Genomic DNA, 1,153,433 nt, shown 5'->3' with positions numbered 1-1,153,433 from the left:
CTTAGGGTGGTGTGGCAGAGATGACTACCGACCCCCAAGGCTCATGCCCCTCTTGACACTGTGTGGCGTTGTTTCTGGGGATCTGCTGCCCCATCTACAATTTTCAACTCCACGCCCACTCCCCACCCTGTGCAACTACATCAGTTCATGGGACTCTCCTCACCAACGAACGTGAGCCAAAGGGCTGTGTCAGGTTCAGGCCCAGGTGGTTAAGTCTCCCGTGCGCTCCCTGGATGGAGACCCCTGCACGGAGACCGTGGCTGCCAGGTGGTGACGATGGTGCCAACCATCCTCAAGGGCTCAGAGGAACCAACCAACCAACCAACCAGAAACAGCTTCATCGGGTTTTTCATTAGTGATGAAAGCGCTGTTTTTGTGTTAAGCCACCGAGGTGTTGGCGTTGTTTGTTATGGCAGTTAGTCCAGCCTGATACAGGTAACCCGGTTCCAGGTGAAGACTCAGTATTTAGACATCCTTACCATAAGCCAGGTCTCCCAGGAAACAGTCTGAGACAGAGCACTGTGTACAAAGTTAACTGATTTATTTCCCACTCTCTGTAGTATGTGTGTCTTACCAATGCCTCCATATACTTGCCATTGCTTGTTAATCCCCAGTAAGATGATCAAAATGGCATTAATAGAGTGTACCTCTATGTCATTCTATGGAATGTCTAGATGGCCTAGGTCCCTTCAGGCTTTGTTATGACAGAGGGCAGAAGAGTTAATGTAGCCCTAGGCCAAGACATAAATGTATACTGTTGTCCATCTCATATGAATGTGAGGTGCTTTGATCTCCCTGATAGGTATGGAAAAAATGCATTCACCAGATCAGTGGCCTGTACCTGAGGCCATACTAATCCGTCTAGCACAGATACTACAACTGACAAAAACAATTGCAATCAGGGCTCCCGCTTGGCTGAGTTTGTGCTAGTTCACTGTCATCCCCCAAGATCACCTGGTTTTTGTAGAGTCTAAATTAGTGGGTTAAATGAGAAGATGATCTGGGCAATCATCTGGGCATCCTTTAGTTCTTTAAGAACGGCACTGATTTATGACATTTCCTCCCTTCAGAATGCAATATTGGTTTTTATTGACTATTTCGGCCAGGAGGTGGGGGACGATTCAGAAGCCACTCCTATTCCAATATCTCTTACCCCACATGCTAAGGGGCCAATGTGGTCCTGCCAACTACGAAGTCTGTTCCAGTTATACATTCAGGGATCAGGGAAGTGACCACTGGGTGGGTCAGAGGACCCAGTGGACCCACTGTGAGTCAGACTTAGCCAGAGCGACCTTACTGATGCTTCAGTTTCCTGGGAGTCGACACAGATCCTGTGTCCAAAAGTCCTTGATAAGTCTGCATATTCCCTCTTCCCCAGGGAAGGGTTACCCAAGTAAATGGCCACTTGTACATTTGGGGAAGGACAAAAGAAATCATTATATCTTCGCTGTGGCATTACAGGGTCCTCTCCTCTGGAGACCTGATCTCTCCCTTAGTTGATAGGTCCCAGGTCTAAACACTGGCTTAGGTCCAAAAACTAGGCAAGGAATCACACCTGTTTACTGGGGGTAGACACCCTCAGCTTCCTGAATTTCTCTTGGTTGTATAGCATGAGTGATTCCCACGTTAGCCGCCCATCTGCTTGCCCCGAGGGATGATATTCTATTAGCTAGGTTCATGGTTCCCTGCAGGTCAGGCCCCCCAACCACCACTCTGTCCCTGCTCCCCTGATAACTGTGCCTACCTTGCTTCTGACGACCGTAACAAGTAATGCATAATTTGAAGAACTTCTGTCAGAATTACATGAGATAAAATGGAGGTTGTCATATGCTAACCCAATGAAGTAAGGTACAGAGGAAGCACTAGCTCTTGTAGACAAAAGAAGAGTTTTAAGATCTAGCTTTGCACTTGGCACTTAATGAGACCTTGTAACCAACCCTGTTTAACTCACACTTTCCCTAACTTTAAAGTAGTGTAGAATTGCAATTGTAATAACAATAACCATGTGAGTTGGGGTGGTAATAATAATAATAGTAATAATTTCCTTTCAAAAGAAAAAGGAACCACATTCTCCAAAAACTTCAGTTTTATTCTTGATTCTGGAGACTTTTCTCCTTGAAGTTCTCTCCCACGGAGTTTGCTGGGTCAACAAAGTTCTGGTCACGATAGCTACAGATAATATTTTCAAATTTCAAAGTTCTGAACCAAACCCTATGGCAGCCTTTTAAATCATCCAGTGAAGAATCATTCACCCTGGGCCACCAAGGAGTGATTTGACTTCTTGTCTCCAGAAGGCATCAAAAAGATGGTGAAGGGCTTCCCTGGTGGCGCAGTGGTTGAGAATCTGCCTGCCAATGCAGGGGACACGGGTTCGAGCCCTGGTCTGGGAAGATCCCACATGCCGCGGAGCAACTAGGCCCGTGTGCCACAACTACTGAGCCTGCGCGTCTGGAGCCTGTGCTCCGCAACAAGAGAGGCTGCGATAGTGAGAGGCCCGCGCACCGCGATGAAGAGTGGCCCCCGCTTGCCCCAACTAGAGAAAGCCCTCGCACAGAAACGAAGACCCAACACAGCCATAAATAAATAAATAAATAAATAAAATTAAAATTAAAAAAAAAGAGAGGAAGTTGCATTTGTTGAGTATCTTTCATGTAACAGCACCATGCCTGGCCCTTTAAATATGCTATTTCAGTTAAACCACACAACTCTATAAGGAAGACATTACCCTCTGGAGGAAGAAAAAAAACCAAGGCTCAGAGTGGTTAATGAGTTGTCCAAGGTAACACAGCTAGTAAGTGGAAGTGCCTACATTGAGTGAAGTTCTGTCTTAGTCTGAAGCCCACGCTCTGTCTTCAAGCAAAATTCCCCCAAGGACGCACACTCCGCAGAAATGCTACTCCTGCCTGGGCTCCTGGAAGGCCACCCTGGGCCACCTGCGATGAACTGCTGTCTGCAGCAGTTAAGATGCCTCTTTCAGTTTCGTCTTTGCTTTAAAAGCAAACTTTCTCATTTGTTACCCAATTATATTTCCAGTCCAAAAAGGTTGTGAGCTCCACCAAAGCCCCAAATAGTCCCTACTGTAAAGTGTAACATCCAACGTTTTTCTCATATTACAGACTAGAACACTTAGGCACTTGGAACTTGAGGAATCCCAGAATGTTTTTGCAGATAAAAGAAGAGTTTGTTTCTTTAAGAAACATAACTTTTTATTATGATTTCGACAATTTCCACACATCCTTTCCTCCATCCTTAAACAAGGGTGATAAATTATAAGCATTAATTAATGTTTACTTTACAGTAATGACTCCCAGGGTTCCTGACCTGAATGATCCCAGGCTGTTGTGCTTTTGGAGTTCCTGTATCAGCTTTTTATGGGTTTTTTTTCTCCTGCCTGAATGCTGGTCATCTCTCCCTGCTCTTGGTGTGATCTGTCTATATCAGCCTTTACTTTGCTGTTTCTAAATATAATAGGCTTGGAAACAAATAACCAAGCTTCCTGGAGATGTGTGTTCAAGAAATCTATGAAACTTTAGTGCATTTATTCATTCAACAATCATTTATCAAGCACTTCTTATGGGCACTTATATGTTGGGAATACGGTAGGAAACAAAATAAGCAAAAATCCCTTCCTTTGGGAGCTTGACATTCTATTGGGACCAAAGAAAACGGTGGCATCTTTCTAAACATGCAAAGGCCATTTTTGCTCACTGCCTAGTCCCTTACTGTGTCCACATGGGTGGAAACTCACAGCCATGTTCCCCACAAAGGAGGTCTTACTGTCCAAGTACACAAGTTCCTCAGGGCTCTCAGGAGCACAAAGCTAAAGGAGAACTGTTAGTTCTAGAATTCCAACACATTGTGGATTAAACTTGCTTTTGTGGGCCGGTCTGGGCACCTCACCACCATCCGTACCTCTGTTTCTATAGGGAAATATATTCCAAGTCCAGGCAGCGGACTTCCTGATGAACTTTTGGAACAGAACTCACTTGTAAGTTTAGGACTGCCTGTACTTGTCTATAAATGCTCCAAATAACAAGGGCATATCTGACTGAAGGGTTAGAAATGAGCGTATCTGGATGCCACCCAGCACCACCATTAAAGAACGTGGATGCCTCGGGCAAGTGCCTGAATCTCTCTGAACTTTCGTTCAGTCTCTTATATATTGGGTTTCATGAAGATTTTATTAAATAGGGGTTCTGCTGCTAAAAGCAAAAGTCTGAAAAGCACTCTCTAAAAGAACCAATACATATTTCTCCAATGAATGAATAAATAAGTGAATGAGACGAATGAATGAGAAAACGTCACTTCCATTCCTAACACACCTGGAGTCGTGTCCAAAAGGAAGAACATTTCATGGAGAAGTGTTTTCTCTTTTTCCCCTTTCCATGGCGGCTTCTGAGCCAAAGTCCAAACACTTGGGAAAGGAATAGAATGATTGTCCTCACTCCTGGGGATCCCAACTGAGAATCCGGGCCTCGGCAGGACCCCAATCACTTACAGAAGCCCATCGGGTCAATTATTAGGGCTGGGAATGGTTGGAAATCGCCAAGCTGCATGCACTTGTCTGGTGAAGAGGAAGAAATTGAGGTACTTGAGGAGAAAATCAAACCCAAGAACTAGCTTCACAAGTAACCATTCACCCCTTCCCCAGGGCAGGACCAGTTTCATTCCAGACGTGCCTTCTCCTGGCTGCCAGGAAGGGCAGGACTGGTGCCGGGCAAGCCTTGCTGGGAGGTAGCTGGCCTGTGTATTTCTAAGCCATGCTGCTGGATCTCAAGGTCACATTGACGTCTTGGGATGGTCTTTCTCCCACCTCCCTCCTCTTCAGACCCCCCACCCTTCACCCTACCCTCTGTTCTCCAAAGAAGGATGGCTTTGGGGAAAGGCAAACACCAGGTCTTCCTTCGTGTAGACAACATTAATGGGAAACTCAGAGAAGAAAGTCCAGGGGACCTGGGGAGCTGTCACCACATGCACGAGCAGGGAAGATTTATGTCAAGGACCAAGATGTGGACATACCAATGAATTATCCTTTTGTGCCAAGGTAAATTGGATAGGGAAAGTGTGTGTCACAGAGGCAGAGCCTGGGCTTCGCTGCAATCCTTCTGGCACCTGGGGAAGCAGTCCTCCCTTCCATTCTCGTAACAGCAAAACTATCTGGAGCCAATGATTCTTCCAGGCTCTTCTGCATAAGAATAACTAGGGTTCACTGAGTACTTTTTAAGGCCTGCATCTTACTTGCATTAACTCATGTAACCCTCCCAAACTCTAGGAGGTCAGCACTGTGACCCTCCCCACTTCAGAGCTGAGTAAACTGAGGGACAAAGAGGTTAACTTGTCCAAGGTCGCAGAGCTAGGAAGTGGCTAAGCCAAAGCATGAACCTAAATGATCTGACTCCAGATCAGCCTCTTCCCCACTAAACCACACCAACGGTAGCACAGAAAGTGCATAGGAATCCTTGAAGTGATACAGCCCCTCTCTCCTTAGAGAAAGACACTTGTCCACAAAGACGTTACATGAATTAATGCAAGTAAGATGCAGACCTTAATATTCATAAAAATATTACCATATTTATCTATGGTAGACACCATAGGTAGTTTTAGAAGGTCCCAGAGAATCTAGAACTTCTTCAGTCTCATTCTCCACATTCTCTGCTCACTCCCCAGACAGTCTTCCGTATCAGACTGAATGTCTCCTGAATAACGTAGATGCCCCAGCTCACCCCCACTCCCCCTCCTCCCCCTGCCCCCAAGCTGTACCTGATTCCTACTCATCAGTTCGATCTCAGAGGGAAAGTAACTTCTTTAGGAAATCATCCCTGACCAACGCACACGCACACACAGGTGTCGTCCCTCCCTAGATCTACCTATAGCCTCCTCTACTCCCCCCATCAAAGTGCCTCAGACTGTGATGTAGTGGCCTGTTCACCCCACACCACCACCCTCCTCTATACTCTCTAAGGCTGACTGTGAAGACATAGATCCCAGCACATATTTCAGTCGTTCTTTGTGGAAGGAAAAAGGAAAGACGTTAGAATAAGCATCAGAAGACAAGGCTTAGGCCCCAGATTTGACTCTAACGAGCTGTGTTCTGTGGACAAGTCCCTCCCCTTCCTGGGCCTCGGTTTCTGCATCTGAGAAATGGGAATTGGACCTCGTGGCCTCTAACATTCCTTCCAGCAGTGACATCCTACAAACCGATTGCCCCAAGTCTCTAACTGGACCTGTGATGTGGCTGGGTTTAGAGATGAAGGTCCTTTTCCAGCCTTTCCACTGCCTCCTGGACTCTGTGGGTGACCCCACTCCTGGGACCAACTGGGTGGTGGGGGTTGAATGCCCGTGCCCTTCCAAGTTAACGTCCAAGGCCAGGCCCCCGTAGGAAGTGCGTTCTTTGTTTTTTCTTCTTAACAGCTTTATTGAGATGTAATTCACATACCATACAGTCACCCGTTTAAAGTATAAAATTCAATGGTTTTTAATATATTCAGATATGTGCCACCATCACACAGTCAATTTTAGAACATTTTCATCATCTCGAGAAGAAACTTTATATCCTTTAGCTATCACCCTAAAGAGGATTCTTACAAGTGTACTTTCTCTCTCTCTCTCCCCATCCCATTTATTGGTTTTGACTTGTACACTACAGGTGGAGGGAAAGACAGATCAGGAGAAGAAATGCAGCTCTTCCTATAAATCTCACCCATCTTTTTGATAACGCTTGTCCCTCATTTACTTTCTCTTCAAGACTGGGGTCTCCCCTCGGAGCAAAGACATCTGTGTTCCTCCACACAACTCAAAGAAGATTTTTTTTCAGGAGCTAGTTTCTTCAAAGAGCTGTTCCCTTTGCACAAAACGTTTTGAGAAGAAAAAAGCTCTTGAATATTTCACACCGGGTGCTACACGGGTTTTAGGATGGGGCAGAGTGTGTGTTGGGGGATGAAGTGATCCGGTCTGGGAAGGGAGCTGGAGGGTCAACTCCTGTGTCCCCGAGGGAGGCCCTCCAGCACCGCTGCCTAGGAAAAGACCTGACATCTTCCATCGCTGGAGGCCCAGCAATGAGGAGATGCCCAGGCGGCCGTGAGCTTTGGAATCTCAGACAGACGTGTGGGATTCGCTTGTGTGTTAACATAGGGCTGCTGTCCACCTCTCAGGCTCACCTCTCCACGGTGCCTAACGTCATAAGTGCAGGCAGACCTCAGAGACGTCATGGGTTCGGTTCCAGACCCTCACCATTAAGCGAGTATCAAATAAAGCCAGTCACCCGAATTTTTTAGCTCCCAGTTCATATAAAAGTTATGTTTACAATATACTGTAGTCTATTAAGGTGCAATAGCATTCTGTCTAAAAAAACAATGCACAAGAAGGAGAACACTGGCTGTACAGGAGTGGGGCTTTCTCATCAGAGCAGGAGGTCGAAATATCAAAAGGGGAAAAGCTGGGATAAATCCTGTGTTGTTGGATTGGAACTGGAGATAACCATGGGAACTCATGGCTTGAAACATATATCGAGTTACAGGAAGAAATGTAAATGCATGGTTTTGGTGGGGAACAATGCACATACCTTAATTAAAAATTACTTTATTTATTTTTTATTGCTAAAAAATGCCACCTATCCTCTGAGCCTTCAGTGAGTCGTAGTAGTAACATCAAAGATCACTGATCACAGGGCTTCCCTGGTGGCGCAGTGGTTGAGAATCTGCCTGCCGATGCAGGGGACACGGGTTCGAGCCCTGGTCTGGGAAGATCCCACATGCCACGGAGCAACTGGGCCTGTGAGCCACAATTACTGAGCCTGCGCGTCTGGAGCCTGTGCTCCGCAACAAGAGAGGCTGCGATAGTGAGAGGCCTGCGCACTGCAATGAAGAGTGGCCACCGCTTGCCGCAACTAGAGAAAGCCCTCGCACAGAAACGAAGACCCAACACAGCCAAAAATAAATTTAAAAAATAAATAAATAAATTTAAAAAAAAAAAGATCACTGATCACAGATCCCCATGACAAATATAATGAGAAAGTTTGAAATATTGTGAGAATTACCAAAATGTGACATCGAGACCCGACATGAGCCAATGCCATTGGAAAAATGGCACCGATAGACTCGTTTGATACAGGGTTACTGCAAACCTTCAGTTTGTAAAAAACACAGTATCTGCGAAACACAATAAAGTGCAGTAAAATGAGGTCTGCCTGTGTTCATTGCTTCCACTGGATGGGGAATCACTCTTCCTTTGCTTGACATAGACCACCCCCAAGTCATGGCCCAGAGGTTTCCAGGAATGGAGCCTTCACGATGTCTTGGCCATGACATTGTATGTTCCCATTTTTTCCTGATCACTTGGTATAAGAAGCATGGAGACTACTGGGCTTTTCTGGGTCCACCGTGCTTTACATGTGCAACCCAATAAGACGGGGTCCCCAGAAACACAGTGTGTACCCTGCACGCCCAAGACCCGTGCAGACCCACGCTGTTGTGTGTTCACGCGGGTTCATTTGAGGGCAGCAGCTCCCAGATCTCGGGGCAGGTATGGGGTCTTGAGGGGATGGCAGGGTTGCCCAAAGGAACTGGGGGTGGGGAGGATGAGATGGAGAGGGACACAAGGAGAACGGGAACAGGGAGGGCAGGAAAGAGAGGAAGGGTGCCAGACGTGAGGGGGGCTGAGTGTGAGTCTCGGGAGACGCAGGGTTCATGGCGATCTTTTGCCAGGAGCCGACTCCAGCTGCAGGTGTCAAAGGGTTCTCAGTAACAAATGTACTTCCTACTGCGGCTCAGAGCTTTGGAGCTCAACTGATGTAGGGGCAAGGAAAGAGACAACGAGTGGGCGTCGGGGAAAAGCCGGGGAGAATTTAATTACAGGGCCGACTGGCCCCCTGGTCGCTGTGGTGCGGCCAGCATCCCACAGAGAAGGCTCCGGTCCTCCCGCCCGCGTATGCCTCCCCAGGAATGGGCGGCCCGCTGGCTACCCGCGACGGGACTGGGTCTACAGGAGTCTGTGAAACGTTAGTCTGTCATAGGGTTGTACTTTCCCCTGTTTTTTCCTTTTCCCACTCTTTCTCCGAAACAGGGCCGGTGCCTCCACGCCACCGTTACACATATTGGTTCTGACAGCTCAAATTAATATGTCAGATGCTGTGATCCTCTCTGGCGACAGGCCTTTTGACCCTATCAGCGCCACCTGCCTCCCTGATTGAAAATCTCTGCGCCTCAAATTGATTCCGAGTATTATAAACATCCTGCAGCCACGATCCAAGGAAGCCACCGGTGAAAAACCTGGGAGAGCTTAAATTGCCCTCCCCTGCTCCAGCTGCTCCAAGCAGCTGGGGCAGGACTAGCAAAGGGGTTAAAAGGAAGGCCTTAGACTGGGCAACCCTGTAGGCTGAGAGTCTCAGAGACCTTCCACCAGCTAAGCTATGCCCCTGCTTGCCCTGCCTGCATCCTAAAATGCAGTTGGAATAACCCAATGAGATGGAACCTGATTAGGCATCTGAAGTCCTGGGTTGTCTAGCTGTGTGACCTTGGAAAAGTTCCTTAACCTCTCTGAGCCTTGGTTTCTCTTTATAAAATGAAGATAGGGGCTTCCCTGGTGGCGCAGTGGTTAAGAATCTGCCTGCCAATGCAAGGGACACAGTTTCGAGCCCTTGCCCAGGAAGATCCCACATGCCACGGAGCAACTAAGCCCGTGCGCCACAACTACTGAGCCTGAGCTCTAGAGCCCGCAAGCTACAACTACTGAGCCCACGTGCCACAACTACTGAAGCCTGACCGCCTAGAGCCCATGCTCCGCAACAAGAGAAACCACGACAACGAGAAGCCCGCGCACTGCAACAAAGAGTAGCCCCCCCTCACCACAGCTAGAGAAAGCCCGCACACAGCAACAAAGACCCAACACGGCCAAAAATAAATAAATAAATAAATAAATAAATTTTTTAAAAAATGAAGATAGTAATAACCACTCTGCTTAACTCAGTAGGACTGTCTTAAGGATGGCATGAGGTGATGCGTTCTGAAGCACTGATGGAATGCAGGGAATTGTGACTATTTTTATAATACACTGGGGAGATGGAGGAAACAACATTGGCAAAACGTTGATAACTGCAGATGCTGGGAGATGAGTACATGGGGACTCACCACGCTCTTCTCTCTAATCTTGTGTATATTTGAAATTTTCCAAACTAAATTTCTTTAAACAAAATGCATTGAGCCGTAAAGTATATACGTTTTAGAAGTATGTGTGTGTGAGCGTGCACATGAAGTATGTGTGTGTGTATGCATGCACGCACGCGGCCACATGCAGAGAGGAGAAATCACTTCCCAGTGAACCCTTCCCATCTCACACGTTTAGGGATCCCCAGAACTGTGCATTGAAACAGAGTCTTAACCAAAAAATGGGAATGGGGATGAATTTGGATCAACATGAAAAGATGTCTGTGATACAGTTGGTTTTTAAAATAGATTATCAAGCATCCAGGGAAGGGCCCGTTTCCTGAAAAGGGATCATCAGTGGACAGGGCAGAGCTCTCTGCACAGGGGTTCCCCGGCTGTGAAGAATCTTCCACCCAGAGCCCATCCCACTTTCTCCACGTGTGCCCAGCTCACACTTAGCATTCGGGATGATAGTTCATCATTTACCTGCCAGCTCCTGCAGCCCTCGGAGGGCTGGGCTGCAGTGTGTGGTGGGGACCTCAGTCCCAGGCACCCAGCACAGCACGTAGCACGTCGTCGATTGCACTGCTCACCGCTGCTCTGCTGAGGCCTCCCTCCCGCTTCCAGCACCTTCTGTCCTGCAGCGGCTTTCCCTGCAATGCAGCCTCTCAGGCCCAGCCACCCACAGGCTGTCAGCCCCATCACAGGAGGCCAGCATCTCTACTAAGCTCTCTCAGAGGCTTGGGAGGGTTTCAGGACCCGTTTTTGCCAAGCACGCACACGTGATGCTGACAGACAGCCCAGCCTGCCCGCCATCAGCCGGAAGGGTCCTTTACTTGTCAGCCCCTCCGGACAGGCCCGGACGAATAGCCCCCTGACGATGGCTGCTGTGTTTTCCTCCCACGTTGACGATGGCACGGAAGGAACACAGAACTTCCTCCAAACTCCTCCAGGGCTTCAGGACAGCTCTCGGGGTCCTCCGAGCACCACACAGAGGGGTCACTCTCTCCATCCCGTGGCTGCCCCCACCAAGCCGTGCTTGGGAGGGAGAGCGGGTGGGCAGGAGAGGAGGGGAGAGGGAAGCCCGTGCCTCCGGGTGAACCAAGAGACACCAGCCACGGGCAGGCCCCCAGGAGAGCCACAGAGTCCATCTTAAAGCACAGGGGACGTTCTCACCAACCTCAGTTCCTCCTGGCGGAGGCCGACAATCAAGAATGTCATGGGGGGAGGGAGCAGAAAAAAAAAGAATGTCATGGCTCAGCATCCTAGCGGACACTCCCTCCCACTGGTCACCTCCCCAGGGCCCTGGACAAGTAATGAACACAGGCTCCACCCCCTTCCTTCCACTTCCCAAGTTGTCACAGACTAAAATGCTTTCCAGCTGGTCCCCTTGACTGTGAGTGAAACTACTCACTCACTGCACGTTGTCTCCAAATAGACAATGACTCGTAGATACAGCATTTGTCTTCAAAGTCCATCTGTCTAGAGCTGGCTCTGCAGCCCCTCCCATCGTGTCTGGTCCCAGGTATGTTGAGTCTACAGAAACCTGTGACCTTGGGCTCAGATCCTGGATCTCTCGCTTACCAGCTGTGTGACCTGGTTAAGTTAGTTCATCTTTCTTTCTGTGCCTCGTTGTTCTCACCTGTAAAATGGGGACAATAATTATACTTACCGCATAGGGATGTTCAGGGGATGAGCTGAGTTTGTATCTGTAAAGTGCTTAGCGCACTGACACATAGTACGTGCTCTGTGTTAGCTGCCACCATCATCATCACCATAATCATCATCACCACCATCATCATCACCATCACCACCATCATCATCACCATCACCATCATCACCATAAGCAACATCATCACCTTCATTATCACCACCATCATCATCACCATAATCATTATCATCATCACCATGATCATCATCACCACCATCATCATCACCATCACCACCATCATCATCACCATCACCATCATCACCATAAGCAACATCATCAGCTTCATTATCACCACCATCATCATCATCATCACCATAATCATTATCATCACCATCATTATCATCATCCCTATTACTGTTTATTAGGAACCCTTGTTTCTGGCTTCCTAAAAATTCACCTTTTTCTTCTCTCCTTCCCCACCTCTTTACTTACCAAGAAGTCTGTTTTCAAAGTCCAAATCATTTCTCAAAACTAAAATATGATTTTTCTCTCTCAAGCTCTCCTCCTTCCTACAGGCCAGACTCATTTGTTCATGGTGTTTTATGATCCTCAAAACATTGGAATTTCTCCTGCAAAAGCAACAAAGTAGCCTTTGTTCATCCATAACTTTGTTAATAACTGTTGCCAGTTTACAAAGCTCTTTTATTTACATTCTGCCATTAATCCTTTATGGAGGCCTGGAAATGGTAAGTTGGTCACCCAGGGTCCTTTCCTTTCCCAATTACAGCTTGTAAATGGCAGAGCTGCAGCTGGACTCCTGGCCTATCTGACCCCAAGTTCAGTGTTTTCCAAACCTTACCTGCCTCCAGGGAGACCCAGGTGTCTACACACCTGAGAATAAACACTGGCCATTGAGGAGAAGTCACTTCTCGGCCAACCCTTTTTCTCACACATCCAGGGGTCTCTGGAACTGCCCATGAGAACAAAGTCTTAACTTAAACAGCGTGATGGAGATGAATTTGAGTCAACGTGGAAAGGAGATGTTTGTGGTATGCTGTCGATCTTAAAAATAGGTTACAAAACATTATGTACAACAGGGTTTCATTTTGTAAAAATACACACACCAACCCACAAAGAAAAGAAACTGAGAGTACCTATACATTTGGTGTTGACCATGGTAGAAATAATACAGTTTTTAATTCTTTTGTTTTGTCTGTATTTTCTAATTTTTCCATGAAACGCACTATTGTGTTTGTAATTTAGAAAAATTAAGACTCGGGGGGAAATTGATACAGATGCACAAATGCTTTACTGTCTGCCCAAGGGATGCTGGAGCTTTGGCGCTTTCTCTTTAATGAGGAGAATCAGACTCATAGGAGGAATCTGGCCTCTACTCAGGGTCTCTGCACGAGACCCAGATGCCACACATGACGGCTGCCCCCATGTTTCCAGGAGAGCCTTCGTTCCTCCTGAAGACAGAGTGAGACCAGGGATGGGCACCAACATCCTGGGTGGGGAGAGAAACAGCCACCACCTTCGTCACCACCCCTAACATGGGCAAAGCACTTACACGATTTCTCATTAAACCTACACCCCAGCCTGGGAGGTAAGTCGGGCAAGCGTTATTATCTCTATGCCACGGATGAGGAAACTGAGACCCACAGAAGTGAAGGAATTTGCAGAAGATCCTGCAAATGGGAAGGATTGGGAGGCTATGGGTGAAGCCCAGGTTTCCTGGCACTAAGTTTGCATCACTCACACCAGGTTCTGTTGTCACATACAATGGTCCAGGCTATTCTGCCAGGGATTTGAGAAGCCACAGAAGCCCTTCTGTTACCCCAAACCCTCTCCCTGCCTGGGAACTTCCCACCCACTACTTGGTCTCAGAACTTCCTGGCTGGACCCACTCCCAGCCAGGTGGCTGCAGAAGAGACCAGGTGTATAAACTAGCTAGGGCTGCCATTATGGCACACCATAGATGGGTGGATGGCTTATACAACACGAATGTGTTGTCACACAATTCTGGAAGCTAGAAGTCCAAGATCAAGTGTGGGAAGGGTTGGTTTCTTCTGAAGCCTCTCTCTCTTTGGCTTGTCTTCTCCCTGTGTCTTCACACGGTCTTCCCTCTGTACCGATGTCCAAATTTCCTCTTCTTGTAAGGTCACCAGTCATATTGGATTGGAACCCACCTTAATGACCTCATTTTAATGACCTCTTTAAAGACCCCCTGTCTCCAAATAGAGTCACATTCTGAGGTACCCGGGATTAAGACTTCAACATATGAATTTGAGAGTGGACCCAATTCATCCCATAATACCAAGTAAAGTCCCTCTAACCTGGAAGAGTTCCCCAAACCTCACCGGTGGCACTTCAGCAAAGACTGATGACCATTGATGCTAGTAACCCCTTGAGTCCCAAGGGGGATGAATTGCCAAGAGGCAACAGTGCAGAAAACTGGAGTGACAAGTCCTAGGATTGGGGGCCAGGGGTACAACACAAGGGAGTCTGGAAGATGGGTGCTGAGAGGGAAGGTCCCCTGCAGGCTGGCGTAAAATGAGGAGGCTGGACCAGGGTCTCTGATGGCCCATGAGTCCACGTAAACTGTTGTCCCATTGGCGAGTGGGCAGGTGTATCATAAAACATCTTTGCCTATAAAGGAGGATTATGATAGGACAATTGCTTTCCTAGAAAGAAAAAAACTAGAATGTTCTGGAACTTTGGGCAAGTCACTTCCTTATCAGTAAGAGAGGCAGATTAGATTATAGGGCACCTAACTTCCCATCCAGCTTGAATGCTTTCAGATTCTAAAAGGATGATTCTTTTTTTTTTTGAAGTTTTAATTTTTTAAATTTTTTATTGAAGTATAGTTGGTTGACAATGTTGTGTTAATTACTGCTGTACAGCAAAGTGATTAAGTTATACATATATATACATTCATTTTTTAAAATATTTTTTCCATTATGGTTTATCATAGCACATTGAATATAGTTCTCTGTGCTATACAGGAGGACCCTGTTGTTTATCCATTCTCTATATAATAGTTTGCATCTGCTAATCCCAAACTCCCACTCCATCCCTCCACCCCACCCCCCAACCCTCTCCCCCTTGGTGACCACCAGTCTGTTCTAAGACAATGATTCTTCTTCATTATTTCTCTGGAAGTGATAAAATTTTTTCTGCAACCAGCACATAGTAGGTACTCAGATAAATTCAGCTTCCTTCCTCCATCTTCCCCCTTTCATTCCCACAGCTGTTCTCAGTTCCCAGTTCCTCCTCCTGGGTTAAATAACAGAAGAGAAAGAAAGTAGAAAGGGCAGTAAAAGCCCCAACAATTTACATCCAAAAAGGCAAATCTAAGTGGAAAAGAGAAAACTATTCACGTGCGCCCACACGGCTGAGATGCCTGTCAACTTTCAGAGAACCTGGGCGACTCTTCTGAGTCAGGCAGCCACAAGTATAACCAGAAAGTAAACGTGTTACTGACCCTGAGGCCCTAGCAAGCACTTCCCTTTCTCATCACTCCCAGGGTGAAGGCTCTGCTCCATCATTAGACCTGACAAAGCTCTGCCACTCAGCCCACAGGGGCTGGGCAGAGATCAGGGACCAATTCCAGTCTCTCCTCCCCAAGTGCTGCCATCACCGGGGTGCTTCCATCTCTGCTCAGATGGCACATTCCCCAACCCGGCCCCTCACTTCCTTGACTCCATTGCATCCACTCTTCTTTAGCTACTCTTTCTAAGACACCACCCTGAAGTCATAAATGCACAGCCCATCATCCTTACCATGATCCTTCCCAAAGCCTCTGGATCTTTGACCCCACCAGGATTGTCACTCCATAGACGTACATATGCTACTTTCTCCCTTATTCTCCCTCTGTCTTCACTGTCTTCTTTCTCCAGCCCAGATTCCATGGGCCATCATTTCAACCTCTCTTGCCAATGTGCATAACTGGTTAACCCGACATGCTTCACTGGGACATCTTGGCCCTTATCCAATGTCCTCGCATCATCCACACCTGGCCAAACCCCCAGCCAGAGAACCCAACTGTCCAACCCCACTGTAGCTACACTGGGATCGCCAAGCACAGATAGAGGAAATCCTACAGGATTATGACTGGCTTTCCATATTGCCCTTCAGACAAAAGCGAAAATCCTCACCGTGGTCTACAAGGCCTTGTACAAATTGCCACCTACCTCTCCAGCCACACCTCTTTAATCCATTCAACAGATAATTATTAAGCACCTACTCGATGCGCTTACAGGGCACTGTGGCCCTCCCCCTTTGCACCCTATCTCCAGCGAGGATAAACTTCTTTCAGTTCCTGAAATGTGATCCTTGTCACCCAGGCTTATCTCTGCTTAGAAGACTCTGCCATCTCCTTCCCCTGACTGACATCCTCTCGTTCCCTCTGCAGGTCTCAGCTTCAGTGTGGCTTCCCTGAGCAGCCCTGTCAACCTCTTAAGCTAGATTTGGTGGCTCTGCCAATGGGTACACGATAGCACCTGTCCATTTCTCATGATGGCACTTTTTGATGAGATATATTTAATTACATGATCTGAATTTCTCACTCATATACATATATATGTATATATGGCACACCCACACACATATATATAACACATATATATACACACATATATATGTATATATATATATAGCAGGTTTTAATGAATAGCTACAGAAATGAAGACTTTGCTGTGAAATCTCTATGCACACATCTTGGGTCACCCCATGTGTCACCGGGGTTGGCTCACCAGATCTAAGCAAGCAGCTCTCCAGTTTTTAACCCTGGTGTGCCCCTTCCTCTGTAGCCTTTACAAACCAAGGAGGGATCACTTCTCTCTCCCCCAAAAGAAGTCCAAAATCTTTCAAGGCCCATCTGAGAAGGGTGTCGAGAAGCTCCACTCCCACCCCGCTTGACTCCCTGTTGGGTCTGGATGGTAGGGACCCCCAAGGACAAGAGGCCAGAGGATGGCATCTCTACTTAGACCTTATCCTCGCTAGAAGGTTAAAGCTCAAGAGAAGCCCCCTGGAGCCCCCGCTGTCTCACCTCCATCTCTCTCCCACTCTCCCTGCCCATGAACTCCTGCTCAACAGTCTGGCCTCCACAAGGAGTGGAGTGCAATCTGACTCCCCCTCCTCTACTCATGCTTGGTCCCCCCATCCCACCATGATGCCATGGCAAAATGCTAGGCTAAGGATCAGGAGGCCAGAGGGGGCTAAGTGCCAGCTCGGGATCAGTTGTACGGTTTGCGGCAAGTCACTTAGCTCCTCTGATTTCTCTTCTCATCTATGAAAACGGAGATGGTCATCCCTACCTGCTGTGTTTTGGGGAAAATGGAGTAAGAGCTGCAAGAGTCTTGTGAAGTTTTCTGTAGACGTTTGACAGCACGACCTACACTCCTCGCCATCCTCCCCAGCCCTGCTCCTTTATGAAGTCTCTCCAATGACCATGGCCCATCCGCTTCCCTAATTATCACTGTTGTTTAGGGAATTTTTCTATATATTGAGATTGGATAGATATAAGTAAATGTCTCAGATGGAAACAAATAGAGTAAAAACATTTAATTATATGTTATATGTTCCGACAACTAGTGATAACAACGGTACCTACCTTATAAATCATTACTGTAACAATTAAATGAATCCGTATGTTATGTATATGAATATGAATGTATGACTATGAATATGAATGTGCATATGAATTAAACCTATTAATATAAGCACTTAAAATAATGCTGGGCACACGGTAAGCCTAAGGAGTATTAGCTATTTTCATCATCACCATCATCATTATATGCTGATACCCCAGAAATTGGTGACAGAGGTTGCCTCTGGGAAGAGGGAAAACAGTACTTATGGGACAGGGAAGGCAGCTCTTTTCCTTTTCTATGCACAGTTCTTTTTAACTTTTAAACCACTTGGATGTATATTACCTATTAAAATGAACTGGTTCTAGAGAATTCCCTGACGGTCCAGTGGTAAGATACCGTGCTTCCACGGCAGGGGGCACAGGTTCGATCCCTGGTCAGGGAACTAAGGTCCTGCAAGCCACACGGAGCAGCCAAAATAAATAAATAAAATAAAATAAAAATGCACTGGTTCTAAATTTTTTTGAAATTGAAACCAATGGTATAGCCAGCATGCACAGAGCCCTGAGTCGGTGACAGTCATTTGGTTCCTGGTCATCTGCAGCCTGGCTCTGTCACTGGATCCCCATTCTCCATCACAACCATGTTGGCGATGTTTCCTACTGAGCTACTGATGGGGGATGGTGCTAAGTCACCAAATCATGTAACCTTCATGTCAACCTTGGGAGCTGGGGAATATCACCGTCTCCATTTTAGAGGTGACGAAATTGAGGAGCCCAAAAAACAAGAAACTAACCCACGATTCTACAGACAGTAAGAGGCAGAGCAACGATCCCACTAGGTGCGTGTGCCTCCTCAAGCTACACTCTGGACCATCTGTCGTTACATCCCAACTCCACCTGCCCGCACTCACTCCCAGCCAGCCAGTTTGTGCATGGCCTGGCCCCTCAAAATAGGTCAGCATTCTAGAGAAAAGAGCCTGTGTCATCTTTATTTATATTTTCAGTGCCTTTCCCTCCTTCCTCCCCCAAAATAATAATTAGAACTTTCCTAGTCCTGGCAAGAATGGGTACTTGTTAAATATTCGCTGAATTGAATTAATTAAACTTGGCAAAAACACCGTCCCTTCCAGGCCCCCCCATCTTCATCATCACTGTCATCATCACAGGTAACTATTTCAAGAGGTGTCTATGCTGTGCTAAGATCTGGAAGCGATCCACAGGTCTATAAATTCTGGAAAGACCTTCTAGATGATACTTCAGGGAAGGGAGGAGGGCTAGGAATGTCCTGAGCACCTCTGGAAATGTTCTCAGAGCTGCCTTTTCTCCCTTCCTATCCCCCCCACACCCACGTACATGCACATAACGGATCCTCAGCTCAGATAAGGTGTTTCAGCCATCAGTCTATCACAGGGGGGCCAGGGCTTTATTGAGCAATTACAGCACTGCTGTTGCACTGCAATTATCGTCTCCAGGAGGAAAGAAAGGACTTAACCGGCCTATCTTCCTCACCTCCAGGCTCTGGCTGGGATACCTGTCAGACACCTGTCAGCTCCAGAGCCTACAGGGCCAGCGGGTTGCCTTTCAGATCTGACACCGCCGAGGCCTTGCTACGTGGGGCTGGCCCTGGGGCCAGGCAAGGTACTTCCACTCAGATGGAGGGGAGATGGGTGGCTCTCAGAAAACCCTCCCGCCAAAAGAGCATTCTCCTTCACCACCTGGATCCTTGGAAGGAGGGGCCCTCCCTGAAGCCCCAGGGGAGTCAGAGCCGGTCTGTCCCCGACAGGACCACACACAGACGGCAAGGCCACAGGTCTCATCGTGCACTTGGGGGGCGGGGGGAGGCTAGTAGCCCCGCCCTGGCCCTTCTTTATCCTCCACTCTTCTCTGTGCTCAGGACCGCCCAGGCAGCTGGTCAACCTCAGCAAACCCTCAGATGACCACGGAACAGGGAACTGAGGGCAGCGTGCAATGTTACTCGCCATCCCAGCTCAGGCTGCACTTGCCCCGACTCAGGGTTGCAATCTCCTTCTCCCTGCAGAGATAGCATCTGTTCTCCTGGCTTCAGGCACCATCTATCTCCTCTAGGCTGAGGCCCTGCATGGCCATCTCTGCCTTTGCCCCAGGCTCCAGGCCCCTTCTCTAAAGCCTGCAAGGACATTTGCATGTGGCTGCCTTGCTTCCCTGTAAGCTACATGCTTAAAATGAGAGGGATTCTGGTGTTTTTCTGCGCCTCTCTCTCTCTCTCTCTCTCATCATTTCTAAATCCTCTCCGTCCCTTTGCATTTCCAACCACCAAAAGTCACAGCAATCACTTTATCAATGTTAGACCTCATCACATTCTACCAAAGTTTCAAGGTGACCTACAGAAAGGGCATCACTACTCCTTTCAAGGGCAAAAGCAGGAAGGGTAGCACGTTTGCCGGAGGAGTACCCCTCCCCATGCCTGTGGCCCTGACTCTAGACTTGAGCTCTGCGGGGTTGATGGTGTCTCTTTTCCTCACCACCCTGCACACAGGACAGTGCCTGGCACACAGGAGGGGCTTAGAAACTCTCCCCGCACCAGGCACTTGGAACTTTAACAGTTCTTAACACGTCTGCTTCTAGTGTTTTCCAACTATGGGAAAGACAGCAGAAACAAAACGAAGGGGCAGTGTGTTTAGGGACCACCTCCACTCTGTCTTGCTTCTTTCCATTTTTAAACCTGTCTGACTCCACCCATCTACCCGACCTTACTCCCTGACAGGTCCTGACAAACATGCTCTGAACTCCGGACACATAGATCCAGGCCAGAGCAGTGTAATTGAGGAAGCAGTGCCCAGCCCTGGCTGCCCTGCGGAGTAAGCAACTAAGATGATTTCAGGGGGTGAGAATCACAAGTCTCTGCCTCAAAAAGCATTGCCTCTCTTCTCACCAGTACTAGAAACTCTGTTGACAGGGAACAAAGCCCAGCTCTGTCTGTTTAATGGGGAATGAGCCTTCAAAAGCAAACACATCTGACTGAGCTAAATATTGAGTTAAATTCATACTAGGGTGTAAATGACTGCCAGAAGATCTTTCCCTGAGAGAGAATTGATGAGGATACCTGAAGAGAGGGGTGAAATCTCCTGTTAGTGGGAGAGAAGGAGCAGCCAGAATCATGGCCGTTAAGGGGCTTTTCCCAGTGAGAAAGTACTGGACTGGGGGTCAGCGACACGAATTCTAGTCCCACCACTGCTGACTTCAGGAATGTCGTTCTACCTCTTTGAGCCTCACCTTACAAATCTATAAAATGGGATAATTAAACTAGCTGCTCCCTAAGGTCCCTTCAAGATCTGACAAACTGTGATTCAACCATTTCAGTTTGGCCCCCAGCCTATTTGTTTCTGTATTCTTAACCCAGCACCGTACACAGAGCCACTGTTTGTCGTGAATATGCCTGAAGATCCCCATTGTTCAGACCAAGAGTTAAACAATGTCTCCCAAGTCGATTTAGAAACCAAGGTCATCACAGCCTTGAAGAACCATAAAGAGAAACAGAAGACTGATCCTGATAGGCTTACAATCCTTTGGAATAACAGGAGCTGAGGCTCAATTAGACATGAAACAAAACTCGGTGACGGCTCATGTGAAATTACAATAATCCTCCAGATTTGCAGGGTGATTTGTTATTAACCATCCTCTTTCATCCGTTTTCTGATTTGGTCCTCTCTGAAGCCGTGTGAAGTAGACAGGGCAAGAACTGTCACCCCCATTTTACAGATTTAGAAACTGAGTCTCCGGCTGAGGAATTGCAGCAAGTGAGGGGCAGCCAGGACTCAAGCTCAGATCAAGTGATTCGTCTCCTTCAATCCCCCCACCACCCCACTGCTACCTCCAGATCCAAAAGCAAGCTAGGAAAAGGCAGAGGGAGATAAACTCCGGAGAGAAACCCAAGTAATCTGCAAAAACAACGGATGCTAAAGAACCCCCATTAGCTGGAGCCAGAAACCACCCGAACACCTCCTGCTTTTCTCTGCTGCCTGCCTGCAGCCGCCAGGGCTGGGACACTTCCCTGTCCCCACAGACCCCGTCTGTTGGCTGCAGCCAGTAGCAGGGTGACGGGCTCCCATAATCTGCTTTCCCATGAGCTCTGCCTAGCCAAGGCCAGGTTCGCTCTGGGATAATTGCAAAGCAGCAGACTCCTGCTTGTGACTAATCAAGCAAGTAGGACAGAGGTAAGAACAAACTCAACCAGGAAAGGAGGTGAGGGAGAGAGAGAGAGAGAGAGAAAGAAAGCAAGCCGCTTTAATAATAGGGCAATTGCCCTCTTTAGGATTACAATCTGCCAGCATTTCACTAAACTTTATGACACATGATGACAAGTTAATAGGCCAATACCTCACTGTGTGCGTTAAACAGATGCCCCGGCCTCCTTGTGCAGCGAGGTAACCCCCACGGCCAAAAAAAAATCCAGCCAGGTGCGGGGGAAGAGGCCAAGAAGCTGGGGAAACTGGTTATTTCTGTTGTCAAAATGGCCCTGGCAATAAATCACCATTAATAATACGGCCATCTATCAAAGAAGAGCTCTGGCTGCCAAGGCCTTTGAAGTGGCAGCACCTATACTCTCCCACCTATAAAAGGTACCTTTGTGCGTCTGTCATGCTGGGAGCTGACGAGAGTGAGACTCTGAGGAGTTCAGACCTTCCCCACACCCCTCACAGCAGCCAACCCACCACGCTCCCCACCTGGCGCGCCTGCAGGCCGGCCTGTCTCCACTCACTCGACCCCAGGCTGCCAGGCCTCCAGCCGCCAGCAGACCTGCGAGACAGGGGTGTGGAGTGCTGGGAGGGGCTTCCAGCCTCCTCGGTGACCGAGGAGTGACACCAGCCACCATCCCCTCAGCATTAACCCCCAGGAAGGCAAGCCTGGGTGGGTCTGAGGGCGAGACAGTGTCTCCAAGGGACAGACCCTGTCATCAGAGCCACTGGGGAACCTCCCCAGGGCGCCTGCCCAGACATAACTGGATGAGGCTCTGAATAGGGGGAGTGGTCACGGGCTCTGCATCTTCAACGCAAGCCCCTCGAGGAGATTTTCAAGCACACAAAAGTCTGTAGTGGCTGCACCAATTTACATGCCCACCAATAGCGTACTTGGGTTCCCTTTTCTCCACATCTTTACCAGCATTTGTTATTTATGGTCTTTTTGACAACAGCAGCCTCTATGGAAAACAGTAGGGAGGGTCCTCAAAAAGCTAAAAATAGAACTACCATATGACCCAGCAATTCCACCCCTGGGTATATATCCAAAGAAAATGAAAACACGAATTCAAAAAGATACATGCACCCCAATGTTCACAGCAGCACTATTTACAATAGCCAAGACATGGAAGCAACCCAAGTGCCCATCACCAGATGAATGGATAAAAAAGATGTGGTATATATACACAGTGGAATACTACTCAGCCATAAAAAAGAATGAAATTCTGCTATTTGCAACCATGTGGATGTACCTGGAGGATATTATGCTTAGTGAATTAAGTCAGATAGAGAAAGACAAATATGTATATAATATCCCTTATATGTGGAACCTAAAAAATAAAATAAACATATGAATATAACAAAACAGACTCACAGATCTAGAGAGTAAACTAGTGGTTACCAGTGAGGAGAGAGGTGGGGGGAGGGGCAATGTAGGGGCAGGGGAGTAAGAGGCACAAACTACTACGTATAAAATAAATAAGCTACAAGACTATATTGCAAGGGACAGGAATATAGTCAATATTTTATAGTAACTTTTAAAAGAGTTTAATCTATAAAAATATTGAATCACTATGTTGTACACCAGAAACTAATATAATATTGGAAATCAACTATGCTGCAATTTTGAAAAACCACAGGCACAAAAGTCTGAGAAGCAGCGCTGGCCCCTGGTCCCGTCCAGGAATCTGGGCGCCAGGGAGGGGCAGCCGTTGCTGCTCCTGAGGCCTCAGGAGCGGGGCTGGGTGCAAGCCAAGTTAGTCAGCTCTGGCTGCCGTAACCCGGAACCACAGACGGAGTGGCCTCAACAACTGAAGTGTATTTTCTCACAGTTCCGGGGGCAAGAAGTCCAGGATCCCAGGGTCAGCAGGGTTGTTTCTGAGGTCTCTCTCCTTGGCTTGTAGACGGCCGTCTTCTTCCTGTGTCTTCCCATGGTCTTCCCTGTGTGCCTGTGTCCAAATGTCCTCCTCTCATTAGGGCCCACCCTAATGACCTTATTTTAACTTAATGGCCTCTTAAGACCCCCATCTCTAACTACAGTTGCATTCTGAGGCACTGGAGGTTAGGACTTCAACATATGAATTTGGGGGACACAATCCAGACCTTAACAGAGCCCTAAAGCTCAGCCAAGGGGGGAGCCCCCGAGATGGAACAAAGGCCCTAAAAGCCACCCAAGCCACTGGCAACATCTGCAGCTGGGATAAATCTGAGTTAATAGAACCCAGCCGTCTCATGGCCCACTTCACCTTGCAGGGGATTTGTCCCTAGGCTTCGACAGACCCTGCATGCCCGCGTCCTATTCAAGGGGGCAAGGTCCTCCTTGTTTCTGCCTCCCAGAGTGAGATGGTTTCAATGTGACCTGGACAAAGATCCCAAGGCATCTCTAAAAGGGGACACCTACTGAGCACATGCCAGGTCCCCAGCGCTGCTCCGAGGACCGATGTGGTCTCATCCGTACCATTACCTGTGAGGAAAGTACACCAGGAAACTGCGAGGGAATCTGCCCAAGGTCAGCAGTGATCGAGAGCCCAGCCCGGCCTGGAACCCAAGTCTCTGCGGCTCCTGATCCCCTGTCTCCGTCCCCTTTGCTTCTCGGCCTCCTCTTGACACGCGCAGGTGCCGAAAGGTCAACGCTGGAGCTGCTGCCACCGTCGCCTTTGAGAGCCAGCCGATCGGCTAGGAGTTAAGGACTTGCCTTTAACATTTTATAGGGGATTTAAAGCTACTTTTATCTGTGGGGCATTTTCCCGAAATCGTGGCCATATACGTTTATGTGTTTTATACAAGCACATCTATGGTTTATCGACAGCAACACTTGTGTGCATTTGTCTTGTCAACTGGCTCAGGCTTGAGTCCCTGGAAGCCAGGCCAGACCCCAGGGTTCCCGGGCTGATGGCTTTCCTTCTGTCACTATTCCCTTCCCTTCTCTGGCCTCAGTTTCCTCGGGGGCGGGGGGTAAATGAAAGGCTCAAGCTAAGTCGTTTCTACAACCTCTTCCTTCCCTGGCACTTGGGATTCTTAGGGAAACCCTGAAGAGGAAAGAAAATGGTGAGTTTTGCCTGAACAGTCCTGTGCCCTTTCCAGGAGAGCTAAAATCTCAGCCCCAAAGCCGCCAGTGTCCTGAGGCAAACAGAGGACCGCTGAGGCCTCCTACACATCCAGACAGAAAGTTCCACACCCACCACCGCTGTCCAGGGAGGGGGCACCAGCCCCCATCCGGTGGTTTCTGAGATCCTCCAGTTTGATTTCATTTTCTCCTCCAGCCTCAAATTCCTCGTGGGTGTCAGTCACACAGCCCCCGAGGTGCCTGCAAAATCCACAGGCACTGCCTCCACGAATGCCAGAGAAGGGTGAGGAGGGGTTCCCTCGACCTTTCTCGATGTTTCGAATCCTGACGGATGGTTCCTGCGGCCTTGATGTTCTGCTCCTGACGGGGAGCTAGGCGCTGGTTTCGCCGTCTGGTTTCCTGAGGAGCCCGAGCTGTGGGCTGTGAGGAAGCTCTTCCTCCTCCTGGGCCTGGGCCTCTTCTATAAAATGAGGGGTTTGGGTCTAAGGGTTCTGTCTCCCCCTCCCCCCAGCTGAAGGCGCCCACAAAGCATCTCACAACCACACAAAGCATCTCACAACCACACAGGTGAAGGCACACAGCACCCCTCATGCACACTCACACACACAGGGGGTCCCTCCCGCTCCCCTCCAGCTCGCCCCCCTCTCACAGGCCCTGCTTTCTCTCCCCCGCCATACAAGCCCGTCTCCAGAAGCAGCTCCCAGGAAAGGACCGCCCAGCGGGGGCTCCGAGAGGACAGCTTCTTGGCAGAGACGGGAGTGGGCGGAGTGGATCGAATTTTTTCCTTTGAGGCCCAAAGGGCTGTCAACCCTCTTCAGCTGCCCCGGGGGGGCCTGACAGCCACCAAAATTTACGACCTGGACAGCTTTGATCCAGGCCTCTGATAAACATCAGGAACAGCTAGGCTCTAAGCCCCGGAGAAGGAGGTTTATGGACAGGAATGCAGCCTCCAAGAGAAAGAGAGCCCCTGGGAGGCGGTGCCTGGGGCAGGTGGAGCCCTGAAGTCCCCCCTTGCCATCTGGGGAGAGGGCACAGCGGCCTGGGCCTCAAACCACCAGTGACACTGTTCAGAGGGATGGGAAGTTGCCATCAAAACTAAACCGGGAAGAGGCGACACTCTGGCCCAGGCCCCTGAAATTCCCTCACACTTGCTCACCTGTTCTTCCAAACACGTTGCCCACGTTTCTCTAAACAGAGACCAGAGAGAGCGCCAGATGAGACAGGAGCTGAGAAAGGCACGTTCACCCAGCAGGCCCCTGGGTTCTGTTCTCGTTCGTGATACTGTTGTTCTTAGCGATGATGGGTGCGGCAAATCGCCGGATTAGATTTCATCCCTGCCTCCTTGCAGAAAGGACAGGAGGCAGGACAACGTCCAAGCAGCCACAGAACCCCCGTGGCCCTTTCCCTCGCCCTCAGCGTGGCCCTTCGGGAGGGCAGGGAATCGTGCACCCTCGGGGAACATCCTCCGCTTTGCCCATTGGCGAAGGTACCCCCGAAATAGAGCCACGTCCAAGACGAAGGAGCCCAAGAGTGTCATCCGGACACTGCCTCCGATTGGTTGCCTCAAATTTCCCTGCTCAGCCACTTCCCTAAAACCGCTCCCTTTGGGAAAGCAGGCTCAGCTGCGGAGAGCCGCAGAAGGGTCGTTACGAAGCCAGCCAAACAGGTGTGGTCTCTGCCCTCTGGGGTCCACAGTGTGACACAGACGTCAGGAGACAAGTGTCTTAAGAGACAACCCCAGAAACAGGCAGCTATTCACGGGCCCAGCGAGCCTGTCTGAGGCCACGCGGGCAGGAATAGACACGTGTGCGCTGAGCACCAAACTGGGTCTAATGACCCTGGCCTTTCTCGCAGGGTCATCTTGAGAAATAGCTGATGTCAGACCATGAGCCGGAGCAGCTGTCCTCCATTTGCACTCAACAAGAGGAAGGGACCTTGAGTTACAGCGGGAGGGATTAAGGTTAAACATTAAGAACAGCTTCCTGGAGAGGAGGGTTGTGAAACACTGTTATGTGTTTCCCAGGGCCTGCCATGGACATGCCTTCTTCAAGGAGGTTTGAAAGAAGAAGGAGGTTGGGGACCTCGCCAGGTCATCTCGTCCATCCTGCTGAAGGCACGGACTTGGACTCCAAACCCACCAGGCAGGGCCCCTCGGACACAGGATGACCTCGATGGCTCCTTACAATCAGAAATGTGATTTTGAAAATCTCCCCACACCCTACAAATTGAGAAGAGAATCCAGAGCCGTCTTGAGACTACCCTTCGGGGCCTACTTTCAAGCCTTCGTGCAGCAGTAGTCAGTATTAACAACAGAGTAGGAAACAGAGTGATTTCCAAACGCTGTGAAGACCGAGACAGAAATGTATCAACCAGCACCGAGAGAAAGTCCCGCACCCCCAGGGACAGAGAAATCATAAGATCATAACCTTTGATTGCTAGAGGGAACCATCCACCCATTTTACAGATGGGGAAACTAAGGCCCGCCTAGACATGGGCAGTTACTTTGAATCAGAGCTGGGACTGGAAGACCCTGGTGAGGAGCCTGGCTTTACCACTAACCAGCTGTGTGACCTCCACCAAGTCACTTAACTCCTCTGGTCCTTGGCAGCCTCGTCTCCAACATAGGAATATTATAAATGTTAAACCTAATACATAGGACATCGTCACCAATTCTAGAACTCAATAGATCTAAACATTAGAACTTACTATTGTTATTCTCAATTTGTGAACCTTTCTGTTAAGTCTGGCTGCCTTGATCGGAAGTGATTCTTCTAAATTTTCAGATGAGCAGAAAAATAAAATGTTTGGTCTCTAAGACCAGGGAAGATATGTAATTAGCCTTAGACATCTTCCCATCCAAGTCCATTCATTTTCCAGGTGAGAAGATGGAGGGGTGTCCAAGGGCACTCAGAGAATGACAGGAGGGAACGTGGGAGAGGGGACGCTGAGCGGAAGCTTTCTACTCCTTCAGTGCCGGGGGAGCCAGTCCACTCCCTGGCCCTGGGGATGGTTTTCAAACACGTGAACTTGAAATCCCAAGTTGTTCTTTAGAAGTTGCCCCTTCCATAGCCCCCAGTTACCGGATCCTGAGGTTGGTACCCAGAGGGTCCCGAAAAGCTTTGACTAACCTGATGAACCGGACGTGGTCGCTGGCACCAGAGTAGGCGGGGTTTGTCCAATGGCTTGGCTTTCCCAGCCCTGCCCTCCGTGGCCTCCTGCCTCGTCCTGTCTCCAACCCGCTCCCCAACACACTCTTCCTCTATCTCTAAAATCAATCCCCACCCAAGAAAAGAGCGACGGAGAGGCACACAAAGACACTTGGTGAGCACCTCTTGTTCGCAAGCCTCTATGTGAGTAAGTATTACCGGATTTGATTCCCCTCCCACCCCGCCCCATCCCACCATCATGCAAGGTAGTTATTACCCACCTTTGAAGATAAGGAAACCGAGGGTCAGAGTGGGTGGCCGTGCTGACCTGTCACACAAGGAGTGAAAGTGACAGGTCAGGGGATTAAACCCCAGTCTCTGCATTCTGAAGCCGGCCGTCCTCTCCTGGGGCAGCTGACCCAGCCCAGCCCTGGGGCCCCACTCCGAGTCCTCTTCCTGAATGCTTCCAACATCACTTGCCAGTTCTGATGCCCCAGTCTTCACCTTGTCCCCGGGCCTGAGTCCCCTTCTTGGTGAAGTCCCCTGGGACTGGCAGAGCCCCCTCCCTGTTCCTCAGGCCCTGGAACAGACATCCTTCCGTCCCTTTCCTACCTGGGCTTCCAAGCATCCAGATTCTCTGTCACTATGAGCTTCCTGCTTTGGGAGAGGGTCTGTCCCCTCTCTCCGTTACATGGGTGACTACCCTGTCTGTCACCGCATCCTTCGGGTTGTAAGATGTGCCTGCAGAAAGGGATTCCTCACAGGGCCTGCTGTGGGACTTTGCCCCAGATGCCCCTCAGCCGTGCCTGACTAAGATGCTGCAACCAGGCCTCCCGGAAACACCCCAGAAGACAGGACCACAGCAGCAGAGTGGGCAGGAGAACAGACCCTGGAGTCAGACTGACTAGCTGGGAACTCTTGGGCAACCTTCTTATCTATGCCTCAGTTTCCCCAGCTATAAAATGGAAATATGAGGACCTACCTCATGGTTCTCATTAATTAAATGAGTTAATATGCATAAGCAATTAGAACAGAGCCTGGCACGTGGTTAGTACAACGTACATGTAATTAAGTGAAAGTAAATGCCTATCCCCTTCAGTTTGAAAATCACATTCCCAGGCTTGGGGAATCTCAGGCTTGGAAGGATGCATCTCCTGCCCAGCACAAGAGTGCTTACAACCACAGCACCCAAGGGTGAGCATCAGGCTCTGGAATACCTCTCAGGATGGGGAGCTCACTACCTTACAGCAGCCTATCCCAGTGTTAGAACTTTTTTTTTTTTTAATTGAAGTATAGTTGATTTATTATGTTTCAGGTATACAGCAAAGCGATTCAGTTATATAGATATATATCTATATATATATTCTTTTTCAGATTCTTTCCCATTATAGGTTATTACAAGTTGCTGAATATAGTTCCCTGTGCTATACAGTAGGTCCTTGTTGTTTATCTACTCTATATACAGTAGTGTATATCTGTAAATTTTGTTTTGTTTTTACCCTGAGTTAAAAGCAGCCTCCCTGGAGCTTCCACCTCCTGGCCTGAGCCCCAAGCCTGCTTCTGCCCACATGACAGCCCCACGTTCCCTCCTCACCCCTGCTCCGGGCACCCTCAGCTGTGCACCGTGATTTACGGGCGGTTTCCACGCTGACAGTGAATGCAAACCAGCCTGGCACCTTCTCACCTGCTTCCCGCACCTTCCCTCCCCAAAGCCCCCAGGCTGGCATTCCAGCACACATGCCGGTGCTGACAGCTCCGAGGGCAGCTCAGCTGGGCTGGGCATGTCCAGAGCCAGCAGCTGGTGCCCAGGGACACAGACGAGAGTGTGGGCCCTGAGCAAAGCCTCCAAGCCCAGGTCCAAAGACAAGAAAGGGAGAAGATCTTCCAGAATCTGCCTTAACACAGGCAGAATAAACAGGTGGGGGTACCTGGGAGGCACCAGAAAGACTCTTGCTTTTTTTAAGGTCTTGTGCTTTGGGGTTAAGCCTTGCCCTCTTCCTCTTAACCTTTATTCAATGTAAAGATTGATGTTTATTGTTAAAAATTTATTATATAAAGCCTGTGATCCTTTTATGAAAATGAAACTGACATTTGTGGTGGGTAAATGACAGAACAAAGTGCCTAGGAAGAGAGAATATTCTGGAAAATGGAGGAAAGAGCAAACCCCCTCCACCTCTCAGCTTGCCTGGAATGATTGAAAAGGTGAAGATAAATAATATTTATTTTAGGGCCTACCATGTGCTAGGCATTGCCCTTCACCATTGACCTAAATGAATATATTTAATCTTTCTAACAACACTCTGAGGTAGACGCCCCTTCCACTTACAAATAAGGACATCAAGACTCAGAGAAGTCAAGCAGACTGCCAAAAGTCACACAGCTAATAAGCGGCTGAGTCAGAGCTCAAACTCAGGTCTGGCTCTGTGCTAAGCCCTTTCCACTTTCCACTGTGTGACCAGACCCCACAGCCTCCTCAGTGTCACCCAAGCCCTGAGAGCTTCCACATCAGGTTGAACGAAGTCTCAGGGACCTGGAGCCACCCTCTGCCCCTGTCAGGGAGCAGCCCAGCGCAGGGCCCGGGAGCCAGGACGTTGGAACCAGACCCCCTGGTTCCACTCCCGGCTCAGCCTCCCTGGGGCTTGTGACCTCTTTGAGCTGCAGCTTCCCCATCTGTAAAATGAGGACGACAGCAGCTACCTCTCTGGGTTTGGGGGATGATGAAACGAGTCACTTTGTGAACAGTGAGTGAGCAAGTGTCACACACATATGCGTGCAGCACTGAGCCCTGATAGTACGGGGGGGGCCAGGCCGGGGACAATCGACATCTCTGAGTCCCCATCGCAAAACAGGAGGGCTGGTTCCAGATGAAGCCTCACAGCTTTTCCAAACCAAGCATCCCGGGATGGAGCCTTAAGCGCTTCTCTCTGGGGCAGAAACGCCTCCTAGCAGGAGCCCCCGAGGCCAGCTGGCTCCAGGTGTCACTGGGGGACATAGGGACTTCTTCCCAGCTCTTCTAGAAAGAAAGGTTGAGCTAAAGGTTCTGAGTGCCCAGTGTCCAGCCTAGAACGAGGTGGCGTCCGGGAAGCCACCGCAGAGGCGCGGGAGCCGGGAGGGCCTAGCCTCCACATGCCTGAAGGGCCCTGGCAGCCCACGCGCGGATGGCCCTGGGGGTGGGCGTGAGGACAGGACACCCCCAGTGAAACTGGTCAGGGGGCCATCTGCTCTGCCTTCTCACCCAGAGACAGGACCCGGGGGGCCAAGCGAAGACATCTGCCCTGCGGGGAAGTAAGCAAGGTCCTAGGAACTCCTCCCCCGCAAAGGACACGGCCTTCCTGGGCGCCCCACGCCCGGGGACACCTGAGCCGCTGCTCCTTCACACGTGACCGCTCCCCCGCTCAGAGCCAGGAAACCACATTCATACTGGGGTCTTCTCTCACTCTGCCATTAGGCTGGGAAGAGGCAAAGAGGCCCTGCCTCTCTCTGCAGGGTGCAGCAAGGGCTGGATTTTCCCTCTTTTGAGACATTTTGGGACCCACTGATTCCTGATTTCCATCCCACTGTGGAAAGGGACTGACAACTCACATGTCCAACTCGGTGCAGCTCAGCAGAGGTTCCCCCTGGGCACATGCCAGGAACTAGGTCTCTAGGGAGAGACAGAGATGAACGAGACACAGCCCCTGCCCCCGAAGAGTTTAGAATCTAGTTAAGGAAACAGAGTAAACAAATGACCCCAACACAAAGGAGATGCGATCATTGCTAGATGAAAGACCAAAACAAAATGCCGCAGAAGCCCAAGAAAGGGACCTGTGGCAGGAAGACTAAGTAGTATGTGTTTGCTTTCTAGAAAGTGATATCATACGATGTCATATGATATCACTGAGATGTGGAATCTAAAATATGGCACAAGTGAACATATCTACGAAACAGAAACAGACTCACAGACATAGAGAACAGACTTGTGGTTGCCTGGGTGGAGGGAGGCATGGCTTGGCAGTTTGGGGTTAGCAGATGCAAACTTATATACAGGATGGATAAACAACAAGGTCCTACTGTAGAGCACAGGGAACTATCTTCAGTATCCTGTAATAAACCATAATGGAAAAGAGTATGAAAAAGAATATACGTATATATGTATAACTGAATCACTTTGCTGTTCAGCAGGAATTAATCCAACATTGTAAGTCAACTATACTTCAGTAACATAAAATTTTTTAAAAAAGAAGGTGATCTGGCAAGATTCCTCAAAAGCCTTAAAAAAATGTTCATAATCTTTGATCCAGAAATTTCCACTTCTAAGGATCTATTTTGAGGACATAATCAGAGGTGTGCATGAAGATTTATGGGCAAAGACATATTTATGTTACTTATGAGAGAAAAATGGGGGCACAAAGCAAGTGTATAATAATCACATTATAGGTGAGAGGATGCAGAGGGGAAAGTGGTCAAGCAGAGAGAAGAGGATGTGCAGAGACATTGTGGCAACTCCAAGGACTGAGAGAGAGAGAGGGAGAGAGAAGAAGGAGGAGGAGGAGGAGGAGGGAGAGGGGGAGAGGGAGGAGAAGGAGAAGAAGGAGGGCGAGGGGGAGGAGGAGGACCAGAGAGGAGGGTAGAGGCCAAACCTTGTGGATCTCAGATGGCGGTGAGGGTTCTGCTCTCACTCACTCACCTTAAGGGCAGTGGGAAGGAAGCCTTTGCCGTATTTTACAAGGAGGGTAGCCTCTGGCCGCACTGTGGCAACTGCCTGCCGTGTGCAGGCGCCAGTCTAAGCGTTGCATGGATTCACTTATTTAATCCGTACCGCTTAGTGAGACAGGGAAGTGAGACTCAGCGAAGTGAAGTAACTTGCCTAAGGTTGCACAGCAGTAAGAGGCGGAGCCAGACAGTCTGGGCCAAAGAAGTTAGTTGCTGGGCTAAGGATGGAGGGAGGGGACAGTGTGATGTGGGCAGACCAGTTCAGAGCCATTGTTAGGAGCCATGATTAGCAGGACCTGGTGAGAGGTGAGGGTGAGGTGGGCAGTAGTGGGGAAAGACAGGCCAAGAGTAACTCCCAGGCCTCTAGCTGGCACTTCCCTGATTTGGGGGAAACCAGGAGAGTGTTAAGTACATATGCATAGCTATTATATATGTACACGCACACAGACATATATGCCATATGGCCTATTAGGCAGAGAGAGAGTGGAAAGAAATACAACAGGATGGTAACAGTAGCCGTCTTTAAGTAGGAGGCTGATGAGTTTCTTTTGTATTTCTTTTTTACACACCTGCACATTTTGTAAATTTCTTACACTAGGTGTACATTATTTCCATAATCAAAGTAAAATTTGTGAGGCCTCCAGATACGCATGGAGCTGTGGGCAGCGCTACCTGGGTGTGCAGAGGCCCCCAGGCACTGTCCGTGGCACCGCATGCTGTGAAGACAATCAGCCTTCTACGAGCCTCCCAGCTGCGGCTCTCCCTGTGCTCCTCCAAGGCCGCCCACAGCCTGAGGCCAGCCCAGCTCCACTCCGAGCCTAAGGGTGGACATTGGAGGTGGAGTTCTCAACAGGAATTCCAGACCAGGCTGAGAGGTCCTGGCTTCCTGTGGAGGAGCCCGTAACACAAGTCCAGTGGGAAGTAAAAGCAACCTCACAGTGGCGGGATGGGGAGCGGATCCTCCTGTGGTCCCCACAGTAGGTGGCAGTGGGGTCTCCCACTGGGCTCTGCGTGTCCTGCCAACCCCCCTGGGCTTCCTCTGCAGGCCTGGGGCCACATCCCAGCTTCCCCGCCGTCTGGCTGTAGCCAGAGGTAAGTCCCGGAGAAGATGGCTGGGAAGCAAGAAGCAGGCCATTCCTCTAACTCCATCCTCTTGAGAGCAGGATTGGGGTTCAGAGGACAGAGTCTACAATAAAGACTCGAAAAGGCCCGGAGACGCCCAGCCGAGCGGTCAGGAGCTTGGGTGGGCTCAGCTGAGGGTGCAACCAGGAGGCACTCTCCTTATTCCCCGGGGAAGCAAAGCGAGCTCCCTTGAAACCGGCCGGTAGGAAGGTGCTAAGGAAATAGGGGTGGAGGGACCCCAGGAAGAAGTGTCCGTCTGCCTGGCAGGGGCTTCTCCAGGACGCAGCTGCCTCTGCTGCATTTGGAGAGGCCACTTCTGGTTTCTGGAAAAAGCCACAGCAGCTTCAAGATCCAGCACACCCCAGTTCATATCCAGGCTCTGTTACCACTTTTGAAGAGTTACCACGTTAAAGACCTAAATGTAAGACTGGATACTATAAAACTCCTAAGGAAAACATAGGCGGAATGCTCTTTGACATAAATCACAGCAATATTTTTTGGCTCCGTCTCCTAAAGCAAAGGAAGCAAAAGCAAAAATAAACAAATGGGACCTAGTTAAACTTCAAAACTTTTGCACGACAAAGGAAACCATTGACAAAACAAAAAGTCAACCTACTGAATGGGAGAAAATATTTGCAAATGATATGACCAGTAAGGGATTAATATCCAATATATATAACCAGCTCATACAACTCAATGTCAAAAAAAAGAACCAGATTTAAAAATGGGCAGAAGAACTGAATAGATGTTTTTCCAAATAGGAAATACAGGTGGCCAACAGGCACATGAGAAGATGCTTAACATCACTAATCATCAGGGAAATGCAAATCAAAACCACAATGAGATGTCACCTCACACCTGTCAGAATGGCTATCATCAAAAAGAACACAAATAACAAATGTTGGTGAAGAAGTGGAGAAAAGGGAACTCTCGTACACTGTTGATGGGAATGTAAATTGGTGTAGCCACTGTGGAAGACAGTATGCAGGTTCCTCAAAAAACTAAAAATAGAACTATCATATGACCCAGCAATTCCACTCTTGGGTATATATCCAAAAAAAACAAATGTACTAATTCGAAAAGATACAAGCACCCCAATGTTCACAGCAGCATGATTTACAATAGCTAAGACATGGAAGCAAACTATGCGTCCATCAACAGAAGAATGGATAAAGATGTGGTACATATGTACAATGGAATACTACTCAGCCATAAAAAAGAATGAAATTTTGCCATTTGCAGCAGCATAGATGGACTTGGAGGGTAGAAAGACAAATACTGTATGCTATCACTTACATGTGGAATCTAAAAAGTACAACAAACTAGTGAATATAACAAAGAATGAATAGACTCACAGATACAGAGAACAAAGTAGTGGTTACCAGTGGGGAGAGAGAAGGTGGCGGGGCAATATAGGGGTAGGGTATTAAGAGGTACAAACTATTACGTATAAAATAACCTACAAGGATATATTGCACAACACGGGGAATATAGCCAATATTTTATAATAACTATAAATGGAGTGTAACCTTTAAAAATTGTGAATCACTATATTGTACACTTGTAACTTATATAATATGTTCAACAACTATATTTCAATAAAAATAAACAAAACTTTTAAAATTGAAAAGTTAAATGGTTACCATGGCATGCCTTAAACTTATACAGTGCTGTACGTCAATTATATCTCAGTAAAACTGGAAGGAAAAAAGTGGTTATGATGGCAGTGGACTCACAGGGCTATTGGGAGACCACAGATTGGGAGTGGGAGCCACTGTGCCCAACACATGGATCCACACAGCAAAGGGCTGCCTCTGTAGGAGTCTGTTGCTAGGTAACGCTGTCCAGGTGCTGTTCCAGTGACCAAAGGACACATACACACACACACAACCCCCCGTACACATCGGTGTCAACTGTCACATTTATGAAGGCATAAAGCTAAGCATAACCACCTAAATACACAAATGCGTGCACAACCTGTTTACTTGCATTCTTGTAGTCACATTTAATTCATAATCATAAGTTAGGACAATATGCAAATTACAAAGTGCTTTTTACCTGACCCTTATCTCATTTGATTATCAAAACTTATGGCGAGAGGTAGATAAGCTAATGGTTATCATCCAGTTTTCACAGATGATAAAACTGAGCTAAGAGTCTCCCAAAGACACACAGTAAATGACAGCAGTAGATTTAAACCCGGTTCCAAACTGTACGCTCTTCCACCCTGACACACAAGTTCCCATGACACATATACACCCTTATCTCCTAATCGGCAAATCGAAGTTTCTCAGCTGCCAAGAAGAAGACTTAGAATCAGCCCATCAGGTGAGAGTCAAATAGGACAGAGAAGCTGATAGTCTAATAGAGAAGGCTCCCTCCACCATCAAGCAAGAACAAGCAGCCCCTCAATCTACCCTTCTTACTTCCCAGCCTGTATCTGGCATGTTCTTTCCACCCAGGACAGCATCCCCAGACTCTCTCTAATCAAAAATCAAAGCCCAGCTCAAGTCCCACCTCCTGTGAGGAGCTCCCCTCCTCCAATATCCCACCACCACCACGCCGCACACACACACACCTTTCTCGTTTCTCTCAGGTCCCATCATAGAGTCGGGTCCTCACTGCTTGGCACATGTGGTTCTGGAGTTGTTTTCTGTGTTTCAAGTATGAGCACAAGGGCTCTGAGCTCAGCCAGCCGTGGGTTTGAGTGAGCCCCACCTCCCCCTTCCTAGCTGTGTGGCCCTGGATAAGTTGCTTAACGTCTCTGGGCCTCATCCTCCTTGCTATCGAAGGGGGATAATGACAGGACAAAGCTCATAATTATGAGAGCTAGATGTAAAACATGTGCCCGACACAGAGCAAAAGCCCAATAAATGTGACCTAGGAATACAGTTTGAATTTTCCAGCAAATGACAGCTCACGGAGTTTTGGACACATTCTTTTGGGAACCCCCTAAAGGGTCTAGCACAGGGCTGGGCACAGCCAAGTCATCAGTTGGCCAGTAAAGATGAGCACCAGATCAGCCACCAGACAGCTGTGGGCGCTAACCTGTCTGGCCCCAGTTCTCTGATCTGCGGGGCTCGGCGTCTTCCCTGACCCAGAGCACAGAGCGGGTGACAAACTGCACTCTCAACAGCACAGATGGTCCCCAACTTGTGACGGTTTGACTTACAATTTTTCAACTTTACGATGGTGTGAAGGCGATACGCATTCGGTAGAAACCATACTTCCAATTTTGAATTTTGAGCTTTTCCCAGGCTAGCGATCTGTGGCACGATGCTCTCGTGATGCTGGGCAGGGCACCCAGCCACAACTCCTCGTCAGCCCTGTTATCAGAGGGTGGGGGAAACAGCAGATGCGATTACCACCGTTCTGCACCCAGACAACCATTGGCTGTTTTCCACCTTCAGCACAGTATTCAATCAATTATAGGAGAGATTCACACTTGATGATAAAATAAGCTTGGTGTTAGATGATTTTGCCCAACCGTAGGCTAACGGAAGTGTTCTGAGCCTGTTTAAGGTTGGCTAGACTCAAATATGCTGTCTGGTAGGTTTGGTCTACTATATGCATTTTCAACTTATGATATTTTCAACTTCTGATGGATTTATTGGGACATAACTGCATCATGAGCCGAGGAAGATCTGCATTCACGAAGGGGAGTGGCTAAGTGAGCCAGGGGTTATTTGGACCTGGGTCTGGACCCTGGCTCCACCTTGAGCAACAGGAATGTCCTCTCTGAGCTTCAACAATAAAGTAAGGGTGACAAGAGCAACTTCCCAGCACTGTTACAACCACTCATGGGCGCCATGCACGCAGAACTCCTGGCACGTGACGAACAAACGTGCAATAAAGTCATTGGTGGTGGACATTGTCACCATTTCCATTATTATTGTTACTAGTAATCCCTAGAGTGAAGGATAAAGGAGGTACAGAGAATTCAAGCCACAGCTGCTGGGACAGAAATGACTTAGGAAACCGTAATTTGAAGAGATACATGCACCCCAATGTTCATTGTAACACTATTTACAATAGCCAAGACATGGAAGCAACCTAAACGTCCATCAACAGAGGAATGGATAAAGATGTGGTACATATATACAATGGAATATTACTCAGCCATGAAAAAAGAACGAAATAATGCCATTTGCAGCAACATGGATAGACCTAGAGATTGTCATACTGAGTGACGTAAGTCAGACAGAGAGAGACAAATATCATACGATATCGCTTATGCGTGGAATCTAAAAAAAAGGGTATAAATGAACTTATCTACAAAACAGAAAGAGAGTTACAGATGTAGAAAACAAACTTACGGTTACTGGGGGTAAGGGGGGGAGGGATAAATTGGGAGACTGGGATTGACATATACACACTACTATATATAAAATAGATAACTGATAAGGACCTACTGTATAGCACAGGGAGCTCTACTCAATACTCTGTAATGACCTGTATGGGAAAAGCATCTAAAAAAAAAGAGTGGATATATGTATATGTATAACTGATTCACTTTGCTGTTCACCTGAAACTAACACAACATTGTAAATCAACTATACTCCAATAAAGATTTAAAAGAAAGAAAGAAAGAAAGAACGAACGAACTTAGGAGAATTGCTTCTGACAGAGTGAATAGTAAAAATTTGAGAGCTTGTGAATTACATGAACCCCAGGATCTCCTTTCTCCCTAATACTCAGCGTCAGTGGATCAAGCCACACGCCTTTCCCAGGCCCCCATCCCACAAGGTATGGAAAGAAGCTAAACACACACTTGTCCTCTGCTGTGTGTTGATCGGAAGATCCTCGGTGCCACCTGGGCTTTACTCCAGCTTGTCCGGTCAAGGCCCCCGGGCAGGCAAGGCACACACCCAGGGCGGCACCTGCGAGGCACGGTCCCCTCTGGGGCTGAAGTCACAGGCTCCCTGCCCCTGGGGACCCCCTGCCTGCCCAAGGCCCATCTCCAAAGAGCAGAACTGCAGGCAGCCAGACTGTCCCAGGCTTGTCTGACTGATGTCCCCCAGCCGGGAGGCCCAGGTCACCACTGTGACCCTCTGCGGGGGTGGGAGGGGCAGGAGGGGCCTAGGTGAAGGAGGAAAAGTCTCTCGGGGACCAGGAGAGGAGTCGGGCATGAAGCAACGAGCGCTCCCAGTGAGCAATGGGCACTCCCAACTCCCAGAGCGGCTCTGCCCCGCCCGGATTCCCTTGAGGCCGCTGCAGCCAACTTGAGCCTGGCCACTTGCCAACCCTCAAGTGTTGCCTTTAGGGGAACTCAGCAGCTTTCAAGGTACTGACCTTCCTGCCAGTGTTTGCTGATGAACACCTGTCACAGGCGTGAGTACCAATGACAGCCCCGAGTGAGTGGCATTAAGGGGACACCTGCGTTAGTGACGTGCCTTTTGAAGGTCAGCGATGCCTATTTAAGTACCTGAGGGGAAGGTGAGGGTGGGAGACACCAGCCACCCTGCAGTCCAAGCCGGGGGCTCCATGACTTGTACTAACCCTCTCCCCAGGCATCCCTGTCATTGAAGGAACTCGGAGACTTTCTCTCCCTCACCCTGGAGCAGAGGGTGACAGAGAAAGACACATTTGTCTCAAGCCGGCCCTGCTCACCTCTGCTGGGAAGCTGAGCTCCCTCTGTGCTCACAGGAGGGGGCGGGGTGGGAGTTGTTGATGCCAGATGAGAAGATTTGGATGGGAGGCGACGGGGACAGCACATTTCCAGTGAAAACGCAGGGGCTCGGGAGAGGGAAAGCGTTGACAGAGTGTTCCCGACGACAGCACACCCTGGATGGGCCAGGCGTTGACCTAAAAGTCGGGAGGAATGTATACAAAGATAGCTGCTCCATTTCAAGAAAATGGAACAGGTGTCCCAGGGAATAAAAAAGTCCCGACGCTGATTTTTAAGGGGTCTGTGCATGTGATACATGGTGGGTGGTGGTATTGTTATAAAAAGATGTCGGGGATAAACCACAGGCCTCCCCACAGATGCCACGGCCAGACGGGAAGATTGGCAGGATTTTGACCTCACTCGTTCTCTCTGTCCCAGGATCCCCACAAAGCTCCGCTAAGGGGCCCAGACACCAAGTGCTTCCATCAGCAAAACAGAGATGCAGAAACGGCAACACAGCACCGCCCAGAGCTTAAGGACCACGCCGTGTCTCCCACCAGGGCAAGTTTATGACTCACCCCACATATTCCATTTCCCATCTTCCTGCAGGCCTGCGACTCACCTCAAGAGGCCGTTTTCCAGTTGAGGAAAACTGAGACCCCGGTCACTGAGCTTAGCTCAAAGCAGAAACCAGGGGTGGTTGTAATGGTAATAGGTAGGATTTATTACCGTAGCCTGGCGCTAGATACACGCTAAGGTTATTAACTCATGCAATCCTCACCTTATTATAATCTCCACTTTATAGATGAAAAAACACGGAGGGACTTCCCTGGCGGTCCGATGGTTAAGACTCGGTGCTTCCACCGCAAGGGGCGTGGGTTCGATCTCTGGTCCCGGAAGTTCCGCATGCCGCGTGGTGCAGCCAAAAAAAAAAAAAAAAACTCAGAGAAATTGAAGGAATTGCCCAAAGTCACACAGCCAGTTAAGGAGTGAGAACAGCTCTCAAACCCGTCCATTTGGACCCAAGGGCGGTTTTTAACTGGTATAACTGGGGCACAAACAGGCTTAACGGCCAGGATCAGGGCTCTATGGCTGGGTGGGAGGGACTGAGCCCCCAGGGGAGCCTGCAGGAGCAGACAGCGAGCCCCGGACTCTTCTGAGAGCAGCTCCCTTCCTCTCAGAAGAGAGAGGTTCCCAAGGGCTGGCAGGGAGGAAAGCCCCGGGGTTTAACCCTGTACTGGTCCAAAGACAGGTTCCCGCGTGGGGAGGGCAATGAGAGAAGAGAAATCAAAGCCATAAACCTTCCCTGCCCCCTAAGGCAGGTAAAGGGGAGGAAACGAGGCCAGCAGCCGTGTACCCCTCGATCCATATTTCACAGGAAGGATGATAACGACTGGACATGTCACTCCCCAAAACCAGAAACTCAAAGCAATTTTAGATGAACTTTCAGAATGATGAAGGAAACGGCCGTGTTCGTGTTCTACACCAAATAAATCACACCAAAATGATAGTTGTAATTCCCAAAAGTACACAGAGAATTGATTTTACTATGACACTTATCATGATGAAAGGGTTCACCCCTGCAAGGGCCCTTCTTAAGTGGCTCCAGCTTAACCCCTACCCTGCCAGGTCCAGCTCATCTGCTCTCTGAGCCCCAGCGTGCAAAGCTGCCCCCTGATTCCAGGGTGCAGCCTGGCGCTGCCCCTGGGCTTCGCCAACGTGGGTCACCAGCAGCTTCCAAAGCCCTGGGTGAGCCCAGCACCAGCAGACGTCTGAGGTCAACCGAGCTCCTCTCTGAACTAGGAAACAGCCTCACTGGCTGTGTCTGTCTGAGTCTGAGTGAAGGGAGAAAAGAACTGGTGTTTTTCACGTTTACCTGCTTAATCTTCACAATTACCTGTGCGCTGGGTGTTATGACTTACTCCCTTTATCAGATGAATTAACTGAGACTCAGAGAGGCCAACTTACCCAGAGATTTGAATATAGGTCTTAGTGACTCCCAACTGGATTCTCTTCCCAGCACGTCCTGCTGGCAGTTGGGCTGCTAAGATGCTACCCCCAGCCCTGGGCCAGAATTTCATTCATTCATTCAGGGCTCAGCAAGTATTATTGAGTATCTATAGGTACCAGGCACTGGGTTGGGGACACGGTTGAGAATAGGACTCTGTTTCTGCCTCATGGACCTAACCTGACACAAATGAATGAAAGTAAATGAATTACAAGCAGTTGAAGGACATGCATGGTGCTGTCCCACTTTAAAAGGGAGCTGCCTGGGTCAGGAAGGGCAGAGGAGGCTTCCCTGAGGAGGTGACCTGAACTGGGAGCCCAAGGATGGGACGGTGCCAACCAGGCAGAAGGATACCTACACAGTGGGGACCAGGGTCTGGAGGCAGGTATAGCCAGAGTGGAAGAGGAGGTGAGGGAAGCAGCTGTCAAAGGAGGCCAGAGGGATGGGAGGGCTGAACCAGCAAATCAAGGAGCTTTTCTCCATCCATAGGAAGCCATGGAAAGCCATTGCAAGGATTAAGCAGGGGAGGTTGGGACATGATCAGATTTGTGTTTCAAAAGCTCGCTCCAGTGCCGATTCGAGGACCAGGCTGAGCTTAGGTGGCCTGGAGGCTGAGCTTGTTTTCAGATCGGGGGCCAAGAAGGCATAAGGCATAATGTATCCTTACAGGAGTATTTGCATCCTACAACTGGAGGTCAGAATTATACGGCTCACCATCAAAGGCTGCTATCAGACTTCAAGAACAAAGACTGGATAGAACAAGTTCTATAAAATAAGCTATAAAAATCAACTCAGGACAAAATCAAAGAGCGTTTCTGGAAAGAAAAATAGATGACGTTTCAGAGTTAATGTCATAAACATCTTTAGCTCTATATTGCTGTCTGTTTTTACACTTCTAACTTCAGAGCTAAGATCGCTTCAGCCATTTTGTTATGTCAAGAGTTTTTTCTGGTTTGGTTTGGTTTGGTTCTGGGGATTTGTCTTTTGTTTTCTAAATGCAGCTGGTCCAATCCCGGTTCTGCCTCTTACTACTTTTTGTGATCCTGGGCAAAAGCCTTGACTTTGAACTTCAGTCTTTCCTCTGACTTTACAATATTATGATCCAATGACATATAGAGACTCTATAAGAGTCAGATGGTGAATGCTTGTCAAAGTCAAGCTGTGGGAATTTACGGTTAGACATACTCCAGAGAACAAATAACAGGAAAGCTTTCTAGCCCCCAAGCCCCCTAAAAACAAGTCTGCTGGGCTCCAGGAGTCTGGCTCAGAGCAAAAGACATACCTTTAAATCAATAACCATGATAACGTGCCCCACGGTTTCAAAGATTAGGAGTAATGGGGGCAGTAATCAGAATGCAATCATCTTAAAATTATCAAAGGACAAAAAAGCAGGACTCAAGTAATTACCTCCCAATAAGTTTCTTCTCTCTTGCATTCTCCAAGTTACAAGGTAAACACTTAATGAATTAAACTAGAAAGGAGAGAGATTTTAGTAATGTCATTCCGCTGCCCAACAAGTTTATAGGGGGACAAGTAACAGTGAGCATGGTATAACTTAGCAAAACCTAGATACAAGCTCCTACCGGATGCCTTTAAACCAGTAATTTTCAAACTTAAGTAGTAAAGGATAAGAGCACATTTAAAGGGAAAAAAAATCGCACCAATCCCCATGGGGTTGACTTAAGTTACTTTACCATAAATTTAATATATACAAACACTGACTGAAGTATAAATCCTATGCTTCTAGCTCTTATGCACATATAAAATAAAAACAAATTTATGGAATAAATACAGTTAAAACTACCAAACCAATAAAATTCAAATTAACAACATTAACTTACTATGATGGGTAATGATGCCTTGTAGAAGCTAGGTCTGGTGCTGGGCTCACCAGAAAGATATCATTGTTTTAGGCTTCACCTCCACTGTCAGCTCGATTCTTTGGACTTTAACATGATGGACCATTATTTAATCCAGAGGTCATCAAACATTTTCTATAAAAGGCCAGATTGTAAATATTTTTGGCTTTGCAGACCATATGGGCTCTGTCACAAACTACTAACTCTATCGTTGCAGCATGAAATCAGCCGTAGACAATGGTTAAAGGATGGACCTGGCTGTGTGCCAATAAAACTTTATTTACGAAAACAGGTGCTGGGCAGGATTTGGCCCAAGGGCCAGAGTTTGCTGACTCCTGATTTCATCCATCATCTTCATTATGTCATCATTTGGCCTTTTGCCTTTTAACAACGACTTTCACTCAACTATTGATTTATTATTTTTATGGACCAGTCAATCCAATAATTCATTCCAAATTTCAACCTTGAAAAAAATTAAACGGAACATATATTTCTTGCCTATTTACAGTTCAATCACTGGTAAAAAGTTGATATGAAAAAAAGGCAGGATCTGAGTAATGCACCTTCTAAAGGGGGTTCTAGGTGCCTGTGGTCCCCTGGACCATGTGTCAGTTCCATCCTTTTATTTCTTTTCTCTATTTGAACTACAGATTAGACATCCAACAGCGATATCCTTCTACCTTAATTGGACATGAGCATATCATTTAAGATTGTCAGCCTCTGCTGTTTTCTCTTTATTTTACCATTCGGTCATTCAAACAAAAAACGATCATTGAGCACTTACAATGTTCTGAGCACTTGAGATCTTAAGTGTGGAAAACAGACCCAGAAACCCAGCCTTCACAGATCTTACATTCAGATTGGGGAGTGAGTGGCAGAGACAGACAATAAAAATTAGTCTATTAATACATAAATGGTGCTGTTTGAATGAAATGAAATGAAGGTCTATGTTCAATGATGAAAGAAACCAGCACCTTCATCTTAGAAAATGCTCGCCAATTATGAAAGAGCATCCCAAAGAGAAGTGTTCTGTGTTTACCCTCTACAAGAATTCAGCGACGGCAGACAGGGAAGGTTTGCTTTGTTTTGCACTAGGACAGGTCATCCTAACAGGAGCCAGGCTTGCTCACCCATCAGGGGCTACCATGCTGTCACATCTGGGGCTCCTTAGATGCCAAAGTGGTCAAAGTACAAAGGCTCCAGAACTGAAACAGGGCAGCACTATTTAGTACTTGCAGGAGACCTAAGGTATTGCTGGTATTGTTGGTTAGGTCGTCTCACCGCCTTCACAGCCCCTCACAGATGGCCTGGAGATGAGGAAGTGGACTTTGGAAGGCCTCGCCAGGTCCTGGCTCTGCCACTGGCGACTGTGGACGAGTCAGCCACTCTGTTTGAGTCTCGGTTTCCCCATCTGTAATTCTGGAATGACAGAAGTGCCTTTCCTGTCTCCCTCAAAGTTCTTAAGAAAACCAAATGAGATAAGTTTTGAAAATGAATCTGCTGAGAGCTGGCTTGGCCCCAGAAAAAAAGTTGGAGGACCGCAGAGAGGGGAGATTTGTATTGATAAGTAACATGGGCCCAGGCCCCTCCACCTCACTGGGCCCTGCTTATGTGCACTGGGTCCTTACTTTTGTTCAGCCCTGTGTACAGGCAATCTATAAATGTCATGTAACCCGGTTATTACAACTGGTATTATGATGATGATGATGATATCAGTGTGTTGGAAGAACTACTAAAAGTCTACATTTCTAGAATGTTCACACAGTTGAATCCTCTTTACAAAGGAGAGACCCTTATCTCTATTCACCTTCATGAACATAATTAGCTAGCAAGCCTAAAGATTTTTTCCTCTTTTATTTTTTCTGGCGAAACCCTTTATAGACTGACAATATACATTATTCCTATTATCTTGTGCTTTAATCAGTTTCAAAAAACTATCCCCCAAGCCCCATTTCTATTTCATTTTCCTCCAGACCTTGGAGAAAAAAAAAAAAGCAAAGCAAAATAAAACTCCTTGGTCTGCAGACTGTATTTCTGCAGGGTCATGGAGAAGAATATGAATGAATATTCGGATTTACTGAATACAAACAAGAGGGAGGACATCTTTCCTAAAAGCTCTCAAACGTCTGTACAAACACTCTTATCCAATCCAATCCCTACTGTGTGAAAGCACAGAATCAGGACAGACACAGAATCATCTCTTACTAAGCCCTGGTTGTATGCATCGCACTGTCTTACATTAATATCAACCTGGGTATTTACTGAATTTCTACTGGGGGAAAATCACTCTACGATGTACACCCATCTAAACACAAACACGTACGGTTCTCTCTCTCTTTCTGTATCTTTTTCTCTCCAACTGTCTCTCTCTGCCCCATATCCTCTGACCACAGACCGGTTGTTCTCAATCAAAGGCTGCCCAGAATCATACCTCATAAGTGCCCAGGGCAATAGCCTGAGGTTTACAAAGACTAATAATAATGTGGTTCCCAAGAGGAATAAAACGTCTTCCTCCTCGCTCCCCACCTCCCAGCCACCAGGCACCCCACTCCTGGGAGGCAAACGCAAGCCAGACTAACCCGAAGAAAGCCAGCCCCCTAAGATGACAACATTTTCAATTCACAGTCTGATTTTTTTTTTCTTTAATATGTGCGTTCTGTGCTTTTCCCTTCGTCAAAAGAGCATAAGCCTTTCATTTTGCCTTTTATTTGTCTTGCTGCCGGTACTGTGAAAATGTATTGGCCTTTCAGTTAGTGATTACACATCATCACATACCCAATTTATAACACCATGCCCCAAAGAACAGATGTAATAAAGCAAGGGCAGGAAGTAGCAACCTGATAAAACAGAGCTGCCGACTCAAAGGTCTTTGCATGTGTGCAGGACAGAAAACAGTGCCGACCAAAGGCCTGGGAACTTGTATTTTGCGAACGACTGCAGATGTTATGGACACAGCCCCAGCGGGTGGGTGGAATGGGGAATAGAGAAAGTGTAAGACCCACACACAGTGAACAGACTTGTGGTTGCCAAGGGGGAGGGGGAGGGATGTATTGGGAGTTCGGGGTTAGCAGACGCAAACTATTACATACAGAATGTCTGGACAACAAGGTCCTAACATATAGCACAGGGAACTATATTCAGTGTGCTAGGATAAACCATAATGGGAAAGACTATAAAAAAGAATGTAGGTATATGTATAACTGAGTCACTTTGCTGTACAGCAGAAATTAACACAACATTGTAAATCAACTATACTTCAGTTACAAAAAGAAAAAAATGTGTGAGACCAAATTTCCTGGCCCAAGGTCTTCTATTCTCATCTGATCCAACCCAGAACAGATCCGCGACCAGCCCCCTAAAGTCAAGGAACCCTTGGCTGGGAGGTCAGTCTACTCTCTAGTGGTTTGGAATTCTATTCCTTTGTTGCAAGAGGTTCCCTGGGACTAGGGTCGTGAATAGGGCCTTTTGATGGCCACTTGCTAGTGACACCTCCCCTGATCCTCCTCAGAGACCCCCAGACTGCAGAAAGGATCTACCTCGAAGGACCCAGGAGAGATTTCCTTGGTTCCATGACCATATGAACAGAAATTATACCAGTTATCTCTGACTTTACAACTAATGAAATGTACAGCTCAATGTAATTTATTTGTATGTCTGGACTAAATCAGAAAAAAGAGTCTTTTGTCAAAGGAAGGGGCCTCATTTTGGGCTCAGAAAATGTGGTCCCTCCACCCAGGGCAAACGGGCCTCCCCTTGGCCCCATCTAGACTCTCCCCTTCGCCCAGGTGGTCTCCAGGTCAGGGGTGGAGCCCCCTCCTCCTCCAGGCTCAGACTTGTTTGACAGGCACTTAGCCCTCAAGCCCACAAATCCGGTTCCCTGACAGTCAACTGGGTACAAGGCTTCCTGGACACGAGGTCAGAAGGGACCGTGACACAGATGCCCTCCAGACCTGCAACCATTTGGGTCCTTTCCTTCAGCGTTTTCTCCAGAGTGACCTCCGTCAGCTTTGATCTCAGCCAGGCGGGACCATCTCCTGGTCTCTGTGCTGCTCTGAGCCGTGGCTTCCCTGAGACCCTGCCCCCCATCGTCCCTCCCTTCCCCCCAGCCGTTCCTCTTCCCTCCTCCTTCCCTCCTTTCCCAGGAGACCAGCGGTGACCTCACGGTCTTCTCCTCCAGCCCAGGTCCCTCTACACTTAGTCACATAGCGGCACACACACTCACAGATCCATGCCCACTCACACATACACACACCCCTGCTCACACACACTCGCACATGCACAGATACACACTCCCATTCCCACATTCACATTCACACGCTCACAGCTCACTCCCATACACACATTCACGCACACTCGCATGCACGCTTACTCACATACAGTCATACATACTCACACATGTACAGAATCCTTTCCCAGCTGCTCCACCCCCACTGAGCTCAGAATCTAAACTCTGTCCCACACTTTCCACCCTTCAGTGTTGTCTCATTGTTTTATGTGTGTCGATCACACATCAGGCCCCCTAACTCTGCCCCTAAACTGCACAAGGGTAAGGCAGAAACGTGGGCTTTCCCCCATCCCTCATCCATGGCATTCAGAGCTCAGTAAACTTTCAGAAGCGCTGAGCTGAGCAAGATCCTGGAGATCACTGAGCTTCCAAGTTCCCCGCTCCAAACTAAGCCCACTGATGGATGGACCACCCACACACACTCGCACGCACCCATACACACATGCACGCTCTCACACATGCTCACACATGCACGTGCACACATGCACGCTCACACGCACAAGTGCACGCTCGCATGCTCACACACATGCACGCTCACACACACTCAGTGATCGATGCGTCAGTTGGAAGGATGGGGACAACAGTGCATGCACTCCAGGGTCACGCAGTGGCTGCTCCCCTGTACTTGGCACTTTGGTGGTGGACTGGGACCCAGGGCCCTGCCACTGGACACTCCGTTCTGGCCTCAGACCACCCCCCGGGGGGCGGGGAGGGGGTCCTGGAGGTCCCAGTCAGAATACTGATCTGGCTTCAGATGGACCTGGGTTCCAAGACTGGCTCTGCCACTTACTCCCTGTGACCATCAGCAAGTTCTTCCAAGCCGCGGTTCTTCAGTGTAAAATGGAAATAGTAATGGGATCTGTTCCCTTGAGCTGCTGTGAGCATTAAAGGAGATAAAGCAAGAAAAGCATTCAGCACAGGGCCTGACACATAGCAAAGAGCAATACGTGATTATTATCTGATTATTATCATCAGGGTTAAAAAGTAAAAGGAAGGGTGGTGTCCAGTCCTGGACCTGCAATCACTTACCTGTGAATATGACTTTACCGCTCTAAGCCCATTTCTTGCTTTGTCTGGGGTTACTTTTCTCTTTGGCAAAAAATGAAGATCATTAAACCTGCCTTACTGGGCTGTTGTGAAAGTTAAGTAAAATTCCAGCCAGGCTGCACCTCTCACCTGTGTGCACACCTAGCACGTAGGAAGCCCCAGGTCAAGATGGTAATTGTCCTTATCTATAAGGCTGTGGTGTCCACCTACACGCCTTCTGAAGTCCCCACCAGCTCTTGCCACCTCTGTCCCTGTTACCCCTTCCCTGCCCCAAGTCCCACATAAGCCCAGCCAGGCTCTTCAAGGACAAAAAACCTCGAAAATGCCCTCTCTGGCCAAGGTTGCTAGGGACAAGCTTCCTCTCTAACATCTCAAAGCACTATAAAGCTTGTTGCCACTCACTTCTCCCATGTTTTTCATAAACCAGATCCCAAGTTGGCTCTGTCATTGCTGAGCTTGCAGTCTCGTCCTCTCTCACACCCTGGAGAAACGGAGCCACTGTCATCTTCATACACCCTGAAGGCTGTGTCCAGCCGTGGGCTAGCCAGGGAAGGGTCATCTAAGAAGCGTTTCAGGGACTTCCCTGGCAGTCCAGTGGTAAAGACTCTTCCCTGCCACTGCAGGGGGCACATGTTTGATCCCCGGTCGGGGAACTAAAGATCTCGCCTGCTGCATGGTGTGGCCGAAAAAAAAAAAAAAAAGGAAGTGTTTCATTGCATATGATCCAAATCCCCTTGTTTTTGGAGAGCAAGGGTTTGGGGATTTAGAACCAAGAATGAATGTTTGGATTCACAAACACAGAGAACAGACTTGTGGTTGCCAAGGGGGAGGGTGGTGGGGGAGGGATGGGTTGGGAGTTTGGGATTAGTAGATGCAAAGTATTATACATAGAATGGATAAACAACAAGGTCCTACTGTATAGCACAGGGAACTATACTCAATCTTGTGATAAACCATAATGGAAAAGAATATGAAAAAGAATATATATATATGTATAACTGAATCACTTTGCTGTACAGTAGAAATTAACACAACATTGTAAATCAACTATACTTCAATAAAATATTTTTTTTAATTATTGACATGTGTACACTGATGTGTATAAAATTGATGACTAATAAGAACCAGCAGTATAAAAAAACAAACAAACAAAAAAAACAACTAATACCAAACTTTCTTTGGGTTATTTGTATGGAAATATGTTAATATAAATGTTTCAGACATTACATGAAATTTCTAAAAATCTTATATGTTCTGGTATAATGTTATAAGTCATAATTCTAGTTATTACTTTCAAATGTATATCTCAGAAATAACTCAATTTCCTTGTCAATTGCATTATTATGAACTTTCATCAAATCTTTAACCGTGGTCACTTTTAAGTCTTTTGTCATTTACAGACAGTTCTGAGTGTACTCTGATGCTTTCGCAAAAATGTTCCTATAGAAGGGTTTCATCTTCAAGGAATTCATGGAAAAGACTCTGACAAGTACAGGTTTCTGGTAACTGACTGTACTGCTGAACTGAATGAATAAGCATTTTCAGAACTCTAATGAAAAACTGATGAACTCATAAAAGTGCTAACAAAAGATCAAGATGAAAAAAAAATTAATTACATGGGACTGAGTGAACTGATGAGGATGAGTATAATTTTTGTGACTTTCTGTTTGAATAAAAAAAAAAAAAGAAAGAAAGAATGAGGGCTTCCCTGGTGGCACAGTGGTTAAGAATCTGCCTGCCAATGCAGGGGACACAGGTTCCAGCCCTGGTCCGGGAAGATCCCACATGCCGCAGAGCAACTAAGCCCATGCACCACAACTACAGAGCCTGCACGCCAGAGCCCGAGAGCCACAACTACTGAGCCCGTGTGCCACAACTACTGAAACCTGCGCACCTAGAGACTGTGCTACGCAACAAGAGAAGCCACCGCAATGAGAAGCCTGTGCACCACAATGAAGAGTAGCCCCCGCTCGCCGCAACTAGGGAAAGCCCACGCGCAGCAATGAAGACCCAACTCAGCCAAAAATAAAATAAATAAATAAATTTATTAAAAAAAAAAAAAAAGAATGAACGTTGGAGGAAAACTCCAGAACAGACTCACGTCGCACTTTGAGAATCTGCGTAAACCGCTTATTCATTTGATTTTAATTTTAAATGATTTTTCTGATTATAAAAGTAATCATAGATGTAGAAAACAAACTTATGGTTACCAGGGGGGTACATGGGGGAGGGATAAATTGGGAGATTGGGATTAACATATACGCACTACTCTACATAAAATAGATAATCAACAAGGACCTACTGTATAACACAGGGAACTCTACTCCATACTCTGTAATGGCCTGTGTGGGAAAAGAATCTAAAAAAGAGTGGATATATGTGTATGTATAATTGATTCACTTTGCTGATTTGCAACATTGTAAATCAACTATAATCCAATAAAAATTTTCTAAACTAATCATAGAAAATACAGAAAGGCAAATATTTATGTATATACAAGTTACGTAATATATATGACTATTATTACCGGTTTTCTCATGTTTATTTTAACATCCTTGGGATCAACTTGTATAAAACATTTTACATCTGTTTTCCAGTTAATGTTACATATTATTATACAATTAATTTCCCATAGCATTAAAAACCTCTTTAATGACATCATCTTTAATGACTCCATAAACACACCCTCATTTGGAGACCACTAATTTATTTAACCATTCTCCTATCTTTGGCCATTGAGGTTGTAACCACTTTTTAACCCTAACAACCTCTGAAGCTCCCTGAAGTTCACGGCTCCCGACCAGAGGTGAGGAATTTGCAGCCCATGGCTCATAGGTGCCTCTGCACCCACCCACCCACGCACCCACCCAGCTCCACGTTAAGGTCCTGCTTTAATTACAGGATGAAGATCAGAAAGCCGCCTGCATGCTGCCTCTTTGCTCACGCATCCAGAATTAACATTTTAATGACTAAAGAGCAGCGCTGTCATCCTCACAAACATAATTCTGGTCAATAAGACAGGGGATCTAAATTGTAGGGAAATCAATTTTTACTAGAATTCCATAAGGTTGATTGAACAAAATGCAATCTATAAATCCTTTCCTTTCTTTTTTCCTTACCTTTGATCTGGTCTATCTTAGTCCAAACTCTTTTAATTGCAAGAATCAGAAACCCACTCCAAGGAGCTCGAATGAAAGGTTAGAGTTATTGCAAGGATACACAGAGGTCCAAAGGGAAACCAGGAAGCACTGAATCATGCCTAAAGCAGAGCAGAAAAGAGGGATTTGCTCTCTCTCTCTCTCTCTCTCTCTTCACTCACACGTGATTTCTCTGCTTTTCTCTGGGCTCCCACTCCCTCCCCGTCTCCCTCCCAACCGGCTTCTCTGAGTCTCAGTTCCTTATACATTCAGCAAATACGTAGACCCAAAATAGCTCCCTTTGCCCCCAACTTTACAGTGAACTTTCAGCACACATGCCCAGCGTCGGCCCGCAAAATCCTTCTGATGCCTGGTTCAGATTCCCCAAAGAAGGAACCTTACTGACTTAGGAGGACACGTAAGCCATTGATAGCTCTCTGGCCAGCCCCCAGTCAGGTACTCCTGGCCCAATCGTCTGTGAGGGGGAAGCAGGGTCACGTGGGCCCCGCTCACCCAGCAAGGCCATGGGGGGACAGAAGTTTCCCTGGAAAGGAAGTTTGGGCCAACAAGGAGCCCCGTGTCTAATTCCTAGACTAAGGGCTATAAACTGAGTCAGAGATTTTCTTTCCACAGAAGTTCTGGAAACACAGTCTTAGGAAAGTGCCTAAGACTAATGCTAGCTCTTTATAATGAGGTGAACAAACAACATGGTTCCTGGAAGCCATTAGCCCTGTGTACCCTTAACTAAACCGCTGATTCTAGTCAGGAGCCTAGAGCCTCCAGCAGGTTCTTCAGATCAGCCGGCTCCTGGAGGTACACCCGCAAGCTCAGGGCTGCTCTCCAGCATCATGGGATTGGTCTGAAGCTGTCCTGACAGGTGGGCAGCTACCTGGAGGCTTCCCCAGGTCACCTGCACAGTTGTCTGGTCTACAGGGGGCAGTGGGTGTAACAGAAGGACACTGAGCCTCACACCCCAAGCAAAGATTTCCCAAGTACAATACCAGAAAAGGCGCTAACAATACAGGAAATGTTGATATGTTAAGCTACATTAAAATTAGAAGCTTCTGTTCATAATAACATAAGATGAAGAGAGTGAAAAGGCAAGCCACAGAGTAGGGGAAAATATATGCAAAAAAGATATCCAATAACAGAGTGCAATTAAAATAGAATAAGAACTTGTACATTTTTTTAAAATGCAACAGAAAAATGACCAAAAGATTTGAACAAGCACTTCACAAAAGAGGATATTGAAATGGTTTATAAATGTACAAAAATGTGCTTAACCTCAGTAGCTACTGGGGAAATGCAAATGAAAAAACAAAGTGAGATATTGCTTTACCTCGTCAGAATAACAAAATGAGAAAGAATGCCAATACCGAGTATTGGAGAAGATGGGGAGAAATAGAAGCTCACACGCTGCTGGGTGAGAGTGGAAACTGACATGCCCATTTTGAAAACCTATCTGGCAATATCTATTCAAGCTGAGCCCTAGACATACCATAGGACTCAGCAATTCCACTCCTAGGCATATGCCAAACAGAAATGCAGGCAACATAACATTATGTAAGAGTGCCAAAAACTAGAAGCCACCCAAATCTTCATCAACAGTAGAATGGATATGTTGGGGTGTAATCACACTATGGAAATTATATAGTAATGCAAATAAATAAATGAACTACCGTTACCTGCAAAAACATGGGTGAACTTCACAAGCAAAAAAGCCAGAGTACATACTATATGATTTCATTTACATGAAGTTCAAAAACAGGCAACAGTATGCTGTATGACCCAGCAGTCCCACTCCTAGGCATATATCCGGACAAAACTATAATTCAAAAAGATACATGCACCCCTATGTTCACAGCAGCACTATTCACAATAGCCAAGACATGGAAACAACCTAAATGTCCATTGACAGATGAATGGAAAAAGAACATGTGGTATATATATATACACACACACACAATGGAATACTACGCAGCAAAAAAAAATGAAATGATGCCATTTGCAGCAACATGGATAGACTTAGAGATTATCATACTAAGTGAAGTAAGTCAGAAAGAGAAAGGCAAATACCATATGATACCATTTATATGTGTAGTTTAAAGTACGACACAAATGAACCTATCTACAAAACAGAAACAGACTCACAGACATAGAGAACAGACTTGTGGTTGCCAAGGGGGAAGAGGGGGCGGGGGAGGGATGGATTGGGAGTTTGGGATTAGCAGATGCAACCTATTATGTATAGAATGGATAAACAACAAGGTCCTACTGTATAGCACAGAGAACTATACTCAATATCCTGTGATGAACCATAATGGAAAAGAATATGAAAAAGAATATATATGTATAACTGCATCAGTTTTGCTGTTACAGCAGAAATTAACACAACACTGTAAATCAACTATACTTCAATTAAAAAAAAAAACAGGCAACACCAGTCTATGGTGTTCGGAGATAGGATTGTGGTCATTTTAAGGGAGGAGGCTGGAGGGTGGCGGGGAGAGAGCAGAGAGGGGGTTCTGGGATTCTGTAAACATTATAGTTCTTCATTGGGGTAGAGCGTACCTGAGTGTGTTTACCTTGGGATAGTTTGTCAAGCTGTACTCTTAGATACAGTCAGTTTTCTGAATGTACTTTATACACGGATTTTTAAATATTCATGTTTTACAAAGGTCAGTACTATACAATGTGATACATGTAACTATCCCCAAATATTGTTATATTCCATTACATACGTGACTCTTGAGGGCCACACAGGTTAAGTGATTTCCTCAAAGTCACACAAGTAGTTAGTGGTGGGCCAAGTCAACCTAGGTTGTAAGACTCCAAGGTCAGTACTCTTTCTACTATATTCTGATGCTTCCATTTATATACCAAAGCTTCAACCATAACACCCACTCCTGCCAGGACTGATCAAATAGGCCTCCACCTCACAGAAAGAAGAAACAATTGATATTGAAGACTTTTGTGGAGCCATGAGCTAACCTTGATGTTATGTCAGCTCTCTAGTGGGCATTAGCCACACTCAATGCTCAATACTTCTGCCTTGCCTATAAAAGTCACTCCTGCAGAAACACCTCAACATGGAGCCACCAAACCAAGGGGGCCCTCCTTCCACCGGCCTCCCCAGACAGCTGCTGTGCTCTGACCTCATGTCTGATGTTGCAGCTTTGGCAAAGACACCCCAGTGCTCTTCCTGGTACCATTGTGGCTTTAAGGATCTGTTTGGTTCAAATTCAAACAAAAGTAAAGAAAAAAGGAGAGAAAATGTAAAATGGGACTAAATTAAGATAGGACAGAGAGTCAACTCTCTGAATTGCACCTGGACCTGGGGCACCTCTTGGGACTGTGGGTGTCTCATGGGAAGAAAAGAGAGCTCTGTCCCAGGAAGAGTTTAACATCACAGAATTCTTCACAGTTGAAAGAGACTTTGAAGACTTTGAAAATTCTGACAGCAGAAAATGATACAGACAACACTTGGAGAGTATTTTACAGGTTCCAAAGCTTTTTCACATTTCTCTGTTGATTCTCCAGGCAACCATTACAGATAAGATAGTATTATTATCCCCACTGTAGAGACAAGGAAATCAAAACTCAGGCTATCTGCAGAGTAACTAAGTGGTGGTCTCTCGTGATTGGTCTCAGGTTGATTGAGTCCAAATTCCAAGTTCTTTCTACCCCCCCATACTATAAACCACACCCCACTCCAAGGGGACACCTGAAATTTGTCCTGACTACTTCTCAAGAAGTCCTAGAACCAGAAACCAACAGGGTTCCAAGAAACTCAACTAAAGGATGTGTTAGCCCAAGACCCTGGCTGAATATGATCTTAGATGTTTTTTCATTTTCCACGTCAGCATCAAGAGGCAAATCTGAATTCAAAAGAAAAAGTTTTAAACAAGAAACTATTCACAGTCTGGATATATTCTCGTATTCCCTAGTTTTCTAGAATTCTTCAATTTTAAGATGACAAGGAAGAAAACACCACGAATAATTCTATAGCTATCTCAACTGACTACATGGGAAAAGCATGACACACAATTATTATTTTATTTCACTGCTCAAATGAATCATCTGCCTTCTATGACTGCCTGTTCTCTATAACAATAAGGTATGAAGCCGTCTACATTAAAATCATCTACTGCTAATCTACAGATCTGATTATATGAAGCACTCAGAAGTTCTGCATACCAAGCTGAAACTAGTTTAGAATAAAGTCCAAGTTCTCCAGTAATGAATATACTTTTTTCATCTCTGCAAAAACAAGACCCTGGCTGGTTCCAGGCTGAACTTCTGTGGATTTTCATAGAGACACTGTGTGCCCAAAACACACCACATCTGTACAGAGTACCCCTCAGCCAGCCTCCTAGGTCTGCAAGGTTGAACCACTTCAGAAGCCTTATCCAGCTTGGTTGCCGCCCAGGTCTGCATTAAGACATTACAAAGTTAACAGAGAGCGAGTGGAATCAGCATAAAGGGTGCACCCCTAATGTCTTGGGTTATTTCTCTCCAGAGATGAAAGGCCATGCTCATCGTGACAATTTCTGCAGTCAAAGAAGGACCCACTTGCCCCTGGGTTGGCTCCCACAAAGCCACGGAGCTCATCAGCTGGACAGCGTGTCCCAGGGGATGGGCGGTGAGCCACACACAGCTAGCAGGTCCAAAAAAGCAACGGGAAGGTCCCACAAATCCCCTGTATCTCTCCAGAGCACCTCAGAGCCCGGCCACTGGCTTCCCAGCGAGGGGCCCACTGGCAAGAGCCTCAGACTAGAAGATTCTCTGCCCAGATTTCTCCCAGCAGCAGAAGCAAAACCACCAGGAGCCCATCAGGAGGCCCCTCACCTCCCAGCATCACCCGCCCTCCCGAGGCAGGAGCCACGGGACAAGGGAGGCCACCCAAGATTTATAACATCCGGTGCATGCACCAATTTAAAAACCAGTTGCTTTTGAACAGTGAGCTTTCCTGTTCGTAGTCTAGCCCTAAACAACATAAGGGTGAAGGAGGTTGCTGTTTGCACAAATGAGGAAGCAGGACTCAGAAAGGGCATCTCCCTTGTGTTAGAAATCTGGCTGCTCTAAAGAACTTCCTGTTCTCAAAATCACCTCTCTTTGCACACGTGCTCTGATCGCCCCATAACAAACCCTCTTCGCTGGGCCAGTTGGAGGTGAGCGATGGTTTAAATATTGCTGCTGCAGGGCTACCACCACTACTTTAAAAAGCACGCCCAAGGAGCCACCGGGGGGCGGGGGGGGGCACAGCCGGCTGGCTGGATGCAGATGCAGGCCAGGAGCCAAACACCCACGTAGGCACTCACTGCCTTCTCCTCCTCTCAAGTTTCCTGAAGTTCTGCTGATTGTACCCCGCAGGCCCCAGCTCTTCCTGAAAGTAGCACGAGCGCACACAGCGGCCACAGGCTTGGCACGCGGGGTGCCGCTGAACCTGTGGGCCCGTTCCCATGGCCGGGAGGACCGGGCCAGGCTGGCTTTCAAAGGAGCCAACCCAGAGAGCTCAGGTTCCAACCCTCTGAAATCCCTCCCTGTAGCAAGATGACTATGGTCTGGTCATTGCCCTGCCTGCTGCTGCCCCTGCCATCAGAGGGAAGAAGAATCTGGGCCTGGAAGAGGGGTTTGCCGTGGGCTGGAGCCCAGCCCTGGAGGGCAGGCAACCAGATGTCCGTCAAGAGTGAGTATTGACGTCTATTGACCGTCTGTGGACGGAGGCTGCATCAGCAGCTTCGGGAGTTACGGAGGAAGGCCTCGAAATACCACATGACCCATGCGGAACCCCCCCCGAACCCTAGCCCTGTGCAGAGGGCTGGCCTAAACCGTACCAGACACAACACAATTCCCTCAGCTGAGACAAGCATGTATCAGAATCAAGCGTCCCTTGGTCCAGGGGTTCCTAACAGTACCCCCTCTCCCATGGGCTATTTGGAAATTCGGGCAATGGGGTTTGGGTTGTCATAGTACCTGCGGTATGCTGGTGGTCCTCAGAAGGTAAGAACCAGAGATGCTAATCCTCCAGCAACGCAGGAGATCGTTCTGCACTGAGTCACCCTGCTCGAAACACCAGCAGTGTCTTTGCTGAGAAAATTCAGCGCCTACCGTCCCTCCCCTTAATTCTCAGCCTGATTTTGTCTTGTCTCCCTTGGATAAATTTCAGTCTCACGCGGTGCCCTGCAGTGTGGGCACTCGGGAGCATGCGTGCGAGGATGCTTCCTCAGGCAGGGTGCTGGCTGGCACGGGAAGCTGGGTGGGATAGTGTCACAAGCATGGGCTCGGGGGAGCTTTCCAGGGTGAAATCCTGCCTGTGTGACAGCGGTCAGGTCCCCATCTGTACAGGTAGTCATTTTCTCCTCCTTCCTAGAGTGGTTATGAGGATTTACTGCCATCATGTATTTACAAGGCTGTGCTCCATACATGTAGCACTTTCTACTGTTTAGGAGCTGTTAGCCCAGGAATCTGGATTTCAGTTGTTCAGGAGCCGACATAGTAGGATAGAGTAGAATGAAGACCGACTGGGACGTAGAAATGGAGCTTCAAACCCCAGATGTACTTTTTCACTCATGAGGTCGGAAGCAAATCAGCTGACCTCTCAAAGCCCCATCCTTTCACACCTGAAAACATTCATGTACCAGTAAATCCTTCACAGGGTCATTGTGAGGATTAATGGATATTAGGAAGTGAAAATGATTTGATCTCTCTAAAGAGAGGCTGAAATATAATGTGTTCCATTCACATATAAGCATCTAAAACTAGAATATCCACCCATATATTGATATTTTCTCCTTCACTTAAGATGATATCATTTCCTCTGTGACTAAAAGTAATCAATGTGATGACATATAGAAAGATATTCAGCCTCGCTAATAATAAAAGATGCATATTAAAATATCAAGAGACCATTTTTCAGAGAGCACATTGGCAAAGATTCAAAAGGCAGACAACACTCAGTGTTGGCAAGGGAAACAAGCTTATTATATATAAACATCGTGGGTGGAAATATTAATTGTTACAATACTTCTAGAAGACAATATGGCGAGAACTACCAAAAATTATATACATGCATACATACTTATATATAAAGGAAATAATTAGTACTTACCCCCAAAAAACTGTACAAAAGTGTTTACTGCCACATTCCTTACAAAGGATAAAAATTGGAAATAGCCTAAATGTTCTTTCACTGGAGATTGGTTAAATAAATAATGCCACACCCATATACTGGAATATAAGCAGTCATTACAAAACATAAAATAGAGCTATATGGAGTCTTGTGGAAAGAAGTTTGTATTAAATTATTGAGTGGTAAATAGCAAATTGTTGGACAGTACCCTGGTACAATCCCATTGTTGTGAGGAAAGAATATAAATATTTTATAGCTACATTTCAGAAGTTTGAGAGAAAATATGCTAGACTCAGGGGTTACCTCCAAGGAAGAGACTAAGGGTGAAGGAGAGAAAAAAAATTCAGTTTACATCTAGAGGTGCGTTATATTCAGAAGTACATTCCACCTGAATGCCAAGTGGTCAAATGTTTAAATTCAGCCAATGAGAACGCCAAAACCAACACACACTTTTATGCTAAAGCTTTATTATTGCAACTTTAAAATCTTTATTTATTTTATTTTATTTTATTTATTTTTTTGGCTGCATCAGGTCTTAGTTGCAGCACAAGGCGTCTTCATTGAGGCACGCGGGATCTTCATTGTGGCACCCCGAGTTCTCTCTAGCTGTGGTGTGTGGGTTTTCTCTCTCTGGTTGTGGCGCACGAGTTCCAGGGCGCGTGGGCTTTGTAGTTTGCGGCACGTTAGCTATCAGCTAGCGTATTCTCTCCTGTCATTCATATTAAGTATCCGCTATTCCCCCTATTTATTTATCTATTCAAAAGTTCGTAAATTTTGTGCATAAAAGTAACACACATAGTGCAGCACTTCACTTCTGCAATAATAAATGCACATTTTTACTTCCACTGATTGATAAGATTCTGACATATAAAGTACAAAAGAGATTCCCACTCCAAGCTACATCTAGAGGGCTTGCCTTTATTTCAAAATCAATGTTTAACTATTAATAAATCTGAATGCCACACCTTGTTCATATCACTGCTGTCATTATGATTACATGTGATGCAGTCACACAACTGTTGATCACACACAGGTTCAGCGAGGCCAGAAATGATGTTGAAGTCGGTCTCAACTGTCTGTCCCTCCAAAGGCAAAGCCCAAAACTGAGGCCAAATATCAGATCTGGGCAGAATACTAAGGCCAAAGTGGCCTCTGGTCCGTCTTGAAATTATTCTTGTCTACATTGTTTGATTTCTTTTTTTTTTTTTTTAACAAGAAGCATGTATTTCTTTCATGATTGAACAGATATTTCTATTAAAATCACACACACACAAACTAGCACCCCATCCTCAAAAAAAAAAAAACACACAGATGGGTGAGAACATTGGATTGAACCTCTAAGTAGTTCTCAACCTTTGTGAATAGTGGGTGTTATTTGGTTATTATTTGATGCTGGAGTCTATGGGCTGAGAGCTTGCAGTCCACTCAGGGATGAGCGTGACCCATGGCGCCTCCCACTCAGGAGTCCCTGAGGGAGTCAGCTGTTTCCCCAGCAGCAGACTGCCCTCCCTCCACACCATGCTTTGAAGCATTGCAGAGGCAGTGTCTCGAACACAGATCTGACTACCTCAAGCGCCCGTGCAAAGCTTGCTAGGGCTTCTTTCACTGACAGGATAAAGTCTAATCCCTGGGGTGACATTTAGCATCTTCCAAAGGATGTCCCCACCCTACCTCCTCACACCATCCTTCCCCTGCAAACCATGCCCCTGGCACCCTGGGCTCTGCTCCTCTGTTCCCTTCACCTCAAGTTCTCTTCCTGGTGAACTTGTACTCGTCCTTCAAGATCCAGTGCCAACATCGCCCCCTCAGTGAAACTCTCTTCCCCCGCATCCCAGCAGAATTCATCTGTCCTTGCTGCCTGCTTAGACGGAGAGGCTCCCTCCCCAGTCTGCAAATTCCTGAACATAGTTACCACATCATTGTCACCGTTCATCCCAAGCCCCCTGCGCGTAGCAAATCCGTCCTTCCGGCAAACAGAAGGACCTCAGCAAACGGTGAAAGAAAGAATGAATAGATGAGTATGGACCACTGGTCCCAATTTTTTGTGTGAATTTTACACCCATCCCTTGATATTCATGGAAATGTTCTGAACAGATTGCAAAACCAGAGCTGGGAATCACTGGACCGTTGGTTTTCAAGCCCCATTCTCCGGAGACCCCAAGTTCAAGGCAGCGACTGAGGGCAGCTGTGAGGTCCCAGGAGAAGCAGGGGCCTCCCAACTCAGTTATTTGGTACAGCGCAGACCCTCACTGGCCCTTATGTGCAGGATCCCAGGGAGAGTGTGTATGTAGTATTCCTTTTCATATTCTTTTCCAGTATAGTTTATTACAAGACACTAAATATAGCTCCCTGTGCTATACAGTAGGACCTTGTTGTTTACCTATTTTATATACAGTAGTTTGTATCTGCTAATCCCAAACTCCCAATTTATCCCTCCCCCTCCTTTCCTATTTGGTAACCATAAGTTTGTTTTCTATGTCTGTGAGTCTGTTTCTGTTTTGTAAATAAGTTCATTCATATTATTTTTTAGGTTCCACATATGAGTGATATCATATGACATTTGTCTTTCTGTCTGACTTACTTTACTTAGTATGATAAACTCTAGGTCCATCCATGTGGCTGCAAATGGCATTATTTCATTCTTTTTTATGGCTGAGTAGTACTCCATTGTAAATATGTACCACATCTTCTTTATCCATTCATCTGTCAATGGACATTCAGGTTGCTTCCATGTCTTGGCTATTGTAAATAGTGCTGCTATGAACATTGTATGCATGTACATTTTTGAATTAGAATTTTCATATTTTCCAGATATATGCCCAGGAGTGGGATTGCAGAATCATATGGTAGCTCTATTTTTAGTTTTTTGAGGCACTTCCATACTGTTTTCTATAGTGGCTGCACCAATTTACATTCCCCCTAACAGTGTAGGAGGGTTCCCCTTTCTCCACACCATCTCCAGGATTTATTGTTTGTAGACTTTTTGATGATGGCCATTCTGACCAATGTGTAGTGGTACCTCATTGTGGTTTTGATTTGTATTTCTCTAATAATTAGCGATGTTGAGCATCTTTTCACGTGCCTGTTGGCCATCTGTAGGTCTTCTTTGGAGGAATGTCTGTTTAGGTCTTCTACCCATTTTTTTGATTGGGTTATTTGTTCTTGTTGTTATTGAGTCGTATGAGCTGTTTGTATCTTTAGGAAATTAAGCCCTTGTCAGTCCAGTTTTGCCTGCTTTTAAACTTCATACAAGTTGAATCCTAGAATATGTGTCCTTTTGTGTCTGTCTCCTTTCATTTAACCTCATATCTGAAGTTTCACCCATGTTACTGTGTGTTTTCTTTAGTTGTTAAAACAGCCAAATAAAAGACTAGGGAAGAAAAGAATTTAGAAACATGTGTAGTATTATTAGCTGAGTCTCGGGCAGTCTGTAGACTGTAAGCTCCTTGAGAGTAAAAATGATGTCTTATTCTTTTTTTCCTATTTTCATCCCTTAAAATTATGCCTAGCTCATAATCAGGGCTCAACAATTTTTTGGTTGAATTGAAAATTATTATTATTGCATAGACCATCTGGCCTTTTATATCCCATGTTTTTGGGGTTTTTTTAATCCACAGCCTAATTGCCCCTCCAACCCCATCTCCCCAACACAAGCCCGCCTGGATGGACTCTGCCCTTTGTCTTTCCTCTCCAGGCTGTGCACAGCCTCTGTCCCCGGTTTGGGCTCCGTTACTTCCTTCTCTAGACGCTAGAATGACTCACTGGGGTGGAAAGAAGGGAGCAGGGAAGGAGTATGGCTGAGTGGCTCAAAGATCTAGACAGAAATCTGTCAGTAGAGGATCGTGGCTGGGCCAGGAGAAGAGCTAGAAGCAGCCTAGATGCAGTGGTCAGACAGGAGACAGAGGCAGACCCGGTGAGGGCTCCGCGCCCGGCCTGGGCTCCAGACACCAGCTCCGTGGAGCTCCCTGGTGTGGGTCTTTCCTCCTGGATGTGCACCACGGCCAAGTTCAGAGCTCACCCCAGCTGTCGGGACACACTCTCACTCCAGCTGTTACTGAGCAATGGATTCCTGTTGCCAGGATATGGATTTGGTTTTAATAACAGTTAGTGCAAACACTGTAAATTTACTGCTGTGAGAGAGAGTTTTTGAAAACGTCCACTCGGGCTATAATTTTTCAGCCGTGCCAGCTGTTTGCACTCAGCTCATACCTGACGTGGTGCTTTGAAATAGCAATCACTGTATTTATAAGAAGGCGAGGGCTCATAAATATGTCACAAGTGGAATATACAACGCCATATTTCACCATTTTCTATTTCAAAATTGTGAGTTATGACTGCAGAAATGCACGCCCATTAAAGGTGATATGATGTATTTTCTGCCCTGTTCAGGAGTCCATCCATCATCGAGACAATAAAGAAAACCGCACTTACTTTTTTCCTGTCGACTGTAATTTATGATCCCCAAAAAGCTGTAACCTTTTGGCAGGCTTTGCAGAAACCACTGCACTGTTAGCAACTAAATAACCTTTTATAAGGTTTTAAATGTGTTGCTACAGTCTCAATGCACTTGCTGTATTGATCCAGAAGATCTTGGGGGGAAAAAAAAAGGAGTGGGAGGAATGGAGGAAGATGATCTATAAGCAGATCGATAACAGCATATAGATTGTTGAAAGATGCTTCTAGTGATTTTTGCCAACCATCATCTTTCAGCACGCCACGCCCCATCTCTTAGGCTTCGGTCTTGGCTGGAATTGATTGACCTTGCTTTTTTCTCCCTCCCTCCCTCCTATTGAGCAGCCAGACGGGGGAGAAGCAGAACGAATTGGCCACCACAGGCTCTTTGCAGAAAAGCTCTGAGAATCACAGGACTGGAAGGTGCCGTCAAGACTAGCTCAGCGCCCAGATGAGGAAACCGAGGCCAGCCAAGCAGCTGTGACTTGCCCAAGGTCAAGTGAAGATTTAGGAGCAGAGCTCTGATGCAGAGTCCTGGTTTTCAGCCCATGCTTTCCCCAACTCTTCTACTCTGCTGTCTCATGTTTGCCCTGGTGGAAGAGGGTGTGCCCGGAGCAGGTGAAGGCATTTCTGCTGAGCTCTGTGGACCCAATAAATCTGTCTGGCAGTGAAGTGTAGTGGGAAGACGATGAGCTTGGAAATCAGACAGAACCGGACTGAAGCCGGACCCACCTCTCACTCCCGTTGGCAATAACCAGCCTATCTGGGTCTCTGCAAGATGGCATAAACCACCTTGTAAGGTGGTGGGAAAGATTAGATCTGGTGTCTGGGTGACACCAAGCTCAAAGCCTGTAAGTGACGAGGGAACAGTGAATGATTCCCTGTCCTGCCCCGTTCAGCATCCTCCCATCTCTAGCACTTTCTGGGTTCTCCTCCCTCTCCCTTTGCCCCACCTTATCCTCCAGGACAGTGGCAATGGAAACCCTCCAGAAAGAGCCAGCTATGGGAGAAAGTTGGGTGAGCTTTTCAACCACAAAATCTTTGGTGCAGAGGCGTTACCTTAATTGTCAACAATGAAAGCAGCGGGGGATGAATACAATTAATTTCCTCTCCTAAACACAAGTGGGGCCAGGTTCTTGGAGCTCAGAGACCCAGCCTGGTCAGTTCCCTCTAGAGGGGCCCACAGGAGGCCATGGGTAATGGAGCTTTTAATACTATATTCTTGGTAGGGAACATTTGCAGGGGAAAAAACGTCCTTGTGAAGCAACCAGGCTGTGGTGCAGTGAATGTGTCTCAGGGGACCCTCCCACCAGACAGCCCTGTGTTCTCAGAAGCAGTGCTTTCAGCCCCAGGAACATGCTGCTTGGGAGCAGAAGTGGACAAATGGCCTGCAGGACAAATCCGGCCACAGCCTGTGCCTGTAAATAAATTCCATTAGAACACAGCCACGCCCATGGAATTTTGTATTGTCAAAGGCTGCTTTCAGCTACAACTGCAGACGGGAGTACAGTGTCCAAGGGGGACAGGTTCCAGGACCCCCTCAGACACTAAAATCCACAGATGCTCGAGTCCTTTATATAAAATGGTGTAGAATTTGCATAGAACCTACACACATCCTCCCGTATACTTTAAATCATCTCTAGATTATTTATAATACCTGATACGATGTAAATGCTACATAAATAGCTACCTGTGTGTGACAAATTCAAGTTTTGCTTTTTAGAGCTTTCTGGAATCTTTTTTCCGAATATTTTCCATCTCTGAGGATGCGGAACCCAACGGATAAGGAGGCCCAATTGTAGTTTCAACAGAAACCAGAAGACACGCCAAGTCTAAGACAGTTTCCAGCTAGCTCTTTCCCCCCAGAATGTTGCAAACCCCTGCCCTGAAGTCCACCCAGCTATGCCACAAGCCAGAGGGCCTTCCCAGCAGCAGGTGATGGATAAATATATGTGCAGTGATTTATAGTTTACAAAGTACTTTCACAAATGTGTTCTTGAGAAAATCTCCCAGCAATCCCGTGAGATGGAGATTCTGATTATTCCTGGGTTATGGAGACACATACCGAGACCCAGGAGCCAGGGAACTTGCCCAAGTACCCACGGATAGTCAGGGGCGGAGCTGAGCCCTGAACCCAGGCGGGGTGACCTGAGATGCCCAGCCTCCCCACTACCCAACCCGAAACAGGAAATCGGATGCCCTTCCCACGCCCCTGTGTGCCACTGCCAACCAGCTGGTGACCTGGGAAAGTCACTTGGCCCCTCTGGACCTTAGTTTCCTTACATCCAAATGAAGAGTCACTTCACAGACTTAGAGAACAAATTTATGGTTACCAGGGGGGGAAGCATGCAGGGAAGGGATAGCTAGGGAGTTTGGGACTGACATGTACACACTGTCATATTTAAAATGGACCAACAAGGCCCTACTGCAGAGCACAGGGAACTCTGCTCAGTGTTGTGTGGCAGCCTGGATGGGAGGGGAGTCTGCGGGAGAATGGATACATATATATGTATGGCGGAGTCCCTTTGCTGTGCACCTGAAACTGACACACATTGTTAATCGGCTCGACTCCGATATAAAATAAAAAGTTAACAAAAAATTAGGAGTCGCTAAAACACTCATTTTGAAAGATGCTAAGGGGCTCTCCAATGATGCAGGTACACTGTGAAATATTTCCTGAAGCCAGGGCGGAACCCACCTCCTCACTTCCTTCGCCCAGCCTGATCCACCCACGGACAGGCCAGAGGGGAAGCTAGTGAGGCAGGCCTGAGGGTGGGGAGGGGGAGCCCCCCTAAAGCGCACGGGGCCCCTGGACTCCACACGCCACGTCAGAGGACGGACGCAGTAAGAGCGCCCAGAGAGGCTGCCCGCACACACAGGGTGCCTCGTTGGCTCCTGGTAATTAGGCTCCAGACAGAGAGCGTCTGCGAGGCCAGAAAAGCCCCTGCCGCCTGTCCCTGGAGGGCTGCCCCTCACCACTGCGGGGTAGGGCGGGTCAGGGGCGGGTGATGACAGAGGTAAGAGCGGTCTCCACTTTGTCACAAGCCCTGCCATCTCTCTGTGTCGAAGTCACCATGTCTCTCTCTCTCTCTCTCCCTCCTGCTCTCTCCCAGAGCATCCGCCCCAAATCATTATTAACATTATAAATAAAAACGAGCGGCAAGTTATTAAATGTAAAATATGCAGAGTTCCTCCCAGAGCTCGCCGGGCAGTTCATAAACGTGACGGCTTAATTTTGCTGCCGGTCCAGGCAGCTGATGAAGCATCGCTGGCTCCTGGGCTAATTGAAGCTGTTAACGAAGTGGAGGAGAGAGGTGATTGCAGGCGGCCCCTGTCCTGCCCGCGGGGAGCAGAGGGGCGTCTCTACCCTGTCACTGCAGCCACTGCACCGGGACCTCGGAATCCCCAAAAGCGAGCTCCTTCCCTGGATCCACAGCTCTGCAGCTCGGAATCTCCATCTGGAGTCACTTTAAAAGCCAAAAGAGGTCCCTGAGTCTCCCATGGAGAAAAGCAGTTTCAAACACAGATGGGGGTAGAGTCGATATAGGGTTGGTTTTAGGATAATCTGAGGGATTCTGGCTCTCAGAGACCCTGGCCCCCAAAACCCAGGCTGTGTGGAAACAACCCAAATGTCCACCAACAGACAAATGGATAAACAAACGCTGGCATATGTATACAATGGAATATCATTCGGGCATAAAAAATGAAACAAAGGATTGACACCTGCTGCACGTGGAAAATCCTTGAACACATTATGCTAAGTGAAAGAAGCCAGGCACAAAGGTCACATATGGTTTGGCTCCATTTCTATGAAATATCCAGAACAGGTAAATCCAGAGAGACAGAAAGTAGATGAATGATGGGCAGGGGCTGAGGGAGGGGAGAGTGGGAAGTGGCTGCCACTGGGGACAGGTTTGCTTTGGGGCGATGAAAACGTTTGGGAGTAGATAAATATGGTAGCCGCACAATATTGTGAGTTACTAAATGCTACAGAACTGTTCACTTTAAAAGATTCATCTTATGTTTATATGTATTTTACCTCAATGTAAGAAAAATGAAAAAAGCAAAACAAAACCGAGGCTGAGTTTAACTTGATGCCTTTACACCAACCATACTGGCACCTCTTCACAGGCTTCTGGTTCTTCAATCCAGAAACCCAGTCAAGACCTAGCTCCATTCTCTTGGTATGACAAGGGGTGACCATAGGCCTCCAGCTTCCTCTTCAACCCATCCAAGCATCAAAAACAACTGCCCACCCTTTGTCCCAGTTGGGGGTTTTGGGCAGGAGCAAGGGAGCCTGTGTGAGGGAGAGCTCAGTATAGCAGAGAGAACTGAGTGTTTGAAGTCAGGAGAAATTTACTGAGGCCTGGTTCTGCCATGGTCTAGCTGTGAGATCTTGAATAAGTCCCTTAAATTCTCTGATCCTCACTTTCCTCATCTATCACACAGGGATGGCCGTGTCAGCTTTGCCTTCTTCACACTTCTGTTGTAAGTATCCAATGAGACACTTTGTGTTATCATTATTGATACCTCTTTAAAAACCGGTGTATTATGCTCAACGTCACTAATCAACAGAAATACAAATCAAAGCCACAGTGATATATCACCTCACACCTGTCAGAATGGCTATCATCAAAAAGCCTACAAATAACAAATGTTGGTGAGGATCTGGAGAAAAGGAAACCCTCATACACCGTTGATAGGAATGTAAATTGGTGCAGCTACTACGGAAAACAGTATGGAGGTTCCTCAAAGAAAAGTAAACACTCATTCGAAAAGATACGTGCACTCCAATGTTCATAGCAGCATTATTTACAATAGCCGAGATATGGAAGCAACCTAAGTGTCCATCAACAGATGAATGATAAAGAAGATGTGATACACACACACACACACACACACACACACACACACACACACACACACACACACACAGTGGAATATTACTCAGCCATAAAAAAGAATGAAATTTTGCCATTTGCAACAACGTGGATGGACCTAAAGGGTATTGCTTAGTGAAATATGTCAGACAGGGAAAGACAAATACTGTATGTTATCACATATATGTGTAATCTAAAAAAATAAAACAAATGAATGAATATAACAAAAAAGAAACAGACTCACAGATACCGAGAACAAACGAGTGGTTACCAGTGGAAAGAGGGATGGGGGGAGGGGCATAAGGGTATGAGATTAAGAGGTACATACTACTATGTATAAAATAAATAAGCTACAGGGATACATCGTACAGCACAGGGAATATAGCCAATATTTTATAATAACTTTAAATGGACTATAATCTATAAAAATACTGAATCACTATGTTGTACACCTGAAACTAATATAACATTGTAAATCAGCTACACCTCAATAAAAAATAAACAGTGTATTAACTAACAAGTATTTATTAAGCAACCACTCCATTCCTAGCCATGTGCTAAGCCTTGTGCAGGAAGCAGGGGAAGGGAATCGGGCACCAGATAGGGTAGATAGAGAACAGGCGTAAGAGACCATCCCTGCCCTCCACGTAGGAAGGCAAAACCAACACAAATTAAGCCATTGGAAAGCAAAGAACAGCAATGTACAATCAGTACTGATGTGATGCTGGAGAAAGCACTGTGAGTTTCGGACACCGAGAGCCCAGGGTCCTGGGTTCTAGGAATGCTCTGTGGCCAAGTCTAGGAGCCATTTGGAAGTCACTTAAATATTTTGGCTTTAGTTTTCTTGCTTTTAAGAGGAAAGAGTTAGTTTTAAGTTCCTCAGAGATCCTTTCTGGCTTTAAAAATCTGACACTAAGCAAAATTAAAAGACACAACAGGAAATATATTTTTCATAGATATGTCAGAAGATGGATGTTCTTAATACATAAAGGGGTTTTGAAAAATCAATAGGAAAAAAGATGAATACCCCAAAAGGAAAAAAATAGATAAATAACACAGGTTTTTGTACAAAAATTTTCCTACTAATTTTAATAAAGAAAAACTGGAAACAGTCTAAATCCAAAGCAAAGAATAGTTTTTGTCTTAACCATGACACAGTCATATCACATAGTCATTGATAATCATTTCATAGTATTTAATGATAAGGTGTTTGTAATAAAAGAGGAAAAAAGAACAAAAACTTTCAGAATTCCAGTTTTATGTCTTGTTTTTCAAAAAAAAAAAAGACATTTATAGATAGACGATAAGTAGGCTAGACGGAAATGTACCCAAAAGTTAACAGCAGTTATCCCTGAATGTAGGTTAATAATTTTATTTCTCCTTTACTCTTTTATGTTTTTCTGAATGTCTACAATAAGCACATTATTTTCTAATTTAGAAAAAAAATGTTTAATCTATGATGCAACAAAACAGCAAATTCAGGGTTTTACATTCAGCTCCATTAAAATTTCATTTTAGCACCAAAGTGATAAAACCTTCACTAAAATAAATTTTCGGAGGTTATTAAAAACAGCCTTTATTATTCTGCAACCGTTTCTCCATAACACCATCTGTCTCACTCAATTGTTGATTAACCTACCTAAATTCTCAACTATTCATTAAATGTCTTGAGGACGGGCAGCTAGTCAAATTTACTCCCAACACCCAATACCATAATAGGTGTTCAGGAGATGCAGGTTGAACCGAGGGCAAGAATTGAGAGAGCATCATTCTGGAAGAAATTGAGCAAGAGGCAATAGAAAGTGTGGTGGGGGGCCTTGAAGGATGGGTAGCCATGGACTATTTATAAGTTCATTCATCTATAGAGTGAACGTGCTAGGTCTCGAATGCTGTGCTGACACTGAAGTTCCTGAGTTAAACAGGACCCAGAGCCTCGCAGCTTAGGAATCAAGGCAGACACGCCAACAAATGACGGGGACAAAATAACAGAGCTGAAACAGGAGCACAAAGGAAGAAGCTGTTCATCCTGCTGGCGCTGGAGGGCAGAAAGAGAAGCAGGGAGAAGGGACAGGACCATGAGGACAGTCTTAGAGGGACACAGAGAGGGAAGGCAGTGATCAAAACCAAGGCTGGGATGCTGTGAGGAGAGTTGGGTTTGGGAAACTGCACATTCAAGAATATCAAAGAACTCCACATACATCCCCATCGCCCACGCCCACACAAAGCTCACAGGTGGGGAGCCAAGGCACCGGGAACATGCACGCCTTCTCAGGAGGGCTCATCCTGCACGTGGACCTGTGTGGGTATCCCAGCAACTGAGCCATCACTGTCTGCCTGTGACCAAGGTCTTGGACCTCAATGCCCAGCTCTGCAGGAATCCTGTTTCCCCACACGCTGGCTGGGGTACATGTCCAGCTCTATGTGGGAAATATTTTTAACCTTGAGAAGAGGCATTTCTGAAGCTGAGGAGCCCGTAACATGCCATCTGCATCCCAATTCCATCACGTCCTGGTGATAAAGGATGAGTCTCTTTTCCTGCATGGCTCCCTGGTGTTAAATGGGATTACGCTCCCTGGTAAACTGGTGGACCGTTTCCCAAGGAATGTCCTGAAAACACACACGGTCTCTTGCATACAGGGAAGGGTTTTTTTCCATCCAGGAAATGCCAGTATCTCCCTCTGAGTCGTTGTTGCCGGCTCGGATCTGGAATGCATTATTTGAAAATGGGCAAATGTAAATTAATGTCATCTTCCAGTTGAGCTTCTCAGCAAGGTAACAAAATGCTGACATCAGCCTGAAAGTCAAATTAGGCTCTGTGTGATGTGGTGTGACCTGAGGTGTTGACACTCTGGCCGGGTGCCTTTCGAGCTTCAGGAAAGCACGTGATGGGAACAGAGCTCGTGACTTCAGCTGCTTCCAAGAATGCCCCTGGACAGTGAAGAATCCTTAGTGAGCAAATCTGTGATGTCGCTTCAGCCTCTTCCAGGAAATGTGCATGATGCATTCATTCTTCACACCATTACTGAGTATTTACAACATGTCTGACACTGGGATGGGTACTTGAGGGCAGCTGGTGACCTCCAGCAGATGTAGATCTGGCCAACAAAATCTCCCTGGGACCACTGTGGCTAGCTACCACCCCAGAGCTCTCCTCCCTTTCCTGGCCAAGTTGGTTTTACCATGTGCTTTCCCTTCCTCACCTCCCAGTCACCCCTCAGTCTGCTGCAGGCTGCCTCTGCCCCCACCTCTCCGTGGAAACCTCTTCCACAGAGGTTACCAGAAATCTGCACCGTCCAACCCATTGATGGGGCTCATTCTTCTGGTGACCCAACATCCTTCCAATGTTCACACTGTTGATGCATCACTCCTTTCTGAAATTCTTCTCTCTCTTGCCTTGTGTCACTGTTCCCTTACGGTTTTCACCAACCTCTCTGACATATAATTCTCCCTAAGGCCATTGAAGACCTCCCCATTTCCTACAACTATAGAATCCAAGCTTCTTGGCATGAAAGACCTCTTGGGATCCAGCTCCCACCAGCCTCTCCAGACTGGCTCCCTCTCCCCACACCTAATGCCACAGCAACTCAAAATCATGTGTGGTATCCCTCCAAAGACCATGCTACCCCACATACGTGCTGTGTGCCTGCTTCTCCCTAGAATACCTTTCTCCAGCCCACCTGGCCATCCACCTGGTGAACCGGGACCCTGTTTCAGAACCTGGTCAGTTGTCACTTTCTTGGTGAGGTCTTCCCTGGCCAGCTCTCCACGACTTACTCCAGAAAAAGCCATCTACCCCTCCTCTGGGCTACCTCTACTGTCTGCACTCAGCTCCACTATCGCACGGGTCACACTGTCTTGTCATGGTTTCTGCGTCTGTGTACCAGGTTCTAAACTTCTTGAGGCTAGAGATTACGTCTCAGTGCTCTCTCTATCGCTGCTCCATGCGTAGTGCCCGGCACTTAATTGAATTTTGAAAAATACTTATTGAAAAACCAAAAGGAGCTCTTGGTATAAGGGAGATGTGATAAACACAATAATGCCTTCCCCCAAAGATGTCCCCATCTTAATCCCCGGAAGCTGTGAATATGTTACGTCGCATGGCAAAGGGAATTAAGGTTGCAGATGTGATTGAAGTTAAGGACTTTGAAATGGGGAGATTATTCTGGATTATCCGGGTGGACCCAAAAAATCATGTGAATCCTTAAAACTGTAGAAGCTTCCCCAGCTGTGGTAAAAGAGAGATGTAGCAATGGAAGAAGGGTCCAGAAAAAGGCAGTGTGGCTGGCTTTGAAGATGGAAGAAGAGGCCACAAACCAAGGAATGTGGGCCTCCTCCAGAAGCTGGGAAAGGCAAGGAAATTGATTCCCCACTTGGGCCTCCAGAAGGAACACAGACACGTTGATTTTAGCCCAGTGAGACCTATGTTGGATTCCTAACCTCCAGACCTGTAAAGTAATACTTTTGTGTTATTTTAAGCCACTAAGTTTGCGGTCGTTTGTTACAGCAGCAGTAGAAAAGTTAATACAAAAAAAAAAAGGGAGTTCATGCACAAATATAATAACAAAAAAGAGAAAGTGAACAGTACCATCAAAGAGATGAAAATAGATGCCAGTGGGGTTCAGTGAGGGGAAAGGGTACTTTCAGCTGAGGGACTGGGTCACACTTTCTGGAAAAGATGACAGTGGAGCTGACTTTTGAGCAATTTGGATTTCAGACACAAGGCAATGGGGGACCCAAGTGCTGTAGCTAGAGAGAGAAGCAAGGAGAAAAGCACAGAGGCCAGGGGTCCCAAGAACAGGTACGGGTGCAAAGGGAGGCTTGGAAACCAGAGGGAAGGACTTCCTTGTGTCCAGGCTCCTCAGACTCTGCCCAGCGGGGGGTGCACCCCATTCCTCAGGAAGGCTGGCACACACCCCGCCTCAGCCCTCAGCCCACAGCCCAGACTCCAATTTTCTCCCTGATTCAAATAAGCATGAATTCACTGAGGACCACTCTCCCCAACACTGCAAGCCCCTGGACAGGGGTTGGCATTTATAGCCTGGCTGGGCGACGAGACTTACCCACAGGAAGTAATTAGAAAACAGAACAAGACAAAGCACAGTGAAAGAGCCAATGGGAATATCACTGAGAACCAATGGTATATTTTAAGTAATAAAGGCAATGGGAGGCCGATGAAGAAAGACATCACTGTTGGCTGGTTTTTTGGGGGACAGTTTTATGGACTTGAGCCGGGCTCTGAAGAAAAAGAAGCTTCTCCCTAGAAGGAATGATGTGGGATCTCTTGCTAAAACCCACTTTGAGCTCTTGCTATTGGCAGTTTCTAGAGGTGATGGCGGAAACCTGAAAGAAGAATGATATTCACCCTCCATGGTGCCCCTCAGGCAAAATTCGGACTGTGGCAGAGCATCCTTTCTGAGCTGCTGGCAGCCACCTGGGAAGAAATGATCCACTTGGAGCACGTTGCCCTGTTTTCATCTCAGAAGCACAGCCAGGAAAGAGGTCTCATCACTGGGCACTCGGGTGGCCCTTCCAGGCTCTGCTTGGAGGCTGAATTAGGAACAAACCAGAGGATTGCCCCAGAGCTCGTCTAGGGAGGGTCCAGGGTACCCCCCCAGCGCAGGGTCCCAGCCTCCTTCGGCAGTGCAAAGGGCAACCCCACGGTCCAGAAAAAAGACAGGATTGCCCAGGAAGTGAGTTAACAAGTGAGCATGGAGTAAGCCCAGGCCCTGCAATATCTGAGCATGAGTGGTGGGTGTGGGTCACAGATTTCTCTGACATGGTGTCACTGGTCTGTCCACGAGATGGAAGGCTGAATATCCTGAATATCCTGTTGGTCGAGTTATACCAAAGGGCTCCTAGCTTTTCTTTATTCTATTTTTTGTCATGGTAAAAATTTTGTTTTGTTTTACATTGCCACGAGATAGAGACTTACATTTCACAATTTACACAGTGATGTCATGTGCATTTGAGAGTCGGGGCATGTGTCCTGCTGCTGTAATTTTTTTCCCATCTGGAAAGATGAGGGGGGCGCATTCACACCCCCTGCAACCGTGGCCTTCCAATGTTATGGTTTGCCTGCTGGCGCTCCAGCGCACCACCCAGCCCACTAAGGGTGGTAAATCATTCTCTTGGGTGAGTACCATTAAAAACTAAAACCAGCTGTGCTCAGGGCCCCCAGGGTACAGAAGGATGGACCCTCCTCACCTTGGCCATGCTAATACATCTCCTTCCAAATCTCCTTGAGAAGGCAAAACCCTGAGCTCTGGGAAGAGGCCGGCTGACTCAAGACACGAAGAAGGGCTTTTCAAAAGTGGCACGAGAAGCGGGGGCGGGTAGAAGAGGAAAGTAGGAGTCCAGTGCATAATGGTATGTTTTAAACCATGTGCCTTTTTCCAGACTGGGTTATTAAATTAATTCAGAACTTATGCTTACACTTAAAAGATTTCTGTCATATTTTATGAACACGATGATCTCAGAGTAATTTGCACTGGAAATGTGTCACATTAAATCAGGGGCACTAATAAACTTTATGACTTAAACTCCACATGGATCAGACGTGGCAGATAAACCATCCTATTTTTGCACTCATATTCATGCCATTGAAATACAGTTCCTCCTATGGGAAAACATAAATAAATTTGATAACATTCCATCTGCCCCAACATAAATGTACCTGTCGGGCATTACCTGTCCGTCCTGCTCCTCCACACCGAAGCTTGTGATGCTGGTGGGACGGGTTGACCCAGGCAGAGATATTTCTTCAGGATTTTAAAACACTTTGTCTCCTATGGGCTTATGACCTTCCATTCACTCTGGCACAGCCTTTGTGCTGGGCTGTGTGTAACTGTTCAGAAGTGTTTTACAGGTACAAATGCGGTATAAAAAGTGCTGGATGGTGAGTTATGACACCTGAGTTCTTCTGGTTCTGCTTCCGGCTGACTCTGTGATCTGAGCACAAATCAGACAGGACGGTGTAATAGAAAGAACCCAGGCACTGGAATCAAAGGTTAATTTCCATTTAACAGATGTTTTCTGAAAGCCTAACGTGATCCAGGCCCTGTGCAAGGCACTAGAAATACAAGAATGAATAAGAATTCAACTAGAACCCCAACAGGGTTATTTGGGAAACTAAATTAAATTATTATAAATTTCGTGTTGATCTGTACACGTCTATAGAAATACTTTGTAATTTTTTTGTTTGTTTTAATTTTTATTGGAATATAGTTGATTTACAATGTTGTGTTAGTTTCAGGTGCATAGCAAAGTGATTCAGTTATACATAATGTATATATATTCTTTTTTAGATTCTTTTCCATGATTTTTTAAAATTCATGTAAATAAATAAGTGTCTTAGACTAGCCAAGAAAATTCAGAAGAGTGAGGAGGGACTTGCCTCACCAGATATTAAATACAAAATCAATACATTCAAAGTGTTGTGGTGTAACCACGCTTGCATGCAAACTTCCAGCCAACAAACCTGTGGATGTGGGAGTTGGGGTGAAAAGAAGGGAAACGATTGAAAGTCTGTATTCAGAACACGTGGACTTCCCAGGAGTCCTCACCAACACGAGCAGCCAAGCGTCTGCCTTCCCTATTACTCAAGGAAGCTAGAAGTCTTTTCTCTGAAAAAAAATTAAACCAAGGAGATTCTAAATTCAGGAAGATGGGTTCATCAAAGCACAAGAGCTAGGCAAACAGTGAAAATAAGAGAATTCCATGAAAGTCTACTCTTTACATATGAAGGACCCTCCACCTTTTCCTGCTCTGTTTCCAAAATGCAAGCAGCCAAGTACACCCTCACATACATCAACAGAATTCTAAATCAGGGGACTGGATGGCACTTCTCTGGTAGGAAAAAAAAAAAAAGACCCCTCACATACTGACACTGGAGGGATACAGTGAAAAGAGTCACTGGCAACCTGATCCTCCTCTCCCAGTAAATCCCCTCCCCCAGTCAAAAACAACTCCAATTAAACATAAAGAGAGAGCTTTAAGGAAATCATCAGACCCTTAAGGAAATCCTTTTCATAGAAGATACAATGGAAAGTAAACATGAGAAAAAGAATTTGAAAGGAAAATAGACAAGGCCGTAATATTCTCAGAAAGATAACATGATTTTTTCATCCATAAAGCAAAAGTAAAATGCTATTTAAAAGGTATTAGTGTTATTAATGCCCAACTTGAAAACAAGAAAGAGATCTTAGAAATTAAAATTGATAACCAAAATAACGTTATTCAAAATGATTAAAATTAAAAAGTAAGGACGTCTCCCATAAATTATAATGAAATGACAATAAAGTAGCAAATAGAGGGACTTCCCTGGCGGTCCAGTTAAGACTCCAAGCTTCCATTGCCGGGGGCACGGGCTTGATCCTGGTCAGGGAGCTAAGATCCTGCATGACATGCAGCATGGCCAAAAAAAAAAAAAGTAGAAAATAGAAGTAAAAAAGATATGAAGACTTGTTGTAAACCCAAAGAATAAGAATCTAAATACTAAGAATTTCATAAGAATAGAAGAGAAAAATTCACTGGAAGGAAATTATTGATGGAAAAATTAAATAAAATTTTATAGAACTAAAGGACATGAGGGTTCTCCGAGTGACTAGAATAGTGAATGAAAAAAAAAAATCCACATCTAGGAAGATCATTGTGAAATTTCAAACAATAAGATAAAGAGATAATCCATAAAAAGTCCTAGATGTCAAATGATGGTGGATCAATGTCTTAAAAGTTATGAAGGGAACACAAAAATCAGTTGCATTACCATACACTAACAATGAACAAACTGAAAAAGAAATGAAGAAAACATTTTCATTTACAATAACATTAAAAAGAATGAAATACTTAGGAATAAACTTAACCAAGGAGGCAAAAGACTTGTATACTAAAAGCTACAAAACATTGCTAAAAGAAATTAAAGAAGACACAGAAATGGAAAGATGTTCCTGTTCATGGATTAGAAGACTTAATATTGGTAAGATGTCAATACTACTCAAAGCCATCTACAGATCAGGGCAATCTACTAAAATCCCAACAATGTTTTTGCAGAAATAGAAAAATTCATCCTATATTCATATAGAATCTTAGGGGACCCTGAAAAGCCAAAACAATCTTGTAAAAGAATAACAAAGTTGGAGAAGGTCTCACACATCCTGATTTCAACACATACTACAAAGCTACGGTAATCAAAACAGTGTGGCACTGGCATAAAAACAGACATATAGACCAACGGAATAGAACAGAGCGCCCAGAAATAAACCCTAGCATGTGCTCAAATGACTTTTGACAAAGAGGCCAAGACCATTCAACAGTCTTCAGCAAGTGTTGCTGGGAAAACAGCCACATGCAAAAGAATGAAGTTCTTTACCTTACACCATATACCAAAATTAACTCAAATAGATGAAAGACCTAAATGAAAGAACTAAAACTATAGAATTCTTAGAAGAAAACATAGGGAGAAATATTCATGACACTGGATTTGGCAATGAGTTCTTGTCTATGACATCAAAAACACAGGCAAAAAAAGAAAAAATAGATAAGTTGGACTTCATCAAAAATTTACATTTTTGTGCATCAAAGAACACTATCACCAGAGTGAAAAGAAAACCTATGGAATAAGGGAAAATATTTGGAAATCATATATCTGATAAAGGATTGATAGTCAGAATATATGAAGAATTCCTACAACTCAACAACAAAAAAACAAACACCCCAATTAAAAAATTGGCAAAGGACTTGTATAGACATTTCTCCAAAGAAGATATACAAATGGCCAATAAGCATTTGAAAACATGCTCAATATCACTAATCATTAGAGAAATGCAAATCAAAACCACAATGAGATACCACTTCACATCCATTAGGATGGCCTGTATAAAATAAATCTTAAAAAAGCAGGAAAAAAAAGTGTTGGCTGGAGAAATTGGGACCTTTGTGCATTGCTGGTGGGAATGTAAAATGGTACAGCTGCTATTAAAAAATGGTATGGCATTCCTCAAAAAATTAAATACAATTACTATGTGATCTAGTAATTCCACTTCTAGATATATACTCAAAAGAAGTGAGCTCTCCGGGCTACATGGCGGTGGGGTGAGGCTGGTGTGACGTTAGTGCAGCCGTGCCTTTCTCGGCAAGATCTCTCCACTTTGGATGTTACCAAGTTGACGCCACTTTCACATGAAGTTATAAGCAGACAAGCCACAGTTAATATAGGTACAATTGGTCATGTAGCTCATGGGAAATCTACAGTTGTAAAAGCTATTTCTGGAGTTCACACTGTCAGGTTCAAAAATGAACTAGAAAGTAATATTACAATCAATCTTGGCTATGCTAATGCTAAGATTTATAAACTTGACGACCCAAGTTGTCCTCGGCCAGAATGTTATAGATCCTGTGGAAGTAGCACACCGATGAGTTTCCTACAGACATTCCAGGGACCAAAGGGAACTTCAAATTAGTCAGACATGTTTCCTTTGTTGACTATCCTAGCCACAATATTTTGATGGCTACTATGCTGAACGGTGCCGCAGTGATGGATGCAGCTCTTCTGTTGATAGCTGGAAACGAGTCTTGTCCTCAACCACAGACTCCTGAACACCTGACTGCTATAGAGATCATGAAACTGAAGCCTATTTTGATTCTACAAAATAAAATTCGTTTGGTAAAAGAAAGCCAGGCTAAAGAACAGTATGAACAGATCCTTGCATTTGTACAAGGTACAGTAGCAGAAGGAGCTCCTATTATTCTAATTTCTGCTCAGCTAAAGTACAATATTGAAGTTGTCTGTGAGTACATAGTAAAGAAAATTCCAGTACCCCCAAGAGACTTTACTTCAGAACCCCGACTTATTGTTAGATCCTTTGATGTCAACAAACCTGGCTGTGAAGTTGATGACCTTAAGGGGGATGTAGATGGTGGTAGTATTCTAAAAGGAGTATTAAAGGTGGGCCAGGAGATAGAAGTCAGACCTGGTATTGTTCCAAAAATAGCAAAGGAAAACTCATGTGAAAACCCACCTTTTCCAAAATTGTATTGCTTTTCGCAGAGCATAATGATCTTCAATATGCTGCTCCAGGAGGGCTTATTGGAGTTGGAACAAAAATTAACCCCACTTTGTGCCGGGCTGACAGAATGGTGGGGCAGGTACTTGGTGCAGTTGGAGCTTTACCTGAGATCTTCACAGAACTGGAAATTTCCTATTTCCTGCTTAGACGGCTTCTAGGTGTACGCACTGAAGGAGACAAGAAAGCAGCAAAAGTGCAAAAGCTGTCTAAGAATGAAGTGCTTATGGTGGACATAGGATTCCTGTCGACAGGAGGAAGAGTTAGTGCAGTCAAGGCTGATTTGGGCAAAATCTCAGAAGTAGGAGAAAAAATTGCCCTTAGCCGAAGAGTTGAGAAACACTGCCGTTTAATTGGTTGGGGTCAAATAAGAAGAGGAGTGACAATCAAGCCAACAGTAGATGATGACTGAAGAATTAACTAACAGATTTGGATGAAGTCGGAATTTCTCTTAAAAGCCTAGGGGTATATTTTCAAAGCAACAGTGAGGACAACTCATTACCTTAGGAGTAGCTGTAAGATTATTATCACTTTTTGGTGATGCAAAGTTAACCTCTAGTACTAAAATAAGGTCTACAATAAAAGTAAAAATTGGCATAATGTTGGATTGAATCTACATTTTACCAGAAATTAATCATTCCCAAATAATGTCTAATTTATACATCAATGAAGGTTTGAAAGGAAACTGCTACAACCAGCCTTTGCTGTAGCACACATACCACTGAACCTGTTTGAAATAAAATTTTTCTTCTTATTTAAAAATAAAAATAATAAGGAAGTGAAAGCAGGGACCCAAAGAGATATTTCTATACCCACGTTCACAGCAGCATTATTCACTATAGCTAAAAGGTGGAAATGACCCAACTGTTCATCAACAGATGAATGGATAAACAAAATGTGGTATGGCCATATAGTAAAATCCTATTCAGCAATAAAAAGGAACAAACTACTGTTATCTGCAACAATATGGATGCATCTCGAAAAATATGTTAAAGAAGCCAACATAAAAGAGTAAATATTATATGATCCCATTTGTAAGATATTTCTAAAGAGGGCAAATCTCTAGAAACAGAAAGTAGATCAGTGGTTGCCTGAGACTAAGGCAGGGAGTGGAGGTTGGCTCTAAATGGGCACCGGGAGACTTTGGGGTGATGCAAATGTTCTAAAACTGGATTGTAGTGATGGTTGCACAACTGTATAAATTTACTAAACTCATCAAACTGTACACTTAAAATCAGTGAACTTTATGGTAGGTAAATTATATCTCAATAAATCTGTTTTATAAAAAAAAAAAAAAAAAAAAAAAAAAGGTGGTGTTGGTTATTCCTCCCCACACTTACTGTATGACCCAAAGAGATTTGTTCTGAAATCCTGAAAGTGAGCAGGTGAGGCCGGCAAACTGAAAAAGATGAAATTGTCCGCTGAAGTACTTTATGACCCCGAAAGAAGGAATTGCAGTCTTTAGGGGCTACTTGGTCACAATCTAAGGAGATGGAAACAAGGTGGAGCCAGAGCTCCTCTCCCTGCAAAGGGAAGATCTTGGGCAGCAAAGCCCCGTGAAAGTGCCAGGCACTGTTTCCCATCGTCCAACTGGGACATCAGAATCCCAGGGAGAGGGACCGTGTTTCTCCATCTCCCGACATGGAGAAGAAAAGAGAGAAGAGTTATTACCATCAGGTGGTTGGAGGAGAGGAGCAGGGCTGGATCTCTGTGTGTGTGTGTGTGTGTGTGTGTGTGTGTGTACGAATGCACCAGCATGCAGTTAAACCCCTACACAAACACAGACCCATTTGTATGTATGACATAAAATACAAAATTTCATTACAATCATATCACAATTATATTACATATTTTTAATTATAGGGAAATGATAAGAAGGCAATACACTCAAATGCTGGACTCTTGGTTGGTTGCTCATTTTTAACTGAAATGAAAAAACTTGTTTTAAAAACTTTCCTTTTTACACGGGTTGGCCTTCATACATATTAGCAGGCAGCGACTGCACAGAGAAAGTCTCTTTGTCTGGAAAGGTAAATGCTTAATTCAAGCTTTTGTGTCATGAAATTAATTCTAATATAAATAAGATTTATATATCTTATATCCTTATATATTTATAAGGATAAAAGCAGTCTGGAATGTTAATGTAAAACTGTGCACTGTTACTGAAAGAACAGACTTATTAGAAAACAAGGAAGCAAGTTAAAAACCCTTGCATTGGGTTCAAATGAAAACTTTTACCAGCTTCATTAGTTTGGGAGTCAATGTCCTTTATCCCTCCAGAGCCAGCCATGTGGTTGTTGCTGCCATTGTCGTTGTTTAGTATGTCAGAAGGTGAGGAAGACCAAAAAGGCAGAAGGTAACTCTGGGCAGAGAAAAAAACCTAAATAACACAGATCTCCAGAAATAATTCTTTTGCTTGTATGTCCAGAATGGCTGGTTCTGTAATCAGATTAGCCAAATATTTATAGAATTTCTACTTTCCCACTATGCTTTACAGACATAAACAGTGTGATTCGTTTGTGTGGAAAAGTTCATTGAGGTCAAGAGTAGGAACTGCATTTGACTCTGCCACTTACAGGCTGCCCACCTACATGTGTGCCAGCTTCTGCGTTTTTAAGACACGTAGGACCCTTCCTACCCTCAGGACTGTCTTGAGAATTGAATAGTGTAACACCTGGTAAAGCAGCTGCCACCAAGAGGCCACCCAATCAATGGTGGGTCTTTTTCCGTTCCATTGCACATTTTACCCACTGTTCACCATCCTGCTCAAACATACACACACACACACACACACACACACACACACACACACATCACAAGTCTTACTCTGAGAAGTTTTGCTGACATTTTCCATGGAATAAAACAAATGGAACCATTTTCAAGAGGAAAAACTCAACAGCACACGAGATGAAGACTGTAAAGGGCACCACTACTCCCAGTGAAGAAGGATCGGTGACTGGAAGCAGCAAAGAGACATCTATTCCCCTGTCCTCCCCCGTCCTGGCAGGAATAGAAGTAGAGGACACCAGAGCACCCAAATCTGGCTAGGAATCTGCTGAGTGAAAGGCAGAGCCTAGTGGACCTGGCTGATTATGAGGTCAAGGCTGCATATTCAAGCCCCAGAAGGAGATTGATCCTGGCAGCAATCTTATTCCTGGCCCTGACCTACTCACTGTGCTTCCATTGGATGGAGGAGCTACGTCTGGGGGCTGGGAGGAGTGAAGGCTCATTGCAGTCCATTCCCATCATCAGAAAAAAAAATTCAAAGCATAGATCCTATTAACAGATGTCCTTTTAATATCAATACGTGAGAGGGACCACAAATAAACAGGGCCCTGGAATGTAAAGAAGAACTGTATTACTGAGATAAAACATTCAGCTGCTATAACAAAAGTCAAAATAAGAGTGGCTTAAAGACGATGGTTTATTTCTCTCTCACAGATGAATCCAAGTGCAAATAATCCAGGGCAATAAGGCAGCTCCACAATAGCAGGAAACCAGGTTCCTTCTAGCATGTTGCTCTGAAGGCCTCAACACACGATTTCCATTTTGTAATCTCAGATGCGTTTTTGGGCCCCATTATTTTGCATACATTCCAACAAGAAGAAAGGGGAAAGAGCAAAGTCAAGCCACCACCCTTCCCTTTTGTTTAAAGATACAACTAGAAATTCGTGCACATTACCTGAGTTCGTATCCCAGTGACTAGAACCTAGTAACAAGGAACTTAGATACCTAGCTGCAAGGGAAGCTGGGAGATGCAGTCTTATTTTGTGCGGCCATGTGCTTAGCACAATTGGGGGTGGGGGTATTTTGGTTTCCATAACAAAGTACCACAGACTGGGTGGCTTAAAACAGCAGAGATTTATTCCCTCATAATTTCAGAAGCCCGAAGCCCAAAAATCAAGATGTTGGCAGAGTTGGTTCCTTCCAGAGGCTCTGAGGGAGAACACATCCCATTCCTCTCTCCTAGCTTCTGGGGGTTGCTGGAAATCCTTGGTGTCCTTGGCTTGTGGCTGCATCACTCCAATTTCTCCGTCCACCATCACCTGCCCTCGGTATCTCTGTATCCAAATCTTCTTTTCCTTTCTCTTATAAGGACACCAGTCATCTTAACGTGAGGTCATACCACAGAGATTCTATTTCCAAATAGGGTCACATTCAGAGGTACCAGGGGTTAGGACTTGAACATATTTTTTGGAGGATACAAGTCAACCCACCCTAGGGGGTTACTACTAGAATAAGAAGAGGAGAATGGACATTGGTGAACAATAGCACCCGTGCCCCAAGACACCAGGGAAGTGTATCAGGGGACATCTGCCAAGACATCAGAATTCACATCCCTGGTCCAGGCTGCCTAGAAGTGAACCCAACCAACATTTCTCCTCTGCAGACCCTTCATCTTCTAGGCAGGTCATTTCTTGTGTCCCCCAGACTCATTTGTTCTGCCTCCACGGATTCACATCTGGGAATGTCCTCAAGGCTCCTCCCCTCAGCCAAGTCTTAACTGGCTGCTTCCAAGGCTTTTCCTTCTGTCCCACAGTGACTGACAGCTGCCACCCTGGGGAGCAGGGCCACATCCTGACCCTGTGGAACCTAAACACTTTGCCTTTCTGGGCCCTCCTCTCTATGAAAAAATTATTATTATTATTGACTTTTATTTAAATGTTTATATTAAAATTCTATTTTACGACTGCATTGGTATATGTACTAATATTATATAGGAAAACATTTTCTTCAACCTAAAAGATTTTTTTCTCATTGTTTTAGAAAAACTAAAACATTTTCTGAGTCCTTAAAAGCACTAAGGACAATAGGCACTGTCCTACTGGCTTAATGGTAAGTCACTCCTGCTGGGGAGGATGGTAAGAGGGACAGTAGAAATAGCACCCAGCCACCAGATCTGACCACAGCTTCTGATCAGAGCATGGGAGGGACTGCCCACCACTCCACACACCCCCCACCAGGCCCTAAGACACTCTGTTTGCTCTCACCACAAGTTAGGAATATGGAACAAGGCACCAAACACCTCATTGTTGGGTTGGAAAGGCAGCCTCCTCTCAGGGTAGGAAACAAACTTCCTCACTCCAGATGTGTTCCCACCACTGCTGTCAACACAATGTGACTTGGAAGAAGTGTGGCCACCCCATCCAACATGGTGGATACACGGGAGGATCTGCCTGCTCTTCAACATCGTGAACTGCTCAATCTTGCCCCACAAATCTGACCAGTCCCAGAATACCTTTCATCCCACACTAGTCTCCTTTATTTTATAACCCATGTGGATTTCAAATCTGTTATTTCCTGATGCATTAGTTTCAACACATAAGATTTGTAAGACCCATTTATTAGGGTGACCAACTCATCCTAGTTGGCCCAGGACCTTCGTGGTTTGGACACGGAAACCCGTGCATCCCACAAAACCTCTCAATTTGGGGCAAACCAGGACAGTAGGTCAATGTTTAATGATACCCAAGCTTCATCATCCTCTGCTGACATTTGGATGTTTAGACCAACAAGAGGAAAAGCACGGAAACGAATGTTTAAGTAGCAAGAGTAATTCTGGAAAGTTCTAGTAGGGTCCAAAGTTACACTTGGCAAGATGGACACAGGCATTGAATCCTTGGCGTGGAAAGGGATGGCTGCAAGTCAGCCCCCTCTTTTCTGGGCTCCCTGGAATAGTCTCTTCCATAAATATTTTAAATGATTTGCCAAAGGAGAAAAGAAATTTGGGCAGTGGTTCTCCAACCACAGTGCACTTGAGAATAACCTGAAGAACATGTTAAAAAATATGCCTTTCTGAGCCCTATCCCCCCCACCCAGAGAGTTTAGCTTGGCAGTGTCCAAAAAGCAGTCTTTTTAACAAGAACCCCGAGGGATCCTGATGTACATAGTGGGTGGAGCACACTTTCAAGGGTCTGCAGTAGGGGGGAAGGTGTGAGAATTACTTCCCCTCCCACTGCAAGTGAGGCAAAACCATGCAGCAAGGAACACTTAGTGTCAGGACAGCTGTTATCCAAAAGGCACTTTCTTGTAAATCTTAAGATTGTCGGAACACCTAAAGCAAAGCACATCTGAGTTAATCCAGATAACTATGGTCTACATACATACACATGCTGTGTAGTGTATAGACCCATATAGCTATCAATATAATGTATACATAGATAACGGCATACATAAGATCACAGCCGTTAAAGTGACACAGGGAACAGGCACCCATTAAGCCTTTATACATAGGAATGCTATGGTGGTGTTTAACACATGTATATTAACACATCTGGAGTCCTGTCCTGACCACATTAAATCTGAGATGGCCATAAGATAACCAAATAGAGATGATAAATGGACAGTTGGATCAAAAGCCTACAGTTCTGGGGTTTGGTTAGGGGTCAGGTTAGGTGTAGAGATGCAGATTTAGGGAGTGACCCACATAAGGCCTCCAGGTCTTCAGTAAAACACAGGCTACAGGGGCTGGGGTTTTAATGCCAAGGCAAGGTCAGAGACACCATAGCCCCAGAGGCAGGAGCCCGGTTCCCTACCTGGAACCAGGAACTGGTAGAACTTGGGCTCTCTATCTACCAACAGAAATGAGAGTGTCTGTTCCTCAGCTCAGGCTACAGCTCAAAGACCAGGTGTGGAAGTCCTTTGTCTCTTGAGGTAAAAACCCTAATTCATTATCCTTCAGTACAGAAACTCATGGAGGAAAGCATAGGATTGTCCTGTGGGCACTCCACAGCCCAAGACATCAACAGGAAAAAAATTCCCACAGACAACATCCCCAAGGGAAGATGCACTCAGGCCAAAATCACAGAATATATGAGGAAGGCCAAAAGCATGGCAGGCAATCGACATACCCCACCCCTCCAACCCTCATCCCAGGAAAAGGAAGAAATCACACCTGCAGAGCTAGAGATAATAAGACAATTTGAAAGGGACTTTGAAATTGGTTCAGTTGGAAATAGAAAATCATTTAAGGGTTTTGAGAAAAAGCCAGACATGCTGAAAAGGGTATTTTACAATGATTAGGGTGGCAATGACATGAAGAATTAAACAGAGAAAGATGTGATTAGAGGCAGCAAGAATAGATAGAGGCTTCACACTATCTACCTACAAGTAGTGTTCTCTCCTTCTTCTGAACACCCCTAAAATTTAACCTGCACATCTCTTATGACTTTATGACCTCACCACTTTATTCCATGTTTTAAAGCTGCTTTCACATATATAAGCCATATAAAGGAATTTGCCGAGGGCTTCCCTGGTGGCGCAGTGGTTAAGAATCTGCCAATGCAGGGGACACGGGTTCGAGCCCTGGTTCAGGAAGATCCCACATGCCACGGAGCAACTAAGCCCGTGCGCCACAACTACTGAGCCTGTGCTCTAGAGCCCGCGAGCCACAACTACTGAGCCCACATGCCACAACTACTGAGCCTGCGTGCCACAACTACTGAAGCCCACGCGCCTAGAGCCCGTGCTCCACAACAAGAGAAGCCAGGACAATGAGAAGCCCCCGCACCGCAACAAAGAGTAGCTGCCACTCTCTGCAACTAGAGAAAGCCTGCGTGCGGCAGCAAAGACCCAACGCAGCCAAAAATAAATAATAAATAAATAAATAAACAAACATGTCCATTTAAAAAGAAAAAGGAATTTGCTGGACTCAAAGCTCTCTCTATATATACACATGTATATCTTTCTGTATCTCCCGCAGCACCTACCCTAGTGTGCTGGGCACACAGGAGAATCTCCATAAATGTTTCATGAATAAACGATCCAGCACATGAACAAGCACCATGTTAGAAGGTGATTGATCAGAACCTTGCTCCGTTGACCTCTGACTTGAACTGCAGCACAAAACCAAGCTGATGGCACATCATTAGTTCATCTCCCTGGGACCGGCTAGGTTCCCTAAACTGGTTCTCTTCTTAGCCTATGTGGACATCATCTGTCAATGTATTTAAAACTCAGGTGGATTCAGTGACAGCCTTAAGCCCTGTCACACTGAGGAAAATCTTCTGCTATGTGTGGATTTCCCTGGTGCAGATGGTTGTATAACTTGTCTTCCTCGTCCAATTGATTGTCAGCTTAGAGACATTTGACTCTACGTGATAGCAGGCTTTGCCCTAAATCTGACTACCCCATTCCTAATCAGTTAGAGCCCTTCTCCTTCCCTCTTTGAGGAAAAAGTCCTAATGTAATGACCAAGCCCTGGGAAACAGCAATAACTTAAGATCCTGCACAGGAGCACAAACTTACCACATGGCATAGCAGGGAAGCAAAGATTGCGGGCCCTCCTGAGGGGACCAGAGCCATGCTCATTGCCAAAGCTTTCCTGTGCGCTGGTGGTGATGGGAATGATGATGACGGTGACGACAGTGACACAAAGCTATCTTTTATCGAACGTCTAATATTACCGGGCATTATCCTAGCCATCTTTAACATAACTTGGCATAACATTCTCACGAGAAGCCAATTAAAAAGGTACTAGCATGCCCATTTTACAGATGAGAAAACTGAAGAGGAAAGAAGTTAAATAAGTCATCCTTTGTATAAAATCTAGTAGGTGTCAAAGCTAGGATTCAAACCCAGATCAGCCTGAATGTAGTTTGTATTCTTTCCACCTCCCCACACTGCCTCCAAGTGCCCAGGCTCCAACGAAACATCCAGCAGCAGACCCCAGCCACTTTGAATAACTGTCTCGAGGACTTCAGATGATGTACAGGGGTTTTGGAGCTGGAATTGTTTCCCAGGAGACTGGAAGCAGGCACCAGCTTCCTGAGTTTTTATTCCAGTTTCATTCATGGCCTCTTGAAGAGACTGACTAAATAAACCTGGTTTCATCATGCTGCCCCCATTCCACTCCACAGAGAACGAGCTGATCCTGCCCAGCTCCTGATTTTTGTGCCCCCAATGCGAAGCCAACTACCCACCCACATGGCCAAAGCAACTGCAAATAAATAGCTCTGAAACTGTAATGGGCTTCTTTTGGGATACAGAATAAGGCCATAATGGAGAAATAGTATTCACAGCACATTCTGGTACTTACATCATTGAAAGGGTCCATTGCCAGTGTGGTCAAAACACACTGTACTGGCTAGCTCTCTAGCTCAAAATAACTGCAGAATTAATTATTTTAAAGGGTTTCAAGAAACTTAAAATGAGTGATTTTTTTTTTAATGATTCTACAAACCACATGACCATTGACAAGCCAATAGGAGAAATAAACTGTGGTCCAGGCACACTGTGAACTATTAGAAATTAGTAAAAATAGATGCATTGCATTACAGCTACTTGCAACAACATGGATGAATCTTAGAAACATAATAACCAGGCAAGACATAGGATCTAATGACTCAAAATCAAGAAGAAAAATAAATAACAAAAAAACAGTGATGCAGGTATTAGTTATCAAATAGGAAATTTAAAAGTTATTATTAATGCATTCCCCAAAAAAGAAAGGAAAGGATGGAGAATTTTACCCAAGAACTGGAATCTGTTCAGGAAAGGGTCAAATGGAAATCCTAGAATGAAAATAATAAAATTACTGAAATTAAGAATTGGATAGGTTCAAAAGCAGATTAGATGTAGCCAAAGAGAGGATAATAAAGCACAGAGGAGGGCTTCCCTGGTGGCGCAGTGGTTGAGAATCTGCCTGCCAATGCAGGGGACACGGGTTCGAGCCCTGGTCTGGGAAGATCCCACATGCCGCGGAGCAACTGGGCCCGTGAGCCACAACTACTGAGCCTGCACGTCTGGAGCCTGTGCTCCGCAACGAGAGGCTGCGACAGTGAGAGGCCTGCGCACCCCAATGAAGAGTGGCCCCCGCTCGCCGCAACTAGAGAAAGCCCTCGCACAGAAATGAAGACCCAACCCAGCCAAAAATAAATAAATAAATAAATAAATTTATAAAGCACAGAGGAAAAGAATGAAAAGGGAGAGGGGGTCAGAGCATGAGAGATCTAGAGACATGGTAAAAACATCTAGCACGTTCATAACTGGAGTCCCAGGTGGAGAGGAGAGAGATAACAGGATAAAAGCAACTGTTAAAGAGGGACTTACCTGGTGGTGCAGTGGTTAAGAATCCATCTGCCAATGCAGGAGACATGGGTTCGAACCCTGGTCCGGGAAGATCCCACAGGCCGCGGAGCCACTAAGCCCATGTGCCACAAGTACTGAGCCTGTGCTCCAGAGCCTGCGAGCCACAACTACTGAGCCCTCATGTCACAACTACTGAAGCCTGTGCGCCTAGAGCCTGTGCTCTGCAACAAAGAGAAGCCACCACAATGAGAAGCCCGCACACCCCAATGAAGTGTAGCCCCTGCTCGTCGCAACTCGAGAAAGCCCGCGTGCAGCAACGAAGACCCAACACAGCCAAAAATAAATAAATAAATGTATTAAAAAAAAAAAAAGGCAACTGTTAAAGAAATGCTGGCTGAGAATTCTCCAAAAATGATGAAAGATATTAAGCCACAGAATAAAGAATTTCTACACCAGTATGGAGATTCCTCAAAAAATTAAGACTAGAAATAACATACAATCCAGCAACTCCAGTTCTGGGTATTTATCCAAAGAATACAAAAACACTAATTCGAAAGATATATGCACCCCAATATACACAGCAGCATATTTACAATAGCCAAGATATAGAGGCAACCTAGTGTTCATCAACAGATGAATGGATAAAGAAAATGTGGTGTATATATACAATGGAATACTACTCAACCATGAAGAAGAGTGAAATCTTTCCATTTGTGACAAAATGGATGGACCTGGAGGGTATTATGCTAAGTGCAATAAGTCAAACCAAGAAAGACAAGTACTGTGTGATTTCACTCATATGTGAAATATAAAAAACAAACAAAGAATAATAAAAAATGACCAAACCAAACAAAAACAAACACATAGATACAGAGAACAGAGTAGTGGTTACCAGAAGGGGAGGAGGAGGGAGGGTGAAATGGGTAAAGGGGATAAAGTGAATGGTGACAGATGGAAACTAAATTTTTGGTGGTAAGTCCACTGTAGTGTATACAGAATTAGAAATATAATGTTGTAAACATGAAACTTATATAATGTTGTAAACCAATGTTACCACAATAAAAAAATTAATTTAAAAATGTTTTAATCTGAAAAAAAAAAGATTTTCTACAAACCCCAAGCAAGATAAATACAAAGAAATAAGCACAGAAAAATTGCTGAAAACCAAAGACAAAGAGAAAAACATTAAAAGTAGCTGGGGGAGGGGTGGGGAACCCACATTTTTTCAAAATAGCAACAATAAAGCTGATAGCTAAAAGCAATAGAAAAAATGGGAACCAGAAGATAGTTAAAGGGAATTTTTAAAGTGCTGAAAGAAAGTAATTGCTAACCTAAAATTCAATGCTCAGTGAAAATAATCTTCAAAAGTGAAGCCATAATAAAGATATTTTCAAGCAAACAAAAACTGAGAGAATTTATCATTAATATATCTGTGTTAAAAGAAACACTAAAAGGATTTTTTCAGGCAGAAAGTAAATAATTCCAGATGGAAGCATAGTAATGCACAAAGGAATAAACAGCACCAAAAACGTAAAATGGATGGGTAAATCTAAATTAATATTTACTGTATAAAACAATAATACTAATGTTTTGGGGCGTTCAAAATATATAGAGAATTAAATATATGTTAACAATAGCACAAAAGACAAGAAGAAGGTAGTGGAGTTAAAGTGTTGTAAGGTTCTTTCATCATCCAGGATGTGAAACAAATACTCATTTAAGGTAGGTTATAATAAAACAATGGTACATGTTGCAACCTCTAGGGTAATCACTAAAGAATAATAAAATAATGTACCAATAACAAGCTAATGGAGTAGGAAAATTGAATAATTTTGAATGCATGATTAATCCAAACGAGGAAAGAAAGGAGAGCAAATTTAATAAAAAAACACATGGAACAAAAAGAAAATAAATAGTAAGATGATCAGTGTAAACCTTAATATCAATAATTACTTTAAACATAAATGGATGAAAGTCTCCAATTAGAGGACAAAGATTGTGAGACTGGATAAAAATAAACAAAATCTGACTACATGCAACTTACCAGTAACACAACTTAAACATATGGATACAGAAAGAAAAGTTGTGCAGCAGTTTCAAAACACAGCCACAAATCCTTTGCCATTCCTCTCATTAAGAAGTGGGGGTTTAACTCCCCTCCCCAATCTGGACAGGTTTGTGACTCCTTCAACTAATAAAGAATGGCACGGGACTTCCCTGGTGGCGCAGTGGTTAAGAATCCTCCTGCCAATGCAGGGGACGCAGGTTTGAGCCCTGGTCCGGGAAGATCCCACATGCCGTGGAGCAACTAAGCGCATGCGCCACAACTACTGAGCCTGCACTCTAGAACCCGCGAGCCACAACTACTGAGCCCTCGTGCCACAACTACTGAAGCACGTGTGCCTAGATCCCATGTTCCGCAACAAGAGAAGCCACCGCAATGAGAAGCCCGTGCACCGCAACAAAGAGTAGCCCCTGCTCGCCACAACTAGAGAAAGCCCATGCACAGCAACAAAGACCCAACGCAGCCAAAAAAAAAGTGTATTTGTAAAAAAAAAAAAAAAAAAGAAAGAATGGCAGAAGTAACACTTTCAAACACTTTCAAAAATCTAGTAACACCTAGATTTTTCAAAGCTAGGTCATAGAAGGCTATGCAACTTAGGCCTTGTTCAGTGAAATTCTCACTCGCAGAGCTCTGAGCCACTGTGTAAGAAGCCTGACTGCCCTGAGGCTGCCAGCATAGCCCAAGCTACATGGGAAGTCTTCACGGAGCCCAGTGTCCAGTTATCCTGGTCCAGATACCAGCCAGGTGAGTGAAAAGGTCTTCAGATGATTCCAACCCCCAACCATTCAAGTCTTTCCAGCCACGATTCCAGACATCATAGAGCAGAGATAAGGCATCTCTGCTATGCTCTGTCCAAATTCCTGACCCACAAAACCTATGATGGAGACAGAAGAGTTGTTGGTTTATGCCACTAAGTTTTGAAGCTCTTTGTTATACAGCAACAGATAACTGGAAAAGGTTTGAAACTAAAAGGATGGATGAAAAAAGATACTCAAAGCAAAGATTAATCAAAAGAAAGGTGGTGTATCTAAACAAGCATCAAACAAAATAAACTTTAAGGCAAGCAGTTTTACTGAATAATATTTCCTAATGAAAAAAGGGTTGGTAAAACAGAAAAATATAGCAATTCTAAACTTGTACACACATAATAACATAGCTTCAAAATATATAAGGCAAAAACTGACAGGACGAGGGGAGGAAAATACAGATCCACAAGTATAGTTGGAGATTTTCACATACTTCTACGGGTATATTTTAAAGGATTAACATCATTCAGATACATTCTCTGAAGACAGTTAAACTGAGCAAGAGGTCCAAAACAGAAACATAACTAGGAAACCTCCAGATGTTTAGAAATTAAGAAATATACTTTTCTAAATAATCCATAGATCAAAGTAAAAATATTACATTAAAATATCAAGCTTCTAACAAAACAACGACAAAAATACCATCAATAAAGAAAAAAGGCAAACACGGGATGGGAGAAGATGTTGGCAATACATATGGAGATTAGGAAATATTTTGAACTGAATGGCAGTGAAACATATGAAAAATTAATGGATGCCACTGAAATAGAGATCAAGAGAAATAGCCCAGTACACCCACCAAAATGGCTAAAAATTTTTTGCTTAACTAACAATACCAAGTGTTGGCAAAGCTGTACAGCAACTAGAATTCAAACATATTGCTGGTGGTGCAGTATGTAAATTGGTACAACCACTTGGGAAAATTGTTTGGAAGTATCTATTATTATATGTTCATACTCTATGACACAACAATTATATTCCTGTTATACCCAACAGAAATGAGTACATACATGCACCAAAAGACATATACAGCAAAGTTCATGGCAGCTTTCTTTATAACAACCAAAAAATGGACACAACACAAATGTCTATTAACAGTAGAATGAATGAACTGGGTGATTTATTCACACAACAGAATATCACTCAACCAATGAAAAAGAATGAAGTACTAATACATATGGTTAGATGAACATGGATGAATCTCACAAATACAGTGCTGACCGAAAGAAGGCAGACACAAGAATACACACCTAATAATTCCAAAACTAATCTTTGGTGACATGAGTCAGAACAGCTGTTACCTTGCAGTGGAAGTGGGTGAATAACTGATAGGAAAGGGGTGTCAGGGAAGCTTCTAGAGTACCAGTAATGGGCCACATCTCGATCTAGGTGTGGTCACATAAGTGTATACTTTGTAAAAAATAATCAAGCTGTACACTGAAGTTTTGTGAATTTTACTGTGATGTATGTTATACTTTAATTTTTTTTAGGTTTTTTTTTAAGGCAAAGGGATAATACACACAAAATTCAGGATAGTGATCACCTCTGGAGGAAAGACCAGGAAATAGGAAAGGAAAGAAACACAGAGTTGCTTTAAATTTACATACATGACTCAAACCTATACCTTTTTGTATGTATCAAATATTACATTAAATGTGAATAAAAATCATTTTAGTAAAAAAAGTATTCAAATATTTAAAATGCCTGTGCTGAACTCAGGAAGAATTTTTAAACTAAATTCATATAAATGACTTTCAGTGATATTTAAATACAGGAAGACAGTTGCATTACTTGAATAAGTGTCCTCCTAGCATCATGCTGATTGTCCCTTTAAGAGACCACTTTGTATGAGGTCGAGCAATAATAATGACTGGCATTATTGAGTACATGCTATACTGTCTGTTGAGCACTGTTGTGAATGCTTTACATGCATTTAATTGTCATATAACCCTATGAGGCCGATACTGTTATCACCCCAATTTAACAGATGGGGATACACACACAGGGAGTTCAAGTGATTTGCCCGTGGCCTCACAGCAGGCAAGCGGCAGAACCAGCATCTGAAGGCTGGTTTTGAATTGCAGTCCGGCTCCACAGCGTACTCACTTAACCTCTGCACCACTCTGCATCTTGCAAGAGGCATATCTCCAATTTCTGGGAGTTCTCAACCATACCCAACTCCTGACAAGGCCTGAAATGGAATTCCAGAGTTTCATAACACCCGCCTCCTAAAGAAGGGGTGTGGTGATGTGTCCTCAGTTACAACAACAAATTACATTGTCATTACCACCAGTAACAATAGCAATAAACGTTAAGCCCACACTGTACTATATTACAGAGTAAATTTGAAAGTTGCCATGATGGAACGATTAACATGTGTCTTCATTCCAGACCCTCCCTAAGAAAAAAGTAACCTGGACAAATTATTTTTTCTCTCTGAACTTTTTCCTCTTCTTTCCTGGCTTATGGCATCTACCACTTTAAACTATGCACTCGATTTATTCATGATGTATGTCTTACCTCTCCTCTGGGGGGATAGGATTTGTTTCTGATTCTTCCTTGCCTCCTTGTGGTCCACATTACATAGACATAATAGATGCTCAGCAAATATCTGTGTGATGAGGGCATACATGATATAAATAAAGATGAGGTCGAACATTCCAGTTCTCTGTAAAAAGTGCCCACATATCCCTTGACCTTGCCCATCAAATTCACTGCTGTATTCCAGGGACTTAGAAAAGGGCCTGTAAGTTAGTAAATACTAAATACCAAATTTTGGTTGAATGAATGAAAATATGAAAGACAGGTAATTCTCCCACACTGTAAGGTGTCCACATCCAATTCCTCATCTGTGTGAAAGGTCTCACTGACACTTGGGATGGGTGAACATGTCTATCAACTCAAAGGAAGAAGGAATTTGCTGCTGTACTTTGCTGCTGTACTGCTGGGTCTTGATCACAGAATGAAGAGTTTACAATTACAGCCATGGGCAGCTGGTTTGGGAGAAAACCCTGCCCCCTGGCCCAAGCCTGTGGCCATGGTGGTGGTGGCCTGTCTTTGGGATTTGCAGCGAGCACTTCCTATCATGCAGTCTGGGGGAGGATGGGGATGAGTGTAAATGTCTTGAGCATCTTCAAGAATTTTCTTCCCCTCCCCCAGCTTTATTGAGTTGTAATTGTAATTTATTGAGTTGTACATATACATATATATCATATAATTATAAATATATAGATATAGATATCATATATTCTTTATCCATTCATCCACTGATGGACACTTAGGTGGTTTCCCTATCTTGGCTACGGTGAATAATGCTGCAATGAACACGAGAATGCAGGTATCTCTTGGAGAGCCGGTTTTCATTTCCTTCAGATATATACCCAGAAGTGGAATTGCTGGATCGTATGGTAGTTCTATTTTTAACTTTTGTGGAACCTCCATACTGTTTTCCATAGTAGCTGCACCAATTTAATTCTCACTAACAGTGAACAAAGGTTCCCTTTTTTCCACACCCTGGCCAGCACTTATCTCTTGTCTTTTTTCTTTTAATTTTATTGGATTATAATTGATTTACAATGTTGTGTTAGTTTCAGGTGTACAGCAAAGTGATTCAGTTATACATATACATATGTTTATCCTTTTTCAGATTCTTTCCCCATATAGTTTATCACATAATACTGATATCGTCATTTCGATGACAGCCATTCTTAACGGGATATTTCATTGTGGTTTTGATTTGCATTTCCCTGATGATTAGTGATATTGAGCACCTTTTCCTGTACCTGTTGGACATTTGTTTGTCTTCTTTGGAAAAATGTCTATTCAGTTCCTCTGCCTATTCTTTAAATTGGACTGTTTGAGTTTTTGCTATTGAGTTGTATGAATTCTTTATATATTTTGGATATTAACCCATTATCAGATATATGATTTGCAAGTATTTCCCCCCATTCTGTGGGTTGCTTTTTCATTTTGTTGATGATTCCCTTCGCTGTGCAGAAGCTTTTTAGTTTGATGTAGTCCCACTTGTTTATTTTTGCCTTTGTTGCCTTTACTTTTGGTGTCAAACCCAGCAAATCATCACCAAGACTGATGTCCAGGAGTTTACCACCTAGGTTTTTTCCTAGGAGTTTTACAGCTTCAGGCCTTAAGTTCAAATCTTTTTTTTTTTTAAATTGAAATATAGTTGATTTACAATATTATATTAGTTTCAGGTGAACAACACAGTGATTCAATATTTTTATAGATTACACTCCATTTTAACTTATTATAAAATATTGGCTATAGTCCCTGTGCTGTACAATACATCCTTGTAGATTATTTATTTTATACCTAGTAGTTTGTACCATGTTCAATTCCTCAATCCAGTTTGAGTTGATTTTTGTGTATGGTGTAAGATAGAGGTCCAGTCTCTTTCTTTAGAATGTTCTTTCTTTGTCTCGTAAGAAGTCACCACAAGCTCTCGGGCTGGGCCTCCAGCTCCGTGGTGGGAGAGGGGAGAAAGTCCCCTCCCTCAGTCTCCCCTGCTCCACCTCCATCTCTTGTTCTCTTTTGGGAATTATTCCTCTAGCAATGGGGAAGGCATGTGACGGCCCTTTTTAGGTATGAAACATCACGAGTCAGGGCGAGCTATGCCTTGGGGCACCTCTGGAACAGATGTCTGGGGAAAGACTGTTCTTTCCTTCCCGTAAATAGCATGCCTTGTTCCTCCAAACTGGATACTAACCCTCCTTCCTCCCTCCTCCCCCGTCCTTCACCTCTTACCCAGCCCCTCCTGCAAGCCCAAAATACAGCTGTTCTGTCTCCTCTTCTCCCTCCCCCTCCTCCTTCGGGTCTGCCCCGGGGGGAAAGCCAGAGCTTGATCCCAGAAGCAGAAAGAACCTACAAAGCAGCCCACAGAGCCTGGGAGAAATGCCCCAGAATGAAGTGGTTCTTAGGGCCTCGCTTAGCAGCACATCACAACCTGACACTCAGTCCAGTTTGTCTGTTCAGATCCTTTTATTGCAGAAAATCCAGTTCTGGCCATCACGTATCTAGATGTCCAATACCAGGCATCACTCAGCAAAGCACCACCATTCCCTTGGCTAAGGGGCATTTGGAGACTGCCGTGGGGATGGGAGCAACCGAACCTGGATCGGTTTCTGACACTGTGACCTAGAACCCAGTGACTGAGAAGTTTCCTCCGGATGCCTCCTTGTCTTCTAGAAGCATCTATTCATTCTCAACCCTCTGGGTGAGCTTTTATGGCAACTGTCTCAACCACTTTGCGTGTCTTCCAATTATTTCTACCTTGGTCTGTTTTCTCGGGCTGCTTCTCCCCGCCTCTTTTTGGTTTCCTTCAGTTTCTTTCTGCCTCTATCTCTATGCGTCTCTCTCTGCCCAGCTCCAGACCTCTTCGCATCGCCGAGTGTCCGTGCATCGTTTTCTGCCCCTGAACTTGGTCCACCATCCTCCGGGAGACCCTGGGAAACGCCTGAGTGCGGCGCTCGTGGCGCCGGCGCTTTCATCCCGATCCAGGTGGCTACAATCCAGTACAGGATTTACGGTGCCCTGACCCTGAGCCGTCAAGAAGGAACAGCCAGATTAATGGGGTGGGCGGGCTGGGGTAATAATCGTTTGTTTGATGTGACAAGCCTGATAGGCGTTGATTTACTTACAGACTGATGGGCTTTTAATTGAGCACCTCCATCCCAGGCACTTCAAAGGCAGGGGAAATTGACAAGGGGCCCCTTTCACGGAGGGCTCCCGGTGACTGACAGCCCCCCTCTGCCCACGATCCCCTCGGCCTAGGATTGGGCCGGGCAGCCCTGACCCGGCCCCTCTGGCAAAGTAACACGTTTTTCTGTGCAACTCAGAAATGGCCTTTTGTCTGCTGCCAAGGAAGGCAGGCCCTGCTCGGAAGGGCCCTTCTCCCTGGAGGATGAGGACCGGAGGGGAGTCGGCGATGCTGAGACGCCTCCAGAGGACCCAGGGGGCGGGGCGGGGATGCCAGGAGCTCAGCCTGCGGACCGCTACGTCCGTTCTTCTGACTTCTGCTGGCCCAGCTCTCTTCACTCACCTCTTCCTCCTTCTCCTCACTCCCTCCCTCTCGTTCAGCCCCTCTCTTTGCTTTGCCCTCCCCAGCTCTTGGCCTCTTCCTACTCCGCCTCTTTCCCCTCCCACTTCCTCATTCCTTCTTCTCGGGAAAGGCCAGAAGGGGAGGAGTCGGCTTCTGCTGTCCCCGGAGCGGCCTGTCGGCACCAGCCCCGCCTCCGCGTGGACAGCACTCTTCCCCTCTCTTCCTGCTGCGGGCGGCGAGGCGTCAGTCGCGAGCACCTTTGGGCCCATCCCCGCTGTGGGCTGCGCTGCGATGAACAGGGCTGCCGACCACCGCTGTGGCTAAGGGCAGGGACTCGGGTCCAGTGGGGTTTCTACCCCACTCTTGTTGGGTCTAGAATAGGCTTTAATAATAGAGGCTTCATCCTGTTTGAAATTTTAGAAAATAGGCTTTATCAGGGAAGTTCTGTCTGAATGGATTTGCTTTGTTTTTGTTAGTTTGTTCTGTTTAGTCCTGATGTCTGGGCTGCTGAACTTTCCTTATTCGCGGAAGAAGATGTGCCCAAAGCGCTCTCCCGATGTCAGCTCACTTGCTGCGGCTGGGCGGGGGGGGTCGAAGGAGTGGGGGCAATGAGTACTGAAGGCTACGATCCCATCCCCACCCATGGGGCAGAGTCCTTTGAACTCTAGAGGGGGTCCCCTGTAGCCCCCAGGCTTCCTCACTAGGTCAGGGGTCCAGTGAGACCCCCCCAGCCAGGAGGAGCTTCAAGTTCTAAGTCAAGCTGCTTCAGTTACCATGGGAAGCCATGTTCCCTGTGCATCTCTTCTTCCCCTGTAGTAACTGGTCCAAGATCATAGAGCCAGGAAGTGAAAGAGCAGGTACCTGGCTAGAAAGACAACAGTAGTAACTCATATTTGCATAGCATTGTGGAGTTTGGAAAGTATTTTCGCATATATTATCTTAATTGGTCTTTTAACCACCGTGTGAGGTAGTAAGTGCAAAGTTGTTATGCCCATTAGACAGAGGATAAAATTGACACTCCAAGGACAACATGTCCCAAGAGGCGGAATCAGCTCTCAATCTCAGGTATCCTCCCACCAAGCCTGCTCCTTCCTTCTCTGCCTCTCACCATCGTAGCCCAGAGACTACTGTCCCATTCCTTTGGAAGCTGCAATTTCTTACTCCAAACAGGTGTTTCCTTCCTGTTTCTCTTTTTTGTTTTTCGCCTCTTCCAGGTCCTCCCCCAGCTCCCCACCCTCCGGGATTGGGCATCCGGGGACAGAGCCTCCGGCCCTAGCGCTGAGAGGCCGAGCCTCTCCCTGTGTCTCTGCCCCCAAGGCCACTTCCAAGCCTCGCCTGAGAGCTTGATGCTGCTCGCTTAAGATCTGCTGCCCGCAGGGCTCAGCCAGCATCCACGTACGAAATGGCCACTGGTGGAGCGCCCGTGCGTTTGGTTCTCTGCTGTTGGAACTTGTCACCTATCATTTGAAGGTCCACCCCACAGACTCCTCTCAGAGCCAAGAACACGCATGTCTCTCCTGACCTGCTGGAGGGGCAGTTTCTACTACAGAGCCAAGCCCTAGGGCAGAGGCTTTTGAGCAACTAATCATCCCTCCCTTCTCTGCCTCTACGCCTTGGATATCGTTCCACTGATTGCACTTAGTGTCCTGAAATATAATGATCTGTTTACATGTTGGTCCCCTCACTGGAGTTCATGGGCAAGTACATGTCTTTTCATCTTATATTCCCAGTATCCGACAGTGAAATTTTTTTAATTATAGTTGATTTACAATATTATATTAGTTTCAGGTGTACAACATAGTGATTCAATATTTTTACAGATTATACTCCATTTAAAGTTATTATAAAATATTAGCTATATTCCCTGTGCTGTACAATATATCCTTGTAGCTTATTAATGTATAAATACATATATATTAATGTATAAATACATAGGAGTTTGTACCTCTTAATCCCCTGCCCCTCGCTTGCCCCTCCCCACTTCCCTCTCCCCACTGGTAACCATTAGTTTGTTCGCTGTATAGGTGAGTCTGTTTCTGCTTTGTTACATACATTCATTTGTTTTATTTTTTAGATTTCATATATACATGATACATACAGTATTTGTCTTTCTCTGTCTGACTTATTTCACTAAGGCTAATACCCTCTAAGTCCATCCACGTTGTTACAAATGGAAAGATTTCATTCTTTTTTATGGCTGAGTAACAGTCCATTGTATGTATATACCACATCTCCTTCATCCTTTCATCTGTAGATGGACACTTAGGTTGCTTCCATATCTTAGCTATTGTGAATAGTGCTTCTAGGAACATTGGGGTGCATGTATATTTTCGAATTAGTGTTTTCATTTTCTTCAGATATACACCCAAGAGTGGAATTGCTGGATCACACAGTAATTTTATTAACAGTGAAATATTTTTTTCACGGATGAATCATTTCATTCTGTAATTTCAGAGTGGAGACCTTCTAAAGCATAAAAATCAGGGCCCAGGAGTCATAATGGAAATGATGGATAAATTTGTCTACATAATTTATCTTTATATATTTCACAAGCAAAGTCAAATGACAGTAAACAGGTGTTGAGGAACATTTGTGCAAATACATGTGTAATAATAATATTAATATCAGGGCTGCCCTGGTGGTGCACCGGTTAAGAATCCACCTGCCAATGCAGGGGACACGGGTTCAAGCCCTGGTCCGGGAAGATCCCACATGCCGTGGAGCAACTAAGCCCGTGCGCCACAACTACTGAGCCTGTGCTCTAGAGCCTGTGAGCCACAACTACTGAGCCCACGAGCCACAACTACTGAGCCCGCATGCCACAACTACTGAAGCCGGTGCACCTAGAGCCCGTGCTCTGCAACAAGAGAAGCCACCGCAATGAGAAGCCCGCGCACCGCAACGAAGAGTAGCCCCTGCTCACCGCAACTAGAGAAAGCCTGTGTACGGCAATGAAGACCCAACACAGCCAAAAATAAATAAATAAATTTATTTTTTTAAATAATAATAATAATATTAATATCAGCATTACTTAATGTAACAATAGAGCATTTGGAAAACACAGCCGATAAGAGGGACCAGACAAATAAATTTCCAGTACATAACAGTGAAATTTTTGTCAAAATGATTGTTGCTGAACTACTTGGTGAAGGGCAGTATGGTGTGGAGGTAGAGTCAAACAGCCTAGGACACATTCCCAGTTCCACTGTTTGCCATCCATGGCCCTTAGAAAAGTCATTTAAAGGTTCTGTTGGGAGTGGTCCAGTGGTTAAGACTCCACGCTCCCAGTGCAGGGGGCCCAGGTTCAATCCCTGGTCAGGGAACTACATCCCACATGCACACTGCAACTAAGAGCCCAAATGCTGCAACGAAGATCCCACATGCCGCAACTAAGACCCGGTGCAGCCATATAAATAAATAGATTTTTTTTTAAGTTCTATTGCCTCAGTTTCCTCATCTGTAAAATGAGACAAAAACAGCCCCTATCTCATAAAGTTATTGTGAGGATTGAATGAGTTAATAACACATTTCATCTAATCATCTACATTATGCCATTATTTCAGGTCCAACAAAGAAAGAAGAAATGCTGCAAAATAATCTGTGCTAAATGCTTTTTTTAAAAATCAATGTCAGATGTTAAAAATGAGAAAAAAAATGCATCTTAGAATTGATGAAATATGTCCATGCAAAACACTTAGAAGAGAGACTGCACAGTCCACGCTAAGTGAGCTACTGTTCTCGTCATTGAATTGTATTCTCGGAAGACCCCTATGATGGGCGAGTTAATCCTCATTTTATAGATGAGGAAGCAGAGATTCCGAGAGATGCAGTAGCTGGCCAGGCTCACAGGGCAGTGAGCTCCCAGCAGGCATTTCAACCTGCCCTGGAGGTGCGATAATCCACAGTTATTACAATAGCTGGCCCCCACCCACCAAGCTGCCAGGGAGCTGGGAGCTGGGTTTTGTTCTCAGTTGCATTAGCTTTCCTAAATCTAAGTTTTTCCCCCTCTGGTGTAATTACTCTGCTTCTTCCTCCCCCTTCCTCCTTTGTCCTTGGCTCTGATCTTGTTACTTTTCTGCTAATGGCTTCAGGTTTTACTGTAACTGCATTTTGAATTGTAAGGGACCTCAAATCTTTTAAGGATGCAGGAGGGGTTCAAATAAGTATAAAGGTAAAAGTTAGTTTTTAAGGATGACACGCAGCAAGAAAAAGGGAGAGAGAAAATGTCCACGATCACACACAAGGACACATAGGCTCAGCACTGACACCTCAAGGAAGTGCTCACAGCCCACCCTCCAATCCTACCGCTGAGGAACTGTGATGCCGTGTATCCTCACAAGATGTAGATCTCAGCTGGCCTCTGGAGTTAGGTTGTCTGCCACACCAGACTCTTTTTTCCCATGACCCAGCGAGACACTATGGGTCAGAGGGGGTAGAGGGGACTTTGGGAGGATATGAGAGGGTGGTTAACTTTTCTATGACATTCTCTGGCTCTGCTTGGTAACCCCCCCACCCAAGAAAAAGCATCTATTTGAAAGAGTGTGAGTTTCTCACTCACTATTACAATGAGTCTGAGGCAAGGGAGGGCATCCCATTAGCTCCAGTTGGAACCAATGTAAAAGGTTCATCATTGTTTCTAGTATCAGAAGGGGAGACTTCAGAAGATATTTCATTTGAAGTTTTGTAGCAGTCTCCCCACAACGCTAGTGGCAGCTCAGGACCCATGGCTGTTAAGATCACAGAAAGATGCCACTTGCCACTTCTGCATCATTTCCCCAAGTGAGGAACCCTGATATGCTACCTCTTCTACCAAGCTTGTAATGCTCATGTTAAAAGACAATGAATACCCAAGTTCCCAAGGATTGACATCATCAAACTGAATGTAACTCAGTTTAATGTTGAAATTGTTAACCATCTTGGGCTAGTTAGTGTGGTATCTGAGAGATGTATTTCCTTTAAAATTTAAAATATCTGGTGGAGCTCCTGTGAGTTCTGGGCACCTTGGTGCAGGTCTAGCTAACTGGTAGCTCAAAATGGTTAACAGATAAAGAAAAACAGAAAGATAATGAATAAAGCAAGGCATAGTATTGTACTGGGTTCTTCCCTCCCACGTAGGGAAGCCACAAGCTGGCTAGAGGATTGTATTTATGAATTTGCTTGGATTTTTCAGGATGGAGAGGGTTTTTCTAGAACTTCTGTCCACTCTCCTACATGCCCTGAGACCTGTTTGAGTAGAGTGGTGAAGAAGCAAGTTTCAAAAGATCATTGCATTAGGGAGCTTTTCCATGGGGCACAGAGAGAGCACGCCATCCCTCGGTACCCCTGAATGGAGCCCACTGTCCTTCCTCCAGGACGGAATAAAATGTACTCTAGGCTCTGATCCACCAGACCAAGAAAGATATATCAGCAAAGGAGGGGAAAGGCGAAGATTGGTGTTTGGCTCTCCATTCACATACACGCAGTTCATCTCTAAGGCTTCCCAAAAAGCAGCCACACACCAAATCCCTTCCAACGTCATCTGTATCCGAGCCTCCTGTGAGATAATCCTCATAATGGAATATTTAGGAAACAAGATATAAATCACCACCCTTTTTTCCTCACCTGAAGATTTATACTCCATAGGACGTATGGTGTATACATCTATCTACACACAGATGGTTGCAGGTGACTTTCTCAGTCGATGCCATCATGTTTTTAGGCTCTATATGTTTTTCAGTATATGAATCTAATTTTTTCTGGGTGCAAAAATATAAATTTTAGAGATCAGAGCCCAGAAAATAGAGGCGCCCTGAGACATTTCCAAATTAAAACACACATCCGTCAGAAAAAACTTTTTTTGTCATTTGCAGCCAACAAAAATGCCTATTGTTAGGACGTGCTCATAAATAACTTGATTTTGGCATATGCTTTCGTACCATACAGAAGATGAATAAATTATATGTGATTTACAACCTTTTTCATTTTTATTAGCACTGCTCTGAAGAGTTTATGTAAAGGACGTGCCAGAGCAGTTATGCCAAATGTTTTCAGGCGTTGGTATTGATATTACATAAATTAAGGTGTTTTAATTTGCATCTTTAATTAACTAAATACTGGCAGAAAAATAAAACACAGGGCAGCCCTGACTCATTGCCTCTATTAAACTGCTGACGTCTCCGAAAAGATGCTTTAAGTAATCCAGTTCATTCAGAGAGGTGGAGGGAGGGCTATTAACACTCTTATTTGGCAAAATATACTGGGGTTTAGGAAACCAGTGTCCTGCTTTGCTTGCAAGGTGGCTGTGGGGAGCACGGGGTGTTCTGAGAAGGTCTGCATTTGTGCCCCTGAGGAAGGAGCTGACCGAGTACTTTAACTACCCGTCCTGTCCAGGTCTGAGCCGAAGGGTGGGGAGCAGCTCAGCCCTGCCACTGGGCGTGGGCAGGCTCCTGGGCGCAAAGCCTGGCAGACCTGGGCTCGTTGCCTTTGTCACCCAGGGCTGTATGGCTGCCTATCTCGGAAAAGACAAGCTGGTTGAATTAATCCAATGGTCTGATGGCTCCCATATCAACATAATCATGTCCAAAAACCAAGGAGAGAAATAGTCAAAAATCCTTCACTGGGGTTGAGAATCTGCCTGCCAATGCAGGGGACACGGGTTCGAGCCCTGGTCTGGGAAGATCCCACAGGCCGCGGAGCAACTAGGCCCGTTGCTCAATTACTGAGCCTGCGCGTCTGGAGCCTGTGCTCCGCCAACAAGAGAGGCCACGATAATGAGAGGCCCGCACACCGCGATGAAGAGTGGCCCCCGCTTGCCGCAACTAGAGGAAGCCCTCGCACAGAAACGAAGACCCAACACAGCCATAAATAAATAAATAAATAAATAAATAAATAAATAAATAAATAAATAAACAAACAAACAAACCCAAAGTTTAAAAAAAAAAAATCCTTCACTGTAATTAGCTGCTTCTGGTTAATCCTTTCCATCACACTTGGGACCCCCCAACCCTGCCCCTCCCCCCAAAAAAATCCTAAAATGATGTTCCAGCAGTACCCTAATTCTTTCCCACAAGCCCTGGGTCCTGTCACCACCTCCTGAGACTTTTTTTTTCTTTTCCATTATAATTTATTACAGAATATTGAATATAGTCCCCTGTGCTATACAGTAGGACACTGTTGTTTATCTATTTTATATATAGTAGTGTGTATCCGTTAATCCCAAACTCCTAATTTATCCCTCTTCCACCCCCTTCCCCCTCTGGTAACCGTAAATCTGTTTTTCTATGAGAGACTTTTTAAAAATTCACTCTTACCATGGACACAATAGCTTCTTTCTCTACAAGTTCTTCCATTCCCCTGCTTTCTGGAGCATTCTTGATTTTTGCTCTCCGTTTCTCCTCTCCTGGTAAGGCTTCATCTTCTGTCATTTTCCCTCCAGACTTTCAGGGAGGAACAGCTCTAAGGAGAAGATTACAACTTCCAGTGGTTGGCCAGAGGAGAGGGGCTGCTCCTCAAACACAGGTGAGAACATTTTATTTCTCTTCCCTAAACCCACAGGGAATGAGCCACCTGTACAAGCTTTCCTGTTCTCCCGCAATTCCCAGGGTGTCTGGCTTTAATTCTCTACCAGGACTGGGAGGCATCATGTCAAGGGCGGACCTCTAGGGGCTCATAGATTCCTATTGAGCTGACCAGAGATGTCACCCAGGGAGAGGTGGGTTGGGGAATGGAGTTCACGTTTCTCCTCTGTTCACACTGTCTCTGCACCTTCGTGCACATGGTCCCTTCTGAGACAGCCCAATTGGAAGCAGTTCAGGGCAACCCAAGCCCCCTTGTCCAGACCTCAGAGTACTGTCATTATGCCATGTCCCTACCCCAGCGTTCTTCCTGGATGCTTTTCTTCCCTTGCTCCACGAGTAAAGGATGGATTCCAACTTTTAATAAAGAAAATGCTGTTCTCCTTTGCCAGCATCCTACCCCCTCCCCCATCACAACCCCTACCCCCAAATCGCACTTTCTTGTCGTTTCCCATCTTGCATCTCCATCAGTTGTTTTAAAACAAAAACACGTCTCCTGTCATACATAAGATTGTCATTATACATTTTGACTGCAGTGGGGAAAAATTCACCCGGGGCCTGATGTGGAACAGGAATAAACATAATAAGGGGGCTTCCCTGGCGGCGCAGTTGTTAAGAATCCGCCTGCCAATGCAGGGGACACGGGTTCGAGCCCTGGTCCGGGAAGATCCCACATGCCGCGGAGCAAGTAAGCCCATGCGCCACAACTGCTGAGCCTGCGAGCCACAACTACTGAGCCCTCGTGCCACAACTACTGAAGCCCGTGCGCCTAGAGCCCATGGTCCGCAACAAGAGAAGCCACTGCAATAAAAAGCCTGCGCACTGCAATGAAGAGTAGCCCCTGCTCACTGCAACTAGAGAAAAGCCTGCTCGCAGCAACGAAGATGCAATGCAGCCAAAAATAAACAAATAAATTTATTTAAAAAAAAAAACATAAAAAGGAAAAAGACACCATCTCCTCGGCGTTTTTAACTGCCATAGCTTTTCTGGTTGGATTGTTTGGGTTGTTTTCGTTGTTACGGTTGTTTTTATCATTTGTTCATTGATTCATTTATGTAAGGAAATTAATGAGAAAAACAAAGAGAGCCTGGCAGAAAGCGGTTGTGTTGAATGTATCAGAACAGGCCTTGGGTGATGTGGAAGGGGTGCCTCAGGACACCTGAGAAAGGTCTTCAAGATGTTAAGAATTCTACTTTAGACAGCCTGGAATGTACGTTTATCCTGATTCCACGGCCCATCAAAACTCCGCCCAGTCCTGACTCTTCCCAGTGTCATAGGGTCAAGGTCACTAACGAAAGGTGAGCTTCGACTCGGTGGACCAAGGAGGCCCAGGCCTTGGCCTGAACTTGAGGAGACAAGAGGAGGGCTCATGCTGTGTGTCTTTGCAGCGAGAAGCTACAGGTGCCAAAACGCCTGCATTTTTTTTTTTTTCTTGGCGAACGGTGGATAAAGCAGAAAACTCTTATCATCTCAACCCTTGTTGAGAAATCACATATCCATGCCCTTTGAATTTTGCAGATAATACCTATTCAAAAGAAGAACAAAATAAAGACTACTTCCCCCGCCTTGGGTAGCACTCTGCTAACAATAATGACTGATGGAATGATTTGATGTCTTCCGTTGCTTCACAGGCCTCGTGCTGGAAATTCATGGTTAGGACTGGATATAAACCTCCATGGACACGACAATATTTCATGCATTGTCTTTGGCACGAAACTTTGCCTTTTTATGAGCGTGAACAAAAAATGTCCAGCCAATCCAGGGTTCTTGTTACGGTTCACTGATTGGAAAGTTTGCAATATTAAAATGTGTATTCATCAATATCGTGGATTCTTTTAGGCCAGACCTCATTATTCCTCTCCTCCTTCTCCTCCTACTTAATGAGGGAGCAGGTGGGAAGAGGAGGAGGAAGAAAGCAGGAGAAGCATGCACATTTTCTTAAATCCAAAGATGGAGACAGAACCCCTTCTTAGTGAGCCTTTAAACTTCTCCAAATGAACGTGACTGGAAGTTCCTAGAGGTATTGCCTTTGTTTTCTTGCCCGAATCCCTTGGCTGAACTTCGAACTCACTCCAAGTCTATCCTACCTACTGTGTTAAAAGGGACTTGTTTTGAATGCATATAGGTTTTGGCCCTGCAATTCTACTCCTAGGAATTTACCCTATAGTTTTACTAGCACACACGGAGAACGATATAAATTATATATATATGCACATAGATATACACATATACATATATATGGTTATTCACTGCAGGAGCAAAAACTAGAAACCATCTAAATGTCCACCAGCAGGAGACAGGTCAAATAAACTTGTGGCACATCCATGTAACAATGCTGTGAATCTGAAAAAATAAATAAATAAAATGCAGAAGCCCGTGATGCAATCTCCAAAATACATTAACTTAAAAAAAAAAAAACCAAGTACAGAACAGTTTGTAGTATGTTGCCATTTGTGTATAAAAGGGGGAAAGAATATATATGTATTTGCAAGAATACAAATATACAAAGAATATATATGTACAAAATACCTCTGGAAGGATGGACAATAAACTCATAGCATTGATGCATTGGGGAGAGAAACTGGATGGCTAGAGGGAGGTTTTTTCCACTGTACAGTCTCATAGTTAGGGAATTTGGCACCATGGGAATGCACTTCATCATAAATAAATAAGTGCATTTCTCCCAAAAAATTAATAATAATTTAAATCACTTTTAAAGGGGGCTTATTATGCAAATCTCCACTCTGAATGGACCACTATACTTGGATAATTCCAGCCATCAGCTTGGTTGGGACCCCACCTCTCAGGTTTCCTTCTCTGAGCAGAGGCTGGCAGAGGGCCACGGAAATAAACACTCCTCGAAATTGTTCTGACATCTTGGAATTTGGTTTTATCAAATACAACCAGTGGTAATTGAGCCACTGCCTGAGCAGCTTTCCCCTTTTCTCTAATCGTATTTGTTGAAATGAATCTGGAGCTGCACATCCCCCTAGTCAGGAGCCCAGCCTAGAAAAGGGCATGCTTTGGGCAAGTGTAAAGGCTTATACACTGCCAGAAGTGGGGCGGGGCAGGGGGGGTGGTGCGTGGGTGTCAGAAGCAGGTACCTGCCCTGTGTAACTGAGATATTCACAGTTTGCCACCAAGATCTCCTGGGGGTCCAATAGTTCCAGCTGGGGGAAGCTCAGAGCATGGGGGCAGGACATCTGGGGAAGCCTGGTCCCTGCTTCCCTTTCAGGACCTCCGCTCTGCTCTTGGACTCCCCTTATACCCAAATGAGAGATGGTGCACGAACACACCTAGAATGATTCATCCTGTCACCCAGAGGTGCTCCGTAAATGTGGTAGAATCTGAATTGAACTTGAAGCAAATTCTCTTAAGAACAGTGAGCAACTGGTACAAACTCCTATGTATAAAATACATAAGCTACAAGGATATATTGCACAGCACAGGCAATATACCCAGTATTTTATAATAACTTTGAATGGAGTGTAATCTATAAAAATATTGAGTCACTATATTGTACACCTGAAACTAATATAATATTGTAAATCGACTATACCTCAGTTTAAAAAATAATAAATAAAACAATTTTTTTTAAAAAAAGAATAGTGGGCAACTAAACTACAGGGTAATGGGCAGGATTTAAGTTAGAGCCTGCTGACTTTTTCTTTTAATCTGCAAAAGCAGCCCACAGATGCCCGAAGGAAAGGGCTGCCCCACCTTTTAGGAGCTGGGAATGTGCATGCCAGGGAGGTGGCCTGGACTGACCGACTCGCTCTGGTCCTTACATGCTCTGGGATCGCCTTGGGCCTGCACCTACCAAGTGGCCAATAAACAGAAATTGAATGAATTCATTCAATCCAGTTCAATTAATTAAATGAACGTTCAGCTTACTTCCTTCTCTGCCTCAGTTTCCTCTCTACCATATTCTCATTCCTGGACACACACAAAAAAACGCTGGTTGCGAAGACCAGCATTCTGGAAAACAGTTGAAGTCATTTGCTTTTTTTTGGCCATGCCATGCGACATGTGAGATCTCAGCTCCCCGACCAGGGTTCGAACCCATGCCCCCTGCATTGGGAGCAAGGAGTCCTAAACTGACCACCAGGGAAGTCCCTGAAATCATTTGTTTTCAATGTCTCCTCCTGTGGGCCTCCCTCTCCCTCAGGCCTGCACTCAGTAGGTTGGCTCAGAAAAAGCTATGTGGATTCGAATCCCGGTTCTACCACTTTTGAGCTGTGTAACTTGGACAAGTTACTTAACCTCTCTGAGCCTCAGTGCCTCACCTATAAAAACAAGCATAGTCCCTACCTCATCAGTTTGTAGTGAGAACTGAGTGAGTTATTACAGGTAAAGAGCTCAGACAGGCTGGCACACTACAAGGCTCCATGAATGTTATTATTACAGGGTAAAATACTCACTGCTAATCACAGCTGAGGTGTTGGCAGATTACTAAAGTATAATTCCTCCCAGCAGTATTTGCAACTTAAAAGAGAGAAGAAACTTGAAGGCCCAAAGGAACAAAGTAGTCAAGGGTGACTGCCCAGGGCTAAGGTTGATGTCTGGGGCGGGGCAAATTGAGGGAGGAGAACTTCAAAAGCACACCTCCTCGCATCGCCCCTCCCTGCCAGCCCTGCCTATCTCCCCTTGGGCTGATAGGAGATAAACGAAACCACTTCTTCAAAGCACCCTGCTCAAGGACCAGGATCAAACACAGGGCTGGGAGATAAGCTTCAGCCTACATTTCCTTTGTCCATTCCTTCCCACCACTTCTCCAAAGGAAACTCAAGGGGGAGGAAAAGTAGTTAATTCCTCCCTCTTTTATCAAAGGGAGTTACCTCCCCATCTATAGGGCGATGGGGGCGATGGGGCTGTGATAGGAGAACCAGGGAGAGAGGGAGGCCTCTTCTTGCTGCGCTGCCGGGGTTGCTGTGTGACTTCAGACTCCCCCAGAAGCTCTGGGAGCCCCGGTCTTTATCTGTCAAAAGGGATAAAAACACCTGCCCAAAATAACTCAGAAAATTGCTGCGGGACGATGAACGCAAACGTGTATTTGGGAAAAGATCCTTTAACAGGCTCATATAGTTGACATTTTGAAAAATACTAATTCATCCACCTTGAGTCTTTTTACTAATATGGTGAGGGGAGATAGAAAGAAAGAACCCTCTGTATGTAAAACTCTTATTCGTTCGTCAACAAACTTTCCCTGGGCACGTATGGCATTCAGACTGCGTGCATTCAGACCCGATGGGACTCGGGGCAGGGTACTCAACCTCTCTGTGCCTCCACTTCCTCCTCTGTGAAATGGGGTAACAATAGGACCCACTTCCTAGGGCTTCTGTGAGGATTAAATGAGAGAAATTGAGAAATTGTGCAAAGCGCTTACAACAGTGCTTGGCTGTCCGTGTTGGCTGCTGTGATGAAGATAGTTAAACATCCCTCTAGGCAATAAGAATACGAAGAGGATGAGGGCAATACAGCAGCATGCACAGTCCAGCAGGAGGATGGACAAGTAAATAAATAACGGCAGATGCCCTGTGATGAGTGTAAGAACATAATCGGAGCTGTGAGAACACAGAAGAGGGGGCTACCAGAGTGGGCTCCCTGGCAAGGCTGGTCCTTCTTGCTTTGCCTGTTTGTTCCCACTGTTCCTTGGGCCCCTCTTGTCCTCTCATTCCCCGGGGCTGTGTCTGAAGCCCGGGGATGCGGCAGACAGAGGCAGTGCTGAATCAGGGCTCCTGGCCAAGGCAGTAATTGCCAGCCGCTGAAAGATATTAAGCGCCAGGGAGGAAAACCAAGTCCCCTATGAGGCAGACATTTCAGAATTCTTACAGCTTGTAAAAAAAAAAAAATGTAAATAGTTACCCAGTGAGATATTTCTTGTTGTTGCCATTAGGGCCTGAGTGTCATGAAGAGAGAGGCCATGATTCAGGCAATTCCGCCTTGGCGAGGATGGAAAACTCCACATTAACCCCACACAACACACCTCCCACCTCTCCTCCCAACCTGACTCAGGCGTTTTTTTCCTGGGTGGTGAGTTTTATGTAAATTGAAATCATGAAAAAAAATCTATAAATATTCAGAATTTCCTAAAGAATTTTCTTGATGGCTTCTGAGAAGCATTTATTTTTTTAAAGACTCCTTTCACTGGAGGCTAGAGGAGGGGTACCCTCATTTGGGTAGGATGCTGGGCCGACTTGGGTGTTCGAGTGGGTTCCCAGCGCTGGGAGCCTCTGGATCCAGATGTGCAGTGACTGTTCTCCAGAGCAATCGCCCCACAGATGCCAACGATGCTGTTGGTCACAGCCGTCATTGACCTGGGACTTTCTTTGTGCCAAGCACTAGATGTGTGACATGCATTGTCTGTTTTGGGCCTCCCAACTCGGAGGTGGCCACTCTTAGGTTTTATACCTGAGGTTTCCAAAGCTTAGGGAGGTTTCCTTGCCCGGGACCACCGCGGCAATGTGGCTCAGAGGTCTGGTTCCCAGAGACCTGACTCCAAGGGACCGCTCTGTCTCCCACTGGTCACGGGCCTTTGGGTAAGTGACTAACCTCTCCACGCTAGAAATGGGAATGATGAAGGTACCTGAAACTTATCAAGAGCCTGACAGAACTGTAATTCTTCACCTCGTTGTCTGGGGGCATTCTCAAGCAGCCCCACTGTCATGGTGCCCTCCCTCACAGGGCAATCTGGGAAGGGTCCCTTAGCCACAGGACTGAGGCTTTTCTGCAGAGGAAGGACTTGGGCCCTGTACAACACCGTCTTGTGTGGCATTTTCAACCACACCCCATCAACCTCAATAAACACGACCCAACTGAAAACTTCTTCAGCCTTATTCTCTCCCAGGTGACAAGACATTCCTTTGAAAATGGCCCTTGCTTTGGGCCACTAGGGCCCCATTTAGGACTCTGTAGAGGTTAACATTTCCCTTTTAATTAGGCCTCTGGCCTGGCTGAGTATGGTCTTCCATTTTCCCTCCTAAGGCGACTGGATGGATCCAGCCAAAGGGTTCCTGCTTTCCTCATCAGCACCCCAAAGGGAAGCATGGCCCTATTCCTTTGCTAGCACTTTCCAGGAGTGGGGAAGTAGGCCTGGTCTCCACCTAAGTGCTGTCTGGCACCACCACCCCACCCCATTCCTAGTGATTAGCTGTGAGCGTAGGGAATGGGGTTTCTTAAGGACAATATATGATTACCTGGGCAAACTCTCCACCCTCCATCCCGAGCCTGGTGGTCACCCTGTCCTCACCTCCTCTGCTCTCCCTTCCTTTCATTCATTCTTTACCTTCTTCTTCTTTCCTCCCCAAAGAGAGAGTAAATATTTTATCACCCTCCGTTCTCCCCTCTCTTTCTGCTGCCTCCTACCCCTCTAGATTTCTTCCAAATTCCTAAATGCCTTTGTCTCTCTCCCCTCCCCTTTGCTCCCAACTGATTCCCCATTAATCATCCCTAACACACATCTGCTGGGGTCCTAGCAGGAGTTCTTGGCTGGCGCTCACAGCTGGGCTGGTTACGATAATCAAGAAGGGGTCTTTCATCTTTTCCTGTCTCCTAGGGCTCCCCCCTTCCCAGCTCCTCCTCCTCCTTCTCCAAGATTGCCTACAAAGGCCCACCTTCTTCCATTCTGGAAGGTTCTGCTCTCTCTCTGCAGAGCAATCTCCCAAAGGCCAAATGGGCTCGTAGGCTGAAGCAGCCCTGCAGTGGATGTTTAAACTTGGTGTTGGCAGTAGCAAGGATGTCAGAGTGCTCAGAGGCTGGCATGAGAAGGAGGGGTGGGCCGGGGGTAGGGACCACCACAATAAAATAAGTGAGGTCCCCCCTCCTTCTTGTAACCCTCTTGCTGCAGTATGGAATACATCACCCAGTCAGGGCATCCCTTGGCATTCGTGGTAACCTAATTTTACCAGGATTAAAACTGGGGCAGGGAAAGCTTGTGTAATTTTTCAGAGGTCTATGCATACTGTCCAAAAACCAGATGGATCCAGGAAGTACATTCAGTTTAGTGTATAATTGATGTGGCCTGGGAGTGGTGCCTGCTGCCTTCTTTACTGAGCATGATAAAGATTGCCATTTGTTATTTCTGTGATACTTGTTTCTTTCCATTGGAAGAACCCCTTTGAAATCATCTATCCCCATCTTGGGAACTCATGTGATCTCAAGGCGTTGATCAACGAGCAGCAGAGTCCTAGAGCAATACGCCCCGAGTGACAGGCCTGACAATCCGAGTGATGCATTCAGGCTGGGAAAGCGGTACTCGAAGCGAGGCAGTGACACCAGCGCGCCTCCGCTGGCCACCGAGAGCAAGAAGTGGTCTCCCTAGAGGCCGGTGCACAAAGGGCCAGCTTCACCTTCTGATCGGCGGACCAGGAACTTTAATGTCCGGACAAGGACTATGTGAAACCTCTGCCCGGTGCGAAGCTGGCAATGCATACTCCATCCAAAAGGCACGGGAGGGAGGGGATAGGGTGAAGGAAGATACTGTTATTTTTAATAAAAAGTTTTAAATTCCGAAATTCCCCTGGGAAAACCTAGTGCATTTTCCCCCGCGAGAAGAAAAGGATGGGGGTAGGGTAGACGCATCTCTGGAGTTTGCATCGACGTGCAGCACTTAGAGAGATTCCTCCCTCCTCTGGGATGCTGACCTCTCCATGGTCTCCATCCCACCCCCAATAGCAGCTAGGTCGGGTGCAGTGAGAGAATTTTACGCCTCTAAGCAGAACGCCGTAAGAAACCTGAAACATACCAAACATCTAACCTATAAATCAGAGCGTAGGCACCTCGCGCCCGGCGCATCCGGGAGGGGCGCACCGCCTAGGGAACCGCGGCTCACTGCGACCATCTCACTCCGGAAGGGACACCTCAAACTTGCAGGCTTTGGACCGGACTGGCTCAAAGTTGTTGGAGCGGTTTACGCCGCGTCCCGAGAACCGTGGCTGCCTCCGAGGCTCGGGCGCTTCCAAGTGAGGACACCCGGGAGAAGCCAATTAGGGGAAGAGAGCTGGACCCGAGCAGAGCCGGGACTGAGCCTGAGCAGAGCCCGAGCAGGACCAGAGCAGAGCTGGGGCCCTGGAGGCGCGGCCCGCCCCTAGGCTGCCTCCCGGAAAGGCTTGGACTTGGCAGTACCGGAGCCGGCGCCAGGAGCTCCTACCCCACCCCCAGCCCACCCCGCCCCACCCCAGACACACACGGCCTGCGGGTGACTGCCCCCGCCAGCACCACTCCCCGGCGGTGCGAAGGGAGAGAGGGCAGAGCGACAGGAAAGCCAGCGGAGGATAGGGAGCAGAGCCCAGGGTCCCGGAGAAGTCCCGTCCTCTCTGGGACCCCCGGGGCAGAGGCAGCCCAGCTGGGGGGAGGAGAGGAATGCGGCGGGTGGTAAAGGCCGAGGCGGCGGGTTCGCGGGCGAGGCCCCTTTAAGGCTCTCCCCTCCCACCGGCGGCGCCGGCCTCCGCCCGCCGCTCTCCCCGCCCCGGGGTCCCGGCGAGAGCTGCGATTGGGCGGGCGCGGCGATCCCTTTGAAGTGTAGCTGCCGATCGCGGCTATTTGACGTGCGGCTCGCGAAAGGCGAAGGTTTTTGTGTTGCTCGCCGGGGCTAGCAGCGGTGGCGACGGCGGTGGCGTCGTCGTCGTTGGAGGAGGGGTGGAGGCGCAGCGACTGCTGCACCGCGCTCGGCGCTGCGGAGCGAGCCCACCCGCCCCGGGAGCTCGCCTCCCGGTGCTCCCCCTCCCTCCCCGCCCCCCCAGTGGCGCTGCCTCCTCCAAATGAGCGATTCGCCCGCTGGATCTAACTCAAGGACACCCGAAAGCAGCGGCAGCGGCGGCGGCGGGAAGAGGCCGGCAGTGCCGGCGGCGGTGTCCCTCTTGCCCCCGGCGGACCCCCTGCGCCAGGCGAACCGGCTCCCTATCAGGGTCCTGAAGATGCTGAGCGCTCACACCGGCCACCTCCTGCACCCGGAGTACCTGCAGCCGCTGTCCTCCACTCCCGTCAGCCCCATTGAGGTCAGTCCCCTGGTCGCTGCCCGCCCTGCGCCGGCCCCATTCCGCCCACGACTGCCGGGCCCACGGCCCTGCTCCCTGCGCCCCGGGGCTCGGTGCGACGCTCAGATCCGGCCACACTGGCGGACGGAGTGAGGAGGGACAGAGAACAGAGGGGTTAGAGCCCACCCGGTTCTCCGGGAATGGTTCCCCTTCCACACACTCCCTTCGGAGCTACGTGTTTTCTCTCAGATTGGGTTTGCTCTTGGAGTCTCCCCTGGGTCCTTTACTTCTCCTGGGCACCCAGTCTCCAGGCCAGAGATGATCCCTCTTGGGCCTTTTCCCCCCGCCCCCCCCCCACTTCTCCACCCGGGTTTGTTCTCTCTGAAGCCCGATCGCCCCCGTCCCACGCCGCCCCTGTCCCGTCCGGTTAGGGTGCACTACGCCCAGGCACTCCCGACCCCAGGTCTTTCTTCCTCCCACTTGCCTGGGTGCACTCCCCGGGAGGGAGGGGCTACGAAGAGAGCGCCAACGGCAGCCCTGGCTTCAGAACGCGCTTCTCCCGTCTCCTACCCCGCGGCGCCACCGCCAGAAACCCGTCCCAAGCGAAGTTCCCCAAACTGAAGGAATAAGTTTTAACCCGGGCCTAGAGGCGGGGGAGATGAGAAGGCAGGAATCGAGTCACAGCCCCTCCCCCAGCCCCGAATCCAGAGAGGTCACCTTCTCCCATGGTGGCCTTTGGTGGACTACTTCCACTGCCCATTCCCCGGGGCCTACGGCGCACTCCGGGATCCGGAGGAGCGAGGGATCCCACCGACGGGCAGTGTGAGCGCAGTTCCGTCCAGCTGCCCCGCCCGCCCGCCCGCCCGCCAGGCCCTCGCAGACCCTCTCCCCGAGGCCCTCCCGCCCCGTCGCGCCGCCTTGCGTGCTCCCCGCGCCCACCCCGCTCCCCTGGCGCCCCGCTCGCTCGCTCCGTGGGTATCTGGTCTCATTTCCGTCTCCCTTCCCTTACCACTGTCTCCCACAGCTGGACGCCAAGAAGAGTCCTTTGGCGTTGCTGGCCCAGACTTGCTCACAGATCGGCAAGCCGGATCCGCCGCCCTCGTCCAAGCTCAACTCGGTAGCGGCGGCCAACGGGCTGGGAGCGGAGAAGGACCCTGGCCGCTCGGCCTCGGGCGCCGCCTCCGCGTCTGCGGCGCTCAAGCAGCTGGGGGACTCCCCGGCCGAGGACAAGTCCAGCTTCAAGCCCTACTCCAAGGGCTCCGGAGGCGGCGATTCCCGCAAAGACAGCGGCTCCTCTTCCGTGTCCTCCACCTCCTCCTCCTCCTCCTTGTCCCCGGGAGACAAGGCGGGCTTCAGGGTCCCCAGCGCCGCCTGCACGCCCTTTCCCCCGCATGGAGCGCCGGTCTCCGCGTCGTCGTCCTCGTCCTCTCCCGGCGGCTCCCGGGGCGGTTCCCCGCACCACTCTGACTGCAAGACCGGCGGCGGGGGCGCCGGCGGAGAGCTGGACAAGAAGGACCAGGAGCCCAAGCCCAGCCCGGAGCCCGCGGCCGTGAGCCGAGGCAGCGGTGGGGAGCCGGGCGCGCATGGAGGCGGCACCGAGGCCGGGGCCTCCGGGCGCAAGTCGGAGCCGCCCTCCGCGCTGGTGGGGGCCGGCCACGTGGCGCCGGTGTCGCCCTACAAGCCGGGCCACTCGGTGTTCCCGCTGCCACCCTCCAGCATCGGCTATCACGGCTCCATCGTGGGCGCCTACGCCGGCTACCCGTCTCAGTTCGTGCCTGGCCTGGATCCGAGCAAGTCTGGCCTTGTGGGAGGCCAGTTGTCGGGGGGCCTGGGCCTGCCCCCGGGCAAGCCCCCCAGCTCCAGCCCGCTCACCGGGGCCTCCCCGCCGTCCTTCCTGCAGGGATTATGCCGCGACCCCTACTGCCTGGGAGGTTACCACGGCGCCTCGCACCTCGGCGGCTCCAGCTGCTCCACCTGCAGCGCGCACGACCCAGCTGCGCCCGGCCTGAAGGCGGGGGGCTACCCGCTGGTGTACCCCGGGCACCCGCTGCAGCCCGCCGCGCTCTCGTCCAGCGCCGCCCAGGCCGCGCTCCCCGGCCACCCGCTCTACACCTACGGCTTCATGCTGCAGAACGAACCGCTGCCGCACAGCTGCAACTGGGTGGCGGCCAGCGGGCCGTGCGACAAGCGCTTCGCCACCTCGGAGGAGCTGCTCAGCCACCTACGGACTCACACGGCCCTGCCCGGCGCCGAGAAACTTCTGGCCGCCTATCCGGGGGCCTCGGGCCTGGGCAGCGCCGCCGCGGCCGCTGCGGCCGCCGCCTCCTGCCATCTGCACCTCCCCCCGCCGACCGCCCCCGGCAGCCCCGGGTCGCTGTCCTTGCGGAGTCCACACACTTTGGGCCTAAGCCGGTACCACCCTTACGGCAAGAGCCACTTATCCACAGCCGGGGGCCTGGCCGTGCCGTCCCTCCCCACAGCCGGACCCTACTACTCACCATACGCGCTGTACGGACAGAGACTGGCCTCAGCCTCCGCGCTCGGATACCAGTAACTACAGCCCTGCTTCCTTCCCAGCCTCCTCTCCTCCCCGCCGCTGCCTCCCTTCCCCACCCGCCTCCGCTGCCTCCTCCACCACTGCTTGTCTCTGCCGGACCCCCGCCCAAACCTCCCGCCCACCGGACTGTGTATTTATTTACTGTAATGTTAGCTTAAAAGCTGGGAATATAAGTGCATTAACGGCCCACACGAGTCAATGGTATGCAAAGAGTCTGTTCCCCCCAAATAATAATATTAATCACACAGGTAACTACATGTCCCCGGCCCCTCTTTCTTTCTTTTCCGTTTTTTCTTTTACTTAGATGTAAGTTTTCGAGTTTTTTTCCCTTTTGCGCTTTTTTTTTTTTGATTGGTTTGGTTTTATGGGGAGGAGGGGGAGTTGGGGGTTCTTTTTGTTTTCCCTTTCTGGGGAGTTTCTTGCATGCTTCTTAACCGTTCAAACTACACTTCTTCCTTCTCTTGCCCCCTCCTTTCCCTTTCATTTCTTCTTGTTTCCATCCATTTGAGGTTCTGTATTTTTCCTTTGTACAAGTAACAGAGAGGAGGTATTTTTTGTAACGCATTTGGGGGTGCAGGGAGCGGCCTTGGGAGCTAGAGGTCTTGCCCTCTTATGGACCTGGAACTTTGCTCTGTGACCCCTGCCCTGCCACTCTCCCTAGGCTCCTTGGTCTGCGCCCTGGCCCCCCAAATTAGAGCCTTGCTCCCCGATCTTGCTCTGAGCACCAGTCAGTGGCCGGAGAGGCGCCTCCAACAGAGCCTTTCTCCTCCCAGACTCTTAACAGGCCCCAGACACCGGGTGGTCACACTGCCTGATGGTGAGGGGCCTGCAGGGCTCACTTAATTGAAGTAAAAGTTCTAGAAGGCCCTACTGGCATGGAACTTTGCTCTTTATAGTTTGCAAAGTGCTTTTATAGTCATTGTTTTTCTCTGGCTATTGTGGCTGTGGTCCCTGTCCTGGCGATGGGGGCTGGGTGGGTGATTCTTGCTAGATCCTTCCAAAGCAGACCAGTGGTAGTATCAGCTGGCAGCACAGCCTTGTTAGCACCATTGGGGGAGTTAGGGAGCACACGGATCACAGCAACCCCGGTGGCCCCCTCCCAGGCCTGACCCGAGTCCCCAAAGTTGGCCGTGGGCTCCCTCAGTTACTGGGATTGAAGGCTCGGCCCCGGGGTCTTCACCCAACTCCCTCCCTCCCTCCCTCCTGGCCTTATGCAACTGCGCAAGGGCTGCGGGGCCTGTTTGGGATGAATAGAGCTCTCCCTTGGTAAGACTTATTTTGTTAATAAATGGAGTACTTGGCTATATTCACACCGTGGTGTTTCTCTCTTGCCTGCCCCACTGACCCACTTCCAGACGCCTAAGCAGATGCCCTTCTTTTGTTCTTGTTTAAAACACCTTATGGTTTCCTGCTCAGATTTCCGTTCAAGGACGAATTTAATGCCTTTCCTCAAGAAAGCAGGGGAGAAGAAAACAAAACTTCTGCCAACGCGTTACGAATAACATAAAACGGCCCCTTTTTTTCCAACTTGGTTATTTAGCTCCCAGCCTCACTTCGAAGGCCTTGCCATTTCCTGGGGACAGGGTGGAGGGAGTGTGTAAATGTGGATTTTCCTCTGGGCCTAGCTTCGAGGTCCGAGGGGCCGAGAAGGGAACCAGGCCCCAAGACCAAGAAACTCGGCAAGCGCCGCCCCGGAGCCCTGCGGGCGAGCAAAGACGACGTGCCTCTGGCGCCACCAGGTGGCGGAAAGGCGAGCGACTGTCGCCAGCCGCGACCGCGCCTTCCGCGCTACGCCCTCCAAGTGGGGAGGATTTCCTCTCCCTGACGGTGCCTTTTTTACACCTTGAAGCTGAAGGGTAGATACACCTGTTGAGAAGGGTGCTTCTCAAGGCTTGCGGACTCCCCAAGGCCAGCTCTGGTTTGTGGACCCCAGTCGTCTGCGCCCCCAGAGACCTCTGAGCGGGGTTTGGGTTTTGTGGAGAAGGCGCGGCGATTACTCGGGACCTGGAAGCCACCCTCGGTGCCCGTTTTCTTGAGCTCGCACGATTGACACCGGCTTCTGCATCCTCGGGCAGGCCAGAGTTGGCGTGCCGTTTATCGAGATGGTGGGAGAGGGCCGGGGCACCTCCCCACTGCGCGGGGAGTCCGAGGGCCGGAGGAGAGGGCCGTGGGGCCCCGGGGCCTGTGCGTCCTCCCCGAGCTAGGGCCTCCACCCTGAGGCTGGCGCCGCTCAGGTTCCGGCTGCAGGACGCCCGGTGCCCACCTCTCGGGGCGCGGCGAGCCAGGGCGCGCGGGGCCACCCGATGGGCGCACTGCAAAATGCCTGCCTCGACCCCTCCTGGCCGTGCTCCTCTGCGTCGGCGCCGCGCAGCTTTGGGAGGTGCTGTGTTGCAGTTCGCGTCGTTTCGCTTTACTTTCTCCGTGAGGAAGGCGACTTCGGGGCAGCTCCTGCTCCGCAAATTGTGTGCTTCTGAAATGTCCCTAGACCCAGAGGTCAAGTGCGGAAGGGGGCGGGAGGGATGCTGCGCTCTCTGCGCTCGCTGTCTCAGCCCGCAGCGGTCCCCAAACTCCTTAGAGAATCACAGGGTGGGTCTCGGCCTCCTCCGGCGTCATGACCTCGGGATTTGACAGAACCTCAACATATCATGTTTCTGCGGGGGGGTTGGTTTGGGGTTTGTGGGGGTCGCCCCCTATATCTTTGTTTCTGGGCAAAATTCCTTCACTAGTCAAGGGAACCTCAGTCTTCTTCTGCAGCAAATGGCAGTGCTGGAGTAAGAGCCTGTGTGTGTCGCAGGGCAAGGGACCTGGGCTGCTGGCATCCTTGCGCACGGGAGTCAGGGAGAGGCTGAATGGGCTGGAGAAGTCGCCCTGAGAGCCGCTCAGGGTCTTCCTGGGGAATCATCCTTATGCAACTTCTCAGAATTCAAACTGGCCCAAGGGAGGCTTTAAAAGACCTGAAATGTAGCAACTTGCTTTACTTTTTCTTTTTCTCTGTTGTTTTGTTTGCTCTTGGTTATTTTATTTCCCATCTTCCCTTCCTCTCAAATCCCCCTCTTTTCCTTCAGATACCTTTTTTGGTTGGTTTGTGTGGGTTTTTTTTAATGCCTGCTAAAATTGCTGGAAATTGCTCCCTCTGCAGGGGGACTTAAGCTTTTCTCTTTCTTAAACTGGGTCTTTAGACCTCCCTACCTAAGGACCACAGGGCTCCCCTTGTTGGGACAGCAGAAAGGGAGAGACTCCATATCTCCAAGAGCAAACTCTCCATATAGCAAAAGAAACTTCTCTCTAGGTGCTTGGCTTACATGGGAGGTGTGAGAATGCAGGTTACAAACTCCTCAGGGGATTGAGTTTCCCCCAGAAAATGTATTATCGGCCTTTGCAGAACAGGAAGGATGCCGTTGGCCTGATTGGAAAAGGCTGTCACCAACTACCATTGTGACACGAAGGGCAGGCATTGTAGTCTGGAGGGGCCCAGTTTTCACCCTCGGATGTCAGCTCTCCTCACCATAAATGGGTGACAGTCCTAAGACATGGGGCTGTTTTCACTAACTGTGGGGGGAGTTTGTTACTTTCAGGAGCTACATTCCTAGGAAACAAAGTTGCTGTTTTAATAGAGATAATACTCCCCACCAGCTGCTCATTTGCATAATTAATTCACCCAGCAACTCTTCTTTGAGAATCACCTCTACCTTCCATCTCTCCACCTCCTTCTCTTCCTAACCCTCCTCCCCCTCTTCCTCCTAATCTCTTCCAGGCACCAGCAATGGGGCCTGCGTTCCCCAGGCACCAGGAAAGGTGGCAGCCACAGAGCTGGACCTTGAGACACTGGATGTTCCTGGCTCTGGGTGATATTTTCACACCTCCTGCCTGGTTATTTTTGTGGCCTCATGGGCAGCAGTGGGAGGAAGGGAGGAGAGAGAGGAAAAGGCCTCACCCTCAGATGCAGGTTTAACACAAACAGAATTGCAGGGTGTTAAGTTTTGAACTTCCCAGTCGTCCCCCCAAACCCATCCCCTGAGAATCCGCAGCCCAAGTGGGAGAGGTGGGGCCCTCCAGCGTTCTTCTGCAGCCATAATTGCCTTGGTCTACGCAGCATCCTGGGATGTGTCTTTCAATACACGAACTAACCCCCTCCTGATGTATGTCTGGATTTCCGTGGACTCCGTCTTCCAGTAATACTGTGGCTCTGTACTTTATTAATCATTCTGTAGGGGAAGCTGCACTCCAGTTTTCTGTTTGACTTGATTTCATTCATCCTGTCTTTTTGCAAAATAGATGGTTGACTGCATCTGATAATGTATGGTTTAATTTGGAGCACTATGGGTTTGAATTACCATTTTCATAATGTGCTGTGCATTAATGTGTTACATCATTTATAAAGAGGAATGTGCTGGGTTTCAAACATTCTCCTGAAAGCCAAAGTCACCTCACGGAAACAAAGCCAAATCACATCGACCCATCTCCTTCCCTCGCTGCCCAGGAAACTCTTGCCTCCTCCCCAGCCCAGGTGAAATCTGCAAGCCCCCCTAAAACTCCCCATGAGGCTTTTGTGTTCACATAATACAGGTGGGTGTCAAGGTTTGGGGGGAATGTGCCCATGGCTGCCCGGGAGCCATCAATGGCAGCACAAAGCTCCCCCTCATTACTGCATGGCAACCCCGCCCCTTTGCAGAGACCTCCAGTGGATGGCTCCCCCTCGACCCTAATCCCAGCACTCCCTCCCCGATGGCTGTAATAACACCAGCTGTCTGTTACTCAAACTCTGACTGAGGAGGAAAAAGCACTGATTATCCAAATACAGTCATTAAAGGGGAAATGTGTTTTTAGGACTGTCAGAGTGATTAATGAGGGCTAGCCGTCTTTGCAAATGCACTTGTTTAGTCTAACTGGCAGCTTCTATTTTCCTATTGATTTATTGCAGCCGTTGCCGGGCCTCGGTGTGTGCGGAGTCAGGGCACTTCACAACTGTGCCCTGTTTAAACAGGAAAAGCACGCACCGTTTTGTCCAGGAGGGAGGGAGCAGCCTAAAGTCTCTCCCCTCAGTTCAGTCTCCAGGGCCCCAGACCAACAAAGAAGACATTAAAAACCTGCAGCCCAGAGAGAGAGAAGGAAACTGCCTCCCCTTGGTCGTCCCCAGTTCCAAGGTCAGCGGAGGTGCGCCCTGGCCCCTGGACAAAGCCCGCCCTATTGTCACACTCAGCATGCCCGCATCCTCTCCTCCGGTCCCCCCAAACCAGCTGTCAGCCACCGAGTCCAAGGACAGGAAAGGCACCCAGCAGAGAGGGAGGCCAGGGAGGGGGCCAATGGGCTCAGCCAAGCTAAAAACAGAACCGAAGCAACCCCGCCGTCCAGGGGCGGGAACAAGGTCAGGAGTTTGTGGGAAATTGATGGAGCCGCGTGGTTGATTTCAACTTTTAAAAAGTGGCAAGGGGTGGGGAGGAGGAGGGATACAAGAGTGATATCGACTCCGTTCCACTTGTACAGTTTATGTTTTGACAAATGATGTACCTAATGACCAAGATAGAGAAATGGCAGCTTGAAAATAGAGACCCAGTACTGGGGAATTAGACTTCCAGGAGGTCGATCACCAAAGCAAACAGAGTTTACAGGATTCCTGTTCCGTGCCCAGCGCAATGCGGGGGCATCGGGAGACACAGGAGAAAACTCAGACCATGTTCCTGCCCAATTTAGTTGGAGGAGACAAGATACACCCATGAGATCGGGAACAAGACAGTATTCTATATCACTGCCTTTATGCCAGTCTAGTAAGTGCTGAATTGCACCGTGCAGACAGTGGAGAACAGGACAGAATATAATAAGGGGCTAGCTGTGCAGATTGACAGTCGGGCTACAGAAGCTGGAGGGAGAGCTCACTGGGGCTGACACTGGGGACCTTCCCATGGGAGCTCCATTCTGTTGGGAGGCTTCCCAATTCCTCGTAGGCCCGTGCTCTTCTGAAGGCTGGAAGATGGGTGAGGCCTTCATTCCATAGTGCTGAGAGGGCTGAGCCAGAGCCCAGAGCCAGTGATTTCCATTCTCAAGCAGATCAAGGAATAACCTAACCAGCTTGCACCTTCCATGGAGAATTCCAGACCTGGAAATGGTTAGTGCTTCTTCCTAGATGAGGTGCCTTTACAAGTTTTCCCAGGGCTGGTGGCATATCACCAGCTTTATTAACACTTCCCAAGACAGGAAAAGCTGTCAGTGGATTTGGATCACAGAGGAGCTAGGAAAGCTTTCTCTTAAGAGAAAAGAAATTGAACCTGCCGACTGAGAGGAAATGAAGTGACCATATTGTTCAAAATGGAGACCAAGAGTGTGAGTGTACTTTGGTAGCTTGAGGACTGTCCTGAAAAGTCCAGAAAGTGTAGTCATCTTACGTATAGTAGAAAGAGAATTGAAACAGGAGTCAGAAAACCTGGATTTTGCTCTGGTTCTGAAACTTAATTTCTGTGCAACCTTGAGTAAGTCACTTTATCTCTCTGAGTCTCTTTCTTCCCATTTCTGAAATGAAGTTGTGGCACCTTGTAATTTTTAAGCCCCTTTTTTTACACATGAAGCATTTTATTTTATTTTTTTTAATTGAAGTATAGTTGATTTACAATATTATATTAGTTTCTGGTATACAACATAGCAACTCAATATTTTTATAGATTATACTCCATTTAAAGTTATTACAAAACATTGGCTATATTTCCCCATATTGTACAATATATCCTTGTCCCTTATCTATTTTATACATAGCAGTTTGTATTTCTTAATCCCCTACCCCTATCTTGCCCCCCTTCCCTCTCCCCACTGGTAATCACTAGTCTGTTCTCTATGTCTGTGAGTCTGTTTCTGTTTCGTTATATACATTCATTTGTTTTATTTTTTTAGACTCCACATGTAAGTGATAACACAGAGTATTTGTCTTTCTCTGACTTATTTCACTAAGCGTAATACCATCCAGGTCCATCCGCATTGTTGCAAGTGACAGAATTTTGTTCTTTTTATGGCTGACTAGTATTCCATTATATATATATATATATATACCACATCTTCTTTATCCATTTATCTGTTGATGGACACGTAGGTTGTTTCCGTATCTTGACTGTTGTAAATAGTGCTGCTGCAAACATTGGGATGCATGTATCTTTTTGAATTAGTGTTTTCATTTTCTTTGGCTGTATGCCCAGGAGCGGAATTGCTGGGTCGTATGGTGGCTCTATTTTTAGTTTTATGAGGACCCTCCATACTGTGTTCCATAGTGGCTGCACCAACTTAATTCCCACTAAAAGTGTACAAGTGTTCCCTTTTCTTCACATCTAAGCCCTTTCTAACTGGAATATTCTATGAGTTTATAAAATGTTTAAAGGGTGAAGCATGGTGGTCAGAGTTGGGCAGGATGCTGTGACACTGGTTCCCAGTGTAATGCAATACTAAAGTTCCCATCAGGACAGTAAAAGTGGAAGACCGAGAAAAAGAAACCTCGTGACTTTACCTCAGTGATGGAGGGTGGGTGGAGGGTCCACAAGAAGAATGTTGTAATGTGGACTTTACATCCAGGGAACTGGGCCCAAAAGAATGAAGCACTAAAATATTTTTTCATTTGATGAAATGCTGAGAATAGGGTGATGCCGGTATTTCAGCGGCTGCTTGGTAATTAAGTGGGTCAGACATTATTATTTTAAATAATATGAGGTTAAACCAAGGTCTACAAAAAGAATCCATTTTTCACAGCCTCCATCCAATTGCTTTTGGAAAATGGGACTGGCGAGGGAAGAAATGAAAGGCAGATAAAAATCAAACCACAGTGGGGGGACCTTTGCTCTGAGTGGGCAGTGGCGATCTCCATAGCTCTTTGGAACATAAAATAAAATGATCCTCCTGGAGTTTAAATCAGAGCCAGATTTTAGAATGGAAACAGTCATTTGGAAAATGTCACTGCACGTTCCCCACGTCCTATTTGTTTTCCTGGGTGTGTGGATGTGTGAATTCTTGTGGAGGGGTGGGGGGCTGGGCTGGGGGTGAGTTATATACAGGTTTGTACCCAGTCCATAAAGGAACTAGCATGACTACGCCGTCATGCTTATCCTTCTTACTTACAGCTTTCAACTTCAAATACAGGCAGCACCAAACAACTACACAATAAGCCAGGCATACCCTAGAGCATCTCCAGGAGCACAGTTTTGTGTGCGCCATGGCACAGTTAAATATAATAATATGTGCTGGGCATTTAATATTTACAACAAACCTCCAGTTCACGCTGATGAGAAAACTGGAATTCGGAGAGGTTAGGGGAATTGCTCACGATTTCACAGTTAAAGAGCTGTGGAACCAGGATTCCAACACAGTCCTGACTATAAAATTCTTTGCACTGAGCCAGTAGCTTTCGACTCTGTATCCAGGTGGGTTTAGATGCTGCAGATGGATAGAATCAGGGGAACTGTCCCATCAGAATGTCTTGGCCAGTGTGCCTACATGTGTTGGGACCTCGCTGGACACCATGCAGTTGAAGGTAACTGGGTCCTTCCTTCCAAGAGCTGAGATGCCACTGAGTGCAGTGGGTTTGACTCATTTGTTAAACATTACAGAATGTCCCCTGCATACCAGGTACAATTGTCTCCTCTGGGCACTAAAAAGGTGAGAGAGACCCTGGCCCTTGCCTCAAGGAGCTTCAGTCTACTAGGAGATAGGTGTATAAGCTAATTAAGATATGATGGACTAAGGGCTTACTAATGCTGTTGCAATAGTCAGTATAGGCTAGATTATGCTACAGTGACAAATTAACCCTGAAATCTCAGAAGCTTAACACAACAAAAGCTTGTTTTTCACTTACACTACATCTCCATCGTGGGTTGACAGGGATCTCTGTATCAATCTGGATTTGACCAGAGAAGCAGAACCAATAATATAGTAAGGCATTTATTGTAAGGTGTTGGCTTACACAATCGTGGTGGCTAGCTAAGCAAGTTGGAAGTCCGTAAGGCAGGCAGGCAAGAAGGGAAGACCACAAGCAGGCTGAAACTCTACTGGCACGAGCCCTTTGGAGTCTCTGAGCTCAGGGAAGCCTCTTTGAAAGGGCTCACCTGATTAGGTCAGGCCCACCCTGGATAATCTCCCTTTTGAGCCACTTAAAGCCAACTGATTAAGGACTTCAATCACAGCCACAAAATTCCTTCCCAGAAGCAGAGTTTGATTAAATAACCTGGACTCTAGTTCAGTCTAACCAAGGTGACACCTCAGAAAGCATCACAGTGTTGCACATAATTAATCAGGACCCCTGACATCCTCAGTGGTCACAGCAGGGGGAGAGCTGGACGTCTTGCGTGAACAATCACACAGCTCAGGCCAAAAATGATACATGTCACCTATGCTCATAATCCTCTGGCTGGAACTGGTCACACGGCCCCTCCTAATTGCAAGATGTTGACACTCCCTTGTGCACACAAGGAGAGGGGAGCTGGAGGGTGGTCCCCCACAGGCATTGTCTGGGAGCTCTGACCGGCTTCCATCTTGCCCTCCCCATGCTCAGGGTGAAACTGAGTTTGTAGCAAGATGAAGGCACGTGGTGACTGCCAAGGGCCACACGGTAGGTCAGAGAGAAGCCAGGACAGAACTCAGCTCTCCTTCACTCCAGCCCACCTCCATCCTGCTTCCTCGGACTTTCCCAAACAGAAGCCCTTCCAAACCCACAGAGCCCTGTTCACCTGGAGGAAGTTTACATTTGAAATCATAGGAAACAGGCGCAGGGATGGAACGCTTTAGCCAGACACGGCTGACCTCACTCCTGTTGGGACAGACATCCCAGGGCTCTGAGACCCTGAAGTTCAAAGAGGTTCGTGACCTTCCGCATAGCTTGTAGTCCTGAGGCAGCATATTAACACCTCCTCCTTATAGGAAGGGGAGGGACCTTCTATGCACTGGACTCTAGCAAAGCTTCCATCTGTGAAACTTGCAAAAAGCTACGGATTGATTCAACGTGATAATCATCAATGGTCACCAACAAATAAGTGCCATCAACAGGATGTCCTCTTAAGTTCAAAGGAAAAGGTCTGGGCAACAGGACCAGATATGGCCTTTTTCCTTCTCTAACATTTATTGAGTGCTTCCTGTATGCTAGGCACTGCGCTAAGTACTTCCATACAAGGTTTTATTTAATCCTGGCATCCATTCCCTGCAGTAAGTCTACTCTTGAACACATTTTGCCCGAAGTCACAAAGTCAGTAAGCATTAGAGGCAAGATCCCTACCAAGTCTATCCGATTCCAGAAACCTATATTCCTGCCACCAGAGCCATCCGGCCAAGGGAGCATGAGGGAGCTCCACGGCCACCCATGACACCTGGCCTGGGCTGCATTAGCTGGGAAAGGGGCGTTTGTCTAAGTCCTCCAAAGGCCCCAGGTGTGTGGCGGCAGGATAGGCAGAGCCTTGCTGATCTCTGACCCTCTCCTCTTAAAGACCACGGGTCAGAGAGGGACATTAAATCCCCTGATCCCAGGCTCACTGCCTGAAGTCACGACTGAGCCTTGTGGAATCTCCTGTGGAGATATTTCTGGAGAACCTGCTAAGTTCTCTAAATGCTATCAGAGGACAGAAGATGCGTAAGACATGAGCCCGCACATCAAACTGTTTGCAATCTAGTAGGAGAACCAGGACAAACGCATGTTAATAACATGAAATAACGTATGACATTAACAAATGAAGGCGAGCTGTGCAGAGTGCCAGGCGTTCGGAGCAGCCCAGGGGCCGGGAGGACTCACCTGTTCGCTCAGCCCCCGGAGGAAGAAGGAGGGGCCTTCCAGGCCAGTGGGGCGGCCTGAGCAAAGCCAAAGCTGGACTGTGCAAGGTGTATTGAGGACATCGTCCAGCCCACGCCAACCAGCTGCCATCTGCTGGGAACAGGAAGGCACGCACAAATGTAATTTAAGGGAGTCACTGCTTAGGGCCACCAGCGTTAAGTGTGGCCACCCAGCAGCTTACTCCAAGGGGCGATGGCCTCAGTACAGACACAGCCCAGTGAAGGGGCTGCAGCAGAAGGAAAGGAAGGCTCTTTGCAAACTTCAGCTCAGGGCTCAGAGCTGAGACATGCCTCCCACTTGCTGGCCCGGGTCACCTTTGTGACAGCCACCCCCCCCCCCAGGCTCTCCTGCTCCAGGCCCACCTTCCTGGCTCCACTTACAGCCTCGGGGCCCAGAGCACAGAGAGGGGCTGGGGAGCCTCTTGACGATGACCCTGACCGGTGGGGTCCCCCGCGCCATCCCCATCCTGAGCCTCACCTGTCTCCCCTGACCCCGCACCCTTCTCTGGGGGCACTGGAGGAGAAACTGTTCTTGGAAGCATCCTTCTTGGCACCCCTTGCCCCCAGCCATCACCCTCCCCCCCGTCCCTCCCCCGATGCCATTCCTCCCCCACCACAGACACACACACACACACACACACACACACACGTGCGCGCGCCCCTCCCCCTCCCCTCTCGTCCCTCCCCACCCCTCCCCCTCCATTTGTGTCAATGAACAGCCCCTTTTATCTCTTCTGTAGGTACAAATGAAGCTGTCAGATCTGATGAGACGCTTGATATGACAGGCTCTAGGAGTCAGGACCCCTGGAACAGAGCGCGCCTTGTCCGTCACGGCCTGCCCGCCACTTTCCATAATGCCCAGACTGATGAGATTCTGAGTAGGGCCCAGCACATTTTCAACTCTATTTTGGGTGAAAACCCTTCTTGAAAGATCTTGAAAGGAGCTGGCAGTTCAGCCGCCCAGATGATTAATGAGGGTTGGCTCCGCTGGATGGATTTCTCCCGGTGCCAACAGCCGTCCTCCCGACAGGCCAGAGCCTGTGGCCGTCGACTTCCCCCAGCACTGCTCCCTCCCAACACCCCCCAAAAAGCCTTTCCCCGAACCCTCGGAAGTCCCCCCACACCACGCCTCACCTCCGCCCACACCCACCTCCGGCCCCGCATCTCTCTGGCCGATGCGGAAGCGGCCAGACAGATGGAAAAAAGTTAGACGTCACAGCTCGGTGAGGCCTGGTTGGGCGCGCAGGGCCTGCTGGGGAGCTTTGCAGGCCTGTGGGGCGCAGAGGGGGCACCGAGGGGGGTGAAGAGGCAGTGACCCAAGTTCTCTTTGAGCGCGTGTCACACGCCCCCATGGTCAAGCGTGGGCCTGTCTCCTTTTTTCCCATGGATCTCAGGAGCTCTGGGGACAGAAACCATGGGGCATCTTACACCCCAAAGAGTCGAGCATCAAAGGCCTTATTTTTCTCTCATTTCAGTGTTTCGCAGAGGGGACATTTGGAACAAGACAATTCTTTACTGGGCAGGACTCTCCCAACCAGGGCGGAAGGTTTAGCGTCCTTGGTCTCAAGGCACTACTTGCTGGTAGCTCCTCCCCAGTCGTGGAGACGACCCAAAAATATCCTCTACGATCGCAGCGCCCCTGGGGGTGGTACCAGCCCTGGTTGAGGACCACCATTGAGGTCAGGAGCCTCCCCTCCATCCCTCGTGCCTCGAGGGCCTCGTCCACTCCACTGTCTCCTCCAGCTCTCACATCCTCAAGCCCACTCAGAGAGGAGACCCCTTGAAAGTCAGGAAAGAGGAGGTGGGATGTGCTCTCACTCCCCCATAACACTAATGCCCCCCCTTGGCCGCTCGCCTCAGGCCAGCCCCGCTCTAAACTCTATTTTCTTCCCTCCTCTTCTGCTCTCCTGTCTCCCCGGCAGACTGCGGCTCATCCATGCGTCAGGGAAGAAGAGGGTCCCCGAAACTTCTTTGGGATTTCCAAGCTCAGAATCCTTCAAGAACAGGCTGGTGGTGGGCGGTTGGGATCGGGAATAGGCTGTTTGGTTCTTTCTGGAACATCCACTTATTTCTTTTTCAAACAGGCTCCTAGGTCTGGGGACTCCATCAGAGGAGAAGCTGGTCCCTGGAACCCAGGTTCTCTTGTGGGGCAGGCTAAGAACCTTCCACGAGGCCAGACCACGAGGGAGGGCTCCCAAGAATGCCAAGCCATGCCTACGCTCCTCACTCCCCATTTTTTTAATTGAAGTCTAGTTGATTTACAATGTTGTGTTAGCTTCAGGTGTACAGCAAAGTGATTCAGAATATACATATTCTTTTTCAGATTCTTTTTCATTACAGGTCATTACAAGATATTGAATATAGTTCCCTGTGCTATACAGTAGGTCCTTGTAGTTTATCTGTTTTATATATAGTAGTTTGTATCTGTTAATCCCAAACTCCTAATTTATCCTTCCCCTCCTTCGCCTTTGGTAACCATAAGTTTGTTTTCTAGGTCTGTGAGTCTGTTTCTGTTTTGTAAATAAGTTGACTTGTATTATTTTTTTATTTTTTATTTTTTTATAAATTTATTTATTTATTTTTGGCTGTGTTGGGTCTTCGTTTCTGTGCGAAGGCTTTCTCCAGTTGCGGCGAGCGGGGACCACTCTTCATCACGGTGCGCGGGCCTCTCATTGTCGTGGCCTCTCCCGTTGTGGAGCACAGGCTCCAGACGCGCAGGCTCAGTAGTTGTGGCTCACGGGCCCAGTTGCTCCGTGGCATGTGGGATCTTCCCAGACCAGGGCTCGAACCTGTGTCCCCTGCATTGGCAGGCAGATTCCCAACCACTGCGCCACCAGGGAAGCCCTGTATTATTTTTTTTTAGATTCCTCAGATATTTGTCTTTCTCTGTCTGACTTACTTCACTCAGTATGATCATCTCTAGGTCCATCCATGTTGCTGCAAATGGCACTATTTCATTCTTTTTCATGGCTGCTCACTCCCCATTTTCTTCTTTCCCTTTCCTTCTGAAAAAGAGAGAGCAATCCCATAGTTTACCTATCCCCAGGCCCCTGGGTAAATGCCCAACCGGCTCTGAGATCATCCAGCCACCAGATGGACACAACTCATTCATTCCATACCATCTCCTGAGCATCTGCTGCACACCAGGCATGGGGCTAGACTCCAGGCATACGATCGTGGGCAAAAAGACACTCAGCTCCTGCCTTCATAAAGCTTACAGACTAATACGGAGGGAAAAACTAAACAAATCAATATATAATTAAAAACTGCGGTAGCAGCAATGACAGAAATTGTTTCACAGTGCGTACAGAGCGGGTAACAAGGAACCATCGTTTAGAACTAAGGTCAGGGAGAGTCTCTGGTTACGTGACCTTGCAGCCAAGCCTGAAGGATGAGTGGGATCAGGCAGGTGAGGAGGGGAGAGCGTCTCAGGCTGGGAAATCCATACCCGAACGGCAGCCGGATTCTCCTGTCATGAAGGAACTTTCCCCTGTAGCTGTGCCTCCAGAGAAGGGCAAAAATTCAGCCTGAGCCCTGGAAGAACCCAGAGCGGGCTGAGTTGGGTGGATAAGGGATGCCGAGGGTGCGGAGAGAGAGCACCACCATCCAGGGACCACCAGCCGCAGAAGCAAGGCAGGGCTGCAAAGCAGCACAAGCCAGAGCGAGATGAAGGCAGATCCGGTGCCGCCGGGACCTCTCCAGGGAGTCACTGGGACAGAGCTTGGAGGTTTCTCTAGCTCCCGGAGCTGTGGCATGGACAGCTGCTGATGGAGACAAAGATTAAACTGGTGATCACTCAAATCAACCTATAATTACAGGGTTCTTGCCGGGAGTGTGAAGCTTGAGGGGAACCTCAGCCTTCTCTCTTCCTGAAAGATACATTTCTAATGAAATATGCAAGGGTGTGTTTCTAACTCTTAGAAACTCATAGGCCTTATCTACCCAAGGTCAAACCTGTAACCCCACGTTCAAGTCCATCACTAAGTGGTCCGCACAGACCAGTCCATCACGTTCTTCCTTCTTACCCCTCCTCACAAGTTCACTGGTCTTTTTACCGTGACCACTTGTGGTTTTCCCTCGCTCTGAATCCCTTGAGCCCCTTATTTTATCTTCTTTCTAGTCCTTCTCTATGTGAGGACCCCTCGTTGCCCTTCACCGGCCCACAAATTCCTTAAAGGCGAGAAGGATCTTTTGTTCATCTTCGTGTCCCCTGCGTGCCTGGGACAGCGCCAGGTACGTGGTGGACATCCGTGGAAGTTTGCTGAATTCTACTTAATTGGAAAACAGCGAAAGGTCTAAAATATTTGTCAACATCTTTGAACTGAAGTCCTTAGTTGGGTGAGAGAAGAGACCCAGGGGTGAAACTCAGAGGAGGGACAAAAGACAGAGCCACCAGGGAAGAGAGAAAGAAGGCATGCCCTCCAGCGATGCCCAGTGACCAGCTGTTCCAGAAGCCTTTCCTTCTCATCAGCGCAGAGCAGGAGGGGTGGTCCTGGGGGCAAGGCGGTCACCCTGGGGACTCTGGCTGGAGTGGCAAACTCTCGAGGCAGGCAGAGGAGATGCACTTGGGGACGGAGCTGTCAGTGGCCTGCGTCCTCTACCAACTCACAGGGGTGGCTGAAATCCCCCCACTCAACTCATTCCTTGGAGGTAAAGAACAAAGTCCCGTAAAAACATTATAAAATGTGCGCGTGAAAGGGCTGGAGGGAGAAGTCAACCCTCTGGAGACATCAGTGCTCACCTGTTCGGGGACAGCCTCCACCCGGGTAGGCAGAGGGCAGGGTCTGCAGGACATGAGACATCAGAGGGGTGAAGGAGCCAGGTCAGGAAAGCTTCTGGAAATGACCGTTTTCCCAGATGTTCACGCCCCTTGGAGGAGCTGGCAGCTGGGCACACGTACCAAGGATGCAGAGGAAGAGGACTTACCTTCAGAAAGTAAGCCTGGGGCAACACAGCTTCTCTCTCTGACCCTCGTCCCACCCACTCAAAGCCACCACCACGAGGGAGGGACCTGGGCCTGTGTCCATCGCTGCAGCCCCAGTGTCCAGTCCGTGCCTGGCACATAACGGGCCCTCACCAGATATTTCTGGAATAAACCAATGAATTAATACGGCTATAGAGAGGTGCTGAGATTGGACCCCAAGGAGAAATAGTCCTCCCTCTCAGTTCGTCAAAGGGACCCAGAAGACCTGTGGAAGTTCAGACCCACATTCCTGGAAGCGATCCCTGAAATTAGTCAAGTCCCCCAGCTAGCAGACGCAGGTCCACACCTGAGGACGCACTTGACAAACTTACCCCACCAGCTTTTGAAACAGAACCGAGCTCCCTGCTGTCTTTCAGAATTTCTTCAGGGAGAAAAAGAATTTTCCTGGCCATTGGGCCAGAATAGAAAAACAAGGCTACATAAAATGGCCCTAGGAGGGAAAGGGTAGGCCAAAAAAAAATACGCTCCTCTCTCCCCTATTTTTTTAGACCTGGGCTTCTTTCCGCAGCGCAGCGGGGAGGGACTAAGGACCTAAGGACCCCCGCCCCCTCACCAGGACAGAGGCCCTCACAGGCAGGGAGTCGAAGAAAAGTTTTCCGGGACTGATTACCGAGAGGGTAACTGGACACACGGAGCACATGTGAACAAGTGCCTCGTTTCCAATTCAGGACTGTCAGATGGTGATTAATGGCTAACAGCCGCAGAGCGGTCTTGATTGCCAAGTGCCGTATTGTTAATGCTGACATTTAATGATGCCGGACACGACTCCAGCACAATTCCGCACCATCATCCGCAAATAGCACTCGACGGACTTAATTGGTTAAGTGTTTGTGTGTGTGTGTGTGTGTGTGTGTGTGTGTGTGTGTGTGTGTGAAAGAGAGAGGGAGGTATAAAGGGCAGAAGAAAGAGGTGAGACGTCGATGTGTGAATTCGCCCTACGCACACGTCTATATTTTAACATGTGTCACCGTGTTGTCCCACGAGTTGGGGAGAGAGTCCATGTAAGTGTATCTGCAGACCCGCAATATCAACCCCAACAGAAAGGTCTCGGATACAGCGAAACCCCCCAGCCTGCCCTCCGCACTGGCCACACCATCTGACCCCTGCTGTGGTCACCACCACCACCGCTGTCTCTCAGGGACAGCTGGGAAACCGGCATGTTTGTGAAGTTAAAGCACATGAGAGCGCGTTGAAAGAAGAAGTTGTCTAGAAGTGGGCCTGGATCCAGGGCTCCTGAGAAGCCACTTTTTCACTGAACTCAGATCAATGGTCCCTTGGCCGCCTGACTGGGCCAGCCCTCCGCTGCTGCCAAGAGAGAACTCTTCCCCCCATTCCGGAACTCAACCCTCTCTTAGGAGAGGAACAGAATCCAGCCTATTGTTCTAGAAACAGAGTCCCGGGCAACAGGGAAAGAAAGACGGTGCCCAGCAAGGATTCTCGGGGCCCACTGAGCAAGGTGTCAGAGGGCACAGGAGAGGAGATCAATTCAAGGAATCCGTATTCACGGAATCCTGGCCTTACCGGGACAGAGGGAGGGAGGGGAAACCCAGGTAGCTGGCAGTCAAGTTGGGGAAACAACAAGTGGATAGAGAAGAACAGCCCAGACAGCAATGCTGAGGCCAGATGAGCAGCACGGATGCTCGGTGCCACCGGCGCTCAGAGCAGAGGTGGGTTCAGAGGAGGGGCTGGAAATGTCTAGAAAAGGCAGGGAATATTCAAAGCGGTCTGAAAGATGGCAGCCCTCAGGTGGAAAGAGCTGGGAAGGCCGTTCTCCAGGTGAGGGCTTTGAAAAGTTGAATTCCCCTTTAAAGCCTCGTTCCTCCAAGCGTGGGCGTAAGACCAGCAGCATGGCCATGGGCTGCGAGCCTGTTTGAAATGCAGAATCTCAGGCCCCAGCCCAGACCTGTGGCTCTAAATGCTCATTTGAACTAGATCCCTAGGGCTCTGCTGCACAGTCAAGTTTGAGAAGCACTGCTCTAAATGCCCTGCTCAGGAAGCCACAGGCAGAAGCAGGCTTGACCCAAGGACCTGGTGTCTGCAAGTCCCCTGACATTTGCCCACAGGGCTGCTCACCACAAAGGAGACACGGGCTCCCCACGTAGTCCCCGTCTCACTCCCTGGGGCCCTGTGAACCACGGCCAGAACACTGCAGAGAATCATCAGTGTGGGTCCTGTTGCTTTCTTCCATTTGGAGCACGGACCCAGCTGGACGGCCGGCCCGACTCGGTTTTTAGGCTTTGCTACAATGGGAAGGCCCCAGCCAGGTGGCTTTGCAGGGCTCACTTCCGGCTGATCCCCCCTGGGGACTGAAGGGAGTGGGTCACAGGAGCAGGTGACTCTCTCCTGTGAGTGTCCTGGGTCTGGGGTCTTTGCTCCAGCCCAGGGGTTGGGACAGAAATGCCCCATGCTGAGGAATTCCGTTCATCACTGAGGCCACCCGGCCGGCCTTCACTCCGTCAGGCATTCCTAACCTCCCCGACCGCCCTGCTCCAGCCACCCTAGCTGTGGGAGGGTCAGCCTCAGAAAATAATAATCAAAAGCTAATGTTTTTTTTCTTGTGACTCTGGGCCTAGGGGTCCCCCTGCTGTGACCCCACCTTCCAAACCCCTTAGATGAACCAGCACATCTGCCCTGCCTGGGTCCCTCCTCTTTGAAACGACAAAGGCGTATGGACTTTTGCCCCTAGCCGACTTGTTCTTTCTCCTCCTGCCAAATCAAGCTTTCCCCCCAGCTTCACTAAATGCTCCTGTGACCTTGATCCTGGAGGCTGACCCCACCCTGAACTTGTAGGAAAGAACTGGGAGCCCAGAGACCTAGTTCTAGCTCCCCAGCTCCCTGAGTGACCCGGGGTGAAGCACTTCAGATACCTGTGCCTCGATTTCCTGCTCACAGAGGGAGGGGGCTGGATAAAATGGATAATCTCTAGGGTTCTTTTCAGCTGTAACACTGATTTTATTTCGGAGGATTATTACCAATGTTACACTACATTGAGGAGTTTACAATGATACACACGCATCTGGCAACATGGAATCTCCCTTCCTGGAATCGCCCACCAGCCTGTGTCTTTGTAAAATGTCCCATTGTCTTCATGGTTCACGGTTTCCTGGACAGATTGGGAGCAACATGAGGGCAAAGTTGACGGTTTTTATTTCTTTTGTATCCTTTCTCAGTGACTAACACTCAGAGAAGCCACTCAACGACGTTGCTGTCTGGGTGACAGACTGATTACCCTCCTAGCTGCGTGTTCATTTAAATGGACTTGTAAGAAACTGAACAAGAAGTGGTCACCTTTGCTTCTCAGCGGGGGAAGGTAAAGAACCTCTTTTAAATATGCATGTCTCACTTCTCTTAAGGGAAAAAAAATAGTTTGCCCCCTTAAAATTAGCTGGATTTGGAAATTCAAATGGAATTTTTAATACTGCCTTGCAAATGAGCACATACCAGCATGCCCAAGGCTTAACTCCATTCCCCAAGTACTTACTGAGCGTACTGTGTGCTGAGTGCCAAGCCTCTGCTCAGGAGAAGGGGGAAGACGGAAGAAATACTATAAAGTAACAGAATTTTTTAACAGACATAGGACTTAGACATCAAAATAAATACTGTCCCACTCAAAATGGTTACTTTGGAATGACATACATTTATTCTATGCTCTTACCTTGCCCGAAACTCTTTGGAACTCTTTAAAAACCGTCGTCAAAGCCCATCACATACTTTATTGGCAATGACAAAGCTGTGTGTGTTGATTAGGGGACAGAAATGTCTCCTGAAGCCAAGCTGGATGGTCAGGCTTATTCAGTCAGGTCAAGAATCTAAATAATGGGCATCTTATAATGACGCTCTTAATCGCACATAGGAATAATGTGCCCCTTCCCATGTGAACGCTTTGAAGGTCCTCTTTCACTGACTTGCATGAGCTCAGCTGTGTCTGTAAAACCTGATCTCATGATGGACTTCCTGGCTTCTACCCCCAACCCCCATCGGCTGTTCTCAATCCAGCAGCCCAAGAGGTCTTTTAAAAACGTCACTCAGATCATGTCACTCATCTGCTTGAAACTCTGCGAGGGCTCCCGTCTTACTAAGAGTAGAGGCCAAAGTCCATAAGGTGGCTCTGAGACCCGACGTGGTCCAGCTCCCTGCTCCCTCTCTGGCCTCCTCTTACACCGCTGTATCCTCCGTCACTGGGCTCCATCCACGTGGCCTCCTTGCCACTCCTCAAAATGCCAGGCATGCTGCAACGTAGCAGCTTTGTTCTAGAAATCTTTTCTCTGTCTAAAGATCTTTTCTCCCAGAGATCCACTTGGGCAAATGCCTCATTTCCTTCAAGTCTTTTTTCAGTTCTCACCTTCTCAATGAGACCTCATCTCGTCTTGTATTTAATACCTCTATTAATAATGCCTTGGGGATTTCCCTGGTGGCACAGTGGTTAAGAATCCGCCTGCCAATTCAGGGGACACGGGTTCGAGCCCTGGTCCTGGAAGATCCCACATGCCGCAGAGCAACTAAGCCTGTGTGCCACAAATACTGAGCCTGCACTCTAGAGCCCGTGAGCCACAACTACTGAGCCCACGTGCCACAACTACTGAAGCCTGCGTGCCTAGAGCCCATGCTGCACAACAAGAGAAGCCACCTCAATGACAAGCCCGCGCACCTCAATGAAGAGTAGCCCCCGCTCGCCGCAACTAGAGAAAGCCCACGCGCAGCAACGAAGACCCAACACCACCAAAAATAAATAAATAAATAAAATTATTTTTTTTAAAAATAATAACAATGCCTTGTATTTAATATCTTCCATTCAATAACTCTATATGCACACACAGACACACATGCACACTCACCTACACACACTCACTCCTGATACCCCTTACCCTGTTCTCCTTTTTCTTTTATCCATGGTACTTCTACTTTTACTAGACTATGTAATTTATCTATATATTATTTATAGTGTTTATTGTTGTCTGTATCCCCTGGCTAGAATCCAGGCTCAGAAGGGCCAGTGTCTTTGTCTGTTTGATTGAATCCCAAAAGCCTAGAACTGACACAGAGCTGGCACTCGGTAAATATATGTTGAATTGAACTGAATTGAATTGAATGATAGGTCCCAACTTATATAGAGTCCCTGTTTCCAGTTGCTTACAAATCTGATGGTGAGACCTAGAGACACACACATGAAAGTGACCGAACAGTACAAAACCACTCACGACGATGTGGAATCCACAGTGATGCTGTAGGAAGTGTGGCAGGGACGCGTGCAAGGCTGAAGGAGGGGGAAGGGCTGAGCTTTCTATCTAGTCGAGCAAATCTTCTCCTCGTCCACAGCACATGACCCAATAATTTCAGCCTCTACTCATATGCTCATGTCATCCCTCTGCCTGAAGTCCTCTATCCTCCCTGCCCCCCTCCCCAAACCCTACCACCCATCAACGCTCAGCCCAGCCCCTTCCTCCACACAGCTTTCCATGATTGCTCCAGCCCTCCCTGACTTCTCGATCCTCTGAGCTCCGATAGCACCTACATCAGGTATCAGACCATTTAGTCTCTAAATAGAAACACTATGTTCTAAAAATGTCCCCAGCTCAGGACCACATCTTTTGCTTCTTCCCTCTTTTTAATAAGACTGTACTGTGCAGTAGAAGCAATTGACATGAGTGGCACAGCTGGTCCGTCAACAGGCAGACAGAAAAGGGGCGGGGGGGGGGGCATTCCAGGCAGAGAAAACTCAAAAGCAAAGATACTGTGGTGGGAATTGACGTGATGAGTGTAAAGATATTACACCCATAGTTCTCAGCCCACCTGAGATTTGAACCACCTGAAGGTATCTCCATGTGGGGACCCCTACCCGAGATCAATGTTATCAATAAGAGTATCAGGGAATGCGGCTTAGGCATCACTATTTTTTAAAAGCTCCCCAAGTGTTTCTAATGTGTAGGTAGAGGTAAGAACAACCATAGTGTTAGAAAAAAACAGAAGGAAGTAAAAGAAAAAGGAATGTAAAGAAAATTACAAAACAGACCTAAAAAGCTGTCCTTTTCCATTTTGTTCCTATGAGTTGGTCATGGGAATTCATCTTTGTCAGAGTAGTCTGGATGGATCAGCTGGAGACAGACGCTCCTATTCTCTGCCATGGGGAGAACAGACAGCACCAGCTAACGTGGGCCAGGCTACAGTCAATCTGTACCCGCGGGATTCAGAAAAGTTCGGGGAAACTAGAGGATCCGTTTAGACCACTCGAAATTTTATGTTACAATTTCGCCCCGTGCTAGGTTTTAGCATTCGGTTGACTCTCTCTTATGCCTGCCCATCCAAAGAGCCAAAAGAAGCATGCAAATTACAGTCAGGCTACCATTTCCGAAATTCCTGGCTAATTCTAAGCACCCCTCTTCCCTCCACATCCTCTGAAATGGAGCAGAAGTTGCACCTTCTCGCTCTAAAAGATCACATGGTTCAAGTGCATTGAAGAGCAGGCCAGGAACTTGAAGAGCCAGCGAGATCTCGCCTGGCCTGGAGCGTCACCTTTCTCCGCTGGTCCCTCGCCTCTGCAGACCAGGCGACCCAGCTGCACTTCCCGCGAGCTGCCTTCAGGGGGCGCCGGTGCAGACCGGCCCGTCCTCCCACCCTACCCACTGCCTGCACCTCCCACACGCAAACTATCACTGTCACCCAAAGTCGCCTGCCACCAAATGCTACAGTTAGGGATGAGGCTGACAATACAAGTGCCTGTGAGAAAGGATACGGGGCTTACATTCAGAGCAAGGAGTAAAGGATTGAGATGAAAGCTTTTCCCGAGCTGAGATCTGCTTAGGAGAGACGGGAGGGAGGGGCCGGTAGGGAATGGGAAGAGTAGGAGAGGAACAGAGAGGGAAATATGTTGGCACTTGGTGGCTGAAGGAGGGAGAGATGGGGTGCAGGGAGTGAGGGGGAGGGTGTAGAAAGACGAGGCTGGGGCGCTGACAAGTCTCCCCAACCCCACGCTCGCGCTGGCCAAGTCCCAGCCTGGATCCCAGGGGGCCGACCTCGGGGGCGCCTCCCGGCACCTCCTCGCCCCCTGGTCCCTGTGCTGGAATCTGCTCTGGCCAACCTATGGCCTGTCCACGCTGAACGCGGCCTCTTGAAAAGTGGAGGGGGAAGAGACTAGCCCCCAGCAGCGAACCCCATATATACCGAGAGGTAACTCGAAACCCCAGAGCTGGGCCAGGGGAGGAGGGGGAGGGGAGGGGGGGGAGAGGTTTTTCCACTTCCATTCGCAACTGTCAGGCGGGTGATTAATGACCAACAGGTTTGGAATCGCCTTTATTGCCAGATCAGTATTGTTGCCCGTGACAGCTAATGAGGTTGGACAGGCTTCTCCTCGCTGAGCTTTATGGGGCCGGCTCCCTCCCCTGCAGAGCTCACAAGCCCTGCCAGCTTTTGTGCGCTGGAATGTTCCAGCCCCACCAGCCCCACTTCATTCTTCCAATACCACCTCCCCCCAAGGCCCTGAAGCACCATCTCACCCAGAACCTGCCCCATCCACAAAGGAAGCTGGTACCAGGGGTTTCCCATCCCCAGCCTGCTCAGAGAGACCCATCTGTGACACCCACTCCCCTAAGAGCCCTCTCCCCACCCCTGCAGGAGCTGGAGCGGTGGGATTGGGGGCACTCGTGGAAAAAAAGGAAGGGAAAGGAACAAAAGCAAACCTTAGAGAGTTTAGGCTGAAGACAAGGGGAAGAGACTTCTGATATAATCTGACCAGCGACCTTCACAAGCCATTCCCCAGACAGCTGTAAAACCCAAGAAGTGTGTTTGTTACACGCTTACCACTTGAGTCCAGCAAATGTGTTGAGGGGGTGAGGGTGGAGGAGTGAGGGAATTTAGGAAAGGAGGTTTAATAACAGTTACTAATGATTTTTAACCAACCACCTTAAGCCTAGTTACACAAAGCCAGGTTTCAGTGCAAAAACCAACTTGGTCCAAGGTCTCTGGGTCAGGAAATACCGGCTTTGTTTTCTGCTCTCTTCCAAATAATCTTTACCTTTGTGCTGGTTCATATCTTGATACAGTTTAGCACGTGTTTGCCTGGGGTTTAATATTTGAAGGAGTCGGAGCAATGTAATAAGCAAACAGCTTAAAAGGCCCAGCAAGACCCCCCCCTCAGCTTAAAAATCTATTATTTTTCAATGTGATATAAATGTATTTTGCTTCTGCTCAGAGCAATTTGCCAGTTTACTCTTATTAAACCAGGAGATGGCTTAGCAGAGTTCTTGATTTATGAAACACATACTAGATTCATTAAAACCTTAAAAGATTTAATACATTTTATCAGGACATTAAATCTGGGCAGGCTTTTTAAATCAAATACCTGCCATATTTCATCCCCCACACCCTGCACACTTACTCAAGAACACTAAAATGTGAACTGACAAACATTATGGGTGTTTCAGGCCTGATTTCTAAGTGGCATTAAAGTCCTCCCCTCCAGGATTTACAGCCCGGCCTCTCCCCATGTCTGATCTTCTGAAGAACAAGTCATTGGAGGTCATTTCAGGAGGATGAGCTGAGATCTACATTCTAAACATATACACAAATGTTTCTGCCTCTCCTGTCCCACGGCCAGTGGTTTTTATCCGCACAGCTTCTCCAGGACCCACCAGCAATAACCTCCCCCCCATCTTCCATCTTCCTCCAGAACCCCTCCTGGGCTCTGCTTTCATTCATCCACACTCACAGCATCTACCCCATTCTCTACTCCCCTGGTTCTCTCAGCCCGAACAGCACGTCCTGGATACAACATCCATCACACTTTGGGATGCCTGGAAAGCTTGCCGTCTCGTTCTCAATCCCCCCCCTTTTTTAAGTCTTGCTATACAACAGTGGTTCTCAGCTGGGGGCAACTTTGTCACCACACACACACACACACACACACACACCAGGGGACATTTGGCAATGTCTGGAGATATATTTAGTTCTTACAACTGGCAGGGGAGGGGAAAGGATTGCCACTGGCATTGAGGGATAAAGGCCAGAGACGCTGCTAAACATCCTACAAGATGCACAGGACAGCCCGCCCGCAACAGCAGAGCAACAAACAAACGAAAACAAAGAATTATCCAGCCTAAACTGTCATAGTGGAAAGGTTAAGAAACCCAGCTGTGGAACCTTAACAGGTGCAAGGGGTCTCCCCCTTCTTCTTCTGTGCTTTCATCACTTAGGATTGTGATGTACAGCTAGTAGATGGTCAATAAAATGTTTGTTGAATTGAACTAAATTTCTCTTCTGATACACTGACATTTTCCAAATTCACAAATAGAGGGAGGAAGTACGTTGCATTGACCACCAGAGGGATCTGCCCATGACCTTGAGGAAGTGACTTAACCCTCTAACCTGCATGCCTTCATCTGTAAAATGGGGTGATAGTGAAACTATCCTCATGGATTATTATGAGGATCAAATGAGCTAATGTAATTTATTATGTTATTCAACAAACACTTATGGAGTGCTGATTATGTGCTAGGAATAATTTAGCACCCCTTGGGGGGGCGACACAAAGGTAAATAAAATGAAACCCCTGCCCTCCAGGAACATACATTCTTAGGAGAAGTACTGACATATAACCAGCCTATTTCAGTATGTTAGAGTGAGTGTCACACAGGAAGAAGGCTCAGGATACTACGGAAACAGAGAGGAGCAGCACTTAGAAGGGTCTTGAAGGATGAGTAAGAGTTGGTCTATTAAAACCCAAAAAGCAGAATGAAAGCTGGAGGGGTAGGTAGGGGATCATATCATTAAGAGATTTGAATTTTTTTTCTCTAGGAAACCTATGACTGAGTTTTTAAGAACACATGGGGCACAGTGTGGAAGGTGCACTGATTTAAGCCACAAGGTGGAGTAAGAAGGTCACGAACATTAGATTCTTACAACAACCCAAGTGAGAAGTGATGAAGCCGGAACGAGGACAATGCACAGAGAAGAGGGTACAGGGTCAAGGAATAACCAGAACTTCATAACTAAATGGATGGGGCAGATTAAGATAGAGGCAGAGCGTCTGGCTTGGATGGTTGAGTGCATGGTGATGCCTTTAATGAAGGAGCGTGTTGGCGGGAAACCTCGAGTTCAGGCTGAGACACAATTGATTTCCCTCCATCCAACATCTAATGAGATGGTGTGCTAGTCTGTAACTCACGGCTATCAATATGCATTTGGGGGAGTCATTAACAACCCCATAATTAGAAGACTGAGAACACAAGAGACCTTCCAGAAGGAGCAGGGAAGAGCAGGGGTTCAAGGAGAGAGTTCTGGGGAATCGGTGAGGACGCACTCATGATGGAGAGACTACAGAAGGAACATTCTGACATGGAAGAGAAAAACCAGGCGGGTGTGGCAGAAAGGAGTCTATCAATGATACAGAGAGATGTACGGATAAATACACACAGACAAAATGCCATACAATCTTTTTTATAATTCCTAATATTGTTATGGATTCAAGTGAAGGGGCATCCCAGGCAAACCAAACCAAGCCACATCTCACACCACCAGGCCCCCTGGCATAGCTTCCCAGGGTAGCTGGCGGCTTCCTTATCACTCCCCAAATGCATTGTGGACCTTGACCAAGCCCCCTCTCTGAAGACTTCCTCCCCTTTGCCCTCTGTTTTTCCATGAGTGAAATAAAAGGGTTGGATTAAAATCACAGCCAACAGTGTATATGTCCATCAACAGCTGAGTAGGTGAAACAAGTTGTTGTACAGCTGTATAATGGAAAATGACACAGCAATGAAAAGGAATGAACTCTATTCAACAACATAGATGACTCTCCAAATAATCATTCTAGGTAAAAAAATAAAAGCCAGACAACCCCCTCCCCCCAAAAGAGTACATACCGCATGATTCCATTTATATAAAATTCTACAAATGCAAAGTAAGCTAGAATGACAAGCAGACAAGTTGTTGCTTGGGAATTAGGGAGTGGGGGTCACAGAGAGGACTGGGAGGGAAAGATTACACACGGGCATGAGGAAGTTTGGGGGCATGACGCATGTGTTCGTTATCTCGACTGTGGTCATGGTTTCACAGATATATATGGATGGCAAAACTTATCAAATTGTGCACTTTATGTGCTTTTTATTGTATGTCAATTATTCCTCAACAAAGCTGTACAAACATATAATCACAAAATGATCTCTAGGGGACTTCCAACTGATTTCCAACTCAATTTTGTTTTCATGATCCCTCTTTGATCCCTTTACAGAACTCTCTTCAAGAAACATCATTAGCCCCAAGTAAATATCCTTGTGTTGTTACAAGGCACCAGTCCTAGGTTTGCCAGCTGGAAAAATTCTGAGTAACCCTCAATAATTAAGGAGACAGTTCTTCACTTCTCTTCCCCCCAAGCTCACCAAAATCTTACTGGGATCAAATGTCCTAAAAGATGACCTCTATTCTCTGTGTAGGGCATTAAGTAAAGAAGAAAAATCAAAATCAAACAAAAACTTTTTCCACCAACTTCCACTCTTGTGATATAAATGAACTGAAGCCAAAGATTTTAAGAGTTGCCTGATTCCTTTGGGGCTAACCTGGTTATTGATGAAAAGGGCTCTAAATGTGAAAGAAGGGGTCTCTTCCAGCGTTGGAGTGACACCCTCGCCAACAATTAGTTTGTTGGAGGACTAAACAGCAATCCAGAGATTGGGAGATGTGGATAGCTGTGGCGGGAATATTTTTTTTAAATCCTGTTTCAACTTCCAACTGCAAAATGAACCAGCCCAATTTAAAGTTTTGCAACTTCTGACCACTGATCTACATTCCTGAAAGGTTACATATGAAATAAATGTGGTAAGTGCGTGTGTATGTGTTTTAAGTTGCATCATTATTCTCTAATTCATTTACTATAATGAAGAAAGAGACTTGGGGTCATTTGAATTCTGCCTTGGCAACTTACAAGCTTTGTGATCTTGGACAATCCCTTGACTTCTGTAAGCTTCAACTTCCTCCCTAAAATAGAGTTGAACTCAAAGAGCTGAGCTGAAAATTCTACAAAATGAGAAAGGCACAGGGCCTGGTACGTGGAAAACATTCAGTAATGCTTTATGAAATCTGTATTGTAAATATCTATGGGGGTGTCATTTTGGAGTCCCTCTTCTCTTCCTCTGATAAGCCTTCATCTGGTTACGACTCAAAACCACATAACTTACAGCTCATCGTTCTCTCACCTTCCGTCACATTAATAATTGGAATCCACAAAAGGGCAAGAACACATTAATGGAATTCCCTATTTAAAGCAGCAACAGCTAAAGCTTATTGAACACTTAAAATGTGCCAAACATTGTTGTACATGATTTTCTTGGTTTGTCATTTAATCCTCGCAACAGTCCTATAAAGTTTATACCATGACCCCCATTTTACAGATGAAGAAACTGAGGCACAGATAAAGTCTTTTTCCCAAGGTCACACAGCTAATAAGAGGCTGGGGGAGAGATGGTGGCCCAGGATTTAAATCAATGCAATCTGACCGTGGGGTATCTGCACTTATCCACTACTCTCTACTGCAAGCTTTTTATAAATTTATTTATTTTATTTGTTTTATTTTTGGCTGTGTTGGGTCTTCGTTGCTGCGTGCGGGCTTTCTCTAGTTGCGGTGAGTGGGGGCTACTCTTCATTGCGGTGCACAGGCTTCTCATTGCAGTGACTTCTCTTGTTGCAGAGCACGGGCTCTATGTGCACAGGCTTCAGTAGTTGTGGCGCACGGGCTTAGTTGCTCCGCAGCATGTGGGATCTTCCCAGACCAGGGCTCGAACCCGTGTCCCCTGCATTGGCAGGCGGATTCTTAACCACTGTGCCACCAGGGAAGCCCTGCAAGTTTTTTTAAAAATGGATTTTTAAACACATTTGTTTGACTTTTGTTACACAAATCATCACAGACTTACCTCCTGGGTAATTTTGGATATTGAGTCATAAAAATCACAGGTCTCTTAAGGAAAGAGTTTTCGGAAATGTTAGATTATCATTTAGTTATGGCTGTAGGAAGGGCCATAACTAAACAACAGACACCTGGTTAAAAGCCTCCTGAGAACGAAATCCCACCACTTCCGTTCATAGTTCATTTCAAAGTTTAATAGTGAGGAAATTCTTAAATAACAACTAATTTAATTCCTTTATCTGCACGCTAAGCCCCATTCCTTGGGCTGATAAACCCCAATATTTCCATTTCTCTTATTCATTCACTCAACTATTGAGTAAACATTTACTAAGTGTGAACTATTAAAGAAACCTTTATTAAGTGTGTGGGGCCCAGTTCTATCACTGAACATGCGGAGAAAAAGCTCTCAAGGTCTGATTGGATCAATCAGGAAATTGGCCAAGTTTGTGTGCACAATGCGTGTGTTGGGGGAGGGGGAGATTTGCAGTGACAGGGTGGGGAGAGGAGAAACCCTCTTTTATGGAGGTGGGCACAGAGCTCCCCGGCAGCGCCCACTTGTGGGCTTAACGTATAATGAAACATCTCAACACAAGCTCACGCAGAGCAAACTCCCAGGAGATGGGGAGGGGGTTGGAATTGGGCCAGTTCCATGCCTGGAAAACCTACACTTTACTTTTCCAGTGTCCTCAGTCTGTCCAGCACCACCAGCTTGCTATCTTCCCCGTGTAAACGCTTTGCAAGTACCGAAGGCTGTAATTAAGTGGACTCTCTTCTGCGAACACAGTAACTTCAGTGGCTGAATTAGAAATGCCCTAGTGTGATGCTGCGGACCAGTGAAGGCTGCGGACTGGGAGACACAAGGTCTGGATGCTGGTTCTCGGCCACCGTGCTGCGGTCTATTTTTGTTGGGCACCTAAGGGCCCGGGATGCTGAGGAAGACGCAGACCCCGCCCTCAGGGAACTTACAGTCTAGCGGGGAGACACTGACAAGCACAAGCCCCTGTGTGGAGCGGCACCAGTTACAAGGCAGTTAAACTCCTGACGTTAAGGAAGAGCAAAGCAGGCTTTCATCCACTGCTACCCTCGCACCTCACTGAACCTAGATTTTGTTCACTAAAATTGAGATAATTCCTTCTTAATCTACTTTACGGTGCTGTAGGGACCTAAAAGGCCAAAGTTCCTAGAAAAGCATAAAGGGCAATTCAAAGTAGAGACTGTTGATTAGCTACGTAACGGTGCTAATCTGCACATTTAAAGGATGTTTCATTCAGCGGTGCTACAGGAGAGCGGAACAGAGGGCTAGAAGGCTTGCAAGTCGCTGGTACCTGCTCCGAAAAAAAGCAAAACAAAACAAATAAACAAACAAAAACACAGGCTTGACCTAACGTGGAGGGGAATCCGGAGCAAACTCCAAAGTCAAATCCTCGGAAAGTGACACGTCGGTCTGAGCACCCGCCGCCACTCGCCTCGTGCCCGGGGTCACTCTCCAGGCGCCCGCTCCACCCTCACCCCGGAAATCCCAGACCGCGGTCCTGACCGCCCGGACCGAGTCGCGGGCGCCTCCTGGCGGCCACCCGCGGCCACCGCCCGCTCGGGGAGCGGGAGCGGCACTGGCGAACTAGGGAGAGAAGGGGCGTGGTCTTCTCGCGTGAACTAATGGCGTCATCGAAGCGACGGGCCCGGAAGGAAGTGGCGTGCGGAGAGGTGTGGCGGTTTCTGCGGTTGCACAGGGGTTCGGACGAGTACGGAGCGCCTGGAGGGACAGCCTGGTACGCGCCCCCCCCCCCACCTTAGTGCGCGCGCTTGGGCCTCGGTGAGGCTCCCGGCAGGAGCTGATCAGCGGTTCCCCCCGGCCCCCACCACAGCATCCTTTCTCCCTCGGGAGCGGGAAAGCAACCCCTTTCTGTTCCGTCCCTTCCCCGCGAGCCTCTAGGCGGGACGGAGCGGAGGCTCTTGGAGCCTCCAGCCCCGACCCAGGGCTCCTGGGACTCGCGACCCTCTCTCAGAAGAGGGCAGGGAAGCAGCGCGAGGTGGGGCGGGGGTGACTTCGGGGAGCAAAGGGCTTTTGCAGATAGGACGCAGCTGCAGATCGGTAGCTGGAGGCCGCACGGTAAAATAAGCGCCTCTCAGACGTCTGCGCCAGAGTTAAGTTAGACCCGGGAGGCAGAAATCCACGCGCTGGACGCGTGGGCCCAGGCGCGCCCGATTGGGAACCTCGCTGACAGTTACCGCAGTTTTTCCAGATCATTCAGTGTTCAGGAAATGAGTCTCTGGATGCCAACTCTTTCGCGTCCTGGTGCCTGAATACAGTTGAACCCAGGAGCCCCAGAGTCTACCCAGCCTGGGGAACCCCCTTTCCCCTCTAACCGTGGGCTTGGGAAACCTGTCGGGTGCAAAGTGCCGGTCAAGCATATGGGAGGGAGTGTGGCTTCAGTACTGCTCAGAGCCCTATATTGTTTAGGGCCAAAGGAATAACTGGGAAGGTGGATGAAAGGCCAGAGAATCCCGCCATGGAACTCGGCTCGCATGCTGTCTCTGTCGCTCCAGCCTCTGAAAGGAGTAAATAATGGTTTCCTTTGAAGTGGCAGGCAATTAGGGCTGGGAGGCTCTGACCAGAATTACACGGCCACAACTGTCTGTCATCTGACATCCTCTGTAATTTGGACCAACGTACTGCAGCTGCCTCGCTTCCCTTTTACTAATATGAGTGGCTCCGGTGACAGCCCATTCGTGTTCACAGGAAGGGAAGGCTGTGTCCTGAACGCTGCCCAGTTGGCACTGGTTCTCCCTTGGACCACGGCTGTATCTGGAGCCACTGCCTCTTCGGGGAGGTGGAGAGTATAATTCCATAGTTAAGGAATGGTGGTGCCAAGTGAGAGCAAGGAGGAAGAGAGTTGTAGATCTAGACTCGTGTTCGTACTACTACAGGCTGGACGTGAGCCACTTTCCAGAGCTCAGCTTGGGGAGGTGCTCTTGCTGTGAGAGCTTTTCTCCCGCAAGTCAGAGCGCACACGTCTTGCTGTATCTTTTCCCCCAGGGTGAACGCTCACTGATGGCTCAGTTGGGAGCAGTTTTGGCTGTGGCTGCCAGTTTCTTGTGTGCATCTCTCTTCTCAGCTGTGCACAAGATAGAAGAGGGACATATTGGGGTGTATTACAGGTAAGGCAGCGACAGGGAGTTGCTTGCAACTTCCTGTTCAATGACTGGCTTTCCTAGTCAATGTTTAACAGATTCTGCTGGCCAATTGTGTTTCTATTTTGTTGATTAGGGGAGTCTTTTAGATTGAGCTTTTGTGTCAGTGACCATGGAGAGGGGAATACACACACACACGTAAATACATATATAAATGTAAATATAAAACCTAGTAGTCTGATGCCATGGATGATAATCGATAAACGTGTAAAGAGATTTAGAGAGAAAACCTAAAGGCAACCATGCTCCTTGAAGATCATCTCTGAAACATTGTTTTCTCCTACTTCCCTCTGGGCGCCTTGGTGCCACAAGTTTACCTCTGACGAGTACCGGTTCTTGATGGCAACCTGAGGAGATGTAATGGGGACCTACTCTTTAAAATTAACATTTCAGGAAAAATGAAAGAGCCTGCAGGTTGATTTGTATCCATCAAGGCAAGCTCTAAGATAGTGGTTCTTGCAATAACCCATTATATCACTTTATTTTTATTGCTCTTTTTTAAAAAAAAATGTATCTGTGACTTAAATAATATAAAGCAAAAAAGCATTTACTATAAATCTTGGGTTGCTTTCCTTTGAGTAACCTCCATAACCAAGTTATTTGCTTTAAGTCTTTATGAACGCCTTCTTATATGTACCCCGTAATGCTTTTTCTCTGGATGCCAATAGCGAGTTCTAGAAATCTGATTGGGTTCCCCTCTCCCTTTAATTATTTCTTCCCACCATCTGTTTCTATGTCCCCCAAAATGGCTTTTAATTTTATTACCATTTACATATAACTTGATTAGAAAAGTAACTGTACTGCCAAAAAAATATTTAGATGGTTTATCAAGTGTACTTAAAATTATTCTTTTGGTTCTTTGTGTCACTGGACTCCAACACTAGTACCATTAATTGGTCACTGTATTACCGGATTTAACTGCCCTTGTGGTTCGCCACAAGCCCAACAGATACGACAAAACAGCTCTCCTCTCTTACCTCAAGTATAGCCAGGGATTCTGCTGTCTTTATTCCACTTTGTCTGTGTGCCCATTTTTCTCACTGCAAAAGCATGAATAGCGGTTTTAGGTTTTAGCATCAGGCTTCCTAGAATATTAGGGTCAAGCTGAGAGGAAGAAAGGGATCTGTGGGCATGGCTCTGGCACATGTCACTCTATATTAAATGTTTATGGGGCTGCAGAGAAAGTGGGCCCAAACAGTATTGATGTAACAGACACCCCTTTGCTAAACCAAGCCTGCCTCTCTCTCCCTCCTCTGCAGAGGCGGTGCCCTGCTGACTTCCACCAGCGGCCCTGGCTTCCATCTCATGCTCCCATTCATCACATCCTATAAGTCTGTGCAGGTATACTCGGCTTGTGGGGCAGGGTTGGACGACTGCAGACTTGGGTGGTGATTAGTGCATGATTTGGAATGATTTAGCCATTGGATGAGTGGATGAGTATAATGCCTTTTCAAGGGCTCACTTCAGACTAAGTCATATAAGTCATATATATAATATAAAGTATGAGGCTCCGTGAGCCATTCACTTCTGGGGTTTTACTTGATCGTTGAAATAGCTGAACGGGGTCATTGCCTTGGCCCGTCATTCCCAGCTGGGAACTATGGCTTCACTTCAAGACAAAACCAGAGAAGAATCTGTTCTGAATACGCAGAAGGAAAAATAGGATGTTTGTGCATCTGTATGTTTTAAACCACAGGCTACCAAGATAGATGGAAATAAAACATGGTAATTTTGCTGGTTCTTTTTTAAACTTCAGAGATGTGAACATAATTGGGGGGGGGAGTGAACTTGGAGAAGGGAAATGACATCTAAAATAGGTGTAGGATTAGTTATGACAGACCCAAAGCCAGGCTAAGTTAGACTAGTCATCTTGGAAGTATATCCAGCTAAGAGGAATAAGAAGATGCAGAGAATGACTTTTAAAGTAACCCAGGAAAATATCCTGGGATACCTCATCAGCATTTGCCCTGTAGGTTTCTTCTGCCATTTACTGTGCTTGATGGTTTTCAAAGTGCATTCATGCACGTTATCTCATCTGAGTCTCACAATAATCCTGAGAATGGGCCGAGCAGGTTTTAGAGGCTATGAGGTTAAATAAAGAATCTGCTGTTTCAAGACTAGTAAATGGAAGTAAACACGGGTCTTAGGACTCCTAATCCAGGGTCTTTTTCACTAAACCATCATTGCTCAGCTTGTTCATGTGGTGGTTCATTTACAGGGAAGCAGGGTGGGTACCTTTGCTTGGTTTAGTCTCACACTCTGTAAGTGAGGAGGATTCAGTGGGGGTATTCACGTTTCACAGAGGCAAAGTTTAACCCAAATAAGTATTCAAGGCCAAGGCTATTTGGGTTTCCCAAAAGAACTCACTTTGTTTGTCACTGCTCACCTTACAGCATCTTATGTCTCCCCTAATTCCAGACCACACTCCAGACAGATGAGGTGAAGAATGTACCTTGTGGGACAAGGTAAGGTGCCCAGAATAAAGCTGTGAAGCCCAAATAAGAGGCAAGGCCATCTGGCTGGCTACAGTAAGAGACTGAAAAGGGACGTACCCCTTGGTGGTTTCACCAAGTTCTCTGCCCCCAAGCTCCCTATGTTCTGAGTTGAGTAGGTGGTGGAATGCAGTAGAGAAAATCACAGAAGGGAGACAAGTTTGGAAGGGCCTTGAATGCCATGATAAAGGCTTTTAGCACATAAATAACTTGCTAGAGGAAGATAACTTTAGCAGAACTAGCTATGGAGAATGTTGGAAAGGTGGTAGCGGGGAGAACTCAGGGGCAGGAAATTCAAAGAGAAAACCAATACGGTGGTCTGGTTGAAAAGTCAGGAAGGTCTGAACAGGGACAGAGTAACAAAGTAAACCACACCACAAGAAAACACTCGGACAAATACAGAATCAGAACATCCCACAGAATGACTGGCCCAGTTTCATCACAAAGTCATTGTATCTGGAGGGGCCTTGGGTCAAAAAGGAGACGTAAAGATATAAGCAAATGTAACGTGGTGAACCTTGCTTAGAACATGGTTCCAAAATAACAGCTATTAAAGACGTTACAGAAACTGCGTTAGTCATTTTGGGCTGCCGTAACAGAATACCACAGACTGGCTGGCGTAAACAACAGACACGTATTTTCTCACGGTTCTAGAAGCTCAGAGCCCAAGGTCAAGGCGGCAGCAAGGTTGGTTCCTGGCCTGCAAGTGGCTACTTTGCTGTGTCCTCACACGGCCTTTCCTCTATGCACGTGTGGGGCGAGAAAAAGATCCCTGGTGTCTTTTTCTTCTTTCCTTTACCAGTCCAGTCAGATCAGGGCCCCACCATTATAACCTCATTTACCCTTAATTACCCCCGTAAAGGCCCTGCTTCCAAATGCAGTCGCATTGGGGATTAGAGTTTCAGCATACGGATTTTGGAGAGCACACAATTCGGTCCATGACAGGAGCTTCCGGGGAAATTTGGAGAAAGACTGGGTATTAGATGGTAAGGAATTATTGCTAATTTCCTTAGGTTTGGGAATGGTACTGTGACTCTGTAGGAGACTGTCATTATTCTTAGGATGCTTGACAGGTGTTAAGGGCTAAGGTATCCTGACCGCAGCTTGCTTTGAAATGTTCAGCCAAAAAAAAAAAAAAAGTAGATCAATCAATAGGTAAAATGTTAACAATTGTTAAATTCAGGTGTTGATATATGAGTGTTAGTTGTACTATTCTTTCAGCTTTTCTGTATGTTTGAAATTGTTTTCTAATGAATGTCAGGGGCGGGGAGGGCTGAACTGAAGTGATGGTGAAAACAAAGTGAGAAACAGTGACCATAAAACCCCACATTTTTAAGTTCTGAGAACTCCGTTACCTTCTTTAGTCTCTTCCTTTCGATTGATTGCTTTAATCAAAAGGCACTGCAGATTCAAAGGAGATGAACTACTCTTGTCTTACCGCCAAAGTTTCGTTTTTCTCTTCGCGGAGGTATTTTTAGGAGGGGTGATTTCTCGCGAGATTGCGTTCTCACTAGCGGCTCGGAAGGACTCCTGCCTGGAGAGCCTCCTGCCTCTGACCTCTCACCGCCCCCCCCCACCGCCCCCGTGAACTCTCCTCCTTTCCCGTCGAGTCACACACCTCCCGCTACCCCCTAGGAGGGGCACCATATTCCAGAGCTTAGCCCTGACTGCTGTGTCCGTGCCTCTTCCGACAGCGGTGGCGTGATGATCTACTTCGACAGAATCGAGGTGGTGAACTTCCTGGTCCCACACGCAGGTGTGTGCTTGCCGTGCCGCTCCCCCAGCCCCGCCCCTCCCCCGCCGCCCACTCCCCCCGCCCCCCCACCGGCCCCGTGTCTGCTGCAGCGCCCCGGGAAGGGACCGCCGCTGTGTCCGGGGATGTGGCGAGTCCCGCCCGTCCTCATGCTGAATCTCCCCTTCCTCCCAGTGTATGACATAGTGAAGAACTACACTGCCGACTACGACAAGGCGCTCATCTTCAACAAGATCCACCACGAGCTGAACCAGTTCTGCAGTGTCCACACGCTTCAGGAGGTCTACATCGAGCTCTTCGGTAAGAAAGCCTCTTGTGATGATCACCTGCTCGAGCAGCCCTGCTTCCCCCGCTGCCCACTTCTGAGCTGCCCACAGGGCGGCATGGGTACCAAAGGCCCGGAAGTGCTGAAGATCCAGTGCCCGGGAAGCGGGCGGTCACACGGGGCACTCCTGGGAAATGCTGGTGCCGGTGGAAGAAGCTCGTGAGAGTGGTTGAGTGTTGGGCACAGGAGTAATAGTGGATGAGAGGACTCGCTCCTGCCCTGAATCAGAGGCCTGGGCTGGAAATGTGTTCCCACTGTCCCTAAACATCGTTCTGTAATGAAGAGGGATCAGTTCTAGAAGGACCTTAGAGATTACCCAGCATCCTCCTTTCAAGATAAGGGTACTAAGGCCCAAAGGGAGAAAGTGCCAGAGCTGGCTGGTAGCAGAGCTGAAGCTCAGACCTCCCTCCCCTGGCTTCTGGCTTCTGGCTTCATCCATGCCACCCTGGATGAAGGGCACCAGGACCGGCTGATGAGAACAGCAAGGGTCACGTTTAATTCTAGAAGTGGGACGAGGACCATAGCTACTTAAAGTTCCTAAAACCTCTGTGGGTTTTGGTTGTTGTTGTTTTTACCCTATACCTGTAGAGAGGAATAGGGAAACGCTTAGAACAGAAAGGACCCACGTGGGACTTCCCTGGTGGCGCAGTGGTTAAGAATCCGCCTGCCAATGCAAGGGACACGGGTTCGAGCCCTGGTCCGGGAAGATCCCACGTGCCGCGGAGCAACTAAGCCTGTGCGCTACAACTACTGAGCCTGCGCTCTAGAGCCTGCGAGCCACAACTCCTGAGCCCACGTGCCACAGCTGCTGGGCGCACACGTCGCAACTACTGAAGTCCGCGCGCCTAGAGCCCGTGCTCTGCAACAAGAGAAGCCACCGCAATGAGAAGCCTGCGCACCACAACAAAGAGTAGCCCCTGCTCGCCGCAACTAGAGAAAGCCCGCGCGCAGCAACAAAGACCCAATGCAGCCAAAAATAAGATAAATAAATTTATTAAAAAAATAAAAGCAAATGAACTTTGCCATCAGTGGTAACAGCTATTCTTGACATCAGGACTGGACAGTGATTTTTCCCAGGAATCTTCATTAAAAGGACCCTGAGTGAGAACATTCTGTAGAGTAGACAGAGGCGGAATCATTGGCGACACCAGTGGTCTTAATTAAGCAAACAGCCTTTTGCACTGTGTTTCAGATTTGGGAAATCATCAGAAGCACTTTTGACTTTTCTGCAGAAGAAAATGAATCTGAATTCACTTTATAGGCTTTGGATTCTCTTGTGGGGTTTGGATTCAGTGTGCTGTTAAGAACAATTCAGTAAATCTGCTGTTGATTTTTTTTTAACCTCAAACTGATAGAATTTCATAAAATATCTTAGTTTTCTCTCTAAGCATTGTTTTAGAACTTGTGCCATTAAATGAACGTTTCAAAGCATTTGAAACAACAAAAGACAGAAGAGCTCTAATTTCCATGTAGAGAGAATTAAAATGTGAAATTGTTCTGCATTAGAGAACTTCTCACTATCTTGCAGATGAACTTGGTGGCCTAGTAAAGTAAAACTTCTTGTACAGAGGAGCTAGGGAAGTATGTTTGCTTTGAAATATCTTTCTTTTTAACATCATTCTTGCCAGCAAGCACTGTTTTGTTTAAAATCCGTTTGCATCTGCAAAGGAGAAACTCGAGTCTCTAATCCTGTTCCTTGAAGTTGGAAAGTTTTTCTCTGGTCCCCTCCTCTCAGGACTCATAGCCCTGACTTTCAGCTTGACTGCAGTTTTTATCACTGCTTGCTCTGATGCATCCTCTTTGCCTGTTTTATTAAAATGTTATCAAGTACTTGTTAAGAAGTTTGTCTGAAGACCCTCTTTGTGTTCACTTAGTAACATAACTTAATCCGCATCTGTCAGCATAACCATCACCTATAAACAATTTAGTACTGGTGTTACTTTGGTAGTAAACCACCTTGCAAAATATTTCTTCCAGATTTTCCTAGAAAGTTACTAGCCCAGGGTCACAGTTTTCTGCCTTGACTCAGATAGAATTTAATCTGATGAACAGCTGTGTTATTAACTTATGGAGGGTACAGGCCATCTCCCTTAAAGTTTGGTTGGTCTCCTATTTAAAATAGAAAATATGGAATGGAATGTTTATCTCTAGCCGTCAAATTGTTAGACCCGTGTCAGGTGTGAGGTGCTGCCCTTATGGGCATTTCTCCCTCAGTGCTGAGAGACTGGTGGGAACATATCTGATATGTAGAAGTATTAAAACCCCTTGCTTAGCGATATGACAGTTGAAGCAAGTACTGTTCTCAACCCTAATGACCAAAGCATAATAATTGAACAAGTTCCTCATTTGGGGTCCTGACTAGCTTGAGCACATCACTGAACCTCTGTGGGCCTCAGTTTGAGCATCTATGACAGGCAAGGAGTTAGACTTACTGTTCCTCAAAGGCTCCTGGATCACGAATGGCCACATAAAGCAGATGGCAGCTGACAGTAAGGGAGATGGTTCCGTGTAGATGTCCCAGCCTGGTTTCGTGGGTCCTTTTCTCAGTGATCTTCCAGGATCTTACTGAGGATGTTATGGGGTGGGGGGCAGGGAAGGGAAGGCCCAGGCCAGAGCAGGCAGCCTGGGTGCCGCTGTTCCTAGGGTCACAGCTAGAGGGACAATCGGTTACAGCTCTTCCAACCCTTGTCCGTGAAATGACTCACGTGTCATGTTTCAGACAGAGAATCGGGACCAAAGCAAACAACACATCAAACCACTTGGGCTCGTTTCCAGAACTGTAAATTGTCATTTTTCTCCTTGTGTTATTTGATGGAGTTCCTAATGGAATTAGTCTTCCTTGGGGCTTTCCTTGACATCAGAGTCTGTTTTTCTTTTAGAAACCTCTAAAATTACTAGATTTAATGTGCTTGGCTTTTTCAAAATACCTAACTTGGCCATTCCACCTTCCTTCTTCGTGAAAGCCAGGCGGCCACCTTCTGTTGCTGCTGTTTCTACGGAAGGGCTGCTGCCTGACTCCAAAAATGTGCTAGAGTTGTTGTTTGTCCTTGTAAAGCTTAGTTCCCTTCTGGGCGAGGCTGATGTCTTCTTGAGGCCCCAGGGAAGGGACACGCTCACGTCTGGCTCACATAGCGGACCGAGTGGGCATCCCGCTGTGAGAGTCTTGCAGGGCGTCTTTAGACATCCGGGCTCTGATGAACAGTCTGCCTTGGGAAGACCTTTTGCCTGTGCATTCTTGAGCCGGTGTCTCGCCTTGCACTCTACCACCATACTTCCCTCCTCCCCGCCTGAAAAGTGTAACAGCTCCTTTTTCTATCTGTCTTGATTCCAGATCAGATTGATGAAAATCTCAAACTGGCTTTGCAACAGGACCTGACCTCCATGGCCCCCGGGCTCGTCATCCAAGTAAGCACCGCCCTGGTGGGAGCCCTGCCACCGCCCCCGACCCCCGAGGAAGGTGCATCCCCTCTTCCAGAGGATGTCCTGTCTGTGCAGGAAGATCAAGGACCGGTGGGAGCTGGTCCCTCAGCCCCTCACCTCCCCATCGGGTGCTGTTTTTATCCCTCTCCAGGCTGTGCGGGTGACAAAGCCCAACATACCCGAAGCCATCCGCAGGAACTACGAGCTGATGTGAGTGTGCCCGGTGCCCCAGCTGTATCCACCGCTCTCCCCCGCCTCCCGTTCATCCCATCCCGGGGTTGATCGACGCCGGGCCAGACATCCCCTCTTGAGTATTTGTTACAGCACACCACCCTGGAAGATGGGGCAGGCATGTCAGGACGCTCACCTGGGCTCCGGGACGACAGAGCAGGGATGCTCTTCAGGGGGTCGGGGAGGGGGCGGGGGGGAGGCGTGTGGCATTTCACGGCTCGTGCCAAAGAAGACGGGGAGCGGCGATTGAGTGGGCAGGCAGGTGCCTTTTACTGAAGTCAGTTATGCTTTATTTCCTACCAATGAGTTTCGGAGGAGAAGGCAAGCCATGTTACTGCCTGCAGCAGAGCCGCTTTCACCTGGGATGTTAAAGAGCCTGCCAGGAGAGAGGAAGGAATGACAGCTTGCGTCCCCCTGGGCGGGGGCAGCTTGTCTTCTCCAGGGCACAGTGAAGCTCCGCAGAAGCTGGTCCCCAGCGGCCTCACAGCTGTGCATTTTTCTCCCCTTCAGGGAAAGCGAGAAGACGAAGCTTCTGATTGCAGCCCAGAAGCAGAAGGTGGTGGAGAAGGAAGCCGAGACAGAGCGGAAGAAGGCCCTCATTGGTCTGACTGTGCTTCTGGGGTCCCCTTTCGGGGCAGAGGGGCTGGGGAGGGTGGAGAGATTCAGGAAGCCTGGGGCACGGTCCTCCGAAGCCCTGCCACACGCAGGGGCGGCCTTCATCCCCCAGAAGCAGAGCTGAAATTGTCAGATTGCAGCCAGGGATCATGAGTTTTGAGTTTCCACAAATCTCTTAAAGGAGCCCTTCCAGTTAATTCTTCATTCACAATAATAATAACACCGATTGGGCCCTTACTATGAGCCGTGGGCTTTTCTAAACGCTTGCGGGTGAATCATCTCGCTCCTCACACACCCAGCCCCGCCGGGTGAGGAAGGCACCATCCTTAACCTCCTTTCACTGAGCTGAAGCACACAGAGGCTAGATTACTGCCCAAGGTCACATGGCAGAGAGGTGATGGAAACGGGGTTCAAATCCAGGGACTCTGCCCCCGAACTCGGGTTCTTCACCACTGCCCCAGACGACCAGCCACAGCCCTGGCCACTTCCTAAAGTGCAGTGGCAGGAGGAAACCTGTACCTTAACCCTTAAAGCATTCCTGTGGAAGAAATGTCCTGTGACTTAGGAGAGGGAGCCTGCCATGGCTGCCTCTGGGCCAGTGGCCCTTCGCCCGAGCTCACCCACTGCCCTGCATCAGGGCCTCAGATCAGGTGAAAGGTGCAATGCAGTCAAACTCTGGAAATATCAGAGCTCTAAGCCTTTTCTCAACTTCATTAATATAGAGGCAGAGAAAGTGGCTCAGGTGGCAGAAATCACCTATGGGCAGAAGGTGATGGAGAAGGAGACAGAGAAGAGAATTTCGGAAATCGAAGGTGAGCAAGAGTGAAATTCCCGCCTGCCTTTTCCTCAGACCCCTCTCTGTGGCCAGGGGGTGGGAGAGTCATTTCCCTTGCTCTGTAACCTCTGTTCTCAGATGTTGTGATTTCTTTGGCACATCCCTTGTTCTCTGTGCTCTGACTCGAGTTTTGGGGAGATTCGGTCCAGGCTGGCATTAACTTTCCACTTGAGAGATTCAGTCATTCATCAGATTTTAGTTGGGTGCCATCAGAACTCTTCTGCCAGGCTTAAGAAAACGGGAAATCACGTGGTCCCTGCTGTCTTGCGCTCACAGTCTGGCATTGGAAGTAAACCAAGAAGCTAGGTCCAGACAGCAGCTCGCTCCCTCCTGCCTTACCCGCCCCCCTCCTCGGAAGCCCGTGAACACCATAGTTTGGCCTCTCAGGGTCCCTGTGGATGTTAAGCTGGGTGTGAAGAAGACACCTTGCAATGCCGACACCACGAGCTGGAGAGAGGTGTTGTCTTCGCCAGCTTCTCTGAATCTCACTCACCTTCAGTCCCCTGCCCCTCAGCTCTCACCTCATTCCCACCACTCACCTCCTCCTCCGTGTGGTGCCTTTATATCAAGCAAATTCTAGGCCAAAAACAAGACCTCAGGGCCCAGCTTCAGGCTACACAGTGCTGTGTCCAGTTGTACTCACGATGGGGCCTCTCGGGCTTTGCAGGTGCCCGTGGAGGAGCCAGTTAGGCTTTTACGGGTCAGCGGCTCCTCACTGGGGAGCTCTTAGCTGAACAGCACATTTTTATTTCTTACAAACGCAGGTCACCAGGCGCTAAGGCCAGTCGAGTTGGCCGCGTGCACCCCAGCCGGCCTGCAGGCTTCCACCGCCCAGGGCCCTGCTGAGGCTGTGCAGTGAGAACCCACCCGCAGTCCCCCCTTGCTTCCCAGGCTTTTGCTACAGATGTTGCCCATGCAAGGCTGGCCTCATTCCCAAGGCCAGGGAGTAAACATCAAAAATTTTGCGTCAGCTTGACCGAAAGCTGGTCTGAGCAGATTAAGGAAGCAGATTGCAAAGTAGAAGTTTAAATGGGTCTTAGTCCAAACAGGTGTTAGCCTGGACCACGGCACGGCATGCCCTTCAAGTTGTGCCAGCTTAAGCGCTGCTAATTAGAGCCTTTCTGAAATGATTGATGGAAATGAAAAGGGAGCTGAAGTTGGAGAGGGGCTGAATTGTTTTGCTTATGGTAGTCGGTTTCAGGGCAGATCCACCTCGGGCCTTATCCAGAGCCTTCTTCGGGCTTCCCTTGCTCTTGCCGTGTAATAGGAGGGGAGGGGGCCGGGGTGGAGAGCTCAGAGACTGGAGGTTGAGGCGGGTCCCGCCCCTCTCCTCACAGGCCACAGCAGGAGTAAGCGGCTCGAGAGAGGATGTGTCTCCGGGCCGCAGTGCCTTTCTCCACGATGCTGTCAGAAAACACACTGTCGGGCACAGCAGCAGACTTGCTCAGGGTTAGCTAGTCCCCAGCACCGGGAGATGCTGTCAGAGCACTCTTTCATCTTGGTCGAGTTTCACAACCACTTGTGAAACAGGAAAAAAATGCCTTTTCCCCAGTTTCATAAATGAGGAAATCAGAGCACAGAGAAGCCAGAGCAGTGTGCCCAGGGTCACGGAGGCGGTCGGGGAAAGTTGCGGGGACTAGCCTTCTGATAGCCGCTGCGCTTCACTTCACTGCGTTCTTCCCTTAAGATGCTGCGTTTCTGGCCCGGGAGAAGGCCAAGGCGGACGCTGAGTGCTACACTGCCCTGAAAATAGCCGAAGCAAACAAGGTAAAGGCCCAGCGCCGCCTGGCCGCCAGAGGGCGTGTGCCCGGCTTGAGAGTTGCCGGGTGGTTGTAGGAACACTGCGCCTGCCGCAGCCCCTCGTGGTCGGGAGTGAGGGCTCCTGTGCCGTGTGGGCCGGCGCCTTCCCTTTTCCCTTAGCTGGAGCCTGAGAGAAGTTTAATTTTGCTGGTAAACAGAGAAACTCCTGAAACTCTCGCAGTTCTCACCTTGAGGACCTGAGATTACTCTCTCCCAGAGAAGGGGTTTCGCGGTTACGAATAACGTAGCAGTGAGACCAGGAAGAGGAGCAGGGGGGCGTGGTTCTCACGGAGACCCTCTCCTCGCGAAAGTAAAGGGATGCCGCCCAGACTTTTCCCTAATCTGGCCCCACCAGAGTCTTCCTTCCTCATTTTTCTTCCAGCTGAAGCTGACCCCTGAGTATTTGCAGCTGATGAAGTACAAGGCCATCGCTTCCAACAGCAAGATTTACTTTGGCAAAGACATCCCTGACATGTTCGTGGACTCTCCGGGCAGCCTGGGCAAGCACTTGGAGGCGCTAGTTGACAAGCCGAGCTTTGGCTTAGAAGAGGAGCCCTCGGAGGCGGACGCGGAGGAGAACTGAATGTCCACAGCCGCACATGACGCTCAAAGAGATCTTCATTTTTTAACGATGAACCAGGATGCCGCTCCCTTCCACACGACCTTCTTTGACTCTCTTCCACGTACTGTGGTGAAAAAAGAAGAAACGGACTTAAATCTATTCCCCTTCCTGGGAAGCGGGGGCAGGGACTGATGAATTGGGGTTTTCTTCAGGTAAGTAGGTTATGTGACTTCTGTTAAGATTTGGAAACCATGGGTTAGACCTTTGACCGCCAGGCACTGATTTTCGCCCTTCTGAAGCTGGCTTAATTAGGGATGCTGTTAATAAGGAGTGGGAGAAATGCAGGGTGTCGCCTCCGATCGGACTGCCCTTATTTGGGGAAAGGCAGTCCAGTGTTCGCATCGTGCCTCCAAGGTGGGAGATGCCCGTGGGTGCAGCCCAGCTACCGAGCAAATACGTGCTTGCACGTTTGCCAGCAGAGCTGTGGAGACACGGCTGCGGTGGTTGCTGGCTTTCCCGGCGCTCCTGGCCGTGAGCCCGTGAGTTACTGCCGAGGCCCGCTCTCTGGAGCCCTGGTAAGGAAGAGCTGGTGCTAGGTTTTGCAAGCTTTTCTACACACCACCCTCCTTGCCCCAGGGCTGAAAGCGTGGTGGCTTCTGACTACATTTCCAGGGTCAGGGTTTGGCCACCACCACACAGTTCTTTTTAAAACTTTTCACCTATCCTGTGATTTGGTTTTTTTCTCCTCTTAACCTGTTCGTTGGTTCCACTCAGCATCAAGAAGACAGGAATGAAGAACTCAGGTGTCTTCAAAGCTGCTGAAGTGGGACCGTGCTATCTGTTAGCCACTATGGTACCTGCTTGGCAAACTGTGTGCGTTCCTTGAGATCAAGTGTCTTTTCATTGCTGTGGGGATCCTACGGTTGAAGACCTCCTCTGGGGGAGGAAGAAGGGCTCGTCCAAAAGATTCCCCAGTCTCAGCGCCTGTGACTTGTGCTGGGGTCTGTCTGATGTAGTGATAAGGGGGAGCCCGTTCGCTAAGCGGCCGGTGTCTTTAAATCCAGGGCTCTGGGGGTCACACCGAGTGTTAAATCTCCAGAGACAGCTGTGTGGGTACGAGTTCATGCCCTAGTGCCTGGGTCAGAAGGGCTGCATCAGAATCCACTCAAATGTTTTTCGTTACTAATTGGGAGATTTGGATGGGGGGAACACAAACATGAAAAAAAGGTTTTCTTGTGTCCTGAAGTTGGAGTCGGGGGCAGGAGTGTGTACCAGGTTGCTAAGTGCAGGGCAGCTGTCTGGAGTGAACTTGCAAGCCTGTTGGTATCGTCCACGACAAGCCCTGGCTGAGGATTTGTTATTAGCTGCCCCCGTCCAAGAAGAACTCCCACTGTACCCCTCTTTTCTTGGTGAAACTACAAATGATACTTTCTGGCACAGATTTCCATCTCATTTTTGATCCCACGCCCAGACTTCTGATTAATCGAATGGCCCCAAAAGTCGGGCTACCTTGCTTCTAAGTAGCACCAGGCTCGTCGGGAGTTGGGGGAGCATTCAGCCGACCTAGGAATACACAAAGCGTTAACCCCTCTTAATTTAAATGTTGCCCTTCTCTGTTCTAATCTGTGGGACTTAGAATTCTCAAACCACCATTCCTGGTCACACTTTGTGCAGGCAGCCAAATGTTCCTGGAAGTGATGGATTTTAATGTGCTCAGAAGGCCTTGCCGAAGGCAGTTAGTCTAAGACCAACATAAGGTATCCATCATTAAGATACACTCACCCTCCTCCCATTTCAGTGCCATTAATCACTTGTTAGGAGTACCATGTCACATCCAGCATCCCTGATTTACATATCTGTCGGCTCCTCTGCTCTGAGACCGGCTGCCTAAGCCTCAGAAAACACTACTCCTCTCCAGTGGAATACGCAGCAAGGACATCTCAGCCTCTCTGAATAGCAAGCTTGCTCAGATTCTTAACCTGAACTTCTAATACTAGCATCCTGTGATGGCTTGTCCCTTGCACTAGATCACAAAGGAGCCTCAGTGAAGTCCTGCTACACCTACCCCCCTTCAATGTCAATGTCACTTCTTCTTTAAGCAAAAATAACTGTTGTAGTACCCATTCGTTTAACTCCAATGTTGTCTGTACCTGCCTGAATAGGAATATCATGGAAATGGTCTGTTTCCTTAGCTTGGGACAACTAACCAATCTGTCTGTGTGACTTCGTTTCTGTAACACTTACTAGAAAACCTGATGTGAAAACATTTGAATTCTAAACATGTAAACTGTGACAGCCTGCAATTTTGTAGGCAGTAAAGTCATGGCTGCTATTGATAAATGGAACCTCTATCAAAATAAGGAACTGTTTATAGAAGTCAGTTTTTGTAGGACTTTCCAAGGAAAAATCACCTTGGTTGAATGTTTCTCACTCATTAAACTTTGCAGAAGTGATCTATATTCAGTACTGTTTTTAATCACTTTTTTAATATCAGGACAGAATATTTGAAAGGAAGCCACAGTTTGTTAATTTTTATATGACTAAAACAAATTTGGAGGGATCTGCGATCATATTAAGTTGAGAGAGGGAAAAAAAATCACTGAAAGAATTTTAGCAATATAGTCATCCCTCGGCATCCGCGGGGGACTGGTTCCAGGACACTCCTTCCCCCCCCCCCATACCAAAAGCCGTGGATGCTCAAGTCCCTTATATAAAATGGCCTAGTATAGCTGCCTCTGTATCCGCGGGTTCCACATCCACAGATACAAAGGGCCGACTATATTGATCCGAAAAAAGTAGATGTTTTATAAATGATCTGTTGCAGTCTCTATGGGTCTCTATCTTTCAACACAGATAACTTCACCATTTATAAACAGTGAAAGTCAGATCTTCATATTTACTGACTTACCTATTTAAGTTTGATTGAGGATAAGTTGTATCCTGACTAGTGGTCACTCTGCATCTATGGACTTAACCACTGCTTCTTTAGTTCTATTCAGTAGGGTTCTAGCCACTATTTCTGGTGTTTCCTTTTAAAAGAGGTAATAGCCAATTATTTTGTGTTTGTATTTCCGTTCCTCTCTATTTCTGCTTTTGTGCAAGCTGGTGATTGAATAGTCAAAACTAATTCTACTTGCAAAGAGCCCCGAGGACTGAATGACCCCCTTTGTAACTGAGAAATGATTGTTGTTATATTAATCACTCTACAAATGATATGCTGGATTAATTGCCTTGGACTGATAGATGGAAGAACTGTTTTGGACAACTCTAAAGGTGTGATTTGATGTCTTAGTTTTATTTTCAATCTTGCTAAATAAAATGAGTCTTTGTATTTTTTTTTTTATTACAGTGAAATTTAGCAATAGCTAAAATTAGGTTAGGTGATAAAAAGAGATAAAACATTTCTGCCTAGTAAGTTAAGTCGAGCCCCAAACATATATTCAGATGAATATCTATTCCCATTATCAATGTAGAAATAATAAACAGCTTATTTGTGAAAATGGCATAATTCTTGGTAGGTGCCACGGAGATTTATCGTAAAATACTCCATACACTGCTGCAATTCTGCTCCAAAAGAGCAGAGGTACTTTCAGTTGACCCAAAATTCATTTTGATATCAATTCGGTAAGAAAGTCGCAGTCTCTATTTGGGAAATCTGCCCAGCCTAGAGTTGCTGAATAAAATACAGGATGCCCAGTTAAATGTGATTTTCATATAAACAACGAATAATTTTTAGTATAAGTATGTCCCAAATATTGCATGAGACATACTAAAAAAGTATTCGTTGTTTATATGAAATTCACATTTAACTGAGCATCCTGAACAGTTGACCCTTGAACAACACGGGTCCACTTTTACACGGATTTTTTTCCATAAACACATACTACAGGACTATTCAATCTGCGGTTGGTTGGCTTCGCAGATGCAGAACTAAAGATACGAGGGCCTGCTATAAAGTTACAGGCAGATTTTCGTCGATGCCAGCCGGGGTCAGTGCCTCTAACACCTGCATTGTTCAAGGATCAACTGTATTTTTATTTGCTAAATCTGGCAACCCTAGCCCATGCTTTCTCAGGTTTTTCAATGGTGCTCCCAAACTTTCTCTGTTGGTTAGAGAGCCCAACACAAATACTATGAATTTACAATTGAATAGGTAAATTAAGAATGTAGTTTCTAGAGTTAAACTGCCAAGATTCAAATCCCTTCTCTACCACTTCTTAGATCTATGGTCTTGAATAAATTCTTTAACCTGTCTGAGCCTCAGTTTCTTCATCTATAAAATGGGTTGAGTGGATGAAATGAAAACGCATGTGAAGGGGTTAGCACAGTGCATAAGTGTTCAAAAATAACTTATTTTCAGTCATCTGGAAAAACAGGCTAGAAAACACACAGGTAACTGGGAAATCAAACAGATGTGATAACATGGAATAAGATTACAGGTAGGATAGCACATAGAGGAAGAAGGGAACAACACTGCAATTCAGCAAACGCAGTATTGAGAATTCGTACTTCCAGCAATGCAGTAGATAGGTAGAAAATTAGCCAGTTTGGCCCTGTTGAAATAATTGCCCAGTTCTGGGCTCCAATTTAAAAAAAAAAAAAAAAAAAAGACTTGTAGAGGCTAGAAAGAAAACAAAATGTTAAAACCAAAAGAAAAAAAGTAGTTAAAAACTAAATCTCATGGGTTGACCCCAGAAAAGGCAGAAGGGGAGTTTAGCAACTTCACATTTATAACACTTGCATCATTGTACAACACAGGGAATATAGCCAATATTTTAAAATAGCCATAAATGGAGCATAACCTTTAAAAACTGTGAATCACTATATTGTGCACCTGTAACGTATAATATTGTCCATCAACTATACTGCAATTTTTTTTAAAAAGTTGCAGGATTTCCCTGGTAGTCCAGTGGTTAAGACTCCACACTTCCACTGCAGGGGGCACGGGTTCGATCCCTGGTCAGGGAACTAAGATCCCGCCCGCCTCACGGTGCAGCCAAAAAAAAAAAAGAAGTTGCATCATGGTCAGCTAGATATTCTAGCTCCTCAGAGACCAAAGAAGAGGAAATGGGCTCGCAGAATAGAGCATTTTGAAAGATTTTACTTTAAGACTGGCTAAAATTTGAAATAGGGAAAAGTGGTTATCTGCAAATAGAAAATAAATCCAGGGATTATCACAGATAACATTTTCTTCTCTGATGGTCTTGGGGAGATTCTGTGCTGTTTGGGATGGTTTAAATGTCATCCTCTCTATATGAAGGATCAAATGATCTCTAAAGGTCCTCCCCAGGTCTAGGGTTCTAGAATCTATATTGACATTTCAAAAGCCAAATGTGACAGCATGTTTGCTGAGGGATTGCTGTCATGACTTCTCTACCTGAATTCATTTAAACTGGAACATGGGCATTATTTTTCCATTTCTCTTCGGAGCCAAGTAACCAGGCAACAGTAATTTTTTATTTATCTTTTTTTTCTTAATCCCCCCGAAAGAATCACTGTAAACTCAAAAGGAAACTTTTGTTTTGTTTTGTTTTTTTGGCCACACCGCGCAGCTTGTGGGATCTTAATTCCCTGACAGGGATGAAACCCAGGCCCTCGGCAGTGAAAGTGCAGAGTCCTAACCACTGGACCGCCAGGGGATTCCCTAAAGGAAATAATTTTAAAACCCATAAATGTTTTTCTCATAATTCAGGGCCTTAGACTACAGAGGTGAATATTTTAAAAGTTTGATGGCATTTATGGTGAGTAAGTATACTAGATTTTTATAAAATTGTTTATGAAACCGGTTCCTCTGGGTATTTGGCTTTCTAATCTCTTTTCTTCTTTGTCCTTGCAAACTGTTGGAGCAATTTAAAGACAATTACTAGTGATGAGGTGATTTCAGACTTGCATTTTTCAAGGATTAAGTAGTATGGAAGGAAGAAAGGTTAAATTAGATGGTTGATGTCCCAGGAAGAGGAAGAAACTAAAAAAGAAAATAAGGAGGAAAAAGTGGAATAAAATTCATTCAAAAGCACAGCTAAGACGTTAAAAGAAAAAATTGGAAAATGGGAAATGATAATGAGACTGGGGTCCCCATGATCTTTTTGCCTTTATTTCCATTTTTATAAGGTCATAGAATGTTAGAGATGAATAGTATCTTAGAAGTGAATCCACAATAAATCCTGTCCTACTCATCTTGGTCTCCCCTGGTTCCTTTACAGAGAAAACATCTCAATAAATGTTGACTAATGGAGGGACTAGTGTTCATTGAACACTTGCTTTGGGGAGCATTCTGCTAAGTGTGTGTCACATGTTACCTTGATTGATCCTTACTGCAAGTCTGAAGGAGATATTGACTGACTCCATTTTATAAATGAAAAACTGCGAAGTTCAGTTACTTGTCCAAGATCACAGTTTAGTGATGAAACCAAGATTCAACTTGTGTCAGCCCTATGCCCACCACCACCCAATCTTGCCACCACTATCCTTATTAACCCGAAAGCTTAAATCACTCTTCTGATACTTTTTGGGGAGCCACTCTCACATACACCATTGGGGTGGGGAGGTTGACCTTGTAATTCAAAGAAATGACCTGACCTATTAAATGAAGGTACTTCTACTTATTGTCATAGCTATCACCTGGATTATACATCCCTTAGTTAAGTATTTATGGTTTTTAAAATATTTTCTAAATAGCATATCCGTTTAAGTATGTCATGCTCACCTAATCCCTCCGCTATACAGCCCTTCACCATGACCCCCATCACTGTAATCCCTTTGTTCCTTCCACCACTGACTGCTGGCTGGCGCCTCCCAACCTTGCACCTCTACCACAAGCATCTATTAGTATATTCACACCATGAAGGGCTAGTCTAAGTCATTTTTTAATCTTTATCACTTTGGCAGGAGTAGAAATTATCAAGTCCAGAGACATTTTACTTGAACACAATTACTGCAACCCTAGTTTACAGATAACCCAGTTTTGTGTTTCTGGTAGATGGAAACTTCCCCAAAAGAAGTGCTTGATGACAAAGACCCTAGGTTCTGCTCAAAGTGATTTTCCCAGAGCAGACATGTGATATTCTATCTCAGTTCCCAGGGTCTGGGAAGACGGTGAGAGAAGAAAGTACGAACGTTGCCCTTTCTCTCCAGAAGGCTCGAAGTAAGCCCAGTCACCTCAAGACAACATGGAGAGCAAACTTTAGCCCTTTCTCCAGCGTAATAGCATCTCATTCATGAAGCTGAATTAATGCTTGAGAGTCTTTTAACAGTACAGCAGTACAGCCAAGAATGTTTTCCGCAACAAAATCCATCGCTACTTGCCTCAGCACCTACCATTTCACCATCCGACTATTAAACTTAGTATTTTACTGCGCTAATCTTTCTATCGTTTGGCTCCTCATCCTGTTTGCGATCTTCACATGGCCCAGAGCTGCACACGTAGGAGACTCAAGAACTGGGCTGGGGCTTCCCTGGTGGCGCAGTGGTTGAGAATCTGCCTGCCAATGCAGGGGACACGGGTTCAAGCCCTGGTCTGGGAAGATTCCCACATGCCGCGGAGCAACTAGGCCCGTGCGCCACAACTACTGAGCCTGCGCGTCTGGAGCCTGTGCTCCGCAACAAGAGAGGCCGCGATAGTGAGAGGCCCGCGCAGCGCGATGAAGAGTGGCCCCCGCTTGCCGCAACTAGAGAAAGCCATCGCAAAGAAACGAAGACCCAACACAGCCAAAAAAATTAAATAAATAAATAAATTAATTAATTAATTAAGAAAAAAAAAAAAGAACTGGGCTGTGCGGAGCCCAGGCTGGACTGTCTAAAGCTGCCTGTGCTCTCCTCCCAGAAGGCGGCCACCGGGGGGACTGCGGTGTGGACAGTCCGAGTTGAGGCTTGTCGTCCAAACTACACACCAGGTTTTGTAAATTAAGTATCAATACAATAAGAATTCAAAGATCTCATTAAGTTTTTCTATTGGTTACATATTGAAACCTTCCTCTGGATATATTGGGCTATATAAAATGTATTTTTTTTAATGTGCCTATTAGAAAACTTTAAATTACATATGTGTCGTACACTGGGCAGTACTGGTCTAAAGGATGACCAGAGGAAAATAACCGTACATTTGAATCCTGCCACGTTCTTTGCAGTTTTCTTTTATATCTCTTAACGGTTCCTCCCGAGAATCATCTGAGATAAAAGACATGTCTCCAGCCCCAGCAGCTTCTCCTGCTGATCCGCGAGCAAAGGACCCCGGGAAGAGGACCTCGGGAACAGGCCACCTTTTCTGCGTCCCTTCGGTTCCACGGGGGCGGCAGAGACGGCGGACGCGGAAGGCCCGCCCCGCGGCCCGGGAACGACGCCAGCAGCGCCTCCACACCCAGGAGCCCCGCCGGGCTTCCGCGGCGACCTCCTCAAGATGGCGCCGCTGAGGGGTCGGGGCCGGGGCCGCCGGCCGCACCGTCCCCGTCCCGCCCCGTGCTGACGATTGGCTGAGACGACTCGGTGGTGAGCGGTGATTGGGCACACGGAGACGTGAGCTGGGCGGGACCGGAAGGGGTCTCAGCCGGGGGAGCTGGGGGGTCCGGGCTCGACGTTAGTCCCTGGGGGATGTGGAGAGCCGTCAGCATGTCGGCGGAGATGGGGGTCGGCTTCGCCCTGAGGGCGGTGAACGAGCGCGTGCAGCAGGCGGTGACGCGGCGGCCGCGGGTGAGGAAGGGGACCGCGTGGTGACAGTGGGCGGCCGCTTTGAGGCGGGGGTGGGGGAACACCTGCGTGTGAATGGGTCGTCACAGTGACGCAGAGGGGTCTCCCGGAGGGGCGGGACCTGCCCGCCGCCTTGGCATGGGCGCGGGTTGCAGAGCCCCCAGAAGGCTAGCGAAGGGGTTCCTCAGCTTCCGTCAGGTTTTCTGGAGGTTGGCTTGGTCGGAGCAGAAGGGGTCGGTATCCCGGGAAAATGACCAGTCTCCAGGCAGCGCGATCGTTGTCCATCCCGCTTCGTGTTAGGGGTCAGCAGCCTTGGCGGATGGGAGAGGGGCCAGGCCTGAGCCCACAGGCTGCAGGAGAAGACGTCCACGACCAGAGCAGCCAAAGGGGGCCAGGTCTGCCGGAGGTCACGTGTGTGGCAGCGTCTCAGCTAGTAGATGCTCAGTAAATGTCAGTCCCCCCACCCCCCTCGCTGGCGCAGGGCAGGGTGGATTGGCGCGACTTGGGAGGGAGGCACCAGAGCTGCACTTGCGCGTTTAGGGCAGGAGGGAACTGACCTCCAATCCCAAGCAGTTTACGGGGAGATTTTTTTTTTTTTTCGTTATCTATATTTCCTCTCTTGTTGGAAGTTCACTAAACCAAAGGTCAATATCTTCCCCCTTAGTGCAAGTTTAAGCTGAATGGTGTGGAGTGAGACAGGCTTGAATAGAGAGGTCAGATCAATGCTCTGATCAAGCATTTATGGTGTTAGAGCTCAGAATGGTGGCCTGGAGACAGAAGACCTGTGTTAGTGTAGCCTTTACTTGGCTGTTACTTAGACGTTACCTTGAACAAGTCACTTAACTAACTACTCGGGCTGTCAGTTTCCTCATATGTACAGGCAATGGAAAGCTCTAAGCGCCCTTCCAGCATTAATTTTTTGTGATTCTCCAAGAAAAAGCTAGAGATTCCCCTAAGAGATAATCACACTAGGGGGTGCCCCCAGCATAACTCTCAGGCAGATGGGCTGCCTATTCCACTTTTTTCTCTAGAAACTGTCAATTCATCAACATAATCCTAGCAGTTATGACATGGTCTCATAAAAGGCTGGCAGTGCAGCCCCCAGAAGGAAGGGGAAACTCTTTGCTAATCAGTGTAACTTTTTAGGCCCTTTGAGAACTCTGTGATTCTGTAAAAATTCCAGAGGGTGATGGGGTACATGAAAACTGAGCCATATGGGGATAGGTGAATCTCTTCCCTGTGTGGATTTGGTTGCAGCAGATAGGTCTAATCCTGAGTCCAGAGCCTTCTGTGCCCTTGCCTCAGTTCTGCGGCCGGTTCTTGATTAGATTGTACAGTAAGTTACAGAGTTGCCCTAAGCAGGCAGCTTTTGAGAGTGCCTGTGGGCAATATGGATAATTACACCAGGACCCAGATGAGTTTCCAAAACTGTTGACCTCGGGGTTTCAGAAGCCACAAGTGGCCTCCCTTCTAGTCAGAGAGCAATGCCTTCTCTTGACAAAGTGATTCTTAAACCTCCAACCTTGGCATGCAAGAGGCTCATCCAGAGAGCTTGATTTAAAGGAGATTCTCAGACTCCAGACTGAGATTCAGATCCAGTGGGTCTGGAGCAGGACCCAGGTGATGCTGATGCTTTCGGTCCAAGACCAGGCTTTACGGAAATCCTGCTCTTTCTTACCTGCCCAGCTCTCCTGAGAGAGAAAGGTCTCCTGCTAGGTGTTAAGGTAGCTAGCGTATCAGAGTCAGACGCCACGCGTACAAAAGACATTTGATCAGCATCATTTGATACTGATCTCCCTGCAGTATTGGAATAATGGATCTTACAGAATGCCAATTTACAAGATCTCTGCCAGTCTCTTCTACAGGGTGTCCTACAGGGCTTATTGGGATAATATTCCCAACCATTGATTCATCTGGGTCTTTTCCTCTTGGCAGGAACTCCCAGCCATCCAGCCCCGGCTAGTAGCGGTCAGCAAAACCAAACCTGCAGACATGGTGATCGAGGCCTACAGTCACGGGCAGCGCACTTTTGGGGAGAACTATGTAAGAGCCCTTTTCCACACTGCCCTCGGAAGAGTCACGTATGCCAGGCTTCTGACTTGTTCTGTTTTTACCCTCTAGGTTCAGGAACTGCTTGAAAAAGCATCAAATCCTAAAGTAAGTGGAATCTGAATTCTTTAGTTTGTATCTCAATCTTGGCTGCTCAGTTGAAAATTAGACCCACTTCGGTGGTTGAGTTTTAGAGCAGGAGGTCAGGCTGGCGGTAGAAATGTCTGTGTTCACCCTGAGCCCGAAACATTTCTCATCTAGATTTTCTTTCTTTCTTAAGACCGTAGTTTTCTCCTTTTTTAATTTATTTATTTATTTATCGCAGTGTTGGGTCTTCGTTTCTGCACGAGGGCTTTCTCTACATAGTTTTCTCCTTTGCGGCTTTTTGAAAATGGTGATTTTTAGGAGCTTGCTGTGATCTTGGATCCTTTTGAGATTTGAAAGCTTTAATCAGTTCATTCTTAATGGGCAATATCTGAAAGAAGGAGAGAGTTGATAGGAACAAGGAAGAGAAACGGAACAGAAGCCTTCAGTTTTTCTCTTAAGTATCCTTAGGAGCCTGACCAAAGATGACAGTAGTGGTTTATTGCATAGACGGGAAAGGTCAGAAGGCAGCGTGCAAGGTACGTGAGCGGGCAAGGCCTCCACACAGTCTAAGTCAAACATGGTCACCTCTTTCTCTTCAGATTCTGTCTTCGTGTCCTGAGATCAAATGGCACTTCATTGGCCATCTACAGAAACAAAATGTCAACAAATTGATGGGTAAGATAAAACTCTAAATATGAAGACACAATTTTTTCATCATTGTATCACTTACAGTACCTTCTGTGGAAGAGAGAAGATTTTAGAGTATTTCTGATTCACCATTTGTGCTTTGGAGTTTCTTTTGGGAAAGAAATCTTAGTTCTTTTTTCAATTTTTTTTTTAATTGAAGTATAGTTGATTTACAATGTTGTGCCCATCTCTGCTGTACAACAAAGTGACTCAGTTATACACATATATGCATTCTCTTTTTATATTCTTTTCCATTATGGTTTATTACAGGATATTGAATATAGTTCCCTGTGCTGTACAGTAGGACCTTGTTGTTTATCCATTCTACACGTAATAGTTCGCATCTACTAACCCCAGACTCCCAGTCCGTCCCTTTCCCTCCCCCTCTCCCCCTTGGCAACCACAAGTCTGTTCTCTATGTCTGTGAGTCTGTTTCTGTTTTGTAGATAGGTTCATTTGTGCCATATTTTAGATTCCACATATAAGTGATATCATATGGTATTTGTCTTTCTCTTTCTGACTTACTCCACTTAGTATGATCATCTCTAGTTGCATCCATGTTGCCACAAATGGCATTAGGAAATCTTAGTTTTTTGTTTTTTGTTTTTTAATTTTTATTTATTTATGGCTGTGTTGGGTCTTCGTTTCTGTGCGAGGGCTTTCTCCAGTTGTGGCAAGCGGGGGCCACTCTTCATCGCGGTGCGCGGGCCTCTCACTATCACGGCCTCTCTTCCTGCGGAGCACAGGCTCCAGACGCGCAGGCTCAGTAATTGTGGTTCATGGGCCCAGTTGCTCCGCGGCATGTGGGATCTTCCCAGACCAGGGCTCGAACCCGTGTCCCCTGCATTGGCAGGCAGATTCTCAACCACTGCGCCACCAGGGAAGCCCCTTAGTTCTTGATATAAGGGAAAACATCACGTAAGAAAAGAATGAACTCACAATTGACTGGATAATATATACTTGGAAACCTACCCTACCTCACATTAGGTATTTTTTGGTGATCTTTGAAATAAATTATAAGGAATTGAAGCCCATAAAATTTTTCAGCTGGCAAAGGAGACACTTTTGTCCTTTTCCCTTTAAATAAAAGGCTACAGTAAATAAAATGCAATAATATACAATAATACAAGTACAACATACTATAAGTAAAGTATATAATAATAAAATACAATATACAGTAACATACAGTAAATAAAGTAAAATTAAGAATTAACTATAGAAAGACTTAACTGCGTGAAAATGACAGGTGGAGATCTTCCTGGGTAACTGAATACTTACTTCTCTCAAGGTGTCAAAATTAAAGTAACCTGTATTTATTTTTTAAAACAGCCTTATTGAAGTATAATTGACATACAATAAATTGCACATATTTAATTTGATAAGTTTTGACATATGTTTGCACTTATGAAACCATCACAACAATCATGGTCTTAAACATATTCAGAATGGCCATCATCAAAAAGTATACAAATAATAAATACTGAAGAGGGTGTGGAGAAAAGGGAACCCTCCTACACTGTTGATGGGAATGTAAATTGATACAGCCACTATGGAGAACAGGATGGAGGTTCCTTAAACTAAAAATAGAACTGACATATGATCTAGCAGTCCCACTCCTGCGCATATATCCAGAAAAGACGAAAACTCTAATTCGAAAAGATACAAGCACCCCAGTATTCATAGCAGCACTATTTACAATAGCCAAAACATGGAAGCAGCCTGAGTGTCCATCAGCAGATGAATGGATAAAGAAGATGTGGTACCTATATACAATGGAATATTCCTCAGCCATAAAAATGAATGAAATTCTGCCATTTGCAGCAACATAGATGGACCTAGAGATTATCATACTAAGTGAAGTAAGGCTGAGAAAGACAAATATATGCTATCACTTATATGTGGAATCTAAAAAAAAAAGGTACAAAATGAACTTATTTACAAAACAGCATCAGACTCACAGACAGGAAACAAACTTATGGTTACCAAAGGGGAAAGGGGTGGGGGGAGGGATAAATCAGGAGTGTGGGATTAAGAGATACACACCACTATGTATAAAATAGATAAACAACAAGGTCCTACTGCATAGCACAGGGAACTATATTCAGTATCTTGTAATAACTTTTATGGGAAAAGAATCAATATATATAACTGAATCACTTTGCTCTATACCTGAAACTAACACAATATTGTAAATCAACTATACTTCAATTTAAAAAAAAGAATGCAAATAAAGTGATTAGCATATTACCTGGAGGAGTTCAGTGTTTAATAAAAGTAAGCTGCTGATGTTGCTTCTGTCTTGTTTTTTTTTTTTTTTTTTTAAGAATTTCACTTTTTAAATATTTATTTATTTATTTATTTATTTATTTATTTATTTATTTTTGGCTGTGTTGGGTCTTAGTTTCTGTGCGAGGGCTTTCTCTAGTTGCGGCAAGCGGGGGCCACTCTTCTTTTCATCGCGGTGCACAGGCCTCTCACCATCGCGGCCCCTCTTGTTGCGGAGCACAGGCTCCAGACGCGCAGGCTCAGTAATTGTGGCTCACGGGCCCAGTTGCTCCACGGCATGTGGGATCCTCCCAGACCAGGGCTCGAACCCGTGTCCCCTGCATTGGCAGACAGATTCTCAACCACTGCGCCACCAGGGAAGTCCCTGTCTTGTTTTTTATCTGAGGCAAGACTAAATGCATCTTTGGGAAAGAAGTTGGTTTTGATGACAGCTAAGCGTCTCCCTTAGCTGTCAGTGGTCATTCTGATGTTCTTGTTGAATAAGAGCATCCCCATCCCAGGAAATTTAAAGACATGGAGATATCAGGTCCTGGGAGCGCTTTAGCTTTCACTGTTTAACCATTCCTTATTGTCACCTTGGCCTGTTTCTTTCAGTTTGAACTGAGATTTAATCAAATCAAGCCTGCCATTCAGAATCTCTACAATTATCAGCTTCTTTTTTTTTTCACTGTTTATTGTTTTTTTAATTTTTATTTTTTTTATTGAAGTATAGTTGATTTTCTTTTTTTTAAATATGTATTTATTTATTTTTGGCTGCGTCAGGTCTTAGTTGCAGTGTGTGGGCTTCTCTCTAGTTGTGGCATGCAGGCTCTCTAGTTGTGGCACGTGGGCTCTGTAGTTGCAGCACGTGGGCTCTCTAGTTGTGGCGCACGGGCTCAGTAGTTGTGGCGTGTGGGCTTAGTTGCCCCACGGCGTGTGGTATCTTAGTTCCCTAACCAGGGATTGAACTCGCGTCCCCTGCATTGGAAGGTGGATTCTTAACCACTGGACCATGAGGGAAGTCCCTAAGTATAGTTGATTTTCAATGTTGTGTTAGTTTCAGGTGTAAAGCAAAGTGATTCAGATAGATAGATAGATAGATTCTTTTTCAGATTCTTTTCCCATATAGGTTATTGCAAAATATTGAGTATAGTTCCCTGTGCTATACAGTAGGTCCTTGTTGGTTATCTGTTTTATGTATAGTAGTGTGTATATGTTACTCCCACACTCCTAATTTATAAACTATTGGCTTCTTGAAGCTTATGGATGGATACGTGTGCTGCCTGATCGTAGCACGTCATCCCCTCCCTTTCCTTATTCGTCTTTTCCGATTAGACAGCAGTGGGCTGACATTCGAACTTAATATCTAGTAAACTGTCGCGTAAGTCTTAGCAGAACTGAGACTTAACTGTCCTTTTCTTTTCCTGGGAAATTATTTTCCGGTGTACCAAGAAAAGCTCTGCGGTGTGTTGCTCGCTGCGGTCAGGTGAGTGAGAATGACCTGGCCTCTTTCTCGTTACAGCTGTCCCCAATCTCTTCATGCTGGAAACAGTGGATTCTGTGAAGCTGGCAGACAAAGTGAACAGTGCGTGGCAGAAAAAAGGTTCTCCCGAAAGGTTAAAGGTTATGGTCCAGATTAACACCAGCGGAGAGGAGAGTAAGTGACCAGACCTGGACTGCAGACTTTTCTCCCCTTAGGATGGTTGGAGCTCAGGAAGAATGGCAGCCCTAAGCATCTGATACATAAGGTTACAGAAAGAAATCACAGGCCTTTAAGGAATCTGTTGTATGTAGGGTCTCGGCACAGTGACATCCAAACCCGTCCACGTGTAATTCTTTGATACATCATGATTTGTTATTTCTTAATTTTTGAGGAGGTGGGCAAGGGGAATCGAGAAGGGCATTGTGACTTTGATCCTGAAAATTCTCAGAGGTCACCATCCCTCCTGAAAGAGATTGCAGTTTTACATGTATAATACTTCTCAGGACCTAACAAAACTATTTAATGTTACATTAGGAGAAAATCGAAGAACTATCACTGTGAGTACCAGTCAGTGAATATGTTTATGGGGCTTGGGTTAACAATGTAAAATAGTAAACAGAGCCTGGGCTCTGAAATCAGACAGACCTGGGGTCTGAGCTCCACCACTTTGCAGCGTTGTAACCTTGAGTAACATACCTAACCTCTCTGCACTTCACTGCCTTATCTGGCAGTGCTAGCAGGGCAGTACTCCCAAGGGTGTTGTGAGGCTTGAATGTGGAAATGGAGGTAAAGCTGTTGCTATAGAGCCCTGAGCATCTTACCTGTTAGATGTTTGTTGAGAATAAGTGTTTACAGACCAGTCATCTGCCTACAAAGCTTAGGCTGAAGGAACAAGCATGGGGCCTGGAGTCAGGCTACCTGGAGCCACATCCCAGTTCCACACTTCCTGGTTGTGTGACCTTGGGAAAGGTACTTGGTCTCCCAGTGCCTCAGTCTCCTCCTCTTTAGAATGGAGAAAGTAAGAGTACTTACTTCATCCAGTTACTGCATTAAATGAAAAGCTCTAAGGACTTGGCACATGTGCCTGGCACAGAAGTGTTCAGTAAATTTTAACAATTATCGTTATATGAACATGCACCTAGATTCTACATTACATTATCAATATAGGTAAATCTGAAATTGACTCCAGATCGAGTGTGTTACATCATTTCTCGATCAGTGGCTATCATTTGCCCTAATTAAAGATTGGTGGAGTGTTAGCATCTCCATTTGTTAAATTAGAGAAGGACAGTATCCATCCTTATAACTGTATAACAAATAATCATTTGCTGCAGATTCCTCCTCTGGTTGTTAATTAGCAAGTTCAGTTAAATTTTACAAGTTATAGTCAAAACTATGTAATATATACTTCATTTTTTTTTTTTTACAATTCTACTAATAAATTAATAAAACGGTAGAAATACTAGATTTGGAAAAATAATTCTCAGGTTAATCTGGCATTTTGGCGATGTGAATCTTTTTGGTGTCTCAAGAAAAGCAGTGTTCTTTCTTCTCCTTCTACTCTAGCTGTTCTCAGATGCTGAGATAGAATAAAGAGAATCCAGTTTAGAGCTCTTCCCTTGAGAAACTCAGAGCCAGGTCAGAAGGGGAGTAACACACACGGAGACCTCAATGTAAAGTCACTCTTTTGGTCTTGAGGACAAGTTCTTCCAAGAAGTCCTCTTGTCTGAGAGCCACCTCCTCTGTCATAAGGAAGGGATGAGAAGGGGGCTCTCCTCTGGCTTCTTGGAACATCTTGGTATGTTCTACGTGTCTTCTGTTTCTTTTTGTGAAGGCAAACATGGCCTGCCGCCTGCAGAGATGGTGGCCATGGTGGAACACATAAACGCCAAGTGCCCCAGCCTGGAGTTCGTGGGGCTGATGACCATCGGGAGCTTGGGGCACGATCTTAGTCAAGGACCAAACCCAGACTTCCAGGTACTCGGGGCCCGGGACGGGGCGCTGCTCACGTGCTGAGCAAGCATCCGGTGAGGTGCTGTTGCAGGGCTGGCTGCGGCCGTCAACTCCACAGACATCCCGGACGTTGCCTGTCGTGTTATATTATTACTCTCTTCTGGAACTCTCCTCACACGGGGCACAGAACAGGTCCCCAAACCTCCACAGACCCTTCTCGGCTCAGTTTGAACCTGCCTGACACAGTCTTTAGAGAAAATGAGCTCTGACTTCCTCCCCAACGACTGACGGCTTTCTTGAAAAGGAGGAGAATTTGCTAAAGAAAAAAAAAAAAAAACCCTTTCAGTAACTTCTGGCAATTTTTTTTTAAACATTTTTTTTCTATCTTTTTTTAAAAATTTATTTATTTTATTTATTTATTTTTGGCTGCGTTGGGCTTTCTCTAGTTGTGGCGAGCCAGGGCTACTACTCGTTGCGGTGCGCGGGCTTCTCATTGCGGTGGCTTCTCTTATTGCGGAGCATGGGCTCTAGGCACGCGGGCTTCAGTAGTTGTGGCACGTGGGCTCTAGAGCGCAGGCTCAGTAGTTGTGGCTCACGGGCTTAGTTGCTCTGCGGCACGTGGGATCCTCCCGGACCAGGGCTCGAACCCGTGTCCCCTGCATTGGCAGGCGGATTCTTAACCACTGCGCCACCAGGGAAGTCCACTTCCGGCAATTTTAACAGGCCTTGAAACCATGAGGAATAAAGAATCTGTGTCAGAGATGTTGAGACTCAGCCGCTTTCGGGCATCCTCGGAGAAGGCAGCGATAAATGGATGTCACACTCGTCTCTCTGTCAGGTGTTACTGGCCCTCCGGGAGGAGCTGTGCGGGAAGCTGAGCATTCCTGCCGACCAGGTGGAGCTGAGCATGGGCATGTCCGTGGACTTCCAGCACGCGGTGAGTGTCCTCCCTGGCGCCCTCGGGTGCCTCGAGTTCGGGTCCAAAGGGCCCCAGCAAGAACGTGTTTTTGCTACAGAAGATACCTCATTGCAGCGTTAGGGCGCCCAGGAGTGCTGGTTCTCATCTACACTAACATCCCCAGCCCCTTCGTTTTTGAAATGAAGTGTGTAGAAATTATAGCCCCACACATAATTTTTTAAATTAATTCCCTAAGTGGAATCTAAAGGAAAATAAGAAGAAATTAAACTACAACTTCTTAAAAAGGCATTTCACTGTGTTCATGCTTGGGCGTGGTTACATGACAGTAAGTCATGACGAAGTAGTCTGATGCCTCATCGTACGTGTAGAGTCACCATGATGGCAGCAGCTCTAAGTATGTTCTGATAGGTGTCCTGTATTAACAGCTCACAAACGTGATCTTCTGGGGCAGTGAATAACTTGATAAAGTGTTCCAGAAATCACACTATAAACTTCCCTCCAGGTATACAGTAGTAGCTCTTGTGGAAAACAGAATATACTAAAACAATGCAAAACTACTTTGTGTTTATAAGTAAAATGGAATTAGATCCTGTGCTCAGGAGGATCTAAGCTGCGCCACATAGCTTGCGACATCTTAGTCCCCTGAGCAGGGATCGAACCCGCGCCCCCTGCAGTGGACGTGCGGAGTCCTAACCGCTGCACCACCAGGGAAGTCCCCTCACTTATTTCTTAGACACCCGCTCCTGGTGAACCACTGCCCCACAGTCCTCTGCAGGTGCCTCATCGTTGTCCTTCCGAGAAGCCCCTCAAATGAGGCGCAGCTTCAGCGTCTGCTGCGCTTCATTATTTTAAACTCAGCCCTCGGTACTCCTTTCCCACAGATTGAAGTGGGATCTACGAATGTCCGAATAGGAAGCACCATTTTTGGAGAGCGAGATTACTCCAAGAAAGCTGCCCCGGACAAGCCTGCAGCAGAGCTGAAGGCCCCGGCGGCGGAGGTGGCCCGGGCACATTGAGCAGCGGCCCAGCCCAAGGGCCGGGTCCAGGAAGACTAACTATGCACTACTCTGGGCTTTCGCTTCCACGTGCCCCACGTCACAGCACGACCACACCCTCCTCGGGACCTGGAGAGAGCACGCCGACGATTACGTGCGTCGATGGAAACCATCTGACTTAGTGTCTGACACAGGAAGCTCACTTCAGGCAGTGACTTTGGATTGGATTTGAGGAATCCAGACTTTTCTGCAGAACAGGTACCTGGGCACTAGCCGGGAGTTGAGTTCAGGCTTGAACATTGCCCAGGAGCACCAACCAACCCATGAATGCCTTTCCCAGGTTAAAACTTGGTGACTAATGCCTATAATCACCAAAGTCACAGGGATTCCCACTTGTCATCCACTTCAGTAGAAAGTTCCCTGTTACCAACTTCATACAAACCCCACTGACTAGCCATCTCTGCTGCTCTGGAGCAGCGTGGGTTCTGCCCCCAGTCTCCACCCACCCTGTAAACGCTGGTCTCCACTCTGCGATGGCAGTACAGGTAACTTCGGGACCTGCCTTGAGTTAGTCCTCCAGACCCACACTGTGGCTAATGAGAGCTTGTCCTCGGCCACCGTGTGGTGCTGACCCTGAAAATTACAGGGCAACTAACGTAAGCGGTCCCTGGCCCTGTCTAACACCCTCCTCCAGAGACAGGACTTTGAGCTTTTGCCCTGGGCCCTACGGTGATGACCATCAAATGATACGATCTTGCCGCCACCATAGTCCCCGTTATGATTATTTCTTATCTCATAGCTCCCCAGATATGAAAGATTCCCTCAAAGCCAGTTCAGGCTCACGGTTTCAACAAAGCCTGGCTTTGAGGTTCCTGTTCCTGGGAGCACTTTTTAGGCATATTTATAGCCTCCCCTCCCAACCATGTTTATAAGGCAGAATTTTGCAAGTCTTGACGTTAATAGAGTAGCTAGCTCTTCAAAACCCAGAAAGCACAATTCTCGGATAGTCACAACAGACAACTGTAGTCTGGGTCGTTGTTTGTTTTCTAGGTGGGTTTTTCTTACTTATTCAAGCCCCAGTCTTTTTTTTTTTTTTTTTTTTTTCTGGGTAACCAACTTTATTTTTTTTTTTTTTCAAGCCCCAGTCTTTAATTTTATGAAACAACTTCCATTAAGCTCCTGCCGAAATGAAATTTTGTAAAACTTAAACCATTACGATTCCTGTACTGTTTCAATCAAAGCTATAGTGTGATATTTCAGTCTATTAAATAAAAATGTGAGTTTGAATTATGCCATCTATGCCAATTACAAAGCGATTAAAAGATTTATTTTCTACATCTGGTGTAGTGAGTGAGTATAACAGGAGGGGGGCATTGGACCCGATAGGAAGCCACTGTGCCCGTCACTGGCATCGTACAGCTTTGGAGAAGGGCTTCCCGTGGGTCACAGATAACAGCCAAAGCCAGACTGCGGATGAAAGAGGGATTCTGAACTTCTAAGAGCAAGAAAGTGAAATGTTGGCATTTCAGGAACTGCAAGAATAAAGAGGTTGCCTCTTGCTGTAAGAAACTCTTAAAACTGCCTCTAGGTGGCGACATTGGCTAACCTGAGGGGCAAGCTTTGGCGTGCCACTGTCCCCAGACTACTCTGGAAGAGGCTCTCACCCAAAGTCTCACCCCTTATTTTTTTTTTCAAATTTGCCTGGGAGTGGGTACAGGGTAGGGGGCCCCGGAGCCCAGGAGTGCGCCCCGCCCACTGCTCACAGCATCCGTCACCTCCTCCAGGCTTCCCTCCCGGTTCTCCAGTCGGACGCTGCCACCCGTCATCCCTTCTTTTAAGGCAGAAACAGAAGGCAGGGAGGACAGGATTCTCCCAAGTGATATGGCCGACTCTTGCAGAGTCACAAGGTTCTTCCAGATACCGCATTTCTTTTCGAACTCGGCCGAGGGTCCTGAGGGTGACTGTGGAACCTTTGGGTGAGAAACGGGTCTGAGCAAGAGAGCCCTCTGGCTTGTGCCTGGAAATCAAGAACAAGGAAGGAGGGGAGCCCGGAGAGACGGACTCAAACCCAGATCAGGAAAGGAAACCAAAGTATGTCTGTCCGGTGTGCCCACCACAGGCCGGGACTTTTTGCGGAGAGAAAACAGAGCAAAGTTGTGACTTTGTCTTTTGTTCCACGGGCCGGGCATGAGTACTCACAGATTTGCATCAAAGCCGTGACAGTACCCACAGCAGGTTTCCTGAGTGACAGCAGCACGCTGTCCTGGGTCGGAGCCACCCAGGCAGCCTGTCTCTGTGACAATACTGTCAACCTCCTGGGCCCTGCTCTGCCGGGTGCCAGACGCTCAGAGGCTCCCAGTAATCCATCGAGGCTCTGTCCTCTGGAAGTTCCGCACAGGGTCATTGCATCTCTTAACAAAGCAACCTCTCAGTAGTCAAACTGTACTCCTCTCTCCCCTTTTTTAATCATTCATGGCACATAAAGCACCATCCCCTACATCCGCTCGTTTTGCCCTCACGGCAGCTGGTAGGGTGATTTAGGCTGTTGGGCGGCGTCCCTTCGCAGACGGCACGGAGGCCCAGAGAAGGTTCAGTGTGCTCCTTGCCTGAGGTCAGAGTGGGCTGGTGGCAGGACAAGAAATAAACTCAAGACCTTTGATTCCTGTTCCAGAGCTTGGTCACCACACCACACCACATTGGTCTCTTCTGTTGTCTCAGGCTTTAATAGTTAGTAAGCGGCACATTCTTAGATTTATAAGCTTCATTTAGTTTAGGGTTTTTTTGGTTTTTTGTTTTGGTTTTGGTTTTTTTTTTTTTTTTGCTTTTTTTTCGGCAGTGCCACACAGCTTGTGGGATCTTAGTTCCCTGACCAGGGATCGAATCCGGGCCACCACTGGACCGCCAGGGAACTCCCTATAAGCTTCATTTAAGAGAACCTTCTTACCATGATAGAAATGTATGTTTTCCAGCCTGCAGTCATTGTTGAGAATTGACACATCTTGATGCAGAACAAACTTTGAAACCACAGGTAGAGGGGATAAGAAGGAAGGAGAGAATTAAACGCAGCCTGAGTGGAATCAGCCTTCCCCTTCTTTTACCCTATTTCCCCCCCAACAGATTCAAACTGTGCCACAGGCTGCAGGGCTCAGGGTGTGCCGGACTGTGTCCTCCTGCCCCCAGAGCTAGATGGGTGGTGAATTCTGTTCCCCAAGGCCGGGCCGGGCGGAAGGAGGTCAAATGGGACATTCTGAAAATCCAAGACATCCTAGTTCTTCAGACAAGAAATGGCCCTGGGCTTCCCACCAAAGCACTGGAGGAGGAAGGCCTCGCCCCCAGTCCCTGGAGGGCTTCTATGAGGATGGATGTGCAGTGGTGCAATTGAACTGATTTGCTCCGGGAACTGCGGCTGTCTTTACCATGAAATCAGTTGAATGCTATTACATCAGCCTCGTGACTAAGGGCGAAAGAATCCAGCCGTCCACGAGACGTTTTACTAATCTGCTCCCCCCTCAAGAAGCTTGTTTGAGGTAAAGAGAGGGTCCTTCTTTCCCACCCGCGTTGCTCCCACCACACCCAGCGGCACCCAACTTGCACCCAGTTTGTAGACACTCGGGCTGCGTGCGGCTGAGCAGCTACTCACGAGGTAGAGTTCTCCTAGAAGCACTTCAAGGTCCCAGGGGACCTCAGAACTAACACTGTCTTTTTCTATCAACTGCAGCACAGTGAGCTGACACGGCACGCAGTGGGGACAGAGGTGAGGGGTGTTTTCGGCAACACTCTTGTATTTAAAATGAACACAAGCTCCGGCTCCTGATTTGAGACCACAAAGGAGCAAGAAGGCATCCTTGGAGTGCCGACGGCCTTCTCGAAGGTTCTTTCCGTGAGCTGGCTTCCTGCGCTCCTGCTGGTGCTCCCCTACCCCTGCGCCAGCAGAGGCACGCTGCTCCCCAGCTTCAGAGCTAAGCCTGGCCCAGCTGCCAATCTCCAAAATAAAATCAATGTGTGACCTTATTCACCAGCTGTACCGAAGAAACTAACTCAAACTAGGGCCAACTTTGAAGCCAAAAAGGGAAGATGAGAAGTTGGGAGAGAGACAGAGAAAGGGGGGGGGGGGGGGAGAGAAAACTTGGCTGGACATGAAAGGTGTCTTGTCTGTCTGTTCCCCATTAGGCGCAATTCTCTTGCAATCTGCAGCCTCGACATAATTCTCTTGACCAGAAACTCTCCGGAGAGATAGTGTCAGAAGGAAAAACAAACAGAATAGCATCTCTGACGGCAAAGTCACTTAAAAACCTATTTGGGGGTGGGCATAGGGGGAGAGATGTCAGCTCTTAGGAGAGGGCGCTCCTCACAGCAGGCCACATGCGGAGGACCACTCGCCCTGGGACAGACAGGGGCGGGAGGGAGCGCCCAGGAGAGAGCTGGTGGGGAAGCAAAACCCCAAGTCCTCTGCCCTCCCATCCCCTCTGATGCCACACGACCCACCTTGCGTGGATTTCTCAACTGTGCACTCAACACAAAACCCCACGGTGCTGGGCTTTGCACAGCCTGCGTTGCATTGAGGGGACTTCAGAAGGATTACCTTAGGAAAAAGTGGCCCCAATTTGTCCTAACTCCACTTCTTGTTTCTGACTGCCACTAGCAACCAAAGGCCGAGAACCCAGCTATTCCTATAAGCTGGCAGCCAGCTCCCCAGGCTGCAAGGCCTGTCCCCCTAACCCCCTTTGACCTGCCTTTGAGCAAAGCCTTCAAGTGTTCAAAGCCCCACCCTTGCCTACAGCAGCCTGGGGGTTAGGATTCTGGAGTTGGGGTGCAGAGCGGGAGAGGGCACAGTTCTGCACTCAAGTTTCTGGGGCAGGCATCCTGTTATAGGAGAGGGCTTTTTTTTTTTTTTTTTTTTTTTATAAGGAAGAAAAACTAATCAGAAGAAAAAAATAAGAGCTTTCCCCTGCCTTTCGGACTTGTTTATTGCTGGGATATCTGATTTCAGCAGAGGAAGCCGTCACTGAAGCAAGGTTTTTATTGGCCGTGAGCAAGAGGCATTCAGGGTTCGCCTTTGATTTGGCTTCTCCTGAACTGGAGGTACAGAAGAGCCCTTGCTGCTTTGATGGAGCAGCTCCGTACTTCGGGGTCCCCCGAACTCCCTATTTCTGCAGTAGCAACAAAAATGCCCTTTGGAGGACGAGGGTGGAGCAAGGACGGCCCAGAGTGGAAGGTGGCCTCGTGGACATTTGAGAAGAGAGAGCAAAATAGGGGACAAAGGTTTAAAAAGTTCTGAAATTGGCTCCAGGGCTGTGCTCTCTGCCCCCCTTCCCCCAAGTGGGGACCTGGAGGAGGGAAGGTCTGGTTTGGATGAAAGCTCAGTGTCTCTAGCTGACGGGGCTAGGCAGGCTGCTCGGAGGGCCAGGCCTGATGGTTTCAATGTGTGGGGAAGATACAGCCAGATCTGCAGAGGGGGCCCTGCCAACGGCACTCCTCAGCTGGGCTGGCAGGCTCTGGGGAGAGGCTGGCCAGCTGGGCCACAGGCCCTCGGGGCTGCTGTCGATCCCCCAGGGCTCTCCACTGACACCTTTGTGCCCAGACAGCAGCCTTTTGGTGTCTGGAGCTCCAGCCACATTGATCTACCCTCCGGCGCTGGCTTCCTGCCTCCTGCTGGCTTCCAAAGGGGACATCTCCTCCCTCGGAGAAAGAGGGGGTGTTCCTCCATTGGGGGGCCTCTGGTTGAGCCCAGCCAGCTCACTCTCTCCCTTTTTTCCTCCCTGCATCCTACATCTATCTTTCCCTCGGATCCCCCCGCCCACCTTTCCCCCACAAACCACTGGTGATGGCACGGACCTCGAAACTGAGGACTCTTGAGCATCTTCGCTTTACTGCTTTAGCCATCCATGGGCAGGAGCTTGCTGCTGCGGGTGCCGGGACTTTGGGGCCCGCGCGGATGGTGGAAGGCAGCCCCTCTGGCGGGAAGAGGCTTCTACCCGGGTATGGCCCGCTTCCCGTTCCAGATGTGCGACCAGAAGGTCCACAGGAGAGCCACGTTCTTGCCCTCCCCGGGCCTCACAGCATCTGTGTGTGCCTGTGTGACGGGTCGAGGGCCTGTCTCCATCACTGAGCACGCTGTCCGGCCGAGGTGGGCGCCGTCCCCGGCGTGCTCCGCTCACCTGTGAGGTCCAGGCCCGCTTTGGCAGCCCCTGTGCCGTTTGGCGCCCTGAACTGAGGCCCAGAGCCTCCCTCTGGCGGGGTGGGGAAGCGGGAACAGGGCTCTCACTGTGTCCGCTGCAAGGAACCCGGGCATCAAAAGGATTTTATGCAGTAAGTTTGGGAACACACTCCCAGGGAGAGGAGCTGCGGGAAGATGGGCAGAGGAACCACGCTGGGGCCGCGGAGCTGTGGGCGCACACACACGCGTGCACAAGCACGCATACACACGCACACGCACGCATGCACACGCATGGCCACGAGGCTTGCTCCAAGACTGACGCCCGTCTATCTGGGTCTGAATTCCAAATCTGGTCCTCGCCAGCCAAACTCCCGTGGGCCAAAGACTAACCCCCTTGGTGCCTTGGTTCCCTCATCTGTAAATAGGGCCTCATGGTGTCCTTGTGACCGAACCTGGCACATCGTAGGCGCTCAGGAAGCATCAGGGACCAGCACTGGACCCAGCCGGCTGGGCTTTGCAGTCTGTTGCAATCTCCACGGAGCATCGGGGCAGAGCGCTGATGGACGGAGCAGATAAGGACTGTCGGGAAAACTGCCGCCTTCCTTCAGAAATGAAACACGAGCCTCTGAGGCCGAGGAGGAAGGGGACCCTCCGAGAGGCAATCAAAGCTCGGAGTGCCCGGCAAGCTTCCCTCGTGGTCTCTCACCAAGTCCTGCTGACATAAAGGGGCTGGATGAGAGCAGTGGAAGGGCCAGCTTCCCCTTCACAGGCTGGCCGAGCACGGACACCCAAGCCTCCCTTCCAGTCCCCCTAGCTCGAAAGGAAAGGCCCATCTGGAGACTGGGGCACAAAAACAGCAAAATCAGCCCAGAGTGAAACCAAAACTAGACACTGGCTCACACACCCTGGGCGTCGAGGCTCTAGCCACACACCCTGGCTCTCTGAGTGCAGCCCCTGGACAGGAGGCCCAGAGCGAGGGTCCCGCTATTGCATTTCTCCCCCCCCACCCCCATGGGCCTTGCAGGGCCCCAAGGCAGCCTGACAGGTCTTAGGGAATAAAGCCCACCTCCTGCAAAGAAGCCTGACCTTGGTCTTCCAGAGAGAAAGAGAGAGATTGGATGTACTGTACAAAGAGGACAGGAGAGGAAAGGAGAAAGAAAAACACAGAGAGGGGGAAAGAAGCAGAGGGAGGTGACAAGACAAACGGCAAAGGGCCAGCTCCAGAACCCCCAGCCTCTGACCCACCACGGGCCAGCCAGGCACCAAGAGGACAGCTGCCGCAGGGAACTGGGGTTCCACGCAAAGACTGACTTTTCCAGCAAACTGGAAATCCACTCTGCCAGGCTGTATGTGAGTAACGTTTCTCTGAGGCTCCCCTGTGACTGGAGGGGCTTCCCACGTGCTGCAAGCGGCGGGGAGTGACCCATGGGAAGGTGGCAGTAGTTTTGGGAGAGGGCAACAGTGGCCCAGAGCATCAGACGTGGGAATCTAAGGACAGCTCCTGAAAGCTGGATTTGCAAACCCACGGTCACGCAGGGATGCTCTCCCAGGTCCGAGGCCTCCTGCCCCAGCTGCTCTTACAAAGAGCAGAGAACTAAAAGCAGGACCGGGTAACAGCTGCCTCTGGCAGCGGGACTGGAAAGAGGCCCTTGCTTTCCATTATAAGCTCTTCCGTGCTATTTCATTTTTTCACCATATGCGTGTATCCCTTTGATAAAAATAATTTTTGTAAATAGTGGTGAGGGCTGGAAGCAGGCTCAGCTCTAGACAAATGCTTGAGGTTTGCCTTGACCTCAGGCTCCCTGCCTCACGCTTTGCAGAGGGAGAGGCTCCACCTGGCCTAGCACCCCAGGGTGACCCCAAACACTCCAGGCTAGTCGGGGTCGTCCTCCACCTCTCCAGCCACCCAGAATAATGCCCGCAACCTCCTCCAGCAGCTTTTTGCTCCTCTTCTGTTTTCTTCAGCGCCGCTTCAGGCCTCCCTAGGGTGTGATGGGCACAGATGTGTGAGCCTCGGTGCTGGGGCAGGGAGACCAGAGACTGACACCCATGCAACTCATCCAACACAGCGCACGGGGGCAGGTGCAGCAGGTGCAGTGAGTGAGAGGGGCATCCGGAGAGCTGGGGCCCAGCCAGGCTGCTCCAGTGAGTGCCCCTGTTACAGCACAGAAAGGAAGACCAGCGAGCCCCCCCGCCACACACACACACACACACACACACACACACACACACACACTCTTGGCCAGAGCTGCTTCTCCTCCCTCCAGGGCCTGAATACTCTGACGCCAGTGGGGCTCAGGGAGAGGGGTGCTGGCCTGCAACTGGGCCCCATCCTCTCGGCTGCCTCTGGAAACAAAAGGCTATGGATGGAGCAGAGCAGAAGCAAGAATAACTACAATTCTGCAGCCTATGAAAGGAAAACCACATTCACAGAAAGATAGACAAAATGAAAAGGCAGAGGACTATGTACCAGATGAAGGAACAAGATAAAACCCCAGAAAAACAACTAAATGAAGTGGAGATAGGAAATCTTCCAGAAAAAGAATTCAGAATAATGATAATGAAGATGATCCAGGACCTCAGAAAAAGAATGGAGGCAAAGATCGAGAAGATGCAAGAAATGTTTAACAAAGACCTAGAAGAATTATAGAACAAACACCTAGAAGAATTAAAGAACAAACACTTAGAAGAATTAAAAAACAAACAGGTGAGCAACACAATAACTGAAATGAAAAATACACTAGAAGGAATCAATAGCAGAATAACTGAGGCAGAAGAACGGATAAGTGACCTGGAAGACAGAATGGTGGAATTCACTGCTGCAGAACAGAATAAAGAAAAAAGAATGAAAAGAAATGAAGACAGCCTAAGAGACCTCTGGGACAACATTAAACGCAACAACATTTGCATTATAGGGGTCCCAGAAGGAGAAGAGAGAGAGAAAGGACCCAAGAAAATATTTGAAGAGATTATAGTTGAAAACTTCCCTAACATGGGAAAGGAAATAGCCACCCAAGTCCAGGAAGTGCAGAGTCCCAGGCAGGATAAACCCAAGGAGAAACACACCGAGACACATAGTAATCAAATTGACAACAATTAAAGACAAAGAAAAATTATTGAAAGCCACAAGGGAAAAACAACAAATAACATACAAGAGAACTCCCATAAGGTTAACAGCTGATTTCTCAGCAGAAACTCTACAAGCCAGAAGGGAGTGGCATGATATACTTAAAGTGATGAAAGGGAAGAACCTACAACCAAGATTACTCTACCCGACAAGGATCTCATTCAGATTTGACGGACAAATCAAAAGCTTTACAGACAAGCAAAAGCTAAGAGAATTCAGCACCACCAAACCAGCTCTACAACAAATGCTAAAGGAACGTCTCTAAGTGGGAAACACAAGAGAAGAAAAGGACCTACAAAAACAAACCCATAACAATTAAGAAAATGGTAATAGGAACACACATATCAATAATTACCTTAAACGTGAATGGATTAAATGCTCCAACCAAAAGACACAGGCTCGCTGAATGGATACAAAAACAAGACCCATATATATTCTGTCTACAAGAGACCCACTTCAGACCTAGGGACACATGCAGACTGAAAGTGAGGGGATGGAAAAAGATATTCCATGCTAATGGAAATCAAAAGAAACCTGGAGTAGCAATACTCATATCAGATAAAATAGACTTTAAAATAAAGACTGTTACAAGAGACAAGGAAGGACACTACATAATGATCAAGGGATCAATCCAAGAAGAAGGTAAAACAATTATAAATATATATGCACCCAACAACATAGGAGCACCTGAGTACATAAGGCAGTTGCTAACAGCTATAAAAGAGGAAATCCACAGTAACACAATAATAGTGGGGGACTTTAACACCTCACTTACACCAACGGACAGATCATCCAAACAGAAAATTAATAGGAAACACAAGCTTTAAATGACACAATAGACCAGATAGATTTAGTTGATATTTATAGGACATTCCACCCAAAAACAACAGATTACACTTTCTTCTCAAGTGCACATGGAACATTCTCCAGGATAGATCACATCTTGGGTCACAAATCAAGTCTCAGTAAATTTAAGAAAATTGAAATCATATCAAGCATCTTTTCCGACCATAATGCTATGAGATAAGAAATCAATTACAGGGGCTTCCCTGGTGGCGCAGGGGTTGGGAGTCTGCCTGCCGATGCAGGGGACACAGGTTCGAGCCCTGGTCTGGGAGGATCCCACATGCCGCAGAGTGACTGGACCCGTGAGCCACAATTGCTGAGCCTGCGCGTCTGGAGCCTGTGCTCTGCAACAAGAGAGGCCGCGATAGTGAGAGGCCCGCGCATCGCAATGAAGAGTGGCCCCCACTTGCCGCAACTACAGAAAGCCCTCACACAGAAATGAAGACCCAACACAGCCATAAATGAATAAATAAATAAATAAGTAAATAATTTTTTAAAAAATCAATTACAGGGAAAAAAATGTAAAAAATACAAATACATGGAGGCTAGACAATACATTACTAAATAACCAAGAGATCACTGAAGAAATCAAACAGGAAATCAAAAAATACCTAGAGACATGACAACAAAAACATGACGATCCAAAACCTATGGGATGCAGCAGAAGCAGTTCTAAGAGGGAAGTTTATATCAATACAAGCCTACCGCAAGAAACAAGAAAAATCTCAAGTAAACAATCTAACCTTACACCTAAAGGAACTAGAGAAAGAAGAAGAAACAAAACCCAAAGTTAGTAGAAGGAAAGAAATCATAAAGATCAGAGCAGAAATAAATGAAATAGAAACAAAGAAAACAATAGCAAAGATCAATAAAACTAAAAGCTGGTTCTTTGAGAAGATAAACAAAACTGATAAACCTTTAGCCAGACTCATCAAGAAAAAGAGGGAGAGGACTCAAATCAATAAAATTAGAAATGAAAAAGGAGAAGTTACAACAGACACCGCAGAAATACGTAACATCCTAAGAGACAACTACAAGCAACTCTATGCCAATAAAATGGACAGCCTGGAAGAAATGGACAAATTCTAAAAAAGGTATAACCTTCCAAGACTGAAGAAACAGAAAATATGAACAGACCAATCACAGGTAATGAAATTGAAACTGTAATTTAAAATCTTCCAACAAACAGAAGTCCAGGACCAGACGGCTTCACAGGTGAATTCTATCAAACATTTAGAGAAGAGCTAACACCCATCCTTCTCAAACTCTTCCAAAAAATTGCAGACGAAGGAACACTCCCAAACTCATTCTATTAGGCCACCATCACCCTGATACCAAAACCAGACAAAGATATTACAAAAAAAGAAAATGACAGACCAATATCACTGATGAATATAGATGCAAAAATCCTCAACAAAATACTAGCAAACAGAATCCAACAACACATTAAAAGGATCATACACCATGATCAAGTGAGATTTATCCCAGGGATGCAAGGATTCTTCCATATATGCAAATCAAGCAATGTGATACACCATATTAACAAACTGAAGAATAAAAACCATATGATCATCTCAATAGATGCAGAAAAAGCTTTTGACAAAATTCAACACCCATTTATGATAAAAACTCTATAGAAAGTGGGCATAGAGGGAACCTACCTCAACATAATAAAGGCCATATATGACAAACCCACAGCAAACATCATTCTCAATGGTAAAAAACTGAAAGCATTTCCTCTAAGATCAGGAACAAGACAAGGGTGTCCACTCTCACCACTCTTATTCAACATAGTTTTGGAAGTCCTAGCCACGGCAATCAGAGAAGAAAAAGAAATAAAAGGAATACAAATTGGAGAAGAAGAAGTAAAACTGTTGCTGTTTGCAGATAACATGATACTATACATAGAGAATCCTAAAGATGCCACCAGAAAACTACTAGAGCTAATCAATGAATTTGGTAAAGTTGCAAGATACAAAATTAATGCACAGAAATCTCTTGCATTCCTATACATTAACACCAAAAATCAGAAAGAGAAATTAAGGAAACAATCCCATTCACCATTGCAACAAAAAGAATAAAATACCTAGGAATAAACTTACCTAGGGAGACAAAAGACCTGTACTCAAAAAACTATAAGACACTGATGAAAGAAATCAAAGATGACACAAACAGATGGAGGAATATACCATGTTCTTCGATTGGAAGAATCAGTATTGTGAAAATAACTATACTACCCAAAGCAATCTACAGATTCAGTGCAATCCCTATCAAATTACCAGTGGCATCTTTTACAGAACTAGAACAAAAAATCTTAAAATTTGTATGGAGACACAAAAGACCCCGAATAGCCAAAGCAGTCTTGAGGGGAAAAAACGGAGCTGGAGGAATAAGACCCACTAACTTCAGACTATACTACAAAGCTACATTAATCAAGACAATATGGTACTGGCACAAAAACAGAAATATAGATCAATGGAACAGGATAGAAACCCCAGAGATAAACCCATGCACCTATGGTCAACTAATCTATGACAAAGCAGGCAAGGATGTACAATGGAGAAAAGACAGCCTCTTCAATAAGTGGTGCTGGGAAAACTGGACAGCTACATGTAAAAGAATGAAATTAGAACACTCCCTAAATTGGGCAATTGGGATTGACATGTATACACTGATGTGTATAAAATTGATGACTAATAAGAACCTGCTGCATAAAAAAATTAATAAAATAAAATTAAAAAAAAAAACATTCCCTAACACCATACACAAAAATAAACTCAAAATGGATTAGAGACTTAAATGTAAGATCGGACACTATAAAACTCTTAGAGCAAAACATAGGAAGAACACTCTTTGACATAAATCACAGCAAGATCTTTTTTGATCCACCTCCTAGAGTAATGGAAATAAAAACAAAAATAAAAACATGGGACCTATGGAAACTTAAAAGCTTTTGCAAAGCAAAGGAAACTACAAACAAGACGAAAAGACAACCCTCAGAATGGGAGAAAATATTTGCAAATGAATCAACAGACAAAAGATTAATCTCCAAAATATATAAACAGCTCATGCAGCTCAATATTAAAAAAACAAACAACCCAATCCAAAAATGGGCAGAAGACCTAAATAGACATTTCTCCAAAGAAGACATACAGATGGCCAAGAAGCACATGAAAAGCTGCTCAACATCACTAATTATTAGAGAAATGCAAATCAAAACTACAATGAGGAATTACCTCACACCAGTTAGAATGGGTATCATCAGAAAATCTACAAACAACAGATGCTGGAGAGGGTGTGGAGAAAAGGGAACCCTCTTGCACTGTTGGTGGGAATGTAAATTGATACAGCCACTATGGAGAACAGTATGGAGGTTCCTTAAAAAATTAAAAATCGAATTACCATACGATCCAGCAATCCCACTACTGGGCATATACCCAGAGAAAACCGTAATTCAAGTAGAGTCATGTACTACAATGTTCATTGAAGCTCTATTTACAATAGCCAGGACATGGAAGCAACCTAAGTGTCCACTGACAGATGAATGGATAAAGAAGATGTGGCACATATATAATGGAATATTACTCAGCCATAAAAAGGAATGAAATTGGGGCATTTATAGAGACGTGGATGGATCTAGAGACTGTCATACAGAGTGAAGTAAGTCAGAAAGAGAAAAAGAAATATCGTATATTAACGCATATATGTGGAACCTAGAAAAATGGTACAGATGAACCGGTTTGCAGGGCAGAAATAGAGACACCGATGTAGAGAACAAACATATGGACACCAAGGGGGGAAAGTGGAGAGGAGGTTGGTGGTGGTGGGATGAATTGGGAGATTGGGATTGACATGTATACACTGATATGTATATAATAGATAACTAGTAAGAACCTGCTGTATAAAAAAATAAGTAAAATAAAATTCAAAAATTCAAAGCAAAAAAAAATTGCTTAGAGATAATGGAGATAAATCTAAAATACAGTCAGCTAAAAGAGTTGAAAATAGATGCCTCTGTGAAAGCGGAAATGGGGGAAAAGGTAGTGGACTGCCTTCTGTTTTCATAGAAAACCTTATAATACTTGTTATTTCTTTAAACCATGCATATGTATAACTTCTGTTTTTAAAAGAATATAAGTTTCCTGATGGCAGGGACAAAAAAAAAAAACAAAAAGAGAAAAGGATGGAGCAGCCCCTGGGTCGTGGGGGGAGGTCCTAGAAGAACAGATCACAGACCCCAAGGAGCCCCGGAACCAGATGGGAAGCCAGGCCATGATGGGCACGGCCGCCCCAGCCCACCAGAAAAGCCCCTCCCTCCGTGACCTGACGAGAGGCCTCCGGGGTCCTGATCCACCTGGGAGACCCGGAGCAAGAGAGATGCAACCGTCCTGAGCTCTGAGGAGCCAGGCAGCTCACCGCGGGGCTTCAGGGGCTGGCCAGGGAGAGGCAGGGGCAGGAGGTGCGCCCCCACCCCTCCCATCCTCCCCCTACTCCCTCGAGTGACAGAGGTCTGTCCTATCCCGGCCTCCCTCCTGACCTGGCCAAGGCCTGATTATCCTCTGGGCAGCTTAGCCATTACCTCCTCAGAGGCCTGTCCTGATCGCCAGTGGAAACTAAGGGCCTTCCACCCCCATTATTCCCCCTAACGGCCCCCTTCCCTTCCCAGCACTCATCACGGTGTGTCATTATAGACTCATTTATGTCCTACTTTGTTCCATCCCGGCCTCTCCTGCTGGACTATCAACTCCATGACGCAGCAAGCTGGACCCCGAGCTCCGAGCACAGTGATGGGCCAAACTCTTGATTCTTTCCCCAGATCTGATCCTTCCTGAGTCTTCTCCAGCTTCGTAAGTGGGGATTCCATTCTCACAGCCTAAGCCAGACACCTAGGGGTCATTCTGGACAAATCTTTCTCACCCCACTCTCTGTGTCAGGGATCCCACTGGACTCACTTTCCACCCACATCCAGGATCCAGCCTCCCCTCCACCTCCTTCACCACCTCCCCATCCACTAGACTGTCGCACTGGCCTCGGAGGTGGTCTCCCACTCCCCGTGCTCCTCCCGCCGGAATCATCCTCCGCCCAGGAGGCAGAGAGGAGATGTAGAAGTCCAATTCAGATCAGACCACTTCTCTTTTCAAACCCTCTAGGCTTCTCTTCTCATTCAGAATAAAATCCACATCCTTCCTGTGGTCTTCAGTACCCAACATGATCTGGACACGAGGTCAAGTGTGAGGACACCGCCCTCTTTCTCTCCCTCTCCCTCCCTGTGCTGCAGGGAGCGCTCTCCCACGGTGCTGCCATTTGCCATGACCTCGGCATGGAGTGCTCTGTCCCCCAAAATCCATGGACCTGTTCCCTCATTCCTTCAGAGTTCTTCTCCAAGAGCCCTTGCTCAGAGAGGTCTTCCCCATCATTCTTTTGTTTTGTTTTTTATTGAAGTATAATTGATGTACAATATTATATAAGTTACAGGTGTACAATATAGTGATTCACAATTTTTAAAGTTATACTCCATTTATAGTTATTATAAAATAGTGGCTATATTCCCTATGTTGTACAATATATCCTTGTAGGTTATTTTACACATAATTTTACCTCTTACTCCCCTACCCCTATATGGTCCCTCCCCCCTTTCCTCTCCCCACCGGTAACCACTGGTTTGTTCTTTATATCTGTGAGTCTGCGTCTTTTTTGTTATATTCACTAGTTTGTTTAGTTTTTTAGATTCCACATATAAGTGATATCACACAGTATTTGTCTTTCTCTAACTTATTTCACTTAGTGTACTACCCTCCAAGTCCATCTACGCTGTTGCAAATGGCAAAACTTTATTCCTTTTTTTTTTTTTTTTAACTTTTATTTTTTTTTTTTTTAATTTTTATTTATTTATTTATTTTTAATTTATGGCTATGTTGGGTCTTCGTTTCTGTGCGAGGGCTTTCACTAGCTGTGGCAAGTGGGGGTCACTCTTCATCGCTGTGCGCGGGCCTCTCACTATCGCGGCCTCTCTTGTTGCGGAGCACAGGCTCCAGACACGCAGGCTCAGTAATTGTGGCTCACGGGCCCAGCCGCTCCGCGGCATGTGGGATCCTCCCAGACCAGGGCTCGAACCCGTGTTCCCTGCATTAGCAGGCAGACTCCCAACCACTGCGCCACCAGGGAAGCCCACTTTATTCCTTTTTATGGCTGAGTAGTATTACATTGTGTGTGTGTGTGTGTTTGTGTGTACACAACAGCTTCTTTATCCATTCATCTGTTGATGGACACTTAGGTTGCTTCCATCCTCCCATCATTCTTTGTTCCCTTACCCTGTTTAATTTTGCTTCATTGGTCTTATCCCCACCCACTAGATTATACATATTTATTGATTTATTTACATATTATCTGGTTCCCTCTGCTATAACACTAGCTCCATGAGACCACAAACTTTACCGTCTATGCACTGACTGCTGTATCTTCAGTGCCCGAAACAGTATTGGGCACATAGTAGATGCCCAATAAATGTTGTTTAAATAAGTAAGACCTCAGGAACACTTTGTTGAACAAGTTAATTAAATGTCTCTTCTATTTGTTGGGCACTAAAACTGGCTGGGAATCATAGAAATAAGGAAAATAATAGCCTCTTCTGGGATCTTCCATCCTAGTGGAAGACTCAAATACGTAAACAGTGAACTATAACACAGGACAAAACTCAGCAGGTATCAATAACAAAAACAGCAGCAGGCCCTACTAACATTTACTGAGTACGTGAATGTGTCAGGCTGGCGTGTTTTCTGACTCCAATCAACTCTCCAATTCTCCAATACCTACTGGGTGTCCTATAATTTAATTCGATTTTGACACCGACTGCTTGGCACAGACCACGCAAGCTAAGGGCTCTGTCCCACAAGACTGCCTCCACTTCAGATGCCATTTACGAGTCCTAGGTCACCCTCCTGGCTTTAAATCAGAGATTTCCATGACCCCCTCTTCAAGTTCGATAATTTGCTAGAACGGTTCACAGAACTCAGGAAAACACTTTACTCACATCTGCTGGTTCGTTATAAAGGATACAACTAAGGAACAGCCAAATGGGAGTGATGCATAGGGCAGGCTATGGGGAGAAGGGGCGTGGAGCGTCCGTGCCCATCCTGGGTGTGCCACCGCTCCAGCACCGTGACTGTTCAGCACCCCAGAAGCTCTCTGAATCTCAGTGTTCAAGAGTTTTTATAAAGTTTAATCTCCAGTTCCCCCATCCTGTTCCCAGAGGCCAGTGGGTGTGGCTGAGACTGCCAACCCTGGAATCACTAGGTCTTTCTGGTGACCAGCCCCCATCCTGAGGCTAAGAGTACCACCCTCGTGAGCAGAAACTCCGGTGTGTCCCAGAGAGGCTCCAGATGAAGAACAGAAGGTACTCCTGTCATTCAGGAATTGCAAAGGGTTTTAGGAGCTGGGGGTCAGGAACAAAGACCAAATATATTTTTATAGTATACCACACAGGCACCGTTGACGTATAACTGACATCATCATCACAGTCCTCTGAAGTAAATATTCTTTTTTTATCCCCATTTCACAGATGAGAAAACTGAGGCCTGCGTAAATTAAGTGAGTTGCCCTGAGTTACGTGATCCATAAAATAGAGAGCCCAGGATTTGAATCTTCAGAGTCTCATGCTCTTAGGCACGACACTCCTAGTGCAGGAGGTTATCCATCATCTGGGCGAATATGAGCAGATTTCACTTAAAGGAGAAGTCATATTTTCATGGAGACAGAGATTATGACCCCCTCCTATGAGAGCGTCTAAAGTATACACAGGTACCCTGTATGGGGTGGAGTCTGATCTCCGAAGGGAAGCCCTTTCAGGCCCAAATATTTATCTCGGTAGCTTCCCACAATTCCTATTCGTTCCCTCCGGTGGAGGCATGAGCATTTTTCTGCCATGAACGCCCAGTGTGACTGTTCCAACAGGACAGGCAGCTTAGCATACTCCCCACAGGGAGGAGCGGACAGAGAGCTCAGAGGACCACCCAGGAGAGCCACGGGGGTGGGGGGAGGTGGGAGAAAGGGGTGGGGGTCACAGGTTCTGTGCCTCCGTGTCCTTCTAAAGTAAAAGAGCTCTGGAGGGCTGTCACGTTTGCACGATCGATCCAATTATGGGCCATGAGCTCATCCACTGTTACCCTGGGTCTGTGTTAGGATCCTGCCTCTGGAAGATGAGAAGGCACAGAGGGAGCCGGGAAACCTGATAATTAAATGTGAACATCCCCGGGGTGGGGGGCACCCTGACAGCCAGGAGAGGAGACCAGGGCCTGGAGCTGGGCGGTGTTAGCTACTGCCGGCTCTGATTCTATACGTGTTTTTTTGTTTGTTTTTTTAAAATTTATCTATTTATTTATTTTTGGCTGTGTTGGGTCTTCATTGCTGCACATGGGCTTTCTCTAGCTGTGGCACACGGGCTCGGTAGTTGTGGTGCACGGGCTTAGTTGCTCCGCGGCATGTGGGATCTTCCCGGACCAGGGCTCGAACCCGTGACCCCTGCATTGGCAGGCGGATTCTTAACCACTGCGCCACCAGGGAAGTCCTCTATACGTGTTTATAGTCTCTCATAGTCTTTCGAGAGAGGCTATTTTCTTCTAGCTGAGGAATGGAACTCCTTGGAAAGCTTTTGCCTTCCTTGACTCTGCTAGAAGAATTAGGGCTGGGGGTCCTGGTTCTACCACGAGCTATGGTTTGGGGGTGGACATCTGTAAAGGTTCAGCTCAGAGACGGCCAGGGAATCAAAACGAGAAAACCTCAGGGGAAGTGAGGGAATTTCTTGGGGTGATTATTGAGAGTCCCCTCCTCCCCTAGAAATTATAGAGCACGGCAGTTAAAACTGGACTCTGGAATCTGGAGTTCCTGGTTCAAATCCTGGTCCCATCACTTCTGAGCTGTGTATCCTTGGGCAAATTACTCTTAAAGTGCCCCTTCCCATCTTGTCTGTTAAAACAGCCATCCTCACCCTGTTGTGAGGACAAAATGAGCCTATTCTTATAAAACATAGTTACAAGTGCCCAGCAGGCAACAGGCGCTCAGTAGGTGCTAGCTGTCCTGATGTGCAGGCTGTCCTGTGCTAGCTCTGCTCTGCTCTGGGCTCAGAGGGAGGGGACACCGACCGTGGCCCCATTTTCCACTCTCAGCTGTCCCCAGTGGAGGGTCTGGTCAATCGTGGGGTAAGAGGCCACGGCCACTCCTTGACAAAGGGGAATGGATCAGCTTTGAAGTTGGAGGCGAGACAGACGTTGGCAGCTAGCACCCAGCAAAGGCCAACTTCTTTAGAGACGGCATAACGGATGTGAGTCCCCCAGGCCCTTAAGGGGACAATTATGGTCTAGTAGAGTCAGGTCGGTTACACCTCTGTGCGAGATTGGACTAAAGCTTTTGGTAAGCCCCCCTCCCTTGCTTCAGGCAGGATTAATTCAGCCCATCCCTATATCGTGGTAACTTATCCATAATTCAAGGAAGAGTTTATCACACGCGATCAGGGCCAGGGTCAAGCTTCCTAACCAGATGTCGTGAGGGTGGGAATTAAGCCTGAGTCATCTTTCTATTGCAAACAAACTTCAAAACGTGTAGCCACTCATTCATTCCACCCTGCACCTCTGAGAACAGATAACCAGGAAGGATTTTTATGAGAAAAGTTTTGAGTGGCTCAGAGAAAAGAGCATTTTAAAAGGAATCGGAGGAAAAGTTCCCAGCCCTGTCTCTTTATCTCTCAGCGATTTGGTTTCCTCATCCATGTTTGTAAAATGGGGAAGTAATCCCTGCTCCACTCACCTTCCTGGATGGGTATAGAGACCAAAAGTGATGACCAGCAGGACAGGACAGTGTTTTGTAAATGTCTCCACCACGCACCTCATTCCCACCTGTGGGGAAGCATCGCCTCATTGAATGTCATTTGGCCCTGATTCAGCCTCAGAGAGCCGGCGTTTCAGTGGAATTCCTTTCCATACTTAGAGTGTCTTCGTTTAGCAAAAAAGAAATGACGGGGAAGCTGTGTGACCCAGGCCAGAGGCCTCCTCTTCTCTTGTCTCTGAGAACTTCCCTGGCCTCCGAACAGGATGATTGGGTGGCAGACCGGCCTGTGGGCCGCAGCTCTGTGAGGACCCTTCCTAGGAATGCAGGCCCAGCCCCTGTGCCCGCCCTGAGGAGGGCTGCTGCTGGGGGAGGCCGGTCCCCTTCTCCCTTCTTCCATTTGCAATCACTATTTATTTATCTTTGAAAGTTGAAGGAACCAGAGCCTGCAACTGGGAGAGACTTGTGGAGCCAGAAGAAGCCAGCGTCTGGGCTCAGCGTCTGCCGCCCACGCAAGGGAAAGAAGCCATTCCCAGTGAAGGGGGGTGGGGACCCGGCTGAAAGGCCACCGTGCTGGAAAAGGTGCCACACACACCAGCAGGGCCAAAGGCACAGAAAGGTGGCAGTCACCGGAGGGACGACTTTGGTGGCCCAGTGAAGGATGAGGAACAGGAGGCCTGCCCAGGGATCCCTCAACCCGGGCAGCCTGCGTCTCCACAGCAAAGGTGCTGTGGCATTAAGCGGCAGAAAAGGCCGCCTTCATGGGCAAACTGAGGAAGCAGACACACTGGGCCACACTTCACTGTTCCCTCTATCCCCAGCCCGGTTCCCAACTTGCATTGCAGCCCATCTAAGACCCAAGGCAGTTTTCATACCCATCCGAGTGCCCCCCCATCACTCACTCATTCTCAGGCCACAACTTGCAGGCAGGCAGGGCCTCATTTTGACCCCCGAGATTCGATACCCCAGGATGTTAGGGGCTGTGCCCTTTGTCAGCGCTGCCGAGAACGCGCCCTCCTGACTCAGCTCTGTGCTCCTTCCACACCCAGCGGGAATGCCTGCTTTTCCCTCTGTGTTCCCCTCATTCCCACCTACCATCAAATACACACACACACACACACACACACACACACGGATGTGGAAAAGGTAGGCAGCCAGATCTGGCAGGCCTGCCTTGGCCTTTGACCCCTCCTTGGCCGAATGACATGCAGCCCCCGCTGGGCGAGGTCACCCAGAGGGTCTGAGCCTCCTTAGCCTCCGCCTTGTCTCCTGCAGTGGCTGGAGCAGGGCTGTGAGAGCGAGCCCCGGCTTCCAGACTGGCCCATCAGGTCAGGGGGTCAAGGGAAGCCGAGTCTCAGCAGCCCCAGAGCGGCGAACGAAGTGCAATATAAAACATGGCCATCTCTGGCCAAGCCCGCGGGTCAGTGAAAGCCCCAGAAGCATCGGGGGTGCAGGCTGGACGGCACGAGTGAGGGAGGGTTTTGTGGAAAGTGATGGCGGTTGGCTTTGAGGTCTGAGGTGGGTTATGGAGAGGAAGATTCCTGGGTGGGGGGAGAGAGGCGCGAGGGAGAAGTCTAGGTTCAGGGCGGGTGCAGGGGACACGCGGGGCCTCCAGCCGGCTGGCCCGCTCTTGCTCCGAGGAGGGCAGCGGCCTGGCTGCGCATCGGGAGGCGCTAGGGCCTCGCGGACGGACGAGCTGGCGAGGGGAGGGCGCCCTCTCGGGAGGGCGGGCGGGGGCTGGCGGCGGCGGGAGCGGCGCCGAGCCGAGTTGCCTCCATCCATGGCACGGAGCGGCGGCGGCGGCAGGAGCCCGGCTCGATCCGCTAGGTCACAGCCCCGCGCAGAGCGAGCAGACGACGCGGAGCGGCCCGGCCTCAACCGGCCCGGGAGCACCGCGCAGACAGTCGGGCCGCGCCGCCGGGGACCGCCCGCGCTGCGCTGACAGCCGCGCCCGCGTCCTCCCCGCCGGGGCGCTCGCCGGACATGCCCCCGGGGCGCGGCGGCGGGGACCCCGGGGCTTGCCTCCGCCCAGGGCCCCCCGCTCCGCCCTCGAGCGCCCCGGGCCCCCGCTGAGCACGCCTCTCGCACGCCCGGATCCCTCCGGCCGGCGCGCAGACGGGCCCCAGCGCTGTCGGTCCCCGCGGGGCGATGGGCTGATGGGCGCCGCGGAACGCAGGATGCGGTGGGCGCCCGCGCGCCTGCTGCTGCCGCTGCTGCAGTGGCTGCTGCTTTTGGCGCCCGAGATCCGCGGCGCGCCCGGCTGCCCGGTCCCTATCCGCAGCTGCAAGTGCTCAGGGGAGCGGCCCAAGGGGCTAAGCGGCGGCGCCCCCAGCCCGGCGCGCAGGAGGGTGGTGTGTGGCGGCGGGGACCTCCCGGAGCCTCCCGAGCCCGGCCTTCTGCCTAACAGCACCGTTACCCTGTAAGTATCCTGCTTGGCCGGCCCGGCTCGAGCCCCGACGGGGGGACGAAAGGAGACCAGACGGGAGGGGTGGGAAATGGGGGACAGAGTCGATGTGCCACTTCAGAGACTCTAGGACAGGCCTGAGTCCAGAAGCCGAAAAGGGAGGCTTGAAGAGAAGTAAGGGAAAGATTAGGGCTCCAGGGATGTGGAGGGAGGAAGGAGCATTGCGGGGCGGGGGCTCCCCAAAGTGAGGCACCGCGGGCGCCCACTCACCTGCACAGGTGACAGGGAATGCGCGCTGGCGGGACGCCCGCGCCCCTTGAGTTTCTAGCCAGGGCTGGTGTTGCGGACCTTCGGGGGGTGGGATGAGGGGAAGGCTCAGGGGAGACCGACGCCCGCGGCCCAGTAGATGGCTGTGGTCGTTACCACCGCGGACGCGTCCCTGGCCGCACTGGAGGAGTCTCCCGGCTTCATCCAGACGGCCTGGCTCCTCCAGTGGGGGGCGCCCCATCGGGGCCCGGAGCCTGCCAGCCCCGCTTGCAGCCCGTCTCTCTAGCGCTGGCGGGAGGGTGGGCTCGAAAAAGTCTGTCCTTGGGGTGCAGGCGCTTCTGGTGTGAATGAAACCCCGGCGTCCCGATTCCCACTAGGACCCCTCTCCCGCCGTGCGCATCTGTGAATTGAGCTCTGCTCTGGATCCTGCATCCCTCCCTCTTCCTCCCCTCCTCGGATATAAAGACAAGTGAACTTTGGCTGTTTCTCGATTGACTTCGCGAAAAGAGTGCAGAGAAAGAAACCTGGCCGAGGGGAAGGAGGGCGCCTCCCAGCCTCCTTCCGTCATACCCTTTCCCTCCTCAAGCCCGGGCCTTATTAAGCGCTCACTTTGCTGGCAACCAGCGCGGCCCGTTGCGCCCGCAACTCGACCCCAAGCCTCCTCGATGGGGGTCCGAAGTCCCCGTAACTGCAGGAGAATTAGCGACCCCTCCCCACCGCAGAGATTTCCTGCGCAGACCACGTGCTTGGAGCTCCACGCACGCCGTGGACCGGAGGGTCGGGCCCTGGCGGCGGCCCCTTCCTTTCCCGTCCTGGATCCAGCCTCCAAGCCGCTTCCCCTTCCCTGTCCTCCTGACCCCAGCGGCGACCGTTTCCCCACGGCCCCTTGCCCAGAGTTGGAGCTGGCTCACAGTCTATCCGATTGTGTCCAGAACAATACAGTAACGCCTCTGGTTGGGTGAGTTCAGAGGCTGCCCGCTTCCTGACAGGACACGACTGGTCAGCCTCTGACGTTGTCCGCCTGGCCTGCATTTTCCCCAGCTGGGGTGGGTGTGTGCATGTGTGCATTAGGGGGTGGAAGCCGTGTCTCTGCTCTCTCCCACGTCCCAGCAGCTCAGGGATACAGCCATGGCCTGGGAAGGCCGCTGTGGCAGCTGATTCAGGTCCCTCTGAGTGTCCACTGGGGTTGAAGTGTCCAGACAGGCCTGGGCATTCCCCAGCCCACTCAGTTCTGGAGGAGAAGAATGCTTGCTGTGTGGAATGGTTGGGCTGATGTCTGTGTGAGTCTCCGCTGGGCCACGATAATTCAGTTCCGAGAGGATCGTGTGTGCCCTGGATCCTGCAGCAGCCGTGCTCACACGCATGTGTTGGGATTAGGGAATCCTAACATACTGACGGCAGAAAGAAGGGGGGAAACATTAAGAGGTGGTTTTGCAGTACATTTTAGAATGATTTGGTAACTAATGCTTTCCAGCCACGGCTAATTCCCATCGACGCCACTCCAGGGAGAGAGCGGGGCCAACTCTTGGCGAGAATATACCAGAACAGGGTGGCAGCCAGCAGGACTGCTAGCTCACCGTCCCATCCCAAACCAGCCCCGGAGGAAGGGCCCTTCTTTTGTCCCAGGCCACTGACCTACCTGGCTTAAGATACCTTCCAAAAGAACAGCCCCCCCCCCCCGCCCCTGCAGCCTGGCTGGACATCTCCGCAGGAACAACAGACAGGAAAGGTCAGGCCGGAGCAACCCCTGAGAGCCCGCTGGCCCATCAGCCGGGGGTGTGACTAAAAGCTGCCACAGACATATGCCTTAGGCTCTCCCCACAGGCTCCACCTAATCCCGATCCTGACTGCGACCCCTCCCCCAAGCTGCCTTCTGAAGGAAAAAGAGCGCACGTTCTTCTTCAGCAGAAGCTTGGCAGGGATTCTCTTCTGGGGGCTCAGTCCCCCCAGCAAACCCACCCCTACCCAGCAAGCATCTCGAGGGAAGAAGGAAAAGACGGGCTGGGAAGGGGCTTTTGCCGCTCCAGCCTGGCAGCAAAGAGGGGCTATGAGCACAAAAACCTTCACACTCTCCCAAACTCCTCCTCCTTACTCGTTTATTATTCTTTTTTTCCAAATTTCCCCTTTCCCCTTTCTGCCCATCACCTGGTGCAAACAACAGGACTTGGGCCAATAGGCTTTCCCCTCCCTCCGCCTCCCCTGCTTTCCTCCAGAATGGGCCACCATCTCCCAGTCCCCTCCACACACCGCCCTGCCCATGTGGGTCCTGGGGGAGCTGGGGGAGAGTCTGGCCTCTGCTTTGGGAAGCCCGGCTGACCGTTCAGGCAGAGGAAGAGCTAGATAAGGTGCCTGTCTGCAGAGAGCCTCCGTCTCTGCTCAGAAAGCCTCCAAGCCGTTGAGGGCAATCCTGTCGACAGCCCTGTGCACCTCACGGAAAACCCTTCCACCTCCACTCTGTTATCTCGGCTTCTGCCCTCTGGTTTTGTAGACTGCAGGCCCCCTCTCCCCACACTTGGCTTTTTTTTTTTTTTTTTTTCTTCCTCTAATGGATTTTCGTTCGCGGTTTTCCAGGAAAGCTGAACTCTTGGCTTCCTTCCTGATCTGCCTGCCCCACCCCAGCCCCCATTCTCGAGGCCCAGTGCACAGGGCACGTCCTGTCCAGAGAAGGAGCCTTTATGGGCCTTCCCTGAGGGGCAGGGTGTCATGGGCGGCGGGGTGGAAGTGGCTTATCACAGGGAGAACCCGGGTGGAGGAGGGAGACGCAGACCACTGTCAACCCCCCGCCCGCCCTGCGCAGCAGCTGATGGGCCTGCCCTCTGGTTCTGGGCTCTGGGAGTTCGAGTGAGGGGGATACTAAGGAATTCCAGGAAAGGGCTGATGATGGATAACTCTAGAAGGAAACCTCCTACGAGGACCTCCCAGGACATCTAAGCAGGCCCTCGGAGGATACCAGGCAGTGTCATAAATTCCTGGGCCCCTGGGCCGAAAGGGGCCTTAGGGACCAGCAGGTCCGGCCCCTAAATCAGCGTCTGACAGCTGAGCAAACTGAGGCCAGATGGGGAGAGGGCCACGTCTCGCCAAGAGCCACACAGCTTAGCTGACGCCAGCGTCAGGATTAGCTGCTTGGGTTCGTTTAGTTTTCCTCTCAGGTGAGAGACTCGCTGTTCACCTAGCTGGACTTGGGACCCAATGGACACAAAGCCTGCTTTAAAAAACCCGGTTCCTTCCCAGCAGGACCCAGGCCCTTTTGACCTGGGAACATTCCAAAGCTGGGTGAGGAGAGGGGCGGGCATGGGATGGTCCCTCGGTCCAGATTCTCCCAGGGCCCGCAAGCCCCCATCCCCTCAGCCTCCCATCTGGGGGAGTTGCCCGCCACGTAGGCTGCCCCCATAGGGGAGAAGGGGCAGTTCCCACCCAGATGTGCCTAGCGGAGGCCGGGGCCCTTTGCTGGGAGTTTGGTCGTCTTTGGGAGCCCCGGGGGAGGGGAGGGGAGGGGAGGGGAGGCCCCTTCCCAGCCCCACCCCCACCCCGTGCTTGGCCCAGCCGTTCTTGAGCACAGACATCCCTCTGGACCTCCAGCTCTGGACTGGGCCCACCTCTCAGTGCCCCTCATCCCAGCCCCCGGGATCCGCTTAGGGGGAGTTTGGGGCAAAGTGTGCCAACCGCCTGCACAGAGTGCGAGCGGAGGGAGATGGTGGCTGGAGGGGCGGGCCGCGCGGCCTCCCCACCCCCTTCCCTTCCACCCTCTTTCCCCCATATGGTTCTCATAAGGTCTGGGCTCAGAGACAGCAGCCAGAGGAAGTGGCAGTGTACAGAGAGCTTTTGTGCCGGAGCGGAGGGGGAGGGGGAGGGAGCGAGGAGAAAGAAGGAAAGGAGGGAAGAGGCTGGAGACTCCAACACACTCTCCCTTACCCTCCCGATGGTGCCGGGGGAGGGGCGGGGGGGGGGTCTCAGCTGCAGCGCCCCTATGTGGGCTCCCGGACCCCCCGCTGGTCTGAAGGGAGGGACTCAGAAGGAATCTCCCCGACTACCTACTGGAGGAGCTGGAGGCCACCAGCCCAGGCTCCAGGACTCATCAGCCCCTTCCTGGAGGTGTTAGGAGCCCTGCCCTGAGGGCTGCCCCTTGTGCAGGACGTCGGGGCCCAGGGTCCCAGCTCAGGGGAGCTCCAGGCGGAGAGCAGAGCCATCCGTGCTTCACTGGCTGAGTCCTTCTTGCACCAGAGAGGCTGGACCTATAATTCCGGCCCCCAGTGGGACCAGGACCCAGAATGGGTTATTTGGCCTGAATTTTTCAGAACCTATGCAAGAACCCAGCCACTCCTGACCCCTAAGGAAGTCCCCTCCTGCCGCCTACTGTGGATCACCCCTCTGGGTTAGGGTTGGGAGGGATGCAATCCCTAGTCCTGGTGAGTCTGCGAATCTCCCCCAAAGGCACGGGCAGACCGGTGTAATTTGAACCTCACCGTAAATTGACCCTTAAATTTGGGGTCATGTTTTTAAAGGGAGCGAGTGTTCCTAAGTTTATGCCACATGGGAGTCATTGGGATAAGAACTCTTTCCTGAAGGAGAAAGAGTTCCAGCCACCTCTGAGTTGATCTCTGTCCTTCCATTCAGTGAGCTCTCCTCACCAAAGCCCAGAGAGGGGAGGTGAGTTCCCCCATGCCACGCAGCGTGGACCAGGACCCCTCACTCCCCCATCACCCTGAGGTAGAGCCTTCGCCCCCGTGGGACCAGACAGAGAAGAGGGGAGGGGAGAGGAGGGAAATGGCCCTGGGCTGAGGAACCAGAAGGAAAATCCGGTTAACTGCTAGGAAGGGGCTGTTCAGAGGGGCTGTTTATTTTCATTCCCCCAGCCCAGCCGCTCCGTTCTATTTAGAGCTCAGACACTGACAGGACAAAGCTGCCTCCTCCCCTTCCTCCCTACTCCGGGGGCCCCCATCCTTCCCAAACTCCAGAACATTCCTTTGCTTTTAGAACTGGGTGATGGGGGTGGGAGAGCAGAGACACTGTGGAGTGTAGCTAACGCGGGCAGCCCTCCCAGGACCCAGCTTTCCCAGCCCTGGGAGTGGGGAGAGGCGGGCTGGGGGATCCGGGCTGGGGGAGCAAAGGGTGTGTAAAATGGATGGGACCAGGTGAGGGGCAGGGGACCAATCTGTCACGGAGGAGCAGGGAACCGGCTGCAGAGAGCGGCCCAGGAGGGAGTTCCAGCCTGAACTTGAGGGGCCAGACATCTCCCAGCTGGAAAGCGAAGGGGAGGTCGAAGCCCCCTCCTCCCTCTCCTCTCCCGGGCCCCCCTCCCCCAGGGCGCTTTGCCTGCTGGGAACTGTGTGTTGGAGCAGAAACTCTAGACTTCAGGAGACTCGGCATCCAGGATGGGAAAAGCCGTCAAACGTACGGAGTGGGAATCTTCGGTCCAGACCCTTCTTTTACCAAGAAGAAAACCCCCAGAGAGGGGCTGACTTGCTCAAGGTCACACAGCTCCTAGCCAGACCCTAGGGCTCCTGCTCCGGGTCAGCCCGGTCCCACACTGACCAATCAGAGCCGTCCTCCCTGGGGACAGGGCAGGGACATAACCGATCCGCTTCCCCCACGTAGATAGTGAGCCGGGGAAAGGGGCGCCACCCGCAACGATACACATGTACTTAGGGGACCACTAAGTACAAAATCACTTCACAGAGGATTTGGTGGGAAGTGGAGGCAGGAAAAAATGCCTCCCGACTTGGGAAAATCGGGGTTCCTGGACCAACCCCACCTTCCCTGGGGCTCTGCCCCTCCAGACAGCCACCCACCCATTCCGCCAGTGCCTGTTGTGAGGTGAGAGAGCTGGCCTTTGCCCTCAGGGGCCTTGCAGTCTCACCCTGGAGACTGAATACAGGCTCACAAAGCAGGACAGGAGCAGGGCCTCCAAGCTCCCAAGGAAAACCTCTGGGCTGGAAGGATTAAAGGACTAATTTATACTTAGGAATAAAAGACTGATGACAGACAGATCCTTTCAGGTTTATTTGTATGTTTAAAGAAACCTACTTTCTTCACCTAAAAGCTTGGCTCCCCAGTGGTGAGATGTTAGGCTGTGGGTGCAGGAAGTGCTTAAGGTGGATTGGGAGTAATTTCCCAGCTTCCTCAACCCCCGGGGACACATGCACGCAAATAGTCCACCCGGTGTGACACATCTCCCTTCACCTTCCACGAGTGGGAGATGGTAAACACCAGGTCTCATTTGTGTTTGTAGTACTGATGTGTTCCACAAGGCCGAGCACACAGTAGGTGTTCACGTAGGATTGAAGACCAAATGAATGGATGCCCAGGGTGAACGATTAAAGCAGAATCAATTCCAGTGCTGGGGGCCCCCAAGTCCCCATCAAGGCACACCGACCACCCACCATGAACACCAGTAGGTTAGTCCTTCCCATCCCCGCCCCAATTTCTTGGTTTCTGCCTAGTGACCACCAGGGTGCCGTGACCTTGCGGAGAGGGTAGAGAAAAGGACCGAAGGAAGGCCCATGTGTAGGAGCCGTTGCAAAATAGTTTTCCCTCTTGACCTTGACCTCAGGCCCTGCCTGGACAGCCCGGCTTCAAGGCTGAGGTCAGAGGCTATCTCAGGACATGGCTCTCTAAAGTCTGGGGAAAAGATGTCCCACCTGGGTGCCTTCCTAACCAGAGGGAGGCTGACGGACAGGCTTCCAGCCAAGGGAAGGATGGCAGGAGGTGTGGGAGTGCTGTGTGTCCTCTCCAGCGTTTATGTCCCCTGCAATCAGGCTCGGTAGACATGAAGGCAACCTTTAGCCTGAGGTGTGTGTCAAAGCAGGGCCTGTGGACCAGAGGTAGTCTCCTGTTTGGAGGTCCCACTGTCATATCAGTCAGGGGAAACCGCATCCACAACCTTTATGAAGCAGAACAGTTATTGCTAATTGGCATAACATGACATTTGGTAGTTCTATAGCTAAGTCTTCCTTAATTTATGTTTGTAGCATTTACATTTCAGTCGTGATTTTTTTTTTTTTTTTTAGGTTTCAGATGCCCTTGTGGGCCCTGGAAATGCTCCAAGGCCCTGGGTACTGTGCCTGTGGGCGGGGCTGGGAGTACAGTTTCACCTTGATGGTGCAGCTGGTAATGGGCCTGAGGCCCTTCTGGTGTTAGCAAGCAGACCGACCTCCTCCCCTCACTGATGGTCTCCTGAAGACACTGCCGAGGTGCCAGCAGCAGGTGTTGGGGACGGGCCCCGCACAGCCCAGAGGGCCTTGGCAGTGGCCTAAATTCCAGGCTCAGAATTCCTGGAGAGCACGGGGCCACAGTGTCCAGGCCTGTGGTCCTTGCATCTCTGTGCTGGGGTGGGGTGCTGGGTCGGTGAGGGGGCTGACATGTATGACTCTTCCTGCACATGTAAGAACCCTTTTGTTCAGGCAGGTGCTGGCCCCGTGCCCAATGGGGCGGTGCCCATGTGACCCCAATAGGGTCATCTTTGATGTCGGACTGGGATCTGGCGAGTTTTGCGGCTGCCCAGAGGCCACAGGGCCTCTGCAGACGCCAGCCACTCGCTCCCGTGGCCTCCAGCCTCATTAGTGGTAACTCTGCTTGCTGCTCTTCCCTAAAATAGGACCCGAGCCGGGAGAGAGTTCTGGAATGGACTCAGTGTGCCCCCTCTCCTTGGCCAGATTTCAGATTCTGGGGTAGAGAACAGGGGCCCCCAGGGACTGGCCCCCCTTCCTGTGAAAATGTGATGTTGGGTGGTAGACGCGGGAGAGAGGGAGGGAGGGAGAGAGAAGCCGAGGATGCTGGGTTGGGCGGGCCTGGGGTCTGAGGGGTGGGAGGCATGGTTGGGAAGCAAACCCACCTGGCAGGCACCCTGTGCTGGTGCTGGGGGGAGGCCGGTGGGGCTGAGGCTGTCTGGGTGGGGTTGGGAGGCGATTAGGAGGGGGTAGAGACTGGCGTTGTGTCTGCGACTCTGGACAGAAGCATGGGGCCGCCCTGCCTGTTTTCCTCCCATGAGAGCCTAGCGTGGCGGGAACATTTTTCTTCCTATTGGATGGGGCTGTGTGTGTGTGTGTGTGTGTGTGTGTGTGTGTGTGTGTGTGTGTGTGTGTGTGTTTCATCTACCCCATTAGCAGCCCTGTAACTGCCAGCTTCCTACCTGCCCCAAACACTCTCCCAAATCTCTGCCCTCACCTCCAGAGGACTGAACCTACCAGCATCATTGAGGCCATTCTCCCCCTAATCTGGGCCTGAAGTAAAATTTCCTCAGCCCGATCTAGGTTGTTAAGACCAAAAGATCCAGTTCTGGGTATCTGGGGACTAAACCATACCGATACCTGCTGAATTCTGTCCAAGAACTGGAGACGTGGCAAGAAGGGGCCCATTGGAGGAGAAGGATGCAGCGCTGTTTGCCTGGTGCCCCCGCTTTAGTGAGTGGCTTAGAGGGTGGGCGATCAGGAATGTGTTCTCGCAGTGAGAAAAAAAATCTCATTTCAAGACTCTCCAGGATAGAGTTTACACTGGGCTGCCCGAGCCTGCAGCATGGGCCGCAGCCGACCCCAACTCCACCCCGCTGTACCCTCTCCTCCCCAGCCCGACAGAGGCTGCCTCAGAGAACGCGGGCCTTGGGGTGGCAGCCAGGAGATGAGCTGCCCTGGACCAGAGGCTTGTCCTCACCTGCCTTGGGGGCTGGTCCCCATCCTTTGCTCTGTTCCCAGGCCACACACACACACACACACACCCCCCACCCCGGCCGCCTGAATATCTCCCCAGCAGCCCAGACTTCCTCCTGGGGAGGTGCTGGCTACAAGGAGACTAAATCAGGGATAAGACTTAAAGCCACTGGCCCCATGTGGCCCTGAGTACTTGCGATGTGGCTGGTCTGGGTTAAGTAAATTGTGCTGGAAGGGGAGAATCCACACCAGATTCCAAGACTTAGTACCAAAAAAGGGAAAATATCTCATTAATAATTTTTGTTATTTATATAATTTATAATATATGTATATTTATAATATATAATAATATATTTATTATGTGTTGAAATGATAACATTTTGGGTGCATTGGGGTAAATAAAGTATATTATTAAGATTAATTTTTAACTTTTAAACAATGTGGCTGCTAGAACATTCTAAATTACGTATGCAGCTGGCATTGTACTTCTGTTGGCCAGTTCTGGGTTAAATTTGGGGTATGTGAAAGGTGTTCAAGGGTTAAAGGACAAAGAGTCTGGAGAATGTGGGGTACCTATCCCCCCAACACTACCACTAGACTTGTCTGGATAGGGTTCTCCAATTAGGATCCCGGGTTTTAATATCAGGGATTTGGGAGTTGGAGAATTTGTTTAATTTTCTGTTTTCAATTCAATGATCTTTAAACAAAATATTTTTTGCCCATAATTTTTTTTAAAATTTCTATTTATTTTATTTATTTATTTTTGGCTGCGTTGGGTCTTCGTTGCTGTGCACGGGCTTTCTCTAGTTGTGGTGAACGGGAACTACTCTTCGTTGCAGTGCACGGGCTTCTCATTGCGGTGGCTTCTCTTGTTGCTGAGCACGGGCTCTAGGCACGTGGGCTTCAGTAGTTGTGGCGCACGGGCTCAGTAGTTGTGGCACACGGGCTTAGTTGCTCCGCGGCATGTGGGATCTTCCCAGACCAGGGCTCAAACCCATGTCCCCTGTATTGGCAGGCGGATTCTTAAGCACTGCGCCACTAGGGAAGCCCCTTTGGCTATAATTTTGAGATAATTTTTTACTAGAAGGTATTTTCATAGTGTTAAGATTTTCATTTCTAAAGTCAGTGTTTCTCAAACTGGGATCCTCAGACATATCTGCAGGAAATAAGATACTTTTCCCCTCCCTTGAACAGGTCCATACTCCACTCAAGTTTGGGAATGTTCTCAGGCTTCCCCCTTCGTGCACGGGGCTGTGATAACCTGGCTCCCCCTGTTCCTCTAACCTTCCACACCCCCTACCTCTCCCCTGTGCCCCCCCCATCAGCATCCCCATCCTTCTCCCTCCCCAAGACCCAGGGAGGGGCAGTCCCTGGGAGAGACCCTTGGGGTTTGGGGAGGCTGAAACAGATGCCCTTTCTCACCCCCCTTGCTGACATTTCAGGACCCCTCCCGACATTACTAAGGATACTGAGGGGTCCTCTCGCCTTCTCCAACATTTAATGCAACCTCTGAACCTCAGGCTCTGAGGGTGTATGGGGGAATGAGCAGCAGATGAGGTGGGACGGGCTTCGATTTAAAACTCACACCATCAAGAGCCTATCCCCACCCAGGGGGCCACCGCAGCCCCACCAGGGCCTGAATGAGACCATTCGAGGCCCTAAGAACTGACAAGATAATTTATAATTGGCCACCACAGGTAACGTGAAATAAAACTATCCTAACCCATAAAATGAGAATAAAGGGGTTTGAGAAAGTTCTAATTATTCATACGATGACTACTGTGATGTGCTTTTTGAAATATCAAGACAGTGTGTGTGTGTGCGTGTGTGTGTGTGTGTGTGCGTGTGTGTGTGCGTGTGTGTGTGCGTGCGTGTGTGTGCAGCACTTTGGAAACCCAGCACTCCCTCGAAACCCTCCACACAGTCACCCTTGAGACCCTGCTGGGAAACATCACCATTGGAAGGACAGTGAGGGGGGACCCGAAGGGGAGGAGGGGCCTCTCTGGAGAGGGGAGAAGGGAGGAAGGAGATGAGATGCCACGTCTTCCCACTGACCCACAAAGCCCCCTTCCACCCTTGCCTCCGTCCCGGCCATGGTCTGTTTTCCACGTGCCCTTGAACGTGGTGTAGCACGGACGTCTGGGGTCCTCTCACTGCCAGTCTGGTTTGTGCGCCCACCCACTTCCATTAAGCTTTGGGGCAGAGCTCTGACAGCCCCTCCCGGGCCCTGCCCCCGCCCCCTGCCCTCTCCCTTACTGTCCAGCCCAGAGGCTGCTCGCTGGAGGGGAGGCCCAAGGCCTGCACCTCTGGCCTTCCCAGGTCCGTTCTCCACCGTTCAGAGCAAAGATGGGAAAACTTTTGCCTCAGCGCAGGGCAGGCAAGAGCTGGAGCTGAGAGGCTCATTAAAGCTTTTTAATAAGCAATTAACTCAAGGGATGAGCCCTCTGGCTGGTCTGGAACTCTCTCCTCCCAGCGGGGAGCCTGACAGAGAAAGGCTGAGTGGGTGGGCAGAGCGGGTTCGGTCAGGAGCTTGGGGCCCCTTTCTGCTTCCACAAATACAAACGAATAGATAAACAAGACTCCGAGTGGGCAGAGGCAGAGGCTGAGGCCTGGGCTCCCCCGGGGCCGAGGACTCCATCAGTTTCCGGTCAAGGCTATAGACAGGCTTGGGGACGCATGGGCACTCCGTCCCTCTGAGTCGGGGGCCTTTGAGGGGAGGGAGGGGTCCCCTTCTGGTGAGGTCCTCAGCTCCCGGAGTGATGGAGACCCCGAGGAAGGGCAGGTCCTCCCACCTGCCTGACTTCCTCTTCTACCTGCCAGACCATTCTCCCCAGCACTGTCCTCAGATTACTGGGCCAATGGCTTGAGCAAGACAGAGCTGTGGAGGGCAGAAAGGGGCTGCCGTGGGCTCGGCCCTGTGGTTCCAAGGTCAAAACGGGTCATCACAACTTCACACCTGCTCAGCTCACCTGCGCACAGAGCCTGTCAGACCCAGGCTGTGGGGAGACCCAGGGCAGGCGACACGTGTGACCTGGCATTCAGTGGGCTGACCACGAGCCGTGCGCTGTCTCCTCCCCGTGGTCTCCCGGAGCCCAGGGTGGGGCTGCTCCTTGCCCAGCTTCAGGGGGCGCCGCTTACACAGAAGGCAACACTCTCCCATCTGTGTTCTCCCCGTCCCTCCAGGCTCTTGAGCAACAACAAGATCAGCGGGCTCCGGAACGGCTCCTTCCTGGGACTGCCCCTGCTGGAGAAATTGTAAGTGCTCGGGCAGGGTGGGGTGGAGGTCACGGGCAAGAGGTCGGGCCAGGGAGGGTGAGGAATCCTGGCTGCTGAGGGGCCCGGGACCTGCTGGCCGAGCAGGGCCCACAGTCGGACTCAACCACCAAGTGGAGGGCAGAGGAGCTGGTCCGGGAGGGAGAGACCAGTTCCCTCACCAGCCACAGCACAGAGAAGCGGGGACACGGCGCTGGTCCAGGCAGGGATGGGGCCGTGGGAAGCTCATTAACACTCTTTAATGAGCAATTAGCTACGAGGGCTGAGCCCCTTAACTGTCCAGGAGCCGCCTCCCCGTCCCAGCTGGGGGCCCAGCATAAAGGGCAGAGGGAGACTTTAGTGTGACTGCGGCCTCTTTCCTCCTTCCCTAAACACAGTTGACAAACAAAGCTCCAAGGGGCCAGAGCCCTGGGCTGAGGGTGGGGACGGCGGATCACATCCACTTCTCCCCCCCGCCTTCCTCCCCACGGCCCTGGATTACAGCTGCGTCAGCAACGGCATCCTTGGCTGCCCTGTGGACCGACGGCAAGGGCCCTGCTAGCCCGAGAGAAGCTCCTTCCCAGAACTGGGGACCTGCCTCGGTCACGGGCAAGTCCGTGCCAAAGGAGGGGGTTGAGTCAACCCCTCTCTCGATTCCCCGTTCAGTTGGCAACTCCCGATCCACAGCCTGTACAACAGCTTTGGGTCCTGTCTCCTCCACGGGACCCTGGGCCTGCTGTCCCTCCAGGAGCTGGATCCTTGCCACCTCCCCCACGTCCAGGCCCCTGTCTCCTAGCTCTGCTCCCACCTGCTGGGCGTTCCCAAGGCCTCCAACAGGGTCCTGCCCCCTCTAGTACCATTTTGCCTGAAAGGCTTGGATCAGAGCGATGGGGGATAAGAACGAATAAGGCAGACGCCTGCTCTCAAACAGCCAAAGAGATCACAGTCTAGTGAGACCACAGACCTTGCCATATATATAGGAATGAAGTAGGTGGGAGTTGCTGTAAAGTCCAAAGGAGGGATCAGCGAAGGCCAGAAAGTTCAAGGGTAATAGAGATGCAGTATCGACATGATGGAGTGTAGATCTTTAACCAGGACAGCAGTCTTACGAGGTTGTCTCTATTACACCCACTTCACAAGGGAAGGGCAAGGCTCTCCCCCAAGCCGCCTGTGGGGAAAGCTTGGTGGCCTGGCTGGGTTGGGAGCGGGTGGAAAGGGACACAGCCACGTTTGGCGTGGAAAGGTGGAGCACGTTCTGTGGGATCAGGGCATGTGGGGGGTGGGAGGGCTCCTGGTGCGCGCACACAGCCGTGACCAGGTCCCGCTGACTCTGCTCCGAAAGGGAGGAAGGGCAGCCCCTGAGCTGCTATTTAGAAGACTCGTTAGGTACCAACATTCTCCTCCTCGAGCAGCTAAGCATTCAGGAGCTGTGATTCCTACGCTCAGCCCAGGCTTGGTCTTAGAGGGCTGAATGGCCAGAAAGCAGATGTTCCCTCCTGGGATCTTTTGGAGAAAAACTAACCGCAGCTGCCCGCAGTCCTTTGGCCCCGGCCAAACCAGGGCCAGTCACCGCCCAGCGTCCATCTCTGTTCTCCTTAGCACAAGCGAGAGCTGCCCAGAGCCTCCTGAGGCCTCTGGGACATCTTCCCATCTTTACCCTCTCGCCTCATCCGCCAAAAATCCGCTGGGTCTGCCCCCTTGCTGGGTCTGCTGGGTGGTCCTTCAATCTCATGAGGGTAGATTTTCTGGTGAAGATGAGACGATGGCCTTCTCCTTCCCCCCCCTCCACGCAAGCCTACCCAACTGGACCCCTCCCCACGGCACCGGGACCCAGATCACCACCCTGCAGGTGCACTCAAACCACGGGAGGCAAGCAGAGCAAAGTGGGAGAGGAGATGGGAATAATGACCTATGCTGAGGGAGGAGAAAGGGCACTAGAGTGAGAATTCTAGGTCCTGAGTTGGAGCCCCTGCCCTGTTAGGAATCATCTAGTCGTTCACTCTCGGGATGTTTCTTGAGCCCCCTCCGTGTGCCAGGCTGCGTGCTGGGCATCCGGAGTGAACGCGGTAGGCCTGGTGCCTGCCCTGGGGAACTTACCTGCCACTGATGGGACCCAGAACGCAGCAAAGAAATGTATAATAGGTCAGGAGACCATAAACACTGCAGAGGAAAACAAAGCAGCAGGGGAAGGGGGGCAGAAAGCACTGGAATGGGGGCCGCTATTTTATGTAATGAGGTTAAGGCCTCGCTGGAGGTGATGGAGCCCTAGCCCTAGGGAGGGAGGGAGCTGGCGGGCAGGTAGTTGTCTAGGGGCAGAGGCAGTAGCAGCGGGGGAGGCCCTGGGGTCCAGCCTGTCTGGTGAGCTTGAGGTGCAGAAGAAGGGCAGCATGACTGGGGAGTGGTGGGAGGTGGGGTCAGAGGGATGCCTCACTTTGGGGCCTCAGTTTCCTCATCTGTTAAAAGTGGGGGGGAGTCCCTGGCGGTCCAGTGGTTAGGACTCCACACTTCCCTTGCAGGGGGCACGGGTTCGACCCCTGGCTGGGGAACTAAGACCAAAAAAAAAAAAAAAAAAAGTGGGGGGACAGGGCAGTTTGTAAAGTGCACTCTGGATATAAAACTCTATGATCCTTGGGTGTGTGTGATACCCACAGAGCTGCAGAAGGAAAAGATCAAAAAGCCCAGTGACACGGCCAGGCTTTCAGAGGAGGGGACGCTTCTGGGCAGAGGGGTGCTGGGTTCAGCATCCTGGCCTCACTTCCCTGGGATGGAGAGGCAGTGCAGGGGCTGGAGGAACCCAGGGTCTCCAGCCTGGCTGGTCACCACTGTTTCAGTCAGGCTTCTCCAGAGAGATAGAACCAATAGGAGATGTATGTGTCTGTGTCCTTATATAAATATACAAAGAAATTCTTTCTTTCTTTCTTCTTCTTCTTATTTTTTTTGGCCTCATCACGCGGCTTGCGGGATCTTAGTTCCCTGACCAGGGATCAAACCCGGGCCATGGCAGTGAAAGTGCCGAATCCTAACCACTGGACCACCAGGGAATTCCAAGAAATTATTTCTTTATAACGAAATTTACTTTAAGGAAATGCCTCATGTGATTGTGGGGACTGGCAAATCCAAAATCTGTAGGACCAGCCAGCAGGCTGGAGAGTCAGGCAGGAACTGATGCTGCAGTCTTAAGGCAGAACTTCTCTGGGAAACCTCGGGTTTTGCTCTCCGGGCCTTCAACTGATTGGGTGAGGCCCACCCATGTTAGCAGAGGTCGTCTCCTTTATTTAAAGTCAACTGACTGTAGACGGTAACCACATCTACAAAATACCTCCGCAGCAGCACCTAGATTAGTGATTGATTAAGTCACCGAGGGCTGTAGTCTGACACATAAAACTAACCATCACAGTCACTACCCACTACCCCAGAGGTAGGGAGAGGTCCTGGGCCCCCGTCCTGAAGATGCTAATTCATCAGGTCAGCAGGGGCCTGGGAATTGTTTACAAGGTATGCGGGCAATTCTCATGCTCATTGGGGTTGGGAACCAGTGGACCAGATGACCCCTGCACTGTGGGCCTATTCATCGCAAAGGAGACACCGTGGCTTGGCGTGCAGTTGGTGCCAGGAAACACTGATCTCTCTGTCCTCTTGGACTCAGCCGTCCAGGCTGGGGCGGCTGAGCCCGTGGCAGCTTCACATCCCACAGTCCATGCAGCAAGTCCCATGGGAGTTAGCGGCCTGTCTGATAACTGAGTAGATGTGGGCTGCTCCAGAAAGTGCCAGCATTGCCCGCCCTGCTGAGCGCCCCTCTGGCCTCTGCAAACAGGTGGGATGTAAGTGGGGGAGGGGATCCCCTGTTGCGCAGTGCAGGGCCCCGAGGCCGGGAAGGGGACACAGAGAGGGCCCTGAGAGGGAATGTGCCTGAGACGATCCCACGGGAGGACCCGTGCTCCAGAGAACTGGGGGATGAGGTGGGATGGGGGAGACACACCTTTATCAGCCGGGCAGGCTGAACTGGAGAATCTGAAACAGTCCAGCAGAGCTCAAGGCCAGCCCAGGATTGTGCAGAAGGGCCCAGAGGTGTGTGAGGCCCTGTCTCTGAGCCCTCCTTTGTGTCCCGCCTCCCTCAGCGTGGACTAGCCAGAGGAAAGGCTTTTGGAGTGAAGGGGCAGGCGATGAAAGGGCACAGGACTTCACCCTGGCGTGAAAAGAGACTGGCATTGAATTCCACCTCCATTTACCCTCTGGGTGCCTGTTCAGGCTCTCACCTGGAACAAGGGGCAAGGCACGGCTCCCTGACAGGTGGTCACGGAGGTAGATGAGTTCACCCAGGAAGAGAGCAGGGGACACCTCGGCCTCTCAGTAAATGGCCGTCCCCTTCTCCTCGGAAGAGTTCCAAGTGGCAAGATGTCACACGGGCCGCCCCAGACCGCTTAGATTCGGCCAGAGCCCCCAGCCCCTGGCAGGCGGTCGCGTAGATGAAGTCTACGGGCGGAAAGGACTCGCTAAGATCATTCCTCGGGTCCCTCGCATCTCTGCCCGGAACCTCCCCGCGCATTCAGCAGAGGGCCGGCCACCTGAAGACTTTCCTGGCCTCCAGGGTGAGCCAGTCACAGTGAGAAGCCCCCAGAGCGTGGACCGAGCCGGCCACAGGGCAGACAGTCCCCAGGAGAGGTCAAGGGAGCCCGGGACTGGGCGTGCAGGCCTGCGTGTGGACCTGTGTGGACACACGCCCCCGGAGGCCTGTGCACGCCCGGGGGAGGGGGCCCGGGGCGGGAGCCTGGGCAGCCCCAGGATGATTTGTCATTGCCTAATGAGATTAATGAGCCCCGGGGGCTGGTATGCCGCGGTGCTGGGGCACTCATTAGACGCAGATGCTCACGGGAACGATGGGGGGCGGGGGGGGCGGGCCTGGGGGCGGGGGCGGTGCGTGCGGCTCACCCGCCAGGTGGTTTCCATTAATCTGGGGGCGGGGCCGAGGGTACGGCGGCCGGGTTCTAGCCCTCCCCCGCCCCCGCCCCCCGGCGCTGGAGAGGAATGCTGCGCCGCCGCAGAGGGCGCGGGAAGGGAGGCCGGTGGGTCCGGGGACAGCCCTCCTGCTCGCTGTTGTAGGCCCAATGCCTGGCACCGGGTATGTGCTCCATAAATACCTACTGGATGAGATCAGAGACAAGAGGGGCCCGGGGCGTGGCGCTGCGAGGGAGCCTAGGACCGCCTGGGGTTTCCTCCTGGTCCCCACAATCTCTCCGTTTCCCCTCCCCCCAGGCAACCCCTGGACCTACGGCGGGGGCTTCTGCCCACTCCTCAGCCAGCCCCCCCGCCCCCTTTCTAAGGAACCCTGAAAGTCCTGGAGGGCCCAGGGGAGCTGCTGTGCGGCCTCCAAACCTATAATTCGGTTTTCAAACCCACAAGCAGGGAGGTCTGTGGGGGCCAGAGGGAGCCAACTTCGTGCCGCCCCGCCCTGTGCAAGCGTGGGTACACACACACACACACACACACACACACACACACACACAAGCTCACACACACGCTGTCATACAAACTCACACACTCACGCTTAACAGCTTTAGTGAGACATAATTTACATACCGTAAAGTTCACCCGTTTAAAACGTAGGATCCAATGGTTTTGAGTATATTTACAGTTGTGCAATCATCATCATAATCTAATTTTAGAACATTTTCATCCTCCCCCAAAGAAATCTTGAATCATTAGCAATCACTCCCCGTTCCTCCCCCCCGCCCCCCCATTTCCCACCCCTAAGCAAACCGCTAATCTACTTTCTGTCTCTATAGACTTGCCTATTCTGGACATTTCATATAAATAGGAAGCACACAGTATGTAATCTTTTGTAACTGGATTCTTTCAGCAAGCATAGTGTTTTCAAGGCTCATCCATATTATAGCATGTGTCGGCACGTCTTTCTTTTTTATGGCCAAATAATATTCCATTGTATGAAGATACCATATTTTGTTTATTCATTCATTAGTTGATGGACATTTGGGGTGTTTCCACTTTGGGGCTTATGAATAATGCTGCTATGAATATTCCTATATGTGTTCTTGTGTGCATGTATGTTCACTTCTCTTGGATTTGTACCAAGGAGTGGAATTGCTGGGTCATATGGTAACTTTAACTGCCAAGCTGTTTTCCAAAGTGGCTGCACTATTTTACACTCCCATCTATAATATATAAGGATTCCAATCTCTGTTTTTTAAATCATAGCCATCTTGGTGGACGTGAAGTGGTCTCTCATTGTGGGTTTGATTTGCATTTCCCTAATGGTGTTGAGCACCTCTTCATGCATTAATTGGTCATTTGTGTATCCTCTTTGAAGAAACGTCTATTCAAATCCCTTGCCCATTTTTTTCAGCTGGGCTATTTGTCTTTTTATTATTGAGTTGTAAGAGTTCTTTATGTATTCTGGATAGAAGTCCCTTATCAGGTATATGATTTGCAAATATTTTCTCTCATCCCAGGGGTTGTCTTTCAACTTTCTTTGTGGTATCCTTTCAAGAGCAAAAGTTTAACATTTTCAAGTCTAACATATCAATCTGCTCTTTTTTTTTTGGCTGTGTTGGGTCTTCGTTGCTGCACCCGGGCTTTTTCTAGTTTTCGTGAGCGGGGGCTACTCTTCGTTGTGGTGCGTGGGCTTCTCATTGCGGTGATTTATCTTGTTGTGGAGCACGGGCTCTAGGCACGCGGGCTTCAGTAGTTGTGGCACGCGGGCTCAGTAGTTGTGGTTTGCGGGCTTAGTTGCTCTGCAACATGTGGGATCTTCCCGGACCAGGGATCGAACCTGTGTCCCCTGCATTGGCAGGCAGATTCTTAACCACTGCGCCACCAGGGAAGTCCTCAATCTGCTCTTTTATTGCTTGTGCTTACACACTCAGTCTTACACATTCAGCTTCCTGAGCTGCTTTTTCCCCAAGAAGGACATAGGGCAAGATTTGCTCCCAGGGATCCCCCGCCCCCCAACTTCTGCTATAGGGTGTCCTTCCCCTCTATGTGGACATAGGTACAGGGAGAGGGATCTATCTTGATCAAGGAGCCTGGTCTGGATTAGGCGAGGGGGTGTAGGGAGGGAGGCTCCACCCATAAGCTGCATTTTCTCCAGGTTCCAAGACCAGAGGTCTGTGGAAGCAGACAGAGGGCAGGAGATTCCACATCACAGAAGCATCTGTGCGTCCTTGCGACCTCACCTAAGGAATGAAGGAATCCAATGGGAAAGTCCAGAGCAGGGGTTTGTAACCTGGGTTCCACGAGCCCCTGAAATCAGATGCACAATATTGGGGGTAGTGCATTCTTCTAGGGCAGGACTCCATAGCCCTCATCAGATACTCAAAAGGATATGCTAAGCAAGAAAGGTGCAGAACCACCAACCTATAGGGGCCTCGCGGGTCCACAAAAATATCCAAGTTCTATGGTAGCATTTCCTCCTACCACTAGGGAGGGTACAGCCCCAGAGCTGCGTCCCCCACCTTAGGGACCAGGAGGCCTCAGCTGCCCAGAGGCCAGCCCCCGTCGGGCTACCAGCTCAGCCAGGAGCCGCCCCTGGCCCATGCCCCTCCGGAGAGGACCCAAGACTGGTTGGTCCAGGCCAGCAGGCCATCTCTGAGGGCACTCCTTCTGAGGGCTGCCTTGGTCACCCCGGAAGCCGCTCTGCGGGCATGAGACAAGAGGTGAGGACCGCCGACACTTGCTGGAAGCTCCCCTTTCAGAAGGCCCTGGCTGGCCCGGGCTGCAGGAAACCCAGGGCAGGAAGGGGCTGGGCCCGAGCGGGCTGCCTTGCTCCCATCTGTAGAGCATCAGTGGGGCAGCCGGGCGGGGGTTCTCGAGGGGGGCCAGGGAGGAAATGAGAATAAACATAGTGAGCGGAGAGGGAAGGGGCGGGGGGCTGCAGCCTGGGCCCCTTGGCAGCCCATGAAGGGAAGTGACACAATGAGGAATGTGTCTCCCTCTGCTCGTCCCCCGCACGGGTGGGAGGTGGAGCCCTGAGAACGGCCAGAGCCCAAGAGGGGCCGGGGGCACCAGCTGCAGCAGCATCGGAGGACGTGGCTCTGCGGGCGGGGGACCGGCAGGAAGGGCAACCCTGGGCGGGCGCTCTCCCGCCACCTCCAGCCTCCACTCTGCAGGAGCCTTCTAGGGGCTGCGTTCTCGCACATTCCCTGCCTGCACGCTGGGGATGGAAGTCGTCCCTCTAGGAAGCGGCCCTTCCGGGGGCTTCCTCTTCTTTCTCAGTGGGGCGCAGGGTTATGCAGCCCAAGTCCTTGGTATGAGAGGGTGCTGAGGTGTGAAGACCCCCGGCCAGGGGCAGGGCTGGGCAGGGGATTTGTTTCATTTCTCTCTGTCTCTCTGTCTGTGTCTCTCTGTCTCTCTCTCTCTGTCTCTGTCTCTCTCTTTGTCTCTCTGTCTCTGTCTCTCTGTCTCTCTCTGGGTGTTTTTGTCCCCAGCTGGGACTGTCTGTGTGAAAACAGGCCCCCTGCTGGGATGGCACCTCCGCATCCTGGACACCCATTTCCTCTCCCCACAGCAGGGAGCTGGCTCAGTTAACCCCCTCCTGCCCATAATCTGGAGTTGCCCCTGAGACTTTGGCCTGCAGAGCCAAGAGGGCAGGTCTGGGCCGGGGGGTGGCAGGGCCTTGGAAAGCAGGCTGACCCCACCGGCCAACCTAAGTTGGTTATTCCAGGAACCCCCCACCCTTGCCCTCTGCCTCATGATCTCCTGGGTGCTTGGGTGGGCCCGAGAGGATGTTGGAAGGTAGGGAGCTAGCCAGGAGGCTGCAGCCCTCCCCGCCCCCCGGTGGGCAGTGAGGCCTCCTGGTAAGGTCTTTGTGGGCCGCGAGCCTGTTCTGGTTTGGCTCGGGAAAGGCCCAGGTAGGCCTTGGGTAGGTGGGCAAGTGTTGGGTCAGCCTGGCGCCTCTCCCCATGGCTGTGCCCCACAGAGGACAGGGTGCTGGGGCACGCCAGGGAGCCGGCCATCGCCTTGGGCCTCAGTGGTCCCAGAGGGCTGCCGGGTCTGGTGGGGGGCTGGGGCCATGTGGGCACCGGCCGGTCCCCAGTGGGCCAGGACTGTCCCTTTGGCCCGCCCCTGCTGCCCCTGGGAGGATGTGACAAAGGGGAGGAAGGGTGGCACTCTGAGCGTGTGGTGGAGTTTGAGCCACCAGAGCCTCTGGGACAGAAGCTACTCTGAAAACTTCCCGGCAGTTCGTCCCTCCTGGTGGGTGACCCTTGGCCCTGTGGCGCCTGGGGGCCAACTGCCATCTTCTGTCCAGTCTGTGACCTGCTGGAGCCCAGCCCGAGGTGGCACTTCCCCTGCCACCCTCTCTCTCATCTGAGGCCCTTCCCCCGGATCTCTCTCGGTGTCTGACCAGGGAGCCAGGGAGGCGGAGGGGGACCCACCTGAGAGGTCAGGTCCTTCATCCGGCCTCCCAGCCGCGCTGAGGCGAGCAGGGACTTAGAGGGAAACAGAGACCCCAGCAGTGGCGGCGGCGAGGCCGCCCGCCCCGGGGAGCCGCGTGGCCCCAGAGCGGGCGAGGTGTGAGGCCCCCGCTTGCTTCCCACAGGGACCTGAGGAACAACGTCATCAGCACAGTGCAGGCGGGCGCCTTCCTGGGTCTGGGGGAGCTGAAGCGCCTGTGAGTGGCCTGGCCTCACCCCACGCCCCAGCCCCCCTCATCCCTGGAGGTGGTCCCGTGGATTCCAGAGCCGCCGCCCTCCCACTCAGCCTCCCTCACTGCCTCTCCTCCCCGCACGCAACAGGCTGGGGGCAGACACTTCATGCCCCAACACCATCTCCTCTTTCTCCGCTCCCCCCCCAAGCCCCGCCCACACGCGTGTGTCCCTCACAAGCGGATCCGTGTGCTACCACGTGGCCGACTTGCTGAGGTTGTGTGTGTCTCTCCAGAGATCTCTCCAACAACCGGATTGGCTGTCTCACCTCTGAGACCTTCCAAGGCCTCCCCAGGCTTCTCCGGCTGTGAGTGCGGGGTGGGGAGGCGGGGAGTGGGGCAGAGGGAAGGCTCCCCAAAGCCTCACGGGTCCCCACATTCTCGTCACTCACCACCCACCTCCTGTGGCTCAGGGAGAGCCTAAGATCTCCTCTCCCTGTTCCCTGCAGAAACATATCTGGAAACATCTTCTCCAGTCTGCCACCGGGGGTCTTTGATGAGCTGCCAGCCCTTAAGGTTGTGTGAGTATCCTTCCCCAGCCCGAGCAGTCAGGCCCCTGCTTCCTTCCTCTGCCCAGGAGGGAGACGCATGAGCACCGTGCCCACGTGGCAGGAGGTGGGACAGACAATGGCTGAAGCTCCACCATACGCGCCTCCCCGTGCTTGCCGTGGCGGCCATGGTGGCAGCAGGGCACACGTGCACAATTTTGCCCTCCCCGGCCCTCTCCAGCCTCAGTCTCTCCCTGGGGCTCCATCCCCACCCCGGGAGCCCACGCTCCCTCTGCTCTACCCTGTGGCCCCTCCACACCCCCTGCAGGGACTTGGGCACCGAGTTCCTGACGTGTGACTGCCGCCTGCGCTGGCTGCTGTCCTGGGCCCGGAATCGCTCCGTGCAGCTGTCGGAGCGCACGCTCTGTGCCTACCCCAGCGCCCTGCACGCCCAGGCCCTGGGCGGCCTCCAGGAGGCCCAGCTGCGCTGCGGTGAGCAAACCCGCACCCTCAGGCTCCCTCCTGAGGGGCCCCTGCTGGCTCAAGGCTCCCTGTGCGGTGGGTTTGGTCTCCAGGGCGTCCTCTCCCTCAGATCCCACCGGGGGCCGGTCCTCCATCTGCTTTTCTAAACTTCCTTTGGGGCCGCTGCTTTGTTTATGTTTTCATCTGGTCCCACCTCTTGGGGTGACAAGCGTGCAGTGGAAAGCATCATCTTTATTCGTTCAAAACCCGCCTGCTCCTCTCCTGTGCTCTTATCTCCGGAGACTCTCCAGCCCCCCTTCTCCTTCCGAGCTGGGGCGGGCTCCAGACCAGACAGAGGGGCCTGGCTCTGCCCCCACTGGACCCTCACCCATCGCTCAGCCTCACGGCCAGTGTCGCCTCCCACAGAGGGGGCCCTGGAGCTGCACACGCACCACCTCATCCCATCCCTCCGCCAAGTGGTCTTCCAGGGCGACCGGCTGCCCTTCCAGTGCTCGGCCAGCTACCTGGGCAATGACACCCACGTCCGCTGGTACCACAACCGGGCCCCTGTGGAGGGCGACGAGCAGGCGGGCATCCTCCTGGGCGACAGCCTCATCCACGACTGCACCTTCATCACCAGGTACAGGCCCTGCGGCCCCTTCTGGGCCCACGGCGCGGGCGGGGGTGGCCACAGTACCCTCACGCACCCCGCAAAGGAGATGGCCTGATCCTGGGAATACGTGCAGATCCAGGACTAAGTCAGAAATGGTCTGGATGAGGGACACAGATTGAATGCCTGATAGAAAAAAAACGATTATATCTGACATTTCTTCAGTGCCTTTACAATGATATAGTGGCTCTCACCTGTTATTATTGGACTTGATCTCTCCAATAGATTTGCAAGAGAGGTAATATTATCTCTGTGATAAAGATGGGGAAATTGGGGAATTCCTTGGCGTTCTGGGGGTTAGGACTCAGCACTTTCACTACCAGGGCCTGGGTTCACCCTGGTCGAGGAACTAAGATCCTGCAAGCCGCATGGCACAGCCAAAAAAAAAAAAAAAGGGGGACGGGGAAATGGAAGCTCAGAAAAACACTAACGGAAGGCCAATCAGAGTTAAAGAAGTATGTACGTGTATCCCTGGCTCAGTTAAAGAAATGAGCCTGAAGCTGATGCCCTGCGTGCCCCAGGGTGGCCCCCGGGCGCTTGGGGAGGGTGGCGTGGCCGCCGGGAGCGCCTCCAGCCAGCCCTCGCCCGCCCGCCCGCCCACAGTGAGCTGACCCTGTCTCACATCGGCGTGTGGGCCTCAGGCGAATGGGAGTGCTCCGTGTCCACGGTCCAGGGAAACGCCAGCAAGAAGGTGGAGATCGTGGTGCTGGAGACCTCGGCCTCCTACTGCCCCGCTGAGCGAGTCGCCAACAACCGCGGGGACTTCAGGTTCGAGACTCAGGCCCCGGCCCACACCCCGCTCCTGCCCCTGGGACCACCGGTGACCAGTCCCCCACCCACTCCAAGCTGGAGAAAACACTGCCTTTTGTCATTCAGCTCCAGGTCCCGCTGGTGTATTTATAGAGACCGTATCCTTTCGTATAAAATCACCCTCCGAATGTGCTGTGCAGAACAAAAAGGTTGTTTTTTTCTTCCTTACATGCATAGTTGACAAAGCTCTCCCACTACGGATGCCACACTTTCATATCCCAGTGGCCTCTCACTTAGGCAGGGAAGGAGTTATTCTCCCCATCGTACAGCTGAGAAGACTAAGGCCCAGAAAGCATAAGTGACTTGAACTCAGGACTTCAAGTCCAGCCTCGCAGCACCAGTGACAGCACTGTCCCAACAAACACAGCTTTAGAAAGAAGGTGGAGCTTGGGAAGCCCTTGAAGTCCAGTCCAAACAAACACCCTCTTCTGGACCCTTCCTGCAGCTCCCAAGGAGTCTGGCCTCACAGTTCTCAGGGCAGGGGAGGGACCCTTGCCCTGAGGAGCCCAGGTCATCGGCAACCTCCCGCCTGTGCCCCCAGGTGGCCTCGAACCCTGGCTGGCATCACAGCCTATCAGTCCTGCCTGCAGTACCCCTTCACCTCGGTGCCCCTGAGCGGGGCTGCCCCTGGCACCCGCGCCTCCCGCCGGTGTGACCGAGCTGGCCGCTGGGAGCCGGGGGACTACTCCCACTGTCTGTACACCAACGACATAACCCGGGTGCTCTACACCTTCGTGCTGGTGAGGCCGGGAGAGGGGAGGGCTGCGGGAAAGGGGGAGGGGAGAAGCCTGCCTCCTTGGGCTGCATGGTGAGGGGCCACGGGCACCGTGTCTCATGCTCTTCTCCTCTAGCTTTCCCTCTCCCAGGGGATTCAGAACCCCAGGGCCACACTCGGGACACGTGGGCCACCCCAAGGTCCCCAATACAGCAAGGGCAGCCTTAAGCAGAAAGCAGGGACAGCGTGAGGTCGTCCCGTTGTCCTCAAGCAGTGGCATAACCCGTGGGCGGCCCTGAGTTGGGAAGGGCTCACTCCTGACCTTCGCCTCCTGTCTGGATCAGACCCAGCTGTGGGCTAGACCCTGCTCCCTAGGCCCCATTGCTCTGAGCAGCAGCACCGGGGAGGGGGCCCCCGGGCTGTTTTGGGGGAGAAGGAGCCAGATTAGACGGTGCCCTTTCCTCCCCACACCCCCAGATGCCCATCAATGCCTCCAACGCGCTGACCCTGGCCCACCAGCTTCGAGTATACACGGCCGAGGCTGCCAGCTTCTCCGACATGATGGACGTTGTCTACGTGGCTCAGATGATCCAGAAGTTTCTGGGTTACGTCGACCAGATCAAAGAGGTGAGATTCGATCGGGCCCCTGGGGCCCCTGGAAATCACCTGCCCCCCACCTGCTCAAGCCGGTCTCGCCCCAGCCTCTGGGTCCCCAGCCCCCCTCCTGCCCTCAGTGACCCCGCCCCCGCCTCCAGCTGGTGGAGGTGATGGTGGATATGGCCAGCAACCTGATGCTGGTGGACGAGCACCTGCTGTGGCTGGCCCAGCGCGAGGACAAGGCCTGCAGCGGCATCGTGGGCGCCCTGGAGCGCATTGGGGGGGCCGCCCTGAGCGCCCACGCCCAGCACATCTCTGTGGTACGGTGGGCCAGCTGGGAGGGTGCCCTGCCCAGGGAGGGACAGGGAGGGACCTCAGAGGTGACGGGGGCCGGCCCTTGTCATCCAGGAGCAAGTCCTCCAGGTGTGCGCCAGCCGTGCGCCCGGTTAGCGAGAACACCGAACGTGACTAGGGTTCCGTTCGTGTGGCATCAGATTCCAACTTGTCGGGAGCAGGGCAGAGGAGAGGGAGGCCAGCGACATGGGAGGAGTTACACAGGGCTTCGTGCGGGGAACCGAGTTGAAGGGCTGGCCCGATGGAAGCACGTGGGGGTGGGAAGGAGGAAAAGGACCAGCAGGAAGGCTTGGGAGCCAGGCAGCAGCACCTGGGAGGGAGCAAGGGTAATGGAGACTTCTGTTCCCTGAAGAGGGGGGGTTTCCAGTGGGGGGTGGTGAACCAGTTAGCCAGCCGCGCACAGCATCTCCTCTGCTGGGTGCTGGGGGAGACACGAGGGGGGCGAGGACCCTGCTGCCCGGCGTAGTTGGGGCAGCAGGACTGGGGCGTGTCAACAGCTGAGCCAGCTCCCAGACGGGGTGTGAGTGAGTGGGAGGAGGGGCCGAAGAGCAGGGGTTTGGGAGACTCCCCGGCAGACGGAAGGCTGCCAGGCCCTGAGTGATGAGCAAGGATGGCGGGTCGGCCTGAGCAGGTCTGCAGTCTCGAGCAGGAGAAGGCCAGGAGAGGGCTGACAAGGTCCCTGTCCCTAGAACTCGAGGAACGTGGCCTTGGAGGCCTACCTCATCAAGCCGCACAGCTACGTGGGCCTGACCTGCACGGCCTTCCAGAGGAGGGAGGCCGGTGCACCGGGCACCCGGCCCTTGGGTCCCGGCCAGAACCCCTCCCCTGAGCCGGAGCCCCTGGCCGACCAGCAGCTCCGCTTCCGCTGTACCACGGGGAGGCCCAACGTTTCTCTGTCGTCCTTCCACATCAAGGTGGGCGCCGGGGGAGGGAGGACGCTGAGAGGGCAGGTACGAGGTGCAGGCGCCTGGTCAGGTGGATGGTGTGAGGGGACGCAGGACTCAGGGGGAGAGGGGACGGAGGAGGCGGGGCGGGAGGACAGCGGAGCCCCAGGGACCGCAGGTGTCTCTGAGGAACTCCTGTTTCCCCCCAGAACAGCGTGGCCCTGGCCTCCATCCAGCTGCCGCCCAGTCTGTTCTCGTCCCTCCCGGCTGCCCTGGCCCCCCCGGTCCCCCCAGACTGCACCCTGCAGCTGCTCGTCTTCCGAAACGGCCGTCTCTTCCGCAGCCACGGCAACACCTCCCGCCCTGGAGCCGCTGGGCTTGGCAAGAGGCGCGGTGTGGCCACCCCTGTCATCTCTGCGGGAACCAGTAAGGGCCTGCGTGCGCACACGCGCACACACACACACACACACCCGCCCTACCGCGCCGCCTGGGAGCCCTCCCCCGCGCCCCCTGCGCCCTGGTGGAGGTGGCCGGGGGCGGTGGCCCTGCATCATTTCCAAGGGCGGTGCAGGGCAGGGATGTCCCGTGAAGGAACGGACTGGTGGAGAAAAGGCTCAAGAGACCCTGGGTTTCACATGCCAGATTCGGCAGATTTCCAAAGGGCTATAATCACAAACCCTCCACCCACCTGGGCCTCCTTCCGTCCCCCTTCGTCACCTGGTGCCAACTTCCCCCTCAGGGTGCCCTCCTGAATCCCCCCTTCACGCGGGCTCCCGCTCCCTCAGCGTCGCCTTCCACCTTCTCATCCCCGACCCCAGAGTCCTCCCTTCCTGGGCACGTCGCCACGACTCATTGGCACTTAGGTGGGCCACCACCTCCGGGTGCCTTCATGTTGATTCATCCTCGTGTCTCCCCAGTTAGGCTGAGGCCCTGGGGGGCAGGCCCACACTCGGCATCTAACTCTGTTCCCCACGCCCAGCGCACGCCCCGGCCGAGCCTGAGTGGACCCCCTCCCCTGTAGGTGGCTGCAGCGTGGGAAACCTGACTGAGCCGGTGGCCGTCTCGCTGCGGCATTGGGCTGAGGGGGCCGAGCCCGTGGCCGCTTGGTGGAGCCAGGAGGGGCCGGGGGGGCCCGGGGGCTGGAGCTCTGAGGGCTGCCAGCTCCGCTCCAGCCAGCCCAACGTCAGCGCCCTGCAGTGCCAGCACCTGGGCAACGTGGCCGTGCTCATGGTGAGGGTAGCGGGCACGGGGGTGGAGGGCAGGGGAAGCAGAATGGGTGCCGGGGGGGACCAGGGGCACTCTGAGCGCCTGGGGCCACAGAAATCCTCAAAGAACAGAGGCCTTATCGGGCCTCGTGATGGTCAGGACTCGCAGGGAAATAAATGGCCCTCTGGTCTCCTCCGTACCTCTTCATCTTTCAGAAGACAGGCAGGTCCTCAGGCCCTCTATCAGGTCATCCCCATAATAGCAGCCCCAGAGCAAAAAAAAAAAAAAAGACAGAGAGGTCCTGCCTCTACTCCCGTATCGAGAGAGATGGATCAGAGACCGCCCAGCCTGGTCTCCACATCCTGCACTCTCTGACACCCAGATTGTTAAAGTGAAAAAAAATCTGGGAACATTTCTCCTTCCTGGTCACCCTCCCCGCTCACCCCTGTGCAGCCCCCGTGCCCGCACCACACTTCACAGCCCGCTTTTCCAGATCCTGAGCAGGCATGCGGCTGTATGATAGACAGAACCTGCCCCTCTTCCCTCCTCTCTGATTTTTGGGCTGGGAACCTGAAAAGTTCCCAGAAAGGCAGATCATTAACGCCACCTAGACCGACTTTCTAAGAGAGAATGTCGTGGTGCCTACATCTTTGCTACCCAGATGGACCAAGGGCCAAAGATGGGGCCCAAAGCTGACTGGGCTTGGGAAGAGGAAAACTGGCCCGGGGGACTGGCCAGGACTCCACAGGGCGGCCTCTCAACTCCCGGCTTCCCCCTTACTCACTTCTTCTCTCTGCTCTTTCCAGGAGCTGAGCGCCTTCCCTAGGGAGGTGGAGGGCTCAGGGGCAGGCCTGCACCCTGTCGTGTACCCCTGCACAGCCCTGCTGCTGCTCTGCCTCTTCTCCACCATCATCACCTACATCCTCCACCACAGGTGAGAGCTCCTGCGGGAAGGGAGGGCATGCTGGGTGTCACTAAGTACTGGCAAGGCGACAGTGGGTGTTCCTTTCCCAGGCTCTTGCCTAGCCTTTCCTTCGAAGGTTCTGCAGTTGGAAAATGCGTTTGGGGGTCCATCCCATTCACGCCCACGCGTGCACACAGATATCTGCCTTCTCCTCTTTGACTCTCCCAGTGGCCTTGAGACCCCCATAGGCCTGACCTTGGGTTGGGTGGCCCATTTGTTAAAGACTGTTTCCGTGGCAGCTCCATCCACGTGTCCCGGAAGGGCTGGCACATGCTGCTGAACCTGTGCTTCCACATGGCCATGACCTCCGCCGTCTTTGCGGGAGGCATCACGCTCACCAACTACCAGGTGGTCTGCCAGGCGGTAAGCAGGAGAAGGGCTGGGGTGGGGGGTCTCCAAGATCGGGGACGGCAGGCTAGGGTACAGGAGGGAGGCACGCGGGAGGAAGGGGGCTCATGGCAGTGGGCTCCCGCTCCGCTGTTCCATGTCCAGCCTCGTGGGCGAGGTGGGCATGAGAGTAGGGGAGGGAAGAAGTAGAGCAACTAGGAGACAGGACAGAGTGGAGAGTGGGGTCCTGCGATGGAAGAGAGGTCGGGGACGAGCCAGGCAGCAACGACAGGGTCATGGAGAGTCCCTGGCATGGGGGAGAACCCTGGGCTGGAAGTAGAGAGGGTACTGGCAGGGACGGAACCCTGGGGAGGTTCTGGGTGGAGCTGGAGGCTGGGCACAAGGGAGGCACGGGAGAACACTGCGGGGCTGAGGCTCTGGGACGGCCAGTCCCCCAGCCTCAGTGCCTTGACCCCACAGGTGGGCATCACCCTGCACTACTCTTCACTGTCCACACTGCTCTGGATGGGGGTGAAGGCCCGTGTCCTCCACAAGGAGCTTACCTGGAGGGCACCACCTCCACAAGAAGGGGATGCTGCCCTGCCCGCCCCCCGACCCATGCTCCGGTATGTGCTTCCATCTGTCAGCTCCGCAGTGGGGAAGGGCTCAGGTGTGGGGGGAGGACGCCAAAAGCTGTTCTCCCAGGGTGGATGCTCTCCCAGGGGCCCAAGGTCCTGGGAGATCACACTCCCAAGACAGAAGAGGTGGGCAGTTCCCTGGGGGTCCAGTGGTTAGGACTCAGCACTTCCACTGCAGGGGGCCCGGGGTTCAACCCCTGGTCAGGGAACTAAGATCCCTCAGCCAAAATTTTTAAAAAAGGCAGAAGAGGCAGGGCCCTGGGTGGCACTAGGTTGCCCAGTGCCCTGGAGGGGGTGCATCCTTGGGGTTTTCAGGCATGACGAGGCCAGGAAGGGAGCGACTTCAAAGGGCATTGGGCAGGGATCCTGGGAACCCAAGTGGCACCCCTGGCTTCTGCACTGTTTAGGGTGACAGAAAGCAATTCTGGCCACTGTCCCTTAGAACAGTCTTGGCCAAATCCCTTAGGGACCTACTGACCGGCCCTGGAGGGGCATTGCATCCCTGGCTAAAAAACTCTGACATAATTTCTAGGGGAAAGAGGATAGAACAGAGACCCCAAGGTGAGGGTTCTGAGCACCTGGCCCCCTCCTTGTTCCCCAACTCTCTGACCCCCAAACCCATTCCTCTCCAGGTTCTATCTGATCGCGGGAGGGATCCCACTCATTATCTGTGGCATCACAGCCGCTGTCAACATCCACAACTACCGGGACCACAGCCCCTAGTGAGTGCGAGGGCCCGCCTGCCCCAAACCTCCCCGCCCTGCCCAGGATGCCTCCTGCTCCGCGGCGGCGGCGCCGCCCACCCGCCCAGCCCGTCGCCCAGCCCGTCACCCAGCCCGTCACCCAGCCCCAAGCCCTGCTTGCTGACTGAGCCGCTTCCGCCTCTCCACTCACCATAGCCTCCCTTCCCGCCCACCCAGCCTCCGCGCCCCACCTCACGCGCGCCGCCTGTGTCTCCCCTCAGCTGTTGGCTAGTGTGGCGCCCAAGCCTAGGAGCCTTCTACATCCCGGTGGCTTTGATTCTGCTCATCACGTGGATCTATTTCCTGTGTGCGGGGCTGCGCTTACGGGGTCCTCTGGCACAGAGCCCAAAGGGGGGCACCAGCAGGGTCTCCCTGGAGCCAGGGGAGGAGCTGAGGAGTTCCACCAGGCTCAGGAGCAGCGGCCCCCTCCTGAGTGACTCGGGTTCCCTTCTGGCCGCTGGGAGCACAGGGGTGGTGACGCCCGGGCCCCCGGAGGAGGGTGACGGTCTCTATTCTCCAGGAGTCCAGCTGGGGGCGCTGGTGACCACGCATTTCCTCTACCTGGCCATGTGGGCCTGCGGGGCTCTGAGCGTGTCCCAGCGCTGGCTGCCCCGGGTGGTGTGCAGCTGCCTGTACGGGGTGGCGGCCTCCGCCCTGGGCCTCTTCGTCTTCACCCATCACTGTGCCAGGCGCAGGGACGTCAGGGCCTCCTGGCGCGCGTGCCGTCCCCCCGCCTCGGCCTCCCGAGCCTCCCCGCGGGCCGCGCCCGCCGCCCCCGAGGACGGGTCCCCGGCGTTCGGAGAGGGGCCCGCGTCCCTCAAGTCGTCCCCGAGCGGCAGCAGCGGCCCCGCCCCGCCCCCGGGCCCCTGCAAGCTCACCAACCTGCAGCTGGCGCAGAGCCAGGCGTGCGAGGCGGGGGCGGCGGCCCGCGGGGAGGGGGAGCCCGAGACGCCGGGCCCCCGGGGGAGCCTCGGCCCGCGCCACCCGAACAACTCGCACCACGGCCGCCGGGGCCACAAGAGCCGGGCCAAGGGGCATCGCGCGGGGGAGGCCTGCGGCAGGAACCGGCTCAGGGCGCCGCGCGGCGGCGCGGCCGGGGCGGCCGAGTTGCCGTCGGGCGAGAGTGGCAGCCCGCACAACAGCCCGTCCGACAGCTACCCGGGCAGCAGCCGCAACAGCCCGGGCGCCGGCCCCCGGCTCGAGGGCGAGAGCACGCTCACGCCGTCGGAGGGCAGCGACACGAGCGCCGCGCCGCTCCCCGAGGCCGGCCGGCCGGGCCAGCGCCGCAGCGCCGGCCGCGACCACCTCAAGGGCGGCGTGGGCGGCGCGCTGGAGAAGGAGAGCCAGCGCCGCTCGTACCCGCTCAACGCGGCCAGCCTGAACGGCGCCCCCAAGGGCGGCAAGTACGACGACGTCACCTTGAGCGGAGCCGAGGCGGCCGGCGGCGGCTGCATGAAGACGGGGCTCTGGAAGAGCGAGACCACCGTCTAGGCTGGGGGCGGGCGCCGCTTCAGGACGCGCGAGCCGCGCGCGCAGGAGACCCCGCTTCCCGGGGGCCCTCAGAGACGTCGATCGGTACGTCCCCAGGATTGAGGTAGAGGTGGCTCGCTGTGCCCGGGCTCGCCAGCTTTAGTCCCGGAGGCTGGAGAAACGACAGGCACAGGCCCGCCACCGCCAAGAGGGCCATCCCTCTGGGGTAGCGACAGACAGTCCCCGAACCGCAGGCAGGATACGTTTCCGTCCCAGCGCAGGCTGGTTTCGGCAGCCCCTGCCGTCCAGGCTCGGGGGGAAGGTCCTGTGGGGCTGCGGAGTGAGCAAGAGCGGCAGGGACAGCACAGCTCAGGCGGGCTTCTCCTAAGGTACCCCCGCACCTCCCGCCCCGCTCACGGGCGGCCGTCAGCCTTACCGGGAACACACGGGGGATGGGGGCCTGAGTAAGGTCTTCTCTCCTCTCTGCCCTCCTCGGAATCAGTCACCCACCTGAGCCCAGATCCTAGGGCCTCTCCCCCACCCAGTTCTGGCTAACTAGGGAGCCAGCCTAGCAGATGAGCCAGGTGACCAGGACCGATGGGAGGTAACAAGGTGCTGCTTTTCGGATCAACTATGCAAAAGGAGAAGGTGGGGCAGTGTGAAAGGCAGCTGCAGGGATCACCCAGCCCTCTGGAAGGGGGGCAGGTGGAAAGGTGCACCATCAGGGCTGGAGGCCATTCCCACAGGACTGGGACACACACCACAGGGCAGGGCTCAGAGGTGGCACTTCAGGACAAAGCCCAGGCCCTACACCTAAGAAGCTGCCTGCCAGATGCCTGGAGGTGATGTGAGGGAAGCAGGGAGAGTTAGTTAGTGCTTAGATCTGGGGCTGAAGCTAGTCCTGCCTTAAACCTAATCCTATTAAAAAAAACACAAAAAAAAGCTCTGAAGAGGGGCGCCACCGCCAGGCTGCAGGTGGTGCTGGAGAAGCACTTACTGTCCAGTCACAGGCCCATATCCCCAGTCTCAGCCCTCCACCCCGAAGGACTGACAAAGAGCACTCCCTGCCTACATGAGGCCATAGAGGAGAGCCTTTCCAATGATTTGATCTCCAGCTCCATATTAGGGAGAAACCTCCAAAACATCAAACCAGCTTCCTGCCTCCCGGAAGCCCAAGCCAAGTCCCCGGGGCAGTGGGCGGGGCCCCCTGCAGCTCACCTGGGGCCTGCACGTTCACTGCTTTTAAACACCAGCACGCATATTTCTCCCAACCTTAAAAGCAACCACCAGCCTTTGGTTACAGGATGCAATGCAAGTGGAGGGAACCCTGGGCCTCATGAAAAGCCCCAGGGAAACCTGGCCATATCATATCATATCATATCACCCCAGCCTGATCACCAAGGCAAGAGAAGACAGAGGGGAAGGGAGAAAACCCACACGCCTTGGGATGCATCCTGTTATTTATGCTTGCTGCACAGACAATATTAGACAGAAAAAAAAAAAGGCAAAAAAAAAAAAAAAAGCTTCGTATTATTCTTCCACGTATGCTGGCTGCTGTTTACATACCCCGCCAATGCCTTAGCACTGGAGAGCTTTTTGCAATACGCTGGGGAAAGGGGAGGGAGGGGATGAAAAGTGCCAAAGAAAACATGTTTTTAAAAGCTCGGGTTTTATACAATAGAATGTTTTCTAGCAGATGCCTCTTGTTTTAATATATTAAAATTTTGCAAAGCCCTTTGAGCTATGAGCTTACTCCACCCCCGGTCCTTTTGTTAGGAGGGAGAGGATCTCTGACACTGTACACATGAACCCACTCAGGCCTGTGAATGGACGCAGGGCCGAGGGCTGCCCAGTTCCATCCTCTGAGGGCTGATACCATCGGGAATGCGCACTGCTCCACACCAGCAGGGAGGCCCCGCCAGCCCAGCAGCTGCGGTGTATCCAATCTGAACCGAGAGCAGGAGAGCGCCTGGCACTTTCCCAACAGTCCAAGAGAAAGCCAGCCCACAGGAGTATGTGCGACCACTGTCTGGGACCGAGGGATGGGACTCTCCAACCCAGGTGTCCCGTGTTCCTTCTGACTTCGACTCTGGGACCTGGGGTCCAATAACTGCAGAGCCCCTCTTGGGTCCCTTAAATGAGAACGGAGATACCTAAGGACTTGTATACACTGATTCCTCTGGCTACATCAGGCCTGTTAGCAAGCCGCCGTCAGATGGGGTTAAGCGCCCGCCCCACCCCCCAGACCCCGGCTGTGCATCAGGGAGGGTTAGGAACACTCGTGGCAGCCTGTCTGGCGGCCTGAGCTCTCTGGAAGTCCCTAACTTCCTGAGGGGTACGCAAATACTGCTCGATCTCACTATCAGAAATGTTCTCATCTCCAGTGACCGTGGAGACAGGGGGTGTGGGACAGATCCGCTTTGGGGGCTTCAACATGCAGGGTGGAAGGAGGAGGGCAGGGCTCGCTGGCCGCTTCCCTGCAGGCAAATCTAAGGAGCCATGGCCCCGGTCCTCTCTTCCCCATCCTTGCCCCTGCCCCGGCCCCTGCAGCTCCTCCTCCCCGGCGTCCAGCGCGCCTGGCTCTGCTGTTCCGTCTCGAAAGGCCTTGCGGACCAACATGTGGCGGTGCTGGAGAAGGTCGCCGATGTGCGCGACCACAGACCGCTTGTCAAGCTTCAGGACCTGCAACCAGGCCAGCTGCTCGGCCAGCCGCAGCAGTACAGCCAGCAGCTCCTGCAGGCGGGAGGAAGCGGGGTAGGGCAGGTCCACGTTCGCCAATTTACAAAAACGGGCAAGGGAACACGTCAGCCGATCTGAAGGCCGCAGCGACTGCCAAGCCAGGAAAGTGGCGGCGGTGATGACAGGCAAGGGATGCCGTCCGGTCACCAGCCACGTCTCATCTGCCAGCTCCACCAACTGCAGCGTTCGCGACAGCATCTTCTCCTTGTCTTCCACGTACTTGGCTGGCACAGACGGGGAGGCTTCAAACAGTTTGAAGCTGAAATAACCAAAATGAGGGTCTGGTCTCAATACCTCTGGGGGACCGCTCTTTCAAAGCACGGAAGATGGGCAAGCTATGCTATCCTCCCAGGAACACTCAAGCTTGCTGGGCAGCAAGTTTATCCAGGTACCGAGAGAAGACAGGGTGAGTCTCCTGCTGAAGAGGTAAAAGGGCAGGAGAATGCAGAAGGGAGCTAACATTTCTTGACAATCCCCCTCCCCCCACCCCATCAGCCATCATTCTGAGGGCTTCACAAATGTTCTCCTTTAATCTACTCCACAGCCTGTCACGTGCATTCAGAGTCAAAACACTTGCCCATAGTCATCCAGCTTGGAGGTAACCAAGCTTCACACCCAAGATTGTTTCACACCGATAGTCTTTGCTTTCTACCATATTTGTCAGAAAAAAAGAACACAGCTACTTATTTAAACAAACAAACAAAAAAACTGGCTTCTAACCCCAGCTCTGTCCTTCACTAATATCCTTTCAGCTCTAATCACACATGACCCTGTCGAGGCAGGGCTGCTGCATCCAGCCAAGTAGGCCACACACAACATGAGCGGTGGAACCCAGGAGCCCGTGCCAAGGCTAACACCTTCCTTCCTACATCATTGGGTTGCTGTAAGGGCAAAGGGATTTGAAAATTATAACATTCAGGATTAACCTGATTAGTGCTAGGCACAGGAGAGGGAGAAGACTTTTTTCTCCCATCCTTGTAGAATGGGCTTTGGTCAAAAACAGACAGCCAGAGGTAAAAGGATTCAGGTCTAAACCCATCCCATCCCCGTGTCTTCCACTAGGCAGGTACCTGCTACAGTAGGTCTTCACCAGGTCCACCAAGCACAGAGATGGCACATCCAGCCCCAGGAGCTTCACCATCTGCATGTAGGTGCCAGAAAACATATCCAAATCTGCATACAGCAGGGTGCAGATGGTTCCCATGGTCAGGGGCCAGTTACGCTGCCGGCAGGTGATTAAGACACAGCACCCGACCAACACCTCCTTCTTCTGCAGCCTGGCAGCACGGATGCCAGAGTGCTGGTATGCCTGTTGGTAGTAGGCAACTGCCGTGTCCTCAAATGTTGGTGGCAGTTGCAGAACTCGACAGAGGTCTCTCACTCGGCGGAGACCTAAGAAACCCACAGCAGGAGTTAGAGGGGTCCCAACAACACCTTAAAAGGATCATACACCATGATCAAGTGGGATTTATCCCAGGGATGCAAAGATTTTTCAATATCTGCAAATCAATCAGTGTGATACACCACATCAACAAATTGAAGAATAAAAACCGTACGATCATCTCAATAGATGCAGAAAAAGCTTTTGATAAAATTCAACATCCACTTATGAGAAAAACTCTCCAGAAAGTGGGCATAGAGAGAACATACCTCAACATAATAAAGGCCATATATGACAAACCCACAGCTATCATCATACTCAATGGTGAAAAGCTGAAAGCATTTCCTCTAAGATCAGGAACAAGACAAGAAAGTCCACTCTCGCCATTTTTATTCAACATAGTTTTGGAAGTCCCAGCCATAGCAATCAGAGAAGAAAAAGAAATAAAAGGAATCTAAATTGGAAAGGAAGAAGTAAAACTGTCACTGTTGGCAGATGACACGATACTGTACATAGAGGGTCAAAGAAGCCACCATGCAGCTCCTAGCAATTTCTGTTCAACTTGCGTCAGATACCAGAGGCACAAATAATGGACCTTTCTACAATGACAAGAGTGACACTTGGTGAGGTCATTCGAAAGGCACAAAGACATTTGTGGAAGGAAGTCACACTTCAGTGTCCCATCTTCTGGAGGCTGGTTTGATTTGTGGCCAATCTGGGTTCCTTGAGTCTACCTCAGACATACCCCCCAAGCAAACCTAAACCTTCCACCTAATTGCTACCTGTCTTAGAACCATCTCCATTCTTTATTTCTAATTACCATTCTCTTCTTCTCTACCTTACCCAGTAATGCTGAAAATAGGAAAGACAAGCAGATGGGCTAGACAGGGGTCCCCAACCCCCGGACCAACCACTACCAGTCCTTGGCCTGTTAGGAACTGGGTGCCACAGCAGGAGGTGAGTGGCAGGAGGTGAGCCAGCAAAGCTCCATCTGCCGCTCCCCATCACTCACATTACTACCTAAACCTTCCCCCCCCCCACCCAGTCCGTGAAAAAACTGTCTTCCACGAAACCGGTCCCTGGTGCCAAAAAGGTTGGGGACCACTGGGCTAGACCATCAGGAGAAATTTCTTTAAAGCCACTGTGTCATAAAAGGTTGATACTCACCTCGTTGCTGGCTGCGACTAACTTGTTCGTTTTCCCCTGTGCTTCGGGAATATGTTACTTCTGTAAGATAATGAACAACAAATAGCTTGTTTAGCCTCTATTCACCAAATCCCTTCCCTCCCACCACACAAAACCGGGGAGCAGAATCCCAATCATCATGCACCCACTCCTTGTCTCACAGAAGGTGCCCATCTTTGCAAGTTAAAGGTCCACCTGGTTTTCCATGACCACAAGCAATACCAAATACACAGAGGCTAAAGAGGACTAGGACTGCCCTAAAGCAGCTCCAAGTGTTCCAAATTTCCAGCCGTCCCGCCTGTACATCCAGTTCAGGCAATTCTCCTGCCTGCACAGATTTTGAGGGCTGCATTGCTCAGGGACTTGGAAAGCAAAGTAAAGAAAAAAAAAAAAAAAAAAGATTGCTTTTGCCAATTAGTGCTCAAAACTACTTCGGGATAATAGTATTTTCTGTATTCGTAATGAATTGATCTATCAATACAATTCTTCAACCATGCCCAGACTAGGTAAACTGAGTGGAACTTTGTTTCTGTTTCATTTATTCAACATTTGTTAATACCTACTACATATACCAGATATGGTGCTAGAAAAACACAGATAAATGGCAGTCCCTGACCTTCTGCAGCTCGCTCGTCCACTTTAGACTGTTTTCTCTCATATTTAAGTGTGCACGTGACAGGGAGAGGGCAGGAGATAAGAATCTGACGTCAATCCCTCCACAGCCACAGGCTGTATCCACGGCCCCGGAAAAGCCCGCAGAGGTACCTCGGAGGTTGCCCTCGTCAGTGTAGGTGGTAGTAAGGACCCCCTCGGTGACCACACAGCCGCAGTCGGAGCACACCAGCTGGTTCTGCGAATAGTGCGAGTCTTCCACGAGCTCAGTGGAGCCGCAATCGGGACACCGGCCTCCGCCCGGCATCTCACAACCCGTCCAGAGCCGAGGAAGCTTTCCGATACCCGCCCCTAACGTCGACAACAGCAACTGTGCGGAAGCAGGAAGTAGGAGCGGAGCCTTGTAAGGTCTGCACCGTTCTCTTCCGGCCAGCGTGACGGCTGTACTATAGGTATTTCCTCCGCGGCTGCGCGCCACTTCCGGTCCGTTCCTAGTTGGACTCGGGTAGAAACGTGATCTAGGAGAGAAGGTTCCTGGTCTGGACTGTGTCTTCGGCTTCCCCGCAATCTGTAGTTACTTTGAGGTGGGCCAGACTGGGGGTTTGCATTTGAGTGAGCGTTCTACCTGCATGGACACGGATAACAGACAAGAAATTGTTGCCATCCGCAAACAACTCTTTTTTCTAAAGCGCTAGGGGAATCGCAGATTCTCCATTTCTCTTTGGTGATGGATGTTGATTTGGGCCGTAGTACAAAATCTGTGTCTAAAAGGGAGAGTAGTGTATCAAGAGAGCAGGAAATCGTGCTCTTTCCAGAGTGGCTTCCCCTCAAGCAAGTTGTTTCCTCTCTTTGCAGTCTATTTTCCTCCACTGTAGAATGAAGGAGTTGAATTAAAATCCAGAGTGGCAACCTCGGATGCTTTCAGAGGCTAGGCAAGGAATGTCTAAGGGAGTTGGAGAGAAAGAATATGGGGCGGTGAGGCCCTTGGCAATCTGAAGGGTTCAAGCAGATTTGGATGTTTTTAAACGTGAGCTTTAAGATGCTCCAAGATTCTAGCTCCAAAGTTCCTAGCATGGGATAGTATAGATCAAAGAATCTTGAGCAAAAGAGTGCCTCTAGCAAGCTTACACATGAGAGATTTTGTATGTCATGTTTGAATATAAATTAAACATGACCAAAGAAAGTGTGCTTTCTCATAAGTAAATCCTAATTGCACTCATCAAGAATACAGGTTTTTGGGAATTCCCTGGTGGTTCAGTGGTTAGGACTCCGTGCTTTCACTGCCGAGGGCCCGCGTTCAATCCCTGGTCGGGGAGGTAAGATTCCGCAAGCTGCATGATGTGGCAAAACAAAACAAAACCAAACCAAAGGTTTTAACACTTGAAAGTTTTAGAATCAGTTGTGTCTGAAAAATAAGAAAATTGAGTTAAATGACAAAGAACCAAAGGCTAGTTCCTTCTGACTCCAAGACAACAGATGGAAGTCATCATAGCCAGTACTGAAAGTAGGTGGGGAATTTCTGCTTCTCAGTCTGGTGGTGGAGAATTTCAGGCAGGTCCGGCATTAGCAGATCTTGGGAGCTGTTGTGGGCTCAATTTCAACCGTGCACTGAGACTTGGGGGTGAACGGTGAGCACTTCCCACTGAGAACAGAAAATGATTGGACAGCTCCTGCACAGACTGAATTGAGGAAAAAGGGTGTCTTGCCAGCCCCTTAACAGATAGGGATGCTCCCTTGAGGATTAAGACACAGGTCACAGCTGTCTTCTTTAGAAGACCGATAAAGTATGCATCCTAGAGCTGAAAAGTTTTCAACAGAAAAACGGTACTTATTAGTATGAAGAGATGAGGTGACATAATGACCATGTACCCAGTGAGTCCTCAAACAGAGGATGTGAGCCTCAAAGAGCTATAGGTTCTTTTGAAAGAGCTACAACCAGTGGTCAGGTACAGAGGACTCTATGCCTTAAGAGACTGTGAGTTCTCTGGACCACAGTGCAGAACAAGAGCATCTCTGACCAAAATAAGATTGCCTCTTGTCTGTAATCCACGCAGCAGCCTTCTCTGCTTCAAATGCCACTTTCCTCTAATATAAATTGGGAGAGAGGTGCTGTACCTTTCAAGAATTGTCCGTTCAGCCCCTCTGGCTCACAAGTCCCTCCCCTCTGCTCAGGGCTACTCCAAAGCCTCCCCTCCCTTCCTACTGCACAACAGAACTTCCGGCACCCTGGACCTCAGTGAACTGTCAGGATTCCAGGTATTAGCTGACCAGTGAACACAGAGCAGCTAGACTTCCAGTTTTTCATTTTCCACATCAGCATCACATGAGATGGTTAATGGGCTATACTGAAGGGTTGAAGAACTGAATGCGATTATAATATAAATGAAAACATATCAGTGAGATGGGAACTTTCATAAGATTCCCCTCACAGGTCAAGAGGAAAGCATTAAAAACCAATCAAACCAAACAAAAACACCTTCAAAAGGTGTCAGCGCCTTCTTTCCCACACTCTCCTCGAGTCTCTCTCCTCAATAGCCACATCTAAGGGTCCCATCCGGTCCCCCAGAGACTGCTTTCTCAGAGCAAGAGAACCGCTCTCCTAGAGAAATCCCATGCGCTACCACAGGGCTTGGTCCCACTGGAGGGATCCACCCCCTCTCCCAACCAAGGGATGCAATAATCTCTAACAGTCCATTCCCTGAGGTGTGAATTACTCACTTTAGCCCCATGCCATGCAAGGGCTTGAGTGAGCTTTGGTGCCCCAAGTTCCCTCTTTCCTAGACTTCCCCACTACTGTGAGGTATGACAGGATTTATTTCTGGTTGTCCAGCAGATCAATACTGGGGACACACTCGTGTGCTCATGTGTGCACACACAGCTCTCAGAGACATCTGTTAGTTTCAGACAGTGCAGTCGACATCCTCACTGGGGATGGGAAACAGGTCCCTAAAAGCAACATAACTGGCACTGGGAGTAGGTGTTTTTTGTTTTTAATTAATTTATTTTTTGGCTGCGTTGGGTCTTCGTTGCTGCGCGCGGGCTTTCTCTAGTTGTGGCGAGCAGGGGCTACTCTTCGTTGCAGTGCGTGGGCTTTTCACTGCGGTGGCTTCTCTTGTTGCGGGGCATGGGCTCTAGGCGTGCAGGCTTCAGTAGTTGTGGCTCACAGGCTCAGTAGTTGTGGCTCGTGGGCTCTAGAGCACAGGCTCAGTAGTTGTGGCGCATGGGCTTAGTTGCTCCGCAGCATGTGGGATCTTCCCGGACCAGGGCTCGAACCCGTGTCCCCTGCGTTGTCAGGTGGATTCTTAACCACTGCACCACCAGGGAAGCCCAGGAGTAGGTTTCTTTTTTTTTTTTTTTAACTTTTTATTTTATATTGGAGTATAGGTGATTAACAGTGTTGTGTTAGTTTCAGGCGTACAGCAAAGTGATTCAGTTATGCATACACATGTGTCTCTTTGGGAGTAGTTCTTTACATTACCATACAGAACAGCATCAGACTCCTCTCATCCCCAGTTTTGTGCAGATCTTGAACTGAACTGCACTTTTTTAAAGTGGAATTTTACTACAGTCATCTACCTATGACAGAAGCCCCAAAATTCTGCTTTCCTCAACACTACTCACAGTAAAGTGGAAGAGCAGCTTTATGATTCTCCTACCAGCAACTCTAGGGGTGGAGGGGTAATTCTCTTCCAGCCACAAGTATGTGATAGTGTAAGAGAGCCTCGCCCTCAGACACAGACAGGCTAGGAGGTGGGCAGGACCCAGGCCAGAAGATGGCGCGCTCCACTAAGACATGCAAGTCTGGGGTTCACGTTCTCAGGAAGAAATCTGTTTATTTAGGAAATTTATTTGCCTTCCTCTGGGAAATCAGGACAGATACATCAGCCTCGGTGCCTTTCCTGCTGCTACATACTCTACTGAGAGTTACCATCATTCAGTGATAGTGATGATCTGTTTTTTTTTTTTTAAGGGATATTTATTTATTTATTTTTGGCTGCATTGGGTCTTCGTTGCTGCACGTGGGCTTTCTCTAGTTGTGGTGAGAGGGGGGTTACTCTTCGTTGCGGTGCGCGGGCTTCTCACTGCAGTGGCTTCTCTTGTTGCAGCGCACGGGCTCTAGGCGCGTGGGCTTCACTAGTTGTGGCACGTGGGCTCACTAGTTGTGGCTCGCGGGCTCTAGAGCGCAGGCTCAGTAGTTGTGGCACACGGGCTTAGTTGCTCCGTGACATGTGGGATCTTCCCAGACCAGGGCTCGAACCCGTGTCTCCTGCATTGGCAGGCAGATTCTTAACCACTGCACCACCAGGGAAGCCCATGATGATCTGTTTAACAGATGTTCCTCCAACCTCTCTCCCCTACTCCTCCCTGAGCCTGTGAAGCTGGAGCCATGCTTCTTGTCTGTAAGGCTGGAGCCCACATGGTATCTGGCACGTAGGCTTTTGGAATGCTGAGTGCCCAGGATGGGCTGGATTAGAGCAGAAAGCTACTGGGGAGGGGCGGCCATTGGAAAGGATGCCTCAGACATGGTCCAGATGTGAAATACTGACCTTACGGCCAGAGTTCTTTCTAGAGAAGAGGCCAGAGAGGAGGGCACTGGTGGCCTGAAGGAAGCCCCCGGCCAGTCGACCCTTGGTGACATGTGCATATGTGTTAGGGATCTACCTGTCTTTGTTACAAGTCTCCCTGGGAGTGACCTGGCTTTCTCATCCCTGTGTCCTGGGAGCGCCTACTACACTCTGGAAAGGCTGTCCAGCTCCGGTGGACACCTGTCCTGGGTGGGCCGATCAGAAGCAACACATAGACGGGATTCCTCAGAGACAGGATCATTTCTAATCTGGAGCGAGTAACCAGTGGGAGTTGGGCTGCTCTCAGGGCCTCTCCCTGGGCTCCTTCCAGCTCAGATGACTCTAACCCAGTTTCACTCTGAGCCCAGAGGACCCCCTCTCCTCGTCACAATGAGTCTTGGAGCCTTTCTGACTGGGTCCCCATCACCTCAGCTCTTCAGTAGACAATGATTCTTCTCTGACACCCAAGGGTGACACAGGCTCGGTACAGGGCACGGCCAGGACTTCCTAAACCCTTGTGCCAAGTCCCTGCCCTCACTCATATTCACTTTCCCCTTTCCTGTTGTTTATTGTGTGACCCCAATACACTTTCCCTCCCCTGGGCTGAGCCCCGCTGTGTTCGGTTTCCTGATCTCCCAGGAACAAAGGCACCTGGTAACTCTGAGAAGGAGGTCACAGGCCTAGAGCACGAGCACAGTCGCCTCAGAGGGAACTTCCCTCCTCGGAGCCGTGGTTCGTCGGGCCTTGTCTTGAGGCCCTCCATTTTCCCTGCCCATCCTCCAGGAGTTCAAGTCACTCAGAATATTATCTCCTCCACCCCCAAGGCTAGAGGAGAGTGGGGCCTCCTAGTCTGGGGGCCTAGACTGGGGGTCAGCAAACTTTTTCTGTGAAGGGCCAGAGAGCAAATATTTAGGTTTGGTGGACGTGAAGGTCTTTGTTTTAAGCACTCAAGTCTGCTGTTGCAACGTGGAAACAGCTGTAGACAATTACCTAAATAAGCACTGCTGTATTCCAATAAAATTGCGTAGACACTGAAATTTGAATTTCATGTAATTTCCATGTGTCATGAAATATTATTTTGATTCTTTAATTGTTAAACTGTAAAAATCTCCAGTGTTCAGTGAGGTGTTGTTGACTGTGGTCATCATTCCGGCCACTTGTTCATCCCACATTAAAAAAAAAAAAGGAAAAAAATCATCGTGCTTTTTTTTTGTTTTGGCAGTACCCCACACAGCTTGTGGGAGGCTTCTGAGGTCTTAGTTCCCTGACCAGGGATTGATCCCGGTGCCGCAGCAGTGAAAGTGCAGAGTCCTAACTCCTGGACCGCCAGGGAACTCCCGGCAAAAATTCCTTGGCTTGAGGGTTACATGAACAAAAGCAAAGCCATAGTTTGTTGACGCTTGTTGTAGAACCCCAGGTCGGACAGGTGAGGAGTTCGAATCCTTTCTTTACCTGCTGTGGGACCCCAGGCAAACTTAAGTTTTGATGCCTCTGAAAGTCTCCATTTCTTCATCTGCATAATGGAGATATTATCTACCTTGAGAATTGGAAATAGTACTCAGCAGCGCTTAGTGAATAAGCAGGAACTCAATAAACAGGCCTTCCTTTTGCGACCAAGTTTCAGCCTGAAGTGAGCAGCTGATATGCAAGAATGAAGCAGCTTTCTCTCAGCTCTGAGGGCTTGTCAGTGTCACCAGGGTGACTATTTCCAGGGCTTGGGATACAGGTGTGTAAAAGAGTCAAACGTCAAAAGGTTAAGTGAGGACATCCTCCCTCAGGAGATTCTGTGGCTTTGGGATCCGCTGGTCCCACAGAGTTCAGCTAAGCCAGCTTTGAACTTGAATGGGAAGTGATCGCACCCGCCTTCCCAGGAGGGGAAGCCTGCAGAAGCCAAAAGATGACACCCCAAAGAGAAGCCCAGGGCACGGGCTCCATCGGCTTCGAGATGGGGTTCAAGGGCTAGGGGAGCGTGTGCTGCCAGCGCTTTGGCCACAGTCATGGTGGTAACTGTACCCTGTAAATGACATTTTCCACAGGGAGGTGGGCAGGGTGCCCCCTCCAAAAGCAAGGGAAATGAATCTTGGGGGAGAGTTGGGGGTCATTCGTGTAAACATTCCTTCCTTAGAGACTCTCCTTGGAGGGCTTTTTGTTTGTTTGAAGCAAATCTGGGAGGCTGTTGTTTCAAGAGAAGCCGCTTTTGTATCACTGTATGCGGTGGCCCCGCTGTCCACATCTGGCTGGGTAACCAGGCCCCTCACCCAAACCAGGGAGGCCTTCAGGTAGCTCCCCCCAGCCCACCCAGGGGCTTCACGGGAGCTGCCTGCCTCTGTGCCTCTACAGTGTGACCTTCATCTCTAAGAAAGAGCATCTCCTCCCTTTTGAGAGGTTGGGACCCTTGGTTGAGGCAGGCAGACCTCTCACCTCATCAGGAAAGGGTGGGAGATTGGTAGAATGAGCTCAGGAGGAGAGTCCTTTACAGCCAGAATTCCCTCTACTCAGAAATGAATGAACTCAGTTGATAGAACCAGGAACCTAGATCTGGTACTGATCTGGGCATTCCTGAACCCAGTGTGAATTCAACTCATGCTCCATAAGTCAAGATGTCACTCTCTGGGGAATCAGTGGGCCAGGGGTGAGGAGGTACGGGGTGGCATGGGGGAGGGAATCAAGAAAGTGGCCTTGTTCATGTGATTAGCTGAAGGCGACCACTGCCAAGGAAAAGGTGGCAGCCTGTAGCACTAAGGACAGGAAATTCAAATCATGTTCAGCTGGTAAACACCATAGTCCCTTCCAGGCCAAAATATGGGGTATGTCATAGGGAAGGGTCAGAGATGTCCCTACCTCCAAAGGAGAAAGGGCATTGGGGCCCCTGGGCACCAGACAGTGTGGCAGCCGCAGGAATCCAGGCAAGAGACCCTCATGGGGTGAGAAACGCCGGTCACACCCCCAAGAAAGGTTTTCCAAGAAGACAGAAGAAATTCTTATTGCACTCGTACGACACCACAGACACAAATCTTTGAAAGGTAGTGCCATTTTATTTAGTGTTGTAGGAAATTTTAGGTTACTTCTTAAAAACAAAAGCAAAGAAATTCAAAATTCCCAAAGTAACAAAGCAGGAAATAAGAATTCTATAATCCAAAGATGCTGGGTGAACTTTCAGTCAGAGGGAGGAAGAGGTCAAGTTAGCAGCTCACATGATAGATACTGAGAAACCACAGGGTTGAGGTTGGTGTGGAGGTTAAGCTTAACTGGAGGTTAAGCTCTCCGCCCACCTAAGGCAACAGATCCTTCAGCCTTGAGGGACCATTAGTTAGCAGTTCTAAAAAAGAAGGGGCACAGGGAGGGAAGATCGTGCCTAATTTAACATCAGGTTGCCTTTAGCCTTCAATCCGGCAGGTGGCTGAGTGTCGTGGACCCTCCTCCCTCTGTGCCCTTCCGTGCCCCCACTGTTAGCAGAGCTGGAAACCACACACGTATCCCACTCACCATGCACGTACCCTCCACTCAGGGTCAACGCTGTTTGTGTGGCAAAGGACAGACTTTCCTGCTCCTCCATTCTGTTACCCGGGGAGGCCGACACACAAGAAATAAAAGGGTTGGGCAGGACATCTGTCAAAGGCCAAGGACTGAGATGATATGAAACACCCGGGCAAAGGGTTGACATTTTCTTCCAGACGCTGACCTCCAACTGAAGTTCATTGCAAGGTGTTTGGTATTTCATCGGATGCTTCCCTGAAGTACTGACTGGTCTTCTAGGGGGTCAGCCAGGCAAGGTCAAGAAAGAGCTGCTCCTGCTTCTGCAGAGCACGGCCTCCTCCTAGGGCCCATCAGTTTGGTGAGCATTTTCAGCAGCTAGAGGCTAATTCAGGCTCTCCTGGTATAGACGGCTGGGTGTAAGCCCTCAGACCCACGCCGGCTGCAGGAGCTCCAGCCCTCCAGTCCACCTGCCCCTGTGAACAGCTCAGAGCAGGCTCCAGCTCTCCTAGCTGAGCTCTCCCTCACAGTAGAGTCCTCAAGGACAGGTGTTAAACAGTGACCTTGAGAGGTGCAGGAATGCTACCTGGGGAATTTTTTTCCAAGCAGTGGTAGAAACCAGACACCCTTGAAGTAGATTGTCCTTCATTCTCCAGAGTTCTCGAGTGGCATACAGAGCAGAGGAATTTGCTCCTCCACCCGGACGTTCCTCTCAAACAGAGACCGGGTCCCATCCCCGAGGTCCTAGCAGCAGATCTTTCCACAACAACCAGCTCTCGGGAAGAATGCGGGTCTCCACAGCAGCTCTTCCGAGGAGAAACCACTCAGCGCTCCCGCCACCCAGTGCACGTGGGTTATCACCGTCAAAGTACATTGACATCAAGTAAAAAACATTGCAGAACAAATATATACACGTGCATCTGCAGAGTTCAAGCGAATATCCAGTTCTCTTTATAGGGATGTACATAAATCTCATAGCACTACAAAAATACAAGTCATCTGAGAAGTTTACAGTGGTCCCCAGTACTGCAGGAGGGTATTAAATAAAAGAGCTATCGATAATTAAAAGCAAATTAGCTAAATCAAGTTACAGTATCATCCTTCAGATTAAAGTGCTCTGATATTAACTAACGCGGCAGCAAACGTGATCCTGAAAAGGGATTCCACTGCCAATCATCTTGCCTCAACTTCAATATAACAAGAATGAACATAGAAGAGAGTTCCATTTAATAACCGCTCTCATCTCAACCCCTGCCCACCCACTTGGCCTGTGACATTCTTCCCCCAGGAGAGGTGATGGGATTTGATGAGATTCTGTCACAACTGGGAGAATAAAATGAGTAATACAGAAAACATTCCAATTCCAATATCAGGTTACTAACAACGAAATTACCTGAAGACTCTGAACTGGTGCTATTAGTTGAGAAGGGGGCAAGTGTCCTAGTTTAAAAAAAAAAAAAAAAGTATGTTAATCTAGTTTAAAAAAATACAGCCATCTAAAAATAGGTATCATCTTGCTCTTTGCAATTTTATAACAAGGGGTGGGGGAGGGAAATGCCAAGAAGAGCTGCCAAGGGAGCCGGGGAGCCGAGCGACGGCACATGGGGGAGGGCCAGGGGATGCCACTGCAGCTGCTCCGTACCTGGTGGGACTGTTTTAGCAAGTGCTTGGGTCACCCGATCCCTAATCAAGGCACTGACTCGGTCACTCCAGCCAGCAGGGACCCTGCGATCACAAGAGGAGGGATTTTGACCAACTGCCCCAGTGCCAAGTGATTCTAGTTGCCCTGGTCTACTTTCCGTACCTCCACAGACAGCCCCTCTTGGTTGATAAAGAGCACACTTGAAGGCTACAGAGTAGTGGAGGCTGATGTCCGCAAAAGGCAGCTTGTTCCAAATCTCAGAGGCACGCTCGGAGGCGCACCCTAAGCTCCTCTGCTCCAGTCGAAAACAAAAGACCAAGTCCGAGGAGCTGGGTAGGTTTACATAGTATCAAAACTTAGCATCTGCAGCCAAAACGCCACAGCTGAGCTACTCAAAAGCCAAGAAAGTATGTGCAGCACCGCACCAATTGCCTGGTCCTTGTCATCTCACCCTAAGCTTTAATGACTAGGGGAGACGTACTTCAAAATCTCAATATTAAAGAAAGAAAACCCCAATGTTAAGAATACATTATTACCCCCAGCGCCATCTGAACCTCTCGGCCAGGATCAGATCTAATGACCACGTCTCGGGTCAGGCATAAAATATTTACAACTTGGTTAAAGGCACAGTGGCATTTGAAAATAAAACCCTGGGAATGTCCAATAAAAGATTCATTGTAATAATTAACCTGGCTTCTGTGGGTGGGATTGACTGTTGCCAGATAACGCACGAGGGAGATAGCGATTTGGAGCCCGGACCCTGGCTCTCAGGCACACCGAGTCCTCGGCCTTGGGAGCAGGCGGAAACAAACTCACACGAAAGTCTCAGTGCCGGAGGCAAGCGATTCACATCTTTCCTGCTTTTCTGCCGACCTGAGAGGGAACCCGGAGGATGCTGGGGGTCTCTTCCATGACCCTGACCAGCAGATTGTCGATGTAGTCTTCCAGCTGGCGCACCTGACACTCCTTCTTGCTTATCGCTTCCTTCTGTTTGAGGACCAGCTGGATTAGCTCGTCGTGGGTCAGCTGTGCATAAGCAAACTCGGGTTCCGAGGGCTTGTATTTCTTTGGAGAGGGGAGGTGGGGGGAGAAAAGTGATAAAGTCAGTCAAGGAGTCAAACATCTTAAAGAAGTACAAAAGAGGTAGCTTTTAGTGACTGAGTCTGTGATCTGAGTGTCCTGGGAATTCATCTTTGATTTCGGTGGAAAACTGATGACGGATGAACTTTTCTGTGAAAGGGCCAAAGAGTTAGTATTTCAGGCTGTGCAGGCCACAGGTGGCCTTGACTGCATGTTCGTCTTTGTGGTTTGGTTTGGTTTTTTGTTTTATGACCTATTAAAAACGTACAAACCGTACCCAGCTCACAGGCTGCAGACCCCCGGACTAGACTCTGGGCTTGGGGTTTAGAGATGTCATGACTGGTGGTGGCCTGTGAACCCTGGAGCTGGCACAACCAGATATCCAAGTGGAGCTGAGCGCCAAGCTAACGTGACCTGTGAAGAAACCCTAGTGGCAGACGGTGCGGGAGGCGACACTGTCCTCCCAAGACAACACGTGGCCGTTCATCCCAGAAGGCCTGCTACTGCCTCGGCTGTGCTCAGGAGATCTGGTGATTAGGAGGGTACACTGGGAGACCCCACTGTAAGTCATTCCCCAAAACTATGCAGAGTCAAAGCCAAGGGCCACCATCACAGCCATCGATGGCGCCCCCCCTGGGCACAGTGGCTGAGCGGCCCCGTCCTGACCAGAGCGGGAGCCCCGCGGAGTTACGTTTACAATCTGGGATGACTGGCGGCTGACTGCAAACTGCCCAGGCCCCAGCCACGAGCAAACGCAAGATAAGGATTACATAAAGCAACACGCTGTACCAAGTCTCCGGTGAGAGGGGAAAAAACCCCAAAGCTAACTTTTCCTGAAATCTGTGGCTCAGATTCATAAGTTTAAAGAGACGAGGTCACGGGGCAACCTCAAGACAGTTTTGCCGGCGGAACTCTGAGGTAATCACGGCTTCACCGTCGTGAGGGTCTAACGCTTTCACCGAGGAAGGCTCAGAACCACCTGCTTCAAGAAGCAGCTACGTCAAGAGCAGGGTCAACCCTGACACGACACAAGAGAAGGCCCTGTTCAGTGCAGTGACGCAAGCTGACTGCACACCGGTCAGAATCCCGAAAGAAACCCCGTCCGTCTTGTCCTGGCTGCAAAGAACAGCACGGGGGCGATGGCAACACTAGCTTAGAAACGCGCCTGACACTTTCAAGTAGGGTGTGTCTGTTTACATGTCCTATCAAGGAAGAAAGTAGTCTTTGTAAACAACAGCCAAGAATACATCCTCGAGGGGTGTTAGATTATACCCCTGTCACAGAAGGATTATATTTATTCAAAAATATTGATTACATAAGATGCTCTGCAAGAGAGTTTGGGAGATAGAAAGAAGCAGCAGCTGACACCTGGAGGGAAGGGCAGGCAGGTGCTCCTCGAGAGGAGGGGCCAGGTCCCCACAGTGTCTGACACACCTGGGGCTTCACCTGAGTGTCGGGGTCCAGAGAGATATGACACGCTCCAGCTGCTGAACAAACAAGAGACCATTGCTACATGGGTGATCAGGACAAGCTTCAAAGATGGAGTAACCTCTGAACCAGACCCTGGAGATGAATTAAAATTAATTCCCCCCCCCCCAAATAACAGGATTTTGGTTTGAATTATAAAAGGAATATTTACTTATCATAGAAAATCTCAAATCCAGAAGAGGGAAAAAATTATTACCCATAGCTCCAACACCTAACACTGGGGTCTCTTTCTTTCTTATTCTTCCTGTTTTTTTGTTTTGTGGGTTTTTGTTGTTGTTGCTTTTTATTTGGTTTGGTTTATTTGTTTTTGTTTATTTGTTTGTTTGTCACACTGCACGGCTTGTGGGATCTTAGTTCCCTGACCAGGGATTGAACCCGGGGCCCCGGCAATGAAACTGTCAAGTCCTAACCACTGGACCGCCAGGGAATTCCCTTCCTGGGTTTTCTTTATGATATGTTTTACAACTTTAGCATCATACAATATCCAGTTTTATAGCTTTTGAAAATCATTATTTTGTGAGCATTTTCCCATCATTAAACTTTAGAAAAATTGCTTTTTAAATGGATTTTCTTTGTTTGTTTAATTTTATTTCTTTATTTCTTTGTTTTATCTTTGGCGGTGTTGGGTCTTCATTGCTGCGCGCGGGCTTTCTCTAGTTGCGGCAAGCGGAGGCTACTTTTTCTTGCGGTGCGCGGGCTTCTCATTGTGGTGGCTTCTCTTGTTGTGGAGCACGGGCTCTAGGCATGCAGGCTCAGTAGTTGTGGCTCGCGGGCCCTAGAGCGCAGGCTCAGTAATTGTGGCGCAGGGGCTTAGTTGCTCTGCGGACCAATCTTCCCGGACCAGGGCTCGAACCCGTGTCCCCTGCATTGGCAGGCGGATTCTTAACCACTGCGCCACCAGGGAAGTCCTAAGTGGATGTTTTAAATTTCATTATATTTTAACCATCTCTCTGTTGTTGGATATTTAGGTTGGTTTCAATTTTCACAGTTATATAATAACATTTATTTAAATGCGTGACCACAAATCTTTGGTCACATCCCTAAATGTTTCCTTAAGACAAATGCATAGAACTGAAGAGGCATGCGCACTTAAGGTACTTCCTACAAACTCTCAAACAGCTCTTCGATTTGGATTCTGTAACCTAAAGAGGAAACTATGCAGGACTTTGAAACCATTAGAAGTTCCTATTCATGTGATGACTAAAAAAATTAAAAAGCAATCCAGCAATTACAGAAAGTGAGTAATGACCATGGAGAGGAAGAGGTGCAAAGAAAATACCCATTAATTCAAGAAACAATAGTGCCCAGTGTCACACATTTCCTTCCAGGATTTTTACATTGGATTTTTCCCGCATAGCTGTACCAATAATGACGTACATTCAGATTTGTATCCAACTGTTCCCATACAATATGACAGATGATTTTTGGATCTAGTTGGCCTTATTATTTTTAAATGGAAGTGTGGAAGCTACCTGAATAAATAATACATTCCTAGTTTTAATCATCTATAAAAGATGGCGGCCCTAAAACAATAACAACAACAACAAAAAAAGCCATTGTAGTAATGATTCAGCTGGTTTTTCGTAACTTTAGCGATGCAATTTCTTTTCCTAGCCTCTCTCTCACTTTGCAACATTCCAAAGCGTAGTTATTTTTATAAGCACTGTTTATGCCTTAGTACAAAGCGTCTATTCTACGGTCGGCCAATAGCCGTCTCCAGGAACCTTTCCATGTTTACTCAGAGTAGTTACCAGGTATGGTCCAGGACCAACAGCTTTGTGGCATCCAGGCAGGGGGGCAGCAGCGGAACTTACAAATCATGAGTAGAATAAGCAGCCATTGCCTTTGTTTTAAGGCAAGTTACTCTCAGTCAGGGCGGAGATAAGCCCCTGATTAAATGAGCTTTGAAGAGTAAACATTAAACAAATGGGACCTAATGAAACTTAAAAGCTTTTGCACACCAAAGGAAACCATAAACAAGACCAAAAGACAACCCTCAGAATGGGAGAAAATATTTGCCAATGAAGCAACTGACAAAGGATTAATCTCCAAAATTTACAAGCAGCTCATGCAGCTCAATCTCAAAAAAACAAACAACCCAATCCAAAAATGGGCAGAAGACCTAAATAGACATTTCTCCAAAGAAGATATACAGATTGCCAACAAACACATGAAAGAATGCTCAACATCATTAATCATTAGAGAAATGCAAATCAAAACTACAATGAGATATCATCTCACACCGGTCAGAATGGCCATCATCAAAAAATCTAGAAACAATAAATGCTGGAGAGGGTGTGGAGAAAAGGGAACACTCTTGCACTGTTGTTGGGAATGTAAATTGATAGAGCCACTATGGAGAACAGTATGGAGGTTCTTTAGAAAACTAAAATAGAACTACCATATGACCCAGCAATCCCACTACTGGGCATATACCCTGAGAAAACCATAATTCAAAGAGAGTCATGTCCCAAAATGTTCATTGCAGCTCTATTTACAACAGCCAGGGCATGGAAGCAACCTAAGTGTCCATCAACAGATGAATGGATAAAGACGATGTGGCACATATATACAATGGAATATTACTCAGCCATAAAAAGAAACGAAATTGAGTTATTTGTAGTGAGGTGGATGGACCTAGAGTCTGTCATACAGAGTGAAGTAAGTCAGAAAGAGAAAAACAAATACCATATGCTAACACATATATATGGAATCTAAGAAAAAAAAAAAAAAAAGGTCATGAAGAACCTAGGGGCAAGACGGGAATAAAGACACAGACCTACTAGAGAATGGACTTCAGGACACAGGGAGGGGGAAGGGTAAGCTGTGACAAAGTGAGAGAGTGGCATGGACATATATACACTACCAAACGTAAAATAGATAGCTAGTGGGAAGCAGCTGCATAGCACAGGGAGATCAGCTTGGTGCTTTGTGACCACCTAGAGGGGTGGGATAGGGTGGGAGAGAGGGAGACGCAAGAGGGAAGAGATATGGGAACATATGTATATGTATAACTGATTCATTTTGTTATAAAGCAGAAACTAACACACCATTGTAAAGCAATTATACTCCAATAAAGATGTTAAAAAAAAAAAAAAAAAGAGTAAGCAGAATGGGAACCAAGGGTCTTGCTCACTTCCCGAAAGCTAGGTGTTTGCTTCTCTTCGGAGCCAAGCTGCATGCCACAGTAAACGGAAGAGGGGACGGGGCGAGGGGGCTGCTAAATGACTCTAGTTTTCATGATGGTCCCGTCTATGCTGTTCTTTTGCCCAGCTTCCCGGTAAATATCATTAACTCCAAGAGGACAAGTGCTGCCCCTTCTACACAACCACAGAAGCCAGCCAGGCTAGGCTGGCGAAGTTAGGGTCCACCTTTAGGCTTTGGGCTAAAGCATCGTAGGTACACAGTTCTGGCTACAGCTGATCATTTTGAGAATGATGCTTAACAGTGATGCCCCGTCAGCATGGACAACAGGGAAGAGAAGGCAAGACGGCCGGAAGATGCTAACTTGTTTTCAGCAGCAGGTCGTTATTACTACTCAGTCTCTCGACCCCAAAATCTCCAGCTTTGAGTGTACCTTCAGCGCAGCCCCTGGAGGCAAAGCGGCAACAGAGCCGTAGGTATCAGCCACCGCCTGGCACTTGCAAAACGCTTGCAGGAGTGAAGGAGACGTGAGCAAAAGTTTTATTTTAAAAACACAAAAACTATTTGACGTACTGGAGTCCCTGGGACCCTAAAATCTATGACTGAATGTAACTTCTAGATGCTTGCAGTAAAATAGAAACAAAGTTTATGTCTCCCAACTGCGATCCCCAGGGGTGGGTTAGGAAATTCCTGTCCACATGTCTGAAACATAACACATCTGAATCCCTCTGATTTTAGAATCAGAAAGGGCAGGATGAGGATACTCTCCAGCAGAGATCATCTGGGGGGATTGGTTTTGGTTTTAAGGGGAGGAGTTGGGTTTTTTTAGTGTTAGCCACTCAAGTTTTTTAAAGAGCAGAGATCTTCTCATCCAGCAATAGTCTTCCTGGGAATTTAGCTTACGGAAATCACCTGCAAGAAGGGACAAGTTCTATGCGAGAAATTATTGACGACAGTGTTATTCATATTGAAAAAATAGAAAACAAGCTAAATATCCACTAACCGGGGAGTGAATAAGTAAAGACTGGCATAACCGTTTCAAAGAATAATTAAGTAGCAACATGCAAAAGTGTTTACGATATGATACTAAGTGAAAAAGAGGATTTCAGAGTGTTTCCACGCAGGTGATGGAGCTGGAGAACGATCATTTTGCTACCACCACGTTCGTCAGTGGAAACTGAGGCCTGCAGAAGGCTGATAAGGGGCAGGAGGCTTACACGGTCTGAAACGAACTCCCCACACATTTCTCACTAACTGTAAAGGGGAAAACTAGCAACTTTGCACTGAAGAGCCCAGTGGACACCACCTAACCTAAGTGATCATCAGAGTTAACACCCCACTAACAGCACAGGCTGGTGTCACGGGCTCTTTACACAACGCACTGGAAAGGGCACGTTATCCCTCTAGTTAATTCCTGCCAAGAATGCCCAGCCTCTACCAAACTGCAGGGAGACATCAGACAAATCCAAACTGAGGAAAGTCCTACCAAACGACTGACTGAAACTCTGAAAAAGGTCAATGTCTTGAAAGACAAAAGAGGCCAAGGAACTATGCCAGAATAAGGGAGACTCCCGAGACGAGGCACTGAGTGACCCTGGACCGAGGCACTGAGTGACCCTGGACCGGAGAACAGACAGACAAGAAAGGGCACTACTGGGAAAACTGGTGAAGGTGAAATACGGACTGCAGATGAGAAAGTAGCGAGGCATCCACGTTCAATTTCTTCATTTTGATAAACGCCTTCATTCTTAGGAATTACGCACTTAAGTATTTAGGGGTAAAAGGAGCATGACGTGTGCAGCTTACTCTCAAATAATTCAGAAAAAAATATATACGTAGCTACAAAGAGAGAACGGAGTAGGAGAGGGTGAGGGTGATAAAGCAAATCTGGTGAAATGTCAACGGTTGGTGAATTGGGATGAAAGTATACAGGAGCTCTTTGTGCTATTCTTGCAACTTTTTTAAAGTTTGAAATTACTTCAGAACAAAGTTACAAAAAAGTCTATCTGCGCAATGATGACAACTGCGAGAATTTTATATTCTTGCCAAAAGATAAGAAAGGACACGTGGGAAAAATGAGAATATCTGATTTGCATGGGCTGGAGGGTGGGTGACATTTTCTTCTCATTAAAAAGAGTACTGGTGTCAATCATGTTGCTTGACACACAACAAAATTCAACGACAGCCCAAGAACTATGAGGGGAAAAGTAAGTATCCCCTGGAAAGTGTAGGGGCTTCCAAAGATCATCCAAAGACCGAGACGTGTGGTTAAGTCACCCCTGGCGTTACCTGCTGCCCCGGGAGATGTATGTCATGGTGACTCTGACAGCGGGTTTTCTAGATCCCTAACTAACCTGCCTCCTTCTGGAGAAGACATACCTTCATCATGGCTTCGTTGACCAAGTTCTCACTGATGACGGTGGCAGTTCCCGAGCTGGAGAGAGCGACCTTGGTGGCTGCCGCGTTCATCGGCTTCACGGGATGAAGTCTAAAGAGAAGGCGGAAAGGACACTTAGCTGTTTCCTTAGACGCTTACGTCACGGCAGAACCGGCAGAACTAGGGACTGCCTCTCTCAGACGTGGCCACCAATGAGAGGTGACGGGGGAGTGGGGGGGACATGTGTGCTCACACCTGCTGTCCCACACGTGCCAACGTGTGGAAAAGGAAAGAAAAGCGGTCAGCGCGAGGAAGCCACGCGCAAGCCAACAAGGCACCACTTCCGGCCACATGTCCTGACCTTCTCACAGGACCCTTGGCCTCGTTATCAACGTCAGGAGAACATTAAAGACGGTCTCCTATTCTCAGAGGCAGCTGCAGCCTAGGACTCCACTGTGGGAGTCCCCGCAGAGCCCTCTGCGCCCCAAGAGGGAGGAAAGAGCTCAGAACAAACAAGCCAGCTTCCCATCGGGCGCTGCTTAAAGTAAGCTGTCCGCACTGCTGGGTTCTACTGCTGCATCTCAGCTGGTCTCCGAGACTAGGAAATAAGATACGGCTCCCGGTGTTTCTCTGCAAGGACAGCTCCAAATCAGACCGTGCAGAACAATTCTGAATCTATCTCTCAGGACCGCTGCTACTCTGTTCTTGCTACAAATGCAGGGGTGCCTGCGCTGCTCCCGACCCAGGACACAGCCCTTCGGGCAACACAGGCGGACGCACCGTCAGAACAGCTGTGCGGTGAGCAAGCCCTGGCGTCTGGAGACAAGAAGCAGAGGGGGCACGGCTTACACGCACGAGGACAGTTGCCCCCCGGCTCTCACCTGTGCTTGGCCGACCCGCTTCCAGCGCTTGGCTGAGCCGAGACTGGCTGTGTGTCTGAGGGTGAGACCCAGGCCTGAAGAAGCGGCTTCCTCTTGCCAGAACTTTCCACTTTACCCGCGAAGCCCTCGACTGCTGCTTTTTTTTGAGATTCTGCTGTACTGGTGTGGTGGGTGTCAGAGCGTGCAGAGGTGGGAAAAGAGCGTGTGGCAGGAAAGGGCTCAGAAAAGGGGGGAGTGGACACAAGGGAATCCAGGGCTGCGGCTGGAGGCTGACCCGGCCTCCCATCTCCCACTGGTTTGGCCTCCCCGCTGTCACCGGGGCCCGGCGACTGTGGTTCCTGAACCGCCAAGGCTGTGGTCTGCTCTGCAGAAGCGGGGGCGGGTGCTCTGGGCGCTCCCGGCCTGGGGTCGCGCAGGCCCCCTGCTGACCCGCCGGCCTCCCCGCTGGGCGCCCTCTCCCGCTCAGCACGGGCGGGCCACGTGCTCGGGGAAGAAGCCCCTCCTCCCAGAGCTGCCACCGGGGCCAGCCCTCTGTCATCTTCAAGCTGATCTCCTCTCTCATCTTCCGAAGCAACTTCGGGGATGGAAGGCAGGGTCAAGTCCAGATGGGCCAGGGCTGGGGGCTCTGCCTCGCAGGCGGACTGAAGGCCGTGCAGGGGGTCAGACAGCAGACCCTCGTGGTCACTGGCTTTGCTCTGGTTCCGCGCCATCCGGGCGTCGTCTCCCTGACTGCCGAGAAGGGGACCGTCTCTCCCCGAGCTGGCCGCATGCGCGGGGCCCCCCGAGCAGCTCCCCTTGGAGGACGGGCGGGGAGGGCGAGCCGCCGGGGCAGCGGGCCGGGGTCCAGCCACAGCCGCCCCCTCCTGGGAGTCTCCCGTGTCCCACGCATTTCCGGGGGCGGCCCCTTGCGGTGTCAGCTCCTGGGGGTCACCTCTGTCCCCGTGGACCAGCACAGGGGCCTTCTCCCCCGCCCCTTCCGTAGAGAGCTGCTCGGAAAACAACACCTGCTCCTGGATTTCCTTTCTGCCCTCACAGGCATCCGGACCCATCTCTTCGTGGCTCTGCATCGCAGAGTCAAGTGGAGGCACCGACTCGCCCACGGGAACGGGGGGCACTGCTTCCTTAACTGCAGGACTCATCCCGCCACCCCCATCTGCATCCCCCACGGGAGACCTAGATTGACCCGCAGAGCCTGAGGCTCCCCGCCGCGGGGGCTTCCCGGCAGGGCTGTCCATCCCGCCTCTTCCGAGCGCAGTGGCGGGTGTTACTTCTCGGGCCTCGACAGATGAAGGGATGGCGCCTTGTTGTTTTCTGGGGGGAGACCCCAGAAGCTCTTCTTCTTCTCGCCCCACCTCAGGCTGCATCCGGAGAGACTGTCCCGGGTCATCAGCGCCGGTCTTCCCCACTGGAGAGTCTTCCGTCCCTTTCCCCACTGGAACGGGTGTCTGCTTGGAAAGCGAGCCCACAGCACAAGGAGCAGTACTTGGAACTTGTGTCAGACTCTCCTGTTCTAGCTCTGGTTCAAGGAGCGAAGGCGGTTCTTTAGGACTGGCCTCGCCCACGTCTGCGGAAGGCCAGTGTTCAATGGGAGTGGATGTGGAAATGGGGGCTGCTTCAGGAGAGGGGAAAGAGAAGGAGCCAGAAGGAGACTCAGAGGACTGTGTCTCTGAATCACGCCCCAGTTTAGAAGGGACGGGTGTCTGACCAGAACTGGAAGGGAGAGCAGAGAAAACGAGAGGAGAGCGAGTGGAAGGGGGGAGCCTGGGTGCGGGCTGAGCCTCTGGAGACACTTCCAGTCTGCAAAAAGGACACAATAAAATCTGCAGGTCAGTTGCAGATGCAGCATGAGAGGCAAAAGACATGTAAAAATACAGTCTTTCCAAAGGCGAGAACTCTTTTTTATATTGGGGGCAGTACCTTGAGAAGTTAAAGAAGGAACACCAATACTTAATCCACAAAAGGCACAATTTTATCACCAAGTACAGCTGCCACAGAAAGGACTGTTGCAATAGAAACAGAAAGATCCAGGTAGAGCAACAGCCTGCAGTCTCTTTTGGTGATAAAGAGAAAGCACCTAAAAAGTGCAAAGCCATAAAAGGTACACCACAAAGCAAGAGGCAGATTTTGAAGAGGAATACTGTGTGTGTGTGTGTGTGTGTGTCTGTGAAATCAAAGCAGGCAGAATCTCAAAAAAAAGTCTCTCCCACCCCCAGCCCACAGGAATATCGAGACTGTGTATGTGAGTCATGCTGAGAAGCAGAACACCCGGCTCATGAGACAACGCGCAGAGGAAACACTCAGAGGACCCTCCCAGGCACACTTGACGGTGGACCAAGGGTCTCTTGTGCCAGCAAACCCACACCAAAGTGCAAGGAGGAGAGATTACACCTGCCTCAAAGGGAATTCACGGGAAGAACCTACTAAACCCCGGTCTGCAGGTACCACCACCGAAACCTGGTATTGCTCCCAGACCACGACATTCGGAATCTGATACAACACCAGGGCATTCCACGGTGCTCTGCTTATCTCACTGAGATGGACAGACCAGTTCTAGGTACTTTCCCCAGAAGCAAAAATGTGTGCAGAGAAAACGCTTGCAGCAAAGATGCCTGCAGGGAAAATGTCGGGCAAGGGGCAGACCACGCCTGCTGGCAGTGGCCCCGGGCTGGGGCACATCACTGCGGTCTCTGCAGGTGGGCCAGGCCAGAGGTAGGGACTGGCCAAAATCAATTTCTACAGGGACCACCACGGACCAACAAGCAAGGTCTGCTCTAACGTAGGCCTGGCTGCTGGGCCCCAGGGAGGGGCCGAGACTCACCGGGGTTTCACGGCTCTGGTCTGGGGAGCCCTGGGTGAGGGAACAGGTGGTGCTGGTGCAGCCTTGGGCTCTGGGTCAGCTTCTCGTTCTGGGATTTGCACGTCTTCAAAGGGGTTCGGGGCTCTGCCCCGTCCGGAGACAATGGCCGCAGTCTCTTTGTCCGATCTCTTCACACGGTCGTTGACAGGCCCCGGCTGGTCCTCCCTGGCTTTGACCGCCACGGGTGTGCTTTCCCTCTCCTTCCCAGGGGCGGCCGGCGGGCTTTCACCTTCACTGCCCTTGCCCGTGTCCTTCTTCCCGGTCACCAGGGAGAGCAGAGAGGACTTCTTGTTCTCTTGTTTCTTGCTCTCTTTGGTTTCCTTTGCAGCCTCCAAGGTCACCAAAACCGCGTTCTCCCGAAGGTCCCCCCCGCTGACCCGCGGCTGGTAGGATGGCAGGGACATGGACTTGAGAGAGTCCTTTGTGGAAGACTCGGAAGGCACTGCACCTCCTTCCCCAGGCTCCTTCAAAGGTCGAGAGGCCAGGTTTTCTGTAGATGAGAACAAATGCTTCTTCCTGAGGCGCTGGGGGGACGGCGTGGAGGACGGGGAGCTGTCCTTGGTCTCGCTCTTGGCTTCGGGCTGCTCCACATAGACATGGTTCCCGTTGATACAAACATTCGAGCGGGAAAGGATGTCATTCTTAGACCGAAGGCCTCCCAGGAAGGAGAGTCCTTCCTTCTTGGGGGGGTTGAAGTTGATCTGGTTCAGTTGCTTAGGATCCACACTTGCCGTTCCCTTGTGAGACAAGGCTGTGGGAGAAGAACCAAGAACCAAGGGAGTGAGAAGCTAAGGGAAAGGTTCGCAACGCAGGGGGGCGGGGGGCGGGGCTTTTGTCCTCACGCATCTGAGTGCATTTTTGGTTGTCACAGCTGGGTGGGGTGTGCTACGGGCATCCAGCAGGTGGAGGCCAGGATGCTGCTAAAGATCTTACAGAGTACAGGGAGGCTCCCACAACAAACAATTATCCTCCCAATGACACTCCGTGCATGGAAGCAAGGAAAAGGGCAGCGCTCTTGGTAGAGGTGCAGAATCTGGCCAATAATAGGGGTCTGGTCACTGAGACTGAATTTCAAAATACCCAGTTAATTCAGAGTTAATGGAACTGGATTCCTCGGCTTTCATTAGGAATGTATTCCATGAGAGCTCAGTATAAGTACCCAACGAATTAATGAAATATCAGAATTAGTGTAAGGTTCCATGGTTTTATCCTTAATTAAAAAAAGAAACTCTGCATGCATTCATTCTGTGAGCCCCAAAAGCTTGTACTAACGTACGTCAGTTATAGAGCCAGACGTTACGGAAAAGGGATTCGCACGTTCCTAGAAACCAGAGGGCTTAGAAATAGAGAAGGCTTCCTAACCAAGGTTACCTATCATCATCACCACCACTACCGTGACCATCATGAGCAGCTCCAGCGCCAGCGCCACCAGTAAAAGCACCATCACCACCACCCCCGCCATCCCCTCCACCAGCGTCACCATCACTGTAATAACTGAGGAGCTGAACTGAAATCTTTCTCCTAAGATTTGTTCGTTCCTTCTCTCCCAAAGCAAAGTAGGCTCAGCCGAGGGAGAAGGGCCGAGTAAGAAGGAGGAGAAGGAAACTCACCGTCCGAGGCAGAGGAGGACTTGTCCTCGTCATTTTCCTCATCCTCCCACTGGGACTGAAAGTCTCCAGGACGAAGCAGCACCTTGTCTGACTTTGCAGTCAGCAGGACAGACATGGACTGGGAAAGTGGTGTTCTCTGCAGATTGGACCTGGAAAACAAGGTCTTGAGCTTTGACTTCTTCTTCTTGTCTTTCGAAGGAGACTCGTCATCGCTGTCAGCCGAGGGCGTCACGCTGGGGATGATGGCGGACACGGTATCCGAAGCGCTGTCCTTATTCTTCCCCTTGATCTTGTCCTTCAGTTTCCCAAATGGATTCCGGGACTTGTCTTTCATGGAAAGGTCAAACATGCTAGCGGTCATGTTGTTTCTCATAAACTGGATGTCAACCTCAATTTCTCCTCGTTCTTTAGTCTTCTTCCCCGGTTTGGATTTCAAGGTATACCACCTACGAGGAGAAAGGCTGAGAGGTTACCTTGGAATGGAAGCGCCTAAAACGATGTTCACAGTGCCCGTTACCTGGCCTCTCCTCTCTGCTATCACCAGCCTCGTATACAAACCCTGTGTTCTCTTCTTTGGGGGGAGTGAGGGGTGCAGCGGGGGAGGGCAGAACTTGAAGTTTTATTTCTGAGAAGACACCCTCTAGGCAAAGATAGGATCTGATTCTGTACTTAGGGTAAGGTCACCTAAAATCTTGATTCGATAAAGAGCTATTTCTAAGAATAAAATAAACATTCCATCAAATCACTTCCTGTGACTGGTTTTTTCCTTCAACGGGGTAAAAATGCAAAGATCATATACAAACAGTTACGTAGGTAGAGTGCAAATTTGCAAGAGAAATCTCAGAGAAAAGCAAGGGTTTGTAGAATAGTCCCTGGCAGGGAGTAATGGAAACTGTAAGACAGAGTAAAAGAGATTTGTTAAAGAAGGAAAAAAAAAAGAGCGAAATAAGCCAGCCACAAAGTGACAAATATTGTATGATTCCACTGACCTGAGGCCCCTAGAGGAGCCAAGTTCAGAGACAAAAAGGAGAATGGTGGCCGCCAGGGGCTGGGTGGGGCTGGGTGACCTGGGAGTGTCAGTTGGGAAAATAAAAGTTTTGGAGTTGGGCGGTGGTGATGGTTGCATAAAAATGTGAAAGTACTTAATGCCACAGAACTGTGCGCTTCAAAATGGTTAAAATGGTCACCTTTGTTATAAGTATTTTACCACAATGAGAAAGAACGAGAAACTGAGAGGAGGCATTCATCCCCAGCTTAATAATCAGAAAAAGGAATATTTCAAGCATGATTCAAGAATTTCACTTGGTCATTTGCAAACTACTTCACGATATGGCAAATGATATTCTATCAGCCCGACTCCATTGAAAGACGAACTGCAGAGAAAGGAAACCTCCCCTCGGCATTTTCCATCGGGTGAACCGCAAGAATGTGAGCCCGGTGAGTGGCGCAAGCTCTGCAGAACAAACAACTCCAAATACAGGGCTGACCCACAGCTGCCCCCGGGGTCACCCTCACATGCCGAGAACCACACTCTGATGTTCTTTTCGGTGACCTATTTAAGAGCTGAGGGCTGTGGACTTTAAGGAAATGATGGTTTTGCCCAAATAAACACAATTTCCTCTTTCACCTTCAGCCTGTCCTGCCCCCAGGGCAGATCGCGCCCCCCACTACCTTAGCTCATTCTACACTTAAAGGGGCAGAGGGAAGCAGAAACACACTTAGAAACGTCCTCCTCTAAGTCTCACGAGAATGACATGAAGTGGACAGCATACCCACTTTACAGATAAGGAAATCGAGGCTCACAAGTTAGGTAACTGGTACAAGGCCTTGCAACTGCTAAAAGGCACAGTCAGGACTCTGAACCAGCTCTACAATTTCCCCAAAGCTTTCTCTTACGCCAAGATTCCGGGTTGGCACTCCCTCTGAACTCATCCTTGCTGGGCCGTCTTTAACAACACATAGAAAAGAGGGCTGAAATTTAGATTCTTTTTGAGGAAGGCTTAAGCTTCCAATGTAAATGTCCTGAGATGAAAGAAGAGAAGGGGGAAAGCCCCCATAGCTGGCGCCAGCCATAAATCATAGGGCTGCACGTAAAGTTCAGGTACAACGCCATCGAGGAGGACTTACACTGGATTTACAAAATGCAGCCAAGATCTGGGAAAATGACGTGAGCTACGATTTTGGACCTTTAGGAGAAATCTTTTATGATTTTTAAAACTACAGTCCACAGCTGGAGGAGGAGGGAGACGCAAGGTCTTTACAGATAGCCTCACCCTGCCAGCCAGCCCGAGTGTCTTCCCAGCACATTTTCCACAGCAGGCTGGGAACAGTTTGCATATTTGTCATTTAGATGTTGAGAGGATTATTTGTATCTTTCTCTTCTGACAGTCATGTGCTAAATGGTAGCCTTGGTGATGAGGGGGTGGTTAGCTTTTGTAAATACCAAGGGTAGGCACCTGAAAAGGGGAAGTTGCTGAGAGCTGAGTGTGGAGGCTCAGATGACCACACCAGCCACAAGCAGAGAGCCTCACCTCTCCACCCAGGGCCTTCTCCCAGCTCTTCCACCTCTCTATTCACCCTCCCAGGGGATGCAAAGGCTCCCGACCTTCAAAGAATACCACTTGCCAGCTCCCTGAACGGGGCCGCCTTCCCCAAAGTATCAGCGCCGAAGTCTGTTTATTTTGAGCGAAGCTGCAACCAACTCTAGGATCCTCCCTGAGGGCCTATTATCACCTGATGCCCAGGTTCAGGCCCTGGGCAGTAGAGTGGGATTTATTTTGGAAACTTCTAACACCACTAGGAGGTATGAACAGGCACTTCAACTGTTGCTGTCATTTATTTTCACACGCAAACCTAAAACCAAAGACCAGGTAGCCAAGAACAGCCACAGGGCTATTTAAGGATGTGAAAAGCAGACTGAATTGTAGGCAGGTAAGTAACCACTGTGAGTCTGCTGGATTTATTAAAGCTGGAAAGGAAGACAGGCATTCTTCTAGCAATATTATCCTGATCATTAAATTCACACAGCTTAAGCAAGGGATCTGTTTGTTTGTTTGTTTGTTTGTTTAATAAATTTATTTATTTATTTTTGGATGTGCTGGGTCTTCGCTTCTGTGCGAGGGCCCTCTCCAGCCGCGGCGAGCGGGGGCCACTCTTCACCGCGGCGCGCGGGCCTCTCACCGCCGCGGCCCCTCCCGTCGCGGAGCACAGGCTACAGACTCGCAGGCTCAGCAGCTGCGGCCCACGGGCCCAGCCACTCCGCGGCACGTGGGATCCTCCCGGACCGGGGCACGAACCCGTGTCCCCCGCACCGGCAGGCGGACTCCCAACCACTGCGCCACCAGGGAAGCCCCAAGCAAGGGATCTTTGACACAAGTATAATTTGATAGTTCATGAAAGCAACGATCCATGAATGTCTCACCCTAAGAAATTCCAAAGCAGGACCTATTTGTGGGTTCCAACATTTAAGCATGGGTTCAATTTATCAGTGTTTCTGTCCGTTTGAGTTTTGGTGCACTTAATTCCAGCACCTCACGGAAGTAGTTCGTATATAATCAGGTCCCAGCACGGCCACACAGCATGTGACGGCAGGGTGGCTGTGTTCCAGAACCACCATTCATGAAGGCCCAGAAAGCTTGACTTATCTCAGAAATCAGGGCTGGGTTTTCCCAGTACAAAGGGCAGAGTACAGAGAGAAAGCCATAATCCCAGTGTAGAAAGTTTATTTTTAGGCCCATATTCTAAAAAATCCTGCAACCTATCCAAAAAAAGAAAAATAAAAGGATCCCTTCTATAAGCAAATAGTCATTTTTACTTATAATTAAAACTTAGTTCTTCCAAAATTAAAAGGATCTCTGAATACACAGAAAGTGACGAGAAATGTATGTAAACTGTATTTTAAAGTAATAACACGCATAGGATAACAATTCAAATCATACAAAGCGGTACAGAATGAAAACTTTAATCTCCATGCCCCTCAGTCAAGTGAGGATCTTGGGAATAAACATACAAGCAAAAATGCATATTATCCAAACAGGCTGCCCTACTGTTTGGGAGTTTTTTGGTTTGGGGTTTTCTTGGTCAAACACAAGACAAGGCAACAGCTAAAAATATAGAAAAATTCATTTAAGTCTTCTACACTTTCAGAAAGATGCCTTATTAAGAGCAGCAAGGGAAAGAATGAATAAAAGTAAAAAAGCATGAACTGGGTACCGGAAGGAAAACATACAGGATGCAGGACACAGGGTCTGCTTCCCAAGTCACCCAGCTGGGGAACTAGTGTCTGGACCCGCATTATCAAATCTCCTGGGCTTTTTATTTATTTATTTTTAATACATTTATTTATTTTATTTATTTATTTCTGGCTGTGTTGGGTCTTCGTTGCTGTGCACGGGCTTTCTCTAGTTGTGGCGAGCGGGAGCTACTCTTCGTTGCGGTGCGCGGGCTTCTCATTGCGGTGGCTTCTCTTGTTGCGGAGCACGGGCTCTACGTGCGCGCGGGCTTCAGTAGTTGTGACACGTGGGCTCAGTAATTGTGGGCTCAGTAATTCAGGCTCAGTAATTGAGCCCAGTGATTGTGGGCTCAGTAATTAAGCACAGGCTTAATTGCTCCGTGGCATGTGAGATCTTCCCGGACCAGGGCTCAAACCTGTGTCCCCTGCATCAGCAGGCAGATTCTTAACCACTGCGCCACCAGGGAAGTCCTCCTGGGCTTTTTAAACACTCATTTTGAGAACAGCTAAAACCACCCAACCATGCCCAATTCTCAGGGCTGGTTTGCCTCAGAACGTAGGTTTCTCAATACAAGGAAAGCTGGTCCCAGGGGGCACGGGGGCAGTGTGGTTCCTGCTCTTGGGAAATGAAAGGTCTCACAGTGCATCCCTGCAGACGTGCGGGATTACACTTGTAAAGGACTGACTGGTACGCCTCAAAGATAACCTGTCTGCAGCTGAAGCAAACATGTTTTTCCTTTAAAACATTCCAGAGGGGTAGATACAGACAGAAAAAATGATGGCTTCAAAGATTCAAGACACAGAGAAACGATGGCTTCAAAGATTCGGTTCGGTTCATGTTTTTGCACGGCAGGCACTGGAAACACAAAACGAAGAGACCAGATTCTTCGCTGAAAAGCTTACCCACCAGTAGAGCGCTGGCTCACCAAACATCACAAAGCGTTTATTACACTGAAACAACTGCTGCCTTTTCTTTCTGACTATGAAGTGTGAGAAAATAATTAGACATGAAAAGAAATTCCCGCTAAATTATACAATTTCATCACAAACAAGGACTCTCACACACAAAGAAGGTTCTCAGCTAATTGAAATCCCAAGGGGTTATAAGAAACACCTACTTAGGGACTCGGCAAAATGAATTAATACTGCACCCTCCCGTTAGACACAGGAGGCTCCAGGAAAGGCAAGGCAAAGGAAGACCACCAGCTCCACAAGTCACTTCATTTTAATGGGTTAGTATTCATTTCAAGGGGTCCTTGTCTATGGGTCTGATGTGGACTCCAGGGTCAATGGTGGACCGCCTACTTCCCTTCCTGCGCAAAAACTCAACCGTGAGTTATAGCATGAATCATCCCCCATGGTAACTAAACTTCATGACACAGGGGAGTATGGCCTCAAGTGAGGAAAGAAGCAGGAAGAACAGAATAGCACCTGAGTCTAATGTTTGAGATGGAGGACGCACTTGATCTTTCTCAGACGGAGAAATTTCAAAAAGCAGTTTATTCACCGTCTTCCCCAGGGAATAAAAATAAATAATAAAAATCACGTGAGGGTAGCAGAGGAGGACATCTAAAAGGGGTTCTGAAAAAGGACTGATTCCACATGGGTAAAATGTCCAGACTTTTCTCTTGGTAGCCTAGAGGCAATGCACAGCAAACAGGGACAGAGATGTTTATGACCTATAAAAGGTTTGTGGTGTGTACCCTACAGAAGCTAAGTGGTTTAACAGGTTTTGTCATTGGCCAAGGTAGCTAGTCCTAACTACCTAACTGTGAATACAGAATCACCGACCAGCCAGCCTTGCCTCCCGAGGTGGACCTTCCCCTCTGCCCATCATCAACTTCTTGGTGGTAAATCATGAGGGTTGCAAATGGCTCCTTGTTTACCCTAATCCCTAAAACAGACATTCTGGCAGCACTGAAAAGCTATCTGTAGTCACCAAATTCAATCCTAAAAAGCCAGTAAATGACATGGTAAAGGAGAGATCCCAGAAAAAGCAGGTTGAAAACGCTTTTGATCTTCCTATACTATTTGCTCTACAGAAATTCCCTTAGAAAGTAATTAAAACAGGTTATAGAAAAATTTTTTTAATATTTTTTAAAAATTGACTTTCCCTCGTGCTAATTCAAACATTCCCTTTTGATGTATTTTCTTGAAGTCTTTTTCCCGCATAGTTCAATGATTACTAGCTGAGAGGCTTCAGACAAGTTACTTAACTTGTCTGTGGAACAGGGTTAAAAGCACCTACCTCATAAGGATGTAATGACGATTAAATGGCTTAATATATGTAAAGAGCTTAGAACAGTGCCTGGCACTTACACTCAGTAAGCGTTCGCTATGATTATGACTTGGTAGTAACCAGAGTACACGTGCAATTCTATTTGTAGCGTGTTTTTAAATATAATTGTCTTACAATCTCCATACCCACCATTTTTAACGGTTGTATGATGTTCTGTGAAGTGCATTTATACCATCGTTCACCCATGGTTCTCAAATGGGAATTTAAGATATCAACAGTTCTGACTGACCGTATTCCTAAGGATCCAATCTTAAACCATCAAACACAAATAACAATGATTTGCATTTGAAGGGAGTGGGAAAAGACTCAATTATAAAATTAGTTTGTGGGACTTCCCTGGTACACAGTGGTTAAGAATCCGCCTGCCAATGCAGGAGACACGAGTTCGAGCCCTGGTCCGGGAAGATCCCACATGCCACGGAGCAACTAAGCCCGTGCGCCACAACTACTGAGCCTGCACTCTAGCGCCCGTGAGCCACAACTACTGAGCCCTCACGGCTAGAGCCCGTAATCTGCAACAAGAGAAGCCACCGCAATGAGAGGCCCACGCACCACATCGAAGAGTAGCCCCCGCTCACCACAACTAGAGAAAAAGCCCGCACGCAGCAACGAAGACCCAACACAGCCAAAAATAAATAAATAAATTATAAAAAAAAATTGTGGGCTTCCCTGGTGGCGCAGTGGGTGGGAATCTACCTGCCAGTGCAGAGGACACGGGTTCGATCCCTGGCCGGGGAAGATTCCCACATGCCACAGAGCAACTGGGCCCGTGTGCCACAACTACTGAGCCTGCGTTCTGGAGCCCGTGCTCTGGAGCCCGTGCTCTGCAGCAAGAGAAGCCACGACAGTGAGAAGCCTGCGCACCACTCGCTGCAACTAGAGAAAGCCCGCGCACAGAACGAGGACCCAACACAGCCAAAAATAAAAACAAATAAATAAATTAATTTAAAAAAATTGTATGATACAATTTCCAAAATTAAAAAGTATATACCATTTTTTAAAATACCAAGATCGGTGTATAATTTCTATAACTTATCGTGAGATTTAATGATCCTCAGAACTCTGCAGGATTTCTAAGTAGGTGGGAGAGACAAGAAACAGAGGCCCCCAAACTATTTCCGACATATGCCAGGATGGCATAACTGACTGCAGATCAAGACATATTTTCTAAGTTGAAAGCAATACCAAACTCCTTGTAGGTAAAGACGAAAGGAAAAACCAAGCACCAGTATTTTAAGATTCTCTAAGAATTAGAAAAATTAATACGTTTATAAGCATGTAAGTCTACCACTCCTGCCATCACCTAGTTACCAAGTTTTTACTTGACCATATCTCAAAAAGCCACAAATGTTAATATTCTAACATCAGATCAGGTATCTCGCCTCTTGCCCAAAAGTAAATGCCACTGATGTAGTCTACGTGATCTGCCAAAGAACAGTCTCTGTGGGGTTCTCTGTCACTCATGCAAAGAGACGTTAAGGATGGGGAAAGAAAATGTGATGGTTTGGTTCACCACCTCTCGGCCAGGACAAAAGAAAACAACTTCAGCATGACAGACATCACAGAACATTCAGTCCACTCTACCCCACAGGCAGACTCACACTCCTTTCTGTGGGAGCTCCCGGCAGGGAAGCAGAGCATCTGATTTATCTGGTAATCAGGTAAGTCCCAAGGAGGAGGAAAAAACCCCATACCAAGAGCATTTCAAAATCCTGTTCTCATGACAAATGATCAGTAAAAACGAAAAGTTCCATTAGCGTAAAAGGAAACCCCACAGGACTGGTGCTGTAGGCGGTGACACTCTTGAAGAAATAGCTCGGGGCCCGCCTGCCGCTGGTGCCCCTCACACAGGACAGCTGTTCTTCAGGATCACAAGAGGCCTTTTCAGACCAGGCTTTCTGGAAGCCTTGGTTGTTCTCCCTCGGTTAGCCATGTCCTTTTTAATAAACACGAATTTTAAAAGTGAAGTGTGCAGCGGTCACACCTCTAGAAAAGGGTTTTTCTGGGATTTCCTATAAATGCCTTCCCTCTGCTCCACTCAGAGGCCAGCACTCAGGAAAAGACACTTAATTACAGCTGCCTTTTTTCTCCCCACGGGCACATTCCTCAATGTGTCCCTCAGGGACACCCTGGAGACGAAAGCCCTTGATTTTTCTCTAACAGATCATCCCCAGACCTGTCCCAGCAGGAAAGGAATTTCTCGTCTCATTAGTGGCTAAAAGCGGCTCCTTTACCAAAGGCACCGTAAGCCCCAAGCTGCAGGTGACCTGCTTCTCCAGTGTTGAGCAGGGGTGCTGACGAGCAAGCCAGACTGCACACTGGGAAACGGAGAGAAGCGGGGCTTTGACCTCATACCGAGGCCGCCCCTAGTCTTTAATCCACTGGGCTAAATAAATGTAAGATTAAACACTTCTCCACGTCCACACGGGCAAACGACCGCCTGCCCTGTGTCTACAGGGACCGCACTCAGAGACATCTGCGCACCTAGGCTGGGTCACACAGCAAACAACGAGATGGAAGTGGTCCCTGGCCAAGGGGAAAGCGGGGGAACTGGCCTGGTCTCCTGCTGAGCCAGCTGTGGCATGAGATCTGACCCAGGACCCCTTAAGGGGAGCACAGCCTGCTCACCAAGTTTTTTCCACACAGTGGATGTTGGCTTTCTTCAAAGGCCGATACAAGTGTCTGGGTGTTAATTTTGTTGCAATTCAAAGGCCCTGAGGGGGACTTCCCTGGCGGTCCTGTGGTTAAGAGTGCGTGCTTCCAATGCAGGGGGGTGTGGGTTCGATCCCTGCTCAAGGAACTAAGATCCCGCAAAGCGCGGCCAAAAATAAAAAAAAAAAACCCCAAAGGCTCTGAGGCTTAGAGATCCGCACCAGGCCCAGAACCAAAGGCCACCCAGGGCATGGCTCTGAGATGGAGAGAAAGTCTTAAATGCCCTTCTATTGTTCCCACGTTTGGGCAAGGGCATCTTAATCCTCTGGAGCTAGGCCAGAGTGAGCGTCCCTCCAAAAGTATAGGGTGAGAAGCACAGTTTTCTCGGACGTACGGCAATTAAAATTGGAGCGGCCAAATGGATACCTAAGATTATCGTCCAGGGGGAGGAAGAGTGATGTCAGCAAATGCATGTTGGAGTTGATGACAGTTTAATAAGCACATGTATTGTTCTTAATGTAATCATAACATTTTTTAGTTAATAACTACAATTAAAATGACAGAGATACTATTTATAAAAGCCTTCCTCTGATGGTAGTTGTGGAAATACAACAGAAGTCTTTGTAATCGAAAGGAAGTTAAGCAAAACAAGGCTCTTTTGTGCGCTCACCTTCCCTGATGTGAGAAACCTTTAGATGGTTGACTGACTTGCCTCCAGAGGCGTAGTTTTCATTTACAGGTTTATTTTCCCTCGTGTTATTTATTATTTTTCCTTTTCTTAGTCCTGTAGTCCTCGCAGCAGTGACTCTACCAGCGTGTTGGGGCAACCAGTGAGGTCACATCGGTTACGTCATTACAAAACAAAGGCTTGGCCTGTGTTGAAACTGTAAACACTTGAAGACACACATATACACACCCTGGTTTCAATGGTGTTTCCTGCTCATTCACTCAGCGCACAGGTATCACTGCCGGTGTTGTCTTTGTAATGGTGACCTCACTCTTGTGTCACGGTGACTGCCAGGGAAAGAAATCAGCCACCATTTCCTGGTTCATTTTCAACAGCAAGTTCTCCTTATTTTGTTTGTTCGTTCTTATCACTTCCTCTCACTCACCCCCACCCATACCCAATCCATCACCAGTCAGGCCAACTGAACCTCCGGAATACTTCTGAAATCCACCTACCTCTGTCCGTGACCATGCCTGTCACCCGAGTCCAAGCACCATAACTGGTTGCCTAGATTCCTGCCAGAGCCTCCCACTTCACCCGTCTGATTCCAGGCTAGGCCTGCTCCAAATCTGCTCTCCACCCAACAGCCACAGTGATCTTTCACGAACTGCATCACATCACCCCTCTGCTTTCAACACTCAGTGGCTTCCACTGCTCTTCAATGAAGCGCTGCCTTCCTCTTCAGCCTCAATGGATGCAACCTCTCCAGCTTCCCAGGCGTGCCTGCCTCAGGGCCTTTGCACAGGCTGCTCCCCCTTCCTGTACTTTTCCCTGGGAAAATTCCTCTTTATCCTTCAGGTCTCTGCCTCAGAGAGGCTACCTGCAATCTCCTGCTGTTTTCTCTTATGACACCCTGTTCTCTTCCTCCACCGCACTCATCCCAATACAGGATTGTTCATTTATGTGTTCATTTGTTTACTGGCTATCTCCCCCACAAGGCTCTCAGCTTTCTGAAAGCGGGGATCATGTGTGTTATGTTCATCACTGTTCACACTGTATACCAAGTGCCTCGCACATAGTAGGCATCAAAAAATAATTACTAAAAGTATGGATGAACGTTAAAAACAAGGGGAAAAAAGGCAGTTAGAACTTTCCCCATGCTAACTGTCTTCTAAATGAAATCATCATCAAATCCTATCACGAAAAACAGGAGGGAACATCTTTCACGTCGATGGAACTGTGACTTTGAGCCACCCTCCCCCTTCTTAGTCACTCCGTTCCCCTGCTGTGAACAGGTTGGGGTTATTTATCCCAGAACCTGCAGATCCCCGCCCTGGACTCAGGTTCCTATGCTGGGTGGTGGGAGGGTTTCCAGTAACGTCCAATGTCATCTTAAGGGGGAATCCCAAGAAAAGAAAAACTTAAGCAGTAACAACATTGCTCGAATTTTCCAGTCTGTTACAAAAAGCCGAAACGTGCTTAGGAAACCCAGAGGTATAAGCGCAAACACTGCCGGCTCAGATTTGTGAATTCGAGACCTCTGTGTTCATCTGTCACTTCTATGCCTCCACCTCTCCCAGAAAAACAACTGTCTAGCCCTCCTTAATCACCTGAATTTCCTTTGACAGCTTGTCACTCTTTCTTACTATACTTACAGTTCTTCAAAATGTTTAACCTTTATCAGTATCCAGATCTTTTCACATGCAACCAAATTTTCTCTTGAATCTTCAAGAAATATGAGAAAATGACCCTCCATCAGTCTTCATATCTGGAAGGCTATCACAGTATCAAGTTTCATCTTATTTAGTTACACAATGGCCTTCCAGGCACCAGCCTGAATATTTATTTTAATCTGTCTTTAAGAGATTATTTCCCCCATTTTTATTGCTCTTAGTGTCCTAAAAAGATGTTTTGTTTTGTTTTGTTTTCAATCTAGGACCCCAAACTACATGAGACCGGACAGCAGAGAAATCCACATGCTGGTCACCTGATTCTGCCTCCTCTCAGATTCACGTCAGTTTTATGATCACGGGACTTAACTGATTCCCATTTAACCGGGGCCCAGCTGAGACCCCAGATAAGTACACACGAGTCGGCCCTCTGTATCCACAGGTTCCACATGTCGGATTCAACCAACCTCAGATCAAAAATATTCGAAAAAAACATTCCAGAAAGTTCCAAAAAGCAAAACTTGGATTCATGCATTAGCAACTATTTATATAGCATTTACATTGTATTTACAACTATTTACATAGCATTTACATCTTATTAGGTATTATAACTAATCTAGAGATTATTTAAAGTATACAGGAGGATATGCAGAGGTTATATGCAAATATTAAGCCATTTTATATAAGGGACTTCAGCATTCGCAGATTTTGGTATCCCGGGTGGGGTGGAGGTCCTGGAACCAATCACCCTCGGATATGAGGGACAGTTGTGTAAGTGCAAAATCAATTCATTTCCACTTTTTCTTAACTAAAGGGGCCACTCTTCCCTGTTAAATGGATCCTATCTATATGTCAGCCTCTGTTTAGTGCTTTAAAGATACGGATCATCACACTAAATTTGAGGTCTGCAAAATCTGAGTCATTACAAAAAGCATATTCTCTTGACTCCAAATGTATGATACACGGGGGCTTATTAAGAGAACAAATGAAAATATCAGCACAGTTAGCTCTTAACGCCTTGAGTTTTAGCTTCTGGACCCATGGGGGGGGAAAATCATACTCTAGAGGAGCAACTGTTCTCTGCAGAGATGAACACACATGCACACATTAACACACACACACAAAACTACAGACCAAGATTTCAGCTTTTGGTTTGGTTTTGGTTTTAATGTCTAAGGTGGAGTCAAACCATTAATAGCTAGTTCAAATGATCTTCCTAGCCCAACCAGTTTCTTTCTGTTGAATTCCCACCTCTCAGCGTATATCTCATGCTCCAAATCACAGCTACCTTGGGCACCCAAGTGATGTACCAGGACATCAGACAGGCTTAGTTTAACTGGGTTTCCCCAGCACCTTGGAAAGTCCCAGGAAGTGACAGGTGGAAAGCTTGCAATTTCACCTACCGCTAGCAGAGCAAAGAAGGCTTCCTTTGCAGTTATTAAAAATCCATCAACTAAGCACCATTTTCCTATAAGCTGATATTCTGACTAAGTGGTCACAAGCTCATATGATAGAGACAGGAGTAATCATCTAAGTTTAGAATTACATCAGAGAGGATGAGAAAAATGGAGATGCGGAGACTGTACCCTTCCTGCAATAGGGAACTTGAGGAGGTTTTCATTCCTCCCAAAGCAGTAACAGAATCTTTTGAATCTATACACGGGGCTCCATTAATCCAGCAAGCTGGAAACATAAACATCAATTAAGTCTGGCCACAAGCTCCATTTATACATAGGGAAACTTGGATATTTAGAGACCGAGCAGCCTGAAGCCCAGGAATGAGTCAGGGCGAGAGTGGGCACCAGAGCCAGGAATCTGGAATCCCCATCTCTGGCAGGGAGATTCTATCTGTCTTTCACGGGAATAAAACGTTCACAGAAGAAACAGATGGCAGAGACAAACGATAATATCCACACATCTTGGGATGGGACAAGACAAAGGATGGCCAATGGTGCCTAGTTGAAGCTGGAAAGGAAGCCAACCCAAGGCCCCAAATGTCATTTAATCAAACGGAAAATTAGCATTGCTTCAGCCCCAGCTCAGCAAAGACGCTGCTGCTCACCTTATGGCTAGTAAGTTGATGCCACAAAGATACCCCATCCATCCTCACCTCAAGGCTCTCTCTTTTTATCTGATTTGAGTTCAGAAATGCCTGTTCATCTTTGGCCAGATAAGGGAAGCGGGTATTACATTTGCAAGCACCCTACAGAAAGGAGAGTCTGGTAACTTCAAATCCTCTGGCTCTTCCTGTCTCCTTCACAAGGGGAGGTTGAAATACCATTTATATCTAAAACACACAACATGAATCAGAGTGCTTCGTAAACCACAGGACTTAGGTGATAACATGACTGCCTTGCATATTTAAGGTCCAGCAAAGTAACCAATTAAGCTAAGCGAGGCTAGTTGTCGGTACACTAGATGAGCATAATCAAATGTTCCATTCCAAACACCTGCGAAAGAGAACAAATAAATCGGTAACACTTTGGAGTGCACAGGGTTTCGCCTTGCTTTCCCTGCAGGACTGTGATACCCTAAAAGATAAGTCTTGGGGGCGGGGGGAGGGGCGGTGGCTACAGGTGAGCAGCCATCCCCTCCCCCCTACCCAGTAGGACCAGAGAGAACTTGACAAACTCCAGACAGAAACAATGCTTACTTTTCAGTTCAGCTCGGCCAAGGGCAGGCCCTGGCTCCAGCCATCAATGGGAAATCCTTACTCCTTTGGGGCCCGGGGCAAACACGGTTAGTACTTTTCGGTCTGAAAGCGAAGACCAAACTGTTCTAGCATTCTTGAGGGAGGGGCGGAGAGGAGGGCGGGGCAAATTCTCTAGACCAACCCCTTAGGCGGCTGTGAGGTGGGGTTGGGGGATAGCCCTCCCCGGCAGCCCGCATTCCCCGTTCCCCAGTCCGCCCCGCGCTGTAACGCCCCAGCTCGGCCCCTGGGCGAGCCTCTAGGGCCGTAGTGTCAGCGGCTTCCACTGCTCCAGTAGGTCCTCCCTGTGCCCTGGCCCAGCCATTCTCAGCTCAGTGTCCAGTACAATGAAATACCCAGGAGGCTTTCCACGGAGGCTAATGCGTACATCAAATATACACGCTACTCAACTAAATAAGAGTAATTCGTCAGCCCACAGGTAGTTTCAATTCATCAAAAATTCATTAAGTGATTACTAAGTTCCAGACGCCGAGCGCCGTCCTGCAGATTCAAACACGCTCCAGGTACCCGAAGCCACACACTTGGGAGAGCCCAAAAGGTGAAGCTAGGTGAGAATACTAGTACTGGCCGAGGGGATCCCTCTAGAAAGGCCTCGCTGCGTTCGTCCCCTTGGTGGGGACACACTCAAAAGGCTCTCGGCGCCCAAATCACGCGTCCTCGCCCCCGGCCCGCACTCACTGGGTCTTCCTGTGGCCCTGGTCCCGGTGCAGCTCCCGGAGGTCCACCTCGGCGCGGCCCAGGAACTTGTCGAGGCCGAGCAGCGCGCGGTGCAGCACGGTGAGCTGCAGGGTGGCGGCGGCGGCGGACGCTGCCTCGGCCGACAGCAACGGCGGCAGCTCGAAGGTGGCCTCCTCCCGCCACACGGGCGCGCCCAGGCTGCGCTCCGACACGGAGGTGGCGTACTTCTCCTTGCCCACCTGGATCACAGCGTACGCGTCGCTCGTGCCCCCGGGGCCCTTGGCCCGCAGGCCCCGCGCCTGGAGCACCGTCACCTGCACGTGCGTTGGGGACCACACGGCCCCCGGGCCCCTGCCCGCCGAGGCCGCCAGGGACATGGTGGCTGCGCTGCGGTCCAACCGAAACTGAGAAGTTCGCCGCGACCCGCGGCCCCTACGTCCCGCCCCGCCGCGCCGGCCTCTTTAAGGTTTCCGGCCACGCCCCCTATGTGCCACGCCCCCTCCCGGCCCCGCCCCGCCACCCGCCCCACCTGCGGGTGCCGGGCCCGCCTCCGCCGCGCAGGCCGGGCGGGGCTCCAGGGCGCAGAGGGCTGGGCGGGCTCGGCGCGGGTGGGGGCGGGGCTTGAAGAAGTCGGGTCTGAGAGGTGGTAGGTGAGGGAGGGCAGGGGTCTCCGACGGCCAAAGGTCTCCCGGCCCAACCGGAAGTGGCCAGAGCAGCTGCTGGGGAGCCAGACCTCATTTCCAATCTGGCTTTGCCAACCGGCAGGTGTGTGGCCTTGCACAGATTACTTAATATCTTTGGGTCTCATTTTCTTTATCTGTAAAATGAGATAACAATCACCTCATAGAATTGCTATAAAAAAATAATGTTACCTGGCACAGGGTGAGTTCCCAATAAACGGTAGCTACGAGGGTGATTATGAATGCGTTCCCAAATTCGTTGCTCTTCCTACTTTGGCCGCTGGGGGCGTTGCTATGGAGGAAAGTGGGTTCGGGGAAGGTGCCAGGTGAGGGAAGAACGAGAAGGATCTTTTGAGGGCCCGAAAAGGGGAAGGGAAAGGCAGGGAGCGCCTGAGGCGGCGTGGAAGTGTTCTGTTTTGCCCCGCCCTCACCAAATAAGGTGAGGCCAAGAGGCGAAGTCAGAGAAGGGGACGAAAGGAGGAACTGAAAATGGGATTGCCCAACGGGGCCCTTCCCCGCAGTTCCCCTTTTCTCCCTGGCTGGACCCTCTGCAGTCTCTCCTCGCTCTTTATCTCTGAGCTCCCAGTCAGGCACTTCCTCGTTCCCAGTTTCCATTAGAGTGGCTGATTCTCTTCATTCCCAATATGCTACTTCAAAGACTCAAATATCTATTGATCATCAGATTGCAAAGGTCACTTTGAAGGTTTTTAGGTTTTAGAGTTAAGGAAAGGCCCAGAGAAGCAGAGAAGTGATTCGTTCAAGATCCTGCAACAGAGCCAGGACTAGAACCCAGGTGTCCTGACTCCCATCCAGTGTTTCTGCTGCATCCTTTGCTTCTTGCAGATCCTCAGAACCCCAATCTTGGATGGCTCAAGGCATTCCTATCTGGACCCCACCCTGATTCACTCTCCTCTATCTCCTGAACAAACTGTAGCCCAGATAATCTTCCCACCTCAGGCATGTACTCATTTGGCTGGCCCATGGCGGCCCCGCCCACCTCTCTGCCGACCCACGTTCTATCCACTGCAAGGCTTCACTCAGATTTCTCCAGGTTTGGCTTCTGATAGCTCTCTACAGGGCAGGACCGGGTGGTGACTTGTCTCCTCCAGAGCCCCCAGAAGAAACCTGGGCACCCAGTGGGTACTCAGGAAGTGCTACGGAACTGAAGAGTTGGCAGGTTATCCCAGCCAACCGTGAGTACATAGTGTTTCCTTTTACCACATAAGAAATTACAAGACAGACATTATGCCTCAGGTTTGCAACTGAGGGTGGCTGCAGTGTGGGAAAGGCCTATTTACTAGGCCTAGAAATGTTTAACGGTGATCAGAAGGGGAAAGGAAAGGAGGTACCAGACCTGTAAGCGGCAGGAAAGCCTAGCAGAACTCTGTTGTTTTGGTGCCATTTCCCTGCTTGATGATCTGTTAACCTCATTCAACCTTATGGCTCCATTCACTACTGTAAAGATATATTGAGAACTGACCTGGTGCCCAGCGTGTGCTAGGTGCTACAGACCGAGGGCACAAAATCCTTTGAATGAGACCCAGTCCCAAGGCATGCCCTGACAAATGCTGTAAAGGGAGTCCTGTACCAATAAAATGCTTTGGGTGTTTTGAGGATAGAGCAATTTCTCTAAGCTGGTGGATTTTTTTTTAAATTTTTTAAAAATTGAAGTATAGTTGTTTTACAATGTTAATTTCTGCTGTACAGCAAAGTGGCTCAGTTACACATATATATACATTCTTTTTTTATATTCTTTTCCATTGTGGTTTACCATAGGATATTGAATATCGTTCCCTGTGCTACACAGTAGGACCTGGTTGTTTATCCATTCTCTATAAAATAGCTAACATCTTAAGCAGGTGGATTTTTATGAAGGACATGGCATTGAGCTGGGCCCTAAAGGATATGCCAGATCGGAAAGGCAGAGAAGGGGGCGTGGAAGAAGAGCCTTTCAGGAGAGAACAGAACAGCTAAAGCCGAAGTGTGGGGGTCAGAGTACCCCAGTGGGGCTAGACCGTGGGATACTTCAGGAGGGCGTTGGGGGTAGGTGGTGGAGATAAGGCAGCCCAGGTAGGCCGGGCCAGATCACGCAGACCATGGACACCAGGCCATGGTGTGTATACAGAGTTCTGGACCAGGTGAGCCCGCCTCCAGAGGACTTTGAGCAGTGGTGTGATCAGGTCGTAAGGCAGGTATGAGCAGAAGCAGCCCAGCAGCCAATAGCACGGTAGGTCACAGCCAGAGACCCGCCTTCATGTTCACCTGGAGACTGTCTGCCTCGGGCCCCATTCCGCCCCACCCCTGACCCATCCTTGGTGACTATTCTAAGCTGATACTACAATAAATAAGGCTGTACCATACTCCCCTCTTGGTTACACTGCTCCACTGCCTCCCAGCCGGACAAAGTCAGAGATTTGCCATCCAAACTGATCCTAGGAGTAAAGTTTTTCATCTCCAGCCTCACCTCCTGTCCCCCCCACACACGGTTCCCCGGGGGAGACAGAGCCAGGAATGAAACCCAGAAGCACAGCCCCACAGGCTGAGTATGACACGGAGCCTCCCCGCCACTCACGGAAAGGATATGAGGACAGGGAGGGGTGTGGGAGGGGAGGAGAAAATAGGATCACCTGGTGACCTCATGTGTTTGGGTCTCTGTCAGACACAGATAGGCTCCGTGGTTGAAGCGGAAGTGAGAGGTTGGGGGAGGACAGGGCAGCCTCGCCACCTCAGAGGAATCCCGGTCCCCGTCCTTCTCTCCAGACACTGGACACGGGCAGGGGTTAACTCAGAGGAGTGGGGCTCACCGGAGGCGGGAATGGGAAACTGGTCGGTGGAGAGATGCCAGGAGGTCCAGCACAGGGCGTGCTTGGGAGCTGGCTGATCGCCCACCGCATGCGTCGGGGTGGCTTTCTCCCCTCCCCAGCTGGAGCGCACTGTCCCTCAAGGCCTACCTACGGACCGCCCAGAGTCCAAGAGGCTGTCTTCTTCCAGCTTTGTAGACAGACCCTCAGGCCACGTGGGGCCGGGGGTGGGGGGGATGGGTGGAGCAGGCCCAACGACGCGACGCTGGCAAGGCTGGCGCTGGGCCCGCTGACCCCTGGCTGGCTCCCTGAATTCCAGGAGTGTTTGTAAACACCTCTCATGGCCAGGGTGCGGAGGGATGACGGCTCTCCCCTCTTACCCCGCCCCGCCTCGGGCTCTGACTGGGAGAGGAAGGCGTTTCAGCAGACAAGACGCCTGGCAAGTTCCACCGGAAGGGTCAGCCACCTGTCCTGCTCCCAAAGCAGCAGGGCGGAGAGCGCCTGGGCTCCGGCCTCTCGCCGGGCGGCGCTGGGCCTCGCAGTGGGGTCTGTAGCACAGATCCGCTCTTAGGCTCATCTGGGAAGGTTTCCCCTCTAAGACATGGGGCAGAGCCAGGCTAGACAGGAGACAGGGCCTGTGGAGGGGCGGCGTCACTGCCCTGCCAGCGGCCGGCCTCCCTACAGCCCCTCGACATCCCCCAGCTGCAGGCACACGACCTCAGAGGTCATCCTGGCAACTCTGGAGGGGCCCACGTGCTCCCCCGAGGGAGGAAGAGAAAGGGCCTGATAGGGCTGCCTGTCAGCGTGTTTGCCTTCGCCTCAGTCCCTGGGGGGTAGCGACAACCTTCCACACACATGAGTCATTCACTGGGGCTCTGCCTAAAGAGCCCTGTGGCTGCTCCGGGTCCAGCTGCCTCTGCCTCCTCCTGCCCACTCGGTTGACCAAGATTTCCTCCAAGGAGCAAGGGCTTCCTGCTTCTTCGTGGAGTCAGTGAGCCCGGCACCAGCCTCTTTCCTGTGCCCCAGGGGCCGTGGCAGTGAGAAGTTGAAACCATGGCCCAGCGGACAGAGGAGGGTCTCAACAAGCAGATGACTCAGCCATCTCCCTACAATCTTGGTGACAGTACAACTTTGTTTAATGAAGCTTGCCTCACGGATTACGCAAACGTATTGCCTTTGCAACCTGTCAGGTCCCTTCGGAGAAGGCCCCTGAATCCCACAGCTGAAAAGCTCTAGGGAATGTGCAGCCCTCACCTTCCCACTTTCTGCACGAAGCTTTCCCTCCCGCCGCTCCCATTCAGAACTGCTGCCTTTTCCTAGCTATTTTTTTTTCAGGGGAGGGAGACACGGAGGGGGCAGTGACCAGGTCGTATGCAGGATCTTAGTTCCTCCACCAGGGATCGAGCCCGTGCCCCCTGTAGTGGAAGCGCGGAGCCTTAACCACTGGACCACCAGGGAATTCCCCCTAGCTTATTTCTTGTACTCGGAGTCAGCACTGGTTTTACTCACTTGCCAGCAGCTCGAAGGCAGGAAAAATGTGGTCCTCACCTTTGCCTTAACCATCTCCCAATTCCTTGCCAATGGAAGGCAGCTCAAGTTAAGTAGAAGAGACATAAAGGACTCTTGAACCTTCAGCATTAGTCCATTTAATCCCTGCTACTGCCACCTCCAACACTGTCCTGTATAACTGTCTTTTTAAAATATAAGGTTTAGGACTTCTCTGGTGGTGCAGTGGTTAAGAATCCGCCTGCCAATGCAGGAGATACGGGTTCGAGCCCTGGTCCAGGAAGATCCCACATGCCGCAGAGCAACTGAGCCCACGCACCACAACTACTGAGCCTGCTGCACTCTAGAGCCTGCGAGCCACAACTACTGAGCCCATGCGCCACAACTACTGAAGCCTGTGTGCCTAGAGCCCGTGCTCTGCAACAAGAGAAGCCACCGCAATGAGATGCCTGCGCACCACAATGAAGAGTATTCCCCGCTCGCCACAACTAGAGAAAAGCCTGTGCGCAGCAATGAAGACCCAACGCAGCCAAAAATTAATTAATTAATTAATTAAATAAATTATAAGGTTTACACTTTCTGAGTATAAAAAAATACATGTTCATCATAGGAGCCATTTTCCACCTTTCCAGAATCAACTTCATGGCACGTAGGGGCAAAGTAGAAGTTTTGAGTGTTTACTCCTCTTTGAATTCTCTCATTGGAAGCTGCCCCTCAGGATCTTGTTCTCTTCCTGGCATCTCTCCGAGAAGCCATGAGCCTCCACTTTCTCAACTGCCCCGCCCCCCCGGAACACTGCGGACCCCACCACAGCAGAGCCGGCCAAGAGGAGGATGTAAACAACCCCATCAACCCTTCACTCCTCTTCCCTTTTGATGCCACAACACATGGCACAGGGCTGATGGCTACGTGGACTTTTGACACCCTAAGGAATCGTGATGTAGACCTGGAAGCTTCAAGCCAAGCCCAGCGCTTGATGCTTTGCAAGGTCCAAGGGAGAGCAGCAGAATAAAGCCCTTCCACTGCAGGGAGAACGGGTTTGATCCCTGGTTGGGGAACTAAGATCCCACATGCCGAGCGTCACAGCCAAAAAAAAAAAAAAAAAAAAGGAAGAAAAGTGTTTATATAACATAGGAACAGATTTTTTAAAACAAACTTTATTGTAGCATTACAGCATGGCTATAATCAAGGAAAGGAAAATGTACTGTAAACATTATATGCAGAAAAGTGCACAAAAGTTTCCAGCCTGGTGAACTTTCACCATCCAGATCAAGAAATAGAACAGGATTGGCACCCGCGGAAATTTCCCCTTGGTTCACCGCCGGTCACTAGGCTCCCCTCCTTTCGAAAGGTAGCCACTACCTTGACTTTTATCGCCAAAGATTAGTCTTGCTATTTTTGAACATTATGTAAATGAATCATATATTAGGTATTTATTTGGGGTCTGGCATCTTTACTTTTTTTTTTTTTTTTCTCAGCTGTGCTGCGCAGCATGCAGGATCTTAGTTCCCCGATCAGGGATCAAACCCGTGTCCCCTGCAAAGGAAGTGCAGAGTCCTAACCACTGGGCCGCCAGGAAATTCCCCAGGGTCTGGCTTCTTTCACTCAGTATGTTATGTTTAGGAAATTCACCAATGGTGTTCGTGCAGCAGTAATGTATTCATCTTTATTGTTTTGTAGTATTCCACAGTGTGACTATACCACAACCTATTTTTCATTCTACAGTTGAACTCCTGGCCTCCAGAACTGACAACGAGAGAATAAATTCCTGTTGCTTTAAACCACCAAGTACGGCAGCCACTGGAAACTGAGGCCTATTAGGAATAAATTTGCTGTACCTTCTCATATGTCTTTTGGTACATATGCATAAACATACACACACACCTAAGAATGGAATTGCTGGGTCACGGGGTGGATATATGTTTAGCACTGAGAGAGCACCAAATCATTTTCCAAAGTAGTGATACCAACTTATCCTTCCATCCACAACGTCTGAGAGATCCTGTTTCTCCACATCTTTGTCAACCTTGGTATTGTCAGTCTTTCCTATTTTGTTCTTCTGGTGGCTGTGAAGTGGTTTTAATTTGTATTTCCCTGATGACTAAGGGGTTTGTGTGCTTGTTTATTGGCCATCTGGATATGGTCTTTTGTGATATGCCTGTTCATTTATTTTGTCCATTTTTCTTTTCAGTTGTCTGTCTTATTGATTCATAGCATACATATAATATATATGCGTATATTATACCTGTGTCCAAAAAAATCTCATGCAAATATCCTCTGCCACTCTGTGGCTTGCCTCTTCACTCTCTTAGTGGTGTTTTTGGTTGAAAAGAAATTCTTACATTTAATGAAATCTGAGTTATCAATTTTTTATGGTTAGTGCTTTTGTGTCCTGTTTAAGAAAACTTTCCTTCCTCAAAGTCATAAACATAGTCTCCTTTATAATCCTCTAGCAGCTGTACTGCTTTACTTTCACATTTAGGTTAGCAATCCATCTGGGATTAACTTTATTGTGAAAAGATAATCCTCCAAAATAAGATAAAACCATGACTCATACAGATATAAAAATGAACACATGTTAAATTTTTATTTAACTTATTAAGAAGGAAAAGTGGTAAGGTGTTTCAGCCTGTTCCAAGGTGAATCCAAAGAATAGACACATGTATAGATCAAGAATATTGAAATAGGGACCTCCCTGGTGGTGCAGTGGAGAAGACTCCCTGCTCCCAATGCTGGGGGACCAGGTTTGAGCCCTGGTCAGGGAACTAGATCCCATGTGCATGCCACAACTAAGAGTTCGGATGTCACAACTAAGGAGTCCGCCTGCTGCAACTAAGACCCGGTGCAACCAAATAAATAAATTTTTTTAAAAAAAGAATATTGAAATAAATGTGCAAACTGAGGCAAAACTGGTTTTTCCATGGTTGGGGGTGTGTTCCTCTACCAGACAGAATTTATTTTTATGAGCTTGGCACTGCTATCAGTTATCTACAAGTTACAGAGGGTTTTTTTTTTGTGAGGGGGTGGGGGTTGGCTCCGCAGCATGGCATGCGGGATTGAACCTGGGCCACAGCAGTGAAAATGCTGAGTCCTAAACACTGGGCCTCCAAGGAACTCCCTACAAGTTGCAGAGTTATAAAATAGCTGCCATAAACTCAAAATCAGAGGAGATGCTACAGAAAATGCAGTTTTCCCTGAAGCAGAAAATTTTCCCTACAATATAGTATCAGATAGAGGTCAAGATTCTTTTTTTTTTTTTTTTTGTAAGTATATCCCACAGATCCAGTGCCATTTATTAAAAAAACTCAGCTTTCCCCCACCAGCTCTACAGTGTCCCTGTGATGTGTGGATTTGCTTCTGAACTCTGTTCTGTTCCATTGGTTTATTAATCTATTCTTTTTTTAATTTTTTGAATATTTTTATTTATTTATTTTACTTGTTTATTGAATGAAAGATTCTTTAAATTCTACAGTGCTTTACAATTTTCCAAAGTTTCACACACGTGATTTCATATAATCTCATAATAACCCTTTTTTAAATCCCCTACCCTTATGTTGCCCCTCCCTGCTTCCCTCTCCCCACTGGTAACTACTACTTTGCCCTCTATATCTGTGAGTCTGCGTCTTTTTTGTTTTATTCACTAGTTTGTTGTATTTTTTAGATTCCACATGTAAGTGATATCATACAGTATTTGTCGCTCTCTGTCTGACTTATTTCACTTAGCATAATGCTATTTGCAGCAACGTGGATGGACTTAGAGGGCATTATTAGTCTCTTCTTGAATCAATGCCACACCATCTTAATTATCATAGCTTTATAAAACATCTAGGTATCTAGTAATGTAAAGCCTTCAGCTTTGTCCTTCCTTTGGTTAGATTTCTTGGTTATTCTTGGCCCTTTGCATTTTCACAACATTTTAGAATCCACGGTTCATTTCTTAAGAAAACAAACAAACACAAATTTTGATTGAGATTGCATTGAGTTTGTAGATTAATTTTGGGGAAATTTGACATCTTTACAATATTGAATCTTCCAAACAATGAACAGGCTGAACTACACTTAAACCATCCTACAGAGCATTTATAAAGTAAGGAGGACCTCAAGGTCTATCATCATGAGATATTTTTATTAAGCATAATTAAACATTCATATTGTACTGGGAATGATCTTTATAAAGGTTAATCCAAAAACAGAGTAAGATCTTCTTCTGAGAATTTATATCCAAGAGAAAAAATATACAGGTAAACATATTTGATGATACTTTCCAAAAATTCATAAAGAAAGGGAGAAATGGTTACATGTATCAATGGTCCTTGACTAGAGCTTTGGTCTCATATAGGAAGACAAGCAAAAACTTCTTACAAGTTGTGAAAAACTTTGTGTAGAAAATAATTTACAAACAAATGTAAAAATGAAACCACGATCGGTGCTATGGAGATATCTCTTGTCAGCATTTTTCAAGTGGTTTTGACTATCACTTCTCCATCAAATACAGTCTGTCTCCTCAGCACCTACAGGACCTAATACTCTAAATTTCTCTGAGAGTAACATCTGGAGGATGAGTAGAAGTTAAGTGGGTGAAGAATGGTCCAAGCAGAGAAAGCAATATGTGCAAAGGCCCTGTGGCAGGAGAGAGCAAGTGATGGGAGGCATTGTAAAAAAAGGCTAACTTGACTGGATCTAAAGAGCAAGGGCGGGCTTCCCTGGTGGCGCAGTGGTTGAGAATCTGCCTGCCAATGCAGGAGACACGGGTTCGAGCCCTGGTCTGGGAGGATCCCACATGCCGTGGAGCAACTGGGCCCGTGAGCCACAATTGCTGAGCCTGCGCATCTGGAGCCTGTGCTCCACAACAAGAGAGCCCGCGACAGTGAGAGGCCCGCGCACCGTGATGAAGAGTGGCCCCCGCTTGCCACAGCTAGGGAGAGCCCTCGCACAGAAACGAAGACCCAACACAGCCAAAAATAAATAAATTAATAAAAAAAAAATTAAAAAAAAAAAAATAAAGAGCAAGGGCAATCATGGTGTGAGAGGAGGCTGGAAGAGTGCTAAGATACACACCGTGCACAGCCTCAGAGGCCATGGCAAGAACACTTTTCTTAGGGTCAGATCTGTGTTTTGAGAAGATCACTGACTAGAGTGGAAGACAGATAGAGGTAGGGCTGAGCATGGATCAAGGGAGGCTAGTTAGAAAGCTATTTCATTAGTGCCAGTGAGAAGTTATGGCAGGTGGACTGAGTAGTAATGGTGGAGAAGAAGGGAAGTGAATGCAGTCTAGAGACTGCAGGCAGTAATTAAATACCTACTCTGTGCCATGCACTCTTCTAGGGTTTGAAGATACAGCAGAAAACAAGACAGGCCAGGTGCCCGCCCTCAGGGAGATGATAATCTGGCTCTAGTTTCCTGGCTTGCATAACTGTGTGGGCGATGTTGCCGTTAACTGAGCTAGGGAACGCTGGAAGAAGGACAGGTTTCCATTTTGGACATGTTGAGCTCTGGGTACATTTGAGACACCCAAGAGGATGGTAAACAGACTGGTGGATATATGGGTCTGGAGCTCAAGGGAGAGGTCTGGACTGGAAATGTATTTCCTTCATCAGACGTAGAATCAAGCCAAGGGTTCCCTATGGGGCTACTGTGGAAAAAAATGACTTTAAAATTCTTAAAAAGCCGTGCTCTTTCACAAAAAGGATGAAAGTTGGCTTCATCTTTACCCTGAGGCTGCATTTTCATGACAGCACCATATATTTAATTCCCCCTCCCCAGGCCCTTTATAAATCTGAGAACACTTTGCTACCTGTAAACACTATCATGAACGCGCTATACTTCCTTGAAATTCTACCTGAAATATATACCAGTTGATATAATGAATACAATGTGATTTTTTTTACTCTGTTAATATGCTGGATTATCTTCATGGATTTTCAAATATTGAACAAGCCTTACACCACTGGAATAAACTCCATTTGTTTGTAGTGTATACTTTAAAATATATATATTTCTGGAAAAAAAGATGGAAGTAGTACAAGAATTCATCCCAAATAACATCATCCTTGTCTACTGGATACTTGGAATACAGTGGAAAAAATGGCATGTATGTGAATGGGCAGCTGCCACATATCTACACACATGTATATACATACCCGCTATATACCTGTATACATGTAATTTGCTTGTATTTACTGATAACTTTCCTTATTTGTGTTACTATTATTTTTTCACACATAGTGATCCTGAACTCCTTTTTAAATTGTAACAATGTTGATCAAAGTCTGCTTTATATTAGAATTATTTAACCATGTCTACCCTTCATGAACTTCTAAAGGGTAGGACCAGCAATTCCCTAGCATCCGGTTAGGATTCTGTGCTTTCACTGCCATGGCCTGGGTTCAATCCCTGGTTGGGGAAGTAAGATTCCACAAGCTGCACGGTGCAGCCGGAAAAAAAGAAAAAGATAAATAAAGGGTAGGACCACATCTAAATTTCACTGTTTCCCCTAATTCTGCATTCAATGCATGGATGGACTTACATTTCTTCTCCCTTAAGACGCATTCATTCATTCCATCTACTAGCGGTCAGATTTGCTTCCATACATACCTTAAGACACCCATGACCAACAGCTAAAATTGTATACGTAACACAAAGAATCATTCCTCTATTACTTTAATTCCTAATTCTATTATCTTGCATGTGTATATATGTATTATGTGTCTGTACGTATATATATATCATCTGCTTCTGTAAAGAAAATTCCAGGTACAGTTACACTTCTGTTTAGACGTGAAAGAGGTCAATATGGGTGGTGAGGTGAGAAAAGGGGTGGTCTGGGAATCAACAGGCACCAATCTTAGTGTAGACACTTTAGCTCTGGGACCTTCAGCAAGTCATCTAATCACTTCCAGCCTCAGTACTCTGCAAGGATGGTATTAAATGATCTCTATGATCTTACGTCTCTAAAATTCTTTGAAATCCAGTTGGATGGTAAAAATGACTTTTCAACACTGAGATGCCCCTGACCACAGGCCTTTGGGCGAAACACCTCAGAGAAGGCAGGGAACTACATCTAAGTATTTGGTATGGCTACATTCATCTTTTAAGACTGGAGGGGAAAGTGTGGGTTAAAACTGAAAGCCAGGGTTGGTGCTGGAGGTTCTGAAACATCAGCCGGTTTGAAAGTGATCCTAGGAAGGTAAGGACCACCTGTTGAGGAAGGAGATGGTAGGCCCTGCAGTTTGAGAATTGCTTAGGTTTGTCACTAGTATAAGAAAACAACTGCTGCCCTGATCGGCTTTTGTATGAAAGTTGAGGCCATCGTGCGGTGCCTCACTTTGATAGGAACAGCCCTGAAAGGGGGTCATTCCAAGTGTCAAGGGAAGCGGATGCTCAGACAGAAAATAGAACCAGGAGAGGGTTGGGGACAAGGAAATTCCCTCTTTCTGTCTAGACCTTGCTCTCTTAGCTTTAGACTCGGAAGAGGTGTGTGCGTATATCCTAAGATGGTAGCACTGTCTTGAGGCAGGCTAGAGAGTAGGGAAGAGGGACCCCTCTAATGGAAAATGAAATAAAAATTCGCAGCCGTCACTTGGATGACCTAGTTTCCTGTAATTTTCTGCTTCCATTTTGCTTATCCCATAGTGTTTTCAGAAGTCATTTCAAGTGTTCCGACCTTCTGGGTTTAGAGCTTTAGAAGCTCTGCAGGGAGCTCTAAGGGAAAGGTCATGAGTCCACAGCAGCAAAATGGTTAACAGGACCCAGCATCCCCAGGCTCCACCCTACCCTAATGCTAGACGGTAACAGCAGCAGCCCTAGAAAGATGCCAGGGGGAGGCCTCAGGAACGCCAGGGGTCAAAGTCGAGGCTGTGCATTTCTATCGCCTTTTTTCATAAGGAGATCCTCTCTCTGCTGTCAGTCGTAGAAGATTCTGGATGTTATGGTGATTAAGGGATGGAGTCATTTTTTTTTTTTTTATGAATCTTTCTTTTTTATTTATTTATGTATTTATTTATTTTTGGCTGCGTTGGGTCTTCGTTGCTGTGCACGGGCTTTCTCTAGTTGCGGCGAGCGGGGGCTACTCTTCGTTGTGGTGTGTGGGCTTCTCATTGTGGCTTCTCTTGTTGTGGAGCACGGGCTCTAGGCGCGTGGGCTTCAGTAGTTGTGGCACGTGGGCTCAGTAGTTGTGGCTCGCAGGCTCTACAGCGCAGGCTCAGTAGTTGTGGCGCACGGGTTTAGTTGCTCCGCGGCATGTGGGATCTTCCGGGACTAGGGCTCGAACCCTGCATTGGCAGGCGGATTCTTAACCACTGCGCCACCAGGGAAGCCCTGGAGTCATTTTCTTATATTAGCACAAGGTTCAGCCAACATCAGAACATCTAACCTTTTAAAGCCGTGTTTTTCTATTTATTTGTACCCTGCCCTGTTTCCAAAAGGATTTAAGGCCGCTTACAAAACCACATAAAGGAGTTAAAGAACATAAATTAGAAGAGCAGGGGAAAGGCAAGGCAGAGGAGAAACAAGGGTGAGGGCATGAAAGTGTGCTAAGAGTGAGCGGCAGCCCAGGAGCCCCAAAGGCACACGGGGCTCTGTCCTGCTGGGCTTTTTAAAACTTGCTGAAGCTGTCAAACCAGTGTTGTTTTCATTCCCCAGAATCCTGTCATTGTTGGGGACAAAGCCCAGTGAAACAATCAAATCCGGATTCCCAGGACAGAAGGAGACCTCTTACCTAATCCGATGCCCTAACCCACGTGGAAAGCACTGCAGTTCACCGACAAGTCCCTGTGCATGCTTTCTGGAACCTGCACTCACTGGACCAAAGCCCGACATTTAAAAATACATTTAAGGAGATGGCTTTCGAGTGTTTGCTCTGTTTTACTGCAGCGCTGCAGAATCCTCAGAGCAGTTTGAACTTCCTATGAAAAGGGGGGCTCCTAGGACCAGGGGGAGCAGGCAGAACCATTGAGGCTACCCCTAAGCTGGGTAGAGGGTGAGTCAGCCTGGGTGGTGGAAGGGGGTGTGAGAACACCTCTGCATTTCCTTACCCCTCCCAGACAAGCTGCAGGTGGCCACCACCCAGGACTTCACCTGAACCGCATTCCAAAGACATCTGGGATGCCAACACATGTGGGAAGTACACCTGAGAGCAGATCGCAGGCCTCCTCCTCCCTGGGGCCGGCTGAGGAGTTCTTTAGAGGTCAAAGAGGAAGAAGATTCCCATCTCCCCCACCCTCCTCTGTGCTGGCAGATGGAAGGAGAGAGTTACCAGGCCAGAGCTGCCCAACTTCTCAAGTTTAAAATTCAGGGTTTTCTTCCCTGCTCCCAAGTTTGCTAAACAGCACCACCTACTGTCTCAAACGTCAGGAAACGGGAGAGAGCCGATGTGGGTGAGCCTCCCAGCGTGCTGTTGATAGAGTAGAATGAGTTTCCCTCCCACTGCGCCCCTGAGACCCTCGGGGAAAAGCAGAGGCAGAGAAGGACATCACACAGGCCAGCTTTACACCCTCTCCTCCCTGCCTACCCCACTCCAACCTCTCCTCCACCAAAACCCACCAATTTCCCATAGCTTTATGCTAATTCCATCCCCAGCACCACATAGACGATCCCTTGGACACCAACATACCATTGATAAGACAGGTCCTAAACCCAAATTCTGTCATTGAGCTTCTGCACTTCCTGGTAGGAAGGGGAGGTTAGCGGCTCAGGGTCTGATAGGGTAGACCCCCTAAAAGTTCTCATGGATGATGTGTTGTTGCCTGGTAACTTTTTTTTTCGGTAGTGGTAAAACACACATAGTATAAAATTTACATGTTTTAAAGAAATTTTTATTGGAGTATAGTTGATTTACAATGTTATGTTGGCTTCTGCTGTACAGGAAAGTGAATCAGTTATACACATACATATATTCACTTGTTTTTATTTTCCCCTATAGGTCATTACAGAGTATTGAGAAGAGTTCCCTGTGCTATACCGTATAAAGTTTACATGGTTTAAGTTGTACGGTCCAGTAGCGCTAGGGACATTAACATTCTCATGCAACCAAACGAGCTCTTTTCATCTTGACCCCAGTACCATTTTCAACCCCATTCTCCCCCCAGTTCTAACCTTCTCTTCTCTATCTCATAGCTCAAGTTCTTCTTGATTGCCATTCGCATTTTTTTCATTGATACCGTAAAACCCTGTGTGAGGGCCCGGGAATCCTGCCCGGCAGAGGTACCTGTCTTTGGCTCTAAGGTAGGATTCAGGGAACGAAGATCACACTTAGATACCAACCCTCTACCTTGACAGATTGGGGCTGCTGCAAGTAGCACAGATTTCTGCAGAACTGCCTTGTCCAGGAGGCGTATTCTGGTTCTAATGTTCTATGGAGCAAGGAGGCGATTAGTTAATAAAAATGCTATCACAGGGACTTCCCTGGTGGCGCAGTGGTTAAGAATCCGCCTGCCAATGCAGGGGACACGGGTTCGATCCCTGGTCTGGGAAGATCCCACATGCCACGGAGCCCATGCACCACAACTACTGAGCCCACGTACCACAACTACTGAAGCCCGTACGCCTAGAGCCCATGCTTGGCGACAAGAGAAGCCACCGCAATGAGAAGCCCACGCACGGCCACGAAGAGTAGCCCCCGCTCACCTCAACTAGAGAAAGCCCGCAGCAACAAAGACCCAATGCAGCCAAAAATAAATAAATAAATTTATTTTTTTTAAAATGCTACCACAAATATTTGTGATATTTTTATGTGCCCACTTGACAAGACAAATATGTTCCTTGCGCTATTTTACGTTAAACTGGCAAAGTCAGGGAATAAAGCAAAATAAATACGAAGTGCGGCCAGAAGCATAAAGGAAACAAGAAGGAAAGGAAATAATATATATTTGTGGGGGGAAGGGAGACCTTACTTTGTAGGATGGTTGCATACAAGTTCTTTGGCAGGAGGGCGACATTTAAGCTGAGATCTGCGACACACACGATGAGAAAGAACTGACCTTGCAAAAAGCAGAGACGGCGTTACTGGGCAGTAGAGACTGTGCAAAGGCCCTGAGACTGGAAGACCTGTTTATATTGGAGGAACTGGAAGAAGACCGGTGTGGCTGGAGGGTGGTGAGCAATCGAGAGAATGGCACTTAACTCCCAAATCACGGTGTGGAGCGAGGGTCCCTGTTACAAGTCCACGGGAGAGGAGTAGGCGAGCCAAGAATTTGGCTTCCCCAGGAAGGCCCTAGAGCCCCGGCAGGAGTGGAATCGCGAGCGAAAACGAAGGCCTGCTGGGGGCGCTCAGGAGCAGTTCCGAGTCCATCCTCCACCACGGCGCCTACGCCGCATCCCACAGCGGGTCAGCCCTCCAGGCCTTGCCCAGGGACCGGAGCCCCAGCCTTAGACCAGGGACTCAGGCCGACTCCTAGGTAAAGAACGCCTTTCTCCCACCTCTGGGTTCCCCTCTACCCGCTGGCTGGTTCTTGGCCAGGTGACCCCGCCGCTCGCGGTCGGATGCTCGGCCCCGGGTACCGCCCGGCTCTCCTTGGTCCGCTCCGTCCGGGAGGCTGCGCGCTTGCCCCACCGTGGAACCCCATTCGCGACTTTCCTCAGCTCGAGTTGGGCGTCCTTCCAACCCTGGGCCCCCCAACACGCGCGCGCGCACACACACACACACACACACACACACACACACACACACAAGGGATTTGGAGCCGAGCCTGGGGCCATCTCTGCCTGCGGACAACGGGGTTTCCTGGAAGATGCGTCCAGGGCCCAGGCTTCTCCTCGTGCGTCTGCAGCCACTTGCCGACCAGGGAAGATCCGGAGCAACCTCGCAAATTTTCTTTTACTACGAGGTCTTGCTGGGACCCACAGCTGATGGAAAAGGGGAGAAGGCAGCCCCAGAAAGCTCAGTGCGCGCACTACAAACTGCTGGGCTCGGCGCCCGCATCTGTGAGTAGAAACACGGGGACGCCTTTCCCCGGGATCCTCTGGAACCCTCTGGAATCCCAGCTTGCCCAGGCTTGGATAACCTTGGAGTCGCGGGCCACCGACAGAGGCGGATTCACTTGAAGACCAAGATCCCCGACAGCAGGTCGCGGGGCGGAGATGACTGCACTTTGGAAATACTGCCTCCCCGGCGCCCTCCTCCCCAACACGCACACATCAGATACTTGAAGAAGCCTGGACCAGCCAGGTCCCCGGCGGCGTCAGCGATGCCGGGGAGGAAACTGCCCGGCACCAGGAAAGGCGAGGCCGCAGTGTCGGTGCAGAGCCGCCGGGCCCGGGGCCTGGGACCTGGCCTCCCCGCAGCGTCGCCGGCCGCGACTGCTCTTGAGCGGCTGGTGGCGCCCGCGTCCTCGCGCATGGCTTTCCGGTCCTAAGAAAGCCTGCGAACCAGTCCCTCCCTCCTACCCGTTCCTTCGTCTCCCTGTCCTCACCGGCCCCACGATGAGCAAGCTTTCCCCTCTGCGCAGAGGACTACCTGCTCGGAGGGGACGCAGTTCTGCAACTCTCGATTCTCCGCAAGGCTCAGGCGGTACAGTTGGCTCCGGGCGCGCGGACCCTGGAGGCTCCTCTGGGCCCCAGCAGCCTCCCTCCCTCTGGGCCCCGCTCTGGGTGCTTATTACTTCCTCGGGGTTGGGGGCCAGAGCCCTTGGGGGACGAGAATGAAGGGGTGATGGGAGCAGCCGGCATGGGGGAAGGCAGCACCTGCAGCAGGGGTCAAGGCACCGAGCACATGGACCCCTGCAGCCCTTACCAGCTGTGTGCCCTGGGCTGGGCAAGTTACTGATGCTCACCGAGACTGTAAACGAAGGTGATAATGATAATAAAAAATAAAATAAAATAAAAATAACCTACCTGTTTGAATTGTTATGAGGATTAAATGACAAGATAGACATAAAGTGCTTAGACTAGTACAGTTCCAGGTAGCATTCCACAACCAGTAGCTATGATAGTAATGGTCATTGTTACAGTCTGGACTCCTTGGAGGAGCCAGATGCGTTTACTGACAATGTACTCAATCGAAGCCCCCATGTCTCCAGGGTCCTAGGCAAAGGAAGACAGGCTCCTAGGAACAAAAAATGAAAAAGTATTCCCTCCCGTGTTATTGCCATCCCAGTATGAAGAAATCCAAAATTGCCCACCTCCTACCATTCCTAAAAAATCACTATTTTCAGTCTTTCATATCATCCCCTGGCTTACATGCATGGAATTTTGTTTTCTTTTATCACTTATTATATAAGTATTTCCCTGGTTGCATAAGTATACTACTTGGTATTGGTATTAATAACAATCATTTTAATGGATCATAATATTCCACTAAATTGATACGATTCCCTTATTGTTGGACTCTTAAGATGGTCACAAATTTTCATTAGATAATGCTGCTATGTAATCTTCGTTAATAAAACTTTTAAAATAAAAGTTAACAATGATTTATTTTAATATTTTTCTTTTAAAGTTTATTTCTCCAAAAGCTATGCAAATCCGATCACTGAGAACCACCTAATGCATATACTTTAAATAAAAGTAGTTTTTTATATGAAAGTAATAAAAAGTTAAAATATACAAATAAAAAATGAATGTTATTTGTAATCCCATCACTCAGAGATGTCTTAGAAGCATATCCTTCCAGACTTTTCTGAATATAAATATATATTAATTTTTAATGTAATTTGCTTAGAAAAATGGAGTCCTATGGTACATACTGTTTTGTAACCTAATTTTCACTTAAGGCATCATAAGTATTATAATAATAGCTAACTCTTAATATGGTGCTTACTATGTACCAAGCCCTATTCTAAAGTGTTTTACATATGTTAACTCATTTAATCCTCATAATAGCTCAATGAGGTAACACTTGATTGATATCCCATTTTACAGATGAGGAAGCTCAGTCCCAGGAACGTTAAGTGACTTGCCAAAGGCCACACATGTAAGAAGTGGCAGGGTCCACATACTTAACCCCACCTTATGCTTCTGCCTCACTTTACAGGTCACTTAACTGACATTTATCTTCTCATTCTTAATGAGTGCATAGTATTCAGAAGAATAGATATAATTTATTTAACCAATCCTCTTGTTTAACACTTAGATATCAATTTTTGATCATACGAAACTTTGATAATGAACATATTTGTACACACATTCTTGGGCACTTTTTTATTCCCTTAGAATAAACTCTGAGAAATGGAATTGCTGGATCACAGAGTAATCTATTTAGGCAGGGTGGCAAGGAAAACCTCCCTTTTTCAGAACATAAAGCTTCCTTCTAGAACCCAAGGTCATAAAGATATTCACTCTTTGTGATGGTGCACGGGCTTCTCATTGCGGTGGCTTCTCTTGTTGCGGAGCATGGGCTCTAGGCGTGTGAGCTTCAGTAGTTGTGGTGCACGGCCTCAGTAGTTGTGGCTCGCAGGCTCTAGAGCAGAGGCTCAGTAGTTGTGGCACACGGGCTTAGTTGCTCTGCGGCACGTGGGATCTTCCCGGACCAGGGCTCAAACCTGTGTCCCTTGCATTGGCAGGCAGATTCTTAACCACTGTGCCACCAGGCAAGGCCCTAGACTAATTTCTAAAGAATGCAGTGCAAGTGTATTTTAAAGAAAGAAAAAAAAGCTGTATGAGGTAACTAGATATCAACTAAAAGTCTTGTTAACAGCTTTTTTACTTTGGAAAGTTAAAAATAAAACTTATTTCTATTAAAAAATTAAAAAGAGGTGATCAAGGCAGAAACTAGTTTTAAGGAAGTCTTAAATGAACATCAAAGAGATGTAAAACGGAGACCTGAAGCCAACTAGCAACAAAGAGTGAAAAGATATTCACTTCCCAAATCCTGCTGGGATTCTGGGCTGGGGGTACCAAAAGCCCACATACCTCATATAAGCTAGTAGGAGAGATCACGGGCAGTTCCAAGCTTTGCTTGTTCAAAGCTTTCTTATCTACATAAACTGAAAGTCACTAGAATTATTTTATTAGGCTCAGGAGGTTGGAGAGAACCTGGCTGAATAAATTCCATCCTCATGCTTTGAGAATGGTTAAAAATGCTACCCACAGGCACTGAGGGTTCCTCTAGAGATCTTCTGACATTGAGGCTAGAAGCCCTTAGAATCTGGGGACAAGAGAATCTTCAGAAGACCTGAAATAAGAATCTTCGTCTGTGGGTAAACACAGGAACTCAAGATAAATTCATCTCTAAGCATCAGGAAACCAAAGGAGATGGCCCCATTTGCTCCATGAGCTTGCTTGCAATCCTCCTCAGTTATGAGACCCGTAGACAGAATCTCTGCTTCCTCTCATAAGAATTACAATTTATGGAAAAGGTATTATTTATTTTCCAGGAAGGAGCCACCAGCCTTGATAGATAGGTTTGGGTATCTTAAGCCCAACCCCATGAGGCTGCTCACTTGTCTGCACTCCCTGTAAGAACAATCTTCAGGGAATGCAAGGAAGCTGAGAATGGACTTGCCTAAATCCTTGTGCTATATGCAGCTCTGGGACTTCCCTGGTGGTCCAGTGGTTGAGAATCCATCTTGCAATGCAGGGGACACTGGTTCGATCCCTGATGGGGGAACTAAGATCCCACATGTGGCGGGACAAGCAACTAGAGAGCCCGCATGCCACAACTAAGACCCGATGCAGCCGGAAAAAAAAATGCAGCTCTGTACCTAATTTAATGTGTGTTTCAGGAGTCCCCAAGGTTCAATGATTCATTAGAAGGACGCACAGGACCCAGTAAAGCTGTTACATTCATGGTTACAGTTTATTACAGTGAAAGGATACAGCTGAAATCAGCAAAGGAAGAAGGCAGATAGGGTGGAGTGCAGGAGATACCAAGCACAAGCTTCCAGTTTCCTGTCCAGTTGTCCTGTTCCAGTGCTCAATTTTCTCAGCACCAACGTGTGACAACATGTGTGAGGTGTTGCCAACGAGGCACGCCAAGACTTTGATATCCAAAGTTTTTATTGGGGGTTAATCACATGGACATGCAGTGCCTGCATAACTCACCTTAACTACTCAGTCTCCAGCCCCTAGACTTCAAACTGACACAGCATGACCCAAGGGCTCCATCATACAAACCACTCTTGTCAGGCAGGAAACTCCAAGGGCTCAGACTTCATTTCCCAGTAACTGGTCAAGAGCCAGTCCTGAAGCCCCTTGGAATGTATAGAGTTTGGGCAACTAAGTCCTGCTGTGTTAACCTTTTCCTGAAACTTACTTGGCACTTATTACATGCCACCTTTTATGATTAACTTCTTTTTTACCAAGTGAGTTGTATTTCCCCAGCTGGGGTGGAAGACATCATAAGAGCAGCAACAGTGTCTCATACCTTTTAGTATCCTGGGGGCTTGCAGAGTTCCGTATATTAACAGACACCCAATAGTCACTTCTGTTTCATGTGATTAAGGCTCATCTTCCAACTAGACTATAAACTTCCAGAGAAAAAGAACTGGACTGTGCCTGTTTTTTGCATACCTTTTGATGCCCAGATGTTATGGTCTGAATGTTTGTGTCCCCTCAAGATGCATATGTTGGAACCTAATCACCAATGTGATGGTATTGGGATGTCATTAGGTCATGAACGTGGAGCCCTCATGGATGGGATTAGTGCCCTTATGAAAGATGACTCAGAGATCCCTCACTCCTTCTACCATGTGAGGTTACAGCCAGAGGTGCTGTTTATGAACCAGGAGGTGGGCTTTCACTAGGCACTGAATCTGTTGGTGACTTGATCTTGGACTTCCCAGCTTCCAGAACTCTAAGAATCTTAACGAATTTCTGTTGTTTATAAGGCACCCAGTCTATGATATTTTGTTATAGCAGACCAAATGCACTAAGACACCAGATCAGGGCCTTAATATGGTAGGTGCTCAACAAATATGAGATGGTCAATGAACGTAAACATTCCCTTTTTCTCTGGGTCTCTTTGCTGAGGCCAGACCAATGCTTCATAAATTGATGGAGAGAGAGAGAGACAGAGAGTGTTTTGCAGAGAAATGAATTGCAGCAATGAATAATCAGCACAGGATTTTTTTTAAAGACCAAAGCTTTTATTCCAATCCGGAGTCATTTACTTTTGGAAGCTATTTCTCTGAGTCCTTTGTGAAGAGAACAGCCTCAGTGATGCTCTCAGTGATGTAATCTATGTTGTAGGAATTGATACAGGTGAAGTTGATCCGCCCATTCTTGGGGATGTAGATATGCTTTTTCTTGACCAAGTATTCCACCTGTTGGGCTGGTGATGACCATAGGGTCTCAGATCCTGAGGTGGCCACCTCTAGCTCCCCTCTAGCCTAGGGTGAGTTATGGAGGACAGGGAGTGTCAGCCTTTCTGGGGATCCAGAAGAATCTTTAAAGCAGCTCTACTTTCCTCAGGAAAGGATCAAAATCTGGGGTGAAGCTAGGGACTGGTCACCTAGTCCATGAAGTTTATGCTCAAATACAAGCCCAAATACAAGGTCAGAAAGGGGGGAGCTGTCCCTTCCTAGACACTTACAGTTGAGTCCAAGATAGCTATGGGACCCCTTCTGCTCAGTGATGTGATCCCAGGAGCCTGGGGTTCCCAGGAGCCGGAGCTTCTCCTTCACTTTTTCCTTGGTCATCATGACGTTCTCTACAACCCCTTCCAGACTCTGTTTCCTGCCAAGGGAAGGACATCAAGAAATTAAGAGTATAAGGTCTCCCCGTGCTCTCAACCTCCTCATTGCCTTTCCCCTCTTCTCCCTTCAAAAGTGGTGGAGCCAGGCATCCACCTGGGATGGTTATAAATAGGGGGGGGGGGGTTCAGCCCATATTAATGTAAGCAAGCGAAGCAGACTCTCAGGCAGACTGCCAGAGTAGCAGGCCCTTGGTGCTTCCTCATCTCCTCCTGCAATCTGGGAATGCTCAAATAATTCAATAATAATTTGACCTGTGTCCAAAAAGAGCATCCTATTACCCATTGCCCCAAGGCTGGGCAACCCTCAGCATAGCCACTGTCATTGGTACACAGTGGCTCCTCAGTAAAGAGTAAAGAGGCGAGGGAGACGCAAGAGGGAAGAGATATGGGAACATATGTATATGTATAACTGATTCACTTTGTTATAAAGCAGAAACTAACACACCATTGTAAAGCAATTATACTCCAATAAAGATGTTACAAAAAAGAAAAAAAAAACAGAGTAAAGAAGCAATGTGGGCAGGAAGAGAAGCAGCCACTGCATCCTGTGAGTCAGCAAGTCTGTGGGTATCCAGAGGCTCCGCCCACCCGTCCTGCCCCACCCCTGCGCCTTACCATTCTCCCTGCATAGCCGGGTTACAGAGGACAGAGGTGATAATGCGGGCACCCGCGGTAGGAGGGTTTAGCCACAGGGCCCGCGCCCAGTTCATCAGCTGCGAGAGGACGCGGAGCAGGAGCTGGTTATTGAGTGCCACCACCGCGAGGATCCCCGCTCCTTCGTCTGCAGCATTGGGACAGACAGCCTGTCTCAGCGCCCCCTCTGCCATTCCCGGGCCGTGCCCGCAGTCTCTGCCTCTTGCCTTGCTGAAGAGAGGGCTGGACTGCAGGGCCCGCCACCCAGCCCAGCCAAGCTGGCATCCACGCCCCGGGAAGCTGCCACAGGCTCCTCTTGCAGGAAAAAGCAGCCACAGCTAAGAGCCTTAAAGGTGGAAGGGACTTGAAAGATCACAAACTCCCACCCCTCGTCTTATTGTGGGGCAAACAGAAGCCTGAGAGGTGTGAAATGAGTCAGCTAGAGTCAGTTTTAGCATCTGAGCTGAGACCATGCCACAGAACCTGACTGGTAGCTCAGTGCCCTTCCCTTCTGCCACCAGTGCCCTCTCTGGAGGCCTGGGCTCTCTCCAGAGGGTAGGAGATGACAAACGGGTCGCTTGTGCCCAGGGTGGGGCACCGCCAGGCCTTCCCTTCTCCTCCAGCCCACGTCATACCATAAATACCAAAATTCTTGGACAGAGACTGGCTGCAGAAGAACTCAAAGCCTTGAGACACGAAGTATTGTAAGAATCTAGAATCTTCTTCCAGGTCACCAGTAGCTAAACCTTGATAGGGAATGTCAAAAAATGGAAATATCTGCTTGCTCTGTAGGAGAAAGGAGAATGAGAAAAGGAAGGGACCGATGGAGGCGTGGGAAGTGGTGAGAGGGAGGGGAGCCAGGTAGGAGGGTGGGCTCACCTTCATGAGGACCATCAACTGTGTCCACTGACCCTGTGTCAGCTTGCAGTTGCCGATGTTCCCGATCACGAAGATACAGCCGTGCGGGGCCCGCTGCGGGTAAAGACTGTCTCGTCAGGCGCTTCCTTGACCACGTAAGTCGTGGCACCGGGACATTGGGAGGAGACGTGGTCCTCTGTGTTGGTTCCTACTAAAGGGCTACGAATCCAAGCCTAGAAAAGGCCTTGGTGATTGAAGGGGGCGGGAAAGGAAAGGAAAACTGTGAATCAAGTCTCGGGGGTTGCTTCTGAGCGGGCACATCTACCTCCACCACATCGAGGAGCATGCTGGGGTCCAAGCGCAGCCGTGCGGAGTCCCAGAAGGTGTGTTCATAAACTGTAAAGCCCATGTCCTGGAAGACGAGTCCATGCGGTTCTGTGGGAAGACATCCCCCACCAGCTGGTACCCGGCAAGTGGAAAGATGGAAGCAGACACACCAGAGAGTGAGCCTGAGGGGGAGGGTCAGTGGCCGAAGGTAGGGCAATAATAGGAGAAGGACAAGCATACCTTGGCTCGTCCACCATGTTCCTCATGACAGAGAGTCAGGAGGACAACAGTGAAGATTGCAAATGGGGTAGGAATCAGGAACAGGGGACGGGGGTCTGCTGTCGCCCTCACTTGCCTAACACTCACCTTTTTGAGAAGAAATGATGTAAACTATTTGAGAATCCCGACGCCAAGTTTTGAGGAACTGGGCCCCCAGTTGGAAAGCACCGCTGTCACCTACCGTGTGCACACCCCCTGCCTGCCAGCAAAACAGAAGCAGAAGTAGCACCTGCAGGCACTGATGTTTCCCAGAAAAAGTTGGGGAAGGAGGGTCACTTCCTCATGGAGGTCAAAGCAACATGCTCCAACACATACACCTCCGTTGACGCATTCAACCAGATTTACCGAGCACCTACTATGTGCCAGACACTGTAGTAGGCACTTGGGATGCATAAGGGAACAAAAAGAACACCCTCCACCCCCGTGGTGCTCACGTCCATACCAGGCATGGGCAGCCTTTGTCTACAAAGGGCCAAGTAGTCAATGTTTTAGGCTTTCAGGCCGTATAACTACTCAACTCTGCCTTTATAGCAGAAGGCAGCTCTCGACAAGGCAAGCAAATGATGATGGCCATGCTCCAATAACATTTTCTGGACACTGAAATTTGAATTTCATATAATTTTCATGTGTCCCAAAATATTATCCCTCTTTGATTTTCAACCATTAAAAAAAAAAAAAAAAAAAAAAAGAGTGATGGTGATACCAGTCCCACTTCAGACTCAGATCATCCCCTTCTTAAAAGAGCTTGCACGTGATCATGTGGGCTGGTGCGAGAGCCCTGGTTTTGGGTCCTGATGCTGGCTCTGCCCTCCAGTGACCAAGCTTGGGACTCTTTGAGCCTCAAGGGGCCCCTCCAAAGTCTCTTTCAGGTTTATGATTGTACATCCCCGATCCCCAATCTCCACTCCTTGTGTCTCGGTGAGTAAGGAAAGGGCCCTGCTTCTCACCCTGTTCTCCATAATGACTTGGCTGTTCTTTCCAAAGAGGAGGTTCAAGGAGGCCTGGATGAATGATTTCATGCCCATCACTGGCATGTACTCAAAGTTCAGGGAGGGATCCTGGGCGATCTGCGTTCGGGTCTTGCGCACGACAGAGGACACCCAGGGTTGGCCTTGGCTGGTCATGCAGACTGTGAGGGTAAGGGAAGAGGGGGCTCTTAGTGCCCACCTCAGCATCTGTGAGTTTGGGCTCTTCAGAAAGCCCACAGATCTGTCCTGCCTCTCTTGGGGCTTTGGGAAGTCACCTAGGAAAAGACAACTTTCCTTTTCTTTTTCCCCTTTTATAAAAACAATGTGTTGTTAGTGAATGTATCTAATTTTCATCTTTTTAAAAAAGGCAACAGAAACCTCTGCCATTTAAAGGACAAAAATGATAGACAACGTGAGAGTTGTAGGTACATGAGACTGAACAAAGGTGACACTGACTTTCACCACGGCAAGGGCTGGTTGCTTCCCCGAACAGTCCATTTTAGGATCCATTCTCAGTTCAGGAGCGGAGGAGGGAGTGGGTAGAATGAAGAGGCTGAAGAAACTACAGTGTCCACGCAGGCCCCAAGCGTAGAGCTGGGGGAGAGGATACAGCTCTTACCAAATCCCGGGAAACCCGCAGAGAAGGGCAGTGGGCACAGAATGACCCAGGAGGTTTTCTGCTCTTTTACCCACTGGGCAATTCTGTTAACAGGAGCAGAGCTGTCTGTCTGGGGAGGCTTGGGCTCTCTCCCAATATGGCCCTCCTAGAGGCAATGATGGTAGACTAGGTCTCACACTCCAAAACTACAAGGCACCTACCTTTATAGGCCAGGAACATCTTGTTAGGGTGGTCATCTTGTTTGTAGGTCTTCAGCAAGCTGCCTTCTAGCTTCTGGGCTAGGGGCACATCCGTGAACACAGACATCGTCGAGGGAAGGTAGAGCCAAGGCTATGCTTCCGCTCTCGAAGGCTTCCGCTCTGCAGCATTCCTCCAAGTCTGGACCCGACAGACCAGCCTCTTCCCAGAACCTTGGCAACTCCAACGCAGAGGCTCCGGACAACTGGTCACCAGAGCAACAGAACCCCACCACTCACTGTCTCCGCGGTAGCCATCCTCCAGGGCTACGGGAATACTGCAAGACACCTGGGGAGACCCCTCTGAGAGAGGGGGCCGGGGGAGGGCGTAGGGAGGACCTGGAATTCCCAGGCACCTCTCCCTAACTCACTGGCTCCTCTAGTCACCTAATCCAAAATAACAAGTCAGCCCCTTAGAAGATGGGGCAACGCAGGCAGCCGTGAGCCCGCTGAGGGCTCCTCCTGCAGATGGGAAAATCTCTGACCTAGCAGTAACATGAGTCGAGGGATAACATTTTAAAAGCGTCTACTTTCATTTTGCTCAGGGCTCCAGATCTTTTTTTTTAAACAGAACGAAATCACTGTTTTCTTCTACAGTTATTTTCATAAAGAGTCCTATGTTTAGAACGGTATAATTTGCAACTCTCTAAGCCAGTCCTGTTTCTCTGTTATTTACAGTCAAGACTTCTACATTTGCAAACTGTTTCAGTGGTGGCCGAGCAGCAAGTGTAGAAGGCAGAGGTCAAAGGCGGAAAGCGTTGGCCCCTGCAGGATCAGTCTTGCATTTTGCTTTCTTTCTTTTTTCCAAATGACTTTGCAGATGTTGTTGGTGTCTCATTCAAATACCTTTGCCAGCCCTGTTGGTGGATAAGGCTTATCTTTCAGATCTACCTTCCAGATTGTCCTTGGCAACAGGAAACCACCTGGCAGGTTACACCTCCATCAGCATCACTTACACCCCCAGGACTGCCCAATCCTGGCATACAAAAAGCCAGCCCTCTTGCCTTGGAGGATGCATGTGGCTCAATTTACACTTCAGGGCCCATCCCCCAATTAGGCCAAGGCCCCCATCCTTGCATGGCCCCCTCCCCTTCACAACCCTGCTTCCCTCACTTCCTTACAGGTTCCTCCTACAGGACACTCCCTCTGAAAATCATGTGCCCCGGATCTCTGTCTCAGCCTGTGCTTCCAGGTAACCTGCCTTGAGACAATGAGAGTGGAAGTTATCCTTATTATTGTAGAAAACTTTAAAACGTCAAAAAACAATAACAAAGAACACCAATGTCCTATAATCAATCCACAACCACAGTTAACATTTTGGTGTACCCCCCCTGGTTTCTTCTCTAAGATGTTTATATTTTAAGATGATGGTTATTGGGACTTCCCTGGTGGCGCAGTGGTTAAGAATCCGCCTGCCAATGCAGGAAACACGGGTTCGATCCCTGGTCTGGGAAGATCCCACATGCTGTGGAGTAACTAAGTCTGTGTGCCATAACTACTGAGCCTGTGCTCTAGAGTCCGCGAGCCACAACTACTGAACCTTTGTGCCACAACTACTGAAACCTGCACACCTAGAGCCTGTGCTTCGCAACAAGAGAAGCCCGCGCACCGCGAGGAAGAGTAGCCCCCACTCGCCGCAACTAGAGAAAGCCTGCGTGCAGCAAGGAAGACCCAACGCAGCCAAAAAAAAAAAAAAAAAAAGATTATGGAGACCAAAATTGCCATGTCATTTTTCATGATACTTTTTTTCACTACACATTTCAGTTGTGAGAATTTTAACATCTGTGCCAATGAGAACTTTTCATGCAGCACGTAATAAAAAACCCAACCTAAACTAGCTTGAGAAAGAGAAGGAGTTTCTCGGCTCTATAACGGGCAGCCCAGGGTGCAGCTGACTTCACTCGTCGTTCAAGCCAGGGCGTTATGAGTTGTCAGGGCTCCAGCTCCATTTCCTGTGGTTCCCTTGGCTCTGCTCTTCTGGATGTTTCTCCTTTGTTCTCGGGCTGACTCTGGGCATGGGAGCAAATGCCAATGTAGCACATGTGCAGAGGAAACGCATTTGAGGAATTTACATCGCAGCTCTATTTGCAAATAAACTAAATGCCAATTACTGAAGGAATGTTTACATTAATAATGAGATATCCATATAATGGAATTCCATGCAGGTGTTAAAGGCAGCCTTACATGTACAAATGTATAAAAATATTCAAGATACATCATTAGGTAAGAACAAAGGAGGTACAAATAGATAGCAAAGTGGGGAATATTTGGGGGAATATATCAATAAAAGATGCATTTGCATGTATATGCATAGAAAATCTCTGGAAGAGTGCATGAGAAGCAGGTAACTGTGATCACCTCTGCAAAGTGGAACAGGCTGGCTGGTGGACAAGGGCAGGGAATAACCCTGACTTGCTTTCCACTGGGCACCAACCACTTTGTCCCTTGGAAATGTTAGACCACCTGCATATGATTTCTCATTTAAAAAGTGTTTATGTTTTCAAACAATGGCTGCAGCCTTTCCAGACATTACATCCTCACCATCCAGAAGAAGAGAAAGCGTCTCTTCTCTTGGCTCCTTGCAAGAACGAGGAAGTTTCCTTCCTCGAAGCCCCCGGCCTCCTTTCTCTGGCTGCAGTGGGTCACTGGCCCATCCCTGACCAAGGATGGGATACTCTGGTGAGTGTAAACCAATCACCTAGAGCTGAGGGAGGGTGTTCATCCCTCCCAAACTGCACAGCTAAGAATGGACAGAAGCATTCCCTAAAAGAGATGCCAGGTGTTCTCAGAAATGGGAGAGGGGAGAAGGGATGCTGGGAAGGCAGTCAGAGAGTGTTCGCTGAATCATCCATTCCCAAGGCTTAAGAACCACCATCTTTTTTTTTTTTTTTTTTTTTTAATTTTGGCCTCACGGGGTCTTCTAGTTGCAGCGCGGGCTTAGTTGCCCCACAGCATGTGGGATCTTAGTTCCCCAGGGATCTAACTCACGTCCCCTGCACTGGAAGGTGGATTCTTAACCACTGGACCACCAGGGAAGTCCCCAAGGACCACCATCTTTAATGGCTATTTTTATGAGTGTTGGCTTTGTGCTTCCAAACCTGTTAAACATCCACGGTCCCCATTGCTGTCTCAGCAGCAGAGGGAAGCAGGGAAGGCTCCTTTCTGGTCTACCCCAGGCTACGGAGAGTGACAGCATGTGGGGAGTAACGGAGGGGGCGGTCGGCTTGTGCCTGAGGCTCTGCCTGGAAGCTGATCAGCTAATAACTGGGGATGGAGTGTTTGTGGCCCCAAGTTCTGACCATTCCTGGGATGTTCTTGCATGACTCTGGGGCTAACACTCTTACGTTCATCCAGTCCTAGCCCCTCACTGACACCTGTTTCTCAGGATGTCATTGGGTCCAGCATTTCTGCACTGCCACAGGTACTGGCAACCACGCTGATATCCACACAACATCAGTGTGGATGCCAAGGGTTCATTCTTCTGAAGCCTCTAAAGCCACAAACTTGCACCTACCAAAGCAGCCAGCACATACCTGTCACCCTCTGCGTCCCCTGAAACTAGTTCCTTTGGTTTTTACCTATCTCCCCTCTTGGCCACAGCATTGAGACCCCTAACTAGAACTTCATGGTGTTTGGACAGAGGAGGGTCTTTGGTCCTAGGCTTTCTGTTTCAGCTCCTCCCCTACATGGCCTTATTTAAGTTACGTAAAATCTCTCCATCTCAGTGTAAGTATTTTTAAATGGGAATAGCAAACATTATAGAATTGAGTGAAGTTTATTATGGAAATGGGCCATTACAAAGAAAGAAGAACTACAAAATTATGGTCTACATGCAAGAATTTTTGATTATAGAGTTTATGGTATAGAATTTTTGGGAGGGCTCCTGAAATAAGATGGACATTTGAACAAACTAGGGCTTTAACGTTTTCCCCCAGAAAATTGCAGGCCCACCTACAATCTCCAGGTTCCAGTAACTATACTCACAGAAGCTAGGTGCTAAAGTGGAATAGCCCCACCAGGCAATCTTCCCATAGCCCATCTCAGGCTCAGCCAAGAAGGACAAAGGATAAAGGAAATTCCTGATGGGAGGTTGGAGGAGAAGGATACCCTCATTAACTGATCCAAAGAGCTCACTCCACTGCTAGGAACGAGAATCCAAAAATGGTTGCACCTTATGTCCGTGTCCACATAGATGTGGTGTGTGCTCTTGACCAGTGACTACTGTTTGTCACTTCCCTTCCCCGCTTTTCTAAATGGGGCCTTTTTAGCAGTTTTCCTCCCAGCATTGAACATTAGGTGTCCTGGGGAGTGGGTAAACTCATTTTGAGTCCATAAGCTGCAGTATCATTAGTAGCCACTTTCAGATGAAGAAAAGGCACCTCACCTAGCGATCCAACTTTGAGTTGGATATTGGATGCAACTTTAGGTTGTTCCCTTTGGGGAGGAGGGTGTGAGTTTTTTGTCATGGAAAGATTGCATCATGTTAGGTGAGACAATTCCTGGAATTACATGTTTGGGGAAAAGAACATGGGATGGTGAGTGCCAAAAGGTAGAAGGTGGTGGTGCGTCACAAAGTCCGCCCAGAACCCCCTTTCCTACTCCTTCTGGTAACAAATCCCACCCAGCTCCCCAGCCTCGGTTCCCAAATCCGGAGTCACAGGGCTTGCTCTGAGAAGAGGCATGCGGCTGAGCCTGGCCTGTTGGAGTCCTGCTGGAACTGGCAGAGAACAGCCTTTCATTATCCTCTAGTCATGGAGTTCTCAGGAAATGACCCCAAAGCTTCCAGAACCTACTGGCCCCTGACATATGGGAAACACTGAAAAATGCTGCCAACTGCATGAGGGAAGAAGACCGTTGGCGGACTCCAGCCTCTAGTTCCTGTCATATCAGTTTGGATTTCTGGTTTCAAGCAACAGAAACTGACTCTGACTGATGGACGCATCAGAGGGATTTATGGAAAGGATATCTGGTAGCTCGCATACTTGATGGGGAGGCTGGAGATTCTGGGGCAGGAGCACGACCACGATCAGACCACAGAGGGAGGCAGGTGAGGATGAAATAGAGGAACAACAGACAACGCTGTGACTAACTCCACCCTCACGTTCCTCTGCTGGCCCCGCTGCCCCTGCAGGTCTCACAGATGGGTCTTGGCCGACACCATCCTTCCTTCCTAATTTCAAGTGTTGCCGAAGCACAGACTAGGAGGCTGTTCTGATTGGCTGAGCCCACTCACGTGACACACTGGCCCCGCCCCATGCTTTAACCAAGAGGTGGAAGGAGTGAAAGTCTGTTCCTTTCAGCTTCAGTCATGAGAGGTGGGCTCTGCCTCCTGCCCAAGACTCAGAAAATGGAGAATTCTCCAAACCTTAGAAAGAGGCAGCCAAAAAGGACACATTTTCACAGTTATATCACACCTTCTATTCTCTAATTTTTAAAATTTATTTTATTTTAAATTTTATTTAATTTTTGGCTGCATCGGGTCTTAGTTGAGGCATGTGGGATCCCTCATTGCGGCGTGCGGGCTCTTTGTTGGGGCGAGGGCTTCTCTCTAGTTGTGGCGTGCCAGTTTTCTCTTCTCTAGTTGTGGTGTGTGGGCTCCAGGGCGCATGGGCTCTGTAGTTGAGGCGCACGAGCTCAGTAGTTGTGGCACATGGGCTTAGTTGCCCCGTGGCATGTGGGATCTTAGTTCCCTGACCAGGGATCGAACCCGAGTCCCCTGCATTGGAAGGCAGATTCTTTGCCACTGGGCCACCAGGGAAGTCCCTCCTCTCTCTTTAAATATCCCACACTGCCTCCCGGTAGTCTTACTTACTGATTTTACTTCTTTTCCCGGAGACAGTAGAAGTAATTGGAAGAAAGTGAACAAATTCTATGAATAGGAGAGAAGACTGAATTAGCTAGAAGAGAATTAAATGATCCTTAAATAAAGTAGTGATTAGGTAAATTCTAACTTTAAAAAGATGTGATATCACTGTTCACGCCTAATGATGGAACATTAGAAAGTTGCATAAAATCAAGTGTTGGACAGAAAGTGCTAATAGGAATATAAACTGGTATACACAACTTTTGAAAGCTGCCGATGTTAACAAATTAAGTATTATTAAATTTTATGAGAAAGCAGAGCCACCCATGTTTATATTACACAGCCTATTTGGTTTCCTATAAAAGAACACACTGAAAGATGTTCATTTTATTGCTGTTCATGTTGGTGGAAATGGAGACAATCTCACTGTTCATGAGGGAAATAACTAAATAAAGCGTAATAAATGGATATTATTTTTGCAGCTGTAAGAACCAATCAACTGAATTTTATTTTTTATAAATTTATTTATTTATTTATTTTTGGCTGCATTAGGTCTTCGTTGCTGGGTGTGGGCTTTCTCTAGTTGCAGTGAGCAAGGGCTAATCTTCGTTGAGGTGCACAGGCTTCTCATTGCGGTGGCTTCTCTTGTTGTGGAGCACGGGCTCCAGGTACGCAGGCTTCAGTAGTTGTGGCTCGCGGGCTCTAGAGCGCAGGCTCAGTAGTTGTAGCGCATGGGCTTAGTTGTTCCGCAGCATGTGGGATCTTCCTGGACCAGGGCTCAAACCCATGTCCCCTGCATTGGCAGGCGGATTCTTAGCCACTGCGCCACCCGGGAAGTCCCACGTACTTTGCTTCTAATAAACACTTTTATCTTTTTCACAAACTTGGTCTCTTTGCTGAATTCTTTCTTCAAAGAAGACAAGGACTGAGGCCCTTCTTCCAGCTTCTCACTGCTGGAATCAATCTGTCAAACTTATTGTTGAGCTGCACCCACAGGCCTGCAAGCCATGTACTTGTCCAGTCTCAAGAGCCCAGAGTCAGCAACAGAGACATCAATGGTGTAATGGAGGAGAGGGATCTTACATGTCTGAAGCAAGGTCTTGGAGCGACACCCCACTGTGTGTGGCAGACAGCAGGCAGGACAAGGCAGTAGTCTTCGCTCCCGGGGTAATAGAGAGATTACCAGTTATAGGGGACTTGACGTCAGGTTGGCTCATCAGTTAACAGGGAAACCAGCAAAGGGGTGCACCCCTCATGGCCCCTTTGATGAACTATCATAGTTGAAATAGTTCTGATCTAAAGATTAGAACAATCACTAGCTAGGGCCGGGGTAAGTACATAGGCATTTACTGATGAGGCTCTATGATTAAGAGGGAAGGTCAGTCAGGTGAGTAGGGTGTAGGTGAGGCATAGACTGGCCCAGCAGGGGATGTACAGAAAGCAAGACAACAGCCGTCTTGGGTGGCCTGACCATACACTTATATATCCGACTCCAGCTTCTTTCCTAACTTCCGACTTGGAAATCCAAATGCCTACATAATATTCCAATAAATCATTCATAGACGTTTCAAATGTACTGTATCCAAAAACTAACTCATAGTTTCATATCCTCCCATCATTTCTCCCCATTTTAGTAAGTGGCAAGTCCCTTCTGCCAGGTTCTCAGCCCAAAACTCTTGGTCTCATCCCAGATTTCTCTCTCTTTTTCTTATACCCTACCTCCAGGCTATCAGCAAACCCTGTCAGTTTTACTTTGTAACATATTTAGAATCTGTTCGCTTTAAAATTATTACTTATTGCTGGAAGGGATGGGTGGGCGGATGAGCGGAGGGTACAATTTGTGTTTGGATGGGCGACAGAGGGTACAGTCCGTGTGAAGGTACGAAGAAAAATTAGTTCTTTAGTGAATTTAAATGTCGTTGGGGGAATTCCCTGGTGGCCCAGTGGTAGGACTCTGTGCGTTCACTGTCGAGGGCCCGGGTTCAATCTCTGGTTGGGGAACGAAGATCCCATAGGCTGTGCGGTGTGGCCAAAAAATAAAAATTAAGTGTGGTTGGAATAAAAGTGTATGGGGGAGAGGAGTGGTGTGAAATCAGGTTAGGAAGGTAGGCACTTGTCCATGTAATGCCAGGCCCTTGCATTAAGGGGTCTGAATCCTACCCCAAACGCTTCAGAAAATCACTGAATGATTTTGAGAAAAGGAATGACACTGTCAGATTTATACTTTAGAAAAATCCATCTGTGGGCTTGTGGAAGATGAACTGGAGGGAAGCCAGAACTAGGCAAGAAGGCCCAGTGAAGACTATCTGAGTTAATCCGGTTAAGTGATGAAGGCCTGAGATATGCTGTGGCTAACGGGTAAACTCACCAGATGTCCTCCATAAAAATACCAGGCACCACACCAAGCCTGGAGGGAGATGTCAGTTCTGCAAAATATCTGCTTAATTTAAACAATATCTTATGTATCATTAATAATATTCACTTACTTTTGTCCAACTTTTCTACCTTTTTTTTTTTTTTTTAAGAAACAGATCTTTTTCATTACAACAACTTGCAAGAAATGTTAAAGGAAAGCAAGGCAAAGTTTTCAAAACTGTTTCATTCTACAGGGTCAGAAGTGCAATACCAGAACAGGTCAAACCAGCTAGCCAGCAAGCCTACCAAGGGGATGGGCATGAGGGTTAGGGTTAGGGAGTAAGGACTAGTTTGCTCTTAAAATGTGTTCTTCCCTCTGGGTCTTCACGTAGCGGTGATGTTTGCCATCAGCCTCATATGTTTCTCCTTCCCCCCAAAATGGTAAGAACTTCTTCATTGGGAAAGCAGCTGCCTGTGGCTCTGGGAGAGCGTTCCGACGTCAGTTAGATTCAGACTTGGGCCCAAGGGGAGCCCTCAGAGCAAGGGCTCAGTCACATGATCCAGTGACTGGGAGAGAAAACAGAGAAGCCGTGGGTGGCGCTGAGCTGATGCAAAGCTCTCCCGTGCCCAGCACTCTCTTCTCTGGGAAGAACTGACCCATCCACTCTTCCTTCTGGGAATACCAACAGCAGAAGCAATAAGACTTCATCCTGTTTCTTGCTGAAGAGGCTTTGGGAACTGTGTTTACTGTGTGTTATAAAGTATGGCTCCTCGCTAGCAACTCAGAAATGAAAACTGTAGTGAAGTGGGTTCTTTAGCTCCTAATTTTCTTAAAAGGCTGGGGAGAAGGAATCATAGAATGACTGGTCATTCCCTCAGGAGCGAAGGATGGAGGCGGAGAGATGCTCTTCCTGGACCAGACAAGCAAGAGTTTCCCAGAGTCCTTTGGGGAAGATCAGGCCATGGCAGATCATGGGACCTTCCTGAGCTTGGGGTCCCATTGTATTTTGGTTTCTGATAGGAAATCTTTAAAAACAGGACCAGAGAAGGACTGTTGGAAAGAGCAGCCTGGAGCAGAATTGGGAAGTATGTTTATATTTGTTTTCTATTATTGGGCCACAGATTACCACAAAGCAGCTCAGAACAACACACATTTATTATTTCACTTTCCATGGGTCAGGGGCCTGGGTCTTCTGCTCAGGGTCTCACCAGGCTGCAATGACCGCGTTGGCCAGGGCTGCAGTCTCACCTGGGCCTCAGGGTCCTCTTCCAGGTTCACACGGAACCCATTTCCTTGCAGCTATAGAGCTCACCGTGGCTGGCTTCCTCAAGGCTAGCAGGACCATCTCTCTTCTCTGCCCTCTGACCTTCTTTTAAAGGGCTCACCTGATTAAGTCAGGCCCACCTGAGGATAATCTCCCTTTCTGTTAACCTAAGCCAATTGATTAGGGACCTTAATTACATCTTCAAAATCCCTTCCCCTCTGCCATATAACATGACATAATCACAAGAGTAACATCCCCTCACTTTTGCCATTTTCTGTTTGTTAGAAGCAAATTACAGGCCCCACCCACATTCAAGGGGAGGGGATTATATAAGGACATGGGTCCTTGGAGGTCATCTCAGAATTCTGCCTGCCACAGAGTCCAAGAGCTTCTGGAGAAAACAGCCCTTCCATGAGGGGTGACTGGAGTGGATGACAATCTCATGAGATCAGAACTATTCGTTAAAGAGTTCACATGGAAAAGATATGTCAACCAGAACCTCAGAATGTGACCTGATTTGGAAGAAGGGTCTTTGCTGATATAATTAAGGCAAAGATCTTGAGACGAGATCATCCTGGATTAGAATAGGCCCCAAATCCAAATCCGATCTGTCTCTTACAAAGACACATCTGTGTCTTTATAAGAGACAGGAAAGGAGAGGACACACAGGGACACCGGGGGAAAGTGAAGACAGAGGTAGACATCAAAGCTATGTGTCTGTAAGTCAGTGAAAGCCAAGAATTGCCACAGCCATCAGAGGTTGGGAATGGGGCCTGGAATGGACTCTCCTTCAGGGCCTCCAGAAGGAACCATCCCTGTCAACACCTTGATTTCAGACTTCTGGCCTCCAGAACTGTGAGAGAATGAATTTCTGTTGTTTTAAGTCACCAAGGCTGTGGTCATTTGTTGCGGCGGTCTTGGGAAACGAGCACACTCACTGATCATTGTCTCCTTATGAATTAATGTCAAGGAGATGGGCTTGGTGGCCACAGGTACGACAGGAACTCAGACTCTACAGAGATGCCAGTTCCCAGAGATGCCCTAGGGGAACCAAAGCAAGCCAGCCTTGTAAACCAAGCCACATTCATTACAGAATGTAGGAGATGCCCATTCATTGTTACCCTCTTGTTGCCTCCCTTCACCGATGAATGTGTTTGATTCAGCTGCTGTTAAAAAAAAAAAAAAAGGCAAAAACAACTATAGCTTAACAGGATAGACGTTTATTTCTCTTTCATTTAAGAGTTTTAAACATAAGCAGTTCAGGGCTAAAAAGATGACTTCACACCGTTAGACACCCAGGCTCCCCATGTCTGGTTCTTCTGCCATTGGCAACACATGGTTGCCATCTCATGACCCAATGTGGCTGCTTTAGTTCTTACCATCACATCTGCATTCCAGCTGGCTGGAGGTGGACAAGCAGACATGGGGGATACACCCTTTCCCTTTCATATGTGGAAGCTGCACACTTCAATCAGCTAGGACTTAAGTCACTTAGTCACACCTAGCTGCAGGTGAGGCTGCAATGTGTTTTTAGGGAGGCCACGTGCCCCAGTAAAACTTAAGGGTTCTGTTACTCAAGGAAGAAGGGAAGAATGGAGAATGGACAGCAAATTCTGCCCACAGGAGGCAACAAACACAAGGTCTGACTTGACGAATCGACTCTCAAATCTGGGGCCCAGGGAGATGGGAGAAGAAGCTCGTACATGGAAATCCAGGAGTGCATAGCACGCCCACTACCCTTCTGACTGATTATAGGATGAAACAGAGCCTGGGAAATGTGGGTTTGAGACAGCAGGAATAAGATGAGCATGGAAAGTAAGAGTGTTCCTGCTTCCCCATCACACCCTCAGCTGTGGGTGGAATTGTGTCCCCCTAAAAGAGATGTTGAATCTTAAACTCTGGTACCCCAGAGTGTGACCTTATTTGGAAATAAGGTCTTTGCATGTATAATCAAGTTAAAATGAAGTCTTACGGAATTAAGCTGGGCCCTGACCCAATGGCTGGTGTCCTTAGAAGAGGAGGGAAATTTGGACACAGACACATGGGGGAGAAGGCCAGGCAAAGACGGAGGCAGAAGTTGCAGTGAGGCAGCTACGAGTCAGGCGACGCCCAGGCTTGCTGGCATCCACCAGAAGCCACAAGAGGCAAAAGGGGATTCTTCCCCCAGAGCCCTCAGAGGGAGCGTGGTCCCGCCAACACCTTGATTTTGGACTTCTAGCCTCTGGAACTGTGACAGAATAATTTTCTGTTTGTGGTGATTTGTTACAGAAGGTTTAGCAAACTAATATACCATCTCCCTCTTCCGGTTCCTTAGGGTACATTCTCATGAATGTACCATAAAGCACAGACATCTAAAAGTGCCCTCTCTCTTAAACCTTCTGTCCATCCTTAAAATTACCTCATTATAAATGCTGCACCCCAATGATAGGGTGAGCCAAACCATGACCAAAAGGTCAGGCACAGGCCAGATCAGGGTGTGAACGTGAAAAGAGAGCTGGAGGAGGAGGTGTACAGTGACATGGAGGTGACATCAGTGGAATCAGCCTGAGGTAGGGATGAACCTGTGGAAGAAAGACCAGGCAGGACATGCCCACAGTGACCAAGGGCAAGTGGGTCCAAGATCCAGGCTGTCAACAGAAGCAGGACCAAACAAAGACCAAAACCAGGAGACCTGGGACTAGTCCGAGCTCCGTACTCCATGACACCCCTTACACTGGAGGAGCCTTTTCAGTTTCCAAATCTTTTCACATACAGCCTCTCATCTGAGCTTCAAAACCAGTGTGCAGGAACTGAGTAGAGCAGTAATATAATCTCCATTTGATTCACAGGCAAACAGAGATGTTACATCACTTGCTCTGTGTGACTGATGGTGAGCAGTGAGTGCAGGGAAAAGAAAGTGAACTTGGGAGTCTGGTAGACTGGGTTAGAATCAGCACAGCAAGCTCTTTGATTTCTATGCAGCTGTATTTTTTCTTTGTTGTCACTACAACGTTAACATTTGGAGAGCACCTCTAACAGTGTTGGCATATTTATTGATGCTCCCTAAAGGGTCATTTCCTTCCTTCCTTTTTTATTTGTTTTTTCCAGCTCCAAATTCCGAGCAGTGTTGTCTTTCATTGACTAAGGTAATCTTGGCTACTCACAATTCACCTCTCTAGTACTCAGTTTCTTCATCCATTTTATCAAAGGATTGGGCTAAACCATTCCTAGGGTCTCTTCAAGTTTTTGCAAGTCAGGGCAACTTGCAAACTCTGTCCACACCTGTTGTACCTTAAACCGCCATCAGGGGGCGCCTCGCACCGCTTATGCCTTGGATGGAGCACAAAAGCTCTTCATAAACGCTGAAGCTGCAAAGCTCTGCCTAGGGCTCCCCAGAGGTCGATGAGAGCCAGCCATCCCAGTCACCCTCATTCCCCTTCTAAAGGCAAGAGAGGAGAGAAAGCGTTATTCTCCGTTTATTTTATAGATGAGGAAACTGAGGAATGCATTTTGATTTTCCTTAATCCCATAATAGGATGAGCTATGAAAAGAGTCGATGGCCTCATGGAGTTTCTGCTTATCAGACAGCTGAGCATCATACTTCAACTGCTCACTAATTGGCCTAAGGCAGACTAACCGCAGGGCGTTTGGCAGGGGGCTGGGGCGGGCATTAGCACATCTGTACCCCTATTGCCGGCTCCCACACAAACACAGACATACTCCCTCCGCCAAGGGGGTCTGAGAGGGAGCCTGGACCTCTGGCTTTTAGGATGGAACCATAAAGGACGCTGTTTCCATGGCCTTCACCTGTGGCCCCAGGACGACAGGGAGAAGCTGCTCAACTCTGTAAGGGCTGAGGAATGAAGGTGGTGTGGAATGATAGCCCCGTGACCGCCCACAGGGACCACAGCCTGCACTTACCATCATTCCCCAGAAGAATCTACCACGGAGAGAGTCCTAGGAAAGTCTGCTATCAACCTCCCCCTCCCTCTAATTCTGCCTGCCCCTCAGCAGTCCCACTTGATGCAGAAGGAAGGTTCCCTCTGAAAAACCCAGTCACCCCTCATCCCCTGTCCTCCAGCTCAGCGCTCTCCTCCCCCTCCCACCCCCTCGCTTCTGCCCACGCCCAGGCAGGGCCAGCTGTTCCACGGGCCCTTCTGTTCTCACTGGTCTGTAAGTCTTCACACCCCTAGGCTCAGAGGATGGTTGTTTGTCTTCCACAGTTCAAGTGCGCAGGCCCCGTGCTAGCGCTAGCGAGAGCAGCCCGCTTGGCATCCAAGGATGTAAGTCTCCCTCAGCCTGACACCTGGCCACAAGGTGCTGGAGAAATGACCAGAGCAGCTGGTTGCGTCTCCATCTGTCAGATGCACCGGGGACAATTCGCACACGGAGCCCACAGCCCCGGAGCAAGTCTAAACGCTCCAGGGGAGACTGACAGCTGGCACACGGGTGCACGTCGAGCAAGACTCAAGCCTTGGGCTTCCCTGGTGGCGCAGTGGTTAAGAATCTGCCTGCCAATGCAGGGGACACAGGTTCGAGCCCTGGTCCGGGAAGATCCCACATGCCGCGGAGCAACTAAGCCCGTGCGCCACAACTACTGAGCCTGCGCTCTAGAGCCTCCGAGCCACAACTACTGGGCCCAAGTGCCGCAATTACTGAAGCCCACGTGCCTAGAGCCCGTGCTCCGCAACAAGAGAAGCCACCGCAGTGAGAAGCCTTCTCACCGCAACAAAGAGTAGTCCCCGCTCACCGCAACTAGAGAAAGCCTGTATGCAGCAATGAAGACCCAACGCAGCCAAAAATAAATAAATAAATAAATAAATTCCTTAAAAAAAAAAAGAAAGACTCAAGCCTTATGAGCCCCTGGATAGCGTTCAAGGACAATTCTACAAACCAGAGCACCCTTCCTCCCCAAAATCATTCTTCTCCCCTGCCTAGCACTGACTGGGCAACTTCCCTCAGCGATGCTGGGAAAATATCCAGAGATGGGAAGAGAGCGGAGGTCCTCTTACTTATCCCCAGGCTAAAGCAAGACCTCCTTCTCCCCTAAGGGTTCAACAGTTGAGTCCTTGCCAAGAAACTTTCCATACCTCAGACACCAGAGATCTCACACTGCTCTGGGCTGAAAAGGAGAAAGTCATCTTTGGTATGCAAACATCCTAAGAAATAAAACCTGGACTCCTGGACAAAAGAAAGAAGCTGAGGCCAGGTCCAATTCACAAGGAACACCCATATGTGGAAATCCGCCGAGCTTATCCTCAGGGCAGATCAGAGTTTTATATCCCTGGAGCCCCTGAACTTAGCCAATGCATTGTACGCTGCTGTCATCCAGCACGTTAAACTTTTTTTTTTTTTTTAATTTATTTATTATTTTTAGCTGTGTTGGGTCTTCGTTTCTGTGCTAGGGCTTTCTCTAGTTGCGGCAAGCGGGGGCCACTCTTCATCGCGGTGCGCGGGCCTCTTACTATCGTGGCCTCTCTTGTTGCGGAGCACAGGCTCCAGACGCGCAGGCTCAGTAGTTGTGGCTCACGGGCCTAGTTGCTCCGTGGCGTGTGGGATATTCCCAGACCAGGGCTCGAACCCGTGTCCCCTGCATTGGCAGGCGGACTCTCAACCACTGTGCCACCAGGGAAGCCCAACGTTAAACTTTTGATGATTTACTGGCTATCCTGTAAATCAGCCCGGACAATGGTCTCTGCTCATGGAGTTTAAGTAAGAACCCACAAAATGACCCGGGAATTTCCATAGCAATTTTCTTTCCATAGGAAACTGCCTGATAAAGTTCATAAAAATTGAAACAAGGGAAAAAAATTATCAACAAGCTCAAACTTGTAACTCCAGTTTTACTTCAAGAGGATAATATAGATTCCTGCCTCCCAGGAAAGGGAGTGGGAAGGTAGAGGTTATGGAAAGGATGGGAAATGTCAGAATATATTTATAACCCAAGACATCTGCCCAACACAAACAATGGTCTGCATGTCCAGACACACACACGTACAGCACCAAACAAAACTGGTTCCTGAATCCACCACCGGCTTGTAGCACGAGAGCTGCATATGCCTTGACCGCAGGCACAGCAGCCCCATCCTCCTGTGGACACACTGCTCAATCCCGTGGGTAGAATGGCTTCCAGGAATTTTGGAAAGGGTGGGGAGACAGGCGTGTCAAAGGCTCAAACTCCATCTCCTTCACCCAAACAGACTTCAGTTTTCGTTTCATGAGGATTAAGAAGAAAGGGGCAAGGATTAGTCCAAATTTATTGCCTCGGTCAAAAGCCAGCTCTAAGAAGGGAGAAAGTGGATTACGCAAAGAAAACAAATGGAGAGAAAAGAGGGCAATGGATAAACTGCATTCAGTAATATTTATTAATTTGATTTTAAAAGGAAAAGAAGGGATCCATTCTAATGGTTCACCTTCCCACGAACCCAGGAGCCCCCCAAAACTCTAAAGAAGTCCTTCTGACCCTGCTGTGAGGTAGATCAGAGCCGTCCTGTGTCTAAAGTGAGGGAGGCTGGAGCTTAGAGGGCTGTAGTGAGGGAGCCAGGAACCAAACCCCAAACCTTGACCTTTTCTAGCTGCTTCTTCTCAGCCTGGGTCGCCAGGGCCTCCAGGACACTGCCTGGTTCATCAGGGTCTGGGTGGCAGAAGGAATGGAACGAGAGTGCTCTCTTTGCCCTAAGCACGCAGCACGCAAGTGAGCAAGGGGATGGGTGCCCAGCCAAAGCCAGCCCGGCTGCTGCCAGGGCAGCCAGATACTCAAGCTGCTGAGGTAGTGGTGAAGTTCAGGGGTGGGGTTTAGAAAACATCTCTCGGAAGGAAAGAGAGAGAGAGAGAGAGAATGGTAAAAACCCACTTGGTAAGGATTCCCCCTCCCAAGCCATACCCCCTCCCCCTCTCATGGCCCAGTGGTGAGGTTCCGGAGGGCAGAGTTTTCCAGCTGGGAAACTCCACAGGGCTCATTCCGAACAGGCCAGAGGCTCTCCAAAGGTTCTGGATCAATGGAGTTGTTTCTTCAAGGCCTAAGAAAGTCCACAGGAAGCCCTGAAAAAAATGGAGATGAAAACCCTTCGCCTTGGCTAAAAATGGATGTATCTTGGGATGAGGGGGCAGAGGGTGGGAACAGGAGCACTAGAGGGAAATGGGTGAAGGTCAGGGACCTTGAGGAGCACGTGCAGTTACACAAAAGCCTCAGGGACCCACCCTGCCACAAAGCCCAACCCAACTTCAACCCGGCCCAGTGCCTACCCGGGAAGAATTCGCACTCACACGTTCCTGAGCCTGTCTAGCCTTCATCCCAGAAGTGGATTCTCACCTTCATAGCTATCAAACCCTTCAAAGAAACCAAAGCTGAGCCCGAGGGCTTTGGGGGGCCTCTAGTCTTCTAGTCAAAGCCAGCCCAAGAGGTGGCAAGAAATCTGGGCAAAGGAACTGAGCTAGAACACCAAAACTAGAGCTGACCAGGCGAGGGGGGCCCTCGGGCACAGCGGGACCCACCCCCTCCCGGGCCCGCGCTTGCTCCTGGGGTGGAGAACAACCCACCCGCCCTCCTTTGCTTCAACCCCAGGGCAGGGTGGGTTGGGATGTCGGAAAAGAAAGGGTCCTGGGTTCCACTTTGGTTCCCTACTCCGTGCCCCCCCTTCCCTCGATGCAGAGACCCCAGCCCCATCTTCTCCTACCGAACCCCAAGCTCAAAAAATTGACCGAAGGCGATACCGAGTGCTTCCTGATACCGAGCCGCCAACCCCTTCGCCTCGGCTACCTACCAGTCGAGCGGTGGGCGCTGCCTGGATTCTGCGGGGCTGGTCAGGGCCGCGGGGGCGGGGAGGCGGCGGCGAGGTGCTCCTCGGGCTGGCAGCGGCCCAGCAGGCGGCGGAAGGCGCTGCGAAAGTCGGGGCTGCGGCAGTGGATGAGCGGGTTGAAGGCAGAGTTGGAATAGCCTAGCCAGTTAAGGGCGAGGAAAGCCGGGCCGGGCAGTGGAGAGGGGCCCCCGAGGGCGCGCAGCACGTTGACTACAAAGAAGGGCAACCAGCAGAGAGTGAAGGTTCCCATGATGAGCACCAAGGTGAGCAGGGCGCGGTGTTCCCGCAGAGGCAGAAGGCGCGCCGGCCGCCGGCCGTGGGAGGGCACCCCTGCGGGCCAGGCGCACGGCCCCGCCGGGGCGGGGTCCAGGGAGCAAGACGGAGCCCGCGGAGACTCCTCCGGCGGGAAGCGGCCCAGCCCCCGGCGCAGCAAGCGCAGCTGGCGCGTAGCCACCGCGAAAACTCGCGCGTAGACGAAGAGCATCACCAGGAGCGGAAGGTAGAAGGAGACGGAGGAGGAGAGCGGCGCGTAGGGCATGTTGGAGGCGAAGGCGCAGCAGCGCGGATTGGAGTGGCAGCGCTGCGCCTCGACGTCGGCCCCGACGCGCCACCATTTGCTCATGATGGGCGCAAACGACACCGCGGCGGACACGACCCACACCGGGACCACTGCTGCCCGGGCTCGGCGTTTGGTGACCAGCGCGCCGTAGCGCAGCGGGTTGGTCACGGCCAGGTAGCGGTCCACCGCCAGGGCGCACAGGGTTTCCATGCTGGCGGTCACACACAGCACGTCCACCGAGGTCCACAACTCGCAACCGGTGGCGCCCAGGGGCCAGTGGCCGGTCAGCGCCAACGCGGCCCCCGGCGGCACTACCAGGAGCCCCACCACCAGCTCGGCTGTGGCCAGCGAAGTCACGAACACGTCGGTCATGGTCTGGAGTTTCGGCGTCCGGGCGATGGCCACGGTTACCAGCAGGTTGCCCCCCACGGTGGCCAGCACCGCCAGCGCCAACAGCGCCCCGCCTGTGCCACCGCCCACGGCACCCCGGGCAGCCCGCTCGCGTTGGCAGTATTGGGCGCCCGGGTGGGACATCTGGCCACGGGGCCAGGGAGCTGTTCCCGTGCGGCCAGGGAGCCATTCCCGCGTCGCGCGTGGGGCGGGAGGGAAAGAGGGAAGGGGTCTCGCAGCTTACCCGGCTCAGGGGACGGGGCAGCGGGCCGTGGGAGCGATTCCCCCGGCCTGGGCCATCCTCCCCAGTTGACCGACGAGAACGTCCAGCCTGACCCCCCACTCCCCACCCCCGCGCTGGGTGCCACCACTAGGGAGGGGATGGGAGGAGGAGTGGCGGCCCTTAAAGGGGCAGCGGCCAATAGTCGCGACGCTCGGCGTCTGGAGGGAAATTGGGGCGTGCGGAGGGAAGCGCGACGGATGCTTGACTCCTCCATTAGCTAAATCCGGAGTAAGATTTGTAAGAGATAAGTCACGCCGTGTGTTCTCTGCCATGATGTGTCCGCTCCTGCCATGACCGGCTCCACACACTCAGCGGAGCGCTCCAGCGGCGTGGGTTTTCTGCACCAATTTCCCCGGAAGGTGCAGCAACAACTCTCAAGGAAGGGACAGGAGAAGCCCCCGCCCCTTTACCGTGTCGGAGGAAAAGGTAACCCTCCCAAGGCAAACAAGACGACCCACAGCAGCCCCTCATCTACTTGGGTGTCCCTCCCCCTAAGATATTGTAAGTTAAGTCATAGAGGGCAGCCAGGGTCTTCCCTCTTCTCCCAAGACCCCCTTCCAATGAGATCTGGCCCCCTTCCCTTCTATTCACTTACCCTCTCTGTCACTCTAGTTTCCCTTCTTTTTTTTTTTTTTTTTTTTTCCTTTTCAAATCTTCCATTTTCCAGGAGTCTTTATCATTGCCTGCTCATTTGAATTTGGATTTGGCCTCAGGTAGCCTAAGATGCTGAGAGTTTCCATTTCTCTGTCTTCCACATCGCCCCCTCCACACACTTTCCACCAAGAAAACTTCTAGATGAGCCTCTTCTCTTAAAATGCTCCTGTTGTAGAGACGGGTTAAAAATGAACGAATGGGTTCCAGGTTGAGGCTTATCCACCGTCACCCCCAGCTCTCCACAAATCTTCCATCACCATGGCAAAGTCTTCTCTCTACTTCCCTGAAGATTTTATTCATGAACATTTAAAAATTAGAAGACATTGGGCTGAGGAATCCACACGTTGCGTCTTGGAGTGTGTGGAACCACAGGCCTGGTATTTTAGTGTCCGCTGAAGTCTCTCTTACAATCACATCAGAGGATCCCTTCACCTGAAGAAGCCCAGGGCCTCCTCCCCTCCCCTTTCCTTCACCCACTGATGGCTGGTTCCCAGCCCGGCTCAGGAGAGCTAAGCCAGTTCCTCTCAAAGTGGGTGTGGGGAGATTAGGCTGCAAAACAGTGTTCAAGCTGAAGGGCAGGAAGGTATGACACCTTCATTAAGTCCTATCGGATACTGATCCTTGAGCCTTCTTGCTTCCTCCCCTGAAACAGTGGGACAAAAGGGGGGGAAATTATCATGGAAAATGCCTCCGGGGCCATGCCTTAGCGAGAGTCTTTTGAACAGCTCTGTATTTCAAAAGAACCCTGTAGAGTCACTGGTCTAAGCAATCCCTCTGGGAGGCTGAGCCAGGGCCTGGGAGTTAGAGAGACTGGAGGGGAAGTGAGGACCGAAAATTATCCCCAAGGAAAAAGAACCCAGCTGCTCACCCACAAGCAGGGTTGGTCAGTGGCTCCCAAGCAAATGCCTTTTGTGCCCGTGCTGTACCCCAGGCAGGCCTTTGGATCCATGGAAGTGCATCGTGGGTAAAGGTGGAGAGGCCCGGCCTCTACACCCCACCTCCAGTCACTACCAAGCTTTGCAGGCCCCACTTGGCCAGAGTCTTGACCGTGGCCGCTTGCTGACCATCAGGGCGGTCACTCCCAAGTTGGGTTTTGCAACACCCTAGAGTGTTGCCAGTTACCACAAAGGGGTGACGGAAGATTCTCCAAGAGTAATCTCTAAAACAAATCCATGTCATGCAGCAGGGTTTTTTGTTTTTTGTTTTTTCCAGGACATCAGAGTTGGTGGAGGGAAGGGAGAGGGGTGCCAGGAAGTCAAGCAGCTTCAAAGGCTGCTGTTCCTCTAGCGGTGACCTTGTTAATCTGAGGAAGTGTGTAAAAATGTTTACATGTCAAAAAAAGACAAGATTTCCCAAACCACGTGAGGGTGCCTGCGTTTGGGGAATGATGAGACCAATAACCAAAGGATAGATTGTGAGGAGAGGAATCCGGGCCCCTGTCAGTGGAGGCATTTAGGAGCCAGCAGAGAGCAGGGCTCCAGCACCTGGAGAGCTTCCTCCTTTGCTCTGGCCCATTCCCTAGCCCACCTTTCTCAGTCTGGCCTCCCCACCTCACCGACCACCTTGGGGCACCGCAGGGAGAAGGGGTCCCTCCTTTTCCACTTTGGTCTCTTTTTTTTCATGCTTTTGTGTTTCTTACTTTTCTCTTTTGACTAGGTAATGCATCCACATTATTCAGCCATCAAAATATACAAAATGCATGTAATACAAAGTTGCCTTCAGCCCGGTTTTCAACTCCCTAACAGATAACCACCATTAATTAGTCTCTTGTTTATCTTTCCAGTAATATTTTATATATAAACAGGTCAATGCAAATACATATGGCTTTGTCGTTTCTTTTCGACCCAAATAGTAGTAAAATATACCCACTGTCCTGAACCTTGCTTATCTTACCTTAACAATATATATCTGTGATGCTTCTATACCAATGCACAAAAGCCTGCCATTTTTAGTATTCCATTGTATGGATATACCATAATCTATGAAACCAATCGGCTATTAATAGACATCTAATGTACTTCCGATCGTTCCTAGTAGATGATGTTGCAATGAATCACTTGTAATCATGTCATTTCACATGTCTGTGAGTATATTTGTAGAATAAATTCCTGTAAATAGAATCACTATATCATGCGGTATATAGTTTGCAAATTTAAAAGATATTGCCAGATTTCCCTCTCCAGGCAATGTACCCACTTACCCTCTTGCCATCGTTTCTGATGGCCAGCCAGGGGTGGGAGGCAAGTGACCCGCTGCTTTGGGAAATTATCCAAATGACTGGCCCCAGGGAGTTAGGCTGCCGGGTCTGTAGAGGTCATCCAACTGTGGAGAGAAGCGTGCATTGCCCAGAGAGAGCTTTACCCTGGCCCTGGGCCCCCAGATGACCTTTGTTCTGTGCCCTTGGAGGTAGACTGTGCATGTGGACCTCTGAATCTGCTGAGTTCAGGCCCCTAGGCTGCTGCTGTTTATGTGTTGAGGGCTCCAAGGATGCAGGTCATCCTGTTGTGTCAGAGGCCAGTTGTGTGATGGTCTGTGATTTAGAACATGTGCTCAGCAGAACCAGAAAGAGGCAGCAGCTGCCCTGCCCGACGGGCAGAAGTTCTAGGAGCAGGGTGTGCTCTCCTTCCTTTGCTGGTTTTAGCTCCTGGTCTGTCCTCTGAGCCTCATGACTGGGTCCATGCACGTGCATGTGGCTGTGTGCATGTTTATGTGACGGGGTAGGAGGAAGCCTAGCTCAGGCGACTGAGCCCTGTACTTTGTCCAAGACTACGTGTGTTCAAGCTTTCCCCTCTCATCCTGTCTCTCTTCTTCTACTGTAAGCACCCATGCCACGCCGTGTTTGAAACGCTGTGCGTAGGTGTGGCCTCTGAACAGCTGGCTTGGTGTTTGCCGTTTCTCCTTTTGTTGCAATTAGTCCAGGAGGGTAGAATGATGAGCTAAAAGGGGTCTGAAAGATCAAATCCAACACCAACATTTTACAGAATTAAAAAGCTGAGGTCCGGAGAGGAAACTGAGGTTGGACCATAATCTCACAGTAAGGGTTCATTCCCAGCAGGAGTACAGGCATCTGAGGAGCTGGCAACTCTTCCCAAGCACCTCCCCACACTCCCTGGCAGTCTGTGGCCGGTGCCACCTTCCAGCCTGTCCTCTGGAGGGGAGGCAGGGCTCGGAAAGGACCACCGCCCAGCCCCCAGAGCTGAAAAGAAGCCCCCAACCTAACACTTCCCTTGTCTTCTACAACATGCCATGGCTACTCTCCACACGTCTGCTGTTTCCCAAGGCAAGGAGCTTGAAAGAGAGGCAGGGAAGGAGCCTACATCTGCAGGAACCAAAAGGTCCTCTTGTGCCTAAGAGCTGGCCGGGGACAAGAGCCTTATTCAGGCAGAGACAGGGGTGGACGCTTAGGATTTTCTCGCAGTGCCTTTTCTCTTGTTCCTGGTCATCCATGAAAGAGGGGATCAGAAATGTTTCTTTCCCTCCTGCAGTAGGAAGAGAAATCTTTGTTCTAATCTCTTTGAATAGTGATTAAAATCCTTGACTATTAGAGAGGCTGCTCCCCAGGGACAGGGCAAGGTCACACAGCCCACCTGCAGCCCGGACAAGAGTTTCTTGGGGTTCAGGAAGGCACCCTGTCCCAGGGAGGTCGGGGAGCGATCGGGAGGGTGGGAGGGGAGAGAGCAGGAGACGGTGCTCACCAACCCTCAGATCATGCCTTCCGAGTCACCCCTGGATACTGCTTCGGCTGATTTCTGTGCAGCCTGTTTCTTCCACTGGAAGCCTGGAAGAGGGCAGATGCGCCATGCTGCTTGCATCTGTGGTCTCTTCCCTCCCTCTCCCGGGGAAGGAAAGCTCCAGCAAGGCCAGAGTGCCTGTCTGGCACTCAAGCTGCACAGTCTCTGGCCTTTCTCTCACATCAGCCCCCAGTTTTCGCCGGCAACAAGTACTGAACAAGGAGTAGCCGGTGCTTGGAAGAAAAAGGAGCAAATCAAGGGGATGGTTTCTCCTCCGACAGGGAAACCCACGCCTTGCGTATGAGACCCTCCAGTTAAGACGGAGCGAGGAGCTTTCCTGTCTGGATAAAGGAAGGAAGCTGAGCCCCACAAACCCTTTTTTAAAAAAAATTAATTAATTTATTTATTTATTTTACTTATTTTTGGCTGCTTTGGGTCTTCATTGCTGCACGCGGGCTTTCTCTAGTTGCAGCGAGAACTAGAGAAAACTAGTTTTCCAGTTGGGGGCTACGCTTCGTTGCGGTGCACGGGCTTCTCATTGCGGTGGCTTCTCTTGTTGCAGAGCATGGGCTCTAGGCGCATGGGCTTCAGTAGCTGCAGCAGGCTCAGTAGTTATGGTGCATGGGCTTAGTTGTTCCGTGGCATGTGGGATCTTCCCAGACCAGGGCTCGAACCCGTGTCCCCTGCATTGGCAGGCAGATTCTTAACCACTGCGCCACCGGGGAAGCCCCCGCAAACCCTTTTGGATGGCCAAAGCCCATCAGGAAAGAATCCAATCTGGGTGTGATCAAGGTCCAAATGCCAGCGGAGAGGCTATGGCAGGGGGAAAGGAGAGTGTTTCCTGTTTTTGAAGAAGTCATGGATGGGGAAATGCCACTTTTTTTAAATCCCGAGGGGCGGGAAGGCATTTTGGGGCGGGAGGAGAAGGAGGAGGAGGGGAGACATCCTCAGGCCTGCCCTGTGACGCAGTCCTCACAGGAGGACCTAGCTGATGGGGGTGCAGCAGCCTGGGGCTCACTTGCACTTTTCTCTGTGCCAGTCCCCACATTAAGTGTGCTGATACACAGGTGACTAGGACAGCCTTTGGTCCCTGGCAGGGGGCTCCCATCCCACAGAGGAATTTGGGGTTCACTTTGCTCCCTGGAAGCAGTGCTGCCAGCGTTTGATGGGCAGCTTTGGGCTCAGACATCGGGCAGGGCAGCTTTGTCCTGCGATGGAGAAGGGAAAGAAAGGAAGGAAGGGCATCCCTTGGGGAAACCAAGGTGACACCTTTGAGGACAGCCTGCTGTACCTCAGCCCCCCATGAGCAGACAGGCTCTTTCCCACTACTGGTACGACGATGGCATGTAACCCTCTGTCCTCCAATCCTAGTCACACCTCCTGCCTCTCTGTGTCTGAGCCTGTCCCCAGTGGTCCTGGGCTCCTGTGAAAATGCTGCTTCATGGATGCTCTGTGGGACGTGGGCAGCCGGAGGAGGCTTTACAGATGTCTCCTTTACAAATCGTGCAATTAGGGTTTCGTAGGAGATTGTTCAGGGTCACGGAGGAAATGGGGTGAGGAAGCTGGGCAGAGAAGGCAGTTCTTCTGGGTCCCCAGCCTGGCGATGTCCTCCTCTGGCCTCGGCTGGTAGCCCGTTCGACCTTCTCTGCTGGACAGGGAGGGGTTTGGGAGCTTAGGACAGGGAGATGGAGGTGCAGGGTGGGCTGGAGACTGGGAGCAAGTCGTTAACATTGACCTCTGCTTCCTGGAATTTGGATTGCCCCCAGTCCCCTGAAGGAGATGAAAGGGTTAACCCAGGGGTGATGGAGGGTGTAGAAGAAGAGTGGGTGAAGGAAGGGTGGAATTCTGAGCTGAGGCAAATCAGGGTGGGGCTGGGCTCCCCCAGAGCAGGAAAATGGCTTTGTGTGTAGGGCACAGTTTATCTGCAGGCCCGAAGTGAGGAGGTCCTGGAAGGAGTGGGGACCAGGGAGGCAAGGAGGAAAAGAATGTGAACAGTGCTGGGAATGTCAGCTCTCTCCGGGGAGGTAGGGGCAGTGGAAGACAGCCCTGGATTTCTAAAAAGCCTCTTCCCTTTTTGGCATCTGGACCCCATTAAAATATTCCAAATGGCGCCCTGGATGCTCAAGGTCCAGGGCTCCTGTGGCTCTCAGAGTCCTATCAGGACCGCAAAATACCAAACAAATGGCATTACAGAGGAAAAGAGTCCTTGCTAAGGGCAGTGTGGGCTTCCTCCATTTCTTCATCCCCGACTCAGCAAGAAGGAGGAGCCAGTGAACCAACTGGAATCCGTTTCACGTGGTGCTGAGGTTGGGGTCTGGGGACGAGAAGGATCCATCAGTTCTTGGGAACCAGTTGGAGAACCACTCACATTCTTTGCTTAGCCATCCATGCATGAAGCCAGGACGCACTGATGTACACACCCAGCAAGGCAGAAGCTCAGACGGGAGAGCTCTCACACACATGTACGCACACAGATGGGCACAAGTGTAACACACGCACACGACACGCACACGCAGATAAGTAAGCCCCATCATCAGAGTTCCGCAACATTGGAGGTGTGTACACAAGGTCAAGAGAAACTCAGATACTCAGATGTACCCCCTTCCAGCCTCCAGAGAGTCATCACATCCATACACGTAGTCATGTACAGCCAGCGTAGGTCCACCCACCCGTGGACGCAAGCCCCTCCCCCTACACCGAAGCCCAGAGCCTGTGCTCCACGTGGGCACGCTCCAGCTGGTGAGCTGGGAATGAAATGGCAAACCTCAAGGCTGCAGAAAACTTCAACCCCGCGCAGAAGCGGAACCAGGTCAGAGGCCGGCGCACTTGGCTGCATCTCTCATCACTCATGTCTCAGTAGTGGTGCTAATGGCACAGAGTGACAGGTCCCGAGTCTTGTCGTGGGAAAGTCCTTTTAAAGCATGAAAGGCAGAGCAGGCTAAATTAAACCCAACGCCAGCCCGACTTGCTCAGAGGGGACAAATCACTGACTAACCAGCTCTCCACGTTGCCTTGTCATTCATCCCAGGGAAACTCCTCAGGCCAGTCCTTTTTTTGGAAGAGGATGGCTGACAAAGAATGCCTGTCCTATTGTGTCCGTTACTCATTCATCAGTCGACACTTACTATATACAACCCTGAGCTGGCACCAGGCTAGGTGCTGGGAGACCCCAAGAGGTATCAGAATGATGGCCACCTTCAAACAGAGTGCATTCTAGAAGGCAGGGCTTAAACACAAGAAAATAAGTGCCAGTTGACAAGGGCAGAGGGAGGGCAGTGAGTATCAGTATTAGCCAGATTCCGAGGAAGAAGAAATCGCTTCCAGATGGGGGTGATCAGAACAAAGCTTCGTGAAGATGGGGATTGGAGTTGAGTGTGAACAAGTGATTAGGACCTGGAAAGGCATTGAAAAGGGAAAACGGCATCCCAGATGTAAGACAGACGTAAACAAATGTGTAGAGGTTCCAGACTGGTGGCTTCTTTTTTTTTTTTTTTTATTTATTTATTTATTTTTTTAAATTTTTTTTTTGGTGGCTTCTTGAAGCTGCCTTGACCGCCTTGTTTAATATGCCAGGCACCTTGGGAAAGAGGCCCACAGGCATTTATTCACTGTTCTCGGCCTCAATCCTTGATGCCTTCATTCCTTTATTCCTAGTTGCACTCAGAGTTACAGACTTGATACTCACTACATTTTGGTCTCATTTTGAATTTGACAGGAGGTAATACCTTCCTACTGAAAAGGTTTCTCATATCCAAGGCCAGAAATCCCACCACGGTCTTCCTTGAATACTCTTTCCCCAACTGACTTGCCCCTCGGACCCTGATCCACCATCACCTCCTCCAGCGGTAGCTTTCTCACCTGATCCACCAGCCTAAGAGGATGGTGAGAAACCCCCTCTGGAGACATTCCCAAGGGAGCCCTTCCCCAGTACAACTCCTGAGAGGCTGTAGCACGCCAGGACAAACAAAGGACCAAGAAATGTTAGAACCATTGTCAGGCCTGCTGTTTGAAGGATAGTAAAGCATGTGATCTGAAGGAGATGGAAAGATGCCTTCCTCCAAGGGAAAACAATATTCTCCTGAAAATTCCATCATTATAAATGCATGCTTTTGACTGAAGCTTTTATCTCTTATTAAAATGAAAATACCTCTGAAAGAGAAAGTCTCTTGGTCAGTTATACCTTAGAGCAAATGACTTTACAAGCTCCTTTCCTGAGAAGAGTTTGCCCAGGGGGCAGAGCATGTGAGGACACTAGATGCTCTTGGGGAGAATGGGAGGAATTTCTTCCTGTACAGCCCAAGCCCAAGTGTGGGCAGTGTTTGGGGGACTGAGTCTTTTTTTTTTTTTTTAATTTTTATTTATTTATTTATTTATTTTTAGCTGTGTTGGGTCTTCGTTTCTGTGCGAGGGCTTTCTCTAGTTGCGGCGAGCGGGGGCCACTCTTCATCGCGGTGCGCGGGCCTCTCACTATCGCGGCCTCTCTTGTTGCGGAGCACAGGCTCCAGACGCACAGGCTCACTAGTTATGGCTCACGGGCCTAGTTGCTCCGCGGCATGTGGGATCTTCCCAGACCAGGGCTCGAACCCGTGTCCCCTGCATTAGCAGGCAGATTCTCAACCACTGTGCCACCAGGGAAGCCCCAAGGGACTGAGTCTTTTGATAAGGAGGAGGGATGGTCCCTTTGAGCAGCTTGTGTGGGGTGACGTATCATGTGCTAAGCATAACCAGTAAAATACTGGGGTGACCAAAAATTTCGTTTGGGTTTTTCTGTGACATCTTTCCAGAGAACTTTTTGGCCAACCGAATACAATGGATTGGATCAGGGTTCTTTCATGAAACTTTGAAACGAGGATCATTTTTGGCAAAATAAGGGGAAGGAACTAAGGGATGGGTGACCTGAAAGCTAGGCTGACCCATCGTAACAGTGATTACATGTTAAATTAACATAACAGGCATTCTGATACATGCTAAAACATGGATGAAACTTAAAAACATCATGCTAAGCAAAATAAGCCAGACACAAAAGGACAAATATGGTATGATTCCACTTACATGAAATATCTAAAATAGGTAAATCCATAGAAACAGAAGTTAGATTAGAAATTACCAGGGGAAGGGGAAGGAAGAGTTATTGCTTATGGGTACAGAATTTCTGTTTGGGGTGATGGAAACATTTTAGAAATAGCGGTAATAATTGCACAACATTGTGAATGTAATTAATGCCACTGAGTTGTACATCTAAAAGTGGTTAAAATGGCAAATTTTATTTATATATGTTTTACGACCATAAAAATATCTTTAAAAATTTAGTAAAAAAATATGGGACACACCAACCCAAATCCCTCCACCCTGAGCAGAGGCAAGTGGCAGGGGAGTTCTTTTAACTCTTTCTCGCTCTGACAGTTAATTTCAGCTCTCTAGATAATGCTTTGCCACTGAAGCATGTATTGATTTTCCAGTTTTAGACTCCAGTATATGAAAATCAACTCTCTCAATATGGCTCTAAGACTGGTTCCTATATTTGTTACCTTTGCAACTTTAAATCATCTGCTTCCAACTGTTTCCTTCTTCTAGAGACAAATCTTGATTCACAGTGTCACACAATAAGCTGATCTTTCCTCCCATCTCTCACATCTAACTTCATCTATAGACACAATTAAAGTTTGCATGTTGATTCTAGAAGTTGAAAATTTTAAATTATCATTATTATCACAAAGATAGGTAGAGTATTATGGCGCCCTTTTATTTATGCACGTCTTGTGGTTTTACTCATGATTATCTTTCTTTTATCCGTGTGCTACTGGCCCATGTTACATCATTCGATGCACACTCGCTTTGTCCCAGCGCCCTTGCCCCTGACCCTCCATCACCTCAGTCCATTTCGGCTGGTGTAATCTACACAGCGTTGCCCTGGAACCCTCTTTACCAGTCTCCCACGTTGGGTTCCCTGTTTCCTGGATCTAGTATTGTTCTTCACATTTGGCTTATTTTTATTTTATTTTCTTGAAGGAGGCAAACTGTCTTAGTCCTTGACATATATAAATGTCCTTATTTTAGGGCTTCCCTGGTGGCGCAGTGGTTAGGAATCCGCCTGCCAATGCAGGGGACACGGGTTCGTGCCCCGGTCCGGGAAGATCGCACATGCTGCGGAGCGGCTAGGCCCGTGAGCCACAACTACTGAGCCTGCGCGTCTGGAGCCTGTGCTCCGCAACAAGAGAGGCCGCGATAGTGAGAGGCCCGCGCACCGCGATGAAGAGTGGCCCCCGCTCGCCGCAACTGGAGAAAGCCCTTGCACAGAAACGAAGACCCAACACAGCCATAAATAAATAAATAAATAAATAAATAAATTTACAAAAAAATGTCCTTATTTTATCATCACACGTGTAATGGACTAATAGTCCTTCAAAATTCCTCCAATGTGACTGTTTGGAGATAGGGCCTTTAAAGAGGTAAAATTAAGGTTAAACGAGGTCAAAGGGTGGGACCCTAATCCAGTAAGACTGTGGCCTTACAGGACGAGGGGGACATGTCAAGGGAGGTGCCCTCAGAGAAAAGACCAGTGCAGGACACAGTGAGGACACAGTGCGAACACAGCTGTCTGCAAGTCAAGGAGAGAGGCCTTAGGAGGAACCAACCCTGCCAACATTATGAGCTCAGACTCCCAGCCTCCAAAACTGTGAGAAAATAAATTTCTGTGGTTTGAGAAAAAAAAAAAAAAAAGATACAATCCAAGAAATCTGAACACTGGCAGCATATTTGATAATATTGAGCTATTGTTGACTTTTTTAGGTGTGATGATGGTATTGTGGTGTTTTAAAATAAGAAACCCTTCTCTTTTAGTCATATAGACTGTATAATTACAGATGAAATGATAGGATCACTGGGATTGGCTTCAAAATCATCCAGTGGGTGTACAGATGAAACAAGATTGGCCACGCATTGACCATTCTGGAAACTGGGTGATGGGTACATGGGAGGGGAAATACTATTCTCTCTACTTTTGTGTGTGTTTGAAATCTTCCACCGCAAAAAGTGAAAACAAAATCCCCAGTCATCATGTTGTTACAATTGAGTTTAAAAGGAAAAGATGTTTCTTTTCAGTCCAACAGCTCTATGTCGGAATGCCATGATGCAGGTGGTGCAGGAGAGATGCCCCGCTCCGCCACGCTGGGTAGATAGAAGGTGGGATCCCCGCAGAAACAGGAAAAGGTGCAGGACCCTCTACCACAGGTGGAAATACCGGCTTCCTGCCAGCTTTATGCCTTTGACAGAAGGCATACCCACCTAGCGCCTCTCTGTCTGCCCCCGGGCGGGCTGCAAGCGTTTGTTTATTTCACTCTTTCTCACTTCTAAAGCTGTCCTCTGTTTATGTCGACCTACATTTGCCTTCCAGGTAAACCGAGGAGGCAGGCTTACACACCATGGAAAGCTCAGGGTGACCTCCAGTTCATTGTGTTTTTAATGCCTTCTGTATGCCAGGCATTTGACTATGTGCTTAGGAAACTAAAAGATAGTTAAGATGTGCTTTCTGACCTTCACTGGGCTCACAGTCTAGAATGTCAAAAAGCGTTTTTTAATGTTCATCCCAGTTAAAAAAAAATTGTTGTGTATGAATCGTCTCTCAATATATATGTGTATGTCTATATGTAAAAAATAAATTTTATGCACGTACATTTTAAAACAGATAATAGTTGAGCATTTTAAAATAGATAATATTTGAGGACTGCATTTGTGACTAATTGTATAACAGTTTAGTTTAGTTTCTGTTCTGTGAAAAGTATAAAGCATTCCAACAAAGTGTTTTAATGTAGATTTTTTTTTTTTGCATCTACATTTTTTTAATGTAGATTTTTTTTTTTGGGTTCCGGACCCAGCGGGTATTCAGTTGATTCAGTTGATTGTTGATTGTTAAATGTAGTAGTCTGATCATGACACTGAATAAATGTGTCTTTTATTTAAAAAACAGATAACATTTGACTGCTCAAAGTGCATTGCTCAAAGTGCTCTACGTATATTACTTCATTACAAGACAGGCACAAAAAGTGAGGTCTTAGAAGAACAAGATAAATATAAACAATATTTTAAAATAATTTTATTTATCTATCAATAATTCCAAAATTAGTTTTGTATCTGCTATCAAGATATTATAACTAAAATGTTCTGGAAACTAGTGTTTCAAAGGTCATGCTAATCGTAGTGACCTCAAACTATTTTTAGCTACTCTTTTTTTAAGCCTGCTGTACACCTATAGCAAAGTTCATCATTAAGGCTAGAGGATGGAGAATTCCCTGGTGGTCCAGTGGTTAGGACTCTGGGCTTTCATTGCCGAGGGCACAGGTTCAATCCCTGGTTGAGAAACTAAGATCCCACAAGCCTCATGGCAAGGCCAAAAAAAAAAAGAAAAGAAAGAAAAAGATGAGAGGAAGAATGTAAGACCTATTTCAAGTGCACTTCTTAAACATTGTTGCCTTATTTTTTGTCCATCTTCAAGTCAGCCATGATTAGATTACAGTGGGGGTTTCTTTTGTTTTCGTTTTTGTTTTTTTACCTTGTCATGTGGCTAGTGATAGGCTTGTGCTGGGTGTGGGAGAAGTATAAATTCAGATACGCAGAGGGAGCAGAGAGGAAGGGTGTTTAGCTCTGCTGAGAGAGGGGGCAGGGTAAGGCAAGGCTTTCCTGTGAAGTGATGCTGGCAGCCAGATGAAAGGAAGGAGGGCATTCTGGGCATAGGGAACAGCATGGAATAGCCTGGAACAGCACGAGTTGAGATCCAGAGGCATGAAGCAGCTGGTGGATTCAGAGAACTATTTGTTCAGTATTGCTGAGTGTAAAGATGGTGAAGAGGATCTTAAAAGTTTTTTTTTTTTTTTTTGCTGGGGGAGGGGTGGCTGTGTTGGAATTGTTCTGGGCTCGCCTGGAAAAACCTTAAGGAAACAAACAAACTGAACTGAGAAGCGAGGTTTATCCCCAGAAGAACACCTGTTCCTCAGTGTGGAAGAGCATCTGAGGGGGTTACAGGGAGCTCAAGGCCCTGGCACTCCTGGGCCCACCCTGCTACCAGTTAGGATTCTCTGCCTGAGTCCGTGAGCAATGGTCAGAGTCTAGGGAAATGCTGGAGATTCAAGCAGCTGAGTGATGACCAGCCAACCAAAGAGACCCCTAATGATAACCCTATCACAGAGCTGAATCCAGGAATGCAAATCTACTCAAGGCACTGACCAATTTAGTTGGTCTGTTTCAAGGAGTCCAGCCTTCTGAAACCAGTGGGAGATGAGGAATCATCAGATCACGGTAGAAAAGATAAAGGGAGATTTCCATCTCAAATATGCTTCCCTGACAGCAACAGATGGACTGATCTCTCTGAAGAGAAAAGAAAAGGAATCAAGGATCTGAGATCAGGAAACGTGCACCAAAAAGGAACTCAAGGTTCACGGAGCCATGTTGGAAACCCCCAGTGCCTGCATGGGGCAGGAGCGGTGGGGTTAAGGACACCAGAGCATTGCTCCAAGTCTATAACTTCCTAAAGACCTGGCAGAGGTATGGAAACCAAGGTGCAAGTCCCCTTTCTGAGTCAGGACCCATCTGCCTGCCTCAGTAAGCACCATGACAGATGGAGAAACTGCATTTTGCAAAGTAAGGGGACCCCAACTCTATCCTTGAACAGTTTCAAGGAGGCTGGTTGCCAGTGTCTGTCATTTTGGTGCTACTCTGCCTGTGATAAAATTGCTGGTGCACTTAGACTGTTTTCTTAGACCAAACGAAAGTGAAACTTCATTGGCTGTTTTTATGTGGAACCAAAAAAATGAAGTTTATTGACGGAAAGAGAAGTAACAGAAATGACTAAGGATTCCTCTCTAGGGGCCCTTGGGTTCACAAGACACAGATTTTGCTGTCCTGGGTTGTTAATGCTGAAACAGAATCTTCAAAGCTGGCTACCCTTGTCCATGTCTTCTAGACCAGAGCCTGGCAAACTACAGCCCACGGGCCAATTCTAGCCCACCACCCATTTTTGTGTGGCCTAAGAGCTAAGAGTAGTTTTTACATTTTTAAAGAGTTAAAAAAGCCATCAAAAGACCTATAATCGAGAATAATGTATTGTACACTTAAAATTTGTTAAGAAGATAGATTTCATGTTAAGTGTTTTTACCGTAGTTAAAAAAAAAATCGAAAGAAGAATAGTATTTTGTGACAGATGAGAATTATGTGAAATTCAAATTTAAGTGTCCTTATGTAAAGTTTGGTTGGAATAGAGCCACACTCAGACTTATGACTGCTTTCACAGATGGCAGTAGACGCAAAAAGGAGCTTTCCACCAAACAACCCTGTAGGGCTTGGAGGTTCCCAAGACTGATCTGAACCATGAAACTAACCTGCTAATTCAACCAGGGTTGTTTATGGAGTATTAAATTCCTCTTACAGCTACATTGGTGCATATGTGCCAAACTCATTGTAGACCGGTGGGGGGCCTGTTTGGAGTGACCCTCCAGAGAAATCTAGGGCAGCTGGGAGCCTCTTGGGGAGTGTCCGAGTTCTCTGTAATGAGTCAAGTTTTCCCAAGTTCCTTAGAACCCTTGGCACCAGGACCTCCAAGAGGCCCGTGTCCGAATAGTCGCTCTGGAGTCTTCGAGGCAGCCAGCATTACCTCACATGTGTCATATAGGGAGCAGACCAGAATGAGTCCAACCTTAGGAATGCAGCAAGTCAAACGGACTGTTCTGTTTTCTTGCTTGCTTCCAAATCCTCTCCTTCCTGTCTGGACCCTTCCCCTCTTTGTCCCAGTGTCCTAAGTACATTCTGTAAAAAGAGAGCGAGAAACAGAAACTTCCCCCTGACAGCCCCATGGTATGTCTCCACCACTTCCCGAATTACACACCGGCAGACAGCAGTGTCCAACCTCCGTCCTACTGAGGAGGTCTTCCCCAGGGACCATCCCTCCTCTCGGTTCCCTCGGCTCCCTGAGAGTAGAAAGGGAGCACAGAATCAAGGGGTGAGCTGGCCCGTCCTCCTCTGGAGGCCTGTGTGAGGGCTGTGAGAAAGCTGGCGTGTGGAAGGGTGGAAGGGAGCCATCTTCCCTGCCAGCAACTGCCCAGACGTGCAGAGGGAGCCTTTTCTGGGGGCCTCTGGCTAAGCTGCCCAGCTTGTAGGAGGTGTGGAGGGACCATGAAGGCACAGCCTAGGGACCTAGTAGGGCCACAAGGCGCAAGAGCCATGGAAAACACATGGCAGAGGGAAGACCGCTGATGGAGTGAGCTGCTCAGCCCCATGCTGTGCTGGGCCCTGGCAGCAAGCACATCCACCCAGGTCTTGCTTGACAAATTAGGCATCACTTAGGGCTCACTTCTTCTTTTTTTTAAAAATTTATTTATTTATTTATTTATTTTGGCCGTGTTGGGTCTTTGTTGCTGCGCGCGGGCTTCCTCTAGTTGCGACAAGCGGGGGCCACTCTTTGTTGCGGTGCGCGGGCTTCTCATTGCGTTGGCTTCTCTTGTTGCAGAGCACGGGCTCTAGGTGCGCGGGCTTCAGTAGCTGTGGCTCGCGGGCTCTAGAGCGCAGGCTCAGTAGTTGTGACACACGGGCTTAGCTGCTCCGCAGCACGTGGAATCTTCCCGGACCAGGGCTCGAACCCATGTCCCCCTGCATTGGCAGGAGGATTCTTAACCACTGCGCCACTAGGGAAGCCCAGGACTCACTTCTTACTTGAGTTTCTTTGCTTGGTTTGGCTTATTTTCCACTCACATCTCCCCCCAGATTAGGAAGTGATTCCAATGTCATGATACCATTTAAGACAAAAGGCAGCAGCCCCAGGAGGCATTCCAGGATGGTGTGATGGGCATAAGGAACTCCTGGGCTTGCAGGGAACAGGAAGAGCACTCAGACACCATCTGTGATCACCAGGGAAACACCATGGGGCCCATGGAGGGATTGTCTTTTTAACCACTTCTAGCATCTGGAATTCTCTCTATAGGCTACAGAAAGGAAGTCCCTCCAAAGTAATCTTGCCATGACCTCCTCCACCTCCTCAATATAAAAATGAAATGCTGCCCCTTCCAAATGCTTCCAGCCTAGAAACCAAAGGGTCCACGCTCCTGCCTTTCATTCCACTGTTCCCATTTCTCCTGGCCCCCACCCAAGCCCTCCACTCCTAATGAGCCATTGAGTACCGGAAGAGGAAATGTCAGCAGGATGGGGGACCTGGTGGCCTCAGGGGCTCCAGAGCAGAGCTTGGCAGAGGGGGAAGGAGGGCTATCCTGATGTCATCACTTTTCAGAAGACCTCGGGCTTTTCCTGCCCAGCTCTGGGTAATGGGCTCAGCAGCTGGTGCTGGGAGGTGATGAAGCCTCTGGAGTCTTGAGCTGGGATCTTGGTCCCTGATGCACAGTGGAGACAAGATGCTTGGTGGGGACCAGGAGGCCCTGGGAAGAGCAGGACGAGAATATTCATCTTACTCTGTTCTTTCTGCAAAATAACTGAATACCCGCTGGGTCCCGAACACCTTCCTGGGCCTGGTGAGAAATGCAAAAAGGTAGAAGCCACAATAATTCCCTCACCAAGCCCCATGTATTGTAGATTATTGAATACACAGCTGAAAAATAGGAATACTCACCAACTCTCATGTTAATGAAGGCAAAATAATTTGATACAATTCAAGTAGGGCATATGCAGGGGCTAGTTAAGTAAGTATAGGAGCTAATCTAGGAAGACTTTTTGGAGGAGGTTCCATCTCTACTTTCAGGAAAGGGCTGGCCAGGATTTGACCCTCCTTTTATTTCATCCTGGTCTCCTACAGTATCTCATATGGGGTAGAGTAATTCCTCCCAATTTATTTATTTATTTATTTTAAAGATTGGTTTAGGCATGTTAGGGCCTGCGCTTTCTCATCTAAGTGTTAGAATAAGCGTATCTATGTCTACAGAATATCTTGCTGGGATTTTGATAGGAATTACATTAAACCTATAAATGAATTTGGGAAGAATTGGCATGTTTACTATGTTGAGTCACCCAATCCATGACCACAGTGTATGTCTCCATTTATTTAGGTCTTCTTTGATTGACTTTATCAGCATTTAGTAATTTTCGGCATACAGATCCTACACATATTTTGTTAAATTTGTAACTAGGTGTCTCATTTTCGTTGTAACAATTATACACGGTATAGCATTTTAAATTACAGTTTCTGCCTGTTTGTTGTTAGTATATAGAAATGTGATTTGTTTCATGCATCCATCTTGTATCCTGTGACATTGCAGAACTCACATAGCAGTTATAGGAGCTTTTTTGCAGAGTCTTTGGGATTTTCTGCATACACAGTCATAACATCTGCAAAGAAGGACAGTTTTCTTTCTTTCTTTCCACTCTGTATGCCTTTTTATTTCTTTTTCTTGCTTTTTTGCAGTGGCTAGAACTTCCAGTACTGTATTGAATAAGAGTAGTGAGAGGAGATATCCTTGCCTTGTTCCCAGTCTTAGGGAGAAAGCATTCAGTCTTTCACCATCAACTATGATGTTAGCTGTAGACTTTTTGTAGATGTCTTTATCAAACTGAGGTAGTTCCCTTCTCTTCCTAACTTGCTGAGAATTTTAAATCATAAATAGGTGTTGGATTTTGTCAGATGCTTTTTCTGTACTAGTTGATAAGATTATGATTTTTCTAATTAACCTGTTGCTATGATGGACATTTTTAAAAAATATTTATTTATTTATTTGGTTGCGCTGGGTCTTAGTTGCCCGTGGGATCTTTGTTGCCACGTGCGGGATCTCCATTGCGGCATGTGGGATCTTTAGTTTCAGCATGCAGATCTTTTAGTTGTGGCATGCAGGATCTTTTTTTTTTTCTTTTTACTTGCGGCACGTGGGATATTTTTTTAGTTGTGGCAGGCATGCGAACTCTTAGTTACGGAATGTGGGAGCTAGTTCCCTGACCAGGGATCAAACCCAGGCCCCCTGCATTGGGAGCGTGGAGTCTTAGCCACTGGACCACCAGGGAAGTCCCTGGACATTATTTTTAATCTAAACTTTATTGAGCACTTGATATCGTGGAATTTTGAATATTGAATCAGACTATATATGTGGAATAAATCCTACTTGGTCATAGTATATAATTCTTCTGATATTTATAATTGTTTTAGACAAATGGATTCAATTTGCTATATCTCATGAGAGATATTGGTTTATAGTTTTTTTAGTACTGTCTTCATCTGGTTTTGATATCAAGATAATACTGGCCTAAAAATAAGTTGGGAAGTGTTCCCTCCTCTATTTTCTGGAAGAGTTTGTGTAAAATTGCTGCTTATTCTTCTTCAGGTGTTTGAAACTGGAGTGAAACCATCTGGGCCAGGAGATTACTCTTTGGGAAGGGAATCTGCTTTACCTTGATCATAACTTCTTTGTGCACTGGAGTCACAAAGGCGTTGGCCAAGTTACAAACTCTAGAATTGCAGAAGACCTTGGCAATCATCAAGTCCCACATCCCTCACTGCATATGAAGACACTGAGGCTTGGGCTGAGAGAATAACTTGCCCAAAGTCGCAGAGCACTTTAGCAGAAGAAACGGGAAGAGCCCGCGGACCAGGATGCTCAGTCCAGCTGTCTCTGCTCCTAAGTTAATGGTAGTGGCTCAAGAAGTGGAGACTTTCAACTTTCAGACACCCTGGCATTCATTGCCCACTTGCTCTCTTGTAGGAGGAGATCAAAGGCTTCCCTGTGTACAAGCGCTTGATAAGAGGGTTCCCCAAGTCCCTTCTAGCCCATAATTAGAACCAGAAAGAGCAGAGGTCAAGAGCAGAGCTGGCACCCCAAGACCAAGTAGGCAGAGAGACAAAGTTTTGGCAACTGAAGTCTCCCAGCAAAGAAGCAACCACAGGGCTGATCAGCCTGGGAACCTGCTCCCTCGGTTGGTCTGATGTGCACTTGGACCAAAGAGGAACAGAGGAAATTCCCTGGTAATCCAGTGCTTCTGACTCAGCCCTTTCACTGCAGTGGCAGGGGTTCAATCCTTGGTTGGGGAACTAAGATGCTGCAAGTCGTGCAGCGCAGACAAAAAAAAATGTTTTTAATAAATAAATAAAATTTTTTAAAAAAAGGAGGAACAGAGAAGGTGGGCACATCTCCTAACTGGGTCAGCAAACAGTAGGAAGTTAAGTCTTCCAGCTTACACCTCTCTGGCTCCCTGCAGCCAGAGGCCACTGTCCAAACTGCAGGTAAGAAGGCAGAAGGAAGGAGGGGAGGGATTACACCTTCACATTAACATAACTCCACATTCCTGCAGTCGAATCCCCATCACTGCAACAGTGTTGTCCAGTGGAACCTTCCACAATGGAAATATTATATATTATATATCTGTGCTTTCCAACAAGATAGCCACCAGTCACATGTGGGTAGTAAACACTGGAAATGTGAGTAGTGCAAGTAAGAAACTACATTTTTAATCTTATTAAATTATAATTAATTTAATTTAAATAGTCATATGTGGATAGTGCAGATCTAGAGGAACCTCTCTTTGTAAATACACTCGTGAACAAACCTAAAAAGCAGGGTAGGGCTTCCCTGGTGGCGCAGTGGTTGAGAATCTGCCTGCCACAGGGGACACGGGCTCGAGCCCTGGTCTGGGAAGATCCCACATGCTGCGGAGCAACTAGGCCCGTGAGCCACAACTACTGAGCCTGCGCGTCTGGAGCCTGTGCTCCGCAACAAGAGAGGCCGCGATAGTGAGAGGCCCGCGCACCGCGATGAAGAGTGGCCCCCACTCGCCACAACTAGAGGAAGCCCTCGCACAGAAACGAAGACCCAACACAGCCAAAAATAAATAAATAAATAAATAAATAAATAAATAAAATAAATAAAAAAAGCAGGGGAAAAGCAGAATCATAATCTATAACAAAGGAAAAAGCACTAAGATATGACAAGTCACTTAAAATTGAGCTAAAAACCTCACTCCTCAAATTTGCACCAATATTACACGATGCTCTGGTTTCATTTTATTTGGTGGTCTACGCATGCTAGTTTTAAAAAATTCACCTTTGGCAATACAAAAGAAGGAGCAAATAACAGGCTTCAGGGATCCAGATGGAAGTTACTAACCGGCTATAGAGTTAGTTTAGAGAAAGAACACTGCAGGGGGTTGTTTTGTTTTGTTTACTGGTATATCTCCAACGCCTAGAATATTCCCTGGCAAAGAAGTCTCTCAGTAAAAATTTGCTGAGTGTCCTCAAGGACAGACTGTCAAAGGAACTGATCTACTTAAAAAGAAATGTTTGCAGCGGGAGGACCACTAGAGGGCACGCCAGCCCAGCAGCCAAGAGGCTGGGGAACAAAGGCGGGGAGGCTCTTGGGGTTCCCCTAGCGCTTCCCACGCGCTGGGGTGGGTGGCTTCAGAAGAGTAAACCCCGCCACCCCCTCCCATCACCCCGCATGTCTTCCTTTCCTTTTTATTCGACTGAACGTTTTCTCGTGTGTACAAGTCAACCCACTGACCCCGAGGTCAGGATGGCCAGCCATCTATGGGCAGTGCAAGGCCCCCAGCCCCGGGACGCTTAATAAATGTCACATTTTGCGCCTCAAATAAAGGAAATGGAGAGTCACAGGCAGAAAGCCCAGGCCGGGAAATCAGGAGGCGGGCTTCTAGACAGATCTTTACACTCACTGGAAGCCCACCAGGTCCCAAAGTTTGTGCTACACGTTTTAACCCAGGTAGATAGTGTTACCTCCATTTTACAGATGAGAAAATTGCATTTCAGAGTGATTGGCAAAGTTTACGTAGATCATAAGTGGATTGTGAACCCAGGACGTTTTCTTTACAAAACCCGTGGAATTAACACTGTGCCATCAGCTTTGAGTTCAAAGATGTCACTACTGAAGGCACTGCTTTCTGTGGGATCCAGTGAGGCTGGAGACTGAAAGTTGGGGTTCAGTTGGAGTCAGGGGAGGGGAAAGAGAGGGAGTTACGTTGCAGCCCTTCCTGGGGAGCTGAAGGAAGGCACGGTCAGCACTCAGAAGGGCGGGGTGGACCCACCCTTGGCAAAAATCTTCAAGGTTCCTTCTGCTATGGACTGAATGTTTGTGTCTAGCCCCAGATTCATGCATATATGATGGTTACCCCCGCAATGGGATGGTTGGGGGTTTTTTTGGTTATTGGTTTTTGGTTTTTGGTTTTGGCCACACCGCGGCATCTTAGTTACCCAACCAGGGATCAAACCTGCGCCCCCTGTGGTAGAGTGCAGAATCTTAACTACTGGATCACCAGGGAGGTCCTGGGATGGTATTTAGAGATGGGGGCTTTTGGGAGGTTAGAGTTCGGTTTAGATGGGGTCATGAGGGTGGGCTCCCCTCCCATCATGGGATTGGTGTTCTTATAAAAAGAGAGGAGTGACCAGAGTTCTCTCTCCCCACCACCGTGTGAGGACAGACTGAGAAGGCGCTGTCTGCAAACCAGGAAGAGGGGTCTCACCAGGAACCGTATCTGCCAGCACCTTGATCTTGGACTCGCAAGCCTCCGGAACTGAGAAATCAATGTCTGTTGTTTACGCCGGCCAGTCTGTGGTGCTGGGCACCACCCTTGCCTCCACTGTATCATTTCCTGTGCTTTGGGACGGCTTCCCCTTCTCCTCACATCAAGATCAGCTCCCAGATAAAGATCCCACCTATTTCACAAGCTTCTCAGCTCATCTGAAACACTCTGAGGTTTGGGAATCACAGGGGTGGTGATGAAATGTATGGGCTTTGGACCAAGCAGGTTATAAAAATATCTAAATGCGGGCTGTGGCATGGGCAGGCTAACCCCCTATCCCCCCCACCCCCACCCCGCAAGCCTCATGTGTGAATTAGGAATACTTGTTATACTTGTCCTACAAGGTCCTGGGGCCATTTATCAGTCTTGTCAATGTCAGACCTCTCACATGCGGGTCAGGCACAGAGTAAGAACACAGGACGTGTCCGTTTCCTTTCCTCCTTGCTTGTGGTGTCATGTATGTGAAGATCACTTTACAGTTAGCGGAACCTTTAGCTCAGGACAGAAAGCTTTTTAAAAACAGGGGATTTCAGGCATCAACCTGTGAATGGAGGAGATATTTGGGGGTGGCGGAGAACATTTGGGGACTGAGGATCTTGAGCGTAAGGGTGAAACCGTGCAACTCAGATTGGGACTTGAACCCATGTTCTTTTAACTGAGATCACACACCTGGTCTCAGGACTTAATGAAGCTCAGGGTCTTGATGTCTCATTGCAGGAAGAATTCAGTGAGAGACAAAGTGATAGGTAAGGAGTGGATTTATTTGGAGAGAAACACACTTCACAGACAGAGTGTGGGCCATCTCAGAAGGTGAGAGCAGCCCCAGGGTACGAGGTTGTCAGTTTTTATAGGCGTGAGTAATTTCATAGGCCAATGAGTGGGAGGAGTGTTCCAGCTATTTTGGGGAAGGGGCAGGGATTTCCAGAAATTGGGCCACCACCCACCTTTTGACCTTTATGGTCAGTCTTGGAACTGTCATGGCACCTGTGGGTATGTCATTTAGCTTGCTGATGTGTTACAGTGAGCATATACTGAGGCTCAAGGCTTGGACCTATTTGGTTCTAATCAGTTTATGCCATGTCCTCGAGCTATGTTATTCTTTTAAAGGTTGTGCCCTGCCCCCTTCCCTCCTGTTTCAAGGGAACTAGGGACACAGGTCACCGCTCTCACCCCAAAGCAAGAAGAGTGCATTGTGAGGCTCAACACACATATACACACACAAACTCACGCACTTGCTCAGGACCTGGATTCGCTCTGGGCTGCTCCACACACACCCCTCCCAATTTCCCCTCTACTTGTTGTGCTGGAATCTTCTGTTGCCCCTGCTTGGTGCCCCAGGAGGTTGGTCCACAGGGCAGCATCAATGGGCTCCCTTGTCCTCTGCCTTCCGGCTGGACTGGGCCATCAAGGAGCCTGGCAGCAGAGCCGAGGGCAGGAGGCCAGCGAGGGTGAGTTTCTACCTTCCAGCTCTTTCCCTGTGCCCAGCCAGGATGGCAGGTGACAGCTCCTGTGAGGCCTCTCCCTCTCCACCTCTCTCTGTCTCTCTCTCTCTGGATTCCAGTAAACACCTTCTTCACTCCTTCAGGCCCAGTTCCAGCCCCAGGCACCACGATTTCCCTTTTGGTTTTCCAACCACCTGCCCTCAACTTTGTAGATCATCCCTTTACTAAACTCTCCTCAAATTACCTGATTTAAGTGACCCTGACGGACACGTCCCTGAAGGCTGGTTAGGTCCAAGGATCTGGCCTCCCGCTGGCCCCTGGTGACCGCAGTGCCACTCTTCCTCAGTTGCCACCAAAGGCTCTCAGCTATTCCGCTCTCCTGGCCAACACACAATACCTTCTAAGCCTGTGAGGCCCCATCTCAGGTGGACACACCCAGGGTCATCCGTAGGAGGGCCCCCCAGGCAAACTGCCCCGCCTAGAGGTCAACACACCCACCCCCTCCAGCACCGTTGCATTGTTCCCACAATGGGAAGATGATGATTCCCAAGGAATTAAGCCCAACAATCTGTTCTTGAAGTCCAGGTAAAGATTGTAGACCCTGCTCTGAGCCATTAAAACATTTTTTGCAAACTCTAAGCCCTGAAACTACACTAAAACATTAAATTCATCATTGGGAATCCTTCACATCAGCTCATGTGTCCTGTCACCATGGCCTCGTGTTCTTTAGAGGCTCTTGTGCCCTCTTATACGACAAGGGATTCCTAATCTTCCTGCCCCAGATGGAGATTCAACCATTTACAAAAGAGCTGTTTAAAAACAAACAAACGAACAAACAAGCTCATAGATACAGAGAGTACAGATTGGTGGTATCAGAGGCAGGGGGTGGGGATTAGGAGAAATGGGTGAAGGAGGTCCAAAGGCACCAAAAAAAAAGACGTTAAAGAAAATAGGCAGGACTTCTGTGGCGGTCCATTGGTTAAGACTCCACACTTCCACTGCAGGGGGCACGAGTTGGATCCCTGGTTGGGGAACTAAGATCCTGCATGCCACACGGTGTGGCCAAAAAAAAAAAAGTATACAAAAGAAAACAGGGAGATTCTCCACTGACTAGAGGATAACAGAGGATCGTTGAAAAGAAAGAGCATCGAGTTTATCGGAGGCAAAGCAGCGCTAAGAGTCACGAGTACACAAAAGGGCTGAATGCTGGGGGGCCCGGAGACGCAGCATGAAGGTGTGCGTCGGTCAGCCATCAGCTCGGGTTTGCAAGCAGGGCCATCCAAAAATGAAATAGGAGAGAGATAGTATGAGGAGACAAACGGCCAGCCAGGATCAGGATGGACAAGGGCCACAGAGCCACTCACAGAGTCCACCAGGCAGTGATGTTACAGATGTGTCTGGAATGGAAACCACAGCTCCATGAAGAAAGGCTGCATCTACACCTGGGGCGGTTAAGTACAGAAGAGGAGCCCAGAATCCCTTACTGTACAAGAAAGCAGAGTAGCCTCCAAAGACCACTGGGGGGTTGGCAACAGGACACGCTAGCTAATAGGAAGGAGTCCCAGTGGTGAACCGGGAGCATTTTCAGCATCAAATAACATTGAGTGGATTCAAACAAACAAACACACCAGCTCACCTCTCTCTCACTGCCTCCCCTACACTCCCTGGCTTCCACTGGAGTGCGATTCCTCCCTGATTCTGGAAGCCTTTCTCCTCTTGTGGCTCCTGCTCCATCTTCCCCAGGCAGCCACTCCCAGGACCCTCTCCCAGCACTGCTTCCCTACCCTGGTCCAGCTCGGCACAGCCTTGTTGAGATGGACTCCAGGGAGGGCCAGTGCCCACTTAGGGCTATTCTTAATTTCCCCTGACATTATTTGTTAACCTCACATAGCATTTCATACTTCAAGGACTGGGCCTGTGTGCCTGCTTGCTACTCAGAGAAATTCCACTTCCTTCAACTGATAAGATGGGACCCTTGCCCCTCCCTGCCTACAGGTCAAGTATAGCAAGATGGGATGGAAAGTGTCCTACCCGCCATGTCCTCCTTAAACAATCCTTGGCTCACTCTGTTTGCTTTCTTTTGACCTTCCCTTGCTCGAAGGGAAGACAGAAATAAGTAAGTTTGGCTCTTAGTAGCAGCACCCAAAAGTATTCCAGTGGCCTTTGTCAAGAGTGAGAGTAAACCCACAGTCCCTGCCCGTAGGAGCTGATACTTGATTACAAGGCTTCCTATGAATGAGTGCCTGCTCCGTAAAGAGGCAGAAATCACCATAGGTGAAAAGTCTGGGCAGGAAACAGAATTCAGCAGTTTGTCAAAGACATAAAATGTCAATGCTGAGGGTCACCCCCCTCATCTGACAGATGCTGAAAAAAAGGCCCAGAGAAGGAAATAACTCTTCAGTCTGGTCCAGGACTAGAGTTATGTGGTGGCAGCACCAGGCCCAGGCTAGTATTCTTCCCATATCCACGGCCCCCGCCCTTTGGCTCCCCTGCAGTCCTCAGACTCCCCCCAGCAGCCCTTGGCAGCCCTCTTGCTCAGGTCACTGTGAGTGTGGAGTTTTCTAAGCAGGCCCCTTCCCTAGAAACTCTGCTCTAGCCAAACATGCAGGTCTGATAAGGAACAAAACAAACCTTTTCAAAACAGTCCCACCCAAGGGGGGGCGGACGGGCCGCTTTGTTTTCTTGTGTGGTAAGAACAGGGCTGGCCTGGAAGGGAGGCAAGACTGAGTCCTGGTCCTGCCTCAGGCATTTCTCAGCTGTGTGATCTCAAGCAAACCCCCGTTCCTCTCTGGGCCTCCGTTTTTTGTTTGTTTGTTGGTTTGTTTTGTTTTTTAATAAGATGGAGATAACTATTGTCCTGGATGACCTATAAAGTACCTGGCCAGAGCTAACATTTGATGATTCCATAGTTTTCTGGGAGGACAGTTTTTATTTTTTTTTTAAATTTTATTTATTTATTTATGGTTGTGTTGGGTCTTCGTTTCTGTGCGAGGGCTTTCTCCAGTTGCGGCAAGTGGGGGCCACTCTTCATCGCGGTGCACGGGCCTCTCACTATCGTGGCCTCTCTTGTTGCGGAGCACAGGCTCCAGACGCGCAGGCTCAGCAACTGTGGCTCACGGGCCTAGTCGGATCTTCCCGGACCAGGGCTCGAACCCGTGTCCCCTGCATTAGCAGGCAGATTCTCAACCACTGCGCCATCAGGGAAGCCCAGGAGGGCAGTTTTGAGATCTTTAGTATTGCTTTCACACCACCTCATTCTAGAGCAGCACTACCCAATAGAAACATACTATGAGCCATATATGTATGTGGGTGTGTGTGTATATATATACATATATATTTCTTCTAGTCCCATCCAAAAAAATAAAAAGCAGGTGAAATTAATTTTAATAATAGATTTTACTTAGCCCAATATATTCAAAATATTATTTCATCATGTAATTAGTACAAAACAAATTATTGAGATATATTACATTATTTTTTTCATACTAAGTCTTTGAAATCCAGTGTGTATTTGTGATTGTGGACTAACCACACTCCAAGTGCTCAGTGGGCACTTGTGGCCACTGGCTACCATGCTGGACAGCACAGGCCTAGGGTTTAGCTCAGGAGTGACCAAACCCAACCAGTCTTCCTACCTCAGGCCTCACCCTCCTGTAGTCCATTATAAAAAGATCATCGTGTCACTCCCCAGCTTAAAAGATCTCTGATATCTCCTGCTCTTGGAGGACAAGGTCTGCACCCCTGTCATGATTTAAAAGACCCTCCACGGGCTTCCCTGGTGGCGCAGTGGTTAAGAATCCGCCTGCCAATGCAGGGGACACGGGTTTGAGCCCTGGTCCAGGAAGATCCCACATGCCGCGGAGCAAGTAAGCCCGGGCACCACAACTACTGAGCCTGCGCCCTAGAGACCGCGAGCCACAACTACTGAGCCCACGCGCCACAACTACTGAAACCCGTGTGCCTAGAACCAGTGCTCCACAACAAGAGAAGCCGCAATGAGAAGCCAGCGCACCGCAACGAAGAGTAGCCCCCGCTCGCCGCAACTAGAGAAAGTCCACGCGCAGCAACCAAGACCCAACGCAGCCAAAAATAATAAATTTATTTAAAAAAAAAAGAAATGCGTAATAGAAGACCCTTCACAATCCGGCCCTAATTTCCCTTTTAAACTTTTCTCTCTCCTCTTCCCTTCCAACAGGTGGCCACCCCAGGCTTTTCTGTCCTCCACTTGGGGATCTCCTTGAGGATTCATTCCTTCCTTCGTTCATTCAAGAAGCACCTACTAAACGTCAGGCAGCGTCGGGGGAGACGGACCCAACTCAAGGGTGTAAGGCAACTTCTCTGACCGACTCTTACCCCTCCCCACACGTCCGCCCCACCGAGGTCCAATCTCTCGAAGCCCCACCTCGCTCCAGGTTTACCCCTCATCGTCACCCAGCTGGGTGGTTTGTCCCCATGTCCTTCTCCCACAGCCTCCAGGGCAAGGAATGTGCATTCTTGGCGCTTTCTTCCACGCCTGCCATATCACGAATGTTCAATAAACCGATGAATGACCAACCAACCAATCCCCACTTTCTCATCTGAGGAACTAGAGCACGAAACAGGGAGGGGTGAGGGGACCTTCAGGCCTGATGTCCCAGTATTGAAACTAGCCTTCCCACAGGGGGCCGGATGGGCTACGATCCCCGCACAGCCTGAGACGCGCCCCCGACCCAGCAAGGCATTAACCTAGGCAAGCTTCCCGACCACCAACCCCACCCGACCCGTCCCTGCCGCCGTGTCAGCAGGGGACACGAAAGTAATAGGGGCGTGGCCACTGGGGACCCGAAAGGAATAGGGGCGTGGCCGCGAGGTACCCGAAAGGAACAGGGGGCGGGGCGCAGGCTTCGGCGCCCAGGAGCGGGTGGGTAACAGACCTCCAACCGAGCGCGTGGGAGGAACCGCAGAGCCCTCGGCCCGGGGGAGGTGGGCGTGGCGGCGGCGCGGCAGGACTACAAATCCCAGGGGGCGTCACCCCGAGAGGCGGAAGGGGCGGTCTCGGGCGGGACGGGCCCGAGCGAGGCTGAGCAAGGCCAGAGGGGTGCGAGGGCCACGCTCCGGCTGCGGGCGGAGCGCGCGGGAGACCATGTCCAGCGGCAGCAGCTGCAGCCAGACCCCAAGCCGGGCCATCCCCGCCACTCGCCGGGTGGTCCTCGGCGACGGCGTGCACCTGCCTCCCGGGGACTACAGCACCACCCCCGGCGGCACGCTCTTCAGCACCACCCCGGGAGGTAGGCACGGGCTCGGGGGTCGCCGCGCTCCCGCTCCGGGTGCGGGCGGTGTGGAGAACGGGCTGGGCAGAGCTGGAGGGCTCGGGAACCGCCAGCTGGACGTGGCGACCGGGCTCCGGGGCGCGGCGACTGGGAAGAACGGATACGGGGCATCAGGGAGGCGGTGAGGGTCACGGAGGTGGCCACAGGGAGCGCGCGGGGGGCCACCTTCCATAGCCCGCCCTCTGGGTGCGAACTCCAGAGCCGCGGCTGCAAATGCCACCACATTAGTTTCCTTCTTTCTGGGACAGACAGCTGAGTCCTCTCACCCAAACAAACGCACGCTTCCAGGACTGCCACATGCCAAGGTGTGCTGCCCCTTCTGGGTGCTGGGGGCAGTTCTGAGGCGGAATAGGGTGGGGTCAGGGTGACCCACGAACCAAGAAGAGGCCGGGCCTGGGGTTTTTATGGGATAGGTTGTTGCCGTCACTGACTCTTGCAGAGCCCTTTTTCCTTCCCGAGGCACCCCCAGCTTTGGGCTGAGGGTGCCTCGCCTGCTCCAGCAGTGCCTCGGCGACACGGGTGGCAGGTCGCCCTATTACGCGTGTGGCTCTCAGCGAAGGGACCTGGGGCCGCGGGCAGCGCTGTGCAGAAAAACACGTTCTTCTGTCCGGGGGGAGGGGAGGGAACCGTGTGAGCGCCCTGAGAATGGATGAGGAAGAGGAAGCTGAGCTGGCGCGGGTGGGGGCCCGCCTTGGGCTGCCCTCGGGAGCCTGGCATTCCCTCCCAGCTCCGGAGTCCCGGCGCACGGGCGCTGATGAAACCTGCCCACGCGTTTGCATGATGAAACCCTCGTGCTCACCACTTCCCTCCCGTCCTCGCGCTGTTCTCACCCGCTTCTGCCCTTCTCCCCTCCCCTTACACCCTCTTCCACCGCTCCTTCCCAAAGTACTCGAAAAACGCTGCAGATTCTGGCGCTCCGCTGAGACCCACGGGTGGGGGCGCACGCGCGCGGGCGGGGCTGCAGCCTCGTCGCCTGCCAGCGTCTGGGCCACATGCTTATTTTCTCAGGCAGCTGTCCCACCACCAGCGAGCACAGCCAGATCCGAGGCCCGGAGCTGTTTGCTCCAAAACATACAACGTTAGAGCTGTTAGCGATCTTAGACGTTCTTGTACAACGGTGCCGTCTTATTCTACGGAACGCGGCACTGAGGCCCCAAATACGTGCCCACTGTGCAGTGTCACACCGTTTTCACAGATTGAAGAAGAAATAGCAGCCAAGCATAGAGGGGAGAAATGCTGCCTCATCTATTAAAAATGATCCGAGGAAAAGTTCCCAGCGACCCCTCCTGCCACTCTTTGACTCAAATTCTCTTTCCATGCTGGAACTTATATAGTCCATGCTGTTCTGCTTTTTCTGTGTAATGATGTGTCTACCAGGACCTTTCTGGACAATTTTGGGGCTCCTTCAAATGAGGGCGTGAACCTGTGTTTGATCTGTTCAGGGTGGGCACTGAGGCAGGCCTGAAGGCTCGGGTGGCCCTATTTTGCAGCTTTGTTGCTAGATGGGGTGGGTCAGATTGGAAGCAATAGCCAGGGGTGCTGTTTATAGGGAACTCCCACTTCTCACTTTGCACTGGGAAATAGGGGTTTGGGGCAGACCTCAGCCAATCTTCCTCCTTCTGAAGGTCTTCAGTTGAGAGAGAGAAGAAGGGGCATCAGAGTGTAACTTAGTTTCCGAGGCCAACAGGAAGGAAGCTAGCAGTGCCCGGAGCCTAAAGCCAGGTCTTTCTTGTCTGGGGTGTCCAGCCGGGGAGGCACAGCTCACAGTCCATAACCTGGAGGGTCCAGGCTTGCCGCTGCCTCAGCCAAGTCGTGGAGTCTTCCTCCAAAGCCCACTTCACCCCAACCCTTTGCCGCCCCTTTGCCCAGGGCAGAGGAGCTTGACCTAATGAGAAGAGGTCATTCCTGGCCCCTTTCTGCTTCAGTCTGGAGTGCTGTTTCTCAGTCTTCGATGTGCACACGAATTACCTGGGGACCTCATTTCAATGCAGATTCTGATTCTGTAGGTTGGCGGTAGGGCCTAAGGTTCTGCATTTCTGCCTAGCTCCCAGTGATTGGTGTAAGTACCACACTCTGAGTACCCAGGAATTGGTGGAATGCGACGGCCCTCACCGTTTCAGTCCTCTGTGGTCTGACCAAAAGTGATGCTTCTTCTACCCAGGTAAACTTCTCTTGAGGTTGGGTTTGGCATCCATCTTTAAACCAGGGTCTGGGGAGCCAGGCTTTTGACAGAGTCTTCCTGGGTGGGAGGTGTCAGGAGCTACTGGAGTAAAGTGTTTGCTGGTCACTCTTGCTGGGAAGAGTTTGCACTGCAAACTTGCACTGCAGTGTTTGTCCCTGGGGCAGAATGAGAGCAGATGATCTGAGCCATCTCCATTCCTATGACTCACTTTGCTTTCCATGGTCATTAACCCGACACAGGCTGAGCCACTGATCTGAAGTTAGGTATCTGGAGAACTTAAGAGAAATTTACTTCAGGGAGTGTCACAGATGAATATTTGAGTCTGTGGAGTCTTGTGGGTTGTTTTTTTTTTAAATTATATTGAAGTATAGTTGATTTACAATGTGTTAATTTCTGCTGTACAGCAAAGTGATTCAGTTATACATATATATTCCTTTTCATATTCTTTTCCATTAGGTTTTTTTTTTTTTTTTTTTTTTGGCCATGCTCTGCTGCATGAGGGACCTTAGTTCCCTGACCAGGGATCAAACCTGTGCCCCCTCCCTTGGAGGCACAGAGTCCTATTCACTGGACCACCAGGGAAGTTCCTCCATTAGGGTTTATCACAGCATATTGAATATAGTTCCCCGTGCTATACAGTAGGACCTTGTTGTTTATCCATCCTATATATATTAGAATAGTTTGCATCTGCTAATCCCAAACTCCCAATCCTTCCCTTCCCCACCACCCCTTTCCCTTAGCAACAAGTCTGTTCTCTATATCTGTGAAGTCTTAAAAATCTCCAGTAACACCATACACCAGCAGAACTTTTGAGTGGGTTAGATACCTTCATCCACCCTTCCCCCACCAACCTCTACGATCCCAGTTCCTTAGTGGATGTTTGACCCCAAAGCTGTAGGGGTTGTTGCTTGGGTGGTAGTCATACCTAAGCCCTGGACCTGGATAAGGTTAATCAGAGGTACGCAGGTACGACTACAGGTGTTACTGGCACCCTATTTGGTTAGACAAACAAAGTCTGTGCCCAGGAAGCTTACCTTGGGGCAGCTCCCAGGTCTGGCCGTGGAACAGACAGTGCCAGGAAGACGGGGAGGTGGAGTGGGCACTGAAGCCAGGGTACAGCCAGTGTCCCCAGGCCTTAGTCACATTTTCTCTCTTTTTTTTAAATAAATTTATTTATTTTATTTATTTATTTTTGGCTGTGTTGGGTCTTTGTTGCTGCGCGCAGGCTTTCTCTAGTTGCGGCGAGCAGGGGCTCCTCTTCGTTGCGGTGTGCGGGCTTCTCATTGCGGTGGCTTCTTTTGTTGCGGAGCACGGGCTCTAGGCGCGCGGGCTTCAGTAGTTGTGGCACGCGGGCTCAGTAGTTGTGGCTCGCGGGCTCTAGAGCGCAGGCTCAGTAGTTGTGGCGCACGGGCCTAGTTGCTCCGCGGCATGTGGGATCTTCCTGGATCAGGGATCGAACCCATGTCCCCTGCATTAGCAGGCAGATTCTTAACCACTGCGCCACCAGGGAAGTCCACATTGTCTCTTTATTACAGGTTAAAAGAACTTGACATTAAGGCAAGGAGGGAACTATAATGGGCCTCTTTTTACACTGACCTGAGCTTCCTTTTAAAGCGTTTGGAACATTCCACACTATGTGCCTCATTAAAGACTTTGACGAGGACCCTGGCGTAGAGCATCCCAGACTCCCTCCAATGCCCATGGCCTCCCTGTTCTTGAGGCCTTTATGGCATGGGAAGACGGTGTGACCTCGAGGGCTTGCGTTGCAAGTTAGAAAGATGAAGTCACACCTGAAATAGAATTATAAGCATCAGAGTTTTATCTATAGACTGAAGCAATTAGACAGACACCCCACGCCACCCCCGAGAACCTGTATGATACTAAGTGAGAATTGCCCGCTCCAAGTAGTCGGCCTGGTAGGCCTTACATTCTAACAATGCAGACACAGCTGTTGGATTTGAATTGCCTTCAGAAGCTTACGTAGTTTTTTCCTCAAAGGTGGCAGGACCTCATTATTTGAAAAAGGAGTTTTTTTGTTTTTTCCTGAAAGAGCAAAGAAGTCCTTCATTACCAAATTTGGTGAAAGGGCCAGCAGGATGGTACCATATTGTTCTCTTGGTATAAAGTAGTGAGGCGTTTGCTTGTCGGGTCGATATTTGATGTCATTCCTGGAAGAGGAATTAGGAAAGGGCAGCATTACTGAAAAAAGGATTGCTTCTTAAGGTGAAACAGACAAAAGGTATTCATTTGTGTGCGTAGATCCTTGTGTGTTCAAACAAACAAAGGAAAAATCTGTCACTTTCTCATCTTACTGAGATCCATGCCAGTGTTCTTCCTCCTTTATGATTCATAACAGTGAATCACGTGTATTTGTTTATGTGTTTGTTCCCTAGGTTAGATAGGAAGTTCTTTCAGAGACGGCTTATTTTGCAGTGCCACCAGCTACATGTGATGTCTAGAAGGTGAAGGGTTGAAAAGACTCCTGCAATGAAAGCATTCTCAGGGTAACCTAGTGTCTCTACCACCAGGCCTGGGTCTGAGCTGGCTTAATAAGAATATTTAGAATTTTCTTTTCTGTCCTTTCAGTTACAGGTATAGTTATTTATCTTGGAAAGTCCCAGAGGCAGAAGCTAACTTTCTCTGAACTTTCCCACTTATCCCAGTATTATTCCCAATCATTATGGAGCAGAAAGTGGAAGGAAGTGACTTTTTATACTGAGCAAGTCAGTACTGGGGCCAAGGTCTTAGATACTAGGATTGCTGCTCTTTATTTACTTGTTTGCAGCCAGTATTGCTGACTAGGTGGAAATAGGTGACATGTGTCCATGGCATTTGGATGCTCAAGACATGGGCCTTGTAACCCATTGCTTATGCCCATGAAGGTTCACGGGGAGAGCTCAGATACTAGACCCAGAGATACTTGTCTTGATGAGAATGGCCGTATCAGTTAGCTACTGCTGTATAACAAGCCATCCCCAAACTTAGTAACTTCAACACCAACAACAATCCGTTATTTCTCTTCATTCTTTGGCCCAGTTGGGCATTTTTTGATCATCTTGCCTGAGCTACTCATCTGGCTGCATACAGTTGGCAGCTGGATTGCCCTGGGCTAGAAGGTCCAAGATGGCCTTAGCCACCTGTCTGGGCATTGCTGGGGACAGCTGGAAGGTTGGGCTCTCTTTCTGTCCTCGTGGTCTCATATCAATCAGAATGTGAGCTTATTTACATGGCAGTTTGCAAGGCCTCTTAAGGCCTAGGCTCAGAAGTCACATAATGTCACTGACATGGTATTCTGTCAGTCAAGGCAAGCTGCGGGCTAGCCCAGATTCAAAGAGAGGGGAAAATAACTCCTTTGAATGAGGGAAGCCGCATATGCAAACAGGGATCGGAGGACTTATGCAGACCACGCTTTTAGACGATGTTCCACAAGGGCCAAGCCTCAAAGAACAGTCCTTTAAGGAGACTTAACTGCCCGTCCTGCTCTGTGGCCAGCAGAGCCAGGGCCAAATGTAGAAGCACACAGGAATCACAAGCCTGTGAATTGACCGTTGGTTTAAGAACCAAGGACACCTTCCTGAAAAAATATATTGAGTCATAGATCCCATGCCCCATTTTCAAGCCCTTCAGTCCAGCTCCAGAAAGCAAACAATACAGATGGCCATGGTGCCAGGCCACTGGGCCATGCATTCACTTGCTGTCATGCCTTCTCTTACTAACTGCCGCCCAGCCTACCTCTTTCCCCTTTAAGCAGCCGGGCTTTGGGTACACCCTTCAGAGGAGCCCGTGCTTGCCCAGCCCTGCTCAGCACTCGCATTTGAACATCCTTGATTTTCTGGAATACTGGCAAGACGATGATGTCAGGTGTCAGAGCCCAGCAGTCCAGAGGTGGGTGGGAGGGAGACCACCGGGGGTGCAGGCGGGTTCACACTCAGCACACGCCCGGTGAGGCACACGGTGTGGAGGTGAGGAACTGGGTCTCTTGCCTTAAAGAGTGGGTGTGTATAAGTGGGCTTCTCTCTTCTGCTCTTCTGAACGAAAGGGGAAAGTGGGACTATATTAATTTGCTAGGGCTCCTGTAACAAAATCCACAGACAGGGTAGTTTAAACAACAGGAGTTTATTTTCTCCTTGGTCTGGAAGCTGGGAGTCCAAGATCAAAGTGCCGGCAGGCTTGGTTTCTCCTGAGGCCCTGTCCTTGGCTTGCAGACCGCAGCCCTCTTGCTGCCTCTGCACCTGGTGGTCGTCCTTCCTCTGTGCAATCTCTCTCTCCTCTTACAAGGACACCAGCATGTTGTTTAAGGGCCCCTACCCAATGGCCTCATTTTAACATAATGGCCTGTTTAAAAGACCTTCTCTCCAATTAGGGTTACACTGAGGTACTAGGGGTTGGGGCTTCTGCATGTGAATTTGGGGGTTGCCATTCAAAAAAACAGGGCCCCTCCCTTTTCCAGCAACAACAGGGGTGGGGCATTTCAGACGGGCACTCCCGTGTTGGTAGTGAGTTTCGGAGGCAGCCTTACCTGGCTCTGCCAGGTGCACAGGGAACGGGGAGGAGCTGGGCCGGCCCTAGAAGAATTCGTTCAGCTATTTTGTTCTGAACGTCCCTGTAAAAGCCTTGTCCCTTCTGCTTAATTTTCGAATCAACCGGCCTATTCCCTCATGGGGCCTGAAGGGAGGGCCCTTTGCCACTCTCTGGTGGCACCTTTGTTACTCCAGGACCTTCATAAGACCCCTTGACCCCCGAGAACGTGGGCATCTTGGTTCTCTCTGCAGAGCTGGCGGGGCCAGACGTGAAGGGCAGTCTTGGAGGGAGCGTCCTCTTCTGCTTCTCTACCAAGATTCTCTCCCGGACCGGTCGGCTCTGCTTGCCAGACTGCCCAGCAAGAACAGCCGCCCAGGCAAGGGCGGGGAGGGAGAGCCGTGCGGGCCCGCGCGGCCGCGCTGTGCCTCCCGGTCGTCGGGGCACCGGTCGTCGGGGCACCGCCGGTGAGCCGGCTGTAAGCTCATCCGAGTGCGTGGCTCCCGGGCGGCCGCCCTCCGCCTGACCGTGTTGTGAAATGCTCTCCCGCCCCTGGAAGGGGAACAGCAGTTCTAGGAATTACGCGCTTGTACTCTTGTCGGGCCTCACGTCCTGGGGAGGAGCGCTCCTGCCAGGCAGGCCCGGGGAGAGCGAGGGACCAGCGTCTCAATTTACAGGAGCCCTATCCAGACGCCGCTTGGCCCCGAGGGGAGGGCGGGACCGCAGCGGGGGCGGGGGATGAAGAAGGAATCTAGGAGAACTCCCTCCCAGGGAACATCCTGTTCTGGCCAAACGGGCGGGAAAGGAGGCAGAAGTCTGGAGACCCCTGCGACTTCCCCCGTGGCCGGTGCTGGCTGAGGTGCGGTGGCCCCGCTGCCCTGCTCGTTATAAACAGAGGCTGGTGTTTAGGGTCGGAGGCGACACGGGCTGGGTCTGCCTCGGGATGGCTGCGAGGGGCCGGCCTTTCTGAGCCTCAGTTTCCTGTCTGCGAGTCGAGGACAATGTGTCTCCCTCCTGGGGGTCGAGGGGGCCACGGGAGACCTAGCAGTTCAGGCTCTGAGCGCCGCCGCCCTGCCCACAGGCAGGCAGGGCTCACGTGGTGATGTGATCTTCAGGCCACTCCTGCGAGGCGCGGGTCTCGTTGGCACCGAGCTGTGGAATGAAGCTGGGACTGGGAGGTGAGGGCTGGTGTGTGGCGCACCCCGGTTTGAGCCCAGAACTGCTGCGTCCCCGGCCCCAGGCTAGTTACACTTGAAAAGCACCTGCCCACAAGGAGATCCTAAAAATAAATGGTTGGTGTCAGAGCTGGAACAGACCTGAGAGATTACTTCTAAATCCTGGCACGGGGTTGGTGCTTTAAAAATAGTTTGAATGAGCCCAGAACAAGCCCTTGTTTACAGGTGCGGAAACCTGACCCTAGGGAAGGGCTGCCTTGCTTTATATGTTCAAACAGGCTGTCCTCACCCCGAAACCTGCCTGGAGAAAAAATGCCATTCTTGCATTTGGTGCACATCTGGAGTTTAAAGTCCCAGATGACACCAGTTATCAAACATGCCATGGTTCTTTTTAATTTTTTGGCCACACTGTACAGCATGTGGGATCTTAGTTCCCCCATCGGGAATCCAACCCACTCCCTCTGCAGTGGAAGCGCAGAGTCTTAACCACTGGACCACCAGGGAAGTCCCCTTGTGGTGTTGTTTTTGTTTTTGTTTTTAAATTAAATTATTTATTTATTTATTTGGTTGTGCCGGGTCTTAGTTATGGCAGGCGGGCTCCTTAGTTGCGGCCCGTGGGCTCCTTAGTTGCGGCAGGTGGGCTCCTTAGTTGTGGCTTGCGAACTCTTAGTTGCGGCATGCGGGTGGGATCTAGTTCCCTGACCAGGGATCGAACCCCAGCCGCCTGCGTTGGGAGTGCGGAGTCTTACCCACTGCGCCCCCAGGGAAGTCGCCTTGTGGTGGTTCTTGAAGCGTGTTTCTGTGGACCAAAAAAGGATGGAGGACGCCCTTACCCTCCCCCATCTCCACCCCTGCCCTTTCCCCACAAGTCTCTTCGCAGGGTTGCTTGCCTCCCCTCTGATTTGTCCCAGTTTTTTGTTTGTTTCTTTGTTTTGGCCCCCATATAACTGATCCCCGGTGTGGATAGGACGGAATAAAGGGTAAAGTATGTCAGCTGAAGCCACACTGGCCATGGTAATAGCTAGGGTTTGTTTGTTTAGGGCTTACTTTGTGTCAGCCACTGCGCTGCCCCACGCAGTGACCCGGTGAAGTTGCACTGTCGTCGTCACCATCATCCCCATTCTACAGAGGAAGAAATCGAGGCACAGAGACATGGAGCAATAACTCCCAGAGTGGGTAGAGCCAGCAAGTGGGAGAGCTGGGTCTCTGACCACTAGGCTGCAGGAAGAGCAGCACTGTATTCTCCCACCAACCCCTACTCCACTGTTCCCACCCTTTCTCTCCATAGCTGGGAACTCCAGCAGCCCGCTGGACTTACGGCGATGCATTTGAATGGGCTTTCAGTTAGAAGGCAGCCTCAGTTATTCTCTACATGTAGTTCGAGACTCAACCTTGAAGTCTCCCCCAGCACCCAACAGGATCTCAGCTACACAAATGGTTGGAAGCGTGATGGGGATGGGGGTGGTCCACCTCTCTTCTCCCCCCCAGCCCTGCAGGGTGGCAGGTTCTGGATTCCCCTGTTCTGCACCTCCAGTACCTCCCATCTGAGTCACCCACGGACCACTCTCCAGTTTGGGGCAGTGCAGAACTGGGGTGATTTGGATGCTTCTCTGGCTCAGGGGATTAGGGTCAGGGGGCTTGGATTCTCTGTCGCCAGCAGTACACACGGGGTAGATCTCTTCCTGTCCCTCTGTGATCCCCACCTACGCCTCTGTTTTTAGACTCCACACACTTGACAGTAATCGTTTGTTTCCAGGTCTTTCTCCTCCGACTAAATGTGTGTCTGAGATCAGGGAGCTGTTCCTATATCTAACGGTCCCTTACATCCCTCACACCTGGCCTGCTGTGGTCCAAAGGGGTTCAGTGAGGGACTTCCCAGGCAGTCCAGTGGTTAGGACTCAGCACTGCCACTGCAGGGGGCACAGGTTTGATCCCTGGTCGGGGAACTAAGATCCCCGCAAGCCCCATGGCGCGCCCAAAAAACAACAGAGGGGTTCAGTTAGTGAATACATGACCGACCCAGCACACCTACTCTCAGGACATGGGATTGAGCAAAGACTGGCAATTTTGTGGGTGAGTGTTAACACTTCTCCTGATCCTTGAATACAGTTCTGGAGTTAAAGTCTAGCGTGGACGGGGCTGGTGCACATGGCCAGGAGGTGCTGGAGGAGTGAGCTTACCACTCCTTCCCCAGCCCAGCAGAGAGCCCCCTGGGCTTTCATGGGGTGGGGAGGCTATCTTGTTCCAGCCACGGCAGTTTTAACTTGACTTACTAGGAAAGGAGATTCTGACCTTATATCCTTATTTATTTGTTTGCTTAATATCCCTATATCCTTATTACAGTTTTGTATTAAAAAAAAAAAAGTTAAGTGTAAAAGATGTTTTCTTTGCCTTAATCCTTATCTCACCCCCAGAGATAACCAAACACAAAATACAGTTCTGTGACTTTTTCATGAAATACTGTGGACAGTGTACAATTTTCTTATTCCAAATAGTACCTGCACAGCATTGTATTGTAAGTCTGATCCATAACTTATTTAACCTGTCTCTTAGTTTTTAAAAAAAAATCAAAGTTGTATATATATAAAGTTATAGGACTTCCCTGGTGGCTCAGTGGTTAAGAATCCGCCTGCCAATGCAGGGGGCACATGTTCGAACCCTGGTCCCGGAAGATCCCACATGCTGCAGAGCGACTAAGACCGTGCACCAGAGCTATTGAGCCCACGTGCCACAACTACTGAAGCCCGCGCGCTCAGAGCCCATGCTCCGCAACAAGAAGCCACCACAATGAGAAACCTGCACACTGCAAGGAAGAGTAGCCCCTGCTCGCTGCAACTAGAGAAAGCCTGCACGCAGCAACGAAGACCCAATGTAGCCAAAAATAAGTAGATAGATAGATAAACAAATAAATAAATACATTTATTTTTAAAAAAGTAGAAAGGGACTTCCCTGGTGGCTCAGTTGTTAAGAATCCGCCTGCCAAGGCATGGGACACGGGTTCTGGCCCTGGTCCAGGAAGGTCCCACATACCGCGGAGCAACTAAGCCCGTGCACCACAACTACTGAGCCTGTGCTGTAGAGCCCGCGAGCCACAACTACTGAGCCCGCGAGCCACAACTACTGAAGCCAGCGCACCTAGAGTCCTTGCTCCGCAACAAGAGAAGCCACCACAGTGAGAAGCCCGCACACCTCAACGAAGAGTAGCCGCCACTCACCGCAACTAGAGAAAGCCCACACACAGCAATGAAGACCCAATGCAGCCAAAAAATAAATAAATAAAAATTAAATAAATAAAAACAGTAAACTGATTTAAAAAAAAAGAAAAGAAAAAAGACTCATCTCTTCATTCAGGAAAAGTCTCTTTTCTTTTTTTCTATTTAAGTAAATTCTTTTGATCAGTTTTTCTTTTCTCTCTTTCTTGACTTCCTATTATCCAGGATTTTGGTACTATCTCTAATTGGTTATCTTTTTGTCTTCTGCTCTCTTTATTATCTGTTTCCTACTGTTGGTTTTGATTTGTTTTGTTTTGTTTTTGGCTGCGATGGGTCTTCATTGCTACATGCAGGCTTTCTCTAGTTGTGGTGAGCAGGGGCTACTCTTCGTTGAGGTGCACAGGCTTCTCATTGCAATGGCTTCTCTTGTAGCGGAGCACGGGCCCTAGAGCACGTGGGCTTCAGTAGTTGCGGCGTGTGGGCTTCATAGTTGTGGCTCGCAGGCTCTAGAGCACAGGCTCAGTAGTTGTAGCTTGTGGGCTCTAGAGCGCAGGCTCAGTAGTTGTAGCTCGTGGGCTCTAGAGCACAGGCTCAGTAGTTGTAGCTCATGGGCTCTAGAGTGCAGGCTCAGTAGCTGTGACGCACGGGCTTAGTTGCTCCGTGGCATGTGCGATCTTCCCGGACCAGGGCTCGAAACTTTGTCCCCTGCATTGGCAGGCAGATTCTTTTTTTTTTTTTTTTAAATTAATTAATTAATTAATTTATTTATTTTGGCTGCGTTGGGTCTTTGTTGCTGTGCGCAGGCTTTCTCTAGTTGTGTCGAGCAGGGGCTACTCTTCATTGTGGTGCGCAGGCTTCTTGTTGCAGTGGGTTCTCTTGTTGTGGAGCATGGGCTCTAGGCAGCGGGCTTCAGTAGTTGTGGCACGCAGGCTCAGTAGTTGTGGCTCACGGGCTCTACAGCACAGGCTCAGTAGTTGTGGCGCATGGGCTTAGTTGCTCCTCGGCATGTGGGATCTTCCCAGACCAGGGCTTGAACCCATGTCCGCTGCGTTGGCAGGCGGATTCTTAACCACTGCACCATCAGGGAAGTCCCCGTTGGTTTGTTTGAATCTCTCATTAAATGTTGTGAGCTTTTTTCAGAAATGCATGGAGACATTTGAGTGTTTATATTTAAGAGTGAGGTGCTTAAGAGCTGACCGGAAGCCCCTTGTGAGTTGTGGAGACTGGTGGACTCAATCTAGTGGCTAGTTGGTTTTTTGCATTTGGGATACCCCCCTCCCCAAATCCGTTTCTACAGATCTGTATCTTTACTCTTGATTCTGAAGCAGGGCAGGGCTGGGGGTTTGAGGCCACCGTTCAGGAGGTCAGCTTTACTTATTTTCCCTGTGTCCCCTCCTCCTGGGTGAGGAATGTGTGGCACCTCTCCCTGTTCTCAGCCCCCGTCCCCATCTTCCTTGATGCCTCTAATTCCTGAACCTTCCTAGGTTCTGACCCTGCTCGCTTCCTGTTGTAACCTCCACTGCCACCTCCTGCATTTAGTGGTCACCCTTTCCCTCCCTCTGTTAGAACCACTCCTCCATGCACTTTCTGTCCTCATATATCGTGATTTGGAGAACAGTTGGAACCCCTTTTGCATCCAGGTGGGAGCATGTGCTTCTCCTTGTTCTTGGTGTTTTGCACGACTTGTGAGAGAAGCAGCAGGGAACACTGTCTTGGCTGTACCAGCTGGAAGCTGCCTAGATCCTCAAAAGCTTTTGTCTGTAGAAACCTAGTGGAGGTGGGTCGTTTTCCCTTACACGGAGAGGAAGTAGGCCCTCAGCTGAAGAGTGTCACGTGGGGACCGGCTGGTGTGACACCCCCATGCGCCAGAGGGTCACACTTGACCAGCACCTCCAGCCACTGCTGCTCAGCCTCGCGGGGACCGTGGCCTCCCCTGCTGGTTCCCACTTCCTGTCCCCTATGCAGGCCACGTCCCCAGTTCCGGGAGACCGCGGCAGCCTTGTCAGCTAAGGCTTCCTATTTTTGACAGTATGGGACTGTGTGTGTTTTGTAAAGTTTGCGTCCTCTGTGGGAGGCGTAGGGAATTTCCAGAAGATCACTGTTCACTGAAGCTGTGTGATGGTGGATCCCATGAAGGGTTGGAAGAAGAAAGGGTTAAAAAGCCAAAGCAGCTTCATCTCCAGCTCCTATCCTTCACCAGCCCCAAATTAGTCAGTGGTGGCTTTGTGGTCTCCTCCCCTCCCAGGCTCCATGCCTTGTCAGCTGACCTTCTGAACACCCTGTTTACCCTCCTACAGCCTCCCTCCCTGGCTGAATTACTCTGATCGTGGCTGTCTCGGGTGCCACCTCTGCTGGCATTTAGATTATGGATTTTATTAACTGAAATGAGGATTTTTATTTTTAAATAAGTGCACTAGCCACAGGATAAAGGGCACATTGTTTATTTCTTTTTCTCTTTTAAGCGTAATTACTGACTTCTCAAATGCTGGGGGCTACTTATTTATTTATTTATTTATTTATGGCTGTGTTGGGTCTTCGTTTCTGTGCGACGGCTTTCTCTAGTTGGCGGCAAGTGGGGGCCACTCTTCATTGCGGTGCGCGGGCCTCTCACTATCGCGGCCTCTCTTGTTGCGGAGCACAGGCTCCAGACGCGCAGGCGCTCCGCGGCATGTGGGATCTTCCCAGATCAGGGCTCGAACCCATGTCCCCTGCATTGGCAGGCAGATTCTCAACCACTGCACCACCAGGGAAGCCCTGGAGGCTACTTCTGAGTATGTACTCTGAATAATTGAAAGGAAGGTCTCAAGATATTTGCACACCCATGTTCCTAGTAGCATTATTCACAATAACCAAAAGGTAGATGCAACCCGAATGTCTGTGGATAAACAAAATTGGTATAGCCATACAACTGAATATTATTCAGCCTTAAATGGAAGGAAATTCCCATATGGGGTCCAGCCATGTAGATGAACCTTGAGGACATTATGCTAAGTGAAATGAGCCAGTTGCAAAAAGACAAATACTGTATGATTCCACTTATATGAGGCACCTAGAGCAGTCCAGCTCAGAGACACAGAAAGTGGAGTGGGGGTTGCCGGGGGCTGGGGGAGGGGGAGTTGTTTCCTGGATAGAGTTTCAGTTTGGCAGGACGAAAACAGTCCTGGAGATGGGTTGTACAGCCATAAGGATGTACTTACACTACTCAACTGTACATTTTAAAATTAGCTCAGATGGTCAGTTTTATGTTATTTCTATTTTACCACACTTGTTTAAAAAATTGCTGAGGGCTAGTGACCTTTAAAGAACCTCCCCAGAAGCTGCTGACCTCCAAGTTCTTTTTTGAGACGATTGAATCTCCAGCTCTTAGGTTCAACTCCGATGGGGTCAGTTCCCTACTCTGTGGTGAACAAACCAACAAAAAAAGCCAAGGTGGTATTAAGGAGTTTGGGATTAGCAGATATAAACTTTTATACATAAAATAGATTTAAAAGGGCCTACTGTATAGCACAAGGAACTGTATTCAATATCCTGTGATAAACCGTAAAGGAAAGGAATATGAAAAGAATATATATATATGTATCTATGTATGTGTGTATATATATATGTAACTGAATCACTTTGCTGTACATCAGAAACTAACACACTATTGTAAATCAACTATACTTCAATAAAAATAAAGAAAGAAATGATGGACTTCCCTGGTGGTCCAGTGGTTAAGATTCCACCCTTCCACCGCAGGGGGCGCGGGTTCGATCCCTGGTCAGGGAAGTTCCATGTGCCGTGCAGTAAAGTGCCAGGCCGTGAGAACTAAGAAGCAGAAAAATGGTCCCATCTCTGAAGCCAGGACGTCCTCCCTCAAGGAGAGGGCTCCGTTGTTCTCCATTTGTAGCCCACTGGGCTCATAGGCACACATAGCCCTTCATGGTACAGGTGAGGCCCGAACGGCGGGGGGCCGGGGGCAGGCACAGAGGGTGAGGCGCACAGGGCCCCCCGGCTGGTTGATAGCAGAGCCTAACGTACAGCCCCGTTCTGTGTGCTTCGCCTCCCCCTGGGAAACGTGAGCTCTGGTCCTGCTGGTGATGAGGAGCAGGGCCGTCAACCTCAGCAATACTGCCTCTCAGAAGAGGAGAGCAAGACAGGGCGGCCGCCTAGACAGGCCCGAGTCCGACTGGGCCAACTCAGCAAGGAGGCAAAGTTCAGCTTGGGTGTCTCTCACCATCCTCTGCTCTCCAGCAGCCCGGGTCGTCCTCGGCACTGGAGCGCAGTCTTACTAACTCACATCAGAGCTCAGATGCAAACCGGTCCCTCTCCTGGCTCCAAGGGTTAACAGAGAGGCAGTGCTCAACATCGAGAAATGGATCTCAGCTGTTGGAATGTTGCTCAGCAGAGCCATTAAGTGAGGGACGTATTTCAGGGCTATTGATAAGGAAGGGCATGCCTGAAGTCCTTGCATCCTGGTTTCTAAACTGGGGCCATTCACTGTCCATCTGCAGTCTTTATTTATTTTTTCATTGGAATATAGTTGATTTACAGTGTTGTGTTAGTTTCGAGTGTACAGCCCAGTGATTCAGTTATACAATACATATATATATATAAATCTATTCTTTTTCAGATTCTCTTCCATTACAGGTTATTACAAGATGTTGAATATAGTTCCCTGTGCTATACAGTAGGCCCTTGTTGGTTATCTATTTTATACGTAGTAGTATGTATATGTTAATCCCAAACTCCTAACTTATCCCTCTCCCTCATCTGCAGTCTTTTTATTTATTTATTTATTTATTTAGGCTGTATTGGGTTTTCGTTGCTGCACACAGGCTTTTCTCTAGTTGTAGCGAGCGGGGGCTACCCTTCATTGCAGTGCGTGGGCTTCTCATTGCGGTGGCTTCTCCTGTTGCAGAGCACGGTCTCTAGGCGTACGGGCTTCAGTAATTGTGGCACACGGGCCCAGTAGTTGTGGCTCGCGGGCTCTAGAGCGCAGGCTCAGTAGCTGTGGCACACAGGCTTAGTTGCTCCACGGCATGTGGGATCTTCCTGGACCAGGGCTCGAACCCATGTCCCCTGCATTGGCAGGCGGATTCTTAACCACTGCGCCACCAGGGAAGTCCCTCATCTGCGGTCTTTATCATACTTCGCATTCTACTTGTACATATATTTAATATTTCCCTTTATATTACCTTCTCTTTTAAATTTAGTTTTTATTCTTACATATATCATGTAATATATAACATGTACTATTACCATATTCAATTATATCCTATTGTATATATTAAAAGGAAGCTTGATATCACAACTGCATATGGAAAAACCAGACTCACTTGCCGTAAATAGAGGGTAGCTATAAAAAGAAACATAATGACAACAAGACAGTTTTAAATTCCTCTGCCTGGTGATGGCTAGGAGCCTGGGGCCTGTTCCTTGTTGAGAAGGGAGCCATCAGCAAATGTTCGGGAGGTGTTATGTTACTAGGACCACGCTGGTGCTTCCGAGATAATCAGGATTAAACAAGGGCCCAACGGGAATAACCGTCTCAGTCTTCTCTCTTGTTTCAGGAATCAGCTGGCCTCCCACCAGGCTCCTGGGTCCTCTGCTTGAGAAAACACTCCCTTTTTAAGGGGTCTCCCAGGCAACTGCCCTCATAGGAGGGGTCCTGGGTGCTTTAAGGATAGTGAATCATAAGGCATGGCCCCTCACCCTAGGGTGACACTTGAGAAAGGAGAGTCACCCTGTCTCCTGTGTAGAAGCGCTGAAGTGCAGGGACGCATTGGAGCGGATAGGTAAAGGATGCTGGGGGCGGGGGTGTCTCAGGGGAGATGGGCTGAGTAAAGAGAGGCGTGGGGCGGGAGGGCTTGAGTCCAGACGGGAAGCGTTCTCATTTTTTACTGGTTGGGGGGATCACTTGATTTTTCTCTTTGCCCCTCTGTAAAATGGAGTTAAATATTCTGGATATCCCACGAGGGTGCTGTAAGGACAGAATTGAAAAATGCATAAAAAACACACTTTCTCCGCTGTCGGATGTGATTGTCGTGAGTGGCGACACCGAGCACAGAGTCGGGGAGTGAGTTGGTGGGCTTTGAGCAGCAAGCTCGGGGGAGGAAGGATGCGGTCAGGTGGCCAGAGGATCGCCCGCGGGACGGGGAGCCGGGGCAGTTTGGTGGCATCAGAGTCCTGGGCTGCAGCCAGGCATGAGTAAACCTCACTCCTCCGTCCGGGCTTTTGCAGGAAAACCTGCCACCTGTGCTGCAGCCACACCTCAAAGACATGGGGGAAAACAGCAGGCTTTGGGGGGGAGCTGGGGGGTCCGCCATGGCTTTATCACTGTCCCCGCCCCCTGCCAGGTACCAGGATCATCTACGACCGGAAGTTCCTAATGGAGTGTCGGAACTCACCTGTGACCAAAACGCCCCCGCGGGACCTGCCCACCATTCCTGGGGTCACTAGCCCTGTGGGTGGTGAGCCCCCTCCAGAAGCCGGCCAGGACCACCTGAGCAGCAGCCCAGAGGACAAGCCGGCGGGCGGTGAGTGGCCGGGCTCGGCCAGGCTCTCCCTGGGGAAGGGAATGCGTGTGGTCCCATCCGCTCAGGGGGAGTTCCAGGGAGGGGAACGATGCCCCTGCGTGGAACAGCCCAGAGTCCAGAGGGTGCGCGTAGGGACTGGAGTGTAGAACTTTCATCGGAACCAACTTTCCCCGGGAAAGGGGCCCAGGAACCGGAGGAAAGGCGATTTGGCCTCAGATAATCTCATTAGTGGGGAGCTTGCTTGAAACGCCAGGGGATCACGCAGCCACTTTGATCAGCGCTTTGATAACCTTTGTGTAATCGTCCCTGAAGTGTTTCCGTGTGTCTGTGATACTCGGAACCCACCCACGGTATTTGTGGGCAGGAGGTGACTTATCAAAGCCACAGTCCTCGCCCGCCCTCTAGGAAATTACATGTCTGTGGGATCAGAAAGGCATCCGGGCTGCCTTCTGTTAGGGTGTCCGTAGCGGATTCTGGAGATGGTAGAAACAGTGCAACCAGTTGTTTCTGCAGGTTCCACATGGGGTAGCTGGGTCCTTCCTGGTGTCCGTTCCCCACACCCCCTGCCAAGCGATCAGAGCAGCCACGCCGGCAGAGGTGTGTGGATGCCCTCTTTGTGGCATCGGGACCGGCGGGCCGGAGCATCTGAGCGCTCCCGCTACGTGGAGGACGCAGCATAAGCACTCGCAGACAACCTGAGTCAGCCTGGAGGCCGCCGGCCCTTCACCCAGAGGCGGTACACCAAGCCCAGACAGGAAGCAGCTGGGACCTCAGGCGGGGCTGGCTCTGCTGACAGCAGCAGAGAACCCATCTCCCCAGAGCCCATCGCCTGCAGGATGTGGTTCATTATTAACTCGGGAACCCCACCTCCCAAGACGGGCCCCAGTTGCCTTGCCTTTGGGCTTGGAGAGCTGTGGAGGGAAGGGAGGTGGACTCGGGCACAGAGAGCGCAGTAGGAAGGACAGCCCCAGGCAGCGCAGTTCCCTGCCCTCTGTTCCAGGCTGGAGAGAAGGAGGGATAGAGTCACGTGGTCGGTCCCCCGCTTAAACCAAAGACTGGTAGTTGAAGATGGAGGTTGTCAACACCGGAAATGGTTGCGTCACCACTACCTGAAGGCTGTCCATCGCCCGCACTTGCACACCCTCTTCCCTCCCAGTTTCTAGAACTTCTCTGGCCCATAACAAATGCGGGTTAGCCCAGCAGTGCCCCAGGCCAACAGCTCTGACCCCACAGTAACAGCCTAGTGGTCTGCATGACTGTTGGGATGGGGTGTAGTGGAGGAGGGGGACATGATTTTCCATTTTGCTTAACAGGCTATGAGACGCCAAGGCTCCTGCCCTTGGACCCACATATTTGTGGGTAGACGAGGGTAGTTGTTCCCCTTGGGGCTCACAGCAGGCATCCTGCCCTGTGGAACCTTGGAGCAGCGTTGGCCAGGAGATTGTGAAGGAGGCAGTTCTATTAAAAGGAGAACAAGGGAATTCCCTGGCGGTCCAGTGGTTAAGACTCCACACTCCCAATGCAGGGGCCCCGGGTTCAATCCCTGGTCAGGGAACTAGATCCCGCAGGCCACAACTAAAAGATCCCTCACACGGCAACGAAGATCCTGAGGGCTGCACAGCCAAATAAAGTAATTAATTAATTAATTTTAAAAAAAAAGAAAAAAGAAAACAAGCTGCCGCAGCATGAATTACTTGAAAATTTTAATGGTAAGAGTTGGACAAGGGCAGTGAGTGGCTGAATTACCCAAATAACTTCTGTATCACAGGGTCAGGCTATTCTGTGGGGAATCGGATGTATGCCTAGTAGGTTAGGGTACCACTTTCTAAACCAGAAGTTGGGACATGTGCTCAGAAAGGATTTATGTTTAAGAAATATTTGGGAAGTTGTATTTATTTCAAATCACAAGGAACCATTCACTCTTATTCAAGATAATACAAATTATACAAAATTCAGGGCTGTCACCTCTCCTGTGGGGAGACGTGATCTCTGTGCCTCATTTGGGATTGGGGGAGGGAACACAGCTGGACGTGTGTTTCCAGGAATTCCTGCTCTCCCTCCATTCTCCTTGGAAGCACAAACCTGGCCCTGTTCTCCTTGTGGAAACAGCAGAATGGGAAACCACGCCTCTTCTTGGCCTCTAGAATGTCAGCGCTACCACATGCCCGTGGCTCACCTGGCCCTCTGTCCCTTCTGTCCCCAGGTGAAGAGTCACAATTTGAGATGGACATTTAAAGGGCCAGCCGTCGGAATGCGCAATGCCGCTGGGCCCCAGAGGCCCGTCTCGGGAGAAGAGTCACACCAGCCAGGCCTTATGAAAGTTACCATCCTGGGCAGGCGTCGGGTGTGGAGCCGTCAGCCCAGCCCGCTGCTTCCTCACTCAGGGCACCTGCTCCCCCTCCCCCTTCGTGGACACCAGCAGATACCTCCGTGTGCCTCCAGCCCTGCAGGAGCTGTCACCCCGAGGGCAGTGACCTCACGCACACCCTGCAGCCCAGGGCCAGCAAGTGGACACGAAGGAGTCCTCCGGCTCTCCCAGCCCCCTCCTCCAGGGGGCGCACCCACCCTTTCCTTAGGTTGGTGCGTGGGAAAGCTCCCCTCCCCCTCCCTTCCCAAGAAAGGAAATAAAAGCCACCTTCGCCCTAGGGCCAAGAGTCGGCCCCCTGTCTGAGCTCTTTTCAACTCCATGTGGATAGCTAATGCCAACTCCTGTGTGTGCCATGCTTGTCAAGCACTTTCTACACAGTATCTCACGTGACTGGCACACGGATCCCGTGGGGTGAGTAGAACACGTGCTGGCCTCACCGTCCCGCGCGGGAAGGTGACAGTGCACACTGGCCCAGGACACATGTCATCGGGGCAGGTTGGAGCTGTACTACTCTCCATCTCCTGTTTTTCGGTGCTAGGTGCTACCTCTTTTCTAGGCTGTGTCCTCCCCCCAAAAGTGTCCAGTGGCTCAGTCACCTTAGCTCTGCGGGCCCTCCCCTGCAAGCATCAAAGGGAAGGAGAGCCTGACCCCCCTGCTGACATCGACGTATTGATCCACGTGTGCCCCTGGTGTCTGTCAAGTGTCCCTTTGTATGAGCTGCCAGGGGAACACGGACGTGAGAAGCTCTCTTGGGGATTTCACTGAAATGTAGGATTTGCCCACGAGAAAAGGTAGCATAAAAGAGGTTGTATAGAGTTGGTAACCAGCGAGTGGTCCATGCAAGGGGAGGCTTCATGGAGGTGATGCTACAGCCGGGTCCTGAGAACGACTGGCTGGGGGGAGGCAGGGGCCCATGTTGCCAAGGGCAGGTGGTCTTGGGGAACCAGGCTGTACAAGGACAAGACATCAAGTTCCCCGCTTTGGCCAGAGCAGGCAATTTGTGAGGGTAGGGGTGGCTTATAAATGACCAAAAAAGGGGGGCCAGATTTCTAAAGGCCTTGAATGCTGGGTAGAGGTCCCTGCTGAGAAGCAGCAGGTGTTTCTCATCACAGGGTATGCTGGGGGGGTGGATGGCCTTTGACCAAGAGGGCATGGCTGACCTGGACCTCACCAGCTCTGGACTCAGCACTTGTCAACCTGCCGTTTGGGGAACAGAAAGCCTTAGTGGTCAAGTCCCTTGCCTGGTTTTCTTCTATAGCTGAGTTGGAGTCTCGTCTCCTGGCAAAGACTGTGACGGCAGCTGGAATCCCTGTTCCTGGTGACAGTGTGCAGGAGGACCCGGCCGTGGGGACAGGTTGACTCCAGGCGTGCAGCACATCCTTTTCCCGTGGCTAGGGGGTAAGACGGTGGAGGAACCACCACCAGAGCAAAGGCAACAACTAAAGCCCCAACCAGGATCAGACTAGAGACTAGCCCCGTCTTCCCGATCCCTCAGCTTTCCCCTAGAAGCGTCTCCCTCTCTCCCCTTCTGACATCCAACCAGAGGCCTTGCTCACAAGTCTACATGATCACAAGTCCATTCCCCTTCTTGGTCCTACCTCTCAGGATCCAAGGGACAGGGTATAAAAGTTGGCCTCTCTGACAGTAAGAAAATTCTTCACAAGTTGTGAGCCTTTCCCACAGGACAAAAGTATCTCTTCCAGAAAACCCAGGTATTTCTTGAGCGTCATCCTGGCTGGGTGCCGTGGAGTGGCAAAGGTCTGTGAAACAGTCCTTGTCCTCGAGGAAGTTAAAATCTCGTTGGGGAGGTAAGGCCCCCGTGGTCCGGTTTAACATCCACTGAGATAATCTAGGAAATTCAACATCCACTGAGGTATTCAAGGAAATCTCCATAGTTGGGCCTGCCCACCCTCGGGCATCACCCAAAGCTCTGTTTTTGCAGTCGGGGGACCCAGTGCCAACTGTGGGGCAGATGCCGCATGCTATGAACCAGGAAAATACAACTATTAAGCTACACTGTGTGTTTCCCAAGGAGCTGACAACCTGATCCAGAGGTGAGGGGTACTGTGAGTGGTAAAAGGACACCAGGAAATGTCATAAAGCAATATTTACATGATTGTCCAATGTGCGGAGGCTGTGTCGATGCCATGGGTTAAGGGAATCGGAGAACCTTCACGGAGGAGAAGGGATTTTGTCGGACAGGTAGGGGTTTTTTTAAAAAATAAATTTATTTTTTAAATTTTATTTATTTTATCTTTGGCTGCGTTGGGTCTTCGTTGCTGCGCGTGGGCTTTCTCTAGTTGCAGCGAGCGGGAGCTACTCTTCGTTGTGGTGCACGGGTTTCTCATTGCGGTGGCTTCTCTTGTTGCGGAGCACAGGCTGTAGGTGCACAGGCTTCAGAAATTGTGGCGCGTGGGCTCAGTAGTTGTGGCTCGCGGGCTCTAGAGCGCAGGCTCAGTAGCTGTGGCGCACGGCCTTAGTTGCTCCGCGGCATGTGGGATCTTCCCGGACCAGGGCTCGAACCCGTGTCCCCTGCATTGGCAGGCGGATTCTTAACCACTGAGCCACCAGGGAAGCCCGACAGGTAGGGTTTTAATGTAGGGGGGGGGCGCCTTCCTGGATCATGGATGGCCTGAGGTACAGGGGCCAGGAGAGCATGTTAGCTGGAGGAATGTCAAAGCTGTTGGGTTTTCCGAACGTGAATGAAGAGGCTACCCCAGGGTAGTGCAGATGGGAAGAGGTATAGCCTCTGACCTCTTGGTGAGGTGGAGGAAATCATGGTCTGAGTGACCCAGAAAGGAATGCCAGTTTGGGGGTGGCACAGAGTAAGCAATGAGAAGGCCAAAACAGAACTTTGGGGAATGTTCCCAGCGAGCACAAGCAGAGCCTAGGGGCCTGATCAAATGATTTTTCCAATCTCCACTGCTGTTGGCACAGCTGTGGGCATCCCTCCAACTCCCAGGTAGCCAGACTGAGGTTCCATCGTAGGCCGTTTTTCTACTGGTACCCTCTAGTGTGATGGTCACCGCTAAAGGACTCAAAAAAAGGCCCAAGGACACAGGGCCAAGCACGAGGTCCCATGGTCTGAAACCAGTACTTCAGGAAGGGTGGGCTTCATCGACAGACCCAGCATGGGGTCTTTTCCAGCTAAGTCCACCCTCGTTCTGATCTAACGAGCCTTTGCTAAACCTCATGCACATGCAGCGTGATGCCAGGCCTTGAGGCAATACAAGAGAATTTCAAGACAAACACCTGAGAAAGTATGAAATAATCCCAGGAGGCACGATTAAGTGCCAATGAGTGAGAGTGACAGGCCAGTGGGACAGGAGCAGGTGAAGAGTGCAGAGGACATGGAGGCCGTAGAGGGGACCCAGTGAGCGTGGGTGTGTCTGGGATGGACATGGTGTGTGTAAGGGTGTCATGTGAGGCTGAAGTGTGTTGGGTAGCACCAGGTAAACTGAGGTAGCACAGGATTAGATTATTGAGGGGAAAAACTGGTTGAATACCTTCTCTATGTCTGGAGATTTACTACAATCTTATTTATGGTCCCAATAACATAAGGTGGGTGTTTTTATTTCCATTTCACACATGTCCATGGCTAGTGTGTGTCAGAATTAGGATTCCAACTCTGTCCAGCTCCAAAACCCATGTTTTCGGTTTTTTTTTTTTAAATAAATTTATTTATTTATGTTTTGGCTGCATTGGGTCTTCCTTGCTGTGTGTGGGCTTTCTCTAGTTGCGGCGAGCGGGGGCTACTCTTCGTTGCGGTGCACGGGCTTCGCATTGCGGTGGCTTCTCTTGTTGCAGAGCACGGGCTCTAGGTGCATGGGCTTCAGTAGTTGTGGCATGAGGGCTCAGTAGTTGTGGCTCACTGGCTTTAGAGCGCAGGCTCAGTAGTTGTGGCTCACGGGCCTAGTTGCTCCATGGCATGTGGGATCTTCCCAGACCAGGGCTCGAACCCGTGTCCCCTGCATTGGCAGGCAGATTCTTAACCACTGTGCCACCAGGGAAGCCCAAAACCCATGCTCTTTGTACCATATTGGTTGGAACTGAGGTCTGGGCTTTAGGAGATTGGTAGCATTTTCTCATTTGTGCAAAGGTTACTTATCGAGTGCCTACCATGTGCCTATGTGCAGGCACTGTTTTAGGCACCGGAGAGCAAAGCAAAGCCCTGCTTTCCAGAGCCGACCTGGCGAGGCAACATGCCTTTAGCAATTGAGGCAAGTGTGATTCTTGCTTTGTGCATCCGGCTTTCATTGCTGAAATCACAAACCTGGCCTCCTCAAAATAAGCTTCAGGACTTAGCGCGTCCAGGCCTCCCTGACCCCCTCAGAGGACACGCGCCCCTTGCTTCAGGACAATGAATCCCGTGTGGAAGAGCCAGCACCCCAGCGACAGGCAAGAGACGCCTCAGTTTCTGGAATTAACTAGAACAAAGTCTCTCTCCTCTCTGCAGCCGATTAAAGGAGTGTGAGAAGGTAAGGAAACTGCAGATTAATTGGAGAAAAGTGTGGCTCTTAAAGATTAGGTTTTCTTGGGACTTCCCTGGTGGTCCAGTGGGCAAGACTCCACGCTCCCAGTGCAGGGGGCCCGGGTTGGATCCCTGGTCAGGGAACTAGATCCCACACGCATGCCGCAACTAAGGAGTGTGCCTGCCACAACTAAGACTCGGTGCAGCCGAAATTTAAAAAAAAAAAAAAAAAAGGTTTTCTTGAATGCACACATTCTGAAGAGTATGACTTGAATGTGTCCTTCAGGTAGAGTGGCAGAGAGGAGGTCCCATGACCAAAGTAGAGGTGCATCCCTCCTCCCCACAACTGTTCAGAGGCCAGAGCACAGGGAGACAGTTTTAAAAGGAAGACTTTGAGCTGTCATTTTGTTCTGAAGAGGGATGAAGGTTTTTAGTTTCCAGTTACGATATTCAACTCAGTGCTGCCTCCTGCTGGAAGACTCCGTTAAAACAAGGACGGGAGCATCCCTCTCAAAGTGACTCCATTCCATTCATTCCCTTAGGTGAAGAAAAGCGAAGGGTGGTGCCTGTGTTCAAACTTCTCCTAGTCCCTCCACCCCAACCTGGGAGAAGCAAGACTGCCCTCCAAAAGGACAGGCAGGACTTGGAAGTGTTAAAAGCTTCCGAGCCTCTGTAGGAGAGGTTCCGATTTGCATTGGAATCCTGGGTATAAGTGTACTTGTCACTCAGGCAATCCCCCAACTCCTGGGACAGTTTCTGCTTCTGAGCCCTCCGAGAATCACCGGAAGCCCACCCAGATCTGTGTCTCCTGGCTCCCAAGCTGAGCCTCTAACAGACGAGGGACCTCTACAGCAAGCTAGAAAGCTCTGATGTCTGACAAGAGGGGCGTTGACACCCAAATACACTGCAACCTGATGAACTTGCTACGCCTTTACTCAATTCACTGACCAGTTATGCCAGTGGACCTGGTCTGATCTGGGGAGAGAGTAGTATGACTTTCTCTCTCCGAACCTGTGTAGATGGCAGCCTAGGTTGGCCTTTTCCGGGCAAGGGGCCATCCCGCTGCCCGGGGCAAAAGAGATCTTTGTGTGCGGGCACTTTGTAGAGTGTGTGTCCTGTGGTTCATCGCCTCCACCTGTTCAGCCCTAGGTATGGAAGCGCTCCAACCACAGAGGACGTGATGGCAGCACCATTCTTCGCTGTAGTCACGATTTAACTGGGGACTTCCTTGGTGGTTCAGTGGTTAAGACTCCACACTTCCACTGCAGGGGGCACGGGTTCGATCCCAGGTCGGGGAGGTAAGATCCCGGCAAACCGTGTGATGCAGCCAAAAAAAAAATTTTATTGGAAATACCACACAACAGTGAGTGGATAGTCCCTCCGTTGCCAGAATGTCCTATTTAGCACCTCCAAGCAGAACCTTCAGGCTCCTCTATTCCTCCGGGGGACTCCAGCTTCTTCTTCCTTGCTCCGGACTTACAGCTTCCTTCACGTTCCTGCAGGGTTGAGGATGGGCCATCGGAAACAGGAGGGAGAGCTGTTGATCCTGACCCGTGAGACAGCTGGCCTGCGTGTGTGACACTCACATATGGGTGCCACACACCGTGTGTGTGACCAGAGGGGTATTTGGGTTCAGTGTGGAGGGGATAGCAGAGGACCCTGGCTCTTGGGCCTGCATCGTGAACACTTAAATCCTGGAGTAACTGCGTGACAGTTGATGGTTCACTCAGAACCTTCCTTTTGTCGAGGAGGGGAAAGAAAGGAGGTCAAGATTTTGTCTCTTGGGACTTCCCTGGCGGTCCAGGGGTTAGGACTCCGCACTTCTACTGCAGGGGGCATGGGTTCGATCCCTTGTCTGGGAACTGAGATCCCGCAAGCCGTGTGGGCCAAAAAAAAAAAAGGATTAAAAAAAGGGAATTCCCTGGTGGTCCGGTGGTTAGGATTCTGCACTTTCACTGCTGTGGCCCCGGTTCGATCCCTGGTCGGGGAACTAAAATCCTACAAGCCGTGCCAAAAAAAGATTTCGTCTCTTCCTACACCTGAATGAGGCAAGCTCACTCTCAGGTGTCCCCTACTTTGAGTCTCCTCAGATAACTGCTGTCCTCTTGACCTTCCCCAGATGGCTGGGGGTTCCTGTACCACACAGCTTCCTTTACACCCAGCTCCTCACTACAGTTCATCCCCTGCAATTCCAACAGAACAACCACCTACCACAGCCTGGTTAGGACTTGATAGGACCAGAGCAAGGGAAAATTTACCCTCACTCTTTCCCTGCCCACAGAAAGCTCTCCATGGGGACTCCCCAGAGAAACTCCCTAGGGCCTAACCCACGCATTCTAAACAGGCTCTATCACAAGCTCCCGGAAGAACGGGAGGAGGAGGGATGCATCCTGTTTGCATGCTGTGATTTAAATAAATATGGGGAGTTCCCTGGCGGTCCAGTGGTTAGGGCTCGGTGCCTTCACTGCCGAGGGCAGTGCAGTGAGGGTGTCCCTCAATCCACGCTGTGCGGCATAAATAAATAAATACTCTTCGTCCCAGTCCTAAGGCAGAGCTCCTAAGACCCTTGGAATTTCCTGTGATGAGAGTTAATACAAGTGTCTACTGGTAAGTTAACGAGGTGACTTTGTGAAATCTAAAGATGCCGGGCACAGGTCACCAGGGGAGCCAATCACATGATTAGAAGGTTGGAACTTTCGGTCCCACCCGTGACCTGAGAGGGGAGAGGGGCTGGAGACTGAACTCAATCCCCAGTGGTCAGTGATTAATCAATCATGCCTATGTAATGAAGCCTCCATCAAAACCCAGAAGGAGAGGGTTCAGAGAGCTTCCTTGCTGGTGTGCACGTGGAGATGTGGAGAGAGGGGGGTGCTGTGAGACAGCATGGAAGCGCTGCACCCTCTCCCCACACCTTGCCCTATGCATCCCTTCCATCTGGAAGTAAACTATTTCTCTGAGCTCCGTCAGCTGCTCTAGCAAGTCAATGGAACCCGAGTGGGGTGCGGGGCGTGGGAACCTCTGATCTCTACCCAGTCGGTCAGAGGCACGGGTGACAATGTGGACTTGCTATTGGCGTCTGAAGTGAGGGAGGAGGGACAGTCTTGTAGGACTGAGACCCTAACCTGTGGGAGCTGATGCCATCTCCAGGTAGACAGTGTCAGAATTAAATTGTAGGTCACCCTGAGAATTGCTTGGTGGTATGGGGGAAACCCTCTCCCCACACACTGGAATTGGTACCAGCATCAGTAGGTCCATGCCCTCGTAGCGCTCAGGATGGGACCTGAGCTTCCAACACTGTCCCTCCTCATCACCCTGCCACATCAGCGCTTCTCAAGTTTTTCTGGGCCACACCACACGGCCTGCGGGATCTTAGTTCCCCGACCAGGTGTCGAGCCTGCACCCCTTGCAGTGGAAGCGCAGGGTCTTAACCACTGGAGCACCAGGGAAGTCCCAGCGCTTCTCAACTTTAGAGGGCATCAGAATGACCTGGAGGGCTTGGTAAGGCACAGGTTGCTGGGTGGAACCCCCTGAGTTTCTGATTCTAGGTCTTGCAGTGGAGCCTGAGAATTTTCATTTCTTATTTATTTATTTATTTATCTATTTATTTATTTATTTTTAGCTGTGTTGGGTCTTCGTTTCTGTGCGAGGGCTTTCTCTAGTTCCGGCAAGCGGGGGCCACTCTTCATCGTGGTGCGCGGGCCTCTCACTATCGCGGCCTCTCTCTCTCGTTGCGGAGCACAGGCTCCAGACGCGCAGGCTCAGTAGTTGTGGCTCACGGGCCTAGTTGCTCCGCGGCATGTGGGATCTTCCCAGACCAGGGCTCGAACCCGTGTCCCCTGCATTGGCAGGCGGATTCTCAACCACTGCGCCACCAGGGAAGCCCCCTACCTCCTTTTTGTCTTTCAACCTCCAGTCCATCATTTGTTTGGGATTTATCCTAAACTTGGTGGGAAGCCATTGCAGGGTATAAACAGAGAAGTGGTGTTAGCAGAGATGCCTTTTTCAGACACCATACTGGCTATTGTAAGAGAATGGATAGGAGGGGGCAGGAGTAGATTTGGGGAGACTCATTAGGAGACTGGCTTTGTGCACAGTGGTGGCCTTGGAGATGGAGTAAAGCAGGCAGGTTAGAGTCATATTTGGAAGGTTAGTGATGGCTTGGAGGTGAATAGGAGTTAGTGATGAATTGGATGTGGGGATTGTGGGTTAAGGATGTGTAATTGGGTAAATGGAGGTTCTACTTACTGAAATGGGAAAAATTTTCTCCCCACATATTGGCCTGATAAACACCTTCTCACCCTCTAGACCTTGAATCAGAGATTCTTTCTTTTTTTATTTTATTATATTTTATTTTATTTCATTTTTATTTGGGCTGCGATGCCAGCTTGCAGAATCTTATTTCCCCAACCAGGGATTGAACCCAGGCCCCCTGAACTGGAGGCACAGGGTCCTAACCACTGGACCACCGGGGAATTCCCAGCAGAGATTTTTTTCTTTCTTTTCTTTCTTTTTTTAATATAAGTTTTAATTAATTGATCAATTAATTAATTTATTTATTTTTGGTTGCGTTGGGTTTTCGTTGCCGCGCGTGGGCTTTCTGTAGTTGCGGCGAGCAGGGACTACTCTTCGTTGCGGTGCACGGGCTTCTCACTGCAGTGGCTTCTCTTGTCGCGGAGCACGGGCTCTATGCGCGCGGGCTTCAGAAGTTGTGGCGCATGGGCTCAGTAGTGGTGGCTCGCAGGCTTAGTTGCTCCGCGGCATGTGGGATCTTCCCAGACCAGGGAGCAAACCCGTGTCCCCTGCATTGGCAGGCGGATTCTTTTTTTTTTTTTTTTTTTTAACATCTTTATTGGAGTATAATTGCTTTACAATGGTGTGTTAGTTTCTGCTGTATAACAAAGTGAATCAGCTATATGCATACGTATATCCCCATATCCCCTCCCTCTTGCGTCTCCCTCCCACCCTCCTGATCCCACCCCTCTAGGTGGTCGCAAGGCACTGAGCTGATCTCCCTGTGCTATGCAGCTGCTTCCCACTAGCTAGCTATTTTACATTTGGTATTGTATATATGTCAATGCTACTCTCTTACTTCGTCCCAGCTTACCCTTCCCCCTCCCCATGTCCTCAAGTCCATTCTCTACATCTGCGTCTTTATTCCTGCCCTGCCCCTAGGTTCATCAGAATCATTTTATTTTTTTAGATTCCATATATATGTGTTAGCATACGGTATTTGTTTTTCTCTTTCTGACTTACTTCACTCTGTATGACAGACTCTAGGTCTATCCACCTCACTACAAATAACTCAGTTTCATTTCTTTTTATGGCTGAGTAATATTCCATTGTATATATGTGCCACATCTTCTTTATCTATTCGTCTGTCGATGGACACTTAGGTTGCTTCCATGTCCTGGCTGTTGTAAACAGTGCTGGCAGGCGGATTCTGAACCACTGCACCACCAGGGAAGTCCCCAGAGATTATTTCTTAAGGGAGACCCTCCTCAACCCCCATCAGTCTCTTCCCTGCTGACATAGACTCCCACAGCCTTACGTAACTGCTCCTTCGTAGCACCATACACAGTTTTAATTTCACACATATTTGTAAGTTCCCTTTCTATAACCCTCTGTTCTATTGAACCTTTCCCTCCTGCCTCATCATTTTATCTCTAGTGCCTAACAGTGCTTGGCGTATCTTAGGGGCTCAGTAAGCGTCTGTTGAATAAATAATTGGAGACAGAGGACAAGGCTTAAGAGCGAAGGTCAAGGCTTTGTTTTCTACATGTTGAGTAGAAGATGCCCTTAAGACATCCGAGTGGGGATGTGTATTGAGCAGTTGGTGTGAGGTTGGGATGCCTTTGGAGATGATCATGGCCAATATTTTAAACCATGGGAGTGAATAAATTTGTGAGGGAGGATGTGTGAAATTAGAAGGGAAGAGGGCCCACGACTAAGCAGCAACCTCAACATGTGAGGGGAGGAGGTGAAACCAGCAAAAGAGACTGAAAAGCAGGGGTAGAGAGGAAAACTGGGAGAGTGTGCGGTCGACGAACCCAGGGAGGAGAGAGATCAAGGAAGAGGGGAAGCTCAACCATGCCATGCGCTGCTAGCAAAACAAGATTGAGGACAGGTCAGTGTCTCGTAGATTGAGCAACTTCGAGGTAATTGGTGACTTTAATCAGAGCAGTTTTGGGAGAGTGGCAGAGGGGGAGGCCAGGCCAGAGTAGGCTGAGGAATAAAAAGTTAGTACCTCTGAGAAGAGCATCCTTGGCAAGCTTTGTAGTTTTTAGAGGGGACCATGTTTGCTTAGAGTAAATAAATTAACAGTTATCTCTGGGACATGGGATTTTGATTTTCTTCGTTTTACTCCTGTTGCTCTACCTTCAAAATATTTTTAGAATGTGACCACTTCTCACCACCTCCCCTACTATCTCTCCATCCTGAGCCACCATCATCTCTGACATCGGTGACTGAAGAGCGTTCTAACTGATCTGCCTGTGTCTACCGTGGCCCCCACAGTCTGTTTTTCGTACAGCAGTCACCGTGATCATGGGGGATGTGATCAGTCATGCCACTCCTCTCCTTAAAACCCTTCACTGGCTCCTATCGTGAAGAGCTAACAAAGCCCGCAGAGCGTCCTACAGGGCCATTCGGGGTCTGACCACTGTGTCCTATCTGCTTACTGCTCTCATCCATTGTGTATCTGAATTCCATTACTCTCTTCTCCTTTCTGTGCCGCAACCACGGTGGCCTCCTTACTGTTCTTCTAACACACCAGACAAGCTCCTGCCCCAGGGTCTTTGCACTGGCCCTTTCCTCTCCTGTGCACTCTTCCACTAGATACCAACTTGGCTAACTCAAATCTCTGCTCAGATGTCATCTTCTCATTGAAGCTTATCTGGGCTTCTCTATTTAAAATTTTAACCTATGGGGATGAGGTGGGGGGGAAATGGGTGAAGGTGGTCAGAGGATACAAACTTCCAGTTACAAGACAAATACATTCTGGGATGTAATGTACAGCATGGCAACTATGGTTAACAATACTGTATTGTAACTTTTTTCTTTTTTTTCAAAAATAAATACATAAATTTATTTTTAAAAATAAAAAAAAAATATGCAGAACTTTAGTTCACAGGCCATATGAAAACAGTCAGCAGACCAGTTTGCCAATCCCTGGTTCACGTGATTCCTACTCTTTGAGGACTGGCACCATAGAATAGTATATGAATATGATTTTTATGGGACTTCCCTGGCAGTCCAGTGGTTAAGACTGCACGAGTTCGATCCTTGGTCAGGGAACTAAGACCCTGCCTGCGTCGTGGCACCACCCCCCCCCCCAACAAAAGCCTTTTATTTTAAGAAGGTGCTACCCTCAGGTATGAGGATGACACGCGCACTTCCCGTAACAGTAGGTGTAAGAGCTGCTAGTTACAGGGAGCTACTAAACAACAAAATCTAACAAACCAGTTCCTTACTTTTACTAGCCATACTTCTAAGTACCTGGTAACTAGAGAACATTTCTATCATTGAACAGTCCTGTGTTACATCTGATAGGAGGGGTATCTATTCAGTACATCATCACAAACCAGAATAATACAATAACAGTTCCAACAAAAGGTTCACATGTTTATTACTGAGCTACACAGTGAGCAGTGGTGAGGAAAGATCAAGAAAAGAGGAGAGAGCATCAAACACAGGCAGCTGTTCCAGACACTAGTGATGTTCTGATTATGTGTGCCACTTCATATGTGAGGCTCCTTATAGACCCAGCTTGGTTCTTCTCCAATGTCTTCTCTTAGAGTTGTACCTGATTTTATTACCAGTTTTCATTTGAATCCACTGGGGAATGGGACGATTCTGCTTTTGTTTCTTGGCCAGGAATCTCTTGATCCTGAAAGTCTTGTGAGAAGACATGACGAGGAGCAAATCCAACCCTCTTTTTTCTTTTTAAATTTTATTTATGCATTTATTTGTTTATTTTTGGCTGTGTCAGGTCTTCGTTGCTGCACGTGGGCTTTCTCTAGTTGCGGTGAGCGGGGGCTCCTCTTCGTTGCGGTGCGCAGGCTTCTCATTGTGGTGGCTTCTCTTGTTGCGGAGCACCGGCCCTAGGCGCGCGGGCTTCAGTAGTTGCGGCACGTGGGCTCAGTAGCTGTGGCACGCGGGCTCTAGAGCGCAGGCTCAGTAGCTGTGGCTCACGGGCTTAGTTGCTCCGCGGCATGTTGGATCTTCCCGGACCAGGGCTCGAACCCGTGTCCCCTGCATTGGCAGGTGGATCCTTAACCACTGCGCCACCAGGGAAGCCCTACGTCTCATTATTAACTCAATGTATTAACTCAATCTTGGCTATAATTAGTGCAGTTGCTATTATCATTAATGAACTGGGGGAAGATGCGGTGGTTGTCTAAGTAGCCTGAACCGATTAGAGAGGAAGTCCCTGAGGAACAGGGGAGGAGGTGTGCCCACATCCAGAGCAGTCTAACCATTGGAGGTCCACGGCCCATTAAGTAGCCTGAGATTCTGGGCTCTGTGCAAATAGGTACAAAGATCATTTGTGATCTAGGCATGTTCTCTTCTTGAGCATCTGAACCAGAATTCCCTGAAAGATCCCCAGGTGTACTCAGTGGGTCAGGATGTGGATTGAGGTGAGCTACACAGAGGGAACCGAGTAAGGTCCACACTCCTGCAACCCGAGCCACCCACTGTCTTCTTCCAGTGCTGAGCCAAGCCACCTGGGTTTCCTCAGGCCACTGCCAACAGGTCTTCCTTGAGTGTCAGGTGTCTAAACTGCAGGGTCCCCCACCAAACCCCAGTATTGGGAGCCTGCACCACAGACCCCACCACGGAGAAGGACACTCGTGCTGATTCCATTTCAAAAACACTTATTTTCAGGAAATGTTTGTGCTCGCATGCAAGGAAACTTTGTGGGGTATCTGTGGCTGCCAAAGTGACATCTGGCAGGATTAACTGGATCACCAGAGCCAAACAATGAGGCCTGGGAAGGCAGCAATAACTGTGAGGCCTGGGCCCATGTGGGGGCAAGATTTTGAGAATGACCACTTAGGTGACAAAATGGGATTCCCACGCACCGCAGCTCTGGTTAGTTTCTGGTCTGGAGCCAGATCCTCTCTCTGATGCAGACGTGGGAGGACGGAGCGGCAAGAGCTGCCCAGCTGCTCATCTGGGAACTCATCCTCCAAGGGACTCTGTCCCTCGTTCTCCTCCCGTACCTGGAGGCGGCAGTCAGCGGGCAGCACCTCTCACAGCACCCCCACGTACACCTGCTCAGACCACCTGCTCAGAGCTCCTCTTTTGCCCAGCCCAGCATACCTGTTGCACCTGTCTGAAGACCCGCCGCACGTTTCCTCGAAGCACACCCCAGAGCTCTTTCTCACTCCAGCCACGCCTCAGCAACTCCTCCTCGGGTATATGGACACGTCCTCCAGCCCCTGTGGGAACCTGTGTGGCCGCCAGCCGGCCAGCTATTGGGCCTCAGACCTGTTCCCTGGTCCTGAGACAGAACCAAAGCCCTGTGTGTCCAGGGTCCACTGAACCCCAGCCCTGGTCAGATATAGAAAATGGAGACTTGGAGAGAGTAAATGATTCACTCCTGCTCTTCATCCTTCAGAGGAAGGCCCCAAAAGCGCCTTGACTATTCGTCAAAACTCATTGAATTGTACTGTTAAGATCTATGCCTTTCACTGAATGCAATTTTTGCCTCCATTTATAAAGAGAAGAAAATCTTTTTAAGAACTGGGTTGAGCCCCCTGCATGCACAGACCCAGCTGCAGGCAGAGAGGATGGTCAGCCCAGCCCAGACCTTGCTAAGAGTCTGCTCAGAGGTCATGGGTCTGCTGGCACTGGATGGACGCAGATGCTGGGCAGATGAGCTCTGCGTGGTGTTTTATACAAATATGATGACCTAGAGTAGGGCCAAACAGGAGAGCCCAGGAAGCAGACCCTGGGAGAGGGGAGATACCAGTTGGGCCAGCACACCTGAGGCTATGGTCAAGGCCATGAGGACCACAGTGTGGTGGGCACGGTGGCTGTGAAAGCCCCACTGCTGCCCAGCCAGCCCGAGACAAGCCATGGGGAAGCACTCACCGGTCAGCCCCGTCATAATCTCCGCCAATCCCGATGAACTTGCATCCAGTGACTGCCCTGATGTGGTCGAAGTGATCTGAAGAATGGAAAGTCAGCAGTGTGGGGCTTCCAGGGCAGGGGTGGGGGTGATGACTGGCCTCTGTTGATTCCCCTTTTTGCAGCCTGTAGGCCAAACAAGCAAGTTCCTTCGTGGCCTGGCACCGAGAGTACCAACTCGAGGGCCCTGAGGTTTGATCTGAAGTGATCCCAGCTGGCTCTAGACTGGACTTCAGATTTGGAGTGGACCCCAGAGCCCCCTGTTTGGGCCATTTCCCACCCAAGATTCACCCTGCCTCCCAGTCTCCTTGAGAACCTGTGGGGGCTCCTTTCCCCGGGTGTGGAGGATGAGAGAGGAACAAGAGTACGACTGATGAAGACCCCAGAGACCTAAGGAGCTGTCCAGTCCCTTGGCCAGAGGTAGGGGCAGTGCGCTTTAGGAGCCCCTGCAGAGGCACAGTTGGGCAGCACCCGGGCTCTGTGTCTGACAGCCTCCCTGATACCCATCAGTATCGCAGTTTTGATTCCGTGGCTCCAGTTCCATATGGCACCAAGGTGCTGTGTACCGTCCATTATTGGACGGTACATTAAACCCATTATTGGGTTTTTGGGAGCTGTACCTATTGCCAACAGGTGGGTCAAACCCCTGGGGCTCTTCTGAAGTCCTCCCCAAGTTTGGACCCAGCTTCAGCTCCAAATCAGAGTTTTCAGAGAGCCCAGGGTGAGGCTCACCTGCCACAGTAGGCACGTTGGCTAACGGGTTGCACTGCAGCACCCGCACGGACAAGGGCACCATCACGATGCCACCATTCTTCTTCTGCAGGGGCGGACCGGTGGACAGTCAGCTTGGCCCCCAGCACAGCCCCCTGCCTGTTCACGCTCTCGGCCACTGTGAGGAAGGTGTTGAGGTCAGAGTCGTCTCCTCTCTGGGTTTGTGTGAATGGAGGAGCCGCAGCCCTGGTCTGGGTGGTGTCTTGGCCCTGGGTTTCCGGGTTTGGAGGAGTATCTTACCACCTAGACCCCCACCTAGGGCTCAAGAGTTCAGGGGCTGTGGACCGTGGGTTTTGGGGGCAGAAGATATTTAACCTGGGGTTTGAGGAAATTGAGGGAGAAGAGGCTCAGGTTCAGGGGCTCCCGATTTGAACCTCTTGCTTTAGGTTTGAGGGCCAGGGCAGTCTCTCACCAGAAGCTGCAGGATATCATCAGGAACATTCCGAGTGTTCTTGCACAAACCCCGGGCAGCTGAGTGGGAGAAGATGACAGGTGCCTGTGACACTTCTAGGGCTCGCCGTGCCACAGCATCGAGATATGGGACAAGTCCACCATCATGCCCAGGCGGTTCATTTCTGCCACCACCTTCTGCAGGGACAGGATGGGGAGAGGGCATCAGGGCTGCATTTACCTTGTGTGCATTTATCTGTAGGGAACAGGCGGGGCTGTACATTCATGTGGGGCAGGGTATGGAACCTGGGTCCTTACCTCGCCCAAGCCGGTCAGCTGACTGACATTGCTGTAGAAGGGGTGGATATCCTTTGCTGAGCTCTGTGCCCTGCAGGATGGCCAGGAGGCAGTCTGACTGGTGGCCATGACTTGGCTACAAGAGCCTAGAAAGAGGTTCTGTGGAACCGTCTACACCTGTAACTCCCTGGTGCAAGAGGAGGGACCCAAACTGGGCTGTGCCTGGCAGTAGGAGGGCCCTTCTGGGAATTCAGTCTTGTTCTGCAAACCTCCATTCCCCTCCCCACCCCAGGTTCAGGGCCGGATCCCAGGGGTAAACTTGCTATGGGCCCCAGCGTGATCTTGGGCAGATCCCTGCCTCACTGGGCCCTTACCATCTGCACTGCGCTCACCAGGGTGTATTCCAGGTGTGGGTGAGTGTCATGTAGCGCACACCCAGCGCACAGAAGGTACGCAAGATGGAGAGGCTACTGTCCAGTGAGTGGCCGCCCTCCACACCAATGAGGCAAGCCAACTTCCGGGTATTGTTGAGAGCTGGGGGCAGGTAGGTCAGATGATCATTTTCAGAGGCAGGGGTAGCTTACTGAAGTCCCTAGCACCTACCACCACCAGTCTGTTTACCTTTTCTTTTTTTTTTTTGGCCGTGCCGCGCAGCATGAGGGCTCTTAGTTCCCCCACCGGGGCTCAAACCCGAGCCCCCTGCAGTGGAAGCGTGGAGTCTTAACCTCTGAACTACCAGGGAAGTCCCCCGTCTACCTTTAACTGAGGTCACAAGCTCCAGCTCAGAATAGGAGGTGCACATGAGGCGGATGAGGTCAATTTGCTGCAGGGTGAGGCGCACAGCATCCCGTTCGTGGGTCTGGCATGGGACGTAGGCTGACCAGAACTGAGGGAAGGCCAGGGCTTGGTTTGGGCTTTGGAACTCCTTGGGCTTCTCATAGCCTCCTCAGCTGGCACAGCACTCACTGTGCCCAGAAGTCACATGGAATGCGTTGCTGTTTCTGTGGTACTTGGATGCCCGTCAGGTTGGCTCACTGTGACCCCTGTAGCCCCCAGCATCCATGGCATGGCACTTTCTAGGCCACTATGGTAACTTAGTTCCAATGTGACTAAGCTGTGGTCTCTGAGGCCCCCAAACTGCCCCACATTCCCCAGCAGCCATGGTGGCACCTTGTGTGTCCCTTTGGTACCTGGGCACCCACGAGACCGTCTTTCAGCCTGTCCAAGCTGGCCTGGCCGTGGCTGAAATTGCACAGATTAACATCCTGGAGGCCATTGTGGTAAAACTGCCTCAGGACCAGGGGCATGTCGTTGTGGCTGGAGGGAGGTCAAGGCAAATGGGTGGGCTCCCTAGGTCTTGGGATCAGGCAGGACACATTGCCTGGCCTGGGCCAGCCGGGGGGTCCCCCACCTCCCACTGTCACACAGACTACACTAGGAGCAGCTGAGGCCTGGGCTGAGGGCTTCCCACCAGGGAGGGGTGACAGAGAAGGGGAAGGGCGTCCATAGGTGATGGAGAGGCCATCCAGGGGTGGTGTGAGGGGGTCTCCCCGCTAGCTCTGCATGCTCCGGACCTCCTCCCCTGCCCGGGGCCAGGCTAGGCCCCCGCCGGCCCCCGCCAGCCCGCACACACTGCAGCCCCCCGTCCGCAAGCGGGAAGTCCCGCCTCAGGGCCCGCGTGCGCTCCCGCGGACTCGGGGTGCTGGAGGTGCCCGGCGTGGTCTGGACGCGGGTTCCCGGCCGCAGCAGCAGACACAGCAGAGGCCGCTGGCTGAGTGCGCGGGGACCTTCGAGGCCCCCGGGCTGCAAGCTGCGCAGGGCCAGGCAGGTGGGCAGAGGCGGGTGTGAGAGGGGCGGGCGATGGGGTTCTGCCCGTCGACACAGGCCACCCAGCGGCGCGGCCTCGCGAGGGGGGCGGGGTGAGGGAGGGGATACAGAGTCACAGGGCCCTGCGAGCCGTGTGCGGAGAGCCGCGATCCGCGAAGCCCGGCAGCCCCGGGGCGGCACTGCCCTCCCGCCCCCTGCGCAGAGGCAGCTCCCGCGGGCTAAGCTGGCCTCTGCTGAGAGCCCACTCGCCTCCCGTCGCGGGTTCCCTCCGCCCCTGCGCCTCTTCCCACTCCCGCTGCTCCGAGGGGGCGCCCTAGGTTGCTCTCCCCCGCCTCTCACCTTCCTGGCCAAGCTGGGCCGCTTCTCTCAGAGGGCCACCCTCAGCCCGAGGCCTCCCGGGAGCGCACCTCATCCCCATCTGCCTGCAGCCGGCCCCGCGCACTCCGAGGGCTGCGTGCGGGCGTCTCTGCGGCCACAGGTGCTCTGGGCTCCCGGTGTCCCGGTACGGGGCCCTGTGGGCTGGTGTGGGGGAAGAGAGAGTTTCTGGAAATGGGGGGGTAACCTTGTGAGCTCTGGATTCAGGAAGGGGCCCTCTGCCCCCGACCTTCTCTCTTCACCTACTTGACTCCCCAGCCTGCATGACCATTCTCTGGGGACTTCAACCAGCACCCGGGAACTCTCAGGACCCCCCCCCCCCACCACTTCTGTCAGCCAGCATGGGCATGGCTGTTAAAGCCAGCACAGACTCCCAGCAGCTGGCAGGGACGGCTGAGGACCCTCCTGCCCTTGCCTTTGTGGGGTCCCAGTCTAATCCCCGCTCCACCTGACTCCATCCTGATTTCACCCCACTCTTGGTTTCTGTATTTGGAAAAAAAACCACTTTTCCATGAGCTCACTCTTTAGACATGCCCCTTCCTCATCACTTCAGGGGAGCTCCTGTACACAGCCCTACTTCTTTTCTTTAAGAGTATTTAATCATTTATTTATTTATTTATTTTTAAAATTTTTATTAGAGTTGAGTTACAATGTTGTGTTACTTTCTGCTGTACAGCAAAGTGAGCCAGTTGTACCTATACAAATATCCACTTTTTTTTTTTCAAATATCCACTTTTTTAAGGTTTTTGCCCATATAGGTCATTACAGAGTATTGAGTAGAGTTCCCTGTGCTATACAGTAGGTCCTTATTAGTTATCTATTTTACATATAGTAGTGTGTATTTGTCAATCCCTTCTTTAGGACCAAATTCCATGCTGGTCCCCCTAGGGGAGGCCCTGGAGGCTAGTGATTTGCAGGGAACATTGCTGACTTGGTTTTTAAGTTCTGAGTTTAACCCCATTTTGACCTTGTCTTTAAGAGAATATTCCCTTGGAATGACTGTCACAGTAAATGTCCTGATTCTGTACTTCATTCCCAAATGAAACTGGGTCAAGTGTCGTACTGAAGATCTCCTCTTATATGAGCAGGAAGGAGTGGCTCATCAGATGGGAATAAGCTCTATGGAGGTACTGACCTCTGAGAAGGGCCTCTTTATGCTAGGCTGCAGAATCATGATGGGAATGATGAAGTGGGTCTACATGGGCCTGGTTAAACATGGCTGGGAAACATCTTTTTCTTGAGATCCACAACACACTTTCATAGTAGAGTGGAAGAAAGATTTGGAGAAATAAGACTGTATTTCAAATAGCAATAGTGGCCCTTCCTGCCTGGGTGAACCTGGACGATTTACAGAATGTCACTCCACCTCAATTTTTTTCACCTTAACATGGTGTATTAGTTTCTGCGGGCTGCTGTAACAAAGTACCCAAAAGTAGGTGGTTTAAGACAACAGAATTTATTGTCTCACAGTTCTGGAGGCTGGAAGTCTGAAATCAAGGTGTGTCAGGGCAATGCTCCCTCCGAAGGCTCTCGGGAAAATCCTTCCTCACCTCTCCCAGCTTCTGGAGGTCGCTAGCTGTCCTTGGGGTTCCTTGTCTTGTAGCTGCTTCACTCCAGTCACATGGCCTGTGTGTCTTCACATCATCTTCCCTCTGTGTGTATCAGTTTCTGTGACCAAACTTCTTTTTACAAGGACACCTATCATATTGGATTAAGGCCCATCTTAATGACCTCATTTTAACTTGATGACCTCTGCAAAGACCCTGTTTCCAAATCAGCTCACATTCTGAGGTCCTGGGGGTTCGAACATCAACATCGCTTTTTGAGGGGACACGATTCAGCCCGTAATACATAGGAATAATATTTACCCTATAGGCAACCATCTAGCATGGATGTGAACCCCATAAAGGAGAGATATTATATGATGATGATCACAGGAAGGGTGATTTAAAGTGATTAAATCTTCAAAGTCATTCACTTCTTCACTCATTATTTCCACAGACACTTACTGAAAGCTGTGTGCCAGGCGCCAGGGACCAACCTTTTTTTCTTGGTTCCCACCTGGCTCCTGCCTTGGTCCCAGTTTCCCCCAGTCCCTGGCATTGGCTCCCTCTCCGCTGTGTAATCTCCTTCCTGCCTGGGTGGCCCAAGGGCTGGACCAGGCCTCCAGCTACAGACCCTCGGCTCTGCCACCAGCACCAAGGCTGCCTTGCTTCCCCAGCCCTGTTCTTCCTGCTCTGTCTTCCTGACCTCCCAGGCTCGAAGCCCTGACTTCATTCTCCCCACCAGGGCCTTGCTTCTGCATGTTATCCCTGCCAAGGCGGTGATTTGACAGGAACTGAAGCCCTTAGCTGGAAACAGCCCTGGGGACTTTCTCTAGTCTGGGAGAGTTTGCATCCTCTCCCTTCTCCATCCACGTTTTGTCCTCCTCTCCTTCTCTTCTGGCTCCCAGCCTAAGCTTTCCACATGCCCTGCAGAGCACCTGGCCATACTCAATCCCTGTGCAGATCTCAGGTGTTTAAGGATTGCAAGGAGGAGGCTACAGACACACACACACACACACACACACACACACACACACACACACACACACACACACACACACACACACACACACACACACACACTATACGTTCCCAACCTATTTAATTAGGAATTTTCCTCTTAAAGCAAGTAAGGCAGTTTATGTAGGAGCAGAGGCAACACACCTTGGGGTGGTTTTTCCTTGGAGCTGGGGTTTTAACAGGACATGCAGCTGCTGGTGACACTTTCCCCTCCAGAATTAAGAAAGCAGGTGGATTCTTCTTAAGCCGCTGCCGTTTTGTATACAGGGCTTACATTACCTTCCCGGAGGAACTTATATTAACAATGCACTCACTGGCTACATATTAGGATCACCTGGGGGGTGGGAGGTAAATACCCCCAAATACCCAGGTTTCTGGGTATATAGAGTCAACAGGTCTTTGACAAAGGAGCAAATGTAATTCAGCTGCGGAAGGATAGTCTTTTCAATAAATGGTGTTGGGACATCTGGATATACACATGCAAAAAAAATTAAAATTAAGAGAAAGAATCTACACACAGACCTTGTACCCGTCACAAAACTTACCTGAAAATGGACCATCGTCCCAAATGTAGAATGCAACACTGTAAACATCCTAGAAGGCAACGCAGGAGGAAAATCTAGGTGATCTTAGGTTCAGTGATGACTTTTAGATACAATACCAAAAGCACAATCCATGAAAGGAAAAAATGATAAGTTGGACTTCATTAAAATGAAAAACTTCTGTTCTGCAACAGATACTGTTCAGAGAATGAAACAACAAGCCACAGACTGGGAGAAAATACTTGCAAAACACGTATCTGATAATGGGCTAGTATCCAAAATACACAAAGAACTTTCAAAACTCAGCAATAAGAAACAAGCAACCGAATTTAAAAATGGGCAAAAGACATGAACACACACTTCACCAAAGAAGACTTACGTACTTATGGGAAATAAGAACATGAAAAGATGCTCAACATCCTATGTCACGAGGAAGCTGCAAATTAAAACAACAATGAGATGCATATATACCTACTGGAATGGCCAAAATCCAACACCCTGACAACATCAAATGCTGGCAAGGATGTGGAGCAACAGGAACTCTCATTCATTGCTGGTGGGAATGCAACATGGTGCAGCCACTTTGGAAAACAGTTTGGCAGTTTCGTACAAAATGAGACATACTCTTAGCACACAGTCCAGCAGTCATACTCCTTGCAATTCACCCAAATGCGTTCAAAACTTATGTCCACACAAAAACCTGTACACAGGTGTTTATAACAGCTTTCTTCATAGTTGCCAAAACTTGGAAGCAACCACGATGTCCTTCAATAGGTGAATGGGCAAACAAACTGCTCTACATCCATACAACAGGATATTATTCAACTAGACAAAGAAATGAGCTATCAAGCCATGAAAAGGTGTGGAAGAATCTTAAATGTATATTGCTAAGTGTAAGAAGACAATCTGAAAAGGCTACAGACTGTATGATTCCAAGTATAATTTTCATAAACGTGGAAATTATGAAGACAATAGAAAGATCTATGGTTGCCAGGGGTGAGGGGGCAGGGAATGATGAATAGGTGAAGCACAGGGGGTGTTTAGAGCAGTGGAACTATTCTGTGTGACTCTGGAATGGTGGATACATGTCATTAATACACTTGCTAAAATCCATGAAATGTACAACACCAGGAGTGAACCCTAATGTAAACTATGGACTTTAGCGAATAGTAACATGTCAATATTGGCACATCAATTGTAACACATGTACCACACTAGTGCAAGATGTTACCAATAGGGGAAACTTTTTAAAAAGCAAGGAGGGTCAAGGCATATAGATAACAGAGCAAAAGCAAAGTGGGGAACAGTGCATGCTACACTTTCATTTTATGTATAAATATATATGATTTCTTGTCGGTTTTAAAATGATCTCTGGAAGTTGCCTCTGAGAGAAGTGAGTGGCTGAGGACAGGGCTTGGATGGAGACTTACTGTACTGTCCTTGTGTACATTTTAAAATCTATGCCTTACACATGTAATCTCTCTTCAAAAATAAATAAGATTAAAAAAAAAACGAAGACAGAAGAAAACAACACAGATACCCAGACTGTATCCCAGATTAGTGTAATCGGTATCTCTGGGAGTGAAGTCAAGGCATGAATAGTTTCTAAAGCCCCTCCAGGTATTCAGGAGAGAACCACGGCTTTAGAGGACAGTTTGCAAACATGGGGCTCCCCTGGTTCTTGCACCAAACTCCTCAGCAGGGCCAAACTCCCATGGGTGTGGACAGATAAAGCAGGGTCAGTGCCCAGGTGTCTCTCAACCTTAGCTCACCCCCAGTGTCTAGTTGTCTGGAAACCCATTTCCCCAGGGATACCAGTCAGCGCCCTCTCCCTGGTTTAATTCAAGTTTACCAGATGAGTTTCAAAAGCAATGCACATCGCTTTCCTTGCAGCTAGCTATGTTAATTACAGAGACTTCTGAGTCTCTGGGGAGGCAATTGCTCAGAGTTCAGCTCTTGAGTCTGTCAATTTCATCTTTCATTTCCTTTGCTCTCTCCCAAGGGGCTGGGAGCTGTGACCTCCAGGCACTGGCAATGGAAGCAGCACAGCATGGCTGGTAAAAGCACCACTCAGACTGCCTCAGATTTGCATCCCAGCTGCCGCTTGCCAGCTTGTCTTTAAGGAGCCCAGCTTTCTCACTGGGGTTAAGCTGGCAGCACCACCACGCTAAATTCAGCAAGAGTTCTAGGGCAGTATGGGCAATAACTGCATTTCCCATAATCTGAGATATTGTATGTGAAAGCTCACTAACAATTGTGTTTTTTAATTAAAAAATAAAAGTAAACTCTACCCCGCGGTCCAGGCTCCAGGCCAGGTAGTGAGGGTACAAAGAGAAGAAAAACTCCATCCCTCCCCTTCCCTCCTTCTACCTCCTTTCAGTCTATTCCCACGTGAAAAGCCAACATGGAACCAAAGTTAACGAAGAGCTGAAGAACTAATTAGGCAGGTTTCAAAGAAAAATTGGGATAATTACGAAAATGATGTCTGTTTGCTCCTTTTCTGTTCCCACCCTCAGCTTGTTTACCTTCTGCCCACCCTTCCCTTCCTTCCTCCCCCTGTTTATACAAGTGCTTCCTTATCGGGTTGACATTCCCCATCTCAAAGATGATGAGAGGAATTGATTGGGAAATCTGTTCTGCATTTTGTGTGCATCCTGTCCAAACTATTGTGTTTGAAAACGCTTGTGCTGTTTAATCTAATTTGCCCTTCTTAGGAGCGAGGAGGTTTACTAATGTCAGGAGGCAAAAATCACATGCAAATCTATTCAGACTGCGCAGAGTCATTGCTGTGACACCGGCCCTGCGGAAAGCAGCTGTGAACACAATTGAAGACATGCTTCCTGGGGCTCCAGAGTGTGCCAGGTTCTAATCATGCCGGACGATGCGCTGAACACGAGGATGAGGCCCTTGGCCACCGCCCTCCAGGAACTGACCGTCCGGCAGAGGGCGCTGCCGTAACCCTAATATTGTCTTAGCAGCATCCTTACCTCCACCTGCATGAAATCGCAGCCCTTCCAAGCCAGTAACCCTTGTCTTCTGCTTGCAGGAAACATAGGCTCGGGGAGACACCTCTGCTGTCCGTGGTCACTCAGCACATAGTTGGATCACTGACAGTAGATTCCAGGGCTGAGAGTATTGCTCCTGTTGGGTAAGGAAAGATCAGTTGAGAAACTCTTCACACTCTACAAGCCATCCTCACTCAAGGGCTAGAGGGGCTAGATTGGTCTATATTGACTGAATACCCGTAATAGGAAACTAATGAGGTCAGATCCCCTGTTTTGATTTTCAGATACGCTTGTGTTGAACACAGTTGTCAGAGAAGAGGGTGGAAATGAGGAGGCGGCCTTGCCCCTGAGAACCTGAAAAAAGACTTTAATGACCAGAAAACAGTCACACCCATTGTTCAGCAGCTCAGCATTCTTTCCCCTTTGTTCCCTGTTTAGCAACAACAGCCAAAGTTAACGCCATGCAGGATGAAGGACCTGTTGTGGGTTTGGGATCAACCAAGTTTGCACTGATGACTTTGGACTCTAGTTAGTTTGAAATCCGGGTTCATCCTGCTAACAGCATCCACAGTTCTTTTTTTTTTTTTTTTTTTTTTTTGCATCCACAGTTCTTGACTTGAACTGAAGCATCTCCCTCTGAGCTGCAGAGGCAGCTGGCTGACCTTGAGGAAGCTCTGGGCGCTGTGAGTGGATTACAAGACTCATGTTATTTTTGTGTTAAGACTCTACTAAAGCATTGTTTCAGGGGAAATGCAAGGGGGAAGAAGATGTTTGTGCAGGTGTGGGGACAGTGATTTTTTTTCTAAAATTTCAGCTGCCCGAAATCACTTTGGATCACACCCAAGGCCAGGGTAATTCCTCACCCTCTCTCCTTGCCCCTCAAACCAGCTGTAAACCTCCAGCCTTTCCGTGGGACGCTTGAAAGTTGGAGCAAAGCCTTCTGGGATCCTAGTCTCTGTTCTGCAGCTTGCTGAGCTCCAAGCATCAATCTAGTGGATAGTTTAACATTTGGAAAGAAGGTTGGTTGTTTTTTTTTTTTTTAATTTTGTGTTTTACGGTGGACTGGAAAACATCAATTGTTTTGAAGGAACATCATAGCTTTGGGAGAATAATACTTAGGGGATGACAAATTCCTCTCTTAACACTACCTTCTCCTGCCCCAAAGCACACACTCTCCTGCTTTCTCCTGCCTCACTGACGTCCATTAGTCAGATGGGAAGGACGGACCCCCCCAAAATATTTTTCAACAGTGCCTGGGAGATTGGCTTCTTTTCACTTTTGTTCTTGTTCTAAAGGCCCACAGAGTAATGAAAAATTCTAAAAATGCTTCCATTGTTTGGATGTTGATGGCTTCTCTATTTCCTGGCCTTCATTCACCATCTCCTTTTCTTACACCAAAATTAAGTCTCCGAAATGGAAAATATTTGAGCTGTTGATGGAGAATAAATACTGACTGTTGCAGACACCTTCCAAATTTTTTGCATATTTGAGTCATATACAGTAAGAGAAAATGAATATAAGTCTGGTGCCAGGGAAGAATAAAGAGGCACACATGTCTTAGTCTGCCCAGGGCTGAGGTAGTTTGTGCCTATTGGCTCAGCACCCAGTTTGGTTTAGTGTTTGTGGGATTCTTCATTTTTAAATGAAATGTTATTATCAATAGTTCTGTTGAAATAAGCCTGGGTGGCTTTGGTAGAACTCCCTTTGGTGGTTCCCACTTTGCCGTGACCTTACTGGTTAGCGTATGAGATGCATGTGCGGTGGTTTTATCTGGGAGATGACCAGCAACCACTCAGCTCTCTTTTCCCAGCTCTTCCAGTTGAAAGACACCAACACCTTTCTTGGAGGAACTGATAGATGAAGTCCTCTCAGACACGAGCTGCTAAGGACAGCAAATCCTCCAATCACAGGTGGTGCTGGGACAGGTATTTGTCACTCCTGTACCTGTGGGTCCACTTGGTGCATCAGCCACTTGCACTCATACCTGTGCTGTGGCCCAGATGCAGGAAGCCTCTAGGCCACCATTGGCTTGTGGGAAAACACCAGAAATTATGGGCTGGGTGTAGGTGAAATATGTGTGGGAAATAGAGGCTGAAGCATAGACAGCATGTCATCTATACTCCAGCTACACTGATTTTGTCATTAATCTTATGGAGTCATGTAACTATTTATTTAGTTTATTTTGGAGTGATTTTATTTTGCAATTGCGTTTACCATTTGCAAAAATGAGCTGAAAAATTAAGTATAGTTCACCAACACCAATTCTGTTCAACACTGTACTGGAGCTACTAGCCAGTAAAATAAAGCAAGAATACAAAATAAAATGTATAAGGACTGGAAATAAGGAAGAAGAAATTATTCCTAGATGATATGTTTATGTAATAGAAAACTCAGAATAATAATCTTCACAGAAATTTAAGATAAATACGTTTACCAAGGTTAACAGATGCAAAGTCAATGTAGGAAAATTAATTTCACTTCTATATCCCAGTAACAAACAGGTGGAAAATGAAATCTGAAAAAAAAGATACCATTTAAAATAGCATGAAACAAATCAAGTACTTAGGAATATATCTCACAAAAATGTGTCAAATTTCTATACATCACACTCTACAGTAATAGTGAGATGAATTAAAGGCAATCTAAATAGATGAAGGAATATATTAATTCCTATATTAGAAAACTTAAGTTTTATCAAGATATCAGTTCTTTCCCAATTAATGCAATCCTTATAAAGATCACAATGGTTGTTAAAAAAAATTGTGTATTTAATAGAAAATGAAGTATGTACTAAATTTCTGTTTCTTCAGAAAGCTGATCATCATCAACATCAACAACATGTAATGTGCACAGAATATTTGCTGGCCTTCGCTGTCCACCCTGGGGGGCTCGGCAGTGTCAGTGACCAGGTCCCCCCGGCCCCCCAAACCCAGAGAACTCAAATCTGGTAGAGAAACGTCAACATCTACCTGAGAAGTTACTCCAGGAGTTATTTTAAGAAGGCTATATGCAGCTTTAGAAAGCATGTTTTAAACTTATTCTGAAGAATATTACTTTTTGTTTATAACAATGACTTTATTTACATCATTTATAGCTTCTAAGTTAATTCCACTCATTAAAATTTTAAAAAATTTAAACAGCTTTAGTGAGGTATAATTGATATACAATAAACTGCACATATTTAATATATACAACTTGATGAGTTTGGACTCACGCATACACCCATGAAACCATCACCACGATCAAGATAAAAGACGTATATCGTTACTTCCAAAAGTTTCCTTTTGTGTGTGTGTGTGTGTGTGTGGTAAGAACACTTAACCTGAGATCTACCCTCTTAACAAATGTTGGAGTGTGTGATGCAGTATTGCTGACTCTAGGTCTCTAGAATCAATCATCCTGAATCTCAGGTTCTCCTGGTGCATACAAAACATGAAGCCATAGCTGTTGACATGTGGGTTCCATTAAGAGAACTCCTCCCACAGCTAAGTGATGCCAGTTTTATAAAATGTCATCAGATACTCCAAGTAGGAAAATCAATTAATCCCCATAATAGCTTGATTCTTTGTCCAATTCATGACAACAGAGTAAAGCTTTTAGAAGTTCGTTTTCTTAAAGGCAAAATCTAGCCATTGTTGTGAACGCTATTATGAATGTCGTTATAAAGTTCAATATTGAAGAGAAAATTATTGTTTTTACAGAGATAATATAAACAAGGTCTGCGAGAACACAGTTTTGTGGTAAAACCAGTGTTTTTAATTAAGAAAATTATGGAGCAGAAATATACTTCGAATTGGTTGCAGTGCACTAAAAATTCATAATTGTGTCCAAAAAGCTCTTGATATTCTACCAATCACAGTAGAGGCCAGAGGTGTTGCTGTTTATGACTATTTTCAGATATACACAGAATAACTGAAATACAAAATTTTTTGATGAAGTTAATGTTGAATTCCTTCCAAAATAGTTTGACATTGGTAGTATGTGCTTTCTTTTTTTCATTATTTGCCACCAATTGGACTTTAGAAATATCTGAACCTTTGTGAATTAAGCTATATGATGATTTGGATATTTTTGGAAATAAGTCCTCTAAACTGTAGTCACATTTTGTTCAAAAGGTGTTGAAAATCTTTAATGAAAATATGCAATAAACAGAACACCGAAAAACTTTAATTAAGCTTTGAAACTTTTAGCAGATTGTAATGTTGTGATTTTGAAGGCAAAGTTTGCAAACTGGAAACCACTGAAGTTTATCTCCATAAAGCAAGGAGAAATGAATAAATCAAACAGTGTGACTGCAAATGGTGACTAAGAGTGAATGCTGATATTCTCTGATTTCACTGTGAAATAGCTCAATTTGTTGAGCTTCTATTTTTAATGGAAACGTATGTATTCGGTACCAGAATAGAACAACATTGACGAGACCTACAACTTGGCAGCATTTAAATATAGTCAAAAGTTCAAAAAGACGGGGCAATTTATTTGCTGTTTTGTCTTACTGGAGTATGTGTCAAAGAAAGCTTCTCTGAATGGGAGCAAAAAAAGTGTGAAAATATTTGGGTTGAAATGTTTATACATTTCAATGTGAGAAAAGTTAGAATCAAGACTACCCTTCATTTAGTAGAATTTGTTGTTGGAGATAGTTTTTCTTAAATAAAAATATTGTGGTTTACAGAGAAGAGGCAATTGAATGTATCAACATTTTCATATCATTAATTATAAACTGCAACTTTGAGGTGATTGCAGACAATTTTATGGAAGAATTAAAATTAAGATCAATTTGAAAAAACAAGGTCAGAAATACATAGTGATGTGCAATTTGATACAAATGCATTTTACCAGCTAACTTAAGTGTGTGTCAGGGGCTCTGGGCTGAACTATCTCGTGAGAGGGGGTGAGGGCTTTGCATGGGGGTATCTTGTGCAAAGGGCTCTCTTGGTGCAGCAGAGCTGACCCTCCTGGCAGGGGAGAAACAAACGTGTCCCACCCACCCCCTGGGATGTCAACAAATCCCCGCCAAGACACCTGTAAAACGCTCCTCCTGTGCCCTAAGCTACTGCATTTCCCCAAAATGAGTTTGGAAACGCTCTCATGATTCATTCAAGACTTTTAAGAATGTTCTAAACTGACCTTCAGAGCCCAGGAGAAGAGTTCCTGCTACTGATCAGGAAGAACAGAGTACTTTCATTGTAACACTGGGAGCCAGGTATGACGCGGGGCGTGTACATTATGGCAGCTTGAAGGTAGAAAAGGAAATGCTCCATTTTTGAAATAGCTGGGCCCCTTCATTCAATTTTTTTTTTAAATGAATTTATTTTATTTATTTGGCTACGTTGGGTCTTCGTTTCTGCACGCGGGCTTTCTCTAGTTGCGGCGAGCGGGGGCTACTCTCCGTTGTGGTGCGCAGGCTTCTCATTGCGATGGCGTCTCTTGTTGCAGAGCACGGGCTCTAGGCGCACGGGCTTCAGTAGTGGTAGCACACGGGCTTCAGTCGTTATGGCATGCGGGCTCAGTAGTTGTGGCGCACGGGCTTAGTTGCTCCATGGCATGTGGGAACTTCCCGGACCAGAGCTCGAACCCGTGTCCCCTGCATTGGCAGGCGGATTCCTAAACACTGTGCCACCAGGGAAGCCCCCTTCATTCAATTTTGATATTTCTGGCAACTGGGGAGGATGATGATGATTGGTCCAGCTGGGCTGGGGAGACGACTGACAACTTCATCTCCTTGTAGAAATGGAGCTTGTTTGAGTTGAGAGCAGAAAGCAGATCAGTCGAGTCCCTGAATTTCCAGTTGAGGCAGTGGAGCCCAGGAGGAGAAAAGTGACCTTCTGAAAGTCCCACGGTCAGGGTCAGGTCAGGCTCAACATTCCTGCCCCTAGACCAGGGCCACGTCCTCTTGACAATGCAAGTCTCTACGTCATTGCTCTCCTCTTTAGTACCAAGAATGCACTTGATCTCCGAGGAGTGGTTACCCTCAACTCCAGTTTACTGGATTCCTGCACCCTCTCACCCTTGTCCCCAAAGAGGAAGCGTTGCTTGGATGGGAGGAGGGTGGCGCTCTGTGGTGCTTGGCTGGGAGGAGGGGGGCGCTCTGCGGTGCTTGGATGGGAGGAGGGTGGCGCTCTGCGGTGCTTGGATGGGAGGAGGGGGGCGCTCTGCGGTGCTTGGATGGGAGGAGGGGGGCGCTCTGCGGTGCTTGGATGGAAGGAGGGTGGCGCTCTGTGGTGCTTGGATGGGAGGAGGGTGGCGCTTGGATGGGAGAAGGGGGGCGCTCTGTGGTGCTGGGATGGCGTCTGTCTTGGCTCCTGAGCCCCTCTGCTCTCGTGACTTCCCTGGTTGCTCCTGCGCCATGTGGTTGTTGTTGCTTTCTTATCTCGTTCGTAGGTTCCACGTTTTGTCCACGCCCCTTATACATTCCATTCCTTTGGGTGATCTCATACCTCCCATGTCCTTATCAATCACTTACACCCTGATGATACCCACATTAATATCTCCAGTCAAAGCTTCTTCCCTTGGCTTTTGAAGCCTGTGGGCCATCCAAGTGCATCCCCCCAGGCGGTGATTGACAGATCTACGTCTCCATCACTCCCCTTCTCAGAACCCTTATTGGCTCTGTGACCTGCAGGAGCATCTCACCTGGCACACAAGACCCTCCACGACCAGGCATCCATCAGCCTCATTTTCTAACATTATCTCTTTACAGTCCCTGCCTTTCATTGTCTATCACAATATTACCAAATATCCATCAGACCCTCCCATCCCTGGGCACACACACCTGTCACGGCTTGTCGTTCTCCACTCTTTCTGCACCAAAGTGTCAGGATCTAGAAGGTGTGCTGCCCATAACATTGTTGCACAAAAAGAGTCTCACAGGGAAAGTCTTCCTACAGAGTGGGACGTGCCAGAATCTTGGTGTGGAAGGACGTGGGGGTTGAGATAGCCCCCGGGGTCCCTTGTTTGTCACCCCCTCCTTTACAAGGGGATTTTCTCCCTCACTGAAAAAAGCTGTTGAAGGCAGATAAGAGACTCCCACACTTTCCCCATGTGAAACAGAGCTTCCATTGTCCGCAGTGGATTTCTGCTGTCTTAGACAAAACGATCTCTCTCTGTTGCCCCCCAAGACAGAGTTCATTTTGGAGCCTGAAGGTTTTCCCTGTTTAATTGATGAGGAACTAATAAAGCCTGCCCTGTTCCTTGGGCTACAGCCCTCTTGATGGGCAGGATCCTCATATCACTTTTACACACATATTAAATTGCAGCCCACAAGCCAAATCTTCTACTCTTTACGAACTTAATGGAAAGTTGGGGGCAGGGGGCGGCCAGGCAGAAGAAACAGGTAAGTGATGAACAAGAGCCACTGTATGCCTGGAGTTATTGCATTTTCTTTGGGATCGTCTCAGAAAAATGCTCCTGGGCCTTATCTTAGAATAATAGATTTTGAATCAGAATGGTCCTCTGAGGTTATCAGCATCTCCTGCCCAAGGTAGAAATCCCATCCGCGGAGACCCTGGTGAATGGCTGCATCCAGCTTTTTCATACACTCATGGCTTGATACACATCGCTCACTGTGGCTTGAGGCAGCTACTCATTATTAGAAATCAGAGCTGATGTTAGCCAGTGCCCACTTTATAGTTGGCTAAAAATATAATCTGTTTCTGGAAAAAGCTTCTGGATGGGACTCAAAATAAATTTTGTCCATATTCATTTCCCATGGATATACACAGACAGAGCTGGGTAATTCGATTTGAAAGACTCATGGAAGTGGAAGGGCTCTGAATTCGGTGCTCGTATACCCGAGTCTGCTTGGCAAGAATCAACTGTAAACATTTTGTTCTATTGTCAGGCTAAATGTTGCAGTCAAGGTCCCCAATCACTTTTCAATGTGAGGATATCAGGGATGGCCGTTATTCCAATCTAGTAACTATTGATGGGAAAAGGAAGCCTCATGACAAAAAGATAATATAAATTCAATAATCTGTTTAAATGAATTTCTTTTATAACCACAATAGCATTCAATTAGCTTTAAAATTCACTGATAAGTACAGAACACTATTCATTTATCTAAAGTTAAGCCCTGATGCAAAGATGGATTCTTCGATCTCTCGTGAAGATTTCTGAGATCTGCCCAGGCATCTGAGTTCAACAGGTGGGGAATTTATTACTGTGTTTGATTTTGGGTTTGGAAATTGGATCACTCTGGGAATATACTTTGTGAATGACTGATACTTTCTGTGGCTTTTTCTTTTTCTTAACTTTAATAATGTTTCTGAGAATCACCTTTTTCAGCTGTGGTCCTGCCCAGGTGTCAGTAAGCTGTTGGGTAAAACAAAATCAATCATGACGGCAACAAAGAATCTTAAGGCTTCCTGGGACTCAGAAGGTGCTGTAGGCAGCCATCTGACAGAGAGGTACGATCCAGGTTCGGGAGCTGGAACGCTGACTGATAACTGAGCCACCATCCCCTGTGTGGCCGTGCGCAATTTACTACACTGCACCGCTCCAGGCTTGGTTTTTCTCATCTGTGAAATGGGACCAATAATAGTATCTCTCTCATAGGGATGGGATGGGATGGTCTAGGTGGATTACTAGACCAAGCACAACATCCACAAATCCTCTGTGCTATCTTGTCATTTTCTTTTCCATTTCCTTCTTCTTCCCCTGCGTCATCACCACCATCACCACCATCATCATCATCCATACTCAAGGGGGGACACGTGGGCCATATTCATGGCTGTCTCCTGGCACGGGATAAATTGGGGCACCCGGAGCCTGAATGTTCTACATGAGGGGTCCCCTGAAGTGACAGTGAGTGGTTTGGATAACAGCTTATAAAAGAGCCCTGAAGCTCAAAAGACAAAAGACCAGACTCACTTGTAAAGCACTGTCCTCCACCACCAAGGCCAGAGGTCAGCAAACTTCCTACAAAAGGGCAGATGGTAAATACTTTCTGTTTTGCAGGTTGGACGGTCTCTGTGCGGCAGTTACATAATTCTGCAGCAGAGTGAAAGCAGCCGTGGACGGTGTGTAAATAGATGGGCATGGCTGTGTCCTTTATTTATGGACACGGACATGTGGATTTCATTTAATTTTCACATGTTATAAAACACTCTTCTTCTTTGGAACCATTTACAGTTTTTTAATCATGAAGACTGTAAAACTCACTCTTAGCTCATGGGATATATGAAAACAGGCAGCTGACAGTAGCTGGTCCACAGGTCAATCTGCAGTGGAGTCAGTTTCCCACGACCGGTCTCTTCCATGCAAACCTGTGCTGACGTCCTTTCCTTATTCAGGTACTTGTGATGTTCTCCTGGAGACCCGTGGGGAGGGAGGGAGGGACACTCATTTTCATTATTTTTATCTTCAGAGTTATCTTCTATTTTGATCATTGATCCATAAATGGTTTTACGATGTCTCTTAAATAGAATGTCTTTGCATATATTAAACATAAACACAATTGAGTACATAAATATAGAATGTATATAAGTTTAAAAAGAGATCCACATGAAGAAAGATATCCAGTAAGTGATAGCACACATGTACATGTATATGGTGAGACCAGGGAAGTGGTGCTCAAATCACTAAAGTTTGAGATATAAGGCATGGGAGAAAGTACTTTGGGAATGATGTGAATCATTGTATCTTGGCTCTGTGCTTTATTAACTGCGTGATCTTAGGCAAGTTACTCCATGGCCTCTTCCAGTGGGGCTAATAATATTTACCCTCCCAAGTTACTCTGCAGTGTAAACGGAAGGTTCTAGGGACAGCACTCGGCATCCTCCAAGTCTACCATGTGTCCTACTTTCTTCTCTACCAACGCGGAGCTCTACTCTCTGCTACCTCCACCCCATGAGAAGTATCTGGAAAAGGCTGATCTCTAGTCACCTTTGAATTAGCAGATGTCTCTACGAAGTTTAATGAAAAGGCATTTGTACTGAACTGAGTAAGAGGCTAAGAGTTGGACCATCACTCTGGTGGGTCTGGGTCTGGGTCTTCCTAGTCCATTGCAGGCCTCTTACCTCCGGTCCAGTTTATAACTACGAGGGAGGTCAGCAATGCCTGTTTCTCCTGGAGTTTTAGACTGACGTGGGTGCCACACTGGCCAAAACGTCAGAGTGGCCCTGATGGAGTTGCAGTTTGGGGCATCATATCACTCAGGCCCAGGTCCCGTAGGAGTGATCCTGAGCTGGAGCCCAGACTCACAACAGTTTAGGGAGTTTTATTTTATTTTACTTTTTAATTGAAGTACAGTTGATGTACAATATTGTGTTAGTTTCAAGTGTATACAGCAAAGTGATTCAGTTTTACACACACACACACACACACATGCACACATAAAAGTAAATGTATATACTCTTTTTCAGATTATTTTCCTTTATAGAGTACCACAAGATATTGAATATAGTTCTCTGTGCTATACAGTAGGTCCTTGCTGGTTATCTATTTTATAGACAGTAGTGTGTATCTGTTAATCTGAAACTCCTAATTTATTCCTCCCCACCTTTCCCCTTTGGTAACCATAAGTTTGTTTCTATGTCTGTCAGTCTATTTCTATTTATAAATAAGTTCATTCATATCTTTTTTTTTTACATTCCACATGTAAGTATATAAGTGATATCATATGGTATTTATCTTTCTCCATCTGACTTACTTCACTTAGTATGATAATCTCTAAGTCCATCCATGTTGCTGCAAATGGCAAAATTTCATTCTTTTTTATGGCTGAGTAGTATTCCATTATATATATATATATATATATATATATATATATATATATATATATGCCACATCTTCTTTATCCATTCATCAGTTGATAGCCACTTAGGTTGTTTCCATGTCTTCGCTATTATACATAATGCTGCTATGAACATTGGGGTGCACATATCTTTTTGAATTAGAGTTTTCATCTAGGGAGATTTGTAAGGAGGTGTCCTTGAAAAGAAAGATAAAAGGAAAGAGGAGCCACTATGTCTCCTGGGCATAGAGAGCAAATGACCTCTTTGCTTCCTGGTGCAGGTATAACAAGCTGGGTCCTCAGGTGGGGGATGGACCTTTTGGGAGGAGAAAGGTCTGAAGCTGGAAACCTTTGGCCTCTGGGTCTCAGTTCCCCACTCTCTGTCTCCCTCCTTTAGCCGAGGGATACCTACTGCCTGAGAGCATCTTTGGTTCTGGGGAATTAGAGGAGCCAGATTAGGAGACAGAATGGGGGGACTGGCTGTCGAGTACCTTCTCGGGGTTCAATGACTTCAAAAGGAACAGTCAAAGGGCATCTCCGTGAGTCCTTGTTTATGTGACGTAGTCCTTCCAGCAGAGAGGTCAGGCAGTGATGGCTCAGGATAGAGCTTGTGTTGAGGGTTAAAGAGTGGGCATCTTACTTTCTCACCCCTCCACTTACAGCTGAATTACCTACAGTGCATCAGGGTGCGCTCAGATGTGGAGGTCTGGGCTACGTGAACTCCTGAGGGGAAGTGGAGTATCCCACAACCATACACGGGTAGTACTTGCAACTGTGGAGTCTTGGGACTGAAGCAAATGTTCTCTTGGACTCTTCCCAGGAGGAATCAGAGAAGAATACCAAGAACCTTCAAGCTTGCCTCCCTGTGGACCCTGTCCTGACACCCCACACCCACACACCCCAGCCTCCAAAGCTTGTTGTCTCTAGCACTTACTTGACCCACTTGGCATTTGTTGTCTCATGCAGTCTCAAACTTTGCTATTAACCTGTCAACTATGTTATTCTTGCCCCTCCAAAAGTTTTGTAAGTTCTTTGAAGAAAGAGAAAGGAAATCAATATACGTATTGAGCAATTCCAGGTACCATGCTAAGTTCACTTTGCATGCGTCAGGTGGTTTGATCCACATACCAACTCTGGAATGTATTATTTATTTTTTCTAGTTGTGGAAATAAAGGCTCAGAGAATTTGCGACTTGCCTAAGGTCACATAGGCATGGCCATGATTTGGTACAGAACACCTGGCATGAACTCATGCGTATTGTTAGAGCTCATTAAGAAGTCACTGTCCTTAAAAACCAAACCAAACAAGGCCACTTTTTGGACAGGATGTAGTGGGGAATATTGGGCAACATAACAGGAGACGTGCAGTTTCTCCCTTTGCCTCTGAATTCAAACCTTTCTCTCTTGCTCCCTGAGATATATGATCTTTTGTGACAACACTGAGACCAGCTGTGTCAACATGACCAAGTTGTTTGCTACAGGGAAACTTTGCTGGGAAATATAATACTACAAACCTGTAAACAACTTCACTGTTCTCTTATTGGCGACAACTGTCTGTTCACCTGGCCAAGCTCTGACTCTCAGGTAAGAGTTTACATATTAAGACTTGTCTCAGGAGACTTGCTTTGCTGTGTCCATCGCTCCTAAACTATTTTATCACAAAATCTCCCCCATCAGTTCCCTGTCTTGAAAGACTCAACCCAAGTGGTGTCTCTTGAGCCGAGACACCAAAGCCCTAGAAATAGCCCACTTCTAACTCTCCTCTTCCAAGACACGGCTAAGACGCAGCCAAGGTGATGTTCTTCCTTATGGCAGAGACTTAAAACAAAGTAGTTTTACTTTGTTTTAAAATCAGGATTTCTGGTGATATTTGGGGGCATTAAACCCTCAAGTTTTATGTTCTTTTCATCTTCAATGAGATGACAGCCTTGGGTTGGCTGGTTAGAATAATAGGCTCTGGGGGCTCCAGAAGTAACTATCTGAGAAGCACACAAGATGGGCGGTGATGGGGACTCCATCCGGTTTCCCCTTCATAAGTAGGCAAGGGCTGGTGGCTCCTGTGAGTGACCTGTCTTCTTCTTTGTTAAGAAGTCAAAGGCATAGCTTCTACTTTCTCGGAAGTGAAATATTATACACCTGAAGTACACCCTTTTAAAACTAAGGCTTCTCTTGAAAAGTTCCTAGGTGTATAACTCAGGTATCTTTGTATAAAATTTGCACACTTTGTGGTTTAAAGGGATTGTGAGGGAAATCTTCGTACATCCAAGTCACTCACTTCTGCCACATAAACATTTTCACCGTCAAGGTTTTATAATGAGGTGGAAGTATACTTCTTGGGTATGGATGATTCTGGACGGAAATTTTTGAACAGAAGCTTTTTATGTTACTCTCATTATTATATTAGATGGTTTTAGTTGCTGGAACAAAAAAACCCTGACATAAGTAGTTTAAACAAAACACAATTCATTATTCCACATAACCAGAGGTCTGGCTTCGTTCTAAGACTGGAGCATGGTACCTGGGGCTGCTCCAGGCTTTGTGTCCAGATGTGACAAAAGGGAGGTGTCCTCCTTCATCTCATTCTTGGGAGTGACAGATTCCTTCTCAAAAGCGCCTTGGTATATGTCCCGTCATGTATCACTGGCCAGAATTGTGTCTGCTATTAAGCCAATCATTGGCAGGGGGATGGAATTACCAGAATTTGCTCAGACGAAGTGGGATCTACCCCCGGGAATGGGATCTACTTCCCCTGAATGACACAGGGTAGATACTTATACAAAATAGGATCTATTAGCAAGGAAGAAGGAGAAACAGACACAGCTTGGGTAACGAACGGAGTCTACTAAATATATGTATTACAGGTGCTGTAACTTCTCATTTGTTGTTAGCTTTCTAAGATGATGGCAGAGAAGAGGATTAGGTAAAAGTAGGAAACATAAATTAGGTGCTGAGATATTTTCCAGAGGAAAGCTATCAAAGACACTAAATCATAACTATCTACCAAGTCAGGGAGTTCTAGAGTACAGAGAAGATGGTGTCTTCCCTGGTGGCCCCCAAAGACCTATAGGAAGGGCAGGGCTGGAGACAAATCAGATTACAACCAACTAAGTGGATATAATCCTCATGCAGCCGCCCTGAGACTGAGCCACCTCCAGTGCTGCTGCTTTCTCAAAATTCTATACAAAGCTACTCTCAGTCTTCACTTGTTTAAGACCTCAGAAAAGGGTTAGCAAGCCAAGAAACAGAGAAGACGCTGTACGCTTCTCCAATTCCTGTTTTCTGCTCTTAGAATAAAGAAAGATGGGAAGGAGAAGAAACAGTAAAAATCTTTCTCAAGATGCCAGGGGCTGCCGCCTTTGTTCTTAGTTTGGTCCCCAAATGGCCTGGTACAAAACTGCCCATTGCCCAAGGAAACTATTATGAACCTAATTAAGGGTTTTGCAATTGACACCACGTACCTCCATCCCTGTGGTACTTAGAGAGTATTCCCAGCAGATGTTCAAGTCCATGGCAAAGGTGATTATTCCTTTGACCCTTGTGTTCTGTCACCGATGCCTAGAATGACTCTACACCCAGGTTGGTCACTAATCTTACTGAAATGTGTGATGTGACATCTATATGTTTGTCTCTGGCTTGTATCAACGTTATACATTTTTATGGCATTTTCTGCTTTTTAAAGCGTCTTCATGTTTCATAAGAGTCACAAAATCTCCCGAGGTGAGATAGCTATCTAGCTTTATATACACAGATACTGAGTTCAGAGAGCTACATGACTGTCCCCAGGACTTGGAACTGGGCGGTGAGAAGTGAACCTGGGTCTAATCTTCTGACCACAGTCTTGGCGCCCTAGACTGTATATGGGTCGTTTGCTTATTTGACTTCCACTGTGAGTAGAACCTGTGCTCCTACTTACAAGATGAGGTAAAGGTGGGTAGGCTGGGAGGACCAGGTGGTAGGAAGAGGCAGAAACGAAAGAGGATTTGAGGATATAGGATTCCTTTGGGGTCTTTGAACCTTCCAAACATTCCGGACACAGAAAATGTCTCTTACCTATGCCCCAGGCTAGGGCATGGCTGAGTCCGACCGCTTATGTAGCTTCCTCATTTACCACTCAACACTTTTTAAATAAGTGAAGCCAAGTTAAGAAATTTCAGAAAAAGTTTTGAAGGAAAAAGCAGTCTTCAAAAGTCAGTCGAGATTAATCTCCAAGATTTACAAGCGGCTCATGCAGCTCAATAACAAAAAAACGAACAACCCAATCCAAAAATGGGCCGAAGACCTAAATAGACATTTCTCCAAAGAAGATATACAGATGGCCTACAGACACATGAAAGAATGCTCAACATCATTAATCATTAGAGAAATGCAAATCAAAACTACAATGAGATATCATCTCACACCGGTCAGAATGGCCATCATCAAAAAATCTAGAAACAATAAATGCTGGAGAGGGTGTGGAGGAAAGGGAACACTCTTGCACTGTTGGTGGGAATGTAAATTGATACAGCCACTATGGAGAACAGTATGGAGGTTCCTTAAAAAACTACAAATAGAACTACCATACGACCCAGCAATCCCACTACTGGGCATATACCCTGAGAAAACCATAGGTCAAAAAGAGTCATGTACCAAAATGTTCATTGCAGCTCTATTTACAATAGCCAGGACATGGAAGCAATCTAAATGTCCATCGACAGATGAATGGATAAAGAAGATGTGGCACATATATACAATGGAATATTACTCAGCCATAACAAGAAATGAAATGGAGGTATTTGTAATGAGGTGGATGGAGTTAGAGTCTGTCATACAGAGTGAAGTAAGTCAGAAAGAGAAAAACAAATACAGTATGCTAACACATATATACGGAATCTAAGGGGAAAAAAAAAAAAAAAAAAAAAAAAGGCCATGAAGAACCTAGTGGCAAGACGGGAATAAAGACACAGACCTACTAGAGAATGGACTTGAGGATATGGGGAGGGGGTGGGGTGAGATGTGACAGGGTAAGAGAGTGTCATGGACATATATGCACTACCAAATGTAAAATAGATAACTAGTGGGAAGCAGCCGCATAGCACAGGGAGATCAGCTCGGTGCTTTGTGACCATCTAGAGGGATGGGATGGGGAGGGTGGGAGGGAGGGAGATGCAAGAGGGAAGAGAAATGGGAACATATTGTATATGTATAACTGATTCACTTTGTTATAAAGCAGAAGCTAACACACCATTGTAAGGCAATTATACTTCAATAAAGATGTTAAAAAAAAAAAAAAAATTCATATGCTGAAAAAAAAAAAAAAAAAAAAAAAAAAAAGTCAGTCGAGGAACTACCAAGAGCTCTTAGGATGGTGGTAATTGCCAAACTTGGAATCTCTCCACAGGTTCTGCAGAAACCGCACAGAGCGAGAAGGAGGGCGCATGACGGGACCTGTAACGCATGTCTACAGCACACCTGAGAGACAGGGAACATGACAAGCCTCAGTAAGTAAGGAACAGACATCTGAAGCCCAGGGGGGCGGTGCTGGGGCCCTCAGCACCGCGGGGAGGGATGCAGACTGTGCAGAACAGAGGAGGTGCCTCTGGGTCCCAGCGGTGGAAGGACTCAGATAAAATCGCGCTTAGAGGGTGAGAGACACACCTGGGCAGGGAAATGTTAGACTGCGGCGCCACCTCTGCACTCATGGCTAGGTCTTTCTGACAAGCTGCCCCCATCTGCATGCTGACGAGGGCCTCTCCAGCCGCCAGCCATCTCATTAGCTTGCAAACTTCTCTCCTATCACTCACGAGATTCCCAGTGTCTTAGAAGCTCTTGTATCAGGAACTGGAGACTAAGAGGAAATATTATAACAAAAGATGCTCCTATCACTCCTGTCAATCAGGAAATTGAAAGGCTTTTGGAGGCTCTGTGCCAGAAGAGGCCACCCCAAAATGCGCCCCTTTGGCGTGATGGCTGAAGGTGATCCAGACCCAGTAGACTCAGGAAGAACTTTGACCTCTCCCTTAACTGACTGAAATATTTTAGACAGAGGACTTGGCCCAGAATAAGAACTATTACCAGAGATGATGTTTTTAATCTGGAAAACTTTCCTGCATGGCAGGGTAAACATCTAATTACCAAACATCTGCGCTTAGCTTCCTGTGAATTGCCCTGAATTGCCCTGAATGATCCCTTTGACCCTAGCCCCCATCTCATTCCTTTTTGACGGTCAACCTCAATTGCCTGACTGCCTTTGGGTCTCGTATTTTTATGAGACTCCTGTATGTACAAAATTAAATTTGTTTTTCTCCTGTTAATCTGTCTTGGGTCAATTTGATTATTATATCAGCAAAAAAACCTAGAAAAGAAGGAAAAACTTTTCCACCCCTACAGAGACCAAATGTATATTTCTTATTATATCATAGTATCACAAAGGCACTATGCAAATAAATTTTAAAACCTAGATGAAATGGAGAATTCCCTGGGAAAATGCAATTTACCAAAACTGATTTCAATAGAGAAACTCTTAAACAGACAAATTTCCATCAGAGAAATACAGAAGGTCATCCAAGAACCACACCCTTAAAAAAAAAGTCACCAAGCCCAGATGATTTCAAAGATGATTTCTATCAAAACTTGAAAGACCAATATTATACCAGTTTTTTCAGAGCTTAAAAAGAATGACTTTCAAATTATTTTTATAAAACAATACAGTATTGCTATACAATAAATGTGCTAAAGAGATCATAAAAAGAGGAAACTGCAGACTATTCTCACTTATGAATATCTAGGCAAAATCCCAAATAGTAGCAGAAAGAATTTAATATCATGTTAAGTAAATAACACATTATGACCAAGTGAGATTTATTTTACGAATGCAAAAATGGTTTAATATTAGAAAATTGATTAATATAGTTCACCATATTAAATAATATAGGAAAATCTTGTATGTCTATGGATGGATATAGGCCTTCAACACAAACCAAGAACTATTCCTTATAATAAAATAGTTCACTGGTGGGAAGCAGCAGCATGGCACAGGGAGATCAGCTCGGTGCTTTGCGATGACCTAGAGGGGTGGGATAGGGAGGGTGGGAGGGAGGCTCAAGAGGGAGGGGATATGGGGACATGTATATGCACATGGCTGATTTGCTTTGTTGTGCAACAGAAACTAACAGAGTATTGTGAAGCAATTATACTCCAATAAAGATCTATTAAAATAAATCAATAAATAAAATAAAACATAAAAAAAAAAGACCACACGGTAAAATAGTAATGGATGGACACTTCTTTAACGTGTGTGTGTGTGTGTGTACCATTACATAACCAGGTGTATCATTACACCTTGGGCCTAAAGCCACATCACTGGTAGAACAATAGAGGCTTTTCCATCATGTCAGGAACAAGGAAAGATGTCCTACATGTCCACTGCCATGCAATGCTGTATTGAAAGGATTAGCCTGACAAGTTGGACAACACAAAATTAAAAAAAATTTTTTTTAATGTAGAAAAATGCCATAACACGTGACAAATTGGGAGAATATATTTACAATATATTTCCTAAATGCTGGACTAATCACTCTAGAACTCTTAGAAATTGAGAGGGATACAAGATCTGAAACCTGATAGAAAAAAATGAGCAGGTAATGGACAGGCAGTTCATAGAAAAATAGATGTAAATGAATCTTATAAAGATGTTCAACTTTGGACTTCCCTGGTGGCGCAGTGGTTAAGACTCCACCTTCCAATGCAGGGGACACGGGTTCGATCCCTGGTCCAGGAAGATCCCGCATGCCGCGGAGCAACTAAGCCCGTGAGCCACAACTACTGAGCCTGCCAGCCACAGCTACTGAAGCCCACGTACCTGGAGCCCGTGCTCCGCAACAGGAGAAGCCACCACAATGAGAAGCCCACTCACCGCAACGAAGAGTAGCCCCCGCTTGCCGCAACTAGAGAAAGCCCGTGCGCAGCAACGAAGACCCAACGCAGCCAAAAATAAATAAACAAGTTTATTTAAAAAAAAAAGATGTTCAACTTTACTGTAAAAAGAAGAATGCAAATTAAAACCACATTGAGATATCACTTCTCACCTATGAATCCGGCAAAAGTTCAAAGGCTTAACAGCACGCTGCTGGCCCCGGTGTGGGGAATGGGCACTCTCATCCGATGATGTCAGGTGTGCAAAATGGGGCGGCCCCTGTGGGTGGGAAATAGCAAACCAAGCATCATATGCATTTAACCTTTGACCAGCAATCCCATTTCTAGAAATTTCCCCTGAAAACATATCCTCACAAGTTTAAAACACTATATGCAGAAAGTTATTTATTACAGGTATTTGTCATGGCAAAATACTGGAAACAAGCTAAAAGCCTATCCCTAGCCGACTGGTTGCATAAACTGTGGAATATTCACATAACAGAGCACGGTTAGCGGCAGAGGCAACCGAGGAAGATTTCTAGGATGACTGACATCGAGTCGTTTTCGGAATATATGAACAGGGAGGGGAAAAGCAAAATGCAAAACAGTTGCCTTTATTCTGTTAACTTCCGGATGAGAAACGTGGGGAGATGAAAATATGGATGTGTGTATGGATTTGTTTATTTTTGCAAAGAAGAAATATGGGAAGGATAAACTTGATCCTAAGAAAGAGTAAACAAGTGAAAGACATACTGCTTTCATTGTTCTATCCTTTTAATTTTTTTGGTAGATTTGCGATGAAAAATTAAAAGAACGAAACAACAACCTCCCGTCCCCAGCCATATAGGAGTATATGTCGGGGATTAGAAGTGTCCGAGGTTTTGTATTGCTGGTTAGTGAGGAAGCAGGGCTGGGTGGGTTATTTGCCTCATAATAAATCACTTGACCAATGCTCTGGTCGCATCCACTTGGGACACGTCTCCGTGTCACATCACTCTGTTTCTGCACCCCCCCTTTCTCCTTCCATCAGACATTATTGAGCACCTACCACTTGTCCGGATGTGCGCCAGGCCCTGTGCTTTTCATGGATGAAAGAGACACAGTGCCTGCCTTCCGTGGGCCCAGAGTCCAGGAGGGACCCGGACAAGCAACAGGACAAGTGCGACTCTTCTGGACCTGCTGTGACAGGTGCTCGGAGAGAGCAGAGCAGGCCCGGGGCTCCCTTCACCACCACCTCAACCCCGTACGGTCTCCGGACCCCCCCCCCCCCTTCCCCCCATTCGTTGTACTCTCGCAAGTGTTGTCTACCCCAGACGTGGGCCCCGCAGCCGGGTGGGAAGGGAGGGCTGTGCAGAGGGCCTGGCGCTGACCTCGCGGGGGCCTCCATCCCCCGTGGAGGTCGCGGGTTTACAGACCAGCTCTCCCCTGGACTCGGGGGGCCCTGTCCCGCGAGCCACCGCACTGGCCCCTCAGCTCGGACAGGCTAGGAACCACGGTGCCCCGCCCGCCGCCCGCCGCCCGCCGCTGATGCGAGAGGGGTTCCCTCCGAGGGGCTGGCGGCGGCAGCGGGAGGGGCGCCTCCCTCCGCTCTCCGCGCACCCACGTGCCCCCGACAGGGGGATCTCTGGGGATGTCCTTTGTCTAGCAACCACCAAGACAAAGGACGCGGCACCAGAGTGAGCAATCTCAGCCATCCTGCCGCCTCCCCTTTAAAAAGAGAGAGAAGGAACTAGGTGAGCCGTAGCTTCCCTCCTCCTTTTGATGGTCTGTGCTCTTTCCTCGGGGGGCGTGGCGGAGGGTGGGGTGACCCGGTCTAGCACAGAAGGAATCGGAGCCGGGGGCCTGATTTCTAAGCCTAAACCACTTGTTATCCTCATGTCCCCTTGGTGGCCTAAGCTGATTGAAAGTGGCGGGGCGCTTAGCGACATTTTGACCTTTGGTCTTTGCGGCGACAGTGAAGTGGACCCGGGCTTTTTCGGAGCGGCGGCTGCAGTTCCAGCCTATGCCACACGGTGGCAGGTTTCGCCTAGAAAAAGCGCCGCCCCCCGCGCCCCCCCCCCCCCGCACCCTCCCACCCCGCCCCAGCCGCTCAGAGGCGTGGCTTCACCGAATTCTGTTCCGGGACAAACGTGATTTATATTGATTGCTTCTGCTAATGCATCAGAGAGAACGAATGCTCGGGATACATTCTTGGTGACGTTTATTGCCTTTTATACTTAGAAACATAAACTAAAGCAAAAAAGTCTTTAACCCTTTTAATGGATCCTTGTTATAATGGATGAGGCAAAATCGTTAGCGTTCTGGGGAGGAGGGGGGAGAGATGAAGGAAACTGGGTAGAGGGACTTGTCTGGTTGTATGAAAGAGACACAGTGCCTGCCTTCCGTGGGCCCAGAGTCCAGGGGGGACCCGGACAAGCAACAGGACAAGTGCGACTCTTCCGGACCTGCTGTGGCAGGTGCTCGGAGAGAGCACAGCCTTCTTTTCTAACTGCTGATAAATGTTCTTAGAAATGACTTCCCAACAAAAATACAGAGGTTTCATATTTGGGAAGAAATAAAGAACTAAAGAGAGGCTGGAATCCCTCCTTCTGATCCTTTACTTTCAGCCTAAAAGATAATAGAAAATGCAGAGACACAGGAAACAAATCAGGAAACTCTTAATATGATGATGGTTAAAACAATGGTTTGGGGCTTCCCTGGTGGCGCAGTGGTTGAGAATCCGCCTGCCAACGCAGGGCACATGGGTTCGAGCCCTGGTCTGGGAAGATCCCACATGCCGCAGAGCAACTAAGCCCGTGAGCCACAATTACTGAGCCTGCGCGTCTGGAGCCTGTGCTCCGCAACAAGAGAGGCCGCGATAGTGAGAGGCCCGCGCACCGCGATGAAGAGTGGCCCCCGCTTGCCGCGACTAGGGGGAGCCCTCGCACAGAAACAGCCAATAAATAAATAAGTAAATGAAATTTTAAAAATTAAAAAAAAAATAACCCACAATGGTTTGGTGGGCACGTGCTCTATGCCAGACACTTTTCTTAAACTACGTTTTACTTTTTGAGGTCTAAGTTGATGTGTTTTGTTTTTCATGGCACTGGCTTGAAATTTCATGCAGAGGTGATGAGTGTTCAGGTAACAAGCTGCCTGTTCCCTCGCCCCCTCCCATCTTCTTGGTCCCCAGCACCCGGTCACCTGACCACAGCTCTGTTTGCTGGCCTGGCAGGAGTGGCTGTGCTCCTGGGGTTCTGAGCTACGTGACTCGGAAGCTACAGAGACCTTCTCAGACCAGAGTCACATATGCCTTGAAGGATTCAGGGTCAATTACCCAAATAGGGGATGGGGCAGCTGGGAGGGGAACCTTGCCTGGAAGCCCATGTCGGGGGCAGGTAGACCAGAGGCTCTGCATAGACAGGCATGACAGCAGCGCTGGGCACTGGACTCCTGGCTGGACAGCGGCCGGACAGCCGACTCACAAGTCATGAGTCTGGGCGAATATTGCTTCTCATAGACTTGCCCTAGCAGCAATTTCTATGGAGAAATATTAACAGGATGCCTCTTTCTCAAGATATTCTGCCTAAGGATTCAAGAGTACTTCCTTGGATTCCAGATCTGTTACTTTTAAAGGCTCAACCTAGGAGAAGGAGGGAGGGGGATTTCAGGGGAGAGGCAGGGCTGAGGTTTCAGCTCCGTCTTGTCTGGCCCCTGAAACTCCTGGCAGTAGGGACTGAAAGTCTGTCCTCTGAAGGTACAGTGGGTCCAGGGGCCTCCCCAGTCTCCTTTGCTAGTTCTTCCCTGGGGCGTAGTTTGCAGACCTCTTTTCTTCTGCAGTACACTCACTCCCATATCAATCGTAGGAGTATGGTGGCTTTAATCCCCATCTATAAGTGATGACTCCCAGCTTCCATCTCCAGGCTCCACGCCCCTGCACAAACTGCACGCTCACACATCCAACTCCCTTTCTGACACTTCCATTTGGGAGCCAACAGACACCACAAACCCCACATGTCAAAGCTGAACTACTGGCTTCCTGCTTCAGACTTGTTTCACTGGTGGCCTTTCCCATCTCTGTACAGCAGCTCAGTGCTTACAGTTACTCAGGCCAAAAATCTCGCTGTTATCTTTTTTGTTTTTTTTTTTTTTTTTTTTTGGCTGTGTTGGGTCTTCGTTTCTGTGCGAGGGCTTTCTCTAGTTGCGGCAAGCGGGGGCCACTCTTCATTGTGGTGCGTGGGCCTTTCACTGTCACGGCCTCTCTTGTAGCGGAGCACAGGCTCCAGATGCGCAGGCTCAGTAGTTGTGGCTCACGGGCTTAGTTGCTCCGCGGCATGTGGGATCTTCCCAGACCAGGGCTCAAACCCATGTCCCCTGCATTGGCAGGCGGATGCTCAACCACTGCGCCACCAGGGAAGCCCTGGCTGTTATCTTTGACTCCTCAATTTCTTTAATCTATCCAATCTATGAGGGGCCGTTACTGGCTCTACCTTCAGAATACATCCAGAATCTAACCAAATTCTCAGCGTCATTACTGCCACCAGTCTGGCCCAGGCCACATCATTGTCCATTCTTGCCCCTACAGGTTTTTTTTTTTAATAATTTATTTTTTATTTATTTTTGTTTTTGGGTGCGTTGGGTCTTCATTGCTGCACACAGGCTTTCTCTAGTTGCGGCGAGCGGGGGTTACTCTTGCGGTGTGCGGGCTTCTCATTGCGGTGGCTTCTCTTGTTGCAGAGCACAGGCTCTGGGAGAGCGGGTTTCAGTAGCTGTGGCACGCAGGCTCAGTAGTTGTGGCTCGCGGGCTCTAGAGCGGAGGCTCAGTAGTTGTGGCGCACGGGTTTAGTTGCTCCGCGGCATGTGGGTTCTTCCCCAGACAGGGCTCAAACCCGTGTCCCCTGCATCGGCAGGCAGATTCTTAACCACTGTGCCACCAGGGAAGCCTACAGGTTTTTTATGTTGTGTCACTTCATGGATCAAAACCTTCCGAGGGTTCCCCCTTGCCCTAGGGTAAAGTCCAAACCATAGCTTCCGGGCCCGAGCTGGGGCCGCTCACCAGCTCTTTTCAAGAAGGGGCCAGTGTCCATGAAGTGGGGCAGAGTGAGCTCCTGGTGGGTCTAAACATCCAAGGGTTACAAAAGAGGGGGAGAGGAAGGTCACAACAACCAAAACTGAGGTACAGTCTGAAACCTGGAATCAAGTGAGCATCTACGGTATTACGATTTCAAAGAAATGTACTTAGAGGATGCAGGACCCCGCCACTGACAAGGAATACAGTGAGAAGTTCCAGACCCCCATCCAGGAATGATAAATGCTGTGAGTATATGAACCAGGCCTGACAGCATTATGATGTGGGAAGTATTACTACCCCATTTTATGGATGAAGAAATGCAGCCCTAAAGATAGATGAAGCAGTGTTGTGTAGGGCCACATAGATGGGTTCAAACCCAGGTGATTTGCCTCTGGAGCCCACAGAACAGACCACAGAACAGCTGCAGTATAAGCATCCATTGCACAAAGGAATCTTTCTGGTCACAGGCATGGGAGGCGGGTGTCAGGCTACTAGATAAGAGTTCAGATCTGGGGACCTGTAGTAGCTACCAGACTGAGGACTGTCTCATCCTACTGTAGAGCCCCTTTCTGCAAACATCCAGTCATCCCATAAATGATCATTCACCATCCACCCTCTAGTGCCAGGCACTGTTCTAGAAACGGGCCGTCCGGTGGTGAGCACGTCTGCCAGGGTCTATGCGTTTGTGGAGAAAAGTCTGAAAGCCTGTCTTGTGCTGACGCCAGCAACACCCTCACAGAACAGACCCCAGCAGTGACCCACGTCATCACAGACTCAGTCCCTAATCACGCATCCTGACCTCACTTTGCTCCCTGCACGCACATCTCCGTGAATCTTCCTGCACTCTGGACCACCCTCCGGACTCAGTGTCCTGTTTCCAGGCTCCTGTCACCCACCAGACCTGAGGCTCTGCACCAACTCCCTATCCCGATCAACTGCTGAGGGCAGACGTGCAGGCTGGACCACCCAGCCTGGACTCTCACCCAGGGAGGGGTGCCACCTGTAGGACAGCCTCACAAACCAGGGAGGCTAAGGAAGACAGAGGCTGTGGGCTCCCCAGTAGCCAAGAGACGTCATGTGGCCACCCACCTCCTGGTAGGGACTGAGTGTTAGTATACAGACCAGCTTGTGTCCATCCATCCATCCATCCATCCACCCACCCATCCATCCATCCATCCATCCATCCATCCACCCACCCATCCATCCATCCACCCACCCATCCATCCATCCATCCATCCATCCATCCATCCACCCACCCATCCAACCATCCATCCATCCATCCATCCATCCATCCATCCATCCATCCACCCACCCACCCATCCATCCACCCACCCATCCATCCACCCATCCATCCATCCATCCATCCATCCATCCATCCATCCATCCACCCATCCATCCATCCATCCATCCTCCCATCATTCATTCAACAACAAGTATTTGTGGGGTGGCTACGATGAGCCAGGCATGTTTGAGGCACTTGAAATACATCATTGAATAAAATAGATGTATAACTGAATCACTTTGCTGTACAGCAGAAATTGACACAAAATTATAAAGCAACTATACTTCAACAAAAAATAAATAAATTTTTTTAAAAAAGGATGAGCTTAGGTCAGAGCCCTGAAGTGCCGATGGGTTTGGAACTGGCTTATTGCTGCCACCAGAGGCTGGTGATGGAGGGAGGAGGAGGGGCAGGGAGTGGAAAAGCCCAATTTTGGACCATGATCTGTCATTTCCTGATCTTGTGACCTTGGACACCTGACCTTTCTTTTTCAGTCTTCAAGGTTTTCCATCTTGTTTTACCGGCAGAGTCATTATTTTAAAAAGACATTTCTTTCTCTAATGATTGGTGATGTTGAGCATCCTTTCATGTGTTTGTTGGCAATCTGTATATCTTCTTTGGAGAAATGTCTATTTAGGTCTTCTGCCCATTTTTGGATTGGGTTGTTTGTTTTTTTCATATTGAGCTGCATGAGCTGCTTGTACATTTTAGAGATTAATCTTTTGTCAGTTGCTTCATTTGCAAATATTTTCTCCCATTCTGAGGGTTGTCTTTTTGTCTTGTTTATGTTTTCCATTGCTGTGCAAAAGCCTTTAAGTTTCATTAGGTGCCATTTGTTTATTTTTGCTTTTATTTCCATTTCTCTAGGAGGTGGGTCAAAAAGGAGAACAGTATGGAGGCTCCTTAAAAAACTAAAGATAGAACTACCATACGACCTAGCAATCCCACTACTGGGCATATACCCTGAGAAAACCGTAATTCAAAAAGAGTCATGTACCACAATGTTCAATGCAGCTCTATTTACAATAGCCAGGACATGGAAGCAACCTAAGTGTCCATCGACAGATGAATGGATAAAGAAGATGTGGCACATATATACAATGGAATATTACTCAATCATAAAAAGAAACGAAATTGAGTTATTTGTAGTGAGGTGGATGGACTTAGAGACTGTCATACAGAGCGAAGTAAGTGAGAAAGAGAAAAACAAATACCGTATGCTAACACATATATATGGAATCTAAAAAAAAAAAAAAAGGTTCTGAAGAACCTAGGGGCAGGACAGGAATAAAGACGCAGACATAGAGAATGGACTTGAGGACACGGGGAGGGGGAAGGGTAAGTTGGGACGAAGTGAGAGAGTGGCATGGACATATATACACTACCAAATGTAAAATGGATAGCTAGTGGGAAGCAGCCGCATAGCACAGGGAGATCAGCTCGGTGCTTTGTGACCACCTAGAGGGGTGGGATAGGGAGGGTGGGAGGGAGATACAAGAGGGAGGGGATAGGGGGATATATGTATATGTATAGCTGATTCACTTTGTTATACAACAGAAACTAACACACCATTGTAAAGCAATTATACTCCAATAAAGATGTTAAAAAAAAAAGACATTCTTGTGGAAGCCAAACTTATGATTATTACAGGTCAACTCAAAAGGAGGTCTGCTCTGATTGAGAAGGGGAGGGTTCGGGGAGCCCAGAGCCCTGCCAAGCAGAATGTCCCCCCAGACTGTGTGTGTGTAGGCGGCTCCTGGGGCGTCTCCATCCCACCCCGGGGCTCTGCGGGATATCCGTGAAGCCCCAGCCTGGGATCCTGAAGGCCCTCAGCTGCTGACAGGTGGTGATTTTCTGACTTAGCACTGCTGCTGGGGTTCTTGGTGTAGCAGCTGGGGATGAGTGAGCTGGCAGTGGGTGTGTAGGGGGCTAAGGGAGCAGAGGTCTGGAGCAGCAGGAGAGGACCAGGGGACGGACCACGGATTCCCAGGGAGCAGTAATTCCCTTGACAGCAGCCTGCCTGCTTGGGACGGGGCATCCTCCTGGGACTTCCTTCTCTGGGGGTCTCTCAGTCATGCTGCTCTTCAGGAGACCTCCCCTGTCAGGACCCCCGCCCTCTTACAGCAGGTGCACCAGGCATTTGCCTGCTGGTTTCTAAACCTTTTACTTCTTATTGTGTAATATCCCAGTTGGAGATGGGGAGATGGATAGAACACAGCCCTGCCCTGGAGGCACTAAGGGTCTGGGGGAAGGATGCTGGATGGGAGGGGGTTATTTGCATGTGGGACGGAGACCTGCACAGAGGCAGCTCTAGGGCAGAGGGGGGCGCCACTGCCACCATCTGGGGGAGGCCGGGAAGTGAAGCTGGAGCTGCTCAAGGAGTGATGGGGGAGCCAGGAGGGACCTGGGCGGAAGCAGCAGTGTGTGTTCTTTCTTCACAGCCCTACTCTTTCTCCACTTTTCCGTCTTTTGCGAATTGGCTAGTCGCCATTTATGAATCATAAGTAATCGCCTGACCTGGGAGCAGGGATTTCTGCACGCCCACTGCTGAGGGCTGCAGACAGCGGGCTGTGGGCAGCAGACTCCCTCCCAGGAGCTGAGTGCTGCGCCCGCCCAGAGTGGGTGCTCAGTAGCAACTCAGCTAGTGGGTGGATCGGAGTGACCTCCTGCACAATTAGATTCCTGTGCTGATCAGAAAAGATGAGGGGCTGACATGCCCTGTCTGGGGTGTGGGAGCACTCAGGAGCATGGCCGAGTATGTGGGTGAAGCTGGGAGAGAGCAGGGCCGTCCTCTCCCTTCCCAAGGGTGGAGGAGATGGACCCGGGGCTGCTGCTTCCACGGGACTTGCCCCGAGCAGCCTGGCTCCCGAAAGAAGCTCTGCTTGGAGGTCAGGTGGGAGGCTTGGAGTGTCAACTCTTCGAGCAGAAATAGGGGAGCAACCTGAGTCCACACACAGCCGGCGATGTCCAGCCTTTTCTGTACAGTCCCACATAGTGAGCAGTTCTGACTTCGTGGGCAACAGTCCCTGTTGCAACCACTCAGCTCTGCTGTTTTAATGCAAAAGCAGCCCTAGACCACATGTAAGTGCTTGGGTGTAGCTGTGCTCCAGTGAAATGTTACTTACATAGCAGGCAATAGACTGGATTTGGCCCCTGGGCTGTAGTTTGCTATCCCTTCTGTAAGCTTATGACTCTGACTTGATGCCTTGATTTTGGTCTCTTGTGTTCCTGACCTTCTTTTCTTTGTGCTACATCTCTTTGCTGATCGTGACTTCTGTATTTCTGACATGAGCTTGGTCACCCAGCCCCACCCACTGACTGTGTCTCCTATTCGGGCTGGACTCCAGCTCCGACTGCCCCACCGTAACTACACACATGGAGACAGTGATGCCAGAGGACAGAGCGGAATTGCTCAAGAGGGAAAAATGCGAGTGCCCATCTCCGCGACGGATGGTGAGGAAGATAATTCAGCCAGGCTGGTTCTCCAAGCTCAGCTGAGCCTCCAATTCAGAGTCACTCTGGCACAAAACCAACCTCAGAGAGTTGGGGGTTGAGGGAGACATGTGGGGACTCTGGTCCAGGCTGGCTTATATGGCTTTGAGAGTCTGGGGTGAAATATCTTTTGGCTTTTTTTGGATGTCATCTGAAACCAGTGGAGGCCCTCAGAGGACATGCATGTCCTTCTGTCGTCCTGGGGTCACCCCGTCTCCCCACCTCTAGCTCGACCTCTGGGATGTCACCCTTTCTTCACGGGCATGAAGCCTATAGGAATTAGATGGTGCCCTAGAGGTCACTGGATCTAATTTCACTATGTTTTACTGACGAGTCAACCAAAATTCAGAGAGATGAATAACTCGCCCAGCATCACACAGCTGTGAGCCCAGGTCTCCTGGCTCTGGCATCTGTCTTTGTCTTGCACCTACTCCCTGCTTGTACTCCCTTCTTGGTGCCTTTCTCCTGAATTTCCTGAGTCGTTCACATTTTCTTTTCTTTTTTTTTTTTTCTGATTTGGTAACATTTTATTTTATTTTATTTTATTTTATTGGAGTATAGTTGCTTTACCATGTTGTGTTAGTTTCTGCTGTACGGCAAAGTGAATCAGCTATATGTATACATATATTCCCCTCTTTTTTGGAATTCCCTCTCATTTACGTCACCACAGAGCACTGAGTTCCCTGTGCTATACAGTAGGTTCTCATCAGTTATCTATTTTATACATGGTATCAGTAGTGTGTATATGTCAATCCCAATCTCCCCATTCCTCCCGCGCCCCCTTCCCCCCCTTGGTATCCATATGTTTTTTTCTCTACGTCTGTGTCTCTATTTCTGCTTTGCAAATAAGTTCATCGGTACCATTTTTCTAGATTCCACATATACGCATTAATATATGATATTTATTTTTCTTTCTGACCTACTTCACTCTGTATGGCAGTCTCTAGGTCCATCCATGTCTACAAATGAGACAATTTCGTTCCTTTTTATGGCTGAGTAACATCTTCTTTATCCATTCCTCTGTCGATGGGCATTTAGGTTGCTTCCATGACCTGGCTATTGTAAATAGTGCTGCAGTGAACATTAGGGTGCATGTGTCTTTTTGAATTAACGGTTTTCTCTGGGTGTATGTCCAGGAGTGGGATTGCTGGGTCGTATGGTAGTTCAGAAAATGTCAACACCATGAAAAAGACACACAGGAAGCCTCTTCACCACAACCGCTGACTGTGGTTCCAACTTCCTCCTGCTCTAACCCATCCCCCACCCCAGCCAGGAAGCCACCTTGGGCGGCACGTGAAGCAACCTCTGCAGGTAGCTGGTGGTGCTGCTTGAGTGAGGGTTCATTAGGAAAAGTAATTATTCACCTGCCTCATGCAGAACAAACCGCCTTTCTCTCACCTCTCAACCCCCTGTGAGTCGTTAGAAAGCAGAACCTCGTCGTCTGTATTCTCTCCATAAAATGTGCCCTCCGGTGGTGTGAGGTGATGGGTATTCTTTCTTTGTTTTTAAAAAGGCAAACACGAAGCGAAAACAAGAGGACCGAGGAGATCTAATTAAGCCTCCATAAAGCTGGGGCTGGCATCTCTGAGATCTGGCTGGAGCGAGATTGCTGTTCTCCTTCCACCCTGTCACAGATATAAATGAGTTCTTAATTCCTCCTTTTGTGCAGAACAGGTTATCGTGTTCCTATTCATTAAGTGACTTCGGGGCCCTGCAGCAGAGCTTAATGGGAGTTGAAATTAGCAGCCTCTGGCTTTGGTACTGGGGCCAGAATAGGGAGTCCTGGGAAAAGGAATCAGTTTCCCTGGATTTCGAGGCTGAGGGTCTCAGACGCCTCTGAGTGACCTTGGAGGTACTTGAAGGGCAGTCCTGTCAATTGCCGCTCACTGCCCACAGGATGAAGTTCAAGCCCCTTTTTGTGGACTGAAGGTGCTTTGGGCTGGTTCCTCTGTAGCTTCCCTCTCCCAGCTACCTGGTCTCTTCTCTTGCCCCATCTCCCCGACCACACACACTGTGGCCACAGGACATCACTCTCTGGGCAGCCCTGCTGTTTCGGGCTTCTGGAATGCCCATCTCGCTCCTCCTGCTGCCATTGTTCAAGGCTCACCTCCAGATCTTCCTCTCCAGGAGGACATTTCTAACCCCTAGACATGACCATCAGACTCCTCCCTCCACACCCTTGAAAACACCCCTGACCACGCCCACTGCACCTCCTTCTGGTCCTGCCTGGACCACAGACACCGTGATGGGATGGGTTCTTCTTCAGATCCACAGGGCTTCACTGGGTGTGGGACACATGGGCATTCCACGCTCGTCGGGACGGGAAGGAAGGACCTAGGATGAGGGGAAGGTGGAGAAGGGCAAGGTGGCCGTAGAGGAGGGAAGGGCCATTCAACACTCCTCCGGATCTGGGTGTCTGGGGGAGAAGTGGGATGGCACTCTGCTCCCTGGCTCCATCCTTGGTTCACTCAACTGCTCTGAACATAAGCTCTTAGCAAGTTTCTTCCTCAGCGTTTCTGTCCTCCCTCTACCTCTACGCTTCATCACCGCTTCTCACCAGCACCCCCATTTGTCAGACTCACAAATTCAGGGTGCATAGGTGCTTCCTCAGGACCACTTGGAGGCAGAAGAGTTTTAAACCGGATGTGATCCCTCCTAAGAACATCCCCTCAGCCTCCGGTCCTGGAGACTCAGGGTATGCGCTGCAGTTCTAGGTGCCGATTTATTTCAGGTGCAAACCTCTTTAATTATCAGTAAGGTCGCACCTCAGATGCAGACAGCTCTTTTATGATTACTCTTAATTTTGCTGTGCCTATGAGATGTGCATTTTAAGTCAGGTTCTGCAGAAGCAGACCAAGGAAATCCTATAGGAGAAAGTGGGAAGGGTGTGGGAGAGCAGACGGGGGAGGGAAGAGGCCAAGGGAGGGGGCCGCCCTGGAGCTGCAGTCACTCCTCTGTTCATCTGCTCAGCCCAGTTGCTGGTTTTTCACACCCAAATCCACTCTTGCCTAAGGGGGAGGGGAGTGTAAACTCCCAGTCGCCTCAGTTCTCTGGTCCCAGCTGACTCTGGGAGCCCAGGGCAGACCTGAGAAGCAGTCCAGGTGCAGGCCTTAGACACGAAGCCTGCAGAGGTGGGGAGGTGGGTGCACACACAGAAGGGGGTTCAGTGGGTCCAGGTGGACTGCAAGCCCCATCTACTGCAGCACGTGCCCCGAACCTAACATCACTAAAAGCCACAGGCCTTACGCACCACAGCCTTGCCTTGCTGTCTTCTGCAGGGAAAACGAGGCCGAGAGGAGGACAGGGATTCCTTCAAGATCCCATAGATCGGGCTTCCCTGATGGCGCAGTGGTTGAGAATCTGCCTGCTAATGCAGGGGCCACGGGTTCGAGCCCTGGTCTGGGAAGATCCCACATGCCGCGGAGCAACTGGGCCCGTGAGCCACAACTGCTGAGCCTGCGCGTCTGGAGCCTGTGCTCCGCAACAAGAGAGGCCGCGGTAGTGAGAGGCCCGCGCACCGCGATGAAGAGTGGCCCCTGCTCACCGCAACTGGAGAAAGCCCTCGCACAGAAAAAAAAAAAAAAAACGAAGACCCAACACAGCCAAATAAATAAATAAAAATAAATAAATAATAATAATTAAAAAAAACAAAAGCTCCCATAGATCAGGAGGGGCAGAGCTGGGACTTGAATGCAGACCTTCTGACCTTAGCTCAGCCCCCTTGCCTGGTGTCCAGGCTTCCTTATCAATATGGTACAAGCCAAAGATGCCCACCGGTAACCCACTCGGATAAAACTCAGTACTTTGGTTCTTAATTATTTTCAAAGTATTTCATAATAATGCAAAGAGATTTCTTCTCTTTAAAAAACATTTACAGATTTCCATTAAACTGCAAGGTCCCCTAGTGTCTGTGAGGTCAGCTATTTTACAAGACACTGAATACACGCTGTATTTCGTTTCTTGCCCCTCTGCCCTGCTGTCCTCCTCTGCGTCCCGTCCCACTGTTCCCTGAGACGTGGACAAGCAACTTGCCTGCTTTCCCGCAGGTGACGAGTGGATGAAATGGGAAGAAAACCCAGGCCCCGTATTAAATCAAGTTGACGGTCAGTCCTGTCCCTAAGACTAAAGCTTTTATTTTTCCGTTGCAGATTCTAAGGGAAACAATGAAACTGCTACATGGGGCCCGTGTGTTTGTTATCATCAAAAGCGGGTTGTTCAGCTGATTGTCAAGAAATGGGGATCATCTTTGCAAGTTTATCTTACGTGACCTCTGCATAAATGCTAAGCTCCAGCCTGTGAGGACTGCCATGCCTTGAACCCTGGCAAACCTGAGACGCGCCTCTTCATGGCACTAAACTCTTCAGCAACGTTTCTCAAGCAAATTACCCAGCTGCTGCTGTCTTCCCTACAGGACACATTTGCCATCCTCACCGTGATCATTCAGGGGACAGAGAATGAGTGAGTTTGACAGAACCTGCTGGGCTCTCTACCAAAACTGGAGATGGCTCTCCACCATCTTTTCTATGTTGGTCAAACACCCAAACTGAAAAGGCAGAAGGTGGCTGGAGCATCGTTACCAGCAAATGTTGACAGAGTCACATCCCTGCTAATAGCATTTTAAAAATGAGGGGTTTTGCCACTCAGATTCTCTGAGCACTATTAACAAGTCACACGGAAAAGCAATACAGACGTTTGACAAAGAGCAATTAGAGTTTACAGCGCGTTTGAGTGAGGATTCCAGCAGGCTGGCAGAGGTGAGAAAGTGCAGATCCAATCCGGGATCCTTGTCGTCCATGCAAAGCAAACCCAAGTTCTCTGGGCTGGGGACAGTGTGGAGGGGAGCGTGCGGGGCAGAGTCTAATTGAAAACTGACAGATGAAACTAACAACTGTCAGGACCAAGTGAGCACACCGCTTCCTAGGCAGATCTGACCATCCTCGGGAGATTTCTTATTCCCTGTCCAAGACAGCAAGCGTAACTGAGCAGGACCCTACGCGAGTCTGCCTGCTTCTTGTTTGCAGAAAAACTTTAGCCTCCTAGGCCTTCCCCTAATTCCTAAGAACAAATTTAATCAGAGAAGTGAGAAAATGCAGAAACAAAGGGAAACAGTCAAGCACGACAAAAGAGTAATAATTTCGCCATTAAACAAAGTCAAAGACCTTTTGTTCCTCCTCAAGGGCTGTAGATAATATTCTGAGCCGTGTCCTTTGAGCTGTTTTGCAGATACTGAAACCCCCTCCAGGTGGGAGAAGTTGGCTGCATGCTGCCCACCAGCACGTAGACTGCAGACCGGTTGGACCCAGAAGGTTGAAGATGTTGACTCCTGATTAGCTCACCACCAACCAATCAGAAGAATGCCCACAAGCTGATCACGCACTCTGCTACCCTCTCCATAGCCCTATCTTTAAAAACCTTCCCCTGAAAGACATCAGGGAGTTCGAGCCTTTTAAGCACTAGCTGCCTGGACTCCTTGCTTGGTGCCCTGCAATAAACACTGCACTTTCCTTCATCACGACCCAATGTCAGTAGATTGGTTTTACTGCACGCACGTGAGCAGACCCAAGTTTGGTTTGCTAACAAAAGTGCTTTCCTGGTTTGGGTGCTTGACAAGGATCCCACCTGGGCTAATGTCCATTGAGACTGTGGATTTCTTTTAAAGAGATGCTCCTAAGGGATTGTCTGCTTTTGAGACTTGGATTCCTTTTAAGTGAAAGTGAATGTGTGTTACAGTGATGTTTGCTTTAATTCACCCACAGCTTTTAGAGTCCTGGACATGCGGCCTGAAGCCCAGAAAATCCATCTGGAATTGGGCAACCACACCATCGCTGAGGCACAAGCAGGGCCTAGCGAGATCGCTAATAGCCAGGAGAGAGCCTCCCAGGGGGAAAGTTATTACTTCAAGCTTCTTCTTACTTTAAGTTACATTAGAGCTGCAGAATTCTTAGCAATGTAAAACGTGCACGGTGCCTCTCAGTTGCAGAGTATAAAGTGGGGAGAAGGTGGTTCAGGGCCAATCAGGAGTCTCTTGTTATAGCTTAATTTGGGGGGGGATTTTCCATGCTTTAATAGTTGTGTCTGCTGTTGGTGGGAAAGTAAATTGGTGCAGCCATTATGGAGAACAGTATGGAAGCTCCTTAAAAAACTAAAAATAGAGCTACCATATGACCCAGCAATCCCACTACTGGGCATATACCCAGAGAAAAACCATTCTTCGAAAAAATACATGCACCCCAGTGTTTACTGCAACACTATTCACAATAGCCAAGACACGGAAGCAACCTAAATGTCCACTGACAGAGGAATGGATAAAGAAGATATGGTAGATATGTGTAATGGAATATTACTCAGCCATAAAAAAGAATGAAATAATGCCATTTGCAGCAACATGGATGGACTTAAGAGATCATCATACTAAGTGAAGTAAGTCAGACAGAGAAAGACAAATATCATATGATATCACTTATATGTGGAATCTAAAAAAAATGATACAAATGAAATTATTTACAAAACAGAAATAGACTCACAAACATAGAAAACAAACTTATGGTTACCAAAGGAGAAAGGTGGGGAGGGATAAATTAGTAGGTTGGGGTTAACATATACACTCTACTATATATAAAATAAATAATCAACAAGGACCTACTGTATAGCACAGGGAACTCTACTCAGTACTCTGTAATAACCTATATGGGAAAAGAATCTGAAAAAGAATAGATATATGTATCTGTGTAACTAAATCACCTTGCTGTACGCCTGAAACTAACACAACATTTAAAATCAAATATACTCCAATATAAAATTTTTTAAAATAGTTGTGTCTGCGTCAAAAAGAAAGGTTCCTGCAATTAACATTTAGAGCCTTGTGTGAGTAGCCAGAGGAGGTGGTGAAATTACCTCCTTGAATCTCTGCAACTGTTTAGTTTCTGGATGGAGGAAGATGAAAGAATTAGGTCAGCTCTAGAAACCACCCAGCCTTAAAATATTGTGATGCTGTGAAGTTCAGATTTTATATCACAAGTTCTGAGCCTGCTTTCTCATACGTCAAATGAGAATAATACAAGTGCCTCTGTCGTCGTGTTGTTTATGTGCTCTGGGACTTACATAAGATAGTATACATGACGGTAGAATGCCTGGTATGTACTAATTGCTCACAGATGTTAACTGTTATTATTCTTATTTCTGAAGCTAAGGTCACCAGACTTAGAAGTAAGAAACCAATATAAGAAATATAAAAAAAATATATAAGAAGTCCTTGGTTTTCTTATTAGGACAATGGGTTGCTTTAAGACTCCAATGAGATCATGTATGTAAAAGCACAGATAAACGAGTAAGTGAAATGCACACCTGTAAGAGTCCTATAAAACAGCTTGCAATGTCCTTTCACCTATGCACAGGGTCACCCCCTTTAGCTATGTGGACCTTTTCCTTCTCATTTTCTTGTGTGTGACTTAAGGAAACGCCCCTGCCGGTAATATGTGAGGGATGAGTATCTCCCTTGGTTACAGACAGGAGCCAACAGGTGCTTCCCCCAAGAGGGGGATGGCGAGGGGCAGGGGGAGGCTCCCGAGGGATGCAGTGGCTGCAGCCCTCCTGGGTGTGTGGCTTTGTCCCTGAATCCGATCCATTCAGTTCTGGGTCCTTCCGGACCCAGGAGGGCTCAGTTGTATTTGGGAAATGGAAGCAGCCTAATAGCTCATCCAATGATCATGAAGGCCTCTACTTTGAAAGCCTTTGGGGGACCTCTGTTTCTGTAGGACGTTGGGCTGGCCTGGGAGAGGGGCCATGTTCACAGATGCTTGGGCCCTGGGCCACCCTCTCAAACCCTTCTGGACTCTTCTGAGGCGATGGCCAGGAAACCAAGACCTTCGCTACCTCTGGTCACTTCTGTGGGGTCTATGTGTAAGCAGTGGGCCCTCGGCACGTGCTCCTGGTCCCTCACTCTGCCTGCTTTATACACAGGACTGGGCTGGTTTGATAAGACCCCAACCTTATCAAAGGCACTGCGTCCCCTTCTGGGTCTGGGTCTCCAAGAGCAGCCCCTCCTTGTAGTTCAGACTCTCCCCAAGCCCTGAGGCCCAGGCTTTGATTGCATGAGACCTCTGACCTCTGTCCTCTGACCCTAGATGCATTAGGTGTAGTCTGTGCTCATCTCCCCCAGGACCCCACTCCCGGGAGATATTATAAAGGACCCACCAACGAACCCTTCTCTCACCTAGGGCACCTACTGGCTCCACTGTTTCCTTTGATTGTAAGCAACAGAAAGAGACTCTGGCTTCTCTGGGGGCAGGGAGGGAAGAGTCAACAGAAGCTATCACCCGGGGATTGCCAGTGTCCAGCAAGGCTGTTCTTTCCTCCTCCGTAGTAATGGTGTTGAAGCAGGAGGGCGCCCTCCAGTGAGGCCCACATTCGCAGCCCCACCCTTACAGCTGCGGCGACCAGAGTGTGAGTGGGAGTTTCAGGTGCCGCCGCTAGGCTGCGCCCCAAGACCTCGCAGGCACGTCCTTCACATCTCTCCCTCCTTCTCTGGCTGGAGTAGCTTTACTGCCGTGACTTTGGGACACTCGTGGAGCTGAGGATGACAGGGCGGCTGGCAGGGAGCTGGACTGTCCCTTTACAAGGAATGAGCTTAGGCTTGGCCAGAGCCCTTGTGTTCGGGGCTCTGCGTTTTAGCCGTTTCACCTTGACCCTCATGAATTCAGGATTGTGAATCGAGAGAGATGTGGAACAAGTAAGGCTGGAGGAGGTGGGGGCAGCTTTGGATGTCCCAGCAGCAGGATCTTACTAGGATCCTGCCATTACTAGGACCCTCTTCATGGTCACTACCGGGCCTTCTATTGGCGTGGGTTTCAGATATCCGTGAGATGAGGAAACTGTCCCAGCTTCGGTCTGGGGTACACCCTGCCAGAGAGGCAGGGTCGTCACAGAAGCATGAACACTGAGGTCCCCCACCTCTTTGTACCTCAGTCTTTTCTGGAAAAGACGACCACTGGGCACTCTTTTTTCTTATACCCAGTATGTGCCAGAATCAGATGAGGCCAGGAACACAGGGAGAGCCAGGAATCTGGATTTTGGTGGGGAAGACAGGTGATTGAATAGACACAATTTGGAGAGGCAAGAGCTATACCTGAGGTTCTTATGGGCTCTTCTGAGAGCTCAAGGGAGAGGCTGCTAACAGAACCAGAGGAAGAAGCTTAGGATGCTGTGCTATGTTGAAGGCAGGGTTACTGTTGCAGAAGGACTCAGCCTGACTTGAGATGACACAGCAGCTCTAGCAAGTGGCCTAGAGCGAGTGACGTCAATTACCACCCTGAGCATGCTTCCTCATTTGTGAAATGAAGATGATACTACAAGCTGCTTGCTAGGGCAGAGCTCTAGCTGTGCTGGGAGTGAGGAGGGGAGATGCAGAAAGGAAGGGATAGGAGGTGCCATCCTTGTTCTGCCTGGATTGTAAGCCTCTCTTTTGCCCCTTTCCTGTTTGTCTATTTCTGTTCCCCTTAAACCACAATCCTAAAAATGGGATCACTAGGTAATATTTAACCTCACTCCTGATCTTTGCTTTACTGAACGTACACAATGCCTCGCTTAACCTGTGGATTCCTTCCCTGGATTAGAAGGAGTAAGAATGAAGAATTAAGCAGTTAAAGAATGACTGACTCTCTACCCTGAGTTTCCCCCTTAGCAAATTAGCAGGTGGACCACACAGGCAAGACAGCTTCCGAAGGAAGATCAAGAGAAGACAGCAGTCTGCACACAGTGGAAAAATGGTGAAGAATCTGACCTCCTACCTTAATGATCAACTGAGATCGTTTCCCCTTTTGCCCTTTAAAAATTGTCATGGCTGAGAAGAATCTTTGGAGTTGGTGTCTGGACATGAGTCCACCTTCTCCCCTTCCTTTCTATTGACACTTTCTCTTGGATTATTGGCTTTCGAGCAGTGAGCAGTCAAATCTGAGTTTGGTAACAGGATGGTATTTGTGAGTAGATATCCCTGGATGCCCAATTGTCTGTAATGAATCTGTTGCCAAAGGCTGTTCTCATGTGATCTGGTTACCATCTGTGATGATTAGTTTTATGTGTTAAATTGGCTGGTCTATAGTGTCTGGTGATTCAATCCAACACTAGCTTAGGAGTTGTTGTAAAAGGATTTTGTAGATGTCGTTGATATCTACAATCAGCTGACTTTAAGTAAAGGAGATTATTCTTGATAATGTAGGTAGGCCCCATGCAATCAGTTGGAAGGTCTTAAAGGCAAAACCAAGGCTTACCTGAGAAAGACGTAAGAGCAGCCTCAACTCCTGCCTGAGAGTTTGCAGCCTGCTGGCCTGCCCTACGGATTTCAAACTTTGCCAGCCCCAACGAGAGTATAAGCCAATTCCTGGAATGCATCTTTTTGTCTCTCTACATACAGATGAGATACCTCTCTACCCTGCCCCATTCTATCTTCTATCTGTCTATCTATCTATCTATCTAATAGCCCATCTCTTGCTGCTACGATCTATTATTTATCCCTTTTTATTCTCATTCCCTTTTCCTTCCCTCTCTTAAGAAATCTTTCTAATGTACTTGTTACATATTCTTTCATTTTGATTTGTGTTATAGCAGATTATGTATCATATAGTGTGCAAGTATTTTAATGTATATAAATAGAATTGGGTTGTTTACTTCTTTTTTTTTTTTAAATGCAGCAATGTGTTTGTATCTTCCTGTTGGTCTGTGTACTTCTGGTCTGTTGCTTCTACCTGCTGCAGAGTGTTCTATCATGTGTGTCCGCCATATTTATTCCATCCTTTCCCCATAAACAGACACTCCCCACACAATCAATGCTCAATAACTAGCCTCACATGGGCACCTTTGAGAGTTTCTCTGTGATCTACACCCAGGAGCAGACTTGCTGGGCCATGGAGTATTTGAGTGCTTAATCTAAGCACTTCGAGAATGGTCCCCAGAATGGCTGCACCCTCTACACTGCTCACCAACACTATCCAGGGTCTCCCACATCTCCACACCCTCAAAACCCACTGGCTTTATCCAGTTTTCTAATTTTTGCTAAGTTGGTAGTTGTTAAGTGATAGAGCCTTATTGCTTAATTTGCATTTCTCTAATTACTAACCCATGTGAGCATCTCTCCATGTGCTTGTGCCTCCAGGATTTCCCTTTTGTGAGTTGACTGTTCATGGTTATCGATCATTTTCTTTGGGGGTTTCTGACTTTATCTTGTTGATTTTTTGATTTGTGGGAGTTCCTTGAAGATTTTTCGATATTAGTCTCTTGTCAATTTTAAACGCTGTAAATACCCCTTTCCATTTTGCTATTTAACTTTCATTGTAGAAAAATCCTTAATTTTGATGTTTTCAAATCCATTAATTTTTTTTACTCTATGCTTTTTCGATTTTGTTTATGAAGTTCCTTTCTAGTCCTGGATCATACACTTATTGGCTTCTGTCATTATCTATTTACATTACAGTTTTATCTGTCGATTGTAGATATTTAGTCCTTCTGGAGTCTATCTTGAAATGTTGTGTTAGATAAAGATCCAGTTCTATTTTTCTTAATGTAGTGAGCCAACTTTCCCAACACCTTACACTAATAGTCTGTTCCTGCTTAATTTGTGGGGCTGTACCATTCCCGAATATCCACAGGGCTGTGTCTTCGCTTTTCTTTTCCTTCCCATGGACTGTGTTTGTTCTCACATGTGCTGCCCTGTTTCTATTGCTGTGGATTGATAGTGTATTTAGCGGGCAGGTCTTTCCACTTTATTCTTCATTTTCAAAGTTGACTTAACTTTTCATGAGTTTTTTTTTTTTTGTCTATATCATTTTTATTGTTTTGATAAAACTGGATAGATACAAAATCTTTATAAAGTGTGTGTACTGTATGAAGAATAAAAATACAACAAACAGCAATGGACTTACTCCTAGTTGATAAAATGAAACATTATCTGGGAAGCTTCCAACGCACTGTTCCACAATCCATTCCTGCGGACCTACCTTCCGAGGGAAGCTTTCTCTGGAATTCTGTGTTTATCATTCCATTGCTCGTCCTGGTAGTGTGCACAGTGAAATATGGATTGTTTTGATTTCAATCCTTTGTTTTTAGCTGGGATTACTCCTTAATTGTACATCAGTGGAATTATACTGACTGTATTCTCCTTTCACTTACTTTTTTCTCCTTAACATTACATTAGTGAAGTTAATCTCTGTTGTTCTAGAGCATTCTTCACGAGTGTGAAATTGTCTGTAATAGTCACTCCTGTTGCATTGTATGAACATACTCTATTTTACTTATCATTCATTCTGATGTTGAGTGCGTTGTCTCCAGTGTTTAGGTAACACCGCCAGTGCTACTATAAACATCCCTGTATGTTTCTCCTCTGTTCATGAGTGAGTATTTCTCTGCAATAGAACTTCTTAAACTGCTTGTCTTCAGGACCGTTTTCACTTCTAAAAATTTTTGAGGACTTTAAAGAGCTATTGATTATATGGGTTGTATCTATTTATATTTATTGTATTAGGAATTAAAATCTAGACCGTTTAAAGATATGTATTAATTCATTTAAAATAACAGTAATATTAGGGCAGTGAAAATGCTCTGTGTGATACCATAATGATAGATGCACACCATTATACATTTGTCCAAACCCACAGAATGGACACCAAGAGTGAACTGTAGTGCAGACTATGGGCTTTGGGTGTTTATGATGTGTCAGTGTAGGTTCACTAATTGTAACGAGTGCATGTACCATCTGGTGGGGCTGTTGATAATGTGGGAGGCTGTGCATGTCTGGGGTCAGGGGGTATATGGGAAAATCTCTGTACCTTTCTCCCAATTTTGCTGTGAACTAAAAACTGCTCTACAAGTGACGTCTTACCAAAAAACATTGTATATTGATATAAATAACATATCTTTATGAAAAATGACTATTTTCTTAAAAAAATGAAGAGAGGCATTTTTTAAAAAACTTTTAAATTTACATTTAAAAACTCTTTAATGGCTGGATATTCATGTCTGTTTCTACAATCTATTAGTAGTTGTTGTTTTGGTTGAAGTATGTGGAGAAAACCTGGCCTCGCTCAGATATGGACTTGAAAAAGATGGTAATATTTTAATGGCCTTTTCATGTAATTATGAGTACCTGATTTATACCAAAACTTGCCAAGTGCCTATTTCTTAAGTATTAGTTGCAATATGGAATCTGAAATGTGGAATTTTACCACTGGCAGCAAATAATATTAGTTTTTCTGAGAGTGAAAGGGTCACTTCATTCATTTTTGCAAAAATATCTTTCAAATATTCAAGTCTGAGCGGCCAGGTTTGTCTGTTGGTATTTGTTTCAAATAAAAACAGTGTTTCACAGAAAACATGGTCAGTTCAGCTCACAGTTCTAACAATCACATCAGGGCTTTTCCTCAAGACAAATTTCACTCTTCAATATGCAGCTGAAGTGTTTCAGGTGTATTTCTCATTTCATCACATACAATATTAAAAAGATGTTTGTCCAAAGTTGAGATTTAATAAAATTAATGCCTTTCACTGCGTTAAGGACATTCTTACGTAATAAAGGCAAAGTTGTTTTTTTTTTTTTTAACTGTAAGTACATGATAAGAAAGCATACACAGTGAAAAAAGCAAATTACTTCTAAGTATTAGAATGATATTTTCTTTTTTTGACCTTGCAGGACCCCTGTAAGGGTCTCTGGGACCCTTGGGAGTTTGGGGACTATATGCTCTGTGCCAGGGCTCTACAGTACGTACTTGGTAGTGAAATGGCTGCGTTAGACAGGTATTCACAGCTTCACATTTCCCAGACAATGTCAAGTTGTTTTCCAAACTGATTGTAATAGTTTCACTCCTACCAAGGATTCTCATTTCTCTGTGTTCTCACCACACTTGTTATGACCACATTGTAATAGGGTGACTATGCACCAAACCTCACTGTGGTTTTAATTTGCAATGCCCTGTCCAGTATCTTTCCTTATCTTTATTGGCTATTTGTGTTTCTTCTTCCATCAAGTATTTGTGTTTTGTCCAGTTTTTTCTTGATTGTCTCCCCCCGCTGACCCCGCTCTCTTTTTGGTCTGTAGGCATTCTTTGTATAATATGGATTCCTCCATTTTTCTCTTTCTAGAACCATTTTTCTTTAATCTTCTCCCCCTCTTCTTTTATCCTGGGATCCATCACACTTCACGATAGAAACTATATATTTTCAGGAGGTTATTTTTTTTCAGTCCCTTCTTATGTCTGCTGGTATTGTAGGCAGTCCACATTTTCCCTGTACCTATCAGCTGCTGCGCTACAGTGGCCTCTGGTCTCAGGGACCGACAGGTCTCCAGCGGAGGAGGGCAGGGTAAACTCTGCACCTGGCATGCTGCCCATATGACTTTTGTTCCAGGCTTTTGTTTTCTCCAAGGCTTGAGATCACTGCACAGATTTATTAGTTGTCATGAATTAGAGACATGGAGAGAGACAGGAGAGGATGGAGGGGAGAGAGAAGGAAAAGATTTCCAAGGGCTGAGGAAGGGCAGATGGTCTCAGGACCCGGCAAGCAGTGGGAAGCAGGCACCCCCAACTGCGGCAGCTTGCCGGAGAGGGGCTGTCATCTCAGAGGACCGGGGGATTCTCGACCTCAGCAAAGATTCCCATGCCCCAAAGACAGCATGCAAGAGGCAGACCTCTGATCTCCAAGAGTCCACTGCAGCTGTGGACGCTGTGAATGCCAGCACTGACCATGGCTGAGTCGGAACTGGTGGCCTTGCACAGTTTCTGGGCATCCCGTGAAGCTGAGCTCTCGGAATTGACGCTGGATGTCATAGTGAGCCGCTTCCTTGCCATCTGTTTAAAATCAGATTTAAAGAGAATGAAGAAATGGATATTTCTTACACAGAAGTTTGGGGATTGATACTTATGATCGCTAAAATCATATCTCTGATTTTATTTCTTATGAACAAATAATATTGGCTTTATAATGCTGAGATCACTCACTTCTCTTCTGGCCCTGAGTTAAACTTCCTAACCTCCTGCATTGACAAATAATAGCGGGCCCATGCCCAAATTAATCAGTGCATTCGTCGATATGTGTGGGGTCCAAGAATCTATATTTTAATAAGTCCTCAAGTGATGTGTTTTATTTGCTGGATTTTTTCCTGAGTGGTTGACAAGGGATACAATTTCACTGGGCCCTGCTTCAGCACCTGTCTTGCAAGGTCGTTGCCCGTATTAAAGAGAATGCCTGCAGGGTAGACAGCATGGGGAACAGTCAGTAATGGGTGCTAGGGGAGGTGACGTTTGGCTTTAGTTGAAAGGTGGAGTAGAAGTAGGCCAAAGAACAGTGAGAAAGAAAGGTCAGCACACTGGCGAGGCAGCATGACGCGCGGAGGGCAGCGCATTCCATGTGGCTGAATCAGAGGGTCACAGGGTGTCCATGGGGAAGGCTGCTACAGGTGGGTGAGGCTCAGGTCTTCGGACGCCAAGAGTTGTAAGTGGGAAATGGCGTATTTGGCAACTGGATTGGAAGGGAGAGGGGATGGGACCGTGGAGACAGTGAGGGGTTGTCCTATCAATCCAGCCTCACCCTCTGGGCAGCACGGGGCTGCCTGAGACGGTCTCATGCCCTCCCAGTTCTGGATCCATGTTTTAAGCTTTAGTTGCTGCTGCCTTTAAGACAGGTCTGAAGGCTTCTTTGTAATCGCAGTAACACATTATGATCGCAGTGACAATATCCAGGGAGAAACAGCGCTGCTGGGCATCTAAGGTCAAAAGAATGGTCAGAACTATCCCCGTGGGCTGTGCAGCGCAAGGTCGTATGAAGGAGATTTGGGGCAAGTTACTCCTGTGCCTCTCTTTCTAAGACAGGGGACCCCAGGGTGAACTAAACATCCTTACTTGGGGCGCAGCCATCAGTCGTGAGGTAGGGGTGGTCTCCCTACGTCCCTCAGATGATAACCTGCCAACGACTTCAGGGGAGAATAGAGCCAGAGTCAGCTTTCTAAACCTGCTGCCCCCTCTCCCAGAGACCTGGGAAGCGTTTGCTTTTAGCCTACGCACTCTGAGCCCCTTCTAGCCACCTGCTTCCAGCCTCTGATTTTTATCTCTTTTATTTCCTGCCATCCCCAGCATCTTGAACAGTGCCTGACCCACCTTGGACACTGAAGCCTTTGCTGGTGGACGCATGGCCTCAGAGAAAAGGATGCAGTGGCTGCTGTGGGCTTGTCTCCCAGCTCGCTTCGTTCTTCTCCTTCTCCCCCTGCTTCCTCTCGTTGGCACCTTCCCAGGGCTTCTAACAGAGCTCAAGTCTGCCTCAGGTAAAAATAGAAATGCTCTCCTCTGGCCCTCTAGCTAATATCCCGTCTGCCTTGTCTCATCTTCCATCAGCTCCCCAAGCTTCGCCGCTGCCCTCTGTGCGCCCCACTCACTCCACTGGAGGGACCCTCCGCAAGGTCATGAGCGGCTGCTCCCGAGGCCACCATTTGCTTTTCGCCACTGTCTTAGCTACTGTGTGAGGGCCACTTCCCTCCCAGAACCTTCCTCTCTCGGGAGGAAAACATTGCCCTTTCCCAATTTTTCTCCTAATGTCTAACTCTGCCTCTACCCCCAGTGCTTCTCCTTCTGCCTCTTAAACTTTGGGGCTCCTCGGGGTTCCGTCCTCAGCCCTTTCTCTTCTCTGCTCCCCACAGGACGAATCACAGCACTGAGGATGCACAAAGGGGCCCTTCTTGACTCCAGGCTAATCACCGCTTCCCAGTGGCTCCACCTGGTGCATCTCAGGAGACCCAGGGAAGCCACCCAAACAAGCCGAGTAGTGTCTTTGGGGGGTCTATTCCCCGAGACCACCCTGGGTACCAATAGCTGTATCAGTCAGGACGCAGTATTTATTAGAGTGAGTTTAACATAGGAAATTGGTTAAGAAACATTAGAGGACAAGATGCAGAGAGGGTCCAAGGTAGCTGTAAGAAGCAGCTCCCACCGCTAAAGGCAGGTGAGGAAGGGAAGAGATCCCAGAGGCTCTGAGAAGCTGAGACTCAGGCCACGCAGAGACAACCCAGCCCATCTGGGCTGAAACCTCAAGAGTTTGGAGCAGAAACCACAGCACCAGGACCCCGGGCTCTGAGGAGGGATGCTGATCGGCTGGTGCTGGGATTTCTGAAGGGACACGTCAGGCTGGTTCCGGAGGGTGGAAAAGCATCCTTGGTGGGCAGCCTGGTGGGAAGCCAGCCAGACACGAGGGGAGCCTCTTCCCTCCTCCTGTGGCTGGGAAACAGGGAATCCTCTGGAAATGGAGCAATGGGGTCTCCAGAATTCAGCAGGATGATCCGGAGCTGAAAGGATCAATAATATTCCATCATTCACCTCCACACCTGCCCCTCCCCCTGAGCTCCTGGTCTCAGGTAAGGCTCACCTGTTCATGCTCCAAACCGGCCAAGCGGGGTCCTCTCATGTCCCACAGCCAATCAATTCAGCCTCTTAAATTGTATTTTGAAGTTGTCCCTTCCTTTTTGTCCCCAACGTCTCTCCACTCATGTTGATCCTGTCATCATCAACCTCAGCAGTCCCTGCAAGAACCTTCAACCAGGTCTCTCTGATTCCTCCCTTGTTCCCTCCAAGCCACGCACACCTTAGCCGAGTGGTCTTTCTACCGTGTTAATCTGATGATATTGCTCCACTGTTACACCTTCGTGGATGGCTCTTCTTCGTGACAAGCACCAAGAGTGGCTTTCTAAGGGTTTCGTCACCTTGCCTCTATGCCCCCTTCAGTCTCGTCCCTGTCTGCCTTGTCCCCTGCTTCACCCGTGCAGAACTACAGGTGCATCCAAGGAACTGTTCTTTCACTCCACCATGGACGTCGCTCTGAAATGCCCACCTGCCACCCCACGTCCTGGCTGCCTGGCAAACTCCTTCGCGTGTTCTCGAATCCAGCTGCCGTTACTTTTTGTGAGATGCCTTCCCTGATCTCTCCAGGGCGGTTAATCACTCATTCCTTGGTGCCCCTCCCACGGCTTGTCTCTGAGATATTTATTTACCCCACTGAATTGCATCGTTTCATTTGCAAATCTGTCTCCCAGGATGAATTCGAGTCAGGTTGAGCAGGAAGAGATAGGAACCCCCAAATGACAGTGGCATAAACAATGTAGGTGTTCATTTCCAAGTCACACGTGACTCAGCAGTCCCGGGCCGGCGTGGCTGCCAGGGGCTTCTACCTGCATGACTCATCTCCCTTCCCATATTCAGCTTCCATTCACGGCCCCACGTGGCTCTTCCAGCTCAGCCCATTGGGCTCACATTCCAACCACAGGGAGGAGGAAAAGGAGGGTGAAGGACACACCTCCTTCGGCTAAGGTCACCTCCCCAGACCACAGACTTCTGGGAACAGGGCTGTATTAGCTCCCCAGGGCTGCTGTAACAAAGGGCCACAAACTTAAAGCAGAAATTTATCCTCTCACAGTTCTGGAAGCTGGAAGTCTGAAATCAAGGTGTGGACAGGTCCACGCTCCCTCTGAAGGCTCTAGGGAAGGACCTGATCCGTGGCCCTCTCCTGGCCTCTGGTGGCCGCCAGCGCTCCTTGGTGACCTTGGCTTGTAGACGCATCCCACCCCTCTCCGCCTCCATCTTCACAAGGTCTTCTCCTCTCTGTGTCTGTGTCTTTTTTTATTTTATTTTTTAAGATTTTTTTGATGTGGACCATTTTTAAAGTCTTTATTGAATTTGTTACAATATTGCTTCTGTTTTTTGTTTTGGTTTTTTTGGCCTCAAGGCATGTGGGGTCTTAGCTCCGCAACCAGGGATTGAAGCCGCACCCCCTGCATTGGAAGGTGAAGTCTTAACCACGGGACCACGAGGGAAGTCCCCGTGTCTCTGTCTTGATGTGCCTTCTTATAAAGACACCAGTCATTGGATTTAGGGCACACCCTGATCCGGTATGACCTCCTCTCAACTAATTATATCTGCAAAGAACTTACAGCCAAATAAGAACATGTTTTGAAGTTCTGGGTAGACATGAATTTTTCAGGGAGACCTTTCACCCCAGGATCAGGGTCTCACCTCTTCATCTTGCTAACATGAGGCATGGATTCTGGCACCTAGTAGGAGCTTAATAAAAAGTGTTCGGAATTGCCTACAACTCATTACCGGTTTCTAGTGTGTTCAGCTACAGTTCTCTTCAATTAACATTCACTGAGTTCCTTTTCCACGGGGCTGGTTAATCATTTTGTGACATTTTCTCGTGAAAAATTAGAACCAGATCAGTGTGGGATGACTTCTTGGTGATATTCATACTCATTTAAAATTCATCTTTTCTTTTCCTTTTCAAAATAATACATGGACATAGTTTAAAAGTGAAATAATATTTTTAAAAATCAGAATTTATGACAAAAAGAGCAATCTCCTTCCCATTTCTCAGTCCTGCTCCCCAGATGCAACCCCTCTTAACTCTTCTGGCTGTGGCTTGAGGTGCTCAACTCCATGATTCTAAGTACCCGTGAGTATTATCAATTTTAGACATTGTCACAGACCTGTCAGTGCCTCACTCATGTCCCTTGGGCCTTAGTCCTTCAGGGCAGCTGGTCTGCTTCTAGTTGCTGATGTGTCATCTCTTTGCCTGGGGACTTGCTTCAAAGACCACTCTGCCTGGGCACAGGGCAGGCCAGAAGTGCTGAGGAATCCCTCAGAAGTAGCCCCCAACCTGATGGGACTTGGTGTATAAACGCCCTCACTCCCTCGCTGCTGGCGGACCTCACTCTGGGGCGTGCACTAGCCACCCCCAGAGCTTCTCTGTGGGATTAAGATCTAGTTGCTCTGGGACTTCCCTGATGGTGCAGTGGTTAAGAATCCACCTGCAATGCAGGGGACATGGGTTCGAGCACTGGTCCGGGAAGATCCCACATGCCACAGAGCAACGAAGCCCATGCGCCACAACTACTGAGCCCGTGAGCCACAACTACTGAAGCCTGTGCACCTAGCCCCTGTGCTCTGCAACAAGAGAAGCCACTGCAATGAGAAGCCCACGCACCGCAAGGAAGAGTAGCCCCCGCTCACCGCAACTAGAGAAAGCCCGTGCACAGCAGCGAAGACCCAACGCAGCCAAAAATAAATAAATAAATAAATAAATAAATAAATAAATAAATTTTAAAAAATTTAAAAAAATAAAAAGATCTAGTTGCTCTGGTGGACTCTGGTTGATCACACACCATTTTTGTTTTTGTCTTTCTTTTTTTTCTGGCCACCCCCCGACCAGGGATGGAACCTGTGCCCCCTGCAGTGGAAGCGTGGAGTGTTAACCACTGGACCACCAGGGAAGCCCTGATCATACACCTTTATCAGTGGCCTCATTGTTCTACTTATTTCTCTATGGTGTTTTCTGTTTCTCCCAAGTAAGGTTTTTTTTTTTTTCTTAAAAAACAGAAAAACACATATATACCATTTTTATTGTGGTACAATATACATAACATAAAACTTATCACTTTAACCAGTTTTAATTGTACAAGTCAGCAGCATTCAGTACATTCATGTTGCTGTGTAATCATCACCACTATCCATCTCCAGAATTTTTCATCATCCCAAACTGAAATTCTGTGCCCATTAAACACTAACTCCTTATTACCCCCTGCTCCCCTAAACCCCGGGTAACCACTTCAAGTAAGCTTTTGGATTAACTCTTATCTGAGGGTCTGCTTCTGGAGAAACTCAAGCTGAGCCAGACATGGACTATGGATTTCACAACATGGTAATTCATTCATTGTTTTATTCAACCAATTAGGTATCTACTGTGTGGCACGCACTATTCTGTAAGGTTTATATTATACGTGATTAGGAAATATTATAAAGGCAAATAAAGCAGAGTAAGATGATAAGCGTGCTGTAGGTCGGGGGAGCATTATTTTAGATATCTTGGGCAAAAGAAGTGAGATTTAAGCAGAGACTTGAGTAAAATAAGGGAGTGGGCCGCCATGCCTTGTTTGGGGAACAGTGTCCTAGGCAGAGGGAACTGCCAGTGCGAGAGCCCAGAGGCGGGAATAAACTTGGATGAGGATTTAGCTCTCCTCCCCCTCCCACCTGCACATGTACACGTCCCCTTCAGTCTTCTCAATATTAAATTGTCTAGAATGTGTTACGTCACACATTCTAGATAAACTAGTAGTTGATCATTACCTTATTAAGTTCATGCAAATACTGTTCACTGCTAAGCCACATGCTGTATTATGGTTATATTTTTGCTCTTATACATCCTTTTGTTTTGTTTTTCCTAGAGTTAGAAATTCTTTTCATTTACTTTATTTAGTATTGATCAGGATTTGCTCAGAAAAGCAAACCAATGGTTTTGTTTTTTGTTTTTTTCACCACGGCAGTGAAGGCCCAGAATACTAACCACTAGGCCACCAGGGGACTCCCTGAACTGTAACAGTTGTTTTGTTGTTGTTGTTCTACTTTTACTCCTGGATCTCTTTGTCCAGAAGCTTTCTGTTTTTCTGCTCCCTTCTTTGTGCATGGCACTTGACTGTTGTCTTGGGGCTTTTTTTCAGTTTCTCTGATGTCTCACTGGTTTCCTGGATCTGGTCTTCTTTCTTGGTTTACTCCCTGCCTCCCTCTTCCCCTGAGTTTGTTTTATGTATGTATGTGTGTGTGTGTGTGTGTGTGTATGCACACGTGTATGCATGTATGCATGTGTGTTTGCATGTGTGTGCTCACATATGTATGTGTGTGCATGGGTGTGTATGCATGTGTGTATTTGTCTGCATGCATGCACGTATATGTGTGTATGCAGTATGCATGTGTGTTTGTGTGTGTATGTATGCATGTGTGTGCATGTATGCATGTGTGTGTTTGTATGCATGTATGCATGTGTGTGTATTTATATGTGTGTATGCGTGCACATATGCTTTATTCCTGAAACTCCTCTTCTGGTACCTCCTAGGAAATAATGCATGGGAGATAGAACACTTACTCTCATGCCTGAAAGTGTCTCAAACTTGGTTGATGGTTACGTGTTTAATTTTGATTGACAATTGAAAATCATATTTTCCCCCAGAACTTCCAAGGCCTTCGAACATCTGGTATTGTTCTTGAGAAATCCAGTGACATTCGTATCCTCATTTCATCATATATAACCTTCCTTTCTCCCTCCCTCTCCCTCCTCCTCTCCTTCCTCCTCATTCTTTTCCTTTCTCTCTCTCTCTCCCTTTCTTTCAACTATCATTTTTATCCTGATTGTGAAATTTCATAATTAGGGTTTCCTGCTCTGGGCCTTTTTTTTGTACATTGCATTGGTTATTAAACGGGCCCTGTTAATCTGTCCAGATTGAAATTTTCCTATACTATTTCCTTTATGTCTTTGTTATTATCTTCCCATCCATTTCCTCCCTGTTTTCGTTTTATGGAACTTCTTCTACTAGTTAAGCATTGGACGCCCTGAACTGCTCATTGAATTCTCCTATCAGCTTATCTATAGCTCATTTGTTTGTTTCTTCTCTTCCTGTTGCTTTTTAAAAGTACTTTCTGGGATATTTACTTGATTTAATTGAATCTTCCACTAATTTTTTAACATTTTAACATTCATTATTTTAATTTTGTTTCTTAAAGAGCTTTCTTATTCTCTAATTGCCCCATCTTGGTATTAGAGCATTCTGTTCTTGTTTCATGAGAATAATATCGTTCTATGTCTCTAAAGATACTGATGGTCTTTGGAAATTTTCTTCTGTTCTCCATATTTTCTTTATTTCCTGATTTTAAAAAAATCTTTTTTTGTTTTGTTTTGATCTTTATGTTGAATGCTTTCTTTAAAAACCTATTGATACTTTGCTATCTGTCAATGTTTCAGAATAGAGGACTTGAGCTGATGTGAAGCTCTCTGGCTGTGATGGGGCAATGCCTCCCAGGCTGTGCTATTAGGGGATGGGGGTGGTCATGGGCTTTTTCATGGGGAGACTCTCCATTTACTCTGGGCTATCTGCTTGTTAACAGAGAATTCTGTTTCTTGAGAGAATATTGTCTGACCTCCTGCCTTGGGATATGTATCTATCTGGTTGTTGGCATTTGGAGTCTGTGACTGGAAGGGGGTGACGAGGAGTGAGGAGGGGTGAAGGTTTCTTTGCTCTGTAGACAGACATCATTCATTTTCTTTCCTTAGCCTCATAGCTCAGCCACGCCTGCTAATGTGCCTCAAGTGCCTTTTTCTGAAGTCCATCCTGCAGGGTGGGAGGGGTGCTACGGACTGAACGTTTGTGTCCCCACCAGACTCATAGGCTGAAGCCCAATGCCAGTGTGATGATATTTGGAGGTGGGGCCTTTGGGAGTTGATTAGTATTAGATGAGGTGATGAGGGTGGACCCTCATGATGGGGTTACTGACCTTATAAGATCAGAGAGCCTCCCTCCCTCCTGGCATGTGAGGATAGAGCAAGAAGGTAGCCATCTGCAACAGGACCATGAAGTGGCCACACCTTGATCTTGGGCTTCCCAGCCTCCAGAACTGAGAGATAAATGTTTGCCATTGAAGCGCCCAGTCTAGGGTATTTTGTGATAGCAGCCTGAGCTGACTAGGAAAAGGAGTTGTTCTTTGCCTGTGCAGGGTACGAGAAGGGGACCTGGGGGCTTGATTATTCTGTAGAAAGTGTCCAGACAGTTCTGTTTTCAGCCTCTGTCCTTGCCTATCTTCCCCAGAACGCAGCACCTCCACCCCGGGACTGTGGGTCCTTCATCGGCCCCGCGCGCTAACGGTCCACCCTCTCCCCACCCTCTGACTTCCAGAATCGTGTTGATGCTGTGGCTTCCCCTCCTCTCCCTGTCTTTGCGGAGCGACCCTTTTGTTATTCCTTTATGTAACATTTCTGGTATTTCAGGCGGGAGCAGATATAAGTGTTTATGCTCATTCCCCATATTTACCTGAAGGTTCTCCTCTTTTGCTGGGCTGGTTGCACGGGCCGTTGGTAGCTACTGCATTGTCCACACCTCAGGCTGCCCTCCTGGAGACTGTGCGCAGGGATGTAGGGATGCAGGGATACTAGCTGTGGCAGGAACGAGGCGACGTTTAAGCATGAGCCCTGGTCTGGGCTACAGCAGTTGAGCATTTGCTCTAACGCGTATTAGCTGTGTGTCCTTGGACAAGTCACATCCTCTCTGTGTTTCACCTGTGAAATGGGGGTTATAACAACACTTACCTGAAAGGTCAGCTAGATAGTGCCTGTAAAACACTTTGCTGCTTCCAGCACAGAGTAAGGGCTCAATAAATTGGAGCAATCGTTATTATTATTAATATAATTAACATACTATCGTATTTCTCAGAGATAAGAATATCTCTGTATTATCATCATTACATCTGAGATTGGACCAGATAAAAACAAGACCCAATTATAATCATTTCTACCATGGGTCTTCTACCAAGACCCATGGTAGAAATTAGAGAAAAGTCCAAATGATTTCCACCAAGTTATGTATTAAATTGTTTATTTATAATTATTTTATTATTTATCATTTTATTATGTTATTTTATTCTTTGCTATTTATTTATGTATCTAGTTATTTATGAAGCACCTACTATGTAGCTGGTGCTATATACTGTAAGCCCCATGGGAACCAGGCCACAGAAGTGTGAAAGTGCAGACTCTGTCTTTAGGGAGCTTACATTTCAGCCAGAGAGAATAGTTAAAGAACAGCTAAATACTGAGTCATTAATTACTGGCTGAAGTGAAACAGGGATGAGCAAGGAGATGGTATGGGGGTTAGATGAGGGGAAACGTGGGTTGGGGGAAGATGTGGAATTGGTCTGGGCTTGGAGGATGAGGCAGGGCCAGATGCACCAAAGGAAGGACAGGGTCAGAAGCAATAGGAACCCCTTTCCCCCACCCAGAGAGGGAGGGGAAGCTTTGTGTTTGCAGATCACAGTGAGAAGGGGGGGGCAGGGGCCACAGAGGTGGGGTGTAAGGTTGGACGTTGAGGTGTAATCAGATTGTGAGCGGCTTAGAAAGAGGGGCGGAGGGGCTGGCAGTTAACGTGGCAGACACTGCTCTCTGGGCAGGAGGATGGCGGGGCGGATGGTGCAGCAGGTCCCTGGGGCTTTACTCCGGTCCCCATCTCACCCTCAGCAGAAGGAGAACTCAGAGGGAAAGTTTCCAAACTCGCCTGAGAAGCTGAGTGATGGGATGAATGAAAAATTGATGTGGGTCATAAATACTGTAGGAGAGAATGCACCAGATTCCCTTAAGGGTAAAGTTCAGGGAGAAACCTACTGCTGCGGAGGGAAAGGGTTCCGTGGGCGAGAGAGGGGGAGGAAGGGGGATGCCCATCGGGGGTTCCGCGGTGCCACTCCCAGTATCCGGGGCCCCCGGGTCCTTGGAGAAGCTGCTGCTGCTCAGCGGTGCTCCTGATGGAACAGAACGGCCAGTGTCCATTTGGTGAAGGGCGTGGGGGCAGAGATGCTCCGTCTCCCTCAGCCTCAAGGCTGCTGCTCTGGATTCCTTTCAGCTTCCTCAAGGGGCGATGCAGATGTGACCCCAGAGAAGCTGAGGTCTCTGCTGAGCTCGCTGATGCTGGCTGGCACTGGATAGCCCTCCTTTTCCACCAGCCCCACAAGCTCTTCCTCACAAGGCTCTCCATGGGGCCTGGGCGGAGTCCACAAGTCTCTGTGACCCCAGATGGTCCCCTAGAGGTCAGAGTTCCGGGGCTCTGAGTCATTTTTCTGATTTCCTCTTTGCTCCACACGCACCTCGGAGCACTGGTGCAAAGATCTTGGTGATGAGTCTTTGCATCCAAATACCTGCTGGTGAACTTTCTTCCGAGAAGGAGCACAGACGGTAAAAGGAGGGAGGCGGAGCCTTAATGCTGGCTCAGGGGGTCAGCCCCCCTGCCCGCATCCCCAGTGGCTTCTCATCACCTGTCTCTGGTGGTTTATTTCAGGAACACTTGAGATGGGTGTGTAGTGTGAGGGGAATAGTTACAAGCAGCCAAGGCAGGGGTGGGGAGCGAGAACAGTCCTGCTGGGTGGTGGGCTGATAAACGTTCACCAGCTCTTGGGGGTAGGGGTAGGGGAGGCACCTTGACTGGCAACGTCTGCTGATTTCTGTGTGTTAACACTCTCACTGTGAGCCAGGTCATGTCACCAACAGGATGCCAGGCGGCTAACACAGTTCCCCAAGATGTAGCAATAGACTCACCCAAGCTGGTAGGCACATGCCTGGTCCCACTGTCTTTGGAAGCTTAGAAACCTGAGTGGCCATCATGCTTTCTACCATCAGCCACAGCGAGACTGGGTATCTTGCCTCCCTGTCCCTCGGGTGACCAAGAGTTTGCCTTTCTCTGGACCCACGGTAGGTCATCATGGTAGAAATTAGAAACTGAAAACTCAGGGGAGCTTTGGAGAGTCCCTCTGGGCTCACTGACTGCTGATGGCATCGGAATCAGATGCAGGAAGGAGGGAGGGGCTGGTAGGAACCCCTGCAGTTGCCCCAGAGACTGAGGGATGGGCTGGCTGGCAACTGGTCCAGCTCTCCCTGCCTACCAGGGGTGTAGTTGGCAGTGTCTCCCACTGGCTGAAAGGTTTCTGATACCCCTGCAAGCCCTCTGAGTCTGTGTTGATGACCTACCCAGCTACCACCTACCCAGCTCCATTACGGGTCAAGCACTGTGCTGGCTGCGATGTAGACCTCATCTCGGTCAGTCTCACAGCCACCCTAGGAGGTAAGCATGATCTTGACCCCCACTTTACACACAGAAACCGAGGCTTGGATTAAATAACGTGCCCAAGGTGATACAGTTGGTAAGTAGCAGAGCTGGTTCTGTTTGACAAGAACTTGCCTTCCCAGCCATAATACATCTCACCAAATGCAAGGTCCAGGCCTTTTATGGAGCTCTGGACAGTCAGGTAACGTGGACATATCCCCCGCCAATTCTTATGTCTGGTTCTCTGCAGCAGAAACTCACAAGACCTCGTCAAACTGCCACCCCGGGGCCAGATTGCCATGTTCAACCCACCCAAGGTCATTTCCATCTCCAGTCCTGTGGCAGTCAGGGAGGCTTGTGGACCCTGAAGATGGAGACAAAGTCAGGCAATGTCTCCCTCTGTCACGGGAGCAAGTTAAGTTCTGCCAAAGATGGAGAAAGGAAGCGCCCCCAGGAGCAGTGGGTCTCCGCGTGGCTGGTGAGAGCAGAGGCTCGTAGCTCTCACCGCAGAGCGCAGGCGCGTTCTAGAAGGCTGGCAGGAAGACATCAGCGCACAGAGTAACTAATGCACGATAAGCTACAGTCTTGGGAGCTGTGAGATGCCATCGGGAGTCATGTCACGATGGCAGAAGACCTTAATGACTGAGGAAGAATTAGGGGCCTAAGCAGAGCCAACTGAAGCATGTCAGGGGGTCTCCCCCAATTGGGGGAAGAGGCAGGTTCAAGCAGCCGATACTGATTATGTAAACAGAAGGCTCCATACCCCGGAAAAGGTGACTTCATCAAGCTTTCCTTGCTTGATTGACACATCCCATGAATTCTGAGACTACGAGGCATAATCTGGTACCTCCTTGTCTTTTTAGCACCTCCCCTCTACCACATCAGACACATTACTCATTTCCCATCCTCTGTGTCTTTGCTCACTGACTCTTCTCCCTGGAATAACCATCCCCAACCCCTTGGGTACAAACCTTCACATTTATGTGTAAGGAAGCTTCCCGAGGGCACGACCGAAGTACAGTTTACTGCTGCACCCACCACGTGTCTGGCTTGGTGCCTGGCACATAAGAGGACTCAGAAGATATTTGTTGAGTACGATTTTAAATTTTATTTTGGGGGTGATCCTACCCACCAAAACTTAAACCCGGGCCATGACCTGAACGGGTGATTCTATAGGACTTGCTGCTCCCATTACGAGGATTACCCATCAGCCCTTTGTGAATTTGATGATTATGCATTCATTCCCAAATACGTGCTCATCCTTAGATGATCCAATAAAATCTAATTTATTAATCTGTAAAATTGAGACCCAGACAGACCATGACCCTTGGTAATCCTACCACAGAAAAACACACAGAAAGCACAGCCTAATACAGAATCATGTTCCCAGTTAACCTTCTGAGTGTCAATCTTTCATAAAACTTTTGCATTAGATGTAAGAGCCTCAATTAGACAAGGAAATTCTGCGGTAGTACGTTCAGTGCCACACTTCAAAATGATTAAGCGCAGAGTCTAGCCATGGAGGGGATCCCAGACTTTTCAATGTGGAGTTGTGTGTAATTTCAAGTACCTTTTCTTGGTCTGCCTTGTAAAAATTGCCTCTGTTGGCTTTAATTTCCACTCAGCTGAGTCGCAGGGAAGGAGAGGAATGAGTATCCAAAGTTACAAAGAGAGCATCTGACATCCAACAGAGGGAAACGCAGCGTGTCCAGTGCAAAGAGGAAAAGGAACCCAGGGCTTCTTATCACGGTGCCTGAGGCCCAAAGAGTGATGGGAAAACTCAAGGAAAGAGAGAGAAGCAAATCACCTGCCTGTGCCCGGCAACCACGGCAGCCCCAGAACACCTCCTTCAGCAAGCCTGGTGGGGCCACCAGCTCTGAGTCTGTGCCTGCTCCAGCCTCCAGACCACACAGCCCAGGAGCCCAGCACCCCGTGTTAGTATTTGCAAGCAGATCAGCTGATCCTTGCAGCGCCTGGAGGGGAGAGACTCACCCCACCTCTTCCTGGGCTTGACATTGGATTTGAGCCTCTGGATGAGGGAGGAGGTTGAAGATGCTTGGTCCGTCTCCCCTCATCCCACCCTGAAGGTCACCTGCAGCTTGGTAGACACGGCTTGCATGTACTGATGGCTTCTGCATCAGTCTCCCATTGCTGCACAGAGAGCCATCACAGAGGTAGCAGCTTAAGACAACACACATCTCTTCTCTCACAGTCCCCGTGGGTCCGGAGTTGGCTCAGCTCAGCTCAGCTGGGTCCTCTGCTCGGCATCTTCCAGGCTGCTATCCAGGTGTCAGCTGGGGTTGTGATCTCACCTGAAGCTGGGGTCCTCTTCTAAACTTACCGCTTGTTGGCAGTATCCAGTTCCTCGTGGTTGTGGTTATAGGGCTGAGGTCCCCATTTTTTTTGCTGGTTGTTGGCTGGGGTCACTCTCGGCTCCTGGAGACTACCCGCCGGACCTCAACATGGTAGTTTGCTTTTTCAAGCCAATGGGAGGGGAGAGCATGCACTACCGCTTCTTGTCTTTTTCAAGGGCTCACCTGATTAGTTCAGTATCACTTAATGATGGTGCTTAGAGTCAAAGGATTAGGGACCTTCAATACATATGCAGCATCTCTTTTGCCACATAATGTAACACAGATCACAGGAGTGATATCCCATCATATTCGCAGCCCAGACCACATGCAAGGAGATGAGATTAGACAGGATGTGTCTCCAGGAAGAGGGATTCTTAGGGGCCACCTTAGAATTCTGACTACCACCATTTCTCACCTCAAGCTCTGGGTCTCTCTGCTTGAGGGATTTCTCTGGCCACAGGAACATTGGAGATACACTAAGTGCAAGGGATAACCTCAACCAATGAAGGAAAGCCTGGTGGATAAATACCCCGGCTTCCAGGTCCCTTGGTGAGACAGTTCTGAGGTGTGAGTTCCCCAGTCTCAAAAGGCAACCCTGAGAGATTGCAGCCCATGTTCCTAGAGCAGCTACTCACCCACGAATGTGCCTTCTATTGTCTCAATTCTCAACTCCCTGCCACACTTCCTGGGGTCATCTCCTGAATGCAAGACTAGCCCCCACATCAGTATCCCAGGATCTGCCGTTGGGGAAACCTTATTAAGTCAGACTTGAACTTCATTCCTCATGTCCACTTTGCCTTTCCTGCAGCAGCCCTGTCAACCTTTCTCCTTCTCCTCAGGTCTCAGCCACCTGCGCTCACCCCAGCCCTCCTGAGGCAATGACCAGCCTGCCTGATGGAACCCGGGTGATGGAGGCTGCTTCTGTTTCCTTCCTTCTCCCGCAGGTTTCCTTCCTTGCCCACTGCTCTCAACCCCTTTCCCGTGTGCAGAGACAGAAGGGCTCCTCCCCGAGGCGGTCTTAGATTCCATGCCTCCCTTTCTCCCTGGGGACCCTGCCTGCCTTCCATCTTGCTTCTCTTCCTCACAAGCCACTGGCTCTTCTCCCTCCCACCAACATAAATAAAAGCTCAAGTCTCCCCTGAAGTAACTCCTTCTTTGGTTCGGCCGGCCCCAAATGCTTCCAGCCTGACACACCTTCCCTCAAATCGTGGTCTGTGCCCCCAGCCTCCACTTCTCCAACGCCAGGGGCTGCCCAAGCCCGTGAGGCTGCTTCTTCTCTCCCAACCCCACAGAATCCGCCTCCACAGGCACCAAGGGGCTCCCCTTGCAGCATCCTTAGCTTTTCTTGGTTTGCTTCTCCATCACTTTGTTGTCACTGGAGGATTTGAAGATCCTATTCCTTACTAAAACTGTCTCCTCTCTTGGTTTCCATGAAAGTGAGTTTTTCAGTTTCCCTCCTTTCCTGACAACTCCTTTGACATCCTTGTCTTCTCCTTTCTATTCATCCCTCAAAGCCCAGCTCAAATGTCCCCTCCTTGGACAATCTTCCTTTGTGCTTCACTGGTTCCACTGTGTTACCACCTGTTAAGAACTGCAGCCACTCATGTGTGTGACTGTCATCCACACGCCATTGGGAGCTCCTGGAAAGTGGGGTCACTGCATTGCCTATTCTTGAATCTCCACTGCCCAGCCTGGTGCCATATTACTGTTAACAGATGTTTATAGAAAGTTCATTCAGAGTTTCTTCCCATACAGTATTATGGTATTTGATCTTGACAATGGAAGTGCGGAGAAAAGGGAAGCCTAAGTGATGGAGGAAATAGGAAGACAGGCTCTGCTCCATCCGGGAATGCCAGGAAGACAGCATTAGTCCCTATATGAGTTTGCTGGGGCTGCCATAACAGAGTACCATAGACTGAGTGGCTTAACAGAGATATATTTTCTCCCAGTACTGGAGGCTGAAGGTCTAGGTCAAAGCGTTGACAGGGCTGATTTCTTCTGAGGCCTCTCTCCTTGGCTTAGAGACGGCCGTCCTCTCCCTGTGTCTTCACGTGGTCTTCCCTCTGTGCCTGTCTGTGTCGAAATTTCCTCTTCTTATAAGAACACCAGTCAGATTGGATTAGGGTACCTCATTACCTTATTTTAACTTAATTACCTCTTTATAGGACCTCTCTCCAAAAATAGTTACATTCTGAGCTTCTGGGGGTTAGATCTTCAACATATGAATTTTTGCGGGGAGGACACAATTCAGCCCATAACATCCCCACTTGGCAGTTGGGAAGGTGATGAAGATCACATGCGTGACCTTCTAACCATCCCTATACGCCACCAGTAGCCCTCACTGTCCCTACCCCTCTGCCTTTCCACAAGGCCTAAGGGTACCCAATAGGGGATGTGGCCTTAGCCATCAGCATCCCTCCAGCCTTTTCATGTCCACAGGAGTCTCAAGCTCTCGGCCATCTTGCTTTGGATGGAGGGGGCTGCTGAGGGTGCCTCCCTGAGTGTCCTCATGCAGGAGTGCCCCCCCGTCCTTGTGTCTTTGTAGATGGAAACCCTCCCAGGCTCTCTGCCATTTGTCTCCCTGTGCACAGCCCTACCCTCCTGGCCATGCTGGCGCTTCTCCCTTTGGTCTTCATTGTCTTCTCTTCTTCCCTAATCGTTCGCTGGTGTGGTCTTGTCACTCCAGTAATGCTACCAACTCTTTGAAAGTGGCAGCTGGGTTTCACACTGTCATTCCTCACAACCCCTGACTTAGCCGGCCCCATCCTAGGCATTCAATAAATACTGGTTAAAATAAACCGAAATGCATGGAAATGCTTCAGTTCCATTGACTCACTTTACAGAATTAAAAACAAAACCTAAACTTTGGGAGCAAAGCCTCAGCCAGCCTCGGATTTCCTCCCTCCCCTCTCCTTGACAGGCTGAGGCCTGAAGGGAGAGCACGGGGGTCTCAAGCACACCTCAGGAGGCAGCTGACCATCTCCGCCAGGGCTCCAGCCCCCGCTTCTCTCGTCTCCCCGCCCCGTCCTCTCTGGGTGCCCACCTCATACACACACACCCGTCCTTCCTTTCTAAACACGTGGCAAGTCCTCCCAGGGCTGAGCGGTGCGGACAGGGGCGTCTTGCATCTCTGAAAGGGGGACTCTCTGTCCCATCTCAGCGTCTGCTCTTCCCAGTTCCTCCCCACGCCTCAGGCCAAGTTTCATGCCAACAGGGATGTTTCACAAAATAGGTCTCTGAAGCCCTCGTCTGAAGCTGAGTGCCCTGAAAATTGCATTCTCTTAAAAAGTAAGTTAGAGAATACTGTTACTTGATTTTCCTCCTGGGGATTCCCAATCTAAACACATAAATTAAAGGCTCTGAGAAGTCCCACAGTAAAGAAATCTGTTTATCTTTCCTGAACTCGGCTTTCCCTCCTTTGTGATTGCACTCCCCATGGCCCCTTCATTGCTCCTCTCCACACACGTGATGACTTCTAATATCCCAGGGACTCATGTGGAACTCATGGGCTCGTGAGTAGGGCAACAAGTAGAAAGTGGCTGATGGAGGAAAGGGGAGGTACCAGAAGAGATGCTGTAACAGCACCACCATCGTCACCATCAGCAGCAGCAGCAGAAGCGGCAGCGAGGTGGCAGAACCCAGCCTGTCAACCTGTCTTCGGGCTCCCAGATCAATCCGTGAAATGGAAAGAAGCAAGACTCCCAGGCCACATGTCCTTGGGATGTGGAAGGGTCACAGGCGGGAGGAGAAGTGAGGTTTCTGAAGTAGCAACAGCAGCAAGGCTGCTGGCTTCATCCCCGCATGGCTCCAGTTCTCAGTCTTTATTTCTGCCTGTCTCCCACCCTCCCCACTGCACACCACCCCCTGCACCTCTCAGCTGAGGCTGAGGAAAGACCCTGAAGCCTCAGAGCCCAGCCCAGGGCCCACAGAACCGGGAAGAGAGCCCGAGGTTGCAGTTAGGGTGTGAGGTGGTAGAGACAGAGAGCAGGCTTGAGGCGTTGGTATTCTGTTCAGAAAGGCTGTCGGGACCCATGTCAATAGACTGATCTTCTGATGAGGTTTCTTCCCTTGGCCTGAGGGCAAAGCCTGGGAGGCGGAGTACAAGGGGAACAGCTTGAGATTCAGGAGCATGTGGGCTGCGGCTCCCCGGGGGAGAGCTGGGGGGAGTCAGCGCTGGGGGGGGGAGGGGGAGGGGGAGCGGGAAGCCGGACTGGGGCCAGCTGCCCTGTCCCTCCCGGCCCCATCCTGTGGCAGCCAGGTGGGCGGCGGCATCTGTTGGCAGCTCTGGGTCAGGGGCGTCCACTGGCTCCCCCGGCAGGTCTTGGTGGGAGGGCGAGTCAGGCACTCTGTGCCCAGGAGGGGATGGCGGATCTTGGGCTTAATGATGGGCCTGCAGTACTGGCAAAGCGGGGATCACTCTGCCTGCTGGGAAATGTCCTAAGGAACCCAGCTGAGCTGCAGGTACGGAGGTAGATTTCCTGCTCTTTTCCACATCTCAGGATTAATCCAGAAGCCTGAGCAGTGCGTGTGATGAGGCTCAGCAAAGTGGCTGTGGGCATCTCCAGCCTCCTTTGGAAGCCCCGCTTTTCCTCTGGGGTAGGTGCCCTGGAATCTGGGCCAGCCGTACACATTTCAGCAACTCGATTACAAGAGACAGAAGAGGCCTGGTGTGTGGCACCAAGAAAACCGCACACACCCTGTACTTCTCTCTGCCTGTTGGCTGGTTTGTGCATTTCCCCACCACACCTCCCGAGAGCAGTTTGTTTCCCAGAAGCAGCAGAAGAGAGGTCGGGAGGAGATGCCTTATTGTTGTGAATGTGATGGACGTGGTGGCACCACAGGGGACTGGACACCAAGGCAAAGACTCCAGTGTCTGATGAACTTACTGGTTGAACTTACCACTTACTGGTCTTTGGCAGGTTATCAGCTTCTAAGAGTCTCTGTTTCTTCATCTGTAAAATTGGATCACGGTACCTGCACTCATTGACTTAACAAATAATATAAACATATAAATCCATACTCTGGCGTATTCTAGGTGCTGGAAATCAAGCAGTAAACAGACAGTCGCTCCTCTTCAGATGTTAATAGTCTAACATGGGAAGATGGAAAACTCAGCAATGACATCTGTGTCAGGTGGTTATGATACTTAGAAGAAAAATAAAGCCGGGGTGAGGGGTAGGAGAGACAGTGTATGCATGTGGGGATGACTTTTCTTAAAGGACAGTCAAGGAAGGCATCTTTGGTAAGATGATACTTAAACAGAACCTGGAAGAAAATGAGGTGCCATATAGATGTCCAGGTACGGCAAAGAGCTAGTTCAAAGGTGCTGGAGTGGGAGAGTGCTTGGCAAGTTCAAGGAGCATGAAGAAGCTCTGTGTGGCTGGCGGGGTGGGAAAGTGGGGCCAAGGAGAAGAGGGCAGAGAGGGTGTGTGTGTGTGTGTGTGTGTGTGTGTGTGTGTGTGTGTGCAGGGGCTGGTTGGATCGTGCAGCCTTGCAGGGTTACTCTAAGTGAGATGGGAAACAACTGGTGGCCTGGAGCAGAGAAATGACCTGATGTACGTTTTAGAAGGACCACTCTGGTTGTTCAGTGGAAAGTAGATTTTAAGACTGTAAGCTCGGTGCTCTGTGACCACCTAGATGGGTGGGATGGGGGGTGGGAGGGAGGTCCAAGAGGGAGGGGATATATGTATACCTATAGCTGAGTCACTTCATTGTACAGCAGAAACTACCACAACATTGTAAAGCAATTATACTCCAATAAAAACAAAAAACACTGTAAGTGAAGAAGCCAAAAGACCAGGTCGGAGGTGACTGCATCTCCAGGTGAGAGAGGAAGAGAGCTTGGATTTCAGCAGTGGTCGTGGTGATAAGTGACCGTCAGAATCTGGAAATATTCTGTAGGTAGAACCTGTAAGATGAGCTAGTATGAGGGGTGGGTTGGGTGAATAGTGAGACGCAAAGAGAGACCTCGAGATTTTGTCCTGAGATTGGGATTGACATATACACACTACTGTGTATAAAATAGGTAACTAATAAGGACCTACTGTATAGCACAGGGAACTTTGCTCAATACTGTGTAATGGCCTGTACGGGAAAAGAATCGAAAAAAGAGTGGATATATGTATATGTATAACTGATTCACTTTGCTGTACACCTGAAACTAACACAACATTGTAAATCAACTCTACTCCAATAAAAATTTTTTAAAAAAGAAACAACACTTTTGTAATAAAAGAAAAGATTTTGTCTGAACGATGGGTAAACTGGAGTTGTCACATATTGAAACGGAGAACTGGGTGAAAGGAGAACCCTTTGGTTGTGGGGTGCAGGAACCAAGAATTTGGCTTCAGACACATTAAGCAGCAGTTGTCTGTTTGATACCCAAGTGGAGGTGATGGGTAGACAGAGGTGTGTGAGCATCTGGGGCCCCGGGAGAGGCTGGGGCTGGGATACGATCATCAGTGTGTAGTTCATTAAAAATCTTGGGACTGCATGAGATCATCAAGGGAGTGAGTGAGGACGGAGAAGAGGAGTGGGTGGGACATTCCAAGGTTTAAAAGTCAGAAAAATGAGACAGAACCAGCATGAGAGTCAAGAGAGCTTGCTTAAGACGGGACATAGTACAGAGTGGGTGCTCAGTAAATCACAGCCACTGCCATCACCGTGACCATCGGTATCTTCATGGGCAGAGTACGGAGAAGTGAAGTTTGAAAACAAAATAGCCAGAGTTCAGGAGGACGCACTTCATCTACTTTTTCCTCTTTTCCTTCCCTTTCCTCTGGTTCTGCATCAACCGTGGTCTCAGACTTCCAGCTACTTAATAAAAATAAAACAAAACCATAAAATACTTCTGGGTACCTTACCAGCCCACAACTCAGTTCAAAATATTCAAGAAGAGCTGAGGTCTTTGGGTTGTTGGTAGGGTGAGTAATCACTGAACAGAGTCAGGGAACTGGATGTGACTTTCTCCTCTTACCAACTCAGTATATGACCTCAGGCAAGTCCGTCCCTGCCTCAGTCCTGGAGGAGGATAGAGACTTCCATTCAGGGGAGAATACTGATTAGCTCATCAAGTTTCCTACTTGGATGGCATCTCTGCCATTTGCTTTTCTCGTCTCCAAAGCATATAGATCCTATCCTCAATTATTAAAGCAAGATAACAGTGCTTTTGATTTCCCTCTGAGAGTCTAACCTCGAATTGTTGGCTGTTTAGTACTTACAAAGTCTGGGAGAGGAGTGCCCTTTAGGAGTGACCATCCAAGGTCCCCCGCCCCATCCACCCCTGTAGGCACTCTGAGGCAGATGCCTCTCACTGGTCTACCAGAAGGCCAATTACTTGAACCATATTAGTTTATTTCCTTGTATAATTATCTTCACTGAATTGCATTTTAGGAATCATGCCCTTGGCTTTAATTAAACATCCCTGAAACAGTCATGCAAAGTTCACTGCTGCATTTGCACGAGGACTACTGTTGCCGACACGACCTATACGCTTCTGGAAAAGACTTCCTGAGTGTTTTTGTGAAGCACAAGTCTGCAGGATATTAATAAAAATTTCATTATGGGAAAAGTTTAGTGAGTTTGGAAAAAAACCCAGGTGTCTTTCTTAAAGGTTATCTAAGAGGCTTTACCAACAAAAAGTACGGTGGCTCCTTAGAAAGAGGATAAACTGCCAGATTTCCCATTTTGTCGACCCTTAGAATCCTGTTTTGGTGGTGCAGCTCTTGGGATCAGTGCTCTGAGCACCGAGCAGAAGAGGCTCTGAATGCTTCCAGCTCAGTTAGTCAAGCACCGTGAGCTGCAACAGGGAACATACAGACAGGAGGCTACGTAAGCAATTGACAGGGGAGCCTGCAGGGGGATGAGCAGCGAGTGGGCAGCTGGCTCTTCCGTGCACAGCGGTCCTGGGTACCTGGGGTCCCAAGAGGCTTTGCAACGTCCTGGCTGCATCAGATATTAACTTTGCTATTCATGGAGTTAGGGGTCCTAGTCTCAAATATATCCCTCAGTGACCCTCCTGTACAACAACACACAAAGTTAAAATATTTTAAAAAATAATTCATTGTTAGGAAAAGGACACAGAGACATGAGCTGTGTTTACTGTTTCATGGGCGAGATGGGGAGGAATGCCACTCGCTCCGACAGCTCACTACCTAGGAAGACCACTGAGAGTCTCTCCCCTCCTCTCCCGCAGCTGGAGTCTCTCTCTCTCACTTCCTAACGTGTACACCCCGTCAACCCTCAAATTTCAGCCTCAGAAGCTCCGAGAAAGCCCCTTGGGGAATACTCTGCTCCTCCCTTTCACTGGGCAGATCGAACAGCACAGGTGTGTGTGCAGACTGCCTGCCCTCCTATCCATGCAAGGTGCATTATTTAGAGGCTAATGATTTCATTTTAAAGTGGGGAGTGAAATATGTTTCGCTAAAGCTTCCAAAGTGAGGGAGGAAGGAGGGAGGAAGAGGGTAGGTCAGTGGGTAAATACGATTGCCTGATGGTCTGGGTCCAGCCATCTTCCTAAGGCTGTGTCTTTAACTGGGAGGTACAGCAAGATGATCAATATCACAGGCAACCTTAGGAGAACCACACGGGGCAGCCCGGATCAGCAGAGTCTGTGTGGTGAGATTTAAGGGGGTGCTTAGTTGGCCCTCCAGCTGTAAGTGTTTGCCAGATGACTTGTAACTTCACCACTGGAGCTAAATTCCTTTGACTCTTAGGGCTCTTTCTGCATTCAAGAGCCCTTGGAAATGAGAAATCCCTGAAATGGGTTGTCCCCTGCTAGCAGCTAACCCTGACGCTCAGGAGTAGAGTTGGGAGGAACGGCACGCCGTGTACCCGGGGTCCTTCCTGGGCGTGTGTAACTCTGAGGCTAAGATAGTGAGACTGGCAGTTTCAGAAGAACCTCCAGGACCATGTCACCTACTGGCAGGCGGAGTAAGGACCCTGCAAGGTGGACAGACATACCTCTTCTCTTATCACTTGAGGGTTTGAGAGAAAAGGCACCGGGAGTTTAGCCTGAGCCCTTCCCACAGGTCTAGAGGTGGGAAGAGAGAGGGAAGGGCTTTGACCCTGGGCGGCTCCTCCCTCCAGGCCAAGACCCTGGAGGAGGTTTAGTTTGTATCTTCAGAGGGGATGGGGTGCCCAGGCAGGTGACTGAAGACTTTATCTCCGAAGGACCCAGCATTAGAGAGCTTAACAGCCCCAGACCCCGCAGGCCGGGAGAGCTTCTGGGCGTCCTTCCGTGGAGTCCCATCACCTCCCTGATGGAGGCAGACTGGGTACCAGGACCCTGCGGTGAAGCCGACTGGGGAGCAGCTTCCTCCAGCCTCTCCAAGCACAGACGTCAGCGGCGAGGCTCAGACTTGGTGGCTGTGCTCTGTCTCTGCACAGGCTTGTGTACGCGCAGCGGGGGACCCACGCAGGGGACCGGGGTGGGGAAGCACACAGGAGGAAAGTGTAGAGTGGATGCAAGTGGCGGTGGTGATGCTGGCGCAGTGCGAGCGGACAGTGGCTCTCCTGGAGTCTCCACCCCTCGGTGGGCTGGCGTGGAACCTGGGAACGGACAGTCCACGTGGAGGGGCAGCTACTCAGGGCTGCCCTGCGGGGGGGGCGGGCGGTGCTGTCAGGCGGGGGCTGCCTTCAGGGTGGAGTTGTAGCAGAGAAGTGGGGTCACCCCCCTTGGAAGCTTTGAGAATGCGTATGAGGAGGGGGCTGCGAACGGAATCGGGGAAAGGTAAGGAGTGCCAGCTTGGTGGAGTTGGGTGCTGGCACGGCTCGCCTTGGAGTCATGGGAGCGTTCCCAGGAACATCCAGGGGATGGCCGCCGGGGCCCCAGTGGTCCCACAGGCCTCCTGAGGCTGGCTGTGCTGTGCTGAAGCCCGTATCAAGGGCCCTGGGGATGGCAGCAGAGGCCAGCACGGTTGAGGGTCCCCCGCACCCACCTCATCTCTGCAGGGACCACAGAACTGCACGCACAGGGGGCGTTCTTCACCTGCTCGCAAAAGAGCCGGGTCATTGCATGCAGCAGGAAAGGCTTGACGGGGGGTGACGGGAGGAAGGGCAGGAGCAGAGATTTTCCATCTTGATGGTTTTGTTCAAGGCCAGCCCAGAAGCAGCTGACGTTGGCTTCATTTATCCAAAGGGCACGGCGAGTGACCCTCTACAACCCAGGGATCCTGAAATATTTAGAAGCTCTAATGTTTGGGTGGGAAGAGAACCTCTTTTGGATGAGAAGCTCAATTATTCAGGAAGGGAGAGCTCCCGTTGTCTGGGGCGTAGGGGGGGCACCTTCCTGCTGGGTTGGTGGGGTGCCGGGCGCGGGGCACCCTGCCTGGGACACTTGCCCTGCTCTGTGGGTGAGGCCTCTCCCACAGTGCTGGGCTCTGGGGGACTTTTCTCATGGCCAAACTCTTCGTGAAAGTGACACAACGGCCTATTTCTTCCAACAGCATCTCTGGTTCAGCCTAGGGTATGGTTCGAGGTTGCATCTCTTGTAAACCCCCCTTCAGCTGCTGTCAAGGGCTGGCACCCGAGTTCTTGAATTTAGGCTGATGTGGGTCCTGCTAGAGCCTGCTGTCATCTGCACGTGTCAACAAATGTGTATGCAGGTGTGGACCAGCTGGATCTCTCTCCTTCTCTGGGAAGCGTGGTTTTCAGCAGCGTCTGGCTGGGAAGACAGACATTTCATTATCCCCGAAGTCCTGTGCAGGCAGTTGTCACACAGTGTTCCAGCAGCGGCCCACGGCCGGCACAGAACACTGCAAAGCTCCATCTAGCACAAGTGACCACGGGAAACGGGTTGAGAATCCTGCTGCATTGTACACGTCTCCTAAGGGAAGAACATCAAGAAAGATGAGCTCGCCGCGGAACTGGCGAACTGTGTGGAAGGAGCGGGATCTGTAGAGCTCAGCAGCGGCGAGCTCCTGTCATGGCTTGGCCAGTTCGGGTCTCCCCCTGTAACTTATGAGGGTGCGGCGATGTTTTCCCAGATGTGGTCCCCATGTACAAAACAAAGAATCGCTTTGCACAAAGCCAGAAGGGATACATTGAAAGAATTATCAGAAAAGATTAATACATAGGAAATGTTTGTGCTCGCATGCAAGGAAACTTTGTGGGGTATCTGTGGCTGCCAAAGTGACATCTGGCAGGATTAACTGGATCACCAGAGCCAAACAATGAGGCCTGGGAAGGCAGCAGTAACTGTGAGGCCTGGGCCCATGTGGGGGCAAGATTTTGAGAATGACCACTTAGGTGACAAAATGGGATTCCCACGCACCGCAGCTCTGGTTAGTTTCTGGTCTGGAGCCGGATCCTCTCTCTGATGCAGACGTGGGGGGACGGAGCGGCAAGAGCTGCCCAGCTGCTCATCTGGGAACTCATCCTCCAAGGGACTCTGTCCCTCGTTCTCCTCCCGTACCTGGAGGCGGCAGTCAGCGGGCAGCACCTCTCACAGCACCCCCACGTACACCTGCTCAGACCACCTGCTCAGAGCTCCTCTTTTGCCCAGCCCAGCATACCTGTTCCACCTGTCTGAAGACCCGCCGCACGTTTCCTCGAAGCACACCCCAGAGCTCTTTCTCACTCCAGCCACGCCTCAGCAACTCCTCTATCAGTACCGGGTATATGGACACGTCCTCCAGCCCCTGTGGGAACCTGTGTGGCCGCCAGCCAGCCAGCTATTGGGTCTCAGACCTGTTCCCTGGTCCTGAGTCAGAACCAAAGCCCTATGTGTCCAGCGTCCACTGAACCCCAGCCCTGGTCAGATATGGAAAATGGAGACTTGGAGAGAGTAAATGATTCACTCCTGCTCTTCATCCTTCAGAGGAAGGCCCCAAAAGCGCCTCGACTATTCGTCAAAAGTCACTGAATTGTACTGTTAAGATCTATGCCTTTCACTGAATGCAATTTTTGCCTCCATTTATAAAGAGAAGAAAAGCTTTTTAAGAACTGGGTTGAGCCCCCTGCATGCACAGACCCAGCTGCAGGCAGAGAAGATGGTCAGCCCAGCCCAGACCTTGCTAAGAGTCTGCTCAGAGGCCGTGGGTCTGCTGGCACTGGATGGGCGCAGATGCTGGGCAGATGAGCTCTGTGTGGTGTTTTAGACAAACATGATGACCTAGAGTAGGGCCAAACAGACAGGAGAGCCCAGGAAGCAGACCCTGGGAGAGGGGAGATACCAGTTGGGCCAGCACACCTGAGGCTATGGTCAAGGCCATGAGGACCACAGTGTGGTGGGCACGGTGGCTGTGAACGCCCCTCTGCTGCCCAGCCAGCCCGAGACAAGCCACGGGGAAGCACTCACCGGCCAGTCCCGTCATAACCTCCGCCAATCCCGACGAACTTGCATCCAGTGACTGCCCTGATGTGGTCGAAGTGATCTGAAGAATGGGAAGTCAGCAGTGTGGGGCTTCCAGGGCAGCGGTGGGGGTGATGACTGGCCTCTGTTGATTCCCCTTTTTGCAGCCTGTAGGCCAAACAGGCCCGTTCCTTCGTGGCCTGGCACCGAGAGTACCAACTCGAGGGCCCTGAGGTTTGATCTGAAGTGATCCCAGCTGGCTCTAGACTGGACTTCAGATTTGGAGTGGACCCCAGAGCCCCCTGTTTGGGCCATTTCCCACCCAAGAGTCACCCTGCCTCCCAGTCTCCTTGAGAACCTGTGGGGGCTCCTTTCCCCGGGTGTGGAGGATGAGAGAGGAACAAGAGTACGACTGATGAAGACCCCAGAGACCTAAGGAGCTGTTCAGTCCCTTGGCCAGAGGTAGGGACAGTGGGCTTTAGTAGCCCCTGCAGAGGCACAGATGGGCAGCACCCGGGCTCTGTGTCTGACAGCCTCCCTGATACCCATCAGTATCGCAGTTTTGATCCCGTGGCTCCAGTTCCACATGGCACCAAGGTGCTGTGTACCGTCCATTATTGGGTTTTTGGGAGCTGTACTTATCGCCAACAGGTGGGTCAAACCCCTGGGGCTCTTCTGAAGTCCTCCCCAAGTTTGGACTCAGCTTCAGCTCCAAATCAGAGTTTTCAGAGAGCCCAGGGTGAGGCTCACCTGCCACAGTAGGCACGTTGGCTAACGGGTTGCACTGCAGCACCCGCACGGACAAGGGCACCATCACGATGCCACCGTTCTTCTTCTGCAGGGGCGGACCGGTGGACAGTCAGCTTGGCCCCCAGCACGCCACCTGCCTGTTCACTCTCTCGGCCCCTGTGAGGAAGGTGTTGAGGTCAGAGTCGTCTCCTCTCTGGGTTTGTGTGAATGGAGGAGCCACAGCCCTCGTCTGGGTGGTGTCTTGGCCCTGGGTTTCTGGGTTTGGAGGAGTATCTTACCACCTAGACCCCCACCTAGGGCTCAAGAGTTCAGGGGCTGTGGACCGTGGGTTTTGGGGGCAGAAGATATTTAACCTGGGGTTTGAGGAAATTGAGGGAGAAGAGGCTCAGGTTCAAGGGCTCCCGGTTTGAACCTCTTGCTTTAGGTTTGAGGGCCAGGGCAGTCTCTCACCAGAAGCTGCAGGATATCATCAGGAACATTCCGAGTGTTCTTGCACACACCCCAGGCAGCTGAGTGGGAGAAGATGACAGGTGCCTGTGACAGTTCTAGGGCTCGCCGTGCCACAGCATCGAGACGTGGGACAAGTCCACCATCATGCCCAGGCGGTTCATTTCTGCCACCACCTTCTGCAGGGACAGGATGGGGAGAGGGCCTCAGGGCTGCATTTACCTTGTGTGCATTTATCTGTAGGGAACAGGCGGGGCTGGACATTCATGTGGGGCAGGGTATGGAATCCGGGTCCTTACCTCGCCCAAGCCGGTCAGCCGACTGACATTGCTGTAGAAGGGGTGGATACCCTTTGCTGAGCTCTGTGCCCTGCAGGATGGCCAGGAGGCAGTCTGACTGGTGGCCATGACCTGGCTACAAGAGCCTAGAAAGAACCGTCTACACCTGCAACTCCCTGGTGCAAGAGGAGGGACCCAAACTGGGCTGTGCCTGGCAGTAGGAGGGCCCTTCTGGGAATTCAGTCTTGTTCTGCAAACCTCCATTCCCTTCCCCACCCCAGGTTCAGGGCCGGATCCCAGGGGTAAACTTGCTTTGGGCCCCAGCGTGATCTTGGGCAGATCCCTGCCTCACTGGGCCCTTACCATCTGCACTGCGCTCACCAGGGCGTGTTCCAGGTGTGGGTGAGTGTCACGTAGCGCACACCCAGCGCACAGAAGGTACGCAAGATGGAGAGGCTACTGTCCAGTGAGTGGCCGCCCTCCACACCAATGAGGCAAACCAACTTCCGGGTATTGTTGCGAGCTGGGGGCAGGTAGGTCAGATGATCATTTTCAGAGGCAGGGGTAGCTTACTGAAGTCCCTAGCACCTACCACCACCAGTCTGTTTACCTTTTCTTTTTGTTTTTGGCCGTGCCGCGCAGCATGAGGGCTCTTAGTTCCCCCATCGGGGATCAAACCCGAGCCCCCTGCAGTGGAAGCGTGGAGTCTTAACCTCTGGACTACCAGGGAAGTCCCCTGTCTACCTTTAACTGAGGTCACAAGCTCCAGCTCAGAATAGGAGGCGCACATCAGGCGGATGAGGTCAATTTGCTCCAGGGTGAGGCTCACAGCATCCCGTTCGTGGGTCTGGCATGGGACGTAGGCTGACCAGAACTGAGGGAAGGCCAGGGCTTGGTTTGGGCTGTGCAACTCCTTGGGCTTCTCATAGCCTCCTCAGCTGGCACAGCACTCACTGTGCCCAGAAGTCACATGGAATGCGTTGCTGTTTCTGTGGTACTTGGATGCCCATCAGGTTGGCTTACTGTGACCCCTGTAGCCCCCAGCATCCATGGCATGGCACATTCTAGGTCACTATGGTAACTTAGTTCCAATGTGACTAAGCTGTGGTCTCTGAGGCCCCCAAACTGCCCCACATTCCCCAGCAGCCATGGTGGCACCTTGTGTGTCCCTTTGGTACCTGGGCACCCACGAGACCGTCTTTCAGCCTGTCCAAGCTGGTCTGGCCGTGGCTGAAATTGCACAGATTAACATCCTGGAGGCCATTGTGGTAAAACTGCCTCAGGACCAGGGGCATGTCGTTGTGGCTGGAGGGAGGTCAAGGCAAATGGGTGGGCTCCCTAGGTCTTGGGATCAGGCAGGACACATTGCCTGGCCTGGGCCAGCCGGGGGGTCCCCCACCTCACACTGTCACACAGACTACACTAGGAGCAGCTGAGGCCTGGGCTGAGGGCTTCCCACCAGGGAGGGGTGACAGAGAAGGGGAAGGGCGTCCATAGGTGATGGAGAGGCCATCCAGGGGTGGTGTGAGGGGGTCTCCCCGCTAGCTCTGCATGCTCCGGACCTCCTCCCCTGCCCGGGGCCAGGCTAGGCCCCCGCCGGCCCCCACCAGCCCGCACACACTGCAGCCCCCCGTCCACAAGCGGGAAGTCCCGCCTCAGGGCCCGCGTGCGCTCCCGCGGACTCGGGGTGCTGGAGGTGCCCGGCGTGGTCTGGACGCGGGTTCCCGGCCGCAGCAGCAGACACAGCAGCAGCAGCAGCAGACGCAGCAGAGGCCGCTGGCTGAGTGCGCGGGGACCTTTGAGGCCGCAAGCTGCGCAGGGCCAGGCAGGTGGGCAGAGGCGGGTCTGAGAGGGGCGGGCGATGGGGTTCTGCCCGTCCACACAGGCCACCCAGCGGCGTGGCCTCGCGACGGGGGCGGGGTGAGGGAGGGGATACAGAGTCACAGGGCCCTGCGAGCCGTGTGCGGAGAGCCGCGATCCGCGAAGCCCGGCAGCCCCGGGGCGGCACTGCCCTCCAGCCCCCTGCGCAGAGGCAGCTCCCGCGGGCTAAGCTGGCCTCTGCTGAGAGCCCACTCGCCTCCCGTCGCGGGCCCCTCCGCCCCTGCGCCTCTTCCCACTCCCGCTGCTCCGAGGGGGCGCCCTAGGTTGCTCTCCCCCGCCTCTCACCTTCCTGGCCAAGCTGGGCCGCTTCTCTCAGAGGGCCACCTTCAGCCCGAGGCCTCCCGGGAGCGCACCTCGTCCCCATCTGCCTGCAGCCGGCCCCGCGCACTCCGAGGGCTGCGTGCGGGCGTCTCTGCGGCCACAGGTGCTCTGGGCTCCCGGTGTCCCGGTACGGGGCCCTGTGGGCTGGTGTGGGGGAAGAGAGAGTTTCTGGAAATGGGGGGGTAACCTTGTGAGCTCTGGATTCAGGAAGGGGCCCTCTGCCCCCGACCTTCTCTCTCCACCTACTTGACTCCCCAGCCTGCATGACCATTCTCTGGGGACTTCAACCAGCACCCGGGAACTCTCGGGAACCCCCCCACTTCTGTCAGCCAGCCTCAGGAGAGAGTTCCCTCAGGAGCTGCTACACCTCCCCAGGGCCTGAAGAGAGGGGCTTTTGGGATGTGAACTGAACACCTTCTGGGGAGAGTCCACGACCCTCTTCCTCAACAGAGCGGGAACCCAGTCAGTAGGCTATTTGAGTGGAAGGAAATGAAGTCATTTCCATGGCAGCAGAGCCCCCATCGCAGCAACCTTCCTCCCAGGGCTGCTGGCCGAGCTTCTGGCCAGGATCCCTCCTACCTCAGCATGGAAGGCCTGGCCTCCTGGACAAGTATAGGTTCTGAGGAAAGACCTGGCACCTGGGTTCTGCTGCTACACTTGCCTTATCTCGTGGCCCTTGTGGCTCTAGCTTTCCCAGAAACCTCAAGGGCTAAGTGCGTGTGCTTGCTCAGAGGCCGCACGCCATTCCCCATTTCCAGCCTCAGGCCCTCCCCCTAGCTGCCTCCTCTGGGGACCCCCTCCCCCCAACACACACACACACACACACACACACACACACACACACACACACACACCCCTAGAGGGGATGTGCCTTCTCACAGAAGCTCAACCACTGAGATGCTTTAGGGACTGTGCCCAAACTCCTTCATCCCCAGCCTCTCAAGGTTTTGCGCTGATCCCTGGGACCCCCTGGAGCTGTTCCACCTTTGGAACCTTTCCTGGGTAGCAGGAGTGCCTAGCACAGGGGTAGTGACCTAAGTGTGAGCACTGGCGACCCTAGAAGTCTGTTACAGAAAAACATTGAGCAGTAAGGGACCCCCCTGGGGACAGAAAGGGCTGGGAATAAAGGAGCATGTGAACCTCGGGGCAGGGTGCGTGCTGCTTGACTCTTCATCCTGTTCTTGCTTCAGGGAGCAGGTCTTCCTGGGTCTCTCTATCCTGCCTCCTGAGACCCCAGGCAGGAGGCTCTTTGGGAAGCCACAGATTGCTGCTTTCAGTTTCAAAAAACCCAGCTCCCCCCTGGTTTCTGGTGGTGGCCGCTGACAATGGCTCAGGGCAGGAGCCCATGTGGTAGACTGCTAAGGCTTCTCTGCACCCTGTCTCTGCTCCTGCATCCTCCTCGGCTCGCAGAGTGCAGACTTTTCTGTCTTCAGCTGACAAGGGGGCCCCTGAGGATTGAGCAGAGGAACGTCACGTTTTCTTCCAGGCCAGCTTCAGCCCTGGGATGTTCAGGGCAGACTCTCATTTCAAACGTCAGTTTCTGAGGCTCCTTGCTTTTGGCCATTTAGTGTGGCAGGAGGCTCCTGGCTGAGGAGGGCTCACACAGAACGACGCAGGTTGTGATCTGTGGCAGTGGGCAGTGGGGGGACGGGGTGGGTCACTGCAGGAAGAGGCATTCTCTGCCTTAGGCAGTTACACCATGGCCCTCTCTTCAGAATAGCTCAGCCAGCAAGATGCTGTGGGGTCTACCTCCTGGCACCATGCTCCAATCGCCGGATTTTGGGTCTGGGGCAACCCAGGTCTTCGTCTGACTCTTCCAGAGCACGCTTTCTCTTGGGAGCACGTCTGGGGACTGGCTTCTCTGCTTCCACCTTTGCTGGCATGGCCAAAGGAACTGCTGCTGCAAAGAAAATCAGAACTGATCAGTCACTTCTGCTGTACACAGTCTCCTGCCAGAATTTCCCTCTCATGTCTCTCCCAGTTTCTGGCTGAAGACCTTTAATCTACTTGACATCCAAAACACAGCCTTGGCCCATCGCCTCTATGAGTCCCTAGAGAAGGGACACTGGCTCTAAAAGTGTTTTGTGGAGGAGAGCAGGGGGAGGGCAGAGGTACTCTGCCTGGCCCCTCACACCTGGGCCTCCCCACCCATGCCCTAGTCTAGCAGACACCCCACGTGGGGCGTGCCGGTGGGCTGGCACAGCCCCAGGGGCCTCAGGAGGGCAAGAGAGACCCACATTCTGAGATTGGCTTGAGAGGCAAGATTAACGTAAGAGACAGCTAGGTTGTACGGCACTGACCCTAAGAGGCAGAGATTTGTGTGGACTGGGGAATCAGGGAAGGCTCCTTGGCAGTGGGCCTGAAGGACAAGTGAGATTTGGACCCATGGGGAAGAGAGGGAAGACATTCCAGTTTGGAAGAATAAAAGCAAAGACACACTCTCCTCGACCTTGTCCTGCCCCAGATATAAATTCAAAGAACTCTCACATTTTCACAACTGAGGACTGAAGAAAACCAAGAGGTGAAGGGGCCTACCCAGTGTTACACAGGTAGTGGAGAGGTGTTCTGCTCGATGGTTAGGTTCATGTTGGGGCTCCGGATTTACAGCTGATAGGAATGTGAGGACAAGCTCATGCCATTTCAAACATTTCCAAGTGATACTGAGAGAGATGTTAAAGGTGCAAAATGAGGGTGCTGAATGACCTCACAAAGTGGGAATGGTGGGCCCATTTTCATATGAAATTCAAAACAAGTTCATGACCAAAGGACATAATACAAAATGACAACATAATCATTACACTCCCCTCTCCCCTAGAAGTAAAAATCATTATAATCCTCTCTCTCTCCACCATGAAAGGATGAGATAAAGGCTCAGCAGCAGCCCCCGTGAAACACATGGTCACCGCTGTGAAGAGGTGTTACTAAGACGATTTGGTCCGACTCAGAGAAGGAAAGAGACAACTCTGCCCTTAGCCTGATCAGGCCCACAGGAAGGAAGCACACTGGGGGCAGCCTTTGAGAGTGTGGCAATGCGAGAGAACCTTCTTTAGGAGGGGACTCCCTGTTGCCGACCTTGAAAAAGCAAGGATGGGACATTCGTTTACTGGGGCTGTTGCAGAGGGGATGTGCCCAGGAGGTAGAGACTGCTTGGACTACTATGTTAGAGGTTGGGCCCCCCTGGTTGAGAACCACAGCACCTTGTATTCCTAAACTGCTTGAATGAGCGGGTGCACGTTAGGACAGACGAAGTCAGGCCTCATTGGAGCCGACTGCCTTTGGGAGTGGTAGAAGGTAAAATGGGAAGGGGAATGCTCTGGAGGAGGTTTGCCATGGCAGGTGGGCCAGCACGAGACCATCCAGATTCTCCAAGGCTCCAGAGATGACTTGGCTGGGAGCATCCCTCTGATGTGGTGCGGGGACTCCTACCTTAACAGGACCTGGCTGGGCATCTGCGGGAGGCAGAATCAATGGTTTATTAACTTAGGAGAGCGAGAGACTCACCTGGGGGGTTGCACAAAACCACTTCAAAAGACTTGTACCTGGATTCTTGAGCCAACCCTCAGAAAACTTATCTAGATCTGGAGTAGGGCTCTGGAAGCTGCACTTTTAATAAGCTTCCTGGGCAGTCCCACCACAGTGGTCCACGGATAGAGTGACCAAAGTATTGTGTATTCTCGGTTGCTTTTGGGAGTCAAAGTGGGCAATGTGAAAAACTGCAGCAGGCATACGTATAAACAGGGAATATTCAAGGCAAACAGAGGTGTAGAGTTATTCTATGCATGAATCAGATTTGAGAAAAGCTAGCCTGGTGGTTAAAGAACACAATCCTTGGGTGAGACAGACAGACCAGACTCTGTCCTACTTACTTGTGTGATTTTGACCAAGTTCTTTTATCCTTCTGACTGTTTCTTCATATGGAAAAGAGCTATGGCTGTACATTTAGCACAATATTCTCTTTTGGCAAAGGTTGCTCTGGGTCCATTTGTGTTCTCTGCAACTTCATCCTTTCCGGTGTGCAAGCATTTTTAAGTTGTTTGGTGAAGTATTACATTTGACTTTCAACTGTTCATTACTTTGGGCAAAGCTTATATAATGCTGCAGAGACTAGAACCTATGCAGAGATAGTGAGAGGATGTGATAAGCTTATTCTGCCGGTTTATCAAAAAGTTTAACCTTTTCTCCTCTTCCTCTGCCTGCCACCAAGAGATGAGAAAGAAGGCAGAGCCTGGAAATGCACACCAAGCAATACTTCTGTGTCAGTTTGCCTTTTATTCCTCTGCCAGTACTTCCCAGAGAGATTTCACCAAAAGTGCCTAAGCTTGCCATGGCCATTGTTGTGAAGAACATTTCTCTCTATCGCTAGTCACATCCCCTTTTCCTTCTCCTGGGCGCTTAATGGATGTTTGGGGGCAGGAAATAAAATTTAAACTAAAACATAAAAAAAAAAAAAAAAAGAAAGATGAGCTCAAGTAGGCGTTATTGTGGTCCAGATAAGGTTTGGTTCATTCATTCCCTCGATTTGCATTTATCCCCCTTTGTGCCAGGCATGTGGGGAGAGAGAGAAATGTCTTCAAAGAGTCTGTGGTTGTATGGGGGAGGGAGCTGTGGAAATCTGTCATTTAGAAACAGCATGGAAGTGCTAGGGAAAAATTGTTTTGTTCATTTATCACTCACTCATCCGTTCACCCATAGCAACTACAAAGGGTTTCACGCGGAGGAACTGGATGCCCTGAACTTGACATTCTCGTGGGGGAAACAACAATGTAAAGCACCAGCAGTGGTAAGTCACCAGTAGTGATTTCAAGCCAGAAGGAACCCCTCACCAATGGAGAGAGGCACAGGGTGAGCAGTGACTTGCAGAAAGGAGGGGTTATTCATTCCAACTGCTGAGTTCAAGTTCATCTGGGTGGTTGTGTGGTTCGTGCTTACTGCATCTGCTTTTGGAACGTGGCTCCACCCTCCAAGAAGGGTGAGGATGATCACCCCTCTTTCCTCCTGCTGTGCCCCGGGGTCACCCAGCGAGTGTCTGCAGGGCTGATCTGCTCTGTACTGGCTTTTCAGTCCCACTCCCGGGAGAAGAGAGACGAAGCTGTGTCTCCACCGCAGCTTGGCCTGATTCAGTCACTGGGTGAAAGGGTGGGAAGAAGGTCAGGTTCATGAGAACTGATGCACTGCAGAGTCATTTAGTCCTGAAGTACCAGTTCTGGTTGCTGGTGAGTTGCTAAATCCAGGGACCTGAATGTAATTCCTCCAGAGCCACTGAGACATCACTTCCAGGCCCATGGCGGGCTGTAGGGGTGCTGACTTTTCTCAGTGCTAAGGAGCAGCCATCTTCCACTGAGAGAGGACTCTGTCAGCAGGAGCAGAACCACACCAGGCACCGAAGGAGGTTCTGCATCCCAGCATCTCCCAACACAGTGATAGATAAACGGGCAGAAGATGCGACAGGGCAGTCACAATAGACCAGAAGCTTATCCCCAATAGATATGGAAAGATGTTCAACTTCACTACCTAACAAAGAAACGCAACTTATAAATCTATTTCTTTTTTGCTCATCTAAGTGGTAGAAAGTTTTAAGAATGCACAAAATTTGCTGCTAAGGATGTAAGGAAAAGGCCGTTTTCGTCTGTTGCTGCTGATGGGGATGGAAATGGGTGCGAACCCTCTGGAGGGTAATTTGGCAATTTGTGTATCAACAGCCTTAAAATGTTCATACACTTTGAGCCAGTAGTTTTGCTTTTAGGATCTTATCCTAAGGTGAAAGTCAAATTTATGTACAAGACTTATGTTCAAGAATATTCATCTCAGCCAGTAGTGTAATAGACAAAATATTAGAAGCTACCTAAAAATCCCACAATAGGGGGTTGGTTAAATAACGGATGGCCCAACTTAAGAATGGAAAATAAAGACGCAGACGTAGAAAATGGACTTGAGGACACGGGGAAGGGGAAGGGGAAGCTGGGACGAAGTGAGAGAGTGGTATGGACTTATATATACTACCAAATGTAAAATAGCTAGCTAGTGGGAAGCAGCCGCGTAGCACAGGGAGATCAGCTTGGTGCTTTGTGACCACCTAGAGGGGTGGGATAGGGAGGGTGGGAGGGAGACGCAAGAGGGAGGAGATATGGGGATATATGTGTATGTATAGCTGATTCACATTGTTATAAAGCAGAAACTAACACACCATTGTAAAGCAATTATACTCAAATAAAGATGTTTTTTAAAAAAAGGATGGAAAAGAGTTCATTCCTTAAAAATGATTTTCTCCAAGAATATTTAATGGTGGGAAGATGTAGTGTAAAAGCAGGGCACAAAATACTAGATGGAGTATTTCATTTTGTTAAAATTTTAATAATACAAGTGCAGAAAAAGTGATTAAAATAACAGTACTGATTTGACTACGGGACATTTTTTTCTTTAAATTTTTCTGTATTTGGTGTTATAAAGCATCATATATCCTCTGTGAGTCTCAGTTTATGTTCTGTGAAGTGGGACTCATCACATCTACACTGCAGTGCGCTCGGGCAGAGCAGCACAATATTTGAAAGTGCCCTTGACAATGACCAGCCCATTGTAATACTCCAGGAATGGTTATAATATCATTGCCAATGACACACCCATAGTCCGGATATTATCCGTAACGATTACTAAGGTTGTTTATCTCCCTCCAATTTTACTAAGAAAAGGATTAATTGAAGACTCTAAGTCATTTTTACTGAGGTTCTTTTTTTTTTTTTTTTTTTTTCAAAATACTAATTGTAAAGTCTGCAGTGGGTATATAGGTGTTCAGCTTTTTTCCAGATTTTATGTTTTTGGTTTTTTTTAAAAAATATTTTATTTATTATTTATTTATTATTTTTATTTTTGGCTGTGTTCGGTCTTCGTTTCTGTGCGAGGGCTTTCTCCAGTTGCGGCAAGCGGGGACCACTCTTCATCGTGGCGCGCGGGCCTCTCACTAGCGCGGCCTCTGTTGTTGCGGAGAACAGGCTCCAGACGCTCAGGCTCAGTAGTTGTGGCTCACGGGCCCAGTTGCTCCGTGGCATGTGGGATCTTCCCAGACCAGGGCTCGAACCCGTGTCCCCTGCACTGGCAGGCAGATTCTCAACCACTGCGCCACCAGGGAAGCCCCTTTACTGAGGTTCTTAATACTCACCTTCCTCACAAGGGTGGACAAAACTCTCAGCTTTTTGTATTGAGTGCAAATGTCTCTATTCTTGCCCATTTCAGAGTCCTCCTCACTCAAAATCTAGGTTTTGTCGATCTTTAGTACCCTGTCTCTCGTCTTAGATTATTCTGTGGTAAGATGGTGCAAACTATGTATTTACTAACTGGAGAGAATTCAAGTCCCCGGAGCTGTTGTAGCTCAAAATTCTGTTTTAAGTGGAGTTATTTTCTGTGCTTTCCTTTCATGCTGTCTGCAAAATGCCTGTTTCTGTCCTCCTTGAGATCCAGGTTTACAGCGCTCTCCTTTTTCTCATTCTGGGGTCTCTATGTTTGTGGCATCTCTGAGGGCCCATGTTCTGTTGAGGCTAAATTTGATACCTGGGGGGGGGGAAGCAACTTCCAGATGGGTCAGCCTAGGAAAGGATCCCCCATTGTGTAGAAATTTAAAAACAGGCAAAATACCTGTCCTATCAGACACTACGATTTGCCCCCTCTGTCTGACGCAGCCCAGAGCTTCGTCATTTAATTCACACCTATCTACTGTGAAGGCCCAGCCAACAAGATCATTTTGGAGCCCTGAGTGGGTGCCCAGAATGGATGGGAGGGCTGAGGTAACCAGAACTCTGCGTTTTTTATGGACAGGTGTTAGGGCATCTTCTTTTCAAAGTGACACATTCCCAACCCATCCAACTCACGTAGAGGAGAAAAACCACTGTCACCAGCCAAAGGGAGAAAAACATGGGGCTGCAGAGGAAGAGGGATCTTGTGGGGACTCTTGTATTATTCATCCACGTGCAAGTATGAGCTCCAGATTTGATAAGACATGCAGTCTGATCAAAAGTCATGCAATTAATGATTTCTTTCAAAAATCAAAGAACTCTTTGATTCTTCATTTTAATGTAACTTTGACCTCTTTTCTTTCCATGTCATGAAAGAGGCCTTGACTAAGCTAAACATGCTCTCTCTCTGTGCCTGCAATGTAGCAGAAAGCATCCTCAGTTACTTTCACAGGCAGTGGAGAACTCCTTAATTTTTCTCTGATGACAAGAGCTCCCTTTGAGCCTGGGCCAGAGGTGAGCAAGATTCTGATTCTGGAAAGATGTAGAAAAATGAAGTTCCTTTTGCCAGAGGTTCTGGGTGAGCACTGTTGATGTGTGACTGTTAGCAGTCTTGCCCTCCTTCCACCTATTCTTCCTTTTCTGCATGGTGGACTGTCCTTTAGTTTTGGGGGTACAGTATTGGGGAAAAAAGGAAGGGGAGGCTAGAGGTAAGTAGGCTAGTGGCGGGGATTTTGTGCAAGAATATTTGAAGAAGGAAGTGTGGGAGCAAGTGCTGTGGTAAGACGGGAAAGGGAGAATTAAAAGAAAAAAATCTGTGATCCATAAATCCCCTTCACAGACTCTAAGCAAAGTACTTAAATTATTTTACAGTTACTTTTTGGTTACTACTCTGCAGTATAAAAAACAATAAGTTCACTTTTTATCGTATCCCCATGTCATTAGCATCATTTTAAAGACGTGTCTTAATGGCTGTATCGTGCACCATCCTTTATTTAATCAGCTCCCTTTTTTGGACAGTTAATTCAGTTATTTTGTTGTTTATAAATATCTATCTATATATATATGATGGATATTTTTGTTTGTAATTCTGATTATGTCATTTTGTCAGTCAGGATAATTGATGGTAGCTGTACTAACAAACAACCTAAAACCTCAGTGGCTTAGCAGGTGTTGACTGAAAAAAATGCACAACTAAAAGTTGAGAATCATCTTTTTTTTGGTGGACTTGCTGAGGACTTAAGCCCGGGAGACAGTGTCAGATCGCTCTGAGAGATTGCACTGAAGAGGGAAGGGAGGAACCAGGACATATAGGAGTTTTGCAAAAACAAAACAAAACAAAACATAAAACGCCAAAACAACCAGGTAGTCGGAACATCAAAAGATTACTGTTAATTAAAGAAAAACCAGACATCTCAAGTTAATGAATTTAGCATTTTTCTATGTATGGGAAGAGGCAGGAGTCTGGGCTCATTGGAATCCTTCCTTTGATGTGCATTTGAACTATCTAGAGCCAGCATCCTGCTTTTCTCCATCCTGAATCCCCTCCGGGTGCACCATCGGGGATGGCTGCCGTGGCTGATGATGGCTTGATGGCTGCAACACTCTGTTGACTGATAGGGCAGGCGACATTCTTCATCCATACAGGTTCAAGTTTTATTTCTTGCTCGATTTACTGGCTAGGGTTGGAGTGGGAGACTCTGTTCTTTGCAGATGTGAGGGACTCAGGGTCCTTCAACATTGTGGCGTCACCTTCCTCAGGTCCTCAGAGCCCCGCGCTGGAAGTAGGGAGCTTGGAGAAGGCACGCACGCTCTTGGCCTCTTCTGCCCAGAGAGGACAGAGCCACTTCTGCGCATGGTCCACTGGTCAGCGCTCGTCCCAGGGCCCCACCCAGAGGCAAGGGGGCTGTCGAAGGGAATCTGGATGCAGCAAAGAGAAAGGGCCAATGGGTATTGATTAACAACTAGCCAAGGTCCTACCTACCTACCAATTCACTCTCAGATCTTTAGAATACAAAGGGTTACATTCCTGCAATCCTCCTCTAATTCGAGACAATTCTCCATTCATATTCTCTTTTGCTTAGAGCAACCTTGAGCTGGGTCTTCCCAGGCTCTTCTTTCTACCCTACAGGCTGTGGTCTCCTCGGAAGCTTTGGTGGGATGCAGGCACCATCTGGGAGAAGGCGCCTCGGAACTCACATGCCCGCGGTGCCCAGGACCCCAATTCCTTCCACCTCTCGGATGCTGCTTTCTTTTCCCAGGGACAGAGCCAAGCTGTAATTGACTCCTTGGGTATTTCAAAGTCCCTGATCCCAAGACTGAAGGATGACTCCCTGCTGTTGTGAAAGGTTACCAAATTATCAGGACCTCTGATTGGGAGGGACAGTGGGAAGAGGGGAGGTGGTGTCAGGGGAAAGGCACTGACGTTTCAAACTCAACTGGCGACTCCAGCCCCTGGTAATGGCTTTAGTAACTTCCCAGCTGATCCCTGTGATTGAGCATCAGGACCACTGAATGCTAATTGAGTTGAAAAGCTTCCCCCTCATGTGCTAAAACTCTCAGGCAGTAAAAGGCTTCTGACCATGTCTGGAGTTGCGTGCTGGGGACAATGTGGTGGGTTGCCTCTGTCTACACTTAACTGCTGTTCGTCTTCCCGGCTTGACGGGGTAGGGTTGCTGTACATACACAGACTTTAAAATTATTTTTAAATTTTTTTAAACTGAAGAATGGTTGATTTACATTGTTGGTGGTTTCAGGTGTACAACAAAGTGATTCAGTTATGCATACACACATACATACGTATACATACATACATATATATATTCTTTTCCAGATTCTTTTTCATTATCGTTTATTGCAAGATATTGAGTAATATTGAGCACAGTAATACTGTGCTCTACAGTAGGACCCTGTTGTTCATCTATTTTACATATATCATATATGTGTGTGTCTCTGTTAATCCCACACTCCTAATTTATCCGTCCCCTCACCCTTTCCCCTTCGGTAACCGGAATTTTGTTTTCTGTGTCTGTGGGTCTATTTCTCAAACAGACTTCTTTTTTTTTTTTAAGCAGATTGCACCTTGCTGTGGCTGGATCAATACTCTGGAGTGAGCTGTTTGCCCTCAAAACTGCTGGGGCCGCAGCAATGGAGCTGCAGGATCCCAACGGGGTCCTGATGTCCATCTGCTCTGGTTTTTTCAGGTGCGCTGAATCGACAGTTCTGAGTTTTGAAGTTTTGCTGGAGGGGACTTGCGGGGATTTCTCCAGGATCGATGGAACTCCTTTTGTGGTGCTTCAGTGCTTCCACCATGAAGCGCTCATTTCCCTATGCACGTCCCCCCGCCCCACCCCACTGTTTCCTTTACTCTCTCTCCTCCCACCCCCAATTCCCAGAAGAAGATCTAAGAATCAGGTCCAAACATAAGATCTTTGGAGAATCCTTGTGTGTGTTTTTTTTAATTTTTATTGGAGTATAGTTGATTTACAATGTTGTGTTAGTTCCGGGTGTACAGCAAAGTGAATCAGTTATACATATACATATAAGCCACTCTTTTTTAGATTCTTTCCCCATACAGGTCATTACAGAGTACTGAGTAGAGTTCCCTGTGCTATACAGTAGGTCCTGATTAGTAATCTAGTTTATAGGTAGTGTTGTGTATATGTCAATCCCAATCTCCCAATTTATCCCTCTCCCCTCCCCACTTTCCCCCCCTGGTAACCATAAGTTTGTTTTCTACATCTGTGACTCTATTTCAAATCCTTGTGTTTTACTCTAGTCCTGAAACTAGATAAAGCCTAGCCATCAATAAACAGGTGAGGAAGTAGAGCCAGGCATTGGTTGAGTGTTGATGTTTCTGGTACAAGCTGACTCTCCGCTCATCATCCCACACCTTCATCAGCCATCATCATGCTGTCTGTCAACTCCTCTTCTCTGAAGAAGGCCCGGGCCATCTTTTGAAAATACAAAGCCCAGCACTGAGACCCTCCCAACTGAGAGAGCAGGAAGGGCCAGGGCTGCTGAGGTGCTCCCTGAACCCCACTCAGGGGATTTGTGTTGTTCCCACCTGGGTGTATTGTGTGGACCCCTAAAATTCCTCCAAACCTCTGCCTCTGGGCTTCCAGATTGCCCCTGAAAGAAATGAACAATAATCATAATACCCACCACTTACTGACCGCTGGTATCTTGAGGGCTGCCTTGCCATTGGACAACATTTGTTGAGCTCCTACTGTTTGCCAGGCAGTGGGTACATGCTTTATGTGTGTTTAGCCCTTCTGACCACACTGTGATTTAGGACCTGTTAATATGTCTATTTTGCTGAAATGGAAACTGAGGTTCAGAGTGGTTAAGTAACAAGGAAAAGTCCATGTTTTTACCCCCTACACTAATAGATATGTATATTTGTGTATATATATTCTATATATGTATATTTAACATATATATTATGTTGACTGAAAAAAATGCACAACCTCAAAGTTGAGAAATATGTTTTATTTGCTGGGCAAAACTGAGTACTTAAGCCTGGGACACAGCCTCTCAGCTCTCTGAGGGACTGATCCAAAAAGGAGAGGGAGGAGCCATCAACTATAGGAGTTTTTGCAACAAAGACCAGGTAATCGGAACATCGAAAGATTCCTGTTAATTAAAGAAAACCAGACATCTCGAGTTAATGAATTTTTAGTGTTTTTCTGTGTATGGGAAGATGCAAAAGTCTGGGCTCACTGAAATCCTTCCTTTGATATGCACCTCAGCTATGTGGGCCAGTATCCTGTGCTTTCTCATCCTGAGCTCCCTCGGGGTGCACCATCAGGGGAGGCTGTGGCAGTTGACTGCTAGATGGTGGGCATCCTGTTTCCATCCTGAGTTTCCTCAGGGTTCACTATTGGGGCAACTATAATGTGATGGCTTGATGGCTGCAACATCCTTTGTTTACTGATATGGCAGGCAACATTTTTTCATTGACAATTATATATATACAATATACACTGTTCATGTTACATATATTATCTATTTTATGTACTACGTATTTTTTATAATCTTTGCAAAAAACCTTGCAAGGTAGGTGTTATTATTTACATTTTGTGAAAAAGAAATTAAAGCCTCTAACAGGCTGAGAAATTGGTCATGTCACTACATCACGATTAACAAGTCAGTGAACAAGATTTTGAATACAAGTAATCCTTTTGTGAAAAACAAAACCCCAAAAAACAAAGAAACTATGTTCTTTCCATGCTCCAAAATATATTTTGGTCAAGTGACTTAAGAAGCTCTCCCTCAAGCTTGTCTAAAGCAGAAAATAAGACAACAGTGCTTTACTGGAAATTATCAAAAGGCAGGATCAAGCAGGAATAATGAAAGGGAGCCTGAGGTTTCGGGTGATGAACCTACTGGCTAAATAGGCCCCTGGAAACAGACCCACTTTTTTTTTTTTTTTTAATTAATTTGTATATTTGTTTATTGACTGTTTTCCTCCAATAGAATGGAATCTTTTTTTTTTTAACATCTTTATTGGAGTATAATTGCTTTACAATGGTGTTAGTTTCTGCTTTATAACAAAGTGAATCAGCTATACATATACATATAACCCCATATCTCCTCCCTCTTGCATCTCCCTCCCATCCTCCTTACCCCACCCCTCTAGGTGGTCACAAAGCACCAAGCTGATCTCCCTATGCTATGCGGCTGCTTCCCACTAGCTATCTATTTCACATTTGGTAGTGTATATATGTCCATGCCACTCTCTCACTTCGTCCCAGCTTACCCTTCCCCCTCCCCGTGTTTAGAAACCCCTCTGGTCCAGTGGAGAAGCATATCCTAGGCCCCCGGTGCCTTTCAGAAAAGAGAACAGAGGACGATTTTGCAAATTGATTGTTAACCGGAAGTGAAAAATTCTTTCCTGAGCATTGTCCTGCCTTAAAAAAAAAACCAATGAAGTGAAACTACTTTATTCCTCCCCTTTGGACGTAAAGTTTGCCACATGTTAGATTTCAGTTAGGCATTGTTTGAACCAGAAGGAAGACTGGCTTTTAGAAAACAGACAATGGTATAAATTGGATTGTATACGAAAACAGGCTTTGTTAGTAAAAAAAGATACACAGATAGAGTCTGTTCCTATAAGCTTGGCTTTAAGAGAAAGGTTGGTAAGGGAACCATTTTATTTAAATGAAGAGGAAGTTTCAAGCAATAGTCAGCAGCTGGTAATCCCTAATTTGTGGGCTAATGTTGAAGCAAGTTAATAAAATGACCTCAGGGAAAGACCAGGGTAGTGTTTTATAGACTTCTGGAGCTGGAGGGAACTTGCAGAGCATCCAGTCCAATGATTTCATTATAAAAATGCAGGAACTGAGGCCAGCAGAGAAGGGGCAATCTCCCTACGGTTACAGGGATATAGTTGTTATGCAAAAAACTCACTTAAATATTATTTTTTGAACATGTAGTTGTGTGGATGAGAAGCAGAAAAGGTAACATTTACTTTTCTGGTCTCTGGCCGTATCTCCCTAATACTATCTGCCTTTTAAACTCTCTTTTCTCCCTTCAAGATTGCATTAAACAAAAGAACAAAGTCAAGGGCTTTAAACATTATTTATTTTTTAAAACAATATGTGCATATTATAGATTCGAAAAGTGGTCTCCCTCTCACTCCTGGCTCAAGCCAAGCAGGTCCCCTCCCTCGGGCTCACTGCCAACAGGTCTCCATGTGCCCCCCAGACCATCCCATATGTGGACAGGCCCATACGTAACTACACACTTCTCTGCTATTCGTGGCGTCCTTCATCCTACTTTTATTATTTTGCAACATCCCTTGGGGGCTGCTAACACATCAGGTCCCATCCAGGCGCCTCTTTCTTTTTAAATGGCTGCATCGTCTTTCATTGTCTGGAGGTACGAGAATTTATTTAGTACATTTGGGTCACATCCTCTCTTTTGCTATTTCAAATAGTACTGTGATAAATATCTTTGTACATACATCATTTCACACATAAGGGGATCTATCTGGGGTATAAATCCCTAGAAGTGAAATTGTGAGGACAAAGAGGATGTGTCTTACATTTTGTTGACATTTTGTTGACATTTCTAGAGAATTGCAAAGATTGGGGTACCTGTTTCTCCCCACCATGCCCAACACCCTATCAAACGTTTTTCACTTTTAGGCTAGGTGCGATTATGGTAGGTGAAAAATATCTGGTTGTATTTTCATTTCTATTCAGACTCAGTTGTATTGAACATCCTTATGTTTAAGAGGCTTTGCAGAAATGTTCTGTTTTTCTCTTTTGCTCATTTTCCTACCGGTTACTGGTCTTTTCTCTTATTGATTTACAAGAGATCTCTATATATTAAGGCAATTCATTGTTTCTCTGTACCATTATTCACAAATTTTACTTCCATTTTGTTACTTGCCTTCTGATCTTGTTTACTGGGTGCCTCTCACCTCCCCTGTTCCCCTCTCCCTCCACCCCCGTTGGCAGTTCAGAAGCTTTTTTATTTTTGTGAACAACTGTGTGGATCTTTCTCTTTATTTGTGTTCGGATTTTGTTATCATACTTAGTAAGGCTCTCCCCGTTAAAATCTGTCATACAAAATCTCCTCACAGTATACTTCGACTACTTTTAGTATTCCCATGATTGCATTTAAATTTTTCATTCATCTGAAGTTTCTTTCATGTAAAATATGCACTAAAGATTATACTTTATTTTTTTCAGATAGTAGCCGAGATATCCCAGTACCATTTATAAAATAAGCCATGTTTACTACATTGATTTGAAATGCTACATTTATAATATAAATTCGAATCTACTTCAGGACTTCTATTTAGAGCCATTAATTATTCTGCGTAGTCAAGAAACAGTACAACATTCTCTTAATTCTTATAGTTTACAATATATTTTAATAGTAGTTTTTCTTGTTTCCTGAGGTAAGATTGTATTTCTATAAACTTCCCTCTTAGAACTACTTTTGCTGTGTCCCACAGATTATGGATCATCGTGTTTTTGTTTTCATTTGTCTCTAAGTATTTTGATTTCCTCTTTGATTTCTTCAATGATCCATTGGTGGGGTTCAACTTTTATTTTTATTTTTCTTTCTTTATTTATTGGCGGCACCATGCGGCACATGGGATCTTAGTTCCCCAACCAGGGATCGAACCCGAACCCATGCCCATTGCAGTGGAAGCTGGAGTCTTAACCACTGGACCTCCAGGGAAGTCTGGAGTCTGGGGGAGAATGGATACATGTATATGTATGGCTGAGTCACTTTGCTGTGCACTGAACCTATCACAACATTGTTAATCGGCTATACTCCAGCATAAAATAGAAAGTTAAAAATAAAAAAGAATTAAACAAAATTTTTTAAAGCAGATAAGTCCTCAAAAAAAAAAAAAAACAAGAACAAACAAACAAAAAAAACACTCCTACTCTCACTCTTCCTTCTTGTCGATTTTTTTATTGTACAGAATGGAACCTGTTTGTTTATTTGCCCCTCTCCTTCCAAAAGTCCTGTGGGTTTTATGCACATTATTTTACAGATTAACTTAGGGAGAATTGATATCTTTGTGATACTACATATTTCTGCTCAAGAACATGGCATGCCTTTTGTTCATTAAATGGTTCATTTGTGTCCCTTAATGCATTTATAAATTTTAATCACATACAGGTTACACATTTTTAATGTAAATTCCCAAGTATTTTAACTTTACTTTTACTGTATTTTCATTGTATCTTCCAACTAATTTTTCATTATACAAAAATATTTAGCTTGGTATATTAATTATATACCAGACATCTTTATGCATTTAAAATTTTGTAGTACTTGTAACGTTATTTTCTAAGAATACAGTTATATATCACACACACATAATAATAGTTGTACTTCCTTTCCCTCAAAATTCATACTTGTTTCTTTCATACAGTTGTATAAGCTAGTGTCTCCAGAACAATGTTAAATAAAAATGGTTACAGTAGGTATACTTATTTTGTTTTTTACTTTAATGGAAATGCTTGTTGTATGTTAAGCCTCACACTAGCCTTTGTGCTGATATCTATATATGGATACACACAAGTATGTACATAAAGTTTCATATTTGGGAGAATAAAATCAGGTCATATTAAAATAACTTTGATAATTGTTTAAAGTGCCAAACTGTATTTATTGTTTTATTTCTTTAATACATTGTTCCTGAATGCTGTCTTTTGAATTGTTTTAAAAGATTAACATATTTTTTTTACTGTTATTATTTTAAAAAGGGAAATTACTATTATCTTTGGCCTGCAAAATTCCTTTCAAGCAATCATTTGAAGAGGAGCTATTTTATAATTCATAAGGAAGGAACCGTAATTTCCTTTGTAGCAGTGTACTTCAATCAAGGAGAATTTACCTAAAATGTAGTAAACAGCCCAGCAAACTTCTATAAATACATTATCAAGAAGTCATGCATTGTTCTCCTGTGACAGGCTGAAATTACATGTACTGAGAACTGCTTTGTATCCAGCACTCTGCTGATGAATTCAGATACATTAGCTCATGTAATAATCCTCCTAACATTGTTTTAAGATAGGCTTTGATACACCTTTTAAAGTTATGGGAACTAAACCTCAGGCAAGGTTGCTTGCTCTGATAGAAAAGGGCATACCTGAGAATCGACACCAGATCATCTGATTCTTAATTCAGCTCTTGCCAGGTTAAAAACAACATGCCAAATATCGGTCAATTAGTTACATCTTTTTTTTCAATCTGCTCTGAGAGTGGCCATTATGTCAGACCAACAGACGTGTCATTCCTTCTCTAAGCATTTATTGAGCACCTATTTTCTTGCACAGAGATCTCCTGGTGGACGAGGTGCTCTGTCATCCTGCACGTCTGCTCACGTGGAAAAGGGGCAGGTTGTAGGGCTTGGGAGAGCCAGTCACACCAGGGTTCAGAGGAGGAGGTCACTCAAGGGGAAGTATGCAGACCTGGGATTCTGGAGGGTGCTTCAAAGGTTGAAGATGCAGTTGGAGGCCATGAAAGAGAGGGATACAGCAGACTGCAAAAGATGGTGCAGACATGATGTATCATAATGTACAAATAGTAGGGTTTTTGTCCTATTACATTTTAAAAAATGTTCTAATATTAACAATTAGTGAATTTAATGGTGATGACAGCAAGAAGAAAAAGGAGAGGCTGAAGAAAAAGCATCTGTTAGAAGCTAGAGATTGGCTTAGAGTCATAACTGATAGCTAAACTAAAATATAAGGAAAGGAAAGGAAGATAATTTACAGAAGCCACACACAAATACAATTTGGAAGGTATAAGATATTGGGATGCCATACATTCCATTTCTTCACCTTCAGGGAGAATTACACTCACACTATTCCAATAAGATAAAAGATCATGACTATAGACTGAAATGTGTCTCTCTAAAATTTATACGTTGAAGTCCCAATTTCCAATGTGACTATAGGTGATAGGGCCTTTTTGGAAGTAATGAAAGCAAAATGAGGTCATGGGGTAGGGCCCTGATCTGATAGGATTCGTGCCCTTATAAGAAGAGACAGCAGACAGCTCTGTCTCTTTGCCACAGGGGGACACAGTGAGTAGATGGCCATCGGCAAATCAGGAAGAGAACCTCTCCAGAACTCCATCCTGCCAGAACTTGATCTGGGACTTGTAGCCGCCAGAACTGTGACATAATGAATGACTGTTTTTAAGCCACCCAGTCTATGGTATTTTCTTTCGGCAGCCCAAGCTGACTAATACAAACACATTCTATTTTAGGATAGTTCCCTAAAACTCCAACTCCTCACTAACCCTTCTTAGCATCAACGGCCTTGACACCGATCAGATGAAAATAAAGTAAAAGGTTGGCAATGACGTGAGGGGGTCCTTCCAGGATGACCTAAGAAAGTCTTTTACCCAGAGGTGATTTTAGGCAGCGTTAGGAGCCTCTTCAAACCTGGTGAAGAGATCTGAGGAAATAAATTGGAAAAGTTGAAAGTAGCTTTGTGTGTGTTGTCGCCTGTGTGCAGAGGAACTTACAAAGATGTGATGGTGAGGAGGCGTTCCTAATCTTTCAATGTAAAGTTAAGAAGGGAAATCATTTCCCCCTATAAACATACAATGCGTTACTCCAGGAAATGAAAGTTCATCTTAAAGGAGCCAAAGGTTTAAGCCAGTGATACAATTCACTCACCCCCTCGTTCTTTCTTCAACCCATATTCATGGAGCCCTGGTGGGTACCAGGTGCTGTGCTCTTAGAGTCCCCACCTCCCATCATTGGTATGTATTGAACAATAAACATTCTTTTCATTGATCTCGGTTTTAAAAATATTCTATTGGTCAGGGCTCTTTGATACACTTTTCTTGATGACCACCTCCCGCCCCCCCACCTCTCAAGACCTTCAGTATCAGGGTGAAGAGTCCAGCAGAATTTTCCCAGTTTGGAGAAGCTCTGCATGTACTTCATAACCTCAGGAAGTATTTTCTTAATCAGTCAAGATGGAGAATCCCAGCTGGGCCTTTCTGTGCAACTGATTATTAGCTTTATTCAAACATTCACTTACAAATCTGCCACATGTGTGCTCTTATTCTCACAGACCAGGTCATTGCACTGCGCCCGTTACAAGGGCAGAAGGACCACATTTCCTTAGCCCAATGCTGCTCCCAATGGAGCCAAGAGGGAAGGACCAAGAAAAGAACACCCGTTCATAGAAGCTGTCGGTCTCAGAAGCCCAGCAGTGCCTTGAAAGTTGGCAAAAAAAAGATTAAAGACCACTTCTAGTCACAGCAGTGATATTGCTGCAGATACATTGGCATATTTATCCTCTTCCAGCCCTTCAGTAGCCTGGGCTATGGAGATTGTCTTAAGGAGCTTGTGTCGATTTCCAAGCTTTCCTCTGGAAGCTTAGCCCTTCTTAAGTGTTCCTTAATAGCTAAAAAGCAGAGCTGGATTTTGAAACTCCATCACTCAGACATTTTGTATCAATAAAACTGATGTTAAGAAGATTTAAGCTGAAATGCTGGCTCCATCATTCTTTTCTTCCTCTCTGTCACCCAGCCCCCTCAGACATTCATGCTACAGGCTTCAAAATGGGACTGATGTTAATGAATTTCAGCACCAAGGAGTCATTTGCTGAGGTTACCTGAGAATAACCCCCCAAACCAACTCCTGAGACAAATCACGACAATGTTCCATAGACCCACCTACTGTTCCTTTATGTCACTCTGCCCTCACAAACAACTTGTAGCCTAAAGTCTTTTAAAACTTAACATCTGCTCTTCTTTTCTTCTCTAGACAATCTAGGCAAAGGGGTGGGATTTTATTTATTCCAGTTGATGAGATTTTCATATCTCCTTTGCTTGAAATGGCTGAATGGTCAGTATAGTTTAACTTACAAGAGGAGGAAAATGACAGTTTTATGAATATTTATCAAGAGGGTCTAATATTGAAAATTGAAAAAGAAAACAGGAGTCATAAGAAAAGGGAAGAAAGAGAGAGAAAGAGGAAGGAGGGGAAAGGAGGAGGGGATCAGAAAAGATAAATCACTGGAATTTAGAAATCAGAAAAAGGTCTGAGGGAACATGGCAGCCGCTCCTTCAGGGAGACGTTCATTTAAACCATTTCAACAAGAGGAGAGGGTCTTCCTGTTTCTTAAGATCCCTGGAAGAGCTGCACCGTCTCCAGTCCATATGTCAAGACTGTCGCTTCATCTGTCCCATGCCTTCTGCCCTGGTCTCTGCGGGAATCGACAATGACTTGTCATGCCCTATTCTTCCCACGTGTAAAGGGACTTTGTTTAAAATAGACCTGATTGTCATACAATCATGAAATGAAGTTAAAAAAAAAAGTACCTGCTTCCATTAATAAGCCAGTGGTAAATAGAACCATCTCTCATGGAGGAGAAAGGAGACAATTTTGATGGGGGCTGGTGGCTAGTGGGACGCTGAGCGTATCTTATTGGCTCCCCTTTGAAAAAAGCTGTCCAGAGCTTCTGTCAAGACAGAGGATAAAAGGCTCAGAGCTCTACCAGCAGACCAACGGGGGTCCTGGTGGGGAGAAACCAAGGGAAGTTGGTATTTGGGGAGTTTTTGCAAAGGAAATGAACACCCATCTTCTGGAGAGTAGCTCAGAATAGATGTCCAGGTGATGGGGAGAAACCCTCCAGCAGTCTGAGCATGAGGGGATTCAAGAGTCTTTATTTAAGTCTAAAGAACACTAGACACTTAGTTAACCAAAGCCCACAATTGTTATGTGTAATTCATTTCTATTTACATTTTTTATCTTAGACTTTGAGATAACACAGCTTATTAAGGTGACTTCTAAGACAGAAGGGGAAGATGACTAGTATACAGTAACCCTTGGAGAATAAGTTTCCCTTGGGAGCTGCCTTTTCTAGACACGTGATGCTCTCCTAAGAGAGAGTACTGATGAACATAATTCCTTAACAATTTGGGGGGATCGCTATACCAGCTCTTTATTTCTGTGGCATTGCAGTGGAAACTGCTGGTTATGTCACAGCAATTGGAAAGGTGTGCAGCCCAAGTCCAGCCTGAAGACATTCTTAGTACCAGCCAATCCCAAGCATAGAATGCAGAGGGTTGTGCAAAAACACTAATTTGCTTTTTCCATCAGACACCTTTCAGTGCTAACGGTGACCATGTTGGATGAGAGTCCAGGAGTTCCATCCCTCATCTTCCTCTTCAGTTCCAACTCCCCGCAGTTTTTCTGCCCCTGCCTTCCCCCCAGGATCTTCTCTTCATTTCAAAGGAGGCAAATATGCTTGATAGAAAGTACTCCCTTCAAATACGTCTTCATGACAGACCAGTGTTTCCTTGTTAATGTTTATCACTTTTCCTCGGTAACTTAAATGCATTCTTAGGCTAAAAGAAACCTCTCTGGCCTTACCCAGGCTCCCTTCTTGCTGGAGGAAGAACACGGGAGTAGAAGGAGGGAAAATCTGGTCCTGATGTCACTGTGATGCTTTCAGCTCTTTGCTTTCCTCTGATGCTAAGTGCGATATGCATTTGGATGGCCAAAGAGGCCGAGATGGGATGCTACACTCTCCCCTGAACGTTTTGAACAGGTCGGGATGACCTTGTGCTAGATGTTACCAGATGTCCATTTCTTCCAGCTGTGAAAGAAGTTGATCTGTCCACGTTGTCATCAGCTGTTCATTGTTGGGATTTCTAAGTGTTTGGCCTGCACTGTCCTAACTGCTGTGGGTATCACTGTGGATTTGGGGGTGACATGGGGGTGGTGTTAAGGCTACCAAATAAACATAACGTGTAGTAGCAGATATGAAAATGGCCATATGGAAACAATAATGAAAATACAAACAAGAATGTAACTAATTTTAACTTGTGTGGTGCAGGGTAAAATTGAAGCGTCCTGCCAGACAGGAGAAGTGACAGAAGGAGAGATGCGTCTGGACCTTGGAGGATGGCTGCGATCTCACAGGAGAAGGCAGGTGCGAGGGAGACACTTGGGCAGCCAGCGGGAGGCCAGGAGGCTGGAGTGAGCATGCTCAGAGAGGCTGTGCTGGGATCGTGGTCCATGAGGATGAGGGTGGAGGAAGTTACACAGGTGGGATGGGGCCAGGTTTCACCTGACTCTGACAGCCAGGCAGAAGGCAGACTAGAAACTTGAGGCTTGTGTTTCTCAAACCCCAGGCTACTCATAAATATGCAGCATCTTCCTGGAAACTCAGTGTTATACAAATATTTGGGGCAACTCATTCTGTAACTCATGTACTAAAACAAACGTTTTGGAGTAGAATACAAAATTGGCGTGACTTTCGTAATAAAATATGCATTTTTGAAGCCATTTTGGTTTATGGCAGGTCCCTTGCATGACACTGTCACACCCCCCAGGGACTCTTCTCCATATGGAGTGTATCACGGGACAGTTTGAGAATTTCCTTAAGCAATAGGAAATGACACCTCATTGCCCAAGGCTTTGCTCTGTGCCTGGAGCATCTTTTCTGCCCCTGTGAGCATCTTCTGGTCCCACTCCAAGAGCTGATCTGACATCTGGGCTACTAGAGCAGAGTGACTGTGTGTCCCACGAATATTCGCCAATGCCAAGATGTGGTCCCTCAATATCAAGTGCTAGGACATCTGTACGGTCCTTTGTAGGTTGATTTGCCATCATACTCTCCACAGCCCTAGAAATAATAATATTACCCTGATTTACAAATGAGGGAATGATGTGCGGCAGGTTTTGTAAACAAGTTGGATGGGTACTTTCGAGAAGACTGTATGTCAGCACATGGGTCCTGGCAGGCAGGGGGCCCCAGAGTCATATTCACGTGTGCAGCCCTTTGATCTGGAAGGTGCCTTCTGTCACGGTCATCCACCAGCTTCATGGAAGGCAGCCACCCTTCCTCATTCAGTTCTCCAGTGTCTGTCAACTGGTGCATTGCTGGACAAGAATTCATGACAGCGTTCAGCCCCGTGTTTCTTATGAAGAATTTAACTGAAGCAAACAGAATTTAGGTGGGCAATTTAGTCTTGCAGATTGCTGTCTGTCCATCTGTCTGTTTCTGTCTTTTTCTCTCTCTCTTTCAGGTTATTGACAATATCATCATGATTTGAAACCCCCAGAGTCACCTGCTTTTATTTAGCAGGGTATTGTAAATAGTAAAATACTGTCTTCAAAGCTCAGGAAGCCCTGTCTATTTTAATACCGACTTTCTGAAGGCTCATTAGTAATTAATGAAATCATTAAGAATGGTTCACAGTGACTGACACCTTCCTGGCAACCACAATCTCCTCTTGTACTTAGAGGAAATGTCACTGGCTCCACAGGTTTGATTTGGGGAGTGGAGTGGGTGGGTGTAGGGGGCAGGAATCAGATTACATAAAGTTTCACAACAGCCATCAGCCAGAACGGAAAGCTGTGCGTGTGTTCCTCCAAGTTTCTCTACTTCGGTAGCTGTGCCTTCATCCATCCAATGCTGGTTTTCAGGAATCTTGCTAATATCATGTTTTCCAAGACAGTACCGTGTGGCTCAACTCAATTAGCAAAGATGTAAGGTTGAAAGTCACCCTCTCTTTTTTCTGTTGTTGTTTTTTTTCCCCATTTTCACACATCTCCTTTTTTCTTGGCATTGCCTAGATTTATTCTCCTCTTTTCCCTTTTAGGAACAGAATTTGGCATAAATAAATGATAACTGACAAAATGGTATAAGCAGGAGGGTAAACACAGGGTTTCTCCAGCCTCCGCTGCAGGTCAGGGTAATTTGTTGTAGCAGGTGGTTACCCACAAGGAGGACAGGAGCTCCAACGGCTGCTGTTTAATTTGTATTTTAATACAGCAACCCACAGCCTTCCCTTAATTGCTGAAAATGGAACGCGAACCCCCTCCAAAGCCTTTCAGGTCGCTAATGCACTGAAATTGTTAAATCGAAATGGACTGCTTTAGCCAGGACACTGGCCACAAGATGGAATTCGGTACATTTCATACCTCAGTGCATTTAAATGGTATGGAGCTGATATTTAATACAAATGCAAGCACCAGTGGAATCCGCATACTTCATCTGCGTTCTCCAACTCTCAGAATTAAGCAGTTGATCTATGGGATACAAAGGGATCATCCTTCTCTCAAAGAGAATATTTTATGACCAGGCAGTTTATTTATTTATTTATTTGAAGTTTATTTATTTATTTTTTATACAGCTGGTTCTTATTAGTTATCTATTTTATACATACTAGTGTACATATGTCAATCCCAATCTCCCAATTCATCCCACCACCACCAGGCAGTTTAAAAGGCACTGACATAAACAACTGTTTACAGCTCTCTCTCTCTCTCTTTCATCTTCAAAAGGCAAAAAGTACATGTAAGGACTTGCTGTTTGGCAGAAAATCACTTGAAATGCTTTCCTTTTCCTTTGAGGATGACTGAACCTTTGATAGGTGCTCAAGAGAGTTCTTATAATTTAGTTTATTTCTCCTATTTTTTCTTAAGGGGGAGAAGTGGGATAGTGTGAAGGCACAGAGCTGAAGCCTGCTTTTTTTTTTTTTTTCATTTTACCTTCGTTTATTTCTTCCTTTATACAGCTCTGAGTTTCTGATTTATATCCTTTTTTTTCTTGCTAAAGAACTTCTTTTAATATTTCTTGCAAGGCAGGTCTACTGGCAACAAATTTCCTTAGTTTTTGTTTGTCTGAGAAAGTTTTTATTTCTCCTTCATGTTTAACAGATAATTGCACCGAATACAGAATTCTAGTTTGCTGGGGTTATTTCTTGCAACACTTTAAACACTTCACTCTCTTCTTGCTTGCATGGTTTCTGACAGGAGATTTGCTTCAGTTCATATCATTGTTACTCTATAGGCAAGCCGCTTCCTAATATCTTCTGGTTCCTTTTAAGATATTCGTTGTCTTTGGATTTCTGCTGTTTGAGTATGATGTGCCCAGGTGTCTAATTTTTGGTATTTATCCTGCTTCATGTTCCCTGAGATTCCTGTATCTGTGGATTCCACCCATTATTCAAATAGACTTCTGCTTCTTTCTTTCTTGTTATTCTGGGTTTCCCATTATGCAAGTGTTAACATCTTTTGTAATTGTCCCAAATTGGGGGGCATTTTGTTCTTTTTTTCATTCTTTTATTCTTTGCCCTTCAGCTTCAGGAGTTTCTGTTGACAGGTTTTCAAGGTCACTGATTCTTTCCTCAGTCTTGTCCAGTGTATTAATGAGCCCATCAAAGGCATTCTTTTTTTTTTTTTAACATCTTTATTGGAGTATAATTGCTTTACAATGGTGTGTTAGTTTCTGCTGTATAACAAATTGAATCAGCTATACATATACATATATCCCCATATCCCCTCCCTCTTGCTCTCGCTCTCTGCTTTCTTGTGGAAGTGGAAATCTTATGGCTTAAATCATAAAAGTATTATTTATGGCTTTTACTCCATGAGTGAACATGCCAGATTTTCTGGGACAGGGTCAATTTCAAAGGAACAGCTAAGGTTAATTTCATCCTTGGGCCTTTGTAAGAATTTCACCTAGACAAAGGAAGGAAATAGAAAACAAATACTTTGCTACACCCCTTGTCCTATTTTTTGACTCCTAATAGAGGGTCACTCTCCTTTTAGCCATGCTGATATTTGGAAAGCCACTATGGAAATGACTTAATTTTTTGAGGTATATGTCTCATAAATAAAATGTGTGTCCCTCATCTTCTCATTTCCTTCCAGCGCTCGAGGGAGTAAGAAGACATGGAGTGAAGAGCTGCCTCCTTTTCCAGAGAGAATAGGGGCGCTGAGAGCTTGGAGGGACGGCGGTAGCTGTCACAGTATTTTGTCCTGAATTTTTACCTCCTGGAATCCAGGATGGGCCCCTTCCCCACCCCGCCAGCTGGATGAGTGATCACAGTGGAATAATGATGCCAGGAGGCTCAGAGGTACACTCTAAGTTTTGTATTGTGTTTTATTAGTCAGCCCACTTATTGAGTGCTACGTGCTGTCACTGGAGTTATAAAGATATACATGATACCGGCTCTGCCCCTACAGAGCTTGCAATGTGTTTAGGGAAGCCAGGCATATCCCCATGAAGCAGAAGCTCACTGAACAAGGCAGGAGGAACTTTTGACTCCAAGGATGCAGATGGTGATAAAGATTGCAATTGTCTGAGGCTACAGGGGACGAACTGGAACCATAGCCTGCGCTCTGAGACATGCGGATCCCAGAAGGAAAAGGGTGAAAGGCGAGTTCTATCTAATCTGAAATTTGATATTCCAAGAGCTTCCTTTAAAAGGCCCTTTTAAAATTCTTTTTCTTCCTCTTAAAAAATTCAGCTGTCAAATGATGTCCGCTATCAAATGATGTCCTTTCTATACAGTGAAAACTATACACTAAGGACAGAAAAAGGGCAAGACTCATGCTCTATGATTCCTTGTTGAACAAGGAAAAGCACTTGGACTGTTCTCACCCCGTGATGAGTTCCTTTTCCTCTCCTTCCTTGCTTTGGTTGATGATGTGAGTCTAAGCAATTCACTGAAGCCACGTGGGAACAAGCAAAAGTCAGGGTCCAAGCGGAATTACTAGCTTGGGGAATGCCTGTCTCTCTGGACCTCCCTGTGAGGCCAGTGAGGATTTCCAGACTTTCGCAGACTTTAAAATCAGCTCTCCTGAGACTGAATGAGGTGCAAAAGGAAACTGTCTTCTCAGGTTGGGTGGACCATGAGGGAAAGAACGGATGGATAAATCCAGGGAAGGTGCATAATCTGTCCTCCCAAACAATCTAAAATGACCTTCACATGCCCTCCAGGGTGGCCCCGGGAAATACATCACTAGATTCCTCCAGGCTTTACCTTGCTCTGCTTCCCAGAGCCTGTGTTACACAGGCAGAAACACCACCGTCATATTTCTCCCTGCCCTCAGGAACATTCACCAGTTGGGGGAAAAATAAGGCCAGAAAATTGTTGCTATGGGCTCTGTTTTGTGGAAGTTAAAATGCTGGTGCAGGAATCTGATTGCTTGATAGCTCCCTCTCTCTCTCCATCTCTCTCTCTCTCTCTCCCTTCCTCCCTCTCTCCCTCCCTCTCTCTCTCTCACCCTCCACCCTTTCTCGGCTCTCCCTCTCTCCCACCCCCACTTTTTCTACTCTCCCCTCTTCCCTCCACTGGACTCCCAGGGCTGCTCCCACACCGGGCCCGGAGGAGAGCCTTACAGGTTGTCAATGAAACCTGGAATTATTTCCTTTGATGGCTCAGATAATAGTAGGAGCCAAGGCAATGAGTGAGGTCGTCTGAAACCAATGCAGTCCTGCCCGGGACCCGGGAGCCAATCGCAGGAGCAGAGGGCGGAGCGTCAGCGCCAGCAGATAATTGCTAAGTGCCTCGCTCGCACAGTTGGTCCGAGCCGCCGAAAGGTCTGGTCGCAGAGACGGGGACGCGTAATCCTCAGCGTGCTCCATCCCGACAGCAGCCCTCCACGGCTCGGCAGGGCAGCGAGCCTCTGGGCACCGGCCCCTCTGCTCCACGGAGAAGGTACTCCTGCTGCATCCCGGCGGGGCTGCTCTTGCGTTTCCGTCCTCAGCGGCTTGCAGTTTAGCCTCTGTAGAGGGGTTGCAGAAAGAAAAGTTTAGGGGAGGAAATGTGACAACGGAGGGAAGTCACCGTGTTTTGTTGGGAGGAAAACAAGCTGACGGTTTGGGAAACTTCTGTGCTGTCTAGAACTGGATTTGTTTACTACTCTCTCAATTCGCCGCGCTCAGGTCTGTGGAAATAGGTCTGGTCTTGGGCTAGGGTGCCTGCCTGTTGGGGTGTAGATTCGGATTTGTTGGGTGAAGGGGGTTGAACCCTGGATGTGCTGCTTCCTGGCGGACGCGTTGCTGGGAGGCTGATTCTGGGAAGCGTGATGGGTTGGTTGGGTTTTCCACCATAGGGTCTGCCCCCTTGACTTTATCCTGACCTGCTGTCCCCCAACTCTTGTGACCTTCAGTTTGAGTCCTTCCTCAAACTTCTGTCTCCTTCCTTGCCCCTCCCGCTTGCCGACTCTGTCTGCGCTCATTTAATGTGGTGGAAGGAGACATTTCCTGGGGTGTGGGCGACTGTCCTGTTTGACCTGATGGGCGTCTGCCTATCACATAACTTGGTGAGAAACCAACAAAACGGTTCCCAGAGGAAAAGCCATCACTCCACTGATTAGCTCCCGAAAACTCTGGAAGACTGTCTGGGCTTGGTGTGTACTGAAATAAAGGGGATGGAGTGAAATTGCAGCCCGTGTGAAGGTTACACCCTCACCAGGGGCAGGCCGTAGGGTGCTAAGGAAGCCCGAGGCTCTGGGTGCATGGGGGGCTGAGGGGCTGCTGGCACCACCATCCCTGCTGCCTGTGATGACTGTTCTTCAAGTGAAGGGCTGGCCACGGCAGGAGGCTGGGCCAGGCTTGTAGCATCCTTGTTCATTTCTGAACAGTTAGGACCACAAGGGCCCTGCTTGCTCTGAGTCCCACCTGTGGTCCTGAGGAGAAGTCCATCTCCCCACGTTCTGCCACCCGGGAGGTATTAGGTCAGTGGGCCTCCTAGGAAGCAGGGTGCCCATGGGAGAAGGTGATGTGCTTGGTCTTAAACTTCCTTCCTGCTTTGGTGCAGGCAGCTCCTATTTGAATGTTCCACAGCACTTGGCCAGGTGTGTCCTCCCACCTGCTGGGTCCTCAGAAGCAGCTGGTCCAGGACTGATCTTCCACATCCCTGAGTCCCTCTGAATTCTAGCCTAGACCCGAAGCTGGGAAGTTCGGTTCCCAGTCCTGGCAGGATGGGGATGTGCTGGGAGGACTCGTCCAGGACACCTGGTCCCCAGGACACCCTTCCCGCCGAGGTGTAGATGCCTCCATTCTCCGGCTCCACAAATCACATTCACTCTTTAATTCTTGTTTCCTTTAACCTCCACAAGGGCTTCTCCTACGCCTCCTTTACACAGCTATTTCGGGTGGGAGATGTTATTGCCGAAGCTCTACTCACAATGCTTAAAAAAAAACCGGCTGCCCGACTTTTGTTTTTCTTGGTCAGGATGCAGTCAGCTTTCTTCTCTGCACATGTTGCCTGGCAGTAAACAAAACAAGCTTGCAACCCCGCAGAGGAGAATGCCTTTGTGTTTGGGAGGCTGGAGTGGAGGCTGAACTTTTCTTGCCTGTTGGGGCATCTTTGGCCCAAGACCTTCTCCTCTGTGGTCTGTCTGGGGCAGATGACCCCCAGAGAGCCCACGAGAGAAGACATCCAGCAGGTGGGAGATTTTGAAAAGGGGCACCTTGGTTTTCATGAAGGCAGTGATAACACGAGAACATGCTTTGGAGTTGGAGGGGTATCTAGAACCGGGGACAGGTAGCAAAATTGTGGGTCCCTCCCACCGATGCCGATCTGCTAGATTTCTATCGTGATAGAGGACATTCAAAGTAAGGCTTTGAAACCGGCTCCAGAGTGGTGACTCATGCGGAGCTAGAAGGCTGGGTGGGGGCGGGAGCAGAGGGAGCTGCGAAGTGCAAGTGGGACCCGCTGGAGACACTCGCTTTCCTCCCTCCCTCTCCTCCTCCTCCGGCTTCCTTGTAGCTCCCTATTTGGAACAAAGATCATTAAAATAACAACTTTAGGCTAAAAAAAGCATAATGGGAGCTGAAGAATAATTGAAGAGTCTCAAAACACCATCACTGCAACTTCCCCTTGGATGGGGCCTGAAACCCAGGGTCCAACCACTGCGTGATCCAGTTTGGAGAATTTCACTGCTGGCTGGTGTTGCGCTGACTGGTTCCTTGTGAAGCCAGGCACCTGTTTGTGTCTGAAGGGACTGATTAGTGTTGAGGAAATTAAATTTGTCACTTGTCATTTCATCAAACGTGGTAGCTTGAGCCTGGACCCCGGATAAGCACCTCCAGCTGGCCAAACAGGATTTCTCTCCTTTAGCCCCTGTGCTGTGGAGGGGTTGCCTCTTTCTGCTTTCACAAGCCCTGGGTGATTTACCTGGCCAAAGTCACTTCCTTACTTTCCTGCTCCTCTTTCCCATTCTTCCTTTCATCATCAACACATCAGTAAATAATCTGTTTGCCAACCTGCTTTGATCTTGTCATTTTGTGCCAATCACGCTATTAATGAAAACTGTCCCCTGAAGTAGGGTAGAAAACATGTTAAGATTTTGATCAGAGACCAGCCTTTGAGTCTTCTGTCTTAAGATTTAGTGTTGCGGTTTTGGGGGAAATCAAATCAGCACGTTTATTGTGTTAAGTGTTTTTGTAAACGCCGTTGAAGCGTCTTCTTTTTCTCTGGTAGATGTGTGAACTCCCAGTTATCCTGGGGGCTGGGGTGTGTCTGGGGGTCGGAAGTAAGTCTGGAGTGGCCTCTGAAAGGTGGAGCGGTTGGAGTGTGACGCTTCTGTTTATTCAAGATGCGGTGAAGGCTGTTTGGAAATGCGTTCACTCTACTCTGTTATTTTCCCTCTTCGTTCTTCGTTTAGGACCATTTCGTAGCCCAGATTATCAGTAGCTAATTCGCTTGTCTCCCTTTTCCGTACACTCACGTGGTCCCTTCCTCCCTCCTCACTTGGGAGCGATTTCACACTGAAGCTGGGACCTGAACCATCTTACTTCATCCCAATAGATGCCTGTCTTTTCTTCCTTCCCTTCTGGTTCTTCCTTGCCGTCACTTAAGGGCACTCTAGAGGTTGAGATTTAATATTAGACACCATGCTTACCTTACTTGTGAAACAGTGAACCGGGGGTGTCAGGAATTCTGGAATGCACCTGGCGTTGGCCCTGGGGGAGCACTGTCTTCAGTCCTAGACCTGACCGGGCACCCGGGGTGGTGCAGCCGCCCTGTGTGAGGCCGGTGGCCACAGACCTGCTAGATGCACACGGATGCCCACCAGGCACGGGGTCACGCCCCCTCCTCCCACCGGCTGTGCTGAGCCCCACCCTCCCGTAGCCGCCATGCGCAGGACTGACCTTGGAAACCAGCACGCGGTGGCGTTTGTTTGGTCAGTCTCCCATTCTTGGTTTTGTGTTCTCTCCTCACCCCTAAATCTCTCTACCAAGAGTTAGGATCAATTGACTTATTCGTACTAAAGTGTGAATAGTTAACAGTGTTGTCACTTTCGGAGGTGTCTGAGTTCTTAATGGGATTCAAAGTGGAGTTTCATTTGTCTGCTAATGGGATTGGGGAGGTGAGTTTGGATCTGGAGTGTCTGTGCGATTGTGGCTCTTTGCTTTTCCGTTAAGGCTCGTTCTGCTCTTACCCATGGACACGCTGCAGTTACTCAGGGCGTAGTGCTGGCAGGATCTGGGGTCTAGCAGCTGAAGCTTGATTCCTCAGATTTGACCTTGGGTGCTGCATCTATTTTCCTTTTCTGACCTTCATGTAAAGCCCAGGGCTTGGACTGTGTTCTCATCCATCCTTTTCTGCTCTGACATTCTCTCTGCATTTTGCCACCGGAGTCCTAAATCCAGCTGGGGATGTAACAGCTCCAGAAGGACTCGGGTTTACAGAGCTGCTCTGGTGCAGGCCACAGCACTCAGCGGTGCTTCCAGAGCCGGAATCCCGTGCAGGCAGGTCGGAAGGAATGGTGGATGCTGTACCAGAAGGAAAACGGGCTGAGGGGTGATGTAATAACTGATTTTGGTTTAGGAGGGGATGTTATATGGAGGGTGTCGACCAGCTGTTCTCCATCTCCAGTAAGGACTGAACGAGAGAAAATAGACAGAAATTGCAGCAGATGGACTTAGATTAGGTATGAGGAAGAATTTTCCATCAGCAAGAGTTGTTAAAAAGGGAAGGTTCGGAGCCTCCGTGATGATCTTTAGGAAACGGATGAGCAGGAGATTCAGCTGGAGGACGAGGCAGGGGACTGTGGGGAGGTGACAGGCAGGGACCGTCTGGTGCAGGGGTCCCGGCCTATTCCTGATGAGGGTCCTTGTTTATTTCTCTGAGACCTCACCTGTGCTCTGGGGCATCAAAGACACCGAGAATCAGTCCAAGGGACGGAGCCGACAAATCCGAGCTGCCCTCCTGCCGCTACCTGAGGGCCAGACCCTATCTGTGGCTTGAGGACCTCTCCTCAAGCCTAACCTTTCATTTCCAATGTGGCGAACGAGGCCCAGAGAGGTGAGAGGCCTGGCGTTGTCACACGGTGACCCGATGGCAGAGCCGGGATTAGAATCAAGGTCCTCCATCCCAAGTCAGTGTTACGTGCTTTGTAGCTCATTTATTTCCTTGCTTCCAAATTGAAGGACCATTTCCTTTTTCTGGGCTGCTGTCTCTATCTATCTAAATGGCAGAGACAGGGAGCCCTGCAGTCTGCAGTGGTCATTGAGTGCCCATTACTGACACCGTGTAACCAACTCCAGCTTCCCTGGTTTACATGGCAGACACTTTGGTCCCTGTCATTGGATGGGAAGGGGCTTCTGCAAGGCCAGGGTTGGCAGGACGTACGCCAGACACTGGGGAGGAAAGGAGGGGATGGGGTGGAACTGCGGGGACCAGGAAGAGAGAGAGGTGAAAAATAAAGGATGACTTAATCTGCAGCTTACGAAGGCAAGAGCCTTTAGATGTCTAGTTCCAACTCCTCAACGGATAAATGAAATAAAAGTGGTCCACAGCATGCGTGGGCTCTGGACAAGACACTTCACCAGTTACCTTTACCCAACAAAACAGAATTTTGAATTTCACTTGGATTCTCATTTCTAAGAGAAGCTTCTACAACGTGGGGCTGAAATTCTACCTTCCTTCTGGCCAGACTTGATTCACTTTTGGGCAGACGCACCTCCTGGATGCTCGGAGGCCCAGGGCAGGGTGCACACTTCTGCAGAGGGGGGCTGTCTCAGGGCCCAGAGGCTGGCTCCCTGGGGGCCCAGGGACGGGAGTGGAGGGGTGCTGTCTAGCCAGCAGCCTGGGGATGAACACAGAGGCTGGCCCTCTGGAGAGCCAGGCAGAGGCTGGGGACTGCTTTGCCCTGTGGTGCTTTGAGCCATGTAGGCAGCAAGATGAATTGGTGAAATGAGCATCACCAAATGAATACATATTTTATCTGAAAAAAAAAAAAGGGATAAAACACTGAGGTTTGTGCTGGGCTAGCTAGGGGTGAGTGCCCGGCGGGCAGGGCACGACCCTTGCATACCCACAGCCCACGGGCGTGTCTTTGGGCTGATGAAGGCTTCTTGAGCACTGAGGCAGGCACCGGGGGTCAGGGTGGGGTTCTTCCAGGAACATGGTAGGTGTGATTCTTCCGAGGGAACCTCTGTGGAAGGACCGTCAGCCCCAGAGGCAGCCAAGTGGGATGTCTGTCCAAGGAACGGCCAGGAGAGAAGATGCAGAGAAGCCAAAGCGGGAGAGGACACGGTGAGCACCAGGGGCTGGGCTACCCTGGATGTGAGACAGCCTTGAGGGATGGCGAGAGCTTGGGAAGATGAGGAAGAGAGAGGAGGGGTGGGTAGCCGGGGGAAGACAGGAAACCCAGGGGCTGCGGAGCTCGTCCGCAGAAGGAGAGGGAGCCCCTGGGCCCTGAGACAGCCCCGCTCTGCGGAAGTGTGCAGCCTGCCCTGGGCCTCCGAGCACCCAGGAGGTGCGTCTGCCCAGAAGTGAATCAAGTCCGGCCAGAAGGAAGGTAGAATTTCAGCCCCACGTTGTAGAAGCTTGTCTTAGAAATGAGAATCCAAGTGAAATTCAAACTCCTGTTTTGTTGGGTAAAGGTGACTGGTGAAGTGCCTTGTCCAGAGCCCACGCATGCTGTGGACCAGTGCGTGGAACCTGGGTCACCAGTCCCAGCCCAGGGTGTTCTCGTCCAGCCCTGCGTCCACCATGTCCTTTTCATTCAGAAGGACGTTCAGCTGACTTGTCACTTCTGCCCTCAGTGTGGGTGCCGTGCGCTACAGACACAAGGCGGTGTAGTAAGCCTGACAGTGGGGGGGCCCGGACGCAGGCCGCACTGGGTGCCCTTACTTGGCGTGGTCAGAGGAGGCCTCCTGCAGAGAGGATCTCGGGGGGCGGGGGGACCTGAGAAATAAACCGGGTCCCCCCAGGTGGCTGGGGGAGACAGGGCAGCCACAGGTCAAGACCCAGAAGCATGAAGCGGCGGGGGGCCAGCGCGCCGTGGGTAACGCTTGGAGTGGCTCCATCTGAGCACACGAGGGATGTTTGGGGGCGTGGGAGGAGGAGACACCGGTGCCCCAGGTGGGGAGGGACCAGCGGGCCAAACTCAGGGGCGGAAGGGCTTTAGGCAGGAAAAGACAGTCACGTTTGCATTTAGGGAAAATGAGGTGGGAATGGAGAGCGGGGGTGAGGTTGGGGAGGGGCAAGCCTGGGATGCAGAGGCCGGTTCCCAAGTCATTTGCTGCTGTTCAGGGGAGAAAGGATGAGGGCCTGGAGGAAGAAGTCTAAGAAGATGCGGGACGGTCAAAGGGTGATTCTCTGGCTTCATGAGTTACACTAGATCAGGCAAAAATGAAGAGGAATTATTCATCCCTGGAGAAGGGGCTGACAGGTGAGACGGAAAGTTGCACTATTAGATGAAAGAGAGGGGTGCCCCCCACTGAAGACAGGATGAGAGCAAATGGGTTTAAACAACAGGAAAAGGGTATACGGTAGCATTAGCATTAATGCCTTAATGGAGGGGATTTTTTTTTTTTTTTTAAAGAAGAGATATGATAGATGTGTTTGTTGTTTTTTTAAAATTTATTTATCCATTTATTCATGGCTCTGTTGGGTCTTCGTTTCTGTGAGGGCTTTCCCCAGTTGCGGCAAGGGGGGCCACTCTTCATCGTGGTGCACGGGCTTCTCACTATCGTGGCCTCTCTTGTTGTGGAGCACAGGCTCCAGACGCGCAGGCTCAGTAGTTGTGGCTCATGGGCCTAGTTGCTCCGCGGCATGTGGGATCTTCCCAGACCAGGGCTTGAACCCATATCCCCTGCATTAGCAGGCAGATTCTCAACCACTGCGTCACCAGGGAAGCCCAATGGAGGGGATTTTTAAACACAGGGGCAGAATCATCAAAGGCGGCTGTGGACTAATTCTCTTCTCCATAGAGTATTAACAAATCAGCCTGTCCCCTGATAGAAAAGTGGGCAGAGGATGTAAAGAGATCATTCACATGCAAAGAAGGAGAAATGTCCAGAAAACTATGCAGAAGTGTCCGACCTCACTAATCACTAAAATACAAAATTAAAAACAAGATATTATTGCCCACCTAGCAGATGAGCAAAAAGGAAAATGGGTATCAGTGCTGTTAAGATTACTGGCAAATGGATGTTTTCAGACTTAGCTTGTGGGAAGATAATTTGCAAACGTAAGCGACATGTCTTAAAAACATACCCATTGAACTGGTTAGCAATTCCGCTTCCAGGAATTTATCCTAAGGAAATCATCAGAGCTGTGCAAAATAGTTCTAATCAAGGATATTCCTTTTAGCATTACTCATTATAACAAAACATTGTATGAGGGGGGGGGATTAATTAAATCTAATATGGCGCATGCATAAAAGGGAAATCAAGGAAGCTATTAAAATGACATTCAATAATATATAAGGATATGGGAAAATGCTAACCATATATATTAAGTAAAGAAAAGCCTAAAAACGAATAGGGTATAAATGCAATTTTGTAAAAACAAAAAGATGTGTACAGTCAAGAAAAAATAGAATGGATTACAAATATATTGAAGTGATAACAGTGGTCCTCTTCGGGTTTTAGGAGGCACCGTTTTTTATTTTGTTCAACTTTTCTCTATTTCCCAAATTTCCCACAGTAACTGTGCTATTTTACAGATTAGAAAAACACGCTAAGTCAGTTCCTCAAACCATGAATGTTCAAGCAGAGACTCCACATGTAGCAATGGATCCGGTACTCTGTTCTCACTAAAAAGCATCCCACGGGGTGGGGGGGGACCCCACATCCACTTGGTGAGGTCAGACCAATGTGCACAGGCCACTCAGCGTGTGCTTCCCCGCATCAGTCAGGGCCAAGTGTCGAGGGTGCGGCACCTCCGGGCAGGACACGGGGACCCTGGGCGGTGGCATCCTGCTCCTTTCTCCCCACCTCAACCCCAGGCCCCGTCTATAGGGGTCAGACCCATCCTAGCATTTCAGGTGGTGTGTTGACAGGCATCGTGGATACCTGCTGATTTCCCCAGTCGAGACGTCGAGGCTCAGACAGGCTGAGGCTCGTCCCGGGTCACAAAGCCAGCGAGTGGCAGAGCCGGGTCGCAGGGAACGGGGATGTCAGAGCCTGTCCAGGTGGCCAGTGGCGCAGGGCTTCGGGTGCCGTGGAGTCAGCTGGCAGATTTCCACCAGGAAGGTGTGGCGCTGTCCTCCCCGCCTTCCCAGAAGCCATGCCTTGTGCTTCACTCCCTTATTAATTAAGACTGAGTGCGTGCACTGCAGCTGTTACGCTTAGGGAAGGGACTTCAGGTGCTGAAGGCTCTCCAGAGGCCACCTCCTGCTTCTGTCTCCCGGGGTCTCATTTCGGTTGCTGCCTTTCTGAAACGCCTTCGCTTCCCGCTGTTGTTTCCTTTGTTGCATCCACTCCGGGCCGCCTGAGCATCCGATCCCGGTGGAAGTCACAGCTGGGCAGCTCTGTGATGTGTGCCCGGCCACGTGGAGGCTCTGGGGTGTCTTCCCTCAGTGGGGCAGGTGGCAGCTCTGATAGGCACATCCTTGGGGCTTCCTCGTGCTTAACTGGAAAAGCGGCTGGGCTGCCAGAAGGTCGGGCGGGGTGAGGAGGGGTGTGGGCCGCGTGGCCGATTTGCCGCCCTATTTATTTTAATAGTAACGCGCGCGTGTATGGTGTTCTGTGTTCACAAGCCTCGGAGGTGGGTGGGGAAGAAATTGATACACGGCAGGGCAAAGCCACTCTCCCCAGGTGGTACGGGCAGCAGGCAGAAGGGTCAGCATGGAAAGAGCCAGATATTCGTCCTGCAAATAAATACCGCCTGACCTCGGAACCAGCAGGGCTCCTTCTGGCCTGTGTGTCCTGGGCCGCAGAGGGGCGGGCAGGGTGTCCTGTGTCCCTGGCGGCCACTGGAGGGTTAGCAGCGGCACAGGGGAGATGACTTCCGGTCCGAGGTGTATTCACCCGAGACCGAACTCAAGGCCGGGCAGAGGTGCTGAGAAAGTGGGTGTCCGTGGGCGTGTGAGTGGTCACAGAGGGCTGGGGAGGTCCTGAATACCGAGCTCTGAAGTGTGAGGATGATTTGGACAGAAGGAGGGACATCCTTGGTGTGAGTGGTGGTCTTGAGCCCAGAGCCAGCGTGGGTGTCAGGGCTGCTGAGAAGCCCGGGGGTTCCAGGCTTTGCTCGGTTCTCAGAAAGCCCTTCTGTTTAATCAGCTGGGGACAGTGTGCTCTGTGAAGGGGGGGCGGGGGGAGGGAGAGAGGGAGGGGGGGAGGGGGGAGGGCGGGGGAAATGGGTTGGAGATTCTCATATGGATTTGCTCCCTTGCACCACCTCTCTCCCTCCTTCTCTCTGTCTCCCTCTCTCTGTCTGTCTCCCTCTCTCTCTCTCTCTCCCTCTCCCTCCCTCTCTTTCTCCCCCCCCCCCACCCGCCTCTCTCTCCCTCTCTGTCTCTCCCCCGCCCCCACCTCGGTTTTCTTCTGCTGATGTGAAATTGCTGTGTGGGTTTCCAGGAGGAGAGGGAGGCGGGTTAGGACAGCTCCGATTCTGCCCGGCCTCCCCGCCTGCCTGGACCTCAGGGTTTTCAGAATGTGGGAAGAGGAAGGAAAAGTTGTGAGACAAAAAGACAAAGAAAAAGAAATGGGAGCGGATGGGCAATAGGTGGGAACGAAAGAGGGATGTTTGGAAATGAGGGAGCAGCTTACAGCACACAGAAAGCCCTAAGCACAACCTCTTTTTACACAGTAGACCTTTAAGTGTGATAAGCACACAAATAAGAAGTAAACAGAGTCTGAGACCACCCTTTACAGTCGTCCCTTCCACAGGGGATGGGTTCCAGGACCCTCGTGGATACCAAACTTCACAGATGCTCAAGTCCCTGTAGTCTCCCCCCACCACCCCCGTATCCAGGGGTGAGGAACCCGTGGACGCGAAGGACTGACTGTATTGTCACATTTAGAAGCGTTTGCTCATCGCCTTCCTTTTACAGAGAGGAAAGTGAGACTTGGACTGGTTAAGACTCGCAAGGTAACACAGCTGGTGACTGGCGGATTCCACGCCTGGTGCATTGTCTGCCATGACCCCCCATCCGGCTCACCCCTTCTGGGTCAGGGTAGCCTGGGGGTCTGCAGGGGGGACGGAGGAGGTGGTGCTGCCCCATGTGTCTCCAGAGCGGCCTCCTGGCTTCTGGGAGGCTTGCAGAGAGGGATTTGGAAAGCAGCTGGCGGGAAGTCCCCTCGTCCGTGGGGACTGGCTTGTCTCAGTCCGGTCCCTGGGGCAGGTCAGTGAGGGATGCCGCTGGCTCAGGGCTGGGAGAGCTCTGCGCTGTGGTCCTCTCTGACTTCTCCACGACGGAAGCCATGTGCTTCTCTTCCCCATCCTTTTGCTTCCTCAAGACGGGAGGGGGCTTCTGAAATGTCTGTGTCCACTTGTTCATTGCTCAAAATGCTGAGGATTGACAAGCACAGTTCTCAACGCTGAGAAGACAGAGGGGACAAAACCGATGCAGTGCCTGTCCTCTCAGAGCTTCTGCTCTAGCGGAGGGACAGATGCAAACAAGTGAGAAAGTACGTAGGAAGGTCAGGCAGTGCAGTGGGAAAAAGGAAGCAGAACAAGGGAATGGGGGGTGTGGGGAGGGTGTGCCTGGGGGCCCTCGGTAGTAAAGTGACCCTGGAGCAGAGACCCAGTGCAGCAGAGGAGGGTCCATGTGGCTGTCTGGGGGGGAGCCGTCCACCCAGGAGGGGCCCTGAAGCTGGAGACATTTTGAGGTGTCAGGGGTAGCCCTGAGGCCAGGCTGCCCTTCTTCAAACCACTGGAAAGTGTTGAGCAGAGGACTGACATAATTTCGATGGAAACTGATCACTCTGGCCGCCATGTGTGCGGCAGCATTGAGAACACCTCCAGGAGGGCTGCCTGGAGGCAGTGACCCTGGCGAGAGAGGGGGTGCCTCGGATTAGGGTGGGAGCAATGGAGGGGTTAGTGGGCAAATTCTGCATATATTTTGAAGGTGGAACCAGCAGGATTTGCTGATGAGTTGAATGTGGGGTTTGAGAGAAAAAGAGGTTCTAGAATGACTTCCAAGGTTTTTAGCAGGAGATGGGAAGGCTTGTGGGGGGAGCAAACTGGGGGAAAACAGGAAGGAAGGTGTTTGTCTGGGGAGATGCCAAGCATCTAAATGCAATCCACCAGTCAGCAGGATGATGGGTCTGGGGGTGAGAGAAGAGTTCTCTATGCTGGAGAAAAATCTTGGGAGTTGTCAGTGTCCTGATAATACTGAAAGTGTGGGACCGGATGGGATCACCTGGAGAGTGAGTGTGGATAGAGAAGCTCTAAAGACTGGGTTCTGGAACTCCCGTATTTAGGGGTCTGGGATAGGAACTGGCCACGTTTTTCTTAAAGGCCCAGATCGTAAATATTTCAGACTTTGCTGCAATGACTCAATTCTGCCCTTGTAGCACAAAAGCAGCCAGAGATGACACATGAACGTGTGTGTCAGTGTTCAATAAAACTTTATTTATAACAGCAGGCAGCTGCCCGAGGGCCACGTTTGCTGACCCTGGATCTAGGCCATTAAGATGAACCAGCAGGGAGCAGTCCAGGAGAGAAGAGGGGAACCCGGAGGACATGTTTCCCAAGGGGAGCAATTTTCAGGGAGGGAGTGATCAGCGCGGTCAGATGCTGCTGGTGTAAGAGGAGGATGGAGAGTTGACGCTGGCCACGTGGAGGCCATGGGGGAGCTGATGGGAGCACGCTGGATGGGGCAGGTTGGAGGAGAGGCATGGCGGAGGACGGGGGTGGGGAGTGCGGCTTGCTCGGTCTGGTAGCGACTTTGTGGAGGAGTGTGGTTGTAAAGGGTGCAAAGAAGTGAATGGTTAAGTGTAGGGCTGTTTGGTCAAAGTCAGTATTTCTCCCTTAAAATGGGAAAAATATCAGGGTGTCTGTGTGCCGATGGAGATGGTCCAGTGGAGAGAGCACAGAGGTGATGCAGGGAAGGAGGCGAGCACTGCTGGGCGATGGCCTGTGGGGGAGGGGACAGGATGCAGGGATGCAGTGCGCAGGGCCAGGCGTGGCCTTCGCTGGCGGCTGAGGGAGGATGGGTAGCCGTGGTCAGAGGCACTGGCGGGGTGGGGTGGGGGAATCGTCGAGGGCACTCTCTCCTGTAGCTTCATTTGCTCTGTGACTAGGATCAAGAGCTGTGACCGAGGCAGGGAGGGACCTCAGCCCGTGGTCCATGGAGAGAGATGCCCCCGGAGCCCCGAGGGAGGGGACGGGAGACAGTGACAGAGAGAGTTTGAGTCTCTAAATCAAAGTTAAAAGGTTTCTGCCCATGCTCTCCCTGTAAAAGGGGCCTTGTAAATTCTCAAGAGTTATGACTGAATTAATAAGGCCAAGAGGAGGGTGTGGATTGAGAGTCCTCAAAACTTAGTCTCAGATTCCAACAGGCCTGGAGCTGTCTGCCCAGGTGGCTCTTGTATGACTGTATTCTTCAAAACTCGAGATGTAATTGACATATAAAATTATATGTTTCAGGCATATAACATAATAATTCAGTATTTCTATATATTGTGAAATGACCACCACAATAAGTCTAGATAACATCCATCACCACTCATAGTTACTTTTTTTTTTTTTGCTACAATTTCATTTTGAAGAAATGGAATGGCTTGCCCGGAGTTATGACAATCCTCAGAAATCAGACAGTTGGGTGAGGCGCCGAGAGCCCCTTGGCCAGAGATGGAGGAGAGCTGGGGGATGCTTACTGCACTTCCTCCTCTCTCCTCCTAAAGCTTTTTTTTTTGTTTTTTTTTTTTGAGACTTCTTGTTTTTTTTTTCCACATCTTCCTATAAGGCAGGAGGGAGGCAGGAATGAGAGGAAGATTCCTCTCTCTAGTTTTTTAAAGATGTTCTGGGGAAAGAAGGGGGGACCCAGGTCACATGATCTGGACACGGGGTGGGGCTCAGGGTGGGCTGAGCACGCGGTATCTCCTGTTAGGAAAGGAGGCCTTGGGAAGAGTGAAATGCAAATATAGACTGTGAAGACATAGAATATCTTTTTTGTTCTCCTTAGATGTCCATCGGGAAAGAGACAGGAAAGCAGCCCAGGCAAGGGGTGGGATTACCGGGTGACCTGGGGCTTTGGCAAAGAGAACAGTCCAAGGTCACAAATCACCAGAAAAGCCGGGCATCTGAACTTGACCCAGGCTGTGCTGAGGGGACTGAGGACGGTCACAGCAGTGGGGGTGGCAGTGTTTGCTTAGGGAGCTTCAGAAGAGGTGACTTGTGTGCTGTCATTGCAGCCAGGAAGGGGGGTGGCCTCGGACGGGACACGTGACTGGCCCTGGGTCTGTCGGATTTTCTGAGGGGCCGCTCTTCTTGGATGGCAAAGGGTCCAAAACGTCGTGCTCACCTAGGGGACAAAGTCCTTTGTGGGAGCGATAAAGGCAGTAAGGAGTTTGTGGTTCAGGGCTGATCCAGGAAGAGGGATCGCCCATCTTTTCTCCAAATCTTGTTCCTGGAGGTTCTGTTTGAGATAAAATAGAGGATCTGGAAGCACAGAGGTGTAGGGACCCCGAGTTTATCTAACGCAAGGCATCCCTGCAGACACAGCTCACATCGTCCCTGTGGCTCTGCTCCAAACCTCAGTTTCCCCAGCTCTGCATGACCTCCTGGTACCCACCTCGGAGGTGTGTTGTAGGGATTAAGTGAGTATTAGCTGTAGAGTGTCCAACACAGCACTGTAATGCAGCGAGGGCTCAATGATGCCTGGGAAGTTATACAAGGTGATGATGGTAGTAGGGAGGTAGTTTCTCTCTAAGGATGGCTCAGGGAGAGCCAGGGTAGTGGGCTGGGGTCAGGAGAAGCCAGGCGATGGATTCTGTGTGGTTCCACTACCGAGATCCCAGAGTGCTTAATAAAAAGTTTGGAATACCTGTTTTGGGGTTTCAGAGCTCAAGCCCTTTCTCCTAAATATTGCTGGTCAAGGTACCAGAGAAGAACACTGTAGCATTGCCAAATAGTGCAGTGCCTTCAAAAAATAATCCTGGGCAGGAAACTCTGAAAAGCTGCAAGAACCATAATATTGAGAGAGATTTAGCGGAACCAAAAATCCCTGCAATGCTTAGAACAGCAGGAGCATAGATTTCTCATACAAATCAAGTGATTTGTGTGAAAATCCTATCCATCTCCCTAACCTGAGCTGAATCAAGCAAATGATCGCTGTGAATTGCAGAGTGAGCTCTGAGGCAGGTGCAAGGCTGGTTTATGATCCTGCAGAACTTTTCTGCAGCGTGATTTCCTGGGTCAGCAGGTGACTTCGAAGGAACGAAGCTCCCCCATCCCGGCTGGCCTCCCTTCCAGCTGCTTTGGTGCAGGGCTCTTTTTTTCGGTGGAGGAATGTCCTCTGACTGCCTAGGGCAGAGCTTCCTGGCTTCCATCCTTTGAGGGGATTCAGCCCGTGGAGGGGGACTGGCACACGTTTCCCTGGGCCTCTGAGGAGTGGCCGTGGTGGGCAGGTGCTGGCCTGGCTGTGAACTTGAGCATAATGGGCGCTGTCTGGCCAGGATATACTCCTACCTCTGTGTGGAGAGACACATTGATATCTCGCCTTGCCTCCGCAAGGAAAGGAATGGATGGTCCAGTAGAATGGGCCCTTATGAGTGCTGTGCTTTCAAGCTGCTCTATGTTATGGGTCCTGTAGAGTTGATCCTTCTTTGACTGTGAAAGGATATCTCCCACTCGAGGTTAAGTTCCATTCCAGGGCATTCTGACTAACCTCACGAGGGCTCAGGTGAAGCCAGTTTAAACTCTTTTCTTTCTTTCTTTTTTTTTTTTAACATCTTTATTGGAGTATAATTGCTTTACAATGGTGTGTTAGTTTCTGCTGTATAACAAAGTGAATCAGCTATATGTATACATATATCCCCATATCTCCTCCCTCTTGCGTCTCCCTCCCACCCTCCCTATCCCACCCCTCTAGGTGGTCACAAAGCACCCAGCTGATCTCCCTGTGCTATGCGGCTGCTTCCCACTAGCTATCTATTTTACATTTGGTAGTGTATATATGTCCATGCTACTCTCTCACTTTGTCTCAGCTTACCCTTCCCCCTCCCCGTATAAACTCTTTTCAATGTAGAGGGGAGACCCTGTGTCATCCTTGACTTGTGGGGAGATGGGTGGCAGTTTGGGTTGGGCTGAGGCAGTGAGAGGTGTGGGTGATGCATGAATCTCGGTACAAGCGTGGAGTGTCAAATCACCCGAAATGCTGAGGGCTATTTTTCTACACAGACAAATAAATTTACTCCAGTTCTGAGAAGAAGAAATACAGTGGCTAAAAACACATGGGAAAATGTTTAACTCCAAGAATAACCAGCACGGTAGAATCATTAGATGGATGGGCTTTGGGCTTTGATCCTGGCTCTGAGAGATGGTTGTTTGACCTTGTGAAAGTCACTTAATTGGGCCTCAGTTTCTCCCTCTGTAGAGTGAGGATAAGGGGGCCAACCTTCCCGGGATGCCATGTGCGGCTAAGGTGAGGCATTCAAGTCAAGCCCCGACCACCGATAAAAATCCCAGTAATAACAATAATAAAAATGCTAATTAAAATGTAAATGAGATGCCCTTTTTCTAGCTCTAAAATTACTGAAGGTTAAAAATGACATTGCTCGGTGTCAACAGAGATATGGTAGATTGCTATAATGTCCTGTTACTAGAACTACAATTGGTGCAAACTTTCTGGAAAGCATGATTTGGGGGGATTTTCATACTTTTGATTTACTTCTGGGATTCTATCTAAAGGAAATAATCAGAAATGTGGGGAGATAGGTGTGCACAAAATTGTTCAATGTGGTGCTATTTATCTTTCTGAAAAACTGGACTCAACTTGTCGCAGTAGCAGGGAGCTAGTTAAGTAAATTACGGTACATCCATACAGTGCAGTAGTAGGTATCCATATAAAACTATTTGAAGAATGTTAATGATATGAGACAACGCTCATGAAATTGTATGCTATTTATTTATTTATTGAAATACATTTAATTATTTGTTTTTATTTTTGGCTGCATTGGGTCTTCGTTGCTGTGTGCAGGCTTTCTCTAGTTGCGTTGAGTGCAGGCTACTCTTCGTTGCGGTGCGCGGGCTTCTCATTGCGGTGGCTTCTCTTGTGGAGCATGGGCTCGGGTGCATGGGCTCAGTAGTTGTGGCTCGCGGGCTCTAGAGCGCAGGCTCAGTAGTTGTGGCGCACGGGCTTAGTTGCTCCACAGCATGTGGGATCTTCCCGGGCCAGGGATCGAACCCGTGACCCCTGCGTTGGCAGGCGGATTCTCAACCACTGCGCCACCAGGGAAGCCCATGAAGCTGTATGTTAAATACTTCTAAACTGGCTAATGTAGCGTGTGTGTGTATGTATGTGTATGTATAACATAAATAAAATATACTAAAGTGGTAATAGAGATTCTTTGTGGATGATGAGGTTACGGATGATTTTTGTTTTCCTTTTTGTACTTTTTCCTACAGCTTTCAGATATCTTACAATGAGCCTTTATTAATTTTTATAGTATAAAAAAACAATAAAAGTTACAGAAATAACATGAGATCCAGTGACCTGAGCGGAGCAGGTTCTTGCCCTGTTTTGGAAGTTCTTCTCTGTGATCAGGGCTGGCGTGGATTCCCTGGAAGCTTGTCGGGAGGCTTTATATGGATCCAACTCTTACCCTTCCTCGACCAACATGGAAGAAACAAGTGTTTTGGGGATTGGAAGAAACATTTTGGAACAAAGAGGCAGCAGTGGCGATGTGACGGAGACAGCGCCAAGCGCAGTGGGTAGCCTGCCCGGGTTTGCTCTCTGCCCTGAAATCCATTAGCTTCTCGGAAGCCACAGACACGGTAACAGCCTGTGTGTTTAGTCACTGCCAAAGGCACAGCCAGACTGGAACAGGCTGCCCTCTCGCCTGGCCGTTGTCACCAGGAAGCCAGGAAGAGGTGTCTTCAAACAAAGAAGCAGCCCTGCCTCCACGCTGCTGCCGGGATGCGGGGCTGGACGCGCCAGGGGTGATGCAGCAAACATTTGGCAGAGGTAGTGGGACCCGGGCCGGGGGCGACTCCCAGGACACAGCTGTTCCCAGGCCGGGCCACCTTACAGGGTGTCTCACCCGTCCCACCGTGCGTGTTGGGGAATGGGGCACACGAATGGAATATTTGCAACTTCTGTAACTCATGAAGTATGGCGATGGAGCTGGCTGTTTAATAGAAATAATGTTTTTATTCAACAAATGCCTTTTGAATGTAACGTGCTTGGTCTTGACCTAGGTGCTGGGCGTTCCCTGGTGAATAAAGCTTTTGTAGAGCTTGCTCTTTTTTTTGTATGTTGGACAACTTAGTTCTGATATATATGTTTTTAAAATCTGGATTGTGTGTGTGTGTGTGTGTGTGTGTGTGTGTGTATTGGTTTTGCTTAAAGTAGGACACTTGCTTTAGATCTGTGAAATATTGTAGAAATAGTGATTTATTTCCTTTTAGTGTAGATGTCCCAAGTGTTATATAAGTTTAAATATTTTTCTTTAATTCATCCTTAAGACAGCTCTGTGAGGTGGGGGCAGGGAGAGGATGCCGTTTGCCTTCAAGTGAGGAGCAGAGGATGGTTTGGGCTTGAACTGTGGCCCCTCTGAGAACCTTCCAGGGCAGCCGCTGACTTCAGTTCAAGGGGGCTGCCTCCCGTGATTGACGGTCAATGGCCACTGGCCACTTGGAGGCCCTTTGCTGAGGAGGTGCTGGGTTTTCTGCTCTCTGGAAACCATTCATTCATTCCCTTCAGAACTTTTTGAATTGTGACACATGTGATGGCTATTGTGTTTTTCTTTCATTCCACTTGGTGCCAGAATCTGGTTCCCTAAGATCCTCGGAGGCACAAGATTATGCTTAGCAAATGTAAATTATAACTTGTAAAGATGCAGCCTTCCGCTGTGTAATATGTTGTGACTTGGGTCCTTCCTCTCTGCCTTGGAATGTGCCCAGATGTTTTGCTTCTTTTAAAGATCTGACATGGCCATGGCCGGCTCTATAAATAGTACCAAACATTAGCTATAATGCTGGTATGAGGCTGATTTTTTTTTCCCTGCCACCCACTGAAAGTCTTGGGAGAAAATTCTCTCTCTTTCTCGCTCTCTCTCCACACACACACACACACACACACACACACACACAGTGTCTACGGTTATATTTAGACATAAGTAGAAATCTTGAATGTGTTCAAACACGTATGTGTTTTTGCTTCTTTTGTTTTTTAGGAATTAGGTAAAAAGGAGTTAAAGAGCTTTCAACAATAACGGGAAGCAAAATGACTTTCCAAGTACCTACTCTGTACAAGCACAGTGGTAAATTAAATCAGTCCCTGGCATCAGAATGCGCAGTCCTGCGAGAGGGCAGCTTTATGAGTAGCTAATTGTACCAGGCTTCCTGGGCATAAAACGTGAAAAGATACCTCTTATAAACTCCTGGGGACTTTCCTCAGCTGCAGAGCGACTTTCTCACAGTTGCATTAGTTTGCTAGCACTGTGGTAACAAAGTATCACAGACTGAGTGGCTTAAACCACAGACATTCACTGTCTCATGGTTCTGGAGGCTGGAAGTCCAAGATCAGGTGGCGGCAGGGTTGCTTCCTCCTGAGGCTGTGAAGGAAGATCTGTTCTGGGCCTCTCTCCTTGGCTTGTAGATGACCATCATTCTCCCTGTGCCTCTTCATATTGTCTGTGTGTCTGTCACTGTGTCCAAATGTCCCTTTTCATAAGGACACCAGTCTTATTTGATTGGAAACCACCTTAATGACCTCATTTTAACTTGATTACCTCTGTTAAGACCCTCTTTCCATATTCTGAGGGGCTGGGGGGTTAGGACCTCATATGAGTTTGTTAGGGGGCTGGGGGTGGCACCATTCAACCCTAACAGAAGTCTTTCAGGTAAATAGTTCTACCTTGGGCAATAACTTGCCTTAAGCCACCCCAGACTGCCAGATTGAGAATATTTCTCTCCCTATCCCCTCACTAAGCAGTGAGTTTCCGCAATTCCCGTTACTTTCAAATTTGATTCCGTGAACCCCATACTCCTTCCCGGAGCCAAACCCAGTTCCTCTTCTGTGAAGCCAGCGGAGAATGGCCAGGGACCACCCTTGATCTAGGGCAGAGGTTGAAAGGAAACAGCTGAGGAGCCTGTGTCTGAAAAGTATTCAACAGAACCCAACATGTTGGTGCGCTTGCAGCCCATCGGCTAAAAAGAAATGAATGAGCCTGTGTCTGAAAAGAATTGGATGTCTGCTTATTGGTGCTTGCAGCCTCCCAGGGGCAATGAAACTACCCGTTATCACCTACAGGATTTCCAAGTTCAGAAGCACAGTGGGGAAAGAGGGCAATGTGTGTGGTACGTGGTGTCTTCCGGGCGTGGAGGAGGATGTGAGAAGTGGCAGAGTCAGGGCTTCAGCCACGGAACACAGGCAGGCTGTGACAAGTTCAAGTGCTCCTTGGTCCCGCCCCTCCGTGCATCCCACTCTTACACCCATGGCCAGAGCTGTCACACTGGAGGGGGTGGTGCTGAGCAGAGGCGAAACATTCTTTTTTTTTTTTTGCCACACAGCATGCGGGATCTTAGTTCCCGGACCAGGGATCAAACCCGTGCTCCCTGCAGTGGAAGCGTGGAGTCTTTTTTTTTTTTTTTTTTTTTGCGTGGAGTCTTAAAGCACTGGACCGCCAGGGAAGTCCTCCAGAGGTAAGACAGATGCAGGGAGAGTATACATGTCTGGATGAGCCCTTTCATGTAGACTCTGGGCAGGGAGCCAGGGGTCAGTTACATTTGTTCAGGAGGAACCTGGGGTTCCTCTGGGGAGGGTTAGGAACCTGAAGCTGAGGAACAGAGCCTGGTGTGACAGAGAAGTAAGACTGCAGCTTCACCCCCGGCTGTCCTGATCCCTCCCTTAGATGCTGCGGGGTTGTACTGGCCAGTCCCACGGACCGGGCGTCGGCACATTCAGCGCGTACAGGATGAACGGGTCCAAGTTCTTTATCGTGGTGCTTCCATCTGCCCTGCTGTTGACATTCTGAGCAGCAGAGATGGAAAATCCGGGAGGAAAATGGCAAGAGGGGAGGCAGTTTTCTCCTACTGAGTTATGAATACAGATACCACCACCCTCCCTGCTTTTGCTCCCTGAGATAAGCCGGGTCTGAAGCCACGTCTGCTGCAGCCCAGTTCACTCAGGCTGCGAGTTAAAATTAGGAAAGGCCTTGGGCCACTGATCAGACGAAAGCGCACTACGGAAAGGTTCCAGAGTCAAGAAGCATTCATGTGCAAAAGTGGAACCCTTCATAAATTGTGTTTAAATTAGGTATGCTTAGCTGCCTTGGGAAGGGCACAGGGGAACAATGCCAAATGTTAAAGCGGACTTTTACAATTTTCACCTGGTGGCAAGGGTGAGGGGAAAGCATAGGAAAGATACACCGTGTTAGCTTGGGGGGGGGTTCTTCTCTATGGGGGTCAGCCCGGGCTGCATTCCCTCAACTGTAAGATTTGAGTGGCTGGGTCCCTCCAGCCACAAAGTAAGAAATTGTTAAGGAGGATGCTGAGCTTCACTCTGCCTGAGGTCTCCTCTGTGTACATTGTGCCCGTCCCTTCACAAACAAACCAGCAAACAAACCTGTACCTTCCACTGCCCTCATATTCAGGTGAGCCCAGAATGTAGCTCTCAGGCTCTCAGAGGTTTTTTTTCTTCCAGAGAGCGCCTAGGGGTGATGATCTTAGCAGTGGATGTGAGGGGCACACTCACTACAGATCCTGCACTGGGTCAGACCGATTCTGCGTCTGGAAGGGCACCTGAACACAGACACGTCATGCCACACCTCCTACGTGCTCAGAACTGTGCCGAGGCCACAAAAGAGGCCCAGGAGTTGCCTAGGATGTAGACTCGGAGACAGAACACACATCAAATGACCAGAGGACAAGGAAGGTGCAGTGGGGTACAGGAGGATGCAGTGAACGTGCAGAGGAGGGGATGACTGCTGTGGCGATCAGAGCAGGAGGCAAGTGCAAGGGCGAGGAAGGTTGAACCAGGACCAGTTAGTCTAGGGGGTAAAAGAGGGGGGAAGGACGAGGCTCCTGGCCACTGGTCTGTAAAGGTCGGTTACGCTTTGCCAACAGTCCATAAAGCAGAAGTGGCCGAAGGGAAACCATCCCTCCAGCTCATCACAGAATCCTTAGCAACTCCGTCATCAGAGTCCTTTCCCTGGACCTCAAAGCCGTGGCTCCAGTGGACCCAACTGAGCTCTCAGCACCTCCTCGCCCCCTGCTTGCCCTGGGCCCGATGGAACCGCCTCTCATCTCAACAGGCCCTCTGCTGGCCTAGGACACACTGTTCTCCTCCACCTAATGCCCTTCCCGCAGCCCTGCGGGTTCAAATCCTCCCCATCCTTCAAGGTTCAGTTCAAATGTCATGTCCTCTGTGGAACTTTCCCTGATTCTCTCCTGTTCCTGGCTCTAAGGGATGCTCCGAGTCACGTATATATACTTCTCTTTAACTGTGCTTACTACTTAGTAGTAAAATATTGATTGAGTAGTGTACCAGGCACTATTCCCTGTACCTTGGATAAATCAATGAATCAATCAAAGACTTCTGCTGTCATTGAGTTTATGTTCTAGCTAGGGAAAACAGATAATGAAGAATAGAAAGAACATGTAAATAAATCGTATGAAGTATCAGGTGATAACTGTTATGGAGAAAAAGAAAAAGAAGAGTGGGAGAAGGGCGTTGGGAAAGCGGATATGGGAGGAGTGCGTTAGGTTATGATTTTAAAGAGGGTGGTCTTTCGATAGGCCTCCTGTGGAGGCTTACCTCTGTGTGAAGGCTTGTGCAAAGGCCCTGAGGTAGAAGTGTGCTCCAAGAACAAGGAGGCTGGAGTGGTTGTAATAGAGAGAGGAGTGGAGAGAGTAGGCAATAAAGTCAGAGAAGTAATGGGGGGACATCACATGGGGTCTTGTTGGCCATCTTAAGGACTGAGGGAGACAAGGAGGATTTTGAGCCAAAAAGTGATGTGATAAGATTTATTTTCCGTAGGAATTGATCTGGATGCTATATTTAGAACAGAGGGAAGGTGAAGCAGGTGGAAAGCGGAGACAAACCTAGAGGCTACGGCAGTGGTCCAGGTGGCTTGGGCCAGGGTGGAGGCGATGAGAAAGTGGTCAGACTCTGTATGTATTTTGAATTTGATTATTAGTGAAAAGATTGTGATATATCGGAAAGGGCAAGGAATCAATAATGACTGGGAGGATTTGGGCCTGAGCAATTGGAAGGCTGCAGGGTCCAACACCAGCCATGGGAAAGGCTGTGAGAAGGGGCCTCGAGCAAGTGAGGGGCTTTGAGTTGGTCCTCTTTGGACCGGAAACTACTTAGGAGTAGGAGGCCATAGCGTCATTCATCTTGGCTGTCTCCTTTGGGACTCAGGAATTATCTATCACTGATGGATGTATCCTGTTTCAAGAGCTGTTCTGATTGCAAAGAATTCTTGCATTGGGAAGACATCGGTTAACTTCCGGTGATTGTTCAGGTCAAATGTCTCCATCAGCTGTGTCTCCAGCTGGGCATTCTGCTTCTTTGACACCATCCAGAGGTTCAGTGACAGGTCTCCTCCAGTGGAGCAGGGTTGTTTGATGAGGGTCTGATTTAGGGTGGGTTAATCTTATGAGCTGCCAGGACATTTGATAGGAGTACAGAATATTTTCTTGGAACTAATCTTTTCTCTCCCAGTCATTATCACACCTAATGAAGATGATTAATTGGTGTTCATTGGTATGCTATCGGAGTGTGAATACTACTAAAAATTAAATGTTCCTTTGGATTCTGGAAACTAGAGTGTGGATGGGGAGGCGGGGAGGACTTTCTGTATGACCCCAGGCTTTGGAGTTTCTGGTCAGGATCCTGCTTTGTTGGTAGAAAGATCTGGTTGAAAGAGTACCCAGGCTGACACAGAGGGTGCTTAGTTAAAACATTCCCAGCAGGGTTGTCCTGGTGTTGGGAATGGGTTGACACGGAACCTGCTTATGTCTGTGTCATCGCGAGAGGGAACTCTTTACTCCACAGGTGCTTAGAGGACATCTACTCAGTGCCAGTCACCAGGCCAGGAAAAAAGATCCCTGACACACAGCGCCTGTCTTTAATACCCGGTCAACTAGAAGAGGCAGACATGAATGCAGCCAGAGGTCGAGGTGGGCCTTGGAAGAGATAGAGGTCCGTTGCCCAGCTGGACCTGGAGGAGTTTTCTAGAGATGCGAGTGTTGAGTTGTGTGGATAAGGATGTGAAGTGGTTGTCCTCCCAGATAAAGTGGGAAGGCCATTCTGGGCACGTAGGAGCAGCGTGATGGGAGGTGACCCTGAAGAGAGTCATGGACCGACCATGAAGAGCCTTACAAGGAGTTGGACTTTATCCCATAAGGAAGAGATAGATATTAAAGGTTTTTAAGTGGAAGAAGGATATAAATCAATGACCAGGTCCTGGACCCTAGAGTGGCATGAAAGAGGGGTTGGAAGGATGGGATTATGGAGTCAGGGAGACTAAAGGCTTTCACAACAGTCCAGGCAAGAAGCGATGGTGGCCTGGATTAGGATAATAATGATGGAGGCCCGTGCAGAGCGATCAGTACCTTTCTGCACCTCGATTACTTATGATTTTAGAAACTACTCTGTAATGATAGTGATGCCATTTACTAAGACACTTGCATCACTTAATCCTTCCATCCACCCTATGAGGTGGGCACTGTTATAGACTCATCCTATTTGTGAGGGAAACCGAGGCCCGGATTGGAATAAGTTGCCCAGCATCTCACACGGCCAGGGATCTGAGCATCCAGCCCTTACTCATGGCACGGTGACTGCCTCCAGGGTAGCGAAGATCACCCCATTCCATGGATTGAGAGACTGAAGAAGAGAGCGGGGTCTTTGGGGGGCTGAGGGGAGGGAAGAGGCCAGGTTGGCTTCTAGCTTTGAGGACCCTCGGTTCTAGGGAACTTTGGAAACACTGCCAGTGGGTCCGAGTGTTCCCTCTGGGGTAGTGTGTGAGGTGGAAGTTAGAAGAGGCACGTTAGCGTCTGTGTCTGTGGGAAAGAACCTTCCATGTGAGAAAATGCAGTTCAGTTCCTAGCTGTCTCACCTTTCCCGAGTCTGAGGGCGGGAGCCGTGGCTCGTGGTGAGTGTACAGCACCCCGCTTCATGTGCCTGGCTTACCCGATTCATACTGACTACCGTGACCCTCCCTGGGCCCCACGGGTGAAATCTCAGGCTGTCAAGTGGAATTGACATCGTCAAAACCAGCAAAAGTGGAAAACAGTGAGGAGAACGCATGGTCTCTGAAAGGTCCTGTTTCTTGACACCCAGTGAAGGTGAACTATTTTCAGGCTTTCTGGGACTCCTTTGCAGGGGTGCCCGTATTTGACCAGATTCTGGGTGTCTGCGTCTTCCAAAGGCAGAGGGCTCTCCGTGGGGGGCCTCGCTGTGTCACTGGACGGCCTGGCTTTCTCATCAGAGGTCAGGCAGCTGAGGAAACAACCTCCTGAGGAGAAAGCATTCTGTCTAGTGTGGCCACTGGGACTTCTCTGTTAAAATGAAGGACGTGGCTCTTCAAGGGTGTGTGGACGTTTGGGGGGCTTTGCCCCCGACAGCAAAGGTCCACGTTCCTCTGTTCCATCGGGGACCCCGCCCTGAGCCAGGCCATCGGGAAGCCGCTGTGGATTTGGAAAGGTCCACCCGGTGACGGGGCAAGGTCATAGCAACGGCTTTCAGTGACTCATTTGCATCTTGGATCATGTTCTAAAATAGCTTTATTTCTGAGAGCCATTAAATACTGATAAGTGGGCATTTTGGTTGATGGAAAAACAAATAAGGAGCGACATGAACATTATCTTTTCTGCGCACCTGTGTGGGTGCATCTAGGCAGGGCTGGCTGGGGCCTGGCTTGCCGGTCAGGTGATGCCAGTGAGGTTTCTCTGATGGGCCAAAGGCAATGCATCCCTGCAAGCCGCAGCTGCCCTCTTTGTTATCCCGAAGGAGTCTTCATCTAAATCTCTTTGTCACCTTGCATGGAGGATTTTTTTTTAACCTCTCAGGGCTTCAGAGACTGAGGCTGATTGGTACTGACAGCCCCTGATTATTTAAAATCCTGGAGGCCACGGTTTCTGCTGTGCTGGTCCATGGAGAGTTCAGCTGGCCGGGCCCTGCTGATAGCTCTGGCGGCTTGGGCTCTGAGGGCCGCATGGAATAGCAAATGCCCCCTTAAATTCTAAAACAGTCCACAAAAACTCAGAACACGCAAAATCCCCTTTTTTCCTCCCCCCAAATCCCCAACCAGCAGTGCCCCTCTCCTCAAATTCAAGTCTAGTTCTCTGGCCTCAGTCTTCTCATTTTAAGCACAGAAATCTTGCATTCTAAGAGTGGGCCAGAGTCTGCCTTCCCAGGAGGGGGCTTTGAGGACACCCCAGGAGCATTCACCAGGTTGTACATGGGCTTCCTTGTCCGGAGAGGGAGGGCTTGTGGGGGGAAGAGAGGAGGGGATCACTGTTACCTAGCAACAGCCACGTCCTACAACAGGTCTGCCGCTGAAGGAAAGATGTTTCCACAGGCACCTGGAGAGAACTCCCTGAGCCTCTCCGCGAACTGGGGAGCTCTCGAGATGCTCTGGGGGGCCCGCCTGCGGAGTTCCTCACTGCGGGGTGCCTTTCTTGCCCCTGCAGACTCTGTGTGCACGTGTGTGTGTTCAAGTGTGAGCACATCCGTAGTCCATGTGTGAGCACAGTGGCGGTGATGGGAGTGCAGAGGCTGAAGAAGCATCAGCTCAGTTACAGGGGGTTCCAGAGGATTCCAGATGCCTTGGAAGTTGCCCTCCACTTTCAAGTAGAAATCCCCCCCACCCTTGGGCTGACTACTGCAGCGACCAGATTGGCCCAAATTGGCCCAAGTTGGCCCTGATTTCAAAATCCCATTTTGCTTGGAAATCATGTCATACATATTTTTTTTCCCCTGAAAGCCCAACATTGAGATGAATGTCTTTCCTGTTAGGTTTTAATCCGAGCTGAAAACACATACATTTAGGAGTGTAATTTGTGAGACTTATATCAGTGTAGACTCATCAAGGGGGCAGTTTATCACATCCTTTCCTGAGAGCACCTCCTGGATAGAGGAGGAAAGAGCACAAGGGAACTGGGCCCCCAGTGGAAGGGCAGGCTTCCGTGGCCAAGGAAGAGAAGGGCTGTAGGAGATGGGTCAGTCCACACTCAGCCTTGTCCTGGGCTGGCTGGAGCGCCCCATTCATCCTCGGAGACCGAGCTCACAGCTGGTGATTCTCATTTATTTGTTGAGGTATAGTTGATGTACAGTATTATATAAGTTACAGGTGTACACTATAGAGATTCACAATTTTAAAGGTCATCTTCCATTTATAGTTATTATAAGATATTGGTATAGTCCCCACGTTGTACAGTATATCCTTGTAGCTTATTTTATTTTTTAATTTTTTTGAACTATAGTTGATTTACAATGTTGTGTTAATTTCTTCTGTACAGCAAAGTGACTCAGTTATACATATATACATATATATATTCTTTTTCATATTCTTTTCTATTATGGTTTGTCACAGAATACTGAATAGTTCGCTGTGCTATACAGCAGGACCTCTCTTGTTTCTTGTAACTTGTTTTATACATAATAGTTTGTACCTGTTAATCCCTTACCTGTACCTTGCCTTCCCCCTTCCCTCTGTCTCCCCACTGGTAACCACTACTTTGTTCTCCAGATCTATGAGTCTGCTTCTTTTTTGTTAAGGAACCTCTTTTTCATGTCGTTTGTCTACCACCCTTTACTTTCACCCCTCCATGACCTCTGCAGCCCCGTGCAGGTTCTGGGAATTCCCTGTCCCTTGCAACATAACGCTTTTGCTATTTCTGGATACAAAGGTGGAGAAATATGGTGATTGTCTCCAGTGTTCCCAGTTACCTCTAATTGTGTTTGTGCTCTCGTAGAAGAGGGCAGAGCAGGTGCTTCAAGACATCCCTTCTCTTCGTCATCCTGGTTACCTGCCCTGTGACATCCTTCAGCAAATTGTGCAGCAACTTTTGTAAAATAGAAATTCTCGCCACGCGTCTCTGTGGGGCAGTAAGACGTGAGCTCTGTCTTCACCTGACAGTGGAGTAATAATGCGCTTCCTTGGAAGTGTTCACGTTCCCTGGGGGTAGAGAAGCTTTCAAGGTGAGCTGTCTCATGCATCCACCAACCTCCTTGGAAGGTCATGGGCTTGCTTTACAAATAGGGGAGCTGGAGAAGGGAGCTAAGAGTGGCACATGTGTCCGATAACTGTAAAAATGTCAGATGGCCCAGCAGACAGGAGCCCCCTTTTCGGAAAGAGCGTGTCTTAAGCCTGGTTTGCTCCAGAATCCTTTTCCTTAGCCTGGAAAGAAGTCTCCACTTGATTTGCAAGACCACAATCTAGACCCATTTCTGCCATTACTTTTTAAGGTCTGCAATAATCAAATCGGCTTTAGTCAATCAGTGCGTTCATTCAGCTACTCAACAATTATTTTTTTCAGCATCTATTATGTGCATGGTGTTGGAGGGACAAACACGTGTCAGAAACATTCTGTAGGTCTAAGAATCCATCTTCAATCTGGGAAGGGGACGTCTGACATAAACAGATGAATACAGAGGCCTTTAGCAGCAAAAGCAAGACATGGATGAAATAAGTAATTAACTTCTAGGGAAGGATAATCTTCCCTTTCAGAATTAACCAGACTTCTTAATTTTTATCTTGTGGAAAAGTTGGAAAGATCTTCATGGAAGGTGATGGAAAGATTAGGGAAGGAGATCAGTGAGAAAGAGCTGAGGGGCTGGGCTGTCTCCCCCAGGAGAGAAGGTGGGGAGAGGTCATGCTGGTGGCCGTCGGTGTGTGCACTTCTTTAGTGAGTTGTCCTGCGTCTGTCTTCAGTTTGCTTAAGAATAAGACTGTGGACAATACTTTTTTTTTTTTTTTTATCATCTACCACACACCAGATTATATGAGGAATTGTATGCACATTATTCACTCACATTTTTTATTACTGAGAACAGTGTGGCAGTTACCATCCTGGGCACTGAGGTGAATAAAGCCAAGTTCCTGCTCTAATAGAATTTGGGGATCATCTCATTTTGTCCTTCTGTTATCCCTGGGAGGAAGAGGTTTCTGGTCTTTTGTAGAGAATGAAGTCAAGACTAAAAGAAGTTAAGTAGTTTAGCCAAAGTCAGGCTGGAGGTTTAAGATCAAGTTCCATAGTATGCTCCTTCCCCACGGGCAAAAAATAACCCCCTCAATACCAGTACCAAGGCAGTAGACACTGGCTAACTGGTCAATATTTATTAGGAGGCTTGTCTGTGCTCAATAACATATTATATAAGAGATTCGCATTATGCAGACTGACGATGTTTAAAGTTTCATAAGAGAAGTTGACTTTCTTGGTGAAAGTGAAGGTTGAGCCGGACCTTCTAGAAGCTTCAGTGATATTTGTGGGGCTAAAGGGAGGGCCTTCCAGTGAAAAGGAATAACACAGACATAAGTGAACGGAGGTGGGACATGTATGAGACGTGTCAGAATGAAGAATGGTGTCCCATTCAGAGGGTTTGGCTGGGGGTCGGGGGGAGCATTGGCAAATGGACTGGATGGGTAGGGCAAAGCCCATCTCATAGGGCTGTGAGGGCAGGAGGGGGAGCTTCAGTTTGGGGTAACGGCTAAAACTGCAGACTTTTTAATTGGGCAGCTGCCTGTGAGTGATGGCGTTTGGTCGTGAATCTGGGGTGGAGAGCAGAATAGATCAGCTAGCAGAGCCTGGAGCCAGGAAGGCTGACTCATGTGACTGCTTTTGGTGGCCATGGAGAGGGATGGACAGACCTTCCATCTGTTCTCCTTCTCAAGGTCAGCGTGAAGCCTTAGAGCTCACCTGTCAGCTTTAGGGGCAGGAGGGGTTAGTGGTGCTCATTGCTTGAAGCTGGGAGGAGGGGCAGGTCCAATCAGATGCCCTTGGACTCTGTTCTGCCTTGATGATCTGATGCAAACACTTTCTCTCCTTCTGCTTCTTGTCTTGAACCCCACGGAACCCTCATGGTGCCCACGTACAGTCTGTGATTAGAGGGCTGGAAGGTGTGGTGTCCTGAGTGCGGGCAGTGCGGGCAGAAGGTGGGCTGGTATCATTCTCTCGCCAGAGTTCTGTAGCAGAGCTGAGCTGCTCCTTCAGGCAGAGTCCTGGAGCTGCTAGAAGCTACAGGCAGAAAGGCCAGGAGGGCGACTTGTTCTCCTCCTAGACATTCCCAAGCTGCCGTGGCCCCTGGTCTTTTGGCCCCCTGGTCTCCTGATAGCCCGTGGCCCTCTGGATGTTGTCTAATTTTATTACTTTGAATACAGGAGATTTATAAATGCCAACTTAATGGGATTATATTTTTGTATATGAATATACCTGCAAATCAGAGCAAATCATTTGTTCATTCTTCATTCAACAACTATATTAAAATGATTGTTACATACATTATGCAAATATATTAATAATTTATTTGTGCCAGACATGGTGCTAGCCTCTGGGGTACAACTGAGGACAGTAATCCCTTTTCTCATGGAACTGACAGTCTGCTAGGTGGAGACAAACAAGACAGATAAGTAGGCAAATTCCACAGTATTTTTTAAGATGGTAAGTGTGGGGTGGAAAAATAAAAACCAGGTAAGATGGATTGGGGATGCTGGGAGACAGGGAGGGTTGGAAGCCTACATCTGAGGGTTAGGTGACATTTGGACAGAGACTCAAAGGAAGTGAAGAGGGAGCTACGTGGGTGTCTGAGGAAGAGCCTTGCAGGTAGAGGAAACAGCAAGTGCAAAGGCCCTGGGGCGCAGTGTGCCCGGTGGGTTTGAGAAGCAGTAAGGAGGCCATGTGGCTGGAACTGGGGAGCAAGGGCAGAGCAATTGGGGATTCGGACAGAGGCACAGAGGGAGGAGGCTGGGATCCGGCAGATCACGCAGGGCTCTATAGCCACTGTAGAGACTTTGGCTTTTACTCTGAGAGAAATGAGAAGCCGTTGGGGAGGCCTGAGCAAAGGAATCATAAGATCTGACTTCTGTTTATCAGGATCGCTCTGGTTGCTCCTTTGAGAACAGAATAGGGGGCAGGAGAGGGCACAGAGGGACCGGCGAGGAGACCAGGTAATAATGTAGATGAGAGGCGAGGGTGCCTTCTGACAGCAGAGTGTGGAGATGATGGAGGGCTGGATACATTTTGCAGTTAGAGCCAGAGAAAGAGAAGCAAGCGTTCAGGACGACTTTGCTAGAACATCTTGTCTAACCTCGTGCCTGCAAACCAAAGTCACTCTGTGGGTAGCCTTTGGGTTGACTGTGCCCTGAGGGCGCCGCCTAAATGCAGACCAGGGGGATAATACTGTTTCTTCATCAGCATGCCCTATGTGTGTGTATAAATGTGTACATGTGGACGTGTGCACATGAGAGTATGTGCGCATGCGTGTGGTGCCCTTCCTGTTGGACGCTTACATCCCCAGCAGTGAATCCATCCGCTGAGACCAGTATCTCTGGCTCCTTGGGCTATCGCCAGCCACTTACATACCAGACAGAGCCAGCCCCCCCGCCACGGCATTTTGCTTGTACATTTTGCAGGTGCTGCCCTCCTTTTAATTATCCACCCACTTCCCTTCCCAACCCCCTTCTTTTTGGAAGTTGTAAAAAAAAAAAAAAGAGGAAACAGCCAGATGTGAGCCGCGTCTCATCAGTAATCCATAAAAAAACCAAGCATTCCCCGCTCATCTCTCATGCTTTATGAAAAGCTAAAATTAAATCAGGGCAGCGTTATTAAGCTAAGTGATTTTTGCTGGATTCGGATGAATTCCTGTGTGTGCCACATCGTTTGTTGGAAATGTGCCTGGGGTGCCGTAGGCTCTGAATGCACATCCACCAGCTATTAGTGGAAATGGATCTGCTTACAATGGGGCACGTGAGGTTTTCCAGACCCAGGACATGAGCACTGCAGGCAGAACCCTCATTGCGCGCAGCTCTGGGTCCTCCGGTCCCCACCGACCCTTAGCGACAGACAGCGAAGACAAGAAAAAAGAAAAGAAGTGAAGCGGTAGATGGCATGGCCCCTGTGGTGATGGATTCGAATTCCAGAGGGAGAACCGCGGGGGATCCCCTTCTTTCTGGGAACCCGGGAAGGTCAGGGATGGAGGCACTATATTCTGAGAATGCTGAGTTCTGGGGATGCTGTGAACTAGAATTGTTGATCTCTGCTTTCACCCGCGAGACAGACGTTCGGAAACACTGAGCTGGCTCTGAGCGTGGCTGTCTGAGGTGGCCCCTGGGCCTGAGGCTTTTTTATACCCATTCACCTGCTTCCTGGCTTTCTTTCCTTTTGAGAAACTCGTGAGTTAGTTGGTTTGGCATTCTAAAATACAAAAATTTTGTTGGGAAAGTCAGATTGCTGTTCAGCCAACGGGTTGGAAAAGGGAGAGTCTCTTTTCGGGCTCAGACTTACACGTTCTGCCGGGTGCAGTGAAACAGGATAAGATGGAGTCACGAAGTCTGGGATTGAGCCTCTACTTTATAAACTGAGGCTGTGAGGCTGTGTGGCTTTAGGTGACTAACTTTCTAAGTTGCAGTTTCCTTCTCAGTCCCGGTACAATAAGAATGATGTCATCTTTTCTAGGACTGTTGCTGGGGAGAGATGAGCCCTGTATTTAAATCACCCAGCTGGGGTTCAGCCTGGAAAAGATGCTGGGTCAGTGTCAGTGGTCACTGCGCATCCTTTGTGGACCCGGAAGGAGAGAGGCCTGGGGTCCCTGGCAGGGTTGCCCTGGGGGCCAAGTTCATGTCCTGCCTGGACGGCACTAGGTCGCCGTCCTCTCCACTCCAGACGTGCCCAGCTCCCCTCACACCCCGGAGAGCAGTGCAGGTGGAATTGTATGGAAGATTTTATTTGAAGGGGACATTTTCTGAGGGGTGTCAGTCTTGGAGTGTATTGGCATGTTTGATTCTGCATTCACGACTTGCTTTTTGTCTTGGATGTTGTCATACAAAACATTTTGTGAAGGTCAGAAATAGGAGAACGTGGCATTTGTTGCTCTTTCTACGAGGTATGGAGAACTTGTGAATTCAGCAAAAGGTTGATTCTTTCAGCCCTCTCCTTTGCCAAGAGATATCCACACACAAACCCGACATTTTTAGGGGAATCTTGCATCAGAATTTGCCCGTAAGATTTAATTTCACATTTTTGCCTGACACTGTTCCGAATTCATTCAGAAAATTTCTGTGCTGTGTGAATGTCACTCTTTTATTTAAAGAACCGACTTACTAAATAGAGGAAGAATTTCAATACGTGTTTCAGTGAAAGTGCTCAGGATTTTATATTTTTAGGACGTCAGCTCTTCATAAATATTGGAATTTCAGATGATCCAAATCAGCTTCAGTGCATTTTCAATTTTTGATATGTTGTGACATATATTTCAGTTTTTGAGAAATATAATTTGGTAGACTTTTTACAGTCATCTCCTAACATGTTGGGGGCTGTCTCTGTATTTGCTCAAATCTGACTTACACCATCACGGTGCATAAGAATACCAGTCATTTGGGCAAGTCACAACCCACTGTAGTCAGAGAGATGAAAAGTTTAGAATTGAGACGCTGCACCACTTGTGTCACCTGTGTGACCTAGTGTCATGACGTCATCACCAGCTCATGGCTGCCAGGAACTGTGACAAGTACCCAGGCCACACAGGGTAACTGTGACACTTGTTCTCTTTTGCCCTTCCTGTTAAGATGCCTCAACCATTATCTTGGTCATTAGAATTGTCCTTTCCCACTTAGATGGCATATCCAAGGGCCACCTCACCACCATCCCACCATTAGAGATTTACTTTTCTCAATTTTTCTCCAACTTCTTTTGAAATGCAAACACTTTCAGGTCTGTAAGATTTTAGCGCTGTGTTTGATCTGTGGGCATAGAGCCAGTGTAGTAAAGGGAGAAGGAGAAATTCTCAAAAGGAAAATGAATCTAAACAGAGGCCATATTCTGCAGATTTTCCAGACACTGGCAGATAGACAAGTGCCTTTCCATTCAGGGTGAAGCGGGCCAGACTTCCTCAGCCTGGGACAACACAACTCTGGTTTATTCCATCCAAGCAAAAGTCAGATGCATCCATTTGCTGGCAGAGGAATTCAGAAGGTCATCATCAAGGCACACAGTCCCATGCCATGCACAAACCATCTGTATGTTGGAATTGTGCCAGGCATGAGAGATGCAAATAAAATATGGATAAAAATATATTCCCGGGGGGGTGGAGTCAAGATGGCATACTAGGAGGATGCGGAATTCGTGTCTCCTCACAACTAGGGCACCTACCAGGCACCGGTGGGGGACCACAGACACCTAAGGGGATGGGAGGAACCCCCAGCAACCGGCTTGCAAGATCTTGCTTCCCAGGCTGGAGGTCAGGCCCGAGCTCCAAGTCCAAACCTCTGGACTAACAGAGAACCTCAGACCCCAGGGAATATTAATTGGAATGAGGCCTCCCAGAGGTCCTCATCTCAGCGCCAGACCTGGCTCTATTCAACTGCCTGCAAACTCCAGTTCTGGACGTCTCAGGCCAAACAACCATTAAGACAGGAATACAGCACCACCCATCAAAAATAAAAGAAATGACAAAAAAATGTTACAGATGAAAGAGCAAGGTAAAAACGTATAAGACCAAATAAATGAAGACGAAATAGGCAACCTACCTGAAAAAGGATTCAGAGTAATGATAGTAAAGGTCATCCAGAATGGAGAAAATACAAGGAACATTTAACAAGGCTCTAGAAGAACTAAACAGCAAACAAACAGTGATGAACAACACAATCACTGAAATTAAAAATACTCTAGAAGGAATCAATAGCAGAATAACTGAGGCAGAAGAATGGATTAGTGAGCCGGAAGATAAAATGGTGGAAATAACTGCCAGGGAGCGGAATAAAGAAAAAAGAATGAAAAGAATTGAGGGCCGTCTCAGAGACCTCTGGGACAACATTAAACACATCAACATTCGAATTATAGGTGTCCCAGAAGAAGAAGAGAAAAAGAAAGGGTCTGAGAAAATATTTGAAGAGATTATAGTTGAAAACTTCCCTAACATGGGAAAGGAAATAGTCAATCAAGTCCAGGAAGCACAGAGAGTACCATACAGGATAAACCCAAAGAGAAACATGCCAAGACACATATTAATCAAACTATCAAAAATTAAATACAAAGAAAAAATGTTAAAAGCAACAAGGGAAAAGCAACAAATAACATACAAGGGAATCTCCCCATAAGGTAAACAGCTGATTTTTCAGCAGAAACTCTGCAAGCCAGAAGGGAGTGGCAGGACATATTTAAAGTGATGAAAGGGAAAAACCTACAACCAAGATTACTGTACCCAGCAAGGATCTCATTCAGATTCGACAGAGAAATTAAAACCTTTACAGATAAGCAGAAGTTAAGAGAATTCAGCACCACCAAACCAGCTTTACGACAAATGCTAAAGGAACTTCTCTAAGCAGGAAACACAAGAGAAGGAAAAGACCTACAAAAAACAAACTCAAAACAATTAAGAAAATGGTAATAGGAGCATACATATTGATAATTACCTTACATGTAAATGGAATAAATGCTCCAACCAAAAGACATAGACTGGCTGAATGGATACAAAAACAAGACCCGTACATATGCTGTCTACAAGGGACCCACTTCAGACCTAGGGACCCATACAGACAGAAAGTGAGGGGATGGAAAAAGACATTCCATGCAAATGGAAATCAAAAGAAATCTGGAGTAGCAATTCTCATATCAGATAAAATAGACTTTACAATAAAGACTATTACAAGAGACAAAGAAGGGCACTACATAATGATCAAGGGATCAATCCAAGAAGAAGCTAAAACAATTGTAAATACTTATGCACCCAACATAGGAGTACCTCAATACATAAAGCAAATGCTAACAGCCATAAAAGGGGAAATCGACAGTAACACAATCATAGTAGGGGACTTTAATGCCCCACTTTCACCAATAGACAGATCATCCAAAATGAAAATAAATAAGGAAACACAAGCTTTAAATGACACATTAAACAAGATGGACTTAATTGATATTTATAGGACATTCCATCCAAAAACAACAGAATACACTTTCTTCTCAAGTGCTTATGGAACATTCTCCAGGATAGACCATATCTTGGGTCACAAATCAAACCTTGGTAATTTAAGAAAATTGAAATCATATCAGGTATCTTTTTGGACCACAACACTATGAGACTAGATATCAATTATAGGAAAAAAACTGTAAAAAATACAAACACATGGAGGCTAAACAGTACACTACTAAATAACCAAGAGATCACTGAAGAAATCAAAGAGGAAATCAAAAAATACCTAGAAACAAATGACAATGAAAACACGACCACCCAAAACCTATGGGATGCAGCAAAAGCAGTTCTAAGAGGGAAGTTTATAGCAATACAATCCTACCTCAAGAAACAAGAAAAATCTCAAGCAAACAACCTAACCTTGCACCTAAAGCAGTTAGAGAAAGAAGAACAAAAAACCCCCAAAGTTAGCAGAAGGAAAGAAATCATAAAGATCAGATCAGAAATAAATGAAAAAGAAATGAAGGAAGCAGTAGCAAAGATCAATAAAACTAAAAGCTGGTTCTTTGAGAAGATAAACAAAATTGATAAACCATTAGCCAGGCTCATCAAGAAAAAAAGGGAGAAGACTCAAATCAACAGAATTAGAAATGAAAAAGGAGAAGTAACAACTGACACTGCAGAAATACAAAGGATCATGAGAGATTACTACAAGCAACTATATGCCAATAAAATGGACAACCTGGAGAAAGGGACAAATTCTTAGAAAAGCACAACCTTCCAGGACGGAACCAGGAAGAAATAGAAAATATAAACAGACCAATCACAAGCACTGAAATTGAAACTGTGATTAAAAATCTTCCAACAAACAAAAGCCCAGGACCAGATGGCTTCACAGGCGAATTCTATAAAACATTTAGAGAAGAGCTAACACCTATCTTTCTCAAAGTCTTCCAAAATATAGCAGAGGAAGGAACACTCCCAAACTCATTCTACGAGACCACCATCACCCTGATACCAAAACCAGACAAAGATTCACAAAATAAGAAAGCAACAGGCCAATATCTCTGATGAACATAGATGCAAAAATCCTCAACAAAATACTAGCAAACAGAATCCAGCAGCACATTAAAAGGATCATACACCATGATCAAGTGGGGTTTATCCCAGGAATGCAAGGATTCTTCAATATATGCAAATCAATCAATGTGATACACCATATTAACAAATTGAAGAATAAAAACCATGTGATAATCTCAATAGATGCAGAAAAAGCTTTTGACAAAATTCAACACTGATTCATGAGAAAAACTCTCTAGAAAGTGGGCATAGAGGGAAACTACCTCAACATAATAAAGACCATATATGACAAACCCACAGCCATCATCATTCTCAATGGTGAAAAACTGAAACCATTTCCTCTAAAATCAGGAACAAGACAAGGGTGCCCACTCTCACCACTATTATTCAAAGTAGTTTTGGAAGTTGTAGCCATGGAAATCAGAGAAGAAAAAGAAATAAAAGGAATCCAAATTGGAAAAGAAGAAGTAAAACTGTCTCTGTTTGCAGATGACATGATACTATACATAGAGAGTCCTGAAGATGCTACCAGAAAACCACTAGAGATAATCAATGAATTTGGTAAGATAGCAGGTTACAAAATTAATGCACAGAAATCTCTTGTATTCCTCTACACTAACGATGAAAAATCTGAAAGAGAAATTAAGGAAACATTCCCATTTACCATTGCAACAAAAAGCATAAAATACCTAGGAATAATCCTACCTAAGGAGACAGAAGACCTGTGTGCAGAAAACTATAAGACACTGATGAAAGAAATTAAAGGTGATACAAACAGATGGAGAGATATACCATGTTCTAGGATTGGAAGAATCAACATTGTGAAAATGACTGTACTACCCATAGCAATCTACAGATTCAATACAATCCCTGTCAAACTACCAATGGCATTCTTCACAGAACTAAAACAAAAAATTTCACAGTTTGTATGGAAACACAAAAGACCCCAAATAGCCAAAGCAATCTTGAGAAAGAAAAACAGAGCTGGAGGAATCAGGCTCCTTGACTTCAGACTATACTACAATGCTACAGTAATCAAGACAGTATGGTACTGGCACAAAAACAGAAATATAGATCAATGGAACAGGATAGAAAGCCCAGAGATAATCCCACACGCATATGGTCACCTTATCTTTGATAAAGGAGGCAAGAATATGCAATGGAGAAAAGACAGCCTCTTCAATAAGTGGTGCTGGGAAAACTGGACAGCTACATTTAAAAGAATGAAATTAGAACACTCCCTAACACCATACACAAAAATCAACTCAAAATGCATTAAAGACCTAAATGTAAGGCCACACACTATAAAACTCTTAGCAGAAAACATAGGCAGAACACTTTATGACATAAATCACAGCAAGATCCTTTTTGACCCACCTCCTAAAGAAATGGAAATAAAAACAAAAATAAAGAAATGGGACCTAATGAAACTTAAAATCTTTTGCACAGCAAAGGAAACCATAAACAAGATGAAAAGACAGCCCTCAGAATGGGAGAAAATATTTGCAAACGAAGCAACTGACAAAGGATTAATCTCCAAAATATACAAGCAGCTCATGCAGCTCAATATCAAAAAAACAAACAACCCAATCCAAAAATGAGCAGAAGATATAAATAGACATTCCTCCAAAGAAGATATACAGATTGACAACAAACACATGAATGGAGGTTCAACATCACTAATCATTAGAGAAATGCAAATCAAAACTACAATGAGGTATCACCTCACACTGGTCAGAATGGCCATCATCAAAAAATCTACAAACAATAAATGCTGGAGAGGGTGTGGAGAAAAGGGAACCCTCTTGCACTGTTGGTGGGAATGTAAATTGATAGAGCCACTATGGAGAACAGTATGGAGGTTCCGTAAAGAACTAAAAATAGAACTACCATACGACCCAGCAATCCCACTCCTGGGCATATACCCTGAAAAAACCATAATTCAAAAAGAGTCGTGTACCACAATGTTCATTGCAGCACTATTTACAATAGCCAGGACATGGAAGCAACCTAAGTGTCCATCGACAGATGAATGGATAAAGAAGATGTGGCACATTTATACAATGGAATATTACTCAGCCATAAAAAGAAACGAAATTGAGTTATTTGCAGTGAGGTGGATGGACCTAGAGTCTGTCATACAGAGTGAAGTAAGTCAGAAAGGAAAAACAAATACCGTATGCTAACACATACATATGGAATATGAAAAAAACAAAAAGTTCTGAAGAACCTAGGGTCAGGACAGGAATAAAGACACAGTCGTAGAGAATGGACTTGAGGACACGGGAAGGGGGAAGGGTAAGCTGGGACGAAGTGAGAGAGTGGCATTGACATATATACACTACCAAATGTAAAGTAGATAGCTACTGGGAAGCAGCTGCATAGCACAGGGAGATCAGCACATTGCTTTGCCAGCACCTAGAGGGGTGGGATAGGGAGGGTGGGAGGGAGACACAAGAGGGAGGGGATATGGGGATATACGTATGCGTATAGTTGATTCACTTTGTTATGCAGCAGAAACTAACACAACATTGTAAATCAATTATACTCCAGTAAAGATGTTAAAATATATATATATTCCCATTTTCTGGACTTTATGATTTAATTGTTGAGCAAGTAATAATGTGTGACTATTACTTTGTATAGGTAAATGCTGTAATAAAAGTGCAGGTGTGTGTGTGTAATTGTAAATGAATACCAGATTGTGAGTATTGGTGATAGAAAGCTTTACTTTGGTTTCTTACATAAATTAATGATTTTCACAATGTCTTCCATCATCGGTATCTCGTAAAAATATACTATTCTGATGAATTTGGGGGGGGGGCAATTTCATCTAGTCTCCTGCTTCAGTCACTGTTACTAGATGGATTTGTCTTGGATCTGTATCTCCAGTCTAATTCTTGGTCTGGGGTGCTTTACTCCGATGTATCCAGTTACCTCCTAGGTATTTCCTCTTGGAAGCTCAATAAGAATTTAAACTCACCTGGTTGTAATTGAATCCATCACCTCCATCCCCATCCCAGCCTCACCTCCCACCTCCTCCAGGGTTGTTCTGGCCACAGTAAGTGGCACCCCATTCGAGCCAATGCCAGGGCTAGTTCTTTCTTTTCTTAAATTAATTAATTAATTAATTAGTTTGTACCAGGTCTTAGTTGCAGCTGGCGGGCTCCTTAGTCGCGGCTCCCGGGCTCCTTAGTTTCGGCATGTGGGCTCCTTAGTTGCGGCATGCATGTGAGATCTAGTTCCCTGACCAGGAATCGAACCCAGGCCCCCTGCATGGGGAGTGCGGAATCTTATCCACTGAGCTGCCAGGGAAGCCCCAGGGCTAGTTCTTGACTGTTCCTTTCCTTCAACCACTTCTTTCAGAGACCCTCCACGTATGCAGATTCTGCTTGCTGCTGACTTCTTTTGTCCCTTCATCTCCAATGCTAGAGGGGCCCACCATGACCTTTCACAGAGTTTTATACACAGACTCCTAACCCATTTCCCACTTCCAAGGCTTCGTCCTTCCCAAACATTCCCGACACCATAGCGAGAGTAATACGGATCTGATAACCTCACTTCCCTACTTAAGTTCTTCTGAAGTCCACATTGTCCTTGTGATAGAGTCCAGAGTCTTTCATAACCGTCTGGTTTCTTCACTGCTTCCTTTTCCAGACTCATCTCTTGCTCGTGTCCTGGCCCACAGATGATCTCTGTGTCACCTGAATGGCCTCCTATTCCTCAAACGCATCATCTGTTTCCAACCCTCAGTCCTTTGCATGGCCTGGTCTTCCTGTCTGGAACGGTCATCTCTGCCCTGATTCACCCACACATACATACAGAGCACCTAGACTTGTGCCAGGTCCTGGACTGAGGGCTGGGACACAAGAAAGACTTGGTTTCTCCCCTTGGAGGGTTTGAAGCTACAGTAAGTCCCCTACATACAAACAAGTTCTGTTCCGAGGGTGCATTCATAAGTCCAATTTGTTCGTAAGTCCAACAAAGTTAGCCTAGGTACCCAACTAACACAATCGGCTATATAGTGCTGCGCTGTAATAGGTTTATAATACTTGTCACACAGATCATACTTAAAAACCAAACACAAAAAATAAAACATTTTTAATCTCACAGTACAGTACCTTGAAAAGCCAGTAGTACAGTACAACAGCTGGCACACAGGGGCTGGCATCAAGTGAACAGGCAAGAAGTGTTACTGACTGGAGGAGGGAAAGCAGGTGGGAGATGGTAGAGCTGAAGGATCATCAGGAATAGGAGACAGAGGGCAAGCTGCCATTTCACTCATGCCTGCTGTTGATGGAACAGAACGCACGATTGCATCTTTGAAAGCTCACAACTTGAAGGTTTGTATGTAGGGGACTTACTGTACTTGAGGAGGCCAGTTATGATGTGAATATGTAAATGCCAACCGTGACAAGTAAGGGAAGGGGGAGGGACGACAATAGTGTGAGAAGGGCCTGATTTAGATTGGGGGGGTGGTCAGGGAGGGCTTCCTGGAGGGGATACCTTTTCCTCTTGGGGGCTTTCTCCCGCCATTTCCTCCAGGAAGCGTCTCCTGTTTCCCAGCTGTGGGTTTCTTGGCCGCCTTAGGGCTCACGTAGCACTGCCCACTTCCCTGTTAGATTGTTTTGTTATTTTGCTGCCATCACCCCTCCATGTCTAGACTGTCAGCTCCACGAGGGCAGGGTCAGAGCCTGGCTTCTGCATCTCTTGATTTCAGGCACACAGGTAGTTCATGAATATCTCTTGATGGTTTGGGGTAAAGTTGGAAGCTCTTTCCAGTCACATGAGAGACAATGTAGTATGTGGCCCGTGTCCTCTGCCAAAATTCTCCATGGGCTGAAAACTCTGGTGACTCCCGGCTGCCCATCCCCTGACGGACCCCCTGCCTCACCTCAGGCTGGTACTAAAATCACACCAAGGAGCCGTTTGTTTTGGTTTGGAAGATCTCTAGGTGAAACGCCTCTGTGGCAGGGGTCATTACCAAACAGTGCCTGTGCAAATATTATTATCCATATTTTCAGATGTGGACACTGAAGGTGAAACAATCTGTGACTTGCCCCAGGCCCGTATCCCAGAGCTAGGATTAGTCTTGGTCCATCTTTGGTTATGTTCAAGGCCCACTGAAGATGATAACAAAGTCTTTATTCTCTTTGCTTTACTGCATATGGTGTTAGGAAGTGTTCTAATTTCATTCTTTTACATGTAGCTGTCCAGTTTTCCCAGCACCACTTATTGAAGAGGCTGTCTTTTCTCCACTGTATACTCTTGCCTCCTTTATCAAAGATAAGGTGACCATAAGTGCGTGGGTTTATCTCTGGGCTTTCTATCCTGTTCCATTGATCTATATTTCTGTTTTTGTGCCAGTACCATTCTGTCTTGATTACAGTATTTGCTTTGATACCTGACAGGACACAGGTAGCAGAGTCACTGCCTCTTACCTTGAGCTCTGCTCTTTTTTTTTTAAACTATTTTTTCTTTTATTAAAGATATTTTCATTCATTTATTTATTTATTTTTAAATTTATCATTATTTTTTTGGCTGCGACGGGTCTTTGTTGCTGCGCGTGGGCTTTCTCTAGTTGTGGCGAGTGGGGGCTTGCGGTGCGCAGCTTCTCATTGCGGTGGCTTCTCTCTGTTGCGGAGCACGGGCTCCAGGCATGTGGGCTTCAGTAGTTGTGGCATGTGGGCTCAGTAGTTGTGGCTCGTGGGCTCTAGAGCACAGGCTCAGTAGTTGTGGCGCACGGGCTTAGTTGCTCCGCAGCATGTGGGATCCTCCTGGACCAGGGCTCGAACCTGTGTCCCCTGTACTGGCAGGTGGATTCCCAACCACTGAGCCACCAGGGAAGTCCCTTGAGCTCTGCTCTTAATCAGAGGTTTTTTTTCTTATGTTCAAGGACCTCTGAAGATGGTAACTGATCCTATAATCTGCCTTGTCTGACGAGTAACTCAGAATCCTGCAGATGCACGTGTGTGTTGCTAGCTCCTCCCCCTGCCGCTGTCAGGGATGTTAGGATGCTGACGATCTGCATTTCCACGCAAGTACTGCTTGTGGGGAGAGGAGGGAAAGGCCATTCACTTTTCTTTCTGTGGGTTTGTGGCCCTGGTTAAGCCTCTTCATCCGCTGATGAGGGTGGGGCGACCACCCCTGGTTCCCTCCTCCCCGTAGCTTCTGAGGCAGGAGGGAACCAGGGAGGCCTTGAAGGCGGGCATGTGACTTTACTGGGTATTTTGCATAAATCTAATTTCCTGGGAAAACACAATCGTTCTGAAGTCTCTGAGGTCAAGAGTGGCCAGGCAGGCAGGCACAGCCCTGGCCCTGCTGGGGAGGAAGCAACATGTACGTAGTGTTGATTCCGTGGTCAAGGGCAATTACAGAGGCTTTCTTTGGACCCCAGGAGTCATCCTCTCTGCCTCCCAATTTAATTAAGTGCAAGTAAAATGCATCTAAATGATGGGAAGATGCCAGGACATGACACGCTGCCCATTGATCATAAACACAGCTGTTCTGTCCTTCAGGGTCACCTTTAGCCCCATGGGGCAGGTGACTGGCAAGGACCGTGTACAGTGAGTGTGGGCTGATTTCACGTGGTCACGATGTTGATAAGGAGGACAGGGGCCAGCAGATGAACATGATGGAGGAGAACAGAAGAGGAGCTGAGAGGAGAAGGGATTCCTGATGAGAGAGTTTGCTGGTACCTTGAGAACTGACCTGAACTCTTCATTGGGGGACAGATAATGTGAGCTGAGGCTATGGGAAACCCTCTCATATGATCTCTGCAGCTGGTCGTTCATGGAGCCTACATCTTCTAATTAACCTTTCCTCTGGGTGAAGGCATTGAACTTCTTTGAGACCCGTAGAAATGAAGCCATCTTCTCTGGCAGAGGTAACACTTTGACCCGTCATCGTTCAGCAGGGCTTCCCTATACTTGCTTATTAAGCCTGTTCATCTTGGGATCCAGAGAAAAGAGAAAAAAAATCATCACCTGATCTCAAGGCCAAGGCAGCACCCAGTGACGGAGGGTCTGTTCTGCCCAAGATCTTGCATTAAGGAGATTTCAGGGAGCTTATGATCTAATAGGAGGCAGAAGACAAAACCCAAATATTTCCAGGTATAAAGAGGAAGCTTCAAAGGAGGGGAACATGAGCACCGTCTCTCTGCCCACTGATTCCCTGTTTCATTCATGGAAAACTTCTTCTTGTCTGTCCAGGTGAATTCAAGTCACCTTTGACTTTCCCTTTCTCCAGGTTCCTCGGGTGAAAAAAAAATCATTGAAGTATATTTCAAAGCATACAGTGAAATGCCTAGATATTAAGTGTAGAGTTCAGTGAGTTTTGATAAATGTTTACATTGTGTAACTCTCACCCAAATAAAAATATACAACCGATCACCCCTGAGTGTTCACTCCTGCCCTTTTCTAGGCAATAACTCCCATTGCCTGTTCTTGAACATCATATAAGTGATATCATACATTGTGTCCTTTTATGTCTAACTTCTTTTGCTTCACATACTATTTTTTGAGATTGTTCTTTACGTGGGTAGTACATTCCTTTTTATTGTTGAGTTGTGTTTCATGCTGTGGAGATATCAAAATTGAGTTGTCTATTTTCCTGTTGATGGGCATAGGGAAAAGTTCCAGTGTTTTTCTTTTGTGAGCAAAGTTATGTATATACTTATATGGGTCTTTTTGGGGATACATGTTTTCATTTCTCTTGGGTAAATATCTAGGAGTGAAATAGTTTTCACGTTAGCAAATATTTCTACACAGTTTTCCAAAGTGGATGCACCATTTTCCCTTCCACCATCAATGCATCAGAATTCGAAAGACTCTTGTCACCTCCCAGCGTTTGGTATTGTCAGCCTTTTATTTGGAATCATTTCAGTGGATGTGTAGTGAAGTCTTATTGTGGTTCCTCATGTAAAATTAACCATCAAGTCCCAGTGAATCCTTTCTTGGCGTTGCTCTCAGATGCATCTTTTTATTTAACTTTTTTTTCTTTTTTTAATAGTCATACCCCAGTCTTGATCAGCTCTCATCTGAACTAAACAGTGATCTCTTCACTTGCCTCCCTCACTTCCCGGACCAGGCTGCCAGCGTTGCTCTGGTAGCTTCCTGATCGCTTCAGGACTTTACTCCCAAAGACCTTGAATGACTAACACCAATATCAGAAGTTTTTGAACTTTTAATTGCAGCAGAGAACTCTTTCTTTAGAGCAGAGCTAGTCTTTTGAAGGGAGATGGGAACCTGTTTCTGCATCCTTCCCATCTATCCCTCCCTGTACCTGCACCTGAGGTTCCTTCGTGACTTGTGCTCTTTGGAGCGTACGTTGGAAATTGCCCAATGCCCCCCCTGACCTGGTGCCTGGCCACACCTAGAGCCCCAGTCCCCACAGCCCCCTTAGGTCCCCTTCCAGCCATATCTTAGTGCCTATAGTCTTCTGGATGCCAAAATACTCTTGCAAGCCTTAACACCTCTGCCTGTGCTGTTTCCTGTCCTTGGAAAGTGCTTCTTGCCCATTCCCCAATGTCCGCCTGGGGAATATGACATCCTGTGAGCCAAGATGCTCCGCTATCTGTCCTTCATGATGTCTTCAGGGTTGATGTCTCCTGCTCTGTGGACCACCTTCCCTTTCTACACACCCTGCTGGGCTGCGGTCCTCTTAATCACCCTTGTTTCCCCAGTTCCCTGCAGTCTGATGTTCAATTTCCTTTACGTTATAGGCTCAACCTACTTTTCTTACGTGATCTTCATTGATTTCCATGCTTTAACCTTGCACTCCTGCCAGAGTGGTACACATTCTGTACCGTACAAGCATCTCTCTCCATGCCTTTGCCTATAATGTCCTCCCGCACCTGGAATGTCCTCTTCCCTTTATCTTCTTTTTCCGGTCCTTCCTGCCTTGTGTTGGCTCCTCAGTTCTGCTTCCTCCATACAGCATGCCAGGACACCTAGAGGAAAGGTGTCCAGAAAGACCTCTTTCTCCTCCAAATTATCCTTAGTATTTCTGAATTCCTTTGCCACTCATCATATCCTTCCTAAAGGCTCACTGTCTATTTAGATAGTTGAGAAAAATGCAGAGGAAGAGATAGTAGCAGCATGATATAGAATTCATTATATCCCCTCCTTGGACCACAGTGTCCATGTGGATCGTGACTTACTAGGGCTCATTCCCTATTCAGAGCCTGGGGGTCTTGTGGACGGGATAACTAGGTGGAACCTCTCCTTAAAAAGTAATGCTGAGAATCACGATAGCACCAAATGATGGAAGGATAGACCTCTCCATGTAAGTGGTGGGTGGACCTGAAAGACACGGGTCAATTCTGTTTGGAAAAATGCTCCAGCCTCCGTGAGAATTGGTTCTGATTGCATCAGTGCTTTTGGCTGTGTGGTGGAGAGCTGTGGTACCCCACGCCTGTGGATTTGCTGGGACAGAAACAGTTTTCATCTCGGCTGAAGATGTCTCTGGCCCTCTGCTTCACATCATCCGAGCCTAGCAACTGAGAGCCTGAGGGGTTTTGAGTCATTTGGCACCAGGGCCATCAAAGCAGCCAGCAGAAAAGCCTCTGATGGGCTCTAGTGGGGTCCACTGGGATTCAGAACATCCTGGCTCTGCTGGGTAAAACACCACAGCTTGTTAGAAAAATAGTGCAGGCGTGAACGGCTCTGGTCTGGGCCAACCATCGTTTACAAAGAGCCTAAGTTAAGTGGGCAGCTGGCCAATTTTTGAAGTCTAGTGTCATTTGAAATGAACACAAACAGCGGGGGACGGAGGAAAAGCGTGAATGCCACTGTGTTCAAATTAGCTGTGGGAGTTTTGGATGATGTCGGTGTACAGTATTCATCTGGTATAAACTTCATCTCAAAAATGTCCTACCTGTCCTTGGATTATGGTCTTCCATTAAACCGACTTTATGTTTTTTTCCCCAACAATCAGCCCCTTTGGAGCATCCCACAGTCTTCCCTTGCTTCTTTCCCTCGCCCAAATGTAGGCATTGGCCACCACTGGTATCTGGCCAGGGTCTGTTGTCTTTCTCCTCTGCACTGTGCAACTTGCAGAGGCCATTTTCACACATCCTGCTGCCATCTTTCTTCCCTGCCTGGGATGGTTCCAACACCACCGGCAGTCTTTGGGCCGAGGCCGTGATCTTCAGAATCCACATTAGCTGGATTGCTGGGCGTGAGGTTGGGGAGAAATCCAGAATCTGAAGCCAACTCTGCCAAAGGACTGACCTTCTGGAATCCCTCCCTACCTAATCCTCCTGACTCCTTCAGGTCCGCAGTCAGCATCGCCTTAGCACTTTGAATTCTCATTTGAAAATGAAGTCACTTTGAAATCTGTTTTGTTACACTGTTATCACTGTCATTCCTTTATATTGTTTGGGGTTCTTTTATTGATGCATTGTTTATATAACCATATTTTGAACTCCTAGGGAAGGGACTTTGTCTTACTCCTTTTGTGCTGTCCTAGCCTCAGTCTCCACACGAATTTAGAGCTGGGTCCACATGCGGTGGGTGCTTTTTATTTTATTTTATTTTTGTTTTGGCTCTGTTGGGTCTTCGTTGCCATGCGCGGGCTTTCTCTAGTTGCAGCGAGAGGGGGTTACTCTTTGTTGCAGTGCGTGGGCTTCTCATCACGGTGGCTTCTCTTGTTGCGGGAGCTCGGGCTCTAGGCGTGCGGGCAGTAGTTGTGGCACACAGCCTCAGTAGTTGTGGCTCGCGGGCTCTAGGGCGCAGGCTCAGTAGTTGTGGTGCATGGGCTTAGTTGCTCCGCAGCATGTGGGATCTTCCCGGAGCAGGGCTTGAACCCGTGTCCCCTGCATTGGCAGGTGAACTCTTAAGCACTGCAACACCAGGGAAGCCCCATGGGTGCTTTTGAAATGTTTGCATTTTGGGGGATCTTACTGGTAGATCATTTAGAACAGTGGTTCACAAAATGTGGTCCGAAGACCACTGGGGTTTCCTGAGACCCTTTGCAGGATGTCTGTGAGGTTGACACTATTTTCATCATCCTATTGAGGAGTTCTTTGCATTTTCCACTTGTTGAAATTTGTGGAAACACATGTGGAAAGTGTTGGACCAATGAGGCAAAAGCAAAGTGGTAAAACTGTAGGCGCCTTAGTTCAAGTCAAGGCCATGGCACTGCACTGTGCCAGAAGTCAGTGTAGCAGGCACATGCTTGTGGCAGTAAAACAAAACCCAAAGCTGTCAGTTGTACTTGAGAATGTCCTAACTGAAGTTTTAGAAATTAATAATTGTATTAATTATCAACCTTTGAGTACACATCTTTTTAACATCCGGTGTGATGAAGTGGGAATGATATACAAAGGACTTCTGTTCTATACCATGGTACAAAGCTTGTCTTGAGGATAAGTACTTGTGCAGTTGTTTGAATTGTGCACTGACCTAGTGCTTTTTTCATGAAATACTATTTTTGCTTGAAAAAAGGGCTGGTAGATAAACTACTCTTTGAAAATATGGTTATTAGATTTAAATATCTGGGGGGACATTTTCTTAAAAAGAGTGAAATAAGCCTGCCATTTCAAGGAAAGTATTTTTTGCCAGTGATAAATTTTAAGCGCAATTAGAATTTTGGAAAATTTGCATCTATCATGATGAACTTGACAGCTTCCCAAACCTTAAAGACTTTCTGATGAGATGGTTGATATTAATGAATGTTCTTTTTTTTTGATAGTGTACAATGAAATTTTTCAAAATTTGAAAGATCTACATAACTCAGTGAACTGTTTTCCACATCATCAATGCATGTTGTTATGAAATCACTGATGGGTGAAAGATCCATCCAAAATGTAAGAGAGACCGACAGTTTATTATAACAAAGTACAAAAAGTTCACTGATAGCGGTTTCATATTTCACATTGCAACTAACCTTTAAGAAGTTATCCCTCATCACATTCTGACGTAGTATCACGGAAAAAAATATCCATAATTATGTGTTAAGGCTATTAAATCCTCCCTTTTCCAATGACACGTCTGTGGGAACTGGATTTTCTTCGTGTATTTTAACTAACAGCACATCACAACAGATTGAATGCAGACACAGACACAAGAATCCAGCTCTCTTCTACTGAGCCCGACAAAAAAGAGACTTACAGAAATGCAAAACAATGCCCCTCTTCACACTAATTTATTTTAAATCCAGTTTTTAAAAACAAATCTTGTATTTTTTTTTTTTGCTGCCACCTGCGGCACCGCACGCGCCACTCAAATCTTGTATTTTAAATTAATTTTACATCTATAGAGAAATTCCAAACGTAGTACAAAGAGTTTCTGCATTACCTTCATTCACTTTTCCCTTACGTTGACATCTTGCATTACCATAGTGTATTTGTCAAAACTAAATACTTAACATTTAGAAATTATTATTAGCATTAACACAATTATTAGTGTTAGTACACAATTATTTTTTTTGGCTGTGCCACGGGGCATGCAGGATCTTAGTTCCCCGACCAGGGATCGAACCTATGCCCCCTGCAGTGGACGCTCAGACCCCTATCCACTGGACCACCAGGGAAGTCCCAGGCCACAACTGTTAACTAACCTATAGGCTTTATTTGGATTTCACCAGGTTTTCCATGAATGTTCTTTTTCTGTTCCAGGAGCCCATCTAGGATACCACGTGACATTTAGAATACAGTTAGTTTTATATAAATACGGAATGTATGTGAAAATGTAATGGTTTATGATTGTTATTTTTAAACGAGTTAATAAGTATTTTTTAAAATGTCTTACTTTAAATTTCTATCACATTCAATACTGATGGATTTGACCCACGTAAACAAAAGCCCCTTTAAATTCTTAACAGTTTTTAAGTGTGTAAAGGGGTTCTGAGAACAAAAAGTTTGAGAACTGCTGACCTAACATATTCTGTAAGAAAAGAAGGCTCCTGTTTGCAAACTGCTCACCTGGGAGGGTAGTTACAAGGTTGGGGGTTTACGTAATGTCTCTGGAGAATATGTCCGGTCCTCCTCCCCACCATGAGATCTATAAATATACATACGTGTGCAAAACTAAATTCAGTGAGAAAGAAGCTGGGTACTAGAGGCAGTATTAGATCAAGCCACTTAATTTAGTCAGCCCACAAATGTTTGTTGAGGACCGACTATGCACCTCGCGGCATTGCAGACCCTGGGGATCTAGCTATCCATAAGGCAGAGGAAGTCTCTGTCTAAAGAGCTTAAATTCTTCTGGGGAAATTAGACAATAAACACACAAACAAATTGCATCACTTTATGTACTGGTTCGAGCACAGACAACAGGGAGATCGGGTAGAGAGCCATGTCAGCGGGGGGGTGGGTTGCCTGCACACGTGGGGGCTTGGTCATATTTGGAAGAAAGCAGCCAGGCAGAGATCTGGTAGATGCACCTTCCAAGTATGAGCTTGGTGCTTTCAAGAGGGTGGAGGGAAGGCAGCGAGGCTGGGGGGTGTGAGTAAGGAGGAGAGTAGAGGGAGACGTGGCTGGAGAGACAGGCAGGGTCAGGTTGGGTAGGGCTCCTGGGCTGGGTAGCGGGTTTGGATTTAATTCTCGTTGCCTGGGAAGCTTTGCTAGGCTTTAAGCAAGGAAGCGGCAGTGTCTGATTGACGGGTGAGATCATCCAAGCGCCTCGAAGGATGGACTATGAGATAGCAAGATGGAGCCAGGAGAGCAGGGAGGGGATTTGCGGGAGCCCAGGTGAGAGATGATGGAAGCTTAGGCTCCAGGTGTCCTGTCCAAGATGGTAAGACATGGTCTGATTTAGGATCTGTTTTTGAGTTAGAAGCAGCATGTCTTGCTAATAGATTGGATGAGAGTGGGAAGGAAAGAGCAATCACGGAGGGATCTTGGGCTTCTGTCCTGAGCAGCTGGGTGAGTGTTTGTACCATTTACTGAGCTGGGGAAGCCTTGAGGGCAGTGAACTCACAGATGGTGTTCAGTAGTTCTCTTTGGATTCGAGTTAGATTTGAGCCCTGTTGGGTAGATAGCCAAGCATGTGAACTACAGTGTAATTGAACAGATATTGATCAGGTACCTACTCTGTGCAAGACACTGATCTAGGTATTCAAGGATTTTCTCATGAATGAGACACACACACACAATCATGTGTGACCGTCTCTCTCATCACAGTGCTTTGGAAGCAGAAAAGATGGAGTGAGTAATGCCATCTGGGTGAGTTATCCTCTTGCGACCCCATTCTTGGGAATATATTGAGAATGGCTTAGGTACAGGAAAATCCAGCAGTCAGAGTAGACGTGTGTTCTCTGGGGACAGGTGGCATGATTGGGGAAGCTTTTTGCAATTTGGGGGGACCCCAAGAGATATATTGTCTTTTATCTCTCTCCTGGGAAGCTTAGCGTTTCATCTTACTCCTCCTTCCTGTAACTGTGGGAGAGAGGTGGGCGGAGGAATCTCATTACTTGTAAAATATATTACAAGTCAGTAATGGAAATACTCGGGAAAGTAGAAAAGAAGATGGTTCCTTGTGGCATGTCTGGCCACTTTTGCTTGGGTTAAAGAAGAAGAAGACAGGGCAGTTGTGGGTTGAGAGTGGCCTGCGGTCAGCCGTGGCCGGCGCGGCTTCGGGGAAGAGGCTGACAGGCTTAGCGTCTTCTTCCCCGCCTTGTTTCTAGGTCCGCAGGTTGGGTTCTCTGGCTCTCTGTAGGCAGCTGTGCCGCCTGACCTGGCGACTCGTGATGCCGGCGTTGGGTGGTACCCGCCGGCCCGCTAGCAGCTGGTCCTCCTGCCGGACTCGCCATCTGCCAGGGGCAGAGAGCAGTGACCTGCAGGGGACCTCTGTACTCTCCTGGGTGCCGAGTCTGAAGTCCTCTGAATCTCTGAACAGACTCTCTGGGGCTGGCTGGAATGATGCAGGTGCTGACTTGGTTTTTATGATCAGGAATCACAGTGAAGGGACTTTTGAATTGAGGAAGGTAATGGATGAAGAATTATACAATCCTCCCCAAAGCTGTAATCTTTAAAAAACTTATTTATTTTTTATTTATTTTCAAAACAAACTTTTTATTGAAGTGTAGTTGATTTACAATGTTGTGTTCATTTCAGATGTACAGCAAGGCAATTTAGTTATACATATATAGGTATGTATATATACATTTTTTTTCAGATTATTTTCCATTATAGGTTATTACAAGATATTGAATATAGTTCCCTGTGTCATACAGTAGGTCCTTGCTGTTTATCTATTTTATATATAGTAGTGTGTATCTGTTAATCCCAAACTCCTAATTTATCCCCCCCTTTCCCCCGACCCAAAGCTGTAATCTCATCGGTAGTAATAAAAGAAAGAGTCTGCTACCATTTATTTAATCCCTTCTATGCACCAAGCTTTTACGTACTGTATGTTCTTTGCTCTCCACACAACCCTGATATGATGTGGTTATTATTATTCCTATTTATTGATGAGTAAACTGAGGCTCAGTGATTAAGTAATTCCCTGAAGTTCTATAACTTTGCAAATGGCAAAGTCAGCCATTGCACCTTTTGAAAACATTTACAGTCTTTAAATTCTTTGAAATTATTAAAAATTATTTTTTATTGAAATATAGTTGATTTACAATATCATATAAATTTCAGCTGTACTACCTAGTGATTCACAATTTTTAAAGATTATACTCCATTTATATTTATTATAAAATACTGACTATATTCCCTGTGCTGTACAATATATCCTTGTATCTTATTTATTTTATACATAGTACTTTGTATCTGTTAATCCACTGCCCTTACTTTGCCCCTCCCTCTTCCTTCTCCCCACTGGTAACCACTAGTTTGTTTTCTATATCCGTGAGTCTGTTTCTGTTTTATTATATTCACTAGTTTGTTATACTTTTTAGATTCCACATATAAGTAATATCATACAGTATTTGTCTTTCTCTGACTTATTTCACTAAGCATAATACCCTCCATATCCATCCATATTGCTGCAAATGGCATTATTTCATTCTTTTTTATGGCTGAGTAGTATTCCATTGTATATGTGTACCACATCTTCTTTATCCATTCCTCTGTTGATGGGCACTTAGCTTGTTTCCATGTCTTGGCTATTGTAAACTGTGTTGCTATGAACATTGGGGTTCATGTATCTTTTCGAATTAGTGGTTTTGTTTTCTTGGGATAGATACCCAGGAGTGGCATTTTGGGATCACCTTGATGTCCCCAAAGCCTGTGCTTTCCCTACTGTAGAATATATGCTGCTGCCTGACTCATGTCTAACTCACCTCCCACTTTTCTCCAGAAAGTTCAATTGCCTTAGATTCCTCCAAAGAACTGAAAATAATCACTATCTTTTTGGGTGGTGGTGTTGGGTGGTTTTAGTGCAAACACTTTGTTGCGTTTCTGGGGATACTCAGGTGTAATGCTCGGGTGACAGGATGGACACTGGCCCTGAGCGCAGTCTGGGGTCACAGAATGTAAAGTGTGACGTCCACATAGAGGAGACACTTTTCGCCTTCAGTGCGCCCTTCTTCCTCATGGCCACGTGTTGCTTTGGGCCAAGTCATTTCCTCAGAGTCACACCATGTGAAGCTCTTTCCCCTTGTTTCTCTAGGCTGTCGGATTTCATTTCCCTCTGCTTGGGTTGACGTCTTTTCCCCAGGATGGCTGATGGCACTAGGAGGTAGGCAGAGGGGCACCTACATCCAGAGTCCAGCAGAAAACCCTCTCCTCGTTTTCAAAATTACTCACTGCCAGGGACTTCCATGGTGGCGCAGTGGTTAAGAATCCATCTGCCAATGCAGGGGACACGGGCTCGATTGATCCCTGGTCTGGGATGATCCCACATGCCGTGGAGCAACTAAGCCCGTGCACCACAACTACTGAGCCTGTGTTCTAGAGCCCGCGAGCCACAACTACTGAAACCCGCGTGCCACAACTACTGAAGCCCGCGTGCTTAGAGCCCGTGCTCCACAACAAGAGAAGCCACCGCAATGAGAAGCCCGCACACTGCAACGAAGAGTAGCCCCCACTCGCCGCAACTAGAGAAAGCCTACGTGCAGCAACGAAGACCCAACGCAGCCAAAACAAAACAAAACAAAACAAGAAAAATTACCCACTGCCAGAAGGTTGCCTGGTCCCTGCGGTTCTGAGGAAAAGTCTGGGGCTTACATTAGAGGCCGGATCACGTGTGCCTTTGAACTACATTTCCCACCATCCCTGGCGGGTTAGCGCTCTCTGGAGGCCAAGAAGGGCTGACCTTGGGTTTTCTCCTCAGTGCCCCGCAGGCACCGGGCTTAACTTCAGCCAATTCAGCCTGCACTTGGTGGATGGACTTAGGCTGCCCCATGAGAGGTGACTCGAGGGGAAACTCCCAGGACAGAAGTCACCTCTGCAGGGACCTTCATTCGCCTCACAACCCAGTTGCACAGACGTGTACGTTATTAGGGGAAAAGGTCCTTTTTCCTGAAGTTGCCACAGCTGTGGAGCAACTTGGGAAAGCAAGGGGAGGCCAGCTGGCTGCCTGGGGCCTCCAGCACCTTCTAGAGCCTTGTAAGAGGGACCAGCAAGCTCCTCTCACAGAGAGGATGGTGCGGAAGTTTCCCTGGAAGACCTTTGCCCTCCCACCTCCTCCCCTTCCCTGTCCTTCCTCAGTTCCCCCTACTTTAACCAGAAACACTAAGTTGCTTTGGGAACCAGCCAAGCTCTCCCTCTCTGCCCTCAGGGAGGCGGGGATAATGCCAGAAACTTGCTGACATCAGTTAGAGCCTGTGCCTGTGCAGTGTTCTCTTGTGTAACCTGCTGTTAATTGTCATGGCATCTTTGTGCGATAAGCAGGGCAAATACGACTGTACCCATTTCCTGGATGGAGAGACTGAAACTTAGAAAGGTGTTTTCTAAAGTGTTTTCTCCCAGGTCAAAAGAAATGGGATGAAATCACCCCATTTCTTTTTCATAAGGGCCTGGAGAAGGGAGATGCCTTTACAAGCCAAACAGAATAGCCTGAACTCACACTTTTAGTTTTCCCTTGAAAACAAAGACCTACCTGGACCCTTTTCGCCCTCAAAAGGTTGAAAAGACAGGGTCAGTCCTTCCTGAGAGGTCCTCCTCAAACCCCTTCCCCTCAGCCGTGAGGGTCCACCCTTCCCCGGGCTCTTGAATTGTACCCACCCGCGCTCCTGCAGCTTCTGACGCGGTCCCCACCCAGAGGGAAGCGGAATGCTCAGGAAAACCGGGGAGCCGAGGGTGAATGACGGGGAACATTGCTGCCTTTGTTCGTTAGCAGTTTTCACCATTTATCAAAGGAAATGAAAAAGAAACAGCGCAGGATTTTAATTACTCTGCATTGAGGAGGTGATCAAACACCCAGTGACGTTAATTATGGAATCCAGAGGCAGGCAGCTCCGAGGCGGCGGCTGCAGCCCTGCCCTGGGCACCCTCTCCCTCCCTGGAACCTGCCTCCACGGCCCCCAGACCTGAGCTCCAGGACGCTGGCTCTCCCTTTGTGTCCTGAAGCACATCTAGAAAGAGGGAGATTTGGTCTTCTTGTTGGGAAGATTGGAGATCGGGATGAGTGGGAGGGTCGGGGCAGCGGTGGGCTGGATTGAGGAGAGGGAAACGAGGAAAAGGCTGTAAGAAAAAACAAGTGTGAGTGGGGAGCCCTTTTGGAAGAAGCTCACAGGGCGGCAGCATCTCAGGGCGCAGCCAGAGCCAGTTGGCGGGCAGACTATTCGGTGCACCTTTGGCAGATGGACCGCTTTCTCTGATGCCTCAGGAAGCCTATTGCTGAGCTGATCTCCCTGGGCCTTGAAAGAGGCTGAAGTCCAAATGTTGGAATTCCAGGATCCACAGACGAGGAGAGGCCCGCATCTTCCCGGCGTGGAGCCCATATGCCAGTTGGCTGCTCCCTCCTTTTGACACCTTGCCTCCTTGGGGGCTGGTCCTAATTGATGCTCAGCTCTATCTTTGTTCAACACATCTTCACCCTCAGTGGCCCCCTCCAACCATTTTTTTTTTTTAAACTAACAAGTGCATTTAGCCTGGGAGGCTGAATCATTTCCTAACAGGTTTTTTGAGATTCCCTGGGCAGTGAACACGGCTTTTCACCATGTTCTCCCCGCGGTCTCTTGGGGTTCTCACCGTGTCAGGACTCTCTTGCCTGAACACGAGCAACTGTCTTGCCTGCAGTCAAATTACGAGAGGCGGCTATGTTTGCAGAAGTTGTCACAACCTGCAGGTCTGATCAAACATCTCACCAACTTTAGCAGAGGCTGCGTTATCTTCCAGAAGCAGCAGAGTCGCCAACTGGCACGCGGGAGACACCAGAAACCCGAGGGCAGGGTGTCTGTAATTGCCTGGAGATACCCATTAATAACTTTCAACTTTCTGTCCTCTTCCGAGGGCAGTCTGCAGAGTGGTGGATCTCGAAACGAGACTATTTCCTCTGGAGAAGCCAAGCTTTTGAAATTAATAATGAAGTTGCTGCAAATGTTCCCTTTGGTGCTGTTTGGCTGTATTGATCTGGGCACAGGTCCAGGGCGTCCGCACACTTCTTTCCCGAGATGATCCAAGTCCCAGGGAGATGGGGGAACATTGAAAGGTGAAGCTATGAAGGGCTGAGGATGCGATATTTATTGGTGAATGATATTCAGCTCAGAGCCTTGCTCAGCACCTGCAATCACGTTATCTGGGACTGAATCTAAGGCAGCCTCTCTCCCACTGCGCGAGCATTCAGTGTCTTTGCTTTTGTCTCATTGACGCACTGAGGTCACCCCTTGGACCTTCCCCTGGGAGAAGCATTATTTCTGCTCACAGCAATGCCACAGGTGCCCGAGTCCCGACCCTGACCCTGACCCTGCCACGGACAATGTGACCCAAGGCAAGTCCCTTTATTTCTCAGGTCCGCAGTTTCTGCTCTGTCAGGTGTGAGATAAGGACACTCTTACTACCCCAAGAATGTTCAAAACGTGATGGTGCTCTGTGTGATCACTTCCGAAAGTTAGAAAGTTTTGTTGTTAATGCGAGGTCAGCCATTATTTCATTTAACTGCGATGTTTGCTTTCTCAATTTCCCCTTCTTCATCACTTTTCCCTCGTCACGTCTGCTGGTTGTATCCTTGGGCAGTTTTCAGAGGCCCCTGGGCGGGGCTGAAGATGTTCAGTGTCACTGGTTGGGCTTTTGCTAAATTCCATCCCTGCCATTATGTGAGTCCTGGTTTTCCGGATGCCGTGTCTACACAGCCCGTAAACTCCGGGGGAAGAAAGAAAGGACAGATCCTGAAAGTTAGTGCAAGGTCCTGCTGGGTTTGTTTTCCAGTCATGCCCCCAATTGCCCCACCAACCAGAAATCCTAATCGGCAGCAAATCCATTCAACCGATTTTTTACTCCACTGGTAGACCAAGAGCCTCTTGTGTCACCAGGAAGTGGTAGTGACTTGCCTGCAGGCACAGATTCCACAGACGGGAGACAAAGAACAGGCTCAGGGGTGACCCTTGAGTTTGTGGAGCTGGCATCTGGTGAATACATGATGCGCTTCTGTGGACTAATGATTGTCGGAGCCGCAGGCTGGTGAAGTGTCAGTGTTGAAGGCTGGAGACTTGCTGCTGCTGCTTTGGAAAGATCAGAGGAGAGGTTTTAGCCCAGCGGGTGGAGGGGATGTCTGGGCCACGGGCAAGCCTTCTCTCCCTGGGAAAATGGGGATCACGTTGGTCTGTCCCTCAGCTCTGCCCCAGTTCTACTCTCCTTTCCCGCTCGCAAATGCAACCTAGCTGGACACAGCGGTCCGTGACATCGAGCTGGGTCTCTGATCCCGCAGCACCTGGTAAATTATACTTTCGGGGCCTTTGTCAGGGAGCTGTGGAGTTCAGCGGTGACTGGAGAGGTGGCCCACGCGGATGTAATGGAATGAAGGGAATGGTTCCAACTTACAAACCCGATGCCAGCAGTGGAGGGCTTTGAGACAATTTGGCTCCCAGTTCGGGAAGGGTCAAAGGGAAACCCAGAGTGTTTCCTGACTTTGCCTTTCTGTACAAAGCTCCCACTTCAGGGCTGCAGCTGTTTTGGAGGAGTCTTTAAAAATGTGTAATTTATAATATTCTGTTGGACTCTAGGTGCCTGAAGACCAGCCAAGGACTAGCCAGATTGGAGCTCCATAATGATTCCCTTCCTCTTGCAGAGATTTTAAAGTGGATTAAGTGATTACAAGTGCCTAATTACTATGGACTCCCTTTATGACAATGACACTGGCAGGTGAAGACAGCTTGTAAATTATTGCTTTCTCCTGACCCCCCAAATCAAGTGCAGCAACCCGGGCAGGTCTGTGACAAAATCAGGCAGGTGGCAGCTGCGGCTGTCTGGGCCTTTCCTGACCACGAGATCTGGAATTCCATCAGAGCCTCAAACTCTCTCTCCTTTTGGCAAGTGCAAAGAAAGGAAGGTTTTAACAAGGATCAGGAGACCCCTAAAGCAAAAGCTGAAACAACAATTGATTTCAAAGCTCTGGAAAGCTCTGGAAAGATGGCTGGACTTGCAGGCAGGAGACACAGATTCGAGTCCCTGGGACATGAATTTGACTTCCTGCTCTGTCTGTGTTAGTTATGCTGACCTTCCCTTGGGGCTGTCACGTGGGCTTTCTGGGCCTCAGTAAGCACCTCCCAGGGCTGTTGTCATTATGCGTGTGGCATGAAATTCCTGCTCAGCGTGTTAGATTGCCAGAAATCAAGGTGTGAGCAGGATCGTGCTCTCTCTGAAGGCTCTAGGGGAGGATGCTTCCTTGTTTCTTCCAGCTCTGGTGGTTTCTGGCATCCTTGGTTTGTTGATGCTTCGCTCCCATCTCTGCTTCTGGTTTCACATGGTCGTCTCCCCATTTGTCCAAGTTCCTTCTTAAAAGGACACTAGTTATTGGATCAGGACCCACCCTGATTCTTTTTTTTTTTTTTTTTGACATCTTTATTGGAGTATAGTTGCTTTACAATGTTGCGTTACTTTCTTCTGTACAACAAAGTGAATCAGCTACATGCATACGTATATCCCCATATCCCCTCCCTCTTGCATCTCTCTCCCACCTTCCCTATCCCACCCCTCTAGGTGGTCACAAAGCACCAAGCTGATCTCCCTGTGCTATGCTGCTGCTTCCCAGTAGCTATCTATTTCACATTTGGTAGTATATATGTCAATGCTATTCTCTCACTTTGTCCCATCTTACCCTTCCCCCTCCCTGTGTCCTCAAGTCCATTCTCTACATCTGCATCTTTATTCCTGTCCTGCCCCTAGGTTCATCAGAACATTTTTTTTTTTAGATTCCTCCACCTCACTACAAATAACTCAATTTCGTTTCTTTTTATGGCTGAATAATTGCTTTACAATGGTGTGTTAGTTTCTGCTTTATAACAAAGTGAATCAGCTATATATATACACATATATCCCCATATCCCCTCCCTCTTGCATCTCTCTCCCACCCTCCCTATCCCACCCCTCTAGGTGGTCACGAAGCACTGAGCTGATCTCCCTGTGCTTTGTGCCTGCTTCCCACTAGCTATCTGTTTCACATTTGGTAGTATTTATAAGCTCATGCCACTCTCTCACTTCACCCTAGCTTACCCTTCCCCCTCCCCCTGTCCTCAAGTCCATTCTCTATGTCTGTGTCTTTATTCCTGTCCTGCCCCTAGGTTCTTCAGAACCATTTTTTTTTAGATTCCGTATGTATGTGTTAGCCTACGGTATTTGTTTTTCTCTCTGTATGACAGACTCTAGGTCCATCCACCTCACTACAAATAACTCAATTTCGTTTCTTTTTACGGCTGAGTAATATTCCATTGTATATATGTGCCACATCTTCTTTATCTATTCATCTGTTGATGGACACTTAGGTTGCTTCCATGTCCTGGCTATTGTAAACAGAGCTGCAATGAACATTGCGGTTCATGACTCTTTTTGAATTATGGTTTTCTCAGGGTATATACCCAGGAGTGGGATTGCTGGGTCGTATGGTAGTTCTATTTTTAGTTTTTTAAGGAACCTCCATACTATTCTCCATAGTGGCTCTATCAATTTACATTCCCACCAATAGTGCAAGAGAGTTCCTTTTTCTCCACACCCTCTCCAGCATTTACTGTTTGTAGATTTTTTGATGATGACCATTCTGACTGGTGTGAGGTGATACCTCATTGTAGTTTTGATTTGCATTTCTCTAATGATTAGTGATGTTGAGCATTCTTTCATGTGTTTGTTGGCTGTCTGTATATCTTTGGAGAAATGTCTGTTTAGGTCTTCTGCCCATTTTTGGATTGGGTTGTTTGTTTTTTTGATATTGAGCTGCATGAGCTGTTTGTATATTTTGGAGATTAATCCTTTGTCAGTTGCTTCGTTTGCAAATATTTTCTCCCATTCTGAGGGTTGTCTTTTCATCTTGTTTATGGTTTCCTTTGCTGTGCAAAAACTTTTAAGTTTCATTAGGTCCCATTTGTTTATTTTTGTTTTTATTTCCATTTCTCTAGGAGGTGGGTCAAAAAGGATCTTGCTGTGATTTATGTCATAGAATGTTCTGTATATGTTTTCCTCTAAGAGTTTTATAGTGTCTGGCCTTACATTTAGGTCTTTAATCCATTTTGAGTTTATTTTTGTGTATGGTGCTAGGAAGTGTTCTAATTTCATTCTTTTACATGTAGCTGTCCAGTTTTCCCAGCACCACTTATTGAAGAGGCTGTCTTTTCTCCATTGCATATTCTTGCCCCCTTTATCAAAGATAAGGTGACCATATGTGTGTGGGTTTATCTCTGGGCTTTCTATCCTGTTCCATTGATCTATATTTCTGTTTTTGTGCCAGTACCATACTGTCTTGATTCCTGTAGCTTTGTAGTATAGTCTGAAGTCCGGGAGCCTACTTCCTCCCGCTCTGTTTTTCTTTCTCAAGATTGCTTTGGCTATTCGGGGCCCACCGTGATTCTATATGACCTCATCTTAACTTCCTTACATCTGCAAAGACCTTATTTCCAAATAAGGTCACATTCCCAAGTCCTGGGAGTTAGGACTTCAACATACCTTCTTCAGAGACATGATTCAACCCATAACAGTCAGTTAGTGTTGACTATGACGATGAGTATCTAGTAGCATTTTCCCAGATGTCCCACAGATGTGGTCTGAACAGTGGATGAGGCTAAATCCAGGCCGTGGGAGGGTGTGGCTCAGAACAGAGTTGCCCTGCCTGGGCAGAGGCAGAGTTGGTGAGCTCACTTGGTCCTCCTGCGATGTTGCAGTGCATGAAGGGACATTTATTCCTCTTTAGTGTCATCTCCTGTTCCAGCAGAGACCCAGTGTGCAGCTGGGAGGTGAGGGAGGGGGAGGGGAGCTTACTGTTGAGGAGGGGAGGCTATACTCACCACTCCTCCCAGACCAGATCACAGAGGCCTCGTTTTCTAGGGTGGAGCCCCTCTGTGGGCTCTGAGAAACTGACACGTCTGCACTGGTAGGTGGGCTGCCTGGCTCTCCCTGGAGAAGGCCTGCCCAGGGCAGCCCAGGGATGTCCCAGGGATGCTCTTGGAGTTGTTTTCTTTGGGACCATCCTCTGGGCTCTGCTTGATAATTTTCAGGATAGCACTCAAAGAATAGAAACAGCAAGTTCTCTTTAGACACAGATGGCCACACCAGTGCGTTGCAACCCTAGCTGACGTGCTTAGAACGGCTTCCAGTCCGTGGGGGAAGCACAGCACAGCAGGGGTGCAGCATATGTTATATCTGTTATGTATATGTGTACACCGGGAGCTGGGAGGACCTAGAAAAGGGTCCCTAACCCAGCTTGGGTGAGAAGAAGAGGAACCACGTCCCAGGGAGGTGACGCCTGAACACCTGGATCAGTGGGGTGATGGAGAGGCGAGAACACAGGCTAGCAAAATGGGGGGACGAGCGTGCAGGGCACACTGTTTGTGATGCATGGCAAGCCTTTGGGATGGCTGGGATTTGTTGGCTAGTGCAGCAGTTAGGAGGCTTGTCTGCTCCCTGAATGCATTTACATTTCAGTGGGAGTTAACACTTGTTCAGGTTTCAAACTGGTTCTCATCAGAAGGTGTAAGAGCAGCTAAGGTCCTGGAGGAAAACCGGTCAGTGACAGGGGCCAGCACCTCTTTTGGTGTGTTGTACTACGTTTTACCCGAGGGTCCCACTGACTGTGGGTCTAATGACATCTCCAAGGGACATCTCTTACTGTAGGACAAAAGAACCTGCGCAGTCTCTTCCTGCCCCGTGACACCAGCATCCAGTGGGTTCTATTGTATACGGTTCCCATGTCATAGGGCGCCGTCGAAGATGAGCCAGGGATCTTCCCCGGGTGCCAGGTGGCTTGAAATATCTCATTAGGAATAGCTGTGTGGGAAGAAACAACATTTTTAGCCGTGGGTAGGCAGTGTTACTGAAATATGAGTTATTTGACATTACGGAACTTAGAAACATCAGTTCAAGTCAGATGGTGCAATAATAACTGTAACCGCAGTGGAGACCACAGATCAAAGGGCTGGGAAATGGGATTCAGCTCTGGCATGTTTCTCTGTTTTGCATATTATTAAGTAGCACTGAGCCAATCTCAGGATACAGCGTTACCAGAGACAATTCTTGCCTCGGGTTGCCTGAATTTTACTCTGAGGATGACTTGCTGGGCTCCCAGAGGAGTTCTAGGGCTTCGGGAACTGATCAGGTCTCTGAATTTCTGATGAGGTGGGGTCCACAGTGGGGCTACGGTGTGAGGTTCACCTCCTGGGGAGAGAAGCAAGGTCAATGTGCGGGTTTGCCGGGAGGTAGACCCTGCAGGGTTTAGTGCTTGGGATGTTTACCAGGAGTGGCACCTGGGAGGGACATCGTGGAAGGGAGGGGCAGTCTCTCTACCTGCGAAAGAGGGTCCAGGTTGAGACTGTGTGTGCGACTTGTCCATCCTAAGACTCAGTGGCTGGTCTTTTCACCCTGCGTCCATCAGCGGCTGGGTGTGGGCCACCCTGGCTGGGAGTGGGACATTGGACGGGGTGACTGCAGCAGAAGCCACTCCCGAAAGGCAGACAGCTGATCCCCAAAGCCAACCCCACTCCCAGCAGCTGGGGCAAGAAGGTCTTCCCTGAAAGGGCATCTGGACCTCTCGTCTCTCTGTCCACCCCAGGAAGCTCCAAGTACTTATCTCAGTGTGGGTCCAGATCACTCAGTCAGTAAGCACGTCATGGCCCATCGACTTGGGAGGATGGCCTATTACTCTGGGTGGTGAGAAATCAGAACTGCTGCTCGCGATGTGAATGCACGGCTAGCTTAGGTGAAATCGGTACTTAAATCTACTTCCCTCTCTGACCTGATATCTGCACGACTCACAGGTCCCTGGCCAGGGCGTTCTCATTCCTGACCAAAGGATCAGTCACCAGAATCTGAGAGCCTGGTGGGGGAGGCGAGGCCCCCAACCCAATACCCCTCCCCTCCTCACAACCCCTCTCACCTACTCCCCAGAGTCCGACCCAGAAGGTGGTCTTTGTTAGGCATCCCTGATTCGCCAGGTCCCGCAAGTGTCTGGTTCTCCCCCCTAATTTAAAAGGGTGGCTTTGGTTCCTCCTTGCCCAAAATGCTTCCTAAAAGGAAAACAGTGAACATTCTGGACGGGCAGGGAGATGTAGGAAAAGAATGTTATTGTATGAGGTGGGGATCCCCAGTTTGTGTTTGCTCACAGGGGTCACCTGGGGGTAAGTCCCATCATCTTCCTGCGTGTCTTCTCTGTTCTCTCTGAGTGTGGAGAAGAGGGCAAGTGGTCCCTAAGGTCCTTTCCAGGGCTGCGATTTCCTTATTCCTGTCTCCACCGTGGGATGTGGTCTTATTCCGTCTCCATTCCCCTCAGGTCCGGGTGGCGAGTCCCATGTCCCTTGACTTCGGCAGCCCGGTGTTCACACTGCCCTGTTTCCTTACCAGCCCATCCAGACACTGATATGCTCTTCCACTGGGCAGCCCTACCTTCCTCCCAGCAGGTGGGGAAGCGGGCTAGGAGGGAGGCTGGGTAGGGGCACTGATTTAAGGTCAATCCGGTCTGGGTAGGTGGGCAGGAGAGGTGGAGGGGCTGACAATTCACTGCCAGGCTTGGGGCAGGGGTACGACTTCAGTGATGCATGGGGGAGGGGGCATGGCCTTAGAAGGGCATCCCTCAGCCCGTAGTTGATACGCCCCTCTTTTCCCCAAAGCCACAAACTGCTCAGCCAGGTGATGAATCTAGATTTAATATGGTTTCATTTTCTGGAAACTGCCCAACCCCAGCTCAACTCAGCTGAAAAGGCAAGAAGCACTGATTTAGGGCAAGAATTTGAAAGTGCAACTACATTAGGAGCTGGAGTGGTGAGATGGGAGCTCCTTCCCAACATCAGGGCTGATGCCAGACGGCCAAGCTGTCGTTTCTGGCGAGGTGACAAGGCCCTGATACTCTGCTGTGAGGCACTTGCTCATTACCTGGCATCCCTGTGGTCATGGCCGTCTGCTCGGTTCTCCCCCCTCACAAGATGGCAAAGCAGATCGCACAAGACACCAGTGCCAGCATGCCGGGCACGAGGAGGATGAATGCACTCAAAGCCGGACAGAAACAGAGTGGCCTTCCTAGAAGGTGCCACTGGTATTTGAAAAGGGCTCCTAGTTAAAATACATGAAAAGGCCCTTCTAGTCAATGTACCAGTACATAGGCTTTGTCCTCAAATGGTGTGGTACTTTTCCATAAATTGCTTGATTTTTAGATGCCATAAAAGCACCACATCTCTTCAAATGAGGAAGTGATTGGTACAGGCCCGAATAAGCATTCTTGGGGAGGCCTGGGCTGCTTAATGCCGTCACCCAGAGCACACAAGGGACAACGTAGAGTCGAATCTCTCAAGCTTAAGACCCTTGAAAGTCTGGCTTTTTCCAGCTCCCTCAAAAGCACGTAAGAGGTTTAACTGGTAAAAAGTATGCTTCTGGGTAACTGTTTTCCAGCCATGTCATGGTGCTTGTGTTTGAGTTGAGTTCGCTAAGGTCATGCTAGGTAGACCCTGGGGTCGTAGTGACTTAGCACATCAGAAGTGTATTTCTCAACCACGTAACGTCCAGTGGGCACCAGGGGTTATGGCCGTGGGGCTGCACTCCATGTGGTCACTCAGGATCCCAGGCTTTCAGAAGTTTCACTTCTTTAACACGTGGCTTCCAATGGACTAGGGGATGAGTATCGAAACCTCAGGAGGGAGAGAAAATAGAAGATCGTGCAGCCGGCTTTCCAGGCCCGCCTACAAGAGTGCACTTTGTTTTTGCCCAGATTGCATTGGCCAGAACTAGTACAAGGCAGACTAACTGCGAGAGAGGATGAGAAATTCAGATTATTTTTTGTGGCTGGGGAGAAGGAAAAATATAACGGTGTCTCTGTTATAGAGAGTGTGGAGGATTTGCTTCCAGAAAATTCTGTCTCATCATTGGTGCATAGAGGGTATCTATCTATTTATCATCAATCTATCTATCTGGCATCTATCTAACCTCTATCTATCTATCTATCATCTATCATCATCATCACTATCATTCACCATCTTTAATAACAATGAGCCCCTATATAACACCTTTCAAAGCAAAGTTAAGATCTGGCAACAACTTGCATCCAGTCACGTGACTCCCTCATCCTGCCCGTCTGCACTAATCACCATCCTGAATCCTGTCCTCATTTTTTTGCTAAACATTTTCGGAGGTGTATCTTCTCTACATGTATCCTAAAGATGTATCTATTTTTATTTCAGTTTTTTACTCGTAGAAAGGATCTCGTGTACATGCTCTTTGACTTACTTTTTCCATGTAAACATTCGACTGCCACGGTTCATCCGTATTCTGGTGTGTTGCGGGACATCACTCATATCGTGGTTCTCCCTCAATTTATTCATCCCGCCTCCGGCAGATGCGCATCGGGCTGATTGCAGGTTTTGCTATTTGAACAATGCTTCCACCCTCATCCTTTACACGCCTCGTGTCGTGCACGGAGCAAGAATATTTCTTGCCTGTCAACTGGAGTGCTTAGCCTGATGAGATAATGCTTAACTTTCAAACTGCTCTTCCTATCAAAAGTGTGTGAAAGACCCTGTGTGTCCATACCTTCACCAACACTTGATACAGTCAGATATTTTCATTTTTACTAATCCCTTCATTGTTTATTAATGTGCATAACACACACACCTTTTAATGCTTAGCTTCCCCTGGTAGCTGGATTCCCTAAGCTCTCATTATTTTTCCTGCTTCTTGCTGCATCCCAAAGCAAGACGTGCTACACGATCTCAAACCAGCTCTCAGATGGGAAAAGAAGTTCTGATTGAAAGATTTCACGGAAGGGGCAGACCTGCAGGCAGGTTGTTGTCAGTTTGCGGGTGGGTGGCCCCTACCTTTGCAACATTTAATTCCTGCGTCTTTTCATCTTGGCCACTCCAGATACTATTACACAGCTCTACAATTTTGCTGATTTTATGAAAAGCAGCACGGAAATCGAGACCAAAGAGGAATCTCCTGAGGGGCCAAGGCAAGTCAGCAGGCTGGAGTAGGGAACGGGGCTGAGAATGTTTGCTGGCTGACGGAAAGCCACACAGCATCCTCGGAGTATGGATTAGAATAAAAGTGATCGTTTTCCCCGCAGCGGCTCGGTCTGGCTCATCTGCACTTGGTTACAGGTGCAGAACTATGCCTCCAAGCCCTGGATGTGATAGCCGCATTCACATCTGCCCTCAATCTGTCTGGTTCAGTAGGGGCAGTCGTGTGAAGAGAAATCATGGAAACAAGTTACGGTAATGGAATACTTACTTATAAACTGCATTTGCAAAGGCTTGTTTCCACTGTTCAGAAGAAAGATCGTGTTGTCTTACAGCTTGTTAAGAAAATCCACCTGTTTTAAGGGTGCACCTGCTCCACCCAGGCAGCTGGCACCCTGGGAAGTGAGGAATCCACATCGTAGGCTTTCTTCCTTCAAGTCGGGGTGGGGAGGTGGCGGTGGGGGGGTGGGGAGGGCGGGAACCTAGTCTTTAAGATGCTAGTGGCTTTTCCATCTGGGTGCACAGCACTTCAGTTTGATGGAAAGAGCAACAGAAAACATAAAAGGCGTGTTCTTCTCGCCCATATTTTCTCCTCCCCTCTCCTCCTCTTTGTGGCTTAGTAATTTATTTTTTTCTCTCTGCCTCTGGTCTTCCTCCTGAGATGGGGGCTCTGTGTTGGCCCCGACGGAAGGGATAAACAAAGGGAAAATCTGAGTTCTCCATCCACCACGCATGTCTCCCCTCTGATGTGGCAGAAAGGGAAAGAAAATGCCTCTGACCCACTGTGATGGGCAGAGGTGCTGGAGTTGTACCCATTCATATCCTACGGAAGGAAACGGTGCTTCTTCTGACAAAAGTGCTCCGTCAGGCCACTCAGACCCATCAGCTGGGGGCAGTTGGGCTCATCGCCTGTTACCGCCAGCCACCTTGGGCCCTCCCCACAGCTGTCTCCTCTAGGGCCTTTGGGAAACCCAGACAGAAGAGCTCTTACCTTTTGGAAACCTGTTCACTCCCCTGCCTCTGCCCACATCCCCCATCTCTACTGTTCACTGGAGACAAAGGTCCAACCCTGAAATCTTAGCAGGGACTGTTAAGCCACAGAACATGTAGAGATTCTAGAATGACATGAGAGAGAGAGAGAGCCACTGCCTACTAGCTGGTATGAATATTTTATTTATGTGTGGAAGGAGATGGGGATTCTGTGTGTGTTTCTGCAGAATGGCGTGTACCGAGTCCAGTGTGTGAACCTTCTCGTGAGATCAGAACCTTGGAGTTGTTCACTGCGGCAAACCTAGTGCCTAGAGGGGCACCAGCACGTAGTAAATGCTCAATAAACCCCGGGTGATGAGTAAAAGGGGGATGCGAGCGAGGCTGTAGGATATGCTGGACTTGGGCAGAGGCCGTTTTGTAAAGGTCATAGAAAATCTGAGGCGCTGGGGTTCCTGGAAGCCTTGGGCTCCACTCAGCCCCCTGACGTCTACAATCCAGACTCACACGTCCTGACAAGGCACAAGGGGCCGGAGAGGGAGAAGTGGCCGGGGACCAGATGCACACGTGTGTGCCCTCAGAGGCTGGCCCAGGCTGGGGCCATGTTTGCTGCTCTCCGCCCCAGGTGTCATCGGCCAGCCCGAGCCATATGTGGACGAGACTGACAGATATGGTTCCACAGCCTAGGGCCTGGGATGAGGCACGTGTGCCCAGCAGAGGCAGATGCCTCTGAGTCAGGATCGCAGTGCCCGGTTTTACAAGTGAGGAAAATGGTGCCATTAAAAGGCAATTATTCAAGTGGTGTTAAGTCAGCTTTGCAGCTCCTGGCGACGCCAAGCAGAAGAGAGAGAAGAGAGTGGTGTGGGGAGTTCTCTGTCTCTCTCAAGCTCAGGCTGGAAAGCAGAGCTTGCGCCTGCGTGTGGATAATCTGTGGTGAGGGGCCTGGACCTCCAGATTCCTTTACCTGAACATCATCAGGAAGCGGGAGGCAGCATCCGATCAGCAGAAAGGGCTTTGTCCCAGGAAACAGGGAACCCAAAGGTGCTTCAAGCTGGTTGTGTATCTGACGTCCGTCCGGATCTCAGCCGCTTCACGGAGGTTCCAGGTCCCCCGTCTGGCCACCTGGGGGTGTGCGGTGAATTAAAGGATAACACGTTGGGTCTGTGGCCCCGAGAGCTGGGCTCGGGCATCACTTCATTTGCGTGCTCTCGGCCCCCTTTCTCTCTCTCGGGTGCGATTTCATGGAAGTCCAGTTTGCTTCCATTTCTGGAGCACTTCCCGTGGTGGTTTTTGCTCAGGCTGCTTCGTCTGCTGCCATGGCAACCAGCCCTGCGTCCCCCACCTTCACATGGAGGGAGATGTGAAGGGACAAGACAGACCCAGCTCATCTGTGGGATTGTTGGTCCCTAGAGGCAGGGGTGGGGGTGAGGGGTCACTGTGGAGATGTTTCCAAAGTCACGTGTTTGTCTCCAAATCTTTGTCTGCTATGACAGGAAGGCTCACGGGGAAGGCGGTTTATGTGCCCCAGAAAGACAGTGGCAGAGCCTGAAAGGGGAAGGGAGCACAGATCAGGCCACAGACACAAGAACACCAAAAGCGGGCTCCAGTTCAGGGCCCTTTCGCCCGTAGAATAAGAACTCAAAGTATCACAGAGAAGCAGACCAAGGCTTATTTGTTTTGTGCTGAAAATGGACCAGCCCCGATTCTCATAGCTTTCCTCCTTCTGAGTAGAACTTGATCCCCTCCAGTATTGGTAAGAACAAAATAGGAACCATTTCAATAGTCTTTTTGAGGTTAATAATTTTAATTTTAAGATGTGGCTGAATGTAAATGGCAGCAGGATTCCTCCTGTCTGTTTCACGTTCATAAACCAGGGGAAAGTTCGTTTTAATTGGTGGCATTTTCAGTCAACCATTCAGCTTGTCAAAATTGAAAGAGACAGAAGTCTAGCCTCTCCGCACGGGGCACTGTGGCCGCGGGAGTCCAGCCCTTTGCTGGGGTGGGCACGGGACATAGAGTGGAGGGTCCCAGCCGGATGAAGAGGAGCCAGCCAGGCTAGACAGAAGGGTGGGCTGGTTTTGCAGGGTGTCAGGCCAGATGGGAGGGCAGAAGTAGGTACTGAACCTGAGGGTGAGTCAGGCTACTGATGTGCAGGCAGAACAGAGGCAGAATGTGCGGGAAGACGGTAGCACATCCCAGTTTGATTAGATAAACGCAGGTAAAAGCGTCTGGACCCTGAGGTCAGTTCCAGCCTCCAAGGTTCCACCCGGACAGTTGGGGCGCTCCAGGCCACAACATAGGAATTCTGGGCAGGATGTCTGCCCGACACTTTCATTTTCATATTTTTAATGCTGCTCCCTAGACGGGCGATAGGAGAACAGACTGAAAGGCTCACCGCGCTGAATTCCACCCCAGGGAGGGAGCCAGGGTGAGGGCTGAGCGGTTGGACACAGAGTCAGCCCCAGCTTGGTACCCGACTGCCACTTACAAACTTGTTACTCAATCCGAAGCCTTAGTTACTCATCCAGAAAATGAGGCTGATGACGTTACCTGCCTCTTGGAGGAACTGAGTCAGGTGGTCAGGCTCTTAGCCCTAACTAAGCCTGACTCAGAAGCACCACTTAGTATGTTTATAGTAGTAAAATAAAATCTTCGTTCCTTCTGGGTCTAGAGTTTTCACCAGAGTCAAACGCTGGTGGGAGTACTTTTTTTTTTTATTTTGGCCGCGCCGTGCAGCATGTGGGATCTTAGTTCCCCGACCAGGGATCGAGCCTGTGCCCCCTGCAGTGGAAGCGTGGAGTCCTAACCACCGGACTGCCAGGGAAGTCCCATGTTGGGAGTATTTTTAGATGCAGTCCCTGATACTGATGAGTTCACAAAGTCAGACGGAGTGACAGTTTGGAAATGCAGAAATATGCCCCTAAGGGTAAGAGTAACACTGTGGTTGAAATTGCCATGAGTCTTAAATCCTATTTTTTAAAGGGCTAGTGAGGGGAGAGAGAGTGAGTGAAGAGTAGGTTAGGTTATTAGATCTTATAGATGAGCTTCGGAGGGAAAATGCCCAAATCTGTGACAGGATACCCAGCGGTGGGGATCTCCAAGCCGAGGGCTTCTCTCTCCAAGGGATGGGAGCAGAGATGCCTCCCTGGGGAGTGTGACAGCTGTGGCCACCGCAGGGCCACCACAGTGAGTGGCTATGGGTGCAGAGAACTGGTCTACCCCCAGACTTTGGGTGGAATGTGCTCTTCCTTTGCGTCCCCCCGGGGAGCAGTTCACAGCGAGAAGAGCACATGTGGGCAAGAGAGAGGGTAGGACGCAGTTCTCATCAAATTGCTCCGTCTGCCAGTATCAGCACCTACCAACAACAAGAATAGGTTTTAAACATTCATGAAGTATGGGGTCTTCACAAGCATAAGGCCTGAGTATCAGCCGGCAGTGGAATCAGTAGAAACAAGACATTTTTGTAGATGGTATTGTTAATACAAAAGAGGAAGCCTGTGAAGGCAATAAAAGCTATGATTTCAGCACACCGACTGTGTTATCTTCCCCCTTAGTCTTGAATGTGGTTCTGTTTATTTCTCTGCTTCAATATTTACAGCATCCCTCCTGAAAATAAGAATAACGATAATATAAAATTAATAATATTCATACCAGTGGTGGTAATATCTGTTTTTGGAGTGTCTGCCATATGCTACACTCTTTGTTAGATGCTTTCAATCTTCACCTTCTCTAATCACCGCAATAACCCTGTGAGAATGTTTGCCCCATTTCACAAATGAGGAAAGCAGGGCTCAAGGAGGATATATAACTTGCTCAAAAAACCTAGTTGGCAAGTGACCAAACCTGGATTTGAACTAATGTCTTGTTTTTCTCTGAAGAGCCCTGCATGGGTTTTGGGATCTTTAAGTCAGAAGCTATTTTAGCATTATTAGAAATGGAATGGAATGAAGAATATTAATCTCGGCTATGAAGCCTCAGGTTTCTTTGAATTTTCAGCCAGTGTTCCTGAAATCTACTCTTGAGGAGCAGAAAGAAGCAGAAAGGAAGGCTTCACATCTGCATTTGAAGATCCTGAAAAACGCCATTCCTTACACCTTGAGATATGTGTTGGGACCTGGCTCTCCTGCTTCCATCTGGACCTTGAAGTTTGTGTACCCCTCTCTTCCTTGCATCTTGCTGCCTTTTCCCCTTATGTTGCATAATCCCAAATAAGCCCACCAGTGCCCTTCATATATATCTTCTTATACCTACTGATAGTAGGATTTTCTCCTGTGCCAGGGAAAAGAATTAGCTCCCGAGTTGGAACCCATTTCTCTCCACTCCAATCCTGTCCATCCTTAAATTTCAACTCTTATAGAGCCTCCTTGACGAGTTCCCTATAATGCCTCTTGTCTCTTCAAATCCTGTAGCGCTTTTTACCAGCCAATTACACTTGCTGCCTGTATTTGGTGGGTATCTCTCTTCTCACTCAATAGCTCATAAAGATTTGGAAGACAGGATCTGTGCCTTCTGTTGTCCCGATGCCTCACACATAATAGATGTTCAGTAACCATTATTGAATAAACAAAATCTCTCCCCTCCAAATTTTCTTTATTTATTATACTGAACTACACCTCTGAGTCTTACACTGTCACCGCTACACATTTAAATATTGCTGTATAGAGACCTAGGTCTATTGCTGTATAGAGACCTAGGACAGCCAATGAGAATCTAATCATGTTCCTATTCTAGTACTGCCTCCAATTCTACTCTGGGCCTTTACTTTCCTACAATACAGGCAGCCCTTTCCTCTGTGAATACTGAAGAGTGATAGAGAGGTTATTCAAGTCTTCAGTGTTTGCTTTGGAATGTGCCAGGGTGGGGAATACTGAGGAAGCTTTCCTTCAGATCAGTTTCAAATTCAGGACATCAGACTGCTTCCCTTACTCTTGTCTCCCTCCTCACAATGCCCCAGTGCCTGGTCAGAGTTCAGTACAATCAGCATGTTCTTAGAGTTTGGGGGGGGGCATGTCACCACACATTGGCCCTGATGGACAGTATGACTGACCAGTAAGTGATCAGTGGCCCAGCCCTGTCTCAGCTCTAGCCAATGATTCAGCACCATGGACAAGGTTAAGGAAAGACAGTCAAGTTTTCCTTTTTCTTCCCAGCTCTCCTGTACTTCTGAAGGCCAGTGAAGCTGGGAATCCTATTCTAAACAAGCTGGAGGAGAGGAGCAAGTGACAGCCTCCCCTCTTGGGAAGTCCACTCTTTGAATCATAAATCAGACCCTCTGCTTGTCTAAAGTGACCTACACAGAAAGAGTTCTCTTTTCTTGGAGTAGAGGTCTCATGCACAAACCAGTCTGACACTTGTTCACTGATAGCGTCCCACTGGAATTTAACTCATTCAGGTATTCTACTCGGGCCGTGTCGATTTCAGAGGGGTCTTTGTTACCATTTTACTGTATGTGGGCTTGTTCAAGTCAATATTCTTATATAAAACAGTGGAAAAAGCCAGGATATTCTCTTCTTTCTTTGAATTTTTTTTTTTTTTTTTTAGTATACACATTTTATATTCTGCCTTTAAAGCTATTTCTGCTGCACAGCTGCTTTACCGAGACTCAGACTCCTACGGGCCCTGCTTGGTCCGACATGTACCTTGAATATCCTTTCACACTGTTTGATTTCTGCAGTCAGTTGTATAATGAGGCGGGAGTGTGCATTCAGTTTGGAGATTCCTATTAACCAGGTCACCCGTGAATCTATTTTCGTGCTTTTCTTTATTAGAAATAGCAGGGAACACGATAATATTTAAACACAACTACTTATAGGAGCTTGGCTTCAAAAATACACCTTACCAAGTTTTCTTTTCTCATTTGACATTTCAAAATGTTGTACTACATTTTCGCATCATCAAAGCACCTCTTCTCCATTTGCACTCTAGGCTGTGAATACAGACTGTTGCAAATGACAGTGGATGTTTTGGAGGGTCATTTGGATTTGTGATCCTCTGCTGACATATTTGGAGTGTTTCATTCTGCTCTTGGCATTGCCTTTGAAGATGGTTCATAAAAAGACAGACACAGACCAAGACGATAAGGCAGGACAGGTGTTGGGAATAGATAGAAGAGAGCTATCTTCAATACTTGAGGGAGGGGATCTCATGAGAAAGGGGAGTAGAATAATTCTGTGTTGTTCCCAAAGAGAATCAATGAGTGAAATCTACAGGGGGACAGATTTTGAATCAACCTAAAAAGTACCTAAATACTAGAGCTGCCAGGCTCTCTGGAACAGGCTGACATGTGAGGTCGTGAGCCTCCAGGCACTGCAGGTGCTGTACTCCAAGTTGACCGGGCTGTCTGCCCGGAACGATCCTTCCAGAAATAACAGGTCCATTTCAGCTGTGAGAATCACTGGTCCTTACTCTTTGGCATTACTGTTGGGACTCAGGGCATTGCAAACCATAGGTACTCGTCTCCTGGGAGCAGAAACTGTGAATCCTTTTGAACTGCTTAATACAAATGCCCTAACGGGCCAAGATAGCCAAAGGTAAGGTAGAAAGTGAGTTTGGAGTTGTTGAGTAGGCAGCCTTTTATTTCAGACGGATACTTTACTCTCATGACCCAACTATTTAGATGATTTTTTTAAATGTCTTAAAATGGACCACAGTCCTTCATCTTGTTGCATTAATCAAGACTTGCCCGATATCTTACCAACATCGGGATGTCAGTAAAAATGGGATAGTGATTCCCATTCAAATAAAAGGAGCTTTACAGTTTATACAGTACATTCTTCTAGATTTCTCCTTTTGATATTCCCCACAATTCTCTAAGGAGGCCTGGAAAATGTTGTTTTCTCAACTTTTATAGGGAGAGAACTGAGACCTAGAAGGTTTAGTGACTTACCATATCATGCAGCTTGCAGGTAGCGCTCGACCTGGGCTGGAGAGTGGGAATTGGGATCAGGGAAGTTGGGCAGTATCTGTGGCCATGCCAAACATCAGCAGTGTGACTCTGGACAGTGTCATGTGTACAGTGAGGGTGTCAGAGTAGGATGAACTCCATCCTCCACCCTACAGGGTGCCCACCTCACCCTGCTGTCTCGGCTTCTCAGGCCTCTTCATATGCATGGCCTCTGGCACAGTCCTTACTCTTTGCTTGGCAGGTAGGAGGTAAGATGAAACAAATTTTGGGGTTAGAGAAAAGCATCCTGATGTGCTAGTGTGTGTTTCCAGGGTGGTGACATTACATTTCAGCTACTGTAAGACACCTCTGTGTCAGCTCACTTTCACAAGCTTGAGAACTTTGGCTGCATTTTGGTTTGGGGTTTGGAATTTGAGGATATGTTTGTTTACCTCTGTGGTCTCACTTGTGGTGTGGAGCGGTGGAAGTGACCTTTATGAATTTCCTCTACCCTACATGTAGAAAAGTCAGCAGGAATCATGAGGGCTTCTCACTTTACAAGGCATAGACTTGCAAAGAAAGTGATACTTTAGTCTGATTTTACTATTTAATTGTCTAAGTAAAGCTATTGAACTCAAAAGTCAATTTGATATTGCTTATAAGTCTCTTTACAAAACTAACCTGTTTCCATGTACTGCAAAAGCAATCCATGTTCATTGTAGAAAATGTAAAAATAAGGAAAATTATGTGATTACCTATAATCTCCCAAAGATAACTGCTATTAACATTTTGTTAAAACTTCCTGGAATGGTTTTCTGCACACCTATACATGCTTTAAAAGAAATTAGTATAATACTGTACATATTGATTTGTAAACCTTTGTTGTTAATGGTAAACTTTTTCCTATTTTACTAAATATTTTCTTAAAGGATTTGATCAGAGTTTGGATTTGGGAGCCATGTAGTATTCTAGTGTATGGATGTATCAGAATTTCATTTAACCTATTTCCTACTGTTGGCTATATTGTATGCTTACAATATTTTGCTAATATGAATCATTTTTGAAGATGTCTTTTCACATAAATCCTTGACAATACAGTAGATGTAGGTCTGATTTGTCAAACAAAGAAAACTAAAGCTGGATTTCAGTTTTTCGGGGTATCAGCCACGCTGTTGAGCATTTATGAGAAAATGGTCACCTATACACTTACTAAGGTCGATTGACATGGTCACCCCAAAGGTTTGGGGAGATCTCCCCCACTGTCACCATCATTGGATCTGGTACCGGGCTCCTGGCTTCTTCACACACTTAGTGTCATGCATAAAAACCAAAGCAGTGGATTCATCTTGCTTTTCTCTTCTTTTGCTTCTCTTTTAGCCTGATGAAGTCCTCCGATATCGATCAGGATTTATTTACAGACAGTTACTGCAAGGTGTGCAGTGCACAGCTGATATCGGAATCTCAGCGCGTGGCCCACTACGAGGTAAGAACAGCTTCTCCCACTCAGTGTGTTCAAATGGAAGCAAGAGTAGCCTGGGTCAAGGCTGTGGGACTTGAGGGTGCTGCTTTCTGGACCTGGGGCAGATCTTGAGAAGCACAGGGCTTGAGCCGGCGAGTCTGAGATCAGGCCAGGACAAATGTGCATGCGTGGAGTTGGAGAGAGTGCTGGGGATGTCACTCTCAGGCCCCTGGCTGCTTCCCAAATTCTGCTTTTTCCTTTGTCCCTCAGCCCCTGGGGACCCAGTGCGCTTTCTCTACTTGTTAAATCTGTCATTGTTCATCCCTGAAGTTCCTTTCAGGGACACAGCCCAGGTTGCATTAGTGCCAGCTTCTCTTTCCTTCTCTGACCCTGAAGAAAAGCTCAGAGGCCCTTTCTTCATCACTGGAGGGAAACATGGCAGCATCAGTGGTTCAGCACCAAATTCCTTCCACCTTCTGGCTGCTGCCCCCAAAAGTGTTTATTAGCAAGAAGACATCCCCCCGCAGGGTGATGCCCAAGTTTTAAAGCCCAAATACTCTTGAAGGACATAATTCATTGGCTTTGGCTTTTTAGGATGGAAGTTCAAATGGCTGCTTTTTGATCTTTTATTGGGAAGAGAGGATGAGAGGAGACAGGTCGACCAGTTTCTGAGGAGGGAATGGCGGGGGGACACGCGTGGAGAAAAGGGGAGCCTGGGCCCCCAGATGCTGCTCAGGGCCATTAGCTTTGCAAGAGAACATATAGCAGCGAGAACATGAGCTTTCAAGGGCAATAATTTGTAAGTAATTTTAGCTTAGAGGGCTTAGCCAGCAATTTTCTTTTTGTCTGACAAATGCCAGTTGTCACTGTCACTCACCAAACTCCTCTGAGCCTCAGAATCCTCTGTGCACGAGGAAAATAATAATAACCACATGCACACACACATACCGAGCGACGCATTCATCGGACCATGTGCGCTCCTCAGGATTTTGTGGTGACCAGAGAGACCCCTTGAAATAGCATTTGTGAAAACACTTCGGAAGCTGTACAGTGTGGCAAATGTGCAAAATTACATTATTTCTCATTATTAACTCCGTGGCAGCAATATTTGGATGAAGGCAAAGAAAACTTGCTCTTCAGAGAAAACTTTTAAAAATCAGCCTCTGTGAAAAAAGTCAGCATATTCTTTTGTCAGTAGGCAACTGAGTGGAAGAGGAAGGAAATGTGAATGCAGAAGAATGATCAACATGGAAGATAGCCATCTTTCGAAATTAAGAATTTCTAAATTCTGTAGGTATTGCTTTGTAAACACATATGGTTTTTATTAATTCCATTTCCCCAGTGAAGGAAAATCAGGGAATTTGTCCCTGCCCTGAAATTCCACAGCCTCCTATTATGTTCTCCCTTTATTAGACTTTTTGGGTTCCATTTTTAATCATCTTACTAGATTCTTGAGGCCAGAAAGAGAGTTTTATTCATTTGATCTTCCATAATTCCTGGGACAGCATGTGCACATCAGAGCTGTTCAGTGAGCTTTTGTTTACAAAAATAACCTGGTGACACTGTCCAAACACTGCTTTTTTTGTTACCTGAGCTAGAAAAGTAATGTCAGAAAATCGAAAACAACAATTTTTTTAAAGGAAAAACATCTTAGCTGCTCAGCTACGGGTTTAGTTATTTGAACTCAAGTTTTCCTGTTACCACACTGCACCAGCTGTGGCATAACTTAATTGTTTAGAGGATGTGTTAAGATTTGTTGTGTGTAGCATAGATGAGAGGGAGAAGAGAAAGCAATTGCAACAGATCTGCAGTTAACCGAGTTACATATCATCAGAACAACATGAAATGTGTTCCCGTTAACCAGGGATGGGAACTCTGGGCGAGGGTTCATCCCCTGCTTCCAGGTAGAGGTGGGTACTTGCTTCGGGGAAAATACACATGCAGAGCTGCTGCGGGTGCGGAAAGGGTATAGCTGGGACTGAACACACCTCGTGTGGTCTCTGGTCTTCCAGCTTCGGTTGGAGACGTCCCCAGTTCTTCATCTCTAGGTGGATGGCTCCTATCAGATGATCTCAAAGGCCATCTGAGAACTGATATTTTCATGCCGTTCATCCCTCCCACCCTCCACACACCTGCTCTGCTGAAATTGCACGTAGAGTGGGTCTCTGTGAGTCCTGTTGCCAAAATTTGCCCACTGTACATCGGGGCCGGATTAAATCTCGGAGACAGAGTTTTGGGGGAAGTAGAAAGAAATAGCTGTATTGCTTTGCCAGGCAAAGGGGGGCCTAATGTCCTCAAGACTGTGTGTCCCACCCTGGAGCGGGTAGTGAGGGGTCTTACAGTGTTCAACGAGCAGGGCGTGGTGAGCACGTGGACATTCTTCTGATTGGTCGGTGGTGATGTAAGTGGGAATCAACATCATCAGCCTTCTGGCTCCAACCAGCCTAGGGTGTGCGTGTTTGTGGGCAGCACACAGTTTACTTCTCCCACCTGCTGAGGGTTTCAGTATCTGCAAAACAGCTCGAAGGACGTGGCTCAGAATATTATTTATAGCCCTGGAGGAAGGTCCTTGACTTTTTTTAATGGTTAAAGTAATATTATTTGTCTTGCTTGACCATTTCCTTTCTTTCTGCATTTTCTCACTTCTCTGATTAAATTTATTCTTTGACTAACGTTCTCCTACAGACAAAGAGGCAGGCGGAGGACGTGCGTGGGTGTCCATCCTGGGAAGGTCTCAGAGGGTCCAGCTCCATTACGGTCCCAAATCCCAGTCAGCTCACTGAAAATGTGGCTACAGATATTCTCAGTGCTCTTTAACTGATTTATTGCTTCAGTATGATTTTACTCTCAGTTTGACCAGATCATATTCCCAGCCTCCCTTACAGGGCAAATCAGTGGGAATCTTCCGTGTATTTTCTGCGTGCCCAACACTATTAACGTTTGATATAGCAGGCGGTTCTGGGATATGTGAGGAATAGTCCCTGCCACCAAGAGGCTTATGAACTTCCTTGGAAAGGAAAAGCCATGGATAGTTTAGTGTGGTATCTATGTGTGTGAGACCGGGAACAGGCTCTGTAGATTCTGCTCCTAAAAAGAGGCTGATCTAACTTGATATAAACAGAGTGTTCATTCTTCTGCCCATTTGACTTTCTGATGTATATGCTATGTTGTGCTGTTAATTTTTTAGATCTTTGCATATTCCAAATTCAAAAGGGTGAGTCATCACCGAGAGCTATTATGGTCAAGAGAGATTTGTGGGGATGACGTGAATTTTCGAGGTTTCAGTGGATGCGTTAAATTTAGAGGTTGCTAGAATAAGAAGCCTTGGAATCTCCAAGGAGGCTGGCCTGGCTGGACTGCAAGATTTGTGTTGGAGGAGAGAGGCTGGCAGCACCTACAGGTAGGGTGTGATCAAGGGGTAAGGAAAGGGGAGTCTGGACTCTTGTGAGGCTCTTAAGTATTTGAGAGTGTAAAAAATAACTATGCATTTCTGAGTGACAGCCCATCGACGGTGGTCAAGATGTATTGTTGGGAAAAGAACAGCTCTTGATATGACTTTTGCCAAGAGACTAACGTGCCAGTCTGCTGAAGTTGGAGGAAAAAAAACAGAGCAGACGTGTAATGGCTAATAGCTTCATGTCCCATTTAAAAGCCTGAGCCTTTGTACAGGAGGACACAACCTAATATATGTCTAATGGACTAAACCCTTCCATGCTATACTTTTTTTTAAGATCTCTTTTTACATATGAAGTCCTGGGCTGAAAAAAAGGGGAAACATAAAGACATTATTGTTTTTCTTACTTGCTAAGCATTAATAACATGTAATGTTTCGATGGAAAATATAATTAGATGTTGCCTCTGCTCACTGGTTGAATAGTCTGAATCAATAGAACCAGTAGACACAGACACAGAGGGGAAGAGAAAGCTTTCAAATGAATACGCCTGAATGTTACAGAGGTTAGAACTTGTTTCCCATTGAGGCCATGAGGGAAGGGGTGGTTTTCTAAGTGTAGGAAGAAGAGGATTGGAAGACTATGAGAACTGAAACCAAAAGGACAGAAAGATTATTTTCTGGAGTAAAACTAAAGGAAGAAGATGAATGATCACATCTAGCGGGAGAGAAAAAGATCTTGTTAGGCAGGGAGCCAGCCATCAACACGCCAGCCCCGATTCCTTGCCCGTTTTGTGAACCCTAATACCCTTGTGTTACTTTGCCGGCTGTGTAATTAATCACTGCTTGTGAAATCCATGTCTCAGAGGCACCTCCAAACAAGATTGCAAGCTTCCTGAGGGCAGGCCAGAGTCATGCACTGTGTTTCTCATTTATTTCCACAGCTTGGCCCATGGCTGTTGCTCAGTGGCACTTCGAGGGTGATGAGGAGGTTGCGGTGGGGACTGGCAGAGGGAAGCAGTGGGGCAGGTGTAATGGAAGTGTTCATGGATGCACCAGAACACGCGATGCTGTACATTTGGAGTCGCTCTATACTCTCGGAGCGGCCTTCAATGTAGAGGTGACAGTTCTGCAGTTATAGGAAAGACGGTTCTCTAAATTGATGGGGAACTCTTCAGACATCTCTGAATCTTGTAGTAATGTCAGTCCTGGCAAGTGAACCCTATCAGTCCCCCCGGGAATGTCAGAATCTAGGGTCAGGTGCATTGGGTCTGCAGGGGCATGCTGAAATGGATTTTTCAGTTTCACCTGTTTTGATGGCCTTCCAAAAGAACTCTGCCTTCCTTAGCTTCTGTTTAAAGTGGGGAATAGCTGAAGGGCACTCTCTTAGTCTCTATAGGTCCAACAGTGAATGGGGCATAAGTGTTTCCTGGGTAGAGACAACAAGGTACACATGAGGTCTCCAATATATGCTGATTACTGTCTTGACTTTTTGGTGTTACCAATGCCTTTATTGCCTTCTCCCCCTTAGTCCCTCATACCTTCGTCTCCACTTTGCTTCTTCTTTTTGCTAATTGCCTGAGTAAGCATGCAAGCTGGACAACTCCTGGCATATGTGTGAGAGTTGGGGGTCAATGTTGTGTTGTGTTTCTGCATCAGTCCTGCCAGGTACCACGCTAACTGGACTTGAATATCGGCAGGGCTCACTGTATCCTCACACCACTCACATCTCTCCTGGGTACCACCGGTGATGTGCTCCCGGAGATGCAAGTACTAACTGTGTGAGGACGATTAAGGATCTTTATTGCAGGGTGCTGTGGAGATGCCTCCTTTGCATTGTACACTGAGATTTGCTGTTTTAGTCTCTTCAGATCTCTTATAGTCATGACATGCTTAATTTCTCCCAGATGCTCTTACTACAATTATTGGTGCATCTGCCCAGGCTAAAGCAATTCGTACTACCTTTCCTCATGTCCCTGATTGCCTGATACTCTTTGATGTCTGTTTCTTGACCAATTCATGAAGACTCTTGAGCTTCTGTGAAATTTATTCCTATTCTTATGTTTTTCTATTGTTAATTCCAGCAGGTCTGGCCAGTTTACCTTTTATCACTTATTATTAGTTAATACAGTTTACTGGAACATAAAATAAATGATTAATAGAGAAGCTACAGTGAAGTAGACAATACTAGGCAGAAGAACACACTCGACTCGGGACAACACAGACATTGACCAAGAGCAGTTGTCAGACGCTGTGCTTACTGTTCATTGGTTAAGAGCAGGTGGTTAATGAGTTCTCATTTGCTGAGAGCATATGACGTCACTCAGAGGATTTTAGGAGCCAGGCCACACTCCACTGGCTGGAACTCAGTTACATGGTCCCACTTAACTGCAGGGGAAGTTGGGAAATGCTCTTTCAATGTTTAAGGAAATGAAATGGGTGCAGTGAACACATAGGATCATCTCTGCCGCGTCAACCCCTCTGGTCACCATTACATTCTCCCTGGGGCACGTGGAACACATGCATCCCATCTCCATGGGAACAGCCTCCAGGTGCTACCCAGTCACTGCCTACAGCTCAAATGTCAGGATCTCCAGGAGGGGAGTGGCTTTCTCTATCAGTTGTGGATGTGAGTCCTCTTGGTTCAGCCACCAACGAACAAATGAGAAATGTCATCTCTCCCCCTCTTACACTTTAGAGTGGTGATGACAGCAGTAATATTTTCCATCTGAAAAAGGAAGAAAAGAAGGCTAAGAGTAACCACTAGTCCATAGCAAAGTCGACATCCTGCAGGGCAGGCATTGGGAAGTTTCTCTTCCCAGGGAGTGGGGGAAGTTACCCAAATAGATTCCGATCTTCCCCTCTGGGAGGGTCTTTTTGTTCATTTTTCCCAGTGATCCCTGGCTCTGCCTCCAGAGTTCTTCCCTGTCCGTCCATGGTCCTCCTTGACACATGTGAAACGGATCCTGGGTCCTCCATCCTCCTTGGGGACCGCCAGCACTCACAGCCCACTTTCTGCCTGAGATTGATTTAAGGTTTGGAGACTATTCAAAGCTTTTCTTATTCCAGATCATAACAGATTTAGTAATACAATTCTCTCAGTAATATAGAAGGCTTCTGATTTGTTTCCTTTCAGAAAGCTCCTCATGTCATAACCATAGTTTTTCCGAGACATAATTTCAAGGCTGTTTATTATATTGCTTCCTTACTTCTGTGCCTCTATTTTTCAGTTTCATCGTGGCTACCTTGAGGTTATTTAAAAGTGGGTGGAAAGACCCATCCTTAATCTGATTTTTGCCAAAGGCCTGAGTCACAACGTGCAACTGAGAAATCTCATGGGGTCTGCAATACACAATGTCTTTGAAAATGACAGAGAGGCAATGAGGGAAGGGGCAAGGTAGGGTAGGGGATCAAGAGGTACAAACTACTATGTATAAAATAAATAAGCTACAAGGATATATTTTACAGCACAGGGAATATAGCCAATATTTTATAATAACTATAAATGGAGTATGATCTATAAAAATTAGGGATCGCTATGTTGTACACCTGAAACTAACATAATATTGTAAATCAACTATACTTCAATTAAAAAAAAAAGTTAAAAAATGACATCTCTTACTTTGAGGTGACTAGAAGCAATTAGCAAATGACTTTTCCAACTCTTTAAGTCTCAAATTTCTGAAATAGCTTTTTATTTTGCTTATATTTATTTGCTAGTGTGTCAGCTACACATCATAGTTCTTGTAGTTCTTTGATACTTTTATAAAAAACCTAGCTGAACATCAGTAACAGGCAACTAGGAACAGGTAACATCTATCCAAGCAATCCGCTTTTCCATCTTCTTATAGTTTTCTTAGAATTTTAACCACTTCCTAGTGCAGAACCATTGAGTTCTAGCACCATAAGCTCTGGAGGGAGGTCTGCCCTCCGGGGTATTATAGGCAGTAGCTTTGCCAATATTTTGTCACTGTATATCCCAGATCTGCTGTATCTGTACCCTCCCCACCTAACTCTCCACCTGCTAAGCCAATGCCAAATATTTGGTGTCTTGTTATGGGAGAACCCCCATTTCTATCTTAGACAAGGTAGGCTAACTGCAGTCACAAAAATCTCAGCATCTTAGAAATAAAAATTTCTTTACTGCCTGCGTTATAGCCCATTGTGGGTTAGCAGAGGGGGTTTTTGTACCATGTAATTATTTAGGACTAAAGTTGACAGAGGCTCCACTGTCTTTGCTCCTGACAAAGATGATAGAGCCATCAGTTGCTCTGAGTGTCAAAGTCCAGCTGACATTTGGGGGACCGATGGGCAATGTGGGTGACTGTGCAGGACATTTTAGGGGCCAGGTCTGCAAGTGACAACACCATATTCACCCACATTCCACTGACCAGACCTCAGGCCTATATTTGCTGACTGCATGAGAAGCTGGGCAACCAATGTGGCTTAGCTGGGTTCCCTGGAGGAAAATGGAGCCGGTTTGGTGAACATAGAGCACTGCCTCTGTGCACTGCATGTGTGTGACACCAGAGGGACATCGTGACCAGGACCTGCTGTGGGTTTGTTGGGGATGGAGGGGGGGACGTAGAGAAGAAAGAGGAAGAGAGGAAAGGCTGTACATCCCCAAGGGAGTGCTCTTGACAAACAAACATACAAAAAACAACTCTGGGGAACTTCCTTGGTGGCGCAGTGGTGAAGAATCCACCTGCCAATGCAGGGGACACGGGTTCGAGCCCTGGTCCGGGAAGATCCCACATGCCGCGGAGCAACTAAGCCCGTGCGCCACAACTACTGAGCCTGCGCTCTAGAGCCCGTGAGCCACAACTACTGAGCCCACGTGCCACAACTACTGAAGCCTGTGTGCCTAGAGCCTGTGCTCCGCAACAAGAGAAGCCACTGCAATGAGAAGCCCATGCGCAGCAACGAAGACCCAATGCAGCCAAAAATAAATAAATAAATAAATGTATTAAAAACAAACAAACTACTCTGGCAATCACGTGTCTGGGGGCCCCTGTGAAGTTGATGCCTCTTTCACTTCCATGATGTGTGGAAAACTGAAGCCAACATGTGTTGTTTGTCTGAGACAAAGAAATACAATGCTATCAAATGAGGATTTTCTCTCCAACTCCTCCGACTTAATTGGTCAAGCCCAGAGATTTTCCATTTGGAATTTGGAGCCTGTGTTCTGAGCGGCATGTCCAGCTGGGAGGATCCCCCTTTGCTCTGCCTTTTTGGGCCCCGCCATCCGGTCTCCCAGGCTCTGAGCTCGGGGGGCCCAGGTGGTGAGCGGCCTGCCTACCCCACCCTCAGGGGCTCTCCATCTGTGGGCAGAAGCTGGGGATCTGTCCTTGGTATCTCAGCATCTTCTAAAGATGGCTGGCTGGGAGAAATTTCTCTTTGCTCTCCCTTATAAGAAAAGGTGTTCTTCTGCTTGAGAGGCTGCTTTATCACAGGCCCTTGACTCTGATCTAGTTTCCTGCTTTGCTTTATCCACCGGATCCATGGCCGCATCCAGCAACAGGATTTTGTGTGCACATTTACTGTGCTCACTTTACCTCTGGATGTTATTATTTTCTTTCCCCTGTTTTAATTTAAATCTGTACCTCTCAATTATTTATTTCATCCTTTTGCGTTAGACGTGGATGTATTTTGATATGTCTTCTTAAAGTCTTTGAAGAAAAGAGCGGGGGATAAACATATCAATATTTACTCTTTTTTTTTAAACATTTTATTCGTTTTTTTTTGAAGAGGGGGTAAATTTATATGACTCAAAATTCAAAAAGGGTGGAAGAGTGTATAATGTGAAAATTCTTCCACTTATTCCCATTTCTCAGCTACCCAGTTCTCCTTTGCAGAAGAATCCTGGGTGACTGATTTTCTTTGAAATGATCTATGCATATCGATGCAGCTTAATTAAAAAAATTTTTTTTATTAGAGTTGATTTACAATGTTGTGTTACTTTCTGCTGAACAGCAAAGTGTATCAGTTATACATATACAAATATCCACTCTTTGTTAGTTTCTTTTCCCATATAGGCCATTACAGAGTATGGAGTAGAGTTCCCTGTGCTATACAGTAGGTCCTTATTAGTTACCTATTTTATATATAATAGTGTAAATATGTCAGTCGCAATCTCCCAGTTTATCCCTCCCCACCACCACTTTCCCCCCAGTAACCATAAGTTTGTTTTCTACATCTATGACTCTATTTCTGTTTTGTAAATAAGTTCATTTGTACCATTTGTTTTTTAGAGTCCATATATAAGCGATATCATATGATTTTTGTCTTTCTCTCTCTGACTTATTTCACCCAGTATGACAGTCTCTAGGTCCACCCATATTGCTACAACTTAATTTTTCCTTTTCTTTACTTTTCATAAATGGCAGCAAGCTAGACCCTCCACTTTTTGTTTGTTTTAATTGTGGTTTAGATTCTCATGATACGAATGTATCACAGTTTGTAAAGAAAAAATTTACTGAATTGACTGATGACTCCTTGGCAGGCTCGATAAAACTCTGGTAACAGGAAGATGCTCCCTGTGGACCCATGTTTCCCATGTTTCGTGATGCACAGGTGAGTTGCTTTTCAGATCCTGGCTCCTACTGAATGGTTATTGACAGTGACAATTTTTCTTCCAGTTTTCCGTTCCCGGCATTCCCTTGAAAGCATATACATTTCCGACTTCCGAGTCATTGAGCCATCTGGGCTTGTTGATTTTTTTAAGATGTTAGCAGACAGGGGAATCTTGAAGGCTAATGACCTAAGGAAGTGGGTTGGAGTGTGGCTTTCGCTGTGGGGTCTTGCCCACGTTTCTTCTGATGCTTGGAGAAGATGTTAACGGCATCATATTTCCCTCCCTCTCTGTGATTTGAGAATTTAATTCATTTCTTTAGGCTTTTACTAAGATGCTTTAATTTTGAGTGGAATGTTTCTAGCTTTGAATTCCATCCCTTTCTCTGAGGATCATACAAAGGCATAACTGTACCTACTCAGGCAGGATCCCTACCACCTTCAAATTGCCCCCTCCTGCCTGCAGCCCCCTTCTCCCTGCCCCATCCTTCAGGTTTCCTGGCCTCTGGGCACATCTGTGCCACCACGATGCCAGCTGCTGGGAAGACTCTCCTGTCCACACACTCTACTGACTCAACTATAGAAACAGTCCCGCCCTCACCCTGAAAAACCTACAGGAAGATGGAAAGTTTTAGATTTTACTGAGAAAATAGGAAAAATAGAGCAACACTCTCTTCTATCTCTGCCCCAAATATTCCTCCTCCTGCTCTGGCCTTGCAGTCCCAGATGTTGCCTTTGACTTGGGATGTTTCTCCACCTTCTGGTTCCAGAAATCCAACCCATCCCTGTTTTCATTAATTCCTTGTAGCTCTTGACTTACTGGAAACTAAACCTCTCCAGGTTTGGCCCTAAATGATACCCCTCATCTTACTGCCCAGTTTTCTGTGGCCCTAAAGCGGCCCCTGTGTTTAACCTGGGGAATTCTATGGGATTCTATCACTTACTTTAAAGCAGCATCTTCTTTTTCCACTTCATGGAAACATTCATACTCCTTCTTGGCCCACCTGCTAAATTCCCCAGTTTGTATCTGTGGAGTGAATTCACGCAGTTTATCCTCAGAGCAGGCAGAGTTTTCCTGAGGTAGGAAAAGAGCTTCCGGTGTTCTCAAGGTCAGAGGCCTGCGTTGTAAGTATAATCTTAGCGACGTCACTTCACCCGTTCAGAATTGAGTTCCCCCTTCTGAACTCTGAGAAGGTTAGGGGTCTTCCTTCTTCTACCCCCATTCCTTATGCCCCTCTCCCCTGCATCTGCAAAGGTAACCATTTTATTAGGGTTGACATATTTTTTATTTGTATATGGTCTTTGAAATGTATGTTGCTTTGTGGGCGTGTATATTTTATTTATTTAATTTTTTGTTTATTTTTAAAATTAATTTTTATTGGAGTATAGTTGCTTTACACTGTTGTGTTAGTTTCTGCTGTACAGCAAAGTGAATCAGTTATACGTATACACATATCCTCACTTTTGTAGATTTCCTTCCCATTTATGTCACCACAGAGCACTGAGTAGAGCTCCCTGTGCTATACAGTAGGTCCTTATTAGTTATCTATTTTACACATAGTAGTGTATGTATGTCAATCCCAATCTCCCAGCTCATCCCACTCCCCCTTCCCCCCTTGTATCCATACGTTTGTTCTCTACATCTGTATCTCTATTTCTGCTTTGTGAATAAGTTCATCTGCACCATTTTTATAGATTCCACATATAAGTGACGTTATACTGTATTTGTTTTTCTCTTTCTGACTTACTCTGTATGACAGTCTCTGGGTCCACCCACATCTCTGCAAATGGCACTATTTCATTCCTTTTTATGGCTGAGTACTATTCCATTGTATATATGTACCATGTCTTCTTTATCCATTCCTCTGTTGATGAACATTTAGGTTGCTTCCATGTCCTGGCTATTGTGAATCGTGCTGCAGTGAACATTGGAGTGCATGTGTCTTTTTGAATTATGGTTTTCTCCAGGTATATACATGTATATTTTAAAATAATTTTTATTCTAGTATAGTTTTAGATTTACAGAAATGTTGCAAATGTAGTATGGAATGTTGTGGTGTACCCTGACCCCATCTCCCCTACTGTTAACATCTTGAGTTACTGTGGTACATTTGTCACAGCTAAGGATCCCAGATTGATGCATTATTATTTTCATTATATAATGTACAAAGTCCGCCCTTTATTCCTTTTTCTGTTCTAGGATCCTGTCCAGGATTCCACGTTACATTTAGTCATCCAGTGTCTGTAGGCTCCTCTAGACTGTGATAGTTTCTCTGACTTTCCTTGTTTTTGATGACCTTGATAATTTTAAGGATTATTGGTCAGGTGCTTAGTAGGATGACCATCAGTGGAGATTTGTTTGCTGATTTTCTCATGATTAGACTGGGTTTATGGATTCCTGGTGGGGAAGATCCCAGAGGTGAAGTGTTTTCTCATCACATCCTATCAAGGGTCCTGTCATCAACCGGTTGGGTCACTGGTGATGGTGACCTTGATCTCCTGGATCTAGGCAGTGTTCTCAGGTCTCTCCACTGCAGATTTATTTTCCTCCTTTTCCGTATTGCAGTCTTTGGAAGGAAGTCATTAGGCACAGTGTAGGCATGTCTTTTTAATGGCATTGTGATGTGAGTTTCATTCTTGCTGTTTCATTCAGCAGGATGTTTCTAAGAATCATCCATGTTCCTACGTGTGTCTAATCTCTTTCTTCTACCTCCTGCTCAACATTCCACAGTGAGCATCTATCATATTTTGACTTTCTCATTCCTTCAGGGATGGATACTTAGGTTTCTTCTGGTCCCCCATGAACATAAACAATGCTGGACAAACAACCTTAACCATGTTTCCTAAAGGACCTGTGTGGGCATTTTTCTGAGATGGACATACAGACAAGAGGAGACCCTGTGCCTCATAAGCCCTGTTATCACTTACTTTGACTGAGCCTTGATCAGGAGAGGGTTGGCACCATCAGGAGAGGGTGATGCTTCCCATAGCCACATCTCTGCCAATAACTGGCTTTATCCAGCTTCTCATTTTTTCCTAATCTAGTTGCTATGGGATAGCTTTGTCATTTGAAATTGCATTTCTCAAATTATTATAAAGTTTGAACAACTCTTTTGTACACTTACTAGCCCTTTTGCTGTCATTTTCTCGTTGCTGATTTCTGTTCATATTCTTTGACAATTTTTCTGTCAGTATTCTTGTATTTTTCTTTTTGATTTCCTCGTATATTCCTTCTTGAGTTTAGACACTGGAAATACCTTCTCCCATTCAGTCATCTTCTTATTATGTCTGCTCGTGATGTCCTTTGTTCATTTTATTTATTAAGCTTGTTAATTTTTTTTAAATTAATTAATTTATTTTTGGCTGTGTTGGGTCTTCCTTGCTGCACACGGCTTTCTCTAGTTGTGGTGAGCGGGGGCTACTCTTCGTTGCGGTGTGCGGGCTTCTCATTGCAGTGGCTTCTCTTGTGGAGCTCTAGGCATGTGGGCTTCAGTAGTTGTGGCACGCGGGCTCAGTAGTTGTGGCTTGTGGGCTCTAGAGAGCAGGCTCAGTAGCGCACGGGCTTAGTTGCTCCGCGGCATGTGGGATCTTCCCGGATCAGGGCTCGAACCCATGTCCCCTGCATTGGCAGGCGGATTCTTAACCACTGTGCCACCAGGGAAGTCCCAAGCTTGTTAATTTTTATGTGATACATTTAATAAACTTTTTGCCTTACGGTTTCTTTAAGAAGTTCTTCCCATTGATTGATCACAAAAACATTGAGTATCCCAGCTCCTATTAATATGACATTTCTATTTTTCACATTCATGGCTTTAACTCTGTTAGGAGTCTCCCTTTGTATATTGTGTAAGGTAGGAGTCCACTTTGATTTTCCTCCATATGGTGAACCACTTGTCTTACCACCATCTACAGTCCTTTTTTTCTCCATAGTTTGTGGTGCCACCTTTACTATATGTTCATTTTCCACATGTACTTGATTCCAAATCAGACCTTTCTATTCTGCTCTGTGATTCTGTCTATCCGGGCCAGTCTGTACTGTATTTAGTTACTATCCCTTGGTGTCATGTCTTAATATCTGAGAGTGACAAGTCACATCTCTTTCCTCTGCCACTGCAGAGCTGTCTTGGTTAGTTGTGCGGTGTCCAACTGTGTTGTTCATATACATGCTTGAATAACCGCACAAACTCAGTTGAAATTTTGATTGGAATTCCATCAGATTTCAGAATGAATTTAAACAGTGTTGATATCTTTACAGTATCAAGTCATTTTATCTTAAAGCAGGGATATCTATCCATTTATTCAATTTTAAACCCATTTTTACATTAAAATTTCAAAGAAATATAACTTAATAATCATATAACCTATGAGCACATATACAATTGTATAATTTAGTTCTTGATGTTATTTATTCTTTTCTATTCATTGACTAAGGTTTAGTCGTTCCTCTTCAGCTAAACTGGAATTGTGTTGAGGACCAAGGGTCATGCTTTTAATTTCTTTTTTCCCTCCTCACTGTCCTGCAACCTAGAGGGTCTTAATGAATACCACTTTTTGGATTTTTTTTTTTTTTGTTAATTGATATCCAGGACAAACACCTTATGGAAGGTTATTTTTTCTGGTTTCCTCTTTTACAATTTTGGTCTTTTATTCTCCCTCTTTACTGATTTGCTTGCCTTTTCCATCTGGTTCCCTTGTTTCCTCCCCTGGGTGAAAATGCCTAATGTGGCCCTTGTCACAGTAGGGTTTATCGAGTGAGGCTAAGCACTTTTTTTGCAGTGTGGTGCACTTCCCCTGGGGATGAACAGTGACACTTAAAACTCATCTGTGTCCTTGGTGTTTTGTGACCACCTAGAGCGGTGGGAGGGAGACGCAGGAGGGAGGAGATATGGGGACATATGTATATGTATAGCTGATTCACTTTGTTATACAGCAGAAACTAACACCCCATTGTAAAGCAATTATACTCCAGTAAAGATGTTTAAAAAAAAATACATTCAAAAAAAAAAAAACACATTAAAAAAAAAAAACAAGCTCAGCTGTGTCAATAAGTCGAGGTGAGTTTTCGGCTTTACACAACTGCATTGCCAACCATTAGAAAGATGTTAACATTTATTGCCAAGCTTAAATATCCTGTAATAAAAAGCCAAAATATGCAGTCTTTTTCCCCCCCAAATCCTTAAGCTGCATTTTCAAGACCACATCTTCTTTACAAAGTGCTCTAACATTCGTTATGGAAACTTTTATTGTTTTAGGTGCTCCCATGGTAGTCTTCTTTGATCTAAAAAAAAAAAACATTTTATTTTCCTAAAACAAAGTCACAGTAGATCCTCCTTATTTTGTTAGTGACATGTCTAACCCCTGCCCTATTGGCTGTTTTGCTTCGTGTCTCCTTTTCAATCTATATGATGACCCAGAAATATGATTTGACTTGCACCCTATCCAAATCCATATAATAAATTTGTATGATAATGAAGTTCTCCATGTTGAAAAGCTGCTTTAATCTGTGTCACTGTGCAAAGAATTCAGCAAGTTATTTGGCTTTTAGGAACTGCATGTAGTGAGAAATAATTCAAAGCTGAATAAGCTGAGGGCACTTAGAACGCATGGTATCCCTTGGCTCTGGTACTTTAAGAACCCAGATGTCTTTGGAATGGTTTGGCATGCCTCAGATGAGACATGGGTGTGTGGTATTTATGGACTAAGCAATGTGCTGATTCTGTTGAGGCAGAAACAAAGTTTGGAAGTTAACCTGATGTGACTGGGCTTCCATGACATTAAGAAATTTTCTTGAAATGTTTTCTGGGTGAAGGAATAAGAAGTGATGTTTACTACATTAGCATCTTAGAGACCAAAATGTGTTTGCCCAGGAAAGCAGTCTTGTAGCTAAAATATTAATGTGGCAGAGTTACACGTTCTCTGTTTAATAAAAATGAAGGGCCACGCCGGGTGGTAAGGACCAGGGCTGTCCCTTCAGTCTCTGGAAGACATGAAACACCGAGTGCATAACTGGTTTCACCCCCGCTTAGCCCACCCAGCGTTTTAGGGTTGACTCCAGAACTCAAGAGGGTCTTATCCTCTGGAAACATTCATCTGGGAAACTGCAAGTCTCTTAGGCTTGTTTTTGTGACAACGGTGGACGGAAGGACACACTGGTTTGTGTTCTGATATTTAGGTCAGCCGAGTAGTGTAGGATTTAAGAGGTGACTGACTCACTGCAATTTCTGAACATTTTCTTCTAAGTCTGGAGCCTGGTGATGAACCCCCTGATGTTTGCCTGCATTTATGCTCCCAACGTATTTTCTGAACATCTACACTGTGTAAATGCACCATAATCGATTCCATTTTCCTCCTCTTCGGGGATCCCTAGATGAAAAAGACAAAGCTCTTGCACTCATTTGGACAGAGCGGAAATGACACCCGTACAAATGAGAAGGTGTAAGGAGCATTAGGGAAGCGCAGGTGTGTGTTATTCATCACAGAGATTTAGGGTGACTTGGTTAGAAGGAAGATTCCATTGGACTTGTTCTTCTCTATTTAATGAAGTGTGAAAATTTAAAAACTTCCTGTGTCTTTTCTGTGGACTAGATTTGTATATATAATATATTTAATAATTAAAAGGGGAAAATACGGTTGCTTAATAGAAGAACAAAGCCCTGATTATGGCAGCACATCTCTGAAAATTAAGGTCAAAGTCACATTCAGGGAGCCTTGCTTTTCTGTCCTTGGCTACTTGTCATGTGTGTGATCGTGAGGAAGTACATATCCATGTCTTTAGGAAATAAAGTCAATTCAAATGCCCTGAATTAAAATAAAAAAAAAAAGAAACAAAGCAAAACCCTGACAGTGATGCCCTGTGTCTGCTTCCCTGGAGGTTGAGGTTTGTAGCTCTGAGATTCCAGGGAGTGTTGGCACACTGTTGACTGAGCTGTCCGGATGCAAGATGTTTAGTGTTCCTCACATTTGGTACATGGATGGAATCTTCAGATTCTACAAATTCTTTTACTTTTCAAAATTTTTTTAATAATCATTTTTAATGCATCTATTTTGGCAGGTATAAAGATGAACCATTCCCCTTTTCTGTGTTAATAAAAGATATTTTTATGGAATAAGACTTTAGATCATTAAATTACTGTTTCTCACACAGGAGTCATCATATCCTTAAGAATTTTGTTCTTGTGGACACTTGAGAATTTCTTCTTTTACTTGTGTTTGAGACACATTGCATCTTAGAGCCCACTCTTCGATTACTCTTCTGGGGGCTTAATAATTTTAAATTGCTTTTGTGTCAATGATCTCCAGATTTGGTGAGCCAATGATTTAGATTATTAAGATGATCACTAGATTGATGGATTTAACAATTGATTTTACCTATTTTCCAAGTATGTTGGTGGTGTTTTCAAAATTTTCTTTTATACTTTAACATTTTGATTAGCTGACTTTCTCTTTTGTGTATTCAAATTTAAAATCACTTAGGGACTTCCCTGGTGGTGCAGTGGTTAAGAATCTGCCTGCCAATTCAGGGGACGCAGGTTCGATCCCTGGTCTGGGAAGATCCCACATGCTGTGGAGCAACTAAGCCCGTGCACCACAACTACTGAGCCTGCGTGCCTAGAGCCCGTGCTCCACAACAAGAGAAGCCACCACAATGAGAAGCCTGTGCACCGCAACGAAGAGTAGCCCCAGCTCACGGCAACTAGAGAAAGGCCGCGCGCAGCAACGAAGACCCAACGCAGCCAAAAATAAATAAATAAATAAATAAATTTATTTTTTAAAAAACAGACCACTTAGGAGAGCCTTCAGAGACCTCAGGAGAAAGCTCCAATAGTGAAGGGAACAGATCTGTGAATTTGGAATAAAGAAAAAAACACTTTGTTTCCATTCTTGTCTGACTCTTTCTGTTTCTCTCTTTCCCCTAGATATGTCTCTGCCCGTATATAAGAGAGAGAGAGAAACAGAAACAGTGTTTGATGATCTGTTTCCTATCATCTATCTATCTATCTATCTATCTATCTTTTACTTATCTATCGAGAGACAGAAACAGACAGACAGAGAAAGGGAGAAGCTAGACTAGATGGTAACAGAGGTAATTGAGCCAACTGAAGAGAGTTTGGTTTGAAAAAAATCCTTCGAAATGGTAGAAACAGTTTAGAAACACGGAGTGGAGAAGGAGGTAGGGGGTAGAGGTGGTCTGTACACTAAGGTGCCTCTAATTTTAGCCGCTCTTTTATTCACTGATAAAACACTGTGTTGGCCCAGGATGAAACCCTAGGAAGTAAAGTTGAGGGATAGCAGCAAGGCAGTAAAGATAAGGGAAAATTAATCCCAGCAGGGTGCTGCTTTGGTAACGCAAATACGAATTACCCTCTTTGTCAATGACGTTTTCCTGTCAGAGCCAAGAGAAGCTGGGAGGGATTGGGACGACTAGGGGCATCCACAGGCGCCTCTGTGGCTCTAAAACAGCCTAGATTTATGCCGCATGTGGAAACTCAAGGCAGCTCTTCAAGGTAGAATCAGTCAGGGGATAGAGATGTTGATTGGTTTCGAAGTGTTCCCTTCTGCTTTTCAGCAACGTCTTTTTTCAGATAGTTGCAACAGGGCTTGAGAAATAAGATGTCCTGCCCTCTGTGGGTTCACATGCATTAACAGCTGGGGACCAGGACCTTGGAACCGAGCCCTACAGGTTGGCAAGACCACATCCCACTGTGGGGCTGGATGAATATTTGCCAGGGGAGAAGAAGGAGGAGAACAGCGGAAAGTTCTTTCTGAGATGTGTGTGGGGCATTACGTTGCAGATCAGGTCTCTGAGCGGAGCTGCCCCGGTTCATGCTTGGATTTAAAGTGTTTTTGCACAGATTCAGAGGAGGCAGGGGAACGAGCCGCGGGCAGATCCCTCAACCTGTTGCAGAACCCCCTTCCCAGATGGTAGCTGAGCACTCCCGTCTTTCTACTCTGAAACTGAGGGGGGCAGTCGAGACCGGGGAGGGGGAGAAAGGCTTGGACCACTGACACCGTCCCTTAGGAGCTCACTCAAGGGACCGGCCAGTCTTCCTCACGTCCTTGCCTGTTTCCCACCTGGCTCACCCCTTGGAGGGCTTTGGCCTGGACTTCGGGGTCTTAAAGGCTGCCTGTTCTCGTGTAGTTGCCACAGACCCGTCTCACCATGGAGGATGCCACGGGTGAAAAGTGTGGGCTGGCCGACCACTCCCTGCCTGATCTGCTTCCCTACCCAAGCTCTTCTTGATGGCAACGCTTCCATTCACCGGGGGCCAGGCATTGTGCCAATCTTTATATGCATCATCTCATATTGTTCTTTTCTTTTTTTAAACACTAAAGCTGGTTTTTTTGTTTGTTTTGGTCATTGTTGTTTATTTATTTATTTATTTGGCTGTGCCGGGTCTTAGTTGCAGTATGCGGGATCTAGTTTCCTGACCAGGGATTGAACCTGGGCCCCCTGCATTGGGAGCGTGGAGTCTTAACCACCGGACCACCAGGGAAGTCCCTCGTATTGTTCTTTTAAGGACTATCAAGTGGTAGATATGGCGATTTTTCCCTAGTCCTTTGAGGAAATTGCAGTTCAGAGAGGTTAGGTAATTTGCCCAGGTGCAGTACCTGGACTCTTCTGTAGGAAATTCCCCGAATACCACCTTCCTTGGTCCTGTCAAGCTCTCTCCTTTCTCTGTCTGAGAAAAGTCAGGTGACAATGCAGTGAGTCCAACTGTGTTTTCTTCAATTCAACAAGCATGTACTGTGCTCTTAGCCTGGGGCCCAAGAATACAAGGATGAATGGTGGTGTCTCTGTGATTGCCTGGGGGCTCCCGGAGAGCCGGGATGGGTGTGTAAATGTTCGTTATACACGTCAGGTTGCCCCAAGGGTTAGGTCAGACCCACCCTGACCCCTGGCCAGGTGCTGGGCTGTGTTTTGGTGGGTGGGACGTGATGGATCATTGGGTGGGATTCACAGAGGAGAGGCGAGCAGTCTCTGAAGCTTTCAGCAGTTATAGACACGGGAAATAGGAGGCTCCAGGCTGTTGGCACGAAGCTCCGAAGTCAGAGTGAATATGAACGGCGTGCAGCCTGGCTTTGCTGGAGAGAAGAGCAAGCCCAGGGAGCCTGGAGGTAGAGGTCAGGGGACTGGCTGACCCCAGAGGTGAGGGGACCCTGCATGGGGCTGGAAGGCTTGGTGCTGTTGTGAATCCTGCCTGGGGCCAGTCAGTTCTCCAAGCACAGCAGCTGGCTATTTGGCCTAGAACTTCAGGCAGCTTCCCCGACACCCAAAAGGAAGAGAAAAAACCAAGATGGCCTTTGACTGAAATAGGCAAGAATTCCAGACTGGATTCGATGAAGAAGCAAAGGCGATACTGTGAAAACTGCGTCAGGCGTGCAATCCAGGCACCTTCTCCCGTCTGGGCGGCAGCTGTGTGGGGCGGCCCGGGAGTGAAGGAGACACCATTCTCATTAGTGCTTTGGAGGCAGAACTGCAGCTCTGAAAGTTTTCTTTCTGTCTTTTTTTCTAAATACCACCGAGACAGTGATAAAGAGCCAGGTGAAATTCAAGGGTGGTGCTTAGCGGACAGCATTGTGAATTGCTCTGTGAATTGCTGATTTAAGCATTTGCTCTTTACCTTCTCCTGAGCTAAACGGCGCACAAAGAAACATCCTGAGATGGAATATCAATGCTCTCATTTTCATTTCAGCGCTGATCTGAGTAAATCATGCAGGACCGTTCCTCTAACGGGAAAAGGTGGGGGAGGGTGGAGGCTGATGTAGAGTTTGGGCGGAATGGGCAGCGGTGTTGACATCCCCTCTCACTGCGTGCATCTTGGAGCCTCCGCAGGTGCACGCACCACGGCAGGGGCGCGCTCCACGGCCGGTGCACGCTGCCTGCCTCGACCCCGCTTCCAAGGCAGGGTTACACATGGCGTGAAAACTTCCCCTTTCTTTATAGCCTCGCCCGCCTCCGCCAGCCAGAGAGAGTGAGGTCATTCTGGGGAGAGGGATCACAGCATAAATCTCTCCATCCCCTCACGCACGCTATTTGAGACTCAAAGTGAAAAGAAAGGGGAGAAAAACAAAGAAAAAGAAAATGAGGAAAACTCAAAAGTCATAGCCATATTTTTAAGTACTTCTTTTGCTTCTCAGGTCCATTTTGTAATAGGAAGGGATGAGATCCTGTGTAAGCGATGTCTTGTAAGGTACTTGTCGTGATGGTGATTGGAATATAAAGCATCACTTTGGATGCTCAAGAATGCCATTGGTTTGCGATTTGCGGAGAATGTTCATTATAAAGTATGGGGAGATTTTTATATGCAACATTAATGCCATGGATTGTATCCAGTAAATCTGGGGAGAAAGTTTATGCCCTGAGCCCCAGAGCCTCAGCCCTTTAAATCAATACTGCACTCCACTGCTGAGAACAGTTTCCCAATTGCTGTATCAGTGCAGCCAGTGAAAGCAAAAAGGAAGCCCCTAAGGAGGAAGCAGGTGTGACACTAAATTCTCCCCTCAGCTTAGGGACAGCCGAGGCTCTGAATGGCATCTCTAGACCATGGTGTGTCATAAGGGTACCTTGTACCTTTGAAATGCCTGATGGGTTGATGCAGCGGGCTTTCTGTTTGTGTCTTTAGGATTCAGGTGCAGAAGTGCCTCTTTGCAGGAGGGCAGTGCAGGGACATTCACACCATTGGCCACAGCTGCCCAAGAGGTCTACCCCCAGGTCAGGTGCTGTGATGGCGTGCACAGTCATAAATATGGCCCAAGGTTAGGGCTTGCAAGGCAAGGGCCGGGTCCAGAGTAGATTCTTGATTGGAGGGTCTGAGGGTGACGATGACGGCAGGATCGTGAGCTAGGACTGCTCAGGAGTCCTTCATGAGCAGATCTGGAAAAAGAAGCATGGAGGACTCCTGGTGGCTCTGTCTGGGTTTCCAAGCCGATACGAAGTGTTTCTGCATCTGTTACTTTCTGTTTTCTGAGCTTCCTCCTCAGCTGTCAGGATGATGACATTCCGTTGGCCACTCTCACCCAATCTCCCTCCTGCCCCGTCTACAAGTTCTTGTTTTCCCATTTACATAACCATTGTCACGCTAGAACTCAACACGTCTGTGATGACGGCTGTCCATCCGGGAAACCAGCTGAGACAGAACAGAGGCTGCAGGGAAGGGAGGTCCCTGGGGCTGGGGACACCCCTGTCCATAGGAAAGGGAGGGTCAGAAGGCCCCAGGGACAGTGCATATCTGTTTTGTGCCACCGTGTGGTGTCCCGATCCAAACAGCATACACCCCATAACGAGGCAATAAAAGCCCAAGCAAAGTCCTTAAGAAGAAGCCTGATGTAGAAGCCTGACTGTTGCCTCCCAGCAGATAGTGCCTGGGTCACTGGGCTGGTGAAATACTTTGTGAACTGCAACACAGTATGTGTATATTTCCTTTCTAGGTGCCCCAGGTTTGAGTTAATATCCACAATGGAGACAGGTCCTGCTCTATAGCGTGTTGAGTAAACACATTCCTACATTCTGAATCAGGGCAGATCCCAATGCCTCTCTTCAGCTGTTGGTGCAGACAAGCTATTTCCCATCCAGGCTCTTGAGGGCAGTTTCTTCCTTAATGTATCCTGACCTCCTGATCAAGCTGCCGAGTTTTGTTAGCCCAGGACTGTGTCATGTTACGGACCCACATGAACAGATCAATGGATTTTATTTAATGATATTTATGTTTCAGTTCAAAAAAATTCTGTTAAAGGTAAAAATAAAAATGGCCTTTTGACCTCTCCTGAATCAGCACACAGATAACTAATTCCAGGGAACTTCTCTTTGGTGAAATTGGCCATTCTGTTCAACCGAATGGGAATACAGGAGAATGGGGAGAAATAAGCATGTTTTGTTTTCCGTGGATGGAAGACCTTGAGGAATGTACAGATCTGGGGCAGAAAATACACAAATATGTGCTTCTATTATGATTGCAAAAAGAGGGGCAAGTCTGTCACACTTTTCCTAAAGGAGGTGACAAGAGGAATCCAGATGGATTGTAATGACAGATGTCACATCTCAGGGGACCCCTGAACCTTGGGAAACCTCAGGGCGAGAAAAATGACCCAGATAAAATGGAGTGGTCCCTGTCTTCCCTGATGTGCAGGTTTGAAAACACTGGGGGCACTGCTTGTCACAAGCTATTCATTTTACTTGGAAATGTTTGCAAGTGTTGGACTTTTTGGCATGACTTGGAGATGAGATTAAACACCACCAGAGCTTTAGAAACACCCCGCAGTGGAAAATTTGTGATGCTTGAAAGGAAGCAGCAAATTCGCAAAAGGATTTCCAGGCTGCTGTGAAGTCATGCTGTTAGGAAAGGAAGGTCAGCCTTAGGCAGATTGGAAAGTCGATGGAGCGTGTCTTTGGGACTTGTCTGAACTCCTTTAGGGCCCCTTCTGCAGACATGAGGGTTGCCTCCCCGCCAGGTGCACACAGCCTGTCCCAGGATTTTTCTCCCTGAGCTCACTTGTCCTTAATGTCTGTACTCGGCCATGAAAGGCAAGGTGGGTTTCTTCTTTTTAAATTAATTGACTTAATTTTTTAGAGCAGTTTTAGATTTACCCAAAGAATTGAGCAGAAAGTGCAGAGAGTTCCTGTATATTCCCTAACCTCTGTGTTTCTCCTACTGTTCACATCCTGAATTGGTATGGTCATTTGTTATAATCCATGAACCTCTGATGACACATTATCACCCAAAGTTCATAATTTACTTTGGGGTTCACTGTTTGTGTTATTCATTCTATGGGTTTTATGTCCACCATTACAGTACCACACAGAATAGTTTCACTGCCCTAAATACCTCTTGTGCTCCACCTGTTCTTCCCTCCCTCCCTGTAAGCCCTGGGCATCTACTGAGCTTTTTAACCATCACCATAGTTTTGCCTCTTCCAGAATGGCATATAGTTGGAATCACACAGTATGTAGACTTTTCACATTGGCTTCTTTCACTTACTAATATGCGTCTCAGTTTCCTTCATCTCTTTTCATGGATGTATAATATTCCATTTCCTAGATGTACCACCATTTATTTATCCATTCACCTACTTGGCAAATTTTGTTGACATCTTGGTTGCTCCCAAATGTTGACAATTATGAATAAATCTGGTGTAAACATCTATGTGCAGGTTTCTGTGTGGACATATTTTCAATTTTTAAAAAAATCAAGATATATTTTTTCTGATTATCAGAGAAATATAAGGTTGAAATTGCCAATATATGATCTTTTTCACTTACAAATAAAGAAATTACATACGGTTCAACATAATATATGCTCATAGTATATATCTCAAAAACCAAACTGTAGAAAATTGAAACAGGATTTTTATTATAGGTAAAATTAACATAAGACTGTGTTATGCCTCAGGGTCCATCCAGACTTGTTTTGCCCCCATATCTAGTCGTAGCTGGAACTTTGTCCACCATCCCAGAGAAGGTGAGCTCTCACTGCTTGTCTTGGTTGGGCAGCAAAACAGCCCTCCTCACCCAGGAGACATCACTGCCCAGCTGTGCAGTGACACTCTTAGCTACGCCAGTAATGCTTACAGACTTCTAGTTTCCAGAATTGTGAGAAAATAAATTTATGTTGTTTAAGCCCACCAGTCTGTGGTTATGGCATCCCTAACAAACTGATACAGTAAGTGGATGTTTGACTTTTAAGGAAATTCCCAAACTGTTTTCCAAAGTCATTGTACCACTTGACATTCCCCCAGCAGTATATGAAAGTTCCAGTTGCTCCAAATCCTTGTCAACACTTGGTATGGTCAGACATCATTATTTTAGTATTCCAATAGGTATGTAGTGGTATCTCATCGTGGTTTTAATTGGAATTTTCCTAATAGCAAATGATGTTGAGGCATCTTTTCATGTACTTATTTGAGATTTGGAGAAATGTCTGTTAAAATCCTTTGCTTATTTTAAAAAATCTTATTGTGTGTTTTCTTATTACTGAGTTTTGAAAATTCTTGATATATTTGCATACGAGTCCCTTATCAAATATGCGATTTGCAAATATATATTTTTTCAGGTGGTGGCTTATCTTTTAATTCTCTTAACTATACATTTTGGAAAGCAGTACTTCTTGATTTTAATTAAGTCCAAATGGTCCATTTGTTCACACTCTGTGGATTGTGCTTTTCATGTCATATCTGTAAAATCTTTGCCTAATCCGTGATTTCAAAAATTTTCTATTTTTTCCCAGAAGTTTTACTGTTTTAGGTTTCACAGTTGACCATTGGACCATTTTGAGTTAATTTTTTAAATTAAGTTATTTTTTAAATTGAACTGTAGTTGATTTACAATGTTGTGTTAGTTTCCGGTGTACAGCAAAATGATTCAGTTTTTTATACATATATGTGTGTGTGTATATATATATATATGTGTATATATGTGTATATATACATATATATATACACATATATACACACACATATATATATATCTGAAAAAGTATATACTTTTCAGATTCTTTTCCATTATTACAAGGTATTGAATATAGTTCCCTGTGCCATACAGTAGGAACTTGTTTATTTATTTTATATATGGTAGTTTGTATCTGCTAATCCAACCTCCTAATTTATCCCTCCCCCATTTCCCCTTTGGTAACCATATGTTTGTTTTCTATGTCTGTTGAGTCTGTTTCTGTTTCTTAGGTAAGTTTATTTGTATCAATTTTTAGATTCCACGTATAAGTGATGTATGATATTTGTCTTTCTCTATCTGACTTACTTCACTTAGTGTGATAATGTCTGTGTCCATCTATGTTGCTGCAAATGGCATTATTTCATTTTTTTCTTATGGCTAAGTAATATTCCATTTTGTGTGTGTGTGTGTGTGTGTATATATATATATATATATATATATATATATATATATATATATATGTATCTTACATATTCTTTATCCATTCATCTGTCGATAGACATTTAGGTTGCTCCATGTCTCGGCTATTGTAGATAGTGCTGCTATGAACATTGCATGTATCTTTTTGAATTAGAGTTTTCTCTGGATATATGCCCAGGAGTGAGATTGCTGAATCATATGGTAGCTATATTTTTAGTTCTTTAAAGGAACCTCCATACTGTTCTCCATAGTGGCTGCACCAATTTACATTCTCACCAACAGTGTAGGAGGGTTCCTTTTTCTCCATACCCTCTCCAGCATCTATTATTTGTAGACTTTTTGATGATGGCCATTTTACCTGGTATGTGGTGATTGAATTAATTTTTATATGGTGTTAGGTATGGATCAAAGTTCATTTTTTTGTATGAATATCCAATTTTTCCAGCACTTCTTGTTGAAAAGACTGTTCTTTCTCCACTGAATTGCTTTTGCATATTTGTTAAAAATCCAATTGACCATGTATGTGTGAGTCTATTTCTGCCCACTCTATTCTGTCCTGTATTTTTCTATATTAATGCCAAATCCACACTCTCTTGATTACTGTAGCTTTATAGTCTCAATCAGGTAGTGTAAGTCTAAATCTGTTCTTTGTTTTCAAAGTTGTTTTGATTATTCTAAGTACATTGCATATTCATATACATTTTATAATCAGTTCATCGATTCATACAAATACAAAGGCTACACAGATTTTTTATTGGAAGGTTATAAATAACTTACAGGAGGAATAGACATCTTAACAATGTTGAGTCTTATAATTCCTGAATGCAGTACATCTTTTCATTTACTTACTTTTTCTTTAATTTCTCTCAGCAATCTATTATAGTTTTTAGTGTATAGGTCTTGCACATAATTTGTCAGATTTATCTCTAAGTATTTCAATTTTGATCTGTTATAAATAGTGAATTAAAAAATCAATTTCTGATTGTCGCTAGTACATATGCAATTGATTTTTGAATATCAATCTTGTATCCTGAAACATTACTAACATAGTGCCCAGTTCTAAGAGCTTTTAAGAAAGATTCTGCAGTCTTTTCTACACATAAATCTTGTTGTTTGAAAATAAAAACAGGTTTATTTCTTTCTTTTGTAGAAATAAGTGAAGACCAATCAAAAGAGAACAAGCAAACACTGTTTATTCAGAGATTGCTATAGCAAGGGAGTCAGTCACCATCACTTGTGTTTGGTAGAAACTCAAAGACAGGCAGAGGGGTGATAAAACTTTATAGCTGCAAAAAAGAAACTCAGGCATGTCCTGATTAGAGGCTTTTAGCAATGGGGAGGCTTTAGGTGGGTTAACTATGCGATTGGTTTGGGACATATATTTGTCTTTCTCCAGTTGGTCCTAAATTGGAAGCAGGGGAAAAATTAGGGAGACTTCAGTTATTAATTATATTCTTGCAGTTTTGGGCTATTGCTACAGGCATTACTATTTGGCTTCTCGGACTGGTTGCCACGAAGACTAGTTTGATTTCCTGGACTGGTTACTGCAGATAGTAGGTTGACTTCTAGGACTGGTTGCTATAGCTATGGGTCAGAGTTCTATATTTATACATGGTTTGGCCATTGTCCATTTGTATATTTAGTCTTTCACTGTATAATTTGGATACATTTTCTTTTTCATGCTATATTGCCCTGACTAGAACCTCTAGTACAATATTGCATAGCAGCAGTGAGAGTGGACATCATTGCCTAATTCATCTTGGGGAAAACATTCAATCTTCCACCATTAAGTATCATGGTAGCTTTTGGTTTTTTATAGATGTCTTTGATCAATTTGAGGGCGTTCCCTTCTATTCCTAGTTTGCTTTCAGTTTTTATCAGGAATTGATGTCAGATTTTCTCAAATGCATTTTTTTTCATCTATTGTGATGTTCACATAAGTTTTCTTCTTTTCTTTTTTTCCCCCCTCCTTTTATTTATTATTATTATTTTTTTATTATTATTATAAATTTATTTTTTTGGTGGTAGGTATAGTGAATTCTATTGACTGGTTTTCAAATATTAAACCTACCTGACATTACTAGGGTAAATCCCACTTGGTCATGATGCATTATCTTTTTTATAAATTGTAGGATTTCACTTGCTGAAAATTTGTTAAAAATTCTTACATCTATGTTCATGAGGAATACTAATCTGTAGTTTTCTTTCCTTGTAATATCTTTATTTTTGGTGTCAGAATAATGCTGGTCTCATAGAATGAGCTGGGAAATATTCTTTCCTCTTCAACTTCTGGAAACGTTTGTGTACAACTGATGTTATTTCTTCCTTAAATGTTTGGTAGAATTTCCTAGTGAAACCATCTGAGTGTGGTGTTTCCTTTGTGGAAAGTTTTAAACTACAAGTTCAATTTCTTTAATAGATATGCTATTTGGGTTATATTTTCTTGAGTGAGCTTCAGTAGTTTGTATTTTTCAAGGAATTTTTCTTTTCATCTAAGTTGTAGAATTAATTGGCCTAAAGTTTTTCATAATATTCTCATTAATATTTTAATATCTGTAGTACCTGTACTGATGTTAGCTCCCTCATCTTTGATATTGGTGATTTGTGTCTTTTATGGGTTTTTTTTTTTTTGGCTGAGTAGTCTGACTAGAGGCCTATCAATTTTACTGATCTCCAAGAACCAGCTTCTGCTTTCATTAAGTTTTCTCTATTTTTTTGTTTCCTTTCTTGATTTCCACTTTGATATTTATTTTTTCTCATTTTTACTTTCATTAGGATTAATTTACTTTTTTTCTGATTTTTTTTTTAAGGTAGAAACTGAAGTCATTGATTTGAGACCTTCCTCCTGTTCTCATAAGCATTTACTGCTCTAAATTTGCAATGGCATTTTCAGTGTGTGTATATCATGAATCACAGAGCGTTACCATTGATTGGGACATTAAAAATTGTCATGTCCTACCTTTGCATTTTATAGTTAAGAGACCATAAATTAGTCAGCATCTCAAAGTTAATGTATGTTCCTTCACTGGCCTTTAAACAACTTCTCTCATGAACCCAATTTTGGAAGGTTAATCTATCTTTATACTCACAATCTAGCTTTCTGGTCTGTTTTAATCTTTGTAACAGATTTCAAAATTACATTCTACCTATTCATCCTCTTTGAACCAAGAATAGCCTTTGGCAAAATGCAGCTCCAATTTTCTTCTGTTAGCACAGCCTGTGTTTGTATACATCTATTCTAGGGCCCAGACTCTTGAGGAAGGGGAGTACTGTTAGACATACCAAGTCAAAAGAAGACCAAGAAGTGTCAGGCTCCCTAAGGATAGCTGAGTGAATTCCAGCCAGGAAGTTGGGAGGCACAGGACTGAACAGATGTTCGTGGAAGGTGATGCCGAGACTTCACAAGAGAATAACCAGATAGCGTATGCTAGATCATCTTCCTTTCGGTAGCATCTCTTTTTATAGCAATAACTCAACCCAGAATAATCCACGTGCCACATGACTTGTGGAGGTGGTTTTTGACCCTTGTCTGTACATATTACACATCAAGAGTTTGGAGAATAAATGAGTGAATGAATAATTGTTGTGTAATTGTTTGTACTGTTCACCTGCCACAGTCCATATAACTCTTCTCATAGCTGAAATATCACAGGAATTTTTTTGTACAGTTGGTTTAATCCAGTAAAAGGAAACTAGAAAATTAATGGGGCATGAACGTTAGTTAATTTCCTCCCTCATCTTGGCCCAATTTCATAACTTCACTCTCAGCTGAGATGAATAAGATTTGAAACACCAGGAACTGGATTGAAATGTGTCTTAGCGTCAACATATCACCCCTTGTTGAAGTCCAGAAGAAAAGAATGCGTGGAGAACAGATGGTTGTGTTGAAGGCAGTAATTTCTGCTGGATTCCTAATTCAGCAAAGAAGAAAGGAACCCGCAGCCGCAGCACCCCGTCCCCCCGCCTTGGCTGCTGTGTTTTGTCATGTAAGCCAGAAACCACTGCAGTGGGCTCTCGGGGAGCTGAAGACAGCTAAACCCTCTATCCTTAAAAAAAAAATAATAGTCATAATTTTCCCACCCTTATTCATCAGTTTTCAAAATTTCAGTCCATTTATATGAAACAGCCAATTACTCAGCAGGTGAAAAGAAGTGGGGCAGGCTTACTGGAAATTTAGTTAAGAGCAGGTGGCAGAGGGAAAGGGCTATGCGTGGTACTGCATAATCATGGGACGCCCGATAATGTTAGGATGAAGATGTTATTATTTTCCTTGGCTGAGAAAGTGTCCAGCCTGAATGCATGATTACACTGGTTAAATACTTCTCAGTAGTCTTGGGCTAACTTTATATGTGCATATTTATCTGTGGGCTGACTTTCGGGAAGAGATTCTGAATCAAAATTAGATCGTCAAGAATGATGAGGGTAAGGAAGAAATTATAGAATACTGACCATGTGTTTGAGAAAGACAAGCAGAACTGAATTTGACCGTCAGTTCTGTTTCCTTTGCTTTAACTTGTCTCGAGACAGCGAGACTAATATACTATCTGTAACCTATTCAAATCGAGGGGTGCTTTTTTGACACCGACTGTCCACCCTGCCTTGTGGTAATATAGAAGATTCATACATTGCCCTTTGCCAAAGCAGTTGTGGTTTGGGCCTACATGAGTTATGCTGGGGGGATAACTAGATATGCATTTGATATTGCTGGGGAGTATTTTAGGAATTGCTTAACTGAAAATAATAAAGAGGCTAAAATATACGGGAAAGACAATGCGAGCTGTGAGAGTTTCGAGTGGGATGAAATTAGTTTCTGGAGCAACTGGGGAAGAGTTCTTAGGGGGGTCAGTCTTGGAATAGACATAGAAGGGTTATTATATTCGCTTATGTGATGAGAGGCATAAGTGTGTCTCAGGAATTGGGAAGAGAATCAGCAAATATACAGAGACAGGAATATGCATTTTGTGATCTTAGGATGGTAAGGGGAAAGTATCCTGTGGTACAGCATTGTAGTTAAGACTTTATTTAACCCCTGGAATGAGAAAGCCTGGGTTCAAATACTGGCTCTATACAACCTGCTATTCGTGTAACCTTGTACACAACCTACTAAGCGTGTAACCTGGATTAGTTAATCGCATTCAAAATTCATAAAGCCTTCTCAAAACCGGGCTATGCAAGGTCCCTCTCCTGGTATATATTTATGTTCTTTTTCTCCACATACCCTGGGAAGGACCTGCCCTTGGGGATCCCTGAAAGAGTTGACAGCTGAGGACTGGCTGCTGACAATACTCCCAGAGCAGGGGCCACACGTTCTCCATGGAAGGGGACATGGGCAGTGCCTCTTCACATCCATCAAACCCACTAAACTCTCCTACGAGTTCTAATGGTCTGTCTGTTGACTCCATCAATTTTTTTCTAGATACATTTTTTATTATTTGCAAACAGTGAGTTTCAGCTCGCCCCTTCCTTTGCCCAGATCGCTTTTTCTTTTACTTTCTTTATGGAGTTGATGAGGCGCTCCAGTGCTGTGTGCAACAGCAAGAGTGACAGTGGTCATAGTCTTTCAAGAAACACAATCAAAATTTCTCCAATAAGCATACCGGTCGCTATAGATTTTTCATACAACCAGTGTGGAGGCAAGAATGCTCCCATCTTTCCCTAGTTTACTAAGTTTTTAAAAGAATATAAATAGGTGCTGGATTTTATCATATGATTTTTTCATATTGGTTGAGATAATGATTTTTCTCTTCCTTTAGTCTGCTGATGTGGTAAATAACATTGAGCTTTTTGACGCTGCGCCATGCTTGCACTTCTTAGATAATCCAGTATTGATCATGATACATTACTTTAAAAAAAAAAACCCCACAATGTTGTATTCAGTTTGTTAATTTTACTTAAGGGTTTTGGCATCTACATTAATTTTTAAAATTTAATAGACTTAATTTTTTAGAGCAGTTTTCAGGGTCACAGCAAAACTGAGAGGGAGGTACAGAGAGTTCTTATAGACCCCCTACCCCACAACAGGCATAGCCTCCGCCATTTCAGCATCCCCCAACAGATGGTACTTTTGTTACAACTGATGAACCTCCACTGACATCATCATCATCCGAAGTCCATGGCTTACCTTAGGGTTCATTCACTCTTGCTGTTGTACCTTCGGTGAGTTTGGACAAATGCATATTGACAACCATCCACCCATCATTATAATGTCATATTGAGTAGTTTCCCTGTCCTAAAAATCCTCCGTGCTCTGCCTGTTTATCCTTCCCCCTCTGTAACCCCTGGCAACCGCTGATCTTTTTACAGTCTCCATGGTTTTACCTTTTCCAGAATGTCATATAGTTGGAATCATATGGTATGTAGCCTTTTCACATTGACTTCTTTCACTTAGTAATATGCACTTAAGTTTCCTCTAAATGTTTCATGGCTGGACAGCTCATTTATTTTTAGTGCTGAATAATATTCCCTTGTCTGTATGCACCACAGTTTATTTTATCCATTCACCTAACTAAATGACTCTTGGTTGCTTCCAAGTTTTGAAAATTATGGATAAGCCTTCTATAAACATCTGTGTGCAGGTTTTGTGTGAACATACATTTCCATTTTGTAAAAAAGATGTATTTTTTGTCTGATTATCAAAGAAAACTGAAGTCGAACCATATGAAATTTCCAATATTTGATTGCTTTTCACTTAGAGAAATAACAGATTCACATAGTTCAACAATCATGGTTGGCGGTATATTACACTGATGGATTTTCATCTGTTAAAGCAATAAACCGCATACAGCCATGCTGTGTAATCCTATTACCTAGTATTTCTGCTTTTTTATTTTTTAGGATTTCATGTTTTTGTTTCCTATTGGTAATATCTTCTCAACTCCTTCAATATATTTAGCATCCTTATTTAACAATTTTGGTTGGTATTTTCCAATATTTTTGCTTCACTTGGTTTTGTGCCTGGTTGCCTGCAAGAACGCTGGTGTTCCAGACAAAGACAGAGACATTGAAAAGGGGACTAGACAAGGAAGAAAGATGATGACTTCTCTTTGGAAGTACTGGGTTTGAGCAAGACAGCGGCTGGACCTACAGGGGATGTTCTGAAGGCCCTTAGGAAGAGGCAGATGGAGGTCGGGAGGAGATGGTGAGAAGTGGAGTCTCAGAGTTTGAGAGCTGCAAGATGTCAGAGCAGCATCTCTGTGCCACGCAGCCCCTCTGTGCCACACGGCCCCTCTGTGCCACGCGGCCTCCCTGTGCCACGCAGCCCCTCTGTGCCACACAGCATCTCTGTGCCACGCAGCCCCTCTGTGCCATGCAGCATCTCTGTGCCACGCAGCCCCTCTGTGCCACGCAGCCCCTCGCTCTGTGCCACGCAGCCCCTCTCTGTGCCACACAGCATCTCTGTGCCACGCAGCCCCTCTGTGCCACGCAGCCCCTCTCTCTGTGCCACGCAGCATCTCTGTGCCATGCAGCCCCTCTGTGCCACGCAGCCCCTGTGTGCCACGCAGCCTCTCTCTGCCACGCAGCCCCTCTCTCTGTGCCACGCAGCCCCTCTGTGCCACGCAGCCCCTCTCTCTGTGCCACGCAGCCCCTCTGTGCCACGCAGCCCCTCTCTCTTTGCCACGCAGCATCTCTGTGCCATGCAGCCCCTCTGTGCCACGCAGCCCCTCTGTGCCACGCAGCCTCTCTGTGCCACGCAGCCCCTCTCTCTGTGCCACGCAGCCTCTCTGTGCCACGCAGCATCTCTGTGCCACGCAGCCCCTCTGTGCTACGCAGCCCCTCTCTCTGTGCCACGCAGCCCCTCTCTCTGTGCTACGCAGCCCCTCTCTCTGTGCCACGCAGCCCCTCTCTCTGTGCCATGCAGCCCCTCTGTGCCACGCAGCCCCTCTCTCTGTGCCACGCAGCCCCTCTGTGCCACGCAGCCCCTCTCTCTTTGCCACGCAGCATCTCTGTGCCATGCAGCCCCTCTGTGCCACGCAGCCCCTCTGTGCCACGCAGCCTCTCTGTGCCACGCAGCCCCTCTGTGCCACGCAGCCCCTCTCTCTGTGCCACGCAGCCCCTCTCTCTGTGCCACGCAGCCCGTCTCTCTGTGCCACGCAGCCCCTCTGTGCCACGCAGCATCTCTGTGCCACGCAGCCTCTCTTTCGAGCTCTGCACTTCTCTGCCTGCGCTTTGCAGGTCCCTGGGAGGTTGGCCGAGACCGGCTCTTCCAGATTTTGCTTCACCCTGAAGTGCGATCTAGCTGAAGCTGGAGATAGCTCTCCCAGTCTGTTTTCTTTTTCTTTCAATCTGGGCTTGGCAGCCACAGAAGGGAAGGGGAGAGGAGCTGATTAGAAAGGAGGGAAAATAGAACCGGGTTTTCAAAAATCCACTTGCCTTCTAAGCACTTGGGGAGCTGCGAAAAACCTAATTCCCGGTCCCCTGGCCCCTAGCAATTCTTCTGATGAGGTCTGAAACCTTCCTTTTAAAAAAAAAAACACCCTATGATTCTGAAACAGGTGGTCCAGGGACCAAACTTTGGGAAAGATTGGAAGGAAAAGAACTACTGCAGGTGTGGTCTGTATGCAGAGGGGCGGGCGGTTGTGTGGAAACTAGGGATTCCTGCGCCCCTCCCTGCGGTCCCCGAGAGGGGGCACGCTGCACTCTGTGGCAGATGGATGTGCAAACCTCTGCTTGCTTTAGGTTGTGTGTCCCTCTGGTCCCTCCAGCTGAGGGAAAGGAGTGACATAGGGACTCTGGAGCATCTGGGGAGTATTTATTGAATACAACCATCTTCCACTGAACAAGTCTATCTCTCTGAACCACCTGGCTAGAGAGAATGGATTATTTCAGAATTCCCTATTTTTCTTTAATCATGCTATCAGTTCAAAGCAACCTGCAAACAGATTAAAATCTGGGACTTTGAATAGGCAAATAGATAAGCTGAAATGCAGGTGGTGGTGAGCTGAAGGTGACAGCGGATTTGCAGCTGGCAGCCATGTGCATGTGTGGCCTGAAGGTCTGGAGTATTAAGCAAAACAGGTATTTCTGGGAAAATAAAACATGCTTCCAGATACTTGACTCTAGGGATTCAAGAGAAAAAAATTTCTGTTTCCCTGTCATTAAGTGAAACAAAGTTATTAACCTATTTTTCGACTAGTGACGTGCTGGACCCTCAGGATTTCAGCAGTGCTGTGGCTTCCCAGCCCTGCCCCACTTCAGCCGGCTAACTTGGTGTGCAAAAATCTAGCTAAACATGGAGTGGGGGACACTAGGGTAGGAAGAAATAGACAGTACTTTCTTTGCACGTTATTTTACAGTGAAAAATACTCCTAATAAATTTGCTGATTACTTTTCTCAGATTATAAAAGTTATATGTACCTACAAGTATTCTTGAAAATAGGATGAATGCACAATCTGTGAAAAATAAAATCACATTTCAAGTGTACCAGAGGAAACTGACTGTAAAATTTTAAATTTTCTTGTACATGGAAGAATCTCTTTGTTAGGCAGATATTGTTTTGTTTGTTAGTCCAATTAAAAATTATTATTATTTACTATCGCTGCATTCAAAGTGAGGTCTATTGGAGTTATGTTCTACAGTAAAAGTCATCTGGCCATTTATTTATTTATTTCAGCTTCATTAAGGCATAACTCACAAATACATTTGTAATATATTTAAAGTGTACATCATGGTGATTTGACATATGTACACATTTATGTATACATTGTGAAAGGAGTCTCTCCATGGAGTTAATTAACACATCGATCATGCCACCTATTTATCATATTTATGTATTGTTATGAGATCGATTAAGTTCTACTCTCCTAGCAATTTTTAATTATACAGTACAGTGTTATCAAGTATAGTCACCATGTTTTACATTAGATCCTCCGACCTTATTCATCTAACAGTTGAAAGTTTGTACCCTTTTACCAACCTCTCCTTATTTCCTTTACCCTGCAGCCCCTGGCAACTACTTCTCTACTGGTTCTGTGAGTTCAGCTTTTTACTGATTGATTGATTCTACATATAAGTGATTCCACACGGTATTTCTCTTTCTGTTTCTGGTTCATCTCACTTAGTGTAATGCCCTCAAGGGCCATGATTGTGTCTCAAATTGTAGGATTTCCTTCATTCTCATGACTGAATAATATTCCTTTGTACGTAAATACAACATCTTCTTTAGCCATTCGTTCATTGATGGACATTTAGGTTGTTCCATATCTTATGATTTATGAATATTGTGAATAATTGTGAATAATACTGCAATGAACATGAGAGTGCAGATACCTTTTTGATATCCTGTTTTCATTTCTGTGGGATATATGCCCAGAAGTGGAATTGTTGGATCATATGGTAGATCTATCTTTAATTTTTTTGAGGAATCTCCATTCTGTTTTCCAAGGGGCTGTGCCATTTACCTTCCCACCAACAGTGCACAAGGGTTCCCTTTTTCCACATCTTTGCCAACACTTGTTATTTCTTGTCTTTTTGATGATGGCCATTCTGAATGGTGTGAAGTGGTATGTCAGTGTGGTTTTCATTTGCATTTTCCTGATGGTTCGTGATGTTGAGCACCTTTTCACATGCCCACTGGCCACTTGTATATCTTCTCTGGAAAAATGTCTATGTAGTTCCTCTTCCCATTTTTAATCAAATTGTTCTTTGTTGTTATTGAGTTACATGAGTTCTTTATATGTCGTGGCTGTTAAGCTTTATCAGCAATATGATTTGCAAATATTTTCTCCCGTTCCATAGGTTACCTTTTCATTTTGTTGATGGTTTTGTTTTGTTTTTGCTGTGCAGGAGCTTTTAGTAGAGGGAAAGAAATATCAAAGATCAGAGTGGAAATACATGAAATAGAGACTAAACAGACAATAAAAAAAGATTGATGAAACTCAAAGCTGGTATTTTGAAAGAGTAAACAAAATAGACAAATTTTTAGCTAGACTTACCAAGAAAAAAAGAGAGAGCACTCAAAACCAAAATTATAAATGAAAGAGGAGACATTACAACTGATACCACAGAAATACAAAGGATCATAGAGACTACTGTAAACAAACAGATGCCAGAAAACTGGCCAGCCTAGAAGAAATGGATGAATTCCTAGAAAAGTACAACCTACAAAGACTGAACCATGAAGAAATAGAAAATCTGAGCAGACTACAGAAATTGAGTCAGTAATCAAAAACCTCCCAGCATAGAAAAGTTCAGGACTAGATGGCTTCACTGGTGAATTCCACCAAATATTTAAAGAAGAATTAATACTAATCCTTTGGAAACTCTTTCAAAAATTAGAAGAGGAGGGAACACTTCCAAACTTACTTTACGAGGCCAGCATTACCCTAATACCAATACCAGACAAGGACACTACAGGAAAAGAAAAGTACAGCCTCATATTCCTCGTGAACATAGATGCAAAAATCCTCAACAAATATTAGCAAACCAAATTCAATAATACATTAAAGGGATGATATACCATGATCAAGTGGGATTTATTCCAGGGATGTAAGGAAGGTTGAACATCTGCAAAGCGATCAGTGTGATACACCACATGAACAAAATGAATGTTAAAGTCATTTGATCATCTCAATAGATGCAGAAAAAGCATTTGACAAAATTAAACATCTATTCATAATAAAACTTTCAACAAACTGGTTGTAGAGGGAATGTACCTCAACATGAGAAAGACCATATATGCTAAGCCCACATCTTAACATTATACTCAATGGTGAAACACTGAAAGCTTTTTCTATAAGATCAGGAATACGATAAAGATGTCCACCCTCACCACTTTTATTCAACATAGTATTGGAAGTCCTAGCCAGAGCAATTAGGCAAAAGAAAGAAATAAAAGGTATCAGATCACAAAGGAAGAAGTAACACTGTCTCTATTTGCAGATGGTCTGATATTATATGTAGAGAACCCTAAAGACTGCCAAAAATACTGTTAGAACTGATGTACAAATTCATTAAAGTTGCAGGATACAAATCAATGTACAAAACCCAGTTGGTTTCTACACACTAACAATGAACTATCAGAAAGAGAAATTAAGAAAGTAATCCCAGTTACAATTGCATCAAAGAGAGTAAAATACTTAGGAATAAATTTAAACAAGGAAGTAAAAGATCTGGACACTGAAAGTGACAAAACATTGATGAAAAAAATTGAAGAAAACACACAGAAATGGAAAGATATTCCATGTTTATGGATTGGGAGAATTAGTATTGTTAAAATGTCCATTTTACCCAAAGCAATCTACAGGTTCAATTCAATCCCTATCAAAATTCCTATGCATTTTTCACTGAAACAGAACAATTTCAAAATTTGTATGGAAGCACAAAAGACCCCAGGTAACTGAAGTGATCTTGAGAAAGAAGAATAAAGCTAGAGGCATCACACTTCCTGATTTCAAAGTACATTTCAAATCTTTGGTAATATGTATACATATAGCTGATTCACTTTGTTATAAAGCAGAAACTAACACACCATTGTAAAGCAATAATACTCCAATAAAGATGTTAAAAAAACCTCCAAAAAAACAGTATGATATAGGCATAAAAACAAACATACCGATCAATGGAACACATAGATCATAAATAAACCTTTACATGCATATGGGATCAAGTAATTTATGACAAAAGAGCCAAGAATAAACAATGGGGAAAGGATAGCCTCTTCAATAAATGGTGTTCAGAAAACTGGACAGTCATATGCAAAAGAATGCAACTGGACCACTGTCTTATTCCCTACACAAAAATTAACTCAAAATGGGTTAGAGACTTAAACATAAAATCTGAAACCATAAAATTCCCAGAAGAAACTATAGGGAGTAAACTCCTTGAGACTGGTTTTGGCAATGATTTTTTCGGGGGGTTTGACACCAAAACCAAAGGCAACCTAAGCAAAAATAAGCAAGTGGGACTATAAAAGCAAAAACAGACTACAGAACAAAAAAGCTTCTGCTCACCTGACTATTTAAGTAATTAACATGCTTTTATAGAGGAACCGCTCTGTGCAGAACTTTTAAAGGTACACAGTGAGAATGGATCAGGCCTATAAAAATAACAAAAATTGAGGATTCAGTCATAACAACGGAGTTCAGTCTGAGAATAATTGTATGGTACATGCCAAGGAGTATAAAATAATAGGGTAAAAAGAGAATCGAATGTAAAAATGTTACACAGAGTAATGAGGCCACATTAAACCTGCTCCTGCTGCTCTGCTTATTGGGTGGTCTGGGTGACTGTCATCTATTTCAGAAGACCAGGGACTCGGTTGTATCTTGGTTTCTCCACCACCTAAACCTCACTCCAAACAAATAGATGGAGACAAGTGTTTGCCCTTGGCAGTGGTTGGGTTAATCTTGGAAGACCTCATAAAACCATGTTTTTATAAAGTGCTAACCTTTTTCTTATTCCAGGCATGAATTTTATGAGAAACCAAGAGACCTTGGGAAAATGATTGCACAGGATTGGCTTGTGTTGTTTAAGCTTTCACATTGCAGAAGGCTTTGGTAGCTTTGTTGCTTCAAATCACCCCCGTCTTCTCTGACTTTAATCACTGATCTCACTGGCTTTATTTTTTCTCTCATCTCTAACTTTAACTTCTTTACAGGAGCTTCTGGAGGAAAAAAAAAAAATCATTTTTGTTTTATTTTCCCAAACAGTAAAAGTGAGGCCTTAGGTGAGGTATACTGCATTATGTATCCTCCGGTGTTCTCTTATTTCTCCTGTGATTCTGCTTAAAATGTGCAGACATCTTGGAGAAATATTTAGCTCTGCCCTCACACAACAGAAAAATTGTTCCTCTGTACTTTGGTGGTAATGTAATTTTTTGAGTTGCAAGACTTTGATTTAAAATTGTAATGCACTGATGTAGGCACTTGTGTAGGCAGACGGAAGTAACGGATTTAGTGCGAACATGTTTACACAATCATGAATGCTGCCCAGCCCACCCTATATGGTTTTCTCTAACAAAAACTCATTTTTCTCAAAACTTGTTTAAGATAAGCATTTCTCATTTCAAATGCTCTTTTAAAAATATTTCAGAAAAATAATAAAATGACCTAATTCTAGAAACTTTAAGGCTATTCTATTTGCTTTTGGGAAATGGACTGATTCCTGTGTATAAGAAGAAAGACCCCCCCCAAAGAGCACCTGGTGTGGATAAATGGCACATGTCTTAGTCAGCTCGGGCTGCAAGACAAAATAGCATCGCTTGGGGGCTTACACAATAGACATTTACTTTCTCACGGTTCTGAAGCTGGAAGGCTAAGATCAAGATGCTGGCATGGTTTCTGGTGAAGTCTCTCTTTGTGGCTTGCAGAACTGCCAGCTCCTTGCTGTGTCCTCACATGGCCTTTCCTCTGTGCACGTGTCCTCGTCTTAGAAGGACGCCAGTTCTACTGGATTAGGGCCCCACCCTTCTGACCCCTTTCAACGTTAATTACCTATCTCAAAATACAATAATGCTGGGGCGTGGAGGAGGGTGGTTGGTGAGGGCTTCCACATATGAATTTGGGGGTGGGTAATACAATTCAGTCCATAGCAGCACAAATGCCCGGGATCCTATGATTAAAAAGTAAGTGACATATCACCCTAGGCCACAGCCTGTGTCTGACCACAGGTTAAATGAGATTTACTAAACCAGCATCTGGTGGATTGGGATTCTTGGAAACCGTGGAGGAGTTGGCTCTGCCAGTCCCGAACCTCCTCTTGCTCAACCACCTGGATCTGCATGTGTCATGATGGCTGCAGCAAGAGGGCTCCTTCTGGATCTGGACTTCTGTACCAGCTGCAGCAATTCCTCGGTTTCCTTGGAGTTTCTCTTCAAGCTCAGCTGTCCTCAGGTCCCCTTGAGAGTTTTCCTCTAATGTGTACAGTCTGCAAAATGCCTGCAGGAGCTGTTGCCAGAACTCTCTCTGGTCTGCACGCTTCCTCCTCCTCTTGGACCTGCCCTGCTCATGGGGTTCAGGGATGGTAAAAAGTGGGAGGTGGGTTTGATTTCATTTTCAGAGTGGAAGGGAATCTATAGCAATGATGTACACACACTTCCACACAATCGTGGAAGTGTGTGTTCATCAGGAGTCTTGGGCTCTGGTTCTGGATCACCTCTTTCTTTCATGCATGCGTTCAGCCCCTCAATCAACAAACCTTTCTTGAACACCGACTGTGTGTCAGGCATGATGATAAATGATGGGGATGCAAATGAACAAAATAGGTGTTATCCGTGTTCTCTGAGGATTTAGAAGTTGTGAGATCATTGGCTTCATCTTAAGGTAAAACAGAATGGTAAATCATCAAAACTGGAATGAACCTTTAAAATTGTGATTTTTTTCCCCTGTAATTACTGGAATGACTAGGTCCCTTAAGGAATTTGGAAAATTAAAAAAAAAGCATACATTGAAGTCACCTGTGGTCCATGGTAAAAAATATTAATCTTTTGGTGTGTTTCTTCCTAGACTTTGGCCATGTCTATGCACACAAACGCGTATAGTACACATAGATATTTTTGTTTAAAAAATTTGGCATCTTTTATTTTCTGGTTTGAAACAGACTTTTTTTCTTAGTGTTATTGCATAGATATTTTTCATGTCATTAAGTATTATTAATATACTTGTTAGTGGCAGTTTTGGTGATCTATCATATATATGTCATAACATTTATCCCTCTCATTCAGGACATTTAAATCATTTTCCCATTTTCACTATTATAAATAAATGACAGTACATGTCTCTGATTGCTTCCTTAAAATGAACTTGTAGGAGTAGCATTTTGGATCAAACAAGTTTTTGCCTTTTGAATATATATTGCAAAATTTCCATCCAGGAAGATTGTATCAATTCACATGCCTATTAGCTATGTACAAGAGTCTTAGTTTTCCTGTATCTTCACTGACATGGATATGTATATTTTATAAACCTTTGCCAATTTAATGGGTGAAAATACATATGTATTTTAAAGTAAGAAATATGAGGTAAAATTTGGATGAACTTCTCTTTATGTATCTTTTAGCTATTTGCACTTCTACAATTCCTATTTATATCTTTTGCTTATTTTAATATTATTTTTTCTTATAAATTTGTTAGAACACTCTTTATCTTAAAGGTATTAGACCACTTTCTTTTACATATTGCAGATATTTTCCTACTTTGTGGTTTGCCTTTTACATATATGTATTTCAGATTACAAACATATATATATATGTATATGTATATATTTAGCTATATCTATCAGTACTGCTTCTTTTGCTTTGTTGTTTAGAAAACTTTCCAATCACAAAGTTAGATATATTTCCCTAGTTTTCTTTTTGGTCCCAAACTATTGGGTCTATTTTGGGAGTTTTTTCCTATTCCATTTTTTTGTCTATTTTTTCTACGGCTAAAGCTGCACTATATTTGTCCTGGTCTTTCGTATGTCAGATCTCCAATATCATTTTTTTCCTACTTCTTTATCCTATTCTTCTGCATTCTAGGAAGTGATTCTATCTGGACTTCACACTGACCTTCAGTATTGATTCTGCTCTTGCCCTGCTGTGAAAGGCCTTCCAAATTAAGCTGTGATATTTTTAATAGCTTTATTTTATTAACTCAGATAGTACATCTTCATCTTAATCAGTTGTCTTATCTCATCTTTGAGCTTTAATCCTCAGTCCATATTTTCTGAAATTAAATGGCCCAATACAACATGGCACTTAAAACTTACTTCTATTTATTGTGGTAAATATTTTGCAAAGAAAAAATTCCTTGATGTCTCTTCCTTGAGAGTTTTTTCAATGTCTTCTTTTGCGTCACGTAATTGTTTTCTGTGTGCCACTCATCAGTTTAAGGCCTGCCGCACATCCCCAGTGTGTGTGGATCAGCCTTGGGTCCTTTCATAGGCCACCCAAACCTTCTTAGGATCTTCTGATCCAGTGTCAGCTGTAGGACTGGATGACAGACCATTTCAGTAGCCCAGCAGCCTGGGTAGGACATCTTGCCTTGGGGCCTTGGGCAGAAGAGTTTTATTTCTTCCTTCTCTGTGTTGGTAAAGACTTTCTCTAGGGGGTCAGTCTTCTGTTCCTAGATTTCCAGGTGGTCCATGTTCCACTGTAGGTTTCTGTATCCAACCAATCCGGGTGCACCAATCTGAAAAAGAGTCCTACTCATCAGAGGGAATCTCCAAGACTCATGGTTTCTCTTGGTTTATCTGCATTTAACCTTGACTTCCTAGTGAAGTTGCCCCCCAGTTTTTCTGGGGCTCAGCCCTGGGACCTCAACTTCAGAATGTTAAGTGGGGATCTGCCAGGGCAACCTCTCCTCCTTCCTGAAAGATGGAACTCCCATCTCACATCGGCCAGACATTCTTGGGCAGCTGGGGAGTTAAACCTTTGGTATGTTTTGTCTCTGCTCTAATCAGCTGCTCTTTACCCTAGAACGAGTGGAAATACCTCAAAAATTGGTGGCTTGTGAGAATCACTCTTCTGTAGTGATCAATCTGTTCCGGGTTTTCTTTTTTTCTTGTAGTCCTTGGTTTATGTTAACTGGTTTCTGGAAGAGGTATAATTAGATACCTATGATGAAATAAGATGGTGAAGATCTAACTAGGAAATCAGCAATGGATCTTAAAGCTTATTTGAAATAACACATCTCCTGCCAGCCTCAAAGCTGTGATTGGAGGATAAAATGAGAGGATAAATGTGAACGGACTTTGAAGGCTGTTAGGAACATTATGCAAATACAAAGTTGCTTTGTTATCGCCACATTTTATGAGACCAGAAATCAGTACCCTTGTTGGAAGCAAATGTGAGTTGCGAGTTTTTTAAGGAATGTGTGATAATGGAAGATGGTTATTTAGGTGAAGCAGAGAGCCGTTCTATTTCTATGTGTTTCGCCCTCTCCTTTCACAGCAATAGATATGAAATAGAGGTTGGTCTCGTTCTTTATCCCTGCAAAGAGAAGGCTGGCCTGAATTTCCACTTTAGACTATTTCTTACAGTGCCAAGAGATTGTTTCAGCCAAAGAAACTAATCTGCAGATAGGTCTGCCCACGCACAAGGCCCAGCAACGGGGGCAAAGGCTTTAATTAAAATGGAAGAGTTGGTCATTTCTGACCTATCTGGGAAGCTTAAAGTTGATGTGGTTTGAATGAAAGTAATGACTTTTGCTTAAAATGAGAATATTAATGCAAGAAAGAACCTGGGTTTGACTCTGAGTGCAACTGAAAGAGATTGTAATTCCTTTTTCATGTTTTTTTCCCCCTGAAAGGAATGGTCTTTTTCCCTCTTGAACTCCGTAAGGTATACATTTAACATATAAGGTATATATTTTTTTCTTTTAAGTTCCTTTCAGTTGGCTTTTTAAGCTCTTAAAAGCAGTGTAAATTTTAGATATTAATGGATCTTTGAAAAAGTCCTAAGGACTTGCTATTGTTCGTGTTTATTTGGATGACATAAGTCAGTTTCAGAATTAGCTTTCTTCCAGGGCTTCTTGGTTTGGTTGTCTGGACAGCATTTACCATCCCATAATCCAGCGGTCCACAGCCCGCTAGGAACAGGGCTGCAGAGCAGGAGGTGAGCGGTGGGCGAGCCAGCGAAGCTGCATCTGCCGCTCCCATCGCTCGCATGACCGCCGGAACCATCCCATTTCTCCCACCCCCACCCCGACCCCAGTCCGTGGAAAAATTGTCTTCCACGAAACCGGTCTCTGGTGCCAAAAAGTCTGGGGACCGCTGCCATAATCTCCATTCATACACAGAAAGCTAAAGTGACCACACTGTGAAAAGTACACATATTTACCATTGAATTTGTACGTACCAAAATCAAGTTTTCAATTTTGAAGTAGCACGTGCTACCCTTGGGTTAAGTAGGCTCCTCTAAATAACAATTATTGCAATGAAAAAAATATGCATTTTGAATGTTGATAAGGGTAGATGGAAATGTGGTCAGTTATATCAGTATATGTTAAACGCATTCCAGATCAGTGATGCTTTTTACTAATTACAATTATTCTGCGTATAAAGTAGACTTAATGAGGAATTACAAAGGCTTGAGCACTGTGAAGTTATTATTATTTTTATGTTAAAGATGAATCTGTTATAAAAATTAGGAAGGAAAACCATCCAGCCTCCTTCTACCCTAATAAATCATGCTTTTTTTCCTTTTCCCTTGCCACTTCTTCTCGGTATACTTATGAATTTTTATTTAATTGTCATCATCGTATACAAGCCATTTTGAGTTTAGCATTTTCCATCCAACATTCATTACGTAGAAAGCATTTCTTTCCATTTCCAACTGAACATAAGGGCATTCCACGGCTGCTTGAACCCATCCCCTGTTGTCAAAAATGTAGCTGTCTCCCAATTTATTTATTTATTTTTTGTTCCGATTTCGATAATGCCGCAATGAACATCTTTGCTCAAATTTAATTGTAACTTTTTATGGGGAAGGTTTTGTTTCTAGAATAAATGGAATGGAATTTCTGTGCCAAATTCCAAGCAATTTCAGATGGTTAAGGGAAGTTGAGAGGAGGGTAGTTAAGAGAAGTCATTTGGAGGAAGATGCAGTAGGTGACTCGGTGTCCTGTCACCGAGGTGAGTGTACAAAGAGGTGAGTGTACCAGGAAGAAAGGGGAGGGCTGCTGGCGAGCTCCAGGGCCGAGGCAGGGCGAGCTGAGAGCACCTGGAACATTCTGCTGGGAACCTCTTTCCCTTTGTCAACCAACATGATTTGTGGCTTTGGGTTTGAATCAGACTCACTGGGACTCCGTGCTCCTCTCACTGGGGAGTGGGCTGTCACTGGGGCTGTTACTTCCTGCCTGAAGTCAGGGTGGGGAGGCCTTGGCTCCAGCCTGGAGAAAGCAGCAGGGGGAAAAGAGAGAACCAGGCGGAAGGGATGCGGCTAAATGGTGAGCCAGAACGCCTCCCCCGTCAACCTACAATCAGCTGGTGTTTGCCAAGACTCTGTTTCTTTTCTTTTTTTTTTTTTTAAACTTTCAGTTTATATATATATTGATTGATTGATTTATGGCTGTGTTGGGTCTTTGTTTCTGTGCGACGGTTTTCTCTAGTTGCGGCAAGTGGGGGCCACTCTTCATCGCGGTGCGCGGGCCTCTCGCTATCGCGGCCTCTCTTGTTGCGGAGCACAGGCTCCAGACGCGCAGGCTCAGTAGTTGTGGCGCACAGGCTTAGTTGCTCCGCGGCATGTGGGATCTTCCCAGACCAGGGCTCGAACCCGCGTGCCCTGCATTGGCAGGCAGATTCTCAACCACTGTGCCAGCAGGGAAGCCCGACTCTGTTTCTTTTCACCCAGACACTGGGGCAAGGCAGTCCTTCCATCAAACCTGGAAGCTGGGAAGCTGAAGGAGAAAAACTAGCCTTCAATGAACAAAATCACAAAGAAGGCTCGTCGAACCCAGCATCGCTCACCACTAACGGCTTCATACCCGAGCTGCTCTTTTACTCCCCCCCCCTTTTTTTTTCCAGCTAATGGGTTTTTACTAGTTTTGTCAAACTGCAAGTAAATAACCTAGTGAACTCTGTCTTTGCTGGAAATAGTCTTTTGGAAAGAAATGGTTTATTTTAGGAAAGAGGAAAAATAAAGCCGAACCACAAAACAAGGCTGCATTATGAGATTTCCAATTTTGCCGTGATTTTGTTCCCTGGGTAGATTGATGCCGCAAGGATTTTGATAAGAAGTTCTTCTATGGTAACGAACGAACGCAAAATTGAAAGCCTACTTCAGCCCCATTTGAGCTCACACTGTTATCACTTTGTCTTTTCACCAATTACCTGTCTGTGTGTGCTCTTCACCAGCCCAGGCTCTGTGGCCACGTTCACTGTCCTGGAGATTTTGACATCTTCTTTTCATTTAATTTTATTTTTTTGACTATAGCAGTATTCCTAATATTCCCACTACCCCTTACCTCCCAAAACCCCACAATCCTGTAGGAAAGGTGTACACATTTTAGGAATCAACATATTTATCTGCAAAAGGAAAAGTGCTAGTTTGCATGGCATCATTCTCAAAAATATGCAGAAGCTAAACAATGATGTTGAAATCATCTGACACGGGTTCATATAGGGTTCCATTTCTCTGTCCTACCAACCTTCCAGGCAAACGAGACTCCAGATAACCTTGATTAAAACTTAAGATACAACCTAGAAAGGACTACAAATATATTTTAAAATCACACTTCATTACTTTTTTATGTCGCTAGTATTTTTCACGTTCCGATAGCACTTTTAAACCCATTTAAAGACCTTAGAAGGGTCCAGGGACTGTTTGGAAGCAGTCTTTGTGCTCCAGGAAAAATGAAGGAATTAAAAAAGTGATAAATGAGGAAAACCAGACAGAAAGGATTTACACTACGTCCTGTAAGCAAGATGCCATTTGCTGTGTATTCTCTGAAAATCACTTTGCCTTTGTGGCTAATCCATGAAGGCAAACTATTATTCAGGAGATCGGCTAGACCCCAATTGTAAAGAATGACAAGTGGAACCAAGGACTGGAAAAGAAGGAAAAAAATCTCTGAGTAAAGGAAGGGGATGGGGGACTTGGAATCAGGTAGCAAAGGATTCAAGGAGAATTCATATTACGGAGATCACACAGAACTCGAAGTTAGGACTGATGCAGTCTGCAGTGAGTGATGCTTAGCATTACGTGGATTACAGTGTTTCTGATACAATGTCTCATTTGCTTCTCATGGAAACCCTAATAAATATCACTGTTCATTTTGTACGTGGAGAAAGTGACACTCGTTTTGGCTACAAATTAGAGTAAGTGACTTGTTCGATATCACGACTTGTTCGATATCATGCAGCTAGAAAGTGGTAGGGCTGGAACAGGGGTTCTGAACTTCTGACTCTTTTATTGGTGTTTTCAGACCACCATCCTACCTCAGGTAGCAACTTGGAAGTTAGAACTGCAGTGTTGTTTAGAGATGAGGGGAGTTTGGATGGGCTCTGAGTTCAGCAAAGGAGGAAAGATGGAACTAAGAAGGTCAGGAATAGAGATGCAGACGTAGAGAACGGACGTGTGGACATGGGGGTGGGAGAAGGGGGTGGGATGAACTGGCAGATTGGGATTGACATAAATACACTACCATGTGTAAAACAGCTAGTAGGAACTTGCTGTATAGCACAGGGAACTCAGTTCGGTGCTCTGCGGTGACCTAGATGGGTGGGATGGGGGGCTGGGAAGGAGGTCCAAGAGGGAGGGGATATAGGTATACATATAGCTGATTCACTTTGTTGTACAGCAGAAACTAACACAACATTGTAAAGCAACTATACCCCAATAAAAAAAAAAAATAACCCAGGAAAGGCAAAAAAAAAAAAAAAAAAAGAAGGGGTCAGTTTCTCCACACTGGACATAGAGCAGTCAGGACAGATGGAAATTCGTAGTCCTGCTAATCTGCAGGAGGTGGGGCTTGATTTGTTCTGTTGCATCTGCCTGCTTGCGTGTAGCTTGGCTCTGATCAGGCTTTGGTTGGAGGTGCCGTGTGCGTGTCCCCATCCCAGGGCGGCGTTGTCCCTGGCTCCTTAGGGCAGGGCAGCTGCAGTGAGAGCGGGGCTGGGGACCTAGCTCTTCATCACAGTTGATCCTTGTTTTATTCCCTCTGCTGACCTGGTCTTACCTTTGAAGACAATTAAACATTCACTCCAGGCTAAAAGATCCCAGTGGTTTCACCTTTCTTCATGAACTCTGTTTTCTAATCCTGAAATTATATTGGCTTGATGACCTTGGGCAAGTCACTTAACCTATCTGAAACTTCACCCCATGGGACCCATAGGAATGTGCTCAAGTGTTTTCTTTTTTTTTTTTTCAGTTTTAATATTTTTTAATTGAAGTATAGTTGATTTATAAAGTGTTAGTTTCTGCTGTGTAGCAAAATGATTCAGTTACACATATATATACTTTCTTTTTAAAATATTCTTTTCCATTATGGTTTACCATAGGATACTGAATGTAGTTCTCTGTGCTCTGCAGTGAAGACCTTGTTGTTTCAAGTGTTTTCTAAGCAAAGTCCTTTTGGGCATTTGCAGTCACTGGCTATGTGTCCAAGGATTCAGAATGCCTTCTCTTTCACAGTATCTGCTTCTGCTTTTTCTTCCCAGAGTCGAAAACATGCCAGTAAAGTCCGACTATATTACATGCTTCACCCCAGGGACGGTGGGTGTCCCGCAAAGAGGCTCCGATCAGAGAATGTGAGTATCTGATGCCACATATTATCCTTGGATAATTTGTTCTGTTTGCTAAAAACTTTGCAGGTCTGGGAATTGCAGTTATGTCCAGCTTAGTGGGAAAGCTAAGTGAGTTGAAATCGTTCGCATTAAATATTACAGAAAATATGACATGTAAGCAAGTCTTTTCCTTTTTTCCTGCCAGAACTTGCCAGTATGGGGTTGGGAGACTTTTTGATGATACTGTGCTGGGACCTCACAGAGAAAAGAACAGACAGAAGGGCTGAGACAGACAGAGGCTGGCTGCGGGGAGGCGGGCACCTTCAGAAGACATGACCTAAGGGCAAACCTGTCAGAAAGATCAGATGCTTTGCTTTCTACATAATGTATGTTTCCTTTGGTGTGTAAAACAGAATGCCATTTGTTCATTTATAATGAAAGCTGTGCACATCTTGCAAATAAAAATATTCAGGGCTTTGATCAGCGTCACTTTTTCCTGAGGGAATGTTTACTTAGGAAGACAAATGACAATTAGAAAGTTGCTTTGAGGGTTTAATGTCAGAGCAAAGGGGTTCCCTTAGCCAGGCCAAGGCCAAGACTGTTGAGAGAAATATTGCTTCCTCCCAGCAGGGGACCCTTTTCCTAATGAGTGGAATATTCTTACCCACCCGTGGCAGAGACCCTCCATGATAAAAACTGCCGATGAAGCACAGAAACGCCTCCCCCTTTGAGGGCTGAGAGGCTGAGGACGTAGAATCCACACCCCACACTCTCACGTGCTTGTGATCCTGCTTTCTTTCTGCTGCCGTATCGATGCCAGTCTCATTAAAAATTAATACGTGATCATCAAAGAGACTGGACGAAAACTGTACTTGTTTGTTGTCACAGAAGAAACAGAGAGAGAAAGGTAACTGCATGTGACCAGAGGCAGCGAGCCGCGGAGCTGGCAGGGTCCACAGATTCCAAGCCCACGTCTCAGCGTCACAAGATGGGCCGCTCACGTACAGACTCATCTGGATGATGTGGATTTTTCTTTACTGCCCACTGAGGAGACAGAGACACATAAGCCACAGACCTGCGGCTTTAAAGAGACTTAAATATAGTGAGAGAGGTTAACACTGTATAAAAAATAGCTCTGATGCCACGGTGTCGGTGTTTGTTAACATTTGTACAAAGCCCCATGGAGACAAAGGGCGGGTGAGTCATGCCAGGGCCGTCCGACCAGGGAAGGTGTTACCGCAGAGTTGGCATGTGAGCTGGGCTCTTTGGGCTTGGATGGGTGGTACCAGATGGAGGCATGAGAGTGAGGGGAGGACAGGTGTTTTCTTGGGTGCATCCCTAGCAAAAGAACCTATTAAGACACAGGAAAGTTGGCCTAAGTCAGCTTTTATGTGATCTCAGAATCCTGTAACCACGCTGGAGTCCCGCCCTCCATCAGCTGTCTGTTAACAGAGAGAACAGAATTAGGTGTTTTATTTCCTCTTGAAGTTATTCAGCGATGTATCCCTTTATTCAATAGCCATTTACTGTCTAATCCTAAGAGTCAGAAACAATAGGATTCACGGACATTTGACAGCTCTTTGAACACAGATTATTTTCTATCCACTCAAATTCTAATTATGAATGTTGCACTTATATCTGAGCTCCTAGCGAGTGATCCATCAGGTGCAGGGGAGGAAAACCTTTCCTTTCTAGGTTCCTTGGCTGGTATAATAATTAAACTGACATAAAACACATGAACAGAAGAAGAACAAATTTCATTTCCTACATGTGGGAGCCCCAAAGATAGGAGACTCAAGGAGGTGACCAAAACAGGCAACTTTTATGCTTTTTAGACAAAGAAGCAAAGCAATAAATTTGTGAGGAATTGACACGACAAAGGCTTTTGGACTTGGGGTAGCAAATTAGTGAAGGAATAACAAGGTTGGTTTATACAGGCTTCTCGCACCCCTGAATTCTGTATCTTTGGTGATACGGATGTCTGTCTACCTCCTGGTACAGGGAAGGTGCCTTTTACATGGGAGATTTATTTCCTGCTTTCAGGGGGACAAAGGATGGTCAGAGTATCCTTCTTGGACCTTGCTGTTTCTTAAGTAACTTCATTAAAAAAAATCAATATGCCAAAGTGGCTTATTTTGGGGTGGGCTTATTTCTGCTCCCCTTCGCAAGCAAACAGTAAGGGGCACTGAGACTCCAGCTGTGACCTTGAGGGCACGATCTTTGCTGCTCTGGTCAGATCCATGTTTCACCCCGCTCAGGCTCCGGTTCTGCCAGACTCCTTGGGGTCAGTTGATAGAGGGGAAGAGGTTCAGATGTTACAGAAAGAAGTGTTTGCAAGGGTTCTTTACCAAAAGGCCCTTTAAGAACTTTTTCCTGGATTTTGAAAACTTAGCTCTACCAGTGATTTGTTGATTGAATTATTTTCTATGACTTGTTAATCATTGTCTGGAAGCAGATAAGTAAGTAGGAAAAGCAACATAATGATCTTACTTTTTAAAAGAGATGGTTGATGCCTTAATAGGCTGTATGGACATTTCACAGGAGTAATAGATCATTTCCATTAGGCATCTTGATGCATTGGATGCTGTGTGGAAGGTACCCCCAGCCCCTCTCCAGGGCCCTGAGAGTTGATGTTGGTAACTATTTGGGCCAGTTTTCTCTGGTACAGACTCATACCTAAGGGTTGAAAGACTAAATACACAAATCGACAATGGCCAGAACATATCTAAAAGTAGAACTTTGACCCACAACCTGCAGCAACCAGTCCAGAAAACCAACCCATTGCTATCCAGTAACCGGCCCAGAAGCCTGCCTGCTGTGAGTCAGACTTGTAAGAAGTCAGACCACCGTCTCTAGTGACAATCCAGGGAGTCAAAAAATAGCCCTGTAACAATAGGCCTCGAATGGCCAGGCTTGATGAACAGCTGACAGCTTCCCTAATTTCTGTCCCTGTTTCCAACTTAGGACCAACCAGAAAAAGCCAAATATGTACCCCCAACCAATCACATAGGCTGTCCCATTCTAGGTGGCCCACCTGCAGTTTCCCTAGGCCAACAGCCTCCAATCAGGACACGGGTGAAACCTACCCCTTTTCCATTATGAAGCTCCTCCACTTCTCTGCTTGCCTTTGAGTCGCCTCCAAATGCAGGTGATGTTGGCTGGCTGTCTTGCTACAGCAAGCTCTACATAAACAGCCTTTCTTGTTCCCATTTGGTTGGTGTTTATTTCCACAGGGTGGTAAAATAGGGATGAGAATAAGAATCTCTAAAGTACAGGTTCATCCTAAGACTCAACTGCACTAACCTGTTTATATAGCACTTTGTTTTCAAAGCACTTTCTGCAGGCATCATTATTTATTTATTTATTTATTTATTTGGCTGTCGGGTCTTCGTGGTGCTTGCGGTGCATGGGCTTCTCTCTAGTTGTGGCACGTGAGCTCTCTAGTTGCAGCGCGTGGGCTTAGTTGCCCCGCGGCATGAGGGATCCTAGTTCCCCGACCAGGGGTCGAACCCACGTCCCCCTGCATTGGAAGGCGGACTCTTAACGACTGGACCACCAGGGAAGTCCCTCTGCAGGCATTATTATTACTGAGCCTCTTGCCACCAGCACCTGTGATCTTGGGAGGATGTAATACTTTGGTCCACTTGCCTCTCCAGTGTTGCCCATTCTCCCACCTCCCCTGCTCCCAGGATCTGTGGTTTGCATCGTAGTGTTACTTGATCGAGAACACTTTTATGGCTGCCCCGAATATCCAACAAAAGGAGTGTTTCTGAAAATAGAAAACTTGTTGTTGATTTTCCAAACCCTGACCGCACATGAACCTTGGGCCCACAGTGATCCCTAAAATTGATGGGTAATGGCAGCCTGGGAATACACAGTAACTCTGAATTTACCTACAGATGAACAGAAGTGCCTGTTATTTTTCCCAGGGCCATTGCCATTTCTATTCCAGGTCATTTGACCTTTTGTTGTCGTTGTTGCTTTTTAAAAACTTAAATTCATTTCTGTCTTCTGGCCTTTCCAGCATTTTAAATTCCCTGCTTTACTCTTTAAGAATCCTCATTTGGGTCTCCTGTGTTTTTTTCCCGGAAATTTTAGAGCAAGACATTTTCCCCTTGAGGCCACAGAGTAAAATTAAATGCAAAATAAATTGTTAGAGTTGATTGCCTTAGAGAAATGTTCAGGAATCCCACGGGCATTAGAGCCAAAAAGGACTTTAAAGATTATCTAGTCCATCGAGAGCCTCGGTTTTCTACCAATGGTCCTTTTTATTATCTTCTCACTCACGGGTCACATGCTTTGAAAAAAAATTGTCTGCTTGGGAAACAGCACTTTTAAGTTAAAAAGGTGATTTAATTTTACTTTTATTTTCATTCTGTAAAGATAAGTAACTGCCAACTCAAATTGCCCCTTGGTATTAAATAAACAGTGTTTTTACATGGAATTAATGTAATTTCTTCTAAGTGGGGAAACTTGACATTTGGTTAGTGTGATTGAACGTATCACTCCTAAATATTTATATGGTTTCCCTTAGGTCTGAAATATTCAGCGCAGCTTGAGAACCTCCATTATCACGTTCACAGGTCCCTAAATATCCTGGGTTTCAGGTTGGGAGGACTTGATATAACCTCCCTCCCACCCCGTAATTACAAAGGTGAAAATAAGGCCCAAAGAAGTACCATGACTTGTCCAAATTTGTCAGGCCTGAGAATAAGACCCTCCCGGCTTCCCTAAATCTTATTCCTGGGCTTCTTCCACGTATTTTGAAATTGTATCTCATTTGGAGTCATGGAAGCCATTGCTGGGTCCATAGCCAGAGAATATTGCTGTTCTGGGGCAAAGTAATAATAGTAACTGGTGCTTATCAGGTGCTTCCCATTTAAGTTCTAAATGCTTTATATACAACCACACATTTCATCCTCACACCTCCTGTGTAAGGCAGGAGCCAGCATTATCCCCAAGAGAAGCAAACGGAAATCGAGATTAAGGCATTTGACTCTGGTCCTACAGCTGGTGAGTGGCAGAGACAAGGCTGGGAAAACACGAAACACAACAAAATAAAATTCCCTCTGGCCCTGCAAACTAGCTGACCATGCCACTCCCGGAGACAGGTGGTGAGCATCTACTAAGTGCTGGGGGCACAAAGATGGAAGGGCATGGAACCTTCCTCAACAGAAATCAGGATCTAGTCGGGGCTTCAACGTGCAGATCATGTCTTTTCATACAGCGTGCTAGGCACTACCCTAAACATATGTCCAGGCTACCATCAACAACAATAATCAATAAACAATCTATAATAGGAATAGCAAAGAGTTTTATTTGAGCCCAGAAGACAGCCTCTCAAACAACTCTGAGGAACTGCTCCAGAGAAGCTTGGTTTTCAGCACAGTTTTATGTCTTGTCGGAACTAAGAGCATCAAACAAATCAGGATACCTTCCTTCAAGGTTTCAGAAAAAAACACAAAAGAAGAAAACCCACCACCACATAACACAGTGAGTCAGTATGGCCTTGGCGCCTGGGAAGGGGGTCTTATCATGGAAGGAGCGCGAGCATTGGTGTCCCAGGAAGGGAGACATTTCATCTTTATTTTTAACATGGACATTCTTTACTTTTGGTCACTGTGCCCTTTTCTTTAATAATTAAAGCAGATGTACAGTGTAGGTTTGATAGGCCACAAACAGGCTGTATTAGTTAGCATAAAATTCAAGTTAACTCCTGTGTAAGCCAGAATGACCTTCCCATACCTCAATATGTGAAAATTTCTTTTCTCACTACCATCTGGGCACAGGGGAGGGGTCCCCGATCTCTCCTGGCAGGATGGGGCAGGACAGTGTTTCCTGGAGAAAGGGACCCTGAGCTGATTCTTGAAGGGTGGGATGTGGATGATGCCAGTGAAGAAGGGTGGGAAAGGCCTCTCCTGAGTGTGGCCTCGACATGAGTGATGTCTTCAGGGAAACAAAATTCAAAAGTATTTCTAGATGCAAAGTGCTAGCGGGTGGCTGTGTTCATCTCCTTGGGCTGCTGTAACAAATGACCACAAACTGCTTGGCTTACAACGATAGACATTTATTCTCTCACAGTTCTGGAGGCTACAAATCTGAAGTCAAGGTGTAGGCAGGACCTCCCTCTGGAGGCTCTGATTGACAGTCAGGTCCCCGCTTCTCTCCTCGCTGCTGGTGGCTGCTGAGAACGCTTGTTGTTCCCTGGCTTGCAGCTGAGTCACACCAGCCTGCTCTCTTCCCCGTGTGTATCTCTGGGCGTCCTCTCCTCTTCGAAAAAAGACCCCAGTCATCCGATTTAGCACTCATTATAATCCAGTGTGACATCATCGTAATTACATCTGAAAAGACCCTATTTCCAAATAAGGTCACATGTCCGAGGTGGACCTCAATTTGGGGGGACAGTATTCTCCCAGCACAGCAGTAGAGACAAAAGGGGGGATTGGATGGTAGACAAAGGTACAGACCCGTACTGTGCATAATATTGACATTTACTTTGTCAACATTTTCCATTTTCTCGACTGGTGTGCTGCCGAATTCGTGGGGCATTCTCAAAGAGGGGTGCATCTACTGAGGATGCTGTGCCTTGGCTTCCAGTTGCACATTTAGAGCTAGAAGTGGGGATTCTGTCCCTGGCTCAGCTGCCTAGTAGTTGTACAGCATTGCTTTGAACTTCCTAAACCTTCGCTGCCATGGTTTTATAATCAGGGATTACAATGACTGCCCTGCTTGTTTAGAAGCTTCCTGTTTGCGAAGCTGTGTAATAAACTGTAAAGTGTGTGTAAAATGTTCCTTCATGGGATTCAAAAAACTTATTTTCTATTAGTTCCATTCTTTCATCTCTGCAGTGCAATATACAACTCCTACCTTCCAGTTAGGGGCAGGCCTGCTGTGCACATCCGGAAGACTCGAAGAGCAATTAGGAAATCCATAGGTGTGACTTAATATTTATTTATGTCTTAACCCAGGGGTCAGAAAATAGCCACCGGCCAAATGCAGCCACTGCTTATTTTGTAAGGTCTGCAAGCGAAGAATGGTTTTTACGTTTTTAAGTGTTTGGAAAAAATCAAAAGAAGAATAATACATCGTGACATGAAAATTACATGGAGTTCAAAAATTAAGGCTCATAAATAAAGCCTTATTGGAACACAGCCATACTCAATCCTCTCCATACTGTCTAGAGCTCTCCTCACATCACACAGCAGAACTGAGTAGTTGCAGTGGAGGACTCTTGTCCCACAAAGCCTGCAATGTTTACTCTCTGGCCGCCACACAGGAAATGTTTGCCCACCCCTGTGTGAAGTGGATGATTCTGGTGAAGGAGGAGGTGAGTTGTCATCCCTCTGGGTGGCTGTCTCCCTACTCATAGGAATGATTCCTTTGGAACATTCCAGACTCTAAAGCTGCCTTGTCTTCTGTTCATTTCCAGAGTTTCGTTTTTTTAGGGCCCAGCAGGTTGAAGGTTGTAAGGAATAAGAAGTATCATTCCCAACCCCTGAACAGGAACTTTGTTGCTATTTTGCTTTGTTTCTTTCAATAAGATAGATTGAAATTTACGAACATTTGATGTTGTAAGAATCAGTTTGAAGTCCGCCACACTGTGGAAACAATGAGGATGGTTTGTTTCTTCTGCCATCTTCCCACCAAACTGAATTTATGGTAACCAGGACTCTTGAGTTTTCTGAGACAGCCCTGATGTAGAATATTTTTTCTTGTCACTACAGATCAATTATATGTCCTGAAAAATCTAGTATTTCCTCTCCAAACTGTACCCAACAGGGGAGTAACACTTTTGTTATACAAACACACAGATGATAATTGAAATGAAAAAACAGATGTGAATGTGTAGTATGGCACTTGAGCTGTATACAACTTCCTAGGCCTGCGACAAGACCTGTAGCTTGGGAGTCCGGTTCTGAAGCTCATTTATACTAAAAAATATATATCATAGTCATTACTTCCATCTAGAATCTGATTCAGAGGAGAGGAAAGAATTCCCCAAAATGACAGCTATGAAAGTAATTTTTTTAAGGTGGAGGTAGTATCATGGGTGTTTGATTACTGTCAGCCTTGTGGCCTCCTCCTGTACTCTGTAATCCCATTATTATATTGTTATCATTGGATATATCCTCTCCTTAGCAGAAGACTTATTAAGCCCTTTTTATGTGTCAGGCCCTTTACTAAATACTTGGTATTTATTTCATTTGAACTTTACAAGTGCAAGTAGGAATCTTCATTGCCTCCATCTTAAAAAGATGTGAAAGCTGAAACTTAGGTCAAGTATCTCATCCAAAATCGTACACCTTGTAAGTGATACAGCCAAGGTTCAAACACAGTACAGTTTAGCTCTCGAATCTGAGCTCTGAATTACTATATATTCTTCATTTACTTAATCTTTCATATTAATTGGCTGTCTACCAAGAGTCAGGTGCTGTGTTAATTACGGAGAATTTAATAGCAAATGAAACAGATACAGTTTCTGTTTACAGTGTTTACAGGATAGTGTGGGAAATGGACACTAATTTAAAAAATCATACAAATATCTAAATGAAGGAACGTAATGGAATAGTAGAGAATGGGGAAATCACAAGGTCTTTGGCAACAGGGAAGTCTTCTCTGAGTAAGGATTAGTCAGAGCAGTGAGGGGAGACAGGAGAATTCCAGACAGATGGAACAGCATATGCAAAGCGTCTGCAGTCAGAGAAATCACAGCGTTTAAGGAATAACAAGAAAGCCAGCATGGCTAGAAGCCGTGCGGTGAGGTGCAGAGAATGGATTGATGGAAAGAAGAGTCTCATCTACTTTGAACTGTCAAGTATCAGACTTTCAGTTGTTTCCTGTGTCGATGAAAATCATCCATAAACAGTCTATAATAGGAGTAGAAAAGAGTTTTATTTGAGCCAAACTGAGGGCTGTAGCCCAGAAGACAGCTTCTTAGATTACTCTGAGAAACTGCTCTGGAGAAGCATGGATTTCAGCACAGTTTTATGTCTTGTCAGAACAAAGAACATCAAACAAGTCAGGGATACATTCCTTTAGGTTTTCAAAAAACCAGATCAGCACGCACACAGCGAGTCAGTATGACCTTGGCACCTGGGAAGGGGGTCTTATCATGGAAGGAACACCAGCAGTGGCGTCCCAGGAAGGGGGGGGCATTTCATCTTTATTTTTAACATGGACATTCTTTACTTCTGGTCAGTGCACCCTTTTCTTTCATAACTAAAGCAGATGTATAAAGTAGGTTTGATAGCCACAAACGGGCTGTTCTAGTTAGCATAAAATTCAAATTAAGCCAGAATGACTGCCCCATACCTCAGTATGTGAACATTTCTTTTATCAACTGAAAGAGTATGGCCTTGGATGAGGGTGACGGCAGTGGAGAAAAATGAGCGATAAATAGATCTGAGGGACAATGAAGTAGGTAAAAATGGATGAAGTGGATAATGGGTGTGAAAGAGAAGGTGGTTTCTGAATGACTTCCAAGCTTAGAACTTACACCACTCCATGGTGGCCGCTCCCACCCACCTCCACCCTCCCCCCCCGCCCCGTGCCACAATAACCTTGAAGTTGTGACCCAGAGACCAGAAAGATCTGAGAAGCAGGGAAGGACATGACGAAACCCTTTGTCCATGTTGCTCCAGGCTGAGCAGGGCTAAAGTGGCGTAGAGGTGAATTTGCCCCCAGCCAAGGGGTATGGGGCAGCAAGGGAGAGGGACAGGGGGGCTTTGTCCTCAGAGCTTCTTCCCAATCAAGCCTTTCTACCTCTCTGATGGAGGGTGAGGACACCCAGGGGCCAGCCCAGGGCGTGGAGCCCAGAGAGGCACGGGCTAGAGGTGCCCTCCTGGTGTGCTGATATCCAAAGGCAGGACAGTGCGTTGAGTGAGTTCAAGACAGTCACCAAGGGAGGGGCTGCGGACAGGATAGTTACCAGAACCCCGGTACCCTGAATGAAGGATACCAGCAGGAAGTTATTGCAGGCGTCCAGAGGGGACACGGAAGTTGGCGGTAGTTGGATGATACGCCTCTAGCAGGAGGACTGGATTATTTAAAAGGTGGGAACAGTTTAGGTGTGGTCTCAGGACCTAGGTCCAGTGATTCCCAGGGGGTCCATCCCGTTCTTCCTTTGTTTAAAAGGCAGAGATGGTAGGACCCAGAGAGCACGATTTTAGACTTCTTGAGTGCATGGGCTTTGCTTACTCACCTTTGTACCTTAGCACCTCACACAGAGGGGTTCCATAAATGATTGTTCATATCTTCATAATAAGCTATTGCCCCATTGTTTTTTTCTTTAAAACAATTAAGACTTTAAACAATAGTTTTAATTAAAAAATGATCATTTGTATAGAAAGTCTTCTAGAACATTTCCATGAAATCATAGTTTAGTTATACACCTATCGAAGTGGTCTTGTTGAAAGAATATTTTGTGAAATTGGCTTTGTTCAAGAAAACTGAGGGTTATGGCCAGTTTCCACAAGAATCTTGACCAGGTTCTTGGTCCCATGGGGGTCACATTCAAATAGGAAAATCCCAAAGAAAGGGAGAGGCAGGTCCTTGGAGGGCGTGCTCTCACAGCACAAGCTGGTCCCTCCGGCAGTTGCTTCTGATAACCATCTACACGTCCTGACTCCATCCTCCCCCTTGGCAAACCCTACTGCCCTCTCACTGGACACCTCTGCTGCTAGGCATTGCCTGCCTTCACCTGTCTGCTTTTGGAGGCTTGATCCTATTTTACCAGAAATCAAGGCTGTGTGAGCCGGAGTTGGTGTGCAGCTCACAGAGGTAGATGTCCTTCCCAGATCCCAACCCCCTTTCAGCCATAAGACAAAAGGGACATGATAGTCAGGAAGTCCTTCTCTGGAGGACAATCTGGTGCTGCCTCAGGGGTGAAGAGGTCGAGAATGCCTCCTGGGTGACTTTAAGACTTGGAAGGGTATGGATCAAATTCCCTAGTGTGTGTCTTCTCACTTTGCACACCACTTGGGCCCTTGAAAATGAATCGAAAGATATTTTTGTTGAGGGTAGTTTGAATAAAAGAATTCTGGTGACCACAGATTGCCAAAGAGCTGTTTGATCTGTGACAGTCTCTCTCCAGCTGATTTCAGCTCTGAAAGGTTAGTTTCTATGTTGCTCTGAAATGTTAGCTTCTATGTTGGCTTTTTTGGGGGGCAGGTAGCATGGGCACACAGGAGCCTCCAGGCACAGGTGACTCGCTGGCACGTGACAGCTGAGATCTGCAGCTCTCTCCTCCCTTTCTGTTGTGTCTCCCCTTTTTAGGTGTCTGTATCTCAAACATATCTTCCCTGTCTCAATTATTTTTTTCCCCTGATAGATAGATTTCCTTGGTTAACATGCTAGAATCTCACAAAACATCAGTTTGTTTTTCTCTGAAATCCCAACTCTATCCTGAAAATTTTATCACTCATGTTTAATCAGATTTCTTTCCTTCTGTGTCTGGGTCCATTTATCTTCATCTCTTCCCTGGCTGCAGGGAGGGGTGTGAGGGCATCTCGCCTCCCTTCCCTGCTTTGTCCTACAAAGCCCCGTGAGTCTGTACCCTCGTGCAGCCATGTCATAAATCACGCCTGCTGTCACCCTGTTACATGACCCCCAGTGCCCGTTCTGTTTCTCCTTTGTCACCTCTGGGCATTCCTCATGCTCAGAATATTATTCTTGCAGAACAAAGAAGTCCGTTTCCTTCACTACCTTCTGGCTTGCAACCGTTTGGCTCTGTTTAGGTTGATGTGTTCATTTAGGAATATATGTATATTTTTCTTCTTGCCTTAGAACCGGACAAGGGCTTGTGACATTGGAATACAAGATACATTTTACCTTCATGTGGTCTAGATTTGCTGCAGGACATGCTGAGACAATGATGAATGTCTCCTGTTAAACACCGGAAAGCCTTGCAAAATACATTTTGAAAATAGGGATGATGCACTGAGTTCTACTAATTTGCAGTAAAATGGCTTTTTGGACTTGGATCCAGCGAACCTCACTCATGCACCTGCCCCATATCACAGACTGAGCTGGGAGCTCTGCACATGTGAGCTTATGTCAGTCTCAGAACATTTTCTCAACGTGAGCATTTACTGTGCCCGTTTTACAAATGAGATAAAGAAGGTTTGGGGCAGGTCATCTGATTCTTTCTCATTCTCCCACTTCCCAGTGGCAGGCTTTGATGCATTGACTTTATTTTTAAGAACACACTTTCACTCCTGGCTCAGCCATTTCATATATCGGTGACATCGGTAGTGCTGTGTTCCCACAGAACATTCTTCATGGGAGTGACTCAAGGAAATCTTCCACTCAGAGCCTGCCGTGGGCTGGAGCAATGTTTGCTGGGGCATCCCAGTCACGTTCTTTGTTCCCCCAGGTCCCTACTAAGGGTTGATGGCCTTACAGACCTATAGAAAATCTGAGGTTTTAGATGCTGAGGTGCCACCTGATTCAGTGTAATATAAAGGAAAAGTCACAGGCTTTGGGAAATTCCCTGGCATTGAATCTGGCCTCCAACTTCTGCTAGCTGGGTGACCGTGGTCAAGTGTCTTAATTTTTCTAAGACTTAGATTCCTCATCTGAGAAATGCTGCCAACAGCCCATATGTTCCAGGACTACTGAGAAGAATACATGTGATAATGTAAGCGTGAAGTAGGGAGCCCCCCAGAGCCTGGTGGGGGAGAGATGCCCTACACCTGTTACCTTCTTCTCCTTTCTAATAGCCCAGATGATGCTGAGTGTCTTCCTGCTGCTGCATTTGATAGGGGGAGAAACACACACAGACTGGTTAGAATGACCTAGTGGTGAAATTCAGTGGTCTGTATCCAGAACTAAACGCTGCTGAGAGATACATTTTCTGTAGAAGCCTTAAGTGATGGCCAAGGAACTAGACAAACTGAGAGGAAATATTGCAGTGTCCAATAACATTCTTGTTCGAAGGAACCTAAACTAATTCAAAGAGTGAAAAATATGGTGTTGGTATTTGCACATCAGATCTTTGCTTGGAGGAACACTTTCATCTTGTCCTGACTTGGCCGCTATCCAGTCCCCATCATTGAGTCTAAGCAGGAGAGAGTGAGATGTTTGGAACAGCTGCAGTGACAGCAAGCACGCCCCTAGGTCACATGCGTGGTGTGGTTGGTTGTACTGTATTCCCTTTCCTCCCGCTCACGGGCGGCATTATTCAGTCATGGCACAGCGACTTTAATAGATATTAAAAATGCAGCTGTTTAAGCATGTCATTCTTCAAACCCCATCGAAACTCTCTCTGGAAGCATATGTGAGCGAATGGTGCAGGACTGTTTCCTACTTGCAACAGGGATTGTTCCTCTTGATCTGTGACATTGTATAGCCAAATAGCCCTGTAATCATTTATAATTCCTCTATTAGCTTTGTCTTTTTGCCAAGTATAGTTAAAAGAAAAATTGTGTAGAAAAGGAGATGATTTTTACTGTAAATTCCTGATGGAAAAAGGCATTTTTCTTCGAAGTTATTAACTGGGTTTTACAGCTGACCTTTCAAGGAATGTCTATGGCTTCAGATACTCAAGAACTCAGCAAATATTGTCCTCTGTATAATTTAAATAGTCATTATAGTTTGGGCTGTAAGCACTGAATATGTATTGTAAGACACAATGTTGTTTTTTTAAAATTTTTGATATTTTATTGTAAAAGAAAAATGTCTGTTTCCTTTCTACACTGAGTGTTGGTTGACCTTTTCTTATTAAATTTCCTCATCACAGCTGTACGTAATCCTAGAAGGTCACTGGTTGGCATTAGCAATCCCAGAAATGAATGGTCATGATGTCACATCCTAGAATTGACAAATTAGTTTGTTTGATCTCTCATTACCCTTCTATCCATTGCTGTAATGGAGAATGGAAAAATTCAAGATGGGATTAAGGCCTGAAATTTCCTCAACACCAAAAAACAAGACTTGTGAGGGTGTCTCTCCTGTTCTTCCCTCACTCCATACAGACTTGGCTTTTTTGTGTGTGTGTGAGCGTTGTGACATACTGTCCTGGGCAGTAGTTCTTTGCTTTCATGGCTAATGATGCAAAAAGGAGAAGGAGAGGGGAGAGAAAGAGAAAAAAACAGAACGCTATCAAGACAAAAGTAAAGTTAAATCATAACCAAAGAATGTCTGAGTTTGGAAGGGATTTCAAGGTTTCTCTGTGGAAGCCTTGTCACTTAGAAATAAAAGAGAAAACCTATAGTCCTGTCTGCCTCTCACTTGGACTTCAAGAAAGGCTGAAAGATCTTGGACAAGTCACTAAACATTCCTGGACTGTTTCCTTGTCTGGATTAAATGATCACTTGTTGCTTTCCGATCTTCATCAAATGTGATTTAAATATTCTCTGGAAACCAATATTATGATTCATAAATAAACTGATTCATAAATAAATTGTTTACCATTAGAAATATTTCTTTCATTTTCTAATGCAATAATTATTCATCTGTATAACCCAGTAATAAGCGCCAATTCCAGATAGAGAGTCAGTGGTGAGCAAAGCCAGACCCAGACAAGATCCCCCTGCCCTTGGCTGAAAATGGCAACCCTGATGAATGCTGTGGTGAGTGGGCATGGTGCCAGGGGAGCTCATTAGGGGAGATGGCCTGTCTGGGAGCTGGCAGAAGGTCTCTCTGAGCAGTGATTCCTACGTGGCACCTGAAGGGTGCATAGGTATTCACAGGTAAGGAGGTAAGGGGAAGATCATTCCAGGGAGAAGGAATCACATTTATGAAAGTTTGGGGAGGGACAGAGAGAAGGCGAGCCTGGCGAGGGCAGAACAATGCCAGGTATGGTGGTAAAAGAGGCTAGGGCAGGCACTAAGTAGGAGCCAGACCACTGATGCTTTTAGGGGAAGGCTGACGATGTAATGGACCATCCCAGCCCATCCCAACTGCGATACGTGTGCAAGTGAGAGGGCACTATTAATAATGAAACTGGAAAAATAGGTGTAACCCACTATGTATGATCAAGGGCTCTATTTAAAATCTATCAAAAGAAGTTTTCTTTTTACTTTACGTGGAATGAGAATCGTCAATGGATTTTAAGCCATAAGGCTGAAATGATCACATGTGGCTTTTGAAAATCAGTCTGCTGCAAAGTGGAAGAAAGATTGACGAGGGCCTCAGAGGGGAGCGAGGGGACCTGCCAGGAGTCTGTTGTAGAGGCTTAGGGGAGTTTGGACTGGGGCAGAGCAGGTGGAGATCAGAAGTGAATAATATGAGAGAATTTAAAGTTAACATCTTCAGTGATGGAGGGTTGATTGCAGTAAGGGTTCTAATTTGTTTCCACCTCCTTGTATACATGCACTTTGGCATCATTCTCCCAACCTGAACCGGGACTAAAATAAGCAACTTGCTTTGGTAGTGGAGTAGTAGGAAAAGCACCACAAGTAGAGACATGAAACACACGTGTCCACTGCCCCGAGACTTGTGATGCACTTGGATTCTGGCAACCCATCTGGGCCAGCTGACTGGAGGATGGGAGGGCACGGGGAAGGAGGTGGGGGCATCCCAGTGGAGACCGCCAGAAACCTGAGACCCAGCCTAACAGCTGACTGCCAACATGGAGAGCAGGCAAGCCTGGCTCAGACAAGGAGAACCGCTCGGCTGAGCCCTGTCCGAATTGCCCACCTGTGGAATCTCAGACTAGGGAAATAGTTGTTGTTGCAAGCCATTACGTTTTGGTTTGGTTTGTTACATAGCAGTAGATGCAGAAGTTGTTACCGAGAGAAAACTCTGGACGAAGACCAGATTTGCATAAACCCATTTAGTTTAGACATGTTGATTTTGAGGAGCTATTGAGATATTTTGGAGGTGATGTCAACCAGGGGTGGGGATTTGTGTCTGGAGCTCAGAGGAGAGATTTGTGTGGAGATATAGATGTGTGTGTGTGTGTGTGTGTGTGTGAGTGTGTGTGTTTGAGAACCTCCAGGGAGAGAGTGTGAAGAGAGGGGAGGAGAGGAGGGGAGGGCAGGGGAGGGCTGGGGCAGGAGCCTGGAGACCTACTGCTGGGAAGACAGTGAGGCCTCAGAGGACATGTGGAGGAGGCAGGCAGAGTAGGAGGAAGATGGGAGTGTGTTGTGTATGGGAGGCTTAGCTGGTTACCATCAAAGTCACGGTAGAGGATGAAATCAGCTATAGAACAATATCTTTTTGCATTTTACTACTTCAATATTCCATAACACAATACCAAATTGTCCATTTTCTGTTTCCTTAAGAGGGCAAGTTGAATGATGGGCACTAAGAAATATGAAATGTCCCCTTGCTTTCTTCCCTTCTGGCACATGAGGTGGAGGGGCAGAGGTTTTGATGACCTACGGGTGTAGGATAAACATTCTCTGGCTGGAAATGGAGGAGCGTTGCCTGGCAGCTCTGGCTCTGGGCACCGTGTGTAGCAAGGGAGAGGCTGCCTGTAATCCTTCCTCTGCACCTTTGTTCGCTCCCAGGGCCACTGTGCTTGACTCCGAGATACTCTCCTCCAAGCCTGGGCTCGGGAAAAGCTCTTATACGCTCATTTATACTAAGGTGCAAATGACTGATATGCCTGAGTCATTTGTTCTGCTCAGAAAACTAAATTTTAAACATGAAAAAATCTCTCTCTATTCTGGGAAATGCAGTTATGTGAATGTGGGGAAAATGTTTTCATATACCACCTCCTTGCGTTACTGCCCTGCGGTTTGCTTTTATATATTGAAAATAGAGCCCCATGTTCTCAGATTGTGGACTTTTGGGTGTTTTCAGTCTAGAATAAGCATGCCTCATGGATTTATCTTTTCTCCCCACAGAAACCTGCTTCCCCTCCTATATGTCCTTTTACGATCTAATGGTACCAAACGTCTTCCATTCTCTCAGGCTGCAAACTATTGAAATACGTTCAGCCCCGCTCACCTGCCACATTCCGATCCTGTGATTCTGCCCTGTCTGACCCTGCTCACCCCATCTCGGTCCCTTCCTGCTGTTTCAGAATGAGATCAAGCCGTCATCAACTCCCACTCGGCCTAATGCCTCTGCCTCCTTACCCTTGTTCTATGTCTGTCTTTGCTTCTATCCAGCCTAGAAATTTTGTTACAAGAATTGCCTTTCTTGTGTCTTGGTCTGATCTTGTCCCATCTTCTTTATCTACCTTTGATGCATTTTCTTGTAGGATAAAACCTAAACTTCTCAACAGGGCACCCGTAGCCCCTCCTAATTTAGCTGCCTAACTAGGGCTTGCCTCAATCGTTATTTTAGTGCGAAGTTAGGTAGGAATTGCAAGATACCAAGGGCAAGTCCGTCCAAAGGATTTCACTCTCCCTTCATTCCCCATTCCCAGTTTACCTTTGTGAAGATGCAGTTCTTGAACTGTGCCGGGGGTACTATATGCAAGGTGGGTTTGCTCAGTCACTCACGTGGAGGGACACTGGTGAGTTGCAGCTGGGCGGAGCCAGGTGACTACATTCAGGAGAGGTGCTCCAGATGATGGGGGTCTGAGGGCATGTGTTTTTTCACTTAGAACAGAAATGAGGGACCACTGGATACATCTTTTCACATTTCTTTCACCTCATTTGGGACACTGATGAGCAGGGCGACCCTGATATTTCATGGAAACATACAAGGAATGAAACACACAGGCCTGATAATTAAACCAGCTGGGGGTCTGCAGCGGGGTCGTGCCCCTTGGCCTCTCCTCACCCTCACACCACTTCCCAGCTCCCTGTCTCCAGCAGGCTTGCCTTCTATCTCTACCGGCCAGGGACCCAGAGTCCTTGGTGTGTTTCGATATAGAAATGGAGCTGGCAGACGCAATCTGTGCACCAACCCCTCCTGCTTCCTGCGAGAAAGAAACATCCAAACATGCAGTGCCAGGGAGCCTGGGCCCCAGGTAGGAGATTGTCTCCAAGGGGTCCTTTAACAAGACCTTATTATCCTATCCCGTCACCCTTGTGGACTCAGCTCCTGGCGTTGACCCAAGGGAACTCTAAGATCATGTCAGGTCAGATTCTTCTCGTTCCTGGAAGTGGTTACCATACATCTTCTTTCTTTTTTAAAGCTGGTCACCCTCCTAGAAATGAGTGCCCTTTCCCCCCCTTCTTTGCCTGAAGAACCCCATTTCTCACTCATGGTCCAGCTCGGAAAGCACCTGCACCTCGAAGACCACCATCACCTGGGGGCCCTCTGCATTTTGTTTGGTGTGTGTGTGTCTTTCTTTTTTTTACTAAGGACTTCCCTCTCTATGGTAAGGTCCAGAAGGGCAGGGAATATGTTGTTTCCTTTTACATCCAAGATACTTAGCACATGGGTGGTGAGTGAATAAATGAACAAGGAAGTAACACTTGGGTTTGAACCAGACCTCTGTCAGTGCAAAACATCGTTTCTTTGCAAGCGGATTACTTGGCCCTTAGGAAATGCTTAGTGGGACCCTCAGCCAGGGCAACCTTGGATCAGCTGTCTGGGGTGTCTGCCTGACATCTTGGGGCCATTAGGAAATACTCAGGAAGGAAGCTCCCTGTTCAGATGTCATCACAAATTACTGCTTTCAGGTGTTAACTGAACGACCCAATTAAGCAAATGTTTTAAAGCCTTGAATTCTTGTTGAGTAGAGAAAAAGATCAATTATTCAAAGGCTCTTTTTAAAGAAGTAGGCATTTGGAGGACACAGGAACCACGTTACATTTTGCCAAAGGGGAATAGCTGTGTTATTTCCCTTTCTGATTATAAAATGAGATACAGTGATTCTTATTTTCTACATGGTTTTATTTATTTACTTAGTTTAGTTGCAAACTAAAGTCCCACCCTGAGAGATGTCGTCGTTAACTGTATGATAGAGATCCTTTCTGGTTTCTTTACTTTGATACACCTGGAAATATATGTATATATAGAAAATATTTTAATAGTTGCATTTCTATATACATATATACACCTGTATATATGCATACATAATATTCATATATAAGCTATATATAATGTTACATATTAATTGTATGTTAACTATGTTATATCTGTATTTTGGGGGCAAAAATGGGATAACACTATAGATAATGTCTGTGTCCTGCTTTTTTATATAATAAAATAGTTTAGTCAAATTCCTATGGCAACACAACACATATATCTTATTTTTAATGCTTTTAAATGTTATATTGAATATTCTGAAATTTAGTTAATCAATTTCTTATTAATGGATATTTATGCTATATCAAAATTTTAACTATATTTTGGTCCACTTGTACAAGTATTTATTTAATATCCTCCTAGCAGCATTTCTGTGTTATAGCCTTTTGATATGTAGTCTAAGGCTAAGGCTATTGCCTGCCAGGAAGATTGTACTGACTTGTATTCCCACTCTCAGTGTATGAAAGTGTCCATTTTACTTCATCCTCACAAATACTAGATGTTAGTAATCCTTTTAATCTTTGCTAATTTGGTAGATAAAAATGAGATTTCATTATTTGGTTGATATAGCTTTAGTTACTAGTGAGGTTTGATTATCATGTGGTTATGTCCATCTTTTCTAAACATTCATAACTTTTTCCGAATTTCATAGTATGTCATTTATCCTTTACTCACTTTTACTTTTTGTTCTATATTATCCCCCTACCCATTTGTGAAAATGTTTTCTAGCTTTGAGTCCAGTACTGTTCAAATGAGGTTTTGCTAAAGGAGATGATCACGCCAAACCACCCGAATTGGATTCTGCCAGAATGTATGAAGTAGTTTAGAAAGAGGAAATGAAAATTTGGGGGAGCACCTTTGAATTTGATGTCCCTGTAAGTCAGCTAGAAATTTCTGCCCCTGCTTCTCATTCCTTTAACTTTTCCCCCAGTCTGTTCATTTTATCTGCACAGAAGCTACAGCATGATTTTTTAACCACGGAGCCATGAACTTTCAAGGGAATCTGTGGATAGAATTCTAGAGATTTGTGAACTTTGATGGGAAAAAAATTACATTTTTATGCGCACTGACATCTTGAGATTTAGTATTTCTTTCAATTATACATGTGAGCAACAAACCGTAGTAATAGTAGCAATTCCTGACACCAATAAAAACCACCAATATTTTGAAATCACATCACTGATGTTGAAAGCATCCTCTCTTTATTACAAAAATGTGAAATATTTTGTTGGTTGTATTTCACTACAATTGGGTTATTCTGTAATCTTGTGCATTTTGCTTTATGCACTTAAAAAGATTATTTTGAGAAGGGGTCTGTAGGTGTCAAGGCACACATAGGTTAAGAATCCCTGAGCTGGAGAAAGTGTCAAGGTTACTGGAAGATTCTTACTTGTTCCTGCTTAAGGTTCCTCCTTTACCCTGACCTCTCCTTTCCCTATATCATTCCTCACTCTCCTGGATCCCTGTCCTAGGCCCCTGGAAACTTTTCAAGTGTTATATCAAATATATTAACATCTACCCTTGTTCCCCATTAAATGCATTTTTATTATAAAAATTTGAAAGAATTATACTAATTGTATTTTTTAAATCACTTGGTTATGAGAAAGTTATTTCATTTACAACTGACTGCGGTTTCTTGACAACTATTGTACTTACTCAGGGGTTCTTGCAAAGCAGGCAAATCTAACATACAAATTGTTTTCTAAATGTAATGAAATTTTTATGAGCGCTAAATTTAACAATTAAGGAAGTTGACATAATGATACGTTTCTGTACATTTAATTAAACATTTAGCAATAGCCATTGTGCAGTTTGCTTTCCATATTTTGGAGCCAATTTTTTAAATGTATGTTTTGTAGGTTCTGGAAAGCCCCTGGGCCCTGAGGCTGGTGCCTGTAGTGCCTAAAGGGATATGGTACCGCCTGGGGGTGTAAATCAACAGCCTTTGTACTCAGCCTTTTGTCAGACCATGTCCCTTCACCTTTTGCCCTTAACTGGAAACTCCCCACGTGGTGGGCACTTTCCTGCCACGATCTACTTCCAGCCTCATTCTGTCCACACACGTCACCCTACAGCTCTCCTTTAGCTGATGCCCATGGTCTGACCCTGTGAGGTCTTGGATCGCTGAGTCTACCGTCCAGACACTGCCAAGAACAACTTTCACATCCTTGGAGACAAGCCATCCTGTGTCCTGACCTCCTCTAGGCTCCTTTGCAGCCAGGTTTCAACTTTGTTTCAGGGTGTGGCCCCAGCTCCCCAAACAACATCGTCATTTCTCAAGAAGTTTTTACTTCTTGGGAACGAATGAATGATCTTTGTCTTCTCATTGCCTTAGTCATATTCCTTCATTATTACATGGCACTTAACCTTTTCTGAAGCATTAAAATGCAACATAGAAACTTCTAATCACACAGGGGAACTTCATATTCCCCCAGTTCTCCAAGTCCTAACTCCTAGGATAACTTGTCTTTACTGCATCCGTATCTCCAACACCTTAACCCTTTCCTTTTCAACCCATCCAGCGGGCACCTCTTCGCTTTGCTTTTTTCAGTGCTCTTTTGCCAGAACCTTCATTGCCCCGGCTACAGCAGCAACCGTGGTACTTATATTAATGACTGGCGTCACCCAGGGCATCCCATGCGCCAGACTCTAAGCTGAATGTTTCACGTGCGTTGTTTCATGTAACTCTTTTGTGGGTACTATTACTCTTTTCATTACAAAAAAGCAGCTGAGGATAAGATAGATTAAATAACTCGTTTAGTAGCATATAGTTTGAAAGTTACAGAGCAGAGACTTTATGTCATTTTCCATAATCTCTATTTATATAGCGAGATATATCTGGATAAATCTGTATCTCTGTCTATGTTTATAGATAGAGATGGATAATCAGACCTCCCTCAAATTCAATTACTTTCCTTGAGCACATTTATGCCGATTCTTCATCTTATTTACTTCCCACCCACCTGGCCAATGGCCCTGCTGAAATATTGGTCAAGGTTACTAATGACTGACCTGCTAGTGACCAGTGTCAGTGGGATTTTTAGTCCTTTCTCATCTGATCTGAGCATATGACACCAATGATATTATTTTAAGAGCTTTAGTTTCCTTGGATTCTATGACGTTTCTTCCTTCTCCTATATCTCTGGCTTCTTTTCATTCTCCTTTAATGGCTTGCTTCCATTAAATCCTTAACTTCTCACACGCCTAGCAGTCCCATCCTTGGCCCCCATCACTTCTTTTTCTAAATGTTCTCTCTGTATCTTCCATTCGCTGCCATGGCTCCATCACCACCCCATCTCCCCACGTTCCCTCCCACTTCTAGACCTGTATCTAAATGCTTTACCGATCTCTCCCTCTGGAAGTCCCATGGGTGCTCTGTCCTGTTGGAACTAAACCCATTCCGTGTCTTTCCAGTCATGGCAAATAAGACTCCAAGCCAGACACCCTGGAGTCATTGGAGCCATTGGTGTTTTCAGCCCCCGCTTTGCATCCCTAAGGAAGTCCCACCTGTTGTATCTCGGGGCCCTCGCTGACCTCCGTTTTCTCCCATCGTTCCCTCTCTGGTTTCCACGTCCCATTGGCTTCACTCTCCCCGTCTCTCACTCAGCTGGAGAGGGTCCTTCTAGAATGCAAAACCCACCCCTTCGTGATCTTTCCCTTGTTCGTGCCGTGACCTCCAGTCTCCCTGTCCTCCTCCTTGTGAGCTGCATCTTGTTACGTCTTACTTTTAAACTTGCTGTGAATTTGTAAAATGCTCCCAGCAATTTTGGACACTTTTGGTGTTTACTGTTTTCCTCTACCTTGACTGTGCGTTCCTCTAAGGCAGGCATCAGGCCTCTTTTTTGTGTGTGTCCCCAGAGCTTGTGCCGTACTTTCCTCACAGTTGGTCCTCAATGAGTATTTACTGAATGAATGAGAATCATGGGATGCTACTCTGAGACTGTCGGATAAAACTTACCGCTGAAAGATATAAAAATAGCAAAACCAGGAAAGCAAATGTTTCTGGGTAATATCCAAGTTTGACGGGAAATACCCACCATTTCCTGGCTGCAGTTTGCTCCTTGTTATGGATATAGGTGATCAACAGGGTCCTTCCCTCTATGTCCTGTGCGTTTTCACGGTGGGTTCTCTGCAGAGGCCAGCAAAGGCTGGGGAGCCATCCTCATTTTTACCGGCAGGCCTTACATGTTTTCTTGGACTCAAGCCCTCAGCCAGCAGTGTCCCCTGGTGCTGGCATTCCTTTTTCCTTCCCCGTGTTCCCGAGGCTGTTGTGGTTGGAATATTCTAGAAGCTCAGGCCAGGTGAGTCCAACTCTCCCCCATCCCACCTGATGTCTGGGCCGTCGGAAGGTGGATGTTTTATCGTGTTTCTGCTGCTTCGCATTGCAGCATCTCCCTATACACGGATGTGTTTCTCATCTTTTCTATTTGTGCTCCTGCATAATTCATCCGGGTTCTTAGCTTTTAAGACCTGATTTCCAGTACCGTCACAGCTACCGATGTACTGTGTGACCTAGGAAAAGTCGCTCAGACTCTCTGTGCCTGTTTCTCTTTCTGTGAAAGGAAGATGCTTTCCCAGTTCCCTTCCAGACACGCTGTTTTGGGACTCTGAGGATTGCGGTGGCACCTGTCCATATGCCTTTGTCTACAGAGAGAGTCGCTAAACTCTCCGCTTTAGGAGGACGATTGCATACGCTGGGCACGAAGTTTTGCACATTCTGACGGGCGGCTGCAGGGAGGCCCCTTCTCTGTGAGGAGAGTTGGAAAGGTGGCTGCAACACGAAATGTGTATTTTCAAGCTTCACGGTGGGTTACATTCCTGAAAACAGCTCTCAAATACTTTTTAACAAATTTCTAACTCATATCCCGTATGTTAGTAATGCTTTTTAAAAATATCTGAGCCTGTCTGATAATGGACTATTCTCAGTGAATTTCTTTTTCAGAGAATTGGCTGTTACTCTTGTGAGCACCCAAAACGAATATTTAACTATTTTGATGAAAAGCCTCATAAAATGTATGAACCGTTATCTTGTCCTCTATAAACAGAAGATATTGAATATAATTTAAATTTCCTGGGTGGCCAAGGTCGTCTCTTTTATTCCTTATTCAACCCGTATTTATTAAACTCCAAACATGTGTTAAGCGTTGTGCTCAACGTTGGCTGTTTACCATCTTCATTGGCAGATTTATCATCACCAAGGATTCCTTACGATGGCTCCACTTATGCAACTTGACTGTTGCGCTGTTACAGGTTAAACCAGGAGTTTTGAGTGTCAATAAGGGAGGATTTCTGCCTAGAGCATCAGATTTGGTGAGCAGTTCAGATGGTCACACGCCCAGTTGAAAGCTGAGTCAGTCCTGCCTCAAACGGGCCTTCTTGTCATCTAGTTATGGGCATTCTCGCAAGAAAGAGTTGAAAATAGTCTATGTTCTTCAAAAAATCAAACTCAACAAGCTCTGTAATATTTAGGTCACCAGAGATACTGATGTTACTGTATTATTGGCAATAAAACTTGACTCAAAGCCCATATGAAATGTTTAGGGTATTTTTAAAAATCCTTGCATATTCCTCTAATTACAAAGCAATAAATGTTTGTTGCAGCATTCAAACAAGAGAGCATTAATTCAAAAAATATAATTTCTATTGTATTTCTAATGTCTTTAAAGGTATGTTAAGTTTTGGACAATTCAGATATCTTTTGGGAATTTTCAATATTGGCCTCTGGAATAGCTATCTGTAAATTATCTATTTATCAATTATCCCTAGGTACAATCATCCCATAAGGCTATTATTATTATAGCCTTGTGGAATAATTGTATCCTGGAAAGATTGACCCATAATGTAAAGTGGATATTACTTCCCCTTTGACTTTCTTTATAAACTTGGCCATGCTTCTCTATAGAGGGTGGGGAGAATCGACTGATGAGTTTTTCTCAAGAGAGAGGGCTGATTCTTTCTAACTCAGCACCTTTCCCCCCGGGGGCACTTTCTTAGTAGTGGCATTTTTTTTTTTCTTCGTGTGGAAATCATCAAGTTTGCACTCAAATATTCTAGATTTTGTTTTATTTTGCAGAGTTTCATAAAGTTGGCTGGGGTTCTCAGGCAGATGCCTATAATGAATTCCACATTTCCCACACTGGGTCTTCAACCTGCGGCCAATACCTCCTCTTAGGGGCCATTGGAAAATGCGTGAGCGTGTCTGGGGTTGTTACAATGGGGTCTCCTGGCATCGAGCAGGGGAGGGTCGGCAGTCCTAACCGTCTTGCAATGTGCAGGGCCATATTTCACAGGTAAGAACAGACCTATCTAAAATGCTAAAAGTGTGTCTGTTGAGAAAGAAGAATTTTACTTTGGTGTTTATTGATTGATTGATTCAGCAAATGTTTACTGAACACCCACTGTATGCCACACACTGCTGTAGGCATTGAGGATACAGTGAACAAACAGACAAAAGTCTCTGTCCTTGTGCAGTGGAATATTCTAGTGATATAATGAACTGTTTTTTTGTTTTTTTGGTTTCAGGAGTTTGTTGTTCAGGTGTGTTTTGTTTTGTCTTGAGTGTAGAGATGGAAAACAATTGCACAGATGGCCTTATGTACAGAGGGGCTGGGTGGATGTCTTTCAGTGTGAACCCGTCTTATAAATTCTGTTTCTGGGATGACTTAAGATGATTCATTCCAATAGTCAGCACATCTGAGGGACAGTAGGGGGGAAAATCCATAAGACAGAAACACACAACATGTATTAATTCTTCAAAGTAGCATTTAGTTCTGTGTCCTTAAAAAATGATAAACACCAGTAGTGTGTTGCAAATTTTGGCTCTTTATTTATGATCAGAAGCACACCTGAAGCTCAGAATGTCTTAAAACCTCCAGTACTTCTATTAAAGGTTAAATTATTAGCAACTTACATCCCAAAATTTTTATTACAATGGTATTATTATCTCAATAAGAGTATTGACTAATTCAAGAATGAGGGCTACACTAGAACTTTGCAGTTCCTTAAAAAGAGTTTTGTTTTTTACTTATTTCTCTAAAAATGTATAAAATGATTGTCTTATTTAATGTCAAATATACTACTAATGTAATTAAAGGTATACCTCATTTTAAGCTTTTGAGATAGTTCTAGAAAGCTGTGTGTAAACAGATAACACGTTTTAAGAGTCCCTTTTTATTGGTTTACATTTTATTTTGAGAAACGTTTGGTTTCGTGCCCTGACCTTTCTGCTGATCTCTCATCCTGCCTTTTTGGTGCCTGCATTTTGCTCTGGATTTCCCATCCCAGGTCAACACATTCTCAACTGAAATCATCATCTTAAGCAAATAACTTCCCCTTCCCAACTACTGTTACTTGACAGGAAGCATCACTGTTCTTCCAGGCTCCCAAACGCATTCATTCAGCCCCACTCAGCTCCTCTCCTTCATGAATGCAAACCTAAAGCCATGCTACTGTTCTTGAAGATACTGCAAAGTTTAGCTGCTCCTGGTGCATACAAGACAAGCCTTGGTAACATGGTACTCTAGGACAATCTGCCATCTTACTTGCCCTACTTCCAAACACACACTGTGGACACAGGGATCCTGATGTTAAATTTCAGAAGATGTCTCTCAGTCTAGGTAATGAATCGATACCAGTACCTAGACAGGTTGTTCCTCTTGCTTCTTTATAGAGCTGATGAGAGGATACACCATGATCAATCACATCTATACTCCAGTAGGAGCAGTATTTTGTTTCCTGTACAGCCTTTTGTGCAGCTAAACATAAGAAGAAGTAGTGGGTTTTCAGAGCAGTCTCCAGGTCCTGTGTACTAAAGAACGGATGAGTAACCTTTACCAGGAATGCCAAGAGGACGTTTCTGAACTGATCATGTCTATAGCTTCTGCTCTGAAGGCCCCACTGCTCCTGCCCCCAAGAGCCCGGTCTGTTCTGGAATGTCCAGTACTCGCTCCTCATCAATAACCTGGTCTTGGTTTGGTCCTGAGCAAAATGTGTCTCTGATGACTGTGCTTTTCTTAGCCATGGCAGTGGTACCACAGGGCTACAGTGCCATCCCTCTAACCGGTGTGTGTGTCTGCATCTACCCCAAAGCCAGTGATGATGGGGCCATTGAAAGACTCTTGGGAGGAAGGGCCTCCTCCTGTTTGAAGCCCCAGCTGAAAACGTGTGCCCAATTTGGGCAGCGCTGTGACATGTCCTAGTGAGCGCAACTAAGCCTCCTTCAGACACCAGCACGTGGGGCATCACCCAGCGGCACACGGGTATCACCCTGCAGCACATGGGGTCAGTCCCCCCTCACATCTCTGCCAAACTATGGGGATGTATTTGTATCTGATATCGCTGCTTTCAGTCTTCTCTCCCCATAGAAGATGCACAGCATTTCAGAAGCAAATGTTGCTCTCCTTACGTAAGCATTCAACCTGTCCTTTCTCTTTGCAGACAGCTTAGTGGCTCTTGATTGCCTGACAAATCCATCACACACTCCGTACCCTGGAATTTATGTCTCTTCTTGATTTGGCTCCAAATTACCTTTATTTTATTTTTTAATTAATTAATATTTTTGTTTGGGGAAATGTTTTTTTTTAATTTTTGAATTTTTTTTTAATATCTTTATTGGAGTATAATTGCTTTACAGTGGTGTGTTAGTTTCTGCTTTATAACAAAGTGAATCAGCTATACATATACATATATCCCCATATCCCCTCCCTCTTGCATGTCCCTCCCACCCCTCTAGGTGGTCACAAAGCACCGAGCTGATCTCCCTGTGCTATGCGGCTGCTTCCCACTAGCTATCTGTTTTACGTTTGGTAGTGTATATATGTCCATGCCACTCTCTCACTTCGTCCCAGCTTACCCTTCCCCTGCCCCATGTCCTCAAGTGCATTCTCTACGTCTGTGTCTTTATTCCTGTCCTGCCCCTAGGTTCTTCAGAACCATTTTTTTTTTTTTTTTAGATTCCATATATATGTGTTAGCATACAGTATTTGTTTTTCTCTTTCTGACTTACTTCACTCTGTATGACAGACTCCAGGTCCATCCACCTCACTACAAATAACTCAATTTCGTTTCTTTTTATGGCTGCGTAATATTCCATTGTATATATGTGCCACATCTTCTTTATCCATTCACTTACCTTGCTTCCATGTCCTGGCTATTGTAAATAGTGCTGCAATGAACATTGTGGTACATGACTCTTTTTGAATTATGGTTTTCTCAGGGTATATGCCCAGTAGTGGGATTGCTGGGTTATATGGTAGTTCTATTTTTAGATTTTTTTTTTTAATTAATTTATTTATTTATATTTATTTTTGGCTGTGTTGGGTCTTCGTTTCTTTGCGAGGGCTTTCTCTAGTTGTGGCAAGCGGGGGCCACTCTTCATCGCGGTGCGCGGGCCTCTCACTATCGCGGCCTCTCTTGTTGCGGAGCACAGGCTCCAGACGCGCAGGCTCAGTAGTTGTGGCTCACGGGCCTAGTTGCTCCGCGGCATGTGGGATCTTCCCAGACCAGGGCTCGAACCCGTGTCCCCTGCGTTGGCAGGCAGATTCTCAACCACTGCGCCACCAGGGAAGCCCCTATTTTTAGATTTTTAAGGAACCGCCATACTGTTCTCCATAGTGGTTCTATCAATTTACATTCCCACCAACAGAGCAAGAGGGTTCCCTTTTCTCCACACCCTCTCCAGCATTTATTGTTTGTAGATTTTTTGATGATGGCCATTCTGGCCGGTGTGAGGTGATACCTCGTTGTGGTTTTCATTTGCATTTCTCTAATGATTAGTGATGTTGAGCATCCCTTCATGTGTTTGTTGGCAATCTGTATATCTTCTTTGGAGAAATGTCTATTTAGGTCTTACGCCCATTTTTGGATTGGGTTGTTTGTTTGTTTTTTTTTTTGATATTGAGCTGCATGAGCTGTTTGTATATTTTGGAGATTTATCCTTTGTCCGTTGGTTCGTTTGCAAATATTTTCTCCCATTCTGAGGGCTGTCTTTTCATCTTGTTTATGGTTTCCTTTGCTGTGCAAAAGCTTTTAAGTTTCATTAGGTCCTATTTGTTTATTTTTGTTTTTATTTCCATTTCTCTTAGAGGTGGGTCAAAAAGGATCTTGCTGTGATTTATGTCATAGAGTGTTCTGCCTATGTTTTCCTCTAAGAGTTTTATAGTGTCTGGCCTTACATTTAGGTCTTTAATCCATTTTGAGTCTATTTTTGTGTATGGTGTTAGGGAGTATTCTAATTTCATTCTTTTACATGTAGCTGTCCAGTTATCCCAGCACCACTTATTGAAGGGGCTGTCTTTCCTTCACTGTATACTCTTGCCTCCTTTATCAAAGAGAAGGTGACCATATGTGCTTGGGTTTATCTCTGGGCTTTCTATCCTGTTCCATTGATCTATATATCTGTTTTTGTGCCAGTACCATACTGTCTTGATTACTGTATCTTTGTGGTATAGTCTGAAGTCAGGGAGCCTGTTTCCTCCAGCTCTGTTTTTCCTTCTCAAGATTGCTTTGGCTCTTCGGGGTCTTTTGTGTTTCCATACAAATTGTGAAATTTTTTGTTCTAGTTCTGTGAAAAATGCCATTGGTAGTTTGATAGGGATTGCATTGAATGTATAGATTGCTTTGGGTAGTATAGTCATTTTCACAATGTTGATTCTTCCAATCCAAGAAAATGGTGTATCTCTCCATCTGTTTGTATCATCTTTAATTTCTTTCATCAGTGTCTTATATTTTTCTGCATAGAGGTCTTTTGTCTCGTTAGGTAGGTTCATTCCTAGGTATTTTATTCTTTTTTGTTGCAATGGTAAATGGGAGTGTTTCCTTAATTTCTCTTTCAGGTTTTTCATTATTAGTGTATAGGAACGCAAGAGATTTCTGTGCATTAATTTTGTATCCTGCTACTTTACCAAATTCATTGATTAGCTCTAATGGTTTTCTGGTAGCATCTTTAGGATACTCTATGTATAGTATCATGTCATCTGCAAAGAGTGACAGTTTTACTTCTTCTTTTCCAATTGGGATTCCTTTTACTTCTTTTTCTCCTCTGATTGCTGTCACTAAAACTTCCAAAACTGTAGTGGTGAGAGTGGGCAACCTTGTCTTGTTCCTGATCTTAGTGGAAATGCTTTCAGTTTTTCACCATTGAGAACGATGTTGGCATATGGGTTTGTTATATACGGCCTTTATTGTGGTGAGGTATGTTCCCTCTATGCCTACTTTCTGGAGGCTTTTAATCATAAATTGGTGTTGAATTTTGTCAAGAGCTTTTTCTGCATCTATGGAGATGATCATATGGTTTTTATCCTTCAGTTTGTTAATACGGTGTATCACGTTGATTGATTTACGTATATTCCTTTACGCCTGTCTAGATGGTTCCTCTTTTCTACTTAACAATCACTAACTGCTACAACCCTGCTAGCTCTGAGTCTCAGCTAGGCTACCATCTTCTTTGAGAAGCTTTCCTTAAACTCCCTGCTGGAAATGGCATCTCCATCATTTTAATGTTCATAGCATCTTGTTTTCACCTGTCACCTCCGAGAACTAGCTAATTATTAATATGTGTCTTCAGGGCTGTCAGCTCCTCCAGGGCAAGGATCGTGAGTTACTCATGGTCCAGAGTTCCCCGCTCATGGGGAGGCTTGGGAAACGTTTTCTGAATGAGTGAATGAATGAATGAATGAATGAATAATAGCTGATGAGTAAATAGAAAATTCTTTATCAAAATGAATAACTTCCTCCTCATGTAGACACGCTCTCAGATTGCTTTATCACAACTAACAGTTCTTCAAATGGAGCCCACCTGTAATAGTTATCTGCAATCCACGTATATGTCATTGTTAATGAAATCTGAAAGTTGTGCCTAAGGCTCCCCAGAAAGTAACAATCCTTTTTTGCCTGCCCCTGAAATTGCCTTGACACAGCTTGTAATAAGCTTTGACCGCCCAACAAACCCCAAAGCTTCTGCATTTCAGCAACTTGTTAACAGGCCCCTGAACAATTCTAGTTAATTCTGTAGAATACGCAGGATTCACTTTGAAGTGTATCTTATTAACACAAGTCCTGTGAATTAACATGATGCCTAGGCATGCATTGCAAATTAGACGCAGTTACCCTCTTTCCCCGCAACAAGTTTAAAATGTGAGACATAGTAGCGTTTCAAGGCATTTTTAAGTTGGAAGTGAAATACACCAGAGTTTTGATTTTTCCAAAGACAATAGTGAACCGACTGAAGGTCCAAAAATGGGGTCTATTTTGCCCATTGACCCCCTTGTAATAATTTTCCCTGCAAAGGTGCGTTCGGGACTCTTCTAAAAGAATGTCAATGTACTTCAACTCTGGGAAGAATTTTTTTTTAAAGTTAAGAGCATGAAGGTCACGCTCAGCCTCTGCCTGCCAGCTGTCCCTGGTCCCCGAGTTCTGCATCGCTCTTCTTCCCACAACCAAGGCAACTGGAGCCCGTTTGGGGAAGAGATGGTGAAGATCCATCCCACAACTCTTTTTTTTTTTTTTTACAAGTTAATATTTTATTTTTTTACAGCAGCATCTTATTAGTTATCTATTTATGCATATTAGTGTATATATGTCAATCCCGATCTCCCAGTTCATCCCACCATGACCCACCCAGCCCTGCCCCACCCCGATATTTTTTAAACCACCCTCAGTCATGCTTGCTTCAAGACTTATCCTGGCATCATGGACCACTGGATACTTTGGCTAGGTGTTAAACTCTCTTGTCCTGTGCCCGAGTCCCATCGTGGTGACTTAGTTGCCATCTAGGGCACTCTTGGCATGAGTCCTAGACATGAATCCAGGTCAGTGGCTTGGGCCCTGCTCCCTGCTGGCTGACTGTCCTAATGCCCAGTGCCTCCTTTCTGCTTGGACTTCTGAGGGCCGCAGCCCCAGGACCCTCACTCTGTGTTGCCGGCTCTATTCGATGCCAACTGTATGTCTTTTGCTTGCTGTATGTCCCCTGCCCCAGTACCTCCTACTGGCTTTGACTTTCCTGTTTCAGGTCCTCTTATTGCGACGCTTTGTGTATAAGCCAGATCTGTTTGCCCTTCCTTCAAGGGGAGCTATTTCCCTGGTGTTTCCCTAGATGCTTATGATGAGACCCCTGCCAGAACTACACCAATCAGACCCTCCATGTACACACTTGGGTCTGAAACCTTTCAGCGAGAGCAGGTTGGAAACCCATATATACATAAATATACAGTGTGTACAAATCAAGTATTTTAAAGATTGTAAAGAATTGTTGTGAATGTATTAGGTTAGGGAAGTCAAGCAGGATCATCATATGATGGCATAATCATGCACATGTATATACAATTTTCTATTTTTATATGATGCCATTTTAATAGATGTGCCCATCTTTTCAAATGAGACATGTGTATATATACATACATACATCGCAATTCATCTTTAATCACAGTTTTATTTCTATATATTTATTATTTTTTTTAAAGATTTTTTTTTTAAACTTTGGGTTTATTTATTTATTTATTTATGGCTGTGTTGGGTCTTCGTTTCTGTGCGAGGGCTTTCTCTAGTTGTGGCAAGCGGGGGCCTCTCTTCATCGCGGCGCGCGGGCCTCTCATTAGCGTGGCCTCTCTCGTTGCGGAGCACAGGCTCCAGACGTGCAGGCTCAGTAATTGTGGTTCACGGGCCTAGTTGCTCCGCGGCATGTGGGATCTTCCCAGACCAGGGCTCGAACCCGTGTCCCCTGCATTGGCAGGCAGATTCTCAACCACTGCGCCACCAGGGAAGCCCTGTTTCTATATATTTTAATGGAGTGTTTGTATGTATTAAATCATTCGTGAAGATAAAGCAGAGAATACTAGGCTGTTTTGCCTTTTAGCATTGGGTTATTTAGTATTAGAGAGACCATGTGGATGGTTAACGGCAATATGAGTTTATTTTGTTATTTAACATGACTGACTAGAACATGCTTGTATAGCTAATAGTTTTTTAGACTTCATTTCAAAACTTACTATACATGTAATATAAGTACTTCCAGCAGCTTTTGCCTCTTCTAGCCTAAAGGTGAGAAGCAATACATATTTCTCCCATTTGGATGCGAGATTTGAAAGAGATAATTAACTACCCTGCGAAAGATTTATGCTCCACCTTCTGGAGTACAGAATCATCACTGACAAGTGACCACCCAGCTGGAGACGACATTGTCTAGCCCTTCCTACATTTAGATGGGTCACAATCATCTTTCTCAGTGATGGAACATGAACAGAAGTGATGCACAACACTTCCAGGAAAAACTTTGTAAAGGAAGTGTAAAAGTTAATAGGTGAAGACATCTGTGGTCTGTTCATACAGTGGAATACTGTTCAGCAACATGAAGGAAAGAACTACTGATTCATGCAGCACATGGGTGAGTTTCAAAACATTGTGCGAAGGAGCCAAACACAGAAGGATGTGTATGGCGTGATTCCATGAATACGAAGTCCAAGACTGGACAAAACTAATCGCTGGTGATAGAAATCAGAAATGCCTGACAGACTGACTGGATGAGAGGTCTAGGAAGTTTTCTGGGCGAGGGGAATGGTTGGCCTCTGTCTTGGATGGTGATTATCACACGGGGATAGCAGTTGTCAAAACTCACTGATCTGAACATTTAAAATCTGACTATTTGTGTGTGTAAATTATACATCAATAGAAAGACATGCTTTCCCTACTCTTTCTTTCCCCATCCTCAAGCAGAAGCAATTTCATCCCCCAGGGGACATTTGGCAGTATTTGGAGACATTTTTGATTGCCTTGCTTCTGGCATCTGGTGTATAGTGTCCTATGATGCTTCTCAACATCCTACAATGACAGGGCAGCCCTCAACAACAGAACATCGGCTGTTCTAAAATGTCAGTAGTGCCAAGGTTGAGAAACCCTGCGTTAGCTGATTGCAGAGGGCTCTGAGTCCCCAGAGAAGGCTGAACCCACGATATGGCAAATCGTGGCCACCCACTGGCCAGAAACCGCAGAAACATTGGATGTCACATCAGCAGGAAATGCATTTTCACTGTGTTAAGGCATTGAAATATTAGGGTTTGTTTGTTTTAGCGGTTAGCGTTACTTTAATAGATCAAACTTTAAAATGTTGATACCAAGAATAATACTTATTGCAGTATTGTCTTCCTTATTAGGAGACCTGAGTGAAATTTATGTTAAGTCTTATTATCAAGCAAAGCTATGCTTCCTTTAAACAATTGTTGTGATTTTATCTCAAGGACATTGTCTGTTTTGTAACTTACCGTGTTTCCTTTCTTGTTTCCTATTGTAGAGAGCTTAGAACTCAATTTTTAGGTGGTTCTTAGAAGCAGCTCTCAGGGAACATATGGTTTGCTTTTCTACATGCTCCCCTAGCCTCTATCTTTAATGTTTTCCGTCCCTTATTTTCCACTAGCACCGATTCCGATGGTTACTTATTTTCCCTTTTGGTATTTAGATTCGTTTTAAGGCTAGCTCATATTCTTTGTGTAAAATGCAGCTTATAAATATAAAAACATATGAATAAAATAGTTATCCAAATACCAATGTTCCTTTACTTAAGGTTTTGAATTAATAATGATTTTTGTATCCCAGACCTTGAAGGGAGTTTCATTTTGTCTTAACCTCTTAAGGTCCAGAGAGATAAAATGATGTGTACAGGTTCCAAGTTCATAGGGATAGTTCATGGAAGTATTTTAATCTTTAAAATAGAAAGTATTCTCTACTGTATAAAGTTCTGTGTGTGTGCATGTATACATATATATGTATATATAATATGTATAACTTGGTCATCACTAATTGGACATGGCTTGTGAATTATTCTAGTGGTGAAAGGGGATCTGTGTTAATCTACAACAGACATTGTTGTTTGTCTACTTAGCATACCTCTTCACTCTTTTTCCTTTTGATAGAGCCCCAATTTGTTTTACAGACCCACCCTTCTCAGCTAAAGCATAAGCTCAGGGGAGAGAGGCATCCGTCCCAGGACCAAAGGCTGCATCATGACTAGAGGAAGCTGGTCCTGTGACTTGTGAGTCATTGGTTTAACACAGGAGCGTGTACTGTTGTTCTGGCTACTGAGATACAGGGTAAGACAGCTGAGGGTGGGTGTGGCAGTTATGGGAACAGTTTGACACAATCTTAAAAACAGAAATAAGGAAAGATTGTTCTGTTGCTGGACACTGTTGTGTCAGTGTGAGATGACTGGAATTCTGCAGCCATCTTAGTGCCACGAGGAGAGTTCATCTGAAGCACATATCAGGCTAAGCATGGCTGGCCAGAAAAAGCAAAAGAACCTTGAGCTGCCAGGCCACTAACAAAACTAACCCTGGGGCTATATTCTCTCTCAGCTTACGAAGTGAGAAAATAAATTCCTCAGGCCAGTTTGATTTGGTGTTTTCTTTTACTTGCAGTTAAAAGCAAACTTTCAAATGACCTTTCTTCTGCATTGGGTGACCTAGGGTGTCCTTAACATTTATACTATTCTTACAGGTGACATCTGGGCTCATGAGCTAGAGAATGTGAGTCCTTCACCTCAATCAGAGCTTGCCCTAAGAAGCTGATCTCACTAGCCCAAGCACCTAACATAGGGGTCAGCAAGCTTCCTCTGGAAAGGGCCAGAGGTGGGTGTTTGAGGCTTTGAGAGCCATGCGATTTCTGTTGCAACTACTCAACTCTGCTGCTGAGTGCAAGAGCACCACGGGCAACACATAAGCAAATGATAGTGGCTGTGCTCCAATAACGCTTTGTTGTCAGAGAGCAGGCAGCGAGCCAGACTTGGGTAGTGGGCCAGAGTTTGACTTCTGACCTAAAATACATGCTCAGCCGACTGTGGGTGAGCAAGGTTCATGGGGACAGAGCGGCCACTTGCCTGACTCCCATTTTCTCCCCTTTCACTGGCAGTGTCTGTCCTCTGGGGAAAGAGCTATCTGCAGTGAGATGGTGGGAAGAGCAAAAGTCAAGGGAGAGAAAATTGAGAAACAGCAGATTTATATAACTGACAGTCGACTTAATCAATTACTGAATAATTGATGGTTGGCTGCATTTTTTGGAAACCATTTGTCTAGAAAAGCCCATGAACTTGATGCTGCTCGATGAAAGAGAAAATCACATCTGGAGAAGGTTTCCTCCCGTCCATCTGCTTTAACTCAAAGCATCTTTGACCAAAGAAAGGCAACGTGATCAGCCTTCAGAGTTTGCACCAAGGCAGGTGCATCTGGGTAGTCTGTGCAGGAATGTTGTTCTAATTAGGGAAACAGGAAAGACTTTAATTCTGAAAGTGCTTGTCTGTCACATTTAGCCAGCGTGCTGTTTGAGATAATCATGAACTCTGTCAAAAACAACATGGGGTAATGGAAATCAGGTAAAATATTGATCTAGGAAAGTACCAATGATGAGTATCTGTTGAGAAAAAAGAGAGGAAAGGCAGAGTGGAAATTGGAGGATCCTGGTTACATGATCTAATGAGTAACATTGCAAAAATTATACGGTTGTGTACAACACATATTCAGAAGAATGTTCATTCATTTTGCAAGTCCTTCTCTTATCTCTCGTTCTCCCTGTTTCTTCAAATGCAACGCTGTCTCTGACAGTAGGTGGAAATGAAATGATGATTTTGAAGGAGTTCCTCAGTGCACGTAGCCCTGGAGCGAGAGCTTCCCGGTGGCTGTTCGATGGGTCCTGCTCTGTGACCACCAGGCAGCGTCAGAAAAGCTGCTGCATCCCTGACTCAGCACCATGCTTTCAAGCAGCTGCCCCTTGCACCCTGTGTAGAAGAGAAGTATACGTCGTATCACCCTCATACGTGCTTATATCCAGTGCCTTGGTGGATTCTGATTAATACAGACACACACAAAAAGAAAACAGAACAAAAGAACCTCCCCTTAAGAGGCACCCCAGGAAAGATGTTACATTAGCTTAGTTTCTAATGAGGTTCTCTGACTCTTTGGGGAAAGAGTAACCACAGCCCCGACGAGACATGAATCCCCTCTACCTCTTCCCTATCGCTCTCCCCGCAGCCTGACTGCCACTTGACAATTAATTGTAAAGCCTATGCTTTTGAGTTGCTGCCAGGTGATGGAGCAGGAATTGACACACTTACAGGTGTCTCGGGAAGCGCAGCTCTGCTGCCTGGCACTCCTGAGATGACTCCCGCTGCGGGCCCCCTCAGGGCGAGGCCCCTGGGAGGCAGCCGATGATCACAAAGTATCCACTTGCAAGTCATGCAGTGATGGAAAGGGGTCGTCGTTTCAGCTTCATTGGTGGAAGTGCAGACAGATTCAACAAGACTTCTGACGCTTCGTTAGTAAAACTGTTTTGTAGATGAACATGGGGAGCTAGAAGTATCTGGTTACCTCTTCCTCCTGGGACCTGAGCCTCTTTTTGTCCTGGGTCCTGCCTACGTGCCCACTTCATCTTCTTCCTCAAGTGCCCTACACTGCATGCCTTCCCATTTCCAGATTGCACCATCTCCTTTCTCATCTCTGCGTTCATATATGCTTGGCAAAGTCTTACTCAGCCTTCAAAACCCAGTTTAAAAATTTCTTCCTGTAGGAAGGTCCCAGCTCTCTCCAGAAGAGTTATTCTCTCTGCTGTGCCTCCCCTTGTCTGTGATAGAACATATCAGAATGTAGTGAAATCAACTGACCTGATTATGTGTCATTCTCTCTCCTTTCACTGCAAGTTCTTGAAGGTCAGAGTCTATATCTTATTTCTCTTTGATGCCTGGCATATAGTAGATGATTAATAAGTATCTGTGCATATGAATCAGCCCATGAAAAGCTAGATACCATCTTAAGACATCGTCGAATGATTTACTGAGCCACAAAACAGGTTAGAACAAAATCAAACACTGACAGAGCACATCACCTCTGTGCAAGCTAAAAGCCAAGAAAGTAATTTTACATCCTGACTTCCCTTGAGACTTGGGACCACCACAGATACTACATCCAGCTCCTTGAATGGTTTTGTCACTCCTTCCCTTCCCCATCCTATTTGGGTCATATTATCGAGGGTCAGCCTACCTGAATTCATCTGTGCTTCCCGAGACACCTGTAAGTGTGTTCATTCCTGCTCAGTCACCGGGCAGCAACTCAAAAGCATAGGTTTTTCAGTTAATTCTCAAGTGGCAATCAGGCTGTGGGGAGAGCGATAGGGAAGCCTTAGGGGGATTCGTGTTTATCCCAGGGCGACTTGCTGGGCAGAGAGTCGAAGGAGAGCATGGGAAGTGGCTTTCATGTCGAGACAGCAAAGGCACAGAAAACGTCAACCCACAGGATGGGAAAAACCTGAAATGCAGACTAGGCAGGGCAGCTACCTGGCTCTCAGGGGCACAGCCAGGTTCAAGGGCAAGGGCACTTAGCACAGGACTTCAGGAGGCAGCTTTGCACATGGGATGGCAGTAGCAGTCATTGTCAGCGTGCATTTTCAGATGTGACACTTCCAGGACAATCTGCCGCCCCCGCGGAGCACAGCCCCCATCCACCGGCTGCGTCCTTCTTCAAGATGAGACGAAAGGCAGAAAGCTAGTCCCTGCCCCTCCCCAGAAGGCATCAAAGCACAAATGTATGGTGTTCTAACAATTCACTTGTGAATCTTTGCCTGGAGTGTGGAACCCTTTTTCCATAGAAATAATACGGTAGAGGCTGGTTTGATTTCCACCTGGTCCACTAATCCTCATCAGCCCGTGAAGTACGTGACGTGGAGCATGGATAGAACCTTCCAGCTACACCTAACCAATCTTAACGATACGCCTTCCAGAAGGTGACTGTGGCCTCAGATACAGATGCTCACGCTCCCTGGCTCTCTGTCCCGACTCAGGGGCTTCTGGGCCCTTGGTACCCACAGGCTCCAGTCTGGAGCATCGGTTAGTACTTCTGTGACCGCCTTGTCGCCTCCATCTCCAGCTTCTTGCTGAGGGAAGGTGTGCTTGCAGGCTCAGTCAGGCGGGGGAGAAATGGCCTCGTCCTGGCTGTGTGGTGGGGTCTCGGACTCCTTGGGAAACCGTTTCTTGTATGTGGGTTATTGTTGTGCTGAGATCGTGAACGTCGCGGACTGGGAGGACTAGCTTGTGAGTGAATGAGTGTGCGTGCGTGTACCTGTGCGTGGGCCTGCGTGTGCGCGCGCGTACCTGCATTGCGTGCCTGTGTGCGCATGCGCCTGCTGTCTGTGCTGTGAGTGCGCATGCGCTCGTAGGGAGCGCCGGACGAAAACTGTGTGCTTCCGTCCCCCCGCTCCCTCCTGCGTGTGGATCCCCGTCACTTCCCTGGTGCTTTGTGCAGCCTGTACGTCTCCTTCGTTTACTCCTGCTCATGGACACGAGGGTCGTGTGTTGGTTCCAAGTCTGGCTTTTCCCCTTGGGGTTTCATCACACTTTTATTTTTGTGTCTCACAGGAAAAAAGGGAATCGTTATTCACTTTTTGGAGAATAATTTGAATATGACTTTGTTATATTTGATGCCATTTTACTTGTGGCCATGTTTAGGGCCGTTTGTAAAGAAAAGCAGAGAGTGCTACCAAAAAAACCATTCCAGGCATAGAAAGGCGGCTTTACGTTGTTTATGATCAAACTATGTACTTATCTGGTTATAAATATAAATTCCCTACCCACTAAGATGCTTCTAACTGATAGTTCTAAAATGCAGACACATGGTTGGCTTTAAGATGCAGCTCTATGATTCAAGAAACTTCTACCCTCAGTGTCACCTGAAGGCTTAAAAATAGCTTTCTCGTGGCATTTGCTATTTTGCCTCTGATCCTATCTCCCTCTCCCCTCATCCCCTCATTCAGATCGTGCTATCAGGAGACAGGGGCTTCTGAAAGAGTCTACCTGATGATTCTGAAATTGTACCTGGCCTTTGATGTCACACTCCCTGTCATCCATTTCCTGTAATTTGGATGAGGGCAGCAGGGAGAAGGGATGACGCAAATGCTTGTGACCTCAGGCCAAGACTTGTATTTATCTAAAGCAATCATAAGACTTTTTAGAAAATTGGAAAATCCATTAAGAAAAGTTTGGGGATACTTGCCGTGAATGGCAGGCTAATCTCAGGACCTTTCGTACTCAACAGTGCTGATTGTCACATAAATAGTGACAACAATCACCTGAATGAGATGGATTTCCTCTGGATCATTAAGGATGCTGGTGTTTCCAGACAAATCTCTGAGGCTTAAATAACATGGGCAAGAAGTTGATAAGAATCTTCGGATGCAGAGATTCATTATGAACTTGGAATCAGGGAAAGGTGAGTTCACTGTGGACCAATGATGATGTAGATGGCGGCTTGGTCCTCTGCAGAGGACATGCCGAAACTGTCTCCAGGTCTCAGTTCCAATCCAGAATCAGCCTTGAGGAAGGACGGGCTGCTGGGGGGCAGGGCTCGTGCCCTCGGGCTCATGGAGAGCAGCACATGGGGAGGCCCTGGCTGTGGACCTCACTGTCTGTCCAGGTCCACATTCCCACTACTTTCTCTAGTGTGTTCCTTAAAGTCATAACTCTCGTGCCAACTTCTTCATTGAAAAAAGGAAAAGAAAAAACATCCCCGTGGTATAACGCATTTAGGGAGAGAGCCCTTAGGCTTATTTCTGGGCCTGACCCATTTCCCTTCTGGGAGGTGCCTCAAGAATCAGACATGATTATTTGTTTCTTCCTCATCTGAGCTTCCGGGTCGATGCCACAGTTGAACCTTAGGAAGTGTTTGTGTATCAGAGATTTAGAGGAAGAATATCGTGAGAAATTGGAACTTGAATTCACAGGGATATGAGAGACGATTGCGTCCACTCAGGAAGCCATTTTCCTGCACCGGCAGAAACCTTATTACAGAGCAGGGCTGAGAACCATGATCTAGATGGGCAGTTTGCAAACTTCGCTTTTGGCTAAAGGTTTTTGTTTGTTTTGCTCTCTGTGTCTCTCTCTCTTTCTCTCACTGTTGTGGAGGTGAGCTGGGTGGGGAGAGAGTGTGGGAGGCCGGTGAGCTGAAAAGGACACAGTACCTGTTGTCAGGAGGATGCTCTCCAAGGGATCATGGGTGATTTCTGTTCTTTCTGTTGCCCAGGTCTTCTTCATACTGTAGCCTTTGAATGAACTGGTAATTTTAAAAAATAAATAACTGCAGTTTCCTAAACCATTTGTCATCCCAGCCATCCTGAGGATATCATTACAAAGAGCTGCCCCCATGACACACTGGCTTACTTTTATCTTCAGAAATAGGAATCAGCAGGGCTTGGTTAGCTTGTCCAGTCCAAATAGATTTCTTGCTCTGACCCCAGGCCTACCTAAGAGGGTGCCCAAGTTTGAGTCAGGCCAGTCTAACCCTTGAGGCAGGCTGGTGGCAGGGCATGATGGGTTGCTTGATGTTTAGAGCAAAATTGCTACCAGTTATGAAACACAGGATGTTGTGTTAGTTAATTAACAGCTATTTATAAGCAGCTTTTCTATGCGAAGTTCTAATCCAGAAGCTGGCAGGAAGGAGTAAAAGAGAGCTGAAAAACAGAATGCCAAATGCAATGTAGTATCCTGGATTGGATCCTGGAACAGACAAAGAATCTGAGTGGAAAAACTGGTGAAATCCGAATAAAGTCTATGGTTTGGGTAATAGTAATGTACAGATGTTAATTTCGCAGCATTGAAGAATATATCATGGTTATATACGATGTTATCATTAGGGAAAGCAGAGTGAGCAGTATATGGGCACTTTCTGTACTATCCTTGTAACTTTTATGTATATTTAAAATTATTCCAAAATAAAGTTTATTTAAAAATAAAATAAAAAGGAACATACCACTGAAACTTCCAGTAACCTTACTTTACTAAATTCAGTCCCTGCTTGAGGCTGAAAGATTCTCTGAAGTTATAACTCTCTGAAGTTTTTTCAAGAAATACACATTTTTAACTGAATGTTTTATTTTGTATATTTCCTATTAGAAAGTGTTCCTTTGCTCTGGCTTGCTTAGTTGAACTGACACAGAAAGGCTAGTGAATATGTGATTTGTTCTGACCTTTCTGTACAGCCTGCATCAGAGACAAGCACATAGTAAATGGTAAATGAGATTCTCAGAATACCTTCCATCTGACCCCATCAGACTGGGACTTAAGGGCCTTCGGTGTGTTCAAGGTTTAATAGCAAAAGGATGATTCCAACCTACTGGGAAAAGACGGTATTACTGAACAATCGAAGATAAACTTACAGGATTATAAAAGAGATACAGAATGTTGCAGCTAGTCTCGCTGTTAAAAGTTCTCAGAACTTTTCATAGGAGGACAGTATTTTATATCCAGAGAGATTAACTCACCAGTGAAACAATTTCACAACTGCCTTTCTGCTGGCAGTTGAGGGAATAAGAGGGGAAAACAGATGGGCGTGTGGTCTCCAAACCAGTCTAGAGAAAGTGTTCATGTCCCAACTCCTACCCAGTCTAACCAGCTGGAAACTGGGTCGATGTTGAGATCTTGAGGAGACCTTGCATTTGAAAACCTCCACAGAGCGCAAAGCACGAATGAAGAGCTCCTTTAAAGGGTAGACATTTGACCCCCAATCCAACTGACTCTCCCTTAAGTAAAGGGACGCAGAGTCCGAGGAACGGCTCCTGCAGTAGACTTAGGACATTCTTTTTTTCTTAAATTTAATTTTTATTTTATATTGGAGTCTAGTTGATTTACTATGTTGTGTTAGTTTCAGGTGTACAGCAAAGTGATTCAGTTATACATATACATATATCCATTCTTTTTCTGATTCTTTCCCCATATAGATTATTACAGAATATTGAGTAGAGTTCCCTGTGCTATACAGTAGGTCCTTGTCGGTTATCTATTTAGTATATAGTAATGTGTATATGTTAATCCCAAACTCCTAATTTATCCCTCTCCCCCCACCTTTCCCCTTTGGTAACCATAAGTTTGTGTCTGAAGTCTGTGAGTTTGTTTCTGTTTCGTATACAAGTTCATTTGTATCATTTTTTTAGATACCACATATAAGTGATATCATATGATATTTGTCTTTCTCTGTCTGACTTCATTGAGTATGAAAACTTCTAGGTCTATCCATCTTGCTGCAAATGGCATTATTTCATTCTTTTTTATGGTTGAGTAATATTCCATTGAATATATGTGCTGCATCTTCTTTATCCATTCCTTTGTCGATGGACATTTAGGTTGCTTCCATGTCTTGGTTATTGTAAATAGTGCTGCAGTGAACATTGGGGTGCTTGTATCTTTTTGAATTATGATTTTCTTTGGATATATGCCCAGGAGTGGGATTGCTGGATCATATAGTAGTTCTATTTTTAGTTTTTTAAGGAACCTCCATACTGTTCTCCACAGTGGTTGAACCATAAATGCTGGAGAGCGTGTGGGGAAAAGGGAACTGTTGGTGGGAATGTAAATTGGTAGGGCGTTCTTTCGATGGAACAGAATCACCTGGAGCTTGGTCCCGGGGGCAGCATCACCGATGCTGCAGGTCTGGGATGGGCTCCCGGGAATTCACATTTCCAGCAAGTTCTCAGGTGATACTGATGCTGCAGAGCCGGGTACCACAATTTGAAGATCGAGACTTTCTTTTCTGAGTATTTACGGTGAATCCAGTGGAGATATTTATTTATTTTTCCTTTAAAACTGTCCATAAATTATTTTCTTTAGGTCTGACCCTTTGATTTCCTGTCCCCAAGGCTGTGGTGATACCAGTGGGAACTGGGGTATAATGTCTGCTTCTGACTGTCCTTTCTGTAGACAGTTGAGACCTGGAAGTGGCGTTTGGGGGGTGGGTAAAGACATAAAATCACAGGTGTTTGTAGATTTGCATCCCACATCTTGCGTCCTTGACAGTTTTCCTTCATGACTTGTAGGGTCAGGGAGTTCCGGGACCTTAAGCTTATTCAGAAGTCTGCAGAGGTCAGTGACTTGACCCCCATGGGAACATGTGGAAAAAGAGGTCATGGACAGGGGACCCGGATATTGAGGTGGGTCATGCTAACTAGAGACATTCGTGTAGATCTGCCCCATCTATTGCTGAAAGGGTATCTCATCTACAAATGCATGATCTCTCCCCTTTTAACTGAAAATTTCCAAGATAGTGGGAATCATGGTTTGCTCACATTTTATTTTAAAACTTATTTTTTAAAAATTTTACTTCTTTTCCTACTGTATAGCACAGCTAACTGCATTCAATATCTTTTAATAAGCTATAATGGAAAAGAATATGAAAAAGAATATATAGATATGCATACTTAATCACTTCGCTGTACACTGAAAGCTAACACAACAGTGTAAATCAACTACAATTTAAAAAATTTAAAAATGATTTCACTTCTTCTTTAAAACAAGAAAGGAACATACAGTCAATATGGAACGTTTAGACAATTTACGAAGGACAAAGAAAGAAGTTTTATGAAACTGTATATACAGAAAATCTTTTTAACAGTCAGAGGCATGTTTTTCTAGTTTTTGTTTTCACTTGTCTCTTTTCTCCCTTGTCTTATGTCTATATGAATAAATAAAATGTATGCATACGTATGCAAATATTGCTTTTTGTATGTGGTAGCACGTGGACCATGCTGGTTGTTGCCTGTAGATGACTTTCCATTGCATGCAGCGTAAAAGCCAGTGTCTTTATTATAACCTACCGTTTGCACCATGTCCCCTTCCTGGTCATCTCCCCGACCTCATTACCACTCCTTTCACTCTGCTCCAGCTATGCCAGTCTCCTTGCTAAGCTGTGAGCACCGTGGTCACCTCATGCTCAGGACCCTATTACTTGCTGTTCCCTCCACTTAGAACACTCTTCCTCCTTGTATCTATCTGCACGACCAATCATCACTTCTTTCAGGCCTTTATTCCACAGTGAATAAGTCCCTTCCACAGTGAAGTCTCTTCCACAGTGAAGTCTTCTAGGACCACTTTATTATTTTGTTTGTTTGTTTTTAATTTTATTGAAGTATAGTTGATTTACAATGTTGTGTTAATTTCTGCTGTACAGCAAAGTGATTCAGTTATATTGATGCATATATATATATTCTTTTTCATATTCGTTTCCATTATGGTTTATCACAGGATATGGAATATAATTCCCTGTGCTTTACAGTAGGACCTTGTTGTTTATCCTTCTTATATATAATAATTTGCATCTGCTAATCTCAAACTCCCAATCCTTCCCTTCCCCACCCCTAGGACCACTTTAAAATTTCACATCTCCTGTCATTATTTTCTCCTCCTTAGGAATCATGACTAACATATGATGTATTTTACTTATTTATCTTAATTATTATCAGCTTCCCCAGCTAGGATATAAACTCCATGACAGGGCTTGTCACCTGGGTTGTTTCCTGCACTATCCCCAATGCAGAGATGATACTCCATAAATACTTGTTTCAAAGTGTCTAATGAATGAGCTTAGTAGTGCATCAGGAATCATATTCCATGTCTGTAAATATCTTCTATCATGACTTTAATAGCTTTGCTTTCACTTAATAACTTTGTATTCCATCATGCCCTTATATAAACATGCCTCGGTTTATTAAACATTAGTTCAATAACCAATATACCACCATTTGTTCAAAAATTGTCCTCTTAATTTCAGTATATACATTTTTGCATTTAGCTATTATAATCAGTGCTTATCAAATAACCTTGTATGTATTCACTCAGACTCTCATGATTTCCTTAGGATAAATTTCCAGAAAAGAAATTTCTGGTCGAGAAGAATATGTCATTAAGATTTTTAATGTTGAACTGTTTTTTATTTTATGCTTAAAAAGTTTAATCCATCCTAAGATTATATGAATATTTCTGTATATTTCTTCTCATTATTTTATGGCTTTATTATTTTTCTCAAATTATTATTCAATCTTCCAATTCCATTTATTTAATAATGTCACTTTTCTCACTGACTTGAAATTTCCCTTTATTTTATCCTAATTTGAATTTATTCTGTAGTTGTTTCTGCATTTATTTTGTTTCATTAGCCTTTCTGTAACAGAAACCCACCTTAACAACTCGTAGAGTTTTATGTTTTTCATATTTGAAGCTAAATCACTCCTAATTTTTAATGTTCAAAATTGTCTAAGCTTTTTACTGGTTTTTTCTTGCAGAAGAAATTCAGATTTCTTTTTCCCCAACGTCCAGTGGTTAAACTTGTGTTGAATTTGTAAATTAATCTGAGAAGAAATAACTTGGTGTCCAATTGGCTAAGTGTCTAATTCCTTTCTTAGAGCCATGATGAAACGTGGCTTGATGGGCACAGCTCCTGGCCCATCCCCAGTTTCTGCAAGATCTTCAACTACAGTTAAGCCTTGCTTTCTGAGTAGCATATTTTCTTATCCTTGCTGCCTGGTTTTCTAACACTAGGAGTGGCTGCCTCGGTTTAAAGATATGAGTCCCAAGATGCTGAGCCCCTGCAGCTGTCCCTGCCTCTGTCCCTATAGCCCATCTTTTTGGCTGCTGGGATGGGAAGCTACACCCACCAACGTATAATGGATTAGTCGCGTTTCCTTACCCAGCTGATAATTATGAATGAGTGTCACAGAATGGATGCAGATAAATGACAACTAGTAAATGGTTTGTCAGTTCAAAAAGCCATATGATAAAGTATAGCGGTTCAGTTTTTGTTCTGGTTGGTACAAGTCTGAATTTTGGGGAAGGACAGTGAGATGTAGACAGTATATTTTTATCTTTTGTTTTATGGGTCTCATGAGATGTGACCGTGGGTAGGCGTATAATAAAAACAGTAGCTTATTCTTAAATATAGCGTTGCTCTGGGTCAGGCCCCATTTAAGTACCTTCCACCTACAAATTCATTTAATCCTCACTACTACCCTACGAGGGAAATTCTATTATTATTCCAGTTTTACAGCTTATCTCAGTTGAACTCCTTATGCCTTATGGCAAGTGGAAATTCAGTTTAAGTCCTGGTATCAGGTGGTCTGTCAAATTAATTTTTAGTGTGCATTTCATCTCTTTCACTCTTCGTTAGTATTTTAGAGTTATACTCAGGGAGACACTTAGGGCTGCTAGCCAGGTGCATTTTAAACTGGAATCCATCTTTTCAGACCATTCATTAGAAAATAAAACACAGATACAAAATTCTACCAAACAAAAAAAAGATGTTTCACTTAATGAATTTTCAGGCAAACACCCTGTAACCATGACCCAGGTCACTCATCCCAGGAGCACCTCCATTTGCTCCTTCCCTATCTTGACCCTTTGTGCCACCAAAATAAACTGCGACCCTGACTTTCCCAGAACCATTTCTCAGGTTTTTGTATAGTTTTATGACAATGTGTGCATCCCTAATTACCAAAGTTTAGTCTTGCCTAATTTTTAAAAACTTGATGAATTTGTTCTTATTTAATGTTTTTCTTATTTAATGTTTATCTTATTATTATTATTAGTTCCCTGACCAGGGATCGAACCTGTGCCCCCGTCAGTGGAAGCACGGAGCCCTAACCATTGGACTGCCGGGGAATTCCCTGTATTTGTTTCTATTGATTTGAGTCTTCAGTTTCCTTCTCCATTTTCTTCTTTTCATTATAATTTACCCGTAGAAAAAACTTGGGGGCACTTGACCTACAGAATTTTCTAGAGTGTAGGTTTTGCTGCAAGTGTATTTGTGGTTCCATTCAATACTTTTCTCTTATCCTGTCTATTCCCTGCAAATTGGCAGATGGATCCAGAGACTTGATAAGCTTTGGGATTGATGCCTTTGACAAGACTGTAAATGGTGTTGGGTTCTTTCATCCAAAGACACATGATATGTGATTGTCTCTCTTTTTGTGATGTTAGCAGCTGTTGGTGCTATTAATTCACTGAAGCTTGCAAAATTTTTTTCTTCTATCATTGTTTTCATTGATTAGTTGGAATTGTTCTGAACGAGCACTTTTCCTCATTTACTGTTTGGTACTCTGTGTTACAGGTCTTTTAGAAAAGGCAGAAATATTGCTTTATTCTGTCCTTTTACTTATCAATTTTCCAGTTAAGGAATTGGGTTCCCTGCAGAGGTGACCGAATAGACTTTTAAGACATACTGTTATGAGTGCATGGATTAAACGTATTTTGGTGTGTTTCGATCAGTTGCAGTTACTATCCCTTTTGAAGTTCATCTTTTGCCAGTGGGAGCCTCTTCAAGTTTGCCTCTGAGCCGTTGTGTCATGACCGTGGTCATCTTTGATAGCTTTCTTGTTCTCTAGTATGGCAAGATAGTCCAGGCTCATCTTGCCCACTTCCTGGAATCAGCTTCTTTTCTCCCAAAAGACTGAGTTTCTTTTAGTGGGAATGGTATTTCAAGATTGCTAGGATTCTGAGTGCTAGGGATATTGTACTGGGTTTGTGATTGTTTTTAGGTCTCTTCCTTGGATAGAACTAAGAAAAATGTGTGTTTCCACAAGACCTCACCAGTAAAGACTGATTCTTCCAATTCAGTCATGATTTCAGGGTTTGTACTCACCCTCCTCTATTCTTCTGTTTACGTTTTCTTCTGTTTACCTTTCTTCTTGATTCCCAAAGACACGGGAAATGACGAAATTTGAATGTCCCATGATTATTCATTTACTCTCTCCAATATTATAGACATAACATGTTGCAAATAACCATACTATTACTACATCACTAATATATTAACTGATAAATATTTTCCGCAGCACATATTCTCCCCAGTTTAAATAGTTATACTATATCCACAGTATCTGAGCATATAGACACTGCATACTATACTTTCTCCCTATTAACCCCCTTTATCTTAATTTCATGAGTAACCATACTATACAACCACTAGTCTTCTATTGATGTCTCTCTAGTCATTTCAGCAGATAGAGTAGGAAAGGCTCATGAGAACAAAGTTACATGAGTTCATCCCTGTTATCACTTTGGACCCTTTCTATTGAAATGTCAGGTTTGCTGGATATAAAAAAAAATTGGGCTCACCTTTTTTTCTTGAGAATGTAAAATATGTTAGTCCATCTATTTTTAGAATAAAACACTGCCGTTGAAAAGTCTGATCATGATCTAATATTGTTTTCCTTATAAATAAGTCATTTTCTTAGAGGCTCAAATACTTTTTTAAAATGTTACTCTCAAGTTCAGTAATTTTCCTGGAGTATATTTTAGTATTGGTTGCTCTGAATTGACATTCAGAGCATGCTCTTTTAATATATATTCTTTAATTTTAATTTTAGAAAATACCAGCATATGCTTTTTTAAATTTCACTTTCTTTTTCAAGGCCTCTTATTATTCATATATTGGATTATCCTTGTCTTTCTTCAATTTGTCACTTACTATTGAATCTCTTTATATCTCTACTTCCTTAGAATTTTAAATGTTTTCCTTGATTTTACCTTCTATTTCTCTTAGAGAATTATTCATTGTGTTTATTCATCTTCTGTTCCTTCTAGCTTAGTCTTCATTTCTGAAGTGATTTATTCTTTTATTTCCACTTATTTTTGTAGTTCTTACACCTAATTTGTGAATTTTCTCATTTTTATGTTGTCCTTTCATGCCTTGTATCATTTTCTTAAAGTGTCTTAGTTTGCTTTGACATAGAAGATTACTATTTTGATTTGTTTTGAAAGCATTTGTTTCTGATATGTTTTCATTTTCTGTGAGCTTGTTATTTTGCTCCTTTTGAAAATAACTCTTATGGAATATGATTTTCATAGTTTTCTCTTGCTCATTATCATGTATTTGTCTCTTGAACTTTTAGAAGGAGGTGTGATTCAAGGTTGCTTTTCTAACTTAACAGAGCTCCTTTCTTTTTACATTTTTGGCATGAGCATGTTTGTGTTTAGTGTTTAAAAATACAATAACTTGTTTACTGAATATTATTGGCTCTTTTTCACTCCTGCATGTTTGTCTGAACCTCTCTTTTCTTTGTCTCCATTGTCCTTGTTCTGACCGATTTAAAAAAATTTTTATTTTATATTGGACTGTAGTTAATTTACAGTGTTGTGTTAATTTCAGGTGTACAGCAGAGTGATTCAGTTATACATATAAATATATCTGTTCTTTTTCAATTTTTTTTTCCCATTTAAGTTATTACAGAATGTTGAGCAGAGTTCCCTGTGCTATACAATAGGTCCTTGTTGGTTATCTATTTTCAATATAGTAGTGTGTATATGTCAACCCCAAGGTTTTGATTCTATCTTCAGCAGTGTCTTTTCAGTATAAAGTTCCGTCCTGGTAAGAATTCTGATGCATTGCCTTGGAAGTTCCAAGGGGCAAGACTGTGCTTTCCTCTCCTGACCTTGCATACACCCTTGCACCCACCTGCTGTTGGGATGGAGCAGGCCCTCCTAATTTCAGCTGCTGTTCTCACATGGATCTGCCATGCTTTCTCATGAGGACTTACTGGCCGCTGAGGGCCCGCCTGCTCTGAGGTCCAGCAGGTGCCCCATGCCTTCACTCTGTTTTCCTGCACAGAGGCTTACACCTACAGGCCTTCTAGATCTTGTTGTTTATTTTTATTCACTTGTGTTTTGAAGTTCCTGGGACTACCTTGTCATTTAGTTTTGTTAGAAGTGTTGCCTTTGGGTTTTTTTTTTTGTTTGGCTTTTGAGTTCTGTGTTTATTTGGGGATTTAGAGAAAATTTAAAACTGTACCGCTGTCGCCAACATCTTCTCAGAATCCTCATTTTATTTTGTGTGCGTGTATTTTTTCATTCATCAGCAGATGTTTATTGAATGGACTATGGCAGGTCCTCTTATAGACACTGGGGGTAGAGCTGTGAATAAAACAGAGTTCCTGGCCTCAAGAAGCATACATTACAATGATAGAAGACAGGGGTTAAACATGAATGCCCGTAAATAAGTGAGAAAAAGTCAGGTATAAATAAATGCCATGAAAAATATAAAATAAGATAATATGCATCCATCTCCCAGTCTATTTGAATATGTATGTATATATATATATATGAATAATATAATTACAATATTATAATTATATGTTATATATGTATATACATAAATATGTGTATATACATGTGTGTGTGTATATATATATATGTGTATATATATATATATATATATATATATATATATATATATATATATATATATATATATATATATATATATATAAACTTTGAAAAGTGCTTTCCAAACAAAGCATGTTTCCATATATTGTATTCTTTTATCCTGACTTTTACCTCATGAATAGACAGGGCAGATTTTATTTCATACATAACAGGGGAGAAATTTCAGACTCAATAATTATGTGACATCTCGTACATTTAAAGCCAGGACTTAAACCAGCATCTATTGAATGCAGATCTGCTCCTCTTTAATACAGTATTCTGTGTTTTTTTTAGGACGTCACACAAAAACACCATGCTGGGCACTGGGGATGATACCTTTTTAGGCCAAAGAATGAACGTTCCAGTAGAGATAGTGAGATATTTGCCTGGTGGTGTTAAGTGTGTGGGGAGAGACCTAAATGAAGTTGTGCAGCCGTGAGGGAAGAATGAGATCTCTTGGTGGTGGGCTGTCTTGGGGAAGCCTTGATGAGGGAGATGGTACCTGAGTGACCCTTGCATGTAGAAGGACTGGGGAAATTCTAGGTGGAAGGGGCCATGTGAACAAGGACATGCAGGGATGTACTCAGGATGGTTGTAGGATGGGGGGTTTATTCCTCCATTCAAGCTGCCATGTTCCGGGCACTCTGCTGGGGCAGAGACAGAAAGATGGACAAGATAGGGGCTTCCACTTCTGGGGAGTCGCTGCTGTCCAACCTGATACAGAAATGGGACCAAAAGCACTGGATCCTCCGTCACCTGCAGCATCCGACAAGGGCAGGCGGCCAGGCTATGAAGGGCAGAGACATTGAGAACTGGGACTTCAGGCCATCTCCTGGCAGGTTCCTTTGTGTTCCTGACCTTGAAAAAATCAGTTTGCCTGGGGCACATGATGTGTGAAAAGCAGTGGAAAAGTGTGTTGAGAGTTACGTGGTAGCAGACTTTAAATGTCATGATAAGGAATTTATTTTTAGGTAGTAAAGGGCCCTTGAAAGCTTTTGTTGAGACAACTGACCTAAGATGCCAGTGCCATGTCATGGAAATAGCACTGCCTTGAATTCAGTGAGTCAAGGATTCAAAAATCAGTTCCCCCACGTTCTAAACATATGACACACTGGAGAATTTATGTAAACACTCTGGTTTCACTTTCCTGATCTGTGAAAATGGGAATTCATTTATTTATTCACTGAGTCCTTCATTCATTTATTCATTCATTTTTTAGTTCAACTAGTATTTAACAGTTACTCATTACGATCTAGAACTATGCCATCCAGCCCAATAGCCACTGGCCCATGGAGCCACTGGACGCCTGAAATACGGGTAACCTGAATTGAGATGTGCTGTAAATGTAAACACCAGATTTCAAAGTCTTGGTAGGAGAATAAGGATATAAAATGGCTCCTTAATAATTTTTATGTTGAATACATGTGGAAAGAAAATAGTTTGAATATATTGGGCTCAATAAAGTATGTTTTTAAAAATTCATTTCACAGGTTCTTTTAATATGACTATTAAAATTTTAAATGTGGCCATATTTGTGGCTTGTCTTACAGACTCTAGGCCAGTCTGCTTCTCTGGACACTGGGCACACAGGACTGAATAATTTAGTGGTAGGGGACAGATAAGAAATAAGTTGATTTAAATAGCTAAACCGTATAATTTTAGAATGTTAAGTAAGTGCTATGAAGAGTATAAAAGAGAGGCATGCAGTGGAGAAGGACTCAGGCTTGAACGGTGGGAATGATCAGAGAAAAGACTATACAAGTGGTTTGAGAGACAGAGAGAAACAGACAGTTTGCGGGTGTAATTGGAGGACAAGGTGACAGGATGTGCTGATGGCTTGTATTTGGGGGATGAGGGAAAAGGGAAGACAGAGATAAATCCTAAGCCTGTTTTAGAGTTATTATGAAAACTAAGTGTGGGAAAATACATAAGGTGCCTCATATGGCTCAGAAAAGGCAGCTGTGTGGGTACGTGGGGTCTGAGAGTGTGGATGGCAAAGGTGAATAGGGCTCTCTGAAGGAGGAGGGCCTCTCTGGCATGGGTGGCATTCAAATTTTAAGGCCACCTCAGCTCTGTCCAATCTTCAAGTGGTGTCTCAGACAGGACATACAGCTTTTCCTTTGGAAGGTTCTAGATTTTCAGAGCTTTTAGCCCTTGGTCTCCCCCTCTTCCCTCCTGCCTGTCCCACCGCCTTTGTTCTCTGTGGCACATCTATTCAATGGTGACAGTTTTGTTTGCGCCTTCTCTTTGTTAGTGGGGCTTATCTGACTTATGTGCTTGTCCTGTCTCAGGGGCTCTGGCTAATTTCTCCCTTTGGGGGTCTCATAAGTACTGTTACCATCTGTTTAAATATTTCTTCAGTGACTGCAGAAACAAACCAGTGCCTTCCAAACACCAAAGGCACACAGACAATTCTGCATCTCTCCCGGGGAGACATCTTCTTTCTCTCTTTCCTTTAGTGTCAAAAGGACCACTTTCCCCAATCCTATGGAAATGGAGGGATGGTTTCCATCCAAAGGATGGGTTATGTATCTCTCTAGTCAACACTGGGACACGAGGCTCATGCCAACTTTCTTGCAGACACTGTAGCTTCCTCTTGGGATATCTGGTCACCATCCACTTTCCTGGCCAGCAGGACATATCCTTGTTGTGTGGGCAGACTCCCATGATAACATACCATTGCCACTATGTCCATTTCAGTATTGAGTGTGAACTCCATGCCCATTGACCTTTTCCTGAGACACAGCAATAATGCTGGGAAGAGAGCAGGGGAGAGATGATTTTATGCGGAAAACAGATGTACATGACCAAGTTAGAACTGGTTCATGGATGGCCACTTCACATCATTCATTCAGCAACTATTTAATCCATGTTTATTGAGTCTCTTCTATGTAATTAGACCCACAGCAGGCTCTGGAGATGGGGGGGTGGGGAGGGAGGATCACTCCTATAGTTCTTGCCTTCAAGATGGTTTTGGAGAGATGATCCTAATAAAAAAATGCAGATGAAACAATTAAAGAAATATACCTAATCAGAACTTAAGGCACAGATATTCAGGACGGGGAGAGGTCAGCCACTGAAGACGTAGCTGAAGTTCACAGGAGTCCTGGAGAAAATGGACTGGCATCTGGGTGTGATTTGAATAGCCTGGGAGGAGAGAGGACAGTGTGACCTAAATGGAGGGGGACAGGATGCGTGAGAGAGAACAGTGGGAGAAAGATTGCCAGGGCCCCGCAGTCAGTCAGGAGGCATCTTCTAGGTCTTTTGTTCCCAATAAAGTAGGAGAGAAGGAGAAGGAACACTCTTTCCTGCTTACTGCCTCTTTTCAAAGTTAAATACCAGACGATAAGCAACGACATGCGTAACTCTGGAAATAGTTGCATTTATTGGACATTTCATCTTACTGCACGGTATGTGCTGGGAGATACAGTTATTTCTGGCTCTAGCAGGGGGTGTCAGGTTGCTCTTGCCTTTAGGTGTAGGTTAATAGCAGCTGCAGTTAGAGTTCCATGATAGCCATGAAATGTCTTTAGCTAAAATGGACACCAGTGATCGGAGTTCCAAGGACTTCCAGCTAGTTCTGAGACATATCCTACAAGGCAGTCCACACGAACAAAATATTTTTTATTTTTCCCTTTCTCAGTGGATTTGCCTCCAAGCAGAAGATGCGCAGAAAAGAAAAGTTATGCTTCAAATGTAGTATTCCTTTGGGCTTTTGGAATACTTAAATGCATCTCTTAGGCTTTCTTCCTTTAACAGTTTTATTGAGATATGATTCAGATATCTTACAATTCACCTGTTTAAAGTGTACAATTCAAGGGTTTTTAGTGCATTCACAGAGTTGTGGAACTATTACCATAGTAAACCGTACAATATTATCCTCACCAGAAAGAAACCTTGTACCCATTAGGACTTGCTCCCATTTTCCCTCACTCTCTCTCCCCTTTTCCCACTGTGTGGCAATCACTAAGCTACTTTCTGTTTTTATAGATTTTCCTATTCTGAAAATTTCATACAAATGGAATCATGCAATATACGGTCTTTTGTGACTGCCTTCTTTGACGTAGCGTAGTGTTTTCAAGGTTCATCTGGGCCATAGCATGTATCAGTACTTTATTCTTTTTATTGCTGATAATGGGCCATTGTAAGGATTATGGCACATTTTATTTACCAGTTCTTCCGGTGATGGGCATGTGGGTTATTTCCACTTCTGGGCTATTATGAAATATACTATTATGAATATTTATGTACATGTTTTTATGTGGACATATATTTTTATTTCTCTTGAATGAAATATACATTCAGTTCTCATTTTTCATGTAGTTATGTTCTGTAAAGTCACCAGCTCTGAGTTAGCAAATGCTGAGCCACTGCTTGTAGGGGAAATACAGGGTTAAGTTCCTGCAAGCCGCTGGTCCCGAGACTTTTGTCAATCTATCGATACATAACCTCGTTTTATGTGTTTCTCTTTAAAGATGCCTTATTTAATATACATTTCTTACAAATAATTGATTATACATAGTTCTTTTTTATGATAAAATTAGCTGAGGAACGTTTAATATTTTCCTGACTCTGGGTAATGTGGTACATTTCATTGACTTTTAGCCTCACTACAATGCTGTCCGTTATGCTTTTTTATCGGCTGTTATCTTGTGAATCCACACATTTAGCCACTTTTCCAGATTTTCCACACTTTCATCATGCACTGCAGATATGACTTTAGCACTTTCTGGATAACATAAGGATAAGCGAATATTCTCTTCCTTATTCCAGATATACAGGATTGTTTATGGATTAGCACCAAACTCAAACAGCCATCATCACTATGAGTCACTCCTGAATGAAGCTGATGTAACACGTGTATTTCCTCTGTAAGGTGCATCGCAACCTTCTTGTGCTTGAGAACACTGCCCAGCCCTTCAACATTGCTCTTGGGGGTCATTTGAAGCAGTGAAATCACCAAGAAAAAGCACAAAAATGCAAAAAAAATGTGGAACTGAATGGTCCATAAAAAGAACACTTGTTAACAGCATGAGAGGTGAAACAAGAAGGCAGCGTTGCCCTGTTCAAGCTCAGCTGGGAACGTGTGTGTCAGGTGACTCATTTTTTTTGCCACTGTGCACGAGTCTGCGAATTACCACAATAGTGCCACAAGTGTGGATTTGGGGGTTACAAATAAATATTTGCAAGTAGGTAAATTTGCAAATGCAAGTTCCCCCCACTCTCTGAAAGTAGAGCGTTCCTATGAAACCTTTTGTAAGCTGAAATGGCGTAAAGCGAAGAAGCGATTACCTTAGGACACACCTTGCTAACGGAGGCACAGATGCTCACAGGGTGTGCAAAGCTACCGCAGCTTGATGCTGAGATGCTGTGTAGTTCCTGGGGAGGGAGCCTGTGGCGCTCCTCTGGCTGCTGCGGCTGTGTGCTGCCCCTGTAACAGCTCAGTGCAAGACAAAAGCTCAGTGCTGTTTTCACTTCTCTCCCCAAAAGTCAAAATCCTCTTGGGATTTCTTTCAGTTAGTGAAAGAGGTACTAATTGGAGGTCTTCTGTGAAAGCGAACTTCCGAAAAGCGGGGAATACCTGTACGTGCCTGTAAGTGAGAAGGACTGATTGTATCTAGAACCGGAATTGCTGGGTCATACGGTAGCTCCACGGTTCAGCTTTTGAGGAACTGCCAGATGGTTTTCCAATGTGGGGCGGTGACATTTTACACTCTCACCAGCAGTATATGAGGGTTCCTAATTCTCCACATCCTTGCTCATGCCTTTTATTACCCATCTTTTTAACTCTAGCCAGCCTAGTGGTTATGAAGTGGTATCCCACGGTGGTTTATTTGCATTTTCCTGATGGTTAGTGATTCAAGCATCTTTTCATGTTCTTATTGGCCATTTGTATATCTTCTTTGTAAAGATGTCTATTCAGATCCTTTGCCCATTTTTTTCCTTTCAGTTTTATTATGAGATAATTGACATACAGAACCGTATAAGGTTAAGTTGTACAGCATAATGATTTGACTTACATATTTACATGCATCATGAAATGATGACCACAATAAGTTTAGTGAACATCACCCATTTCATATAGATACAAAATTAAAGAAATAGAAGAGGTATTTCTTGTGATGAGAACTCAGGATTTACTCTCATAATCACTTTCATTATACCATACACCGGTGTTAATTATATTAATCATGTTGTACCTTACACCCATAGTACTTATTTAGCTTATCACTGGAAGTTTGTACCTTTTGACCTCCTTTGTCACCATACAAAGATATCACATTATTATTAATTTTCCCCCATTACACATTTCATCCCCTGACTCATTTATTTTGTAACTGGACGTTTGTACCCCTTAATTTCTTTCATCTATTTCACTCATCCCCCTACCTCCCTCCCCCTCTGGCAACCACCTGTTTGTTCTCTGTACTTATGACTCTGTTTCTAATTTGTTATATTTACTCACTTGTTTTGTTTTTGTTCATTTGTCTTATTTCTTTGATTCAACATATAAGTAAAATCATACAGTATTTGTCTTCGTCTGACTTATTTCATATAGCATAACTTCTAGGTCTATCCATGTTTGTCACAAATGGCAAAATTTCATTCTTTTTATGACCAACATTCCATTATGTGTGTGTGTGTGTGTGTGTGTGTGTGTGTATATATATGTATTATGTCTTCTTTATCCATCCATTCATCTGTTGATGGGTACTTAGGTTGCTTCCATATCTTGGCTATTGTAAATAATGCTGCAATGAACATAGGGGTGCATGTATCTTTTCAAATTAGTGCTTTTGTTTTCTTTGGAAACCCAGAAGTGGAATTGCTGGATCATATGGTAGTTGTATTTTTAATTTTTTGAGGAACCTCAGTACTGTTTTTCATAGTGGCTGCACCAATTTACACTCCCAACAACAGTGCACAAGGTTCCCTCTTCTCTACTTTCTTGCCAACACTTGTTATTTATTATCTTTTTGAAAGTAGCCATTCTGACAGGTGTGAGGTAATATCTCCTTGTGGTTTTGATTTGTATTTCTCTGATGATTAGTGACATTGAGCAACTTTTCATGTGTTGGCCATCTGTAGGTCTTCTTTGGGAAAAAATGTCTCTTCAACTCCTGTGCTCATTTTTTAATCAGTTTTATTTTTTAATTGTGAATTGTATGAATTCTTTATATATTTTGGATATTAACCTCTTATCAGATATATGATTTGCAAACAGCTTCTCCCACTTGGTAGGTTGTCTTTTTGTTTTGTTGATGGTTTTCTTTGCTGCGCAGAAGTATTTTGCTTGATATAGTCCCATTTGTTTATTTTTGTTTTTTGTTTCCCTTGCCTGAGAATACATATCTAAAAAGAGATTGCTCAAACTGATGTTAAAAAGTGTACTGCCTAGGTCTTTTCCTAGGAGTCACTACAGATTGGTTATATATGCCGTTTGCCTGATATATCTTTTAATTTTTTTATTTTATTTTTTAAAACTATGCTCATTTTATTTTATTTTTTGGCCACGCCCTGTGGCATGCGGGATCTTAGTTCCCTGACCAGGGATTGAACCCATGACCCCCTGCAGTGGAATCATGGTGTCTTAACCACTGGACCACCAGGGAAGTCCCATCTTTTCATTCTTGTAGTTTCACCCGTTTGTATCACTGAATCCAAAGTGTGTGTACTCCAGACAGCATATTGATTGGTCATGTTTTCTATTTATCCAGTCTTATCATCTCTATTTTGATTAGACTGTATAATACTGCCACAGTTTAGTGTTATTGTTGCTATAGTTGATTTATGTTTACCATTTTAGTTTATATTTTCTGTATGAATTATGTCTTTTTTATTCCCTATTTCTCCTATACCACTTTCTTTTGCATTAAGAGAATATTTTGTACTATACCACTTTAATTCCTTTAGTGATTTTTCACTGTATTATTCGAAATTATTTATTTAGTGGTTGCTGTAGGGCTTACACATACATCCCAGCTTATCAGAATCTACTTAAGATTTATACTGACTTAATTTTAGCCAAATATAGAAATATTACTCTTGTATAGCCGTCTTCTCTCCTTCCATTTTTTGTGCTACTATTATTATGTATATATATTACATCTATGCATGTCACAAACCCAATGATATATTGATATAATTACTATTTTATGTAATTTTATATCCTTAAGGAAGCTGAGAAATTAAAGGAGAACAGTATATATTTTAGTGTTTGTTGTATTCACCTTCTTATTTACTCTTTATGGTTCTTAACATTAGTTCCTGTGGATTTGAGTTACAACCTGGTGTCATTTCCTTACTGTATTACAGGTTTGCTCCCACCTACCTCCTTTGTGCTATTATTGTCAAACACATTATATTTCTATATATTATTGGCCCAACTATACAAATATATACATGTGACTCTATATACTTTTTAAATTAGTTAAGAGAAGAAAGACATATGCATTTACGTTGTCTTTTATAATTACATAGTTACCTTTACTGGTGCTCTTTGTTTATTGTTTCTTTTTATGAGATTCAATTTATTGTCTGATGTCATTTGCTTTCAGCCTCAAGAACTTCCTTTAGTATTTCTTATAGTGTGGATCTGCTAGGAACAAATTCTCTCAGTTTTAAAAAATCTATGAATGACTTTATTTAACCTTAAATTTTGAAAAAAAAAGTTTTGCTGGATATAAGATTCTTGGTTGATAGATTTCTTTCTTTCAGCCTTTTGAGTATGTCATCCCACTGTCTTCTGACCTTTATTGCTTCTGATGAGAAGTCAACTGTTTATCTTATTTTGGTTCCCTTGTCTGTGATGAGCTGTGTTTCTCTGCTGCTTCAAAAATTTCCCCTTGTCTTTGGCTTTCAGTGTTTTTACTATGAAGTATTTGGATGTAGATAATTTTGTGCTTATTCTACTTGAGTCTTGTTGAATGTCTTGGATGTGTAGATGAATGTTTTTCTTCAGATTTGGGAAGTTTTCAGTCATTATTTTTTTGAATATGTTTTCCTGCTCCTTTCTCTTTCTTTTCTGCTTCTGGTATTACAATTTTATGCGTATGTTGGTGTGCTTCATTGTGTTCCACATTTCTCTGAGTCTCTGTTCAATTTTCTTCATTCTTTTTTTTCTCTCTTTTCTGAATTGCACAATCTCTATCTTGATCTATCTTCAAGTTCACTGATTCTTTCTTCTGCAAGCTCAAAACTACCGATGAATTTTTAATTTCAATTACTGCACTTTTTAACTCCAGAATATCCATTTTATTCTTTTTCATTGTTTCTATTTCTTTATTGATATTCTCTACTTTATAGCATATTGGCATCATACATTTCATTATTTAAGCATGATTTCCTTTAATTCTTTGAACACATTTGTAATTGTTTTAAGTCTTTGATGTTGCTTTGAAGTCTTTGCCAGATAAACCTAACATCTGGGCCCTTTTTTTTTTTTTTTTTTCCTCTGTATGGGTTACACTTTTCTGGGGTTTTTTTTGTTTTGTTTTTTAATTTTGTTGTTGAAAATTTGATATTTTAGGTAATATATTGTAGCAATTCTGGAAACTTATTCCCCCACCCTCTTGGGTTTGTTTTTGTTCTTGATGGCTTATTTATTTGTCCAACATCTTTGCTAGATTATTTTAATTATATCTCTTTCCCCCCCATGATATGCAGCCACAAATGTCATTGCTCAGAGGAACAGCTTTAGGAAAGTGCACAGTCATTGTGGGGTGACAGTGTTTTTGCAGGACTCTATGTGACTGTCTCTTTCCCTGATCTTCTCTGTTAAGCTGTCTGCCTCTGCTAGAATCACACCTAGCTCTTAGGCTCTGCTAATTGCTGGATGATTGCTCTTCTGTTTTTGCCAGTGCTCAATATAAATTCTGATCTGATTAAATTCAGTCCTTTTTGTAGCATTAGTTTTTGAGGCAAGTCTTTGAAGTTTGTTCTCACTCCGGGAAGGCTCGCCTTAGCTGTCTCTTTCCCTGGTTCTTTCTGATAAACTAGCTGGGCTATGGTTTAGCTTATTGCTCTGATGGAGCTATCAGCTTTCTCTTAATTGCTTACCACCAAAACCTCCATTGTTTTTGAGAGCATCCTTTAGCATAAACCTTCCCACACTCTATTTCAAACTCAGTCAGTTCCTCTGGGGAGAGTTTAGGAGCTCTCTGTTCTTACAGCCCCTCTCCCCCCTCTGTTCTTACGGAAAAATCTCTGAGCCACTGCTTTTCTCAGAGTGACAGCTCTGCTTTATTATCTGGGCAGAGGTGGCAGCCTCTGGTCTTCTTAGCTTGTTTCCCCTGGCACAGAACCTCTGTCCTCCAAGCAAACTGGGGCATGGCCAATCATGGTTCCAATATTCTTGGCCTGCTATGCCAGGGAAAGAGCTTCTGTCCTATGAAAAAGAGTGAGGAAGAGAGTACCTGATCTCTGTCTGGGCTACATTGCCAGGAATTTAGTTTCTACAGCTTGGAGCTAAAGGGGATGTGTTGGTGATCTGTTCTTCTTGATATCTCTTAATGGGGAGCTGATGGGAGAGGGAACACTAATTTCTTGACCACACACAGAAGAGTGGACCTTTTTTCATGCTGAATTGGGAGGTCAGTAGGGAGGGAGAGGTTGTCTCTGAAGTGCCATAGACTCTCACTGTTCTTACTGAGAGTTAGTATATTTTCTTAAATAGATATATATTTTTTAATTTGGTGTTTGCTCTTAGGATAATTTTCAGAGACTTTAAAGGGTTTTTTTTTAAAAAAAGAATTTTCACTGGTTATGGTTATTTTGCCAGGGAACAATTTCACAGGATTCCTCACTGTGACATTCTGAAGTAAAAGTCTCTCTCTCAGACTTTTTACACTCTCTTAAAGTAAAGGAGAATGAAGAAAGTTATTTGAATTAAGTAAAAAAAAAAAAGTACAAAAAAAGAAAACAGAATTTTGGGACTAGATTTCTGGCCTAGTCAGCCAGGTTTTTTTCACCTAGATGGAATTCTTCTGAAAAGTTCTTAACTTTGCAAAATGCTTTGACTAGGCAGCCTTAGGACCCTCCACAATTTCTTTTTCTTTCAGCCATGTGGATACTGCATTGAAAAAGTCCCACTGAATGTTTACCTCCAGTTTGAAAACCATATTTTAAGACAATCTTGGACTCCCTTTAATTTACTTGGTAGTTGGGGGCCATTCTCAATTCTTTAAGCCAGAAACCTTAAATGTGTTCATTGAGGTCAGTTCATCAACTTTTATGGAATTTCTCCCCTGAGCCATAGAAGAGCAGGGCTCTGGGGGGCAGTAGGAGACTCTAGGAACAATGCTATGATCTGTAGTTGCAAGGAGCTATGAATTTAGGATATAGATAGCCAGGAACACACAATTAAATTCCAGCAGTTTCCAGGCCGTTGGTTAATATTGAGATTCTTTCTGAGTAGTTGCATCTCCACCAGGGTCATTAGAGGAATCAGAGATGGTGGCATCATGTGAGTTACACTGACCTCTTTAGTAAAATAGCCTATAAAAGATGTCCTATGGGCCTCAAAATCTGCCTAACTTCTCAGGGCATCCCAGCCCCTCTCTTGTCAGACAGCTAAACTTTCTTTGACCCTCTTCTGCAGTGATGGCATAATTACATCCCATGATATATTTTGCATAACAATTGGTTCTCTGCTTCTATTATTCTTTGATTCTTCTATATCAGGGGTCCACGGTACTGGTCCATGGCCTGTTAGGAATGGGGCCGCACAGCAGGAGGTGAGCGGCAGGCAAACCAGCAAAGCTCCATCTGTATTTACAGCCGCTCCCCATCGCTCGCGTTACCGCCTGAACTCCGCCTCCTGTCAGATCAGCGGCGGCATTAGATTCTCATAGGAGCGCGAATCCTACTGTGAAATGCGCATGCAAGGGATCTAGGTTGCGCGCTCCTTATGAGAATCTGATGCCTGGTGATCTGAGGTGGAGCTGAGGCGGTGATGCTAGCGCTGGGGAGTGGCTGCAAATACAGATTATCATTAGCAGAGAGGTTTGACTGCACAGAGACCATAATAAATCAATTGCTTGTAGACTCATATCAAAACCCTATCAGTGAGTGGCAAGTGAAAACAAGCTCAGGGTTCCCACTGATGGTGCATTCTGGTGAGTTGTATAATTATTTCATTATATACTACAATGTAATAATAATAGAAATAAAGTGCAATAAATGCAATGCCCTTGAATCATCCCACAACCATCCCCCCCCCAACCCCGGTCCATGGAAAAATTGTCTTCCACGAAACTGGTCCCTGGTGCCAAAAAGGTTGGGGACCGCTGTTCTATATTGTGATGTGAATGAGATTGCCCAGCAGAGCAGAAATCGAAGAATATATATTAAAACCATGATGAAACAAACATAAATTTTTGGAAAATGTTGCCCTAGTTGAACCCTCAAGTTAGTTTATAAATTGTTGAAAATTCTGGGTTTTTTTCTGGCCAACTTCCTGTTAGTCTGAAAGATCTGGGCTGACCATAGACCTCCTTGCATTACCTGTCTCCTCTTTTGACTTCTTATGGCATGCAATTTACTAACCTCACAAACCAACCCTCAACTCCTCCATTCATTCAGTAAATATCTGCAGGTCCCACTGTGTGGCAAGCATTGTGCTAAAAGCTGGGGCCTCAGTATCAATTTCCTTGACCTTAGCAATGTCCTTCTTCCTCACAAGGGGAACAAATATGAAAACAAATAAATATCACGACTCAGTGCTCTATTCTAAGAGAAGTATGTACAGGACACACAGAGGACCCTAAGATCAGTGCCCACTTCTGCAGGACAGTAGAGGGAGACAGAAGAAGCTTCATCTCAAGAAGTGATGGTTAACCTGGGTCATGAAAACAGGTTCTGGAAAGAGGAGATTAGACAGGAAATGACGAGGAAGGACATTCCAGGCACAAGAAAGGCTTGAAGATGAAAATCCACAGAAATAGGCTCATTTACATTACTAGTCTTTTTACCTTACAATTGGGAGAGTGTGGGTCCAATAGGAGACTATATGTCTTTGATTACAATATTTTCCTTTCATTTTATACCTGCCTTCTCCAATTCTCCTGGTCCCAACCTACTTAATAACAAGGAGTAGGGTTATATTCATCTAACACAGCATCTCGCACATTTAGGAGGTCCTTAAAAATGTGTTGGGTGAATGAATACCATAAACCCACTGGTCATTATACAGTTTGAGGGCTGTCCTTTGCCCCAGAAACTAGTTCTGAATACACTTTATATAATGACAGCAGCCACTTTCCGTAGAAATGTCTCCATCATTAGAACTCCAGGGAGAGAGGGACAGGCTGGGCCGGCAATTTTGCTAGAAAGAGGCAGGAGGGATGCACGTGATCTAAATAGGTGTAGCTTGTGAGTTAAGCTTTGGCTTATGATCTTCTGCCTAATTTTAAGAAAAAAATTAGGTGCCTTGACCCATATTATGCATAAGTAGGTGAAAACGGGTAAATCAAGCAACCACTTTCACCTTGACAACCTTCCTTTCTCCCCCGCCCCAAATGTAGGACAAATATCCTCTCACACAGAGTGGGAAAGTGCCAGTTTGTGTCTCTCAGTCCTACCGAGCTGCCCACTCCTCATTTATTGGGCTCAAAGCCTTCAGTAACTCCCTGATTTGTATTTCCCAGTATTCCTAGCTCTACCCCATACATAGATCTGAGGCATCTCCTGGGCTTGGCTGGTGAGGTCGATGCGGGGAAGCCAACTCTTCTCCTATTTCCTGCCTGGTCCAGTCAGCTCCACAGTAGACCAGACAAAGGGGTACAAGTATTTATGACTTCATTTTGGTTTTTTATTTTTATTTTTATTACTTTTTAAATTAAAAATAAATTTTTTGGTTGTGCCACAAGGCATACAGAATCTTAGTTCCCCGACCAGGGATTGAACGCGCACCCCCTGCAGTAGAATCGCAGAGCCTTAACCACTGGACCTCCAGGGAATTCCCTTTTTGGTTTTGTATTGAGGAGAAAACCTCGGCTTGAAACCCTCAGCAAGGGTACACTTGGTGAGTCCAGTCTCGATGTCTAACCAGACGTCCTGCCCTGAGGTTTGTGCCTCTCTTGGAGACCCCTTTCAGGAAGCCCCTCCCCTCTCCATAGAATCCATCTCCTTTCACCGACCCCCACCCCAGCCCCTAGCAGTACATTTCTTTCAATCTCACTCATTAGCTGTGGTAAGGGGGCTGGGGAGATGCTAAGATTTAAATGCTAAGGTCAAGAGAATAAATGGTTGTAAGTGGGACTCCAAATCTCAGAGACTCTTATGGCGTCTCTCCTTTTTCCCGATCCCCGAACTGCAGACCAGCCTCCTGGTACATTCACACACACACACACTCACACACACACACACACACACACACACACACACACACACACACCGCTCCTCCCAAGATTGCCTGCCAATTGTCAGCCATATTACCAACGAATGCCTTAAGAAGGAAGGAGTTAGTTTTCTAACTGCCACATAACTTTCAAGGCAGCACTCTCCAGCAGTCTGGACATCTTATCATTATGCAGAAAAATACAGAATTCCCTTTCTCAGTCCCATCCCCACCCTCATCCTCGTCTCCATGCTATTTTATTTAAAAAAATTTTTCATTGGAGTACCGTTGCTTTACAATGTTGTGTTAGTTTCTACTCTACAGCAAAGTGAATCAGCTATACGTATACCTATATGCCCTCTTTTTTGGATTTCCTTCCCATTTAGGTCACCACAGAGCATTGAGTAGAGTTCCCTGTGCTATACAGTACGTTCTTGTTAGCTACCTATTTTATACATAGTATCAATAGTGTATATATGTCAATCCCTATCTCCCAATTCATCCCACCCCGCCTTCCCCCCTTGGTATCCATATGTTTGTTCTCTACGTCTGTGTCTTTATTTTTGCTTTGCAAATAAGATCATGTATACCATTTTTTCTAAATTCCACACGTATGCGTTAATACACGATATTTGTTTTTCTCTTTCTGACTTACTTCACTCTGTGTGACAGTCTCTAGGTCCATCCATTTCTCTACAGATGACCCAATTTCATTCCTTTTTATTTTAAATTGCACTCCTTGGGCCTGCCGGGAATAGGAGAAGGGGCCATTGTGGGGCAAGATACTCACCCAAGGCTGCTGTTTTAATAAAGAGATGCTTTGCTACTGCCGTTCCACTAAGGAATAGATTAACTCCTTATCTGAGAGTCTTCTTTACCTTCAATTTCTAACTAGGCACGAGGGGAGCCCATGGATTAATCTTCCCCTCACAGAATATAAGCAATTGATGATCTGTGAGCACAATAGACAGGTCACATGGTCTGACAAAGGATTTATTTTCTCCAAATCATTATTCATTTTCGTGAAGTCTTACAAAGGAATAAAAATCAAGCTGGATTTAAGTATTTTGTGCCGCAGTTAATGAATCACCTGTCCTGAAAAAAAGGAAAATGGCACAAACTCTCTTGGAAAATTCAGCCAGCACGCTCACCATAGCTTTATGATATAGACTCAAGTTAATTATGAAAAATATTCATTTCCTTAAAGAAATCTTTAAAAAAATCTTGAACATGGGACCACGTATCCTGGTGAGACTAAAGTGGGTCAAAGGCAGAGCTGAATGCCAAATGATAATTTTTTGCTAAATAATTCAGGCCATGTGAACTCTGATATTTTACTTACTTTGATGCGTATAATGGATGCAGTGAGAGACCCCATTCCGCCCGGTGCCAGATCCACTGTTTTCACCTGCTGTGGGCCTTGGTTTTCTGCGGGTAGTTCATATCCGCCCATTTGTCCTGTGTTCCCAGTGCCCGGCAGTAGTGGTCCCTATTAAATATAGGTTGAAGTTAGTAACTGAGAAAGTTTTGATGATGATTATCATGGAGAAGAAAAAAGAGATTGCAGAGCAAAGACAACACAGACATTTGAAGAAGAAAGTCTATGGCAAGTTTCACGTGCGACAAAACGGAATGGGACAAAAACCTCAGAGGCCTTGGGGCTCTCTCTAATGTTCTCTTCATCTGTCTCCCTCACAGGGAAGTGATGCCGACATGGTGGATAAAAACAAGTGCTGCACCCTCTGTAACATGTCCTTCACCTCCGCGGTGGTGGCTGATTCACATTATCAAGGCAAAATCCATGCCAAGAGGTTAAAACTGTTGCTAGGAGAGAAAACCCCATTAACGACCACAGGTAGGTGTCTGAACAGTGATGGCGGGGAGACACCGAAATCCAGTGTCCGTCCCGTTCGTCAGCCTCCCTCTTCACGGGTGGCTGCCAGGATGAGAGTGGATGAGAGGAAAACCTAAAGGGATGAACAGGTAGCCCAGCGGAACTTGTGCTGTCATAAGACTGTTAAATTCAAGGGCTGGTTCTCTCAACCTGGCGCCTTCAGATTCGTAATTCAGCAGTTTGCATCTTCTGAATGGCTGTTTCCATCCTGCAAGATGTTGTCTGTCATATTTATCGTATATCATGTAAGATAATCTATCTATTATGTAAGGAACACTGTCCTTTCTAGTTTTGGTCTGTAATCAGTAGGGGTGATGGTTAGTGTATTGTACACATATTGCTTCCCTACTTACTCCTGGATAATGTTCTTATCTTCAGGGGGATAGGGAGGAGGAAAACGGGAGTCTTTAAAAACACTTCCATGTGCTGACACCCGGGGTGCACCCACCCCCTCCCCCCAGATGACATTTCAGTCATCTTTGTAGGGAATCTTGTGATTCAAGCCTATTAACTTCCACAATAAAAAGCTTAAACATTGATAACAGATCATTTGACCCTCTAGTTCTTCAGAAGTAACAAAAAAAAAAATTCTTCAGAAGTCTATTAAGTCATAGAACTACATTACTACTGTTATCATTTAATCAAGATAGATTCTTTGGACAAGATTTACATTGTGGCAAAGATGTTACTAGACTAGGTGATGATCCCAAGAAGTTGAGGGTATATTTCATGATGTTGACTTTTTCAGTGCAATTACAAGGTAGCAGTGCAGTGTATCTGGCTGCCTAATGAATCATGCATAAATCGTGGGTGTAATTATTTTTTCAATGGTATTTTTGAAATTGAAGAGAGTCTAAAACAATACTTGGCTTTTATCCTCACTGGTGTTTTTCTTAAGAAAGATATCTGCTTTTACTTGGAGACGAGCAAGGAATCTTTTCACTGCATTTTTCTACTTAGTTGAACTAAAGACTATTGTTTTTGGAAAGGTGGCTATGACATTCAGATATAGGATGGCATTGCAAAACACGTGGAATTTGGAGACAAGCTCAGCTTGATTTAGGCACATTCTGTGTGTTGACATTTGATAAGCAGGCACTTGGTCGAAACTCTTGATTTTTGCTCTCTAAAAGGTTGGATACTCACCTTGTAACCTACTCCCTCTCAAATCTCTTAAAATAGACACCTCAAAGAAACAACCACTGGAAAGTTTTTACCTGTTCTCCATGAATGTGTAACTAGCCCATTTGTTCTCTCTGCCTAAGCTTAGTATTGCTGTTAAAATTAATTTTGGGGGTGGTGATGGAAGAGAAGAGGCTATATCTTTGTTTATCACATTAATTAGCAAATGGGAGTTATTATTTCTGTAAAAAAAATCACCACCAGGCAAAAAAAAATAGTTCTTTGTGAATTTCAATACGTCCTTAAGATAACCAAGCATCAGTTTGTTTTTCTGAGTTATCCTCAGCGTTGTTAGTTGCCATCAATATATCCCAAAGGAAAAAGATCTAAAATACTTGAAGTGCAGTGTTTCCTTAATGACTTAGTCTTGGCGTCCATGGAGCTGGCCCAGTCCTCGCTGTGACAGGCATCAAGGCGCTGGGTGGGTGAGGAGGGAATGGGGGTGGGCGGGGGGAAGGTAGCACTCACAGCTCGTGGCTTGGGCTATGGAAACAGATGCTGGTTGTCTTTTCCCAGCATCTCTCTTTCTGCAGGTTAACCTCTCATCCATTCTCCTCCAAAGCTGCTTTGAGCAGAAAGGATCTTGGAACATGGTAACTTCAGACAGAACTGGAGAGCCTGGGAAGCTACGTTGGTCCCTGGGCTGGCATTGTTGTCAACCCAGCTGCTGGCAGGGAGCAAAGAAAGCAATGTGTCCTCCTAGAGGGAGGTGAGTCATTAGGTACAAGTGTAAGCAGAGGGTAGGCATTATGTCCTGAGGCACAGGACAAGGGTGGAGGGCCTGATAGGAGGGTGGAATCCAGCAATGGAGATTCTGGGTACCGAGATCGTGCTGAGACTCAAGCAGGGTACCAGCATCAAGAAAGTCGGGCAGGTGGTAGCAGGGTGCTGGCTGCGGTCCTGGGGCTCTAGGGAAAGAAAAGGCTGTTCAGAGCATGGCAGGGCACCGTCATTTTAGACCAGAGTGCTGGGCTGGAAACCAAGTATAAGGACACATCAGGAACCCGGTTTGCCAGACCTAGGATAGAGGTTGAGGCTTGGTCTCCAGCAGAATGCAGTTACTGCAAATGCAGGATAAGGACCAAGAGGCAGCAGAAAAGAATACCCAGGCCACGGGCTTCCTGAGCCCCCAAGTGCAACCCCTTCTGCTCCTTGAGTGGAGTCGGGATTGCCTGCCATCCGCCCTTGCTGCCTGCGGCCGAGCCCAGCAGTGGTGCCCGAAGGTTCACCGTGCTCTGTCCATCTAGGAACTGCTCTGCCTAATCAACCAGATTGGCTTGACATTACTTCTATCATGAAAACAAAAGGAAAAAAGAGAACATATAAATCCCAAACAACTGAATTCAGAAGCAATCTCCCTGCTCAGGTGTGCTGCTGAAGCCTCCCCTCCAGAAATAAGAGGCTCCTGAACGGTGGCGATTTCTGGGCAGGAATAATTGAAGTACAGCTCATTGCTTCTCCGAGCTGCTCCATCTGATGAGGGCGAGCGGTTGGTATCCGGGAATCATTACCTTTCCTCCTACTCAAGATGTGCTTTGATCAAGCATCAGCTGGGGATCCTGCCGAATTACATAGTTTAGGTTTGGGTTGCCTTTCCAGATGGACGTGTATTTACTAGAATTTCTGAAATGCTTGGTAGGACCACTAGAACAAAACCCAGTTCCGGATCTTGTTTGTTAGTGTGTTGTGGAATCTCTGCTCCAGTTCATGCTTTTCTAGATCCTTCTGTAAGATGAGAGCGTGGTGAGGACTCGGGACCCACCACGTTCTCCAAGCCTTGGCAGATTCCAGCGTGAAGGTCTTGCCCAGCTCGGAGGCTAGATTGAGGCTGCCGTGGTCGTGTCACTGCCACACTGTGGGAAGCGTTCCGAGGTGACTCAGAGGACAGAGGCCAGAATGGTGAAGGGCATGGAAATCCTCTCACTGGAGGGAGAGGAAAGGGAGTGGGGTTGTTTAGCACGGAAAAGAGATTACTCAGAAGGCTGTCATGGGAAAGAGTCATGCTGTGTGCGTGTTACCGGGTCCAAGTTCTCTCTGCTCGCCGCACGACAGGCCAATAAATCGGAGACAAGGTGTTGAGGCAGGGAATACGAAAGCCGCCAGACCAAGATTATGGCAGACTAAAGTCTCAAAATAACCATCTTATCGGGGTTTGGATGCCAGTTTATTTTATAGCACAGAGAAAGGAAGAAGATGAGGAAGTAAAGTAAGAAGGCCATAAGTTATGCAACTATCCCCTGGAATGGCCAGCCTCCGGGAGGGGATGTGTTCATTTCTTCTTTCTTGCAGCCATCTACAGGTGGAACAGGGTCCAGAGTTTCCCTGAACAAAGGCACTTCGGTTTAACATTCAGGCAGAGGGGCGGGGTTCCCCAGGGCAGGCAATTATGTATAGACAGTACCCTTTTAATGAACAAAAGCAGCGGAAAGCAGAGGTTACGGTAAAAGAAACAGATCCAACAGGTAGTCCAGTTCGGCTCTTCCCTGTTATGTGTGTGTGTGTATGCATATGTGTGTGTGTATTCATATGTGTGTGTGCACACATGCATGTGTGTGCCTGGGTGCAACAGATTCAACCAATGAGTAGGTAGACCTTAGGGGGTTAGATCTGAGCTCAAGATAAGGAAGGCTTTATTAGTGTTCAGAGACACTCAAAGGTGAGCTGTGTGTCTGGGGGCTACTTTTGAAGCAGAGGCTGGCTGACCACTTGGCAGGGCATTTCCTGAGTGGCTGCCACCATCATGACATTAGCCTAGAGGACACTTAATGTCCCTAGATTACATGGTTAGCCTGGATGACATTTAAAGACCTTCCAACCCTGAGATTCTCAGCGGATGCTACCTACAGGCTTGACCCACTGACATAATATGGCAGAAGAAATCCTAGCCGGGGAGTCAGGAGACAGGAAGTGAGGCCCTGGCTCTGTCTTGTCGCATCTCCTTTAGTAGCTCCACATACTTTTCAACCTTAGTTTTCCCATCAGTCGTCTATTTCTTATACCGGATGCATTTACCTCACTGGCCCTTTTACAGAGAAAATGATAGATTGAAAAGTGCTTTGAAAATTAGAAGGTCTTGTGTTCTTCCCAAGTGAGCCTTTGGTGAGTTGATGGGGGGTAGTAGGCAGCCTGACCCCTTTCCTCTATCAGAGCCTCTGACGTACTGATTATGATTAACATGGGGTTATTCAAACTCTGCCTTGGGAGGAGCACAAGGGTGCCCGGGATTGGGTCTCCTTGGAGACGGACCTTTCTGGGATGAGTTCTGTGAACCAAGGCGGGGCCTGGCCCAGGAGAGGGGGCAGTGCTGGTGCTGGTGGGCCGGGGGAGCAGGGACTGTGAACTCAGGGGCAGGGGGTGGCCACGGAGCCGAGGACACAAACAGGCTCTGGCGTTTAGGAAACCTGTCAGGTGGAGAGAGACACAGCCACCAAGCCGAGGGCAGGACTCTGCATCTGGGACTGAGGACTGGCAAGCAAATAGAGGTGACAGTAAATCTTTTTCAAGACAAGAACTTGGGCTTCCCTGGTGGCGCAGTGGTTAAGAATCTGCCTGCCAATGCAGGGGACACGGGTTTGAGCCCTGGTCCGGGAACATACCACATGCCGCAGAGCAACTAAGCCCGTGTGCCACAACTACTGAGCCTGCGCTCTAGAGCCCGCGAGCCACAACTACTGAGCCTGTGTGCCACAACTACTGAAGCCCGTGCACCTAGAGCCCATGCTCTGCAACAGGAGAAGCCACCGCAATGAGAAGCCCGCGCACCGCAACGAAGAGTAGCCCCCGCTCACCGCAACTAGAGAAAGCCCGCGTGCAGCAACAAAGACCCAAGACAGCCAAAAATAAATAAATAAAGTAAATAAATTTATAAAAAAAAAGAAAGAAAAGACAAGAACTCAACGTCTCTGAAGGATCAAACAAGGAACCAGACACCAGAATGAAGGCCCAGAAGGGAGTGCCAATCTCAGGTATATGGAAGGAGCTGTGTGATCAGAGTGGAAACATAAAGGGCTAGAAGGTTGATGTAAACCTGCTCACAGAAGGCAGGGATTGGCCCTGGAGGCCCCTCACAGGAGCCGAGTCTGTAGGTGAAGGGGAGCACTTCCAACAGAGCAGGGGAGGATGAGGAACCAGGTGGATGGCTCCATTCTGGGCTCCTGTGCCGTAAGCGGTGCTGGATTTTCCCCGTAGCTGCCTGGGTGCCCTGTAGGGGTATGTGTTCAATGGCTGCAGGTCTGCCATTGGTGGCGCCCCAAGGGTACTGTCACTGCCTGGAGGAGACCAAATAGTGTATCCAAATGTGTCCACTTCCGAATCCCCAGAACCTGTGAATATGTGTTACATGGCAAGGGGCAACTGACGTTGCCTATGGAATTAAGATTTCTGACCTCCAGAATGGTGATACAGTAAAACTGTATTGCTTTAAGCCACTAATTTTGTGGTACTTTGTGACAGCAGCCAGAGGAAACTAACACACCTGGGCTAAGTAAATACTTAGCCAAACAGGACACTCCTTTATGTATATTTTACTTATTTCACCTTGGGGAGCCTCAAATTCAACATAGGGAACTGACGTGACTGTTTTCAGAGACTTGCCTGAGGGAAGGAGGTATATCTTTGTATCAGGGCCTTACCCCCAAGTATAACTTATTACTTCGCTGTGCAAAACCGCTGCTGACTTTGTCCTGTGATATTAAGCAGGTCAGTCAGACCCCACCCTTTACTGGCTGAGGACTTCACCTGCCCAGACTGCCCTTTCCCAATCTGTACAATGGGTCTAATGCTGTTACTTATATCAAAGGCTTTCCACAATGATTATAGGATCTGATTAATAAATGCAAAGTGCTGATCACAGAGCCACGTAGAGCTCAGGAAATGTTTTGCTCTGTTTGCTTAGGAAATGAAGCTGTCTTTATTTACCCCGCTCTGAACTCCGGGCCATATAATTTTGCTCTTGAAATACCTTATTGTCTTGTCATCCAAGGCTGCTTCCGTTGTGTGAATCTACTTTACCAAGAGCACCTCCTGGAGGGAACAGGGCTCCACACTTGTTCTCCCGCATCCTCCCCGGACACAAGCTTGCCTGTGTTCCGTGTTCTTGAAACAGAGAGTGACAGCCAGTGTCACCTGGCGTTCTGTCCCTGCCTGAGGACAAGTACGAGTGCAGATGTAGGGGTCAGGGTACAGGTCACAGGAACCTGGGGAGAAGACGAGTCAAAACAGCCAGGGAAATCTGCCAAAGGAGACATAATCCAGCGTGACTGGGCAGAGAGGGAGGATGGAGCTAATAGGACTGAGCAGGAGACCGGATCTGAGCAGAGGGCAAGTCGGAGGATGGGAGAAGCGGGGCTCTGTGCTGTGTGCAGGGAGGGAGCCGTTGGTGGTGTTGGCCTGGGACGTCCAGGGTGTGGACTAGCCGAGTCCAGAAATCATAGGAGGAAGAGGCATAGTCGGTGCAGAAGCTTGGGGTGGGGCAGAGGTGGGCTGTGAGATGGGGACAGCAAAGCAGGGTCAGGGTGAGAGAAACTCAGAGGTTAGGAGGAGGGCCTGAGTCAGGGATCCAAGGGCCGTCGGATGCATCGGATGGGAGCAGGGCAGGGCAAACACAGAGCTGCGGGATTCTGCAGATCTATTTCTGGCTCTGTGGTCCCACCTGCTCCAGCCTCATGTGATGCCACAGGACACCAAGCTCAATGGGTAATTGAAGATTCCACTGATGCCATAAGAGGGGCTGCAGGAAGTCCTACTGGCTCTTCTCAACCAGCTCCAGTCCCACTGACTTTCTGGCCAAAGGTAGTTCCTGCTGCATCAAGCATGGGGCCTTGTTGGCCATCGATTCACCCTGCAACTCTGGCATTCTGGGACAGAAAATTCCACTCTAAGGGCTCATAGAAGTAGCTTCTCTACGGAAGCTGGAATTCTCTCATCTGGTACCCGCCTCAAGTGAGTTCATAACTTGGAGGTTTTAGTTCATTGTTTTCCTAGCTCAGTTCCTGTCACCCTTGGTCCTGGGAATGTAAAGGTGGATAAGACACCACACGCCCTTCTGAGGCTCGCCGTTTGGTGGAGGAAACGTGGGCCCTTGTCTACAATGAACAACACACCGTGAAGGTCTATGGATACACAGGATCTATTGAAGAACAGTTAGAATCATTGCAGTTGGAGAGATCTGAGAAGAATTTAGGATGAGACTTGTCCAACTAGGGCCTTAATAACTACATAACCTATGGCGTGGGGTGTTAGGGAGGGCTCTCAGTTTCTCACAGGAACCCTTTATCTAGCTCAGAGTTTCTAATCTCAGTGGCGCTGACATTTTTTACTGGCTAATTCTTGGCTGGGGGAGGGGTGCTGTCCTGTGCGTTGTACGATGTTTAGCAGCGTCCCTGGCTTCCACCCACTAGATGACAAAAGAGCCCCACTAGACATGTGACAATAGGAAACGTCTCTAGACATTGCCGGATGTTTCCTGGGGGGCAAAGTTGACCCCAGTTGAGAACTGCTGAGCTAGATCAGGTTTGGCAAACTTTGGCCCGAGAACCACATCTCACCTCTCATTGCCCGTTCTGTGTGGTCTGCAAGCCCCAAATGGTGTTTATGCATTTAAGCGGTTTAAAAAAAAATCAAAAGAAGAATATTTTGTGACACACGGCAAATATAGAAAATTCATATTTCGGTGTTCCATAAATAAAGTTTGATTGGAACACGACCGTGCTCATTCACCTGCGTTCTGTCTAGGCCGCTTTTGTGCCACGATGGCAGAGTTGAAACCACAGAATCCACAAAGCCTAAAATATTTGCTCCGAGGTCCTTTATGTGGAAGGTTTGCCCACCTCTGATCTAGACAATGAATGATCTCGGGGGGGAGAGGCGGCGAGGAGAGAGAGTGGTGGTATTCTAGGTGTGTGTGTATAAAATGAAACATTCCCCAGGACCACACACCTTCGAGAAGCTGGGGAGACACCGGATAGGGGTTAGTGGAGAGATCAGGACAGATGTGGGGACGTCAGAGAGACGAGCCTTGGGGAGGCACCTTGAGAGCAGAGAATGAGGGGAGGCCAGTGGCTCCCTCTTGTTGAGAGCAAGGAATTCTCCAGAGAAGCTGCAAGATGTGAGTGAGAGCAAATATCTCCACTAGGCCTGACATTCAAAGACATTTAGAAAACGAAAGAGATGAAATTATAACCAGATTTGATCAAAACCTTCATATGCTTATACCTCCTGATTTTAAATTCTTATTTGAAATCTGAAGTCTGATCTCTATAGTTTCCCAGGGGTGCTGTAACAACTTCTCATAAACTGGGTGGCTTAAAACGATAGAAATTTATGCTCATAGTTCTGGAGGCTAGAAGTCTGAGATCAAGGTGTGGGCAGGGCCTCGCTCACACTGAGGCTCTGCGGAAGAATCCTTGCCTACCTTCTGGAGGCTTCTGGCAGTCCTTGGCTTTCTGGATCCATCATCCCAATCTCTGCTTCCATTGTCACATGACCTTCCTCCCTTGCATCTGTGTGTCCTTTCCTCTTCTCATAAAGATACCAGTTATTGGGTCTATGGCTCACCCGAATCCAGTATGGTCCAGCTTAGTCTAAATAATTATATCTGCAAAAACCCTATTTCCAAAGGAGTTCCCATTCTGAAATTCTGAGCGGACATGAATTTGAGGGGAGGCACTGTTCAACGCAGGATACAACCACCTTCATTTAACTGAGGTCACTGGCCCCGATATTATGCTTGCTAGCGAGTGATTTTTCCCCTTTCTCTTTATGACCAACCCATACAAACAAAATAATTGAAATAAGAATGAGACTGACCTCTGACTCAAAATCCTAAAGAAAATCCTAAAAGAAAACATCCTTTAACTGTCCTTTAAAAAGTTTTCTTGAAGAAAATGTAAACGATTTAGAAGAAATTTGAAGCTTAGAATAAAACCTTTAAACTACAGGTATTTCCTGTTGTCTACCATTAATCAAAGTGAGATCTAAGATTACCCATAGTCTATATGGTTAGGTATTATATTTAGGATTAACGGGAAAATTTATTTGTGTTTGTGGCAGAGACATTGCTCATCCAAACACCTTTTGCTTCCTACCTTCCCCAGACTTTCAATTGGTTGGGAGTAGATGTCTTAAGACCGGGCTACGGGATGGAGGAGGGCCATTCAACCTACACTAGACTTTGCAAGAGCAAAAAAGAGGCCTTTATTGTGATACTTGGGGGCTGTTTGTTACTGCAGGAGAGCCTAATCCATCCTGCTTGATACATTGTCCCTGAAAGTTACTGTTTCACGTATAAGCTTTTATGAATACATCCATCATTCTTAGCCAGAATGGATACTGAGCACTTTCTTTTATATAACTCTCAGACATCACTGGCTTGACTCAAATTGGTGAAACACAGAATAGAGGGCAAACATAGGCCCTGAAATCAGACTTAGCTTTAAATTCTGGTTCTATTTGTGTGAATTTTACAAGTGATTTTAAGTCCTCAGCCCTCAATTTCATATTGGTAAGATTATAGTGATACTGAGATTATATAATTATTGTAATGAGGAAGAATATATATCTAAAATACTCACTATAGTGCCTGCCTCATGATTAATTATTGAATGAATATATGATTGTGTATAAATACTTACATAAGTATACACAAACACACAATCCTCATTATTTGTGGGATTTTGTATCTGTGAACTCACCTACTCACTAAAATTTATTTTTAACCACAAAATCAGCACTCATGGCATTTCATGGGCACTCACAGATGTGTGCAAAGTGGTGAAAAATTTGAGTTGCCCCATGTGTATGTTCTCAGCGGAAGGCAACACTCTATCTTCGAAATTTCAACCCTCATACTGCAAACAAGTGCCTTTTTTGCAATCTATTTCCTGCCAGGTGTTTTGCATTTTTGTGCTTTTTGTTGGAAATTTTGCCATTTAAAATGGCTCCCCTGGAGTGCTGTCTAGTTTTCCTAAGTGCAAGAAGGCTGTGATGTGCCTTACGGGGAAAATGTGTGTGTTTAGATAAGCTTTGTTCAGGCATGAGTTGTAATGTGTTGGCTTTGAGTTAAATGTTAGTGAATCAAAAATATATATTAAAGAAGGTGTCTTTAAACAGAAGCACACGTAAAACAAGATTCTGTATTGACCAGTTGATCAGAATGTGACCACAGGCTCACAGGAACCTAACTCTATTTCCCCAAGGAATACTCAGTCAGTATTTACTAATTCAGTATTCTTGGAGAGTTTATAGGATATAACTACCACGGATAACAAGAATCAACTGTCTACATGACAAAAGTTACTTTATATTCGTTACATTTATAAACTGTAGCTTTCAAAAAGTCTTTTCATCTCTCAACAATGAAGCAAAAATATATTGTATTTAAAAGATCCTGCCCTCTGGTAAAACTGTAGTTGAGCAGGCTGAATCTAACCTAATGAGATATACATATATATATATTTTTAACCTAATGATAAAATCAATGATCATAACTGATAATTGTTAAGATATTATCTCACCCTGGATTTCCCACCCCCCGAAAAAAAAGACACTATTTCAGAAATATTGCCTTCATTGTTTCGTTTAATCTTCATAATAAATACAAAGTATTATTAGCTCCATTTTGTTGATGAAGAAACTGAGGCTCTATAGGGTAAAGTGACTTGCCTGGTGTCACATAGTGAAATATATAATCAGAACTTGAACCCAGGATTTTTGATTGCATTTTCTAAGGCTTTTCCCTTGATCTCTAGGTGAGGATAAATAATTCTTCGTAAAATGATCTACAGACATTTGCTTACCTAATGAACAGCACGGTTCAACCCCCAAGACTCTCACTAAGATGACTGGAAGCAATAAAGCCACAGAGACAGATATTTATACACCTTCAATCAAGAATGTCTCTCAATTTAAAAAAATGAAGCTCAAAAAAAAAAAAAAAAAGAATTTCTCATTTGTGGGAACAGTGAACCACTGTGTGGGGAAGGAAATAGACAAGCAACGATCTTGTCCACTCTGCTTGTCCAGTGTGTGGGTGTATTTATCGTATATTCCTCTTCTGAAATCTTGTTGCTTGTCTCCTTTTTTCCCCTTATTTCCTATTGAAAACGAGACAGACAGAGATTTAGAACTTTTCCATAAGTCTCTATGGCTGATACCCAACTGCTTATTTGAGTTCTCTGTTGAATGAATAAAGAAAAGGGTATTCTGGATCCGTTTGAAACTTAAACAAATTCGCGTTTTGAATAATATATGCATTTCAGATCCAATCAGTGCCTCATATTTGCATTGAAGATTTTCTCCACCACAGCAGTTCTATCATCCGAATCATGTTGTTTGGTGTGCCTGGCATAAACTGTCTAGATACTTGTTTTAATAGATGCAAACAATAGTTTGTCAAACAGGCCGATCTTCATAGTGGTGTGTTTTCTTTTAAATTAGGAAAGCTGACTTGTTCTAAGGCATTGTCCTCAGATCAGTGCACTTGTTCCAATGATGACTGTGGCTTTTCTGATGCTTATGAATGCAACAAGTAATAGATTCATAGAGTTGCAGAACTGGAACGCTCTTAGCAATTATTATTTCAACCACCTCATTTTCCCGATGAGGACACTGAAGGCTAGAGAGATGACATTATTTGCCCAAAGTGATAAAACTGGTTGATGGCAAAGAGGCTTCTCTTCTCTTGCGGTGATCTTTCCCTTGTGTCACACTGTCAGGAGAAAACACACAAGTCAGGCCGCTGACTACCCTATAGGGAATCAGGTTTTTTTTTTTTTTTTTTTTTTTAACATCTTTATTGGAGTATAATTGCTTTACAATGGTGTGTTAGTTTCTGCTTTATAACAAAGTGAGTCAGTTATACATATACATATGTTCCCATATGTCTTCCCTCTTGCATCTCCCTCCCTCCCACCCCTCTAGTTGGTCACTAAGCACCAAGCTGATCTCCCTGTGCTATGCGGCTGCTTCCCACTAGCTATCTATTTTACGTTTGGTAGTGTATATATGTCCATGCCACTCTCTCACCCTGTCACAGCTTACCCTTCCCCCTCCCCATATCCTCAAGTCCATTCTCTAGTAGGTCTGTGTCTTTATTCCCGTCTTGCCACTACGTTCTTCATGACCCTTTTTTTTTTTTTTCCCCTTAGATTCCATATATACGTGTTAGCATTATTTGTAGTGAGGTGGATGGAGTTAGAGTCTGTCATACAGAGTGAAGTAAGTCAGAAAGGGAATCAGGTTTTAAACGAATTAGCATGAGAGGTAAGCCAGATTCTTTTGGTCATGATCATAAGAGGCTTGGAACAATGATTAAATCAAGGCTACTGTCTTTTTATTTTATATTTGATGACCAATAAAACAACGCATCGGTGATTGGGTAGAATTAAAGATTTCAACAATGAGGCTACCTCCCAGCTGATTTTCACAAATCTTTTTAAATACCACAAGCTCACTTTTCTCCTCTGGGTAATCCAACAGCAGTATAAGATAGTTGATGATTTCGGCAGCTTTTATGATGCAGTTATACCTTTATTCCAGAAAGTGTTCTTTGACACATTTTTAGGAAGGAATACAGTAGACCAGTAAAACAATCAACTTCCTGTGCTTACTCTGAAGCTGTCAATAAGAGGCATGGTCAGGACTTGGCATCCACACAGAATGCATTATGATTCAGAAAACTGTGAGTGAGATTTTCTGGCAACAACTATTAAATTATTGACTAAAGACAAGAACCCTGAAACTGTCTAGTTTATGAAATCGAGAAGGCACTTGTAAAGTAAGCATTCCACCTAAAATAATTGGTAGTAAATGTCCCAGACTGTATTCTCATCCTCTGAAACATCTATGTATTTTAAACATCAGCCTTAAAAGTCTTGCTTAACACTCAGTTTGGTTTCTTCAATAATCAGATGCAGTAAGTGTGAATTACTGGATAATACTTGAGTGCCACAAATATTAAATTTCTTTATATTTAAAAAATCAATTTACAAGACTTCTGTCCTCTAGCCTTGAAGCTTGGTGAGAAGGCCAGTCTTGGTCATTCCTTGGGGTATCGTCTCCATCTTCAGGGCCACACAGGGGCCTAGGAGCATGTGGGTGCCCTCAAAGCGGTCCCTCAGCCTGTGGGCTCTGGCTACTTTCTGATCACCCAGGAGGCTGCTGGGTACTGGGCTTACACAGGTTCAAGGTGAAGACCCAGGACTTCCTCAGAAGTGGGTCTAACTTTCCTCTCTGCCTGTGCAGCCTGGCATATTCCTCCAGGTCAGTGACTTTCTTTGGTGGTTTCATCCCCTCTTTGCCAAGCTAGGCTTTCAAAGAGAAGGCCGTGGTCCCATTATAGACATTCCCGGGACATCCTGCCACCTTGGACACCCAGGTCTCTATCCATACGTACAATCCTCTTTTTTCCTAGTCCCTAACAATCCCTTTCCTGACATCAGTCACACGCCTCTGACACTCAGATCCCTTTGCCTCTCAGCCAGCCCAGAACAAATGCATGGGTTCCTTCTCTCGTGGGGGTGAGGAAAACCGCAGCTTCAAGGCTCTCATGTTGGAATGCGATAGAAAAGCACCTTTCCTCTTCATGAAGTGAGTCTATAGGAAAATAGGCGGTTTCTCCAGGGGTTATCCTGCATGATAAAGTGTCATGTGATCCAGACACCAAGCAAGTTTCCCTGCCTGAAAACAGAAAGATGACATTTCATGCTTTCTTACTGTATGATCAGCCTCCAGAGAAGTTGCTTCTCCTGTGTAGGATTTCCTGCTAAGTGACTCTCTTCACTTGTCTACTGGGCACACACTAGTTTATGGCTTTAATGGAAAATCCATCTAGGTTTTCAAGAGGATGTTGTCTACTGTGAGGGGGGAGGAGTTGCAGCCACTCTTATAGTTAATGATACTGGCTAAAGACACCACCTGGGAGTTCCAGGTGCAGCCCTCAAAACCGAAAGATACAAAAGTCTTTGGAAGCCAGGAGCCCTCGGTCACTGGAAGGCATGATGGCCACTCTCTCCCACCTGCTGGAATCAGTTACCCGGGCAGCAGGAGTCTGGGGTTAAAGGCCTCCTCACGAATTCTCACTGTAATTACATCTCGATTAGTGCAAAGCGCTAATCATGACATCTTCATTTTGCTTTTCAGTCAATAGAGCGGATGAAATATTAATACTTGAATTTTCATTTTCAGATAGTAGAACTAATAGATCAAGAATGCTGATGGGCGAGGGAGGCGAAAACTAACTCTGGCAATGTTTTCCTTGATCTTTCTTAATACCAAGGGGAGGGGATTTTTAGTCAAAATAAGTCAGAAAGAAAGATGTACATATATCTGTTTAACCCTGATGATTTAATATTCAAGAATTTTGCTTTTTGGAAAAAAAATGTTATGTTTCATCCAGAGACTAGTTATGTCTAGGAATTCACAGAATCTGGACTTAGCATCTTATCTATCTATCTGTTTCCAGTAAGGTTCCATTTCATTCTAAGTCCCAGTATCTGGTGTGATTTAAACACTCTTCCCCTCCACCACTGGGTATTAATAATGCTCACATTCTGTAAACCTCCCTCAGGTCCCCATCCTGGGGCCAGGAAGCCTGCTTCACATCAGGCATGAAGTCCCTTAAGCTACCTGTATTCCAAAGGCCTACTGTTCCAGACTCAATCTGTTTCCCTCTTTGAGCAGCTTTGGAAAACAGCTGGCCGTTGGTCCAAATGCCATAGTCCTCTATGAGTCTCAAGATGTATAAGTCTGCAGCCTCCTTTCTTCTGGTTCAGCCATTCCGAATCCTTTAACCGTTACTGATGCCCCGTTCTTCCGAGAGCCAGCTCTCTGGCTCTTCTGTATCATTCTACAACGTGTGCCGTTTACTTTGGTAACCAGCCACTTACAACAAGCTCCCTGAACGTTTCATCACCACTGCGTCAGCTTATTCTCACCCAACACTGCCCTCCCTCATGCTCACCGCGTTCCCAGTCTTTGCTGGGCCAACCTCTGGGCCCACTTGTGGCAGAACTAAAATCAGCACAGCAGGGAGCTCAGCTCGATGCTCTGTGACCACCTAGAGGGATGGGATGGGGAGGGTGGGAGGGAGCCTCAAGAGGGAGGGGATACGGGGATATACGTATACATATAGCTGATTCACTTTGTTGTACAGCAGAAACTAACACACCATTGTAAAGCAATTATACTCCAATAAAGATGTAAAAAAATAATAATAATAATAAAGTCAGTGTGGGGCAGTGGAAAAAACATGGAGCCGGAGTTAGGAGATCTGAGTTCCAGTCACAGTTTCCTCTGTGGCCAGGATGCTTGGGAACTAACATTCACCAAGCAGGTACTTTGAATCCTCACAGCAACGATATGAGGTTGAACAATTAGCCCCATTTTATTGTCTAATTAGAAACCCCACCCTGAGTTGTGGTTGGATTTCATTTAAAAACCATGTTATTTTTTTTATCCCCTTTGTCTCTTTTGATTTTTTTTTAAGAAAGCACATAATCTTCTGTAGAATTAATGCAACATAATAAAATAGTTCTAAATTTTTTAAATTTATTTTTTACTTTTTATTTTTTTAAAGCCTACTGCAGCCGGTATTCCCAGGTGGTCTCCCACCCAAGTACTAACCAGGCCCGACCCTGCTTAGCTTCCGAGATCAGACGAGATCGGGCGCATTCAGGGTGGTATGGCCATAGACCTAAAACAATTTTAGTATTTATTAAATAAGAAAGCTGTCAATTGGAATAAGGAGGGAAAAAGGAAGTTTATTTAAAAACTAACATCTGCAGGAAAACAGCCAAAAAGGTGTCTAGAGCCTGTTACACCTTCCTTCTGACAGGAGAGGGTTGGAAACGTGCTCTGGGAGACCTCGCGCTAACCCAGCAAGACTCTGCCTAGGCTCCAAGTTCTAAATTCTACACGTCATTGTACAAGATGCCACTTGAAATGAAAGATGTTTCCATTCCAAGAGGGCCGGAGTGGTGCTGTACGTCTCACGGGGAAGACGGTGTCAGTTATAGTCACAGGAATCACAGATTCTTGGGAAGGTCAAGGTGAATGTGGGGTCCAAGCCAGAGGGTGTTCCTTCAGCCCCATGGTTCCCAGCCCTGGCCGCACACTAGAAGCACCTTGCAAAAGTGTTACTGATGCTACGCCCTGAGCCAAGGGATCCTGATTTAATTGGTCTGGGTTGTGGCCTAGAGTCCATAAGTATTCAGCTCCTCCCAGATGATTCTAACCCTTAGCCAGGGATGGGAACCACTGAATCCTAATTCAGTGCTTTCCAAATTTAATTTGCATATGAGTCATCTGAAGCTCTCATAAATGTAGGTTCTCATCCAGTGGTCCACGACTGGACCTGAGACTTGCATCTCCAGTAAACTGCCAGGCGATGTTGATACTCTCGGTCCTTGGAGCACACTCAGGGTAGCAAGTGTTAAGAGGCTTCACCCTCCTTGGCTGTTAATGGCACTCTTGTCCTAAAAATTCTTCAGCTGAGAGCTTTTCTGTTCTCTCTTACACACTCCCTTTTGGCTGTGTCTGCCTGGCAATGCACTGTGCAATTTATGGTCAAAACCATAGTTAAAGGAATGATTATGGATGATACGTCTAAACGATTCGGGCTCTGAGTAGGCTTCTGTTTCCACAGGAACTGGATTGCCTAATGATTTTCTAGCATTTATCTTCAAAGTCTTATCTAGCCTAAAACCCCTTCCTTATATACAATCATCCTCTACCCAGCAACCTCACTGCTCAAGATCAGAAGCAGTGGTGTAAGGCCGTGGGGTCCTTAAACTCTTTGGGGCTGGAGAACCTTCTTGCTTTAGCTTTTAATATTCTGGATTCTCTTGATCCAGCTATTAGGGGGCAGCTCGCACGATGGGGCCGGGTAACCCCATCTGTGTCACAGTCTGACCTCTGGAAGTTCTCGGGTTGCTTTGAGGTTTATAGAGCTGACTCCAAAGAACACCAAATCTTCAGACTTAGCAGTTTCTAAGTGGCAGTTAATGCAAAATACTTTATGTCTAGATTATTTGGATTAACCAGATAGATACATGCAAGATAGATGCAGAGCTAATATTCATAGTTTTAAATACAAAGTAGAGGCAATTTTCATAACTTTCAAACTCTGGGTTATTGAGGTCAATGTTACTTTTAGGGATGTGGGCTTAAGGTAACTCAAAGCTGAGGCTGGATGGAGAAGCCAGGAGATCGCTTTGGGGCCGCGGGGGATGCTGCCTAAGGGTAAAGAAGAAAAGTGTAGATGCACGTGTTCTACTCAGGGGACAGTATCAGCGCTAACTTCCCTAAAATTACTTCTAAAGTTTCAGCTTCCCTCCAGCCCAGGCCGAAAGGCCACCCTCTTTCTCTGTCTTCCTCCAAACTTAGCTTGCACTTTATCTCTGCTGTGCTTCTGGCACTGATCACTTTTCTCATCTTTGAAGCCTCTGTAAATATTCATAGGCTATAAGAAACGATCCAGGAAGCTGGCTCCCTGGTTGAATAGCTGATGCCGCTGGATAAGTAAATCATTCCCATCCCTGAGCGTGGCGTATGGATTAGGTGACGCCGGAGAACGATGGCAGAATGAAAAGTGCAGGAGTTAGTATCCGTTCCCAGGGGTCAGCTCATCGGCCCTCCCTCGCCCTCTGACAATACTGGCTGTGGTCTGGGGGATGCTCTCCCGCTCACCACTCTAAGGATGGCACCTGCTGGGGGCAGGCATGGGGGTGGCAGTGAATCGAGTCTCTCTCCGGGAAGCTGACTTTCTGCCTCTCACCTGAGATTTGTGAAGAGAGGCACTTCGAGCAGTGCCCAATTAGCAGGTCATTAATTCTTGCTCAAGCAATAGCGAAGTATACAGTAGGATGTCATAACTCTTCATGTCCAAACAACTTAATGAGTATTTATGTCCTAATGACTTAGCAGCCGTGTGCAAAAATAATGCGCGTCAGGACTTGCCTGGTGGCGCAGTGGTTAAGAATCAGCCTGCCAATGCGGGGTACACTGGTTTGAGCCCTGGTCCGCGAAGGTCCCACATGCCGCAGAGCAACTAGGCCCGTGCACCACAACTACTGAGCCTGTGAGCCACAACTACTGAGGCCCGCTCGCCTAGAGCCCATGCTCTGCAGCAGGAGAAGCCACCGCAGTGAGTAGCCCACGCACCACAGTGAGGAGTGGTCCCGACTCGCCACAACTAGAGAAAGCCCGCCCGCAGCAATGAAGACCCAACGCAGCCAAAAATAAATAAATAAAATAAATAAATTTATAAAAAAAAATAATAATGCACGTGCATTGAAAGAAGTCTTAATTTTGTACTTTATCCTTAAATAACCACACTGACTAATGGATGCGTTTGCCTGTTGGGCACTGCGTAACTTCTCAAATCTTTGAATTACACTGGACTTTATCAACTTCATTTCCTGTTCCTCATTGATTGGTTGGATGGATTGGAGGTACACAGCAGCCTCTGGAAGTCCAGCTTCACAGGAATATGAGCTCACTGAAAGGACTGTAGCATCTCATGCTGAAACTGTGAATTACCTGGAGACAGTGGTTCCCATGGGGTCTGATGGATTCACTATGCTTTCTCAGGACTTTAAAAGATCGTATGGGCTCTTCTGTGTGTTCACTGCATCATCCAGGGCACCTCTGCACAGAGTTTGAGAACAGAGGTGATAACCGAAGATTGTGAGACTGAACTCAGAGGGAATAAAGCACCTTAACTGAATAGTGTTTGAAAACCGAATGCCATGAGTGTATTGTACCCACAACGCAGCAGGGCTTTTTAAGATCAGTCTGGACAGAGAGGATGCTATCACATCATCTTAGCAGAATGTCCTAAGGTAAAACCATGATTCCTTCTCTTACATAGATAGCTTGATGGAGAAAAAACGAGTCCTCTTATTCCACAAGCCTTGATTTAACACGCACTGGTTCTGGGCACCTGGGATACGTCAGCGGACAAAATTGATAAAGATTCTATCCTCCTGAAACTTACGTTCTGTCCTCCTGTTTCCAATGCGTAAAAGAATGTGGAGTACCACAGCCTTAGGATTCTTTTGTCAAACAACATGAGAAAGTTATAAAATGGCTTTTATCTCCTCTCAAGTTCTATTTAATGACTTATTCTCAAAGATTAGGATTCTGCAGAAAACAGGCGTACTTAAGGTATTTAGAACCTAATCAGTGACTGAACCAGAGGGAATTATTCTATATTAATGAAAATCAATAATCTATGAATAGGGTATTAATGAAGACTGATGATCTATGAATGCAGTGTGGGTGAGGAAGCAGTTCTCACTAATAGGCTGATTATACTTAGATTGTTGATACAAAATTGAATTGGAATGATGGTTCTGGTAAGTCACCCTCATCTTTGTTTATTCTCAGGAAGTGTTTAATGGTACATACTTTGGAACTTGGGATATTTGACAGTGTTCTTTAATTTCCTTCCTGGCATCGAAGAAATAGCACCTGGATTTTCCTATCTTGCAGCTTCAGGTAGCAGTATTCACTTCCAAACATATCAGATGAGAAGGAAGAGAGATACTTCCTTTTACCTAAATCTTTAGAGCCATTTCAGGGTCGGCTGTGGTGGGAAAGGAGTTGCCCCATATCTTTTGGAGAAATAGGAGAAGCTGGAGCTTTTATATGATATTCTGACTGAGTCAGCTTTCTCCCAACCTATCCCACCCCCATCAAAAATAAATTAATAAATAAATCAGTGCAAAGAAAATCTTGTGAGGTTTAATCTGAGACCTTGTTGTGGCACCAAAAGTCCCTTAAGCAGTGTTTTCTAGACTTTGCACTAAAAGAAGTTCGCATGAAATGTGACCTCTATGTAAGATGAAAAATAAAAATGTTTTTCCCCTTCATCAAGGGTTGTATGAGTATAAACCACATCACTCATCATCCACAACTTAAAAATAACCACTGCTAAGATTTTTATTTATAGTCTTCTAGCCTTCATATATAGTTTTATATGTCTATGTGTATAATTTAATAAGTAATTTGGTTTACATCCCACATGTAACCTCCATCTTTTAATTTATATTATATCCTGAATGTTTCTCCAGGTCACTAAATTTCAGAGTATAGAGATCCACAGTTTATTTAATTCATCCCCACTTGTGAACATCTAACTTGTTTTTAATCCTATGAAGTAAGTTTAATCACACCATCAAAGATTTTAAATTCAGCTATCACAAGCCATTTATTAAAACATGAAAATCCCCTGAGTTGATATTAACTGAAATTTACTAGCTCTTTTCTTCATTTATTCATCACATGTTCATTGAGCGTTTATCATCTACACAAGAGGCACTCTCCTCTGTGAGAAGTACAGAGGAAGTGTACGTTTTGAGCTCTAACTTTGCACAATTTGCACAGTTGAGGCATTTACCTGCAGAAGAGGCTGGACTGTTTGGAGGCTGAACTGTTTGGAGGCTGAGCTGAGTCAATGTGTAGTGACAGCTGCTCCTCAGCCAGGCACTGAATGGTCTAGTCACATTGAAGTGTCAACTGCATTTGCAAAAAACAGTGATACTTGCTGAAAAATTCCTCCTGTCTTTAATTTGATTTAGGATAGGAAGAAAAAACAGAAAGGCAGTTTATCATAGGGACTGGAAATCAGAAAAATTATTTTAGAGAACATGCATATTTCCAAAGAATCCCTACTGAGAACAGATGCTGAAACCTAGGAAGTGTGTCCTGACTCTGTGGTTAATTTGCCTGTTTATTTGGCCTGTTGCTCCCTTGGCATCACTGGGAACTAGCTGACATTGAAATATGGTGCTGGGCCTCAAGTCAGAAGGTCTGGTCTTTGCTATTTCCTTTGCTGTTTATTAATTAGGGGCCCTATGCTGGTTGATTTATCTCCCTGAGCTTCAAGCTGCCCCATTGGTCAAACTGAATTTGGGGGCAACTCAAATTTTAAAAAATACATGGAACAGATGTAATAGAATAAACTGCATGATATCACAAAACTTGGAAGAATTAGTAATGTAGATAAGAACACTTAGGTGAGAAAAACACATGCTTTTTTTTGAATGTATTATGGACTTCTATTTTTTTAATGTTTTATTTTTATACAACTTTTAAAGGTTAGTTTCCATTTAGTTATTCCTAAATATTGGCTATTTTCCCCGTGTTGTATAATACATACTTGAGCCTTTCTTACATCCAATAGTTTGTAACTTCCACACCCTCCCCCCCATAATGCACCTCCCCCCTCCCCACTGGGAACCACTAGTTTGCTCTCTATATCTGTGAGTCTGCTTCTTTTTTGTTATATTCACTAGTTTGTTTTATTTTTTAGATTCCACATATAAGTGATATCATACGGTATTTGTCTTTCTCTGTCTGACTTATTTCACTTAGTATAATGCTCTCCAAGTCTATCCATGTTGCTGCAAATGACAAAATTCTGTTCTTTTTTGATGGCTGAGTAGTATTCCACTGTGTGTGTGTGTGTGTGTGTGTATATACATATATATACACACACACATATATACATGTATATATGTATATATACCACATCTTCTTTATCTGTTCATCTGCTGATGGACACTTAAGTTGCTTCCATATCTTGCCAACTGTAAATAATGCTGCTATGAACATTGGGATACATGTATCTTTTTGAATTAGTAGAAAACCACTGATTTTAAAATGAGTCCATTTATGGGATTATTTTGAAAGCCCCCAGATCCTTTGTAAGAATGAATGAAAGAGGGGGAGAGAAAAGGAGGAACAAAGAAGAAGGAGAGAGAGAGAGAGAAAGTGTAGGAGATAGAAGATGCTATTGCAAGTCTCACTTGTGGAGGTGTGAGAGTTGACGGGCGCCCTGTAACTGTGGACTGGAAAGCAGACAGGCAAGTGAGAACACCATTTCCTGGAGGTTGTGGTACCCCCTTCTCTGGCAAAGGACACCCACTTGGTGCCCTAACAAGTAAACCTTTGAGATCTATCAGTGGATCCTGTCTGCTTGGTTGAAAGAGAACCTGCTCTGGTCTCCTGAATAGTTATTTCCAAACTTTTTCCTAATTCTTTTCTCCAGTGGGATGTTAAATCAGGTCTGATCCCAGAGGTTAGGGTGACCAACTCATCCCAGTTTGCCCAGAACTTTCCCTGTTTTAACACTGAAAATCTCATGTCCCGGGAACCCTCTTGGTCCCAGGCACACTGGGATCGTTGGTACCCTGTCAATAGCTGCAGTGAGGATTTGGATGCTATATTCAGTGAATCAGAGTACATGGTTTCCTGTTTGAAAGTAAAGTTTCCAGAATGAGATGCATAACTTGTACTCTCTGAAATGTATAAAGATAACCTTGTGGAAACCAGAGGCATCAGAGATTTGCCAAAGGTCACACAGTTCAGGGGTGGTAGGGTCCAACCCAAACTTGATTTTCAATTTTGATTCAAAGCTATTTCCATTCCCTTTATACTACTACCTTTGTTTGCCTTTATAGGAAATATAAACTGGGTTTTATATTTTCAACTGAAGACAGTTGGAAACAAAAGCATAAGAAAAATTAAACTTTGGTGCTGCACCAGGATAGTAGGATTATTAAAGAGGAAAAGCTACCATGCAAATGCAGCATCAAACTACTTTCTTATGTGCAAGATAAGATTATCTTATCTGATGAATATTCTATAGTGTATTGCTCCTGCCAGAATATGATGTATAAGGTATCAATTGATGAAATCAACTCTGAAATGTTTTTTAGGGCCCAGTTTAGAGAAAGGTAAATTATGCTTCAAGAGTCAACATTCATTCAGACTGCAAATATTTTATATGTTTTCCATTTCTATCAAAAACAATAGATGGCTATAAATCCTCAGAAATTGATAAAGATGCAGGAAACTTTGGAAGAAAGATTCAATTTCCTTCAGAAAAGTAAATAGAAGTCCTTTCACATTACAGGTCAGCTGCATATTTGTAGCTTTTATTAGCATTTCTAAGTCATAGCAGAATGATTCTGGGTGGCTGCCAGGATGGTACAGCCCCAGTTTTAGTTTTATCATCACATGGCGATGTGTGTGTTTATATGTGTGTGTGTGTGTGTGTGTGTGTGTGTGTGTGTGTGTGTGTGTGTGTGTGTATATATATATATATATATATATATATATATATATATATATATATATATATATAGAGTTGTGTTCATGTAAATAATGCTGCTGTGAACACAGGGGTGCATGTATCTATTTGATGTAGTGATTTTTGTTTTTTCTGGATATACACCCAGAGTGGAATTGCTGGATCATATAGCAGCTCTATTTTTAGTTTTTTAAGGAACGCCATATGTTTTCCATAGTAGCTACACAAATTTACATTCCACCAACAGGGTACGAGCTTCCGTTTTCTCCAACATTTGTTGATGATGGCCATTCTGACAGGTGTGAGGTGATACCTCATTCTGGTTTTGATTTGCATTTCTCTAATAATCAGTGACGTTGAGCATCTTTTCATGTGCCTGTTGGCCATCTGTATGTCTTCTCTAAAATGTCTATTTAAGTCTTTTGCCCATTTTTTGATTGGGCTTTTTTTTTTTTTATATTGAGTTGTATCAGCTGTTTGTATATTTCAGATAATCACTTCTTATTGGTCGCATCATTTGCAAATATTTTCTCCCATCCCATAGGCTGTCTTTTCATTTTGTTGATGGTTTCCTTTGCAGTGCAAAACTTTTAATTAGGTACCCTTTGTTTATTTTTGCTTTTATTTCTTCTGCTTTGGGAGACTGATCCAAGAAAATATTGCTACAACTTATGTCAAAGAGTGTTTCATCTATGTTCTCTTCTAGGAGTTGTTTGGTTTCACGTCTTACATTTAGGCCTTTAAACCATTTTGAGTGCATTTTTACATATGGTGTGAGTGAATATTCTAATTTTCATTGTTTTACATGTAGCTGTCCAGCTTTCCCAAACTACGTGCTGAAGAGACTGTCTTTTCTCCATTGTATATTCTTGCCTTCTCTGTCATAGATTAATTGGCCGTAAGTGTGTGGGTTTATTTCTGGTCTCTCTATTCTGTTCCACTGATCTTCATGTCTGTTTTTGTTCTAATACCATGCAGTTTTGATTACTTTAGCTTTGTAGTGTAGTCTGAAGTCTGGGAGGGTTATACCTCCAGCTTTGTTCTTTTTTCTCAGAATTGCTTTGGCAATTTGGGGTCTTTTGTGCTTCCATATAAATTTTACGATTATTTGCTCAAGTTCAGTGAAAAATGTCCTGGGTATTTTGATAGAGATTGCATTAAATCTGTAGATTGTTTTCAGCAATATGGCCATTTTAATAATATTGACTCTTCTAAGCCAAAAACATGGGATATCTTTCCATTTCTTTAAATCATCTTCGACTTCCTTCATTAATGTCTTATTGTTTTCAGCATATTGGTCTTTCACTTCCTTGGTTAAGTTTATTCCCAAGTATTTTTTTGATGTCATTTTAATTTTTTTTTTTTTTTTACTTTTCTTTTTGATATTTCATTATTGGTGTACAGAAATGCAACAGATTTCTGTATATTAATTTTGTATCCTGCAACCTTGCTGAATTCATTTATTAGTTCTAATAGTTTTGGGGTGGAAACTTTAGGGTTCTCTATATAGAGTATCATGTCATCTGCAAATAGTGACAGTTTTACCTCTTCCCTTACAATTTGGATACCTTCTATTTCTTTTTCTTGTCTAATTGCTGTGTCTAGGACTTCCAATACCATATTAAATAGAAGCAGTGAGAGTGGGCATCCTTGTCTTGCTCCAGATTTTAGTGGGAAGGCTTTCAGCTTTTCACCATGGAGTATTGTGTTGGCTGTGGGTATATCAGTTATTTAATCTAAAAATAAAATCCACATAAAAGTGATTTGAAAGCTTAGTGAGTTGATCAGATGGTTCATTAATTTGTTATTGAGGTTCCAGATCTCAGCTTTTCCTTGGAATAACCCTAATTTTCATAGTCTTGCCAGCTGCATTCCACATCACAGAGGCAAAGAAAAAACAGAAGGCATTGCTATATTGCATGATGACTAACGGGCCATGTGAGAATTTAAATTTGTTTTCTTCTCCAAAAGATTTGGAGCAGAATTTTTTTCTAAAATTAAATTATGTCCCATATAAAATACAAAGATAACTGAGGTCTAGAAAAAAATCCCTTTGCTTATTAAGAAGTATGAAAAGAGTTCTTAGGGGTATTGAAAGGAATATTGGTCTTGGAAATTAAGGATTTGCTTGGAGTCCTGCCTTTACCGTAACTAGTTACCTTACCTTCAGTAAAACTTTGGCATCTCTGAAGTCCATCATCTGAGAAACAGGATAGTAATCCAACTCATAGTTATTGAAAAGATGAAAGCAACTTGTATGTTGTAATGCATTAAAAACGTTATTTTTGTTTTCTGTTAGTAAACTCTTCCAAGTTAGATTCTCTTTTTTTTCCTGGACCCAAAATAACTATAAGCTCACAATGGAATGTGTTAATAGCTGAGGCTGTGCAATCTCAAAATAGTGATAGTATGTCTTTTTCATTTAGATAAGCAACATCTGCTCTATAGTGTTTGTCTTTTGGTCTTTTAAAAAAATATTGTATTTTCAATGTCAATTTTAGCAGGTATGGGTTGAAAATAACCTCTCACAATAAACAGAAATAACTGACAATAAAATTAGCATGATTTCGTCAATTGATACAATCCAAGCAACTGACAGATCTGCTTCTATCACTTTGGCAAATCCTTTACTTACTAGTTATTTCCATCTATAGCACACAGATGTTTAATTAATTCATTCAGAATCTTTCAAGTCGTGATTGTTCAATGTTTACTTCAAGCTTTGGCTTTGATTAATAAATCACTCCCTTACCTCCGAGATTTTATTTTTAAAAACCTTTCTTTCCTCCTAAAGGATGGTCTCCTGACCTATCAGATGGAACCATAACAAATTGCAAACTTTGATCGCAATAAGTTAGGAATTTTTAATTGTAGCCCAACTTCAAAAACAAAGGCAGGCAAAGATCATTTTTCCCAATCTCAGTAAATTCTTAGATTTTTGAGCTCTAGAATCAACGGGAGACCCTTTCATCTTCAGCTGTTGAGGACACGTTCACTCAGGAAGGGACTAATGTGGCTTGTGGTTCTCTCTGGTTGTTTTTCTCCCCAGCAACGCCTCTGAGCTCACTTAAACCTCCGAGGGTGGACACTGCTCCAGTGGTCTCATCTCCCTATCAAAGAAGAGATTCAGACAGATACTGTGGGCTCTGTGCAGCCTGGTTTAACAATCCTCTGATGGCCCAGCAGCATTATGATGGCAAGAAACACAAAAAGAATGCAGCAAGAGTTGCTTTGTTAGAACAGCTTGGGACAACTCTGGATACGGGGGAATTAAGAGGTAAGAGAAACTCTTCTGATTTCTGCCACAGAACTGGGCTTTCAGAGAAAGGACTGTGTTTTCATAAACTGGGATGATTCTTCCTATTGCTTTGCTTACTAAGGGCAATTCTAGGATCCTCCAAAAGGAACAGAAGGAAAAGGAAATGAACAGAAAACGAATTTTTGCCATCTCCTTTCTTTCAAAGTATTTGTGATTGCCATATTTTTATTGACTATGTTTCAGATCAAAGCCACCCATTCATGAACTAGAGTTTTTCCTTCTGCTTTATCTTTAAACACCTTCTGGAATGAATGCTTTTGTACATGAGCAGTACAAGAGCGATGCAAAAAAGGCCAAATGGTGTTATCTTAATTTTAAACTTTTGTGCTTTCATGAATTCAGCCAAAACAAAGCAACACATTGGCTCCATTTCATGGATTAAATTAAGCCCAAGGCCTTTTCATGGGCATATCTAGGAAGCTGAGGTAAGACAGTGCTGTGGACCACTAGAGAATCAATACCTGGCTCCCCCCATCCCCCATCTGATACGTATTTTCTCGGTTGATGGAAACCATGGAGCATTTGAAGTTCATGTGAGATTTTACAGAAGTTGCTGAGTGGAGATTTGGAAGTCATAGGGTGAGGGTCAGTCCTATGGATTCCTGAGGAAGCCACATACCATTCTGTGGAACCTAATAGAATATTTCATCATCAACAACCATTTAAGCATTTTTTGATCACCTAAACAGTTTTGATCAACTGATGTTGGCAGTGTAGAAGTAGAAATGCATTTTCTCAGAAAAATAATTCTGCAAAGAGTGCTCTACTATACCTCAGATATTTTATGGTTTAGGTATACTTTTAGGAGTTGGCCAGGAGATCATCCATCATAATAGCTGTAATAACAAAATTTACAAGTCAGTTCTGAGAATGCAACCTGGGTTTGAGCTGGGTTCGGTATGTAGAGCCTGCAATTCTTATTACCCTTACCAGGCTATGAGCCTCCAAGGGAAAATAACCTGGTATAATTCTAGACCAAATAAATGGGACAGAAGTTCTTGCTGTGTGACCTGAGAGGAGGGACAGGTCACTTCTGATTATGTTGGTTGGGGAAGACTTCACCAAAGAAAAGGACTGGAGTTGGAACTAGAAATGTGGGTGGTCTTTTAGCAGGTGAGAAGGCATCCCATGTGAGCAGAATCATATATGTTTAGGGAAAAGAGAGGAAAACATAAGCTGTCGCTGGCGAATGAACAGATTATCATGGAAGAATCCTATCATACAGCATAGATTTAAGACTGCAGGTCCATTAGGAGATCTATGGGGCTTGATGCGAGACTGATTTTTCCAAGATAATGATTAAAAACAGCAAATGGAGCAAAGAGCAAAAACACTATTTTTGTGTAGGTTTTCTAGCTATAGAGAAACAACATGGAGCTTCATATTTCAGTATGTTGGATAATCACGTTGCAAATACTTTTGAATTGTTGGTACTATTGCTGTCTGCTGGGGAATTTCTTGTGTTCACAGTCTCAGTCTTGTTAAAAATACAGGAGGAGCATTTTTTAGCTGAAGGCCTCCCCATGACTCGCCGTTCCTGGCAGATAACAAGTCTGCTCCGCGACTCCTTCACGGCAGGCACTGAAGGAGGAAAATAGGGCTTTATTTATGTTTTGTGCCAGATATTATGACTTGTAGAAGAATTATTCCTAGAGCACATTCTTCTTGTCTGTTTTGAATTATCGGTGCTGCATCTTTTATGTACAACCTCGTCTTTAATGACTTGGGCGTCTGAATTCTGTAACATTTGAGTGGTTTGTCTTTTATCCCGAAGACAAAAAAGGCTGCTCTTGGACTTGATAACTCAATGTGATTCTGACTCAGTAGCAAATGCGATTAGCATTGAACACAGCGTCCTTGAAACCGACCTTTACACCCACCCCAGGTGACATCTTGATGTATATGTATTCAGGCATTAAATATTGCAAAAGTTTAGGGAATAAAGCAATGGTGATAACCTAGCATGTTTTAAAACACACACGCGTGCACACACACACACACACACACACACAGTCTCCTATTTCTGGAACGCTTCTAGTGCATGATCGATCAATTAATAAAGGCAAAAATGGGGCTTCCCTGGTGGCGCAGTGGATGAGAGTCTGCCTGCCGGTGCAGGGGACGCGGGTTCGAGCCCTGGTCTGGGAGGATCCCACGTGCCGCGGGGCGGCTGGGCCCGTGGGCCACAGCTGCTGAGCCTGCGCGTCTGGAGCCTGTGCTCCGCAGCGGGAGGGGCCGCGATGGTGAGAGGCCTGCGCACCGCGATGAAGAGTGGCCCCCGCTTGCCGCAGCTGGAGAAAGCCCTCGCACAGAAGCGAAGACCCAACACAGCCAAAAATAAATAAATAAATAAATAATTTAAAAAAGTAAAAATAAAAATAAATAAAGGCAAAAATGCTAACCAGTAAATACGGGCATATCCATAACTTTTAAAAAACTGGTGTCAAGCAGCTGGAGGATGGCAGTGTCACAGGCTTCCTCTCTTTCTTAGCACTTCTCAGTTTTTAATTATTTTATTTTTTTGGCTGTGTGGCACGTGGGATCTTACTTCCCCGACCAGGGATCGAACCTGTGCCCCCTGCAGTGGAAGCGTGGAGTCTTAACCACTGGACCACCAGGGAAGTCCCAGCACTTCTCAGTTTTTTAAACTCTACATCATTTACCAGTTTATTATGGTTTTCCTGATTTCTCCCTACTCACCCTATAGACTGTTAGCAACTTGAAAGCAGGAATCTCTGTCTGCTTTGCCCATTGATGTGTTCAAAAACACCTAGAACAGTGACAGGCACAGAGTAGGTACTCAATAAAATTGCTGAATGAATGAATAAACAGAGAAAGCAGAATTTAAAAATCACCTAAAATCCTGCATTTTTTAACATGGCAATCCTTTTCATTTCTAAAAGGATCCTGATTGAATAATTTTTACAAGAAATTATTTATGATTTTTTCTTCTACTTTAAAAAAACGATGTATATTTTATATATTGTGAAAGGCAGAGATATGAAGTGTTATATAGTTCACTGAGTTTTGACGATGCAAACTCCTGTGTAACCCACACTCCTACCAAGATCCGTAACTTTTCCATCATGACGTCATTTCCACGTGCCCCATCCCAGTCAATCCTAACTTCCCATTCCAGGGAACCACTTTTCTTATTTTTTTCACCAAAATTTAGTTTTGCCTGCTCTAAAATTTCATACAATTGGCACAGAGAGTATGTATTTTTCTGTGTCTAGCTTCTCATATTGTTTTTGAAATGTATCCATTTGTTGCATAAAAAGCAGAGTAGCCCCTTCCTTGCTCTTTATCACTGAGTGGTTTGCTTCTAGACAGAAATCCCACAATATGTCCATCCACTCTCCTCTTGACTTTTTTGGTGCTATTTTGATTAAGGCTTTCATGAACATCCTTTTTGTTTTTGTTGTTGACAGATGTTTTTACTTCTCTTGTTCAATACCTCAGAGTAGAATTGCTGGGTCATAAGTTGGGTGTATTTTTAACTGAAGAAGAAACTGCCAAAATGTTTTCCAAAGTAGCTGCATTATTTTGCACACCCTAAAGCAACATATATGAATTCCATATCCTCACCAACATTTGTTTTTATCAGTCTTTCAAATATTAGTCATTCTAGTGGGTGTAGGAGAGTATTTCATTATGGCTTTAATTTGTGTTTCCATGTTGACTAATTATGTCAAACACTTTAAAATGTTGGTCATTTGTATGTCTTCCTTTGTGAAATGTCTGTTCATTTCTTTTGCCTATTTAAAAAAATTGGCTGTCTGCCTCTTTCTTTATTTAATTTTTTTAACATCTTTATTGGAGTATAATTGCTTTACAATGGTGTGTTAGTTTCTGCTTTATAACAAAGTGAATCAGCTATATGTATACATATATCCCCATATCTCCTCCCTCTTGCGTCTCCCTCCCACCCTCCCTATCCCACCCCTCTAGGTGGACACAAAGCACCGAGCTGATTTCCCTGTGCTATGTGGCTGCTTCCCACTAGCTATCTATTTTACATTTGGTAGTGTATATATGTCCATGCCACTCTCTAACTTCATCCGAGCTTACCCTTCCCCCTCCCAGTATCCTCAAGTCCATTCTCTACATCTGCATCTTTATTCCTGTCCTGCCCCTAGGTTTTTCAGAACCATTTCTTTTTTTTTTTTAGATTCCATATATATGTGTTAGCATACGGTATTTTTTTTTTGCTTTCTGGCTTACTTCACTCTGTATGACAGACTCTAGGTCCATCCACCTCACTACAAATAACTCAATTTCGTTTCTTTTTATGGCTGCGTAATATTCCATTGTATATATGTGCCACATCTTCTTTATCCATTCATCTGTCGATGGACACTTACGTTGCTTCCATGTCCTGGCTATTGTAAATAGTGCTGCAATGAACATTGTTGTACATGACTCTTTTTGAATTATGGTTTTCTCAGGGTATATGCCCAGTAGTGGGATTGCTGGGTTATATGGTAGTTCTATTTTTAGTTTTTTAAGGACCCTCTATACTGTTCTCCATAATGGCTGTATCAGTTTACATTCCCACCAACAGTGCAAGAGGGTTCCTTTTTCTCCACACCCTCTCCAGCATTTATTGTTTCTAGATTTTTTGATGATGGCCATTCTGGCCGGTGTGAGGTGATACCTCATTGTAGCTTTGATTTGCATTTCTCTAATGATTAGTGATGTTGAGCATCCTTTCATGTGTTTGTGGGCAATCTGTATATCTTCTTTGGAGAAATGTCTATTTAGGTCTTCTGCCCATTTTTGGATTGGGTTGTTTGTGTTTTTGATATTGAGCTCCATGAGCTGCTTGTAAATTTTGGAGATTTATCCTTTGTCAGTTGCTTCATTTGCAAATATTTTCTCCCATTCTGAGGGTTGTCTTTTCATCTTGTTTATGGTTTCCTTTGCTGTGCAAAAGCTTTTAAGTTTCATTGGGTCCCATTTGTTTATTTTTGTTTTTATGTCTATTTCTCTTGGAGGTGGGTCAAAAAGGATCTTGCTGTGATTTATGTCATAGAGTGTTCTGCCTATGTTTTCCTCTAAGAGTTTTATAGTGTCTGGCCTTACATTTAGGTCTCTGATCCATTTTGAGTTTATTTTTGTGTATAGTGTTAGGGAGTGTTCTAATTTCATTCTTTTACATGTAGCTGTCCAGTTTTCCCAGCACCTCTTATTGAGGAGGCTGTCTTTTCTCCATTGTATACTCTTGCCTCCTTTATCAAAGATAAGGTGACCATATGTGTGTGGGTTTATCTCTGGCCTTTCTATCCTGTTCCATTGATCTATATTTCTGTTTTTGTGCCAGTACCATACCTTATTGTTTAGTAATAGGTAGAAGGTTTTCATATATTATAGATACAAATCCTTTGTCAGGTATACCCATTGTGAATATTTTCTCCTAGACTATGACTTGGCTCTTCATTTTCTTAAATAATGTCTGGTAAGCAGACACTATTGAATTATGAAAGTATAATTTCTCTTTATTTTCTTTCATAATCATTGCTTTTTGTGTCCCATCTAAAAAATCTTTGCCTACACTCATGATCAAAGATAATCTTGTATATTTTCTTCTACAAGTTTCATAATTTTAGCTTTTATATCTAGGATTATGATGTATCTCAAATTAATTTTTGTGTATGGTGTGAGGAAGGGGTTGAAATTCATTTTGTTTTTAGATATTTACCCAGTTGTTGCAGCAAATTTGTTGAAATTATTTTTTTTTCCTCATTGGATTATCTTGGCGCCTCTTTTGAAAATCTATTGATTGTGTGTGAGTATATTTCTATACAACCTATTGTGTTCCATTGATTTATTTGTCTATCTTTATGCCAGCACCACACTGTATTTATTTATAGCATTAGAGAAGTTTTGATATTAGGTAGTGCAAGTTCTCCAGCTTTGTTCTTTTTTCTCAAGATTGTTTGGCTGTTCTAAATCCTTCACATTTCTATATAAATTTTAGAATCAGTTTTTCAGTCTCTACGTAGAAAGTTTGGTGGAATACCGAATGGGACTTCATTTAATCTATAGATCAATTTGGGGAGATTTATTTAAATGACTCACAATATTGAATCTTACAGTCCATGAACATCATATATCTCCCTATTTTCATCATATATCTCCCTATTTACTTGTTTCTTTAAGTTCTATCAGCACTATTACGTAGTTTTCAGTGTAAAGATTTTACACATTATTAATTGAATGTATCCTTGAGTACTTTGTGCTCTTTAACACTATTATAAATTATATTTTTTGAAACTTCATTTTTATGTGTTTTTTACTGTCATATAGAAAATACAATTAATTTTTATACATTGACCTTGATTCCGGTGACCTACACATAACTTTCTACCTATTATTTGTATATAATTTAATAGCACCAAAAAACCTTGTACCTTTTGTATTTTTTTGGTATCCACACTATTTAGTCATTGGAAACTCTACAGAACTCTCTGGCCTTCCTTTGCTTCAAGTGGCAAATCAAATTTTTAAAAAGGAAATTATTCTTGTAGATTAACAAGGGATTTTAAATGGGATTGGCCTAAATAGTTATTAATATGAATAATCTGGTTCCTGACTCAAGTTTAGTGATATTTGTTCCAGAAAATAGATGACCTCTGTGTCTACTTCCAAGTTTTAGCTTAATAAGAGAAACGGCCACCTCTTTCTGAACATGGAGTCCAATGTAGAAAGCAAAGGAAGTTATTGAATTATAGAATTATAAAATCCAATGGACAGAACGTGCTTTAGAGGTTTTCTTTGTAGTTTAATTTCTTCTTGCTAGCATAAGACACAGATATAAGGCAATTTCTTATTTAGAAACAGGGAGAGTATAAATTATGAATTTAGAGCTCAGTGAAAATAGAATATTCATTTTGCAGACCTTTATTATTTAGTCTTTTAAAAGTGTTAGGATGAGAAAATGCACAGTTATTTCATTGTTTCGGAGGAAACGAAAACAGAGCAAAAGAATCCATTTGAAAATTTCATAACGTTTCTGAGCGTCAGATGCAGACAGTGCTGGAAAGGACATCAAACATCATGAATTCTGCCCCTTGTTTTTACAGAGCAGGGTTCTGGGGCCCAGAGAAGTGGGGTGACTGTCCCCTTCTAAGTTATGGCTCCTGATTGGAGGTGCATCCATTTCCAGTGACTCCTCATCGACTAACTAGAACTCTGATGATTAACTCTTTTGTTTCCAAACAGTTAAGTTTGGGAACTTACATATATTTTAGTATAAAACTCTCTTTGAATTCAAGTATAGAACGGGCACAGTTCAACTCTCAGCTTTCTGGGAACGAATGATTTACAGGGTACATCCTATACTTCAATAATAGAGTTTTCCCCACCTTCATGACTCCATCTCAGTTAGAGAGAATCTAGAAAAGGCAAAGAAATCATATTCACTTTTCCCGGGAGCCTGGGATTGAGAAGCAAAATTCTGTGAAGAGAAAGCTATTTCTAGAGAGGCTGCTAGAATTGATGACTCCCTCTGTAATGCAGCTTAGGCCTTTATTGGAGGGAATGGGGAATCATTTCCAGGGGCTGCAGGAAGCGTACCTAGGACTTCAAATCATAAAAGTGGTATGTCAGTGAGAATGAGCAGACTTTCCTCAAAACAGGCAGAACACTGGAGTGAGAGAGATTTACTTTTTGAATTATTTCTGCTGTGGACTTTCAGATGATAGTGGGTTCCACTTAATATTAGTTTGGCCTTTGCCCACATGGCAGGCAGTAGAGAGCTTGGTCATATCATTCAGTGACCCTCCTCCACCTTCAGGTCACCTAAGGTACCTGTGCGGGGGACTTGGGCACTGGGGCTTCTCCAAGACCAAGGAAGGAAAGGCACTCTACGTTAAAAAATGAACAGTTTCCAAAGGCAACAGGTGCAACTATTGCTGTGTGACAATTACCCCAAAACTTAGTGGCTTAAAAAATGGTAAACATTTATTATCTCTCAAAGTTTCCAGGGAGGAATTTGGGAGTGGCTTGGCTAGGTGATTCTGGCTTGAGGTTTCTTATCACTTTGCACCTGAGATGTCAGCCTGGGCTGCAGTTCTACTTCTAAAGGTGGCTCATTCCATTCTGGAAAACAGAGTAGTGGTTTCCGGTCATTGGGGGTGAGGGGAAGGGGTTGGCTACAGTGGGGCCGTAAGAGGGCATTTGGGGGGTTGTGGAACTTGTCTGGACCTTGATATGGCTTCGTGGCTGTATGAGTTTGTTTGTCAAAACTTACGTAACTGTATCCAAGGAGAGAGTGGGGAGAGTGGAATGTCAATTTCAAAAGCCAAATAAAAGAAGAAAGAAAATGTGAGTCACTCATATGTTGGTAGGAGGCCTTTGTTTTTCTCCTCGTGGGCCTCTCCCAGGAGTTTTGAAGGTGCTTGTGTTGTGGACCCTGGCTTCCCACAGAGCCTCAGGTGAAAGCCATCCTTTTTAGGATGCTCCAAGGTCACGTGGCCTCGCTTCCATCACTTTCTGTTGGTTAGAAGTCAATGCCAGTCCCTATTCAAGGGGTGGTTGGGAATTCAACTCCACCTTTGAAGAGGGACTACCAGAGAACACGTGGACATTTTTAAACCACCACAATCAGAATGCAGGTGGATACCCGACCCATGTGACAAATACTGTGCTGTCATACCCTTTGTAGACTTTGGAGTGGAAAACATCTTATCCACAGGAGGCATTCATGTATGCAATAAACACAAGTCAAGGATTTCATTAAAAAAATCTGATAGAGATTTCTGCCTATTCTCATGAGAACCAGGTCAACAGAAAATAGTTTCTCTGAGGTCCTCTGCCCAAGACTTGATGGATGTGACAGCGGGAATCGGCAAAGACAGGGCACACTTTCCCAGGTGAAGGTTGCTTGAGAATCTCCATTTGAGTTTTCAACAATCCTTCCTTCATCTGACAACCATTTTCCCTTAAGACATGGCCACTCCAATACGCTTGGGGATTCCAAAGTTTTGCGGAGCAAATTAATTGGAGTTAACAGTTTGCTCGTGGGCTCCTAATCTCCCTGTGAGATGATAGAAACAGAAATTCTGATCAGGTGACTCGAGGTCAAGATTTTAGAAACAGAAAGCTTGTTATGTGTTGGTGTATTTCCTCTTTGATGCCTTCTTTGATTTTTTCATTTATTTTCCACTTCATTCCACTAACATTGAACTCCTACCTGGTACCAAGCACAAAGTGCTGGAGATTCTACAGTGAATGAGAAGAGAAGGTTCCTATCGAGAAGAAGTAGGAAATAAACAAGCAAAATACATTAACCCTGTGACAAGTGCTAATGGGAGGTGTGTTCCTTTAAATGGGAAAGTTAGTGACAACCACTCAGAGAAGCTGACATTTTGAACTGTGACCTGAAGGATCCAGACACGAAGCACCTGCCCCTTCAAGCAGAGGTGCTGGCAGGTGCAAAGGCCCTGTGGTGGGCAGAGGGCCTGAAGCTAATGAGAGGAGAGAGGTAAAAAGTGAGATTGTGACCTACATGAGGTCACACTGCATAGATCTTAATAGGTCATGGGAAGAAGTTGTGATTTATTCTAAGTGCACCCAGGTGTTTGCATCTCATTTTATTTGTGAATCCCAATGTTCCACCTTTTCTCTACTTTAGGGCTTAGTTCATTTCCATTCTGGGTCACCGGCTCTTCCCTCTGTCCAAGAGCAGGTCCTGCTCCTGTCATTCCTGGGGACGCACCCTTTACCTGCTTCCTTTGTTCAGGGCTACATTTCTCAAATCACAAGCAGGTTTTTAGGGTAGCAGCCCTTTCTGGCCAGAGGTCCATCATTCATTCATGGTTTTCAGGACTAAGAAAAAGCTCTGGAGTTCCTTTAGTATGAAAGTCACACTGACCAAGGTCTCTTTAATAGTTTTGGGGGAGTGGGGGGCATGGGGGGAGAACTGAAATTTCTTGACAGTCTTGGGGAGGAAACCAAGCTCGGGAAGAGCATGTCGGTTCCTGAAAGAGAGCAGGGGAGTTAGAAAGAGATGCATTAGGTGCATACAGGCATGTTTGGGCAGTTTATTCCCAGGAAAATGGACCTACCAAATCCCCATTGAAGTCTTCATTTCAGAACAGAGAATTCTGGCCACTGAATTGAGCCTTGTTTAAGTGAGCAAGTAAAAGAGCCCTGTGAAGGTGACAGTGGGCGTGGGAATGGAGGTGGAACTCCCCGATGGTGCGATCAGAGGCGTCGGGTGAACCTTGAAGGGCACTGGAAGATGTGCAGGTCAGGCAGCTGAGTGGGACCACACTGCAGGCTGAGGACAGACCCCACGCAAAGGTCTGCGAGCTGGGGGGCCAGCAGCGCCCCCCGGGGGAACTGTGTGGGATGGCTGGAGCTTAAGGCCACTTTTGGGGTTAATGGGAGAAGCACCTCGAGAAACAGTCAGATCATGGCAGCAGTTGAATACTTCCACTGAACCCTGAAGGTTATGGGGAGTAACTTAAAGATTTTTGGCAGGAAAGTTACATGTTGATATTTGTATTTTTGAAAGAGATGTCTACAGACAGCAATGGAGGCTGGATTAGAAGGGAACTGGATGGGAGGCAGGGAGATTATTGGGAGGCTACTAATTTAATCCAGTGAGAAATTATGCCAACTTGAGCTAAATAAAGTAGTTGCAGCAGGAATATCAGTAAAGGGAAAAAATGAGGAACAAATTGGATGTGAATTCAACAGAATTTGGTGGACAGTTGGTCCTCCAGAGCCCTTGACAGCTGCACCTTCCATGTACAGGCAGGGCCTGCCTATGATTGACTCTTAACTGCATGCCCAGATACCGTCAGAACCTTCTGCTGAAGCACGAATCCCAGGGCTGGGCATCTGGTGTTATCTGTCCTGATACTTTTAACCCAGTCGTGGTCTTGTCAAAGTTTCTGGAGGGCAGGGTCCATACCTTCTTATTCTTTGTATCACCTACAGTGTGCAAAACAACGTATCATTGATGGAAGGTCCTGAATGGATGCCCAGGATTTGAGTGGTCTCACTCCTATTAACCAACTCCAGTTTTTCTGGTGCACTCAGAATTATGGGTCTCAAACGGATGATTGAACATTTCCCAGTGCTGAATACTTGATAAAAAATTACTATGTCAAGTAAGGTGTATTTTTATTCCATTTAATAAGTTAAAAACAAAAGCCTTAGTTCATTCCTTATAGGAATATTTTCAATCTCTGAAAGCTGTATGTATTTTATCTAGTTGAGAATCAGCAGAAAATAGGACCTTTAAGCAGATATGATAATTATAGAACAATTGAATGGTAGGGGAAGAGGTGCCAGAAGAAAATGCTCAGCTTAGCTTACACCTGGTTGTTTTTGCATTATTATTTTTAATGTGTTTTGACACCTCAGCTGTTGCATGTAGACTTGGTCTGATGTTCAGAGCCCATATTTGGGGTTAGATAATTAAACTGCTTAAATGGCTCGTGTTCCTGTCATTTTACTGGAGTGGGAAAATAGGGTGATATGGAAGAGATCATTTTCATTCATTCACTCACTCATACTCACTAAGTATCTATTATATACCAGGCTCTGTGCCTAAAGATTTACAGAATATTGAAATGTCTGACTCATCGTCCAATCTCAAAGCATTTAAAGTCTTGAGGAGAGCAGGGAGAGCAAAATAATACATTTATTGAAATAAGTATAACACAAAATATGAAAAAATAAAATCAGAGCTTAAAAGCCACTCCAGCATGATGCTTTGGGAATTGAAAGTAGGGATACAATGACTTCCAACCTGGAGTTAGCAACAGGACACGTGGAAACTGATGACCAGTTTCTTTAGAGAAGAGGGCTCAGCATGACTAAAAGTGTAGAGAGATGGCAGAAGTATGAGCACGATTAGCAATCCAGTTCACTGGAGTTAGTGACATAAAGCTGAGAAGACAGATCCGAACCAAATTATAAATAGCCTTACATGTCAGGCAAAGCTGAACTTTATTTGATAGCCACTGACATTTTTTGTTTTTTTGTTTTTTTTGAGTAGGATGATGACCGGTCTTATCTGTGCTTTAGGGGGATAACTCTGTGATGGATTGTAATGGGGGGATTCAGGAGGCCAGGAGACTGGATAGAATTGATGCAGTGCGAAGGCCTGGAGGGGCCCAAGGTCCAGCAGGGGGAAGGAAGAAATGGGACCAGTGAAAGATACACGTATTTCTCTTTGCACTGGTCAGCAGACTTCCCCACGTCGGCCAAATGAAGAGAAGTCAGAGCATTAGAATTCTCAAAGATACCTTGGCAAGGCCTTGGGAACACTCATAGGGAAAATAGAAATTTAATGAGTAATATGAGCAATGACTCAGATTTCTGTTCACTCTCAAATCCAACAAGAAATGTAGCTGATGAACATTCATGGCAGTCTGTTTACATCCTGTAGGGCCATTCTTTCTTCAGCCAAGACAGATTTTGGTCCATTATTGCTCTTCATGAAGCGAATGAATGGAACACTGTCTGAAGAAGCTGGGTTAACTCTTCATCGTCATTGACTAGGTTCCAGAATGGACGAGCTTGGCTTTTCAAACGGAATCATTCTGTCTCCATTTATGCGTTGTGGGCAAACTCATCAAACAGAGAACTACAAAGCCGCTCGGATTTCTAATTTCAGAGTGGGCTAATACATTGGAAACAGCCTTAAATTTGACACATGGAAACAGTGTCCTTGGTTTTGAGATGCTGACCAAGAAAAGGGCAAAAGCAACATCAAAACACACCCACCAAAAATCCAGGTCACTTAAGTGTTCTTTAGTTGCCAATTTTGGCTACATTGAGGAAGCTGACAGTATCACGTGAAGATGCTTTCCTTCCTCAGTGCTCTAAGTCTTTTCCTCAGTATTGATTGAAGGTCTCTCTTGTTTAGTTTAAGCTCCAAAAACAGGGATCGTATTTTACAAGAGCTCAGCACGGTGTTTTCCTAAGGTTCTGGGAACACGTATCTGCCATGCTGACACTTAAATAGCTGTGGGCTTTGGTAGTCGCTCTGTTAGTTGGGCTTTGTAGTCAACAAAATAAGGGATGCTTTGGGAAAACATGCAAAATCAGGAGAAACCTGTCTTTTAACAAGTGGGAAACTTTTCTTTGTTTCTAAAATTATAGCTTTAACTCCATGCAAAAAAGTAATCATAAGTGTCGATTTTTTTCAAAGCTGCTACCGATAGACCTAATTTTCTGCAATAGATGGGATTCTATAAAGTGGATTGTGAACTGAGATTAAGGTATACAAATGTCAGGTTTACTCAAAGGAGAGCCTACTGACTGATGTTTTTGTTCACTATCTTATTTTGACTAATATTTAATGAGCACTTAGCATATAACAAGCATTGTGATAAACCCTGGTGTATAAAGATGGCATTGCCCTGAAATATAAAAGACATTCTCACATCTTCAAGAAGTCCACAGCAATATTTTGAAAAGCTGTTTACCTGAAAATCTCTGGTGTATCCTGCATACATAAACGCATAGAGATACAGGAAGGAAAACACACCCACAAAAGCGTAGTGCGTTCTACACGTTCGATATATTTTTCAAACAGCTTCTGCTACTGGCAATTATCATCTCATGTGAACAGTTCCTCAAGAAAATGGGGATTTTATAGTTGAGGTTGATGTAAGGGAAGAAGCAGTAGGCATCCTGGTAAATTGTGTCTGGAACCTTTGTATGGCTATATGCCCAGGGTGGAAACTGCTACATGCAAATGGAGACAGTCAATCCTATAGATGCTTTGCTCTAATGGAATCACTTGAAAGAAAGATCTCTTCATTTATTCATCCACTGGTTGTTCAACGAATCCTTATTAGGTGATTATTATGTTTGTGTTATATGTTATCATGCTGGATGTTGGGATGCAATAATGAACAAGACACGGTCCTTGAGTTCAGGAAATTTCCACGCTTAATAGGAAAAACAAGCATTTTAACATTATTTTTTAAATGTCTTTAAAATTCCCAAATGATTTACATGTCCTTACTGTATGAAATGGGAAAAGTTTCCTTAAAATCTTGGAGAAAACATTTTCATTTAAACATATACCATAATAAAACTAAAGATTTCCTTAGAAATATGGAGGCTGGTGGTGTGCTGCCAGTAGAAACGTTATTTACCAAAACAGATCTTCTATTTGGAAGGTATGTACGATGCCTCCATTAGCTAAGTGGGTTCTTAGACCTGGGTAATGAACAAAAATATGCCATAACTTGAGTTTGGAGTCTATTTTTGCAAAGTATGCCAATGTTACATTTACTAAAATAGCTAATGGACCAGTGAAGTGGCATCGCTTTTCACTGATACCAGCTGGCTAACTGTTAACTGATTTGAAATGAGTTATCAAGCACTGCTGTTTTGTAAATAAGAGTCTTGAGTTTTTATGCCGTTACGTGTGAAAGAGGGGCATCTATCGCTCACTACGAACCCTTTTTTTTGGTGGGAGCTGTGGTTTCACAAAGTCCTGGTTACTCATTAAGGTTTGGTATAATGGACTCAGAGACAGAAACCCTGGAGTTGAGTCCTGTCTCTGTTAAGCAGCTGGGAGATCTTGATGGGTCGCTTCACCTCTCTGGGCCTCAGTTTCCTCTCTTATACAGTGAAGGTGTTGGGCTGGTCATCCACAGTGTCTCCTTAGTATCACCTTCCATCTAGTTTCCATCCCATCCGTCTGAACCACAGAGGAACACTTTATTGTAAGTCCATGTGCTTGGGGTGTGGACAGCTGAACCTCTGGAATAGGATCTGGTACAGATTGTCTAAGACCAGTTTTTATGATGAACTAACCCTACTTTGGACCCATAAGGAAGAGCTTTATTTTGCTCCCTCTCTATTCTTTTTGACCACCCATGGGCTTCTGCACTTGGGCCACAATGTAAAGACTTGATTCAGGTATGTAGTCTTAGCAAATAGCTTTTTCTTACTGTTTGGCTTGAGTCTGAACAAACTATATCTCTACTTGAAGCTCTAAGCAAACCAACACAGTTAGAACTCTGGAGGCACCCTGACTTATTCCCCTAAGACCTGAGATTTTCTGTCAACCCCTAAAGGTCAATGCCAACTTCATCTCCTTACTCATCCCCTCATCTCACCTCTGTTCTGTAGCCTTCCCTCAATTTCAAGTGCACATCTGTAAGTTTCCAATTTTCAGCCCTTAGACATAAAAGTTCTTCAGTGGAGTCAGTGGTCATTGGCCTCTACAACACACATGCACACACACGTCCCCACACATACATACGTGATTACTGATCATATATATTGTTTCTAATTGTCTCTCAGTTTCTCCCGGTGTGGTTACTATTTGAATGGAATTCACGATTGTTGCACCCAATCATGGGGGTCCAATTCCATTAATAGTGGGATAACTCTTGTCAGATCAACCCTCCCACTGATAAAGACTATAAACTCTGGACAGTATATAAAACTCATGTAACCGAAGGCAATGAAGAACAAACATTCAAAAACAGGTGAGAACTTGAGGGAATTGAATACTTGGAAGAAACAAACAACATTGAGTGAGTTTCCCAGTTTTCGTGGCTTTTTCCCTCAGGGCTGACCTCGGTCAGCATCAAGCTGAGTGGCTAAAGCTCAGATAAAAGCCCACAGTCTTACTGGCCTGGAAAACCAGAGCAAAGAGCTCCTGGGGACAAGGGCACTAGAAAGTGGAGGAAAAACTCAAGAAAGAAAAGCCATAGAGCGGAAGCTTCAAATTCCATGTTTACAGGGAGATCAGCTCGGTGCTTTGTGACCACCTAGAGGGATGGGATGGGGAGGGTGGGAGGGAGGGAGATGCAAGAGGGAAGAGAAATGGGAACATATTGTATATGTATAACTGATTCACTTTGTTATAAAGCAGAAGCTAACACACCATTGTAAGGCAATTATACTTCAATAAAGATGTTAAAAAAAAAAAAAAAAATTCCGTGTTTATGCTCTGCCTATACTTGTTCCTGACACCTAAGCAACACCTCCGAGAGGCGAGCTCCAAACACCCTAGCAAAGGCTAAAAGGCCTGAGCACCCATTTCAACTGCTACTCCCCACCCTCTGCTGCAACACACACAACTGGGGAGCGTTTGAGTTCAGCCAAGTTCACTGCCTTCTTTAAAAATCAGTACTCTTTGGAGGAATATAGGAGAATCCAGAGTTTACACAGTGTATCATTTCACAATGTCCAGATAAGATACCAAGTTAATACACATGCCTATGAAGAAATAGGAAAATATGACCCATTTTTTAAGAGAAAAAGCAATCAGTGCAGACTAACACTGAGCTGATGCAGCTAACGGACATGCCTGAGGATGTAGAGGGAAACACAGTCATAATGAGACAGGAAATAGAAAATCTACTCAGCAACAGGAACAAAAAAGAATCAAGTGGAAAATTTAGATCTGAAAAACAAAATATTCAAAATAAAAAAATTTACTGGAGGCGGGTCTGGCGGAGCGCGGCTGCGCGCGCCCCTCGGCCGGGCCCGGAGCTGCGCCAGTCGGTGCCCCCAGCCGAGCGCGGTCCGCCTCCCTCCCAGCGATCAGCCGTCCGGAGGGGGACCAGAGGGCGTGCGACATCCACGAGGGACGCCGCCGCCTGCGCTCGCAGCCCGCGGGTGAAGAGGAAAGCACGGCCTCGCTCGGCCCGGAGGGAGGAAAAGGCGGCGGCCGGGCTCCGCGTGACCGGCACCCACAGCAATGCGCAGCCCGATCTGTAAGTTACCCCGCAAGAGGGTTGTAGTGAACCAATGGTCCAAGACCTGGCCCACATTGTTGCAGAGGCCACAGGGGTCCCGCTGCCTTTTCAGAAACTCATATTGAAGGGGAGATCTCTGAAGGAAATGGAGACGCCATTGTCAGCGCTTGGAATACCAAACGGTGGCAGGGTCATGTTAACTGGGAAAAAGAACAGTCCCGAGGGAGGAAGAAGTTGAACTAAAGAAGTTGAAAGACTTGCAGAAGTCTGTGGAGAAGACAGCTGACCGACTGGAGGAGTTAAGGAAAGAGCTTACTGGAATCCAGCAGGGTTTTCTGGCCAAGGATTGGCAAGCTGAAGCTCCCTGCAAACTCCATAGGCGAGCAGTTTACGAATATCTTGGAAGAGATTGACACACTGATTCTGCCCGAAAATTGCAAAGACAGTAGAATGAAAAAGGAAGGGTTTGGTGAAAAGGATTCAGGCGTTCCTAGCTGAGTGCGGCGCAGGGGGGCCGAACATCGGCCAGGAGACGGAGCGACTGTAGTCGTAAACTTGGCCCTGACTCACCGAGGTGAGGCAGAGAAGGCAGGGCTGCCCCGAAGAACAGCTCCACAAGCTCTGCCCTCTCCGGATCAGCAGTTACGCGCCTTCCCCGGGGCTGCTGGGGACAACTGGACGATTGCCAGTTTTCCTTCTTTTATACCCGCTCTCGGTGAACAAGTATTGCCTGTACGATCTTAGCGCCCCTGTCAGTTTCTCATTCCGTCTCTGTATATCTGTGACGTCCAGCAGCCCACCTTGTCTGGAGGGGGCCTCCCCTGCCCAAGTCTTCCCGGCTTTTTTGACCTTCAGATGCTTTCTTTGGGCTGGTGAGAGCTCTCATTTGTCCTGGGGTAGTTCCGGGTTTATCAGCTATGCTGGTCTTCAGATATGTGAGGCCTTTTTGCCCTTACAATCCCATAGTCCCATCTGTGTAAACCAGAATCACCAGGAGGTTCTGAATCTGGTCAGGAATGTTGGGAATGGTTCAGAACAGGTGTTTGGCACACAGGGAGTCCAAATATCTCTCGTTGTGACCTAATTCTGGAACAGCTGGCTGGGTTGTGGGTTCATAGACCCTGTCTTCGCCCCCCAGTGACCCTGACCAGCCACTGGCCGTGAGCTCTCAGGGGGCCATTCCTGGATTGGGGCTTGTGGTTGATCCATGGACTTCCTTGTCCCCAAGCAAATCTTTAGGTTAGAACCCAGAGTTGTCTAAGTCTCTGCTCGAAACCGGATCAGAACCAGAGTTCTCCTGGGTCAGGGGGAGACAGAGTGAATAATAAAGCAGGCAGGTGGTGAGGGCCACCGGAAACTTCTGAGGAGTTCCTTCAAAGGCATTTCTGTCAACCGTACCCTTCTGAGATCTACATTTCCTTCGAGTTCCTTCGAGGCTGTGTTTGTCTGTTTTGTGGCCTTTTCCCCCTTCGTTGTTATTTTAAAAATAGGACAGTTTATATAGACGTCAGCAAGCAGAAGAGTGTTTAGAATTTTTTTTTCTTTTTGGCAGATGAAGTATGGGAAGCAAAAGCCTTCTGAGGTTCTAGTCTAGCTATGTTATCAAGTTGAGAGTGGCCCTGCGTGCCGGAACTCTTAAAACAGGTCAGCTGCTGTCACCCCATTTTTCACACAGTGCCCAGGAGACAGGTTTCCAACAGGCCACTGTGCGGCCAACCTTATTTCGCAGAGAGGGCATCACTGAAGTCCCGGGAATTTAGGGCTGCGTGGGTGGGACCTGGGACAAGGTAGTGGTAAGGGGGGTGGGCAAGAGGACGGGGCTCAGGGTCCAGCCCACCCACCCCCAACTTTAATCAGAGCAGTCCAGTATTTATCTGTTTCTAGGTAGTAGCTGTGTGGCCTTGGGCCACAGCAGGTTCCTGTGTGCCAGATACCATTCTAAGTTCTGGAGGTGTATTAGGCATTGAATCCTCACACACTCTAGGAGGTAGACAGATACTATCCCTGTTTTAGAGATGAGCTCAGGTAATTTGCTCAAGATCATAGACAAAGCAAGGACACAAACTGAGCAGCTTGACTCCGAGCCCATGTCCTTAATCTCTACCAGTTTGCCTCCCACCTGACGTGGGGTTGCTCACACCCTCTCATTATTTATCTCCCATGTTGGCCTCTGCACTCCCCCTCTGGCCCACTCCAGTTCGTCCTCCACAGAGCGACTGAGTGATCACGAAGTGCACGTCTTACCATGTCAGTCCCCTGCTTAAAAACCTCGATGGCCCCCATTTCTCGTGGGATAAAGGCCAAGGTCCTTACCCTGCGCCCTTCTCATCTCGGGCCACTCTCCTGTTTGCTCTCTGCTGTCAGCCACTCCGGTCTAGTGCAGGCCCTCGGTGCTCTGTACCCTGTCCCGTCCTGGGGTCTTTGCACACGCTGTTCCTCTGCTTGGACAGTTCCACGCCATCCTTCCCCTCCCCCTACCCCTGTCCTAGGCGACTCCTGTTCATCCTTCAGAACGTAAATGTCTCTTCGTGGAGAAACCTCACCTACTACTGTCTGAGAACATCAAGCCCCCAGGTGATATCCTTTCACAGCTTGTCATGACTTTTTACGAAAAACAGCACTTATCATGGTCTATGATGATTTATTTGTGGGATTATTTGATTACTATTTGCCTTTATGCTAGACTGTGAGTTCCTTGGGTTAAGGAGCTTCTTTGTCTTGTTAACAGTGTATTTCAAGCACATTGTCTGGTTTATATTAGGTGCTCAATAAATATTTGGAGAATGAGTGAAAAAAAAAATTTACTGGATGTGTCTATAAGACCAATTGGATTTGACCAAAGAGTCAGCAAACTTGAATTTATATCAGTAGAAATGACCTAATCTAAAGAAACACAGAGAAAATATATTAAAAAAATTAAAATGCCACAGTAGTGCATGGGATAATGTCAAAAAGTCTAACATAGGTGACAGAAACAAATGTACGTAAGTAGGATAAATGTGAAGAAAACCATACCTGGAGTCACCAAGATCATCATAGTCAAACTGCTGCAAACAAAAGATACAGAGAAAATCTTAAAAGCAGCCAAAGAAAATGTACACATCACACAGAGAGCAACAACAATATGAATTATAGCTGATTTCTCATTAAAACAAACAAATTGAATCCAGAAGTCAGGGGAGCTCCTCAAAGTCCTGGAAAGAAAACAACAACAAACAAATAAACCTGTCAACCAGTGAAAATACTCTTCAAGAATAAAGATGTAACAAAGACATTTTCAAATAAACAAAAAACTAGAGTTTGTTGCCAGCAGACCTGCACTGCAAGAAGTGCTATGGAAGTTCTTCAGGCTGTACAGAAATACCAGATGGAAAATCGGATCCTCAAGACGGAATGAAAATCACCAGGCATATTAAATATGTAGATTAGCATAACAGGCTTACTTTTCCCTTAAGTTTTAAAAATTACATATGATTCTTTTTAATTCCTCTTTTAAAAAAATTGAGACATAATTTACACGTCATGAGAGTCACCATTTTAAAGTATACAATTCAGTGACTTTTAGTGTGTTCGTGAAGTTGTGCTGCCGTGAACACAATTTTAGAATGTTTCTTCACCCCATAAAGCCCCGTACCATCAGCAGTTATTCCCCATTCTCTCCTTGCCCCAGCTGCTGGCAACCACTAATGTACATTCTGTCTCTGTGAACTTGCCTATTCTGAACATTTTGTATAAAAAGAATCATACAATATGTGTCTTTTGCGTCTGGCTTTTTTACTTAGCATACTGTTTTTAAGGTCCGTCTATACTGCAGCATGTATCAGTACATCATTCTTTTTATTGCTGAATCATGTTCCCTTGTATAGATCACCTCTGTTTATCCAGTCAGCAACTGATGGATATTTGGGCTGTTTGCACATTTTGACTATTATGAATAATACCACTTTGAACATTCACATAAAAGTTTCTGTATAAACATACGTTTTCAGTTCCCTTGGGTATATAACTAGGAGTGGTATTGCTGGGGTATACGGTAACTCTACATTTAACTTTTTAAGGAACTAAAGACCTGTTTTCAAAATTGGCTGTGCTATTTTCCATTCCTACCAACAATGAATGAGGGTTCCAGTTTCTCCGCATCCTGGTCAACACTTATTAATATCTATCTGCTTGATTTAAACTATTCCAGTGGCTGTGAAGTGGTATTCCACTGTGGTTTTGATTTACTTTTTCCTAATGGCTAATGACATTGAGCATCTTTTCATGTGTTTATTGGATATTTGCATATATTCTTGGGGAAATACCTGTGTATATCTTTTACCAAGTTTTTAATTGAGTTGTCTTTTTATTTTTGGATTGTAAGAGTTCTTTATTTAGTCTGGATACTAGACTCTTATCAGATATATGATTTGCAGTTTTTTTCTCCCATCTGTCAGTTATCTTTTTAGTTTCTTAATAGTATCCTTTGAAGCACAAATGTTTTTAATTTTGATTGTTTAATTTATATGTGTATGTACATATATATTTGTGTGTGTTTGTGTGTATATATATATATATATATATATATATATATGGTATCTTATGTAAAGAATCATTGCCTAATCCAATTGTCACAAATTTACCCCAATTTTTTCTTCTAAGGGTTTTAAAGTTTTAGCTCTTCCATTTAGGTCTTTTATCCCTTTTGGGTTAATTTTTTTATAGGTTTGAGGTAGGTTTTTAGCTTCATTCTGTTGCACATACATATCCAGTTGTCCCAGTGACATTTTTTAAAAAAACTATTCCCTTATTGAGTTGTCTTGGCATCCTTTCTGAAAATCAATTGACTACAAATGTATGGGTTAATTTCTGGACTACAGATCCTATTCCATTGATCTGTATGTCTATCTGTATTCCAGTACCAAACAATCTTGATTACTGTAGCACTTTGAAATCAGGAAGTGTCAGTGCTCCAACTTTATTCTTTTTCAAGACTATCTTGTCTATTTTAGGCCCCTTCCATTTCCATATGAAATTCACTTTGTCAATTTCTCTAAAAAAGAGAGCTAAGATATGATAGGGCTTGTGTTGAATCTGTTGCTCAATTTGGGGAATATTGTCATTTTAACAATATTAAGTCTTCCAATCCATGGATACAAGATCTGTTGTATTTAGTTAGGTCTTTGAAAAATTTCCTTCAATAATATTTTGCAGTATTCAGTGTACAAGTCTTGCACCCATTTTGTTAAGCTTATTCCTAATATTCTTTTTCATGCATTTTTTTTTAATTTTTGAATTTTATTTTATTTATTTTTTTATACAGTGGGTCCTTATTAGTCATCAACTTTCAAAACTATGTTGAATAAGAGTGGTGAGAGTGGACATCCTTGTCTTGTTCCTAATCTTAGAGGAAACGCTTTCAGTTTTTCACCATTGAGAATGATGTTTGCTGTGCGTTTGTCATATATGGCCATTATTATGTTGAGATAGGTTCCCTCTGTGCCCACTTTCTGGATAGTTTTTATCATAAATGGGCATTGAATTTTGTCAAAAGCTTTTTCTGCATCTATTGAGATGATCATATGGTTTTTATTCTTCAATTTGTTAATATGGTTTATCACATTGATTGATTTATGTATATTGAAGAATCCTTGCATCCCTGGGATAAATCCCACTTGTTCATGGTGTATGATCCTTTTAATGTGTTGTTGGATTCTGTTTGCTAGCATTTTGTTGAGGATTTTTGCATCTATATTCATCAGTGATACTGGCCTGTAATTTTCTTTTTTTGTAGTATCTTTGTCTGGTTTTGGTATCAGGGTGATGGTGGCCTCATAGAATGAGTTTGGGAGTGTTCCTTCCTCCACAATTTTTTGGAAGAGTTTGACAAGGATGGGTGTTAGCTATTCTCTAAATGTTTTATAGAATTCTGCTGTGAAGCCATCTGGTCCTGGACTTTTGTTTGTTGGAAGATTTTTAATCACAGTTTCAATTTCATTACTTGTGATTGGTCTGTTCATATTTTCTGTTTCTTCCTGGTTCAGTCTTGGAAGATAACACCTTTCTAAGAATTTGTCCATTTCTTCCAGGTTGTCCATTTTATTGGCATAGAGTTGCTTGTAGTAGTCTCTTAGGATGTTCTGTATTTCTGCGGTGTCTGTTGTAACTTCTCCTTTTTCATTTCTAATGTTATTGATTTGAGTCCTCTCCCTCTTTTTCTTGATGAGTCTGGCTAGTGGTTTATCAATTTTGTTTATCTTCTCAAAGAACCAGCTTTTAGTTTTATTTATATTTGCTATTGTTTTCTTTGTTTCTATTTCATTTATTTCTGCTCTGATCTTTATGATTTCTTTCCTTCTGCTAACTTTGGGTTTTGCTTCTTCTTCTTTCTCTAGTTCCTTTAGGTGTAAGGTTAGATTGTTTATTTGAGATTTTTCTTGTTTCTTGAGATAGGCTTGTATAGCTATAAATGTCCCTCTTAACTGCTTTTGCTGCATCCCATAGGTTTCGGATCGTCGTGTTTTCGTTGTCATTTGTCTCTAGGTATTTTTTGATTTCCTCTTTGATTTCTTCAGTGATCTCTTGGTTATTTAGTAACGTATAGTTTAGCCTCCATGCATTTGTGTTGTTTACGTTTTTTTCCCTGTAATTCATTTCTAATCTCATAGCGTTGTGGTCAGAAAAGATGCTTGATATGATTTTAATTTTCTTAAATTTACTGTGGCTTGATTTGTGACCCAAGATGTGATCTATCCTGGAGAATGTTCCGTGCTCACTTGAGGAGAAAGTGTAATCTGCTGTTTTTGGATGGAATGTCCTATAAATATCAATTAAATCTATCTGGTCTATTGTGTCATTTAAAGCTTGTGTTTCCTTATTAATTTTCTGTTTGGATCATCTGTCCATTGGTGTAAGTGAGGTGTTAAAGTCCCCCACTATTATTGTGTTACTGTCGATTTCCTCTTTTATAGTGTTAGCAGTTGCCTTATGCATTGAGGTTTTCCTATGTTGGGTGCATATATATTTATAATTGTTATATCTTCTTCTTGGATTGATCCCTTGATCATTATGTAGTGTCCTTCCTTGTATCTTGTAACATTCTTTATTTTAAAGTCTATTTTATCTGATATGAGTATTGCTACTCCAGCTTTCTTTTGATTTCCATTTGCATGGAATATCTTTTTCCATCCCCTCACTTTCAGTCTGTATGTGTCCCTAGATCTGAAGTGGGTCCCTTGTAGACAGCATATAGATGGGTCTTTTTTTTTATCCGTTCAGCAAGCCTGTGTCTTTTGGTTGGAGCATTTAATCCATTCACGTTTAAGGTAATTATCGATATGTATGTTCCTATGGCCATTTTCTGAATTGTTTCAGGTTTGTTTTTGTAGGTCCTTTTCTTTTCTTGTGTTTCCCACTTAGAGAAGTTCCTTTAGCATTTGTTGTAGAGCTGGTTTGGTGGTGCTGAATTCTCTTAGCTTTTGCTTGTCTGTAAAGCTTTTGATTTCGCTATCGAATCTGAATGAGATTCTTGCTGGCTAATCTTGGTTGTAGGTTCTTCCCTTTCATCACTTTAAGTATATCATGCCACTCCCTTCTGGCTTGTAGAGTTCCTGCTGAGAAATCAGCTGTTAACCTTATGAGAGTTCCCTTGTATGTTATTTGTCATTTTTCCCTTGCTGCTTTCAATAACTTTTCTTTGTCTTTAATTTTTACCAATTTGATTACTATGTGTCTTGGCATGTTTCTCCTTGGGTTTATCCTGTATGGCACTCTCTGCACTTCCTGGACTTAGGTGGTTATTTCCTTTCCCATGTTAGGGAAGTTTTCGACTATAATCTCTTCAAATATTTTCTCGGGTCCTTTCTCTCTCTCTTCTCCTCCCGGGACCCCTATAATGCGAATGTTGTTGCGTTTAATGTTGTCCCAGAGATCTCTTAGGCTGTCTTCATTTCTTTTCATTCTTTTTTCTTTATTCTGTTCCGCAGCAGTGAATTCCACCATTCTGTCTTCCAGGTCACTTATTCGTTCTTCTGCCTCAGTTTTTCGGCTATTGATTCCTTCTAGTGTATTTTTCATTTCAGTTATTGTATTGTTCATCTCTGTTTGTTTGTTCTTTAATTCTTCTAGGTCTTTGTTAAACATTTCTTGCATCTTCTCGATCTTTGCCTCCATTCTTATTCCAAGGTCCTGGATCATCTTCACTATCATTATTCTGAATTATTTTTCTGGAAGGTTGCCTATCTCCACTTCATTTAGTTGTTTTTCTGGGGTTTTATCTTGTTCCTTCATCTGGTACATAGCCCTCTGCCTTTTCACCTTGTCTATCTTTCTGTGAATGTGGTTTTTGTTCCACAGGCTGCAGGATTGTAGTTCTTCTTGCTTCTGCTCTCTGCCCTCTGGTGGACGAGGCTATCTAAGAGGCTTGTGCATGTTTCCTGATGGGAGGGACTGGTGGTGGGTAGAGTTGACTGTTGCTCTGGTGGGCAGAGCTCAGTAAAACTTTAATCTGCTTGAGTGCTGATGGGTGGGGCTGGGTTCCCTCCCTGTTGGTTGTTTGGCCTAAGCCAACCCAACACTGGAGACTACCTGGGCTCTTTGGTGGGGCTAATGGTGGACTCTGGGAGGGCTCATGCTCAGGAGTACTTCTCGGAACTTCTGCTGCCAGTGTCCTTGTCCCCACTGTGAGCCACAGCCACTGCCCACCTCTGCAGGAGACCCTCCAGCACTAACAGGTAGGTCTGGTTCAGTCTCCCTTGGGGTCACTGCTCCTTCCCCTGGGTCCTGATGTGCACACTACTTTGTGTGTGCCCTCCAAGAGTGGAGTCTCTGTTTCCCCCAGTCCTGTCAAAGTCCTGCAGTGAAATCCCACTAGCCTTCAAAGTCTGATGCTCTAGGAATTCCTCCTCCCGTTGCCGGACCCCTGGGTTGGGAACCTGACGTGGGGCTCAGAACCTTCACTCCAGTGGGTAGACTTCTGTGGTATAAGTGTTCTCCAGTCTGTGAGTCACCCACCCAGCAGTTATGGGATTTGAGTTTACTGTGATTGTGCCCTCCTACCATCTCATTGTGGCTTTTCCTTTGTCTTTGGATGTGGGATATCTTTTTTGGTGAGTTCCAGTGTCTTCCTGTCGATGATTGTCCAGCAGCTAGTTGTGATTCTGGTGTTCTTGCAAGAGGGAGTGAGAGCATGTCCTTCTACTCCACCATCTTGGTTCCTAATATTTTTCATGCAATTTTAAGTGGCATTGTTTCTTAATTTCTTTTTGGATTATTTATTTCAAGTATTTAGAAATATACTTTTAAATTATTAATTGTTATCTTAAAACTTTGTAGAGCTCACTTATTAACTGATTTACAGTGTTGTTCAGTCTTTGATTTTTTTTGTTGTTGTTGACCTTTTGCCTAGTTGTTCTATCCATATTTAAAGCAGGATATTGAAGTCTCCAATTATTATAGTTGAATTGTCCATTTCTCATTCAATTCTGTCAATTTTTGCCTCATATACTTTTGAGGCTCTATTGTTAGGCATACAAATAATTGTTATATTTTATTTGTAGACTGACTATGTTATCAGGACATTATAAAATGTCCTTCTTTGTCTCTACACCATATGTAGGTTAAATAAAACTGAAAAGTATAACACAAAGAATGGAAATGTAAGGTTCTTACACTTTTTTTGGAAGGGATACAATATTAATTCTAAATAAAATTAAAAGTTAAAGTATGTGTACGGAAATCCTTAGAGAAACCAGCAAAAAAGATAGTGGATAAATTAAAATGGATTTCTAAAATAATTCAATGAAGTCACAGGAAACATGAAAGGAGAAGAAAACCAAAAAATAGATAGGATGAACATAAGTAGTGAAAATGGAAGCCTCAAATCTGACCATCTTAATAGTTACATTAAATATAAAATGATTAAACACTCAATTAAAAGGAGGAGGTTTTCAGAATGAATAAAATTCAATACCCAACTAAACCTACAATGGAGATACCTCTTTGTGTGAACTTATTACAGAGGAGGAGATGCTTATTATCTATCATGGTGAGAATAACTAACAGAAGATTAGGATTCTGTTGGTAAGAGATGTGTATTATCTCTGTAAAATTATGCTCTTGTGTTACTGTTACATTACTATACACATATTACTCCATATGGCTGTATACATACAATGGTATATACTATACTTTATGATTTAAGGGTGTTCAAAGGTAATTTTGATTTTAATGTATTTTGTTTTCTATGGAAAGTGTGCCCCTCATGAGTTGTCACTCAACTTTGCTTAGCTCACCTCTCTTGTGTGAACATCTACCCAGTGCTGGAAAGCTTATTGCCATATTTGAAGTTTTCCAATCACATCTCACTTGGGCATTTCCTCTAGAACCTTTATCTTAAGGCTCCCCATACCTCATCCATTAGGCTAAAGAGAATTATTTTCCCCAATCAAGAATATGACTGGACATAAGTTTCTCTTCTATTGATTTTTTTCTCCATTTGTACAGTTATTTTCCCAAATAAAGGTCCTTCTGCAATGAACCTAGATTTTCTAAATGTTCTGTTTGGCTGTATACATTCTTCTTGCTAATCTATCAAACTAACTTAATTTCCATAAGTACATATATATTATATCCTGGCTTTCCCTAAAACCTTAGGTGTCCCTTCAAGTACTTTTGTTGAATAAAATTAGGTTATTTCTTATCTCAGTAATTCATGGTTTTCATTCCTATCACCATTGGTTATTTGTATATATTTTAAGTAAACTTTAAAATTTCAGAATAGTTTTAGATTTACCAAAAACAGTGAAGATAGTACAGAGAGTTTTCATATATACCATACCTAGTTTTTCCTGTTATTAACGTCTTACCTTTGTGTGCTACATTTATCACAGTTAATGAGATAATATAGATAAATTAATATTAACAGAAGTCCATAGTTAACCAGATTTCTTTAATTTTCACTTAATGTCCTTTTTCTGTTCCAGAGCTCCATACTACATTATAATTATTAATCATGTCTCCTTAGGCTCCTCTTAGCTGTGACAGTTTCCCAGACTTTCCTTGTTTTTGATGATCTTGACAGTTTTGAGGGTACTGATCAGATACTTGGGAGAATGCCCCTTAATTGGTACTGTCCTCATGATCTGACTCGGGTATGGTTTTTTGAGACGAAGACCACAGTGTTAAAGTACCACTCTCACAACACGTCCTATCATATGTACATACGATCAGTATGACCTATAATGTTGATGTTAACCTTGACACCTGGCTCATGATCATGTTGTCTTTGGAAAGAAGTCACTGTGCATAGCCCACACTTAAGGAGTGGGGAGGTCTCCTCTACCACCTTAAGGATTAATTAGCTATATAGATATTATTTGGTACTCTTCTGCATGGGAGATTTTTATCTCCTCCTTGTTTATTCAATCATTTATTTATATCAGTATGAACTCTTGGATATATTTATTTTACACTTTTGGTGATAATCCAATTCTACTCTATTAATTTTGTTGCTTAAATTGTTCTAGGTTTTACCACGGGAATTTCTTGTAGTTAGCTCCTGTGTCTCTTTGATATACTCCCATTATTCTGGGGGTTTTGTTGTTTGTTTTGCTTTGTTTTGTTTGCACTTTCTGGCACAAGTTACTTGAAATTCATCTTGTAAATTTCCTTCCTCAGTCCTAGAATTAGCCATTTCTGGAAGGCATCCTGGTTTCACCCACCTTTTTTTTTGAGAATGATACTAGAAACCAAGATCTGGGCACTAGGTTTCTTGCTTACTTTGAAAGAATTGTTTCTGTTTTATTCTATCTGGACAAATTCTTTCTCTTCAAGTTTTGTTTTTTTGTTTTTTTTTTTAAGTTCCATCTATGTCCTTTAGTTCATCATTTCTCTACTGGAAGAATCTCCAAAATGGTCCCTCTCTTTAATCTATTTCCCATTTGGCAACCAGAGAGGTTTTCATAAAATACAAATCCCATTATGCCATTACCCTGCTTTAAAAAGCTTCATAAGCTCAGTATTGCCCTCAGGAGAAAGTTTTAACTTAATATTGTTGGAAAGGATTTTGGGATCTTGTTCTTACTTTTCTCTCCAACTTCACCTCTAAAACCTCTCAACCTTGGTTTACACTTCATCCATACGGAAATAATTTTCATTCCTTGTGAGGCTTTGCACAGTTTTATTCCTGGAACACTGCCCTTACTGCTATCTTTTTGCCAACACACACACACACACACACACACACACACACACACACACACACACACACTTCACTGGGTAGATACCTACTGAATTTTCAGATCTCACCTTAGATGAGCATCTTCTAGGAAGCTGTCACAAGAATGCTTCCAGGCTGGGCGTCCTTCCTCAGCTCCCCACAGGACCCTGCACTATGGTTTCACTTCACAACACTCCTCACAATGGTTGGCAATCACCTTTGCACATGTCTCTTTCCTCTAGGCTGAGAGCTATGTGATGGCAGAGACTTTGTACCTAGTTTCATCACTGTAGTGTTAACACGTAACCCAGTGTAAACTGGCACTTGACATGCACTAAAGAACTATTTGTTTAGTGAGTCGGTAAGTGCCCCCTGGGGTATTCCCCATTATGCTTGTCTCATGGATATAAAGGGCCCTGACATACTTCCAAAAGAATATGGTTTTCCAAGTGTTATTATAAATTGATTTTTACAGGCAGAGACTCCCTTGGTATGTGAACAGGTAATGTCACCCATCTATCGTCACTCATAATAAGGCAGCATTCCTGGCGTCTTTTTTTTTCATTTCTAAATGAACACAGAAGGCAGAGTGCAGCTTCTGAACTGCTTGAGCCTAGTCCTAATGTAGCGTGTGGCAGGTGCTTGGTTAAACAGACTGGGAAACCAGCCACAGAGAAATGGACAGGGATTCTAGAGCTGCCAGGAAATGTATACCTGTGCCTGGTGGCTCAGGATAGAGTGTGATCTCAAAGGCATTTCCAAACAAGTTCCAAAACGTCCCCCCAGACAGCGACACGCTCACCAAGACTCTAACAGGGGAACAAGTAGATAAGTTTTGACTTTGCTCATCCACACTTTTATTTTATCCAGAGAAAACTTTGGTGTCTTTCAAATATCTTTCCTTGGGAAACTAAGTCAGTCATCTTACTTTCATGAAATACAGCCCGGATGTGAAGTTTCAGACCCACCAGAATGGAAATTGATCTTTACTCCTTCCTAACATCAATTCTCTTCCTCTAAATCTGATAGCGTAGAGACGTCGCCTCCAATCCTCCTTCCTTAGATAAGGAAATGGAGAGAATATTAATAGCCCTCCTCTCACAGATAGCTTTTACAGGAGAGAGGCTAAAACTGCCACAGCATTGCCAGATTTTTCTCCCGAAGGAAGGACATGCTCGTGTATCAGGTTTAGAAGGAAAGTCTTTTATTTTCGTACTGAATGGAGTGAGCTGGAAATATTTGTCCTAAAAAGATGACCCTTTTTGGCCAAGTGAGGGAAGTAGGAAAGCTGAATACACTGAAGTATTGATATGTGTTTTCTCTAGTCTTCTGGAAGCCACATTGATTGCGTATATGTACTACCTCTCGGCCATACTAATGAGGATGACTGAATGTTTAATATTTTTCCTACTCTGTTTTTGATATCCCAGGATAATTATTTTTGAATACCCTATATTATTTAATGCTCACCCACCATAACAGTAGGCTATATGGTGTACGTATGATTTTTTAATGGCCCCTTGGTTTGCCAGATAAAATGTAAGATGATCAGATAAATCTGAATTCCAGATAAACAACAAATAATTTTTAGTATAAGTATGCAATGAGTATGCAGTATTTGGGACATGCTGACCCTAAAAAATTATTTGTTGTTTATCCAAAATTCAAATTTAACCAAGCATCCTATATTTTCATTTGCTAAATTTGGTAAACTTAATGTCATGCCTAATTCTTCAGGCCAAAATGTCTTTAAAAGTTTGAATTTCAATGAAATAAAGAGAAAAAAGACATCTTAGAAGAAGAAAATGGTTCCGCTGCCATTTGGCAACATCAGCTTTGGTTGTCAGGGATGCTCAAATTTGCAAAGTCATTAAAAAAAAATTGACTAAAAGTCACCAACGCTTTTTTTTAAATAATTCATTTCTGTGCACATTATTGAGACATTTAAAGTATGTAAACATTTCTGAACTTTTACTTTTCCTGTTCCTCTAACAAGATTTGAGAGTCACCTGAGCAAAATAAATGTAAATGTAAGTGGGTATAAGGGAAAGACAGAGGACAGGGGAGGGGAGTGACTTGTGTTAGCTTGATATTTTTTCTTTTTTTTAGAACTCCTTTCTCACTTGAGTCCTTCCCTGCATCTTTCTCTTGTATAATAATGTGTATATATATATATATATATATATGCACACAAACATATACATAACATTACATATATATTTATATAATATATACACTACATATATTTATAAATATATGCAAAAATAAACAATACATTTATATATATTTGTACATTGTTACATATGTATTATTACATATATATTTATTTATGATAAAGATCTTGTGCTTGTTTGAGACAAGCACCTGCCCTCAAAACTATGAGGATTAGACCCAGGCAAGCAGGAACTCAGATACAATTTTTCCGTGATCATCTGTGTGTGTGTGTTCTTGCCTTGTCTCACTCTTCCCCTCCCTCGTTTTATTTTCCGTATAAATGTTATTTAGGAAAATCCAGCCTTATCTTGGCTGAACCTCAGAGAAACAGCGTTTTGTCTTTCCATTCCACCTCTGCGGAGGATTGTTAGAAAAACCCTACGACTGAGAATGGTGGAAGTTCTGAAGCTTAAGAGTCACTCCCCGACCTTGATCCCTGTGAGAGAGTGGGAATTCCCTTGTGGGCATGGGGTCCCCGTGTGGGCGTGGGAATCCCAGTGTGGACCTGGGGGCCTTATGGAGGGCTGGGGATTCAGAGCCTGCATGGGTATATTAGCCCCAACTGGGCCTCCCCAGCTCCCAAACTATCTCCACGCTCATTCAAAACCCTGTAGAAAACTTTACCAGAGTAGAATTTTCATATCCCCAATTTTCACATCTATGTCTGAGCAGTCATGGATGAGAAATACAGTTAAAGAGAAGAGTCAGGCTGAAGACACGGATCCTTTTAAAGAGTGGCCGGCCAGTATTTCTCCATGACCCTGTCTGTGGCTTGCGACCTTACTATCTCTGGGCTTTGCTCAGCTAAGAAGCAGCAGTCATAGGCCTGGGGGTTTGGGTGCAGGAGGGGGCACCCTGCCATCACCAGCATAGAGTCACTGCAGGCATAGACTGAGCTTCCTGTGACGGAGGGTAATTATTCATTGCTATGTAATGACTTCATGCTTCCGTATCAGACTGATGAAAACCACGTAGTAGACTGAACTCAAAAGCTTTTCTGTTGCACTTCATATTTATAATGTGCTTTCTATTCATGAGCATCTTTTTATTCTTCCAGATACAACCTTGTACACTGACTCAGAGTTCCGCCGTTTAATAGAAATCCGACCGGCGTGTATGTTTGTTGCTGACCTTGTTTATGTTCCATTTTCCCCAAGGCACCAGAAGCTTTTCCTGGGGCCTTTCACACCCAGGCACAGCCTGAAAACTGCAAAATTGAGAAGTGGGTGAAGTTTGACCCAAACGCTCGCCCTTGTTTCTTGGGATGCCTTTCCTGCCCTCTCAGGGCCTCTCCCGCAGCGCCTCTCTTGCTGGTCCGAGGCCTCTACCTCTCCATCCTTAATTGTTCCTCATAACACAAATATTCTCCTGTCTGATAAGCACTTATTTACACTGGAGAGGGGACTTCAGTGGAGCTCCTCCTAAACAGAGGAGCCTTTTTTTTTTTTTTTTTAAATTATTTTGATTTTCTTCTAAGTTATCACTGTAGTTTTTTTTTTTTTTTTTTTTTTAATTAATTTATTTTTGGCTGTGTTGGGTCTTCGTTTCTGTGCGAGGGCTTTCTCTAGTTGTGGCAAGCGGGGGCCACTCTTCATCGCGATGCGCGGGCCTCTCACTATCGCGGCCTCTCTTGTTGTGGAGCACAGGCTCCAGACGCGCAGGCTCAGTAGTTGTGGCTCACGGGCCTAGTCGCTCCGCGGCATGTGGGATCTTCCCAGACCAGGGCGCGAACCCGTGTCCCCTGCATTAGCAGGCAGATTCTCAACCACTGCGCCACCAGGGAAGCCCCCAAGAGGAGCCTTTTAACCCTCACATCAGCTGTGCAATGGAAGACTCCATCCCTCATTAAATGACTGTGAAGTAAAGACAGATTGAAGATTTGGTGGTGGTGGCCTGAATGTCTTCCCAACATCCCCAAACTCCAGCATCCTGGCACACCCTGCTCCATTCCCTGACCTCCAGGGATTGGTACCTAGTGTCCTGGTGAGTCTGGAAAGCAAGGACCTTTCCATCCAACAGTCACATGAGTGGTTCAGGGGTTCTTTTTTTTTATAAAGTACCTGTTCAAATCTTTTTTTTTTTTTTTTTTGAAAGGAAGTTCTTTTTTTAAATTTATTTTATTTATTTATTTTTGGCTGCTTTGGGTCATCGTTGCAGCTCACAGGCTTTCTCTAGTTGCGGTGAGCGGGGGCTACTCTTCGTTGTGGTGCGCGGGTTCTCATTGCAGTGGCTTCTCTTGTTGCAGAGCACGGGCTCTAGGCACGCGGGCTCCGTAGTTGTGGCTTGCGGGCTCAGTAGCTGTGGCGCACGGGCTTAGCTGCTCCGCGGCATGTGGGATCTTCCCGGACCAGGGCTCAAACCCGTGTCCCCTGCACTGGCAGGCGGATTCTTAACCACTGTGCCACCAGAGAAGTCCCTCAGGGGTTCTTAAAAGCAGACATTTGTCCAGGACTTCATCACGATAGGAATTGTCTCGCGGCTATTTCTGTACACAGCTTCTATCAGTGCAGAGGACCTACCTAATAACTACTTTAATATGGCATTGGAGGGATTTCTGTTTCTAAAGTTTCATTTTAATAATTCTCTGAGTCCCATTAATCCCTCTCTCTTTTGGGAGAGACAGGGGAGTGACGGGTGCCGAACCATAAGGAACTGCATGTTGACCTCTTGTTTTAAGTCACTTTATCCGGATCTTGGTGGATTCAGACTTGAAGGGAGGAATCACACAGTTACTGGGGCGTCAGCCTCTGCGAGTCTGAGTCAGCCCCCTTGCCATGAATTCTGATTTGGCACTAAGCAATTCCCACGATAACTGCTGCCTTTTCTTGCCTCTCCAAAAGGGCCTCCATTCTGAGAATAATCTGAAAATAATTTCATGTTATTTTATTTCGGTCGTATGACTGTAGTGTTCCTTCTGACCCCGTCTCCAACACCTGCAGTTTGGCTGAGAAATGTCACTTCGAGACAGAGGAGACATTTCAAGTGTTCTGTGTACCCTCCTGGGAATCGCAGAGTTGTGTCTTATCTTTTTCAGTCTATTTCATTACTTTTTTATATTTGAGATTCAGACTGTCTTCCTCTCTTTGGAACTTTTGAAGGTGGTTATTTTTCAGGAACTATACACTTGAGCCTCGGCTAAAGAAGCAATTACTTTTTCAGGATACCTGGCTCTGCATTTGGCAGCTCTCACATCAGGAGAAGGCATAGGGACTCCCTCTGGAGGGAGGTGTTTTTTAAAAAAAATGAAAGGTTTTCATTAAAAAAAAAACTTGACAATTGCGTCTTAGGAACTCAGTGAAATTAAAATTGATCCTAGGGCCCCAATCCCTCATAAAACATTCCTCAATGCCCCAAATATACGTGTTAGACTGAGACTTGATTGTCTGTGACAAAAACTCTCCCCAAGGCATTGATCCATCATCAGTGCTTTCTGGTAGGTACTCAAAGCGCCACTATTTAATTACAAGCTCCCCTAGACTATGCCACTGGTGACTGCCACCTGTTTATAGCTTATAGCTCCAGAAGCTTTGGCAGGCATAGCAAATTATCCTTCTCTTCTAAGTTGTTGTTTGTTTTCCTGAAAGAATAGAAGGCAGCCGAAAAAATGTGAAGGCATTTAAAGCTGACCTTCGAAACACCAAAGAAAGCAAAAAAAACAAAAAACATTGTGAGGCCTTTCTGATTGTGTTTGTCAGAATAAATTGAGCACTGTCTTAAAAAAAAAAAAAAGGAAGTGGACGTGCAGGACTTGAAGCCACTGTTTGGCTTTATGTCAGAGATCCTGGTTTTTCCCAGAGTGAAAGCTTTTGTGTACCATACTTCAACCCCGGCTGCGTGGCCAAGTCTGTTTTTCAACTGCAATCAGTTCTGTGGGTGCAAGCCTGTTTCTCAAGAAGAAAAGGCCTACAAGATGTGTAAGTGTGTGTGTTTACACCCTCAGATGTCTACTAAGAAATGTTCTCATGTCCATTACATGAAAAGGCGATGACATATTGAAAAGTGCCAGGGACTAGTCACAGATTCTTTTGGAAATGTCCTTAATTTTGATTGCTGGACTTCCTCCCAGTTCTGCACGGCGTCTCTTATAACATTGGCTAAGAAGCTTACTCCGATATCTGGAACCTTTAGAAAAGGGCCCGGGTCGCTGACACTTATTCTGGCAGGTGGTGATGGAGGTCCCCAGAAGATGTCAGAACTCAGCCATTCCTGCTCTCAAACTTTACTAATTAGATTACAGTTTCTTTGACTTAGTAAGCTCCTCTTTTTATTTTATTTTATTTTTAACTTTTTTTTTTAATTGAAATATAGTTGATTTATAATCTTGTGTTAGTTTCAGGTGTACAGGGAAGTGATTCGGTTACCCATACGTGTATCTAGCTGTACCCTTTAAGCTCTCCTTTTTAAACGTTGCTTTTCAGAACACATGCACAAAGCCCATGTCTGTTAGCCATTTACCCACAATAGTGAATATTTTCATGGCCGTGACACCAAAGTTAGTGAGGGGAATCACAGAAGAGGCAGAAGAAGTTTTCAAATTAGTAAGTGATAGAACAAGGGGGCAAACCGAAGACTTCCAAATTAAAGTCTGGGGTCTCTTTCTGGAACATTGTAGCCACTCTTTCAGTGGGAATCATTTTATTTTTTTACTTATTATTTTTTAAACCGTTGTATATTTTTATTTTTTTATTTTTTATTTATTTATTTATTTTTTGGCTGTGCCATGCGGCATGCGGGATCCTAGTTCCCAACCAGGGATCGAACCTGTGCCCCCTGCAGTGGAAGCTCAGAATCCGAACCACTGGAACTCCAGGGAAGTCCGGGGAATCACTTTAAATGAATATTTAGTGTTACGACTACCTAGTCTACTACCAGGGAAGGGGATTTTGATTGCTTGGCCAGGGGATGGGGTATCTTGGAACACATGTACGCCTGGGCGCTGGGCTGCAGTGTGTGTAAGTGTGTCTGCGTGTGGTGGGCTGGGGTGTCCTTTAGAGAGAAGGAAGTCGCAGAGAGATGAGGAGGCAGCAGGGGACTGTCTGGGGAAGGAAACGGAGGCAGAAGTAAGATGGAAGGAAGCAGTGACCAAACTTCCCCGAGTTCTTCTCACCACTGTGTTTAGGTCTCTGGAGAAAGTAGTGATCAAGATTTACTGAACATCATTTCCCAAGCCACCTTTTATTTGTCAGTGCCTTGGCTAAGTGGACCTCTCAGAAATCATACAAATGGAAATGCTTTGTACAGGTTTGGGAGAGAAAACCTAGGAACACTATCCGTTCATCAGATTTGGGAGAATTTCGTTCTCTGTGCTAGTAGGCGAGCAGTTTACACAAGGGCCGCTGGGAAATTGCTGCTCTTCCCTTTGAAAAGATCATCTACCATCTAAAAGGGCAGACAGAATAGAGCCATATGACTAGCCTCTAGATATATCTCCATGAAACTCCTACAAATGTGTACAAATTAATATACTGCAAATGATCGCAGGGTGCTGAAGGGATGTGGGTAATGGAATCCTGCCTCTGTGTCTTTTCTCTGTGTGGATGGCTCCATCCTTAGATGCTTTTACACACAAGTGGATTGTGGGAGATTATTGATGTTTGAATAGTTTTTTGTAAAGTGATCAGAGGTATTATGAATGCAAATAAGGTAACTGAGCTTAAGAAAACTGTATCGAATGATGCCCCCAGAAAGGAAACTTTTACCTGCAAACAGTTCACATTTCCTGCCTAACTCCCTGTGTATAGAACCAGAGCTTCTGGAGCCTCTTCATTACGTGTAGAATAACTGCTTGATGCATGACATTACTGCCTTGACTTACTTTTACATTTCTGGGTGAAATTAAGGATGTGGAAATAATCTTTCTCTAGAACTGGTGGTATAAGGAGTGTTTCTGAGCTGTGAAGGATAATTTCTTAGAGGTGACAGCAAAGAGAAAATATTTTTCCCCAGCTATTTAAGGGAACAAACCTGGGATAAACACGAATTCATTTGCACTGTGCTTAGATGCTTTTTTTTTTTGTCTAAACAAATAGGGTCTTTTTCATGCACCTCTAGCTGCTGGGCCAAAAAAAAAGAAACTTTATTGAGTCCAATGACATTTAAAGCTTAGTTGTATCTGATATTTAAACAAACCTTTTAGGTAATGTCCATCTATGGGGTACTTGCTCACCCCTCTTCTTTCGCCCCTGCCCATAGCAAGAAATCATCCTAGTCCAAGAGTTTCATAGATTTTTTTTGGCAAGCCATGCTATTTTCTCTCCTGCTTATTACCAATTGACAATGTAAAAACAATGCTATCGCAGAAATAAGAAAATAATAAAAGAGAACATTTTTTTAACTTTACTTATTTTTGGAAAAAAAAGTATATGTCATTGACAGGTTGTGCATCGGTAAGGTATTAAGGAGTGAAATAAGAAGAATAAAATTTTTAAAAAGAAAAATCAAACTCTTAAAGGTAAGAAAATGACTTTGTGGACATATGCACAGGTACACTAACACAACATGTGTGTGTTAACAGTGACTGGGGTTAGTGGGGCTACTGTAGCTCTGGGATGGCTCAGGTCCTGATACATATCTCAGTGTAGCCCCATTTTCCCTCTACACTGCCAACTATTCCTCACTTTTTAAGCCCTTTTTCTTCTGATAATTTACCCTCTCCCACAATTATTTAAATGCTCAGAAACAAAGTTTCCCCTTATTAACTTTTACTAGCCCAATTCATTTATCCCCTCACTCAGTATCTTTGCACAGCCTGTTATGGGCAAAGCACTGTCATGGGCACTCCAGGAAGTACAAAGATCATTTACACTCAGATCTTAACCTGTACCTACTCTTCAGGATTTATAGAACGTGAATCTGTATGTGTAGAATACTACAGGGGTTGGGCCCGAGACTAACAATAGTCATCACTGTGTCTGAATATTGGTCCCTTCCTATTTGGTGGTGTGAGCTTGGACAAGTAACTTAGCCTCTCTGAACCTCAGTTTCTTCATCTGTAAAATGGAACTGATACCGATTACACTCTACATAAGAGATGTGTGAGGTTTAGAGAAAGTCTATTTCAAGGGACCCATGTTAGGCCTGACAGGGAATATGACGTTCTCAGTGAATGTGAGCTGTTGTTTTGCTGATTACGGATGTAACTATGAAAGGCAGCATAGGCATTTGAAGTACAAATAAATGTGCTGGGGATTTTGGAGCCCAAGTAGCATATACAATTGTCCTTAGGAATCTGGGGAAGATTGGTTCCAGACCCCCCCCACCATACCAAAATCCACAGATGCTCAAGTCCCTTATATTGTATAAAGTGGCATATAGTATAGTCAGCCCTCTGCGTCCTTGGGCTCTGTGTCCGCGAATTCAACCACTCTCAGATACCGTGGACCGACTATACTTCTGTTTGGAGAAGGAAGAAGAACTTTGTGTAGAATGCGGAATTTGGTCCAGACAAGAGAGAGTTTGCATGAATGCCGCTGACGGATGGACGTCCCAGGTGGAGGAGGCCACGTGAGTGATGTGAAACTTTTCACATGGAGCAGCAAATCGTTAAGTAGGAATTGAAAATAAGTTTTTTTTGGTTTTTTTGTTTGTTTGTTTGTTTGTTTTTTGTTTTGCCAGGAAGTGGAATTCCAATAGAAAAGGAAGACTGAAAGTAAGGCTTTCTCAAGTAGACATTATAATACGCTTCCACACGATCTGTCACAGAAATACAAGCTTTTTTTCCATTGTGTGATGGATCTTTATTACTAGGTATTTAGATTTGAAGTAGTAGTGATTCTGTATTGCGTAGATTTGTGTTGGCCTTTTCCCTCGTGGTTACTCCTTGTTTTCATTCTAAGTTACAAATAACCCAGAAGCAATGTTGACGTCCTTGTAGTTTATTAGTGACATTTTCCAATTTCCATCTCTCTGCTCCAAATTAGAGATCATGTTCCTCTGAGGCTCATGCCACCCAGCTACCAACTTGTAGACCTTCAGCCCTCCAGTAATTCCTCCTTTCCATCCAAAATTTCATGCCCAGACCACAGCTTTCTAAGCTCAAAACAGTTTCTTAATTTCACTATAACTATTCACCATGCAGTCTCGTAATATAATAGACGAGAGGGCTGAGTCCTCTTAGTTCTATCATTTATTAGCAGTATGACCTTGGATAATTTACCTAGCCTCTTTGATAGTCATAGTGCAGGCTTCATAGTTATTATGAAATGAAATAATGTATGTGAAATGCTTCACACAACAGTTGGCGCATAATAAACCTTCCGAAATCTTATGACCTTTATCAGTGTTACGACCTTTAGTCCCTTGATCCATATGTACCATATTATCAACTTTTTCCTGACTTCATTTCTTTGATAACCTAGACATCAACCTGCCTCCCCCTTATTAGTACCCTCAGGTCCCTTGCCCGCTTGTGTTTACACCCCCTCAGACAGGCTGTAACCTGGAATCATCCGCACATCTTCACATCCTTTCCTGTGATCGGGGTGTGGAGACACCAATGGGAAAAATCACCTAAACCTTGGGCCGTGGTAAATTAACACAATCCTTCCTCAGCCCTTGACTCAGAGCTCAGTCCTCCTGTGTATCTCTGTGTAACTTTCCCTCCCGTTCCCTGTGGACGGTTCAAAGCTGACGACTTATTTCAAGCCTCTTCCTAACCTCCATCACCTTCACTCTCAGTGGTGGCTTCCCCTCCCACCACAGAGACAGACGTGAGACCTTCCAGCAGTCAACCCCTTGGCCTCCTGCCTCTGCATCTGTAGGCTAATCCTCACTTCCTTCCCTATCCTCTCCAAGGACTCCCTAAGAAATAGGGCTGTGTCAATTACAAAGCCTTATCAACATACCTATTTGTGAACACAGAGAGTGCTTAGTACCATATAAGAAAAGAGATGATGCTCTCATTAGATTTAAAGTTGAAGAAGCAAGTTGAAATAATTTGAATATGAAAATCAGCCTAGAAAATATTGAAATCTCACAGGTGTAAGATGTTTTAATTCTATTCCAGGCTTATACATAGCAGAAAAAATTGTAATGGTAGAAATATTATAATTCAAATGATAAGTTGAATTACAATAGTGTTAATAAATGTTAATGAATATTAATTTTAGGAGTGTGTATGTCTTCCTGGTCCATAAAGTCAGTAAAACAATGAATATTTTCTCTTTCTCTGTGTGTGTATATATACTTACACACATATAAATACACACCTATATGTATGTATATATAGACTTTTGAGTACATATGTGTGTATGGGTTTGTATTTGTGTATATATTCTTATATTCTTTTGTTTATCTATGCATTAGATTCTAATGCCTAACTCTACTGCAGATATATCTAAAATGTTCTCGTTGCATAATGAGGTGATACATTCTCAGTGTGCTTAATGCCCTTGAAAATCTCAGCCTTTCTGGTACACTATTCCGCAGCAATATTCTTAAGGGAAATACATGTCTCAGATTTTCAAGGACAAACCAAGTGTCAAATCTCCTGATGCATTCATTGTTTGATTATTGATTGGTTCAATAATCACTTACTGACAGTCTGCCAGACCAGGCACGGTCCAGTGGGGGAGATAGGTACAAAGGTAGAGAAGAACAATGCGATTTTATACACAGAATCATTTGGGAAAACTGCAGAGGGAACACATAATTCAGAGTGGGGTGATCAGGAAGAGCTTCACAGGGTCAGATGTGCTGAACTTTGTTTTGGAAATGTGGTTCATCCAATGGATAATTCCACAGCTCCTGGTTCTATTGTCCTTTTACCCAAACTCCAAACCCAGCTTCTCCTGCAGAGGGCTGCAGTTGTAAATGGCTCTCTCCAGCCTACCCCCATCTTCTCCGTGCCTTCTTTTACCTCCCCAGTTGAATCCTAACGGGTGCCTGTCCCCCCAGCATCTCCCGTTAGCAATCAACGGCTTTGCTTCCTCTTAATTCTAAAGACCCAGGGGCTTCTTCCTATAGTCACAGAAGCCTACCTTCACACCAGTGGGATAAAGGTCTGGTCTGTCCTCCCAGACAGTGTGCTGGGCACCGCGCTCAATCACAAAGAGATATTAACCAGCTTTGCCATTCCCCAGACACCCTGCATGTTTACTGCTCACGGCAGGGCATCAGGGAGGGTGGCATGCAATGGGGCAGGTGACACAGGTCAAGATCGCAGGGCTGGCGGTTAGCAGGCTAGTTTAGTGTTGGAGACTAGTCTTGGCCCTTTACGCAGACGAGCTGTATATCCTTGGGGACTTTATTTCCTTCAGTTTCCTCATTTGAGGTCTAAAATCCCTTCCGATGCTCCTATCCCTGGAAAGCAGCTATACGAATTCCTATTTTGTCGGAATCTTCATTTTACTCAACAGGAAACATTTTGACTTCCTGTTGGTTTCCGAGATACCACACTCACCTGGGTTTCCTCCTCTCTGGCTGCACCTTCTCAGGCTCCCTACTGGCTTCTTCTTGCATATCTGATTCTAGCAATTGAAGCGCCCCAGGGTCTATTCTTATCATCTATTTTTTTCCATCTATGTCTGCTCCCCCGACGCACTTACCCAGTCCCTTGGCTTCAAATACTGTCTTTATGCTGATGACTGACAAATTTCTTTATCTAGCTCTGACCTCTTCTCTAAGTTCTAGACTGATGTATCCGGCTGCCTGTTCTACATGTGCACTCGGGGTCTCATAACTATTTCAGCCTTAACAGGTCTCAAGTGAGCCAATCTTCCCTCCCGCCACCACTGCTTCCTACCTTGTCGCCAGAAATGGTACCACATCCTGGCAGTTACTCGTGCTAAAACCCTGATAAGGGTCATTATTGATTCCTTTCTTTCCCTCCGGTCCCACATTTGATCCATCCATAAATCCAGTTTTTCTCTACTCCAAAACAGATACCCACAGTCTGACCTTTTTTTTTTTTTTTTTTTTAACTTTTTGGCCATGCCCCACGGCATGTAGGATCTTAGTTCCCTGACCAGGGATCGAACCAGCGCCCCCTGCATTGGAAGCGCGGCGTCTTAACCACTGGACCGCCAGGGAAGTCCCCGCGTCTGGCCATTTTTAACCACCTCTACTGTGACCACCCTAGTCAAAGCCACTTCAACTCTCCCAGACCAATGTTCTTCCTCTTCCCATGACAGTCAAGAGTCACACTTCTAAGGCATAACTTAGATTATTGCATGTCCCTGAGAAAACACCTCCAGTGGTTTCCCATTGTAACCAAATGAAATCCAAACTTGTAATCAGAGCCAGTAAGGCGCACTCTGTCTGCCTCCCGCCTCCCCTCCCTCTGTCCCTCCACTCTTCCTCTTGCTCACGATGTTCCGAATCTGATCTTTCCACCAGACATGCCAAGCTCGGTCCTTTCACAGAGCCTTTGGATTTGCTGTTCCTCTTGCTTGGGATTCTCCTCCCCAGATCTTCTCCTTCCCATTATTCAGGTTGCAGCTCCAATGGGACCTTGTCAGAGGGATACTTCTCAACACTCTAGGAAAGGCAGCCCCTGCTCCATCACTCTCCACCCCGTTACCTTGTTTCAGCTTCTTCATGGCACTTGGAAGTATCTGCAGTTACCTGATTTTCCCCCACATGCTTAATATCTGTTTCAGTTCATCAGAGTCTAAGCTCCGTGGGGCAGGCACTCGGTGCATTGTCTTCACAGACACATCCTCAGTGGTTGGGTCAGTGCCTGGCTCATGGGAGGTGCACAGTTGATGTGTGTTGATTTACTCACTGACCACTAGATTCAACCAGCTCTTGCTGCTTTGCTTCTTCAGCAACTGGGTGAAAAATGGAAGATTCCCTCATAGGAGAGAATCCTTTTATGTGGTTCAGTGCCTTTCTCTGGAAGCAGGCAGGAAGAGGATGTGTACTGAGATCTGAGAAGAATCTATGAGCACTTTGAGGTATATTCACAGCTAATCATTCAATCAGATATTCCCTTATTCCACAAACATTTCTTAAGAATTCAATGTGTGCTGGGCACTTGAGTCTCGGGCAACAAAGGCAAACAAATCAAGGTTTCTACCCTTAAGGTGCTCATAATTTGGTAATGAAGGTAGACACTGTCTTAGTGAGCTCGGGCTGCCATTACCAAATACCAGAGACTGGGAGCCTTAAACAACAGAAATTCATCTTCTCATACTTCTGGAGGCTGGAAGTCCAAGACCAGGGTGCCAGCATTTTCACCTTATGGTGGCAGCTCTTTTGCTGGTCTGCGGATGGTCACTTTCTTGCTGTCCCTTACCTGCTTGTGGACAAAGAATGCCACCTGCCATATCAAAGGATGTTGCTGCCATCAAGCTGTCGCCACAGCCTCGAACTTTCCCTCACCCCGCCAGTGTGCACCCTGAGGGGATTCAGGATGGAGAAAAACAGGATACTGGCCCTTGCATCTTCTCATACATAGAAAAGCACTAAATTCATTAACTTGAATTTAATGAATCTGGTTTTCTTTAATTAACAGTGATCTTTTGATGTTCCAACTACCTGGTTTTTGTTGCAAAAACACCTATAGATAGATCCTGGCTTCTCCCTTACCTCTTCAGGGCAGTCTCTCTCTGAGGGGCTGCCTCCCAGGCTTAAGTCCTCAGAAAGTCTACCAAATAAAACAAAATTCTTAGGTTGTGCTTTTTTTTTTTTTTTTTTTTTCAGTTGATGTGCCTTTCCTCAGTGCATGCATATGGAGAGAAAGATTTCTTTCTCTCCTCTTATAAGACCACTGGTCCTATCAGATTAGGACCCCACTTTTATGAACTCATTTCACCCTAATTACCTCCTAAAGGCCCCATCTCCAGATACAGTCACACTGGAGTTAAGGCTTCTACATATGGATTTGGGGGGGGAGGACACAACTCAGTCTGTAGCACATCCATACCCAGGTCCTTGCAATGCACCAACATTGCAGGATCCTGAAGGAAAACGCAGGATCCTGAAGGTACCGACAGGTAAAGGCAGTGTGAGTGGGGTGAGCAGACCCATGCACTTCCCCAAGGGTATTGATACTGGGCCAATGATGAGAATCTGGCAAACTGGTGTTTCTCCTAAGCCTTGAGTGTTTGTAGGATACAGGGGACAAAGGGCCACCAATCACAGAAGCCTCCCCCATTGGAGTCAAACACGTTAGCACTGTAGCTGCTTGGATGGGGCAGGCTGAGGCTTTGTTAGTTCTGGGGTTTGTTATGGCAGGGTGAAACTTGGAGGAAGAAGAGTTGTTTAGTTCATCTTAGAATTGATGTGACCTGTCCGGGGTCCCTGTGGTTTTAGAACTCAACATATCTCATGCCCCTGTGAGATGGATTTCCCACAACCAAGAGCACTGTTGTTTTCTGGTTGTTGCTGGAATGCTAGATGCCATCCCTTCTTCCCTTGTGCCGTGATATACCCTGGCGGTCTTGGAAAAGAGAGATCTGGGGTCTGCAGTCTAGTGATGACCACTTCCTCCAGCCAGGCTAAGCAAGGCCAAGCTGAGGCAAAACTGCCACATCTGTCTTCTTGGCCTCTTGGCTCCTCTTCTGAGTAACTTGCATATTAGTAAAAATGAAAATCACCGAAATAATTAAGTTACCGAGTCCAAACTCATCCTGCTCACCACATGACAGGCCAATAAATCAGGAGACGAATTGTTGGGGCAAGGAATAATGACTTTATTTGGAAAGCCAGCAGACTGAGAAGACGGCGGACTAATGTCCCAAAGAACCATCTTGCCTGAGTTAGAATTCAGGCTTCTTTTATACTAAAAGGGGAGGCGGTGCAGTTGGTTATTGCAGACTTCTTGCTGTCAGAATCCTTTGTTCTTGCATCTGCCCACATCGGTCAGGTCATGATGTTCCTGGAAAGCCTCCAACAAGACAAATGTTATTCTCTGTTCTGCAACTTTTTATCTCTATATGAATGGAGGACTGTTATACCTTTAAAGGTCAGAGCCTTGAGAATGGGCTATCCTGTATATTTCAGGCTATAGGCAACATTCTTTTACAAAAGGTGCAGAGCCAGTGTGACTAAGCCCAGGCAACAGAGCACAAAAGTTAAAGTAAGAGGAACAGATCTAATATGGAGTCAGATTTGTTCTTCCCTATTACAGTTATGCTAGGCATTTACTAGTATTTTCTTATGCATTATCTCACTTTTATCCTCACACCCACCCTGCAAGGGAAATGATGTTAGTCTTGTTTTTCAGATTCACAGAGGAGCACTTAGAGTTACAGTGTTTGCCTTGAGAGGCCTCCAAGTCTGCCGTCTTGTCACTATGTCACATTGTCCTAGAGCTGCATGCTGCCCCACTGCGCCGCCACGAGGCCAGGCACTCAAGTGACAGCTGCTAATTTCCAGCTAGCTTCTTCTGTTATGCCAGGGGACCCTCCCTCTGTCTGTGTAGCATCCTATGGTTATGAAACCAAGCAGGACCCTATGGACCCTTCCCAGAAGAGACGCCACTATCCCCCACCCCACCAAGTCCTTGGCCTACTTTTATCTGTAGGAAAACTTTAATAAAAGAATAAATTTAATCAGAGACATGAGAAAAGACAGAAACAAAGGAAAATCAGTCAAATAAGACCAAATAACAATAGCTTAGTTATTAAATAAAGTCAAGGACCTTTAGTTCCTCCTCAAGGACTATAGATAATATTCTGAGCCATGTCCTGTGAGATGTCTTGTAGATACTGAAACCCACGCCAGGTGGAAGAAGTTAACTACACGATGACCAGACTGTAACCATGACATAAGTGGCCACAATTCCAAGAACTGGCCTCAGAGAAATGGGAACTAACCAACTCTGGAACTGAAGTTTAACTGGACTTAAAACAATCAAGATGATGCTGATCAGACCACAGCAGGACCAATTTCAAGACGACTGTCAGAGCTGACTCTGCTGTTTCTGCGTGTAGCCCCCGCCCTCCACCTATACACCCCTGAAGCTCCCCTTTAAAAGCTCTTGCCCACTGATTGGCAATGGGGAGTTGGCCTTTGGACAAGAGTCCACCTTCTCCCTGGTTGCCAGCCTCTAGAATAAAGCAAACTTTCCTTTCCACCAATCTTGCCTCTCGAATATTGGCTTTTGAGCAGCTAGACCCGACTTCAGTAACAGTTAGAGTGTCCTCGGTGGTCCCCCAGCCAGACGGACGGCTCCCTGAAGCCACGTGTGCTGTTTTATTTGTCTTGCTTCCCAGCCCTTAACACAGAGTCCAGCACATTGGTGAGGGAAGCGGTAAATGTTTGTCAGATGAAGTGTTAATGCTAAGTAACCTCTTAGCATCATAACATTTGAGCTGGCCTTAAATATCCTCTTTAGCAAATGAGACAGAAAACTCGGAGAAGTGAAGGATTTGTGCAAAGCCGCCCAGTTAGTGCCACTATTTAGAATAGAACTGATTCTTGGCCCAGTGTGCTTTCCTCTTTGTAAGCATGCATCAGCCGTGCCAGGTTCCTGGAGGTCTACAGCCTCAGCCTTGGAGGGGCCTCCTCGTAAGTGGTTGAGAGAAGACAGGTATTTGGGTCCATGGTCCTTCTCAGTATCCTTCAATGGTGTACCTTACACACATATTCACTCTTTTCACCGTTTTCTTTGGGCAGATACAAGTGTAAACTCTGGATGCCTGAAATAAACTATTTTGTTTCTTCTGCATTTCATATGCTTAAGTTATAAGCCATAGTGATGGGTTAGTGAAAAGAATTAGCAGCTCATTTATCAATTGAACTTTCTTTTGTGTTTTCATGTATTGGTGATGGGCAGTTTAAACATGTTAAATACTTTGAACTGACTCTTACTACTAAGCTTCTGATAACTGTTATTTTAGTAAATGGGAGTAGAGTTTCTATTTTTACTAAAACTATACAAAATATTCAATATTTATAGTGCCTTTAAAATAAATTCCCTGGCCTTGTAACTGGTGTGTTGCCTCCGACACAACTGAAATTGAAAAGCTTTGGGTAAGCTTTTACCAAACATGATTTGACCTGCTTTGAACAATTCATAGATGGCGCGAAGAATCATTAAAATAATTAAACTTAGACACCGAGTGACACTTAGAGATGTGGTCCAAGTTGTTCACTTTACAGAGGGGAAAATCCAAAGAGACACATGCCATGTTTTTGTGATTCCACACCCCCACCATCACCACCATTTCCCATTGACCTTGAAAGCAGAGGCCTCTGGACCACTTACGAACGTGGTGCAAAACATGCCCAAGGGCAGGGCCCGAGGAGTCGATGCCATTAGCTCAGGGATGTCACATCATGTCACTATTGTTGCTTATTCCTTCAGCTCTAACCTTGGGACTTGAAATTCCCAGCCCTGCCTGGTACCACCGGGGTGACTCTCTCTTCTTTCCTCTGTCCTTATTATCTGCTCCAAATTCTGAATCCCTGAGTCTTTGCAGATTACCAGCTGCTCAGACCTGGACCCACTTCAAAGCACCAGCTAGTGGAATTACAGCCTCTTCCAGCCATTTTCCTCCAGATTAGAGTATGGGTTTAGGGTTATCTTCATGCTCTTGTATCTGCCTTCATCCTTTAATGCAGCAAGTTCTGGCCTTGCCTGCACCTTCCAACATCTTCCCATCTTTCCACCTGCTGCCTTTCCACAGGTGGTCCTGGTGTGTGCAGGCCTGTCTCATGGGCACAAGCCCTGTGTCTGACACTGAGTCATTTTCCCAAGCACCCCACCCCCAAGTCCCTTCCCAGTAGGGCTGAGACTAGAATCACAGTGTCTCCCAGCCAGCCCACTCTCCTTGCAGGGCATCACCCACTCTTATTAGGTTATAAAGATGGAGCTTAATAACGGTGGATGTCATTTCTCTAATAAAACGACTCAGGCCTCAATTTTGTGAAACAGAACATTGCTAATGTTAGAATATATATAATTCCGTCAAGAATTTACTAGAATTCCAAATGGTCTAGGATGCATTAGAAATGAATAAGCAGCAGGGGATATATAATCAAATGCTTTTGCTGAAAAATAAATGTACGGCACAGGCTTGAAAGGAGCTTGAGCAGCAAAAAGGCTTGCTTGAGAAAACCACTAAGAGAGAAACATGTTTGTGCACATTCACAAACAGATTGTATTAGGCACTGTAATTGCAGAATTATAACCTATCAGGGCCATTTGTTATGGGATGACTCAAATAGAAGCAACGGCAAACCCCAGTGGCTGGATCAAGAACTTAATAAAATCTGTAAACAAGTGATAAGAGTGAGGAAACGTTGGTTGGATAATTTGTGTTATAATAACATATGGTCGACTTTACATTGGGAACATCTCAAAATCTGAAACAAACATGTCTTCCTTTGACCTAAGTCCTTGCTTTGCTATTAAACAGGATTCCTAGATCTTGTAGGAAGGACCTTACAAAAATGGTCTTTAACAGTGGAATAAACTACAAAACAGAAACAGACTCAGAGACACAGAGAACAGACTTGTGGTTGCCAAGGGGGAGGAGGGAGGGAGAGGGATGAAGTGGGAGTTTGGGGTTGGTAAATGCAAACTCTTATGTTTAGAATGGATAAACACAGGGTCCTACTGTAGAGCACAGGGAACTAGATTCAGTATCCTGTGATAAACCATAATGGAAAAGAATATGTAAAAAGAATGTCTATATGTGTATAACTGAGTCACTTTGCTGTACAGCAGAAATTAACACAACATTGTAAATCAACTATACTTCAATTAAAAAAAAAAAATCAAAAAAAAAAAAGTGATGTTAGTCAGGTGGCAGATCCCCTATCCCCGGGCAGGAAAGGCCTCGCTTTGTCCTGGTTCTGTGCCCTGTGGCCACCAGCCCTGCCGTGCTCTGGGGAAGGACGGAGTAGGAGGGGGGCTTCTGACAGTTCCCACATCAACCTTAGCTCCAGCTTCGACTCTCTTGTTGCTCTAAACACCCAGACTTTTGTCACTTTAAAGGGTGCCTCTGCCGTGACCCTTCAGCATAGAGAGTGGCAGGATGGGTCAGGGCTCCTGCCCCATAGCAGTTCTCAGCCTGCTACCTTCCTGAACAAGCCACGAGCCCAGACACTTCCATATCTTGGGATCTCTCGGAACACACTAAGTCCCCTACATACGAACGAGTTCCGTTCCGAGATCGAGTTCATAAGTCCAGTTTGTTCGTAAGTCCAACAAAGTTAGCCTAGGTACCCAACTAACACAATCGGCAATATAGTGCTGTACCGTAATAGGTTTATAATACTTTTCACACAAATAATACATAAAAAACAAACACCACAAATAAAGAAAACATTTTTAATCTCACAGTACAGTACCTTGAAAAGTACAGTAGTCCAGTACAACAGCTGGCACACAGGGGCTGGCATCGAGTGAACAGGCAAGAAGAGTTACTGACTGGAGGAGGGAGAGCAGGTGGGAGATGGTAGAGCTGAAGGATCGTCAGGAATAGGAGACAGAGGGCAAGCTGCCATTTCACTCACGCCTGCCGTTGATGGAACGGAACGCACGATCACATCTTTGAAAGCTCCCAACTTGAAGGTTCATATGTAGGGGACAATGTATTCAGCTGGTGAGAAAAATCTAGATTTCTATGTTATGACAAATAGCCTCCAAACGCTGGGATTTTATTTGGCTGATGGCCTATTGTGTTTCTACTGTGCGTTTTCCTTGTAAGTGATTTCACTCTGAGAAACTAGATTGACGTGTCTTGGGCTGTTGGTAATGGGCTGGGCTTCAAGTCTGAAAAAGACGTCACTGACCCACAATTAAAGGGCATGCACTTGGGATGTTTGTGGTGGACGTGGTCTCCCTTGATCTCTCTGCCCTCTGCCAGGGCGTGTTTCTTCCTTCCTGGGGTGGAGAGGTACCCGATTCACCCTCCGTGCTCTGCTTTACCTGTCAGCAGTGCGGGGCTGATGCTAAGAGATGAGTGAAATAGAATCGCTGCCCGGCCAGGGCTCTGCACTAGATGTTGCTCGTGTCTCCCTGGCCCTGCATCTCTCTGGCACCTGCTTCCTTGGACCTTGCCTCTACCAGCTGCCCTGTCTCCCCCTCTGTTACCCCAGGGACTGAGCAAAAGCTTCTGTCTCTGCTTCTCTCCCCGCTTGCCTCTCCTGTGGTCCCCATCTGGGCTCACGGCCCCCCCATCAGTGTCTGCCTTACGGGCACCTGTGTGAGCTCTGCCTGTTTCCAGTCAAGTGTGCCCCATCCAAGTAGAGAAGACCAAATTATCTGCTTTTATTATTTTTTGACCTTTTCTCTTCTACCCGCCCCCCTGCCCCCGCCATCTTCCTGACTGCAGAGAGTTTGAATGGGCGCATGAGGTCAAGTCCACTTGGGGCCAACCCTGTTGACGCTCTGCCCATATCACCCCCCATCTACGGCGCCTCAGTGCACGTCACCTTGACCTCAGGCCGTCGCCACCAGCATCTCTTTGTCTAAGGGCTTTCTCGGGTCACCAGAGTCCGCTTCGCTGTCCCTGTGGTGGGCTGAAACCATCAGAGAATTAATACTCCTGCCCCTTCCCCCAGCGGCCTGTCCTCCATGACTGACTAGGGGTTGGTGTATCCTCACCCCTCAGATGGGATTACTCTCTGACAGGCACTTTGGACACTCACTCCTAGAGGCCCCAGCGGGGTTCAGCCTTCTTCTTAGACCTCGCTTACTGGGGAACAAGTCCTTCATTAACCAGTTTCCTTACCCCTTTCCCTACTGCCTCATTAGTGTTTCCTGGAATTGTCTTCAGAAAAAATTCTTGCACTTGATTTCTTAAATCAGCCAGAGAAACCCAAGCTCAGATGCCACTTAATAGCACCTCGGGGCATGAGGCAGGAAGCTGTGTCTTTCAGGCTAATGTACCGTCAGCCTGAGTGAGCTAGACCCTCACTTCTCCTTTCCATCTTTAGTGTGGCTCTGACCATTAAAACTTGTAATTATTTTTTTTTTTCTAGTCGCAGGAAAAATGGAATGTGCTCAATCAAAATGACCACACAATTTCAGTTTTTACATTAAACAAATGAGTTAGGAGCTTGGATTTAAAGGTCTCAAAAGACAATTAAAACCCTCGTACTCAAGAGTATCTGATTTTCTGTCCACACGAACTGCATCCCCTTAAAAGATACTTAAGCCATGGTTTCCTTTTTAAAATCTGGTACATCTGTTAGACACTATGAAATATATTTGGTGTCAGGAAGTATTATTTATAGGTGCTTTTTATCCTCAGACCCTCTGATAGAATTGTTTGTGAGTGTTTAGCCTCTTAGAGCAGTGATGTAGAAGATAAATACCAATAGGTCCTGCAGGACTCTGTTATAAATGAAAACACTGCCTCACATTGCCCTTGTCCTGGATACCCCAGGACAAAGAATTTTTTTTTCCTTTGTTAGAATTGGACTGATGTTTAAAAATACCTCTAAACATTGAATCTGAAGTCATATTAAAATGGTACTGTTCCTCATGGTGTGTCGACTCATTGCCACACACCCAGATCATGGAAACCTAGTGCCTGGAGGTTAATGTGTAGAAAACAATGGTGATTCTTTGGAGAAATGTCTATTTAGGTCTTCCGCCCATTTTTTGATTGGGTTGTTTGTTTTTTTGATGTTGAGCTGCATGAGCTGTTTGTATATTCTGGAGTTTAATTCTTTGTCAGTTGCTTTGTTTGCAAATATTTTCTCCCATTCTGAGGGTTGTCTTTTCATCTTGTTTTTGGTTTCCTTGGCTGTGCAAAAGCTTTTAAGTTTAATTAGGTCACATTTGTTTATTTTTGTTTTTATTCTCATTACTCTAGAAGACATACAGATGGCCAAAAAACACATGAAAAAATGCTCGACATCACTAAGTATTAGAGAAATGCAGATTGAAACTACAATGAGGTATCACCTCACACTGGTCAGAATGACCATCATCACAAAATCTACAAACAGCAGATGCTGGAGAGGGTGTGGAGAAAAGGGGACCCTCTTGCACTGTTGGTGGGAATGTAAATTGATACAGCCACTATGGGGAGCAGTATGGAGGTTCCTTAAAAAAAAATAAACATAGGACTACCAGATGACCCAGCAATCCCACTACTGGGCATATATCCTGAGAAAACCATAATTCAAAGAGACACATGCACCGCAACGTTCATTGCAGCACTATTTACAATAGTCAGGACATGGAAGCAACCTAAATGCCCATTGACAGATGAATGGATAAAGATGTGGTACATATATACAATGGAGTATTACTCAGCCATAAAAAGGAACAAAATAGGGTCATTTGCAGAGACATGGATGGACCTAGAGACTGTCATACAGAGTGAAGTAAGTCAGAAGGAGAAAAACAAATATGGTATATTAACGCACATATGTGGAATCTGAAAAAAATTGGTATAGACGATCATATTTACAAAGCAAAAATAGAGACACAGACATAGAGAGCAAACGTATGGATACCAAGGGGGAAGTGGGGTGTGGGATGAATTGGGAGATTAGGATTGACATATATACACTATTGATACTATGTATATAATAGATAACTAATGAGAACTTACTGTATAGCTGAGGGAACTCTACCCATAGTGCTCTGTGGTGACCTAAATGGGAAGGAAATCCAAAAAAGAGGGAATATATGTTTACATATAGCTGATTCACTTTGCTGTACAACAGAAACTAACACAACATTGTAAAGCAACTATACTCCAATAAAAATTTTAAAAAATTAAAAAAATAGAAAGAAAACAAAGGTGATTCAACTCTGACCAGCCAGGCTGTCTCAGTCATACTTTCTGAAAGTGGAGAGTGGGGTAGAATTTCTGAGAACATTCCAGTGCTCTGATCTGTACCATGTGCCTTATTTGTTGTATTTTTAATCTCACATCAATTGTCAGCAGCAAAGCTATCTATGGGACGAAAGCTTCCTTTTGGAAAAGGCAAAACATTTGGCTGGTCTTGGGTTTCCTCAGTGGCTGGCATATTCAGGAGGCAGTTTGCATCCGTGGACATAATTCATGGTACATCATCTCGCCGTGAGTGATATAACCTTTTGTTGTGTGGCACTTCTTCTGAATTATCCTGTCAGCTTATGGATGGTCGGGACCCTGCCTCTGCCTTTAAGGATCCCACATTGCATGTCCCATGCCATTTACTTAGCTAAGGCATGGTAACCACAGAGGGTGTGTCACAGATATTTGTTCAAAGAACATTCACCATATTCTTGATCCATAATTTGCCATTTCATTTTAGCTTTATACACATTTCGTAATTCCTCAAATCCAAACGATGGTGTCTTTTTGTGTAGTGAGCCCCCATTCTAGGATAACATTTAGACTGTATTCTTAGAAGCTGTGTCTGCTACCAAAGTTGTACCATTTTTCTAGGTAACATTTAGATTGAACCATTGGAAATTGCCAGTATTCAGCCTTTCATGTGCACTGGCTTCATCCTGTCCAAAATACATATCTCTAGTCCTGGGAATTCTGATTCATGAGTCCGGAATGAGGCCCTGAAATGTGTATTTTAAAGAAACTTCTTGTGTAGATCAGTGTTTTACAACTACTGTCCTAAAATCTTACATTGCCTTTCCCTGAATTCTAGTATAAGAAAAATTCACATTCTGTGTATTTTTAAAAATTTTGTAAAAAATAGATAATATAAAGGATATATGATTCATTGCATTACTTTATGACTCTTATGTAAAGATCGTCATGACATCATGACAAATTCCTCCCAAAACTCAGGGTCTAGTCAGAGTTGAGATACTTTTTCTTGATAAATGTACTTCCAATTGTTATTAACTTATGAAACCTATTATGTTTCTTTCTTCATTCTGGCTGCTAGAAAACCTAAGGCACAATTTTGTAAAATGAATGTAGCATTCCCCGAACAGACTCTTAAACTACTTTTTCTTTTAATACTTGCTGCAGAAAAAGGAAAGTAAGCCAAGCCTTCTTATCTTATTGAACATGGCCTTTTATTTAAAGTTGTGCAAAATCTTTTTTAGAAGTTTTCTTAGTCCTGGGTTCCCTAGAAAACAGAGCTCAAGGCAAGGATTAAATGTCAATGCTTTGTTTGTCGGGTGCAAGCCCAGGGGAGCAGAAGTGAGGAACCATGGAGGGGATGCAGAGAAGGATATGATGTAATGAAACGTGATGCATTTCTGTGTGAGCTGCTGCTTCATGATGGGCTGTGAGAAGATACAGAGGTGACCCAGCAGGGCTGTCAATCAGTATGTGGAATGCCACTGGACTGTCTATCAAGGAAGCTTACCTTAAAAGAGCCTATAAGAGGGAGGAGCAAGGGGGAATTCCTTTGTCCAGATTTATCCCATCTCTGATTTTCTTTGGGAGAAATTGGCCGTATAGAAAGCTGACTCTCTCATGCTATCAGGTTGCATCACCCAAGCTTTCAGAGGCTGCTCTGGGATGCCAGATTCCATGCCCTGCAGTGTGATGTTTCTTTCAAGTCCAGAAGTAGCCGAAGGAACCAGTCACCCAGTGCACGTGCCTGGCCTGGTGCTCTCAGTAAGACCAAGTGACTTCCTGGCCCCCAGTGGTGGCATCAAGTCCAGGAAACTGGCCAGTTGAGGAAATCCAAGGTTCCAGATAAGATTTGCCTTTGCTACATGCGTAGATAAGGAAGTCAGGAGCAGGTTACAGGTGGGGGTGGGAAGAGGTAGGAGGGAATGAACATCCACAGCTGAATAGGATAGTGAATGTAGGAATCTTGGGAAGAGGGTAAAGCTTATTTAACCAATTTAAATGGGCAGGTGAAGAATTTCTAGTTTAGAGAATGACTGGGTAGGAATACAGTAAACCAGAATATAGGCGATCAGAGAAACAGGTTTATTGGGAGGTAAGAGGACTGAGTGGGTTGAGGGAGTGAAGACTGTTTTGGACGTGAGACTGAGGTGCCTGGGGGTCACTCAGGTGAAGATGCCAGTCAGCCATGAGATACGTGGGTCTGGAGCTAAGGCGTGAAGGCCAGGACTGACCGTATGGACTTCAGATCATCAGCACAGAGGTAGAAGCTGGAGTCCTTGAGTGGGTAAGATCAGTGATAAGTGAAGATCAAGGAGAAAAGCCAAGCACAGAAGCTTGAGGAATATCAGTGTATAAGGAACAGCTATTGTGTGTACATGGGAAGGGGTAGCAATAAAGGAAACTGAGAAAGGGTTGCCAGGAATATGGAATTAGAAATTTTCTATGGGTGTCACAAGTGACTTCTTTGACATAGAACCTGCGTTTCCTACCCACTAGTTGTGTTGGCACACAAGTGAATCTTTGGGCTGCAATATTGCCCCAGAACGCTAGTGGCTATTATTTAGCATAATAGACTCGTGGGAGAGAGAAAAGGAGAGATTAGGCATGAGCGCTGATTGAGTATCTGTAATATACCATGAACTGTGCTGGGTCCTTTATATATGTTGCCAATTCATTCCTTCACAATAACCCTCCAGAGTGAATGAAATGATCTTTATTCTTGCAAAGCAGGAAACTGAGCCTCAGTGCCTCACGACAGTAAGTCCTGGGACTGGGAGTGAAACCTCAGGTTTGTTTGAACCCAAAGCCCGTGAACTTGCCCTCCTCTGGACTACCTCTGCCTTTCAACCGTGACAATGCAGGTCTGACCATTAAAAACGCTTGCTAAAAAATCAGCTCTCTAGGTTATAGGGAGAGTTCCAGACCTTACTTCCCCAGTTTACTGTGGCACTTAAGCTGCTTGTCTGTAAAACTAAAATAGATGATAGTAAAATTTTATTTTTAACCTCTCTTGAGAAACCATTTGAACATTTGAGACTTTTCCTTTTCATCTTTACTGGTCTCCCTTACTAGTGTTCAGAATAATGAACATCCTACGTTATTTTTTTTTTTCCAGAAGGAAATCCTACATTGGTTTGGTGTAGAAAGGAATAATGGTTTTCTAAATGTGATTACATGCACTAGACAATAAGTTGAAGTGTGAATTTTCAGAGATCAGCTATATCCCACAGATAATACATACACATTCTAGGCAGACACCATGAATGATGACACATCATTGTCCTTTAAATGGGCCACAACCCAGAGTGTTGTAGCTGATGCACTAGGCTGGTATTTTTGCCTTGAATAGATTTTCTGCATTTGAATAGAATATTTATGCTTTTATGCTAAAATAAAAGGGCACAGTCAAATAAGCCATTACATGGTTCATTAAAACTACTTTTACGTGACTCTCTATAGCAAAAGATTCCACAACTTGTGTATTTGCCAAAGGAACTTTTCAATTAAGCACAGACCACTTGTTCTTAGAACTCAAAGGAAAGTGCAGATGCCACCTTGGTTCTTTTTGAAAATGATAATTGTCTATTTATGTGGTGATGGAGAGAAATTTCCATAACAGCCGTCACACACATAAGCTGAGACCAGCCGAGTAATGCAAAGGGTAAATCTGGTTACTCAGTTTGAAAATAGGAGAAAGCCTAGTCTAGGACCAGCCTGGGTTTCGCACACAGCCTCCTTTTCTTATTGCCCCATCTTTATCTTTCCTTTCTGCTGTTTACAGAGGCTGCACATTTGAATCCAAGACATAACCTACGATTCAGAAATGCACAAAGCACCATCTCTTTCTTATTTACAGTCTCAAGAAAACATGGCAAATGTGCCAACATCGAATTCTTATTTCTGTGTAAAATCCAGGCACTTTTCCCAAGCAGAAAAGATAACAGAATTAAATTGTATTCATGTCATTTATGAAAGAAATGCGTCCTGCTTTCATCCACATGAAGCAGACGACTCCTCTTCCCTTAAGTGGTTCAACTGGCAATCAAGCTTTCCAAACAGATGCAAAGAAAAAAAAATGTATATGATTTGGTGGATCGTCCACTTGATGAGGATATTTTTTGGGTGATTTCCTTTGGATATCTCCTCGTGGGATGAATTCCAACACTGCATCACTGCTTCACCCAACCCATTTTTGCTTTGTAATATTGTGTCTGCCTAAGGCATGATGTGCTCACAAAGGTTTGCCTGTTTGATCCAAGATAAAAGTAAGTAGACACCCAGGTGGCCTTTGTACATGTGAACAGTATTTTGCATATTCTTTAAATTTAGTCGTGTGTGCTTCTGTGAATAATCTCTCAGTTTCCTGGATTTATTGTATACAATGCACGCTCTCCACGCTCTGGATTCAATAATGAGTGGGGATTTATTTGTGGATTCTTTGTAGTTTTGTTTGTTTTCAAGGATTGACATTATTGGAAGATACTTTCACTTCTTAAAAAAATCTTTAAACAGACTATGTCAAGTTCACCAATTGGAATGTGTTCAAATTGCTGTGCATTAATTAATCTTCTAATAACTATAAAGGTTGGAGATGCTGCCTTACCTTGGGACTGGTTGACTATGTTGGGACAGAGTAAAGGGACTAGGGCTTGGATCTGGCCATTAACACAGCAAATTCTGTGACCTGACTCCTCTGAATGGGGGCTCTGCCGGCTTAGCTGGAACCTGGGACATCTTCTCAAAGGGAGCTGAGGGAACAGAAAGGACATGAAACTTGGGGGAAACCATGGTCCAAAGCTACAAGAAAAGTTTGGAGGGATGGCACACCAAAGTGTGTTGAATCAGTTATCCATCAAGGAATCGAGAAAGTGAGGGGAGGTAAGAAGAAAATTGAGAAGAATGCAGAATAAAAGGTCTGGCTTTGCTATTTTGTCACAGCGAGGTGTCTCTGGGGTTTGGCCACATTCCAAGTGCTGGTAGCTGATCAGATTGGCCGATGTTAGTGCCTAACTGTGGGTTTGGGATGTAAATTCTCTCTGAAAACAAGAGCATGGGGACCACCTGTGGGCGGTGGTCAGCAGGTTGCTGTCAGGAAAGTACTAGCCAGCCACAGGGATGCCCGCTGTGAAGCGGGGGATGTTCCTGTGGGCAGGTGGGGCTTTGAGATCTAGAGGCAATGAAGAAGCTCCACTTAATTAAAGCAATTCTGCTCAAAAAGTAGTTCATGGCCTGTGATGCTCTGAGAACCAGTTTTTACTGGTCTGCAATGAGATAAGCATAGACATTGAGAGTAAACGTTTAGAAACTTTCCCCCCTAACTTTATAGAGTCATTTTAAGCATGTTGAAGCTGATAATAAAACTCTGAGCTGGTGTTTTATGTGCCTTTGCTTTCATTTTATTTTCCTACTAATTTAATTTTTATTGGATTTCACAAAAGTGCGGTCTGCAACATATTGAAAATTAAAAGTCAATAAAAACAAAAAATTCTGGTTCTTTATCACAGATATTTTGAGAACCACTGAGCACGTAAGGGGAATAAGGCAGACCTCAGAGGCCCCAGTTTTCCCCTTGCCTTTCACCTTTGCCCCCTTCCTTGCTTCTCTGCTATTTACCTCCTCCCTTCCTGGGAACTTTGGAGACCTGCTAAATTACAAGGCTTATTAAACCTGTCTCGGAAAACACTATGCTGCTCGGTTTTGGTACACGGACTGCAAGTTTTGGTTCAAGTGGAAAAGGGCTGCCTCAGTCCAAACCACTAGGAACCATCCTCAGCTTTCCCTTGCCCTATAATCCTGACCCTGTTTCAACCAGGTGTCACCTGATCTTCGGTTCTCCCTGATGGCACATCAGATGAGTAAAGCCTTTCCTCAACAACTGAAAATATTCAAGCAATAAAAGTTGCTGGGAGTGAGAGCCATTTTCAAGCTGAGGGGTGGAGGACAGTCTTATCCTGCTGCCTATCTATGTTACGTGCTTGACATTTAAGTGCTCAGCTATAGATTAAATAGATTTTTTTCCAAACCCACCTGGTCAGAGGGACAAAAGTTTTACTTAACGTCCACCCTGCCGGAGTTCTGGAACTGATGGGAAGGATCGAATGGCTTGCTGGTCTTTTTTGTGGGCAGTTGGAAGGGGACTGGGACAGCAGGGGGGCCGACACGAGGAAATAGCACTTCTCCAGTGTGCTCAGGCATCACGAGGACTCAGGCATCACGACCAAGCCGAGAATCGAGTCTCCACACTCGGGGTGAGATGGAGTTACACAACCTAGATGTTGGGAGCCCTTCAGAAGCAAATTATCGGGATCAGAACTTCCTTGCTTCCTCCTGCCTAAGGTTGGCTGACAGGGGCTCTTGGGACTGCCAAAGGTGCGGCTAGGTGTTAGGTGTATGTGTGTGTATTTGCCCGTTGTTAAGGGCAGCTGGGTCCACTGTGATGGAGAAGGAAGGATCTGCAGGCTGGTACCCAGGCAGGACCCTCTGGCATCCTGTACTGAGCTGTGTAGGAATGTTTTAATTGGTTCATTTTTATCTTGGGAGAAGTTAGAGATAAGAGTTAGCACAGCTTAGGCCAGAGAGGAGATGGGAATAACAGAATATCTGAATGTGATGGAAACTTTACTTTCCTTATTGTTGACTTTTGTCCTAGCAGGAATGACAGATGTCCAATTTATGGAAATAAGGCAAAAAAGAGCTTTATCCATCGCCTTCATTCTCCCTTCCAACATCCCTCCCCCCCCCACATACACACCTGTTGGATTGCACAGCTATTTTGTGAGCAGCGCTGTGAGCAGAGCTCTTTGCAGGTGCAGATGTAGGTAAAAGGATGACCGTCCTGAGATGCCATCGTTGCTTCAAAGCAGTTTTTAGTTTAAATGGGGAGATGAAAACATCGAAAAAAATAAAGTGTACTAGTTTGAATAGTTCAAGACCAAGAACATTTGCAAACTCTGCATGACCAGGAGAGACCATCACGGTCCAAGGAATCCCGAGGGTGACTCGGGCACTGAGGGTGGTGAGGGAGGGCAGGCAGAAAAAGAGATTGTGCTGGGAACTGAGGGCTCAGTTGGACTGAGTGATGCCGCCCCACGCTCCTCCTTATACAGCGCATGCTCAAGCAATCTCCATCCTCCTCCATCCTCCTTCCAGATGTCTTCACCCCACCCTCCCACCTGCCTCGAGGCACAGCCCTGGGAGAGGAAGCCGTGCCCCGGCACACACAGCTGCACACTAACGCAGATGCCAACACTTAGGTTCAAAGCAAGCTGATGATTCCCTAAAATGGTACGTCGTCAGACGAGGTGTGCCCCTATTTTTACCAAAGGGAAGAGAATCTTAGCTCTTTTAACGGTGAAGACCTGCTATATTAGGGAAGCCCTTCTCTGGTGAAGTTTTTCCCAATTTTACCTTGGAAATCGAATTCTTCAACTTCCTGAAAGTCAGCGTAGAAACATTTAAGTCTATATGTGTATGTGTGTATGTATATGTATGTATACATGTTTATGTGTATGCGTTTATCTGTGTGTGCATTTGTGTATGTGTGTGTATTTGACCGAGTCCTACTGATTAACTGTAATTATAGACCTCAACTGAATACCTACTATGTGCCAGACCCTATGTTGGAAATACATAAATGAATCAGACATCTCCCGTTCTCCATGGCTATAACCAAGTAATAGAGGAAGCCAGAGTGTTATAAAATTAAAGTGCAATGGGGTAAAAAGAGGAGAAACGATAAAATAAATTGCAATGAGTGAATCTGGGGCCCTAAAATTCGTTTTAGAAATACTTTGGAGTAGAAGGTCAGTGTCAGACATTTGTAAGATTTCAGAAAATCTCAAATTTACAACTTTTGATTGATTTGCCTATGTCTACTGACCTTATTGAATTAACTCTTTTCCAGTCAAAATTTCCCACCAGATTGTAACTATTGACTAAAGAATAGTCATTTGTATTGGCTGATCAGAAAAAAATTCTGTAACAATTCACATACCTGGTGATAGTTAATCCTGGAAACTGTCAGTTGGAGTATCAAAGCAGTATTTTATAGCTGTTGGGATTTGATCTCACTGGATTGTAGGCCTAATGTTTTATTTTTTTTCCTATACACATTCACATAGAATTCCAAAATCAATTCACTAATATACATGGTACCTTACTTTCATGTTCAAATTATGCGTATAACATACTGGCATGTAAAAACATGAATTGCATGTGTTCTTTTTTTTTAATCTGTGGTATAATCTTATATCATAAAACTCAGGGAATTTTAAAAATATACTCTCTGCATCTTCAAATACTTCCTTTTGGAGAGGCACATTAGAATCTTGATGGGAGGAAGAAAGCAGCATAGTTACTGTTGAAACCCTCTCCCTTCCACAAACATTGGTTTTAAATAGCCATGAAACTCAAATAATAGGTCAATGAATTTTCCCATCCAGGTAACCAAAAGAAAGGACTGTTTTGGATATTTCTCTAAAGATTAAACATATCTTCATGTTCAGCTTCTCTGAATTACCTTTGAATGATTGTACATTTCATTCGTTCATCCATTTATCTATTCCAATATTTACTGAGTGCTTCTATGTCAGGCACTTCTCTGTGCTTGGAACAGAAAGACAAAGATATGTGCCTTTTTGAATGTTAGATTTTAAAGCAGCATTGCAGAAAATTGTTTTAAAAAGTAAAATCAATAATCTGATAGATGGTGTAAGTGCTATGGAGAAAGATGAGAGGAAAACAGACAGGAGTGGGGCAGGAGGTTTGCAGTTTCATTAGGGCAGTCAGGGAGGGCCTCATGGAGAAGGTGACCTTTGAATGAAGCCCCGAAGAAGCTGAGGGCGAGCCACACACAGCCCTGGGGATGAGCAGACAGAGGGGGTAGCAAGGGGTGGGGGGGGTGGGGTGCTGAGACAGGAGTGTGCAAGGCAGAGAGCAGTGGGAGGTGAGGCAGAGGCAGCGGGGGAGGTCCGGACAGAGTGACAATGTGATGCCACTGTGATGGGAGCTGTTGGACTGAAACATTAACAGGATCCTTCTGACTGCTGTGCTGAGAACGGTCTAAAGTTGGGGAAGAGGAGAGAAGCAAGGAGACGGGTGTGGGGAACAATTGAAATCATTCAGATGGGAGATTATGGGGGCTTAGACTAGGGTGGTAGCAGCAGAGGTGTCAGGGATGGATTCTGGATCTATTTTATCCAGAAATTCCACCTCAGGCTAGGGACACAAAAGAACTGAAAGCCAGGACTCAAACAGATAAGTATGTGTACAGCAGGCTCATAGCAGCAATATTCACAATAGGCAAAAGGTAGAAACAACGTGTCCAAGGACAAATGGATAAACAAAGTTTAGTATGTCCATACAAATGGACTATTGTGCAGCCTTAAAAAGGAAGGATGTTCTGACACATGCTACAACTTGGATGAACCTTGAAGACATGATGCTAAAGCCAGACACAAAAGGACAAAATCCTGTATGATTCCACCCATGTGAGGTACCTAGAATAGTCATATTCATAGAGACAAAGTAGATGGTGGTTGCCAGCGGGGAGAGAGGAAAAAAGTTGTTGTTTCATGGGTACAGAGTTTCAGGTTTGCGAAATGAAACGAGTTCTGAGGATGGATGGTGGTGATGGCAGCTCAGTGATATGAATGTACCGAATGCCACTGAAGTGTACACCTAAAAATGGTTAAGATGGCAAATTTTATGTTACGTGTATTTTACCGCAATCAAAACAATTTCTTAAATGTCAGATTATGCTCTGGATCTGTTTTGAAGACAGAGCCAACCCAGTGTACCAGGGAGCTGGATGGGGTTGGAAGGGGCTTGGAGGACGACTCTGAAGGCTTAGCCGGTGCTCACTGGACCTGATGCAAAGCATTGTGGGAGAAGCAGTTGGAATAGAAGACGAAGAGCTTGGTGTTAGACGTGGAGACATTGCATAGTTAAAGCTCTCTTGCTTTTCTTCTTTTGCGGGGAGAAAGGCATATTCTGTGCTCATCTTTGGCATTTTATGAAATTACGGCTACTACCCTTGTCCAGGATACTACCTTTTCCCATCTGAATGATTGTAATTGGCCTCTACACCGTCTCCCTGCTTCTGCTCTTGTTCTGCATTTAGACAACTCTCAACATAGCAGTCAGAGTGATCCTGTTGACTTTCGGTCCAGTGGCTGCCATGACACTCTGATTAAGAGCCAAAGTCACCACAGTGGCCACAGACCCTCGCATGGTCTTGACCTCCCCCATCGTGCGTATATACCATTAATCTTCTTTATCCAGGGTAGTTATTCTGTAAATCCCCCCACCCCAAAACTGAATTACAAATACTGAACCATTGCTCCTAGGGGAAATATGTGTATCTACATAGGTTCTGGTATCAATTCCAATGCCGGCAAGGAGTTCCCCACACCAACAAGCAATTCTTGAGACACCAGCTGGGTGTGCTACTATTCAACTAAACTTTGACGCCATTTCAGAGACAGCACCAGATCCCATGGGTTAAAGGTACAGTCCGTCCATATTGCCCTCCCAGCCCCACTTAAGATGCCGGTCACAAGGCCAGGTTGTTACCTATACTTGTGCCTCTGACCCACTGGCTATCGATTGGAGGTTCCAATGACCCCCTCCTTGGGCTTGATTAATTGTCTAGAGCAGCTCACAGAACTCAGAGAAACCTTTTACTTACTAGATTACCAGGTTATTATAAACAGATATAATTCAGGAACAGCCAGATGGAAGAGATGGACGTGGGAAGGAGCTAGGATCTTCCATGCCATCTCCAGGGGAACCACTGTCCTCACATCTCCACATGTGCACCAACCCAGAAGTTCTCCAAACCCAATCTTTTGGGTTTTTATGGAGGCTTTATCATACATAGGCATGATTGATTAAATCATTGGCCATTGGTGACTGATTCAACCTCCAGCCAAAAATCAGAAGGGTGGGTCTGAAAGTTCTAAGCCTCTAATCACATGGTTGGTTCTCCTGGCAACCAGCCCCATCCTCATTAACATAACAAAAGAAAACTTTCTGCCCTCACTTTGGAAGTTCCAAGGGTTTTAGGAGCTCTGTGCCAGAAACAGGGGTGAAGACCAAATATATGTTTCTTATTATAAATCACGATATAACTACGCCTATCATTTTATCTGTATACATATCTCACATAGATTAGAATCTTTAACAAACAACTCAGACCGGTAAAGGCTATTTTCCTTTTATTCAAAACGGGAAAATGAGGTTTAGAAGTGGTAAGCAACGTGCCTGAAGCTGCCCCATGAATAGGGGCTAGAGTTGAGTTTCGAGTTCCATCAACGGGCCCCGAAGCTGGACCTTGTTGCCTTACATTGGTTGTTCCCCACCACCTCCATCCTCTGTTTGTCTCTGTGTGAGAGGTGAAACTAGGAAACGGGGTATCACCTGTTCAGCCTCATCAAGGAATGTGCATGTGGGCTGTTCTGTACACGTCTGAGAATGACCAAAGAGCATCACCAGTACTGATTTTGGGGATTACAGATAAATTTTAGTAGGTAAGTGAATTCACAAATTCAGATCCATGCATTATAATATAATATAATAGAATGATGAGGAGATATATCTATATATCTATTTATCTGTATATCTATTCTATTCAGGTACATCAAAGTCTCCTGGGAAGTCAGTTTGAGCATTTGGAAAGGAATTGCTGCTCTCACCAGAGCTCCTGCCTGCTCAGTGTTTATAAGGGCCCAAGAGAACAAATAGTATTGTTAACAAAGGCTATTAATGGAAGAATAAAAACAGGTCTTCAGATGGATCCTTGAGTGCACACCTTAAGAATAAAAAAGATGGAATTACACAACTTCCAATATACCCTTACACGTTTTCCTTTTTATCTAATTTATGAACTTGGCTAATTACCTATTCAATAGCCTCAATCACTCAATTTGAGAACAAAGCAGGCAAAATATATTGAGATCCACTGTCAACAGCTTCCTAAGAAGTAGTTCATATAATGTCATATCTTCCATGTTTTCAAAAAAATTTTAAAAAAGAATAGAGATAATTTTTCATTCAACTCTATGCCAAACAAATATATAGGATGATCAGTATATAAGTAAACATTTGACCTGTCAAACAATATGTGTATAAATAGCATCTGTAGAGAAGGCAGCTTGCCAGAATAATTTGAATATGCCTCAGGATGCTAAGAAAGAGAACTCTTTCTAGAATATTAAATTACTATGAAACCTCACACTCATGAGTTAGGTCTTTATTTTTTGTTCAAAGCAAAGGCTCATTGTGGTTAAAAATAGCAATTGTAGTTTACATTTATTGAGCTGTTTGGTTCTTTTCTAAGTTGTTCACCTACATCAACAGTTTTAATTTTCATATAATCTTTCTGAGGTAGGTACAATTATTATCTCCCTTTCATAGTTTATGAAATAGAGATTCCTAAGGGTTAAATAACAAGCTTAGATTGAAAGAGGGAAAAATATGTAATTCCTCCTCCTGAAAATGATTGGTACTTTATTCTCATGCCCTCTGTTTCCCATATTCTCAGGCCCCGATATATTTGAGAATTATTGAGTTGCAGGCATTTTCTAGATTTTTTTTACAATGTTTTCTTTTTCTAAAATCAACATTTATCTATAAATTGTGAATTTTGCTATTCTCTATTACCTTGTAAATCAAACAGGATCAGGTGAGCTTCTGTAATTAGGTGAGGCTACTGTGATAATGGTATTGAATGGGAATGTCTCTTGCCATGTGTCCTAGAGAAAAGTCACTTATTCAAGGCACAGTGGAGCCATGTGTGTCAAGGTGTTGGTGTCAGGCTGGCCCAGGGGAAGGCAGGGCACACACTCAGGTGGCTGCGGAGATTTGAAGGCTACTGTCTACATAAAGGTCTCTCCTACCCATCTGGTGAGGCCTGAAATTCTACCTTTCATATTATTTTCTTCAAATGTTGAAGGCTTTTTAATTTCAAACATCCCTATTAAAAGGCCAATACCACAGGAAGCAGCAGACAGCCATGACTTAACACAGGGTCTGGCAGGCTGTCTGCTGAAAGCAAGATAAAGACCCAGCCATGTGAGACAGATGTTTACGAGCAGGCAAGAGAGATTAACAAAGAATCAGAGGACACCAAAGATAGTATTCATGTACCAGACGGCCAACTTGTGTGTGAACGATAATGAGAGAAAGAGGGAGAGAGAACAATCTCATTTATAATGTGATTCAAAGGAGGCACTGACAATTAGGACTTTTTTTTCATTCATATTTCACCTTTGAATCCTTCTTGGAGTAGGTCTCTTGAAAATGACCACAAGTGCTCTTCCTGCTTCCTGGGGCCTTTCGGTTGACCAGGGTAGTCGGAACAGCTCCAAAGCAAAGGTCGCTAAGGGTGCATTTGGACCTCTAGCCGACAGCAAAAGAGTTGACAGTCACTGTGTCCTCAGCTGATGCAGCTAAAAAGCCAATGCCATGATCCTTTGACAGCTGTGGACCTATCAGGACTACTGACAGTTCTTCAGGGAAATAACAGGGCCTGTGATTCCCTAGCCCTCAGGAAGAAAAGAGAGATGGCCTGGAAGACACATCTCCACAGGGCAGAGAGAGAAGGGAAGAGACACGTGTTTCCTTTCCTGTGCACCCTTTCCACAAGCCCTCATGAGTTTAATTTAACCCATTTGTGTTTAATGTAACCCATTGTTGAACTTGATACCATAATTCACAACTTCACCTTAGGAGTACAGTTTACTTCATGCGTGAAACAATCTGTAATCAAAAATTATATTGTAGAAAAAAACACATTTATGACAACACTTTACATGAAAAACATATAGCCCTGCTAAGTTGTTAGTTGCCTGTATAAGTTGAGATCTATGGCAATGGCATGGGACCAAAAGGAAAAACACATTTCATGTTCCATAAGTTTCCATTTTTATCACATCAACACCTAGACCAGGAAAAAGCTATTTCACCCATATGTTGTTATTTAATATATGGTTACAGATACCTTGAGTACCTTTCAAATAACAGATTACTTCAGAGTAGGTTTACTTACTTCTGTTTCCTTTGCATTTAATTCAAATCATAAAAACAAAAATGAGTTCAATTCTTTGGGTTGCTTGCAGTTTGCTAATAGCCATCATAATAATAGTGATCCCCTCCAAAGCTAAAAACAAGGTTGTCTGGGGGCTGCCTTGCTCAAAGTATGAAAGTATATCGGGACTTCCCTGGCGGTCCAGTGGTTAAGACTCCACGCTCCCGGTGCAGGTGGCACGGGTCCGATCCCTGGTCGGGGAACTAAGATCCCACATGCCTCACAGTGCGGCCTAAAAAAAAAAAAAAAGTATCATCTATCCTCTGCGACATAGAATACATGTAAACCTTCTTCTGATCAAGCAGCTCTTTAAATGCTTAGAATGAACTACTCTGTCAATTCTGAATCTTCACAGTAGGGTGACAATTTTCTAGTCCTTTCTTGGGTCAGGCATCCAACATGGCTAAAATTGTCTTTTAATTATGGGGAATACATTTAGCCCATAGCTTTAGGTTTTGTTTGTTTGGAAAGAGCTTATGAAGATGTAAAGCCGTTTGCTTCCTGATTCCATTTTCAAGGCTTCACATAAATACTATTTAAATAGAGAAAGAATTGTTTTAGGAAATGTGTGTTCTTTGTTTAATTGACTGTCAGATATCTTGCAGTCTGTGCCAGCAAGCAGTGGGATGAATTCAGAAGATTAAGCATTTAAATGTTCTGAAGGTCATAATGATTCTTGTGTGGAGTAATACTGCTCTTCTTTATCTGGTACTGCAGCCAGCCCTGATCCTAGGAGGTTTCCTTAGCTGACACTCACAGGGAAGAGATACTCCACAGCACAAGTCTAAGATCGGACATGGCAACGCTCCTCGTGTTATCCTATGATGGGTGGCATGATAAAATGCTGTGATTTTCAAATTCTTCTCCACAAAGCCCAGGGTCCCTAACTAGGGGTACCCTAAGTGCTATGCTTGGAGTTTGATGGTCTCACTGCTGTTTGAAAACCCTAACCCCCCTTTCAACTAGAGCAACTGTGCTTTGTCTATTTTATGCATTATTTTCAAATTAAGTTGTTGTTTTTTTTAAACAGGATTCTTCTGCTTTTCTTCCTTCACTCCTATGTTTCTTTTAAAAGCCCTAGTGTCGTTATTAAGGTCACTAGCGTTGAATTCAGAAATAAGTAGATTCAGGTCTCCTTGTCGACTTGCTAGTTCTATGACTTTGATGTCTTTGAACCATGGTTTTCTTATCTGGAAAATGGGCTAATAATGTTCATAAAGTGGTTTTGAGGATTAAATATGATAATAATGTCTCCTTCATCCTTCTAGCAAAGCTTTCTTCTCTCTGGCTCCTTGATAACCCCTCTATCAGTCGGGGTTTGTCCAGAGGAGTACAACCACCAAGACTGATACAGAATGAGGAACTTATTGTAAGGATTATGGGAACTGGTAAGACAGTCTTTTCTTCTGCTGTTCCTTCTGCATCTAGTCTTGGGCCTGAAGTCAGTAGGGCCGGCAGTCAGGAAGGAAAGGTGGCCATGAAGTAGGGAAGAGCAAAGACAAACTGGAACCCACGAGTACAAACTGGAGGCTGTGTCTGATGAGGGTAACCTGCAGGATAGGCTGGGGCTTTGTACCATGTTCCCACGTCCACATCCTGCCTAGGATTCAGCAACCTGGACGGTGGAGGTCCGTTGGGAGCCAGAGATGCCCGTGGGTCTGGCTCCACCCCATGCATGACGGTGAGCATCTCTGATATCAGGGGGTACTAACTGCTCCTCTACCCTCCTCCACTCTCTTCTCTTTACCTACATTGTCTCCATAGATGATCTCACCAGCCCTACAGCTTTAACTACCACCTATATGGCAGTGACTCCCTGGTTTACCAGAACATTGCTTGTCCTGACTTTTCTAAGATTGATGTTGATATGCTGGAGCTGGAATCTCACAGACAGGCCAAGTACACCACTGGCCAATGGCAGACTGGCTAATAGATGGTGGCCGTCTTTCACTATCATCTGGAATGAGGGCTCATCATCTTCTCATAGTACTCTGGCTGCCACTCCTTCCTAACTAATCGAAATGGATACATGAGCTGCATTGTATTTGCAGCTCTATTCCCTAAAGGAATAGGTGGAATTCATTGAGCTAGAACTTAATGGGGATAAACAGTATAAAAAAGTAGAGGAAATGAAGATTTGGCTTAGCAGAAATCTGGGTGCAAAAGACTTAGAATTGATTGCTAGCAGGTTCATTATGAGTATAGATTACAGTGGGTCAGGGTCAGGGTTGCCAGACACACATACATACTTAGAGCTTTAAAGGCATTGATAGAATTAATGGTGCACGAGAGCTGTGAAAGCCTTGCTCTGCTTTGTACCGATGAAACCACACCAGGGGCTTGGCCTTCAGTTCGAGGGTCATAGTTTAAGAATGTCATCAACAAAGAGGAAATGCCATCCATAAGGTAATAAGAGATGATATGGGGAGCTTGAACCTATATTTTAGTGAAGAACACTGTCAAAGTGCCAATGGACTTTCAGCCTGGTAAACAGAGCCTTAGGGGATGTGATAACTTTCCTCAAGTATTTGATGTATTTGAAGAGGTGGGAATAAACTTGTGCACAAAGCAGAATTCAGGACAGTGGGTGTTTGAAAAAGGACAGCCTCCAAATGCAAGCAGACACAAACCATTCTGCTTGTAAACCTTCATGCGACGCCCATGGGGTTTTGGACTAGACCAATGGTTTCTCTAAAACTTGCCCCCTGGGGAGCTTTCCAAAATGTAGATTTCCAGGTCCTACTCTAGATGCACTGAATCACAGTCATCTGGGGTGAGGCCTGGAATTTGTGTTGTTAATAACTCCCACCTGATTCTCTAGTCACCAGTGTGGGAACTCCTGGACCAGATGAGCTCTAAAGAGCCTTACGTATTTCTGTGACTCTATTCCTCCTGTCCCAGGAGGGCCACGTGCATGGTGTGAGGAGCAGCCTGAGCAGGAGGGATGGGTTCAAACCCAGCTGTGTCTCCACCTAGCTCTGTGATTTTGACTAAGTCTCTGTACCTCTATTTCCTCATCTGCTAAAGAAGGATAACCGTCATGTCTGCTCCTAGAATGTTGCCAAGAGTAAATGAGTAGATGGGTAAAGTAAGCACAACAATGCTTCTATATGGCATATATAAGATAAGGATTAGCTATGATTTTTCTTTTTATAAATGTATTTATTTTATTTATTTATTTTTGGCTGCATTGGGTCTTCATTGCTGCGCGCGGGCTTTCTCTAGTTGTGGCGAGCGGGGGCTACTCTTCGTTGTGATGTACGGGCTTCTCATTGCGGTGGCTTCTCTTGTTGTGGAGCACGGGCTCTAGGCACGTGGGCTTCAGTACTTGTGGCACACGGGCTCAGTAGTTGTGGCTCGCGGGCTCTAGAGCGCAGGCTCAGTAGTTGTGGCACATGGGTTTAGTTGCTCTGCGGCGTGTGGGATCTCCCCAGACCAAGGCTCGAACCCGTGTCCCCTGCATTGGCAGGCGGATTCTTAACCACCACTGTGCCACCAGGGAAGTCCTAGATAATGATTTTTTATACCGGAAGATGACACATCCATTTACTAGACAGTCTGATTCATGAATATTTAGGAAGTAGAGGAGAAAGAAAGAACTCAAAACCAAAGACTTTATTTTTTTGACTTTCATATTATTAATCATCTTTTAAAATGTTTCCAGTTTTAGCAAGCATTATAATACAGAACATGTGCAAACATTTCTTGGAGAGTTACAAGGTTATCAAAGCATAAGTAGGAATATAAAGTTTACTTTCTAGGAATGTAAAACAATAGAAGTTGTAGGGAGTAAATGAGGGTAAACTGAAGTCTCAGGTTTGCTGAGATTTCTGTCTAGAACCACATCCTTCTGGCTTTTTTTTTCTAATAAAATGAAATATGCAGATCTTGGGTATATAATCTGATGACTTTTGGTAAATGAATATACCCTGTAACTACCATCCCAAGATATAGAACAGTTACATTACTCTGGAAAATTCTCTTGTGTCTTCTGCCAGTCATTCCCCATCCCAGAAGGCAACGTTGCTCTGAATTCTATCATTACAGCATAGCTGTGCTGTTGTGCTCTTTTCTGTCTGACTTCTTTACCTACACATTATGTTTTTGATGCTAATTTATGTTGTTGCATAAATCAGTAGGTTTTGTTTTGGTTTGGTTTGGTTTGGTTTGGTTTTTAGTTTCCACATATTATTCCATTATATAAATACATCATAATTTGCTTATCAATTCTTGCATTGATGAACATTTAGATTATTTTGAGTTTTCGGCTATTATGAATAAAGCTGCTATAAGCATTTTTGCAGAAGCCTTTTTTTAATCCTAAGTTTTTGTTCCTTTTGGGTAAATGTCTAGGAGTAGAATTTCTGAGTTATAGGGTAAGTCTATCTATAAGAAACTGACAGTTTGCCCATTTTACATTCTTCTGTATGTGAATTTCAGCTGTTCTATGTGGTTATTTACATTTGGTAAATAACCAAATGTTATTTATGTTGTTGTTATTTATGTTGTTTTATTTGATGTTAGCACTTGTAGTGGGTATGAGATGGTGTTTAATTGTACTTTTAATTTACATTTCCTGGTGACAAACGATGTTGAGCATCTTTTCATGTGTTTATTAATCATTTTTATGTTTTCTTTTATAACATATCTGATCAAATATTTTGTCCTTTGAAAAACTTGGATTGTTTGTCTTTTATTTATTGATCTGTAGGAGTAAATTATATATTCTGGACAGAAGTCCTGAACAAGATATATGAATTACAATTATTTTTTTCCCAGGATGTGGCTTACTTTTTTAGTTTTCTTGATGGGTCTCTTCATAAGCAGGAGCTTTTGATTTTTGTAAAATCCAATTTATCTTTTTTTCTTTTTTATGTTCACCGTGTTTTAATTCCTAAGAAATGTGTGCCTATACCAAGTTCATAGACGTATTCCTCCGTATTTTTCTAGAAGCTTTATAGTTTTAGCTTTTACATTTAAGTCTGTAATCAATCTTACTTTTAATGTGTGCTGTGAGGTAGAGGTTGATGTTCATTTTTTTATTTCATGCATTTATTCAGTTATTCCAGCACCATTTGCTGAAAAAGCTTTCTTTCCCCCATTGAATTGCCTTGACACCTTTGTTGAAAATCAATGAAAGTGGTCAAAAGGTACAAAATTCCAGTTATTAGATAAATAAGTACCGGGGATGTAATGTACAACATACTGGCCATAGTTAACAGGGCTGTATGATATATTTGAAAGTTGCTAAGAGTAGATCTTAAAATTTTTCATAACAAAGAAAATTTTTTTCTTTTTTTTAATCTGAGGTGATGGATATTAACTAAACTTATCGTGATAATCATGTAGCAGTATATGTATGTCAAGTCATTACGGGGTATACCTTACACTTAAACTTATACAGAGCGGTAGGTCAATTGTATCTCAATGAAAGTGAAAAAAATCAATTGACTCTTTGGGTGTGGTCTAGTTCTGGGCTCTCTATTCTGTTCCTTTGATGCATTTTGTCCATTCTTATGCTTATGTAACACTATTGTGATTGATCAACTTTCATAAGCAAATCTTGAAATCCTCAAGTGTGAGTCCTCAAACTTTTTTCTTTTTCAAAATTATTTTAGGTACTTTGATTTCCACATAAATTTTAGAATCCACTGATCTCTGTAATCCTTTAGTGTTTGATAGAATTCTCCAGTGAAACCCTCTGGAAGAGACTGTTGGAATTTTGATTGAATTTTCATTGAATCTATAGGAGAACTGATATCTTAAAAGTATTGATTCTTTTAATTGATGAGTATGGTGTATATATCTCTGTATCTATTTAGGTTCCTCTTAATTTCTTTCAGCAATGTTTTGTAGTTTTCAGTCTTGTACATCTTTTATTAAATTCATCCCTAAGTGTTTTAAAATATTTCTGATACTGTTACAATGGTATTTTTACAAATGTATTTATCAGTCGTCTGCAGCTATTTCAAGCATGCAATTTTTTCTGTTGGCCTTGTGTATTGTGACATTATTAAATTCACTTATTCTAGTAGTTATTTTGTAGATCCTTTAGGATCTTCTGTATAAACAATCATATCTTCTACAAATAAAGACAGTTTTACTTTTTCATTTCCAATCTGCAAGCCTTTCATTTCTTTTACTTTTCCTATTGCACTGCCTAGAATCTACAGTGCAGTGTTGAATAGAAATAAGAAAGACATTCTTGGTTTTTTCCTGGTCTTAGGAAACTTCAGTATTTCACCGCTTAATATAATATTAGCTGTGGGTTTTGATAAGTGCTCTTTATTATTAATTATTAATTAAGGATGTTCTTTTCTAGTAGGCTGAGAATTTTGAACATGAATGGATGTTGAAATTTGTCAAATGCTCTTTTCTGCATCTATTAAGTTTACATTATTTTCTCATTTTGTCTGTTAACAAAGTGAATTATATAATTTGATTTTTAGATGTTAAACCAGTCTTACTTCCTGTAACAGACAAACTTGTTTATGATGGAACTGTTATATGTCTGTATGTATACATACATACAGAAATATCTTTATCTATAATGTGATTCTTACTAGTTTTTAAAGGATTTTTCTGTCATGTTCATGACAGATATTGGCTTGCAATTTTATTTTCTTTTATATTCTATCAATTTTTTAAAAAAATTAGTGTTATCTTACCTCAAAAACAAGTGTGGAAGTGTTTCTTTCTCATCTATTTGCTAAAAGAGTTTGTATAAGTTGATACTCTGCAACTCTTTAATGTTTGATCCAACTCTGGTGAAATCCTCTGGGTCTTTCTTCGTGTGAAAACCTTGGACAATAAATTCAGTTTCATTAATAGATAATAGCTACCCTAATTTTCTATTTCATCTTGTGTTAGTTTTGGTAAGTTGAATTCTTAAAGACATTTGCCCATCTCATATACTTTGTCAAATTTATTGGCATAAAATTATTCATAATGTTCTCTTATTAGCCTTTTAAAACTGTCTGTAGTATCTGCATTAGAAACAATTCTTTTATTTTAGTAATTTGTTGCTTTTTTTTAAACCTCCATGAAACTTTCTAACGGTTAATACTTGCATTAATCCTTTCTAAGAGCGGATTTTGGTTTTGTTATTTTTTCTGTACTCTGTTTTTTATTTCATTGACTTCTCTTTATTATTTCTTTCCTTCTACCTGATTTTGTTTTAATTTTCTTGTCTTTTTCTACTTTCATAGCATTTAAACTTTGACCATTGATTTTAAACCTTTCATCCTTTCTAATATAAAGCTATATATTTTCCTTTAAAAACTGATTAATATAAACTTGTGATATGTAGTATTTTCATGATCATTCAGTTCAACATATTTTCTAATTTCCCTTTGATAATAGGTCACTTGGAAGTATTTAGGTATTTTCATAAATGCTATTAATATTTATTTCTTATTAATTTCAGTGGTAGTCAAAGAAACCACTGTACGAAATGTAAATATTTGAAATTTAGTAAGAATTTTCAATGGCTTAGCATATTCCCTAACTTAGTTTACTTGCTATATACACTTGAAAAGATTGTGTATTCTCCACTTGTTGAGTGTACTGTTCTATAAATATCAGTTGGTACAATATGGTTGATAGTTTCACTTAGATACTATTTGTTTTGTCGTACTGTTCTGTTCTTACTGAGAGGGGAGTGTTAAATCTCTTATAATTATGGTGTCTGTTTCTGCCTGTAGTTCAATCAGTTTTTGCTTCCTGTTCTTTATGCTTTATTGGCTAAATTGGATTTACAATTGCTAGGTTCTCCTAATGAGTTTCTCCCTGTATTATTACAAGACATCCTCTTTATCTCTGGAAATATTTCTTGTCTTGAAGTCTATTTTGTCTGATATTCATATAGGAACTTCCACTTCTGGGTTATCAAATACTTTTTATTATCCTATTTCATTTTCTCTATAGTCTCCTTAGGTTTATATCTTCGTATTTGTTTCTAGGGGATTAGGATGCATCCTTAAATGACCACTGTCATTTAGAGTTAATATTGGTAAATTTATTATTTATTAATTAGATTTTATACACAATATCATGAGCTCTCAAACTCCTACCCATTCTTGGGCTATTGTTGTCACATATTTTACATCTATATACAGTATAAGCACCACAATACATGGCACAGTGTTATAGTTTTGCTTTAAATTGCTCTCTATCTTCAAATAAATTTAGAGCAATAAAAAAGACACCAACATATTAATCATTTATGGTGTTCTTTATTTTTTCCTGTAGATCTGAATTTACATCTGGTGTCATTTGCCTTCCGCCTGAAGAACCTTATAAGCATTTCTCTAGCGCAAGTCTGTTGGCAGATTGTTCTTTTAGTTTTTGTTTATTGAAAATGTCCTTATTCCACTTGAAAGTTTGAAGGATATTTTTGCTGGATATAGAATTCTGATTGTTTTGTTTTGTTCGTTTGCTTGTTTCACGACAGTTTCTTCCTTAAAGGATCCAAGTCCACTTCACCCTGGTCTCTCTGTTTGCTCTTTTCTCTCCCTGGACAACTCTTTAACCAGTTCCTCATGTCACAGGCTAATTCTCATCTCTCTGGTTTCATTTCACGCTTCTCAGAGATCTCTGTTGACCATGCTATCCAAAACCAGCCTTCTTCTCTGTGACTTTCTCATTTTCCTCTTCACATCTTGGTCAATACTTCCACAATGTTTTTATTTGTTTCCTTGCTTCTTGTCTTTCTACCTGAGTAGCTCCATATGAAAATTTATTTTATATTCTCCTACATTCTTGGCATTTGGCAAAATACCTGGCATCATGATAAAGGCACAGTGATGTTTCTCTAATGTAGAATGGATGCAACTGAAGTTACAGGGGCATCTGATGTCTAGCTTTGCTAGAATTGAAAAGACACATTGAGTAGTCACACTGCTAAACTCTCCAGGACCATCTGTTTTACACACTGTGCTAGGGAATATAAATGCAAAAGTGCAGCATCTTCAAGAAACTTTTCCAGATTCTCTGAGTTGGAAACAATCTCCTCCTCTCATTCCCCTAGCCCCCTAGCATTCCACTTCATCCTGACTGTGGTACTTTTTGTGATTGACCTTGTACCATTGCTGTTTCTATACATATCTTCCCTCTCCAGCTGGATTGTCAGGTCCTTGCAGGCAGGGACGATATTTCTGAACACACACTGGCAATCCTGCAGAAATAACCTTTACGTCTGCAGACGTTTCGGGATACTCATAAAATGGTATTGCATTGAAAATGAATTGAATGAGAAAGTTAGCGTTTTTGTTTAATAAGGTTCTCTATTTCTCTGTGGAAAAAGGAGCTGTATAATTCCAAAGTCATTAGGATATCAACTCAGCATTAATAAAGCCCTAAGTTGCCACCAAGGACACTGTGTCACGTGTAGAGGAGGACTCCTCTGCCCCTTCTCTGCCTTTGTTCTTTTTTTTTTTGTTTATATGCACTGCCTTCCTAGTTTATGCTCCCTGCAGTTTGCAGCACAATAACGTGCCAAATATTTCCTGCCCACGCGTCTGTTTGGCTGCAGAGCAGGGGAACTGTAATGGAAAAGCAACAGATCAGAATAGTTTTTAGATTTGTTGGTGCTCTTAAAAACGCCCACTTTTAAACATAAATATTTATGCCTGTTGCCATGCTCAACCTCCGTTCGTCATGAGGAGACCTTTGATGAGTCTGTAGTGTGAAGAGGACCATGTAAATACTGGTTACCATTTATGATGACAAGGCTGATGGAGAACTCTGGAGGTAGGAAGGCTGAAGCTAGCTTTCACGTTCTGTGCGTAACAGAGGAGAATGGCTCAGCCCCAGATAAGCATTCAAACAACTCACATGTAGGTTGTGATAACTTATTACCTCTGGGTTTGGGGACTATGGTAATCTTCCTGAGTCACGCACACCTGCGAGTGAAATGGAAGAGCCTTGGAAGCACAGCTGTTCTTTGTAACTTTTTTCTTTAAGACCCAGTATTGTTCTGACAAGTTCAAGTTAACGCAAGGACCATGGCACTAGAGGGCGACACTCTGTAAGGTGGGTGTGTATGTGTGTTGGAGGTGAGGGTTACAAGTCTGAAACTTCTTGTAGGTTCCCAGGCCCCATCCAAGGCTTATAGAATCAGAACCTGCAGATGCTGGGCCTGGGAATCTGCATTTGAGCACCATCCCCAGAGGATACACTGGGACATTTGGGAGTCACTGCTTGAGGGAATAGAGAGACAAGAGTTGTCTCTTTTGTCTCTTAACTGTCAATCTGTGCCTGGAAAATTCTGAGTCCCTTAGATTGCTCACCAAGAAGATCCTGTGGTCTCACTGTTTTTTTCCCATAACTGAATTGACTCTTAATTGAGCAATTAGGTCAGTCAGTGTCCGATTATCACGTACTTGAAACTAAAACAAAATAAGTTCGTCCTTACACTGGCCAAACCAACTTATCCTGTCATGTCTAACAGGTTTCTCAGAAACGTGCATTGGGCTATAGGAATTTGAAAGTCCACAGGAAGTTCTGCCCTTTGTCACGTTATCTACATAAGAGCAATTCTGATGGCACTGCAATATTCAGTAAGCAGGATTCATTGGATGTAATCAGAAGTAACTTTATTCTTGCCATCCACTGCCCCTTCATGCCATCTCTGTGGGGTTAATTTTTTCCTACCCCTTGGGTAAAAACTAGGGTAAGTGTCATGAATTTTCTCTCACTTTTAACTAGTAAAGAGTTCTTTACTTTCATTCTTAAATACACAAAATTCTGTGTCCTTAACTGATATATCCAAGTTTTTTTCAGTAGCTTTTAATCTACTGAAAAAAGCTGCACAGGTTCAAGGTTGAGAATTATGCTTTATTCAGTGAACTTACTGAGGACTTTAGCCTGGGATACAGCCTTTCAGATAGCTCTGAGGGAGTGTTCCAAAAAGGTAAGGGAGAAGCCAGGATACATAGGAGTTTTTGCTGAGAAAAAAAAACATGTGTTCAAACATCACAAGATTACTGCTAATCATAAGAGCAAAACATTTCAAGTTAATGATTTTAGCGCTTTTCTATGTATGGCAAGAGTCTTGGCCTGACTGAAGTCATTCCTTTGATATGCATCTTAACTATCTCGGGCCAATATCCTGTTTTTCTCCATCCTGAATCCCCTCAGGGAGCCCCACTGCCAGGAGCGCCTGCAGTGGCTGATGACTCCTTTGTCTACTGAAATGGCAGGTGACATTCTTAGTTCACACAGGGTAGAAAAATAATTTTTAAACAGCTCCAAACTTTATTGGAAGTGAGTTTTCCCCCTCCCTTAGCTCAGTTCTGCTTGGGCGGCCTATTTGCCATGGGAAAAGGGTGCATAGGCTCTTCTCTTCCTCTCTGCCTGTGGCTTTTGCTTTTCTTCCTTTATCTCTGCCTCAGGTTCCTCCAGGGCTGAGGGATGCAGCATATCAGGTTAGAAAGGCGAGGGAGATAAAGGTTTATTTGATAGATACCTATACAAAACTCGCATAGACACTGCCTGACTCTTTCCCATGGGGTGATTTCATGGCTTTTTCAAGAACTCAGCATTACTTGATACTTAGCCCATAGGCTATGTACCTCCTCTGTGGTCACTTTAAGGCCCTAGATATCCAGTTGAACCCTGCTATCATCCTTCCGCTGAGGTCACATTGCCCCCACCGTTCATACACGGCACACACGTGGTCTGTGGGAAACTTCACATAGTTTGCTCTGAGAAGCTCTGAGAATACAGGTCAGGCCCAGTCCTTCCACCTCTCTTACTTCGCCATCAGAGTAGCTAAGTAGACACAGGCTCCAGACTTTGGATCTTGCCAGTGTTGTCGAGTCCAGGACACTGGGCTCCAAGGACAATAAGGCATTCCTCAAGCTCTCTGAGTAGTTCCACTGAATCCTTTTCCCATGGGTTCGAGGTGAGAGAGAAGGAATCCCCCATCTCACATGGAAGAGGGTTAAGTCAAACTCATAGTATGATAGAGCTCCCTTTAAGAAATTCTCTATTCCTTTCTTTCTTCTCCAATCTCTTTTTCAGACTGGTGGTGAGGGATCAGCTTTAGTTGGAAAATGGCTCTTGACCACTTCTGTTGGATGCGCTGAACTGGGGCTCTCACACTCCACTTTAGTCATGGGGCTGTAGCTAGCATCTGTATCTTAGAGCTTCAACCGGGGGCTTCCTCCAAGATACTGGGAAATAAAGATTCCCTTGTAATATCTCTTTGCAATCATAATACCAGCTAGTTTATGTTTATCACTTGTTGTATACCAGACGCTCCTTCATACATGTCTTATCTTACTCAGTCCTTCCCACAATCCTATAAGGAAACAGAAGTTCAGAGAAGTCAAATAATTTGTGTCAAGTCACCCAGATAGCAGGTTGCAAAATTCTTCCCAACACTGTGCATTATTTTCTTTTTAGGAAAATAAGAATGATTTTTGTGTCTTAGAAAGAAAATACTATGCATTCATCAGGGGGGAAAAAAATGCTATAGCTGTTTACTCTCCCGGCTTTGACAATGGGAAGATATGGAATTTTGGAGCAAAATTAAGAGCAACAAGTCTCAGTTGCTAAGCATTTGAATAGACTTATTCACTTAATTCTTATAAAACCTTGTGATGTGGATGGACTCGTCTTCATCTTGTAGATGAAGAAACTGAGGCCAGGGGGATATTTTGTGGCTTCCCCTACATTACACAATGAGGAATATTTGGAGCCAGGATTTAAAATCCAAAGTCTCAGACCATGACCCTGAATCTACTTTTCCTCTCCACTCTGATGGGACATAGCAGGAATATGAGCTGTGGAAGTTGTTTGGTTGATGCTTCTTTCAAACACATCTGACTCTAGATGAGGAGCGACAGAGGAGTCAAGGTTTTCACTAAACTCCTTGGAAACAAAGAGCATCTTATTCATCTTGGAATCCCTAGTGCCTGGTCCAAAGTTGACACTCTATTAATGAATGAATGAAATGGGTAAACAGTCAATAACTTTCTTTTCAACTCTCTGGTGGAAAGTAAGTTTACATGTGGGTTAAATTAAGACAGCATCCTCCTCCTGGGTATTTACATTTTATAAGATGGTCTTGGGAGAAGAGCTCAGATGAATGATATCTAAACTTGAATTTCTGATTCAGTCCTTGGAATAGAGGTGGAAGAGGACTTGAGACCGAGTTTTTCTCCGGAGTCTCAGGTTTCACTGCAGAAATGACAGCTTACATGTCTCTCTGCCCTAAGGAAAAAATAGATTGCTTCTTTGTTTGGGTCACGGAGTGCTTCTTTGTTTGGGTTACGAAGTATCCGGAAACATTTTACCTCAAAGAAGTATGTTCTAATAATTTCAGTCATCCAGCAAGGGGGCAGGCGGCTTCCAAAGTATTCACAGTCATACTTCTTCTGAGGAACCTGTCGGCTGGGCTCTTAGAAGGAAGGATTGAAGTGTTATTGGTGGGGTAGACCAGATGGCTTCTAAGAGACTCTGTCCCTGACGTTTTGGAGATGTAGGATGCGTTCAGGTGGTTGAAGACAAGGATGCAGCTAACCAGGTCTGTGTGTCTGTCATCCACAGGTCTGAGGCGCAATTACAGATGTACCATCTGCAGTGTCTCTCTAAACTCAATAGAACAGTATCATGCCCATCTGAAAGGATCTAAACATCAGACCAAGTAGGTACTTTCATGCTTTCACTCTTCAGTCCTTTTGTATGTAACTTTTAGCATGATGAATAAAGGCTAACCACTTTACTTATTTCAAAATAAGTAGATGAAAACTGTATCTCTTATCTCCAAGGTTCCCTTGATATTTATGCTGCTCAAGCCTCCAGAGTCTGCCTAGCACAGCTTGAAGAATGACTTCTTGCCTTTTTTGGACACAGTAATGACAATATTTTTTTTTCATTTTTTTCCTTCTTTTCAAGGCTAGTCAGCACATTTGTTTGAACTTCAGGAAACTTTTAGATCTATATTAAGTGTTTTTAAATAAGCAACGTAGTCTCTACTTGGAGGATGGGCCAGAACTCCGTGTTGTGAAGTAAAATTCTGTGAATGTCTTCGACCACTTTCTATTTCTAGAAGCATATTGTTGCTTAGTCTGGAAACCTAACAAATCCCCTGGAATTTTAAGTCATTCACATACATAGCTATTTTCAATTCAATGGAAGCTCATTCCATTCCCCCTCCCCCAAATTCTCATGATTTTAAACCAGAAAAGTCTAATCAGGCATCATTTCCCCTGTATTTACACTGCTCATCTTTTTAGAAAACCGATGACATTAGCTTTTAGGTATTTTTAAAGTAGCTGCTAGGACTGCTAATAAAATCTAATAAAATAGGAAAAAACACAGAATACCTCAAAAATATGTAATTTTCCTGAATATAATTGTTTTCATTTCTCTCATATTCATTAGCAGAATCATTGAGCAGATTCGACTGTATCAGGGCCTCATAAATAATGAATGATTCATTTAACAAAGGTTTATGGAGCGCCCACTATGTGCCAGACCCCGAGTGTGCCCTGGGGAAGAAAAGATGAATGGATTTAGGCCTTCCTCTTGCGGAGCTCCCTGCCAGGCTGGGGAAACAGTCATGTAAACACATAGATTGTTCTCTGTTACCATAATGTGGGCACCCCGATCTTTGAGGACCAGGACGGGAGCATCCAGGGGAAGCTTTCCAGGGACGTCAATGCAGAGGCTGAGCTCATAACGATGAAGTCAGGGTCTGATTTTGTTTTCCATTATCACCCAGCCCCCAGCACAACACTTGATACGTATTAAGGGCTTCATAACCGTTCCTGATGGAGTGAATGTGTGATTTTTAAAAGATGAGTAATGACAGCAGAAACTAACACAACACAGTAAAGCAATTATACTCCAATAAAGATGTCCAAAAAAAAAAAGAAGAAAAGATGAGTAACGATTTTCCAAGCATGGATAGGAAGGTACATTCCAGGCAGGGAAATTTCTTGGCAAAGATACTGCAAAGACATAGATTCACAGGGGTTTCTGGCTTCAGGGGAGGAGTTTAAGCCCAGAGTTCCTACTGACTCTCAGTTTTTCCTCAATATAGTGCAGTTCGGTGAGTCAAAGCTGCTTTCATCACTTGCTTTACTCTGATCCACCCCCAAAGGGCTTTTATCAAGGAGGTTCTTCAGAAACAAGACTGTCTCTGATACTGAGCACCTAGAGCACTTGTATTGATTATTGGGAGCTGCTGCCCCAACCCCCAAAACAGTCCCTTCAGCATCTCTCTGACTCTCCCGTTGTGAGCCATACCGTATGCATTCTAACGAGCATGCATCTGACGTACGCACAGACACCTTACAAGGAGCTGCAACAGTAAATGATCATCTTTTAGGGGCATGTATTTATTGCTCTTCATAAATAGAAAAAGGTAGACAGTAGTGACTTTAGGTGGCAAGAATCATGTCAATAACTGATGCAGATAGATAGCATCTCCAGCTTCAGGAAAATACCTACCTCTCTATGTGTACCTATAAAAGTGACAGAATTTGTGCCAGGCATAGTCACACCTAATACCTTGTTTATTCCCCTTAACTACCTTGAGATACATATTACTGACCCATTATTTGATCTAAGAAACTAAGGCTCAGATAGGCGAAATAACTTTCGCAGCACCACCTTGCCAAAAAAATGGCAGAACCAGGACTGGACCCAGCAGCCTCTGACTCTTGCTTTTAATTAATTCGTGTCACTCAGCCGCCACAGACAGGCTGTGGACACAGGACTGCAGGGGCTGCCAGTAGAGAGTCCTATGATGAATTTTGAAAAAGGGCATTGCTTCCCTGGTGTAATTTAATAAGTATACGTGACTTCAGAAGGGTACGTCTCCTGCTGTGCTGCCTTCTTTCCAATAAACAAGACAGTTTGCTTTTTTTTTTAACCACAAAAGCACAAGGTTGAAGAAACCTTGAAGAAAATAATTGTCATAGCTCTGTCCCGCAGGCCATTTCATCTGTCCTTATACCAGATTTGAGTATCCTGGGTGTGTATATGAGACTTTGTTTACGAGACAGACGGTTCCATAATTTTCTTGTAATATCTTTGTTAGGTTTGGTTTCAAGTGTGTGAGGGCCTCTATAAACAGATTCTATTTCTAATCCCTGAATGAGTTTGTGGTAGACTGCTGCTATTTCTTACCTTAAATACGAGGAAGAATTCATTAGTGAAGCCATCTAGGCCTAAAAATTTATGCTATGGAAGTATTTTTCTTAGAAATTTAGTTTCTTTAATACAGTATTGTTCATATCTTCTATTCTTATATCAGCTTAAATAAGCTGTCTTTCAATTAATTTGTCCATTTCATTTACCTTTTAAAATATATTGGTATAAAATTGTTCATTTTATCCCCTAATTTTATTTTTAATGCTTGTGGAATATTTTTCTTTCCAGACACTGTTTATTTGTGTCTCTTCCTTTTTTTATCAATCTTTATTAGTTTTTTTTTTCTTTTTGATGAACAAATGTTGGGGATTTGTTGATTTTCTTTATGTACAGTTATTTTATGACATTTAAAATATTATTTCCTTCTTTCTACTTCCTTTGGATTTAATTTGCATTTTCCCCTGGCTTCTTAATATAAAAGTATAGGTCCTATAATGAAAAAGAATCTGAAAAAGAATATATATAAATATAAATATAAATAAATGGTCCTATCTATCAATTAGGCCAAGTTTCTTAATCTTGTTCAAATCAGTGTATTCTTACTGATTTTTTTGTCTGCTTTTTATATCCATGAGAAGCAGACATAATTAAAAACCTCCAACTGTACATATGATTTGCCTATGTGTCTTCTTAATTCTATCTTTTCTTTTTTGTTTTATATATTTAAAGGTATATTATTAGATGCTTTCACATTTAGGGTTTTTTAATGTATTCTTACTGTATGGGCCCTTTTTTTTTTATCACTTTTTGCCATTATGAAATATCCTTCTTTGTTACTAGTAGTATTTTCCTTGAAGTATACCAACATCAACTACAGCAACTCTTCAAGGCTTTCAAAAGTTTTTCCTTTAAATTGTATCCAGCTTTTATTTTGTTCTCAGGTGGAAGTTTAGTGTGATGGAAGTCAGCCAAATGGTTCTTAACTGTTCTAATCTGACTAAGTCAACATAAGTATTAAAGTGTCAGTAATTTTCAAGGTCTTATATTTATATTTTTGCAGTCATTTCTAGAGGAGTGTTGAGATGAGCAGAGATGATTCAGTTGTGTAGTGGAAAGGACACTGAATTTTATTTCTAGTGCAATTTTGCCACTGAGTGACCCTGGGCACTGACAAACCTTCTTTAAGTCTCACTTCCCTCAAAGATGAGTGTTTAATGATGACAAGAACACAACAAATATGCTTCCACTTCCCATGCTTTGCTCATGATCCTGGTACTCTTTTCTACGAATCCTGAATTCAGACTTAAAATTTTTCCTAAAACATGTCCCAGTCAGCCTTGAACATTTATTGAAGTTAGCAGTGACCCTCCCCTGCCCCAATTATGTCCACCCAGAACCTCAGAATATGACCTTATTTGTAAATAGGGTCTTTGCAGATGTAAAAGTTAAGAATCTCAAGATGAAATCTTTCTGGATTTATGAGAATGATTTATGGTGTCTTTATGAGAGAAAGGAAAGGGAGATTCGAACACACGGAGAAGGTGGCCCCGTGAAGACAGATGCAGAGATTGGGGTTCTGTTTCCTCAAGCCAAGGAACACCAGGAGCCAGCAGCGGAGGAGGAGGAGGCAAGAAGGAATCTCCTCCAGAGCTTTTGGAGGGATTGTGCCCTGCTGACACCTTGATTCCAGAACCTTGAGAATCTTCTAGAATCTTGAGAGAATAAATTTCTGTTGTTTGAAGACACTCAGTTTTGGGTACTTTTTAAAGGGCAGCCCTAGGAAATTAATATAGTGTGAAACCTACATGCCTTGTTCCATAAGTAATCCTTCAGTCATATTTTCTGGGCAACTGCTTACAATGCCAATCCCGATAATGACAATGATGATGGTCATAGGGATGCGGGTGGAGAAGATGGTGATGATGATGACGCCACCACTGATAACCAAAGTGGGACTTGTCTGAGACTGGGACACAGCCACAGACTAAAATGCTTTGGAAGTGTTACATCTAATACACACAGCAGTCCTGTAATTGACCAGAGGCTGCACTTTATAGGTTAGAAAATTGAGTCTCAGAGAAGTTCAGTGACTTGCCCAAGGTCCCCCAAAAAATTGGTCAGCAGAGTCAAGAACAGAAGTCAGGTTACTGGCAACCTTTACTCTAACTGTTATAACAGTGCTTAAATAATACTATTATTATTACATTGCTCTTTACTAGTAGTAAAAAGACTTTTTCTTTTTTTTTGGCAAATGTCATAAACAGCAAAATGACTGTCGAATTTTGCTCCATGGTTAAATTGCAAGAGAAATATTCAATAGCTAATGAGAGTAAAGGTTTCGAAATGCAAATGATCACACTGGCATATAAAGCAATTGCCTATTGGTAGATTTTTCAGCATTTCCGGGGGATCTAGTCTGTCAATCAGTACAAATGTTTAAAATGAAATTTAAAGGCAGATGAGTACATATCATAGACTAATGAACAATTCCCCCATAATGTACTTAAATTTGAGTTTAGGGAACACTTCAAGCCTCAGGACATTGTATTACCTAGAATTAAAGGTTATAAAATTTGTCATTACTTACTTTGATATTTCACTTGGTTGAAAATGAGGTACACGTGTTTAAGAGAATAAATCAGACTGACCAAAAGTTAGTAGTAATTTCTATATGTGCTGCTTCCTTTGAGAAGAAGCCTGAAGTGGTGATATCCATTGCTTTTTCTGCAATTTTTCCCAGTTAGTATGAATCCTCCAGACAAAGCCTTCATATTATCCATTTCCCCATTATATTCATTTATTTGTGAAGTGATTGAGTGGATGTTCAGTCTAATTTTCAGAGCTAGAATATATTTGCTTTAAATACCTTGGAATTCAGTTCCTGCATTCAGGATAATAGTTAGTTGTGTGTGGGGGGGAGGAGGGTGGAATAATAAATAATAATAATAAAAATAAATATTTTTGCAAGAGATGCTCAGCATGAAGAAGCTTCTGTACTTATAATAAATAAAAATAGCTTAGTATACCAAGAAGATGTTCTCTTTGGAAACAAGCAAACAAAAACCAAATCAAGGCATGGACTTCTTCGAAGGCTAAAAGTATAGAATTTTTTTTGGTAGAATTTTCAATGTGATTTACTGACATTAACCAAGAATTTCAGTAACCTAAGGGGTTGGGACTTTGGTTCTGAGTTCTGAGACGGGCAGGGCATAAGACAGCGTTGAAAACAGAGCCGTCCTTTCCCAAAGAGGGTCAAGTTATTTCTCTTCAGCTGATAATTATTCATAAGCTGCTTGAAAAGGCTTGAAATAAAGGGCAAAATCTAGAATCCAAGGCAAAAGAGCTCCTGCAGGAAGTGGAGCTTGTGGAATATCACCAAGTCTTTCTAGCCAAAGGGCTAGATTTGCATCCTAGGCACTGTAAATAGGGTGCCTCATGCAGCACAAGGATGGGGATGAGGCAGGGCCTGTGGGTCAAAGGGCATTCTCTATTTAGCCCTGTTTTTTAAAATTTATTTATTAAACTATAGTTGATATACAATATGGAGTTAGCATTAGGTGTATAGCTTCAGATTCTATTCCATTATAGGTCATTACAAGATATTGAATACAGTTCCCTGTGCTACACAGTAAATACCTGTTGTTTATCTACTTTATATATAGTAGTGTGTATCTGTTAATCCCATAATCCTAATTTATCCCTCACCCTCCCCTTTCCCCTTTGGTAAGCATAAATTTATTTTCTATGTCTGTGAATCTGTTTCTGTTTTGTAAATAAGTTCATTTGTATCTTGGTTTTAGATTCCACATATAAGTGTTATCATATGATATTTGTCTTTCTTGGTCTGACTTACTTCACTTAGTATGATAATCTCTTGAGTCCATCCATGTTGCTGCAAATGGCTAAATTTCATTCCTTTTTTATGGCTGAGTAATATTCCACTATATAGATATAGATATAGATATAGATAGATAGATACACCACATCTTCTTTATCCATTCCTCTGTTGATGGACACTTAGGTTGCTTCCATGTCTTGCTTATGTAAATAGTGCTGCTGTGAACACTGGGAAGCATGTCTCTTTTTGAATTAGAGTTTTCATCTTTTCTGGACATATGCCCAGTAGTGGGATCGCTGGATCATATGGTAACTCTATTTTTAGTTTTTTAAGGAAACTCCAGATTGTTTTTCACAGTTAGCCCTGTTTTTTACAGAACATTCGAGTTCACTGCTGTCACGAGCCCTCCCTTCTCTGAGGAAGGCTTCAGAGCCCAACTTCTCAAATGGAGGAGACAATAGCTTATAGATAGAGGGATTCCAGAGAAGCCAGAAAAAACTAGATCTGTCTCTCTCTACGGCACTAATGCACAGGCAATTCCAACAGCTGTACTTTTTCCTAAGTCTCACTTGCATGCTTTTGCTCTATATGCCATATCTAGGGATACGTTACAATTACAGCCTGTGAATAGATTAGGCCTTTCGTGGGCTTGAAAAGTACTAAATGGGGAGCATTTTCACTCTTCCATATTATTTATGGAATGACTGATGACCCCTAGTGCTCTTTAGCTCACTCGTTTTCCACCCCCCTTCCTTCTGGACAGACTTGTAATCATTATTTTGTCTTGCTTGAAATTTGTGTGAGTCATAACTGTCTCCAGAGTGGTTCTGAGCCGATGCTTTCCAGTCTCAGCTTTAATTGTGGGTCCCGTTGCCCACCTTTCATGTTCTTTGTCAGGCTGCTTCAGAGAGTCACCTAGTACCATTCTCCAAGGGTGCAAGGCCATTACCTGATTTGGTTCTGAAAAGTGCATCTGTGTCAAGAGAGAAAAGAACCACCAGAAGGAGGTGATGGAGCCCAACAGGCCTGGCCTGGGAGGTGGGCAGCAAGTCCCAGGGTCACTGCTTCTCAAATCATGTCCCCTCACTGAGTTTCAAAGCCCTCATTGAATATAGGGCAGTCAAGGTCTCTATCAACCCAACATTCTCTAATTTTATGCTTCAAGACTGAGCTTTTTAAACTTTTTAGTATTTTCCAGCGGCAGAAGAGTAGCTGTCAAGTCATCCTTCTTTCGTGTTGACCTCTCTCCTGCTGGGTGGCCCAGAAATTGACCAGTCCCCTCACACTCAGGTCCTGCTAGAGGAAAAGTGTCCTCCAGGCCTGTTTATCCTGTTCTTGAACAAAAGGCGGAGGGGCTTTTCCAAGGCTATGACTTGGGGCAAAAGAAGTGAAGTTGGTCATATCAGGAGAAAGTAGAGAAAGAAGCTTATTTTCACTTCATTCCACTCTATGAATACCAAACACACATTCTGGTGGTTTCTCAGGCAAATGGGATGAGTGAGAGGGGGTTGAGGAAGGCTCGAAAGGGAACCTGGACCCATCACCTGAACAGTCCAGGCTTCTGTCCTTACACTCATTCTAGGTCTTTTGTAAGTTACTGTAACCCCTTCTCACACATCTCCCCAGAGTTCATTAGACACTAGAATATGTCCAGTTGTAAGCTATCTTTAGCTGCTCTTGACTTTTACTCCAACCAGACTTTGATAAAATGTTGAATTTGGCCAGCGTTTGTCTAATCTCTTAAAAGTTGTCATGGAACATGGAATGCCAGGGAATTGAATTAAAATAAATGAAGGACCTTGCTTCATTTAGGTCAATGTTGATAGGGGAGTAGGCGGAGGAGATAAGATGGGGATGGACACGTGCCTTGGTTGTGTTCCTGAGTCCAGCTCTCCATCTCTGCCCTTTGGCTGGAGGAGAGGATTAAGCCCATTCTGGCTGGGATTTTCATAGTGTAAATGGGGTAGTGGTTTGAGTGATTGGACAAATCAGCCCCTCACCCCATTTAATTCACTCCCATGACCAAAATCTGTTGAGTGCCTGCTATGTTTGAGGCATTGAAACAGGCCTTGGGGACAACAGAAGGAGCTCCTTTTACCTCTCGACAAGTATATAATCTAGTTGAGAGGAAGCAACATGTAGTCAAGTAAATACAGTTAAAATCAACATAGGATATATTGGCACAAAATGCTGCTGGAATGCAGAAGTAGTTGCATCTGGTTGGGGGTCAGCAGGAAAGGTGGTCATGGGGTGAGTACAGGAAAGTGGCTTGGGAAGGAGACCATCTGGGTTCAATCTTCGCTCTACATCTACTGATTGGGTGGCCTTGAGCTTGTTACTTAAAGACCTGTCTGGAGCTTTGTTTCCACACCTGTAAAATATGACAGATTATAAAAAGTCTTAGCAGAACTGACTGTGGTGAGGATTGAGGGGTTTTTTTTAAGTCGTTATTGAATTTGTTACAATATTGCTTCTGCTTTCTTATGTTTCGGTTTTTTGGCCTGGAGGCATGTGGGATCTTAGCTCCCTGACCAGGAAGGCATTGGAAGGTGAAGTGTTAACCACTGGACTGCCAGGGAAGTTCCTAGGATTGAGTTTTAAGAACAACAAAAACCAACAATAACAAAAAATACAAAACTTCTTAGACAGTACTTGGCATGAATGGCATGAACTTTTTTCTTACGTGTCAATTATCATTCTGTAATAATGAAATTACATTCGAAATGGACTTTGGGGAACAGGCAGATGAATACTGAGGGATCCGTCAGTACTTCTTTACCCAAGTACTTCTTCTGTAAGATTGGTCCAGAATTCTTCATAGCAAACTCTAGTTGCTTGCCCAAAGTTGGGTTTTGGACTCACAAAAAGTTCAAACCCGTTCAGGGTCTAGAACCCAAACTGACCTAAATCAGACAGTGGGATATAAAGAATTATCTAGGACAGTCCTCCGAAGACTATTCTCATTCTGAGTTTCTTGTGGTCTAATGCCTTCCACCTGCTCCAAGTCTTCATTTTATACAACAGTTTCAACCTTGGTATTCAATCTTGCAACATCAGAAAGATCATTTTTTTTTTTAGAATTTATTTTATTGGAGTATAGTTGGTTCACAATGTTGTGTTAATTTCTGCTGTACAGCAAAGTGATTCAGTTATACATATATGTATACTTTCTTTTTCATATCTTTTCTGTGATGGTTTATTATAGGATATTGAATATAGTTCTGTGTGCTACACAGTAGGACCTTGTTGTTTATCCATTCTATATATAATAGTTTGTTACCAGTTACATTGTGTTAGCCATCTGTAATTAGCACATTATTCTCTGAAGACCATGGAAAGTAAATAAAATAAATTGAACTATGCTCCTGGCTGCATTTCCTAAAATCATTTTCCCAATATTCTTTGAGACTCCCTGGAGAGATTTTCTTTACCATTCTGATAATATGGAGCTCATTTTTCTTCTCCATTTGCATTTTTATTTCACCATTAAAAGATAATATGTATCCTTTTTACGCAGGCATCTGTCTGCTGCAGCACATACTAGATCCTTAGCTAATCTCAACATTAACTTATTAAATCCGATTTTGATTCACAGCATTTGATAAATCCCCTATGTTTCAGAATTGGAAGGGTTTTCTCAAAAACAAATGATCTCCATGTATGAGGGAGACACCTCTTTAAGTGTTAACCACTGTTATTTAAGTTGTAACTTAATGATAAATATTTTGAAGATTTTTTTCTTCTTTGAGTTAATATTATCTAGACCATTCAATATTGTGTTCAGTATAGCCAGATGTAACCAAAATCTGGACCTCAGTCCAATGCATTTTTGAGCATCATTATAGTATATACGTGTCACTTTGAATAATCCCTAACAGAAAATAGGAAATGTGCATATTTTTCTATAGCTTTTAGAGTCACAAAGAAATCTCAGTCCATTTCATGCTGAGTAGTCAAATATAAATCAAAATCTATATAGCTAGCTTTCAGAAATGTTGGTGATATTTCAAGCTCAGGACACAATTACTTCAAAGTTCTACCCACAGCTTCTGGTCCTGTTATACTTTCCAGAGATATATCTGTCTTTTCTCTTCCTTATTTAAGTGCCTTTTCTTCTAAAGACACCCAACAGGCTAACATGTGCTCTTTACTCTTTTTGATTTCCAAAACCATCACCACTGAATTTATTCCTGTTCTAACAAAAAAGATCTTGTAATAGCCTCAAATCGAGGAGTTTCAGACCTCTGATTTTCTTTCCTTGATAATAGGTAAAGTTCAAACAATAGATTCTGTTTTCTAACATCTTTCCAGTGCTAAAGATAAACTTACTAATAGCTAAGATTTTCACGGTCAGGCATCTTACCTAAATTAGAACCTAGTTGCCCTGGAGTATCTATATTGGAAAGGACCCTTTTAGACCAACTACACAGGTTTCTATCTCTTACTCTTAGAACCAGATGTTATGATTATGTTATTTCGTATTTTATAAGAGTCCTGCAGGTAAAAAGTGTGCTTTCCATGGAAAAGAGAGACCTGATCAGAATGTATTCTGAGAGATTCATTACTGCCAGGAAATTTAGTGGATTAGAAGGAGGCTACTTAAAAGTGACAGGAAAAGGGCCAGGCTCCCTCACACCAGTATTTTAGGAAAACAAGTACAAGTGAAAACAAGTACAAGTAAAAGATCTACCAGCACATTTCATTGTGTATGTACATTGGAGTGGCATCTTTCATTTCAAATTTAACTCTCAAGAGATCCAGTAACAAGCCACTAATTAGCCTTCTAGAACATGCAAATGATAGTTCTACAGTGAATCTAGAGAGTTCATTCTGCGGATGGAATTTAGTCCACTGACGATCTGTTTTCGGTGACACAACATGTCATGATGAAAGAACTCCAGGATATCCACTGACTGGGTCAGTAGTTGAGTCAGTTATTACAGAGCAATCCACTGCGTGCTAGGGTCCAAGGCACTTAGCAGAGAATGACAAATTAACAAGTTGCCTTCCCTATCCTTAAAGCACTGGTGTGATTTTTAAAGTGCCTCAACAATAAAGCTTTGTGATCCCAGAGAGTAAGCCCTCATTCTGGGGTCTCTCTGGAGGGAGAGAGGGCCGGTGGCCCATCTCAGCGATGGAGGCTGGTGGGCTCTCTGAGCAGCTGTCAGCGCAGCGGAGCCGGGTGACCAGACTCAGCATCCCCAGCTGTGCCTCCAAGCAGCTGCCACCAGGAAAGTAGGTTCTAGGTACAGCTTTCAGGATCCAGAGCAGCCTGGAACCTGAGTTGGGAAGGGAGGAGAGAAGATGATCTGAGGGTGCAGGAGGGATGTCAAGTAGGAACAAGATGAAGCATCAAGAAAGCACCTGCTGTTTTGTTGTCTTGGCCGTCCCAGAAGCTCTGCCTTCTAAGACTTTCCCAAAAAAGCCTTTGCTTTCTTCACTCAAGACTTCATATTTTCTGGGTTTTCTTTGAAGAGCCCTCATGACTTATATAGGATGATTTAAATCTTGCAACACCTGATTGGATATTTCATTGCTATTCCTGCGAAGAAACCGGGAATGAAAATTACATTAAGAAAAAGTGACATTTGTGATCAAAGAAGGATGATTAGAGGCATTCATCTGTCCAACTTGGGTTGAAAATCAATTCTAATTATTTGTTTTCTCTTCATGCTTATAACACGTTCTCTAGCGTGTGGTTCTAGGAATTGGTAGCAAATGATTAGCTTCTATAAGATAGCATGCAGATAAAAGTATCAGCCTGAGTCAGATATTCATAACAAGAACTGCTTTATGTGCCAAAGCAGATTTTTTTACTATCCATGCAGCTAATTTTTCTTTTAACCTTGAAAGAGAATAGTTCTTGGATCTTTTGATTAAAATATCTCATCCTGTGCTCACAGTGGATGTGCAGCAATTAATAGTCTTTCTTTTCTCAACCGTCTAATTAGGGTTGAGGCCAACAGAGCATACAATGACTAAAGCCAAGGAATATCGTGAATATCATTCCAAGATGTTCTCTGCTAATTGTGAGTAATTTCTTCATTCCCCTGAGAGAATGTGACAGCCTGGACCACTGGACCTGCCTTAGGATGTGATATCAGGGAATGGCTTTCTTCTCTCAAAGTGATACCCTTCCCTCCATACACACCTGCTAGCTAACTGGGGAAGAAGAAAAAATATTGCTTCTGTCTACTTTCCCATAGAAGTCCCAGGGTTCGTTGTACAATGGGGTGTGAAATGACAAATCTGAGAATCTTATCAGTGAGAAATTTAGATGGGAGGGCCTGAGGTAGACATTTAAAGGGTGTCGTTGAGTGGGGCAGAGAGGGCAGAAGGGGGCCTGGGACAGGCAAGGTCAAGCTTGGCCTCTTTGGGCCCAGGGCCAGGCAAGCATGAAGAAATAACATCTGCTTCCATGTACTCTGGACTTGTAAAAAGGCAAGTGAGAAATGTAAAACTCAAGGAGATAACTATTTCTTCTACACACTATTTCCAGACCTCTTCCCCATCATGGCTTTGTCCATGGTTATTTCTTTGGCTCCTCTAGCTTAGTGCCCATAAAGCAAAGATTTCAAATATTCTGGAACAACTGTAGATGTACTGAGCTCATGACTCACCCACCCATTTTTATCCTTTTGGAGGACAGGCAGGGAATAAGTAGCTTCATTACCATTTTCAGTCAGAGAAGTGTTGGTGGATAGCAGATGTGTGGCCTCCGAGAGTCTGGGGAGCCTGGCATGAGAAAATGGAGAAGGCTTCTCCTCCTGCCACCACGGGGTGAAAGGTCAGAGGCTGTCCCTGCAGGGGACCGACCACGGGAAGCAAAGGTAGGGGCTGGAAGGGGCTGAGATGCCCCACTTCTGTTTCCAAGCCTCCCCCCAACTCCTCCAGTTTCTGACTGGTTTTCAGAGTTAAGGGTTGGCCATCTTTGGGGACAGAGCCCCTGTAGCCCAATAAGCCATGTGCTTCTCATCTGTCTTCATCTGTACTGGTCCGATCAGAAGGCCGGAGGTGGGGAGATGGATTATCAAGTCATGGAAGATATGCAGGTGGAAACGTTTAAGACATAGTTCTAAGTCAGATTTCAAAATCTAGTTTCGAACATTTCTTTTCCTTACATATTTTTCACTTTAAAATTATTTCTCCTACTAATAGTACCCAAAGAAGATGAATTGCATCTGTTACTTTTGGATTTAGAGAGCGGATGTAGTTATGATTTCCTGGCATGTTCCTCCACTGGTAGAGCCAAAGACTTGAGAATAATTCCATTCGATTCCATGTATTTATGTGTAGCTAAATGTCACGTATTGTAAGGCTAGAAGACCAGCCGACAGTGTGATCCCTGCCTTCAAGAAGCCTAAAGTTTACATGAGGAGACTAAATTAACAGGTGAACATAATAAAAGAACATCTATATGCTAATATCTGAGAGTGATCTTACATAACATCATGCAAGGAATCAAGAGAAGGGAGAATAAATGAGAGAAATATGCTTGGGTGAGATGAACCTGGGCTGGGGAACAAGGATAGATTCAGTTTGGGGTGGAATGAGTTTAAGGGTCTAGGAGCATTCAGGTGGAGATTCCAGTGGATACTTAGGTTTATGAGACTGGAATGCAGATCATAGATGACAGTTGAGATACAGATTCGGGGGTCATCAGCTCATAGGAGATTGTTGAAGTGGATGAGATGGGAAAAGATGAGATTATTCAAAGAGAGTGTATGGAGAAGAACAGGGACACACACACATTTGTGCACACACACACAGGGTGACAAAGGAAGTGACGTGATCACTTTTTCCCGTAATAATGCATTTTATATTTCTTTTCAAGTAGGAGGAGAACAGGACAGATTAATGCTTCAGAAGCCAAGGAAGAAAAGCATTTCGAGAAGGAGGGTGCAAAACAGAGTCACCTCATACCAGAAAGAGTCAAGTAGGAAGGGGACGAAAAATCCAGAGGGTTTGTCAGTTAGGCAGCGGTGGTTGATTTTTGCCAGGGACGTCTTGCTGAAATTTGGAGACCGTGATGCCCGCAGTGTCTGGGGTGAGGATGAAGTGAGGGTGTGCCTCACCAGTGTTCTTACTGGATGAGCAATACTGACCTGCAGCCCCACAGGTAATAAGCAGTGAGGAGGGCAGAGGGTGACGTGCAGAGGAAAGGGCCTTGAGTGAGGACGCCACAGTAAATAGCAGAGCCCTCATTTAAAATAATTGTGTGTGGAATTTCACGAAAACAGAACTCTGTTGGAACTGGACAGGTAGGGTCAAAAGTGCCACCCACTGGACTTCTTCCCTGGCCCCTGCTGTCCTCTAGAACTCCGAAGGAGCATTCAATAATCGTTGCTGAATGGACCACAAGAGGAAAGAGTCAAAGGTGCCTGCCTTTCTCCAGCCTGGAAGATGGAAGGGATGCTGATGGAGGCTGGCAGGGACTTCAGTCAGCTAAGCTTTAGACACATCGCTTTTGAAGTGATGGTACCTTATCAGAGTGGGGATGTCCTGTACGTAGCTGGAAACAGGCAAGGTGTGCAGATACAAGTCAGGGCTTAAAACGGAGATGATGGAGTCAGCTGGATAGGATTAAGTTAAGTTAAAGTCTGGAGAGTAGAGGTGTCATTTGGCAATCAGACAGGGCAGAGAGAAAACACATCACCTTGGACAGTTCCCCCGCTACCGCCTGACCCCTTACACACAGGGATTTGCAACAGAGATTTGACTTTAGGCAGCGTGGCCGCTGGTTAGACACTGTCTAAGGCTGTCGCCTTTGCATCTGATGCTGGAGCTTGGAGGATGCAGCACAGACCGTTGGAAAGAGAAATGGATTGAAAGTGGGGAAGAGCCCGGACAAGCTGGAATTCGTGAGCACCAGCTGGAACCTGTGAGGATGGACGGAACCCCTTGTTACTGCTCACTGGTTATCACCACCCACCCCAGTGAAGGGTGCATTCTGCAGGAGAATCAGGTGTGGACCTGTGTGAACCGCGAAAGCGCTGACCTTCAAGTGTAAAAAGACAAAACTGGAACGAGACAGGGAAGGGAATTCTAGAAAACGTTCAGCCTAGCCAAGTTAGCACACTACAAAATGACCACAGCACACTAATAGAGCAGCTGGGTAACGATAGAAGGAAAAAGAGTTAAATGCCAGATGAAACTCCAAGGCATTAAGTGCTGAGTCATTTGGTCCTCCTTTGAAAAAAATTAAATCAAAAAGGAACTTTAGAGGCCTCCAATTTTCTCAGGAAAATGAACTTGTTTTATTAATGAATGGCATTCTGAATCTCTTTGTTTAGGTACATATAAAAATTATAAATGAAAGACCATCTTTTTTTTTATTTTTAATTTTTTTTAACATCTTTATTGGAGTATAATTGCTTTACAATGGTGTGTTAGTTTCTGCTTTATAACAAAGTGAATCAACTATACACATACATATATCCCCATATCTCTTCCCTCTTGCGTCTCCCTCCCACCCTCCCTATCCCACCCCTCTAGGTGGTTGGAGAAGACCATCTTTTTTTAAAGGAACCGTATAGCTTTAATGAAAATATTCTAGAATCACATGTGTAAGATAATTAATATCCACCTAGAAATGAACTGAACCCAGAATACTAAAGAACTGAAATACTACCTGGAGAAAACATGGTTTCCTCTGAAATTAATTTAAATTACTGAAATTTATTTGAGGGGAAAGATACAATGATTTGTTTTCTCACTGGTGAGTAGAAAAAGAGAAAAACATTTTATGCTGGTGCTATAGCTTGGGGATTTATTACAGAGCTTTCCTGGAAAATAGAACATCTGTGGTTGCAAGTATTATTATTTATATAATTTGTTCAGGACAACGAGTTATGATAGGAGGTCCAATTTCCCTTGGTGAAATTGTCTATCTTACTTTCAATGTGTATATTTAAAGTTTGACAGGGTTATGGAAGATCATTCCAAAGAAAATAGGTTAGGCACGTTGTGAATGGGTGGAATTGGAAACTTGCTAGGTGGCAGGAATGATGGCAATGGCAGGGTCATCTCCTGAAGCTGATGTGAGGACAAGAGTTAGGGGACAGACCTCAGGGGACAACAAGGTGAAAAACTTACAAGAGACAACACCTGCTCTGTAATTCCTGCCAAGGAGATTATCAAAACAGTTTGGTCACAAAGGGGCTTATGGGGACCATTCCTGGGTGCTCTATTCTTTTCTATCAGCACACTTTCCAGAAGAGATCTAATCCAGCTACACACACACATTATTTATTTATCTATTTGAGTATTTATATATAAATACACACACACACACATATATATCTATGGAGATATGGATTTGATTATATGTATATACACACACACATACTATCATATATACATTTGATGGTGTATGTATGTATATACATATATGTGTGTATATATGTATATAAACACTTTCCCCTGGAACTCCAGACTCTATTCAGACCTCAAACTTAACATGGTTAAAAAGAGAAATCTTGATAATGTACAATATTTGTCTTTCTCTGTCTGACTTGTTTCACTAAGCATAATACCCTCCAGCTCCATCCATGTTGCTGCAAATGGCCTTACTTCTTTCTTTTTTATGGCTGAGTAATATTCCATTGTATATATGTACCACGTCTGTTTTATCCACTCATCTGTTGACATTTAGGTTGCTTCCATATTGTGGCTATTGTAAATAGTGCTGCTGTGAACACTGAGGTGAATATATCTTTTTGAATTCGTGTTTTTGTTTTCTTTGGATATATATCCAGAAATGGAATTGCTGGATCATATGGTAGCTCTGTTTTTGGTTTTTTGAGGAAACTCCATGGTGTTTTCCATAATGGCAGCACAAATTTACATTCCCACCAACAGTGTACTGGGGTTCCTTGATCCCCACATTCTTGCCAGCACTTGTTATTTGCTATCTTTTTGATGACAGTCATTCTGACAGGTGTGAGGTGACATCTCATTTGTGGTTTTGATTTACATTTCCCTGTTGTTGAGCACTTTTTCATGTGTCTGTTGGCCATCTGTATGTCATCTTTGGAAAAAAATATATGCTATCTCTTATATGTTGAATCTAAGAAATAAAACAAACGAATATAACAGAACAGAAACAGAGCACAGATAATAGAGTACAAACTAGTGGTTGCCAGTGGGGCAGGATGAGGGTAGGGCAATAAGAGGTACAAACTATTATGTATAAAGTAGATAAGCTGCAAGGATATATTGCACAGCACAGGGAATATAGCCAATATTATATAATAACTTTAAATGGATTATAATCTATAAAATTATTGAATCACTATGTTGTATACCTGAAACTAATATAATATTGTAAATCAACTATACTTCAATTAAAAATAAAAATAAATAAAAAAATAAAAATTAAAAAACATCCTTTGGAAACACCAAAAAATATAAAATAAAATAAGAAAGAGAAACAAAAAGAAGGAACCGTTGACTTCCCTCTATAACCTCCTACCTCCTTCTCCTCTGATCTCCAAATATCTCTAAACATCACTACCATTTATCCAGTTTCTCAAGGCAAAAGTCTAGAAATTAACCTTGATCCTTTTCTTTCCCTCCAGTTCCACATCTAATCTATCAGCAAGTCCTGGGACTCTGCCTCTCCACATCTCAAATCAGTCTGCATCTCTCCAGATCTTATTCTCTTTTACTAAAAATCCACTGAAGGCTACCCATTGTACCCGGAGGAGAATCCAAGCTCCTCATCCTGGTTCATGGAGCCCCATGTGATCTGACCTCCACCCACCTCTCTGTGTCAGCTCAGACCTATCTCCCCCTGCCCACTTGGATCCAGGCATACTGGCTGGCCTTCATTCTGATTTTGAGACAGCCAAACCTTTTTTCTGCCTGAACTGGTATCCCCTACACAACCTGGATTTCTCCTTGATGTGCTTTTCCACCAATCGTCACATGACTAGCTCCTCTTGTCAACCAGCTCTCAGCTTAAATGACTCTAAAATATTCTCTGTCACATCAACCTATTTTGATTCTCTACCTAGCACTTATTCCTCTCTGATATTTCTATCTATCTATCCATCCATCCCTCCATCTATACTTTCACAAATAGAAGAAAAATTCCAGAGGAACAGGGATTTTCTCGGTCATGTTCACTGCTATATCCCCAGTACCTGGAAGGGACCAGCCCACAGAAAGCATGCATTGCATTCTTGTTTTAAAGACAGTCAGAGAGAGAAAATTTTAAAATGATATGGAAAATGCCATGTCAAAGGAAAGCAGAGGGTACTATGGGAGCACAAAAGAGGGGCAGCCAACCTAGCCTGGGAGAAGACTTCCTGGAAGAGGTGGTACTTGAGTTGTTGACGAGTAGGTGTACAGGAAATAAGCAAGTTGGTCTTACAGGTAGCAGAGTCACATTGAAGTGAATTTTAGAATATCACTCCAACGTTGGATTGAAAAAGCTGCATATTGGAAAATTCGAGAAACAGAGACAAAAATTAAGTGATTATTAAGGTAGTCCAGACCAGAACTAGGACCATGATTGCAGGACTGCGTGGAGTAAGAGAGAGGGAAACTATCTTAGACAATAATAGTATTAGGAGTTGAAGAAAAGGATGAGTGAAAGTGAGCTTTATGAGATAACTCCAGACTTCAGAGTCAAGAACTAGAAGGATGGGGGTGGCATCACTTGAAGAAAGGAGGAGGAGCCGACTTGAGACAAAGAGGAAAATGATGAGTTCCGCTTTAGTCATATTAAGTTTGAGATGTGTGTGTGGAGCCTTAAGAAAGATTTTCCACTAAAACATTGGATATAAGAGTTGGCAGTGAGGGTTGGTGGTACAAAATCAGTTAGGAGTGTTTCCACACCTGTGGACTTGGGAATCCTCATATAGGTGGTTGTTAAAATGGAGAACATGAGTGCTGTTGAATAAAAAAGATAAAGGGTGAAAAGAGAGGCAAGCAAGCACGAAACCCTGGAAATAGCAAAATTTAAGTGTGGGTAAAAGATATTATATGAAGGACATCCAAAAGGAATAGTTATAGAGGTGGGAGGATCGTACGGCTGGTATCTCAGAACACTGGATGGATTTTTAAGAAGGAGGGAGTCATGGGCAGAGTCAAATGCAGGAGAGAAGTCTGGTAAGGTAAAGTCTAAATGCTATCTGGATAGTCTAGAAGTGGGCTGTTTCGATGACCTCAGTAAAAGCAGTTTGTGGAGTGGTCGGGAGAGAAGATGGATTGTGGGGGTGTTGAAGGAAGAAGAGAGGGGAGGAAGGGACGATGATGGTGTGGACTGTTCCTTGAATAAATTCACCTTGCATAGAAAAGGGAGAGATCCGGGAGGAACGGGAGCAGAGAGCTCAAGGCAGGAGGAGGACCCACACTCCGAGACTGGAGGGATCATGGGTGTATTATTAATCGGAGAGAAGGAGGCAGGGGCATCTGTACTGCAGGAGGTCAGTCTTATCAGTAAACAGGAAATGATCCTCTGCTGAGAATGACGGGGTGGGGACTGGAGGAGAGACTGTGCCCCTTTGCAGTGAAGAACATGGGCTCTGACATTAGTTAGTGGGCACATAACTCGCTAGTTGTTTGACATTGAGAAAGTAACAACCTTTCTGGGTTTTGGTTTCTTCATCTGTAAAATGGGGATACCAGGACCTATCTCATGGGGTTGTGAGAGTCAAATAAGATCATTACCATAAAGCTAAGCACTGTGCTTAGCTTGGGCAAGCACTCCAGTGTGTTAGCTGCTACTTTTGTTGTTGTTGTTTTTAATCTTGAAGACTGTGATATCTGAAGATATCTGAGATTGTGATTAAGAAGTATTGATACTTGGGAGGTGGTTGATGAAGAACAAATAAAAAGACTGGTGAATGCTATTGATGACCCAGCTGGGATGAATGAGGAAGTGGCATGGGGAAGAATGACATTTCCCACAAAGATGTTTACTTGATTTCCATGTTGTGTAGGACTGTTTGACACTTTCTAGGGAGCTCTGTGAGGGTAGAAGTTTATACCTAGTTTTTTCATTGATGTATTTCCAGAATGTAGATTACTTTGTTTTGTTAATTTTTTCTTTTTGTTTTTGCTTGTTTTAAAGATGGTGGTAGGTTTGTAATTCATCAAAAACAGAAGCAGAAATTGGTGGTAATCTTGACGTTGGTGGTTGTAGGTGAAGCCTGCTCTAGTCTTGCCCTTTACCCAAATACGAAAGCCTTTAAGTGCCAAAAATTACTCAGGGGTGACCAACCTTGACATTATATCATGTCAGGTTATAGCTACAAGGAATTTTAGGGACAGAAATACTAAGATAACAAGAGCTATGCCAATGGATGTGATGATTAAATGAAATCATGTGTGTAAAATAGCTGTTGTACTTCTTGACAAAGAATGTATAATCAGAAAATGTTTATTTCTTTCCTCTCCCCTAATAACTAACACAGTCACTGGCTTGGGAATAGATTCTTGCAGAGAGTATAATATGGAAGAAATTATGCTGGATTGAAATTCAGGGGTCCTGAATTCTCATACCACCCATATCATTCATTATCTGTGAAACTTAGGCATTCACTTTATGTCGTCTACAAAATACATAATAATAGTTTTCCTACATTCCCAATGGGATTATTGTGAGGATCAAATGACATCAGGCATGAAATGCTATGTGAATGTAAGGTGCCATTATTTTGGTCCTCAAAGCCACCTGTGACCCAGACAGACATTTCTATCTTGGGATGAGAGTCAACCATGCCTTTGGAATTTTTTTAGCGTTTTTAAGCCCCGTGTTCTTGTGTTGGCACAAGAAACCCAGCTGCTACCTTGAAACACAATATACCACCGGTTACTTCTAACTAACTCTAAAACATTAGAATGTCTAAGTTTCCTCTGTATTAACTCTGTATTGCTGTGTAACAAAGTATCCCCAAACTAAGCAGCTTCAAACAACACATATTTGCTATCTCACAGTTTCTGAGAACCAGGAATGATGCCTGACAGAGGCATCTGAAGGCTTGACTGGGACTGAGGGATGTGCTTTCAAGATGGCGCGTGGACCTGGCTATTGGCAGGAGGCTTCTGTCTTCACCACACAGCTCTCTCTCCATGAGGTGGCAGCTAAGTTCTTCCAGAGTGAGAAATCCAGGAGGAAGAGCAAGGAGGAAGATACAGTGCCTTGCGTAACCAAGCCTCTAAGGTCACACACCATTTATTCTACTCTTTTCTCTATTTGTCAGAAATGAGTCTGGCCCCACTGAAGGGGAATTGGGACGGAGACCGGGCTCCTCCTCTTGAAGGGAGGTGTGTGAACGAATCTCGGGACATATTTTAAAGCCACCACAATTCCCTAGAGTCAAAGTCAATTCGCAATCCCTTTGGACATCACCTGCCACTAATGGTGATCCACTTAGCATGGGGACCTCATCTTCCTTCTCACTTCTCAGTCAACTTCACCTGCTTGCTCAAGTTCTCCCAGTAGAGTTTGATTTATGTTTATCTGTATGTGCTAATACACTATCTCCTTTAAAACCGAACATCTCTGGAAAGATGGAACATAGTGCCTGGCACAGAAAAGAGTTCAATGAACATTATTAGTTCAATGTACTGAAAGATCTCTAATGGAAGTAGTTTATCTGATCCTTTCCAGGACACAAGTTTTAGTAAGTGGACGTGAGGATTTGGAGAGTAGGACAGGGATCGGGGAAAGGGGTCCAGTGGGAAAAGGAAGAGAATCAGGCACTCAGATCCCAGCTTTATAACTGCACGTGTTTACGGAAAGCTGGGAGGTCCGGAGGTGGCCTGCAGTCTCTGGCAATGGCAGCAGCAGCAGCAGCTTGATGGGTGGGAAGATGACCTTGAGAGTGGGAACCACCCTGGGGAAATCTCCCAGATGCAGCAAAAGAAGAGGTCTCTTCAGAACTGGAGAGCCCGAAGGAGTGAGTGAGTCCGGCGAGGTTCAGAGAGGGTTATTATGTGAAACCTTTCCAAGTAGATTTGAATTTTGGAGAAACACCACGCTGTAAATTCATCTCAGACATTTGCAAATGCATTCGGTGCCACGACAGCCCTGGCTGTCGACCCAGCCAGTGTTTATTGAGCCGCAGTTGTGTGTCAAGCGCTGTTCCTTTGGCGTTCCCATTTATTATCTCATTCGATCCTCGCAAACACTGTATGGGAAGTTTTATTATTATTCTCCTTTTATAGGACATTAGTGCTCAGAGAGGTTATGTGCTTTGTTCAAAGTCACCAAGTTAGCAAGGGGCAAAAACGGGGCTTTGAATCCAAGTTTTTACATTTGATTATATCACAACCTTCCTCTCTTAAAATGAGAAATTGCAAATGCAGATACATCCTGGATTAACGAACATTTCTTAAAACATAGCATCTCTCCCTAAATAAAAGATGGGTGTAGGGTAAGCTCTAGGCTTATCTCATTCCATGAAAGGTACCTTGCTCTTGATGACATGGTTTCCCTGCAGTGACGTGTAAAATGGGGGTGATGATTTTCTTTTGGGATCTCTTCTGCAAATCCATGCCTTTCCCCACAACAAATTGCCCATCTTTCGCAAACATACAGGCTATACCTAATCTATCCTCTACTACATAACAACTAATAACAGCCTAACTACCAAAATAGTCCAACAAAACAAAATTACAAAATGTCAAACACTTGACTTTCAGTTATACTTTAAATTGCAAGGTCATTAGGACAATTCGATATCTTTCTTACTGTCCTTACCTGTTAGAATTTGCTCATCCTCCATTATTCCTTCAAGGAAGCAAAACATTCTCTCTCTCTCCCTTGAGTTTCTCTAGGCTCTCTGGTTTCCACCCCTGCCCTCCGGGCTTGTGTGCCATCCATTCATAGGTTCGTTCATGTAGGCAGTAAGCATCACTCATTCAGTCCTTCACCATGTATTTATTGAGCATCTACTCTGTGCTGAGCACTTTTCTAGTCAGTGATGAACCATTTCTGGTTGTGGGCCAATCCCTGTGCTCAGCTCTCTGGACACAGAGATGTTGCGTAAGACGCCACGACTGTGATGAGGCCCTGTAGTATAGTATGAGGCATGATGGCATTTCAGCGGGGATACCATGGAGACGTGTGAATATTTACTTCTCTAATATGAGCAGTGCTATGATTAGTTATAATATATAGTATGCTGTTATTATACACGATGCATTGTTTTACCCGGGGTCATAAGACACCTTGGAGAGGACGTGTCGGATAAAAAGCAGGCTTTCCCGACATGGCCATTGTGTTAGTCTGGGACCAGCTCCTCTGGGAAGCAGATGCTAAGAGGATTAAATGTGCAAGAATATTATTGGGGGAACAACGGTGAGAGAGAATGCGGGGTGATCCAGGAGAAACTGAGAAAGCTGTCAGACCACACGGCTGACCCGGGGTGAAGGAGAGATGGAGGAAAGATGGGTGGAAGTGTCCCAGATTCTTGTCGTCCAAGGAAATCAGGGCCATTGGAAGACAGAGAGGAAAGCTGTCTCAGAGGATCTCCTGCCTTCAGGGAAAGGATCCACCTTGACCTCTGGGCTGCCCTCTGTCTTGGTCTGGTAGAAGCAGTCAGAGGACTCTGCACTTGGGTCCCTTGGTCTGAAGCCACCCTCCCTGTGGAAGCAGGTCCCTGAGGCATGTTCTCGGGGACTCACAGTGGCTGTGAGGCCAGCTCTCCAGGCTGAGAGGGCGGATTAAGCAAAGCATTTGCTTATAAAGTGTTTCGGTAAATTTTAGGAGAACTCCAACCTCAATCTGGCTAGGTTGCATTTTGGTGGAAATGAGGATGGATGAGGGCAGGTATTGAGAAATAATAAGCAGAGATGTTCTGTAGCTAAATCACAGAGTCTGATATGTACATCTAAGGGGTTTAGGCAGTGAGGAGACATTGGAGAGTTTTAAGTAGGGAAAGGACCTAATAAGGTTTTGTGTTTTTTTTCTCCAAATAAATCAGTGGATGGATTAGAAGATGTGATAAGAAACAGGGAGAGCAGGTAAAACAGGTTATGTTCTGACTATCGCAGTAATACTGGAAATGCAGAAGCTTGGAAAGGTGTTTGGAAACTAGAATTAGCAACACTTGGTCACCAGTTGTGTGTGAAGCGTCTTTGATTTCCAGGTTTCTGGCTCGGGCACTAGACAGTGGGGTCATTTCCTCAGCTAGAGAGGGACTGCATGTAGAAACACTGGTTTGGGGGAAAAAAAGAATGCTTTTTGGACAGTGTGGCATTTTAGATCCCTCAGCACTGATTTACCCAGAGCTCAAACAATGACTCAAGGCTTCAGATGCAGACTGGGAGTTGTGAACCTTTCTTTCCTGGGAGGCATTTTAACAACCCCGGCATGGTCAGCGGCCGCCTTGAATCGTGTAAAGTGAGGGGTTTAGTGAGAGTGCCTCCCTTGCATCTGGGTATCGATTTTGACCTTTGTCTACTTAGCAGAAGTCAGTAAAGAGAACAACAGCCATGAATTTCTCATCACATGAACAAGGTACTGTATCAGCCCATCCCTGTCTCTGTCTTTCTCTGTCCCTTTGGGAGGATGCGTCCTTGCTCTCTCCAGACAGGTGTGTGGGGTGAACCTGCAGACACTGGTCACACCCCCATCTCTGAGAGCTGATGATGGATGGATGAAGGGGAAAACATTACCTGGCTTCCTTGACCCAGCAAGGCAGAAATCACCAGAATCTCTAGTAAAACAATGTGCTTTTGTTCCAAACTTCATTTCCATTCTTTAAGTTTCATGACATTCATTCAGGCAACATAAAAATTTCCAAGCAAAATTGTATGCATAAATCACACCATCTTGGGGCAAAGGAGAAAAGAAAGAAAGATTGCTGTGATTCTCTGGGGAATGTGAAGAGGGTTCCGAAACAGCATTTTTAAAGCACTTACCAGTCCCAGGAGGTATCTAAGTACTTTTGTTACGGGGTGCAACCTCCTGCTACCGCAGGGTGGGCCAATAAATCAGGACACAAGGTGTAGGGACAAGGAATAAAGACTTTATTTGGAAAGTCAGCAGACCAAGAAGATGACGGACTGCTGTCCTAGAGAAACTTCTTGCTGGGGTCTGGTTGCTAGTTCCTTTTATGGAGCAAAGAATGGGGGAGGTGAGGAGGTAAAGTAAAAAGGCCAAAAGTTGTTGCAGAATCTCCTGGTTTCGGCCAGACTCTGGGAGGGTGTGTGTTAATTTCTTCTTTCCTGCAGCCATTCACAGGTGGACCTGGTCAGAATGTTTCTTGTGAGCTTAAACAAAGGTATTTTAGCTTAAGGCTTGGGACGGGAAGCAGGGTCCCCAGAGATGGACCATTATGTACACTTGAAGCTCTAGGCAACATCCCTTTAGTGGTTAACTTGTAGCAAAAGCAATAGAACACAAGGTTAAAGTGAAATAAACAGATCCAATATGGAGTCAGATTTGTTCTTCCTTAATTGCACTTTGTATCATTTTTCCTTCACCTTCCCTGTCCTCCTCCTCCTCCCTCTCCTCCTTTTGTCTTTGTCTTTATCTTCTTTTAATTCACTAAATCCTAAAGGCTGAGGGCACTCCTAGGTCCAGAACACACTGATGGTTTTCCATCTTGCTCACCATAAAAGCCTGGGCCCGTACCAGCCTACAAGGGCTGCACTCACCTCACCGCCGTGCCTACAGCTTTCTTGTCCTCCTCCAGACACACGCCCCGCTTTGTTACTCCTTGGACACCTCAAGAGAGCTCTGTCTCAGAGCTTTTGCCCTTGCTGATCCCCTGCCTGCTCTTCCTGACAACCACTGGCAATTTCCCAGCACACGCAAGTGGCAAGTCTCCTGACCGCTCTTAAAAATTCCAACTCTAATTCCTGCCTTGCTTAATTTCTCTTCATATTCCCTATTGCCTTCCATTATACTGTATAATTAACTTACTCTCATCCAACACCAGCCTCTCCCTACCAAAATATAAGGCATGGGTTTTTGCCACTTTGATTTCCTGCTGTGTCCTCAAGCACATTACAACAGTGCCTGGCTCTAAAAGGGCGACTATTAAAATTCCCATTCATTTTCATTAATTACTAAATATTAATAATTAATAGTAATTAATGGATATTAATAAGAATGGGCTGAAAAGCTGGAATGGTTTCCCCAAGTCGCTTATTTAGTAAATGGCAAGGCTTTAATTCACATCCAGATCTGTGTCTGGTCCATGATCCGTGTCCTATTCACTGCACAGTGGTTTCCTTCCTCTCCGAATAGCCGGCTAAATACCTTCCTATATTCAGGGGGTGGCTTCTGCACAGGGGTTCCTGCTTTCCGGACTGAATTGTGGTCAGGGATCCGATTGTGCGAAGGCAGGAAAGGAGAGAAAGGTGATCGGTCACGAACCTGCGGGGGGGGGGGGGGGGGGGGCGCGGTTTCTGCTTACAGGAGTTCAATGCAGGTGCCTGGGGAGATCGCTGGAAATCTTCTTCCTGAAGCCCAGGCTGGATCGCCTGCACACAGACTCTGGGAAAACCAGTGCCACACGCGAGCCAGCCAAAGGTTCCACTTTGACTGCAGGCACAGATGTCTAATTGGAGCTTGCTGTTTATTAACACAAGTTGCTTTGCCATTCGGAAATGGGAGTTAATCAAAATATTGCAAATGCTGCACCTTGAGAAATGTCACCCCTGGTCATGTTTGCATTTCCATATTTGTTCCTTGTTAGTTTGGTGTGTGAGTGTGTGTGTGTGTGTGTGTGTGAAATGGTTTAAAAAATAATTACGCTCTACTCAGACCCACCCCTGGTAGCAGGATGTGTCGGAGTCTGTTCAGAGGATCTGGAAGATGCACGGTTGAGCCATATTTCGGTGCAGCTTGACGAGCCGCACATAACCTCCATTTCTGTAGCGACCGCTTAGAGCAGAGTGCTTCCTGACCCTGGCAGCTAGCTCACAGGGAGCCTCGGAGAGCCGGGCTCCCCGCCCCCTTCCCTACCTGCCAGTCGTCAAGGAGTAAAGGTCATGGGCTGGAAGGGATAATTATGCTGCCTCAGGAACCGGTGCTCCCCCCTGAGGACCAGTGGAATGTAATTCATTTCTTCACTCTTTCCTCTCAGGTATTAACAAAGTCAACAAAAAAGGCTTTTCTTCTCCACCAGGACTTGCCAGCCCTGGATGAGAGCAGTCAGCATGAATTTTAATCAGAGAGTCTGTTTTTCAGCCCTGAATTTTTCATAATCCATTTTTTTTTTCTTTTTTGTCTATTAATTGAAAGCGAATATGCGTAGAGTTTGAGAACTGATGGATTTGGACGCCTGGGAACCCAGTGGCTCACATGCAGAGCTGCGCCGGCGTGCGCCTGTCGGCAGAGCCCAAGCTTATGTAAGGGGTCCGTTAGAAGATGATGTCTTTCTTGTTAAAGTGATTCACCCTGTGGTTCTTTAAGTGGGTCAGCCAGTGCTGTAAATTAACTTACACAAAAGGGAATCACATTTTCTCTTTATTTATTTTTATTCTTTTAGTAATGAATCTATAGAGGGGGTGAGATGCATGCCCTGGGTAAGGGGGGGGGGGTCTCCTTACCCAGATCTTCTTTTTTACTGTATCTGGGCTTTTGCTCTGATTTGTATGCTTCCAGCTACTCTACCCTGCTTACCTTTTCCAGGTGTGTGACTGTCATGATGCAAGGACCATGCCCACCTGCCTCAGAATGGTCCGAGGCAGGACCATTCTGCCTTGGTCCTGTAACTTCTCCTGTGATCAGAAGGACCCTGGAGTGATGGCGTTTGAACAGGGACACATAGATCTTTTTTTGTTTTTTGGCCAAGATTTAGTGAGGGGGTATCAGTGTTTCAGAGGATTACTGGAACCAGAGCAAATCATGCCTTGGTTGTGCTTTTCCCACTTGATATTCTATAACGTTTTTCTTCTGCTTACTGACTGTATTAGTTTCCTAGGGCTGCTGTAACAAAGTACCACAAACTGAGTGGTTCGATGACAGAAGTTGATTGTCTCCAAGTTCTGGAGGCCAGAAGTCTGAGGTCAAGGTGTTGGCAGGACCCTCTGAAGGTTCTAGGGGAGAATCTGTTCCAAACCTCTCTCCTAGGCCCTGGTAGTTCCTTGGCTTATGGCAGCATAATTCCAATTTCCACATGGCATTCTCCCTATATCTGTGTCCAAATTTCCCCTTTCCCAGCATCTAAAGATGCTGGTCATATTGGAATTAAGGCCTATCCTACTGCAGGATTACCTCGTCTTAACTAATGACATCTGCAGTGACTATTTCCAAATAAGGTCACATCCTGAGGTTTTGGAGGTTAGAACCTCAGCATATGAATTGTGAGGGGAGAGAGTGGGGGACAGAATTCAGTTCATAACACTGGTCATTAGTTATCTGTTGTTGCCTAACGAATTACCCCTAAACTTGGTGCCTTATAAGAATCCAGGCATGGCTTACCTGGGTTCTCTGGCTCTGGGTTTCTCCTAAGGCTTCCATCAAGGCTGCACTAGGGGTGCATCTACTTCCAATCTCCCTCAAGTGGTCGTGGGCAGGATCTAATAGCTTGTGAATTGTTGAGATGAGGGTCTCTATTCCTCTCTAAATACTGACCAGAGGCATTTCTGGGCATGGGCAGCTCACAACCATCTGAACAAGAAAGCAGGAGGGCAAGAGAGAGTGTGAGATGAGATGGAAATCACAGTCACTTATAACCTAATCTTGCAATAATACTGTCCATATCCTAATTGCTAGAAACAAGTCGTGAGATCCAGCCCACACTCAAGGCGAGGGCATCACACCAGGACATTGGTACCAGAATCCAGAGATCGTTGGAAGCTCTATTAGAAGCCACTTACCACGGTCTGTCCTCTGAGTCATTCTCCTTTTTCATGAAAGCGAATACATGCTTGCTCCCAAGTAGTTTGCTTGACCTGCTTCTTGCCAGTAGGAAGTCTGGGGTCTACTGGACTCTTTTCATTTTGTACTGTGTCACTCCTTTTAGTCCAAAATGACAGTGTTTCTGCTGATACCATTTTCTCAAAAACTCTGTGGGATTTCTGTGAATCCAGTCGGGGTTCACTGTACTAGAAAAAGGTCACATCCACAAATCTCTTTGAGAAGAGCCTTCCTCTAGCTTTGGGTCCTGTTGAGAAGACCAAGAGTCAATGCCCAATTGTCCCATTGAGACAACCCGGAAGGCACACCTTCAGTCTCTTTACAGGCTGCTGTGCAGGACCCAGTAACAGCCCATGCTTTGATCTTTTTGGAGTCTTAACCCAGGGTTCTGCAGTCTCATTCAGCTCTGTCTCTAGACCACATTTTTCTGACAGTGCTTGGAAGCCATTTCTTAATTTTAGCATCTTTTTCTGTCCAGAGAGGCTGAGAATTTTCAAAATCATCAAGTCTTGCTTCCTTTTCTTTTAACAGTTCTTCCTTCAGTTTCTTACTCTTGCAGTTTACTATAAGCAGCAAGATGAAGCCAGATGGCACCTTCAACCCAGCTTAAAAATCTCCTCTGCTGGATCACCAAGTTCATTAGTGCTGGTCAAGACCACTTTGTGAGGGGGAAACTATATTTTAACAGCCCATCCCGTGCATAATGGCAACCCACCCCCATGCCATCTCCCTGCTCTTCCATTCTTGCTCCACCATTGGCTTCATTGCCCTTTGCAGTCCCTGACTACTTAGGCCAAGGTTTTCAGCATCCCCAGGCTGACGAACATCTTGTTTCCAATAGCTCAAGTCCGTTAGATTCAAGTCCTTGGACACCCGGAAGTCCAAAGTGATAGAGATTCATCATATAAGCAAAACACGGATGATGCTGTAGTTGGCTAATATGTTATTCCCACAACACTATCTCAGTTAAAATGTATAAAATAGCCTTTAAGGAGCAGTAACGACACATTATTGCACAAAGCTATAATTCTAATGATTTACGTTTGAATAGCTTTTCCCACCCATTTTACCGTTTACAAAGGGTTTTCATTAACCTACTTATTCCTCACAAACATCCTTTGCAGAAGATATCTTTTCCTCAGTTTCGAGCTTTGGGAACTGGGGCTCAGAGAGGTCAAGTCATTTTCTATCAGTTACATGATATAGAGGATGTCACGTGACATTGGATTTCAGACTCCACACCTGCGTGCGCCACTCTGCATCGTAGCTGTCCTCCGGGGACAATATGGAGGGTGGAGTCGTTTGAAGTCGGGGATCAAGGTGGATATTTTTATTAGGATGATTTCTAGATGTGGCTGAATTGTCTCCGCATCTTTGAGTTTCCCTACCACAGACACTGCAGACACCACTGCCCTCTCTTTGTAGTGTGTGTTTTGTTTTGTTTTGGTCCAGACCTGGGTGCCCTGGAGGATGCTGTACCAGACCACGGTCCTCCAGAGGCTCTCTGTGAGCACATGCTGGCTTTCTTGGTCCTCTTCCTCGGCCTTTTGGCACATAAGATAGAGTTTGGCTCTATTGGCAAAATGTCCTGACAGCTTTCCGTAGTGAATTTGGACATCTGCTGAAAGGTTTGACTGTGTTTATAGCTGGTGCTGATTAGCAAATAAACTGAGTCTGAAGGGAAAATAAAAAGGAAAGGATAAAGTTGGTATAGAATCTTCTCTATCTGTGGATTTGTCATTTTGGAGTTTGTGATCATTTAGATGGGGCTGAACTTGGAGCTGGATGACCTAAAGGGTTGAGTCTGTCTGCACTACAGTGACCTTGGCCGGGCCACAGGATTCCAGCAAGATGGAGGTTAACGTGCCTAGAGAATATACCTGTCCATCTCTTGATTGAATAGTTGAGAAAACTGAGGCTTGGGGAGATGAAGCTATACTTGCAGTGTAGCCATTAAGTGGTAAATCCAGGCCTAGATCTTAATTTAATGCTCTTTCTGAGGTCACTTGTTCCATCACACAATGTTTTGGTGTTTTGATAAGAATGCAAGAATTGTCAAATAACTTGTTATAAAATTTGCGTTGTTACGTTCGTCCAGCAGGCTGGCTCAGGGTACCAGGGTCCTCCGTGACCCCTCCGTGGCCCATGTGTTGGTACAGACCCCCATGTTGCCTCCAGCAGCTTCCTGCCCTCTTACTCTATCTTGGCATCGTCCCCCTTGCAAGCTGGCTATATCCCATCCCACCAGATTTCCCAGTTACCATCTTAGCAATCAGTGTTGCTTTTCAGCTTTTATCACTTCTGTGCCCCGTCCTTCCCTTCCCTCTGACCTCACCACGAACCCCATCAACACATGCTTCTGCCAATGTGTTCCTTTGCTTCCACTACTCCATTTCATCGGCCTTCGACCCACCTCTGCCCAAGGGCCAGCTTTGGGGAATGGTTTTCCCCTTCTAAAATTGCTGACCTGAGCATATCAGGAATTAGCGGGAATTGCTAGCCTCCAGGTTGTCAAAAGACAGGTGCCCCAGGTTGTTTGCATGAGAGCTGAAGGAGAGGAAGACAGCATATCAGGAGTTTGGACATTTCCCCTTTCCTGATCCCAAACTCAGAGCCACTGAAGTGTTTGAGAGAAGAGTACAGATTATTTGAACATAGTGATGGTCAGTCTGTCCGTGAAATGCACCCATTGTTTTTCTTCACTTTATTTTACATTTGAGGGGAAATTGATGGGTTTTAAATGGTCACAGAACTTTTTTAAAAAGAACTCTGATTTATGTTTCAAAACATCTCTGATTGCAGATACTCTGATGGTTCTAGACCATCACTGTCCAATAGAAGATCCTGTGGCGATAGAAATGTTCCGTATCTACTCTATACAATGCAGTAGCCACCAGGTACAGTGGCTTCGGAGAGCTTGAAATGTGGCCCGTGTGACTGAGGAAATAAATTTTTAATTTTATTTAATTGTAATTATTTTACATTTAAATACCACATATAGATACTGGGTACCACAGTGTAGTCTAGACCACTTTAGACCTTTTTTTTTTCTTTTCCTGCCGGAGGGGACATTGTAAACCCATCAAATATTAGCATTCCTCCTACCCCCAGTATCTTTATGTTATACTCTGTGGTTTCCCATGACCTTTCATGACTCTGGAAACACATAGAAGCAGAGATGCCCTTGGGTTCTAGAAGGCATGTCTCCCTTCTACACCCTGCCTCTGTTCCCACCAGTTACGTCAGCCACAGTAATCGACTTCGCCTAAAGCAAGGGCCCGTGCAGCAGAGTAAATAATACCAGTACTAATAATGATAATGAGAGACCACATGTATTCCTTGTTCCATGTGCACGAGATACATAATACTTACAGGTGTTAACTCATTTAATCTTTTTTTTTTTTTTTTCTATTTTTGGCTGTGTTGGGTCTTCGTTACTGCGCACGGGCTTCCTCTAGTTGCAGCAAGCGGAGGCTACTCTTCATTGCGGTGTGCGGGCTTCTCATTGCGGTGGCTTCCCTTGTTGCGGAGCACGGGCTCTAGGCGTGCAGGCTTCAGTAGTGTGGCTCGTGGGCTCAGTAGTTGTGGCTCGTGGGTTCTAGAGCTCAGGCTCAGTAGTTGTGGTGCACGGGCTTAGTTGCTCCGCAGCATGTGGGATCTTCCCGGACCAGGGCTCGAACCCGTGTCCCCTGCATTGGCAGGCGGATTCTTAACCACTGCACCACCAGGGAAGCCCAACTCACTTAATCTGGAAACAGCCCTGTGAGCTGTTATGCTATTATTATATCATCCCCATCTTATGGATCAGGAAACAGAGGTAAAGGCCACAGAGCCCATGAGTGCCGGCTCTGGGATTTGAAGTCCAGCATTCGATGGTGGAGCTCACTCTCTGACAACTACAGAGCTGCCTCTGCCTTATTTGCCACTGCAGAGAAGCTTCCGGCCTGCCCCCTGCACCTGCTCGGTGCCTGTCCCACACGGAGGTGGGGTTGGGTGCTGTCCGCTAAACCAGAAGCAGAGCCAGAGAGGTTTGCTATTGCGGTACTGCAGTGCAGTTGTGGCACTAGTTACCTGGGGTCAGCAAAGCCTTCACGAGGCGAAGGCATAATCCTCCATCAGGCCACCTTCACTTCCGACACCAGCTGCAAGTGCGGGGGTTCCCCAGACTATCTGTGCTTCTGGCCAAGGGCTTACAAATTCCAGGGTCCCTCCCCCGCCCTCAGGTTCAACAGTTCACTAGAAGGAACTGCAGAACTCAGGACAGCACTAGACTTATGATTACAGTTTTATTATAAAGGATAGAAATCAGGAGCAGACAAGATGCACAGGGTGAGTTCTGGGAGGGTCCCAAATGCAGAGCTCCTATGCCCTCTCCTTGTGGAATTGGGGGTACCACCCACCCTCCGAGCACATTGATGTGGTCACCAACAAGGAAGCTTAACTGAGCTTCAGTGTCCAGGGTTGTTATTGGGGTTTTGTTTTTTTCAGTATGATGAATTGAATCATTGGCCGCATGACTGACCTCTATCTCCAGCCTCCCTCCCCTCCCCTGCGGTCAGTGTAGCACCATTTGGCTGAGCGCCTCAACCCTCTAATCGCATGGCTGGTCTTTCAGGCATGGCCAGCACCCATCCTGAAATTAGCCTGGGACTCACCATGAGTCACCTTATTAGGATAAACTATCAGGGCCCACCATGAATACCAAAGACCCTCCTATCACTTAGGGAACTCTAAGGGTTTAGGACCTCCACCCAAAACCTGGGACGAAACCCAGCTAAATTCCTTATTATATAGCACCTGCATCAGAAATGTTTCTTTCAAGTGGCTAAGATCAAGGATAAGGACCTTCGAATTTCTAAACTTTAGTGGTTACTAGACATATTCATACATGTTATCTCGTTTAATCCTCCTGAAACCCCCATGTGGAAGGTATTCTTGGTGTCTTTGTATTATAGATGGATAAACTGAGACTAAAAGTTGAAAATGCGGTACACAAATATCCAGGTAGTAGCAATTGGTGCTGGAATTTAAAACCAAGTTTCCTAACTTTAGATCAGAAGTCCCTTGAAGCTATAAGAAGAGGGGTAGAAGAAGATAAGAATAGAGATAGAGATGCTTTGAATTCTTAATTGTGTTTCTTGTCTGAAAATGCAGGATGGGAGCGGACTTGGCCAGGATAGGACAGGAAATGAGGACTGTGTGAATCTGAGTTAGGTTCCTTCCCAAGGAGATGATGATTCCCTCTCTGGTTTTTCTTCATGGATTTATTTGGAGAAGCTCATGCATCAGTAAGTCCTGTGTCAGGCCTTATCCCAAGCATTGAAAATACAGAAATGGACAGAGTCCCAGGCTTCTTTGCAGGGGGTCAGAAAGTAAATGCGAGATGGCCATAGGATGTGGTTAGAAGAACAATAGAGGAAAGCACTTAAGGTGGGCACCTAATCAGGGTGGGGTAGGGGGAAGAGAGAGTCAGGAAAGATTTCCTGCGGGAGATAAAGTAGGAGCTGGGGCTTAGAAACAAACAGGGATTAACAAGGCCTAGAGTTCTATAAGGAAATGGTACTGGAATCTCTTGCCTCAGTCTAGGAGGCTGATGGGTCCTGGTGATGCCCCCATATCTAGTGCTTTGAAGGTTTCTTGCTCTGTTTGCATCTGCCTCAGCTGTGGCTAGAACGCCAGCATTGGGGGAATGGGGGCTCAGGGTGTGGGGTGCAGACCTCGGGAATGCTGAGGGTAATGGGGCCCGGGGCTCCACGGAATTTCTCTTCTGTACAACGAGGACTTTGGACTCCCCAACATGTTCCCTGAGAAATGTTAGATGCCTCTAACATTTCATCATTTTGTGATTTTATGAAAAATGTTTTGCAAAGCAAAGGAATAGAGTAAACAGGATTATAAAGAGAATATTTGCCTTCTTAAGGGAACAAATTGTTCTCAAACACATCAGGAGCATTCATTTGCATATAAACAATGCAAATTCTATATGAGCGAGGAGGCTTGTTTTCTTAGGTGTTTTGGTAAGTTAATTACAGATCATTCTTGTCAATTGTGCTGCACTAGGTATATTAGGCAGTGGTAGAGCTGCATTCATTTTAAATATTGTATACTTCGGAATATTTGCCATTCCTTGAATGTTCAGAATATTTGAGTTTTCTCTGATCTAGCCTGAATTTTCTTAAATTATTTCTGTATGTAATGGATTATACATATACTGGATTTGCATTTCCAAGAAGGTTTGGAGAAGTCCATCTTGTGTAGCCCAGCTGAACCCCATCCACTTTTAGTTATCTGGGGTTGGCTCAGGACCACCCAACAAAGTTCGTACAATCTGTTAGGATGCAAAGCCCTTCTGTACTTTTAACTTCCAATGTCTTGTGGTCTTTCTGCATCTTTCTCCCCCTATAACTATGGAGTGCCCCCCATATCAATCAGACTACATAGACTTCCACTAATAATTAACACTTTGCAAGTATTTTATTTGTTTAGACAACTCTTGAAGGTCATCATGGAGTTAGTGCCGTGCACAGAACAAAGCTGTCTTCTTGGTTCTACTCTCTCCGTGCTTCATCCCCTTCCCCCTCATTCTCTTTCTCTTCTCCCCTTTTTTCCCCACCCCACTCATTCCCTGCCATTCACCCCTCTCAGAAGCAAAACACACTGCACCCCTTGTCTTAAGCGTAGCAGTTTACCAGTCACTTCCTGTCGCTTGGGCATTTTCTTGGGGTTTTGTTCTCTACTCCTAAGTGGTTGCTCAAAAGATTCCAGATACATTTCTTATTGTGTTACATCTTGCCAGGGTTATTTCGTGAAAGGGTATCTTGAGGAAATATGCTTCCACTAAGTGGGATGAGAGCAGCTGCCGGGGATGAGTTCCCGGGCAAGAAGAAGAGGCTGTGCAGACTGTAGAAGCACATGGGAGTCTGGCCGGTTCAGAAACCACAGGTAGTTCTCTGTGATCAGAGCTCAGGGTGATTATGAAGGTGACTGACAAAAAGATGGAGCTGGAGAAGCGGGCAGCAGTCACATAGCAGAGGAACCTTGTGATTATATTTTTCTCCAGTGGGTGATGGGAACTTAGTAAGTCAGTACCCCAGTGCGAGGAAGCAGCAGAGCTGGTTGCAAAGCTGCCAGATGGAAGACCGTGCAATGTCAAAGTCCTGGAATAGGGCATGGGTGGGTAGGGGATGCCGAGGAAATACATGTTGATGAGCGAATCAGGAAGCCAATGAGATTTGTGGTTGATTGGTTATGGGGTGAGGGAGAGAAAGAAATAAGTCAGGGAAAGCCCCGAATTTCTGCCCTTGATTCTTATTTGCCAAGTTAGGGAATGCAGGAAAAGAAAGAATAGAGATTGGGAGATGTTCAGTTATAGAAACATAATTTAATCTGGAAACATAATTGTAATAACATTGTAACTATCTTAATAAATTGGGCAAAGATGACAAGCCCTTGGACGTCCTTCAAGACACAGACAGCAGGCTGAAAAAGTTCAAAGTCACAACTGTCCAGCAACATGTTTGTGGAAGACTCTGGAACATAACTCCTCATCTGATGAATCCTGGCCATATCATTTCGTATAAGCCACGGCTCACGACTTCGTGGTTCATGTCACTGTAAACTTGCTTCCTGGCTGTCAGAAACTGGGCTTGATCAGAGCTGAGGATGTTCACTCTGCTTTTTAATTGGTTTATCTAACAGCCTAAATTCAGCCTGGGATTAATGATTCGTTACATTTTTCTCTAGTCACCACTTTAAACACACTTGGTCTGAGCACTTTCTGTCCTCCTGTCTCTCTCCTTGATAATATCTAAGAAGACTGTGTACATTTCTGGTCATTTTCAATGGTAAGAACAGTTTAATTTCAGTATTTAAGACTCCTTTTCAGGTATTAAGTCCTTATCAGATGACATAAGACTTCTATCTTGCAGCCCGTTCCAACATCCTTGCTCTCTGGACCTTCCTGGTCAGATCTGTGAAAGGCGTGATTAGTGGAAAGAAAAGCTTTTTTCACTAACTGGTCCTGCACATGTGATTTTCATCTGGTTGGGACCCTGGAATCCAAGACCTGCCTGCAAGCTCATCACACCCCTCCTAAGGCAGGAACTCCGACAGGGAAGAAGGCAGATGGGACCCCAAACCCCCTGACGTGGAACCTTCTCTTCTTGAAGATCAGAGATATCCATCCCGCATTGTTCTAAGCTTTTCTCACTGCATTCTAAGACCCTGAGAAAAGTCCCAGGAATCTTTAATTACAGGGTTTTGGGGTTTTTTTTTAGACAATGACACAAAGCCCACATTGTCATCATTTGTACCATGATATAAGTCGAAAATAAAGTGAGCTCTGTGAGTGTGATTGGTATGAATACCATGCAATGGAAATTGTCTCTTCAAATTGAATCACACTGAAGACTCAGAAAACAAAGACTGTCCCTCCCCACAAATGGAAGCTATGTAATGAATTCTTTTTTTCCCTATGCCTTTCTTCAATTTTCTATTTAAAGAAATTTCTGAAAATACATGAATTATGCAGCTTATCTCTCGGATGGAAAAGAATTTTCTCCTTGGATTGGATGACTGCATATTTATTAATAGCAGTAAAAATTTCCATGTTCTTTTGTATCAAATGGGATGCTGACTAAAATATGAAAGAGCCTTTCCAGCAATAATAACAGTAACCAGTAACGGCTGAATAATTATAAAAGCTGTATGGAATTGAAAGGCATTTTAATTTGGCATTACTTCTATGTGTTTAGGAAGGATCTGAATAATTATTCTGACCATAAAAAAGAAGAGTGTACTATTTTTCCTCATTATAGGATTATGTTCTTAACGTACCACTTTTACTATAAGTTAAAAAAAAAAAAGCAAAAAAAAAAAACCTCTCTTGTGGTTTCTTCTAACAATGTAATCATGATTGAAGTCTGCTCAGCTGGGAATATATTTGGTTTTCTTACTATTATGTAGAGATACTGCACTTCAAACTCATTTTCATTTGAAAAGTGTTCATCTTTGCAGATTCTAAAAATGAGATTATGCTTGTTTGCTTAGTGAGAACTTCCAACCTTTATGTCACATTAATTCATGAAGATGACAAGGACTATAGAATTTCCTTAGGTCATGACCGGATGGTAGCAGAAACTGAATATGAGATTCTAAAACAGGATTTTTCTTTTTATAACAACTATTAAAAAGCATCAGTGTTTACCAGGGTCATTCCAAGGCAAAATTTCAAAGCTATTTTTACCCAAAAAATGCAGGTAGTCTCCATTTTCTTTTGGTCTGCATTATCCCAACAGCATTCAGTTCTTACTCAGGTCCTAAGAATATTTTATGACAGCACTGTTTTTTGGAAAATAAAATGTCAAGATATGCTGTGTGCTTCTAGGTGAGTGATAAGATTATTCCTTTGTGGCATGTGAATTTTCATTTACCAGATTTCCACTAAGATATTTAGATCTTAGTGTTGAGGGATAGGAAAATCTATGCAAGGATTTTGACATGCTCCAGCACTTTGCCGCCCTCCCCACTAAAATATAGCTTTAGGGTCAATGGCAATTGTTAGAAGATACTCTTTTGGCAGCCTAGTTGCAGCCAGAGGATACCTTCAATACTGTGAGAAAAATGCCCTTCACATCATGTCAACAAGCTCTTTTGCCTTTGATTCTGATCTTTCCTAGAGTTCAACTCCCACGCTTGACAGCTGATGACCTTGGGCCATTAACTTAGCCAATTTCAGCCTCAGTGCTCTCACCTTTAAAATGGGGAGAAATGACATTAAAGGTGGATGAGGGGATTAAATTATCATGTAAAATAAATGTGAAAGTTTTGACACATGGTCAGCATGTAATACATGGAGGTATCTTCTTACCATAAAGGAAAACACAACTAAAAACCCACTAAAAATTAGTTATCTATTTGATTTAAATCTATACTTTTGAGAGTAAAACCAGAAACAATTTCTTCCTATTTATCCAACTGAAAATTTGAATGAATTGAAGGGGGCTTATACTTCTTTGAAATCTAAATGCTATAATGTTGTTCTTCCCTCCCCAAAAGAGGGTTTGGCAAAGAGTGATACCTGAAACTTAAAGATGGGTGCTTGCAATATGCCATATATAAAATTCAATTTATTATTTTAATTTTAAAGAACTTTCAGAATGAATTTAGTGTCTGGATTGCCAGTATAGAGATATCTGTTTTCTTCTACATACACTGAAGTGACATTGGTAATTGAATTATTATATATGCATGTTATTTAGAACTTAAAAGATTCATCGTTATCAATTCAGCTTTATTTTAATTTGATGGCTAAAGTGGTATGGGGGATGGGAAGAGCTTAAGAGAAAGAGAGGGAAAGGGGGGTGAGGGGATAGATGGGAATATGTAATTATGAAAGAAGGTAAGACTGTATTTCCTTCTGTTTTATAGCCTGAAGAATAAGTAGTGAAAACATCAATCGAGAGATAAGGAAAAATAAGTCAGGATTTCTGTGCCGTGGAGAATCGCTTACCAGCCACCAGAAGAAGATTCTTTCTTGAACAATGAACATTTCTTATGAGGATTCACAGATTAACATATGACTAATTTAAGTTTTGGAGAGTGAATGAGCTTTCTTTCTTTCTTTTTTCTAATTTTGTGGTAAGTTATGATATTTGGATGGTTTTTTAAAATTCTTTCCTGATAATATATTTAGCACATGTTCTCAATTATAATCCTATAGCAAACAGCGGGAGCGTCATTCAAACTTAAAGACAGTGGAAAATCTCAATTTCCAATTTATTCTCAGATTTCTTCAACGTATAATTATTCTGTTAAATCCTTGCGGATCGAGATGTAAACCACTTCAATCATGAAATAAACTTTATTTTTTCATCTTGTTGACATGATTGGTGGCAATGTGCACAGAACCAGACAAATCACTATTAGTAGAAAATATATAATGGACACAAACTCTCATTTCACCGTCAAAAATGTGAGCCATCTTTGCCATCTGAACAAGAATGAAGAGGGGAATCAAGGAGGAATCCTCATCTTTTTTTTCTGATCATTCAAACAACAGTTTCTCAAGGTTAAGCCAAGTCCTCTTTTGCAAGCTGCCAAAATAATAGCTTAGGAAAAGAATTAGTTTGCCTGCATGATGATCCTCTTAGGCAAAAATGTCTTAATAGCAGTTGACCTTGATGAAATGTTTTCCCAAAGGCATTCAAAAGAAGAATGATCAACCCCATATGAGAGGGAAATAAATGAAGGCTTTTTATGAAGTTGGCCTGAATTGTGGGCTTTAGTGTAGGGCACTGATGATTTGGAAAAAAGTGAGTGAATTCTGAACAGATGACCGCCTTGGGTACTGAGGTCACCTATTCCTCTGTCTCTCACTGAAGTCCTTTTGCTGAACTGAGATTCAACCACTTTTTTGGAGAGAACGCCACTGGCCAATATGGCAGACTGGAAAACCATTACTCTCTGATGGGGACTATCTCAGAGGGTTAAATTTCTAGGTTGAAATCTTCTCCATGGCGAGTGGATTTGGAGTCCTACAGGCTGGCTGCAAAGCTGGGCATTTAAATGCTTCTATTCTGGATGCTTCTTAGGGCCTGGCTGGGGTTGCCCTTTGTACATTGTGACTCCAGCCGATTGATCTCCTGGTGTCAGGATTTTCTGTATGTCTGTGATTTTTCCACAGAGAGCTGAGGTCGTTAAAACTCAGTGAGCAATAAATGAAGTGACTTAGGCATGCACAGCGTTGTTATGGAGGTGTTTGCAATTTGGCACCGTTCTCTTGAGAAGGGTCCACTCAGGAGAGACCAGGCTTGTCAGTTTCTGTGTCTGCAGAGAAAAGAGGCCGCGCCAGCCGCACCAGTCATGGGCCATCCCTTGGGAAGGAAGAAGGCTTTGAAAGGAAGCAATCTATTTTTCTGTTTTGGAAAGCACACAAAAGAGGTACAAACCTCCAATGATGACTTTTCTTCAAGTGTGTAAAATAAGGCTTTCTTTGTCAATTCTGCTGTAAAATAAGCATTGTCCAAGTAAAAAAAAAGAAAAGAAAGAAAGAAAAACAGTCTGTTTCTGTTTGTGAGCGAGCTCATATCCTTAAGCGTTTTTTGTTGTTGTTGTTATTGTTGTTAATAACAATATAGACACGCCTATGAACGTAGATCTCTTTTGCTTTTCAGAAGGGCTGTGCCACACCCTTTATAGATAAGCTCCCAGATATAATAATCAGATTATTTCAGAATTCCTCATCTAAATACCATTGCTCTTTGGCAACCTGTCCAGTGCAAGTGAATACCCTGCCAGAGGTCTGTGGTTTGTTTTCAAATTTCTTTTTTTTCTGCCCCTGCAGATAAAGGGAACTGTCATTCCAGTGTACCATGGAGGTGATGTTTTCTGTGATGAATGTTATTTATATTTGGGGAAGTCTTGAATGGAAGCATCTCTGCTGGGGAAGCTAGCTACTTGTTGTTTCTGTTCCTTTTTTGGGGGATATGGTTATACTTGTTTAATTAGGTCGTGTCTTACCTTCCAATTTCGTTAGGAACAACGGAACTGAGATGTAAGGGAACTATTTTCAAATAGCCGAGTTAATTCTGGTGGAGAGGAAGAGCCCCTTGCAGATCTGCTGCTCTGGAAGGACCTTCTGATTACAGCAGAGATTCCGGGAAAGAGAAGAGTCCAGGAATTTCCTGTAAAATCTCAATTCAAGGGAACTGGGGGAGAATGCTATCTATTTGAAAGAGTGAGAAGATCCAAATTATCAATATTTAAAGTATTTGCACTGTTCCAGAGTATTTGTAGCCATGTCAACTAGACTAACCAGCGAATGCCCATTTGAAGTTTGACTCCCATGAGAGAAAAATGGTTCGGAGTTAACACACAAGCCTAATGGTGTTCTTATGTTAGTGTGAAATGTTTGTATTTAAAAGGATCCTTGCTAAGTGGTTGAAATAGTCCATGTCTTCTCAGAGAGATAGAATCTCCTACAGTGCTGGGCATGTAGTGCACTTGCTTTGCAGAGTTTTTCTTCTTTAACTACAGAGGAAACCTTCAGGCTGGCTCCTGGGCCATTGGCCACAAATGCCACAGGAATGAGACCCAAGTTAATGAGCTTTCATTGCACATAGTCTCCGCAGCCCAACACACTCATAAATATGATCATAAAGCAATCTGCTAAGTAGAGAGGACTCCAGTGATCCCTTTGGCTGATAAAAGTAGTAACAAAACTCATCAGCAGTTGCTTGACTACAAAGACCAATAGAATTTGTTTTTCCTTTACCTTTTAGATGACATATAAACATACATGGGAACTGCAGGAGTCTTCATACCTTTCCATTGACCTGAGTTTATTAGACCAATCAGACCAAGGGAAGAAAAACATGAGATAGATGAAAAAATGCTAATACTCCCACTGGGAAATTTGAGCCCTGGGGTCATTGGGGTGGGCAGGTCTCACACCTCTTCCGAAGCTGATCTTTGAGTGAGGAGTTTCTGACAGGTCACATGAGCACAGTGTATTGGAACTCCAATAAGAAAATAACCTTTCTTAACTGTCAGGTAATAAAGTAACTACCCTTTCTATGTTCCATCCAAGCTAAATATTCATCGTTCATTTGACCAGATCGTACAAAGAATCGATGGTTGTTCTTTTGTCACCAGAATGAGAATGGTCTGATCAACATACTATTGTGGGGATGGATTTTTTTTCTTTTCCTGCTTCTTACCTAATTTATTCATCCTAAAGTCATGCTAAACTACCTCATAGGTTTGTGGTGTGGATTTGCTAATTAATACATGTCAAGTGCTTAAAAATATAAATCTCTGGATAAATGTTGCCTTAGTTTTCTAGTTTAAGATACACATGTCAAATGAACTATCTGGTTATTTCATTGTTATCTTCATGTTGATAAATTTGACTTGAATTTTCATATACAAATATTTTGATGTGAAATGAAATTTTGAGAGTCCCAGCATGGACTTAGAGCATCTAACTCAAGTCTGGCAAACGTAGCCCCTAAGGAAACAAAAAGTACCTAGAAGCAAAACCAAAATGTTTTCTTAAGCAGATTTTAAAGCAGGTGTTCTCCAACGTGGGGTGGAGAGGAGGTCAACACTTACTTTAAAGAGTGTATTAAATCATTTGCACTATAATAGTTTAAATGCCAAAAATGGTCAGTGATTTCTGTTGAAAAATCAATTAGAATGGGGTGAAGGTTATGCCTATATAACGTAACCCTTAATTCCTTCCCATGTTGAGTTAAAGAGGGAGGAGTCATGATTAGTCCATATGTTTTGGAACACCTCCCTGCAAGAGAGACTGGGCAGAAGAATGTCTGCCTTGGTTTGTTTCTTCCTAGAAAAATGGTGAACACTGGTTGTTTTTTTTAAAAAAGGATATAGCCTAAGAGAAAGGAAAGGAATTAAAATCTGACAGCTTCTTCGTAATGTCATTTGAAGGCTCAATGGCAATGTGTTAAAAAGAAATTTTCCTGCTGGCTCTACTTGGTTACCATTTTTCCCTGTATGATTAATTACTCCTTAGTCACCATTCTGAGGAGCAGTTTTATTTGCTAATTTCAAATGTCTCAACTTCATTAGCAATTCATTCTGACCTTTAAAAACCACATTCTATAATCTTCAAATCATGAGTGAAGGAAAAAAAAAACCCTAATTTTCCCTGTTCCCCGACCTCCAGCTATCATGCACAGGTTACCATTGTGAAGAACAGTCAAACTATTTGTCGTGTGCTAAACTGTCACACCAACAGTGGTTCTTTGAAGTCCAAGCTCAAGTTCTCTCATCCCACAGGTGGTCACCAGGATCAGCAAGGGCTGATTCAACTTCAGAAAGTTGAAGCAATGTACAGTGTAGTGCATTTGGCTGCTAAATTTATTCATTTCTTAATTAAAGGGAAAAAAGAGAAATTGCTATACACAGTCATGGACTCCTCTCTTTCATCCTTGCTATTTTGAGAACTCTCAGTGCATTTTCTACTTGAAATGATTAAAAGTCTGACTGTAAGACCACCAGTGATGGGCAAGATAAGGTTTCCTTGTGGCGGCCAACTCAGTGACCAAATGTCCTACTTTAAAATCAGTTTCTTATTGTATATTCTCATATTTCTTGATATTGTCTTCAGAGCTGGATGGAGTGTTAATCAGTATTCATAACAGCATCAGTACTAATGATTTTATCACTCAGACTCAAAGAGTTGCCATGCTGGGTCAACCCCATGTCCCATCAGTTTACTAATCTGGCCGTAAATGGTTTGAAGAAGCTCAGAATGGAAGGATGTGATTGGCCTCCCTAATATTAGTTCCAAGAAAATTATGAATGCTGCATATGTATAAGCAAGGTAGTAGGGATGTTTTCCTCTTTTGTCAAAAAGATCATCTCTTTGGTGGAGCTTGAGAATAATGGAAAGAAGGGCAGTCATCTTGCAAGGAAGGCTACCTGCAGAAACTCTGAGAACTGTCAAAGCATTAGGAAGATCACACCCAGTAGAGAAAAAACATCCTCTGGCCTCCGGGGGTCCACAGTCAGCTGGAGGAGCATTAATGAATGGTTTGAGTTTTCCTTCCTTTTTTCTTCCACATTCAATCTTCTTTTCTCTTTCAGCTTTCATGTTAATTGGCAACAAGGACCACGCATTCAGAACTCCTCAGTGGCGTGTACTTTTCTCCACCCCTCTTGCTTAACTAGAGCATGTTGCTGTTAAAAAAAGTGATTAGTAAAAGGAAATACAGTCAGTGTATGGAGAATACTTGGCATTTTGGAGACATATTTTTTAAAAGCCAACAAGTTTCTACTTTTGACTAGGTATCTTTTTTAAAGCCTCTGTCTTCATTATCTTGTTCTTTACCACTTAATTTGAGGCCAGTTACGAGCTCATCTCCTACCTCTTTATATAAGCTACCATCTCTCAGTGCCCTTTAGGTATAGAGAGTTTAATTGTGATGAAAGCTAATCAGGTACCCTTTACAAGCCACCCATGGGGGTTTATAATAAACTGAGTGTTCCACCCAGGGATTCCATCAACCATTTACTTCTTTGACGGTACTGAGATGCAGATGAACTAAATACTTGAGTTATTTTCCAGTGACCCCCTGGTTCAGAAACTGCCTATCTTCCCAGATGAATGGTGAGCTCTCTCTGGGTGGATTTGGACTCAGTCCTTACCCATTTTTGTACAGTAACACATGTCTTGGTTACTGTAGGGCCTTATCTCTGCAGATGTTGAATGCAAGACAGAGTACAGTTCCTACTTTTAGGAAATATCTGATATTATCTGATGTTGATGGGATTTGAAGAGAACAAACCAGTTTTCCTTTGCAATCATTCTTCTTTAGCCAAAGCTCTATTTTTCGAGAATAGAGATGGATACCCGAGGAGGGAAAAAACCAAAACCAAAATCTATTTATCTTTTTTGCAAACTCTAGTAATTCAGTTTATAACAAGGACTAAAGTGGTTGTATGGGTTATGTTTATCGTATGTGCATATATTGATTTAGTAATTATTTATTGAATAAAAAATTCCAGACAAAAGAGACACTATAAAAGAAATGATAAGGAGTTTAAAATAACTTGAATTTAGAATACAGTTCTGCCATTTATTTGCTCTATGATCTTGGGCAAGTTATGTAAGTTTTCTGAGCTTCAGTTTCTCAGTGTTTAAGGTGGAGCTAATGATACTTGTATTATAGGGTTGTAAAAATTGAACAAATTAACTATATGCATTTCTTCTTCTCCCCTCCTTCTACCATCCAACTAGCTAATAATTGTTTAATGTAAAACAGAGCCATTCAGTGTGAGTTGGAAAAGGCCTTTACGACTATCTTGCCCATCTCTCTCATTTTGACCATTCTTGTTTTTAAAAACACTTGATGAGATAGAACCTTGTATAGAAGAAGGTTGCAGCTAGTATAACTCCAGTGGGAAAGAGCTTCCCAGAAGAGCAGAGCCCAAAGCTTTCCAGAAGCTGTCAAAGTGAATTCCCCAGAGGCACCTTCATCTGTCTCACTCCCGCTGCACCCCTCCCCCATCCCCAGGTTCAAGCATCTCTGCCAGCCACCCCTCCCCCCAAGCATCTCTTCCAGTAGCTCTGTCTGCCTGTTGGGCTTTTACCTTGAACCAGGATCCACACTTGCAGCTACCAAGGAGTGCTCATGATCAGTTTGGCTCTAAACACAGAGAGATAAGACACGCATCTCCTCAACATATTTCCATAGGCGGAGCAGAGGTTAGCATATGTTTTTATACAGTATTTGTAATATAGTGTACATGCGTGTATGCACATAAATATGAATCTATTACAGCATGACCTATTCATTTCTATACTTTTTTTCTATTTTTGATAAGATGCAAGATGAATAGCACAGCTGTGGATTACTCCCTTTTGTTCCTTTGTCTCATGAGAGGAGCCATTTAACTGTAAAAATGAAGCTGGATTTATGACTGCCAGTCTGAGTGGTAATAAATGTCAGACAGACATTGCTGAGTCATAAACTTTGTGAGCTTGAGCCTAACCCACTGCATCAATCAGCTCATTACACATGAGCCCCCAACTCCAGAAAGTCAGCTGACTATGCATGGACATGAGATCAAAGGACCCAGCTCTGTAAATATGTCTGCCCCTTGGCACCCCAAATTTTTAATTGTTAGCTGACTAGAATTCCTTATGTGTCTGCTCAGAAATCTGCCCTCTGGTTCAAGTTCACAGCACAGATGCTAGAGAAGCATGGCCGGAATCCTCATCACTGGAGGTGGATGAGTGCTTCCTGGCGGGGTTGGAGCTACTTAGTTCTGCCCAGTCCCGTTAGGGACACAGTGGGTTTAGGAGTCCCACCCGACCCAGTCCCCGAGCCAATGAGAGCTCTACCCGGCAATCAGTGCGGTTTGGACGCGTACCATAGCCTTTTGCTTGGAGCCTGCTGGACTTGAACTTTTCAGACTAAATATTCCAAGCATATCAGGCTGCATTGTCTCTGGACAGCCCTCGATTCGTGTCTAGCTGCCAACTGCTCTGTGCAGAACCTGGCTCCTTGGTCCGCATTCCTGGAGTCTGATCCCAACAAAGAAGGTGTGTCCATTTCACCAGCTCCCTCCATCTTGGTGACGTGTCCTACTGACTCCTTCCTTGAAGACAGGGGTCCTGCTCTCCTGTTCGTTCTCTGCACCAGCCATCCTTAGCTTACAACCCTCTTCCTGATATTCTTCTCATCATCAGTGGATGGGGCCTTGATAGTCCTGACAAGTGGGGGGAAACACAGCTATGGCTTTATAAGATCCACGCACATTTTAAATATAGATACATCTTCACGGCTTCAATGATGTGAAGTTAAATACTTAACAGAAATGATCGTAAATTTAATTTGAAACTCTATGAATTAGGCGGCATTAAGGTGCAAGAAGGGAGTTGAAATGTAGGAAATTTAGGAGTTTTAGCCAGGCTCTGCCAGGAGAGGTATTGGGGCTTTTATAAAGCAAGCCGCTTTGCTCTCTCTAAGCCCAGATTTCTTGGGTAAAACAGTAGGGGAGGTATGGACAAGATGGTCTCAATTTCCGTGTCAAATAGGAAGTCGATGGAATAGTAAAGAAAGCGATCATGCCTTTTACTGTGGTACGGTGTGCTGAAGTAATACCTCCTCCGTTAGGGTTACTTCAGCTTTCAGGAATGTGAATTAAAGCAACTCAGAAAAATTAATACGACCAGATCACAGGAGGGCAACACCGATGCCACCTGCATCCTAAATGAAGTTTGCAATTACTTTGCCCACAATATTACACTATCAAAAACTCCCAAAGATGTCCAGAGGGTTTCTGGCATTTTACTCTGTGCACTTGGCAGTGACAGGAGGATACCTTGGGGCTGTCACCATTCACCTCTCCTACGACAAGGCTCCGACTCACGGCTTTTTCATTTTCGTGACCCCGCAATTGTCCGGTGCGTCCCAGGTCTCAACTGACAGTGAGAAAGCACTTTAATTTTGTAACCAAATATGTCAAACAATTTAGCCATAACTAAAGAAAGAGCACGGACTCCAGGATCAAATCACCGTGGAGCTCAAGGGCAGCAGGAGGAAAAGTGGCATCCCAGCCACGGTGACGGTCTGTAGACTGTTCTGCAGCCTAGGTGTCATCAAAAACTCAGGTGTGTGGCCACCATCCATCATTTTCAAGCGTCACCCCATGACCACCTGCCGCAGCCCAAGCAGCACGTCCTGTTGCTTCTCCCAGGCTTGAGTCAGAGGAAAACAGCACGCACCAGAGAGCCCTTTGAGAAGCAAGGAGGCAGCACCCTCCAGCCTGGTTTTAGGCGTGTTAGGAAACGTCTGTATGAGAAACAGAAGAGGCGGGGTCTTCATTCCTCAGATCAGAAGCAGCAGGGAGAGCAGGGCAGGGGAGTCGAGCTTTCCCACCCTGGGGCCCGGTGCTCAGCAGCTTTCAGGCTCTGGCTCCCCCCAGTCCATCCGCTTGGAATCAGGCTGATTATTGAGAGATGGAAATCACTGCCTGCTGCTGTGGAGAACGCCCACTTGGCGCCGGATGGGACAAAGGGAACAATAGAGATAAGGCTTTGGAACACAGCCTACAGGAGACAAGAATCGCTCAGGTAATAACACCAGCCCCACGTGACCTGAATGCTCTCCGCAGGGACAAACTTTTCTTGGGTAATCATGGTTGTTAGGATGGAGGATGTAAATAACGGGGAGAGTTTAAATTGAATATTTGATAGCACTGAAATCCTCTGAGCGTGCATTGAATTTTTACTTTAAAAAAAAAAAAAAAGCTTTATTTACACAGAAGGCCTGCAAAGGCTTCAAACAAATCCCTTGTATCATTTAGGGGGAGAAATATTTTCTCTGTCCCTCACACTTGGAAATGACAGGTGCTGTCTCCTATGTAGGGGGGGAAAAAAGTCCCTTGGAAGAGGCTGTTTTAGGTGATTACTTAAGCCAATTTGCTTCTAAAATGACAAGATTGTCAAACTGCCCATTAGCACATTGGCATATCAAATGATAATGATGTTCCCCAGGAAGATTAAAGCACTATATTGGTTTCCACTTCCTGGGCAGGGGGGTAGTGGAGGGAAGAAGGGGAGGCCTGGCTTCTGCAAAACGGCTGTAGCTACTCGAAGGTTCTAGATTGTTGGACAGGGGAGGAAAAGCAGGGGGATGGGAAAGTAGAATTCAGGCAAAATCAGGGCTTAAGAAGGAAAGGAGAAAAGTATGAGTTTTCAGACATTTCTTTAGCCATTTGATACAGGCTAAAGAGGAAAAGTTGAAACTGAGCTTTCTCTGTATCACCTACACTGGGACAGGCGCACGGTTTGCAGGGTGCTTGTGGGTCTGAGGTACCCCGACTGCCAGGTCTATAAAAGGCTCAGGTGTCAGTGTGCTAATTGCAGGTCTGTCACCCCCTCTGAGAATCTGGGAAAGGCCTTCTCTGTTCTTGCCCATCCAATGCAGAATGTGTAGGAGAGGACCCAGAAGTTCACCCCAGCCCACGCTGCATCCTGTTCTCTGGATGCGTCCAAAAAAAAAAAAAAAAAAAAAAAAATCAAATGGAGGCCCCACTCCACCTTCTGCTAAACAAACTGAGAGGGATAGCTCGCTCTGCTTGAGGCTTTCTGTCCCTTGTATGCACATTTTTTGACATAAGCCCTTTTAGAGAAGGAGATACGGAGGGAACCTTCTGGCTGCCTGTCATTGCTGGCCTGCGGTGGAAACGTACCGCAGTGCATCCCTGCCTTGTTACATCTCAGGTGCCCTCTCGTGTGAGGCACCCGGGGACCCCAGCATCCTGTGTCAGCAGGGCTAAGGAAGCAGCTGAGTCCGGGCAGAGACCCAGGGGACTGAGCAGACAGCCAGGGCTCGCACGGAAAGAACTGCTCAGATGGACGTTACACGATTTTCAGACAACCTTGCAAAGCCAGGTGTCATTAGGAAAAGTGTTCCTATCCAGCGACAGGGCACGGTCTGAACACGGATTTGTGGAAAAGACTGAGCAGCAGGTCAGAAGTTGGCAGGGAAGAGACTGGAAAGAGAGGGACTGGGTCCCAGCCATCCGGGTGAAAAAACGCATCAAGGGCTGGTCCGGGTAACACTGGTGTGCTGTCTGTGGTTGGCCGTGGTTCCTCAGCTGGCAGGGCAGGTGGCTACACCCTGCTGGCCCCAGATTGAGCAGGGCCCCCAAGCAGGGGGTGAGAGCCAAGAGAGGACACAGAATTGAAGACGATGCAAAGTCAAAGGCAGAACAAAGGATGGAGCACAGAACCTCACGGGAGGCGCCCGGAAGCAGCACCACTGAGACCAAGCCAGCCACCCGTAGGGCAGGGCTTCCCAGAGGGGACCCAGCTTCCCCCGACATCCACAAAATTCTACCAGATAGCTGGATGTGGCTCCAACATTATTCCAGATTTCTCTACGTGTTCCTGAGCAGTTCTGCCCCTGGGATGTTGAGGCGCTCTGACCCCAACTGCTGGGGACTGAGTAAATGGCAGATTTCTGCACCAGCTCATTATTGGTGGGTGGTCAGCTTAGCTGAGATGTTCAAGACACAAGACACATGGATGACGCAGGTCCTTCAGGGTCTGACTCAGTGGGCACGAGGCTGCTGGTAAACATCTCCCTAGTAAGAGACAACTTTGGGGAATTAGGGCAGCCGAGAGGGGCAGATGGGTTAATGGCTGCCTGTAGGTGGTAACTTAGGGTCCTTTGTCAACTCTCAAATCAGCATTGAAAAACAGACCTATTTTGTGGGTGACATTCTGTGCTATTGTAGGTCTTATTTCAATGCATTTCAGATGCTAAAAATACAGTACAGACATTCTCACAGGTTAAGGAGAAAGCTGTGTTTAACTGTCACAAACTTAAAGCTCTAATTAGAACTGCATTTGCTAATTACATAATTCGTATTTAAATTGATAAGCCTAGAAAAATGTAACTGCTTATTGTACTGAGGGACCAACAGAACTGTGTAAGAGTAATGTGAAGCTCTCAAACACATAAACAGAATGCTTTCCATTTGATTAAAGGTGTTCCTTTATTCACAAGGTGTTCCTCTATTCACAAAAAAGTAACTTGTCATGTCATTTTCCTATGATAGTTTGTGAAATATTCCAGGCCAGTTCAAGCCATCAATAGAGTCAGTGTCTTATGGCTTTAACTATGTTTTGGGAACATGTACGCTTTGTCCTTCTGAAAATCTCCCCCCTCCCCAAATCTGGGGAAATAGATGAAGTCAAATCACTGTGTCGGGTGGGGCAACGAGTTGGTTCTTTACACATTTGCAGAAAGCTATAGATCATCCTTGGGCTCTTTCAATGAGGAAAGTCTGTTACATATAGTAACCTGGGCAAAAGAAGATTAGATAGACCTCATTAATCCTCCTCTACAAGTGAGCGAAAATGACTTCTGTGAGAGGCTGAAGGCAGAGAACTGGTTATTTCCATCCGTGTGCTGTTGGAGTGATTGTTGTCTTGGAAACGTGAAGGCCATCACACATGGAAACAGATGATAGATGGTGAGAAGTAATTGACAAAACCATAGCTAACACGTGCCTGTTGAACTTGGGCAGAGTCTCTTAAAAATGAATCAGAGGGAAGGAGAGGCTTGCTGGCAGACATATCCTCACGTAGGGCCTGTAGCATCTTTCTCTAAGACGAGGTCCTTGTGACATCCCTACTCCCTTATAGCTGTGTAGTTCTTGGAGTGTGTACCAACCTCCAGCTGAGTGAAATGAGGCAAAGAATCGTAGAGGATTCACCCAAAGTCCCGGCTGACTAGTGGCAGAATTAGGGCCAGGACCCAGGTGGTGTGATCGCTCCCTGAACTATGGTACTTGGTGTTTCCTGAACCAGAGCTTGGGCGGGGTTTTGCCCAGATAACAGCCTTGGTCTCTGCCAGATCAGGCCCCCAGAATGCCTTATGCGCCCCTGAGGTTTGAGAACTCAGGAAAAGAGCCCCAAAGAGAAACCCAGACTCTACGAGGCTCCAAAATATTTGTGATCCGTAACTGATAATGCGAGGGCTTAACCTACACCCCCGGGTATATTCCCAACAGAAAGGGGAGACCACCCTTCACAACTGGACACACAGAGACTTCTTCCCTGATGAAGTTCCCAGGAGAACTAGTCAGTTTCCATTGGCCTTAAACCAATAGGCTACCAGGGCGGGGCTCCCACACGTGTTTTGTTTCTGTGGCCCCTCCCACATTTGCCCTGCTTCTCCGTGACCCTGCCCCTCTCCTGAGCCGACCACACAGAGGCCAACGCTGCTTTTGGTTAATCGCTTCTTCCCCACGTTTCTGGGTTATCGCTGATACCCAGTTTGCTCTTTCAGAATCCTTGTAACAGTCCAATGGCTCATTTCCACAAACACAAGCACACGCAGTATTTGTCATTTAAAAAAAATCCGCTTTTAATTTCTTCATGCGTCATCTTTACTTTTCTCCCCATTCCTAACCAAATGTCTCTTCTTACTGGTGTTTTCAACACCTTCTCCCTGAGTAGTCACTGGACACGTTAAGCTGAATCATGTTCGCAAGACACTTCAATACAAAGTCCAAACATAACCAAACCAATCAACCAACCAAAGACAATGGCTTGGGCTACCGTGTGAGAACATAAGGTGGCTTCTTTTGAAGGCAACCCAAATGGATGCTCTTTTGCTCTGGAATGTAGCCCTGTTTATTCTGAATGTTATTATTTGACAGTGTGTGAGCAGAAAAGCATCCATAGCTGAGTAGTAACAAGCAATAAACAGGCCCTGAACTGTTGCCTAGATGTTGAAAGAGTGAGCAAAGCTGTTCCGCTCTGGGGCCAGGGTCCCTCCGATGTGTATAGGATGTGTCCTGAACGCTTTCAGCTTTCCATCTGCCTGAGCACCAGTTTTTCTCATGAGCAAAGCCCGACTCTGCCCTGCAACCAATAAGACGATTGGAGGTCAGAACAACAATGGCCTTCCATTCATCCCCAGCTAAGTCCTCCTCCTGTGGGCCTCTAGGGCAGCCCGGGAACCTCTGTCACCCTCCCCAGCATGGGATCTGAGGACGGGAGGGAATATTCCCTACCAGCCTTCTGAAAGGAAGGCCAGCTCTGGCCTTTATTCCTGCCAATTCCTCTCTTTGGAGCAGAATTCAAACATGACCCCAGCTCTGCCCATTTTTTTTTTTCCATCTGTCATTTGCGCTTTCAAAGCTTCACCCCCATACTCTTATCTAAGACTGGCTCCTTAATTTCCACATCTGTCATTTAGGTATAATAATACCTACTCTAAAGTACAGTGGTGACGATTTAATAAGACAATATTTGTCAATGTGATTAGTGCTAATTCTTACCCAAAGTATTTCAGAATGGTTTTGGGTATAAGTGTCACAGCTATTATATATTTATTATAGCTTATATATCTAACATTGTGAACTAACCTTCCTTATCTGGGTTAATACCTTATATTTTATTTTCTATTGTTAAGATTGTCCCACTCTTCTTACTTTAAATTTTAATTTTTTCTGCTTTGTTTTTGCTCACTCTACCCCACCCCACTACCCCTGTCTTTTAGCTTCTTATGTCATTTTATTTTAGATGTGGGTTTGGTTTCTTTTTTTTTTTTTTAATCACTACTGGGAGTCTTTTTCTTTTACCAGGAGAATTAAACCATTACCTATTTTGGCATTTCAGGAAATTTAGTCTGAGGTCTTTTTGCTTTACATTTTGTATGTTTCCTTTGTGTTCTCTAAGTTACATGCACTGTTTCCTTTCTTTTCCTCTAGTCATTTGTAATTTAAATAAAATTTAAATTTTGTAATGGTTACCTTTAAGTTTCTCTAAGCATATACTCAAATCTATAGTTCCTTAATTCTTGATGCAAAAAAAGTCAATTCCCCCTAACTTGACTTTAAAGAAATCAGCATGATTTAAGTCAAAATTGTTCCATCCTCTTGGCCCCCTCCAAGGAAACCCCACTGTGAATGTTGTTCAGTTGTGTTCTGAGACCTCATGCAGAAGAGGAAGATTAGTCTAGTCTGATTTTCTATTAGCAAGAGTTTAAACACATAGTCTTTGTTTGTTTGTGTTTTCATGTATCAGGAAGTTGAGATGTGGGCCATCCAGGGCTAGTACAGCTACTCAAGGATGTTTTCAAGATTCCAGATTCTGTTTGTCCTTCTCTAGCTTTTGTCCTTGTGTTTCTGGCCTGATTTTTGATCTAGGGATGCAAAGATCAGTAAGGCACACCTCTTGCTCTCAAGGTGCTCACAGAGTAGTAGGTACAGTGGATAAAATAAGCCGTAGATTCTTTGACACTGTCCTCCTTTTGGAATCCAGACTGGCTTTGACCATGAGAATATGGCAGACACGATGCAGTACCAAGTTTGGGTCCAGGACCTTGCAGATCGGTGGTTTCCAGTTCCTTTCTCTCACAGAGCCCTGGGCCACCATGTAGGAAGTCCGACCACTCTGCTGAGTGGGCCACGTGGAGACCGGGAAGACGAATGGGGTGGATGAGGCGCCTGGCGGAGCCCAGCCTTCCAGACATCCCCACCAAGTGCAGACACGTGACTGAAGCTGCCTGGACTTTCCAGAGGAGACCAGCTGCCAACTGCCTGCTGCCAGGTGACCCCTTGGACACCAGGTGGAGTTAACAATTCATGCAGCAAGCCCTGTCTGAATTCTTGACCCATCACATCGTGAGATAAGATAAAATCATCATTTGAGGCAAAGTAGTATTGGAATAATTTGCTACACAGAAATAGATTACCAACAGGGATGTGTAAGTAAACAGACAAGTATAAGACAGTATGAAAGGTGAGGGGTAGCTGCTTAGGAGAACAGAGTTCAGTGGTGAATTAAACAAATTTATAGTTTTAGGCTTTTTGTTAGTTAGAAAGAAGTAATAATAGGCACCTCTTTCTAACTAACAGAAAGCCTAAAACTATATGTATGCAGTTGAACAACATGGGTTTGAACAGCCAGGTCCACTTACGGGCAGGTTTTGTTCAATGAATACCTACTGCAGTACCTGTGGTTGATTGAATTCCCAGATGCAGAGGATCTCTGGATATGTAAGTCGGTGAACGTAAGTCACATGCGGATTCTCAACTGCACCCCAACCCCCATGTTGTTCAGAGTCAACTGTTATTTTTTCAATTTCATGTATTTCTGTAACTATTAGTCAGGTCTCTTTTCTGTGGCAGGTAGTAGAAGTCTATTTCAAATCAGCAGGAGCAAAAGGACTGAGAAAAAGAAACTCCAGGGTAGCGTACAGAGGCCGAGGGAAGCCACAGGGTCCAGTGCAGGGACCACTCTCTCCATAACCTTCCCTGCTGTTTCATCTGGATTCCTTTCTGCTTGCTTCCTACTCAGGCTGGTTCTCTTCACAGGGACGAGAAGGGAAGGTGGCCGATGACAGCCCAGCAGAAGGAAAACTCCTTCCCCCTGTGTATTTTTTTTTGCGTGTGTCTGCACTGGGACTTTGTTGTTGCGCGCATGGGCTTTCTCTAGTTGCGGCGAGCAGGGGCTTCTCTTGTTGCGGAGCACGGGATCCAGGCACGCGGGCTTCAGTAGTTGTGGCTCGCGGGCTCTAGAGCGCAGGCTCAGTAGTTGTGGCGCACGGGCTTAGTTGCTCTGCGGCATGTGGGATCTTCCCAGACCAGGGCTCGAACCCATGTCCCCTGCATTGGCAGGCGGATTCTTAACCACTGCGCCACCAGGGAAGTCCCCCCCTGTGTATTTTTAGAAACAGTCTTCGGGAGGACTGGCCAGGCTTGGCTCACGCACTCCTGTACTCTGAGGGTAAGGAATGGAGTCAATGGGAAGAAGGTCCACGGGCACATCACAGACACAGCTGGAAACAGCACTGAGACATCATCACTACTGTCAGAAGATGCTCTACCAGAACTTACAAACTCTGAAGAATTTCCAGAAAAGAGATTTTTGAAAATAAACAAAATTCAGTATATTGCAGAGCAGCATTACTTCAAAAATACAGGTTATTAGGTATATTAAAATGATTATTAAGTTCCTACTAGGTGCAAAGCACACTACAGACGCTAAGCAAGATTAAAATGAAGAATTTGACCTTAAGAATCTTTGGATCCAGTTTTATCACGATCCATTAAACTGTAACAGTTTTAGCAGTCATAAAAGATGTAACTGTGAAAAATTATAGCCTACTTTGGACCAATTTCTGAATATTGTTAAAAATGTAGTTTTATGAAGGGTTCAAAATGTAATTACCTTGAATAAATCTGTGAAAGAAATACTGGAGAGGCCATACCATCCATATTTTATTTTTATTTTTTGGCTGCACGGCTTGTGGGATCTTGGTTACCTGGGCCCCAGGCATTGGAAGCTCGGAGTCCTAACCACTGGACCTCCAGGGAATTCCCAATAGCATCCTTTTTTTTCTTTTTTTTTTTTTAAGAATGAGGCTTGGCCCCATAACTTACACAAATTTTTAAAAAATTTATTTAATTTATTTATTTTTGGCTGCATTGGGTCTTCATTGCTGCGCGTGGGCTTTCTCTAGTTGCAGCGAGCGGGGGCTACTCTTCGTTGCGGTGAGTGGGCTTCTCACTGAGGTGGCTTCTCTTGTTGTGGAGCACAGGCTCTAGGGTGCACGGGCTTCAGTAGTTGTGGCACGCGGCTTCAGTAGTTGTGGCTCACGGGCTCTAGAGCACAGGCTCAGTAGTTGTGGCTCACGGGCTTAGTTGCTCCATGGCATGTGGGATCTTCCCGCACCAGGGCTTGAACCCGTGTTCAAATGGATTTTATTGATGGAATATTGAATATTGAGGAACAAATAGACATCCTTTCAAACACATGTTATTTTATTTACTTTATTAAATTATTAGTTTAAAACATTTTTATTATTTTAAGATTGATTCTATTCTATAAAAATCCAGTAAAAGACTGCAGATGAGTGAAAGCTCTGTGACTGTAGTGTGTGTACACGGTTGACTGTCAAGAGTGATATTAAGGTAATTTATAGAAATATTAAATTTGTTGTTCTTCATATATCATCTACTTTTGAGGGCAGTTAGGTGAAGAGAGATAGGTTTGTCTGAAAACTCTTAGAATTTTTGACTAAGTCTTTAAAAGCAAACCTCTCGTGAAAGACATATCTGCCTCTTGGCTTCTTTTCACTTATTTTACCAGCTTTTAATGACCTCTTTCAATCTGTGCCTTGCGTCTGTCTTTATATTTATGAACGTTTTTCTCTGATTGTGTGTTTGCTTATTGCTTCTGTCCCATTCATTCCTCTTAACTTTAGTTGTTTGCATCTCTTTGCATTTTTAAAATCTACAGTCAAGTGGAGCTTTGGAAATGCATCTTCCAGATTGCTCTTTTGATTTTTACAGTATTGATTCTGTCTTTTGGGACTTCTGGGACTTCTGATGCAGATGGCAATTCTATGATTACATTTCAATTGTCTATAATCTTTCCTTCTTTCATCTAACAAATTTTTAATCTCTTCCTGATTTTCAGCCCCCTATTTTTCCATCTCAATTTGTTGTCTCAACAGCTAATCTTTCAATTTTCCTTTTATAAACTGTTCCTATTCTTGGGTATTATTGAGAATTTAAGCAACATTAAGCAATAGATTTCAAAAGATATTTTTGTTTCCTGCACTAGATGATGAAAAATATGTGTTTGCTCTTTTATGTCTCAAAATATATTCTTGGGTCCAATGTTTATTTTCTTTTTATTGCTACTCATCCTTACACGAGGCAAGAGCTAGTAGGGTCTGTCGTTTGCCCTCAAAAAGAATGGAATTTCCTAGCTCCCCTATTTTTACCTGTTTGAATTTACATGCAGAAGGATATATTGAAGTTTAGAAGCCTTAGCCAAATTTCTGGTGCCTGGTATTTATTTGTCTAATGGGTACCTCTTAGGCCTGCACTGTTCAATACAGTAGCCACTAGCCACATGCAGCTGTGAATTAATTAAAATTAAATAAACTTAAAATGTGGTTCCTCATTTGCACTAGCCACATTCCAAGTGTTCAACGGCCTCTGAGTGCAGACATGGGCTGTTTCCATCTTTGCAGAAAGTTCTATCCAACAGTATGCTTGACTGTGAGATTCGCCTGCTTCAAACTCTTCCAAAATATAGAAGAGGGAGGAATACTCCCAAACTCATTCTCTGAGGCCACCATCACCCTGATACCAAAACCAGACAAAGATGTCACAGACAAAGAAAACTACAGGGCAATATCACTGATGAACATAGATGCAAAAATCCTCAACAAAATACTAGCAAACAGAATCCTACAACACAATAAAAGCATCATACGCCATGATCAAGTGGGGTTTATCCCAGGAATGCAAGGATTCTTCAATATATGCAAATCAATCAATGTGATACACCATATTAACAAATTGAAGGATAAAAAACATATGATAATCTCAATAGATGCAGAAAAAGCTTTTGACAAAATTCAATGCCCACTTATGATAAAAACACTCCAGAAAGTAGGACTAGAGGGAACCTACCTCAACATAATAAAGGCCATATATGACAAACCCACAGCCAACATCATTCTCAATGGTGAAAAGCTGAAACCATTTCCTCTAAGATCAGGAATAAAACAAGGTTGCCCAGTCTCACCACTATTATTCAACATAGTTTTGGAAGTCCTAGCCATGGCAATCAGAGAAGAAAAAGAAATAAAAGGAATACAAATTGGAAAAGAAGAAGTAAAACTGTCACTCTTTGTAGATGACATGATACTATACATAGAGAGTCCTAAAGATGCTACCAGAAAACCACTAGAGCTAATCAATGAATTTGGTAAGGTAGCAGGATACAAAATTAATGCACAGAAATCTCTTGTATTCCTATACACTAAAGATGAAAAATCTGAAAAGGAAATTAAGGAAACACTCCCGTTTACCATTGCAACAAAAAGAATAAAATACCTAGGAATAAACCTACCTAAGGAGACAACAGACCTGTGTGCAGAAAACTATAAGACACTGATGAAAGAAATTAGAGATGATACAAATATATGGAGAGGTATACTATGTTCTTGGATTGGAAGAATCAACATTGTGAAAATGACTATACTACCCAAAGCTATCTACAGATTCAGTGCAATCCCTATCAAACTACCAATGGCATTTTTCGCAGAACTAGAACAAAAAGTTTCACAATTTGTATGGAAACACAAAAGACCCCGAATAGCCAAAGCAATCTTGAGAAAGGAAAACGGAGTGGGAGGAATCAGGCTCCCTGACTTCAGACTATACTACAAAGCTACAGTAATCAAGACAGTATGGTACTGGCACAAAAACAGAAATACAGATCAATGGAACAGGATAGAAAGCCCAGAAATAAACCCACGCACATATGGTCACCTTCTCTTTGATAAAGGAGGCAAGAGTATACAATGGAGAAAAGACAGCCTCTTCAATAAGTGGTGCTGGGAAAACTGGACAGCTACATTTAAAAGAATGAAATTAGAACACTCCCTAACACCATACACAAAAATAAACTCCAAATGGATTAAGACCTCAATATAAGTCCAGACACTATAAAACTCTTAGAGGAAAACAGAGGCAGAACACTCTATGACATAAATCACAGTAAGATCCTTTTTGACCTGCCTCCTAGAGAAATGGAAATAAAAACAAAAGTAAACAAATGGGACCTAATGAAACTTAAAATATTTTGCACAGCAAAGGAAACCATAAACAAGACAAAAAGACAACCCTCAGAATGGGAGAAAATATTTACCACTGAACCGACTGACAAAGGATTAATCTCCAAAATATATAAGCAGCTCAATATCAAAAAAAAAACACAAGCCAATCCAAAAATGGGCGGAAGACCGAAATAGACATTTCTCCAGAGAAGACATACAGATTGCCAACAAACACATGGAAGGATGCTCAACATCCCTAATCATTAGAGAAGTGCAAATCAAAACCACAATGTGGTATCACCTCACACCAGTCAGAATGGCCATCATCAAAAAATCTACAAACAATAAATGCTGGAGAGGGTGTGGAGAAAAGGGGATCCTCTTGCACTGTTGGTGGGAATTTAAATTGATACAGCCACTATAGAGAACAGTATGGAGTTTCCTTCAGAAACTGAAAATAGAAGTATCATACGACCCAGCAATCCCACTACTGGGCCCTAACTCAAAAAGAGACATGTACCACAATGTTCATTGCAGCACTATTTATAAGAGCCAGGACATGGAAACAACCTAAGTGTCCATCGACAGATGAATGGATAAAGAAGATGTGGCATATATACACAATGGAATATTACTCAGCCATAAAAAGAAATGAAATTGAGTTATTTGTAGTGAGGTTGATGGACCTAGAGTCTGTCATACAGACTGAAGTAAGTCAGAAAGAGAAAAACAAATACTGTATGCTAACACATACATATAGAATCTAAAAAAAAAAAGGTTCTGATGAATCTAGGGGCAGGACAGGAATAAAGATGCAGATGTAGAGAATGGACTTGAGGACATGGGGAGGGGGAAGGGTTAAGCTGGGACGAAGTGAGAAAGTGGCATGGACATATATACACTACCAAATGTGAAATAGATAGCTAGTGGGAAGCAGCCGCATAGCACAGGGAGATCAGCTGGGTGCTTTGTGACCACCTAGAGGGGTGGGATAGGGAGGGTGGGAGGGAGACGCAAGAGGGAGGAGATATGGGAATATATGTATATGTATAGCTGGTTCACTTTGTTATAAAGCAGAAACTAACACACCATTGTAAAGCAATTTTACTCCAATAAAGATGTTTTAAAAAAAAAGTGTAAGGACTCTGAAATAGACAAAGGATAGACAAATTATGACTCACCTGGGAGGCAAATGAAATACCCAAAAATGAAAAGGGAAGGAGAAAAGAACAGCTAGGATGGAGATTAGTTTTTATTTTTCCTACCCATTCTTCTATCTTTCTTCCTTTTCCCTCTGTAAATCATGAACCTTTTGCAAATCATTTCCAAAGTTGGCCAGAGAAAAAGAGGAGGGGGTCATAACTGGCATGAGATGCTCGCTTCTGAGGTTTTCTGTTCTTGAACAATTTCCCTCCTCATTCTCTGTAGCCCCAGCATGTACAGCTCAAGTGTGGCCGCCCGCGAGCACTCAGGGGTTTTCTTGGCCGGCAGGGCTAGTAAAAATCCTGCAAATGGAATGGAAGAAGCAACTTCAGAGCTCTTTGGAAATACTACACCCACTGGAGGGAAATCAACAAAACAAGGAAAATAGCATTTTAAAATGAGTTGTCTTGTGTTTATCCAAGTTCACAGTGCTCTTAGCAGGTTGCAAATTAATACTTCAGGCCAGATTCTGAATAAGCCGCAGGGGACCAACAAGAACCTTCCTGCCTGGAAACTAAGAAGGCCTAATGGATCAGCTGTCACTGCCTCTGTTTGGTTGGCAGTTAGAGTTTGTGTCAAGCCATTTCTCCACATTATCAAAGTCACAGAGTATTTTACATCTTTCAATGACACTCACCATTTGGCAGGCTAATGCATGCCTTTTCCCCTGCCTTTTTGCTAGCTCCTGTCTTTGCTGGTAATCCAACACAGTCTGGATTTGTTATCTCTCCCAGTTCAGGAGGAAAATAATGGGGAGAAACAGAAGATACATTTACATGTTGATGAGGAAAAGAAAAATCTTAGATTTCGGGAACTGAAAAACACTTCCAAGCGGGGTGGGGGGGGTGGGGGTACCTAGAGGGAACAGAGGTAGTGGTCTGAGCCTCCCACTGATGGGGGAGACCAGTAAGGGAAGGCATTATTTGGAAAGAACTTCCAAAAAAAATAAAAAGAAGGAATAACTGTCAGTCTGCTTCTTATTATCTGGACACCGATAATTCTAAACAATGCCAGTGAAGAAATATTCTTCCAGCCAGATGGCTGCTCCCCTGGCCCCCGTGAGATGTAATTGCTTCAAAGTAACTTAACCCAAGTCTTTTATTTACTGAGGAGGAAGGTGAGGGCCCGGAGGGCCGATGACCTCTGGGCTGGAGCATTTCATAAAACCCTGGTCTCTTTGCCGCCCCCTGGAGGCCTTCCCTCTCCATTACGCCGCCAGACCCCAGGTGAAAAAACACTGGATGAACCCAGTAACCGGGCAAAATTGGATCATGCTAACCGAAGGGAGATATCTGAGAAACTGGGAAAAAAGCCCAGAGCAGCTGCCCTCTGCCCTTGCCTTGTTTATGAGCCGTATTTGAGAATTTTCAATCTTAAGGCTCTCTTTTTCTAGCCTATCCTTCATTTATATAAAAACAGATTTCTTTTCATATTGGAAAATACAGCTATGCTCATATAGGCTCATTTCCTTTTTAAAATCATGGTAAGACCCTTCTGATTTTCTGTGTGACTGTGTAGTGGGTAGGAATCGCAGTTCTCAAAGACAGGTGTGCAAAGAATATTGTGTTTTTTTAATTAAAAAATCAGTTTAATTTAGACTCACAGTTTTCATCCCACTAAGCAAGCAGGAGGCTCAAGCCTTGGTATTTAGGGGCTGTCCTATCTCAGGGTCGTTGACCCGTGTAGTGTTTTCTTTGCGATTGGGCCGTCCTGCTGGGCCGTTCTACGTCCATCTGCCTGACAGCCCCCCTGGCTTATATTCATTCCTTGGCCTCCTCTCGAGGGAGTTTCCAGTTTCCCTGGATAACATTTCTGCCGTGGTGCTGTTCAGTAGGCATTTCGTTGTTGAATTTCCTGGCATTTTAGTATTTATTATCACATGTGATTTTTTTTTTTTTTTCCCTTTTGAAGTGAATTATTTCTCTCCTGGGATCTGGGGATCAGAGACATGTTATTTCAGGCCCAACTTGAAAAGGAGTTAATCCAAGGAAATGCATCCAGAAGCCAAGAGAAAGGTGCATGTAGGAGGAATCTTACCAACACCCACATCAGGAGCAATTTTGTATTTGATTTATCCACACGAGGTAGATGAATTCACCACCCAGGGAGTTGTATCTCCCCGAGTTATTTCCCAGTCTGACGTCCCTCTGCCCACAACGTCAGCTTTCCACTAAAAAATGGAAATCGTTTGTTTATACCCAACCTTTGTCTTCACTCACTAACTCCACCTGTCAAGCATTTGTCAAATGCCAAGCCTTCCCCCACCCCTGCTTTGCCAACCAGAGAGAAGGAATCAAAAAAAAAAAGAAGAGCAGGGCCCCGGGAGCTGGAAGATGGGGTCAAAGGTGATGGGGTCAAAGGGAACAAAGTCCAGGACTTGATGAGTTTGCCATCCAGACCCACTCCCCTGAGGTTCGAATCAGTGAGGAAGTACCTAGAATCCTTTCTACTTCTGTGCTTTTTTACAGTCGACATAACACCTTCCAGTAAATGACCTCCTTTATTCCTCACAATAGCCCAGGAGGCAGGCGCTTTGCACATAAACAAATAGAATTTTAGCAGGAAGTCCCCAGCTCTGGGTCATTCATTAGGTTAATAGCACGGTGGGACTGAGTGACCAGCCCCTTCCTCCTATGATCTAGGGTTTGGAACCAGCAAGACCTTGACTCAAATCCTATTTTCAGCCCATATTAGCTCTGTGACTATGAGGAAATTCTTTTGTGATGCTCTGTTGGGAATTGTCCCTGTTTTTCACGGGTTTTCTTGTGAAGATTAGATGAGTTACCATAGTATTAATAAATCCCGAGCACAACAGCTGGTACTTAAGAGGGGCTTAATCTCTAAGAATAGGAAGACCACATTCATTCCAGGATCTGTAGACAGCCAGACAATTAAAAACAAACAAGCAGAGATTTGATAAGAAATGAATGAAAGGTTCGTTATCCGCGCTGGGATTTCCTAGTTCTTCAAATGAATGTAGGAAGCTTTAGCCTTTAGATAAACTTAGAATCCTTGCCTGGCACCAAGTCACAGCCTGGAGCTGACACAGCGAGCTGCTACAGCTCCAGTCCTGCAAAAAAACGAGTGTTCCGTCAAACCTCTGCTGCTTTGCATATGTGTCTGCAGTTCTGCTGTAGGGTTCAAGTTCCAGGTGGTCGTACTGAGCTATTTCCATATGTTTGCATAAGCTGCTCTCCGGAATTTGGAATGGAGCTGTTGGACCATTCATGCTTTTGTCTCGTCCCCATTTTGGAATCTAGCATCTCTTTTCCTCTCGAAACCTCTAGTCCTAGATTGATTATTGCTTTGACCTTGATTAGGTGAGTAACAAATTCGAGAGATGAGGAAGTGTAGTAACTTAGAAGTGTTCTGAACCTCAGTGGAGACCAGCTGGCTGGAAGCTTTTAGTCCGGGTCTGGCGTAGGGACATCCTCAGAATACGGTGCTTCATTTCCCCACCTGAGGTTTCCTTCCACGAGGGAAAGCTTAGGGAGTATAACGTTCGTGCCTCCGTGCCCTTTGTCTACCTGCTTGCTTTGTTCAAAATCAAGATGGAGAGAAAAAGTGTTATTTATTGTCTTCCTTCAAATACTTTATCACTCTTGGCTGTTCACGGTCTAGCCTTCGCCCTGTACTCTGAAACAATCCACCTCGGGGTCTACAGAAGTGTTGGGGCCACTTATATATTAAGTGGAATATAATAACATAAGGATGGGGTAGAAGGAGAAACGGGGCGTCTGCCTATATTGAGTGTATCTGTGGGTATGATTTCCCACGATCATGGACCCATTTATATAAACTGGACTCATTGATATTGAAAATAACTGCACCAAACCGAAGTAGATCAGAACCCATATGCTCCTGATGGTTAATGCATTCTGTTAAAGTGGGTTCAAAATCCACTATGCTTAGTTAGCTCCAAAGAAGCGAAAACCTCTTCTGAGAAGTCGTAGACTTAGGAGGCTGTCTCACAAATCCATTTTGCTGGTCACAGGGGAAACCTCAAGAAATTGTGTAAATGGATCCATACAAATCCATTCCCACCAGAAGGAATGCAGTTCAAAGTGATGTCCTCTGTATAATAAAAATAGAACTGATCACGGTATTGCCTGTATCCAATGTAACAGCCATTAACAGTTTGCAGACACCAGTATTATGAAGGAGAAGATTAATTGATTGATTGATTGATTAAGAAAATATTTATTGCTTATTTTCTGCAGAGGTAGGTGCTCTGGTAGAAATGGATGAACACAAGGTGAGATCCCCAATGATGCTTAGCTACCAGGACGTAGTATGAGTAACATGGGAAATTAACTAGACAAGTAGATACAAAAAGTACCAAAATGGAGGAATAGATGGTAAATGCTAGGGAAGTTCTTTGAGGGCTGGCATGGTTAATGGGAGTTCAGAGAAGAGGTGAGTAGGGTCTTAGTAGTGAGGTGGGAGCAGTGATGAGGGAAAGTGAAGGTGGGAAACAGTGCCTCGGCCACAGGTACAGCATGGGCAGAAGTTGTAGGATGAAAATTACCTGGAGTTCTTACTGTGGGCGGACTACCTTCGATGGCAATGGTTTTGTTAAGACTGAGTGAGAAATCAGGTGAGAACAATGCGTGGCGACCAGATGGTAGAATGTCCTGAAAGCTGCATTGAAAGGATTCGGACTTTACCCTGTAGATAATGCGGAGTCCTTGAGGATTGTTAAAAGGGGGAGAGGTATGATTAAAATATACAGATTTTTAGATGAAAAAAAAATCTATACCATACAGCATAGGCTGATGAGAGAGAACCTGGAGAGAGAGAAACTGTTAAGTGGATAATGGATTTGTTGAAACAACAGGATATTAACTAGAATGGTTGTAGAGGCTTGGGGAAGGTAGCAAGGGTACTAGCAATAGAATGGAAGCATAGTTGTTAGGACTTAATGATGGCTTAGATATGAGGAAGCAAAGGGTGGAAAGTTAGACCTGACAAAGCTTTCAGATGAGATGTCTGAGAAAGTGGCAGTAGAGACTTACCACCGTGGGAAGCTCGACTGGGAAAATTTCAGTTCACGTAGATGGTGCATCCATTGGTCACTGCTCACCTGCCATGGCCCTGCTTGGCCAAAGGCACAAAGGCCTTTCTCTTGCAGACTCAGCCCTGCCCAGGTGCTGCACCACTGAGAACCCAGACTCAAGCTCCACACAAGCCCCTCCTCTCCAGCGGGCAGGCATCGCCATTGTCTGCTAGTGTCACGGTCACTCCCAGTGGCCAGGTCACCTAGAATCAGAATTTGATGTTTCTATTCCACGTCTGCATTGGGTCTAGGACACATTCCTGAGACCATTCACTTCAATGACCTTTTGTCACGTTCCTGCTACCTTTTATCCCAGGGCTACATCTTGCTTCTGACTTATTCTGCCTCACTTGGATTTACCACCTTGGTTTATCATCCTGTTTTCTTCCTGATACTAAGAACTGCAGCCACTCAACCCTCTGTTCCCAACTGAATCAGACCCCTTAGCGATGGATGGATTTGAGTTTGCAGTCGTGGCCCTTCTCCTTCTCCAGAGATGATTAGCTCGTCTTTCTTGACTGGCCCATCAGTCTTTGGTATCAGAGCAAACCCACTGCTTGGTGCCTTGGAACTCTCGTGAGATGAGTGACTATGGCTATTCCCTTAGTGATGGTTAATGATGGAAGTGTGATACACAATTAAAAATGTCAAGGAGGTAGTTCAGCCTAAAATATTGAAGCTGACACAGGAGGTCAGGATTAGACATCCAGATTTTGGAGTTATCTCCATGGATAAACACATCATTACAGTTACTGTTAAAATCAATGTCAGATACACACGGACAAATGAGTCAGCAGGAAGCACTAACAGCAAAACTTTGCATCACGAAACATTCCGTTCTTATTATCTTTTTAGAAATAAGACACTGGTGAAAAGTTGCTATATTTGGGAAAGGGCAGAGCACTATTTCCACCTCAATAATTTTTTGAGGAAAAGAGAGTTAAAAATGAGCAGAGATGAAAAGTCTGGACGTTGAGAGAGTCTAACATTAGGGACATGGGAGGGAGAAGAAGAGAATTAGCCATGGAAGAAGGATGAAGGGAGGTGACAGGGGGTGCAGCTGTGTGGGGTAAGAGGTGACAATCCTACGGAGGTGTTGGGGAGACAGACAAACCTGCTTCCCTGCCCAGGAGGGACTGCCCTTTCCCATTCTTGTGGTCCTTTTTCAGGAAAAGAGTTTGCAATAGCAAAACAATGTAGGAAAACAGCCTTTGGTCTTGTGTGTTTCTCTTTGGACAGAGGATTCTGAGCAGGAGTGCTCCTCCCTCCCGGCAGTCATAATGAGAGGACGGAAGCTTGGTGGGGTCTCTACGCAGGGCACCTCGGCCACGGAGGCACCTAGGCCCGTGTCTGCGTCCACAGCACCTGTGGACACAAGACCGAATCTCATGGGGTTGGAATGCAGAACACGTGAAAAGTTTCCCATTCGATATCAAACAAAAATATATCATGGCCTCGAGCCAGTAGATATTCCGGGACTGGCCTTTTTCTTCCAGCCCCTTACATGTAACCAGCTGGAAGTCTTTTTGAAGAGCTGGACTATTCAACCTCTGAGATGAAGGATTTGTCATTTAATGGGGAGGCCACTTTTCAATGCAGAGGTGGAACGCTAAGTCCTTGGCTTATTCTCCAGGAATTCTCATTCCTTCTTGATAAAATAGGCTTCGTAGAGAAAGACGTGTCAAGGAGCAAATATGTTTTAAGTGTAAAAATAAGCAGGTGTATAGATAGGCAGGTTTGAGGGGTATGAGACAGTATTGTGTATCCCCAGGGTACCAGACACCTTCTGATGAAAAGTCGGAAGGAAACACCTGAATTCCTATTTCATAGCCAGTATGAGTTTCTGTTGAAAAATTATGGAAAATAGGATCAGATGATTTTAGAGTTATTTAATTTGGCTCCGAGTAAAGGAAGGCTCAATTATGGTGAGAGAAGGACTAGATTGCAGGGTCTAGCACTGAACTTGGCACCATCACGTGTGTGCCCCTCCTCATGTCTCCTTGAAAACATGTCTATTGTACTCCACGGTGCACTGTGCCTGAATTCCAATATCTCCATAGTATTTGGGGGCCCAAGGCATTGGATGGGTAAATACAAGGAGGAGGACCACAATGAAGGTCAAAACACATAAATTCAAGTTCTGTCTCTACTCTTTACTATTTGTGTGATTCAGCAAATTACTAAAACTCTCTGAGTCTCAGTTAACAAATCTGAAAAATGAAAAGATTCCTATGTGCCTTAGGGTTGTCATAAAGATTGAATGGGTTAATACTTGGTAAACTCTACAAGCATCAGGAAAAGGGCATTTTTAAAGCACCAGTTGTTATTTGGAAACACTCCAACTTGACAAAAATCAAATCACTAAAATTATCACCAAAATCACTGGGAAATATTATTTTCTCATGCAGACAAATAATTTATGAAACAAATGTTTGAGAATAAGATTGATTTTAACTTTCAATTACTCAATACATTATTGACATTATTTATTAAAAAAAATAATAAAGCACAGTTGGCTGGAAGGAGGGCTCAGAATTCAGAATCCAACCTCCAGGAATGCAAATGGTCAACATGTCCTGGAGGAAGAAGTCATCCCATTGGCTTCATTTCTAAAATGACAGGGATCTACGGTATTGAGTTTACTGACAGGTTGTGAAGAACTCTGCTAGGAATGGTGTTAAGGAAGCTGGCACTTTCTCACTCCTCACAGACATTACTCAAGATGGAGATGCTGGGCTTCCCTAGTGGCGCAGTGGTTGAGGGTCTGCCTGCCAATGCAGGGGACACGGGTTCGAGCCCTGGTCTGGGAGGATCCCACATGCCGCGGAGCAACTGGGTCCGTGAGCCACAATTACTGAGCCTGCGCGTCTGGAGCCTGTGCTCCGCAACAAGAGAGACCGCGATAGTGAGAGGCCCGCACACCGTGATGAAGAGTGGCCCCCACTCGCCGCAACTGGAGAAAGCCCTCGCACAGAAACGAAGAACCAACACAGCCATAAATAAATAAAAAACAAACAAACAAAAAAGATGGAGATGCTGCTGTGATAGAATGTTTCCCGTACAGAAACCTTAAGTGGGACTCCTCAGAAGAAATTCACATTTTTCCATCGTGCTCTACCGACTGCCCATGCTGCACCGGAGATGAAGGGAAGCTATCTGTGGTTGCAGCTTATTTCAACGTTGTTGGTCATTTATAAACTGGGTGACATCAGTTAGGAGATTTAACCTCTTTATATCTGTTTTGTTTTGTTTTTTTCCATCTGCAAAACAAGTAATAAATAGCCCAGCCAAGTAGGTTGTGGTGAGAACTACATGCAATGACTCCATGAAGACCAGGCTACTAAGCGCTAATAAGACTAATAACACAGAAGAATTTCAACATCAGTTTCCTGCCCTTCTTCCCTCCACCTCCTGCTCAGAGAGTAAATGTTATCAAGTTAAAAAATTTAGAGCAATTTGATTGTATACACTCTTCTAAAAGTTGCAGATGACTTGCAGTTGATCTTTCCTTTCTAATCTTCCCTTCTGAATGCATTTTCTCCTCTAGATTGGCAAACAAAATTGTGCCATCAACTTCACAATGACTGAATGGCCACAACACGTATCTCCTATCTTGTGGACTGTGAAAGTCAGGATTGTCTTTTCTTTTTTTTTTTAATTTTATTTATTTATTTATTTATGGCTGTGTTGGGTCTTCGTTTCTGTGCGAGGGCTTTCTCTAGTTGCGGCAAGTGGGGGCCACTCTTCATCGCAGTGCGCGGGCCTTTCACTGTCGCGGCCTCTCTTGTTGCAGAGCGCAGGCTCCAGACGTGCAGGCTCAGTAGTTGTGGCGCACGGGCCCAGTTGCTCCGTGGCATGTGGGATCTTCCCAGACCAGGGCTCGAACCCGTGTCCCTTGCATTGGTAGGAAGACTCTGAACCACTGCGCCACCAGGGAAGCCCAGGATTGTCTTTTCTAAATCGAGTATTTAGGATTTCTTGTGGAATGTCCAAAACATCTACTTAATTAGGATGTTTCCATTTTAGTATCAAAGTTTTAATTGACCCAGAACGATAGCAATCACGGAATGGTAGATTGACTCTGAGTATCTCAAGCTATTTGGTTATTTTTTTCTTTCTTATTCAAAACTAAGGTCTTGAATAGACTTGAGGGAATAAGTTTGAGACAAAAACACCCCACCGCTTTTCTACCATCTTTCCTGGATAGTCGTTACATTCAAATGAGCACAAAGTAAAGGGCTCTGTAAAAGTAGGGTGAAATCCCCAGTTCCCCTAGGGAGTGTCCAGCCAGCAGAATCGCTGGGGTGAAGCGTCACTGCCTCCCTCCACTGGCAGGGTTGTCCTGCTGCCACACCTGATGCTCTTTGTCCTTCCATTTACCGTCCTGACTCGGCCAGCATCACCTCTGAAACATCTACGACGGTTTTGTCACTCTCTGACCTGCCATATTTGAGCAGCCGGTACGGCGCTGGTACCCAGGCTGCTGCTGCTGCTGCCTTTGTAAGGGGACGGAAAACACCCCCCTCTCGTATTACAGTGCTGACTGGGTTCTCTTAGAGAGTGACTTTGTCTCCACTTCCTAAAAGGAAGCTAGATGGAAAATACTTTCGTGGTTGGGATGGAGGACGTTGGCGGAACACACAGGGCATGACACTTCAGAGTGTTTCTTGAGCTGTGTTTAGTTTTCTTCAGTTGCCATAACAACTTCCTACAGATCTGGTAGCTTAAAAAGAACAGAAAAGTATTCTCTCACAGTTCTTGAGGTCAGAAGTCTGAAATCAGGGTGTCTGCTGGGCTGCACTTCCTCTGAAGACTGTAGGGGCATTCCTTCATTTCCTCTTCTGGATTCTGGTGGCCGTTGACATTCCTTGTGGCTGCGTCATTCCAATCTCTGCCCTAGCCTCCACGTCGCCGTCTCTTCTCCCTAAGTCTGTCCTCCAGGTATCTCTTACAAAAACACTTCTCATTGGGTTTAGGGCCCTCCTGATAACCCAGGATGATCTCATCTGTAGATCCTTAGCTGAATTATATCTGCAAAGACTGTTTCTCCAAATAAAATTACATTCACAAGTTCTGGAGATGAGGACCTGGACATATCTTTTTGAGGGCCCCCATTCAACCCCCTACAGCCTGCTGCATAGATTATAGACCTCAGAGGGCAAGGAAACAAGGGTCCCTCTTAAAATAGTCCAGGCAAAAGCTGGAGGTGGCTTGGACTAGGTAGTGGTGGTAGAGGCCATGGGAAATGGCCAGATTCTGTCTGTATTTTAAATGTAGGGCTGATGGGAAGTGCTGTTGAACTGGACATGGGTTCTGAAAAAAACAACAGGAGTCAGGGGTGACTCCAGAGTGTTTGGCCTGAACAACTGGAGGAGAGGGTTTTCACTTATTGAGTTGAGCACCATTTGGGCAGGAACAGGTCTGAGGTGAAAATCGGGAGTCCAGTTTTGTACATGTTACATTTCAGAGGTCTATTTGCTATCCCAAATGAAATGTGAGGTAGTCTATTGGATACATACATCTGTACGCAAGAATCATCAAGACTCAGTTTTCTAAAGTTCACGGTCATAGTTGGAGGAGACCCATGTGTAGGCAGACAATAATAATCTACCTTGATAAGAGCTAATGAAGAGAGGAAAGCAAGTCCCGTGGGGTCTAAGGAAAGGAGTTGGGGGCTGGTCTTAACGGGTTTTGGTGGCCACCCAGGCGGAACTCCTCAGCCATCACCGAGAAACTCCAGAGCAAGGAAGTCACCCTGAGGGAGAGGAGGAAGGAGAGCAGAGAGGGGTACTGTGACAGCACAGGTGACACCACGAAAATCTGTTTTATGGGCAGAGAGCCCAAGGTGGTGGACCTGTCAGTGCCCAGGGGACCTGCTGGCCAGCACCTAGGGAGGAATATTGCCCATCAGGAGTGGAGGAGAATGATACACAGAGACTGGGGATTCAGCCAGGCCCCCCATGGAGCAACAGAGGATGGAGGGGAGCCATAGCACGTAGGGCAGGAAGGTTGCACACACCTGGGAGAAACCCCGTGACTCTGAAAGAACCAGAGGGAGATGTTTGGAACTAACATTTATGCAAATTTGCTCCTGGTCAGATGTGACCTCCTGCCCACTTATTAGTGTGTGTCCCCCTTCGTGCCCTCAGCCCCTGGGGCCCAAGAGATGAGCTATAGATGATTATCCTTCTGCTGGGAGAGTACTGCAGACAGCACAGCACGAGCCAACACCCAGAGGCATAAACTACTGGCACGTACGAGGGTACTGCGGTGTGCCAAAGCAGTCAAATTCAAGCTCATATTCTTTTACTTTAGAAAAGGAATTTAGCTTTGAATTGACTCCTCCTAGTTTTAATGAGTGGGTGTTCAAGTGGGTACACATATAATATATTCACCCAGTTTGGTGGTAGCTTTCCATCTCTGTATTTGTGTGCACATGTGCTTGTGTGTGTGAATCTCAATGTACATGCCTGGGAGGTGAAATGAATTAAGAAGAAGAAGAAGAGAGGAAAAGGGGGTATTTGTGTCTGTTACATACATATCGCCTTTCTTTGTGAAGTCTAAGGTTCCTTCCAATGAGAGAGGGCAGAGCTGGGAGCTCTGCTTCTATGACAACCTGTGAGGTAGTGTCACTGCTTGCAGCCCATGTTAAAATGACTATCTGTCCAGCATGACATCCTGTCAGGATGCAAACAGGACAAGCTGCCTAGAGCATCCCATTTCAGTAGACTCTTGAGCTTCTGAAGGTCATGTGTTGGTGTAATATTTTTTGGAGCCTTAAGGAGAAAGATGGGCAGAGAAGGAGAGAGACCCTCCCTAGATGCTCCTGGAGCCTTGCCTTGGGCTGCCTCACCCCCAGGCCACCCCTTGTCTGGGATCCTGTCTCACCCTCAGCTCTTCCCATCAGGTGTGCCTGGAGTCCAGTGCTCAGCCCTAAAACAACGGAAAGCACAAGTTTCAGGGACAAAGATTGAGGGCGTCACTGTTTGTTGAGTTTTCATCACGAAGCCAGAGCTGAAAGCTACAAAACGAAGTCCACTTGATAAGGTGTTTATTTTGATTTTGATTCAAAGGTTTAAAAAAAAAAATTTTAGAGAAATGGGCAGGAGAGGTAAGTCTCAGCCAAAACCAGATCTTAAAGTGGAGAAGCACCTCTCAGGACCCCTCCCTGGGGACATTTGCCTCCTTTGTTAAGATGTGAGAATGGAAAGGCGATCTTTTTTGTTAAATGCCTTTAGTAGCCCTCCACCTTTTCAGATTCTTTTAGCCTTCTCTGCTTTACTGCCATCACGCAAGTAAATTACACTGAATCCAAAGTATTGGATAATTCTACTTTTAATAATGGGGAGAGAGGAAACGTAAGTCCATCCAGGTCATCTCTTCCGATCGGCAGATGAGCACAGAGATGCTTGTGTGTTTCTGTGGAACAGCCAAGCCTGCGCACAGCTGTATTGGTCCTGTCCAGATGCTGCTAAACTGAAACACTGATTCACGAGTCGTGAAGTGGCAACATCACTCGGAAAAAAAATGCAGGTAGATCTGGTGGTTGATAGGAATTTATTGACAAGAAAAAATTCTTTGTCCCTTATAATCAGGAAGAAAACCACATGAGCACTGCTGTCTTTTTAAAAAAAATAATTGTAGCTTGTCAGAGTCTTAAGCACAGTCCTGCAAAATTCTAATTCCAAAAGATACATGCACCCCAACATTCACAGCAGCACTATTCACGATAGCCAAGACATGGAAGCAAGCTAAGTGTCCATTCACAGATAAATGGATAAAGAAGACGTGGCACATGGAATATTACTCAGCCATTAAAAAAGAATGAAATAATGCCATTTGCAGCAACAGGCATGGACCTAGAGATGATCATACTAAGTGAAGTAAGTAAGTCAGAAAGAGAAAGACAAATACCATATGGTATCACTTATATGTCGAATCTAAAATATGACACAAACGAACTTATCTGTGAAACGGAAGCAGACTCACAGACATAGAGAACAGACTTGCGGTTGCCAAGAGGGATGGGGGGAAGGGGAGGGATAGATTGGGAGTTTGGGACTAGTAGATGTAAACTACTACATATAGAATGGATAAACAACAAGGTCCTACTGTATAGCACGGGGAATTATATTCAATATCCTATAATAAACCATAATAGAAAAGAATATGAAAAAAGAATATATATGTATAATTGAAACACTTAGCTGTACAGCAGAAATTAACACAACATTGTAAATCAACTATACTTCAATAAAATAAATTTTAAAAAAAGAATGGTCTGGGTGTAGTAAAATGTCCTGGCAGGCACCCACTGGAGGGGTGTTGGTGGGCTGAGTGTGAAGAATAGTGTTAGGCCTTCGCTAAATGACAGTATTTTGAAATTCTTCGGTTCAAGCATGTGGGCACAGGCCAAGAAATGGAGACTTAGCGACCAGCATGGGCTCAGGAATGAGGTCCCAGCACCCACTCTGGGCCCTACCTTGGCGAGTATAGGTAGTGCATGAATATTCTTAAGGCAGAGGCTGCAGATTCCTGACAAGGGACCGTGGGGCCTGGGGCTGAGATTTCCTCTTCACAGGCTCTGCTCCCTTCTCTAATTCAGTCTTTTAGAGTCTTATAATATTTGGGGGACAACAAAATTAACACACAAGCAACCTTTCATGAGCGTTTGACCACAATATAGGAATGTGATAGTCGACTAAGATTACTAAATTACACAGTTAAGGAAAATAGTAAAGAATTCTGTTGTTAAGAGGGTTGATACCATAAAATTGGAAAATTATGGATCACATTACATATCCTTCATATTGATACTGACCAGGGCTCTTGGCCTTCCCAAATCAATAGAAATTGACTAGAGGCCAGACAGGAAATTCAGGCAAAGCTTTATGGGGGCCTCTGCTGCAGCAGGGGGCGGGGTAGGCAAAAACAAGTAACAGGTTCCCTTGCCGGCTCTCTGAGCGCGGAGCAAGCTGGCTCCTCATATGGGGTGAGGGTAGAGGTGTGTCCAGGGGTCAGGCTGGAGGGGTGGCTTGCCCACCTCTTCGGTGGTGTGTGCAGGGGGCGTGCACAGTACCCTGCTTTTGCTCTAGACACCCTGTTTTTGCTCCCAGCTCTTCAGAAGTGGCAGTTGGGGTTTTTTTGGTCTTTCTTTAATCTTTTGTCCATAATTTGCCCCAGCTGTGCATGCACGCAGTTATATTTAGTCCCATGTAGTCTCTTTGTATTTTGTTGCTGGAGGAGACATTTGTCCAGGTGCAAGCCCTGCAGAAAGGGTCCCAGGTCCCAGGCCTGTCTCAGTATTTGTTGAATGGAACATTAAGTGAACCTTCTTTGGCCATTTCTCTGCATCTACCACCACCCTCCCAGTCCTGGTAATCCCCCAAATCCCAGGGGGGCAGGGATCCATTGCTTTCAGTTCCTGTTCTATTTTGCTTCCTCCAAGCTCGGATCAAACAAAGGGCAGCCTCAGTGATGATCATGAATATTGAACTGAACTTTGCTGGGTCAGGGGGATGGGGAATGACCATATAGTCATTTTTATCACTCTGGTTGTCCTGCACCTGCTTAAGGAAGTGAGACTCAAACATTTCGAGGTAGAAGGAAGAATACTGCCATCAATGAAGCAAGGTCCCCCAACCTCTTTTTATAGCTCATTACAAACGTTGCTTAAATAGATAAACATGGGGGGGGGGATAAATTGGGAGATTGGGATTGACTTATACACACTACTATATATATAATGGATAACTAATAAGGACCTACTGTAGAGCACAGGGAACTGTACCCAATACTCTGTAATGACCTACATGAGAAAAGAATCTTAAAAAGAGTGGATACATGTATATGTATAACTGATTCACTCTGCTGTACACCTGAAACTAACAGAACATTGTAAATCAACTATACTCCAATATAAAATTTAAAAATATATATATATATAAACACTGTTACACAAGGACTTAATTTTCCCCATTTTGCTTTCCAAATCAGTGGTAACGTTCCCGGCCCCAGTGCTCAAGTTGGAGAGATTCAATGAACCTGTACACAGAAAATGAATCACATCACAGTCAGATCCTGAGCCCTCCTGAAGCCATTAAGCCTCAATATATATGTTGTTAATATTAGTTGATGTGGATTTAATGGAAACCAAGTATCCCAGTTAATTAAACGTGTTGCTAGGAATATTTTCAAAGCTTAATTCAAAGTCATATTCTATGGCTTCAGGCACCATTTTCATATCACTGGAATATTATCGGTTCATCTTGGATGAGAAATAAACACTAGGAAATAGACAGTGAAGAGTGTGCGTTTTCCTCATTTTCCTAATACTAGCTATTTGCAAACCAAAACAAAAATACTGAATCTTTAGGAGTTGTCTTCCTGGCAATCCATATGGTTTTCCTCTCTCTCTCTTAAAGATTCCTAACAAAAACATAACAATGCTCCAACAAAGCAAGTCTGGAAACCACGTTCGCTGTGGCTGGACCCTTAGAGATTGTATCCCCCCGCCCGAGTATAATTGGCAATGTTTGGAGACACTTTTGATTTTTATGATGGGGAAAGGGGTGGGTTGCTGTGACTTTGAGAGATATGCTAAACATTCTAAATGCACAGGACAGTCTCCCCGACAAAGAATTGTCCTGTCCAAAAATATTAGTAGTGCTGAGGTTGAGAAACCCTGCTGTAGGGAATCCATTTGCTGAGGATAAGATGTCCCAGATGTGCTAAAGGCAGCATCTCCTATAGCAGGGGTCCCCAACCCCCGGGCCGTGGTACCGGTCCGCAGCCTGTTAGGAGCCAGGCCGCCCAGCAGGAGGTGAGCGGCGGGCAGGCGAGCGAGCGAAGGCTCATCTGTCGCTCCCCATCACTCTCATTACTGCCTGAACCATTCCCCCTCGACCCCGTCCATGGAAAAGTTGTTTTCCACAAAACCGGTCCCTGGTCCAAAAGGCTGGGGACTGCTGTCCTAGAGAAAAGAAGGCTTCCTCTACTTCTGAAGCGTGGGCACACTCCTGGGTCTGTACCCACGCGCATGTGCAGATCCTTCAGGAAGCGGCTCCAGCCCAGCTTCCTCATTGGCTTCCTCCTGGTGTTCCCATGCATGTTGATAACTTCTACCCCTGAGCTAACGTGCTTAGTGACAGGCACTACAGAAGGTCCCTGGATGATGATTTCTCAACTGTACCACGGTGCGAAAGCAATATACAGTTAATAGAAACTGAAGTTTGAAGCTTGATCTTTTCCCAGGCTAGTCATCTGCGGTAAGACCCTCCCTGGGGTAGGTGAGCAGCCCAGGGAGCCGTAGCTCCCATGCCATCATGGGGTAAACAATCCACACCTTTGTAACCATTCTGTACCTGGACAACCATGGTGTTTTTCACTTAAAACAGTATTCAGGGCTTCCCTGGTGGCGCAGTGGTTGAGAATCTGCCCGCTAATGCAGGGGACACGGGTTCGAGCCCCGGTCTGGGACGATCCCACATGCCACGGAGCAACTAAGCCCGTGCGCCACAACTACTGAGCCTGCGCGTCTGGAGCCTGTGCTCCGCAACAAGAGAGGCCGCGATAGTGAGAGGCCCGTGCACCACGATGAAGAGTGGCCCCCGCTTGCCGCAACTAGAGAAAGCCCTCGCACAGAAACCAAGACCCAACACAGCCAAAAATTAAAAAAAAAAAATAAATTAAAAAAAAAAATTCAATAAATTACGTGAGAGAGTCAACACTTTATTATAAAATAAGCTTTGTGTTAGATGATTTTGCCCAACTGTAGGCTAGTGTAATTATTCTGAGCACGTTTAAAACAGACCAGGCTAGGCTAGGATGTTTAGTAGGTTAGAGGTTCTAAATCCATTTTTTAAAATTAATTTTTATTGGAGTGTGGTTGCTTTACAGTGTTGTATAGGCTCCACTGCACAAAAAAATGAATCAGCCGTACAGATACAGATATCCCCTCCCTTTTGGACTTCGCTCCCAGTTAGATTTAAATCCATTTTAAAACATTTAAAATTTTCAACTTACAGTATTTTCAAGGTACAATGAGTTTATTGGGATGTAACCCCATTGTAAGCTGAGGAAGATCTGTATTGTAATGTAATGTAAATCAGACCCACATATTAATCTTAATTAATGAAAATAGATACATGTCTAAGTCTTCTCAGCTTTATCTCTCCACTTAGACCATATGCTCCTTCTCTTTCTTATCTAACAAGATAGTGTCTCCCTAACACCCAATACAGAGCTAGCCTCAATGAAGATTTCAATGCATACTTGTTTGTTGATGGAATGGCATATACTTACCTGCATTTATTAATTTGCTTAAATTTACAATTATCTGCTCTCTTAAATAAAGCACGAAACCAAAATAATCAAGTCACAGTGGAAGACATTTAAACAAAACAAACCCCCCCCCAAACAACTCCACTCATGATTAGATTTGGAGGCATAATCTCACAGTATTGAAAACCTGGCAGAAGAAATCACTTATTCATTCATCAAACATTTAAAGAACGGCTACTATGTGGTTGCCTATTGGGAACACAGAGGAGAATGAATAGTTTTCCTCTGTGAATCACAAAGTCTAAATATATAAGAGGGCAAATAAGTCACCAGTTAGATGGAAGTGAGATAATCCATATACAGGTCCAAGGGCTGTGAGAGCCTAAGGGGGAGGGATTTGCTCTTTGGATCTTGGAGACATCTGAGAATATTAGGCATAGAAAGATGGGTAGAAATTTTCCAAGTGAATAACAACACAAAGGGATTATTTCTTGCCAGAGAAAAAACAAGCAAACAAACAAAGACGAAGGGACACAAACTCTTGGTGAGATCAGAGACTAATCTATTATTAGTCTGGTAAAATTGAACTCTCACATGAGTGGGGTGAAATTTCATGAAATTTATGAAATCATAAATTAAAGATGGAGAGTGAAGAGTCATATAAACCATGCCGAGGGCTTTGACTTTTTGTCTATAGTCAGTGTTTAAGAGGGGGAGCTTGGGCTTCCCTGGTGGCGCAGTGGTTGGGAGTCTGCCTGCCAACGCAGGGGACACGGGTTCGAGCCCTGGTCTGGGAAGATCCCACATGCCTCAGAGCAACTGGGCCCGTGAGCCACAATTACTGAGCCTGCGCGTCTGGAGCCTGTGCTCCGCAACAAGAGAGGCCGCGATAGTGAGAGGCCCGCGCACCGCGATGATGAGTGGCCCCCGCTTGCCACAGCTGGAGAAAGCCCTCGCACAGAAACGAAGACCCAACACAGCCATAAATAAATAAAAATTCAAAAAAAAAATTAAAAAAGAAAAAAGAAGGGGAGCTCTCTTTCCTCAGGTCCAAGGTCTTATGGGTGATGACGGGGCGGTTTGCATCTGGAGAAAGCTTTGGAGGCTGCAGAGGCATTTGATGGGTGAGGGAGTTAAATTCAACTACGAAACATCAGCTTGTTTAAGTAGACACTGAATCTGCAGGTCCAGATAGTATTGTTCTCTGTGTAACTGGGAGACAGTCAAAGAGGGATAATGAAGACTTTTAGAGCGGTGTCACTGGCAGAGCTTTGATTTTGGAGCTGGCACACCCTTCGTGAGCACCTGTGCTTTCCCGTGGCAGGAATCTGTGCGGATGCCTGTCTGCTGTGAAGTGGGCTCAGGGATGAACGGAAGCTGCAGAATCCACTCTCTGTTTGCTGCCAATCCCCTCCTGCTTTCTGTCTCCCCTTGATAAAACGAATAAAGCAAACCGGAGCTATCGGGCTTCAAAGAGCTGCACGAAAATGTAGGAATGAATAACAAGATCGTAGATGTGGGTGAGCAGCCGCATTAAACCTGGTCTGTCACTTGTAGGTGGTTGGGCCTTCTGCCAGCAACTGTGATGACATCTTGTTAACTTCCTCCATTGCGAAGAAATTCCTCATTTCTTCTTTTACCTCCCCACCCTTCTTTTGAAAATACGCAGTTTTAAAAAAATTATAAAAATAGTATACACTTATTAGTGGGAAACTTGAGACACCCAGAAAAAGATAAAGAAATAATACAAATCACCCACATTCCCAACTTCCAGAGACGATCATCGTTCATATTTGAGGGGCATGGGATAATCGGATGAAGGCTTCATATTCTATTACAGATAATGACCAAAGCTAATTTGATAATTTTCTATTTTGCTGGAAACCCTATCACCATACAGGGTCTGTGAATTGGATGGAAAGGAGAAGGTATCACTGCTATCAGAAATCTTTACCTACCCTCCTTCAGGTCACCTAACACCAGGCAGTGATGAGTTAGACCCAACAAGACATGCACCAGCTCTCAGCATGAGGCATTTAGTGTATCTTCAGATGTGGTACTAAGGAAGTGGATTGGCCATGAATGGACCCTTCGTGAAAGAGTATGAGTTGCTGCCTTTGGATTTAAGGCTCTTGGGTGGAACACAGTAGCTGTTGAAGACGATGACTGCCTGGTCACAATTCCACATGGTCATTGGCCAATAATGTCAACTAACAGAGGCCCATTTTATATTGACAGCTCTTTTTTCTTCCTTTTTACTGCAGCCTGAATAGCAGGCACAGGAAGACTCAATCTTAGATTGTTAAATGGGATTCCTTTCATTCAGTAACTGATAGATCTGGAAGACCATGTTGCCACCACAACGCCTGATGACATCTGGAGCCCACTCTTTATTCATTCAGGTCAAGTTATTTCCCTGTTAGACACAAAATCACTGAGTGAGATCCACCGGAATCAAGATGAATTTTTGCTCTCTTGGTTTACCTGATGGGGAGTCCTGTGGTTCAGTCAATTACCAGGGGCTCCAAAGAGCTGTGAACCACTGCTGGGTGTGGCCAGCTCCTGCCATCATACCTTCACAGTACGACTCAGAGAGATTTCTGTTCCCATATAGCTTCTTAACTTGATTTGCCTAAAATTCTTTGCTTTGGTGGCACTGGAGGTCCCACCTTCAATGCCAAGAGGAAAAAAAAAAAAAAGAAGAGATGTGTGGAGAAGGCAGGAGGTGGCACTTTTGTGCCCATATTGTATGTCAGGGGTCTCGCCTCACCCAGATCTTTAAAAATCAGTGGACTGAGCTACAAATTATGCCCAGATATGTTCAACAGTGACATACAATTCAGGTCATTATCCTATACCCCTTATTTGCCCATGATTTTCTTATGCTTTCGCTCCTGGCATGCAGCCCTTAGTCACACCCCCCGGCTTGGCTCTCTGATTCTGGCAACTCCATTGGTCAACTATTGGAATCCTCCTTTGATGAATTGAATTTTGGAATCTCACTCTTTTCCAGTCTCTCCATTGGTTCTGCTTTGCTTGGTGGTATGAGATGGAGAACTCTTCACTCCAGCCCTAAAATCCTACAAGCTGGGTCCTGGGGATATTTCACTTCAAGCTCAAGGTTACCACACCCCCATCTCATAAAGCATCACTGGGGGAAATGACACAGGCAGGGTTTTCACCACTCTTGCCAGGTGTTTTCTCACCTTTCACTTAACCAGTGAAATTACTGACCCTGACTTCAGCCCAACGATTGCTCCCTGTCTCCCTTAAAATCTTTGGGGGACATCTAATGTTGCCCCATCATCAGTTTTTCCTTATCAGGGGGATCGGGAAAGTGGGGAAGAGTCCAAACTCTATGACCACTGCTTCTACCTTACCAGACCCTGGAATGGCCAGTAGCGTATGTGAGAATCAGGGTTGTGCTTCTTAATTAGCAAGGAAAATGGACCACCAGCTTCTTAGAGCAGGTTCTACCTTTTCAAGTCTGCAACAGCACCTTTCTTGGAGTCCAAATGCCCAGGCTTCAAAGTGCTACACTCATTTATCACTAAGGAGGGAGTGTACTGCCAGGAAGGCAGGATGGTGGTGCCCTCCAGCAAGTGGCCTGGACGTAGTCTCAGTACAGCCCAGGCAGTTAACTTCCCTTGACCCCTGCCACTCCCTCAACTCCATCCCTGACTCCTAGCCTCTACCCATGAGGCTGGCAATTCTGTCAGGTTGAAGTAAGACAGGAATAATAAGGATGGGTGGGAGGTATGTATTCCAATAATATTTAAGAGGTAGAATTGATCAGGTATGGATGACCACCTGGGTGCTTTGGGTAAGGAACCTTGGATTTCTACGATGACCAGGAGCTTAGCCTACACTACAGAAGAAGGAGCATTTGGGGAAGAAGAGAATTCGTTTGTTTTGTCATCCATTTATTCTTTTAACAAATATCGTGTATTTTGGTGTTATTATTTTAATGTATTAGATAATATTAATTTACTGTTTAACTTGTTCATTCTTTTGAAGTTGTTATTAACATTTATTAATTGTCCACCATATGCCAGGCACTAATTGAGATGTTGAGTATCGAGCAGGAAACAAACAAGACTAAACCTCTGCCATCATGTAGTTTATATCCTGGTGGAGGGGGGAAGAGGATAAAAGGGAAAAATAAGTAAAATGTAGATTGTGTGTTATGGCGAGAGCTAGGAAGAAAAAGAAATCAGGGGAGGGAAGAAAAAGAAGTACTGGGTGGGGTGGAGGGGAGGCCTCTTGGAGAAGCGACATGTGAACTCACACCTGTAGAAGATGAGAGGATGTTCTGGGCAGGAAGGGGTTCTAGGAGGAGGAAGAGGCAAATGCAATGGGCTTCACGTGTAGGTGAGCTTGGCCTGTAGAGGAAGATGAAGGCAGACAGGGTAGCTGGCCGGAAGTGAGCAGGAGAGCAGTAGGAGGTGAGGCCGGGGCAGTGGTGGGCAAACCTGACCCGACCTTGTGCGCTTCTGCAAGAATTTTGGTTTGATCCATGAGGGGCTGGCAGATCTTTGGAGGGTTTTGTGCAAAGTACTAGAATCTAGTTGATAAAGATTGTAAGAGGATAATGATGATAAGACTCATACTGATTTCAGAGATGTTAAACTGTGAAGAAAAAATAAACATGTACCTTAGAATTGATGAAATGGTTATATTTTAGAAGGATCGTGCTAGATATTATGTTGGTAACAGATCTAGAGGGGCAGGGGTAGAAGCAAGAGACCCTTTAGGAGGCTACTGCAAATATCTAGGGGACAAAAGAGGGTGGCTTGGATGGTGCGGTTGCAAAGGAGCAGTTAGGAAGGTAACAAGTGGTCAGGTTTTGAAATAACTTTCAAAGTCAAGCAGACATCATTAGCTGATGGCATGGTTATAGGATACGAGAGAAAAAAAGAGTAGAGAGTGACTCCAAGATTTTTGGACTTAGTGCCCCTAAATATGAAGTTACCATTTACTGAGGTCAGGAGTTGGAGGAATCTTAAGAGGGTATTTTGGTTTTGGACAGGTTGAGATGCCTTTCAGACGTTCAAGAAGAGATGCTGAGTAAACAGTAGGATATTCATTGTTGTTTTCAGGGGAAAGTCCTGGATTAGAGACGAAAGTGCGGAGTCCTCACCGATGAAAATCATTTAAAGCCAGAAGAGTGAATGGCATTACTAAAGAAGTGCGAAGAGATATAGAAAGAGAAGCGCTTTAAAATCTGATCCTGGAGCCCTCCAACATGAAGAGGGAGGAAGACGAGGAGGAACCAGGAAGGAATGTGAGAAGGAGTAGCCTGTGAGGTAAGAGGAAAACCAGGAGAATTCGGCATCTCGGAAGCTGAGGGAAGAAAGTGTAGCAAGGATTAAAAGGGTTAAAAAATTGTGCCGAAGGAGGCTGCTGGGTCAAGTAAGATGGATGGACGTTTATGATTAGATTTAGTGTCTAAGTTGGTCATTGGCGATCTTGATGAAAACAGTTCCATTTTAGAGGGGGTAGAAGGAACACTTGATTGTCCTAAGATCAAAAGATAAGGGCAGGAGATGATTGAGCAATGGTGAGTCTACATAACTCTTGGGGCGTTTTCTCAAAGGGAATCAGAGACGTGGGGGCAATAACTGCAGGGAGAAGTGAAATAAAAAGGTTTTTTTTTTTTTCTTTCTTAAGATGGAGAAAGAATACTATGTTTATAAGAAAATGGGAATGACCCCAGAAGAGACGGAACATTGGATGATGCAGTAGAGAGGGGGTAATTTCCGGTCATGCATCTTTGCGTGGATGAGAAGGGGTGAGATCAGGTCCACTCGTGGGAGGTCAGGCTTAGTAAGGAACAGGCACAGTTCACCCTCATTAATAGGAAAGAGGGCTCAGTACAGGGGCACAGACAGAGGTAGTAAGTAGCAGCATGGTGGGAGATGAGGGAAATTCTCTCTGATTGCTTCTATGCCTTCAGTGAAATGGGAAGGAGTCATCAGTTGGTCAGGAGGACGGTGGAGGAGGTTTGGAGGTTTGAGGAAAGAGAAGGAATGAAATAGTCATCTTGGAGAGCTGGAGAATAAAAAGTAGCATGACTGTAGCAAGAAGGGTCACATTGAGATTTGTGCACATAAAGTGAGATCTGTCAGTATGATCCAGGGTTTTTTTTCTAGCCAGGTTCATCTGCTTGGTACAGGTGCTGAATAAAGGAGAGTCCAGTTGAACAAAAGATGGGGCTTGATGCAAAGTGTTTATAATGATGCGACAAAGGAAAGGGTCAAGGCAGTTGAGGGTTAATGAAAGGAGTGATTATTCTAAGCTGGATTAGGACAGGTGTGACGGTAGGTATGTAAAGAGAGACTACAGATATACTAAGACCAATGACTTGGAGGGAGTAAGCACATAGGAAGTTGTGAACTGAAATTGTGCTGCTTGGCATTGAAATGATGGAGGTGAAGTTACTGATAACGCTGAAGTCTAAGATGTATTGAATTTGAGTTGCTTACAAGATACGCAGATAGAGGTCACCAGAACTGGTTAGCAAAATGGATCAGGAAGGTCAGGGCTGAAGAAATGGGGCTGGTATTCAGTACAGGTGGCGGTTGAAATCATGGAGGTGAGCGGTCAGAATTGTCCAGGAGACCAGAGAGGGAGAAGGTACAGACTTCTCTTGCTTGTTGGTCTGGAAAAGAGATCAGGCTTTTCTATCATCAGCAAGAAGCAGAAGCAAGACTGTCAAACTCCTTTAGAGATGCAGCCATTTGTCGATGTGCATTTATTTATCCATGAAGTCACGTATGTGGAGACAAGGTCCCCTCGGGCAGGGGTCCTGGGTACCTTAAGGGAATTATGGGTTTGGGGAGTGGGGTGAATTTGTAGTCTTGAGACCCTAAGCTTTTATTTTCAAACTTCACTCTTTGCAGAGTTTTGCCAGAAAGACTCAGTGGCTTTTCACCTTTCCAGGAATTACACATTTTATCAGCAAAATCACTCATTAAAATTGCCCATCCAGAAAGATGAAAACCCCTGAGAAGCCTCAAACATGACTTTGTGCTCCCTGGCAATAGAACGCAAAACTCTCTTTGGGCAAAGGGGCCCAGTGAGACTCTTGCAATTAGACAAGGCTTGAAGCACTAGAGATTTTTAGAATATTCTGTTGCAAGAGAACTCAATTTTTTATTGATCTCCTTTAGGAAAAAGCTAATTATTTTTGATTGTCTTGACTGAATTGCCAGCAGTGCGGTTTCTCAGGCCTATTGCTTCCATGTATATATCAAAGCATTGAACTTTCAGGTGAGTTCATTCTCTGCCTCAACACCAGACAGCCTTGTGTTTCTTAATTTTAAGTGAAGTCACCAATAACGACACTTTTCTCACTGTTTTACTCTTGCAATGGTTGAAGGGAAGTGTGGCAACATCGGTGGGAATGGCTGAGTCCAGTTATGGAGACGAAACCCACACCCTACAACTTTGTCCTCAGTGACACCCCAAATGTCCACATGCCTGAGAGTCATGGGGGGTCTCTTTAAAGTTTCCTGGGCTCCATTCCTAGAGAATATGGTTTAGCAAATCTGAAGTAGGTCCGGTGAATTTCTTGCAAGCACACAGTTGATGACAAGTGTGCTGCTCAGAGGACCACATTTGAGAACCACTGCCTATACCATACTGAGGAAGGACAGAACTTTCATCTTCTTGTCTGCAGGGCTCAACTCTCAACAGAACCCTGAAGTTAGACCCTAAATACTGGTATACATGTGTGTTCATTCACTCAGGCCACCATAACAAAGTAGCCCAGATTGGGTGGCTTTAACAACAGAAATTTATTGTTTCACAGCTCTGGAGACTGGAACTCTGAGATCAAGGTGTGGGCAGGATTGGTTTCTTCTGAGGCCTCTTGCCTTGACTTGTAGATGAATGTCTTCTCCCTGTGTCTTCACATAGTCTTTCCTCTGTGTCTCTTCTTATAAAGACACCACTCATATTGGATTAGAGCCCACGCTAATGACCTCATTTTAACTTAACTACTTCTTTAAAAACCTGTCTCCAAATACAGTCACATTCTGGGGTCCTAGGAGTTAAGACTTCAACATATGAATCTGGCGGGACACAATTCAGCCCATAACACCACCCTTCTGTGGTCTTAGCTCCATGAAAACCGAGCTTCTCTCACAAACGCTGCTGGGAAAGGTCAGACCCCCTGGTGGTCTCTGCAGATTCTGGGGGGCCACGTGGAAAGTTAAGAAGGGCGAAGGCAGCAGCAGATGGGACCCAGGGCTGTCTGGACAGTGAGACTGACAGGCTCAGCTTCATGACAAAAACCCCAGTGGTCGCATTCAGTTCTGGGGCTCCCAGCCCAGCTTTCCTTCCTCTCAGCCTACACATTGCCAACTTCCTTCACTCAATTCATGTTTCCCAAGGGCCTATCACACGCCAGGCAATATTCCAGGAGCTGAGGATGCAGCGGTGAACAAAGACACCCCTGCCCTCCTGAAGCTTACAGTCTAGTGGGGAGACAGACCATCAACAAGTCCATCAGTAGATATGAGGTCAGGCAGTGGTACATACAGGATAAAGCAAGAGGATTGGGAGTGATGGAGGCTGTGAAATGACCCTCCTATGCCACCCCTTCAGTTTCACGAATCCGATGCCCTCTCTCACTCCTTCAAGCGAAGCATGTTCTAAGGGGGAAAAAAAATCTATATATGGAAAAAACTTGAGCAGCCCAATTCTCTGAAAAAAACATACAATAAAAATACAAAAGGTACTTTTGAACTAAGCCCCTCATTCTCTACCTCAGAATCTTCAAAGCCTTTATTTTAGACCAGGAGTTAAAATCATCTGGGAGGGGTCCCCTTTGAGAATCCAGTGAAATGTATGAATGTGTTAGATTCCAGAAAAATGTACATGAGCTTATGTGGCAATTTTATGGATAGTTTTATGGGTTTTACAGATTTTCTGAAATCTTCCATGGACTCAGATTAAGAACCTCTCTTTATGGTAATAGGAAGGATAGTTAGAGCTGCAATTTTTGAACATTTGCTTGATAAGCTGTATGCTAAAACCATTCAATGCATTGTTTCATTTAACCCTCCCGAGAGAACCGTATATAACGATCGTTATCCTGCAAGCTTATTAACGATGAGGAAGCTATGGGTCTAATAGGAAAAGCAAGGCAGTAAAGTAATCAGTGACGGAGCCAAGGTGTGATTCAAGGAGCCAAGAATCACAGTGATAGTCACACCCGGCCTCTGCCTTTCCTTCTTTAACGTTTTATTTTGAAATACTTATAGATTTACAGAAGAGTAATGAAGATAATAAAGAGACGTCTCATAAAATCTTCACCCAGCTTCCCCTAATGTTAACATGTCATATAACCGTGCTAGATTCATCAAAACAACAAAAAATGACACCAGTCAGCTTAATCAAGAAGACAGGGAGGGAATTCTCTGGTGGTCCAGTGGTTAGGACTGCACGCTTCCACTGCAGGGGGGCACAGGTTCAATCCCTGGTTGGGGAAATAAGACGCCGCATGCCATGCAGCACGGCCAAAAAGAAATAAATAAATAAAATATAAAATAAACATAAAGTGTACAATTGGCTTAAGAAAAAAGAAGAGAAGGAAAACTGCCAGATAAACAGACACAGAATGACAGGCAAAATAAATTGAATCGTCAATTGAATTGTCTGTGAAGTTTCACCGAATGACATCAGGGTATTTGGGATTCACCATGATGATTATATAATATCAAGAAAAGTTTAAGGAGATTCAGTATTCTCTTTCAGAATTGGTAAAAGTTCCTGGAACTCTCCTCTTGACAGTACTATTTGGGAGCCCAGGATACAGGAGACTTAGGAGTATCTGAGGGAGAGAAACAGAATGTTAGAGAAGCTGTAAAGTGGTCGAGTATCGGGGCTCTGGAACGAGGCTGTCTGGATCTGAGTTTATTAACTCTGTAAACTTTGGCATGTTATTTATCACCTCAGTGACTCCATTGTCTCATCTATAAAATAAGAAGTACAGTGGTCCTACTTCAAAGTCTTATTGAAATTAACTTAGTTAATATATATTGAGGGCACTTAAAACAGTGCCCAGAATGTAGTGGATCCTCAATACATTTTAGTTATGATAATAATAATAATAATATAATAGATGTACATAATACATATTACATAGAAAAAATAATATAGTAGCTTATCATGAGCACTCTCAAAGTCCAGCATAAGTTCCTTTATCATTTCTTTATATCTCTCATTGGATTTCTGATAAGTCCATTGGGACAAACCTTGGATGGCTGCCCAAGGTTTCCATTGGTCCCCTGTTCATTGATCTACCCCCTCCCTTTCTTTTCCTTCATACCCCTCCTTTCATCATCTCAGCTTTATTCTGCCACAACCCCCAACTCTAGGGCCCTCGTATTAGCATACATTTTTCACCATGGAGCATCTACAAGATAAGCAGAAGTCTCTTTTATTGATTTTCTCTTGGAATAACTTTAAAATGTTATTAAACTAAAAGAAACTGTTTGCCGCCAATAAGGATGTAACACACTGAAGGGCATGAAGGGTGACCTTTACGCTCTATCCCCTACTATAATTTTTTGAGCTTTACAGCCATGGAGACCCACTCTGTCCCCCCACAGTTATTACATAGAGGTGAGTGGAAGGAGTTTTTACATCAGAGCACCTTAAACGTCAGGCAGGATCTAGCCACGTGGGAAGTGCAGCAAAGACAACACTCTATCATCTTCACCATGTTCTCCTTCTGAACTCAGAATCTGGGGTTTGCAAGCTTGGATTCTAAGACTCCAAGGTGGGAAAAACTCTCTCGTCTGTGCTGTAGGAGGAGGAGAACCCATCTCCCTCAAAGAAGGAGTGACTTTTTCTCCCCAATCCTGGGAGTTGTCAGCTCTGTCCATCTTCTTGCCCAATTTATTGCTTCCTCACCGAGGAAAGAATGTAATTCCTCCCTGGTTCTGCTTCTGGTAAGGACCATGAAGGCTTTGAGATTTCACCCTACTTGCCAGCAAACAAGTTAACCTGCTACCTTTTCATAGATGTTGGAAGGAGACACAAGATTCCTGGGTCAGAGACAAAGGACGTTATTACTCAGGGCACAGCAGACAGCATGAGCTTCAAGTTCACACTGGTTCCTCTTGCCCCCAAGCCCCATGGGGGTGATGTAGTGATGGGCCCGGGTGGATACTGCCCATGCAATGGGCTTATCTCAGCTGGGGAACCCCAAGCTTAGTAAACCCCCAATCTTATAAGGAGGCTTCTAGCAAACATGCCCCACATTTGCCTAGAGGGGACATTATCTTCATTATCCTGATCAGGAAACAAATATCCCCTCTTACTTGGAAGGAGACACTTTTTATCTTCAAAGGCTGTTTGTTATGCCACCATCCTTTTAAGGTAGTCTGGAAATAAGCTGTTGAAGGCTTATTGCAAGATGTGCTGACATGTAAGACATCCAGAGAGAATTGTCATCCAACGTGTTTTCAAGGTACTCCTGGACAACCAGATGATGATTGCAGACTTGGGGTTGTTTTAGTCTCCTCCATCAAGGACAAGCTCTCCAGAAGGTTGTAGCTGGATGTGTCTGAGCATAATGACAGAAATACATGTGTTAGGAAGTTCTTACTTCTTAGGTCTAATGTTGAGAACCATTGGCTTCTTACTGAGTATCTAAAACCTCCTGAACTTGGGGAAGTGTATATGACAGTCTGAGTTCATCTGTTCCATATCCGTTAATTCACACATCAAAACCAAAGAGGCATACTGACTCTAAGACTTGGCTATAATGCAATCCAGAGAGGTCCTTGACATGAGCTCTGAAATCTTCGCTTTCTGGCAGAATGACTCATCTAGAACAATTACTCAATCTTTTTAAAATTATTGCCCTCACAAGGAGTTTTTTTAGATTCTTTTTTCCTAATTGCCTCTCCTCTATGAAATGTTAATACCACAGATACGGTCTATCTCTTTATTTGTGGCCCACAAACAATTGTAATATCAAAGTTTTCTTGTGTACCCAAGAACCAATTTTCACCTCCTTTGGGATGATATCACCCATTGAGAATGCATGGTCTAGAAGATTCTTGTACTAATTAGGAAAGATATTAGTCTGGATCCTCTGAGAAGCAGATGCCAAGACAGGTTAAACATGCAAGGATTTTAGTAGGAGAAATCGTTGTACGAAAGTGTCTGGAGGGAGGGAAACAGATAAGGTAGTTTGCTAAACTCCAGCCACAGAGGCGCCATTGGATGTGGTAGCTGACTGTGGACCAAAGGTTATTCACAGACAATTGGTGTTTGTAAATAACTGATACTTGCTGCTCAGCACTGCTGATCGCCCCTCTCCCTCTGTTCACACGTGGCACCACCAACCTTATAGAGAGGGGACTGAAATCCCTTCTGATGGAATGGGCTTGAGGCAGACACATGGAATAGAACACAGAGCTTCTTGAGGTTGGTTGCTTCTTACACGTGCCCCCAGGACCTTTGTTAGACTGCACTTGAACTTCGGAATTTTTCCACAGTGCCATCTGCTGGAAGTGTTTTGTTAACGCACTAGAAGTGGAAGATGGGGCCTCCCCTGATAGAGGAGATTCCATGAATATGTCTAGAAGTTCACTCTTATCATGAAAGGAGAAACTTGTAAATTTGCTCCTGTATAATTTCTTCTGCTTTTCCCCTCAATCCAGGAACCCTATGTTGTTTGTTTCCCTTACTGTGGGACGTACTTCTCCTCCACCTGACTCAATTGAACTAACATGGTGAATCCTTTTACACCTCTCAAAATGCATATGGTTATTAGGAGAGCTGGGGCTTATGGAATTTCCACCAGCACTTGCTTAATTCGCATGGAATTTGTCTCACCTCATGCATCTTTCCTCTTTTCAAGGTCATATGTAAAAATATTTCTAACCTCATCAAAAAGTTGGAGTCCTTTTTCTGCCAGGTGGTCAGTAATTTAGTACATGCTTCCTCAGCAGTTTCTAATCCGCCAAAAAAAAAAAGCTCCAGAGCAAGCAGCCACTTAAGTTTCATGACTTTTATACCATGGACCACTTCTAAACTCTCCCTAACCCCCTGTATTTCCTAAACTTGGAGACATTTTATTCCTTTAACAGTTTCTTGTTATGTTTATTTATTTTTTTCTTGTTATGTCTAAACCCTAGTTCCAATTACTTATCCCCTGGGACCTACTGTTCCTCCCCCTGCCCTCCCCCTCCTACCCGCTCCATAATCATCAGCTTCATATTTCCAGTAATTCAAGCACAGTTTGCGTGGGTTTTCCTATTTCTGTCAACCGAACATGCTGAAGAAGATGAGTCCGGATCCGACGTGCGTTGGGGTCCTTCCCCCAGACTTATATCACTTATAGATCGTCTCTGAAGCAGTACAGACTTAAAAAAAATTCTCTGTGGGCTATTTACCATCTCTCAGCATAACTTTAAAAATGCTAGTCATCTCTTCTCCACCAGATCAGAATAGGAAAGAAATGTACAGGATGATGGGGACAAAGAACTGTGTCCGGCTAGACCACCTCTGTCCCCGGCTGAGCCTAGAAATTCCACCTGTAAACAAAGACAGAGATGCTTGGACATTGCATTTTCAGAGGATATAAAGGAACCAGGCCTCCGGAGCAGTCCTGGGTTGGAAGATGGGGCAGCGTGACCTGCTTCCTGGGAGGGGAAAGGGGGGTTATTTGTATTAATTTATTTAAAGAAGCTAAAACTTCTAAGTATTCCAGCCCAGGGGATCCTCTGAGTTGAAAGATGAAGTTACAACCTTCACTTGGTATAAGGTTCTCTTGCACATACATAGGAAGTTCAACAGCAGAAAATGTTATGTCATCATATGAATAAGGAATGCAGCAAAAATAGAACATTGAGTAAGAGTAGCTCAAACTGTATGACATGCCTATTTTGCACTTAATAGTAAATCTGTAGGCAGCTGATTTTTAGAGTGACACAACGGCTCCACACTAGAGCCCGTGGAGATGTGTGAGATTTTCTTAGTGTTCCCATAATGGTGCCAAACGGCCAGTTCAGCCTCAGTTATTAGCCCTTTGCATGACTGTGCCCCGAGGTAGGAATTAGGAGAGGGACCAGCGCAGTGAGAGAGAGAAAAGAGCGTGTGAGACAGAGTTCTTCTTGTGACCCTCTCTTACATCAGAGATGAAAATCTTTTCCAGAAACTCCTCAACAGATGTCACCTTACAGCTCACTGGTCCGAACTGAGCTAATACTGCCCCAGATCAATCACTGACAGAGGGGATGGGATTTGATGCTTGACGAGGAACAACCACAGTTCACCTCCTGAGACCTGGCACGTGGCCTCCTGAACAAAACCGGGCATGGTTGGCAAGGAGGAAATAGAGACAAGTAACAGCATTGCTATGATCGTAAAGGCAGACCTGTGACAGTCAGCTGGCGTATCTTTTTGGCAGTGAGCTCTCTTACCCTTTGTGAAATCTTTTGGAAATGACACCTAAATAAAAGGACTTTGGGGATTATCAATTTCAAATTCTCGCATGCCCTTCCAAAAGAAAATCATTGCACTGATCTCAATTATAACACATATCATTTTATAGAAAAACAAACACACCATGAGCTGCGTGGAGATCAGGACCCAATCTTCCTTCATTTCCCCAGGTGCACACAAGACACCTGGAAGATGTTTTCTGCTTGACTTAGCGGAATGAAACTCCATTGAATAGATGAGCAAACTTAGATCTACAGAAGAGAAATGACAAGTCCAAGGTCACTCAGCTAGGTTTCTTGGAGGGAGAGCAACCAAGAACAACTTGGTTCTTCCGACATGTGGTTTGACTCTAATTTTCCCATTTTCACGTGCTACTTGTCCAAAGGAGGCAGGTGAGGATTTGGGGTGGACCCTAAAAATCAATCGCTCACGAAAAACTCTGAAGGATGCAGGAGGGTAATTCTCTCACTGAGATCACATATGGAGCTCAAGGGAGAATCAAACCCTCTTGTTTGATATCTTTTAATGACTTTTCCAGAATGTGTGAACCTTCTGTGGGTTCTCCTAAGCCAGAGGGTGGTGGATGAGGGGTGAGAAAAACCCGTCACCGTCCTGCGTCTCTCCCAAACTGTCCCCTGCTGAATGACATTTATTTTTATGAGACCACTGACGATTAGCATTTTTAAGATGCCATTGTCAGTCACAGCCTGTAACAGGAGAAAGTTTATTGGTGATGTTTTCTTTTCCTTATTACAAAGAGAGAGTGGAAAACAACTCCCTTTGGCTACCTTGTGGAGGCACTAATAACCCTTTGTCTCTGAGTAGAAACCTTCAAGAAGAAACCCTTTCCCTTTCCCTGTCCACGTTCGGCCCTGTCAACTGAAGAAAAAAAAAAATGCACAACCTAAAAGTTGAGAATTATGTTTTACTTGGTGGACATTCTGAGGACTTCAGGCCTGGGACACAGCATCTCAGATAATGCTGAGAGACTGCTCCAAAAAGGCAGAGGGGAGGGGCGGCAGAGGGGGAGAGCCAGGATATGTAGGAGTTTTTGCAACAAAGGACCAGGTAGCGGGAACATCAAAAGATTGCTGTTAATTAAAGAAAACCGGACATCTCAAGTTAATGAATTTAGCCGCTTTTCTATGTATGGGAAGATGCAAGAGTCTGGGCTCCCTGAAATCATTCCTTTGCTATGCACCTCAGCTCTCTGGGGCCAGCATCCTGTGTTTTCTCATCCTGAGCCCCCCTCAGGGTGCACCGTTGGGGGTGGGTGCAGCAGTTGACTGCTAGATGGCAGGCATTCTTTGTCTCCACCCTGAGTTCCCTCAGAGGTCACCATCAGGCGGCTGTAATGTGATGGCTTGATGGCTGCAATATCCTTTGTTGACTGATACGGCAGGCAATATTTCTGATTCACAGCCCGCGCTCCTTGGAACACATTGTCTTCTGTGTGACCCCCAGACTAGGCTGACGGGAGCAGTGGCCTGGCCAGACTCATGGCTTCCCTGCTGTTTTTACTCAGTCCCTCATCGAAGGCTTTTGGAAATTCATGGTGACTGGAGCATGTGATGATGCCCTTGGAGTCCAGGTGTGGAATAGAATCTGGGCTCCCAGGGGGCAGAGGGGGTGTCAACTTATAAAGAAGGTTGAGGACCCAAGCCTTAGGTCTACCTTTGCATCTGAATAATGATCTATAAGATACATTCCACCCTGCTTTCAAATAATGGCTTGGCTAATTAAAATCAAATTGCAAGTGAGCGGAGCCCATTAGCTGTATTTTGCTCAGAGCTTGAGTTTTTGTGCGCTGGGAGAACAAGCGTTCACTACCTTTCCCAAAGCCTGTGATGCGCGTTATGCCTCTTCTCTGCATCTCCCCTGCGCCATCTTTCTTCTCCTGCTATTGGTGCAGCCAAGCGCCCGCCTTTGCTGGGGACACCAAGCGCCCAGGGTCCCCTTGCTGTGCTCCTTGCACTAAGCATTCCTGAGTGACTGCATCCAGGGTCTCTGCCCTCCAGGGCTTTCCTTCTGCAGGTGTAGCAATACAACTGTAGACACAGGCCCTTGGACCCTAGAAAGGGTATTAGCTCACTTCAGAAAGCTTCTTTGCCCTGCCTGTGGCTCTGAGCTCTGAGTTCTGTCAGAGAAAATACTGCTCTGGCCTCACCAGCATAGGCTCAGGAAAAATAGAAAAATATTCCATTTGGTTTCCAGGTGAGTGCTATCAAACTGTCAATGAACAGACACTCCCAATGCTTTTGAGCCCATCAGAGTGTTGATTCAGCATCTGAACAAGCTTTGGCTGGGTCAGTGTGGACCCCTCAGTCCAGGAAAGGCCTCCTGGCGGTGGGCAGCTTAGGGCTGGCAGAGAGTCCTGGACGGGAGCTGGGGAAGAGCCTGTCCCCTGGGATCCGAGTGCTTTGATCTCCGTATGCCCACTTTGCGCTTGTCAGAAATGAGAAAAACGAAAATTTATCCCAGAAAATGTAGAAACGCTACACAGAACGATTACTGTAGAAGAAAAATAGCTTCCAGATCTACATAATCCCTGCTCTCCCCCAGCCCCTCTCAGGCTCAGACTGCCTCACAGGCCAATTCTTTCACACGTTTAAGGATGAGAAATGGAATATTTCCTGCCCTATCAGTAAACAAAGGATGTCACAGTCTTCAGCAGATGCAGCCGCCATGAACGTGATCTGGTGAGCCCTGAGGGAACTCAGGAAGGAAAGAAATCCTGCCATCTAGCAGCCATCAGACTAGGGCCACTCCCACAGTGAGCCCTGAGGAAACTCAGGATGTGAAAATACAGGATACGGGCCTCAGATAGCTCAGGTGCATAGCAAAGGAATGATTTCAGTGAGCCCAGACTCTTGCATTTTCCCATACATAGAAAAGCACTAAATTCCTTAACTTGGGATATCTGGTTTTCTTCAATTAACAATAATCTTTTGATGTTCCCGGCTATCTGCCTTTTGTCTCAAAACATCTATATAAACTGACCCCTACCTTGCTTCCTTGGAGCAGTTCTCCCAGGGTTAATTGAGGTGCTGCCCCACCCCGGGCTTAAGTCCTAAACATTTCCACCAAATAAAACATAACTCTCAATTTTTAGGTTGCGTGTATTTTTTCAGTCAACAAGGAACAGGGAATTCTTAGACTGTATAAGTTGTTTCAGTATGTGGGAAAAAAGGAAATATTCCAAACTGATCTTATAAAACCAAGATAGTATTGATAACAAAACCTGACAAAGCATGGTTAACACACACACACACACACACACACACACACACACACACACATCCATCTAACTTATGACTATGCATTTATTATAAAAATCCAAAATTCCAAAGTAAAACACTGGTGCATAAAAGCAAGCAGCATATTAGAAGATTAATATATTTCATCAAGGAATGCCAAGGTCTGAATATTAAAAAATTATCAATATTATTCACCATGTCAACATGTTATTTTTACCACATTACCTTGGGTGAGGTGTGGTGTGGCCAGATGAAGGTTAAGAGAGCGAGAAACCAGAAAGACTTTTAGTTTTGCTTCTCACAGGTCCCTGGGGAGAGCTCTGCAGGCTCACGGGCCACTCAGGGGCAGCAGGGGTTGGGGGCAAGGCCCGGGGGAGGGGACTTCGGACAAGTGTCCTTCTTGTGGTGTCTGCAGGAAGGAACAGACCAGGCAGGGCAAGCAGGCTTAGAATTGGCTACTTTGAATGATCTCAGCTGGCTCTGGGCGTATGGACGGTGCCTGGGTGTCTGGAACCTGGCCCTGGGGCCATCAGAGCTGGAATATGATGGTCTACAATGTAGAAGCCTCCAGAAGAGAGGTGGTGAGGTGAGGACTTAGCCGCTCAAGAAGGAGAATGGACCAGCCTTAGCCAGGTCCTTATAACTGGGTCAAGACAGCATTTAGCCATTTGCAGCAACATGGATGGACCTAGAGATTATCATACTAAGTGAAGTAAGTCAGATAGAGAAAGACAAATACAATATGGTATCACTTGTATGTGAAATCTAAAAAAATGATACAAATGAATTTACTTACGAAACAGAAATAGACTCACAGACATAGAAAACAAACTTACAGTTACCAAAGGGGAAGGGGGGGAGGGATAAATTGGGAGTTGGGGATTAAAATATACACACTACTGTATAGAAAATAGATAACCAACGAAGACCTACTGTATAGCACAGGGAACTATACTCAGTATCTTGTAATAACCTATAATGGAAGAGAATCTGAAAAAGAATATATATATATAACTGAATCACTTTGCTGTATACCTGAAACTAACACAACATTGAAAATCAACTATATTTCAGTAAAATTTTTTAAAAAAGACAGCATTTAAATAACTACGTTATGTAAGTAAAAGGAAATAATATCATTTCAACAGGTCTTTAAAAAATATTTAATAAAATATAGTAACTTCACTGATTAAAAATAAACTTAATAGAAAAAAAAATTAATAAAATTTAAACATTTCCTTGACAGACTTGGTGAAAAGACTAATAGAGTTCTCATTAAAGTTAGAAACAAGATAAAGATGTCTATTATCAATACATATTTAATAATATTCTGAAGAATTATCCAATATATGGAGAAAAGAGAAAAAAATAAGTGCAAATGTTAGAAAGGAAGTTACTTTTTGCAGATAATGTGACTGTACACCTGGAAAATGCAGGATGATTACTGAAGTATTAGAAGCCATAACAAAGTTTAATAAGGAGGCTGGTTTTAAAATTAATATACAAAAACATATATCCATCACCAATCAGCTATAAGGTATAATCGACAAACAAGTTGTTGTTTGAAGTGCAAAATCAAATATAGGAGAAATATCTAGGAAGTAAATTAATGAGGAATATATAGAACTGATAAACAGGAAACTTTAAATTCTACTAAAGATCCTAAAATAATATTGAATAAATACACATATATTTCAAAATAAGAAAGTTCACTAATATAAAAATTCTTTATACATGTTCATACATGTTCTCTAAATTAATCTATACATTTGATGTTTCAGTCAAGAAACAAGATGGATTTTGGGGGGATTTGATAAAATGATATTTTAAAAGTAACATGCAAGAATGGCCGTATCTACTTTTAAAGGATGAATAACATGGTAAAATAATCATTATCAGACATTTAAGTGTACTGAAATTTTAAAATGTTTATATTGGCACATTAATAGATGGGTAAGGAGACCAGCTGATGTAATACAATAGTAAGGAATAGACCCTAATATAAATGAGGATTTTGTAGATGGTAAAGACAGCGGTTGGGGAAAGACATATCGTTAAAACTATGTTAAGGCAACCTGCTATCTTTTAGGAAAAAAATAGTGGCAGATTCATTATAAGATTTGAATGTGAAAAGATGGAAGCAAATATAGTTGGATTTCTTTATATAATTGCAGTATGGAGAGGCCTTTCTAAACATGGCAAACCATAAAAAAAATAATACCTTTGATTCCTCGAGGCAAAAATTTTAAGAAAACATAATATAAACAAAATTATAAAACAAGTGACAACCTGGAAAAATATTTACAATACATTAATAAAGGATTAATTTTCTTTATATATATATGATTGTTTTAAGTTGATAAGACAAAGAACAAACAACCTATTACAAAATGAGGGTCCAATAATTATATTTCTAATACTTTATTCTGGAGGCATACTCACACAGGAATGCAAAGTTGCATTTAACAGTAAAATAGTTGTAGTGTTATTTTTAACAGAAGGAAGAAAAAAAGAAACAGAAAGAGGGAAGGAGGGAATGGTGAGAAGAAGGGGGACGGGAAGAGAGGGAGAGAAGAAATCTTTATGAGGAAATCTATCAATCAGAAGTTGGCTCTAGATAATTAAATTTTTTTCTAGAAAAATATAATATTGCTTTCCCTTTAAATCTAAATGTGCTACCTGAAAGGCATTGACTTTTTCCATTCTATTTTAAGAAAATGTTTCTATTTTTATACTACTCCATATCACCTTGTATTAAAAGGATTCAAACCATAAAATGATATGAAAAATTGAGTGAAATAGACAACATAAAAATTCACATCAGTGAAAATACAGAAAAAATTAGAAAGCAAGTCCAATAAGCCAAAGCTATGGAAAAATGCCCATGTTTTTAAGATGCTGTTTTGCAAATTCAGCTCCTGAGCTTCCTGATGGCCCAAGCAAAAAGATAAAAGTATAGAAAAACTCATAAGATACAAGTTTTTTAAATGTTGAACAAAGATTTTCCTTACTTTTGAGTTTTTAAATTTTTTAAAATTGAAGTATAGTTTCTGTACAATATTATATAAGTTACAGGTGTACAATAGAGTGATTCACGATTTTTAAAGGTTATACTCCATTTATAGTTATTATAAAATATTGGCTATATTCTCCATGTTGTACAATACATCATTGTAGCTTATTTTATAGTTAATAGTTTGTACCTCTTAGCTCCCTACTCCTATATTATCCCTTACCCCTCCCCTCTGGTAACCACTAGTTTGTTCTCTACATCAGTAAGTCTGCTTCTTTTTTTGTTATATTCACTAGTTTGTTTTATGTTTTAGATTTCACATATAAGTGATATCATACAGTGTTTGTCTTTCTCTGTCTGACTTATTTCACTTAGCAAAATGCCCTCCGAGTCCATCCATGTTGTTGCAAAGGGCAAAATTTCGTTCTTTTTTATGGCTGAGTAATATTCCATTGAATATATACACCGCATCTTCTTTACCCATTCACCTGTTGATGGACACTTAGGTGGCTTCCATGTCTTGGCAATTCTTAAGTTTTGAAGAACTGTCTTATGTGGGTTTTTAGATTCCTTATGTTTGAATGTAGGTGACACTGGACAATGTAGCAAAATGTATTTTCAACAATATTATCCCTATATCATATGCTGCAGCAAAATCGAATGTGCAATTCCAGATATTTGCAAGACCATTTCCAAATGCCAGTCTATGGCACACGTGTTCCTGGAGGAATGGCAGATGGAGAAGCAGTGTGTTATGCCACAGGAGTCAAAAAACACAATGATTAAGACATGGATCACTCATTGTCTCTGGACACAGACTGCTGGGCTTGAATCTCACTCCCCCAACTAATAACTGTGTGACCTTTGGAAAGTTTCTTTACCTCCTCATGCCTCAGTTTCCTTTTTTGTAACATAAGGATAAAAATAATAACTCATAGAATTATGATGATTAAACTACTTAATATATGTGAAGTGTTAGAACAATACATGGTATATAGGAAGAATCCAAGTAGTGTTAGCTAAGGAATGATACAGTCAGTCCCTCATATTTACCTCAGAATCATATTCAGAATGCAAAACACTGAAAAAAGCTTTTTTAAAAACTAATATCTTATTTGCCGAGATGAATAATATTTCCCTTTAATCTTTGCACATTAAAAAAGAAAATCAGTTAAATTCTAGATAGCAAATATGGAGATGGTTATTGTACATTATTTCACATTTGTTCTTTCTGTTTTCCTTCTGGGAATCCATCAGTTCTGGGTATTGGTACGGTTCATTTTGCTGACCGAAAGGAATTGGATGTTTAAAAGTGTGGAAAGGCATTTCTACTAGGACAGCAGCAGTTTGGCGGGCACATTGAGAAGCCTGACCGTTCTGTTCCTTGACTCAGAATTCAGAAGAGAGAAAGTTCCAGAGTGAAATACCAAGAGGCACTTATAGAGACAGGACGACTTTGGTACTTAGGAAATAGCTTCCGGTGTATCCTGGAAGAGTCTTTTCTCTGCCTAGTGGATTTCTGTGTCAAAGATTAGTTTCTGATTAGGGAGTGACTGAGGCTGTGTGACCAGATGATTCAGGCCAGCCCACCACTGAGACTTGTGGTTCCACTGGGGTCAGGAATCTGCAGGGTTAAAATGGTCAGTCACATCTGGATAAAAAGGTGAACCAGTCATTCTCTGTGGCCCAGAGACCAGTGCAGATTTCCTTAGGGCAATTTAAAAACTATACATGCCCAGGCAATACCCTAGAGATAATGACTTGGTTGAGCTGGGTTATAATTTTAATGAGATGCTGATGTGTCCCCCCTGATTGAGGATTACTTACTACCTTACATTATAGAGGTTCCACATTCAGCTCCATAGAGGCAGGTGGCCAGAGGGAAAGTGTAGCATTCAGAGCATTTATAGATATCACCCAGATTATTAGCCAGGTATATGCTGCCGTTTAAGAGCTGGATACGCTTGTCTCAAATCCCAGTCCAAACCCCACAGAAAGGCCACAGCCTCACTGTGACTTCTTCCAATCTGGGGAATATTGGGCTGTTGACCTTTGGCCCAAAGCTCCAGTTTCTGCCGAAGTCACTCAGTTTATGGTGTGTTTCTTTGCCTTTTGTAAGGTCTCCTTGTTCCACCCTACATCCAGCCATAGGTACAGCTAAATTCCTGTCCTTAATTGTCATGGAAAACCACTCATAGATTGCTGTGCATTTCTAGAATTACAGAAGTTTTGTAGAAGGTGGAATGGGGTTAGGATGGAGTAAGCCAGATGGGTTCTGAGCGAATATTAAATATCCTTGATCTTAAGTAGTGGTAGCCTTCAAGGCCTTCCCGGATTCCATTTAAACTCCATGTTACTTGACCTTCCCCTTTCTCTGCCTTGCTCTAACTGATTCCTGATTCACCATCCATTTTTAAAATTAACTTTAATAGTTTATTTCACATAAACCAAACTGTAAGCATTTAGAGTGTACAATCTGATGAATTTTGACAATCGTATACATAGTAAAACCACTGCCACCATCAAGATGAAGAAGGTTTACATCACCCACAAGTTTCTTCACGCTTTTTTTAAAAAAATTTATTTATTTTTATCTGCGTTGGGTCTTCGTTGCTGCACGCGGGCTTTCTCTAGTTGTGGCGAGGGGGGTCTACTCTTCCGTTGCAGTGCACAGGCTTCTCATTGTGGTGGCTTCTCTTGTTGTGGAGCATGGGCTCCAGGCGCACGGGCTTCAGTAGTTGTGGCACATGGGCTTAGTTGCTCCGTGGCATGTGGGATCTTCCCGGACCAGGGCTCGAACCCGTGTCCCCTGCATTGGCAGGTGGATTCTTAACCATCGAGCCACCAGGGAAGCCCTCCATGCTTTCTTTCATTCTAACCTCTCTCTCCCCCAGCCACATGCAATCCCCACATGCAGGTGACTTCTTTTCATTATTGATTAGTCTGCATTTTCTAAAATTTTTAAAAATTTTCTAAAACTCAAATCGTAGTATCTACTATGTTGTATTCCTCTTCTGTGCCTGGCTTCTTTCACTCTGTATAAGGATTTTGAGATTCATCCACGTTTATTCCTTTGCATTACTGAGTAGGATCCCGTCGTACAGATACACCACATTTTGTCTACCATTCACCTGCTAATGAATGTGTGGGTTGTTTCTAGTTTGGGGCTTTTGCCAAGAAAGCTGCTGAAACATTTGTGTACAAGCTGTTGTGTGGTCATGTTTTTGTTTTTCTTGGGTAAATACCTAGGAGTAGAATGGCTGGCCCATATGATTAGTGTGTGTTTCACTTAAGAAACTGCTATATTGGCTGCACATTTCACTACATCCTTGGCAGTGTATTATTAAACAGGTAGACGCACTATATCTTTGCCAACAATTGGTGCTGTCAGTTTTTTGTTTTCATTTTTGATTTAGTATTTAAATGGGTATGTAGTAGAATGACGTTTTATTTTCCGGCTCTAGAATTTCCACTGTATTCTCTTTTATATTTTCTGTCTCTTTGCTAAGAGTCCCTGTTTTGTATTCATTGCAAGTAAATATTCCTTTGCCTCGTCTGATACATGTGTTACAGTGGTTTAAAAAATCTTTATCTGCTAATTCCAATATGTGGGACTTCTCAGGATTGGCCTCTATTCATGTCTTTTCCCTTGAGAATGGGTCCCATTTTCTTGGTTCTTTTTAGTTTGAGGGTACTGGTTACTGGACATTATGCATCCAATTTCAGAGGATACTGGACATTATGAATGTTATTTTATGGTAACTCTGGATTCTGTTATTTTTCCTCAAAGATTTTTGATATTTGGTTTTAGCAAACAACTCATTTGATTAGATTCAGACTTATCCCCTTTCTCACCTATAGTGGGCACTGCTCAAAACTCAGATCACATCTTTTAGCTTTAGCTGAAAGCTACTTTGAGTCTGCTTATATTTGCCTTTGTCAGGGGCCAGCCAGAAACTTGGGCAATGTTTATATATGGAATTTGGGGCCCTCCTTTGTGCTTTTACGTTTCCAGGATCCCCTCTTCACTGCTGGTGGCTGGGGTCGCCTCATGTTCTTCCCTTTGGTTCCCTAGTATAGAAAGATAGCTGCTTTTTTGTCTCCCTTTCAAAATCTCTCTGCTTTTGTTCATTTTCCAGTGCCTTTGGCTGTTTTTGTTTATTTGTTTTTTGTGTTTTGCACAATGTTCATAGCTGCTCTCTGTGGTTGGGTCAGTCTGTGAGGAGCTTATTCCTTTCTATCACCAGCACCAATCTCTCATTCATTTTTTATCCTAAATAGATAACTATCTCTTGCAGCTTTTTCATCTTATTCCAACCCATATTTCGGGGTCTTACCTTCCACCCCCAAGTGACTGATGGTGTTTCCAAAAATAAAAATAGTCCTATCTCTAAAGACAAATTTGGGGTGCCAGCTGTTAAGATAGATAATCTTCCCACCCCCCCCCCCCTTTCTTTTTTGGTAACCCAGCCACAGAGCTAATAATTCAAGGTTAGAGCCTATAGGTGAGTTTGGGGCAATAAACACAGGGAAGAAGCATGGAACACTATAGAACATTCTATGTTTCTGCAGACTATGCACTGCTGAAGAAAAAGAGACCAAGAGAGAACAATAAGTGAGGTCGAGAGAATAAAATGAGCAATGACCTTATCAAAATAACAGAAGCAGCCAAAGATACAAAGCGGTTGCTCTCCAACAGAGGCAGAGAAAGCCCCTGTAAAATGCTGACTGGATACCAAATAGGTGCAGTGTGGGGTCTGTCGTCTGCTACAGGAAGGGGCAGATGGCAGGTGATGACATAAAGACACAGAAACAGAACTGAAACTCCCAGTCATTTGCAGTGAGATGACTATTCCCAACTCCCCAGCAAGGAGAGGCTGGGAATTAAAACCAGAATGCCATCATTCCAGCATGACTGATGAGTCAATGTGGTGAGCACATTTGCACACTCTGTAATGTGGTCACCTGCCAATAGTTTGTGCTTGTTTCCTCCTGAAGTTTAGAGAGAGAATCCTATTCCTGTCTGGTTGGAGTAGGAAATATCTGGTCATTCTCATACTGTGCACTCAGGCACGTTGCATGCTTGGGGCTCAGAAGGCACTGCCACACCAATAGCTCCGGGAGAGATGGTAGAGGGAGACCAGAGGGGCCCATCCAGGAAAGAAAACTACTTAAAAACAGAGTGTTTCCTGGGCCAATCTGATTATCAGTTTATTAGTAATGTATATATGTGTGTGTGTGTATATATGTGTATATATATTCTACCTCTTAGATCCCCCAGGGTGGCTGAACCACACGTTCTCTGCTCTCTCTCGTCTTTGCTCAGTTCCTTGAATCTATCCAACTGCTCACAGCAGCATGATACTAAAGACAACCTCAATCTCATACGTTCCTCACACCAACCTCCAACTGCTCTCTCTTGTTCTTCTCAGCCCAGAGACTTGAAAGAGTCATTTACATTTTCTATCTTGACTTTGTCTCCTAGTCACTTCTGGGTTCATCAGAAAATATTATTATGAAGTATTTCAAATATTCAACAACAATGTATGTAATGCACGTATAAGCTATGGATGTTAATACCTGTGAAGCCTTCACCCATCTTAAGAAGGAGAGTGATAGTGATACCAGTGTGCATCTGTCCACAGTGGAGTCCCTTTCCCACCCACCTTTGGTTCCACTATACTGATTTTTCTGGTTTTCATTTTCTTCCTATTCACCACAGTATGACCTACATGTATATATCCATTAGCAATATATTGGGAGTTTTGGTATATTTTCAACTTTGTATAATTTATATTATGTATTTTCCAATACTTGCATTTCCTCTCAATTTTGTAAGAGTTCTTTGTTTTGTTGCAAGTGGCTGCAGTATTCATTTTCACTGCTGTATAATACTCTGTTGTGTGATTATAGTTTAATTTATGGATCCATTCTCTTTTTGAATGACATTTGAAGTTCCTCCAGGTTTTATCTTTTTAAAAAATGTTTGTCTTCACTCTGCATTTTTTTCTTGGGAGACTTACTTTTATAACTTTTAAATATGTTCCCAAATTTCAATTACCCTCATCTTTAGATCACACATTCAAATTCTGCTGGACATTTCCACCTGTGTATTTCACAAACACCTCAAGTTCATAATTCTTGAATTCTCCCTAATCTTCAACCTGTATCTAATTGATTACAAAATCCTGAGAATTTGACCTACAAAATATTCTGGAATCCATTTTCTCCTTGGCATCCCTGCTATGACTATCCAAGTTTAGCCTTTTACGGTTTCTCCCTTGGGCTGTTGAAACAATAACACAGTGAGTTTCTCTGCCTTCACACTTACCCTGTGAGTGACATCATTGGTACAGCCCACAGAGTGATTTATCTAAAACTCAATGTGACTGTATCACTTCCTAATTTTAAATGACCCCTGGTTTTGAGTCACCTACGCTGTAAAATCCAAGCTCCTACCATGGTATCCAGGCACTTCACAGATTCCTTGCACTGGCCTTATCCCCTACGCCTCCCTGTTTACATTTTAGATGCCAAAGACCTCACGGTTCTTCAGATATACTGTGTGGGTTTCTTCCTCCAGGCCTTGCATATGAAGTTCCCTCTGTATAGAATACTCATGTTTCTTTCTTCAGCTGACTACTTCCTTCTCAGTCAGCAAGATTCAAGCCAGTCATCCCCTTCTTATTCTACCCTGTTCCTGCTCCTCCCATAGACCTTAACCCATCGTGTTAAGAGTGTTCATTTATATGTCTATATTCTCTTCTAGAATATAAACCAGAGAAAAGACATATTTATTTTTATGTACTCAGCACTTAGCACAGTGCCTAGCTCCTAATATTTTCTCAAAAGATGAAAATAAGACTTTGACCTGAAATAGTTAAATTACCTCATCAGACCCTATCACAGTGGCCTGAATGAAATACATGTTGACACTACCCTTCTCTTCCTTAATTTTCAAGCAAGTTTCTGATGTCCAATTAGTTTTTCTTAGTGCGTTAGAATCTACAACATACGGTCTCTATAAAGGGGTACTTGCTGTTTGTTGTACGTTGGGTATGTTGGTGTCAGCGTGTTTACCCATTTAGCCAGTGTTCCTGGTCGTTATCGCTAAATAATAAACTACCTCAAACTTAATGATATAAAACCACCATTTTATTGTGCTTGCCAGTCCCAAGAGCCAGATACAGGGCACAGTGGGAATGTCTTGTCTCTGTTCAGTGCTGTCTTGGTCCATAGCTGGGGTGCCCGAAACAGTGGGGGGCTGGAATCACTCCCATGCCTGGTACCTCGGCTGACATTACTTGAAGTCTTAAAATACCTACCCATGGCATCTCCAAGCTGCTCGAGCTTCTCACATAATAGTTTTACTGGGTTCTGAGAGGGAACTTCTCCAAGAGAATCAGGTCATCTGGAATTATTTCTGCAATGCGTGGCTGGTTGAAGCAATCGTATCTTCGTAAGCCTGAGCCTCTGAGTTCTAACAGTCTGATGTCTAGACAGGAGGGACTGATGACTAGATTCACACATGGGCTGCTCCTTGGAAGCTCCATCTCAGCGCCCAGCTGGCAATCTTAGCTGGTGTCCCTTTTAGGGTGGCCCCCACCTGCGGGGAATGATGGATTTCTCATTGACCTGGCCCCGCCCTGGGAGAGGTGAAGTTATCACACATTAGTAAAAAGAATGCTTTTCTCAATTTCAAGGATCTGGGCCTTGTTTGTTTCAGGGGCATTCCTGACCTTTAAGGTTGTTTATCTGGGAATACACTTGACCTTCTGTGATAGATCTCGGGGCTTCCCTGTGGAGAACAGACTCTTACATCCCAAACAGTAACTTTCCATGATCTCACTCTCTTTCCTCTCCCCTTTTATTATCAGTCAAGTTTCTCTGGGTCCCTGAGAAAGAACATATTGCCCCAGGGAACAAGGTGTTTCCCAGAAATGCAGGCTTCACCCTGGTGCTGAAACACACCGTATTTTGGAGTCCGTTCTCTTGCTTAGTTTACACTGGAGTTTGGCAGCTGTGGTTGCTGGGGCGCCCGAGCCCAGCCCCCTCTTCAGTCCTTACACCCAGGCGCCGCCTTTCACTCTCCGCACCCATCCCTTTCAGCATCACCTCTGCTCCTTCCTTCCACAGGTGCCTTCCTTCTGGACAGAACTGTGTCCAATCAACCCAGATGCAGACGGACTACAGCTTGCCCATCTTTTTTTAAAAAATTTATTTATTTTATTTATTTTTGGCTGCGTTGGATCTGTTGCTGCGCGCGGGCTTTCTCTAGTTGCGGCGAGCGGTGGCTTCTCTTCGTTGTGGTGTGTGCGTTTCTCATTGCGGTGGCTTCTCTTGTTGCGGAGCACGGGCTCTAGGCGTGCAGGCTTCAGTAGTTATGGCACGTGGGCTCAGTAGTTGTGACTCACGGGCTCTAGAGCGCAGGCTCAGTAGCTGTGGCACACAGGTGCTCCGTGGCACGTGGGATCTTACCGGACCAGGGCTCGAACCCGTGTCCCCTGCATTGGCAGGTGGATTCTTAACCACTGAGCCACCAGGGGAGCCCCCAGCTCGCCCTTCTTAAAAGCCAGATCATGTTGCCATCCTGGGAGAATCTCCGGATGTGCTTCACAATCTCCCAGATTCACATGCTTCCTTCCGAGCCGAACGGAGGTCTCTGAGCTCCTCTTCCTGTGGCTCCTGTGCTATCACAGGTGCACCTGTCGCTTGCCCTCCAGTCTTTGAAAAGGCCACCATGTCAAAGCCCACTCTCAGGTTGATTTCCTCCTTCCCAACGTTCTTCTCTCCCCAGCGATGCGCTTCATGGTTTTCCCATCTGCTTCTTTAATAATAATTAAATCAACGCAAAGGCCACGACAGTCACAGGGCCATTCCAGAAGAGGGGAAGAAGAAAAGATTCATTTCTAAAATAGGAATTCTAGTGCACCAGGAGGACAGGCATTACAGTAGTCAGTACGTGAGCCATTTTATTATGGAAAAATCTGGGTTTGTTTTGCTTCTGTCGTATTTTTCCTGTTGCTTCTGTCTCCAAAGATATTGTCCTACTTCAGAGCAGGGGTGCTGGTGGCATTGCTTTGCTTGAGGTGGGACAGCGGGGAGGCCTGCAAACCTGGTTAGCAATTCCTCTGCACCAAAGTCAGCAGATTTGCCCTGTGGCAATTGGCTCCCGGCTGCCGGGGCAGGGCTGGCCCTGCGGTGGGGTGACTGCAGGACTTCGGGCCCCCTGCTTCGGTTTCCAAATGGAACCATCCCCAGGGTGGCCAAGCCGCTGCCATTTGTCAGTTTCTACCGACACATCCTTTACAGATAAGTGGGCTGCAGCTCCGCCATATGGGCTGCTAATGGTGCAGCTGCCACAACAGAGCAGTGCACTCAGGGCTGAGCGAAAGAGCTGCGCGGAACGGATGGGGCCTGACACGGGAAGACTAAACACTGTCTGCCAGGCTCCCTGGGGCTTCAGTACGTACTGATGGAAGCCGAAGAGGATGTCTGAGAAATCTCACCTGCTGCGGGCCCAGACCTGCCTGCTCTGAACCTGAGGTTTGAGCATTCCATGCCACCCTCCTTGGGGAGCAAGTGCTTTGGCTGTTTAATTGGGGTACATAACACAGGTGGCCTCTGGACCACGCCTGAGTTGGAATGCCCCTGTCACTTCACAACAGCATGATTTGGGGCAAGTTAATGAATTTTTCTAAGCCTCAGTTTCCTCATTTGTAAATCGAGGATGCTAATACTTATCTTGGAGGGTTGTTACCGTGATGACTTGAGAAACTATATGTAAAGCGCTTTACACGGGGCCCGGTACAAAGGGCCTGGGCTTTGCAATCAGACATACCTAGGCTGTAATCTTAGCTCTGCCACCTACTGGCACCTGGAGCTTGGGAAAGACCTAACATGATAAAGCCTCAGTTTATGCATCTGTATAATGGCTCAACAATCATTTCCTAGTCAGTTGTTATTAGAATTAAGTGACAATCAATGAACCTAGGAAAACATCTCACACACACCGGAGGCATGAGGATGCTGGTTTCCCTTCCTCTGTCGACACAGCTCGCTCTCACTCATCTGGCGCCTGTGTAGGAAGTGATTTCCCCCGTCACCATCGCCAGTTTATCGAGGCCAACAAGGACTTGCCTGTCAGGAACCTGCCGAGGAGTTCATGCATCCAGCTCACACCTGCAGTCAGGAATGGATTTTCCGCCCGAGGTGGCATGAAGAAAAGTAACATAAATGTGGAGCTTTCAGACTCTGCTTTCACAAAGACTAATTACCACCCCTGAAAGGCCCAAGCCCAGGATTTATATGTGTGGTCGCAGATTTACCTCATTCCTTCCAGACCACCACAATAAGCTCAAAAGAATGGATAAAAGTCATTTCCCTTTGTTGAAAAATATGGGGTCGAAGCTGTAGGATATAAAATAGTATTTAAGCTATTCCTGAAGGGAAGAGGCATTTGGTGAGAGAAGAAAAAGCATCAAAAAGCAAAGAAAACAAAGGGAAACTGTTTTAGGCAGCTAAAACAGAATGCTACAGAAGGAGTTCGGGTCCATGGAGACGCAGAGAAATTAGCACAGTGGCAAAGGGGGACTGACAGGACAGGACAGGAAAAGGAGTGGGGTCATGTGATACTTCTTTGTCCTCTTCTAGCCTCTTAGGTAATGGGCTCTGAAATGGAGAGAGACCACCTGAGAAGGGGCCCAGCCATCCTGAGTCTGCTGGTTTCCCTGAGGGGATGGCACGCACCAGCGCAGAGGAAGCCTCAGGGCTCCCAGATGTCTTTGTGCAGCTGAGTTAGGAGGTTGAGTGTAAGAAAGTTACAAGATAAATTCTGTGACTAAACCTCAGAGCAGATGGCAGAGCTGGAACATTGTGCGTGAGGAGGGAGTCCGGTGATGATGAAAGCCAGGACAGTGAGGAATCGTCTTGGGCATCCCAGGCTCGCTGTGGTCAAGGTCAGAGCTCTGATAACAGGCACAGGGCACCTTGGAGCCTTTCTGAACTGTTATTCACATCTGATGCTTCAGTGTACCCAAGATTCAGCACCTGAGCAAAGAGGGCTACAGGAATTATTGTTTACATTTTTCAGATGGGAAAAGCAAGTATGGACATCATTAGAATCATAGTCTTAGAAATGAAAGGAATCTTGGTTGTATATGTTACCAAAGGGACTTGGCAATAGCTCACCATAAACAGAGAGACCCATATATACTGAAGCTGTTAACACAGACTGAAAAGGTGAAAGGGACAGAACAAAAGAGAGAGAGAGAGAGAAACAAACCCAAACCCCAAACTCCTTTGTAAAACCGGCAGCAACTGGAGCTTTATGCTTCCTAGCAACAAAGACAAAGGGAAACAAGTGACCTCAAGATCACCTAATCCAACCCCCTCATTTTAGGGATTAGGAAATGAAGGTCTATATTATTTTTAAAAGCTTTTCATCAGTGAAATGTGTTTCTGGAGTTTCTGTAGCTAAGCATGGAATTATTTCCACTTTAATGTTTCAGATTGATGTTTTTCAAATGGGCTTTTTTGTGAGGCACAGCTGACCTCCCAGAAACCAATTACGCACCGGAGCAGTGCTGAATGCTACATGAAAAGTTAACCTTCAAGGGGTTAGAACTGCTTCCACAACAAGAAAACAGTCCGTTTACGGGAGTACCACGGTCCCGACCACCTGCAAGCCTCGTGTTCTGGATGCCCTCTCCACTCCCTTCAGTTAGATTACTCCAAATCCTTCCATCCTTTTGTCATCCTCACCTTGCTGTCCTGATTTCACCCTAGTTTTCCACTTTTGCGCATGGTTGATGGGCTCAGGGCAAAGTGAGAGGGGCCCCTCAGGAACCCTGCCTGGATAGTGATTATTTGCTGAAATTTGCCCCAGGAGTTGGGCAGTCAATTTAGCAGATCATCAGGCAGGTAACTGATGTACCTGAGAGAGCAAACCCTCCTACCCAGTCCCTCGTGCACCAGACAGGTTTTGAAAGGTAACGAGTGGAATGATGGAGCCTTGAAGCCTCTAGGGCAGGAGAGAGAAAAATGCTATTGGAAGGGGCCCTGATACATCACTAAGTGATGGGACTCATGACTCAGCCATGGTATCTACCCCCATGAATCTCCCTACCCAAGGCACAGCAGCTGATCTGATCTGTCTCACCTGCTTCTCGTCCCAGCTGGTATGGCAGCAACCAGCTCGACCTGGATTGCTGACACCTTCACACAGGTACAACCTGGCAACACCTCACATCACCCCTGTGCCAGTCGCCTCTTGCTTCCCATTTCAGGGCATCTCTGCTCAGCACATTGCATCTGTGATCTACAGAGTAAAACTTTGATTGGGGGGAAGAAGGGGGTGATTTTTAGCACTTCTTTGTGGATAACCTTCAGGACCAGTTACATTTAATGGTGGCTGTTTCATCAATGTCTTTCGGGTTGTCTCTCTCCCCTGCCCCCTGCTTCACTCTCCTTACCCCTCTCTCCTGCTCTGTGAAGTTCCCTGGTGAATTGAAAGTTGAAAGGCTCTGCTTCAGTCTCAGCTTCTGGGAGAAGCTGGGCATAGACAGGTACTTACCTTCTGGACCATTTCTCCTGCTTCCAGTTAAACTGGACCAGGCTTTCTGGTCAGGCTTACTGAGAGAGCAAGTTAGATTCTGTGATTGATTTGATTTTTAATTTTGATTTTGGCCACCGAGACTTGATTTGCCTCTTTTGGAGAAAGAACCCTGATTTTCCTTGGGCAGTTATCCATTTACCACCCCTGGTTATGCAGATCCAGTGAAGTTCATTCCAAGTGGAGCTCAAGGAGTGAACATGTGGTTTGCTTCCAGCCAATCAGAGCACTGTATACCTGCTGGCCAATGGCTGATCCAGGATGGTCACATGATCCAAGCTGAGCCAATGTGACACGATAAAAACTTTTGCTAGGACTATTGGATAAGAGGCATACAGTATCTTCCACTGTACTTGCAAGCCTGAACCTAGAAAATGTGGTAACAGGGCTGTTGCAGCCATCTTGCTAACCCAAGGGGGAAGTCATCTCATGAGGGATCCAACATAGAGGAGACAGAGCTCCGAGAAACCAGGACCTGGTGACATAGTTTGACCACACTCTTCCCTCCCATTAAGCTATGGCTGAGGCCCTAGACTTTTCATTTATTTGAGCCAAACATTCCCTTTTGGTGTAAACCATTTTGTTGTTGTTGTTACTGTTCGTTTACAATCCAGAGAATCCTGACTGATTTCAGGGTACAGATTTGCAACTAGTAGATAAGTCCTGGTGATCTAATGCACAGTATATTGACTACACACAATAATACTAAATAATAAACATCAAACTTGCTAAGAGACTAGTCTTGATTATTCCCACCACAAGAAAGAAATAATAATTATGTGACATAATAGAGGTGTTAGCTAACACTACAATGGCAACCATATTGCAATATATAAATGTATCAAATCAACCCTTCCTACACCTTAAACTTATACAGAGTTATATGTCAAATATACTTCAATTAAATAAAAGATGGAGGAGGTCTTTTATTTATTTATTTATTTATTATTTTTTTTCCTTTTTTTTTACCAGTAAATTCATTATTTTAAAGGTGCCCAGATCAGTTGCCCATTTTATGAATTTGATTGTTCCCTTATAGCAATAAGAAAATCTGTGTACCCTGTATTTTTGTAAAGTGAATTTTCTTCTGGTGACTGCTTCAAATATGTAAATATATCTCATATATAGTGGTATGTAGTACTATCATTATCATTGCTTCTCAAAAATCCTGCAATTTTTCTTAGTATCCTTTGCTCCAAAAATTGTCTAATAGTTTTTAAAAAAATATTCAGATGAAAGAGATTTTCAATTTTTTATATTTTATTTTAAATTTCCGGTTCTTATGCATGATTATAAGAAAATATAAGATTTCTCTTTATGATACTTCTTGATATTTTCCTGATATGGCTCTTCATATATAATAAAATATGACATGTTCTATAAGCATTTTGGAAGAACATACGCTGTCTCTTTTTTAGACTGTAGGGTGTTATGTATAAGATTTACTATATTAATTATGTTGCTTTTATATCCTATATTCTTATTTATGCCCACTTATTATATTTTATACTGAAAGTGGTATATTAAAGTTTCACATTATAAAAAAAAAAAAATAGAATCTTGACTGATATATCGAGTTCCTTCTGCCTCACGTTCCTTAGTTGTGTGGTCCATTTTGGTTGTCACTGCTAGACTGTTTTCTAAAATTTATGTGTATTAAATGTTGAAGATATAAAAAAGAATAATTTTAAGATAGCTATCTATCAAACTCCCAATTTTTGCCACCCAGTTTAAGAAAGAAAACATGACTGTTTAAAGTTCTCTGTTGCCTCATCTAGATGCTACACCTAACTCTACACCTTCAGAAGTAGCCACTACCTTGAATTTTGTGTTAGATCCCCTTGCTTTTCTTGAAAAATTTATCATATGTTTGTATCTCTAAATAATGAATGGTGGGTTTGCATGATTTTTAACTTTATATGAATGCAGTCATGATGTACATCTTCTTCCTTGGCTTGCTTTTTAAACTCAACTCTGTACCGACGATCCCCGACTTACAATGGTTTGACTTAACGGTTTTTCAACTTGAAGATGGTTCGAAAGCATTACACATTCAGTAGGAACTGTACTTCAAATTTTGAATTTTGATCTTTTCTTGGGCTGGTGATATGCAGTATGATCCTCTCTCAGGATGCTAGGCAGAGGCAAAGAGCCGTAGCTCCTGGTCAGCCATGCAATCAAGAGGGTAAACAACCGATACACTTACGACCATTCTTTCTCACTTTGAGTGCAGTATTCAATATTACCACGTGAGATATTCAACACTTTATTATAAAATTGGCTTTGTGTTAGATGATTTTACCCAACTGTAGGCTAATGCACTTAAGTAGGCTAGATGTTCAGGAGGTTAGGTGTATTAAATTCATTTTTGCCTTACATTATTTACAACTTAGGTTGGGTTTATGGGGAAGTAACCACTTTGTAAATCGAGAAAGATCTGTATTCTGGGATTCTTCCGTATTGTTGCGTGTAATTATAATGCATTCATTTTTGATGTTGTATGCATATACTATGATTTTTTCTGCTGTTGATAGCATTTTTATTTCTAGATTTATTTGCTCTTGTAAACTACTGTGCTATGACCATTCTTGTACATGTCCTTGTGCACCTGTGCATAGGTCTCTTTAAGGCTTATATCTTCAAGAAGAATCTTTCTTCATCTGCAGGTTCATATTTACTAAATAACTCCAAATTGTTCTTTAGAGTGGTTTTACTAATGTACACTTCCATAGATCATGAATAAGTACAGTTTTTCCATAATTTCTCTAAAATTTGATATTATCAGACCTTATTGTTTGCCAATAATGATGCCTATGAATTTGTATCCCTTGTGGTTTCAACTTACATTTTTTTCTGTTTGGTAATAATGTTGAAATCATAATGACATCAAAAGGATTTGATCAATGTTTCCTCTGAAGGTAAAACATATATTATATATTACACATCTTTTATTTTAAAGTGAGCACCTGACATATATTTTTCATCAATTAATGAGAAAACCAAAAAAATCGTGAGGTTGTTCAAAGAGAATTGAAGAGAGTGGAGAATTTGTAGTGGCTGATGCTTTGAATGAGGTGGCTAATTTCCACGCAAAACTAGTTAAAATCCTACACTATAATAAAACTTCAATTTGGAGGATTATCACTTCTATATACATAAATCTTTTGCATCTCTGTCAAATGGAAAAAAATCTTTGCACTCATATCAGACCAGAATCATTTACATTGCTATACATTTTTTATATCATCTATACTTACAGACTTGAAAACTATCCTAATCAACAGTGAATAATAAATCAAACGAAGGAAAACATTCCAAGTGGAGAAGTTGGCACGATTTTTCTGTAGAGAACCGGATAGTAAGTGCTTTAGGCTTTGTGGGTAATTTGGTCTCTGGGGCAACTACTCTTCTCTATCCATGAAAGCAGCCATAGACAATATGTAAATAAATAAGTGTGGCTGTTCCTATTCAATTGTATTTATTTCCAAGTAGCTTCAGTGTCTGACCTGTAGGCCTAGTTTGCCAACCCCCAACATGGAGAATCAGATAATCCACAGGGGAGCCTGCCAGAAAACACTCAGAGATACTGAAAGAACATTCAGTAATCCCTCTGGTCTATTTTTTTCTCAGCAGATATTTTTCTTAGCAGTCTTTCCTTTGATCATAAATAATCTCCCAAGATTATTCTTTTTTTTTAAAATTTATTTATTTATTTATTTATGGCTGTGTTGGGTCTTCGTTTCTGCGCGAGGGCTTCCTCCAGTTGCGGCAAGCGGGGGCCACTTCTCATCGCGGTGCGCGGGCCTCTCACTATCGCGGCCCCTCTCGCTGCGGAGCACAGGCTCCAGACGCGCAGGCTCAGCAATTGTGGCTCACGGGCCCAGTTGCTCCGCGGCACGCGGGATCCTTCCAGACCAGGGCTCGAACCCGTGTGCCCTGCACTGGCAGGCAGATTCTCAACCACTGCGCCACCAGGGAAGCCCCCAAGATTATTCTTGATCACGAAAAGCTGGCCTCATTGTGTTTGACTCTAATTCATTTACACAGTTGCTGTAAAAAGTGTTAATTTACGCATATAAGCCACATTTTGATTCTGTCAGCAGATCTAGAGCTCTATGGTGTTGGGAATTGTAAGGCCCAAAAATTAACTTCCCTCTGGAGAAATGAAATAGTTTCTATTATTTTTCATTCCTCTCATTTTCTCTTTTAGTTTAAGGCCAGGGAATCAAATCCAATGTCTATAAATACTGGTGAAATTCTCTCTCCTCTAACTAAGGTTCATGGCCAGCCAGGAAGTGGCCTTCCATACTACCTTATAGGAAGCTTTAAGCCAGGGGTCAGCAAACTTTGTGTAATGGGCCAGACTGTAGACACTTTAGACTTTGAGGTCATAACATCTCTTTTCCAACTACTCACTCTGCTGTTGTAGCACCATCAACAATATGTAAACAAATGGGTGTGCTTGTGTTCTAATAAAACTTTATTTACAAAAACAGTCGATGGGCTGGATTGGATGGGCAGCCACGGTTTGCCAACCTCTGCTTTCAGCCATAGAGCAGGTAATAGCCCAGTTTCTCATCAGATATCATAGAAAGTAGAGAAGAGCAGATCAATATTCGAAGACAGATTTATCATTTTAATAGAGAGTAAACCTAATTCTGGTTATGCATCAATATAATATTTGATTCTAAAGGAATGAAAACTCTTTTAAAAGAATTTTTTGAATAAACTCATCAAAACTGAGCCACTTTTGGCAAAATGTTAGCACAGTTTAATGCTTCTTTTCAGACTCATTATTTGAAAGTATCATAATCCAAGGAAAATAAAATTCCCTCTTGCAAAAGGAATTCAGGTGTTTTTCATCACGATCCTCTTTAACATGTTAGAACTGCCAGTCACTTAATTTTAAACAAAACTATCATATTTTTCACCTAAGCAAACGAAATCACATCTAATGACCTTGCATACTAAGTTGTACCTATATGCTACTCTTGCTCCTAGGAGAGCATTCATGTATGGTAAATAAAAATTTTACCAAAGTATGTAACATCTATTTCACAGAAAGAATTAGGAGGTGGGTGACATGTACAAATACAAGCATTTTAACAAAATTTCAAGCTCATTTACATATATAGCATGACTCTTGTGGCCACAGATACCTTTTTTACACCTTTTTAATGTTTTAAAGCAGCAAAAGTGAAGAGTTCTGTTAACATTGCTTAGGGATATAGCCACTCCAAAACGCATAAAATAAGAAGTTACAAAGCAAACACTATATATACATATACTATTATATATATTTTACATACATACATACATTTTTCTTGATAGTATTCTATCTTAGAAATTAGTCGAGTATTCAAAGATTATATATATTAAGCAACTCAATGAATATTGGTTTAAGACCTTAAAATCACCTATGAGATTTGGTAATTATGTTTAAATTGAGATAATTACTGTTAACATAAAAACACTTATCAGAGTTATAATTCAATTTAAACACATAATTTTATGTTTTTCATAATCTGAAACATTTGTGAGAGTAATGTAAGTCTCTTTATTTAGTAAATCAGTGTAAGAAGTTTAGGAAGATTAGATTCACCAAACTTGTCATCAAGAAATTAAAAAAACAAACACACAAACAAAAAGCTACATCTTCCTTTTAAAAATGAAATGAAATGTGCAGTTGTATATACTCTACACTGGTAAAGTCAGGGAAATAAACATAGCTGTTTTGAAAGCAAATTAATTGTACCAGACTGATTTGCTCAAGGATTCATTTTTATAACATGAGCTTAGCTTCCGATTTAGCACTTTCTATGAGAAGTTTTCTTTTCTTTAAAAGTTAGCAGATTTAAAGCATTAGAAATTCAGGGTTTTTTTATTTTCTGGGAATTGTGGGAATATGAGATTTAGATAAGTTCTTATTAATGTCCATAAATCAATGAGAACAGAGCACGTTTATTTTAAGGGATTTTGTAATTTAATTTATTAAAATACCCTGTATATTAATATACCCACATACACTCGCGTGCATGCACTCTCTATATATGTGTATATATATATGTATATATATACATATAAACGTGTGTGTGTACATATATATATACACACACCCCCCACATACACACATATATACATACATGAGACAAAATGAGAGGTGAAAGCTTTTCCCAGTTACAGACACAGGGAGTTTGCAGCTTATGCTTTACAGCTGCTGTCACAGGACAGAATAACATAGAAAACAAAAATGCATCAATCCTGATCTCAAAGATCTATTCTCCTTTCTAGTGGAAGCAAGGCATGTTCTTGCCTAAACACACACAGAAAACATCTAAGAAATCAAATTCTCTGTTATCTCTCCTCCAGTGAGACGAATCCCTCTCTCTCTGTTAGAGATTACCTAATGGTAATACCATAAAATCAACCCACCAATCACTGCTGCCACCAGTGGGCAATAACTTATGAGACATGAAAATCAGAACTAGAGGTGAACTCAGGGAAGAAGCAGAAGAGTCAAAGACAAGCCACAACAGAGCATTAAGAAGGAAAAACAAGAAAGAAAAACAAGGAAAGATAGAAAGAAAAAAAGAAAGAAAGAGAGAGAAAGAAAGAGAGAAAGAAAGAAAAGGAGGAGGGGATGGAGGCAGGGAAGAAAGAAGGAAGAGAAGAAGGGGAAAGAAATCTTAGTGTGACCCAAGATTCACCCTAGAAGTCAAGACCTAAGTCATGTTTACACCTAAACAGCCCAAAACGGCACTTCTTGGGCAACACAGTTCAAGTAGCTGTAGAAGGTAAACCAACTAGTCATCTCAGTAGGACCTCCAAAAAAGTGTCAAATATAATTTTCAAGAAGCTACAAGCCATGTCTCTCATGCAAACATGAAGTAAGCATGTGTGAAAGATTTATGCAACTCATTAATGATAGAACCAGCTAGATGAGAAGGCCTTCTCTAATTTTCGTTTAAATATTTATTGGCTCATTTACATGCTCAAAACCTTCAGTACACCCTTATTTTCTTTGGTTTCTTGCATTTGATTGGCATAGAAAATCAAAAAAAAAAAAAAGAAGAAAATCTTGGATCTTATGGAAAACAACATTCACAATAAATTTTCCACATCCTTATCATGTCTTTTGACTCCAAACCCTGAGTTCTTTCTACTGTACTGTCACCACAATTCCTGTTTTCTAGGAGCTTATAAAAACTTTGGAAACATGAACAAACAGTGAACAAATAAGGAACCCAAGGTAGAAACTCAGTGGTCACTGTGGGCTGATTTGCTCATAAAATCAAATTCATGGAGCAGGTAGGAACTGAATGGGTTCTGAAAGTCAAAAGTCCTTCAATAAGAGATATTCAATGGAAATAGACAGGGCAGGATTTCATCTGCAGTATATTTGGGGGGATTTAAGCCAACGAGAAGGTGAATTCTCAACTGATGACCCAAAAGTTGTCTTTATATGTTGTTCACTGGTAGTAGGTTTTACTGTTTCAGGAGAACAATTGAATTATAAAATATTTCCTGCCAATCTGTATTATATACTTCTCACTTTTATTGTGAAAGCTCCAGACAGGAGCAAGTGGCAAGTTAATCCATATGCCCTCTCGCCCATACATGAAATAACTTTGTATATCAGCTTTTAGACAATCCAAGAAACACCTTATTTGAAACCTGGTCAGCAATGAGAAGAAAAAGAAGGGAAAGAGAGAGAGATGAAACTGACTTTCCTGCAAAACTTTCGAAAACAAAGGAAGAAGCCATCTTCTAAATAAAGAGCTTAATGCTGAGCAAACTGAATCCCTAAGTCCAAGATGTGACCAAAATGACTTCGGACTTAAACTTGCAAGAACTTGATTAACACCAGTTCTTGGATGGGGTCAGATCAAGGTAAACATGAGATGTTTACAGTGAGTAAGTGAGGAAGGGTGATGGTATAGACATAAGTTGTGGAGCTGGGGGCCTTTCTTTTCTTGTTCTCCTCTTTATGGGAGAAAGGAAATAAGGTCTCTGAGTAAGACCCCTGTGAAACCACCTGCTGTGAAGCTCCTCCAAAAAATAAAGAACCACTCTTTAGGTGAAAAGTGAATAGCAGCAAGTAGGATAGAAATCTTTTGTGGAACAATATTTTTCTAAGAATGTAAAACAGATTATGACTTGACAGTTCTTTCCATTAAAAGAGGTGAAGTTTAAGTTTAGATTTCATAGTATTGTAATTCTCCTGCCAAGTCCAAGTTTAGGCATTCTAGCTAAATTTTTTATTTCCCATTGGTTGTCATCTGTAATCCTCAATAGATGTTGATTACAGCCCATGATAAACAGATGAATTCATTAATGACTTATGGAGAATTCTTAACGACGGGGGTCCTGTGGGCTCCGGATATCCTGATTCAGTAAGTCTAGAATAGGAAATCAGCATGTATTTTTATTTATTTATTTTTAAATTAATTAATTAATGAATTAATTTTTGGCTGTGTTGGGTCTTATTGCTGCGCATGGGCTTTCTCTAGGTGTGGCGAGCGGGGGCTACTCTTCGTTGCGGTGCGCGGGCTTCCCATTGCGGTGGCTTCTCTTGTTGTGGAGCACCAGCTCTAGGCGTACAGGCTCAGTAGTTGTGGCTCGCGGGCTCAGTCATTGTGGCGCATGGGCTTAGTTTTTGCGCATGTGGGATCTTCCTGGACCAGGGCCCGAACCTGTGTCCCCCTGCATTGGCAGGCGGATTCTTAACCACTGCGCCACCAGGGAAGTCCCCAGCATGTATTTTTAAATACTCTTTAGAATTTCTGATGCTCCAAAACATTAGGGACCATTACCTTGGAGCATTGGGAACAGAATTGAGGATACAGCACCCGGTTATGCACTCAATGCTTACTCATTAAACGTTAGGTGCCAATTTTTTCCCAAAATATCCTTGCACTACATCACTGTGTCAAACGAAACTGAAATGCTTCCTGAAGGGCTAATTGCTAGAAAAGGAAAAGAGGCTTGGAGAAAATCTACATTTTTGGATGTTTATTCAACCTTTCTCTTGTGTCAAATGATCAGAAGGAACATTTCTCCAAATAGTCACATTAGAAAGATTAAGGCTCAGGTCTCATCAAAGCCAGATAAATGCAGGAGAGAATGCTAAACAGGATAATATCTTCACAGTAATATTTCTTAAATATTTTTCACTGTTTATTTAGTAGAGGAGAGAACAAAGGGATTTCTGTTAATAAATATCTTAAACAGAACTTGATACCAAATTTTTTTATTGAAGTATAGTTGATTTACACTGTTGTGTTAATTACTGCTGTACAGTAAAGTGATTCAGTTATACATATATATACATTCATTTTTAATATTCTTTTTCACTGTGGTTTATCATAGGATATTGAATACAGTTCTCTGTGCTATACAGTAGAACCTTGTTGTTTATCCATTCTCTATATAAAAGCTTACATCTGCTAACGCCAGCCTCCCTCTCCATCCCTCCCCCAACCCCTCCGCCTTGGCAACCGCCAGTCTATTCTGTATGTCTGTGATTCTATTTCTGTTTCATAGATAGGTTCATTTGTTGATACCAAATGTTTAAGGAAACGCTTCTGCTTACTAATTTACTTCCATTTGCTAAGGCAGAATCAATATGCACAGAAAAACAAGGAAACTTTGTAAAGTGTTTTCTATTTTTCTGTAATTGTTCTCCACTTTACTTTCATTATTTCCAGGAGTGGACAACTTTTAGGGACACATATAATTGGTTTAAAAGGCACATAATTTTAAAAATCATTTAATTTTAGTAAGCCACATTACAGCCTGCATTATTCTTTTCAGAACTTCAGCTAACCTCGACTGCCAGCATGAGTGACACAAAAAAACTCAACAGACAAGGTCAGCACTAAAATGGAGTGTTTTAAATGTCTGTTCCAGACTTGTCTCCTTCTGCTGGTTTAGAAGTCATTTGTGGTTGACCAGTTATACGAGAAGTTGTGCCTGGAAATGAGTTAAGCGATGGTACATTTTGACCTTTTGTTCTTTATAGACAAACATCGGGGGCAACAGCCTTTCTTTCTGCCCTTTATTCTGGGTCTGGGTCTAATGTCAGTCTCTCTCAGTCTGCTTTCACCAAAGACTTGCACTTACTGACAATTTAAAGCCTGTGAAAAATGCCCTCCTGGTTCAAATCATCTCCGTTTTTTAAGGCACAGTGCCCATCCTGCAGTTTCCAATAAGCCTTTCATGATGCTGTAATTCTAAAAAAGTCCTTTCCTATCAAGTCATTGCAACTCTTGCTTAGGAATTAAGTTTGAAACCTAATGAATTAACATTTTCTATTAAAACTCTGTGTTGACAAAGAGTTTATCATCAACTACATATTTTAATAATTATCAGAAAACTTTGAGGTAGGGTTTATTATTACTGTTTTCTAATTTCAAGATCATGACACTTGAAGTGATTTGCTAAAGGTCACAAATGCAGTGAGCAACCGCCCCAAGATTCTAACCCAAGTTACTCATTCATCTATTTGTTCACAGAGACTGTATTTCATTGATTTTAAGGTGCATTTTTTGTTTAAATTTTAACATCTCCAACACTGGTATGTAGTGTTTAATTGGCACTGTTTTTGTTTCTCAAGAGTACAAAATACAATGGCATTTCTTACACTAACGCTATCCTAGATTAGATGGAGTATTTTTCTAATAAGGTGTTACCGTATTTTTCTAATAAGGTGTTACCGTATTTTCTAATAAGGTGTTACCTGCTGTGCTGGGCACAGAAATAAAACTGTGAGCAACACATTCACATTTCCCACTCCCGTAGCGTTTCCTGTAGCATTTCTGCCTCATTATACCACCCAGCCCTAGCCTGTTGTAAATTGTTTTCTATTTTGTCCCATGTGTTAGAAGCAATAGTTTTAAGATTACAAGCCATTTGAGGTGCTGCGGCTGGCCGAATTGCCTTCCTTGTATGTAACCCTTGATATCTTTCCAGTGTATCTTTTTCTGATGCTTATCTTGACTCTCCATGCCAAATGGAAGGGGTCTCAGGTGGTAGAATCATTATACTGATCCATATTTTTACAACATTTTTTCTAGAATTTGAGAAATCACAGCTGCGCCAGTGATAGGGAGACAATCACGTCTCTGCAGTTTTGCTACACTCTCATTTACCGATGTTTAGGAGCTGATGCCTTAGGAGCACGGGACTAGTTAATAGCTAAGTCCCTGCCCCCCACATATACTGGCCCCAAATACCACCATCCCACTGCCCCAAACAAGACAAAACTGAAACAGACTCTGTTTCTTTATGGCAGTCTTACATTGGTAGCTGCTACAGGTTCAAACACGTGAGGTTCTGAGAAATAGTGCAGCCAGGAAACCTGAGCTCCAGCCTGGCTCTCCTGCTACCCAGCTGTCCGTCTCGGAATCTCTGTTTACTTGCCTCTAAGATGAATGTAGTAGACCGAATGATCTCCAAGTCCCTCCTGCTGTTCACAGTGTAAGAAGTGGAGGCCAGCTAAGGCTGGGTTTCATTTTTCTATTATGTGCTTCCAGTTAGGGATTACTATTCAGCAGATGCTGGTCCCCTAATTAAAGGGATGCAACAACAGTTGGGTAAGAATGGGCTCTGGGAGGTCCCATGTCAGCCGGCCAAGTCGTGGCTTTCATGATTATTTATTAACCCCTGTAGTGGCACAAGGCAGAGAAGCCCGGTGACTTAACAGTCCCCCCATCCCATGTCTCCTGGTGAAGGAAAGGGAACATGGGAAAACCAGGAGGGATGATGGTGGACAAAGAGTATTCTATTACAGAGATCCACATACAATCTCTGTGCCTACGGAGGTCATGTCTCTCTGCCAAGTAAGTAACCGATATGAACAAGCAGCAAATCCATCATCTAAGCCAGGGCCATCCTAGGGACCTCAGGGGAAGTCACTACTGATAATTAGAACTGAAATACAGGCTTGCAATTCTACTGCTTTCTTTTTGTTTATCTTAATTCTTGAAGTGAGGATGTACTTGTGTGTATATGCCTTTGTTTGAAATTGTACTCCCTAGGAAATAACCAGGTTCTTTCACATGTGCAAGGCTACATTCTTTTTTCCCTCTGGACATCTTATCTCTGAGAAGGGGCCAAGGTGTCAGGAATCCTTGAAAAAACCTGATGCTGATGAAGTAGCTGATGACTTCCAACCCACCCTTGCTCACCAAAGGCTGTGATGTAGAGCAAGTGATACAGTCAAAAGACAAACCAAAGCCAATCAAACAGTCGGGAGGTGCCTTGAAGATGCTCTGGTCCAAACATTGCCTTTTAAGAATGTGGTGAACTGACTTTCCCAAGGTTGGTTAGTTCTTGAACTTACATCTCCCTGTTCTCAGTTCAGTCTCCTAATCCCAGCAGTCCACCTCCCAGAGGACGTGCCCCTGTGCATCAGTGAGGTACCGAACGCTCCAATCAAACAAATGTTCCCCGGGATGTACACTCATCCTATCATGAAGCACTGAGCTGGGAAACAGAGTCCGCCCAAGATACTGTCTCAGGAGTAGAGATGGGGAAGGAGCTGGAAGACATGAAACATGGAGGTGAAAACACTTTAATCAATAGAAATGCAAAATTAGAATGTCCCCTAAGACTTTTGCTTTGGTGTGTTTTTTATCTTCTCAAGTTAGAAGGAGAGGTAGCTTTGTCGTGGTGGAAAGCCTGCCAGACATGACATCAGATACGCAGGTTCTAGCCCCAGGTCTTTCATTTGCCAGCTGAGCAATATAGCTTAGCAGAAAAAGCCTTTGGTATGGAGTTCAAACGGAGCTCAGCGAGCCATTCTGCAGTACCTGCCATAAACATATACACAAAAATTCCTAGTGGGTCTCTCTATGTCATGTCTATATCATTATAGACATGATATATATGTATATTTGTACATATATTCACACATATGATATATTTATTATATTATCTCTCTCTATATAATATATATGTGATATGTATATACATATAATATATTATGTATATATAAATATATAATCAACATATTAACTGCATTTATAGTTTATAGATAATATGTAGAGTTTTTTCTTTTTTCCTCTCTATATGTCCCTATGTCTGTATTTTTTTTTTTGACAAAGAAAATGCATGACAATTTTAGCTCAGTCACGTATTAGTGGCTATAAGCACTTTGAAATCCTCTTTCAATGAGGAACGACAGCATATACTTGCAGAGATAGCTGTGTCATTAAATATGATACAACGGGCTTAGCATATAGTAGTTGCTCAAGAAACATTTTTATTCCCCTGAGAGACATGGCATAATTCTTTATTTTTGCTGTCTCCATTTCTTCACCAAAGAAGCGGGTATGATGATAATAACAAGCCGTAAGGTAGTAAAAGTTAAATGTGATTAAAATATGTGAAAACGCTATGGAAGTGAAAGGCAATGCTGTGGGGTATCAATTCTGAATATAATGATATAAACAGTTTTAAACTACCATTGAAATTATAAAGCAGTGCTACACAAATTGGCATAAAATGAAGCCTATTCCACAATAAACTACCACTAGACACTCATCAGAAGGGCTACATTTTTTTTAAGTGATAACACCAAATGCTGGCAAACGTGCAGAGAAACTGGATCACTCATACATTGCTGGCAGGAACGTAAAATGGTGCAGCCACTCTGGAAAACAGTTTGGCCGTTTATTGTAAAACTAACTACGTGATTACCATGTGAACCAGTAATTACACCCTGAGGCATTTATCCCAGAGAAATTAAGACTTACATTTACACAAAAATCTGCACATGAATGTTCCCAGCAGCTTTATTCATAATAGCCAAACACTGGAAACATCCACAGGTCTTCAATGGGTGCAAGGTCAAACTGGACACCTAGACCGTGAGTTACAACTCAGCAATAAAAAGGAATGAACTGTTGATACATGGCAACCACTTGGATGAATCAGTGGGGTATTACGTTGAGCAAACCCCAACCCCCAAATGCCAATCTCCAAAGCTCATATACTGTGATTCTATTTATATTAAGCATTCTTGAAATGACAATGTTACAGAACTGGAGAACAGATTAGAGACTGAAGGGGTCAGAGATTAGGGAGGGGATTGGGAGGGAGATGAAAAAGCAACATGAGGATCTTTGTGGTGCTGCAACAGTTCTTTACCCTGACTGTAGTGATGGGTCCACAAACCTACACACCTATCCATAAAATTGCAAGCAAAACAGGGAACATCTGCATAAAATCAGTAGATTGTAACAATGTCAGTATCCTGGTTGTGACATTGTACTATAGTTTTCCAAGATGTTAAAGGTACATGAAATCTCTCCTTGCTATTCGTCCCCACTGAAGGTGGTGCATGCTGAGAGCTGGAAGGATACACTGTTAGTCAGGGCTCAGCTGCACGTAGCAGAATCCACTCTAGCTGGTTTAGGTACTAAGGAGTTCAACAGAAGGGAATCAAGCGCTTACAAAGTCACTGGAAAGGTATGAGGAACAGGCTCTAGCCTGAGCTTCCAGCCATGAGTCCCCAGACAATACTGATGAACAGGCCACCAAGAAAGCTGCTGTCTCCACAGCAACCAGCAGCCACATCAAGAAGCTACCGTAGCCCCTGCTGGCTCAAGACCCACTACTTCAGCTGCCGTCACACCAGCAACTCGGCGTTCTGTGCCAGACATGGGCCAAACACAGCGTGGGCGCTGTGCTACTGCCTTCACTGCCTTAACAACTATGCTGCTGTCAGGAGAAACTGCAAACTCAGCAGAAGCACCAGCTCTATCTCATTGCCAAACCTCCCACGGTGCTTTGGCTTGGGGACAGGTGGATCACATGGCAAACCTGAGGTCTAAGGGAGTCTGAGAATATGCAGTTTACATTTCCAGCTTCCAAGGTGAAGTAAGACTTGCTATGGGAATTTGAATGGAGCCTAGAGAGCTTTTCTGCAGTACCTGCCACGGATCTATCCCAAAATTTCTAGTGCATCTCCGTATCATGTGATGATAAGCCTTTCTTTTTATTTCTATTCCATTCTCCATGTCTGTTTTTAATTTTAAACAAAGAAAATGTATGACATTATTAATGAAACCAAAAAGCTATTCCATTTTTGAAAAAGCCAAACTAAACAAGTATTCAATGAGCAAGTTTGGCGGGTGGAGGTGGGGCTACAGGGATTGGACCAGATCATCTTTAAAGTAACTTTAGAGTCCTAGGGCCTGTTTGTCTACAATAAATGGCCATCTCAGCCCAAAGAGCTTCAGGTCCAGAGCTGAAAACTGAAATGTCTGCAATAGAGCATAATATAAATGAGTGAGACGGGCCAGGTGAGAGAATATGGAGAGGAGAGGACTAGGGCAAGTATTTCCTATCTGACGTAGAGAGTCACTATTCTGCTCCAGCTAATTATTGCCGGGTGGAAATTCAGGCTCAGGTTATGCGAGCTTCTGGTTACTTTTGTTTTTTTTAACATCTTTATTGGAGTATAATTGCTTTACAGTGTTGTGGTAGTTTCTGCTGTATAACAAAGTGAATCAGCTATACGTATACATATATCCCCATATCTCTTCCCTCTTGCATCTCCCTCCCTCCCTCCCTCCCTATCCCACTGCTCTAGGTGGTCACAAAGCAGGAGCTGATCTCCCCGTGCTATGCGGCTGCTTCCCACTAGCTATGTATTTTACGTTTGGTAGTGTACATATGTCCATGCCACTCTCTCACTTTGTCCCAGCTTACCCTTCCCCCTCCCCGTGTCCTCAAGTCCATTCTCTACGTCTGCGTCTTTATTCCTGTCCTGCCCCTAGATTCATCAGACCCATTTTTTTTTTTAGATTCCATATATATGTGTTAGCAACCTTTTTTTTTATTTTTAGATTCTATATATATGTGTTAGCATGGCCTAAAGTCCATTCTCTACCTCTGCGTCTTTATTCCTGTCTTGCCCTTAGGTTCTTAAGAACCTTTCTTTTTTTTTTTTTTTTTTTTTTTAGATTCCATATATATGTGTTAACACACGGTATTTGTTTTTCTCTTTTTGACTTACTTCACTCTGTATGACAGACTCTAAGTCCATCCCCCTCACTACAAATAACTCAATTTCATTTCTTTTTATGGCTGAGTAATATTCCATTGTATATATGTGCCACATCTTCTTCATCCATTTGTCTGTTGATGGACTGGTTACTTTTTAAAGGGAAGTTATGAATAAGGACTTTTATAGATGATATTATAAATTTAAATGTTGGTTTCAACACATTTACATCCTGGCTTCTACTGACTGCAACAGAGATAGCAGCTCCTGATAGCCTGTTGTCTGGGAAGTCATTACAGGAGGCTCAAACTGAAATATTTTTACTAACACCATGAAGTCCAGACAGAACACCCCGGCAAATTAGATTTACCCAGAGAGTTCCCAGGTACAGAAGCTCTGCTTTAAGCCCTTGCTGCACTCGCACTTCTTTTTTTTAAAAATTTATTTAATTGAAGTATAGTTGATTTACAATGTTGTGTTAATTTCTGCTCTACAGCAAAGTGATTACGATATATATACATATGTATATTCTTTTTCATACTCTTTTCCATTATGGTTTACTACAGGATATTGAATATAGTCTCCTGTGCTCTACAGTAGGACATTGTTTATCCATTCTTTATATAATAGTTTGCATCGCTGCACCTGCACTTCTGTCTCTGAACTTCTCGTACTTTTCTGAACAACTCTATTGGAGGAAACCCAGTCAAGCCAATGGGTATAGCTAGCGTGATAAGAACTTGGTAACTTTTCCCAGAGAACCCCTTGGGGCTAAGGTGGTGATGAGTTTGGTGGCTATTGCTGGGATTTGTCTTGTCTCTGTCTCTTCCCTGAGCATCGTATCAACTGGTGTGGCAGGGGACCAGGCACAGGGTATGAGGGATGTTGATGCTTTGAGACACCCTTCAGTACCAAACTCAGGCCTTATAGCTCCACTTTCAAATATATCCCTCAGAGGAAACATAAAAAGATGAGGATAGGCTGCCAGGGAAAGGTAGAATTGTGTACACACAGGACCTAACGTTTGATGCTGTTCTCTGTGTGCCAGGCAATGTCCGAAGCACCTTACCTATATTAACTTGTTCAGTCGAGGTCAAGCAATGTACTGGATCCAGTCTACACCTCACTGGAGGTCCAGGAACTGTCTAGCCAGAGCTGATCCAGTGATGGTCAACACTGCCCTCAGCATCGAGGAACCTGGCCCCTAATGCTGCTGTGCCTGCACCTGCAGGCCGAGGGGCCACATGCATTAGCTCCTTCAGCCTTTCCTGCTGCTTCTGAGCACAACCCACAGCCTTAGACTCACACCGGGCCAACTGTCCCTCAGCTCCTACCTGGGGTTCACCATGGCCTCTCCAGGGTGAGACCTACAAGTCACCCAGACATGGGCAAACCAGAAGGTCAGGGCAATTAACTCCCAGCAGCGGTGAGCTTTGATCAATGGAATTTCAGGCTCTGCAGATAAATTCTTTTTTCTAACCCTTGGGAGGTAGTTTCATACTGTTTCTTAAAAGGTATTGACAAGACTGAAGAATCAGCTTGTCCCGAAGCTGTGATCAACCCAGTTCCACACAGCCTTGTATGTGGTCTCCTTCTTTCCCTGTCCCTCTTCCCTTTCTTTTCACTCGTGTATTCAGTAGGCTTACACTCCCCCAGAAAATCTGAGCATGTCATCCTGTGCCTTGGTCTTGGGTTTCTAGGGAACCCAGATAACACTTGTAACTCATCCATGGCTTTAAAGCAAGAAAGTGCCACCGCCAGGGTTAGAGCCCAGGAACCTGTTCCCAGAGTTAGTGATTTTTAACCACTCAATAGACTATCCCTAAAGGAAAACCTGAAACCCAGGGTTATTAAGTTAACATCACCTTTAAAAATAACCTCTCCCTATCTGGCTGCTGTTTCGTTTCTTTCTCCAGGCTTAGATCTAACCTTCACTTTGCTCCAGGCTGGGTGCTGGAAGTTTCCTATACAAACCGCTAACTTTGTTTATTCCATATCCCCCAAGGAAAGGATGTCGGCTCTCAGCGGGCAAGGTCTACTTGATTGCAATGGGAGAACTTGAAATGTGGAATGTAAAAGCCATTAAATTATGGCCACACAGCTGTGTTTCAGAGTACAGCTTTGTTTAGGTTGGCAAAAAAATCCCAGCTTCTCTCCAAAAATACTTACTGTGTTCTTTTTATGAATGAGATACAAAGGCAGATACAAAGATATAAAGGGGGGTCAAACGCTGTCCTTGTACTCATAGAGACCTCCTTCTAAGGGGCAAGACAGGTATGCCAAGAAACAAGTTTAGCAGAGTAGTCAAGTGCTACACTCACATCTTATTTTTAAAGAGATCTTTGTTTTTATTTGATCAATTGAAGAACTTTAGGCACATAAGTGTTCTAACATATTTTTTTTTAAGGAGTGGCTTCCCAGATCTGTGTAGGGCAGGAAAAGCGTGGGATACTCAAGGACGATTAGCAAAACCACAGTATATTGGATGTCACACACTGATAGTCACATCCAACTACCAGTCCGATAACAAATGCTGGCATCTATCGAATTCTTGTTCCATATCAGGCTTTTCAAAACATTTTACCTATTTTAACATCTTCGTGTTTTCCAAGTGAAGTATGAGGTAGGCGCTGTTAATGGCTTCCTCATTTTACAGTGAGAAACTGGAGCACAGAGAGGTTAAGTACTTAGCCTAAGGACACACAGGAAGCAGACTGTGGCCAGCCTCTGAGCTATGTGAGCTTGTCTTCAGAGTCACCCTCGGCATCCACACTACCCTCCTCCCTCTCTGAGATCTGAACATCCCACTGGGCATGACCTCTGGTGGATGAATATCTTCTAGCCTCTCTTATGATGTCTGGCTTTCTTTTCAAAATTATGCCATTAATCTTTTAGAAATGATTCAGAGTTTCTCCATATATGACCTCTTGAGGTGATGAAGATAATATTCGTATAGCGCCAATCTGGGACACATTTGAGAATGAAAGGTGAGCACTGTTAATAATTAAACCAGGACAACTGGTGAAACCAGGACTATTCCAGGTAAACCAGGGTGAACAGTTACCTGAACCACATCGTTTATTCCCAGAGAGAAACAGCAGAATACGAGTGCAAGGCAGTAGGATATTTATATATTGGTCTCTGCCGCCAGTTCCTGGCACAGAGCTCCTAAAACCCTTGTAATTTCCTAAGTGATAAGAATACTAAGAGCACCTCTTGTCCTAATATTTGTCTTTGAGCCCGTCCCTGACACAGGACACCTAAAACCCTCATAAGTCCCTGAGTGATACCAATATTAGGAGCATCTTTTGCTCTAACGAGATGACACTGGGTGGGCTCCTGGGTGGCGGCTGGTCACCAGAAAGAAGCAGTCATGATCAGAAGCTTGGAATGTTCAGCGCTACCCTCCCTCCCATTCTCCAGAGAGCGGAAAGTGTTGGAGTTCTGTGAGCGGCTCTAGCAAATTAACCGAATCCCAGGATGAGGTTGTGAGAACCTCCAATCTATAGGTCAGAAGCGCAGGTGACAACCTGGACTTGTGACTGGCATCTGAAGGGGACATGGTGGGGAGTCTTGTGGGACTGAGCCCTTCACCCGTGGGATCGGACACCATCAAGTGTCAAGTGGAGTTAAATCGTAGGACACCCAGCTGGCATCCCGTCTGAGAGTTGCTCATTATTGAGGGGGAAAAAACTCATATTTTGGGTGACCGGAAGTGCCAGGAGCGCTCCTGTAAGACTCTCAGGTGGAAGAAAGACAGCAAGGATGAACTGGGTTTCTCCCCACACAGGAGGTGAGAACTGAGCTTTTCATTTACATCATACCAGGTTGGAGCCAGGGTGTTTAAACAGAAAACCTCAGCGAGAATATCACGGAGCTAGTAGAGGGAACCAAGAGCTCCTTAGAACGGAATCCTTCAAAGTCTTTCCATTTCTTTAAAGGTCCTATTTCAAACTTCTTAGTATATCATAAAAGGTCCCTCATTATCTGGGTTCCTGCCTGCTTTCCTGTCTCATCTCCAGATTCCTCCTTCCTCCCAGATGCTGTGTTCTGATCAGTGGGTTAAGTCAAGTTTCCCATTCTTCCCACATCTATGCCTTGTACATGCTGCTGCCTTTCTGTAGCCGCCATCTACCCCGTCGTGCAAGGGGCGAGCTCCCATGCCCCTCTGAAGAACCAACTCAGAGCTGACCCATTTTCTTGCTAGAATGTGAGTCCTTTGCGGGAGAGACTGGGTCCAAGCTCCACAAATTATAATCAGGAGAGTCAGGAGGTTTACCTGGATTTAACTGACTCCAAAGTCAGGTGAGCTGACTCTCAAAGGATTAGGAGGAAGGAGTTTGTCAAGCAGGAAGGGAGGGAAGGAGGGAGACTAATTTGGGCCAAAGGAACAGCATATGAAAAGGCAGGGAATTTGGGAACGTCGTGATGGAAAAGGACAAAAAACCCAGAGAAGCAAGAGAGGAGGCTGGTAAGGAGGGGGGACCAGGCTGTCCAGAGCCTCAAGGCTGTGCTAACACACCTCCCAGAGGTAGAGACTGAAACACACATTTTGCCAAAGGTGGTCCTGAGCTACCAGCGGTTTCAAAGGCTGTTCATTTCTCAGCTGAATTCCTGAGAGTACCAGGTTGCTCCTGGGATGAAACTATCAAACTCTCTGATACACCAAAAAAGGAAAATAGCCTGTCCATCTCCAGTGTGGCTTTGATTAGAAAGATGTTATTAACCTTTCAAAAACTTACCATTTTGTTTTCCTGGAGTTTGATCAAGGCCCCCCCATTTATCTTGAAAATGCTAGTTTCTGCACTATTTTTAATTGAAGGGCTTTAGGGCAAATTCAATTAACTTGTGGCATATGAACTGAAACTTACAATATATTCAAATAATTCCACCGCCCAGTTCACCAATTAACCAATTTCTACCGTGAGTGCCATTGTCATTCCAAATCTGCTCTTGAACTCCAAAGAAATGATGAGGGACTTCAGCAATCACAAATAAGTCCCAAATGCATTTGGGCTTATTTCAAGACAACCTGGCTAAAAGGATACCCATCCTAACTGGTACCTAGAGCATCAAGGCAAGGGGCCTCAGAGATATTTCAAATTCTTCCTCTTCTAAATGAGTCAACTGAGGTCCAAAGAGAGCGACCCCTTTAACAAAGGTAGCAGAACTAAGGCTAAACAAGGGTCCTGCCCATTGCCTGTCTCAGTACTGTCCCAGGTTGGTTGGCTTCTACTTGGGTCCTTGGGTGACATTTACTTTCTAGTGACCCTGTAAGGAGGGTCCTCGTGTTTTAGGTTGATGGAGCAGTGAAGAAGGGACAATCAGGAATGGAGCTTTCCTGGTTTTCTCCTTACAGACTGTGTAAAGTATTGGGTTTATATTTTATCACCACGAGCCCTAACTGGATCCAGCTCCTCCCATGCAACATGCTCCCAGATCACCTTCTGGAACGCCCTCTCCACAACATCCAGCCCAGGAGGGTGGAGTCCGAGGAGAGGAAGGGGATGAAGCAGGTATGAGACTTTAGATCTGTATTCAAGTCCCTCTGTGTACTGGCCACTCCAAAATGCACTTCAAGGCAAAATTGGGATTATCTATAAGCAATTGTTTTTCATTAACCACAGCTGTCCACCTCTTGCTAGCAAAGCCAAAGCCGAGCTAGTGAACAGCTGCTTCATATCCCTACACAATTGTTAGGGCAAATGTCCATAAATCATTATGCAAATTTGCCGACTGTGACTATGTTGATAGAATGATTCACAACTGAATGTACTGAATTTCATGGGTCAAGAATTCTCTAGGCAGGTGTATCCATACCTTATCCGGAAGAAGGTTTTGCAGGAATTACTAGGAAGAATTCACAACTTGGAGGACAATCGTTCCCCTGCTTAATAAATATTGTCACAATAACATTTTTTCAACTAAAATAAAACTTTTGTAAAGAGAATACAATACTGCTAATCCCATTGCTCAACACAACTATTGCATTTTTGCCTAATTACTTTCCAGGCTTGATATTTAGTCTTGAAAATTTAAAAACCATCCTGAACTTGCCCTTTCATTATTTTGCTTTTTAAAAATTTAATATATAATAATTTTCCCTTATTTCTAGTTTTAACTTCTTATTTTAAATAAAATGTAATGTTTTATCACCTTGATGTGGTATAATTTAATGTAACAATTTCTCTCTCTTAACTGTGTTGCTATTATACATTGCTGCCATGAATATATTTATGCTTTCTTAATTATTTTTGCTTTTATGGAATTGTTTCCTTAGGAAAAAATGTCATGTTTGGACATAAGATGTGAACATATTTATGGTGCATGCTGTACCTTATTATATTGATTTCCAAAAGGGACATACTAATTTGCAATGCCCCCTACAGTATATGCGTTTGCCAGTTTTCCAGAAGTCTCACCATCTTGTCTTTTACTTATTTATTTATTTATTTTGAATTTTTATTTATTTTTATTTTTTAAACATCTTCATTGGAGTATAATTGCTTTACAATGGTGTGTTAGTTTCTGCTGTATAACAAAGTGAATCAGCTATATGTATACATATATTCCCCATATCTCTTCCCTCTTGCGTTGCCCTCCCACCCTCCCTATCCCACCCCTCTAGGTGGTCACAAAGCACCAAGCTGATCTCCCTGTGCAAAACTAAAAATAGAACTACCATATGACCCAGCAATCCCACTACTGAGCATATATCCTGAGAAAACCATAATTCAAAAAGAGGCATGTATTACAATGTTCATTGCAGCACTATTTACTTATTTATTTTTAAAAGTTTTGCTAATTTGCTAGGCTGTAAAAGGCACTCAGGTTGCTATAGAGCATTCATTTGATGAAATGATTGACTTCAATCATTTGTATAACTTGTATAACTTCTACCCTGGCATTTCTCTAGCCTTCTGGATGATTGGGTTTGTGTCGTCCACTTCTGGCAAGCTGGAGGGGAAGAAAGAGGGAGCTAAATACTTCTTAAGTCTTTAGCATTGGCAGAGCAGCTCCTAGCTCTTCCAGGATGTTAATAAACCATCACATTGTAATTGGAACATGCCTTGACCTTGACCTTGACCTTAAAAAAGACCTGTTGGGTCCACATGCCTTAGCGTCTGCCCACACAGTCAGTTGAGAGACTTACTCAAGCTGGACCAGAGTCATTCCCAAGAGGCTACTTTACCTTCTGGTTTCTGGGGTTTCTGTCTAAGCCTCTGTCTTGACCTTGAAGAATGCTGGTTCCTTCTTTCTCTAATCCCACCCTTTTTTAGTGCTTTCCAAATTAGTGTAAACCATAAGGTCATTTTGCATTAAGTGGTGGTTGAAAAAGGATAAATCTGAAGAGATTTTTTTTAGCTGGAGTCTGAGATAAGCAGATTGTTTTTTGTTTTTTGGGTTTTTTTGTTAGAGTGATCACTCTGGCAGCTGCAGAGGATGGACTGCTATAGATTGAGGCAGAAACACCAGTTGGGAAGATGTTCTATTAATCCAAGTGAGAAATGATGAAAGCTGGAACTAAGACAGTGGCCGTGGAGACAGTGATGGGGGGATAGATATTAGGTATTGGTGAGACTTGATGGATCATTTAAGGAGCTTTTTTGCAGCAAATAATAGGAAAATAAACAGCACAAACTAGCCTCAACAGTTGTATGCTAATGAGATATTAAATCCAGAAAGAAGGTAGACTTCGGGAGTTGCTTACAGTGATTCCTACTCTGTGTGTCCACTTTATTTTCTATGCTCACTTCTTTTTTTATTTTTTTAACATCTTTATTAGAATACAATTGCTTTACAATGGTGTGTCAGTTTCTACTTCAGAGCAAAGTGAATCAGCTATACACATACACACATCCCCATATCTCCTCCCTGTTGTGTCTCCCTCCCAACCTCCCTATCCCACCCCTCTAGGTGGTCACAAATCACCGAGTTGATCTCCCTGTGCTATGCAGCTGCTTCCCACTAGTTATCTATTTTACATTTGGTAGTGTATATATGTCCATACCACTCTCTCACTTGGTTCCAGCTTACCCTTCCCACTCCCTGTATGCGCACTTCTTTGTGTTGATTTTATTCTCAAGATGAGAGCAATATGGTTACAGCAATTCTAGACCTATTATCTATCCATGTATGAAATCATCCAGAGAGAGGATCATTTCCAGAAGCTTGCCCAGCAAACAGGGACAGACTTTCCTGAAAGCTCCTAATAAACTTCTCCTTGATTCTCACATGATTGTGTCACGTGCCCATCCCTGAATCAACCACTGGCAAGGGGGATAGGATTACTGTCAAGCCAATTAGGACTTCCCTGAAGTTGATGGTGGGATTCACTTCCAAAGACGCAAGTGGACTGTGTTGAGGGGAGAAGAGGGGAGAAAGCTGAACAAAATCAGAGTTTTCTAGGAATGGGGGAGGCGAAAGTGGGTGTGTAGTAAACAGTCAACATTACTCAATACAGGTAGGAATTGTTTGGGTGTGGGGAAGTGGAGGGGGTGATCATTACGATTCTCAGGTTTACTGAACTGGGTGATAAGGTAGATTCACTAGGATCAGAAATGAAGCAGGATAAATGGGTTTGGGCAGAAGATCAGTGTTGAAGGCATGAGGCATATCTATGTAAAGATGTCAAATAGACAGTTTGAAGCTAAGGAAAGGGTTTGGAGTAAAGATATATATATTTGGAAGTTATTGGCACGTGGAAGTTACATGGCACACAAGTGTACAGTGAGGTCATTGTTGGACAAGATGACCCAAGGAAGTGAGTGAGGAGAGACAAAGAGAAGAATTTCTCTCCGGAAAGGTCAAAGTATAGGCTGGAATGAACTAAATGCATTTGCATATCAAAGAGGTGTTCTTGAATTTGGATAGCTGTGGCCATGAAAATTTCTACATAACCAAACGATTTCTAAGCTCCGTTGGACAGCTCATTATTTTTAAAGCAACCTCCTCCGCTCAACAAAATTCACTAAAGAGTACGAAAAGGGCTTTGGCGTTCTTAGCAATGGGATTGGACTTAAAGTAATATGTACTTCATAGATTGTCAAAGTGTTTGGAATCCTTTTATGACACAAATAATCAGCTATGGTTAATAGGATACATGGTTTCTCTTGGAATGAAGAAATGTTTGATGATGGACTTCCCTGACAGTCCAGTGATTAGGACTCCGCACTTCCATTGCAGGGGCATGGGTTGATCCATGATTGAGGAATTAAGATTCCTGCATGCCACGCAGTGTGGAAAAGAAAGAAAGAAAGAGTGAGAGAGAGGGAGAAAGAAAGAAAGAAAGAAAGAGAGAGAGAGAGAGAGAGAGGGAGGGAGGAAGGAAGGAAGGAAGGAAGAAAGAAAGAAAGAAAGAAAGAAAGAAAGAAAGAAAGAAAGAAAGAAAGAAAGAAAGAAAGAAAGAAATGAAGGAAGGAAGGAAGAAAGAAAGAAAGGAAGGAAGGAAGAAAGAAAGAAAGAAAGGAATGAAGGAAGGAAGGAAGAAAGAAAGAAAGAAAGAAAGAGAAGGAAAGAAAGAAATGTTTGGTGAGACTGTCGTTGGTGACTTCCCTATTATCTGTAATAAATTAAGCTTGACAATCTGATAGGAGGACCTTAGCAAAAGCTCAAAGAATATTAAGGTCAAATCTAACTGAAAGTATGGGGATCTCATTCTACCAAATGGAAAGTGAAAGAACAAACATGCAGGGGGAGAAAGCATCTGAGTTTGCTAGACTTCTGGGAGCTATGGGGACTTGCAAGCCTGGCCCTGCTGGCTGGCAGTCCCCCACCTGGCAGGCTTGCCCCATGGTGCTGGCATGGAGAGAACCTCCCTCCCAAGTGTGCAGGAGCAGACAGGAAGCAAAGCCCTTCCCCCCTGCAGGAGCTGACTAGCCTGAGAAGAGGGCAAGAAAGCTCAGCAGACAGTCCCAACCTCAGAGCTTTCTAGTCTCTTATTTAGAGGACATTTCCCATATACATGAAAAGGACCTAATGGACAGTGTTTCTAAGCCAAAGAGAAGAAGTCGATCCAATGCTAGATAGAAGCAACCAAAGGGTCAGTTTTGACAGATGCCTTGGGAAATTCAGGACAAGTTTAAGGGTGAGGGCTGTCTACCTCCTTGGGGTAGAGGTGAGCTCCAGGCTTTTCCTTCTGGCTCTGGAATTCTGTCTTTCTATGGTTGACTGGCACTGAGCTGTAGAGCCAGAGAAATTGACTGGGACACCCAAGGTCAAGTGAGATCAGCTGCTCCCTGGCCATGTGACCCTGGTCTCCACTGCACTTCTTGGATTCACTTTCTCTATTTGGAAAAGATGTGACTCTCTGAGGGACAGTCAGTGCAGTGGTTAAGGGCAGAGTACCCCCATTTACAGCCTGGCTTAATCACCCCTGGGACTATGGGGGGAGTTAGGTTAACCTCCCCGCACTTTAGATTCCACACCTGGAGAAAGGATCCAAGGCCTCCCCGGTGCCCAGAATATTGCCTGGTCCATACTGAGCATCGTGTACATATTGGCTACTTTTAGTCTAGCTCTCATTTTATGTAAATCTGTAATTCTAGGCCCAGCACTTACCATGCCTCTTTTACCCCATATCAAGATCCCTAGGAATTAAACATGTTTCCATAGTCTTGGATGTGTCTTCGCAAAATTCCATAGCCAGAAGTTAGCGTTGCTAAGTTGCCTTTTTATTACTTTTAAATACTTCTAAACACTTTTAGGGAAAGTTGTTTGCAAAATAATGTAGAAAAATTGCAGTTAGGCTTTGCAATGTCTTATAAAACCATGCCCTCAAGGGTTTCTGTCTTCTGTATTAAATGGAGCTGTAAATAGAATTAATTACCCGAAAAGATGGATGAGAGCCCATTGGCTACTTGATGAGAGCTGTCACTCCTCCCGGCTCAGTGACCTTGGCTCCTCAAAGTGAGGTCCCCTCTGAGTGCAGGGGGATGGGAGGGCGGAGCGAAAGGATGCTACTTAAATCTTTCCACTAGAAAGAAAAGTGGCATTTTAGGTTCTATCATTAATTCATTCATTCATCCCTCTTCCCCCTCATTTAATAATCTTTCAGTTATTCATTTAATAACCCTTGAGATTAGGAGTATGCATAAGAATTACTTGTGGTTACTTGTTAAGATATAGATTCCTAGTCTTTTCCTTCTGATTTAGTAGAGCTACACTGAGGCCAGCAATCTGCATTTTTAGACAGAACAGCAGAAGATCTGGGCTTCAACTTGGAAAACACTTCTTAACTATGAGGCATGGTGAAACCAACACTGGACAGACTTACAGGCAGTGTAGATAGAAGAAAATTTCATATTTTTCCAACTTGTTTTTTTTTTAACATCTCAACATTTGTTCTATGACATTTATTTGGTGATAAATTTATTTGGAAACTTATTTAATTAGTATTTCTATTAATAAATATTCCAAAAAATTTACCTAATAATACACTTCTACCATCTGAAGCTAACTTCGGGCTGTGAAGAAAGCTCAGCAAACAAGATTATAACATGCATTCTTCTGATTTGGAATTTAGATCTTGAATGCCAGTTTCAGAGGACTAGCATCTGATTTATCTTAGATTTGTACTTGCAACATGTAAGTATTTAATTTATAATTTTTCATTTTAATTTACCTTCGAGGATGCGGTGGAAGGCTGGGCCAATTAACATTTCACCAGTTATCTAATTAGTCCCCATGGAAACCTGAATTAATTGGCATTATAATTCCTAGTTATCGCAGTGATATTTTAATGTCCTTTTCAGATCGGTATGATGAGTGGTTGCCCAGCTCTTCTTCCCTTAATCCAATCTGGGTGGGACTATTGGATATAAGTAGGAAACAGCGCAAAAGAGGAAAGTCTGGGGCTTGGACCAGGCACTAGATATTGGTCAGTGTCGGAAGTCATGGCCAGTGACCCAGAATGGTACTGCTATCCAGGTTGTCCAAAGCGTGGAGGTCAGGACACTCCACAGGGCTCTCAGGAAAAGATGGCGGTAGTGGTTCAGTGTGGACTACTCTTTGGAAAAGTAGCCAGCAGTTAGTACTCGAAGAGGGCAGGATTCTCAGGAGAGATACTTGCAAGCGTTGCGCAGGTGTCAGGGCTCCATCACTTGGTCTGAATTCAAGGCAGAGCTCTGTCCTGCAGTGACCAGCAGGGGCTCACACGTGGATGGTATGCAGGCTATACCCTGCATAGAATACACAATGAAGGTTACATCATGTGTAGTGTGTACAAGGAAGGCTATATCTTGTGTAGAGTATATAGTGCAGCTAAAGGAACACAGGGGTGGGAAGAGAAGATAGGGTTCCAAGTGGCAGATCTGTCCTTAGTAAACTTAATTTGCTTATCTTCCATTCATTAAAAAGTATATATGTATATATTTAAAGTGGCTTCTATGCTCCAAGCCCTGCTTTAGCGAATAAAATAGGCAATTCCTGTCCTCATAAAGCTTCAAATAGTGGCAGAGGCCACAGACGATAAAAACATAAACCTAATAAACACATTACAAAATATAATGCAAACTGGACTTCCCTGGTGGCACAGTGGTTAAGAAACTGCCTGCCAATGCAGGGGACACGGGTTCGAGCCCTGGTCCGGGAAGATCTCGCATGCCGCGGAGCAACTAAGCCCGTACGCCGCAATTACTGAGCCTGCACTCTAGAGCCTGCAAGCCACAACTACTGAGCCCATGTGTCACAACTACTGAAGTCCACGCACCTAGAGCCCGTGCTCCGCAACAAGAGAAGCCCGTGCACTGCAATGAAGTGTAGCCCCCGCTCACTGCAACTAGAGAAAGCCTGCATGCAGCAACAAAGACCCAACGCAGCCAAAAATAAATAAATAAATAAATATATATATATATAAAAAAAAATAACTGATCAAAATATAATGCAAACTATTGTTACCCCAAAACTGGGTTCGCCTCTTGGTACGTGTCGAGCCAAAAGACACAACCAAGGCAAAGATCGGGAGACGGAGGGATTTTTTACTTGCAGCAAGTGAGGAGAACACTGGAGATCTTTCCCAAACCAGTGTCTCCCCAAACTGCAAAATTGGGGAAGTTCCAAGCTAAAGGTACATGCATATTCATGAAGGGCTTTGGGCTGTCAGTCATCAAGAGTCCAAGCTTTAGTTGACTGAGGTCAGGAGGGTCAGAAAAGGTCAACATCGTCACCTCTTAGGTTTCAGTTGGTCTGGTAGTTGAGCACTTCAGGCCAATCCTTACCATTGAAACAGAACTGGGAGTCTTTACAACTGATGTATTATCTTTGCTATTGTTACTTCTCTTGCCTGATAATAGTCATTTGTCTCTGCATTCTTTGGTCCCCTTAAGGTCATTAGTTACTGAGACCTGTTCAAGGACAAGCACCGTTGCCAGGCTTAGATGACAAAATGGCTTAGGCCAAAAATGGCTTCTCTTCTGTCAAGAAAGCCATGCCTGGCCCTCTTTCTCCAGGGACCCCCTACCCTATCTGCTTACACTATTATTACAAATTACAAAATAAATACAAGAGTAAACCTAATAAAAACAAATATTATATTGTTTGTTATCAAGTGACAAGTCCTATAAGGAACAAAAAATTGCAGTGAAGGGACTTTGGGAATGTAGGAGGTGGCTACATGGCAATTTTAAATATGGTGATCAGGATAACCTCAAGTTCACTGGGATGGTGACATATGATTAAAAAACAAACTTTAAGGAAGTGAAGGTGTTAGGCACATATGAGAGGAGAAAATTCCAGGCAGAGGACCTGAACAGTGTGAAAGCCTTAAAACTAGAGGTTATTTGGAATATTGGAAGAATGGCAGGTGGCCAGAGTGGCTGGCGTGGAGTGATGACAGAGACTAAGGGTCATGCGAGCCATGAAGGGCCTCCTAGACCATTGTAAGGGATTTGGCTCTTACTTGGTGGGAAATGGGTAACCATTGCAGGCTCTTGAACTCACTGAACCTGAACATGAACTCACTGAACTTGAACTCACTTTTTTTTTTTTTTTTTTTTTTTTTAGGGCCATGACACTTGATTTGTGGGATCGCAGTTTCCCTAACAGGGATTGAGCCTGGCCCACGGCAGTGAAAGCCCATAATCCTAAACACTAGGCCACCAGGGAACTCCTGAACTCACTTTTTTAAAAATACTTTTTAAAATTGAAGTATAGTTATTGTACAATACTACATAAGTTACAGGTGTACAGTAGAGTGATTCATGATTTTTAAAGGTTATACTCCTTTTATAGTTATTATAAAATATTGGCTATATTCTTCATTTTGTATGATATATCCTTTATAGCTTATTTTATACCTAATAGTTTGTACCTCTTAATCCCCTACCCCTATATTGCCCCTCCCTTTTTCCCCCTCCCCACTGATAACCACTAGTTTGTTCTCTATATCTGTGAATCTGCTTCTTGTTATATTCACTAGTTTTATTTTTTTAGATTCCATGTAGAAGTGATATCATATAGTATTTGTCTTTCTCTGTCTGACTTATTTCCCTTAGCATAATGCCCTCCAAGTCCATCCATGTTGCTGCAAATGGCAAAATTTCATTCTTTTTTATGGCTGAGTAGTATTCCTTGGAAGTTCTTGGTGCCCTTGAGAAGAGCCATTTCTGGGGTGTGCTGAAGATAAACACCCAAGGGGAATGGCCTTCAGGGAGAACGGGAAGAGAGGGATATCTGACAGCAAGGTAAACAATTCTTTCTAGGAGTTTTACTGCAAAGGGGAGCATAACAATGGGTCAGAAAGTAGGGGAGAAAAGAGGGTCGAGAGAAAATATCTGGGCTGGATACACAACAGCATGTTTCCAGTGATGATGGAAATGTTCCAGTGGAGAAGAAATAAATGATTCTGGAGAAAGAGGGGAGACTTCCTAGAGCTGTGTCTTAGCTCTTGTGTCTTCTGTGGAAATGGGCTCAGAATCTTCCTGTCATATTTGAGGGGCTGTTTAGAGAGTGAATGAGATACACCTCCCCTCCCCCCCAACCCCAGCTTCAGAGCATCCAGGACTCCCTCCAGGGCAGGAAGAACTAGTTTCTTGGCACCTGCCAGGCACCGGGCACCGTACTTCGTAAACATTAACTTTACACTTCACAACAACCCAGAGCTTTATCTCTCATTTACAGGATGGAGAAGTTGCATGGCAGTGCCGCAGGGACGTTAGGAATTTATCATCGGCCGTAGCTCGCAGGACACAGAGCTAAAATGCAAATCCTTGTCTTTATTACAAAATCGGAAGTCTGATCTCTCTCCCTGGCCAGGCTTCTCTTCTAGTTTTCTTTCCCTGCATCACTTTTCTCTCCTCTCATTCCCTCTGGGCTCTTCACTCTCCATGCCTTGCTGTCCAGACTATCTCCTCACTCCCAGCCACTTTCCCCTCATTCAAAATCAGCTCTGATAACATTAACACCTTATGGCAATTAATACCGTAAGTTGCCCCCCAAGAAGTATTATTTCTCTTCTAAAAGGAACCCCCTCCCAAGACAGACCTCCCTTCCCTTCCCACAGTGAGTCTCTAATGGTAGACTTTCACATATGGCAATTGTTGGAGGACAGAAGAGAGACTTGTAAAAAGCTCCTGAAGCAGCACTATTCACAATAGCCAAGACATGGAGCTACCTCAATGTCCATTAACAGATGAATGGATAAAGAAGATGTGGTACATATATACAATGGAATATTACTCAGCCATAGAATAAAATAATGCCATTTGCAGCAACATGGATGGACCTAGAGATTATCACACTAAGTGAACCAAGTCAGAGAAAGACAAATACCATGTTATTATTTATATGTGGAATCTAAAAAAAAGATACAAATGAACTTATTTGCAAAAGAGAAATAGACTCACAGACATAGAAGACAAACGTGGTTACCAAAGGGGAAAGAAGAGGTTAATGGGTAAATTAGGAGTTGGGATTAACAGAGGCACACTAATATACATAAAATAGATAAATAACAAGGTCCTACTGTAAAACACAGGGAAGTATATTCAATATCTTGTGATAATCTATAATGAAAAGAATCTGGAAAAATACATATATACATATACACATATACATACATATATATATAACTGAATCATTTTGCTGTACTACTGAAACACTGTAAATCAGCTCTACTTCAATAAAAGAATTTTAATTAAAAAATTAAAAAATTAAATAAAATAGAAATAAAAGCTCTTGAAATCTAGCTGTGAAGGCCAGTCTCTATGCCGCTGAAAGACTTCTCTGTCCCTCCATGCTGTTCGTTTGGACTACTACTTACTCTTCAAGTCCTGAAAACTTTATGACCTCAACATCTGCCGGGTCCACACTAGCTGTTTTCCCTGTTTAAAGCTGACCAATGCTATTGTCCACCCCATTCTAAATACTCCTCTCTCTTGCCCTTTATTCTCTCCTGTTCTCCATTTCTTTTGCTCTCTTTGTTACACACACACACACACACACACACACACACACACACACACACCCTGCTCTCGCTTGGAACTTGGAGAAGGTTTGGGGAGGATGGAGTGACCTGCCACTGTTGCTAATAGGTCACATCAGTATCTCGAAAGGCGCCCCATCCTTCTTCATTTTCTCATCATGTGGCGATCCACAGTCTTGCCTGACTGTAAACCTTTCTCAGAGGTTCCACACTTTTTGTTTCTCCTTATTGTTTCCTGGGCTGGGTCTGCTCTCTACAAGATGCTCGGGACAGAAAGGGAGGAGCTGGTCCTAAATTCGCCAAGCTCGAGTGGCTCGTGCTCGCTGCTGTGTCGCCCCCGTGGCACGCGTGTTCACAGGTGTGTGCGAATGAGCGTGTGCGCACGTGCACCCACGAGCATCTATTTCTTAAATGTAAGAAGATCAGTAACAACTACTTTTCTGCACCCTCGGGGAATGGAACCTACCAGAGGAGGAACAAAATGCAGAAGGATTTATTCGTCCCTATAAATTAATGTCATATGGAAAAACTCCTTTACGCTAAAGAGTCGCTGCAGCCGGCAAATATTACAACCTGGTTTCCAGGAATGCTGCTCAACCCCAGTTCATGATGCGAACTCTGGATCCCAAAGCTTCATGCTCTGATGAAGGGCTTGTGGGACGTGTCTCTGACCTTACACAGCACAAGCAAACGTCAATATGTTGTGGTTTGAAGGGCTAGAATGTTCCGTTTACCCAAAATGGAAATGACACCTCCCTGGTCTCATCACAATAGCTCCAGCTCCTGTGTGACGGACTACGTTGGGCTGGGTATTGAAAGTAGTGGCTGAAAGGAAAACACACTGTGTGTGTGTGGGTGTGTGTGTGTGTGTGTGTGTGTGTGTGTGTGTTTATAGGGGGCATATAAACCCACTCACTCCTGATCGTGAATTAGTGGATCAAATTAGTGTTAGGAACCTAGAAAATTCTGAGGGAATGGGGCCGAGAAGCATGTGGGATGCAAAATAATGGCATCGCAAAGATGGTGACATCTTAGTCCCTGGCACCTGTGCGTAAGTTACCTTACCTGGCACTTTGCAGATGCCATTACTTAAGCACCTGGAGATGGGACAGTTATCCTGGATTTTTCAGCTGGGCCCAGTGAAATCATGCAAGTCTTAGAAGCAGAAGGGGAGGCAGAGAAGGAGAGGTGATGGCGGAAAGGTAAGAATGATGGGACCAGAGAAGGACTCAACTGGCCATCGCGGGCTGTTGGACGCAGGGAGGAAGCCAGAGCCGCAGCACTTGGAGGAGGGTGGCGGGAGCGGTCTCCAGAGGCTGGAAAAGGCCAGGAAACAGCTTCCCTCCCCCCCTCCCCCCTCTCCCCCCAGGAGCCTCCAGAAAGGCACTTAGCCCTGCTGACATCCTGATTTTAGCCTAATGACACTTTCGTACAGGACTTCTAACCTACAGAATCGTAAGATAACAGCTTTGTGTTATTTTAAGGGACTAAGTTTGTGATGACTTGTTACACTAGCAATGGAAATTAATACAAAAGGAAAGTTTTGAAAGAGAAGAAAGAGTCCAGACATCTGGAGCGTGGGAAAGAACCCCGGAGGGCGGGCTAGGTGGATGAATTGAGGGCTGGGAAGACAGGAGGTGGGGCTGGACTAAGAGACCCGGAAAATATGAGCCAGGGCAAGGGCAGTGAGGCCTCGGGTGCCCTTCTTGCGGGAGGAGGGAGGCGGGGCTCCGGAAGGGCTGGAGGAGATGGGATGAGAAACACGTGACTAAGACATGTCCATCCCCCCCCCGCCCCCTGCAGAACACTGGGAGGGAGCCCGCGGCTGGCTGTGCCCCGGCTGCCCTGGCTCCTCTTCCAGATCATCATCTTCCTCTTCCTGTTCCAACGTTCAGTCTGGACCCAGCATCTGCTGAGGGCTGTCAGATGTAGGCTGCAAAGGACTTTGTCTCAATCCTGACTCAGCCATTCGGGGTGATGAGCTTCTGTGACACGTGATGCAGGTTTGTCAAATATAGCTTCACGGATGAAAATTGAGATGAAAAGAGGGTAGCAGGGTAGATAACTGTTTTCTGGAAGCAACCTGGATTTCACAACCTGGCTGGTTCAGAAAAAAAATTAAGTTTCAGTAACATATGGCATGGTTTTTGGGTTGCTGAAGCCAGAGGGTGCAGGCATATAATTTCCAGTGACAAAGGACTCACAACTCGTAGCTTTCAGGGAGAAATTGCCATCTGTCTGTTCCTGGATCTCAAGTACCGTCTGCAGAATGAACCCTTGATGTGAAGTGGTACATAATGATGAACCAAGTTAGCAATGTTGATCTTTCTAGAAATTCTCTCCTCATATACCCAAACCCACTGAACGGGTGTGAAAATTCTATGAAAAGAGGGGTGCCTGGTGCATTTTATACAGTGACAACAGGCTTACAGTTTAAGCAAGAGGCATCTTTCTCTTCTCTTCCTCCTAAAATATGCCACAAGTATATAACATCTGAATCAGTGACTGTGACATGAATTTCTCCAGGTGTTTGGTTTCATGGGCTTTTGCCAGGGACCATCCCTCACTCCAATCTCTGCACTCCTAAGACTATCTCAACTATGGACAATCACTCTTATCACAATGTAATGTTAAGAAGTGCAACGAGCAGAAAATACTACACAAAATGCCAGGAGTAGAGACGGCAAATAGAAACTGACAATTCCTAGTTAGATTTGGCCATGAAACCCACTTACCTCACCCCCTCTCCATGGATAAGGTGGTTGTTTTTAGATGGGCATTTGAAGCCCAGAGATGCACTTGCTTCAGTTTTTAGCTCCCCAACTCTCAGGATCCCCATAGACCTTGTGCCCTCCCACCTCCACCCTGCCACTGGGATAACAGCCCCCTTCCCCCAGGCTTGCTGGGCACCCAGTGTGCACTAAGTGTTATTGCTGGACAGGAAACCCTCTCAGGCAGGCTGTAGGGATGTCCCACGGCTGCCACCCTCAAGAATCTATGGAGCACAAAGTGATCTCCCAATACTTAGCCGACACTTTCCCATGACACTAAATCCTTTTCCTACCCCCAGGAGATGAGAAAGCTCATTTCCTACTACTCCACCACCTTATTGTCTTTCTCTGATTTTGCTGTACCCCCTGCCTTTTGCCCTATGCTTACCAGAGAGAGGTTCTTAATCTCTGAAAACCTCCCTGTCACACTTTCCCAGGCTCTCACCTCGCCTCTGTACTTTTGGTTTACATATAATTTAGTTCCACTGCTCTCATTGTCAGTCTCTGCAGCCTGGGATGGCATGGTGACAGTATCTGAGTCTCCTTTCTCGTGTACCCCCAGCTTTGAGAAATTCAGTAGGTTTTGGTAAAGTGCCTTGATTTTTACAGGTTCAGAATTTTTCACGCTGACCCAGTTAGTAGAATATAGTGGGATGAGAAAAGGGGAGCAGGAAAAGGAAGAAGAAGAAGAAGAAAGAAGGAGGAAGAGGTGCAGAGGAAGTCCTCTGCAGTATTTTCTCAGGAATTAATTTAAAAAATGAATTTCCATCTAGATTTTCCTGCAGGTTGCTGACCCAGAGAACTTAGCAGACGTGAGTGTTGCACACACACCCTGTGTTTATAGCACCAACAATGGTCCGGTTAACATAAGAGGTGGAGTGGGAGGGCAGTGGTAGAGTTTAGCCCTGCAGCTGGACAGCCTAGGTTCAAATCGCATCTCTGCCACTTCTCATTGCCATGACCTCGGACATGTCAATTAATTTCTCATGCCTCAGTGTTCTCTCCTACAAAATGGGAATAATAGGAGTACCTCTCTCACAAGTGTATTACAAAAATTAGATTACTTTATAAGCAAAATGCTTAAACCAGTACCTGGCCCATGGGAAGATTACATGCCATTTTCTATCTTTTTCATCCCATTGTAAGCGAGGTGGAAATGCAGACCCAATGCTCCAGATGATTCAATCACTTAAGAAAAGCTAGAAATTGGATTTTTATTGTGATGTTTAAATATCGGCATCTCATTTAATAGCCTTCAACACTGTACACAGCAAACAAAATATGGCAGAGGGTGGAATTCAGCCTGGAGGCCTCCAGTTTTATAGTCTCTGAATTGGAGAAATCTATAGTAGATGCATAATTTCATGTAATCATTCCCAAGTTCTGGGTCTTGGAAAAGTTGGTTTGAAGCAGGGCTGCACCTAGATCTTGAATGGACGGAACTGGTGTGAAAAAGAGAAAAACAAGCACCTGCTGTGTGCCAACCTCGTGCCAACACTTGACAAACATGATTTTATTACTTTCTCACTATAAAGTGAAAGGTAAGCATTGTCATCTTCTCACAGATGAGAGGACTGAGACTCAGAGAAATTAAGCAATTTGTCCAAGTTTACGTGGCCATGATGGCAGAGCGGAGATTCAAACTCAGATCTCACCCCAAAGCCTATGTTCTTGACCACCTTTTAAAACTACTTGTTGGACTTCCCTGGTGGCACAGTGGTTAAGAATCCACCTGCCAATGCAGGGGACACAGGTTTGAGACCTGGTCCGGAAAGATCCCACATGCTGCGGAGCAACTAAGCCCGTGCGCCACAACTACGGAGTCTGTGCTCTAGAGCCCGTGAGCCACAACTACTGAGCCTGCACGCCACAACTACTGCTGAAGCCCACACACCCAGAGCCCGTGATCTGCAACAAGAGAAGCCACCGCAATGAGAAGCCCGTGCACCGCAACAAAGAGAAGCCCCCCGCTCGCGGCAACTAGAGAAAGCCTGTGCGCAGCAACGAAGACCCAACGCAGCCAAAAATTAATATAAGAAAGATCATAACCAGCAACCGAATCCAGCGGGAACTGGTCCTTCAGTCCTTCCACAGGCTGATTAAGGGCAAGCAATGCTATGCCAGGAGTCTATTTACAACAAGACCGGGCTTCTGCCTTATGAATGGTCAGCTCCAAGAAACTCACAGGTCACCTTGCCATTGGCCATGGCCTCTGGCATCCAGGCGGGACCCCCGCACAGATGCCGGGGATACAGCACCAGCTGCAGGGGCTCTAACCAACCCATCAGGAGGCTGTGCTCCATTCTCCCTGCAGGGAGCTCCTCGCAAGCCCTGTTTCTTTCACTCTCACTCCATCTCCATTGTTGTCCTTCCTCTGTTCTAATTGGAGCCTCGGGCTGTAGAAAACCCCAAATATCATAATCAAACAGGCCTCCCAAGTCTGCAGAGAACTGATGGGTAAATGAACCACTGCAAGAAAAGCCATAGAAAATAGACGTTGATCCAAACTTGCAGGTGAAGGGTGTGAAATTGTTTATAAATTGTCTGGATAATTGTAGGCACTGGAGTGGGGCAGGAGGGCTTCCATCCTCTCTGATTTTTGCACAACTTTAATTAACTTTCAGACAGGAAATAGCATACTCTTCAGAGCCAGGCAGGGCTGGATTCAAATCCTGCCTTTTCATACTTACTAGTCTGATTGGAGAGTGGTCCCATTTTCATCAAGTTGCAATTTCCATATCTGTGAAATGGACATAATACATTTTCTTTGAGTGCTGCGGGAAGACTTAAATGAGGTAAGTTACGTAAAGCATATAGAACTGGGTCTGGCATATACTCATTCAATGGTGACTCTCTGGCATTCCTGGATCCTCTTAGAACTAGGACCCAAATCTCCGAATCCTCATCATGTACGAACTAAATGTGTCATTTTCTCCCCCAAGCCTGCCCTTCCTCCCTAACTCCTTATCCATCTGAAGGCTGGAGATCTTAAGTTCCCCCTTTCCCTGGCATGAGGTCCTCTCCCCACCCTTTGGCACTCTGTTCTCTGTCCCTGGAGACCCACTTGCCTGTAAGGATGACAACAGGCTCTCGCAGGTACTTTGTCTCTAGCTGGGAGTGTCGATAGGGGGCCTGAGCAGGAGACCAGAACAGGGTGGGAGGGTGAGGTCAGGGTGTTTATTCCCTGGTTTCTTCCCTAGGGGGCTGACCTGGTCTGGCAGGATCCCTTCTCAGAAGATCAATGCTCCTCTCAAGGGGTCTGCTCTACAGAACTTGCCCTCTTGATTCTGATAACAGATTCCTTCCCTCTCCCTTAGAATCTAGCCCCAGGTTCCTATACAGTCCCTCGAGGTCCCCTACACCTTTGTAATTAGACCCTTCGTAAAACAAAACAAGACAAAACCTACTCAAATTATCCTAATTTGATAGGTCATCTGTGTCCTGTATGAATTCTAACTGATTCAGGGGATGTATCTCTACTGATGCTCAAATCAAGAATCTAGAAGTCATTTTAATCCACCCTCTCCTGTACTCCTGATTCCCACCAGCCGTCCAGCCCTGTCAGACGTACCACCCAAATACTTCTGGACGTGGTCATTTCCTTTCTCTCCCCAGTGATGGTCTCATCAGCTGAGATCTTGAGTATTGCGTGTTTGGGTTTCCCAGCTGCCAAGTAAATGATTTCCTTGACTCCACTTGTACCCCCTTTGATCCATCCTTTCTGTTCCCAACAAGATGGTTTGCAGATTGTTTTCCGGGTCCCCAGTCCTTAAAAGACAGTGTCCAAAGAACTCAGCACGGCACACAAAACACATCACAGCGTGAAGCTGACTTACTTCCCTGCTTCCTCTCCAACGCCTCCTCCCCTGCTCCCAGATGTGGCCACTCAGGCCACGTATGAACTCTGCAGTCCAGCCACATGTGACCATCACAGGCAGATTCGGTGGTGCCATCTTGGTCTGAGAGAAACAAGGATGGAGAGGAAGCAGTGCTTTGAATGGATGGTGTTTGTAGCTCCTGTTGTGCCAGAGCATTTGTTCCAAGATGTGGAGAGACAGCAGCTCTAAACGTGCTTAGCCCCCTCCTGCTCTACTCCCTTGCCCCTCCTAGCATGAGCTCCGCCACTCAGCCTGGGGTTTGAGGAGAAACATGTTTTGTTGAACATGACTTCAAAAAGACGCAGACGTAGAGAACAGACTTGAGGACACGGGGAGGGGTAAGGGGAAGCTGGAACGAAGTGAGAGAGTGGCATGGACATATATACACTACCAAATGTAAAACCGATAGCTAGTGGGAAGCAGCCGCATAGCACAGGGGGATCAGCTCAGTGCTTTGTGACCACCTAGAGGGGTGGGATAGGGAGGGTGGGAGGGAGGGAGATGCAAGAGGGAGGGGATATGGGGATATATGTATGTGTATAGCTGATTCACTTTGTTATACAGCAGAAACTAACACACCACTGATAAGCAATTATACTCCAATAAAGATGTTAAAAAAAAGAAGAAAACTCAAGCCAACTCCATCTGCTGCTTAAACGGAGAAACACAATCTTGTTTCAATATTGGGAAACAATCTCTGTTGGATTTAGTAAGAAACGATGTATCAGTTTCCTAATGAGTTTCCAAAAGTATCTTGAGTGTTGCAATCTTCCTTTAAAGGCACACCGTTACTTGCCCCACAGTCCTTCACACCAAATGCTGTGTCCATGCAGCACCTCTGCCCAGAGTATCCTGCCCACCCTTTTCTTATGGGTAAAACCTACACATTCTCCAAGACTCAGCATAAAGCAGGCAGGCACTCCATCCTTCCATCCCTGGAAGCCCTTAGTAGATACGTCTATTTCAGGACTCATATTGTGTCGTATCTGGTTGCTGGACTGTGAACCCCTTGAGAGCAAAGGTGGATCTGACTCTGTCCCCCTGTGCCCTTTGCCCTTCCCTGCCACCTGCCATTTGCTCTTCTGGGGTTCCAACTCTGGATCACATCACCTCCCTAGAGTAAAACGTCCACAGCAAGGCTGCCAAGCTGTGGTCATTTATCAAGTAGGTCTGCTACTTCTGCTCCGTGGCCTGGGAGAGACACAGACATATTGGGGAGTGACCAGGCACTTTGCTCCATCCCGTCCCGGGAGAAGGGAGCTTTGTTATGTTGTCAAGCCACTCTAGCCTCTCAGAGAGGCTGGAGTGGTCCATCATGTGCTCTTTTGAGGGTTTGTTCTTTATAAGAAGCTCAGTCAGAAGCATCAGATAGCTCCACTCAGCTGCTAGGGTGGAACTCACTTGGGACTTTGCATTGTTACTAAGGGTTCACTCAAAGGGTCTCATTGAAGAGGGCTTAATGAAGGGAATTTGCAGAGGTGTAGCCAGGGTTACTGGACTAGCGGGGGACCATGAAGCACCCAGGGACCAACAATAGCACATGCAGTACCACAGCTAGGCTGAAGGGGCAAGAGGAGGATGCAGTTACCAGACCCAGCAAGAAATAGCAGCCTTGGAAGTGGGGATCTGCCCCACAGAGAGTGTGGCTATCAGTGGGGAAGGAGCAGGAGGAAGAAATACCCCAGACTTTCTCTTTTCTTTCTTTCCAATTCTGCCAGTGCCTCCTAGTGGATGAACCCAATTGTAATCCAGACAGCAATGGATCCCTGCATGGTCAGCCTGTGGGCATCAGCTTCATGGGTCCAGACTTGGAGAGAAGGCTGGAGCACAGATTCAGAGGGACAAATACAGAAAAGCCAATGGTCATGCTGGAATGTTCTGAATTGTCCACTGTGCCCTGCAAGGTGGCCTGGAATCTTGAGGGACTATTATAGACTAAATTGTATTCCCCCCCCAAATTCATATGTGAAGCCCTAATTCCCAATGTGTTAATATCTGGAGATGGGGATTTGTGGAAGAAATTAGGATTAAATGAGGTCAAAGGGTGGGGCCCTAAACTGATGGGATTGGTGTCCTTTTGAGAGGAGACATGAGAATACTCTCTCTCTCTCTTTCTCTCTCTCTCTCTCCCTCTTTTCCTGTGTATAGGTACACAGGTACACACACAACACACACACACACACATACACACACACACACAAATGCACACAGAAGCAGCTTGGCTGTCTACAAGCCAGTGAGAGAGGCTTTACCAGAAACTGACCACGTTGGAACCTTGATATAGCAGCCTCTGGAACCTTGAGAAAGTAAATGTCCATTGTTGAAGCCACCTAACCCACGGTATCCTACTGTGGCGTCCCGAGCAGCCTAGTACAGGACCCTCAGAAGAGGAGGCCAAATTACAGTAGAAGGACCACCCATTGTTCCACCTACACCAGTAAGTATGACTTGGCAAAAACTGCTCTCCTTGGCTTCCTGGGAAATCCAGATTTCCATTGTATTGATTATGAGATTAAATCCACAAATTCACAGATGGCTAAGACACCTAAATTTCTTTATTTTCTATAACTGATATTAATTCCTACTTTGAGTCTCAACTTTGCAGGTCTTGAAAACCTATTTCCATTGAGTTCAAGGGCCTTTTTACACAGTGGCCTCTATAATGCCAGGTTTGGGGGTGGGCATTTGGTCTTTGATGTCATCCTGTATCCATGCAGGCCCCTCCTGCAGGCCCTCGGCCCAGCCCCAAGGCCTCCTGTGGGCCACGGCTCCACGTGCCCTGTTTGCTCCATTGCTTGGGGCATTCCTCTGTTCCCACTCTTTCTGTATGTGAGAAACGCTGCCAGGCTGTCTCAGGCCCACCTTCCCAGGTGCACCCCACAGCCATTTGGTCCTCCTCATCTTCCCATCTCTGACCTCTCCTCAGGAAGGATGGAGGCTGCTGAGGTTTGTCACTGATCCCCTCTGGTCTCAGAGTCTTCACACTCTTCCAGTATCTCAGTCACCTCCTCCCCAGGGCTTAGACATCTCCAACGTGAAATTATCTTGGTCTCCCTTCTGATTCCTTCCCCTCCCGCACCCAAGAGAATCATTTATATTCTTGGGAATAGAGACAATGTATTCTTTTTCATATAGTCTTCCAAAGTCAAGAATTAGCTTCCTCTCGTTGTTTTGCTATGTCTTCCTTCCCCTGGAATAATGAAAGGGGAGACAAAACAGATAGGAAATTTGGGTGGCAGAAAAAGGAAGCATTGCCTATTTCAAAGTACCCTCCTCCCATATACAGATGCGGTTTGTGAAGATTGTAATTTCGGGGGAAAGCCTGGGGTCTCAGGAGTCACTGCTGCTCACGCGTTGCCGGGACACAGAGCAGGGCCACAGTGACTGCTTCCAGGCACCCCCAGCTCCTTTACCTGTGCTGCTGGCTTGGCCCTCCATCTGCCAGCTCATCCTTGCCTGCTGCAGGCAATACTTGTAGAGCGCAAGAGGGATTCATTCATTTTTCCCAGGGGGGAGACCGAATTCCAGGGAAGGTGGGTTTCAGGAAGATGTTTGCATCTATTCCGCAGTCTTCCTGGATGAAGGGAGTGAAGGCCGGGTCCTGGATACCTAGCCAGAGACACCCTAATCCTTCAGAGCTGGAAGACAGGGTAGTCCTGCCAGCATCTGGGAAACTGAGGTTAAAGCCCTGGAGGGAGGGTGCAGTGTGCACTGAATCTCGACAGGCCAGATACGGCACGCAGAATTGGGACAAGAAGCCAAGAATTCAAGGCCAGGGACCCAGAAGAAATTTCACATCCAGAGGAAGGTGAGCTGAGTGGAGGGCTGTGCTATAAGCAGCCTGCTTTTGGGGTCTGCTGGATAGCAGCTGTCTAAAGAACCAGCTTAGGAATCCAGAGTGGAGAAAGTTCCAGCACTGTGACTGATTAATGCAAACTTTCCTAAAGCTCTTGACAAACGCTGCCTGCTCCAGCCAAGCATCGGTGGATGGAAGAAAATATTTTGTCAAAGGCAGAGTAATATTTTTGGTATATTTATGATACCAAGCGTGGACGTGAACAGGCCTTGCTCCTATGAGGATGTATGTATAACAGGTTTTTTTGGGTCTGGGAGACATTCTATCTTTGATTTTTATGAGCGATCTGGAAGGGCAAGTTTACAGAGATATCCCCAAAGTTGCCAATGCCATTCAGCCTTTCAGCATTTCCTGAATGTAAAATATTCAGCAGACAGACACAGATAAGCTTTCCAAAAGATGTCTGCCCACTTTGAGAGAGGAGGGGTCTTGAGGTGAAGGCCAGATGGCTCTTTCCCAAGTCATGTAACAGGGAGGTATTACCTTGGAGAATTCACCATGCCCTTGAAGTCCAAACTGTGTCACTGTCCTGGAGTCAGACGGAAGCTGGGACACAGACTTTCACTAATCAAATTAAAATCGAAGTGAAGTGCGTTAGGAGACTGAAAGCTTCTTTGGATACAATGGGAGTTAATTTTGATCCAGTGAAAAGAGTTCTCATTGTTACTGCTGGGGGACAATTCTCAAGTTGTGTAGTAAGCACAGAATCAGAGCAAAGGGGGCGGGGTGGGGTGGAGAGTCTGGGAGATTTTTGTCCAGGCAATGGTGTGGTATGAAGAATCACCCCTACCCTTTGCTATAGAACTCCTCTCTAGTAATTAAATTAAGGTTGCCTTGCAGATTCAGTGTCTTCTTAGCTTGGCCAATGCTGGAAAAACACTGCCAAATTTTGTCCTGTTGAGCTACACTTTTGTGATCCAGACTGTCCCTTTATGTTCACGCATTAAACTGCAATTGATTAGGCTGTTGCTTCCTAAATATTAACAACATTCTTGTCCTGCCTCTCTGAGACCCAGGTCACCTTCTGTGGAATTGAAGGACAATGCAAATCCTTTGGTCACATATTTACAGACAGTCTCTTATCTACGTATCCAGATTTCTAAACATTGCATGTGGATTTTATTAGTTGAACCCTCGGAAGCGAATCTTATTTCTCTTATCTCCAAGCTCTTAGGGGACAACTCAGACCTCCTCCCCACCCCAGACTCACATCCACAACATAATGTTCTGGTAGAAGGGTGACAGGGACTATCTATGTGTTACCTACAATATGGGTAGGGTACAGGGCCTCATTTGTAATCCACTCTAAGAAAAGGGTACCCCTTAAAGTTTAAAAGAGGTTTCATTTAAGGACAATTCTTTTTTTTTAATTGAGGTAGAGTTGATTTATAATGTTGTGTTAGTTTCTGGTGTACAGCAAAGTGATTCAGTTTATATATATATTCTTTTCCATTCTGGTTCATCACAGGATATTGAATATAGTTCCCTGTGCCATACAGTAGGACCTTGTTGTTTATCCATTCTGTATATAAAAGTCTGCATCTGCTAATCCCGAACTCCCACTCCATCCCTCCCCCAACCCCTCGACCCCCCCACCGCCCCCCCCGGCAACCACAACTCTGTTCTCTGTCTGCAAGTCTGTTTCTGTTTCGTAGATAAGTTCATTTGTGTTATATTTTAGATTCCATATATAAGTGATATCATATGGTATTTGTCTTTCTCTTTCTGACTTACTTCACTTAGTTTGACAATCTCTAGGTCCATCCATATTGCTGCAAATGGCATTATTTCATTCTTTTTTATGGTGAGTAATATTCCATTGTATACATGTACCACATCTTCTTTATCCATTCCTCTGTCAATGGACACTTAGGTTGCTTCCATGTCTTGGCTATTGTAAATAGTACTCCTTTGTACATTGGGGCACAGGTATCTTTTCAAATTAGAGTTTTCTCTGTATATATGCTCAGGAGTGGGATATATGGCAACTCTATTTTTAGTTTTTTGAGGAACCTCCATACTGTCCTTAAGGATAATTCTTTAATAAACTATCTAATAATGTAAAATTATGAAATCAATTTCCCAAATAGGTGATACAGGTTAAAAACATAATAAGTACCTGAAGGTCTCGTTAAATTCTTGACAGACCTTTTATAGATTATTCAAGGAAAGATGGAGTTTGGAGGTCAGCCAGAGCCTCTGAAGCTGTTACCAGAGAAGGGTACCAGGTACCCCTGCAGCATAAACCCCGGGCCCTGCCATTAAAGAGATGACGCTGGACCAGGTAGATCATGACCCACAGAGGCAATTTCTGATTTGCCTCCTCACCGCCCCACCCCCCGGCAAGTGTAGGTCAGGTCTCCTGAAAACACAGACTGAGACTTAGATATGTGTGCAGACTTTTTACTGGGGATGCACTTTCAAAAACCATATCTAAAAGAAATGAGGGAAGCAGGACGAAGCAGAGGGAGATTCTGGGCTGTGATACAATTGTGACAGAGACGTCTGAGTCCTGTGGGAGCCTCCAGGGCTGGGATGGTCTTGCTTTGAGGAGAGGGAGTCAGGCCTCCGTCAACCCTCCCACCCCTGGGGAGGGTGTGTGACCTTGTATGAAGTGGCTTCTTTGACTGAGGGCAAATTCTAGAGGGGTCCTCAAGGGAGACCCTTTGGCCACTGATGCTCCCAGCAGCTGGGGACATGAGTGTCCCACCCTGGACAGGGCACGGGCACATTCAGCAAAGGGGGGCTCATAGACACTGAGCAGATGGCAGTATCTGGTCATGCAAGCTGGGGACAACCCACTGTTAGAACTGATATCCCTGGTCTGGTGTATTGTCTGCTAAGATATGGAAGCACTGAGGGAAAGACATCCTTCTAGAGGCAGAGTGACCATTTCACCATAAAGGTGATACGTCTTCCACGCCACCTCCACTCAACATCCCAAAGAGGAGCCAACACGTGGCACCACCGAGCACGGCCTCTTGCCCCCCACCCCGTCATATTCACAGAATCAAGATGGTACAGCACGGGTGATGTGGAGGGCTGCTCAGGGGGTGACAGTCTGGGCAGAAAACATGCTTTCCAACTGTGCCCCTGATATTGGTGGGACTATGTGGAAGGGAAGCTGGTCATCTGACCCTGGGTGAAGATCTCAGAAAAACAAATGTAATTTCTCTGGTGTCCGACTCCCTTCTCTGCTCTGGTGCCTGGTGCCCTGACTGGATCCTCTCCTTCACCTCCTTCTCTCTCTTACATCAAACCACTGTTGGGAAATGACATGAAATTTACTGGCATTGGATGTAGATGACTCATAATCATTGTTCCCTTTCCTCTCCCCCCACCCCATGAAATATTAGCTTTGATCTTTGGCAGTCAGCTCTAATGCAGATGAGGCATTGGCCACAGTCCTGGGAGCACAAGGCAGAGAAGACAGACTTCTGGAGAACCTGAAAGAGACTGGTAGTAGCCCACCCAGTCTTCTTTCCTCTCTTCTGTTTTACTGACAGAAACCCAATTTTATTTTGCGTGGCCATGTGCTAAGCTAAAAGACTACCTTTCCCAGGCTCCCATGCAGTTGGATGTAGCCAAATTGATGTAAGTGACAGTCACTGGGAGACACACAGAAGAAAAATTTCAAATCAAGCTGACTCCACTGCCAGGCTTTAGTTTTCATTCAGCACCCCCTGCCCTTCTTCTTCCTCTTGTTTGGAACAGGAATGATGTCCGTGATGGCCGGAGAGTCAGCAGTCATTTTGAAAAATGAGGTGACCTTGAGGATGATGGAGCAGAAAAGTAGAAGCAAACCAGTCCCTTGAACACCCTAGTGCTAATATAGCCATCCTGGACCACCTGCTTCTTTCACGTGAGAAAGAAATGAACCTCTACCTTGTTTAGATCACATATTTGGGCTTTCTGTTATATGCAGCTGAAACCAACCGTAATCGATATAGAATTTGGTTCCTAGAAGTAGGGCGCTAGAGAAAACAGAACCCAAAATATCAACCTGGCTGGATGGAGGAGGTGGAGAGGCTTTAATGTCAATTAAAGATTCAGGTATTGTAGTCTGCACTTCCTCCTGTCCTTGTTACTGCGGTGGTGAAACATGTTGTCAATCTGTTGCCTACTGTACCTTGAAAATCAGACCTCATGCTGACCACCGTCGAAGTGTTGGGAAAAGTGGTAGGAAAATTACAAATTTTGATGTGTGCCAGCCTCCTCCTGCCGCTCTCAGCGGAGTCCTACCGGAGAGTAGGAAGCTCGTCTGAGAGCTAGCCATACTGTAGGCACTGATGGAAAGAAATACCAATTTACTAAGAGAGACATTCCTGCCTGCAGTCTGCAATCTAGGTAGAATAGGAGTCTCATAATTTAAGTCTCTCAGGGTTGAAAAAGCCAAATGCATTTGTACCCCAAACAGAAGCAGTTATGAGTAGTGGCTGTAAGATTGCTGAGAGGTAAGATTGATAACCCTTCACGGGAAGTAAAGAACTTGCTGACAAATGTAAGATTAAAGGTATTACATTCCCATCCAAGTTCAGTGTATCACATTAGTCCAGGAAGTGACCATTAATTTGAGTGGTTGAGAAAACAAGACATGGCAGAGCACAGAGGCCAGTAAATAAAAAATGAGACCCTTCCTGCTAAAAAGCTCCTTTTAGCCTGCAATCACTTTGTATATGACTGAATAGAAGCAAGAAGTCTGGCTACTTGGTCAGCTTTAAAGAAAAGAAGATGAGGGGAGGGGTAAATTAGGAGTTTGGGATTAACAGATACACACTACTGTATATAAAATAGATAACCAACAAGGACCTATGTATAGCACAGGGAACTATATTCAATATCTTATAATAAACCGTAATGGAAAAGAATTTTCTAAAAAAATCATTCAATGGTTTCCCACTACAATTACAATAAAGACCCCAATCCTAACTTATGTCCTCAGCCTTGGCCAGTCTTTATGCTCTGAGAGTGGAGATTCTAAAAGCCTATGGTTAGAATAAAGCAAGAAACGAACCCCATGGGGCATGATCTCTGAAGCAAAGCAGGCTGTGTCTGGGCTCTCTAGGACTGCTGGACAATGGAACCCTTGATAGGTCAAGTCCAAGTACACACAAGACAGACAGACACGAGGACAGTTTGCGTCTCAGCTAGCTTGCTACAAGTCTACGGAGTCTAGATGCTTGGTCCCCTGTCTTATCAAAAGCATACTATCGGTTTCACTGACTAAGAGTTATAAGTCCCATGGCCCAGCAGAGAGAAAATTCCTGGGCTTTTCCATTTTGGTTATGACTGTGTGAAAATAAGAAGTAGAGCCTGTTGCCTGATTTCTTTTTTCCCAGGGTGCCAGGGTTCTATCGCTGCTGTAACAAACTGCCATAAACAGGGTTATAAACAGAATTTATTCCCTTATGGCTCCGAAGAGCAGACGTCCTGAAGTGGTTCATCAGGGAGGTGTTCCTTCTGACTCTGGGGAATGAGCTATTCCTTCGCCTCTGCCAGCTTCTAGAAGCTTTCTGCATGTTTGGACTGTGACCCCCTCTTCCATTTTCAAAGCCAGTAGCTCGGGATCTTCCAATCTGTCTCTCCGTCCCTCTGCTTCCATCCTCACATTGCCTCTAGCAGACTCTAACTTTCCAGCCTCCCTCTTATAAAGACCCTTATGATTACACTGGACCCATCCGGAAAATCTAACCCCCCCATCTCAAGACCCTTAACTCAGTCACAATTGCAAAGTCCCTTTTGCCATGCCAGGTGACATAGTCACAGGTTTCAAAGGTTAGGACATGCGCATCTCTGGGAGGTCATCATTCAGCCGACAAACACTAAGGTCAGTTTGATATCCTCTTGCGTGTACTTAGTGGTCTGCGTTTCCCAGATCCCGAAATCTCTTCCTCTGCAAGCCTACCGTATCGTCTTTTTTGCCATTAATTTTTTCTGCAATTAAAACTTTTATCAAGAGACGTCTATTAAAATAAACTTGCAGTGTTAATGTTTAAAGCTGTCAGCTTTTCTTTTCATTCCTTGTCGACCTGCCCCTATCTTGGAGATAAGGAGAAATCGTCTTTAGACCAATTCAATTTTATTAGGGGAGAAGATGACATGAGAAGTTAGGTTGCCAGTGTGAGCCTGCATGGGGCTTTGCTGTAGGGACCTTAAGCGAGGTGGAACCACTGGTGGTCGGGGAGTCACACCCTAACAGTGAAGAGTGGGAGTGTAGAAAGGCAGTGCTCAGGAAGAGAAAGAGGGTATGATGGCAGAAGCAGTAGGAAAGCAGAGGCTCCTTCTCTGAAGCATGTCTGGGAACAGCATCACTGCAGATAGCTAACATTAACAGAGCTTTGATTACACGTCCATGTAGTAGACTAAATTATTGGTCCTAATTCTTTATACTGCTTCCCATTCAAATCCATGTCCTTGGCCATAGAACTTTTAAATTCCTCCACCAGAGACAGACTATATTTCCCTGGTCCTTGATTTTGGGCTCATCCATATGACTTGTTTGGTCAACAAGATGTCACCAGATGAGAGGGAATCGGGGGCTTAGTGAACTAGCTTGTTTGGGTTTGCCCTCTTGTGCTTCTGCCATAGGAATAGGAGACTATTCCTGCCTGGCCCAAGGAGGATAAGAAAAACGTGGAGTAGCCCAGTGCAACGTGCACTTGGAGTTGCTCCCCCTGGATTCACAGACATATGAGGGATCAATGCTGATCGTTTCATGCCATCGAAATTTTTGTGATTGTTTATGTCAGGTTGCTTATTTCCTGAGCCAGTCAGGAATCATTCTAAATGTTTTACATGTATTAATTCATCTCAACCTCCCCTCAGTCTTACAGAGTAGATATTATTCTCTCTATTTTTCAGAGGAGGAAACTGAGACTTAGGGCCATTAAGAAACTTGCTCGAGGTCATGCAACTAATAGGTGTTGCAGCTACAATTTGAATTTAGGTAGTATTGAGTTCTTAAAGTTAACTACAGGATTATACTCTGGTCAGCAGAAGTTTCTTTCCTTTCCCTCTTCTACTCTTTATGGTCCATTTTCAATCTGTTTTAAACTATTGGGGTTTTAAATCTTTCTGTGAGCATATCAGATGAGAAATCCACTGGGCTGAGTCTGGGGTCCTGAGTTCTGATCCCACTACCAAAAAGGAATGCAAGATTGCCCAAATAGAAACAATCTAGAAGAAAAAAGATATCTCATTTGCCAATTCATGACCCACATTTTCAAGGCCTGATTCAGTGAACAATACACTGGAAAAACAAGGACATGTGCCCGGAAATCAACCGTGGGTGGCTCAGTGGATAGCCAGGAGATGCCCAGTTCCAGAGAACTGGCTGTGTTTGAGATTTTTATAAGTAATACTTTTTTTCTTGGCCTCAAACTCCTGAAAAGGAGAGTTTTATTCTTTTTGGAAACATTTGTAAGCTGCGTTCACAGGAGGATGATAGAAGCCTAAGAGGTCAGTGGTCATTTACAGATGAGACTTAAGGAACCCAAAACATGAATCTGAACACAGACACTGCAAAGTGGGGTTTCCGTGAGGCAAATAGTTGACAAAGGCTGGAAAGAGACCCGAGGAGGTTCAGATGTTTCTAGATAAACACAGGAGGCCCACAAGTCTACTGAGACTCAAAAGAAATAAAAGATTTAGGAATTACTGACCAGGGACAATGAGAAAGATAACTTTGCAAGAATTAAAAAAAAAAATTGTGTGTGTGTCACATATATGGTATCTGCTATCTTTTTAAAAATTTATTTATTTTTTAAAATTTCATATTGGAGTACAGTTGATTAACAGTGTTGTGTTAGTATCAGGTGTATAGCAAAGTGACTCAGTTATACATATACATATAACTATTCTTTTACAAATTCTTTTCCCATTTAGGTTATTACAGAATACTGAGCAGAGTTCTCTGCCGCTATACAGTAGGTCCTTGATGGTCATCTATTTTAAATATAGCAGTGTGTACACGTCAATCCCCAACTCCCAATATATCCCTCCATACCCCCCCCATAACCATTAGTTCTTTCTCTAAGTCTGTGAGTCTGTTTCTGTTTTGTAAATAAGTTCATTTGAATCTTTTGTCTGGCAGTGATTGGTAGTTAAAAAAACATTAAAAACAAGCTGATAATGTTATTGTGGGAATTATCAAGGTAGCAGAGAGCCAGGAAGACTATTTCTACTGTTCAGTCTTGGATGATGAGAATGATAATAGTAATGATGACGTCCATCAGCATTTATTGTATTGAGTTCTTTATGGATTACTTGATTTAATTTTTCAAAGCAACCCTGGAAGGAAGATACTAATATCTCTTTGACAGATGCAGGGCTTGAGACTTATAGAGGTTACATGATTCTCAAGTCACAGGGTGTCAACGATGGGACTAGTATTCAAATACAGAAAGTTTGACTTAGTGCCTCTTAACAAACAGAAAAACTTATAAAAACAGAGGAAGTGGTTTCCATTTTGGAAAAAAAAAAGCAGAGGTGACAGACTCCCTTGGAATTTCTGTAATAGATGAAAGGGCACACATATTGCTGGCTTATGAGGAAACCTGTGATATATGTGAAAAAGGGTAACCTATTAAGCTCTTGACAACCCCATCTCCCTGGCCGTCCCAGGGTGAGTACATAAGGGACCTCAGTCCTCCATGGCTTCTACCGTGTTGATCTAGCCTATCCAATATAAACTCTATCCTCTAGCTGCTTGCCCCTTTGCCCCTCAGAATGCACCCTCGTGCCAGGTGAGGGCTGACCAAGGCAGGAAGAGGACCGGCATTAGAACAGGGGCAGGGGAAGCGTTCTGTAAGCCCAGGAGCCAGAGCAGGAAGTTCTCTCCAAGAGAGTGAAAAGTACCAGGGAAGCAAGAGCAGACTAAGCCAAAATCAGAAACAAAAAAACAGAGTCTTGGAAGAGTCAGAGGTGGATATCAAAGTCAAATCTTTGGAATCAGAAAATCAAAACCAAGAAAAATAGGTTAGGGGCAAAGTGGGTTTGCAACCAGGGCGATTATCTTGAATGCAGCTTGGTGTTTGAAATGGGCTTCTGCAAGCCTGGAGGGCGTGATGCGTGAATGTATTCATTCTGCAGGAAGGACCAGGCTGAGGTTGGCACTGCTGTGACTGGGACCAAAGCTTAAGTCCCGCTCTGTGTGACGGAGGCTTAAACCCTGGGTTCACAGCTTGCCAATTGCTCCCCCAGGAAACCTGTTCCTTAAATCACTAGCTGCTAGCTGGAATCAAACCCCCAAATGAGCTGGCCATCAGGAACTACAATGCAATCATAATGTCTGATCATAATGATCTTCTATAATTTGTATTTCTGCTGCAGCCTCCTTTTCCACCAATGCCATCAGTTGTTACTCCCAGACATCAACACAAGTCCACGTGACCCCGACTTCTCCATCTTCCCACCCATTGCCCAGGCCCAGGTCTGCAGTCACACCAGCTTCGCCTGGCTCCATTTCTGTCACCTCTGTGTGGCATGTCCTGGATGCAGAAGGAAATCTTCCCGGGACAATGGAGACTTCTTTAAGGGTAACAGAGGTTGACAGAATGAACTGCTGTCCAAGGTACCTGTTTTGTTGTTCTTTGTTTTGGGTTTTTTTTTTTTTTTTTTGCTTGTTTCTCTCAAATTAATTATTAATTCCCCTACATCTTTTCTACTCTGGCTTACATTACAAGAAGTTGACCCATGAAAACTACATTTCTCTAAAGCTCTCCTGCTAAGTTTTTGGGTCCAGCTAATGGGAAACATTGGCAGGAGCCCGGAGGGTAGAAGGAAGGGAGAGGCCAGGGAATTTCTCTCCCTCACTCCCTCTGCTTTGGGCTGCATCTCTGGAAGGGACTGTGTCTCCCCCATGGTACCAGCTCCCGTCAAACTACACCTCTCTTTGGGCCCAGCTCCTACAAGTGGCCCCCGGCATGGGTCCAGCTTCCACTGCATAACTCTACCTCCTAAGCTCCCTGTGTTTCTCCAGATCTAGGGGTGACTGATGGTGGTTTCCTCAAATTGCTAAATCTCTGGGTTGCCTCCCAGGGCCCTCTTTGAAATTTCAGGTCCTCCAATATCTTCCAACTATTTCCCCATGCTGAAATACTTCTGTTGGCAGGAACCTGCCTGATACACACTGAAAGGCCAATCAACTGGTGTAGGAAAAGGAAAAGTGTAGAGAAAAGAAGATTGCTGGGCACTAACGCAGACTTTGGAATTGCCGAATTTTCCCTGGGTTTGACCCTGATGTTGCTGGGTGGGCAGGAGGCCGAATGGGCCTAATTCATGTTTCCAAATGTGGTGGCCACTCGCTTCTACAGATTACCCAAGTTCCTTGCTGCCCTGGGGATCAGACCTGCCCTGGGCCAAATTTCCCAGGAGGAGATTGGTCTGGGCCCCTTCCTTCTGCATAAGTGGTCTCGAAATGCCTTGTTTTCAGGAATTTTTTTGTCTTTGAGATTCAAATACTGTCATAAAATATCTTCATCACAATAAAACCACAAAGTACAAAGTTACTGTTCTGCACCACATCACAGAAGGATGCACAGACAGTATTCAAATGTGTTCAGGGCAATTGCCACACAGGCACTTGCAGCAGGCGGATGGGACTTAAAAATAGCACATTCCATTAAAAGGAAAAAAAGACTCTTTGGTAACAAAATAAGTGACTGTTCTGTTTTGTCCCTTTTTTATACAGACACCAGCCCCCTCACCAGACTCTTTGCAGAATTGTGGTTTTCCAGGAAATGTAAGGGACAGGCAGTGGTGATACCAAGTGGATCCAGGGAAAGGGGAAGAGACAGAGCTGTGGACAAAAGAGTGTGAGACCACCGCCCCTCCTCTGCCTGCTGTCTCCCCAGTCCCCACAGAACTTCCCTGCCTTAGCGAGAGTACCTGTGATGGCTGGTGGAGAGGGGCCTGTCTGGAGAAAGGCTGCAGTACCTGGTATTGGAGGGGGAGGAGAAGGGAGGGACTTTGTAAAAATTCAAGGTGCCAGCGATTTAGAGAGGTTTTGTCGTTGTTTGTTTGTTTGTTTGTCATACTTCCCTACTTATATTACAAATGGAGAACTTAGACCCAAAAGAACCAATGGACTGGACTTGGCCAAGGTACCTCAGCTACTTAGGGGCACAGTCAGAACTTGGAGTCCCAAACCAATGTTCTTTACCCTCTAACTTGGTGCAGTGTTGAGTCTGTCTACCAAAAAAAAAAAAAAAAAATGTATAATGTGAGAGTTGTGAGTTAAGTTTTATTTGAGGCAAAATGAGGACTATAGCCCGGGAGACAGTGTCTCAGATAGCTCTGAGGAACTGCTCCAAAGGTGGGGACAAGGGGGTCAGTATTACATATGATTTTAGTGAAGGGGGTACGTGCAATCAAGTACACATTTTGGCAGAAGGTGGCTGGTAGTCACGAGGAGCAGATGTCTCCATTCATGATTTTAGTGATTTTCTAGATATGAGAAGATGCAAGGATTTGGGCTCATAAAATCTTCTGAAAATCTCTAACTACCTGAGGCCTGTTCTTCCAGTTTTTCCCAGAGCACAGTGGGTCTCATTCCTGATCTCCACCCTGAACTCCTTTGAGGGTGTGTTGAAGGTCAGGGTGTGAAGTGGCTACTGACTTCATCCTTGTAGAGGCAGATGGTCAGTGCCAATTTTTAGGTGCAAGTCTAAAGAAAGCACATGTGTAATAACTTGAATTTCAATTCTTCATCCCACTTATCTCAATAAAGCTGGGATGGATGGATGGATGGATAGATAGATGATAGATAGGTGGATGGCTAGGTAGATAGGTAGATGGATAGATAGGTGGGTGGGTGGGTAGATAGATAGGTAAATAGATGGATAGATAGATGGATGGACGGATAGATAGAAAGATGATAGATGGATGGCTAGATAGATAGATGGATAGATAGATAAATAGATGGATGGATAGATGTATAGATAGATAAATAGATGATAGATAGATGGATAGATAGATAGACAGATAGATAGCTAGACAGATAGATAGGTAGATAGATTATTCACTCCCACACATACATAATAGGAAGGTTCCCACTCAGAAGCTGATGCGGAGTAGCAGTGCACAGAGGATCAGACAAACATTGGGAAATCTCAGTGCCAGCCCCTCCTGGTCACTTGTAGATGAAGGAATTGGGGCTAGTTCTATGACCCTGCTGAGCTTCATTTTTCTCATCAGCAACTTGGGCATAAAGGCACAAGCTGTAAGTACTTCATAGGGAGTATGCTACTAAAATGAATCAAAGTATAGAAAAATGTGGAAAATATGGCATGTTTACAGATATTAGAAAAGAAGCAAGGGTGAGCAAACTTTATCTGAAGGGCCAGATAGTAAATATTTTAGGTTTTTAGGCCAAATACATTCTCTATTGCAACTACTCAACTCTGCTATCATAGCACAAAAACAGTAATGGACAATACCTAAATGAATGAATGTTCTGGGTTCCAATAAAACTTTATTTACAAAACAGACAGAGGGTCAAATTTAGCCTGTGGGTTATAGGTTGCCGATCCCTGAGAGAAAGTCCTCCCACTCTGTTCAGTACATCTTCACTGAAAATGCCTTCTTGCTTCTCCTCCACCACATCCCTTCCCTGTCCCAGGGCTTGATGACTCAGCCCCAGCCTTATTTTTGGAGCGCCAGCTTTTTAAGGCAAAACATAGCTCACTAGAGGGGTTTTAAGACACATAGTCATCTGCACCAGAGGAAGGAAAAGCTAAAAGCGCATTTATAACCATTTATAGCCACAGTCACAGCCAGCCTCCTTTATGAATATGTTTATGTCTGCATTTCAACTCCCAGCCACACACATAAAGTGATGCAGAGAAGGAAACGGAGTCGTGGATGGAAAGACACGTCAGTGGATTTCATTGACGCTGTAACATAGGACGAGATATAAGCATAAACAACAACTCTGGGTATTTATAGCCCAGCTCTAACTTTTTAAAGCACATTCACATTTATTTTCAGTTATCATGATAAGATTAGGAGGGAGTTTTGACAGATTTGAGAGAAAGATTCTTAGCTAAAGTCACAGTCTGACTGGCTTGTAGATCTTGGGGTGTGAGAAGCTCAGAGACTGTCTTGTGGACCCACCCAAGCACTTCCCCTCAGAGTGAGACCTGGGTTGGCCACAGAACGCTCTTCAGCCATGGTCATGCTTCTTCCCAATGCCCTGCCGGAGAGTCGTGGACACAATCTTCCTTGAGGACATGATCTTCTTCTCCCCTGATTGAGTCCCCTTGATCGATTAAGTCAAAAATGAAGAGGATTTTAAATGCTCTGGGATGGATGGGGGAACACATAAATCAATCCTCACAAAGAACTGGGGATTGGGTGAGGCTGGATTGATTATTTCTCGGACCATGGGTGGATTAGTCGTCTGTGGGTAAGCTGGAATCAGAAGTGCTCCCCAGGCTAAAACCTGAAGTTAGACGATTTCCACTGAATCTATGGTAGAGGTCCCCAGCCTTGGAACAGGAGAGGCAGACACCAGCAGCTGGCCTCAGAAGAAGCGTCGGGGAAGGAGCCCAGACACTGACTTCATCTTGAAAGAAGAGTGAAGATGCTTCACAGTGGGATCAGAACAACTAACTCAGGTAGCTGATGAATACGCTTCAGAAAACTAAAGAAGATACCAACGTGGAGAGAGTTCTTCAATGGCTGGGCCACACAACCCACGCAGAGGAAAATAAATTGCCTGTAACACACGTGCAGGGTAGTTTTGACCCCAGGGGAAGAGTATAGTACGCATATAAAAGTGTCTTTCTTATCCAAGGGCACCTGATGTTGGGGGACCACCTTGGGGAATCACACATAAGTAAAGATTGGAAAGGTTCTGAAAAGAGCTAAAAAGCCCATCTGAACTATTAACCTAATACCCACACATATACTAAGCTGTCATCTTATACCTTTGCCTGGCATCCGCCTGAAACCAGCCTTTGTTGAAATCTAAGCTGGGAATCATGGAGAAAGGAGGATGGGGCTAAGCCCAATTTATAATCACGTGTGGTCAATGAGCATTTATTGCCATAAATTGAATGTAAATACACAATTTGTCAAGCACTCCTTGTACTTAAAATTTCTCATGATTTTAATTCTGTCAATATTTACTGCTTCACTTAAACCCTCTGGTTTACATGTAGTTAATCCTTGCTTTCCTAAGGCAAAAAAGCAAGGATTTCCTGATTTAGAAAGCTGAAAGGCATTTTCCCTTAGACACATTGCAGTATATTAAGATTCTTCAAGAACATTGGTGTTCAAGAGCACGTGGGCCTTTATGACTGTGCAAGCCGGCTAACTCTACTGTGGGGTATTGTTTCTCTGAAAAGTTGTTCCAGACAACTGATTTATAAATGGCTGCTGTCTCTGAGGGTCAGTTTTAAGTTTAGGACTGCAGGTCTGTGCACACAGGTGTGTGTGTGTGTATGTGCGTGTGTGTGTGTGTGTGTGGGGGGGTGTGTTTATTCAACACCTCCCCAGTCCTGTTGCTGTCCCACAGAATGAATACCCAGAAGCCTGATCCTCAAATCATTGTTTTGTTTTTTTAAAGGTCTCATATGAATATATATATACATATATATATTCACTTATTTCAATCGCTCCCCATCCCCCATCAAATGAAAAATTGTCTGTCAGAAATCAATGCTTCCAGCAGCACCTTGTTCTCTCAGCCCATTATGTCCCTGAAGGAAGCTGCAGTGCCGCCCATGGGCTTCGTCTCTATTGTGTGGACTAAATAGAATCACTGAAGCTATATTTCTTTTCTATTTTAAACAGCAGCAAAAAAGAAACGGGGGAGAAGAAGAGCCATGCGATTATTTCCTGATTATGCTCACAATGGGGGGATGAAAGACGCTCCCCCTCAGTGAAGTGAGTGAAAGCCTTCAATGCAACTCAGGTCAGTTCAGGCAACAATGGATCAGTTCAGTGCAGAGGACACCCCAGTAGAAGAAAAGGTCCGAGGAGCAGGTTTTACCCCCAACCCCTTCTCAAAACTGTGAATTACTTCTTCTGGGAGGTAAGGGGAAGAAGAGGAGGCCGTTAGAAAAAATGCATTAAAAATATATCAAATTATTAATATAATCTTTCCTTTCCTCTTTGTAGCTGAAAATTTTACTTCATGACTTATGATCTGTTTCTAGGTTAACTCCAAACTTTGAAAACCATTGAACAATGCGTACATCATTAAGACTACATAATTTTAATGTCTGACAAAATGTTATTCTCATCTTCCATGGACATATTTTACGTTTCCTGACTCTTTTTCTTTCAATTTTCTGATCTGATTAAAAGTAAGAATAAAAAAGGAAAGAAAAAAGAAAGGAAGAAAAAGAATATTCAGCTTCTCTCTTCTACTTAGGAGTCCCTCAGGGAGATAGATGCCACGAATTAGTCTTCTCTGCTACCCTCTTTGGTCTTAACCTGGGTGTGCAGAATCACTTTTGCCATTTGCAACTGTATTTCCAGGAAAAATCAGGGTCTCTGCTCCTCAGAGTTCCTGGGGATAAATTCATGTCCACAGAAGGTCTCATAGAATACTAGAATATACAAGGATTGAAGGCACTAGAATGTTTCACTTCTTATATTGAAAAAAAAGGAACTTCCCTGGTGGTCCAGTGGGAAAGAATTTATGTATATATGTACATAAATATATATATATATACATATATTTACACAACATTGTTAACTAACTATACCTCTATTAAAAAAAGAAGAAAAAAAAGAGCCATAGACAATACATAAAATAATGGACATGGCTGTGTTTCAATAAAACTTTATTTATAAAAAGGACTTCCCTGGTGGTCCACTGGTTAAGAATCTGCCTTCCAAGGCAGGGGATGAGGGTTCGATCCTTGGTGGTGGAACTAAGATCCCACATGCCACGGGGAAACTAAGCCCTAGCGCCACAACTACTGAGCTTGCACGCGCCTCAGCAAGAGAGCCCGCATGCCGCAAACTACAGAGCCCATGCGCCCTGGAGCCTGGGCGCCACAACTAGAGAGAGAAAGCATGCACTCCACAACTAGAGAGAAGCCTGCACGCCGGAATGAAGAGCCCGCACCGCAATGCAAGACCCTGCAACTAAGACCGGACGCAACCAAAAAAATAAAAAAAATAAATAAAATAATAAATATTAAAAAAAAAAGAAAAAAAAACTAGTGTGATTTGCAAAGAACTGGGCAGGAGAACTTAGTGGATCTTTCCCCTGGGGCCAAAATGAAATGGTGGTTTAAGCTGATCTGCTGAGAGAAGGGATGATTGTGTGTTTGCTTGAGGGGCCAGGGGTGAGAAGAGAGGCTGAATAATCAAGATCGCCCATCCATAGAGTTCACTATATCTGTGCTGTAATGGAAAGCATAGGGGACTTGAAGTGAGAAAACCTGCAAGCAAGTTCTAGCTGCACCACTGGTGCATAATAGTTGTATAACCTTGGAATGACATTCATACTTTCTGAAGCTCAATTTCTTCACTTGTAAACACACTGGGACAGTAAGTGTTCAGTTAGCATCAAAGTATTTTAAGATAATCGAAGGAGAAAATGTACTAAAAACATTGTGAAAACTAAAATGCAATGCAAATAGACGTATAAGGGGCCTAAGCAAGCCAGGTGTTAATCAGGCACTGATTTCCTGTCTTTCGAAAAATGAATTCTGAATAAGATAGTTATTAAGTCTTGGCGAATATATAGGTGGTTGCTTTAGCTGTATAACAAACCTATTATTTTGTTCTATTCCTGTTCATTAGTTCATCCCATAACATTGTTATTTGGATACTTAGCATACAAATTGACAAATGAACCACGGTTCTAATTTAATTAGGTTTGGAACAACATTTTTAGTACATAATGACTTTCTAACTTGTAAATTTACATGTGGGTTTTTTGAATTGATCTGGGTGAATAATAATAATCCTTTATAGTTACATAGCATTTCAGAGTTTACCAAACACTTCCACGTAATTTTACTTTGTTTTATTCTCTTAAAAACTCTGTGTTATGTAGAGCATGGATTATTATATTTATTTCTTTTTTACAGATGATAAACTAAGACTTAAAGAGATTATGATTTTTTCCAAAGTCTCCCAGTAAGAGACCAGATCCGGGTCTGGAACCCATAAGGGCAAGAACCCTCCCCATTACAGAACCATATTTGTCCCTGGTCCCAAGACCCCAATACCACTACCTGACCTTGCCACACACTTGAAAGTTTTAGGTTACTCTGGTCAGCACTGAAATTGATGGATCTGTAAAGCTGTGGACTTGCTGAATCACTGCCACTCAAATAATGATAACATCCATTTCTCTTCTTGGTGAAGGAGAAAAAAATGTGAGAATGGCAATCAGGTTCCTGGATTTCTAGTTACAATTGGGTAAATGTTTGACCCCCAAGGCGGTCCCGTACTAGCAGCCTCCCTGGGACAAGAGGGCACTTTTTGATGTGGCTCTACAACTCTCTCCCTGGGGTCAAGACTGCGCTTGACTTAGAGGCAATTTATCTTCCTCTTAGTGGTTGTATGACTCAGCCATGGACGTGAGAGAGACAGCAGCCAAAATGGAACCACTGTATCTTTTCTGACCTGCAATTGGAAGGGACATACCATTGTTTTTGTTGTATTCTCTTGGTTCCACAGACCAATCTTGGGCCAATATGGGAGGAGACTACAGGATGTGACGACCCAGAGACAGAGATTACGGCTACCAATCTTAGGGTGGGTGTGGGGTATTAGTAACTTCGCAGATGGTACTCGGGCCATCACAGGGTAAATGCTGTTAGAGGAGAAATGTTCTCTCTGGAACTCAGGAAAGCAGCTACCTCTGGAGCACTTCTCCTGGCACTATAACAAGGAAGAAAAAGAGGAAAGTTGTACACAGAAGGTCCCACATGCCCATGAGGAACAGTGGAAGCATTTCCCATTGTCTGAGACACGCCATGTTATGATCTCAAGAGGCAGAGGGCCTCAGGCCATCTCACAGTGGTGGTGAGAGAATGTAGCTCCAGATGGTGTGAGGACCACTGCTGTTGGAGGCCAGACAACGACCTGGTGCTATGACACTCCTTAAATCAGTCTGGGTTCTTCCTGGTGTATAATGTTAGCCGCCAAGAAGTATGAGGTGGCAGAGGATTAGCTATAGCTTCACAATCTTGCTATGAGATTTATAATGAAAAAAAGTCTTAGACCAAACTCTTCCCCACATTAGGACATTTACTTAAAAAATTTTTTTGTTAACAAGTAAGCAAAAAACAATGTGATAAACTCCAGGTTTCTAACTTTAATGGTCATCAAACCAATTCTGTATAGAAAGCTCATCTAGGGCAGATAGAACAATAGTCTAAAGACAGGATTCTGTTATCAGTAGAGCAGGAAATACACAACCAAAACCTTCTGATCCTAAAGCTGGTCATAGGACCACGTAAAGATCCAGCTTCAAATGCTTTCCCTTAGAGAAAAGGTTGCCAATGTGGTTAGATGCTCAAGCAAAAGTGAGGGGTGCCTCTACAGTATTCTAGCCATGCCACACACTTTGAATCTCATCTATAAGGACCCATCATGCTAGTTCCTAAAGCCTTTGATGTTGTTGGCAAAAAAAGATAACTGAAGTATTGTGGTATCATTCATGGGTGAATATGACTTAGTATTTTCAAAGCATTTAGCCCAGAGCCTGGCCTAAAGTAAACACTATGTACTTGTTCCGTTTACAAAAAAGAAAAAAAAATAGCAGCTACCCCTAGAGTGTGCCAGCCCACAATGCTAGGAGTGTGAGTTCCAGAATAAAGCATCTGACTGCACTAAAATATAGTTTTCACTAACACACAAATAATATCACGCTGTTTAGGCTGATGCAATTTTAAGTAAATTACAGATTCCAAGTACGTGCTAACAAGCCTAAACAAAATTTGCAGGTAAGCAAAGATCAAACGTGATGAGTTGCATCTCAGTAGATGCTAGTGGAGGAGAGAGTACAGGTGCCGACCTGGCCCCTTCCCCTCGTGATGCCACAGAAGTCCCCCTGAAAGTCTGGAGAGAAGGATGAACCTGACAAAATGACGATTTCCTGAAAGTGACTAAATTCAGTTCTTTGCTCCACAGGTTTGGAAAAATGCAATAATTACTCTAGCACGTAAACGTCTTTCTTAAGTCCTTTCAGATGCTTCAGTGGCGTCAGTCATTACTTGAGGGGTGTACTCAGCACTGTGGGATTCTCTGCATTCTACACTCCAGTAAACCCTCACCTAAAGGCTAAGTGCTTTATCTGCGCTTAATCCCCGACCCATCACCCCAAACCGGATGTTATAATCCCTTTATTGAGTTTCAGGTGGGAAATGACGACTTACATTCTTTATGCCCTTGAAACCTTCTCCCCAAATAAATTCTCATTGCCCCCTGTCTCTATGGTAATCAGCAAGTCTCTCTCCCCACCACCCCCGCCCCCAGTGACAGCAGCTGCGTCTAAATCACCCATCTGTTGTCTTTCTGGGGCTCTGCCATATCCTGCTTCATGCCCACTTGCAAGTGTACCACATTTCTATTTAGAAACATTCTGCCTACCCTGGTTATTTTTGGCTACTTATCAATCAGTGCACATCTCTTTGGCAGGCAGTGAAACTGCTGAACTGTTGTGCCCCAAGTATGCCCAGCATCTGTGGGCTGGGCCAGCAGTGGGTAAAAGATGTCAAAATGAGAGGGTAAGTGAAGTCTCTGGCACTTGATACATGGGGAGTGGAGCTGGTTGGATGGTGGTGAGGTGCAGAGTGTCTTGGTCTGTTCTGGCTGCTCTAACAGAGCACCATCCACTGGGAGGCTTATTAACAACAAAAATGTATTTCTCACAGTTCTAGAGGCTGGAAATCTGAGATTGGGGATGTCAGCACGGTTGGGTACTGGTGAGAGCTTTCTTCTGGGGTGCTGTTTCTCCTTCTATCCTCACATGCTAGAGGGGACCAGAGAGGATGAGGGAGCTTCCTGGGGTCTTCTTACATTTTTTTTTAAATTGAGGTATAATTGACATATAGTGTTGTATTAGTTTCAGGTGTATAACATAATGGTTTGATATTTGCATACATTGTGATCACTCTAAGTCTAGTCACTATCTGTCACCATACATAGTTACATTTTTTCTTTCTTTGTGTGATGAAGACTTTTAAGATGTACTCCCTTAACAATTTACATATATGTAGTACAGTATTATTAAATATAGTCACCGTGCTGTACGTTATATTCCCTTGACCTATTTATTTTATAACTGAAATTTTGTACCTTTTGATCCCCTTCACCCATTTTGCCCTCCTCCACCCCCCTTCCACCCTGGCAACCACCAATCTGTTCTCTGTAACTATGAGCTTGGTTTTCGCTTGTTGGTTTGTTGGTTTGTTTTGTTTTGCAGATTACACATATAAGTGAGATCATACGGTATTTGTCTTTCTCTGTCTGACTTATTTCACTTAGCATAATTCCCTCAAGTTCTATACATATTGTCACAAATGGCAAAATTTCATTCTTTTTATGGCTGCGTAGTATTCCATTGTGAGATACTCACATCTTTCTCCATTCATCTATCTTTGGACACTTAGGTTGTTTCCATATCTTGGCTATTCTAAGTAACACTGAAATGAACATGGGCGTGCAGATATCTTTTCGAGTTAGTATTTTCATTGTCTTTGGATAAATACTACCCAGGAGTGGAATTGCTAGATCATATGGTACTTATATTTTTAATTTTTTGAGGAACTTCCATACTGTTTTCCTCCATACTGTTTCCATAGTGGCTGCACCAATTTACATTCCCACCAACAGTACACAAGTGTTCCCTTTTCTCCACGTTCTTGCCAGCACTAGTTATTTTTGCCTTTTTTGATGACAGCCATTCAGACAGGTGTGTGGTGATATCTCACTGTGGTTTTGATTTTGTATTTCCCTGATGCTTAGTGATGTGGAGTATCTTTTCATGTGCCTGTTGGCCATCTGTATGTCTTCTTTGGAAAAATGTCTGTTCAGATCCTCTGCTCATTTTTTAATCAGTGGTGTTTTTTACATAAGAGCACTAATCCCATTCATAAGAGCTCCACCTTCATGGCCTAATTCTCTTCCAAAGGCCCCACCTCGTAATACCATCATATTGGAGGTTAGGATTTCAACATATGAATTTTGAGGGGACACGAACATTCAGCCTAGAACACAGGACAGAAGGAGGAAATAGAAAGTTTAAGTGTTGGGACCTCTGGTCATATGTCATCAGAATAGAAATTCACATGGGTTTGGAAATATGCACAGAGCTTATGTTTTTAAATTGAAGTAAAATTTGCATAACATAAAATTAACCACTTTAAAATTTACACTTCAGTAACATTTAGTGCATTCATAAAGTTCTGCAAAGGACCATCTCTATCTAATTGCAAAATATTTTCATCATCCCAAAAGAAAATCCCATGCCCATTAAGCAGTGGGTTCCCATTCGTCCCTACCCACAGCACCCAGCAACAACACTCTGCATTCTGTTTCTCTGGATTTACCTATTCTGTATATTTCATGTAAATGGAATATGTAGCCTTCTGTGCTTGATATCTTTCAGTTAGCATAAAGTTTTCAAAGTTCATCCACATTGTAACATGGATCAGAACTTCATTCCTTTTTATGGCTGAATAATATTCCATTTTGTGTATAGATCACATTTTCTTCACCCATTCGTCCATTCATGGACATTTGGGTTGTTTCCACCTTTTAGCTCTCGTGAATTATGCTGTTATGAATATTTGTTTATGAATATTTGCCTGAGCGCCCGTTTTCAATCCTTTTGGGTGTATACATAGGAGTGGAATTGCTGGGTCAAATGGTAATTCGACATTTAATATTTTGAGGAAATTCATATTATTTTCCACAACAGCTGCACCATTTTACAGACCCACCAGCTATGCATGAGGGTTCCCATTTCTCCATATCCTTGTCAAAACTTATCACTTTTGTTTTTATTTTTAATTTTTTTATTATAGTCATCCTATTGGGTGTGAAGTGGTATCTCACTGTGGTTTTAGCTTGTTATGGATTGCATGTTTGTGTTCCCCCAAACTTCATATGTTGAAACCCTAATCTCCCACATGATGATATTTGAAGAAGGGAGTCTTTGGGAGGTGATTAGATCATGAAGATGGAACCTTTCTGCCAGGAGCAGACACAGCAAGAAGACAGCTGTCTGCAAGTCAGGAGAGAGTCCTCACTGGAACTCAACCAGGTGGCACCCTGATCTCAGACTTCCCAGCCTAATAGTTCTTAGGAGTGAGGGAGGAGCAGATGATTTTAAAGTATGCGTAGCTGCTCTGGAAGGAACATAAAGACTTTTCCTTGTGTTACCACATTGCCAGGAGTCAGAGCGCTGGACCTTCTCAGGGTAAGTGTAGCAGCAGAGAAAGAGGGTTAATATCTGGGGTAGAACAGGTGGGTAAGTTGATTTTCTGGTCAAGAAAAATGGTGATGCCACGGACCTCTGTGGACTCAGGTGGGATTAAACCCTCTCTCCAGGGACTGAAAGTGGTGCTGAGAACGGCTTATGTGATTCGTGTGGACGGCAGGACTTGCCGTTTCTTTACTTCCTATTGCTAAACAATTTATGTCATTTGCTTTTCCTGACTCAATTAAATTTTCTTTTCCTACATTGTGACCAGAGGATTTGGAGGTCAAGGGAAAGCACACTATGGCGTGGATATCCCTCTATATGGGGTAGGGGCTTACTCCTAGAGACAAACTTATGGTTACCAAAGGAGAATGGGGGGGAGGGATAAATTAGGAGCTTGGGATTAACAGATACACACTACTATATATAAAATAGATAACCAACAAGGACCACAGGGAACTGTACTCAGTGTTTTTTAATAACCTATAAGGGAAAAGAATCTGAAAAAGATTCTATATGTGTATAACTGAATCACTTTGCTGTACACCTGAAGCTAACACAACATTGTAAATCAACTCTACTTCAATAGAGAAATTAAATTAAATTTTTAAAAATCGCCATAATGTTACCACTTTCTTCTTTCTACAGATGCCCCAGATGCTGAGCCAGAGCTGAAGCCACTGACCTTTCTGGAGTTGAGTCTCCGAGTTTCCTGAGTGGTGGTTAGGCCTCGGCTACCAGTCTCCCAGCTCGCCGAGAGACCTCAGTTACCGAGGTGGTCGTACTGGTTACCACCGGTTACCATCATTTCTTTGGCTTAATTGACAAGTAGTTTTATTGTTTTAAATTTTTCATTAATTAATTAATTAATTTTTGGCTGTGTTGGGTCTTTGCTGCTGCACGTGGGCTTTCTCTAGTTGCAGTGAGCGGGGGCTACTCTTTGTTGTAGTGAGCAGGCTTCTCATTGCAGTGGCTTCTGTTGTTTCGGAGCACGGGCTCTAGGCACGCAGGCTTCAGTAGTTGTGGCTCGTGGGTTCAGTAGTTGTAGCTCGCGGGCTCTAGAGCGCAGGCTCACTAGTTGTGGTGCACGGGCTTAGTTGCTCCGAGGCATGTGGGATCTTTCTGGACCAAGGATAGAACCCATGTCCCCTGCATTGGCAGGCGGATTCTTAACCACTGCGCCACCAGGGAAGTCCAACAAGTAGTTTTAAAAGGTGGTCAAGAACATAGGCTTTGGGGCGAGATCTGAGTTTGAATCTCCGCTCTGCCATCATGGCCACGTAAACTTGGACAAATTGCTTAATTTCTCTGAGTCTTAGTCCTCTCATCTGTGAGAAGAAGATGACAATGCTTACCTTTCACATTTTAGTGAGAAAGTAATAAAATCATGTTTGTCAAGTGTTGGCACGAGGTTGGCACACAGCAGGTGCTTGCTTTTCTCTTCTTTACACCAGTTCCTTCAAGATCTAGGTGCAGCCCTGCTTCAAACCAACTTTTCCAAGACTCAGAACTTGGGAATGATTACATGCAATTATGCATCTACTGTAGATTTCTCCAATTCAGGGACTGTAAAACTAGAGGCCTCCAGGCTGAATTCTACCCTCTGCCATATTTTGTTTGGTGTGTACAGTGTTGAAGGCTATTAAATGAAGTGCCAATATTTAAACATCACAATAAAAATCCAATTTCTAGCTTTTCTTAAGGAATTGAATCATCTGGAGCATTGGGGCTGCATTTCCACCTCGCTTACAATGGGATGACAAAGATAGAAAATGCCATGTAATCTTCCCATGTGCCAGGTACTGGTCTAAGCATTTTGCTTATAAAGTAATCTAATTCTTATAATACACGTGTGAGAGAGGTTCTCCTATTATTCCCATTTTTTAGGAGAGAACACTGAGGCACGAGAAATTAATTGACATGTCCAAGGTCATGGCAATGAGAAGTGGCAGAGATGCGATTTGAACCCAGGCTGTCCAGCTGCAGGGCTAAACTCTACCACTGCCCTCCCACTCCACCTCTTGTGTTAACCGGACCATTGTTGGTGCTATAAACACAGGGTGTGTGTGTAGCACTCACTTCTGCTATGTCCTATTGGTCGGCGAGTCGCAGGAAAATCTAGATGGAAATTCATTTTTTAAATTGATTCCTGAGAAAATATTGCAGAGGACTTCAGTGACTTATGGATGTAGACTAATTACCCATGACTTCGGTCAGGTAGAGAGAGTGACAAATGACATGGAGAGAAAGCCAGATTCAGACAAAAGGAAGTATCTGCCAGATGCCTCCTTCTTCCAGCTCTGTAGGAGAAAATAAACTGCATTGCAACAATATCCAGATTCTTTTATCCTGCAATAATGAGGTAGTTTCTGAACTAATTTATTTATGGGCCCTTCATGTCCAATTATGCCACTGGCTAAGATCTCAACAGTGAGGAAAAAAAATATCAAGTGCCCATGAGACAGCCTTATTTAGGGTAGTGAATATCCTACAATCCTGTGAGGCTGATGATATTAATAATATCACCATGTAGCTCCTGGAAGCCTTGAAGTATCAGAAGTTTAACCAACTCCTCTAGGCCCACAGTTGGCTACTACCCAGTGCTCTGGCACCGTCTCCTCATGGTTCCAATAATAATAATCCTTAAATTAGTATGCTGACTATGGAATTGTTTCTTCAGAACTGGAAAGCATTTTTATTTGATTTTGAATCTTATAACAACTCTATTGCTTAGGTAAAACCAACTTATCTGATATTTTCTAATGGTAAAACGTGACCCGAAGAGAGATTACTAACTTGCCCCTGGTCAAAGCACAAGATAATGAAGAAATAACCCCACATTGTCTGATTCCAACCCCAATAAGTATTTCATTACATTAACTTGCCATGTACCATTTCCTTCTTAGAGTCTGGACTTCTGCAGCTGTTTCAGAAGGCCGAGAACAAAGGAGATTTATCAGAAAGCATTCTGGGGTCAAGAAAATGGGTCTGGTCTCTAGGTGGGTTGTTGGAAAAAGTACAGGATCAGGGTACCTGGAAAGAGGAAGTGGGAAGGAAATGAGGTCAAAGGCTAGAGAAGCCATTAAAGAGTTTGAGTTGTGAAACCTTGGGACAGGAGAAAGTCAGGAAGGTTATGTGAAGTCAGCATAAAGCAAGCAGAATTGGAGAAAAGTGCTAACTATTGCATTGTATCTGTATGTATTACATCTGTTAGCATTGCATTGGCTGCATGTGACAGAAACCCAACCGCAGCGACTCATCTAAATATGGATCTGTTTTTCTTATGTAGCAAGTAATCTGGAGATTGGAAGTCTGTGGCTGGTACCGTGACCACTTCAGTGCCTTCAGGCTCCTAGACACCTTAGCTTTCTGCCCTTCTCTTCCTAGCGCATGGCTTTCATGTTCACGCTCAAGACATGGGCATGGCATCCACTGTCCGTGAAGGAAGAAGGTCAAGGGCTAAAGAAACAGAGAGGCAAACCAGCTGAGCCCTTCCCCTTTTAAAGAACATTTCCAGAAGGCACCCACCCCTCCACAATTTTTGGTTTCCCCCCATTGGCCTCAGTTATGTCACATGACCACTCCTGGCTACAAGGGAACAGGGTAAGCTAAGTTTTTGGTTTGGGCTTGAGATCATCACATCGCTCTCCCAAACAAAATTTGGATCTGTAGCTGTATCAGGAAACAGATGACACATTCAAATGAAAACATCAAGACAATAAACAGATTGCACACAATGTTGTGGCTAGCGTAGGGCATCTTCGAGGATCAATACAGTAACCGGGGACTAGTAACAGACCATCCTGAGGCCTCGAGGGATGAGGAGAGAGTGTGCAAGAACCAGGAAGGGCTGAAGCAGGTAGAGAATGCCATTTTGAAAGGAGCAGAGAGTTGGTCAAAGGACATAATCAACTCAAGACCACCCCAGAGAGAAAGAGGAAAGGGACTAATAGCCTGAACTCACTTTCTACCCTCCCTCTGATAGCTGCCAAAGCTCCTTATTGTCCAAACCAAAGAGAAGCCAGATGAGTAGGAGTGCTTGGGAAGGAACAGAGAGCTTCTGTGTTCTAACACAGATAAGAAACCATCCCAGGATTTTCACCCTCACGTTTTAGGGCTCCCTCTTCTTCCTTTCCTATTTAACACTGGGGATTTCCTCCATTTCTTTTTTAGGGTTTTCTTTTTTGAGGGGGTCCATTTTCATAGGGTGAAACGATTTCACTAGTCCTATTTTTTAATCAGCCGAAGTGTCGATGTTTCTGCCTTTGGGGGAGGTTTGCCCATCAGGTGTGATTGAGAACAAGCAGGTCTGCTGAGGAGAACAGAATGGATGACAGGGCAGGATGGGAAAGAGGCTTTGCTAAAAACAAGAAAGGCATTGCCCTGCACTGGCTGCATCTTAGTATAAAAATCTTCATCCGACTCTTTCTTAATTCTCCACAATAAAAAAGGACTGATTGCAAGATCCCTGCTACAATCCTCACACTAGGATTGAATTTATGTGTAGTTAACGAACCAGCACCTCTCCCATTGTAAGATATGAGGGAAGCTAGGAATGCCAGCCGATGGCCTGGCTGTTTGAGCAGACATTCACAGGGTCCAGGACGCCCTCTTGAGTCTTGGTGGCCAGAGGCTCAGGGATGATTGAGCTGGAGGACCTGCACATGATTACCAGACCCACGGGAAGTGGGTTTATAATCGAACAGACCAAATCCTTCTAGGACTGGAATTTCAGAATAGGGCATCTTCCCCCACCCCTACCCTTGCTCTCTGTTCCCTCTGCTTGGAACACTATTATTCCTGCCCACTGCCTCTCTCTCTCAGTAAGCTCCTCAACCTTCATCTTGAGAATCACTTCCACAGTGAGGCCCTTCTTGGCCCCTAGACTGGACCAGCCCCGCTGCCGTACTTTCTCAAGGCGTCAGGAACTCCTCATCTGAGGCACACACTACCTGCTTAACGGACATTGTCCTCACCAGGCTGCATGTACCTTTGTTTATTCCTTATGGCCCAGTGCAAATACAGCACTGAGATATTCAGATGTTCAGTAAGTATGTATTTCAATTTATTCTTTGAAATCGAAATTGCTAAACTGGCCACAGCTTGGGGAGCCTGGGGTATATAACACCAACGGTTGGTTGTCCTGTGCAATATTTCATTTCAGCCTGGAGGACTGGCCCTGATCTAATGCTGAGAATAGCTCTGTGAGACCAAAACAGCAGATCCAAGGTCTCTGCCCTTGACCGTGTTGGAGAGACACGAATTTATACTTCCAGGGCTTCCTGCACAGCTCCGTCCTTTGATAATGAACTTGTAGCTCTTCTCTCTCTTTCGTGGGTTATGAAGGAGGAGGTGGAACAATACTTGTACCAGATAAAGGAATGGCTTTGGCAGGGGAGGTGTGTGTGTGAATGTGCATGTGGATGTGTGTATGTCTGGGTCTGTGTCTAGTTGGGCACACATATGGCCGTGAGCAGGAGGGATTAGGGAGTGGAGCTTGGTCAAATGGTCCCTGCACTTCCCTCTGGCTGTGAGAGAAGGAGTGATGTGTGAATGATGCAGGGAAGCTCATCACAGCCGTAGCCCAGGACTTAGCAGACTCGTCCCCTGATTTTGTCCAAGGATGACAAGAATTTCTGGCTTCCTCTTAGAAAACAGCAGGAGGTTTGTCTAGTTGCATGCTGTAGTTCCACTAATAAAACCTTTGCTCATTCTGCCCCCAGTAGAGACAGAGTCCTTGAGTACTCTTTGTACATTCCTTTCATACTCTACAAAGATGTCATCCACTTAATCATATAATATGAAAAAGACAACTAGGCTGAGCACATGTTTATTGCTAATTTGTTCAGTATTTTAATCACGTCATGTAGTAAGCAACTGATAGCTGCTGAATAAATATAGAGGTAACACACTGTCATGATACCTGGGGACTCCGGTAGAGCCCTTCTCTCTTTTGTGTCAGTACTTCAGCCCCTTTTATTCCTCACAGTGACCCTTGGAGTATTATAATCTTCTAGTCCCATAGCCCCTCTTCCACTTCCTGTGTCCCACTTTCTATATCACTGCTGGTACCTTCAGCTGATCCACTTTCTGGGAATGCAATGACCTCAAAACATATGACATGCTACAATTATTCAATTACAGTTATTCTTACTTTAGTTATATTTTAGCCTACTTGATCATATTTGAGAATGTCTGGATGAATATTAGGATGCAATCTAGTGTGATTAAACAGCAAATTTTCAAGATTATTAGGAGATCATGGTTTTTTTCCTTGATTCTGAGGTGCTGGGGAAGATGCGACTCGGGCCTATGAACAGCTATGGGTTCTAAAGACGAGGTGCTCACGCTTAAGTGGATGCCCAGGATAACATGAAGATAGTCTTGCCGATCATTTAACTTATGCAGGGCTATGTTCACTTGAATGTTCTGTGTGTAGATTTCTACAGCTGCTTGGAATGCCTAAATTCCATGCGTATGGTAAACTGACACCGAACTTTCACTCACTGCTGACCATTTTGCTACTCCTTCCATCTGCCGGGCCACTTCCCGTTCTACCTCCCCGGCCCCAACCAAGTGTGGATCCACCTCCTACTGATGAATCTCGTACTCAATTCTGTCTCTATGCTTTATCTATTTCACCCCAGGAAAGCCCATTTTCACCTATTTCCCTTATTTCCTACTTGTCTATAATGGGTAATTTTACATTTCATTATCGAATTTCATTTGTTTTATGTATGTACACATCTTAAGCCCCAACTAATGATAAAGGCTTATGTTTATCGAGCACTTTCCCAGTATTCATTCGTTTAATCTTCCCTGTAATTCTAAATGTATGTATTTTGTCATCTCCATTTTATCAGATGAGGTAATGAAAGCAAAGCAAGCTTAAGTAAGTTTTGCCAGGTCACACGCACTTAGATTAATTCATCTGTTCCTTCGATAGTCATTAAATATTCATTTGTATCAATGTTGTATTAGGTGTTAGACATCGCATTATAGGTTGTTGCTGAGCAGGGCCAGCAGTTTTGCAGCTATAGCTACACCTACAGCTCTAACCATAGGTGTCAGGCACATAGCAGCTGCCAGATATATACTTGTTGACCGAGTCACTGTGGATTGCAATATTATATATGACATATGATTTTTAACCGACTGTAAGAAGAATCTTGTTGCCATAAATGTAATGTTAAGCTAATGGCAGTCCTAAGAAATCACGTGTCCTATGAGATCTGTTCTTTCCCACTGAGCAGGACTTGATAGCTGCACAGCCCAGCTCACCCAGCAGAAGAATGCTGTGTTGGAGGGCTCTGCTCCTTCCCGAGAAATCTGCTGTGGGATTAAGGATGCGCTTTTAAGCCAAATTGTCCACATCCTGCTGTTTTGTTTTGTAATTGCATATTGACCTCAATGCTGTAAATGTCAAGGTGCCTCTGTCTAGCTGTCTGTGACTGGGGACCTTCTCGCTGGGATCTGACCCAATTGATCAAGGGTTTCCTTACAGCCAAAAGATTTGGTTTTGTCAAGGTTTTTTAGTGGGGGGAAAGGTATTATTTTCTAGATAGGGTTACATAAAGCAGTTCTCCAGTGCTAGGAAATACAGCTTTGCTAATATTTCTGCACACTGCGAAAAAAATAAGCGAGGTCCCAATTCCAGAATATATGGCAAAGAAAATATAGTGGAACCACTAACATTTCCCAGCTCAGACTCACTGAATAGGTAACACTGAATGCTTTGTCAAAGAATTCCTGGAACGGGATGGTGTCTAGTTTTCGACAATTCTCACTTAGTACTTGATTAGATAAAAATCTTTATTGGTTGTGACTTGTCCAGAGCTATGATTATACAGCTAGGTGGTATCAGAATGGGTAATAGAATACAGCCCTCATAATCCCTGTTCCAGAATTATTTTGTCAGTACTCAGGTACTCCTAACTGTTTACAGAGTATTCCACCCTAACTTCATTGAAAATATATTTCAGTTAGGGAAATTCTGGTGGAAACAGAACTATTTTGAAGCACAATCTGTGAGGCAAAGTGAAGCATGCCTCTGACATAAACTAATATATTGTTATATAACCTGAGGATTGGTTCACTACAGAATTGGCATCTTGCTCGGACCCTGTGGAAAAGACAAAATAAAGCCAGAGAAGGTTTTGAATGCGGTACCAGAACAAAAGAGCTGAATAGCATTTAAGCAAATACCCACTGACTGCACCTGACTTTCCAGCATCTTTTACTTGCTTCTGCCTCTGCTTTGCTCCATTCTTTAGAGGCAGCATTAGGACCATTCTGTATATTTGGAAGTCCCAGAAGCCTCACAGTCTTACCTAAAATGTGTCAGTGGGTGAGCAACTTAGAAATTGTATGGTCTCTAAGTAAAGTTTGGGGACGTGCAGAGAGGCAAGTCCCATTTGTGCTTTGCTGGCTGATCCGTCCACTGGAGACCAGATCCAGGCCAGAAGAAGAAGAACAGACCCCAATCAATATATTCTCTGCACAGGACAGACTGTTGTTTTTCCATGACTCGCAAAAACAAAACAGGAGCATAGAGGTAAAAATGCATTGCATTTCAACCAGAAAAGACTAGTTTGAAAGATTTAGAAGGAGGAATTTTTTTGCATAGAATAAAACTTGTGAGAAAAATCTGTCTCGGGGGTCATGCATATGTAGCAGTGATTCTTAAAGAACTCAACAAGGTGATTCAGAAAAAAGATACAAGAGAAAAAGTTTATTTTTACCTTTTTTTTTTTTTATGGAGGTGGGAGTCTTTTAAATGTTTATTTATGATGGTTTTAATATGAATATTTAAGGCCATTGCTTTCCCTCTTACTCTGCATTGATTATGGTAACTTAAACAGTGATCTTTCTGAAGATGATAATTTCCAGAAAGATAATTTCCGTGGTTGGGAAGGAAATATCATCTTACTCAAAGAGTAGTCTTGATGAGGTCAACGTACCATCATCCGTATGAAATGCCTTTTCATCGTTACCCACTTAGTGGCAGCTGGCTTTCATTCATCTAACCCAGATTTGGTTGCCTTCAGGATATGCACAGCTTCCTGGTCCTATCAGCTTTGGTTAGAAGAGCAGGGCTGTGTCCTTCCTTTTAGGTGCCATGAATGTCCATCACTCATGATCAAATGAACCGCTCAAAGCTCCCTTTCTCGGAAGGGCTCAGTGTACCTGACAGATACCGTAAAGTATTATGGACTTCTGCTGTAACCTGCCCAGTAGAATGAAGAAAAAAGATAATTCAGGTTTCGTTATGTTTGCTTAGACAAGCCAGTGGGACCTCTAACTGGAGCTGTTCAAGAGGCATTTTGTACAGAGATGTGTGTGTACGTATAAAGGAACTCAGGGGGAAGAAAGAAGCAGGCTGTACAGCAGGGAAGAATTCTAAGATCATCTCTCAGATTTTCATACTCGTCCTGTATAATCAACCTCTTCAAGTGGGAGTGGGACTTGTACGTATAATGATGTTTCACTTCCGTGACTAGATCACTAATTAGTTGAGTCCCAGTTAATCAAAAGAGAGATTATCCTGGGTGAGCCCTTAAAAGAGGGACTGGGTCCTTGCTGAACAGAGAGATCCTCCTGCTGGCCTTGAAGACATGAGCTACTATTTTGTAAGGGGACCTACAGAGAAGGACACATAGCAAGGACCTGAGGATGGCCTCCAAGAAGTGAGAGTGTCACCTGCTGACGACTAGCAAGAAAACGGGTACCTCAGCCATACAGCTACAGGGACCTGAATTTATCCAACAACATGTGAGCCTGGAATCCCTCCTGAGCTTCAGATGAGATCACAGACCCAGCCACCAGCTTGACTTCAGCCTGGTGGGAATCTGAGCCGAAGACCCAGCTAAGCCACACCCGGACTCCTGACCCACGGAAGCTGTGTGATAATATGTCTGTGTTGTTCAATAAAGAAATGCATTTGTGGTGATTTGTTACACAGCAATAGGAAGGCAGTGTTTGGAGCCATCAGCATACTGATGATAGCTGAAACCCTGGGGGTGTATGAGATTAGATGTTAAGAGTGTGTGTACACAGAGATGAGGAGAGGGATTGAGTGAATTCCTAATGAAGAGTGACATTTAAGGGAGAAGAGAGGCAGGGAAGCTGTGAAGGGGTGGCCAGCCAAGGAGGAGTAGAATCAGACAGATAAGGTGGGATACACCGTGCTCTTTTTCTCCTGGCCTCCTACCTTATCTCGTAACACAGGAACATCTACACCCTCACTCATTGCTGTTTGGTGAGATTGTCAGAGGCAAGCATGCCTGGTCCAGCCTTTCAGGGTTGCCAGGACCACGAGCCCAGTGTCGTCTTCTCTCCATCCTGCCTTCCCCGTGGGGCAAGCTGCCTGTGATGAGAGGGAGACTTGATGGGGGGAGGTGTGCAGTTGTCAACTGGGTCACTGGCTGGATGGGAGGGAGCTACGATCTCATGTGGGTCCAAATTTTGGGGAAAGTAGTGAAATTCTCATTTTAGCTATAAGTAAACATCCCATAGTTTTTCTGCAATAAAGCAAATGCATTGATTCTGATTTGATTCCTATTATGTTTCTCAACTTTTTAGAACTCACTGGAGAATTCTGTGATTAACATTGTAGGAACAGCCAACAGCGTTAGCAGCAAAGGGGAGACAGAAAGTCAAAGAGAAGGAAGGTACCACAGAATCAAAAGTTTCAGGGAGGTCAAGGGCAGTAAGCTCTCAGTAAACGGCAGCATATTAGTCAGGACCTAAGCTAAATTCGTTAAATACATTTCCTCACTTAATCATCATGACAGTCTTCAGATGAAGCACTTACATAGGCAGAAATGAGGCTTAAAATCAGGCAACTGCAGAAGGTCAAACAGCTTAGGAGGAGCTGGAATTCACAATCAAGAGTATGTGAACCCAAGGGATCCCACATCCCACATCCAAGGGATCTGACAGCAAAAGAGGTTCTTGATGACCTTGGGCGCTATTTGCTGTTTCAGGGGAGCATGGAGATTGCGAACCAGATTGCGACTGGCTAACCAGATCGTGGGTGGTTAGGAGAGAGGAAACAAATATAGCTAAATATTTAAATGTTTAAATGAAGAGGTGTAGTAGGGGAACATGGGATGCAGGGTGGACGGATTTTTTTTTTTCATTAAGAAAGGAGAGAGGGACTTCCCTGGTGGCACAGTGGTTGAGAATCTGCCTGCCAACACAGGGGACACAGGTTCGAGCCCTGGTCTGGGAAGATCCCACATGCAGTGGAGCAACTAAGCCCACGTGCCACAACTACTGAAGCCTGTGCGCCTAGAGCCCATGCTCCGCAGCAAGAGAAGCCACTGCAATGAGAAACCCGCGCACCACAACGAAGAGTAGCCCCTGCTCGCCGCAACTAGAGAAAGCCCGCACGCAGCAACGAAGACCCAACGCAGCCAAAAATTAATATTAATTAATTAATTGTTTAAAAAAGGTAGGAGAGATTTTGAAAATATTTTAATGCTGTTAGGAGGAAGAGCAGGTGGTAGGGGTGAACATGCCTGAGAAATTGAGGCTAATTCGAGGCTAATTGATAGAGTGAGGTCTCGTGGGGGGGGGGGCGCTGGGGGCAGGGAGAGACGGAGCCATGTAAGTTTCAAGAGTTCCTTTTCGTGGTTTCCATTTTCTTTTTTTTTAAATTTCTTTAAATTAAAAAAAAATTTTTATTGGGGTATAGTTGTTTTACAATGTTGTGTTTCGTGAAGTGGAGTAGACTTCCCTGTGCTATACAGCAAGTTCTCGTTAGTTATCTATTTTATACATATTAGTGTATATATGTCAATCCCAATCTCCCTATTCATCCCACCCCCTCCCTTCCCCCTTTGCTGTCCGTATGTTTGTTCTCTACGTCTGCGTCTCTATTTCTACCTTGCAAACAGGTTCATCTGTACCATTTTCCTAGATTCCACATGTATGCGTTAATATACGTATTTGTTTTTCTCCTTCTGACTTACTTCTGTTTTCTTGGTGAAGCAGAAAGTGAGGTTATCCGCCCAGAATATGTGAAGGAGAAGAGCTGGAAATGATCGTTCTTTGAGAGACGACTATGAGTTATGGATGAGTTTCCAACCAGACACGACGACAGAGGAAATGACCTGAGAACCAGCTTGTCTGGATGGCCCAGCCTGTCAATTCTTTCTCTACAGAAACTATGTTTGGAAAGGAAATGTGTGCTCATCATCACCTTTACTAAAATTTTAATAATTTAATTTTTTTTAGTTTTCCTATAATTTCCTTTTTACCATAGACAAATTTTGTCATTGTTGTGTTGTTGCTTTGTTTATAGGTTGTTTTTTATTGTTTTTGTGTTTTTTTTTTTCTTTAAGAAAAAACGGTTTTCAGGGATGCTGATTTGAATAGGATTGCTCTCATTCAGTTTTACCTCACCAGCTTTGTCAGTGAAAGACACTGACTGAGATCTACTGTCTAGGCTATGACTTCAATACAATCCATTCTAACTCTGACTCGTTGGCCTTGGAGAATGTAGTTTCAAAGGTTCTAACTGATGCTGTAAACTCTTTGAATTTTCTCACTGAATTCCCCCCTCATTAAGTATCAAATTTTTAAAAAATAAACAATCACATGTGAATGAGCTCTTATAATGTATCCATGGTACATGCTATAGAACATAAAACACTAACAAAACAAAACAAAAAGGAAAATACATAGTTTCTAAACTTATGGAGCTTATATTTTGGATGCCAACCTAAAACAGCATGCAGTAAACAAGAAGAGAACAATATTAAACAGAAAGTGCTACATCCTTTAGGGCAAATGATGATTAGTGTGGGCTGGCAAGGTCTTCATGGAGAATACAGAACTGAAGTGGTGACTTAAAGGATAGTAGAACCAGACCAGCCAAGAGAAAGAGACAAGCTCACACCATTGTAAAGCAATTATACTCCAATAAAGATGTTAAAAAAAAAAGAAGAAGAAAACATCATACAATGTAAAAACTGTATTACACAGCAAAAGAAATTATTATAAAATCCTATTTCTTAAAAAAATAAAATTTCAATAGTATGAAAAAAAAAAGAGACAAGCTATTTCTAAAGGGGAGACAGAATGAAAAGGGTTAGAGATAAGATTAACTAGGATATAGATGAAGGTTAGTGAGGAATCTGTGCAAGACAGTGTTTGTTTGTATTAGAGAAATCTGGGTAAACAAGTTTGATGGCACATAGAATCATATGATGAAAGGAACTTTCAAGTCAGCCTGTAATATCCCTTATTTAAGACTAAGGCTGAGAGGTAAGTGATTTCCCAAGGATGCCTCAGTGATTTTGTTGGCAGAACTGGGTTAAGGATTCAGTTTTTATTCACTGACATTCTTGATGGCAAGATTGGGGACTTTGCCATATACAATGCTGCCTCTTATAGGGACATTTACAGGGAGGCTTAATAGCACAGGACTTAAGCTTCCTGGCTGTGTGATAGCTCCAGCAGAAATACTGGTATTGATCCCTATAGTCATGTAACCTTGGACAAGGTTGTTGTCTTTTTAACCTCTCTGTCTGTTTCTTCATCAGTGTCCTGGGGATGCTGGTAGTGTCCTCCTAAAATGGTTTGTTTACGTGTGTCTATTAAATAATAGAGGTAAAGTGGTATCATAGAACATATTAAGTATCCAGTATATGTTACCTGCTGTTTTATTCATTTTCATTCAATGTTTATTTGAATGTTGACTATGTTTCGTAAGGTTATTTGAGATGTATAAAGGTAGTTAGATAGAATACTTCCTGCTTAATAGGAGAGATAAGACTAATAGATAAAAATGTATAATACTAGGTAAAAAGTGATTAGCGTTGTCAGTAAAGCATAGATAGAATAGACCAAATACTGTGAGCATTAAAAAGCAAGAGGAATTTCTTCCATGTGGAAACAGCTTTGTGGAATTAATTGTAAAAGAAAGATGCTGGAAAATAAACAGCTAAATAAATACTATCTTTCGGTCACCTTGGGAGGCTATATATTTATTAATATACATGAGACTGCAGCTAATGGTCAAGAGATATTTGGACACCCCTTTAGGAGCCACCTCCACAGACATTTACACAGCCACCCCAGAAACTCCTTGCCAACCTCATTTCAGAAGCGTGCAGCGCTTACTTGGATTCTGTTGTTCATTTATTTCTGAAGACTCTTCTTTGCAGTGACTTCATTTAAAATTTTTTTTTCTTTCTCTATCTTTTTTTTTTTCCTTTTATTGTGATCTAATTTTCCCTGGAACTTTAAGGAATGGAATGTGTCAAGGCTTGGGCTTAGAGCCCTTATTATAGAGAGAATTTCAGTTTGCTTCTGCTGGGCATCTGGGAGCCCTATTTACCTGGGAAGACTTCAGACTTAATTTGATACTTGATATTTTTCAGACCACATCATTATTGTAATTTTTAGACCCAACTTCACTTGAAAGTTGACTTGTAGTTAAGAATTCTTGGGTGAGGAGGTGTTTTTGTTTTTCTTGTTCTTCCTGTATCTGGAGGCAAGGCTGAGAAGGGTAAATTTCTTTTTCTTTTTTTTAATTTTAATTTATTTATTGTATTTATTTTATTTTTGGCTGTGTTGTGTCTTCGTTGCTGTGCACGGGCGTTCTCTAGTTGTGGCGAGTGGGGACTACTCTTCATTGCGGTGTGCGGGCTTCTCATTGCGGTGGCTTCTCTTGTTTCGGAGCACGGGCTCTAGGTGCACAGGCTTCAGTAGTTGTGGCACAAAGTCTCAGTAGTTGTGGTGCATGGGCTTAGTTGCCCCGTGGCATGTGGGATCTTCCCGGACCAGGGCTCGAACCTGTGTCCCCTGCATTGGCACGCAGATTCTCAACCACTGCGCCACCAGGGAAGCCCCAGAAGAGGGCAAATTTCTTGATCGTTATCTGGTGTAAGGGGGGATGTTGTTTTCTTTTTAGTTTACACCACCCGGTGTTGCCTTTTGTGAGTCCTCATTTATGTCAAAGTCTCTGGTCCCAAGTCATCTTTCACTGTCGTTAAAATGAAAGCTCTAAGCCATAAGGGACCAGCATCTGGTCCTTAGGCAGTGCCAGCTTCGACACTCACTCTGCTCCCGATTTGTGTTCTTTCAACATTTTTCTTTTGAAATAGTTTATTCAACATTTTCAGGAGGTTTTCACTGGGTGGGATTTTGGGGACCTCTAATCTCTGTGTTGGCAGAAATGGCAATCAAATTGATCAGATTTTCAAAAGAATGAATGACTCCCACTTCCCCCCACCAAAAAAGAAAAGGGCTTCGAATTATTACAGGGAAACACATTTAGAGCATGATTTTAAGAGTCAGATTGACCTGTATTCAAATTTTTAAAGTGCTGTTTATGTTAATGAGTTTTTGTTTCTCTTTTTGTACAGTAACAATAACAAATAATACACCTCTTAGGGTCTTGTGACATTACATGAAATAATCCCACATGCCATTCTTAAGGCATAGTACCGCTTACATATAAGAGCTCAAAACACAGTGACTATTTTTACTATTTTTAAGATCACCAACGATATAAGGCATTATGCAACTATAGCCAACTGAGACTAACAGACCATAAATGAGCTAGTGTTGAAAAAAGGGAGAAATCAGTTACCTGGAATAGCTAAGGAGTCTTCTGGAAGAATTTAATATTTAACTGAATTTGGGGAATTGGGAGAGAGACTGAGATAGGCAGACAGATGGACGAGCGCATACCAAAAGGTAAGAAAAAATTATTGCTGTTGAGATGGGATAAATTTTTCAAGTACTATCCTTTGTATTACTCAGATCGTAAGTATATTTTGTAAGTCACTGATATACCACCATTCTCTAGTTTTCGTCTGCTATCTTTGTCTCCCCTATGAAACTATTTAAAAGAAATGAAGCCCTCGTCTTTTATTTCTTCCGTGATTCCCACAGCATACAGTGCTCTATATACAATAAGCCCTTAAGCAATACCTATTGAATGAAGGAGTCCTCACTTTTGAGAAGCACCTCTTCTATTTTACTTCCAGCAGCTTATTCTCATAGTGAGGGTGCCTGCAGAACACCTAGTTACCATTAGGTGAGAAATCTAAAAGTAAATTGTACCGGGATTATTTGGAATCAATTCACAGAAGGAAAGAGCAAGAGGCTGCTGCAGCCAATTGACACTCCTTTGGAAATGTTTTTTGGTCAGAAGCTTCTTCAAGGTAAAAGAGAAAGCTTTCTTTTCCCCATTGATAGCAGAATGCTATTTCCATCAGGCTATACTCAACATTCAAGGGACTTCTGTCAAGAGGTTGGATTTTCTTCCCAACCATAGGAGCCAGATGGATAAAATCTTACCTAACGATAAGCAAGAACTATTAATAGGGAATTGAGAATGTTACATTATTTAGGATATAGCTATTAGAGAAAACTAAATTACATATTTAATGTCAATTTATTTAGCATTTAATGAGTGTCTAATTACCAGCCACATTGTTGGTTCTTGGAGACAAAATGATGATTAAGAATCTTACATCCTTAAAGATCTTACACTGAACAACCAGGGAAACTCACAGGTATGAAAACTAGAATATAAAGTCAGACTATGCCCAGGGCAAGGATAGAGAGAGAAACAAAGTGTTATGCAATTGATAATCAGGGGGAATTAATTTTGACTTGGAGTCAAGGAAGATCCAGAATGGGAATACTAGAGATAGTTCAAGTACTAGTAGAATTTAAACATGTGTGTGGCTAGGGAATTTTAAATACCCTGAAAATCGTGATGTGTATGTGGAATGGACCACAGGCTGGCAGAGCTGCAATTGTGGGTAAATGTGGAGAGTGACGGCATATAGTGTTAGCTGCATACTTTGGGATAGGATTTGGAAGGTCGTGAGAAAGTACAGAAGGTTAGATATGAGAACCGCTGTAAGGACATTATTTGCTAGAAGTTGACAACAAGTTGAATGACACAGGTGAGAGAGATGAAGGAATTCATGATGAATAAGCTTTGTAGCTTGGGAAAATCATACACAGTGGTGTCTATTCTTGTGATAAGAAACCAGACCAGAAGAAACAATTCATAAGTGAGGTAGATGAATTGAAGTTCAGATATATTGAAAATGAGACATCGTAAGATAAATATGGCTATAGAGTTGCCTTAGGAAACCTGAGATGGAAAAATACGTGGCCCTAGAAAGAAAAAAGAACACTTAGGAGACTAATGAGAAGTTAGGATACATGAAAATTAGGCTTGCATTTTAAGTGGGAAGAAAGTGAGTTGCTAGCATTTGACATAGATAGCCTTAAATACCAGCTATACCCATTGACTCCAAAATTTATATCTCCAGACAGACTCTTACCGTAAAATGAATGACTGTGGATTCAACTAACTTCTCATTGTCATTACGTGGTTACGTGATAGGAATCTCAGACTTAACATTTCCAAGTCAAATTCTTGATATCTCCCAGCATTACCCTATAACTAGCCAGCCCCTCCCTAAACCTTCTTCATCTTTGTAAATGGCAAGTCTATTCTTCCAATAATCTAGGCAAAAACACTGGAGTCCTCATTGCTCTTGGCTCTAATACATCAAGTACCGTCGCTTATATCAGTTATAATTAGCGCTAATTAAATGTTGTTTTCCCTTGTTATCTACATGATTTATATCCTCATTTCTTTCAGGTGTCTTTCCCAAATTCACCTATAAATATAGCCTTTCCTCATGACCCTATATATAATATATATCCCCCCACCAATTTCTATCCCCCTTATTCTGCTTTATTTTCTCCATAGCAGTTAGTAATACTTAACATACTCCAAAACTCCCAGTCCTGCCTGAGCTCTGGAACCTTTACTTGACTCACAGCTCCCCAGTGGTTATTTACTGCTCAGCATTATGGAGTCTTGCCCTACACATGAGCAGCTTAGAGTTCATCCAAGAGTCAAGGAAACTCCTTTGCAGCTTTATTTGTTTGTCTGTTTCCATGCTCCCTACTAGAATCTAAGAACACAGATATTTTATTTTAGTCTTGCTACCTGGAACAGTGCCTGGTAATGCTAAGTGTTTAATTCCTAGTTGTTGCCTCTGTACCATAAAATTTCTCATGTATTTGGAGTAAATGTCATCCAATTAATAAGCATGAGTGAAAGCAGGATATTGAGAAAAGTAATAAATGTGTGGGCTTATTATAGGGAGTGTTAGAGGAAACCACTAGAAATGATTAAGAGAATTTCTGAAGAGCATTGAGAATCTTCCTGCAAAGGAAATCATACATTTGGAATGGGTCCAATTAGTACTGTGAAATCTCTTTTTTCCCATCAAGACTCAGCTTCTCAGGGATGGAAGGAGACTAAGCTGGTCAAACAGTGGCAGTTAACAAAGTTACCGGGGCAGAAGGACAAAGAAGGAGGAGGGTTGAGAATACGGATGAGCAGTGTAGGCTGGTCATCAGGAAGGTCGAGAACCTAGGAGGGGAGACCATCCTTGAATAATGGGACAGTATCAAAGATGGGTCATGAGGGACCACAGAGCATCCAAGGTGGGAGTGAAGATGAAATCTAGGTGGAAGATACCGGTTAAGTCTTAAATTTCTCCGGCCTAACTTTGAAGGGATAAAGATATCTTAGTGATGACTTGACCTAAGTTACTCATTTTATCAATGAAGTGGTTAAGTCTCAAAGTGGCGAAGTGACCCCTCCAACGTCTCCCAGATTAAAAAAAAGGAGTATCTGAATATAGCCCAAGTCCCCAGCGACCACTGAAGAGCAAGTCTGCCACTGGGCAGCTTCTCCCACCCAACTTCCCTTCCACTGGGATCCCAGCTACCGTCGCTCACTCATTCTTCCTCAATTTCAAAACTTCAAAATTCTCCATGAAAAAGAAGGGAATATCTAAACGAGAGCCCTGCACTGTTTTCTCTGTGGCTCAATAAGTTTTTGGCTTCAGGGCCATTGGAAGTTTGTTTTTCAGGCAAGTGAAAATGTAACTGCCTCTAAGCGTTTAGCTTTGCCAGCAGGAAGCCTGTCTCTAGCTGACAGGGCTGGCTGCCTCGTGTTGTTTGGGTTTCTAACCAGGTTGTATGACAGCAGGGTACTTTTTAGTTTGATCAAGGACAATGGGCTCTAGATCAACGCTCATCATTTGTCAAGCTTCCTTCTCAGACCCGGAAAACCTCGCTGCCACGTCGGCTGTCGGTTCAGCTGGGACTAGGGGAGAGGCAAACGTGACTCACTTGCGTTATGAGTTACACAGGCATCTTCCGGATTCAGAGTGGTGTGGAGGAGAGAGGTCTGAGTGGTGAGTCAGGAGAGCTGCATTCCAGTTCTCCTCTGCTATCTACATGGTGCATGTTGTAAATGAGGGCATTTCACCTCACCAAGCCTTGGTTCAATCATCCCCAAAGCGAAGCAGTAGACGAGATCATCTGTAGGGTGTATTCCTGTTCAGAAATCTGGAATTGTATGGAAACAGACAGGAATCTTTTCATGTGAGGACCTCTGGAATGAAACACAAGTGAAGGGAAGTCGCCTAAGAAATTCCTATTATTGCTTGACTGCTGGTTAACGATCGTCATGCAAAATACCTTAAGGAATGGAAGGAATGGAAGATTCACAGAATGGGGGAGGAGGGTGAACAAAGCCACCTCCTCACCACATTTCTTCATCCCTTCACTACTGTCATAAACTATGTATAAGAGCAAAATTTCAACACATAGAGTTTCCTGCTAGTTGGGACATTAGAAACCATCTCAGCTAATTCCTTCCCTTTATGGTTAAAGACAACAGTTAGCATGGAGAAGAAAAGCTATTGGCCAACGATAGTTAAAGCCAGGATTCCAGCTCTTGCAGGAGAGTCTGGGAGACTCAGCATCCTGGCCAGGAAGAGGTTAAACTCCTTCATATGAAGCAGAGAGGGGAGGGAGGCCTGAGTCTGGACAGTCAGTAAGCAGAGGAAATAAGCTCCAATTCTAGGAAAGAGGTTTTGCTTATTGCTCGTTTTACACTGGAGATGAATTGCTTTGGTTTCTCAGATGTTAATTGTAGCCAGAAAAAGGCCAGAACACTGCAGTAGCACGATATATTTGGAAAAACACATGATTTGGAATTGAGCAGGCCTGGAGTCAAATCCAGTTCTGGTACTAACTACCCATCCTTTTCTGAATCCAAATTCTGTCATGAATAACTTGGGGATAATTATATCTGCATAGATTTTATGAGGATTAGACATAATATATGCAAATTTGCTAACTGGTGTCTAATTTATCAACAAGATATGAGGAAAAGGGCAAAAAATTTAGCCCAAATAGCAATGCAGACACACTGCAATGTTGCCAAATTTGGCACATTGAGAGAAACCCCCAGAGTTGCATGGATTTTGTGGAGAGGTCCTTGACACAGCCCTATGGGGAGAGCAGTATTCTTAGAACCCATGGCGGCTGCTGTAGAAAGACGCACAATCGTAAGTCTCTGAGCTTCCCTTTGGGGACTACAGAACTTGGTGACTCCAGAGTTTCTTTTCTTTTTTTTTAATATATTTATTTATTTTATTTATTTACTTTTGGTTGTGTTGGGTCTTCGTTGCTGCGCGCAGGCTTTCTCTAGTTGCGGCAAGCAGGGGCTACTCTTCGTTGCGGTGCGTGGGCTTCTCATTGTGGTGGCTTCTTCTGTTGCGGCGCATGGGCTCTAGGCACGAGCTTCAGTAGTTGTGGCTTGTGGGCTCAGTAGTTGTGGCTTGTGGGCTCTAGAGCGCAGGCTAGTAGTTGCAGTGCACGGGCTTAGTTGCTCCGCGGCATGTGGGATCTTCCTGGACCAGGGCTCAAACCCGTGTCCCCTGAATTGGCAGGCGGATTCTTAACCACTGCGCCACCAGGGAAGCCTCAACTCCAGAATTTCTATAGAAGAGTCTTAAGGGGAGCAATTTAGTTGGAAATGAGGCCTAGGAACTTGCCTAGGAGTTAAGTTTGCACATAAGTTTACAAATGATTGGAAAAATGTCAATTGTGCATATCAAGGATGGAAGACTTATAGAGTTGGGGGTGGGGAATGGACAAAACCCCTTCCTCACCACATTTCTAGATGCCTCCATCACTGTCATAGCAAAAAAAGTATAAAAGCAAAATTTTGACAGACAGAGTTTCCTGCTACTTGGGACATTAGAAATAATCTTGGCTAGTTCCTTCCCTTTATGGCTAAAGACAACAGTAAGCATGGAGAAGAAAAGCTATTGGCCAAATGTTAATCAGGCTCAAGGGACAAATATCTACAAAATCTGACATTGGACTTCAGTCTCCCTCAACCCCCATACGTATGCATGCATACACAACTACACACACACACATATTAGAAACAGGACAAAAAATAAGAAAGGCAACAGGGTTTCCATTGATTCTACACTCATGTACTATTCATTTAATAAATGTGATGACAAAGAGTCTCTCCTTAACCAAACTGCAGTTGGGTTCCTCCAAGCTCTTTTTCAACTAGACATGTCCTGAAGAGCCCTGTTTTAAGCAAGAATCCTGTCAAGTTGGTTTAGCCAGAATCCTCCACCTTCAATCTGCTCTCTCTCATAGCTGACCAAACCCCTCATCCTCCACCATCCCCCAGGTGATGTGTGATCACTTTGGCCTGCCTTCAGCAAGAATACCGTTAAGTCAATTGAGAAAAGAATTACTGGACCCTCTTAGTAATTTTCCATCTACAGACGGCCCTCCTCCCATACACACTCCCCTGCCCTGCCCAATTCTGCTCCTTATCTTTAAATTCCCACTTTTTTTTTTGGATTATATTCAGAGTTGAGCCAATCTCTCTCCCTTACTGTAAAACCCCATTGCTGTGGTCGCTATACCTGTCACAATAGTCCTGAATAAAATCTGACTTACTGTTTTAACAAGAGACAGAATATTTGTTTTTTCTCTAACAATGAACATGGAAAGAAAGAAAGTAGACTTCAACGCAAAGATGGGCAGAGATTGAAAGCAGCTTCTGTAATACAAGTAACTGTGGTGACCAAAAACATTATGTTAAATGAAATAATTAATTAGTCAAATGTAATAATTAATGTAATAAATTAATGTAATATTTGCAAATTGATTTTATGGAAATTCAGAGATAAAAGTTACCATTCTTCCTCTCAGTGTGTGCCAGTCCAATATGCCACTTAACTGTCTACTCTTATAGTGGTTTGATGCCAGTAGTGCTAATGCAGGGAATGGAAGGAGCGTAGCAAGGGGCTGGATTGTTCTATCTGCTTAATAGATAAGGGAACTTGAGCACCTAGGACGGTGCTTTGAGGATCTGTGTCCTTATCTCTAATAAAAAGATGATAATACCTACCTCACTAGATTGCAGGGAGGATCAAATGAGTAAATGTAAGCAAAGGAGCGCTACAAACTTTAAGAGGCCAATACAAATACTAATCCTTGCTGTTTTCTTCTCCCTTCAGAGTGTGGTTGGTCGATGAAGCTTTTCAGAGGAAGGCAAAGTTGACTCTGGGCTTTCAAAACACTGCCCTTTCAAAGATAGTCTATAAATTATGATTTGAACTTAAAGAAAGTAGAATGGATAACTTTCAAAATACCCAGTTTTGGCATATTCTCTCTGTTCTCCTTCTGTCATGTTTCATTGTGGTTTCATGCTATTTCTCAACTGTTAGCCATTTCTTCTCACCTCTTCCTGGTAGGAATTTTCTTCCTGCTTTTCTCTACCTTTCTCTTGATCCAAAACCTCTGAGAGAGGAACTGGCTAGGTAGGAGATCCTCACAGAGACCTCCTAGAACATGGCAATTATGAAACTCTCCACAAGAAAAGGTATAAGCTGATATTTAAGACAAAGTTATGGTCAATCAGGTTGTAGAAATGACTGTCATATAATAGGCGCTTCTTTGACATACCATCTTGTTTGATGGTAACAAAATATCACTTCTAAAAGCAGAGTAGTGTCCTAAAATTAGACACACACACTTAAATGACTGAAGGCAACACATGAGAATCTGATGGGCGAGACAGGGGTGGGGATGCTGGGCCCCGTGTTGACCAGGAGAATACAAACTGGCTACAGGGATCTGCAGCCACTTCCCTCCAGCTAGTCTAATGCGTAACTGAGGCCCTATTACAGCCAAGCGATTGATCTGGATTTTTTGTGAAATTCCCTGATTTTTAAATATTGTCAGTTGATTAATTTTAAAAATGTAAAGGTCCAACAGGCTGGGGAACAGAAAACACATTTACAAGACATCATAGGCCTACCTTTTGACCTAAAGGAGCTAGAACAGAAGGATAGAAATTCATCAGCCCAGATCCAGCCTCACTACTGGATATTAAAATAATTCAGAGTGTTACTTCCTATTGAAGGTATGTGAAGTGCAACCACTTTGGACTTTCAGGGTCACCTTTATTATACTACATAAACATTTATATTGATACATTTATTCAGCAAATATATATTTTGTTTTGGTTGAGAACAACTTATGCTCAGAGACTGAGATTGTCTTTGCCACTCATTTATTTAACACAGGCTCACTGCGGGAATTATAATAATTTCATAAGCCAAGAGCATACAGGATAATGTCTGTTAATAGGCCAATAAAAAAAAATAGCATCACTGGAACCAATAATAGATTAATCATATTATTGTTCCAGGCAAGAGGGAGATGAAGAGAATAAAGTCCAAATTTAGTCGAGATGAACCTTTCTATGAATTTGTCCCCGGGAGAGTCTGCTTAGCCAACCAAGAGCTGGCATCCAGCTGCCAGAGCAAACGTGAAAGTCTCTTGTTGCTTGGAAATGTTGCCCAGGAAAGAAGACTGTATTGGTGGCAAGATGCACGGTTTTCACCACTGCCCACAAAGAGTCACTTTGCCCAGGCAGGAGCTAGTGCCCCAAGGTTTACGGAGAGCTATTTAGATCTGCAAGGAGTAGGTTTCTCCAGACAGAATGCTCTCGAGTTGCTAGTCAAACCCTCTTAGTATTTAAGGCTTAAACTTCCCCCGGCCATAGTCGCTCCTCCATGTGTTTTTATGGCTGAGCCCCCAGCAGTGCTTGTTAATAGCTGGGCTACTGAGTGCTACTGACCACTACAGATGTCGATGACAACATCCTGACACAGCCTCCTCCATGTAAACAATCCACTCTTAGAACAAAGCAGCTTCATTCCTGGATGAAGACAAGTGGATCTGAAACCACAGCAAACTAATACACAACGTATCTATTGGGCCATTGTAGATTTCTGAAAAGAGGACCAGGCCAAGAGAAATGAGACAGCCCTTGGATTTTGGTCCCAAGGAGCATATAATCTAAACAGAAAAGTACTAGTGAAAGCAAATTATGTTACGATAATTGAAATAAGTCCATATAATGCAGTAATTAGTACCGCTGGCCATGGAATCGAATGGACATGGCATCAAATTCTATCTCCTCCTTGTTGTTTGTGCCCTTGGCAAATACTCATCCTCAGTCTCCTTGACCATAGACAAGGTATATATAGTAATGGAGTCTATGTAAAGGGATTTTGTGAGTGTTAGATGAGATAATACATGTAAAGTTCCTTGCAGGGTCCTCCGGCACCAAGTTGATAGCAGATGCACAAGTAATAATAGCAATGGTAATAATAATAATAATAATAATAATAGAAGGGAGAGGACAGCTCAAATGTGTGGAATATTAAATTTAATGAGTCAACCTTGGGAAGACTTGGATAACTCAGTGAGCAAATGTTTTCCAAATGACCATTGCATGCTGTTGCAAAAATCAGAACATGGGTAAAAAGTCCACTTAAAGTAGACTAATGGATTTTAATGTACCAGTAGAATATAGACTAATGGATTTTAGTCTATAAAGACTAATGGATTTTAAGGTACCAGTACAAAAATTCATTGCACAGTGTTTTTCCTCGAGATAACCATCGTATGCAGCAGAAGATCTTTTTTGTGTACTTCCTATTGAAAATAATAAAAAGAGATATACTTAAGGGTCAAAATTAATGCTTTTTACTGTTTCATCTGGGGCATTGTTAAGTGAAACTGAATGCATGATGGTGAGGAATACAGTGAGTATTTGTCCATTGGGGACCACTGCCTTGATTGCCATCAGACACTAACAGTTTTACCACAGTGCTTTTGTACCATCAGTGCAAACTTTAACAAAGTGTAAAAAGCAGGTAAGATCTGAGTCATATTGTAAAAATAGTTTTGACCTCTCAGATGGCCTTGAGAGGATCTTGGGTACTCTAAGAGTCTTCAGACCATCCTCTGAGAACCACTGGACTAGAACATTGGAAGACAAGGGTCAGATGAGAGGCTAGGAGGGATGAAAGGCCATATTGGACAAAGGGAATTATTCCAGTGGAGGGCTGGAAAAGGGGTAAGCAAAGCTCTTTCCACCAGTCTACGTGAAGCAGGGCTTACACAGTTCAGAAACAGCTGCTCGACCTGCTTTGTTCTGCCCTAAAAACAGAAGCATATATAGAAAGCCACTTTCCTTTCAGCTTATTTATTGAATCAGCCTCAATTTCAATTGGTCTACATTTTGCTACCTGAACTTGAAAATCTGGGCGATTGATTAAAGATCAAAATTCACAGAGAAGACACACATGGATCAATTTCTTTTGCCATTCTAACTGAAGAAATGTCACTCTCCTTTTAAAAAAGAAGGGAGGGGTGATTTATTATTTTAAAGCAAACTGCCACTTTAGTTTTATCATTCATATAAATACCATTTTCCTGTATAAATTACACTCCCTACCCTCAAAATCCAAGGAGTTGGGGATACTATTACTAAGTTTTATTTTATATACTTTAGAGAAAATGTTCACAGCTTGGAAAACCTAAGGCATCAGGTTGGAGATTGCGGGTCACCTTAATTTCTAAATGTTTTAACAATTATCCTCATGTATTAAGAGATTTGCATTGTTGACTGTGGGGGACACAATAGAAGACTAGAACAAAAATCCCAGTGACTTGGCTTTTTTGTCCCTAAATTTCAGCCAAAGATCAGAGTAGGCTGTGAGATAGCAACAAAATGAAAGCTAGATCTCAAACGGTCTGGCTTGCCCTCCAAACGTTACCCATTGAATTGATGAGCACCTAGAAGTCTGTAATGCAGAGATCATCCAGCAGGTAAACATATAACAGCCTAGTATCTGAGGATACCTGGGAATCTCTTGCCTTCTTGGGTCATGGCCGTCTCTTACTCTCAGGCCATTCCAATCTGGTCCAACCCTACAGGGACCAGGTGTGGTACCTTCTTGATCCGCCGCCTCTTCCATCACCAAAACTCTGCAACTCAAGCTCGCAGGGCTACCTGATTTCCCCAAGTGGTGAGGCCTGGCCTGATAGCTCTAGGAGACAGTGTGTAACTCAGAGAAACGTACAGTGAAGCTTCTTCTCACCCAGATGAGGCTTTCACAGCTCATGCCTAGGGTCGCTCTCATTTTCTCTGAATTAGACTTTAAGGGATGCTTGGCTGCTTAAAACCATTAGTGAAAATAACTCACAGGAGGACTTTGGAGTTAACAGAGCCGAACGTGCCATTAGAGTCCCATTCAAAATCCTCCTCAATGTGCTTTTTCTCTCCTAACCTGACTTAGCTATTTTACTCTTATATTTAGAGCCAAGTACAAAATAGTCTTTTTTCAGTTTATAAAATTAATGCTTATCTATTTTAGAGATTTTGTAAAATTACAGATGACGAAAAATGAAATTACTCATATTTCTGATAATAAAAATTATTCAACGCTTGGAAACAGAAATATGCATGGCATGTCCTTTCAACACCATGAGGCCAAGGACCCACCCAAGGATTATCTACGACCAAGAAAAATATAATGTGAAACACAAGAGCAAACTGCCTAATTTCAAGTGTCCTAATAGCCATGTTAAAAAAATAAGCAGGGGGATTCCCTGGTGGTGCAGTGGTTGAGAATCTGCCTGCCAATGCAGGGCACACGGGTTCGAGCCCTGGTCTGGGAAGATCCCACATGCCGCGGAGCAACTGGGCCCGTGAGCCACAATTACTGAGCCTGCGCGTCTGGAGCCTGTGCCCCGCAACAAGAGAGGCCGCGACAGTGAGAGGCCCGCGCACCGCGATGAAGAGTGGCCCCCGCTTGCCACAACTAGAGAAAGCCCTCGCACAGAAACGAAGACCCAACACAGACAAAAATAAATAAATAAATAAATTTATTAAAAAAAAAAATAAGCAGGTAGAATTAATTTTTATAATATAATTTATTTAACTCAATATATCAAAATAGTTTCAATTTAATATGCAATTGATGTAATAAATTATTAAAGAAATAATTATTATTAAAGAAATTATTAAAGAAATATTTCATATGATTTTATTGTACTACATCTTTGAAATCTGGTGTGTATTTTATACTCACAGCACATCTTGATTTGGACTAGTTCCAAAGCCGTTTGTGGCTCGTGGTTACCACCTTGGACAGCACAGATCTGGGGAAAGATATGTCGTTCAGCTCACTGTTTACTCTTAATTAAAATTCCCGGTCTTACTGAAGCCACATGTTAACTTATAGATTTTTGTCCAGTAGAGATCTAAATAATTTCTGTCTGGTAGGAAAGATAACATCAATCATCACCATCTTGTGCTGTAGAATATTAACCAGTTTTGTATCTACTCCAGCAATCATATCCTAGCATTCTGTTGTTGTTAAACTGACTAGAAATATCTAGCCTCTTACATATTCTTTGAACTAGTCTTAATATCTCCCCTCATTACTTCATCAACTGAACAAAATGTTGGACATGTGTTCATTTTATACTTTCATGAGTCATGGAGTTTACCTTGTTGAAAATGTGACGTTAGCATTTCCACCACCCAGAGCTATCAACATGTAGCTGTCATTTATTCTCTCTCTACAGAACTATGCAGGTACATTTAACATGCAGAGCTCCATCATCTCAGTTCAATCTACATAAACGTTGAAAACACTGCATTAAGTAAACTCATATATATATATTTATTTTATTTTTATTTTCTCCTCAGTTCTATTGAAATATAAATTGACATACAGCACTGTATACATTTAAGGTGTATGGCGTAATGATCTGACTTTTACACCATGAAATGATGACCACAGTAAGTTTTAGTGAGCATCAACGCGTACAGATACAAAATGGAAAAAAACATCTTTTCCTTGTAATGAGGACTCTTAGGATTTACTCTCTTAGCAAGTTCCCAATATAACATATAACAGTGTTAATTATATTAACCGTGTTGTACATGACTTCCCTGGTACTTATTTATCTTATAACTGGGAGTTTGTGCCTTTTGACCCCCTTCCCCCAGTTCTACTCCCTCTCCCCAACCTCCTGCCTCTGGTGACTGCAAATCATCTCTTTTTTCCAGGAGTTTGTTTGAAGCACAATTGACCTACATCACTACGTTAGCTCCTGGGGCACAGCATGGAGATTTGAGATTTCTATACATGACAAAATTATATGTATATATATTTTTGCTTGTGTGGAATGAAAGATTCCTGATAACCATTACAATTTGGGTACCAAATTGTCCTTCTGAAATGTTTTATCACAAACATTCTTATTACCAGACGACAAAAGTTCTCGACTTCTCGTTGTTTAGAAGACTTTTTAAAAGAATTGATATTATCACTCTCCTTTTTGAAAATTTAGATTTATTTTATCTTATTATAGAGAGTAAAATGTTCAGAACAGTGACGAAAATGTCCACAATAGTAGTAGTAAACAGAGCTTTGTTTGTTTTATGTCTAACTTAGGAACAATACCATTAACATTCTTATCATAAGGTAAGACGCTTGCTATTGTTTTTGCATTTTTTAAAAATCATATTAGGGACATGTCCCTCTACTCCTATTTTACTAGTAAAATATGGAATAAAATTTGAACTCCACCAAATGCATATTTTCCCTTTGTTCTCCTAATATTATAAATTATGTTCTAGGTATTCTAATATTTAATTAACCATATGTTTTTAGATTAAACCTTACTTGACAAAGTATATTATTCTTCTAATATGCTGACATACTGATATACTAATAGACTCTAATATATTGAAGAATTTGATTAGCTATAATTTTTTTTAGTAATTCAGCATCTAGATTCATAAGTAACATTGATCTAAATGTTTCACCTTTAAAACAATTTTATCAGATTTTAATAGCAGAGTCATACTAACTTACCAAAGTGAAATTAAAAGTCTTTAGCCTCTTTTGAATCCTTAGGCACCATTAGGTGGTAACATAATGGTAGGGATTATCTGTTCCTTGAACTTTTGAAATAACTCTCCAGTGAAGCCCACTGGCATCTTTCTTGGAGGTTATTCTTTCATAAACTTCTAAAATTTCTTTCTCAATTTTGGTCTGTTCCAATTTCGTTCCTCTACTTGAGTCATTTAAAGAGCCTTAAATGTAGTTAGATTTCATTAAGCATTCTAATTAGAGTACTGAGACTATATACATATGAAACTATATATAATTATATATGTGAAAATATTATCTGTGTAAGTATATATTTATATCTTCTTTCTTATTTTCTTAATTAAACTAGCCAGAGATTTATCATTTTTATTTGGTAGAGCATCCACTTTTCATTAGAGTTGATCAATTTTTAAATTTTCCCTGGTTTCATCTTTTTCATTCTTTTTCCTTCTGAGGGCAATACGAAGTCACGGAGGACTTTTAAGCAGGGGAGCAGCCTCTAAGGAGGTTTGCGCTTTGAAAGATGCGGCTGCCTGCTGGGCGGGCCAGGAGTTGTGGGGACATGGAATGCAGGCTGAGCTCAGACCCACTGCAACCTCCAGGTCCAGCTTTTGGGCAACAAAGACTCAGGAACTGGACCAGAAGGACAGCTGACTCACTCTAGTGTAAAGCTATTCCCTGATGGGAGGTTGAGGCATGGGGAGCAGCTGTATTAGAGGATTTCCCCTGAATCAGGGCCAGCTCAAGTCCCTGGATACGCACAACACAACTGGCAATTTTCTGACTAAGACGAAGCAGACATAACGACTTGTCGAGAGAGGAGCGTGGCCAAGATTTGGGATTAAGAGGCTTAACCCCTCACTCACAATCGCGGTGTTGGGATATGGCACCAGGACTGTCACAGAAGGTCATACAGTCTGTGCACGCATGAACCCAAGAAGCCTGATTCACCTGAAGGGCATCATTTAAAATTGTGCAGAGCTATGGGCACCCCTGGTCTGGGAATCTAAATAAGACTCCAGGCTCATTAAGCAGCTGAAGATAGAAGAAGAAACCTGTACGTATTAACTGAGATAACTTGGTGAGGGTCTGGGGGAAGTGGCAGATCAAAAGGGTTCAAGGAGTCCTGGGATCCCTCCAGGAACAAGGTCCTACCAGATGGAGACTAATTCCACACTTCAGCCGTAATGAGGATGAGATTGCTATTGTACTCTAAGCTCCAGGATTGGACCAGGAAACAGGTTCACTCAGTAAACCTGGTGAAAGGGGCTTGAACGATTGCATCTGAGAGGGAGGCTGGGAGATATTAGTTCTAAGGCTCATGCTCCCACCTCTGCAAGCCACACCCCTTTTTTCCTTCCTACTTTCTCTGTTTCCCTCCTTCCTTTCTCCACCCCTCCTCTCCCATTCATCTGCCTTTGCCTCCATCTTCCTCTGACTTCTGCTGTGCCAGGCTCTGCGATGGTCTCTTAGTGCTAATGAAGTCATCAAGCTCTGGGTACCACCCGGCGAGAACGAGCAGCGAGCTGATGAGCTCCCTCACTCACAGCCAGGTTGCCCGGAGACTCGTTTCAAGACACGTATCTGCCACAAAACAATGGCCTCTACTGCTGAGAAGAAATGAAAGCGACTGCTAGGTAGAGCAGCCCAGCACATAACCAACCATCTTGTTGAACAAGGGAGGAGGGTGTTTGATGGGGATGGCTGGGACGCCAGGGCGGCTCAGGGCTTCACCCGCATCGCCTGCAATCCCAAAGCAGCGAAAGACCACATTCAGGTGTTGGGGGAAATCCAACAAGGCAGGAAACATCTTGACCAGGACGCACGCTCTCTGCATATCAAAGTAGGGCTGCTAAAAGAAAAATCTGAGAAAGAACAGTATGGAGGACAGGCGAAGAGTTTAAGCAAATCTGTTGCAGTGAGATCAAAACCAAGATGTGAATAGGATGTGACAACCCTTCCCATTAAAACAGGACCCTTGTCAAGTAAAATAACCCTCATGAATTGGCTGCAAAGCCCACAGCAGGGCAGCTGACCTCTTGGTCATTTGGCAGTCACAGAACCTAAAAACCAGCTTCCAATTAAATTTTAAAACAAGGCAAAAAGCACTGTGAGTAACAAACATTATTATTTCTCTGAGGCAAAGGCATGTATTTTTCCCTTCAGTGACCTTGGAACAATGGATTACTCATTTCCCTCTGTAGAGCAGAAACTGTGAGGCTTCGTACTTGGCAGACATGTCTCTGTCCCCTGCAGGCCTCCAGCGAGGGGTGGAAAGTGTAAGGTTCTTGGCCACAGGCACCAAACTGGGGTGGAGGAAAAAAGGGCAGGAAGCTGAGTTTGAATATCAATTTCCCCACAGATTAGCTACGTGACTTTGGTCTAATAAATCACCCTGAGATAATCTTGTTTGTTTAAAGTCATAATAATAATCATACATCTCTCATAAGGCTTATGTGAGGGTTCATTGAAAAAAACTACATGTGAAGGCACTCAGCACAGGGCCTGGGCTATTTCAGGGAGTCAGCAAACATGAATTCCTTTCATCTTCTCTGTTAAAAAAAAATCTCCATATCCCCAGAAACTAACACAGCACTTGGAATAAGTCCACAATACAGGAATGTATAGCTTAGTATATTAGACAACATGATAGTTTCCAATAACAAACCATGATATTCTATAACAAACCGTGGTAGTTTCTGAATGTATTGTAATTATTTAGTTCACTAAGACAACAAAAGCGCACAACTGAAGTTCATTTATTCACTCAAAATTGTATTGTGCATGTCGACTTTGCATTATGTACTGTGACAAAGATAAACATGGTCCTTACCTGTGTCACTCAGGATGCTTTTGATCCCATGTAACAGAACACCCAGCTCAAAGCAACTTAAATAATAAAAAGGATTACTGCCTTGCATAACCAGCAAAGCCAAAGGCAGCCAGCTTCAGGGATGGTTTGATCCATCAACCCTTGAGATCCCCGGGGACTCTTGTTTCTTACCATCTCTGCTCTGCCTTCTGCATCATCTGCCAGATGATAAGGCTGGTTGCTGTCAAGGTTGTAAGGTGGCCACCAAGGTTACTTGCTTTCTCTTCCATATGAAGAAATCCCCATGTTCTGGGAACTCCCAGCCAATCTCTCCTTGTGTCTCATTGGCTTTAATGAAGTCATACTCACCCCTGAATATACAATAGTTGGGTTTGTATTGATTAGTTGAGGCTGGAGCCACATGCCCTACTCTGGAGTCAGGGTCTATGAGTTGAGGGCAAGGACCAGAGACATCCAATAAACCTGGGAAGGGAAGGAAGAGAAGAGGTTTGCTGCTGGCGGTGATAATCACAACAGTCGCATTAGGGTCCCCATAGAGCTTCTGGTCAGGCTTGGCAACTTTGCAAAGTACACAATTTAAGAAATAAAAAATAAAATCTTGTGCTGCTTTCCTGGGGAGAAATGTGTCTCAAGAATGAATAATGTCATTTCACATTTAATTATGGAGTCATTTAATAAATTGAATAGCTAATATATTCAATAAATGGTGCCAGGCACAGTGAGGTACACAGAAAAATGTGCAATTAGAGCCACTGTCATTAAGAAGTCAGCGGTACAATAGACAAAATATTTTATTCACTTATGAGATGACAAATAGAAAAATGAGGCCGTGTGGTGAGTGTCCAGTGAATTGAGCAGACATTTATTTTTGTAGGAGTGTGGGTTTCAAACTTAGATGTGTGTAAGAATCACCTGGGGTGCTGGTTAAAAATGGAGAATTTTTAACCCAGTAATTCTGATTTAGTCATTTGAGATGGGGCTCAGGAAACTGACTTTTTTTTTTTCTATATGAAACACTTCAATGATGCAGTGCCAAAGAGCCTACTGTGGTCAGACAGAGCTCCATGAAGGAAGCAACGGAAGTCACAGAATAGTGTTGTGCAGGCGAATGTCAAGAGTTCTCAGGATTCTATGAGGAGGACGTAGGTCTTGGTTTCTTTATTATTCCTTGTTGGGGGCCCATCACTTAGAACAGTGCCTCCTCCAGGTTAGATACTTACAGTGGTGTGGAATGCAATGGAATGAGTGAGTTTATGGAGAGTATTTTTCAGGTTGGGATGGAGTGGAGATATAGCAGAAGTAGGGAGATGAGTGCATTGCATGAAACGATATGGTATCGGTCTAGAGAGTATAAAAAGAAAGGAAGAAATTGCTACCCAAAAGCTCTTCTACAAATGCTGTAGTTGCTCAGTAGATAATTTATACGCCATAGAAAAGATGGTAGAATGTTTTCATTTATTTAAAGAAAGTGTGAATGGTGAGAAAAAGAAACCCAGAATCCCCCATTAGAATGTTACCATATTTCACTCTGTGTTGGTGGACAGAAGAGTGAGACTGGAAGACAGGACACTTGGGTTCCAGCATCAGCTTTGCTTCTCAGCAAAGGAAGACAGGACACTTGGGTTCCAGCATCAGCTTTGCTTCTCAGCTGTGTCACCTCTGGGAAATCCCTTCCCTTCTTCGGAGCTATTTCCTCATTGGTAAAATGTAGGGATTGAAGCAGGTAATCTTCTGTGTTCTTTGTCGCTATCACTGTGTGCACTTCGATAACTGTATTATAAATTTAATTTACTGTTTATACTGTTAAAATAACTCTGGTGAAAACCAAAATGCATATTGTATTCAGTGTAGGAGTAATGGTGTGCTTTCTAATTATCTGCCCAAGCAATGTAACCGTAGTTAAATTTATGATGAGAACAGCACATCCAATTGGGCTGATCAGGTTGTAGCAAATTAAAACTTACAGCTGCCCTTTGTATTAATTTAAAGGCAACCCTCTGCCACCAGCAACAGAAGTCTTATCAGCATATGAATGAGGTGCATTAACACACAAAAGTTGTATCACATACTGTCAAGGTCCTGTGCTATGCATCTAACCTTGTAAACACTGAACTTGTATCTAAGGAGAAATTCATGTTTGTCTCTGGCAACGGCCCAGCTTCTCCTCTACCTGTAATTGAATTCAAAGGCATAGAGTAAAAGGTCAGGAATACTTTCCTTCTTTTTCATGAGGGCTGCAGGCACCTGTTGCTGGCATAGGTGCATTATATCCCAGTCAAGGCCAACTGAAATTTAAATATCTAGACCAACCGGTTGATCATTTAAAGGTCATAGTTTCCTTACAGAAAGATTGTTCTCTTTTCAAAATAAAAAGAAAGTTAAAGGATTTTATTAGAGGCAAATTCCTAAGTGTATTTTAAGTATGATTTAATATCTAGAAACTTTATACCCAAATTTTCAGAGAGATGGTTATCACCTAAATAACCATAAAAGCTAACTTTTTGAGTCCCTACAAGCTGGCAGGTCCTGTGCTAATAGTGTTACTAAAATTCTTCCTAATATTTCTAATGAACCTGCAGGATAGGTACCATCTCTTATGTACAGCTGAAGCTCAAGGACTTTGTCACTTGTCCAAGGTCAAACATAAGTGAGGATTCAAATCTGCATCCAATTGACTCCAAGATACCTAATCATACCACTAAAAGCTGGTGCTTTAAAAAAAAAAAAATCCACACCATCCCCTGAATCATTCCTAATTGTAAATGAGAGAAGTAGTTCTCACTGCTTCCAAGTCTAGGGTATATTTTCTTTGCTTTCACTATGAATAGCTATAGCTAGTGATGCATGTTTTTGGACTGGAACTAAAGGTGTGATAGCCTGGAAATTTTCAAGACAAAGAGTTCTAGTATTTTCAAGGACATTTTTTATAATTGAACTTTTTGTGTCTTGAATGTTTTTATGATGCTGAATAAAACGTTTAAGATTTACTAATTCAATGTAATACCTTTAAATTATTTTAATAACTACGCAGTAAAGTCATTCTATATAAAACTCTCCATTGCAGACTCTGCATTGGAACTAGACTGTTCTTTTTCTAAGTGACCTGGATTAAATAACTGGTTTGATAATTTAGCTGTAGACCTACATACACGTAAAAGAAAAAGAAATATGAATTGTGCCAACATTAAATACCTTCTCCACAATCCTCAAATCCAGAGTTCTGAGAAGTTAACTTTTTAAAAATAAATTTGTGTTACATTCCTTAGGTTAAAAAAAAAAGTAACTAATGAAAATATTCATGTCTTTTACAGAAAAAATTTTTAATGGACTTGAGGATGAGTGGTGTCCCCAGATCCTTGGCAGTTATGAGCTGTACCATACATGCATGTGTGGACACACATTGTGTCCTTCTAAAATCTACATGTGACAGGGATGACCTGTAACAATAAAGATATTACAGAAATGATGGTTTGTGCCTTCCAAAACTAGGTCATAAGAAACATTTTTGCTCTGCATTCCTCTTTCTTGGATTACTCACTCAGTGGAAAGCCAGTTGCCTTGTCATGAGACACACAAGCCACCTTATGCAGAGGTCCAAGTGGCGAGGAACTGAGGCCTCCTGCTGGCCGCCATGTGAGTGCGCCATCTTGGAAGCAGATCCTCCAACCCCAGTCGAGCCATCAGATGATTGTAGACCCAGCCTACATCTTGGCTGCAATCTCATGAAAGGCCTGGAGCCAAAAACCACCTAGTGGAGCTGCTTCCAATTTTTTGACCTACAAAAATTGTATAAGATAAACATTTATTGTTATTTAAGCCATTAAGTTTTAGATAGCTAATAAATACATCAGTTTTTTCAAGTTGCGGCAAATTCCTTGATTCCAAGATTAAAAAGCAGAAATGTGGGTGAATACATTAATTGGTTTATTTAAGGAATAAAATACTTAGAATATGCTGTTTAGGAAGGAATTTTCAAATTTTGCATAACACAGAATAACTGCTGTTGGACTAGCCAGGAAGAGAATGGGATTCATTTGCTCTTATTACCTCCTTGTTGACACACAGGACTTCTTTATATACCATGAGCTCTTAACTTCACTGACTTATTTTGCTGCAGATTACTCATTTTCTGCAAATGAGAGATAAAATTAGGCAAAATTAGATTAGGCAGTCCAAATCAGGAAACACACCATAATTGAAAGGTAGAAAATCTGCTTTTTTTCTTTTAATTTAAGAAAACCGTCACAGTTCAGATGAAGTCAAACCAGTATAACTCCCTTCCACTGTTCTGAATAGCTATAGAAATACCATTTTTAGAAAAGAAACCAAAAAGGTAAAGAAGAATACACCTTCTTGAATTACACAAATAATCAGTCTAATTTTCTATGCTAGTAGGAAGTTCGGTTTTAATATAATACTGATAGCTTTTTCTAGTTTACAATAAACAGGCAAAAAATGTGAAGGTAAAAATATATGGTAGATTCTTTAAACAAGAAAATTCAAACTTCATTGTAGCCCAATGTGATATAAAAGTGGCATCTAAATATCTTGTTTAAAAGGACCAAACCATATTTGGTCATTCCCTGAGCAAGTCAAACTAATCACAAGTTGATCTCAAATACTTTTGGAACAAGGGAGAATATTTGCATTTATGTAATAGTACATAATTTTATATATTTTTATATAAAATATATTTTAAATTTTTATTAGTTAGCCAGTGTTAAGAAACAAATTGCCCTAAAACTTAGCAACTTACAAAAACAAACATTTATACTCCTACAGTTTTTGTGGGTCAGAAATGAAGGAGCAGATTAACTGGGTGAGGGTCTCTTGTGAACCTGTGGTCAAGATGTCAGCTGGGACTACAGTCATGTGACTTGACTTCAAGATGATTTACTCCATGGCTGGAGGCAGGGGGCCTCAGTTCCTTGATCAAGCGTCTCTATGGAACTGCTCGAGTGCCCTCGCAACACTAGCTGGATTTTGAACAGCAAGCAATCTGAGAGAGAGAGCCAGCAGGAACTGTAGGGTCTTTTATTATGACCTCTTCTCAGAAGTCACACATGTGATGGTGAGCAAGGAAGAACTGAGTGTGTTGAACAGAGCAGAGGCTTCTCTCAACAGCTCATTTTCTGATGACAGTGATATTCCCAGGACTGGGGGTACTTGGCTAAATACCAGCCTGAGCAAGGGATAGGATACAAAGTTGTCCCCTCCTTTCCTCAAAAACTTCTCCCTTATCATCAAATCTTAATGCTTGATGTGCTGCACTTGGATACGCATTTCTTTTGACTACGGAAAATTATCTTTAGAACGAGTGAACAACTTAGTGTAGATACATATACTTAGGTACGTTTTGTTCAGTAGTTAGTTGGCAGGAAAGGTATGAAGCAAGCATACTTGATGAGGAAAACTCAACAGAGGAGACAATGAAGGACTCTGGGGCAGGTTAGAACAGGTATTAGGGGAATTTGACCAGTTAGGATGAAAATCCAGTGCCTGAAGAGGGTAGTAAAAACGAAGGTGGAACAGAGAGTGCTAAAGTGATTTCCAGGCTCTGAAGGTGCTTTGATGATAAAGAAGAAGTGAGAGGAGCCCCAAAGGGGGAGGTGAGAGGAGCTCTGAGAAGGCTAGAAGGCTATCTCCTGAAAGTACGCTGTCACTCTGGTCCTGAGGGTCAGCTGAATGATCATCTTACCCTTTTTCATATCAATTAAACTGAAAGTATTGTCAAGTCTGGATGGCAGATTCCTCATTATAATGGTGACAGGACACACTTTCTGTTGGGGCCATTTCTATATGGTTAAAACCATGCATTATCTTACTACTGAACTATAATTGATAGAGTTTTTTCTTATGCTTATACATCACTGGGTGTCTTCCCTTTTCCCTAGTTTTCTTACCTCTGCCCTTCGTTTTTTTCACCTTAAGATTCTATTTTTTGTAAACCATGTCAGTCAGAGCCCTGTTTACAGACTTAACAGTCAATGAGTATGTTTGTTACAGTGATGATGGGAGAAAAAGATGAAGGGTGGAAGCCAAAGGAAATGTAGGTTACCTAAGGAGGCACATGTGTATGTAAGTTACGTACATTACCAAAAATCAGTGCTCTTTTAAGGAACCTTTTTTCCTAAATCTCTAAGTCTGAATTTAGACTGTAGTGTCCTGCAAAATCTTAATTGTTTTTGAGACATTTTGTTCAACCCCTCACCCTCCCACCTGTGCCCAAATTTGGACCCAGGATAGGAGGAGACATGGTGGCAGGCTAAGCAGAGGGAAAGCCAGCAAAGATGCTGGAGGATGGAGCACAGCAGCCAGACTCTGGGTCGTTTAGCCCGAAGCCTGTCTTTTATTAATGATAACCATCGGCTATTACTGAGTCTTAGGAAAAATGTGTTAAATGCTAAAAACATTTAAGGGAGGGGTGCATTTCCATGCTTAGAATGAAAAACGAAGGGATTGGCGCTGCCCTTCTTCTGAGACCACTGTAGATATACCAGCGTTTTCAAAGGAGTGTGATGGTCTCAGAGGCACAGATGTACATGACAACAGCCATGGGTTAACTCTCCTACCCGGTCTCTGCAAGTCTTCAGAGGAAGGAAATCTTAAAAGAAAAAAGGTCAGTCTTTGCACGGAGGGGCTCTGCATCCAGCAGCTCTCTGTGCTCTGCATGCACCCTTTGGGTCACTGTCCAAAAATGTCCCTGTGACGTAGATTTCCCAAAAAGTCTGGATGAACCAAACATTTCTGAAACGCAAGACCAATCCGTGACCAGCCAACGAGATAAAGGGATTGTGGCCAATACACATAAATCTAAAGAGCTGTCAGGAAACTCTCAATCAATTTTTAAGCCTGGAGGTTGCATCTTCTCTGCTGGTTAAAAAGTTAATTTATATATGCCCCTTTCATTTCATTATTCATGCAACACAAATTAAATGGCTTAGCTGTTTCAATACAGATTAATTACATTAGGCACAAAGCACATTTCCAGTTCAGGCCGTGGTTTCTACTTCATTTAATTCATTATCCCATGTGCAATCCAGTGGCGTCCTGAAGATAACAGCTAATTTCAATCACATATATCTTTGTCAGCACTCTCTTCTCTTTCTTTCAGGTTTCTGTAAGAAGATTGCTAGCTAGAATAAAAGGAAAAGTACGTACTTGGACCAAAGGAATTTTATTCTAAAGGGCTTTTTCTTTTTTTTTTTATCTTATTGTTTGTGTTTGCCTTTTGTTTCAGTGTCCTCTGATTGAGGTGACATAGAAAGGCATCACCTGGCCTCCTGGAGAAAGATGCTACTTCTCCTCCTATGATGAGGGATATACCTGGCAGAGGAACTTGGGGGGCAGGGGTCTGGTTAGGGCTCCAAGTGTGTGTATGGAGGCCACTGCTTATGACTCCAGAATGAGAGGAAGAAGTTTCAGCCCCAGGCAGATCTGTTTACCTTGGCACACTCCTTGCAGGGTATGTGTCATTCAGCAAAAAAAAAGTTGGATGCAGGCGTCTGTATGTGTATTTTCCACAGGGTTTTTTCAAATGATAGCTCTTTGAAGATTAACTACTAAAAATGCTGAAACGTCTTTCTCTGCAGCTGTGAGCACAGGTTTATAGCACAGAGGAAGAGCCTGAAATCTAGAGTTGGAATACTTACATACACCCAAATTTATTATGAAAATGAAGTTAAAATGCCAGACACAGGGAACATTCTTACTGAAGAGTATCTTGGAAGTTGTTCTCCAGATTGAAGTCGCACTGAAATAAATAAATAAATTAATTAATTAATAAATTAAAAACCTGTTCTGTGATCTAAGTCTTGAGATCTTTGTCAAGGATGGAGGAATACAGGGTATAGCATCCAACATTCTGCAGCCCGAGAAGACGGCCAGAGTAAGGAAGCCAAGATAAGGGAAACTTCATTTATACTCAGCTTTGTGAAGGGAAAAAAAATTAAGGATTATTTACATTTTATCTCAAAAAAAAAAAGTTTCTGAGCCTTGTGGTTTAATCTAAAATGTCCTTCATGAACTTTCGTTTCTTCAGCTCAATTCCAGTATATTAAGATAAGTAGATTCGGAAATGACAGTGCAAAGTGGATAACATTTGGGGAATTACAATGAATTTTCTGGAATTTTTTTTTTTTTTTTTTTTTTGCTATGGGCGAGCTAACTTTTCTCACTGATTAACTGCTTTCCCACTTGCTCCTAAATTTTATACTATATATTTCAAAGAAAGGCTGTAAGAAAAACCCTTCCCCATGCTGCTTTGTTTGCAAATCCAGACTCTTGGATGATTTAGATGTCTGATCTTCGGGGCTCCGGTTCCTTTTTGAAACTCCTGCCAAAACATCACACGAGAAAGGGAAAGATAGTAAGAAACCATCTAAAGGCAATCAAACGACCATTAATCCCCTACTCTTTCCACACACAATAAACATTAGCTGCAGCTCCATTAAACTCTACGGTTCACAGATGTTCACAGTAATGACAGCCCCACGATAGCATCCTTCTCATTAAGGTGTTTTGGCACTGTGCACACGCCAACGTCACCCACCAGGGAACTGGGAACGGAGGAAAACACAGGGAACCAGCTAGGCCTGGTATAGGAAGCAGAAGACAGTTGTCTGTTCTCTCCAGAAAAGAGGCATCGGCAGGATTTATCATCATGGTTTTTTGGGTTTTGTTTTTTGTGGTTTTTTTTGCCAGCACCTCACCCCCTGGCCTCCCTTTGAGTCATTAACAGTGAAAATACACTGTTTTTCAGTGAAAATACACTGGAGAACTCGACAGAAGCAGAGACCAGAAATGTGTCCCTAGAGCCTGGAACCATCTGGAAGAAACCCAAGTTTTCCCTTTGCCTGGGTGCTACCAGAACGGAAGGCAGCTCGGCTTACACATAGAATGTGTTCTTTGCCTGGCTCCTTCAGAGGCCCCAGACGCTTCCAACTACGCTTCCTTTGGGGAAATTAGTTGCATAACAGGGATAAGGAAGGTACCAGAGACGAATTTTAAATAGTTCACTAGATAGGAAGTGTCAGCAGAAGTGGAATCCTTTTCCTTGAAAAGCCAGGGGCTAATCAGCTCTGCGAAGAGGGTGCTTCCATCGCAAAGACTGGGTCCTCCACTCGCCCACCAACCAGACCTGAGCTGCCGGTACCCAGCCTCGGGCGCCCCGGCTTCCCCAGCTCGGGTGCCCCAGTCGTGGGCACAGTCATGGCATCACCTACGTAACACACAGCAAGGCTCTCTGCTCTCTGCATGTGGCCGTAGTTACAATCTCAGAATACATTGTTTTCATTGGCCAGACCTTTATGCTTATAAATGTCTCTGTCTCTGAAGCCTTTCGCAAGGATTACACAAGCATCTTTACTTTTAGAGAAGTAACAAAGGCATTACAAGTCTAGGGACCTCAGCTCTAAAGATCCCAAGACTTCCTGGCTGGGCCAGATCCTCGTTGAGAATATGTATTTCTTGGAATAAAATATCATAGCTGCAAAGGGACACATTCGGAGCAGGAACCTTGAATCCAATGTTCTCCATCCACCTGAGACCTGGTCTCTGGTGAGGTCAGTCAGCACGGGTTCTTCTGTGATGGACAGGTCAGGCTCACCGGCAGGAGTGGTCAGCCTTGGAGGGCTCCAGCTGCCTAACATTTTATCAGAGACTATTAAGTGCAGGGGCATGGAAACCTTCCAGATGCTGTACGGCCACATCTGAACTGGAAGGCCAGTATTGGAGCAACATCTAGGAAGGAAAAAATACTAGTACTGAATTAGCTTGTTTTAATTAGGGATTAACTTTGTCTTCGGTAAAGAAAATCAATCCAACTATTAAAAAAAGAAAAAAAAAAGAAGACTCTAAGGCATTTTAATGGTAGGAAAATTCTAAATGTGGTTCATTCAACATTTTTTTGTTTGTCTGTTTGGCTGCACTCAGGGGATCTTAGTTCCCCCACCAGGGATTGAACCCGGGCCACTGCAGTGAAAGCATTGGAGTCCTAACCATTGGACCACCAGGGAATTCCCCATTCAACAGTTTTGCTAAACCTTTATTGAGGTAGTGTTATCGTTTTAATAATTATCCCAACTGCCTTGCAAATACAGGGAACTGGAACAGCTAATGAGCATCACATATACATATATAATTATATATACATGGAATTTGAACAGTTATAGGCATCGCATATACAATATGTGTGATGCCTATAACTGTTCAAATATTTATATAGTACTTATATATATAACATATATATGACATATACATAGATATATATATCATATATATCACATATATATGACATATACATAGATATATATATCATATATATAATGTGTAGCATTTCCCACCAAGATTGGTATTAGGTAAAGCTCGTCTTTAACTCACCTCTAACCTCCATACCCCAGTTATCTGCACCCCCATCCCCAGGACAAACACACACAATCACACACACGTAAGGTTAGAATTAGAGTTAGGATTTGCCTCTTTTTGCCTTCTGGTCTTTTCTCCTTTTCTCTTCTTCACATCAAACAAGTCTCTGCGTTGGCCTCGCACGGGAGTTCCTTAGTTTCCATGATCATTATGACAACACCATGCGTTCCGCATACTCTATTCTTTACCTGTTACCTGGCTGTGTGTGGTAAGGACAACGTGCTGCCTGGATGGGTAGAAGGAAACCCCGAGAGGAGAACTTGCAGGTCCAGAGTGTGGGTGGCCTGAGGAGAGGGCTGCTTCAGGGCCGTATCCACGTGGCCTTGGGACTCAGGGAGTCTTTCAGGGGTTTCTGAGAGGTCCAAAAGGTTCATGGGTAAAACAAACATTTAAATGGCAAGACAGACCCCTGAATGTAATGTAACAGCGCAGGAAATAAGTATAAGTAATTATTTCAGGTGTACACACCCAGGGGCCATTTACTTTTGAGAAACTACCATGTGGAAAGTTTTGGGTGTAGGATCAAAGAAGCATCTTCACAATTATCTGAAGAGATTCCTAATATACTCCTCCCTTTTCTTGCTCTATGTCTGGGTGAGGCTGGATTTTCTTCATATTCTTCAACCAAAACGTCACAGCAGATTGAATGCAGAGCAGATTGGAGCATCCAGCTGTCTTAGCCCAGATATTAAAGACACTGGCAAAATGGAAAACAATGCCATTTTCTACTATTTTTTTTAATACAGTGACTTTTGTAAAAGATATGTTATTTATGTAATGCTGTTTAGGTAATAAATCCATGTAATTCAATGAACTAGTAAAATATATTTTAAAATTTTAATTTCTAATATAGTAAATAATGATCCAGCTTATATAAAAAACCATTTGAGGGATTCTTTTTTTTTTTTATAAGTTTATTTATTTATTTTTGGCTGTGTTGGGTCTTCATTGCTGTGCGTGGGCTTTCTCTAGCTGCAGCGACCGGGGGTTACTCTTCGTTGCGGTGTGTGGGCTTCTCATTGTGGTGGCTTCTCTTGTTGTGGAGCACGGGCTCTAGGCATGTGGGCTTCAGTAGTTGTGGCTCGTGGCCTCTAGGCACGTGGGCTTCAGTAGTTGTGGTGTGTGGGCTCAGTAGTTGTGACTCACAGGCTCTAGAGAACAGGCTTCAGTGGTTGTGGCTCACGGGCTCTAGAGTGCAGGCTCAGTAGTTGTGGCGCACAGGCTTAGTTGCTTCGCGGCATGTGGGATCTTCCCGGACCAGGGCTCGAACTTGTGTCCCCTGCATTGGCAGGCGGATTCTTAACTGCTGCACCACCAGGGAAGTCTGGGGAGTCTTAATACTTTTAAAGAGTGTCAAGGGCTCCCAAAACTAGAATTTAAGACCCACAGTTGGAGGCTATCTCTTCCATTACATCTGGGCACCCAAAGCCTTGGGCCTGAGACAGTTGCTCTTATTTACTCTCCCAAGGGCTATTGTTTTCCCAAGGGCTTGCCTATTATGACTTTCGAGCTCTGCCCTATTGACAGGGCCTGCTGCAGTTAACTATGTATTGGAGATCTTCAATCTAGTCTCTACAGCTTCCTAAAATGGCATGAAAAGAACCTGTACAATTGTGTGGTTGCGTGACCTCGAAGGAGAGTTTAGCTAGCTTTCCTCGGTGTCCAAGGGCCTCGTGACCCTTCAAGGTCAGCAGCCTGCCTCTGCCTCTTGGGCCCCAGGTGCCCTCAGGGGCTTTGCTGTGAACTGTTGGTCATCTAGTTTCTGTCACAATTCACCTGACGTATGGTTACGCTGGTGTGGAGGAGGAGACAAGAAGGAGAATATGAAAGTTTACAAGTACTAGGAATGTGAATTTCCACAAGAATAAAGATTGAAATGGCATATGCAAAAACAAAAAAAAAATAGCTTTGACAAGTCTGGAGAATGAGGCCTTCCTCATCCTCAAAACTGATTTGAAAACATTTTTATGTTGTTTTACTACTAGAAAGTGATGAGATGAATGCTGGGCGTAACATTTTGATTCTCCTTCTGAGCCTTCTGGAAGCTTAGAATATTTAATGCTCTCAGGCGGTAACTCTGTTAGCCTACATATGGCTGTTTTTCTCCTCCCCATCTAAGTTTCCATTATTTTACGGTCATTGCAGTTCTTACAGGTTCATTGTAAGCCATGCTGGATTTCTTTTTAAAAAACAAACTTTTCAGACAAAGCTGATGAATGAATCCTTCTTAGTGTATTGATTCCCATGAAGATGGCAAGTACCTTGCCCCTGAGAGCCTGTGACTGCTTTGCATTGTCACAGCCTGCCGGCTCACAGGTACATCCTCGGAAGAGTGTCCAGCTAGAAGAGAGAGATTGGGAGGAAGATGAACGGGAGGATCTAGCATGAACCTGTTTGTTTAACTGTCTTCCCACATGAACCATGTTTTCTTAGGAACACTGGAATGATGATAATTCCCAAGGTCCTTGGAACTCTTGGAAATGCCTTAAAAATGCACATGTGCCTCTCATCTGGCATGAAGACCACTTACCCAGGGCAGCACCGGGTCTGGACAGAGCCCATCCGATTCAGTTTGGTTTGGGAATCCTAAAACTCACTTTGTAGCTCCAGCTTTGGACCTGGTATGTGTCCCCTGGTGAGGACCATTTATTTTCAGGCAAGAACCTGGGAAAGGGCTTCGGAGAGGATCCCGGTCCCACAATGGTGGCTCATCCCTGGCCAAGCTTAAAGCACCGGAAGTTCTAGTTGCTTTTCTCCACACAGTTCTTTCTGCTTTGGAAAAGGAAACGATACAGTTATAAATATTTACATTTGAAACCAAAACATTTTGACAACAATTGCAGCTGCTAAATGATTTATGAAACGTGTGAAATTGAATAGAGAAAGGCAGAAGACAAACACGTTGTTGCTAAGAAGGAAGATCTCCCTGACTTTGATTTAGGAGACGGCGGAGGTTTCCTAGAGCGTAATTATACAGTAATACTTCTTAAGGGAGTTTGGTTTAAAAATACGATACACTTAATTGCCACTTGGTCATTAGCATTGCTGTCATTAACTTTCAGCTGACAAATTACCTACTTAGGAGAGATATGTTTCAATGTAAACTGTTAGAGTGGATGGCATACTCTATGCATTTGGGTCAAAAGCCAGATCCAAGGATAAAAACGCAACTCTGGAACTTACGGAAGGGAATACCTCAGTATGGCTTAAGTTTTCCAGACTACATGGGTAATTCTCAAATAATTAAATGGCTAATCAACAATAAAGCACCTCTTTTTGTACATTTTAATATTTTTGGTCAAAGTGGACAGATAACTGGGTAGCCTCTGTTCCACACCGAGGCTCCATCCCGTGGAGTTAAATGACTGGCCTTGTAAACTGAGAATTACAAATCTAAACCCGCCTGGAGATTCTGCTTCTCACTGGGGAACAAGCCTGTCAGAAGAGAAATGGCATGCATGCTACAGAGTCAGAAGACTTGAGTTTGAATCTCTTCTTTGACTCTGATGGACTGAGTGACCTGGGGCAAGTTAATGAATTTCTCTGACTCTGTTTCCTCACACACAAAATAGAAAAAAAGAATATTTGCCCTATGGTAATACTGTATGGATTTAATGAGATAATTCAAGTAAAGAACCCGGCAGCCTAATAGAAGCTGGACGAAGAGTAACTCTAATTGCTGTAGGGGTTCTGAAAGAGAGCTTTCAAATGATTGACCTCAACTCACATTTATTTAGAGTCCATCAGGGACAGGGAGTTACATAAGCGAAGTGGGGACTCTAGTTAGTGAGACAGATATTTGTCCACACACCCCTTCCTGCTAAAGATTGAGCATCCATCTCTGGGGCCACAGACACATGTGTAGGTCTACGAATCCAGGTGGAAGGAAATCTAGCTGTGGAGTGGGGATGGATAGATAAGAAACTGCCCCCAAAAGAGAAGGGAAGGACAAAGTTGGGGGTGGAAGAAACCCACATGCCTTGGTCAGCAGCAGGTACCCAGGGAGGCAAGGAGAGGAGAGAACCTGGACCCCAGCAGTGCCCCAACAGCTGGACCAGGAGGAGCAGGGATGCTTAAAGGGAGTTGTGGTGGAACCTAGCAGAGGGCCACGTAAGCCATAGGACCTGGTGTGCCCTGCATTCCCGCAGGTATGGAACTGCCGTGTATGTGTGTGTGTGTGATGTGTGTGTGTGTGTGAATTAGGGTAGAGCAAGGTACAGAGAGGAAAAGGCAGCAAGTGTAGTGTAGGTAATGCTCCAATATGACAGCAATCAAAAGACGATAGTGAAGGTAAAAAAACAAACAAAAAAGTTACAGAGAGTGAGCAGATAAGGGGCCCGACTTGCCTTCTGTGAGCTAAGAGCACCTCGGCCCCACCCCATCCTATGTCAGGACCCGAGAAGCCGAAAGCGAGCCCTTGCCATCGGAGAGAGTATGAGCCCAGAATTACTAACCACCCTCTTCTTCCTCAGGTGGGTGGCCCAGAAGATGCTTTGGATGAACAGATGCTGAGTCCCAATGCAAGACGGTCTGTGAAAACAGTCACATGGGCTGTCGACTGATTCAAGATGAAGGGGAAATCACTTTGGGCTGCTGAGGTCCAAGAGAAGCTTCATTTCAAACTGAGTCCTAAAGATGGATGTCGAGATTTAATAAAAAAAAAAAAAACATTAAAAATGGAAATTAGCGTGAGCAAAACATGAGGGCTGAAACCAGCTTGCCATATTCAGAAGTCAGCAACAGTCCTATTAGAGTCAGGCATATAGACTGGAAAGGTAGATGTCCAGACATGGATAGGCACTTGATCCAAAGCCAGAGAAATATGCAAATATTGATTTTAACTGGCCATCAAACTCTGTTATATAGTACAAGGAAAAGCATTAAATATATCATTTTTCCCCTCATGGTTACTCATTGTTGACAATAATATTTTCAAAATCACAGATACTGATTGTAAAAAAAAAAGCAAGAAAAGAATAGTTGTTAAAATCTATTTCTGTAAAGACCACTATTGCTGGTTCCTCCCCAAATGCCTGGCCATGAGCAAAGAAAGATACTGTTAACATTTAGTAGCTGCTGTAGTCACCTTGGCATAATAGAGGAAAAACAGCCTTTAATGGCAGTTTAATTAGATTTACCACGGGGAAGAGGTCACATAGAAGACGCGATGCTTTTATATTTACAAACCTGGATAATGAGATGAATAAATAAAAAATGCACACAAAAGAAAACATGGTGAAGACCATGGCAGCTCTTTCTCTTTCTTTTCCCCTCACAGTTTAAATTCATAGGGTGTGGTTTTCCTGTAATGCAAGTGTCTAAGTGGCTTTAATGTTTATGGGAGTTGGCTGCATATGGAGAGGAGGGTTATATGCCATGTTTTACATTTTATGAGCAGCAGGATATCTCCAAGAAAGATTTTTAATTGATTCTACTTTTTGTGAAAGAAGAAAAGAAGGAAGTTTTTATCTCTACTATGGAAAAATATAGAGGTTCCCCTACAAACTCAAGAGGCAGTAGATAGTCAATTAGACCAGGAGAACAAATAATATAGATAGCATTTTCCCCTAGGACTACAGAGACAGAAAACTCAAGAGACCTAGGCAATTTTTAAAATCTGTTGCCATAGAAAGAGGATAAAACCTTCTATGAGAGAGGCAAGGATGAAAGAGAGCATGTGGAAAGAATAAGTTCTGACTTATTTCTGTAGTTCCCATTTTAAAATAAGGCTAGAGAGGGCAGACAGCAGAAGCAAGAAGAACTACAATCCTGCAGCCTGTGGAACAAAAACCACATTCACAGAAAGGTAGACGAGATAAAAAGGCAGAGGACTATGTACCAGATGAAGGAACAAGATAAAACCCCAGAAAAACAACTAAATGAAATGGAGATAGGCGATCTTCCAGAAAAAGAGTTCAGAGTAATGATAGTGAAGATGATCCAGGACCTCGGAAAAAGAATGGAGGCAAAGATTGAGAAGATGCAAGAAATGATTAACAAAGACCTAGAAGAATTAAAGAACAAACAAACAGAGATGACCAATACAATAACTGAAATGAAAACTACACTAGAAGGAATCAATAGCAGAATAATTGAGGCAGAAGAATGGATAAGTGACCTGGAAGACAGAATGGTGGAATTCGCTGCTACAGAACAGAATAAAGAAAAAAGAATGAAAAGAAATGAAGACAGCCTAAGAGACCTCTGGGACAACATTAAATGCAACAACATTTGCATTATAGGGGTCCCAGAAGGAAAAGAGAGAGAGAAAGGACCAAAGAAAATATTTGAAGAGATTATAGTCGAAAACTTCCCTAACATGGGAAAGGAAATAGCCACCCAAGTCCAGGAAATGCAGAGAGTCCCATACAGAATAAACCCAAGGAGAAACACGCCAAGACACATAGTAATCAAATTGGCAAAAATTAAAGGCAAAGAAAAAGTTACTGAAAGCAGCAAGGGAAAAACGACAAATTACATACAAGGGAACTCACATAAGGTTAACAGCTGATTTCTCAGCAGAAACTCTACAAGCCAGAAGGGAGTGGCATGATATACTTAAAGTGATGAAAGGGAAGAACCTACAACCAAGATTACTCTACCCGGCAAGGATCTCATTTAGATTTGATGGAGAAATCAAAAGCTTTACAGACAAGCAAAAGCTAAGAGAATACAGCACCACCAAACCAGGTCTACCACAAATGCTAAAGGAACTTCTCTAAGTGGGAAACACAAGAGAAGAAAAGGACCTACAAAAACAAACCCAAAACAGTTAAGAAAATGGTCATAGGAACATACATATCGATAATTACCTTAAACGTGAACGGATTAAATGCTCCAACCAAAAGATACAGGCTTGTTGAATGGATACAAAAACAAGACCCATATATATGCTGTCTACAAGAGACCCACTTCAGACCTAGGGACACATTCAGACTGAAAGTGAGGGGATGGAAAAAGATATTCCAAGCAAATGGAAATCAAAAGAAAGCTGGTGAAGCAATACTCATATCAGATAAACTAGACTTTAAAATAATGTTACAAGAGATAAGGAAGGACACTATGTAATGATCAAGGGATCAATCCAAGAAGAAGATATAACAATTATAAATATATATGCACCCAACATAGGAAAACCTCAATGCATAAGGCAACGGCTAACAGCTCTAAAAGAGGAAATCGACAGTAACACAATAATAGCGGGGGACTTTAACACCTCACTTACACCAATGGACAGATCATCCAAACAGAAAATTAATAAGGAAACACAAGCTTTAAATGACACAATAGACCAGATAGATTTAATTGATATTTATAAGACATTCCATCCAAAAACAGCAGATTACACTTTCTTCTCAAGTGTGCATGGAACATTCTCCAGGATAGAACACGTCTTGGGTCACAAATCAATCCTCAGTAAATTTAAGAAAATTGAAATCATAGCAAGCATCTTTTCTGACCACAATGCTATGAGATTAGAAATGAATTACAGGGAAAAAAACGTAAAAAACACAAACACATGGAGGCTAAACAATACGTTACTAAATAACCAAGAGATCACTGAAGAAATCAAAGAGGAAATCAAAAAATACCTAGAGACAAATGACAACGAAAACACGACGATCCAAAGCCTATGGGATGCAGCAAAAGCTGTTCTAAGAGGGAAGTTTATAACTATACAAGTCTACCTCAAGAAACAAGAAAAATCTCAAATAAACAATCTAACCTTACACCTAAAGGAACTAGAGAAAGAAGAACAAACAAAACCCAAAGTTAGCAGAAGGAAAGAAATCGTAAAGATCAGAGCAGAAATAAATGAAATAGAGACAAAGAAAACAATAGCAAAGATCAATAAAACTAAAAGCTGGTTCTTTGAGAAGATAAACAAAATTGATAAACCATTAGCCAGACTCATTAAGAAAAAGAGGGAGAGGACTCAAATCAATAAAATCAGAAATGAAAAAGGAGATGTTACAACAGACACCGTAGAAATACAAAGCATCCTGAGAGACTACTACAAGCAACCCTATGCCAATAAAATGGACAACCTGGAAGAAATGGACAAATTCTTAGAAAGGTATAACCTTCCAAGACTGAACCAGGAAGAAATAGAAAATATGAACAGACCAATCACAAGTAATGAAATTGAAACTGTGATTAAAAATCTTCCAACAAACAAAAGTCCAGGACCAGATGGCTTCACAGGTGAACTCTATCAAACATTTAGAGAAGAGCTAACACCCATCCTTCTCTAATTCTTCCAAAAAATTGCAGAGGAAGGAAAACTCCCAAACTCATTCTATGAGGCCACCATCACCCTGATACCAAAACCAGACAAAGATACTACAAAAAAAGAAAATTACAGACCAATATCACTGATGAATATAGATGAAAAAATCCTCAACAAAATACTAGCAAACAGAATCCAACAACACATTAAAAGGATCATACACCTTGATCAAGTGGGATTTATCCCAGAGATGCAAGGATTCTTCAATATACGCAAATCAACCAATGTGATACACCGTATTAAAAAACTGAAGAATAAGAACCATATGATCATCTCAATAGATGCCGAAAAAGCTTTTGACAAAATTCAACACCCATTTATGATAAAAACTCTCCGGAAGGTGGATATAGAGGGAACCTACTTCAACATAATAATGGTCATATACGACAAACTCACAGCAAACATCATTCTCAATGGTGAAAAACTGAAAGCATTTCCTCTAAGATCAGGAACAAGACACAGATGTCCACTCTCACCACTTTTATTCAACATAGTTTTAGAAGTCTTAGCCATGGCAATCAGAGAAGAAAAAGAAATAAAAGGAATACAAATTGGAAAAGAAGAAGTAGAACTGTCACTGTCTACAGATGACATGATACTATACAGAGAGAATCCTAAAGTTGCCACCAGAAAACTACTAGAGCTAAACAATGAATCTGGTAAAGTTGCAAGATACAAAATTAATGCACAGAAATCTCTTGCATTCCTATACACTCATGATGGAAAATCTGAAAGAGAAATTAAGGAAACACTCCCATTTACCATTGCAACAAAAAGAATAAAATACCTAGGAATAAACCTACCTAGGGAGACAAAAGCCCAGTGTGCAGAAAACTATAAGACACTGATGAAAGAAGTTAAAGATGATACCAACAGATGGAGAGATATACCATGTTCTTGGATTGGAAGAATCAATATTGTGAAAATGACTATACTACCCAAAGCAATCTACAGATTCAATGCAATCCCTATCAGATTACCAATGGCATTTTTTACAGAATTAGAACAAAAAATCTTAAAATTTGTATGGAGACACAAAAGACCCAGAATAGCCAAAGCAGTCTTGAGGGGAAAAAAAAGGAGCTGGAGGAATCAGACTCCCTGACTTCAGACTATATTACAAAGCTACAGTAATCAAGACAACATGGTACTGGCACAAAACAGAAACAAAGATCAATGGAACAGGATAGAAAGCCCAGAGATAAACCCACACACATCTGGTCAACTAATCTATGACAAAGGAGGCAAGGATATACAATGGAGAAAAGACAGTCTCTTCAATAAGTGGTGCTGGGAAAACTGGACAGCTACATGTAAAAGAATGAAATTAGAATACTCCCTAACACCATACACAAAAATAAACTCAAAATGGATTAGAGACCTAAATGTAAGACTGGGCACTATAAAACTTTTAGAGGAAAACATAGGAAGAACACTCTCTGACATAAATCACAGCAAGGTATTTTTGATCCACCTCCTAGAGTAATGGAAATAAAAACAAAAATAAACAAGTCGGACCTAATGAAACTTAAAAGCTTTTGCACAGCAAAGGAAACCATAAACAAGATGAAAAAACAACCTTCAGAATGGGAGAAAATATTTGCAAATGAATCATCGGACAGAGGATTAATCTCCAAAATATATAAACAGCTCATGCAGCTCAATATTAAAAAAGCAAACAACCCAATCCAAAAATGGGCAGAAGACCTAAATAGACATTTCTCCAAAGAAGACATACAGATAGCCATGAAGCACATGAAAAGCTGCTCAACATCACTAATTATTAGAGAAATGCAAATCAAAACTACAATGAGGTATCACCTCACATCATCAGAAAATCTACAAACAACAACTCTTGGAGAGGGTGTGGAGAAAAGGGAACCCTCTTGCACTTTTGGTGGGAATGTAAATTGATACAGCCACTATGGAGAACAGGATGGAGGTTCCTTAAAGAACTAAAAATAAAATTACCATATGACCCAGCAATCCCACTACTGGGCATATACCCTGAGAAAACCATAATTCAAAAAGACATATGCACCCCAATGTTCACTGCAGCACTATTTACAATAGCCAGGTCATGGAAGCAACCTAAATGCCCATCAACAGACGAATGAATAAAGAAGTTGTGGTACATATATACAATGGAATATTACTCAGCCATAAAAAGGAACGAAATTGAGTCATTTGTTGAGACGTGGATGGATCTAGAGACTGTCATACAGAGTGAAGTAAGTCAGAAAGAGAAAAACAAATATCGTATATTAATGCATATATGTGGAACCTAGAAAATGGTACAGATGAACGGGTTTGCAGAGCAGAAATTGAGACATGGAAGTCGGGAAAAAACGTAGGGACACCAAGGGGGGAAAACGGTGGGGGGGTGGGGTGGTGGTGTGATGAAATGGGAGATTGGGATTGACATGTATACAATGATGTGTATAAAATGGATGACTAATAAGAAAAATAAATAAATAAATAAACATTTAAAAAATCCAAAAAACCAGAAAAAAAAAAACCAAAATAAATTAGTCACTGGCATAAAATGTACAGTGAGGAAAATATAGTCAGTAATAATCTAATATTTTTGTATGGTGACAGATGGTAACTTGAGTATAGTGGTGATCATTTTGTAATGTATAGAAGTACTAAATCAGTATATTGTGCACCAGGAATTACTATAGTGTTACAGGTCAATTATACTTCAAAGACAAACAAAAAAAATTTTTTTTTAATAAAGTAAGGCTAGACACTCAACAATGGTGTCTACACCTGTAGTGGAAACCAAGCGCCAAATCCAGCAGATGGCAAAAGCTCTGACTGGAAGATCCTGGAAAGCTGTGGATGCCTTCTGAGCACTTTGGAAAAAGACTCAAGGGTTCTGAAATGATGGTTTAAGTATCCCACTGGGAATCTTCCAAAAAAGTTAGGTTATGTGTGGGAACTGTCCACACATAAGGTAGAGATTTCTTTAATCTCTTGAAAGAGCTTTAAAAGTACAGAGAGTTCTCAACACATCAGCTACTGAGAAAATCAAATTTAGTAGCAATTCAATAAATCCAGTGAGCCTATTGTCAGGCTCTCAGCTAGATGCTAAGTCTGGGCTCCTCCGTGGACCCACTGCAGGAAAATGGGGGGTGGAAGAAGCCGTTGACCACACAGATTCCTGCCCCTTCCCCAAGTCTACTGAAGAAGAATCTTCTGAGAATGGGCAAAGGAGTTGATCATCTGCATTTTACCCACGCCCGAGCCCCAGGTGAGTCTCATAAATATGAAGTTAAACAGTCCAGGAGAACTGTGGAAATTTAATTAAAAAATAGGAAAGAATAGCAAAGCCTCCTCAAGATTTCATAGTGACCCTTTCTTGCAAGAACAGAGGAACATACACTTTGATTATTATTGTTTTTACTGAAATCACTCTCTGACTTGATCAGAAGTGTCATGAAAGAATAAGCAGGACTTTTTTTTCTTTTTGATGACTTTCTGATGACTTGTTGCCAACATTTTTAAGAACTTACTACTATGTGCCAGGCACTGCTCTAAACCCTTTGCATGTATTATCTTGTTTAATCCTTATGGCACCCTTACCTAACAAGCAGGTGCTTTTATTATCTCCAATTGACAGAAAGTTAGATAAGATCTCCTAAACCAGATCCTCTTCAATGCAAGTGGCAGTCAGGGAGGAGATAAATTAGAAAAGGAAGCGAAAGACCCTTGGACCTTGTCCAAAGCAGCATATCTAGTTGATTTCCCCTCTGAGTAGAGAGATGAATGATACAAAGTTAAAAAAAAAAAAAAAGAAGATAATAAAAGAAATCAGAGTGCCCTTTAAGTCCTAGAAACAAAGATAACAACTCCCTCCAGATCTAATAAAGATCTAACATTCTGTATGTGTTTGTCATTAACTTTTATGTATTTAGGAAGGTGAGTTACTCCAGGGTGGTCAAGCTACCTTTAGTTACTTGTTTCTATGTATAGAATAAAACACTGGAACATTCCCATAAAACACATGACACTCCTCTCCACGGATTTATTAAAAAGACCCCCAGAGAAGAAAGTTATAAAATCTGATCAAGTCAGCAGTTCCAGCTGTGTAATTGATATCCATTGTTTTCTATCGACTGCTGAGAAGAACCTCCATTTCTGTAGCATAAACAGAATTCCCATTCCTTTTGCAAGGGGACTGTCATGGGGTAAATCTAAAAATAAGGGTCATCAGCAAACTTATTTCATAAATTCCCAGAAACTTTCAGGAAAGCTCTGCAGAGAATGGTTTCCTATAAATGTACTTCTTCTCTGTAAGTCATTTTTATATTTCAAGTCATTACGTTTGTTCTACATGATTCTTTTCTGTGTATAACATATAATATAGGCAGAGTATTAATCTCTTGAAGGATCAAGGAACAGCTAAGAAAAAATGGGAAAGTTGAAAAATATCCAAGGCTCTGTTTTTCCTTCTCTCTTTCACAGATTGCTCTGGTCCAAACACTACAAATGTTCCATGCTTTATAATTAATATCGCTTCCATGACCCCAAAATATAGCTTCATGTTTTATCTTGGAAGTGAAGGGTACTAGGATATGCTACACCAAAGTATACCACTCTGGCATAAGAATTATTCTGAGCTGATTATTTTGAGAAGCAGCAGACCCAGGAGAAGCTCTGCAAACCACAGTAGAAGTTACCCTTTTATAAGGGAATTTTACTTTGATAAAGAAAACCTCCATTTGTAAGGGTGTCTCCTTCTCTGTATCAGGAAGGGAAGGATGACTGAATCACAAGAGCATCTTGCCAATGGAGAAGACACCAGTTTAAATCTACAAGAACTAACCTTACCCTTGTTTACCAGGCTTTACCTGGTAACCTCCCAGACTCTCCCCCCACCCACCCCCATACTTTTCCTTCTTTTGCCTTTAGCTGAAGACAGTCTTTAAGGTGGTGGTTCAGACCACCGTGGAGTGTTACTCGTTTTCCCTGGTATCTCTCTTTTATACGTGGGGAAACATGTTAAGAAACTTCTGTTTGTTTTTCTCTTATTAATCTGTCTTTTATTTCTGGTGGTCTCAGCCAAGAACTCAGAAGGTAGAGGCAAAATTATTTATCCTCCCTTACTGGAGAAAATACGATTAAATATTGCCCTCATAAGATTTGTAAATTCTATAGCTGAGTTGTAGGAAACAAAACAGGCGCCTTTGTAGGTACCTGAAATACATTAGTAAGACCTACCCTTTTCCCATGTTAATCTGTTTCAAAAGGCAGTCACTGTGTTACAAACAAAAGGCTTCAAGCTCCATAGAGGTAATAAAAGGGTCTATGAATTCCACTGAATCACCGAGATTGGTTCACCCCAGCTATGACCTGTAACCTTTCCAGCCCTTATATTTGCATTTATAAAACAAATTTTTTGGCTGCACGGGATCTTCGTTTCCTGATTAGGGATCGAACCTGGGCCACCTGCAATGCAAGTGCGGAGTCCTAATCACTCGACCACCAGGAAATTCCCTATATTTGCATTTCTGATTTCATGATGAGAATTTTAGTAGGCAGACCTATGATATCTGGGCCTTCCATTCAAATCCTTTGTGTTCTTAATTTTTCTCCTGAAGCCATTTGCCTATTGTAATTTTAGTCTCCTTGGTGGGCGTGTTAGTGAAATTACTTCTGTAAACTTTTGGGGGGAAAAAGTGTGAAGTCAGCACAGAGTGAAACTAAAGTAAAGACATTTTCCAAGCCTTTTGACGGTAAGCACTGATCTGCTCATAATCACTATTTCTCCTCGAGCAGAAACTGTTCCTCAGTGATTAGTTTCCTCGGCTAAATATCTTCAGCACCATTGCCCTTCGACGTGGAGATGGCTTAGTTGTTGCCAAGTCAATGTGATGAGCTCGCAGTTGCGTTAATGTGGTCCGTTTGTTTGTGTCTCTTGGAGAGGTCGGAAGTGTTTGGAGAGAGCATTTTGGATTCCAGTCAGAGAATTCACAAAGCCCTGCCCCTGGGTAAAGAGTCAAATAGGAAGTGCCAACACTTGTCTATGTTTCTGACACTTTCTCACCTTTTATACTTTCTCTCTCTTAGGGCCCTTGCTATTCCATCAATGTCTCTTTTCCCAGAGAACTGACATCTTACCTACTCATCCCAGTGTGGTACAGAAGATTGGGTCCTTTGCTGCCCTACGTGTCCTGATGTCCACCCCTTACCCCATATGCTCCACCCTGCTCTGCCACCCTATTTTCTCCCATATGGCATGTGCCCCACCCACATCCCCCATTTCCTATCCCACTACCCACCCCACACACACCTTTCCAACCGCACCACGCCCAGTGTCTAGGGTTAAAAGGTGAACGGAAGCATATTAAAAATGTTAACAGTGTATTTGAGCAAAAATTGATTTGAATCAGGCAGCATCCAGTCTAGCAGGTGGAAAGGAGCTCCAGGAACTCTACAAAATGAAAGACCTTTACAGGCAGAAGGGAGTGGGAACAAGGGAATTATACTGGCCAAAAAGCAGGTTGGTTATGGTAAGGTTACTTTCTTTTAGGGAATGCAAGGGTCTATCAGGCAGATCACCTAACCAGTGCTAGGCAGGTGATTCCTGCTTGACTGCCTTAAGATTCCATTTCTGGGAGAACCCGTATTGTAATTTTTAAGTCTTGGTTTGGCAACTCAGGGCTTAGCAGAAGCAACTGCATTTGGGGCCTGTTGTCTTGTTTTTCACAGTAATTTAATATGGCTCTTAAGATACTACCTGGTTCACTGTCAGCCCTCCATAAATGTTTCTAAGATCTTTCCTCCCTGTTCTCCTTACCCCATCTCTCCAGGGATCTTTGGGCCCTAAGAAAGGACACTCATCGAGGGCAATCTAATCACGAAGATGAAAGAAAATCACCGAAAGATGCACTTCAGCTTCAGGGAAAATGGATTTGGTTGGGGAGGGAAGGAGGGTATATTAAATCACAGATTTGTGACAAACAAATAAGACTTTTGTATTTCTTTTATTTGAGTGTAAAAAATTATGTGCACTTTTCAGTCATATTTTGCTTTGTACGGACAATCCAGGAATCTTCTGTGTCTGACACAGTGTCAGACAGCGTACCCAACTGTGAACCCAGTGGAGAGCCGGTCTCTCCGCTGAGCTGCCCCTTCCTGGGGCAGGAACACTAGCAAACGGGTACTTTTATATATAGCTCATCTCCCATGTACCACACGCTCTGCACCGTCATCCCCAGGAAATATTTTCTATGTGTTTCTATATCATTCCTTCCCTTCTAGACCTCCAGCTTCTCAGCAGAAGAGCCACTCGTTAGGTCTGACAAGAGGTAGAAATGGTCCTCTTTGCTCTGAGTGAAAGGAAGCAGTGTAATTACCCACTTCACTCACTCAACTGCTGTTAGAGGATTTCAAAGGCTCTTCTGAAGGGGGTGAAGAGAGGACAGGGCAGGAGGACATTTTCCTCTGTCCAAACATGAGCTACAGTCAGGAGGAAACACGCAATACCCAGCCACTGCAATTGGCTCATGTAATTCCCTTCTCTGATGTTAGGCTCTTGGAAGGGAGTGAAGATACCGAGCAAGTTAAACTTCAAGTAAAATTCTGCAGGAATAGAGGGAAACAGCAGAAGCAATGAACTACATAACATCTCCAGATTTTCCCTATCCCTCCTCATTCTGGTGTCTGGGTTCCTGGCTTTGTCTTATCTGTTTTCATTCATTAGGATGTCAATTGCCTGAACTTATATGCTGCTATAGTGGCTTAAACAAATTGGGATAAATTTTCTCTCCTAACAAAATGTCCTGAAGCAGGAAGGTGATAGTTTGGGTTTACCTGTTTAGTGATACTATCACGGCCCCAAAGTCAAACTCTCTTTTTAACTTTTTGTTTCATTGTTAGAAAGTTGTCTTCTGTTCTCATGTTCTTCCCTTCATAGATGGGAGTTGGCTGTTGCTGCTTCAAACACTGCATCCACATTCAAGGGAGGAAGAAAAGACAGATGGGGGATGCCCAGAACCTTTGCCACTTTGATCAGGAAAGCAGAAACCAATTCCAGAAAATGCCTTCTCTTATTTCATTGGTCAAACAGGGTCACATGATCACTCCTCACTTTTAAGTAAAATAACTAGGTGGCCATGGGTTGATTTTTCCAGTCCTGTAGAAGCAGGCAAGGAAGTGGCCACCATCATACTATACAGAAACATGATCTGATTCTGTGACCTTGATCCTTGTTGGTGAGAGGAAAAAAAAAACCTTCTCTACCCTTTTAAGTTCCATTATGGAGGAGTGCAAATTAAACTGACAAAAGACATTAGTGAGAAAAAATACAGATTTTTATTTATATACATGTACATGGAGTTCAGAGAAAAACGTGACTCAGGAAGGTTGTTAGAGTTTGGGGCTTTTATACCATCTTAATAGTGAATGGGGTAGGAAAGGGGGAACTTCTGGGAGATAAAAATGACTTTTTAGAAGGGGGAAGAAAGGACACTTATGGAAATAACAAGTTTTTTTTTGAAAGATGAATAAATAGACCCTTGGGAGAATAGATGAGAGATATGATAGTTTTGTGACAATGTTTATTTGGGTGCAGTACCCATTTCTCATCTTATGGAAGACAAGATTAGAGATGCTTCTAGAGAGGAGTTTATGGCCACTGAGTTCTTTGGGGAGGCTCTGCTTTTAGGCAGATGAGAGATTTTAGGAACTCAAATGGCTTCAGCTCAAAATAGTTTTATGCCACAGTGGTTTACTCTGGACCCTTCATTCTCAACCTGATTCCAATTTCTCATTTCAGTCAACTCATAGCAACTTCAACCAGTGACTCAGCATTCTGAATCCTGAACCGTACTCCGACTCCATCAAACCCCAAAATAGATGTCTTCAGGAAGGACCTGAACCTCTCTTCTGACACGCCATGCTATTTGGGTTAAAATAGATAGTTATACAAAAATTAAATTTAGAAACTAGCTTTGGTAAGGGCCTCAAAAACAATCAAGGTTACCCCCTCCAAAGACAGATTCATTTCAGTGAGTGTTACTATTTCTTTCCCATGAAAATATTTAATTATCCACGGACAAACTATAAGAAAAATAAGTGATCATTTGTCAGTAAAGTGAAGAACCTAAATTACTGCTTGGCTCTGCTACTGCTGAATTTTGCTTTCTGTTTCTGATTATATTTAACTTTGATTGTTCCTGGTCATCATCATGACCTGCGAGGGGGGTTATTTCTTCTCTCCACCTTTGGTGATGGATGCCCACCTAGAGGAAGAGTCAATTCCTTTAGGAAAAAAGTTCCTGACAATTATTTGCAGGTAATTGTTGAATTTTGTGGCATTTTACCTTCTCTAATGAACACACAGAGTGCTTTACTAACTAGCCTTTCCAGTGCCGAGCTATTTAGGAAACTTTTTACGGCAAAGCCGTTATTACAAAAACTAGAACACAAGTGAAATTTATGCTTCTGTTCAAGGTGGAGCCAAAGTGATGTCCCTTAAATGTATTATCCACTGCTCATCTAAAATTTATCATAACTCAAGGTCACAGATGAAACAGCCCTGTGTCCATAGTCTGGAATCTTCTAGCAGCCCAAACCAGTAAGGTTTATACTTTAAATTTATGACTCCTATAAACTCACTGTGGCTTCCATTTTGTGGATCAGCTTCCAAATAATTTGTGACAGGGGAAAGCCAGATGGTGAGAGTGTGCTATTTACAGCCTTTTTCAACCGGGGTTCTGCAAGAGAATTATGCCCTAATGTCCTAAGACATCCACTGGATGTTATGAATTAACTTCTCTCTTATGACTCCAAAATGTTACTAGCTCTGTACCATCCTTGGGAGAACTGAGTAAATATCATGCACACGTTATGCTTTCTGTGGTTCAGACGAGTCCCAGATGAGAAAGGCTATCTGGGAGTCAGTTGCAGTTGAGCCTGTGAGCAGCCATGTGACTTGAGGCAAATCATCTATTTGGTAACCTTACTCTGCTTATTTAAGAAATGAATGGATTGCTTCAGATTAATTCTATGATGCCTTCTAGCTATGATAGAAAATCTGCTCTGCAGAAGGTAGTTCTAAGAAAGATCTTAGGGAAACATATTGAATACTGTGTTTAGTCACACATCCTTCTTTTTGCATCTCATCAAAAAAAAAAGTGTGATAGAAATTCAAGAAAAATATTTTCTAAGTCAGCCCTCTCCTTCCCCCGTCCTCATCGCCCCTCCAACTCGCCCCTCATTTCTGCTTTGAAATCATAGGTGCTGAGGAGTACCAAAGTCCTCATTCAGTTAAACACTATTTGTGCTTTACAAGTTGCGAGGGGTTAAGCTCTTTGATGCTGGCTGGGTTGAGAACAAATTCGGCACCTTCTCCTCTACATTCGCTGCTCACCTGTTTCTCTCCTTAGCTCTGTCTCTCTGCACTTGCCTAAATTTGGAAATATGGAACTAGCAGCCCCCATGGTACCTCCTAATGTGCAAATAGATACCAGGAGACATGAGAAGTGTCAGAAGCTATAGAAACTGTCAGATCTTTTTCTTTCTATCTCCCTTCCTTCCTTCCTTCCTTCCTTCCTTCCTTCCTTCCTTCCTTCCTTCCTTCCTTCCTTCCTTCCTCCCTCCCTCCCTCCCTCTCTCTCTCTTTCTCTTTCTTTCTTTCTTTCTTTCTTTCTTTCTTTCTTTCTTTCTTTCTTTCTTTCTTCCTTCCTTCCTTCCTTCCTTCCTTCCTTCCTTCCTTCCTTCCTTCCTTCCTTCCTTCCTTCCTTCCTTCCTTCCTTCCTTTCTTTCTTTCTTTCTTTCTTTCTTTCTTTCTTTCTTTCTTTCTTTCTTTCTTTCTTTCTTTCTTTCTTTCCCACCAAAGGTGTTACACTAATTCCACAGTTGAAATAAAAAGGAAAGAAATAAATAGTAAAGGGAAATAACAGGAAAGGAAACATCACCTGATGTCAGGAAAGGAAAGATCACCTGATGTCAAAATCATGTCTTTTGTTCAATAATCTGCATATTGTCTCCTTGATTCTTTTATTTCCCTTGTATTTTCAGGGTCAGAGATTGATTAATAAAAGGAGTAAATAGACATTTGATTATAAGTAACTCTTCCATTGATTCCTGTGCTGTTTTGAATTAGTCCCTGTTCTTTGGTGAATGAAGATATACAATGAGGAAAGAAGGGGTCTTGAGACTAATCAGGGAGATGCAGGACCCAGCATCACCACCTGATCTTGCATACCCAGTGGGGATAAGTGTATATGAGTTTGACAGTAGTAGAAAGAAGATCTTAGAGGTTCACCAAAGCTTTCACTCTCCATTCTAGAGATAAACTCTTAGGACTAATGTAGGAGAGTGAAAGATGTGTTTTGAGAAGAATTTTGTTTTTTTTGAGAAGGATTCTAAAGTTGAATTTGAGTTATGGGAAAATGCCACTGTTGCTTATGGATGTCTGCTGTGGCTCAGGTTAAGAGAGGAATGCCATGAGTCTTTTCTGGCCTTACAGACTCTCTGGTTGGCTGCCCTCAAATAAATTAGACTTAGTCTCTGAAGCAGAGCTAATCAAACTCTAATATCATCATTTCAACATGCAATCAATATAAAAATTATTGAGAAATTTATTGAGATATTTAAAAAATTTTATTCTTAATGTCTTCAAAATTCAGCATGTATTTTATATGATAGCACATCTTAATTTAAATTCTCCATGTTTCAAGTGCTCAATAGCCACAAAAAGCTACTGGCTATATTGAAGAGTACAGCTCTACATTTTACCTTTCCTTTGTCATTTATCATTGTGTGCCTGACTTTCTTCTTTCCATCAGAATGGATGTTTTCAATTTTGTCTCTCCCATGATACCTCTGATGTTTGTTTGGATGTTGATCTTAATCTAGGTCTGACCAGGCATTAAATGAATAAATAAATACACGCATAAATAAACCATTTAGAGTAACAGCTAAAGACATAAAAACACTGAGGTACAGATTAAATAATTTACAGACTAAACACCTATCATATTTGCAGATGTGTAATCCTACCTTGGGCTTCCTCAGATCATCCTAGATAAGATTTAGAGGATAGAGTATCTTAGAATGTAACACACATTCAAATGATTTTGTTTTTCAGTCATTAATTTGATCAATCTATGAAGAGCAAAGTTCTCTCTCTCGCCAGGTAGCTGAGGTTTACTGAAGCAATTCAACACACCTTACTTTTTGTAGATACTGCTTAACTGAAATGACTGCAAGGATGTTATGTGCCTATAAATAAGTCCATAAGAAGCAACAGTGCATGTAAGGCAGTAACTTGTGGGAAGAATCAGTACAGTATCTATTGAGATTGGATAGGAAATCAGGAAGACAGCTCATGATCTATAGGTTAGGACGTGCTAGGTATCAATGAAGAATGGTTGTCTATAGCCATTTGGGTTACTGACGGTCAAGGATCCTGAAGTCTTTCTTTCCATACTAATCTGCCTTTCCATGTTTTGTCAAAGGCTGGTTTATTATGTGTGATGGGTGCTATGGGGCACAGAGGAGTATAATGGAAATATAACTTGTATATTTCCCAGGTCTGTTTCCCAAGTTGGTATTTTGATATACATTTATCTCATGGGTGAGACATAGTATTTAATACTAGATATTGATGGGTAAAGTTAAGACTTTTATTTAATAAAACACATAAATCTTATAAACCAAAAGAATATCCCAGTCTTAGGATCTGTGTGAGTACAAGATGTAAACACACAGATTCCCACAGATACATGAAGAGATGTTCTTTGTAGAGACGAGCTGGTAGAGACCACCAGCTTTGTTCAGGCACTCTGTGCTTCAAAACTCACGCTTCTGAATGTGAAAAAGAATACATATATACATATATATATATATGACTGAATCACTTTGCTGTATAGCAGAAATTAACACAACTTTGTAAATCAACTATACTTCAAAAAAAAAACAAAAAACCCAACTAGGTCTTCCATTTATTAGCTGTGGGTCCCTACATGAGCAAGTTAAACTAAGTATCAGAATTTTTTTAATTTTTAAAATTGATATGATAATAGTAAGTCCTTCACTGGCAGGGTTAGCCTTTCATATACAAGCACTCAATATATGTTAACTGTTGTTAACAATTTTAGGAAAGAGACAAGATTTTTGGCCATTTTTTTCCTGCAAAATCTCTTCCTCTATACCTGAAACAGAGAATAAAATACCTACTGCAGAGGAACGCTGGAAAAGATTCCCAAACACGTAGCTTTCTTCATACCGTTTTTGCCTTGCTTTCTAAAGCTTCTTTTTAAACTGACATATCCATGAAGAAATAAGGACCTAATAGGCACATTTCAATTAACTCTAAACATTTTGAAACTGGGCATTATTATTCATCACTGATCTTCTGGTTTAAAAATTGGAAGAAGCAGAAAAACCCGATTGCTGTGGAAATTGACAGTCATCCCCTATTTGTTTTCTTTGTGTCTCATCTATGGCAGCAACTTCGGACTTCTACATCTTAGAACTGCTTCTCAATTATGCCAGAGTCATTATTTTGTTGGAATCTATCCATCGTGTGAAAGATACAGATGACTGTATCAGCTTATACATCTCAAATGCATCTCAAATCATAAGGCATCGAGAAAGTTGGTCTTAGAAGGTAATTAACTGCTTTGTCCTCTGTGAATTGAATTAATAATCTAGTTCTCAAATCCAGTCTAGCTGATTGTTTCTATTTGCAGCCTGATACTTTGCTCTCAGACTTCGTGTAATAAAAGATAATTAAAGACATTTACACTTATCTTGCTAGTAAGAACATTGCTCTTGCTGTTAAGGAGTAATTCTAATCTAATGTGATTTATATTTGCATAATATCTTGTTGCAATATCAAAAAAACCACTTTGCTGCAAAACAGAGGAAGGTATTGAAATTGGGGTTTATAGAAGGGAAAGAAAGGTCATGAAGAATCACTGTCAAATAGGACAGTTAGCTTATTCTATCAGTTTGCTCCAACAAAATTAAGCCTATTTTCTCTTGGAGGTGGTTAATACACAACGTAGGCAACTCCGTCAAATACGTGCTCTATGGCATTATTCAAACACCCCTCTGGCTTCTTAACTCAGTGTTCCCCTTTTCACCTGGTTCGGTGTAATCCCACGGACAAACAGCATTTTAAAATTCAATTTTGCTTTCTCTGCCTCCTGTGAATCAAAAGTCAACCAAAACAAGTCACAAAAATGTTATTTTTACCAAGGGAGGACAAATTTCCACAGGAAAATAAAAGTGAAATTTATAATCATCATTCATTCAAATTGTAATTTTTGAAGACCTAAGTGCCCCAGTTTAAAATCATGTTAATGAACTTCGTGGTTCAATTATAATCATATGCATAATGCTCTGACCTCAACCTTACAGCTGAAAAAGCATTTCTACTCACACAATTCAGTTTCCATGTTAAACATTTAGATGCAACCTGAGAGACTGTAGGGTGACCTACCATCTCAGTTTCCCCAGGACTGAAGGGTTTCTTGGGAGGCAGGGCTTACAACGTGGAAACAAGAGCAAATTAGGATGGTTGGTACTCTATAACATAAAACTCAAATATCTTAGGATAACTCAGAATTTAAAATGGAAATCTTCTGCAAAGTGAAGAAAGCCTGAGTCATTCATTATGTGTTCATATATTTACACTTTATTTAGCACTTTCTGTAAAGCAACTATTGGTCTGGCCACCAGAGATTCAGATTCAGTTCTTGTCCCATATATATGCATGATAAGAGAGAGAAATAAACAAACAAAAAATCAGAGTAGAGGTATGCACAAGGCCCTAAGGGACATAGAAGAGCATGATGAGAACTAGTATATTTCTGATGTCTATTTTCTAAGTTTGACTTTTGATATTTATACCTGTTAAAGGGTCACATATTTTTAATACATAATTAAACTGAAAGTTTAGCAACTTAAAAAAATATTCTGCATGCATAATCAACAAACTCAGCCACTAAGTCATATGTGAAAATCAAATAATTATTGAATAAATCAGTTTTGGGTTTAGCATATAATTAATCTTATTTCACAAACAACCTCAAGGTTTATGAATTTTACAGCATTTTTGACCAGCCTTATATAAAGGGGAAAATTCACCAAGAAGACACCAGTTCTAAGTGGAAATAACTTAACAAAAGAATTTCAAAATAGTGAAATAAAAATTGATAGAATTGAAAGGAAAAAATAGACAAATTCACAATTATAGTTAGCAAATTCCATACTCTTCTCCATAACTGATAGAACAAATAGACAAAAGTAAATACAGAGAAAATTGGAAGAACACTGTCAACGAGATTGACCTAAATGACACTGATAGATCAGTCCATATCTACCCAACAACAGAAGAATATACATCCTTTTTAAGTGCACATGGAAAATTCGCTAAGGTAAATAATATTCTAGGCTTTAAAACAATCCTCAATACATTTATAAGAATTGAAATCATTCAAAGTATGTTTTCTAAGCATAACAGAATTAAACTAGAAATCCATAGTGGAAAGATACCTGAAAAATACTCAAATATTTGAAAATAAAACAACACATTGGTAAATAACACATGTGTTAAAGAGGAACTCACAGACAATATTGGAAATTATCTTGATGGTATAAAAATAAAAACACGGTATTGTCCATATCAAAATCTGTGGGATACAGCTAAGGCAATGTTTAGAGGAAAATTTATATCTTTAAATGTTTCTATTAGAAAAAAAGAAACATTTCAAACCAATGATAAAATTTCTTACCATAAGAAACAAGGGGCATGTGGGAAAGGGGAGGAGAATTAAAGACAAAGCAAACAGAAGAAAGGAAATAATAAAGGTAAGAGCAGAGATCATTAAAATTGAAAACAGAAGAACAATAGCGAGAATCAAAGAAACCAAATCTGATACTTTGAAAAAAGCAATACAATTAATAAAGCAATGCTAAGGGGAATGCATAATTGAGATAGCCACTTTAGAAAACAGTTCGGCAAGTTCTTTTCTTTTTTTTTAAAACATAGGCATAAATCTTCATAATCTTGGATTAGGTAATAATTTCTTAAATATGGCAATTTCTTATAAGCTAAATATTTAGTTATATTACCCAGCAATCTCACTCCTAGGTATATACTCAAGAGAAATAAAACCATATATTCACAGAAAAGCCATGCACAAATTTTTCTAGTGGCTTCATTACCAAAATTGGAAATTAGCCAAATTTTCGTCAACTGGAGAACAGATAAATAAACTTTGGTACATCTATACAATGAAACAGTAATTAAAAAAAAAAAAACATAAAAAAGAAACTAGTGACAGTAATTCAACATTGATAAATCTCAAATGCACAGTGCAATGTGAAAAAATCCAGGTTCAACCTGCTATATGCTGTATGATTCCATTTATGTGACATTCTGGAAATCTCAAAACATTAGGGACTGAAAAGAGATCAGGGTTTGCCAGGAGCTGTGGCTGAGAGTAAGGAATTGGCTGCAAATGGACATGGGGACATTTCTGTGATGGAAATATGCTGTATCTTGATCATGGTGGTGGTTATACAACTGTATGTGTTTATCAATACTCATAAAATTGTACACTGAAAAAGGTGAATTTTACTGTGTGTGAATTATAGTTCAATAAACCTTACTTTAAAAAGAAAAAAAGGATATATGGATAAAGAACATTTTATTTCTTTTATGCACAGTTCCAAGAGGGCCTTGTAATATAGAACACAGATACCTTCAAACTGGTAAAAATTAAATCATATACTTAAATTTCAGGAAAATGTAGTCATGGATGATATTGTAAAGAAAATTCTCCTATGGGCGATGAAGCTGTATACATTTGTTTTCATACCTCAGTAATTAATCCTCTTTATGTGGCTTTTATGAAAGTAGGAACCTGGCTAATGCAATTGTTAGATGCTCTATAGAAATACTGATTGACTCGATAAATGAATAAATGAGTTAATCAAACAATGAACAAATTAATTAAGATGAACATTCTGTAATCACGTACTCCAAGCTACATACGAGGGGTGTATGCTTACTAAATAAACTCTATAATAACTCTTTGAAAACCAAAAACATCCATTTTAAAAACAAAAGACTGTATTTGATAGGAATTTTTAAAATACTTATATTACAAAATGTTTAAAGTTCAATTCATTGAGATTTCATCACATCCTAAGTTCGTTTTCAGAGTAATTATTGATGATTTTCTTTCCTTAAACCCCAATGCAGAGATTTCTAAATATAATACCTAACATTTATGTTCACCATGTGCCTGACACTCATAAACGTTTAACGTATAGTACCTCATTTATTTTTAACATCAACCCCATTATACAGATATCTATTATTACTATTATTTTTTTTTAATTTTATTTATTTATTTATTTATGGCTGTGTTGGGTCTCGTTTCTGTGTGAGGGCTTTCTCTAGTTGTGGCGAGCGGGGGCCACTCTTCATCGCGGTGCGCGGGCCTCTCACTATCGCGGCCTCTCTTGTTGCGGAGCACAGGCTCCAGACGCGCAAGCTCAGTAGTTGTGGCTCACGGGCCTAGTTGCTCTGCGGCATGTGGGATCTTCCCAGACCAGGGCCCGAACCCGTGTCCCCTGCATTGGCAGGCAGACTCTCAACCACTGCGCCATCAGGGAAGCCCCCCCAGATTTCTATTATTATACCCATTTTCCAGCTGGGGAATCTGATGCAGAGGAAGTTCAGAAACTTCTCCAAAGTCACAGAACTATTGCTCTGAGGAGGATCTGGGATTCAAACTTGGGAAGCCTGGGCTCTGTAATCAGCAAATTATGATTAATTGTTACCTAGGTGCTTAGAGACAGCAACATTCACTATACTCCTTCTTTATCATCTACACGGAGATTATTAGGTGCGTGGGTACACGGGCCAAGACAGGCTGGTTTTGGATAGTGTGCAATGCTTTTGGTGTGGCCATTTCCTCATTGTTCAAAGTCAGCTTTTATAACACCATTTATCTCCATTTAGGAAATTTATGAGCAGCGCTTGCACCCCATTGGTACTCTTCAGAGCTTCAGAAGAATAAAACAATATCTTTTATCTAAAAATTCTGTGATTTTCCCCCTAATGCCTCCAAATTTCCTCTCTCCAGAAGCTAATGTCCACCCCCAACAATGACGAGTATCAGCAGATGGTAAGAAAGACCATTTTCCTTTATCCCCTTTGCAGAATCAGGGTATCTTGTCATTTCCCCTGCAATACCGAGAGAGAACAATTCTTTCCTCCTTGGCTCTGATTCTCAATCTTTCCTCCATTAAAGATTCTTCTTATATTTATCTTCTTTCCTTTTAGTCACTGCCTCTTACTGAGTACATTTCAACCTGACTCTGCTGCCCTTTACATCAATCTTCTTAATTTTCTTCTTCTTTAGAGCCAAGTGGTCTAAACCTCTACTGCCTCATTTCCTCTCTGAGCCCTTGTTATTGGGCACCTTCCTCTTCTACCTCGTTGAAACCCCTCTCCCACAGGTAAAATCCAACCACAATTTCCAGTTTTCATACTCCTACACTTTCTCCAGAAAGTGCCTTCACTCAACATCGTGGCTTCAACTATCAAATTAATACTGATATTGTCTCCTCTGTTATTCCACCTCTCACCTTTCACTCAAGCTGAAATTCTGTCTTCCATGCTGGTTCAAAGGACATGTACCTTAAGATACCTGGCCATCCATCTAATTAAGTAAGATTATTTTATTTGAAGCTAAACATATGCCCCTCCTCTCTTTCCAAATATCTGTTGAAGGCAAAATTTTTAAATCAGCATAACTTAGTTCCCTTCTTATCACCTAAATCCTTAGTCACTTAACCTTACTCATCTTTCCTTCACACTTTCTAAACGGACATCTCAGATCTTCCTCTCATATTTAGATTATCATTCCGATATCTCTGTCCTCACTGTCTCCCCCATTCTAACCCCCAGTGCACTTTATAATCATTGTAGTTGCTACATCGTTTTATTTCCAGCAGGTTCTCCACGATAAGAGACTATTGCATATCTGTCATCTCCTGTACAAATCTCAACTTTTCATTTGTAACTGAAATCAATGCACCTACTCTACCTTTCTATAATAAACACCTTTGATTTTGCTCTGCCCAGCTGCCCTTACCCTAACTTGTGTAGGTTTTTTCAGTCCTAGTAACCGTTCTCTCCATCCTATCCCTTGCCACAAGTGGGAACAAGGACCCAGGCTTAATCAATTGTGGTATCACACCCTTTCCTGAAAAACTATGAGTGGATCAAGAATGGTCACCTGACCGAGCTGAACCAATCAGAATCCCTCCGCAAGATGGCTTACAGACCTGAGAGGGAGAAGCTGTCTCCTACAGGAATCTGACCTGGGAAACAACCGACCATATTTCTTTCTAGGAAGACTGCACCCTTCTGGGCGTATCCACAGAGAGAAGACAAAACAGAACACAAATTCATGTTGTTTGAGCTTGTTGATCAAGACATAAATAGGGCCAGACCTACTCTTGGTCTTCTCAGTTACATGAGCCAATACATTCATTTTAGATTCAACTTTTTATGTTGGGTTTCAGTCGCTTGCAGCTAAAAGAGTCTGCTTATTACACGATATCAAGGTACCCGAGGTTTGGTTTGTTACTGAAAAAACCATGTACAGAGTCCAGAGATGAAGATGAATCAGTGTCATTTGGAGTTCACGGTCAATTTGGAAGAAGATTGCCCTATGTTAAGGTAAGATACAAAAGTTTATATTTGGCAAGTGCTTCAAGAGAAGTAAAGAGGGCTAACAAACTGCAGAGAATGGAGTGATTCAGTTTGACCAGGTAGGATGGGAAGGCTTGTGGGCATAGGTGCTGTTTTCCCCCATTTTATTATCTATTACTTTAATTAATTAATTAATTAATTAATTAATTAACATCTTTATTGGAGTATAATTGCTTTACATTGTTGTGTTAGTTGCTGCTGTATAACAAAGTGAATCAGCTATACGTATACATATATCCCCATATCCCCTCCCTCTTGCGTCTCCCTCCCACCCTCCCTATCCCACCCCTCTAGGTGGTCACAAAGCACCGAGCTGATCTCCCTGTGCTATGCAGCTGCTTCCCACTAGCTATCTATTTTACATTTGGTAGTGTATATATGTCCATGCCACTCTCTCACTTTGTCCCAACTTAACCTTCCCCCTTCCCGTGTCCTTAAGTCCGTTCTCTACATCTGTATCTTTATTCCTGCCCCTGCCCCTAGGTTCTTCGGAACCATGTTCTTTTTCTCAGATTCCATATACATGTGTTAGCATACAGTATTTGTTTTTCTCTTTCTGACTTAACTTCACTCCGTATGACAGATTCTAGGTCCATCCACTTCACTACAAATAACTTGTTAAGAAGATGTGGCACATATATACAATGGAATATTTTTTTTTTTAAGAAGGCACACTTCAAGGTAGTTTTCACAGGGACTGAAAATGTTTGTCAGCATCCCACTTCTCCTTCACAGCTGAGTGAAACATAATAAAATTTGTTCCCCTGCATGAGAGACAGGATAGCATCATGGTTAAGAACATGGATTCTGGGGTCAGCCAACTGGGGTTCCAATTCCAGTTCCACTAGGCACCAGCTCTGTGACTTTGGGCAAATTACTTTACTTCTCTGTGCCTCAGGTTAAATGAGTGCGTGTGTCTATATCTACAATCATATCTATATCTGTATCTGTACAGTGTCTGGCACGTGATAAATACTGTGTGTTCGCTATATATTTCAGTATTTATCACACAGTGATAAATACTGTGTGTTCGAAATATATTTCGCTATATATTTCAGATGTTAAAATATCTCAAATATTAAGATATTTTAGAGACTGCCTTTGAGTCACTGTAAATAAGTTTTTGAACACCATCAATGATCATAAATGAAACACAATGAATGACTCCTTACCCGGAAGCTAACCAAGCATTGGAGATAGAATTTCAATGTCCTATTTATGGTGGCAATTCACTTTTTTTCCCCCAGTTTTATTGAGATGTAATTGACATACAGCATTGTGTAAGTTTCAGTTGTAAAGCATAATGATTAGACTTACATACATGATGAAATGATTATCGCACTAAGCTTAGTAAACATCCATCACCTCATATAGATACAAAATTAAAGAAATAGAAAAAGAATTTTCTTGTGATGAGAACTCTTGGGATTTTCTCTCCTTACTACTTTCATATATAACATACAGCAGTGTTAATTATTGTGATCATGCTGTATATTACATCCCTAGTACTTATTTATCTTAAAACAGGAAGTTTGTACATTTTGACCACCTTCATCCAATTCCCCCTCTCCCAAACCCCCGGGGCATAGGTGCTTTTTGAACTATATCTGGAAGGATGAATAAGTTGTCAATACTACTCTTAAATTTGATCTCCAAACATATTGTATTATTATTTTACTTGCTCAAGTTCATTTTTTAAATCCTTTCCAATCTTGTTTGTTATCCTGAAATTATTTATCATAAGGCCCCAGTTCATAGGTAGTTTTGTCTCCTTCCTGTTTGCCCTGCTACTAGCTTGTACCAGTTTTAGTTACTTCATGTGTACATACCCCTTCTCCTAATTAGACCATAACCTCCTGAAAATATAAAGATCATGTTATCATCTCTTCAATAGCTACCATGTCCCCTAACACAGCTCTGGGCACAGAGTATTAGGAAACCATAAAGTATTAGGAAACCATTAAGTTTGTGACAGTTTAAGTGTCTGTATATGGTATATGAACTTCATTACTCAGTGATCCTGAAAGTTTCCTGTTATTTTCAAGTAAAAAAACCTGGTAGCCGGAAGAATGCCTTTCTCTTCCATGAAATTATTTCAAGCATGCAGAGGAAAATAGATTAAATTGTGTTTGACTGACAGGTCTAAATTGACACTAATTTTTTTTACCTGCTTTCACCTCTAAGCTTTTAACTGGCATCTTGTGATTAGTGACATTAAGTAACTTAGTTATTGAGAAAGTAAAATGTTTGTGAAGAAGATGATAAAAAGAGACAGGAATAAAAATTGAAGGAGTATTCAGTTTAGATGATTAGATTGAGATAGCAAATGAAGTAAAATATCAGTAAAAATATATGAGACCTTGGCAATTCTTTTGCTATAGAACAGTAAGATACCAAAGCCATTAAAACACAATAGTTCGAAGTCAAAGACTTAGCAGGTTGAAATTACTAAGAGCTTAGAGCTGCTTTGCTATGGGAGATATAACTGAAGGTCATATCCTTGAGATTAAATGTGTGGAAAATAGTTCTTCCCACAGAAAGGGTAACACCAACTGATGTGAGGCCAGTCAATGTATAACAGTAATTTCACAAATAGAATTACTGTGTAAAGATATAACGAGATAGAGCTACAGAAAAATTATATCTTAGCACAGAGAAGACAGAGCCATCAGAGAAGAAAGGAAAAATCAGCTAATATCTGATTAGGTTTAGATTAAGGTAGACCCAGGTTTTGTAGGGCCTAATATTAATTTGGGGGACACTGTTTAAAAAACAACACCGTGAATGAGCAATTTGGTACCAAAGTGAATATTTATTTAGAATAAGAGAAGAAATCACAACAAATCACAAGTGTATATAATGGTACAAATATTACAAAATCCAGAAAAAATAACAGCTAATAATAGCCTGACACATCTCTTGAATTTTTTTTTTTTGCTGTGTATTATTTGATTGCCTTTCATATGACAAAGATTTTCTTATAACATCATTCTCTATAAACAGAATAGAAAGATAATTGGTTTTTCCTCTAGTGCCATTGGTCAAAATACTTTTGCTATCTATTGTTTAGAGAAGTTTTTCTGCTTATTAACTCAGTGTTGGTCATGTCATATGAATTATTAGGATGGTTGACAAATTTGGGAATCCTTCCCCCAAGTCTCTTTCATATGTGAACCATTACAAATGTAGTTGCTGTTTGCAATACTGCTACAGCTTTAAGCCCTACAAATGAGAATTTGGATAAATTCTGTCTTGCACAAATTCCATCAAAAAGAAAAAAAAATCCATGATGCTTTTATAATTGTATATGCTGCTTATGAATATATTATTGACATGAGGCAACTCTTTTCACTAGATGTTGTGAAATAGAATTCTCTGCTTGTAATTTTATACAAGACATGATTAGAAACAAAAATTCCCACAGGATAGCTTGTAGTTCTTACATTTCACACGTCCTTCTCTTTTACTATCTCCACGCTTCCCATGGTGGACACTTTCGGATTTTGATACCAACATTCATATCATGATACAAACTATGACCACAGATGGCCAACGATAACTATACCCATAAGTGACTAGGAACCAAAAAGGTATGTCACACTAAACCCAAACTAAACGTATTCTCAATTCAACTGTGACAAGCCAGATCCTCAAAATGCCACTTCAGTGCAACCCAACAGACACCAGGGAAGGTGAGAAGTGGATCAATCTCAATAGATTACAGTTATGTTAGGTTTGCACATTTTACAAAAGCATATAACTATGTAAACAAATTGTTAAGACACCTCCCAAAGCTAGACAAGCAAGGATTCCTGAAGCTTAATGGTTAAAAATTCATCTATTTAGAAAAAAAACACTATTTAGAAAAAAAAACTCTATAGAGCATTCTCCTTTTAGGAAATTTATTTTTTTTAAAAAAATCTCCATTTTTAAATTGTGAAATTTAACTCGTAAACAGGAAAGTGCATGTATTAGTCCCCTAGGGCTTCTGTAACAAAATACCATAGATTAAGTTGCTTAAACAGCAGAAATTTCTTTTCTCACAGCTCTGGAGGCTGGAAGTCCAAGATCAAGGAGCCAGCTGAGGCCTCTCTCCTTGGCTTGCAGATGACAACCTTCTTGCTGTGCCCTCACATGGCCTTTTCTCTGTGAGCGTGAATCCCTGTGGTCTTGTCCTCTTCTTATAAGGAAGGACACCAGTCCTTTTGAATTAAGGTCCTACCCTTATGACCTCATTTAAACTTAACTACCTCTTTAAAGGCCCTATCTCTAAATACAGTCACATGGGGTGTTAGGGCTTGAACGTATGAACGTGGGGACCACAAAATTCAGTCCATAATTATGCAGAAAATATATATGTGCAGTTTAATAAATAATCATAAAGCAAAGATATCTATAACCACCACCCAGGTCAAGAAATAGAACATCATTATCACCAAAACACACTTTTTTCACATACGTAGCCCATGAGTCATTCCTTGATCATAATCTTCCTCACATCAGAGGTAAGCACTCTTCTGACTTTTGTGATAGTTATTTTCATTATACTTTTACCACCTATATATGCAGCTTTATACAATATACGTATAGTTTGGTCTACTTTGAAATTTGCATAGTGGAGTTCGGCTCATATGTATTGTTTTGGGTCTTGCTTTTTTTGTGCAACATTTTATTTGTGAGATTCATTATAATGCATTCAGTTTGTTCATTTTCCTTAAAGGAAACGAGATTAAATATAGGGTAAATATAGGGCTTGAGGGTAATGTGGTGTCTGTCACAGTTCTCTTAATTCTGCCACTGTATTGTGAAAACAGTATAGACAATATATAAATGAATGGACATGGTTGTGCTCTAATAAATCTTTATTTGCAAAAATAAGCAGCAAGTATGCAGGCCATAGTTTTCTTATTTCTGATCTATAGCATCTTCTATGCCTCAGACCTCGTTTCTATTTTCCACGATCAATCTCAAAAAAAGTTAATATTAATAGTATTTAAAATAAAATTAACTTTAACTTGGTTGATTCTCTGGGCATAGATTTTCCAGATTAGCAGTAGTTTTCTTTCAGCAAATTGAAATGATCGTTTCATTATCTCCTGACTTCCATTATTGCTGTTGAGAAGGCGGTGATAAATCTCACTCTTCTCTTTTGAAGATGATCTTTCACTTCTTTGGCTGTGATTAAGATTTTCTCTTTGTCTTTAAAGTTTTGAACTTTTATTGTAATGTCTTTAGATGTGAACATTAAAAAAAATAGTTGTTTCTGGAAATTCATTGGAATTCTTGAGTGCCTTTTATCGTGTCTGGAAATTTCTCAGTCATCATCTTCACATCTTTGCCTCTGACCTTCTCTCTCCCTTCCTTCATGAACTCCAATTAAATACATATTATGTTTTCTCATTTTATCTTTCATATCTCGTCTTCTGTGTGCTCACCTTTTCATTTCTCTACTATAATTTCCATACAATTTCCTCTGACTTATTTTCCAAGTCACTTATTCGTTCTTCATTGCGTTCTATTTGCTCTTAAATACATCTCCTAAGTTATTGTATTTCAAAATTGTAATCTAATCTCCGCTTTTAGAATTTCTATTTGGCACTTTTTCTAAAATGCTGGATTACTTTTTGTAGTTTCCTTTTTTGTACGTACTGCAAGTTCGTCTTTTTTTCATAGTATAATCTATTTCTATAATCAATGTTTTGTAAGTTATGTCTGATAATTCTATTAGAAATGTTTGTAGATCTGTTTATATATTTGTTTTTAATGCTTCTTGCACATGGTTTCTTTTTTCCTTATGTGCTTAGTTGTATTGTCTTTGAAAATTTATTTATGAGTGTTCTTTGAAGCCTAAGATAAAGGATAAATGTCCATTTCTACAAAGGGTGCCTCAGGGAACTATTCTCAATCATTTTAAATTAAACTCATGAGCCAAAGGTTTTTGTGTGTATGTCTTTGGTCTTTTTTGTTTGTGTGTTTGTTTGTTTTGTTTTATTTTGTTTTGGTTACTCAGGTGACATGAATTTGACCTCAAATCTACAGAAGGGTCAGCTTCTGTTTATGGCTATCTCTCACTTGGAATAAAGGCAACTTTCCTAAAAATGCCATGGAATTTGATGGTGAAGGTGGGTTTTTTTTAGCTTATCCTTAACTTGAGAGTGTGGTTCTCTGTTGTCCCAGCAGAATACGTGAAGGTCACCTCTTAGACTCCCTAGCTAGACTTCCTGGGCTTTGGTTTTCTTCCCAGGGGCTGTAAGACGATCTAGCAAAAAGTTCAAATGTGCTTGTGTAGACAAATGTTTCCACAGCAAAAATGGCTTCTGTCTTTTCTTGCTTCTCCAGATTCCTTCTTTCCCTTTGAGTATACCCTGACATTCCTTTCTACCTGCCACATTGTCAATAATTTTAAGACTTAAAAAATGTTTTTAATCCATCATTTAGTTATTTCTTAGTGGGAAAGTTAGTCCAAACGATCTAGACCACATTAATAGAAGGGAGAGTTTGAAAAATCTTCGGTACATCTCTTGGTATTTTCCCCCCTACTTTGTATTTAGGAGGTTTAGTAGACATGAGCCTTGAAATATTTCCCTGGTGCTCAATTAGTAACCTATTGTGAATTGAGCCTGCAAATGCTTAAATTGGAAAGTTATCTATTAGGGATTTGGTCCTACTTTCAAAGCTCCGTACCTGAAACTAAAACACAGGGAGAGTCTATATTATTTGTGTTGTTATTTCCGACCTGCAGCACTGAGCTGGAGCTAACGATAATGGTGAGAGTAGGCAATGTTCTGAAGACATTGGTGAACTGCTGCAGTCACATTTGTCATCACATGACCCTGCTTCTTATACTGTATGCAACACAAGTCCACTGGAGAGGCAGTTCTGGTCTGAGTTCCCAAGAAAGGACACCTGCTGTGGTCTGACTCCAAATTCTGAGATGTCGCTGTCATTTTCCTCTGAGGGGGACACAATAGGCCACCCCAAAAGGTCCCACTTTGACATGTGGATTATTTTGAGCTCAAGGCAATTAAGACCCAGCAAACTCAGGAAAAACTTTTACCTCTCCCTTAATACCTGTAAGAATTTAGGTAGGGGGCCTGTATCAGGAAAAGAGCTGTTATCAGAGATAATATTTTTTTGTTGCAACTGCCTTTTTGGGGTTTGTTTAGTTTTTTGGGGTTTTTTTGTTTGTTTTTTGTTTTATTCGGTTCTTTTAATCTAAAAGACTTAGCTGCATGGCTAAGTTCTTGTCATCTTCCTGTGAAGTGCCCTCCTGCCTTTTGAGGCCCAGACTTCATCCCATTCCACGGGATGGGTGATAAGGGTGGCAGATAAGCCTCAGATTGCCAGACTTGCCCTTGGGTCTTACATTTTGATGGGACTCCATATGTGCACAATTAAATTTGTTTTTCTCCTGTTCATTTGTCTTATGTCAATTTGATTATTAGACCAGGCAAAGAACCTAGAAAGTAGAAGGGAAGAAGGAAAAAATTTCCACCCCTGTCCCTCTAAGCCCAAGAGTAACTGGCTGCACTACTTACAGAGAAAAGAGACAAGAGCCGAGCCTTTTCCACTAGATTATAGGGAAAAATACAGGAACATTAATGCTTCACTTGCATAAGTTACAGTGATTCAAGTGAGCTGCCTCTCAGTACAGAAAAACCCACTGCCCTATTATATCTCATTGCTCCCTTTGTGCTGAGGAGGGCCCATGTCCTCTTTCTGGCTTCTCATCAAGCCGCCGGGACATGCCTCACAGGCAGTGGCCTGGCCCACAATGGCTGCCTGCCCCACCGGGTACCCCCAGCCTTTGCTTGAATCCACTACTGCTACAGTCTCTCTGGCCTCGCGTGACAAGTACTGTTCTAGGCTCTCCTGCTTCGTCCCAGGCACACAAGAGACCCTGACAAGAATTTCTCATTGCATAACTAAGATCAGGCTGGAAGTTCTGACAAGACATTATGGAAATTTCAGGTACAGTAAGTCCCCAACATACGAACCTTCGAGTTGTGAGCTTTCAAAGATGCGCACGTGCGTTCCATCAACTGCAGGCGTGAGTGAAATGGCAGCTTGCCCTCCGTCTCCTATTCCTGACGATCCTTCAGCTCTACCATCTCCCACCTGCTCTCCCTCCTCCAGTCAGTAACTCTTCTTGCCTGTTCACTCGATGCCAGCCCCTGTGTGCCAGCTGTTGTACTGTACTACTGTGCTTTACAAGGTACTGTACTGTGAGATTAAACATGTTTTCTCTACTTTTTGCTTGTTTTTAATGTATTATTTGTGTGAAAAGTATTATAAACCCATTACAGTACACCATTATATAGCCGATTGTGTTAGTTGGGTACCTAGGCTAACTTTGTTGGACTTATGAACAAATTGGACTTATGAACACACTCTCGGAACGGAACTCATTCGTATGTCAGGGACTTATGGTATATAAGAAGGAAAGTGTAACAAAGAAAAATTAAAAATACTTCTGGGAACGGCTACTCTCTGAGACCACAGATTCAGACTCATTCTCAAGGACTCTGACATTGTACCTGTGTCTCTCTGGGTAGGTGGTCAGTTTACAACTTTCTATAAAGCCCCCATGGCTCTTCTACATTCTTCAAGTCAGCGCCTCCCTCCCGGTCATTGTTTCTGTTCTGGAATCTATGCTTTCACCTTGACTCCCACGTTTGCAGGATTTCCTACTCACCGCAGAGGGACACATTAATCAGAAAAATTTCTAATAACACCAGCAGCACATTCCAAACTGAATATCAAGAATCTAGGTAGGTATTCATTTTATAGGTACTTTACGGTATGTCAAGCAGTATGAGGTGAAGACTTTACCTGCCTGTCCTTGCTGCAGTCTCTGAATCATTTCTAGGTCTCCCAAAAACCCTGTACATCTCCACAAGGATGAGAAATAAGTTGTACTCCAAATCTATACTTGGAAATAAAACGTTTTTTCCTAAGGCAGCTTTTTTTTTTTTTTTTTATAATTATAGATTGCAACCATAGGGGAAGAAAAATAATCTTTCCTCTACCCTGTTAGGTTCTGTTTTGGGACCTGTGAATTAAACTGACAAGAGATATATTAATGGGAGAAATGATTTATTTCCTATGCATACAGGGTTCCTCACAGAAAAGAAATGAAAACCCTAAAGAGGCAGTTAAACCTGGGGATATATATATATAATTTTAACAAAGGGTGGTAAAATGTGGACAAGAGTCTAGACAAAGGAGAAGGGGGGTTGAGTAAATTGTGGGCAAGGGACTAGGAAATGTAAGATAAATAAGGTAAATAAGAGTTGTTTAGTAAGCTTTGCTGTGCACTCTCAGTTGATAAGAATTGTCTCTGGTGACAAAGGGGACAGGAGGACACCTTTACAAATGGAAATTTCCAACTCTCCTTTACAAAAGGGAAACTTCTGCCCTGCTTTTAGGCAGAAAGCTTAAGACTGGGAGCTCCTCCTGTGTTTGCTGTTACTTAACTGCCTTCACCTCATAATAATCCTTATGCAATTAATTCTTTGCCAAAAGAATCCTTTGGCAAGCCGCAGATTTTAGGGTGGCGTATTCTGATATCTTTCACAACCCAGTGGAATTCTTGAAGTCAATATAATGGACCACTGTAGGCATTTAAAAAATAGAAATAGAAATGATCAAGGCCTTGGGTTTGATAAGTGAAATTGTTTTGTGAAACAGGCACATATTTGTGTACTCGACCACGTGTAAAATGTGAAATATATTTCTCAGAGAGGGTCTGTTAAAAAGTTTGAGAAACGTTGGTTTCATGAAACAACTCATCTAAATATGTAACTTTAGCTGCAACAAAGGGGGACCCTTCAGACTGTTATTCTTTACAGAAGTTTAGCTTCCTTGAGCTCTGGTTTCTCAAGCATCCATTTCTGCAGCCACTTTGCATCACATTTGCATTACTAAAAGTACCCAAATGATTTTCCAAAAGAAAGGGACTCCCAAAGGAGTACTAGTCTCTACTTCTGGAGAAAAAACATTGCATCCTACTTTAAATGCCTTTTTTTCTCCTCCAGCTTCTACCTATCAACACTTGCAAAAATGTCTTAGCTGAATTTCAATCAGAGGGCACTAAATACATTACTTTACCTTGTTCTTTTTTCACACATCTTTTCATGGATATATAGCTTGATCCCCAATTAAAATAAACTCCTTGAGAATAGATACCCAATGTTGATTTGAATTTCCCATAAAAACGTACTTAATAAATAAACTTTATTAGGACCATAATGTGATAGTGGAGTCCAGGAATTAAAACACAGGTTAGCATCACCGAAAAGTTAATGAGATGAACGCGTGAGCCAGTTCAGCTAAAATGCTGCAGTAGCAGTGGTCCATCCCTCGTCAGTCTGTCCCTGACCAAGTAGTGTTTGGTGCCATCCGGTGGCTGTAGCTGCTCCATTTTAAAAATCACCAGAGCCAATTCTGGGTCTTAGGACTGACTGGAGATCAATTTCCAGACTCATAACAGGGATTTGAGGGATCTCCAGGTCAGCTGATACACACTTCATTGGCTGCTTCCATGACAAGTGGAAGGGGAGAAAACTCGGAGTGTTCAGACTCAACATCTACCTCCTGGCTTCTAAGCTGGGGTTTTCACCTTTTCCCTAACTGGCCCAACATCTCCATCCTGGACACCTGGGTTGAAGAATAGAGGCCAGAGGGACAAAGGAGGTACCATTAAATTTTAGTTCTTATTATAGAGGAGTTTTACAATATATGTTGACAAATTTTTAAAAAATACAAACTTGGTAAGGAGAGACTTTATTCAGAAAGATTATTGCAGGGGGAAAAGAAGGGGAAAGAGAAGAATGCAGTAGAGAGAGAGAGATCACAGCAATAGGAAGAGAGTTGTGACATCAGATAAACAAGCATCTCAAGGACTAGGCAAAAAGGGCTTTCTTTTAGAGAGAGGCGTAAACAAAGTTAGAAAGAATGGGATGAAAGGGTGGCGTGATGGAATAGTAGATGAGAGAAGGTTTCACCCTGAGGCCAGCCTATTTCCTGGGAAGGGTCTTAAAGAAGCGCTGTGTGCTCTCTCGGCTGAGGTGAGCCAAGTTTCAGGGGGCTGAGGGAAGGAGAGAATCTTAATCAGCATTTGGTTTATAAATATTTTGTTCTTATTGATCAGTGGGAGCAGCAATTCAGCTCATCACTTATGAGAATCGGACTTTAGAGGGTCTGAGTCTGACCTTGTCATAGGTAAACAGGGGGCATCCAGGAGTCGTCAACAAGTTATGTGGGGAATGATGGTTCTTAGCAATAAGCCGTCTCAGGCACATGATAAAGGGTGAGGGGGTTTCTGAATCTTTACTGTTTTCCAAGAGAACAGGTAAAATTCAGCATTGCTGATGTCGAATGATTGATACTCAGGCAAAGGAAGAATAGGCTCCCTGATCAGAGCCCTAGAGGGGGAGGGGGTCTGAGTAGAGATGGGGTCAAGGGGAGGCCTCGGGACCCTGGAGGACCTGGTGTGACACTGCTGCCACCACTTCCTGATGACGGTAGCTTTCCATATTGGTTTTCATCATTGAGAATCTCTCTTGGGAAATAGAAATGATTTCTACGTGTTCCTGTCTGCTTTCTCCCAACTATCAAACAAAGACCAGAGGATCCATTAGTAGTGATAACATAACCCTGTCCTGGGATAGAGATAGCTTCAAAGGGAGTCTCAAGCAAGAGAATTTATAGAAGCCACCAATTTAAGGTGATTTATTTAATCATTATAATATTGTAAGATGATCTTACAAATTATCTGTTGTCCTAAATAAGAGACTAGGCAATAACAAATTCCCTAAATCACATTCTGAGGAATTATGTAAATTGCTTGGGGGAAACATGCACCATGGGCTAAGGAAGATAAGAAAAGCATTGGCTAAGAACATCATTATTTAAAAAAAAAAAATGCAGAACTGAATCATTTATAAGTATTTTTTTTAAATTGACAGGATTTGTGGGAAAAAATCTTCGAGAGGAAACTTCTTGGCATTTTCATACATATGTTACCTGAATTACCAAGCTATGAAACCAATCTGTCAAAATTTAAGAAAGCCTTTGCATCTAGGATTGCAGAAATACTGACTTTTGATTTTCCTCCTTTATTTTTATCCTGCTTGCCTTTGCTTCCGTTCTCTCTTAGGCTGATATACAAGCAAAGCTCTTGGAATTTATTAATTTTTCTTTTTGCCATAAAAATAGAGAGCTTCGTGTTTATTAGTAATGAGATTTTAACTCGTGACAGAAAGGAGGTCAGTAAGGAATCAAAGAGGATAATTCCAAGAGCTCATGTCTGTTTATGAGTCAGTCAAAGCAAATTGAGAAAATGAATAGAAGAAGGAGGCACTGAACTTATATGAAGATGAGAATTTAAATCCTGAATTAATGAAAATGAGCTGAGGTAATGTGAGAGACTCATTTCTATCCCCCAAATATTGTGTACATGCGTGGGGCATATGGAAAGCTTTATCTATAAGAAAAACAACCTGTTATGATATAAATAAATAGAGTCATATGAGGTTGCAACAAGCAGAAGAGCACACAGACAATTCTAAAAGGGCATTTTGTTCCTGGTTTTCATTGCTTACTGGGCAGGCTAACAAGTTCTTAGGGTGGGGTATGAGGAGCAGGGTAAATCTTTGGGCTGACTGATTTCTTGAGGTCAGAGTGAAGGCAAAATTCTGAGCAAAGAAGAAAATATTGTGCTAATCACAAGATATTCATCGGTTATAGTTGTCGAACTACAGGAGATGGTCATTCAGTCTCTCAGGGATTATCATCTATACCGCCTTGAAATTTAAGGATTAAAACCAGGATCCAGGATCCATTTCAATATGTACATCGCTCTTCTAGACGTTTTTTTCATCAACCAGTACAAAGGCAGGGTGAGTTGGAGGTCAGAAAGTCATCCACGATCTAAAGCAATTTACAAGCTCTATTGGCCTGGTATTGTTACAAATGAAACATACATTATTTTACTCCTTACTTTGTGTAGCACACTTACATGGTTAAGTAGTAACATCTGATGTCATAGTAAGATGCACTGCCCACTGTGGGTCACCCATCACAGTCAACGGAATAGAAAGCATAGAGAGAAACAAACCCTGACATGAGTGTTGGTAACTGGTAAAGGACTCCCCTGATATGTCAGCATCTTTGAGAAATTTCTAGGTAGAGTGCTGACGGGAAGAAATTGAGGTTGCTCAAGAAAGGTTGACTTCCAGCAACCTCTCTGATTAAAAATAACTGTCAGTAGGAAACATATAGAGCAGTTCTTGAGAAAATCCCCCTTAAACCTTTTGATTTAAGGAGCCTCAGGGCAGGGGTGAGTTCTGGCTCTCAGAGCATTGGGGAAAGTGTTCGCTAGGTATTTATTTCTTCGTGCTGAGGAGCAGCACGTGAAAACTGTGCTTCACTGGGAGGCTAGAGCAAACAAAACAGCCAAATATTGGAAGCTTAACCCTGTCTGTTCAGGGAGCAGCCTGGGAAGCTTTGGTTTTAAACATCAGAAACCAACTCCGAATGATTTACGCAAAATGTAAAATCAGGATATTAGGTCTCTCAGAGAATCACTGGAATGCTGAGGAACTGGGATTATAAAACAGTCAGGAAACAGATTGTAAAGCTGGACGTGGCAGTTTGTAGTGCGGCTACCAACAGCTGTGGGCACCCAAGGCCAGGGTCAGTTCTGTTCCTTCTGAGCCTTCTTGAAAGGAGTGATTTGCTATTTTCTTAACTACCCCAAAGTATTTATCACAGTCCTGACTTCTTTGCATCTTTGGTTAATGATTCAAGAGCCCAGGCAAGTACACCTCATTGTCTAAGTCTATGCCAGGGGGAGAAAAAATCTAACCAAATAGACGTTCTGTTGTTTTGCTGAAACAGCCATCATTCTAGAGAAACAATATTTCAGATATACTCTTATTGTACAAGTCATCAATTAAACAAAATCTCGTGAATAAGAAATCCATGGCATAAAAGACCGGTGGTGAGAGTCACAACTAGTTAGACATAGCTTTAAATGTAAATATAAATAAATAAATATAAATATATATATATATATTTAAATTGTGCAGCAATATGGAAGGCAAACATAAGAATAATTCTTCACATATAACAAATACAATATAAATTGTATTTATATTGTATTTAAATATAAATAATATAAAATATTAATAATCAATATAAATAATCAAATATAAATAATCAATAATAATAGTAACTAAAGCCCCAATTTATGGGAAAAAATTGGAAAGTTGGTGAAGTGAAAGTAAAAGTATGATCATTTCTTCATATAGTATAGATTTTAATATAACATTTATATAAAGAAGCATTGGTTTAATTATTGCTATGATAACTAGAGACATATAGATTAATTTTTTATTTTAAAAAACTAGTAATAAAATAGTAACAAGATATATATCTTTCAAATTTATAGAGAAAATATTGAATATAATATAGTTCATAAAGTAAAAGATAGAACAATAAGAATAAAATGCAGAAAAACAACAAAGTGAGATTGGAACAAAATGCATTCGTTTTGACAATAAGAGAGAATTAATATGACCTAATATACTTTTCTATTTAAAGCCTAAGTCTTTTAAATTGAGAAAATATACTGGGCATTTAGCTGCATTCCTAATATTCATTCATCATACCTTTCCTAACAGAACCCAGATATTTTTAAGATATCCACATTATTCCCCCAACTCCTGAAGATAATCCTGAATAATTTAAGCTAATCAGTGTGCAGAATTGCCCTCCAGACTGTTCGTCCACATATGGGCACAAGGTCTAAGTTGGCCCTGTCCCACTGAAGGGAAGAAATTACAGTCTATGCTATAGGCCATCTTGAAACTATTAGGAGAACAAGATTTAGGATGAAGTCACTGCTGAGCTGCTATCATGGGGAGATGGCAAGGTCGTGGGTCCTTGGTGACATAATTGAGCCACTGATTACACCACCTAGGTTTCCAAATAGGTGAGATACTACATTTTTATATCCTGAAAGCCAGAGATTTCTGTTACTTTGAGCCTAGAACAGAACTCAAACTATAAGCCTGGTTTTCTCTTTACAGTCAAAAATCAAACTCTAATGATATGCTAGCTACAAAGCATACATATTCATAACAGGGGCTTGGTTAAAAAATTATGGGACGTAGATGTAGCTATTAACAACAAAGACATAGACTTCATATGGAAGAAATATCACGGTATGTGATGGGCAATGTAAAGAACAATGTGTGTGTTTTGATAACATTTCTGTGAAAATTATCTGTATAATCCATTTTCTTATATATTTAGAGAATTTCTGGAAGGATTCACTAGAAACTGTTAAAGTGCCTGCCTCCTGGGAAGGGTGTGCACGGCTGGGGCCGAGGTGGAAGAGGCTTACTTTTCACTGTGTATCGTTCTGTTCCCTTTGAATTTTGTACCATGAGCTTGTATTATCTAATCAACACATAAAGTTGAAAAGGAGACAAATAAAGATTAAAACCAAAAGGATGGGAAAAATAAATAGAACAAATGGGGTCACAAAGTTAACATCAACATAGTAAATTTTGGAGTAAAAAGCACTAAGTGATAAAAACGTTAAATAAATAATGGAAATAATCAGCAATAGTAGTATAAATGTCAAAAATATTTATGTGCCTACTAACATAATTTTTTTTTTAAATGCTCCTGTGGGTGAAATGCCAGTTTGCTTTTTTCTTGATGAGTACTAGTTTGTTTTTTTTGTTTTTGTTTTTAACTTTCAGTTTATTTATTTATTTATTTATTTATTTATTTATTTATGGCTGTGTTGGGTCTTGGTTTCTGTGTGAGGGCTTTTTCTAGTTGCGGCAAGTGGGGGGCACTCTTCATCGCGGTGCGCGGGCCTCTCATTATCGCGGCCTCTCTTGTTGTGGAGCACAGGCTCCAGATGCGCAGGCTCAGTAGTTGTGGCTCATGGGCCTAGTTGCTCCCCCGCATGTGGAATCTTCCTAGACCCGGGCTCGAACCCGTGTCCCCTGCATTGGTAGGCAGATTCTCAACCACTGTGCCACCAGGGAAGCCCTAACATAAATTAAATGAATCAGAAACATATCAAGATATAGTAAGAAATGCATTATTCAGGGCAGAGTTTAAAGTTTCTGTTCATTTTGACTGTATAGGTGAAATACAATAAACAAAATACAGTAAATAATGATATAACTGATAAAAATTATATTCTTTCTAACGTTGATTTAATAGATACATAAAGGTTATCTTAATATTTTGAATACTACAGAAGTAACTCTTTAAAAAGTGCCTGTGGAACACTTATGTTAGGTCTATAGTCGTATAGAGTTATTTCAAGTATCTTAAAATGTGCCTGTAGAGACTCAAAGAATGTTCTGTTTTGGTTTAGTTTTTGGCTTTTGTACCTTCATGGTTGTTCCCCTCTGAGAGCGAATGCTTTTCTACATGTTGTTCTTCTCTGTTCTTTTGCAAGCTCAAACTAAAACACTTAGTAATGAGGGGTTTTTGTTTGTGTTCACTCTTACACTCTGCACATTTTCAGGCCCTCCTAACCGTTCTATGGCTTCATTTACCACTTACAGTCTAATGACTCTTAAATTTACATCTCCCGTCAAAACCGCTCTTTTTATTTCCACATGCATATGTCCAACTACTTGCTAACATTTCTATTCAAATGTAGCAAAGATAACAGACCCAAGAGAGATCTTTCCTTTCAAGTCTAATTCTCGTCCAGTGCTCTCTGTCTCAGAGAATGGGGTCACCGTTTATTTTCTTGTTCAAGTTAGAAATCTTACAGTCACTTAACTCGTTCTCTCCTTTTCTCCATACCACTGCAATATCCAATCCCACATCAAACGAATTTTAAGTGAATTGGGTCACCATTAAATTTCTCGTAGCAATTTTTAACATCTCTGTCTCCTTACCATATCCCATATATTCAAACAATCATCAACTTCTATCGATCTTAACTCATACATATCTTTGGGAAAACGTATTATCTCTACTTGGTCTTCTCAAGAGCCACCCTCTTACTAATCAAATCCATCTTCCACATTTCAGCTTTAATGATTCTTTTTCCCCAAATGTAGTTATAATGATACCATCCTTAAGCGTAAGTCCCTTAAGCAGATGCTCCTTTTATTTATGATAAATACAAAATATTGACTCCGGCCTATGGCTGTATGATTCGGCACAAACCTGTCTCTTCAACCTGGTCTTGATGCACTTTTTCTTTTGCTCTCTGTATCTCAGCCACACAGGTCTCCTTTCTGTGTCCCAAATGTGCCATTTTTTTTTCTGGATCACATCCTTTGTACATGTTATCTCCTCTGTATGCAATGCTCTTCTACTTCCTCCTACTCTTTCGAGGATTACTATCCTACTCTTAGTAGGATTATGTCCTACTGTTTTTTCAGATTTCATCTCACCTGTCACTTCCCCCAAGAAGCGATTTCAACCTCGGATCTGGATCAGGTTCCTTGGATACACTCTTCAAGATTCAGTTTCCTTTACTTCAAAACATTGTGTAACAATATACACATTATTTGAATTATCCGTTTTTTTTTCTTATTACTATTAAATGTCAACTCCAGTTTTAGGAAGCATATTTATTTTGTTTTCCATTATATCCCCAGCTTAGAGTACAATGCCTTCAACATAGCAGAAGTTCAATATTTTAAAAATCTGCTATTTAATATTATACTTTTGATATTTTTACTTTCAGTCAAGTACAAGTGCTACCAGTATCATACCCTTGAGAGAACTAGTCAGTGTTGAGGCATTAGAGGTTCAGTGGTAGGTGGGCAATGAATTTGCTTCCTTTTTTTTTTTTTTTTTTTTAATCTTGGCTGCATCTTGTGGCTTGCGGGATCTCAATTCTCCAACCAGGGATTGAACCCTGGCCATGGCAGTGAAAGCACCGAATCCTAACCTGTAGACCACCAGGGAACTTCCTGAATTTGCTTCCTGTGTTTCAAAGATATACCTCCCTCCCATCACATACAAAACTACCCTTTAGGAAATTAGCTCTACTGTCCAAGAAGGGGGTTATGGTCAGTCTTTTGTATTAAGAATCAAAAAGTTGAGGCTTTCCAGTATACAACTGCTCCTCCAACAAGACAATCAATAAATAGGCCTCTATTTTTGTCTCAGAGTCTGTGCCGCATTGGAGATACTAAGTGAAAGAGGAGTATTAGAACTCTTTACGTTTTGAGGATTAGAAACATGTGAATATGTTCATGGTAAGATTCCCCAGGATTAGAAAAGGAGAGAGAGTTGAGAGTTCTGTGATGAACTTGTGAGCTAATAGAGACAAAACGTTCCAGGGGCAGCAGCAGATAGGTGCGTAAACAAAAACATGAACATTAAGAAAATCCAGCAAAGTAGCACTAAGCAAGTGAAGCCACCCTCCCTCTAAAGGGTTTGTTATCTTAGGAAGCTGAGCTAGGGAAACTGTGCTGCTAGGTGGTCCATCAGGGAAGGAGAAATAGCATTCATGTCAGTACTATGTGTCAGCAATGATGGCACCTGATTCTAAAAAGGGAGTTAGAAGAACATCATCTTTGGAAATGCTCGGTGGATACTTCACCTTATACCTTTGAAAACTGCAGGCTTCATCCCACTGTCGCTGATGCTTTAGTAATTCTCCAAAGGTGATGCCACTGTCACGCTCAATGAATCAGGAAAATGTATGACTAGAGAAACCAAATTCTCAGGTTTCTTAACGACGTCTCAGAGGCCCTTTGTGATGAGATATTCACAGGGGTGTGCTCACTCTCAAGCCCAGAGAATTGCTAACTTCTTTGTATTTTATTTTTCAAACAGAGATGGGCTGTGTGGCAGACTAAAGATGGTATTAAATGCATTGACATTCTTCCCTTCAAGAGGTGGGTTCTCTTTCACTTCCCCTTTATCCTGAGATGGCTTGGCTTGTGACTCCTTTGACCAGTAGAGTCAGTGGAAATGACGCTATACCAATTCTGGACCTAACTTTGAAGAGGATTAGGCTTGCCCTCTGGGAACCCCTGATCCATGAAGTAGGAACTCTGACTACCCTCCAGGAGAGACCCCCCCACCCCCGGAGAAACCTTGAGAGTTCATGGATAGAAAAACAGCATGATAAAGCAGAGCCTAGCTTTCTAGCCATTAGACAAAAGTGGTAGGTGTTGAACAATGCCATTGTGGCCCCTTCATACAGGAACAGCCACCAGCTGAGTAACACTGAGTTACCCCATGTGGCATAGAGGTATGGCCCAGCTGATCCCTGCCTGAATTTCTGGTCCAAAAGTTGTAACATTAATATGGTGTTTCATGTCACTACGTTGGCTATAGTTAGTTACACAACAATAGTTAAGTGGAAAGTTGAGGATAAGTGATCCAGTCACCAAAGTGCTCATGAAACTCACCTTTTACTTTCTCTCTGTCTTTATATTATCATGAAAGATTCCTTGTAAGAGTGAATATATCAGATTTTGAGGTTAAATGTTTAGACACTCATCACTGGAAGTGTCAGTTTTCTAGCCTAATATGATCTGTCATGACCTGAGATTCTAGCCCTGCATGCAGCTGATTATCTGTGGTAGATCTCATATGTCTGCTGTAAATTCAAAACATATCATAGATTAATTAAATGAGATGCCAAATAAAACTGACAAATTGTATGAGGGGAGATCAACTTCTAGAATAGCAGAGTGAAACTTGGTGACCTTAGTCTCCCTCTAAAACAACAAAAATACAGGAAAAACAACTAAAGCTAACAATTAAAAAACTCTTATCAATGAACCAAAACCACAGAACAACCTGAAAATTACCTACCCAAGAGAAACTACTGAACCTCAGTTAGATGGTGGGAGGTGAGTCTGCAAAGTTTTAACTTGGGTGCTAATCACATGCCTTCCTCACTCCTCAACTCAGTAGTGTGGTAGCCAAAAGGCAGCAGCACTGCAATGGACAGATCTGAGCTTTTTAGAGCTTCTTTAAAAGCACAGTCTCCAGAATACAGCCAAAGTCTTATCCAAACTTGCAGCTTCCTAAGAAAGTTCTATTCTCAGAGCATGATGGCTATGTGATTTATCAAGAGCTCAGCTCACTGGAAGTGGAGAAGAGGAGGAAGCCTACCCCCAGGTTATTACTAATATAATAACAAAGTCTAGCAACATCTCAGCTGTTTAAGGTTGTGAGGCCAACAAGATGCTGACTGGGAATCTAAAAGAAAATCCAACAGGAGTAGACAACCATAAGGAACTTTGAAAAGTCCCCACATATTTTGGGGGTCTACAAGGCTGTGAGAAAGCCCAGAAAATAACTGGGAAAGGAGAAGTCACCTGTCACTCCCTCTGGATGACTTTGAGGTCTTGTAAAAGCAGAAAGTGAAGCTAAGTATGTCTTGTAAATGGCCTGAAGTTTGACAGCTTGTTCTCTAGTACAGTTCTACATGTGGCAAAGGGTACAGATATAAAGGCAAGACATTTAAGAAAATCTGACCAATTATTGGCTGACTACCAAATTATACTGACCCCAGGTGTGAGCCATAGGTAGCTAGATTTAAAAATACGAACAAGAACTTAAAAATAAACAGCAGAAGACTCAACCCAGAGGCCACACACTGCAGAAAAAAACAGAATGTGCAGGATTACTCCAGGGAAGTTATTAAATAAATAAGCACCAATAAAAACAAAAACAAGCAAACAAAATAAACCAGCAACAACCACAAACCAGCAACAATAAACCTTGGGGACAGAGGAATCTGATACCAGAATTGAAACAATATATTACTTAAATGTCCAGTTTTCAGCAAAAAATTATGAGAAATGCAAGAAAATGGAAATATGCCACATACACAATAAAAAAAAAGAGCCAACAGAAAACGTCCCGGAGTACCCAGGTCGTAGACTTAGTAGACAAAGACTTTCAATCAGCAATTAAAAATAAAATTTGTTTAAAGAACTAAGGGAAACTATGTCCAAAGAAAAGAATGACAATGATGTCTGACCAAATACAGAACATCAATATAAGGACAAAGTTATTTTTAAAAAATAGAAACTCTGGAATTGAAAAGTATAATAAGTGAAATAAATATTCACTAGAGGGGCTCAACAACAAATTTGAGCTCGTAGAAGAAAAAAATCAGTGAACTTGAAGATAAGTCAATAGATACTATACAGACTTAGGAGCAGGAAGAAAAAGAAAAGAATGAAGAAAAATAAACAAAACCTTAGAGATTTGTTGGAAACTATCAAATGTATTAACATATGCATAATGAGAGCTCCAGAAAAAGACCCTAGAAACAGGCAGAAAAATATTAAAAGAAATAATGATCAAACCTTCCCAAATCTGATAAAAATATTAATCAACACATTCAAGAAGCTCAACAAACTCCAAGTAGAATAAACTCAGAGAGAACCACACATAGACATATCATAGACACTGATGAAATCAAAGAAAAAGAGGAAATCTTGAGAAGATCAAGAGAAAAATGACATCACAGACAAGGGATCTTCACAAAGATTAGACTGATATCTCATTGGAAACCATGGAGACCAGAAGATCCTACTGGATGACATCTTCAAAGTATTGAAAGAAAAACACTGTAAACCAATATATATCTAGCTCCACTTTTCAAAACTATGGAGAAGTTGTGCCATTTTCAGAAAAGTAAAAACAGAGAATTTACAGCTACAAAAAATAGTAAAGGAAGTCCTTCAGGCTGAAACAAAGACACATTAGATGGTAACTCGAATTCACACAAAAATACAAAGAGCACCAATAGAAGTGACTATAAAGGTATTATGAAAGGCAGTATAAACATATTTTTGTTTGTAACACTTTTTATCCAATCTATTTTTTTTATTCAAACAGAAAATAACAAAAATTATAATCATCCTCATCAGTTCACTCAGTCCCATATAATTAATTTTTTTTTCATCTTGATCTTTTGTTAGCACTTTTATGAACTCATCAGTTTTCCATTAGAGTTCTGAAAATGCTTATTCATTATCTGATCTATTTTAAAAGGAAAGTGCATGAAGCTATAATTACATAACTGTTTTTATAGCCTCATAATATTTAAAAAATGTAATTTGTATGACAATAATTGTACAAAGGAGTGGAGAGGAGCTGAAACATTTTGGAACAAAGCTTTGTATACTACTAAAATTAAGTACATATTAATCCTAACTAGATTGTTTTAAATTAGGGTGGTAAATATAATCACCAGAACAATCATTCACTAGGAAAATAACTTAAAAAATGCAGTAAAGGAGAAACAAGATAATTAAAACATACACTAGAAAATATCCACTTAACAAAAAAAGAAAACAGGAATTGAGGAATAGAAAATAAAAAAGACATAAGACATATAGGAAACATACAGCAAATGGCAGACATAAATCCTATTTTATCAGTAGTTACATTAAATAAAATTATGTCAATCAATCAAAAGTCTGAGATCAGCAGAATGGGTAAAAATTTACCCAAGTAAAGGCTATCTACAAGGGATACACTTTAGATTAAAAGACATAAATCAATTGAAAGTAAAAGGATGAAAAAAGATAATCTATGCAAACAGTAACCAAAAAGAACTGGAGTAGTGACACTAATATAAGAAAATAGACTTTAAGATTTAAAAAAAATGTTGCTAGAGACAAAGAAGGATATTTTATATTACTAAGAAGATCAATACATGAAGAAGAAGCTATAATCATATTAAACATATATGGATTTAAGCACAGAGATCTAAAATACATGAAGAAAAACTGACAGAATTGAAGAAACAAACAAGGGATTTAAATATAATAGAGACTTCAACACCCACATGCAATAATGAAAGAGCAACTAGTCAGAAGATAAACAAGAAAAAAGAACACTTGAATAACAACTTGAATAACACTGTAAACCAACTGGATGTAACAGACATCTCTAGAAGACTGTACCCAACAGTAGCAGAATACATATTCTTATCAAGGTAAGACCATACCTTAGGCCATAAAACAAGCCTGAATACATTTAAAAGGACTGAAATTATACAAAATATGTTTTCCAACCACAAAAGAATTAAATTAGACATCAACAACGAAGGAAAATCTTGGAAATTAACAACTATGTGGAAATTTTGAAATTCTTAGAAATAACCAATGAGTCGAATAAGAAAACATAGGGAAAATTACAAAATACTTTGAGAGGAATAAAAATGAAAATGCAACATATCAAAACTTACAGGAAGCAGGAAATACAATGCATAGAAGGAAATTTATTGCTATAAATACATAAGTAAAAAAAAGAAATCTTAAATTAATAACCTAATTTCCCAACTAAAGACCTACAAAATAAAGAAAAAACTAAGCTCAAAGCAAGCAGAAGGAAAGAAATAATGGAATGGAATTAAAAAAACAAAGAATAGAGAAACACAGGGCAGAAATAGACACAGATGTAGAGAACAAACATATGAACACCAAAGCGGCAGGGTGTGGTGGTGGTGGTGTGATGAATTGGGAGATTAGGATTGACATATACACAGTAATATGTATAAAATAGATAACTAATAAGAACCTGCTGTATAAAAAATAAATGAGGACTTCCCCGGTGGCTCAGTGGTTGAGTCTGCCTGCCACTGCAGGGGACACGGGTTTGAGCCCTGGTCTGGGAAGATCCCATATGTCGCGGAGCAACTAGGCCCGTGAGCCACAACTACTAAGCCTGCGCGTCTGGAGCCTGTGCTCCGCAACAAGAAAGACCGCGATAGTGAGAGGCCCACGCACCGCGATGAAGAGTGGCCCCCACTTGCCGCAACTAGAGAAAGCCCTCGCACAGAAACGAAGACCCAACACAGCCAAAAATAAATAAATAAATAAGTAAATAAAGGAGTTCCTTAAAAATAAATAAATAAATAAATGAAATAAAATTCCAAAAAAAAAAACAACAGACAAAAAGCTATGAGACCAAAAGTTGGTTTTTTGAAAAGATCAACAAAATTAATATACCTTTAGCTAGACTTACCAAGAAAAATGGAGAGAAGACTCAAATAACTAAAATTAGGGATGAAAGGGAGACATCACTACTGATTGTACAGTAATAAAGGGATAATGATAGAATACTATGAATGCTCATATGCCAATATATTAGATAACTTCAATTAAATGGGAAAATTTCCAGAAAGACAAAAACAAACAAAAGTAACTCAAGAAGAATAGATAATCAGAAAAGACCTACAGCAGGCAACGAAATTGAATTCATAATTTTAAAACTTCCAACAAAGAAAAGCCAAGCCCACAGGGCTTCACTGGTGAATTATATCAAATACTTAAAGACAATTGCTACCAGTCCTTTACAAACACTTCCCAAAAAATTACAAAAGGAAGTAATACTTCCTAACTCTTTTTATGAGACCATTATTTTCCTGGTGCCAAAACCAGACAAAGACAACAAAAACCAGAAAACCACAGACACACATCCTTTATGAACAAAGACATAAAACTCCTCAGAAAATAATAGCAAACCCAATGCAGCAACATATAAAAAGGATTATACATTATGACCAATTAAGATTTATCCCAGTAATGCAAGGTTGTTTAACCACCTCAGAACAATAAACTTATTACCTTATATTAATAGAATAAAGGATTAAAACCACATGATCACCTCAATAGATGCAAAAAAGTCATTTGACATAATTCAATGGCCTTTCATGATAAAAACACTCAACAAACTAGGAATAGAAGGAACTTCTTCAACCTCACACAGGCTATCTATGAAAAGCCCACAGTTAACATGATATGTGGTGGAGAAAGTCTGAGTGCTTTCCCTATAAAGTAAGGGAGAAAGTTAGAATATCTGCTCTTGCCACTTCTTTCCGATATTGTACTAGTGGTTCTAGCCAGGAAAACTGGCAAAATAAAGAAATAATGGATGTTCATATTGGAAAGGAAGAAATAAACTATTGCTATTTGCAGTTGACAAGATATTGTATACAGAAAATCCTAAGGAATCAACTAAAATGCTATAAGGACTAATGAATGAGTTCATAAATGTGGCAGCATACAAAATCAACATACAAATATCAATTACATTTCAATATTTTAGCAATGAATAATCTGTAAATGAAATTAACAAAAGAATCCCATTTATAATAGTAAAAAAAAAATCTAGGAATAAATTTAACAAAAAAATTTCAAAACTTATACACTGAAAACTACAAATGAGTGTTGAAAGAAATTAAAGAAAATCTAAATAAATGAAAGGACATCATGATCATGGACTGGAAAACTTAATGACATTAAGATGACAATATTCGGGCTTCCCTGGTGGCGCAGCGGTTGAGAATCTGCCTGCCAATGCAGGGGACCCGGGTTCGAGCCCTGGTCTGGGAAGATCCCACATGCCGTGGAGCAGCTGGGCCCATGAGCCACAACTACTGAGCCTGCGCGTCTGGAGCCTGTGCTCTGCAACAAGAGAGGCCGCAATAGTGAGAGGCCTGCACACCACGATGAAGAGTGGCCCCCGCTTGCCGCAACTAGAGAAAGCCCTCGCACAGAAACGAAGACCCAACACAGCCAAAAATAAAATATAAATAAATAAAAATTTAAAAAAAAAAAAAAAAGATGACAATATTCTCCAAATTGATCTACAAATTCAGTGCGGTCCCTATCAAAATCCCAGTTGTTATTTTTTTTATGGAAATTGATAAGCTAACTCTAAAATTCATATGTAAACATAATGTACCCAAAATAGCCAAAACAATCTTGAAAAAGCAGATCAAAGTTGGAGGATTCACAGTTTACATTTCCAAACCTACTACAAATCTACAATTATCATGAGATAGTGTGGTACAGTCATAAAAATCGACAAATTGACACTGATCTAGATCAATGAAATAAAATTGAAAGTCTAGAAATAAACCCTATTATTTATAGGCAATTTGATTTTTACAAAGGTGCCAAGACAATTCAAGGCAGAAAAAAACTTATTTTCAACAAACGTACTGGGGCAACTGCATATCCATATGGAAAAGAATAAAGAGTACCTTTACCTCACACTACACACAAAACATAACTCGAAATGAATCATAGACTTAAATATAAGAGCTGAAACTATAAAACTCCTGGGAGAAAATTTAGGAATAAATTTTGTGACCTTAGGGTTAGGAAATTGTTTATTAGATATGACACCAAAAGCACAAGTGACCAAACTTTTACTTCATAGAATGGGGAAAAAAAATATTTGTAAGTCATATAAGAGACAAGGCACTTGTATCCAGAACATATGAAGAACTCTTACAACTCAACAATAAAAAGACAAGGTAATGTTTAAATGGACAAAGGATTTGAATAAGCATTTTTCCAAGGAATCTTTATGTGTCCAATAAACACGTGACAAAATGTTCAACATCATTAGTCTTCAGGGAAATGCAAATCAAAATAGAAAATAGGAGTTTCTCAAAATGTTAAACATAGAATTGCCATGTGTGGGACTTCCCTGGTGGCTCAGTGGTTAAGAGCCCGCCTGCCAATGCAGGGGACACAGGTTCGATCCCTGGTCTGGGAAGATCCCACATGCCGCAGAGCAACGGAGCCCCAGCGCCACAACTACTGAGCCTGTGCTCTAGAGCCCGCGAGCCACAACTACTGAGCCCACGTGCCACAACTACTGAAGCCCGCGAGCCTAGAGCCCGTGCTCTGCAACAAGAGAAGCCACTGCAATGAGAAGCCTGCGTACCGCAATGAAGAGTAGCCCCTGCTCACTGCAACTAGAGAAAGCCCGCACGCAGCAACAAAGACCCAACACAGCCATAAATTAATTAATTAAAAAATAAAAAGAAATTTAAAAAAAAGGAATTACTGTGTGACCCAGAAATTATACTCTTATTTAGAGACCAAAGATAAGTGAAAACCTATGTCTATGCAAAGCTTGTACACAAATATTTCTAGCAGAATTATTTATAATGCCCCCAAAGTGGAAAAAACCCAAATGTTCATCAAGCGATGAGTGGATCAACAAAATGTATATCCAAACAGAGGAATATTATTCAGAAATTTAAAAACATTAATAAAGTATTGATACCTGCTACAATATGGATGAATTTTGAAAACATTAGACTAAATGATAAAAGCCAGTCACAAAAGGCCACACATCTAGAATAGGCAAATCCATAGTGACAGAGAGTAGTTTAGTGGTTGCTTAGGGCTGGTGGGAAGTGGGTGGAAGGGAGATAAGGAGGAATTGTATGTATATGGGGTTTATTTTTGGCCTGTTCAGATGTTTTAAACCTAGCTTGTGGTGATGGTTGCACAACTCTGTGAATATACTAAATACACTAACATTTCCAATAGGTAAATTTTATTATATCTGAAATATATCTCAATAGAGCTATAAAAAAAACTACATGAAAAAGATTAACCAGACCTGACTCAGATCATTGGAATTCTGTAACTGATTAGTAAATTATAGCATATGTTTTCCTTGAAAAAATCATGTATAACCATGGAAATACATAAAAATCCAATTGTATATTCAATTGTTTATCAAGTCTGGCATATTTTTCCTATACATGAAATTGACAGACAAATGAAGAGACTCAAAATGAAAAGACATGGTGACAGAAGTGTCTCAGAATTTGCAAAAGATATCTTTTTAAAAAGATTTTGAAGCTTTTTGTCCCGCCCTCTTCCTTTTGCTGTGTACTAGGTGGGAAAGATGGATTTCCTAATATGTGTAAGAACTGTGACCAGAGCCCCAGATCACTTTCCCAGATAAAGATTTTATTGAACTGAAGATGTCTTCTTTAATTTGAAAGATGACAAAATTATATTTCTCTGCTGATTCTCTAGGTGTTAGAAGTAGATGAGGAGTTATTTCTTTCCCACCACTCTTCCCTAAGTTAATTTGACAGAAATGGCTTTTACAACAAGACAACCTGTGACAGGAATTGCATCAGGAATAATAAAAGTGTCAGACAAATGGCAAAGCATAATTGGGGTAGCTTATTCTTTTCTCCCTGAAATTGTAATACATTTGACCAACCAAGATGTCGTATCTGCTATGAAAACATCACTAGGACAATTCTCTGATAGTACTAGCTAGTTGATACTAATTAATAACAACAAAAAGGATATTCCAAGCAAAATTTCTTAGTAGACTATAGGAGGACAAAATTGTATGAACAAGGCTAAAACTCCATGTTTTTAGTTCTCTGGATAAGAAAGAGAGGTTTCAGTTGAGGATATCTTAAAATAATTAAGAGCTTAAGTTTGGATTTTTCGTAGGTGGTTCTGATGTGTTTCTCGGTTTAGCTCTGTGTAATTGACTATGTGCCCTTAAGCAAATTACTTTTCCATCATTTTTGCACATATTATTTCAATATTTATATATTTTTTGTATTGTGTGCCAGGTCTTTTTCTAAATCCTATTTACAGAGATCAGTTAGGCATTTCCTAAGAAGTTGAACACATGGTTGCAGGAGATGAAAGGTTTAAAGGGTTTAAAGTAGTTGGTATAATGGTACTAACACACTAAAACTAGAGAACCCATAACTGAATGGCTTAAAAGAAAAATTACAACTTTTTATTTCTTTCAGGTACAAGTCTCAGTGAGACCCGCCCAGGTCAGTGGGGAACTGGGTTCCTTACAGTCTATCATGGACCCATGTTCCAAGTCATTGCTTTTCCGTGTCACTATGACATTGCTGCTGTCTAAACAGTAGACGCTGGGTCACTGTCATAAGGAAGATGATGTGGGTGGTCACTGACCAAAGATCCAGGCTGGAAAGTGGTAGGCATCACTCCTATTCCAATGGCAAGATGGGAGTCTGGAAAATTTAGTCTAGCTGAGCAGCCATAATGGCCAAGAAAAACGGGAGACTGGATGTTAGTGACAACCAGCTATCTCTGAAAAAGAAAGAACATTTAGAAAGCACAATAACTGCTGCATTTCTCATGTGTAAAATAAAATATGATTAAGTTAATTTGATTTAAGTCTTTGGAAAGGATGTCTCTTTGGCACACGACAGTCTCTAATGTTCTCACTTTGCATAAGAACACGGACATTCAAAATTAAAAGATTGCAAGTTTGAAAGAACAATACAAACACATTGAAAGTGGGATGCTATACAAATTTTAAAGCAAACAATAATTAAACTGTGGACCAAGAGATGCCCTCTGTGGCTAATTACTCTTTCTAATTATGGTTATCAGCAGTCTCCGTCAAATAACTAGAGTTAAATTTGTAGCATTCAAGGCACATTAGATATGATAAAATATTCTTCCTTGGCAAATTTAACATGTTGAAACTTTGCTTGGCTAAGTTAAGTGTGGCTGTATCTTGAATAGCTCCAACCCTATAATGTAGCTAAGGTTTGAAGTCATCTTAATGACCTTTTCAATTATCTCTAGGTCCCTTTCCTTTCAGAGATTCTAGATATATACAAGCAGAATTTAGGGGTAGATTGACTTTTATTATTATTATTAATAAATAAAATTATTATTGATCAGAAAAACCTCAGAATCACCCACAAAAGATTCCAAACATTGACACTTGGTCCTAAGCTCAGATACTGTTTTAATGTTTCTCTGCAGAGTCCAAGGACTGCATTTCTTATAAATTCATAAGCCTGATTGAGAATCACTATTATTGTGAACTCAGGAATAGAAAAGAGTAAGGAATTCTTTTTCCCCAAGTCTGAGATGTTCTCAAGGTCTTCAAAGGCCTAAAGTGAATTGGACACAGGCCATTAGAAGTGAGAGTTGGAGAGAGAAATTGGAGGCTGATTGAGTCTCTGTTTGAGGATGTCCCCCTACCTGCCTGCGATTCAACACTGATAACCATCCCCACGGCTTCCAGGTTTCTGTTTTGTATCAGGTGTGGGAAATGTCTTTTCCCAAGAATCCTTTTTACGTGTTGGGCTATTTCAGCTGAATGAAACCATTTCTCTGAAAGAAATCCCCAAGTTTCCTGGGGAAGATTCTCGAGCTTCAAGCAGGTTTGACACCTCACTGCTGAGGTCAGCACTGCAGAACATTGGCAAGTTCAAACGGAGAAAGGAAGCCCACTCCCCATGCACCCTTTGAGCTCTTTCAGAAGGTAGCACAGAAAAGAGTTCTTCCCATCTTCCAGAACACGTCAGTGTCACTCCATAAACAAATAACAGCATCAGGACGAGATTCAGGTTCATCAGCATCTACCCCAGAGCTCACCAAGCCATATTATTTCAATTTACCACATGCTTTAATTTCAACCATTTTATTAATAACTCATGATATAAGAACATTTAAATTCTTGACCCTGATTAATTATTAACTTGTCCTATTTTGTAGACCCATCTTTGAAGGAGGTGATGGTACAGAGTGGAGAAGTCGTGTAGAGGCTAAAGACATTGAGTAGCATGGAGTCAGAAAGTCAGAATTTAGCTTCACACTCTCTGTACACCCCTCCCCCACTCTCCTTTACTCTCCGTCCTTCTCCCTCTCCTTCCTTCCCTCTTCCCTAAGCTCCTTTGGAACAGCTGTATCCTAGGCATTTTTTCCACTGGACTGTGTTGGACTTAATTCCAGTGGGTCAATTTCCATCCAAACAGACCATTTAGCAAGCCTTTCGTATGGTGCTCGCTGCGGTACTCAATTGCTTGAGCAGGGACAGTGTTTAATTTGCTTTCAAAAGAATCTACCCTGGGCTTCCCTGGTGGCACAGTGGTTAAGAATCCGCCTGCCAATGCACCAGACACGGGTTCGAGCCCTGGCCCCGGAAGATCCCACATGCCGCGGAGCAACTAAGCCCATGCACCATAACTACTGAGCCTGTGCTCTAGAGCCCACAAGCCACAACTACTGAGCCTGTGTGCCACAACTACTGAAGCTTGCACGCTTAGAGCCCGTGCTCTGCAACAAGAGAAGCCACGACAATGAGAAGCCTGCGCACCGCAGCAAAGAGTAGCCCCCGCTCGCCGCAGCTAGAGAAAGCCCGCGCGCAGCAACGAAGACCCAACACAGCCAAAAATAAAAATTAATTAATTAATTAATTTAAGAAAAAACTGAAGTGATCAACTTATTAAAAAAAAAAAAAAGAACCTACCCTACTGTGAAAGGTGATTACCATATTTACACATATAATTTCACTCGTTAGTTTCCTACTAAAAAGGAAGATTTTACTGATGAATATACGTGAAAATACTGTTGTTCACATAGAAAAAGCCTACTTATCTTTCAAGATATCTCCTTGTGATATCTTCCTGTAAGGATTCTCACTTTCTACTCTCAGAGAAAGTTAACTTTTTCCCCCTGCCTTGTAATATTTTGGCATTCTTTTATTACGTAACTATACTTATTTGTATGCCTACTCTAGACTGAGTCATATCCAAATTTAAAATTCAGCTACAAGCCTGGTTTGAAATTTTTTGGACCAATTTAATGAATAAAAAATGAGTATACATTAAGGGTTTTTTGGTGGGGGGGGGAGGAGCAGGCAATGTGGTCCAAGTAGAGGTTAATTTTTCCCTTAGGTATGATTTAACTAAGTACAGTTACCAACTAGTCTTCTAAATTTCAGGGGTAAGGGATATACTAATAAATATATTCCCTATTCCATCTCCTGGGGCTAGGAGAAGCAAATAAAAATATTGTGGATAAAGAAAGTAAAACTATTCAAAGCAGAATTACTTAAGAAAACAATAAATGGTAGCATTCTACGTGTTCAATGCGCTACGCTTTTTAATCTGTTGCTTAATCTGACAACAACTCTCTGATGGAAGTAAACTAGGTATTATTTCAGCATGCTATAAAGAGGGAGGGTGGGGATATTAAGGGACTCATCCAGGTTACATGGCAAGTAGTAGGACCAGAACTAATTTCCAGTTCCCAGCGCAGTATTTATTCCACAACATCTCATCATAGATTCCAAGTGTGGAGGCTTAGTTGGCATACTCGGTGAAGAATACAAGCATCTTCCCTCCTTCAATCCAGAATCTGTTTGTTTTGTTTTATTGTGCATGTGTGTGTTTGTGTTGCAAGTGGTCTGGATTCCAACTGCCCATTTGGGGGTCCATTCAGTTCACAATTTTATAGATAGAATCTTGGGCCCAGTGAAGAGATCTATGTATTTACAGTTCTCTCTAAACATCCAACAGACAGAAAGAAAACAGAACGTCTTTTTGTTTGTTTCTTTCTTTCTTTTCCTTTGTTTCTTTTCTTTTTTTTTTAAGCCACAGACTTTTCATTCATCTGCTCCCAGAGCTGGCCTCACCTGGCCACCTGGGACTGTGAGGGTTCCTGCTCATCTCTGCCGGGACCGATATTGGAACATTCCCCTAAATCTGAGTGCAATGGGTGATGCAGAGTTTGGAAGCGGTGCTCTTTTCCCCAGGTTTGAAAGCTATCTTTTAACATTTGGAGAGTTTCACTTCACTGTCTCTGTTGAACTGCCTGAGATAAATGATACTGTCAGGGCCTTTTCCATCTACTGTCTGTATCTTTGTGGTGTCTTATTCAGACAGATATACATCAAGAATAGTCTCAAGGGGACAACCGACCGAGAAGGTGACAGCAGAGGATAGCAGGTCCTGAAGGGGGATGGTGGAAGAGGTGAGACCCTATTGCAAAACAGTTAGTTCTGAAGCAGAATCCGGCCTCTGTACCCTGACAGCAAATTAAATCTTGGAGCCAGAGTTTTGGGTGAAGTAGAAAAGAATAGCTTTATTGCTTTGCCAGGCAAAGGGGGCCACAGCAGGCTAATGTGTGTCCCAACTTGGAGAGGGGGCTGAGAAGTAATGGTTCAAAGAGGACGTGATGAGCTCGTGGACATTCTTCTGACTGGTTGGTGATGAGATAAGTAGGAGTCAGCATCTGTCAACCTTCATGTTCCAACTGGTCGGGGGTCTACGTGCTTGTGGGCAGCATACCATCACTAACCATTAACTTTTTCCACCTAGGGGGGGTTTCAGTATCTGCAAAACAGCTATTGTTGTGTGTATCTCCTGATGCGGAACCAGGACCTTGCCCCAAGGCTGCACTATTGTTTCTCGTCACTGTTTGTTTCTCCCTGGTCTCTGCAGCCTCTTCCTTCCTTAATTATCAACTGCTTGGATCTGCCCGTTGGAACTCAGGGAAGGTCACGGAGGCTGAATGAAGCCTATTTCCTGTAATTGAAGAAATGGGGGACCCAGAAAGGCTTTTGTGCCCAGGAGCCCCACAGGGCCCTGCTTGGTATCAGTTCCAGCTCCATCCATATGACTTTGCTGACTTTGGGGTGTCTGCGTGAGTGGAGGTGATAATACTGACGGCAGCTTGGCCACGAGGAAGATGAGAGAGCAGCTTATGGGTACCAAGGGTCAGCATCATGTGCTTGTCCTCTGCCCATCTGCCTCTCTGTGTTACACAGCAATCCTGGGGACTTGAGGCTCTGAGCAATGTCGATGCTCACTCGGACTTAACAATTCACTGGGCTAGCTTCATGCCCAGGAGAACCAGAGTTCTCCACTTGCTTTGCAAACAAAAGTACAGGTTTCCTGACCTGCTTAACAAAGCTCAGAACAACTGTACTGTCAGTTAGCTTTTGGTTCACAACTTTCTGGCCATTATAGGAAACAGCTTACAAAACAGGAAATCTTTTCATGTCCCAGGTGATCTCCCAGACTTACTTGCCGTGAAATGTCACCTTCTCAGGTAAGAGCAGAGAATTCATCATAATTAAAGAAAGGGTTGACATGTGGCTTTCTGTAGTTAAAGAGTTCCTTTTAATGTTCAGTCTCTACACCATTTGTTACACATGCACGTGTGCATGGAAAATTTATTCCGACGGTAAACGTTCTGTGTTCTTCAAGAATGATTTTATAATTTGTATTGCTTTCAGAAATGTCTGCTGCAAGAAAACTCTCTTGTCTTTGAGGAACTAATGAACCATGTTTATGATCTACAAATGTGTACCGAGTAGTGAAGTCATACACACTGACCTGCTGGGCCCCCGTTTCCACCTTGTGCTACTTTATGACACAAAGTGAGCAAGACAAATTAGGATAATTATTAGCGACAGAAGCATGTGATGCTTCCCAGTGTAATTTTCTCCAACCAACTGACAAGGTGTGAAGACATTAAAATCTAATTAGACTAGATGAGAAATGCACTGCAATTGGAGTTCCTGCATGGCCTTCTTAATCTGGAATTATTACATCAACTTCTAGCCAACTCTAACAGCAAATGTTGTTGCCCTCTGTAGTCATCAGCTGTAGAATTTGATTCTTGATTGCTCTGCGCACTTCTGTTGATTTGGAGTGCTAATGACATCCTCCGTCTTCTCTTTTGAATGTAAGTACATAGAGAAATAGTTGAGGAGGCAAACAAGAGCCAACTATGGTATCAATTTATCAATGGCTTCCCAATAGCTCTCAAAGTATAGGGTTTTCTAGCAATGTTGAATTGGAGAAAGGATTGGGCCTTGCTATCTCACTCCAACTGAACTCCTGCAGTGAAGCTGGAAAAAAGGTAGAGAACGCCCGAAGAGAGCAAGCCTTCCCTGGGGAGTTTTTTGCATGGAGACAAGGGACAGAGGAGAGTGTAAGCCATCCACAAAGGACCCAGCAACTGGACCCTTTGCTTTTTCAATGTGATGACCTCAGTTCCTACTTAACATTGGCCACTGGAAGCCAATATTTCACCATTCTGCTCTATGGGGAAAACTGAGTAATGGGATAAAGAGAAGAATAAGATGTGCTCCTTCCCATGCGGCTCCTTCTTGGGGAGTAGAAGGCAATACTTATTATTAGTTCTTCTTCAAAGGTTAGCTTTTAAGCTTCATACCATTTAAGAAATCCATGAAGTTTGGGTTAATCTAACCTGAAACTAACACAACATTGTAAATCAACTGTACTCCAATAAAAAACAATTTTTTAAAAAGTGATACTGAAGAAAACATTCATGTCATTGAAATCAAATACACTAGGTTGTGAACATACACAATAATACAAAATAAATTAGAGCTAAAAAAATACAAATAGACAAACAGTAAAACTCCGAGAAACCTTCAATCATCTAGGTGAGCTTTTCTCTTTGGCCTTGGAGAATTAGGATTCATCAGGTTCTACTCCTTTAGCATGAATGGAATCACTGTTTTTAGTAAACAGTGCCAACCCAAGAGATAGCAGACTATGGTGGCAGTTGGTGGCTTTGGGTCAGAGTAGAAATCTTTCTCCCCTAATTCTCACAACTAAATGCAAAACTCTGGTGTTCGCTGTTTACTTGAAACACATCGTTGCCAGTCAAATGTCACAGTCAAATATTCAAGTGTGACTTTAAACAGATTTCTTTAGTCCAAAAGTAAAAGAAAATAATAGTGAAGTTAACCAAGATCTGTTTTTCACATTCCCAATAATAAGCAATCAAGCCTAGGGAGGACACTTTGGAATTTGATTCGGGGGACCTGAGTCCTTCTTTACCTCTGTCTAAATATGTGACCCTGAGCAAGTTACTGAAAGCCTTCACCACCATGTTAACGCCCTCCAAAGTAGAGATTTATAAAATGTTACAGCTGGAAGAAACTTAATATATAACCTGGATAAAGAAACACAGGGCAAAGCTTAGGAGTCTTTCCGAAGTTCAGATCAATTAAAAGAAAATTAAGAAGAGGACCAGAGTCGTTTTGCTTTAAAATCCTTTTTTTTTTTTTTTTTTCAGTGCTGTGAGGATAAACTGAGAGTGTGTTATGTCAGAGAATGGCATTCTATAAATCTAAATGAGCATCACTAATGTTTGCCTGTGTATTTTTGGGGAAAAATCATAAAAATTGAATTTTTTTATACTGGACTGAAAAGAACCTGAGACATTGAATTTACAAAAAAAAACCCAAAAACCAAAATGGGTATCCTGTAAGGATTTATTTTAGCATTTAGGAAAAAAAAAAAAAAGCCCATTGAAATGTTTAAAACCACAATCAATTTCTTTCCACTCAACATTATTATACGTGCCTTCTCACTTGCATTCATTCTATTTCATTGTATTAATTCCAGCTCCTTTGCTCTCTGCCACTTTAGCTGGAAATACAATGAGCTAGAATCCAAAAATTGTTCCAAGATATACTTTAATGATAATAACGAGAAAAGATAAGACCAGACCTGAAAGCTGTGCTTTAAAGGTTCTGGAGAAAAAACTGTGTTTATAGACACACATTAACAAGGGTTGTCATTACTTGTATCATTGGTGCTCATAACCCTTGGCCCACTGATATTTTGCCATGAAAAATAAAAATTCTGTAGTACTTTTGCTGAGGATATTGCAACAATCACCTCTCACAGACCTCACCGGCAGGATTCCTGTGAGCTGCAATGTCCTTGAGGTTGCCCTTGTAGGTGTCATTCACGAGAACCGTGGGCTTCTGCCCCTCCTCTGAACCACACTGACACGGATGGGCTATTCTCATTTAATTAATGGAATCCAACCTTTGATGGCCCTGGTCTCCTCTCATTTCTGTCCTCGAAGCCAGCCTAAATGCATTACTCACTGATATTTCAAGAGTGATCACTGCACAAGAATTCTCAGCTGTTGGCAGGTCTTGGTTTACTCAGTCAGTGTCTTCAGAAATTGTATATGGACAATTCTGGTAAAGTAAGTCACATCTTAAATAAGCTAGAAAAACTCACTTTTTCAAAAAAATTCCATAATGAACCTCTCACCCTCACCCCATCCCTTAACTCCTTAACTGACCTGAATTACAACTCAAGATTCTTATATATTAAGTCTATTTAAAAATTAGGTCAATTGTACATCAGCTTAATTGTTAATAGAATCTTCAATACAATCAGTAATTCAGGACAAAGAAAAAGCTGTGGAATATTGAGAAAATTCAAAGTCTCAACCCAGCTTTTGGTTTTGTATTTATTAATGTTTGTAGCCAGTGTCTGATGCTGGTTCTTGGCTATAGCTTATTAAACAACTAGTAATAAAAGAATAATATCATTTTAAAAGAAATGTGTAAAATTGTTCATGTGGAGGCCAATTCTCAAATAACTCTCAAAACAGGAATGCCATCTTATGAATTTCATTTAAACTCATAATAGTTGTGTTATATATTGCAAATGAATTCGATTTGCTTTGAAAAGTATTTTGTTCCATTTAACTGTGACAGTAGTAAAAGGTTAGAGATTTTACAGAAATATTTCATTATATTTGGCCTTTATCACTTGATTGAGCAAACCTTCTGCCAACAATTCGAGGAGGTGAGGGATTCGAAAAGAAAACTCTGAATTTTTTCAGTCTGAATTATCTGCTTAGTGGTACCTAAACTTAAGGGGACATTCAATTTTATGTGAAGTAGTGAGTTCACTGTCAACGGAAATATTAAAAAGAGGTTGTTGAAGAAATGTCTGAATTTCAAGGAGGATGTTTCCCACCCAGTAGCCTGCAACCTTTGTTAGACTTTGGAATGACAAGTAGAGCTTTAAAAAAAAAGAGCTCGTATTTGATTGCACTGTCTGTGATTGGGTCTGAGTATCAGTATGTTTAAAATTTCCCCCTGTGATTCCAACGCGCAGCTGTGTTTGAGAGCAATTCCTTTACACAGTTTCCCTATTTCCTTCAAACTCTTAAGATTCTGCTAATCCAAGGATGAGTTGTACTTTATACTAGCTTAAAAAACACAAAAAAAGAGCATATATTTAATTTTGCAGTTAAAAATATAATGTGTCTTCTATGACTTAAGCAACCTAAAATGAATTTTAATTAAAAAATCTAATCTTTATATAAGTGTCTACTGTGTTTCAGGCATGGTCTAAGTGCTTTACATACGTTAGCTCACTGAACTCTTAGAATAACTCTCTGTGGACGGTACTATCATCATAACCACCACCATCATCATCATCATTACAGGTAAACTGATAGATACAGTAGGGGACATGCCTATCTGCTAATAGGTGGAAAAACTGAAACCAAGCAGTTTGGCTCCAGAGGAAACATCCTTAGCCCAAATACTGTACTGTCTCTCTATACTGTACTGGTTTTACAAACAGGACCTGACACAACTCACACACCCAAATAATTCATCAAACTGAGTGGTCTCCTTTAGGATATTATAAGGCACGTGGGAAACGCTTGATTTGTTTTGAATGAATGAGTGCAGAATTCAGCCCTGTCTGAAAGAATGAGCTCTCCTCTCCAGTACCATGTAGGCATTCCAGTAGAAACATATCCAAGACAGATGGGAATTCATCCTCGTTGTGAAACTCTCCGGAAAACGATGTGGCACAATTTCCCTGAGGTAATACATTTTAATATCTAACCTCCTTCCTTCTGAAGGTTTCTCCTTCTATCTACTCCAAATCCCTTACGTTCTGCTTTAGACTGTTTTATTTTGTTATATTCTCTTCTGTCTACAGAGATGCTGGGGGAACATTTGGGCTTGGTGAAGTGCTGTTTCCCTCAGCCAATATCTGGTCTATAGGTGGAGCTTTGGGTTCTGTTCCCATCACGAAGCTAAAAGTTCTGCAGCCGAGGTTGTCAGCCCTGAAGACCAAGATCATCGCCTATGGAGCTTCAGAAAATGACCCACACCCAGGTCCCACCTCAGACCAATTTCCTCTTGGGGTCATCTTTTCATGTCAATAACCATCTACTTCATCATTGTCAATGTCTCTTAAATTATTTGCATAGCTGGCACTTTTTAAAAATTTGGTTTTCTTTTCAGTGAGTATCTGTCAGTCTCTAATAAATTCCACAGATAGTTGCTCACCTTGCCTCCCCACGGGGCCAGTTCACCCAGTGAAGGATCACAGACGTAGGTAACTCACGGTGGTCATCCAGTGAAGTCTAGCCATTGCTGCTTCACAGAATTCCAGACCCACGTTTTGATTTCCTCAGCTTTTGTCATGGGTGTGGGTAGTTATCTCAGTCAAGGCTCAGGATCCCTAAAACATCAGGAGTGACTGATTCTTTGCTACCCCAGGTAACACTCTACCTGTGATGCAACAGCTGACCTGTTGAGATGAAGCCCTCATCCCAGTGACAAAAACTCCCTTAAGAGTTTGAGCTGCTGAAAATGAGCGCTTATGAAACAGAGTGTGAACCAAGCAGATTAATCTCCTCATTCTGATTTTTTTCAAGTTCCACTTCACTCACCTGAATGTTTTCTGTTTATCCCCAGAGTGTCAGCTTAATCCAGTTCTCTCCATGCGATGCTAAAAGGAAGCTAAGGAGAAATTCTCCTCGCTTTTTTGCAGTGTGCCCTTAAGACACACATGTGCCTTGTCCTTAAATAGAAAGCAAATTCTCTCCTTTGTCTTCAGAATGGCAACAAGGGATTGATTGTAAACATAGTTCCCAATTGTATATGCAAAAAGCATTTGACATGTGTTATGAAGTCAATGGTTTGGCAGGCAGCTGGATACTGTATTGTTTTCTTATTTACAAAATAGCAGGATTTTTGGAAACTGAGGAGTATATATTATACAATTGTGCAGCATAACAATAAATCTACATGGGATGTAATAGGGTTATTCTGAAAAGTTAAAAAAAATGAAGTCTTGCTAGAACAATGGCATCAAAGCAAACATCAAAGCTTGGCTGCTGCCACAGTAGATCTGTTTGCTGTCATCATGATGGACTTCAATCAAAATGATTCTGAGGCGAACAAGCAAACTGAAACGCCCACACCTGTTCCTGTGAGAGCAAAACAGCAAGAACACAAAAATAAACAAATAAACAGCCCAACACCGGCAGCAGTAGCAATGGCACCAGAACTCTGCAGGGCCTCAGAGTCAAGGGCACAGAGCAGCCTCCGTGGGGCAGCTGAGGCCGCATAGCTGTGCCCAGGGCTGGAATGACAAGACGAGAAAGGTGTCCACTTCTAATTTGTACCTCCGGTTTTTTTCATAAGAACTGCCAGTTCTCTCCTCGGTGATTTATTACTGTCTCTTCAAGGGGGAAATCTAATATTCGGTTAAGGAATGTGGCATGAAATTAAAGGATACCGAGAGATGATCTGAGCTGCTCTAGGGATGAAGGAAAATGCTTTGCAGGTTTCTGCGGGCAGCAGATTCATTTATAGGAGAGTGGCAAATTTTTATAAAACCTAGGTTTTGAGTTTCAAGTTTCCCTTTTCTGGTTTTTGTTTTTGTTTTTTTTTTTGTCCGTGCCACACAACACGTGGGATCTTAGTTCCCTGACCAGGGATCAAACCCATGACCCCTGCATGGGGAGCACAGACTCTTAACCGCTGGACCACCAGGGAAGTCCACCCTTTTCTGTGTTAAAGGAAAGACAGTCACTGGGCTCTACCAGAGATCTTGGAGCCTTTGCATAAGGGCGACACCTTTGCTTCCCACCTTCCGCTTAGAGGTAAGGGTTACTGGGAGGGTTATGCTGATTCTCTGGCACCAGGCTCAGCACCTTCCTGGATGTCTAAGCAGAGGGGCTGGAGGCCCAGAGATGTGCAAACAGGATGTCTCTGCAAACACGGCCTATCGGTGCCCGTGCTACCCCTTTCATTGATACCATCCTCCAGTGGTCCCAGTGGGGACAGACCTGCACTTCAGCTTTGTGTCCTAGGAGCTAAGGAATCTGAATTCAGGAAATTCTGATTTTCCACGAGCAAATCACAATCTTTCTGGGCCTCTGACTTCTTACCTTTAAAACAACGGGTGAGGATGGGTGTAAGTGAAATAATCTCTAGCAGGGTCTTTCCAAGCCTGACATTGTCTAATTCGTGACTTAGTGTGTCTTTTTACACACACACACACACACACACACACACACACACTTCCACAGTTTGAGCAATCACGGTGCAGGGTGTTAAGGGCTCCAGTTTTTCATCCACAGGGGCACAGAGCTGAGTCAAGCAGAGGAGGTTGTCTGGACATTCGTATTTGCTGCTCTCTGTTGCCGTGCAGACTCTGTGCTGGCTTCTCTTTCACCTGTACCGGGAGTGAAGGCAGTGGGGCCCCACCAGCGTGCTCAGCCACTAATGACCGTTACTCCTGTACATCTGATGTACGTTTAGCTGCGACGACCGTGATTAACTTTGCAGTGTTCCCAGACTTCCAGTCACCCCCAATCTCTTCCAAAGAGAGTTTGATTTTTGCCTCCTCACCTTCTTTCCCATCCTCAGAGGGCTTCTGCCCTCTTCTTCGGTCTCTACCAGACTTGAGTTTTTATAAAGCAAAAATTGGGAACCTAGTTAAAAGAGAATTCAAGACACTAGAGGAAAAGGAGGAGGACTTGGAAGGTATCAATTGAAGTAAATAACACAGAAAGAAAAGGCAGAGGAGACCCAAGTTATAAGAGCTGGAGCAGAGAATCATTTTGTTTGGGGACTTTATTTATTTTTTCTTTAATTTATTTAATCTATTTAATTTTTAGCTGCATTGGGTCTTCGTTGCCCTGTGCGGGCTTCTCATTGCGGTAGCTTCTCCTGTTGCGGAGCATGGGCTCTAGGTGCGTGGGCTTCAGTAGTTGTGGCACACAGACTCAGTAGTTGTGGCTCACAAGCTCTACAGAGCAGGCTCAGTAGTTGTGGTGCATGGGCTTAGTTGCTCCATGACATGTGAGATCTTCCTGGACCAGGGCTCGAACCCGTGTCCCCTGCATTGGTAGGCTGATTCTTAACCACTTCGCCACCAGGGAAGCCCTGTTTGGGGGCTTTTAAGAGAAGAGCGTCTTAGCTGCCGAATATGATGGAAGGCCTGGGAAGGAATAAGGGAGTTTTATGAGGTTGCCTTGAACTGTGTGTTTGCATCCTCTTTAGGCTTTTTAAGAAAAGCAAGCAAAAGATGTGAACTCCTTTTGTGTTTTATTGACTGTTTCATAGCTCTGAGACTAAGCCACACAGGACCAAGTGGTATAAGGGTTTTGGTTCTTTTTAACAAGGTAATGAAAAGGTATCCCAGAAGACGAAAACTTTGTTTAGCTCACAATTGGAGCCAACGTTGGTTATGATAAAAATGTAAACCTCCTCATCCCCGAAGGAAAACGGAAACAACTAACCTTCGTTAAATCTTGATTCCGGATAATATCCTCGGCGCTTAAGGCTTGTACTGTCTTCACAGAGATGGCCCTCTGCTTCCTCCACTGCCCCCCTTGGGCAGTGGAAATGATGATCATGGTGACTATAGGAAGCTGCTCTGTTTATTCATTTTTGGGCATAAATGCGTGACTGTCATTATGCCAATAAACAACCCTCGGCGAATGATAATGAGACCAATTCTGAACTCCATCCAATCTTACACCATGTTTCCTGAGCTATGAAGCACCGATGTGCCATTTGTTACTTCACCATAATGACCAGGAAGTTATCCCCAAATTCCCAGTGTCCGATTGCGCTGGGAATGTCTCTGCTGAAATAGGGGAAGGCAATGCAATGAAGAAAGCCTTCCAAGTCCAGGTCTCCATATCCAGCTAATGTCAAATCAGCCATCTAGAGAACATTGAGAGTCCTCTATTTCTGTGAAGTAATTATCTGGAATTCATTTCCTGGGGGAAGGAAAAGCTGTTCTACATGAAAATATTCATTTAGAAACTGATCACTTATAAAATTAAAATGGACTCAACTCTCCCTGTCTAATAAAATTGCACAGTAAAACTACCCATATTTCAAAAAGGCAGATTACATGTAGTTAATGAGTGTGGCTCTCAGAAACTGCTGGAATCACAAACACATTGGCGCCGATGAATGTGGGTCTGGGAGAGATACTCCACTTGAAGACTGGAGAAAATGGAAGGGGATCTGGACCTGATGGATTATTCAAAAGGGAATGATTTGAACATCAAAGCATGAGCGAGGCCCTTGGGAAAACTGAGGTATCTATTCAATGTTTTACAAACTGATCTTCTATGATTGCTGAGTTCCAGTTAAACCTGGGGTGATCAGCGTTGCATCTTGCTATCCTACGATCAGTTTGAAAAATCAGGCTTTTAAAAAAATCCAAATTTTGTTCATTCTAAGAATTAGTATAGAATGCAATTATATCCCAAATCTTTCCAAATATAAAATAAACATTCGTTGTCCTACTTGCAAGGTTTACTTTTTCCCAAGAACATCTGAAATAAATTCCTCTGTGTATGTAGATATGTATGTATGTGTATGTCTGTCTGTTTGCCTGGACTGACCAATGATTCCATGCTACCCCAGAATATACACCACCTCTCAGATGTGATAACTGATTTTTGTGGTCATGGTGATGGGGATGGGGATTCCGAGAGGAATATCAGGGAACTGGTACCACTTCCTCTTCTTCTCATCTCCATTTGAACTGAACCTAAATTGTTTCTCAAAGGCTGAGTCTTTTTGCTTCTCAGCTGCAGCTTCCCATCAGGACGCGTGAATCCTCCACCGTAGGGCACTTCGCTGGGTCAGCCGTTAGAGGGCAGCCGTGTTGCAGAAGGTGTTGCGTCTGTCCTTGCCAGGCACCTGGAATCCTTTTCATGCCGCAATTTCTGCCGCAATTTCTCAGGGAGGAAACAGGTTGCTTGTGACGCTGGCTGGGGATCAGGAGAAGATGACTGTGTGGTATTATGTAGAGGAACTTAGCCTATTCCTTTAAGGTAAACAAAGAGTCAGTTTTGGTTCATGTCTTGAAAGTGGCCCCCCTTTGTTTATCAGTGATATTAACCCAAGACCACCCCTCAGCTTGAATGTATATGGACCACACTCAAAGGTGCCCTGCCACTGGGGGGGAAAGAGGTGTGGAGGAGGCATCTAATGGAAAGTGAAGGAGAATAGAAGTGTTTGCCAAATGTGAAAAAACACATTAAATGTTGATACCCAGGAAACTAAAATACAATCACAGTAGAATGAGGAAATAAACATGTTGAAGAGATTGTCCAAGGACACCGTCTCAAGGATGCGGTGAGCTCAGATGTTAAACTAGAGTTTCATCCCAGTGGGGTTCAGATGGATCCAGGCCAGAGATTAGGAGGTGACATCCTGGTGCTTACATAAAAATGTTACATTTTGTTAATGTGAGATAATGTAATTAGATAAATGTGACAGTAGTTAAGTGATGTCCATTAGTGATAGTGGATCATTCCCTCTGCAGACTGTTCATGAAAATCTTTAGTACCAGACAGTCTGATGTATTTAGAAGGGAGGGCATGTTCATTTTCATATGGGTCTGAAAAAAATGAATTGGGAAGAAAGAATTCTCTTCTTCAAACTCCCATTGTAATGCATTCCAAAGGCTAAGAGGAAGGACCACTGGATGATCTGTTGCACCGTTCTGTTTCCTTAGTGCAGATAACTGACATTGGAATGTAGCTTGAAGATGTCGCTTGCAAAAATGTGACATCCAAGCAGAGCTAGGGGCAGATAAGCCATCAGGCCTGGTATTCAAAATGTCACTGTGCGGCATTACGGTCCACGTGTCTCTGAATCGTCCTCCTCGTTCTGTTTGCGCAGGTGATTGGAAGAATATGATGCTGCATATAGAACCAAGGTCATGCGTTTGGTTCCTGTGCACTCAGGATGCTGAGATTAGTGAGGTCTTCTTTTGTGTTGTCACAGCCTCCTTGCAAAGACTCGAGGCCACCTCCTGGCCCAACAGTGGCTTCTCTGTACATGTTCTTATTCCAACAAGTCCAGAATTGATTCCATTTTCAGCTCCACCTTTTCCTTTTTTTTTTTTTTTTTTTGTCCATGGGATTCTTTGCCAAAGCCCACATCTAACTTCTGAAAGCCTAGTGACAAGCCAGATTCTGCATAAAGCCTTCCCTGATCTCCAGAGCTAAGCAGGAGTTTTCTTCCTCTGAACTCTTACAGCATCTGTGGGTCACTTTAGGAAAGTTGTCTTATTTCACTTGTGATCAGAACTTTTATCTTCTAATTTATGGTAAGTTCCTTGAGGACAGATGTAGTTTCTTCTTTTTTATATTCTGCACACTACTAACATGTTGCTTTGGGAAACTTAGAGGCTTCAAAAGGATTTATTGACTGGATTAATGCATTAACTAAGTTAACAAATTGATTGCTAATGGTCCACTAAGGAATAGAGTAAGCTTGGCCTGATACCACTCCTGGAAATCCAATGAAATAACATCTTCCAGTAGCAATACATTTGTGCATAAAAGAAAGTAGTCTTCTGTTTTTTCTTCTTCTTTTCTTAAATTACAGTTGTACTGTGTATTCCAGACTGGGTGGAAAGCAATTACGATGGTGAATACAGCCAACAAAGTCAGGAATAAATATGAAGACTAGCTATTCACATGTATGGTTTGATTTATCCTTGGTACATGTAGCATGCAGATGTGAGTGACAGGAGGGCTATTTTATGTTTCAAATGCCCATTTCCTCTCTGGGGAGGGACAGAGGGAATTCTTAAAGAAGGGGAGGTTGTTTGTAAGGCAAAAGAATCTATGACACTGAAGGAACACAAGAGGGCGCCCTTTCCAACTCAGTCACAGGAAAGAAACACGTCATTGGCTCTAGGGATGCTGACCGCACTCATGAAGCAACACTAACACTTGTATTCACTTTTTGCCCTTTTAAAATTCCCTAAAATGCAATATATATATATATGAAATATATTTATATATTTTATTATATATTATTGTTTCATATGTGTATATATATAAAATAATATACATGATGAAGTATACTGAGTTATCAAGAAGTATGTTGAGATTGTATCTAATAAAAAGATTCTACTAAAGTTACAGTCTTTTATTTTTATGCTAGAAGCAACAGCTGAGTTAATTATTTAGCAGTAAATATTCGTCTTTCCATCTACGTATATGTGTAAACTCTGCATGTTGTTCAGTATTTCATGTGTTTCGTTCTGTGCCCTGTGATTTAAGGGAAAATATCCTGACCTCAGCTTCAGGAGATCTGAATTTCACCCCATTTCTCCCAATGCATGACTTTAAATAAGATAATGAAGCGCTCTTCCTTTCCATTTTTCAGTCTGTAGAATCAGAGGGTTGGATCAGATGATTTCTAAGGTCCTTTCCAGGTTAAATATTTTACCGGGTCTATGAATTATGATGTTTCTATTAAGTCTTTGATCAATATTTGGGTATGGATATCAAATGAATATAAGCCGTAATATCTAACTTAGAGGTTTCTTATTAAAAGAGCGAAATCAGTAGAAATTGAATAGGTATAAATTGACTATGTCAAAGATGCAATGTTTAGAAACCAGAGGGGGTGCATGTACTTAAAACTTTGAGGTCAAAATGTTTTTGTGAATTTTCTACACAAGAGTGTTATTCATATGGTCGTGAAGTGACTCAGTTTGGTGACTAGGTTAGTTCTATAACTAGAAGAAGACATTACTTGATCTTTGTGATTAGTGTGTTGGTTTAACTGATCCAAGGAAAAGGTTTTATTTGCGGGGACTGGAGGTTACGATGGCTAGTTTTGTTTTTTTTTTGGTTTTCGTTTCTTAAGCAGTATTTATAAATGTCTGTGTTTGGATGAGTAAATACAACTTCACTAGATTGAAGATGCTGTTTAAAGGACTTACATAATAACTATTGTAATTAGGGGGTAGACAGCATTATGACTATAATGTCGAGAGTTAAACTACGTCTATCCCGTCCTCAGCCCATGGATGTAGTAATCATGCTAGCTCTTGCTATTCATTCTTCACCCCTTTTTGTGTGGGACGTTCTTTTTTCTCCTACCACCTTCCTCATCCTGTCCTCTTTCTTTCTTGGGTTCTGGGAATCCTGCATTCCTCCAACAAGCCCTAGGAATCTTTGGTAAGTAAAATGTCCTGACTAACCCTGGGGGGAAAACTGAAGACTGTAAAAGAATATGGAAGAATGAAGACTCAAGACGTTATTTTCTGGGGGAAATTGACAAAAGGCAGAGGTTTAGTGGTTTGGGGGACAAAGGGGTGAAGATGCACATGGAAAAGAATGTAAACTATGTAACCATAACATGAAAGACATTGGGAGCAGACAGATAACCTAAAGCTTAGGCATGAACTCCCTTCCTCCCTTCCTTCATTCATTCTCTCAACAAACATTGAGCATCTTCTACGTGTCAGACACTGGGCAGGCACTTGGCATCAAGGTTGAATTAGATGGTTCTGTGGCAGCAGTCCCCGACCTTTTTGGCACCAGGGACCAGTTTCATGGAAGACAATTTTTCCACGGACAGAGGCGGGGGTAGGGGTGGGTGTTCAGGCGGTAATGCCAGCGATGGTTCCGGAAGTAAGGCGAGCGATGGGCAGTGATGGGGAGAGGCAGATGAAGCTTCTCTTGCTTGCCTGCTGGTCACCTCCTGCTGTGCAGCCCGGTTCCTAACAGGCCGCAGACCGATACCAGTCCGGGGGTTGGGGACCCCTGCTCTATGGTTTCAAGGCTATTGGAGTCTAGACAGGAAAGTAAATAGGTAAACAAATCAGAATGGAAAAAATAAACGTATACAAAAGAGAGTGGTGGCACAAGGGAAGGGTGATGATTCAGCTTGTCTAGAGCGCAGAAGCTTCACAGAATAAGAGCCGGTGATGAAGTGCAGGAGGGTTACTAGTCTCCCAGGCAGGTTTAGAGCAGAAGGGCATTGCAAGCAAAAGGAGAAGTTTCACAACAGCACGGGCATAGTAACAATGGCACAGTGTGTTCAGGGAACGAAAAGCTGTTGGGATTGCTAGAGACTAAAGTTCAAGGGAGCGGGAGCAGGGGGGGGTGAAACCACTGAATCAGGTACGGCTCAAGCAGTCAGAAGCCTTGTGAGTCACGTTAAAAACTCTTGCCAGTGTATGCTGACAGCGATGCGGGTTATGTGGGAAAAAGGATGGTAAGATGAACATTTTAGAGTAATGGTTGCTCAAGTTCGGAAAGAAGCATTTGGGGGTATGAAGATGAAGGCTCCACGCAAGCGTAGACAAGGATGGATTGAGAATAAGGTTTATGTAAGCGCAAGCTTCACCTCATCTACCTTTTCTGGCTTTGGTTGTATACAGGTACACCACTCTTCACAGTGGTCTATACTTCGGCTTTGAGTTTGCAAGTGCTTTGTAGTTTTAAAAGTCGCTCTTCTCACTTCATCTTATCCTCTTCTCTGATATGGAAAATGTTATCATTAATTTCATTTTACATGTAGGTAAAGCGTCTGCAGTGAAGTGGAGATTAGAACTTGCACTCCTAGGCCTTCATTTGTCCCTTTTTCTTTTCTTTTCTTCTTTCCTTCCTTCCTTCCTTCCTTTCTTTTCTTTCTTTCTTTCTTTCTTTCTTTCTTTCTTTCTTTCTTTCTCTTTCTTTCTTTCTTTCTCTCTCTCTCCCTCTTTCTTTCTTTCTTTCTTTCTTTCTTTCTTTCTTTCCTTCTTTCTTTCTTTCTTTCTTTCTTTCTTTCTTTCTTTCTTTCTTTCTTTCTTTCTTTCTTTCTTCCCCTCCCTCCCTTCCTTCCTTCCTTCCTTCCTTCCTTCCTTCCTTCCTTCCTTCCTTCCTTTTCTTCAATCACAGGAAGACTCTCTCCTAAGTTGCTAAAGAAAGACATTATATAGAGATGGAGCAATGCCCCTAACGCAGTCAGTATGCTTGCTAAAAAAGTCAGACGATAATCAATGGCGTGCACTTTACTGGGTGAAAAATTCAGTTGCCAAACACACATACATGTGTGTAAATATATGTGTGTGTATGTGTATATATATAGATACATATATACCAAGTTGCGTATAAGTTGTGTGCTTTCTGATACAGATGAATTTGGTTGCACACGGTCAAACTTTCTTCTTGGTTTGCTATGTACATGAGTTAGGAAAAACTGTATCTTAAGTTCAGAGGCATCTGGTCCCTGGGAAATAGAGTTTTTCTGTAGGTGCCTTTCAAATGAGAATCCTTGAATAAGAGCTATAATGCCATCCACGTGCTTCTCTCCTGCTGGTTTGCAAGAGTCCAAACAGCACTCCTGTTACCCAGAGAGAATAAATTTCCTTAAGGACCACATTTCTCCATGAAGAGTCTTTCAAATTCTAGAAGGTGTGATTCCTCTAAGGATGGAAATATGTAGGGGAGGCACAACTGGGAAGCAGCGGGACTAAATATTTAAGAGGGATTGTTCTTTCTCTGGCTCCTGTTCTCCTGTGTCTGCTTGAGTACCCCATGCTGTTTGGGCCCATTTGACACCGGATCAGAATTAATGGAGCTGTTCATTTAAGCTCAATTATGGAGCATTTGCCTAAGAAACTGTAAGGAGCAGAACGGCAGATCTTATTACCAAATATTGAATTATCCCTAATTAATTTACTTAAGGAATTGAGAGCCCTGCAATCAAATGTGTAAAGATTGATGATGAAAGGACATTTTTAAGAGCAGGAGGATAAAAGCTTTTCATTTTTCTGTGGGAGGAATGCCTCTGAACAGCGGGGTTGTTAAGGCTAAACCTGATTTAGAAAGTGGTGGTCGAGTGACCCGTTGGTGCCAGGCACCCTGCCCACGGCGCCCAAAACACCCTCAGCCCCTACTGCCCATGACTCCCTCGCAGTCTGTCAAAGATGAAAGGCGGGACTTCCCTGGTGGCACAGTGGTTAAGAATCCACCTGCCAATGCAGGGGACACAGGTTCGAGCCCTGGTCCGGGAAGATCCCACATGCCGCGGAGCAACTAAGCCCGTGCGCCACAACTACTGAGCCCGCATGCCACAACTACTGAAGCCCGCATGCTACAACAAAAGAAGCCACCACAATGAGAAACCCATGCACCGCAAGGAAGAGTAGACCCCTCACGCTGCAACTAGTGAAAGCCCCAGCGCAGCAACGAAGACCCAACGCAGCCAAAAATAAATAAAATAAAATTATATATATAAAAAAAAAGATGAAAGGCAAACACGAGTACCTTTTCCCTCAGAAGCAGAAAGCAAACCAAGCTGGGCAGAGACTACCCCAGCGTTTGTTTGCCCTTCTGCTCTTCCCATGTTAAAGGAGCACAGAAACTACCCCAGAGACTGCTTTCTCCCCGTCCCTGTTTTACAATCTCCTGATACAGTGGACGATCCTGTCAGCTCTGTGTTTGCTTCCTTCTGAAGGTACAGAATTACCAAGAACATTGAACTGGATTTCGCAAGGGATCAACCATTACAGAATCTGAGGCATTCCCCATGTACCCTACCACAGATGTGATTACTATGCCATCTTGAATGAAAAAGTAAAAGACCGTGTAAAATATTCAACAATAAAGTTTCCTCAGATACCCCGTAGATTTTTAGAGGTGATGGGTTATGTAAAATATCAAACCAAGCAGTCAAATGTCTTAGTTACAAACAGGGGAGCCTCAGTTTTATGAGTTGCTGGGCATCTAATATTTTTGAAATAAACCAAAGTCATTATCCACAGATGAAGGCACAGTTGTGTTTCTGAATCACCAGCAGGACTTGCCCATGGCAGCCCAGGAGATCACCCTCAGGTGTTCTAGAATCTTTAGCGGGGGAGGTGCATTAGAGGATGTCCTGAGAGCAAGTCCCACAGGTTATTCAGACATGAACGCCTCTCCTCCACCCCTCCAGCCCCCAACACACACATTTTGAAACTCCATTAATTCAAAGCAGTGATTCTCAATGGGGGGTGATTTTGTCTCCCAGGACACACTAAACAATGTCTGGAGACATTTTGGGTTGTCACAACCGCGGGGAGGAGGTGGGGCTACTACTGCTATTTAGTGGATGGAGGTCAGGGACATTGCTAACCACATGCTCAGGACAGCCACTTACAACAAAGAATTATCTGGCCAGAATATCCCTTGTCCTTAGCGCTGAGGTGGAGAAATCTGATTTAAAGTCACTTTAGATCGAGGGGTGGCACACTGCGGCCTGTGAGCTAAATCTGGCCCTCTGCCTGCTTTTGTAAATAAAGTTTTATTAGAACACAGCCACACTCATTCATTCATGTATGGTCCATGGGGCTTTCAGGCTGCAAAGATACAGTGGAGTAGTTGTGACAGAGATTGTGTGATGCCACAAAGCCTAAAATATTTATTATTTGGCCCTTTACAAAAGCACAAAATGGCGTTTTGTAATGTAAATAAGCATTTTAATTTTTAATGTTTCAGGTAACTTGAGGTAATAGTTAGGTAATAAAGATAATAATGACATTCAATGAAGGTCCATATGCAGTTCATATGGGTTCTGCGGGGCCTGAATTAGATTTTAAAGATGACTTCTTTAAAAAAATTTGGTATAAAATTACATATTTATTTACGGCATGAAAATAAATCTCAATAAACACATTATTGGAGCCTTGCAAATTCAAGTCCCTTGCTTCTAATACCTATGTAGTCAAGTTTCCAGAAATGCTTGCATAAAGCATCTTCCTGGTTGCGTTCTCTCTGACCCTCTCCCACGGCAACGCTACAGCTCAGCAATTCCCAGCACCTGCAGCGACTGGTGCAACCCATGGGCTTTGAACCTGTAATTAGCTTCTCCATATCTTCAACTCTGCACAAATATGTCCAGCATGATGTCTCTCTTCATTGATCGATGAGCATCTGAAGAGCTGGGTTGAATTCTGGCTTTGCCACTCACTATCTGCGTGACCATGAGCAAGCGAATTCATCTCTCTGTGTCTCATTTCCTTAAATAGTTAGAATGTAGGCTGTCCCTTTAAGTGCCTAATCTCTATAAGCTATTGCTCAGTTCTCTTTGATTTAAAAAAAAATTGGGTGCTCTTGGATTTGTCTTAGGAAGTTTTTATTATCTGGTATATTGTCCCTTTTCCCTTAGTTAAAAGAAAATTGGTGTCTTATGACCAATATTCTTATTCAGTTTCCGCTCTATTCTAGAACTAGACATTTAAATCGTTCTGGAATGTCTGTCTATGAATCATTATTATTCTTTCAGATCCTCTCTTAGGATTTGTCCAACAAGCCTACTCCATCGAAACATATGTTTTCTACTTTGTTGCTTATTTTTCATGCTTATAAATAGGCTTGAAGCACTCCATGTAAGAGGCACAAATAATTCAGCTGTAAGAATATGAGATATTCCTTTTTTTCTGAGGTTTTTTTAAACATTCAATTGGCTATCAACCTCAGCTATTTTTTCCCCAAGTGATCAGCAGATTATTAACTCTACTGTTCATGTTTCAAACATGAATAATTCTCTCAACTGGATTTCTTCACCCAAAAGAGTTCTCTAGCGCATAACTTTAAATCAGAGTCTAATTTGAGTTTTCCTGTTTAGGTCAAGGACAAAAGAATTGCAGGATTCATGCTGCCCAAAATACTACTTCTGACATGGTATCAAGGTAGGAGGGAGATATGGCATTGATGGGGGATGGGAAGGTGGTGGCCTTGACAACAACCATCATTACTGTCCACTGTCATGTTCATGATGTTTCCAGACTGTACACAGGCTGTACTCAGATGGTGTTTCCCCATTTTACACATCACTACATGGGAGGAACTTACCCATATTTTCTATGACCGTCACGTGTTCCCACCCAGCCCTCATCCTGTCATGAGTTTTTAGCATAATTGTAAATGAGCATGACTTGAAAGCACTTTAGAGATAAAGTGGGTAAACTCAAATGCAGATAATTTTAGTAACAGCTGATTATAAGTGGAATTCAGTCTTGGAAACAAGATTCTGAAATCCTAGTTGAAAACTTTTTTTTTTAATAATTCATTTTCACTTTCATCAAAGTCATACAAGCATATAAGTAAACACGTATGGAAAGGCTTTCAATGAAAAACAGCTTTCCCTGACCAAACGCTCTCAAACCTTCCAGCCGTGATCCTCAGAGGCAAACTCTTTAGCTGAGCTGTCTTTTGGAGATTGACCTTCATAATTCTAAATGAGATGCTTCTTTAATAATTTCCTGCTTTCCATTTATAGAAATAATCTATTGCTTGCTGATGTGCTAACTGACTTGAGGGACAATCCAGGGTAGAAGTTGGAAGCAATACCAGTGGAGCCGGGTGGCTTGGGCTTAGACCTTGGGGTCAGCACTTCCCAGCTGTGTGACCCGGAAGAGGTTCCTTTCTCTCTGTACCTCAGGTTCCTTGTATGTGTAATGGACATAAGACCTGCACCTTTCTCAATGGGTGGTTGTGAGTTAAATGGATGAGAACGTGTAAAGCATCCAGAACGGTCTCCAGCGCACAGTATGTGTTCAATAAGCAAGCCATTCTCCTACCTCCTCCTCCTTTGCCCAATCCCACATTTACAGGTAATTCTATAGTAAGTGAATACATAATTATGATCCCAAACTACTAGGAACTGAGCTATGGGACTCCTCCAATTTCACTTCTTTTCTTGACCAGATTTTTGTTTCTTTCCAGAAACCAATTTTTTCCAGAAATTAATAATACCTTCATTTATTTTTCATCTCTTCTCTTTTCATGATACTTATCGCTTGAAAGAAGCCTCTATGGTAAAACTGTTTTTCCAAGGGAGCTTTTCCTGACCAATGACTCTCTACATAACAATAAAATAAAATTAAATAAAAATAAAATAAAAAGTTTGGCAAAGTGTTCTTTCTTCATTGGTTACATTCCAGTTTTGCAGGAAGACCATACAGGGTTCCCGGTTTTGGGAATCCCATATCTTCCTCTTTCTTTTTTCTTTTCTTGTTGTAAGAACATGTTTTCCGGTAACTTCCACAGAAAGTGCTCACAGAATATACTTTTTTGACACCTTGCCTGTATGCAACTGCCTTTCTTCTAGCATCATGCTTGATTGACAGCTTGTGTAGAATTCTAGGTTCAATATCGTTACTTCAAAATGATTAGGATGGTATTTTCCAGGTTTTGAGGAGTTCATTCCTCTTCTGATTAATGGTATTCGTTTTTAAACAATTTTTATTGTTCTGAAATCTTGTAAGATCTCTATCCTCAGTGACTTTTCATGATAATGTAGCAGCTTTCTATTTGTTTTTTAATTCCCTGCTTGATACTTGGTGAGATTTAAATTTAGAAACTCATGTTCTTCGGTTCTAGAAAATGTGCTTGCATGATTCCTTTCATAAATGTCCTCCTGTCCATTTTGTCTATTCTCTTTATGGAACCCCTATTAGCTGGATAAGGGACATTCTGGATTTGATTTTCTAATTTTTTTCCTACTTTTTACTGCATTTTTCAACCTATTTCCTGAGAAATTTCCTCAACTCTATGTTCTAATTCTTCCATAAGATTCTCTCACTTTTACAATCAGGTATTTTGTTTTCGAGAACTCTTACCTGTTCTCTGATAGTCACTTGATACTTAGCAATCTCTTCTATTTCATGGCCTTAGGAGTGAAAAAAGAGGAGTTCGTTAAAGGTTTAATCATGTCTATATATCCACCATACTTTACACCATGGTGATCACAGTACCAAGGGCAGTTCTCAGCTATATAAACTTAAGGTAATATGGTTTTAAGAGATAAAGTCCCAGAAAAAAATACATTAAAAAATCAATTTATAGAGACCGATCCGTCAGGACGACAAGAGAATTGAGATCTGTTAGGGCAGTCTTGCCCAGTATCGAGCTTCTTAGAAATGTTATCTCTAAGTTTGATAAGCATGGGATTTTTGAACATTTCATGTATGGCATGAAATGATAATAATTTTATTTACTCATGAAAATGTTAAAATATGTCTTTATTTTCTATTTCTGTACTTGTTCTAGCCATATTGACCTACTTTTCTGCTCTACCCTCAGGCTTGAAAACAGCTCAGTTGGTGGAAAAGAACCTAACTGGGTTTAAGAATGATCTGGGAAACTAGTTTTGTAAAAATGTATATATACATATATGTGTATGTGTGTGAGTGTGTGTTTATTGTACATATTTCAGAGACAAATCCAGACTTGCTGGATCAGATTCTTTCGGCATTGGTCCTAGCATCACTTTCAAGTACATCCCCGTGGTTCTGCCCACAAGTACTTGAAAATCCCTGAAATAAATTCTCAGATTGGTCTCCATCTGACTCTAGTATCAGACACAAGAGTTTAGCTCAAAGCCAGGTCCCCTGGGAGTCGCTGACTTTTCCTTAGAGTTCTGAATCTACTTGACTCTGAGCTGACTCTATTGTCAGACGGAGATGGATTTTTACCCCATTTTGCCACAATGTATGAACTTGCCTAAGTTATTTAACCTCTGTGAACCTGAGAACTGTATAAGGGAAATGATAAGCACCAATATGGTAGAAAATATTCTCATATGTGGGAGAGTCTAAAAACAATTTTTTTTTTCGTTTCCTCTCTCTTTTGATGACATTTGGGTTGTGTGCTTCCGGATAATCAGGTGAGAGCCCGTACACTCACTGATAACGTATCTCTGGCTACTCGACCTGATGACTTGCTCTTGGTAGGTCTCTTGCACATGGCGAGTCCCATCCCCGTCCAGGGGTGTGGGTCTTCCTTAGATTCAGCCCCAGACAGTAGCACTTCCTGATCTGAATGCCTTATCCTTTTCCTGACTTTGTGATTTCCTGACCTTGTGCATCTTGAGAGGCAGCAGGGGTCGAGGGGAAGTCGTACTGGGATTTGGAGCTTGCCGTGACTTTCTCACCTACTAACTGCATAACCCAGGAAGGTTCAGAGAGGCATTTCTGGACTGTATGATATAAAACAGTTTTCTTCTGGTTTACTTTCTCTAAGCACATTTTCTTCATGCTACTTATCTATGTAATGTGAGTGTTGTATATGTATTTCAGAAATATTATGGGACAATTGGCTTTATGTCTATCTGTCCTTCTGAACCCTGAGCTCTGTGTCTGTTTTGCTTACCGCCATATTTCCAGCACCTCTTGTGTAGTGCTGATGATCTTATAGCATCCCAAAACGTGTTGAATGAATGAATGACTAAATGAACAAATAATACAGTGACAAAATCACTTGCCCTTTCTTCATCGTATGGCAATTATACAGCTCAAATGAGATAACCTATGTGCAAATGCTTTGTAAGCAATATTAACACAAGCATGACATACCATAATTTTGTTAACCTGTACCGCTCTGCAATTTGTTGACGATAAGCATTTGTCCTGTAGCTACTCAAAGTGTGGTCCAAAAGCCAGTAGCAACCACCGCCATCTGGGAATTTGTTAACAATGCAGATGTCTAGACCTACCCAAGACCTACGAAATCAGAACCTTTGAAGGTGAAGCCCAGGGATCTGTTTCAACGAGGCTTGTAGGAGGTGATTCAGACACGTGCTAACATTTAAGGCTTACTAACCTACAGGACACTCTAAAGAGAGGTTTTTAGAATTGCATAAAGTAAACTCATGATTTATCTTTAAAAGTTATCCTTTTGCTAATGTCAGATGCGTTATCCATAGTAGAACAAAAGAATTGTGTTCTGCCTGGAGAGGTTTGGGAGAGCAGAGAAAGCCTGGGTGAAGCACCATGGAAAATGAGGGATACATGAGGCTTCTGGTCACTCAGAATGAGGATGAAGAACAGAAGGAAAGAGAGCATCAGAGACATATTTCACCTTCTTATTAAGCCTGAAACAGCGATGCAAATCGTTTAAAACATGAAAATAACTAAAATGACCTCGTAGAAGTAACAGTTTCCAGAATTGAATTTCTTCATTTTAATGTGAAGGAATTCAACGTGATCACCAAGCTATGTTCAAGCCCCGAGGTTCACCAATAAAGATTTACCTTGAAAAAAAAAAAAAAGTTATCCTTTTCCTTACCTAAGCAGATCCTCTGAATCTCAGCTTCCTCTGATCATTTAGGTCTAAGAAAGGCCAAATCATCAGAAAGACCCTCCCTGTATGCTCACTCGTAACCATAGTCCCTCGTTTGTTAACAAATAATTTATATTTGTGTTATTATTTGTGGTCTGTTTACTTGTTTCTTGTCTGTCTTCCCAAGGAAGATAAGTGTTCCACAAGAAGGGACGGAGTCTGTCTTAACCAACACCTGTATCCATCCCCAGCGCCTAACACAGTGAATGGTACACAGTAGAGCTCAGCACCTATGTGTTCATTGCATCAACATCCTTAAGAATGTATTTATTGGCAAAGAGTGTGTGTGGGTTGAAGAAGTACAGGATTAATATTGAGGGTCGTTGTTTGGCTCATATTGAAATTCGTGCCTGCTTCCAGGTTCCCGAGAATCAATAAAGATTTGATGGATTTGATTCTTAAATTCTCTAAGTGTTGGTTTTCCTTTTTTTTTAATTAAAAAAAAAAAAGTTGAGATTTCATCCATTGGTAAGGACTGAATGACACCCATGCCCAGTTGCCAATATCATTCAATCATTTTTGCAATAATTTGGAGGTTTTTCAACGTAGTATTTCCAATACAGTTACCTCTTGTTTATCTGTGGGTAAATTACTTTTGTCAAATTTTGCTTGAAGTCCCTGATAAAATTGTATGGATTTGCTTTTTACTTCCTCAGTCAATCTAAGCAGAATTCATCCTAGCAGGGTATCTCTTTAAACAAATGGTTGCTTCTCCTAGGAAAGAAATATGTGCATAATAAATAAAGTTTCTTCAGACTGGGATGAGAAGAGAGACTGCCTTTCAATACTGATACTTCCTTAGCTTGTAATTAGGGAGGGTTGTCAGCATTTGAGTCAAACAGGAAAGACACTATCTTTCTTGTTCCGCTGATTTACTTCTTTATCCAGCATGAGTTGATTATTTTAAAAGAATTAGGCTCCAAATAGTGACTAATTCTACCCTCCATTTGGACTAGTTTAAAATAAAAAATTGCCACTGGATTATAGATATAACAACTCTGTTCTGTTATTCTGGCAAATCACGAGAAGACATTTTATATAAAAACAAAACTGGAATATCACCGAAGACAAGGGAATTTATCTCACATTTAAGAATGCATAGTCCAATTAGGAAGATCAAAAAGCATTTTCTAAGAAACCGATGGTATTGTCTTTCAAGGGGAGGAAATCACCTTTACTGAGACCTCACTAAGTACTGGACATTTTCACATATGTGTGACTTTCCTCTCTAGGGCTACCAAGGAACCTCTTTCTTTCCAGGTGCAAACCATCTACTCATACTTAGCCTGCTTCCCTTTCCCTCCTGCTAGGCTACCATCACCTAATCTTTGTGGGTCTCTTCTTAAAGCGGGCTGTAATGTGCTCAGCCGCTCCTAGGCAGGCAGCAAGACACTTCACAGTGAAGGTTTTAACTGTGACTCTCTGAAAGAAAAAGCAACAGATAATATCAAAAGTAACAAATGTGGAGAAATCAGGGCATAGCTTAGAACTCTTGGTGCCTGGTTTGTAGTTCATATCTCAAATTGGTAGCTGGAATTCCTCTTGGAATATCACTTTCTGTCTTTATTCTTTATTCCTGTATTCCTGGTAATGCAACTCACTCACCAAGCTTAGTTTTTTGTTTATTGTGTGTTTTTTTGTTTGTTTGTTTTTTAACAGAAGATTTGAGTCTCTTCTTCCAAGAAGTTTCCAATTCCAGCTTAAGGGAAAAAAGAAGATTTACCCTGATGGGTAAATGACATTTCTGGCAAATGGACATTAGACTGGACATCATTTATCTTAATAGATCTCTGCTCCACATAGAAATGATCTCTTTGGGGCATTTCTTCATATGCTCTGTGGAGTCTATGTCATCCCAATTTTATAGGAAATGAAATAGCAAGGATTTGAAAAGCTTAACTATATGGATCAAAGTCATAGAGCCAGTTAGCTAAAGGAGGATGGATTTGCACAAAGGCTGCCAGGTTGCAAAATTCCAGAGGAGACAAATCATATCACAGTCTATGAGAAAGTTACCCGTGTAGTGGGTGAGGTATAGCCTGTATAACTATATAACTAGGTGCTGGCCATGATTTGACCTTGAGGCTTGACCATACCATGCTTCCTCAAGCCATCCTAAAGCTGTACATTCCACAAACTGATTTACGTGGTGGGGATGACCACCAATGACAAATTAAAAGACTCAGCAACATTTAATTATGATGTATAATTAACAGACATTATTTCTAGAGCAGTTTTCCATTCACAACAAAGCTGAGTGGAAAGTACAGGGCATTGCCACAGACCCTCTTCCCTCTACAAATGCACAGCCTCTGCCACTATCAACATCCTTCATTGGTGTGGTACCTTTGTCACAATCCATGAACCTACGCTGACACATCATCACCCAAAGTCCAGGGTTTACATTAGGGTTCACTCTTCATGTTGCACATTCTATGGGTTTTGACAAAGCTTCTGAGTATTTGGCTATTTGGCTAAAGCTTCTGAGCTATTTGGCAATATTACGTATTGATTCATCACAGAAAGTACACAGAAAATCATAATAACTGAAACACGTTTTGTTTTGTTTTTTTAAACTTGCAGGACAATGACCAGTCTAGTTAAAGACCTAAAGTCATGCACTCTTAAGTATTTTTTTCTTTTAAAGTATGGTACAAGGTACCGTCAGTCCCACTGTAATTATAAAACAAATAGACCGTCACCAGAACACAACTCTCTGATTTTATAGTTGAGAGAACTGAGGATCTGAGAAGTTAACAATCCATTAAAGTTACATAACTACAAGGAATAGAACCCAAATTACCTATCCCTCTGGATATAGAGGCTACAGCAGCATATGGTAAAGCTCTTCACAAGAGCATATGCTTTGGAGCCAGACAAACCTAGATTCAAATCCCACTCCAATGATTTAAGGCAAGTTGTGTAAGGCCTGTGGCTAAGGTTGCCCACCCCACATCTAAAGTACATCTTCCACTTTCTTTCTTGCTGCAGAATGCCATTTTGCTCAGTTGCTGGGTGGGGATTTGGGAAAAGTTTTTCCTAAAGGGGAGAGACAGCTCTTCTTCTCCTAAGCGTTGTCTAATCTAGATGTGATTTCTAAAATGTGGCAACTATCCTGTGATCATGAAAGCTTAGGCTTAAACGCCAGGGATGCAGAACAGAGCTACGAAAAGAACCCAGATGCTGGGCACATCTTTGAGCCATTAAGTTAACCGACACTGGAGTTGTCCTACCTTTGGATTATGTAAATAGTACTTGTTTCTGTTGTTTAAGACAATTTGGAGGGGGGGGTGGTGGTGTTCTGTTTCTTTCATTGAAAGCATCCAACTAAATGATACATTTAGCATACTGTTCCAAATGATACACTTTGGAGATTTAATTCCCCGCTTTATTAAATGAAGATCACGAAAGGTGTATCATTGACTTGTTATAAGAAGTTACTGAGATAATGTTTACAAATTATTTAGTATGGTGTTTGGTATAAAGTCGAGTTCCATACATGACAGCTGGTACCGCCCTAGACCAGTGTTCCTTTTATTATATCACCCTGCCTTCCAGGCAATTTAAAAGCATAACCAGATGTTACATTGGAAATTACATTTAAGGCACCAAGATATAATAAATATGCTATTCCAAGGTAAGGTAACAAACCAAGATGCAAAATTTCAAAGATTTTATTTCATTGGATGTTCTTTCTTCTTCTGTTTTTGCTTTGTTTTTGTTTTTGTTTTAAGCAGATCCATAACTCTTAAACCACTTGCCCACATTTACAGTAAAAAGCTTGAGGAAGGAATGTTCAGGAATGTTTCCTTGTAAAGAGCTGTGATTGGAGTTCTGTTGACTACCTCAGACACACAAACACCCCAGGTGGGAGAAACATTCTCCTACCACCTCAAGTCAAGAGAGGAACGTGAAAGAAACTGGCCAGAGCACTAAATACATGTGGCAGCGTGGGAAGAGGGACAGAGTCAACTCTCTGAGAAATACAAAGGGTGAACTAAGCACTGGCCACCTGCTGCTGATAGAAGAGATGAAGAGAGGCTGTGTTGGGTTTGACATTTTGGGGGCAGTTGATACATGAGTATTTCCAGTGACCTAGATGTGTGCCATCCATAAAACTTCCAATAGGGCCATCAGGAGGGGCAATCTGGCTTCTATTGCTATGTTCCCAGAGGCTAAGGAAGGAGAAAGTGATTTGCACAAAAAAGTGCAAATCATCCATGTCAAGAGAACAGTGGTCACCCTGTGACACGGGAGAGAAGGTCTCTAAAGAACCTCCAAAGACAGCCATGAAAGAAAGAGGTGTGAAGACCTCTGCCGGCCCCAGAGAACACAGACTGTGTCCTTACAGCATTATCAGAACGTTCCAGCTCCCCTTGGACCCTCTCCCCACTCCCTGCACATTGCTGGCCTGTTGCCTTAGGTGGGAGAGAAGGCTACTTCTGGTGAAGATGGAAACTTTCACCAGTGCATAGCTTTGGCATTCCCAGAACTGAATCGAGACGGTTTTGTGACATAAAGAAACTCCAGGTCTTTTCATTACTTGGGGCCTACCCAAGTTTTTATCTAGGAGAATGGGAAAAACTACCACAGTGAACAGGCTTAAAGGAAAAATAAAAATCAAACACAAAGTTGCTTGTGTGTTTACGCCCCATGAGTTCAGATCTTTCAAGGTACCAATTATGCAATTTCCTATTATATACTCATTATGTGTGCTGCACTCAGAGAAGTGTCTCAGAGACGAATAAAATCAGACACAATCACTGTTTCATTCAACTGTATGCTGCTGGGATTACAGAGACTGGCTCTTACGCACCATTGCATCTGATATAACAGTAAGCTCAAGGCCCTCTTCCTAAAGCTTTGCCAGCTCTTGATGGAGATAGAAATAGCAATCATACAATAATTAGAAGACCTGAGTTCTAGTTCAAGTTTTGCATCTGAAAAGCAGTAAGACATGGCCCATTCACCTACCTTTTCTGACACTTCGGTAGAATATCTGTAAATTGAGAGCGAATGGGCTGAATAAGCCATGCGATACTTTCTGGGTTTAAAATTCTACAATTCTATAGCAGCATTAGTCACAATAATTAAAAATTGGAAACAATCCAAAAAGCCATTAAATCATGAACGGATGAATAAAATGGCGTGCATCCTTACGATGGACTATTGTTTGTCAATAAAGGTGATAAAGTACTGCTACAACATGGATGAACCTTGAAAACATTAAGCTAAGTGAAAGAAGCCAGACACAAATGCCTCATATTATATATTTTCATCCATAGGAAAGTCCAGAATAGGGAAATCTATAGTGGCAGAAAGTAGATTAATGGTTGCTCAGGGTAGGGGAGTGGGTGAGGTGGGAAGCGGAGTGCCTGATAAAAGATATGAGAGGTTTTGGGGAGGTGATGAAAATGTTCTAAAATTCATTGGGGCGATGGTTGCACAAACTCTGTGAATATACTAAAAGTCATTGAATTTACACCTTAAATCAGTGAATTGTATGGTATGTGAATTATATTTCAATAACACTGCTCTACTTTTTTTAATTTTTATTTTTATTTATTTATTTTTTAAACATCTTTATTGGAGTATAATTGCTTTACAATGGTGTGTTAATTTCTGCTTTATAACAAAGTGAATCAGTTATACATATACATATGTTCCCATATCTCTTCCCTCTTGCATCTCCCTCCCTCCCACCCTCCCTATCCCACCCCTCTAGGTGGTCACAAAGCACCGAGCTGATCTCCCTGTGCTATGCGGCTGTTTCCCACTAGCTATCTATTTTACATTTGGTAGTGTATATATGTCCATGACACTCTTTCACCCTGTCACATCTCACCCCTCCCCCTCCCATATCCTCAAGTCCATTCTCTAGTAGGTCTGTGTCTTTATTCCCGTCTTGCCACTAGGTTCTTCATGACCTTTTTTTTTTTTCCTTAGATTCCATATATATGTGTTAGCATACTGTATTTGTTTTTCTCTTTCTGACTTACTTCACTCTGTATGACAGACTCTAACTCCATCCACCTCATTACAAATACCTCCATTTCATTTCTTGTTATGGCTGAGTAATATTCCATTGTATATATGTGCCACATCTTCTTTATCCATTCATCCGATGATGGACACTTAGGTTGCTTCCATGTCCTGGCTATTGTAAACAGAGCTGCAATGAACATTGTGGTACATGACTCTTTTTGAATTATGGTTTTCTCAGGGTATATGCCCAGTAGTGGGATTGCTGGGTCATATGGTAGTTCTATTTTTAGTTTTTTAAGGAACCTCCATACTGTTCTCCATAGTGGCTGTATCAATTTACATTCCCACCAACAGTGCAAGAGTGTTCCCTTTTCTCCACACCCTCTCCAGCATTTATTGTTTGTAGATTTTTTGATGATGGCCATTCTGACCGGTGTGAGATGATACCTCATTGTAGTTTTGATTTGCATTTCTCTAATGATTAATGATGTTGAGCATTCTTTCATGTGTCTGTTGGCCATCTGTATATCTTCTCTGGAGAAATGTCTATTTAGGTCTTCTGCCCATTTTTGGATTGGGTTGTTTGTTTTTTTGTTATTGAGCTGCATGAGCTGCTTGTAAATCTTGGAGATTAATCCTTTGTCAGTTGCTTCATTTGCAAATATTTTCTCCCATTCTGAGGGTTGTCTTTTCATCTCGTTTATTGTTTCCTTTGCTGTGCAAAAGCTTTTAAGTTTCATTAGGTCCCATTTGTATATTTGTGTTTTTATTTCCATTTCTCTAGGGGCTGGGTCAAAAAGGATCTTGTGATTTATGTCATAGAGTGTTCTGCCTATGTTTTCCTCTAAGAGTTTGATAACACTGCTCTACTTTTAAACCTTTGATTTTGTGTATACGTTACAGAAGAAGTCAGAACACCTTGAGTTAAAAATATAGTAACAGGTCAGAGGAAGCAAATGTGATAAATTCATTTTCTAATAATAACACATCCATTAAAAGAGAAGATATTGTTGTTACTATTTTTATTTGTTGCATTTCAGTAATATACCTAATTTGGACTTAGGTATGGTTTATCAGAGGATGAAAGAAAAAAAACACTTTCGGTTCCGACGACTAATTTTATCCTTTTCTCCTTTTAACTCTTAAGTTCTGACCGTAAAATTGTTCTCAGTTATCTTCATTGATGGTGTGCATCATTAAGAGATGAATAATTAAAATATATAGATAATTCTTAAACTCAACTTTTTAAAGTTGCTTTAATTTTTTTTAAGGTGAATATACTTTCATCGTCATTATCTTCTAAGGAGAGAGAAAACGGACACATATATTGAGACCCTAGCATGACCTAGGCTCTGAACCAACTGCGTTTATGCATATCATCAGATATACTCTTACAGCAATCCTTAACAATGTTAGAATTATCCCTATATCACAGAAGAACAAACTGATGCTTAGACAGTGTACATTGTTTGCGCAAAAGTGGACAGTAGCACTCAGTAGCTTTGGATTTAATTCTAAGTCATTAAACTTAAAAAAATAGAATACAGAAATTGACTTGAGTTTCAACTATTTCTGTTTTCATCTACAGTGACTATATAGCCCTTCAGTATTCAGTATAAACTCGCCAGCCTAAGACTTGACGTCTTTGCTAATCTGGCCCTATTTCTTATTCTCTCTTAGGACTTTAATAATCATGTATTCTTCAGCTCATAATGATGTTTTCTTATTTTTATTCAAATGAAGTGTCGTTTTCACTTTAATTAGTTCTATTTTTCCTTAGCGCAAGGTCCTAACCTGAATTAAAGCTGATGCTCTGACCTGTCTGAACGTGTTTACTAAATGATGGGCAAGGCTGTCAAGGGATTATTTTCATGAATATTTGGGGCTGAAGAGAGGGAGAGACGTAGCAGGTGGATCTGAGACAACAGTTGTCTCTATTCTGGCCCTGTGGACTGGTACTAAATTCTATGAAGAGAGGTCTATAGACAGAAGCCTTCTTTTTCATATTCTTTTCCCTTATGGTTCAGCACAGAATATTGAATATAGTTCCCTGTGCTATACAGCAGGACCCTGTTGTTTATCCATTCTGGACACAATAGCTTGCATCTGCTAATCCCGAACTCCCACTCAATCTTTTCCCCACCCCCAGTCTGGGTCTTTCTGATTCAAATTCCTTGCAGAAGAAGCCACAAAGCATACCATCAGTCTCTGAATCATCAGGAGGCACTATGAACATGAACTTTTCTTGTGTCTGAGCTTCAAAGATTTGTATTATCATCAAAGAAGTTCAAGGAGCAAAAATCTGTCTAGCATCTCTCTAAAGTGCATATTTCCCAAAGTAAACCCAGTGGCTATTAAGATTTGACTGGAGATTTTGCCAAGAGATTGGGACGAACCCAAAAAAGACAATGTGAGGAATTCCTGAATTCTTTTCATGTGTGTCTAGTGTCCATGTTAACAAGGGAGCAGCTTTGATCTAACAACCAGATAACCCAGGAAGTAATCTGAAATTCTTCTAAATATCTATACCATCCTCAGGGCAGAACACAAGGGCATGTCTTTTATTTTGATTCACCTGAAAAAGGGCAGCCTGGGCTCTAGGCTGTATTGAGTTCTTCAGCTTCCAATTTGTGAGCCTCAGACCGGGCAGGAAGTAGCTAAAGATTAACCAAGTAAGCAAACTTGTTTGCTCTATAAACTAGGGGTAAGTTGGAGGCTAACTGCAGGAATTCTGAACCCTTAGGTTGTGCTATGTGGTTTCCATAACAACTAATGACAGAACATGAGGCAAACAAGCGTGACTCATGTGAAATGTTTCTACTCAGTTCTTGGAGGCCAAATTTGGTCACTGGGGGACTTTGAAAGAATAGTCATCTCTGTCTTACTAATCACACGCAAAGGGCAAAGCACTCCTCCGTCACAGAGCAATCTCCATCAGCGACGGAGGGGCCATGTTCATTCATCTGTGGAAACACTGGGGGTCCCTATTATTCACACATGGCTGCTCCCTCCAAAGACCCCACTGCCAAGGGGGGTCCCCTGGATGCCACAGAGCATCAGACTGTTACTGCTTGGTCATGTTGTACATGGTAACTGATTGGGGTCAGGACCACAGGGAATCGGACAGCGATTTTTAGGGTTGGGGTCAGCATTGCTGTGTGAGCCGACTTACTTCTACTGGATCAGGGAGGCAGTGAAGTAAGGAAGAGAATGAGAGGATTTGTTCTAGATCTTCTTGAAAGACAGTCTGAGGCTCACAAACAACCAGCAAGCAAGTCACCTCCCTCCAGCCCTATCCTACAACTTCTCCAAGTCATTACACAGGAGGCTGGCCCCCTGCCTTCACACCCTGCTGACCTTTTTGCTGTATCCCAAAGACTATGCACAGCACCTCTCTCTGACAGATTCTTTCCCCCTTCTGCATGTCTGGCCACTTCCATGATTTTTATCTTCTCCGTGTCATTGATTAAGGCTCCCCTTAACTCTCATGGCCACCATATTTCCCTTACGCTCGACATCCTTTCTTGCCCCTTATCCTATCTACTTTCCACACAGCAACGAGGTTGATTTCCTAAAACCATGGATCTACTTCACCATCCTTCTCTTTGTAACACTTCACTGACTTTGCATTGCTCTAAGAATCAAGTCCAAATAGCATGAGCTCCACCCCAGACACCAGGCTGCCTTCTCTTCCTCCAAGCCACCAAGCTACCTGTCTTGTCTCAAAACATTTGCCCATCCGGCCCTTCTGCCTTTTCCTCCCATTCTTCACCTGGCTGAGGCATCCTTCAGAGCTCACTTTGAAAGTCCCTTTCTCAGTAAGGACCAATACAGTAAGTCCCCTACATATGAACAAGTTCTGTTCCGAGGGTGCATTCGTAAGTCCAATTCGTTCGTAAGTCCAACAAAGTTAGCCTAGGTACCCAACTAACACAATCGGCTATATAGTGCTGTACTATAATAGGTTTATAATACTTTTCACACAAATAATACATAAAAAACAAACACAAAAAATAAAGAAAACATTTTTAATCTTACAGTCCAGTACCTTGAAAAGTACAGTAGTACAGTACAACAGCTGGCATACAAGGGCTGGCATCAAGTGAACAGGCAAGAAGAGTTACTGACAGGAGGAGGGAGAGCAGGTGGGAGATGGTAGAGCTGAAGGATCGTCAGCAATAGGAGATGGAGGGAAAGCTGCAATTTCACTCACGCCTGATATTGGTGGAACGCACGATCGCATCTTTGAAAGTCCGCAACTTGAAAGTTCGTATGTAGGGGACTTACTGTATAAACCAGGTGTTCTCTGACAATCTCCCACAGAACACCCTGTACTTCAGGCCCGCTACAATATTCTGAAACAATACATTTATTTACATTGTGACTCATATTTGTTCTTGCAAACTCAACTTCAAGGTGACAGGAATCTATGTTGTGTCACTTTCTTCCCACGCCTAACACAGGTACATACATATTATTACGTGTAGGAACTACACACATGTCAGTTAAAGTGAATTTGATTAATCTCATTTGAATGTAGCGGGGGAAGAGTAGGAAAGTGGTGTATTTATACTCCGAGGTACTACTTGTCCTCAGGTAGAGATGACAAAAGTATACCACGCAAAAGATGTGCCTTATCTCACGATATTTGGAACCCATTGAATTGGTAGTCTATTCAGGGAAGGTCCGTGATGCAAGTTCTTTGTCATCTCATGCACAGCGGAAACCACCACGCTCGTTCTGGCCAACCTTGGTCTTGAATCATTTCCTGTCAGCTTTGGAGACGCCTTGAGTGCAGAACCAGACTGGCTTGGGAAGGAGCTGTGTCTTTCTCAGGGTGGTTTGGCTCTGGGATGACAGTCCTGCATTGCCGAGAGAACCTCCGTGATCCAAGTGCGTTTCTCAGGGAAGCCCTGGGATTTGGAATTGGTGAGTCATCTCCAGACTGACTAAAACACTGTGCCACAGAGAAGTCCTCTGAAAAATATTTTGCACAAGGATAAACTGCCTCTTTTTTTCCCCATAAAGCCATGGCAAAATTACAGGGCAAATTCATTCAGAAGGAATTGAATCATAATAAAAGATGACAATTAAAGTATTTGGAACCTGAAAGGTTGATTGCTTCTGTTCCAGTGTCTTCACATTTAAATTAGGATGACGGGGTTCGGAGAAGGAGGAATACAAATTATTGGGCAAGTATTCATCAGCTCATTAATTGAAGAGAGAACCTCTGAAATAGGGGAAGTTTCCTCAATTATTTGAATAAGGAAAATGAAGCTGAGAAGTTAAATGACTTGCCCAAAGTCACAGGACCAGTGAGCGACAGAATCAGGATGGAAACACAGAGAGAAGGCTCCTTCAGATCCTCTTCTACTCTAAGTGTTCTCAGGGGAATCCAGGTTTCCATTTAACCAAAAACAAAACTAAACTAAAACAAAAAACCACAGCTTATTTACTCATCCTATATAATCAAAATGTTGAGAAATAACGTGGAAATGTTTTCCTTTCTAAAATATTAAGTTAGAATAATTAGAATAAAGTGTGCTAGTCTCTTTATTGGATAATGGGTTTTAGTATAAGTCATTTGAAATGGACATTTTTATAACTCAAAAGCAGCTGAACGTTGGCAATTTCAAATTGCATTTGTCTTTGAATGGTCTGTCTCTCTTGACACCACAGTATTTCATCTCTATTTTTAGCACTTAGCATATTGCCAATTACACAGCAGAAACCCAGTAAATGTTTATTGAAAGAATGAGTCAAGTTATATTATCTAAGATACAGATATCCCAGCATGTTACACTTTTTATACAAAGATATAGCATTTTAATAAAATAGAGGGTAGATTTCTAAAGGCATCTTGGTGCAGAGGAACGTAGGAGGGCTTTGGAGTCAGGAAGATAAGTCAGATTTTCCCACCGGGGTCACTATATGAGACCTTGGGCAGGTGACTTACCCACTCTGGTCCTGAGTCTTCTCATTTGTGAAAGAGGAATGGCAGTAGATACCTGTACGGCCAGCTATGAGGATGGAATGGACCACTCTTACGCTAGGTACTCAGCAAATGTTATTCCAGACTCATACCCCTACTCTTAAATTACCATTTAAAAAGTGAAAGCATTATTTCATTCTTTTTTATGGCTGAGTAATATTCCATTATATATATGTACCACATCTTCTTCAACCATTCCTCTGTCGATGGACGTTTAGGTTGCTTCCATGTCTTGGCTATTGTAAATAGTGCTACTATGAACATTGGGGTGCATGTATCCTTTCAGATTATAGTTTTCTCCAGATATATGCCCAGGAGTGGGATTGTGATGGAGGGATAAATCAGGAGCTTGGGATGAACACACGCACACTACTATATATAAGACAGATAACCAACAAGGACCCACTGTATAGCACAGGGAACTCTACCCAATATTCTGTGATAACTTATATGAGAAAAGAATCTAAGAAAGAATGAATATATGTATATGTATAACTGCATCACATTGTTGTACACCTGAAACTAACACAACATTGTAAATCAACTATACTCCAATAAAATTAAAATATTAGAAAGTGTGAAAGCAAAATATGACAATAAAAAAAGATTACCATATAAAAATAATAGTTACCACCTAATTTTTTAGTAGAAAGCATGGAGTCCTAAAATGTTTATTGTTTGTAACATTGGCTTCAGCTAAGCCATAGTGACAAAATACTTAATAGTCAATGGAAATTTTTGAATTCTTAAAAAAATAATTATTTGAATTAAAATATGCATGGAAGCAATATTTCCCAAGTATCAATTATGTGAATACCTTAACATATAAATACAGCATAATAATGTGAACAAGTTAAAGAAAATAAAAATTCTAGTTGCAAGGATATATTGTATAGCACAGGAAATTATAGCATTTATCTTATAATAATCTTTAATGAAAACCTTTAATATAATCTGTAAAAATACTGAATCACTATGCTGTACACCTGAAACTAATATAATATTGGAAATCAACTATCCTTCAATTTAAAAAAAAAAAAAATTCTAGTTGCTTTCCTTTGTGGGAGAGGTATCTTTGTAATAAGAAGTTCTATTTTTAATACTGTGAGATGGTAAACTTCCTGTGTCCTAAGTTCATTACCATTGCTCTGCCCTGTGAAGATGATAATGGTCAGCAAAACAGAGCTATTTTGGTACCAAGTAAGGCTGCAAAATCTTCCTCATCAGCAAAACTGTAGGAGAGACAAGGAAAAAGCATTTATGTTTGCAATTAAGTGGGTCCCTTGATATTTAATAGTAAAAAAACAAAGCCTTTTGTTGATCTAAAACAATTTTGTATTTTAGGGAAAAGATAATTCACATGGAAAAATGTCTTAGATTTTGTTTTGCTGCTATGTATGAAGACACACTTAGTGAAAAAAATGTATTACTTAATGTGTATTCACTATAGAAGAAGATTTTCAGATTATTTTTGGCCCTTCTTTTCTTGAGTGGAAATGTCCTGAATATTGTTTATTTGTTTGTTTTTACTCTATTTCAGAAACATGAAGATCTTAACGGAGCTTTACTTATTTCATTTCCTAGGGATTGACATTGTGATTATTCATGAAATTGAAATTTAATACCTTGTCTTTTCTTTTTTTTTTTTTAAGACATCACTTGACCACTTTATTGTTTAGGAATGCTAAAACTGAAAGATGTAAAAAGAAAAGCATTACAATGATTTGAAGAAAAACAGTAAAGGCAATGTTTTCATTTTAGAAATTAATTTTTTAAATAGGGAATTTTTCTTCCCAATTTGTTCCATATTTTCAGAGCCTCTTCTGGGTGTCTGCCATTCTTAACCATTCCCTCAAACAGCAGTACACAATCTAAGGAATGTATGGAAGAGAGGACAATATGCATCTCTGTTCTGTGTATGACAATGCAAATGTATAACTCACTCCATGACCCTTCATAACCTCACACCCAAATTAATTTCACATTCTGACTATCAAAAGACCCCTTAAACTAATACCTCGCCTTTTCATTCATTGAGCATTCAACAGATATTTATTGATTATTTACTACGTGCTAGGCCCAGGCCTAGACTCTGAGGTCCCAGTGACCTACAAGAAAAAAAGTGTCTTAGAAGACATACAGATGACCATCTTTCATATATGAAAAGATGTTCAACATCACTAATTACTAGAGAAATATGAGTCAAAACTACAATGAAGCATCACCTCACACTGGTCAGAATGGCCATCATTAAAAAGGCTACAAACAATAAATGCTGGAGAGGGTGTGGAGAAAAGGGAACCCTCTTGCACTGTTGGGGGGAATGTAAATTGGTGCAGCCGCTATGGAGAACAGTATGGAGGGTCCTTAAAAAACTAAAAATAGAGTCTCCATTTGATCCTGCAATCCCACTCCTAGGCATATATCCAGAGAAAACTATAATTCGAAAAGATACATGCAACCCAGGGTTCATTGCAGCATTATTTACAATAGCCAAGACATGGAATCAGAATAAATATCCAACAACAGATGAAATGATAAAGGAGATGTGGTATATATGCACAATGGAATATAACTCAGCCATAAAAAAGAAGAAAATAATGCCATTTGCAGCAACATGGATGGATCTAGAGATAACCATACTAAGTGAAGTAAGTCAGACAGAGAAAGACAAATATTATATATCACTTATGTGTGGAATCTAAAAAAATGATACAAATGAACTTATTTACAAGATAGAAATAAACTCGTAGACATAGAAAATCAAGTTATGGTTATCAAAGGGGATAGCGTGAAGGAGGGGAAGATAGATTAAGAGTGTGGGATGAACATATACACACTACTATATATAAAATAGATAAACAACAAGGACCTATTGTATAGCACAGGGAACTCTACTCAGTATCTTGTAATAACCTATAATAGAAAATAATCTGAAAAAGAATATATATATATGTGTGTATATGTGTATAACTGAATCACTTTGCTGTACACTTTAAACTAATACAACATTGTAAATTAACTATACTTCAATTTTTTAAAAAAGTGTCTTGCCTACATTAAGCTTATATGCTGGGTGACTGCTCCCACCCAGATAACTATAATCTATGTTTCATTCATGGTGACACAGTACTAAAATGACCTGGTTCCTGTATGTATTCTGATCTGGTCTACCTACATTGCGTAGGGTATACACACAAACATACACACATGTTTACTTCATACACAACATGAAATTTAAGTTCAATTCAAATTCAACTGAACAAATATTTATGAAGGCCCAATTCTGTAACATATACCATTGTGGAGTTTGGGTGCATTAGATCAAGTCTGGATAAATTAGACCAAGTGCTTCCCTTAAGGAGCTAACAACTGGGGGTAAATTGGGGGTGAAAGACTTGGCGAGGAATACCTGCCAGGGAGTGTAGAAAAGAAAAAAAAAAAACAACACTGATGCACAGCCCTAGATTTTAGGAGCTACCTGCATAGGGCAGACATTTGACTTAGACCATAAAAACACAGAGGATTTGAATAAATGGGGGAAAATGTTTTCAGGGAGGCCACGGAAATCTTGCTACTCTGAGTGGGGTCCACAGACCAGCAGCATTGGTATCATCCGGAAGCTTTAGGTAAATCAGAATCTCAGGCCTCCTGCATTTTAACAAGATTCCCAGGTAAGTCGTGGACCTGTTTGAAGACAGTAACCTGGACCATTGAGGCTGCAGCCAGGAGTGTGTGAATGGCAGACAGTTGGACAAAGAGTGAGAAAAGCTTGCAGTGGAATGAGGGGAGTATGTCAATCAACCTGGGACATGAACAAATTCTAGTCAATTCCTATTTCCCAGGCAGGATTAACCCACTTTCTTTTCTGAGTTATTGCTATGGTGTGGTTTTTTTTTTTTTTTTTGTCCTATTTACTGCCCTATGTTATCTGTATTTGTGTTCGCCCTCCTCCTGCCCTCCCCCAATTCCACCACTAATATTTAAAGCAGAAACCTATCCATCTTGGCTTCTCCTGAACCAAATATTCAAGAAATGATTGGACTGAACTATCTAAGTTGTAGTTATGCGATCATTAAGAATGAGGAGCTGGCTTAGTCCTAAATTACTTAGAGTTCAGTATTGTAGCTGGACAAAGTTGCCAATCACCTGTTTGTTTATTTATTCAATAATTATTCACTGAATGCCAGGCATTTTCTACCTTCCCTTTCTGGTGCCTGGACATTTTTAATTTCCCTCTGCCTCTCAGCATCCCAAGTCCCTAAGTCTAACTTACTGCTCAGAACAAAGCATGTCATTACTGATTGCATCATCAGTAACAAACTCTGCACCTTTTCAATAGAAAATAAGGTTTCTGCTTCCAATGACAAATAAAAGGTTACCAGCAATTAATTGCAGGACATGCCAACGCCCTGGAACATGGAGACAATGGCTAGCTGTGCTTCGTCTGAGATAGAGGCTCACAAAAAGCTTCCTAAGGAATGAGATCTGATTCCAGAGAAGGAAGAGGAGCATTTCCATAAGCAGTGATAAGGGTGAGGACATTCCAGGAAGACAGAATGAATGCAAGAGTAGCAAGAAAAATGCTTTATAACAAGTTGCTGGTAGTAATTAATCTGGCCAATAATAGGTGCTGAATACATATTTTTTATTGAGTCCCTGTTAAGGGAATGAGGTAGATACGTTAAGAGACACAGAATCGTAAGTTATTTTGTATGTCAGGTTAAGGAGGTGGGACTTGATGCTGAAGGCAGTGGGTAGACTCTGAATGTTTTGAGCAGGGAAGTTGTGTGTGGAGAGCGGCATTTCAGAAAGCCAAGTCTAGCTATGATGTAAAGGACACCTTTAGGGGCAAGAGCTCAAGGCAATGAACCCCATCAATAACAGCAATGCTCTAATAGATGGTGACAGAGGCCCAGGTAAGGGTGACTGTGGCACTGGGGGAAAATGACTGATTACAGAGAAATAGCACAGAGGATTAAGCCAATGCATCTCCAAGTCCTGTGGATGGCTCCTCTCAAATTATCTCTAAAATCTAACTACTTCTCTCCACCCTGCCTCTTATGTACTCTACTCTGAACAATGACAATAGTCACCTAAAAGATGTGTACCGTTTCATGCTACTGCTACCCACTGGCTCTTTCCACAGAACGCTGCCAGACTGACCTTTTGAGACCACAAACCAGAATAGCGCCACTCTGCGTCGTGAAATTGGTCAATGTCTCTATTTCCATTGTAACACACAGCGCAGACTCTGTAACCTGGTCTCCAGTGACTCAGCCCTGCCTCTGTCTCTAGCACATGCTGTTCCGTCCCCTAATCTTTGGGTTCCAGCAACGTCAACTTGTTCTCATTTTCTCAGACAAGCTATGCTTTCCCCAACACAGAATCTTGCTATAAATTAGTCACATTATTTGAAACTCTCTCTTCTCCATCCTTTGTCACAATGGCTTCTACTCCTGTACATTGTGGCTTGTATTACAAGTGAGTTTAGACCTGTAAAATCAGCAATAATTTGAAAGTCCCTAAAAATCATTAGGAAATCGAATGAGGCTCCCTTTTCAAGAAAGGGGAATATGCTTATGTTTTGTAAAAAAAAAAATCATACCACATTTTTAATTTCTTTTTTTATTGTAGTAAAATCTACATAATATAAAATTTACCATTTTCACATTTTTAAGAGTACAGTTCAGTAGCATCAAGTGTAGTCACTTCGGTGAACAACCATCCTCACATCCATCTCCAAAGCTTTTTCATCTTTCCAGAATGAAACTCTGTACCCATACTTGTTACTTAGAAAATACATATAGTAGCCATCTTAATAGGTGTGACGTTCACACTACATTTGATAACCCAGCTCTAAATTTAGGATTCAGAAGGGTCATGATCTCATTCAGTCCCAGTGCCTTATTATCAAGGAGGCTGAAGCCCAGCAGTTAAGTGGCTCTCCCCATGGCACCCATCAGAATGGGACTGAGAACCAGGTCTCCTGATTCTGTGTTTCATGGAACCTCTTGGACACTGAATACAAGAGTGTGGAATAAAAACTGTTAAGCATCTGAGTAAGGAACACATCAGGGCTGAAAACAAATCAAATGTGAGCTCGAGGCAGAATTCTTACATTGTCCTTCCCTACATTATTATAAGGCTAGACCCGCATTGGGAAAGTTAATGAACCTCCCCCCTTCAGAGCCTTAGTTTCCTCATCTATAAAATGGGGATACTAAAACCTGCCTTACAAAAATACTGAAAAGATGACATGAAACTAGTCAGCATCCCATCTAGTGCCTGACACTGCGTAGTCACTGAAAAATATTCATTTTCCCTCCATCAGCTAATATGTAGCCGACGAGTGGGCACGTGTTAGGTGCTCAACCAAGGCTTTTGCTTGTTTGACTTGCTTTCACAAGCAACAGGGTCTCAAGCTGCCTTCGGCTTAGTTTTATTCTGGTCGTTTCTTGCCAGTTTCGGGTGGGTTCTAACAAAAGGTCAGAGCAACCACAGCAGCAGACAGCCTTCCGGAAGCGCGTGCCAAAGGGATTGGCTGTGTGTCTTAGGGGTGACGTCTCCACCCATCACGCAGCTCCGAGGCCCAAGGGCAGATCCCCAACATTGTGTGTGTCTCTTCCTGCGCCCTCCCGGGTGCAGACTTCAAGTCTGACAAGGAAAATGTGCTGTGATCATCACACGGGGAGTGAACAGCTGCTCCAAGGTGGAGACTATTGTCAAGGCCCTCCTGGTAACAAAAAGAGGAAAGGGCCTATCAAAGCATTTCCTGCCGGCAGGAGCCATGTGCTTCCATTAATTCTTTGCCCTCAGTAAGTCTGTCTTCCTCTGGCTAATGTCTCTCAATGTCCACTGTCCCAGAGAACAGAACAGGCATTTGGAGCAGTTAATTTTACACCCTTTCTAAACAGTGTGGATTTTCAGGAAAGGGACTAGCTCAGATGTTCAGTGACATATGCTTATATATTTCATAAGGAGTAAAAGAGTATGGTGAAAGCAGTCAGGATTTTTCAAAAATTCTGCTTACCCCCATCACCTGCTTTGGCACTGCCATGGGTCCACGGGGATGATTGTAAAGTCTCTGCCCTTCCTGCCCCATGAAGGAATTACAGAAAAACAGTAATGAATGTTCTCTGAGCATGACATTGGTAAAACTCACCCCTATGGAGGGAATTAGCTAGCCATGGGAGTCAGTAAAAAAAAAAAGTATTTCTAAATGAGTGAATGAGTTCTGTGAACCAAAGTTCTAAATGAATGTCTGAGTTTTGTGAACTGAATTAACGAACCATGGGAACAGGTAAAAAATCATTTTTAAATAAGCGACAGAGTTTTGTGAACTAGTCTGGATTGGATCGCAGGGGAGTGAGCCCACGGGGTGACTACCAGTAATAAGATAAAGTGTAGTTTCTTATAAAGGGTTACAAAGAAGGTGGGTGGTGGGCATGGCGAGTACAAATAGGAGAGACAGAAAAGCAGAATTTGACAGATGCTTATCTAGCACTTTTATGGTGAAAACCCCTAAGAGCTAATATTGCAAAAAGTAGTGAAGGATAACCCACTCCTCTGGTGGGAGCTCTGGTCAACAACCTGCCAATCACCAGGCACGTGAATGAGGTCATCCCACACCATCCAGCGACCAGCTGACCACAGACACATGAGAGAACCCAGGCTAGGAGAACCCCCAAGCTGTCCCACAGAATCCTGAGCTAAATAGAGCAGTTGTCATTTTGAGTTACTAAGTATTGGGAGGGTTTGTTACACAGCAAAAGCCCAATGTTGCAGTGATCAGTAGAGAAGAGTTCTGTGCTATGAGGCTAGTTCTTCAAACCTTATCAAAGCCAAGCTGACATTTGCCCTCCAGACACTGCCTCTCCCTTTGCTTTCATTTATACATTGTCCTCCTTCTTGGCAGCTCAATTCCTCCCATAAATGAATAAACGAGCAATTTTGTTCACCATGCAGCCTGTGATTTTGATTAGGGTGAGCGAGTCTTTCTGTCTTTTGAGCCTGGTGCCCACAATACTGAGTTTCTGGTCTTCCTTAGCTGAGAAGCAGAGTTCTGAGCAGTAATGCAAACTGCATGTCCCTGTCTTGCCCAAGCAACCAGCTCTGTCCCATTTGCTTGGATGTTTACAAACCTCCCTAATGGCAACACTGAGTTTTTAAAGTTGAAAAACGAATCCGTTTTTTACATCAGCATCAAAATAATAAGCAAAAGCTATAAAAGAGTAAAGGTTCACTGCAATCGGTGTGAAAGCTGATTGGGGGTTAGAGGATCGGGTCTTGACATCTTTCAAGGATGATGGAGAATCATGTGCCCTTTGACCCCATGAGAAGGGTGAAGATGTTGACATCTTCAACATCCAAATGTGTGTAGAATGAAAAGATAATACTAGTTCCCACCTACGCAGTGTGAATTCAATGAACTTGAAGTTAAAAACCGGACACTCGGATTGTTATTTTGAGTCCAAATTTCCCCACACTTACTTGGCCGACTTTTTAGTCAAGTGATGTCATTAGATGATTGCTCAGTGTCACACTAATGTAATCTTAATTGCTGGTATGATAAAACATTTAGGTTTTTTCTGCCCCCAATTTCCCAGCTGAAATCAGACAATAGCCCATGGCATTCAGTTTCTAAAAACACGCTGCAAGGCTTTATTCCACAGAGGTTCCCATGCTTCTCAATTACAGACTAGAAAACTCTCTAAATCTGTGCCACTCATTCTGAAATTCTTGCCGTATGTGGTGCGAGGTATAGAATTACTTTGGGGATCAGCACAGTCTTTTTTCAGTGTCTATCACTTGGAGTTTTTAAACCTTGTCTGTCTCATCCCCTCCCTTCTTCACACTCACCCAAATAAGACGCCAATGTCCTGGCAGTGACTCTTGGTACATGCCTGAAGCTGGAAGGAGATATGGGAAATACTTTTCAGTCTTAGGTCTTACAATACTTTTCAGTCTTAGGTCCATAACCAGAAGTCTTCAGTCTTCAGTCTTAGTCTTACAATACTTTTCAGTCTTAGGTCCATAACCAGAGGCGCAAAAATTATGTCGAGAACAACAGAATTAGGCACCATCAGCAAACTCAGTTCACAGATGTTCAGAGAACGTGATCATTTCCACTGAACATTTTGAAACCTTTCATGTGTGAGGAAAAGCAACAAAAGTGCTTAGTGGCAGAAACACCTTCCCCACGTGACTCTTTCAACACAGCTGTGACCCGGGCCACGGCTCAGTTACTCAACCCCAGTGGGCCCCTGACAACTGAGCTCCCCTTTGAGATGCGGAGGAGGCGAAAAGGATGCCGAGGAGTGTGTGTTGATTTCAGAGATTAGTCAGTTGATACATCAAATACTGTATGTTTATTTGACGTGTGTATGTTCATATGAACACACACTTATTAAGTACCTCCCCCATGTTAGGCTCTGCTGGAAGCTTTGTACTGTTCAACCACAAGCACAGCACCACATCTGTCGCCAAGGATCTTACCCTTATAGGTACTTAACACCCAACCGTTTATTTTATGCTTATAATAGTCAAAAGAATAAGTATGTTATGAGCCAAATTCGGTCCCCTCTAAGTTCATTTGTTAAAGTCCTAACCCCCAGTGCCTCAGAATGTGACTGTGTTTGGAGGTAGGACCTGCAAAGAGGTAATTAAGGGAAACAAAGTTATATGGGTGGGGCCCTAATCCAATCTGACTGGTGACCTTGTAAGAAAAGGAGATTAAGACACAGAAAAGAGAGACACTGAAGACACAGAGAAAAGATGGCAAGGAGAGAAGCCTCAGAGGACACCAGCCCTGCTGACAGCTTGAGCTTGAACTTCTAGCCTCTAGAACCATGAGGAGATCACTTGTTTAAGCCACCCGACCTGTGATACTTTGTTATGACAGTCCTAGCAAACTAAAACAGGAGGTATTATTATCCTTATTCTATAATGATAAAGGAAGGCTGAGAGAGATTAAATAATTTACTTAGAATTTAAACATGATACTAAACGGCTGAGGACAGATTAGAATCCAGTTCTTACACCCAAAACACGCTCGGTTTATCTTCCCGTTGTCCACCACACGGAACATCTGACTATTGGCTTTTTAACTGCCAAGACCAGCGCTGAGAAAATCGGGGGCGGTTGTTTTTCTTCAGCTCACCCCCGCATTCTGTGTCCTCCTTTACCAATTTCAGATGCCCCCTTATCCCTAGTTTCCAGCTTCCTGCTCGGCTGCCCATTCTCCCCTTAAAATGAAAACCACATTTTCTCAGTGAAGGATACTTGTTTTTAGGAAGAAAGTGTTTTGTTACCTGTTAGTACGCTAAATTACATAAGTGATTGTCAGTGATTAGTGCCAAACCTTCCTTTTTATTTATTTTTTAAAATTTTTTGTTGGAGTATAGCTGCTTTACAATGTTGTGTTAGTTTCTACTGTACAGCAAAGTGAATCAGCTATATGTACACATACATCCCCTCTTTTTTTGGATTTCCTTCCCATTTAGGTCACCACAGAGCACTGAGTAGAGTTCCCTGTGCTATACAGTAGGTTTTCATTAGTTATTAAACCTTCCTTTTTAAAAGGCTAACTTTAGGGAATTCCCTGGTGGTCCAGTGGTTAAGGACTTGGCACTTTCACTGCCATGACCCAGGTTGAACCCCTGGTCGGGGAACAGAGATCCCACAAGCTGGGAGGCGAGGCCAGAAAAAAAAAGAAAAAAAAAAAAAAAGGCTAACTTTAAAAGAATAACTTGTCTGGATTAAGAAATGAAGTCTCCAGGATAGCAGGCAAGTGGTAAATATATTTAGGGGGAAGAAAGCCTTCCATCCATTTGAAAAATGTATTTTAATTGCTAAGACTATGTGCCATATGGGGGGCTAGCTAACGGTGATCAGGTAAGATTTTTTAGAATATAACATTTATGAGCAAAGTCAAAATAATGTTATTGTTTGGATGGAAGGTCATAGGCACAACATATTCCAGGATGAGGTAACAGGCACACCTTGGGTCAACAGTTTGTTTAGTCAAAAATGTATTGAGGCCTGCAATGTACCTGGGGAGACACAGATGAACTTAAACGGGCCACATCCTCACTGCACACAGTGGTGAATTTAATCTGGGTCAGTGATTCTGGATCTGACTTTGCAGCAAAATCACCTGGGGAGTGATTTAAGAACAGAGATAGCAGGTAACCAGCCCCAGAAATTCTGAATCATTAAATTCAAGGACCTGGATTTTAAAACGTCTCCCAGGAGATTCTGATAACAGTAGGTTTGGAAACAACTGCCCTGCTGGAGGTATTCCGCAAAACTGGTGGGAGAAGATGCTCTGATATCAGCACTTCAGATGCTGTGGTTCCTGTGATGCTAAGATCAGTAGGATTCTCCAAAGTCTTTCCGATGATAAAGGCTGAGCATAAATAACAAACATGGACAAACTGCAGGAGAATAAAAAGAAAATATAGGAAGCAGAAGTGTTTCTCCTGGTAAAGCATGTACCTATCAAAGTAGACAAACATCAGACAGAAATCCAAGGAAAAGAGACTCCAGAAAAGGAGCAGAAGTATTAGTCTACACACATTGCAATTATTAAAATCCAAGAGAAATTATCCTCTCCTCAAAATATGTCCTTTTTGGGGTCTGTTTTTCAATTAATGACAGAATTAGTAGGTTAGGAAAAACTCTGGCCAATGCCATCAAGTCAAATCCTTTTTTAGTCTTATACTAAGAAATGCCATCAATAGGAGATCCAACTGTAACGTAAGAAAACAATTCCTTACATCCTATGTTCTTCACAGTTGACTATAGAGTTTTGTAAAAATACCCATTACTGGGCTCAATGCCCAGAGATTTGGGACCAGGAATCTATATATATATATATTTTTTTAAAAAATATTTATTTATTTATTTATTTTTGGGCTGCATTAGGTCTTAGTTGCAGCACGCATCGGGCTCTGCGTTGCGGTGACTGGGCTTCCCTCTAGTTGTGGCAAGTGGGCTCCAGCGCGTGTGGCTCACGGGCTTAGCTGCCCCGCAGCATGTGGGATCTTAGTTCCCCAACCAGGGATGGAACCGGCGTCCCCTGCATTGCAAGACGGATTCTTAACCACTGGACCACCAGGGAAGTCCCAGGAATCTATATTTTTAAAACGACACAGGTGGTTATGACTCCCACCCAGCATGGAGATTGTCTCAGTGACTCTGACATTGCTTGGATGTGGAAGAGATAGTCATAATATTAGCAGCTGGCCCTGGCATGGGCACCCAGCCACCAGGAAAGAGGCAGGTTACTAAAAAAAAACACAGATGGAGTCAGATCCACAAAATCATCACTAAGACTGATGTCAAAGAACATGCTTCCTACATTTTCTTCTACGAGTTTTATGGTTTCAGGTCTTATATTCAAGTCTTTAATCCATTTTGAGTTAATTTTTGTGTATAGTGTAAGATAGTGGTCTAGTTTCATTCTTTTGCTGTCCAGTTTTCCCAGCACGATTTATTGAAGGGATTACCCTTTTTCCCGTGTATATTCTCTATGTGTTTGTCATAAATTAATTGTCCACATATGTTTGGGTTTATTTCTGGGCTCTCAGTTCTGTTCCATTGATCTGTGTGTCTGTTTTTGTGCCAGTAACATACTGTCTTGATTACTATAGGTATGTGATATAGTTTGAAATCACGAAGTGTCATACCTCTAGCTTTGTTCTTCTTTCTCAGGATTCTTTGGGTTATTTGGGATCTTTCCTTGTTCTAAAGGCAAGGGAAAGAAAAGCAAGAATAAACAAATGGGGCTACATCAAACTAATAAACTTCTGCACAATGAAAGAAACCATCATCAAAATAAAAAGGCAACCTTCTGACTGGAAGAAGATATTTTCAAATCATATATACAATAAAGGGTTAATATTCAAACTATCTAAAGAACTCATACAACTCAACAACAAAAAACGAAGAACCTGATGAAAAAATGGGCAGAAGATCTGAACAGACATTTTTCCAAAGAAGACATACAAATGGTGAACAGACACATGAAAAGATGTTCAACATCACTAATTATTAGGGAAATGCAAATTAAAATCACCATGAGATTTCACCTTACCCTTGTTAGAATCACTGTGATGGAAAAGACAAGAAATAACAAATGTTGACAAGAATGTGGAAAAAGGGAACCCTCATACATTGTTGGTGGAACTGTAAATTAGTGCAGCTGCTGTGGAAAACAGTATGGAAATTCCTCAAAAAAATTAATAATAGAAATGCCATATGTCCCAGCTATTCCACTTCTGGCTATTTATCTGAAGAATATGAAAACACTAATTTAAAAAGATATATGAACCCCCATGTTCATTGCAGCATTATTCTTAATAGCCAAGATGTGGAAACAAACTGTGTCTATCAATGGATGAATAGGTAAAGAAGATGTGATACACACACACACAAACACATACACGCAGTGGAATAATACTCAGCCATGAAAAAGAATGGAATGCTGCCATTTGCAACAACATGGATGGACCTTGGATATATTATGCTAAGTGAAATAAGTCAGACAGAGCTAGACAAATACAGTATGATTTCACTCATGTGGAATCTAAAAAAAATAAGCAAAACAAACAAACACTCAAAATAAAATAGAAACAAGCTCATAGACACAGAGAACAGACTAATGGTTACCAGAGGGGAAGGGGTGGGTGAAATGGGATGGTGACGGATGGTAACTAGACTTGTGGTACTGATCACTTCGTAGTGTAGACAGATGTCAAATTATGACGCTGTACACCTGAAAATTACATAATAAAAAAAATCGTAAAAAAAGAGGGATCCACAGAAAGTTACTTCTCTCACATTCTGCCTTCAGCAACAACTAGTAAAGATCAAAACTTTTAAATTAGGCTTTTGTTTTATTGAACAGAAATTCTTTTCATATACGGAATACCAACCGATCCAGAAAGAAATCCTATCACGTAAGGTGATAGGTACAGTCATTATTTCCCATGTATGTAGAATATGCGATCTAGAAGTCACAGCCATCAGCCCGTCAGATCTATTGTTTTTTCCTTCCAGATGAAAACCAGGGATAAAAAAGGAATTTGCTTCAGGCAGAGTTGGGAAAAACCCCAGAAAGTCAGACTCAGTCTGGTGGTATTTGCTCAATACCATGCCCACGTAGGAGGAAACAAAGGCTCAGGAACCAAACTTCTGTGCTCCTCCTAGGACTCGTGTGTGTGTGTGTGTGTGTGTGTGTGTGTGTGTGTGTGTGTGTGTGCGCGTGCCTGTGTGTGCATTTGTGCGCATGCGTGTGCTCGTGTGCATGTGTGTAAAGCAAAGGGAGGAGGAAGGTGGCTACAACAAAAGCCTTGCAACCCCTCGTCCACTTTTTTAAAACCACTGCTACACCTTATTGGGACAAGATTTTTATTTCCACAGTTCTGTAAGATAGTTTTGCCAATACACGAGTGAACCCAATCCATTGTCACTGTGTGCATACCTTACCACAGAACACATTTGTGTGTCTGTGATGATCACTGAAAATATCCGGTAACTTTTTTTGCAGAAGAGCTATTTAAATGAAGAGAGAGCTCAGTAGCCATTAAGTGATAATATTTGTTGAATAATGACGCATTCTAAGATTCAAGCATAGTCACAATTTCTTACAAATTTCATTAAGGATTAGTTTGTGGTTCCCCTGATCTGGCCTCCCAACCCTTTTTTTTTTTTAGAATCTCTAACTTCTGTTTCATCTTCAGATTCCACATAGTTACTCATTTATTATTGAGTTGTGAAAGAGCTGTGTGGCTTTTCACCTCAGTAGACCAACTGTGAGGAAACAGTCTGGAAGAAATCACTGTAGCCTCCAACCGTGTGTTCAGTTGCCAGACAGCGCATTACTTTTCAAAATATTACCTGTATCTTTTCGTAAGGCCTGATACATAGTAGGTAGGCAGTAAATGGTACTCTTCTGTTGAAAGTCCTTCATGCTTCTTTCTTTCCTTCAGGATAAAATTAATACTCAAGCTTGTCTTTTAGACCCAGCTGCCTTTCTAATGATTGCTCCAAATGCTTAGGCCCCTAACCATGAACTGCGTAGAGATTCTCAAACAATGTACTCTCTTTCCCACCTCCTTGCCTTTGCGGATGCTACACCCAAATGCCAGAATGACATTTTTCCTCTCCATTCTCCTAAATCCTACTTTGAAACTTCTCTATGGAGTCTTCTAGGATCTCCCCAGTTTGGAATAGATTTTCACCAGTTCTGCTGCTACTCTCTACACCCTGCCACCACCACCCCACACACACACACCCCACACACACACACACACACTCACACTCACAAACACACACACACCTCTGCTCCCATAGCATCCTGTTTAAACTTCTATCATGGATCTCACCGTATTCATTTTAAAACCTTTTCTCGCTCCTCTGACAAGGAGACTAGAGATTTGTTCTGTCCATGGCAGCCCACACGTGGGTGCTTACTACATTTCTGTTGCACAAATGGAGAGGGTAGAGACCCTGATTCCACTCTACAACTCCCTGTGTGTGACAAAGGAGGTCAATTAAGTTACATGCCATTCCGGGAAGCCCTTGTGTAGAGTTTGGAAGGGTAGATGAGGCGCTTTAAAAGGCCATGCGATTCCTAGACCACAGCTTAATGATTTGTTTGTTAGGAAGGCTCTCCAAGGGAACAGCAGTCACATTCTCTGACTACCCTCGGACAATGGGAAAAAAATATCAGGCAGTCACATATCCCAGGCCCCTTTCTCAGTAGATCTCATCTGTCAGCGATTCCTATGGGTACGAACCCTCCTTTGCTGGGCCAGGGCTGGGAACTGAGAAGGTCTACACTGAGTGAATAAAACCATGAATCCACAGTTTCTAACTTCCCCCAGTGTGCAAACCCAGACCCAAAGCCTTGACTGTCGACTCAGAAGAGAAATTAGATGTGATCTTTTGTTCCAAGGTGCTAACCCAGGTGTTATTTTAACTGTAGACCAGAAAGGCTATATGTGAGAAATCTTTGATACAATTAAAATGATTGAGAAGCTTTCCGCATGAAGGGAAGTGCCAAATAAATAGACAAACAGACACAGATCAGATAAAAATGATTTCTCAGAGGGCTTGCTTTCCCGTCTTTCTTACTAGCATATAAGTAATTGTCACTTCAAAGGATAAAAGAGAAGTTTAGTTCCTCCTAGAGGAACCTAGTGGTTCGGAATAAAGGCTCTCTGGGTTTGATTCCTGCCCTCATTAGCTGTGTGTCTTCGGGAAATTTACTGCACCTCTCTGTGCTTCAGTTTCATTACTATACATTCATAGGCACATGCATGCACACGCATGCTTTTATATCACGGTACTAATGAAGTGATTTAATACACACACAAAAAAACCACTTAGAAAATTGACTGGTGAATAGTAAGCACTCAGTGAAAGTTAGTTGTTATTATTATGATCCTAATGATAGAAAAATATTAATGAGCTATTTCACCTTTGTTGCTTTTGTTTCTTCTATTATAATGAGATGTCTTGAGATATATTCGGTCGTCCTTGTGCCGTAGAAGGATTTCTGAACAGAACTAATCCTACCTGTTCTAATGATGGATCCTTTCACCCCTCATTAAATAATAAAAATATCACGAAGTTAAAAATCATCCTTGTGCATTGATTCCAACTTCCGTTCTCCATGAAGGAGAAGGATGCCACGCTTGTGTAATAATCTACAGAAAGAATTATTATTCTCCACACCATTGTGGATCATATCCCAACTGCTTTTTAATTTGTTCCCCATGTTATGGTACTGCAGTCAGAAAATAATAATAATATCCTGCAAGAAAACTAAGTTAATACATGCTTATGTGAAAAGTGGGTAAGATACGCATTGTACGCTATTGAAAACAACAGAGGCAGAGAATATAGTTATGAGTATGTGTAATAAACTCAACCTTTGAATGATGTTCAGCATCTGAGATGTGTTTAAAGTCTTGGAGTGGAAGATAAGTTGAACATGTTCACTGAGATCGTGGAGTATGATAACTCCTCTGGGGGAGTAACTTACTAAATTTCCTTCCCAAGCAGTTTATCACTGTCCTTGGGGCACCCTAGATGGACAGAGAAAATGTGTCACCGACAGGCCCTATCAGAGGTAGGAAGCTTATTCATTTCCAAAGCCTTCACTTTGATGATCCCCAAATACCATCACTAGCCAAGCCTTCCACCTGTCAGAACTCCTTCTTTTTTGTTCTTAACTTATTTTGGTTTCATGGATGTCTTTGCAAATCTGATGGAAATTAGAAATACTCCTCCAGGAAAAATGCACACACACACAATTTTGCATATTGATCTGTGTTTTTTATGGATGCTGTCATGTAAAAAAATCCTTTTTAAATGGAATGATTTCTATTATCTTCAGTAAATGAATCAATTAACATTTGAAAACAGACTTGACTACTTAATTTCTTTTTTAAAAAATATGTTATTTAAAAACCTGACTTATAACTCTCCCCAAAGATTTCAGATCTTTCACTTTTGTTTTACTATGATCAGCAGTTTCAAAAACCTTTGTAGATGTTTCTGAAACACTTAATTTCTAGGGAAATTTTAAAATGTATTTCTGCTAGGAAAGTGCAGCAGGCATTGCTATATACCTTCTTAGAAATATTTTATTATAATTTTATGAGGAAATAAGCAAAGAGACTGTAATGTTATTCCCATATTGGTTTATATTAAATAAACATTGATAAGCCACAAAATCTTGATCGTAATTCAGACTCTGACCCTCAGATATATTGTTTTGGGAGAAATAAATGTACACAGCTACCATAGCCACAGAGGAAAAATTTCAAAAATATGGAGAGAAAAACCTTTTGAAACTCACCCTCTATGGATACATAAAACAATACTGATGAGCCACTCTATGAATTTCTACGCCTGTATCTTATATTTTAAAGTCGGGACAGAGAAACTTCCTAGATACTTGATGTAAGAATTTGCTTTGAATAAGTTGGCAATGCAAAGCTACTTTAAAATCACCTCTTACTCTTAGAGTAAAATCCTTAGAAAAGCTTATAAAAGTTTATAATAATAAAAATTACCATCTTATTTTTCCTTTGAGACCAATCATCACACACCAAGAGCAGCTAAGTTTATAATAATTTATTAAGGTTGTATATCATTTGTCATGAATAATAAATTATAGAAACCATAGCATCTTTATAAACTATTAAGTGTATCATATTCACTTCCTAATGCTTATTGCAGTAACTGTAAGAAACTTAGATTATATTTTAGCATTAGTTAGAAGATTAAAAAAAAACTATAAAATTTGTTCACAGTACTTCGGATTTATGAAGGACCCTATTATTTTAACTTTTGGGCAACCAGTTTGAAATGCGTAAAAACCCCTTACAAACCAGAAGGTGGCGTACGGTTTCACTGAGCTGCTGAAAATTATGCAGTTCCTTGAATTTGTACTTACACCCATGTGGTGCACTTTTTAAGGCATTGTAATAAATGCAAATAAATAATCAATTACTGATCTCTAAAAAAAAAAATCTACCGATAGACAACATTGAAGCTTGGCAAACACTTTGAACATTCAAATAAAAAATTCAGTAAACAATTGCAGCATGGAATTCTCTCTCCTGTTCCCCATCTCCCTCCCCCTACCCAGTTTGGTTAAGGAAAAAAAGTTCAGGTTGAGTTTAAGTCCTAGGGCCTGACAGGGAGACCCTGGCCTCCATTCTTCCCCAGACTTCTGTTATCTTCCGTTTCAGTTCTCATTATGTCTGTCCGGACTCTCCCCTGACATCAGCATCAGTCCTTTTCCTGTAGGGGGAGTTTTCCAGTCCTTGCTGAAAGCATTTCCTTCTCCACTGTAACAGCACAGGCGTGAAATTAGTTGGAGTCTTTGTAACAAGTTCGTTCCGTTCCTATGGAAGAGAAACTTACAAGGCAGCAACAACATGCTGCGCGTGGTAGGTTTCATAGACTCCCTTGGTCTTTAAATGTCCGTTCTTGGCTAATGTCCTTATCCATCGTCTGGTCCTCAGTGAACTTTGATGGAATATTTCCGCAGTTTCAGAAACTGGAAAAGCTTGTCTTTCGTCCTCTTCTTCAGAGCCATCAGGGCCCGTGTTTTCTCCTCCAAATCTTGATCTATGGCAAAAATGATCTTAGCTCTCTCCTCTGCTTTCTTGTCCCCAGAGTTTTTGAAGAGCCTCTGTAACGCTTCTTGGTCTATGTTTTCAAAGATGTTGCCCACGGCTTTCTTACGTGAGGCTGTGTCGAAGTGGTAGCCGTGGATGGACGGGCTTACTCGCAATGAGGTGGACATGCTTCTGGCCGGGTGGCTTGGCTTGGCTTTCATCGATGTGTGAATCTTTGGGAATCCAGCTCCCGGGCTCTCCAGAGAGTCTGTAGCAAAATCATTCCGGGACTGCTATTTAAAGTGTGAACAAAAGCTCCAGGCTCAGATTACACCGGTGACATCAGAGTGATCTCAAGGAAGCATAATCGCAGACAGGTTTAACAGTTGAGTTGCCAATATCCTGTTCTTGTGCTAAATGTTACTAAAAGCTGTGTTCAGTGATAGGGCCGGAAAGGGGGGGATTTCTTTTTACCACATCTGTGGCAATAGAATTATAGACTTGGACCCTTCTATAGAAAAAAAAAAAAAAAATAGCTGAAACCAGGACAGCACAAAGATAAGAGACAAACAAGGTGGCTTAGACTCTCAAATCTTTCCAGACAACAACCAATACAAAGGGTTCTGCCAGCCACCAGAAAGTTTTAATTCACAGAGAAGTTACTGAAGTGCAGTCCCAACATTGGGCAGCCCACACCAGTGCCCTGTGGACATTTCCAGCCAGGGCAACCCCGAAGCTATTGAGAGAAAGCTTAAGCATCAAGGACATTGATTTGGAGTACATCTGCTGTAGAATGGGGGTCAGACGCTACAAAACGCTGATGTGACACAGCCTGAGTCCGTGACCATTCAGAGCCTGCGTCCAAGAGCAAATCTGCAATTGCTGAATAAAATTTTCATTTAATAATAATCATAGCAATAGACAGTGTCTCCTTAGGCTTGTGTATATATCAACAACAATATCAAAAAAAGCCGGAGGAAGAGTTAAAAGGTGCTTTTATGTACATAGCACTCAAAAGGGATGAGTTGACTTTTTCCTCTCATATTTATTTTGGCATCAGTCAGACACAGTCAGAACAATACTTTCTTTGGAAGAATTTAAATTCGTTCTTTCTACCTTCCACAATATTCAGCCAGCCACTGTCTGCACTGGTGTATGGAACACTTACATTCCACCCAAGGTTCAATGTCAGCTTCAAAGGGCTCCGGAGACTTCTTTTCAGGGACCTTCTGCCAGGTCCCGGCACTCTCAGAAACAGGGCTGGCCTTTGTTTTCCTCTCATCTGGTCATCTAGAAAAGTCCACAAAGGGAGAGCATGTAGACAAGGTACCTCACTAGAAAAATGAGTTAGAGGCTCTTCTCGTTTATTCATTCATTCACTCGTTTATTCAATCAGTATTTATTCAAGATCGACTTTTAGCTGGAACTTTTCTAGGCATTGGAAATGTAACAGGAAACCACACTAAATCAAATAAAAAACAAAACATCCCTACCTTACCTTTGTGGAGTTTACATGCAGCTGGGAAATAGACAATAGGAAAAGGCGCATGTATAGTCTAGAGGACGTCACACGGTAATGCGTGAGGCAGGTTGTACAGGAGAAGCAAGGGAGGGTTGGAATTTGCATAGGATGTCTGGAGGCAGCTTCCGCGTGTGACCTTGTGCAAAGACCTGAGGGAGCTGAAGGAGCAGCCTGTGTAGACAGACACCCCGGGGGAAGGGTGTTGTAGGCAGAGGTACAGCAAGTACCAGGGCCTGAAGATAAGAGTATGCGTGGCGGGTAGGAAAAACAGCTAGGAGCTCAGCCTGGCTGGAGCAGAGTCACCAGAGAATAGTGAGAAGGGGATTCAGGGTAAGAAATGCAGGGGCAGACTGAGTACAACCCTGCCCTCACAAATTTCCTGTACTCACAGCCCTGTCTCACAAATTTCCCTTTTACTCTGTAGGAGATAGGTAGCCTTGGGGGAATTTGGAGCTGAGAAATGACATGATTTTTCTTATAATTAAAAAATAAATAAATAAATAACTGTCACTTCTTAGTAGAGAATAGATTGTAGGGAAACAAATCAGATTCTGGGCATATTGTGAAAGGGGAGTCGAAAGGATTGCAGACGGCCCCAACCTGGGGAACCAGACAGACAGGAGCCCAGTACACACTCTTCGTGAGAGATGCTTCCTTGAGAGACTTTTCTAGGTGAGCTGGTGTTCAATGTGCCAACCACGGCAGCTGATACTTGTTCTGGTTTTTCCATGGAAGAACCCTATGTTCCGCTTCCCACGACTAGGGATTTCCTGGCATATCTAGCACACCTTTGTGGCAGCCTCACTAACATAAAAATATGTTATTTTTATTATTTATAAAATTATTCCATCATCAAAAAGTCTACATACAATAAATGCTGGAGAGGGTGTGGAGAAAAGGGAACCCACCTACACTGTTGGTGGGAATGTAAATTGGTGCAGCCGCTATGGAGAACAGGATGGAGGTTCCTTAAAAAATTAAAAATGGAACTACTGTATGATCCAGCAATCCCACTCCTGGGCATATATCCGGAGAAAATCATAATTCAAAAAGATACATGCACTCCAGTGTTCATTGCAGCACTATTTACAATAGCCAAGACATGGAAGCAACCCAAGTGTCCATCGACAGATGAGTGGATAAAGAAGATGCGGTACATATATGCAATGGAATATTACTCAGCCATAAAAAAGAATGAAATAATGCCTTCTGCAGCAACATGGACGGACCTAGAGATTGTCATACTGACTGAAGTAAGTCAGAGAAAGAGAAATATCGTATGATATCACTTGTATGCGGAATCTAAAAAGAAATGATACAAATGAACTTATTTACAAAAGAGAAGCGGACTCACAGACTTAGAGAATGAACTTATGTTATGGTTCCCAGCGGGGTAAGGGTGGAGGGAAGGAACAGTCAGGGAGTTTGGGATTGACATGGACATACCTGTCTGAATTGTCCTTGCTCAAGGCTTCATCAGCCTTTTCATGCTCTGCCCTTTGTTGAGGTGACTCTTACGTTGGCTCACAGTTTTTATCCTCTATTCATTAATTAATCCCAAATTTTGATTTCCAACCTGCCCCTTCCTCTGAAGTATAGATTCATTTATTTAACTAACTATAGAATACATAAGCAACACATGTATGCCATTAATATCTGTTCAGTTGTAAAAGTCAGAAACCCAGCTATAATCTTCTGTAATCTTTAATATCTCATTCTCTTTCTCCCCTCTATCTATCTATCTATCTATCTATCTATCTATCTATATATATCACGAAGTTCTGTCAATTCTATCTGCAAATATTTCTGAAATCTATCCAGTTTCTCTCTGTTTTTCCTGCCACTCTTTAGATAAGCCTCCATAGCGCGGATGCTTTGATGCACGACCCAGCATTCTCATTGAGTTTTCCCCAGATGCTCAGCCGTCAGCTGCCTTTGGAGGTTGTCACCACTGAAGAAGATCATGTCCCCTGAGGCGCCTCCCCTTCCTGGTGCAGCTGTACCTAGTGACTGGTCAATATGCGGGTGTAAATGCCCACTCCTCTCACCCCACTTCTGAGGGATCTTCTACACTTCAGAACATCCTTTAGGCTCTGCTGAGTCCACCCTCTGCCCGATCCTGTCTCTCTCCCATCTGTTGGCAATGATCCCAAGAGCTCTCAGTGATCAACCACCTGCCTGCTCCACGCCAGCTCAGAGTTTGCTCCCTCGGGATCCCGGTCCATGACACCCCATCTTCTCTCACCTGGACCAAGACCAGACCTCTCTCCTGGTGTTCCTGCTTCCACTCTTGTTCTCCATTCTCTGTGCAGCACCCAGAGCAATACTGTCTAATAAGCAATCTGGTCAGACCACTCCTGCTATTACTCTTAGGATAAGCCTCCAAAATCTTAACACAACCTTTCTGAGCCTGACCTGCTCTGGTCCCTGGCTACTCCTGCCGCGTGATAATTTGCCACTCTCTGCCCTGCTTTCCAGTTCCTTGAATGCACTATGCCCATTCCTGCCCAAAAATATTTGCACATATTTTTCCTCTTTCTGGAATGTTCTTCTCTGCCTTTTATCTCAGCTATTCATTCATAAAATCTCAACTGAAAGCTACTTGCTCAGAGAAGTCTTCCTTGATGCTTCTAGACCAGATCACGCCTCCTTGCCAATGTACCCTTTACTATTCCTTTGTAGCACTTATTACAATTTTCAAGCACACATTTATTTGGGGGATTACTGATTTAAAGCCTGTCTCCACCAAGAGCAGAGATCGGCTCTATGCTTCTTTATAATGTGTCCGAAGCTCCTGGGTCACTTAATGTGTTGCAGTGTTTAACTAAATAACAGTGTGTGTGATTCCATTTAATTCTCATAGCAGCCCTGTGCGGTAGGAACTATTGCAATCCTCGTGTGACAGACAGGACAACTGAGGCAATGGAAACTTGCTCCCTGCTGTGGGCTGAATATCCTCCCCCTCTCCCCAGATGTCCTAGAACCTATGAATATAAGCAAAAAGGAACCTTATGGTGCAAAAGGGGCTTATACGGCAAAAGGAAACTTGCAGGTGTAAATAAATTAAAGATCTTGAGTTGTGGAGATTATCTTGGATTATTACATGGTCAGCCCATGTAATCATAAGAGTCCTTATAAGAAGGAGACAGGAAGTCAGAGAGGGAGAAGCTGCTGTGTGGCTGACTTTGAAGACGGAGGATGCAGCCGTGAGCCAAGCAGCCAAGGGTTGCTTCTAGGCAGCCCCTAGAAGCTGGAAAAGTCAAAGAAACAGATTCTCCTGTAAATCCTTCAGAAGGAACATATCGCCGCAGACCCATTCTAGACCTCTGGCCTCCTGAACTGTAAGATAGTAAATTTGTGTTGTTTTAAGTCACTAATTTGTGGCAATTTGTTACGGTGGCAACAGGAAACGAATTCACTCCGCAAATCCTTCAGCTATGAGAAGACAACTTGAACCCAACTTGAACCCTTGACTACCTGACTCCAAAGCCCAGTGATTTTAAACACTCTACTGAACTGCTCTCAAATCAACTGCAAGCTCTCTCTTCAAAAAGCCTGAATAATGTTCCCACATGACACTAAGCAGCTCTCCTTGAGTACTGCCTAAAAGCATTCAGATGAATTTGAGAGATTAAGGCATTTCAAAACTGTTTAGAGGACAAGCCCATCCACGGGGAAACAGTGTTAGTTTCTGTTTACCAGAAATGTGACACAAGCCTTAAGGCTGTGATTTGCTGATGCCCTTTGCCAAAGGTAACTCCATGTGTGCTCGGAATGCCTTTTGCTGCTGTCACCCTGTTCTTTCCCTTCTTTGTATAAATATTTTCAGTGAATGATGTGGACAACAGACTCTAAAAAAACACTGGCAAGGAGTCACAAATTGCATATGGACGAGATGGTATCACATAGGTGCCTTACAGAATTTTTGCTCTCTACAGTAAAGACAGCACATAATGAAGGCTGTTTAAAAGAAGCAACTTCTAGCAAATTCCCTGGCAGTCCAGTGGTTAGGACTTAAGAAGCAGCTTCTAGGCTAGTGTATTTTCTTTCAGGCACCAGTTTTCCAGTATTTTTTTCATCACACAAAGAGATCTGTTTGCCAGTAATAAGTGTGTGCTTGGTTACTTTTGTATCTAATGAAAAGATTTGAGAAAACAAAGGGAAAGAAGAAAACTAATATTTATTAAGTGATGTGTATACCTAGTTTTCGTCATATAATATCTAAATTATTCTTCATCACAATACTGGAAGTAGATATTATCGACCTCCATTTTCACTAAAAACAAAGAATTGGGCTAAACAATCTGTCCAAAGTAAGTTGTAAAAACTGAATTCATTTCCAGATTTTTTTCTTATCCCCCAAATCTCTTTGGGAAGGTTTTCCCGAACTTTTGCTAGGCTACTTGCCGCTACTGTTCGCGTCACTAAGACTCTAGATTTACCTTTCCAGATGAAAAATGATAACTTTATTTATATCTTTAAAGGGCCAAAGATATTAAGTGAAGCGGCTAGTACATAGAATGTATCTAATGAATACTTACTGAATTATTACATGAAGAAGTGAGTGAAAGTAAGCACACAGAATTTACTTCAATGCGGTTTTGTGTACCAATTTCTCTCCCTGGCAATCTCCTGAAAATGAAAAGCATAGAAGCCAGCAACTAGAAATGTGTACCTTAAACTTCCACTGAGCTATCCCTGTACATGTTTGTTTTAACAGCAAAAATTTCATACTGCATTGCAATTTCCCAAGTGCTTTCACATATATTACTTGGTTTGACGTTCACAACGTCACTGGTTTTATTATCCCTATTTTGCAGATGAGAAAACTGAGTATAACAGAAGTTAAGCAAGTTTCCCCAAATTTTGGAGCTAATTAAATAACAGAGCCGGCCCTGGAACTCTCATTTTTTGGTCTTTAAATCCTATGGTTTTTTTCCTACCATTGCATGGCTTCCTGCTTATGCTCATTGTTTACTTATCTCTTATAGTTTGAAACTTCTATCCCAACTGTCTTTCATTTTTCTTTTCATGTCTTTATTCATTGATTTATAGATTCAGTCACAAACACACTATTGAATGCTTACTGTGTGCCACGAGTTTGAGGAACAAGTAGGCTGGGAGAAATGGATATCATCCCGGTGTCTGTGGAACATGAGGCCTAGAGAAGAAAAGAGACTTTAGACAGATAAGTAAACATATCAGTAGATGAAGAAGCGTTTATAAGTGCGAGAAAATGAAAAACATCAGGTGATATAAAGGAGGAAACAAGGTGAGGCGTCCTTTAAATCGTTCAAGGCCTGAAAAGCTTTTCTGAAGAAGAGACATTTAAGCTGAGACTCGAAGTAAATGTTGAAATTAACAAGGAGAGGAGTACAGCAAGGAGCTTTGGATGCAGAAGGAAATCCTGTGCAAAGGCCCTGGGGTGGGAATGAATTTGAAGGACAGGAAAACAGACACAAAGACAACGCAGGTGGCAAATAGAAACCAACGAGGAGTGGATGATGATACTAGATTGGTAGGCAGGGCCGGAAGATGGAAAGGGTGGAGGACCGTGTTGAAGACTTAATATTTTATCCTAAGGGCAATGGGCTGTCTTGAAAAGGTTATAAGCATGGAAGGGAAACTGCTGCGCTTTTCTAATTTAATTTTTTAAATTGCTTTGCTGGGTAGTCAAAGACAGCAACTAAAGAGAACAATTTTGGTTTCAGGTGGTGAATAGACTCTTCTAAATGTAGTTTGGAAATAAACTCAAAGGGACTTGGTGATGACTTTAATAGGGGATGGGCTAAGTGTCAAGGGTCACTCCCAGGTTAAGCCTTGGCCTCCTTGGTGGGGAAGGTTGAGAGTGAAAAGGATTTGGGAGAAAATACAAGTTCAGTGCTGCACACAGTAAATCTGAAATGCCTGGGAAACTGCCAAGAAGATAGCTGAGTATGTGAATCTAGAGCTCAGAGGAGAAGTCTGAAATATAGTTTTAATTTTTATTTTTTCTCAGTAATAATTGTCAAGAAATCAACATTGACTGCAGCTCTCTTTATCCTACTTATGCATGAACCCAGAATCTAGAACAATGCCTGGCACAAAGTAGAATTCATATAAATAGTTTTAGAATTATTTTACATGAGGAAAATACCGAGGCCTAGAGAGGGCTGAATAACATGTGAAAACAATGGTCAATGGTCACGTGACTTCTTTTTGCTGGACACTTAAACCTCCTTCATTTTTCTGTACTTAACAACTGAAATGGCAATCATTCTCTTAAGTAATTGCTTTGAGGGCATTTACTGTATTCCATATGTTTATATAAAATCTATACTAGGTGTCCATTTCTGCTGTAGTTGTGGTTAATCCCTTTAAAAAATTAATCAGCAAACATTTTTATTTCAGTAAATTTTATTAAATGTCTTTTTAAATCTTTAGTGATTGTTGATGAGAACAAATGGCAGGTATTCTTCTAGAAACTTTGATTCTGACATTTACTTTTACTCAAAGAGAGGAACTAATTAAACATTCTGAAGCAATAAAAATTTTGAGAAAAGAAAAAAAAAAACAACAACAGAGAAATGCTTTTCCAAAATGCTTTCAGTCAAAATATGGGGAGAAAAATCTGCAACTTTACTGCAAAGAATTACCGCCAAGACCATTTTTTTAAAGTGCCGCTTTTTAAATGGTGCCTTTGCATGTGAAGTGAAACAGCTGTCTTTGCTTAAGCCACAGTCTATATTTGCAACATCTCCTAAAAAAGGAACTGAAGATAAGCTTTTCTTTTTTAACATTTTAATTAGCTGCTCAGATTCAGATATTGAGCTCCTGGTATTAATAGCTTCTTTCAAAGGAAACAGTTGTGAACATAAACTAACATGTTTTTCTCAGGAAGTGGGCATGAGATATTTATATGTATTTATAGTAGTGTGTGTTTCTGTAATCTATGACTAAAGCTAAAAACGTCTTGATGCACCATCTCCTCCCACTTGCCGCTCCCTCTCCCTCAGTGCGTGCCTTTAGCTGAGAGTTGTGACATTGGCGTATTTCGGTTTTTCTCAAAGTGGGACTCCACAGAGAAAGAACTCCTGGCATGTGCTTCCCAGATTTCGTAAGCAGTGTCGCAAACCATACACGTGGCCACTTCTGAAGGCCCTTCTCCTGAGCAGATTACTGTCACACCTGGCTCCTCTCTCCTCAGACTGACCTACTAATTCTATCTGACTTTCCAAGAACAATAGGCAGCCCAAACTTCTGAGGGGCCTGGAGAAATCCGGTCCCGAAGCTTCTCCAAGCCGCTGAGGGACAATTGGACTCTTGGAATTCTTCATAAGGTGAAGCAAACTCTTAGCAAGGACAACATATTTCTGTTTAAGTATTGAAAGGTTATAAATGGAAGAAAAATTAGGCTTATCTGGAAAGTGCCTGGTGGTAGAAATATGGCCAATGCAATAGGTGAGCTCCAGAAAGATATATTTTGACTCAGCATAATTAAAGGCATTTACTCAATGAGAGAATAAACAGTGAGGACATTCAAGTACAGTCAGGATGACCACTTGGTAGGTATCTTGCAGAGGCATGTAAGTAGTGAGACTAGACCAGTGCTTATTTTTATTTATTCTATTTGTTGCCTATGATCTACAGCTTGTTTCATCAGGTTATACACACATAAGAAAGTGTGTAACATTTTTGTTTCAGTCATTATATAGAAGAACATATATATATGTTTCGTGTATGTATAAATAATGTACATGCATAGCTGAAGCACAAATTTCAAAAAGACAGTTAAACTTACTAGCTTTATGCACTATGTATTTCATTCTATTTTATTGTATCCTCTGGTCGTTAAAAAATGGCCAGTTACAACCCATTAAACTGACTTCAGACTCACTAATGAGTCACAACTTGTGGTTTGAAAACCACTGGTCTAGACAATTTTAATGACTCTTTTGATGCTGAGCAGAGGAGATCGTGACCCTGTGCTTCAATAAACTTTTACGTAACTAGTTGTCGCTTTGTTGCTGTGCTGTTGTTTTCAATACTTGTGTGTAGGAAAGGCTTCGACATAACCGCCCTGAAATGGTAGACAGTCCAGTACAGCTGCCATCACTATAATCATTTGGGGAATAATTTTTTTTAACATGTCTCTAGAACTAGGTAGTAGAACCACATAAAAATATCTCAGTAGTTTAGACCACAAAGGCAATTTATACATTCAAACCTTTGCTCATTTAGTCAATAAAATATCTATTTATTTTATTTCAAAAGCTTCCCATCCCCTTTGCTATGCCCTAAAGAGACAAATACTCTATATGCTTATAAGTCCTGTTTGCCATTCCTCCAAACATCCCAAGGTGTTCCCTCTTCCATTTTACAGGGATAATGAGATAAGAACTGGAGGACCAAGGTAGAAAAAAGGGTGCCATGATACAGGATAAGGATGCTGATGTCGGGTGTGGGAGGTCAAGAATAGCCTTGGGTGGGGGAGGGGTAAATTGGGAGATTGGGATTGACATATACACACTACTATACGTAAAATAGATAATGAATAAGGACCTACTGTATAGCACAGGGAACTCTACGAAATACTCTGTAATGACCTATATGGGAGAAGAATCTAAAAAAGAGTGGATATATGTATACGTATAACTGATTCACTTTGCTGTACACCTAAAACTAGCACAGCATTGTAAATCAACTATACTCCAATAAAAAAAAAAAACATAGCCTTGGGTGAAAGTTAACAAAGTAGATCCCAACAGACTCCCAAGACACTCAACAGGCACCCGTTTTCAAATGCATGAAGTGAAAAACTGACCCTCTTCTAGTTTACTACTTGTTGACACATGAATATGAGAGTCCCTAAAATGCTGGAAAAATTGCACAACTGCTATACAATCCAAGCTTGTATCTCTGGAGATAAACTTACTTTTCTATTTAGCATGTCAAATCTAAGTTTTCAGACAGCCTGGAAAGGAAGGGAAAGCAGCATTTAATGTAGTCACATGTGTTCCAGGATCGTGCAGAGATTAACACTCAGTAAGAATTTATGATGGATTTTATGACTCAAAAGCAGAAGAAAGAGATCATGGTCCCTGAACTTTGTTGGGTTTTGTTTTGAACATTAAGGAATTGGTCCAAGGTCACTGAACAAGACTAACTAAATATTTACTGAACCCCTTAGAGTGTATTAACTTTCCTATAATTAGTCTTTTTTTAAAAAATCCCTGACATCAACTTAGTATGTTGTCTTTTGTCTTTTTGTTTTTCAACGTATAGTGTTCTACACGTGCTCTCAAATCTTGTCAAACATTATTTCTAGTTAATTATGTTCTAAGTTCTAATGTGCATTAAATATTTCTACTAGTGATAAAAGTGAGTTCAACTGACATGCCGGCAGAGCCATGGGGTCCGTAGTATCTTACATATGTTGTGGCCAGAATGGGACCACCGTGCCATCGCACAGATGGGGCTCAGGCAGGGAGGCAATTTTCTGAGGGACACAGCTGTTTTGGGTGGCCCGGCAGTGGTTAAAACAAACCAATGGCTGATCTCCTGGAAACTGGGGTAGTGGACCTTTTGTCTTAAACGTCTAGGACTCCTCTTCCGGTTTCTTTCCGGGTAACAAATGCTTTCCCTTGCATTCAAACTTACTCTGCAACAGGATTGAGAATCAGTGCTCTATACTGTTTCTGTGGTACCCTTTAGAGAGGGTATTTGCATTTATGCCTTATTTCCCTCCCAATGTCACCCTGGGGTCGATGGGTCCATGACACACGGCCATCTCTCCTTCGTGCTCAGTTTCTCCTCAGCTGCTTGACTAGTATCCTTATAGGACTGTACACCTGACCCCTGGTAGCTCTCAGTAAATCACAAAGTAGATAATACTGAGTGTCCAGCATGCTGCTCACTTATTTTTGACTTTTAATAGAAAGGTGCAAACTCCGTGGTGAGTTTCGCACGCTTGAACCATGGTGGGTCTCTCTCCAGTTCCCAGATCCCTCCAGCCTCCTGTTTGTCTAACCTTAAAGCACTTCAGGACACCGCGTTCCCGGACTTTCCTCTGGTCTAATCAGGTTCCGTGTCCCAGAGGGGACTGCAGCTCTTGGCTAGCTTGTCCCCTGGTTCCTAATCCAGGAAGAAGCAGGGAAGAACGGCCAGAGGCTGCACCCCCAGCAGCTGTGAGGTTACAGCTCGTTGGCCCTTCGTGCTCCCCTCTGACTCCCAAACCCCTGGGGTCCCTCGCAGAGGCTGTGCGAAAAGGAATCTGGCTGTTCTGGCATCCTCACCTTCCTTCCTCTTTGTACTCCTGGCAGGAAGTCACTGATACAAGATGACACTTAAAAAAAAAAGAATCACGGAATGCTGCCTAAATCTTGAATTTAGTTCAGTTTTCAGCTTGCCTAGAAGCCAGGAAAACCGTGAAAGACGTTAGATGCATCTATGTAACCGGATTTTGAGAATGGCCTTAGCATCGGATCCCTTACACTAAAACCAAATACGTCATTGCGTTTTAGAGCCGAGAGGGGCTGCAAAGTCTTTTAGAAAAGAGAAGTAAGGCAGAGTACTGGGTCCCAGGCTCAATTCACCCCTGTCTGAAAGTTTGCTCTTTCTCGGAGGCCTGCGTGACTGTACTGGACCCAGGACTCAGCTTTTCAGAGACTCCCTGAACTGCAAGGGACCACAAGACATCTGACTGAGAGCCCCCTGCCTCTGGTTCAGACCCCCGTCATCATTTTAATTAGGAAATTGGAAGTTCTCCTAACTTTGTCCCTATACCCCTGGACATTGCTCTGTGTTGACTTATCACGATAGTGGTGGGAGAGGGGAAATTAGTTTCTTTTTAAGAAAAATTCAGAGAAAACTTAAAGTTGGAAAATTACTGTCTGGAATTTAACACTAGATGATGACCTGGACTCGCCAGGGTTCTGGCGGGCAGGGCTCTGGGCAGAGCAAAGAGGGAAAGGAAGTCATATTTCAGGCGTTCCTTCCGTTCCAGGCACCTTTCATACACTTTACAAATCGTCACCAGAGTCCTGTAAGATCGGGACTCGGCTCTTTGTGGAAAGTGAGGTTTATTTAATAAGTGAATGCACAGGGTCTCGTTTCTTGTTTGGATCTATCTGAATCCAAAACCACAGAGAACCTTTCCACCAAAATACTGCATCCACCATGTTGCCTTGGTCCTGGCTTCTGTCTCTTCCCCCACTTTTCTCCTAAACGTACATTCATGGTGTGCTTTACCCACAGTATCTATGTATCTATATCTATATCTATATTCATCTCTCTATCATCCATCTCTCTGTCATCTATCATCTATCAGTAAATACAAAATCTAAAATCATCCTCCCAGCCACTCGTTGAACCCTTGAGGATTAAGGCTTCGGGAAGCAAAGTATCACACAGAACATTGGGCGGCTGAGATGGAAGGGTTGTCCCAGGTCCGTGTGACTCTAGGTCTCTGCTTTTTCACAATCCCCCTGCATTTGTTCTGACATTTGAAAGAGCAGCTTACGCGTGTCAATAATTTGGCAGCCATGTTAGAGCCAAGAGAGAAGAGAGGGAAGGGCTCTGAGTTGGAGAAGACGTATGAATGGAGTAAAGAAGAAGGAGAGCCGTGCCTCAGGTGGAACGTCTAATAAGGTTTAGAGAGATGGAGAACATCTACTTCAAACTCTGTTCACGTGCTTCCTCCGTGGCATGTCACCGCAGTTTCTCCACTCAAGAATTTACACTGATGGGGGAGCCCGACACAGAAAAAAGAACTAAACTCAACCCCCGCTTCACAAACTTACTCCTGCCCTAGTCCATACTCTCTCAGGCAACGGTGACAGTATCCACCCCAGGCTGTCCTTCCCTCCACCTGTTTCCTCTCTCCCACCTTATGCCCAATTCAGTGACTTCTGGTGGACCGGCTTCTCAGAGTAAATCTCATTAACTCTGCTGGACCACCAGTTTCCATGCCACCGTCATTTTTCTCCTGGATTACCGCAAAAGTGTCTTTACCATTCTCATGCATAACATCTAGAATGTTTCCTTGAAAGCGTAGATCTCATCTTAATTTTTCTGTGGATAAAACACTTCAGTAGCTTCACACTGAATAGACTAAAACCTGAACTCCTTATGTGAGCTTACAAAGCTCACTCTGATATAGTTCCTGCTCACATATATGGTCTTAGATTCTCTCTCTCTCTCTGTCTCTCTCAGGAGTGATCCAGCTCTAGGACTTTATACTGCCCTTTGCCTAAAACCATTTCTTCCTCCCAGAAGGTCAGGTGCCTTCCTTTTTCTCATCAGTCAGGTTCTATTTCTAATGTCCTCTTCCATAGGGGCCTTCTCTTAGCATTTATTATGGATTGAATTGTGTCTCCCATAAAGACATGTTAAAATCCTAACCCCCAGTGCCTGTGAATGTGACCTGTGATTTAAAAATAGAATCATTACAAATATAATCAAGTTAAGACGAAGTCATACTGGATTTGACTGGGCCCTAATCCACTGATGGTATCCTTATAACAAAAGGGAAAATTTGGACACACACACACAGGGAAGAAGGCCATGTGGAGACTAAGGCAGAGATTGGAGTGATGCATTTAATGCGCCAAAGAATGCCAGGGATTGCTGGCACCTACCAGAAGTTAGAAGAGGCAAGGAAACATAGCTCCCCTAGATGGACTCCCCAGCACCTTGATTTCAGACTTCTATCCCCCAGAACCATGGGAGAATAATTTCTGTTGCTTTATATGACTCATTTTGTGATCATTTGTACAGCAATCCTGGAAATTAATACAGAATTCAATCAAAAGTTTGCCCCAACTAACTCTCTAGCTCATAGCCCATCACTCTCTGAAATTACCATTATTTTATTATATATGTAACTAATAGATACATTTACAATATTTATACCCATCTATTAATGTTTCTGATATTTATATCTATATGTATGTGTGATATATGGGTATTTGAAAGCACAAAATGTATCCATCTGGTTCACTGAACACGTAGAGGATCGTCTGTGTGTAATAGGGCTGTATCAATACCTGTTGAATGAACAGGTAAACTTTGTGAGTGCGGTAATAGAGCTATGCTCAGATAATCTCTGAACAAAAGCCTTTATTATAAAGCTCCTTCCTCACTGAAGGCCAGGTTATCTCAAATGCAAAATATTGTTCCAATGCTTCATTTAATAAATCTAATGCTTTGAACACTGAACTCAAATTCTGTTCCACTTATTCAAACTCCCAGAGAGATAGAGTGCTATAAAGATATGATTTTGTATCAGTTAAGAGATACGTAATACGTATCAATGTGATTCCTACAGCAAAGGTCTGAATTTGAAACAATAAAAATAATTAATAAAAAATTGAAAAAACAAATTGAATTAAATATATCAAATGTATCAGGTGAGAAAATACAATTAATTTACTTTTAGCTGTCCCCAGTGCTTAAGAACTAAAACAGGAGAGGCCCAAACAACTATGAGTTTTTCCATCACTTGGCAAAAATAAGTTCATTTTTGACTCTGAGTTTAGGTTTGGCTACATTGAGTATGGCAGTTCATGCTCTAATTCATCATGTGATCTGCTTAATTAAGTTTGTTCTGACGTCACTTTCTGTTTCCTAAGTATAAAGCCTTGCAGATGTGTCGAGTATCATAGATGAGTCCTAATGTAGAAAAATCAAGTTTGTTCCAGTGGGCAAAGTTCAGGCTTCAAGACCCAAAACCCTCTGATTTCAATCACAGTGGACCACATAATCACAGGTAAAGAAACCTATTTTCTGAGCGTGACATATTGTTTTTCATGGCATTTGTTTTCTTTTAAAGATCATCATCAAAGTAATAGAAGTTTATAACAACGATATAGAAAATACAAAAAAATAGAATACCAAAAATATAAATCAGTCCCAGTCTTATAAGCCTCAGATAACAAATATTAATATGTTAGTTTATTTTCCTCCAGTTGGTTTTATGTGTACATATTTATAAAAAAATATATGCACAGAAATACGGATGTGTTTCTCACAAAATTAAGAACATATGGTATACAATATACAGCTTTTGTATCCTGCTTTCTTTGAGGCCTATATAAATATTGATTTCTTTTATTCACATTCTATGTGAATTTTTTGCGTTTGTGAATATGACTTAAAAATTTGCCCAACATGTCTGCAAACTAATGCAAGAATGACTGAAATAGACATTCTCATTTAATAAGAACAGAAAGGGGAGGCCTACAGCATACATTGGTCCATAGCAATACTGAAACTTATCCGGACACATAGCACCAGTTTCTTAATTAGATTCTCCTTGGGTATGATTTTTTTTTTTTTTTTTTGTCCATCTTAGCTCTACTCTTAGGACTATAAGCTCTTCACTCTGGAACATCCTTCCTTTGCCATAAGACATGACTCATTTTTTCCAGTTTAGTAGCTTTCTCATCCTGCTTCCTGAAGCCCTGTCTCTATTGCTTCTAATCCAAGTATACAATGCTTCTGCTAGTGTAATTATATTAAAGCATTTTCTGGATTTTCTATAAATCTTATTAGGGTTTATTGCATTAGACAAAATCCATGCCCACAATTCTCCAGCTTGGACTGAGAGTCTGGAGTCTGTGAGCTAACACCCTTCTGTTGGTTGAAACCCTTTTGGCCTAGTTGAGAGAGTTTACAAGACATATCCTTAAATCATTTTGAAGTTTAACAAAGGGTCTTACAGACGCACTCCTGGATTTGTTCTTTATGCCAAGGCTATTTCTTACTTTGAGAATCTTTTGCCATCTAGAGAAGCTAGAAATCAGAACTGGTTTTATTTTCAAATCCAGAGAGGCCTGACTCTTTTATATTGTTTTGAAATTCTGCTTACAAACAGACCTACTACTTTATTTTAGCTTATCTCTCTATTGATACCTTATCATATGTGACTAAAAGAAATTAATTGGCATTTTCAAAGTTCTGCTTAGAAATTCCCTTAGCCAACCACTCTACTTCATTAGGTATACTTCCTATTTTCCATGTTAATATAGACCATAATGCTGTCAAAATTTCTGCCATTACATAACACAATTTTTTTTTCCCTTAGCAGCCAATAACAATTTTCTCACTGTCTTTAAGGCTTATAGTCATCAAGAACATCCTAGATTTTGCCCACCATATAGTCTGGAAGAGAATGCCACATGTTTTAGGCTTCCATTTTGACAGGACCCCAATTCCAGGCACCAGATAGTTATCAGGTAAAGTTTGATCAGGCAAAACAGAACTAAAAATGATATGGACTAAGGGATCTATTATGGGAATTAGACCTTATTTATTTATGGAATCACGTGAAGAAGTCTATGGAAGACTTTTCTCTGTCTCTAGTGGTGGGAATAATGTCCCCGTGGGTCAGTAAGACCCACAGCCAGGAAGTAAAACTGGAACTGAACTGGGGAAGAGTGGGGACACACTGGAACCTGTAGGGACAAATCCAGAACGATAAACTCCAACCCACCTCCCTCACCACTTCTGACTTTGATGACACCAGTGACCTGCGACTAAAACTATTATGCTTTGCCACAGAACTACACACACACACTCAAATTAGGACTTGAAGCTGAAAAACAAGATCCAGCAGAAGCCAGAGGAGCTGGAGGAGATGCAGACCCAGCTGCTGCCCCAGCACACAAGGTACGTCCTCAGACAGAGGTGAGGTGTGTGAGATGCCATCACACCGGCACGCCACACCTTTGGAGAGTAAGCGCCACTGTGTCCCTTCCACCTTCCATTAAAACAGTGCTTGAAAGGAAGGTGATTGTGCCCTGTGCATATAGCTGAAGGCAGTAGGCGGACACACATGGATTTAAATCTGGTTCCTGTAATGATTCACACGGTGCACTTTTTTTTAAAACTCTTTTTTTTTTTTAATTGAAGCATAAGTTGAGTCACAATGTTGTGCTAATTTCTGCTGTACAGCAAAGTGACTCAGTTATACACATGTATACATTCTTTTTTTATATTCTTTTCTGCTATGGTTTATCCCAGGGGATTGGATAGAGTTCTCTGTGCTATACAGTAGGACCTTGTTGTTTACCTATTCTGTATATAATAGCTTGCATCTACTATATATAATAGTTTGGATTGGGACTAACCCCAAACTCCCAATCCATCCCTCTTTGTCCCCCCCTCCCCCCTTGGCAACCACAAGTCTGTTCTCTATGTCTGTGAGTCTGTTTCTGTTTTATAGATAAGTTCATTCACACAATGCACTTTTTATTAGGACATCGAACTCCGAGAGGAAGTAGGATCTCCTAATACAACGGTTTTCTCTCCATTAATAAGATAATGAAGGATTTGTTTTTGTGGATTTTCAACTTTTGCTTTAGTTGCAGGAAGCTCAGAGTTACATAGTGGGGTTCAGTTTTTGTAGTTACCTTTGCTCAGTGTTTTCTTCATAACTGCTTCCCTTCATTATTGCTTTTTTTTTAAAAAATTTGATCATATTTTAATTATTTAATATTTAATTTTGTAGGCCATCTCAAATAACTTCTGAAAGTAGGTTGAGTGTACATATACTGTATTATTGTGGTAGCTGTACAGCCACTGCCAAGCTTATTTTTTCTTTTCTCTATCTCTCTCTCTCTTTCTGTTTTCTGTCTTGTGTGCACATCTCACTTCTTAGAATTGAGAAGGCGATCTTGGGTTAGATTCAGGTTCTGTTATATGATTTTTCAAGGGGATAAGGTCTAAGGGCTCATTTTCATTCAACAGAATTTCATATACAATGAGGAAAATAGTAGAAAATCCCAGAAGAAGCGTGACTCTTCCAGGGACATCGTAACCCAGAGGCTTTGGATTTGTCAACTAGTCTTCAGCTTTTCTTTATCTTATACAAAAGTTAGTTAATCACATTGTGCAAAACCCAGGAAGAAAGAATATGATAAATGTTCGATTCTCATTGAGACTTAAAAGTCTGCTACTCCCCATAAATTCCATGTCATCTCTGGGGTTCTTGACAGTGCAGGACATGACAAGATAAATTGCTAGTGACTTTAAGTAAATTACAGAGTTTCACTAATCTTAAAAATCAAAGCTGAAACTTGTGACTTTTTAAAAGTGTTCACAAGGCCACATGAAAGAGCTCCCAGTTAAAGCTGAAGAAACGGGCAGTTGTGAACCTACACACAGGTCTTGCTTCATATTCTTTTGAAAAGATATCCTTGCCTAGAATAACATTGTACCTGCCACAGAAATGGGAGGCTGAGGACACATACACACACAGACACAGATGCAAACACACACACCCTCTCTTTTGTCATTTTGCACACATTTCTGCTTATAGGCATGTAGCTTTATCTAGCCAAGACACAGTAATGTCAAGGGGGTTGGGAATAAGCACACACCACTGCTCCGCCCCCCTTTAACTTAGTATTTCCCAATGTCTCTTAGTTACTGCTCCACTGGATCCTGAGTTCCCTGAGGACTTCATCTGAATCTCAGCCATCCGTTCATCTCCCACAAAGATTTACATATTCACCATAGATACTAGATACATGGTCATTAAGTGAATGAATGATGTTGAATAGAAATTGTCTTAAGCATGCAAGACAATTGTGTGTGTTTCTGTGAGTGCTGTGTGTGTGACTGTGTGTGTGTGCGTGTGTGTTAGAGAGAAGGAGAGGGAGGAGAAAATTTAGCACGGTATCTGCTTCGAGCGATACCACCAGCTAGAACCACTGGGCATCCTTGGCCGCCGCAGTGCATCTATGCATGCTTTTGGGAAATGAGTTGGTTTTTCTCTGAAAATCAGCTCCATGTAGATAAAGGCTGGAAAACTGAAGCGATTAAATACAGACTCCAAGACTCAATCGTAGAGTACAAAATTACATACTCTCATTTATTTTTCTTATTATTCATAAAAGAGAGATTGGAAAATCTCTTTCTGGTTTTTTTTTTTTTTTCATCATCTCTCTATAGCAGAGAATAATGACTCTGGGTTCAACAACATAGGCAGTTAGACCATGGAGGCAGGAAATCAAGAATAATAAAGGCTTAAGTACTCTGGTTGGACTGCTCAGAGAAAGGGCTGATTGGAACAGAATACAATTGATTCTCATTATTCACAGCAGTTATGATCTATGAAGTCCCCGTGGACACCGAATGAGTCAATACTGAACCATCGCTTCTAGGGGAAATATCCTGTTAGGTTCCTGAAAGCCTCTGGTCACATTTTCATCAATCAATCAACGTATACCTGATTTTATGGTGCATTTCTGCTTAAAGGCATTTAATATGCATTGTTGATTAATTAACCTTGAACTCACAGCCAACAGCCCTCTAACTCATGTGCCAAAGAAGGTTATTTAGCGTATGTTTTCTCCCTAATGGAGATTGCACTGGACAGCACAGCACTACATCTGGGGACTATTTTAAAACAGCAAAATCACCAATAAAAAGCACAAACATGTGGCACTAGAGGGACCACAAAAAAAAAAAAAAAGACACCTGTTTACAGTATGAGCATTGCAACAAAAAGGCACAGTATCTCCTTGGTCGACCTCAGCTGGGCACGTGTGTGTCAGGCTATGCACCTTTTTTTTTTGCCACTTTCACGTCTGCAAATGACTGTGAAAATGCCATGCGTATTGATTTGGGGTTACAGATAAATTTTAGTGAGTCTGTGAACTTAACAATACAGAACCCATGAACAAGGAGGATTAACTCTATATACATTAGTGGGCAAATTGAGATGCCTGAAGTTGAATCCAATTCAGGGCTCCACATTTATAATCATGATTATTCTGCATCAGCCTGGCTTCAGGAGGAAACAGAAACAGATGGTTCCTAGGACATGTTTCCTAGTAAATGTGTTTTCCTATTAAATGTGTGAGGGGTGAGAAGCTTAACCCCTTGACGTAGCAATGGGAATTCTGGAAAAGAAAAAAAAAAACCTAAACCATTTAAACACAATGGCATAAATGGAGAATATAAAATGCTGAGTTGGCAAGTGAAAAGAGCAATTAAGTCCCTTGAGGGAAGTTGTGCCCCCTGCTATTTCTGTGATGTTTGAGGTGTCCCTGGGCTGGTGTGAAGTACTAGACACCATTTCTGAAGGAGAAGTAACGATCCTCTAATTGGGCAAAACTACAAGGAATCTGGATCTTGCTTTTGGATAAGGCCAAAAAAAAAAAAAAAAAAAAATCCAAAGAAATAGAACTGTCCCTAGATTAACCTCTTAAAGAGTCCTAGTAAGTCTCAGTGCAGAACTTTATTTGAAAGAGCTCATCAGAGCTTGGCCAAACGGTCTGTAAACAAACATTGCTAAAATCCTAAACAAATTCAACAGAAAGCAATGAACATAAGACAACCTAGAA

At 44.8% G+C, this 1,153,433-nt stretch overlaps 11 protein-coding genes, 11 long non-coding RNA genes and 5 pseudogenes across 47 annotated transcripts; 16 read left to right on the top strand and 11 right to left on the bottom strand.

The window, feature by feature from the left end:
- Positions 1-76,726: 76,726 nt before the first annotated feature.
- LOC309651779 (eukaryotic translation initiation factor 2 subunit 3 pseudogene) lies at positions 76,727-81,173 on the top strand (annotated as a pseudogene). The gene has a single exon. The product of its transcript is annotated as a eukaryotic translation initiation factor 2 subunit 3 pseudogene (transcript).
- A 16,418-nt stretch (positions 81,174-97,591) lies between these two features.
- Positions 97,592-105,539, top strand: LOC309651688. Its single transcript, XR_014258320.1, has 2 exons — positions 97,592-99,112; positions 105,462-105,539. It is a non-coding gene; the product is annotated as an uncharacterized lncRNA (long non-coding RNA).
- Positions 105,540-114,811: 9,272 nt separating this feature from the next.
- ZNF703 (zinc finger protein 703) lies at positions 114,812-119,441 on the top strand. The gene is made up of 2 exons (XM_082444567.1): positions 114,812-115,595; positions 116,599-119,441. Exons 1-2 carry the CDS (start codon positions 115,359-115,361, stop codon positions 118,126-118,128), a joined length of 1,767 nt encoding a protein of 588 aa, XP_082300693.1. The 5' UTR covers positions 114,812-115,358; the 3' UTR covers positions 118,129-119,441.
- Positions 119,442-129,637: 10,196 nt separating this feature from the next.
- On the bottom strand, positions 129,638-134,741 carry LOC309651684. Of its 2 annotated transcripts, none has more exons than XR_014258317.1 (3): positions 134,209-134,741; positions 133,655-133,999; positions 129,638-132,677 (listed from the first exon to the last, which is right to left on the bottom strand). It is a non-coding gene; the product is annotated as an uncharacterized lncRNA (long non-coding RNA). The 2 variants fall into 2 exon arrangements; XR_014258318.1 differs by having other exon boundaries at positions 129,638-132,674.
- A 13,682-nt stretch (positions 134,742-148,423) lies between these two features.
- On the top strand, positions 148,424-165,339 carry ERLIN2 (ER lipid raft associated 2). 5 transcript variants are annotated; one of them, XR_014258119.1, is made up of 13 exons: positions 148,424-148,552; positions 149,821-149,942; positions 151,235-151,316; positions 152,394-152,440; positions 154,162-154,223; positions 154,395-154,520; positions 157,877-157,950; positions 158,117-158,175; positions 158,707-158,798; positions 159,534-159,623; positions 161,334-161,413; positions 161,829-162,220; positions 162,783-165,339. XR_014258119.1 is itself a non-coding variant. In XM_082444188.1 (12 exons), the coding sequence occupies exons 2-12, from the start codon at positions 149,836-149,838 to the stop codon at positions 162,027-162,029; spliced, it is 1,020 nt and encodes a 339-aa protein (XP_082300314.1). In that variant the 5' UTR covers positions 148,424-148,552; positions 149,821-149,835; the 3' UTR covers positions 162,030-165,339. The 5 variants fall into 5 exon arrangements, 3 of the variants coding, with proteins under 3 accessions (XP_082300314.1, XP_082300315.1, XP_082300313.1); XR_014258120.1 differs by lacking the exon at positions 148,424-148,552 and adding an exon at positions 148,638-149,342; XM_082444188.1 differs by having other exon boundaries at positions 161,829-165,339.
- A 5,157-nt stretch (positions 165,340-170,496) lies between these two features.
- On the top strand, positions 170,497-182,463 carry PLPBP (pyridoxal phosphate binding protein). 2 transcript variants are annotated; one of them, XM_082444443.1, is made up of 9 exons: positions 170,497-170,693; positions 170,991-171,140; positions 172,626-172,733; positions 172,812-172,847; positions 173,426-173,501; positions 177,301-177,435; positions 179,096-179,238; positions 180,053-180,151; positions 181,015-182,463. In XM_082444443.1, the coding sequence occupies exons 1-9, from the start codon at positions 170,595-170,597 to the stop codon at positions 181,147-181,149; spliced, it is 981 nt and encodes a 326-aa protein (XP_082300569.1). In that variant the 5' UTR covers positions 170,497-170,594; the 3' UTR covers positions 181,150-182,463. The 2 variants fall into 2 exon arrangements, with proteins under 2 accessions (XP_082300569.1, XP_082300568.1); XM_082444442.1 differs by lacking the exon at positions 170,991-171,140 and having other exon boundaries at positions 170,519-170,693.
- A 20,338-nt stretch (positions 182,464-202,801) lies between these two features.
- Positions 202,802-236,599, top strand: ADGRA2 (adhesion G protein-coupled receptor A2). 5 transcript variants are annotated; one of them, XM_082444393.1, is made up of 19 exons: positions 202,803-203,493; positions 215,571-215,642; positions 225,193-225,264; positions 225,534-225,605; positions 225,747-225,818; positions 226,114-226,277; positions 226,674-226,887; positions 227,521-227,685; positions 228,269-228,467; positions 228,920-229,069; positions 229,198-229,359; positions 230,083-230,343; positions 230,487-230,703; positions 231,299-231,507; positions 232,290-232,417; positions 232,687-232,810; positions 233,255-233,400; positions 234,045-234,134; positions 234,377-236,599. In XM_082444393.1, exons 1-19 carry the CDS (start codon positions 203,231-203,233, stop codon positions 235,644-235,646), a joined length of 4,050 nt encoding a protein of 1,349 aa, XP_082300519.1. In that variant the 5' UTR covers positions 202,803-203,230; the 3' UTR covers positions 235,647-236,599. The 5 variants fall into 5 exon arrangements, with proteins under 5 accessions (XP_082300521.1, XP_082300519.1, XP_082300518.1 ...); XM_082444392.1 differs by having other exon boundaries at positions 228,173-228,467; positions 230,083-230,307; XM_082444391.1 differs by having other exon boundaries at positions 228,173-228,467.
- A 676-nt stretch (positions 236,600-237,275) lies between these two features.
- Positions 237,276-242,034, bottom strand: BRF2 (BRF2 general transcription factor IIIB subunit). The gene is made up of 4 exons (XM_082444401.1): positions 241,696-242,034; positions 240,913-240,972; positions 239,435-239,756; positions 237,276-238,623 (listed from the first exon to the last, which is right to left on the bottom strand). The coding sequence occupies exons 1-4, from the start codon at positions 241,847-241,849 to the stop codon at positions 237,885-237,887; spliced, it is 1,275 nt and encodes a 424-aa protein (XP_082300527.1). The 5' UTR covers positions 241,850-242,034; the 3' UTR covers positions 237,276-237,884.
- Positions 242,035-249,122: 7,088 nt separating this feature from the next.
- Positions 249,123-282,489, bottom strand: RAB11FIP1 (RAB11 family interacting protein 1). 5 transcript variants are annotated; one of them, XM_082444398.1, is made up of 7 exons: positions 279,568-282,489; positions 264,661-265,106; positions 263,012-263,801; positions 260,194-261,990; positions 259,315-259,423; positions 252,040-252,288; positions 249,123-251,306 (listed from the first exon to the last, which is right to left on the bottom strand). In XM_082444398.1, exons 1-6 carry the CDS (start codon positions 279,942-279,944, stop codon positions 252,070-252,072), a joined length of 3,738 nt encoding a protein of 1,245 aa, XP_082300524.1. In that variant the 5' UTR covers positions 279,945-282,489; the 3' UTR covers positions 249,123-251,306; positions 252,040-252,069. The 5 variants fall into 5 exon arrangements, with proteins under 5 accessions (XP_082300524.1, XP_082300523.1, XP_082300522.1 ...); XM_082444397.1 differs by having other exon boundaries at positions 249,123-251,021; XM_082444396.1 differs by having other exon boundaries at positions 249,123-252,288.
- Positions 282,490-299,212: 16,723 nt separating this feature from the next.
- Positions 299,213-307,869, bottom strand: GOT1L1 (glutamic-oxaloacetic transaminase 1 like 1). 2 transcript variants are annotated; one of them, XM_082444411.1, is made up of 9 exons: positions 306,065-307,869; positions 305,225-305,406; positions 304,365-304,476; positions 303,997-304,106; positions 303,693-303,785; positions 303,449-303,599; positions 302,796-302,961; positions 302,019-302,161; positions 299,213-301,757 (listed from the first exon to the last, which is right to left on the bottom strand). In XM_082444411.1, exons 1-9 carry the CDS (start codon positions 306,168-306,170, stop codon positions 301,606-301,608), a joined length of 1,215 nt encoding a protein of 404 aa, XP_082300537.1. In that variant the 5' UTR covers positions 306,171-307,869; the 3' UTR covers positions 299,213-301,605. The 2 variants fall into 2 exon arrangements, with proteins under 2 accessions (XP_082300537.1, XP_082300538.1); XM_082444412.1 differs by having other exon boundaries at positions 301,674-301,815.
- Positions 307,870-321,146: 13,277 nt separating this feature from the next.
- Positions 321,147-324,596, bottom strand: ADRB3 (adrenoceptor beta 3). The gene is given in 5 exon segments (XM_082444566.1): positions 321,147-322,543; positions 323,266-323,326; positions 323,329-324,327; positions 324,330-324,389; positions 324,392-324,596. Coding segments are annotated over 5 exon segments (1,191 nt in total). The 5' UTR covers positions 324,441-324,596; the 3' UTR covers positions 321,147-322,521.
- A 7,855-nt stretch (positions 324,597-332,451) lies between these two features.
- On the top strand, positions 332,452-335,265 carry LOC309651547. Its single transcript, XR_014258222.1, has 2 exons — positions 332,452-333,235; positions 333,556-335,265. It is a non-coding gene; the product is annotated as an uncharacterized lncRNA (long non-coding RNA).
- Positions 335,266-352,885: 17,620 nt separating this feature from the next.
- On the top strand, positions 352,886-373,430 carry EIF4EBP1 (eukaryotic translation initiation factor 4E binding protein 1). Its single transcript, XM_082444198.1, has 3 exons — positions 352,886-353,129; positions 370,597-370,776; positions 372,980-373,430. The coding sequence occupies exons 1-3, from the start codon at positions 352,985-352,987 to the stop codon at positions 373,009-373,011; spliced, it is 357 nt and encodes a 118-aa protein (XP_082300324.1). The 5' UTR covers positions 352,886-352,984; the 3' UTR covers positions 373,012-373,430.
- Positions 353,137-355,701, top strand: LOC309651459. Its single transcript, XR_014258141.1, has 2 exons — positions 353,137-353,476; positions 355,216-355,701. It is a non-coding gene; the product is annotated as an uncharacterized lncRNA (long non-coding RNA).
- On the bottom strand, positions 355,933-360,379 carry LOC309651455. Its single transcript, XR_014258137.1, has 2 exons — positions 359,873-360,379; positions 355,933-357,521 (listed from the first exon to the last, which is right to left on the bottom strand). It is a non-coding gene; the product is annotated as an uncharacterized lncRNA (long non-coding RNA).
- Positions 373,431-385,214: 11,784 nt separating the features above from the next.
- Positions 385,215-385,538, bottom strand: LOC309651548 (large ribosomal subunit protein eL39 pseudogene; annotated as a pseudogene). The gene has a single exon. The product of its transcript is annotated as a large ribosomal subunit protein eL39 pseudogene (transcript).
- An 852-nt stretch (positions 385,539-386,390) lies between these two features.
- On the bottom strand, positions 386,391-390,679 carry LOC309651435 (dipeptidase 2-like; annotated as a pseudogene). The gene is made up of 9 exons: positions 390,395-390,679; positions 389,961-390,090; positions 389,597-389,738; positions 389,226-389,295; positions 388,930-389,105; positions 388,479-388,563; positions 387,711-387,786; positions 386,937-387,065; positions 386,391-386,836 (listed from the first exon to the last, which is right to left on the bottom strand). The product of its transcript is annotated as a dipeptidase 2-like (transcript).
- LOC309651456 lies at positions 387,883-483,312 on the top strand. The gene is made up of 2 exons (XR_014258138.1): positions 387,883-388,166; positions 481,851-483,312. It is a non-coding gene; the product is annotated as an uncharacterized lncRNA (long non-coding RNA).
- Positions 405,105-415,448, top strand: LOC309651454. Its single transcript, XR_014258136.1, has 2 exons — positions 405,105-405,922; positions 413,629-415,448. It is a non-coding gene; the product is annotated as an uncharacterized lncRNA (long non-coding RNA).
- LOC309651573 (dipeptidase 2-like) lies at positions 464,784-471,197 on the bottom strand (annotated as a pseudogene). The gene is made up of 12 exons (XR_014268722.1): positions 471,173-471,197; positions 470,891-471,070; positions 470,346-470,535; positions 469,903-470,029; positions 469,469-469,598; positions 469,106-469,247; positions 468,746-468,815; positions 468,450-468,625; positions 468,000-468,084; positions 467,256-467,331; positions 466,471-466,606; positions 464,784-466,370 (listed from the first exon to the last, which is right to left on the bottom strand). The product of XR_014268722.1 is annotated as a dipeptidase 2-like (transcript).
- LOC309651452 lies at positions 471,388-475,862 on the bottom strand. Its single transcript, XR_014258134.1, has 3 exons — positions 475,750-475,862; positions 474,793-475,037; positions 471,388-472,823 (listed from the first exon to the last, which is right to left on the bottom strand). It is a non-coding gene; the product is annotated as an uncharacterized lncRNA (long non-coding RNA).
- An 8,373-nt stretch (positions 483,313-491,685) lies between the features above and the next one.
- ZMAT4 (zinc finger matrin-type 4) lies at positions 491,686-844,540 on the top strand. Of its 2 annotated transcripts, XM_082444191.1 has the most exons (9): positions 491,686-494,424; positions 496,817-497,022; positions 497,132-498,609; positions 574,185-574,290; positions 623,164-623,253; positions 690,120-690,276; positions 716,640-716,867; positions 797,325-797,421; positions 836,975-844,540. In XM_082444191.1, the coding sequence occupies exons 4-9, from the start codon at positions 574,189-574,191 to the stop codon at positions 836,988-836,990; spliced, it is 690 nt and encodes a 229-aa protein (XP_082300317.1). In that variant the 5' UTR covers positions 491,686-494,424; positions 496,817-497,022; positions 497,132-498,609; positions 574,185-574,188; the 3' UTR covers positions 836,991-844,540. The 2 variants fall into 2 exon arrangements, with proteins under 2 accessions (XP_082300317.1, XP_082300316.1); XM_082444190.1 differs by lacking the exon at positions 491,686-494,424 and having other exon boundaries at positions 494,691-497,022.
- On the top strand, positions 507,707-518,343 carry LOC309651605. Its single transcript, XR_014258249.1, has 3 exons — positions 507,707-508,311; positions 509,028-509,241; positions 515,713-518,343. It is a non-coding gene; the product is annotated as an uncharacterized lncRNA (long non-coding RNA).
- On the top strand, positions 732,841-736,390 carry LOC309651437 (BAG family molecular chaperone regulator 1 pseudogene; annotated as a pseudogene). Its single transcript, XR_014268721.1, has 2 exons — positions 732,841-734,475; positions 736,093-736,390. The product of XR_014268721.1 is annotated as a BAG family molecular chaperone regulator 1 pseudogene (transcript).
- Positions 844,541-975,243: 130,703 nt separating the features above from the next.
- LOC309651460 lies at positions 975,244-1,022,063 on the top strand. The gene is made up of 2 exons (XR_014258142.1): positions 975,244-990,127; positions 1,021,303-1,022,063. It is a non-coding gene; the product is annotated as an uncharacterized lncRNA (long non-coding RNA).
- Positions 1,022,064-1,079,748: 57,685 nt separating this feature from the next.
- LOC309651555 lies at positions 1,079,749-1,106,996 on the top strand. 5 transcript variants are annotated; one of them, XR_014258229.1, is made up of 4 exons: positions 1,079,749-1,092,703; positions 1,094,815-1,094,933; positions 1,096,963-1,097,026; positions 1,099,422-1,106,996. It is a non-coding gene; the product is annotated as an uncharacterized lncRNA (long non-coding RNA). The 5 variants fall into 5 exon arrangements; XR_014258230.1 differs by having other exon boundaries at positions 1,097,779-1,106,996; XR_014258228.1 differs by lacking the exon at positions 1,094,815-1,094,933 and having other exon boundaries at positions 1,103,118-1,106,996.
- Positions 1,106,997-1,131,573: 24,577 nt separating this feature from the next.
- On the bottom strand, positions 1,131,574-1,132,846 carry TCIM (transcriptional and immune response regulator). Its single transcript, XM_082444197.1, has one exon. The coding sequence runs from the start codon at positions 1,132,799-1,132,801 to the stop codon at positions 1,132,481-1,132,483; it is 321 nt and encodes a 106-aa protein (XP_082300323.1). The 5' UTR covers positions 1,132,802-1,132,846; the 3' UTR covers positions 1,131,574-1,132,480.
- Between the last annotated feature and the right edge of the window lie 20,587 nt (positions 1,132,847-1,153,433).

Source organism: Balaenoptera physalus (genome assembly GCF_965194825.1).
Source record: "Balaenoptera physalus genome assembly, chromosome: 21".
Classification (NCBI taxonomy): Eukaryota; Metazoa; Chordata; class Mammalia; order Artiodactyla; family Balaenopteridae; genus Balaenoptera; species Balaenoptera physalus.
This window is presented reverse-complemented; position numbering and strand designations above follow the sequence as displayed.

Coding starts and splice junctions, on each gene's coding strand:
- ZNF703 (XM_082444567.1), top strand. CDS start 115,359: ATGAGCGATTCGCCCGCTGGATCTAACTCAAGGACACCCGAAAGCAGC. Junction 115,596..116,598: donor CTCCCGTCAGCCCCATTGAG/GTCAGTCCCCTG, acceptor TGTCTCCCACAG/CTGGACGCCAAGAAGAGTCC.
- ERLIN2 (XM_082444187.1), top strand. CDS start 149,271: ATGAAAGGCCAGAGAATCCCGCCATGGAACTCGGCTCGCATGCTGTCT. Junction 151,317..152,393: donor CATCCTATAAGTCTGTGCAG/GTATACTCGGCT, acceptor CCCTAATTCCAG/ACCACACTCCAGACAGATGA. Junction 159,624..161,333: donor GAGAATTTCGGAAATCGAAG/GTGAGCAAGAGT, acceptor TCTTCCCTTAAG/ATGCTGCGTTTCTGGCCCGG.
- PLPBP (XM_082444443.1), top strand. CDS start 170,595: ATGTGGAGAGCCGTCAGCATGTCGGCGGAGATGGGGGTCGGCTTCGCC. Junction 170,694..170,990: donor CGGTGACGCGGCGGCCGCGG/GTGAGGAAGGGG, acceptor GCTTCGTGTTAG/GGGTCAGCAGCCTTGGCGGA. Junction 177,436..179,095: donor TAACACCAGCGGAGAGGAGA/GTAAGTGACCAG, acceptor CTTTTTGTGAAG/GCAAACATGGCCTGCCGCCT.
- ADGRA2 (XM_082444391.1), top strand. CDS start 203,231: ATGGGCGCCGCGGAACGCAGGATGCGGTGGGCGCCCGCGCGCCTGCTG. Junction 225,606..225,746: donor CTCCCCAGGCTTCTCCGGCT/GTGAGTGCGGGG, acceptor TGTTCCCTGCAG/AAACATATCTGGAAACATCT. Junction 233,401..234,044: donor GCCCCCCGACCCATGCTCCG/GTATGTGCTTCC, acceptor ATTCCTCTCCAG/GTTCTATCTGATCGCGGGAG.
- BRF2 (XM_082444401.1), bottom strand. CDS start 241,849: ATGCCGGGCGGAGGCCGGTGTCCCGATTGCGGCTCCACTGAGCTCGTG. Junction 239,757..240,912: donor TAGTCGCAGCCAGCAACGAG/GTGAGTATCAAC, acceptor TGGGTTTCTTAG/GTCTCCGCCGAGTGAGAGAC. Junction 238,624..239,434: donor GTGAAGACCTACTGTAGCAG/GTACCTGCCTAG, acceptor TGGTTATTTCAG/CTTCAAACTGTTTGAAGCCT.
- RAB11FIP1 (XM_082444396.1), bottom strand. CDS start 279,944: ATGTCCCTGGCGGCCTCGGCGGGCAGGGGCCCGGGGGCCGTGTGGTCC. Junction 265,107..279,567: donor CAGGGCCACAGGAAGACCCA/GTGAGTGCGGGC, acceptor TTCTCCTCGTAG/GTGGTATACCTTGAAATCCA. Junction 263,802..264,660: donor GTCCTCCTCTGCCTCGGACG/GTGAGTTTCCTT, acceptor CTTCTCCCACAG/CCTTGTCTCACAAGGGAACG.
- GOT1L1 (XM_082444411.1), bottom strand. CDS start 306,170: ATGTCTGTGTTCACGGATGTGCCCCTAGCCCAGAAGCTAGAAGGCAGC. Junction 305,407..306,064: donor GATGTTCCTGGCCTATAAAG/GTAGGTGCCTTG, acceptor TTACCCTCACAG/TCTGCATGACCAGCCAAGGC. Junction 303,600..303,692: donor AGTTGATGGTCCTCATGAAG/GTGAGCCCACCC, acceptor TTTCTCCTACAG/AGCAAGCAGATATTTCCATT.
- EIF4EBP1 (XM_082444198.1), top strand. CDS start 352,985: ATGTCCAGCGGCAGCAGCTGCAGCCAGACCCCAAGCCGGGCCATCCCC. Junction 353,130..370,596: donor CTTCAGCACCACCCCGGGAG/GTAGGCACGGGC, acceptor GCCCCCTGCCAG/GTACCAGGATCATCTACGAC. Junction 370,777..372,979: donor AGAGGACAAGCCGGCGGGCG/GTGAGTGGCCGG, acceptor TTCTGTCCCCAG/GTGAAGAGTCACAATTTGAG.
- ZMAT4 (XM_082444191.1), top strand. CDS start 574,189: ATGAAGTCCTCCGATATCGATCAGGATTTATTTACAGACAGTTACTGC. Junction 623,254..690,119: donor AGAGGCTCCGATCAGAGAAT/GTGAGTATCTGA, acceptor TCTCCCTCACAG/GGAAGTGATGCCGACATGGT. Junction 690,277..716,639: donor AACCCCATTAACGACCACAG/GTAGGTGTCTGA, acceptor TTTTCTCCCCAG/CAACGCCTCTGAGCTCACTT.
- TCIM (XM_082444197.1), bottom strand. CDS start 1,132,801: ATGAAAGCCAAGCCAAGCCACCCGGCCAGAAGCATGTCCACCTCATTG.